This window comes from Colias croceus, chromosome 4 (assembly GCF_905220415.1).
Source record: "Colias croceus chromosome 4, ilColCroc2.1".
NCBI classification, from domain to species: Eukaryota; Metazoa; Arthropoda; class Insecta; order Lepidoptera; family Pieridae; genus Colias; species Colias croceus.
In genome coordinates this window covers 10,926,175-12,045,000 of record NC_059540.1, presented here as the reverse complement: position 1 = coordinate 12,045,000, position 1,118,826 = coordinate 10,926,175, and the positions used below count along the sequence as shown (strand labels likewise).

Here is a 1,118,826-nt window from a genome sequence, read left to right as displayed (position 1 = left end):
CCAATTTAATACATCAATTTATAATTTTAATGAAAAAATGATCAAAGGGGCGGATACAAATTGGCGCGCTTTAAAAATTAAACAATGATGACCAAATGATTATTCAGTGGTTATTATTTTTAAGAATAAATATTGATTATTTTAACTTTAATTAAGTGTTTTATCTACTATTCTGCTAGCCATAAGCCAGCTATTTTAAACCAGCGCTGATTGTTCAGTGGTAATTATTTTAAACAATAAATATTGATTATTTTGACTTTAATTGTTTTATTTACTACTCTGCTAAAAAAATTATTTAAATATAATTTATACTACCAGTGGAAATTTAGAACCTTGGGAGTCTAGTTAAGTAGCAAAATCTTTTGGTTGAAACGATGATGACAACCCTAATTTTTTTATTTGAACTTAATGCAATTTTCTAGTAACATAATATGATTTATTGGTGATCTCTTTAAATTAGTTTGCTTATATACTTATTAGGACACACCTATTATAATACATACAAAAACATTTATTTGGTACTAGATCTTATATCTCAGGATTTTAGGTGATTTATTGTGGAACTGATTTTGCATTGTTTGGTGACTACATTTTGGTGACAGATCTACTATTTTGAGGACAAACCCTATTATTTAAGAAACACAAAACTAAGTAATTAAATTGGTGATAACTTAAATGATACCCATTTTTATTTATGTAAGTTGTTTTAATGGGAGACGAATCTCGAACCTAGGTTATTCTATATCTAGTCTATAGACAGACTAGTATGATTCACCAAAAAGAAAATATGTAAAAATAGATATCAGCTACATAACTGTACAAAATCGAGACCATAATATTTCAATACAGATCGCTACAATAAGCCATTGTATTTGTTACATCATAGAAACGTCTTGATAAAGAAAGATGGCCGACTATTAAGCCTGGGTAACAAAACTACATAAATCTCGTGTGTTTCGCCGAAATTCCTATGTTTATAGCAATTAACAGTCGACGCCGTGTCACTCCAAGGCAACATGATTTAGAGTTAGGCGTTGTTTATAAGAAACGCGTTTCATAAGATGTAAACAATCACTCAGAATCGGTCTTTTTTAAACAATTGAATCGCCATAATGTACTTATACGTAGTTTTAGTAAAGTCTCAACTATATTTATTTTGTACTAGCGGTCCGCCCCGGCTTCGCCCGAGGTACATATTCACGTTTTCTCTACATAAGAACCATCCTCGAACTTCAAGGAATATTATAAAAAAAGAATTAACGAAATCGGTTAAGCCGTTCTCAAGTTATGCGCTTACCACGTTTTCTCTACATAAGAACCATCCTCGAACTTCAAGGAATATTATAAAAAAAGAATTAACGAAATCGGTTAAGCCGTTCTCAAGTTATGCGCTTACATTTTGGGATTCATTTTTATATTATAAGATTTATTTTTTATACCGTGTTTACGTTAAAATCGCTTCTGCCATTATGTTTTAAACTTACAAAATATTATAAAAATACAACCACAATTTTTTTTTATTAACTAATTTCAAAACCAAAGTAATATGTACGTAGTAGGTATATTAGGTAGATGCTAAATACAAATACAATATATGTGCAAAAAATGAATAAACACGATTTTCCATAACTTGTAGAACTTTTTACAAAAAACTTTATACCTATGAGTAATATCTTTACAATGAACAGCATGTGAACGCGACCTTACCAGTCCCGCCTTTTAGTAATTTATTGTCGTCTTAATTACTAACTTTCGATCCTGACGGAAGGGATCCGTCCACTTCGGAATCTATCCAAAGATAGAAGGGAATTTTAATTCATACTTTTTAAAGCTATCGACCCGTATAATATACCTAATATGTATGTCTATGAATTTATTTAAAACTATTGAACGATACTTACACACGTAATTAGATTTAGTAATCTGTGATAATATTACCTATAGGTACATAATACAGAAATTTTGCATTGTCTAAGTATGTATATTTTTGTGATAAATGGTGCCGGCAAACGAAGAAAACTTTTTGTATGGTATTGTTTCGTCCTAAAATTTGTTATTAAATCGATAACACACATTGAGAAATGTTTATATTATATAACAATAGGAACGTGGTGAAAAGCAATCCTCCAACGCAAAGAGAAAGGGATTTCTTACCAATCTCGATAAACACTTCAGATAGGCTCGAATATTTTTGGAACGTGTTCTAATTCAAGAATAAATTTCAGTAGCGCAAACTCGTATTAGTATCGCTGCAAGTTCTAAAATAAGTCATAAGATACACCTTATTGATTGTATCTATAATTAACAGAATTCAAGACAATATTTACCTAGTATGAAAAATCTTACCGCTAGCAAGTAACAAGAGCAGCTGTACAACATTCACAAAAACTTATTACAATCGTACCAAAAATTAATCAAACGTTTTCTAAAAAACCATTGTTGAAACTACAAAAAACAACGTCCGAACATTATAATACATACTATTTATTACCGCCCAAGTACCGCCTTCATCACGTATATCATCTTAATACATTTCCATAAATAAGTATTTAATAACACCTTTGGAAAACTGTAACGCACAAAAAACCTAATCAGTCAACGTCAAAAACCTCATAACGCTATCTCGAAGGCAATAGAGTTGAAAATCGCTTTAAATCCAGTTACGGGAATATCGATTTTATTGTACATTAAAAGGGTTTAAAATTAATTCGTTTAAACGCAGCAAGACACAAAATAAGTTGCTCGATCGCTTCGAAGGCATAGACCTTACTCCCTTATATTGGTTCTGGAACTTTGTTGGAATTTCTACCTTACCTTGAAGCTATAAGATTCAATTTTGTTAGCAATTGGACTTATATAGGATCAATCACAAATCAATAGTGACAAGGTCCAGCCCAGTACGAATGGAGTTTAATTGTCGGGTCGGTATTATCATTAGTGCGCAGGCGCATCTGATGCTATCTCGATCTTAGATCACTGGTGATTTAATTGTGTTTTAGTCTGCATTTCGCCGCCAGCCGCATTTTTATGGAATAGGTTAAGGGCAGTATCTATGTGAAAATAAACAAGTTTATTGATATAATTCGCTATGAATGTACCTATTTCTAGTATTCACGTTTTCCTTTTTGCAATCTTTACGTAAAATTTTTGCTTTTAAGTACCTATACTTGACTGTGAAGACCTTATAAAAAGTGATATTCAAATGCAAATGGAGCATTCTAACCTACCTAGATTTGATCAACAGTCTGTACCTGAATGCTTTTTTCAGTATTATTATAACAAAATTCTACGTAAGTATCTCTTCAAAAAGAGAATTATCGAAATCGGTGCACTACTTCCGAACATTACTTCCAAATTTACTAAACTAAACAGGGAAGCGAAACAGGGCCTTCGAAAGCCATCAGTTTTTATCGTATTATACATAAATACAGGGTTCACATGATGCAAGGTGTCGCGCCAGCTGCCTATTTACATACGAGCTTGCCTTGAATTTCGTTATCCAAATGTATGTAATTTATTGTCTTTTTTGCATAGAACTCCTGTCTTTGGATAGCATAAGGTTTTAGGAATGTGACGTATGATATATTGTATTCTGATGTGAAGAGAGAGGACATACTACCTACCTACATTGATAAAAATAATAGTGATGGTCCACTACTGGCTTAATTAACAGAACATATTATAATAAAAGTAGTACAGTCTGACCATGACCATAGTCAATAATTTGCGTTAAATAACAAATATAGGGTACCGTAACGATGTTAGTTGCAAATTGCCATTATATTTCGATACCTAACTTATCTTAAGTATTTTACTTAATATTCAATTAAGAACTTAATTTACCGAATTTGAAATAGAATAGGGTACCTATATCTGACAACTCATCAAAATATGAGCACTGAACAGTTTTATAACATACAAACACATCTACAAAATAAAACGTGTGAATAATTTATACCACAATGATCAAACTTCTCAAACATCGACAGAGCCCTCAACCACCGAAGTCTATCCAACCATCCAAAATAAACCATCCATATAAATTATAACTATCCGACGTAAGTATATAATAATTTATTCACCGACCGACGAAGGTCGTACCTACATATGATGAGAAAAAAAACCTAGTCATAAATAAGCTGATATCAGATTGGGGTTTAACGTTTTAATAAATAACTCGGGACCCTGTGATTCTTTCCAAATTAATAGTAATACTGAATAAATCAATCGAATGGAAATGTATCGGAATGATTTGTATTGCTGAGGAGCAATCAAGGGGAATGAACGGATTTGATACTTTATAATGAATTTAGTAGCCGGATCTTCTCTGTAGATACTGCTTTTCGAATCGGTGGTTAATATTGCATGTGTTTTGTCGATTGAAAAGTGCTACTGAAAGAAGTTCTGGATTTGATTATATAATTTATGTGTTACATTTGTTAACTATCGAGTATCGACTAATTTGGAGATTTTTCTAAGTATATAGGTATGTACAACGTTTTTCGAGATCGAGCCATAGAATAAGAACCGTGGGTAGGTACGATTTAATTAATAAATAATAAATATTACTTATAGCATTTTCAATGTCCTTATTTACGAGGATGTAGTTTTAAAAAGTGGAAACTTTTAATAAAAACCCTGTTTTCGTAACATACATAGGTAATTTGTTATAACGATTTGTTATTCATCTGTCAATTTAATTAAAGTCCTTGAGTATACTCAAGTAAATAAAAAACAAACAAATTGCAATTTTAAATAGATTAAATACTGGTTGTGTTTAAGGAAAATGATAACACTAGAATTTGATGATTTAAATGTATTTTTGAAGTGACAAGAGCATCAAACTACACGAATGTATAATCTTGATACTTTATTGAAATTATGTAATGGGATTTGAATGAAAAAAATATCGAGTGTTATAGATACCTATGAATCATAATAGTAATAGATAGATAGTGTCCCACAACACAGTAAAGTTCTCGAAAGGGCCTCTGCGTGTTGGATCCGTGTCCCCACGTAAGCCTTCCAAAGGACCGGGTACTTTCCTTATGATGGTACCCGAGTATTATGGAATAGATAGATACTTGTATTGAATCGGGATTTTGTTTAATAATATAACTTGTTAGTCAGTTTTTATTTAATACGTTTAACAGTGTAATTTTTTTTTTCATAATAACGCAGAAGCAAATAATTTATTATCTAAATATCTACAAAAGTACTCAATTACAAATACATTTTCATTTTTCATTTGAATGGTATGACATATTATGCGCAAGCGCATGATGTTGAATATTTTACAAGTTGGACAGATGGCGCCATCTGTTGTGAAACGATGTAAACAAATTATTTGTGATGAATGAAACGAGTGTAACTTTATTACTAACGATATCAGTGTATTATTGTTTGTTAGATTATTTATATTGCAATATTTGCATATACATATACATGAATATTTACATACCATGTAATTAAATTTAAATTTTAAGACAGTCAAATTATATCTTTATTATGACTTTGAAAAACCTAAATTTATATCATAGATAATAATTTATAATGATTCGTTTTCTGAAATTTTGTAGCTATTATGTCACCAATCGTCAACTTTCAACAGAAAGACAACCTAACAATTCCATATAAACATAAAACATTACACCTTGATGGAAAGACCCGATTCCGTCAAATCATCATCTACATATTGGCGATAGTCCCGTTTATTCGCAACTTCCATGCATACAAAATCAAACATTTCATACAATATTTCGATGTCAGTTCGACATTTACAAAACATAGCCGATACGAGCCAATTTCGGTGCGATTCTAAACAGAGGTTACCGTACAATATGTAGTTGTCAACTCTTGATAGAACCTGTCTTTCAAACTATCAAATCTTTACACACATCACTATATACTATACCACAATTTCATACGTAATTTACAACCCTACAGCCTTGGCATAAAGTTGACAATCGTGTGAAATGGAATCAGGACTTACGCTGTTATAACGGAGAACGCAAATGTAAACATGTAGTTACGTTATGAATGTTAACATCGATGTGTGAAATAATCCATTGCGTTACTAGTTCATGTAGCTCTTAGAGAGGATTGTTTAAACCGGTAATGTATAACGTTTTAGAATTATTTTCGTATTAAGAAAGGAATATGAACGATGCAGTTTGACGTCTTGGGAGAAGCTAGGTGTTGAAATGATCGCGGTAGGATAGATCAATGATATGTCAAAATCGTGTTATACTTGGGGGATTTCAGATATCCAGACAGTGATAGATTCAACCTGTACGGATACACGACTGCGGCAAATATCGTATCAATTCCAATAATGTTACACATATTGCTTACACTTTGTAGGATTTGAATTTGTAATTTCTTAAGGTTCTTGCAAGATTGGTCTGGAAATAAATTCTGAGGTTTCAAATTCCGTTAAAAAAGCATTAGAAAAGTATAGAAGTTATCCTACTAATATTATAAATGCGAAAGTTTGTGAGGATGTGTTTGTGTTTGTTAGTCTTTCACGCAAATACTAATGAACCGATTACAATGAAATTTAGCACACATATAGAGGGTAACTTGGATTAACACATAGGAAAGGTTTCATCCCGGAAATCCCACGGGAACGGGAACTATGCCGGTTTTTCTTTCAAAACGCGGGCGAAGCCGCGGGCGGAAAGCTAGTATTTCATATTTTCCTTCGGTACATTTCCAAACAAATGATTTTTTTTATTAATTCCAATTTTATAATTCTTAACTTCCCTGTGCACTGCAAGAACGGGCTACACCAATATGTACCTACATAAAAAATTGTGCAAATTGTTCTAATTTTAATCTATTCCAAATTAAATGTATCAATGCTCCAAACATCACAAGGTGCGAAAGATACAGTTACTCCAGATCATTGCAAAACTTCGTATTCAGTCACGTATTTACACCAAACGCCTAGCAATAAATTCCCGCTGTTAATATTTTCCATTGTCAGCTATAGATCTAAATTGAACTTCAATTTAATTAACAATAAATCATATCGATGAGATAGACAAAGGAGTGAATTAAAGTTGTCCAATAAATATTGTTATCTCTCATAGTGGCTTATCTTGCGACCCATCGTGTGATAGGTGTGCCCACTATGTTCTGTAATTACCATCCCTTGTGTAATTTTAACATGGTTTGGAGCTGTTTTGGGTATGTCTAAAAAGGTAGTGTTTTCAGGGTATAGTTAAAGAGGTAAATATATTAGGTATGTGTATTAATTATTTCATAATTATATGTGAAAGGTTTAGTATTGGATACCTACCTAATATTTGTTTCTGAATAAATACCTAGGTAGCTTTTTAACAAAATCTTGTTAACTTATTTGTTGAAATTTTAAACATTATCTCAGTATGTGTTTTGCACTGGCACTGTTTTATCATATTACGTAAATACATACTTATTTGTACTTATTAACAAGTAGATTTTAGTAATAGTCCGCTCTTGTAAATCCAAAGTTTTTACTTGAATCAGCAACGTATGTTGTATTTCTTCCTCTTCTTAGCCTTTATTATCTATTACTTCTTCATATACATTAGAAATTATTACATATTAAATACAATGATAAACAAATTATGAAATGCAATTGATCTCTCATTGTCTCCGAAGTGAGATCGGGCGACACTCCTACCTGAATAACCCAATAATTGTGTACATAAATCATTTGAACGACTTCTGATAATTCTCCCTTTTAACTAAATGTGTGGGACACGGTAGGAGAAACGAGATCAGATATTATATTTTAAGTATTAACCTATACCAAAACATTTTTTAAAACTACTAATGTAAGTTTTAATAAATACGTAATGTATCTAGTCATATTAGTTGTTTGAAGGGTCATTAGAATTAGATTTGATATTGGGACATAGAAATATTTCATGAGCTAACATTAAATTAGTTTTGACAATCATATTCATAATGGTCTATTCAATTACGAAACACTGATATTTAGCACAATATGTTAGAGCTTGATTAGCACGTCTGGTTTTCTTGTGGTCTTTATTTATTATTGACTATTGTAATCAAAATGATTTAAAATTATCATAAGGTAATAAGTGACCTTAATAGTTGTTACATAATAATCAATGTTTATTGTTTTGGTAAAGTGCATGATGTAAGTAAAGATATTCCGTGCCAAAAAGCGTAAATTATGTCCCAATCACTGCATCGAATAAATCGCTTAACTAGGAAAATAATCGGGCTCATTTCCCGCCAAAACCTCATTGCTTGTGCCTTAATTTCCCCACCGTAAGGGTTTGCCCACGATAACGTGATACGTGCAAATCGTTACTTTTCAACCTTTTGTTAGCAAAGACGATAATACACATAATATATGTGCTTTGTTTCCTTGCGTTTGTCACATTTTATTTTCATCTCAAAGGATACCTTTAAATCTAATTTATAATCTTTTACTGCCCCTTTATGCTGTTGTCTTTTTGAAAATTGTATTTGTTTGATGCCCGAGGGTTGTTACTCAAAGATAAGGTATCGTAATTTACTTTAATTTTATTAAGGGACTTTAATTATTTTGTAGAACGACAGAAGCAAATGTGGTTTAGATGTTTAATATTTATTATATCATATAGGTACCCTCAGTTTCATATGTGATTAGTACCGACTTTTATATTTTATATAAAAATATGTGTAAATGTACCTAGGTACATTTACACATCATTTACCTTCTATATTTTATATAAAATATAGAAGGTAAATGAGTACCTAGGTACTCATTTACCTTCCTATGTGCGCCTCTGTTAAAATTAACTGATTGATTGATTTTAACACAACTGAAAGCCAAGACTTACATTTTTACAGCACACAGTGAAACAATGCATCATAAATTAAACAAGATACCTGAAAGAATTTTCATCAATGCTCCCAATATCCAAATGGCTAGTTTACACCTCACAAAATGACTCAAAGAAAACCGCAAAACAACACACCTTCGTACGAGATCATAAATTTTGACAAACGGCCATGTAAATAAAATACACACAGCGCTTCATTTTTACCGACCGCCTAATAGATTCCCCTAAGTGCTCTGCGAACAATTTCATAAATAAAAAAAGTAATGTCCCATTCATTAGTCCCGTACGAGCGGTGTCACGTGATGATTTAAGGGATCCCGTGGTAATGGCACGATAAATAACACTGCAGGCCACTCTAAGTACACGAAAATGGCGCTTAAGCGACTAGCGCCACCTAGTTGCGCGGTGAGTACTAAGTTAATCATTATCCGTGATACAGTATGCTTGTTTGTCGAAAAGTATTGTTGTAATTAATATCTAGTTATTTTTTTACAAAAATGGCTTCTTTTTAAAAATGTTAGAGTTGTACTAGGATAGAAGAACAGTCCGTAAAATTTTTAACACTCATTTTTATTTTTTTTGCATAGGTACATTAAGTTGTTTATGTGTTGTTGATAGTGCATGTACCTACTAAATAAAAATTGTCTCGAAAATTTTAAAATGATTATAATATATACTTACTGTTTCGTTAATTAATAATATCTTAAATGTACACATTCGAATATCAATCAAAAACCGATTAAGTTCAGCCGATCAACACTAGATGGCGGTAATATGGTCTATGACCATAATAATATTGTTCGAGGATAGATGTCACTGTTATGGTCATTGACCATATCAACTTTCATTGTAGTTCATGATCTATCCAATAGGTAGCGCTACTAGTATTAAATAACAGAAATTGAATAAATAAAAAAATATGTAACTTAATTGATAAAAGCTGATCGTTATATACCTACATATAACTATTGTTTTACTAAAAATGTGATCTTGATATACATATACCTTATCATTATAAAATCAGTGATTTAATAAAAAAATAAAATAATTAATTTAATTTTGGTGATTTGTAGATAGGACCTATCCAACAAGAACATGAATGATTTTTTAAAATTAAATTAACTATCAATTTATTAAAGTTTGTAAATCTCCAAACGTTTGACACACGCATAGAAGTGAAAAAAAAATCTATTAATTTACTATTATTCTTTTTCAGCATCCATAGAAGAGCCTCTTGAATCCCACCTACTTCCTAACATTTGACCAACCTTCATGCACGTTTCCATAGCGCATAATCGCCAAGTTCATTACGCACCAAACGATAATTAACGATTATCCCGTAACGTGAGATGTGAGACAACGATAAAAGAGCCACGGTTCCGTAACGATAACGACAGATAGCCGCTACGGAAACCGCTTCCTCTGTAAATCACGAAGAATATCGTCGGTCATCAATTATAAATATCAATTATGCTGAACAACTTAAAAATATTAAGGGATGTTAGCGTTTTCCATTTTTTTGGTGCTATTTGGTTGGAATGAAAAGCTGGGTACCTAACTATAGTTAGTCAGTGACTATTCTCAATTCTGTTTTAAATTGTTAGGTAGGTACATACATATTGGTCCATGGTACATACGTAGATTAGAATTTTCCTGTAAATTTTATTGTTTTATTTCTGACTAAATTGCCTTACTTAAAACAGCAAAAGTTGTTGTAACAAATTGACTGAAATCTATTTTCTTTTCATGTACTTATCATATTAGCTTAAACGTGACGAGACGCGTCTATACATTTTACAATCTTTATATTAGATTTTAGAAGTACCTAGATATGAATAAGTAAAGGATTATAACCATCAATATTTGATACTTTACACGTTCCATCACAAACAATACGCTATTAAGGGACCCTTTACCTCAGCGTACATTAACTGTATTCACGTATAAATCACACGATATTTCAAATAACACGTAAACATAATAAATAATAACAATATTTGCGAACACTCAACCCGCGTATCGCCCGCGCCTCAAAGTTGCCCAAATTTTAATAATAATATATCTTCGTAATTTATTTGGCCGCCGGCAAGGCGACAACGTTTTCAAATTGCAGATCGACGTAACGTTATAGAACTTGAATATAATAATTCAGCGTTTAATTTGATGTCAATACTAATTTATTTGTATGATTCGTCAATTTATGGGGCTCGGGCGATAATTAATTGTGAATAACATAGTCGAATTTCTGTTTTACACGTCAATGTATGAGTTATGTAATGAATGGGAATAATAATATGATTATTGTGAATTGATTATAATTTAAGTAACGCGTAACGTAAGCTCTAACATTGAATCATTCAAGCTATTTTTTATAATGAAAAACCTTCCATTGATCTTGACATTTTTATAGAAGATATCTAATATCTACCCTATACCTATAGGTACCCATAAATTGTTACAAAATGAAACGATAAGACTTTTCGCAAATAATTTAAATAGAACATTGCAAATTTCAATGACACAAACAGAACACTATATTCATAACAAATTAAGGCCGAGTTTATCTAAACACATTAAACCAACACAAACATAAGCAGAAAAGCAGAAAGTACCATTTTATAAATCATCGTAAGCCGATACCCAATTCAGAGAATTCACACAAATTTAACCGGGGAAATGACATTAGGGCATAAAAGTCCCAAACGTCGATCTAACCGGGCGGCTGCCAAAGATTTGACGCCAATGGTAGCGAATCGTAAATTACCATTATCTGCAGACGCACGGTGCTACTATTTATTATTTATGGGTCGGATTGACTCGCCTCGGGGCCGATACGAGGGCGTTTTTCCCCAAAGCGCGGTCAGGGTTGAATTTTCGAGGTATGATTTGCTAATGCTCGAGTTTTGAAGTTTTAATCTGATTTAATTGGGTTGTTATATTATTGGATTTTGTGGAGAGATAAATAGATGACTGATAACAGTGGCAACTAATCTGTGCTAATATAATACAGTTGAAGAGTTTATTTGCGTTTGTTCGAACGTGGTAATCTGATGAACTATTTGTACAGATTTAAAATCATTTTTGTGTTGGATATTGTTAATCGAGGAAGGCAGTAGAAGCGACCAATAAGAGCGAAGATGAAGGAAAAAGGCGAGATAAACATTTCTTTTTTGAAGCTTCTGTAGAACTTGAGAACGCTACGTAAATATGGTTTTGTATCTACTAATAGTTTGTAAATCCTCAAATGAATGCGAATGAAACCGCGGAGCACAGCTAGCTGTGCATAAAAATATAGTACTTCGTATAAACAACAATATTATACCATGCCAAGCTGGTTTTAAATCTCTGCAAGGCAGTGAGGTATGAATGATAATTCTACTTACCCTGAAAGAAAAACTACCAGCGCAATCATCAAGCACTTGAAATATCTACATGTATGTACCTACTCAAAAGCACAATGCACATACGACTTGAAATCTTTCTATACTTCTTCTTAAGAACATAACACACAAGACAAATCTGATGTAAGCACCAAGTACATACACAAAAGCAGGAAGAAATAATTAAATCCGGACAAGCTTACCCTACAAATTTCCACTCGACGAAGAACTAGTGACATAACGATATACGACATCGCCATCTTTCGAAAACTGCTAATTAATAAAACTTGAGTCATAAATAAAGTTAGGGGTAGTGGGGGTGGGGGGTGGCCGTTAGCAAAAACTGTTAGGATCATAAAGCTGTCAACGGATGAGGCACTGCCTTTGTTGCTGTTTCGTCGAGGCGGACCGATAAATCTAATGCGAGAACAATTTGGGGCGGCAGTTCTTTTGAGTTTATATAATTATTGGATTCGAGTAATTATGGCCTTTGGTAGGTGTAATGAAATATGTACGATAGGTAAAAAAGACGTCTATCTTAGAATCCGTCACTGTACCTAGTTGTCCTGAGTAACTACGTTGTATTTTTTTTTAATCAATGATATGAATTATGAATTTTTACTTTGACTTTTAAAACAGTGTTTCTTTCCCTCTAATGCTGTTTATTTAATTGTTAAGCGTGAAAAAGAACATCTATTTAGTCAATCTTTAATTATTTTATAAAAATGAGTTAAAATATAATATTATTACGCACATTTGAGGGTAAGGAATAAAATACCTTTACACAGTATGTATGAGGTAGTAGTTAACAAGTGTTTGTAGTAGTAGGTAGTAGTTATCATGTGTGTGTTAAAATTTATTTACTTTCTTTACTCACCCCTTTCTATTCATCCCGTGGGTTCACTCGCGTGGTACCTCGATGAGAAGCAGCCAATGTGTTTACAAATTCAATTTGCGTCAAGAAGACATTCATCATTCAATTTTTACATACGCAAAGGTCGAGTGAGTAAATTGACATCAGTATTAATAAATAAACAACGAAAGAAACTTTCGGACCTGTATAAAAACATCAACGATCTATAAATCGTTCGTCGGTCAGCGGCATCTATCTTGCGCCAGGGAAAGCTCTGTAATGTGACTTGCTGACTGACAGATGGCGCTCGCGCAGGAAACACTTATGGCGATATTTGCTTACTTTACGATATAAATTATACAAAACATGTGTAATTGATGGAATTGATTTGATTGAGTGATTAGGGATTTTATTCGGTTGTGTGTGGATGTGAGATTGGAAATTTTTGTGTGAATATTTTTTAAAGGTATTTTGTGAATGTATGATTTATATAAATATTTATATCATCTGACTCTGTAAGTATAGGTATAATATTAGATATTACTAATTATTTTTTTGAATCACATAAGTTTTATTTATTACCTACAAAATTTTACATATTATGGAGTTGAATTCATCGTTACTAGGTAATTGAGTATAATCACATTACGGGAAAAATAATATCTCTAAACAAATACGCTAATACTTTTGTTACAATAAATCTGCATATATTTTTAAAGCGTAGGTACGTACAGGATTTTTTTTAAAGAAACTACCCGCAAATTCCATATAATGAAATCACAAAATATCACCAACTAATCATCTCTATACTGACATTTCTCTCTAAAACACATTAAAGGATTTAAATAATTACAATAAGTCCTGAGTGACTGATGAGTGTGAGGGACTCCCTTGCGGCCACTCCGTCCGAACCTCTAGACTCTAGAGGCTATGATGGACAGGTGGAGTTAAATATTTGCTTTAAAATTTACTAGATTTACTACGTCACTATCAATTCAATAAGAAAATAAGTACATAAATTGTTGTAGTTTATTTTAGTTCTTTTTCGTGTTTATTACACGCTTTATATTAGCTTCACCTGTATGTTTGTATGTTTGTAACCGACTTCTTTGGGCGCGATTTTGACCCACTTTAAACGGCCAGATTTCGTTCAAACTTTGTAGATTTATTGAGGACCGATGACAATACACTAATTTGATAAAATTTTTTATTTTTTAGTTCGGTTTTCTATAAAAAGCGTGTTTTTTAGTTTTTTTAAACTATTATTATTTTTACTTTTAAATGAAGGTATAAGTATTTTAAGGGTTATTTTGATGATACAGGGAAACGAATTGGATGTTTGGTATAGGAGCATAATTTAAGCTTTACGGATAAAACTCTACACAATGGAAACTTCTAAGTTTAAAATCTTTTACAGAAAGATAATTAAATAGATATATGTAATATTCGTCAGCTGCACATCCTAATTTAATCAGTTCCAAGTTACATATTTTATTTTTTTATGATGCTATAGGAGACTAGCAGAGTCATAATATTTAAGTTTTATTTTCATTTGAATGTCTATCAAATTTTTTACTAGATAAAAAGAAAAAAAAATATTCCCTAGCACTGAAGTGTCGTATTGGCTGTAGGGCGTTCAACATCCCTTACAAAACTTAAAGCATTGAAGGGTCGGATCCGTAACACATCGGTACAAAACTCGTCTGTCCGTCCGAACTCCGGCCGATATATCAACATTAGCCATGTTCCCGTCCGAGCGAACGGATATAGAGATGCTGGATGGCGCACTAAGTTATTTATCATCTAAATTCTAAAATAATTTAAACGTGCTAAGTACACTTTTTTCTTAAATCTTCTTTAATTAATGGGCAAAATAAATATATGTATATATTAAATTAAACATAATATTTACTTAAAATATTAATAATGAATATACAAAAGCAGCAAGTTAAATATACGAAAAGAGTAACATCAATAATTATAACGTCGTAATAATGTATGCAATAAAATTTCACAAAATATAGCACTGAAAGTTTAATTGAATGGATTCTCTATTTTTTTTTTACATTCATATAAAAAAAAACTTCACTAGCAAATGCAGCGGCATTATCATCACTAATATGCACATATATTATGTAAGACTCTTCCAATTTCTTTTTTTTTGTCAAACTACATATTAAACATCACGCGTTTGTTATCCTGAGCAGTTAAACCACTACATATTAAGTAATCAGTGGTATGTGTTTAATTTATGTCACATCCAGTTCTCTATAGCCCAGCCGTCCACGCCCTGGGGACGTCAAAAATGAAGATTTAGTCCCTCGCCACGTCATACGTTACTGCTAATGAAAACACGGCATAGTCCGTGATGAAGTGGACGGGTCGCGGTCCTGTCTTATACTTTACTGTCCCATCCATTTTAGATAAGTCTGGCCCTTGGTGACGTCACAGTTTTTTAGGAGTTGAAGGGGTGGTTCTTGTATGGGACGAGATGTGGTTCTTGTATAAAGTGACAAAGCGAGTTAATGTAATGTCAATGATGCCATTAAATTTGATTTGAAAAATTAAAAGGAAAGGTTTAAATATGAAAAATCGTAAAAGGTAGGTACCTAAGTAGTTACAATTCATAATATTTCTTTTCAATTTTTTTTAATGGATTTTGTGCAAAAAATAATCATCATATGTATTAGAGAATCAGATGAGAACTGTATCAACCCCACACTGCAAATTTTTTTTTCAGTACATACGCAGCTTAATAAGTAATCTATCAATATTGTTATCAAAGTTAAGACAAAATTTATCACTATTAGTTCCTCTCATCAGGCGTGAAAGTAACAAACATACGACATTTAATCTATATTCTACAAAGTCGACCCAAGATAATATCGGCTGTATAAATCAAGATGCGGTCGCATGGTAAGTGATCAATACGTAGTATGATGTAGTGATCGTGGTAATATTTCAGTCTGCTAACTTGCCCCCTCGAAATTATCGGAGTTTAGCTATTATAATAATGTCAGCTGGAGAATACTCTGGTTGAAAATAATTAATATTTTTTTCCATTCTTTTTACATTTCATGTTACGTCAGATGTTTTGACTTTCTGAGCATTCATTTATTATTATGCTATGCATATTTTACAACAAATATGGGCTTCTTTGTTAGTCATCTTATTATATACAAGTTTTACTTAATTTGATATTCTTAAGGTAGTATTGCCTAATGCACAAATGTCGAAGAATATATCATATTTATTTACTTCAAAACATAATATGATTTGACCCTGACCAAATCAAAATTTAGTGAATAAGATGATCTATGAAAATAAAATTAGAAATGAGGAAAAATATAGTCAAGGTATTTTAATTTTAAATAACATACTAATATCAAATAAATATGTGTCGTTGTATTCAGACCTATCTTTCTCGAGTTGAGTGTTTCTTTTTTTTGAGTTTTAGTTTAATCGCTTATCAGGCAAACGAGTAGGCGGATCACCTGATGAAAATATGAAATTGGCTTCGCTCCTCAGAAGGCTATTAATACGACTTTTACAGCAATATATCACTTATTTCAAAATTCTTTCTTATTTCTTTCAAGTAGAGTTACTTCCACCTCACACTGGAACTAGCCAATCTTGAGCGCAAATAATTTATATCGGCGCATCACGAGAGGGTTAGTCTTATGTGGGTTACGTTACTTCATATATCCCTCACGTCCAGTAAAACGAGAGGTATCGCCTTCGCAAACGAATATTCTAGAATGTAATTAAACTTTCTAGTCTTTGGATAGAGCTCTAACTTCTAAGGGCAGTTTTGAATACAATATTCAGTGTATGTAACGTTTGGTAAATCATCATACGTAGTACAAATACATTTTTATACCAATTAAAATACATTTATAAAAATTATGAAGCCAAAGAGTTTGAGTTTCCGTTGAATGCGTTTATCTATTTCAAGAACAGTTTGAATTAAAGCCTTTTACTGTAAAAAATTGCAGCAAGCTCACAGGAAATTCGCCACTTATTGACGCTTACACTGCGGACATGACTGGTAAACTAATATAATACTTTGATTGCTATTGACATGTTTGAAGTTTTGAACCATTAATTCTATAAATAGATGGAACATATTAAAAAAAAGATTATTGCTTTCTTCTCAGTTTTTTTCTCTTTTAAGTTGCATTGAAACAATTTCAAGATTGATTGACCGTTGTTTTTCTTATAAATACCTAATAATTTAATGAAAAAAGCACTGTCTTATTCTAATGTTATTTTGTGAATCAAAACAAACCGCTTCATTCACAAACAAACTTTTAAATTGAATCCAAAATGGCCACGCAAGAGTATTTTTACTTATCTCCTTCATAAACAGGGCTCAAACCCTTTCGCTATAAATCTGGTGACCCCCCTCCCTCTCCCCCCTCCCGAGGTGGTTTGAATGGAGATTGAGCCAATTAAAGTAATCGCCGTAACAGTCGGCATTGCCTTGGATTAGTTTTGCGGCGAACAGGAGAGTGGAGCCGTGTTGTTTACAAAATATTTTTACGTGGTTAGTTATAAAAGAAATTAACACGGATGTGAGTTATGTTGGGTCCATGATGAATATAACATGAAAATAATTAAGTATGTCTGGTTAAAAATATTGGAAATAAAAGTTAGCCTCACATATTCAGGTAACTAAAAGTCATTTGTATGAAAAAAAAAATGAAAAATAATTCAATAATAAATAATCATATCACTTTGCAACATATTTATTGCAAGATGCATATATACTTAATATATGATTGACTATAGTATTGTATTTGTTCCTTCAGCAAATTTTTCAAAACAATCCGCTCCACGCCACTTCTGTTCCAAGGATTAGTATCATACAATACAAGCAACGAGTGAATCCTTTTATTTATTGCTATTTATTGTTATTGCATTCGCTCTGCTCATTTCTCTCTTCTAATAACATTGTCTTGTAAATTTTACTTAGCTTTTTAAATATTATTTGGCTAATTAGAATAATTCTTTGCTTTTTTAATTAAATCTGTATTTAATATATATAATGTAATACATCTGTATGTATGAGGGTAGTGTTTACTCAACTTGAGTATACATTTATTATTTGAGTATAATATTTTACAAAGATGTATAGTGCTTATTTGATTACGTTATTAATATTATTCACCAGATAATATTTTTAATAAATAGAATTATTGTCACCACCACCATTTTTTTTCACACCATAAAATTGAAATTACCAAATCTTACTAATCAAAAACGTGGTTTATCAACTAGGAAGATATTTAACAATTTTCATAAACATGTAGGACTTCCCAGAGCTGTCCACTAAGACAAATCACATATTGCGCGAATATATATACACATCAATCAACCCCGTTGCATGTCACGTCCATCAAGTTAGACCATCATGCATGCTTGACAGTGACGTGCATGACCGTTTGAGATCTTTATCAAGTATGACTAATTATTACATAAATTCCCGCTGTAATTGAGAACATTTTGCAATTATTAAGACCCTTTTTTGTTCTTTAGATATCAGATTTCAGCAGATTAAAAATATCATCTAAGTACAAAATAATTTTTATTCTAAGCTAGCTTTTCACAGTGGCTTTATCCGCGTTGTCTAAAACTTAAGAAAATATATTTTAACTTACTCGAGATCCACGATGTTCATTGGTGAAAACAGATTGAAAATCGGTGCAGTATTACCTATTTTTCATCAAAATTGGACTCCATCAGGAATCCCACTTCCTCATAATTAATCTCCTTCCTCAAGAGCCCAGTTACCTACAAACCGTTTAGACGTAACCAAAGGATAATTCGCGCCAAAAACCAACAACCATAACTTATAATTCTTGCATTACGCTAAGCCGTATCACACCAGCGTGACTCAATACATTATAGCGCTCGGGAAATGTGGCATATTATAATTTCAACATAATAATGGCCATATTTTACGAGGACATAAACACTAGATCATCTGATGTACGCATTACGGTGGCCGTTAATTTATAATAGCTGTTTCGACGGTATTTATGCGAAGAAATTGTTGGCTTATTGGCTTTTTAGGTGGTGAATTAAGCGTTATTTTTGATGTTCAAAAAATGTCTCAAGTTCTTAATTTTTTTTAAGGACAATATTTTAATTGGCCTCATCTTGTAAGTAAACACATGTAAGTTTTTAACAGAATTTTATGTTCATATCAATTGGAGAAAGGCTATGTGTTTGTATTAAACCTCATTAGTATTTAATCAAACCGTTAGAGCAAGCGGGAGACGAGAAAGAGAAGGTAAAGGAGCGATTCCCTAACAAGACGATCTTCTATATCCAGACAAGGTCTGTTTTTGGTTAGTCACTACCAGGAATCTACAATTCTACGCTTACGTTTACCCTTACGAACACAGGACTCTTCAATGCTACCCACACGCTTACCCCTATCTCCAGGAAGACGTTTTCGTCTTCCTGGAGATAGGGGTAAGCGTTAACCATCAAGTATTAATCTCTTTACCCATGACATTACTCTACCATTGAGGCAGGTTGTAACATTGAACCCAGCAGATGAACTCTCGGTCACGACCACGTTGACATTTATCACTTGTGACCTTTTGTTCGTGTAATCATTAAATAATAAACATTCGTACCATCTTGCATCCGAGTATGGAAATTGTTGATTTCATTCTTCATCTGTTTATTTAATATCAACCCGATATGGTTATTCTTTATTTGGTTTATTGAAAGCGGTGTATTTTATTCAACAATTATGGTGTGATTACAACATCGTATGTGAAATTATTACATTATGTATTATGTCATTGATATTAATAGTAGTTGTTATTTTGAATTGACATACTAAGGGGAAAGCTTTTTGTACTACAAGTAAGGTGTACTTATAGACTATTTTTCTCTTTTGTTCTCACGACAAAAAGTGGTCCATGTCTATCTCTAGACAGTGGGCGTCCATGCGTGAAAACAAAGCAAATACATACGTAGTTTTTCTTTAGCTGTTTTTTTTCTATACTAGTATTAGGAATATATTTTTTGTAGTATATAATGTGTTAAATGGTTGCATTTTGTTTTTATAATTCTAGAAAATTTTAAAAATAAGAAGTGAAAATTGGAAATAGTTCTCTCTTTGATTAATTATTATCGAATTCCTTCATAAATAATTATATTTTTGCACACTTCATACGTCCGTTTCACATAAACTCTATACAAATATCTGGCTGATGTATTTGATGTTCAAAGTAAGTACTTTAAACTAGTTACTATTTACTTTTAACCAGGCAACCTTGGGTCCGTTCCTAGTCTTCTCTTGACCTGTGTTTTATAGCATATTGTTAAAAATATTAGGTTTTTTCCACTTTTTCTAAAGCAACGTAACTTTTTGGTTTTTTCCACTTTGAAAAAGTAACACACTCGTCACGGATTTGAATACAAAACTAACATTTATTTGTACAAACTATGATTGGAGCGCTTGCGAATTATTATTTTCCTTGTAAATGTGCGTAACAAAAAGTAAAGGTTCAATAAAATTACCACCATTAAAAAACTAGTAATCGTAAATGTATGGTAAAAAGTAATTAATGGCAAAACTATGTTTTGACGATTCAAAAATGCTCTTAAGAAGTCTAATTGAAAAAGTAAATATATGAGTTAGAGCTTGAGATTGTGTCTACATGGAACCGGGGCGAGCAGCTACTCTTTATCTATAGGTACTAATATTATAAAGTTGAAGAGTTTGTTTGTTTGAACGTGCTAATCTTAGGAACTACTGGTCCGATTTGAAAAATTCTTTCGGTGTTAGATAGCCCATTTATCGAGGAAGGCTGTATATCATCACGCTAAGACCAACAGGAGTGGAGCACTGCGGGTAAAACCGGCACAGCTTGTACTTTATAAGATGGATATCTGCCCTAATAACAGTATATTTGAAACGCACAAAGAGGCAATAAACGCACCACTCACTTTCAGTGACGTAACTGGTCGACATTTTGAACTTTAAGTAAAGGCTTTGTTTCGCCATTTTCACTTTTATCCAAACTGGTTGGACGGGTCACAGTATGGAGTATAGCTGTATGAGCAACTCGTAAGAGTTAGGAAGTTAATGGGATTATTAAATCAAACATGACAGAAAGACAAGCTTATAATAAAGCTATTCAGCATTATTTTATTAACCGACTTCAAAAAAAGAAGGAGGTTATCAATTCGGCCGGTATTTTTTTAAGGATTAAAGTTGTTGATAAAGTTTTATTTCTGGAATTAATAATATTGTATCGATTTAATTAAAATTGTGTACTGTAATATTAGGAAAATATTAATAAGAACAAACGCACCACGTAAAAAACAATTGAAGTTACATCAAACTGGGAATTAAAAGCTGTTAAAACATTATTGTGTAGCGCACTTGTACGTATTTTGCGATCTTTTTCTTGCAAGTTTCAATTAAAAAGTGTGTGTGTTTGATTGAGATGTCCCCGGCATTGCTGGTTCCTATGGGCGACGCATTACACTTAACATCAGGTAGCGCGTCTGCTCTGTTGCCTCCTCTTATAAAAAAAAAAAAAATAATTTTTCTGCACTATATCTACTAGTTATTATTCTGTGACAATATTCCTTTAAATATATAAAATAAAATGTATGTCAAGGACAAATAATATCCGAATCATTGTTTATACATTACGTAAAGTGAAAACCGGATGCCTTAGAATTAACACCATTAGCTGAACAGTGTAAGGTCGTTGAAGTTTGCATCATCGACTTGCAGGAATCCATTGTTTTCCTTGTGTATCGAGGTCTATACTTATCAAATAATTTCAACTTTGAGTGCACAATAAAAAATTAATGTTTTGAAATTGGATCGTGTAATTTTTTTGTATGAATTATACGACTGCGTAAAGTGCGGTGTCATTAAATTAGCATTTTAAGTTCACACGGACTTGTTGGAACAACAGGGTGTATCCATGTATGGGGCCATCCATAAAGTACGTCACACTAATTTCATGAGTTTTTGAGCACCCCCCCGTCCTTGTCACAGGTGGTCACATTTCTAAGACCCCCCCCCTCCCTAGTGTGACGTCACATGTTTTGCAATTTAACATCGAAAAATTATTAAATTAAAACAGCAGTTTCAAAATAGTTTTATTTCCATTTAAATTAAGTACTTTTTTATGAAATCAACATAATATCAAATATTTGAAACAATAACAAAAAAATAAACTAATGAATAAATATAAATTGTCCACAAAACAATTTAAACCGTATTGCCCTAAAGATTGAGTTGGACATATTTTTTAGTTTAATTTATATTTCAAATTACGCGATTAGTACCTCTAGATTTTGAAATGTGATGTCACGAAACTTAGGACCCCTCCCACCCCTTGTCACACCATGTCACACTTTGTCGACCCCCTCCCCCCCTCTTTACGTGTGACGTACTTTATGGATGGCCCCTATCCGTGAAACCTAGGCTCATCTGTCATAATTATCTATAGGTTTTAAAATGAAGATTTTTAAAATTATGTAATTTCATTTAAACTATATTAATCACATTATCATTTATTGCAATACATAGTCTTTGCAAAGTTCAATATCTTCTAGTTCCGGCATAACTTCATGTTAACCATCGCCATATTTAAAAACATCGTCAATTCGTTAATTGTCGTCAAATAAAAATATGTGCAAATCATTTTCACGGTTCACCACATTCAATTTAAGGTAAATATAAAACACAATGAATCAATCGCCATTCATCTAATGTATAGATATACTATATAGGTTTGCATTAGTTTTATAGTTTGTATCGTTTTTGGGTCACGATGTGGGTGGTCTTGTTCCCTAATGGATGCCTACGAGCTATAATATTAAATGTTATGTTATAATACTTGTATGTAGTATTTTGTGTTATGTATACTAGAAATAGTCATGACGGAGTTTTTTACGTGATAAAATGTGAAAACTATGTCGGATTTATGGAGTTTCTTGCCAATTCTTCTCCATAGATACTGCTTTCCGAATCGGTGGTAAATGTTAAAAATACTTATGTAATGACGATTCGAAAGTGCTACTAAATAGTAGTCTAATTGAATAAATGAATGTTTGAGTTTGAGTTTGAGTTTGGATTTCATAGAGTCATGGTTTTTGTCCCGATTAATTGTAATCCATACTATAATATTATAAATGCGAAAGTAACTCTGTCTGTCTGTCTGTTACTTAATCACGTCTAAAGTACTAAAAACCAATTTTTATGAAATTTGGTATGGAGATATTTTGATACCCGGGAAAGGACATAGGCTACTTTTTATCCCGGGAAAATGACGCAAGTCCGGAAATCGCACGGGAACGGGAACCATGCGGGTTTTTCTTTGACAGCGCGGGCGAAGCCGCGGGCGTAAACCTAGTAAATAATATATTATGTAAATGTCCCTTTAGTATTTTTTAATGATCTGTTATTAGGTAGGTACTTAATTTATTTGATTTGGTATCTTATAGTTGGTGTGGTGTAAGATTTGATATCATAATAATTGTAACTAATATTCATTTTATTCTAATATTATTAAACAAACAGTCACGTCGTTTTTTGTCTCTACACCAAACTGGAATGACAATATTTTTGTAAGTTTGTCAAGACTCGAAGCCTTTTTATTTTTTTTTGAGCCTTAACCACTAAACTAATGTTGCTCTTATATAACACGAAGTAACCAATCCATCTAACTAATCTATTATTGCCCAAAGAAGGTAAAATTGCCTTAAATTATTTGAAAAAAAGCACTTACTATTCAACGTTACAAATTCGCAATACGTGTGTTATCCGCTTTTGAATTATTTAGCATTCCTAATATAGATACCAGTTCACATTTTGAGACGTACAAACGGTCAAAGGACTATAATTAAGAAACATGTAACAGGTGTCATCTGATACGCAACTGTGCACCGAATAACCAAAACATTAAGGGCGTGTATCGCATACAGATCACACGTTATGCAACCCAGATATAAGGAAATGTAATCCTGGTTGTACATTACTTATTTAAAAGTAATATGTAATATCTTACGCATCGAAATTTTATTACATATATAACTATCTCATTCCTTATTGAAAGGGATAATGTGGGAAAAGTAAGGGGAACCAATTCAATGGTTTTTGGAAACACTGTTTTTTTACCAAGGAGGAGAAACATCTTTGGAAAAACTGTTTTTTTTTTACCAATGAATGCTTCTCCTTACGTTTGCATTTATAAAACTATGAAAAATTATTTGTTTATTTATAATTCATGTCATAGATAAGTTATTGAATTGTCATGGGTATTCGATAAACGTGCAAATTTTAAAATAAAGCAGACGTCTTGAAGGGAGTTTGGAAAAGTTACGTATAGGAAAGATATTGACACTCGATACATATACCCATATAGGCCTATATCATATATAATGCCTACATGATGCATACAGGTCAAACTCATGTTGTTCAGTCATGCTGTGCCTAGAAATATTCCTACAACCCAGATAAATAAATAAATACCTAAATAAATAAAATACTATTAATAAATATGTAATTTTATGTTTTCGTTTTTTATTCAATCTTAGCGGATCTGTTGAGTTTATCTCGCAGTTAAAATGGCAAATAATATATTATGGAAAATAAACGACTAAAAGGAACATTGTTAAGAAGTGATGAAGCCGGTCCTAATAATGTAAGTCCATCCATTAAACTGCCTGTGCACGTACGCATCAGAAGTGTTAAAACTTAAAATTTAGGTTAAACTAGCTGTGACGCGAAGTTCAATCCGCGGGCAAAATCAAGTATTTCTAATTTATATTGCTCCTGTGTTATTCTAACGTATAACATATTATATTCCTGTAAAGTTTCTTCCAAATCCGTCCAGTAGTTTTTCGTGAATTTATAATAGGTAGTAGGATAGGATTGCAGCAATCAAAACTAAAATAAACTCCTTATGTTCCGAATTAAAAACAAATGCATTATTTAACTGACCACAGCTGATTATGAAAGGCAGTGGTCAGTCACGTTGAGATGAGACGCGGATGTGTTGTAACCGTCTAATCAGATGTTTTGCTGCGCTGCATACCAAGCATGTGGGTTTTGTTTTTAAATTTGGAATTTAGAGTGGCCAGTATGTTTTGCCTTTGTTTAAATTGGCGGGAAGTGCGTTATTTCTTTTTTTTTTTAGGTAATGCTGTAGTAGCTCTATGTTCAAATAGGCGGGAAGTGCATTGTTTTTTTTAAGGTCGATGTGGCCTATTCTTTTTTTTTTTAATGGCCAGTAGTTTTTGTTATTGGCTGCTTGGAATAAAGAAGTAATATTTTTTACAAATAGCAAGCACGTTATGTTTTAAAACGAATTTTGGCCAGGGTACTTAATTTTGAACAATTTGTTACAAAAATTGTTCATGGTAGACTTTTTGTGTAGAAATTACAAATTTTATCGTGTACATAATATTATCCATTATTTTAAAAATTATATTCAAAGATCTCATTTTAAATATTATATAATTACATACTCATGTCACAAGTTATTTTTGCAAACACAAAATCGTTTGGCGAACATATCATAAAAAATAGAAACACCTAATCATTATTGTAGCATGAGTGGGTGAAAGCGGACTTACCAAATAAAGTCATAAACAGACAATCAGATATAAACATCGCTAATGTTACGTGATGGCCAATAATGACAGGAAATTGATGTGAAAACATAAAAACAAATGATAATAACCAGATATGATATCTGTGTAAAAAGATAATGTGACCTAACAAAAAGTTTGATATTTTGTATGGTAATGAAGTGGCCAGTATAGTGTGTGGTCCAAGGGAGAAGTTGCGAGATTTGTGGAGGAAATCATCTGGAAACACATTGTTATAAAAGAGGTTGTGCGAGCTATTGTTATTTTTATGGAAATTTCGAAATGTCTGGTCCAAGTGATAGCTAGGTATGTGAAGAAATAGACCTTCCTGTTCTAAAAATGTTTCTCATTAAAAACTTCACATTTTAAACTGAAAATTTGTTGAAGTGAAACTTCTTTAGGCGCGTTGAGAGTAAAATTTTGAGGTCGTGTCACACCCCGGACACTCCATACAAAATTATAGTTTTGACAGTCACACTGTAGAGACTGCAAATGTGTGTGTAAACTCTTTATGGTTGGCACATTTGTGACTAGCGTAAAAAAAAATTCGCGTTTTTCTGATGAAATACATCCGTAAACAGCACAATATCTAACCATTTTCTACGAAAAACGATAATCACAAATCCAAAATAATAAAATTGCTTTAAGTCAATTTGATTAATGTTGTCAATCTTCGTTGCGTTTCGTCTAAAGACGTCGTTGGTATCGTCCTTGCGGGGAAATGGGTACCATAACATGTCTGATCGTGCGGGGTGAGGTAAGTGTTTAATTTTGGCGGGAGGCGGAGAGTGTCCGTTCTGTAGCGTTTAGCTACTATTATGTATTCTGTGGTCGTGTCGAGCAATAAAGTCACGTCATAGAGTAAGGCGACGATTTTGGTATCTTTGAATCTTGAGAAAGAAGTTTCACTTCTGACACGTTTGCTCGGCACAAACGCTCTTTTTTATACATTATCATCTTTTCTCATGCGATGGTGGACAATAACAATGAAATGAGAGAACGAGACAAATATAAATTTTGGCATCGTATTTATTACATGTGACAATATTTTTTACTCCTGTTTCGTAAATTTAATAGATGACTTTATAAAACTTACTCCATAATAATATTGAAGAATACCTTAAGAGGGCTTATTCAATTTAACGCAAGTCAAAATCTCCGCGATCTATTACGATAGATCGCGGCTTGCGCTATCCTTTTACTATGAACAGCATAGGTCCACAGGAGAGCGCCGAGCAACATGTCCTCTCTCTGGAAAGGCTCGCTGCCGACTGATTTTATTCGGGTCGCGCGCAGTGTTTTATAGTACTTTAAAAAAAATTGTAGAAAAATAATAGAGGTACCTTAGTTGATTTTTTAAATTTTATCTTATAAGTAAGACGTTCTTTTATTGCAATATGTATAAATTATATTCAACTAAGTCAAATATCTTGGTGAAAATAATCATTTTGTCGACTATAATTTCTAAAAAAATTCACATTGTTCGGATTTTAATTTCGTAAGTTAGGAGTCCAAAATAAAAAAATCTTTTAACTAACTATTTTAATAAGGATTTTAGCAGTTAGTTAAAAAAAAATGTGTGTTAGATCTGTCAGCAATTTCAGATATTTTTAGCTTCGAAATTGACACTAAAAGTGAAATCAAGTAATCATCGGCTCAGTTATCTTGATGGTATTCACAAATACTGTATAAATTGAAATAAACTCTTAACTAACTATATAGACAATAAAATTTCCTAAAATTATTAGTAATTCATATGTTTGTAAGATAAGTGGTTGATGGACAATCTGGTTTGGAAAATCACATATTTGAGCCAAACAGCGCACGGACCGCGTACACGGCCTTAAAACATTTTATTGCTATGATGATTGTATTATTGATTACGGATATCTTAATCCGCGTATTCCTCTAAAAATAAAATGAGCTATAATTAATCATGTTTGCATTATATTTATTTATTTATTATTTATTTAATTATTTATTGCACACACAAAAGAAATAGAGACACATAAAGTACAGATAAGATTAAAATAATGTGTACAAACGGTGGCCTTATCGCTAGATAGCGATCTCTTCCAGGCCACCGTAAGTAATAATATGTAACGAGAGACATTAAAAGGAGGTGGGTGAGCAAAAAATAAGGCGTTAGGGAAAAAGAAAGAATAATTATAAATATTCAATGTATATAATATATATCACATACAACAAATATATAGTAGAAGTATATAGGTAACCAGAGAAAATATAATTATAAATATTTAATAAATATAACATATAGAACAAATACATATATAGTAGTAGGTATATGACAAAAAAGAAAAGAAAATAAGATAACAGTAAGGAAAAAGAGGAAGAAGCTAAGTTCATTCCAGAGTTTGGCAGCACGAACAGCAAAGGAATGACCATAAAATTTGGTGTTCGTGACAGGGACACGCAAAAGTAAAGTTTTGGAAGGACGAGGGAAAGGAGAGGTAAAGAAATCAAATTTATCTTTGAGATAGTGAGGAGCTTTAGGATCAAACAGGACGGAGAAAAGAAGATGAAGAATGTGGGAGTTACGTCGGAGGCGGATGGGAAGCCAGTTGAGTTTTTTGCGATAGTCTGACACGTGGTCAAACTTACGCAAGCCAAAGATAAAGCGAATGCAAAAATTCTGAAGGCGTTCAAGTCGACTCAACTGGACTTCGGAAAGATCAAGGTAGGAGGAATCAGCATAATCAAGGTGGGAAAGGAGAAGGGAATGAGCTAGCATTATTTTTGTTGGGATAGGCAGAAAGTTGCGCAGGCGCCGAAGTGAGCCAGCGGAAGCAAACATCCTCCTACTAACCTCCTTCAGATGAACATCCCACGACAGGGTCTGATCCATTAAAATACCCAAGTTTTTAACGTGGGTACTGTAACCGATCTGTATGCCGTCCAACAAAACATCCGGAAGAGTTGCCCAATCAATCCTAGACACGTATGACGCACTCCCAATGATAATTGTCTGTGTTTTAGATGGATTTAGTAAAAGTCCAAAATTCCTGCTCCAGTTTACGATGGTAGACAAATCATTGTTGACCTTACTGATTGCATCGGGCAAGTCTTCCAGAGTCGCTTGGGTGTAGATCTGGACATCGTCGGCATACATGTGGTAGAGAGAAGTTAAAGAGTGAGTTAAAGTATTAATAAAAATTGCAAAGAGAAGTGGGGACAAGACGCAACCTTGAGGCACGCCGGCATTGATATTGCGCCAAGACGATGAAATGTCATCGAGTGCAATTCGCTGCCGGCGCCCGTATAAATAACTACGAAACCAATTACACGCTGATGGCGATAGGTTAAGTGAACGTAGCAAACCCAGCAGTAACTCGAAGTCAACAGAGCCAAAAGCATTGCTGAAGTCAAGTAGCGTAAGTACAGTGAGTTGTTTGTTGTCCATGCCAAGTCTAATGTCATCGGTGATTTTGGTGAGAGCAGTAGTCGTCCCATGACCAGGACGGAAACCGGATTGGAAAGGATTGAATAAATTATGTCTGTTAAGGAAAATACTGAATTGTTGATGCACTAATTTTTCAAGAACTTTTGACAGGAACGGTAAAATAGAAATTGGTCGGAAATCACTGTGGGATGAGGGTTTGGACTTTTTAGGGAGAGGAATAACCTGAGCACTTTTCCAAGCAGAGGGAAAAGTACCCGAGGAGATGGAAGAGTTTAAAATATGAGTTACGATAGGAATGATGAGGTCAAGGATAGGGATGATCATGTTACGACTAATGCCGTCACTACCGACTGCATTAGACGATACTGACATTATGCTCTTCTTAACATCACCATCAGCGAATTGGCTCAGATGGAACGGGGGGAAATCAGGAATTGGTAAAGAAGAAATATATTGGAGAGAGTTTGATTTTGTATTATACACAATTAATGCAAATAAAAATTTGACTCATAAACTTTTGTTGATTAATTATTACAAAATTAGTTACGTTATAGTATAATGTTCTCATAAATATTAATTATACTGGTTTAAACATCTTTTTACATGTTTTCTGTTTAAAGCAAAAACAATGTTTATTTATTGTTTTATACATATCAAGATTTCCAGGTAATTATTTAAGTATTTATTTCATATAAAACATTAAACTTTTACGTAGTTTACAGCTTCACAAATAAATACGGCTTCTAGTTCCAAATATATTAATTTTATGTCTCATAATTAAGAGGAATGTATTAGGTATATGGGAGGTAAAAACTCGATTCAAACATTTATTTATTCAATCAGACATCTTCTAGAAGCACTTTTAAATCATCATAAAATAGTTTAACAGTTTCTAAATTCTAAGCTATATGTAATTACGCTAAGACTACCTAAGACTATGAGTAGGAGTGGAGCAATGCGGGTGAACCACGAAGCGCAGCTAATCATTGATATATTTAAAGTCATAATGTAGCTAGCTTCCACACCATTTTAGTCAGTTTCAATATTATACAATAAATTATTAAATTAAATATTCAATATTCAAAAATTAAATATTCAATCATCTGCCAAATAACTTAAAGACGTGTAATGATTATAAATTTAGAAAACATCTTCTTATTTGGCTTAATGAAAAAAACTTCTATACCATAAAGGAGTTCATGGAAAGTTCAACCCGAACAGACCATTAACTCCTTTATGGTACCTAATTATTTTTGCATGCTTGTATTGGCTGAACATGTTTGTGCTTTATTAATATAATTGTATCACCATTGAATACCATGTTTAAAGCAAAATAAAGATTTTATTTATTTATTTATTTATTTATAAATTAAAAATCTATTAACATTTCACTTAATAATATGTAACAAATAATAATATTATAATGTAATCTTTCACCAATCACAGAAGGAAGTTCATTAGTCACGATTATGGACTAGTGACGGGCGTTATGTGAACGTCTGTACAGTTCCGTACATAAGGTTTTTTTTTAATATAAATAATAATTGTTATAATTTATAGATATAGCCGAACACTGCGGCTTCACTAGCAATGTGGTTAAAAATGTCAATGAGCTAAATTAGATTATAATTTATCTATTCACCAAATTTTATACGAATTCCATCACCCTCTTATGAAAACGGTGACGAACGTCCGTCTCCTCTATATCCTCACCATTTAGAAGAATATTATATCATTCTAAAATAAATACAGTAAGTATTAAAAAAATGTATCTGTAAATTGCTGTATTATTTCTTTTTAGCAATTTATGATTTTAAATAAAATTTTAATTATTTTTGTTAACATTTTTAAGACCCATTGTTATAAGAAATTATCCTCATGAAATATTTTAGACATATCATGTATAAGTTACAAATGTATTCTTGACTCGACACGTTATGAGAATCGTATCTTTTTCAGTAAACAATGCAAGTAGATATTAGTATAATTTCATGATTAAATTTGTAATTCTATTTCTACAAACAGTAGGTACAATGTATAAATTTGTTAACAATTCGCAAACTACGTAGAAAATTGTATGTTGTTCCTTACTTAAGTTAAGGTTATTTAATTTTGATGTATCATTAGAATTTTTATGTTTGAATATTTAAATTATCTTGAACGATAATAGGCGGAAAAAGCCGAGCAGCCTCGCGAAGCTGTTGCTGTGCAAAGCAGCTTGTGAAAGCGCGTGTGACGTCATTTTACTCTACCGAGCCACGCACACACAAATATTCTATGAAGTCCTGGGTCCCCTTGTGAGATATTGGGCGGATGCCTGATACATCTGTTTCACAGATCGATTTTCTTTACAGACAATCAAGTGATCATCCTTCTGTGTCCTGCCAGATTGAATAATTTTCATTGTCTCTACCGGGAATCGGACTCAGGACTCTACAGTTCTACGCTCATGCGTTAACCACAGAATCAAAAAGCGCTCGCTTGTGGAGACCCGCCTGTTTTCGTTCAAGATAATTTACACATTCACACATTAAAATGCTAACGATATACCAAAGTTGGATAATTACAGTAATTGTGTATGAAACTCGGTCATTAGGTGAGAACTGCTTATGTTAATCAACATTATGTAATTATTATCTCGTTTGGAAAGACGCGTTTTTGACATCAATACGAAATAAAAATGTTCAAAAAAAAGACGTGTGGCACTCAGGGACTGCCGCGGTAAAGCTATTGCATAGCATGCCTTCAAGCCACACCTCCGCCCGTCGGAGTGGGGAGCGTGAGGTTTTTCGTTACGCAATTTCTGGATTCGGTCCCCGCGCTCAAGGCCCGCGATAGAAGCTATGCAGTAGCTTAAAAATACAAATAAAAGTTATTTTTACTGACTATTCAGTTTGGATTTTAGAGTTGAGACTCTTCTAATAGATAGTATTTAAAATAATAATCGATAACCGTGCAAAAGTAAAGTAGAGCTTATATTTAGACAAAAATAGGTTTTTAAACCATTTGTGAATTAGCAAAAAGTATACAAGAGTCCTAAACACAATTTCCACAGTTTGTCTCTACCAAATACCATGATTTTTCATTAAGTAAATAAAACCGCTAATGAATTTTTTCCATTGTTTTAATATTTAAAATGCTTAAACTTAAAATTGTTACACTGTTAAATGATGGATTAGTTACTATATCATTACTCACTTTCCTAAAGGTTCATGTCATTGACTTTTGACCGGTCACAGTTCAGACTACGAATATTGCAGTTTTTCAAATTGACGTCAATTTTCAAAATGGCTGCCGTAGGCATTTTGTTCGTTCCTGAACTTTGCGGTCAAAGGAAATTGTTATTTATTTGAATTATGCCATATTCAGATTGACCTTTGGATAAAACAAATCTAAATACTATAAAATAAATAGTTTTACTTGATTTCCATAGACATTATTTTGAAGTTTTCTCAAAAAGTCGTAGACCATCTAAACATAATCATGAGAAACAGGAACATTCGAATATAATTACGCTTAAAAGAACGCTTTTTTTTCACGGTGCCATGCCAGTTCGTGGTAAAATTATATTTTTTTACATGTATGTTTGAGAAAATATCTTCATTGATGACAGGGGATTGCTGATGGCCTGTAGATATAACATACGGATGGACGGAACAGAATTAGTTCCTGGTGTTATGCACGGAACTTTGTTACTTTCTCATACTAGGTATATATATGTATTATCATGGCATATATAGATATACTGTTTTACTTAACACTTCGACTTCAATAATTCTATAAAGTAAGACCTTGCAAGTCTTCATATAGCTTCAGCCTAGGTTTGTTTAAGAAAAAATATATCATTACTACATAGTATAAAACAAAGTCGAATTTTTTGTATGTTATACATTTTTAAACTATGCACCGAATTTTTTTTAATAGATTGATTCAAGATGAAGGTTTTAGTATCTAGGTATTAGCTAGGTAATATTATAATGCTGAAGGGTTTGTTTTTTTTTGGTTAGTTAAACGCGTTTATCTTAGTAACTACGGGTCCGATTTGAAGAATTCTTTCAGTATTAGATAGTCCATTTATCGAGGACGGCTATAGGCTATATATCATGACGCTTAGGCCAATCGGAGTGGAGCAATGCGAGAAAAACCACTGAGACATTATTATGTTTCTCATTTCCATAATACTCGGGTACCACCAGAAGGACGGTACCCGGATCTTTGGAAGGCTTACGTGGGGACACGGATCCAACACGCAGAGGCCCTTTGAGACTTTTAATGTGTTGGGGGACACCAGCCGCAGCCTGCCCATGACTGCACTATAGAGATACAGCCTATAGAGATACAGCCCTAGGCAGTCCGCGGCCGATGTAGGACTATTGCAGGGTATGGAAATTTAATAATTGGGCTATGGATTGGGATGCTAAATGGACTGGTACTGGGGACTATGGGAAACTATGGCACCTGCCTTTCTACTAAAAGAAAGTAAAAATATGTTGGCAGGTGGTGACTCGCCCTCTCACTGTATGGGCCCCCGAAATAAGTCACTGCAATAGTGCGACAAGGGGGCAACATATTGTGAGCAGCTAAGGGTGAAGAGGCGTCCCTGGACTTTAAACTCCGATCACGCGCTCCCTGAGGGTCCAGCATCACGTGCCCACTCGCCACTTACGCTTCGCATCCACCCTTCGAGCTAAAAGCTCTCGCGACTCCACTCTGGCCGGCTGGTTAGGGCAAGCCAGAGGTGGGGGTCCTGTCCTCGTCAGGCTTCACTCCGACCGGCCGGTGAAGGCAAGCCGGAAATGAAGACAGGGGCCTCCCCCGGGAGCACTCGGTTCCAGCGGGGTCGCTACTCCCCGACACCCCGCCACAAGGTGTCCTGCGGGTTGACTGATTGCACGGGTGGAATATCTATTGTCACATAGACAATAGATATTCCAACCGTGGGCGATGGGGTCGTCACATCCCTACGCCTAGACATTATTTATTATTATAGTTTTACTAGCGGTCCGCCCCGGCTTAGACGTGTTTACGTTTTCTCTCCTTAAGAAACATTCTAGTACTTCAAGGAATAATATTATAAAAAAAGAATTATCAAAATCAGTCCACCCGTTCATGCATGATGCCATGACCAAGGGAAATAGATACATATAATGAATATCTATATTTAATATTTATGTATAGAAAGATATATTATCTTCTTTATTAGTGTGAAACTACTAGACAGAGGTAGTCTTCGATTAATCAATACTAAATAAATACACATTTCGCGGTTTTTAATCTAAAACTAACAAAAACTAATTTGTTACAAATGTTATAAGTCGTGCTATACATATTAAAAAGTTAATAAATTATCTCATCACGGAATATTCATAAGATAAAAATTTAATTTGACCTTTAATCTTTTTTGCGTTACCAGGATCCAAGAAACGCAAAGAAGATTACTCCAACACGCATTAAACGCTAAAAAGTATTAAATTATAGATTCCTAGTAATAAATATTGCAGATTTGCCAAAAAAAAAAAAAACAATAATAAGTGGCCATTAATATAACTAAGACGCGGAATTGAAAACTATGAGAAAATTCTCAGGTATTTGCATTCAATTGAATACGAGACAGTGAAAGTATTTTTTGAGATGAACGCAAACATTAATTTATGGAGACTAAGTATAATGTATATGAGTCACGTATGTAAATTGTAAAACTGATGAAGACTGAAATTTATATAGATTTGAATTAAAAAAGCACTCAATTCACTAACTACTTTTATACGTTTTTTTTTCTACTTTTATCATCATAATATGCAATTCCAACAAGAATTATTATCGATACAAAATATAACCTAACTAGCTTTCGGCCCGCGGCTTCGCCCGCCTTGTCTAAAACCTAGTAAATTATATACTAAAACCTTCCTCTTAAATCGCTCTATCTATTAAAAAAAAAACCGCATAAAAATCCGTTGCTTAGTTTTAAAGATTTAAGCATACATAAGGGCATAAGGACAGAAAGCTACTTTTTATACTAATAGTAGTGCTTATGACAGATGCAATGTATTTTTTATTTTATTTCTTAAAAACAATTTGATGATGCGTCAGTTACTTAAGTCCAGATAGGAAAATAAAATTGAGTATTTTTTCGGAAAAAAAAGCCTTAAATAATCTAAATTGATATAGGGAATTGTTACGTAACAAAAAAGGTGTACAGTGTAAAGTAGTTGGGTAAAGCTGAAAGCAGTAGCTATGTTTATACTTTGGTACTAGTGTATTACGGCACGATATGTAGAGTTAGTGAAAGTCAAGGACAGAGCGTATGTTTGCAAATTGGCGGTAAAAGTAAATAAAAAATCTATTCAATATAATTATTATGTACAGTGTACACCAATAAAGCGTGAATGTTAAAATTATATTACATCCAATACAAACTTTAGAACACCAGAAAAATAATTAGTATTACATGTGGATTTAAAGTAAGTATCTACGAAGTTTCTAAACACTAATAAAACTTAATAAAGTAAAAAATACAAAAACAATTTAAGCTTCGAAATATCAAAGTAATAAAGTATTTATTATCATGTCTTATAGAACCTAAATTGATCTGAATAAAAGTAAATTATTAACCTCTAATAACTCCAAATAATATCAAACATATCACATTAATATACATATTTCAATCATGTAGTCACCTGTGAACAGTTACACAATAGAAATCAATGCCAATAATTAGACATCAAAGCGAATTAACATCGGATATTATGTATGTATGTGTAATATCAGAAACCAGTGTGACTACAATCTAAAGAAAGGCTTGCGGGTATGATAGATGGATAGTTGAGAGTGTATGATTGATAGCGCGACAGTCGCAGGACGCGTTCATATGGATTATGGACTGGAAAGAATGCGACTAAAAGTCGCGAGTGATTTAGGAACAAACGACTTTAATTGAAAATTTGTAGAGCATATAGAGCAGTAGTAAAGAATATAAGCATCTTTTATATAATTATGAGACAGAGGAATGCGAATAAAAGTCGCAAGAGAGAGGTCGAGGAAAAAACAATTACTTTAAGTGAAAATATTGTTAATTTAAAGTGCTATCGGTTTAATTAGAAATATACTCTATTTAAGCAATAAATGTATTTAAATAATAAATATTTTTGAATTGTTGTTTTGTTAAAATAAAATGATGTTCAATGACCATTTTAGTTGAATATATAGTATTTTTAACACTTCAATTTTAATTTTTGTATTAAATGTATTTTCAGTCATTATGAACACACCTTAAGGCCGTGTACGCGGTCCGTGCGCTGTTTGGCTCAAATATGTGATTTTTCAAACCAGATTGTCCATCAACCACTTATCTTACAAACATATGAATTACTAATAATTTTAGGAAATTTTATTGTCTATATAGTTAGTTAAGAGTTTTTTTCAATTAATACAGTATTTGTGAATACCATCAAGATAACTGAGCCGATGATTACTTGATTTCACTTTTAGTGTCAATTTCGAAGCTAAAAATATCTGAAATTGCTGACAGATCTAACACACATTTTTTTTAACTAACTGCAAAAATCCTTATGAAAATAGTTAGTTAAAAGATTTTTTTATTTTGGACTCCTAACTTACGAAATTAAAATCCGAACAATGTGAATTTTTTTAGAAATTATAGTCGACAAAATGATTATTTTCACCAAGATATTTGACTTAGTTGAATATAATTTATACATATTGCAATAAAAGAACGTATTACTTATAAGATAAAATTTAAAAAATCAACTAAGGTACCTCTATTATTTTTCTACAATTTTTTTAAAGTACTATAAAACACTGCGCGCGACCCGATTAAAATCAGTCGGCAGCGAGCCTTTCCAGAGAGAGGACATGTTGCTCGGCGCTCTCCTGTGGACCTATGCTGTTCATAGTAAAAGGATAGCGCAAGCCGCGATCTATCGTAATAGATCGCGGAGATTTTGACTTGCGTTAAATTGAATAAGCCCTCTTAATAAGGAAAGGATTCGTATCACCTATTATTTGAGAGCAAAATCTGCAAGCTATACACACCGCTATTTAGATTTTAGTGTCGATCTAATCTTCTAATTCTAAGTTGGTATTTTGACTAATGGCCTTATAAATTTTATTATCGGTTCGGTAGTTACAAATCTATATCTTCTAATATTATAAACAGGAAATACTTAGTTTAATATTATGATTTGCTCGAAAATAAATGGCTGATTTTAAAAATCATTTTACGATTGGAAAACTATGTTTTTACTAATTAACACCTTGTTTGATATTTGCTGTTTGTTCCAGGTCAATCTGGGTGAAGCCAGGATGAGCGAAAAGTGGCTTATAGACGCATATATAAAGTTAATTTCAATATTTTGTAAATAAGATTTTTTTTATTAAAATATCTTTATCGTATTATTTACTAAAAATTACAAAATGAGTCTAATGACATCGAAAAACAACTATGACCTTAGCGATAGGTAACGGATAAAAAACTTATTAATATAATAATATAAACGAGTAAAAGAATTATATAAATGATCCCACACATTCGCGGCAATTAAAAAAGCCTAGTCCCGTATTAATATAATCAAAAGCCGCGACCGTTTTTTGGCAATATAAACTTTCGCGAATAAAATATCATACAAATACCACTTGGCGCTTGTCAATTGTGGTAAAAGGTTGCATTTTTGGCATAAATACCGAATTGTTTTGCCAATTATACGCTGTTTATTTTATTCAGTCGCTAATTATGTATAATTTTCGATAAGATACGCACATTAACCGTGATTCATGCTCATTGCCTTTCGTTGCGATGTGATTTATTACATGCATGGACTGTACGGAAGTAAAGAAAGTCATCAATTAAATGGTAAATTAAAAATTAAATATAAGAAGACAAAAGTATTTTTACCCGACGTTGTGCTCTTAAAAAATTATAATATTCTTTATCCGACCGATTATACACACATGTCATTCGTGAAAGAGGAATAGAGAGATTTATTTTATAACGTTTATATAAATTATATGTAAATTACAGTTAGGTAAAAATCCTGCAAATTACTTAAGCTTATTTCAAATCAAATAAAATTATGAATATTTTATGTAACTATAATTTGTGAACATTTGTTTGATCATACGGCCTTTAAAAACGAGAAAGCCACGCTCGAATAACGCTAAAGTGGGTTGAAAAGTATCAGACGTATCCCAATCTGCACCAGTTTACGCAACTGCTGAATTTTTTGTCTCGATATACTTTCGAAAGCTCGAAATCGAACTTGCGATTTACATGGTCAACATAACCACATGCTTGCATAACCCATTTCGGTTCGGGAGAAAGTGCATCATAGCTGTATACCTACATCACTATAGAAGTAGTATTATGGCTATAAATTCGCTTACGATGGCGCAAGCGACCCCGAACGGGTTTCTAATATCGATAATCCTTGTGCAATTATGTGAAAATACAATCAAAATCACATCTGTGATATAATAACGATAGCGTCAAGGATGTGAAGCTGTTACTGTACTGAATTATTTAGCGGCCGAACCGGCTCTCGTGAAAGTAAAAGTGAATTTAAAACAAAAGTGAATTGCGTAACATCTTTCATTGACATCTTAATTCGATCATTAGCGAGGCCTTGCGATGCATTCGCTCGCGCTAATGGTATTTTCGACTACCATGTATGGGTTTTGCGTTTACCTTGCGCAAGTCAAAAACGGGCTATAAAAAAGATAGTTTTTTATTTACAGAAACTTATTAACTAATATAATACAGTTAATATTTCGATCACAAGTTTGACTATTTTTTTAGTGGGGGACGCCGTAGGACGACGAGACAGAGGGGACGCCGTAGGAGCCGGAGGGCACGCCGATGGTCGAATATCCGGACGAGCCGTGACCGCTGGAGTATCCGCCGTGACCGCCGGAGTATCCGCCGTTGCTGTAACCGCCCGAGTAACCGCCGGAGTAGCCGCCGGCGTATCCGCCAGAGTAGTCTTCGACGGCTTGGTGGTATTGGGCGACCTGGATGCCCTGTTGGAGGGATTCAAGTTCGACGCCGACGATTCTGTCGTGGGGCACGCCGTAGACGGGGGCGGGTGGGCCGTAGTGGGAAGAGATTCCGTGGGAGATACCGTGGCCGGAACCGGAGGATTGGTAGGCCTGGTTTTGGATCTCATCCTTCAGGATGATGTGGCGGATCTTGTCCAATAGATGGGGGTCGATGTGGTAGCCCTCTGAGCTCTGGTGGCCCACTGGCACGGAGGAGTAGTGGCCTCCGCTGCTGAGCACGGAGCCAGAGCTGCCATGGCTGTAGGATGGGGCGGAGTAGCTGTAGCCCACGGGAGGTTCGGCGACGGCACAGCCGATTAATGCCAATGCGACCTGTTGACAAAACAAATTTATAAGAACACTGTAAAACACTTTTTAGCGGTCTTTTTAACGCGATTTTAATTTAAGTTTTATTTAAGAGAGGTTATTTAGAATTTTTGAAAATTATATGATTTTGACGATTGAAATTTTGAACCGAATTTGCACTCCAGAACCAAAGGACACAATTGATCTAAACACTCTCACTGTACACTAAGGATCACAACACTGCATTCCGACTTACAATGGTCCACTTAGCCATATTGATGCGATCACTGTGGAAGCTCGAAGGTATGTGGTGTGTCCAAGAATGGCAAGCGCTTATATAGCTAGTAATCTGTCGTACCTTTTACCATCCGCGGCCAGAGGACGAACGTTGCTTACGAATAAAGCGTGCTCGTAACCTCTGAATTTAAATCTGTATTAATATTTTATCTTAATACACTTTCTTGGAATACTTTAAAAGAGAAGGTAAAATTAATTATTTACAATGTGTCTTTAATCTAAATATTTTTGAGTTTTCTAGTGATGTAGATAATATCGCGAATTTAGTGTTTCAGACATGATATATTCTACATATTTTAAATTAATGGTCGCTTGCATTAAATGCTTGTCTGAATAAATTTTATTCGTATTTTTGTTAAAAACATAAACACAAGATAAGAGCTGATTTATATTAGGTATTTAATTATGTACTTGTTCAAATCTAATTTAAATCTATAATGTTTGTAATTATATTTCTTTAAATGCTTACACTTTATAATGTTTAAATTTTAATTTCACGATTTAAGTCTTACAAATTCATAAATAAATTATAAAATTTAAAATATTCGTTTGTTTTAATATTCATATTGCACTGAATTTTGCCACACTTAACCTGAATTCCGTGCAATTATTTCCAAATGCATCATAAATATAATAAATCAAATAATCTTTCGAGCGGAAGTATACCAAAAGTTTTTGACATTAACATTATGTCCGCGACTGTACTAGAAAGGAGTTTGTGCAACAATTACGCAGTCTTTGATATAATTTAATATACATATAATAAAATAAAACTGGTAGAAGCAGATCATACGATAGGTGTTGGGCAATGGGTCAGCAGTACTCAGTGTTTTGCTTGTCCCACTATACGATACATGTATAAAGCCGGCTACTTACGTACCTGCAGCAGGGGCAATATTGCACCCTTAACTGTGTCTAATTGTGATGTGTATAGGCAAGCAGGGACAATGTAGAGATCAACTAAATTGCTCCAACCGCTATACAACCGAAATTCCAATTTTGCCCCTGTGGCTGGTAGATGAGTAGCCGGCTTTAGATTACATGTAACATGTCACATGTTTACGTATTTACATGCTACGTATATGGTGGTATCTTGGGACATTTTTTATTCTTCCTCTGACCTAGAAGTTTTTGCAAATCTACTTAAATGTCTTGTGTGATGTTACGCGAGTACTATTTTACAAAGTTTTAACGGATTTTAAACGCGATTTACCATTGTTTTATGTATCTGAATACTAACCGCATCAAGTCAGATGCATAACTACTTGAATTGATGCCCTAATAAATAGAATTCACCTGAAAAACAATATAAATCTATATTTTCCCCATTTATATAATGTAGCGTAGTACATTTCGCCATGAAAACATCATCAATAGAGCAAATTATATTCATGTTAATTAATGGATAAAAACGAACGATAGAAATTCATAGGTATTAGAAGGAAATAAAATATATTCTAATAAAATAAAAATACTACTACAAGATGGTATTATGAATTCTTAACAAACATTTAAATATGTAAAGTCTCTTAACGTTTGATTGTTCACACTATTATTTTATTTTTTATTTATTTTGCCACGCTCCAAAATATCTTTAGGCCTACTTCTCACATTATTAATGGTGTAATTTATATTATAATTGTTCTATTTTTGTATTATCTTCAAAAATGTGGTTCATGTTTAATGAATCTATAGTTAAAAGATGAAGATCTTGTAATATGTTTGGATGAATAACGTAATCTTAGGCATTATTAGTTAGAATAAAAAATCCTTTTTATATAACACGGTTACTTACTAAGTTATAGGTAACTAGATTTCCGCCCACGTTTTCAAAGAAAAACCAGCATAGTTCCCGTTCACGTAGGATTTCCGCGATAAAACCTGCCCTATATTTTAATCCAAGTTACCTTGTACATGTGTGCTAAATTTCATTGTAATCGGTTTAATAGTATATGCGTGAAAGAGTAACAAACACACACATACACGTCCTCACAAACTTTCGCATTTATAATATTAGTAGGATAGGATATAACAAACATAATGCTTTGACTATACAAGCGAAGCTTCTATGAAATACAGACGAAGTAGGTCCAGCAATTTTCCTAATAAAAAAGCTGTATAAGGTGATAATAATTTAGAATTACACTACTTATAAATTCTGTTCTATTCATACATTTTTTAGAATAATAAGTTCTTTTGAAAATTCGTTCTCTTTTTGTTAAAATCACAAATCACTAAGTCTTTGGAATTTTAAAATAATATAATGTGTGAATCTGAATTTGTATTAGTCGCGATATCTTTATTTAGAAACCTTGAAATAATTCTCAGACGACTTACCATAATTTATGCGTGCATGTTGATTACATCCGATAGTTAAGTTAGTGACTTAAACTCCATAATTTACTTAAAATTTTGACCCCAACCTTGAGGAAAGCAGGTTTTCTGTTATTGAGCCAAACAAGCTTTAGCTTCTACTAACCTTGTTAACTAGTTTTACTTAACTGTAATAATTATGATGTGGAGACAGTTTAGCATGTATTGCAAAATTTTGTAAGTATAATTTTTGAAATTATTTTCTTATTTTCCTTTTACGCAAATATTCCAAATTATAAACAGTTGAACCGATTTAAAACGGAATGTTTTCGTCATGGTACGTTTGAAACATTTTATTTTAATTTATTTTAAATCAATTTTATTGTGTCTCTCTGTCTATCAGCATATCAATTGTACGCATAAACTATTTTTAGAGGTATATTTTAACACGAATCCTTCTGTTCAGGCAGATTCGCGTGCAAAAGATAGTTCATTCGCAAATTGATACTGTCAAATATATCTCATCAAAACTATTCACTTTCATTTTAATGAAATAATTAAATATTCGACACAAAACCAGTTAGCATCCAGGGTCGTCATGGTTACAAAATATAAGATAATCTATTATTGCATGCATCCTTCACACTACGTAACACCGGGTGTATTGCTAGACAATCTTATATATAATAATCTAGGTCACATGTAAAAGGCTTCTAAAGATATTTTGGCAAAAACTACTTACGTTTTGTAAAATAAAAAAAAAGACATCAGTCAATTATTATTGTGATACATAATTCATAAAATACATTTAAAATTACTGAGTTTCAGGGGTGTTTTTTGTTATATGTGGTCATGGACGGAAAAAATAGTCAAAATAAAGATGATACCGTCAATATCACTACCGGTTATTTCAGTTTAGTAGTTTTGACGGTGTTGAACAATATAATATACATAAGAAATATGGCCAGTCTATGTTGTTGATTTAAGCAAAAAAAAAAAATCCAATGTATAAAACATAGTTGACATAATAATAATATAATAATTAATCAAGTAAAACCGATTTTGATTCGCTATTTCCATAATATCTAATATTATAAATGCGAAAGTTTGTTCGATTTGGATGAAGAGAATCGTCGTTCGATTTGGATGAGAAGAATGTAAACAATAATAATTGTAGTACCAGGGTCGAAAAATTTTATTAAAAAGTAAATCATCTCCTAAAGATTTGGGAAACTAGTGATAAATAAACGGTAAACTTGTTTAGAAATTAAAGATTTTTAAACAGATTTAAAACGCGATTTATTCATTATATTAATGACTAGCGATCCGCCCCGGCTTCGCCCGTGGTATATATTTCACAATAAAAGGTAGCCTATGTTCTTTCTCAGGGTCTAAAGATTGTCTGTGCCAAATTTCATCAAAATCGGTTGAGGGGTTTATGCGTAAAAACCATACATACATACATAATTACAACCTTTTCCTCTTTATTATATTAGTATTGTAGTTGCCCTGGACCACGCTTGCTGTAAAATTGCGTTTAAATTCCGTTAAAAATCCTATAATTTCGAAATGTACTCGCGTAAAATCAACGACAAGAAAATAAACATGTTTATGAAAATAGAAAAATGGAGTAAAAACTTCAACTACAAAAATTATAAAATCAACATAATTCATGAATTACCTGTTTTATGTCAATGTTAACTTTAACACGAAAACAAAATATGCAAACCACTATTACATATGAATAATTTGCATCTACATGAATTATAATTCTTGTAATTATGTAATGATTATGTTGCATTATCATTGTAATCTATGAAAGAGTTAAGTGTGAATTAAATTAGTACTTAAGTATGGTATCAGTAGAGTTATTTTTTGTTTGGAATATGGGTTTATTTAATTTTTTGTGTCACATTATTGTAAGTACTCTAAATATGTATTTAAATTAGCTTGACATGTTACGAATCCCAGACTTTATCGTTTTATAGACAACGTGATTTTTTTTTTTCACTTTTATGGTTCCGAATCACAAAAGGAAAACACGGAGCCCTTATAGGATCACTTCGTTCTGTCTGTCTGTATGGCAAGACCTTTTCTCTCAGGAACGCGTGGAGGTATTAAGCTGAAATTTTTTTATAAATCCGAAAATGTAGTTATAGAGTATGCTAGAATGATAAGGTTTATTTATTTTTTATTTAGCAGTAACAATTTTTTGCTTAAATAATATTTACTATTCGTTATGAATACTTTAAAGTAACTTAACTGTTATGAATACTTTAAAGTAACAAACTCTTATGTAACAAAGAAATACCTCGGACATAAAAGAGCCGACTTGTAAGGTTAGGGATTATCAACGATCTGCAGTGTAGGCTTCTGTTGGTCCATTGTCTGATTAAAATCGATTATGATGATTTATTTCTTACTAGCTTTCCGCTCGCGGCTTCATATAAAACCAAATAAATTATGTATACTAAAACTTCACTCTTCACTCAAGAAAAAACGGATCAAAATCCTTTGCGTAGTTATAAAAATTTAAACATACATACGGACAGAGAAAGCGACTTTGTTTTATACTGTGTAGTGATATGCGTTATTAAGAACGTTTTTAATATAAAGTGTAAGTATGTGTATGTAGGTACTAAGTACTATGTACGTTTAAATATCTTAAGATCCATATCATTTTAGAATTATGCTAGACGTCCTTTTTGTGTCAAAATTATTTAATAACAAAATCGATTGTCCTCAAATACTTCAAAGACTCAACATAAGAGTGCCTTCTAGGTACCCACGTAAGGTTTTGCTACCACTTTGTCCTCCTCTTCGCAGAACTGTCTCGGGCCGCAATTCTCCAGTTCCAAGATTTTGCAATACTATTAATAAACACTGTGAGCTTTTCGACATTTTTTCGGACTCCCCCAGCAAACTCCGCAAAATTTTTCAAGATTTTTCTTTTAATTGATAATATTAACTGTATATTTTTTTTTCCTGTTCTTGTTAATTTTCTTTTTATATGTACTTAAAAATAATTAACTCGTTTAACGTTTTGCATGCTGTGTTTGCCAGTAAGTGTTTGTTACATTAACCATGTTTGTTTATTTTGTGTATGTAAACTTTTGTTGTAAAAATGTAAACAAACGTTGGTAAACCAATAAATAAATAAATAAATAAATTTTCTTTTCACTTTTAAAAGATATTTTTCAAATAAAGATATCACATACATAATATTTAAATATGCAAGCGATTGAATATTGTCTCCGTATCATTTTGCGTTTACGAATATATTTGACGAAAATTACTGAAACCATTTGAGTGAAACTTAATTGAAAATAAAGCTGATGTAATACGCTTTTGCAATTGTTAAAATATTGCAAAATGAAAGATGATATAAAGAAGAGCTATATCACAAAATTGCCATTTAATCTCATCACATTCACCATATATTTTAATCACACTAGTAATTACCGCTATTTACGTACTCCAGTTACGTCCCCTTGACACAGATCAGCATCCATCCTATAGCTTGCATAAGATTATCTATTTGTAATTATCTTTTAAGATTCTTTCTGTGAGAGCAAGGTAAACGAGCAGATACCGCGCCTCTCCATCCGAAATACGAAACTAGCTTTTCCACGCGGTTTCACCGATGAAATCGGGTATACAAGAATTTCTATAGCTTATGTGTTATTCTGGTACATAAACTACAACACTGCTAAGTTTTATCAAAATCTATTCAGTGGTTTTTCCGTGAAAGAGTATCATGCATATTATATCCGTCCACTTTCGCATTTATAATATATAGCTTTCCGCCAGCGGCTTCGCCCGCTCTACCTCTTGAATCAATCTATCTATTTCAAAAAACCGTATCAAAATCCCTTGCGTAGTTTTAAAGATTCAAGTATGTATAGGGACATAGAGACAATCTATCTCTATATCAAATTTCATTCAAAACTGATTTACTCATTCTTATTATATGTTAAAACTCAAACATCTGTTCACCAAAATATCGCCTTAATAGTAAGACTTTATGAATTATCTTCCATTTCCCATTAGCTAAACTTAACATGGTCTAAAAAAGTGAGGTCCCATGTCCCCTAGTAGGGTAAGGGGTAGATGCATTTATACATCAGCTGTTTCACTGATCGATTTTCTTTAGGGACAAGTAGGTGATCAGCCTTCTGTGTCCTGTCAGACCGAGACATTTTTTTTTCGTCTCCACCGGGAATCGAACTCAGGTTCCTCGGTTCTACGCTCACGCGTCAACCACTGTACCAACGAGGCGGTCAACATGGTGTAACACCCATAATATTATATCCGTTTCGAAAGGTAAGGAATTTGGCTTTAGAGCAATTCTAAATACGCTTTGGTAGATCAACAGTATTATATTTCAATCTTTCATCATATCGATAAGCGCCAAGTTTTATTTTAAGAGATTTAATATTCGTTATTTTGCATAAATTATAAATGTTTGTTTTACATTTATTTCTAAATTATCATAATTACATAAGGCGATGCTTAAAATTTTTTGATAACAGTGAAAAACTAAAAACCTCAGATTACAAACTAGTTGTTTTTTAATTAAATCGTTACCACACAACACAACAGTCAAATCATTTCTCTTCATCATCATTAGTTTAGAATATAAATAATTCTCAGTCTCAAACTTGATGGACAACAAGGATGCTCCCTGCCTCAAAGAAAAAAACGACGTGTGGCACTCGGGGACTGCCGCGGTAAAGCTATGCCTTCAAGCCACACCTCCGCCCGTCAAAGGGAGTGTGAGGATTTTTCGTTACGGAATTTCTCGATTCGGTCCCCGCGTTCAAGGCCCACGATAGAAGCTATGCAATAGCTTAAAAGTAAAACATAAAAGCATGAAGATTTATTTCAGCCTAATCATATTAAGAAACAAACCACGTTCACTTTTATTTGCAGCGAATCACGATGCACAACAATCACAAAATAAAATAATAAATTATGACTTTCGATTACATTCAAGGAAGCGTATATTTTGAAATACATCTAGATCAAGTCTCAAATTGTTCTAGCGGAAAGTACGGGACTTGGCAAGTCAAATATTGAGTGTATAATATTGATATCTATAGTCCATACTGTATTGGATTACTGAGAAACTGTTTTAGATTACGTAATAGGAGGAAAACTTGATTATTATGGGGAATTATTAGTTTTTGCTACCTTTTTTATTAAAGTCAAGCACTATGTGATATGCTGTAGAGAATTAAATAGAGTCCTATATGTATGTGAAATAGAGTTATTTTTTGAGAGATTTATGTCAAATGAGTCATTCTACATTCAGTTGCGTTTATTGATTTAACAACAGATTGAGTTTACTAGAAGAATTAACATTAAAGCAGTGCAAAAATGTGTTAAATATCTGTCATAACTTGGATAATTTTTTGAGAATGCATTGAACTTTACATATTTACATTACAATTAATATACGTAATACTATCAATATTGTAAACCTTATTAATTATCTGTACGTGTAAGAGCAACTATGGAGTATCTTGTCTGTTCTTCTCCGTAGATACTGCTTTCTGAAACGGTGGTAAATGTTAAAAATATGTAATTACGTTTCAAAAGTGCTTCTAGAAGAAGTCTAATTGAATAAATAAATGTTTGAGTTTGAGTACTATCAAGTTGGCTCTTAACTCAATACAATCCACATATAAATAGCGAAAGTTATTTCACAATACATAATCATATTAATTTAAATTATATTAAATTATAAGCCCATAATGTATTGTTCGTAAGATGATAAGCAACATTTCTAAATTGATATTAGACCGTTTCAATGATTACATTTATTACGATTATTAGCATTATTACTGGAGTAATAAATCTTTAATATATATAAATCTCGTGTCACAATGTTTGTCCTCAATGGACTCCTAAACCACTTAACCGATTATAATAAAATTCGCACACCATGTGCAGTTCGATCCAACTTGAGAGATAGGATAGGTTTTATCCCGGAAATCCCACGGGAAAGGGAACTATGCGAAGTTTTCTCTGAAAACGCGGGCGAAGCCGCGGGCGGAAAGCTAGTATTCTTATAAAACATCATTCACACACATGTCAAGTGAATATAGGTTATAATGTAGTAGAGAGTTTTATAAAAATATATTATGTTGATAAACCCGATTTTTATTGCTAGTGTATTTTCCTATACAAATACTTAAAATTTACTGCTGTCTGACATTTATAAAAAATATTATCAAAATAACAAATATTAATTGAAATTACTTTAATTTGATTGCGTTTTAACACATAATTTATTCCTTCCTATACCTACTATTGTGAATATAATATATTGTATTTCTCGATAATCTCATAGTTACATATTAATAATTATATTCTTACTTATTATATTTATGCTCTGCCCAATTCCTCTCCTCAAACTAACTTCCTTCCGTACGTCTGGTTGTCTGGAAGAAATCGCTATTTAGCGATAAGACCGCCATTTGTTTAAATTTATAATTAGATTAAGTTCCTAGTTAAGTTAAGTCAGAGCAATAAAGTATGAATAAATAAATAATAAATAAATAATTTATAGTAAACATTAATCGTAAACAAGCTTTACAAGATAAAAGTGTTACTAATTGCAATTATGTTTGTTAATTTAAGATATTTTTAATACTAGATATAATTGATAATGTCAGGGAAGACATTTGAAAAGTAAAAGCAATAAATTGAGCATACTGTTTTAATTGATTTTATCCTTTACATTCGCTTTAAGCAAATTGTGCTTTAAAATAAAATATTATCAACTTTATAATACACTATTTTGCAAGATATATTTTGTGTATTGTTAGAGTAAACAAATTATTTATCTTTTATTATTACATTATTACATTTTACATTTTTCTTTTTTAGACATTATTATTTTAAAACCCCTTTAATTGAAACGTTTAGTCTCCTAACACCACAGATCAATCAAATGCTTAACCAATAATTCAGTCTCTGTTGTCAGCTGCTCTGTACAAACGACACGTCGTGCTGGCTCTATTGTACTGTCAGGGGTCAATGGCACGGTCATGTGTGATCTCAATCAACCGATGACTTAATAGTGAAAACGTGGTTGCAGTTTTCGCAGTTTTGGTTGAGTTTATGTTGAGTGTGGAAATTTCTATACGATATTTTGCACCTAGGTAAATGTATATTGGAAGATTCTTTCCATGGTTAAATAGATATTATAGATTCCTTACATATGTAAATTAATAGCTAGCTGTATTGTTTATAATTACAGTGGAATTTCACTTTGAAAGATGCCGCTTCAGATTTTGTCTTACCACCAAATTTATCTTAATTTTTAATGCGTTAGAAAAATACACAACATACATACATATTATAGAAGTCTTAACTCACGGCTTTGCTTGCATAATAGGTACCCATGGCAATAAATAAATATATAATATGATGTCTGGGCATTTTATTTCTTGAAAATCAATATATAGAACTAATCCTAATTTTATTTATTTTTGTGAATATGTTAAAATTTATAACTAACAACATATAAATGTATATTGTAATTTGAAAACCAATGTAACACATTCCCATGTGAATGTGAAAGTTTAATATTCAATTAAGCATGAATTGCTGAACGGATTTCAATAAAATTGCACAAAATGATCGTGTTCCAAATAAATACGCAATATACTTTCTATGTAATGTATAAATTACTAAATGATGGAGCTTTATTATTATATAATACACCATACAATAGCATTAACATCTCTTTTACATATGAATTATTATATTTAAAACAGTAATATCATGTATAAGCCTTATTTAAATAAAGTTTCGGTAGACTTTGGCACAGTGTTGTGAGTTTTTTTAAGATTGTTTTTAATTTAAGATTTTAACGGATCTAAAGCGTGATTTTTTCATTATAATATTATATGGGATAATAACAAACACAATAAAATACCATTTGTAAGAAGTTAAATTAAAAGATACGTCACAAAAAAAAATTATCTCAATTGATTATTATTGAACTTTTGCATAACACATACATTTATTTGTTGTAATTCAATAAATAAACTTTATATATATATTATTTATATATTTTATTTTCCATTCCTCTTAAAAAAATATAAAAATAACCTTACCTAATAATAAATTTTTCTTTACAGCAAATAAAACCAGATGTTATTCAGCTTTAATATCATTCACATTTAGTGAATGATATTAATTTTTAAAGTTTAATTTTAAATAATTTATAAATCGTAAGTTTATCAAATATTATACTTTAATATATTTTGAATAAGCTTATGATAAGCGCTTGTTATTTTCTTACAAATAAAGATACTTATAAATCCTGTTATAATTAACATAAAAAACGCATTCACTATCAAAATAGAAAGTAGGATTCTGTATTTTTGAATAAAGCTAGAGATTTATGTCTTTCCTCTCGTTGATGTCTAATGTAAGCTTTGTTCGTATTCGAACAATTCCTTCCTTCCTTATATATTTTCCTGTATACGAAATAACTATTAATCTATCATTATATATCACTCAATTGACATATATGACTATAATTTGTATAGAGGTAATTTACTACTTGTATTTTACAAAAACAAAACTATAAAATATTATTAATGGTTCAAAAACAATTTTTTCCATTGATAAATTACGATAGAACATTATTTACGATCTACTAGATATGCCCTGCGGTTTCTCACGCGGATTTATTTAAAACTAACTAAAAAAACTCGCGTAATGGAATTTCCGAGATAAAAACAACCCTATGTCTTTACTTATTTTTAATTTCATCCAAATCGGTTCAGTGATGTCAGCGTGAATAACAGACGGACGGATAGACAGAATTTCTTAAATGAATAATATCAGAGATGATTTGAAAATTCCTTTGTTAATTTGTTTTTCTGACCATGAACATGTTATACCCATTACTCCATTTTTAAACCAACCATTAAAATATTATACACTTTACTCCTTCTTAGTGGGATAATCCATACTAATATTATGAATGCGAAAGTAACTCTGTATGTCTGTCTGTTACTCAATCACGCATTAACTACTGAATACCCAAGAAAGGACATAGGCTACTTTTTACCCCGGGAAATAGGATAGGTTTTATCCCGGAAATCCCACGGGAACGGGAACTATGCGGGTTTTTCTTTGACTGCGCGGGCGAAGCCGCGGGTGAAAAGCTAGTATTACAATATAGATATGTGTGACGCACAGACGTACACTTATGCTCTAATAACTTTCATTCGCATAACGTTGAGATCATCTCGTCAGGGAAAGGTTTAACTGTTTGTGTCCATTGTACTACGAGTTTTGACGTACCGACGTACGTCAAGTGAAACTTAAACCTATAAGAAAATATTTTTGTCAATATACGCGTGATTGCTACGTAAGACGTAATGGAATATTATATTCAATGTTACGTAAATATCAAGTAATGTTGTTGAACTATCACCGACATGAAAAATAGCTATAAATTAGAATCTGTAACATAATAATATCATCACAAAGTTGGCAATCGTAAACTTTTCTTCACAGATAACAAGGTTATAATCGATATATATTAATTAGCAATAATGTGTGTAAAAGTTAAATTTTTGTGACCTTTTTAAAGTTGTCTTAACTCCATATTAATAGTTTTTTTAAGGAATAAAATAATAATCAATATGTAATCATTTCAAATAAGAACAATGGAAACACAAAATCGAATTCTTACCATACAAGCACATTACATTCACTGAATGTTTATGTAAATAAGTTTTTATAGGCTCTTTTCAAGGTGCTCATTCATATTGTATAAGAGTTATTATTTAGACTCCTCAAACATTTTATACTATCACTTTGATTATTATGAAAGTTGGAATAAAAATAATATCCATATTTAATAGGTATTTACAAAAGAAAGTCGGGTAAGTCACATTTTATATTTCCAAAACAGCTGAACAGATTTTAGTAATAATTTTTGGTTTTTGGATTTGAATCTGATTGAATTAACATATTGACGGTCAAATACTTGAACAAAAACAGACGGGTGAAGCCGGGGCTAGCCGGTAGCGACCAATATAATACATTTAAAATATCATATTATTTATATTATATTAATATTATATTGTATATAAGTATTTTTTACTTATTTACATATTTTTTTTATATTTAAGTGATGTTTCGGGACATATTGAAAAACAAATACAAATATTAAGACGTTTTTATCATGGTTAATAGCTTTACATCATTTAAAATATATTTTTTATCGAAATATCAGTATACTCGTATATTTACACAACAGAATTCTCAAATATTAAAATTGTGAAACAAGTTGAAGCGTGAACTAAAAAAATATTAATTGGTAAATAGCATAATTAAAGCCAGTTGTAATCATTATTTACAGTTATTTACCAAGTATGGAAAGCAGCCCCTGAATGTTGCTCATAACCTAATAAAGAAAGCAGTTGTGTTTGTGCTATATACCTATATTCTATTTACTCAATAACATCTCTACTAATATTTTTAATGCGAAAATAACATTGTAGTCTGTCCGCAAAATACATAAACTACTTAACCACTTTTGATGAAATTTGGTAGAAAAATAATTTGAGCCCGGTTCAGTAGTATTTGCGTGAAAGAATAACAAACACACACACACACACACACACATCCTTACAAACTTTCACATTTATAATATTAGTAGGACATTCACAAAAGATTCTCTTTGATCACTTGCACACACATTTAGTATTAACCCTTCAATAAAAAATAATTAACTAAAATATTAATTACACTTTCAAATAAACATGTTCTATACTATCGTTAGGTACTTCAAAACAAACCAGCCACTTAAAAACTACATTACTCATGTTATCAAGTCGATCTAACATTATGTAACATCTTAAGGCCTGAATCGGGTAGGGTTCCCTTTTAATACCGAAAATTAACTCTAGTTATAACCGTTTTTCTTCTTAGATTCTTAATGTACATATCTAAAAAAAAAATTATATTAAAGTTTCGAATATGATAAAGGGCATGGTTGTTTTAATTTGTTTATTTTACAATCAAGTTTTTTGGAAAAAAATCATGAACTGAGGTCGATTTTTGGACTTTAAACCAAAACGCTAAGTCAATATAACGTCAATTATTGTAGTGTTTTTACAGTGTGTTTATGAAATTGAAACACAGGGCATGGTTGTTTTAAATTTTGAATCAATATCCAAATATCTTCTTCTTCTAGATTCGCGCCGGTCCCCCGATCCCGCCTTGTAAATCGTCACCAAGGTCGCTAGCCCCTATTAACGCCTTAACCGAGATGTAATGACAACCGTGACTGATTGCAATTGAATATATAGGGCAGGATAGGGCGTTGAACTTTGACTTTTAGCGTATTTACGTATTTATGATGTCATAAAGAACTTTTGATAAACTTCCTATTATAGAATAGATTTAATTAAATGTTTACAAGGCTAAAGCGAACTCAAAAAATTGTCTTGAAGCAAGTCATTTAAAAAGATACGATGCAATCGGTTAAAAGTGAACACGGTTCTTAAATGTTTCATTACTTATTGTTACGCTTAAACAAGTAGTTGTATTGTAAGTTATTAAAACCTATCTATTGACTGCCTTTAGTTTACATCGGTAATTATTGAGTAATTAACAAATTATTAGATTGACCAAATTTACCAATTTATATTTTGTTTTACCTAGTACAATACGTATTAGACTATGTTTCTATTAAAGACCTAAATTATTAATATTAAGTAATAAAATATGGATCAGCTACCAATGTGTGTATGCTACCGTGGGAAGAACGAGGCCATATTATGTCTATGTATGTAATTATTATTGTACCAAAAATGTAGAATCATATCGTATATTTTTTAACGTTTTGTGACAATAAAAATTGATTCTTAGCTTTGATTACAATGTAGAATATATTGTCTTACACAGTTTTTACATAAATTTTGAAGCTTTAATAGGTTTAAATCTATACCGGTATTTAATATGTTGTAATTAAATGTTATTTATGTCAACAATATTACATAAACATGGTATGAAGACGACTGAGGAACTGGTAAGTTTTAAATCCTAACTATTTATTTATTTATTTATTTATTTATTTATTTCGAGAACATAATGGCTTACAGTCATGCCAAAGCGCCACTATGCTATACAATACAAAATTATTATTAACACAATTCAAGTCAAAACACAAAAGAAAAATACTTATAAAACGTTATGATAATACAAACATACAGATATAATAGACTACAATACAATAGAAATTAATAGAAATAGAAGACAGACAGATTAGACAGATCAGATTATTATTGAATTAGAAATTGCTATCCAGATAATTAATGGCGTACCGAATAAATACAGTCATCCTATCAGTGAAAAAGTCAAGATTTTGGTACTGGGCAAGCAAGTCTCCGAGCAACTTTCGTGCTCGCGCGGTGGGCGCGTTCCTAGCGCGGTGCGTTCGCGTGAGCGGCTGTGCCAAGAGGCGGTGCGGCCGCCGCGCGGTAAGCGTGCCGTCCCCACCACCCCTTGGCAGGCTGAGAATCATTTGCTCCAGAACATCGCGGTTGTCAATTTTGTTATGCATTATCAAGTAATAATGCACCACCAACAGAATCTTTCTCCTGAGTGCCAACGTATTCAATCCCACCATACCCAATACGTACATCGATGGATAGAGATGTGGGTAATATCCGTAGCGACGTTTGTATATACATCGCGCAAACTTACGTTGTATCCTCTCGATCATTAAGGAGTATTTTGATTCATATGGGTCCCAGATCATAGCACCGTACTCCAGTTTGCTACGCACATAGGCATTAAATAGAAGCATGGCAACTCTTGTGTCATTAAATTCTGAGGAAACTCTAATAATGAAGCCAAGGGTTTTGTTAGCTTTCTTGCAAATATCCATCATATGTGAATGAAAGTCAAGTCTACTATCTACAATTAATCCTAGGTCACGTATTACATTAATTTTTTCCAACGGAATGTCAAATAAATTATAGGTCATATAAAGAGGAAAACGGGATCGCGAGAAGGTCATAACTTTACACTTGTCCGTATTGAAGGGCAGGTGATTTGTACTGCTCCACTGAGCTATAGCGTTGATGTCTTCTTGGAGAGCTTTAGCGTCAGAATCATTACGAACCTTCAAAAAGAGCTTTAGATCGTCCGCAAACATAAGGCACCTCGCAGCTCGTACGGCACTAGGCAGATCGTTTATCATAAGCAGAAACAATGTTGGACCCAACGTACTTCCCTGACTTACTCCAGAACGCGTATAGTAATCATCTGATTCATGACCAGAAACACGCACAAACTGGCTACGGTCCCTCAGGTAGCTTGAGAAAAATCTTAAAAGCTTAGGAGTGAAACCTGCCGCAGCCAGCTTCTGGAGTAGAACGTCATTATCAACCAGGTCAAAAGCTTTTTTAAAATCAAAATAGACAGTATCAACCTGGTTACCAATGTCCATTTCAGAAGCAACATAATCAATAAAGTTGATATGGTTAGTATTGGTAGACCGGTTTTTACGAAAACCATGTTGACAGTCAACCAGGAAGTTAGATACCTGTTGATTAATTTGGTTATCCAACATTGATTCAAAGATCTTAGCAAATACAGAAAGCACCGCAATAGGCCTAAAGTTCGAGACTTCGGAACTTTTATCAGTTTTAGGAACAGGCGTAACTCTAGAATTCTTCCAGCGTTGAGGATATATTGCTTTTTCGAGCGATAAATTATATATGTGTAAAAGCGGCTCTTTTAACACTGATACGCAATCTTTGACAAGAAAGGTTGGAATACCGTCAGGTCCTATCGAAGAGCGTAGTTTGAGCCTTTTCATTGCAGCATCTATATCCTTTTCGCGAAGATAATCAATGGTAATCCGCGTTGAGTCTGGTGAGTAAAAACTCGATGCTGCTTCAGGATCCAGCCGCGGATTACTAGGCTGGAAGACTGACTCAAAGTAACGAGCAAATGCAGCGGCGGCCTCTGCCCCTTCAACCTTTACATTATCACACATGAAAGATTCACACTTACGTCTGCTTTTCCTCTTATCTTTTACGTATTCCCAGAACTTAGCAGGTTCGTCTTTAATACTATCTTGGGTTTTTTTAATGTGCTGTGAGTACGCCTTGTCAATTAACATTTTAACATGCCCTCTATAGTATTTAAACAGTTCCTTATTAAATATTTTACCCTCAGCCTTGTATTTTGTTAAATGAAAATATTTATGTTTGATATTTCGAATGATCTCTGGAGTAAACCACGATGGATAAACGTATCGGTTACGTAAACGGCACTGCTTTTTAAGAGGCACGTAAGTACTAATGCATTCATACAATACCTGATAGAATGTTTCAACAGCACAGTCAACATCTGTAGTATCCTTTAATTTCGACCAGTTTAATTGGCTTAAGGCTGAGTAGAGTGCACTAAGATCGGCTTTACGAAAGTTCCAATTTGGTGGTGCATTGGGTCGAGATGTCAAAGGAGCTGACTGTACAGGTGGCAATTCACAACGCAAAAAAGATACTTTAACTAATAACGGCGGATGATATGCGTCTGGTTGAACTAGAGGCTCAACATTTCCTGAAACCGAAATGTGATTAGATCCGAGCCCACTCAGTACCAAATCCAAAAATCCGTCATACTTATTACATACATTATTAAATTGAGTCAATTCACAAAATTCACAGAAGAAGTCAAAATTATTTTTTACATTTATACTACATGAGTTAAGATTAAAATCTCCAACTATTATTATTTCAAGGTCAGGATATTGACATATAACATTTTCTATACAATTCAAAACATTTAGATATTGGTGATCATTATAGTTGGGTGGAAGATAAACAACACAGAACAGAAACTTTACATTTTTCCAACTAACAATAGCAAATATTATCTCCATTTCCGACGTAAGCCCATCAACATTTGTAAGTCTGTGCACCGTATAGCAGTCGCGTACAGCTAGTAACACACCACCCCACCCTACATCACCAGCACGGTCAGCGCGCAACACTTCGTATCCAAGGGGAAACAACTCACCGGAAAGTACTGAACTGGTTAGGAATGTTTCCGTGAGAGCTATTATATCACAATCACTCATCAACATATTTTTATTAAATTTTGCCGTTTTTGACCGTAAACCACGCACATTTTGGTAAAAAACCTGTATAATTTTAGTTTGTTTCGGATTTTTGCTTGACACGAAAGTTCTGCCTCCAAGGTTTGATACAAATGTCCTGTGCCCAATTGGATGGGGCCATTACAGACTCAGACAGCTTGGATGGGACATCTAGTTTAAACGACGCATAGTGTCCGCGAGCTTTAAGTGCCTCTACGGTACAAACATCTTCTCCACATATGTTCACGAGATGGGCACGCACCTGCTCCTCAGTAGTACCCTCACGTACATAAAACAAATGAAGGTACCTGCGACGCTCAGCAGCGTGCAACATTGTTGCACCAGGCGCTGCCGTACCTCGAAGCACGTCCTTAGATAGTCGGGCTGGACGTTCGTTATTTTTGTGACCAACTTTGACCCAATCGCTAGTTGTTTCCAGATCCTCTACGGCAGCCGAGCGCTCCAAATAGACAATTGCGTCAGGAGGTGAAACCGTTGGTTTAGACCGGGTAGGTAGCGTGCGTTTAGCGAAATCTCTATGCTGACTAGGTTTGCCCTGCAGAGGTGCGGATGGTGACATCGGAGGTACAGCCTTCGATTTTTGTTTAGAGGCTGGTTTAAGAGGTTGTTGCTCCGTTTGCGCCGCTTCAATGCTGCACTCTTTCTGTTTTGGTGACAAGTTGTAATTTGGTTGGTCAATAGGTTCTTGAATTGTCAATTTTGAGACAATCATTTGCTGAACTATTTCACTGACAAATGAACTAACAAATGGACCACCAAAAAAACTCTGCAACTCCTCCCTTATAATATTTCTTATGTCATTTTGATCAATACATTTACATTTATTTGTTGTACTCAGTTCCTGTTTTTTTGCTTTTGGTTGGTGGATCTCTGATTCTGGATTATAGTTTTTAACAATATCAGAATTTATTGAATTTATTTGGGCTCTGGCGCGACTACCACGGGTCATATTTATAGTGTCCTTTGGTGTAAAAGTAGTATTAATCCCGGAACCACTAGTCGATCTAACCGGAGTACCACTGTTGTCACCCTTAGGGAGAGGGCACAGTGGACACAACCATCGATCCTTAAAGTGGGTATCATAGCTACTGAAAGTGGTGTGCGTTATATTAAGACACGCCAGGTCATATAATTTCTTGCATTTACAACATTCCATAAATTCAAGTGTAACAATTCGCTTACCGCATCCACTGCACGACGCGGACGCCGACATCGTTGTAATAATAAACGTTTTCTGCGACTGAGTCGAGTCCAAAGTTCACCACGCAAGCGATAGGCGCACGCGGGGCGGGACGCTCGGGCGGCGAGACTCAGCTTAGCGGAACGTTGTGCCAGCGATGAATCACCTCGGCCGCTTACCGCGTATTGCAGTGATGAATTAGCCGTTACGAGTTTTGAACGATTTTTTATTTTCTTTGTAGTTTAAATATATCGTGACAATTATGTGAAAAATTTGCACTGTTCGTTAGCCAAAAAAGTTTACTTTATAATTATAGTAAATTTAAGGTAAGAAATTAGATTTACACACTTGAACTTGAAAAAAAATTCGACAGCAAGTTAGAAAGCGACTTATCTCCGTGACGGTTCACGGGTATGGTGTCAACAATTTGTAGCCACGGATACCGCCAATTCTATACATATACATAAATGCTAGGCTAGTACTACCCTGTCTATAATTTCAAAATAACTTTTTTTTTCAAATAAGACGGCATAAATAACCTTTGTTTAAAGTATATCTTTCCCAAATGCGAACACAACTTCTGTACTAACTTTTTATTCAACTATCTATCTATGTCTCTGATTTCAATATTCTAAAGAACATCTAAATTGATTTGCGATTATAGGTACATCAGAAATGTAGAGCACCCAAGAAAATATTAAACGTTCCATAAAACATTTTATTACAAGATTCCACCACGACTATAGAAGCGAGAGGAAAACTAATTTGAAATAAGGCATTAAACAGATTATGACTATCTCTAATTGTTGGCAATGTGTTGGGTAATACAAGAGAATCTGTAATACACGTAATATTGGGATTACCTAACGTATCGCTTTGGTATCATTTGGAGAAAGGGTCTTAAACAGTTAAACGCATCGAGCAGAGGTGAGTCATCTTTGGTGCGGTTTATTTTTATTATTGAACTGTTTTTTTAAAGGCACCTGTCATCACAGGGTGTTGGCGCCACCTCTGGGTTATAGTCCAGAGACATTTTTTTCTTTAATTATTTTTGTACAAATACTTTAAAAATACAATAAAATTATTAAAATTTAAACACAATAGTAAAATTTGTGTACTGTGTATTGTAACTTTAGAAGTGTTGAGAAAGAAATCAAATGTGAGTACTGAAGTGGTGTGTATTTTTTGCTATAATTTACTTTATTTGGTAATAAATTGAAATTTCCATCAACACATACATACTTATAACAATTTCCAAATAGTTCCAGGTAAAGATCAAAATCACTGTTTCTATTTATAACAATGTTAAATATATACCAGCGTTTATTTAAAATACGTTGTAAATAGTAGTTAACAATATTTTTTGTCCAATTCAGTGTTTTAAAATTGTTATTGCGAAGTCACCAATTGAATCAATAAAGGTTTGTTTCAGTCTGAATTCAAAAGGAACACGTATTAAGTCGATTTGGGAGTACCTAATATTCTTAGCAGAAATTGTTGACCACATCTGATAGAGCTATTATTCAACGTATATTACAAAGTCGTTCAATTAATATCCCTGTTGAAATAAACGGAATCTGCCCCGCCTACTAACTTATAACACCATCATTTATTACAAGAAGATATCATAGGTCAAAACAGAAGTATAAATATATTATATTATCTTAGTAGGTATGATTTAACCATTGTATTAAATTTTGGTAATCGTAGAATATTCTACCCACGATTTGTTCGTATAATACTTATCTAAACTACATACAAAACAAATATACATAATAAGAGCGTGTGTGCCGAGCACACGTGTCTAAAGTGAAACTTCTTTGACAAGACTCAAAGATACTAAAATCGCCGCCTTACTCCATGACGTGACGGTATTGCCATGACGTGACCTTGAGATTTTATTCTCAACGCGCCTAAAGAAGGTTCACTTCAAAAAATAAACTAACAGTATAGTATAAAAAAATGAAAAGATATTAGTAGTTTTAATTAACCTTAATACAATATATTATGCTTATAATATATTAACATGTAAAATGTAACAGTTTCTTCATTAACCTCGATGGTAAAATTAAAAATGTAAATTATTTTGTTTCTAATGTGATTGACATTAACGCTTTAATAATAATATACTATTTTTAGTTGGATTTTGAATAATAGCAAACGTAATATACTAAGCATTCTTTCTTGAAACATAATGCTATCAATTTAATAAAAATAGCCTAGAAATTAATTATTTGTTATTAAAAGCAAAACTAAAAAAAGATAATGTTTTCTTTTAAGAATTAAATATTAAATGCAATTACATAGTATAGCGTCTATAAACGTTACTCTACCGAAACTTTTTCTTTCTTTTAACGTGTATAGTTATACTATACACAACTGACTAAAATAGTATCAGGTAGGGACTTCTAATAAGTCCTGGAAGGTTGCCATGATGTCTTATATAGCAGTATTAATTCCAGTATGGAAAAATGGTAGAGCTTTATAGGTATTTCCCACACTCAGAAATTTATTTATTCAATTAGACTCAAACTCAAACTCAAACATTCATTTATTCAATTAGACTACTATTTAGTAGCACTTTCGAATCGTCATTACATAATTATTTTTAACATTTACCACATTGACTTCTTCTTGAAGCACTTTTGAATCGTCATAACATATTTTTAACATTTACCACCGATTCGGAAACCCCCCTTATCAATGTCACTTCACTACATAGTATAAAACAAAGTCGCTTTCTCTATCCCTATGTCCCTTTGTATGCTGAAATCTTTAAAACTACCCAATGGATTTTGATGCGGTTTTTTTTAATAGATAGAGTGATTCAAGAGGAAAGTTTTAGCATGGACGAATATAATATAGTTTATATTCGTCCATGGTTTTAGTATATAATTCATTATATAGGTCTAAGACAAAGCGGGTGAAGCCGCGGGCGGGAAGCTAGCTAAAGGAATATTTTCCTCCCCACTACAAACGGAAATCTGTTAAAAAATCCATTATTTTTATTTCAAAATACTTCGTCAATTGCGTTACAGATTTATATTTCTACGAGATACAAGAATTAATGTTCACGTTTCGCAAGCGGATTGAATGTAGCAATTTTAAATTGTATTCAATGCGTATCCTAATAGTTATTGCCGATTTTAGGACTATTTTATGGCGGAACAAATGTGCTGAGAATTTAAATTATTTAATCGTACATTACGATTCTGTGAGGTAATATTGTTATCGAGTTTATGTTTGCTCTGGATTCGATCAGATTTATTTGAGATCAAAAAAGAATCTACAAAAAGTGCTTTCATGTTAATTTATAAACAATCAAATCTATGTATTTCCCAAATAAACAAGACCATAACAAGAACACAATTAACCGATATTACCATATATACATTACATCGACTTTCCATAGGCATCACTTTAAAACAAATCAACCCACTTAACGCACCATGAATCTCTCCTTATAAAGAACTATTTTCTACTTCTTACAAAAGACAAGGGCAAATTACCATAAATACGTAATAAAAATGCGCCAAAACAGACAGTTCACAGTAACGGTGTCAATGGCACACCATAGCGAGTTAAAAATCAAAGCGCATATATGAAACATAAACATTAAGGTGCAAATTAGAAGCTTAGGCGTGTTATACTTTGGTTTAAAAATAAATAAATAGTTTGATGTTGGCAGAAAGAATAGAAATTAATTGAGACTTCTTGAAAGTTATAGAGATGACATTCATATATTTAAATCATTGGTATGTAGCACGTTTGTCCGTTTATTGCTTAGGCGGGTTCCAACAGAGCAAGCAGCCTCGCGAAGCAATTATTGTTGCGCAAAGCAGCTCGGTCAGTTTGGACGTGGCTGGGCAGAGAGAAATGACGTGCACTGTCTTTTTCCTCAGCCGAGCAAGTCAGCAATTGCTTCGCGAGGCTGCTCGCTGATAAATTTATCTTTAAACGTTTTTATAAGAATTTTATTTTCGGTAGAGACGATTTATAATCCTATAAGAATTATCAATCGAAGGCAGTATTACATCACTCAGCCAGTGTATAAGACTTAAATGTAAACAAAAAGCGTATACCTTAAACCACATAAGTGACAATAAAACAATTTGGACTTACATAACTGTTAACTGGACACTTCTACATGCGGGGTTGGGTAAGCAATAAAGAGGGTAATGTGTTGCGAAAGCCAGTGCAATACCGTGTGATTCACGCTTTTTGCAATAGTTATATATCTCACAACTTATTAGCATTTGTTTTAAGGAATGCGTTTAAGTTGTTAATGGTGAAATTGTTGCAAATATCCGTTGAGTATTTATGAGTTAATCATCGTTTGGGTATTACAAAAATGTCTGGTTAATTAAATATGAAGGAAAAGGTAATTGAATAACAAAATCGATGAGTAAGGAAGATGACATCAATGTGTCTCCGATTCTGGATCTGAACGGAGAGTCATAAAACCCAAAATCATGCAAGTATTGGATCATGGTTTAAAAATTGTGCTCGCCCTACGTACATATTATCCTCTATATTATTTCAAGACCATATTATGATATTTTAAATACGAAATAAGCTTAAGGAAGCATACGTATACTATTATTGGTATCTGATAGTTTGATAATTCATTATTTCATTACCACGATTTAAGATTAGCATTGTAAAATTATTATCTTAATTTAGATCTTTAAGTTTGTAAAAATGTGATTGTCGTACTTTATAATTAAAAATGTTTATAAATATCAGTTATCACTTCTAATTTGTAACAATTACATTATCTAAAGATCTTCTGATGAAATTAAATAAAACAAATTATAACGTGGTTTACACTAAAGCAGATTTCACAATAAAATCCATTCTAAGTACAAGGATACAGTTAAAAGTATTTCAAAGTTATTGCCGAAATGTTACTGTTCATTTAAATTGAACTTTTACGTGTGTATAGTGGCAGAATTATTGGATCTATATGTATTAAAGTTTGAGTCCTGCGTCGGGTATAGTTTGTGTTTAAACCGCGGGATTTCGTATGTAGTAAGATTCATTATTTATTTTTAATATTATTTTTTCTGTTAGTTATAGCTGATGTCACACAACACATTAAAATTCTCTAAAGGGCTTCTGCGTGTTGGCCTGTGTCCCCACGTAAGCCTTCCAAAGGACCGGGTATCTTCCTTCTGGTGATACCCGTGTATTTTGCAGAGAAGCATAAATAAATTAGGTTTAATTTTTAAAGTCACAAACAGAAGACGTGGTTGCTGTACCTACTGGTTTGTAATATTCTATATTTTAACTATTAATGTATCCGCTTCTGCAGCATACCATTTAACTTGAGTATAGTTCAGACCTCTATGGGCTTCACTGGGTTCGAACTCCATGGAAGAATGAATAAATTTGAATCAGTGTTACAAGACGTATGATGGAAGTCTTATTTTAAGTTGGAATTATTATAATTTGCTATTATACTAAATTATGCTATTAAAACTATTATACCTTTCACTCCAATTGAAAAGACCAAAGGTTAGGTATCTGTAACAAACGTATTGTATTATGTAGAGCTGCGCTTGCGCAGGTATACTGTAGCATTTCCTCATAACATGTGTACGATATAATTAGGAGCTGTTAAAATAAAAAGACGTATAAAATATTTAAAGATAGTGATAAAAATACGACGAAAAGATAATTATTTTTATAAATTAAACTATATATTAAACTCTCCTGCTTTATGGGCATTGGTAATTGATTTAACCCCCTTTTCCTGGGAGGTCTGTCAGTGCCTATAGGAATCATCCACAAAGTAGGAGCTGAATTTAAAATAAAATAAATGTTCGTGTTGTAACAGCTCTATATAAGTATGCATTATACAAAATTACAAGCGATATCATTACCCGATTTTATCATTTTACATAATTTTATTGATATGTCATATTAATTTGCAATATTATAATGGAGTCTAGAGCTGATGAGCGGTTAATTAATGTAATATTTAAATAACATCCTTTCTAATTATGTGCTTGAAATGTGAATGTAAGTTTAAAAGTCAAAAGTGAAAGGATAGCAAAATTTTGTGGTTTCGACTTTGCGAAGTGATAGTAGTTCTTGAATGTTGATGCAAGCTCTAGGGTTCAAGTGGAAAAAAATATGTCAGTTTTATAAGCAAAGTGTGATATAAGAACAATGAATATATTTTATTGGTATTTTTTAAATAGAAATTAAACTTCTTTAGGCGCGTTGAAAGTATTATTTCAAGGTCGCGTCATGGCAATACCGTCTCGTCATGGAATAAGGCGACGATTTTGGTATCTTTGAATATTGTAAAGTAAAGTATTGTAAAGTAGTTTCACTTCTGACACGTGTACTCTTTTTTTTATATTCAAGCAGCACACGAGTGAAAACCCATGCTCTACCTAGCATAACAATGTAGATTAACACCCAAATAAGAAAAATCATACCTAAAATATATTTTCAAATATTCTTGACACTAACAAAATCAATGCCGTAAAATAAGCAGTTTAAAGTGTCAATAAAATACATTTCTAAAAAAGGTATTTAGGATTCCCGGCAATATCGTCGTTACAGCAAATCCCTTCAGGCCCAAGATCACGAGATACGGGAGTAAACACTACCTGATCCCGAATTCACATACAAAGTTATGGAATTAGTCATAAAATGTATGCGTGACTCAAATATCTAACCTATGCATTGCGTCAGTAATTTTAAAACACCCTATATATACAGCGCCCGCTGTTTAAAAATCAACCTTATCGCCTTGACATAAAGTTCATGTTAGCTAGATGCTACTGTCATATAGGTCGTTCTATACAGGAGGGCGATATGAGTTGACATTCGATAGGGCTGTGACGTCATTAAATCAGTAAAGTAACAAAATTTAGAGCTTAAGCGGGGGTTGAGATTGCGTTGCGACTGTACGTGGTTGTGAATGATTTATACGCCGACTGTACTTAACGTAATATATGTGTTTTCATTTTCTTCCCGCTTTGTATACGGGCTGTTCATTTAATTAATATAACGTTTATGATTAAAAAATGGATAGTTATTTTACAATAATACACACGGAACTATTTTTATAATGGTTAAAAATTAAATGTTAGAACAGTATCTATAGAAGTATATTGAAGATTAGAATATACGGGAAAATAGAATGAATAAAAAAGAATAAAAAAGATCGATAAAACGTCTCCGAATTTATTTGAGACAAAAATTCAAGAAACTCTTAATTTATATCTTATCAACTTGTCAATTATTGCATTGCATCAAGTCAAAATCATAAAATATTCCATTGCAGCCTTATAAGGCATGTACTTGACCTGCCAAATTGTAGAGTGCAAAATAAAAAACCTTCAACCGTCGAAACTGCATCAAACACAACAAAAGCCGCGCACAAAGCTTGTTAACAGAACGAAAACAAAACAATATTACAAGCAATACCTCTGATAGACACATTTTTGTGCAAAAAGGAAGCATTGCTAATTTGATTATCAGTTCAAAAGGCCGTCATACGCAACGATCCTTTGATCGGCAAAAATACAAATATGTGCTCTACTCTGCTTTGCGTGTGACCCAAGTTGTAGGATAACGCGATTTTGGGATCAAGTTCTTAAATTAATCATGACGAAGGATTTTTTTTAATATTGTTGACGAACTAACTCAAAAGCTACTAGACTGATTTGAAGAGACACGATGGGTGGTTTGTGTTATTTAAAAAAAATAATTTTGCAACTGACTATCCTATGGAATCAGGCAAACAATAAAATACTAAAGGGATAGACTTATTTAAATGATTTATGGAATAATGTTTAATTTATCAACTCCTAACTGTCGGACCTAAAATGTATCGCATTGATGAATATACTATAGTCATATTTTAGATCAACGCCATTACCTGTTCTTGTCTATTTTTATTCACTAAAATAAAATCTATAAGTACAAATGAGAAGAATAAGAACAGATATCCAAGTTATTTATACTATTCATACAGACTATTTAACTCTGATAAGTTTAATAATAAACACATCTCATAAAATCTCTTATACAACATTATATTTACGCGTATAAAGAACTCTTCCGCTCCCGCTACCTCCTATAACTTTCACCAAGCACAGATAGTGCCCCAGGCTTATCGTACGCCGCTAAGCTAATGAGATGTCAGTACAATCATTTGTGCTTTAACCTTGCACGACCAGGTTTTTGGTCTTTCGTCTTTATTCTAATATTAATTAAATAGGTGTGCTAATGCGCAAGAAATTAGACTCTAAGTTGTGTGCGTGTGGGGTCGGAATTGAATGATGGGGTTGGTATAGTTGGTAGGAAACAGTGACATGGAAATTGGGTGCGTAAATAATAAGTCAGTAGTCAGTACTCTTAGGTATAGGGAATGTATATAAAGACATAACTAAGGGCTGATTTTTCAATCCTTGGTTAAAACTTATTCATCGAATAAAGTATTAAACTACCATTTCAAAAATATATTCTAATTGTTCGTATTTGACAGTTTACAGGTGACATTTTAAAATGTTCGTGTAATACTTTATTGGACGGATAAATTTTAACCAAGGATTGAAAAATCGGCCCTAATTGATATAAACAATAACAGGCACTCAATACATACTCACAATGGCCGATCAATTCAATTTTTTTTATGAAATAACGTTTTATCAAAAGACACATCTTTGCTCTTTTCAAAGAGAGCAAAGATCTCCGCAATAATACAAAGCATTACAAAACATTACAATAGTAAATTAAATTACAGTTTCAATAATAAGATCTTTTGTTCTGTTATAATATTTTTTCTTGATAAGTAGAATCAAAAATCGATCAGGACGTTAATTTATGATAACCGTACATTATAAGTGTATCGATCTATGATAAATACGAATTAAACAAATAAATACATATAAATATCAACAGATATTAATTACACAATTCATAAAAAATGTGTGGTGAAACTTCTTTAAGACCTTATTTTTAAAAAAATAATTTACTATATGCAACTTTACAGAAATACGTCGAATCACGCGTGGTTGATAAGAAAAAGATGGCGCGTAACGGAAAAATGTCACGCGTAACCAAAAAAATGTTACACTAAATTTTATTCCAACCCCGATACAGGAGTTTCACTTCAAAAATTGTTATAACTCTACCACTTAAAGTACTAAAATTGCGCTATATAAAATGAACAAGTAATTGCCAAAAAGATGGCCGTCTGAGCAACATATTTTGCAATACATCAAATTAATTAGAACATTCGGTTATATAAATCACGGAAACGACTTAAAAGGCGTTAACACATACCTTACTACATCATTTCTATGCAAATTATATGCAAAAATATATTTCATTGATAACTCGTCAATTTGCAATTTTTTATTCTTAACTCATTTTGCAATATGAATATGTATTTGTAAGTTATGTTTAATTATCTTGACAATAAAAAACGGGAGATTTATCTTTTATTACCTATTATGTATGTGAATTATAGCGAAAGGACTTCTCATCTATCGAACAATTATAACCTTGAAAATTGCTTGACCATTGGGAACGGAATTTTTCATAGAAGTAGCTAGCATTCAGAAAAACTAATTACCTTTGGTACAGACTCGAAATTTAACTACACTATATTCAAAAAACGTTTTTTACAAAAAGGAGAGATGACAATTTTTTATAATAATGATTTTCTGAGAAAGCTTTAATATTTCATATCTATAAAATGTAAATCGATTTAATATAAGTAGATAAGGTAAAAACTATTTACACTAAAATTATTATCAACATATTAATATGTTACAAGAAATTAAACAATATATCAACGCCATATGAAATGAAAACGATTGAAAACCAATTTATTTTTTAATTAGTAATCATACATTGAATAATGTTTATAGTTCGTATTCAATTAAGTATCAATTACCCAAATTTTAAAATTAGGCAAGTAAATACACCACAATCCACATAATCTCAAAACTTATCTAAAAGTATAATCACAAAGATGAGAACAGCCGCAGGTAACGAATAATTATTATTTTACTTTGTTTTCAAACCTTTGTTATTTTTCTTTGACTTTGTGTAGTTTGAATCGTTTGCTTCGAAATAATGTTTGAAATTCCGGTTAAATTAATTTTTGAATTGAAGACCTAAATTTATATATGTTCAGACTAGCGGTTCGCCCCGGCTTCGCCCGTGGTACATATTCCGTAATAAAAGGTAGCCTATGTTCTTTCTCAGATAAAAGGTCGGTCGCTCGGTCTAAAGATTGTCTGTGCCAAATTTTAAGCGGGAAAGCGTAACAGACATACAGAGTTACTTTCGCATTTATAATATTTAAGTAGGGATATGATAATGGAATTGAAGAAAAGCCTTAAAAGCAGGCTTACAGGCACTAATTAAAAAGATAAATAACCACAATGTTTCAATTATTATATTTTATAAGTTTGCGAGTATAAATATGGTTACTCCGTTATTTAAAATCTGCGTAAAACAAAACGCGCGTAACCGCGAGCTAAAGCTAGTTGATAATTTTTATTGACTCACTTCTTAAAAGTTCTTCCATCGTTCCCAAAAAAACGAGTTTTTCAATCCATCGTTTATTTAATACAATTCTGTTGCTCAGTTCGTACAATAGTTTTGTCATATATGTATATCATGTATATAATCTATCCAAAATGGATATTATTTCCGTCCAATTTTCATGTCAAAAATGTTTTCGGGGATGTCCCAACCATATCACACGTGGCGTATGACAGATGTCATTGATTCGCCCCGAGGTGTGATCGAAAGGGGATTGTTTTGAGTCTTTGATGTGGGCTATGTTTGAAATAATTAAGTATTACTGATAGTAAATAACGTCTGGGATTATGTAAATGATAGAATCAAAAAGAAAAAATATAAGTCTTAGACGTGTGTTGTTTTTTTTCTGCTAACTCTTTAACCATGCAATTAATTTTGTAACTGTCTTACTATGGAGTAGTTATCTTAATGCGGTAGGCGTGGGTGAATTTAGTAAAAATATGTATAATAGACTCCTGTGATAGACTCTCATATCAGTTGGACACAAGACAAGCCGGGATGCCCAGCTAGTATTGAATAAATTTTTTGAGGCTCCTCTACAACCGAAAAAGGTAAATTTTGCGATAGCAATTTACAGCAGCGATAACAAATTTCTATGAAATTGTTGTAGATAATAGATACATATTATTAATACAATATAGAATAAGCTTTTGTTTAATATATCGACTCCAATTAATGATCCAGTAGGTATATTATGTTTGTTAAATTAATGTATTTAGCAGAAAAACAATTTTTTGCATACAAAACAGTATCGTTTTAATTCAATCTGTCACAGATTATACCATAAAGTCAGTTCATAAAAGTTCGGAATTGTCAATATTGCTATATTTACGAAGGCTAACAAAAAGCAATGTATAGTGAGGAGGTTGACATATTTAAACATAACAGACAGAATGCACTTTTATTTTCCGGGACTAAACCTGGACACTCATTTTTCTCGGAATTAATACTGACAATCATGCAATTCATAGCGAAGGCTACTGTTACACCGAATCGTAACTTGCATGTAAATATAAAAAAAAACATTTAGTTTTATAATTGTAGTTACCCTATCATCAGAATTTTTTTATCTAATTAAAGTTACTATAATGTATTCTTAATCATAAGGACACTATATTATTATCTAGACACGCGGCAGCGTGTCAAGCCGAGTTCAAGCGAAGAGAACTGGCGAGCAGCAGCCGTGTGTATATTTACACGAACCATTTCGAGCCACTTTTCACCCCCTTATAACTCGAAAACTATTTAAGTGATATAAACCAAATTTGGTACATATCAAGAGGACCTCAAGATAAACAAGAACCTTAAATTTCATAAATACAGATTAAACAGTTGCGTAGATATTAATATCCAAAAATCGCAATTTTTAAGACTGACTGACTTATAGACATATACAAAACCTAACCCACTTCCAGATGACCTAGAAAGTTCAAATTTTGTAATCAACTAGGTAATAGTGAGTATACAAAGGAAAAAATCAGAAAATACTGAATTTATTTGTATTTAATTTTTTTTTCAATGACATAAATTTTGTTTGTATGGAAAAATGGAAAAGTTTAAAAAAATAGAAAATAGTATATTCACCTTACTAGTCTTAAAAAATAGATGAAAACTAATCAGTGGCCGAAAAAAAATTTGAAATCCATCAATAAATGGCTGAGATATAGATTATTGAATTTTACATATTTTAGGACGAAACATCTGTAGATTCGAAGCGCCTCTGACATCACACTCACTCGCGCTAGTATCGCTAGGGCGGATTACTTCGATTGCATGATTTCTTTATTCAAAACTGTTATTAAACGTAAAATAAAAGAAAATTGTAATAAAAATATTGCCTTTATTGCTCATACAGTTAAAAATAATATATAATTTTATATATTCACATTTATTTATTCTTTATTTATGAGTGTTTAGTTTAGTTTTAATTTCAGTGTAAATAAATAAATAAATAAATAAAATCTTTATTTTGCTTTAAACATGGTATTCAATGGTGATACAATTATATTAATAAAGCACAAACATGTTTAGCCAATACAAGCATGCAAAAATAATTACCATAAATGGTGTAAGTAATGGAAGAAGGCTTCGTCGAAGGTCGAAATGATTTAATTTGCGTAATAATAATATGAGTGAAACATCTTTAGGCGCGTTTAGAGTAAAATTTCAAGATTGCGTCATGGCAATACCGTAACGTCATGGAGTAAGGCGACGATTCTTCTACAACGATCTTTGCATCTTGGTAATAGTGTGTGTAGTTGTGTACAAATTCACGCTGGATGTTTAGAAAATCATGTAATCTTTTAAACAGAAAACGAGTTTAAAAAATTGCAGATAATGACGGGGCAATGTGCGCTGACATTCATAACATACAAGAAAATATAGAGAATAATAATAAACAAACCATACAGAGAAACCGCAAGAAAAAAAAATCGTATATAAAAAGTATTATATTTATAAAGTAAATCAAATTTGCAGAGTAATTTTCTGTACAAAAAGTAATGATATCCCACCAAAAACATAAATGTAAAAATTGGAGCCGAGTTCAATCGTTGACTTAATTTGCCAAAAAAAGAAATGAGATCTAAATGTGTGCCAAGTTCTGCAGACAGTCCAGAAATTTATTTACAAAGATGTATTAAGTTCTTAGGTTGACTGAAAACTCAATTGTTTTATTTTCCCTTAGAGAACAATGTTTTTTCCAAAATATAACTTTTTTAATTTGAATAATATAATTATTTTCACAAAGAAAACAACTAATGACCTATTGAACCCCATAATTTAATGAGGCTAGTTTTACATACTGTTTATATTTTGTGAGGTTCTAAAAACTAGCCTCATCAAATTATGGGGTTCAATAGGTCATTAGTTGTTTTCTTTGTGAAAATAATTATATTATTCAAATTAAAAAAGTTATATTTTGGAAAAAACATTGTTCTCTAAGGGAAAATAAAACAATTGAGTTTTCAGTCAACCTAAGAACTTAATACATCTTTGTAAATAAATTTCTGGACTGTCTGCAGAACTTGGCACACATTTAGATCTCATTTCTTTTTTTGGCAAATTAAGTCAACGATTGAACTCGGCTCCAATTTTTACATTTACGTTTTTGGTGAGATATAATATTAACATACTTATTTCATACATATGTATATTATTCATTGTGCATTGCGCGATGACAGTCTTTGATTGAATACAGTAGTCCGATCGACTACCTCTTGTTGTAATGATATTTTAGAACAGGCTTATTTAAAGCTTTCTGCATAGAAGCTCAAACAAAACATAAGTACAAAATGTAGAGTCAATTCAATTTATATCCTAAAAATGTGTCGTTATAAAAACCGGATAGACTTCAGAAAAAACAATAAAATAATGTTACAGAACCGTGTAACTGCATCCATTTTCCCCACAAACACTTTAATCGACGACCGTTTCAGCCTGTTTCACATCCATTACAACTTCCTCTATAACATCTATCGTTTACTGAACAAAACGCGCAATGTACGCAAAATTTTCAATACGAACGTAACACAAAAAGTTGGTTCGACATGCCCTATTTTAATAGCTTTATTGATAGGGTAAGTGGCGTAGTTTTTTTTTAAAATAAATAAAAGCCAAAATCTGTTTTCATTGACGACTCACTATCGCCCGATGACAGCGCTGACTGAATACATAATTTTTTATTCGGATTCGTCCGAACGGCTATTTCCGAACATTAAGATTGACGTTGGTATTAACAAATCGACGGCCGGACTGTTTAAATTTTAAAGTTTTTATTGTATTCACTGCCTATTAGAATTGTAAAGCAGTAAAAAAGCTTCGATCTTTAAATTACTTCGCTGCAGCGCGATGTTAAATTCAATAAGCATTCATTGTAAATTTTCAGTACACTATAGAACATTCAATATGTTATTTACTAAAGAACATCAAAATAAAACGGATATGAAAAGTATATGGATTTCTATAGATATTAGATAATCAAGTAAAAGTTAGAAAATTTTAAACATAATAATTTCTTGTTTTTTTATTACTTAACAAAATATGTATGTTATTTCATATACAAATCAAATCACATTAAAAACAGTGCATATTTTGAAACAGTACACATACAAAAATATCGGTCCACAAGCAAAATCATTCGGTATCAAACCGAAAACCCTTAAGTGAAATTATTCTAATTAACGACGTTACACCTAGAACATGATTCTTATTCCAAGCACATCACAGGAACCGCTGACTCAGCGGAACGGGCCAATTTACTGGGTCTTAATTAACTCTCCTTGACCCCTGGACACCTCCCAATATGCTGAATGGACATTTTTGTTAGTACCGTGTACGTACGTAAAGATTTAATACGAATAATTGTGAAGTTACGGGAATTTTGTCTAAAATTGAGGTAGAGGGAAGAAGAGTTTAGAAGTACAGACTCTAACAGATTTATAACAATATGTTTTTTAATTTATTGTTGTTTTTAAAACTTCAACGAATAATATATACTGCGTTGTCTTGATGATCATGGAAAAATTGAAATTCAACTTACTTGTAAGAGATTTAAAAAAACTGTCTATAAGAAAGGTTCCGTAACTCATGGATTTCTTAAAGAGTTTCTCAGGTGGATTTTGTTCATTTTTTCAAAAATATAACCTTTTCTCTGCATAACAATCCATACTAATATTATAAATGCGAAAGTAATTCTGTCTGTCTGTTACTCAATCACGCCTAAACTACTGAACCAATTTTCATGAAATTTGGTATGGAGATATTTTGATATCCGAGAAAGGATATAGGCTACTTTTTAACCCGGGAAAATGATGCAATTCCGGAAATCCCACGGGAACGGGAACTATGCGGTTTTTCTATGACTGCGCGCGCAAGCGAAGCCGCGGGCGAAAACCTAGTGTTAAATAAAACAATGCTTTAAAATAAATACAACTTCATTAAGGCCGTGTACGCGGTCCGTGCGCTGTTTGGCTCAAATATGTGATTTTTCAAACCAGATTGTCCATCAACCACTTATCTTACAAACATATGAATTACTAATAATGTTAGGAAATTTTATTGTCTATATAGTTAGTTAAGAGTTTTTTTCAATTAATACAGTATTTGTGAATACCATCAAGATAACTGAGCCGATGATTACTTGATTTCACTTTTAGTGTCAATTTCGAAGCTAAAAATATCTGAAATTGCTGACAGATCTAACACACATTTTTTTTAACTAACTGCAAAAATCCTTATGAAAATAGTTAGTTAAAAGATTTTTTTATTTTGGACTCCTAACTTACGAAATTAAAATCCGAACAATGTGAATTTTTTTAGAAATTATAGTCGACAAAATGATTATTTTCACCAAGATATTTGACTTAGTTGAATATAATTTATACATATTGCAATAAAAGAACGTATTACTTATAAGATAAAATTTAAAAAATCAACTAAGGTACCTCTATTATTTTTCTACAATTTTTTTAAAGTACTATAAAACACTGCGCGCGACCCGATTAAAATCAGTCGGCAGCATAGAGGAAGGATGTATAACTGAGATAGAGTGGCTACTCTGTGGTAATAAGTGCATGTATGGAACGTGCTGCCATCTGCAACTTTGTAGGATAACTAATGCTTTAAAGGGGTATATATATATATAGCTATGCAGTATGCATATCGACATTTAGCACCAGATATGGAGCGAAAGTATATTTACAAAAATATTACTAACACCAAGAAAAGCGTCGTATTCGTGACAACACTCTTTTTGTGGCGTTAGTAATATTTTTGTAAACATACTCTCACTCCATAAGTTGCCTTGTAAGTTGAGTAAATAATAAATAAGTAATGAGGGCAACCAAGGGTGAGAATAAAAAACAATTTCTTTAGCGGTATTCACGTTTATTAAATTGAAATTGAGATTTATATACTATACAATTGCTAAAACCTCTAAAATCTGCTAAAACCAAAAGCTTTAGTTATTTCAGTGCAGTCACTGAAATAACTAAAGCTTTTGTTCTAAATAAATAAATAAATAAATAAATGATTTATTGCATAAAAACATAGTACATACAAAGATATTAAGATCAGAATTAAGGAACATTTATGTTTTTACTATAACTACTGACATAGCATACAATAATTATTATTAATTGACATAATGAATGAAAATCATTAGATATATTTTATAGTAAAAATACGAGTCAGGAGTATTGTCACTTAAAATTAGGTTTTACATAAATCATTAATCATACAGTCAATCAATTAATATCAATATCATTATTTTATATTATTTAGACATTTTTCATATCATACAGAAATTCATTTAGGTTGTAAAAACAATTCTCTAATAAGTATTTATTTAATTTATTTTTAAATCCTGGAAGAGGAACCCCTTGCAAGTCTTTTGGGATTTTATTAAATATCTGAATACCTATATAAGGAACATTTTTTTTGTACAAAGTTAATTTAGGCCTCGGTAAAAACAAATTGTTTGGATATCTTGTTAATTTTCCAATTTCTTTATTAGTTTTAAAATATTGAGGATGTTTTTTTTATGAAAATACAAATTTCTTTGATATAAATACATGCAAGAGGCAGGATTCTCAAGTTTTTAAAAAGTTCTAAGCTTCTAGCGTGTTTTCTCCTCCGTTGAAAACTCATGATCACAACGTTCACAACAGTTAACAACAATAAAACAAGTTACAAAATAACAAAACAAAACTTAACCAAAACAAAAACTTAAAAGATAACCAGATATATTTAACAAAAACAAATGAGATAACCTCGAAATCGCATCAACGTCCGTCCGAAAGTTGAAAACTATGGTTGACAATGACAGTCGCACATCATTACAAGATGGCGGCTTTTTTTTTAATTTTAGTTATACCACTCATCGCCCGCGTCGCTGTCGTCTATGCGTTTACAAGACAGTTTTGAGTGTGCCCCCCCTGGTCGGCAGCGAGCCTTTCCAGAGAGAGGACATGTTGCTCGGCGCTCTCCTGTGGACCTATGCTGTTCATAGTAAAAGGATAGCGCAAGCCGCGATCTATCGTAATAGATCGCGGAGATTTTGACTTGCGTTAAATTGAATAAGCCCTCTTAATAACTCTTTCTAACTTACATAACGCTATTGTTTTATGTCTGGGAACGGCAAAAATGCAACAATCAAACATATTGTATACTTAATTTTATTCATGTCTGTTTTTTTAAATACTTTTTGTTTCATTTTTGATGGATTGTGTAAGAAGTGAAAATTTAGAAAAAAAAATTACATTAATAGGATATACTGTTTTTAACGAAATATATTATACAATTCTGTTGTTACCTATACCTTTAAAATAAAATGTGGTAAAAATGTTCTTTTAATCGTGGTAGGTATAAGAGGAATTTGCTTCAGAAATTTTGGACCTGTGGTAGAAAAATACTAAAACTGTATGCCTATAGAGGCCTATAGTTTTACCAAACTTTTAAGATTCCTATGCACAATTTTAATGACATAAAACTCTGCCGTATTATTTTGTGTATATCTTTATCCTATATTTGAAATATAAATGCATAATGTAGTAAGTAATTGATTTCAGAGTCATAAGTAGAGTTCTACAAGTCTTTATAAGCATTAAAATGCTACTTGTCTCAATATATTTCGTATAGGCCATTTTCCAAAGTACGTAGAGTTGAGATACTTTTCTAGGAAACAGTAACAAGTAGTAACAGTAACAACAGCAACTTTACTTTTCAGTCAGGTACTAGAATTAAAAATTAGGGACATGTAAACGGGACAACTTAACAATTCAGTCACATGACACAGACTATAGTGTAACTATGCACAGAGAGTTTAATAAATCAAGCCCACAGCTTAATTGCTACATCATACTCTTCAACCGTCCTTGGACGCCACAGAGTAAGAGCAACAGATACCAACAAATAACTCAGCTCAGATTTGTTGTCGCCATTCATTGTCGTCGCGACACACCAGTAATGAAAGCCGCTATCTCCGCGACTGTACCGCTTATCTACGTCACTGTACCTCAAGACGGCTAATCGAGTACATTTGGATGGAAATTATGTACGCGACTGTCCGAGCGGGAGTGATGTATGGGACGAAGGGTATCTCTGTATTTGGATTTGAAAAGATAATTAAAAAAACGACGTGTGGCACTCGGGGACTGCCGCGGTAAAGCTATTGCATGCTATGCCTTCAAGCCACACCTCCGTCCGTCGGAGTGGGGAGCGTGAGGTTTTTTCGTTACGGAATTTCTCGATTCGGTCCCCGCGCTCAAGGCCCGCGATAGAAGCTATGCAATAGCTTAAAAATCACACTAATTCGGTTTGATAAATACAACTCTACAACTAGTATAGAAAATATTTTAGTTAACTTGCTTCAGAAGTATTCACGCTTACAAAACTGTTTATATGATTTACTTGAAAAATTAGTGAAGCGTACTCCGTGAAATACCATCGTAGTAATAAAAAAAGTGTTACAAGTATGTATTAATTTATAAATGTATCCTCCTGCATGCAAAATCTATTGAATCTGATTTAGCTAAATTTTTAAAGGCAATAGTAGACTATAACCAGAAATAGAATCTTAGTTACTTTTCGGAGAAGAAAACTGCTTACAGCAGCCACAATTCGAAAATGAGGGTAGTTACAAAATTCAATACATTGGTTCGTACAATCGCGTAGAGAATAAACAGCTAATTAAGTGCGTATTATTCGACAAGTGACAGTGACGCGGACAGCTCCGAGCGCGACAGACGTGCGCCGGAAATTACTAAAACTGACGCGATTGTACTTTTCCATTTAGAAAAATACAATGCGCTTCAGTACTGGACATTGGATTTTATGGGATTTAATTTTATTACTTTTTTCATGTGTTTGTTTGCACATGTTCTACATTAGATACTCTTATTTTCGGTCTACGAAACTCAGCCCGTTAGAGTCAAGTTTCTATACTTAATGGAGGACAGTAGAGATCTTTTAATATTGAGTAAAGATCTAGATCTTTTAAGACAAATCAGCCACGTTTATCGACCATATGCCGTCAGCGAATGCTTGATTACTTTGGGCATATTTCACGCCGGAATCCCGACAATCTCGAAAAATTAATAATCACTGGTAAAGTTGAAGGCAAGAGGCTACGAGGAAGGAGTCCCAAGCGTTGGTCTGATCAGATTACCGAACACATGGACCTACCAATGAATACGGCGCTACATCTTGCCACGGACCGGACTCGATGGCGACAACTAATTAACGACCCTGGTGGTGGGAGTCACGATCCTCAGTAATGAGGGAACGACTACAGAGAGAGAGAGACAATTTAAGAGTATTATTTTACCTTGTATTGTACCCATGTTCATGGAATAAAATATTTGAATTTGAATTTGAAGAGTCTTCAGTTCTTTCTTCCTGCGTAGAGGGAATTTTTAAAAGAGGTTCATGTTAGGCCACATCTTACCTTAAATAAGGTTGTGAATAAGTGGTCCCTATAATTGACAAAATATATGTAAAATAATAAAAAGATATTCACAGAGAAAATATCTATCTAAGAATGTCGTGTGAATGGAAGATTTTGGTATTTCAAATGCAACATCTATTTATAGCAAAAAGCTGGCTGGCTAGTGAATAGTTTAATTGGCAATAATTAATTCTCAAACGGAAACATTAAAACGTAAATTTGGCTCAACATGATGCTAATCTAACCCGAATAAGAATGTATTTAGTAATTGCCTCAATGTAGAAAGGCTTTTCATATAGAACTAGCCTCATGTAGGTCTTAACCCTTTAGCAAGTTTCATCAAAATAAAGTAGTAAATAACTGAATTTATAATAATAATAAAAAGCCCCTTTATTTCCAATCTCCAAAAAAAATTTGTTACAAGTGGTTTACTTACATAATATTATGGACTTATAGGTAAAATAACACTAATTAGTAAATTGTGTTTTATTGTCTAATAATGTTTCTTTTGTTCCTTACGTGCTATCATAGCAATGGAATAACTCAATTTAAAGTCCCTTAATACCCATTCAGTACGAAACACACAGGGATTACTTCCACACTTACGTAACGGCGCCCCAAACGGCGCCCTAGCCGAATTAGCAAACGAGAAAAATACGAAAGCAAAGACGGATAAGAGTAACACATTTTCGTCGCGAAGGCTAACGATTCCGAAGCACGCTGTCTCATAAATCTGCTGTTGATTGATACATGGCGGTAGGGCGACGCCCATCCCGTAATTTACTGCCTGCGACGCCCCCAGATAGAAGACTTTTGTTTTGCATTAATTCCTTTACTTCCTTGGAACTCGATATCGTTTAGGAGTTCTTTGATCAATGCTTGGTAGTTTGTTATCAGTTTATTAGGTATACGTTATGCTAGTAGATTTGTTCTATGGTGAACGGTGTAGCCAAATCATTGATATAATAATACAACTAACAATAAATCATTTCTTATATTGTGATTAAAATCATACGCATATATTTTTTTTTCAAAACCAAATACAAAAAAAAAAAATACAAAAATACAAAAATCTTTATTATTACATAAACATTTGGTAGATAATACAATGCACTAATCTCCACACTAGGATTCCCTGTGTTGTGGAGAATAGTCTCTTCCAGCTTACGTCTATTTACACAGTTTATACAGAGGTAAATTCTTAACTACGAAAATACATACAATATGCTAGTTGAATAAATTTCTGCGAGTGAATGAGATAGGATGAATGTCTTGAGTGAGTTTGTGGAATTATTTTAATGGTCTGAGGAAGTTTTCCGTGTGTTCGTAGTCCAAACCACAAAGGAAATTTTTTACATGTTTTTTGCATTGCCTCTTGGTCAGGGGTAGGAGGTTAGTTGCTAAATTTAGTTTTTCGTAAATAAAAGGACCCATGTATAGATATGATTTTTTGCCAAAATTTAGTTTAGTTTTAGGTCTATTCCATTTTCTGCATCTTTGGGAACGAGAAGTGACATACATATTTGATGGTGCAGTTTTGTGAAACCGAAGAGCGACCGCCATAATGTAAAGTTGTCGCACTCGCATACAACCGGTCTCCTGGTAGAGGATATCAGTTGGGTAGCGACGAGGTTTAATATATGATACCTTTAGTATGGCTCGTTGGGAACGCTCTACTCTCATTAAGTGTGTTTTATGTGCAGCACCCCATACTACAATGCAGTAGTTGATTATGGATTCGCATAATGAGCAGTAGATCATTTTAAGCAGTTTGTCCGAAGCGACTTGGCCCATTCTTTTAAATATATATATTAGCTTACGTAGGCGACCAGAGACATAATCAATTTGTTTTTTCCAGTTGAGATGGTTATCTACATAGACTCCAAGATAACGAATATTTTGAACTTCTTCGAATACGGGACAGTCGCATATTATGTTATTTTGTGAGCAGTTGCCATAGTGGAATTTAATGGCGAGACGCTGTTTGCATGAGTTGCTTTTGTTAACGCTGAAATTGATGACCTTTGTTTTTTCTGCGTTAAGCGTTAGGAGATTGAGATTCAGCCAATTAGAGACTTGCTTTATACCAGTATTTGCAACCTCGTATGCATTTTGCCAGGTTTTGTCGTAGAAGACGATGGCAGTGTCATCGGCATAAGTGAAGATTTTTGATTTGGGTAGCTGTAAGGAACAGAGACTATTTATGTAGAGAATGAAGAGGGTCGGTGCTAGCACACTGCCTTGAGGTACGCCAAAGTTGATTGTGTCATAGCTACTGTGCTGTTGACCTATACAAGTTCTTTGCCTACGTTCAGTGAGATAGGATTGAAACCACGCTAAAGGAGTGCCCCTGATGCCGAAAGATTCCAACTTTTTTAAAAGAATTCGTCTAGACACTGTATCAAAAGCTTTCGCTAAATCTAGGAACACTCCAATACATTTATATCCATCGTCCAATTTAGAGGTGACAAAATCGATAAGATTTGTTACTGCATTTTCTGTTGATCTTTGACTACGGAAACCATACTGATTGTCTGATATTAATCGATTCTTTTCGAGATATTTTAGAAGCCTGGTATTCATAATTTTTTCTAGAATTTTGGAAACCGAAGTGAGAAGTGATATTGGACGGTAATTTGAGGGAATCGTGTTATCGCCTGACTTGAAAATTGGACATACATCGGCCGTTTTCATTGAAAGTGGAACTATTCCGGTGGAGATGCTAAGGTTACACAAAAAAGCAATGGGTGAAGCTACATGATCTTTAGTTAGCTTAAGTATTTTGTTGGTGATTCCGTCCCACCCTGGTGCTGAACATTCCTTAAGATTGCTTATTAGCTTTTTCACTTCAGTCTCATCGGTTGCCGTTGCAAAAAAGGATTTACCCGACATATTATTGTCATTCTGCGGATCAAGCATGCCAGCCAGCTCGGCTTCGGATTTATTTAACAGGCGTAGTGTTTTTTCAGCAAGATGCTCTCCCACACCCGCAAAGAAGCTGTTAATGTTATTTAAATTTGCGTCGGTGTCGGTAGATGTAACTAACAGTGCTGTGCTATTAGAGGTCTTGTTTTTAATGTTACATATGCTCTTTACTGCCTTCCAGGTCTTTTTGCTGTCACCGTTTGCGTCACGTAGCTGGTTTCCTTCATATTCGTTTTTCAGGTTTTTTATAAGATTGTTACAATAGTTTCTATACTTTTTATATTGATTTTGTATGTTTAAGTCGTTTTTATTCTCCTTCTTTCTTGCTTCAATGTGTAGTTCATCTCTCTTGCGTATACATTTTATTAATCCTTTAGATATCCAAGGCTTTTTAATGTTTTTTGAGTTGCGTATAGTTTCCTTTGTTGTGAAATTTTGAATAATGTTACTAAGTTTATTCGTGAAGTTACTTAATGCTTGATTTATATCTGTGTGTGTATATATAAAGCTCCAGTCCGTTTCTGAAACAGCTTTAGATAAGCTCGGGTAGTCGATTTTAGTTTTCAGTTGGTTTTTATGCGGTGAGCACTCATTAGAACAATTTTTGCCAAACCCTATGAGGACTGTGTCGTGGTCTGTGATTCCTGACTCACATATCACGATTTTGGCAGATTTTTTGGATTTAATCATGACATGATCCAGACATGTACGATCATGGGTGGGATATGTATGGCCTGGATAGTAACCATAGTGTCCAGTAAGGTCCAGATAATCGGAAGCACGTTTGTCTTTTGTGTCCGTGGCGATGTTAATATTTATGTCTCCTGTTATGACACAGTTTGCTACTTTGCATGATTGCATAACGTTTTCTAGGGAGATGGTAAAATTGTTTAAGTCATAAAAAGATGGGGATCTGTAAATAGCACAGATAAGGTATTCCTTACCAATATAAATAAGTAAACAGTTTGCGTCATTAAAAGGCGGTTCCTCTATTACAATCTGTAGAGAAGTTTTGTAGAAGACAGCGATACCATCATTTTGATTGATATAATTATTAGAGTAGTGACATTCATAATTAGGTAATTTCATGGGTGGTATGTTATCACTAAGGCGGCATTCTGTAAGTATTATGATATCCGGTAAAAAGTTCAGTTGGTGTAGGAAAAAGTAAAATTATCAAAATTCTTAACGATGCTGCGAATATTTTGGCATATGATCGTTAGCTGTGTATTTGGGTCGCCAAGACCTTGCAAGCACTCCTGTGCGCTGCTGTATTTAGTGCTTAAATGAAAATTAGTACTGTCTATGTCATTAATTAAGTTATATGTGCTAGCCATAATAGTTATGGTGGAGTTGCAAAATCAGTGGTATAATGATTGTATTTTGATTATGTACATTATGTTGAGGATAATCGACAAAATTTACAGAAGTGATTAGTAAGATTGTGTAAGGCACAAAGTATGAAGTCATGAAGACTATGGGGGGTGTAATCTTTGACAGTGTGGCGATAGAGGTGTTTTGCAGAAGTTTAATTTTTGAAATACTGCGGATGGACGTACTCGTAGTTTTATGTGAACACATGAAAATACACAGAAAACAGTAAAAAGTTATTACGTGAATGATCCGTTTTAAAATAGTTAAAATTTTCAATCCGTAGTGTTTACACTCTGTCCGAAATTTAAGGTTTGTTAGTTCTATAATTACAATTAAGCGTTTATCTGAATGTATAAGAATAAAGATGTAACATCTAAAAAATACTGAGAAACACAAACATACAGTGATTGCTGAATATAACAAAAAACGATAATTTATGGGTAAGAAAGTACAGTTCATTACACAAAGCCCTAGTAAAATTTTGCTGTTTTTTAAAAATAAAATTATAAATAAAATTAGTTAAATACTACTCCTTGAGGTTTTTAAGATCGTCTAGATCTCTCACTAAAATAACATTGGATGTAGATATCTTTTTGAGAAAGATTCTGCCACCGCGGATCCATACGAACTTATAGTCCAGCTCCTTAGATTTTTTTCTGGCCTCAGCGTGGAGAAATTTATTTTCTGGAGTTAGATGTTCTACAGCGAAAACAGGTGAAGGTTCGGTCGTGCAGATTCCCAAGTCACTGGTTTGCAGTTTTACTTTAGATTCCTTATTATATTTAACAATAGCCCTAAGGAAATTGTCACGTTGTCGTGGGCAGCTTAGCTTGACAAGAATAGATCGAGGGCGGTTGCTATCTTTATTAAGTTTTGAAATTCGTGTGCAGTGTTGAATGTCAGAGTCCGTTAGTGGGAATTTCACAGTGCGTGCTATTTGCATTACCATGGTAGGAATGTTTTCTTGTTTGTATTCCGGGACGCACTGAATTTCTAAGTTACTGGCGCGAGATAGTTGATCCAGCTGGTTGAAACGGGAGGTGAGGACTTGTACTGAGCTCCGAAGGGATGTGTTTTCAGACACTAGATCTTGAAGAGTTTTAAATTTTGTTTGGTAGTCCGTCTTTATTTCATCATATTGTTCGCTAATAAATGACAGGGAGGACCTGAAATCTTCGATTTCCCTTCTTATTTCTTTCAGCTGTGAACCGATTTTCTCTTCTACATAATCATGAAGTGCGTTTTTTAGTTCTTCACGTATTAATGTCCTTAGCGTATCCGTGGATATATTAGTTGAGCCCGGAGACGAAGATAATGTAGATGATGGGGACGGGATATTTATGTTTTGCTTTAAACGCTGGGTGATGTTAGTTGATGGAGTGATTGCCGCGCGGACTGGGGTTTCCGAGTTGCTACCGGGCTTTTTCTGTTTAATATTACACGGTGTACATGTCCAATTAGCTTTAGCATCAGCGCTTAGTTTATTAAATTCATCTATTTTTTGCATACCGCACAAAGCATGAAATGTGTCGAGACACTTGGAACAGCGTAATATTTTATTTTTACTTTCTTTGATCATTTGCAAACACGCTCCGCATTGCATCATGTCTCAAATTGTATCCTCAAAGTAAAAAAAAAAAGAAAAAAAAAATCCTATGGAACTTCCAGGGATCGATCGTCCGATCACCGATATAGGTGATTGTAAATCCGCGTCCCGCGTTTCTCTGCCAAGACTACACTTAGATTATACGCTAAATTGTTCAATCAGTTGGTACAAAATGTTGTAGGATATAAACTGATGTGGGTGAAGGAGTTTAAAAAAATATTAATCCACCCACAGTATCACAGTTACACACGATAAGTTATTGCAGATTGTTTATTAATTCACAAAGTTAGCACTTGCACTGCTGATCTATGTGTTTGATTAGTGTTCAGAAAGTAAACATAGTATTCGTAGTACGAGATGGAGTCGATCACACACGGTAAATCGCGTTTTTTTTTATTATTTCGCGTGGAGAAAAAAATACGTGACCGATCCGCACAGACGTCAGACGAAAGAGGATAGCAAAGCAGAAAATAGCAAAACTAAAGTCGACAACTTATTTTACCGTTCAAACTTCTTTCAAAACTTATTATATTCGTCATAGTATAAATTCATCATCGGTAACATAATAATAATTAACACTTTCATTTCATTTTTACAAGAAATTTAATATGCATAAAATATCTCTATATTTGAGATATGTAGATTAAAAAAAAATGTCTCGGTAGGATACAGAAGGCTGATCACATACTTTTCCCTAAAGAAAATCGATCAGTGAAACAGATGTATGCATATAATGCATCTGCCTCTTACCCCACTACGGGGACACAGGACTTCACTGTGGTAAGATTTTTGCTGACATATTATATTGAAATTAATAATTCTCAAAATATATTCTATATTTTACTTACTTACAGGTTCTAGAAAAAATATTCTCAAGACAAATTAAAAAGCTTATAAGCTCATAGCTTCTATTATACCCACGCAAAGTCAGTGTCAATACACAATGCGAACTTTAATCACAAACACACAATCACATCACAAAACAAACCATAGTTTCAATCTACTCTTAAAAAGAGCAAGTAATTCCAGTCTACACAGGGCCGGATTGCTTTTCTTAACAGCTAATCTAAGACAAAGGCGTTATTACGGACGGCCCGCGGGTGTAGGACGACGCAAGCTTTGTTTATTTTAATTTTTTGCGCATGGCGGACGTCGAGATGCTAAGGAGCTGGTACAGGGTGCTCTTTTTTATGCGTGGTTTGTATTTTGTATAGTTTTTGTTTAGTTCTGAAGAAACAGTATAACATGCTACACAGTGCTCCATTTTGTCTGTTATTAAAGAAAATATTCCAATTGCTATATTATGAAATCAGTTACTCTACATTTTTCCCTCGTTCATAATCTTAAATTATATTGATAATTGATACTAAAAACTCAGTATACAATTGGAAATAATTTTTATAGTAAGGATATCATTATGTATTAAAAAAAAAATTGGTTGTCTGTAAAGTCGGTTTACTGACGATAGTTGAACGTGACAACGTCCGACTGTGCTTCTTTGTCGCTCGTTCCGCGCTCTCGCTCGCACTTCAAGCCTTACATGGAACGCCTCAGATGAGTCAGAGCGAGGTAACGCCGCATGAGTCATGTTTTTTCGTGCGTGCAGCCGGCTTTATCGAATTATAAGACGTTGTCGCGTCAAAAAATATTACTTATACGTGTTTAATTTGCTACTAACTAGACCTCAAGTATTTTTTTCGATATTTGTGAAAAATATGTGAAAAACGTGACTTTTTGGGAGAAATTAGAAATGTTTAACAGTTCGTAATTTTTTATGCAATTTATGATTAACATTGATTTAATAAAAGTTTAGATCTGTTAGATGGGTCAGTTTGAAGGAAAATAAAAATAATTCATCCAGTTCATTAAATACACATTTTAAACTTAGTACCTACCTCTAGTAGGTAGGTTTATTAAAAAAAATTAAAACACGTGACAGTTATGTAGATCACCCTGTATAGATCCAGATAGAACCGTGATACGCTCTCATTGTGAACCCTGTAGCAAATTATCAACGACGCGTGATGTCCACGCCTTAACGATGGCTGATTAAAATTATTTTTGTTTTATTTATGTAAATGCATCAAGGAGAATTGTTACGTTTGTCGTGTGCAGTCATTTAATGCTGAAGCTCTCATTTCGCTATTAAAAAACACATCACTGCGTCAGGCTTTCTTCTTGTTAGTTGTTACGTATTTTATACAGGGTGATTTTAATTTGGACAATACGAGACATTTGGACTCTAAGTGACTTTTGTTTGTACCGAATTTAAAAGTTTATGTCCAGTTCAAAATTTGAATGTAATATCTTTGAGGAATTATTTTAATTATTGTAACTGCAGAAAGCTTACACGTTTTAATTCTACATATTTTAAAATATGTATATCGGAGTACAATATGCTAAATTTATCGTCGCTTGATATACAGTACTCCAAAATTAATAATGCGCATGCAAAACTTCGCTATTTGTCGTATTTCCAAAATGTATTTCATTTGACTAAACAAATTTTACTAAATTATGCATGAAGAAAATGCATTTAACCACACTATATACATATCGTCTTCGGACGCTCCGGGAATATGACAGTTGCCGAACTGTGACGAAGATTTCTATGCGCATTATCACTTTTGGAGTACTGTACTTATTTTAGTTTTACAGCATTCACATTCTTTACAACTGATAATTTTTTAAATAATAGATAAAAGTCGATCACGAAGTGGGATTCAAACCCGCGCCTTTCCTCATGGCTTAAACTTTACTTCAAACTTCAAATCAATAGCCACACCAAAACGCGTCAACAAAAAACTTGAAAATATTTATTTCCAGATATGCACCCTTATTCTGTGTGACAGAATGACAATGCACACCACCAGCTTCACAAATATATAAGAACAATAGTGTTTCATTTTAGTTCTCATATGAGTCATAATGTGACTGGGCGTTGGTTTTACAAAAAAAATAATATGAAGCTTATTTTCGCTGTTCATTTGCTTGAAGTTTATTTTGGATGCATTTTTGATGTATAAAAACGACTAGAATAGTGACATCCGAGGGTGCTTTGGATTTACGGCGCGTAATTCGAGGTTTTGTTGCGAAATTGTAAAATTATAGTTTTGTGGAATTATTTTGGGTAGTATGGTGCTTTAAAGTAGTGATTATTAAATATATTGAATGATTTAAAGGTTTTTAAGAAGCTTTTTATTTAATCCTTTCGTAAACAATTTAGTGTCTGAAATGTAGAAATCTGTTTGTTTATTGAAACTTATAATTTTCATGCTCCTGATTCTACAAAGATCACCTTTCTGATAATGTGATCACCTTGCTGATAAATATTTCAAAAACTTAAGGATTTATATCCTGTCATTTTTACTTATAATAAGAATTATGAGTGCACTCTAAATATTCTAACAAAATACAATGAAATTATATGTCGTAAAATTAAAATCATCTATTATGAAGTACCAAATCAAACAGCAACTAAATACCGCAAAGGCTAATTATTTTCCAACACGGGACTATCGCCCATATCCAGCTGCAATAAATATTAATATTGCTTGAATGTTTTTGTAAAATAATTCGGTGCAAGACTTAACACTTCGTATGTAGCAATGCATGTTTAATGGCGGTCACTTTGTGAGGACACGTCGCTCCCGGAGGACGGCTTTTGAAATATTCCCTGTTTCCATTGTACTACGGTGTTTAATAAGAATTTAAATAATATTATAATCATAATTTAAATTTAATAATCTTTTCATTTTGGGTGTGATTAGTTTTACTGCGATTTCGTTTAAAAAATATTATGTAGTCTATTTAGAACATAGAGTAAAATTGAAATGAATACCCGTGTATTCACCAACGAGTCGAAATTCGTTCTCGTATTTTAATATGGATAACGTAGTGATGTTAAAATTTTATCATAAAATTATTCCTAACAAGATTAGCAACAAATTTTTCATCATACAATCAATTTCATTTACACGAATGAAACCAAATATAAACAATTTTTTTTATCTTTTAAGTCTTTTGACTTCCATGTACAAAATATAAATCATAAATCAGTATCTCGTGCAATGGAAACGCGCACACAAGCACGAAACGTAACTGTCTTACGTAGCGCTCCTTTGTAAGGGTCACACTCAATACCACCTCTGCATATTTCACCCACCGCGACCACAGCCAGCTCTAAACGCTATCTTTACGTTGACCTCCCAACATTATCCAACTGAGGGTACTTACAAAACGCAACCCTATCACCAAGCAATAGAGCTCACGTTCCGAGCGTTAGTAGCAAGACATATTTGTCGAGATAGGAAAGTGGTCGCGCTTGAAATATAAGCTGCTTCAGTCTTCCAGATGTGTGCATTCAGAGGACACCTCGCTACGTGAGATATAGATTTTGATAGCCTTTGAGGGGAATTGCCGATGCTTTGAGCGTAAGTGCAGTTTTGGGTAATGATGCAAATTGATAAGGGAATACGTGGCGTGATTTGAATTTGTTTTCAATGTGCTGTCTGAGATTTAGAAAGGCAAATTTAAGGTTGAATGTCCACCTGGTAAGGCTCTATTGCCTTTGTAAAGAATGAAGAGATAAAATGAATGTTGAGAGCGAGCTCCATTACAATAATTATTTAAACGCTTAATGAGCCAGTTGTTAAAACGTTTTTTTATAGTAAAACTAGCTTACCGCCCGCAGCTTCGCCCGCTTTGTCTAAAACCTAATAAATTATATACTAAAACCTTTCTCTTGAATCACTCTATCTATTAAAAAAACTGCATCAAAATACGTTGCGTAGTTTTAAATATTTAAGCATACAAAGGGACATAGGGACAGAGAAAGCGACTTTGATATTATGTAGTGAAGTAGAACTCTATTGCAGTAGGTGGAAAATAATAAATTGAAATATAATTCTTATCTCTACAATTTAGAACCTTTTATAAGGATGTTAATTAAATCTCCACTTATTTGTTATTTTCCTTAACACAAACTTAAATCAGAGACACTGCATGAACTAGTCAAACTGAGAATTCCTTGACAACCTGAAAATCTTTAATTTAACGATCATCATCTACGAAATTTATCTACTATACTATATAATATAATACTAGCTTACTATATAATATAATATTACATCCATCCTCACAAACTTTCGCATTGTTAATATTAGTAGGATATCTACAAGCAGACCTACATCGTCGTATGCATATAAGATCCATCCTACAATTATTATGAATCTTACAATAAAACCGCTGACGTGTAACTGAAGCGGTGTTGCATTCTTCCATGCATCATGTGATACTTGTCCGAGCGTTCGATCGATGACGTTTGACCTCCTTACCTGTACGTCTTGCTGTTAAGGCCATGTCACTCGTGAAAAAAATAAAGAAATTGTATAGAAGTAGGTTTTAACTTTTAAGCCAATTCACCCGCGTGGTTAAAGGCAATTAATATGGAGATGTTTCACTGTGGTAAAAAGGATACAGTTATATCTCTATCCACACACGCTCTCACACACAGATACTCGTGCACGGACACTCACATCTATTAAACTGAATATATAATAATTTAAATTGAAATTTGTACAATCTTGTGGTTATATTTTTTTTTCCCTTCTGAATCCGAGAAATATGTTATAACAACTGCACACACCTAATATAGATCACTAACATTCTGACATCCCTTCATTCATACCATAAAGCAAGGTATAATAACCGACTTAAATACTACAAAACAAAACTACACAAGTACACAGTCTAGTTTTCAAACAAACGACTTCCCCTTAACCCAGCCGAGTCTGCAATCTGCCATCTTTCTACGGACTTCCGAAATGAAGCTAGTTTTAATACACACCTCTCTTGAGTTTTCAATCGAGATCAAATCTACATTTTATCTAAGCTAGATTTTTTATTGATACGGAAAGTAGGAATTAATTAAATGTTTTAAAGCGAAGAGATTTGTATTTAGCGTTCTTTTAATTCGTGTTTAAAGACTCATTTCAGTGATTGGAGTTAGATAGTAATCGAATTTCATTATAATAATTAATTTATATTTTAAAATGATTGTGTTTTTTCTTGGAGATGTTTAATAAATAATATTTTGTTCTTATAATAAAAATATGACTCTATTTAAATAGACGGTTTCGATTTCACTTCTATTGGGTAAAACTACTTCAATGTTTTGTAAAAACTTCAAAAATCATATTCAACAGCAAACTACTTGGATTATCCAATTTACATAATCTGATATCAAAATTTCGTTAGTTGAATTATATGTTCCTGAATCATATTTTATCAATATGAATATTAATGTCCAAACATTACAATAATAACTACGTATTATATTAAATTCTATGATCGTCAGTCATGAAACAACCCCATGAAGAGTTTTCATTTCCATATGCAATGAATTTAATCTAATCGCGTATATTTACAGTGCACATCTTGTAACAATAGAAAACAATATGTGTATTACATTTGCTTACTTTTATCCAAAATATGGAGCGGGTATTGCCATGAAGCTTGCCAAATCGAATACTCAACTTAACATTGAATGAAAAGGGCGCGTGTACACTAGGTGACGAACTTACGACATGTATCGAACGATTAGTTCTTGACTCGTCTAAATTATATAAAAGAAAGAATATTATTACAGTTTTATTATAGCAAGAACTAGTTCTAACTGCAAAATTAAGTGTCTTTACGTTATTTTATTTCAAGAGCTATCGATAGAGCTTAAGATAAAGTTCTCTTTTATAAACGTGCACTGTTAAAATATTAATGGTCGTGCCTGAAATAAAAAAAATTAAACATCGACTGTAATATTATTATTACATTTAATGTCTAAAAATTATTCTCAATTTATTGTTTAATAAAAATATATTTACTTTAGAATTGGTATGGTACGTTACAACGTTAAAAACACTTTTAAACATAAGCTCAAGGTAAACAAAATCAAGCAACATCCAAACATCGCCTTAACGAAAGGCACAAGTGTAAACACAGCTTAACTTCAAATGGAGAGTATCTATGTGAAGGTAATTTGCATAAGGAAGGCTTTATGAATCTAATACGTTTATATTTATTTGTTTTTCCTATGCACCTTCGTACCTTTTTCCTTTAAAATGTTTTTGTATTCACGCAATATTCTGTTGAAACAAAACGGTTTATAACTTGAGCATCGTTTCTGAAGAAGATAAAGTAGTGATTATTACCTCGAAATTATAATATAATAGTATGAAAAATCAATTTAAGGACCTTCTATTTTACTAATGTGTGATTGGATGTTATGTAATATTCTTTTAATTGTGTGTCAATGACGTATGTCTATAAAAAATGTTAAAAGAATAATAATATATTCACAAATATGAGCGAATTTTAATTCAAAGATCTTTATAAATATTCATACTTAAGTAATAATTGATTCAATTTATAAAATGTATACGTAATGTGTATATTTGTTTTAGAAAATTTTGTAATTTTTAACAAATACTCATTTGCATCTTGTTTTTAATAAAATTAATATTAATACCAGGACACTTAAAAATACGATTAATTAACGTTATCACTGTATTCATCATGTCTTTTAGAGTGTTATTTCGTAACATAACAAACATTTGCATACTCAATCGCAAATTATACAGAAAATATACTTCAAACGTCGATCTTAATAAACAGTTTTCAACCATTTAGAAATTAAAGATATTAACGGGTTTTAAGGGCGATTTATTTATTATATTATTTTCCCGACGTTTCACACGCTTTTTAGCGAAGCATTTGAAAACTACAATCATTCCGGAGTAACAAACGTAATCTATATAATATTATAAAGCTGAAGAGTTTGTTTGTTTGTTTGTTTGAACTCGCTAATCTCGGGAACTACTAGTCCGATTTAAAAAATTCTTTCTGTGTTAGATAGCCCATTTATTGAGAAAGGTATAGGCTATATAATATCATCAAGCTATGACCAACAAGAGTGGAGCCACGGTGGTGAAACCGCGCGGAGCAGCTAGTAATACATAAAACTACAAGAATATAACACCTTGCCGTGTTTTAAGTATGTCACTATATAGTTGCATGTCCCCTCACTGACCACCCCAGGGTGGCAGGTGACAGGGGGGAGGGGACAGACGTCAATGCTGTCACGTGAGAGCTTCAAGATGGAAAGGATAGGTCAGGAATAAAAGTATTTCAAGTTGGATTTTTCTAACACGTGTGAGGTGATTTTTTTTTTATAATTGTTAATAGGGAGTTTTAAATTACTTGAATTTATTAATTGATATTGTATAATTCAACTGAAGTAGTAGGTAATGCTTACAGACAGATTCGGGAATAAATTATTCCATTTCCATTTCATCTTCTCATCAAATTAAAGTAATATAAATGTTTCAATTGATGATCATTATATTACGACTTTACTACTACTTTGTTTAAAAAAATAGAAGAACACAAATCTGAAAGTAATTTATTCAATTGCCAAATTGAATTCACTTTAAAATTAAATGTTTTAGCTTCTAAACTAATCATCATCTTTTCCATGCAATAAAACACTTATTTTAGACACAATAATTAACCACCATATCACAGCACTTATTTGCCCAAAAATACAAATCACACAAAGATAAATAAATATCTCACAAATTGTCGATAAAAGAGGTGTAACAGCACATCAATAACAACACAATATGGGAATTAATTATTGCACGCCCAGCACCGGTTTGGAAGGCGGGCGGTAAAAAGCTCAGCGCGACTTTATGGTCTCAAGTTATAGGAGAGCGGTTTTAATTGATTACGAATAACATTTACAATTTTATACATATAGAAGTGACATGTAGATATTGATCTATAAGTATAAAAAAGTCGTGTTACACTACGTCAACGAGTGAACGGAAAATTTGGAAAATTACAATATCCAGGCAGGTTTAATATGTCCACCGACTATCAAATCAGATTATTTTATTGATTATTTTTCTAGAAACAGACATTAGATTCTATACTCTTTCAAACAGCGAAGTATATTCGTCTTTACCTAGAAGACCAGGCCAGGACAAGTGTTTAAATATAAGGGTCAATTTCTGGCTTATCCGTTCTTTTTACGGAGCTGCAACTCACAAGCAACACTTATAAAGAAAATGGAGCAATGAAACTGTCTTTCAATGCACCAGCTTATCACACTTTAACTTGCCTACGAAAAATTCATTTTCACAAACTAAACGTTGAAAATATCACCCTACGCTAAATGACAAACTCCTTGTACCGTACTAACCCTTATCTATAGGTATATGGATTCGAGCAACAAAATTATAAAAGGGTAAATAAAACAGAAAGCTTACACAAGTCATAAATTTGATTTATAGAGATTAAAAAAGGCGCTTTAGAAACGGCTCGAACGAGAATTTTCAGTGGGACGGATCGGGTGACTTGACGTACGGTCGGCAAGATAGCATGCCTTTTTACATTCAATTTTCCGGATATTGTTAAAAGATACACTGAAATGTGTGAAAAAGTAAATTATTTAACGATTTTCCATTATTATCTTCAAAAGACACACAAAATATATCCTCGTGTATAGCCTATAGTTATACACAGGCATGTAGAACGACAGCTGCTAAACTATTATATAGTAATCAAACAAAACAGTTATGTTGACATGAGCAAGGCCTTCCAAGTATTAATCCCATTTCATCAAACGATACTTAAAGAATATGCGACTCATTTATACGTTGATCTACATGACTTCAGTAATTAAAATCACAAGTTGTAAAAAGTAAATAAAACAAACTCCGTTATGAAATTTTTCACGTTTCTCATAAATAAATTATGGCCATTTATAAATAATGAATAAATAAAAACAGTTTTATGATGTTTATGTAATTAGGGGTTAATATGGTGTTAAAATTATACCCAATTGTAAACGTATTATAGAAAAAAAATTGTTAATGGGAATTTAGAGCTTCAAACAAATTGCTTAACACATTATGTAATAAAACACAGAATTAATTCAATATAATTTAATTTCAAACTGTTTTGCTGTCGGTACACTTCAGCGCTGTCGATGCCGCCGTCACGGGGTAAGAAAATTTACCGCCACCGACATATTTCAGCCGCGCTAATCCACCCTCTTAATGCGTCGTTTTGTTTACCTGCTGACCCTACTAACGTTTAATGGACGATTATTTTGCGAAGCGTCAGCAAAATTATTCATTAGAAGGCAATTAAAGATGGAAATGAAAAATTCAATTCTTCTGTTTGTTGTTTTTATTAAAAATAAGTAATAGGTATTTAATTAAGTTTAATTTATTGTCATCGGTATTACTAATTTATATAAATAAAAATCTTAATATCCTAGCAATTGATGATATTTTCCTCCTATTTACTAAAATTGAAGGTGCAGTTGTTTAGATAACTACCCTAAAAATGCATACATTCTACAATTCAACAGCTTGTAGTGCAAAAAATACCAATACAAAATAATTACAGAATTAACATAACAATTCTTAATTATAACCTTATAAATACTCCCAACATTTATTTTTATTAATAATCTTAATAATTTAACTAAAACACGAATAATTCGTACCACCATAACGTCCTCCACCACCGTCGCGTCAACACTAACAATAAATCTGGCAGGAACCCTAAGGCACTCCCCCCTCCCCCCGAACGTCAGGCCATGATGGACGGCCCCGTATAACCCTGACGAGACTCCAGTGAAATGGCTCTTCGGAGCCCCCTATATCATTTTTATTACATGCCATCTTCATTTTCATATTTCATATTTGCATACGCCCGGAGTATTGTAATCTTGTGGACGTTGTATAATTAGGTGTTGTTTTGTTTTCGATTTAGAACTATGTTGTTTATAGTTAGGTAGGTTAGGCAACGTGATTGGGGATAATCAGTACTTAAGTCAACGAATTTTAATTGGATTAATTCAATATTGATTTTTTAATAATTAACTGATTTACAATGAGCACTAAAATATAATAGTTTTTAATTTATATGCACATTAGTTATATTAACATTGTTGTAGTAATATGCGAGAGAAAACATCGTAATTTAACTGATTTAATAGAAAGTCTACCATCCTGCATAGAGACTAAATAAAACGATAATGATGACGCTCATGAACAAATCTATAACAAAATAATGTAACGTAACAACAAACATAATCTGTATTCACAAATTATGTTAAGTTAAATGTTTTTTTTTACGTAATTTATAGAGCTATTAAAGTAGGCAAGGATATCTAAAATAGCAACGCTTATGCTCTTATAAAAGCTCACATAAAATAATCAACGTAAAATAAACTTCCAAACCATTCTATTTTATTATATATAAATTCGAAATACAAACCAACCATAACTGTAACTCACGCAATCTCATTTCCAAAACAGTGTTGAAAATAAACAAAGTGTATATTAGGTGAGGTATTCTAAGCTTGCATCCTAAAAAGCTCCGTTGAATTTAATATCTGTTTAGTTGTGCTAAAACCTATTATAATTCTCGAGGACCGCACACTGCTCGTAAAGAGGGCTATACACTTGCAGTTTTTGTGTAGTGAACTCGTGGTCACCGCATAGTTAAGGGTAGGTTTGCATGTGTTGATATGTAATCGCACGATTAGAATTTATCCGCACGTTAAAGTAAAGAAAAATATTTTAGGTGGTGACTGGTGATGGTTTCTGTGTTCTCTTCGGTAATAAATATTTCCGTGTAGTCTTTCATTACTTGCAAATATTAGTTTACAACTCAAACTTAATCAACTTGAGAATGAATATAAATAGAAGAAAAAATACAAGGCAACGTAAGAATCTTTGCTCTTGATTTGTAAGAAATATAGCTGCAAAGACTTAAAATGTATAGTTTTGCAATAAGTGAGTGTATATTATGTTCAATAATAAGGTTGTGTATTTTACAAAGAACTTACTAAGTTAGACCATTAAAAATATTTTATTTTTATAACTGAAGTAGAGAAAGAGTTCAACTAAATTTATTGCTACATATTAAACTTTATTAAAAACTAGTGGTCCGCCCCGGCTTCGCCCGTGGTACCTACATGTTTAAACTATCCTATCTCTCAAGTTGGATCGAACTGCACATGGTGTGCAAATTTTATTATAATCGGTTAAGTGGTTTAGGAGTCCATTGAGGCAAACATTGTGACACGAGATTTATATATATTATATATTAAAAATTAAACCGAAAAAGAAATCTGAACCCGTCCTCCCCTTAACAGGTGGCCAGGTATTTAGTTGACTATTTATAGAGGCGTGTTTAAGAGTCTGAGCCAGCTTCCCGATCTTCCACCGATATTACGTGAATATGTGACTGCCGTGTTGTGCATCCACGGGCATTACAGATAATGTCCATTGACTTTAGCCTATTTTCACTTTAGTCTTTAGATAAGGGAGTAACGATACGTTGGATTTTTGTCTTTTTAACTTGGTTCTGCGCTGGACTTAGTATGTAAAAATTACGCAACTATTTTTGTAGACGCAGAAGGGAATTAAATAAATAGGCTTAGTAATAGCATTTATTTTTACTATTAGAAAAATAACTCTATAATTGTTTTTCTTTAGATACATACCAATGCTTTTCTGGTTTAAATATGATGTTTGTTTTTTTTATTTTCCTTTCAATAAAATGTTCCCTGTTTATAATAATAATAAATATAAATACACTTTATTTAGCACAATAATATATATATATATATATATATATATTATTGAGCTAAATAAAGAAAAATAATATATAAGAATAGAATAAGAATAAATAAGAATAGAATAGAATAAAGAAAAATAATATATAATTATAACAAATAATAAATATAAATACACTTTATTTAGCACAAAATAAAAACAGACAATATAACAAAAAGAAAAAGACAATATAATGTAAAGCCAAAAAGGCGGCCTTATCTCTACTGAGCATGTTTACTGCATGGTAGAAAGCATACCGGCTAATATAAGCATACGTTAAAAGTTAATATTAGGTAGATAGATTGAATCTTAAATGCATTAAGAGCTGAGAATTTCTATCTATCTCCATCATAATTAATATAGTTCCAAAAGAAGAATGCTCTCCAATCAATACATCTATTCTATATTTTGTGATCAGATAAATATTATATCGTAGTTTATTCATATTATTGCAAGCAGAGATGCAGAAATCTGTTGGATTCTCACGCCATAAAGACACCACTTAAAAACTGAAAACATGCTAAAACACCATCTATATATCTTTCGTGCTTCTTAAAACGGCCCTATACATTAACACCATTCTTAGAAATAACACACGGGAAGTAAAGTGAGCGATAAATCACTATGAATCAAACATACGACGAAATTTACGAGCCCACAATAATTATAAGTTGGATAGAGTGCTTCAAAATCATCTATAGAGCAATATTCCTACACGCTAGTGTAAATATTTTGATCGTATGAACGGCCACAATGCCGTGAATCAGATTGCTAACGAATAAATCCGTCGACGGTTTGTATAACAGTACATACATATTTTGTTACGCGTTTTAAATCGAGGTATGTGCGTCCGTGCGCGGTGGCCATGGTTCTGGTAGATTGGGGATTTTTTAAACTGACTAGATTACTTGTAGTAGTAGAGCACTAATGGAGCAGCTATAGTAAATTACTAGGTAATATTATGGAGTATTGAAATATGTGAAAAAATCACTGATAAAGCGGTATGATTTGTCATAATGATTTTATTAAATAGTAGTCTTACTTTACACAGAACTACATGTTCCTTTTGAAAAAATCAAATTATTGAACACTTTTAATCTAGTTATAGACAAATGACGAATCAAATACTTACCGTTTCAATATATTTTATCTACAAATATATTTATCACAATCAAACTTATCTTACAAATTGAACCGCATTTAAAATATTGTTGATTTTCAACGTATCTTCACAAAAGCAGGCTATGTAGCTTGATAAAGCTTTACCACTGTAAAGAGTAATTTAAATTGCAGGCAATTATTAAAAAAATATATATACACATACATAATTATTCTTAGGGCGGCTTGCGCATCGTCGTTAAATACAGTTTATGAGCGACGTAAACGCATTTAGTCTGCTAATTATAATTAGCGTCTTGCACAACAAAAATTTAGGCACTAATCACGTTTAACGAACTGTCAAAGTTAAATACCCAAAGATGGCTATTTAGCGTCGCTAAATACGTTTAGTAGTCAATCGCGCGTCATCATTTTGAGGTTATAGAAGTTTACTATTATTTTATAAAAGAATTAAGACTTCGGTAGGAAGTTTGTAAGATGGATTTGTGGGAATTGTATTCTGATGACGATGAGGAGATTATAGAATATATCAACAGACCGAGGGAATTGTTTGAGAGAGCCATTGGAGAGAGCAGACTTAAGTATTTGGAATGTATTCGGAAATCGGACGACAAATTCTTCAGAAGGTTCACACTTCACAAAATTTTTAATCACAACAAACTTTGTGTGACTTGACACTTGACAGCTCGGTTGACTTCATGTGACAGTTGAAAGCTCGTCGGTCCATTTCACGAATTTTTTTTTTAAGAAATGCAACCATTTTTCTCTAATGTCAAGTGTACAACGCACGAAAACGTAAAAAGGAACGCAAGAAACTGCTTTACCGACTCCCTAACTACGATTAGTTAAATTACCATCCCAACGGACATGGGCAAGACCTTTCTAATTGTATTTAGGCTAAACATATTTAGCAAGATAAACGCATTTAACTAAATTCTGTTTAGACCAAATGTTGCGCAAGCCGCCCTTAGTAGTTTAAAAAAGACGGTGTTTCTCCCCTATACTTTCAATGAAGAGAAGAAACAAAAAGTGATTCGATTTAGTTATAATGAAAATAAACAAAAAAAGTAGATTTTTATTCAATTATATTGTGGTCACCCTACGAATGGCATAGTTGCCACTGTTTACGTTTCTGTGTGAGATCGCTCGAACAATTCGTCATCGGCCGAATGAATCTCTCAACACTTACCAACTTTGCTTGCACGGAAGAGTTACGTATGTTTAGACAGGACTTTTGTGTTAAATTAAAATTTTAAATTAATTACATTTGGATTTAAGTGACCATAATTCAATTTTGATAATCTTATTCATGTTCAACATTTGATTAAGAAACAACATTACCCTAACCTTGAAATTCACTTACCGTTGATGTATAACTGAATAAAAAGCCTTGAAGAAATATTACACCTATATAGTCTATACGCTACATTTCGTTTAAAACTGTTAATTTTCAAATAAAATGATAAAACTTCTAATTTTTTAATCTCCTTACCAGTTAATATTAAGCCTTAACTTCTACATACACATCTTAGACCTATCAACTACCGACAGACACCAAAGACGTTAGCCAGCTCTAAACCTCTCTATCTCTACAAAGCTCTCAATCTTGCTTCTTCGATCCAGCCGCGCTGACGATCGACAGATGATCTGATGTACGGCTGCAACATTCGGATCCGATTTATTTGTATTTTCAATTATAATTAATAGCGCATTGAAGGTTACGTGCAATACATTCTGCATGAACTCTAAAATAGATCTAGACTGGATTTAGAAGGGATGGTGGATGGATGAATCTCTATAATACTTTTGGGAATATTTCAGTATTGAAGAAAACAAATCATTTGATTAAGTAATTCAAAAAAGTGTAGTACTTAAAATAAACAAGGCTTATCCTTCTGCTTTAAAAGAATGCAAATAACTGAGTTAGATGCCATGAAAATGTTAGATGTCAAATAAAAATTTATTTGAATTTGCAGTGTTTATCTCTAAAATTTGTCAATATGTTTAATAATCGATAAGTAACTAATTAGGTAATTAATTAATCATTCATCACATGTATAATAAAATTAAATATACATCTTAATATATATAAATCTCGTGTCACAATGTTTGTCCTCAATGGACTCCTAAACCACTTAACCGATTATAATAAAATTCGCACACCATGTGCAATTCGATCCAACTTGAGAAATAGGATAGTTTAAATCTCAAATCGCTTTAGATAAAGCGGGCGAAGCCGCGGGCGGTAAGCTAGTTTTAATATAAATCTAAGATATAAAGCAGTTAACAATAAGGCTCATTTCACATTCGGTTAAATATAAACGACTTAACAAGCTTACAGGCGCCCAATTATTTGTATTTACCTGATAACTAGATTAAATATGTACCTATTAGCGGAGATATTTAAAATACAATTCGACAGTTCACTGGGCACATTTTCATTAATTAATACGTTTACAACGTCATTGGTTTTAATGGGGAATAATTTCAAATTAAAACGAATTCCGAGCATTATCGGTCAGGGTAAATTTATTTGCAATTTTGATATATCCAAAACAGAAGTGGGAATCTTTATAATTATTAAAATAATTACAGGACGAACAAACAGTTAACGACCGCAATCAAGCCCAGATGTGCATTAACAGGATTCATTATCAACAAAAATGAGTTTATATTTATTTGTGTTGTCGCCGCAAACGTCAAAACAGTGCGGCTGTCACGCCGCAAAAACTAGCCGCCGATGTAGGGGTTTAATCAATGTGACGTAGACAATGTGATTTGTTATCTATGTGTAATTAAATTAGTTTACATTATATAATACTAGCAGCGCTTCGTTGTTTCACCCGGCACCCGCGTAGCTCCGCTCCTGTTGGTCTAAGCGTAATGATATATAGCCTAGCCTTCCTCGATAAATGGGCTATCTAACACCGAAAGAATTTTTCAAATCGGACCAGTAGTTCCTGAGTTTAGCGCGTTCTAACAAACAAAATCTTCAGCTTTATAATATTAAGTATAGATTACCCGTCAGTATCGGTGGTAATTGTTAAAAATATGTAATAACGATTCGAAAGTGCTTCTTAAAGAAGTCTAATTGAATAAATAAATGTTTGAGTTTGAGTATGTTCTCGACTAGTTCACTGAGCTCTTAAGCTATCAGATCCTCAATAAAGTATAGTCAGAACCAAATAAAGTCAATTATGCGATCTAATATTATTGTTCCATTCGTCTAAAGTTACTCCACAACTCTACAATTTGATTTTTATCGTAAATATTGTGCTGTATACTAAAAATTTTGTGTAATCTGCAAATTGGATCATTATGGTAACCTATTAGTTATTCAATCATATTCAGAAAACAATATATAAATTATTTATTTGTCTCAAAACCTTACAACTGCAGTTACAGAAAGTGGAATTAAACAAACATAAAACATTATAAATGAAATGAAATGAAATTAAAATAAGGTTATTATATTCATATGAAAAAAAAGATTGAGTAAATCGGTCTATTATTTCATTTGCTACAAATATTCTAACGCAAAGTAGAACATATCACTTTTAACCAACTATTACAGCAAAATCTAAAAAAAAAACAACAATTCAATACACACGAATTAATCATAAATTAATCGTTTATCAAAAAAACGGAACTCATTGTCAGTATCAATTCGCAGCTCAATGATCACGCACAAAGGGTATGCAACTAAAACTTTGTTGGTACAGGAATTCAGGAAGGCTCTTTTACATATTATATTGTTAGTGTAATTAATAGCTTTGTATTTTTTATTACATCTAATAACCTGAATTTGCAATAATTTCAAATGTTGTAAAGACTTATTATTATACCAACAGTAATGGTTATACTTTTAGTTGTACCACACCACGTAATTGAAGAGTACACAACGAACATCACTTTCAATTCAATCATATAAGTAAATAATGTCATAAAGGATTAATTCTGGATTTCAAAATACATATTATTAAAGAAATTCCTACGATATGAACTGTCTATTTGTTTTATAAATAATTATTACCTAACCTAAGAATTTAGTTGAAACGATAGACAAGATTGTGTTAAATTACACTGTAGGAACTTTCAAAGGAGCTATCAGCTACATTGTTGATTCCTTGATTGAAGCGATTGGAATGACTATCAGTAAAGATATCACGAAGTTCTTTAAATACACAATGACATAACTTTAGACAAGAAGCAAGCCATCAAACCATTAACACCCACATGTAAACTATATCAAGAACTACGAATTACATCCAATGCAAAGCATAAACAAACAGCAATTATCTTTCAGATAAAACACCGCATTAACGTCACACAAATTAATGATAAACGCCGCTAATGTCAAATACAAAGCGAATATATTCAAAATGGCGCGACAAAGCGTTCATTATATTATCTCACCAATAAAATCGGTGATGTTCTAAATTTCCCAAATTTATTTATTTATTGCTTTTATAATACGTCCGAGTATATATCACAGGGCTGTCATACTGGCGGGCGATAATGCAAAATTTGCGGCCAGAGAATGGCATGGAGTTGTTCTGGAGTTTATATTTTGTTTTAATTAACTTATCTTTACATATAATCACTTCTGTACTATCATACTTACCGCAGACAAATTTTTATGGTCTTAGGCCTATGTTCTCGTAAGTTTAAAAGTTTTTAATTATGGAAAGAGCTTTAAAAGTTGAACTACATCATGAATTCTGTAAAATCTGCGATTTTCCACTTCTATATTACAATAGGACAATGATATGAGATAAACAATAATAGTACGATAAGTGACTCTACATCGACCCTTGCCATAGTTGCTATACTTGTCTTACGTTAACATGTACTTTAAGGCCTATTCAAACCAGAGCGGTACCAGTGGGTGGTCGAGTATCACGATCAGTACGCATTTCGAGTCTCTATTTTAGACTACATGTACATATGTGATTTAATCGCGTACCCATCGGGATACCGGTAACCACGGCGGAAGCGGATACCGCTTTAGTTTGAAGAGGCCTCAAGGCCGAATACTTTGACTATCATCTTTATTTTAACGCACCAATGCGACTCCACACCTCCCTTATTCCGCGTCCGCTGGCAGTACCGAAGTGTGCTAGTAACGAGAGGCGTCACAATAATTCTCCTGCATGACAATGCTTTAATGCCCGTTTGATTCATCCCGCTTACAAATGAGGTTATCATTCGCAGTTATGTCGACTTGTTACAATGATTTTCGTTATTGTCACGGCTTGCGGCCATTCTGTGGGAACGGATTTATGTGTTTTGACGTTAAATACTTTGCAATTTTGTGCGTGACGTTCTGTCAGGTGTCAGTTCAGCAGGTGTTGATTTTTTTGAGTTTTGGTAAAAATTATGGATTTTTACTGGCAGATATGTATTTTCCTAATGAACCTAGGTGTACTGGAATCTCTGTTTTTTCCACAGAGTTAGTGATACGAGTTTAACTTTCAATAAAATGCTTTCAAACTCTACTTTGCTCATACATTTAATTAAATCTGTTACTAAATAAAAATAGATAAAGCAGAACATCAACACATCTGCTATGTTGGAACTTGGAATGAAGTCTCACTCAAACAGAATTTTAACCAGTCTCCATCATTTACAATCTAAAATACGGCACATGCAAAGGTACCTTAATATATCCTTCCTAACATATACCTCATTGCCATTCACTCCAAAATGATACTATTAAATCATGGAATCGCTGACACTGGCCAAGTTATCCAACTTTTCCGGACACCTTCAAGCCATTAGGGTCTTAATGACTAGCTGTAAATTGGCCATAATTCACTGGCAGTCGTAAATAACAGCGTGATAAGGGCTCTGCTGACTCGCGATGTACCAGTGTGTCTATCTTACTTAGCATGCGCGATTTATCGAGGGACAAATTTATATTGTGACATAGTTTACTTGGAGGGTAATGGAATTCTTGGTCTCGATATACTTAATTAAATGTTAGGGATTTGTGTGCTGAGTTATTGTTGTGTTTTATTTTTGTTGTTTGACTATTTTGATAGTATATTTTCTAGTGACGAAGACATCGTCAGGTAATAAGATATGTATATAATTTTTGAATATTGTCCTTTTTCGTTCATATCTTTCTTAATATACGTTATAGGCTTCTTTGAATTCAATGTGAAGAGAAGATGGCTCGCCAGTTCATTATAAAGTTAAAACTTTATACAATAAAAAGTCAAGGCAATTCTTACAAGCTTCCTGAGACTTCCCTTTATTATACTTTGTTAAATATTAAATAAATAAATAAATAATAAAAAACTTTATTGACATAAAGAAATAGGTACAGCTTATAAATGAATCCATAGGCTCCTGAATTAGTAAATACTGTGTCTCAGGAGCCAGTGGCTTCTCCCATTAATTTCTTAACAGTATACCTACGTTATACAAAAGAAAATTTAAAAAATAACAAATAAAGGTAAGTGGAAAGCGCTTTAATTTGTGTGTGTGTATATGTTAGTGAGTGTGAGTGTGTGTGAGTGTGAGTATGTGTGTGTGTGTGTGTTTGCGTGTAAGTTGTGTTTTTATGTGTGAAGTATATTATAATATATTCTACTACACTCTTATTTTTATAACTCTAATATTTGAAACGAAATAAATTGTCGTTATGCTAACAATTTAACCTCTAATGAAAAATAACCTATCGTTAGAACTTAGAATAATAGAGTTAACAATAAAATAGACAAACCCAACAACATTTCACACAACACAATCATCACAACAAAAGGCGCAACCAATCTAAATAATTCGGAATAGAGAAAAACAAACAATTATCGTCTGTGGGGGGTAGGCGCTAAATTAGCAATTACTTAGCCCCACAAACCGCCATTATCTCGACTCACCGTAACTCGCGGCTAACTGTTATTGCCATCATTGCGCCTGATTTAAACAAACCGAACGACAGAGACGCGTCACGCGTTCAAGAGTTAAGAAGGTATAGATAGTACGTAATCTAAGGTATATCTGGGCTAGTAAGATGGGGGAGAAATAAGTACCTACTTAAGAAAGCAAATAAATAATGTATTTAGTTACACTCTTTTATAAAGCGACATTCGGCGACATTTTTTTTCCATCAAAAATACCATGTACTGAGGAATGTTGCAAGTATTTCAAACTGTGAAAAAGCTCCTTATTATATAGTTTTTAAGCAGGTTATATAATATTGTAGTGACTTTCATAAGCATTGTGTTATAAATATTAAAACCATGTTATACCTTCCTGCTAACCTGATCAATATTTTATTTCCACAGATTTCTTTCAACATGACGACGTCATGGTAAGTTATCAGTCGCTTACAAACGAATTTAAAACGATCAACAAGCGGTTGTATTGAATCAAGACGGCTGACGCCCGTAGCTGTTTCCAGGTGTTTGTGCATTGCATTCTATTCAGTGAAGTATTTGTTATTGTTATTTATAATAAAGTGCTTATTTTGAGAAGTCGTTTTATTTTATTCTTTTACTAAATAAACATGACGATGTCTATAAGATTCGTGTATCTACGTCAATATCAAAAGATTTGTTATATCCGAGGAGATAAGTTCATTATTCCGAAATGACCGAACACCTTCGCGTTATCTCAGCTGTTAAGATACGGCGATGGATACGTCCAGAAATATTGTCAGTCTTTGTTGGATGTTGGAAGAATTATATTTTAACATTAAATGTTGCAATTTTAGTTTTATTTTCCTACATAGTTTAAACTATAAAAAACAATAATTTTGATTTCATTTTATATATATATATTCCATATTTGCTGTCTTAATGCTACAATAGGCGCCATCTATCAACTGTTCTTATACATTTTGTTTATGAACTATTTACTTATAACTGTATCAAATTTACATTTTCATTTATTGATTTTAGTTTAATTGTAAGTGTAAAAAACTTCCTCTTCCTCACAAACTGTTAAAAAATAATATCGTTAAAATCATGTTAACTTTTCAGTGTAGATTTCAATATTTTTGGTAATATCTTGCTGGCACATTATATTTATTTACGCGTAAGTTTAGTAAAATAAAATAGCATGATAATCGCCATTAGCATATTTAATTCCAAAAATATGCTTCCTTAAAACTATAGAATCGAATCTCCCTGTATCACAGGGGGGAGGGACGAGGGGGGACATTTAGCGTGACATTTGGAGTATTTATTCGCATAATAATAATACCTCAGCGACGACGGGGCCCTCTGAGTTATGGCGGGGGAGACACCTCTGAGGTGATGTTTGATTTGTGAGGACATTCCTATTAAATAGCGAGATTATACGAAAATTAATATAGATTTGAATTTCGAATTAAAACTAGAGCGGCTACGTTACTTATAGCAAAAATATAAACAAGTAAGAATTAGAGTAAATAAATTAAATTTTCTTATAGCTTCGTAATATACTATTATTTACTAGATGATCCACGTTATAAAATTTACAGTAGTATTATTCGTACTAAAAGAACAAATATAATATTAGAACCTGATTTACAGCATGCTACATTCTAGCTGTTTTCAAGTAAATTTTCTTTATATTTAAATCCCAAGAAGTTTATAGAAACCTCTATATCAAGTATGAATCGAAATCTTTATTTTATCACATTCGATTACGAAATTTACCTTTAAAGCCAGACCCAAAAAGGTAAATTATCATTTACCGTTTAATAAATCTAAACATCGGCGTATCCTCCTCACCTAACGCGACTCGTCCATCGCCTCAAGATTAAGGCATTACAAGAGGCACCAGCCTCTGTACTGTTACACCTTGAATCACCTTTACATAGCTCCTTATCAAACATTACAAGCCACTGGAATTTCAAATACTTTCATTGGAATAAATTTGTATGGGTTTTCAAAATCATACAATATTGGTACCTACCTAGTCATTAAATAAATTTTAAATGCAGTGGCAAAGTGTTATTTTTTAATTTTATATAAATTAGTATTTTAAATATTATTTTTAACAATTTACAGTCTGTGTACTTAATTGCAAAAGTCGAATAGTAAGAAAATTTGTTACTGCACAGTAGAAGATTCAAGCCTCACCGTAAATAGAAGCTACTCAATTATTATTATTAACTAGCTTCCGCCCGCGACTCCGTCCGCGCGGTAAAATTAAGAAAAATTAAGATTTATTTTTTTTCTACGTATTTTTCCGGGATAAAAAGTATCCTATTTTATGCCCAGGATAATAAGGTATAATTATACCAAGTTTCATCGAAATCGAACCGTTAGTTTTCACGTGATGCCTTCACATACAGACAGACAGACAGACAGACAGACAGACAGACAAAAATTTTTTTAATCACATATTTGGGTTTGGTATCGATCCAGTAACACCCCCTGCTATTTATTTTTTCAATATTTTCAATGTACAGAATTGACCCTTCTACAGATTTATTATATGTATAGATGTGATTATTTTGTATTCTTTAACTTGCAAGGTGTACAACAATACAAGCCTGATTATTTATATCTCAAAGAAATAAACTGGAAATATAAGAAGACATTATAACCGTGATTACTCCGTCAAACCGACACCAAATAACCGTGGATTAATCTCGAAGAATTAACGGGATCTTTGGACCAATCACGGTGAAGGGTTAAGTCAGACAGGGGCTTACTTGAACGTCTTGTGATTGTTGACATTTTATCCTTAAGGCCAATAATATAGGTAAATACGTGAATTAGCTTTTTGTCTGTAAACAAGGAAAATGGACCATCGATGTGCATCATTCTATTTACTGTACAAAAATGGTGGTCCACAAAGTCGGGATTTATTTTTATTTTTCGACAGTTGCCGGGGTAAATTTGGTCATTTGATTTTGTACGGCATCTGTGTCATACTATTTCCATACTGCTTTTAATTCATTATTCCGCAACGCCGTACAAAAATCATGGAGACAAGAGGAAAAAATCTCTACCTGAACTTTCGAATTCTCATCTGCCCTCAGGTGGACAGCTTACAAGTGACGTCATAGTGCTGAATCTTATTATTTTATGCTCTTATAACGTTCTAGATAGGTCACCTGGTGGGTCAAATGACCCATAATTTTTTGAACACGGGCCTGTAGTGTATAAGACATTCAGAAATAATTCCAAATAATTTTACAGTTCGTTGAAATAACAATCAGTGATTAAAACACATAAGTAGTACGCGTTATGCGACTTAATATCTCTATATACAAAATTGTCATCTCAACAACTAAATCGCTCTAAAACCAGCTAATTCCATCAAAAAAACATCTTCAAAAAAAGTCGACTGCAAGCCCTCGCAAGATATTGGAGCGTGTTGACATATTTACGGCCTCTTCGACTATTAAGTAGTGATTTAGTGCTACATATCTCGATGGATACGTTTTTATCGCGCGCCGTACATCCTTGCGCTCTATTACAAACCATTGTGAAGCGCCATCTAGCGTTAGATTTGACGGGAACTTAATGCGTGGTTCTTTGAAATTGCTACACTTGTATTGAGTATACTGTAACGTATGTTTAAGATTCATAAAAATGAAGAGTTCATAAAAATGTGAGCTATTCTTTTAATTCATGTCATTAATTTCTTATGTTTTTCCAATATTCTAGTGTAATCTGTTTTTTCCCATTACTGAACAATTTTTATTGCGCTATATGTTTTATAGAAATAGAACACTGAACATATTCGTCTTATGATGATTTACAATATCTATACCTATTGAATGATATACTGTAGGTGTAACCAACATATGCATATTACAATCTATATGAAAAATCTTCCTTAACACAACAGATTTATTAAACCAAATAACAAAAGCTAATCTTCTGCAAACTTTAATAATGTACACCGGACCACGGGGCAATGCGCGAAACTAATTAAAATCAAATTAATCGTAAAAAAACCGGCATCACGTCAAATTGAGCGTAAAATTTCAAGAAGAAAAACAATGGAGAAGCGACGATAACGGACCACGACTTAAATTAAATCGGTGCTGTTTCGAGGAACCCTTTTATGCGAATATACGGGTATATAATTTGTAAGTACACGTTTACAAACGCTACAAACGCTTAGTCTTTAATGTACCAGAAGAAAGTAAAAAAAAATATACTAAAATGACATAATATCATGTGTCAGCTCTAACTTTGTTATGATACAGAACGTAGCTTATTTGCATGGTACACATAAGCGATTGGCATGCTATTCTTAAAACATAAAAATTGATTTAATATACCTATTGTGTTTTTTTTTTTGGCCAATTGATAAATTTCGAAAATGCCTTAGTTAATAAAAAATAGCTAGAACGAGTTCCCCCGTTCCTCTAGAAAATATATTTAGAATCTATAATATACAATTAGTAAAGAAAGGAAAATCAAAGAACATCTTTCACACCTTTTTCTTTTGTGGCACTGTTATTTTCAAAATATAATCCGTATGTTTTCCCACCGGCGCAGGGTTAACTCTGAACTCCAGGCAAGGTATGAATATTTACGAAAGCATTAATTATTTTTTAACTTTCTACGGTTTTAAGAGGATTTTCTTAGCCCGGACGGGAAGTGGTGAATGACTGTGATTATTTTTAGTTAGCCAACTTTTCCCCACGCCGATATACTTCCCAACAATGCATTTTTAAAGTTCAATAAAATTCAATTAATTTTATCGGCCGGTAGAATTTTTAAGCGACGTAACTTTTTTTAATTAAAACAACTCGTCACTTACTTTCAGTTTAATAAAGGACATAACTCATAGGTAAATAATAATTAGCTAGCTAACTTTAAGATAACTATTATTAATTTTAGATGAATAGTTACTCTTAATATAGATACTATAATTCAAACTAAATCGAACTACTGATAAGTAATTAAACAATTCACATTCTCTATATAAAATGGAGAGGAGGTTGTAACTATTACCACCGGATTCATAGACGTTCACCTGCGCTGCACTTATCACAATGAATGCTATATAATACGTACCATAAATGCTATATAATACAAGTTACAACATACAATCGCGTATCAATATTTAAAAATAAAATTCATAATTTTAAACATACTTTTCATTACGTACGTCATGTTCTACGAGCTACAACCACGTAGCCGCGTAGCACCGTAGCCAAGCCAAACGCAAGCATTAATAAAATTTAATTCGCACAGTTTATAAAGAGAGAACAGGACAAATTAGTCATAAACACGGAGAAATAATGGCCGGAGTTTGATAGTACATTCAAATCTAGTGTACACATTAAGTGTAATGGTGGAGGTCTGCGCCTCGAGATGACGCTGAAAGAATATTGTGGATAATTCTATAGTACCATTAAAATGTTTTATTTTCATTTTGCAATTCCAATATTAGTATATAGGATTTTATTTGGGATGATAGTCTTAGTTAAACAGCCATGAAAATTTAAATTAATGTAGTATGAAATATTAAAAAAAAAATTCAGTTCAATGTTAGATACAATGATATGAATAGAGTTATTATTTGATAATAATTTGAGTTACAATGGCTGATAAATTTTTATATAATATTTAAATCAAAAACTACAAACGTTTTCACGCTTATTTTCCTAGAAAAACTTTTAGATTATTATGTGCTTACTTCATTATTTTCTTAAAATAATATCACAAAAACTTGGAGGCCATCAATTGGCAAAAAACTGCGCGCTATCGAGGAAAGTGGTGTAAACTCGTGTCGTGAGCCAAGACTCTGTTTGGGTCGCAGAGTAAGTAATATCACAAAACCATTAATCTGCAACCACCCCTAACGGCATCTCTTCTTTCCTCTCGCTACAGTACCACATCTAACAATCAAGAATAAAAAAAAATAACAACAAAACAGGTACATCCACACTATCCTCTCCCCATTCCCTTGCAGCGGTACACCAACAAATTCTCGGCTCATTTGTTTTTTATTCATCCACCAGCGTAATCGAAAGTATAAATCGACCTTAACTACGCGCGCAGGCCTCAGATAGCCACCGTTAACTCGTAATAAGAGAATAAACTTTACTTATGAAATATCAAACTTTCTGCTGCGGTAATGCGACGCGATGCGGGCTTATTCGTAAATAGTAAAAAGTTAACGCCTTACAGTAAATTGGAGCAATGTTTGTTGAATGCGTTTTTTTGTTAGTTTAACATGATAAGTATTTAATGAAAAATTATTCATTAATATATAGTGCTTAAGAACGGAATTATTTTTTCTATGCATTCAAATAGCTTTTTTATTGTTGATATTTTATTATTAATTTCCAACATTAATTCCATTAAACGATAAAGTTACGTCTACTTGTACACAAGTAATACCTACAGCTACATAATAACACATTAACACGAACACAATTATTATATTTAATACGACTAAAATAATCATAGTATTTTTAATAATATTATAAAATGTTCAACATATTTACGATTATTGTATGGTCAAGGGGAGCGACCATTAAACCCATACATATAAAGCCTTATTTAATCCCGTTCATATTAACACATAAATAACAATGTTTAACCGATTTGTCTGTCCGTTCGGTGTAATTAGCTAAACTTAACGACTCACTCATTTCGTATAACGAGCTGTACATACATACTGTACATTTAATTTCCGCTTATGTTCATGGTTTTAGCGTAATTGGGGAATGATAAATAATATTTAATTTTTTTCGCCTTTTAAAAATGTTTAGGCAAGTTTTTCCGGAATGTATTGATATAAGACATTCTGCTTGGTGCAGTACTAAAAGCGTAAGTTTTGTGTCGAGAGAAATGGATTCCATTCCCGCTAATAGCTAATCAAAGAATTTGTTAGTGTAGTAAGAAACAAGGTGCTTGACTTGTCTTATAATAAAAAATGTCAAGCTTTCGCAAACTTGTGTATTTATTCGTTATATGGATTATTTTTGTTACTAAATAATATTCTAAGTTAACACTTGGCACAGAATGCTAAGTTATCAATAAGATAATAAAAACCCTAACATTTTATTAGCCTGCATTGAGATCATCTCTGAATTCACAAAAAACTAAAAGTCCCTACTACATTTCGCCATGTTCTTTTTATCAACACACTCATCACTTTATAGACTATGACACAATAAAGCCTCTGCAATAAAACAATCGAATTAATCCAGGTAAAAAATATAAACAAAATGTACCTACAATTAAATAGCCGAATCGTATCCATATTTATGTTAAACATTATAAAGCTACCAATGTTACGAGTGCATGTAATTATCGTAAAACGTCACATGTTTATGTATTTTTAATTCCGCCGTATATCGTGAACTGTGGCGGGAAAACGGTCGCCATGCAATATGGCGTCGATTCGGAAATCGCTCGACAATAAACTTTCGCTAATGTGATGGCTTCACTATTCGATATTGTTATTCGTTGTATTTTGATAGGGGTTTTATTTATTTACATTAAAATATTACAGGTTTTGTACCGGATTAAAAGAATGGGGAAAATGTTGAGAGTAGCTTTGTCGACTCATACTGATGATACTGAGTTTCTTGAAGCCCGAAAGGGGAAAAACTTTGAAATATAATATTCAGTCAGCCTGAAATCAGACAATAATTTAAATTTGTGAAAAGCTGGCATGCAAACTTCATACCACCTCGCACCGTACGAAATTTATAAGCAGTTTTGAGATTTGCTGTGTATTTTTTATTACTCACCAGTTAAATGAAATTATGTCCATCATAGATCGAATCAGTAATGTTCATCATAGGCAGATTTTAGTAACCAAGACCATCTTAAGATGTCTTTAAAAAGCTTTACTTTTTGAAATCCAAGATAGTTATTTCAAATTACCATTAACTTTTGCCGTCAAATCTATTTCTAAATAATTAATTATTTATAAAGTGTAACAGAATAGATCAAAATATAAAATTGAATTTATAATATGAAGTAGGATTTTCGTCTATAATTGGTCGATGTAATTGATATTTATTATTTAATTGTTCCCACCCAAACACAGTACGCACAGCAGAAACAGTATAAGTAAAAAAACCTCTCAGCACACGAATTAATGAACAATCTCGATTCGTTCATACTAATTACTGATAATTATCGTTACGCCACGATTGGATGCAGTTTTAATTCGGCAATTGCGCTCTGCTAACGAGCACCGCATCGCTTTTTGATCGTCACTTCCGTACCTTATTGTTTTTATTGTGTTTTCTAATGTTAGGAAAATTATACACCATTTATTGAAATTTCTTCATACATTTTCTTGATAAGAACGCATGTTTGAAGAATGAATGATTGAAAAAATAAATGTCGAAACGATAAAAAAAAAACTAATACTAGGTAAATAAGGAAGTTAATTTGCTCCATTTGTTACATTTAAAATGATTATTTCATGTCTTATTGTTGTCCCATAATATTCTAATTAAGTACCTACTTAATCCCTCTTCAAGCCCATTCTTATAGTACTGTATATAATAACTAGCATATACACGCACACACGCACAATATAATATATTATGTAGGTACCTATACAATCCCTCTTGAAGCCAATTCTTATAGTGAACATACTATATATATAGGTATAATAACTAGCATACGCATTACGCACGCACACACGCACAATAAGCAAGACCTACAGGTTGTTAAAACTCCAAACATCGTCTGATTGTGGGCCGATATGGACGCAATAAACAGCGCTGCAATACGGACGGTTGTCCGCACGCGGCCGCGCTCGTAACTCGCTACGTGTGGTTACTGTGCATGCTGGGGAATTATATAGAACTGTCACAATGATGGTTTTGACAAAATTGGTCGTTTTTGTGTTACAAATTGAGTTATAAAGTTGTAAGTAATAAAGTGGTAAAAGATGGATGCGAAAAACGCAAGCTGTAAGCGTTGATAGATTAATCAGGAACAACGACGATTCATTTACAATATTATGTACAAATTTACTTAGTGAAAATGTATTTAATGTTAGCACGAATCTAAATTATTTGTTGAATACACGTAAATAATAATATTCTTGCGGTATAATGATATTTACTTTTGTTTAACTCTCGTATCAGACGGAAGGTATGGTGGTCGATCAACCAAACTAAAATTACACAGTGTTCATGAGATTAAATCATTAAACTAGGATTAGATAAATATATTGCAACATCTACTCATACAAATAAATACAAGTACAACGCTAAATTCAAACACAAAAATTGTATCAACAGCTCCATACAATTCGCACACAAACTAGCCAATTAAAACAAGGCAAGTCGACGTTGGCCATCTTAAATCTGCACGGCTAGTATTGGCAATATCTAGGCGCACCTATTACAATGCGTGCAAACGTTGTATATCCTGGATTTAACACTAGCGGCGTACTTAAACAAGCCTAAATATTCCCTTGGCTGTAGCGTGGTTCCGTTTTTACGACTGTGTGTGTGTTGTATCTTTCAGTCTGTATGTGGCGATTGTTTAAGTTAAATTGTAATATTGTTGAAGCTTTAGGAGCGTAGATTTATGTGTTCTTTGTGGGGTATAAAATAGCTAATGGCCATTTCATAATTGATACAAGCAATATTTTTGTCTTTCTATTTTCCAAAACCAACCGCTCTCTCTGTTATAACTTTAAGCATAGTTTAAAAAAATGTTGGGCGTAGTTAAAAACGTAGAACTGAAAAATACTGTTTTTTTAACAAGAACAGGATGACATTATACCAGCGAATCACTTCCACCTCCATAATCTTAAAAATTATTAGACATAATTTATTAATGTTCTATCTGCTTTATGTTTTTAAGAAAGATAAAACCAAAATACTCTGGATTTTAAAATATTTCGAATTTTAAGATCCAGAGTTCCATCCCGTTCATTGTACTGAAGCTAATGGGTTTTCGATCGTATGGAGGTCGCTTACCAAGATGTCGTTCCTAGTCTTCTTCTAAATATATTCTTAACAACTCTCATTAGATATTAGACTTAATATTAGACCAAAATACACTCGTTTCTAGAAGTAATATCATTTTGCATTAAAAAGTATCCCACACTACAATAACGGAAATCCTAAACCGTGAAATCATATCACTAAAACAGGCTTATAAAATAGGCACATTAAATTAGAATTTGCACAAACGATGATTATTTATTATCATCGCAGTCAATAATGTCGGACGGTAATGACTGTACTAAATATGATTTAGTGATAGTGACGTATAGACGCGGCCATAATGCGCTGATTCATGGCTGCTGGCGATGAATTTTAATGGCGGACTTATAAGTAAATAAATAGATAATACGTGGGTTTGGTGATTCTTCAGAATAAATCGGAGAATGACTGTAACTGGCGATAACTGCCTATATTCTGTACTATGGCAATAGCCACCATGTACTAAGAATTCTTAAGGACCTAGATAAATAAATATCTGATCATTGTTTTTTCAGCTTAGTTGGGTTATATTCAGTAACATGACTAACTATTGGTGACATTTATTAACTTAGGATTAATAAAATATAAGTCGAATTACAATTTTATAACCCCAAATAAAGTGCTAGTGTGTTACACCACTATAAATACTAATTTATAGGCGTTTATCCTCCTTTAGAATCTTTGTAAGATCATTATTTACATTTTCTCTACTCCCTTTCTCTTATAACCACACAAGATAACTTTAATCTATCTAGAACAACCTACGCAACCATGCTACTTCATCCAGACATAAAGCACTATGAAATAAACAACAAAATGAGCCCACATTGTTCCCTTATCACGTATCTAACCCATAAAACTAGACTGATCAAAAACTGGCGTACAGAGAGTTATAAATCAAATCTTAACTGCACATCGCTGATTATGGCCTGGTAATATTATAGCGGGGTAATGAGAGCAGCGAATTGCGTTGTTTTGATTTAATGTCCGGGAATAATAGCAATCAATATGTAGTATCAGTATCGGACTGGAATGAGCCGTAAAATTGTGTTATTTAATATTCGCGGATACGCGGTGTGGTATGGTCTTTTAAGTTAACAAATAGATTGTGTTTATTTACTTTTTAACCGACTTCAAAAAAAGGAGGAGGTTATCAAGTCGGCCGGTATGTTTTTTTTATGTATGTACACCGATTACTCCGAGGTTTCTGAACCGATTTACGTGATTATTTTTTTGTTCGATGCGGGACGCTGTCGAATTGGTCCCATAAAAATTTTATTCGGATAGGCCCAGTAGTTTTTATTTTATGAGCATTTTTGTCTATACATGTATTTGTAAATGTTGCAAGTGCAAGTTTGAAGTCGGTTGTTTTTAACGCAGTTATCAATTGTTTAAGTTAACAAATAGGTTGTGTTTATTTACGTTTAGTTGAAATGTTTTAAAGCTCGTATTGATGATGATGTAAAGATGAACCTAAAGATTTCAAGGAGAAATATATTTGAATTTTGGATAAGTCTGCGAAGGATCCGTCTCTACTGGGATCGGAAAGGCCATAAACAGAAAAGAAGAAGAAGAAGTCTACGAAGGCACATATTTACAATTAAATTTAGTATGTCTGAAATTATGAGGTCGTCTTCACCAGGTTTCCTCCACGTATAGAAATGATTAAAAATAAATGATTAGCGTTTATTTCCTTTACAGGGTATGTGGTGTTCATATTTATAACTTCGTGATTCTTTTCCCAACTTCTCCATGAAAGGTTTAATATATCAGTTTAGATATTGCAGCGCCATCTAGTTTAAAAGTAAACCAAGCTCGGTTTCGTTCTGAAACTAAAGTTGAGAACTTTTGAATTGTCGACACATGTTGACAAAAGTTTGAGAACAAGTGAAATAACATTGATGGAGTGATGACATTTTTTTTCATGAAAATTCTGATTACTGACGTAATTTGGGTTCACTTTGTGCGCGCTCATATAATTTTATTTAAAATTAATTCTTCTTCTACATTTTTTTGTCTATTTATTGAGCAGCAGTTGTTTAGTATAATGTGTTATTTAAGCATGAGGATTTATATTGAAATATTTGTTACTTGACCTAAGGCGTTTTACATCTAAAATTTGGATCTAAAAAAACTATTATTTGGGTAGATCGACTTTACACTAATTATCTTATTTTTTATTATATTATTTTTTTATCTTTTTTATCATCTTATTTCATTTTAATCCCGTCTATATTCAAAACTCCTTTTCATTATAAAAATTTAATTTCATCTCATAGCTACAGTCTTGTTCCTTTTACCATAATGCCTCATACCATAAAGTCTTTTAGTTAAAATAGATTTTTAATTAAATGAGTAGCAAAAAACTATATTGCATGAATATACGGGGTGTAATCATTAAGTGTGCACAGGCGATTATTCCGTAACTATTGCAGATATCAAAAAACTTTAAACTGACATCGAAAGCCCTATTATCTAACGATTACACCCGGTATAGTAGTATAGGTACTTATAATTTTCAGAAGCAGTTAGGCAGATGCACAATTCTCACATTACAAAATGAAGTTAAAAATTAACCATGTGAAATAATCATGTTCCATCAAAAGCACACATTACATTAATTAGTGAAAATACAAAGGGCTACATGTCAGCGCAGTTGTTAATTTATTCGTTTTCAAACAAAAAGTTATGCGGGATGCTAAATTTGGTTTGATTTTGCGTTTGTTTCGACTACGACTATAAGTTGTATAAAATTTCGTTATAACATTAACAGCTTATTTGTGTTATCGAATGTAATTTTAAATTTTTGTGTTGTCCAATTTGAACTAGCATTTTCAAAATACTTACATTCGATTTAGAATTATTGATGTTTGTTTTTAATTTAGATTTATTAATTGGTAAAATGAGAACAGCTAATTTACAGTCGTATTTGGAACTATCAGATTAATTTCTTTTCCTTTTTTGGTTATTGAATATTTATTTAACAAGTTTGGCTCTTTAGCTTTATTGACTTTAGAACATAAACTAATTACATTATCATTACAAATAAAGACACGTGAAAGACACAAATCGATTCAAATGTCTGTTAATAATTTTCGTGTGCATTAAAAACTAACGCTTTTCCAACCTTAATACTCATACAGTTTTTTGTCAAAACAACAATTTAAATCTAAGACCCACGAACGCACAATAAATAACCGCACAAATAAAACAACTAATACAAAGAGATATACAGTCTCATAATCCACTATTCACCTTAATCTTATTATTTATTATGTAAAAGCGGCAATTAAACGCATCCACTGCCGTCGTGTATCATACAGTGTAATCCGAGAGACGGGACGATAATAACAAAAAACAATAAAAATAACGAATTACGGCACGGACCCGCTTGAATTGGAGGAAACGGACAGAAATGGGGCGGAGTAGATGTTGGTTAGAAGAAGTTAGAAAAAGTGCTAGTGATGGTAGAAATATGGAAAAATATTGGAATAAGGGTATTAAATTTTAAAGAGGTATGCATATGAAGGCAATGCTGATTATATTCCATATGATTTAAGTTTTAGTAATTCGTCATTCGATTGATTTATCGGCATACTAACCATACATACCTACTTAGGTGCAGTATATTAAATTAATTTTATGTGAATTTTAATTTAATTTAATTTAATTTATTAAATTAATTTTATGAATGAAATTTTCCACAGAATTGTTATTTAAGCATGAGGATTTATATTGACCCTAATATTTCTCAGCTATCCTATCCACATCGTTACTCATGTAGTTTTACCAAAAAATAGCAGAGATACAATCAAATGTTTTAAAGTTCACATAAAAACATCATAGCAACACAAAATTCCACCTATAAAAAAATAACAGCGGCTCCATCCTAAAAAATCGGCTCTGTTCCGAATCCGCGTACTGTTTACGCTCAGTCTTAATATGGGGCAAAACTGTTCGAAGAACAACAGTTTCTGTTGTATATTTTATGTTGTGTGACGCCATTACTCAGCGGTAACGCGTCACCATGAGCCTGATTTACTCCCTAGTGGAACTCCTTATTTACGCGGGCAGTTATTTTTATTTATATTCTACTTTTATTGGTTTATTGTGTTACGGGCTGTTGGTCTTTAAGAGATGATATGTGGAGATGTAGTAAGAATCTTGTTTTGGGATTTATTGTTTGCTAACTGCTAACTGCTATTTTTGCTATCCGATCTGTTGATTAAAAATTTCAGCCTAACATTTAGAATATTTATAATTTACTAGCGGTCCGCCCCGGCTTCACCCGTGGTACATATTTACGTTTTCTCTACATAAGAACCATCCTCGTACTTCAAGTAATAGATACAATAATAAAAAAAGAATTATCGAAATCGGTCCAACTGTTCACGCGTGATGCCGTGACCAAGGAAAACGGGTTTAATTTTTATATTTTTTAAAACATTTTACATGATTTTTTCTTCCTTTTTAAAATAGAATAAAATTTAAACAACTGAACTCCTAAACTTTATAAACATTTACAGTCCAATTCAATTAAAATCAATAAATTTGAAATAATTCCAATTCGATTTTAATTAAATAAAAACTTCTTCAAACATTTATTTCATATCCACAATAATTGCATGCCTCCCAAATATGACGTCATCAGCACATTATCTCAACGTGCGTCTAGTCACAATTTATCGTAACATATCCGTGATATACCGATTTAATTAGTATCCTCCGCTTTTAAATGGCTGTTTATTTTGTTTATCATTCATTTAGAATGTAATTAAAACTAAGTATTCATAACTGGTGCAGTGGGGGATCAACGGTTTAGATTATGCTTTGTTGGAAGTTGGATATATATTTAAAATATTAGGATGATGCCTCTGTTTTAAATAATATAATTAACTATGAATTGAACTTTAAATTAAAAACATTTAACAAATAGGAAAGAACAATAATTTGCAAAATAGTGAATAAATAAAAATGTATTTAATAGTTCTTTCTTTTAATTAACTACTAATAATAAATAAATTTAATAATAAACTTATCTGCATCAAAATCAATGTATTAACGAAATTCTTAATAAAATAAAACAATGACTTTGATATTAACTTTTTTTACGATTAAAGATAAAGGCCATAATGTTGAAAACCGCCGTTGCTTGTCTTTTGTTTTCAGATTATTCAAATCTAATTAAAGTTTCTAATTATATTAGGTATTTGGCATTCATTAAATTATTATATTATTTACTTAGGAACAGATTATAGCTACTTAACAAACGACGTAATTATATTAAACAATATCATTAATTTCGAACACAGGTGAAACAAACACCTAATGAGTGCGATACACAAATAAATATAATCCCTTCTCCCTTCTACCCATACGAAAGAAAGAGACAACTATAATCTGCAATGTTTCATAAATTACTTAAAATAGCGATCATTTTTCTAATCACGGTAGTTGCATTTTAATCGTTGCTTCGACACCGTTAATACAAAATGAATTCCATAGTTGATATCGACGAAATACTTTCTGAAAACGAACAATGGAAGAAGTTGGAAGAAGAATGGGGTATTCCCATCGATTTGGAAGGAGACGATGACGATCAACCAACCATACAACGCGTTTTAAGTACTATTGACCTGAAGACAACGTTCGATTCCTCCTTTTTATTCAAGAAAGTGAGACGCAACCTTGGCCGGCGGCTATCCAAAAAGTCTATAGCGTCAGCCCCGGAATACGGTGACTTCATCAGGAACCTACAAAACGATCCAATGAGGGAATCCTCCCAGCAATTCTACTGCGTCAACGGCCAGATTCTCTCCGCGGTTTCTGTAGACGAAATATGCAAGAAAATTGACGACATCTTTAAATCTATAGAGAAGCTTTCGTCTTGTAGTACAGTGAGGAAGAAAGTGAAGACCATTCCAGAAATCGTGCAGTGCAGCATCTCAGCTACCGACTTATCATTTGACGACACAGAATACGAATATAACAGTGAAATGGACAGGCATATGGAGGAGGCATTTCAAGAGCTGAGTTCGACGATAAATACTATAGATCGTGGGGATAAATCTACGCTAGAATCTGTTACTACGTTGGTGAGGAAATTTAGCATTATCGTGAACCATCCGAAAATGAAGTGTAATCCTAGACATCAGAGACAGTGTAGTGAAAAATTCAAAGATTTGGCTGAGTTTTGGAAAAGTCGTGCGTTTGCGAATGAGGGGTTTAGTAAGAATTGTGATGAACAGAAACAGTAAGTTATTTTGATAGATTTGAGACTGAAATTGTTATCAAAGATTTAGGTTAAATTGTATTTTAAATAGTGTGAGAATGTGGATGTAACGATACATGTATAAGCTACAAGTATTTCAAAGTTTAGTACCTATTATATCATATTATATATTGTGATTTCAACGTTGTTGTTAACATATTTCAGCTAAAATATTAGCTATAGTTACGTAATATATTAAGAATATTTATTGAACAGAAATACAACCGTATTTTGTATAATAATTTTGTGTAAATTATGAGGACAATTGGAGGTAGGTTGCGAAAAATCTTTTAACTATTAAATTGTTTGAAACCTTTAGTCAAATATTAAGTTTGTATTGTAATAGATAATAATATATTTCAATAGTTTAATAATTAACTTTTAATTGTACGTAAAATCAATAAACCCTTGTGGTGACAGATTCAATTTACGAAATTATGTTTGTTTTTATTTTGTAGGAAGTTTTGACAAATGTTTACTATTAAAATATTATAATTAAAATATCAACGTTTTATTTTTATTACCCATTGCTACAAAGTAATTTGCCTTTCATATTTAATTTGTACAAATTTTGTGTTCGCAAGTATTACCATTTTCAATATCTACACTTAATTTTAAAGTTTTTTGTATAGGTATTCAGTAATAATTTTGAAGTTTTCTAGTGCGTAACATGATAATTAAAAATTATTTATATTTACTAAGTACCAGATTAGTCTCATGAAAAACAATAACTTAGAACTTTAATCATTCCAAAAGTTTGTACTTAGATTCGCTATGAATAATGATATCCAAACAAATGCCAATACAACAACTAAATAACACCTATTACTTAATTACCTGAACAAATAGAAATGCATGGTTCATTAGCGACACGAGCATAGCTGGTCCAGAACTCGTCCATGGTCCAAGTTGGACCCTAAATCACGAGTGGTGCCTGCGGACCTTGGGGAAACGTACTGGAGTCTATTCGGGAAGGAACGACACGTTTTTGTGTTTGGAAACTAGACTTTATGAGTATGAAGTAAAGGTTGGTTTTTATAATGTATATGGACAAAAAATAGTGCTTAGAACTAAATTTAACAAAAAAATATGTAAGGTTTTGGTAATATAAATTAATAAACTTTTATCAATAAATATCATGAAAACTTTAGTGTTGTCTGATTACCACAGCACCAATTATCTGTATATTATCTTCTTAAATGTTAAATAACAAGGTGAAGAAATTAACTATAACACAAATTTACAATGTACTGGTGTGTAATTTTCATAAGCTTGTAGCGTTTTTAAAATAACTTTACCAACAGAAAATTTAATAATTCCAGAGTAAAAATAGGACTATTAGTAGTCCTATTTTTACTCTGTTATAACTTCTTGTTATTTCCCGATCCGGGTCGAACCGGGCGTGCATTTATTACTAAAACGCTTCGTTTCCGCACGCAATATACTCCCGTGTGTTTCCAACCCGCGCACTGACCGTAAGCATAAACTTATTCGTGTTCATGAGAGTTGGACACTTTGTCAATTTATGAGGCCAGCACAACTATAGCGATACGTGAAGGCAGATCTGCTTAATTGAGTTACGGTATTATGGGCTAGATGTAGTATTAATTATTAAGATAGAATATATTTTGTAAACGCGTTTTGGAAACGATTGTAGTGTTGTGTGGTTACATGTGGAGGAATGCAAAAGTAGGTATGATTTAATTTAATAAAGGTTATTTGAAATTTAGTTAACTAACTGCTTGTTGATTTTAAGTTTAAACATAATTAATTGCATGAAAATTTTCTATTTAGTTTGTACTTATTGTTCAAATGTGACTGACATGATCTAAGAGACATGATAATAATTAATATAGAAATTACTTATCGAGTTCATAGAAGTGAAGTGGTTAAAACAATTTCATAGAGATCAGATAATTCGCATTTATCAATTCACACTAATTATAATAATAATTATGTCTAACTAATTATTGTCATTGTTTTGTTTAAATTTCAACAAATTATGAATCTTAACATCTTAAACTCCATTATAAAATGTTTCATTAGATAAAAATAAAAAATGTAACTTTGTAACACCCATTACTCGCAATTAAGTGTACTTACTTGGAACTTAAAAAAATTATCGCGAAAAAGTGGCAACATTGTCACTCCATTAGTGACGTCACCGAACACCGCTCTCAATCAATTTGCTCGGAATCGCCAGAGAGAAGTGATTTTTAATTAATTTTATGAGTGAACATCACTGGGTTAGAGAAATGTGTGGAGTTGGTTTACGCATTAATTTTGTATAATGTTTTCTTTTGATATTGGAGACTGTTTTCCTTTAATATAAAATATTTGGTTTAGATCTTACTAGTGTAATATCTAATAGCAATATTTAATGATATTATAATGGAGTTAAAACGCTCACTTAAAAGGTAAAACTTACTTCAATATTTTTATTGTACGAAATACCATGTATAAATGATATAAATTATTATCACAGGTCGATTAGTTTATGTACAACACCCACCATATTAACAGGTTTTAGAATTTTGTTTTTCTTTAAATATGCTTAAAGATAATTTATATAAATAAAACTAATTATTATATTGTAAATACATAATTATAAAAAATTTTTTACGTTCAACATGTAGGTCCACAGATTCCACTGTGCGCGGTCAGCGGCTCCGTCCACGCACTAATTCAATATGGCGACGTAAGCCATTTGCGATCGCGCTTGACGCATCGCCCGTGAACAAAATCAATTATGATTTTTTGATAGGCCAGGTTATAAATGTGGAGTTTTTTATTTGGGGGCAGGTTAATCAGAAACAGTTAGGATGGAAAGTATATTTTACATGTTTGTGTTTTTATAATAATGGTTATTTTTCTTTTACGATGACCTCACCAGCCTACTTCATTCCTTTCTATTATATTTGTTTTCTTCTAGTTGTAGGTACTACTTTATTTCTTTCAAAACATAAAGCTTAGTAAACCGATAAAAAAGCGATTTATATTAAACTAGCTTCCGCCCACGACTTTGTACGTGCATCCCCGTTTTTCCCCGTTTCCGCAAGAATTTCGGGAAATCCTTTCTTAGCGGATGCCTACATCCTAACATCTACCATCCATCGGGGGCCGAGTCACCTCCGTCCGTAGGAGTATACCCAGAACTCTGAATCCCTACACGTGGCCCCTGGGTGGTGCTAAACAGGTGACATGGTGGGAGACATTTGTCGCGGCTAAAATGACCACCCATCAGCTGAAGACGTGTCGCCAAGCGTCCGTGTTCCGGCACGAAGAAGCTGATGTAGCCTTAGTGAAGACGGGTCGAATCAGTTGCGCTCTTACAATCAAGACGATTTGACGCACACTGTCGTTGCTGCTTCCGGTGGCTAGTCATGGAGGGTAGCGGGATCCGAGGCACGGTGCACCGCTGGCCGACCGCTGGTCAGTAGGGGGCCCAAGTAGCGTGCTAGCCACATGTGAAAGGCTGCCCCGCCAACCAGCGAAAAATCCCAAGTTGCGCCATAGTGCCGGTTGGCGACCGGATGAGAGGGCCCTATGGACAACTTGGGGGGGCTCGGGCGTCCCCGCAGTCTCCAGACTAGTCCCCGTCATTGCGGCTTCTAAGTGTGTGTCTCAGGTCCAATTGTAAAGCGCCTCGATTCACTACCGTCTTCTCACCTTCTTCACTCTCCTCTAAAAACACATGAAAAAGGCAAGATACAGAAGTAACGTTGCACAGCGGCAGCACTCCCTCTCGCTGAAAGTGGACCTCACCAATATCAGAGGTCTCCACTCAAATCTCGCTGCAGTCCACTTCCACCTAGAGACTCATAAACCCTGTATCTTGTTCCTCACGGAGACGCAGATAAGATGTCCGTCTGACTTGGCGTACCTATCCTATCCCGGCTACACCCTGGAGCACAATTTTAAAGCTCGGTCAGGTGTGTGCGCGTACGTCCGAGACGACATCTGTTGTCGGCGTCTCCGGTATCTTGAAGACCCCCATTTTTCCGTACTATGGATGCTGGTGGACACAGGCCCAGAGAAACTTCTCTATGCATGTGTCTACCGAGCGCACAGTGGAGACCAGGAGACGATCAGGCTCACAGAGTACCTAAGTGAGGCGGCGGACGCTGCTCAGCACAAATACCCTTCCGCTCAGCTTGTGTTACTGGGGGATTTTAATGCCCACCACCAGGAGTGGCTATACCCATACCAGTGCACTGACCTCGCTGGGAGAGAGATGCGTAAACTTGCTATAGCATTGAATCTCACCCAGCTGGTTCAAGGAGCGACGCGGGTTCCTGATGTTGAGAGCCATACAGCCAATTGCTTGGACCTTCTGCTGACAACAGATCCAGACCGTTACTCGGTAGCGATTTCCTCGCCGCTTGGCAGCTCCGATCACTGTCTGGTGAAATCTGTATCTGTCTACTCGCCGCCCGATCCCAGTCCTAAGGGCTCTCGGCGCGTGTGGCAATACAAGTCAGCAGATTGGGATGAGATGCGTTCCTTTTTTGCATCATATCCTTGGCGGCCTGTCTGCTTTTCTTCTGAAGACCCTTCGACCTGCGCGGATGCTGTGACTGATGTGTTGCGACAGGGAATGGAGTACTTTATTCCATTCTCCGACGTAGCCATGTCCGGCAAAGCTCAGCCCTGGTTCAGAGCCGATTGCAGACGCGCTGAAGCGCTAAAGCAAGAGGCGTATCTGGCTTGGGTTGACGCTCGACACCGCAAAGCGAGGGATGTATCTGAAAAGAAGAAAGCCTTTAACCGGGCTGCCAAGTCCTGCAAGAAGGCTCTACGGAAAGCTCGATTTGACCACGTTAGCCGTATAGGGAACAAACTGGCTTCTTACCCCTCCGGTAGTAAAGCGTTTTGGTCCCTGGCAAAGTCGGTTGAATCGAATTTCTGCCGCCCCTCACTTCCTCCACTGCTGAAACCTGACGGGACGCTGGCTCACACCGCCGTAGAGAAAGCGAACCTATTTGCTACTCTATTTGCGGAAAATTCTCGTCTGGATCCCGCAAGCGCAAAACCTCCCAGTCTACCTGGATGCGAGGCGAAAATGCCGGAAATTCGCATCCGTCAGACGGAGGTTCTTAAAACGCTGCGGAATCTTGACGTGAATAAAGCCAGTGGCCCTGATGGAATTCCAGCCATAGTTCTTAAAACCTGTGCGCCTGAACTTGCTCCTGTTTTGACACGCCTCTTTCGCCTTTCGCTGACGACTGGAATAGTACCGAAATCATGGAAACTTGCCAACGTGCAGCCTGTGCCCAAAAAAGGCAGTCGTGCCGATCCTTCCAACTACAGGCCAATATCAGTCACGTCCATACTCTGTAAGACTATGGAACGTGTACTGAACAGCCGGCTCCTGGCACACCTAGAAGCGAACGACCTCCTCAGTGACCGACAATACGGGTTCCGCCGAAACCGGTCCACTGGGGATCTTCTAGCGTACGCCACCTACATCTGGAGCGAGGCCATCGAGAATCATGGTGAAGCACTTGCTGTCTCCCTTGATATCTCGAAGGCCTTCGATAGGGTCTGGCATGATAGTCTTATTGGCAAGCTTCCATCCTACGGTCTGCCTGCTGGTCTCTGCGCCTGGATCTCAGATTTTCTGAGAGACCGGTCGCTTCGGGTAGTCGTCGACGGCTGCTCGTCCGACCAAATGGCTATAAATGCCGGAGTCCCTCAGGGATCAGTTCTCTCCGCAACACTCTTCCTGCTACACATCAACGATCTGCTGAAACCCGGTATCTATGGGTACGCAGACGATAGCACTGTTGTGGAGAGATATGTATCCAGCGCGCGAGCCAGTACGGCACAAATTCAGTCTCTACGGGAGGCGATGGTCGATCGCATGAACTTGTCCTTACAGGCGGTCTCCGACTGGGGCGATGCCAATCTGGTCAAGTTCAATGCGTCTAAGACCCAGGCGTGTCTGTTCTCCGCTAAACGGAGTCCATTCCACCTGACTCCGAATTTCCAAGGTGTGTCCGTGCCGATAACTAACCACCTCGAGCTTCTTGGTATCACCTTAACGCCTACTCTGAACTTTGGTTCCTTCATTGAATCTAAAGCCCAAGTAGCCTCAAAAAAGCTTGGAATTCTGGCGAAGGTGAGACAGTATTTCAGCCCGGGACAGTTGCTCAACCTTTATCAAGCACAAGTCCGATCGTGCATGGAATACTGTTCTCACCTCTGGGACGGTTCCGCCAAGTACCAGCTGGAGGCGCTTGAGGCGATAGAGAGGCGTGCCAAGAGGCTCATAAACGACAATGACCTAGTAGGCAAAAAGCTCCAGAGCCTCGGTCACCGCCGCAGAGTGGCCAGCTTATCGGTCTTCTATCGGATACACTTTGGAGAGTGCGCTGCGGAACTGCACGATCTCGTTCCGCCATCCCCGTTCTTCCATCGATCGTCGAGGCGCACAGATTCTAGGCATCGCCATATGGTGGACGTTCCATGTACCCGGACTAAGCGGTTCGGTTCCACATTCTTTATCCGAACCGCGAGGGACTGGAACATGCTTCCTGAGTCTGTGTTCCCCGACGAGTACAATATGGGGGTCTTCAAGCGTAGAGTGAACAGGTACCTTCTAGGGAAGCGCGTTCCATCTTAGACCGCATCTCAGCTTAACATCAGGCGAGATTGTGGTCAAGCGCTTCCCTATTACCAATAAAAAAAAAAAAAAAAAAAAAAAACCTGCATGCCAAATTTCAGCCAGTGGTTTGGGCTGTGCGTTGATAGATCACTATATCAGTCACCTTTGAGTTTTATATATATATATAGATAATTTCACTCAAGCTTTCTCCAAAAGAATTGATTGTTCACTTACAAAATCTACAATTACCTAGGTATATGTTTATTCACTAACTCGATTGATAAACACAGATAACAGTCAAACCCTTACTCCACACAAAGCAATTAAACAGCAACCAATAAGTGTAACAATTAATATAACATATTAGCATACATCGACTGCATTGCACTAAATATCGCACCGTTTTAATATATGAATAAACTTGCGCAATTTGAAAGCTGATGCAACCGACCAACTTCGATACACTGGGACCATAAATTGATAACGGCCACTTGATATAGTGTTAGATGGTAATGGCTTTGTCTGAATTTTGGAATTAAAAGCCTTATTAACTATATAGATAGGGAGGCGAAGAGGAGAATTTTCTGCAATACTCGAGCGTGGCAGTTTAAGATATGAGAGATACCTTAGACCTAATAGAACAAACTTTTTCACTATTTAGCTCTATATGTAGTGACGCGCGCCTAGGATAGACGATCAGATTAGTAAAAAAAAATCGATAGCCTGAAATACTCGAGCGCGTCAGATTAAGATATTGGTGGTTGATTTTAGTGTTTTAAGACTAAAGGAGAATGGCAAACTCCCATAGGACTCTGGGCCTGATCGTTACACTGATGATTTATGGGTGATTAAATAGATAAAAATATACAGACTATGAATATAATAATTATAGATCTTTTCTATGGGATAGCAGAGATATTAATTAAGATCAATTTTGAATATAACGTTACTAAGGCCCTTCTGCCATTAGGTTCGTACCTAATTACCGTATTCTAGAAGTATCGTTACTTCTAGAATACGATACTCGCGTAGAATACTACTTAGATATTTTTAAATAATTAAAGGAGGCTGCTGCTGGCTACCCGATGCTCGCATATTATGCGACTGAAAAATGACTAAATTCATCATTATTGTGCCTCGTTTTTGTGGGCCGACGTTATAATACTAATAATTCATTTATTTATTGCAACAACAGTTACGTCGTTATGTCGAGCAATCAGCAATTCCAGTGACGAAGAAGCTCTTGCAGTTTTTCTTTTTTATAGAAATAGAAGACGCCAACGTAAGAGTAAGAAGTACTGGATTCATCCATATATTGAAAGAAACATAAATTGTAGAGTTTTTGTAGCCGAACGAGAACTACAACATGATGATTAGATATTTTTATCTTTCTAACGAAGAGATACGCGCGAAAGTCGAGACGCGATGCAAAAGCGACCGACACGGTGAGTAGTGCTATACTGGTCGCGGACGTGTAGGATACCAGTAGCGTAGTGTGCGAGCCTACATAAAAATGTATGTGAGATACTCCGCGGCCACTAGTCTCCGAGACTTGCAGGATACTTGAATCGCCTATGCGTATCGTAATGGGAGAAGGGCCTAAAACTTCACTCAAATGTCAAACAACAAACATAAACAAATCACTCATCACTGACACAATTATGATTAATAATTTGACATTTTATTAATGGCCAGCTACCTAAATAAAAATGTTATAATTATTATTGATTAAGTAAAACCTGTTTTTATTTTATACTTAGAATGATCTAAATAAATTAAGATATGTGTTAAAAATAAGTTAAGTTTTGCTTCTGATTTATAAAGCATTCGAATTCAATAAAATTAAAAATAAAATATAGACATTCATTCGTATTAATCGATATATTCAACTTTTTTACTCCTGACAACACTGACAATCTCTGCTTGATAAGACCGGTAGTCATAGAAATCTAAATAACAATGCCGGTAGTGAACACATTATCTTTTTTTTCAAATATTTGTTTTCCCATAGAATCAGAAGTAAATATTTTACCAAGAATTACTAAAAATAACATAATGAATTTTAAATATATTATGATTTCTGTAACAGTTAGGCCCAGTTTCGCCATTCTCCTTTATTTAATCTGACCATAAGTCCTTGACGCCGCCGAGTTATAGGGTCACGAACTTGTAAAAAAAAAACGTTAACCCGGCATTCTCGAGCGCGATTTTTTTTATTTTTATTTTGAAGAATATAATCTAAAACTTACTTAAAACATAAAATCTGCCGGTTTCCGCATGAACCGAAGTCTGGAGGAGCCATTTCGTCTTCCGAAAAACGCGTTGCAGCATATAAGTCGCGAACTTTACTTTTTCAAAAAAAAAAAGTTTAAATAAACAAAAAAGGTAATTTTATTTTACAAAAAAAGTTCTCTTTTCATTTTTGTCCAAAGTTTAATTTTTTTTACTTGAAGCATCATAAAAACTCAAACTCCCGGATTTTTGAGTATATCTCGAAAACTGAGGGTGGTAAGAAAAATTGATATGAAATAACGATGATTAAAAAAAAGAAACCCACAAACCTTTTTCGGTCAGATTAAGAGAACCCACCAACATTTTTATCAGATGAATGAAAATCTGACGCGCTCGAGTATTTCAAAAGGACTTTTTTTTTTCTGCATTTTCAAAAATTCATCGTAACTTATCGTCATGCCGTAATCGTCAGTTTTTTTAAGGGGAGCTTTCTTGGGGCCTAATTAACACCCCTTCCGAAAATCTGACGCGCTCGAGTAAATTTTTTTTTTGTGCATTTTTGACGAATTTATATGCCTAGCCCCACCACGCAAACCGGCAGATTAGTATACCGTTGTTATCAGAGGCATACGTAGTATGAATATCTGACGCGCTCGAGAATGCCCAAGTAACTGTTTTTTTTTACATTTTTGAAAATCCGTACACGCCAAACCCACCGCTAAAATGGTTTTTACCATAGAAGCTTTTCTTTTCGAAATTATTTTCTCTTTCGATTTTGATAAGTCTCGACGACGCCGTTGAATTACGCCATTTAGCTACCTCGCCTCCCTATCTAATAGAGCGACCTCACCCGCATGGACAAATTCTCACGAGAATGACATTTTTGACCGTGGTAAAAAAATAGCTAAAAATAACATATTATGTTGTTCTTTATCCACCTAATACCATGTTGCGACTTGAAAGAAAAATACAAACAAATTAGTTACATCAAGAAGGGAAGTAAGAATGCTCGCGGCTTCAATCATGTGGTCAGGGGCATTACTGTGTGAATAAGACTGTAATAATTGTCCGATGAAACTGTAGCCTACTGCTGTCTACAGACACAAAAATCATACTTACTTTGCGTTACTGAACGACAAACAAACATACTTTCATATTATAATACTACTTAGGATGCTATTAGTTATGATACTTACCCAGTCTATTAACTAATTTAGTCATTCAATGAAAAGATCTACAATCTCTCAAAATATTTATCTATCTACTTGACGAATTGCCTACATTAGAATAATTCTAAAAAATTTATTCTTCAATAAAACCAAATGACATAATTTATCATCTTATAAAATAGCAAAGGTGCGTTAACTTTTTTACTTGTTCTCTTCCAATAAATAAAATGACAAAAATGTATTATGTATTTTAAATCATCTTATTAATAAACGCCCCGCATTTTTTGTAACAAAGTTTATACATATTTTTCTTGAGATCATATAGTGCAGATTAAGACACGTGATACGGCCATAAAAGCACTAATTAGGTAAAAGTAAATGTAATTAGCGAAGCAATGGGCACATACACACGCTTTATGTAATCCCTGGTGCATCGTACGTCTTTATGATATATGCTGAGCGAATTTGATAACTTTGTAAGCGATTTATATCTTGCATTTTAACTGATGGTTTTTTAGATACTGATATATAATAAAGTAAAGATCTTAATGGATAAGTTAGGAAAATGTACTAGTATTTATATGTTAGAGATATACCTATTTTAAAATTTAAAGTATATTTTGAAAACGACAACTTTTCATTACTCTAAATTTCTAGTTCCTGTTATTTTTCTAGTTTTTTGTTGCAACCTGCTGGCATATTATTTAATATTTGAAAAATATATGCCATTAGGACGAAAGTTTGTAAATTGAATTTAAATAGCAAGTCAGTCGCCGTCCTTTAAGGGTCCACAACAAAAAGGATTCTTACAATGCAATGGTATGGCCGTATCTTCGTATCAACATCGACAAACTGATAAGTACCTACCTACAGTGCAGTGTAATAATGACTTAGTTATTTCAAATAAAGGTAAAAAACATAAAAATTTGATACTTTGATTGATTGATACACTCTTTTAAAAGATCGTAAAAATTATTTGTATTTTTTATTTATTTATTTTCAATAATTTTTAAAGTTTATTTTTTCATATATTCATTTCATTATTTATAAAATCAACTCACAAAATATAAAAAAAAGCTTCTTTGACAAGATCAAAGATACCAAAATCGTCGCCTTACTCCACTACGTGACGGTATTGCCATGTCGTGACCTTGAAATTTTACTCTCAACGCCTAAAGAAGTTGGTTTCACTTCAAGAAACATTTACAACAAAATCCTGAAAAGCTACACTAAAATAAAACAAATGAACACGCATGGACAAACTGATAAACAACCGCAAATCTGCGCCCAGCACACTCGCCTCAAATTAATCTAACGCCTAACACTAACACAACAGTTAGGATGACCATTCTTCATTAGTACAAAGGAACTCTCCTTTTGTCTTGCGACCATTCATTTGTGATTGTTTGCGGCGAGTGGGAATGTGCGGTGTTATTCTGGTGGCTTCTTTAAGGAATGGAATATTAATTAGGTGTTATTTTTTATTATTGAAATTGTCAATACTTACAGGTACGTTTGCTTGAACATAAATAGATGATGATCGTGATTCAATTCAATATTAAGAAAAATTTTACATGTTCGTTTTGTCAAAATAATAATCATATAATATTATGTAATAAATTAGTTTTATTTGATCCACCTAATCATTCGATAGTAGTATATCTAAATAATGAGAATCCAAAAACTTTACGGAAAGTATAAAATATCGTGTAATGATTTTAAATTTTAATCAATAAATCCCTCCAATCAATATAACATAAACTGCTAACAATATGAAACACCTAGCTAAACAGTACAAAGCGCAAACACCACGCAAACATTTTTCAACCGTTTGTTTATAACTGGCGGAATCTAGTTAAAACCAGAATAATCCGGTTGTCGGGCGGGCTTGATCCCCGTCAGCGAGTCCACAATACTGTGACTCGTCACCCGGGTCCAACAATGAAATGATTAATGGACACCCTTCATACACTCAACTATTTGACTCCGATTCGATTTGCCGAGGTTGCATTATTAATTAAGGACTAATGGATTGTTTTGGATGGAGGTGTATGGGCTTTTGGTTGTGGGTAAATAAATAAATGGTTATTCACTTAAACTTGAATCTTTTTAATTTATGTCATGCATATATTTTTTGTGAAACCGACTCTTGTTGTAAAATGCTGAGGTGCATTTTTTTTTTGTAAATATGTGTGTATATGTATGTAAATATGTTGAATAGTTACTTATTAACTAACTTGATGAGCTTAATGTCATCATCATCATCAGCCCATATTATACGTTCCCACTGCTGGGACACGGGCCTCCTATGAGGTTACAGGCCATAATCCATCACGCTGGCCAAGTGCGTGTTGGCGGATGACACATGTCGTCGAACTTTTTAATTCTTCGACATGTCGGTTTCCTCACGATGTTTTCCTTCACCGTTCGAGCAGTGGTGATGTTACAACATGCGCAGATAAATTGAAAAATCAATAAAATCAAATTTCCTGCGCGCTCGCCTGGTCTCGAACCTCGGACTTATCGATTCGAAGTCCGAGGTCTCACCACTGAGCCACCACTGCTCTGAGCTTAATGTGTATGTTAATAAATATCTAACGCAGTCACTTAGTACCTACTCGTATTTATTACAAATTAATTAGTAGCAGTAATACGTGATATATCCTACAACGTGTAATAGATCCTACAACGACTATTTTATTTTTCAGTTGTCTTGATAAAGATGCAAACACAAAATAATTTCGACAATAGGAAGGAAACTTTTCCGATGCCATTGCTATCCCGTGCGTCGTACAGGCAAAGCCGAATGTGTCAAGAGTTTAACATACATTCCTGTTTATAGCGAAAAAAACTGAAAAATAATGCTTAGTGGGGTTTTTCCGTAATCCTCATCTTAAGGACGGCGACAGCCTCCGTCACTCAAGGATTATTCTTGTAGATAAGAGGTGACGCGGTAAAATGTTTACTTAAATGGACGCCACCACTGACAGATTATTTCGTGGCTATTTTTATTTGGAGCAGGATTTTAATACTCTCCTGTGTCAGTACTTTCGGTTAAATTTCTTGATGGCACAGTATTATGGAACTCAAAGCAACTACAGGTAATGTACAAGCTATTTCTATGTTTTTTTTTTTTTCTGAAAATGATTTTATTTAGGTACATATGGATTAAAATTTACTCAAGATACACTTTTTTGCAAGTAAAAGCAGAACTATTTCTATTTATTTGGTATTTTTTTATTTTTGGTTAGCACGAGTTATTAAGAGATATCGGATAGAGGAATGATGCGAGATTATAGTTTTTTCTAGGAGATGATCACTTGCATTCCTCATATATTGATTACATGGCGTCTGGCTCATGTGATGTTTAATAATTGAAACCATTTACCAAACCAAAAAATTTTCTATTACGTAACCAAAATTAAGAGCATTCTGCAATAAAATTACCAAATTAAATCTAAATATGGCAACCAAAACCCTAGAATACCAAACAGATCTCTTCAATTACAGCCGCTAAACGCCCACTTAACTTACCATTAACCTACACAAGTAAGTGACAAAACAAACTTGCACGGGCGCGCGCCGGCTCAAACCGCCTTAAACCGGTTTACGCTGGTGTGAACCGGTTCATGCCGGCTTAAACGCGATTTACATAAAGTTTCTGGTGTTAGATGTTTAGTATTTCAGTGCTGTGCATTAGGCTACGTATTTTCAAGTGGAAAATGTGTGAAATTAAAACATGTGGGACTAAATTTTACAACGCAACATTCGAGTATAGTCTTAACTTTATCTGTCCTTACTACAAACAAAATATACTTATTTATTCATTAGGAGAACACACAGGTACAATTACAAAAATATAATATAACATAATCGTAATACATAAGGTTTTTAAATCTAAATTGCACCCTCAACGTCTCACTCATATTAAATACATAAAAATGACAAAATCAGGGCCAATAGGTTGTTGTATATCGTATATTATACCTACTACACAATTTCTTTAAAAATTCCAGAAAAAGGCAAACCCATATAGCTTGCTTAAATGTTTTTCCATCTAAACAGTTACTTACGAAAAAAGCAACTAGGTAAATTCTTACACGGGAGCTACAAATGCAGTGATCCACGACAAGTACCCACGCTGCATTAAGCACGCAATCTTTATCACCCACATTCAGGACATTTGCGATTCTATGGAGACACTGACATTTACTTAAAAGGGTACACGGTATTTCTTGGGCACATTTGTTGTGGTGAAATCAGACCTATAAATAAATGTATTTTTTTCGGGATGAGTAAAGAAAATTGCTATCTTAAGACAAATATAATGCTTCAATCGAATTTGCAATTGTAGGATGTACAATCATTAGTCAGTGTCATCGAGGAAAATTTAGCTTATTCCCAAACCATCATTAATTGGAAACGAATAAAAGAATAGACACTTAAATGCATATCTCACTCAACAATACGATAGAAACATTAAAAAAGAATCCTAACTTAAAATGGTACTCGAATAAATCAAGCGGCTGGCACATAACAAGGTGAGTGGCAAAATGCGTGAACCGCAAAGCAAACAGCAGAACAAAGTTTGCGCCGCGGATTGTACGGGATTACGGCGCTTTGAACTGACGCGCGGCGGCTGTAACCAGTTAGAACCAGTTAGAGGCGGTTAGAGGCAGTTAGTCAGGTGAGATTCGCAGTCGCGGGGCTTTACTATTGGTATTATCGTTGTGCAATTGCGGTTGAACGTGAATGTAAGTTACTAGTTTGATTTTAATCCACTTATTTTTGGCTCATGCTCTTTGCGAGTAGCAAAGTTTGTTGTTAAGTTTGCGTTTCCTAAAATCGGTTCTAAGCTTAATTCTACGTTCAATTTATTTGTAAATAAATACATTTGAACAACTGAAGCTGTCTTTTAATTATGTGTTTGAATATTGTAGGCACTGTTAAGTGTTAACATTTGACAATGACCAGTATTAGAGATACATTTTCACTTAAACACATTTGTCTTTTACAATATGCTTACTAAATTAACCACCACTATAATCACCGACAATTCCACACAACCAATTCACACCATCAATCTTCAACCTAATGCACTAAGCGTGTGCCCTTAAATCAATAGGTCTTTGTCCAGGTGCCCTAAGTGCTATCAAAGCTTGCTTGATTTAATATAATAGCCATGTGCGCACATTTGACGATCAATTGGGCATCAATTGCTGGGTTAATTTGCAGTAAATACGCGGTAATCCAATGCGTCACGGGTGGATTTGGGCGCGTCTTGCAGTTGTGGCCTGATGATATTAGGCTTAAATTAGCTGGTATGTACTGCTAATGTTGGTAATGTAAGGCATGCAAGGGAAGATTTGTAAGGTTGGTAGTTTGAAGTTAATGGAGTGGCTTTTTCAATCAAATTCATTTCATGAATGTATAATAGTTTAGTTAACGTTATTTGATATTTGTCACGTTAGGTTCGATCATTTCAGGTGATGTGTAACTGAAAACTTAATACCCAAAAAATGTATATATTTCACACGTAAAATAATTCAAATCATTCTTGTTCTGATACTTGCATAAATTACCTACTACAAGCATCTTAATATCTTGTTACTACAACAATGAATTACTTAAATAAAGTATTTACTCTGCCAAGTTAATGCAAATGCAGTCACTGGGATCTAACAAAATAACAAATCACAATTTAAACGAATTTTCTCCCGAAAAGCGATAAATAGTTAGCCATTTTTCTTGTAAAACGGCACAATTAATTGATTATCCGTAATTCAGTCGACACTACAAATTGCGGGGCCATATCTCAAGACGACAACGGCCTATCAATAAGAGCAAGCCCTACAGTACTTGCCAATAGTCTATTGGCGTTTGGTGACTAGGATTTTGGAAAAACTGAAACAACTGTAAAATTGAATGGAAATTACAGTATCCCTTATATTTTGTCATTTAAAATGCTTTTTAAATGATTATAATCAAGATAATTTTATGATAATAATATTCGTTTTCTTGTGACGTTTAGAGTATTTTATTTGGTTTATGAAACAATTAACGCATAACGAAGGGGGCACGCGTCAGCTAGTTGTTTATGATATAATGCCGATAGAAATAGAAATACGAATTACAAGTACCTACACAGCGTGGTCAAGACTTCCCTCTTACCCATGAAGGTTATTGACCAATAAAATAAAGGTATAAAAGTGTGAGACGTTGTAGGTATTTAATTAAAAAATAAAATATTTTATGCCAGGTCTGTACCGTGTAATTTTTTTTAAAAGTAAAACCCTTTAACGTCCGCTTTCTTCAGCAAACCATGGTCACACGAAACGGTGTAAATTAAGACGACCAATTTACGAGCATCGGTCGCCAGTCGTTCCTGAATGCCTTGTTGCTGTCAATGTTAGATTGAGTGCGCCGTAATAATTACCACTAAGTGTCGCCATCATTCCGGAATTCGTGGGACAGGTGTAACGTGGTGTAGTAACTAAACTACAATATGTAACAGTACTGAGTTTCGCTCTAAAGATTAGAATGGTTTGTTGGTAATTTGTTCCGTTTTGATATGGTCGGACTCGGACTATTGTGATAAAATTGAACGACTAATATTAAATGAATGTCTGTCTGTATAGCTTTGTCGATCCACTGATCCAATTTTAACACTCTTTGATAATTCCCATTACAAACATATTTTTTTTTTTAGATTTCACTAAACTTTTTAAATCTATATACTTAGGTACCTAACTAATTTCGGTATAATTTTAATTTTAAATCGCAGAATTGAGAGCATAGGGATATAATATTATGTATGTATAATGTAATTTCCCGTTATTCATGGTCAGAAAACTGAAAGCATAGAAGCTACTTCTAAATAACTACTGACGACGACAAAAAAGCCCTCCATTCCTTATCATCAATAAAGTGCACAATTGAGCAAAGCACCCTAAATTCCGTGACCTTTTAACGGCAGTTTATATCAGGTCTGTCCTCTTGCGACTCTGGCCCATAACATAAACATGACGGTACACTATTAAAACTTGGACTCGTTTTGTAAGCCGAAATATTCCGACTACCTTCTATCTCGCCCGTATCGGAACCAGGGTTGCCAACTGTATAACATTTGCATTTTTATTTTATTTTATTACGTTCCGTATTCGAATTCGAAATTCCATTTTTAAACTTTTCGAATTCTGTTTACAATTTTGTTATCCGCACTGTTCACGCTTATTCGAGATTTAAACTGGGATATTTTGTACGCGCTAATAAATTTTTGTGGTTGCATTTGGAAGTTTTGCTTAAAAATAATATAAAGTATCAGTTTTTCTTTGCTAGTTTTGAATGCAAATGCGTTAGCTCAGTTACCTACATTTCTGTGTACCTCTATTTATTCTAAGTAAAATGCTATAGAAACAATGATAAATAAGTAATAATAAAGTAAACAGTAGTAGGTAGGCTATTTGTTTCAGGAAGAAATATTTAATAATATCCGTAGAGCTCTTCATATACGCTTGTGAATCAAACTACTTAATATAGCAACAATTAGGGTTGCCCTACTTACTTATTCCTGAAGAAAAATCTTTCAAGAATTTTTATTGAAAACTATTTAGTGTGCAAATTTCTGATTTACTAATTAATTAATTTATTGTTTTGTTTCCATAATACAACGACAATGGGTTTAATCACTTTTGTTATTTTAGTATTGGAGACAAATTATATTAAACACACATATTATGGTAAAAAATATCAAACCACTACGTAAGTTAATTAATTTGAGTAATAAAATAATACGGCCTTATGTTTATTTCATGTGCTTTCAATATTTCACAGACGCGCATAGTTTACAAATACTCTTTCATCACATAGGAACGCACTTTTAATCAAATACTAAACTACTTATTACCCAGAGTACACGTACAGGTACATATATTTTTTGGTTTTTATGGCATTCAAATGCTTTATAAATATAAATTTATAAAGGATAGAAAAAATTCGATCACGAGGCGGGACTTGAACCCGCATCCTTCGCGCCATTCCGGGGCGGATGCCTAACCAACTCAGCCACTCGTGACCCGCCTGAGCAATCGAATTTATTCTATCCCTTCAGTTTTATGTGTCTTAAGGGACACACCGCGCGCCATCTATTGAGATGATTTAACAACCATTTCAACCAATATGAAGCACTTTTCAGTGAATACAATATTGTAACGATGGAACACGACCTTTTCTTGAATTTATATTTTTTGGTTTTTATGGCATTCAAATGCTTTATAAATATAAATTTATAAAGGATAGAAAAAATTCGATCACGAGGCGGGACTTGAACCCGCATCCTTCGCGCCATTCCGGGGCGGATGCCTAACCAACTCAGCCACTCGTGACCCGCCTGAGCAATCGAATTTATTCTATCCTTTCAGTTTTATGTGTCTTAAGGGACACACCGCGCGCCATCTATTGAGATGATTTAACAACCATTTCAACCAATATGAAGCACTTTTCAGTGAATACAATATTGTAACGATGGAACACGACCTTTTCTTGAATTTATATTTTTTGGTTTTTATGGCATTCAAATGCTTTATAAATATAAATTTATAAAGGATAGAAAAAATTCGATCACGAGGCGGGACTTGAACCCGCATCCTTCGCGCCATTCCGGGGCGGATGCCTAACCAACTCAGCCACTCGTGACCCGCCTGAGCAATCGAATTTATTCTATCCCTTCAGTTTTATGTGTCTTAAGGGACACACCGCGCGCCATCTATTGAGATGATTTAACAACCATTTCAACCAATATGAAGCACTTTTCAGTGAATACAATATTGTAACGATGGAACACGACCTTTTCTTGAATTTATATTTTTTGGTTTTTATGGCATTCAAATGCTTTATAAATATAAATTTATAAAGGATAGAAAAAATTCGATCACGAGGCGGGACTTGAACCCGCATCCTTCGCGCCATTCCGGGGCGGATGCCTAACCAACTCAGCCACTCGTGACCCGCCTGAGCAATCGAATTTATTCTATCCCTTCAGTTTTATGTGTCTTAAGGGACACACCGCGCGCCATCTATTGAGATGATTTAACAACCATTTCAACCAATATGAAGCACTTTTCAGTGAATACAATATTGTAACGATGGAACACGACCTTTTCTTGAATTTATATTTTTTGGTTTTTATGGCATTCAAATGCTTTATAAATATAAATTTATAAAGGATAGAAAAAATTCGATCACGAGGCGGGACTTGAACCCGCATCCTTCGCGCCATTCCGGGGCGGATGCCTAACCAACTCAGCCACTCGTGACCCGCCTGAGCAATCGAATTTATTCTATCCCTTCAGTTTTATGTGTCTTAAGGGACACACCGCGCGCCATCTATTGAGATGATTTAACAACCATTTCAACCAATATGAAGCACTTTTCAGTGAATACAATATTGTAACGATGGAACACGACCTTTTCTTGAATTTATATTTTTTGGTTTTTATGGCATTCAAATGCTTTATAAATATAAATTTATAAAGGATAGAAAAAATTCGATCACGAGGCGGGACTTGAACCCGCATCCTTCGCGCCATTCCGGGGCGGATGCCTAACCAACTCAGCCACTCGTGACCCGCCTGAGCAATCGAATTTATTCTATCCCTTCAGTTTTATGTGTCTTAAGGGACACACCGCGCGCCATCTATTGAGATGATTTAACAACCATTTCAACCAATATGAAGCACTTTTCAGTGAATACAATATTGTAACGATGGAACACGACCTTTTCTTGAATTTATATTTTTTGGTTTTTATGGCATTCAAATGCTTTATAAATATAAATTTATAAAGGATAGAAAAAATTCGATCACGAGGCGGGACTTGAACCCGCATCCTTCGCGCCATTCCGGGGCGGATGCCTAACCAACTCAGCCACTCGTGACCCGCCTGAGCAATCGAATTTATTCTATCCCTTCAGTTTTATGTGTCTTAAGGGACACACCGCGCGCCATCTATTGAGATGATTTAACAACCATTTCAACCAATATGAAGCACTTTTCAGTGAATACAATATTGTAACGATGGAACACGACCTTTTCTTGAATTTATATTTTTTGGTTTTTATGGCATTCAAATGCTTTATAAATATAAATTTTTAAATTTATAAAGGATAGAAAAAATTCGATCACGAGGCGGGACTTGAACCCGCATCCTTCGCGCCATTCCGGGGCGGATGCCTAACCAACTCAGCCACTCGTGACCCGCCTGAGCAATCGAATTTATTCTATCCCTTCAGTTTTATGTGTCTTAAGGGACACACCGCGCGCCATCTATTGAGATGATTTAACAACCATTTCAACCAATATGAAGCACTTTTCAGTGAATACAATATTGTAACGATGGAACACGACCTTTTCTTGAATTTATATTTTTTGGTTTTTATGGCATTCAAATGCTTTATAAATATAAATTTATAAAGGATAGAAAAAATTCGATCACGAGGCGGGACTTGAACCCGCATCCTTCGCGCCATTCCGGGGCGGATGCCTAACCAACTCAGCCCCTCGTGACCCGCCTGAGCAATCGAATTTATTCTATCCCTTCAGTTTTATGTGTCTTAAGGGACACACCGCGCGCCATCTATTGAGATGATTTAACAACCATTTCAACCAATATGAAGCACTTTTCAGTGAATACAATATTGTAACGATGGAACACGACCTTTTCTTGAATTTATATTTTTTGGTTTTTATGGCATTCAAATGCTTTATAAATATAAATTTATAAAGGATAGAAAAAATTCGATCACGAGGCGGGACTTGAACCCGCATCCTTCGCGCCATTCCGGGGCGGATGCCTAACCAACTCAGCCACTCGTGACCCGCCTGAGCAATCGAATTTATTCTATCCCTTCAGTTTTATGTGTCTTAAGGGACACACCGCGCGCCATCTATTGAGATGATTTAACAACCATTTCAACCAATATGAAGCACTTTTCAGTGAATACAATATTGTAACGATGGAACACGACCTTTTCTTGAATTTATATTTTTTGGTTTTTATGGCATTCAAATGCTTTATAAATATAAATTTATAAAGGATAGAAAAAATTTCGATCACGAGGCGGGACTTGAACCCGCATCCTTCGCGCCATTCCGGGGCGGATGCCTAACCAACTCAGCCACTCGTGACCCGCCTGAGCAATCGAATTTATTCTATCCTTTCAGTTTTATGTGTCTTAAGGGACACACCGCGCGCCATCTATTGAGATGATTTAACAACCATTTCAACCAATATGAAGCACTTTTCAGTGAATACAATATTGTAACGATGGAACACGACCTTTTCTTGAATTTATATTTTTTGGTTTTTATGGCATTCAAATGCTTTATAAATATAAATTTATAAAGGATAGAAAAAATTCGATCACGAGGCGGGACTTGAACCCGCATCCTTCGCGCCATTCCGGGGCGGATGCCTAACCAACTCAGCCACTCGTGACCCGCCTGAGCAATCGAATTTATTCTATCCCTTCAGTTTTATGTGTCTTAAGGGACACACCGCGCGCCATCTATTGAGATGATTTAACAACCATTTCAACCAATATGAAGCACTTTTCAGTGAATACAATATTGTAACGATGGAACACGACCTTTTCTTGAATTTATATTTTTTGGTTTTTATGGCATTCAAATGCTTTATAAATATAAATTTATAAAGGATAGAAAAAATTCGATCACGAGGCGGGACTTGAACCCGCATCCTTCGCGCCATTCCGGGGCGGATGCCTAACCAACTCAGCCACTCGTGACCCGCCTGAGCAATCGAATTTATTCTATCCCTTCAGTTTTATGTGTCTTAAGGGACACACCGCGCGCCATCTATTGAGATGATTTAACAACCATTTCAACCAATATGAATTTTTTCTATCCTTTATAAATTTATATTTATAAAGCATTTGAATGCCATAAAAACCAAAAAATATAAATTCAAGAAAAGGTCGTGTTCCATCGTTACAATATTGTATTCACTGAAAAGTGCTTCATATTGGTTGAAATGGTTGTTAAATCATCTCAATAGATGGCGCGCGGTGTGTCCCTTAAGACACATAAAACTGAAGGGATAGAATAAATTCGATTGCTCAGGCGGGTCACGAGTGGCTGAGTTGGTTAGGCATCCGCCCCGGAATGGCGCGAAGGATGCGGGTTCAAGTCCCGCCTCGTGATCGAATTTTTTCTATCCTTTATAAATTTATATTTATAAAGCATTTGAATGCCATAAAAACCAAAAAATATAAATTCAAGAAAAGGTCGTGTTCCATCGTTACAATATTGTATTCACTGAAAAGTGCTTCATATTGGTTGAAATGGTTGTTAAATCATCTCAATAGATGGCGCGCGGTGTGTCCCTTAAGACACATAAAACTGAAGGGATAGAATAAATTCGATTGCTCAGGCGGGTCACGAGTGGCTGAGTTGGTTAGGCATCCGCCCCGGAATGGCGCGAAGGATGCGGGTTCAAGTCCCGCCTCGTGATCGAATTTTTTCTATCCTTTATAAATTTATATTTATAAAGCATTTGAATGCCATAAAAACCAAAAAATATAAATTCAAGAAAAGGTCGTGTTCCATCGTTACAATATTGTATTCACTGAAAAGTGCTTCATATTGGTTGAAATGGTTGTTAAATCATCTCAATAGATGGCGCGCGGTGTGTCCCTTAAGACACATAAAACTGAAGGGATAGAATAAATTCGATTGCTCAGGCGGGTCACGAGTGGCTGAGTTGGTTAGGCATCCGCCCCGGAATGGCGCGAAGGATGCGGGTTCAAGTCCCGCCTCGTGATCGAATTTTTTCTATCCTTTATAAATTTATATTTATAAAGCATTTGAATGCCATAAAAACCAAAAAATATAAATTCAAGAAAAGGTCGTGTTCCATCGTTACAATATTGTATTCACTGAAAAGTGCTTCATATTGGTTGAAATGGTTGTTAAATCATCTCAATAGATGGCGCGCGGTGTGTCCCTTAAGACACATAAAACTGAAGGGATAGAATAAATTCGATTGCTCAGGCGGGTCACGAGTGGCTGAGTTGGTTAGGCATCCGCCCCGGAATGGCGCGAAGGATGCGGGTTCAAGTCCCGCCTCGTGATCGAATTTTTTCTATCCTTTATAAATTTATACGTACAGGTACATAAAAACTATTAAGAGGCAGCCCTAGCGGCGGTCCGGCGCAGTCCGGCGGCTGTCTCATAAACATGGCCCTGTATCAGCGCGTAATCTGCCGGATTTGTCGATCAGGCTGGCTATCCACTGGGCAGATTTGTACGAGGCTTTGGCGCATACATTTTGCTTTTCTTGTCTCTATTTATTGGATCACCAGGTGGATGTAATGGGTATTGTGATGATTGGTTTGCGTGTGTGCTGATTGGTTGTGTGTGTGTGTGTGTGTGTTAATTGTTACAGATGGTATGGATTGTGTTTTGTTGTGCTGGGTTTTATAATAATTGAATGTTTTTAAATTGTTTCACATTTTCAAGGGCTAAAAATTTGTCAATGCATAAAGTATACTGAGTATATTTGTTATATCTTCTTATTGATATTATCAAAATGTATTCCTACAGGAATATAATATGATTGGAGGTCTGAGTACATACTGGGTTTATAAAATAAACTATACAGGTATGATGCATAAATTTTACGAAACTTCTAGATATATCATGTTATTAAATTTTAAAATCATTATTTAATAATTTTTTGAACATTTCTATACAACAAATAAAATGCAAACAAACTATTGTTAATTGTAACAGGGTTGCCAACACAACTGAAATAATTTTACATCAAAATTTTATCTTAATTATTAAGTAAGGTCTGCAAATGAACATTAACATCACAAACTACGGTGCTGTCTGTACGTACGTGGGGTTCGGTCCCGGGTCGGATATATTTAACGTATTTTATTTATTTTGATACAAAGGCCTTATCGGCGGATGTGGGCGCGTTTTCATATGACTACTACTATTTTTAAATTATATGTAAATATAAAGAATAAATATTTTCTTTCCATCTTCTTTCTTTAGATGACTAGCTGTACCATGCACATTCACCCTCACGGCTGAAATGTTATGTCCATAGTTTATATGTTATTATGGTAGATTAGCAACACTTTCATGTCCAATATGTTTTCAGTAGTATTTGCAATGAAGAGCTATAAACATAAATTCATCAAAGCAATGTTTCCCATTTACAAAATTAGTAGAATAGTCACTAAATTTAAAACTTCTTTAGGCGTATTGAGAGTAAATTTTCGTATCAATACCCTTTGTATCTTGCCAAAGAAGTTTCACTGCTGACACGTGTGCTCGACACACACGCTCTTTTTTAAATTTTACCAATAGAATGATTCAGCTTCATGGAGATTTTGTTTAAATAAATATCTTATAGTTTATTGTCACTTAAAATCATATCTGTACCAAAATTTCCCGGATAAAAATATTAACTAAGTATCCCAGTATGAACGGGGACAGATATGATCCATATAAACAAAGCCTTATAGAGGGTTATAGGCCTGACGGGAAAAGCTAGTAGTTTTATATGACGTCACTTGATGACTCGCATCTACCCTCATATTGTATACCTTTGTTTGAAACAGTATCAGTATTCAGTAGTGTAATACGTGACAATTATATATGTACCGTCAGTTGTATTATGTATTTAAAATTAGAGTAGGTATTATATTTTATTGCTACTATTATTGTAATATTATAAAAATAACTATAACATAAGAAATTGATTCTAATTTAAAGCATTTTAATTAAGAATTGATTTTAAACAATAAAAAATATGTTAATAATAATGATTTTAATTTAAGTTAGTGTGATTTATTTTTCGTTATTATTTTTTGTTTTAAGACATTTCTGTTCATCTGTTTAAATTTAATTATTTAAGAATTGTACATGTCTTCTCTCAAGAAATTGATAATCAAGGATTTATTTAAAAGTTTTTATTTTAAGCCTAATTTTGGGTGGCAAGAAATAGTGGAAAATATTCTATCTATAATATGCAGTTTGGAATTTTATAACTATCGATATGAATTAAACAAACACTTAAGAAACCCAATCAATTAATTACACACGCACAATTCCATAATATTTACACTTTCATAAATACTATTTCACTCTGTCACGGATACAATAATAATTAAAAGAATAATAAAATTAAATTAGGACATAAATTCGCAAACGAACCCTTAACTAGGCGTAATTAGGGCCATTTGGTGTCGTCTTACACTTAACGAGATCATCAAAATTGTGAACAAAAGTCAAACATTCAGCTATGAAATTAAATAAAATGTAGTTTGGATAATCTGTATCATGTATTATATAATAATTTATTAAATAAATAACTCAATTAATAAATAATTAATGCAATGGTTAAGATGTATACCTAATGCAAGTAATTTATAAATGCTGTATAAAGTAAAAACCTATGAATCAATAATTTTGATTAATATTAATCTTAATTCAAAGCTGTGTTTTACACAAAATATTAAATATATTATGCATTACTTCCCTTATTTTTCTTATAAATACGTAATCATTTCTATACTTAGACTACGTAGTATATTATTATTAGTCTGTGCTAAGACCTTTCTCAAATTACAACATACTTTCAAACTTCTTTACAAGGATGATTATTTTTACTTTTTACTGCGTAAAACAACCGCATCCATTTTTCCACGTGCCCCGCCACAGACAATAAATAATATTTTAAATTAATGCTAATGGCGCGGGTTTGCCTAAATGCTGGGCGGTTTGTTATAACTCAAGACGTCTATCCCTTCGTTAATATCACAATATTTACACTCGCATTAACCGTTATTTATAATGATTGTCGGTTGAGACGGTAGATAAGCCTGTTCCCTGTTAATTGCTTCAAATGTATTACTGCTGATCTATGGTACGCCTAGATTTGTACTGAACATCTGTGTAATGTCAGGCACTTGAGTAATTAATTATTGTACATTTTCAAACAAACTCAAACATTTATTATTCAATTAGAATTATTCTTTTAAAGTACTTTTGAATCTTCGTAACATTTTTTTGACATTTACTTACCACTTCTAAAATCGTACGCTATGTTATAGATTTCAATTGATAAAACGTTATTGCTTATGCTTTATCGAATTTCGGCATTACTTGAAGATGTTTTGGCAAACTTAAGTAGAAATCATTATTAATCGTCTCTTCGATTCTTTAAGTATTTAAAAAATAACTCTATTTAATGCTACACCTTGATATTATGTTGAATTATTCTGCATAAGCCGCCGGCGGAAAGCTAGTAAATTATATACGAAAACCTTTCTCTTGAATCAAAATATCTATTAAAAAACAGCATCACAATCCATTGTGTATTTTATAAAACCTAAGCATGCAGACAGACGCGGGAAGCGACTTTATATACGTAGTGATGTCACATGAACATTAGACAGTTAACAAAAGAAACCTCATAGTAAAACGAGACATACTCAACATTGTAAGTACATAAGCGCAAACAATAACATTCAATAACAAATAACACAGCAGTGTGTCATAGTTAATCGCTTGTAGTTAAACAATGCAGCTAGCTAAGTGTGAATTATCGGCCAAGTTCGCGTCTTCATATTGTTTACCTTGTCGAGACCCGTTTACCATTCCTAAGTGATTAAGAATACTGTTATATGGACATAGGATGTGTGGACTGGTATAAAATAAATAATAATAAATCATGCTATTAGAAAATGAATTTCTTGCCACAAAGCGGGTGAAGCCGCGCGTGGAAAGCTAGTTTTCCTATTTCACAGTATTATTTACGTCGGCTAAAATTATTATCATTTTGTAACATAAACTCTAGGGCTTGAGGTACCTATAGTATTACTAATTACTTAGTAATTAAAATTTGATCAAATCCACTAAAGATGCAAATAAAATCGAAGTACAACGATTCTGTGCATACATTTGAATTTAATGACAACTAACAACTAACAAATTCAATCAAAATTTTAATTCAACACCGACTCCATACATCCCATAACCAAATCACGGTTGGTAAGTACGCAAGACACAGTTCTCAAATTCCAAGTCAAACCAAAGTAAGTTACGCTCGGCCGATCGCCTTTGTAAGCTGCGAGGCAATTATCATTCATTATTATTAAATGTGACGCGACTGATAAACGGCATCCGATAACTTGTGCAAATAATTCAAATGCTGAGGGTCCAAATGAGATTTTGATATCACTTATACTATGCGCGATATGTTATACAGTAGCCTGAATATTGAGGAACTGTGTTACAAAAAGAAATTCGGAAGCTTGTTAAAATTATTCTGACTCGAATGTGTTACAAAAATTCAGTACTACGCCTGTTACTTATAACTTTTCAAAATATGGTAAGAGAACATCTTATAAATGCATCAGCTACGAAATGCTACGAGTGCTACGCTGCTTCATCGTGTGCACTGGCTCCTGCTTTATTTGATCAAAGAAAATGAACAAATTACTTGAGCAAAATAAAATATTAAATTAATTATTTATTTATTTTTGGTATATGAACCTTAGTCGAAAATATTACTACTCACTACGCGTAATATTTCTCAATTTCAAAGTGAAACCGTTTGAAGTTCAAACGGATATAATATTAGAACCAAGAAAAGGCAAAGGCTACTTTTTCTTTCGAAAATTAAACAAAAATAGGAGACATAATATTATTATCGAGGCAACTGCAGCACCAGGACAACTTGCATGAAGCATGCGGATGAAGTATAGACAAAAAGATAGTATGATATAACATAAATAGGTATCAAACAAAAATTTTCTACTAATATTAAAAATGTAAAATTTTGTGAGGGTGAATGTTAGTTACTCTTTCGCGCAAATACTACTGAACCGATTTCAATGAAATTTGGTAGGTAGGTAGCTGCAGATCAAGAATAAGACTAGCTAGTAGCAGGAAGTAGGCTTACGTGTTTTTATCCCGGAAATCACACAGGAACGGGAACTATGCGAGTTTTTCTATGAAAATAAGGGCGAGCCCGCGGGCAGAGATTTGGTTTTCAATTAATACCTACATATGTATATTCCTTGTTCATGAAAAAAAATTAATCGTCAAAATTATAAAATAATCCTACAAATACTTTATTTAATCAGACACCCTTTAATATATTTTTAAACACAACTCATTTGTTCGCACAGTATTTAAATTGGAAAGGTAATTATAGTATAGGAGCGAACTCAATCGATGGCGCGATAAGGAGCTAAACAAGTAGCGTACTTTGTTGCCGAATTCTTAGCTGGGTTAATGGGATGTAACGCTGATACTTGGCGAGTGCGAAGATTGGATGTGGTAAATGTTTTATTTATTTTGTTATAAATTTATTATTAACTTAGTTCAAAACTTAACTTACTTTTAAGGAATAATGGATGTGTACACTAATGAAATAAGTTCAAAATTCTTGAGGTATCGATGATGATCAAGTCGGATTCATAGGTGCAGTCTCGGAGAAGATGTAGTTTATCACAAAGCTCTTTCCCTGTATAAACTAAGTGATTTTGAACATAGTTAGAAAATTAATTTGTGTTTAGAGTAGGAAGCAGAATATGAAACATATTATTGAAATCAATTTATTTTAAGCTTGGAATGCCTTAATAACAACAAGAATAAAATTATCTTTCATTCCTGTATTATCTACAAGAATGAAAGACAATTTTACTCATAATATAAAATTAAGGTAAATTATTACAAATTACAAGTTTTCTCTCTAATTCTAACTTGCTACACGCTTTACTCACTATCTAAGTATCTACTCACACACATCACATCAGCATAAAACTAACACGTCTTACATTTACAATATAAATACCGCATCCACGTTAACCAGGTTCCTTGCCAGTGTCAGTCGCATACCCATATCAGCGATCTCAATAGTACTCTCAAACAGCGCTGGATTAACTCGATATCCAGCTATTGCTACTCGATAAGAGCTTGCGATCCTGAGAGCAAGATATTTATCGTATTAATTAATTAAAAATTTAACATGCTTAGTTTATCTTTGTTGAACTCATTACGGTGATTGGTTACTGGGTGATTAGAATCGTAATTAGTTATTGGATTTTTTTATACTACTTATGCTTTTGGTAATTTATTTGTTCAAGAACTTTAACTTTAAACCATAAACAAATTATAATTAGTAATGTGTTGTTACATGTTGAGGCAATGAAACTCATTTGAAGAACACAGTCAAGTTTGTTGTTTGTCTCCCTGTCCCTGTAGCAAAAGTAATGAATAATATAAAGTATAAACTGTGGTTTTACTTGAGCATCTCACAAGTTTTTATTGATATTGACCAATTCTATTTAAGAAACAGTCGAATTCGATAAAAATAATTTTATAATAATTTATCAATCACATGGCTTATTTTTTTTTATCATTTATTAAAACTTATTAAAGCTTAAAATACATACCCATGAACCTAGTTTTTACATGAACCATTTGCTACACGACGTCGACGTCGACATCTACAAACAAAGTCGCGGGCACAACTTGTACAATATCGGTCCTTCATTACAAGATCGGTATTAAGATTGTATCACTTTGAATTGAGGTGGATAAATGAGTTCCCGTAACTTTCCTATCTGATATGATTATTTAGTTATTTGGGACTTGCCACAATAGGACTCAAATTTCGATTACAATTGGATACACAAATACGGTGTAATGACGAAAACTTTAAATTCTGATCGAAATTGTAATCTTGGAATCAAACATTTATCATATTGCCTTTGAAGGCGTTTCGTTAACAACTAAAATATAGGCTAAGTTATATTTGGTGTTGTTATTTCTTGAAGGCATTTGAGGATATTGTATTATTAAAGTTAACTCCGTTATTTTCACTAGTTAGACTTAAATTAACCTTAAACAAGACTGATAAGAAACCAATTCAAATAGTACTTTTAAAAATTTGTTCACAGACCATTTTATTTTTATTAGGCTCATCAATATTTATCCACAAAATATTAAGAAATTAATCGCAATAACACATCTGCTTACTGGAAGAAAACAGGATTTGCACATACATAAATTAGTTCATCGAAACGGTTTTATTATAATCCGGAAATAAAAAAGAGAAAAGAAATATTATTATTGAAACTTCAGAAGAGGAATTTTATTTTCCTAACACATTCTCCCAACACCCACTAAACTACATCTAATTCCAAATTCTATTTCCACAGAGCAAACAGTTAATTAAACGGAACAAATTAATTATTCCAACAAAAAATTAACGCAAGGCACATGCAAAATAGTCTAAGACAATCGCCTTAACGGAGCGCTATCCGTTGTTTAATTAAACTCAAATTAGTGTTGCCAATTAACACGAGCGCGTACGCATCGTGCCACTAGTTGTGTCGTTATGCTAATTTAATATTTATTGAACTGTAAATAAGGTTGGAATTGGAGTGGCTCGGTTCGACAAATGAGAAGATCGCGCCCTTACAAATCGCCCGCATTAATATACAAGCGGTAATGTCTGTTCTACCGGTTTGAGTGCAGTTGGTGGGAACGTGAGATGTATCAGATATACAGAAATAACATTCAGTATCTTGATTCTACGAATATAAAAATAAGTTTGTTTAAGATTGATATCAAAACAATTTTTAAAAAACTACTGTCATTTATTAAAGATCCATAGCTAAAATTGATATTAATAAATAGTCCACATCTACAACATTGTTTCTATTATTTAACTTTTTAATCCTCGAGCTGATGATAAAAGACTCTTCTTTCTATTATTTTTCAGTATGCGCTTAAGCTACTGCAATTGAAAACAACAATTTAAAACAACTAAGAAGAAAATCAATAGGATTGTATAATTTATGTTAAATTTATAAAACATGTATTATATGTTCATTGTTGTTTTCTATAAATTGTTTTATCGTCGCACCACATTCGGTTGATAGTACATTAATGTAGCGAATTCCTGCGTAGATTCTTTAACGGGGGCTGTCGAATCTTCATCTTGAGAACACACCGGGTTCAAACTAAAAAATAAAAATAACAGTACATATTAATTCAAATAATTTAAGTATGTATAATGCATTTAATGAATAGAAATAAGATATAGGATTTAAAACTTGATGATGATCAAAATAAGATCACAATTCACAACTTACAATTAGCAAATCATTTTTTCGTTTTCTATGTTTAAAAAACGTTTTCGTTCTTCTATATTTCTAACTAACTATCAAGAATTACTTATATAAAAATGTTTTCCGTCTTTTAGTACACTCTTGCGCTCTCATTGTACCCCTACCTTATCTGTCAATATCCACCAGAGTGAGTGGCTGGTGACGGAGGTGAGGAATGTTAATTAAACACCGATCAACTCGCCTCATTGCGACTTATCAAGAGCAACTGAATAGTCCTTGCTCTAATTGGAAAAGACTTGAGTTGTGGCTATTTTTTAGGATGACGTCACAATGACGTAGTACGATGACTGATGGATACTTGAGTGCTACGAATCGACTTTGCTTCTACGACTGCTACGGTTCATGTTTCTGAGTTAATGAATCGTCATTGTGGTTCTTAGATAAGCTGTTTTGAGGTGAATGACGTTACAGTGACGTAAAATGGAAGGCACGATGACTAATGGAATAGCTACTTGGGTGCTACGAATCAACTTTGCTTCTACGACTGCTACGATTCTAGCTGTAACTGAATTGAGGTTTGTAATAAATGAACTTTCTGGATTTTTTGATGAATGACGTATTCACAGCTACCTATACAATAGAAGGAGGTTCGATTACCGGTGGAAGAATTATTTAAGCTGCTACGACGACTACGATGTATAAAAATGTGTAACTCAATTATAGTCATTGAAGTTTTTATTGAACACATATTCTGAGTTTTAGATGAAAAACGTTGTAGGTAACAGTGGTAGCAACTAGCAATACCGTAGAGATAGATTTTTTTTTTACTTAACAATATTTAACAAATAAAATAATTTTTGGTTCATATTTTAAATATCAATTATATATCTGTCAGCATTAATTTCAATTTTCAACTTTCTTATCCATCATAACAATAACAAACCATCAATACGATGTAAAAAAGCACAATTTCATTATCAAAGTACTTTAAAAAGCCGATTCATAAAGAGTAAAGACACAGATGAAACTCGATATAAAAGGAACAAAGACTCCACGAAGTGTCGCGGGACGGCACGATGCAAAAAGGCGCTAATTTTGCGAAACCAAAAAGTGGTAATGGTTATGCGTTGCAGCGCCAACGCGTTTGTCTCACGATAACGTGCGCTTACAATTAGTTAGGATGGTGTTATGCAGAAGTTAAAAGTCAGTGAAAAAATAGAAGACATTATTTCGATGTTTCTTCACAATTCGGCTGAAGAATAATGCTTGTAATGGAAATGTAAATTTTATTCTTTGTTAATTTCTCAAATTCAATAGTGAAAATAAGTCATTTCTTATTAAGATTTTCTACGAATGTATACACTATCTGCGAGTTTTGATACAACACATCTTCTTGAAATTACACCTACTGACGGTTTAACCTTTAAATCAAACTGTCATGTCAGATACCTTTATCAGAATTAAAATATAATAAAACTTACAGATTACACTGATTTCAGATTGTGTCTCAGCTTAAATATTATAATATCAGTTGCACTATAACACACCAACATTACACTCTTGCATACCGCCATCCAGTCGCAATTAGACGCGACTTGGCGACTATAATCGTTAATGTTTAGCACCGTCCACATATTTCTGTACCTTGTGCAATGCGCCTTACGATACATCTAGAGCAATCAGCGTTTTGCACTTTTACACGAGTTTTAATTTTTAATTCCCTTTATTATTTTAACTGTAATACAGAATTGGTTATTGGGTACTTAAAAGTGATGTTGCATTTCGTTATTGTAAAACAATGAAGAAAAAAATTGCATTAGAAACAAATTAGAAAGCACAATAATTCACCTAATTTGTAAATAATAAAATGAGACAAAAAATTACTATTTCAATGAACGTCAATGAACATTTGGACATTTATTTTCAACTAGATTTCCGCCCGCGGCTTCGCCGATTTATATTTTAAACTATAATCGCAAACGGATTAATAATTCTCTTAGAGAGAATATTATATTATGGCCTAATGAATATTGGTTATCCTAATAAATAAACAGATTATTTATTGAATTTAGGATATAACACACTAAAATGTATCAACCAGCATCCCATATTTTTGGATTATTTCCATAAATTCTTGCCAACTCTAACTCCACAAATTTAACACATGTAGGAAAGTGTCTAATCACCATAAGCCTCACATCTAACACAAATACAAAGAGACAGACTCATTAACTCGGCACATATCGACGCGCCTGATTTCTCCTGGGCGCATCTACAATTTGATGGTAGTCTTATTAAACTTACAGCTACGGAATACGCGGATTTCTTGCTCTTTGTATGATATTACCACAGGAAAAGGGATCTGGATTTACTGATACTCTATTCTGATTATAAAAAAGGCCTAACTTTTTTAAGAAACGTCATCTTTATACTAGTTTTCCGGCGGCGGATTCGCCTGCTCTCTCCAAAACCTAATAAATTATACCTATTCAAAAACTTTCCTCGAGAATCACTCTATCTATTAAAAAACCGCATCAAAAGAGACAGAGAAAGCGGCTTTGTTTTACACTATGTCTATAATGTGAAATTTCGTACAGTCGTGGTACAGTTCAGTATCATGCAGTTCTGCCATCAAGACTTCTAGGTTGTAGAGTCTATGTAGCAATCTGTGTTTCAAGTTCAAGTTGTATGAACGTTTTTATAATAGAGAAGGTTGATATTTCGATTCAAATGCCAAAGCATTTTATAAATAAATGAGAAATGGTTTGTGTCCGACTTGGACCAAAAGTCGTCAAGTTAAAACTGTTATACAATTTTTTTTTTTGTATCTGTTCATCAACAAACCATATCGTTGTAATATTCTGAAAACGCTCATTTGATTGCCCCACGTTTTAAGAAGATGTAAAAAATTCTGAAATTTATACGTTATAATCCAAAGCTCATTTTCCCCAAAATATAATAATGTCATACATCATTTTTTAACAGACTGTCTGCTCGCAGCCCCAATTTTATTTGTTTCTCTCAAAATATATGTATAATATTATAATTGTATCTCAAAGAAAATAAACTTTTCTCCAAAAAATAAGTCTAAAGTCTAAACTAAAATACTTAGATGATAATATCAATTTCCAACAACTACTCGAAAATCTTGCAAGTATAAAAATAAATGCGAGAGAAAATCTCGCGCTAACATTGATTAAATTACACTCTTTATCTCCTCAAATCACTGCCGTAAAGGAAAATAAGCTGAAAAATACAAGGGCCCGCGTTGGGCGCCAAAACATCGCCTATTAAATATTCATACACCGTAAAAGTTCCGGAAAGATCCGTTGAAACTCATCAAATTACAACTTGCTCCAGTTATCAGCAAGAGGGAGAAAAATACATCGAGAAATGAAGATGTTATGCTATTAATAAATTGTTTAAACAAAGTACGCCTAAATCCAGCCTACTTTCTTATTCATCGCTTTCGCAAACTTCCTGAAAGATTGATAAGAGGATTTAAAGAATTTTAATCTTTCAAACGACGTTGCTGCGGGAATGTGACGTATAACGGACAGAATACAATAAATTTTAATTGATAAAGTCAGATAGAAAGACCTGTCATTAAACTATCTCCGAACGACCGGCGCCGTCGACCGCTCGGGGCGAACTGACTAACTTTTAATTTCTTCGCCACAGACATTGACATCAGACGATTGCGATTGGCGGGAAAGTTACATAGCACAGATAAAGACAAGTTTTTGAATGTAGAAATGTCTAATAGGTGCGTTCGTGGTTCGGACTAAAAGGTCGTTTAACTCTTCAAGTATCTTGATACGACATCTTGATTGACTTTTCAAAGACAGCTTATTCTAAATTAAAGGCTTTGTTAATCTGTGTATAAGCATCTATTGCAGTATTCGTGAAGATGAGCTTAAACTGTCAATCAGATAAATGGCTTTACTGATTTTCTTTGTTTTTTTTTTTTTTTTTTTTTTTTATTGCAACCCCGGCAATGGAGCAGGCGACCCACTTGATGGTAGGTGATGGTCGCCGCCCATGACAGTTCACAACATTATACTACGGCCACACTACCGTGATATGCCAATAATTATTGCCACAACTTTAACAACACCTAGGTGTAACCACGACTTATGGCCATAATTCTACAATGCCAATCAATATGACAAATGGCGGTAGGCAATAGCTCTGGCGGCGGTATTCTTTCGCACATCAAAGAAGATTACCGCCGTAATTATTGCGTATGCGGCCACACTACCGTTTGTCCAGTGTGCAATATGAGCTCACCGGCGACGCACGTATCGACCGAAATGGAGTGGTCAAATGAAAAAGCGCTCGATGGCGCAAATTTTGGGAATTCTTGGAATTCTTCTCTTTGGGATCTTGGGGATACCCAACAGAAGAACTATAAACATCGCAGTGTACACAATGATGCGTGGCGTCGGATCAAACAAAATTTATCATTTCCAAGTACAATAGATGATTTGAAAAAGAAAAAATCCTTTTTAAAAAGAAAGAATCCTTGATGAATTATTACAGAAACCATATTATATATTAATTATTAACTAATATTTTTTTTGCTGCGGTAAATGCCAATAATTACCGACATATCTAGGTAAACTGTAGTGTAACCACACCAGTTCATGCAGTAATTTAGACGGTAATTTAATGCCATAATTATTGCGGTAACAGCCCGGTAGACGGTAAGGTAGTGTGGCCGTAGCATTAGGGAACGTATTGCCGGTTTTTAGGTGGAAGAAGGCTTTTGAGGTGGGTGTAGGCTTTTTTCTTGAAGGTTCCCATGTCATATTGGTTGGGGAACACGGAAGGTGGTAGTTTGTTCCACAAGAGTGTGGTTCTAGGCAAGAAATGCCGTGCAAAACGCACAGTTGTCGAACGCCATGCATCGAGATGGTGACGATGATATTTTTGTTTGTGCCGAGCAGTGCGGTGATGGAATTCTGCAGGTGGTATCAATGCAAACAGTTCCTCAGAACACTCGCCGTTGTAAATGCGATAAAACACACATAGAGACGCAACATCACGCCTCAAAGCCAATGGATCGAGCCGATCGGTGAGCTCAGGAAGGTCGACAATGCGGCAGGCACGACGCTGAAGGCGGTCAAATGGAAGTAATTGATACTCGGGTGCTCCAGCCCACAAGTGAGAACAGTACTCCATGTGTGGCCGAACTTGTGCCTTGTAAAGAAGTAGGCGATGAGCTGGCGTGAAGTACTGTCTCGCTCTTGCGAGCACCCCGAGTTTCTTTGAGGCTAATTTAGCCTTGTCTTCCAAATGACCGCGAAATTGTACGTCACTCGCAATGTCGACACCGAGAATTCCGATGCTAGGCATGGCTTTGAGCGGAGTATTCTGGAACTTAGGGGACACTGCAAAAGGCTTCTTCTTAGCTGAAAATGCGCAAACTTGTGTCTTTGAGGGGTTAAACTGCACAAGATTGTTTTGGCCCCATATTGAGACTTCTTCAAGGGATTTCTCAATTTTAGACACAAGTTTTTTTCGATGCTCATCCACTTGCTCCTGAGAGAGATTTGCAAGACCGGTATATGCGGCGTCGCCCGTGCTATCGTCGGCATAACAATGTATGTCACGTATTTGTAACATATCATTGATATGTAAAAGGAATAGCGTAGGCGACAGCACGCAGCCCTGTGGAACACCAGCATTCACAGGCAGGGGCTCTGAGCATGATCCGTCGACAACGACCTTAATGCTTCGTGCCTTGAGAAAGCTGGCGATCCATGTGCAAAGTCTCTCAGGGAGTCCGTATGAAGGCAATTTGGAGAGGAGCCCCTTGTGCCACACCCGGTCGAAAGCTTTGGCCACGTCTAAACTAACTGCCATGGCTTCCCCCTTACTCTCAATCTCAGTTTTATTTGAGAAATGTCAACGGGAGATCGTATTCTTTATTAAGACGTTTTTTTCTTCTCCTGAATTATTATTTTACTCACGTTGACACCTTTTGCACTTTTCAAAACTATAAAATATATGCATCTAGAAATTTATAACGCTCACACACTACTTAGTCACATTACTCGAAAAATATATTTGTACATTATGGGTTTTCTTTGCACCACAGTCTCGAATAACAATAAGTTCCATATTATATGCAATAAATATGGATATACAAATTACAGCAATCTTATTTTACTTATATCAATGCAATAACAAAAACCGCACACCTACAGACATAAAAAGATTAATTAAAGAGCGTCCAAGCAAATATTGTTATCAACATCAGAGATAATCGTGATACTAAAAAAACCCAGCCTATTACGGACTCAGCGAATCGGCCTAATGACACGTGTTGTCCTAAACAATGGTTTAATGCTGAAACTCCCTTACGTGGATGCTGGACGTATTTGTTTAGGACAAGCTAACGGCCGGCCGTTTAAGCAACCCTATGTTTGAGGTACAAGGGAACGGAGAAAGCGATTTGGAACGATCTCGGTTGCAAATCATTATTGTTAAAGAAGATGGTGGCAGGCGTTGAACTAAGTACTCGTCTGCACATCATGGTGATATAAAAATAGATTGTGGTTTAAATAGGTACCTACAAAGGCTAGAATAAAGTAGAATTCAAACTCAATGAAAATTGATAAATTTTCAGAGAATTTTGCTGTCAATGCTGTGATTTGTATAGGTATCAAAATTTTGTTTTCTTTGGCAGAACAAGTATAGGAGCAAATAAAATAATATAAATAGATTCTGACATCAACCTTATACATTCTCAACGACGCGACATAGAAACTCGCAAGTGGCTTTCCTTGTGGCAAAAGTTTTAGGTACTTACTGGATTTGATATGCATACAGCCAGATCAGAGGCAGCGCTCTTTTTAAGCAAGCCAATATAGGTATAGTAACTGACTGCTACCGACATTACTGGCCTCTACAAGCCGATTAGTCCAAATCAAACAGAAGTTTACACGTGTCGAATACAACAGCTTCATCTCATATCTTGTACCACACCATACACAGCGTGATACAGGTGCGAGATTAAATGGCCGGTGTATACAGGGTGTTCATTACGATATTGCTGCGAGTACAGCGAATATTGCTCGGTTTTTATTAGGGACGTCATAACGGTATCCACCGTTTTGATGAGAATTGAAAATATGTTTGATCTACCCCGTTTGGGGTGTTTGTTTATGCTTTTATGATGCGTGTACGATGATGTTAATTAATTATGTGTTGGTATTCTAAAAACTTGTCAAATAGTACTTAATAGGTTCAACTTTTATCAAACTATATATAGGTATGTCAGATAAATAATTAGACAATAATCGTATAATTGTTAATTGAATATACTAATTATACATAAATACCTACCGTTTTTATAATCATTTATCAATGCTTGATCAATTGCTCGATCTTCATAGGTACATCTGTAATAATTATTAAGGTGGGTTCCCACGGCCTGATTTCTTCACAGGTCCGACCGCGGCATACCTATTACCTACGGGCTACGGCTTGTGGTCTGGTCTGGCGCGGAGGGATCTGTGAAGAAATTAGGCCGTGGGAACCCACCTTTACAAATTTCAGTGCACTGAAAATTTGCAATACTGATGTTGACTACTTTAAGGTATTTTTTTAGTATTTAGTGCTATGCTGTATAATTTTATATAAAGTCAATAAATCATTGGGGGTGATGAGCCCATCGCCTAAAGGTTCTCCATTCTTGGCTTTAGACATACATCTGAAGCGGAAAAAAACACTTTTTTGACACAATAGTCTGTTCATCCACATCCAAAACTGTCCTAACCTGACAATATAAATTTAAAAAATGAAATATTCACAGCATGTTACGTCCCACGTTTAGCCAATAAATAATTTTAGTGGGTGAGGCAACGACAAAATCGATGCACCAGTTCTTGAGTTACGACCGTACGTACACACGAACATAAATATAACCGTTACTCAGCCGGCCCGTTCTGTCCACCTGTTACTATAATCGATGTCCGATATTATCGAGTATGGGCCTTGAAAACAAAACCAAAAGGTCGCGGTGACATACCGGCTGTCCTGTGTCCATGTATGTCATCGTGTTTAATACAGACGACAGAATTTCTAGGTAATTTAGTACAGAACTAATCGATATTTCTCTCTCAAAATCATACACTTACTATTCTTCTATCTCCCTATACATACATGCTACATCTAACTAATTTTCAGTAACTGCTTCTTTAGCGGTATCTTTCTTTGATGCAACGTGACGGTGCCAAAAGTTTCTTTAATAAAATTATATTGAGAGTGAATTTTTAATTCATTCAGAGTTGTAAATATCTTCAAACCTTTGGTATTAACCTATCGATAACCTAAGAGCTCACGATAATACGTTACAAATGTAAAAGATCCACTTAAATAGGCTTAAAATAAAATTAGTACGATACATAATGGTCCAGCTCGAAGGACCATCACCTAACATCACTAAAATTTTAATTAAATATCTCCCAATAAAACAAAACATCTGAATACCCATTAGGTCAGTCCCTTACATCGTAATTGTTTGCTTGCGATTTAATAGTGACCCCCGTCACCCTGGAACCACCCCTAGGTTGATACAATTAACCCCTAAAAGATTTGTATGTTGTGCGAATATTCAACAATAGTTTTGTCATAATTTCATTTTATATACAGGTTGCTCTCTATGGTGCTGTTGTCTACAGCCCGAAGCTTGGATGCTGATTAAGATGGTGCACATTTCCCTTTATTTTCCCTAAAATATAAGTTTAATACAAGCTTTTGTTTTGTGATTGATTAAGGCAGTACCTTAACCTTGGCTTTTTCAATTATTATGTATCATGTAATCTATTTTACCATTATTTAAACTTTACAGTACTATTGATTCATAGAAGAATACCTTTGTCTATTGATAATTATTAGATGATTAGGTTTTATTTTTTGTGTGTGTTAAAAATCAATCAGCCTGTATAATCTGTATGACAGTTACAATGTTAGAAATAAATTGTCGTTATATTAAAGTTGAGACGAGGGTTTACACAATTACCAGAGTCACGGGTAAAGAATTAAACCCGTCAAAATTGCCGAACTAACGCAACTAACAACATTTCGTTCGAATTAAAACTAATTTAAAATTAAATTAACAGAAATAAAAATTGTTTAAATAGTTAATCATAACCAAGTGGAAAGGAGTAGCTTCTTCATTTTCAAAATATTATGATAACACGTTTTTCTTGTTTATTTAGTCTTCCGTTTTAATCCAATAATAACACCACTACTTCATTTGCAGAGAAATTCATCTAGCGAAACAATTTGTAAAAATACGAATTGTAATCTTCATCTGTAATTCCCAAAAAAAATCCAACACAAAGCGTTCTAAGAAAAACCACTAGGAAATTGGATTATAAACAACGTGAAACGGAAAACGTTAGCGAAGGCACAATGACCGAAATTAATTCCATAAACAACATCACATATGCACGAATAGACAATAATTTGCACGCGCGCTTTTCCGAACGCGCCACGTGGTCCAAGATGGCGGACCCGACCTTTTGGCGGCAACGCTTGTCTAACGGTAATGGCATCTTTTTACGCTACCTGCTTGCTAATTGGAAATTAGTAGCTTAATGTGTTGGGCTCTAATGTACGTTTGAATTGTTATTGCCTTTTTCGATTTACGGATTTGTTTGTCTTTTCCAATTGACGCTGAGACAATTTGCTTTTATGTGTCTGGGGTACATAATTAATTCGCATTTTTGTGAACAATAACAGGAAAATGTACAAGTAGTATCTCTGAATAAAAAAGTAGAGAATTCAGTGAATTTAATTCGCTTGTTGAGGTGGTCTGCCATTTCATTTGATCACCTTTGACAAAATTATTACCTACCTACTACAGTTTATAAACCATATAAAGAAAAACTATAACTATTTATTTTTATCAACAAGAAACCGTACTGAATTTTATCAAAAAATATGATATAAATAAACCATAGAATAATGTGAAAAGCATTAAAATATTATAGATGATACAAAAATTATTCCATTAACCCGATTTCTTATGAACATTGAACAGTTAACACACCCAAAATGAAATAATGAAACAATAAAACTCCAAATATAACAGTAACAGAAAGCGTTCTAATTAGATCACCTATCTACATTCAAAGATGGCTGCCGCATTACCGCCATCTGTCGCGTGTAAAATGAATTTATTTATATATCTAATTGCTTCGTACGGCAATAGCCGGCGCGTATGCACTTAATATGGATAATATTAAAGCTAAAAGCTGGTATCTGCTTAAAACAACGGTTTATTGCTCTATTGTCGTGAAGTTTTATTATTGAGGAACGTGGCGCCATCTTTGTTTATGTTGTGGGATAAAGTTTTTAAGATGCGCTATATGTTTTATATGCGGTAATGGAAAAGGGGTTATAGAATATTTTCGACTCATATTTTGACTAATGAAAAAAAAAAGAAATATATATCTGTTTCATTTAATGTTAATTGTTAGGTGTATTTTCTTCTGTTTCTATAATAATAATTTAAGATACTTACTTTTTTCAAATTTTAGTAATATTACTACTATTTACTAATCTACTAGTAAAATATTAAATAACATTAAAATGACTACATTTGTATTTTCAAAGGAAAGGTATTGTACGTTTCAATTTATTCGATTTATTATAAAATAAATAATGGAAAAAATATTCAAGTTAAACTTATTAATTTAATTAAGAGAAGAGCAAACTTAGACTGATCCTTTTAAAGTACAAAAACCAACATTCGTTAAACCAACAAAATTGCATCTCACAATGTGCATCTAATGTTTATCATTTCGCTCAGCTCAATAACTCACGATTAAGCATCAATTAGTATAATATATCGTGTCATAAATATGTCAAAAAACGCATTTCACCCCCCTTCTATCAGCCCTAGCAAGACGCCATCAAAGCCAGGCTATAAACCATGCCAATATTATATGAAACAGACGCTGTGTCGAAAGATAATGCGGTTTTGTTTTTTATATTTGCTTATCATGTACAAAAGAGATAGGGTTTTAACTCCATTTTTGGGTTTTATGAGCGTTATAGAATGTCTACTAAGCATAAGAAATTTAGTAGGATATAATCGTTTTAAAAATCATCATTAAATTCAAATTCAAATTGAAATATTTTTATTCATGAATATGGGTACAATTCAGATCTTAGACAAACAATAAACACTATTAAATTCAAGGACCTGACGAACATTACTCAAAATATATTGTTTGCAAAATTAAATTAAAACTCTTTACATAAACAATGCATTATCATTAGTATCGTCTTAATTTTCCGGATCAAGACACATTACGTAATACATGCATACTATAATCTAAAAGCTTTACCGAACAGTAACAGAAAAAATCTGCAAAAAATTCACTTAAACCATTCTTAACACTTCGACTGCGGTCGTAAATCCCGCCTCACAGACTGACGAGACCCACTTTTATTGCACCTACTGTCATTACGAAGGGGCCACAGCTATCTATCAAGGTATATGGCTGTTTATTGTTTTTATGTCCCGAATAATATTTCTGAAAGAATTAATGGCTCGGAAATATTGAACGCATCTGGATAACATCATTGGAGTTTAGTTTGGCAATGTCATTATTTTTTGTATCATTTGCTTGATTTAGGCTTGCTGTTGTTTTACAAATTCTGTTTAGATAGCGATTGTAAGATAATATATTTTATTGGTAAGTATATTAGGTTAAAGGATCTAAAATAATTTCATGTAGGTATACGACTTTATCCGATTAAAAGGACTCTTCTTTTACATACCACGTGCGTAGTAGTAGTAAATGTAATACCTAATAAATATAAATGTTTCGGACACTATAATATTATATTATGTAGAATAGTTTTCAAATGTCTCATCTACAGTGATAAAAAATAATCAAATACAGAATTAAATGTACACAAAAGGGTTGGGCAAAAATATTTTTCCTCACCCGTAGTATTTGTATCAAAATGAACATTGTTTATTACAAATTAAATGCAATTTAACCCTCAAAAAGCATTCGTACATTCCACAACAAATTCTGTACCAAATTGGCAGAGAATCCAGAATCGAGAACGATGTTTATTCTAAGGGGTAGAACTGTTTAAGTAACCCATTTGAATGCATACTTGTCCGTCACTCGGCGCTATATCGAGAGAGAAGCGAACGCAGGGCTGTTACCAAACCACCAGCCAGGTCTGGCCCGCCCCGCCCCGCGCATCGCACGGTTAAGCGGGGACACCGGGGAGCAATGCCACGCGTGGATAGCTCAAGCTTTTTTGGTCAGCGAATTGAACGAGCCAACTTGTCACATACGCGATTAAACCTGATTGTGATGTAGGCTCACGGGATAACTGTTGATTTGATTTTATGTTACGCCGAAACGTCTGTTTGCGCGTTTATAGCTTATAAACTCTGGTTTGAATCGAACTGTATCGACAAATAAAATTGACTGTTAAACGATTATGATACTATGCGCCGAGCGTTCTCAGTTGGGATAATTTCTCGGTTTTGCTTTTATTGCTTTTAGAGATTTGGATATTATTTAGTTTACGAACTTCCAACAAATACATAAGTACCGTTTTGTATAAATTTGTAGAAAATAACGTTATTATTTATAAGAGGCGATTATGTTGACAATTTGTTAAATTTAAACATAATTATTCTGAGACGTATTACTAAGAAAGTTTTATAATTATAATAATTCTAGCAGTGAAACATAAAGAGACAAATGCGTTGAGACTTGAGGGATAAATTACGACAATTGTTTAATGAATTTAAAGGTTAACATATACTTATCGTATGTTTAATGAATCTCATAAAAGTTTATATTTACGATGCAAGTTTTAAACTTTCATTAAAAAGCAGATAAAACGTAGCTACCTTATTATAAAGAATAAAACATTTTTATTACTCAAAATCCAAAACAAATACACAACACCAACAGCAAAGAAGGAACACATTACATTCACAGAACTTTCAGGGAAGCAGCCCGCCCTCAAACGTGCGATAAATAAGGGGGGCACAACAAAAACTCTCAGAAGCATCACCTCGGCACGTCACCCTGCTCAGATTTCATTACCATAAAGAACTGGAGGCCTTAAAACCCCCCAGTCTAAAAGGTGACGTACACCGCCCATTTATACAAGACCCGCCACCCCACAGCACATACCACCGCTCCCGCCCGGTACAACTTCTTGGAGGGGACCGAGGGAGGTCTGCCTAGATTGGTCGCTTGGAATCCCAAAGCGGGCCGGCTCCCGCGTCGAAATGTGCCGTAAATCGTCATAAAACTGTCTGGATCCATGATGTGACGCTGCCCGGGGGTAATTAAAGGACAATTTATAGTTTTGCCCGCTTCCCCCTTTGGTGGAGACGACCCCGGTCTCCTCACGACGGATGTCGAAGCGTACCTCGTTTTTGCTTAGTTTTTCTTTAGTGTTCCGATTAATGATTTTTCATTATTTTAATTTATGAGTCTGAGATGTGGCGTTGTTTCAAGAAAGTTTTACTCGTGTATTGTAAAATCATCATTATATCCAGTAAGTTATTTTCGTAGGTTGATCATCAATAAGTTTTACGTTAAATTAGTAACTATAGTTATTCTTTAATTTATTTTCACTTAGGTTATGTCGTTAATTACTTAACTGAAAACAGCGCAATCAAAACTGAAATTTAAAAAGGCACAATTAAAGGACCCATATTTACAGTGACAGATTAAAAGCTTCGTCAACAAGAAAAATTGAGGTGTTAGTAAAGTCTGTGAAGAAATATCACACGTCCATACAAAGCCGGCAGATTTAGTGCTATGCTAATCTCGGAACACCACCTTCTGTAATTATCCCGGCTTTTATGTTTTAGATGGACAAAAAAACTTTATTTTGACGCATTTGCATATAAGAGGGTGTCATTATTTTTCAGTTTAACGATTATACGATTTATTTAATCAGTCTTAAAGTAGATCTTAAAAAATCTTATATCTTCACGCATAATATGGATTATCATTGTTATGAAGTCATTTAAAGAAATGAACTTATAACATACTTTAAATTATTAATTTAATTTGTATAAATTAGTACGAAAAAATCATTGTACACTATGCACAATGCACATCTATTTAAAACTGATTTTTTGTAGTAAAACTCTACAGCTATACATTCGTAGCCGTAGCACCGTAACCGCGTAGACGTGCTACATCACAATCCAATTTCGCGTCCAAAAAAAATAAAAACAGAAAATAAGGAGAAAATCATTTTAATATCTGCTCAATAACATGAGATCTTATTTATAACGCCAATAACACTTTTCAACAATGACGTAGGCGCAATGACGACCAGTGTAGCCTGAGCCCTTGTATTACCCTAGTATTATAAGCACTGTTTGTTTGTTCCATTAAATATAGGCCGAGAGCTAATTGGATTTAGAATATTTACAAATTGTAAATATAATTCAAAAATAATTATAAGTATGAGTCAGGTTTATAAGAGAAATGTAACACGTTTTATTCTCACGTTTAAAAGAGTATATTTATACTTACACTGTGCAATTGCAATTTTAACTAAATTTGCAAAATGTAAATACCCAATGAAAAAACTGCTACACACATAATATGAGAACAGCTTTGATATTATGTCATCAACGCTCATACTATATTATATTTATATTCAAACTATACTTATATTTATATTCCATTAGGTATTACTGTAATTTTTGTGAAGGATATACATTATACATATTGTAAGAAAATTGAACGAGCAATTCATTAAACTTTTTATTAGTCTTTTATAACAATTTATTAGTCTTTCTTCAATATTCTTCATTGAACGTAGAACAGATACCCAATTGATTTTTCCAACCATCTCTCGCTCTACAAGGGCCAGCAATCCTGGTCTATAGGGCTATGTGGTCGATTTATAGCTAGTACTAGACTCAGTTTCCTAGTCACGTACGGAGGGACGTCTGTTTGACCCTCCGTGATGATTTGGAAGAGTGACGTGCGTTATTTGCCGATATAATTAAAGACCAGAAAATTGGTGCGAATGCTGAATTTGAGCAATTCGATGGGGAGTTCTGTGTTATATTCTGTGTGATGTTTATTTATTTTTCATAGAAATAACGAAAGTTTTGAGCTGGATCTAATTTTAAAGAGGACATTTTTTGGATCAATTAGAAGAAATAAAAAATATTAAAATCTACAGATTATTTTTCATTTTCTTAGAAAAAAATTGTTCCTAATTTTGTATATAAACCACTATTACTTATTACTTACGCAAATTAAGGTCCAAAAATGAAATTGTCATATGCACATCTGCATCACAACCAAACATCAAATCCCAAAGCTTTTTAAGTAATAATTACGCAATAATGCAGGATTAAGTCGTAAACATCTAATTACCATCGCGTTAATTAGCTTTAGTGACATTATTGTTGATAATTATATCAGATTGTAATTCGAGGGATTTACGATACAGTAAATAACATTAGTAATGCAGGTGTGATTTGACGTCAAAGGTTATTATGTATTTGGTGTTGTTTGATATATAGTATTAGTTTAAAATATGATTTGTTTCGATCTTCTTAATTGATGAATTGTTGTTGCACAGGAGACAGGACTTTGCCAAATTAAAGAGACAATATTTTTATTTGAAAATCTAATAGTTTGTTAACTTGTGTCAAGTTGTGAATATTTTATATTTCATCATCAATGTATTGGAAAAGTTCCTTTTTGTTCCAGTTTTAAGTGCACCTTTTGTCTAAATTGATAGTAGACAATAAGGAATATTTTTATTAGATACTAATTGTAAATGTTAAATTTGATTCTAAAAAATTCAGTAGAAACACAAACATTTGAAAGTTATGGAGTATTCGAACTATTAAGAAATATGAAACAAAAATAATATAACCACTTTTTAATCCTCTTTCTCTTCTACCAAAGATTATCACAGCATACCACGATTGAAACAAAGAATATTGTAGAGTGACGCAAAAGGGTTAAGCTTAAGGCCGTGTACGCGGTCCGTGCGCTGTTTGGCTCAAATATGTGATTTTTCAAACCAGATTGTCCATCAACCACTTATCTTACAAACATAAGAATTACTAATAATTTTAGGAAATTTTATTGTCTATATAGTTAGTTAAGAGTTTTTTTCAATTAATACAGTATTTGTGAATACCATCAAGATAACTGAGCCGATGATTACTTGATTTCACATTTAGTGTCAATTTCGAAGCTAAAAATATCTGAAATTGCTGACAGATCTAATACACATTTTTTTTAACTAACTGCAAAAATCCTTATTTAAATAGTTAGTTAAAAGATTTTTTTATTTTGGACACCTAACTTACGAAATTAAAATCCGAACAATGTGAATTTTTTTAGAAATTATAGTCGACAAAATGATTATTTTCACCAAGATATTTGACTTAGTTGAATATAATTTATGCATATTGCAATAAAAGAACGTATTACTTATAAGATAAAATTTAAAAAATCAACTAAGGTACCTCTATTATTTTTCTACAATTTTTTTTAAAGTACTATAAAACACTGCGCGCGACCCGATTAAAATCAGTCGGCAGCGAGCCTTTCCAGAGAGAGGACATGTTGCTCGGCGCTCTCCTGTGGACCTATGCTGTTCATAGTAAAAGGATAGCGCAAGCCGCGATCTATCGTAATAGATCGCGGAGATTTTGACTTGCGTTAAATTGAATAAGCCCTCTTAAACAATATCTGCCAATTAATACCGAACTACACTCACATTAATTCAAAATTAAGTTAATCTTTGCCTCACTAAATCATGTCACGGTCCCGGGGCACATAACGTGGCCATTAGAATGTATTGAACCAAGTCGAATGATCATACTTTGCAAGTCGTTTAATTTCTGATAATCGTGACAATATATCAAATGCTTTATGGGTTTGAGCGAAAGGGGGAAATTTAAGATTTAGGAGGCTTCGTTTTGGTTGTGTTCTATATTGAATAAGTATAATTTATAAGTGGCTTTCGCTCGCTTTATCTAAAACCTAATAAATTTTATACTAAAAACGTCATCCACTCTTTCTATGAAAAAGAACTGCATCACAATCAGTTGCGTAGTTTTTAAGATTTAAGTATACATAATATGAACATACAGACAGCGACAGTGACTTTGTTTTATACTATGTAATGATATTATAAATATAAACCCATGTATACACGATTGTACGTGAAGTCGCAAGCAGAGCCTTAATAAATAATACAGAAAAACTTAACTTGAGAGAGTCATTTTTAGACTAGATTATAATAATAAAATCTTGAAAAGAAAAGTTGAAATTGAAGAGCTTTTCTTGTTTTATGTGAACCTTAGTTATTTTTTGTTAAAAACTTTACTTATTTAAGTGTATATTCGAATATACCTTAGCTTCAGTGGCAAACATTACCATGAAGTATATTTTTACTATACAGTTCTCTAATCTATATTTATATTCGCGACATAAATCAACTCGCATATTGGTAATCACTGCATCAAAGTCTGTAGTTAATTAATCTCTCTTATGCATAATAATAATAATTACTAGACTCTCTACGAAACTTTTTATCTAGACTCCAGTGGTCCGCCTAATTGCCTCAGCTTTATACAGAGTGTCCAAAATAGTTTCGGCCCGTGATAAGCCTACACCGGCCGTTAAGTTTCAAAGTTCGAACTAACGTGAAGGGATAGACAACCTTTTTGTATTTCAGAACTATTAAAAATACATATGTGAATATCATAAGCCTTTATTGTGTTATAATGTTATTGTTGATTAACGGTGAGTTATAAGGTAGATAAATGAATAAGAAAATACTAATTTACCATTTTCTAAATCATTATTAAGCATATTACTCGGTGCGTATATGTTTAATGTACAATTTTTAAAATACCTATAGCCTACCTATAACAATAATATCTTGTGAATTGGATAATACAATAACTTTTTAGAAAATCATCGCTTTCTTTATACATTTAAACTAATACGAATACTTATACAAAAGATTCCTTGACACATAAGTTTTTATAAACTCTTCATTCACTTTTACCTTACCTAGCTGTCAAAAGCAACCAATAACAAAATCGCAAACTTTAAATCCAACGTAAAACAAAAACAATAAAGTTACATCGCATTTAATAAGAAAGTATGTCGTCTTGAAAATAAAATCCTCCATACATTTGTGCCGAATGTTTACGATCCAAGTTATATTATGAGATAGGAAGAACTTTTGTACCGGAGGCTAAGCGTAATCAACATAATTCATTTAATAATGAACGCAAATACGGATTATTCGCAAAGTTTGCAGTCGCCGCTTTTTGCTTAAATTGTTATATGATAGTACTTTAAGTTGTGCTTAAATCAAACAAAAAGGAAACAAACTGCTTGCGATAACAGCTGTAATATTTTTATATGGGAGCAAGTTGGAAAAAGTTTAAAGGAATTAAAATAGAGTATTAATATATTACTTTTTTATTTACATTTATTACTTTACAATGTGTATTTAAAAGTTCATTGATGACGCAAATTATGAGTCAATCAGAAATGCTCGTGAATTTTATACATCTTATACTGCATATAACATCTTTATAATGTCTCTAAACCATGAAAGCTCTTTTCTCCCCCTGAAAGCTCCCTAGATTAAAATAAAATGAATCTATAATTTTTTTTTCTAACAACTAAAAAGAGTTAAATTCAATTTAGATACAAAAATTTATCCATACTATTTTTGAGAGAACAATAATTGTATACAGCAAAATACGCAAATAATTACAGTGTTCCTTAAAATCTCTAGCTGAACTTCTCATATCTTATATCATATATAAAGCTTCTAAGATTAATCAAAAGTTGAATTAATTCGTAAACGTATTCGATGACAACAAATCACAGACTAAAAACTCAAATTTGAATGAGAACATAATTCGAACACAGCCGGCAATAACGTTACAAACGCGTCCATATTAGCGTTAATTTATAACATATCGCCGGTTCGCACCTAACCGTCGACATAACCGATTGTCGTTAAATCTCACACTAGCGCTGGTTTACGATTATGCGACGATCCGGCGCAATGACAACGGTCCGTTGTTTACGAGATGGGGGGCGTCAGACGCACCTGATTAACAGTATCTATCGCATGTGCTATTGTCGTAAATTTATACAAAAATGCATGGAACAACGGGGTCTGTTATGTTGGAATCGACCCCTTGCTATTTTTGGACATTAATGTCAATGATATTATACGTAAAAAGGTGTAGATAAAAGCGCTACGAGAGCGGCACGTCGAAATGTATGAAATTGTGGCTAATTTGCCAGAATGTACTTCAGTTGTCAGTTTTTCGCTCACGATCATGCTCACGATAACTGAAATGACGTCTGTACGTTAGTATGACGTCTTGGAAGATCGCATGTTGTGTTGGTTACCTATGTAGGTACACCTTTTATTTTTAACATCATTGCAACAATCCAATAAAAATATATACCATGATTTGTTACATGTTACAAAAATATGTACCAAAAATGTTACATGTTTGTACCTAACCCACAAATTCTTCAATAAATGATTTTTATTATTATTATTATTTGGCCTATTGTAGATGTCAAATCAAAAAACTTTTGTGCAACCGTAAATCTAAATTGATTATATTCTCTGACCTCTTTATATTCAATGGTAAAAGTTGTTACAAGCTTTCATCAAGAATTCCTTCTTCCGATCCGTCCTTGAATAATATAAATGATTGAAAGAAAAATATTTTATATAACTATAACGATTTTAATAACATATTGCTCAATTAGACAAAAAATACGTCTGCTATGAATTATAATTGGATTACGTAAAAAGCTAGTTAATTATAAAAATTTAAAAGTATACGAAAAGCCAGTCTTATTCAGATTTAACTCGAAAACACACTAATTCCGTAGGAAAAGCTACATTTTTCCTTACTCCACACAAAAGACGATAAAATTAAACTGAAAAAACACAACACTAGAGTCAACAAATTTTATGTTGGCATGTCGTAAAACAATGAAACTATCCGAAGTCCGCTCAGCAAATCTCCATAAATATCAACCGTCTGCGACGTTGTCAACCGGGCACCCTAATTTACTGCCAGTAATTAGGACTTTGCACTTTACGAAAGCGATTTGCATCGATCGCTCTGACATTCGAATTATTAACTTAGCTAAGAACTGTGTGTAAGATATTGTCTTGCGTGTTTTATCAATTATAACAATAATAATTTAGTACGCATGAGCATTTTTTTGTAACACCTTTTTATTTTAAATTTTTACTTATTTCCAAAAAATTCAATTATAAATTATTTTACCCTAAATGTGGTACCTATTTATTTAACTACTAACTAGATAAGTAACATAATGGTTATTTAAAATAAGGTCATTAGTTAATTATTATTAATAACAATTTTATCATTTACTTTATCATTGAACTTCACTTCACATCCTTTGAATCGAATTCAATAAATAACTTTTCCAATTTCCAATTAGAAAATTGAATCGAATAAAATGTTCAGAAACCATCTTTCAGTACAGCGCCATCTGTATTATTTATTTTATACTTGTATAACCAAGAATAATTAGGTTCAACACCATAAAGACCTAACTACCCTAGGTCGACATTATGTTAGTTATTGAATTTTCCAAGAGATGGCAAAAATAAAAAAATTTAAGTCAAGCAAATATAAAATAAAATCAATAAAATAATTCACTGTGATCAGAGATAATATAATACTATAATATGTTATTATTGAAATTAAAGTTTTATTATAAAATTTTAAATTTTAGTGATAAAAAAAAACTAATTTAATCATTAAGAATAACGGAACGTGACAATAATTTCGCGCCATTATTTGACACTTGCTTGATTGACATAAATTTTATAAACTTTTCTTTTAGTTTTGTAATTTGTTGTAGTTTTTACTTTTTAAGTTTTATCAAATATTCTAATGAGTTCTTTATAAATTTAAATGCCGCCTTAGCATATTTTAACACCTAGTTTGAATATAATGGATCCCTACGAAATTGAATTCATAGGAGAAAACAGAATCATAAGCATAATTCCAAATTTTTCTTACGACAAAATATATTTAATTAGCGGTGAATTTGGACCATTTCGAGCTGGTTTACCCATGAACGTCCCTCTATGGTTAGCTGTTATGTTAAAACAAAAACAGAAATGTAGAATAGTCCCACCAGACTGGATGGATATGGATAATTTAGAAAATATTAAGGAGGAAGAAAAGAAGTCCAGGTATTTATATTAGAAAGTATTTAAATGTTTCTGAATACATATTTTCATTAGGATTTATACAATAAATTAATATAAAAGTTATCCTTACACACTATAAATCGCTACCTAGCGATAAGGCCACCATTTGTACATATTTTCCTCTTATCTGTTCTTTATGTGTTTCTATTTCTTTTGTGTGTGCAATAAAGAAATAAATAAATCAATCAATCAAATAGGTACCTAACTTATTTGCATGTAACCTTATCTCACTTTAATTTTCAGGTTTTTTACCAAAATGCCAAATGAACATTATATGGTTGAAGCAAAACTCATACTAGGTGCGGCGATGGAAGATGTGCCAAATGCTGCGGAAATTAAAACAATAATAAAAGATATTTGGGATATAAGAATGTCCAAGTTACGGACATCTATGGACGCACTTATGAAATCAGGAGGCTCTTACGGTAGATTGGATCATCTAACAATGATGGAGATTAATTCAGTTAAACCACTTTTACCGTCAGCTATGGATGAACTCTTGAGGATACAAATGGTATGTTTTTAACCCATTGAGCCCCGAACGGCCCGATCGGACCACAACACAATAGATTTTCTATTGTGTCTGTGATTCCGGGGGATTTTAAAAAAAACTACTGACTCACTGAATCTGACTGAATAATTTGAAAAGTGAACTAATTTGCATCAACATCATCATCACCAGCCCATATATGTTCACACTGCTGGGACACAAGCCTCCTATGAGGATACAGACCATAATCCACCACGCTGGCCAAGTGCAGGTTGGCAGATGTCACATGCCATCGAACTTTTGATTCTTCGAGATGTTGGTTTCCTTAAAACCGTTCATGCATGTTCATGTATCATGATATATAAATATTCCATAGCTAATTTACTTTTTTATTTATTTCAGATGTCTAAAAAATCTACTCCAGCAACATTGAACAGTTCAACATTCAGCCAATCAGGGACTTCACAGAATATTTGAGAACTACAAGTATCTCTAATATGCAAAAATTGGATTTTTGTGTCAAGAGTTATCTTAAACAGTAATCTCTGTTGTTAAACAGAAAGATAACAACAAATTAATAATGTTGTGAGGAAAATCATGAAACAATGTTATAATTTATAAAGAAAGATAATATGGCACAGCACTCGGTTTATACTAATATTATAAAGCTGAAGAGTTTGTTTGTTTGTATGAACGCACTAATCTCGGGTCGCTACTGGTCCGATTTGAAAATGTATATATATATATAATGGCTATAGGCTATAGATATATCACGCTAAGACCACCAGAAGCAGAGCAATGCGGGTGAAACCGCGGGGAACAGCTAGTGTACATATATAGCTGTGTGTTTACCTTGAATCAAACAAACTACCCTATTGAATATATATGCAACAATTTCATGTGATTCCTCTTTGTGTTGTAAAAGTTTTGTTAAACTAGCTGCGCTCCGCGGTTTCATCCGCTTGGCTCCGCTCCTGTTGGTCTTAGCGTGATAATATATAGCCTATAGCCTTCCTCGATGAAGGGGCTATCTAACACCAAAAGAATTTTTCAAATCGGACCCGTAGTTCCTAAAATTAGTTTAGCCCATTTATCGAGGAAGGCTATAGGCTATCCTACTAATATTATAAATGCGAAAGTTTGTATGGATGTATGGATGTTTGTTACTCTTTCACGTAAAAACTACTGAACCGATTACAATGAAATTTAGCACACATATAGAGGGTAACTTGGATAGTTTGGACATAGGATAGTTTTTATCCCGGAAATCCCACGGGAGCGGGAACTATGCGGGTTTTCCTTTGCAAACGCGGGCGAAGCCGCGGGCGGAAATCTAGTATGTTATAACTTTTATAAGTTATATTATACCTATGTGTTCATGCATGAGAAATAAATATTGTGGATTGTTATTTTATATACATATTTGTAAATAAATTTTTTTCACTATGTTAGTCGTTTTATTTCACTCCCCCCTCCAATATTTAAAGTGGTAGGTAAGAGGTGTGTTAACAAAAGATAGAAGTAGGTACCTAATTCCTATATATTTTAATGTCTTGCATAAAATCATGAAAAATATTTTCTGGCTAATCTATTGCATGTAAGTTATGAAGACTACATTACGTATGTAACACATTAATGGTGAAAACAATATCATTAACATATTAGTTTAAGATATTGTTTTCACCATTTTATCATGAAAGTATAAGTTAAAATTTTCTGTTATGTAAAGTGCTTGATGTGTGCAATATTTCAAAATATTAGCATAATAATATGTAGGTAATATGGGTGAAGTAAAAGAAAGAAGTATTTTAAGAAAAAAATATATTTTTCACCTTATAAACTATCATGTACATACGTCATACATATAGAATGCGTAAACGCAACTTACAACTAATTAAAAACTACATTTGTTAGTCTCATTGTCATTATTCATAAGGTACTTAAAAATCTAAGCTAGGTTATCTAATAGATCTAAATCTCTAGATTGGAACCTAAACTTATCGTAAGACATTGGCATTGAACTGAATGAAAAAACACTCGTATAAAATAAACAAAATTGTAAATTATACCGCCTGAAGTAATGCTATCTCTTTCACGCTCACTAGTTAATTTATTGCGTTTTATCGCGTTAGAGTAGGACAGCATGACTTCAAGCTTGCTTACACGCTTCGTTTATAAGAAATACGTCTTTATACTTAGACTACAGAGGAATACAAAATATGTTGTAACGACATATTATAATGTCGTTCTTACAATAATGCTCTGGAATGTAACATTACAGTTGAGATTAATTTTCAAAATCAAGCAAGCGTTCTCTAGAGATCCAAAGTATAATTTAGAAAATGAATTTGTGAAACTTAGAATACACGAGATTACATTTGACACAAACCCTTACACATAAAATAAAAGTTAACGACTTGGCCGTCTTTTATTTGCGTTGAATAACTTTGCTCCACATAATGTACAACATCTTTTTCACGCAAAGTTATCAAAACACTTTGGTCTAGCTCCAGCTTGTTAAACACACGAATACGAGATTTTCTTTATTTTTTTATATTTACAATACAATTCGAAGATGTCAATCTGTATATATATACAATAAATATATATTTAGATAAATTATGCAAATAAGATAATATATACAAAGATCTGCCGAATAACAAAGCTAAACGTGTCTCAAAGTTTATTATATAACATGTTTGAATAAATCTAGTTCATACATTTTTCAAAACGCCTTTTTTAATCTGTTAAGGCGACCAAAAATGTCTCACGAACAAACGGTTGCAACACACGATTTTTGCAGGATCCTATAAAAATGTGTGTATCATAAAATTATATGGCACAGAATATTAGTGTAAAAATATTTTAAGCCGATTTTCTTTGAAACAAGCTCAGTTTGTTACGTCCATCCGTCGGCAATGAAATTCAAGAGATCTTCAGTGAAAGGATAACAATGCAGCGAACGCGCTCTTAACTAAGTATTTACATTTACCAATTAGTCAAAGGAAATCGGGAATAGAAATCTGAACGAGCCGAACGACTCGCCGGTACAACTATCCGAACGGATCTACATCTAGCTATGTACACGTTACATCTATGACTTTTAAATTATCTAATACTAAATAACAGTGACTATTTTGGTTTACACGGCGACTATTTTGCTCGGGTCGACTTTGACCCGGAGGAAGAGGACGTCGTCTTTGACGAAATTTCTTTTTTTGAGCATTTCGTGCGAGACGAATCTGGGAAAGCCGAAGCCCAGCGCGTCGGGTTCTTTGGAGGGTCGTTGGAAGTTCTTCCACGTGGGGTCCGGGACGAAGCTCTCGACGATATTGCATGCTCTGTCTGGCGTGGAGCTTTGGTCGAATAGTGTGAAAGAGACGGTGTGAGCGAACGGCCAGCGGAGCAACGCGTCGTACTCGCCGGGTAAGATTTTGATGTACACGGACATGTGTGTGGATTCCCCGGCACCGTTGCCGTTTAGGAATAGAGACGCCTGAAACAATTGAAAATGTAAATAAATAAAATGTAATTTAAGTAAATAAATGTAAATATTTAATAGACATGCATTTGATTATCACATTATAATAACAACTTATGGTGAAGTTTAAAACACGATAGATGAGTACAAATAAAATTTAAAACACTGAACTTTGATAAATAAGAGAAAAAGCAAAAGCCTTATTAGAATATAGAAGTTTATAAACTCTAAATAATTCTGAGTTTTGTTTAAATTTGTAGAATTCGTCATTCAACAAATTTACAGCACAAAATTTATTAGAACATGTACATTTCCACACCATTAATTAACATTCAAAATAAAAATAAAAGTATACACCCGTAGTGACGTGACTAAGCGTCACCGATTTAGTTCTACAACGGGCAGTGGGTTAGTCACACGATATTATTCATTGGTATAAATAACTGCTCCCTTTGTTTACAAACAAACAAAGCGGCCGTCATATTTTGTATAATAAAATGGTAGTTATTATGATTTGATTGGAGTTTAAGAAAAATAGCTATTTCTTTTTATATTGGTATTGTGAGATTACTTTTTTCGAAGTAATGATTCATTATTTGATTTGAACTAAAATTCCAGCAAAAAATAGTACTAATGAAACTTATTTCAACGTAAAAAATTTCAAGTTTCAAGCCGTCTTGCTTTTAAAAAATATCTCTATAACAATTCTAGTAAGAAATAAGATGCTCACCTGTAACTTATAACCATACTGGCTCGTATAAAACGCAGGTGAAATCAACTCGACGCCCTCCTTGCACTTGGCCTCCGCCATTTTCGCGGCGAAGTCCGTGACCCTCCACACCAGGGCTCCAGACTGGTTAAGGGCGAGTCTCGCGAGGGCGGAGCGCAGGGCTTCGAGCTGGCGCGCCTGGCGGGTGGCCACACTGCACACTAGCGCGAGGTGCGCTTGACAGCTCTCTTCTGTGTGGCGGTCGAGCGCTTGCCGCGTACCCTGCAAATGTGCTAGTGTGAGTATCCGAGTTTTTTGTTTGTTATTTTTTTTTAATAATTAGTCACTAGACTAAAGACGTTATACTACTAACCACCAGACAAACAGTGACATTAGCTGTATTCAGCTTTGATATTATTATTTATTATGTTTAAAAAAAAGACACTAAAAAGGTAATTGGAAACTTGCAGAATTTATCAAATGTTATTATTTATTACACAGTCCTAACCTTCTAGTGTGTATCATTTCTCAATGTACTATCAGAATCTAAATAAAATTTTAAAGTCAACTAAATTCAAGCGACAAAACTATAATTTCCAACTTTCTATAAATATTATAAAATTAAAAGTAGAGTTTCATTCTAGTTTTATATAGCACAAATTTTTAATAGGCAAAATTGTAAAATGATAATAGATAATTAATGTAATGTACTAACATAGTAATTGCGAAATTACCACAGGAAATTACTAACATACACCTATGATGTTCTGATAAAAATAATTTGAATTTTATTCAAACCCAATGCTATTAAAGTACAGTTATAACCGCTTTTGTATAAGAAAGATGGATACCAATAACACGTATCAAGCATCTCACCTTAAACCTGCAGCCCGCATCTCGATACGCGCAGGGCATGGCAGTGGCCGCGCAGTGTTCCCGCAGGTGCGCGTCGAGCTCGTCGCGCGCGGGCGCGGCGGCGCAGCGCTGCGGGCACGGCACCGGCGCGCGGGCACACGTCGCGCCGTGAGCCGCTACTGTGTCCTGCAATAGGGATTAGGATGTGAGTTCGTTGTTTTAATAGACGTATGATGATGTCGCGCACATATTTTTGGATTTTGTAGTTATACTTCTTTTGGCGCATTGAGAAAAATGATGAGTGAATTTTTACATGCGCGCGCACACCGACACCTAAATTTAACAGCATGAAGTTAGTTCTAGGTGGTATGTAAATTGATAACTATGTTCAAGTTGTATATTCTAGTATTTTTTTTTGCCATACGCCAAAGAAGTATAACTTCTAACGCATGTACATAAGTACACACCCTCTTTTTTTTTTCTTAAATATAAAACTGATCGTATTAGACAATTTAAAAATTTGTGAAAAAATTGCTATGCTATGCTACCAGCACACGTACGCGGCAAGCGATATTTTTACGTGAACTAATGCTACATATATGAAAATAATGTGACGTGCAAAAAATGATGATGTTGCGCTCTGTACGGTTGCACCGTGGTTGCACCGTACAGCAGGTGTTCTTTAAAATACGTTTGTTTCGATGTTTCTTTAAAACCAATTAGGTGGTCTGCTTTTCATACCATAGCACAGTTAGCACACTGAACTTACGGACCATTTTAATTTTTAAACCGTGTGCGTGATTTTTCTTATAACACATATTGTATATTTCGTCTGTCTTCTATAATTCATTTGTAACAAATAACTTTGTTAACTAACAAAGTTATTACATCAAATTATGCCTACCTGAGTATACCGCTGGCCGCAATGCCTACAAGGCACGAGCCGCTTGCTGCAGTGCTGCTGTATGTGCTGCTGCGTGTGCCGCCGCTGCACCTTCGCGCCGCACTTGTTCTCGCAGTACACGGGCTCGTGGCCGCAGTTGCCGCTGTGCTCCTGGAATATGGAATAAACAATTAGTTGAAGATACTGAGAAGTATAATGTTAGGTTAGGGATAGTACTGAAAAGTATTTTTGTTTAGGGATAACACTGAGAAGTGTTTTTGTTTAAGGATGACACTGAGAAGTGTTTTTGTTTAAGGATGACACTGAGAAGTGTTATCCTTAAACACAAAGACTGTTTAAAGTCTAAACGGTGGATTATAATAATGTAGTGTGGATATATAAATATATTATGTGTTCTTTAGCTATTTGTGGTCATCACAACACGCACCTCCAGAGCGCTCCCGGAGAACTCCTTGCCACAGTGCTCACAGTTGGCTCTGCGACGCGGGCAAGTATACCGCAGGTGGTCCTGCATCAGCACCCGCGGGATCATCGCGCCGCATTGCGCCGCGCACAGCACTGCGTCGTGCTTGCACGTGTTTAGATGCGCCTGGAATTTGAAAGAACGTGTGAGGCTTGATGAACATAATATAGCTAAAAGAGCGTGTGAGCCGTGCACGTGTCAGAAGTGAAACTTCTTTGGCAAGATTCAAAAATACCAAAATCGTCGCTTAAACCATGACGTGACGGGTATTGCCATTACGCTATTTGAAATTTTAGTCTCAACGCGGCTAAAGAAGTTACACATCAAAATTATAATTGTTTTTCTTCTTTATGTGGAAATAAACGAGTTGAGTTTTGGTAGTGGCTGCTTGAGCTTTATTCTGTACTTCGTCGCATTTATAAAATTGAAATATTGTATAAATTTAATCTGTACAGGTTGTGTTGCATTTGCTTAATTTAAAACTAAAAAGTATCATCCAGGAATTCAGTAAATATTTACCGTTACAGCCTTGCCAAATAAAAAAGCAAATACGCTAATCTAAAAACGGGCAAATAAGTTAGCTACTTGTGTAAATAATCTGCATGTATGCCACCTACTTATCAGTGATATATGCGCCCGTTATGACATAATATTGCGATATTGTCCTAGTTCAACGCCGGGACTTATAAATCAAATTTAATAGCATTTTTATCGCAAACACATAAATATGCCGATTACATCCAATAATATTATGTACCTATAACATAGGTACATAATAATATTATCTTCTTTCGTTGTGTTGGATTAAAACATCTTATAAAAAACGTGTTGTCGACCGTTACAATTTTGTTTCCCAGGATTAAGATCTCCGAGGTGAAATGTTTACAAAACAAGAACTTATCTCCATAGATAAAAAATAATGTAGATAAAAAAAAATATGTCAAACATGACGTGCCAGAAATGTGATCGATAGAGCGCCCTCCTTTCTGTTCCTTATCTAAACAATGTTAACTGCGAGTCACTAACCTTCAATTTTCTGAGTTCATCGGACCACTGGCAACCCTCCTTGTGGTGGATGCAGTACACCACCGAACCCATTATAGCCTTCTCCGATTCTGGATCAGGATATATCTGGAACAAAAATAAAAAAGCTGTTAAAATTTTACAATAAAATTAACAACATCAATATATCAAAAATATTTACGTTGTTCGAACTGAAAAGGTGACAGTTAGATGACACCTTTTTTAACTTATTAACTATATATTTAAACATTTTGAAAGAGTGAACGAATACACGACGTCAGAAGCAACGTTAGTAGACTGATGGAAACGCACGCGGCACAGGCATAACGGATTAAATAGGACAACGCGATCAAAAATAAACCACATCTCAAAGAGAATATCAAACAGCTACGCACCGTACGTTCGAATATGGAACACATCGTCGAAATATGCAAAATGGCGGATTTGTTTTTCGCGCGCAATAGAGCGAAGCGCGAGAGCGCTCGTCGCAAGGGCTCGACTCCAAATGCATTTTGTCCCCGTTTGTACAATTTCGTTATCTGTGCCCTGTGGGTGCAACGAACAGATGGCTGGTGGACCACTGTTTGTCTCGAGATAAGCGTGATTTTTCACTTCCAAAACCAGATGAATAATGAACTAAGCAAACTAAGTTTTTGCTTTAGTAATTAGTAACTTCATTATCTTATGGAAAGCGATGATCAGTGAACAGTGCATCTGTTCGTAACTGCGTTTACAAACAATGAATGATAGAGTTCAATGTTGTTTGTAAACAAACTCTTACTAACGACGAAGCATCCGAAACATTGGTAGGTACAAAGATGTCAAAGCCAAAAACCATGCGACTAAAATATCAGTTTGTGTTACTGTCTTTTAAACACTATACAACGCTGTGTTTCTGAGAGAACCACTGCATCACAACGAATAGAACAAGCAATGGATGTGGTGCCATTCATAAAGTCAACATCATAATACGCTGCGTTCTATTTACAAACATTGATGCATGTGGTCATCGGCATGGCTGCTGCATAACAGCACCACCTTAGAATCCGTATTCTATAAATCAGGATAAAAGCACATAATAGAGATGTTTACACGTGCGATTGTGCGACGTGTTATTAAGCAACAAAGCTGAAAATTGTGTGGATGAGTGACCATGGGCGTTCGCTCTTAAGAGGGCTTATTCAATTTAACGCAAGTCAAAATCTCCGCGATCTATTACGATAGATCGCGGCTTGCGCTATCCTTTTACTATAAACAGCATAGGTCCACAGGAGAGCGCCGAGCAACATGTCCTCTCTCTGGGAAGGCTCGTTGCCGACTGATTTTAATCGGGTCGCGCGAAGTGTTTTATAGTACTTTAAAAAAAATTGTAGAAAAATAATAGAGGTACCTTAGTTGATTTTTTAAATTTTATCTTATAAGTAAGACGTTCTTTTATTGCAATATGTATAAATTATATTCAACTAAGTCAAATATCTTGGTGAAAATAATCATTTTGTCGACTATAATTTCTAAAAAAATTCACATTGTTCGGATTTTAATTTCGTAAGTTAGGAGTCCAAAATAAAAAAATCTCTTAACTAACTATTTTAATAAGGATTTTTGCAGTTAGTTAAAAAAAATGTGTGTTAGATCTGTCAGCAATTTCAGATATTTTTAGCTTCGAAATTGACACTAAAAGTGAAATCAAGTAATCATCGGCTCAGTTATCTTGATGGTATTCACAAATACTGTATTAATTGAAAAAAACTCTTAACTAACTATATAGACAATAAAATTTCCTAAAATTATTAGTAATCCATATGTTTGTAAGATAAGTGGTTGATGGACAATCTGGTTTGAAAAATCACATATTTGAGCCAAACAGCGCACGGACCGCGTACACGGCCTTAAAGCTATCCGTGTATAATTTACAAATATAGAATGTTATTTGTGTCGTATTCTAAAAAGATGAACCGCGATGTGTTGAACTCTCCCGCATCGCTCAATTATAGAACGCGATGTATCGTAAACACATCGTGATTTTACATGTCATTTACGACGTTTTGGCGCGAAGTGCAGCGGAGGAATAATGTTGCTATGCCACAAATGACACGCTTGACTTCCATTTAATACCAGATACGATCAATTTGAGCTAAAAATGGATTAATAAATGTCATCTCATTAATATTATACGAATTGTTGGCATAATTTCTGGGTAAGCTTTAATTAAGACATGAGAAACATATAAGGGAAGATTAGTTAGATTATGGATTGATCAAGGATATGTTAATTAAAATTGAGAATGTCTTCGAAATGCCACGAATTCTCGGACTTCACACCTACACCAAACATTATGTACATACATTAAATAACTTACCAATCATTGTGAAATTAGCGTAACTAAGGAGTATGATAATGCCTAATGGTCTAACACAGAAAAAGTATGGGTCGATTTTCCTATAAACGAAATAAACCATAGAAATAATCAAAGTAATATTGTTAGAATAAACAATTATTTTAGGGCAAAATATAAAAAATCGATCCAGAAAAAAAAATTAAGCTTTACATTTTTTTTTTTTAATTATCCTAAATTTCCAAATACGTGATGGCAATTTCGCGCCAATTAAAAATAAATTCATATACAGCCTCAGCGAATATCTAATTAAAATACTAAAGGCATCTAGAAACTGGGAAGGTTAGTGTGGGCGATGTTGCAAGTATCGGCTGGTGGGCCGATAGCGGTGTAATTGGACAATATTTTATGCCATATACGAATAAACCTGTTCACGGATGTTTTGAAATGTATTTAGACATCATTTTAAAAGGTTTTTGCTAAAAATTAAGAAGCAATTGAACTGATTTTACGCCACGAGTTGAATGTTGTATGGTAAATTCAGAAATTTTTGTTATAATACGTCATAAATCGCGTTTAATATCTATTAAAAAGTCCTTAATTTCTAAATAAAATCTATTTTACAATCTCATTTCAAAGTTTACGAATAAGTAACTGTCCTCGCCACATAAAATGAACGCGCCTTATAAAACTATGATTGAATTTTGTGGTTTATGAACTTAGATGCAGATAAGCAATAAAACTGTTGTTATTTTACTACAACGTATTCTACATATTTCCTTAAAATGTCTGTAAACAGAGTACCTATGTATGACATACAAACAGTAGTTTTAAACACACCGATTAACCACGTGTTCAATTGAATTACTCTGTTCGGTTAATGTTATTTTGGTACACAATTGCCGCAATTTATTATCCTCCATTTCCGCTGTTATGTCTTATTTATAGTATTCACCGTAATAACACTAAAGGTAATCATAATTTTAAAAGTGACAAGAGGCACGTACTTTATCATTACGCAGAAGAAAACTTAGATTTTAGATAAACTAGAACAGATTTTATAACGCATAGAATATAGATAATATAAATGAAACAGTAATTTAGAATTAAAATTTATTCGTTGGAAACGGGTTCTTTATTTTTCAAACAAAAGTTTTCTTTATATTGAGGATAGATGGCGTTGAAGGTATGTTGTGCTGTGTGCATTATGATAAGGATAGGAATAGGAGAAGGACTCACGATCCGCATAAAGCTAATAATATTTTTTTTCTATTTAAATATCAATTATCTTTATAGTTTATCACTTTAGGAGTTATAGATTAAACCATATAGGTATAAGTTTTAGCAAAAACAAGATTTTTATCTGCAATAATTCATATCTAATGATATAAAAAACGAACACTAGATCTAGGTTATTAATCAAGTAGATATAAAAGATTTTTCCAGATTTATTTCTGAACAGATTTTATACAAAAAAAAGCAATCACGAACCAACACAATCTGTAAACGGAATAACACATTGTAGCATTCAATAAATTAACACGTAATAAACAGTACTGTTTACAATATTAAATTATGGTAAAAACTCCGAACGGAAGTGGGTTCGATGCCCGGTTAGCGGAACCTAACCGTGGAATATATAATCTCTTTTACAATTGTAATTAAGTTGCGTTATTGCAGAGGCGAGATGGTTATATATGCGTAAGTGTCTTATGATATTTTGTTTTAACCGACTTTGAAAACTGAGTATCGTGAAATTATCCTTTATTAATAATTGAGAGCTATCTTAGATCATTAAGTGAGCTATAGATATAGAGCAATTTGTAATATTGTTTAGTTGAATGGATTCCATTTTAGTTAGGTCCCATAGAAATTTATTTTAAAGGGTAGTTAAACTTATTCATGTAACTTAACTATGAATAATGTAGGTCGTTAAGTTAAAGGTGGTGTGTGAAAAAAAAACGAATTGTATTTACACAAAAGTGTACAACTTTTTATAATAAGACTTATTTATTGCATTAACTCTTTGCAACATGTACAAATACTGTAAACAAGGAAATGATCATACTCTAAAGTCTAAAATAACTAAATAGAACATACATCTATGTAGGTACTATCTTTTATCGACATTCCTAATTATTCAGTTCTAAATCAAACACTATCAAAGATACATAAACACAGATGACAAGCGCTCATCGTCAGAATGTTAATGCATCCAATGGTCATGTTTACAAAACGTCATTCTATGTTTATGTTTACATGATTTTTACGCCAATAATCGAAGAAAATAAGACGAAATATAGGTTAGAATTTTGATAATAATTTTTATGTGAATAGTCTAATTTAATATGAACTATCAACACATATGACAGTAAATTTTTATAAGGAAAATAAATATAGGTTTTATGAAAGAAATAGCCAGGATTAACGTTATCGTTATTTGCCTTAGAGTTATTTGCATAAAAAATACTTAAGATTACATAAAATTTGTTGTTTGGTAAAGTCGGACCCAAAATGATGCAAGTTTTCTTCTACTTTTTCGTTCTTCAATTATATTTAGAAACAAATTCGATCTCAAAACTTATACAATTAAAACGTTATTTTCTTTTGTCTCGTAGGTATCCGATTTCACAAATCTCAAATAGACTGTCAAATTATAAGGTTCTTATACCGCGAAGAAAAACAAATGCTACCAAAAATAATCCACTTGTCAGAGACTTGATATCAATTAGTACACTGAGTGAGTGTTGAGTTTCATTCATTTCCAAGACGGGTTTAATATTTTAATTCTATTCTTGTTATTAACTATTTGGATATAACGTTACATTCACACTGGATATATTATGTTATTTTACGTAGAAATGTATGCATTATATGTATTATTAACTAGTGGTCCGCCCCGGCTTACATATTTTAATACATATTTACATATTTACGTTTTCGGGGATAAAATATAGCCTATACGGATTCGGCAGAATCCCTCTAAGTAATGGTAAACGAAATTTTGAAATCGGTCCAGTAGTTTTTGAGCCTATTCAATACAAACATACAAAATACAAAGGCTTCCTCTTTTTATTACAATATGTCATAATTTATGTGTGCATTGCATGGATACGCTTTTTTATAGAAAAAGCGTATCCATGCAAAATAATATTAATTATATTATGTCATAGTTTAGACCTACCATTAAATATCTGTGATAATTTTTGTCATCCACATTTTAAACTGCCAAGAGGTCATTCTGCAACCTTTCTCCATTGCTGAATACATGCATAATTTAAATATTTATAAATAACTTAACTCCATGTCAAGGTTTCCGCATAACAATATAAGAATGGATATCTTTAACCTACTTCAAAAAAAGGTTATCAATTCGACACGTCACATTGTATATTATTATGTTATTGTAATCTTTATTACATAAGATACCTACTATCTTAGATGCTTCTAAACAAGATTAGAAGCTTAGTGCTAATCAAGGCATTTTGTATGTAAATTATGACTATTATTTTGTTTATTTAAGTCATTTTAAATATGTTTCATCAGAAATAATTTCCAAATAGTTCAATTAGCTGACATATAAGTTTATAAACAGTTATTTGAAATGCCTTAAAATTTCATTCATATATTCAATTTACAAATCTTTGTTTAAATCACATAAACTAAATAGTTTACAATTCTTACGTGGCAAAATATTTGCCAACGATGAGTTTCGTTTGCGAAAGGCAAACGCAATTTGTGATACTATAAAATTTTAACTTTATATTTTATATACGTTGTGACTTGTGGTGTTATTTTGCAATCCATTTATTAAAATGTAGCGGGTATCACTACATAGTATAAAACAAAGTCGCTTTCTCTGTCCCTATGTCCCTTTGTATGCTTAAATCTTTAAAACTACGCAACGGATTTTGATGCGGTTTTTTTAATAGATAGCGTGATTCAAGAGGAAGGTTTTAGTATATGTATAATATATTAGGTTTTAGACAAAGCGGGCGAAGCCGCGGGCGGCAAGCTAGTTATATTATATTTTGTTGCCTCGACGTATCGCAAATTCGCGATTACGTTTCATAGTCTATTTATTAAAATGTAATTTGACTGTCTTTAGAAGCATCATGTCAAGTTTCAGGTACAGTTCGAGATTTCGTCATAATAGGTATGTTACATTGATCATATCCAGGACAGCTCCAGGTAAGCAAGATCGGATTACTTGTTTATTTAAGTTTATCTAATTTTATTTTCCCAAAACACACATACATATAAAGTAGTTTGCATACACCACTGATAATATAATACTATCCTACACTTACGATATGCACTTGAGAACAATTATTATCAGCGCTTGCGCAATGTTCCGGCGGCGCGGGCGGTTTGACGCATGATTTATGCATCCATAAGGAGAACTGTCGGTTTGTCTGTTGTGGTGATAGCGTTACTTGATATTTGATTAATTAGCTATATTACATAATATCGGTATTGATTGTGTGTCTTGAACGGCTTTCTCGGGTTTCATCGAAAAACTAGGTTCTGTGTTTATCTATAACTGTATATTCGATTCATTCAAAATATTTTAATGGTTTAGGATTTTATTTATAGATAGATAGATACAAATTACAATCTTGGCGAAGGACTACTTTTTTGTTACGAAAATAAAACATGCAAATGATGAAATATCATTTATAGTTTACACACACAAAAGTTTGAATATCCTCATGTTTAAGTAGGTACATTACATTATAATTCTGTGTACCTCAAATAAAACAAATTGAAGTCCTATTAGGTAATAAAATTCCCCTTCAAGTGTCCAATTGGCAATTGAGTATGCGTCCTCGCAGATTGATCGATCAGCGGAAACGGATATTGTTGTGCGGGCGACTCTATTTCTTTTTAATTCGGACATTGATCCGCGAATGTGTGACGTGACTTTGACGTGACGTGTCAAAGGATTAACTTTGTGTACCTATTTCATTCTTAATTTTTAAGACAAGACAATTTAAAACGTGTGGCTACTTTTTCACTATAGTTTGCACATTCTTTAACCGACTTCAAAAAAAGGAGGAGGTTATAAATTCGGCCGGTATGTTTTTTTTTTTTATGTATGTACACCGATTACTCCGAGGTTTCTGAACCGATTTACGTGATTCTTTTTTTGTTCGATGCGGGATGGTGTCGAATTGGTCCCATAAAAATTTTATTCGGATAGGCCCAGTAGTTTTTATTTTATGAGCATTTTTGTCTGTGCAAGTTTGAAGTCGGTTGTTTTTAACGCAGTTATTGACTTGTTTATAAATTAAACTGTAGATAGCGGTTGTTTACTAAGTGTAGGTACTTCAATCTTTTTATAAGTAAACAATTTATTTTAAATTATCAGAAAATATTATATCCGCCTTAATTCAAAGTTTGGCCTGCAGCCTACATTCAAAATGTAGAATGAATTAAAACAACTTTACAACTTCTATTTAAAAATAACAGTTAGGTATATGAAAGGTTATGAAACGTTAATTTTACACACACTTTTATAAATTTAACAGAACGTATCTCCGGTAATTATAACTTACAAGCCAACTTTAAAAATCTCGAACAAAATATATTACGAAGTTTTCACATTACTCTTGGTGTTATAAAAGAAACAAGCTAATAGTAAATGGATAGGTTTATAGTTTTCATAAATCTCTGCTATCAAGCTGTCCTTTTCACACTTAAGTAAATAGAAAGGGAGGGAAACAACATGGTGGTGATGGAATTACGAAGACAGACTATTAAAAACATAATGACCGCGTTACGGTTGAAATAATTTTATTAAGAAATATTTCAAGTGTTAACGACTTGTCTAGAAGGTTCTATTTGTCTTTATAAAAGATATTGTTTATTTTATTTTATAGCAAGGATTTTAAGCACTGTAGGTACACTGTACAGTTCAAACGAAAAAGTATAAAATGATAATATTTAAATTATTTTGTGACATTCTTTTTGTACCAAGAAAGTTAGTTGAAAGTTGAAACTAATTCCAAAAAGCCATCTTTGTTTTTTGAAGTTATACTTCTTTTGGCGCGATGGAGAAAAATGATGAGAGTGAATTTTTACGATGCGCGCGCAGACCGACGCGACACCTAAATTTAACAGCATGAAGTTAGTTCTAGGTGGTATGAAAATTGATAACTATGTGCATGTTGTATATTTTAGTAATTTTTATGTACACACACTCTTTTTTGTTTTTTTAGTTAAATATGTTTACGAATTATATAAGTATGTGTCTATATTCTTTACAAAAACGTTATGTTAAATTTTTATTATCATTACAAGGAATCGAAATGACCATCACGTATTTGACGTCACAAGGAATAGTTAAATAATGAATCACTGTACATTTGACAATTTACTTCCTGTAGTATCTAATGTGGATTTTTGACAAGGCATTATGTATTCTGGAAATAGATAAGCTATGTTTGATAAGAATTTTGTAAAATTGATTTGTATTTTTTTTAATAATAATATGAGGACTAGAGCTTTTAAAGTTGAGCCTTAATTTATTTAGTAAGACCAAAATAATATTCAAAGTACCTACTTATTTGAAAATAAAATATAAAAAACTGACCAAGTGCGAGTCGGACTCGTGCACGAAGGCTTCCGTACTATCTATAAAAGGGTCTAATTAGGGTTTTTACCCTTTGGGTACGGAACTCTAAAAAGATAAACAACACGATAATTCAAACGACAAATGTAACGGTCTCATCTGATTACGCCTAATTGAATGTAAGTTACCGCCGCTCCCACAATTTCCCACATTTTATCAAAAGCGGTCCATCAATTACATAATTTGTGTCTTTGTTTAACCGATGATGTGAACAAACGAACATTTTCTTAAATTCATACGTTATTTAAACTGTTAAGTAAAATTTTCAGACTTCAAAGAATGTTACCATAAAAAGTTGTTTATTTTCTGGCCATAGACAAGACGAGACAAGTTCACAAATTTGGATCAAAAATGCTCGTACATGTATTGACATGTCGGAATCGAACCTGTTGTAGCCCGGCTGGGCATTCCTCAGGTAACTATGTGTGGCCTCTCACTTCCTTTGACCTCTATAAATATTTTAATGGTCAAAAAGTAACGTTTTCTATTAGTAACGAAACTAACTATACATTTTTGAAAACTAAATAATAAAAACGTACATATGGTAGGTATGCGATAATTTAACGTTCGACGCAGAAATAACCGTAAATAATTTACCTATGTGATTCCCAAAACAAGAGATTTTTTTACAGCGCTTTTTATTTTATTATAGTTATTTATGTGATAATTGATATAAATCAAATTCTTATCGTATAGGAAAACCACATAAGTAAACCAACTTTAAAGAACATTAAAATTTAAATCCTCATTGAAACTTGAATTTATCACTTATTATGATAATTAAATATTAAAGCTGCCGTATTAATTATTATAAAATGTAGACTCATAACCGAGTATCCTGTATACAGACAGATGAAAACAAAAAATAACTGGATTCCATTGTTAAATAATAATTACACAAATTCACACGCCTCACTCGCGACGGACGGTAATGTCTTCTTAGAATACATTTTAAATATTTATCGTCACATCGTAACATAAGCACTTGAAGTATAATTAAATAATTTATTTACAAGGAAAAAATAATATATTATAATGTCATAATACAAACCTCTAGCAAGTCATAGAGAAAATCTACGTAACTCATTTTTTTTATTTCACAACTTGTCAAAAATGCGCGCCAAACGTCAGTGCACCTGTCACTTTTTTTTTGTCTAAAACAATAATCGCGATAAATTTAAATGTTAAAATATGTTCTACTTATTATTCCGTTATTGTAACCAACAACACGACACTCACTTAGCACAAAAATAGACAAATTAACGAAAGAGTAAATTTAATAAATGGTAAAGGTCGCACCACACCTGGACACCCACGTTCCACCTGACGATTTGGCTGTATATGGGCATCGTTTCAACAAAATTGTATCCACCTAGATAAGAACTATTTTATTTAATTTCTCATGGCTAAATTTTAACGAATATACACCATCTATGTACAAGGACACGTTTTTTGCGTGGGGTACAAAATTAGAAGGTAAAAATTTATAACTAATTTATTTAAGGCTTATAAATCCAATGTAACATACATCATATAATTATTATATTGATAAGGGAACTTTTAATGAGAATATAAAAAAAAAGATAACGTATTGATTAAGATTATAATAACAACTCAGAGGGCCAGCTAAGAGGCGAAACTCCGAAGCGCCAAACCGGTCCTAAAGTGGGCTTGCAAAATCAACTTCCTACAGTTTAAGATGGCTCTGTGGTTTACTAACATTAGTAAACAAATGTTATGTTTCCATCGAGCAATACTTACGCCATCATAAAAAGAAATAATATGTCACTTTGACAGTGTCATAATCTAATGTGAAGAGAACTAATGATTCGAATTTGGAACGCGCGGAAGAAAATTTAAGCGTAATCGTTGCAGCAGACATAGACCATATTATGGTGTAGAAATTAACTTAAACACAGATAATAAATCATGCTACTAACACACGTCAGAAAGTGCTTACGCATGTTAGAAACAACAGATAATGTACTCTAATGATAGACTGAACAATCAAATGGCTATCATGAACCCGCCAGTTTTATTTTATTTGACTCCTTTACGGAGCGCGGATGTACGAAAAAAAAATCTTGCGTGCATCGTCGTCCGTGGGAACGATATAACAATAAGATGAATAAAGTTTAGTGTTGCCATTTTCGAAATTCGGCCATAAAATTCTGCCCGAGGGTTAATATGAAGATAATGAAGGATGAAGGATTCGCTTGACGTTTTGCATAGAAATAATTGAGGATGTTCACCGTTTCACCTCTAATTTCAATTGTTTTGCGCAATAACACAATTCTTAATTGCTTCGTTTACAGATAATTAAGGATTACACCTTGACGTCTCAACTTTGACCAAGGTTATAAAAAATCGTCATTAATTCTTACGAGCTTACAGATTAAATTCTTTGTTACTTCCGAAATGGTCAGACATAAAATGTTTCATGTATCGATTTCGTATAAAGATTACGACTTACGAGTGTCGTATATTGGTGATAAATTTAAAGGCGATGCGCGTACGCATTACAAAAGGATGACTAAACATTGAGCTTATTTCCAACTCTCCCACAGAGTCTTGTTAATCATTTACGCGAAGCGCGACTCGGTGTTGGCGATTCGTGTCGCGTTGCCACAGATTATACAAGAATATTTAGTGGATACAGTTAAATCATTATTGTATGTTGTACAAGGTTTGATAATTTTATGTTTACATCATGTTGTTCTTTTGTTGATCGCATTGATGTGTTTTTGTAATTTTTGCAGAAAAAAAATAAGCGAAATTTTTTTTAACATTGTAATTACTAATTGTACTCATCACATTAATAGCATGTAATTATTATATTATTCACAACTAGCTTCCGCCCGCGACTCCGTCCGCGCGGATGTCGGTCTTCGCGTGGATGGTTTATTTCTCCATTTTGAGTAGGTACCTCTGACAATAAAATCTTATCTATTGGACCCAATTCCCAAATACGGCTAGGCCTATAATAATACGCAACATGTGTTTCGCGGTTCTACGGAACAACGTCTATGGATAAAACTGAAAAATTAAGATTAATTTTTTTCTACGTATTTTTCCAGGATAAAAAGTATCCTATTTTACGCCCAGGATAATAAGGTATAATTATACCAAGTTTCATCGAAATCGAACCGCTAGTTTTCACGTGATGCCTTCACATACAGACAGACAGACAGACAGACAGACAAAAATTTTTTTAATCACATATTTGGGTTTGGTATCGATCCAGTAACACCCCCTGCTATTTATTTTTTCAATATTTTCAATGTACAGAATTGACCCTTCTACAGATTTATTATACCTATGTATATCTAGATTCGCAATTCACAAATCTATGTAGTTATTTAATCTATAAACTATTTTTAGTCAACGGATTTTGTCCGTCTATTTTTTGTCCATTCAATAATATTATGTCCAAGTTTTATTATCTATACAATGACCTAACTTGTAGTTACGTTTTTCTCATAGATTAAGGAAGAATTATTCAAAAAACGATTACGACCCTAAAATGCAATATTAGGCCTAATCCTTATGAAAATAAAAGCGAAATTGTTTTAACGTTCTTGTCAATTCTGCGATAGCCAAATATGTTTTTTGTTTGGTACCATTTTATGGTTTATTTTGCTTTGGAAATAGTATGAAGGACGTAGTGACCGGATGTCCATGCGGTTGAGTTGAATTGCGATCAAAGTTTAAATATGGCGGGGCATCCGGTCAATTGACAGTCAATATTAATTAAATAATCTAGATTCTAGATTATACGATAAGTTTAACAGATAGATCATGATGCACCATTTATTAAACGAATCATTGTAATTATTTTCACGCAAAATGAATTTCATTATGCACCTCTAAAAATAATGGAATGTTCATCTGCCTTTATAGTTATACTGTGACTTGTGAGAAATAGTACCTATATAAACGAATAAGAAGAAGGGTATACAATTAGCGTGATAATTGAATAATTAGATCCGATATAAAGCTTGACCTCTGTTACTTATATTCCTCCATATATAAGAAAGGCCTACCTAAATTGGTTGGGAAAGTAATAACCAAAGAGGTGAAGGCGTGCCGGCTCCTATAAAATTAACTTGATTGAAGAGCCACAATAGAATATACTACATAGGCGAACCATAGTATAAAGAGAACTATACTCTCTTATGGTTCTCTTTATACTATGGTCGAACGGCTGTTAAAGAGTTAATAAATCGTAGAACTGTCTTGATAGCTAATAATTATGGTAGGTAATATAATTATGATTTCTGTAACTAAATACTCATTGAAGATAAGACGTGAGAAAGCTCCTATTAGAGTCAATCATTTCAATAACGCACATTTATATTGATTGGTTAATAATACATCAGTTTTATTTTAGTTTTGATATTCTATATTGTTAGGTCGTTCACTTCGAAGTCACACGATATCATGTGTCGGATTTCATCCAAATAGGTAGTTTTAGCAACAAACAAATATACAAACTAATATGGAATTCGAATTATTAATGTTCATTACACATTGCTTATAATAAATAACAATTCAAGTTAGATGTTAAATAGCCATAATTATAACTAAGTCATGGTTGCTTGAGTATTTTTTATAAATTTACACAATATATTTTCATGACTGGATAAATTTGACTCGAATACGTATAAATAAGAAACGAATTTAATATTTTTCTCCTTTTCCAGGTGTTTTTGAAACAATATAGCTAGTCTAAAGTCTAGAAATAATTTAGCTTATGATTCAATATTTAGTGATACTACACTCTACAGTTTCACACAATATCCTACGCCTTCCATCAAAAGCAATCAATTCTTGCAAATGATACCTTTAAAAGATTTATAGCACTGTAATTATATGTATATTTGAAGGAAACCACGGCCACGGGATTAGCCGTCGTTTTATTGTATTAGTCATCTCGATTTGCATTTAATCTTCAGATAATAGTGCCCTTTTTAATTGAGTTCTTCAAGAATATACAAAATGAATAAGTTGCACATTTTATAATTGGCGTATCCTGCTACAGTTATTACTTCGTATCCGAAAGTTTTTGGAGCTCAAAACTTTTGTGGCAATTATAATTATAATAATGTGAAGTTTTGTACAACAAAAAATTTGAAGTTTTGTGCATTAAAAAACTGTTTATCATTTTATTAGTAACTTTCTACAAATTACCAAACCAATTAACATGAAAATAGAACATTATAAATAACAAATCGAACTTAACCTAACCCAACATTAACCTAACTAATAGACCTACTACATATCTATAAATAGACCAATATATACAGACCGAAGGTTAAAAGGTACTTCAAATCAAAGGGAGGCAGATACATCAATAAACATCGGACACAAAACAGACGTTGGTTGTTTACAAATTGTAAATTTTGAGAGCCCTTTGAGCGCTCGAAAGCAGCTGGCAGGGCACTCGTTTTTTCAAAGGTAACTTTTTATTAGACACAAAAAATTATGCAGCGCGTGGATGCTTGATGCTAGGATACCAGGTAGCGGAAGAATGTCCTTAATAATATGTGAAGATTAAAGGATATGAAATAGATTCGATCTGCTGTGTTTGTGCCGAGAGTAAACGTAGGTATGTCCATCCTGAAATATGAACTTTCGCCTCTTAGTAGTAGGACGTGAAAATAACAGTGTCTGTTATGTAAATTAGTTTTGTAAGTTAGGTATTTATTTATTTTACCGAGTTTATTCATTCATAACAGTTGCACAGAATTTACAAATTATTTGTAAATAAACAACAATGAACCAATTTAGTTTATCTAATGAGTATGAGCAAATAAATAAATTCGTGTAATTTTTACATATCTAATAGGTATGAATAACAGATTGCGTTTCATCATTTTATGAATAATTTTGAGTACCTACGTATTTTATTATTTAATACTGACAATTTTAATTTGAGTCGAGAACCCTCCTTATTAAATTCTTTAACATTTATCATTAATATTTATAAACTTAATGTCAGATGTTAACCAAAACTCCAATCCATTAAATTACATGCTATTCTGTACATTCCACCAAATAGCCACTTCACAGCAAATGTTCGCAGCTGCCGGATCAGCTGATCAATGAAAATCTCCAAACCCAGGTAATGTTTTTTTGGCGTCAGCTGTTACATGCGTGTAAATCTTACGAATTTTACATCTGCCTGCGCAGGTGCCGTGAGGCCTTCCTGCTTCATGGCATCTGCCATACATTTATAAATATAAGTGTTATGAAATAGATTACCAGCTTGTTGTAGTTAGCCTAAATTGGTCAAGCTGTCTATGCCATTTTCCGTTTGTTGTAGCCTTAATTGGTCAAGCTTAATGAAGGTTCTATGTTAGTTGATAAATTTGAGGAAATTTGAGGAATTTCAATGCCAACTGATATTGTTTTGAATTATTTAAAGTTTAGTTGTAATTAAAAAGAAACGTATCTGATTGTATAAACAATAGTATTAATTATATTGTATTTTCAATCGATGTCTTGATTTCAATAAATTGAGTTGTCTTATTTAATATTGTTAGTTAGCAATCATCATTTTCGAAGTAAAAAGAAACTCTAGCCCTACGATAAATCTAACAAAAAATTCAGAATTGATAAGAAAAATCAAATTCCAATATCATCCGGAAAAACAATTTTATCGATATTATTTTTTTTCGCATCCGTGCAATACTTGAGCCCTGATATACTATCAAGTTACATATCCGTTCATGTTCAATAACTTAACGGTTTATCATTCATAACTTCGTAAGATATAGAGGATCTGATTACATTATAATTATGGGTTTGAGCAAATAGATTTATTTCATTGTTTAGAAAAGACGACATGATTGAGACTAGGTAGGTACATACCGACCGAATTATAAATGATAGTTTTTTTTTTACTACATAATATCATAATAATTTAATTGATAAATATATCACGTATACACCTACACATAGTATAAGAAAAAAACAATAATTTTTGAATCTCGAGACACTTAAAATACAACACCGAATAAGTATTAAGTTTGCTGTTTTTTTTTTTTATTTTAGAAGTGCATTTATATTTTAAGTTAAGACATTCTAGTAAACATGTAGTTACTTAGCCTTCAAAAGATGATGACTACATTATGTCTCATTATGCTGCGCGCACGCAACTAGGAAAATGCGTTTACGTGAAATAAGTGTTTCTTAGTTTGAATTTATTTGAGTACCTACAATGGATTCGTAAGATATTTAAAAGTTAAAACCTATGTCGATATGAAATTTTACATTTTTTGCGTAGTGTATTAAATTCAGATTGTTGGCTCTAGAAAAACATGGCTACTAATGGGCTACTAGAATAAATTTACACACAAATATAATTTTCCACGATTTAAATTATGGCTACCTTTTAAATTCCGAAATATTTTCAAAGTAAACTTACCTATCTATTATTTAACGGATTTCAATGGCTCCCCGGTGTCAGGTTTCGTGACACCGAGAACAGCTGACTGTGTAAAAAACCCACCCTCTTCCTTTATTCCTTTCCGAGGCTTGTCTATTTGAAAGCCTTTATATAAAGGTTTATAATCGAAAAAAATACTAGAAGATTCGATCAAATTCCTTGGTAGGTATCTATTCTTCTTCTATTTTTTGACAGAATTAAGATGACAAAAAAGAATCTCCATGGTTGTTTAACCATCTTTATTTATCTGTAGAAATTTTGAAATATATAATCTATGTACGAGACCATTCAAAATTCAAATATCTAGGTATACGTTCCATTTTCAAATTATAGTCATTTTTTTTTAAGTCATGTGTGCACGGTTCGCTTCCCACCAGTAGCTTGCACATGGCACACAGGAATTTGACACGCAGATGTTCGTTCCGCCACAGACAATAAAATACCTAATAAATACGACCAGCAGGACTTCCAACATATGACAACAATATATAATTTAACGACATCAAACTTTCTATTTTCATTTTTCACGATCACTCTAAAACCGTACGGAGAAAGCGTGATACAATTACAAATTATCTTTATTCTTTATGAATCATGCCAAAAACCATTTGACCATTCATTCGATTAGAAGTTCAAGCAAAACGAGAAAGCTAAGCTGTGACAGCCATTAGCGCATGCGCGTGAGTTACGACGCATATGGCAACATCATCAACATTTCGAAATCTTCTTTTCGATCCGTTGGTGCAAGTGTGTTGTCAAAAGTTCTGAACGTTAAAATTCATTAATAATAATTGTTATATCTAAAGTTAACCTGCAGTGACTACGGAATTTTATGGCTTGAAATTGTGTTCCATCTAATGGTAAAATAAACCGCATTATCTGCCGTCTACAAAGTGCCATAATCATCATATAAGTATCAAACCGTAAGAATTTTTTACATTAATCTACCCGATCGAGATTTACATCCACCTTTTCGAACTAAACGCGTAAGCGACACGTTCTGCACGGCGCTTAAGCTCTTTTAGCCACAACGTTGGGACGTAAGGCGAAGTATCGTGATTCGTGAGCATTTATTACTGCGCAAACTCAACTGGATTAATAAACACACTGAATGTACTTTTATATGGGAGCATTTATTGCAGTGCTTTTTTATTAGTATTAAATGTTATAAAAAATAATAATTATTATATTTCTTTTTGCTTTAAATTGTGAAAGCAATTAAGATAAATAAAATTATAACTATGTATGGATCTGAATTGGAATGGGGATGCTGCTCCTTAATTGATAAAAATGAAGAATTTATACAATGTCATAAATGCAAGAAAGCTTTCCATTGTAAATGTATGAACTTGGATTCGACGTGTGAACCAACAGCGTGGTTATGTCCGATTTGCGTCTCTCAGACACCTAAAACTAAAAACAACGATAATACACCCGTTCGTTTTAATCCGAACATAACGATTCGTGGCAGTAAGAGACAAGCTTTACAATCACCACCGGGAATGTTATCAACAATGACTGAGGACGGTGTACGTACTATTATACAGGAGGTAATAGAAAACCAATTTGAGTCTCTGATCGGAAAATTCACAGTTGCCATGAAAGAAATTTTAAATTGCGAGCTAAAATCGATGCGCGAAGAGATTAAGGACATTAGAGATTCCGTCAGTTTTATGAGCCTTCAATATGAGGATATCGTGAAAGACAGAAAAGAAGACCAAGCGTTAATCAAGAAACTACAGGAACAAAATGATGTCTTATCAGCGACCTTGAAAGATGTAACATCACGTCTTAATAATTTAGAACAACAGGCTCGGGCCAACAATATTGAGATTCAGTGTGTTCCACAGAAGAAAAATGAAAATCTTATTGATATTGTTAAACAAATAGGGAAAGTCATAAAAAATGATGTTAAAGAAGAAGACATATCCCACTGCACGCGTGTGATGAAGTCCAACAGTTCTAGTAACCGTCCTAAATCTATAATCGTCCAGTTCTGTACACCTAAACGCCGTGATTCGTTTCTTGCAGCTTCAATTGATTTCAATCGATCTAAAACTGTTACCGAAAAACTTAATACATCATACTTGGGCGTCGATGGGGTTAAATCTCCAATATATATCACAGAACATCTGAGTCCCACTAATAAAGCTTTGCATGCAGCAACTCGCATTAAAGCAAAAGAAAAAGGCTATAAACATGTTTGGGTCAGAGGGGGTCGTATTTACGTGAGGAAAACTGACTTTACTGAGTACATCTTAATAAGAGACATGAACTCGTTGAATAAAATAGTTTGATTGTAGGACTTTAATTTAAGCTAGCTATATTTATTGTTAATAAATACTAAAATTCAATTACCTTAGGATATACTACCAGAATACTCGTGGTTTAAGATCAAAATGTGAAGATTTTTATCGTAATTTATGTAATTCTAAGTATGATGCAATTGTTTTAACAGAGACTTGGCTCAATGAGGATATTGTTAACAGCGAACTTTTTAATGACAAATATTTTGTTTTCAGGCGTGATAGGACTCTTTCTAAATTTAATCGTAAAAGTAAAGGTGGTGGCGTTTTGATTGCAGTCTCTAAAAGGTTCGCTGTTAGTGAACTAGTAACTTTTAAAAGTGACTGTGAGGACCTATGGGTCTCAATTAAAATTGGGTCTACATTAAAAATTACAGTTTGTGTAGTATATTTACCGCCCCCTGTTCAAAAACCGGTTGTCGACCATTTTATGGATAATTTTAACTCTGTTACCGAAAGATTAAAAAACGAGCATATAATTGTATTTGGGGATTTCAACATGAGCTGTGTAGACTGGCCTCACTTAAATGGCGAAGTAGGTTCCCTTTCTCAAACTTATCCTAAATTATATCAAGATTTCATAGATTTTACATATTTGAATAATTTAAAACAGTGTAATTATGTTCGTAACGTAAATAACAAATTGTTGGACTTGATTTTTGTTGATTTACTTATTTGTCGTGTATCAGAAGCTACTGATTGTTTGTGTAAAATTGATCCTTACCATCCCCCACTAGATGTTGCACTGAATTTGGATTTGGATAGCAATTTAGAACCGAACAAATCTGTCCGGTTTAATTTTAAAATGGCAAATTATAATAATATCAATACGGAGCTAGGATTGATTAACTGGAATGAAGTGTTTAATGATCTCCGGGATCCAAATTTAATGGTTGATATTCTGTATGATCATATTGATAGTTTGATTGAAAAGTTCGTCCCTACAATATTTAATAAAAGACGTAATAAGCCACCGTGGTTTAATAAAACACTAGAGAGATGTATTCGGGAGAAACACAAGTACATAAAAAAATTCAACCTTTATGGGAACCCCATGGATAAAATAGCCCTTCGTTTGTGCAGTAAGCGTTGTGAGAGATTGTCCAAGCAATGTTATGAACGGTATATTAATAACATGGAACGTAAAATTAAAGAACAACCTAAGTACTTTTGGTCGTATATAAAGGCTAAAAGAAACGGATCTAGTACCTATCCAAAAAGTATGTCAAATGGGGAGACTTCAGCGTCAAGTGGAGTAGATATTTGCAACTTATTTGGTTCCTATTTTCACTCTGTATATAGCCCCATTAATAAGTCTTCTGATGAAATTATATCGTCAACATTAAATGTTATAAAGAATAGCTCTGATAGTTTCCCTTCCTTGCATATCGATAAAGATGCTATAATTACCTCGCTTAAAAAACTTGATATTTCGAAAGGGTCTGGATCTGATAATATACCCCCTATTTTTCTTAGAAATTGTGCTAACCAATTGGCTGTTCCTCTATACAAAATATTTAATCTTTCACTTATCACTGGAATATTCCCTGATAAGTGGAAGTTAGCTAAGGTTGTCCCTATCCATAAATCTAACGCCAAAGAAAATGTATGCAACTATAGGCCCATTGCAATTCTTTCTTCAATCGCAAAAGTTTTTGAAAGCTTAGTTTGTCCCAAGGTCCAAAGCTACTTTAAAAAATATGTATCCGATCACCAACACGGTTTCACTTCTGACAGGTCTACTTGTTCTAACTTGGTTCTGTTCATTGAAAACACCATCGATTCTGTGGATGGTAATGGGCAGGTTGATGTCGTATATACCGACTTTTGCAAAGCGTTTGACAAGGTCTCACATAGTGCACTAATTCGCAAGCTAACTACCTACGGTTTTACAGGACAATTTCTTAAATGGCTAAATTCATATTTAGTAAAAAGGTATTTTTATGTTGTCGTTGATGGCTATAAATCTAATATATTTGATATAACATCAGGCGTGCCACAAGGTTCACACCTAGGGCCCATTCTATTTAACATTTTCATAAATGATCTGCCAAATTGTTTCCTCAACTCGACTCCTTACATGTTTGCCGATGATCTTAAGCTGACAATGAGGATAGATAATATTAATGATGCTTTGTTATTACAAGATGATGTCAATAATTTGGTCACTTGGTGTAAAAACAATAGTATGGAGCTCAATATTAAAAAGTGTTCACAGATTACATTCACACGTAAAGTCAATCCAATCATCTACAATTACACAATGAATGGCTCACATTTGCAAGTTGAAAAATCTATCCGAGACTTAGGGGTAATTATTGATAAAAAGTTAACTTTTATTCCTCATATAGACTCAGTAATTAAAAGAGCTTCAAAATCTTTGGGATTCATTATAAGAAACACCAAATCGTTTCGAAAGACAGAAACCAAGATCATGCTATTCAATACTCTGGTGCGTAGTGTACTGGAGTACTGTGTTATTGCGTGGAGACCTCACTATGCAGTGCACAGTCTCAGAATAGAGCGTATACAAAAGAGATTCTTAAATCATCTTGCTTTTTCTGCGGGTAAAGCTAAAGAATTGAAAAGTTATGATCGTCGCCTAACCCACTTCAAAATAAAAAAATTAGATAATAGAAGGAATGCATTAGATCTACTATATTTATTTAAAATTTTAAACGGTCATATAAACTGTTCGGCGTTGCTATCAAAATTCAAATTTAAAGTTCCTTCTACATATCCCAGAAATCCCGTTAACCTTTTATCTTCTCCCTTTCGTAAGACTGTCCTTGGTTCCTGCTCTCCGATTCCCAGACTCTGTAGACTTTACAACAAATATTCTAAAGATATTGATATATTTTCCCTTAGTCTAAGTAAATTTAAGATTCTGGTTCATCAAAAAACATATTAGATTTGTTTTTTTTTTTTTTTTGTAAAACATGTTACTTTTTTTTGTAAAACATATTAGATTTTTTTTGTATTGTATTTAAATGTATTAGTAGTTTTTTTTTTTTTTGTATAAAGTTGTTTTAACTTTCAATGTCTAAATTTCATTCGTGAATGTGGTGTTTACCTATCTAAAATTGTACACTTAGCTTAAAGTTTAATTTTATGTATATTTGTCAATTTGTGTAACAATTTCTGGTAAACCTTAATAAATAAATAAATAAATAAATAAATGCCCTCCCATTTCTCTGTTATTAAAATAAGTGCTTGTCGTTATAAACGTATTTTTATTGAGTAAAGCTTGTCTGTTATGTCAATAGCCGCTCGGCTCCTGCCGTAAGCTAACTTAACGGAGACGACTTTGTATGCTGTGGCAACTAGCAATCAAACGCAGACTGCATTCCATTCGCTTTAATATGGCATTCGCGCCAAATGTTCCCGCCTCTACATGACGTACTAAACGTCAAATAACTTTTTCATAAAATTCCGGCAAACAATAAATCCAAAAGGTCGTTCAGAAATTGACGACTTTCGTTTTACGATTACAAATGAATGTACCTATAGGTATTTTAGTACGTTTTTTAATTTACTGCAAGTTATTTTGTAGCACTTTGACATCTTCTAAAGCCTTATTTCAAAACATAAATAACATTTATAGCTCTTACGAAATATGACCTTATTCGTAATGCAGTTTATTATGTGAAATGTGAATACCTAATAACATTTTAGTAACAAAAGAACATTGGTAACGCGCATCAATTATAAAACGAGAAGATGTACCTATTCTGAGTTCTGAGATAAAGAAAAATGTATTCTAAGATACCTATCTCTTTTATTGTTATCTGGGCACGATAATAAGACAAAAATGTGCAAAATAGAGTGTCGTGACTAGCGGATTTTGCGCGTAACACCGAACAAATAAGGTTAATTTGTGAGGTAAATACATTCTCTCTCATGAATGGCATGTAAAAGGTAAAATGAAGTGTAACATTTGTAAAATCAATGGGAGACCTAAATAAAGTCGAAACTTCAGTATTTAGAAAGGCATCTCAAAAGGTGAAAGTCATGTACTAGGTATCATTTGCAAAAACTCGCATCTCTGTGCGGCCTTGCCAAGGTGATTGCAAGGGGGACAAACATAACGGTTACTGCGCCGAGCCACGCCGAGCACCGGCTCCCACCTACCACATAATAAGCATTCATAACACACCGCGCTGTTGTATAACCATTGACGGCCGTATACGCTACACTGTTGTTAACCGACAAACAAAACCCTCAATGAAACTTCAATTTGCCACTCGGCAAAAGCACCTCTTGAGGCCGCGCGTGAGAAACAAAACACGTATAGTTCATTTCCTTTGAAAGATAGCTTAATAGCCAGCATATAAGGTGTACTGGATTCGCATTTTGGACACGTATCCCGTCTTTTAAGGAGAACCAGTTATATTTAACCGTGATATCTTAATAATGGAACGCTTTTTATTTGTTTGTAAACATCATCAATAAGTTAAATTTTAAAATTGATGACACAATTATGAACAATTAACAATATCATAATATCCTTATTAAGCTGAATATTACTATGGTAATTGGTAAGGAAAATTGTTAGTAAATATTGTTATAAATTAGATCAAACGTGTCTACTGTCTACTTATAAATAATACATATTTCACAGAATATCCTCAATCCTCATTATCAAACGTGCAAGAGGGTCTTTCGTATAATAGATTCGGTTCAAGTGACAGGGGGACTTACTATTTGGCTGATTTCCGTGATGGGGATCGGCGAAATTGTTTTTTCAGAGCCCTGCGGGAGGGATGAGGCACTCGGCGTCGGCGATACTCCCGGAGAGCTCGGCTGGACATTGACAACGCTCTCCTTCGAGGTGCGGTTGGGAGACAACCTCGAAGGGAAGCTGAGCGTCTTCGTCCACTGCGACAGGCTGCGCACCATCTTGTCTGTTCATAAGCACAACACGACACTGAACTTTTAAACGAGCGACACGTGCGCTCACCACGGCTGACGGCGAACGAATGAAAATTGAAATGCCTTTTGGCGTAGCGCCTGTGCAAGTTGCGACGTGTTGGTTTGAGCTTGTGTGCGTAGGGTGACCACGATTGCATATGTGTGATGGTCTATATGTTATTGTACCCGTCTTGGGAGCTGGTTGCAACTTGCGATCTTTTGTTTATCGACCACCTTACATTTAAATATGTGAAGAAATTTTTCACAAATTTGCATTGTTTAGCTTGAGGACGTTTGCACTTTACGGTTATGAATTATGCACGAGTTTTAGAGGTTATACGGAGCTTAACTTATCAAAATAAGCTTCGGAAAATTTATTGATTTCTTATAATATTATAATATTTCGTAAGGTTTATAATACTTACATTTTATTAATGTGAAGTAAACATTCACATTTTTGAACGAATAACGAATAAACCTTTGATAATTGAAAAACGAAAAGCTTCAATAGAAATAACACCTTAAAAAATTAATTCAATTTTTTTCATTATATTCTCATAGGTAACTTACAAGTACTTACAAATAAATCTTATCTGATTCAAATATTATTCGACATAGATAAAATTTTCCATAACTGTGTACTTTGATAAGTGCGAGAACTTAGAAAGTGGTAACTAATATTTTCTACAATTTTACCATCACACAAAATTAAAATAGATATATTATACTATCCGTTTGTTTTTAACCACCAAAATTCAGTGTGTTTTAAAAACATTTTTCACTACGAGTAATGCTTAGAATCGTCTCTAGAGTTCATATTGAGAACAAAATCATAAAAAGGATTAGTAACGCTATATATGCAGTGCAAAAAATAACTGCACGTGGCATTCCAGAGGGTGGCACCCTTCGATTAATGTGCGACCATAAGATGTATGGGGAACAAAGAATGTTATTTACGAATTGCAGTAAAACTTGCTGCGTAATTATTATTTCAAATGTATGAATTATTTTCTTGGCCTTTTTGAACTTTAGAAACAATATTACTGAGTTCGTTTTAGTTCTAGGTCTTTATCTTATTTAAAGACTATCATTAACCATCTAAGTTAAAAGAATGAAAAACTTTATAACTAAGTTCCTAGTTGATTAAGCTACGTTGCGTTGAGCAAGCCTTTATAAATAGTCGACTTGGTGAGCTCAAAGTACCTATTTACAAAGGTTCATTTACTAATCACTTTTTGTGCCCTTAAGAAATAACCAAGGAAACATAATTTTGTACACCAAGAGCCATTCAGACGGGAAGGTACGTGGTGCGTGAATCTGAAACAATACGGGATTGCGTGTTGCAACTTCCGACGCGACACGTGCGCGCGCAGCTGCCTCACCGCCCGCAGCGCTTAAGTGCTCTAGACCTAACTGAAGTTTGAATTTAAACGGTTTTTGGTTTTTAAAATAATTTTTGGACGAGTGTTCAATCGTGTGGCAAAATCGAATTTACAGAGAATATTGCACAATACATTAAACAGGACGAAGAAGCAACTCTTATTTATGTCCGTAACCCGTCTGTGTGCCACTTCTTAAGAGAAGAGAGCTTCGATTTTTGTTTTTGTGTTAATAATCATAATTATTTATATAGTTACTAGTTAGTAGTCACTTCCTTCAGGTAATTAAAGCATGTATCAACGACTTCGAAAATTCTCTATCATTCGTAGAAAGCTGCGCACCTCCTGACTCACATAGTTGATCCTGGGCGAGCAAATTGCAACGATTTAACCTTTTTTTAAATCATACGCACAATTAATAATTTCGTAATTTTAAAAGAGTAAAACATAGGTATGAAAAGCTTCTAATGCTCCTGTTAAATAACAGAGCCCAAGTGGCTCGAGCTGAGGCACTTATGAATATATTTTTTATCTCAGCTAGGCACGAGGCTTTCTACGGCCGTTATCTTAAATAAAAGCTGCATTCACTCTTTGTTTGAATCCGAACTCATTGAATGGACCCCATTATAAATAGAGGGTGGGATCGTGTGATTGACAATACACTTCAGTTAGAATTTAATACGTCGTTAAATAATGAATAAAACCAAACAAAAATCTCCAAATTCAAAGAGTTGTTAAAATTCACTGTCACGTTTTGTTTGCGCATAAAATAATGAGTAACTAATATTGTCTTTGTTTATTGGAGACGAGTTATTGAAAATTAATCTACATATATTTAAAAGAAAATAGATTTGATCTAATTAAAATTAATTAAACATTACAAACTTGTATTAACAGATCTAAGAAATAGTTTTCGGTATATTCTTTGTATTTTTATTCAGAAGGTACATGCATTTAGTAATTTGGTTATAGTGCTTTATAAGATCAATTTAATTTAGAATGTCTCTGAGGAATACCAAAAAACAAAACGACCCCTCAATTATTGTCCATTGTTCAAAGTTTAATTACGTTGTCCCCTAAAATAAAAACGCGTAGTCACTCTATTGATCGCATTGCTAATTTGACAATAAAATAGAGCACCTATGTTTTCTATTTTCTGTAGCAAATCTGCAGTTACTTACAATAATTAAATGTTTATAATAGTAATACCTAGATGAGTGATGACGTTATTCTAAAATGAATTTACTTAATAACATGATAAATAACACTGAAATTTTAAACTAGCGGTTAACCGCCATACAAAATGAATAAAATTGAAGCAAACAGTTCTTCAATAATATTATTATTATATCTAATATATAAAAATCAATGCCACTTTTCGTTGTAATTCCATAACTCGAGAACGGCTGAACCGATTTCGATAATTCTTTTTTTATTATATTCCTTGAAGTACGAGGATGGTTCTTATGTAGAGAAAACGTTAATATGTACCACGGGCGAAGCCGGGGCGGACCGCTAGTATAATGTAATTATAATCATCCCCGCGTACATTCAATACCTACTGCTTTATTTTCACCATCACCACGACTACACTACACTACAAAAGAAATGACTCCGATAGCACTAATTTAAGTAATTAGTTAAAAAATAACTAAAATTAACTAAAGGAGTACGAAATTAGTCGACTGTCAATATGTATAGCTGGGATATTGCACTATTTTAGTACAGTCATAAATAAAAGTCAAACCGTAAAATACTTCGTGTACTTTCTTGTGTTTTGTTAAAAGTTAATTATAGGTAGCTTAGCGGCTTACGTGTGTTTATGCATAGAGATAATATGTATTATCTCTATGGTTTTATATGATATTTTTGTTGTTACTTTTCGCTGTAAACGTCAATAGGTAACTAATAATATTTTATATTTTTAAACAGTATTAGTTGAATTTATATTTTTTTTTGTTTTTATGGCATTCAAATGCTTTATAAATATAAATTTATAAAGAATAGAAAAAATTCGATCACGAGGCGGGACTTGAACCCGCATCCTTCGCGCCATTCCGGGGCGGATGCCTAACCAACTCAGCCACTCGTGACCCGCCTGAGCAATCGAATTTATTCTATCCTTTCAGTTTTGTGTCATAAGGGACACACCGCGCGCCATCTATTGAGATGATTTAACAACCATTTCAACCAATATGAAGCACTTTTCAGTGAATACAATATTGTAACGATGGAACACGACCTTTTCTTGAATTTATATTTTTTTGTTTTTATGGCATTCAAATGCTTTATAAATATAAATTTATAAAGAATAGAAAAAATTCGATCACGAGGCGGGACTTGAACCCGCATCCTTCGCGCCATTCCGGGGCGGATGCCTAACCAACTCAGCCACTCGTGACCCGCCTGAGCAATCGAATTTATTCTATCCTTTCAGTTTTGTGTCATAAGGGACACACCGCGCGCCATCTATTGAGATGATTTAACAACCATTTCAACCAATATGAAGCACTTTTCAGTGAATACAATATTGTAACGATGGAACACGACCTTTTCTTGAATTTATATTTTTTTGTTTTTATGGCATTCAAATGCTTTATAAATATAAATTTATAAAGAATAGAAAAAATTCGATCACGAGGCGGGACTTGAACCCGCATCCTTCGCGCCATTCCGGGGCGGATGCCTAACCAACTCAGCCACTCGTGACCCGCCTGAGCAATCGAATTTATTCTATCCTTTCAGTTTTGTGTCATAAGGGACACACCGCGCGCCATCTATTGAGATGATTTAACAACCATTTCAACCAATATGAAGCACTTTTCAGTGAATACAATATTGTAACGATGGAACACGACCTTTTCTTGAATTTATATTTTTTTGTTTTTATGGCATTCAAATGCTTTATAAATATAAATTTATAAAGAATAGAAAAAATTCGATCACGAGGCGGGACTTGAACCCGCATCCTTCGCGCCATTCCGGGGCGGATGCCTAACCAACTCAGCCACTCGTGACCCGCCTGAGCAATCGAATTTATTCTATCCTTTCAGTTTTGTGTCATAAGGGACACACCGCGCGCCATCTATTGAGATGATTTAACAACCATTTCAACCAATATGAAGCACTTTTCAGTGAATACAATATTGTAACGATGGAACACGACCTTTTCTTGAATTTATATTTTTTTGTTTTTATGGCATTCAAATGCTTTATAAATATAAATTTATAAAGAATAGAAAAAATTCGATCACGAGGCGGGACTTGAACCCGCATCCTTCGCGCCATTCCGGGGCGGATGCCTAACCAACTCAGCCACTCGTGACCCGCCTGAGCAATCGAATTTATTCTATCCTATATAAATTTATAAAGGATAGAAAAAATTCGATCACGAGGCGGGACTTGAACCCGCATCCTTCGCGCCATTCCGGGGCGGATGCCTAACCAACTCAGCCACTCGTGACCCGCCTGAGCAATCGAATTTATTCTATCCTTTCAGTTTTATGTGTCTTAAGGGACACACCGCGCGCCATCTATTGAGATGATTTAACAACCATTTCAACCAATATGAAGCACTTTTCAGTGAATACAATATTGTAACGATGGAACACGACCTTTTCTTGAATTTATATTTTTTTTGTTTTTATGGCATTCAAATGCTTTATAAATATAAATTTATAAAGGATAGAAAAAATTCGATCACGAGGCGGGACTTGAACCCGCATCCTTCGCGCCATTCCGGGGCGGATGCCTAACCAACTCAGCCACTCGTGACCCGCCTGAGCAATCGAATTTATTCTATCCTTTCAGTTTTATGTGTCTTAAGGGACACACCGCGCGCCATCTATTGAGATGATTTAACAACCATTTCAACCAATATGAAGCACTTTTCAGTGAATACAATATTGTAACGATGGAACACGACCTTTTCTTGAATTTATATTTTTTTTGTTTTTATGGCATTCAAATGCTTTATAAATATAAATTTATAAAGGATAGAAAAAATTCGATCACGAGGCGGGACTTGAACCCGCATCCTTCGCGCCATTCCGGGGCGGATGCCTAACCAACTCAGCCACTCGTGACCCGCCTGAGCAATCGAATTTATTCTATCCTTTCAGTTTTATGTGTCTTAAGGGACACACCGCGCGCCATCTATTGAGATGATTTAACAACCATTTCAACCAATATGAAGCACTTTTCAGTGAATACAATATTGTAACGATGGAACACGACCTTTTCTTGAATTTATATTTTTTTTGTTTTTATGGCATTCAAATGCTTTATAAATATAAATTTATAAAGGATAGAAAAAATTCGATCACGAGGCGGGACTTGAACCCGCATCCTTCGCGCCATTCCGGGGCGGATGCATTTGAATGCCATAAAAACAAAAAAAATATAAATTCAAGAAAAGGTCGTGTTCCATCGTTACAATATTGTATTCACTGAAAAGTGCTTCATATTGGTTGAAATGGTTGTTGAATCATCTCAATAGATGGCGCGCGGTGTGTCCCTTAAGACACATAAAACTGAAAGGATAGAATAAATTCGATTGCTCAGGCGGGTCACGAGTGGCTGAGTTGGTTAGGCATCCGCCCCGGAATGGCGCGAAGGATGCGGGTTCAAGTCCCGCCTCGTGATCGAATTTTTTCTATCCTTTATAAATTTATATTTATAAAGCATTTGAATGCCATAAAAACAAAAAAATATAAATTCAAGAAAAGGTCGTGTTCCATCGTTACAATATTGTATTCACTGAAAAGTGCTTCATATTGGTTGAAATGGTTGTTGAATCATCTCAATAGATGGCGCGCGGTGTGTCCCTTAAGACACATAAAACTGAAAGGATAGAATAAATTCGATTGCTCAGGCGGGTCACGAGTGGCTGAGTTGGTTAGGCATCCGCCCCGGAATGGCGCGAAGGATGCGGGTTCAAGTCCCGCCTCGTGATCGAATTTTTTCTATCCTTTATAAATTTATATTTATAAAGCATTTGAATGCCATAAAAACAAAAAAAATATAAATTCAAGAAAAGGTCGTGTTCCATCGTTACAATATTGTATTCACTGAAAAGTGCTTCATATTGGTTGAAATGGTTGTTGAATCATCTCAATAGATGGCGCGCGGTGTGTCCCTTAAGACACATAAAACTGAAAGGATAGAATAAATTCGATTGCTCAGGCGGGTCACGAGTGGCTGAGTTGGTTAGGCATCCGCCCCGGAATGGCGCGAAGGATGCGGGTTCAAGTCCCGCCTCGTGATCGAATTTTTTCTATCCTTTATAAATTTATATTTATAAAGCATTTGAATGCCATAAAAACAAAAAAAAATATTATTCTATCCTTTCAGTTTCAAGAAAAGGTCGTGTTCCATCGTTACAATATTGTATTCACTGAAAAGTGCTTCATATTGGTTGAAATGGTTGTTAAATCATCTCAATAGATGGCGCGCGGTGTGTCCCTTATGACACAAAACTGAAAGGATAGAATAAATTCGATTGCTCAGGCGGGTCACGAGTGGCTGAGTTGGTTAGGCATCCGCCCCGGAATGGCGCGAAGGATGCGGGTTCAAGTCCCGCCTCGTGATCGAATTTTTTCTATTCTTTATAAATTTATACAGTATTAGTTACATATATTTTGATAAACTAAGTTTTTTACATTAAACATTTTTTTGAACAAGAATTTAAGATGTTTGAATGAAATTTATATAAAACACAATACTTATACAAATATTGAAGTGGGAAATAACTGCAATAAGATTAAAATAAATATAATCATTTCCAAGGAATTCCTCAAGTTTAAATATAAATACGATGTAATGGCATCATTAGTTGATTATTACCAACACAAATTGTAAGTAAACAATTTTGTTATTCCCATACGAATTGCATTGTTCATCGAAATTTATTGGTGATTACCCTAACTGTGTGAACGGACATTTGATGACATAATCGTTCATCTGAATAGAACCTTTATTTCTACTGCAATAAAGCTCAAACTAACGTAACGATTTCAGTATAACATGTCACACGTGTTTGGAAGGATATCCGATAATCGAATTTTTTGTTTATCTGTGAACTAATTGTTATAATCTGTATGAAGGATAGGCTATTTCCTTATTAAGGTGCGTGTACATTTGACCCCCTATAAGGAAATTAATAATATGTGGGTAACGTTCTAACAATTAAAGTTGAACTTGAAGTTTATTAAACAATTTAGTTTAATATTGACCCTGCGTTATAATTTGGGGTGGTTTGACATGCATATTGGAATCGAATTGTGAGAACATAAGAATTGGATTTTACATAATGTATATATATGTATTATGTATTATATAAAACTCAAAGGTGACTGATATAAGTGATCTATCAACGCACAGCCCAAACCACTGGACGGATCGGGCTGAAATTTGACATGCAGGTAGATGTTAGGACGGAGGCTTCCCCTAAGAAAGGATTTTGATCAATTCTACCCCCAAGGGGATAAAATAGGGGATGAAAATTCGTATCATGTTTATTTATCTTTTCCACGCAGGCGAAGCTGCGGGCAACAGCTAGTTTAATAATTAAAAATGTAAAAACACAAAACATTCAGTTTAATGTGAAGTCGGTATAGCTATTTTGTTGCAAATTGTGATGACTGCAAAAAAAAAACAAACATTGAAAAACAATTAAACTTCTATTATCGCTCAGTCTTATTTTGATGATGCTATTTTCTAGTTACAATTTTTTTTATTTTAGTTTAAATTATTTAACGATTTTGCGGACATCCTCATATCTTACAAATTAAATAATTTATAATCAGTTCTTATAATTATGAAAAGTTATTTTTTTAATAACTATGATTAAATAGAGTTAAGGTACAAGTCCGAGACGGGCCGCAGACCGCAAACTGCAAGCGACACCACTTGTTTCTATGAACATCTATGAATCGCTGCGCGTTGCGTCTGCAGGCAGCAGTGTCGCCGCGCTTGGAATCAATTTCATAGATGTTCATATAAACAAGTGGTGTCGCTTGCAGTTTGCTGTTGCAGTTTGCGGTCTGCGGCCCGTCTCGGACTTGTACCTTTACTATCTAAAAATACTCATGCACGAAATCCCAAATGACATCAATCTAGCACGTATACACACCACATTGAGAACTCCAAAAGTAAATACGCTAAAATTAAATCCATTGAATCCTAAAAGTATATTGTCCTACATTAATTGCCCATGTGCTTGCCCCATGGCTAAAGCAAAACAATGGAGTTTCACACCATGTGTGTCACGGAGTTAACAAAAAAACTAAAATAGATTTAGCAAAGGGAACCGCTGTATAGGAAGAGTCCATCAATCTTTTAAAAACACTTGAATAAATAATATCGGGTGGGATTTGGTTGGACTCATTAAATTTGAGTTGCCAGGTCTGAAAATTCAGAGGAATAACATTGTTTCGGAAACATTATAAGTATAGCTTTTATATATAGCCTTAAGTATGAGAACTTTAGCAACAAGCTATCACGTAAAATCTCTAGTAGGTAATCAAATGTTATTCTTAAAGTTCGTAATTCGTATATTAAAATAATTGGCCAAGTTGACATTAAAAACTGCATAGGTTTGTAGTACTTCCTGCATTTTAAATCAAGTAAGTAATTGTAAATAGTTTAAAATTTTAATTAGTAGTCGTGGTCAATCACACGGTTTTCTTCAATAACTGTTTAATAACAATTGAGTGACCTTTCGGCGCTATTTTTTTTTTCGATTGTGTCGATACGGTCTTGATATAATGGCATACGTGGTCACGCGTCATCAAAGCGTGACCGTTCGAAGATTTAAAATTTAAATATTGTAAAAAATATTTCAACACAAAAAGGTAGGTAAAGCTTTAAATCCGCGATTATACGAAATGATTCAAATTGTACTCATATCGAGAGCAATCTAAATTATAATGGGTTTTTTATACAAAAAATGTTCTTGTTTAAAAGCTGTTTAATTGGAGTTATACCATTAATTATAACCTTCAAATTATCAGAGCGTAGGAAGAAATTATCTATTTTAGAGCGCAGATAATCCAAATTTGGTTTTCGAATAATTAATGCGTATAGCCGTGCATATTTACGTTTATGTAGCGTTAACATTCCATTCCGCAGCCGCATACTAACAATCAGAGTTGAGGCAATTCATAAGTTAACTGTCACTTTAGTGACGCTTTATAGACCGTTATGACAATTTGTTGTACAACCCTTACGAGCAAACGAGCAGCCATAGACAATATTCTATTTTTAATCTGTCGAAACGCCAATACCATTGCGTCACATTTTGTATTCTCAATTTGAAATTTCTAAACAAAGAAAGGGCATAGAACTTTTAAATCATGTATGGCGATGTGACATTGATGGCGCGTAAAAGAAAAATAAAAGCACTGACACATTTATTAGAGCTGTCACTTACCTGTGACGAGTAAGTTTTCAAGTTTAATTTGTGATAAGCTTAATGTGCGTTTAGATGGCGTGGATGGATGGGCTACTGGATTTGAGCTTTCACATTTACTTGTACAAATGACCCTTAAATGGGACGAAAAACAAAGAACGGCTAAATATGAAGCAATAATATAAAATGTAAGAAACATCGTTATGTGATGCAACCGTTTGAAATAGATATACATACACATAACACAGGAAATTGGATATTTAAGTCAAACTTAATGTAATCTTAAAATGTAATAAATTTTGGTAAGCATTAAGTACTGTTTTGAGCTTTATAAAACACTTTAACTTCAGATAGAGTGAAAGAAAACTTGTGAAATTTGCATGGAAAAATAGATAATTTATGAAAAAATGTTGTGTGGTTTTATGAAACCACGGTAAAAGTGAAACTTTTTTTCACACTATAGACATTTAACTAAAAATTATCGTATTTGTACGATAATTATCGTACGTATCGTGCGCACATGCGCTACACAGACCAAAAAGTTAGAGACGATGTAATAAAAGTTTCACTTTAAAATTTACAAGCTTTATATAATAATCTAATGCGATTGTTTATTTATCAATATAATATTAGTATGTAGGTATATTTTATAATGAAATGTATTAGTTTTGCAACAAAAACGTGTTTCGCGTGACAGAACATACACAACAAAATCCCACATATGAACAAAAAACCCTTATATAACCCAATTAGTCACATAAGCTACACCTCCAAAATAAATCGTCATCCATTTAATACAACAATGACAGATATAAAGTAATTTCATTTCACGTAGGGTTATTAGACCTCGACTAACTACATAATTATGTACGCTGACAATACGGCCCAGCATTATTCGACTAATTCATTTGACAGCCGAGTGGTAGTCGTAATCGATGCACTGGAACCATAGACAAGTTTTTTTTTTAATGTTGACATTAGTAAATTAGTTTTGAGTCGATGCATTCTTATCTGATTGTTTCGTGTTTGCTTTTTGATTGTGTACTTATACTAAGTCCCTAATTTTAGAATATGTGTATATGAGAGTATATGAGTATAAGTACATTCAATAAAATACCGATAAGATTATTATTTATTACAGTAGCCAGTTTTGATATCAAACTTTGTATTTAGTATTTACAGATTGAGGCAGACCAGATCTATGAGGCTGACCCTGTTTATGATTATGTCTAATGTTCATCGTATTGTACACTTCTACGATATATTTTTATCATTCGCACTACACTAGCCTATACATTAAGTATTTTCTGGCTCTAGAATTAAGTAATTCTTTGAATATTATAATTTCAATATATTTAATTTCTAGATCCTACAATACATCTGTTAAAATCTCAGTTCATATTTTACCACCTACATACCAGGTGCGAACCTACAAAGATTCGGCAGATGTGCATTCCATACTCCATGTCAAACACATACACACACACACAATAATTGTCAAATGTCAATATGTGACCCACCATATTGGATTGCAATTTGGAAGCTTTAATTAGGGCACAGAATACATAATAGTAGCTAAACGCTACAGAACGGACACTCTCCGCCTCCCGCCAAAATTAAACACTTACCTCACCCCGCACGATCAGACATGTTATGGTACCCATTTCCCCGCAAGGACGATACCAACGACGTCTTAGACGAAACGCAACGAAGATTGACAACATTAATCAAATTGACATAAAGTAATTTTATTATTTTGGATTTGTGATTATCGTTTTTCGTAGAAAATGGTTAAATATTGTGCTGTTTACGGATGTATTTCATCAGAAAAACGCGAATTTTTTTTTACGCTAGTCACAAATGTGCCAACCATAAAGCGTTAACACACACATTTGCAGTCTCTACAGTGTGACTGTCAAAACAATCATTTTGTATGGAGTGTCCGAGGTGTGATTAGGGTTTAAACTTGGTTTAAATTGATTAGAATAAATGGAATAGCATCTGTAATGGTTGCCATCTGTTTTAAATGTTAATTCAAGCTTTTAAATATTTTTTTGGTTAAATTTCAGTTGTAACAAAAGCATCAGAACATTTTCGATATTTTTTAGTAGGTCCGTATTATTACGTAGAAATATATCACAAATTATCTTCTTAGGTCCTAATCAGTTAAGGCCGCACGCAGCCTCGCGCGAGTATGTACATATTAAGTATATTTACCTACTATCGTTCTTACATGTGTAGAAAATATTTTTTTGTACAAAATATAGTTTCCGAAGTCATCAATATTTATAAAAAAATCTTATTTAAACCTTATACCTATGTAAAATTATTCACCCATTTATAGGTCTGATTTCATTTGAATAATTAAAAAGTTCAACTACACTTTACTCACCAATAAACTTTAAGTACACTACCAATAAAGCACTATACAAACATAATTACACATCGTAATAATAACAATTTTAATATGAAGTTCATTCACACAAGAATGGAATGCTACAATGGCTCTCAAGACGACTACCTAATTATGACATTAGAGAATTTTTAATTTTACTGTTATGTCACGATTTTTGTTTGTTTGGTGCTTTTAAACAACAACTACCTACTAAAGTGATTTTGCATCATTTTGTAGAAAGGTAGGTAGTAATTAAATGATAAAATAAACAAGTAAATAAGAATGGCCTAATTTGTATTAGATTTGCATATGAGCAAAGACATTACTGAAGCATGTAATTAATATTTAGGTTAAATCTATTTAAACTTCGGTGAGACGTTAGAGAGTTATCATTCTCAGCTATCATTGTAGCAAAGAATGAAAGAATACCAAACTTTACTCGATTTTAAATCTAATCCTATTGTAACAATAATATAATTGTTGCCAAAAAAAAAAAAAATACATGACAATAGATGTTTTTCAACTGCATTTGGAAATACGATTGATATGTAGATTAAAAAAAAGTAGAATTTCGATTAACATGAACTCATTTGATACTAAAAGGCTGTCTAGTTAGTTAAGATAAGTTATGTTGTTAAGTAATGTTTTATGTAGGTACTTAGAAATGTATAGGAAGAAAAATATTTCAAGATATCAAAATACTAAATAGTAGTTACGCGACCAAGATGCCGCTGTAAAAATACTAAGATAGCTAATTCTATTCGATTTTAAGCGCTTTACATATTCACATCAACCAATCAAAATACGCATCTACAACATTCCGTCTAAACTCCGTTTTATACATTCCAACTGTATCAAATACAAACCCATTATTGTAACTAAACAGTAACTGACATCTGACGGAGGTCGAACCCTAGCCATCGAAGACCACCCTCGCTCGTGTAAATATGTCCTAATTGGACCCCATGCGATACCATCGTAAAGTGACGTTTGTTATAATTTTTGATTTCTTATTCTTTCACCGCTCCTGGTCACTATGGGACAGATTTTTGGGATTAATATTATTAAAAAAAGTAATATGTTTTTAAAAAAGTTACAGAGTTTCTTATGAGCACTTTTTTCCATATTATTGTTAATAAATATGTTTTGAAAAGGGTAACAAACAGTTTCTAATGGGCTCGCTCTTCTGTATACACTATAGTTAATTATAGAGATAAAGATACAGACATGCTCTAGTAACTACGGTATATTTATCATTTTCATGGGGCTACGCAAAACTAAGACTTTTAACTCCACTTTTATGATATTGTACTTATTTAAAGTTTCATAGATAGGTAGTGTGGGATACTACGCAAGCAAAGCCAAGCGTAAAAACATTTAGAGTTATAATTAATATTCCACACGTTAGAGAACGTTCAATTATGATTTTAGGATATTTCCTTTTTACGAATCCGATTAAAAATATACCTAAATAAATAAATATAAAAAATATACCTAAATGTAACAAGTCATATTTCAAAAGATTATCTTCACAAATATGCGTTCACAATGTGAAACAATGGTATCACAGCAATCATTAGCTAATGGTCAACATTAGATAACACTATTCTTCCATCTCTGAGTTAAATAATATGATCTGATAATTGTAAACTTGGCCCGTAATGGATTAAAAGGAAAGTTTAATAAATGACTTAGGTATGTGTTGTTGGGAAGAGAATTTATTTATGTGCCCTCTCCATCCGATTTATAATATGAAGCTATGATCCGCTATGAGAGTATACTTATAAACTTATGTTGTCTTTACAAATTATAATGTAACAATTTAAATTTTCTGCGCGTTGAGACAATTTTTTTGGCTATGCTGATAGACAAAACAATTTAATTGTCTAATTTAAACGTACGAAGGAATTGATGATATTTTTAAGTGACTGCAAAAAAAGGACAAGGTTCTTAATCAATGTCATGGAACACATAAGTTATTACTCATCATTACCCATCGACATATTCAAGTGAATCTTCGCATACCGACTCGTCTATAACCAAGTTAGCTTCTATAATCTATTATGAAATTGACCGTTAAATCATGACTTCACCGTCGACCGGTCCAGCCGTTAAACTGGTGACCATAAAAATCAGCTGTTGTCGCACCCAAACAGGTAATAATTGGGGCTAATGTAAGGATGGACAAACAGCTATACGAATATTTTTTTGATGAAAGTAAACCAATGTTCGGATCATTAATATTGGTCATCAATGAAGAAAGAATTGAATGTTATACTCGTAGAGATTTGCATAATTTATAGGTTTGTGTTATTCATAAATAGACTATAGATTAAAACTACATTCCTATGATAAGTCAAACAATCACATAGGTACAGGTTGGAAATGAATGTCCCTGAAAAACAGTGGAAATGTCCAAATGTGGAAATTGGACACAACTTCTTATCCAACTGCAGGTAAGTCCAATGTGTTTCGAATATTACAAAATCTTTCATATCTATTGCAGATCCCAAGCTAAAGAAAATATGAAATCTAGATCATATTATAACATGGCTACCAAGAAATTCCCTTACAACAATTAAACCAACGTAGGTGGCCATGACACGTTATGAAAGTACATACCTACGTAAAAAATCACAAAACGGGAACCTATTTCAGTCTATTTCCCGCCCACTTTCAAAACAAATCAATCAAACAAACCGAATCACACAACGAGCTTTCTTCGAAGGGAACTTTTATGGAAAGCGGTATCTTTATGAGTCATTAAATAATTTGAGTTGTGACCAAGAATGTTACCAATGGATGTGCAAACAGATTCTATTAGAATAGAGCATGTTTTATTAGTCTATAAAAACGTTAATAGACGAACAAATATACTATTTGTTTACCGAATACCGATACCCTTATCGCGGGCTGTAAATTATTTTCGAATATTTGAGGTTATGTTGATGAGATTGTAATAACTAGTTTTGGTTTAAGGAAGGGTTAGGTGTTTGAGCAGAAATGATGAGGAAAATAATATTTAAAATGCAATTATAAGATAAGAGTGTTATTGTTAAATGTTCTGAAGGAAGAAACAGTAATAATCAATTTGTGTGAAAACTAAGATTTTCGGGAGATCAAATTTATGATACAAAAATGACATAAAAACGCTTCATTTTAAAGAGAGCAGAGGTGACGATTTTGCTAGCAGTTTTTATTGTACCACCTAAAAGAATTCACAAGAAATAGTAGACATGATTTACAATATCTTTTTGCCGCAGTATTTATGCCGGCACTTTCGTCTGTTTTGTCTTGTCAACAGTTTTAACCGCTCACCATTTGATCGTAATCACGAGGAATTTTCTACTTTATCCCAACGTAATAAGGATGCTGGATAAGTGTTGTACTTGATGTCTACGCAGGTGGTTTATATAACCTGTAAGACACAGCGTGACACCTTAATTCCTGTGCGATTGTTTTAATTGATTTCAAACTCTATCTCCTTCGACACAAAGTCTGGTTTTCCTTCCAGCAGCATCCGTTCTACCGTCAAAGTAATTTCAACCTTTACATACAAATATAGAGTTTACTTTTCCCTTGCCTATTAATTTATGTTTGTTTGTTTAATGCCGCCCCTATCAGGATTCCTGATTGAGTAACTAGTTCCACTGAATCAGTGTTGTTAAGTGTTTGATTGTCACTTTGAGCTATCTGCCGAAACTGTTGGAGGTCTCAGCCCTCAGGTCTATTTCTGAGTAATGAAAATGCAAGGATCGGCGATATCCTTTGAGTCACTATCAGTACTATTAAGGGACTGATTTGAAATGCCTTTTTTATCCGATGTATTTTATTTATTTAACACAAACGTATAAGACGAAAGATACAGATTATTACAATTCGTTCACCATGAATGTTAGCGATATAAAAGGATATAATTAATGTATATTTGAACTATTTATTGTAAATTTTTTGGTCAATTTACTTGTTGCAGGTAAGTACATATTCATAAGCATAAGTTATAAAAAACGTTCATATTTCATTTCATTCAGTACCTATTGAAGTTGTTGAATACTTTTTGTTTTATAAATAATTCATTTATTAAGCTAATTAATGTTTTAACCGACAATCTATAAAAAAGCTTATAAGCATTCAAATTAACCCACCATTGTAATTCAACTATACAACACTACTCCAGTCTTGACATCGATTTATGACAAAGCCAATGTTACCTTTCTTTAGGAAAAAACAAACAAAGTATCGATAAAAGAATAGCTGTGAGACCAATCAAATTAGTCACATTGCCGTTACACCTTCTCATCTTTTGTACACCTTTCCCTGCAAATAATACATTTGTAACTCCTGAATTTAAACCAACATCTAAATTCGTTACGCTTGCTGATTTACGCAATGTAAAGAGAACCTATTGTTTATGTAAAATACTGTTTTTAACATGTCTATAATAGTTAATAATAGTTCCTTTGGGTAATTGATTGTTATGTTTAAAGTTCCTTCGCCTTTACCGACTATACCTCAGAGTAGGTCATTTGACTTTATATTTAAAAATCAAATGCTTTTAATTATTGTATTTGTTCTAATGAAGGACCTTGCTTTTGTTTAGTTTGCTATGAAATTAAGCTTGAAATGAAACTAAGCTTGTATAGTGCAGGTATTGAACTTAAGATTAAATTAATAAAAAAAAAACTATTGTAACGGACGTGACGTTGCCTGTCACCCCCGTCAAGCCAAGCCGCCATATTGACCTCCCCTCCAACCAGCCGCCATGCCTACCAGCCAGCCACGCGGAGGGGATAAGCCTATATATAGCCTAGCCATAATTAAAACGTTGATTTTTCTTGTGAAAACTTGAACAATAAAGAAGTGTGTAGTTAAGCTGCAAATTTTATTTTCACCATTTGTTCACAATCAGAAGTGGTATGAAACGACATCGACCACAAGTTTGTCGACCTCCTGACGAATCAATGTCGGAGGAAGATGAGGGTACTTCTTCACCGCCTGCACGGAAGCTGCTCAAGAATCTGCTGGAAAAAGAAGTAGTTAAGGCTTTACGCAACCTGGAAGATGACCCCCAAGCTCCAAATAAGTCAAAAGTCCATCGTGCTGCATCTTTAATCCCGGAATTTGACCCTGATAGTGAGGAATGCACGGTACAAGCATGGATTCGTAAAATTGACCAAATTGGGGAAATAAATGGATGGGACGATACAACTAAATCATTTTACCTACAAGATAAGCTGCGAGGTCAAGCAAAGAAGTGGTACAATCGTCTAGAGAACTACGATTACACGTGGGAACAATGGAAGGATATGCTATTGCGAGCATTTCCTCGATATCGCGATTATGGAAACATGCTTGAAGAATTACTACAAAGGAAGAAGCAACCTACAGAGACGATGACAAAATACTATCAAGATAAAATCGCCATGTGCTTCCGGTGCAAGTTATCCGATAGCGCCAGCGTTTCTTGTATCATTCGTGGTCTGCCACTATCGCTACAACCTAACGCTCGAGCCTTCCAATGCCAAACGCCAGGAGAGCTTTACGAAGGATTTTTATGTGCACTTGACGACTACCGTACTTTACCTATCGAAACAAGGTTTCAGAAAAATTTGGTGAGTAGGCCATCTCACCCGGATAAAAAGTCAATGTCGCCCAATGTCGAAACAGACCCGTGTCCGAGATGCAAGAAAACTGGTCATTTACTGCGTGATTGCTCCCTACCTGACACACGTACATGTTATAAATGTGGAAATAGGGGACACATTGCTTCACGTTGTCCTACAATTGCCACGGACAATAGAAGATCTATCTCAACCGACAACATAAAAGAAGTAAATGTACTACGCCCTTATAATGAAATATACAAAAAGGTCGTTAAAGTGAATGGCATCCACGTGAAAGCATACATTGATACCGGCAGTCAAGTTAACGTTTTAAACGATCAAGTATCGAACGCATTGTCATTGGATGTCAAACCAACAAGTGTCACTTTAAAAGGATTCTCCGGTGGACTCTCAACGAGTCGTGGAGAAGTTGAATTTCAATTAGAAATTGACGGTATAACCATGAAATGCCACGCCTACTTGTCTAGCATAAAAATGGCCGATGTTAATCTTTTAATCGGCCAGCCTGTCATCAACAGCGAAGGTATGACATTGACAGTTAGCAAAGGCCTTGTCGAATTTAATCGTACTCAAGATCCCATATGTGATATTGAGGCTATCGAAGACCATGATCGCTTTAAAGTCGTCACAGTCAACGAAGAGAGACTTCCACCTGGCTCTTCCATCATTCAAGTGCGGGTTCTCGGAAATAAGGTCGGCAACGATGTGGTTACACCACCTCGGCATCATGAGCTGCAGGGAGTGGCCTACTCTCTCCCATCCACCCTGCTCACTGGTGAAGACGGGTACATCAAAGTCATCAACATGGGCTGCGAGGTTATCGTGTGGCCGCCCGGAGAGGTCCTAACCAGGGCTGAAAGCTGCCAGGAGTCTCCACTACAGCCAAATAGCCAGGTACTTACCCTTGCTTGCCATAGATTTGCCGATTATAATGCTAATAATATAGGTCAATCCTCAACTACTGACTTATGTATAGGAGGTGTAAAATTAAACGACATAAAAATAGGTCCGTTAAATAATAAGCAACATTCAAATCTTATCAGTTTATTAGTACAATATAAACATTGTTTTGCTAATGGTACAAAAGATCTAGGGTGCACAGATTTAGTGCAAATGAAAATAAAGCTTACTAGTGATCAGCCTATTTACCGCCAGCCTTATCGATTATCGCATAGCGAACAAGCAGTAGTTCAGTCTAAAGTAAGTGAATTATTAGATGCCGGCATTATCAAAGAGTCTGAATCTAGTTATGCATCTCCGGTCATTTTAGTCAAAAAGAAAAACGGTGACAGTAGGATGTGTGTTGATTACCGTGCCTTAAATGCTATTACCGTAAAAGATAGATTTCCATTGCCAAACATAGACGATCAGGTTTCGAAATTAGCGGGCCACAAATATTTTACGAGTTTAGATATGGCTCAAGGCTATCATCAATTACGTGTTAGTAATGAAGATACACACAAAACTGCATTCATAACACCTCAGGGTCATTTCGAGTACACTCGTATTCCATTCGGTTTGGCAAACGCGCCATCTGTTTTTATGCGGTTGATAAATAAAATAGTTGAATCTGTAGGTAGAACTGAAAATAATAATGTTAAAAACAAACATGGTAAACGTGAAATTTTGGCATTTCTGGACGATTTACTCTTACCCTCGAATGACGTTAAGTCAGGCTTAGATGTTTTGCAAGCGGTACTTGTCAAACTTGAAGTAGAAAATTTAAAATTAAACATGAGTAAGTGTTCGTTCTTGCAAAATGAAATAACGTATTTAGGTCATAAAATATCGGCTAAGGGTATTCAACCGGGCGATTCAAAGTTATTAGCGGTGTCTCGTTTTCCAACACCGACCAATGTTCATAGTGTGCGTCAATTTATCGGGTTGTGTAGTTATTTTCGTAAGTTTATTTACAATTTTGCCGTCATTGCCCGCCCTTTAACCGATTTAACTAAAAAGAAAGCTTCGTGGATATGGAGTAGTGATCAAAACAATAGTTTCGAACAATTAAAAAAGTGTTTGTGTTCAGAGCCTGTGTTAGCTTTGTACGATCCTGTGCTTTCTACGGAAATACATACTGACGCGTGTAAATTAGGAATAGCCGGTATACTTCTACAAAAACAGATTGATGGTACGTTGCGACCCGTTTTATATTTTAGTAGGGTGACAAGTAAAGAGGAAAGCATGTATCATAGTTATGAACTGGAAACTCTTGCCGTTGTAGAATCTTTGCGTCGTTTTCGCGTATATATAGTAGGAAAAAAGGTTAAGATCGTTACTGATTGTACAGCAGTCCGCGCTACGCTTACTAAACGTGACATTATACCACGTATCGCAAGGTGGTGGCTTTCTATACAAGATTACGATATAAGCGTAGAGTATAGGCCGGGGGAACGAATGAAACATGTAGATGCGTTAAGTAGACATCCGGTAGACACTATGAACGTGAATCGTCTCGAAGTAGCGGATTGGTTTTATACGGTGCAATGTCAGGATGATAAGTTGAGCGCGATCGTTAGTCAATTAAAAAATAACACCGGTGGAGCAGAAATAAAAAAATAATTACGAAATCATTGATAATAGGCTTTATCGTAAAACTTTGAACGGCAATAGGCTAGTGGTTCCGAATTCAGCTAGGTGGAAGATAATGCAAATGCATCATGATAACATCGGTCACGTAGGATTAAATCGCGCTACCGAATTAATTAAAAATGAATTTTGGTTTCCTAAAATGACGCGATTTATCAAAAAATATGTGAATGCATGTCTTCATTGTGCATACGGCAAAGGCGGTTACGGCAAAATAGAAGGTAAACTCCATCCAATTCCTAAGCCCTCTGAACCTATGAGGATGGTACATATTGATCACATAGGCCCTTTTACTAGGACAAAGAAGGGATATCAATATATGCTCGTTATGACAGACGGTTTTTCTAAGTTCGTAATAGCTGAGCCTACGCGTACAGTCAACTCGATCGAAACTATAAGGGTTCTGCGAAAAATATTTAGTTTGTTTTCCTTCCCTGATCACATAGTCACCGATCACGGAAAAGCGTTCACAAGTAGAAACTTTAAGAAATTTTCGAACGATAAACAATTTAGACATACTCTTAATGCTATTGCTTGTCCACGCGCTAACGGTCAGGTGGAACGTACAAATAGGACAATATTAGATGCATTACGCGCCACAGACCCCAGCGAAGCCTCTATTAACTGGGCTAATTCTTTGCCTGATATAATTTGGGGAATTAACAACACAATTAATAACACAACCGGTTATAAGCCTTATGATTTGATGTTCGCTCGGGCAGGTAGACCAGTATGTGACGTTTCGGTACCTGGGCGTGTTTCTGAACCAATAGAGTCGCGTCGTAAGAAAGCAACAGATAGGATACTAAAAGCGAGCGCTAGAATGAAAAGTAACTTCGATAGGAAACGAAAACCCGCTCACATATATAAGAAGGGTGATTTTGTGCTATGGCGTCAAGCACCCACTTGTTCAGCATCCAAAGTTAACACTAAACTTGACGACTTGTATTCCGGTCCTTATGTAATAACGAAAGTATTGGGCAATGATAGGTACCAAATTAGAAGTATAAAGGGTTTACGTGGGTATAAGAGTTTTAGTGGGTTAGTAGCTGCGGATTCGTTGAGGCCGTATAAGAGTATTGTTACAGTTTCTGATAGTGCTAGCAGTTCGGATGAGCAAATGGAAACTGAAGATCTTATTGATTTATTAGAGAGCTAATTATTTTTTTTGTTCCCGTGGGAACAACTGTTTCAGGATGGCCGAGTGTAACGGACGTGACGTTGCCTGTCACCCCCGTCAAGCCAAGCCGCCATATTGACCTCCCCTCCAACCAGCCGCCATGCCTACCAGCCAGCCACGCGGAGGGGATAAGCCTATATATAGCCTAGCCATAATTAAAACGTTGATTTTTCTTGTGAAAACTTGAACAATAAAGAAGTGTGTAGTTAAGCTGCAAATTTTATTTTCACCATTTGTTCACACTATATACCTACTTATTCTGTTGGAAATAAAGTTGGATAGATCATAGAACAAAAAATAATATATTTGGGTATGATTCTTAGAAATGTAAAGATATGTATCCGAGTACTGATAATAATTAATGCGAATAAAATGCTAATTACTTAGGATATTACCAACGAATAAAAATTAAAAATACAGACTCTTTTGTACATTTAAATCGGAAAGACTCTAGATTTGAGAAAATACTTAAACAAAATACACAAGTGCAATGCCTATTGCCTTCTGTCACATAAACTTCCCTATAATATTATTTCGTATAAATTTATACGAAGAGTTTGTTTGAACGCATTTGAATAATTCTTTCGGTATTGGATAGCCCCCTTATCGAGGAAGGCTCTAGGGCCTAGGCTATATATTATCACGCTAAGACCAACAGGAGCGGAGTCATGCGGGTGAAACCGCGGGGCGCAGTATCATATAAGTTTAGGACTTTGGTTCAGCGCTGACTAGCAGGTATATATAGCTATCTGTGGTTCAATACTTCTCCGTGACATCGTTATCAAAACTAAGGGCGTATTCAGAAAGAAAGCTTGAAACTTATAAGCGCTTATAAGCGCTTATCGGCGCTTGTCAGCGCTGGTAACCCGCGCAGGAAAATATATGAACATGACAAGCGCCGATAAGCGTTTATAAGTTTCAAGCTTTCTTTCTGAATACGCCCTAATGCATGTATGTCAAAATCGTCGTACCTTTTTCATATCCTTATATAAATCCGTTTTAGTGTATAAGTGACCGATTAAGTTCGCAGCGGCAAGGCCGTACGTTCCCCTCTCTTCAGAAAAACTAAATCGTATGCTGAGGAACTAGTTTATATAAATATATGCTATTTAATGTATCGATTTGAATGTAAATGCATACCTAGTTGTCTGATGGTAACTTATATTTTTGGTTATTAAAAGTGCAGTTTTGTCAAAACACGTGAACAACTTAGCTCGCATGGCTGTTAACTATTTACTATTTAGTAAACTGGTATAATTACTGTGCTAATAAAACTTTTAGGGATTTTTTAATGCAAATTCGACATTATATCATATTATTATTTCAGACTTAAGTAGCTCTTTCTCTATAAAAGTTCTGCAAAAAACTATAATGTAACAAGACAAAACTTTCAATAGCAAAAAATAACCACTTTACCATAAACCAAATAAGGCGAGTGAAAATGCTTTCGCGATCCGTCAAAAACTCCCATTGCTTTCACTCATAATCCGTATAAAGCCGTCTTGCTTTATACCTTACTAGATTTCCGCCCGCGGCTTCGCCTCCGTTTTCAAAAACCCGCATAGTTCCCGATCCTGTGCGATTGCTGGGATAAAAAGTAGCCTATGTCTTATTCTGAGTCTTCAGCTACCTACCAATTTTCATTGTAATCGGTTTACTAGTTTTTACGTGAAATAATAAAATACTTACATCCATCACAAACTTTCGCGTTTATTAGTAGGATTATGATAAGACCTTTTTTATTAAACACTTTTTGTTACAGATATTAAATACCGGTTGATCTGCGACAGGTTGTGACCAGTTGTGACAATGCTCTCGCACGACCTTGCCGCGACCTACCAGCCTACAGCATGATTAGCAGCCTTTGTAACTCTAGAATGTAGATTACCTGTGCTATGATGATATTATTATAATATGTGATATACATGAATGGTCAGGGAATTTCCTTCTAATTTAAATTGATACCTAGGTATTTCGTATAATTATGATGGTGGCTTTATGATTTTACGAATATTATAGAAATTAAAACAATTTTTCACTATTTAAATTAATAACTTCCCAATTAAAGGAATCAGAGATGGAAGTCCGGTTATTATAATATAAAAATGAATCCCAAAATGTGTTGGTATTAGCGCATAACTTTAGAACAGCTGAACCGATTTCTTTAATTCTTTTTTTATTATATTCCTTGAAGTACGAGGATGGTTCTTATGTAGAGAAAACGTGAATATGTACCACGGGCGAAGCCGGGGCGGACCGCTAGTTACACATAAAATATGGGTTTCAAAAAGTATTTTTTTTTTATATCCTACCTTTTTTGATGAAAAGACATATACATTTATTGTACTGCATATTCTTTGGAATTGCCGAATAAACGTCTTATATTATTTTTCAAAGTCAATCAACAATCGCTAATCAGCACAAAAACTTGGTGAGATTTAACGCTACAAATTAAGCAGATAGAAATAGACAAAACTCAGTACCGTGGGAATATCCGACGGAACTAATTAGTTAACTTACCGATACATTTGTCTGTTTGTACATCGCATTTTATAATTTATTCATTCACGTGAATCAGTTTAAGCCTTCTATCTACATACATACGGACAACCACCATAGTCTACATAAATTATAATAACCTAGAGACACTTTTAAATATAATGGCTCTTTCATTTTTTTGATAAAAAAGGAAAATCGATACAGTTCGGTAATTATTCGGGCAATTAATTTCAATATAAATTTATAAAGAATAGAAAAAATTCGATCACGAGGCGGGACTCGAACCCGCATCCTTTCGCCCCATTCCGGCGCGGATGCTTGACCAACTCAGCCACTAGCCTCGTGATCGAATTTTTTCTATTCTTTATATAAATTTATATTTATAAAGCATTTGAATGCCATAAAAGCAACAAGTGATAACTGCTTTAAAAACAACCGACTTCAAACTTGCACTTGCAACATTTACAAATACAGACAAAAATGCTCATAAAATAAAAACTACTGGGCCTATCCGAATAAAATTTTTATGGGACCAATTCGACACCATCCCGCATCGAACAAAAAAAAATCACGTAAATCGGTTCAGAAACCTCGAAGTAATCGGTGTACATACATAAAAAACATACCGGCCGAATTGATAACCTCCTCCTTTTTTTTGAAGTCGGTTTAAAATTCAATTTCAACAACGAATTTCAAACTTAAATTACAATGACCGTGATGGTAATTAATGTAATTATTTCATGCTAACATTCTACAACATTGGTATCCAGTGACGACTAAAAGCTGAAAGAGTGTGGTATTCATCCTATACCTCAGAATATCTTCCCAATAACGACACAATATACCATATTAAATGTATCAATACAAGGATTTATTACAGAAAGAGCAAAAATTGTTCTTGTTTCTGACCACGTGTCCCGCCACCTTGCGCCGGCTGCGTGCGCAGCTGCCTCAATCACAACCACCTTTAACATGATTTCAAATTTAAACACACTGGTTTTACTATAATAGTAGGCATCTAGTATAGTATGTAAAAAAATGATATTATTGAAGAAGAATTCATGTAGAAAAATTAATGGTTTTATAATGTACTGATGGTAGAGCAAAAATACAGATGGTAGAGATTAGCGTTTTCAAGCAAACACATTCTTGAGCTTTATATTATTACCTACCTACTATATAAGATTAGTAAAGATTATGTCGAATTGATATTTATAATTTATTATTGTATATTATAATACACTTTTTATCCTGGTGGAAACCGGACGATCTGACTAAATGAATACGAAAAAACCTTTTGATTTTAAAACATCAACTGTTATCGGTTCAACTCAGCCTCGCCATAATGAATAATTCAGTTGAATTTTGATAAAGACTGATTTGTACCTACCACTGTTTTGAACATTCCATGATGTTCTAGAACATAGATTTAAATCTTTTTATGATATTTTAAATGTTAATACTAATGGAATTACTGAGGCATATCGCATAGCAGTATTAAACTAGTCAATGATAACAAGTCAGGACATGCTCTGTCTGTGAAATTTTTAAATAAAAAAAAGAGCGTGCGTGCTGAGCACAGGAGTCAGAAATGAAACTTCTTTGTTAAGATTACCAAAATCGTCGCCTTACTCCATGACGTGACGGTATTGCCATGACACGAAGTTGAAATTTTATTTTCAACGCGCCTTAAGTACTTAGCTTAAATTTAAAAACGACTATTTTTCACCAAACAATTTTGTTACTTACATGGATTCGTTCTACCGTTGAAGTCTTTTGCTCTAACACATTAAAATTACCTAGTTATTATCTATCGTATGTGAGTGACTTTGTAACACTGATCACATAATATAATATGACATGAACATAAGTATAACATGAGAAATATTTAAAATCTTCGCCGAGCTTTAGAGGTTAAAAAAAAGGTGTTGCAGTAAAGAAAATCTTTTTAATTGAGAATAACCCAGAATAGTTTACTCAGTTATTAAAATGAAAATTATTAGTATAAAGATTAAAAAATGAATAATAATTTTATGAATTTCAAGAAATTTTTAATCTTTAAAAGTTGCAACTTTCACGCTACACATTTTCGGAATGTCCGAAATCCAAATAAGCCTCAATCCCAATTTTCAAACTCATTTACAATTTATTTCCTCAATTTAAACTCCCGGGTTATATAAAAAAATAACTTTTTTTAATAATGTCCGATCCATACAATATCACAAATGATGAGTTTGTGTGTTTGACCCTCAATGAGTCACACGCGTCGATCGTGCACTAAGCTGACATAGGAATGTATATTTTTCGTCATTGTTTCTTTTTTATGTGTTACATTTATGATGTAAGGAGTACTTCAAATTTCAATTGAGTAATGTCAATATGATAAAATAAAGCGGAACATATTAAAATTAAAAATATTATATGTATTAAAATTTGCCTATGTACATCCTACTAATATTGTAAATGCGAAAGTTTGTGACGATGTGTGTGTGTGTTTGTTACTCTTTCACGCAAATACTACCGCACCGATTACAATGAAATTGCACACATATGGAGGAAAACTTGGATTAACACATAGGATAGGTTTTATCCCGGAAATCCCACGGGAACGGGAACTATGCGGGTTTTTCTTTGAAACGCGGGCAAAGCCGCGGGCGGAAAGGTAGTTGTGCGTATTTAGAAATCGTATCTACTAAAGAAACAACTTTTGTACGATAATAATATTTAGGTACATATTATCTTTTATAAAAATCAATCCTAAAGGTTTTGTTGCGAATAATCTGTCATTATCACTAAAGTATTGGCAAAACCTTTATCATAATAGGTATATATGTATTTCAAATGAGCACGCATGTCTAATCGCATTATAGATAAGATTGCCTATCTATTCTAATTAATAACACATTCGTATATGCTCTAGGAATTCGATGACTTTTCAAATGATTACTCATTTATAAGTTAGTATAAAATAAAATGAAGTTGATCTAAAATCGATATCGAAGCTAAAAATATAGTTTTTATAATTTCGTTTGTTTATTTGTATGTCCGGGCTAAACTCAAAAAATACAGCATAAATTTACTTCAAATTTTGCATAAATTTTATTAACAGATGGGGTCAAAATATAGGCTATACATACTGTATTATCATCATGCTAAGATCAACAGAAGCGGAGCAATAGAGGTTAAACCGCGGGGCACATCTACATCTAATATTATTACTTCATTCGTTTACTTGTGTTGTAAATGTGAAAAGTGTTCACATTAAACAATCTCACAAAATGGTAAACAACTACAGAAGCGGTATTTAACAGAAACAATTGCATCATATCGGCACCACAAAGGCATTAATATATTAAAGCATATGAAATTCCTTCGTGAGAAAACATTAGATGATACAACTTGCTCAAGCGTGATAGCGGTGTTTAAGATATGAAGATTGCTGTAATGGTACCTTTTAAGCTCGTTTGTGTGACATTGTGTATTTATTTAATTAACGGGTAGAGACAAAGAGCTACCGTTTATGGTGAAATGTGGGCAATCAATTTTCTCTTGCAGTTATGGTCGTATGTATCTATGACTTTGGATGTACATTGTACAACTGAGAACTTGGGTTTTTTTTATTTTTATCATAGGGAAAAAATTATAAGGCTAATATGACCTATTTAGGTACAATAGTTAAAATAGACCTTTAAACAGTTGTAAAATGCAACGGGTCAATAGCCTTAAGCCTTTAAAATAGACACAAAAGACCTTCATATTATTTATATTCATGATATTTTAGGTATATAATATATAGGCAGCATTTGTCTTCGCCATTAACTTATTCTCTAATCTCTACTAAACCAAAACACAACCAACGCATAAAAAAATATCTCCCACCAAAAAAATCTAATAAACAGGACAGTAAAAATAATTATAATCACATATTAGTATCAACAAAAGCAAATGGAATCCCTTTATCCCGTATACCCTCATTTTAATATCCTCGAAACGACGTTCTTTCACGTTTCTTATTGTTTACAACTGTTTTACATCAAAAAGGGGCTCTAATATTATAGCTGCGTTCTATGAATATGGTCAAATTGGGTCCTTTGAACGCGGGTCACTGAACTATCTTATGGGAGATTAATCTTTAATTTAAACATTTAACAAAAGATCTTGGACGTAACTTGGATGTACGCACTGTGAGAACGGAGAGTGCTCGAATTTTTTTTTACATACGTATACGATTCCGTCTGTTTAGACGGATTTAACGGTTCAAAGATCATGATTATTTTCAATAGATCGTAGTAGTATTAAATATGCCGACTATACCAAGTGCTTTTTATTTTCAATTAGATTAATTATCTACTATTTATTTTCAATTTAATTGTTTGTCTCAAGTCTAGAAATATATAAAACGCAAAAATTTTTACTTACTCTGTCCCTTCACTACCTTTTAAATCACTAATGGTACAAACAAATTGATAACAATTAAATATACAAATTAAAACGAAATACTTAATATTTCTAAATCATAAACGCATCACTTCTCAAGCACAGTGAGTAAGAGGCCAGCATACAAATATTTGGTACACAGATAGTATCTGATTCTAACGTGGATTCAAATCTATTATGGTCACATTGAATGCCTTGCTCTTATGACATTTGTCTTCAATGCCTCCGATGGCCTTTATAATGATGGTATTAAAATTTGATTTAATACATTCAAAACGTGTGAGGTTGACTTATGAGTAAGCGATGAGATTTCTTTATTAACCGACGTTACTAAAATGTGGGAAAGTTCTAAATAAGTAGTTAGTTTTGATAATTTTCTATTTTGGTTTTAAGTTATTCGGTTTTAATTAAAAGCTGTGTGTAAAATGTTCGAAAACTATGAATTTTTAAGCATCAGACATTAAATTATATAAATTAGTGTAATAAAACAACTTCTTTAAATAATATGAATTGAGATAAATACTAGCTTGTCGACAGCAGGATATATATGTTTTTTTGAGATTCTGAAATACAGGTTCAATAATTTTTGTCTCGTTGAATCAAGGTAGGTAGGTAGTAGGTACTTAAGTCAAACATGAAAACATTGTTACTGCTTACGAAAGTTTAATCATACAAAGAGGCAACATATATTTGTTTCACTTTTAATAAAGAATTTGTCTTATGACAATTTAATTAAGACAAAAATTATTTTAACTCGAATGCCTAATAATGTAATGTATATAATATGGACATTTGCATTAATGTGAAGTAATTTTCACACAACAACAAAAGCTTAGCTAGTTAGTAATAGCCAATGATTCTTGTTTTGTCCTCTTGAATAGATTCTATTGTACCTACACGAAACTTGATATTTTTAACCATTTTCACGCTTCGTTCACAGATAAAGAGTTCACAAGTTCAATCCCACGAAATGAAAAGGGGTATTATAATTTCTATGGGATAAATATCGGGTATCAATTTGAATAATAGTGAATACTAGACCCTAGGAAATAGATTGTATTTCAAAGAAGGAGATGTTTTAATTATTTAAATATGATTCATTGTATGTCATCTTCGGTTTGATAATAATAATGATGTGTGACAAACATACACAACTTTGACATATTTGAGTTCGATAAAAAAATTCTTAATAGACATGGTTTTAGAAGAGTTCAAGTATGAGATGTGAGAAAATAAGCTCTTTATTATTTTTTTAACTCACTAGCTTTCCGCCCGCGGCTTCGCCCGCTCTGTCTAAAACCTAATGAATTATATTATATACTTCCTGTTGAATCACTTTATCTTCATATTAAAAACCCGCAACAAAATCCGTACCGTATTTTAAAGAAGGGACATAGGGACAGAGAAAGCGTCTTGGTTTATAAAACAAGACTTATTTGTCGTGTGCTACAAATAAAAGCAGCGCAATATTTGTGCTAACGTTTTTATGTAATTGAATACACTCGTATAATATTTTATTTGCTGATTATCGTAATCATATCTGATATGCTTCTCGATGGTTTACAAACCGTATGTTTGTTTATTTTGTATTTATGTCGATTAAATACGGACAAGCCACTTGATTTTTCCAGTTTATGTTTACTTGATAAGTATCTTATAGGATGAGGAAAGAGGTTTTCCTGCCCGGAATAGATAATTGTATTTCAATATTGGCCAATTAAATCAGAAAATTATAATAAATAATGATGCATTTATTTTGTTAAATGGGTTACATAAAGAAGATTGAAACATATGAGTGGAGCTTTCTTAGGCTTCCACTATATTGCATTTTTTATATAGGTAGGTATAAAACGGATTTTTTTTCACCAAGTTCACATAATATTATTATTTGCAATTGGGCTCAGTATTATTAATTAATTTTCTGTGTTAATTTTAGAGGTGTGAATGCTACTAAGTGGGTCAATCTGTGATTCGTTTACGAACTACCTATTTAGATAAAAATTATTATTTCTGTGTAGCGAAAAAAAAATTCTGAAGGAGAAATATGAAACGGTTTGTACGGCAAACGGTGTCGCATAAATCTTATTCCAAATTGAATGTACTCAATTCCAGTAGAAACTGTAACCATATGGAATATTATGTTATTTATGTATAGATTGTATCCTAGGCCAGTCATTTCTCACGATACGCCTCACTGCAGAGCTAGTATACTATAACTAGGTTTTATTGGGTTCAGACAAATAACGGACACACATTAACTTTTACCGAATGAATGATCTACTATGTATTAGTATACTGTATAACGTGTATATTAAAATCTGTTTTGTATCAAGTATTTATATTTTTGTTTATCTTTTACTTTAAAATTTATTTAATTTATTTATTTCATGTTTATATAATTTTGAAAGTTTATTTCGTCATTTTTAATATATATATAAATCTCGTGTCACAATGTTTGTCCTCAATGGACTCCTACACCATTTAACTGATTATAATAAAATTCGCACACCATGTGCAGTTCGATCGAATTTGAGAGATATGATAGTTTAAACATGTTGGTACCACGGGCGAAGCCGGGGCGGACCACTAGTATTATTTAAATTTTAGATACCTATATCTTTCCGAAACGTCTTTACTCTTTATCTTAAATATTATCTCATGATGCAATAATTGTAGAAGCTTTTGAAATTTTAAATACTTACAAATAATTTCATGCATGCACGCCTCTTGTTTTTAAGTTTAACCATTTATTAATCTAATAAAATTGTATATAATAGTTCAAAGTGCCTTCGCAATAATATCGCAAACTTTCAAAGCGCCATCTAGTTTACACCATCAAAAACAATCTATGCAGTCTGTCAAAGCGCAGTGTAAGGAACCGGTAATTGTGAGAACCAAGAACTAAACTGGTTATCATTGCAAGGACGCTGAGGTTAGTGACACTAGTACTGGTTGCGTGCCAAAACACTTGAACACTATTGATATTATAATCGACGATGGTTAATCACCGATTAGCCGTGCGTTTCGGTTGCAAAAAGCGTGTATCATCGTTTTATTGTCAATGTTTCGGATAATTGGCGGCGTGAAGGTCGTTAATGTTGAAGGTTGCTAATCACGTGGAAATAGAACCTATAGATATGTGATGTAGCCTAGCTATTAAAAGACTATAAAGATTAAGACGTACCTATATATAGCACCTATATTTCTTTGTCCTTTGAAAGATTAGAGCTTTCTAATAGTGATGACATAATAGAGGTCACTAATATTTGCGCATATTGTGTGCGTGTGCTTTCATCTCTTATGTGTGGTGGCTTCTTCAAAGCCAAATTTAATAAAAATCATTTGTATGATAGGTACAAATAGATACGATAATATTTCAACTAACGAAGGGCATCCGGCCTGAAACTTAACTATGTTATTTTTTTTAATGTTATAATACTTTATCATTACCATTCATGCTTGTTTATGAAATGGTACTCAATGCAGGCATTATGAATAAACCTAACATAAAGTGAATGTAATTGTGAGCTAAGTATTTTGAATACAAGACCAATCATCTCATAAAAACCGTGTAACTACCACGTAAATCCATTGTTTACACAGAACACAAAACATCAACTTAATGTGTAATTAACGGTTCCGAATGTTTTTACAAAGCTCATTCATTCGTATGTTTGGTCATTTTGTAAATAGCGCCATCTATCCGCAGCTGTCGGAACCGCTTTAATGTTTTGGTTACGACCACACAGGCTGTATTAAATAATAACCACAAGAACCTTGCACGTTACGCCATCTAGTGTCAATATTTTTTTACAGTTTATAAGCCAAGCAATCTTCCAAAAAAAAAAAAACAGTTTATAAACTGTTTCTTTTAACAATAATTACCTTTGCGTAGTCCACCGGGGACGCATTCACTGGACTCGTGAAAAGGCCCTCACTGAAACAAAAAATGTTACTGTAATTTTAATAACAATTAAAAAAGTCACATACTTAACTATAGATAACAATTCAAAAAGTTAACGACTTTTTTAAATATGCGTAAGCAGTACCTAAGTGTACATCTACATTATTTAGTAGGTATTGAATATTTTTTGTATTTTTAGTTCAATATTTTTTTTAATCTGAAGCAAAACTAGACAAATTGTTAAGCATAATAAAACAAGCCTGCTTTCTTGATAAAACTTATTGCAAACGGAAAATGAGCAAAAAGGATTGAATTTTAATCATCAGTCGTCCATTTTCTATATTTTCGCTAGAAATAACGCATGCCATCAAAGATTTAATTACAATACGTAATTGGCACGGACACCTGTTAACTTCATAGACATAGTCCATAGACCCATTAATCTAGATATCGATAAATCAACGTCAGATTCGCTCGAATGAACCGATTATACCGATTATTAAGCAAAACATCGGCTCGGAAAGATAGTTATAAAAACGCGTCTCTAGACTGGACTAGAGCAATACAATTTTCTTCACTAATTAGATACGTACGTATGGAAAAACGGAACTGTATATCAGATAAATGTGTCTATCCATTGGTTTATTGTTGTTTACCTACTTATGATTTGATCATGACTTAAGAAAGTCATTGTAAGATTTTTTTTTAACTTTCGTAATTTAAGAGCATTTGAGAATGATATTATGTAATTTTCACTGATGTTCTTGATGTTCTTGACTCTTCGTCTAAGAGCCGATTTTTCAATCCTTGGTTAAAAATCCGTCCAATAAAGTATTACACGAACATATTCAAATGTCACCTATAAACTGTCATACACGGATAATTATTAGAATACATTTTTGAAATGGTAGTTTAATACGTTATTCGATGAATAAGTTTTAACCAACGATTGAAAAATCAGCCCTAAGACTAATAGCACCTATCTCTCAATTACATTAAATTGAGTATTCAATTAGTTAACAGATAATCATCTAACTAACATATCTAGATTTATCTACAAGCTAACGTTACACGCATCATTTCGTACCACTTGCTTGGTTTTATCACATCAATGTAATTAGTGTGCTATTTGTCGCGCTTTAATAAACACAGAAATAGTAGAGTTCCTACATTCATAGATTTTTAATAATAAATAAGTACTCTGTATGTATGTATCATTGTATGTACTCTTATAGAATAGAATAGAATTTGTTTTGCAAAGAGCTACAGAGGAATAGAGACGTTACTTTATACAAGTCAAGAGATGAAACTAAAAATTGAATCAAATATATTGGAAGTACTGAGTAAATCTTGCAAAAATGTATGTTTGGAAGTAAGGAATATTATACAGTTTGAAGCATTAAATTTTGTATTGAGACAATAGTTGATCCAAGCATCTAATCGTATACCTATATATTATGTATTTTTTAAATTGCAATTAAAATCTGCTTAATCTTTATGAACATTACTATGTTCTTACTAGAAACAAACATAAAACAATACAGAGTAAGATCAGCTCCTCTTTGTTGTCGCTGTAGAGTGTAGAGTTACGTTGTAGAATAAATATTTAAAACTAGCTTTCCACCCGCAGATTCGCCCGCGAAGTCAAAGAAAAACCCGCATAGTTCCCGTTCCCGTGAGATTTCCAGGACAAAACCTATCCTTTTTCCCGGGGTAAAAAGTAGCCTTTGTCCTTTCTAAGTTCTCGGGTATCAAAATATCTCTATACCAAGTTTCATGCAAATTGGTTCAGTAGTTAAGGCGTTATTAAGTAACAGACAGAAAGACAGAGTTACTTTCGCATTTATAATATTAGTATGGATTACAAATATCTCTAGCTCTTAATAACGATACAAAAATTTAGTACAAAAGTAATGTCAATAAGTTCACATGGCGAGTGACACAATTATGACTCGTTCGGAAATATTTCAAGAATGTAACACGCCGGAAAAATGTGTGTCGTTCCGCTTGTGTCGTTTCCTTAAATGTCACGCAACATCGGTAATCGGAGTGAGTGACTATTCATGTATCTGTATTATAATAATACGTGATAAGTACAGTTGTGACCTGGTTGAGTTTAATATAATACAAAATATCTGGACCGTGTGGCAGAGTTTGGCAACGTTGACGAGCTTAGGTATATGCTGTAATAGGTACTAAGAGCTTCTGTTGAGGTCTTGACGATTGCTGCATCATATCGCTCGATATTAACGATTTTTCATTTTATTTCAAGTAATAATTCCTAAACAAAACAATTCCGATAAAACAAATTGAAACCCGAAAAATTGTATTGTATCAAGTATGTATATTTACTTTCCTACTTCTAATTCATTGCCGCAAATTCGCAATTAGTGCGTTCACCAACCAGTAACATCATAATTAAGATAAATATTTCAAAAACGCATAAATATTCATCAATTCCCCGTCCACTACATTAACTTGATGGAATGTATATAAAAAACAAGGAATTGTTCGTTTGTTGCGTGAAAAACGTACCTACAGTCTTATGTAAAAATGTCAATTTCATTACCTACATCGTTATATTGCATCATAATGAATATGCAAGAGATCAATGAACCGATTACTGGGCCATATGCCTTGTGAAAAAACTTTTTATAGACTTGTCACGCACTTGTCTAGAAATCCAGATATTAAAATGACTTCCCGAAACGTTATCGCGATTTGATCTTTCAGGATAGACGCCTGTTTATACCTATCATGAAATATATGCAACGCCCATGGTTCTTTCTTCTTTGTATACCTATGTTCTAGCTCAATTAGGGTTTCCTTATAAATAAAGCCGACTTCATATAAATAAAATAAAAAAGAGACCTCACAATCATATAGATGTTCCGTGAAAACTAACATAGAACCTATACATACATCTGTACCTATGGAAAAAGATAATGATGATATTTGTGTTTATTTATTTTGTTGTGTTAGTTCAAGCTTTAAATGAATTCTAAATAAAGCCTAAATCATTGAAGTAACTAGCTATGTGCTTGCTAGTTATATCAATATAAATTACTGGAGCCGAAGTAGCGTGGGCGTAAGTATATTTCTCAATATATTGAGTAATTTAACTAAACATATTTAATATTAAGTATGTTATTGAATACTGTATAGCTGCGCCCCGCGGTTTCACCCGTGTGGCTCCGCTCGAGCTCCTAATGGTCTTAACGGGATGATGAGTTTCTTGCCGGTTCTTCTCCATAGATACTGCTTTCCGAATCGGTGGTAATTGTTAAAAATATGTATGTATTTACGATTCGAAAGTGCTTCTAAAAAAAGTCTAATTGAATAAATAAATGTTTGAGTTTGAGTTTGATATATAGCCTATTCCTATAGCCTTCCTTGATAAATGGGCTATCTATCACAAAAAGAATTTTTCAAATCAGATTAGTAGTTCCTGAAATTGGCGTATTCAAACAAACAAACAAACAAACAAGCTTTATAATATAAGTATAGATTACGCATCTTCTTGAATATGCAAATGTTTTGCAATATAGTCAGTTTATTGAATAAAGTATCCAATATTTATCCCCAACTAAACATAATACGATACAGAAGTAAATAGGATTCTCGCCGCTTCGAGTTGTAATAAAAACCGATGGGAAACCGCAAAACAGTGCTCCTGCGCACCCTATACTGTATAAGTAAATCTGTACTTATACAAGTTAAAACTATATTATTTTGTTTGTATGTAAATTTATGTAGGAACCTTCACCAAGAGATTTTTTTATTTTATTTTAAAATAAATTTAAAATGTAATTGTTGGTAATAAATACCTGTATATGTAATACAATTAAGTAATATACAAGTGATAACTGCGTTAAAAACAACCGACTTCAAAGTTGCACTTGCAAAATTTACAAATACCTACAGACAAAAATGCTCATAAAATAAAAACTACTGGGCCTATCCGAATAAAATTTTTATGGGACCAATTCGACACCATCCCGCATCGAACAAAAAAAGAATCACGTAAATCGGTTCAGAAACCTCGGAGAAATCGGTGTACATACATAAAAAAAAAAAAAACATACCGGCCGAATTGATAACCTCCTCCTTTTTTTTTGAAGTCGGTTAACAAATTGTAATTTGTACAATGTACATATCTAATTTTTAAAAGAAAGATAACTTTTATTATAACATGATCCTGAATACAGATAAGTTTACATAATGATAACATAAAGAAGATACCTACAATTTAAACAGCTTATTTGGTTTTAAGCTTTTAAAGCTTAAATGAAATTATCTTACAGGAAATCTGTAATAAATTAAAATTAACATTTCAATAATATATATTTTTTAATTGAATAAAAATAATAACCTACGTATTTTAAAGTAAGTATTGTGTGCAAAGTTAAATGGAATTATGTAAGTTTCATCTTTCAAGAGCATCTCGTTTCAAATTCTGTTGTATTTGCAAATATTAGTCGGCAATCTATTTGATATTCTGTGATATTGTGCTGTATGAATATTAATAATATAGATTTCGTCGTACAAAATATATTTTTAAATTTACATTTTAAAATTTTTACAACCTACGAATTGAACTTTTATCTAAACACGAAGAGAATTCAAAAAACAAAGAATTTAATAACACATATTTAGTCAATCAGAATTGATTGATATGTATAACTTAAATAATTGAAAATTGCTATCCGTATTATACTGCTTATTGCTCATAACTCAATTCATATTATGTTCTCTAGAATTCTATTCCGCGACCATTCAGGGAGGGGTTCGAACCGAATTTGCACTATTTTCTCTCCACAGGAAAAAGTATGAAAATGCGGTAAGAATAAATAAAGAAGACCTTCCTTACAATAGACACATATGAACGTAGTACTTTAATTAAAGATTGGACAAATGTTATTAACTAGCTGTTCGGCTCCTGTTGGTCTTAGCGTGGTGATATAATATATATAGCCTATAGCTTTCCTCGATAAATGGGCTATCTAACATCGAAAGAATTTTTCGAATCGAACCAGTGGTTCCTGAGCGCGTTCAAACAAACAAACAAACTCTTCAGCTTTATAATATTAGTATAGATTTTACTAGACATATAATAACTACCTACTACACATACAGCAAAAACTACCAACAAAAACCTACAATAATTAATACTAACTATACTCATGTCATAGGCACTTCGTCCAGTCCATATGAGCAGTGGTTACAAGCGATCATCGGATATGGTATAACTAGATGCAACTGGTTTGCAAGAAGATCCTCTGCCCGGGAAATAACGGTGTACGACTATTTACATCTAGAGTTTAGGGTTGTCATATCAAAAGAAAATGGAAAAAGTATGTGTGAAAAAACTAGTTTGTATATTCAATTAAGTCGTATAAATATGTTTATTAGTTTTTATTCCTCTCAGAATCAAGTAGGACAGGCATTGATTATAACGGGAAAAAATATAAAATAATAATTTAAAATAAACAAATCAAGTAAATTGAAAGTAGATGGTAATGTTTTAAGTTTACAATGAAAGTTTAAATGAGTAGGTTTAATTTTAAACAAATAATGTTTCGGAAATCATTGCTATTATACCTACTGCCACAGACTAATCTACTGCATTTGGAAGATTCCTTAATCAGTCTTACTTAGCTCTACACATAACACTCGTACAGTTTTCTCTGTTAAAAATAGTAAAAAGATCAAATAAATAATTCATTTTAGATAATTCAAAGTGTTGCCAACCCTATGATTAATAATTTACGACCGTGAACACATTTTACCGTGTGATTGAATATGGACTCTCTCACGTTTTAGTTCGAATCGTGATTTTTGCACAGAAATTATATTTTAATACTTCGTTTAGGAATAAAAAATATATCTAATACATGGTCTGTCTATACGTGGATGCGGTCGATGTCTTTTTAATAATATTTCGAAAGATTCACGTAAATTACGTGAGGAAAAGAGAACTAAAATAGGTAATATTTTTTTTTAATTATTTTAGTTGGTAGTTTGTATTTCAATATCAAATAATAAGTAAGTATGTATGTGTAAAATATATAAAAAAATCGTTGATCTTTGTGAAGCCCGAATATTTTTACGATCATTCACATGATAAAATTAATTAATAAAAGCTACTCGGAATTCGTATATTGAACAAAAAGCTACAGCTTAGCTTAGATAAAGCTTCGTCCACACAGGGCTATCTTTATACCCATTTGAGCTGAAATCAATGTACCACAAAAAATGATAGAGCACATACAGGATATCTTTATATATAAAAATGAATCGCAAAATGTGTTGGTAAGCGCATAACTCGAGAACGGCGGAACCGATTTCGATAATTCTTTTTATTAAGTATATTCCTTGAAGTACGAGGGTGGTTCTTATGTAGAGAAAACGTAAACATGTACCACGGGCGAAGCTGGGGCGGACCGCTAGTTACTTTTAAAATATAATAATTATTTTGGATTCTCTTTTATAGATACATATTTAATTTAAGAATGCATGAAACTCTAAAGCTATACAAATTACGAGATAATATTATATTTACTTTTCAAAATATTACTTAAAATATTATTTTATCGAACCCTACAATCTTTTCCAATGGCAATTTTTTAACCGACTTCAAAAAAAGGAGGAGGTTATGTTAAATAAATTAGGAGAAAAAGCAACAATCACGCTGTTTTTCTTGAAAGTTAAGTTACAGGTACCTTTAGTATCTACCTGTGATACTCTGACTCTAGCTTGAGTCCTGTAAAACTTCCATACAACAAACAGATTTTCTCTGGTCAAAATTCATTTTATAATAAAATTGTAATAATCTAACTTTATTAAGTTAGTCTTAAGTTCAATGGCAGCGGTTACTTAACAAGCATGTTCTTACTTCCGGCGTGCCGGTCAACAAACTTAATTGTTTATAATATTATATTTTATAGTTTGAGACTGTACCCACGGGTACATCTAAAAAGCGGAAACTTACCTTCATACTCAAGATACATAATATTATAATCAGTGACGTCAAAGAAATAGTTAAATTCATATCAGTTATTGAGAATAATCTAACAAGCTTTTTCCTCAAAATGGAACTAAATAATATATTAAAGAAATAACATTTGTTTGTATTACATAATAGGTTTTAAATTAAACCTAGTATAAGAATTATATATAATTGCATAAGCTGTATAAAATAATTCCTATATCAAAGGCTCTACATGACTGTTTAGCTTAACTTTTTTCTCTGCTTATTTTCTCACACCCTTCATTTCGTGGTTTATAGCTACACATTACATTATTATACAATTATAGCGAGTAAGTATAAAAATCTTGGTTCAGGCGCAATATGCGACCACTTTTAATATTCATGTGCTCTATTTTTCAATTGATTGATGTTACGGTATCAATAAACATTTGTAATTACAGGCACAAAAATTAGACGACGCATACATTAAAAGCATCAATAATTAGTACGCATCCTTTAACCCAACAATAGATAAAAAATGTTCACAGCCCGCATCTCATTTCGCGGCACATTGTACTCGTACCTAAATAGGTACTTAACAAAACGCATACAAATGAAACACTTAACACACGCACGCTAACTTACCTGTTCACTTTAAACAGAAGTCCCACTGGGGTCATCGCAGTTTGTTCGAAAATTTCTATCTTCACTACACTAAATTCCAAAAAAATGGAACGCACTATATGTCCCTTGTTCCAAAATTGGATCCCACTGTCTCCAATTGGTCCAAAATGGGACACTATGTTCCCAATTTGAATGTCAAAATGGAACGCACTAAATTCGAATTGGAAATTCGATTATCGATAATTCGAATTGAATAATTTTATTAAAATTCGAAATTGAAATGAATCGATTATTTGAGAGATGTCAGTTGATCGATAGCGCGTGTTGGCCGGGCGACGGTCGCGAGAGCTCTGTGCAGCTCTGTGGTAAGGTAACAAACAATGGCAGTGTTTGAGCAATTACTTCGATGTGACAACAGGGAACAGGTGTCTGAACCCCCGCATTGTTCATTCATGGCGTTATGATATCTTCACTTGATCTTTCGGGGAATAGATTAACCAAAAACATATGGCTACGAATATTTTTAATTGGAATTAAGGTTTTATTTTTATGGAATTTGGCTTTGTCTGTTTGTTTGTATCACAAAAAGCAAGAAAGAAAAAAGGATTTGCTAAAGAATTTCATATCATTTTATAGAGTAGCCAGTAAAAACGAAAAAGCTCCTGTCTCAAGCACTTTGCAATTTTGTCTCTACATCTTATAAACATTACCTATATATATTATTGTATTAATTGATGATAATTAATTCAAACCTATGCTTAAATTAATTTTGTACATATTATAAAGCTAATTTATCAAACTTCGGATGTTAAAAATAGTTCGCCTCTACGTGTATTTGTAAATTTCTTTCACCAGAACAAACATACTTTATTTTTGAGCGGTATTTGATATTTTTTTGTGAAGTTTCCTAATATAAGTCATTAGTCAAGCCAAAAAGAGTGGACTCAATTATATATTAACCTGCTGCTGCTAGTGGGCCAGCTAAAATTTAATCTATTTTTAACAAGGGTTCGGATAATAAGTTATGCACCGCTCCTTCATGCGTCTGTAGAGCCTGCCAAAATTTAAACCTTTTAAATGGTATTAATTAACAAAGTGAGTGTAAGTAATTTTTTACCCAATAGCGGACAGGCAAGAGGCCCTTCTTATTGTTATTTTTATTACGTAGGAACCTTACTTCCGCCACGCGTCCACAGGATGTGGTATCTCACCAATATCTTAATAATATGGTATATTCCTTAACAACATATAAATAAGGCTTTTTATCGCAAGGCAAAATATAAAAAACTACTATCGTAAAGTTACTAAAGTTCATCAATCGAAAATAAGACTCAATTAATGGTAATAAGGTATTGATTGTAGTACATTTTGTGTTGTGGTTGCCGACTTGTCGCCAAGTGGTATATTGTTTCCGCTAAAGTAATTGGAGGTTAAAACAATAGCGCCATATGCCTATATTTGATACAAATTAAATTCATAGGTATGTATTACAATTATATGCTAAATTCCTCGGGCTTAGGACAAGTTTCAAAACATTTAACAATCAGCAACATATAACGAGACGAGATAAATACCTCACCGGCACGGAATCTTGGCCACTTGCAAATTTGCCGATAAAAAAAGTTTGAAGTGTTTTTCACGATTTTTTTGTATGCAGATATGTTAACATATTATTTGTTTAATTTTATGGTAAGAAATCATTAAGTTTGAGAATAATCTTTTACCACTTTTTAAGAGTTACTCGAAATTTGTGATTTGTGCGGTTAAGCCGAAGTTACGAATTGTTCGTTTTAAACTTTTTTCGATATCGTTTATGCCGTTTTAAGATATTGTTATTGTTGTACTGTAGTCAATGATCATAACAAACAATAAAAAATGCCGTTAACATCTGAACAACCTGCTCAGGCCATCACAATGTTAGACCAATGACTGCCGCAACATAAAGTACCTAATGTACAGTACGTACCACGTTCGGCGATGCACTATGCATAGAGAAGATACCAGGAGACTGGCAGCTACACGTGCAGACCAGGAAATGAAGGCGTGAGGTGCACATCAGCTTTAGAAGACCCGTTTATTGTTCAAGAGATACTCAGAAATGGCTTTCTGACAGTTTTTGAGATACGCCACCGACTCTAAAACACCAGGATAATAAATGTGAGTGAGCAATCGGTGAGAAGACTAATGAAGGAAGTTAATTTGAAGGTTTGCAGACCAGCACGCCGTCCAGAACTCCTCAGACATCACAGAGAAGCACGTCTTCGTTTTGCACGAGAACATGAAAACTGGACCCACAGCCAGTGCGCTCGTGAGGTGTTCACAGATGACTGCTAAGGCACTTTACGAGCTTCTGATAGCCAAGAGTCATTATAGAGGAGACGAGAAGAGAGGTTTTCACCCATCACCACACTCAAACTGCGATTTTTCATGGAGGGTCAATAATGGTATGGGGAGGTATAAGTTTCGATGCTCGCACGGAGTTAGTTATCGTAGATAACGGCTTAAATTTGATCAGGTACATCGAAGAAATTCTCCAGAAACATGTTCAGCCCTATTACAGGTTTATCAGAGAATAAAATTTGCTACTAATACACTATAACGCACGTCCGCGTGTCGTACGATGCGTATAAGAGTACCTTCAATAGGTTATTATTGAAAAATTGGAGTGGCCAGCTCGTAGCCCGGATCTTAATCCAATAGAACACATCTGAGACATGCTAAAAAGAAACATAAAGTTCGATTCCAACCCAGCACCAATGTTAGATGAGCTTAGAAGTACAGCTGGGGCCGTTTGGTACACTATAGCTCAAGTGGACATCAAAAATGTCTTCTAGAGTATGCCAGACTGGATGCAAACAGTGTTTAAGGCAAGAGAAGGAAACACCCTATATTAAAAGATTCAATTTTTTTTTATGGAAACGTTCTTTCTAATTTTTGTGCATTTTTTAAGAAATCATTTAAATTTCACAGGAAAAGCGTATATTCTTGTTTAATTCATATCTACGCGATAGTACTTCTTATAAACTTCCAATTATTACTAAAAGTTAGTTAAAACATTAAAGTAACTAGTTTTGATTAAATTTTTATTGATTTTTGTAGTAGAAAAGAAATAGTGTTATTTTACGCAAAATTTTGCAGTGGCCAAGATTCCGTGCCGGTGAGTGTACTAGTAGTTCTATTGAAAACTTCTGGATTAAATATGATAAGTAACGAAACTATTTTCATGTGATGATTTAAAAACATTTATACAATGTACTATTGTTGTTTTATACATAAGTCATGCACACAGAGCCTTTGCACGGTATATTCTACTGGACAGTGAAAGAAGTGCGATTTCAATAACCACAATATAACTACAACGAGCTTTCATATCCGTTATAAAGCTTATGCGTTACACTATTAGAGTATACGTACACAACAGGGAAAAACTATTTGTGGCACTTATTCTCTAGAAAACATACAACAACAATTGCCACTCAAAATTGTTATCCTCGGAAAGTTCTTGCACGGTTTAAGCACTAAGTAATAAATCAACCGCATTGCTGCCTGTATTTAATATATAGGGGCTGTTAACTTGTACAATCCGCCATAACACAGGCTAAATGACCGTCCAATCACTCAGAATCCTGACTCTTGAGGCCACCTGTCCCTACTTCACAGCATTTTTACGCCAGTCTAACTTGTCCCACTATTTATAGGCAAAAATTCATTAAAACTGCCCTTATGGGAATCGAGGAATGTCAATTGCATATTGTTGAAATGATTAAAAATGCTACTTCTTGTTCGTCGTGTTTCGCTTTAATGAATCAACAAAAGATTCTTAATTCGCAATTATTGAACAAGCTAAATTTTTATTAAATTATTGAACAAGCGAAATATTTAACCAGATGGTTAATAATGTTTTGGATGAATCCTTGTTGGGGTTAATGGCCCATTCCAAATTAAATATTTAAATTAATAAGATATGTTTTAATTTATTTTTGTAAGTAGTAAGTGCTCTACTATAAACACTTCCAAAATTTCATCACCAAAAAATCAAAGAATAAAAGTACTATAAATGAGCCTATCTTATTATTTACGAATCCCGCTTTCCGATACCTACTTCACTTTCAATATAGAGCACAAGGAATATTTTCATACTTGCATCGATGAATTTCAATTGAAAACTTTTTACGATAACATCTAGAACGGTCTATTCTTATATTATCTTTTATACTAAACTTATCTTATCTATCCATTTGGTCAACCAAAGCTCTTATAAATAACACCAATAGGTACCTAATCATTACCACCCAATCTGCAAAGGAAGTGATACAGCTAAAATTCGCTGTTCTATGTTTATTTTTTCCACCGCCCGTTACTGGGTGATTGTCCTCTGTTTGTTATCGTTGGTACGCGGGTTCGATTCCTGTTTGCATTCCATTTACGCTCGTAAACTTGGAACAATGGCGCTGTTGAACTAAACGCAATCAAGTATTTCCTCAATTTTATGTACAAAATTCTATTGTCTTAATAAATAAATCTTACCGATTTTATTGCGGTTCAAGTGTCGGTTAATGTCTGAATAATTTTATTTACGACACGTCCAGTTCCTTGAAGTTATGATTCGACCTGTACTCTCTAGATATTTGATTGAACTGTATAAGTTATGTCGTGTTGTTTTATTCTGATAGGGTGCTTTTCCACCAATAATGTGCGAGGGAATGTGTCTCGCGAGGATGTCTAGCTGTGCTGTGAAAATGTATAGGAATTTTCACCAGAGCTGTGCTGAGCGAGGCCAGGTAAATGAAGCGATACTATTGGTTCTTTAAAATACATTCCTCACTACACATCCTCACACATCTCTGGTGGAAACGCAGCTTTAGTATTGCAAATAAGTCAAAACTCAGAACATATTGATATTCGAAACCCATAAAAGAGCTCTTATTTTATCTTCAAATACTATCTGCTAGCAAAATCAACTTCTTAAAAGTCAAGAACCTTTCCGAAAATGCATTTTACTACAAACTCATTAACAATCTTATCACGATCTATATACCGTGTTAGCATAGTCTTTGACCTCCGCATGTGCAATGTAGGCATTTTTTCATACGGTTCGAAACACGGGCAAACAATAGAATAGTGCTATTTCTCACAATCTTGTCACAATGTTCATCACAGTTAGTAACGGTACTGATTAACAAGCGATGATGATACTCAGGCAATTTTAACTAAGTATGTACTATAGTGTTTGATATACCCTTATGCGAAAATTACGAAGGTTTTAATCTCAATGAAAATTAAGCTAGACTCGAAGTTGGCGCTAAAATTGCTTTTCGATTTTAAGAACTATTATTCCGTGTTTGTTTATGAAAACGTGGTCCGTGAGCTGAGACATACAAAAAAACACATACACAAACGCAAACAATATTTAAAAAAAAATGTACCTAATAAAAATTACACTTCTTGGTCTGTTCTGGTTGTATTAAGATACACAACCACCAATTAGGCACAACCACCCGTACCGAAAGCAGTTACTATGTATAAAGAAGAGTCGATAAGAAACTTTACACATCTTTTTTCTAGACCCCTTTGCTTGATAAAACCAATTTTACGTGCCATCAAGATTAATGAAATAAATCAGTCTGATCCCAGTTTTGACATTTAAATGTACAAAGATAAAAATCCACGGATCGTCCGAGCAAAGGAACCGCTCTTGATAACCGGATATCCGCTATGATTCCAGGTATCGTTTAGACGATTTATAACCGTAATTATACACAATTAAACAGGACATTTTAATTGTAATGGCTACTGAGCAGAATAAATTGTATGGATTCCAAACCAGAAATTACATTTGGGTAATAAATTTTGGAGATGATCGTGCTTTGATCAGTGAATTTTTTGTTTAAATAATAAAGATATTAATTATTATAAAATACAGCATCAAAACAAAAGTGTAGGTACCTACTCCTAGTACTGAAATTTTATTAAAGAATTAATAAGAATATGCTCAATTAAAATATCTTGTTTATTATAATGTTTATCTTCTTTCTAAAAAGTTCTAAATCTATAGCATTTCCCCTGCTATTTTCTCTCCATGTTAAAACTTACAACGCAATAATTTGAACATAAAGAAGGGCATTATAACTGCATAGCTTGGGAAAACTAACTACAGTACATACAGCCTATGTTTTGTGTCGTCCGTCCGTATTATAGGCTCATATCATCTGCATATGTAGTTATTACATGAAGTAGTTTGTTGCTAATATTTGTCCTACAATTTGTTTGCTAACAGAGCGTAACTTTCCTCAAACCTTTTCGTAAAACCTCACGCTCCCCACTGCGACGGGCGGAGGTGTGGCTTGAAGGCAGCATGCAATAGATTTACCGCGGCAGTCCCCGAGTGCCACACGTCGTTTTTTTATTAACACTTCACTACTTATACTTTCATTAGAAATTAAAACCTTTTCCATTTGCTTGTGGCGTCACATTTCTTTTGCAAATATTCCCATACTTTTCACATTGTGTTATAATTTCACTTCGCTAATGTTGTCCCATTGATTTCTTCAATATCATTGATACTTCGAGATTCTAGGTAATATTCAGCGTTAATTTATCCGTAGAAATCACCTCAGACGAAGCCCGGATGCAAGAAATTATATGATATGTTCCCTTATTATACTCATTTTAAAAGTTTTAGTATTTTTGAAGATTAACTTCTTTAGGCTCGTTGAGAGTAAAATTTCAAGGTCGCGTAATGGCAATACCGTCACGTCATGTAGTAAGGCAACAATTTTGGTATATTTGAATCTTGCCAAAGAAGTTTTACTTCTGACACGTGTGCTCGGCATGCACGCTCTTTTTTATTTATTACCTATGGGGTTCGTCTGTTAGTAACTGGCAAGCGACAGCCACGTTGCTCACCAACCTTTGGAAAGGCTTCGCGAATCGATTGCTAACTTTGTAGGATAAAGGATAAAGAAGACAGTAGGATAATTGATAAGAGGAATAAAGAAATTAACACTTTAATTTGTTTTAAATTTCCTACTCATATTCTGAGTCATGAATAAAATATACTATCGATTGATACTGGATTTATGAATATAGGTACTCAAAAGCTAAACTTGACTCAAACTTAAAAATCAAACCACCTAAACGTACTGACATCAAAAAAAAAAATTAGGCCTGAAGAAAGTTTTTAACCCAAAAGGTGTAAACCAGTATTCAAAAGTATAAACTCATTCTACCATAATACAATGTATTAGAAACAGTATACACGTATTACCATAAAAGTCATGTGTATTTTGTTTGCTCGCGCATACCACAGAGCTAGCGAAGCGCGACACTTTGTCTACTTAATTATTTAAGATTGTATCTTTCTAAGAAATATTATAATAAATGAGCGGCCTTGTTTGAACTTGAATAAGTTGATTTCAAAGACTATTGCGGTGGGTAGTCATTTTATGGCTGTTACACCACATAAGAAGGAGAATTATTATGAACCAGCTGTGCCGCGCGGTTTCACCCGCATTGCTCCGCTCCTATAGCTTATAACCTTCCTCGATAAATGGGCTAATTTTTAAAATCAGACCAGTAGTTCTTGAGATAAATGCGTTCAAACAAAGAAACTCTTCAGCTTTATAATATTAGTAGTATAGATTTTAAAGATTATATTATTTTATAGCCGACTATAAAGTAGCATTATAGTTTTTAACCAACTGCACCAGAACAGATTTCAAAAATTAAGTTTTGAACGCATAGAGTGTGTTTAAATATTTGTATTTATTTTTGCAATACCAAAAGCTTTTTAAACTGCTTTTCAGTTTTAGCTAGAGACTTAAGAGGTATCTACAAAGACATTTACCCTGGATACCGTTATCACAAATAACATAGATTCCAATATATTAAAAAATTAGTTCCCAAATGAGGCTATTTTTCGTAAGGTAATCACTTCTTTTAAAATCCGTATAGCATTAAATGTTAGCCATATAAGCCTCGCTAGCACTTAAAATTTTCCCACAATTCGGCTTAACGCTAACAAAATTGCGGTCTCATTATAAAAAAGCTGTCATAAATTAAAACAAACGAACAAAGACATTAAATATGCGATACAGGTTACTTTAAAAGGGCAGCTGAGACCGTTGTACCGAAGTGTAGGCGCTTCTTTTGGTCGGACGATCAAATTGAATCGATTTAATGAAATATTTGTATATATTGTATGCCAATTAATATATACACGAGTCGATATTAATCCTAAGTTGTTAATGTGCCACTTTTGTGTCAGTTCAACAACCTTAATGGTGTTTAATGCTGGATTCATAAAGAAGAACGGTACGTTTACTTTTGTGCATTTAGTACAAACACATAAAATTTTATTAATGTTTATTATCAAATAGGCACAATCGACTCTATACGTGTCTATACGCACAATTACTAAGTTACAAGCTTTTAGATAATTTATACCTGCAATCTGCATACAGAAGAGGAATACATCTATAAAACTGGCTAAAATTAGTAGAGGTATTTATTATTAACATTTAATTAGATATTAATAAATATTAAATAGTGATATTAACGAAGTAGAGTCGTGGTCAAACCACGACTCTACTTCGTCTGTCATAATCAATCTTATCTATATTAGAGTTAGTTAATTTATTACTTACTAGCTACGCCCCGCGGTTTCACCCGCGTGGCTCCGCTCCTGATGGACTTAGCGTGATGATATATAGCCTATAGCCTGCCTCGATCAATGGGCTATCTAACACTGAAATAATTTTTTAAATCGGACCACTAGTTTCTGAGACTAGCGCGTTCAAAGTAACAAACTCTTCAGCTTTATAATATTAAGTATAGATTCTTTAAAAAACGCCGTGTAACAAACAACAATTACTGTTGAAAGATCGTATATATTCCAATAGAATCCATAATGTAATTAGCGAACTATTTTTTAAGTAGCAATACAATTAGATGCAATAAATACAGTAGCGTATCGCGTGAAATAAATGATTGGAAAATTCGTTGTAACATTTCTTATTACTATATAGTTGGACCAATGATGAACGCCTACAATGTATTGGTTGTGCATCAATTCTTCTACGACGATATGCACTTATTTTTTTTTCAAATCCACAGATTAAATTTTACCGCGCGCTTGCGTGTTTCTGAAAATTTTGCATACCGACGAACATGATCGTGAGCGTTGGTCTCGTTTCCGTTAATGTTTTTGCGTCAATTAGATTTGTGAAGAAGCGTCTGGAAAAGTACGGATTTTACAAAGTAAAATTCCTATGAAGAGCTATCTAATACGAAGTAAAGGTTAATATGTACTGTTTATTATATAGTTATTATATTAGAATTTTCTCAGCATTTTTATACTGTATGAAAAAAGGTTACTTTTTAAAATGGTGTTCGTTTATTGTATTAGTAAAATAGTTTGGAAAATCCAAAAGTGCGCGCCTCATAATCTCATCCTTTACAATAAAATTGATTATTTATAAAGAGTACGTGACTATAAATATAAAAAAGAAATAAAATAAAACATTTGGAAAAGTAAAGAAAGCGGTACCGTAATAATTGAGCTATTTTTCTTGTGGCCCCACCTAGATGTGAAACTGCTCAGTTTAAGGGACTGACTACCAACTTATTTTTTTAAACCTTGGCTTATAGTATAAAGAGTCGAGTTTATAATGGTGAATTTTGAGTACACTATAAAAAAAAAAGTCGATATTTTTTTTGTTTATTTAATTACAATTAAACCACATCGAATCAGACCCTGAAAAATGAAAGGGTGATTCCTGAGCATACTCAAGCGTAAGAGAAAAAAAAAGACTCGATTAGTAAAGTATTTCGGTCGCTATCGTGTTAACAAGAAAAACCTCCGCACATACAGACACACGGACGTCCAAGACAGAACTTTCTTAAACTGTTTTTTAACTAGTTTAAATAACAAAAATGACATCAAAAATATCATGAATGTTAAAAATAGTGTTTTTCCTTAATATGTGTGTGTATGTATTATCTTACAAGTGCAATGTATGATACATAAAGACATTTTAAGTTTGAAAAATCAGATGTTTTGCGCGAAGTGACAGTAGTACCCACCTCAACGCTTCGCTTATGAGGCGTGCAAAAGAACTTGGAGAGCACATTATGCTGTGCGCCCGATGTTTCTCTTGTCAAAAGACCCTCTGTCCTATGGGACTGAAGTGATGTAATGCTCCACATTGTATTTGGTGGTGTTATAAAAGCAACATTTAATAAACAAAAATACAGTTAAAAATCTTAATATGCAAGACGTGAATCATCCAATTTAATAACGTATTTTGATTAATATCCCTTTGTTCTGTCAACATGTGAGAGGTTTTATTTTGTTTTTTAAAATATTTTTATTATTATGGTCACTTTTGGGTTATTTACGAATGAAACTGCATTTTGCTGCAAATTATATACCCATTATAGTATTATAGAAGTTAGAACTATATTGTGATAATAACTATTTTGGAATGGAAGTCATAAATAGATTTGAAAGTAGGTATGTATTGTTATTTATGTATTCAATACAAAACAGCTGAATCGATAAAGATATTCACTTAATTAGACATGTTTATATACTACTAGTGGTCCGCCCCGGCTTTGCCCGTGGTACATATTTCGTAATAAAAGGTAGCCTATGTCCTTTCTCGGGAATCAAAATTTATCCATACCAAATTTCACGCAAATTGGTTCAGTTGTTGAGGCGTGATTGAGTAACAGACAGACAGACAGACAGAGTTACTTTCGCATTTATAATATTAGTATGGATTAGACGTTAGTAATAAGAGCTAATAGTTACACCTGATTAGTGTTTCAAAGAAGGAGTCATAATTATTATAGTGCACTTGAAAATGTATGAGAGGAACTAGTGTAAGTTCATTAGTCATATCCTGTACTTGCACGCAAATCCTGGTGAACCGGTCTAGCTATTTTATGGAATTAGTATTTTACTAGCTAAGTACTGGGAAGTCAGGAAAACCCCGAGTATGAAATTATATCACGGGAATATAAATGTTTGATGGTTGCTGTTCATTTTAGTTATATTTTTGGTGTATATGAATTATTTACTTTCCGTCTATGGCTTAGCATTAATTGTTTTTTTTTTTTTTTTTGCAGTAGCAGCAACAACAGCAGCAGCCGTTCCCAAGATTTATCTGGCAATATTTAAATTACGTCCTTTAAACTAAGTCTAGTTGAATAAATAAATGTAAAATATGTTTGAAAGAATTCTTTTTATTCATTGAAATTAGCGCTACTGGAACACACACATAAGTACCTACATTTTGTACCAAATTAAATCAATTACAATTAATATAGGGTATTCCCATTCCTAAGTATTCCGATCGTCAATCCAGTATAATAATAGGCCATGAGAGAAATGTTCAACTTATTTATGTTATTGGTGATGACAGTGACGAGTGGGTCCCTCATTGCTAATGCTGTGAATATTGGTATAGATGTTATATATTTTTATATCACAGAATAATACGAGAAAAAGATGAAATATGAATAATCAAGTTCAGTGAGGCTGTAAGAGCAGCGTGTTTTGGGCGGTTAATGTAATTTTTTGTGTATTTTTTCGATATGTGTATTTTTAACCGGCTTTCTGAAAAAGGTTCTTAATAAGTACCATTTTTTTAACAAAGATATATCCCATCCAACTGACGTTTATTTTTGTGATTGATAGGGAATTGTTTTCCTCGTCAGTACGGACTTCCAGTTGTTAATAAATTTTAATATTATTCAAATGCCTTGAATATTCGTTAAGCAATCTGTTGCTCCAAGATCTTACATAATTTTGCTACATATTTGTTTATATTACAAAAACTTTACAAATGAAAACTATACTTCCATAAGCTCTGCTGAACCCTAAAAGAAAATGACGTCGCAACCAATCACCAGCCATTCCCGTCAACATCACTATCGATATCTTGTGACAACATACAGACACACATGTAAAGATGTATGTTGTTTTGAATGTTTGAATTTCTCTTTTTATAGTCGAGTTCAAGTATACTTAAGTAAGAACATTTTAAACCTAAATTAAATGTTAAAATATGGTATGAGAAAGTTGTTTTAAAAATTAGTGCATATTATTAATAACTAGCTTTGCCCCGCGGTTTTACCCGCAGTGCTCCACTCCTGTTGGTCTTAGCGTGATGATACTATAACCTCGATAAAATATGGGCTATCTAACACCGAAAGAGCTTTTCAAATCAGGCCAGTAACTTATTCCTGAGATTAGCGCGTTCAAACAAACAAACTCTTCAACTTTATAATATTAGTATAGATTAAGATCTTCTCACATCATTTTTTTTCCTGCCATAAAGTGATAATCAGTATAAACAATAACTAGCACCCAGTATGAAAAATATCAACAAAAACAACTCAATCTCATTACAAGGCTCATCGCCTCTTCAGTAACGATCATGAAAATATTTTTACATAACTTCTAAATTAAATCTTAATTATTTCCCGGTAATTACTTGTTAATTTCACACTACATTTAGTTAAAAATCAGTAACTCATCAGCGTGGATAATGAAAATATCCCCTGGTTAAATTGAAAGTTCCTAAATTACCTAAGTCGGTAGTGAAAGTGATAATTAAAATTAGTGTTTATGATTATTAACGCTATTTTAAGGGAATATTATTTATTTTTCTTTTTTTGTTTAATTCTATTGCTTAGGCTTTTTTGTTTAGTTCAGTCTAATTAAGAACGCGCTTGATAGCATGATCTTCTTTCGAAGAAGACAAAAAAAACATAATTATAGAGAGACATTATAAAAATTGAAAATCAATCGGTTTTTAGTGATTTATGTGTGTTTATGCATTTTATTGTAGTTTTTATCCAAAAACTTACATTGAAATCTAAGAACATTAGTTTGTAATGAATTAATCCATACTATATACTATAATATATCCATACTAATATTATAAATGCGAAAGTAACTCTGTCTGTCTGTTACTCAATCACGCCTTAATTACTGAACCAATTTGCATGAAATTTGGTATAGAGAGAAAGGACATAAGCTACCTTTTATTGCGAAATATGTACCACGGGCGAAGCCGGGGCGGACCACTAGTTTCTTATAACGTTGTTCTAATTGAACATTGTCTGTAATTAATAAAATCATATCATACGTGTTGAAACACAGCAATTATCACTTTTGTTTTCATCGTTAATATCAAGAAGCATTGCGTATAAATCACAGGTATAAATCAAACTAAGTATATTTTTTTCTCGATAACTCTGACAGTAATGATACATTCAACACTTATACATCAAGATATATTAGCTGCAGACACGCGAAAAGACAAATTATTACAGATTGCAGATTATATATGAGATATATGTAATTTAGAGCAATATTGCACTTATTAGGGAAGATTGAAAAACTCATATTATAATAGAGATAAAATTATACAGACAAAAGTTCATGTTGTTAAACTTTTTCGAGTTTGAATATTGAAGAAAATTTTCATACAAAATCTGAAAACTAAAAAGTGTAAATTTTAGAGATTACACCTCTTAACTTTTAAATACTTATAATTTAAGTTTAGGAAATAGTTTCTTCGTAGTGTAGAAGAGTAGAGTATTAATTACTACTTTTAAAGAAGAATGCAAAGCAAGGTATTTTAAAATTTCCCACTACGTACAGCAGAGTATATTAATCAGCTGAAAGATGTTGCTAAAATAATAAGTTAGGTACTGTTAGATGAGATCAAGAACGTACATCACTAGTCGCGGAAACGTCCCCTCCCTAATGCTGGCAGATGTCACTTGTCAGTCGATGGCGCGGAAAGAGTGTAACTGTGACGCGACATTCCTTTTGGCTTAATTAAAAAACTATTACTTCATTTAAAGTTCTTTCAATATCTTACATAATTCAGAAGTGGTATGTTCTCACGAGCACAAACGATAATCTGATTGTGTGACCTTGCTCGCGGTACACGTGGTGACAAGTTTGAAATATATCGTCGGTGTGGTATATGGTGCCCAAAAGACCTTGGTGAGCTCCATCCATATTGTTTTTTTTCATATTGTCTAAATTCTGTTTGGATTACTAGAACATTAAATAAACAATAACTAGTGAATATTAAAACATTCTAAGTGTGTGGACTATTATAATAATAAATTATAATATTTTGAATTTATAGAAGATAATTTTAAAAACTTAATTTCTATTTCATTTCTTGTGTGCGTTATATATAGTGGACAATTACTATAGAATAACATATGTGTGAAATAACATATGTGTGAAGTGTATATGTGTGAATCAGAACAATTTAATAAAACCTAAGTCTAATTAGATTCTTGATATAGAACAATTCGTTATAAACCTAATTTTAAGTAGATTTTAATTAAATAGTAAGTGTAATATGGGTCGCTCCAATGATAGGAAACGGGCTCGTAGTAGCACAAGTTCTTCATCTTCCTCTTCTGGGGAAGGTGGGAAAAAGCTCAAAAATAGTATAAGGAAGAAGGAAAGGAGGATCAAGGAATTGAAAGAATTAGTCAGACAGTTAAGAAAGAAGAATATGCCCGCTAGAAGTGGAACACCGCCCATATCTAAGTCGAGTACCAGTTTTGATAAGGATATGCGACCTGTTGTGCGTTATGTAGGGCGTAACGACTTTGTACCAGAATTTAACCCCCAAACAACATCAGTATCGATTGAACATTGGATTCGGAACTTAGAGAGCACAGCCAGGATGCATGGGTGGGATGAACGTACCCTAGTATGCAATTGCACCTCAAAATTGAGTGGGTACGCTAAAGCGTGGTATGAACAACAGGCTTCATATGAGATCAATTGGGACGAGTGGAAGGAAAAGTTAATAAAGGCATTTCCGTTCACCAAGAATAAACTTTCTCAGATTAGGGAACTCGTCAATAGGGTGAGGTTGCCAGATGAGGACCCAATTGAATTTTTCTACACAAAGCTGGGTATTGGAATGTCTTGCCATCTGAGTGATGAAGTCATAACTGAAGCTGTCATTGGGACACTTGGTAACAAGCTGTGGGAAGTTGGTGCTAAGTCAGCCGGGTGCCGTGATAGTGGTTCTCTTTTGCAATATTTAGCTAGCATTAATTCTGCAGATTTGGGCAATGATAATAGTCAGCCAAGCACCTCCAGACCTAGTGACCAAAAATTAAATAAAACAACAAAATGCTTTTCATGTGGCAAAATTAGCCATAAGGCTAGCAGGTGCTATAGGAGTACTAAGAAAACAACTCAAGTTCAGAACAAAAATAAAACTGATAAAAGGTGTTCATTTTGTGATCGGGTTGGTCATGTTGAAGCTGACTGTTTCAAGAAACGGATCCAGAAACATTGCAATTTCTGTGATATTAAGGGTCACACTCTTGATGAATGTAGGAAACGGTCAAGAGCGAGTCCTCAAAACAAACTGGTGCGAAAAGTTCAGACAGTATGCAATGATGTATCAGACAAAAAGTATTTTAAAACTGTACTGATTAATGGGAACCCTGCTGAAGCTTTTGTTGATTTTGGTAGTTCTTGCAATACTATGAAGCAGAGTTTTTGTGAGCGACAAAAATTGGAATGCACAACTGGTAATGACATGGTTATAAAGGGCTATGGTGATGCTCTTACTCTACCTCTTGGTTTGACTACAGCTGTGTTGACGGTGGATGGACTTGAGTTGGAGACTAAGTTTTATGTTGTACCAGATCAAGTTCAAGATTTTGATATTTTAGTGGGACAGCCATTTACTGAAGCGGAAGACGTTGTGGTGGTGAAGACTGCTTCTCAACTTAGCGTCTTCAAAAGAGATATGGCTTTGGAACTTGCAGAGCTGTGTGAAGACATTGAAAAGGTGCATCTCTACCCTTATGTTGATGTTGTGTTAAATCCAGGCTTGAATAAGGTAACAGTCAGAACTGACCCATTGGCTAGGGGTATCATGGATGTGAAGCCCAGTGAACAGAGACTGCCAATGCATGAAAAGGACATACTGAGTGGGGAAGTAGAGAGTGAAGATGGATCAGTCGTTATAAAACTTATAAATAGGACACATGGACAGATTGAACTAAAAAGTGAAGAATGTGTAGCTCGAGCTGAATTGAAGAACATGGTCGAGGAACCAGTGAATGTACCTAAATTGGGTGATCACTTGACTGCTGAGGAACAAGAAGCTTTAAACTCACTTCTCGAGAACTATAGCGGGTGTTTTGCTAGCAACGGAATGGAGTTAGGGAACTGTAACATTGAAATGAACATCAAACTGACAGCAAACAAGGTAATTAATTACAAGCCGTACCGGATGTCCTTTCATGAAAGAGAGGTGGTAAGAAATATTGTGGCAGAGTTACTTGAAGCTCGTATAGTGGAGAAGTCAACTTCGCCTTATGCAAGTCCTGTACTGCTAGTGAAGAAGAGGGATGGGGGCTATCGCATGTGCGTTGACTATCGAGCATTGAATAAAATTACCGAAAAAGAAAGATATCTCCTACCTGTCATTCAAGATCTACTGGACAGACTTGTTGATAAGACAATGTTCTGTTGTTTGGACCTGGCGAATGGCTATCACCAAATTAAAATAGCAGCAGACTCGAGACCTTACACGGGTTTCGTCACACCTGAAGGTCATTTTCAATACCGGATGATGAGTTTTGGGCTTTGTAACGCTCCCGCCGTATTTCAGCGGGCCATGAACGAAATACTTGCTCCTGTTATTCATGAGTGTGCGGAGGTGTACATTGATGATGTCATAATTTGGGGTAATGACGTCGCTAGTTGTCTGGACAATCTCAGGAAAGTTTTAGAGTTGATTGATGCTGCTGGTGTCAAATTGAAGCGGAGTAAGTGCTCATTCCTTACCAAAACTGTAGAATATCTTGGACATGAGATTCATGGAGGAGAGATACGACCATCTTCTCGCAAAATAACAGCTGTTGCGGACTTCAGGGCTCCCAGTAATGTACACGAGCTTCGTCAATTCTTAGGGTTGGCTAGCTACTTTCGCAAGTTTATTAAAGGGTTTGCTACAATTGCGAAGCCACTTACAATGTTGACCAAGAAGACTGCTGAGTGGAGCTGGGGTACCGAACAGACTGAAGCTATGGAAACATTAAAGAGGGTACTTACTTCTGATCCAGTCCTTGCGATTTATAATCCGAATCGTGAAACACAGATCCACACTGATGCTTCGAAGTTGGGTCTGGGTGGAGTGCTACTACAGCGACAAGAAAATGGCGACTGGAAAGCTGTTGCTTACGCGAGCAGACAGACCACAGCTACTGAGGTAAACTACCATAGTTTCGAACTTGAGGCGTTAGCTGTCGTCTTTAGCATTCAAAAATTCAAAGTGTACGTAACGGGTATTAAATTTCGAGTTGTGACAGATTGTTCAGCTCTGCGACTGGCATGGTCGAAAAGAGACTTGTCACCTCGCATAGCGCGTTGGTGGCTTGATCTGCAAGAATATGATTTTGACGTGGAACATCGACCTGGGACATCTATGGTACATGTGGACGCGCTCAGTCGAAATCCTATTGCAATTAAGCATATCGAAGAGAAGGACTTTATTAATGCCTTACAAGATGCTGATGAAGATATTCAGTCAACTATTACGAATTTACAACTGGAGTTAGACGCTAATAAACATAAAAAGGATGGGTTATCTAAGGACTACAAAATTGTAAACGAATTGTTGTGTCGTATTGTGGATGGTTCTGCTAAGCCTGTTGTGCCTAAAAGCGCGAGATGGCATATCATGAAGACTTATCACGACAACAATGGTCATTTAGGTGTAGAAAAGTGTCTGGAGGCTATTCAAGCCAAATATTGGTTTCCTAAAATGCGGAAAAGTGTAGAACGGTATGTTTCAAGCTGCATTGGTTGTCAGTTCGCCAAGAAACCGACTGGTAAACAGCCTGGGCTCTTACACCCGATTCCAAGAGCTCCTGTGCCTTTCGACACCCTACATGTCGATCATTTAGGGCCGTTTTGCAAAAGTAATGGGAAAACTTATATTTTTGCTCTGATAGATGGGTTTACAAAATTTGTGTGGTTAGAAGCTGTTGCCAGCGCCAATGCAAAAGGAGCTATTACTGCCCTAAATAGAATAATTCAAGTTTTTGGCTATCCCACAAGGATAGTGAGTGACAGAGGCACGGCATTCACCGGACGCGAATTTAAGGAATATTGCAGTGAGTCCGGAATAAAGCATGTTCTGAATGCCGTGGCGACTCCACGTGCAAATGGGCAGGTTGAGCGCCTAAACCGCACCATTCTTAATTCGCTAACCGCTCATATGGGCGAGGAGCAAAAAGGGTGGGATAAATACCTGCCTACAGTACAGCTAGGCATCAACTCGACCGTGAGCCAAGGGACTGGCAAATCGCCGTTGGAGCTATTATGTGGTTTGAGACCCCGTTTAGCTGGGGATATACAGGGAGCGTCATATGCGCCATCAAAGGTAGCCCCGAACAGAGAGGAAGCCTCCCGCAAAATTATTGATAACGCGGCACGAATGAAACTGCGGTATGACAAGGGTCGTCGTGCTAGTTTACCAATTGCAGTTGGTAGCTTAGTGATGGTCGAACGAAAAATTTTGCGACCAGGGCTGTCCAGTGGCAAGCTGATCCCTAAATACGCGGGACCATATAAGGTTACTGCAGTTTTGCCTAACGATCGTTACGAAGTCACGTCAGCTGCTAAGGGCAAAAGGGCCTATAAAAACATAATGGCACGTGACAAACTGAAGTTATGGCGAGCTCGATGTGAGTCGTCATCTGATGATAGCGCTGCCTAATGGTGTTTTGAATTATTATCAATGAGCAGTTTCATGTTTTGATTGGTTACTGCGTCGCATATCTTGTGCCAATTAAAGTAGTTTGCCTATGGGGCCTTATACATTTGTTATGTAATAATTATGCCTCCGGGGCCTGTCGCTGTCCGCAGTGGTTACCTCCGGATATCTGATACAATACTTGCCTCCGGGGCCTAGTGTATGTGTTAACACTTGTTTTCCGAGCCTGTTCACACTGAAATAACTTATGTTGCCTGAGGGGCCAAGGCATCATTGTCGTATTGTACGCTTGCCTTAGGGGCCTTAGCATAGTCGGCCAATGTCTTGCTTGCCGTGAGGGGCCTCAGCACTATCACCGAAGCCTGCGTTTGCCTCAGGGGCCTCGCAGAGATGGCTTGCCTCAGGGGCCTTAGCAATATCAACGAATCCTGCATTGCCTCAGGGGCCTCGCAGAGATGGCTTGCCTCAGGGGCCTTAGCAATATCAACGAATCCTGCATTGCCCTAGGGGCCTCGCAGAGATGGCTTGCCTCAGGGGCCTTAGCAATATCTACGAATTCTGTATTGCCTCAGGGGCCTCGCAGAGATGGCTTGCCTCAAGGGCCTTAGCTGAAGAGCTGCCGAAGCTGTCCGTTCGAGAAGCAAGAATCGTTGAGTCCGCGGGAATGAGTGAGTTCCGGTGGCCAGCCGGGGGAACTTCCTTCGGGGACCGAAGAGTTGCAGGATGGCCGAGCTGTTAGATGAGATCAAGAACGTACATCACTAGTCGCGGAAACGTCCCCTCCCTAATGCTGGCAGATGTCACTTGTCAGTCGATGGCGCGGAAAGAGTGTAACTGTGACGCGACATTCCTTTTGGCTTAATTAAAAAACTATTACTTCATTTAAAGTTCTTTCAATATCTTACAGTACTTAAAATTAAATTTGTTAATATTAAATAAAAATTTGTATGTGAGAAGTATGTCGTCTGCTTCCAAAAAAGGGAAGCAATAGAGCTTCAGTTGAATTCATGTTATATACATACAGATAATAAGCTCATAACTAGGGTTGTCAAAATATTGTATTTAATCTAAAATATGTATTATTATTTTCTTTTTTTTTGCCTATGTTATATCATCACCACTGCTCGAACGGTGAAAACATCGTGAGGAACCCGTCATGCCGAAGAATCAAAAGTTCGACGACATATTGTGACATTCGCCAACCCGCACTTGTCCAGAGGCCCGTGTCCCAGCAGTGTGAACGCATATACGGGCTGATGATGATGATGATGAAGTATTATTATAATGATTTGATTATAGCAAAGAAAGTGATGTTTTTTTAAATAAATAAATAAAAAAATAAATAAATAAAAAAATACTAGGTATCATAAGAATTTTTTTTTCAATAGAGTAGCATTTCGAAGAATCGAATATCTTATACCCGGCGCGGCCTAAGATGATCCCTATGACACTGACAGTTATTCTCAAGAGACAAACTTGTAATGGCGTCACCATTAAATTAGAAACGTATTGGAGGCGTCTAAAAATGGCATTTATTAATTTTTACGTAGCTTTATCCTATTACAATGATATTCCGTTGGAATTATAACAATTCTTATCATTTACGAGAAATTATATCAATCTGACTTTACGTTTACGTCCTTCAAAACTTACATCGTTGGCATTTATCGACTAGTGCGGAAAGTATCGATAAACAAATTTCGATAATGGAAACGAGTTCACATTTTTTCCATACTTAAGCTATAGTTCATTCACTATTGAATGGAACAGAAGATCGCAGCATACTTAATTAATAATTACCGTTCGCTTTAATTTACTTACCTATGATAATATAAGTTTTTTAGAAAAATTAAATGGGGGATTCCATTTTCATAATAAAATAATATACACTGTGTTAAATGGGAGAAAATGATAAGGTGTATTTTTATGTTTTGGAAAACTTTCGTTTTACTTACCGTTTCGTTTACATAATAGACGTTAAAAATTCATTTTATAATATTTGTAAAAACATGTTTACCGAGGTGGCTGAATGCAAACCACGCCTTTGCCTATAAAATAGTAAAGTATCGACACGATCCATCATACGAGCAATCACTAAGACGAACTGTCATAGGGATCATCTTAGGCCGCGCCAGGTATAGTTGTAATCTTCCGTATAACGCTCAATGACATATAACAAATCCAGGCATTCCGAAAACATGTAAAATATTATCAATGTACAAATTACTAAATATTTCAACTTTTTTATCATTTTGGAATCAGTATCACATTCCAAAACATTACCAACAAACAAATCAATTTATACATGACCAAACACAGTTGTACCTACAGGTGTTCTAGGAATATAGTAAAACCGGTTATTAGCAGCCCTATCGGTAAGCACGTAGTGGCATTTTACTTCCTTACCGGGACACAGGAAGCGACGGAAAGCTCTGGCTGGTTTTAACAAACACTGGTATACAATATACAGTTATAGAATGTGTAACGTGATGGTATTTTGTGGCTTCCGAATCTTGTGCTTTGGGTATTTTATTTTTGCAAAACATGTAGGTACTTATAAATGTCGCTTAATCTTTTAAAATACAAAAGAATTAAATAAGTGATGACAAATAAGCTTGCATTAAACACTATTAATCTTCATAGTACACAAATTTTCACAACCATAGGGACGAAGTCACGGGCTACTATATCTACAGGTATACAAAATAATGTTATGTTAGTTTCACCACTTGTGACTCAAGAACAGCTGAACCACGCTGATGGGACTCTATATAATTTATGCTTTGAATTCTCCGCTTAGATCAAGACAATAATTTTTCCAACTTTCCGAATTACTATATTTGTAACTTATCGAAAAACTCTACCTTAAACTTTATCTGATATATGAATAAGCACACGACAATTTTTTTATAAATTCTACATTAAGTATATTAATATGAACCCCACAGGACATCACACAGTACAGATCCTACACGTCGTTAACAGATCTATAAAAATATCCCCAATACATAATTTTATGTGATTTTAACGACGCACACAGAGCGCTCCCTCACAAGCTGAGTCCGGAAGAACGCAACACATGTCGGGGGCAATAATTAGTGTAATTATACGGTTTTATACCCGTTTTACAGTTTTCATGATACTCTACATGATACCTACGATTTATGGAATTTTAAAATGAACGTAAAATCTTCCGCAGTTCGCGCCCGTGTAGTCTTAAATCTTTTTTAATTTTCCGTGTCATTTGGTGGTTAAATTTTGTCGTGTGTTGTTTTTAAATTTTTCATTTAAAATTTTTAATTTCAATTTTAATGGTTCACATTGATATAATGATTTCCGTATAATGTAGAATTTATAAAAATTATCATATGCTTCAATTATTGCTTATTCGTATCTATACTATAATATACTGCCGTGATAACTAAGAATGCAGTAATCGCAAAATGGCGGTTTTGAGATAAACGCGCGAAAGACATTTTTACATATTTGAGGAAGATGTTTATATTTTATAGACCTTGAAATCTATCAATAAAATGGGAAAAAATACAAAGATAATTATCTTATATTTCATAAATTAGTATATCCATTAATAATGCGTATTATTGCGTTTAGGTTTAGCATCAGGCCATGTGAAAATCACAGGACACTAAGTCTAAATACAGTACTTGCGCTCATTACTGCATTATGTTCTAGCGCATGTTAATTACTGCGTTATTGTTTAGTATTTAATACAGGTTTTTAATGACCGGGGCTAAGAAGATGTATACATATTAATATCTTCTCACTTTTACACAGATTTAAAAAAATGCTCTACGGTTGAAACCTACTGCGGGGATATCAAAATAAAACAATTTGTAGAAGAAAATTTAGTTTAATTAAGACAACATTTATTTTAACATCAGTTAAACTGACATGTATATATTTATTTAATAGTAGGAACAATATATATACTTTTCGGACTCTATATTTATTATTTACGGCATGACTGGAATCAGTTGTAGGTGTTTCATGATATAAATTGTTATCTTGGGGCCTTTTGTAGAATGGTTCTTCTATTCCAAATGTCATCTGTTAGCGATATATCCATCAAAGAACTTGGGAAGGTTTCATCACATAACAGACTAAATGATTCATCTTTCTGATTTGAATTTAATTCTGTAGAAGTAGAAGGTTCTGTTTGACGATCCAGCTTACCCAGCACCATGTCTAACATGCTTCTTCCGCGGGAATTTTTGGCAGACATTATGAAGAGAAAATGTTCTGAAAAAAATCTAGGTACATTGATTAAGTAGGAAATATTTATAGTAATAATAAAATTTAAGCTATATATCATCATCACACTTAGAAGCTGAGCAATAAGCAAAAACGCGTTAGAATCCGCGGGCGCCACATAAATATTCTTAATTCTTATACGTACAATCTACTGTAAACTACCTACCTAATTGGAACTAGATTTATCCAATAGATACCTAAAGTTACCTATCGTTGGAAATATTAAGTACAGTCAGCGTGAAAATGATCTGAAGAACAAAAATTCAATTTTATCTTAGCACTCATACTTTAGAGTCTAAAGTATGAGTCTAAAGTTTAGACTCACACTATTCAAATTTTTCTTAGCATTCAAAGTACCAAAAACATCTTAGCGTACGCTGTTTTTGGTACGTTGAATGCTAAGAACAATTTGAATAGTGTGAGTGCTAAGAAAAAATTGAATTTTTGTATTTCAGATCATTTTGACCACTTCGTACGCTCAGATTTTTCTGATGCTGGCTGTACCTACATATTACGATTTTAATATTTCTGTCAGATAGGTAACTTTATGTATCTTTTAGGTATACGAGTATGCAAACAAAGTTATTGAAAACCTACAGAGTACAGTACTCCCAAACTGATAACATAGAAAAATTCGTCACTGTTCGGCAACTGTCATATTACCCGAGCCTCCGAAGATGATATGTTTAAAGTGGTTAAATGTATTTTCTTTATGCATAGTTTATTAGAATTATGAGTTTTATTGTGATTTTATGGAAAAATAGATAAGTAACGAAATTTGTTTCGATAATTCAATGTAAGTTAATAGCGAGGATAAGCCACACAATTGCGAATATATATTTGTTGTATTGATTTACTCAGAAAATTATATACTTAGAACTATTAAAGTGTCTTACTGAAGCTGGCGTCATGATGGATGTATGGAAGGTTAATATAAGACAAAGTTTATATTTGAAAACATGATTTTCAAACACTGCTTTATATTTAAATTGCAGAAATCTAATCATTATAATCTCAGTCCAAAGGATTTACAGAATCAGGGGTTATCTCTATTTATATCGTAGAATGATCAGAGCTTTCATTATGCTCTTATTCATTTTCACTTTCCCCACTGCTATCTGCTACCTGTGTAAATAATCATTTTATCGGACAATTCAACTTAGAAACAAAACTAAGAAGGGTATGTAACAGCAGCTCTATATGATTCCATCACCACCAATATATAAAGACGATTGACGGATTTTTTAATTTTTGGACTGACAGGCTACCGTCACCTATCGCCTGAACTGTTTTCGATTGTGTATGACTCTGAATTGACTCCTATTTCTTTCAAACAAGGTGCAAGATGCAAGTGCATTGTTTGGAGCACTTACGATTCAATGATTCGGGGTGATTCGGGTATTCCTGGAAATACGATAATTAGCGAAGATCTGCATGCGCATTATTAATTTTGGAGTACTGTACCTACATATTTATACCTAGTAAGATGCATTTGTAGTCCTGTATTTTTAGGTTATAAAAAACTAAAATCTGACTTGTCACGTCAGATGATAGCTTTTTTATTTCAAGGTCATAATGCTATGTAATACATAATACAATATATATGTTCCCGCTTTAGGCTTGGGAACTGGAATTTCTTTAGGGAAACTCAATATTCCTTTTTAAAACAATTTACACACCTTTGTACAAGTATTTTTAGATAAGTGTAAAAAATACATTCTACCCGGCCAATAAATAATAAATAAAAAATGACAATCTATGTTGTTGAAGCGCATGATTGCTATAATAAGTTTAACAGGCGTAGACAATATATAAAGATAGACTTTAATTTATAACAACTCACCAAAATTTCGTTCCTTAAAAAACAAACAGCGCGCCGGAGCAGCACACGTGCCGCACGTCTCACTTCACCGAACGACGACGACGCACAGATTTGCTTCAACAAAACGCAGCACTGTATCGTACGGTTACGATCTCGCGAACTTTTACTACACACAAATGCAGTAATGTGGAGAACTGCGTTTTGACGTAGCAATTGGTCTACAGACACTAGAATAAAATGTTACAGTAATGGCTATTACTGCACTTTGTTTTAGGGTATATTAACAATTACTGCATTATTTTTTAGCACATGTTTAATACGGCGCTTTTTCTTATCATTGATATAGTTTTCATGTAAGTACTGCAAAAATCGGTAGCTAAAAAACATACTTCCGGGTACTTTTTTTATGAAATTATTTTTTTTTTATGTTAATAAACCCCTTGGGATCCCATTTCTTGCAAAAAGTAAAAATCCCAAAAATGTCGATTACTGCATTCTTTGTTATCAGGGCAGTATAATAAAGCTGAAGAGTTTGTTTGTTTGTTAACAATGATATTTTATGTATAGATACATTATATACTCACAAGATATCCAAAAAAAATGCTTCCTATGCAGTGTCAGGCACACACAAATACAAGTTTCATTTTACTTAATTTATTACATTGACAGACTGTATAAGAGAGATGGCTCTAATAAAATGATATAAACAAAAAAGACAAAGATAGTTTGTCACTTCCGCGCAGGTTTAAGCAAAAGTCACAAGAATTCACCAATTAAATATAAATAAACAAATAGTTGCCATGGCAATTGGCATAGACTAACGACACAGAAGGTTCAATGTTAAAGATGTTACGTTTCCTGCACACGTAAACAAATGTGACAATTTCATTTACTATTTAATTATTATTATGAAGTTGTATTAAAATGAAAAAAACTTTTTTGGAGATATAACTGTATTAAGCATTTATTACTAGCTGTGGTGTTCGTTTTCGGTCATCATCATTTCACCCGATAAACACCCACTGCTGAGCATAGTCCTCCTTATAGAACTCCATACGGACCGATCTTACGCTATTCGTTTCAAGGCAGTTCCCGGAACCCGTACAAGGTCATCACTCCAACTTGTAGGATATAATAATAGTGGTGCCTAGATGAAAAAAAGTATGAAATAAAAGAAAGGATGAAGTATAAGCCTTTTTTATCTAAAACACAAATAAAATGTATGTTCAATATCTATTTACAGAAAAGCAAATAGCATTTTTCGTCAGTAGCGATAATCTTTTCTTTAATGTATACGTATATTCAACATCATTTTTGCAAACAAACATTTTTGCCATCACGATTTCATTGTATATAATAAATAGATATATTTGTTAATTACATGCACTGTGTGGATTTAAATATAAAAATAATCAAGTATTTACCCAAATCGAAATTAATAAAATAGCCGTTCTATTTTCAATAATCGTATCTACATGATAATCTTTGAACACAGTGTGCGCTAGCTTTGTCACACTAGTGATTGAAGCAATGTTTTATCCCTTTCATTATTTCAATACAAGTGTCAAGCAAGTGTCATTCATTAATAATTGCAAATTGTTATTTTTGCTCTAAAATTATAATATTTTAATACATTTACCTGTGATATGATATTCCTCTATCTTTCTTTATTTTACTATCGTAATTTGTGCACTTTCTGAACACACAAGAAGGCATTATTGATAATTTTAACGTTTATATCAGCATGTACGTTCGCTGTCACAAGTCACAATCTGACTGATTCCACTGGTCCCAATTAGTACCAATTCACGGTTTACGTTTTGGTGCGTTGGTAACGTATCTACCTCTTGTTTCTATATAAGTATAATATCATTGTTTGTTAATATATTTTATTATACGACATGTTTTGATTTTTTAAACTGTTACATAAAATGATAGTGATATCTTGACGTGTTAAAAATATGCTTACTAATACTCACTAATGCTATCAAATATTTAATTTTTCAGTACAGAATTGTTTCATATCCATATTGTGAATACTATCAAGAAAATAAAACAAAGAGACTCTAAGAAAATTGTATTTGAAATAACATTTTTACATAATTAGGTACCTGCTCAATGACACGTAGATAGGTAGAGTCGCCATATCTGGAAATCTGAAATAAACGTAAATTTCATATCAAATTGTGACTTCACAGGGGTTAGAAGGTTTTATTTGAATATCAATAAACCCAGGATTTAAATTACACGATATATATTATCGAGGAATTTAAATATCTGAGAAACAGTGATAAGGAAAAGCGTCAAAACATACCTACCTACAAAATAAATTTACTGCTGCTATTCTAAATAAAAAAAACCATATCTATCACCGGATTAGGGCATGCACCCGGGTTTACCCGGTTCCGAAAAACCCGGGTAAACCCGGGTTTTTTGATGATCTTGAGAACCGGGTCTGAATTGTATGAAACCCGGTTCTCCCGGTTCCGACCAAAATATTAAAATATAAAGTATTGTTTATATTTTGCTGCATTATTTTAACAAATTTATTCTATCTGGCAACGCCAGACTCACTTGCATCGCGAATTTTCGGTCCACGCCTCAAGCGTGGCTCTGATTGGTTGTCTAACCTTAGATGCTATAAGCTTCCTACGGGTGTATTACCAAAAAAAAAAAATAGGCTTCGAAAATGACAAAAATTAGGCTACTGAAATATTTTTATTAGATTTGTCGTGAATTTGAAAAGCTGTTGATTTTACTGTTTCATATAATGATCCAGTCATGTTTTTGTTTTTGGTATCAAGCTGAAATTTATATCGAATACACAAATCTTCGGTCCCTTGATGCTGTGAAAAAGTCAAACTCACAAGCCAACGCATCAAAAGATACAGCCGTAAATGCTGAAAATTTTCGCAAATTTCGACATTCGCATGGGACTCAAAACCTACAGGGTACTTCTCATGAACACAGAGCCTTTAAATTTGGTAAAAGCGTCTTATAAAAGTATAACACAGATAAAGGAAAAATTGCTAGAAACATAAATTTTAAAGTTACAACATTATAAAAAATAGGTTTGTTCGGAGCCCTCGGAGCGGGAGTCCGACTCGCACTTGGCCGGTTTTTTAAGTTTATATGTGATATTATGATAACAAGGTACTTTTATAAGACTGATAAATAAACAGAAGTATTGAAATTTTGTTTCTTTATTAATTAAATAAAATAAGACACAAGCCTTGTAAAATAAAAGGCACATCAGGTACTTTTTTTTACAGTTACTTTTGTTTAATTTCGTATTTTTTTCCGAGGTATTTAAAAGAACCGGGTAACCCGGTTCTACCCGGTTCTGAGCTCGATTTGGAACCGGGTTTCAGAAATTTGGAACCGGATTCGGTTCTGCATGCCCTACACCGGATGCTTTGATAAAACAACGATTAGTTATGCGAGAGACAATTGACCAAAGTTTGAACTTAGACTTTGTGCAGCAAAAGTACAGCTATCAGAAATACAATGACATTTTTCGATAACTAAAGTGATTATACTATTTTGTATATTTAAATATACAAAGTTCAAAGTTCTTAAGAACAGGCATTTTGATTATCTTTATCAATTATTTTTTTTAAACTGACTCGAAAATGTTTTTTCCGGAATTTATCATTACATGATTTGAATATCATTTGTTCTTATTATTTAAAACGATACATATTATTATAAATAAGTGCAGTAGTAGACTTTCAACAAAAAAAAAAAACATGAATTCCATACCCTACTTTAAAAGATTGGAGAATTTAAAATGTCACGACATTTAAAAGCACTCAAAAGACATTTATATAGGGTGCGAAAAGGGAGGGTCTGGGAGGATCAGTATTCTTCCCAAGGGGATACGAAATCAATTGAATCCAAATAGTTCGCTCTGTTTAATTTCGACGCACCCTGTGTGACTCATATTTTAGCTTTGCACAAGGTCAATTACGATAATGGAAACGGTTCCAACCCTATGTTTATGTAGATTAAAAACAAACTTCGAAAATATTCCTAAAATGTTATGTATTCAGTCAAATGTCTTCCTACAAAATATTTAGTTAACTATTAGTTCTATTAAACTTAATGGATCAAAAAAAGTATCTACTTTTTTACAAGAAAGGTCATTAATATCCATCTTAAAAAGTATGATTAATCAATCCTTATTTTATAAATGAATATATTAAATACGCTTGTTAACATCTTATTCTTTTGTATTGTACAACAATAAAGTAACTAATCGACTTTCAGAAGTTGGAGGAAAACAACAGAATCTCCATTAATTTTTAATAATAATAAGTTAGTGACTTACTATACAAATTAAAGATTTTAAATGTATATTACGTAAATATAATATGGAAAATTGGAAAATCACGAAAGGAGCAGTAATAATTTAAACATAATTAATATAACTCACATTCAATTTCGATATCAAATGTCATTCACTATACTTCATTCATAAACACAGTCCACAGTTAAAAAAAGTTAAATGTCAATTTTCCCGCGGTTTTTTGACATTGAAATGTCGAAGCGCGAAACATTGGTATTCGAATTACGTCACACGCGCGCGAGTATCGTCTCCCATATCCCAGACAAACGCGGCTGCGCTATGTTTTTATGGAACTTTGCATGGGGTAATTTGGGGTAACAAGTGAATTATCCGATCCGCGCATGCGTGGTGGTCCCGCTTGTAAGTACGCAAATAAGCGGGTGTCTTGTCTTGAAATATCTGTATTGCGTGGGGTAGAGAAATTGAGAAAGTCGTGCATTGTTGCACTTTGTGTTATTTTGAACCAATACAATATACATGTTCGATAAATATATTATGTAGTTACATAGCGTAGAAAGGTTCGTGCTTTTTATACAAAAGCTCATTTTTAAATATCTTTGATTTTTTTCACAATACGTAACACACTTGTAATGAATTTGGAAACAACAATATAAATTAATTAAGTTATTAAATACTATTTTAATTTAAAAACGTCTATTACTTAGTCTTCCAGCTTCTTTTTACATAATAGAGAAAGCACAATAAACTCCATTATCATCAATTTTCGTCAAAAACACAAACAATAAAAGAAATAAAAACTATACCATATACGCCACCATTAATATTCAAACAACGCCAGGTGATGTCTTTAGGCAACACCAGCCGCTCACCAGGGCTGGTCGCGCTCCGCTAAGCATGTATCCTGTGGTCGATGTTGGGATTTTTCGATAAAAACCTTTAAGGTTAATGCCTCGTATAATGGTAATGTATTTATCGTAACACTAGTTTTATTTCAAATTTGTAGAGGGTTAAGTTAGTTTAGCCAAACCATACGTTTTTCCATATTATATTATGTTCGATATGACTAAACTTAGACTTTCATGACTAAATACTTAACTATTTATCATAGAGCAACAACTGAAAGAAGTTCCATGCATATTATATCTTTGGATTTAATAATACAGTGTGTAATTTTTTGAAGGAAACTTTTGATCTTGCTCTATAATAATTATCATCTCGTATGAAAAATGTCTGATTCTATACTATGTTTACACATGACTATAGACTGTAACTGCATACCGTTTAAAAAAAAGTAAAATGTCATTTTTCCCTCGATTTCTAACTTCTAAGTATTGACTAAGTACTAAGTGCTTGACTAAGTGTGATGGGTTGTCTCTGCATAGAGCAATATACTTCTTTACGAGGTCATTACCATCACAAGTCACTTTTTCTGATGTCGCGTGTCGTTCCCCTTATTGCACAAAGCTCATAAACATAAATGCATCAAATTATGGTCAAAGGTAAATACCATTGACCTGGCACGCGCCAAGAAAAAGCTTTAACATTAGAATGGAATAAAAGCTGAATAATGGGGCTATATGAATTTTTTGTAACGTGTTGTTGTAGCATTATGGTGTAGCTTTTTTGCTGTTGTGAATTACTGAGTCGATTGTATACTTATTCAATAATGAGTGTACCTGTTTCCTATTATGAAAATACCCTATTATTATTTTTTGAATGTATTATGCATCAAAAATGTTAATTATTTATATCGAAACTTGAGCAAATAAGGATAATCTCAATTTTATGAATAAAACTCATAGATATTATACAAATAAAATGTTTATTCCATTAAATAAATACATATTACAAAACTCAACAAGAAGAAGTCTATAAATTATTCCATGTGGCATGCGTTAGGATTGCCTCTTGTACAATCTTTATCTTCACAGTAGCAATCTTTCGGTGGATCTGAAATAAGTAATTGATATAATTATAAATTATTCATAAACTAATTTAGCGAAGTATGATACTATCAGAAAAAAACCTTAGAATAACCGTTTTATATCTGTAAAAGCATTTTTATTATTAGACTAGATAGCTGATAGTAATCTTGATCTTTATGTTCGTGTGTACATAATATATAATTAATTTTGTCACACAAATAATCATCTTATTTTTTTTCAGTATTTTCGGGTTCTCAGTTACTCGGAGTATTTCACTAAGCTGTGCCTTTCACCTCTACGCTGTCTACCGACTGGTAAATGTTTGATGATAAAAAATGAGATTTGCACTACCTAATAAAGACAAAGAAATAATTACCTATTTAAACGTATATTATCACAACCTCAGTCGTCACATACTCTTTGGTCGTCACTAACTACTTACTACATTTAATATAAACTACCATTTTACGATACCTTCAGTCAAGTCATCATTATAGTACAGCAACAAATCCGGTATATGCAGATTCTCCGGCAGCGCTAATTCATTGAAGACCTCCCTTTCATCAGGTACACCATTTTGCTCCAGGGTCTTTTCATAGTTCAGCGGTCTATTCATATACCGCCAAGTGTAGGAAAGCATGTGCGAATTGTGGGGGAGGTACCGCATCATGATCTGGTAGATTGTCTCTTCGGAGCATACTTCGAGAGTTACTGATGTACCTGAATGTCATGGAGGCTTTATTATGATTACATGTCTCTAGTGTGAGTGTGTTCTCTGTTTGCTGTTTCGTCTGGATAAAAAAAAGTCAGTCGTTATGTCAGACGTGTCTGTTATACATGAAGGTACGTATGACGAAGATGACGAACGATAAAACAATTATAATAAATGTTTCGCATTAATTTCTCCTTTCAAATTCATACTAAGTTATTGGAAATTTATAAAAGATTTGAGGAACTTTATTCGTTAATTATTGTTTATTTATTCGAAAGATCGTTGTAATTATAAAAAATAGGTCGTCTTTAATCTGTGCTTACCAGTCAAAGTATTCGTAATCCTTATCGGCCGCGTCTTCGCGGTGACCTTCCCAACCACGTTGCCCTCATTCAACCACCAGGGGCAACACGGCGGCCGCCACCTGGTGGACGGCACCACCGGCTGTCTATACCCTGGACCGTGCACATGGTACGGGGTACTCACACCCACGATAGGGTGTGTGTAGTGTACCCAGTCATCGCCCTTGAACCAGTGACTTACATCCTTACCCGCGTAGGCTAGAACTGTTGTTGCGAGCTGCAAGAATTAAGAAAATATTACAGGATTACAGCAAATCATCATCACATTCTTAATTTATTGAAAGTTTATTCAAATAATTAACAACCTTACATGTGATTAGGCACCTGCTGATAAAACGATACATCTTTGATAACTACGAAAATAAATCGTTGTTATCACAGCTTATTCATAATTGTGAAGAATGAATACACAAATAACACTATTTTAGTTATTTCTATATGCTTGAAATGCTATTTTTGATTTACCCGTTTCGCATCACAGTAAAAGAAGCCGCGTTTTAAACAAGAACAGTACTCCACACACTCCTGCCCACAATACCAATTTTTTACAGCACAGGAGCAGGTCTTCGGGCACTTGCAGAGTTTAACCTGCTGCTGCAACCACTGCGTTAGGTCCCGAACTTTGCCATTCAAGGATACCCAGCAATCTGTTGCCTTGTTATGGACCGATACTTCTGCAGGTGTATACCATTCCTGCTTCGTGTAAATCATCCTGAAGTGTTTGGAATATGTCTACATAATTTAAAGGCTAATTGGTTATACTGTATTGAATTGTACAGGTATTTAAGAAAAATAGCTCACCGAATAGAAATAACAAAAAAACTAATAATATTATATCCAAATATACTAACGTTTGTCAATTTAGTGTCATATTGATGATTACTAAACAAGATTACATCCTGTGATTACATCTGAAAAATTTAAAAGCGGTTTTATTCACTCTGTATATATTTAGCTCAACGGATATATTTTTCAAATGATGTTTAATTTGAATGGAAATGTTAATATAACAATCATGGAACAAGTAGTTTTACCAAGTTTTACTGAAATTAATTATAAATTCATAAAATTTGATAGTAATACATTTAGATAATTTTGGCGCCTACATGAATATGTTGAGCATTATAAGATGTATAACGATTTGCGTCGTGATTGCATATACAATTAGTATAGTTATATTTCTAGCGAGTTCGGTATCAGAAAACGGAGCAATCTCTCTATTTTTATTTTGGATTATCATTAAATTATAAATTATAAAATGAGTCATTCCAACAAGCATGCACCTGGTATCATAATTCATAGATGATGTTATTAATTATTATCTGGGGCTGTATCATCAAATCGTGGCAATCCAATGTCCTAATCATTAGAATTAGTCATTAAAAAGGCAGTAATAAATTTTTATTTCTTTAATGTAGTAATTATAAGTGTATACAAAAAACAAATCACATCTCAAAACTATTCATCAAACATAGCTATTATGTCAAAGTTGTGTCAAAGTAATACCATTGTCACATACAAAATTAGATCCCGTAACACCGATACATTTATCGCTCGCTATATACAAGACCATATGAGCAATTTCATCAGGATTTGATATTCTGTTCAGAGCCGTTTTATAATTGGTTAATATGGGTAAAATCTCATCAGGAACACTCGCATTTTCAAAGATATCTGTATGAACTGGTCCAGGACTAACTGTATTCACTCTCACGCCATGTGCAGCTAATTCAGCAGCAGTTGCCTTCGTAAATTGGTTTAAGCCAGCCTTCGAAACAGCTTATGCAGAAATAAGGGGAACTTTTGGTGTTTCACTCCCAGCTACACTTGAAATCATAATAACATTTCCCTTTGTTTTGACGATGTGAGGCGCAGCAAGCGAAGTTACATTCATGATGCCTCGTAAATTTACATTTATTATTTCATCGTAGGACTTCATCAAATTTCCATCAAGAATGCATCCAAAACGTAATACGCCAGCGTTGTTTATGAGTACGTCTATTTTACCAAATTTCTTGATAGTTTCATCAACTGCAGCAGAGGCTCCACTGTCTTGAGATATGTCTGCTTTAATTATGAATGTAGATTTACCAAGTTTCTTGCACTCTTCATCAACAGTATGTAATTTCTTTTCATTGCGAGCAACGATAGCAACATCGGCTCCTTCCTTAGAGAATTGTTTAGCTATTGCTGCTCCAATTCCTGAGCTCCCGCCGATAACTAGCACGACTTTATTTGAGAAACTCATAACGTCTGCTACGTTTGATATTCGATCAACAACAATGGATTGAAGCAAGTTGTTCATGTTCATATAGTGTATTTTTTGATTATAGATATTGACTCATCGACCCTTCGTCAAGATAGATAATATTTAATTAGTAAGTATTGTTCAGTTATCATATCAGGTAATTTATTGTTTAATAAGATAAATTTGTTGTTGATGGACGATGAAGATTTGTATACCTTACTTTATTCATCCTCATGATATTCTCATGATAGAAGTATAAGCTGTATCAGTACATAAATATTAAGTATAATGTACAATACTAAGACTTTTATGGCCTTAAACGGGAAAATGTTCGTGACCCCTCAAACATTATTCTGCATTTACACTATTATCAACTATAAGGGTATAAAGAAGTACATATATAGGACAAGATGAAGGGTGTAATGTTTCTTTATTTGAAAGCATAGGAGTGGAGTTACCGGAGTTACAATATCATGAAGCTTCGCTGATAAATTGTTATTTTAATTTGAATTTTAAGTAAGTTGTACTTGAGAAGTTAATCCTCGTGATAACTTAAAATAATTATAACATAGCTTTTTTATTCTACTACATTATATTAAATAATATTCGTAGTTCTTTGCTACATTTAAGTACATAAACTTTAGCTAAAAGTAAATAATTCTTTTTGAGCAGTGTTTAATATTTTTCACGTAGGAGCATATAATTTAGGTGAGTGTCTTATTATTACACGCTTTATATTAGCTTCACCTGTATGTTTGTATGTTTGTAACCGACTTCTTTGGGCGCGATTTTGACCCACTTTAAACGGCCAGATTTCGTTCAAACTTTGTAGATTTATTGAGGACCGATGACAATACACTAATTTGATAAAATTTTCTATTTTTTAGTTCGGTTTTCTATAAGAAGCGTGTTTTTTAGTTTTTTTAAACTATTATTATTTATTTACTTTAGGTAAAAATGATGATGAAAAATAATTCACTATCCTTAAATTAAGTCGCTTAGTTTGTTTATGCATATTTTATCTGTATTTTAAATATAATTTTATAATCTGTAGATTAAATTAAACATGAGTCATGATTACAGACACCTTATGACTAACACAGACAATATAATATTAATATGGGTTTAGAATTGCCCTGTTTCTAAATTCTTATTGAAAGTGGCATATCGTATGATTGGGTAGGATACCATTGCTATGTAATCCTAAAATAAAATAAACACATCGATATACATTACAATTATCATTTTATTTTATTTCCTTGTTGCATCTTATATTTCAGCCTGTTTTGTCACTAAACATTAATTAATAACAAAAAACAGTAGTTACGTATGTAATTAATATAAATGCAACGTTAAGAACAATTTATTTATAGACTCTTATCAGACACGTCGTGTATCATGCAAGGTATCATGTAATGGGGCAAACCTTGGGGCAAACCCAAAACCATCATGATTCATATTTGTGTCACATTACGCAAGCTTGCGATTTGATTTTGACATTTCAGAATGTTTACAGCTAGCTACCTAGCTTTGCGTTTTCATCGTGAATTCATTATGGCGTAGCAATATTTCATTTGATCAGCTTCGTTCCTTCATAATCAAATAAATCCATCACACTAACAGTTTCCCATTGTCGATCACAAAGTTTGAACCAGTTGAACTTTTTGCCTTATCGCTTGCCACATGTAAGATTAATTTTGCGACCTCTTCAGGCTCGATCCATTTATCAACCATCGTATTAAATACAGAGTTATGCTTAAACATTTCCATATCAGAGTTTTCTAATAAATCGGTTCTGAATATGCCCGGTGTTATTGTATTAACTCTGACACCATGTGGACTTAATTCTAGCGCTGTCGCCCTTGAAAAGTGGGTCAGTGCCGCTTTTGACATGCAGTAAGCATTGTAATCCGTACATATAATCTTCTCTGCACCGATAGACGACACAAAAATAATATTTCCTCGACTTCTAATTAGATAAGGAGTCGCAAACGTTGTCAAATTAACAGCGCCCCGTAAATTCGTGTTCATAACTTCGTCATACGTGTCTAATATACTCCCATCTACCAATGAACCGCATCGTAATATTGCTGCGTTATTAACCAAAATATCAATTTTGCCAAATTCTTCACTCGTTATATCTATAATTTCTCTGGTCTCTTCTTCATTAGACACGTCGGCCTTGATCGTGAACGCCGGCCAGCCTTCGGCGTCGCATTTCTGCTTGACAGTGTTTAATTTTTCTTCATTTCTCCCTACCATGACGACAGCTGCTCCTTCTCGGGAAAATTGCAGCGCTGTGGCCGCTCCAATACCAGAACTGGCACCAGTCACAATAACAACTTTATTACTAAAACTCATTTTTGTCGCACGAAATTAGCAGCGTGCCGATATAACCACTCCGTATAGCTGTTTCTTGTGAACTGACGACCGCGGACCGCTATGCATATTGCATATACGTAACCGTTCACAAACAACAGGATAAAAGTGTACAAAATATACAGACGGGTTTTACGTATGATGGTGCAAGTTACGATATCGAATTCGTCATCCTCTTTTTTGGTTTAAGTATTGAATGTACTTTTCTCATTACTTTTCTTGATGAATATTTTACTAGTTGTACCTATATTGATGAAAGTCGTTTGAGTAAAAGTCCCATACTATATTTTTTATTAAATAATGAAACGATAGACAACTGTAAATTATGTACCTATATAATATACTAAGTAATATACTGAATAAATACAATTCATTTCAAATATTATGCAATATTTATTTTTTGGCGTTATAGGTACAGTTTAAAGTTAAGTATGCTGAAATAAATATCGACATATACAGTAATCCAAAATTAATAATGCGCATGCAAATCTTCGTATAATTGTCGTATTTCCGAAGACACTCGAATCATTGAATCGTAAGAGCCCTAAACAACGAACTTGCATTTTACACCTTGTTCAAAAGAAATAGAAGTCAATTCACGGTCATACACAATCAAAAACAAATCGGGCGCTAGGTGACGGTAGCCTGTTAGACAAAAAACTCAAAAATCCATCAGTTGTCTTTAAATATTGGTGGTGACTGCACGTGTTCTCTCTGTGTGGAATTATTTAGAGCTGCTATTACGTACCCTTCTTGGTTTTGTTTTTAAAGGTGAATTGAATTAATCGATGAAGTGATTTACACAGGTGATGGCAGTAGGGAAAGTGAAAATGAAGAAGAGTTCCGATGTATCTAAAATGTCAGAAATAAAGATAATCCCTGATTTTGATTGTTTTTATTTTTTTTTGTAATTGTCATAATATTGAAAAATGATAAGTACTGTAAATAATTTTGAACTGAGATTTTAATGATAAGATTTACATTTATGGTTTGAATATAAACCTGTGTTTGAAAACCATACTTTATACAATATAAATTTTGTGTTATTTTAACCTTCTTTTCTTCCATCATTACACCAGCTTCAGTAAGACACTTTAAAAGTACCTAGGTACTATAAAATTTTCCAAGTAAATCAATCCAACAAAGATAATATATTCGCAATCGTGGGGTTATACTCGCTATTTACTTACAAGGAATTATCGAAACAAAATCGTTACTTACCTACAAATACATATTAATCTCTTTTAGCACAAAACATATAATTTGACTAAATTATGCATGAAGAAAATGCATTTAACCGCTCTATATAGATATCATCTTCGGACGCTCCGAGAATATGACAGTTGCCGAACAGTGACGAAGATTTCTATGCGCATTATTTCTTTTGGAGTACTGTACCTAGGTACATAAATTACAAGTAAATAATTACACGACATACATATTTTTACATAATATGTACAAAATTTACAATAATCATAATGCTTTTATCACTTTTATTAAATCGGAAGTGTTTAGGTATATCAATTTATTATTTTTAATGATACCTATATACCTAGATAAACTATCTTTGAAGTAGTTACTTGTAAATGTTTTCTAGAAAATAAAATAAAATCGACCAGTAGTTATTCATTTTTTTTCAGAATTGAAGGAATATAAATAAAAAGATCAATTACTTTAATCAGTCACCGAACGGTATAAATAGCTAGAAAAAGGAAATTGTTCTGCCGAATACACTATGATAAAAAGGGCAATAAACGGAGAAACAATTTCAAAAATTTATTTACTGATCTTCAGAAGGTAACCATTATCAGCAACATATTCAGAGCCAGTAATGCCCACAGCTTTGTCACTGGCGAGGAACAAAATGATGTTTGCAATCTCGATAGGCTGCGACACTCTATTCAGCGGCATTTCTTCAGCCAAATCCTCAAATTTCATGTGTGTAACTCCAACATTCTCCAGGAGGTCAGTAACTACTGGTCCAGGACTCACTATATTAACTCTTACACCGTGACTCGCCAACTCACGAGCTGTGCAGCGTGAAAAGAAGTTCAGAGCTGCTTTTGACGTATGATATGGAGTATAATTTGGTAGAGCTGGTAATGCGGTGGCGGCTACACTCGAGATATTAATAATATTGCCCTTTGTTTTTATTAAATGTGGAGCAGCCAACATTGTAGCGTGAACATAGGCACGAACGTTTACATTCATCGTATAATCGTAGGCTTCTAAAATATTACCTTCTAGGACGGAAGCAAATTTCATGATAGCTGCATTATTAATAAGCACGTCCAGTTGTTTAAATTTATCAATCACAGTTTCTAATACTCTTTTCATTTGATCATCAAATCCTATATCGGCATTTATAACGAGAGGTTTAGATCCAACTTTTTCGCATTGCTCGCTTACTTTCTTTAGTTTATCTTCCTTTCTTCCAACGATTGCAACGTGAGCCCCTTCTTTAGCGAATTCGATAGCTGCAGTTGCTCCAATACCTGAACTACCACCTGTTACTAACACAACTTTATTTTTGAAACTCATTTTAGATATTATAATGTTGATGTCTGAAACTCATGCAATATTTCTCGCAAGTTCTTATATATTTTCAATTTTAATAGCACTCCAGTTTTTATCGATTGCAAGTACTTGAAAATCGATCAACAAGTGTGGTTCTTTCAGTACCCACTTGTAAATACTGATAATTAATACTCGTTCGGTTAATTAATATGCTAATTGAATATCTACTTATGTAACAAATAACAATGATGATACGTAAAACTAGCGTGCAAATTAGTTTACAGGTGATAACCAAATAGAAAAGAGCTAAGTGCGAAATGTCTTAGTATGTACATGAAAAGTAAGTAGGTACCTAGGTGTCTTGGAATTATATTTTCCTTCGTAACTTTGTTTGGTTAATAATCATATCTAATCAATTCAGTTAAAAAAGAGATTGAACAAAGAGAATATTTTTTAATCTAAATATTTTTATTGGTTGTTTTCTTTTTTAAGTTTGTAATCAATCATAATAACAATACCACAACCAACAATACCCATCGTTCGCATTCGAATATCAGAAACGGCTGATGAGTGTAGGACATAAGTTGATAAATAGTCACAGCAAAGAAAACACATTTATTTATTTATACTTTTATTAAATACCATTTTATTTCCATTTAATTATTTAATAAGTATTTTGTTCGTCGTGATTTGTTCCTTTGTCTTATTTATGCCTTCACGAGAAAACCATTATCAACAACATAGTCTGAGCCTGTGACTCCTACTGCTTTATTGCTGGCTAAGAAGAGTATAACATCCGCAACTTCACTCGATTCTGAAACTCTCTGAAGAGGTGTTGAATCAGACATATCTTCTAGTTTTATATGCGTGACACCAGCGTTCACCAAGAAATCTGTCTTAACAGGTCCTGGGCTCACACTATTCACTCGGACACCTCGCCTACTCAGTTCCAAAGCAGCGCATTTTGTAAAATGATGCATCGCTGCTTTGGACACGTAATATGGAATCATCGATGCATGTTCCGGAATCGAATGCGCAGCTATACTCGAAACATTAACAATATTTCCCTTAGTTTTCACTAAATGTGGTGCTGCCAATGCTGTAACGTTTATATGAGCACGTACATTTACCTTCATAGTATCATCGTATGCATTTAAAAGGTTCCCTTCCAAGATACTGCCGAAGCAAGTCAGCCCTGCGTTGTTAACAAGTACATCAAGTTTGCCAAAGTTTTTAATAACGTCTTCTACCACGCGTTTCGCATCATCGTCAACGCTGATATCTGCCTTTATTATGAGAGCTTTCGGTCCAACATCTTCGCATTTTTCTGCAACTTCCTTTAGTTTGTCCTCCTTTCTACCTATTATTGCAACGCTAGCTCCTTCTTTAGCGAATGCGATAGCTGTAACCGCTCCAATTCCAGAACTTGCTCCCGTCACCAAAACTACTTTATTCACAAAACTCATTTTATTGGTATATTTTGATGTGAACTGACTGGAATTCACTGACAATTTGATTAAAATCACGACGATTAAGAAAATTTTAATTTCGATTACGCTTTAAAATAACTTATCATGTTTTTTGGAGATATGCTATCTCTGTGACACAAATATTCGAAAAGGAAATTTGTCACTATGCAATTTTACTACTCAGTAGGTACTCGCTTACCTATTTTCAAAAATAAAAATGTCTTTCCTATGTCATCGCATGAAAAATTTAAAGACTTTTTTGTTAGTTTCGGGGACTTTTCATGTAATGGAAAGGAAATGGGGAACCTTTTCAGAACTTTTACAGTTGATTAATTATATAGATACATAAATGTGTAACTATGAGTTTACGTAAAGATCTTTGAAAGTATTTGAAGTAATTATTCATGTTTCCACATCATTTCAAATTTTAATAAGGAAGGTAACAATAATTAAAATTAATAGATAGACAATAATGAATTATTTTAATCACTTTTAAGTTGATTATTCAGTTGTGTAATGTTATGCCCTTCACAATAATTATTGTTATCAAATTATTTAAACACAATAACACTTAATAAACAAGAGAAATACTTTAAAGATAAATTAAATGCCAGTAATTTTGTAAAAAAATTAAAAACCAGTGAGAAATTATGAGATCCCTAATAAGCATCTACAACACGATAAAAACAATTAAGTATTCAAATTTATAGATGGGTAAATTAACACTTTAGTTTCGCTCCATTATCACAAACATAATTAGAACCCGTTATACTTTTCGCCTTGTCACTCGCCAAATACATAATAAGTTCAGCTATTTCTTCAGGTTCTGCTATTTTATTGAGCACCGTTAGAGGTTTGGCTTCGTCCCAGGAGGCTTGGATTCCAGAATTTTCCATAACATCTGTTCTAACTGGCCCTGGGCTGACTGCATTCACTCGCACACCAGATGGCGCTAGTTCCAAAGCAGCCGCTCGAGTAAAATGATCAACACCAGCCTTTGAAATTAAGTACGACAAAATACACGGTATCGCCGGTAAAGATGAACCGCCTGAACTAGATACATTTATGATATTACCTCCACTCTTTATCAAATACGGTAACGCAAGATGCGTCGTGAACACATGTGCACGGAGATTTGTACGCATAACTTCGTCGTAGCATTTCATTAGGTTTTCATCTAAAATACTAGCGTATCGAACTATTCCAGCGTTGTTCACTAGAACATCTAGTTTACCAAATGTATCTATAGTATCTTTTATCAGACCTCTTACTTCATTGTCGTTGGATATATCTGCTTTTATAACCAAGGGTTTCGTTTTACACTGCTGTGCAACGTTCTGTAGTTTCTTCTCATTTCTACCAATCATGGCGACCTTAGCACCTTCTTTGGCGAATAGAATTGAAGTAGCGGCTCCTATACCAGAGCTGGCTCCGGTCACAAGAACAACTTTGTTCAGGAAACTCATGGTTACAAAGCTAGCGCTAAAATTGAACTGAACTGAGACAAAATATTTTTGCACATGAGATATTTGTCGTATTGACGCAAGTGTGTGTTCTTTGTCGAGTAAACATTAATGAATAACTCTTAATTGCATTTCAGAAATTAAGAATTTTATAACTGCTCTATTGTATAATATAGTAAGTATATAGGTATGTTATGTTACATATAGAATTGTACAATTGTTTCAAGTTTATTTATGTAAATGTTACTTTTATGTGCATTGTATAATAAAGTGTTTTTACTTACTTACTAACAATAAAATAGGTACTTATTTGACATAAGGATTCAGTAGAAATATCACGCTCCTAATCCGATTTAAAAACTTAAAAAAAAATTATAGAGACTTAACTATATATTGGTTAAATCATTTTTATAGGTAAGAAAAAGAGAGAAGAGAAGCAAGAGCTAAGAGAAGTAGAGCAAGGAACAGTAAAATAAAACGTTCATAGTTGACTTCATCTTTATATTATAAACAAGTATTTGATATTAAATTTAAGCTATGAGTTGTAACAATATTTCTTCAGAATTGCGAGTTCGTGACATTTTTCAAATGTTTTTGGCCGGTTGCAGAGCTTCACCGACCATCAGTGCGTACGTCAGTCGCGCTTGTCATATGTGTAAATACGCGTGCGTATGGTTGGTCTAGCTGTGAACGGTTTTATGAATTTCCATCAAGAAGCTTATTTCCATACATAATATGACAAGCGCAATGCGCGACTGACGTACGCATTGATGGTCGGTGAAGCTCTGCAACCGGCCTTTGTGAATCTAATAATTATTGCGGCAGCTATTTCACAGATAAATATTCCGTATAAAAATACTTATTTAAAATAAAGTATTTTATAATAGTGATGAATTAACAAATTTAAAACATATTAAGGAACTGTAGACATAAAAATTAACAAAGCATTTGAGAAGCGCTTCATAGTCTGTGGTGTTAAGAGATTAATTCATACCTACATTGTAACACATTTATTTAAAAAAAGACTAACTGAATAGACCAGTTTACTTTTTTCAAATTTCATTTAAATAATAGGCAGCTACTAATTAAAATTTGAAGTTGGGACCTGAAATGCTAAGATAATCTCTAATAGAAATTACATAATATCATATCACAGGTTATAATATGATTTTAAACATTATGGAATAACTAGGACTCAAATAGCTATGTTTGAAGTTATACTTCTTTTGGCGCGATGGAGAAAAATGATGAGAGTGAATTTTTACGATGCGCGCGCACGCCGACACCTAAATTTAACAGCATGAAGTTAGTTCTAGGTGGTATGAAAATTATTGATAACTATGTTCAAGTTGTATATTCTAGTATTTTTGTCCATACGCCAAAGAAGTATAACTTCTAACGCGTGTACATAAGTACACACCCTCTTTTTTTTTAATCAATCATAACAAAATGAATTCATGTACCAGTACCTATAGTCTTCCGCCTATACCGACGCATGTATAAAATTTTTTCGACTTTTATAAAAGATTCAGGACACTTTTTACAGAGCATGTTCAGTGTTTCCAACAATAAAATAAAAATTATTATATTAAAAACACGACTAAACAACATACAGCACGGTATTTCTATAATACATACTTCTAAACACGAAAATGTACAAAAAACTTTCATCATGTCGTCAACTAATTGACATACAATAAACAACTAGACTCACCATCACGCTCAAAATTTGTCCAAAGCAAAACTCTACATTTCTATAAGGCAGAGTTTTTAACGAGTGATACAATAGACTTTGAACATTACTGCAACGAAATAAGGTATTAATTTCAATTATCATTTAATACAACACTCTTTGACAATCTTTGCACGGCGATTGCGAGTCAAATTATTCTTTATAGTACATCAATTGCCCCAATTTGCCCCTTGCCCCTTATCCCATCTATTGTCAAGAGGGTTGTACATGTGGTGCTTGTGACAGATGTTTGACGATATCGACCCAATCCCACCCGCGCGGTTTCTCCCCCCCACGCCCCATTTCTGCACGATCCCACGCTCTTCGCTTTTGTGCTTTGCTTAACTGCTCTTTCTTTTCCGGTTTCTTTGTGTCCGCCTGTGGATTGCGTTAATAAATATGTTATTAATAATAAGTAAAATATTTATTGGTAATACATTGATTCAATCACAAATTGGTTAATTAAGTAACAGAAGTCTGCACTTATAATATTAGTACAGATGAGGAATGAGGATACATTATATTTTATGTAAAATGATTTCTTACAAACACAAAATTGGCCTCAAGGAAAGCAAATAACAACACACATAGTACATGTGTGCTGTTAGTGTATGTGATACATTATATAGTGTTTGTGTAAAACACTAAGATTGTCAGCTATTTCTTTTGAAAGTAAACCGGTGAACCGGTGAGGTAGCTCCAGACAACTACCACACCGGTAGTTGTCTGGAGCTTAGAATTTTAACCAAATAACAATACCATTCTCATGATTTAAACAGCTATACAGAAGTATAGTCTCGCAAATAGATCTCTAGTACATATAAATGTACGAGAGATCTATTTGCGAGGCTTAGTTCAACATCAAATTCAAAAATGAAAACTTACTGGATCTGGATCGCTGATAGCAATCTTCTCAACTCTAGCAGTTATAACCTCATCTGTCTGTTCGGCCAATATTTCCGGAACTTTTTCCTTGAGGAACTCAAACATTGTGTATGTCATAGCACAGCCAATCCACTGATCAGCTTCCACATTTAATAAGTTTAAAATGTTCTCTTTTACCGATGGCAGTCTGGAATTTTAAACAAGTTAAATCAAATTAAATTTCATTGATAAAAAATTATTTAAAGTTTTATGAAACTAGCATTAGTCCCTTACATCTTACATCACATAGAGCCATGAGTTTTCTCTTTTATCAATTTATAAAAAACTCTAGTGAAGTCTTTTTAACGAAAAAGTTGTGTTACCATCATCAAACATCTAATCAGAAAAACAATGCTTCTTTCCTATCTTATTTAATTTAATATCCTAGTAATTATAACTTCTATTTTATGAGATGTTTATATTGTTATGATATAAGTAGGTAAGGAGATAAAAATTAATTTACTCACAAGTGTTGATTATAGAATATTTCTAGATTGAATTTGGGTTTTTCCGTTGGATATGTGGGGCCCCAGGAGATCTCGACAATGAAGGATTTCTCACCATCTTTATACTGAAATAATAAATTAAAATGTTTTTGAACTAACTTATTGCTCTTTATATGTATTGCAATATTTTTTAAGTTAAAATATAAAAGAAATATTCACACCTTATATTGATAAGTTTTATCATTTAACTGCTTGAAATTATCATCTCCTTCATAAATAGATTTTAAAACTTCAATTTCTTCAGCCTGTTGCTCCGCATCATCAGACATTATTACAAAAAATCTGAAATATATTTAAAAAAAAAAGATTGGTTGTCTGTAAAGTCGGTTTACTGACGATACTTGAACATGACAACGTCCAATTGTGCTTTTTTGTCGCTCGTTCCGCGCTCTCGCTTGCACTTCAAGCCATGGAACATACATGGAACTCCTCAGAGCAAGGTAACGCCGCATGAGTCATGTTTTTTCGTGCGTGCAGCCGGCTCTATCGAATTATAAGACGTTGTCACGTCAAAATGAATCGCAAAATGTGTTGGTAATCACATTACTCAATAACAGCTAAATCAATTCCATTAATTATTTTTTTATAATACTCCTTGAAGTACGAGAATGGTTCGTATGGAGAGAAAACGTAAACATGTACCACGAGCGAAGCCGGGGCGGACCGCTAGATAATGATAATTATATGAACCAAATATTTTATCTCCTCATATTTATGTTATTTAAAATACAATAAAAACATAAAAAAATAAAACAAAATAAGGCACATGTATATGCAATCGTTCTCATATATTTTACTGTTTGTCTCATAAGGAATGAAATGCATAATTATTTATGCAATACAAGAAAATGTTTAGCCTTAAAAATCGAAGTGAGTAAAAAATAATAATTTCATCAGTCTAGTATGTGAAAACAATATTCGTTTGGGTGTTTACAAGTATTTATGAGAATTTATATCCCATGGCCTGTACACACCTTTAAAAATGTTATTTTTTAAATAAAAAAAATGAAGATGAAAGTACAATAAATTATAGGTTGCTTATACTTACAAGTGATAAAAGGGTGACTGGTTTGTGTTTTCACGTCTTAATAGTTAAATACAATATTTTATAATTGTAATTATAACTTACTATATTTTTAAAGAGCGATCAATTGTTTTATTTTTTATACACGTTATTCGATAAAATAAACTGTGAAAGATCAGCTGTACATTGACGTATAAGTTTTGACTTTTGACGGCTCACCCGAATGTTTTTCTTGGCGAATATAGTGGTTAGGGAGCCAGGTGCAAATTTGGTTAATTATTTCCTCTCAAGAGATAATTCGTCAGACGCATCAGAGTATAGTATTATAAAGCCTCGTGAACGTCAGCTGGCGCTCGGTTGGGGGGGTGAGCGGTTGTAGCCTCCCACGCACGTAGGAAAAAAAAATACATTCATTCATTTCCTCTCAGCTAAAAATTTGTCAAATTGTAGCTAACCCAATATCTCAACGAAAAAAAATAATCAGCTGGTTACAACATGGTGTATTATACGTCAGCTGGTGTCTCGAACATGAAAAAAATAAAATTATTTTCCGTGATTTCCTCTCAAACTAAAATTTACCTGATGATAGCTTATATGTAACAGCTGTGGATATATATATATATAGGTCAGCTGGCTGTATCTTGGTGGAAAAACCGTCAGCTGATACTTTGAAAGTTATTACGTATAGGAGTTAGACAGAAGCATCTATTGCCAATTTATATGCATCAACTGACTAGGTTTTCCTCGCATTATTGCTAGCTGATTTTTTTTTATTTATCGCATCAGTATATTAACAATCAGCTCACAAATTTTCATCTGAGATGAAATGACGTATCTTTAATTATTATCGTTATTTTTAAAAATTCAAGCAACACACGCTAGCATAATATAGACAGTAATAAGGTACTTGGAGGTGGTTAGTTGTGCACATGATTACACTACGTACATTCAGCCACATCGGTAAACATGTTTTTACAAATATTATAAACTGCATTTAAAAATAACTATCATATCATCAAATTCACATAACTACCTAAAAGTGTAACAAATATGAAATAACCCACTAAAAACATTAGTTAACTTTATTTATTAAAAAAATAATAGTATAATATATAATTAATAAAGTTATTACTTATCTTTTACGGGGACTTATGTTGATGGAATTCCACGTATCTCGATGATTTTGTTAATGTCTCATTATATTCGAGACACCAGCTGACGCATAATACACCATGCTGTAACCAGCTGATTATTATTTTTCGTTGAGATATTGGGTTAGCTACAATTTGACAAATTTTTAGCTGAGAGGAAATGAATGAATATAATTTTTTTTCTTACGTGCGTGGGAGGCTACAACCGCTCACCCCCCCAACCGAGCTCCAGCTGACGTTCACGAGGCTTCATAATACTATACTGTAATGCATTTTACTAATTACCGCTTGAGAGGAACTTGGTCATAAAATCTGCTTCTGGCTCCCGGACCATAGCTAATCTCCAGCTAATCTCCAAAGTTCCAAACTCCAAAGCTAAGTATATACCTAGTCTATGCTCCAAAGGTTGCATGTCTGGGTGTATGTTTAAATAATTTCGAAGTTCAACTATTATATAATATTAATTGATATTTCATAAAACGTTTATTACTTATTTTCATTGTAAAAATTATGAATTCAATAATTTGTTGAATTTGTATGGTTGACAAGTGGAATGCACTTTTCTAATTCAGAATATAGGAGGGAGTTGCCATTTGAAAAAAAGAAGAAGAAGAAAAAGAAGAATATATTCAGAAGCACTTCAGAAATTAATAAGATTAAATTATTTTAAAACTATTTCCTTTAAATCTAACGTTATTACTATAAATGTACAAACATTCATTCACACTACTTAGAGATAAAAAAAACATTAAAAACAATTTTTTATATGGTAACTTGACGACTGACGTTCAAATACGTTGGACTTGTCATTTTATTCAAATCAAATCCAAAATCCGCGAACATTGTGTTCATGTTATAGTGCATAACTACTAAAATAGGATTAAATTATAATAAATTATGAATATTCAAAAGAGCGAGTCCAAAGAAAATAGACCCCCAATTGGTGGACGATCTCTACTGCCTTCTACGAGTACACCGATGATTCAAGCAACAACAGATGGTTTCAAAGTACCAACACTGCCTGTAAGTCGACCCCTTGCACACAACAACAAAGCAAGTTCAGCAGTAGAGCCAGTAAAACCTGAAGCAAAGAAAGAGGAAAAAAAGAAACAATGGTCTATTTCGGATTTCGACTTAGGACGACCTCTCGGAAAAGGTAAATTTGGAAATGTTTATTTAGCGAGAGAGAAAGAATCGCACTATGTTGTTGCCCTTAAAGTATTATTCAAAAGTCAAATTCACGATTCGGAAATAGAGCATCAAGTGCGTCGCGAAGTCGAGATACAATGTCGCCTTCGACATCCCAACATACTACGAATGTACGGTTACTTTCATGACGAAAAACGCATATACTTTATCCTGGAATACGCGAAACATGGAGCTTTGTACAAATTGTTGAAGGAACGCGGGCGTTTCGATGACAGAATTGCAGCTATTTACGTAAGAGATTTGACCAAAGCCCTAATTTATTGCCATACGAAAAAAGTTATACATAGAGACTTAAAACCTGAGAATTTATTAATAGGCCACAATTGGGAGTTGAAGATAGCTGATTTTGGTTGGTCAGTACATTCACCATCTTCCAGACGCATGACATTATGTGGTACTTTGGATTATTTATCTCCTGAGATGATAGATGGGAAACCACACAGCTATGCCGTGGATATTTGGAGTTTAGGAGTATTATGCTATGAGTTGTTAGTTGGTTTACCTCCATTTGACGCAAAGGATTCTCATCAAACCTATAAAAAGATACGCTATGTTATAATCAAATACCCAGAATTTATCTCAGAGAAAGCCAAAGACTTGATGGGGAAATTATTAGTGATTAATCCTGAACAAAGGTTACCGTTGGCCAGTGTACTTCAGCATCCATGGATCTTAGAAAATGCCCCTGAAGGTGCAAAGGCACCGGCTTTTCATCCAGAACAAAAGCAATTGTAGTATTAATTTGATAAAGTATTCTCATCATCACTCTTTGGATAATGTTCATATGACAGATGTGTGGACAAATTTATTTAAAATACTTACTGCATTATTTAAATGTTGTGAAATGTTTAATGAGATTTGATGTTTATGTATTTTTTTATGTTAGTCTAATTTTGAATTATGTTTAGTATGATAAAAAGAAATACTAGAGCATACTCAGTTAAATAGTATATTTTGTAATGACATTAGTTAATACATTCCTCTAAGTTCTATGGTGCCACTTATGTTTGGAAAAAGACTTAAAAATGACTGACAAAATATTTATTTCTAAACAATCATGTAAAATAATTTTAATAATAAATTAGATTTACAAATCAATGCTTTTTATTCTTGGCCTTGTAATATTCATCTAAATAGTATTTATCAAACTGAGGGTCTTTTTTTACAATAAAATTCCAATGTATGAATTCACCTATAAGGCATAAAAAGCTCACTGAATAACCAATGGCCAAAGCAATGAAGGCACAGTACAATTTTTTCAAATTTATTAAAGCTTTGATTTCTTCCTCACTGGTGTCTAAAGATCTTATTTTGTACATGGCATCATTTAACCATTTCTCCACCAGCCCCACTTCAACAATTCGACGTAAATAGACATCGGCTAGAGGCTTCAAAGGTGAATTCTTATGAAACCCTATAGAGATAGGCGTGTTAACCACGCAATCGGACATTATATGAAGATTCCTTTCCATTCCCGTGGCATTCACCATTTCAGTGGCATTGATCGTCGAATTATCGTCTTGAATGTGCATATTCGCATTTTTCCGCTTAACACTAAGATATTTAAGGAAATTGGCGCTATCGTAGTATGCGAAAACGCCTTTTGCGATTCTTTCAGCGGCTTCCTCAGGATCGTTAATGCTTTCGAATTTCTCTCCAATTTTCTGTCCTTTCTCGTCTAAGGATTGTTGGAAGAAGTTCTTTGTTTCGCTTCCCCAGCCCCCACATGTGAGCTTGCTATCGACTAGTTCTTTTAGCGTATCTATAGTGACCCTAGGTGCTGGGTTGGCTAGAATGGCCGTCATACTCGCTCTGTATGATACTACTAATAAGATACAGTATAGCCAGTACCATCCAGTCAAAAGCCGTATCGACCAGCCCGTTGGCAGCTTAGGCAGGGAAACGACAAGTAACATTCCATAAGTATATAGAATACTATTTGTAATTTCGCCGAACAAGTATAAGCCGACTGGTTTTGCATCTGCAAACATTAGACGAGTCAGTTAGCGTTCAAATGAGTCAGGATTGCCTGCAAGCCTGTTTTTAATGAGTAAATTTACATTCAATGTTGTTCTATAGGTATGAGCTTAGGGTATGAGTTGAGATGTTAATAACCTTCTTTAAACTTAGTTGCAATATTTTATCGAAATAAAATTAATTAAGTATAGGTTAAACCAATGTGTAAAAAAGCCTACAAATAAACAAAGAGAAAGAAAAAATAAACAGTAAGTAAATGAAAGTGTAAAATATTGCGTTTGCCTTTAAACATTATACTTATTTTTTACTTTCTAAAATCGTAAACTTCGTTATAATTATTATTTTCTAGCTCTGCCTGTAACTTCGATGGCGTATATTATATAGATTCCAGTTCAAAATAAATTATAGCCTATTGCCGTTGACTAATAAGCTTTATAAGTTTAAAAAGCTTTGAAAATTTCATCAATATCCTTCCAGTCGTTTTTATACATAAATCTAACTCTTAAATGCATTTACCACTAAGATTTTCTTTCTTGTCTGAATTTCTTGATAGTTCCTTGTAATCTAACAAATCCAAGTAATAATAGGCTAATCCGTAGAAAATCGATCCTGTCACCAACAGCACCAGAAGGACGGCGACCCACATGTACAATCTAGACAAACAGTTTTTATTATTACAGTTAGGTCTCCTCTCTTATAAAAGAACTCGCATAACCCCAGCACCTACATAAAATATTTTATTGTTACAATAAAGACAAAGTGTACCTTAGGTAGTTAACTAATAAGGAAAATATGGAAAAAATTTACGGAATTTAAATATTTGCATGATGGATCAAGAAAAGTATAGAATAAAATGCGTACTTAAAAGGCAAGATAAGCGTTTTCCACGAATTATCAGTCAGCGCTTCAGGCGTAAGGAACGTCCAACACTGCGATGTGTATGGAATACTTAGATCCGTTAAATCCAAATGGTACGGTGTGTACTGCAGATTGCCAAGCGCTAAATCCGCTTTACCATTCACTATTTCACCGAGAAGACCAGAAAAAGAACCATTGGCCTGCTTTTCACCCCATTTATGCAGCTCTGCGTTGATCGCTTGGTATAATTTTGGTTTGAAATTCATCTTTTGGGAGAGTGTGTTGAGGATCTGTAAGGTTTATCACTAAGTCACTTCGAGATATTGGTTGCAGATATTTCTTCTTGGTTTATATTAGGACTACTTATAATATAAATAAACGATAAGCATTAAAAAACAACTAAACTTACTTCTACCTCAACACCGCTGACTTTATTTGTCTCATTCGTTTTCATAACCGTAACAGAAGGAACGTGTTCCAAATACACCACCTTTAAAACCTCACCATTTAGATTGCTTGTTTTATCAACAAACAAGTCTCTTCCATAGTGAAACCTACCATTCCTCCAAATATCCACCCTTTGAGATATAAAAACCTCTTTTATTGGATTCGGGAAAGGTATGGTAGATAGATCGAACCAGGCTTTGCTTTTGAGTTTTCCAATGACCTTTTTATGGTGCTTTATGAAAATAACGTTGACTATTCGCTTCCAAAGATAGTGGAAGTCGCTGTGAAATAGTCGTATGTCGTGGAGCATTATGTACATGGCTCTCGTGTCAAGCAGACGGTATCTATTGAAAAGAAATGAATGGTTTTAATTACAAAAGAACAGCAGACTTGCAATTTTTTTTGGAGTTAATGCAAACTATTATCATAATATGATAGGTAACTACTGTCTAACTTCGTCTGCTTTAAACTGCAATACAAAATGTTATAACTTACGAGGTAACAAGCGTGCGAGGTAGGTAAGTGCGTCGCAGTATAAAGAAATCATGATTGATTGCACCAATAATCAAGTAGGTAACATAACTCTTAAGATATGTGTGAAAATCTTACCTATCCCCAAAAGTAAGTAGTCTAGTAGCTTGTAAACCGTTGGCTAAAATAATTAAGTACACATTGCAGCCATCTTTCTTCGCTTGTCGTATAGATTCCAATGTATAAAAGTTTGGTGAAAGCAAATCTTCGCGTTCTTCTACAACAATCTTAAAACATTTTTCGATACTTAAGTGATTTTTAATTACGTATCTAGTTAATTAATATAAGTAAGTATATGGAAATTGTAGATTTGAAGGAATTGTTATTATCAAATCGTTTCTAACTAATTAAGTATATTATTTTCACGATAATATTGTGGTTACCGTTACAAAAGGCATTGGGAAAGTCTTCTTGAACAGCCCTCCTTCAAACACGTTCAAATAAACGGTGTCGGTGATAGCGGCGACGCATGAAACGTCCTCCTTCCTTGCTATGCGATTCAATAGATCGATGATAACATACTGCAAATCTGTCTTTACTTTTAACTCTTTCATAATCGGCCCAATATCTGCAGATACCCTGTAAAATATAATACAAATTACAATGGCCCTGCAAACTATATGATAATATTAAAAAAAAAACAATCAAAATGGATACAGAAATTAAAAACCGCCTTTTGCGGTAACTTTGAGCATGTTTTTTTTTGTAGACATAAAAATTTATCTAGTAAACGAAAAAAATTACTTACAAGAAAACCCCACATAGTACCGCCGCTGTTATTCGAAGCATGGTTTAAAAAGAAATAGAAGTTAGAATTTCTAGCTAGTCGTGATTGACAGGTTTCGTTTATTATGTAAATTAAACCTGACATTTAATCTAAATACATGTTTCTTTTCCCTTGTAACAGCTTTTTTGTTGGAATTGACCAAGAATTGAGTAATGCCTTTTATGAATTGTTAATTTAACATTAATCTATAAATTTTATATTCGTGGTACTTGTTTTTTCCGAATTAAAAAATAACGTTCTTTAATATAAACGGTAAATAAATGTTTTTATTTTTAAACGACAGTTATTTTGCATAGTAAAGTTTCCATGGAAAATTAAAACCAAAGTTGTATTTGTATAATTTATTACGTAAACCATTGTATACAATATAAAAGTAAAAATATCCCCAACAATTAAAAATTACATAATATTAACCACCCAACATACAAAATATAAATATCGCATTAAACAATAAAGAGATTACAACTAGTCATTCATAAAAAATACAATATTATCATTCAAAAAATATGGTTAAAATATAGGTATTTATTTATTTATTTATTCATTTTTCATATTTTGTACAGCAGTCACTGAGTTGCCCTATTATTGCACCTTAATTCATTTTTTTTCACCTATATGTAGTAACCACATTTTAAAACCAGTCTTTAAAATTTCCTAATTAACTTTCTAAAATACCATGGAAGTCAAGTTAAGTATTTCTCTTCATAATATTTTGATTATGAAATGGCAATGATTTTATTAGTAAAAGGTGAATATAGTTTACCTAATTGCGTTCCGGGACACATCGAAATGTGGCTAATTAGCCAGAATTTACTTCAGTTGTCTCTTTTTCGCTCACGATAATTGAATCATGCTATCTTATTCACTCTAAATAAATTTAATAACTGCGTGCAAATAAATGATTTATGATAATTTTGTCGTCTAATTGTGTGTATAGTGCTCTTATGAAGATCAAATGTAGTTGGTAACCTATATACACCTTTTACTTATATTATTTTAAGTTAGTAACTTATTATAACTTAGAAGTAACATAATTGTGCCAGAACACGACGTCCTTCCACCACTCCGGTCGCGTCATGGAGCCGGGGAATGTCATCACTTTGTCTTGTATGTGTTTATATGCCTGCCAAAATATTATATTAGTTGTTCACGTATAACGGCATAATCAATATATTTTTGAAGTGAAACTTCTTTATCGGGGTTGGAAAAAAATTTAGTATAACATTTTTTTTGTTACGCGTGACATTTCTCCGTTACGCGCCATCTTTTTCTTATCCCTACCACGCGTGATTCGACGTATTTATATGTAAAGTTGCATATAGTAAATTATTTTTTGAAAAATAAGGTCATAAAGAAGTTTCACTTCTTACGTGTGTACACTAGTACACGCACACATTTTTTTCAGTGGAATTTGTCAACATAAATTACAAAAAAACTTTGAAAAGATTCAAAATCCTAGGAATACAGCATATCAATTAATTATAACGAGCTATACCCTCCGGTTTACCAATATTAATTTGATTAAAAGAAAGTACTATAGGACTTATTTTCTTCCGCTCGCAATATTTTTCATATCTTTAACGCGAAAGTTGGTATGATTGTATGTTTGTTACTCTTTCACGCAAACACTAATGAACGAATTTTGAGGACACTCGTTAGTGGTATACCAACACAAAATCTATAAAAATGCTTTCTTATGAACAACTAGTAGATAATTAGATAATAGAATACCTGTCCATCAGCCATGCCCAGTACGGAGTTCAGACACCAGTCAGGCGGAGCCAGGGTATCTGCTAGGCTCACAGCTTGTGTGCTTAATTTCCCACATAGCTGTAGAACACCCTCACGGATTTGCAGCCCTTGGTCGTGGGTGAAGTAGCCACCCTAAGGGTTGGAAAAATAGTTGGAATTAATTCTTTTTAACGGATTTTAAAACGCGTTTTATAACTACATTATATTATTTCATTCCACGTTTTTATAACTGTATTATGAGTGTGGTCACGGATGGCCGTAAGGTAGACGTTGCCCCGGTATGGCAAAAGAACGCGGGTTCGAATCCCGCCACTTGATCGATTTTTTTTATTTTTTTTATTTTTTCATTTACAAAGCATTTGAATGATATTTAAATGCTGTAAAAACGTAACAAGTTTATAAAATTTACTAAATATACCCAAAAGCTAAGTGATCATAAATAATAAGAATCATTGATTAAAAAAAACAGCCAAATGTAGCACTCACAATATACAAAGTCGCCAGATGTTTCTCCAATAAGAAAGCTCCATACAAGGAGACCAGATCGAGCAGAACTGTCCTGCACGCCTCGTCGGGGAACTCTTTCGCCGTCTTGTAGAAGTGGTTTATTATGAAGTTCTGCAAAAATATATAGTAATGATAGACATAACTTTTGATTTAATATTTTAGTGGATGAATAGTTGTCATTATTGTTATCACTATTTCCTGTCAAATCATGCTAGCTGTCGAATACTATAAATTGCCGCGTTCCTTTGTCTCGTGGCGCATTCGTACGAATGCGCCGAAAAAATTCCTATGGGCTCGGACGTTGTTTATACGACGTTCGACCCAACTACCCTCACTTTACTAATAGTAGTTGACTTGCTGCGTTTTGTTATCAACTACCTACATCAATTAGGTAGCTGGGTAGAATCGCAGTACATTCTTATTAACTAATATTTAACCCGGCCTCGCGTGTAATTTCTTATAGTAAGTTAATTTTCTAAGTCAATGGTTTCGACGTTAAAGGAAGTGTGTCGTTATAACGATGGATTTAAAGGAACCGGCCCTAAAATTTATGTATTTTTTACAACAACAATTTAAACACGGGATGCAATTCTTTCTATAATATAATATTCTAAAATGCAGTTCCGTTAAGAACTAACAATACAAATAGAAGTTATTTATCAAGTGTCTTTGTAGGGAACTAGTTTGTCTTGGGCCCTGGCCACTCCAGAATAAAAACCACAGGAGTTCAAAATAATTCTGAATCGGTAGAAAATACTTAAAAATATAGCTGTCATTATTTAGTACGTGTTATAATTAACTAGCGGTTTCCCGCGGTTTCACCCGCATTGCTCCGCTCCTGTTGGTCTTAGCGTGATGATATACAGGGTGTTATCGTTAAGTGTGCACAAGCGATTATTACGTAACTATTGCAGATATCAAAAAACTTTAAACTGATATCGAAAGCACTTAGCCTAATAAGTAAAATGGCCATAATAAATTTTTAAAAATAAAACGTGAAACGCGCCTTCTTTCGGTGTTAGACAGCGCCTTCCTCGGGCTATCTAACACAAAAGAATTTTTCAAATCGGACCAGTAGTTCCCGAGATTAGCGCGTTTAAACAAACAAACTCTTCAGTTTTATAATATTCGTATAGATATGAACATAAAAAACTGTTTTATTTTACCTCTCCATAAACACACGACAAAGCTACAGCATTGTACGACTGCGACTCGTTCTTAGCCTGCACGTTGTTTTTCCCCTCTTGTTTCAACTTCTGCACTTTGTCGTATGTCATCTTGAGCGTGTACGCAGTGAGCCATTTGTACATTTGCGTTATATCTGTAAAAAATAGTGCAATTTATAAAAAGAGCATTTGTGCAGAGCATACGTGTCAGAAGTGAAACTTCTTTGGCTAATTTCACAGATACCAAAATTACCGCCTTACTCCATAAGGTGACGGTATTGCAATGAAATTGTACTCTCAACGCTCCTTAAGATGTTTCACTTATAAAATACTCACATATATTTTGTAAATCTATAACACTTGAAAAAATTATGAATGAAAAATTAATAACCTCAACATTTTCAGTGGTGACCTCTATTATAAGACACTAGCTTACCGCCCGCGGCTTCGCCCGCTTTGACTAAAACCTAATAAATAATATACTAAAACCTTCCTCTTGAATCACACTATCTATTTAAAAAAACCCTTCAAAATCCGTTGCGTAGTTTGAAAGATTTAAGCATACAAAGGGACATAGGGACAAAGAAAGTGACTTTGTTTTATACTATGTAGTGATATATGATGAAATAAGAAATTTTAATAGACAGTTTAATTTTGTTTCAAAGATAATCATAATATGAAACTTTGGGGATAAATCTATACTAATATTATAAAGAGGAAAGGTTTGTAATTATGTATGTATGTATGGTTTTCACGCATAAACTATTGGATCGATTTCAAAAATTCTTTCACCATAAGAAAGCTGCATCTTCACTTAGCAACATAGGCTAGGTTTTATCCAGGAAATCCCACGGGAACGGGAACTATGCGGGCTTTTCTTTGAAAACGCGGGCGAAGCCGCAGGCGGAAAGCTAGTAATTAATAATTGTTTTTGAGCAGTACATTAAAAGGTCATCATTTTAATACATTTCACTCACTATACGGATCCATGAGCTCCTCCACCTTCCACCAGGGACAGCTCTTAGCCAGTGTATCATCAGCACCAACCAGGAACTCCAAGGATCCAAGTGGACCATCAGCTCCAGTGAGCAACTTCCTCCGAGGCCACACCCCGAGCAGCCAGTTGCTGGTCTGCTGCAGCAGCAGGCTGTTCTCACCCTCGTACGTGCAATTGGCATCGTTATCGTTGCGTATGTCGCCTATACCTGCCGCTGGGATTTAAAGGTAAATGTTAATAATAAAATGATCTTCTTTTGCGGATTGCTAAAAAGAGATCCCACTTCACTTTATATAAATAAAAACGTATATTCAAATGTAGGAGCTTTTACTAAATCAGGCACACTTCTCGAACTCTATATTTTCTCTTGTATCGGCTTTTCGGTGATATTTCAAAAGAAAAAAAAAATAATCTGTTCTAAGTATAATATTTTACAGCATATTCAAACGCAAAATGATGTCGATAAAAACATTTCAGGTAGTTCGAGAAGCGTTCCTGATTTAGTAAAAGCTCATTATCACACTGTTTGTATGCATTTCCTGAGAACATTTACTATGGTAATGTTTATTTTTTTTACACAATATGAAAGTAGACATTTCAATGAACAAAAGGCTCCTCAAGTTTTTGAAAAAAGCTGATATTTTGATGGGTGACTTTTCGATTGAAAATTAGGTTGTTTTTTTGGTATTAATTCAAAATAAGGCGCAAAAATAAATATTTTCAATCAAAAAAATTACAGTGTATTTGGGACATAATAAAGTCAGTTTCCACCAAATTTCGTAGAAAAAAAAATTTGAAGTAGGTAAAAATAAAAAACCAAACACATGGTTTTTTAGAATTTTTCTCCTAAATTTTGAGGTTATGTGAAAAAATTGTAAATACAAAAGTTGTAGATCTTTTTAGTTTTTATTACCTACAACTTTGCTATTGAACGTTTTTCCGTAGGACTTTTATTTTGTTGGAAATCGAGAGAAACCATTTTTTTCTCTTAATAGCTTCCCCCTCCCACATCCCGAACTCGGATTGACCGTAATTTATTTTTCCTTTTATTTTCATCATATTCCCCTCCTTTTCTAATGGGTTTCATCCGACTGCGATTTTTTTTGTCTTTTTATTATTTTTAAAGGCTTCTACCCCAGTCTATAAAATAAAAACATACAGTTTTTATTTTCTAGTGTTTGATTTTACGCGAGTATTATACATTTAGAAATTAAAGACTTTTTAACGGATTTTAAACGCGATTTATTCATAATATTATTTTCCCGACGTTTCGAACACTTTACAGCGAGCGTGGTAATCCGATAAAAAGTCTTTAATTTCTAATTATTTTTATTTCACTTTTCTTTTAAGCATATTTATTTACCTTTCAAATACCCATGTCCCCCGCACGCCTCCCTACAGTTCTGTATCGCGTCACGCGCTAGCCAACCACAGAGCGGCTTAACAGCTGACGATAGTGCGTGCATCTCTATACCTTGATTCGCTGCGTTTTCTAATTTACCTGTAATTTTTTAAATGTATGAGAAAATTTTAAAGAATCCATACTAATATTATATATACGAAAGTAACTCTGTCTGTCTGTCTGTTACTCAATCACACCTTAACTACTGAACCAATTTTCATGAAATTTGGTATGGATATATTTTGATACTATTGACATAGGGTACTTTTTATCCCGGGATATGACGCAATCCCGGAAATCCCACGGGAACGAGAACTTTGCGGGTTTTTCTTTGACTGCGCGTGCGAAGCCGCGGGTGGAAAGCTAGTAGAAAATAAAAACTGTTCACTAGGCGGGATTCGTACCCACGTCTTTCACCTTATCGAATTTCACAGCTATCGATTTCTTCTACCGAAACAATTTAGATCGATAAATCTTTTCTTTAAAATTTTCTCATTTATAAAGCATTGGAATGCTTAAAATTAAAATTGATATGTTTTTTTTTTTTTTGGTGACTATCTATCGATTGGCTGAGGACTGAGAGTATTTTGTAGAATTTTATAGTATAGGAAGCATATCTAAAAAGTAAAAAGTAAAGTAAAAATATTCGACATTGTATTCTCCTTGTCGATAAATTTTAAACAGATAATATGGCGATAATACAGTGTGAATATGATATCCTAGATACTATTTACTCATAAACTTGATTCATAAAGAAAAAATTAAATCGAGAAAAAAAATACATTTTTTTCTGATGTAGCCACGTTTACTAACACTGGAAAATTTAGTTCTCACACTTACATATTTTTTTCTTTATAAGTATGTTTAAAAAAATCTACTTAATATAACATGGCTCTTTATTATCTGTATTTATATTTAAAAATAAAAAAAAACTTACCCATTAAGTTATCAATGGTAATATTGACGTGTGTTAGGCTAAACCAGGAACAGAAGACACGGAACGCGTATGCTGCTGCAAGGTAAGGTAATAGACGGATTTGCTGTAACAATATTGATAATGTTTTAATATATATCTCTTGATCCTCTTGAATCACTCTATCTATTAAAAAAACCGCATCAAAATCCGTTGTGTAGTTTTAAAGATTTAAGCATACAAAGGGACATAGGGACAGAGAAAGCGACTTTGTTTTATACTATGTAGTGATTTATTGTTTTGACCGTTTCGAATATACCCTCTGGTCATTTTATACTTTGTATTTATCGGAAGTAAAAACGGAGTCAGGTGTAACACTTAGTTATCCTAATATTATAAATGCGAAAGTTTGTGAGAATGGATGTTTGTTATTCTTTCAAGTAAAAACTACTGAACCGATTTGAATTAAATTTTGTATGTAAGCTGAAGACCCAGAACAAGACAGGCTACTTTTTAACCCGGAAATCCCATAGGAAACTAGTTATGCGGTTTTTTTTTTAAAAAAGGGGGGCGAAGTCGTGAGCAAAAATATAGTTAACAATATTAGTTTCTCAATTACCTGCTGCTGATATTCCAACACAGGAGTTTCATCTGCGCCATTTTCGGCGCCAAATTGTTTTCTCACTGCCGAGTATCTAATGGCGATCACTATGGCTTTCACGAGGTAGTGTGTCGTTATAGAAGTAATGTGCACTCTACCGCCTGGAAATAAAGCTCATTTTTTATTGGCAAATATTGAAGTAGTCGTTTTTAGTATTAACTGTTTTTAATGGAAAATTATTAATAGAATTATGTATTCTGTTGTGACAAAATGTATAAATAATTCATAATCAATGAATATTTTTGTTCATTGTACCTATTTCATCGTTTAATTCCATGGAGATTAAAGAAATATTCTTAACACAAAGTCAATCATTTTATAGCAGTATTTACGTCATAATAATTGGTTAGATTTAACCTTAAATAATTACAGTTCCCTTGCTACAAGGCTACAACGTTGTTTTGATTCAATGTTTAAGCCAATTACTATTATAATGTAAAACATTTTTGAAGTGATAAACTTCTTTAGCGGCGTTGAGCACTTTTTCTGTAATGGGTATAAAATCTTAAACTCGCGTCAGGACACGTGACCTGATCGAAAAAGCGTAAGACGGATGGAGAGTAGACAGCTATCCCCTCTCTACTACGCGCGTTTTCACTTCTGCCGGCACTCCCGGAGTGCAACCCGGTTTATGTAGGTCTTAGGGTGATAGTTTTTTTTTTTATGTCAGAGCAAGCAAAGGAGCAGGTGGGCCACCTGATGTTAAGTGGTCACCACCGCCCATAAACACTTGTAACACAAGGAGTGTTACAGGTGCTTTGCCGGCCTTTAATGGACAAATACGCTCTTTTCTTGAAGGCCCCAATGTCGTAGTTGTTCGGGAACACCGCAGGTGGCAGATAGTTTTGAACTTTTGACTTTGATCGATAAATATATAGAATCACATAGAATCTCTTATAGCAAGTAAATAAATAAATCTATTCTATACATATAATAAATCTGTGGAAGGGTCAATTCTGTACATTGAAAATATTGAAAAAATAAATACCAGGGGGTGTTACTGGATCGACACCAAACCCAAATATGTGATTAAATAAATTTTTGTCTGTCTGTCTGTCTTTCTGTCTGTCTGTCTGTATGTGAAGGCATCACGTAAAAACTAACGGTTCGTTTTCGATGAAACTTGGTATAATTATACCTTATTATCCTGGGCATAAAATAGGATACTTTTTATCCCGGAAAAATACGAGAAAAAAAATAAATCTTAATTTTTCCGCGCGGACGGAGTCGCGGGCGGAAGCTAGTAAATAATAAATAGTAAATAAATGAATTTTAAGCTAAAGACCAAGGTCAAGATTTTGTATGCGATCGTTAACCCAATTAATTAACAATTTAAAACCATACCAACAATTCAAATTCAACTCTCTTTTGTGGTTCGCTCATTGTATAAATATTCTATGGACTCTAAATTTTAAACGTTTTTTGTTTAATCTTTACAAATATCGATACAGTATCAAGGATAATAAAAATTAATTACAACAGACAAAAAAGATAAAACCTATTAATTAAATTTAAAGATAAGTGAACTAATAAATCGATATCTTAATGAGATAGAGAAGAATTCGTAAATTCTTCAAAAATAAGTAAAAAATTGCTGGATCAACTACAAAATATTTTTCAAGTTTGGATAAATGTATACTTCACTACATAGTATAAAACAAAGTCGCTTTCTCTGTCCCTATGTCCCTTTGTATGCTTAAATCTTTAAAACTACGCAACGGATTTTGATGCGGTTTTTTTTAATAGATAGAGTGATTCAAGAGGAAGGTTTTAATTTATTAGGTTTTAGACAAAGCAGGCTAAGCCACGGGCGATAAGCTAGTATTATATAAAGTATCTGACAAAAAAGGGAATTCCTATAAACAATTTAAACCATAATATTCACATACCAGATAAAATTCCCAGGGCTGCTCCAAATCTCTTGTTAGGGTCTCTGAAAGGTGTCTGGTAGACTCCCTTGTCATCTACTCCGCCATGCTTGTCTAACGCTAGGTCTTTTGGAATCCGGTACTTGTTGAACATTACAAAACTGAAATAAAATTAATTATTGAGGGTAGTTGAATAAAATATCTGATTTTATTAGAAATCTGTAAGAGAAACCATCTGCAGAGCCTATTGAAAATTTCCACTCTGCATAAATCTTCTATATAATAAAAATGAATCGCCAAATGTGTTGCTAAGCCTAAAATAAATAGTCCTTGAAGTACGAGAATGGTTCATATGGTGAGAAAACGTAAATTTGTGCACGAACGAAGCCGGGACAGACTGCTAGTATTAGAATAAACTAGTAAACTTAGGAAATACTATTGCAATGATTTCTACTCTTTACTTGGATATTTTTTTTGTATGTATAAATGCAATCTGTTCAAGAACATTCAGCACTTGGTTATATAATAAAGGTACTAGGATAATAAAGGTGCAAATTTGTGAGAATGGATGGATGTTTGTTATTCTTTCATGTCGATCCTTATTATCGGATAATTTAGTATTTTTACAAGGGTACTACGCGAACGAAGCCACGCGCTCAAGATAGTAAGTATACATAATATGCAATAAGTAAAAAAAATATGTAAATCAACTTAACATAAAAACAAAATATTTGCATTATACTACTAACATAATGTTTATGTGTTGCACTTGGACCTTCGGCCTTCGACTTTTGCTTGCAATACTAAAGATCATAAATCACCTATGTTTAGGTACTTAGGTATGTATATTTTGTTACTTGTTTATACATCAACAGACATCCATACTATCCATACTAATATTATAAATGCGAAAGTAACTCTGTCTGTCTGTTACTCAATCACGCTTTTACTACTCAACCCATTTGCATGAAATTTGGTATAGAGATATTTTGATACCTGAGAAAGGACATAGGCTACTTTTTACCCCGGGACATAGGATAGGTTAATGTACGAAGACTGTACAGGTTATATCCCGGAAATCCCACGGGAACGGGAACTATGCGGGTTTTTCTTTGACAGCGCGGACGAAGCCGCGGGTGGAAAGCTAGTCAACTATAAGTCTATCATTATTGACATATACATAATATATTATAAAGGATTTTTCGCTCGTTTGCAACTAATAATCCCCAAAACTACTAATTGTACTACATAAAGATGTAGGTACAAAAGTATTGTCTACATCACTCAGAAAACATATTTTTTGTTCGTGAGGTTTTAGTCGGTAAGATCCCAATATAACCCATAGCTCTGCGCAGCGTGAAATGTATCTTTATGCAAGATTTCCCTACAAAAATGAAAAAAGGGGAAGCTACTTAAATATAAAGGTGAAAAACCTTACCCATTATCCACCCCATTGAGGCCGATCTTTTCTCCAATATCACCCACAGTGACCCCCGCAAAGGGCTTCAAAGTCTTAGGGTCCCGTAGCGGCACGATGAACGAGTGCAGGCCGTGATTCGTGCCATTGGATATCAGCATTGCGTACACGATCGCGTGAGTTGCGCATTTCCCTGCAGTATTTAATTAACATTAATACATTAAAAAAATCAATTAAAAATACCTGTAATGATGTTCAATTAGTAAACATATATTATGTAGGATAAAGTTTGTAAGACTGTGTGGAGTTTTTTCGTCACAAAAATGAACTGATCGATGTATGTGGTTCAGAGATAGAAAATATTTTGGAAAATAGGTTTATACCACGGGCGTGGGAGTGTACACTGAAACACTTTGATAAGATAGACCCAGTTTTATGTTAAGCGTTTGATATTTTAAATTGGAAATCGATCTTAGCTAGGTATATTGTAGAAATATTAAAGTGATATTATGGCATAATAAAAAAAAAATAAAAAAAAAAAAAAAAAAAAAAATATCTTTATTGAGTACAAAAATTAATACAGTCCAATTACAGTGTGGCTCTGTCTTCCTAGCTAGGAAAATCCTGTGTTAAGGAAGACAGTTCCTTCCCAGAGAACATGTTCAGTACAAAACAAAGATTACATTAAAAAAAAAACAGAGAAAGTAGAAAAAAAAACATATAATAAATACAGCTGCGCGTTTACAATTTTTTTACAAGTATAGTGTGTGAGTTTGTTAGTGTGAGTGTGTGTGTGTGTGTTTGTTAATGTGTGTGCTTGTGCATGTGAGTGTTGTGTGTTTGTGCATGTTATATTATTGACATCTATCCATTATTAATTATGAGCTGCTCTATTTCATCATAGTCATAATTGTCAAGCCATTTAATGACCGCTTTTTTAAATAAACTGTTATTTAAATTCCTAACTTTCTGGGTCCTACTTATAATATTGTAAAACTTAGGGGCAGCAAAATGAAAAAATCTTTTAGCAAACCTACTATTAGTACGCGGCATAGGGAATCGGTCTCTTCTTTTATTAACACTCAGTGAGGCTGGAACTGTCTGTGTATGGTATCGTCGTAGGATTTCCTTTAAATATATTTTCCGTACGCTTAATAAGTTTGAATCCTTAAATAGCTTTGTAGTGGGATATCTGAATGGTAATTTTAGTGCTACTTTAATAATTGCCCTCTGAACTCGTTCGACATGAATAAGGTGGGACTTAGCCATGCCTCCCCATGCACATATGCAATAGTTTAAGAGGCTTTCTATTAGTGCCTTGTATGTTAGTAAAACGGTATTTTTATTTACTACTGCTCTTAGATTTTTAAATATATAGATCATCCTTCGTAATCGCGTTACTAGATAAGAGGCCTGAACATCCCATTTTAAGTGACTGTCTACCTGTATACCTAAGTATTTGGTGTGCTCGACTCGAAGTAGTTTCTCGCAATTGCAAGTGGTCTGCAATCTGGGAATCCTATTGCATGGGAAGGTATGAATTTTTATTTCAAAATCAGGTGAAGGAGAGAGAGTTTTACTCTTAGAAAAGCAGATATAAGTAGTTTTTTTAGTATTTAAAGATAGTAAATTATCCTCAAGCCATGTTGTCACGGAAGCGAGCCCTCTCTCCACAATCTGTCTGAGCTTGAGCCAATCTTTATCATAGAACAAGATAACAGTATCATCCGCGAAAGTAACAATATCTGCGTTATTTATTTTTAACTCACATAAGGGATTGATATAAATTAAAAACAGGATAGGAGCTATAGTACTGCCTTGCGGAGTACCATAAGAACATGTAGAATGATTACTCATCGATCCCTCTACTTTGACACATTGGACTCTATCACTTAGATAATCCTGAAACCACTTTAAGACATTGCCACGCACTCCTATGTTCTGGAGTTTACACAAAAGAATAGGTATGCTCACTGTATCGAATGCCTTTTGAAGGTCAAGGAAAATACCTAAACATTTATTGCCTCGGTCCAGGTTATGTGTGATACAGTGAGTGAGTTTGAGGATAGCGTCTTGGGTCGAGAGTTTACTACGAAATCCAAACTGATTTTTAGAAATAATGTTATTGGCATCTAGAAATTTTATCAATCGGGTTGAAACCACTTTTTCTAGTATCTTAGAGATACTAGATAAAAGGGAAATTGGCCGGTAATTACATGGTAGGGTCTTTTCTCCTGATTTATATATCGGAACAACAACTGCTTTCTTTAAAATTTTGGGGAATTGGCCCGTGCTTATGCTTAAGTTACAAAGGTAGCTAATAGGTTCAGAAAGAATATCAACATGGTTATATAACACAGATGAGCTTATACCGTCTAGGCCTGCCGAAGCACTTTTCTTCATTGAGATAATTATATTAGCAATTTCTTTAGCGTCAGTGGGAATTAAAGCCATGGAATTAATCGGTCCATTAACCTTTTGAACGCCAATGACATCTATAGATGTCATGCGCAATCGTGCCCTGTGCGCCAACGACACCTATACATGCCAAGAAACAGATCATAGATAAATACAAAATAAACATATTAAACCTTTACTTTTACGTGTTTTATTTATACAGTTTATGAACTGAATCCCCAGTTATTACATAATTGTACACAGTAAACAAAATTGCCAAGTAGTTATTCAAATATTTGATGACAAAAAATAACTTAATTAATGGCTAAAAAAGCATGTTCTCTCGCGCCAATGACATGTATACGTGCCTACTAGTGATGTAGTGTAATATTCAAGTAACTTCATTAAAATTTCAGCGAAATTACTCTAATTCGCTTAATTTTTGTAATAACTACAAAAAAAATATATAAGCTTAGTCACTGAGAAAAAAGGTAAATACTACATTCTTTGGTATAATACCATATTGTCTATATTGTGGATATTGTTGATTTGAATATTTTCCTTTTCGCCAATCATGCGCATCCCTAGCACAGTATCGATATGCAATCCCTTCTGCGCCATTGACATGAATAGATGTCGGACTGGTGACGTCGTAAGCGCGTGCCGTGTTGTTAAGTGCGGAAAGTTGTAAAAATATTTTATCGAGTAGATATCTACCAATATTATAATCAAATAAGTACAAGGCTATTAATGAGCATAATAATTAATTAATTATATACAATTGTTGATTTTTTATTATTTTTTATTTTATCGTCACAAACACAATGTATGCGTTCTAGCATAATATTTATTGTCCATGTAATGATAAAAATTCGCTTAGACCCAAAATGTATAAATATCTCTAAAAATCTGTAGGTACTTGAAATCTGATGATGATGATGAAGAAGTCTAATCAGTGCCTTTATTAGAATATTCTTATGATACAAATTGTCGCTATGTCATATCAAAATATGGTAATTGACCTAAATAGGTACCTACATATAATTAGTATTTGTAATAACTCAAGTATTAAACTAAATGATTGGAAAATAAATATGTAGTTTTAATGCAATTCCCTTTATTTAAAGGTAATAGTTGTTTTGATATTTACAAATAAACACTCCACAATAATACCTATAGTTCATATAAACTTAATAAATAAACTCGATAAGTTATAATAATATACAGCTACACATCCCTAATCAGAAGCGAGAGATTATAAAAAAAAGGATGGTTGCCCGCGCCATTGGCATGTATACATGCCAATGGGGCGTTACTGATAGAGAATAGTGCTGTAACTTGCTGCAATTTTATATGTATTTTTGTATCTCAAAAGGTTGATTTTTTTTGTTGATAGTTGCTATAAATGTGGTCTTAAGTTTTTACAGTAGGAGATGAGGTTAAATAAATATTATTTTTGTGTTATAAGCTGTTTATTCAAATATTCAGACGTGAATTATTATGTTTATCGATAACATTTTGGACTCCCTACTATTTTCAAGGTTATCTCATTGAATTTGTGGCTTGGCGTGGAGGGCACGGCGATGCGTTTTTGCTCTGGCGGTCAAAAGGTTAAAATGTGTAGCTTTAGTAGAGAGATCCGCGACAGTTTTATTGATTGTAGTTAAGATATTGTTAGCCAAATTTGATCCCACATTCGTGAAATATTCATTAACGGAGTCTAATGATTCTGTGTGCGTATTTTTTAAATTCAACAGGTCAATAGCTGAATTGTTACATCGTTTTAGATTACATAATTCTTTGATAGTTTCCCATGTACCTTTGATATTTTTTGCGTTAAGTTTAAATTTATTTTGGAAGTAGAGTTCTTTCTGTGATTTAATAATGTTATTGCATGTATTTCTGTACTTTGTATAGCGGTTTCTAAGTACTATATCGTTCGGTGTCTTGTTAGATTTTTTGTGTAGTACGTCCCTTTTCCGAATTGATCTATATGTAAAACTAATACTAAACTGATAATAATATGTAAAACTTTGGTATTTTCTTAATCTCTTTAAATAAGTTTAATTGATGATTTCATGCATATATTTAACCAATAGCTAGCCGTTACAGTACGAAAATGAAACACAAAAATTAATAACTTTAACGTTAGCAGACATTAGAAGGGACTTAAGCGACTTTAAACAAGTTTTTATACGAATAACGCTAGGTATACAATTATTATTCACAAAAACATGCTTACAGCATTTAATAACCATTATTTATGATTTTAATATTAGACTTTGTTCATAACTTGGCATAACGCAGTACTGACCTTTGTGGTGTGATTGTACACATAATGATGAATGTACATAAATTAAAATAATTCATGCAATTGTTAGTTACCAGTCGCCGTTCACAATAATATTACATAATTTTGAGGTAAAAAAGGATGTATGTTTTTAAGGAACAAGGCCAAGGAACATCCATCAACCGACTTCAAAAAAGAAGGTTATCTATGTTATTGTTAACTAAATTTAATAGGTTTTCCTTTGAAATAATACTTAATTAACACACAGGAACATACAGGATGTATGTTCACCTACTAATTTTTCTGTAACAATCGATTGGTGAGTATAAATTTTTTATTAGTCGACATTTAGTTCAATAAAAGACACATCCTTTTTATACGAAACTAGCGGTCCGCCCCGGCTTCGCCCGTGGTACATATTAACGTTTTCTCTACATAAGAACCATCCTCGTACTTCAAGGAATATAATAAAAAAAGAATTATCGAAATCGGTTCAGCCGTTCTCGAGTTATGGAATTACAACGAAAAGTGGCATTGATTTTTATATATCCCATTGACCACCGAGCGCCCCGATCGGGGCACGACAACAATAGATTTCTATTGTGTCTGAGATTCTAGGGATTGATGGAATATTAGATTGGCGTGTATTAACGTAATTTTTATTGCAAACTAGCTTCCGCCCGCGACTCCGTCCGCGCGGATGTCGGTCTTCGCGTGGATGGTTTATTTCTCCATTTTGAGACCTCTGACAATAACATCTTATAAATATCTATTGGATCCAATTCCCAAATACGGTTAGGCCTATAATAATACGCAACGTGTGTTCGCGGTTCTACGGAACAACGTCTATGGATAAAACTGAAAAATTAAGATTAATTTTTTTCTACGTATTTTTCCACGACAAAAAGTATCCTATTTTACGCCCAGGATAGTAAGGTATAATTATACCAAGTTTCATCGAAATCGAACCGCTAGTTTTCACGTGATGCCTTCACATACAGACAGACAGACAGACAGACAGACAGACAAAAATTTTTTTAATCACATATTTGGGTTTGGTATCGATCCAGTAACACCCCCTGGTATTTATTTTTTCAATATTTTCAATGTACAGAATTGACCCTCCTACAGATTTATTATATGTATAGATTAATAAATACAGGGTTAGTTTTCAATGACCAGCCAAAATTTAAAATTAAGATCTAGATATTAAACCAAAGGTACATTTGAAACATTATTGTCGAATAAATAAAATAAAAATAATAACATTCATTTGAAAATGTCTTAAAAATTTCCTAAATCGTAAACACCGCCAGAATCAATGCACTTGTGTGCATGCGCGCATCGCCAAATTTATGTGTGTGCTAACTTCTACCTATCTAGGTTTTTGAACTGAATTGTGCTTTTGTAATGTCCACACGTTCGCTTTTAGTGGCGGACAGGAATGAAATCTAATTAAAAAAAACGTTTTTTTTTTCATTAGATCTAAAATGTTATCGATTCTGAACCATTTCTGAAAATTTGGCCGGTCATTGAAAACTAACCCTGTATATCAACCATTAACAATAGTTTTGTATTTGCATTATGACAAGGCATTATTTTTATTAACAATATTACTTACCATAAATATGTTTGTACCAAGTATAAGTATGTAAATTAGGTAAGTAAACTATTTGTTGTAATTTTTTTCTTTTAAATATTGTTTATTATAGTTACAAAATGTATTACTTATGTAAATGACAAATGAAAGCTTATTAGGAGGATTCATAAATTACTGTCTTTCTAACAATAATGTACTTATGTGTATGAAATAAATAAAAATAATTCTGAGTTACATAAACTATTCCTAAATCCCTCATACTACATGTTTTTATTCATTCCAGGTTCTTTATTCCCTCTTTGTACTTTTGTGCTAGAAGCTAGACTATATAAGTATACTAGCTTTCCGCCCGCGGCTTCGCCCGCGTTTTCAGAGAAAACCCCGCATAGTTCCCTTTCCCGTGGGATTTCCGGGATAAAACCTATCCTATCTCTCAAGTTGGATCAAACTGCACAATATGGTATGCGAATTTTATTATAATCGGTTAAGTGGTTTAGGAGTCCATTGAGGACAAACATTGTGACACGAGATTTATATATTATATTAAGATTAAGATAAGATAAAGACCTTATTAAAATCCATAAATATATAACACCACTCACCCATACATCCCACCCAGAACTTCGCAGCTTCAAAGTCAGGTGTATGCAGTATAAACTCTTTCGTCTCCGGACAATAAGTGGCAGTCGTTCTCATTCCCTTGGCATTAGAACCATGCGACACTTCTGTTAAGGCGAAGCATCCACCGATCCTTGCCTTCTCTATATCCTCTATAAATCTATAGTGATGTGGTCTCCCGCTCCCTTGTATCGTGTTCGAGAACATTCGAAACGTGAGAGAGACCTTTACAGCAAACGAACTGTCGAACATGAACATCGCTTCCGATTCTGCTTGGAATATTCTTGGTTCTTCGGCTACCTAGAAGTTTTGGTATAATGACTTTATTCTGACCAAGAAAACACATTTACTTACAGTAGAATTTATAGTTATAACTAACTTGCATTATTATTTTTATGAAATTGTATAAAATAAAATACAGATGTGGGTAGTTAAATAAATAATTCTGGTAATAATGTAGGTTGCATACATATTTTGTCGCGGAAGAATTCCAAACAATACCCGCGGCCCCATCGTTAAAGCCGTTCGATGGAACACAGTGGGGTTTTAGTCGGTAAGAATCCAAGCTGTGGGTTATCCACAGCTTCTTCCCTGGGGGCCGTGGGTATTTTTGGAAGATTTTATTTGTGTTGTACAAACATATTTGTAATGTCAGCATATGCATGTATAAATATTAAAAACGTTTTTTATGATTTTATTCAATCATATATTCATACATAATAATAATTTTAGTTCATATTTGAAACAATATGGGTCATAACACTATCACATTGTAGAAATATATTAAGTATATCATTCAATAATATAAAATTAACTATAGGATGGATTTTAAAGCATAATAACAAGTTATATCTTTAGATTAATAATTGCGATATGAATCTTATATAAAGATATATGAATGACTTTCAAGAGGTCAGCTGTTGTTGAACCTATTTATGTAAAAAAAAGTATTAGAAAATACCTTATCCAAAGTTGCAAATTGCTCATTGTAGTAGGCGTACATTCTCTTAACAGCCAAATGTCTCTGCTCATCCATAGACAGATGTGTATCAGAATGTTGGAATAGGGGATGATTGCGCATAAAGTTCCAGATGTCATGCTAAAACAAATTTTAATGCTATGTAGTTAGAATCTAAATTTGAAGTTCCACTTAACGGTACTTTAAACATTTATTTAGAATGATGATGAAATTTAAATTTTAATATAATTTTATCACAATGTTTTATATAAAAAAGCATTTTCGAATAGCTCATTTAAATAAATAACTGTTATGTTGTATATAAAGATTATTTATGTTAATTTTGACCTACACTTACAAGTTATAAATATGTACAAGTATTTGTGTCCATGAACTTGTATAATTACTAATAAAAATGTATGCCTGAGGAACCTATTTAGTATTTTCCTTTTTAGAATTAATTATTTAATGTCTAATAAAAAATAAAAGCACACCTTTCAGAGGTGAAACTTCTTTGGCAAGATTCCAAAATAGTCACCTACTCCATTACGTGACGGTCTTGTCATGACGCAACCTCAAAATTTTACTCTCAACTGCCTAATGTAGTTTCACTTCAAAATATTTTTATGAAATATCAAAACTAGAAAAAGATATTTTCCAGGTTAATTTTTATTTTATTTTTGTTTAAATAATATATCATACTTTTATGTGTTTGTGGGTTATATAGGTATAATTCCATTAATTTGGTAACTGTGTGAGGCCAATGATTTAAAACAACTGTTTGTTAAATGGTCAATGATTAAATATCATATTTTTCAAATACACATTATACATATTATATACATATAAATAGGTATATTATATTATACTAGTTGCCGTTTTCAAACACAAAAATCATACAATAAAATCACTTATAAATATTAATTCGTAGATTCAGGTGAATACATATGGACGATACATTGATAAAACCATACATGTTATCAACATAATAATAATAAAGACACGGTATCTGTGCAGAAATAGATACAATATCTTCATAAACAAGTAACAAAGAGATAAACATAATAGTTTATTATCATTTGATTTAGATACAAAAATTTGTATCAAAATATTGTTCATGTTCTGGAAATTCATGTGTGGATGTCACACATGAAAATTGTGAGGAAAAAATAAACATAGTTTAATATTAAAACATCAACACCTAACATCAAAGTAATATCTTATTATAAAAATTATAGATAACAAAGTAAAAATATATTGTGTACTTAGCTACAAGTTACAAATATGTAATTATTTATAAAGTGATTTAATATCTGTAGTTACTAGTTAGAGAACTATTTGCTAACTTACTTTTATTTTAATGGTTGCTAAATTGTCGTAAACCAGTTTCATTCGGCGCCAATTGAACGATGCTTTTTTTCTATAGCTGTCTAAGGGCCCGCTGGGTAAATCCGGAAAATATTTAACCAACTCATCATCATCAAGAAGCTTACTCGACCGCATCATAATTCTATTTGTAGCACTAATCACTTAGAATAACAGTATTCGCAATAAATTTCACTTATGCTATTAAATAATAGGAGAAAGTAGTTATTGATTTATTATTTTATCCTTATCACTTGGAGCACGGCCGCTCACAGCACTAACATGACGATTATAAAGTTTATAGCGTATTGTAGAATGTAGATAAAACAGCGTAAACTATTAGACTTTTCACTTTAGATTAATTAATTTTGTTAACTTTTGTACTTGTGTCTTGTACCTTTGGTCTTGTACAACATCATAGTTTTCCAATATATATTACTATACTCTATGATCATAGTACTAATATTATGTCAATTGTCATATGTCACCATATGTCAAAATATCAGCTGTTTTCAATTTGTCTGTGTTGCACTTGCGTTGCACGCAAAGACAATTTTTATGGTGGGTTGGTTCAGACGCTTCAATGTGACATTCAACGAGCACAAGCACAGGCTCAAGCCATGGGCGTAGCTAGCCATGGGCTCAAGGTGGGGCAACAATAAAAAATAATATGTAACTAGCAACTGTATGTACCAAGTATGTACCCAAAGTTATATCCAGGTCTTGGCCTACTTAGCAAATGCGGCTGTACCGCCGGCATTTGCTAAGGCTAATGATTTTTCGTAAGCGAAGGCACTCGCGAAGGCGCTCGCGAAGGCATTTGCGAAGGCATTCGCGAAGGCGCTCGTGAAGGCATTCGCGAAGGCATTTGCGATGGCATTCGCGAAGGCATTTGCGAAGGCATTCGCGAAGGCATTGGCGAAGGCATTCGCGAAGGCATTTGCGAAGGCATTTGCGATGGCGAGTGAAGTAAAAAGGTGAAATTGGATAAGTTAGTGGGGTAACTAATTGGGGTACTATACTCATTTTTCTTACAGTTCATGTAACAAGGAAACCTCAGCTATTTTCTTTTTTCGTGTGTAATTCGTTATTCGAATTATTCTTATTCAAAACACCTTATTGTTCACCTACCACACCACGAAATAGATCCAAAAATCTTCAGCCGTTTGGTCGCTGGGCGTATGACACTTGTTAGGTGTTAGTCAGTCAAAAGAGTTAGAAGGTACTTCAATAATTTTTAGATTTGGTTAGGTATCTACCTACCTTCCAGGTTAAAGCTAGAGTGGGGCAAGCGCCCCACCCTGCCCCACCGTGGCTGCGCCCATGGCTCAAGCATGTAAATCTGTGTACCTAAACAAGTTGTTTGTGCATGCGTCCGTGTTTGTTTTTAAGCTATTGCATAGCTTCTATCGCGGGCCTTGAGCGCGGGGACCGAATCCAGAAATTGCGTACTTCACGAAAAATCTCATGCTCCCCACTCCGAAAGGCACGGAGGTGTTGCTTGAAGGCATGCTATGCAATAGCTTTACCGCGGCAGTCCCCGAGTGCCACACGTATTTTTAAGTAGGTATGATCTGACACACACTGATGTTGCTGCATCTGGTGCCTAGTCATGGAGGTTAGCGGGATCCGAGGCACGGTGCACCGCTGGCCGACCGCTGGTCAGTAGGGGGCCCAAGTAGAGTGCTAGCCACACTTGAAAGGCTGCCCCGCCAACCAGCGAAAAATCCCAAGTTGCGTCATAGTGCCGGTTGGCGACCGGATGAGAGGGCCCTATGGACAACTTGGGGGGGCTCGGGCGTCCCCGCAGTCTCCAGACTAGTCCCCAATAATGCGGCTACTAAGTGTGTGTCCCGGTCCTGTTGTTAAGCGCCTCGACTCACTGCCGTCTTCATACCTACTTCACTCTCTTCTCAATCGATCATGAAAAAGGCAAGATACAGGTATAAAGTTGCACAGCGGCAGCACTCCCTCTCGCTAAAAGTGGACCTAACCAACATCAGAGGTCTCCACTCTAATCTCGCTGCAGTCCACTTCCACCTTGAGACTAACAAACCGTGTATCTTGTTCCTCACGGAGACGCAGATTAGATGTCCGTCTGACCTGGCGTACCTATCCTATCCCGGCTACACCCTGGAGCATAATTTTAAGGCTCGGTCAGGTGTGTGCGCGTACGTCCGAGATGACATCTGTTGTCGGCGTCTCCGACATCTTGAAGACCCCCATTTTTCCGTGCTATGGATGCTGGTGGACACAGGCCCTGAGAAACTTCTCTATGCCTGTGTCTACCGGGCGCACAGCGGAGACCAGGAGACGATCAGGCTCACAGAGTACCTTAGTGAGGTGGCGGATGCTGCTCAACACAAATACCCTTCCGCTCAGCTTGTGTTACTGGGGGATTTTAATGCCCACCACCAGGAGTGGCTATACCCATACCAGTGCACTGACCTTGCTGGGAGAGAGATGCGTAAACTCTCCATAGCATTAAATCTCACCCAGCTGGTTCAAGGAGCGACGCGGGTTCCTGATGTTGAGAGCCATACAGCCAATTGCTTGGACCTTCTGCTGACAACAGATCCAGACCGTTACTCGGTGGCGGTTTCTTCGCCGCTTGGCAGCTCCGATCACTGTCTGGTGAAATCTGTATCTGTCTACTCGCCGCCCGATCCCAGTCCTAGGGGCTCTCGGCGCGTGTGGCGATACAAGTCAGCAGATTGGGATGAGATGCGTTCCTTCTTTGCGTCTTATCCCTGGCGGCCGGTCTGCTTTTCTTCTGATGATCCTTCGACCTGCGCGGATGCTGTGACAGATGTGCTGCGACAGGGAATGGAGTACTTCATCCCATTTTCTGACGTAGCTATGTCCGGCAAAGCTCAGCCCTGGTTCAGAGCCGATTGCAGACGCGCAGAAGCGCTAAAGCATGAAGCATACCTGGCTTGGGTTGATGCTCGACACCGCAAGGCCAAGGACGTGTCAGAAAAGAAGAAAGCCTTCAACCGAGCCGCCAAGTCCTGCAAAAAGGCTCTACGGAAAGCTCGATTTGACCACGTCAGCCGTATAGGGAACAAACTGGCTTCTTACCCCTCTGGTAGCAAAGCGTTTTGGTCCCTGGCTAAGACGGTTGAATCGAACTTCTGCCGCCCCTCACTTCCTCCACTGCTGAAACCGGACGGGTCGCTGGCTCACACCGCCGTAGAGAAAGCGAACCTTTTAGCTTCTCTTTTCGCGGAAAATTCTCGTCTTGATCCTGCAAATGCGAAACCTCCCAGTCTACCTGGATGCGAGGTGATCATGCCCGAAATTCGCATCCGTCAGACTGAGGTTCTTAAAACGCTGCGGAATCTTGACGTGAATAAAGCCAGTGGCCCTGATGGAATTCCAGCCATAGTACTTAAAACCTGTGCGCCTGAACTTGCTCCCGTTCTGACACGCCTCTTTCGCCTCTCAATGACGACTGGAATAGTACCGAAATCGTGGAAGCTTGCCAACGTGCAGCCCGTGCCCAAAAAAGGCAGTCGTGCCGACCCCTCCAACTATAGGCCAATTTCAGTCACGTCCATACTCTGTAAGACTATGGAACGTGTACTGAACAGTAGGCTCCTGGCACACCTAGAAGCGAACGACCTTCTCAGTGACCGACAATACGGGTTCCGTCGAAACCGGTCCACTGGGGATCTTCTAGCGTACGCCACCTACATCTGGAGTGAGGCCATAGAGAATCATGGGGAAGCACTTGCTGTCTCCCTTGATATCTCGAAGGCCTTCGATAGGGTCTGGCATGATAGCCTAATTGGCAAGCTTCCATCCTACGGTCTGCCTGCCGGTTTCTGCGCCTGGATCTCAGATTTTCTGAGAGACCGGTCGCTTCGAGTAGTCGTTGATGGCTGCTCGTCCGACCAAAAGGCTATTAATGCCGGGGTCCCTCAGGGATCAGTTCTCTCCGCAACACTCTTTCTGCTACACATCAACGATCTGCTGAAACCCGGTATCTATGGGTACGCAGACGATAGCACTGTTGTGGAGAGATATGTATCCAGCGCACGAACCAGTACGGCACAAATCCAGTCCCTACGAGAGTCGATGGTCGATCGCATGAACTTGTCCTTACAGGCGGTCTCCGATTGGGGCGATGCCAATCTGGTCAAGTTCAACGCGACGAAGACCCAGGCGTGTCTATTCTCCGCTAAACGGAGTCCATTCCACCTGACTCCGACTTTCCAGGGTGTGTCCGTGCCGATAACCAACCACCTCGAGCTTCTTGGCATTACCTTGACGCCTACTCTGAACTTTGGTTCGTATATAGAATCCAAAGCCCAAGTAGCCTCTAAAAAGCTTGGCATTCTGGCGAAGGTGAGACAGTATTTCAGCCCGGGACAGCTGCTCAACCTTTATCAAGCACAAGTCCGATCGTGCATGGAGTACTGCTCTCACCTCTGGGACGGTTCCGCCAAGTACCAGCTGGAGGCGCTTGAGGCGATAGAGAGGCGTGCCAAGAGGCTAATAAACGACGATGAGCTAGTAGGCACAAAACTCCAGAGCCTCGCCCACCGTCGCAGAGTGGCAAGTTTATCGGTTTTTTATCGGATACACTTTGGTGAGTGCGCTGCGGAATTGCACGATTTAATTCCGCCATCCCCGTTTTTCCATCGATCGTCGAGGCGCACAGACTCTAGGCATCGCCATATGGTGGACGTTCCATGTACCCGGACAAAGCGGTTCGGATCGACATTCTTCATCCGAACCGCGAGGGACTGGAACATGCTTCCTGAGTCTGTGTTCCCCGACGAGTACAATATGGGGGTCTTCAAGCGAAGAGTGAACGGGTACCTTCTAGGGAAGCGCGCTCCATCTTAGGCCACATCTCAGCTTACCATCAGGCGAGATCGTGGTCAAGCGCTTCCCTATCGCACAATAAAAAAAAAAAAAAAAAAAAGGTACCGTGAGCGCACGGGCTGCTTGCCGGGCTACTTGCCGGGCAGCTTGCCAAGCTGCTTGCCACGTGTCTGAACGTACCATTAAACTATTAATTATACCACTTATGAACTAATCAGAGCATTAGTTTAGTATTACTGTGGTATTACTTCTAGTATGACAAAAATCATTCAATAATTTTACAACATGTCAAATTATTTGTGGTACCTAGGTAGTTAGCATATGTTTTCTGTGTTAAAAATAAAAGATATTGTTTATGGTTAAACTACAAATGTCAAAACTTATTGAAGTTTTTCAGTTTTCTGTCTCGTCTTTTCAAAAGTTCGGAAACTTTTTGAGCTTTTTGTTTTTTATATTAATTATTTTATTATGAACGATTAAGGATTCAATGAGAAGAATATACTATGTACTATCTAGTTAATAACGAATTATTGTACATTCATAACATTATGAAGATAAGTAGTAAGTAACCATTTTAAAAACTTTATTGCATCTCTTAGCATTTCTAGAATAATTTTTAGCTGTAGCTGTATGAATATTTGTTTGAAAAATAAATTTCACTCAAGTCTTATTTGTATTATTTCGCTCGAATGCAGAATAACGTGCATAACAACTTTATAAACACTAGAACCGCACAACGAATTAAAAAATATTTAAAAGCTTCACTTCATAAAATATCTAATCACACGCAAGGCATTTTTATCATGAAATAGGTAAAATTAAATTTTATTACATATTAATTACCATTTCAGCAATTTATATGCAAGAATATTGAAACTGACAAAAAGATTAGGATTAATATAAACTTCTAGTAACTATCATGTTGAAATTACCTTTTCTATAAGTTTATTTAGCTTCATTTACCAGATCACAATAGTTTTTTCTATGTATTTATTGGATGTAATAGAGGGGAATATTTTAAGCTATTGCATAGCTTCTATCGCGGGCCTGGAGCGCGGGGACCGAATCCAGAAATTCCGTAACGAAAAACCTCACCCTCCCCACTCTGACGGGCACGGAGGTGTGGCTTGAAGGCATATGCAATAGCTTTACCGCGGTAGTCCCTGAGTACCACACGTCTTTTTTTTTTAGTAGCAAAACTACTTTACCAAAAATGTTGAAATAATTTTTCAGATCAAAGAATTAGATGTTACTGAATTAATTCTTTTTGGGTTGTTGTGTTTGGCCTTTAGGCAGAAGCAAGACAAAATAATATAATAATCCCTATTAGAAGCAAGTTTCACAAAGACTTATTAACAGTTAGTCGCACATTAGGTACCTATTATTAGTTAGGTATTGTGTTTTGTGAAATTTGGGTAGGATATACTTAATAAGAATTGGCATGCAACAGATTTTTATGGCATTCATTGAATTTACATTATTATTTTACATTGAGAGTTATTTTACATTGATATTTGAAACATTAAATGATTGTCTGTCCGTACTGAGACTAATTGGAAAATTCTTTACCGAACAGTACTAAGTACACACACTTTTGGACAGGTATAAAGATCAATGAATTTTAGAACAATATGCGGATAACAATAATTAGTATCTGTCTCAAATGAATAAATTAATAATAATTTATGGATTAACCCATTGACCACCGAGCGGCCCAATGAGACCACGACACAATAGATTTTCTATTGTGTCTGTGATTCCGGGGTCTGATAGATTAAGAGCAGTTTCTGTTTACTTTATGTAAAATAATTTTTAAAATTGGTCAGTGGAATTTACATTTTACAGACTGATTTACATGTGTGCATATTATAGAGGTTTATAAAATTATTTGCCTTCTTTCTCTAAGATACAAGCTTTTCTGATACCATTTACAATTTTTTATTGCAATAATATAAATAATATAAATTTTTAATTTGTTATCCATGTTTTACTCATTCTATTTATCTTAGATTTTTTCAATACCTATTCTTAATTTTGCTTTTGAAATAAGTATTTTATTTTCCGCCAATATTCAGCTAATAATATGTAAAATTTTCTAAATTAAATATATGCAAAACCCTTGTCTTTATAAAAGCGCAAATCGTGCCTAGAAATAGATTGGTAATTTCAACAAAACTGCGATCTCTTCAAAGTTCAAACAGTCAATAATTTCCGAGCTGCTTTCATGTTTCATGTAAAAATTTGCACGAAATACTTATATTTCCTCAACTGAAACGAACCTTTGGCTGTGTGAAATTGTGAATAGGTAACCTTTCAGTTGAGTTTTGTGTTTATCTGTGGCACGGCAGTATCGGTCGAGTCGTAGAGGGGTTTGCGCGCTTGCCGCGTAATTTCCCGCCAATATGATCGCGAGAGGTATTTTTTTTTAATTGAAATAGAAAGTCAAAATATATGTTTCTTAATAAACACATATTATCAAAAATGCGCTAAAAGTTAAATACATCGAATTGTAAATGTATTCTACGTTAAAAGTTATTTAAATAAGCAAATATAAAAATGATAAATTAATTATTTGTTACAGTTTTAATTCTGTTCATCTTGGCTCACGTGGCGAAAAGTTTCGGTAAGTCTATCTGATTCTATTAATATTGATTTTAATTTTCTAAATAGTTATATTTATTGAATAAATCGTAGGTATAAAATAATACTTAAATAATGTAGACATTGAGAAAAATGTTACATGATTTTAATAATTTATAGATTATTATACTTTATTGCCTATAACTAGTGCTTTCTAATTACGATTAAACTTTAATTTAATAAATAAAGAGATTACGGGCTGATTTTTCAATCCATGGTTAAAACTTATTCATCGAATAACGTATTAAACTACCATTTCAAAAATGTATTGTAATTATCCGTATTTGACAGTTTACAGGTGACATTTTAATAAATTTATGTTCGTGTAATACTTTATTGGACGGATAAATTTTAACCAAGGATTGAAAAATCGGCTCTACATTGAACCAGTTACTCACTAGGTACACCACAAATAAAAATAGACGTAAGTAACGTTACGTTTAAGTAGTTATCACACCTACCTAAAATCAAAACTATCAATAATCTGCATTTTTATAATAACTAGCCTGTATTATTAAACCATAAAATAATTAAAAAAACATTTCACATTGTCTATCACAGTTATTATTCGCAGTTCTAAATGCTAAACGTAGTTTAAAAAATAATTATACGTTTCCACAAAAAATAGTTTTAATTTATTCTCTATTCTCTATGCAAGTATCATCAAATGGGCGTACCCGGCGTTACAAATATTAATTTTGGATCTTCATAAAATGTATTCATTAGGCTAATTGCACTCCCCACTCGTATTATTAAACTTTGTTCCAACTGAAACGTTTATTTACCAGTTTTATTATTTACTTTTCATTAAAGAGATTTTCAAAATTAATAGTCTACTATTCAGTCGTATGCTAGTTTCTAATTAAATAGACGCTATACTATAGAATAATTTGATAATTATTGGCCTGTGTTTTCTTTTCATATTAATTAGTTAGTAAGGAAACAAAATTGTTTAAGTTTAATATTGATTAAAAAGTAAGTGGAAAGTCTGATTGAGATTCTTGCATGTAATTCCGTTATTTTACAATAGTCACAAAGATTTATGTTGTCACAAGCGATAATATACCAACTACGAGTATGTTTATTTATTTACTGAAGAAATAAATGTTTGATCTGCCCTGTAGATACTGTCCTATCAGAACGTTCTCGTTACTACCGAATGTACAAAAAAAAAAATCAAAATTCGATCGAAACGTTTCGGAGTACCTAGCTTGATTACAAACCCTGTTACAATTCCAATTTTACATATAGGTACCCAGCTACATATAGGTATACATTGTATATTGAACTGACTCAATATAAAAGCTATCAAATAACAGACCATTCGACATTTCATCACTCAAATTAACTAATCTCTTCTTGATTATCAAAGCAACTAGGGGTAAAGTAAGCGTTTACCTTCCGATCAATCAGATTGACTCGTTTGTAAACCCGGTTTGATGTAAAATTTATCGTGTTGCGAATACACACCGACTTTATTTATTGACTTCGACGGTACAGTTCAAAGAGCAATTTTTGTGCCGTTTGTAGGATAGTATTTTTTGCCTAGTTTTGTTGCTGTTTCAATCAGAGAGCACATACGGGATGATATGGGATGGATGTCAAATTGATTAATTTAATTCTTTATGGGAAATTATTAGAAAGACTAGCCTGAACTGATTTATCCTATTGTTCTTAGGATGAACTAGTTTGGCCTAGGCTATACCAGTTCATCCGATCGTGTATAGGACGAACTAGTTTAGCCTAGGCAAAACTAGTTTGTCCTGAAATCGGGTTAACATAACCGGCCGGTTCGGCCGGTAACATATTATACACTCTAAGGATATTCATTATTTTGTCCCTATAAAGTAAATAGCTAGCTTACAGCTAAAGTCATAAATATCGAGAGAACGGTGGTAAATTCAGCCTTCCGATTTAAAATCTGTTAGGTTATTTGTTACTCTATTAGAATTTTTATTACAAACGACTTTGGAGCCGTATATCCGCCGCCCATAGTTTTAACGTGTTTTTGTGATTCTTCTGTCTTTGTCGTTTATAAATATAATTACTTACAGAATTAAGTATTCTTTTTTAAATAAACCTGAAACATAGATTTCTTTATAGTCAATGAATATACTAAACAATATTCATGCGAGACCAGCAACAAATTTCTTGTAAGTGGGTCATTGTCAAATTTTGCGCAGGTTAACTTGTCCCTCAAAACTTTTTTACTTCTTTACCATTAAAAAGTTAACTGTCACTAAAAACTTACAGCAAATACAAACTTAATCGCATTAATAAACATATTTTAATAAAATAAAGACTTAGTTTTCATTTTTTATTTTATTTTTTAAAGTAACATTGTGGTTTTTTCTGGTAACAGAAGGGTTTTCCATACAAATTTGACCTGTCCCAAGTAGCACTTCGTTACAGAAAATATAAAATAACTACAATTTCCAATATACCAACCCACATCAATTAAAATATTAATATAAACAGAATATTGTGAATATTTTTATAAGTACATTTTAAAACCGATCAGTGCTAAAATTTATTTTATAAAAAATTTTTTAACTTTGTCCCACGTAGTGTTTGGAACCGTGTGCACTACTATGTTACTAAATAAATCATTACTCAAAATAGAGGTGGCGCTGTTTTCGACTTTCTATTAGCTTGAGCGAGGTTTCTGCAGCCATTGTGGTCGTTCGTTAGGTCTGGGGGAGGGGTACATTGAATCTCAGTCGACCGCGTGGCGCTGAACGTGCCGCGTGTTTTTATTCCGCATCAACATTGTTACCTACCTATTAAAGTAAGGAAAACCGTTTTTTTCTATTAACTTACGTTCACTTTATTGTTTAAAGGGTAATTATGCTCAATTTGAAATAAAAAAATAACTAAATGCATTATTCTATGATTTATGTCTTTTAGAATGTAAAATTTACAACTCTGTTATCATCATTCTGTTACTTAGTTCATGGTAACAGAGTTGAGTAAGCATGTATTCTGTACCTTTTGTTTGAAATGTTATATTTGTAATAATTTTTTTTCTTAAGAATCGGTTTCCCAAAGTAATTTTGAGTTGTTATATGTAAATAAATCATATTTAATTAAATGTAACCTTGAAGATATTGTTACAGGCTATTCTGCCGTTATTAACGCCCTTAAAATGCCTCTCACGCCAGCTGAGAAGCAAGCAAGTTAATAGAAACAGATCGAAGTTATTTACAGATTATATAAAATTTAAGTTACAATTAGAAACAGTTAACAAGAGATAGGAGACGTATAAAAATAATGCAACAGAGAAAAACGAAAGAAGTCTAAAAGTAAGGACGGCAATCCAGAAAATCCAGTAAATGCTATTAAAAATGGCCATGAAAAAGTTAAGAATCTGAAGGAAAAGTATGCTATTGATAAAATATTCGACAAGAAGGCCGTTAAAATGTGTAGGCAGGAAATACAAATTATACAAGAGTGTCTTGCTGTGGATCAAAGTTTCATATGAAAAAAATCAGCCCACATGTAAGAAAAATGTTTTTAGAACCAAAATCAATCTTTTCGAACGTGACGACATATCAAGAGTATGCAATTTATTCACTTATAGTACAAAAAGAACAACTAAGTTACTGTGTTACAACTCTGTTACTTTCGTGTCCCGAAGATTAAAGAACTTAGTTACGAAATTTAGGAAAAGCTATTCAATATAATACTGCTAAATTACAATAGGTTAATTTGTCAGTTAATGAAGCGGTTATATGTTGTAATTAGCTGTTAATTTACAGATATTTCATGGAGTAGTGTAGAATTTAAGGTTTGTTATTATTCATAAAGTAACAGAGTTGACTAAAATTGTAAATAAATTACTGTTAAACTTTAAAAAAGCTTGTGCTTCTAATGGTGATTATAAGATATAAGACTGTAATTAATATAAAAGCCAAAATATGTGCGACTGGCTTATTTAGTTTAATGATAAAAGGTAAAGTGTAATAATAACAGAGTTGTATTTTTTCTCCACCCTGACGCACTAAATCTGAAATAAATCTTAAATTATTAGCTAAACATCTCGGCCAACTTGAATTACAGATACTTCAGTTATTTTAACAGGCACGGGCATAAAGAAAAGTTCAATTTTAAAATATTTTCTTTTTCACTTTTTTGAAATCTGCAGTTACGTTTACCTGCGCAAAATTTGACAATGACCCAAGTAATAAACGCGCTGAAATTTCATACACTGCTGTACCATATCGGAAAGTTACTTCCTCCAATATTGTTAAGGAAGCTTTTATTAAGAATTTACGGTAAAGTTGTAAGCTCCGTGCAGCGTCTCCGCATAATTTAGCCGTTGTATACTTAGTCAAGTTGGTGCCCAGATTGTCTTTTAGTTGAGCTACTCTCGTGTTTTCGGTAAGAAGGTACTTACTAATTAGTTTTACGAAGAGGTATTCTCATTATTTGATACAAAGTTATTATAAAAACGACCATAATGTAGTTTTGTTAACAAAATGTTAATAAATTATGCTGAAAGTAGATATTATGATAGTTTTCGGCACAATTAATGTTAGAAGTAGCTCCAAAAGCGCCGCTTTCGTGCGGGCTCGACACAGTTCTACTTTAACTGGAACGTTTCGGAGTTTTGAGTAAACACTGCATTCTCATATTTCTTTTGATACTCAAGACAACGTTGAAACGCTATCCGAAACTACGTTCAAATGAAAAAAAAAAAAACAAATTATGGTGGACACGAGACCTGTCTTTTGTTATTTATACGCTGATTAAAATATTACACCTATGTGTCTCTTAAAAATAAGATTCTTCAGATTTGACTCCATTATTTGGCTTGTTAAGAAACAAGTTAGGTAACAACATTATTTCTCAGTTATTATGAAGGTAGAAGCATGAAGTAACTAAGTTTTAAGCCTCTGCCTACGTGTCTAGCATAACATTGCGAATTTTTCAGATTTCAGTTTTTCAGGACTTGTTCTATTATTAGTCATTTATTAAACTTTAAGATTGTGTTTGTGTTTTCCCTAGTTTTTATGTCACATAATCATCGTTTATAATTATTATGCTATTACATGGTGACTCTATGGCAAACTTTTAAGTAACCGCTTTTTTGATGCTATTGTTCCTTAATTTTTTTTCCCTTATTCGGAGATTAATCAATTAAATCTATAAAATTAATTAATTGCTCTATATTTTGGGGTATATAAATTGTAATTGATGTAATTAAATGAATATTTCTTACAATGTAGGTACCTACCTACCTGCAGCTACTACTGAATGATGTCGAGCCAATTCTAAAATTATGTTTCGTGAACTATACGTGTTTTGGCTCAAATTGAAGTATGTATTATTATGTAAATATGCACTGCTCAATATGACTAATAAATATTAGCAGAACGGAACGTTGAAAGGAAGCCATACAGAAAACTGTAATTTTAAGCGCGTTCTGACATTGAATCAATATGTACAAAAGATAGAAAAAGCACGGAAGTTTAAAACTATTCGTTTTGGAAAATATTTTATTCTGAAGTAATTTATAATTTACAAACATTCTATTTAACCTGATTTGATTTGTATTTACTCATAACGGAATTTTAAATCGAGAGAGCTTATCGTGGGCGTTTTTAAATGTCTTTAAATCGTTTCAAATTACTAAAAAGGATCATGCGGTATCGTAAAATCAAATATTTATCTATAAAATGTCGTAAATATATTTCATAGAAATATTACTAAAAGCATTTTAAATTAACAGGAAATATTTAACATTATGCATTCACGTTCCTTTGAGCATTTCAGCTCTGTTAAGAAATACGCTGCAAATATGAAAGATAAGTAATTCAAGAAAGCAAATACACTGCAGTGCTTTCTGAAGTAAAAATATCGGTCCAAAGTTAAATCTGATAAGGCGAGTAAATACTCCTTACTATTTGAATTTCTATTTCAAGTAAACTCTACGTTCTTAGTGATCTTATTACTTGCGAGATCACAAACATTTTCGTCACTAGACGCTAATACCTACTTGACCTAGAATTTTAATTTCCCGCGTAAGAAAGAACGGAATAAAATGTAAATTTCACTCAAGGAAAATGTTGTTACATTTCTTTTGGACACTTAAATTGAAAATGACGTGTTTTTATTTTATTTTGTTCTTAAATAATAAATGGTGCTAAAATTCACATACTTCCCTATTCTCCAGTGAATTAAATAAAGAATGAAGTTTCGCTAAAAGTGTGTTTTTACCTGAAAATGTCAGCGTGGGTCAGGTATTAATAGAATCATTTTATATGATATACTTCGTAAAGTATTATTGTATGTAATGTTATTATTAGATTGACCTATAATTAAAAATATAGGTACGTAAAACAGAATTTCCAAGATTTACTATTGACCTAATCAGCGTCCTCCAGTCGAGAATGCTTATAGTTTCGAGATAGGATCTTAAATGACACGCTGACTCATATAAAACCGCTATCTCATCGTAAGCATTGTTAATCCAGATGAGATTGTATCAAACTTAAGTACTATAACGATAGTGCCACAAAGGAGCCCGTGTCCCTGTGCGACTTGAAAGTAACTAAGATTTCAAATTATATTTTTATTTTATTTGAGTAGTTACTTTGAATTATTACGTATATACTATAAACAACAACCTTGCTTGAACTTGTACAGTCGAAGAAAAATTATGCCTAAATAATTTATTAATAGTTGGTAAGATAGGCATAGGCATTTTTAAGTTTAGATAGATAGATAGATAATTCTTTATTGCACACACAAACAATATTTACATAAAACACAGAAAAAGACAAACAGATGCAAGTTGTATGTACAAATGTCGGCCTTATCGCTAGGCAGCTATCTCTTCCAGACAACCATTAATTTTACAACAGCAAAGATAATCTATAGGTAAAAAAAAAAATGTGAACTGGAAAGAAATTCCAGACATTCCATCCACTTCGATATTTCTCAATCTGAGACTGCACTCAAACTCAACACTCAATGAAATGGATTAATGAATTCGTAAGTCGGTAAAGGTGATCGAGTCGGTTCCCACCGGAGGCCTGGTGTACGAATTATTGATGGCCACTCGTCGAGGTGCCGCCGCTTCGAGGGGTTTTATTTCTATCTCTCCCTTTACTAGGCAACGCCGCAAAAATGCCGTCGTTAGCTAACGATTCAGATAGAACTCTCTTTTTTAAACAACTACCCACTTGGGAGGATTTTTGGAGGACGCTTTTCCTAATTGCATAACTGAAATGTAGTGTTTTTGAGGATTGAAAATACAGAACACATGAAATTTCTTACACGAGATTTTTTTATATATTTTTATACTCTACCTAATTCTTATTCAGTTGTCTAATAAAGACAATAACGATATTCATTTCTATTAAAAATAGAAAGGATAAAACGTAAAATTTAATAAAAGTTATAAAAATTCTCAACTCTGAGCGAAATTTTTAGACATGCTAATCCTAAAATATAATATGAACCACTTATCGCTCCTTGGATTTGCAGAATCGTAAATGTGGTGATATAACAGTGTCAATATAGGATCTCGGATCAGAATTAGGGATAATCCCAATAGATTTGAATGGAATCCGTCCGTTCGTAGCAATGGTTGCGAATTATTTATCATGCCTGATGCTATTTGCACCTTAGCGGGATACGTCGCAGAAAACTCGACGGCAATGGAGGTATAAATGATATTTGAGAAAATAAGATTTCTTTAAGTTGTGAATTGGATAAGTTTTATTATATTTTTCGAAATTTTGCTTTTAAATGCTCTTAATAGTTTCAATCTTGTGGTTGGGCAACTATAAAGGATAGTCCACGAATTATGAAGTTGACTAAGTTAGGCGACAGTCGGAGTTATCATAACATAAGCTGAAATTTTAAGTGAGCTTTTAGGTTCAAATCTGAAAGATTATGTATTAGTATGATGAGTATCGAAAAATACTTAAAGGAGTCGCTTTTGTCTATGTATATGCGACTGTATTTATTCCGAACCTACACTTGCACCTAAAAGTATTTTTAGATTCAACTACAGGGTGGTTCTAAATTACGTTGACAAATTTCAAAATAATAAATTTCAAAAATGGGACATGCTGCGTTGCTTTTGTTTTTTAATTATTATTTTCACATGTTTTGGCGCCAACTTAACGTTATTTGTGAAGAGAATAAATTAAAAATTAGTCATTTTTTACTATGTCTGCTCAACGAGGTGCAATAATATCCTTATATGAGGCTGGTAAGCGGCAGTGCGCGATAGTGTGACTTCTCAGTATTAGTCGGCAGTTAGTTTCTTCTGCTATTAAACGCTACGATGAGCTTGGCCATCTTGGTGACTGTCTCGGAAGAGGCAGAAAAAGAACTGTAAAGACGCCTAGGCTTCGACATATCGCCAAACAAAGATAGACCCGCAATTCACAAGCCAAGGTAAGAAAAATGGCTCGAGATTTAGGTGTAAGTCATTCAACGTTACATCGAGTTGTAAAAAATGAGCTCAAGTCAACAGCATACAAGCTTCGAAAAGCGCAGCGGTTGGATGATAAAGATAAAAAAATACGCCTTGAAAGATGTCGCTTACTGAAAGCGCGCTCCGCTGGTGAAGCGTGGAAAATTATTTTTTTCACCGATGAAAAAATTTTTCAGATTGAACAGTCTCATAACCGCCAAAACGATAAAGTTTACTCTTCTAGTCGCCCTGGAGTCACAGCAATTATCCCCCATCGGAAAAGACCGGATTCAGTCATGGTTTGGCGTGGCATTTGCTCAACAGGCAAAACTCCTCTCGTTTTCGTAAAAAAAGGTGTGAAAATGAATCAAGAAATATACCGACGCGATATTTTAGAGAGTATAGTTCTTCCTTGGAACCAGTAGCACTTCGGTGACCAACCGTGGACTTTTCAACATGACTCTGCTGCATCTCACAGGGCCTCAAATGTGCAGTAGTGATGTATGGACCATTTCCCAGAGTTCATAAGTTCCAAGGAATGGCCTCCATTTTCATCAGACCTTAATCGAATGGATTTCAGCGTATGGTCAATTCTAGAGGCGAAGGCCTGTGCAACATCACACAGAGGTGTAGACGCGCTGAAGGCAACACTTACTCGTGAGTGGGACAAAATATCTGAAGAGGAGGTACGGAAAATCGTCGAAAACTTCAGAAAACGTTTAAGTCTTTGTATTAAAGCTAAAGGTGGTTATTTTGAAAATAAATAGATATTTACATTAAAATAATACTGTATTTTTATTATAAAGTAGTCACCGATATACTGTGTAAAAGAAAAATAAAATAAATCGTAAAATAAGTTGTCAACGTATTTCAGAGCCACCCTGTATTACCGTCAAGTTTCAAACGATAAGCTTATTGAACGATCGTACGAAATTTAAGCATATTCTCTTTAGGGAAGTTTTAAAATTCCCATCCTACTTTGACTACATAAATCATGAGCGCGATTCGCGCTCGACCAAGTGGAAGAATCTCACCTTTAAATCCCTTATCCATGACCCTATCTTCAGAAGGGAATGTTGGAATAAATCCGCGAGCGGGCCAAGTTGCCGCCATGAATAATGTAAGCGATCACCTGAGATGCGACACATTAAAACCTCGTTGGCTGTACTTTGTGACACTTAAGTCAGTTTGGATACTGCTCTATTAGATATGCTCGATGGCTAATTGCGTTGGAGAAGGGCAGATAAAGCGTGGTTTTGTTGTGCATACTGCATCTTATGATAATCTACACTAATATTATAAAGAGGAAAACTTTGTTTGTTTGTTTGTTTGATTGTAATGAATAGGCTCATAAACTACTGGACCGATTTTAAAAATTCTTTCACCATTCGAACGCTACATTATCCACGAGTAATATAGGCTAGGGGAACTATGTGAAAGCTATAATGTAATGATGATTTTTGTTAATGGGATAGTTATATGTGTCCGTTTTTCTACATTTATAGAACTTATTCGTTGGATTTAGAAAGATAATAAAATTTATATGAACTTGGAATAAAACGCAGACTATTTTTATTACGGAAAAAACTATCGAGTGAAATAGGGGATAAAAAAATACTACCTAGATATTTTTGGGAAGCAACTATTTCAAATACGGCAGACAACGCTTATGTGTTAGCTAAAGTTGAGTATAACTTTAGCTAACACATAAGCGTTGTCTGGTATTTGAAATAGTTACTTTCCAAAAATATCTAGATTTTTTCCAGCGGCATTCTAATAACTTTTCAACTCGTTTTGATAATAATCAACATAGATTTTTTGCCATTCGTTATTCATAGCTGTTCTATTCAACCGACGCTTTTAAGTAATTTACATACTATATTTTATTCATAGCGTTTATTTTAGGAGAAATTCTAATATTATTGACGGCAATAGCTAGCACGCATCCTCAACTTTACATACGATAAAATTCTCGAAAGTTTCAGACTGCATCCAGCTTCTGAGGTTATTATCTTCTGAATTATTCATCGACCTTTCTGATGTTTGTCATCTCTACATTTGTTGGATTTTAAACTATAAAGTTTTGTAGAACTGAACTGATAAGAGAAGAGAGAAGAGAGAGAATGCTTGTATCACTAAAATATAATATTACAATGGACCTGCTTTTGATAGGAAATTTCTCCTAACTGGAACAAAGCACAAGTAGAATTGGCCAGTATAATTTCAGGTATCAAGTTCCACTACAACTAATGGCCAATTAAACACAAGTCTACTTTTTGCCGTCTTGTAGCATTGAACTGTTGATACACCACTAAATAAATATGAGTTACTAGCGGTCCGCCCCGGCTTCGCCCGTGGTACATATTCACGTTTTCTCTACATAAGAACCATCCTCGTACTTCAAGGAATATAATAAAAAAAGAATTAAAGAAATCGGTTGAGCTGTTCTAAAGTTATGCGCTTACCAACACATTTTGGGATTCATTTTTATATGAGTTATGTGCCAACATGATTATACGGAAATGCCACCCAAGCCTACCCTGTTATCATATCAGATATCTGATTAATCTTCAGTTCGACACACACATGATGCCTCAATTGATTGATGTTCCCTCCGGCTATGCATAGCTATTTGTCATAATTTGATGATGTCGTTACCGCAGGCTATGTAGTGCTTTAATGGCATAGGTATGACAATGTGGTATCGATTGATGATAAATGTACCGTGAAGTGTTCAAACGCTTCGGTGGCGGCGTTATTTACGCGATGTATTAGTTCGATAATGATGTTTTAATTATGTTCGTAAGCTCAATTGATATACTCAATTAAGTAATTAACATTTTTTTGTGTTTTCCTTATAACATGTAATACACTACCCAAGATGGGACTTTACTTTTTATGTATGTTCGCCATAACTCAAGAATATAACATTTTAACGAAAAGTTTTTTTGCAGACTCTACAAATATTGTGTTCACAATAATAAGTCAATCGGAGCCTTATCATGCGAGCGTGGCAAGTCGGCTCAAAATGGATATGGAGAACCAAATATATGATTTAGAAGGGGTAAGTTGAGCTTACTGTTATTTACGGCAAATGAATATTACGCTTTACTTATTCCTCCCTTGATACTACCGTGTTAGAGATATGTGAAAATACTGTACGGGGTTGTAGGTCCCGTACGGAGTAAATAAAAGAATTAAGTACAATAATTGCCTTTATTGCCTTAACTCTATAATATGGTTAATGGTTATGGTCGTGAGAACGCGCGATAGCGGTGGTGATCGAACGCGAACTAATGAAATGTATTAAAATGCCGCGTGTCCGCGTAAAATGCTGACAGCGCGCAATGAAGCTAATGTACGAAGACTGTACATGCTCCCACAACGAGAAAATGGATGAAAAGCGATGGGCATGAATGATGATGAGACAAGGTGATTCAATTTCGCTTTAACTCTAATCCTTAGTGTCCTTATGGTTTAACACTCTTCCGTAAAGCGATGCTTACGGAATAAGGGTGAGGTGGATTCACTAACACTAACGCGTGGTTTTTCACTAACACTAATGCATGGTTTTTCACTAACACTAACACATGGTTTTTCACTAACACTAACACTTTGGTCATTTACACTAACGCTTTACACTAAACCTTAAAACCGGATTTTTGAGACCGCTGCCGCAGCGTGGTGCCGCCGCCGCTGACCCCAGGGTCGCGGCTGGCGGCACAGTAGATGCGGCGCGAGGGCGCGTGCAGCGCCGCCGCACGCCATACAACACTGCTGCAACTGCTGCTGCTCCCACCAGCAAGTAGATCACGACATAGTGATGCAAGTCGTGGTACGAAATGCCATTTAATAACGCGTTTTCCGATTTCATTTGCTTAATTTGAGAGCCTTTGCCTTCCCATTCCTTATCCTTACCACTTATCACAAGTTCCAGTTTAGAAGATGGTTTTGGTTAAAAATATGGTTGACGGGTGGTATCTCTAGCTTTAGGACATCTGCATGTATGGTCACAGTATTCGATTGTTGTTTTTGTACAATAAGCATTCATTATTATTAAATTGTACCCATGAATCTTGACAAGGTAGAGGTTTGGTTTTACAAATCTGTGTGTGTTGAGACCTTGTAGGTACATAAATATTCATCAACCTTCATGTGATAAATATGATTTCCGTAAAAAACAAATCTATTGTTTAACGTTAAAATAGAAACATTCTTTAATATCAAACTTATTCAAAATTAAATATAAATCTTTCTGTAAGTTGATCGCCACGTAATCTGATACCGGGAGTAGGGTGACCATGTTATTATTAAGTCTATTTGGTACAGATATTATTTTATATAACTCGTAAGCGTCTCTATTTACGAGAGAAATTTTTATGTCGATAATGAGATAATCTGCGGCAATTTTAGTGATATAATTTCTGTAGTTCTGAGACTAATTTGAACGGGTAGAGTCAAATCCTTTGATAATTTTCCCAAAATTAACTTCTTCTTGCATAGCTGGTGTGGTTTGTTTAGTCCTTAGTATTGATGACTCATCGAATTATTTATATGTTACTTTATATGTTAATGTTTTATTGTTAATTGTTTATATTATGTTACTTGACTGGCTTGTATGAATTTGATTGTGTTTTGTATTTTCACCGACTGGTAATGAAGATAGTTTTACTATCGGTCTTTTAATGATTCCGTTTTTGGTTTTGACGGATACTACTCTCACGAATCCATCTTTTCCTGGGTGTAGTTCTACAATTCTACCCAAGGCCCACTTTCCAGGTGGTAGGTTAGCATCATGTATTAAGACTATATCGCCTATTTGCATACTTGGTTTCGGTCGCTGCCACTTAGAGCGAACGTTAAGCTGGGTTAGGTACTCAGCTCGCCACCTCTTCCAGATATCTTGGTATATCTTCTGCATGAGTTGCCACCTTGTACGCAAGTCCTTTTCCGTTTCAACTATGGTCGCTGTCGGTCCCCCAGATAGAAAATGTGAAGGTGTCAGAACGTCAAGGTCTTCCGGATCTTCATTCAATGAACACAGAGGCCTAGAATTGAGACAGGCTTCTAATTGCGCAAGTAACGTTGCATATTCTTCGTATGTTAACCTCTGTTCCCCTATGACTCGCTTTAGATGGTATTTTAAAGACTTGACGGCTGCTTCCCAGAGGCCACCTGCACTCGGCCACGAAGGAGCGTTGAAATGCCATTCAATCTGCATTTCTGTTATTTCGGTATAGAACTGTTCGTCAATTATTGATTTTAGATGTAATATCTCTTCTTGTAATAATCGATTTGCTTTTATGAAGTTGGTTCCGTTGTCACTATACATATGACTAGGCGTTCCCCGCCTGGCTGCGAATCTTCGAAGAGCAGAAATAAATGCCGAAGCGGTCAGGTCCGACACAAGTTCTAGATGTATAGCCTTGGTTGCCATACACACAAAAACTGCGATGTATCCTTTGGTACACCTTACTCCTCTCCCCTTTTGAGATTTTATATCCACAAAGCCGGTAAAATCAACCCCCGTATGGTAGAAAGGTCGAGTTATATTGGTTCTAGCTGCAGGTAAGTCCCCCATCAACTGGTCATGTTTATAGGGGCTGTGTTTTCTACAAATAACACATTTTCTTAACCTCTTCTTAACGGCATTATTTCCACCAATAATCCAATATTGTTGTCGCAACCATGTCAAAGTTAAACGAGCACCTCCATGAAATGTCATCTTATGCGCATGATCAATCAGCATGTCTGTTAATTGACAACTGTGTGGTATAATCGCAGGATGTTTCATGTTATGTTGAATACTCGCTTTTGAAATTCGTCCCCCAACTCTCAAAACTCCTTGTTCATCAATGAATGGATTTAACTTTAGTAATGGACTTTTAGAATGGGGCTGGTTATGTTTTTTAATATAATCTATGTCATCTGTAAACGATATTGACTGTGCGTGTTTAATTAATAAAATTTTCGATTTTCTTAATTCTTGAATCGTTAAATAATTAGGTTTATTACGTAATCGTGTCGTCATACGTAGTACCCACGCCAGCACTCGTGACGCCCGCGTAAAATCGCTATGTCTGCGAAATATCGAGTCAATGACTTGGTTCTCATATTTCATGGTTGATGTATTTATTAAAACAGTATTTTTAATTTCTTCATTAGTATTATAAATAATATTTTGTGTTGTTTCTTCATTGAAAGTTAAAAGCCAGGTTGGTCCATGCCACCAAATAGTATGAGTAGCTAGTTGATCAGCTGTGATTCCTCGAGTAGCGCAGTCAGCAGGGTTCTCCTTAGACTTTACGTATCGCCAGTTAGTTGATGGAATCACATCTACTACTTTCTTAACTCTGTTAGCGACAAAAGGCTTCCAACGACTCGGTTCGCCGTTAAGCCAACCGAGAACAGCTGTTGAGTCTGACCAGCAATAAATCTTGATGTTAAAGTTTGACAAACATTGTAACGCAGTTTTCATTAACTTTGATAGTAAAACAGCTGCACACAGCTCTAGTCTTGGTAGCGAAATGGCCTTCCTTGCCGGTACTAGACGTGATTTTGCCGTTATGATGACTACTGATGGTTTAGTATGTGGACTACCGTTTACTCTGCAGTAAATGACACAAGCGTAGGCCTTCTCGGACGCGTCACAGAAACCGTGGAGCTCTATAGTGTCATTTTTATTGCTATGCAACCATCGCGGAATTTTAATACGGTTAATATTATTTAAATCAATTTCCAAGGTCTTCCATCTTGAGATGATGGCATCTGGTAAGACATCATCCCATTTTATATCAAGTAGCCAGACTTCTTGAAATAATAGTTTAAGGTTGGTTGTAGCGGGTGACAGCCACCCAAGAGGGTCAAATATCTTAGATATACTCGAAAGCAACGTTCTTTTTGTCAGTTTAGTAGGTGACTCAGTTTTCAAATGAAACGAAAATTGGTCTTCTCTTGAATGCCATTGCAGTCCTAGCGCTTTCGTAGACTCTTGGTGTTTAAAAATGTATGTCTGATCATCCCCCGATAAATAACTCTCTTCCATCTCCAATCTATTTGATGACCACTTCCTCAAATTAAATCCTCCGCAACGTAGAAGTGCTATAAGTTCAGCCTTCAACCTCATGGCAGATTGAAGGTCGTGGTGGCCATGAAGTAGATCATCCATATAAAAGCTGGTATTCACCACCTCAGCTGCTTCTGGGAATCGGGAAGCTTCATCTTTAGCAAGCTGCTTCAAGGTCATCATTGCTAAAAATGGTGCGGCCTTGGTGCCGTAAGTGACGGTGGCTAATTGGTATTCCTTCAATGGTTTATTGGGATGATCACGCCATATAATTTTCTGTAAGGTTTGATCTTTTTTATTAACGAGTATTTGCCTAAACATTTTTTCAATGTCAGCAGTAAAGGCTATTTTGTATTGCCTCCAACTTATGATCAATGTTAATAAATCTTTTTGTAAATTCGGTCCACTGTACATAATATCATTTAATGAATATCCAGTCAATGTTTTTGCTGACGCATTAAAAACGACGCGCGTGGCAGTGGTCGTTGACTCCGCACGTATGACACAATGGTGAGGTAAATATGATTCCGGTGTCTGGTTACCGGTGCATTCAAACATATGTTTCAAATATATGTATTCATGAATGAATTGTTTATAACTTTCACAAATCAATTTATTTTTGGTAAATCTATTCTCTAATTGACGAAATTGAGCTATAGCCTTGGTTTTAGAATCACCCAATTTGTCTTTCATATCTGGTTTTAGTGGTAATCTAACAACATAACGCCCATCTGACTGGCGCTTCGTATGCAACTGGTAATGTTGCATACAGTATTGATCTTGGCTGGACATATCAGATGAATTTTCTGAGATATCCTCTATCTCCCAAAACCTTTGAATGTTACTTATATTGACCGTAACAATATTACAATGACTCTGTGTTGCAACAGAACCGCTTAATATCCAACCCAACTCGGTATTCTGGGCAATCGGTTGAGATATGCTGTTACGAATAAAACCGGGACGTAATATTAACTCGTATACTTCTACACCCAATATCAAATCAATAGGTTTACTTATATTGAACTCCGGATCCGCCAGAGATAATTTTTCTATATGCGGCCAGGTTGGTTTTCTAAATGACTGACTTGGTAAATTGTCGACAACATGCTTCATAACATATGCTTCCGAATCAATTGTAAAGTCACTGTAAAGAGACGATATTGTAATTTTAACAACTCCTTTACTGTTGTTAGCCTTTGAACCCACTCCTACCACCATGCAGTTGCGTTTAACACGGGGTAGACCTAACAATTGAGCTGCATTTTCTGTGATTAATGATGCCTCAGCACAGGGATCAATAAGTGCACGCATAAGATAATTACAGCCATCTTCCGATTTAATGTTGACCTTAGCGGTGGCTAACAACTTCGGTAGAGTTTCTTGAGGCGCCTTTGATATACATAATATGTTTGATTTCGGCGTCTCCTTCTGTTTAGTAGCGCAAGAAGTAGACGGAGCGTATGTCACGTAGGCATTGTGTAGCAGTGTGTTGTGGCTATCGTTACAAAAGCGACATGTTTTTTCGGAAGTACAGTTTTTTCCGAAATGATTTATTAAACAGTTTTTACATAAATCATTATTGTCAATTATTTTTCGCCTTTCCTCGGGCATTGATTCTAAGAACAATTTACATTGAAACAATGCATGCTGGTTATTGCAGATTATGCATTTCCGTTGTTGCGAATTCCTTATGGTTGACGATTGGTTTACAATAATAGGTTTTAATTGCGAAGTTTTCTGTATAAAATTGTTATTTGGTAATTTAAATGAATTTCTATTCTTATTATAGTTATCTTGATATTGTAATTGTTTTGGTTTGATTAAATCTTGTTTTCTTCGTGAAGACTCTAATGATATAAATTTTGTTTCAAGGAAATCTAGAAATTCGGTAATTGTTGCTAAATCTCTTGGGTTCTTTAGCGACTCAATATAATCATGGTGGGTTTCTGTATCCAATTTCTGCGATAGTATATACACTATAAGAGGATCCCAAGACGTTATGTTCACCCCCATGGCTTTAATGGCATTGAGACACTCATTGGTGGTGTCATGTATTTTCTTTATTTGCCCAGCTGATTGTTGTTGCATACTAGGCATCGATAAAATAATTTGAATATGAGAGTTAAATATAATTCGCATATTATTATAACGATGGTTTAGAATATCCCAACAAATTTGATAGTTATCGGAACTTATGGTCAAGTGCTGTACTAATTTCGACGCTTCTCCTCTTAATTTATTTTTTAAGTGTTGCATTTTCTGAGCATTCGGTAATGAATTATTGCTATGTATGGTTTCATTGAACAAATCCTTAAAAGATATCCATTGTTGGAAATTTCCGTTGAACGTTGGTATGTCCAACTGCGGCGTTGATTTCTCTCTAAATGAGACCGAGTTCATTTTATTGTTTACTGCCTTTTTTATGTTATTATATTTTATCTCATATTGAATATAAGCTTGTTCATATTCTTCATTCTCTACCAGGCTCTCACAGTCGATTTCCCAATGTAAAGAATCGATGACTGACCATCTCAAATTTATATTTTTTAATAAATCTTCCAATTCCCATCGTTCAGAAAGATTCTCAAGGTTAGCAGAATTTATAGTATGCAAGAATGCCCTAAAGTTGCTTTTCTGCTTACGAAGCATTTCGTCAACCCTACTGTTATTCCCTTGAGTGGTTAGTGGCCTTGAATGTGAAGCACCCAATTCGGGAGGCGAAGGAGCTGGCCCCTGACGATCGGAAAATTGCGATAATGGTGTCGCTGGTCTTAGTAATGGTTTATTTTGATCATATTTACTAATGAGAACTTTGGTGTCATTATAAAATTTTAAAGTTGACTGGTAGTAGTTCTCTTTAAAATATTTGTGGTTAGGATCATCAAATTCAACAGTTAATCTCGTATGGTTAATTTGGAATTCCTTCCAATAGGCATCTAACGTACTTAGGCGTTTCTCAATGTAGGCGGGCGTTTTACGTTCTGGCCCATCCTTCTTAAAATTATTGCGGAGGCTTTCCATGGCAGAAATAATTTGCTCTTGCGTGGCTAAAATTGCCTCCATGGTTGTTATGGTATATATGGTGTGATAAGTAAAAAAAAATGAAATGTAAAGAAATTTATAATGGAAAGGGCTCACTCAGAGACTGGCACTTGGTAGCTGGTTTGTCCCGTAGATGGCACCTTTATCCTGGTTGGTTATTGGTTTATTTAACACTGGTTAATATATGTCGTAAACTGAACTCACTTTCACGTTTTAACTTTCTCACACGCGCACGTCCCGCTTAAGACTTAAGCTCGAAGGACCACGATGTACGGGGTTGTAGGTCCCGTACGGAGTAAATAAAAGAATTAAGTACAATAATTGCCTTTATTGCCTTAACTCTATAATATGGTTAATGGTTATGGTCGTGAGAACGCGCGATAGCGGTGGTGATCGAACGCGAACTAATGAAATGTATTAAAATGCCGCGTGTCCGCGTAAAATGCTGACAGCGCGCAATGAAGCTAATGTACGAAGACTGTACAAATACACTATAAATCATATTTAGAAAGTATTTTAGTTACAAACTGCTTTTCATGTCGTAACATTCTTGTAACTTTTTACCAAGCATCAAAGCCTAAGTAAGGGCGGACATAATATTTTATTTAACTTATCCCCACAAAGTTTCCAATTAGCCAAATTATTGCGTGAAGACTCTACCCAAATACTTTCTTCGCTTATATAAAATGTTCTGTCCAAAATTACTTGGTCACCTTTCCAATTAGCTCCATTATTGTGTAGCGGGAAGCAAAAGTGCACATAACGCACGAAGACTTCGCAGTGCCGGGAGCGTGGACGATCATACCACTGCTCAGACTACTAGTCACCAAATACAAGGGAAGTGACGTACGATGGGTTGTGTTCGTGGAGCCGCATACAGCTGTGCGGTGTGGGAAGCTGGTAGATGCGCTGGGTGTAGCGGATAAACAGAAGGTAGGTGGATGGAGCTGGAGAAAATGCAGTGCATTAAGAATAGATATTTATTAAGTTTGTCTCGTTAGAATATGGAGTTTGCATGAAGAATGTCTTAGAATTTTTTCTGAGTATTATGTAATAAAGTGATTAAGGAGGCATTATTTTCAGAAAAACCTAGCCATCATTTTATGTATGTACAAGATTTCCGCCCGCGGCTTCGCCCGCGTTTGCAGAGGAAAACCCGCATAGTTCCCGTTTCCGTGGGATTTCCGGGATAAAAGCTATCCTATGTGTTAATCCAAGTTACCCTCTATATGTGTGCTAAATTTCATTGTAATCGTTCAGTAGTTTTTACGTGAAAGAGTAACAAACATCCATACATCCATACTTACAAACTTTCGCCTTTATAATATACTAGCGGTCCGCCCCGGCTTCGCCCGTGGTACATATTTCGCAATAAAAAGTAGCCTATGTTCTTTCTCAGGGTCTAAAGATTGTCTGTGCCAAATTTCATCAAAATCGGTCCAGTAGTTTATGAGCCTATTCGTAACAATCATACAAGCAAACAAACAAACAAAGTTTTCCTCTTTATAATATTAGTGTAGATATTATAATATTATATGTATGTATTCAATCATATAAAATCTTGATTAATCCTGACAGGAAACAATGTGGATAGGTTATCCTCTAAGTGATGATGAGCCAACTATAATTCATCACTTCACGGTTTTCGAAGAGCTAGAAGAAGATGGCGGGTTTGTGTATCCGAACTTTGCAAGTGGCTTTGCAATGAGGATGGAATTGATTGAAAGGTTTGATTCGAAACTCCACATAAACTTCTTAATTATGAAAAGAAATCGATCATTGATTTGTATAATAATGAATGCATTGAAAATTATTGTAGTCTTTAAATATGTTGTCTGATGTTGTCGTTGCTTTAAATAGTATTTGCTTCTTTCATTAGTATAAACACAGCAGTCAGCAACTATTCGCATATCGTATTGTTAAGACATACTTTTCTAAGGGCCGATTTTTCAATGCTTGGATAAAACTTACCCGTCCAATAAAGTATAACACGATAATATTAAAATGTCAAGTAAACTGTCAAATACGGGCAATTAGAATACGTTTTTAAAATGGTAGTTTTATAGATTATTCGACGAATAAGTTTTATCCAAGCATTGAAAAATCGGCCCTAAATCGACTCCCCTTTCTATATTTAAGTAGAAGCAGGATTAACTCTTAGTCTTTTTCCAGTCTCGTAAACAAAATCGAAAGTGGCGAGAGGCAGCTAGAAGCAGACTTCTCTATAGACCCGGCATTTGAACTAGCTCGGCTTGTGTACGGGTCTAAAGAACAACGAGGTCCTCTTCTTACTCCAGACCTTAGTTTCTGTGTCGTGTCTATGGATAACTGTGCTACGTATCCGAGGCAGTTTGAAACTTGTGTGAGTATGGTTTTACTTCTGTAGAATTTTTCTATTAAAACAATGCCCAGTTGTCCTCCCTACAACGTTAAGTTTCCCGACATTTCTCATGGAAACCCTCCCAAAAACTCATAAAAAAGAGCGTGTGCACCGCATTTGTTTTTGGATTCTTTGATAAGATTCGAAGATATCAAAATCGTCGCTTTACTCCATGACGCAATGACGCAACCTTGAAATTTTACTCTCAACGTGCCTAAAGATGTTTCACGCCAAAACTAGTAGAAATAACCCCAAACCATTGGCAGGGCAGTGCGATATCTGAGAGCGCGGTATACTTCGCAGTGAAGACGTGGAGCGGCTTTCACGAGTCACGAGCTCGGGTCGTCAAGAAGACCTGGGGCAAGCATGTCACTAATCTGCACTTTTTTAGCGATCTGGAAGGTGGGTTTTTTAAGGAAATGATGAGATATAAAGGAACTATGAAGTTGTTTAAAAAATGATTTCAGACAATTATTACAAAAACCAGGCAATTACATACCATTATTTGTAGAAATTTTATGTTTAATGATCACGGTTCATGAGATACATCCTGGTAACAGACAGACGGACAGCTGAGTCTTAATAATAGGGTTCCGTTCGTAGTCTTTGAGGCCTTGGGACTACTTCTTGATCTAAAATAGCTTATATATGAAAATGTCATTCCAATTAAACAATGTTTTTGAATCGCGCATTAGAAAACTCTGTCTAAAACATACGTAGGCAGAGTTTTGCTTCGGTTTTTATTTGGGCGTAAATAGATTCACTATTTGTTATTTTACATTTATGACAGAACCCTAAAAGTATGAATTTAGTTAATTATTATTTCAACAGATCCAACATTACCCTCTACGAATCTCGGAATACCAAATACCAAAACAGGTCACTGCGCAAAAACGATCGCCATTTTGAAAGAAGTATTGCGAAGAGTTGAGAAAATGCCGCAGATCAAGTGGATATTCTTAGCTGATGATGATACCATTTTGGGGTGAGTTTTAGCGTAAGAATTATATAAAGTATGCCTTTTTACTTGTGCCATTATTTTATTTAATAAAACTATTTTTTGCAAACCATCTAGGTTCCTTTTAATTGCCTCCTCCCATTCCATGGCACATAATTATATATCAGTAAGGTAATTATTTTTTACCGAATTTTATAAAAATGTAAAAGTTACGGAGTTAACGCACGCGCACGCACACACGTACGCAAACACACACGCACACGCAAACACAAATACTTTCACTTTTATTTTATGACTCTAAAACAGCCTTCTTCTATTCAGAATCAATCTAATAATATTTATTTCCTTTATTATTAGTGTGCGAAGACTATGCGAAGTTCTGAGCTGTTACCGTGGGGGTGGTGACGTCACCATACTGGGCGAAAGATATGGTTACGGCTATGGAAAAACTGAGACGGCTAGTAAAGGTAATTTAATACATTTAATTGTATAAAACCGATATTTTCTTTTGAATAAAGAACTTTTTCAGGTCTGTCTAGCATTTTATATATCTCTCTCTCACTCAGTCATAATAAAAAACTACTTTGAATAAATTGTAATCATAAGTATAATTTTTCATATTCTTGCACTGTTCAACGATTGTGATAATTAATAATTATTTATGTTACTGGAATAAACCGGCAAATACTATCAAATAAATATATTATCTGGAGTTTACATCCGCATTGAAATTGACATTGAATTAGTGATTTTTTTTCTCAATAATAATAGTGATATTTTTCTCAATATTCATATCGTCGTCATCTGGTTGAATTTTTGACGTGACAACGTCTTATAATTCGATAGAGCCGGCTGCACGCACGAAAAAACATGACTCATGCGGCGTTACCTCGCTCTGAGGCGTTCCGTAAGGCTTGAAGTGCAAGCGAGAGCGCGGAACGAGCGACAAAGAAGCACAATCGTTGTCACGTTCAACTATCGTCAGTAAACCGACTTTACAGACAATCAATTTTTTTTTATTTGATTGAGTGAAATGACGACATTCAGTTCATTAAATGACGACATTCAGTTTAATGACTAGGCTGAATGTTGATTTAACAAGCGTCACTCAACGTCCAATCAGTGAACGCATTTTAATAGCGGATATAACCCTCGGCATATTGCAATATGCTCCGAATTTACTTTTTACAACTAACTTATACCATCTATAAAAAAAAATCTCTTTTTTATGCGGGTGGCGTGAGCAGGAAACGTGTTATGTCGCTTCGATGCACCATAGGGCTGGCGCAGATATCGCGGGCGCAGCGCAGCGCGTTTTTCATTGTCAAACGACGTGTTGTGGCCATATCGTAGATTTGCTCATTTCATGATATGATCGATCATTTCACGAAATGGTCACATTTCATGAAATGGCCAACATAGTTTGATCAGATCGTTAAATCGTCAACATTTCACGATTAGGTCATCCACATTTGGCCAGATCGTATAAAATATAAAGAGTCCATAAAATATTTAAAAAATTCAGAATATTTTAAAAACGTTTAATGTCATTTAAGTTAGTGCCGCGGCAGCGGCCGGAGAATGCCAGTAGCGAATCGTTTTTGCAATAGAAAACAGTTAGGTTAGGTTAGGTTACACTTTGATAAACAACGCACGAGCCGAGCGAGCAAAGCGAGCGTGCCGCGTCAGCGGCCGGCGAGTGCCAGAAGCGGATCGCTTTTTAAAAAACAAACAATTTAATAATATAGTAGGATATAAATGTATATCCTAAAAGAAAAAATGCGTCTTAAATTATTTTATTTAAGACGCATTTTTTCTTCAGTACACATTTTCCATAGTACTCGAACCTCTTCGTCGTAAATTATTTGCTATGACTTTCTTTATATTTGGGGTGCAATGGCTGTATACCACCTAACGGCCAAAGCCAACCTCACCTGCTCGCGGTGCACCCTGCCGATCAACAGACGAGGCTCTGGCGATATTTTTCTAGAGTGGTAGGACTACAGCTGCATATAATTTTTTTTTTTTATTGTATTCATTATATGCAGCACAAATGGGCTGTAGTCCGTCCGGCGCGATACCACTATCTCACAAAAACCGGCGTAAAGCGTTGAGCGTTTCGCATAGGTGAGTGAGACATTCCGGAGGCCCACTCCCCCCCCCCCCCCCCCTTTTCCCCTTAAAATCATGGCAGCGGAATTAAAAGATTTATTACCCCAGGAGGGTACCAACACGCAAGGTGCTGGAGAATCCCTCCCTGAGCACTTTTGTTCAGGCTGCCCTATGTATTCTGGGGAGGGCAAAATCCCGCTCAATACTCAAGCACGAGGCAATAAGAGCAACAAATCCTGTGCACGCCCTTCTACGCTCTGCGTCAACTTTTGTAACATTAGGGGCTTACACTCCAACATCAATGCCGTCCACTACCACCTTGAGACGGCGAAGCCGGCCTTGCTCTTTTTAACCGAAACGCAGATATCTTCCCCCTCTAATACAGCTTATCTCAGTTACCCGGGCTACAATCTGGAGCACAACTTTTTACCCCGCGCTGGTGTATGCGCCTTTATCCGGAATGATGTCTGCTTTCGACGCCTCAGCTATCTTGAAGGTAGGGATCTTTCCATCATTTGGTTGCGTGTAGACTGCGACGACCACCCTCGCGTCTATGCGTGCCTATACAGATCCCATAGCGGTAATGAGGAAACCGACCGACTCATCGAGCATATACAATCGGCGGCAGATACTATGCTCAATCAGATACCCTGCGCTGAAATTGTAGTCCTTGGGGATTTCAATGCCCATCACTCAGAATGGCTTAAGTCCCGAACTACTGACCACGCAGGTAAATCTGTTTTCGACTTTGCTCTTGCCTATGGTCTTACTCAAATGGTACAATCGCCAACGCGAATCCCTGATGTTGAGGATCATACGCCTTCCCTGTTGGACCTACTGTTGACATCTCACCCTGATGGCTATCAGGTCCATGTTGATGCCCCTTTAGGCTCATCGGACCACTGCCTAGTGCGGAGTGTAGTGCCAATCTTGCGTTCGTCACGGCCGGAGCGTGTTGGCCGTCGACGCGTTTGGCACTACAAGTCAGCAGATTGGGATGAGATGCGTACATTCTTTTCGTCCTATCCCTGGGGCCGTGTTTGCTTCTCGGCAGACGATCCTAGCACCTGCGCAGACTCTGTTGCCGATGTGATACTTCAGGGCATGGAACTTTTTATTCCGAACTCTGTTGTACCCATTGGTGGCAAGTCCCAACCCTGGTTTGGTCTCTCTTGTAAAACGGCATCACGCCGAAAACAAGACTGTTACCAGGCCTGGGCTAATGCACTCGTGTCTAGTGATCCAAACGCCCATACACTTAAGAGAGAACTAAACTCAGTCTCTAGGTCCTTCAAAAGAGCAATTGCAAAAGCAAAGTCAGAGCATATTGCTAAGCTTGGCGAGAAACTTGCCCAACTTCCTTCGGGAACGCGCGCCTTTTGGGCTCTCGCCAAAGCTGTGCAAGGAAACTTCTGCAAGCCGTCACTACCATCTCTGCGCATGGAGAATGACTTGTTGGCCCACACGGCAAAGGAAAAGGCCGATCTTCTTGGCTCCCTTTTCGCCGCAAACTCGACTTTGGATGACATGGGAAACTCGCCGCCTACCATCCCGCGGTATGAGGGCTCTATGCCGGACATCCGGTTCACCCAGAGCGCTGTGCGTAAAGCACTTTTTGCCCTAGATGTCCACAAGTCGAGTGGCCCCGACAGTATTCCTCCAATTGTGCTGAAGATGTGCGCACCTGAGCTAGCACCGGTCCTCACGCGACTCTTCCGGTACTCCTACTCCACAGGCGTTGTCCCGAATTCATGGAAGACAGCGTTAGTGCACCCAATCCCGAAAAAAGGCGATCGCTCTGATCCGTCCAATTATCGACCTATAGCAATCACCTCCTTGCTCTCCAAGATAATGGAATCCCTTATTAATCGCCAACTACTGAAATATCTGGAGGATCACCAGCTGATTAGTGACCGACAGTACGGTTTCCGTCGCGGTCGCTCAGCTGGGGATCTTCTTGTATATTTAACTCACAGATGGGCTGCAGCGATTGAGAGCAAGGGTGAAGGCTTGGCGGTCAGCTTGGACATAGCGAAAGCTTTTGATCGGGTTTGGCACAAAGCGCTCTTAGCAAAACTTCCATGCTATGGGCTTCCCGAGAGACTTTGCCAGTGGGTAGCCAGTTTTCTCACAGAGCGTAGCATGCGTGTCGTTATCGACGGTTCCTGCTCCGACCCTAAGCCTGTGAATGCTGGTGTCCCACAAGGTTGCGTTCTGTCTCCCACTCTGTTCCTTCTGCATATCAATGATATGCTGCGCAACAGCAGCATTCATTGCTATGCAGACGACAGCACTGGTGATGCAGTTTACACCGGCCAATGCAATGTCTCTCGGGATCGCGTCATTGAGTACCGGAACAACCTCGTGTCTGAAATTGAGGCTTCTTTAGACGAAGTTTCTAATTGGGGTCGACTAAACTTAGTCGAATTCAACCCGAAGAAGACACAGGTTTGCGCGTTTACCGCTAAAAAGCTTCCCTTCGATGTAACCCCTATTTTTCAGGGCACTCCTCTATCAGCCACAGCTAGTATTGGTATTCTCGGTCTCGAAATCTCGAGTAACGTGCAGTTTTCCTGTCATTTGGTAGGCAAAGCCAAGTTGGCTTCTCAGAAACTTGGTGTGCTCTGTAGAGCGGGACAGTATTTCACGTCGCGTCATCGCCTCAATCTTTATAAGGCGCAAGTCAGGCCGCACATGGAATACTGTTCCCATCTCTGGGCCGGGGCACCCCAGCAATACCTCCTTCCATTTGACCGCATTCAAAGGAGAGCTGTACGACTCGTTGGCGAACCGAGTCTCACCGATCGGCTTGATACTCTGGCGTTGCGAAGAGATATCGCTTCCTTATGCGTTCTCTACCGCATTTACTATGGGGAGTGCTCTGAGGAATTGTTTGGAACATTACCCACCGCTGAGTTCCATTACCGCACAGCCCGCCATAAACAGAAATACCACCCTCACCACCTTGACTGCTGGCGGTCGACAACTGTGCGCTTTAAACGGAGCTTCTTTCCGCGCACAACAGTCTTATGGAACCAGCTTCCTAGTACGGTATTCCCGAATGGTTACAATCTGGGGACCTTTAAGAAGAGAGCGTATTCTTTCTTAAAAGGCCGGCAACACACTCCCAATGTCCCTGGCGTTGTGGGTGCTTATGGGCGACGCTGAACGCTTACCATCAGGCGTCGCGTCTGCTCTGTTGCCTCCTCTCTCATAAAAAAAAAAAAAAAATATTATTGTTATTAAACGAATTATGAAGTTTTTAACTGCGAATAATTAAATTTTCGCCAGCGGCCGCCATCTTATCACATAAACACAGAGCTTGCAGCGCCTCTACCAATGATTAATGTAACTATTTTACGATATGATCAAATAATTTTGATCATTTCATGAAAAAACCGCGCGTTTAGTTATACGATAGGCCATATCGTGAAACGATTTCTTATCATTGATCTGCCCAAGCCACATCATGATGTGGCCAAACTAAATTGGCCATTTCACGAAATGCGACCATTTCGTGAAATGGCCAATCATTTCATGAAATGAGCAAATGTACGATATGGCCACGACATATATGTACATCTCTCGAAAAATTGCAAAACGAATCACGATGAGTGCGTCGAGTAAGCGCAGTCTAGCGCACGTCGGCGCAATTGTGCGGATTGGCGAAAGCTCACGAGTCCGCGCGCTGCCGCGGGTGATTGCGGGCATGCGCTCCGCTATATCTGCGCCAGCCCTTAGATGCTATAAAAATATATTTTTAACAGGTTATGACTACATAACCGGCGGCGGCGGCACCGCGCTGAGCCTCGGTGCGGCGCGGCTGCTGGCGCGCTGCGGCTGCGCGGCGACACACGCGCCCGACGACATGTCGCTGGGCGCGTGCGCGCTGCGCGTGCGCGTGCCCGTCACGCACTCGCCGCTGTTCCACCAGGTGCGGCACTATACACACCGCTCCTGTATACAGTGTGTACACTACTGCGCGGCGACACACGCGCCCGACGACATGTCGCTGGGCGCGTGCGCGCTGCGCGTGCGCGTGCCCGTCACGCACTCGCCGCTGTTCCACCAGGTGCGGCACTATACACACCGCTCCTGTATACAGTGTGTACACTACTGCGCGGCGACACACGCGCCCGACGACATGTCGCTGGGCGCGTGCGCGCTGCGCGTGCGCGTGCCCGTCACGCACTCGCCGCTGTTCCACCAGGTGCGGCACTATACACACCGCTCCTGTATACAGTGTGTACACTACTGCGCGGCGACACACGCGCCCGACGACATGTCGCTGGGCGCGTGCGCGCTGCGCGTGCGCGTGCCCGTCACGCACTCGCCGCTGTTCCACCAGGTGCGGCACTATACACACCGCTCCTGTATACAGTGTGTACACTACTGCGCGGCGACACACGCGCCCGACGACATGTCGCTGGGCGCGTGCGCGCTGCGCGTGCGCGTGCCCGTCACGCACTCGCCGCTGTTCCACCAGGTGCGGCACTATACACACCGCTCCTGTATACAGTGTGTACACTACTGCGCGGCGACACACGCGCCCGACGACATGTCGCTGGGCGCGTGCGCGCTGCGCGTGCGCGTGCCCGTCACGCACTCGCCGCTGTTCCACCAGGTGCGGCACTATACACACCGCTCCTGTATACAGTGTGTACACTACTGCGCGGCGACACACGCGCCCGACGACATGTCGCTGGGCGCGTGCGCGCTGCGCGTGCGCGTGCCCGTCACGCACTCGCCGCTGTTCCACCAGGTGCGGCACTATACACACCGCTCCTGTATACAGTGTGTACACTACTGCGCGGCGACACACGCGCCCGACGACATGTCGCTGGGCGCGTGCGCGCTGCGCGTGCGCGTGCCCGTCACGCACTCGCCGCTGTTCCACCAGGTGCGGCACTATACACACCGCTCCTGTATACAGTGTGTACACTACTGCGCGGCGACACACGCGCCCGACGACATGTCGCTGGGCGCGTGCGCGCTGCGCGTGCGCGTGCCCGTCACGCACTCGCCGCTGTTCCACCAGGTGCGGCACTATACACACCGCTCCTGTATACAGTGTGTACACTACTGCGCGGCGACACACGCGCCCGACGACATGTCGCTGGGCGCGTGCGCGCTGCGCGTGCGCGTGCCCGTCACGCACTCGCCGCTGTTCCACCAGGTGCGGCACTATACACACCGCTCCTGTATACAGTGTGTACACTACTGCGCGGCGACACACAACTAACAAACAACAAAAAAACTAGCTTCACACACTATCATTTTACGTCAAAAAATATCAAAAAAAATAATCACACCCAATTTTGAAACTTCTCTCCCCACCATCACATCCTAAACGCTATAGAACCTAAATAAACAAGCACGATAACATCCCAATTTATAAAAAAAAATATAATCTCCCCCAGGCCCGACCACAAGACTACCCGCGCGAAGTGCTAGCTCGAGACAGGCCGGTCTCCTTCCACCGACTCCCGCGGGAACCTGTCAAAGTCTACGCGGCTTGGTTCCAACACGATGACCTAGCTCTTACTAGTTTTAGGGACGAACTGTGAATTTAATTAGATTGTATCATGTTCATGTATGTAAAAGAAGAAAGTCACAAATTGACATAAAATTGTAAATAAGGTAAAAAGTGTGGATTCTGTACCAACTAAACGATGTTTTTTTAGGTCCGTATTTTGTCAAACTCGAATAAAAAGCTTTCTGGTTTTATTTAACTTGTTGACAATTTTGTTAATTTTAGGTAATAAAAAAATTAAGATTTTATTGACACATTCCAATAAGTAAAAAAGTATTAATTAGGTACTAATCAAGTAATGCTTTGTATATGCTTGCTATTTTAGCAACAACAAGTTCTTATATACAACGAGTTTAATGTTAATGTGCTTGTGATAAACATGGAGTTTGTACTTATATTAATTTTATAATTGTTATAAATAAATATGTATTATGTGCCAGTATTTGTGTAGATAAAGTACATATCAGTTGTGTTTTAAATAAATTTAATATTTTTATACTTTGGTGTTTTATTTATCAAATACCTACTTAGTTATTTTAAGAGACACAGGTTTTTACTTCAAATATTTTAAAAAATACCTAGTTATTGTTTACACAGTATAAAAATTATAGTTTTAAAAAGCTTAGTAATTCTACTACGAATGAAAAGATTTTTGAAGTGAAATAAAAAGTAATTTGAAATTTCAATTGTGGTATATGAGACTACGGAGGACCACTTCGCGGTGCTCCTATTTCTATGTAGTTTTAAAATTACGAACCTAACCTAACCCACCCCCTTATCCAACCAAAAAATTGATAACGAATTCTCGACATACTACAAAATGCCGAGCTTTTGTAAACGGCGAGATTATACAATTTGCCTGCGACATATATAATGTATTTTCTGTATAACGTAAATAAAACGTCCATACATGATTCTACATGATCATACATCGACACATTAAACACTACTACTACTAATACTTTGCTTAAAATAATTCTGCTCTACTAAAATATAACTGATATTAATCTACAATTGTAACTATATACTTACCTACGTTTTTACGTATTCACAGATCCAAATTCCGACTTTTTATATATTAACAGAAAATATGGTTGTAGGTTTTTCTTTAACCAATTATATAATATTAATATCCCAAGTACACTAAGAAACGTAACTCAACCACCATTAGTCATCTCTAAGCCTTGTTTTACTAATGGATGTATTGAATTCTATGAAAAGCTCAAAGTGGCGAGTCATCGTCTTTTATTGTACAGTGAGACGAGCTTTGTCTTAACTCGCAGCAACTTGTTTGCTGAAATTCAAGTTATATTAAATTTGAGACCAATATTGGGATGTTATTTCTCATTAGAATTCCATTTCTTGAGTCAAACTTGTAACTACTTAGTTTTGTTTAAACAATATACCTACCTTGAGAAAGTTTAGGAATGAGCTTAAAAGAGCTGATTATGTATCTACCTAATAAATACGCCGGTATTTACCAAGATAATTGTAGCAGAATAGAAGATACATAAAAAATCATGTCTGTTATAAATACGCAGATTGTAATTTTTCAGTTTTTCAGATACCAGTCAGACATTAGTTTCACTTTTTAACGATTTTCTATAGCGTTAGCAAGATACTGTGTAGTTGCCCTATTTAAATTTAAAAAGGCCTCTGTGATTTACACAGCAATTCCAAACAAATATATTAAACTGGACTATAGTCACCCAGAACGTTAGATTGATGAAGCAATATAGTTTAAAAAACAAAAACCTTACGCTTGCAGCGGGGTCATAAATACATCCATGACAAGAACAATTGAACCGAGAACAAACTAACACGTGCTAACACATAAATACTTGGACCAGAGTCCAGAATTCAATTTACTGTGATTAAATTTATTAGGGAACGCTTGTTTTAAAAATAAAATATAAGTGTTAAGAATTTTAATATGTCACAACATAGATACCTAACCTAGGTACCTAGGCATTCCAAAAGGGTATCATTTAAGCTATCACCAATTTAATTAGTTTTGTGTTTCTTAAATAATAGGGTTTGTCCTCAAAATAGTAGATCTGTCACCAAAATGTAGTCACCAAACAATGCAAAATCAGTTCCACATTAAATCACCTAAAATCCTGAGATATAAGGTCTAGTACCAAATAAATGTTTTTGTATGTATTATATATAATAGGTGTGTCCTAATAAGTATTTAAGCAAACTAATTTAAAGAGATCACCAATAAATCATATTATGTTACTAAAAGTTAAAATAATCAATATTTATTCTTAAAAATAATAACCACTGAATAATCAGCTCTGGATTAATAGCTGGCTAATGGTTAGCATAATTGTAGATAAAACACTTAATTAAAGTTAAAATAATCAATATTTCTTGTTAAAAAACAATAATTACTGAATAATCAGCGCTGGTTTGGATTACGAAGGGCGCCCCCTTTTCCTTTTCTAGCCGATAAGCACATTTTTTGCTTCTGGTGGGGGGTTGGTCAGCTTTAAGCGTATGGCTAATCCGATAATATCGCGGGTCTCAAACCATAGGGGCGTATATGCAAAAATGCGATTTTTCGTTTTTAATGCCATTGGATTCTACTTTAAGCAATACATAACCTCAATTTTTCTTATAATTTAATACTGATTACTTTTTGTATAAAATGCAAAATATTATTTGCCGTAAGCTAGACAGTCTACAATTATTGTTAGGCCATATAGCCGTATAATAGACGTAAGAGCAATATTATTGCTTATTGAGGCAGTTTTGACATGCCTTATAGACGTATGCACATACGACTGTTTGTTTTATTTTAACCTGAAATCATTGTGTCGAGCTATATAGACGTATGCACATACGTCTACATATTTTAGTATTGCTGTCTCAAGATTTCGTCACTAGGAGGACGGCACAGAGCAAGTTGGTGGACGTATCGTCATGTCAACAACACGGAAACACGATCATTCTGCAGTGAGATGCCAAAGCGAGTATATGTAATTCTAATGCGTGGAATAACTTTAGTGAATTTACTATGTATATATATCTATATAAAAATCTCGTGTCACAATGTTTGTCTTCAATGGACTCCTAAACCACATAACCGATTATAATAAAATTCGCACACCATGTGCAGTTCGATCCAACTTGAATGATAGGATAGTTTAAATTTCAAATCGTTTTAGAGAAAGCAGGCGAAGCCGCGGGCGGTAAGCTAGTTATTTTATAAAGAACATTTCATGGAGAATAATAAGGTTCCTATCTGCAAGATTTCATACAAAGAATTAATTCTGGAAAATAATATAGATTTTCACAAGCCGAGGATAAACCAATGTTGGTGTCATAAGTTTGAGCAGTTACCCGAAGAAGAACAGAAAGAAAAATAGGAGGAGTATGAAAAACATGTTAATAGGAAAGAATATGCCAAAGAAGAAAAGAAGAAGATAAATTAAAGGCAATGGTTGACTCTACTCTTCTTGTCTGTATCTTTGATTTCGAAGCAGTATTATACTGTCCCTAATGGACATTTTGGGTAAACCTATCTTTTATAAAAGGAAATTGGGCTTTATGAATTTCACAATACATAATGCAGTGAGCAAACTGGGCTACTGTTACTTTTGGCCAGAGTACGAGAGAAATAGAGGGGCGAATGAAGTCTCAACATGTTTGTATACTTATATCACCAAGCTTACCAATGTGAAACACCTGATTCTTTATTCTGATTGCTGCCCAGGACAAAATCGAAATTCAGTGGTGGCTTCAATGCTAAGATATGTAATGATGTCTCCAGCAAATCATGTAAAAATTAGGTTACCAATTTGGCTGGTATATTTTTTTTATTAATGTACACCGATTACTCCGAGGTTTCTGGGCCGATCTATGTGATTCTCTTTTTGTTTGATGTGTAATGGTGTCGAATTGGTCTCATAAAAAATTTATTCGGATAGGCCTAGCAGTTTTTATTTTATGAGCATTTTTGTCTGATCTCGATGACTTAATTGAAATCTAGCAAGTAACTTTGATACACTTCCCGGTAACCGATTAAGCTGAAATTTTGTATACGTATGTAAATTGGATAACGATGAAACATTATCATGACAAGCTGATTTGATGATGGAATCGGAAGGTGGCCATAGGAACTCAGTAATATATTGACTCAACTTTATCGAGTTTGGGCTCGTTTGATTCGTGTTGATAAATACACTATAAAGTATTAAAAATAACTACGTTAAAAACAACCGACTTCAATAACGGAAAAGTAAAAAATAAAAAAAAAAGATCTGATATTATTAATTACTACATATTATTTAGATGTGCTATTTATTAAATAGCTTTGAAGTCGGTGCCAAGCACTAAGCACTTAGTATCAAACCTATTTAGTAAATAGCACATCTAAATAATATGTAATAATTAATAACACAGAAAATATTGTGTAATTACGTCCATTTGTTTTTTTTTTGTCTAGATTGTAGAATAAAACTGGTTTATACCTCTACTTTGAATTCAAACGCCTCTCAATATAAATGCCAAGCCAAACAGGCGTAAGATTTTTAAAAACCGCGTAAATAACGTTAATTTCGATGGGTTCTCATTCCTAAATTACAATATTTTGAGTCACCGACTAGGTAAAAATAAATATAAGTATAAATATTAATAATTTAAGGAGAAGGGTTTTACGTCCATAAATTCCATACATTTATGGGGGAAATTTGACGGAGTTTTGCCGTCTATTCGTCATGGCAAATAGACGTATCAGCTAAAAACTAGTGTTACGGAGGGAATATCTTAAAACCAAGCATTTCATATTAACTGCAGTGTAAATATATAGCTACATGCAAAAACACAACAAGGTGGCTCAATCACAAAAAAAGTTATTAAGTTTTTTGTCTCTCCTGAAAAGTAGGGGTTTTGTGGATACGCCCCTATGGTTTGAGACCCGCGATATGTTTGCACATGTCAATTTTTAGAGCGGGCGCGCACGAGCAACTTAGTTGCCCGGCAACTATTTTGTCTCTGTCGCTGTCTCCTCGCAAAGTTTTGAACGATGCGCACACGAAAGCGACAGCAACGCAACTTTTTCTTTAAAATTTTCTGCATTTATCAACATGGATTTCGAAGAGACGGTTGTGATCTGTGCTCTTGTCCTTAGAAACCGAAGACGGTTATAACGAAGTTATTTTTATTTAATACTTTTTAGTGTATTTTTCAACACGAATCAAACGAGCCCAAACTCGATAAAGTTTAGTCAATATATTACTAAGTTCCTATGGCCACCTTCCGATTCCATCATCAAATCAGCTCTATGTCATGATAATGTTTCATCGCTATCCAATTTACATACGTATACAAAATTTCAGTTCAATCGGTTACCTGGAAATGAATCAAAGTTACTTGCTACATTTCAATTAAGTCATCGAGATCAGACAAAAATGCTCACAAAATAAAAACTACTGGGCTTATCCGAATAAATTTTATGGGACCAATCCCACACCATTCTGCATCAAACAAAAAAAGAGTCACGTAAATCGGTTCATAAACCTCGGAGTAATCGGTGTACATACATAAAAAAAATATACCGGCCGAATTGATAACCTCCTCCTTTTTTTTGAAGTCGGTTAAAACTACTGTGTACGATAATAAATACGTTGACATAAATACGTATTATCGCTACGCCGGTTACGCGGCAACTGGCCGGCGGCCGCCGACAGGCAACATTTTTGTCGCCGTGCGCGCACTTGCATTGAAACCAGCGAGCATGTACCCCAACATGGGGTACATGCTCGCTGATTGAAACCAATAGATAGGGCGACAGTTGCGTCGCGGGCTTATCTCCGAACCCGCGGACAAAAAAGTCTCCCGGGAGTTGCGTCGCTACGTACTGTTAGTTTGTGGTGTATTTGTGTTTTAAATAAAAAACACAAAATTAGTAAAAATTATTTATTTTCACAACACAACTTTTATACACACACAGTATATATATATTTCACTTTACGATTCACAATATAGAACTTAACGGATTCTATAATATAGTATAGGGATTCGTTCCCTGCACCCCGCGCGGTTACTGGTACTGGTACTCCTCTCAGGCTAAGCCGGTGAAACCGTAGCTTAGGTGGTTATGCGACCATTAAGAGAGAAGCGCCTAAACTAAGAAATCAACGCTTTATATACATACAATATTGCTGATACCGCGATATAGGCCGGTGGGGTTTATAGCCCAAGTCAGCAATATTTTACAATGTAACACAATGTAAACACAATGGACAATGTAACACCTCCCTCCTTTAAAACGGAACATCCTACAATAAAAGGATGTGAGTAGAAATAGTAAACAAGAAATAGTAAATAAGAGGAGGTAGGGTGTTGAAATTGAAACAAAATAATCTCGAAAAATCTAAAGTACTGAAATTGAAATTAAAGCAAAATTGAAATAGTAAATATAAAAGAAAAAAAATAAAATTTGAATAATGATGTGGGGATGCAGAGAAGAATACGTGACACAAAAAAAAAATAATCAAAATTTAGTAAAATAATACAGAACAATAGTAATTTTATGATGTAGGAACTAGCATAATAATAAAAATAAAAACAACAATGTAGAATTGAAATAGCACAACATTCATATATAAGAATTGAAATGGCATAACATTAATTTACGATGTAGAAATTAAATCATTAATGTAAGATTTTGTAATAAAATTAAACAATTGAAATAAAACATTTTACAATTAAAACAATTTATGATTTAGAAATTAAAATAAGAATAACATTATTCTAGGATTTAGTAGTAAAAAATTGAAATAGTATAACATAAATTTACGATATAGAAATTTAATTAAGATAACATTAATCTAGGATTTAGTAGTAAAATAAAAATACATTGAAATAGTACAACATCGATTTACGATTTAGAAATTGAATTAGGATAATAATAATCTAGGGTTTAGTAAAATAAAATAAAAAATTTGAAATAGTAATAACACATCGATATTGGGTCTAGAAATAAGATTTAGAAATTAATATAAGCTAACATTTATATAAGAAATAGGAATAAAAATTAAGGCACATAAAAATAATATGAAACTGGATGTAACAAGATTTAGAATGGCAATACAATGATATTTAATTAAATTCTAAATTTCTCCTTATAGATATAGGAGAAGAAGAGTCATCAGATACTTCATTCATTTCAAAATGTGTTGTTCTTGATCTGTGCTCTATGGCTGTTGTCGATCTTGTATGAATACGATTGAAGATTTGTACACAACAATTAGAATTTTGTCGACTTCGAGAATTACAGAAACAGCGATAAAGTTTATATGAAATGAATGAAAATACTGTTATTGATAATAAGGTAGTTATAATGTTAAAGTAATAGCCGTAACGAATGTGATACGGTTGGTTTTCTATCTTTGTTAATTCGTCGCTATTCTGATCTAATCTGTGAGAAACATATTGTAAAGAATCAAGATTGATGTGAGATAACTTTATATGAGTAAGATGAGGGATGCTGTTATTGATTCTAGTTTTGGAACAGCAATCATCTTCTATAATATTAAAAGTAGGAGTTTGTATATGAATTTTAAGTTCAAATTCACTAGAAGGTGTGAATTGTAATAATTTATGAAATGCTTTACAATTTTTAGGCACTTTAAGAATACCGGATCCAACTATATCATAATCGTTAATAATATCATCACAATTCATTGTTAACTTAGAAATATCTGATTGTACATATATCCATCTATTATTACTAATTTTCTGCCATATATCTATACTACCAAGAATTAATTTATAGTCACAATTAGTGGGGAGTTCATGAATGAACTCTGTAAGGATAGACACTTCACACGTGGGGTTAGAAACACTGGACTCAATATTACTGAGTTTACACACATAAGATTTGCTCGTTAACACTTTACACTCACTTAGATTGTCAAACGCAAAGTAAGTTAACTTGTCCGTGGTTATTGCCAAGTATTTAGCGTTAGGTTTTATCATTGCAAAAGAGTGCGGGTTATTGATGTCATGAGGAGTTGGTAGAGCGTAGACATGAAATAGATTGTACTCTGTAAGTGTAACTAAAGGAATCTTAACAACAAAAATAAGCTTACTGTCGCTCATAAATGAGGAAATGTCGGCAATATCAAGAAGGACGTGTATATTATTTAATGCGATAGGTACTGGAAAGTTGACATTAATTTTATTTAAGCTAGATGTTAATTCTTGAAAAAGTTGAACTGGACTTAAAATCGAAGGATGAACTACATTCAATTTGCCAAAAAGAATAGCATCAAGTAAGTTTCTAAGATTGGAATTTAAAATCATAAGGGAACTTTCGAGAGCACTAAACGTCATAGCGAGATGAGAATTGACTTGGAGTTTATTTGTATTCTCAGAAACTGATTCGAATATTTTGTTTAACTTTTCCATATTTTCATTTAAAGTTAGTTCATTGTCATTGAGTCTGTGAATAGTTTGATTAAATGTGGAAATAGTAGAAGAGACGATATGTATATTAGATTTCATTAACGTGGCCAAGTGTCTTTGATCATCTTGGACTGCGTTAATCGCATCAGTGAAAGCTTTTGCGTCGTCTTCGTCAAGAGTACCAAATACTTGTTTCAGTATGGGACCTCCGAAACCTAACCAAGCTGTTCTTTTAAATCTAGACTTATTAGATGAAGTGAGATGAGACAGAGAATTGAAGTTATTAAAAACATTAATGTATAAACTTTCTAAAGGACTAAGGACATTTGTGCAATCAATACGCAATTGGCTAGAAGGATGATTATAACAAATAGATTTAGCAGTTTCAAGATTATGTTTAAGTGTTTCAAAACGAGGTTGCAAATAAGAAATATCAGAAAACGTTAAGATTTTGTAATAATCGTTAGAGTATTTCACGGTACCGATAGGATCAAAGAAGAGACCGGGGCTTTTGATGATAGGAGTCGTTGGATTTGACGATGATGTCATGATTCCTGACGCGATGGCCCTGGAAGAGAATTTTCATGAGCTAGTTTAATTTCGTCAACGTGAAATCTAGTATGTTTGCGATTGATGAGAATAGTAACGTTGTTGTTGTTATGAACTTTTACGATTCTGTACGGGCCTTTCCAGATGGGAGACAGTGCTTTACGTAATCTATGATGATGTTTGATATATACCATATCCCCGACATTATAAGATACTACTCGCGAATGCTTATCATAATACTGTTTCGATCTTTCTTTACTTCTAAGAATATTTTCACGAGCTAAGTTTCGAGATATAGAAAATTTATGCTTAAGTGTTTTAATATAGTCAGGATAAGTAAAGTCAGGTGAAATGTCATAAATTGAACTTGGAATATGGGGCTTACAACCAAATAAAAGTTCGTGAGGAGTAAAGTTAGTAGATAAATGAACAGCGGAGTTATAAGATATTAGAGCGGTAGGAAGATATTTATGCCAGTCATCTTGATTTTCACTAACATATGATTTGAGATATTCTTTGAGAGTTGCATGACTCCGTTCGAGAGCACCATTAGTTTGCGGATGATACGGAGAAGAAAAGAGATGTTTAATCTTAAAAAGGGAAACAACATTTTTATAAACTTCAGCGATAAAATGGACACCTTGATCAGACAAAAGCGTCTTAGGAATACCGAAATGAGAGATAAACTGAATAAGACATTGAGATGTTTGTTCTGCCGTAGAATTCTTTATAGGATACGCCATAGAATACTTAGTTAAATCGTCTTGAAAAGTGACAATGTAGCGATAATTCTCAGGACCAGATTCTGGTAATGGACCAACGATGTCAGTCGCAATTCTCTGAAGAGGCTCATGGGAAGTAGAAGTTATTTCCATGGGAGCACGATTAGTAGCACGTAACGCTTTGTTTTGTTGACATTGAGGGCAATTTCTAACATAAGACTCGATTTCGGATCTCATATTTTTCCAGTAATATAGTTCTTTCAATTTACTATACATGCGTGCAAAACCAGAATGTCCGCCTACAGGTGAGTCATGATTGTCTTTTAGGATAGTTGGGACTTCAGTAGGGGTAGGATAGATCATTTTGTTATGATAAATATTAATCTTAATTCCAGTTCGATTAAAAACGTTAATAATCATCTCATAAATTAATGGAAATCTTAGTTTGTCAAAAGGATTTGAGAAATCAGATATAGAAATTTCTTTTACATTAGGATGATATATAACTAATTGTTTACGTAATTCTTTTAAGACTAAAAATATATCTTTATAAGATGCAGATTCAAAATGATGGACCTTTGTAAAAAGATGAAAGTAAATCTTCTTATTAACTGTTGAAATTTTGATTTTATGCAGTTCCTTTTCTGATAGTATAAAGGACTGCATGTCATCTAATAATTCTAAGATATCATTGCAATAAGGATTTGAGTCATCTAGATCGATTGATGTTGGATAAGCTATAACTGAACAAGTTGTCTTTAAAAGATTTTCATTATGTTCAACAACTTCGGTATCACACATTGTGGGACTAGAACGGTTTCTAATAAAGGATTCATAGGATAGGTTGGTGATAAGTCTTGTACCGTCAGTGTCGTTGATATCGTTAATAGCATTGATAGGAGGTCGAGATAAGGCATCAGCGTTGGAATTTACTCTACCAGGTTTGTAAATAATTTCGTAATCATATTCTTCTAACTTTAATCTCCAGCGCACCAGTTTACTGCTGGGATCTTTGCAATTAAAAAGCCAGACTAATGGGCGATGGTCGGTGACAATTTTAAATATCCGACCGTAAAGATAGGGTCTGAAGGTTTTAACACCAAAAAGAATTCCTAACAGTTCTTTCTCAGTTGTACTGTAATTACCTTCGGCTTTATTAAGTGTTCTAGAGGCATACGCGATTGGGAGATCTTTACCAATATCACCTTGAGATAAGATTGCGCCTAATGCATAATTAGAAGCATCTGTGGTGAGTATAAAATCTTTAGAAAAATCAGGATATTGGAGAATGGGAGCATTAGTCAACATGGATTTAAGGGATTCAAATGCTTGAGTTTGGGATTGAGACCAATTGAATTCAACATCTTTTCGAAGTAAGGAAGTAAGTGGCTTTGTGATTTTGGAAAAGTCTTTAATAAACTTTCGATAATAGCCTACAAGGCCGAGAAAGGATTTTATATCTTTAGGATTTTTAGGAATAGGATATGAGATAACAGCTTTTACTTTATCGGGATTAGGAGATACACCTTTATCAGTAATAGTATGACCGAGATAAGCGACTTCACGACGAAGAAATTCGCACTTATCTGGTTGCAACTTTAGATTATGTTCTCTAAGTGCTTCGAATATGAGTCGGAGTTTGTGGATATGGGAAGACAGATCGTGGCTATAAATTATGACGTCATCTAAATAAATAAAGCAGTGGAGACCTTGAAGACCAGAGAGAACTTGGTTCATTAACCTTTGAAATGTAGCAGGAGCATTTTTTAAACCAAATGGCATTCTTGTGTATTCAAAATGACCATTGGGAACTGAGAAGGCTGTTTTTGCAGCGTCACTATCATTCATACATATCTGGTGGAATCCAGATGCTAAGTCCAGGGTACTGAAGTATTTGCTATGTCCTAATTGGTCAAGAATATCAGTTATATTGGGAATAGGATAGGCGTCACCGATTGTAATGTCATTGAGTTTCCTGTAATCAATTACGATGCGCCATTTCTTTTGGCCAGAAGCATCTTGCTTCTTAGGAACTACCCAGATGGGTGAAGACCAGGGAGAATTAGAAGGCCTAATGATTTTTTGATTAAGCATTTTGTTAATTTGATTATTGACTTCCTCTTTGTGGCATTCAGGGTATCTATATGTTTTTACATGAATGGGTTGAGAGCTAGTAGTTTTGATCTCATGCTTAAGAGTATTTGTGCAAGTTAAAGCATCACCTTCAAGATGGAACAAATCAGAAAACTCGGTACACAGATCAAAAAGAGCTCGAGTTTCCTCAGGATTAAGATGTGATGATCTTATTTGTTCATGCACCCTATTTACTCTCTCTAAAGATGTTTCAGAAACCACATTCGTGTTTGAAACTTGGAATTGATCAATTAAATCACAGGGATTCAACTCAACTGAAATTGAATTAATTATAACGTCAGAGCTAGTAGTATTCAGGACAGACACATTAACGTGATTATTACTTTTAAGTGAAACTAGACAACCGGAGATGAAAATTCCATTCTGAATTTCGGTTTTTTCTACGAAACCAGTGGTTATTTTAGGATTTGTGACATTACACTCAATAATCATTTCGGATCGAGCCGGAACAGTGTATACAGGTTTGGTAAAGTGGAGAGGAATTGAATAATTATCTATCTTCAGGATATTGGTCTCATAATCGATCTTAGCATTTTTAGACTTAAGAAAATCATTGCCAATAATTCCATCAAAATTAATATCAATAGAATCAGGAATTAAATTAAAATCAGTGATAATAGAATGATCTGGGAATTTAAAATCAAATTTAATTTGACCAAGACTTTCAGTATACTCAGATTGTTTATCGATACCTTTGAATTTTATAACTTTAGGTATCAATTCTGGTTCATATTGCAAAGATGATTTTTTCAAAAGTGAAATAGCTGCACCAGAATCAACAAGAAATACTAAAGGCTTGTCTGAGTATGAGGATTTAACATAAACATGAGGTAAGTGAATTTTATTATTATAATTAATTTCATAAATAGCTTCAAAAGATTCTGAACTGGTATTGTTCTGAGTTACTCTGTTTGGAGAATTAATAGTAGAATTGCAAGTTGTCTTAACTGAATTATTTGACCGATAACCTTTTGATAAAGGAGGATTAGGAAATGTAGAATAGGTAGATTTAGTACGGGACTTTTTCGTGTTAAATGATTTAGGAGTTACATTTGACTTAGGAGATTGAATTGATATACGTGATTGAGTTGACTTACGAGATTGAATAGATACACGCGATTGAGTCGATCGTAGGGTTACGACATCGAACAATTGTGGATATGTGAGACGGCAACCCTAACAAAAAGGTATGTAAAGCAAGGTCTTCCGTACTAGCTATGCGCCCTTTTAATTCGTCTGGATTTTTAGTTGAATGCGCGATATCAGTTTGTAGTCGAGTTAGGAATGTCTCCAGTCGTAAGCTATATTGCGAAACAGTTTCATTTTGTTTTTGTTTACAATTCTGAAGGTCTAGTAAAAGGTGATCTCTATGTTTAGTCTCACCGAAAGTAGCCTTTAAAAATATTTTTAAGTCCTTCCAACTATCGAAAATTTTCAGTGAACACGCTAATTCGGCTTTACCTTCTAATTGCGATATAATGAAACGATATAGTATGTCTTTCTGCTTACTGGATGCAAGGTTTATTGCGCTTTCGCAATTTTTAATAAAAGACGATAATTTTTGCCTATCGCCGTCGAATGGTTTTATAAATTTTAATAAGACATTAAGCGGAATATTTTCTATTTCAGACATAGTGGAACACTCAGACTTAACCTCGCTTTTGGACATCTTTTACAATGATAAAATATATTATAACGTAATAAAATAAATGGCAATAAAAAGTAACGAAACACTCACAGGAATGCGGCGATGACGACACGCAGCGACATATGACACCCTATTGTGTATTGTGTCGGTGGCGCGATGTATTTATTCTTGTTACCGGGTTTCGTAATACACCGGTATAGCTTTTGTGACGCGATGGCGAGCTATGAGGCTTGAGCTGGCTAGCTGGCTGGCTAGCTGGCTGGTTGGCTGACTCGGTGCCTGATAGTGAATCAGACACAGTGGAGTCCTGACAGCGACGGCAGCAGCTGGTAGCGGCGGAGGTACAGGTGCCGGGCAGTGAACCCTCGGCACAGGGAGAATCCTTCTTCAATTGGCAGCGGGCGGTACTAGTACCCTCGTGAAGGGCGTCGTAGTGGGCCCACCGTGTGAATCAGGTCGGCCTTGTCAGGGTATGGGCGACCAAGGGATGAAAAATCCCCTTTACTTCTGACACCAATGTTAGTTTGTGGTGTATTTGTGTTTTAAATAAAAAACACAAAATTAGTAAAAATTATTTATTTTCACAACACAACTTTTATACACACACAGTATATATATTTCACTTTACGATTCACAATATAGAACTTAACGGATTCTATAATATAGTATAGGGATTCGTTCCCTGCACCCCGCGCGGTTACTGGTACTGGTACTCCTCTCAGGCTAAGCCGGTGAAACCGTAGCTTAGGTGGTTATGCGACCATTAAGAGAGAAGCGCCTAAACTAAGAAATCAACGCTTTATATACATACAATATTGCTGATACCGCGATATAGGCCGGTGGGGTTTATAGCCCAAGTCAGCAATATTTTACAATGTAACACAATGTAAACACAATGGACAATGCAACAGTACGCGCACTTTCATACTAGCCCATGGCTGGAGAGACAAAATAGTTGCGGAGACAAAATAGTTGCGGAGACAAAGTTGCTCGTGCGCGCTAGCTTTTAAAGAGCGCCAATTTGTCTCCGCCCCTTTGATCATTTTTTCATTTAAATTATAAATTGATGTATTAAATTGGTAACAAATACTATTAATTTAATATCTGAACGAAATAAAATGTTACTACTGTATTGGTGACAAAATATCAAATAAAAAGGAGTCGCATTCAGGGATCGATAATCGATTTATTTGGTGACAGATCTACCATTCTGATCACAGAGCTATTATTTAAGTAATAAAACTGTTATTATAAGAACGAGGTTTATATTCATGTAATGCAATATTATTTTATTGGTTATCGATCTCTTATTTTACACACATATTAGGTAACATTAATTTGATAATTCACACCTGGGAACAATTTTTGTTTATCTGAGAACGAAAATATTTCGTGGTGATAGATCTATTTATTAGGTGATACAACTTGATGACAAATATAAATTTTGGTGATAGAAAATATAGTTCCCATTCCAAAATATGGATCGAGTCATTAGGATGCTGGATGAAATACGAATAATAAAGTGTTTTACTTTTAGGGTGCTCTTTAGGTAAGAAGGAGGCCGCTGGCCGACTGATTCAATAATTAAGTCTGTTGTTACCTTATAATAATATTTAGCTGCTTACTCTTATATTTTTCAGAAACATATTTCTCTACTTTAACTTATAAAAGCATTTGAAAAAGTTTTTCAATACGCAATCATTGGGTAACTGCTTAAGAAATGTCGTTCAAAATATCTTATTTCTACCACTAACAAAGCAAGCGGGAACCTATTTAGAATGGATAATGAAAGTCGTCAAGGAAAGCAAAAGGAAAAAAGCAAGAAAAGTAATTCAAAGCCAATTATTGTTTTGCCGCAATCGCAGAAAAGTCAACTGCTTTGTGCGAGATTTTCCAAAAAGTTTTAACTAAAAAGCTTTGAGAGACTATTGAGTATGGCTTTAGAAACTTAATATACTTAATAATTGCTTCGATACTAGATTTAATTAAATTTTAAGGTGAATTTTGTTAAGTGAGTTACTGAATTAGAATAAATATTGTCTAAAAAAGTAGTAAAATAGATACGATTCTATTTAGGTACACCTTGCATTCCATTATTACATTAAGTAGGTAAAAAGTTAAATTATACAATAGATAAAATTAAATGTGGGCTTATAAAACATAAGTTTATTGGTCTATGTTATTTGTAGATATGTACTTTCAAACATTCATTAATCATTCATATTTAGATGCAAAACATTATAATTAAACTCCAATCGATTTGTATAGCAAATTTTTCACAAATCCCAACAAATACTTCCACTAAATTGGCAACGGGATAACACGAAAATGATCTTAAAAGCCATTAACAGCATCCGACCGGTAATTGAAAATCCACTCTCCGATCTGTAAGGCCGGACGTGAAACCAATTTTAACGCAAGAAACTCCTTAACACGGTTTGCGAGATCTATTGTGATCCAATATTGGACTTAAACTCAAACTCAAACATTCATTCATTCAATTAGACTTCTAGAAGCACTTTTAAGTCATAACATACTTAGTTTTAGCAGGGCATTTTACTTACAGTTGAAATGCTTTGTTTATTTTGTAATTTATAAGTAAGTAACTAGCTTTCTATCCGCGGCTTCGCCCGCTTTGTCTAAAGCCTTATAAATTATATTATACTAAAACCTTCCTCTTGAATCACTCTCATCATCATCATCAGCCCACATACTTTCTCACTGCTGGGACACGGACCTTTTTTTTTTTTTTTTTTTTTTTATAGTGGGGAAATCTTCCAAAGATACCCACGGCCCCCGGGGAAGGAGCCGTGGGTTATGTCGGATTCTTACCGACTAAAACCCCACTGTGTTCCGTCGAGCCGCTTTAATGAGGGGGCCGCGGGTATTTGTTAGAATTCTTCCGCAACCCCCTCGGCGGCAGCCCATCTCCAGGCCAGGCGCAAGCCAAGAACAGGAAAGGTGGTTTGCCTGCTCTTCCCTCCCGTTGGCGGCATGAGCGGAACACGTCTCAAGTCGCCTCACCGCACCGGGCGATGGATTACATTCCCCGTTCCACCGCCCGGCGCCCTTCGTCAAGGAGGCACGTTGCGACCGTGTAAAGCGGCCGCAACACGGCGACGACGCCCAATAAGACGTTTGCGCCGGATCGGGTCCGCGTGAGGATCCCTCTCGCGCACCCGCTCTGCCTCCTCTTTCTGCGAGATCACGCTCTCCGAGAATGCGATCACCGCACGCCAGGATCTGTCACCATCCACCATTGCACGAACAACGGAGGGTAGAGAGAGATCCGGCCCGATTATCGCGACTAAGCGAGCACGGGGCTCAGCCCACGCGGGGCACACGGCAAGAGTGTGATCTGCCGTGTCCTCCGGGCAGGCACACCAGTGGCAGACCATGCTGGGCTCCCTCCTCGCGACTTTACACAGGTACCGCCCGAAGCAGCCGTGCCCGGACAGTATCTGCGTAAGGCGGAAGGTTATGGCCCCGTGCCGCCTGTCGCACCACTCTTGGAGGACTGGACGTATGGCCGCAACCGTCCTCTCACCCGCGCTGGGCTCCTCGAGCCGGCGTTCCCACTCCCGGAACCGCCGCTCGACAGCCTCGGCCCTCCACTCCTCTACTTCCTCGTAGGAAGGATTCACCCCATGTGACCTAGACGCCGAGACGCGGCGATACACGTCCGCCAGCATCTCGGCGTCCAGATCCCATGGCGGCGTTCCGGCCATTACGCAGGCAGCCTCGAAAGACACCGTGCGGTATGCCCTAACTACCCTGAGCGCCATGACCCGCTGCGGCCTCCGCAAGAGGGGTCTGGTACGGGCGCTCAGGGTGTCTGCCCAGATGGGGGCCCCGTAAAGGGCCATGGAGCGGATTACGCCAGTGTATAGCCGGCGACACCCACCCCCAGCACCTCTAAGGTTTGGCAGCAAACTTCCCAGGGCTCCGGCCGCCCCTACAAGACGGGGGGCAAGGCGACGGAAGTGCTCCGTAAACCTCCATCGGCTATCCAACACGATGCCTAGGTATCTCATGGTGGTGGTGACCCTGATCGCTACTCCATCCACCCGGATCTCTGAGCCTGCGCTATGCAGCCTCCGGCGACCGGGAAAGAAGATGGCTTCTGATTTCTCCAGCGCCACCCGTAGTCCCAACCGCCGGATGCGGCACACCACCTGCTCAACTCCCGTGGCAGCTAATAAAGCTGCCTCCTCGTATGTAGCCCCACGTGCAGTCACCAGAGTATCGTCGGCGTAACAAGTTACGCCAACACCTGGGAGGTTAGTGGCGCGCAGGACCCAGTCGTACCCGATGTTCCACAGAAGAGGCCCGAGGACCGACCCCTGTGGGACACCGCACGACACTTCCCTCTCACTCCATCCATCGCGGGTTGGATAGGCAACAGTTCTATCTGATAGGTATGACCGCAGCAGTCGCACCATGTAGCCCGGCACGCGATGATAGTGGAGAGCTTGCAGGATACTGCCCCACGGTAGAGTATTAAACGCGTTGGCGATGTCCAAAGACACCGCCAGGAGGACTTCTCCACTAGCGGCCGCATCTTCTGCGGTGGCTCTCACGCGAGATATCGCGTCGAGTGTGGACCGACCACGGCGAAAGCCGAACTGGTTCCCGCTGAGGTCTGGTCCCACTCCCTCCAAATGGTTGACGAGGCGAGCTGCGAAAACGCGCTCAAAAAGCTTGCTCACCTCGTCAAGCAATACAATAGGCCTGTACGCTGAGTTCGAATCGCGCGGGCGCCCCTCCTTTCTTAACAGGACCAAATTCCCTGTCTTCCACCTACGGGGAAATTGGCCCCGCTCAAGGCAAGCCGAAAACAACCGCTCCACACGGGGCCCGAGGGCTTCCAACGCTAGTGGGACACGGACCTCCTAAATCACTCTATCTATTAAAAATACCGCATTAAAATCCGTTGCGCGTAGTTTTCAAGATTTAAGCATTCATAGGGACAGAAAGTGACTTTGTTTTATACTATGTAGTGATAAACACTAAAAACTTTTTGTTTTTGTGTTAATTCGTATTATCATTTAACGTTACGTTTTATATAAAATAAATTCATTCCTATTTTATTAGGGCAACATCAGTTTTTTAAAACAATTTAAGCACAAAATTAGAGCACACAACAGCACCTTTAACATAATATGTTGAGTCACGAATTACTACTTAATTTTATATTTTTCAAGTATCGGAAGAGTTTTGTATTAGTATCAGAAAGAACACGAAAAACAAATAAACTAAAAATGTAATAACAAGTTTGTAGTCTGAAATCTCAATATGTTTACAGCAACCTTTTTCTCTACACTGCCCGAACACTACATACCCCTATATTTAAATTCAACCTTAACGCAATAGGTAGAAGGGGCAAATTGGTTTGTCGTTTAAAAAATCTGTAATAAGTAAGCGAACCATTTGGCCAATACTGAAGTGATATCATACAGAGGTATTATTAAGAGCTCGTTTGGGATTCCTCTTGTGTTGCGCGAACTGGCTGTATGTTTCCATGTATTCACACGTCACGTTATTAAGAAAGGGTTGTATAGTAGCATTTTTTCAAAATCACTTTTGAATCGTTAAAATAAAACAAAAAAAAAATCGTCGATTACTATTGACTAAAACTATTTAAGAATATGCTATGTAAGTTTTAAATTTGACATTTTTTAATTTGCCTATCTTAAGCACTTTGATTTATGAGTGTTATTAATTAATCTGCGTGTCTAGGTGTCGTGTGATTCTGAAAAACATTTTTATTTCTTAACGTATGAAATGAATTGAAAAATGTAACAGTAAGGTACTACCTACCTAATCCTAATGTAAAAATAAGAACTTATAAAATCCGACAGACAAAATAATTCTAGCATGACTGTGACATACAACTAGAATAAAATATATAAAAAGTAGAATGGAAACACAACATCGGCTGCATATAATATTCAGGTCTGGTCCGCGGCGCGGGTGCGACTCGGTTATTGTGTCAGTCAATATTCTTTATTGTCTGCCGGACCCCGGAGATTATCCCGGCTTATTAACTCTACACTACTCCAACTTATAAATATGTTTGCTTTTCTCACTCCGTCGCGTCCGTGCGACGCTGAGCTGTCTTTTTGAAGTGGAATTCGATTTTCAGTTTTGAGTTGCTAGTGTACTGATGAACTTGCTGTTTTGTGTTTGCAGTTTCTTCAACTTAATTTTAAGAACTATTTTTTTTTAATTTCATACTAAGTATTTTAACATAATACATAAACATTAAATTTTTAACAAGAAAAGCTAAGCGAATTCAATTAACAAATTAAAGTTCGTAGCGCGCGTAGATCTTACGCGTAGCACTCTCTAAACTATTTCGTTTGACTGTAAGTTTAAAAACGTACATTTATTTATAGCCTTAATAATCAACATTGTTTTTAAAATAAAATTAAAATAAACTGTTCAATCGAAAATGCAAACCATATTATAATCGAGTAGCAATATCACTAAAACTGCACTTTGTACAGCGCAGCGAGCTGAAAATATTACCAATTTAAAGCTTCGTGTAAAATTTCATCACAGTGTTATCATGAATATTAATCGTTTATTTAAAATTAACCATAAATAGATGATCGTGTAGGTAGTTTGGCACGACATTGGCATGGCACGTTACTGTTATGGCACGATGCTCGTACATTTAGCAAATTGGCACATCCGATGATCAAATGTTATGCATCACATATGTGTGAGGGGATTTCGATGCAAATTTGCAACTGTTTTTGTGTTGACGATTACATGTTATCAGTTATGAGCGTGTTAATTGTGGGTAAAACGGTTTTTGCTTCAGCGGAATTAAGTATAGAGCTGTTTTTTCTGTTAAAATAAGTATTACTAGTGCCGCGCGGTTTCACCCGCGTGGCTCCGCTCCTGTTGGTCTTAGCGTGATAGCCTATATTACTCGTGGATAATGTAGCTTTCGAATGGTGAAAAAAATTTTAAAATCGGTCCAGCTGTAGTTTATGAGTCTATTCATTACAATCAAACAAACAAAGTTTTCCTCTTTATAATATTAGTGTAGATAGGTAGTCAGCAAAACATAATCGGTTTATTAACTTGATTTGAAAATAGGTTTAATAATAAAGCTTTTATAAATACATATAAAGTACTGTATTCTTTAATCTCATGTTCTTTAGGGAAAAAAATGTTACGATGTTCTTTCTAGTATCAAAGTTTTGCCAAATATATTTAGAAGTTTTGGAGAAGCGAGCATTCTATAGACATACATGTAAAAAATCTAAATATTCCTAATATAATACAAAAATATAAGCTTATTTCATTTTAATTAATGAATTTTAAAATAATACATACACTAGTATATACTACCTATCGATAGGTAACAGCAACTGTAAATCAAATTCCGACATTGAGTATTTCCCGCCAAAGTTTGATGCTCTCAATTAATAAACAGGCAAGTTCCAAGTTGGAGCACGTCGCAAGTCGCAGGCTGCACCTGATGTATTGTGCAAGTTACCAACTTTACGTCATATACACACCTATATCTCAAGTTGTTGAATATTGTGAACTATTAAAATATATAACGAATGTTATAGTTATAACTATATTGTTAAGGTAGGGAGATTTTATATATATATTTTTCATTGAATTTTTATAATACGAAAATTTTGTTGAAAATAATAAGAGAAATAACTTTTGTCAATTTAATTTCATAATTAATAAATGAAAGGAACATGAAATAAATCATGTAGAGTTTTAAATTATTTTTCGAAATTAAATTAATTTTATCTCACAAAATATTATCACAGTTATCTACTACACAGAGACTATGCTATTAGTATAATAATGAATTTATACCATTAGCTATTCATAATCAACAATTCTAAACAAGTGTGAACCAATGTTTTCAGTTGCCTTAACAAGTACACAATAAAGATTCTATGCTCTAACCACAATTGAAATAATTTTTCAAATTGTTCGCAACGTTTCATTAATTGGACCAATAAAAAGGAAAGCGTTTTCCTTCACCCGCTACATTCATTATACATGTGCCGGATAAAATATAAAACGATGCTTCGTTAAGTTACACGTGTTGTTTGATAAATTTCAGATTGCGGTTTATCCGGTTCAAGGAATGTAAAATTATTATATATAGGTATTTTTAAATGATAAAGAACATAACATAATATATAAAATTACATAATTACATTATTAATTATCTTAGGTTATAACTTATTATGAATCACGAATCTTATCACGAATTGTCTTTCATATTTTATTCGTTTCTGAGATTAGTCGAAAAGAAGAGACAAAAATTAAATAAATAATCACTTTATTATGCCGACTTCTTAAACTAATCCATCATTTTAAATTTTAATATATTTTTGTAAAAAAAAAAACTGCTTCACTAATTCTAAGTAAATATTTTACTGGAACATTATCATAAGCTTCCAATTTATCTTTTCCATAAACAAAGATGATCTTTATATTTTTCACCGGCGATCAGCTGGTGTTGACAAAAATATCAAACGCTTGAACTTTCAAAGTAATTTCCAATAATAATCTTTTTCTATCGCGCACAAGCAATTTCCTCTAATAGATGTTTTAATTAAAACTTAACTGGATTTCCCGGGACGCGTAATTGAAGCGTTAACAAAATAGTTTGAGCCAGCGTTCATTTCTAAATAAAATTTCTTCCGTAATTTGTAAATTCGTTAAAATTCTTCAGTATTTGAAAATAGCACAATATATTAACACGAATTTATTTTAAAAATATTAAAAATCAAGTTGAAACGTACTGGAGTCACTTTTCGTAAAATTTAAATAGCTCTTAAGTATCTATGAAAAAGACGAGAGAAAATTTGATGCAGGCTTAACTTTAGTTTTAAATAATTCTACAAATTTACATCAAATGAAAACCAAAAGAAAATATTAACATTTAAACAATTTAAAACATTTATATATAAAACAAACATTAACAGTTCCATTTATATAAATTCACACCAAATCCACAAGCAATTTTCGATAAAAAGATAACACTGAATCCCAATATAAGGATGTGATTTCTCGTTTCATTTGTAGCCGGAGAGGACAAAATACAATGAGGCTAGAAGCAGCTACGTCCAATTTATTTTTATTACCGTTTATATATCGTTTTGTTACATCTCATCCGCCCTCGAACATAAACTCGGCATCTAATTTTTGTGCAATTTATTGTGATGGCCCAATGTCTGGAGAAATCTGGGATTGTGATTCGTGGCTCGATTAACAGATGTTTTCCTTGGTGGAGAACTATTTTGTTTTGTAGGTTCAAGTATTGCTAAGTAATCACTAATAAGATAGTTAAATATACACAAATAGAAAAAATTTTACAATCATAGACCAAGATTCGGACTTAAAAAAAAAGTATTATGACAGTCACTGTAAAAATTATTCCGTTTAACAATATTATACGTAACTCGTAAATTCGATACTCAAACGGTGTTATAATCATTACCTAGATATTTTTAAATCTTGAAATCCTTCCTTACAGCTCTTAGTTGCCAACACGTGAAACAAAACATTGAACAGTAAATGTAAGTGTAAGGAAAATAATTTGAACGTTTCTCAAAACCTACTTTGCTTGTTTTATGTTGGCCATATTTTCAATAAGTTTCCTGTACGGAAAAGCGTTCAGTGTAATGGCTTTTCGCATTTCGATTTGCAGATCGCATGCGAGCGAGCGAATTATAGAATAATAGAGTGTATTTTTCGGTAAAATTATATTATGAAGTTTAGACTATAGTCAACTATTAAGTATCCTGTGCTTTAATTTGTGTAGTAACTTAAATGAGAAGAAAATATTATATTCTTTCAATTAACGATGCGCTGTTATATTTATGTGATGTGGCATTACAGAATTACGTAGAGCTGTAGCTACATTTTTTTTTTGTAATTGGTTTGGTTTTTGATACATAATATACTTATGTGGTATTTCTTTAACAGTAGATAAAATAAGTAATTTTAAAAATAATAATATGCTGTGAAGTATTTTAATTCATCCATAGATATGCTCTACATGGCGCTAGCATAAAAAAGCAGTAGAATTAATTAAATTCCTTTTAGAACATACGACATGACGGTTGTATTTTATATTGTATTTCATTTGAGTCGTACGTCCTCAAAGACTGCCCGAGTGGCTTGATTTACGATTTCGAAGAAAACCTTCATTTTATTTGCATTTGCTCAAAGAGGCAGCCGAGTGCCTCATCCTCGGATGTTGTTTAGACAATACGATACGATAACGATATTTTCTATTACCTACCACAAAAGATTATGCAGAGTGAAATGATTTTTAATAGAATATCAATTTGAATTAAGATTATGAGTAATAATAATCTAACTGTAACATTTCAAAGAATATTTGCACCCAAATAGTTTATTTATGAACGAAGAAAATAAAGTTTTATTTAGATTTCTAAAAAATTAAATACTTAACCCTCCAAGAAAATAAAATAACGTTTAAAAAATTAAGCTTAGGCCAAAAGCTTACACCGAAAAATCTTTCATCTTTATAACACAATAATATTATCGTTACATATAAAATAGTTTTGAATTTATCGAAGCAAATATAAAACCTACTATGGGAAATATTTTCTTAAATCTCGACGAAACGTAGGTAATGTGTGTAATGTGTGCTTCAGATCTCCGATTTGTGACCCATTATTATACGTGAACGGCGTAATGATGCTGTGTGTATACTAGCTGTAAGTGTATTTGGTCTAGGAGGAAATATTGGTGTGTATTTAGCTTAAAATTTTATAATTTCTAGGATCAATCCTTACTTTACGGGTTAAGAGAATGTAAGTATAGGTATAGAGGATGTTAGTAATGTAAGAGAATGTAAGTATAGGGAAAGAGGATGTAAGTAATGTAAGAGAATGTAAGTATAGGTATAAGCAGGTAGGTGTAATAAAATTCTAGGATAATTCGTGTCTAAAATTCGGATACATATGAAAACCGTCATGGATTTTCTTACGGAGGTACCTATCCGATTAAGATGTTTTTGGGATAGTTGAAAAAATTATCTATATAATAGTGTGTTATTCTTGATATATATAATAATATGGTGTACATTTGTACAAAACATTTCCTAATAAATTATATATAGTTTTATTTTAGAATAATCTTAAGATCTTACAAAAACTTTAACTGTACCGCGCTGATGTAATAAGAGTATTTATTTGTAGAAATATTAAAAATAATGGAGTTTTCATGTTTTAACCGTAAAACGAAAGAGGATTCAACAGGCAATAAAAGGCATGCCAGTCCTCCAACACTCGGTTTATTCAGGCTTTGTTTATTGTTTAATCTGTGGACTGACATTTGGAATGCTTTAATTATCTGTCCGTGTGATTAATCGTCGCCATCTTAACGTTAATGTAACAGCAACACTGAATAATTATTGTTGGTACGCTATAAATCTTATTGGTTGCAAATAATTTATTGTTGGAGGATGTTGAGCTTTGGACTAAGTAACTATACTTTAGTTTTATTGTATGTTGAATACATTTAAGTAATCCAATGAAAAGTGTGTAGGGAAATATCTGATTATTTTGACCGACGCTCTCATATACATATTCCCTACCTATAGGTATTCTGATATTCTTTATATTATTCAGATAAGCTTCTAAGTTCTTATAGGTGTAAAACTTTTGGAATGAGGCGTCAAAATAGGAATGGAATATTTTTTTACAACAATCTATACTAATATTATAAAGCTGAAGAGTTTGTTTGTTTGTATGTTTGTTTGAACACGCTAATCTCGGGAACTACTTGTCCGATTCGAAAAATTCTTTCGGAGTTAGATAGCCCATTTATCGAGGTAGGTTATAGGCTATAATATATCATCACGCTACGGCCAACAGGAGTGCAGCTACGGGGGTGAAACCGCGCGGAGCAGCTAGTAATTATATAAGAATGAAGTTTTTATTAAACAGCTTTCATTTGTTGACTTAAGAATTTTCTAAAGCTTTTCTAAAGTCGTTTTTACGTTGAAATATTTTCGCAATAACAACCAATTTATTGAATTCAAAGTGCCTTTCTTCGATACATAAAGTAAATAGCTCGCAGCATTAAAAAAACCATACATTATTCCGCGTCAATGAGTTCGTCGTGAGTGCCAATTTGATTAATAGACGTCCTGAAAGTATTGCCAAGTAAGAAAAGACGTGACAAGGGATCAAGCGAATTGGGACTCTAATAACAGTACAGATGACTTATTTTACTTCCATTATTATTGAAAGGTTTATGTTTATTTTTGTGAAATTAAAAACTTTTTCACTGACAAAGATCATGAAGATGGATTAAGGATAACAGTATCTACCTGATACTTTACCTGCCTCTTGACAAGGAATCTAATAACTTTTAGAATTAATGTTTCCTTGGATTTCATGTATAAGTATTCTAGTAAAAGAAAATAAGCAACAATTACACGTGTTACATGTGTACCTATTTATACCTCATTATCAGCTTTAAGTATACCGAATTTTATTATCATTGGACTGTTAGGAGAAAATAAAACAACATTTTAAATACAAATATATATTTATTCAGATTTTTTTACAAATATGAACATAAAATTTTCAAAGCCCCACATGAGCCGACTTACGATCACAAAGTTGGTGAAAAATGCAAGTTGGAGTACTTACCCTGAGTGTCGCGTGACGCATGATTAATGGCGGACCTTAGAGGGTTTCCCGCCAACTTTCCGAAAATATCGGTTATGTGACATCAATAAGTTTCGTGATAATTTATTATTCCAATTGATATTTTTCCTTGAGAGATGAAAACTTTTGCGAACTTTTTGCGGAGCGATCTTTCTAAAAATAAGGATAATTTTGATGAAAATCTTGTTTTGAATATTTCATCGATGATATACTTAATGGTTCCCATATATCTATATTCTAACTGACTATTTGATTAAACATTAATGGTCTAGTATTTAGGTATCCTCTAACCATTGCCGCTGTTGGGGTCACGGATGAATTCTACACATAACCGTGGCCTTGTCGTTGTTGCGGCTTGACGGAACACAGTGGGGTTGTGGTCGGTAGGAATCCGACATAACCCACGGCCTCTTCCCCGGAGGCCGTGGGTATCTATGCAAGATTTCCCCACTACAAAAAAAAATAAAAGTGTCCTCTAACCATCTAATTCTAATGAATGCGAGTTGAATTATCAAGATTTTCTTTGTACCTAATTATTGGTAAAAGTTATCATACCCAAAATATTATGTAGGGATCAATTAATGAAATACCTATTCGTATAATAAACACTAATTTCAAACTATAAATTAAATTATGTTCAATAATATGTTTTCATCCTCTAAATCTAGTCACTAGTGGCTTAGAAACTTTGATAGTGAATCTCGTTACTAATACTTTGAAAACAATAAGTATTTAGCTTGCTCTTGTTACTTAATAACAATATTCTGTTAGTTTATGTACATATTATATTGTATATTCAAATACACAGTTTAGAGGTTTTGCATAATTAATATAGATAGATATATATCTATATACATATGTATATGATGTAAGGTGGCTGAATTAATAGGGCAGAGTTTCTTTTTTAATTAACAAAAGCAGCAGAGTTTTTTCCCTTCCGACTAGGGCCCTTCCGGCCTCCTCCACTCAAGCGACAGCCCAAGCCGAGGTTCGAGATCCCCGTCAAGGGGGGACGCCCTTGCGCATGTCGCTACCAGGGTGAACCTTCAGTTCACTCACGCGTCCGCGTTAAAATGTAGAAGCACTTCTGGCTAACATTGAGAGACACCACACAAAATATAAAATTAAATAAATAGAGTTTTTTTGTAAACACAATATGTAAGAAGGTACTTAATCCCTTATCCCTAATTGTTATTCAATAGAATTTTAGAAGATATATTTCACGAGATTTTTATAGAATTGTTATCATTATTAGATAAATAAAAATTGACTGGTCGACTATCATGGTGTGCTAACGTTTGGTTTTTTACCAACAGAATTTTAAAAGATAGGTATCTACGTAGGATATACTTAATTCCTTTAATTATAATTAAGATATAATAAAATCGTAGGAAAGTCAAAACTGTACATTGAATATTTTTTTAAAAGAATACATAATCCATGATCTATAATCGATATAGAAGCCAAAAACATAGTTTTTAGAATTTTTGTCTGTTTGTCTGTTTGTCTGTTTGTCTGTTTGTCTGTTTGTCTGTATGTATTTCCTTGCTAATCTCAGAAAGTACTGAATAGATTTACTTCAAATTTTGCATGAATATTCCTTAGAGGTCGGGTGAGGATAGTTTATACATATTATCATGATATCACCTTCGGGGCGGAGCAGTGAACCTTTATTTTTCTTACATATTCCGTGTACTACGACAGCGTACAATCTAAAGACTCATGTTTCAATGTTGGTTTCGAGTAAGCCATGCTATTATCTAGCTTTACAAAATAAAAACTATGTCATTTACGTAATTTGGGCAGAGAAACAGTTTAATGAATTTAGTAGTATAATAAAGACAAATTTGAAACAGCGCCATCTATGAGATTTCGTAAAAATCAAATCAATTTACATGTTAACACTACTGAACATACTGTTGAAAATTAATAATTTAAATATAATCATGTTATTTATTTAACTCTTTAACCCATATCTTCCCTTCCCTATAAGGTGCGCATAAATTTCGTGTGAATATACTACATTTTTAAAAGTGAGGGTAGGTAGATGTTTATTATTTTAAGTCAAACTAGACACCATTACAATTAATCTAACATTGATTGCGTTCATTGGTTACATTTTTAAAATCTTCGAGTTTTATAAATTTATAAAGAATAGAAAAAATTCAACCCCAAGCGGGACTCGAACCCGCATAATTTCGTGATCGAATGTTTCTATTCTTTATAAATTGAATGTCATAAAACCAAAAATATCAAATTCAATCTTCGTGTTTTGTGAATTTTCACCATACAAAAGGTAAGTTATTACTTTTATAGGTATTTATTTTTTATAATATAGCAATTCGTGTATTTTATTGGTTTTATAAAGTATTTTATTACACTTTTAGAATGAAATAATAGAATGATGAATTCTTTTTGACTTTTACAAGATTTTGAGGTGCGTTGGGAACAGTAGTTTGTTGATAAAACTTTATTTGTAAGTAGCTTTTTTTATAGATTTACAATTAACTTTTGATTTTTTTATTTACAGATTCAATATTCATAAAATTATATCGCCTTTGGAAGACTATTTCTGCTGACAATTTTACAACACCACTTGAAAATTGATGATTTGATGATGAAGATAGTGGCAGCGAGGATTAAGTGGAAATTAGTAATCATCCGCTTCGTCAATTTTTGACTGAAGTTAATGTCCAACGTATGGTTCAATCATTGGAAGTATCTCGGGTAATTTTGGAGGATATTTTTCAGGAAGGAGAGAAGGGGCGGCCAACCATATATCAAACTACATACTACGTTTTAGTACCGAAAAAATGTTATTGTCAAATGAAACATAAATTTTGCACTCACAACTGTACAAGTTATGATTTTTATTCTGACTTTGCTGTTATCTGATTATAATATTTATCGTTATGGCTATCGAGGCAACGACCGTACTGGGATGAGAGTACATGACTCATCATCCAGGATTGCTTAGAGCATTTTCACACTGAAAAAGATGTTTTCTTTGAATCGTAGTTGCTTCATTTATTTATTTTTAATCATTTTACACAATATGTTTTATATTTGTCCATTTTCATTATATTTTATAAATAAAATGGAACCAACATAACTTTGTTGTGTATCATTTCTCTATTAATAACCCGTAGGCATATTTTACGAGGCCCCATTTAAGGTGCGGTCCTGAAATTATAAAAAGTTAATGTATACTTTTGCCTAATATAAGCTCAAGCTCATTTTTAGATAAAAAGAATTTAGTTATAAATTTATTAAAATTTAGTAGATAAAAGAAATTAAGTATGTTACGATTTTATAAGAAAACACAGTATATTTATTAGGCGGCGGCCTGGCGGCGGTGATCTCTTCCAGGCAAAAGATATTAATCAGCTCAATAAAATTGAATAGTATGTTGTTAGTTATTCTTTAAATTTACTGATTGTAATGAGCATTTCCGCATGCAAGTTGTATCGTAGTTTAGATATATCATAGTTTTGACACATTAAAGTTCCAACAAAACCCTCAAATTTTTGAGCAGAGTTGAGCAAGATAATTTAAAAAATGTGCTGTGTTAAGTATTATAGAAAAGGTTAGTTCGTTGATAATTATTATTTCTTCATCATTGACATGTTGTTAAATGTTATTACTAAAATAAACTTTGACTGTTAATCATCTCAATTCTTCAATTCTTCAGTATTTACCTGTATGATTATTGCTTGGTAATTAATATATATATTTTCATGTCGTATAGCTAATTATAAACATAAGTGTGATGTGAAACTAGCTGGATTTATTTTTACACACTCACAGCCATATATTTTATACTAGCTTCCGCCCGCGACTCCATCCGCGCGGAAAAAATTAAGATTTAGTTTTTTTTCTACGTATTTTTCCGGGATAAAAAGTATCCTATTTTATGCCCAGGATAATAAGGTATAATTATACCAAGTTTCATCGAAATCGAACCGTTAGTTTTCACGTGATGCCTTCACATACAGACAGACAGACAGACAAAAATTTTTTTAATCACATAATATTTGGGTTTGGTATCGATCCAGTAACACCCCCTGCTATTTATTTTTTCAATATTTTCAATGTACAGAATTAACCCTTCAACAGATTTATTATATGTACTTAATATTATATAGATTAAAATAGTGTTAATAGTGTAAATCATAATATTTTTTCACAATTAAAAATATTTCCTTTTTTCATATGGTGTTGGCATCGAATTAAACCGCGCTGTCGTTTCGTTCACTAAAAGTGATGTTATGAGGACCGAATATGTAACCGCCTCAACTTACCTACGGAAACGAGAGTAACCTGCGTTGTCTGTTAGTTATTTTATAGTCGAATTTAACGTTAGGTACATGGAAATTGGAATCTAAATATACCTATTATGTATACTTATATTAAATCTGTACATGAAATATATTTCCTAAATAACTATCACGGGGTGATTAGGGATCGACACTGATGCTAAAGAAGCAAACAGTAAAATTTTTGTCCGTCTGTCTGTCCGTATAACCGTTACAGAAACAAAAACTACTCGACGGATTTAAACGAAACTTGGTACAATTATTTTTCATACTCCTGAGCAGAGCAGTAACTCCATTTTTAAGCTTTCGTCGCGTGTGCAACCTTTATGGTACACAGAATAAAGCTACACAGAAATCATGTATGAAAGAAATGTTCTCCCTAGTATATAAAAAATATCTCCCGACATCATAAATGTCTATCTTTTATGGTTGACTCACAATAACACGGTAACTTCCGATAGCTTAGGAGTTCGAAGCTTTCTGATTATATTTGTCTATAACACTCTGAATCTGAAACTTTTACTCAATATGAAGACCGTTTGACAAATGATAGGGTGCATAGATGTCTATCGGTACTCAGGAACTCCCTGGGCGTGTTATAACGCCTAGGCCACAGTATTACAATTTTTCCTACAGCAGGGCGACGAATGTATTTTCGCATAGCAACGGAGGGGAACTCGCGGGGGGTCAAGTGACGTGGGCCACGTACCATTAACATGCTTAGTTTGTGGTACCGAGCGCGAAAGAAAGTCATCGTGTTTTTGTTTTGTTACTATGTAAACTAACGTAATTTAATACTTAGCTACATATTCTATATCGGTGCGCTCAAACTGTTAATCTACATTTAATTTAGATTATTATATTTTGAAATACTAAGTAATGTAGAATTTAAATCACATTCATTCATGTTTTCCTCAGATTTTCGATTTTCTCCTATTTTAAGATTTTCTTATCAGAGTTTTCAATTTTAATGTAGTTAAATTTTAAAAGAGACAATTAAGAACATTTAAAAATAAAGTGTCACGTATTTTTTTTAAACGACGAATGACCTAAAACGACGTAATCGCGGACGAAGTCGCGGGCAACAGCTAGTTATAATTAAGATAGTTCTTTTAATATAAGTAGTAAATCCCAAGATGTTGTTCCTTTGTTATACTGGATGTACTAACGCCAAGATAAGGTGTAAAAGACGGTGCTCGTATATAATGCCTTATTGTTTGAGTTTAATGAATTTTGTCGCTGAAACGCTGTAACATGCAGCTTCAAAATAAATATAGTCAATTTTACATTATTATCCTTCAGCATTGGTAATAGCGATGTCCCTAGATTTAGATAGTACTTCCATTAGCATGCAATGCATTATGAGGATGGAAAAAAATCGTTTATTTGCTCAACTAGCTTACCACCCGCGGCTTCGCCCGCTTTGTCTAAAATCTAATAAATTATAAACTGAAACCTTCCACTTGAATCACTCTATCTACTAAAAAAAACTGCATCAAAAATCAAAATCCGTTTCGTATTTTTAAAGATTTAAGCATACAAAGAGACATAGGGACAGAGAAAGCGACTTTGTATTATATGTACTATGTAGTGGTAACACAATGTACAAGGAGCTTTAATTTGTCCAAATTAGAAATGAGCTTTCAATTCATTTCAATTTTATAAAAGCTCATGTCGATTTTACTTATAACCAAACCTGATAAACGTTCGACATAAAAAGGCACGCGAAACATGCGTGACAGCATATTATCATGTGTACTTTTTGTGGATGGTATTCGCAATAACGCGGGTATCTATGATTTACGAGCGATTCTTGTCGGCAGCGGCGCCGTTTGTGTCAACCAGCAGTTGGCGCTATTGTTTTTATTTGAGTGCCTTTCCGCGATGTCGCCTAGCTTTGTAGTTTAAGAGACTGCTTGGTATGAATGTAATTTATGAATTGCAGTTAAATTATTCCTAGAAATAGGTGCTTTTTGTGGGCCTAAAAAAATTAAATTACTTAGCGAGATTTAACATTGCATTCCAGCTCTGAAAATTCTATAAAATTTAATTAGTCCCTCTAAATTTGTCTGTTTAGTTTATTATATATCTGGAAAAACGGAGAAGTTAACTAAGGGCTTTACACTTTATTTAAGTACAGCACTAAAAGAACTCAATTAGAGAGAACCTTTTTTAAAATTCATTCTTTAACGCTCTACATACACTACTCTAAGAACAACATTCAAAATAACATTTTTCGCGTATTCGTTTGAATGATTTTGAGTTATCCTTCACTGAGTAGATTATCCAAGACGTTTAATTTCTGTAAAGTCGGGCACCTCGCGGCTCGCCCCTCCCAACAGGCACCAGCCACTTGATAAGTCCCGCCGTGGAAAGATTTACGAATCGTTGCGTAGTACTGATCGCAACGAAGGTCTAATATTTTGAAATAAATATTATGTAGTTTTAAAATGTAGGTAAATAATGACTTAATAAGTAGCTGCTTGTCAAATAATTTTAGAAATCGGTTCGTTGTTTTTTTTGTGTAGATAAGTTTTAAAATTTGGTATATACCTACAAAATTTACATAATATTATGTACTTGTAATAAATAGGATTTACATTTTATGTTCGAACGGCAGGAATTTTATTAAAATTCTTTTGTGTTTCTTTGAATTTAATTATTGAACCTAGTGGTTGGTCCAATCAGTGTGCAGCATGTTGCCAGGTCTACATAACGTAGCATACGTTTATTTACTCATTAAAGAATCACAAATAACATATTATGTAATATGCATATGCTGAGAGTACCAAAGATAGTGTGTAAATAATATATTTTTTTTGCTATCAGTACACCGTAAAGGAAATTTAATCGGTGCGAAGTTCGGCATTTGGTTGCTCATCTATCTTCTGTGCCAATCCATACGGATAGTGATTCTTACAATTGATAGACGGCTATTTGTCGAAACATCTTTAAAGAATTACATTTTTAATTGATTTTATTAAATTTATACGTTTTACAAGGCTTACAATTTATACGTAGCTAAAATTAGCCTGTGTAATGCACTGGTATGAGCAAAGCAAATTTCAAAGAAATCGGTCTAGTCATTTTTGAGTGAAAGAGAAATAATATTTTTTTTTACCTTTATTAGGTACCATTTTTCAAACATTTGTTACTGGGTTTTTTTATAAAATTCCTAAATATAATCTCAACAGACCGTGAGATTAGGAACTAGATAATCAAAATACCTATGTATAGTAGAATGGAGTGTGGAAAAGGATACAGAAATGAAACACAAAAATGATTAAAAACAAAAAATGTAATTACAGTTCATTCTTTTTGGTAAATGCAAGTTACCGAGACAACCCAATTTTATTACATGTATTATGGCATCCACATTCTTCAGTTTATTTCATTTAACTTATAAGTAGAAGCGGAATTATTAATAAAGTTACGTAAAATAAATATTTAATTAATTAATATTATAATAAAATAACAATTTCCTATACTAAATAAATAATTCATTTTTCCACAGAAATATTGTTCTAGAAACAAAAATAATTTTGGTATTTTTGAATTACGGCCTAAAATTTTATCGAAGAGTCGTCTTAAAATAATTAAGTACTATAATACTTTAAATAAATCTTTACAGAGTCTGTGAAAAAATGTTACAAAAAGAAATAAAAATCCTATTTATTTACATTAATATTACAGGTTAACTGGCAGTTTTTAGAAGGCACAACTTTTTTATTCATAACATAGAATTATTACTTAATTGTTTGCAAGTTTTTTTTATATATTTTCAGTTATTTTTTATAAACAAAATTCGATATGTTACAAGGCACTAAATACATTCGACAATTGACTAAAGTATGATAATTTTACTTATTTCAAATTACTATTTTTATTGCTCTACAAGCTCTCAATTCTATATAATTATTGATTATTTATTTATAACCACCATTTCAATATTTAATAAACTATATATAATAATATAATTGCATAAGCCTCTACATCTATATAATATTATAGAATACAATAAAAAAGTTTGACTAAAAATATTTCTCAAATGAATGAATTCATGTAACTATTTTTACAAAAACATTTACAAACAAATAGACTGCCTTAGTAAATCACTTTAAAAATATTTTTGTAGAGCCAACGATAAAAAATAAAAATTTAATTAAAATTCCTTCCAAAAAGTTAATTTTAAACCAATGTTTCTATTAGTATACAAATATAATTAGAAAACTAATTGTTTCATTGCTTGATGATAATAGTGTTAATAGAAGTTATAGCTCAGTACCCATCTCGCTCTTTCAAGGCATCGTGTCAATATGTTAGAGAGAGAAAGCGATAGTTTGCATATTTCATATGCGCTCGATTTCAAAAATAAAATTGAAACCCTGTTTGGAAAAATATGTTTAATATATATTTATATATTAATTAATTTAATTATATCCCATTATCAACATGCAATGAAAACACCTCATTTATTTTAATATAGAGTTCGTTTTAAATAATTTATTTAAAAAAACGTCATTCAAAATCCGGCATCAAGCAAAAATACACCTAAACATTACAACATAGATCACATAATTCAACACATGCCGGACCCACGTGGATACCGCGTGATCATCTATTCGTGACTAGTTAAGTTAGTATAATTTTTAAATATTTATCGTCCCTTGAAATATTTTTAAAATAAAAATATTTAAGGATTTTTTTTGTAATTATAATTATTATATACATTACCTATTCGAATTATTGTACAAACACACACCGACACAGGTGATCGAAAATATAATTGTGCGACGTCTACACATACTTAGCTCTGTGTAAAAATTGACGAATCCAATTTTTTTAAAAGCAAACACTACCACTACTAAGTTCTTTATTACTTTCACAAATCGTTTCACAGTACTTTTAACACTGCATACACTTAGAATTTGATAATAATTGGTTTTTGTCAGTAGCGATCCATGCTGGTAGTGTCGTGGCTTGTGACGTCACTCGCCGCGTCAGTGGACGAACTGTATGAAGCGTGTCGGTCGGAGACAGAGGAGTTGGTGTCGGTAGTGTCATGTGTGTCGGTAGTGTCGCGAGTGTCGGTAGTGGCGTCGGTAGCGAGGCCGAGGTCGGTGGTCGGATATCAAAGGTGTTCGTCGCGACCGTTCAAGGGTTGGCGCTCAGCGTGGTCGGACGGACGGTTGCGTTTGAAGAAGCCGCACTGTGGAAACAAAAATATTATTAATAAAAAATGTGTGATAACTTTTATTTAAAATGCAATTGGGCATGTTGACTAAAAATTAAGAGAATAGTCATAAAAATTGAACATAACTATGAAAATATTAAAATGTACATCAACAACGACCACTTTAATCAACTTTGTTTTTTAGGTAGAGCAGGTGGCTCACACAGCAATTTCTAGTTGTTTCTTTGACATTTTCATCGACCTTTCTACCAGCCACGATATCTGGATCAGGGGTCGCATTATGACCATAATAATTAATTGCTGGTTATTGTGATCATAATTTGAATTTTTTCATTATGATTGCAATAACCAGCAATGATCAATTATTGGACTGACAGGCAATATGAATTTGCCAGTCTGTTCATTTCACGACGTAAACTGTCTGCAAATAAGAGGTATTACTACATAATACGGCCTCAACGAGCTCTCGCAGCATTATATCCAGTATCTACCAGCTCCCCACTCACCTTGTACAGCGCCAGCACGAGCAGCAGCAGCAGCAGCGCCCCCAACACCGCAGCGAGCACGATGACCCACAGCGGCACGGCGCCGCCCGCGCGCTCCAACCGCGGCGACACTTGTGTGTGTGCTCTACCAGCTCCCCACTCACCTTGTACAGCGCCAGCACGAGCAGCAGCAGCAGCAGCGCCCCCAACACCGCAGCGAGCACGATGACCCACAGCGGCACGGCGCCGCCCGCGCGCTCCAACCGCGGCGACACTTGTGTGTGCGCTTCTGCTGAACGCCATTCCCGCTTGCCCGCACCCGCTAGGGCGAGACGGGATACACGAGCGGCGGCTAACGTGGATAGCTTTACTGCGTGTTCCGCGGATATCTGTGAATACAATAGTTTTTAAAGGAAACAATTCGAGCCATGATTTAAATTTAAAATAATAAGGATTTCAATGCCGTAAACCAAAAAATTATTGTTAACAGTACAATATTTTAGAATTGATAGAACACGTGAAAAAGGTCATGAAGTGCATGCAGTATGAAAAGATTTTAGCAAGGGGTTTGATTTATTTGACCATAAGATTTTATTTAAACGATGTGTGAAATTGGTCTTCATGAACTCCAATATGTCACTGTTGCGCATCGTATCCCCGAATTCGTACTCAATTTGTTAAAATTTGCGGGTAAATTTACTATCAAAATTCAATTCCAACGGGTGTACCCCAAGGATCTTGTTTGGGGCCTTTGTTGTTCATTTTAATGATAAATAAGTTATTCACACGAACGACGTTAAATTATAACATTTTGTTGATGAATGAGTCATTCACACGAACGACGTTAAATTATAAAAAAAATACGCAATTCATTATTCAACATAATTTAGTGGATACTCTATGAATTTGAAAAATGTTTATTTTAAATGTAAGTGAGAGATATGTTTTTCAAGAAATAATGATTTAAGGTGATTGCTACGATCTGTTCCCAGCCAATGTCCCGCTAGATGGCGCTGAATTCTACATTTCTAGTTTATTTGAGTTTTTGCGTAATTGGAAAAGATTAAGGTCGTAGGAATAGTCATGGCGATTACTGAATATTATATTTTATTTAAATATGTCATATCATTGCCTTAAAATCCACCCAATTCGGTAAAACCATGCGTTTTAACATCTGTCATTGCATACAGGGTCGTTTACACACACAGACGTATACAAAAATGATAAAGATTGAACTCTAGATGGCGTGAATGTAAAACAAGTTTGGCGTGTATGTATTTGAGTAGTTAGTAGCATATTATATTCTGAATTTCTGATCCATGCCTATTCACTCAAAACTACCTAATAACACTAATGATTTGTAACAGTAAATTATTTCAATAGGTAGGTATTTGAACATTTCCCAACAAGACACAAGATACAATAACAAATCTAATACACTATTTATTATTTTATTATTTACTAGCGGTCCGCCCCGGCTTCGCCCGTGGTACATGTTTACGTTTTCTCTCCATAAGAAGTAAGAACCATCCTCGTACTTCAAGGAATATAATAAAAAAAGAATTATCGAAATCGGTTCAGCCGTTCTCGAGTTATGCGCTTACCAACACATTTTGCGATTCATTTTTATATTAGACTAGCGGTCCGCCCCGGCTTCGCCCGTGGTACATGTTTACGTTTTCTCTACATAAGAACCATCCTCGTACTTCAAGGAATATAATAAAAAAAGAATTATCGAAATCGGTTCAGCCGTTCTCGAGTTATGCGCTTACCAACACATTTTGCGATTCATTTATATATATATAAGATTATGTGAAAATAACCAGGAAGGTGAAAAACATATTTACGAAAACATAGTAACATATGGCTGTCGCTACAATAATTATATTTCAATTTTATCTTTTTATACCTAGTAGAACTGGCCGACGAATAAAAAAAATCGTATTAGAATACAATATATTACGGAACAAAAAAAGGATTGTAACTGAATTAGGTAGGTATGTTTGTTTCTGGGCGCACCGTTTTCGACGACGCGACGCGACGCGCGACGTAAGCGTATAGGTATAGGTACCTACTTTGCTAAAACAAACTAATAAAATTGTGTGTCTGTCTGAAAATTCGGAAAAGCATATTTTGCAAGTTTGTGATTACTTTGATAGTTTACCGATTTATAATAATTGTAATTGTAATTGTATAATATATAATTTGCAATGTGGTGAAATTTCATAAAAATCACGGGCCAATTTTTTGTTTTGAATCCCACCGAAAATATAATTGCGTTATTAGAATAATTAATTACTATACCTACCCACGATCAATTATTACAATATAGTCTCAAATGCATACTAGAGAAATATTGCAATTTGATTCAATTAAAATGCATAGCATACAAAAATAAATTCACAACACAAGAAATTCCGCGCGCAAATCATAGCGCGTGTCAATGAAATCAAGAATGTTTTATATCAAGCCGACGCGGACGAGCGACGACGCGACGCCGAACAAAAGTACCTACGACGGACGACCACGCTTCGAGTTGCCAAACACACAGCCAAACAACAATAATGAGTAATAAATTGTTTACAAAAAAAACAAGTTTTCCATTTTTCTGTATGAGTAGACAGAACTTCAAAACGCCACCTGCTACGGTTTATATTATGAACGATGGTTATAAAAATAAAAGTTATATTTGTTGGTGTAAACTATTTTATTGATCAATAATTTTGGAATTTAAAACTGTCAACATTGATTACAATAAAACGCAGTTTTATTTTATTACACTATTGTTTTTTTATCAAAACATGTATTTGAAGTATCATATAATATTATGCTGATCCAAGCATTTTCACTCAAAACTAATATCACTAATGATTTGTAAAAGTAAATTATTTCAATATACATTTCATAACCAACAAGTAAGAATAATTATTATTATTCCTACCTACAACAACAAACCTAAAACACTATTTAGTATGGGAAAATAACCAGGAAGGTGAAAAACATTATATTATTATTTACGATTTCGACGCACTCGACTTTTAGTAAAATATACCTAGTAGGTAAACATAATATTATGGTTTTGATTTTTGCTACTAGTACCTATAAGAAAACTGCGTGTTCAAACTACTTGTTTGTCTGTCTGAAAATTCGGAAGTACTTTGGTAGTTTACCGATTTATAATAATATTGTATATATCGTTGTTTAAAAAATATTCAAACACAATAAAATATGATATACTGATTTATCACTGGTTTCAGTGATGAACTGATGAGTCAATGTTAGCCACTATACTTTCGTCATACGTGTGTATGATTGATGTGATTTGCAACGTGGTGATATTTCAGAAAAATCACGGGTCAAATTGTCCCACCGAAAATATAACTGCGTTATAAGAATAACTATACCTACGATAAATTATACATAATACAATATAGTCTCAAATGCATACTAGTGAAATATTTTATTTGAATCAATAAAATAAAAAAAAAAATAAAAAATAATAATAATACAAAAATAAATTCACAACACAAGAAAATCCGCGCGCAAATCATAGCGCGTGACAATGAAATCAAGAACTTTCGAGCCGACGCGACGCGGACGACGAAGGAGCCTAACAAAAGTACCTACAATCATAGGCGGCTCGTGAGTCACGAGTCGTGACAAAATTGTATGGCCGTGTTCACTTGAAATAAAACAACGAAAATAGGTACCTACAATAGCGTTAGCAGTACAAAAAAAATGAGCACCACATTATAAATGTCTATTTAATATTTATACACTAAAAATTATAGAGTATTTCAAAACGAATTCAATTATTATTTAGCAATAATTAGAAAATCCCCGAATTTGCATTCGTGATCGTATTCATAGTGTTTGTCTACACTAATATTATAAAGAGGAAAACTTTGTTTGTTTGTTTGATTGTAATGAATAGGCTCATAAACTACTGGACATTTTACCAATGTTTGCAAGTTTGTGATTACTTTAATAGTTTACCGATTTATAATAATTGTATACTTATATCATTGTTTAAAAATATTCAAACACAATATGATATAGGTACTGATTTATCACTGGTTTCAGTGATGAACTGATGAGTCAATGTTAGCCACAATACTAATCACTTTCGTCATACATGTGTATGAACTATGATTGATGTGATTTGCAATGTGGTGAAATTTCATAAAAATCACGGGCCAATTTTTTGTTTTGAATCCCACCGAAAATACATATATTACTAATTGCGTTATTAGAATAATTAATTACTATACCCACGATCAATTGTTACAATTTACAATATAGTCTCAAATGCATACTAGAGAAACATTGCAATTTGAATCAATTAAAATGCATAGCATACAAAAATAAATTCACAACACAAGAAATTCCGCGCGCAAATCATAGCGCGTGTCAATGAAATCAAGAATGTAATTTATATCAAGCCGACGACGACGCCGAACTAAAGTACCTACAGTACCATTTACCTTCAGTGTACAATACAGTTTACAGACCTACGACGGACGAACAATAATGAGTAATAAATTGTTTACAAAAAAAAACATAGTTTCTAAGGTCATTAGTTTTATTTTATTTTATTGTTATTTTCTTTGAACGATTGGAAATGAAATTACTCAATTTTTACACAGAACTTTGATTTATTAGAATTATGCTCATTATGTATAAGATAACGAACGCGAATGCACGACATCTAGCGCGTCTTATGTCTAAACATCGCCTTTCGTTTAGACATTGACGCGCTAGATCTGTAATAAGTATATAGTCTATGCGCTAGATGTCGTGCTTTATGTCGTGTTTCGCTTGGCAAAAGTCACGCACACTACTGTAGAAGTGTCAAATTTTTCCGGTATTTTACTGTTGTTTTTCTAAGTAAATATTGTAAATTATTGATTAAAAAGGTCGAACGCGCACACATTTCATTATAGAGAAGTGATAAAATGATTAGTTTTAAAGAAATAGTGTCTGTGTTAAGTGTTTAGAGGTAATCAAAAATGTATGGAGGGACGGTCGGAACATCCACCTTAACAAAATGTAAAGCGCATTTAAATCCTCAAACGATTCAAAACAGAATATTTATCAAACATACAACATCTCTTTCTTCAAACTAACCTCATTGAGCACAGTGGCATTAATCCTGGCTCTCAACGCGAGCCACACCTCCTGCCCCTTGAGCAGTCGGCCCGTGCGGCAGCGCACCACCTCGCACTTGTACTTCTCCTCGCAGCGACGCAGCATCTCCATTAGGGACGGGTCCACCTGGAGTGAACAATTATGTAATAACTCAGCCCCCGGAATCACAGACACAATAGAAAATCTATCGTGTCGTGGTCCGATCGGGCCGCTCGGGGCTCAATGGGTTAATATTACTTTTTTAACCGACTTCAAAAAAAAGGAGGAGGTTATCAATTCGGCCGGTATATTTTTTTTTTTTTCTTTTTTATGTATGTACACCGATTACTCCGAGGTTTCTGAACCGATTTACGTGATTCTTTTTTTGTTCGATGCGGGATGGTGTCGAATTGGTCCCATAAAAATTTTATTCGGATAAGCCCAGTAGTTTTTATTTTATGAGCATTTTTGTCTGTAGGTATTTGTAAATTTTGCAAGTGCAAGTTTGAAGTCGGTTGTTTTTAACGCAGTTATCACTTGTTCGTTCACGTAGTCAAAGGAAAACCCAGATAGTTCCTGTTCCCATGGAATTTCCATGATAAAACCTATCTATATGTTTGTGGAGGAAGGAAGGTGGAATTCCTCCATCGAAAAAGGGAGGATCCTCGACCATTAATGATATCGGAAAGTTGCATCTGTAGCGAAAACATTTAGCTTGCGCAATTCAGAGCGAAGTGTCGCTACATGTTCATCCAAGTTACCCTCTTTATGTGTGCTAAATTAGTGTAGTTGAGTATGCAGATATTATGATAAAAAAGATCTTAATATGCCATTTCTCATATTTATAGTATAAAGTAAATTATTACATATTTAATACAATAAAGCCAAAATAAGCAAATCTGATATAAATATAAAATTGAGCAAAGAGGCACAAACTACTTCTGTAGTTTGTGTTTAATGTAGCAAAATTTTTAGAACCTTGAACAAGATAGGCTATTTCTTGTAGTTGAAAAAAATGGTGAAATGTGAAAAAATTCGTATGAATAGTATAATAAAATTGTAAATTTGTATACAGCCGAAGCTGTAAGTTAAAATTATAACTGGAAAGGCAAATAAAGAAAAAATAGAGCTGTACCTCATCTTGTCGTCGACGTCTCGTGCTTTCGTGTCGTTGTTCAGACGATGAGCTAAAACCACCGCCTGATCGGGAGTAAGAATGGCCACCTGGAAATTAAAACGAATTAATTTCAAATACTTAAACAAAACGTTTTATGTAGCGAAATTTTAAGCATTATAAACGAAGAAAGAAAAGGTCATTTATTTTAATTTTCAACACACACAACAATAACATACTAACAAATATTAATATTTATAATTTTTATAATATTTATTGTATATTTTCTATGAATTTATGTGTGTTAATGTTTTGCTTTATAAAACGCAACACAAGCACTAACATAAACGATAGCTAAAAGTCTCTGATCATCTGTTAATAACTTGACATTGGTAAAATCCCTCCTCGCTGGGATCGGGAATTGCCATTTTAGAAGAAGAAGAAGAAGAATAAAACACCAGTCATTCAACAGTTAAATCTCAAATATTGCTCATCTCACCTGATCTTGAAGAATACGAGTATCCTCCGCTTGTTCCGTAAGCACCACCGCCCATGCTTCCTTGATAACCTCCACTTTGGAATCCACCACTTTGAACACCACTTTGAGCCCCACTTTGGGCAATACCACTTTGGTATCTTGTACCACTTTGGTACCCACTTCCACTTTGGAAGCCTTGTCTTTGTCCAGAGTTAACAGCACCAGTGACATCAGCCATGCCAACTTTGAATTCGTTGTTGGAGTTCTGAGCTGCGTACGCGCCGAATCCTTCGAGTCTGTCTTCATCTTCGTCTCCTACTACTGTGACGTCAGAGCCACCTGGAAGGAATAAAATAGTGAGAAATTGTTGGAATAATTCAGGCAATGATTAATTTTTTTTTATAAAATTCTCCAAAAACAGTAGCTCAGCTATGTTTATAGTATTTAATTGAATTTAAGTCTTTATTCTAGCATATTATTACCACTTTATAAATATTTTTTACGATAATTATAATATATGATTAATTAATCTTAATGTGTTACCTCCAAATGAAGCAGAGCCGACGTTCATGATATTGGGGTTGACAGTTTCAGTGGTCGCCCACGAGCCGTGGATGAAGCCTTGCGAGGAACCAGAGTTACTTCCTTGGTTGTTGAGGTAGCTGAAAAACCAGAATAAGTATTTAAAATTAAACTTTATTCCGTCAATTTTAATTTATTCATTCATTCAAACAAATCTATTATGTTCTTCTTTATTATATTATTTTTTCACAAAATTGAGAAAATAATAATTAAATCAATATTATTTTGACCAAAGTGTCTATGACTGTATATTTTAACAAAATTTTAATAGTACAATTATGAATTTTAAAATACTCACGTATTAAACGAGCTACCAGCTTCACCCTCATGGCCCAGCGATCCGTACTCCGTGCTCGTCTCCGTCTGCGATATGATGTTGTGGTTCGAATCATAGATCACAGTACGATTCTTCACCCGCACAATACGACCATCCTTGTCATAACCGCCTTCAAATCCTTGACCACCAGATACGTAAACTTTCTGTCCATATCCACCTTGGCCCTGGTAATTACCCTGGCTTTGGTAACCTCCTTGTGCTTGTCCGTAGTTCACGCTTCCGTAATTACCCTGGCCTTGACTCTGTCCCTGTCCCTGGCCTTGATAAAAGTGTCTTTCACTTTGCGATCCTTGGAAACCACGGCCAGTTTGGTAATTGGGATTTTTGGCTAGTACTTCCAAGTTCTTTCTAAGTGCTTCCCGCTCTTCGACGCTCAAGTTATCTTCACTCGTCCAGGTACGGTTGTATGTGTGTATTCCTCCTTGACCGCCAACTGCACCAGAGCTACCACCAGCGTGACCACTAGACATTCCACCTTGGCTGAATTGACTGCCGTGAACTTGACCACTTTGACTAACTTGGCCACCACTCTGACTAAACTGACTGCCACTTTGACTGAATTTAGCGCCTCCCTGACTAACGTGGCCACCGCTCTGACTAAATTGAGCACCACTTTGACCAGATTGACCGTATTGACCAGTTTGACTGGAATGTCCTTGGTTCGAAAATTGACCACCGGCTGTTCCATATTGAGCTCCACCAGCTTGAGCACTGCCTGCTTGAGATCCACTTATGTCACCAGAATAATTTTCTTCCCAGTATTCTGTTGGAATATTCATTTAAAGTTTAGTAACTTGGCACAAGAAATAATTATAATTACAGGCGTTTTAATTTGCGTTATTAATAAAAAATTGGTGCAACTTACTTTGTCCATAGTAGGTTCCAGCACCACCGACTTGAGCAGCCGAATATAAGTCACTGTTCATCATAGCTGTAGAGAAAACAGAAACAGTACTTTACTACATGTTCGAAGAGATTTATATGCGAACAAATAAATCACAAGAAAGATTATCGAGTATAACATGAATCATGCAATAAACTTCCTTTAGTCAATTATTATATTTGAAAAAAATGAACAGAAACATTTGTTATATTTATTTTAAACAAAACATTCGCATGCACTAATTAGACGCCAATTTCTGTGGAGGTATCTTCTGCATATGAAATCTCACATTAAAACAATCTATACTATTATTATAAAGCTGAAGAGATTGTTTCTTTGTTTGTTTGCGCTAATCTCAGGAACTAAGTACTGGTCCGATTTGTAAAATTATTTTGGAGTTAGATAGCCTATTTATCAAGGAAGGCTATAGGCTATATATCATTACGCTAAGACCAACAGGAGCGGAGCCATGCGGGTATAACCGCGAAGCGCAGCTAGTTATTAATATTAGACAAATTATGTTAAACCCCGCAGCTCCTCCCCGTGGCTTGCTCCCGCCCTCAATGATTGCGTACAAATTTAACCATTTTTTTTTTAATTCCGTCCTGTACTTTGTTCCTAAGATGAGCACATTCAAACAAACAAACTGCAGTTGAACAGATACCGACCGTCCTTCTCCTTGGCCAGCAGGAAGGCGTATGGGTTCTGCACGAACAGGTTGTGCGGGTTGACGTGCCGCGCCGCGTCGCACTGCAGCGCGCCCACCCACTGCGGCTGCACTAGCATGTACACCAGGTTCTCCCCTGGAACACAATATTTATGTCATACATATAAACAAAATCGTAGGAAAATCAAAACTGTACATTGAATATTAAGCTATTGCGTAGCTTCTATCGCGGGCCTTGAGCGCGGAGACCGAATTGAGAAATTCCGTAACGAAAAAACCCCACGCTCCCCACTCCGACGGGCGGAGGTGTGGCTTGAAGGCATAGCATGCAATACCGTACCTATATATACATATTATATGCATGCTTTACCGCGGCAGTCCCCGAGTGACACACGTTTTTTTTTTAAATACTTGGGGCGTGATCTACAATAGATCCAGAGACTCAGTAGTGCGGCAGCAGCACTGTAGAAGTGTGCAAATTTAATAGTATCTATAAACAGAAGCGAGGCAGTCGTGCGCTGCCGGCTAGTACTGCTAAATCAGCGATGAGCCAGTGATGCTAGCGTACGTCAATATAAACTAATTCTATACCGAACAATTTATTTTAGAAATTCATAAACTTTGTGGTGAAACGCAAAATGAAGAGAAGAATTATGTGCATTGTTTTTAAGCTATTGCATAGCTTCTATCGCGGGCCTTGAGCGCGGAGACCGAATCGAGAAATTCCGTAACGAAAAAACCCCACGCTCCCCACTCCGACGGGCGGAGGTGTGGCTTGAAGGCATAGCATGCAATAGCTTTACCGCGGCAGTCCCCGAGTGCCACACGTCGTTTTTTTTTTTAAAGAATACTTGGGGCGTGATCTACAGTAGATCCGGAGGCCAAAAATATAGATTTAGAATTTTTGTCTGTATGTCTTGTATGTCTGGGCTAATTTAAAAAAGTACTGCATGAATTTACTTCAAATTTGGTATAGATATAGTTTGAGACCTGAGGATGGATTTATTCCGAAAATCCCTCGGGAACAGGAACTATGCGAATATTTTTTTTAAAACGCGAGTGGAAAGCTAGCAGGCGCGGTCCCAGGGGGGTGGTCACGGGGGACATGACCCCCCCCCCCCAAAATCGTACTCGATAAAATAGAAAAAAATTCTTATACTGTACAATATATAAAAAACTGGTGCAAATCGGAGTCACTCGCACATCTAAAGTTCTGTTTAAACCTGTTTTTAATCCCTTGCAAATGTTGAAATTTGCGAAAATTTGCAGCTAACGGCTTCCGACTCGCACTTGGCCGGTTTTTTTATAATATATTGTACAGTATAAGATTTTTTTTTCTATTTTATCGAGTACGATTTTCTCAAGTTTTTGCTTATCACTTCTTCTTCACGTGAATACGATATTTGGCGAGTACGGTTGGGGGGGGATTCCATATCTTTCCAGCTGCGTGTCCCCTCCCAAAATGTCAGGCTGGGACCGCGCCTGAAAGCTAGGATCTTATAAATGAAACAAAATGAATGACATGTATCCTGACGTTTAGAACGACTCAGTAGTGCGGCAGCAGCGCTGTTGCGCGGCAGTTGCGCGACTGTGGAGGTGTGCAAATTTAATAGTATCTACAAACAGGAGCTGCCGGCGCGTACTGCTAAAGAGCGATGAGCCAGTGATGCTAGCACACGTAAATATAAATTACTTAATTCTATACCGAACGATTTATTTTAGAAATTCATAAACGTTGTGGTGAAACGCAAAATGAAGAGACAATTAACCCTTAAAAAAAACTTATGTGCATTGTTTTTTTCTACTTTGTTGTAGAAATATTTCCCCGTCGGAATCCATTTTTGAAATGAAGTGCATTACACTACAATACTACAGCGCGACTGTCACGCTGCCAACGCTGTTCATATATTTTGAAAGGTTATGGTTGTTACTTCTTACGCGCTACTGGCGACAGTAAGAACCATTACCTTATATTTATTTTTATTTATAGGTACGAAACTATACCTCAAAAATTACATTAATGCATTTTTTAAGCTATTGCATAGCTTCTATCGCGGGCCTTGAGCGCGGGGACCGAATCGAGAAATTCCGTAACGAAAAAACCTCACGCTCCCCACTCCGACGGGCGGAGGTGTGGCTTGAAGGCATAGCATGCAATGGCTTTACCGCGGCAGTCCCCGAGTGCCACACGTCGTTTTTTAACATTTTATTAAAAACATAACTTACCAGTAAGGGTCTGGTAGGGCCACATGATGTATATTTCCGCCTCGTCTACAGTGAAGGGTCCTTCGTTTTTAATATTGTATTTGTGAATCACTTGAGGTCCAAGTTTCGTATCGTCTTTTAGATCTTGAGAATCGTATAGCGACGCGTTGTAATGGAGTTCTGGAGGATCTGATGTCCTGTAAGAGTAATAAATAATAATATGATAAATTAAATAATTGCTTTTTTGTCAGTAACTTCTTATCGTAGTATCTTATGTGATTAAAGTCATCTATTAAATGCTACAGATTTTAATTTCTTAGAATATTTTAATTTCTTAGAATATATATTATTATATACCTATTTATATATTAATTTCTTAGAATGGAAAGAGAACACATTTAAATAACGATTGGTCCTTCGATCCGGATTTAGAAAAATTAACAAATAATATTTTGAGAGCAAAAATAATAAACACAAAAAGTATTTTAATATCTGACAAGTCCTACCACTATCAATTTTTTACTTTTTTTTAGTGTAGACAAATAAAATAAATTTAAAATCAAAAGAATCTACTTACCCAATAATAGAGAGCTCAGCTTTAATCACTACGCCTATGGGCAGATGTCGCACGTTGTCGAAGTCCGTGCCCTGCTCAGGGTTGGTGGAGTTGGTCTCCATGTCGAAGTTCAGTGACGTCACGTGGGAATCCACTTCCATGATAATGCGGAAATTTGCCTGGAACATATAAATATTTTATTAGAAACTAGCTGTGCTTCGCGGTTTTACCTGTGCTTAGCTTCTGTTGGTCTTAGCGTGATGTATATAGCCTATAGCCTTCCTTGATAAATGGGATATCTAACATCGAAAGAATTTTTCAAATCGGACCAGTAGCTCCAGAGATTAGCGGGTTCAAACAAACAAACATAGATGGTAGAATTAGCTATAACGAGTTGGGCGGACGATTTTTTGTAAGTTTTCCTAATTCTAATTCAAACAAAAAATCGTCAAATTTTAATTCAGCCGTTTTTGCGTTACGAGCTTTCTTGTGTGTACTTATGTTTAATAATTAATTTGTTATTTTAGATCACAAAAGGATAATAGGGCAATACAAAGGTTTAAATAAGAAAAGAAAAGAGAAGAGAAGACATAAAAGAGGTCTTGGTGATTTATCACTAAGAGGTACCTTAAAACCATGCTTTATCTATAAAAATAAATTTAACAATTTTATTGAAATAAAAGAAATAAGTTATTTTCTTATTAAAAAAAATGTACGTACACTCTGCCCAGTAGCCATGGGGTTGCCGAGATCACATTTGAGCGTGGTGTTGCCATCGTTGTCCTTGTTCTTTATCGAGCAGTAGATTGGTTGTGTGTCCGCACTGGAAATGTGAAATAAAATAAATATTAGTAACTATATTTTTATGTATTATGTATGTATGTATTATTTTTAGCAAGTCTCAATTAAAGCGGATCTTGCCACTTAGAAATATCGTTAGTATGGAATTCAATGTCGGAGTCTAGTCAATCGTTTAGAAAGTTGGTCATTTTTTGTTTCGTCTATCTGTTTCTGTCTATGGTTGTTTTGTCTATATTTTTAATAAGCTGCGCTTTTCGGTTTCATCGTGGCTGCGCTCCTGTTGGTCTTAGCGTAATGATATAGCCTATGCCTTCTTCGATAAATGGGCTATGTAAAACCGAAAAAATTTTTCAAATTAGACCAGTAGTTAAGTAAGTAAGTAAGTCCACATACTCTGACTTGGTATCCAATCTCTCCATCCTAGCGTAAGTAACGCCGGGCGGCAGACGCAAGTAGTACGCGGCCTCAAACGCGTCCTCAGCCGCGTTGTCCACACGCACGTCGATGTACACGTCAGAGCCCGAGCCTAGCACGTAGTTCACTATTGGCCTAGTCAAATGGTTAAATTTAAACAAATGTTAATAGGGTACTTATAAATAAAAGTAAAAAAAATACGTAAAAGTATCTTGGAAGTGGAAATGAAGTATGCTATATGGAAATAAGTATTAACAGCAGAGGATAGACAAGGATGGATAGGATATAGTTCTGTTGCAATTTGTCTCAATGTTTATTTTTTTTTAAAGCTATTAAAGTTAAAGTTACTGGATTATTAACGTCAAATTTTTATCTTTAAGAGCCCTACACAGAGTATAATATAGTTACAACTTCTAGTAGATATTCATAATTATCACGTGCACGATCTAGATATGTATTTCCAAAGTGCGAAAGAGCCATACGCAAGCAAAGCATAGCTTATCCGACCTTCGAAGAGGGTAACCTAATCAAAACTACCCTTATAAGTAACTAGATTACATGCCTTTTTTCGGTTACATTTACAGACGAAGTCGGGGCAATCAGGTAGATGATCTTTCATTTCATTTTTCATTTTCATATACCCGCAATCCTGCAATACTCACGTAGTAACAGCCATACGCAGATCCGGTACACAAACATTATCAGGTCCACAGTTCTTCTGTATGTGCAACGCGTCAGCCGCAGACACGTGCGTGTTGTCTAGTACGGGGGGAACTGAACCCCCAGAGGGTTGGATAAGGGCGTAGGTTAGACGCACTTCGAGGGGGGTGAGCTTGTCGCGGATTTCTTCCTGTGGGGGAAATGTAGAGTATAGTAGATCTTGATATTTTTTTATTTTATGGCATTTATTATAAACTAGCTTCCGCCCGCGACTCCGTCCGCGCGGATGTCGGTCTTCGCGAGGATGGTTTATTTCTCCATTTTGAGACCTCTGACAATAACATCTTATAAATATCTATTGGACCCAATTCCCAAATACGGCTAGGCCTATAATAATACGCAACGTGTGTTCGCGGTTCTACGGAACAACGTCTATGGATAAAACTGAAAAATTAAGATTAATTTTTTTCTACGTATTTTTCCAGGATAAAAAGTATCCTTTTTTACGCCCAGGATAATAAGGTATAATTATACCAAGTTTCATCGAAATCGAACCGCTAGTTTTCACGTGATGCCTTCACATACAGACAGACAGACAGACAGACAGACAGACAGACAAACATTTTTTTAATCACATATTTGGGTTTGGTATCGATCCAGTAACACCCCCTGGTATTTATTTTTTCAATATTTTCAATGTACAGAATTGACCCTTCTACAGATTTATTATTTATGTATAGATAGAGATATAAAGCATTCGAGCGGCGTGAAAGGATGAGGGTTCGAATCCCGAATCGTGATAGAATTTTTTTCTATTTTTTCTATTCTTTATAAATTTATATATTATAGTAGATCTTGTCAACTGTTGATGTAAATGATGCTTAAGACATTGTGATCACCGTTTAGACAAAACCCAACTAAAGAACGCAATACAACGGCAGACGCAGAGTTTACAAATATTGCAGATGCTTGTGCTATAAAATTATGTGTGAAAAAAGAAATAAAAAATGGACAGAAAATAATACTTCAGATCAAACAGAAAAGGAAAGAATATTTAACTGGATGCACCCAGAAAAATTTAAAAGTGATTAAGAATAACTACACCTTAAGAATAAATTGAAATAAGATATAATATTCCAAACACTTACGTCCAAATAAACCATAGCTTCCTTGCACTCCTGTTGTCCCTGAGTCAACAAAATGTGCGTCTTGTAAACTGTCTGTCTGCTCTCCATCAGGAACATCCGCTTGCTTGTCTTTTGGCGGGAATCCAGGTCTAAAGTTACTTCGAAATCTGTAAAAGCAAAAATCGTTAAATTTCCTTCTTCTCTTTGTTATTTTTCTGTATCACAGTGATATCCTCTAAAGGATTTGTGGCCATGCAAAAATGTTTTACTACAGTCGATGTGTTTGCCAATAACTCCGAAATATCGATGTCGACCACTACATCACTATCGGTTATTAGGCAATAACTTTCTGCTTCTTAAATATTTATTATGATTTGTGACAAATGAACGATGACATCTATTCGACCACTATGGATACTCTGCTACTTGTATAATACATTTTTTAAACATAAAGTGAATTTTTAAGCGACTTCAAAAAAAAAGGAGGAGGTTATCAATTCGGCCGGTATTTTTTTTTATGTATGTACACCGATTACTCCGAGGTTTCTGAACCGATTTACGTGATTCTTTCCCGGTCCCATAAAAATTTTATTCGGATAGGCCCAGTAGTTTTTATTTAATGAGCATTTTTGTCTGTATTTGTCAATGTTGCAAGTGCAAGTTTGAAGTCGGTTGTTTTTAACGTAGTTATCACTTGTGTCTAGTTGTATTTACATACGCAATTTCATCGCAGAAATTTAAAATTCGCAAGCCACGAATTATAAATTTGAAAATGACATTGCGTTTAACATAAAATTTTGCCATCTACTGCCAATTGTGCTGTCTCTACGACTCACCGAAGTAGCAAATATATCCTTCCGCTAGAAAAGGGAATAAAATCTAATTAAATTGATTAATTATGACCTAAAACATATCTAACCTCATCATCAGACACTGATGCTAGATAATGTTGTGTTTCCACGATCGAACACGCAAATGCTATCAGGTACTCCACAAGAGCATATTTAGAAAATAACTATTAAATAGGATATCATTAAATACTCTATTTTTGTCAATTTTAATGTTCAAATAGTTCCCACAAAGTCAAATTTTTAATTCTGAAGTACTAGTATACAATCATAGTAGTAAGTAATCAGTCTATCATACTCTTTTCTTATTTTGTCCATTATGCCCATAAACAACAAGAACAATTTCTTATTTTGACCATTTTATCCATACTACAAGAATTTACTTCTCCATATTCGATCTCTAAATCTACTCCAAAACTAATGAACTATTTTCGATAAAATAGCTCCGTATTACATCTCTAAGTCTCCAAAAATACTTACTGATCTGCTGGTCCACATTGACCCCATTATAAGTTAAACAGAACATAAGCTGCGCACACGCAACCTGCGTGCCGTTCGCGAGCCGACAGCGCTTGTCAGTTAGGGAGATTAACTTGCTTTCCCCCATGAACTTCACGTCAGCCATTACTTTTACTACTGGACGGGATCTGGGAAGATTTTGGTAAATATTAGGTCCTTTCTTATAAGGTAAAATCTTCTAGATTGTTTTTTTTAATTTCTCTTTCTAATATAGCTCCTGTCAAAAGAGATTTTGCCAATGTTATTGAAGAGAAAATGAATATCAATAAACAAGAAAAAAGATTAATAAATTAAGTTAAATGACACAATAAATTCATTTTGTTATCATTTTATTTTATGTTTACAAAAAGTAACTTTTTATTTTTATCTAAATCATAAAGATTTCGATGAACAAAATTGTTATAGGTTTTTTACTGAATCGTGTAAATTTATGGTTTAAAATATGTTGCAAATAAATAATTACGAAATATTTAATAATTATACGAAATAATTAAATATTACTCACTTCAAGAATACAACACTGTCCGATTTATAAGCACCAACAGCCAAATCAGTATAGTTATTATTGTCCAGATCCACTCCACCAGACAATGAGAAACCGAAGGTCGTAAGGGTTGGGCTGATCTCTTCAGCGGTGATCGCTTGGGAGTACTTCTCTCCAATACCTATTTCACTACCATGATAGATGTATACCACTCCACGGCCGTTTTCACCACCGTAAGGTGCTCCTACTGCTATGTCTGAAATGGTTTCGTGAGGTTAACATTGTATAAAATAATTTAATAAAATTGACGATCAAATTAATAAAATAAACGAAATGATATATGTTCAATAAAACTATCATAGGTATATTGCCAGAAATGATAATCTATTTTAAGCTATCAAAAACGAGTTTAACACGTAAGGTATAAGATATTTTAAATCAATTTTACATTCAAGCATTTTTCTCTACAGTTGTGACAATTTATAAATCAAGATACTTACCTCCAAAACCATCGTAATTGATGTCGCCAAGTGAAGTGACTGCGAGACCAAATCTGCCCCGTGATACTTCTCCAGTTCTCGCGTGGTTCTTCGAAAATGACTGTAAAAAAATAATGAGTAATATTAATTTACTTGTTGATTTTCTATCATGGAAAAATATTAGTAATATCTTCATCATAGGAAGATAAACTTACCCTATTTTTCCCTTGATAAATAACGTAAACCCTGCCATGTTCATAACCATCGCTCTTAGGCTTGGTGAACATTGGAGCCCCAACAATGATATCATCAGCTCCATCACCGTCGATGTCACCACTCGCCAAGCTGTACCCGAAGTAAGCACCGATTTGAGAGCCACTGATGTTTTTTATGTTCTGGAGTTCCCAGGTGTAAAGTACGACCTGAAAAAGAAAATAATTAAAACTAGATTTCCGCCTGCGGCTTCGCCCGCGTTTTCAAAGGAAAACTCGCATAGTTCCCATTCCCGTGGGATTTCCGGGATAAAACCTATCCTATGTGTTAATCCAAGTTACCCTCTATTTGTGTTCTAAATTTCATTGTAATCGGTTCAGTAGTTTATGCGTGAAAACCATACATACATACATACATACAAACCTTTCCACTTTATAATATTAGTATAGATGAGGAACGAAATAAAGATCCCTGAATTGTACGTATTTGTCTGTTTTATTATATGTATCAACATTTTTTTCCTGTTTTATTTTTTTATTCATCTTATATATAAAAATGAATCGCAAAATGTGTTGGTAAGCGCATAACTCGAGAACGGCTGAACCGATTTCGATAATTCTTTTTTATTATATTCCTTGAAGTACGAGGATGGTTCTTATGTAGAGAAAACATAAACATGTACCACGGGCGAAGCCGGGGCGGACTGCTAGTTTGAAATAAAAATATCGCTATGTATCGTCACACAGATTTTGTTTAATAAAATCTTATACAATATACTACAATTACGTTACTTTTGGTATCGGTATTTTCCAAGAATCTTACCAAGCCTCTTAATTCCGATCCTCTGGGAACACCGACTGCCACTCCTTGAATGCCCTGACCAGCAAAGTCACCAACAGTCACAGAGTATCCCATGTACGAGTCATCATACTTCGGGCTGGCTTCAGGCGTCGATATAAGTACTGGTCTTTGATTAAGCGTCTGCACTTTAAGTTGACCTAAAATAAAGAATTTGTATAGAAAGGGACAGATAGGCAGCCATAGGCCCTGGAGAGAGATTAGCGTTCTGTGATGTCCTTTTAACTTTTTATGCATTTATGTACGGTCAAATAAGCGTAGGCCTTTATCTCTTTTTACTTTTTTATAGTAGTTAGTAGACACGATATTGAGTGTAATTGCAAATAACTTCATGTATTCATTGAAGTATTTGACATTTAACAAGCATAATTAGGAACTGTACATCAAGCTAAGTTAAAAAGTATAATAAATGAATGAGACTGATGACCAGACGAAAAGCTCGTGACGATGCATTCAATGAATCAAATCAACCTCAATCGATATAGCGTAAAATTTAGACAAAAGTTATTTTTCAATACAACTCGACACACCAATTTTTACGAACGATCGTAAAATAAAGAAACAACAATTAATTTAAATCACATTAGGAATCACACCTCAAAATTTAATCACCATAATTTTAATCATGTTAAGACCACCAAATCGTAGCGACCAATTAATTTTAAAGCCAATAGGAGAGGAACTTAAATCATTTCCACTATAAATTAGTTTTTAAGCAATGGGCGTATGTTTGAAGCGTTAATTAAACCTCTTTAACCCATTCTAATCGTAATACCGGTTCAAACCGTGTACCCTCATCTATTTTAATTTATGGGATCTGTTAAATTTGATTAAATGGTGTTTTGTACAGCTGTCCGACGTTTTGGAAATCACCGTCATCAAGTAATAAGAAAATAAACAAGGATTTTTTGAATGTTGCCTTTTAGATTCGATTGTGGACCTCTCATGAACAGCAATGAAATAAATATTGATTGAAGTAATAGATAATAGAACAATTATTTAAGATGGACAGGAGAACAAGAAGTTAGCACTGCACTATGCCACTATAGAGCAACTAACTCGTACAAAGACTAAACTATGGAACGGAAATCTTCAGGACAACGATGTATGGAAAGCCGATGATGGAGCTATTCACGCCTCGTCCGTACCAACGCGTTCTAGATGGTTCGACAGCTGCATGAATAGACTGCTTTATTTTAATTGTGAATATTTGAGCACGATTTAAAATGGTTCATGCGATTTAAGTTTCTGGCAAAGTTTTGACTAGGAATGACTCAAATTTTCAACAATTAAATTAAAGCTAAATGATTGGGCAATTATTTTGTTTGGATTATGCGTTCGTAAGCCGTCGCTATGTTATTCGGTTAAGATGTTACGAGGTCAGACGGTTGTTTTACCTTCCTTCGGCATATAGTAGTTGAACCTTGCACTAGGATCTATCGATAACGTTCTCCCTGTGGATTTTTATTAACATTCAGAATCACAAATACATCTACTGAGAATTGATTTTTGCTAATTAAACAATCGAATAAATACAATTAATTAATAAATTCAGTTTTTAATTTTTAAAAAAAGATTGTTTGATTAGCTTTAAAATTATAACATACTAGAGTGGATAATGAAGTGTATAAAATCTCACCTTGCCAGTAAAAACTACCAGGTGCTCCCATAAAAAGCCTTTGTCCATCCTGTAAATAAAAATAAATAAAACATTAAACAAAGGCATTAGTATAAACCTAAATAAATATATTATGTAATTGAAATATTGGTCAAAATTTTAAGCAGGTCAGATGTATAAAACGAAAATATTTATACAATTTCTTCTCCGCTATAAAAATTTGATAACAGATAATTTAGATTACATTATAACTTCGTAATAATTATACCTAACGTCATTTCTTTGTTCTTTTTTATTTACAAACACCGAGCTTTTAAATTTAAATATAGTACAGCATAGTATTGTAATCAACATGTTTTACATCTTGTTAAAAATGCATACTTATAATGCGTGTGAATAATTGTTTAAAATATCAATACGTTTTATGGTAGCACTCAGGGTATCTTGTGGAGTGCTCGATAAGTATAGTGGTTTATGTGTGAAGATCCACTTTATCATATGGAGGAAATGGAGTCAAATTATTTGGAGTAATAAGCGTAAAAGCATTGGAATGGCGCCGGTTATAGTAACGTATCGAAGTTTTGTGAGGAATGTATTTTTGGTTGATATTTGAAGTTTATATATGAAATGAAAGAATATAATTTTTTGGGATGAATATTGAACGAGAGTAAACTGAAAGGTGGATATTGAATGATGACAGACCTGTATAAAAATTAATGTAGGTTTCCATATTAGGTACGTTATGCCTATTATATTGTGAATAGCGAAAAATAAATAATTAAATTACTGTCATTTTGTCAGCGGCTTTGCATGCAATTGCAATTGCAATGTCATCTATATAACGCCATATATTTCAATATGTACATAGTAGTATAATGTTATTTCCTATATCCATCGATGGATGTGTCACAAGATCATACAAAGAACTCCAGCGTAGGCGCCGGTTGATCAATAAATATGCGCAAGCGCCGTCAAGCCATATACAGAACAGCGTAGTCGGCGCAGGCGGGCGCGTTTGTGCTTGTCAAACGATTCCGTAAAAAAAGTCGATGAAACACTCATATTTTATAATAAATCATTGAATTGGTATGAGTTATTTATTGAGAAGAGGGGCTTTTTACTCGATGTTCAGCGTTGTCGTTGCTACTATAATACGAAAGTACCTATTGAATGTCTGTTTTAACGCCGTAAGTAGCAATCTTTGGATTTCATGAATTTTGATATGGGCACAATAAATTATTGTTTAGACTGATATAGGTACCCAATTGTTCCAAAAACAAATCTTGAAATGTCTAAATAGAGTATTGAAATGGGAACAGTTGCTTAATTCATGTTCTATATGAGCAAAATATTTTATGTGCGAAACACATTAACTATATCTGTTTATTAAAAAAATATTTTAGTAAATACCAATGCAAACATCCCTTGATATAGTAGTAAATGAAGATTCACATATAAATACAACATCCTAACAGACAAGTCGGATGCACTAATTGATATGGAGCCCATAAAGCCAATAAAAACTAATCTCGAGAGGCTTGTGACAAATCAGTGCACATGTCGATTGGGAGGCCATCTTGTGATCTTCGTTCACACGACTTTTTTGTTTATTTGTTTTAAATTGCGAGAACGGATGTAGTGAAAGTAAAAGGTAAACATTTGAATGTGCAAAAATATTATATGTAGGTAGTTAGTTGTTTTTAGGTTCCTAGAAGACAACGTAAAATAAATAGGTTGTACTTGAATCGTCTTGGAATGAATAAACGTTTAATATCATAAGATAATTACTATAAGAATGAGATAACTAGGTTTTTAAACTTTTTAAAATTCGACACTTGCGCTTGGGATACGTGTTGTATTTTGTTTTAAATTTAAATATAGCTTAAATTTAAAGATATTCAAATTAAATCGATTTTACGTATGACAATAAATTTTAATATTACAATTACAAAATACAACGTAAAGCAAAATGTTGATGTGAACTGAATGAGCTTGTATTTCTATTATAATACATTTCGTTTTGATTTCGTATACTTACGCCTATACGCCGTTCACGTAAAACTTTTCTCTTATACCTAGGTAAGTAATAAATATTCTAGTGTGATTATTTTCATCCAATACATAAAAAGTTAGAAACCAATAATATGAAGTACGTATATAATGCGTCATTGTCGACGTCCAACCATTTCCATTCTATTATTCCAAAGGGATAATTGAAAATAATATTATTTCTATAGAAATTGCATAAGCACGTCCAACGAATAAAACATGTCACACCGATGCTAAGTAGAGCCGTGAATAATTGAATATTCTATTAGTGGTGATAAAATGAAGCCGTTTAAAACCCCATAACGCACCTATAACCTGTTCACTTCATGCTAATTTTCTCTAGGAAATGCTCACAATTGAATGTTAAGGATAAGAGAAAAACCCTGTGAGGTTCAGGTCGTTATGTATTTAACTACAATGATACCTATAAGAAAGAATCTAATAACCAGTTTTAAATTTAAATTACTTGTAAGTACTAGCCGCAAACGTAAACCAAGATAAAAATTATTATAATTATTTTGACAAGCAAATGTTTTTAAAATTTTCTTAATAAATATAAGTAAGTGCATTGGTACCTGCTGGATAATACTCCTTACAGTTGTAACGTGCACGCCTCCAACAATAAATAAACACAACAATTATTCCGACAAATCCCTAAATGTTGTCGATTCAATTTCGAAATGGCGCGCGTATCGCTTTTCCCGCCAACGCCATTGTCTGCAAATGGCCGCCGTTTACGGCTGCGTTCCGAAACCATGTTTGTAGAACCACAAAGAATGTTTAAGACGTTGCAATGACAGGGAATTTTGTTTTGCATAAGAAAAAGGCAGGGAGAAATAAAATTATTTCAAGTAGCTCGTAAAATGTCTGGACAGCGTTCTGTAATGCATCTTAGGCGAATAGTAAATGCTTCACGGTTGAATCTGAGACTATGGCACGTCTATGGTATACGGCCCACCAAAGAGGTTTTACATCTTATGGTAAATATCGTTTCAATTTATTGCTTCCTACTTTTAAGATATATTGTAGTTTATTCGTTCCTATAATTTCCTACGTACATATTTGTTAAAACTTATGAGAAATTAATTGGTCTTCGAAATTTAGTCAGTCGTTCTAATTCATAAAAGTAAAATAGAAAAAAAAAGTTATTTGATGGAAAATTTTTAAAGTTTTTTTTTATTATAATGCGCAATTTATATGACTTCTTTTTGTATTTGGAACGTACTTTTTGGGTTCTTTATTTAAATCCTGAGATGGAGTTGCAAAGATTGATATTTTTTTTTATAAAAAATATATTTCGCTGAAGATCTTAGCAGGTAGAACGAAATTTATGCAATACATGCCTCGGGTTCGTCGAAAAGATATCATCTTTCTATGCTTCTGGTGTAATATTGCTAATCTCTAGCCTCATCTCAGCAACTGGCCCTTTACGTGGTCTCGCATAATAACAATGCTAAAGTATGTACTATTTATATGTTTTCATTATATCGCACATAGTCATTAGAAGATCATAAAAATCTGATGATCGTCAATTTCCGGGAATATAGGTAAAATAAATTTATTTGTTTCTACTACCATACATTGAAAAAACATTTTATATGTTCATTCATAAAGCTACATAACACTATTGTTTATTCAAGTCTATAAAATACAAGCCAATAAAGGAAATTGATGAATGGAACGCCTACAGATCGAACACAAGATTACGCACCGCAATACAATTCATCAAGACCAAATAGAGACAGCTATAAAACAGAACAATCTTAACCATTTTCCGAATAGACCCGGTCATCTATTTTGCGATACTTTTTGCTGGCAACAATAAAAGTTAAATAATTCATAAGCTTAGTTCGCATGCGCGTCACGTGCCCGCTCAGATGCGATCGCTATGATAATGCGCAGCAATGCTCTTCCCACGATTGTAAAATCACGCGAACTAGGATTTTTTGGCGCGAAATGGGGTCCACGATATACGTGCGTCGCGATAAAAGCGATTTATGGTTAACTTACAGAAGCCTTATAGAGTGAATAAAAAATATATTATGGCCTTAAATAATTACGATACCCGAATTAAAGTTAAAATAATCGCTGCGGATAAAAAGACGAACGGTACACGGAATATATTTACGATTTTGTACAGCCAATTCATTTTGCGGCATAATGAAGGATTTTTTGCAAATTCACCGACGAATTACTAATTAGCGTGTCCGAGTCGATAATGACAGTCATTTTGTAAGAACTGCAGTTTACATACGCAGCGTAAATTCAATGAATTTACAGCGTTTCGCCAATTTAAATTGTCGCTAATTTGTTTCCTTATCAGACGTGAAACGATACGACAGAATGTGAGAACATTCACATTTTTAAAATAAACTTTAATCTATTTTTATTAGGACATACCTATCCTATGAACTAATATTTTTATAAAGAAAAGCATTATTAAAATTCTTGTTAACTTATGCTACAGACACAATATTTTTATTGATTTACAATCTTACCAATCTTAGATTATATAGATTTCAAAGTTATGACTTAAGTTTATTTTGATTTGATATTCGTTATTTAAAAACCCCAATATAATAATTACAGTAAAGTTTATCACTAACTGACTTAAATTGCATAATAATAATTTGTTATAGCGACATTTATATTCCGACCGCCTCCTTGGTATTAAGAAAATGACTGTTATTAATATTGCATTAACTTACCTTTGATACAGCCGCTGAAAAACCAGCTTGGCACACTCCGGTCTTACGTTGACCATGACTTGCTGCGGAATTGAATAAAATCAATTTATAACAGATAAAAAATTATCGCGCGCGTCAATGGGATTATGGCGGGATCATGTGACAGACCATAGATTATGCTAATTTCTTTTTTTTTTCACGTTATGGCAACAAGATAATTATAACAATTTGTATTCTAATTTCATTTTTAATTTGTCAGTGCTTTTTTTTGTGAAAACAATATACATATTATGTATATATATATAGCAATTTTTATATTTTTTATTTTTTATATTTTTAGATGTAACTAAATGGAAAATAATACCTACTGTTTTTATCAATAGAAACAATTTGTAAAAAGAATGTTTTTCTTGATTAATTTCGTAATGTCTGTAAATAAATTTAGTAAAAGTAACAACTACTATTTAAATTATCAATTACTAACACTAAGCGTGTGTATTATACATTTATAACTGAAGCACATACGGAGATATACTTACATCAATTGAATTTTTACATGCACATTTTTTATCTTTATTCATTTATTTAAACCACACCTAAGTGTGATAAAATTATTCAACCTCTAATATTTATATTTAATTTTGAAACTTAAATTATTTTTTACATATCGTAGTTTATAAAGACATCACCAGTGAATAGTGATATAATTTAAAAATTATATTCATTTCTAAGTTATACTACAACAATGACGAAGTTATTTACAATGTCTTGTGGGGTTACAACAACAAATGTTTTGTGACTCTGTGAACGGTTTATATAATGATCATTTTCCTGTGTATATGCGTGATAACATCCATTGTACACCCATTTACTTTACTCACCATCGTCCTGCGTGCGGAACCCTAAACAATTTTATATCATAAAAATAGTTGTCATAGAAATAAGCCATAGAAAACATATTAGTGTTAAAAATACCATTATAGAATACATATCAAATATAATATACACATTATACCAATAGAGGGAAGTATTATAATATTTCCACCACATAGATAATAATAATTATTATTTATTATATATTTTAAAACATGCGAATACATATTTTTCCAAGCACAATTATCTCTCCCATGTATTTAGAGTAACCATCTATACAAAGAAGAAATATGTTTTACCATAATAGTGTTACGTAAAACCAATCGGGCTCGCCCCTGAGTGATCGTCACGCTAATTTCACTTCTCAATTCGCCATTACCGGCGGAAGTGACCGGGTTATTTCGCGCGCTTTTATTTTCCGCCGCCATTTTAGTTTACCGTAACATTTCTCTATTATGGCAACTTTTTTGGGAAACTTACATAAGTACTTACTTGACATAAAATTCTTCAAAGTAAATTTAAGTATGCATGTGTTTGATATTGGATTTCACTTTTATTATTCTTTTTATTCTATAATTTGCGATATCTTATTTGTATAGTCTATGGCTACTGCTCTGAAGTCAGACACAAGTGGAATCAACAAAAAAAATAATTCAAATGACATTCTATTTTTAAATATTTTTAACAGCCTAGCCTCTGTACAGTACAATAAAAGGCAATGTTGATTGTTTAATTTTTGTTCATAGTTTGTCTATTGTATTATCAAACATATATCTTCAAAACCAGCATATTTTACTGGATACCTATACAATTTTATTATTCGTTAATAGAAAGGATCCTGAATATCAACTCACAGTTTCGACAAGGAGAGAACTCATTAACATCAACAGCATCAGGTGTTTTGGCAACGAAGCAGGATCCCACGGGATCCCGCTGGTTCAGCTTGGCTGTCACGAACGATACGTAGCGGGGAGCACAGGCCTGAAACAAAGAGAACACGTAAATAAGTTGGGAACAAGAAGGTATAACAATTTAAAGGTCATCATACCCATATTTTCGCTATACTACTAAAATAATCTAAATCAGGGATGGGGAAACTACGGCCCGCGGGCCATCTCCGGCCCGCGAAGGCTTGAAATCCGGCCCGCGACCATCAAACAAAAATCAAGAGAATATTTCGTATTGTTAGTAATTTCATTCTCATTGGCAATGGCCAGCTTGCATAGAACAATCAATTGTTTGGTCAAATGGGTCGTGGCATGTGCTGTGCAATTGTGCATGTGCGGTCCGAACGTCGGACACCCCTCCCGCGCGCCCACCCTCGGATTCCCGTATCCACGCCGCCCGCGCCGCACCGCCGGCCGCCGCAGTCCCAGAGTACATTTTTTATCCGCAGTCGGAGTTTTGTCTTAGTTCAGATCGCATGATTGTACGCCGTATATTCTTAATTACGAAACTACAACAGTCGTCTAACAGACGGTGAGTGGTGACATTTTTAAATCCACAAGGTAAGATGTTATCATGTTGTTTGTATGTAAATTCTGAAAACAGTTTGTTAATATAATAATATACAAGTAGCATAAATTTCATCACATTTTGTGTCTTAAAATGATTTAATTGTAAAATATGTTTGAGCGATGTAGTGATGTTGGTTTTCTTGTTTTGTTACAGCAGCAAAATGACGACCAAAAAACGGAAAGTTGATTCTGAGTGTCGAGTTTTTAAAGAAGAATGGTCATGGAAATATTTTTTCACAGAATATAAAGACAAACCAGTTTGTCTCATTTGTAATGAAACAGTTGCAGTTTTTAAAGATTTTAATTTGTCTCGACACTTCTCAAAAAAACATGCAAATGCGAAATATTCGTCTATGACAGAGGCAGAGAGAAAGTCCTTTGTTGAAAGGCAAAAAGATAAGTTACGTGGACAGCAGAACATGTTCACGAAGCAATCTGATACTCAGAAAGCTGCAACACTGGCAAGTTATGTTGTAGCTTACAAAATCGCAAAAAGCAATAAAACTTTGTCGGATGGTGAGTTTGTAAAAGATTGCATGGTGGCTGTAAGCAACATTATTTGTCCAGAAAAAAGTAAAGAGTTTCAATCTTTAGCTTTATCACGGAGAACGATAACTGATCGAATTGACGCCATCGCTGCACAATTATCGTCACAGCTGGAACAGAACTGTAACGAATTTGAATACTTCTCTCTAACCATGGACGAGAGCACAGACGTGAGCGATACTGCCCAATTGCTGATTTTTATTCGAGGAATTGATTCAGAATTCAACATAACCGAAGAATTAGCATGCTTACAATCCTTGAAAGGAAAAACCACTGGAAAAAATATTTACGACTCTTGTTTTGAGGGTCTTTCAAAGTTTCACTTGCCTATGGACAAATTATGTAACATAACCACGGATGGAGCACCAAATATGGTGGGTAGCAATTTGGGGTTTATGGGTATATTTTGCAAAGAATACCCTAATAATAATGTATTATTTCTGCACTGTTTAATACACCAAGATGTGTTGTGTAAAGCAGCTATTGACATACAACCCGTTTTGAGTGTGGTTGTTAAACTTATCAACACAATACGTTCACGGGGTTTGATGCATCGACAATTCCAAGCATTTCTAAAATCCACCGAAAGCGAGTTTTCTGATCTCCTCTACCATACTAAAGTGAGATGGTTAAGCTGTGGCAATGCATTTGGGAGAGTGTGGAATTTAAGAAAGGAGATTCAAGACTTTCTGACGGTGCAAGGCAAATGGGACGACTTTAAGATCATGTCTGACGAAAATTGGCTTGCTGATTTCGCATTTTTCACAGATTTGCTGTCGCACTTAAACAAATTGAATACAAAGCTTCAGGGCAAGAATCAATTCTTAGATGAGCTTTGGGGACATTTAAAAGCCTTCAAATTGCAGCTTAAATTGTTTTGCTGTTGTATAGAGAAAAATGAACTTACCCATTTTCCCAATCTGAGCAGTATATCACCTGTCTCAAACAACAAATTAAAAAGGTTCGCTCAACAGCTAATGAAACTGCACGAAGAATTTGAGAAGAGATTTCAAGATTTTATGACAATTGAGCCTTCACTAAATATTTTTTCGATGCCTTTTAATGTCAACATCGATGAAACACCCGCCAACCTCCAACTTGAACTAATTGAGATGCAATGCAATACCCATTTGAAGCAACTGTTTCTTAACACCAGCAAATTGGAATTTTATAAGTCCATACCTAGGACACAATACCCAAATATAGTTGCCCACGCCCAAAAAATAATGGCTATGTTTGGTACAAGCTATTTGTGCGAACAAACTTTTTCAATAATGAAATTAAGAAAAAATTGTCATCGTAATAGGCTTTCGGATGACCACCTTTATTCACTACTAAAATGTTCAGCATCACAAATGGAGCCGGTTTATGATGAAATCATGCAAAAACAAAAACAGTTCCACATGTCACATGTCCCCACAAAGACCAGCGCTCCTCAACCTTCTACTTCGCAGCTAACTTAAAAGTTTAATTTAATTACAATTTCCAATTTCTTTTTTATTCCAATAATTATTTTGTTATATTGCACAATAAATTAGTGTTTCAAAAATACATATCAATATTTTTATTTCGGTGATTAACATAGCCAAAAATGAAACAACTTGGCCCGCCATATATTTCGTTAGTATTATATTGGCACGCCAAGGAAAAAGTTTCCCCATCCCTGATCTAAATCTACGTAAGTGTCAAAATACAAGCGCCTAGTTTGTAAAGGTATGTAAATATCAATTAATTTGTGTGTCATTTATCACTCTGAAAACGTATTTAATATCTAGCTTCGCCCCGCAGTTTTACTTTAAGTAAGTAAGATTAGCCGAAACAATCAGACAGACAAAATTATAAAAAATACTATTTTGGTATATGTACAGTACCTACCTATATTATATACATCCAATTTTCATATTGGTGGGTAATATTATAAAGTATTATTTTCACAATTTAAGCAAATAGTTTAAAAATACCGTAGTCGTTATTTCCTATATTTGTTTTATCTACCGGTTAAAAACGAGACGAACATTTATTCAATCGAATAGTCTTTCTCCAGATTTACTTCACTGTTTATAAATTAAAATGTATTTTTATCACACTAAATCATAATCCCTGTACACCGACCAGTGTCACGATCGTACATTTACGTTCATAACATTCGGTTTACTCCACCTCCATTCGTGTTAACTTAAATCTAAATATAACCCTGTAAATATAACGAAATGAACTTGAAAGTTCGGCAGTTCATCTGTCCTGTAATAACACGGGGTGAATGCTAGGGTTGCCACTGCTGTAAAAATATTTCAAAATGGAATGTTATAAAGAATAACTTGTCGTTTGTATGTATTTATTGGCATCTGTGATTGGCATCAACTCGAAGCAATTTTGTTAAATAATATTTTATTAGTATCAGTTTTGTTTTTCAATCACTTATCAAATCAATGCGTATGTACTGTATAATTATGAAAACAGATAAATTAAAATAAGAGGTTCCCTATAGCCACAAAAGAAATACATATTATTTAAAAGTTGTAGACATTTCGGAACCTTCAAGATGACACACCTACTTTTTGCACTTTTTCTAATTGCCATCATAATAATATTCATATAAGTAGGCAGCCCTACAAGCCCCAACTGAATCAAATTAAAATAGTCGCGTGTGCGCGTGCGACGCGTTAAGGCCGTGTACGCGGTCCGTGCGCTGTTTGGCTCAAATATGTGATTTTTCAAACCAGATTGTCCATCAACCACTTATCTTACAAACATATGAATTACTAATAATTTTAGGAAATTTTATTGTCTATATAGTTAGTTAAGAGTTTTTTTTCAATTAATACAGTATTTGTGAATACCATCAAGATAACTGAGCCGATGATTACTTGATTTCACTTTTAGTGTCAATTTCGAAGCTAAAAATATCTGAAATTGCTGACAGATCTAACACACATTTTTTTTTAACTAACTGCAAAAATCCTTATTAAAATAGTTAGTTAAAAGATTTTTTTAATTTGGACTCCTAACTTATGAAATTAAAATCCGAACAATGTGAATTTTTTTAGAAATTATAGTCGACAAAATGATTATTTTCACCATGATATTTGACTTAGTTGAATATAATTAGGGTTCCGTAGCCAAAATGGCAAAAACGGAACCCTTATAGTTTCGTCATGTCCGTCTGTCCGTCTGTCCGTCTGTCCGTCTGTCACAGCCGATTTACTCGGAAACTATAAGTACTACAGTGATGAAATTTGATGGGAATATGTGTTGTATGAACCGCTACAAAAATATGACACTAAATAGTAAAAAAAGGAATTGGGGGTGGGGCCCCCCATACATGTAACTGAGGGATGAAATTTTTTTTTTCGATGTACATACCCGTGTGGGGTATCAATGGAAAGGTCTTTTAAAATGATATAAAGTTTTCTAAAAAACATTTTTCTTAAAGTGAACGGTTTTTGAGATATCAGCTCTCAAAGTCGTAAAAAGTATGTCCCCCCCCCTCTATTTTTATAACTACGGGGTATAAAATTCTAAAAAAAATAGAGGTGATGCATGCTAATTAACTCTTTCAACGATTTTTGGTTTGATCAAAGTATCTCTTATAGTTTTTGAGATAGGTTGATTTAACTGTAATTTATTATATTTGCTGCTACGGAACCCTTTGTGCGCGAGCCCGACTCGCACTTGGCCGGTGTTTTTATACATATTGCAATGAAAGAACGTATTACTTATAAGATAATATTTAAAAAATCAACTAAGGTACCTCTATTATTTTTCTACAATTTTTTTTAAAGTACTATAAAACACTGCGCGCGACCCGATTAAAATCAGTCGGCAGCGAGCCTTCCCAGAGAGAGGACATGTTGCTCGGCGCTCTCCTGTGGACCTATGCTGTTCATAGTAAAAGGATAGCGCAAGCCGCGATCTATCGTAATAGATCGCGGAGATTTTGACTTGCGTTAAATTGAATAAGCCCTCTTAAACACTATAACAAACAAGTAACGCAGAGCTGTCAGAAACAACAGCGCCATCTGGTGCACGTAAAATCATATCTAATAGTTATTATAGTAATTAGGTGCCTTAAGATCGAAAGGCTGATTACCTTTTTGATTAATTGAAATGCTTTAGCTTGTAATGCTAAGTTATAGTTATTGGTCCCGAAATTTTACAAACTAAGTCTTGTTTCTTGCGGTGATTGGGTATGTATCAAGAATTATTGTAGGAAACGTGTCCCGCTATGTGTGCCCATAACTTAACAATAATTGTTCTATCTTCGTTTTAATAATCAAGAATCATATAAAAAACTTTCACATTTATTAATTAACTGTCATAAGTTTTAGATTCAGCTAAAACCCAGTTCTATAATTTACTCTATACCTACCTACCATTTAATGCGCACACAAAATGCTAATCACTTAGCCTCAACTTTCCTTTTTTTTTTTTTTTTTTTTTGTGTGGTGTTTCTCAATGTTAGCCAGAAGGGCTTCTACATTTTAACGCGGACGCGGGGGTGAACTGAAGGTTCACCCTGGTAGCGACATGCACAAGGGCGTCCCCCCTTGACGGGGACCACGAACCTCGGCTTGAGCTGTCGCTTGAGTGGAGGAGGCCAGAAGGGCCCTAATCGGACGGGGTCAACTTTCCTAGAAACGCAAAAATCAAGCAAAAACCACTGCTAACATGATTCATAAGCCTGGCCTCTGAAGTTAAACGTAAAAGAAAAAGAAACAACGTCTCACGAATCCCGCGTCATCTTGCAACACGACATCGGGCCCATAAAATGGTCCATCTGTTTGTTTACAACGGTTTTACGACAAGCGATCAATGGACCATTATTGGCATCACACTCGCCCGAATGACTCAAACATCGGGAAGATAAACTTTCTTTAATTTATATTAGATGTTCGCTCTTTGACCGCGGGGTATTTATGAGGCTATATACTGAGGGAGAGTTGAGATCCCCGAGGTTAATTTTAATCGATGTAATTATATGGTATGCTTATCCAGAGCGAAAGGATAAAACAAAGTATAAAAGTATAAGTATTCCTGCTGTTATTTGGCTGGTTCTTTAAAATTTTGGGGCAGTTTTATCCTATTCTAGTGTTTCGACGATATCCATACTTTTATATAGGTAGTAAGTTCATTTATCACTAAACGATAACATTCATTTGACCATTTATAGGTACCTTCATAATATTATATCTGCTTAGTATGTCTCAGATATTTATTGTTATTTTCTTATTCGATTTCTATAACCCACCTTTTAACGTATGTTAGACTGATTCAGTTTCTGAGTCACGTGACAAACACAATGTCCTTTATGCTCGTCAGCTGATTTAGTGTCGGTTATTAACCTTTTGGATAATTTCCTACGTTACTCATACTTGAGCAATGAGCCGTTTAAAATATAATCAGTACAGTTCGGAAGAAATGATTCTCAAATTACGATTTCACAACAAGAATTTTAAAATTTTAGTCACATAATATTATGATCATATTATGTGACTATTTTCTTGGCGTAAATATATGGCATTAGTCAGCTGTATTGATACAAGTGTTATCATAATTTAGGCCTTGTGAATGAATTACCTAATTTACATATCAGACTACCTACACATACTTTATTACAAAACTAATCTTGAGAAAGACGATTTACTTCTTTTCCCTGTATTTTCGTACGAAGTAACTTACTACTAAATCCCTCATAAAAGTAGCCACAATATGGCCACATCAAATCACAGACAACCAATATGTTGACGTAAATCAGCACAGATTGCACAAAGCGGCCCAATTGACACAACTGACCCAAATCGGCGACGAGAATAGTGCTGGAAGTGGGCTAATGTTGCCAGTTTATTGCTGTCTGTTCCATTAAACAATCCGAATTAACATTTCTAAACTAATTCGAAACTTTTACAAGTTGCATAATGTCATTCAACAAATTCTACGTAGATTAGTCAGAGCTTTTTCATTTCTTTTTCAATTCTTGTTTGTTTTGACGTTTTAATTTTGTTCCACACCATGCGTGCATTTCTCTGAACTTTTCTAAGTTTAAAATACTCTAATACGCTTTATTTCTGTATTTAGTACCTATATGATAGGAAACCGCAAAAATGTCGTATATGATAATATGTGTAAATTTTACGTACGGATATTAAATTTGCAACCCCTTTTATGTTACGGAAACGGTAGTGGTTATCTGACCATAAAATCACAGGTCGTTAGATACTTATATTTGATTTCAAGACTACACGAAGCACACATATAAATTTGCGATAATTAATTGATATTATTACGTACTGTGCAGAATTAGAACATTATCCTTGGAAAAATTTATATAGACGTTACATCCATAACTCTATTTCCATAACACCTCAGACTTAATTTACGTATATTCTTGATCTCAAGTCATTATTTGTTTAACAAACACAGGGTCCACAGCAAACATTTGTTCACAGCACGCGCTCCCTTACATTTGACACAATGTTGTAACACATTCCCCACAGAGTATATTTGACATATTTGACTCATTTGACATATTTGACTCATTTGACTCATTTGACCCAATTGACACATTTGACACACACCGACAAAATGCCAATGTGTGATCGGTTGTAAATCATAGAAATTCATAACTATGTTATTATGAGGTTGCGTAATATCGTATAGAATAAGAAATATTATTATCTCTGGTAATATTGATTTAAGATGCTGGATGTTGATTTAAGGCTTTATTCGAATTGAATTGTTTTGTATTGTTTATGTTCATGTTTTGTGGATTTATTAGCCGTTTAGTATCATGATGTTTCGGATAACTGTTTCCATAATATATAGTTATAGATGTAAACAAGTTTTTAAATAATTCAAACTACATTCACTGTATGGATCCAATGTTCGTAAATCATTGAGATAATTTTCCAGTTTACAAATTTCATCAACTGAAATGTATTCTTTAAGATATCAAACCATTGTGAAACTATAACAGTAGGTACCTAAAGCATCCAATATCACATACTGGTACATCGAAATCCACTTACCTACCTAAGTATATTGCGCACGCGATTTGCTTCTAAAGTCTGTCACTTATCACCTAATATTTTCGTTATCTCTTCTATATGAATATGCAAATATTACCCAAATAGCGTTACTCTTTATAACTATAATAATTGTTAATTCTTAAAGTAAAGACATAAATAGTTTCATTTCATTGAAGGCCTTGTAACCTCTTTAGATACGGAAATCTAACAGTACGTTTGCTGTTAATTTCGCGAAGCAACGCTACTGTTTAGGGAGAGGAAAAAGTGTCCACTACAGTTGTGCTCTTATAAGGGAGAATGGTCTCAATAGACGAGCTGGTGTAAAAACTTGATAACTGGGAACTGTTACTCGTACTTGAGAGTTAAGTTTTATTTTCTACCAATTGAATATAGATAATTTTTAGGAGATGCCTGGAAGGCAATGCTCTGTTTGTCTTTATCTATGAAAACATGTCGAAATACAACAACATATTCATTGCAATAAAACCTTTTACTTATAAATACGTCATGAATAACATTCAGAGAATAAATTTAAGATCCTGCACCAGTTTCTTTTTTAACCTTTTTATTTGTTATTTGATACGAAAATTCAATTGCGAAACAGAGTTCATATGTTTTTTTAATTGATGCCACATGAATCTTATTACAAGTAAATTATGTTTCATAATATTAACAGAATGATAATTTTGCGCACTCATTTCTGACCGAGCAGACGGATGATTAAAATTGTTGCTACAATCATGAAAATTAAAATAATCACCACATTAACTTCATATTCGTACAAATTCTTGAATTGGAGGAGCGTAATTTTCATCACGTGCGTTTATGGGTAATATTAAGGTACAAGTCCGAGACGGGCCGCAGACCGCAAACTGCAACAGCAAACTGCAAGCGACACCACTTGTTTCTATGAACATCTATGAAATTGATTCTAAGCGCGGCGACACTGCTGCCTGCAGACGCGACGCGCTGCGATTCATAGATGTTCATAGAAACAATAGTGTTGTCGCTTGCAGTTTTCTGTTGCAGTTTGCGGTCTGCGGCCCGTCTCGGACTTGTACCTTTAATTAAAATAAATTATGTTATTATAAATAAACATGTAGAAATGATACTGCCTATAATATTTTCTCTTAAATACCAGTAGTAGGAAGTAAAATAAGTAAAGAAATATTTAATAATTACATAGTAATGATATTTATTTTGTATTTGTTCAATTGATAAAACCTTTAAATATAGCTGTTTAAATTATCAACACCTTGTTACAGACTGACGCATTTTATCTCTTTTTTTTTAAACTGATTTTTTATAATTTACTAGAAACACAAACATATCTAGTCGGTATACCACACAATTAAATATAGAGCAGCCAAGAGCGACAGTTACGAAGCGACCCCCTGCCATACCACGGGTTTCTTTCTCCTTTAATTGTCTACATGCCGTTACGTCATAAAAAGGGAAACTGGGCAGGTTGAGATTAACTGTAGTGCTACATAGTACACAGTTATGAGCGATGCCAAATACGGATCAGCCCGGTATGGCAATACCAATGTATTGAAATAGAAATGAATAAAATGCAACTCGTTCCCTATATCCTTGTGTGGATTTTTGTGTGAGATTTTTGTGGCACAGGACTGTGGTTTTGTTGCTATTTTAGGATTGTGATTTCATTCTTCATATAAATTAAATTCAGTGTGGCAAGACTATTTTATGTACCTATAGTTACTTGTGTTTGCACAATTGTCTTCAACTGATTGTTCAAAATCTATCTCAAAATTAAGCAAAAGTTATATTCCTATATTTCATACTAGTTAATTTTGTCACAATTACGAAGAAAGTACTAATAACATGTTAAGTGACGGAACTTACAAAACGTACGTACGCAAAGTGTAAATTTCAAACGTAATAAAATTCTTTTTCTTATCATTAGCCTGTTTCTTATAAACTTTTACTTTTAAAAGTAAAAAAGACAAAATGCTGATAAAATTAAGCACCATCAAATTATTTTTATAAAAACACTAAAACCGAAACTAAGTACATATTAATGTAATCAGAACATAATTGTTATCACTTTGCGCCTGCGCCGCGATAAATGACACAATAATATTAAGAAGTAATAAATTGTGTGAAGATAAACTATCTTCCGAAGCGAGTTATCGGAGAGGAAGTTGTAAGGGTCGCGTTATCTTGGGAACTTTCTTCACTTGTTCCATTATAACTACCGGTATATGATTTTTTTTGTATTATACCTAATAACTAGAACAATTAGTTACTTGGAGACTATTTTTGCTCTTGTTTCTAATAAATTATAGAATTCGTCATTACGCACAGATTTTTACGATTTTCGTTAAAAATTAGGAAATGTGTTTTTTTTTACATATTTTCTGTAAATAACTTTTGTTAATAAGTACTTAAAAATGTATATGCAAAAATTAATTAAATGTTAAGCGTTACAAATGTTCGATTAAAACTTAAGTTTACAATATAACCATCACAAAAATATAGTCACTAAACACAGCCATTGTAAAGCTCAAGATTTATACATCACATCCTAAAAGCACGCTAAATAGCAAGCCAGGCATACAATAGAGGATAAATCACATCAATTTGTCGGATAGACAAGCTAAGGGTAAGTTTATCTCGCCATGTATAGCTAAACCCATTGGCGGAACGTCGAAAACCTTTCAGTGCCATTTATCCCAAACTTGGCTTCTTTGTTTTGCAAAATATACTATAGTTTAGATTTGTGAAAAGTATAGGCTGTGTTTGGTGCTCGATATAATGTTTTTTGTTGTAATAATGGTAATTCAACACTTCGAAATGCTAAATGTACTTAGATGTAAATTTAGAACAATAAATCTTCATCATTTTGATAATTACTAAAAACATAATTACTAAGAGTTCTAACAGACGAACGGTAAGTTGTGAACGGCAGAGGCTGCGTCGGTCGACAGGTGGCGACGGCTGAAGTAGTCTCTGCCGTTCACAACTTGCCGTCTGTTAGAACGGTTCTATTTAACTATTTGTAATAATCTTTAGTACTTAAAAGTCGTAGTCTAATAACACATAAACCATAAACTTCGTCATAACAAATTGCTAAATTTCACAAAGATTCAAATGTCCGCAAAACTACCGTTACATTTAATTATAGCTATCCGATGATAGGGTATTTATAATGCAGTATCTGCCGCAGGAGGACAATGGGGTATTATTAGCTGCAAACGCCGCGATATTATATTGCGAAGATGTTGCCGTGTGTGGTGGTACATGGTGTGAGAGAAAGCGTTTTAGTAAGAAGAGGCTATTTTCTATGTAAAGATAGTAGACGTGAAGAATTTTTAGTGTTATGTAAGTAATTTTGATAGGTATGTGTGGAAGTTAAAGGAAGCAATCTAGATTTTATAGCCATATTATTAACATTGATCATAACATTAATCAATCTGTTACTTACAAAATCATTATTGAGATACCTAGTAGAAACATAAATATAAGAGCGAAAACATAATTTACCATAGACATAAGAATATCAATAATAGAACTTAGAAGTTTAGAACAATAAATTCTAAGATAAGATAACAATAATCTTATACTTGTAAGATAAAACAATTAAGATTTCCAATCGCTAACCGCTTATAACTGAATCGCTAATCAAAGCAAGGAATAGTGAAAGCCTGCGCAGTACATCACGCCTATTTGCTGCGCAGACGCCTCAACGGGAAACAAAATGATTTTCTTATTGATCTTTTATCACACAGCTCGGAGATATTGACAACAATACAAAAGGCAAATGTGCTGTTAAAATTTAAATCCTTGTTTAAATGCACATACCTTTTAGAAATCGTATGTTTGAATTGGTTATATTTTATTGTTAAACGTACAGTATAATATTATATTCTTGAGAAGAAGTACCATCTTCTTTATGTTTAAAAACAACGTCGACTTCAATAATAAAATGTATTCCTGCATTATATGATCGATCGTATTCCAGCATTGCTTGTAATAAATCTTTAATAGTAGTCTTATAGACCAATTCAATTTATAATACGCTAGTACCTATCATAATATCATTCTCTATCTTGCTTGGATCTTATATACCTAGTACAATTCTACAATTTGACCGTTTTTTGTAACATTTGAAGGTATGTTACTTATCTTCGTATCAAAACAACTATTCAACGGTTTAGAACACTGTGAATTCCTCTATATAGAGAGAAAGTATTCTTCGCGTAACAGAAAAAATATTATACCCGTTGAATTCATCTTATTATTCATTTCTACATCAAATAAGTACCCTTGACCTTGTAAAGCCATGCTTATCTAGTGACTTATGCTTTCTCTGGTTATCACGATGGGCTATGGGATAGTGCACAATGACTTGGCAGTCCTTGATGCCGATAATTGTCGGTATTCCTCCTCAAAGGGAAGAGGCGCCGACACTTGGCTAGCTCGCACGATAGCTATGTTAAGGCTTCGTTTCTTATTCGGTGAAATTTTAATATGTCTTAACTAAATAGTAAATACATTGTTATTCTAAAGTGCCAGAGCATATTATTATGTGTTCATGATATGGAGCAATTTAATAAATAATTTTTTACATAGTTATTGCGTGATGTTTATACTTTCAATAAAATAATAACTAAGACACAAAGAATGTTCAAATATATCTGTCATTAATTAACGCTGCAGCTGTTACTTGAGATCTTTAGACAATGTTTAAAAGGATCCATATTCACTGGTACCTGAGGAACAGTATTTGCAATAGTAGTGAAATACTTACGCTTAGGTGTAAACTTTGTTTGAAATTACTGAAATACGGCAAGTCTAGAATATAAATTAAAAAAACAAAAGCAGCTTCATCAACCGAATTGAAAACATCAATAAAAATACTTTGTTTTTATCTGTGTAGCTTTACTAGAATAGGTGCAGAATCTGTGTGCAGAATAGAAGTTTAGGTAGATATAAAGCGCCTCTATTCAACAAAAATGGCACGCTCTATAAAATCCAATCATCTCGATTGTATCAAATTGAAATTGTTTAATTTTTAACTATAACAATACACTCATTAACGCGAGGTATTTCAACGCGAGGCAAGATTTTAGGAAGTGAAGTGTGGGGGGCCGTTCGCGTGACTCGCGCTCCTCGCGCTGCTCGCGTCGTTTGTTTTTCGTCGTTAGCGCTATGCAAGAAGCTTATATCTAATACACTGGAGATTTCGGTATGAACATTGACGTGTAACAAGAAAATATTGCCCAGTTCATGTTTTTTATCACTTTCACACCTAACTTGGTATTGCCACTGTTAATACGAAGTTTTCCCAAGGCTACTATGTATGCTGTAATATTCTGTACAAAAGGTTAGTTTTTGTACATGAGTTTGTTGATAAATTGCCAAAAACGTCATTCAGAAGCATTGTTGGATGAGACAATTATTATTTATGCTAAATAAAATAAGTATCTGAACCAATTATTAAAAAGCGATACTCCCTGCTTATGGGTAGTCACCATAATAAAATTGTAGCAACTCTCACTTTGTCAATATGGCATGTGTGTCAAAAAAATTGCGTCGATTCGAATATTTAAGTTAATATTGTTGCTTATTTAATGAATATTTTCCGAATATAAAGAATGCATTGTATTGTGCAAAATTGCAGAAGTGTTTGGACACCAAATTCTGGCATAGAATTTCACAGGCAAGTGTATATTTACGTTATTTACAATATTCCTCAATACTCCAGCATTGACCTGTTTAGAATCATTTCAATGGCAAAAATTGTCTAATTAAGCATCATTTTAGTAAGCAGTCATGTTAAATTTGTTATTTCCCCAATACTTTATCATTTTTCAACAAGTTTTCAATAAACAAATTTAACAAGTAAGGTAACCATGATGACGAGTTTTTATGGATAGCGAGGAGAATATATTGTAATAACAATATTATGATGAAAATTTAGAACACCATTTTAAAGATTGTTACTAGTAATGAAACAACACACGACATCGGTATTGCACTCACATGTAGTTATAAGATTGTTCGTTTTTACATTGAAATTTATACTTTTTTAACTTACCTTATATTTTTTGTTTTACGTATTTCAGCTTTCCAAAAAGTAAAATAAAAAGAAATATATGTGCCCATCAAGATTACTGAGGATTACGACCCAGAAAAAAATACCTTTTGAAAAATAAACAGTTTTTCTTTGATGATTTTGGATTGAAATTGATCCGTCGAAGCAACGCGTTTAAAAAGAAGATCTGAGTAGCTTACAATTTGGTAAACAGCATCTGATGCAAAACACAACTTTCCTCTATTTACAAAGGATGTTAATGCTATATATCGGTTCATATCCAAGCTTTGTAGCCAAAAGTTATTTAAAACTATCATTCTATACCAATTAAAATTGTATGTACCTATAAAGTATGACCATAATATTATAATATAAATACTGTTAAAAATATACCTATGTCGTTATTATTTATAGACCATGATTTTTAGTTTTTTCTTTTTTGAAAAATCCTGAATTTACAAACCAACATGGTCACTCAACAGAAAGAGACAAAAAACATGACTGACGTCATTCTAGGTCATATTTTCTTGTTACAAGTTAATGGTCATAGTGCAATCTCCAGTGTATTAGATATAAGCTTCTTGGCGCTATGCCACAGTGTAAAATATATCAAAAGTAAATTGTGATCAATTTTTATTATGTAAGCAATGTAAAAGTGTTTGTGTCAGATTGTAAATATAAAAGTAAATAAAGTAAGCATTTACAACTTTATAAACTGAGATAAGTAGGTACTAGGAATTTATTAATTAGCACAACATAATTATGGAAGTACTTGGTGTAACTAATAAATATTACTTGCTGCTACCAGTAGAAGCTTAGAGTATTATATTAGAATAGTATAGAGCGCGTGTATTGCACAAATTGCTTAGTGCGCATCGAAGGCAGATGAGCTATAGATACTATATAGATGTGTGTGTGACAAATAGGGATGGGTAGGTATCAATTGCGTGTTGAGCTATCGATAAGTTATGTAAATAAATATGTAACATAAGAAAATATATTGTTCAATATGTTATTAAAGGAGAAATGTATGAAGAAAGTCTAAATATATGTAATTTTAAATAATAATGTAAAGTCTTCTATTAATTATAAGTAGTTTAAAAAAATGTATAATTGAAATATCTGAAAAAACGTGTGGACTTCTTAAATATTAAAATTAAGAAAATAAAAGATCGGGTTTAGTACTATTTTTTAATAATAAATCAAATAATAATAGTATTTAATGTTAAATAAAAATAAGAATTAATTAATAATTTAAAATGAAATAATAAACAATATAAATAATTAAATATATATCAATTCTATACCTACCAAAACCTTCAAAAATCAATTTAGTAACATTACATACTTTACATTTACACTATAATACATTCGCATTCATAATATTAGAAAGTGTATGATACAAAACACAACACAAAATTATTTTTAATATATTTTTAAAAGAGTTTTAATATTAAAGTCAAATATTAATATGTTAAAATATAGTTTTTCTTGTAAACTATCGAGTACAGCGTTGGTCAAGTCACATCACTACGATCACGTGGCGGCAGTAAGGTGTGCGAAGGGTGCGCGAGCGAGCCTGCGCGTGTCCGCCTCCCACTTCCCCTTGTATTTATTATCTATTATCTATTTATTTAATCAGGCATAGTATGGTGCTGAAACGAGACATACTTTTCAATGAACTATAATAACAATGATTATGAACTAACTATTATCATCTATTATACAGTAAAAGTTCCTTATTCGCGCTTCCTTTATTCGCGTTTTCACTATTCGGGAATTAAAAAAATGCAACAATTTCTATATTCGCGACTAAAAATTTTTTTATTTGCGGATTTAATAAGTACATACATAATAATAAAATTATTCCAATATAATTATATATCTAACCCAATATCCTTGTCAAATGGACTAATAAGAAAGTAAAATAGATCTTATTACAAGTTTGCCTAAAGTACATAATATTATGTTGTTAAATGATATCGCCGAGGCCTTTGACCCAAGCCGCCTTTGTCGCAAGCCGCCTTTGCCGCGATTGATGTTTTTGAGAATGTAAATAAACAGAATGGAAGCAACCTTATAACTCAATAAATAAAGTATATTTTTAAATGTAGTTCCGTTTATAGTAAAAGCCGCTTTGCGTGTTTTATTGTTTCGTCTTTCACATTCGTTACAAAATTGTGATCGAGTAACGTCTACTGCACTCTTCCTAGTTTATAATGCCAACTAAAAAAAATGAGACACGAAAAAAATCTCAATCGTCACCTAGGAACGTATACCTAACGTAGAACCTATAATCCCATATAATAATTACCATTCCGTATTCACGGTTTCTGTATTCGAGGCATATATTTTATGGAACATATACCCCGCCAATAAGGAACTTTTACTGTAGTGATTAATAATTATTATTAGTCAATAATCATTATTATTTGACTATTATCAATTATTTTTTAACTAATAATCATTATTGTTTTTTTCCTTAAAATAAACAACTGTAATTAATAATTATACCCCAAAATTATGCAAATAATACACCAATTACGTAACAATAATCCATACTAATATTATAAATGCGAACGTAACTCTGTCTGTCTGTCTGTTACTCAATCACGCCTAAACTACTGAACCAATTTGCATGAAATTTGGTATTGAGATATTTTGATACCCGAGAAAGGGCATAAGCTACCTTTTATTGCGAAATATGTACCACGGGCGAAGCCGGGGCGGACCACTAGTATTATATATATAAAACAAATTATTATAAACTAAACTCTTATTTCACAGTAACGCAGCTTTTATCGTTTTGAAATAAAAGCATACGAGGTGAAACTTTATGACCAACTGATATTTTTATTCTGTGTCATCAAGTAACTACGTTTTTATCATATTACTCAATTTACATTCCGTTTCTTATAGTTCTCTTTTCCTGTTCTTTTTTTTTTATACTGACACTGCTTTCTTCCGAATTTTGTTTGTTTTGTTACCCATTTTCAATAATTTATCGTTACTCAAAACGTAAAATCGAGCGGAGATAATTTGACACAGGTCCTACGTTAGCAAGCGCCTGATCAGGACTGGCGGGGTAGCGGGCAGCGCGGTTTGTAAAGAAAACGCTGGGCAACGTTAAGTTCTGAGATATAATATGTATTTAATAATTACAGGGCTTCAGTAGAAACCCAAAATTTAGCACGTTTTCTGCAGTACATCAAAATACATATCCTTATATAAAAATTATTTCCAAAATCAGAAATTTCATTAATAAATAATTCGTTTTCGATCTTTATTTTAGCCTATTTTTATGATTTTATATGATCGACCAAAATACACGTGGTTGTGTAACAAATTAGCACACTTTTTAGGAAATATCTTGAAGTGTATTGATTATTTTTTCTAGAAGCGTCATATAATTGCAAATACATGAAAAATTTGATCTTGCAAACCAATTTTACTCCGCTTCGCTGAAAGGACTCCCCTTAAATAGTTAAGCGGAACAAATCCACGGATATAATAGATCATAATGAAGCCTCATAACCCTATCTCTAATGGTTTTTGCTACATTTCACGGCACGCGTGTCTAATTTCATATTCTTCGATACTTTAATAGAATGTTAAATGGATTTACTTGAGATTTCTATAGGATGGGATGTTAATGAATTAATGATCAACTTTTCGAAGTTTCTATTCCAATACTTGTAAGCATGGGCGTAGCTAGCCATGGGCTCAGGGTGGGGCAACAATAATAAAAAAAATTTATAATATTTATTTATTTTAATAATATTTATGTATAATCCCGTTTAATTTTTAGGGCTTCGAGCCTCTAAAAGAAAAAAAACGAAGCTCATATTGGATCACTTTGTTGTCCGTCTGTCTGTCTATCTAAAAATATTTTTTTCTCAGGAACGCGTCGCGGTATCAAGCTGAAATTAATATTGAACACTAAAATCTACCGTCTCTTGAAGCTGTAAAAAAAATCAAACTTATATACCAACGCAATCAAAAAGATACAGCCGTTTATGTTGCAAATTTTCACATATTTTGACATTTGCAAGGGAATCAAAACCTAAGCGGTTCTCACTTCGTCCTTTATCTGCGCTATAAGACGTTATTTCATTGAAAATTTCAAAATTTTGGGTACACGAAGAAACCTGTAGGATTTGATTCCTTGCGATCCTTGCGGATGTCGAAAATTTTCAGCAAAAACGGCTGTATCTTTTTGATTGGGTTGACTAGTAGTTTGATTTTTTCATAATTTCAGCATGATACCTCCATGCGTTTCAGAGAAAAATGGTCTTGACAGACAGACGGACAACAAAGTGATCCTATAAGGGTTCCGGTTTTTCTTTTTGTGGTTTGGAACCCTAAAAATATGGTTTGGCTACTATATTATATAGTTTATCTTTCTATAGATACATTAATGTGATGTATTAATTTCTTTTTACCATGAAATAAATAAACATGTCTATATAAATGGTAAATTAAACCATTTTAAATGGTAAACATATCCCAGTAATTAAAGCATATTTTAACCTCGCACTAAATTTCCGATGCAATTTCGTTTTTGTTTTAAAGTTTAGGGTCACTTACTGACCATAAAAACACAAATTGCTGATAGATCCAGGTGGTGCTTCGCTCGCAATCTTAAAGAAAAATTTTTGGGCGATATTTCGGAGACTATCCACTTTAGAGCCAAAGTTATTTTGCCTTTTTTATAGGAAGTAAAATTTCGCATCTTTTATACCCTGTAAACTTTTTTGTAAAACTTACCGTGTACGATTTATGGCCCATTTAATGAACCGGTTTATCGTTTTGGCTAATAACTTTTAAAATATTGGATTAATCAATAAAATGCATTTATCAATTTTTTAAGATCACTTCATTCTCTACAACTTTTGTTAAAAAGTTTTTTTTCTAATGCCTACAATTTTAAAGTTTTGGATTACCTATGCATATTGCATACCATATAATGCTACAAATTCTATTATTATATGCATATTGTATTTTATTGATTAATCCAATATTTTAAGAGCCAAAAACGATAAACCAATTCATTTAATGGGCGATAAATAGTAAACGGTGAGTTTTCCAAAAAGAGTTTACAGGATATAAAAGATGCAAAATTTTACTTTCTACAAAAAGCCATAATACAACCTAAGACAATAACTTTTGCCCTAAAGTGGATAGTTTCCGTTAAGATTGCGATCGTGGCTATATGGATCTGCTTAGGCGCTGGGCGTATGACAATTTGTTAATCAGTAAAATTAGAGGTAAATAATTGCACATAGGAATAGTGACTCACACAGACAAACGAAAAACAAAAGGATTACGTTTGTTTACGCATCGGGTCAATCTTGCGCAAACTTTCGAAAGTGAGTTTTCTTGCGGATATTAAGTTTTGTAGTCAGTAGTTAGATAATTTAATTTTTTAGATTTGGTTAGGTACCTTCCAGGCCAGAGCCAGGGTGGGGCAAGCGCCCCACCCTGCCCCACCGTGGCTACGCCCATGCTTGTAAGTCAATAAGACATAAAATAAATGTAAAGACAATTACGTGTTTTTGTTATAGAAGAAAAGAAGATATTATAATATGGTCTTGAGACTTTTCACTTACGTAATAAAAAAGAAAGGATACAATAAATAACAGTTCATGGCTATATATTCATTTGTAGACCTAGGTACGACACCGGGCTTCTATAATCATGCTCTTTTCATAATAGAAAATGTCACTAGATGCACCTAGATGTGCCTGGTACACAAACTCAAACTGTTCCAAATTTGAATGGCCAATATAAGTATTTTCATACCTAATTCGAAAACGTTTTTATCTTAGAGTATATATACTATCTATAGAGTGCGAACAACCAAGTGGGAACAGTAGGCACAGGTGGGAACAACACGACGCTCCCGCCGCGAGCGCTCGCAGTCGTGGTTGAGTGCTCACGAAGTGCGTTGCTCTGGATTTTTTTCATATTTACGAATAAAAGTGGTGAAATGTGCAGTTCTATCTTGCAAAAACGATACTAGAAAATACACAAAATTGAAATCCACTATCACATTTCATCAGTAAGTCGATTGTTATACATAATTTTATGAAAATAAATCTAGCATCGCGGGGGTGAAGAGTAGGTGGGAGGCGGACACGCGCAGGCTCGCTCGCGCGCCTCACTGCCGCCACGTGATCGTAGTGATGTGACCTGACCAACGCTGTACTCGATATAAAGTTTACTAGAAGAACTATATTTTAACAAATTATTTATTTAACTTTAAAATTAAAACTCTTTTAAAAATGTATTATAAATAAATTTGTGGTGTGTTTTGTACGATACACTTTCTAAATTATGAATGCGAATGTATTATAGTGTAAATGTAAAGTATGTAATGTTACGATATATTTTCTGAACCGCTAAATTGATTTTGAAGATTTTGATAGTAAAATGGATAAAATTAAATAAAGAAATTATTAATATTATTTATTATATTATCATTTTAAATTATTAATTATTCCTTAATATTTTTTACCATTTTTCAAACATTATTATTATTGTTTGATTTATTATTAATAAATAGCACTAAACCCGATCCTTTATTTTATTAACTTTATTATTTAAAAAGTACTCACGTTTTTCTTATATTCCAATCAAACATATTTTTTTAAAGTACTTATAATTAATACAAGAAAATTTCTTATATAATATTTAATATTCAAATGGAATAAACAAACTTTATTCAGTTGGTAAACAAATTTAAAATTACATATTTATACTTTATTCACATATTTTTCCTTTAATAACTTATTGAACATAAAATTTACTTATGATACATATTTATTTACATAACTTATCGATAGTTTAACACGCAATTGATATCTACCCATCCCTATTTGTCACACACACATCTATATAGTATCTATAGCTCATCTGCCTACGATGCGCACTATGCAATTTGTGCAATACACTCGCTCTATACTATTGTAATATATACTCTAAGGTTTTTATCTTCGAAGCGCGCCATTTCAGTGGTCGCCAGCTTCGCAAACCAGCATATTTATTATCTGTTAGGGGTCTTACAAAAAAGGTCTGATAGCACAAAACATCGCAGACACGGCTGAAGACAATACGTGAAATGCGACGTATAAGGCGCAGACGCGCGCCTGTCAACTGCGGCCGTATTTGGCGCGTCACAAGAAATCAACATGGCTGACAAATCACCGCGCAATTTGTTTGTTTAAATACCCTTTTCACAGGGTGACCGGAATTTGTTGCAATGTTTATTCATTAATTTTCCAATATGGGGACAAAAAGTATATTGTGATTTTATATGCAGTATGTTTTTGTGGCCTGTCATTTGAATTAAGAATGTTTTGTCATTCGCGATGAGTTTAAATTTAGTACCAGTACTATTTATATGTACCTATATGTATTATTTGTGGTAATAGCACAGAATACATAATAGTAGCTAAACGCTACAGAACGGACACTCTCCGCCTCCCGCCAAAATTAAACACTTACCTCACCCCGCACGATCAGACATGTTATGGTACCCATTTCCCCGCAAGGACGATACCAACGACGTCTTTAGACGAAACGCAACGAAGATTGACAACATTAATCAAATTGACTTAAAGCAATTTTATTATTTTGGATTTGTGATTATCGTTTTTCGTAGAAAATGGTTAGATATTGTGCTGTTTACGGATGTATTTCATCAGAAAAACGCGAATTTTTTTTTACGCTAGTCACAAATGTGCCAACCATAAAGAGTTTACACACACATTTGCAGTCTCTACAGTGTGACTGTCAAAACTATAATTTTGTATGGAGTGACCGGGGTGTGGTAATAGTAAGAAAAATATTTTGATCACAGTTTACAAATACGATGGAATTTCTAGTAGAATTTTTTACTCAAGGACATCTGAGTTTTGACCGTTGATATTATTTTGTTAGATATTTTACATTTTCTTATTCATGTAGGCATATAATTAAATTCATAATGCGTACAAAATTGGAAATTTCTATTAATTTTATTACCTTCTCGTTTTGCAGCTGTAAATAAGAAAATAATAATGTCATTAATACCTTAACATATCTATAATTATATAATACTGTGAAGCTGTAAGTGGAAGCAAGTAAACAATGCGAAGTACTGAGAAGTCGTCTATCGTGACACCGATCAGTCGGACACCATATATAGCTGTCTCATCAACATCCACATAGACCTCACTAAGTATAGATATGCCCAAACTTTTAATTTCTATTAATTTTGAAAACAACCCACGTTTTTGCTAAAGTTAAAAAATAACAAGAATGGAACTTTCTTTAATTAATGTTAATATAGCCAAAGTATTACGTAGCTTTTCCTCGACATATGAGTTCGACCGCAAAATATGACATGTACTTTGCGGTGACTAAAAATATTGTCATGTTCATTGACCACGCAAATGAAATAATACTATTGTCATAGGTAATTATAATTATCATTCATTAAATTTATGCCTCTGAACCAAATAAGGAATATTATTTAAAGACCTAGCGATAAAGAGTGTTTATTGATTATGTAATTATTTTTTAGCAGTTAGTTAAGCATAATATATTTGAATTATTGCAGATGCTTTCTAAAGATGCTGTGTCAAGTTCTATAGTTTTGTTAGATCTACAAAAGAAACGCGCTTATGCAAGTGCGGTTAACGCGACGGATACGACGCGATATCTAACGATTTATCGCATAGTGTGTTTGCAATTATAATCGCTGATGTGTCGCCGATATGCGTTGATACCGCTTTGCAGAAAAATGAATATTTAAAGGGAGAGCTTCGCATAGTGGTAAGTGCAAATTTCTTATTATTTTTGTTCGTAAGAAAAATATGAAATAAATATGTAATTCGCATCATACTGCAAAATTAATCTCTGTTATACTACATACTATTATTAACTGTATTTAAGTAAGGTAAATACTAAAAAAAAAGAAAAATGAATGAAGAGACAATCAACAGAATAATATATCAATACCCATCAGTAAAGTCTCATATCTTTGAACTATGGGGTCGTAATTTCTAATTAAATAGTCTCCACTATAGCTTTATGTGTGCAAACGTTATGAAAAATGCAATCTTCTTGAAAAAGTTTAATGGCGTGAGAATGCAATGGGATAAGAATAAAATCATCAACAGCATGTGGTGGGCATACAGACGAGCTTAGCTTGCGATTTGTTATAAATAAACGATTGCCACAAAAACTCGATCGAGCCAACAATTATAAGTTTACATAGCGCTTTAAATGTACAGGGTGCGTTTATTTAACAGTTATATAAGAATTTTACCTATCCTTATGTAAAATCGTGTAAAAAGTTGTGCTAACGAAAATATTTTCTTCATCCCAAATTTAATTATTGTGTTTCATCTATTTCTTCAGGGAATATATCTTAAACCAGTTTGTTTATCGAGATAATTATTCTTATCAATTTAACAACCGATAATCACCACTTAACGTAAAACACAAAATCGTGTATCTAAAACATGTCATAATTTAATAATCAATTGAAATTTAAAATACTTTTCCGAACAGTGCTTAAAAACCACTTCACGTAAACCCAAATTAATCGCACATAAATACAGAACAGCCTGTAACACTTATACAGCATCGGACATTCCGCACACGTTGATTGCAAATGGAATAAAACTGCTAAACAAATTGCAACAACAGTCTGAGAAGGTCCCGTTTTTGCACTAATTCGGCATACCCCAATAAAAATTCCTCCCCATATGGGCACAGGGCAAAAACGTCCGCAGCTTGAGTGATCTCTGGGAATGCAAAAAGTGAGCCAATGAAAACGAGCCGACGGCCGTATGAATAAATGCTCGTAAACGCGCTAATTTTCCTCGTCGAATCGTGTGTTGTAAATGGGACATTTATTATGCATGTGATAGATTTGTATTTAATGATATCTAATAATGTTAATATGGATATTAATGCATGTCAGTTTAAATTAAGTTATCTAGGAAATAAATACATACAAAATGTTTAGCATTGTTGATAACTCTTCATAAGTTTGTATCGGAAAGGTCCAACAACCTACCTCCTCGTATATGGGTATGACCGCGAAAAATTGTACCGTTACATTCATGACATCATAACAAACGTTACATACATGACTGAATGTTACTTACATGACCATTATAAAGCTTAGTACATATATAGGTTGTTGTTATTCCGTGTAATGTTTGTAATTAGACTAGAGTCATGACAGTAATTTATTTTTAATTGGCTAATACCCTTCAACTTCCTGATTCTACGAAAGATTCTTAACGAAGTTATTGTCCGTGTAATGAGATGTAGTAAGATTCATCTCATAATATCTACATAACATGTCTATTCACAAATAAAAATAAAAAGAAATTTCAAACGGTATCTAGCCTAAATTACTTTAAAAATGTTCCACGAATAAAGCACAACTCATAAAAGTAATGAGCTGCACCAATTAGTTTTATTCTTATAAAACCTCGTACAAAGTCTACATAGGTAATGTAATGGCCCACATTTGACCCATGGGTTTGACCCGACACAGATTTTTATTATCAGTATCAAGTCGTAAAAGTAACCCCATTATGGCCAGGAATGACCCACTTACAAATACCAAGCTTCTAATGATGCGTTTGACAAATTGCTTCGAGTTAAGGTCACAAGAGTATATTATATAATCTGTACAAGTATTGATGGCACTGCGTTAATTAGCGAGCCTATTGTTGATGACGTTATTGTGAAATTGTTTGATTGTCAAGCTTTGTTTGATAAAGAAAAGTTATGATTAAAAAAGACAAAGGAAAGTTTCCCCCTTTTAAGACAATATTCAATTAAAATGTATAATAGTCTTTATCTCTATTCTATTCTGTCTATTTTTCATTATGAAAAATTGAATACACAACATGAAAATTGTATGTACAATATATGGAATCCTATATTAAGTATAAATAATAATATACGAACGGAGAAACAAAATCCCGAAGGTTTTTCTATTATTAATTTTGGCTCCAAAATGGGATTATTGGCCATTTGATAATGTTTAAGTAAGTCTTACAATTCGGAAGTGATTCGTCACTTTAGCCTTTAAATATCCACCATAACTTTTGCTCTACATTACAGTAGGTACACATAAAAATGGTTGGTAAATGACAAGTCTATCAAGCGACTGGTGGGCGCAGCAGGAAAGGGTGTAGTCGTCCCATAAACTTTATAGGTCACTCTTATGGGGTCACCGTCTTCGCAAATGCCATTGCTTTGAAACAATGCTGATATAAATAAAGATATTCGATCTAAAAAATCTTTTGAATAAGTTTTATGAAAGTTTATACATTGATTTGTTGAAATATTCATAGGCTATGTTAGCTATCTTCTAGTTATTATTCTGTGGCTATGTTTCGTTTCTTTTCTTACTTGACTTATATGACTACATGATAAATTGTTGACCTATATCCTATTATCTAAATTCTAAAGAATGATAAAAATCTTACCACAATGGGTCCATTTCTTCCAGTGCTGGTAAGAGTTGCACCAAACCACTGGTTGGACTTCTGGTCAATCTGCCGATGAGAACTGTCCACGTTGTTATCTGTAACAATAGTTAGAGAAATTATTAGTAACAATAATTTAGCATTTAAAGTGGCAAGTAATTTTAGTAGGAAACTTATTGTTTTACTAAATTTGTTAGTTGGATTATAAGAGCAGAATAAGCTAAGACATTTAAAGTCATTTCGTCGGTGCCTAAAATAAATTACAAGAAAAACAATAAAACGATATTCGGAAGTGCCGGATGTGTATCCTCATCCTAAGATTCCGAGAACATAGTATAAAACAGACATAACCATAATTCATTCTTTGAAATTATATTTAAGATACATAATTGTTTGATGCACCTTTTTAGTTTTAGTTTATGATTTAGCTTTCCGTCCGCGACTTCGTCCGTGTTTTCAAAGAAAAACCCGCATTGTTCCCGTTCCCATGGGATTTCCGGGATAAAACCTATCCTATGTGTAAATCCAAGATATCCTCTATATGTGTGCTAAATTTCATTGTAATCGGTTCAGTAGTATATGCGTGAAAGAGTTAACAAACACACACACACACACACACACACATCCTCACAAACTTTCGCATTTACAATATTAGTAGGATACATTGTATTTATGAAGAATACACTGTATGGTCTGTATGTATAAATTTTATATACATTCAATGAATCCAAAAAGGTTACACGCAGATTACAGGCTATTATCATAAAATTAATCAACTGTGTCTTCGCCGAAATCTAAAATTATGTAAAATATAAAGATTTTATCAATCAACATAAAACCATCAGACGTCGTATCGATTAAAAGATTGGATATGATAAGAATATCGATTTTATATCGGAGTATGAGTGAAAAATCACTGGCAATAACTTAATTTAATGCCCAGGAGGCAAAATATTTCATTTTCGAAGAAAAAATTCAATGGACATGCCTTATAGTGGAGCGTGTTTCCATTGTACGATAATCGTAAAACATAACTTTTATATTATTATAATTTTAGTATTATTAGTATCAGTAATTGTTGCACAAATTTAATAATAATTGAAAATATTATGATGTATTAGCAAAAATATTTTTACGGGATTTCAGGTGACTTAAAACCGTATAAATATATATGTACCTACATTCTAAAACAATTCATAAAGTATTCCACAATTTAAAAAACAATAAAATAAGTTACTAATTTGAGCAATGTCTAAAATATTGTATATTTAATTTTAAGTTTAAGATTTATTATTTTGTTTGTGTTTGTAATAATTATTGTAATTTCACGTGTCGTAAGATAATGGGCACTCTCATTCGTGACGATCGTTTAAAAGTATGTTAAAGATTGCTTGTACAGTTAAAAGGCAGTTATGATTTGTATTTAAGTGAAAACGTTAATTATTTTTAATTATTTCGGAAACTAGGGGCGTGGCCTTAACCGATGATGGATGTAAATAGGTTGTTGTAAAAATTTATTATCAAGCCACGTGCTTATTAATTGTATTTTATGGAATGTATGTGCATTCTTGATGAAGAAATTTATAGCAATTGCGTTATTCTTTACAGGCACTATTTCTTTGATTAAATTGAGTGTATGTTCAAAATTAATGTTCCGTAAGAATAAAAATTTGAATCATAAATTTATATTTGTGAGAGTCCTATTTATTGTTACGATTGTTTTAGAAGGAATGTGACCAAGAAACAGTTAAATTAAGACTAGATTCGATTGAAGTTATTTCAAAAAAATAAAAATTATGATGTAATGATAAATGTAGGGGCATTAATAGGTAAGCGAATAATTTAAAAATTCATGACGTCATAAGGTATAATACATGATCATTAGTTACCACCCCGACCTCGTCTCGCCACCATGCTTTAATCGGTTTAGGGATACCCTTTTAACTGATTGTGGACAATCAAGAAGAATAATATTATATTTTATTATGTAAGTAATATTATTTTTATCATTCTCAGTCTAACATCATCTCGCGAACACGTGCTAAACAAGAGAGGCGTATTAGTAATCATAGACTTTCGAAGGCTTATCAAGCTTATCACATAACAATAATTGCAATATTTATTTATTTTTAATTAAATAATAATAAATTTTATTTATTAAATAACTTCAACTATACTAATGCAACTTGTTTTATAAAATTTAAATGTATCAGCAAATAGTATTTTTTTTAATAAAATTATGAATAAATGAATTTAATTTCTTGGTGACTTGAACCATTTTTTTTAATTACTTTGTAGATCACAAACATATTTTAAATTTTTATAACAGTAAAATCTCACTTGTCCACACGACAGTACAGAATGACAAGCCTGTCTCATTAGCCATATCACAAGTTATGTCGCTACAGCTATGTAATGCTCTGACACTTACAAATTGTACTCACATTCGTTTTAGGAAGTCGCTACACGAATTTGTTTAATGAATCTATTGTGATAGGTATATAACTATTATAGTTTGTTATGTTATTAATAAAAAAACAACCTTAAAAATAAAATACGACTATATTGTTGTACTTCATATCAAAAAGATCTAAAAAGATTAGTTACTCTTTTGCTTTCACATGCAAAATGGATAAACTATAATTTAAAGAAATAAAAAGATTGACAGGTCGATGTCCAACTGGAGATATATCTGTAAGTATGACGTGCTATTCAATCGATTTTGATCGCATAAAAATTTCAAAATTAATAGATATTATTTGAATCTTCTCGTATCAAAATATGCACAATAACTGAATTGTATATAATAAAAATATGAAATAATATATTCAAAGTTAATCCAATGAAACTTGTTTATAAAGTGGTCAAGTACATCTAGGTAATAATTTCGAAAATAAATAAAACTATTATGACGCATAATATTTACTTTACTTAAACTTATTGTTATAGCACATTACAGTAAACTAAAACCACAAAGTATAACTTAGATGCATTAAGTCTAGTCTAGACAGAAGCCGTATAAAGCTTGTTGTCGAAGCTCAGTGATTTTAGTATAAATTCTGTTATGATTTAAAAATAGCTCCTAGTAAGTTGGTTACTCAGACATATTTATTCAAAGGATTTTATGAAATATTATTATTTCGTTTAATCGTTTCGTTCGTTTAAAAGCTTTCGTTGTGGAGATTGACAAAAGTACAGTTACGCAATATCGCCATATTTGAAAATGAAAGTAAGTACATACATATTAGAAACTACTCTGTTAAAAGATATTCGAATTCATAAAACTGAAAAAATACTAAAATAAGAAAAAAAAACATCGGCAAGTTTAAATTTAACCAAGCCAGAAATATCGAAACCTTCACAAATTTAGAAATCCTCATCCTCATCCCAAATCCTCATCAAACATTATAAATAAATTACGTTACAGCAATAAAGACACTAACACACTATCACCCTAATTTGGCACGTGTGAAACAGCTTTACAAAAGCACATGGCGTGAGTCACGGGGAAAACACGACATTTCTCCACGCTATGGCACGCGATATTAGTCATAACATGGTCGACATGCCTTATCTCAGACATGTCACATTATTGATTTTAGAAAGTATTGTCTTGTGACACTGAATTATTGCAGGTTAACTAAATGTGCCAATAAGTAAACTGATGGTAGATAAATTAGTAGATTAACTTTTGGATAGGTGTAGTAAGTCGAGATATATCTTCGCTTAGTTTTTAAAATAGGCTATCCCATATATGTGATAAATATGTAACTTAGTCATCAGTTAATCACAAACCCTGTATTTAAAAGATGTATATCAATCTTTCATCATCATGATAAATTCGTTTTGAAATCACTCACAGTGTTTAATTACCCACCGAAACGCGGCCAACATTTCACGAACAAGACATTAAACCGCGGTGAATGTAATTAATAAAATACTTAAAATGATAAAGTAAATACAATTTTGATTTCCATACAAGCCATGTATGTCCGTCGAAAGCTCTTGAAGCGATATGTATCACGATTCCTTTAATGGCATGCATTATACTGCAACCAGTAAATTATAGTCTTTTTATTGTTCTTATCTTTCTTGTAAGAAATTAACGGAGGCCACAATAGCGCGGCAATTTCTTTGATATACAGGGTGTTCAATGTTTGGTTAATGGATTGGTGTAAGGATAGAGGCTTGTAAAAGAATAATGAGTCAGAATATACTCTACCTACATTGGTATTTCCATAAAATATGAAGAATGTCAAAGTCTAGTCCCAGTGTTTTTTTTCTTCCTTATTGAACAATAAAACTGAACACAATATTGATTGGAAAAAAACGCTTACATTTTTTTTTGTAATTTTTAGAGCAGCCTGTATAAAAATAATAACTAACGATACCCTTCATTAAGACATTAAATTTCGACGTCGATTTGTTAACAACGATTAAACCATTCGACTTATATCGGTCGCCATTTTGAGAAACTTATCTGATGACAGGACTCGGAGTGCTTTTAAAATGTCTACGGATGTGATGAAATTATAATTGAGACGTTTGATTGGTGGAAAGCAATCAAATGATATGAAATTAAGTAGCATTTCGTTTTAATCGCTTGGATGTGAATTTATATCGACACAGTATTACAATGGACGTGATTGTTAAGCTGAAACATTACTGAAAAGCTTTTAAGTTTAATAACACAAAAAATTGTTTGTAAGAAATCAGATAGTTACACTTTTAATTCGTCTGTATGGATAATAGAATTGTTGCAATTATTTTTATTTGCTCTATCAGTATAAAAACGTGAAAACAACAGACTTATATAAAATACTAAACACAACCTATATGTTTTTTTTTAACAATTAAGTGATTATAATAGTGATATCCTATTTTTAGCATAAATATTAATGTTTTGCTCTGTTCATAATATTTGAAGATCGATTTAAAAATACTTATTCCTATCTATTCCTAAAGATTCTTTAGCAAGCATTGCTATTGCAAACCTTTATATATTAAAACAATAATATTGTTTCATTTAACCATATTTCGGTATCACTAATCACACTCACGACCACTCAACCGAATCATTGCCATGGCATTGTATAATTTGTAATAATTTCATCGAATTGAACGTAGGCGTCCCTAGGGTGTGGGGCCAGATTGGTGATATTACGAAATTGATACATTACATTTTGTTACTTAATTATGACGAAGAATAATATTTGATTATGTCAATCGTTCAACTAAGTCTTTGACTGTCTTTGATATTAAATATGATAGTGTCTCGTGATATTACAAAGTGTAATTATTGGATTTGAAAGAAATACATAGTTATAAAATGTTAACGTTAAACACTATAGTGTGCTCTAGTCTTATGTCTTAACCGAATACAAGCAAAAATACCAACGCGACTCTCGTCATAAAAAGATTAAAAAGTTTTAATGGTCGATGAAACACGAAATGACGTCACGCAATGATAAACACACATCAAAGTATTCATTATGTCTGTACGTTATTTATATTTTCGGAGGGATTCACCCTCTCGATCCGGATAATAATTATCACAGGTGTGCCAGTGCTCAGGCCATTAGCTAAAAACGCGTCTAAAACATTGTTTATAATTAAAATGTTTTAAATTGTATCATCACCTTAGTAAGGTAACGTTACATTTTATTAAAACAGCAAAAGTTTAGATGATATGGTATTACTCTATCACCCCAAAAGATCACACCATAGTTGATAGTACCCTAACGTATTCCACGTGGCCTCGAATCTAAATCAAGAATATAGTTGCAAATCAATTTTCAACATCCATCATGTAAAATGTACATATACTTCACTAAATATCCTATACCCTGAAATGTTTACGTTCAAAGCACAATAACCTTTAATAATTGCGCAAACACATGCATCACATAAACAGAAGTCGTGGGATCGGTTAAAAACTCTAATGAGATCATTACTCCTACCGTTATCTAAAAACAATTTAACTCGAACATCGATAAAACTGTAATTTCGAGTTCAATACATATTTATTCTAATTTCCATCCGCTGTATTGTTCTAGCAAACAATAAACTCCAGAGGCATCGGTGCGATGCGCGTGCGCAACGATCACAGAACCTGTCCTCGAGCCTCGAGGGCTTTGCTGATGCATGGCGTATGTCTCCGATGATTTCCACAAATATTTGACGTGTAATCGAATATCAAAGGAAAAATATTTCTTGATCTGTATTTGTATTGCCTTGGTTACGATTAATTATGTACTCTGTGTTTTATTAATACAGGTGGTTGACAAGTCTTCATGGCAAAGTAAGTATACATTCGACTCGTTACGGCCTAGTTATATTCAATATAATACTTATGGAACTTATTTTTATGTTAGATCAACAATGATGCAATACTGCATATTCGATTTTGATTTCATTGAAACGAGTCGTCATTCATAAACTCTACCAATGAAAACAGGACATTAGAACTTCTATCGTTATTCTACTAACATCAAGGGTACATGCTCAAAATCAACTAACAACCAAGTACCTCCAATCAATCAAGCAATGAGTAGGAAGCGTGTGTTATTTGAGCATCAATTAACAACAAGTGGTTGGGCAATTCATTCAATTCGAGACCAATTGCGCCCGGATTGACCGCGTAAATAATAGACCATCAGTCGCGTGTTGTCAAAACTTTGGGAATTGTCCAATTGTTACTGTTCTAATTTAATAAATCAACGTAAGGGGGACATGTGAGGGCTTCTCGGTGTGTTCTGTGTATGGTAAGGTTTATTTGTTGTTTTTATAGAGTTAGAACTGTTGTGACAAGATCGTATGGTGAGGAAAGTGGCGAAGAATAATATGTTCATTCTTCGCTTACGATGAAGATAAGTCAAAAACTTGGAAGCAATTATAGGGCTATTTGTACGAAATTTTAATTCTCCTAAACAGTCCTCGCATCTGTTATGGATAAATCATATTTTTATGAGTGCTTAATAACATTAATGGACTTGTTTATAATGAAGTAAAAAGGAAAAAAATGAAATGAATTTTTATGAAGAAAACACTTATAAACGATCATAAATTAATTGCAATCTATGTCGTAACCATGTTCTATATCCAAACGCTTCGGTTGCATCAACACCTAATTGATTCAATATATTCGCATCTCATTGTCGGCCATAAGTTAATCAATTTTAAGTAGAATTGCATGCAATATCAATAAAGAAGTCAGATGAATACCATGTGTTTTGGGGTCGATGAACCTGGTCCATCGTGTCAATATAAATGGCGATCCTGGAGCATCATTTGGTTATGCTAAATTGGGAGCATGTTGGAAATTTGTCTTTTAATTTGCATAAGATTTCTCTAAACATGAAAAAGGTTAAGGATGATTATCATCAAGGAACATTACATACGCAAATTTAAAAGAATTTTTTAAATCAGTCAAAGCTAAACTGATGAAAAGGCAATCTAAAATGAGAAAAGACGTTTATAGTGAAAATAAGGGGGGAAAGATCAAAGAGAGCAAAGGTTTAGGTCGTTGGATAATACAAACTTCCCAAGTTTTCTGTAAGTATTAAAATAAAATACACTGACCAAACCATACAAGGAACAAAGATCAATAGTTACTGGTAGCAAATATAATATTGTTCTGCATTGATTTACGCATTAAAACAGAAATGAACAGTTGCACAGAAATCGAACCCACTGCACATGTAATACACTAACACAGAAGACGAATGGCTCGAGCTTCGAAGGTATATTGTATGCTTGGAATTCCTTAATCTCTTCAATGGAATTTGGAATTTCAATGGTGCCTTTAATTTTAAGTCCTTTTAAATTTTCAGTAAAAATTTAAATAAAATCCAACATAATTGATTATCTTTTTTTCTTGCTTTTGGGGCAGAAACAAAAAATAGTTACCTAAACGTTTATATTCCGATCATTTTTTGGCTGATCATCTCAATGCAATTTTTGTCTACCTATCTGCTTAAAATTAATTCAAGCCCGACCTATTTACAATTTCATACTAATGACAAAGAATTTAAACAAGACACATAGCCATATTTGATTAAAAGGCAGAATTTACTTATTACAACATGTAAAAAATTACGTGACTAAAAACCATAATATATTTCGATGAGGAACGGTGCAATTAAACTAAAGTATCTTCGATGGAAAAAACGCAAACCTTAATGACTATCTTTGATTAATTCTAACCAATAGTTTATTGAGGACAGTTATATAATTACTTTATTATTAATGAAGGTACACAGTTAAACAAACACATTAAATGAATAGAAGACATATCGCAAGGCTAATTTTCAAAACAGTCGCTAAAACAAACAAATTGTGTAGCTAAAGATTTACTATACGAAACCAAATTAAATGTGGGAGGGCAATGACGACCCTATACCCTACGACTGGAAGAAATATACATATTGTGATGGACATTGTGCTTTTCTAGTAACGATCTGGTATCAGTGCCCGCGAATTTAAATTAATAATTTGACTGTTTTCCTGTATCAGAAAATTTATAAAAAATGTGAATAATAAAGACTATGACATCACTCCATGTTTTAACTAGGCGTACAAACATTTAGATATACAAGTTTTGACAAAACTAGTTTCCTTATAGTCGTTAACCCCTTACCGCATACAAAGCCATATATGGACGACGAAGTTTATGAATTTTTTATAGGCTAACTATAAACAATATCTAAAAAAACTACCTTACATCTTAAACAGCATTTCATCGAGAATTGGAATGTAATTAATTTAGACAGTGTAAATATTATCCATCAGCTATATTATAGATTTAGTCTAGCGCGTGCGACGGTTTGGGTGCGCGGAAAAAACCGTGATTTTCAAATTAAGATTTCAATATCAAAAACGTGAGTAAAGCCATGAAAAAAAATATTACTTCATTCTTTAGTCTTTCTAAAATAAGGTAAAACATTTGGTTAGGTTGTTTTTTTTGCTTTAATCATGTTTTTTTGTACTTTTCCAAATCTGTCATATTTGGCTTCGTATGCATTCCGTCAAAAATATATTATGTCATATGTGGCTTGGTATGCATTCAAGGATACTTTCACTGATTGTTCCAGTATCGATCCTGGACACTTTTATCTCACTGCCAAGCATGTAAATATCATATCATCATCAATAAATACAGACTCATGCTATATGCCACTGTATGATTTTTAATTAGCCGTTTCAGAGCAAATGCGAAAGTCAGGGAAAGCTCTTATTACCAAAAGACGTGGTCGTCTCTCAAAAACTTAGAAACATCAGCATCTCTGGAGTCTCCTCAGTATTTCTGACTAGCCAATTACCGCAAAAAAGCTACGAAAAACTCCTGCAGGACATCTAGATTTTCACTTTGATTCTGTACGATCTGATGGGATTAGTCATTACCGAATTTGGAAGAAGAACGCCCGTCAGTTATGCCTATATTGTTCCAATTTCGTTCCTTCACGTAATGTGAAAAATATAACGTGTTTAATTATGTTATAATGACAAACGTAATTGTTTTAAGCAATTTCACGAAGTATAAGTTGGCTGTGATTCTGGGTGTTATTTAGGTATCCATATAAAGTACTAACATTTCGCCCGCGGCCTCGCCCGCGTTTTCAAAGAAAACCCGCATAGTTCCCGTTCCCGTGGGATTTTCGGGATAAAACCTATCCTATGTGTTAGTCCAAGTTACCCTCTATAATGTTATGTGTGCTAAATTTCATAGAAGTCGGTTCAGTAGTATTTGCGTGAAACAGTAACAAACAAACACATACACATACATCCACCCTCACAAACTTTCGAATTTATAATATTAGTAGGATAGGATTTATGTTAAGTATAATATGTAGCATATCAGTTGACTTTTCATTCAGGATACAAGCTTAAGTTTAGTTTGGGGCTTAGCAACCGTGTGTGTGAAATTAGTCCGGAATATGTTTTTATTTTATTAATTAGTTACTTTTTTCTAATTGCATACGAAGCCATATATGACAGAAAAAATACAACAAACACTGCATACGAGTCCATATATGGCGCCGTTATATATTTTCTATAATATAAATAAATAATTTTTTTTCTCAATTTGATCTCATAATGTAAGGTCTAATAAACACTTTTTTGCAGAAAAATAATTTTTATTTCATCTCCTTAATAATTCATGCAATAAGGGGTTAAACTGTTTACACATTCACGTGTCAATTCAAAAACTTGTTTGCAAATAAAACAGGATTTTTAAAGTTTGTCCAAAAACGGTGAAAGATCTTTTTTGCTATGAGTTGCGACATGCCATTCGATTCTAACGTAAGGTTCAAAAGTTAAGAAAATCTTACAAGCAGGCTCTATTCATATAATAAAGGGATGGGTCTATCATTTAAAACGAAATAAAAAAGGAAACTAATTCAGCTTATATTTGTGATAAACGTAAAATGCTAGGAGGGTTCAATGCTCTTTGAATATGAAATAGCGGGAAAATCAGTCTGATTCATGCTCTATTAATTTATTTTAAACACTAAAACAATATAAACAAAAAATTGAAATAACTTTCGTTCAATGTGGTTTACCAACATTCACAAATAGACAAACATACAAGGTGACCTTAAAATTTCGTATTAATATACATAGAAAGCATCGATTTTAAGTTTTAGGTTTCTAAGTAACTGTTCCGAGAATCTAGAGTCGAAAATTTACGAAGAACTCCTTTTTGTAAACCAACAATTTATTTTGCATTTCGTTTCACATGTCGGTAACAAAAGAAAAAAGAAAGCTGTATGCAAATATTCGGCTTATTGTCTCATTCTCAGGTTCGATCCTTATTTAACTTGGCGAAACAACCTCAGAGTGAAGGCTCTTGTAGCAAATTTGTTACCTTTATTTATTTTGCATTGAGAAACTACTAAAGGGTAAAACTAACTTTAAATATGTAATGAATTTATAGCGTGAGATTTAACCCTATTATAAGAGCAAATGTGTCTGTCTGACTGTATATCCTATGTGTCATTGATATACTTTTTTCATATATTTTTCTTTCTATCAAAATCAACTAATAAAAATCTGCACCAAGAAATCCCTAATGCCATCAGGCCTTTTCTGTCAACTTTATTAAATTACTAGTTAAAGTTAATCGCAAATTTTGTATATATAAAGCCAACTCACACTTGACCAGTTTTATTCAAAGATAATTAAATACATGAAACGAAAGACTATGAATGTTTCGCAAATGGTTGCTATTTCGCCCCAAATGTGGTTGTAATCGGAGTATTCGACACTCAATCAACTTGTGGAGTAATCACTGTTAACTTGCTACAATGTTGTAATCTATATTAATAAACAACGAAGGACACAATTAAACTATTACATATATTATTTTGAGCTATTTTCTTTTTTCTTGACTTTTAGCTGTGCTTTTAGGTTATTTGCAAATTGAAAATGTTTTTTTATTCATTCAATGATTTGAGGATTTCAATAAATAATAATTATAGTTAGGTATGACTATATTCACGGTATCGTGCATCAAACTTTCCCTACACTTTCCACCCTTTGTTTCACCCTTGCAAGTTTTGTCACGATAACATATTATAGGCCGAGTATTTCTGCAATGTCTAATATCTAATGTATCCTTGTTCATCAAGTCGTTATAAATACTCAACTAGTATCTGATTATATACTATTATTTTTGTATGTAATGCCACAGATAATATAATACTATACTAGTATTAAAACTTAATTTGTAATTTCCCTGATTCATCGTCCTATTACGTATTATCATTCCATGTCTCAGAAGTAGTCATAAATCATAATATTTCCCTTTTTTATCTCTTCCGCAATAATCACAGACAAATCATAATATTTCTAAACGATGTTAGCCACAGATATTAAAAACACATTATTAAAGTTACATAATTATGGTAATAGTATTGAACATTTTGACGGTCCCGTCAAACGGGCCGGCGGAAACTGGATCATGTTACGGAAGCCCAGATGACAGATCTTGATTATCATTCATCATTAATTACTCTACTGTGACATTTTTATAAATAAAAGGAATTTTTTAACGGAATTGACGTTTACCGTTATGGGTGTTATGATCAACGAAATAAGGTAAAGTGTACTGTGTGTTCCAGGTTTTAGAAAAATTTAAGAAATAATATAGGTATGTACTATGTTGAACTTAAAATAAAATTATTGTACTTTAAATTATCCAGATAATCTAATTCATATACACCAATATATCTAATTAGATCTACTTAAAAACAAATATTCTCAAAACCTTTATTAACCGTTACACTATTAGCGATCATGATCACCTAACATCTGCGACCATTTCGAGAGGCCTTGTGCACCGGATATAGCGCGTTAGAGCCTACTCCATCGATTTGCACATCTAAACCCACTGTTAGTACTAATCGTGTAGGTAAATGTTAGATGACACGCTTTCTTTGCAGGACAAATGTTTCTATTTTTTTGTATATGGGATTATAGGAAGGAAGAGGTTAGAGGTTCCGGTGCCTCAGAGATATGTAAAGCTTTTGATTATGTCCCAAATTTATCTTCAATCATGACAGTTTACCATCTGATTGGACTATAATGTTTCATATTGCAAGTATGATGTACCGCTGATACTATTAAAGTTTTTAATTTATTGTAGGTATGGTATGGGAGGCAACTGAGCAAACGCGCCATCTTATGTGATCAGCGTCGGTCGCAAAGCCACAACGTCAAGGACATCGCGAATGTGTTACCGAAATGAAGAGATGAGAAAACAACTATTTAAAATTTAATACCTTTAAGTACAACGTGGTACAACAAAGAGTCTTGAAGCAACAATCTATCCTACCCAACACTCAAGTCACCCAAGTCTGAGCTTACTTTTATTCATATGCTAAAATAAACTAAGCCGTAAATCGCTTGTGAAATTTAATGGTCTGTTGATTCCTAAACAAATAAATCAAACAAACAATATAACAAAAGCATTGTATACATAATTGAAAACAAATAAGAGCTTACCGCGACTGGCAAGCCCACGGCGTTGATATAAAATCGAAAGCTCACTTTTAACTTGTCAATGGCGGACGTCCCACGCGTGGGCCCACGCAACCAAATATCGAGCCTACGTAAGTGTTTTTAATGTCTACTGTACCGATTGAATGTACTACAGTAATGATACAATTTGGTAAACATGTGGGAGGGAATATGTTGACAAATTTACATTATAATATTGTTGATCTAGCCGCTGTTGAAGACTTCGCGGAGGTTCTGTTGGGATTAAAAGTAAGTATGTATTAACATAAGTTATAAATATCGTGTGTACCTATTCAATTTCATCCAATTCGAACCAGCTGTATCCTGATCCTTATAAATTCAAAATATCCAAACCTAAGTAAACTAACGTGAATTGAACTTTTTGCTTTTCATTTTTTAAAATTTAAAGAATTAAAAATATTTAATATATATCTCAAATTTGTCTAATATGAAATATCATATTATATAATATCTATATAACAGTGTTTATTATTATATATTTCTTTATCATTCCTATATTTTAGATAATATCAAGCTATCTCTTATCAGCGAGGATCACGGCTCGGTCGTGCGAACTGCCTCGTGAAGGGACATACAAGTAATTAGGGCACAAGACAATTGCTTGCACTAACGCTAAGCAGTGTAAATAGACCGTAAAGGAATGTTTGCCTGTTGAATGGTTTGGCTATGCCTGGTTTTAGCATGTTTGATAAAAGGTGCATTCTCACTAGGAACAATATTATTTTAAAATTTAATTGGCTACATTATTGGTGATAATCAATGATTTTTTTATGTAATATCATAGTAATCTTTGTGTTAAAACTTCGTGATATAAATCTTAAAAAATATGTCAATTCGTAAACTTTAGTTACGAACTAACTATAAATTAAATAATTAATAATTTAATAGTATCCAAATTTGTTGCGCTTTATAACACGCATACCTAGTTACTAAAGCACCGATTTTGCTGAAATTTTATATAAAAATAGGCATTCAGAAAATTTTCCATATTTATTCAAATAAGAAGATATTAAATTCTGTACAATAGTAAGATTTTATCGCATACCCTACTTATTAATATTAACCACAGATAATCAATACTTTACATATATTACTAAAGATTATGAAATATATTAACATAACTGTAACTGAATAGTTCAAAGTGCAGTTTGGGTGCTCTATTGTTTAATTTGATACTTATCGATAAGCGGGTTCAATGAAATACCACGATACGGTATTCCTTAAAGGGTTGTGCGGTAAATGTCGATAATTTGCATAAACATTAAATTATTAATGCAAATATTTCATACATTCATCGTGGTATTAAGTGCAACAAATGTTGTTTGGAAATTCCTATATGCTATTCAAAACTCTAGTATTTTGTATAAGAAGACTTAAAAGTAAAGATAGGTATTTAGTTATAATTATTGCTTTATTTATAGCACTACTTCATTAAGTTATGTTATGCTACTGGTGGAATAGGTAGTCCTGAAGTTTATAGTTAATTAGATAAAATTATTATTTACATTAATAAATAAATAATGATAAAGCCTATTCAAAAATCAGCTATTTAATTAACAAAAAAGCACACACAATAAAAGCCATTCCATTTTAGCCTTTTGTAAAACTATCGATATCCAACACCCCTCCCTACTATCTTTAAGCTTTCTTATCGGACCGGTGATATTTCACAAGCATGATAATCGACGATGGCTTCTGTAAACAATCGAGTGGCTTTATCTCGTCACTTCACTATAAAATACAGATTTTTTATTACCAGATAAAGCCGAGAACCTGGGATGGATAATACGGCAATTTGGATAAGGGTACATGACCTTTTAATATGAGCTTTAAGGTTACACGTGATTACAGATCTTTTCATTCAAGCATTTTGTTTGAGGTAACACAATTAAACATAATATTATAATTAGACATCGGATTATATGCATTTGCATGTTTGCATATGCAAATGCATATAACTCTCTAATTACGCCGTTAGTGCATATTTTAGCCTTTTTCCTCCAATCGTGCATATTTCGTTAAGTAGCGGGAGTTTTAATTGGTTGACAAACCTTTATTAGCCAATCAGAACGCTCAGCGAGTAAACAAGCCCTATTTTGGCACGGTAAAATGGCAAAAAATAATGAAATGAGCTCCATTTAAGTAAATTTTGAGCCATTGAAAATAGGGCTAGGTTACCCTTTTCGGGCTAAAAACTTAAAACACGGGTTGAATTCCAAAAAAGGCCTAGATTTACCCCGAAAAGGTGGCAACATTGGGCTCGCGGGTGAAAAACGTCACAAATTTGCGCTCGAAAATTTTCTAAAAAGCTTAATTGTATATTGCTACAAAAGCTATACTTAATTTTAAGAAAACTTCGCTGTTTTTTGATTTTGTATTGTGCATATTTTAGGCATATCAGCTGTTTTTGGTGCATATTTCGGCCTTTTTTAGTGCCTATTTGCATGCATATTTTGGCATTTGGTTAGTGCATATAATCCGATGTCTAATTATAATATTTTGTGTGTTGCTTTAAAATAATCTTGTTATTGTAGATAGAAATATTAAGTAAAAACCGAATCTAAACATAAATTGAGCTATTGCTTATTTAAAATAAATTGGTATTACGTATTCAATTTCCTAGGTACCTACATAAATACAGGATACATATTATTAGTGATGTATAATTTTATGACAAATCAATCAGTGTGATATCTATATCATTAAATGACCCCTCAGAACAAACCATACTAACAATAAAAAGCACGACATAAAAGCTATGCATCCATAGTACAACTACACCATACCTTTTCAATGACTCCAATTAATCGGTAGCGAATTGACCGGTCCCCCCACGGGACGCCCACCGCTGACCCACAAACCACTAACGTAATCGTATCTCATTAGCAATGCCAGATCTAATTTTTCGGTAGAAAGTTAACTTACGTCAGAAATAACACCTAATCGCAGATGAAAGAATCGTTTGAGATTCACAGAGAAGACGAGATAATAATTTAAAGTAACAATGAAACATACGCGGGCAACAGCTAGTTATAAATATATTTAACCTAAATTGAACGTCGCTAACATACAATTATTGCATAAAATTTTTGGTTGATAAACTTATTGTTAAAAGTATGAAATCGATTTTTGCTTTTAGGAAAGCTCCATTTAAATACTCTTCAAAAGAAAACACTATCTACCAAGTACACTAGCAAGTCTCATTTGTCCGGCTCGTGCATGAACTATTTATGGGTATATTATCCCCGATACAATGCCTGTATTTAAACTGACAAAGTAATAAAGACGACAAACGTTTTGCATGGCGCTATCTGCAGACGTTACATATTGCATCCGTTCACAACAAAGACTGCCTTATGAGTTGGGAGACGTATTTAAGAGTTGAGATTAACGAACGTATTAAAAATTGAATCAATAAAATACGCACAAGAGTATATGAATATGCATTGATAAAAAAATAATTAGTTTGCGTGAACGTCATGTTATCGTGCGATAGTTGGTCCCTTACAAATTTTCTTTTCCATCAATTTTTTACAGTTTTAGAATCCTTCTATTGGTATAAAAAGTTCAAGTTCATGAATACCCAATATAAAAGACAGATTTTCATTCTAATCGTACTGTAACAATAAGGAAATAATATAAACTGTCTGTTTCTACTCTCTGTAATTTGTGAACATTAATTATGTAGTACTTCTGAATGATATACATCTTCACATTGAAACATCAATGCGTCATCTCCTGAATTACTGCTATTCTAATCGAACCGCTTTAGCCAGAATTTATATTCATTTGTATCACGTCATAGTAGTTTTATAAAGTGTGGATGACTGGATCTTCAGTATTACATTCAGTCACAAAACAATTGAGATATGTTTTGTAAAGTATATGTTGCTTACATATACTTTACAAAACATATCTCAATAAAAAATAAATATTCGATACCAATGACCTATTATACTAGTAGACGCGGCATACGCCAACATCATTGCACTAAAAAACAGCGTAATTAATACATACCTACTTACTAACGCATTATCACCAATACAGTTGTTCTCTCTTTCACTCTCACGCACGAGACATAATACATGTCTCACTCATGTACTTCGTAATAACAACTGCTGATTAAAATACAAAAAGAACGTCCAGCCACGACGCTGAATGGTGCGTGACTAAGTGAAACTCGGGCACTTACCTGAGTTTTTTCTTGCCAAAATAGAGAGCGGGTAACGTATCTAGCTCTTTTATATATCATAGTTCGATACACAATATTCTGAGCAAGCTATCAAGTTCCAAGAATGTTTCTTTAAAACCCTTGATTTTCCTGACAAATATCAAAAAGCCTTTAAACGTGGGTATTGTAAATCAAAAGCGCGTGCGCAGTGCCTGTCACGTTGCGCGGGAGCATCGCCATTCAAACCGAACACATTCATAAATCCTGCTCACCACAAGTAAGAGAAATGCCTATCCATTGAACGCCAGGAAAGGTGATTTGTTTCCCAGCCTCATAGTTCACCGTTGGTTCACCGTAAATGGAAAGGGTACAATTATAATTTGTTGCACGTTTAGGCATGTCAGATGACTGTGACATCTCATGGTTGCAAAAGGGTGGAAGGTCAGAAACGTGAACCTAATACTTAGTTTATCTCGGGACGTTTGACGTAAATAGTTGTAGGGCGTTCTGGTTAAAAATAAAATGGACGCTTTAAAAATATTATCTTATTACTTCGCAGAACTTTATAATTTTAGATTATACAGAGGAAGTTGTTGATGGTTATCCATTTATTACTATAATACTGATTGCATTTTAATACGTGTTTGCTTAATGATACTTGGATAACGCGCTAACTGCGTTAATAACGTGTATTTTACCTGTTAATCATTTTATTTTAATTCACGTTATAAAAAAAGTCTCGGCAAAGACTTACGTGTTTCTTTAAAATACGCATCGCTTCTGTGCCAAATTTTCTTTCCATCCATTCATAATACGTTAGCACAACACACAATCATTGTAATACTAGGTCACTGTTTATTTTTAGAAGGCGCTATCCAAGATTTTTTTCTTGCGAGTTATTTAACCTTACATGTTAACGTTTTGTTTTCAAACCTTTTCCTATACTACCCATCAAATTCACCAACTCGAGCAACCTGCAAAACGTGGCAATTCGCAAACAGTCATTAAAGTAGAAGTTTACATGAATAAAAAGGTTTCGAATTCCAGTACCTCTACGATATCCAATTGCTTGCTATCAAATCTTGCCTTCATAATCTTTTACCTCTTACCAATTTTCCTAACAATAAATCCAGATGCATGGCTCTTGTACTCACTTCTATTCTTATCAAACTCCATGAGGCTGCAGCTCTGCAGAGGGTTGGCGAAGTCCTCAGACGGGTAGCCCCGGCCGGGCTCGCAGCGGTACACCGCGCCGGGCCTCCGCACGCCGTTCACGTGGTAGGGCTCGTCCTCTGGCGCTCCCACTAGGATCCTAGAGAAATTGCATTCATTAGTTGATTGGTACTTTGGGTTATAAAATAATAAATATATTCTCTTTGGTCTTAATGTTTATTGAATTTGTACAAGGAAAATAAATTGAATTGTAATGTGTTCGACGAGTCGAACATAAGCCATCAGTGCGTAGATAACCCAAATCTTAAAATCTAAAGCAGAGACCATAGAAATATGAATTATTAATTCATCGCATTTAAGTAGACATTAAGTAAAGATTAGTTGATACCAACAAAACCACAATATATCGTTACCAAAAAAAATATAATTTACACTAATTAATAATTTCCTATCCCCTAACATCCAGCATATTAATTACAAATCCAGCACAATAAGGTCAGACAATCCGTGCGCTGGCGCAACGCCAGCACGCATATAGCGCGGGTTCAAGCGCCCGCGCCGGTTCGCATCGCCAAAACGTATTTGTGTATCACTGATTCACTGTTGACAGCGTTTGTTTATAGTTTTGGGATCTGAGGTTTACTAGTAGCTTGAGTATGAAGTTTTGATAGAAGATTGGACTAGATTTTTTGGTAATGGAAAGCAATGAAGACTTTCCATTACTGGGACCTGTCCTAAAATTGTCCTAAAATTATGTATTTCTCGATCTGGATTCTACAAGGATTAAGGAAATTAATTGAAGTGAAAATAGGACGTACTACGACGAGTCTACCAAGTATTAACACTCTATATATCTTATTAAATACTCTATATAAGTCTTCAAATTCATGTTGCAGTACTGTTTTCATGTTTAAAATAATTGAAAAAATCTAACAATCGTCTTCTAACATCGTCTTTAATTTGCAAACCTCATTTCAATGTCTACTAATAATTATATCCTAGAGGCCATTACAATTACTTGTAAGAACAATATGGTCAATTCTATGTACTATTTGTCCATAAAAGAATACGCATTTCTCCTAGAATATCCTGCGAGCGTGCGCGTGCGCCGGCGACAAAGATATTTCGGTCGACGGAAGAGGGAGCTATTTCTGGTGCGATCACACCTTCCCGGCTTCGCTCGCGAAAGACGTGTCTATGGGAAACCGACGTATTGGATTAAGCTCATTTCAAATGCTTTGAAAGTTAATTAATTATTGAAGTGAAACTTCTTTAGCGGGGTTGGAAAAAAATTTAGTGTAACATTTTTTCGTTACGCGTGACATTTTTCCGTTCGCACCATCTTTTTCTTATTCCTACCACCTGTGCCTACCACGCGTGATAAGACGTATTTCTGTAAAGTTGCATATAGTAAATTAATTTTTGGAAAATAAGGTCATAAAGAAGTTTCACTTTTTACGTGTGTTCACTATTACACGCACACATTTTTTTTATAACTATGTTTTTTTGTAGCCCGTAGTTCTTTTTTTAACATTTCTGCTGCTACATAGAGCAGAAATGTTAAAAAAAGAACCTGTAAACTCAATTGTAGATGTCACGTTTAAGAAATGATGTTGCAAATATTAACATTAGACCGCTATAATAATAGGCAACAACTTAATAAATAAATTGATCAACCATAGGTACTAATCTTACAAGAATCATTGTTAAATCCTTAGTCAAATGGTTTTTAAACTAGAAGCAAACAATGTGCTAAATTGGTCCACGTAACCGATATAAATAGTCAAGTACACAGTGCATCAAGACATTATAATGCCATTTGCTAGACCTCAATCAAGATCTTCCGAGTCGCGCAAATCTCGTCAAGGTATCGCTATCGTTTGCATTACGACTGCTGATAAAATTGTTTATATACTTAGTATTTGCACTGGAATATTTTAAAGTAGGTTGAATGATTCTATTGCTACACGGGTTTTTTATACAACAAAACGGGAATGAATCGTGCGAAAAAGCAAGTGAAAAAAGAATCAATGCTCCTGAATTTATAGGAGGTATGTCGAAAGCTGAAGAGTATAAAAGAGAAAATAACGAAGTGAATTCCAAAAAAATTAAACCTAATTAGATCTAGAAGTTAAAAAAAAATGTTGTGTGGTTTAATGAAACCACGGTAAAAGTGAAACTTTTTTTCACACTATAGACATTTAACTAAAAATTATCGTATTTGTACGATAATTATCGTACGTATCGTGCGTCACGCGACATGCGCTACACAGACCAAAAAGTTTGAGACGATGTAATAAAAGTTTCACTTTAAAAATGATCTCAAAAAGTTCGATCTCAATATAAAGCTAGACACACTGCTATAATATGCTTAATACTTCAATTCATAATTATTCCCACTACTGTTCGATTGTTTCATATATGAAAAATTACAACCACAGAACTAACCGCAATAGACATAAACCAGACTAATATTGGAGGAAAATTATACATCATGTTATTCATTCAGTAATAAATAAATCCATACTAATATTATAAATGCGAAAGTAACTCTGTCTGTCTGTCTGTTACTCAATCACGCCTAAACTACTGAACCAATTTGCATGAAATTTGGTATGGAGATATTTTGATACCCGAGAAAGGACATAGGCTACCTTTTATTGCGAAATATGTACCACGGGCGAAGCCAGGGCGGACCTCTAGTAGTTCATATGATGGTATTTGTACAGTCAGCGTCTGTCGCAGCTTTAATTGGTGAAACGAATCAACAATGTCAAATTTGCTTATTGGAACCATGACTGTAGCATGACGTCATCATGTTAATATTAAAATTAATACTAATTACTCATGTTGTTCCTAAGTCTTGTTTTAAATTATATATAATTGACGATTAAAACAATTTAAAAACTAGCGAAATTAACTAAATGATTTCACTAATAAGACATTTATTTTGTAGAGTTCACAGTTTCCCAATTTATGGAAGAGTTATTGATATCTGGATATTCATACATTCTATACATTTTAAAGAGGCTTTCACTGGTCTTCATAAATTAAATATGGTATATCTGAAAAAAGTTTACATTGTCATCACGTACTTTGCTCTGCTATTACGTCTACGTTACTGTGAAGAGTGACATATACTCTATTTTCATATTCTTTAGCTTGCATCATGTATTAAGAGTCAAAACAATGAACGTTGACGAAGATAATGATTATCAACATATTTGTCGAGTTGTGTAACTGGAGCGAAGGTGGTAAACATGAACATGATAACGTTTATGTATTCCACAATCCACAGTGTTACCATTTTGTCTCGCTCATTTGAATACTAATCTTTAGTTATCGGTCGCTAACTATCAAAGGATTCGCAATTTCAATTTATAATGTGTATAGATGTTTAATGTAAGGTGTGTAATATGATGTTTTATTTCGTTTAAGATTAGAATTAATTAAGTTTTGATTAAAACTAACCTAAAATAGTTTTTTAGAACTACAAAAGAATTTCCCATAAAACAGCAACATTAAAATATGTAGGTACTATTATATTAATTCTTTAAAATATAAATTACTTATTACTATTATATAGCAAAAACTGCCAAACAATAATTCTACTTTCAACAAATAATCTGAGAACAAACATTTTTATTAAGTAGAGCGTTTGCAAAACAGCCGCCACAATTAACCACTGTTTAAATAAAAAGATAACGTTTCAAGAAACTCGTACAAAGTAACGAATAAAGAGGTTATTAAAATGTATTCAACAATGTCTAAGAAAAGCACAAAAACGTTTAAATTGTGAACTCAGCCGGGATCGAACGTTTGACCTTAGACGAACTGCGATAATTATTCAAACTCAAACTCAAACTCAAACATTCATTTATTCAATTAGACTACTATTTAGTAGCACTTTCGAATCGTCATTACATAATTATTTTAACATTTACCACCGATTCGGAAAGCAGTGATCTATGGAGAAGAATCGGCAAGAAACTCCATAGTTGCTCTTTTAAAATCATGTAAATATTACAATATATGAAACTTATATCTAACTACATAATATATCATAATATGCCAATGAACTGTCTTGTGGTTTTACGCGACAACCCTCCATGGGTTTTTATCGTCCATATATTCCTGAATATTGTAGTACGCTCTCTGAACTAATACATTTTTTATATAAGTTTTAAATTTAGAACTACTAAACTCTTTAATATTGTGAGGAATTCTATTGTAAAAGCGTATACCTTGACCCATAAATGAATTTTTAACTTTAGCTAATCGGAAAAATGGCATTTCAATTCTATTCCTGTTCCTTGTGCCATAATCGTGTCTATCTCCTACTCTTGTGTGTAAGTCGGAGCTTTTGTGTACATGCAAAATATTATTAAATATATACTGTGATGGTACAGTAAGGATACCAGTATTCTTAAAATGATCTCTTAGTGAATCCCGAGCACGTAAATTATATATAGAGCGAATGGCTCTTTTCTGTAAGATAAATATAGTTTCTATATCTGCAGCCCTGCCCCACAGTAGAATTCCATAGGACATAATGCTATGAAAGTAGCTGAAATAAACCAGTCTAGCCGTATCTTCATCGGTGAGTTGCCTTATTTTTCGGACTGCATATGCAGCTGAACTGAGCTTACCTGCAGCGGTGTTGACATGGGCTCCCCACTGTAGTTTCTCGTCCAATGTTAACCCTAGAAATACAGTAGACTCAGTAGGATGCAATACCTCCCCGTTCAAGGTAATATCTCTGTTCAACTTTTTTACGTTAGGAAGTAAAAATTCAACACAAGTGGTTTTTTGGCATTTAATAATAAATTATTGGCATTAAACCATTCAGATATGTGTAAAAGAGCACTGTTCACTTCGTCAACATTTGGGTCATGCCTATCCACATTAAAAATTAATGAGGTATCATCTGCAAACAGAACTATTTCACACCTATCCTGCAAATAATAGGGAAGATCATTGATATATACCAAGAACAAGAAGGGACCTAAAATTGACCCCTGTGGAACACCAATGTTAATTGACGCACCGCTAGAACGTTCTCCATTAACAACTACAGTCTGTATCCTATCATGCAGGTATGACGCTATGAGGTTCTGTGCTTTTCCTTTAATTCCATAGTGATTAAGTTTACGTAACAAAGTACAATGTTCAACGCAGTCAAATGCCTTGGAGAGGTCACAAAATATCCCCAGAGCATTTTTTGAGTTTTCCCATGCTTTATATATATGTGTTAGAAGTGCAACCCCAGCATCTGTGGTTGAGCGCCCCTTTGTGAAACCAAACTGTTTGGTGTGCAGTAAATCATTAGATGCAAAATGACTACTCAGTTGGTTTAATATTAACTTCTCGAATACCTTACTTAATGTTGTAAACTAAAATATTTTTTAACATTTATCACAATTGTATCTTGTATGTTAACAATAATTTGTTGTAGTTCGTAGTTGACGACGACGTCGAATCAGATTATCAATTCGAAATATATATAATTGTATTGGAAATGTTGTTAATTCGTATATAATCTACATTCTACATATTATACATGTATCCACTTAAGAAGTTTCATAACAGCCACATCAATTCGACGACTATAGTTAGTCGAATTTATGTGGCTGTAGTATAAACATAAGTACTCTTTAAACAAAAGCTATAACTATAGGTCTATATCTAAAAAAGTATTAAGAAGTTGCCCTACACTCTACAGCCTACAAGCAAAACGTTATGTAATTATATTCAAAATCGTACTTTTCATACCGGTGCTGCGTACTGACGCAGCATAATTGATTGTCTCTCGCCGCTGATGCGTATCAGGACATTCCTCAGAAAACAATGACACCTATGTGCCCACTGCCAACCATGTGTCAACTGCCAATATGTTGGCGTATCACTACCATATTGGCCCATGAGTTATGAATTAATTGCAATGGTTTGCTGCTTGCTAGCTTTGGCGTGATTTTGGCTACAGATTCGACTTCATAAACATATGGGTATTTCACTAGAGTTAGTCGGTTTTCTAGTCCTTTTAATCTAAATTTCACAAGTCAAGTTTAATTTCCCGGTAAGAAACTCCTATTGATTTGAGGGTGTGAAATATTCCATAACATTTTCCAATCTATCATCACAAAAAAGTACCCCAAAGTAAAGATTGGCCCAAGCGTTTGTCACAAGCAAAAGGTCAACACAATGTCAATGAGCCCAGCTCTCTTTGTCCCATTAATTGTGAGTGTGATTGATCGAGATATATTAACTTGATTTATTAGCTCATGATTACAAGACCGTAAATATGGCCGTTATTTACTTTTATGCGAAGTTTTTATTTGCTCTTCATTAACTTGAGTTGAATTATATGAGAAGATGGAACACGGAAAAGAATAGTGCTAAAAAAACAACGTATTTATTGCATTGATAGATTTACGTTTACAAACAGTTAGCGTTCGATCTTCTGCGAGAGATGAGTTTTTTCTACTTACTAGCTGCTTATAAATACTTACATATATAATTTGAGATACACAAGATTTTATCCTGGCTATTAAACAATTAATTATAAAAGACTGTGAACTGATTATTATCAATTGTTTTCTAGAAAATGGTAATAACAAGGTTTCGCTAAAAATGCAAGCAATTCCTCTACAAACTGCGTATCTGACGATGATCATCTTATATCTGACCCTGCCCTGAGTAAATACTGCAAAACCTACCTTCCCCACTAGTAATAGGGTGAATTTCACATTGAATATCCATTATCTCTAATGGTTACCTTGACCGTAGAGAATGTAAGGGCGCACCCTTTACGGGTCTCAGAATGTCTCAATTAGTCACGATGTGGTCTAACCTTTATCTGAGATTATGTGTGCAGAGTTGATTTGTACCCTATTATAGAGTAGTTTGTTTCTTAAGATAAAATACACAGGAATATGAAATATCCATAGTTTGAAGGCGATTTTACTAGAAGGTTTTATTGATTTTACGAAACAAATATTATTTGTTGTACACATAGTTGTACACATCATTGTCCGTACAGGACATTACATTAAGGGCCGATTTTTCAATGCTTGGATAAAACTTATCCGTCCAATAAAGTATTACACGATAATATTAAAATGTCACGTAAACTGTCAAATACGGGCAATTAGAATACGTTTTTAAAATGGTAGTTTTATACATTGTATACATTATTCGATGAATAAGTTTTATCCAAGCATTGAAAAATCGGTCCTAAATGTAGAGATTTTTATTTTGTATATTTTAGTCATATTAGCTTAATTAAACAGAGCCAATTCATAAATGAACCTATATCAAATTAAATTAATAAGAAGCAGGTGAATTTCAAGATATAAAAGGTTCAAAAATATTCCGCACCAGCTTTTAGTGCCTAAAGCCTAAAGTAAATAATTTCCAGGGCATGTGGCGAACTGCACCTGTCGGCGACTTGTGAGACTACGCTCTGCACGTGTGTTTGCATTCCTGCTTCGTGTGACATTATAATTATTCCATTGTACTTGTAACAGTACTTGATAAAGGTTTGATTATAAAGAATGTTATTTTATGACCGCATGAATGTAATTAAGCAGTTTTAGGATGGAATAGGTAAAAACTGTATAATTTTATAAATATGGTTCTGCTTCTGTATTTTAAGAAAAAAAGTCTTCTAACTACGTATTTAGCGTTTATAACCTTGACAATTAAAAACATAGTACTTTCAACTCAATGAATCTGTACAAGTTTGTCAATAAACTGAAGCTTTACAAAAACCGCATGACGAAAGGATTTAATTTTGTCTGACCGTTGTGCCCTCTGACTGTCAGACGTCAATTGCTGACTTGGTGATTAATTTATAGATTAGATCGAGCAATATGGTCAGAAACAAAAACAGGCGCTAATGTAACTGGTTCTTAATTTAATTTGGTCTAGCAAGATATAACTGTCCGTATTTCAATCACAACTCTACATTGCTGTGTCATTCTATAGGCTTGTTTTGGTGTTTTTGCGACAGTCTTATGTTGCGTGAATAAAAACTAAAACTTTGAACATTGAATTAATCTTATAGACCAAACTTTAATGCACTTGTAATGCACTAAAATGTTTTGAAATTATTTGTAGGAAAAATAATCCCATCCTTATTGTGAGACCTCCTTTACATATAAAATACGATTTAGTAGTAATACGAATAAAATACTTTATCCATAAAACGCAATATATTTCTCCTTACATATTAAGTCATCATCATCTTATAGAACTAGAAGTCTTGTAAACCCCAATACAAAGTCAAGCAAAAAAGCAGTGTCCCCCCGCATAGGGTGCGTCCGGCTGATTGCCTCAATGAGAAGATTGCACATAATGAGACGTCCTCGTGAGAATTGCGACAAGCACGCGAAAGCTGCAGCTAAATACATTTTTCTGAACTTGCAAGATCGGTAATATAATTGGACATTATGTCACATTCTTCTAAATGATAGGTCTCTAGGTAGAGTTGTCGAATACTTCAGAAAATATTCTTAAACTATATTTCCTTTCGTTCCAGTTATATTATCAGATTTTTAATGGCATGCTATTTCTATTATCCTAATTTGTTAATATAAAAAATAAGGTTTTTTTAAGGCTAATATTTAGCTATAGAGAATATGTAATTGCTCAAATTTGTTCTCCACCTCATGTTTGTCCCATTTTTTTAGATTTTATACGTTAAGAAATCAAATGTTAAACGACTTGCTGAAACTACATTATATGAATATAAAGAATGAATAGAGTCATGAGCTGATAATTTCTGTCCACTCAGCATAAAATATACAATAGCACCTGTTAAATTCGAAGGTCGATAAGAAAACAATGTAGTCCCGTTTATGGCTGACAAAATTGCCCAACACACGGTTTCGGTTGATCCCAAATGCAAATGAAGGTGAAAGCAAAGCGTGGGACGCATTTTTATTGGAACGGTGATTTGCGCAGGCGGCTCTAAGCCCTTTAACTTGGATTAGTTTAATAATTGTAAATAGACTGCTAATATGATATTTTATTGTGGTGATTATGGTTTATTAATGTATGATTTATCTTCTAGTATTAACTTTGAGAAAAATGACTTCATTTTATAGAAGTGTGTCGTCATCAACGTGTTTCAAATTGAGTAGTTTAAAATGGATTCTCTAGTTTCAATTCAACAAATCAGTTTCATTATTTAGTTAGATTGACTACTGATTTAAATAATTCAGGTCCGATACTAACGAACAAAACATTTTTCCAATGCAGAGACACCTCTAGATATAATTGATAATAAAAGAGAACAACGCCTACGAATCCGGTCTAACCAAATTGCCTCACGAATTACTGCAGATTTTGGTTCAAATTCAAAACTAAAGCAGAGTTGCGTTACCTACTCGCTAATAATGGTTCAATTCTCGCCAGTTCACACTTGGCTAGAGCACGAGGAAACGTGGGAGTGTAGCCTTGTACTAATTTACCAATGGCTTGCATTTTAGATACATATAACGATAATGTTAAAGGTTTGTTTGAGAAATATAGGTATACAGTAATGATTTGCAAAATTGAAGATGTAATATGATTCTTGTTGGATGAAATTGCAAACATATGAGTCCATTAGAAACTTGGTTTCAATGAGGAACACAATTGTGATTAGGTATCTGTTTATAAATATACGATGGCTTTGCTAACAAAAATCTTTTTTAATAATGCATTTAATTTTAAGCCGTTAGAATTTCAAATTCTGTGATGATATCAAATACCAATTAATAAATAAACACTTCTAATTCCGGCACAATGTTATCACACGAAGAATTTTTTAAAAGACGTCGCTTGCAATAAAAATCCCATAGCAAGTTATACACAAGTCGAGTAACGGCAATTAGCACCTTGTCGCCGATCGTCAGTTATCTTAATGACTATCTCAGACCCCGCTGACTTACTGGCTAATTTGTATAATCATACTCATTTTAACGAGGTTCAAACTCATCACTTGTTCAACTTATTTCAAACATTTTTGAAGACCAAGAAAGTGTTACTTTATATGTAACATCAGAAGTTTTGAAACTATCTTAAATACATATTAGTATGGGGACACAAACACTTAGTGAGTACAAAGTTCTTGACACCTTTAACAAAAATCGGTAACACCTTCACAAAGCTGCAAATCACGACAGTTTCTATCACCTATAATAAATATTTGATAGGTACACAAACTTTTATCATCTCCTCACGAACTTTTGTTTCTTTTGAGATCGAAGCTTGAGACATAATATTATCTTTTTAAATTATGGGATATACAATAGATTTTACCATCTTATTCTTTAACTAGATGCGCACCGCGGTTTCACCCGCGTGGCTCCGCTCCTCTTGGTCTTAGCGTGATGATATATAGCCTATAGCGTTCCTCGATAAATGGGCTATCTAACAGAAAAGAAAAGAATCAAAAGAAAGAATTTTTCAAATGAGACCAATAGTTCCTGAGCTTATCGCGTTCAAACAAACAAATTAACTCTTCAGTTTTATAATATTAGTATAAATTTATCAGGATTTACACCAGCTAGTGTAAGAAATATCAACAGATTATTAGTCAGTAAAGAAAGGTTCATAAAATTTAGATAATCTTGGTTTTGTTACCTACTGAATTACGTATATGCCGACTTTACAGCCTTTTTCCTCTACATTACACCACGCGTGTATTTACAATGTGAAGTGTGGAAATTTATGAAGCAGCAATCATCGGACGTTGTTTAGACTGTACCGTTGGAGTAACCTTCGTTCTTTATTTTGTCGGATTTTAATCGTCGCTTGTATTATGTTTTATTTGTAAGTTGAATCAAAGTTTTAGTGTAGTTTTGTAATTTAATTTTAATTATTTACTTAATATTTAACATGTCATGCATATATGCATCCATTGGCCATACGGCATACTTATATTTCAAGTGTCATATGGGACAAACTTAGAAATAGATAGAATTTCTGCTATTGTCTTTTTTAAATTTCTTCTTCTAACATTTGATCTACATTTTCATCAAACATCAAAGAACAATAATAAGACAATATATTTTTATCATTGCTTAAATTAATTTAACAGCACATTATAACGCAATCAAAATCCCAAACGCATGGTCACAGTACCGGGATCATAGTTTACCTTTGGCCACACACACGGTATACCGTGACGCGCCATCTTTATAATCTCGATTAGATTAACTGCTTCTTCGTTAGAAGCTCGTATGAATAAAAACTCATTTCACGGTAGTGAAGTCCGTCTTTGTTCGGGATATTAAAGTTTTTCAATGTTGTAATAGTTTGTTAATTATTTAACATTTGTTATATATTCAAAAATTACTGTTAACACGTTCACTGCGGCATGTCCAGTATCGGGCCATCAGCGACTACACCACAGTGCGGCGCCCAAAATCGCAGTTTTCACCGTGGTGCGGCGAGGTTTTTTATATGTTAATCAATGACTAGAAAAGATACAAATATATTTTTGTGATCACAGTTTGAAGTAGGACTCAATTTCGTTTAAAATTCGTATGGCAAAATATTGGACACACGCATAGAAAAGAAACCGTTTCTTTTGTGTGCGGCATGTCGAATATTTTGCCATGGACAAGCACCTCATGCCGCACTGTACTGCGAGCGCACCGCGTGTCAATCTCGCATAGTGATGTACCAGGACCGCACGTGTCGTTATCAAATTTTTAAATGACAATGATACCTTTGAGTTAGTTTTTTTACTTTCTTTTATTTCGTAGCATAAATGCAAAAATGTGATGACAGTTGTGAAAATAAAATAAAACATTAAAACAAAAGTTACTGAACAATTTCCTGATAGTACGCTATCAAGTACCTTGTTTTATATGTGTTTTTTTTTTTGTATCGACGATCTCGTTATCTGTTAACAAACAGACTGAAATATACAAAATTGATTTATATCGATATCGATGTTTTACTTTACAGTGTTTCCCATCGCTATTACTGTAAACATGCCGTATCAACGCAGTGCGGGATGGCAAATAATTTTTCACAAAATAAGGGGTTTACATTTTCCCTCATATCTTTTAAACTATTGGGTCAAACTAAAAGCTATTTATGCGGTATATACAAGACTATATATACTATTATCCGTAAAAAAAATTTTTTGAAATATCTTGAAATTTCATGAAATTATTAACCTTCAAAGCCAGTAGGTGCGATGTGATAAAAATGGCTCATGACGCACAGTGGTGAACTTGGCGATGTGAAGTATGGAAGACATGCCGCAACAACGGTAAGTTTGGCATTTTAGGTGCCGCAGTGAACGTGTTAAACCAGTTTTTTATTGTTATTAAATATTAAAATTTTTGTATTAAATACTTTGTAACACCCGATGGTTAGATATGAATGTTAGGTTTAAGAGGCCTTGCTTAAAAATGTTATAAGTTTGAAAATGAAAATTAAATGCTTTATAGGAAAACAATATAATTTTTAAACATAGTTAAAGAGTAATTACTTTGTTCTAACATTTTACATTAATAATATCTCTTGAACTTTCTCTACCTCAGGAATATTTTGACATAAATTTATATCAAAATCTCAGAAATATTAGAATTTAATCTGCTTAACAACACATAATTAATCTAATTTGCTTCATTATCTATTCAAAGGGCATCCCTTACAGGAAGGATTGTATAATTACACGAGCCGGCGGTATTTCTGTCGGCCTCCAATTAAATCAGTCGTCACCTGTCTCCTCCCCTCCCCCTCCCACTGCGGCTGGCGGCGGGATGCGCCCGCGCACGTGCCCTTCCTACAGCCGATGTATTGTAGTCCAGCATCGAGATGTTGACAGGTACTTATTTTATGATTAAATTTTCTGAATGTTTAAAAAATTAAAATGAATATACATATATAATTTATTTGCAACAATGATTCAGTATGCAGCATCCAAATTGCCGATAAATAAGATAAAGTAACATAGGTAAGTCTGTCCGATAACGTTTATTTATGATGATTGGAATATAATTATATAATTTTACTAGTCAAAACAAAGAATGTGTCGTATGTGATTTTCATTCCGACCTTTTAAGCATTACTTTCGAAGTATATTAATAAAAGAATTGAATAATTTTAAAGAAAATTGAATTGCAATGGACAAAAGTTAATCCTTATTCGAAAATAGATACATTACACATTTTGCTCGCCAGCTCTTACACTACATCCCATGTTACCTATAATATGTTATCACACTTCGGCATCTTGTAAGAAACAGGTGTCTTGTCATGACAGGATATCTACTATACTCGCCTGTTGTTTATTTGTAATGTAAGTTCATAAATGTAATAACAATATAAAATTGGTTAAAGTTTTTCGAACGAATAGAAAAATAAAAAAAGCATGAATTATTGCGAGGAAGGAGGAATTATTGAAGGTGAGATTGCAAAATGCAAGTACACGTAACACTATCAGTCTTGCTTTAAAATAGGGAATAACTAGATACTTATGACAAAGACAATAATAAAAAATAGAGACAATATGCAAATATTCCCATAGTAAATCATTACCCCGTTAAATTATAATGAGGTCCCTAACCAGTACCTCTAAGTGAGGAAAGTGAACTTGTCCTTATAAGTGAAACAACAAAATATTCAATATTTTCACTTCGCCCATTAGCGCAGAACAAAAGGCTTCATTTGTTGCGTGTGCGCAAATATTACACTATCTGAGACTCCACTGCAAGATATGCTAAAGGCAGATGAAATATAGATTACACTAGGCAAAACAAGCAAATAGTCATCATGGTAATCAATAACAACAAAAACTCCAAAAATAACCACTTAAAAAACCTAGAAATCATGCCAGAGGCGCAGGCTATGGAAAAATTCAATATATTCCTGTACCTCTAAATAAATAAAATATCGTCACACACTATATCGCATTCGAATAAGAATCTTTTTATTTACGAACGTTTTATATGAGGTAATCGGTGTTTTTTGTTCTTCAGATACCTTTAATTAACATATTATGAGTAATTGTTTCTTTACTGACTCATCTGTAAGAGTATATTAGGTAGTTCAAATGTTTTTATCGCTCTTCGCTCTTTTTTTACTATATAAAAATAAATCGGGTTTTCCTTTCTGACGCTATAACTCCAGAACGCACGAACCGATTTCAACGGTTTTCCATTTGTTGGAAAGGTCTCTGGCTCCGTGAGGTTTGTTGCAAAGAAAATTCAGGAAACATTTCAACAGAAAAGCGCTGGGAAAATCATTTTTCACATACAGCGCCTTATGTAACATTTCGTTTGGTGTTTAAACTATGAAGGTGGTATTTAAATTTTAAACATAAGGTGGCGAAACGGAGTTCGCCGGGTTTGCTAGTGAAGTATAATTTTATTACTGCCGTATTAATTTCCTAATTTTTAAAATAAAAAACCTGGTTGAACTAAGAAATAAATATTATAGCTTTGTTACTGGACGTATGAGCTTGAATCCATTCAGTGAAAGGTGCAAAATACCTTACACACGAGTGCTATCGAAAGCTGCACCAGTTACAGGAATAATAAGCATTGTTTGGATTCTTATTTCTTAGACTGATGTTATTAAAACTAAGATAAGCTATTGGTATGGCCTATGTATTTATTGATGTATACGTATAAAAATTTATTACTACATTTTATCCTATGGTCTTATCGTTAGAATTTTATCAGATCATTTGGTCACTTTAAACTAACATCTCTCAGTGTTTGAAATGAAACTAAGGTATCTATGTGTTACGATATTAATTATACTCTTATTAATTTTTACATTTCAACGCATTCCAGTAGGTAACGCATTGTTAGAAATATCAACAAAAATGTTTGACTGAGCGTACTTTACGACAAACTGAGCTTATTTCATGAATGGACGCTAAGCGCAAGCACACAATGCACCAGAATAACTCCATAACGTAACTAAGAAACAGGAGCCTGTTTATATAATAATGTTTACGCGAGCGCGCGCTGATAACGTAATACTCTAAAATTACCGCCGGAACTGTGCCGAGGTGAAACATTATGTATTATTCTATTTATGATCGTACAGCAGACCACCGGCTCCTGGACTAGCCACAGGTTTTATAATGTTAACAAAAAAAAAAAAATTCTCCTTTGTTTCTTCTTTTAACTTTTCCTGACATTTTATTCGGGGGTAATACAAATAACAGCTTTTGATAATTTTCAAAGCGAGAGTTGATAAACGTCGTTTCTTCGTCGATCGAGGGATCTTTACACTAACATTAATCTAATAACATTAATCCAAAGGGTCTCTGATTCGTCCAACGAGTGATGTTATTTCTAAGATTGTTTAGAACTACTGAGAACAGGATTAAATATTTATTGTACTTGAAGTAGAATAATGACTTCATAAAAGTAATTTATGCACATAGTCATATATTTGCAGAATTATCTCATTGCATCAAGTTTATAAGGACGTAATAAATGAATATAACCAAAAACAATATCTGGCAAATATTCACACTGACTCAGCTCTGAATCCGTCGACCTTGCAGTTTTTCTTGGCTGCTTTACGTAATGTGAATGTGGATAAAGTTTGTTCAATGTTTTTAAGATAACAAGCGTTGGTACAAACACCATTCATAATAAACTGCTAACGCATTAAAATATCGTATTAATTATTATATCGTTAATTAGATAACAAACAATTTAAAACCCTTTAATAGGCATTTATTTAAAATAATGAGAATCTTATTCACAATCAAGGTTAAAATAACAATAGTTTAATGAACCAAGCGTCTCATTTTTATAACATAATCCCAGTAGACACATTCGTGCAATTTGAGAACAATACTTATCTCAGGTTTCCATAACAGCAAAATAAATTTGCGTTGTAAGAATTGACGTCATTTTCTCTTGACAAGCTTTGGTTTAAAACTCTCTTATGAATTTTAAATAGAAAATAAAACGCTATTTTTTATTTTTGTACTTATTTTTTTTATCTCACGGTAAGTACTTATTCTATAAATATAGATTAATTCTGATGTTTTATCATTTCAAAGCTAAACTAGTAAAGTTAACTGAAATGAATTGTACCTATTTTTTAATCATTTGTTTAGTGCCATGTCCAAGCCATGTCAATATGAAAAATCTGTTCACAACCGTTTCCCTTACCACCATTCCATTTAAAATCTTTCACGCTCCATTAAAATGAGCTAAAACAATATAGACGTTGGCATTTGACGGATAGGTCATTAAAGGCCCAGCCGGATAGACCTTTGAGGGTCACGTCGGCCATAAATCTTGTGGTGTCGAATTTCGATGCGCCTGCGCCGCTCCAGTTTCATTACGGACCACCGGGACGGTAGCGTGCGAACAGACCTAGGACTATATTCTATGGTTCTCGTCAACGGTACATTTTATCATACCTTGAGTACTATACATCACGACAATAATAAAGAAAGGAATAAGGTTAGTAATTGAGGTAAGTGATGGTCAAGAAATTGTTCTTGGTGACTAAGAAAGGATCCTACTCCCAGTGACATAAAACATAAACAACTTTCTCTTATAAATTTATTAGAGATGAGAACTTGTGGCTGATGACGTATTGATATTGCTTCTAAATTCCTTTTAAAATTGCATTGGCTAAGTAGACCTTGAAGTTCAAGGTTCAAACATACAGGTTTAAGGCACAGGGCAAAATAGATGGATGGGAGATATATAAAATGGATATAATATCATCAAAATGTATTCCACTGTCATAGAATGTATTTGTGTGATGTAAGGTTTGATTTCTAGCAACCGAGTGATTCATATTGAGATTTGTGACGAACACAAATTAATGACTCTTTTGACCAATTTATATACGAGATGGCGCTATGCGTAATGTCTCAGAATATTCATTATTAACACTTATTCTTTCCAGAATTTCAATCAGCATCACTGTTTGTATTGACCAAACTTTAGTCACGGCTTACCATATGGCCTTATGTCATGCGCGTGGGCAAACCATAATCATTCTCAGAATATTATATATATTGTGTGCTCTTGGGTCACGTTCAGGTCTCAAATATAGGTATTAAGTTAGCTTGAGTCATGTTATTACACAGACGACGTGATTTCTACAAGTGTGTAATATGGATTTGTCATCAAATTACTATTACTTGATTAAGGTCGGGGAAGTACCTTACCTTGTATCGAGTGAAAGTAAATATTATAGAGGTATATGTATTGTATAGGTATTATGTACAGCGATTTTTTGTATCCTTCAATTAGCATCTGTCGTAATAATAAATTGTAACTCTTATTCCCTGATAAATAAAAAGAAGAAAATATGTATTTATATAAATATATATAAATACAAATAATTAAGGTGTGATTTGTTCACAAACTATAAATTCTATTAATCAGTAAATACTCGAAAATTAAATTGTAGAGACTCAATAGAAGCTCTACAATTGACTTGACCATTCAATTATTCACCATAAACACAGTAATTACGAAACAGGAAAAGAAACATGCAAATAGACACTCGAACAGGCTCTAGTGGAGACTGAATGAAGTGACGTCACCGCCCACGCATCACCATATGGTCACTAACCGGTCCCATTCACCACTTTGCACCAATTATTTCATTGAAAGCTTATTATAGAGTATTGGTCTATTTGCGGTAGATTCGACTTAGCCAAGTGGGATCGGAATTAAAATTATCAATAAAAGAGGCTGTTGAAGTGTAACTATAGCGTTCAACTGCTTTAGTTTTTGAAGACACAGAATAAACTATATTGGTTACATCCAGCTTATATGTTAGTTACATCCAAGGTTACATCTATATAAATAATGTCAAAACGGACCAGTACATTTTGAGTAAGAAATAAAAATAATATATTAATTTTCGTATTTGTAATATTATCAATACATTATGATTAATCTATGTATTTCTGTTTCCACGATTTTATAATTATGTCTGCAATTTACCTGTCATCAGTTTTCAATAATATACAATCAAGTCTGATATCATACATATTAATAGGAAGTATAATTGTAGACGTAAACAAAATAATTCTAACGCTAATAAATAGATAAATACATGTAATTGAAAATCAGGTCAGCGAGGTCCTAACCCCAAGTTATCTAGTTAATACAAACTTATGATAACTAATTCATATGAATAAACATTGATGATCTCATTACTAGACAATGATAAAAATAAGTGTTTTTTATTTATTTTAAAATGCACGAGCCTATTACGACCTTATTGGTACCGATGTTCATCACTATGACGTTTAAAAAGCAATTAAATTTCAATTTATAGCATTTCCGGCGCGTCACATCCGCGTGACGTGCGCGCGCGCATACAAACGCATATAAAATGTCACCCCTTGGCGCCATCTGGCGGCCAACGGGGGAACCGTGTCCGTCCATTGTTTTTACGATTAAATACGGGCTGTGGATATCGGTCATCTATTCGCAAGCGGACACTCGCCATTTTTGTCGCGAATTGAAATGCATGTGGTATTGGCTTCACACGTTCCAATACGTGTGTAGTTTATTAAGGTGAAATTTGGTATTGAAAAAAATATGTTGATTTGGTACATTTGATTGTAAAATTAAAGTAGTCAATGGTATGTTAATTATATTTGCATAGATGTTTAGTTGACTTCCTTGTGTATAATTCTTGACGGAACTAAGGCACAGCATAACTAGCAGCTAGCAAGAAACACAAACATTATAACTACGCTCTTGGAAGAGTCTGCGGTAGAGTCTCTTTAATTTATTTGTAACATATAAGTACGTAGGTTCGTTTACAAATAGAGAGTATTAAAAATTTCTACCAGAGCACACACTAGACTGACCACCTACTTGACCGTAAATAAAATTGATCTATAATGTATGAACTCTACATCTCTTAAAATTATATTCTTTTCATTTATATTTGTACTAGCGGTCCGCCCCTGCTTCGCCCGTGGTACATATTTCGCAATAAAAGGTAGCCTATGACCGTTCTCGGGTATCAAAATATCTCCATACCAAATTTCATGCAAATTGGTTCAGTAGTTTAGGCGTGATTGAGTAACAGACAGACAGACAGAGTTACTTTCGCATTTATAATATTAGTATGGATTAGTTTACCTATATTAATATTTTACTTCCTTATCAGTTATCACCTAGGTATCCATTGACACGAATAACTTATATGTAATAACTAATAGCAACATTACCTTCACCGCAACCTGCAATCACAAAGATCAGTCGATGACCAACTGTTGACTCAGCCTGCGTCATCTCACCTGCGCCACTGCGCTACCTTGACTCATCGTCACGTGATTGTGTATACAAATTATGTTACTATTAATTATTAATCTGTTTTCTGTATCTGGCATTAACTCTTAGCAGTTAATCATTTTGTTTATAATAAAAAAAATGAGATTTTGCGCGTAAAATCACGCAATGCCATCTTTGATTTGTCACTATTTCATAATATCTTAATCGAGTTAATGGTAATTTAATATAATTAGCACCATTTTATTTATTGAAATTAAAAAGTTCGCAATTATTTTATTCTCGGTGTGTTTTATGAAAGCTTTTACTTTTAAATAAAGCTCACTCAATTTGATCAATTTTGCAATATCCCAAGCGAAAGTATAATTCAATCTAGAGCAGTATTGGCCAATTAATGCGAATGCTGTGATTTAAAAACCCGTAACTCTACTGACATTTACGAAAATTGGAAAGAGTTCGATCAACGAGAGTACTTTCATAAAAAGTATATCTAAGATATTAACAGTTATGATCCATTTTTCAATATTATTAATAAAAAAAAAAACTGCAACATAGAAGTTCTTGTTCCATGTATTTTATATTCAGAAATATTTTTGCATCCATAAAAAAAGATATACTAAAATCATCACTATAGAAGTCACTCTTGTTTTATTTTAAAAAAGAACATTTTGTTTATTGTTAAACAATTCTGTATACAGATAATCTTGTGGTAATATTTCTTGGAGCGATGTTACAATTTGGGTCAAGGAGTCTGAGTAAATTCGCAGAACAACCGATGCATCTACAAAAGGGGAAAATATTGTTTTGTTTTTGACATTGACCGGTTTTATGTTAACTCATACTTTTATCATTTTATAGTTCAAGGATTTGCGAGATTTATTTTGTAGCTTAAAATATATATGTACTTCGATGGCTTATAACTTTAAAACTAGTTTCATAAGACAACTGTTTCAGTATCATTGAAGAAAATGTAGAGCAGTATACACAACAGTACTAGTCTTATCATAAAATATAATCATATATAGCCGGTATAAGTAAAAGAGAAAATAATATAAAACATGACGATTACAAAAAAATCATATGTGTAAGCAAGTAAATATGACCACAAATATGCAGTAACGCGGTAATACTATGCAATAAACATTATGTTCTTGACCCAAATAACGTAATTAGTAACAGTAGCAATTATAAAAACAAATGTTAATTCAGCAGACATGTTGAATACAAGTTCAAAGTCACATCTCAATTAGAGAGTAATTAGTGGCTTGTTAACACTCTGTGGCCAATTTATTTAGTGTCTGAGCATTTCTATGTATAGTACTACCTATACATAGAAATTGTACCTATTAGGTACTGTACACCTTTATATAATTTAATTGATATAGCTCAATACATGTCAGAGTTATATATTGAATGTATGGTGGTTGTAATGAGCAAATCAATCAATCAAGATCGTATGTGATCGTCAATTATCGTATATACAGACTATTGTAAAGTTTGATCAAAAGTTATCTTTTTTGGACATAATAATGAGTAGGAATTGAAAATATTATTATCTCACATAAAGAAAGAAAGAGTATCTATCTACCTACTATATAGGTACTACTATATACCTACTACTTCTACAGTAATAATTACTACATAGGCTAGAGGAACCTCCCAACATAAATTCAAATTTCATATTAAAATCAAAGCAAAGTACGTCATCAATCCATCCCGATACATTACACTTGCTCATGACGTTCCGATTACAACAGAGAAGCAGAGGCCGCCTGCTAGCGCCATATTAGTATCGGGGTCACGGATACTGCGCCGGCGCAGGCGTTACATGTCTTTGCTGCGAGTCTGTTTGTCATTGCTATTTTTTCATATGTTCTTGTGAATTGCTTTTTTACATATTTTAGTATTTATAAGCAAGAACAGTGGTTTAATTAATAATGGTACTGAGTTAATGAATGTTGATTTAAACTGTTTATTGACTCAATATTGTAGAGATAATTATGTAAATGTACACAAAAAATAAACCCTAATGGAAGAAAACAAATGTTTGACCTTGTTTTTAATCTGCCCGTTAAAGCTATCACTAAAATTTATTAAATGACAACGCGCTTGTTAATCCAAAAAAATAAGGTATTAATACTAAGATCCCTTCTTGTCGGACAAAATATGGTAACTAAATTTAACGAATTTTCTCTATTTTGTTTTGAGTTTATATACACCAAGCTCCCAAGACAGGGCTACTTTGTATCTACTCTCTCTCTATTTAATAATCTGTAATATCTAAACATCTCGATCGAGCACAACAATACAGGAAGTCACTTTATCCATCGAAACTTAGTTTTCAAGGAACATTTAACGGTTCTGCTGATAAATTGTCTATCGCAACGGTAGGAACAGTAGAGCGGTGAACAAACATAATGATGTAATTACATTTGCGGTTGTAGACCAACAATGACAATATTGGGTTGAGAAAGCTTGCTTTGAGTCATGTAACTTGTATGTTTTTTTGGCGTATGAGTAAGATTTTGTTCATCAATGAAACTGTGTTTTATGTTATAGTATGTAAGTGATCTTTTAATATCTAGGAAGGAGACTGTTACTAGGAGTAGCAAGCGTGTTTACTCGCATGGTATCCACTATCCAGGTAAAAAGATTTGTGTATGAAATTGTATAGAGATAACTCAGATTTTGTACATACAATTGAGTAGGAAGTAAGATATAATATATGTGCTAAAAAAGTAACATGCGGGGGTGTATGCAAAAAAACCAGCGCGTGCTGTATGATAATTGAGGATTTTTGTATTAAAAATAAAACATCGGAAGGCCGGACATGATAATACAGTGGAACAAAAGTAGCGGTTTAGGAGATAACGGGGTCGCCGGTTATCACGACAGATATGCAGGCGCCGATTCACTCGCTGCTATTGTTTTTACTCTTTCTAGATAGTGTATTGTCTTATTGTGCGCTTTTCGTTTTGGAAACGTTAATTATTGGGTCTGGGAATAGTATAGTATACATTATAATAGTCATTAAGTATCTAAAGTTAGTCTAGTAGTAGAGTTACTTTGCAAGTATGTAACAAAAAATGATAACCGGTTTTGTTGAAATTTATAAAAATATGTATAATTTTAGACCATCGTATGCTAATGCCATATTAAAACTAAAAAGTAAAAACTAAACACAAGAAGAAAGTTTATTCAAATATATATAAATTCGTCTCAAATAATTTGAAACATACGACAATCCAATTAAACCCAATCCAATCTTAGAATAAAAATATATAAACAAAACACCAATTAACCTTGTCTAAAGTGCGTTACATTTACATAAGTTACCATCTGGCGTGAATATAAGGAGGATAAATCACGAACACACTCAAACCTACATTCCGACAGCTCGACAATAAATGATTGATAAAAAGCCCATCTCACGGAGCTGGAGACGTCCAAACTCATTACTTATCTGTGCCATTAGCTATGCACTTGTTCGATACAAATGTTAATGATATGTCGACGCGTTCAGGGACGAACGTTCGGGCCACTAAAGGTCGCTGCATTCGATTTTTCAAGTAGACGCTTCATATAATACAGTGAGGATATCAGCTGTTATCAATAATACATTCTTCATAATCAATTGGATTTGGCTTTGGTTAAAATTGTTAACTTTCACTCTTTAATATGTACAACAAAATTTACGCTAATTTTACACTATGCCTAGAGTAGAAGAGAGTCTAAAACTTTATCATTTCCACGCATTGCAAAACTGAAGAGAAATATTCGTAACTAGCTGTGCCCGCGACTTCGTCCGCGTGGAAAATTGACTTTGGATAGTTTTCCCACGATAAAAAGTACCCTATTAGACCAGGGTAGATAATTTTTGAAACAAAAAAAAATCGCAATAGGATGAAAAGGAAAAATAAAAGGAAAAATAAATTACGGTCAATCCGAGTTCGGGAAGTGGGAGGGGGGGAGCTTTTAAGATAAAAAATGGTTTCTCGCGATTTCCGACAAAACTACAAGTCCTACGGAAAAAAGTTCAACGGCAAAGTTGTAGGTAATAAAAAGATCTACAACCTTTGTATTTTCAATTTTTTCACATAACCTCAAAATTTAGGTCAAAAATTGAAAAAAACCGAGTTGTTGGTTTTTTTATTTTAATAAGTTTTTTATTAATTTTTTTATTTTAAAATTTGGTGGAAACTTACTTTATTATGTCCCAAATACACTGTAATTTATTTGATTTAAAATATTTATTTTATCGCCTTATTTTGAATTAATACCAAAAAAACAACCTAATTCTCAATCGAAAACTCACCCGTCAAAATATCGGCTTTTTTCAAAAACTTGGGGAGCCTTTTGTTCATTGAAATCTCTACTTTCATATGGTGTAAAAAATAAACATTACCTTCTTATTCTTATTCTTAAGTGTGCACAGACGATTTTTCCGTAAGTATTACAGATAACAAAAAACTTTAAACTGATATCGAAATTACTTATCAGCCTAATGAGTAAAATGGCCGTAATAAATTTTTAAAAATAAATCGAGAAATATCAAAAAAATTATCTTCAAACCCTCCCATACATTAGGTACTTGTATGAAATATGAATATCCCATATACATTTCATATGAAAGATTTTAGTTTTCTTTTTATTTTTTTGGTTTTCTGCTTTAATTACTTCGCAAATTTGAAGTGGCATTTTCCACGCTTTTCCCGGAAATTTTCACACATTTTCCGGATATTTTTCGGGAATTTTCCAGGCATATACCGGGGATTTTCCGGATATTTTACAGGCATTTCCTAGACATTTTCCGGACATTTCCCTGGCATTTTCCAGGGTTAACCGGGGCATTTTCCGAGGATATCCGAAAAATGCCTGTAAAATATACGGAAAATCCCTGGAAAATGCCCGGGAAATTCCCGAAAAATATCCGGAAAATGCGTGAAAATGTCCAGGAAAATGCCTGGAAAATGTCCGGAAAATGCCTGGAAAATATCAAGAAAATATCCGGAAAATCCCCGTAAATTCCTGGAAAATGCCAGGGAAGAAATGTCCGGAAATTGTCTGGGAAATGCCCGTAAAATATCGGGAAAATGCCTGGGAAAATAACCGGAAAGTCCCCGGAAAATGTCCTGAAAATGCGTGAAAATGTCCGGTAAAAGCGTGGAAAACGCCTGGGAAAATTTCCGGAAAATGCCTGAAAAATATCCGGAAAATATCCGGAAAATGCCTGGAAAATCCCCGAAAATGTCTGGAAAATTCCAGGGAAGAAACGCCCGGAAAATGTCTGGGAAATGCCTGGAAATACCCCAGAAAATGCCCGGATCATTCCCGGAAAATGCGTAAAAATGTCCGGAAAAAGCGTGGAAAATGCCACTTCAAATTTGCGAAGTAATTAAAGCAGAAAACCAAAAAAAGAAAAAGAAAGCTAAAATCTTTCATATTTAATGTATATGGGATATTCATATAGTAATGTATAAATGGGTTTAAAGATAATTTTTTTGATATTTCCCGATTAATTTTTAAAAATTTATTACGGCCATTTTACTCATTAGGTTAACTGATAAGTACTTTCGATATCAGTTTAAAGTTTTTTGTTATCTGTTGAAAAATCGCCCTTGCACACTGAAAGATTACACCCTGCATATTTTCTCTTGTCTCGGCTTTTCGGTAATATTTCAAAAGAAAAAAAAGCATCTGTTGTAAGCAACGATACAACAAATATTTTACAGCATATTCAAAAGCAGAATGAGGTGAGAGGTCCCAGAAGGGATCTCGAAGTTCGAACTTCGAACCTCGGCTTGGGCTGCAGTCGCTTGTGTGGAGGAGGCCGGAACTCGGAAGGACCCTAGACCCTAGTCGGACGGGGAGTAGGAGCGGATCGATCGGTCTTTATAATATAACCTTTTGCGAACGAAACGATAGCGCGATTCGATAATTCTAATTCGATACTAACGCCATCTAGTTAGGTAAAAGGAAACATTTTTGTATGGTGATAAAATATTATTATGATTTATAATAGAATATATCTGTGGGTGTGTAAAAAAAAATCCAGCTAGTTTCACACTTAAGTTTATAATTAATTTTGCAACACGAAAATATATTAATTACCAAGCAGTACAGATAATAAATACTGAACAAAAGTCAATGTTTATTTCGTACTAACGACATGTTATTGATGAAGAAATGATAACTATCAAAAACTGACTTTTTCTATGATACAATATACATGGCATATTTTTTAAATTATCTTGCTCAAATCTGTTCAAGATTATGATTTATGAGGGTTTTGTTGGAACTTGCAATTGTCAAAACTGAGTATTACATTAAAACTTTTATGCAAAAAATGCACATTACAATTAATAAGATTACAAATTTAACTAACAACAAACAATTTAATTTTATCGAGTTGATTACCTTTTGCCCCGGTTGCCTAGAAGAAATTATTGCTTAGTAATAGGTGGCCTAATAAATATACTGTATTTTTGTATAAAATCGTAATATAATTTCTTTTTTGTATAGTTTGATTAAAATTAAAGAGTTAAATAAATAAATTAAAAAAATTATCATTTTCCAATAAGTGATTTTAATAAAATCTCATAGATGGCGCTGTTACAAAATTAACATTATACAACTTCCTTTTTAAAACTATGTTTCTCTTCCCAAGTTACTTAAATGGCATAATTTTTATAGTGTCAATCTAGATATTGTCAAACAACATTTATATAATATGCGTCATTTGATTATTAATTTCCAATAACACTTCATAGATGGCGCTGTTTCAAATTTGTCTTTATACTACTAAGATTCATTAAACTGTTTCTCTGCCAAAATTACGTAAATGACGTAGTTTTTATAGTGTAAAGCTAGATAATAGCGTAGCTTACTCAAAAACAACATTTAAACATGAGTCTTTAGATTGTACGCTGTCGTAATACACGAAATACGTAAGAAAAATAAAGGTTCACAGCTCCTCCCCCGTAGGTGATAGCTTGATAATATGTAGCCTATAGCCTCACCCGACCTGTTAGTAATATTCATGCAAAATTTGAAGTCAATCTATGCAGTACTTTTCGAGATTAGCCCAGACAACCATACAGACAAACAGACAAACAGACAAACAGACAAAAATTCTAAAAACTATGTTTTTGGCTTCTATATCGATTATAGATCACGGCCCAAGTATTCTTTTAAAAAAATATTCAATGTACAGTTTTGACTTTCCTACGATTTTATTATATGTATAGATTAACATCAATCGTTTTCTTAATACATATTACAAAATGATATTGGATGCACCAGAACGAAAGGTCGTCGTAACTAATAAATCAAGAAAGCGTCGCCCTTACAAAAATAGCCCCGTTCACAAGTAAATTAAATAAAAAAAGCTAAAAAGGGCGTGCGGTCTGCGCGCGCGCATGTGGTGTGCATGTGACGCCGCACTGTTTCCGGTTCCAGAAATTAAATTTTTGCATCCTATTGTCTATACTCAAGGGTGTCAAAGATAATAAACATGTGACATTGAAACTGGTGAAAGACTTACTTTACTTTAGAAAAAAAAAATGTACCTACTGGCTCCAAACTCAAACTCAAACTCAAACTCAAACTCAAACATTTATTTATTCAATTAGACTTCTTCGAGAAGCACTTTTGAAACGTCAATACATATTTTTATCATTTACCACCGATTCGGAAAGCAGTATCTATGGAGAAGAATCGGCAAGAAACTCCATAGTTGCTCTTTTAAATCATTTCAGTATTACAATTTAATTTTACAAAATATGTAAGTAACCGTACGTATATATTATCATAATATGCCAAAGAACTGTCCTGCGGTTCTCACGCGACAACCCTCCATGGGTTTTTATCTTCCATATATTCCTTAATGCTGTAATAGGCTCTCTGAACTAAGACGTTTTTTACATAATTCTTAAATTTAGCACTACTAAACTCTTTAATACTATGAGGAATTTTGTTGTAAAAAAGTATACCTTGACCCATAAATGAATTTTTAACTTTAGCTAACCGGTAAAATGGCATTTCAATTTTATTTCTGTTCCTTGTGCCATAACAGTGTCTATCTCCTACTCTTGTGTGTAAGTCTGCGTTTTTGTGTACATATAAAATATTATTAAATATATACTGTGATGGTACAGTGAGGATACCAGTATTCTTAAAGAGATCTCTTAGTGAGTCCCTAGCACGTAAATTATATATAGAGCGTATGGCTCTTTTCTGTAATATAAATATAGTTTCAATATCTGCAGCCCTGCCCCATAGCAGAATTCCATAGGACATAATGCTATGAAAGTAGCTAAAATAAACCAATCTAGCCGTGTCTACATCGGTGAGATGCCTTATTCTTCGAACTGCATATGCAGCTGAACTAAGCTTAGCAGCGGTGGCGGCAACATGGGCCCCCCATTGTAACTTCTCATCTAGTGTCAATCCAAGAAAAACAGTAGAATCCACAGGGTATAATACCTCCCCGTTTAAAATAATATCCCTTTTCACCTTTTTTACATTTGGAAGGATAAATTCTACACAATTTGTTTTTTTTGCACCTGTTAGTCTTAGCGTAATAATTTATAGCCTATAGCCCTCCTCAATATTTGGGGTATCTTACACCGAAAAAATTTTTCAAATCGGACCAGTAGTTCCTGAGGTTAGCGCGTTCAAACAAACAAACTCTTCAGCTTTATAATATTAAGTATAGATTGAGAAAAGTTTTAAGGTCATGGTATTCGTTAATACCAAATTACGAAATCATATACATGTTATGAAAATGTATTTGAAGACATTTTCACCTATTGTGGGCGCTACAATCGATGACGCTATGACGCCTACTGCAATGATCACATCTCGTTTTTTCGGGACTAATGATTTCATAATCACTATTCGTAGGTACACATTAAATTAATTGTGATGTATTTAACAGTGTTTAAGGTAAAAAATTGTGATTGCTAAATTATATGAAAAATATGCAAAGTTACATTGTGACTCTATGTTTAAAATTTTTGCTTGTTTTTTAACCTATAATTTATATATAATTACTCTTACATAAATCAAACAAAGGTCGCCAAAAGTTCTGCTTATGTTGTACCTTTGATTTAAATAATCAATGCATACTCTATGTTTTCTTAGTCATAGAGCAAAATCAAATTACTAATAATTATCTAATACTTATTTCATATTCAGTAGAACTCTAGGACACTTAATAAAACAGTCATTAAAAATTTACTAAAATAACTCTACTATGTCATTTATAAATGGAATCAATCAAATGATACACAATTAGCAAATGTAGAGTCTGTTTCATTATTATGAAAACTGTATTGAAATAAATCAGGACTATGTATAAATAAGTAATTTATTTTTGCTCCGTGATCCGTGATAAATAATAAATCCGTAACTATGTCATAAAATGACGTTGTAGAGCAAATTGGAAAACAGATTTCTACTAGATATTATTTTCTTATTTAAGTATAATTTTTAATTAATGGACTAATAAAAAACGTATAAAATTAAAATTACAATAGTTACGTAAAGCGATTGCTATTCTTCTAATAAATAAAGAATGTTTTGCGGTTTTTCCACGTGTTAGGGTTATCAACATATTTGCATAATATTTATAAAAGGGTAGAGTTGTGGTAGCAAAAAAATATTTTTATGATAGCAAACTATAATGTAATCGTGTACATTCATAATTATAATAGAGCTTAGCTTTCTAAAATACTAAAGTCGCAAAAAATCTAGATAATTCATCACCTGACATACAATATTCATAGGTTCAAGTATTATTTTTCCACGACTTAGTCTAAACATATAGAGGTACAATCAAACATACGAGTAAAGACCGACAGCCCTGACCAAGGAATACTAATTCCGTTTTTATTTATGGTATACTCTATATAGAAGTTCAAATAACAACCATCGCGATTTGAGTCACTCAGCACATTGTAACACTCAATTAGATGCCATACCTCTTGCGATCTCTCGGTAGAGTCAGTTTACAATACATTATTAACACAAGAGACGTGTAGGTATATGACTCTATATTATCATGAATCGGCTCAATGAATTGAAAATGATTGAATTCCTGCTAAAAATCGCACTTATGTATTCCTTGGCCGATGATGTCATTATGATAAACTTCGATATGCCTGAACTCGTAATCGCAACCTTCATATGACCATTTATGAGGTACGACGTCGTCCATAAATACTTTTTATTTTAATCTTAAGGTCTCGCGCGAATGTGTTCGTGATTTGTATTCGTCAGACAGAAATGTAGAGTCAACACTACTTTTAGCGCTAAAATAAACAGACACAAACTCTATAAGTTTTAAACTTTTTTATAAATACTTACATTTTTCTATCACCGTCCACATGGGACTGGACGGTGAAGCCGAACATGGACTGATAGTTCCCGGTGTACACCACCCTGGACGGGATGTCCACATTGAAGCCGAGGGCCCCAGCCACGGCACAAGCGAATACACACAAAAAGAGCGCCATCGTTAATAGAGCACTAAGTCACAACACAACACAAATACACTTTAAAATAAAATTATATAATTCGTCCTCATGTTTCGTTTCGAGTTTACGTTCGTAATTCCGCGGGTTGGCGACGTGCGCTCTCTGCGGCGTTCAGTTCCACACTGAAGGCCGCGATCGCGAGTGAGGTAATCCTTAGGAAAATAAGAAAATACGTAAAGCGCTCGTTTCGCACGCTTTTCTGGGAAAATCGCTGAGTTGACCGCGACATATTGTTTCGTCTAAATTTGACCAATATTGAGTCAGGTCGTGATAAGACCCATTCATTGTTCTGCCAATGCCAGGTCCTTCAGATCACAGACGTCAGATCATCATTCACGTAAATTAATTGGAAAACTTTTCAGAATCCGTCATTTATATAAAACCCAAGTTCCAAAGCATTAAAACAAAACATTCAATATAGAGCATGAAAAAATGTGTATGTTTATTTTTGCAACATGTAGAGCCGAGAGCGACTCTACAATCCTACCAATATCATTAAAAATCATGTTCCCGTAAAATAGAAGTTGACTCTAGGTAATAAATAAAACACTGCATAATATTTAAATACGTTTATTCAATAATTAATTACATTGACAACAATATAATAAGTTATATAAAAATACTAGTACATACAAAATCTCCGCTTAAAACACCAATACTGAATCATAACAATTACTTTAATAGGAATACATTTCTTATTACAATTAAAGATGTTAAAATAACGTGTATACTATTCGACTACATCGAAAATATATGTTAAAAAATATAAAGCACGCGTGATATTTGAAATAAGCTGTTATATTTCCAATTTTTTTCATTACGGATGGTCGAATTTTGACTCAAAACTCGTCATAATCCAAACATACACATGAAAAGCTAATTATTTTCACTATTAATCATGTGTTAAACTTAAACAGTGTAAGCTAGATAATACCGGCTTCACTAAATCATAGACAACATTTTTGCTCTAAGTGTAAACTGTAAACATCCGTTGTATTTATTGCTAATGTCTCTTTGTAAAGTGTTAGCAAAGCTGTTAAATATTGCATTGCACTCAAATTATACAAGTTATACATTATTTATAGACAAGTCCGGGTCTTACATGTAATCTTTTTATGTAGAGAAAATATTTTTTTTTATTTTTTATGTTCTTATTTTTTTCATGCAACCTGATCAAAAATTACAATAAATTTTATCTTTTTAAGTAATCATTATTAAGAAATAATACCTTGTCTGATTTTTTTATTATTATTTGCAATGACTGTAATTTTACTATAATTGGTTCTCAGAAAAAAATTCTGAAAAATTACTATTTGGAGTAAATACGTCATCTGTATATATATGACAAAACATCATGACACGAATTGTCTATAGAAAATCCCCTACATCATACCTACACCTACATAATATTTTATTTATAAATATATTACTAAGAATTTTATTTCATTCGATGTGTAATATCAATTGTTCATATTTAGGTAAATACACTTAATTCAAAATGTCTTTTATTACATGTTTCTCATGAAAACTTATCTTTTGAAAAAACCTTTATCAACGTTTCATAGTATATTTCATATTTTATACTATGTTTATATTGTTGACACCATTTAATTAAGTTAGAGCTAGCGCGCAAGAGCAACTTTTGTCTCCGCAACTATTTTGTCTCTCCCATCAACTCGTACATTTGGCTAGTAAGTGCGCGCACGTAGCGACGCAACTCCCCATAGAGTTGGTGGGAGAGACAAAATAGTTGCGGAGACACAAGTTGCTCTTGCGCGCTAGCTCTAATTTACTTCATCTAATAATTACCTTTCCTACAAATATAATCACTCGCTTATATCGACTCTACTCGATTTCATATATGTATAATTAGCCTGGTAGCTCTATAATATGATTCTTTACAAATTAATTCCATTAAAAAAAGCGGAATTTTTTCAAATTTCAACAGTAACTACAATTAGGTTTTGTTTGTTTATTATCAATATTGGTTTATGTTTTATCGAATATGTAACTTAGGTTTAGCGAGACATTTATTTTGAAAGATTTTTTTTTAACTTCAAACCAAAAGTTATTCAGTGTGTTTTTTTTTGAAGAAAACGAAATAAGTAGTGATGCAACGAATACGAATACGAATATTCGTATTCGCCGAATAGTAGACATTTACCGAATATTCGTATTCGGCGAATATACAAATATTTAAAAACGAATATTTTTGTACGCAACTCTATTTACTACAGATTTAAAAATCGCGCGTAAAAATATGACGTGTGCAGAGGCCCTTAACCGCAACGACCGTTTTCCAAGTCTGAAAAATATTTTTCACTGAAGCCATGTACAGTCGCTTCGGAAAGACTTTTTTCAACGGCTGGAAACATCCAGACTGAAAAATAAAATCGTCTAAAACCAGAAAATCTACGTATTTTATGTTTTTTAAATAAAATTAGCCTATTGTAAATTTTCATTACTAGAAGAGTAAACATTTATTAAATAAATAAGTCTTTTATTACCAAGGTGAGATATTCGTATTCGTATTCGTATTCGCCGAATATTAGGTTTGATATTCGTATTCGTATTCGTATTCGTAAAAGTAGTATTCGTTGCATCACTAGAAATAAGCCAATTATTTAGCACATGTATTTTTTTATTTTATTTAAACAATATACACTTTATATATCTTATTAATCATATTTCATTCATCTCTTGAGGATTATTAGTAAGACAATGATCGACTTTGTTCATTTCACAGATAATTTTAATATTATCCTAGATCCACATAGTAATGCTATATGATTTTTGGGCCAAACTAATTATATGTTAAATATATATTAATTAGCAAAATTAAATTGATAATTAAGATTGTGCGTTAGTAATTAACAGGACAGAGTAATAAACAGTTATTTTAATATTAAACGCAATTAGATAATCATTATAATATTAGGAATGAGCATGATTGTGTGTTTGTTTACTTACATATTTTTAAACGTTGAGTAATAACGAAAAAATAATTTTAATTTATTAATTTATCATTGGGAATATTAAAAATTTAGCATTATACATGTTATTTATGTATTATTTTAAAGATAAATAAAAAAATGAATATAATGTATTCTAACTGGGGGATAGAAAATCGATATACACAAATAAATTATATATTTTTTGGGTTTATTATTGATTAAACTCCAAAATAATTTAATATTAGTCTGTATAAGCAGAAACTATCCTTATTTTAAGCAGTGTTTATCATACACATTTACTTTAAACATTAAGGAACATTCACAAATTTTCAACACTTTATCTTGCTTTATATCTATGTAACAAACCCCAAAACTACTTATCCAATTCCCCTTCCCCTTCCTCTTATCGAAGAAACATTTTCCACCCACCATTCCTTATCCAAGAAACATTTTGCATATGGTATAGAAAGATGGCAACCCATAATTTTGGAGTGTCATTTATAAATATTAAATAGCAATGATACACATAATTAAAAAGGTGTAGATAGATTACCAACACAACATTCGCTCTGCCAAAATAGTACATTAATGCACACACGATTTAACGTCAAAGTGAGATGGCATGATTCACCTATTGTGATCAAAAAACAGACAACTGAAGCAAAATGTGCCTAAGCAAAACCTATCTACACCTTTTTACTTATAATTTATAAATAGTATATAAATTAAAAGTGACACGACTCTTACGGCAATGAGTCATGTCACTTTTTGTTCTTATGCTATGATTTGGAAAATTTGAATACGCTGGGCGTGCTCTTCTTTTGGGGCTTGTTCTCTGCCACCTGCAAGAAAAGGGTCAATTTAACTACATCATCCAAACGCAAATTATAAATGCGTAAAAAACTCGTGCCGTCTCTTCTTCACGCCAAAACCACTAAATCGATTTGACGAAAATTTCTACAAGGATAGTTTCATACCTTAGAAAGTACATAGGATGGGTTGTATCCCACAATAGCACGGTGGTAGTAACTATGCGATTGCGTTTTACTATGCGAGCAAAGTCACGGGATAAGATCTAGTTAAAAAGAAAAGAACCACTCACAGTGCGGTCGCCAAGCAGAAGGCGAGCCTTATCTTCTTCAAGCGGCTCGAGCGCGGCCGGCGCTCGCCTGTGCAGTTGTAGCTTCTGTCTGATCGCTTGGGACACCAAAACCCTATACACAAAACATTTTTAAATTATAACTAAACAAAAACATAGTCATCAGAAATTACTTGTACCAAGAAAACTGTCAAAGGTTAGCGAGAAGACTTACTATTGCCACTTGATAAAAAGAAGTAAAAGACAAATAAAAGACAGGTAGCCTACAAGTCAATTCGAGCCCCACGTCAACCATGCTAAAGTCCACTATCCTTCTCTTCGTTGCAAATATTTAAAAAGAAAAAAAGAAAAATAAATAACAAGCAAAGGGCAGTTGGACTACCTGATGTTAAGTAGTCACCACCGCATAAAAAATCAGTCTGCACAATCTGTAAAACACTTGAATGGTTCCTATAAAAAGCACCTAAGAGAACATTTCACAAAGCAAAACACAATTAGGACACCTTTATTAGACCATTTCGCAACGTTTGAGTAATATCAGAGGTCTCACCGCCTGGTATCGTTCTTGGTGGCCAGCAGCAGATCCAGCCAGGTCCAGGTCACGTTGTGGTACTCGAGCGTGGGCAGCACGAGCGGCAGGTCGCGCACGTCCTCCAGGTTCTTCTCCTTGCTGCCCTTGTACGAGACACGCACAGGCACTTCCGGGATCTTTATGTATATGAACAACTTGTTCTTTTCCGCTCGCTCCTGAGTACGACAGTAAAAAAGCAATGTGATATTCATTATTTGATACGCATAGAAAACAAGACAGAAGAACAGGAGGAGGAAATATATGATAATATCATGTTAAATGGGCGGCCTTATCGCTTAAAAACGATCTCTGTCTTGAAGGCAAAATAGTTGTTTGACTGAAGGGAAATGGTCTTTTTATCATTTAAAAGCAGCACCTAACTATAGTTCAGTTTAAAGGTTTACTGAACACACTAATTATTACTGACACTTGATTTAACAATTGTTTGACTATTTAACCGATACGAAATGATCATTGGTCATCAGCCTCTGTAATGCTTTATCCATCAAACTGGCCATGTTTGCAAGTAAATCAATTGTCAATACTTATGTATTGAATCTAAATATAACAAAAGAAGGTAGGCGTTAATGATATCTGTTTGTTTGTATATAACATAGCAAGCAAAGAAGCAAGTGGGCCACCTGATGTGGTCACTACCGGCCAATGGCCATAAACACTCGATCAGTGCGTGGGTGGTGTCACAGGTGCTGGCGTTTCTTCTTATATTGTTATTTACTAGGTTTTTGTATAATTTCGTATTGTTGTGTTTATTCTTATCTATTGATAACTGTTTCTTGCCTACACAGTAATAATTGGGAACTTTAGAGAAAGAAAAGTTACACTTCTGGTAAATAAGTTATATTCGGAACATAATGGTAATACGGGAATTTTTGAAATGTAAGAGATAACTAGTCACTCAATTTTCTCCTCGATTGTAATCATGCAATAAAAGAAGTTCCCTTATCCCTAATATTTGCAAAAATATGTTTAGATATTAAAAATACGTTAGTGTAATGCGGATTTCCCCACATAATGTTAATAAAAACAAAACCCCGATTGTTTTCTATAATAACACACATACACAAGGACAGATGTGGTAGTATTGACATTGGCCCATATAATGCATTTATTTTCAAGTATTATCTGAATTCTGAGTATTTATTTATAGTCACATTCAAATGAATATTCCTTCTGTATGTGGTAAAGGGCTTTACACATAAAATGACGTCATTACAAAAATGCATATAACGTCATATAATATTTCTAATAGTTTATTGGTAAAGTAGTTATCTCACGCTTGTACAGAGTACATACATTATACATATTTAAATATTAAAAATCAATAAAAAAAATTGCGATAATATCATTTTTTTTTGCAAAACCGATCATAATTTACAGATTACGAAAGTATTCCAATTTATTAGCATGAAATTATAAAGGAGCAATGTTTTTCAACACAAGATACCTTACCTTCATTTTCTCGACGTCATCTTTATCCCTCTTATCCCTCTTCACGTAGAAGTTAGAGTTGGAGTCCTTGTTCTTCTTGCGTTTCTTTGCCGCGTTTTTGTCTTCATCGTCACCTTCATCCATCGCTTCAGGGTCTCGCTCCGGGAAACAGAACTTTAGCATCGTGTTGAAGAATTTCTTTGTCATGCCTGTGGGGTGTAATATAAGATGGAATGTTTTTTTTTTTAATAGTGACCTACTTTTACTAAGCGCGAAAGTTTGTAAAGATGTATGTATGTCTGGTACTTTTCCATGTGAATACCGCTGAACAGACTTTGATGATAATAATGGTAGCGATGTCGCTTTTGTACCAGAATAAAACATCAGCTATTAAACATTTTCTCGCCTCTTCGAACGGGGGTGAAACTGCTCGACGCAGCTAGTAAAAGCTTTCAATGCAATAAAATGTAATTTATCGCCTACTTGGAAAAGCAACAAAATTATTTTAATATGTATTTAAAAAAAGTTCCAAAGCTGGCTTCCGATGAATTCGTTTTTCTGTACATGGAATTATCATACATACTTTAGTTAGTAGAGGAACAAATAATACATAATTTCGCACAAGCTCTCAAGTCTTCGGTAGTATAGTGGTCAGTATCCCCGCCTGTCACGCGGGAGACCGGGGTTCGATTCCCCGCCGGAGAGAACTCTTTTTTTATTTTTTTCTTTTCTTTTCCACCACATCTTTTAAGTATTTTTTTGTCATTTTACATATAATTTTCAATAAAATAGCAATATTTTTTTTGTTATCCTAAAATTGCATTTATTTCATGAAACTAATACCATTTTAAAGAATGTTAAGCGTATTTTTTTTTTCAGTTAAAGTTTAGTCAAGTATTAAAAAACTCACCAATCCGTATAGGCACAATGTTCACTTCAAAATGCTCTTTCACCGAGATACCCCCCACGGGAGGTCGGTCGCGGCAGAACACGCGCAACGCCGCGCGGCGAGCTAGCGGCGCTCGGCCGGACGCCGCTTGCGGGACTAGCACCTATTTGGAATTAAATTAATAATGTAACATATGACACATTTTCAATTAAGAGTACACAACCGACTGTAAGATGTATTTTTTAATAAATAATTATGCATACAATTTTAAACTGTAGTTGTACATTATTATCTATAATATAAAAATTAATCCCAAAATGTGTTGGTAAGCGCATAACTTTAGAAAAGCTGAACCGATTTCTTTAATTCTTTTTTTTATTATATTCCTTGAAGTACGAGGATGGTTCTTATGTAGAGAAAACGTGAATATGTACCACGGGCGAAGCCGCGGCGGACCGCTAGTTTATAATAAAAAAATACGAACTGAATTATGCGTTCAGTGAAGTTAATTTTTTTTGCCTTGCATGTTGCAATCGCGAGATATTTTGTGATAATTTCGCACTAGCTTGCAAGTCTTCGGTAGTATAGTGGTCAGTATCCCCGCCTGTCACGCGGGAGACCGGGGTTCGATTCCCCGCCGGAGAGATCTCTTTTTTATTTTTTTTCTTTTCTTCAAACACTTATTTTTAAACATTTTCTTTAAAAATGTAAATAAGAGACACAGCAAAAAATATATAAAGACCTTTTTTCTTATACCACAGTTCAGTTTTTTTTTCCTTCCTACAAAAGTTCACAGTACACATACGGATAAAACATTTGACAAAAACGGGTATATTTATTAAAAATAATTAATATTTTTTACCTCCGGAAAAGGTTCATTAGGCAATAGATTGGTGACGCGCACATAGCCCAGCTCCAACTGATGCTCTACTGAGTCGTCTGAACGAGATGTTTTCGTGTATCTATAGACAACAGAAAACATTTTTTCATCAATTTTATTAATGACTAGAATTTTTAAAATCGGTCCAGTAGTTTATGAGCCTATTCATAATACAATCAAACAAACAAACAAACAAAGTTTTCCGCTTTATAATATTAGTGTAGAAGAAATATACTAAACGTGAATGGAAATAAGAAATAACAGATTCTGCATATTGAAGTTTCTCTTCTTTTTAATAATACTAATACTGCACAGGTATATGGGTCCAACTCACAAGAAGTTAGTCAACAAAAGATCCGCGATGCCCAACTGGCCGTCCGCATCAGTGAGCCTCCAGCGGGCCGACTTGAAGCATATCTCGTTGTATCGATGCGGGGGCGCGTGCGGAGCCCGAGGGGCGGGGGCCCGGGCTGCGCTGCCGGCCTCGCGCCACGCACGCACCATTGCGTCTAGTTCCTCGCCGAGAGACCAAGCGGACTCTTTGCATTCGTTCACCTGGATAATTGAATCTTATTATAATAAAATACGAAAGTGTGTTCGAGTAATCTATACTAATATCATAAAGAGGAAAGGTTTGTAATTATGTATGTATGGTTTTCACGCATAAACTACTGGACCGATTTTGATAAAATTTGGCACAGACATCTTTAGAGTTCAGACCCTGAGAAAGAACATAGGCTACCTTTTATTGCGAAATATGTACCAAGGGCGAAGCCGGGGCGGGCCGCTAGTTATACGGTATTATAGTATAATACGAAAGTGTGTTAGAGTAATGTGAAAGTTCATTTCTGGGCAGATACAAACCATATTAAAAAAATTAAAAATCTTGCCTACGGAGCATCTGATGTAATTGTATCCTTTTTTATGTTTTACGCAATAAAGAGATAACAATAATGATATTTAAAAGAAAATTATGTATAAAAATAAAAACCTCTACAAAAAAAATTAACTTTGTTACTTGAATAAGCGCCATCTATCGAATTCGTTAGACACTGTTATATCGCGTTTTTCACAATTCATTATAGCGCCATCTAACGGCATTAACAAGAACTGCATCAAAACGATAAATGCAAAATTTCATCCATCAGTGCTAGTCTAGCTTTTCTTTTATCACACTTTGTATCAACGCTAATATTATAATAGAAATGTTTAAACTATATCAGATAGGAATAATTTCGAATACAAATTAAAATGATGAAGTCATAACAGTATATTAGCCGTAATTTCGACAAAACATTCATATCTTCGGTAGTATAGTGGTAAGTATCCCCGCCTGTCACGCGGGAGACCGGGGTTCGATTCCCCGCCGGAGAGAACACTTTTTGTATTTTTTTTTATTCTGTTTAAATACAGAACTTAACGCAATGAACCTATTCTACCATAAAAATACCATCAACAATGAAATATCCTTTTTTCTTTTATTTTTAGTTCACCTTTATATTCAATTAATAAAAATTTAAAAATAAAGAATACATACACTGATGTTATAAATTCAAAAATAATATATTACCTGATCATCCAAACTCTTCAACTCGGCTAGGGCCACGGGATCGTTCCCGGTTATAGACCTGTTCTTGAGATAGTACTCCTTCTCCAGGCGACGCAGTCTTGCTAGCGTCTCTCTAACCTAAAACAAATTAATAAATAAATTGGGGTAAAATTCATGAAAGCATACACAGTTTTTCTCAAGATTTTTTTTTATATACAAGAAAAAATATTTTTCAATTAAATATTATAAATAATTTGGAGCAAACAATAAACGAAAAAAAAAACGATCACTGAAAAATCTACAAGTTACCGAAAAAATGTAAACTAAACGTTTACTTCGTCTCGTATCGTTTTTGTTGGATAATTTCACAATTGCATTCACATCTTCGGTAGTATAGTGGTAAGTATCCCCGCCTGTCACGCGGGAGACCGGGGTTCGATTCCCCGCCGGAGAGATCTCTTTTTGATTTTTTTTTTCATTTCGACAAAATCGCGATAAGATTCTTAAAAATAGATAATACCCAAAATCGGAGGAATTTAATTCAATTTTTTTTTTAGAGTAGTTCGAGAGTGTAATATTATGAATAAACAGTAAACAGCGCGATTTCAGCGCGTTGGAGCGGGGAATCGTGAACTTTATTTCAAAATCCCAATTTCTAATTCCGAACATCGTAATATTCCGAATTTCGAATTTCAAATTCCAAATTTCGAATTTCGCACACCTGAATACCAAATTTCAAATGACGAAATACCTGTGTCTGCAACTTGTGTATGAGGTGTCTTGGGTCGGTGTCGCGGTGCAGCTGCAGCTGGAAGCGCATGCGCGCGCGCCGCTCGAGCGCGCGCCGCCGCTCCGGCTCCACGTGCAGCACCACGTTGTTCACCACGTCCAGTAGCATCGCGTACTGGAATAGATGGATTTATGGTGTTAAATTTTTCTCCGCTTTGATTTGAAAACAAATATCTACCCAAGCGAAGCCAGGGCGAGCAAATAGTATTAAATTTAATGAATAATATAAAAAAAATTCTCAAATGAAAAAATAGTATCCCTGGACTATTTTTTTTTATTTGCAAAAATATTTTTTTTTTTTACAATTTCCACCCAATTTAGCTATTCTACCTACAGCACATCACACACATCACAACATCCAACTTATAATTTCTAAATCTACACAAAAAACCGATCACCCTATACATCACATCACATCACACCTGCAGCGAATTAGTGCAGACATCCAGATCGTGGTGCATCAGCGTGAACGAGTCGTAGGGCTCCGGGGCGGAGGCCCAGCCCGCGCCCGCGCCGCCGCCCGCCTCGCTCTCCTCCTGCGACACGTAGTAGAACTCGCACGCGCACCGCGACACTATGCGTTGGAGCTGCGGGGGATACAGGTTGTTTTAGTAAACAGATACAAAGATGTGTATAGAAACACATTTATTCATAGACAACTTTTAAAGTAACTAACAACATAATAAACGACAAAAACAGAAAAACAAATCAACTTATATTATAATATGTTTTAGTATGACACATGTTGTGTTGCGCGAAGTGATGTTTGTTGTGTTGCAGTGGGATGCATGTTGTGCTGTAGAGTTTTATGCATATTGTGTCGTAGAGTGTGTTGTATGTTATGTCGTCGAGTGTGTCGTATGTTGTATCGTAGAGTGTGTTGTATGTTGTGTCGTAGAGCGTGTTGTATGTTGTGTCGTAGAGCGTGTTGTATGTTGTGTCGTAGAGTGTGTTGTATGAAGAGTTTGATGCATGTTGTGTCGTAGAGTTTGATGCATGTTGTGTCGTAGAGTGCGATGCATGTTGTGTTGTAGAGTGCGATGCATGTTGTGTCGTAGAGTGTTATGCATGATGAGATTTATATCGAAGATTGTTATGTATGTTATATCGTACAGAGTGTTGTATGATGTGTCGAAGATTGCACGATGTGTTTCTGTATACGATGCATGTTATGTCACAAGGTAAATGAGATGTAACAGGAAGTGTTTGTTCACAAACCTGCGCCAGGCCGGTATCCGCGCTAGGTCCGACAGTCCGTCCAATCACACCACCAGCGGAGTGCCCGCTGCCCACTAGGCGGGGCACATCTGGTAGCGTGCTGATAGCTGCGCCCGACCATCGCTCCTCGATCTCTTCCACTGATACCCACTGGATGTTCTCTGTGGTAATATGTTTAGTATAAGTGGGTGGTCGATAGTTGGACACTTATTGAGGGGCAGAAAATTGTTTTTATATTATTTTCATAAATTGTATGAATAATACGTGAAACACATAAGCTCTTTGATATTTAGTTTTGTAGCACTCAAAAAATCAGCTAATGTTGTTTTTTATGTTTACTCAAATAAATACGAGTAAGTCTTAAGATCGATTAAGTCAAACACGTAAGATTTAAAATGAGATGAAGTCCTAGGTAAACTGCCGCCTATTTGTCAGTGACGTGTTTAAGTCGCTCTCCTAGGTGAACTGCGGCCTATTTGTCAGTGAGATGAGCTACCGTCGAGCTGGTCCCGGTCGGCCGCGCTGACGGTCGCGTAGTACTGCATGGCGGAGAGCGCGCCGCTCCAGGCGGTGGCGGCGGGCGCGCGCCGCACGCGCTGCCGCACCTCCGCACGCGCCGCGCACAGGATCACGTAGCCGCGCGTCTCGCACCCCTTCAGCACCACTTGCGAGTTCACCAGCTCGACTGGAACACAAGTTTTTAGTAAACATTTTTTAGTAAAATTTTTCTTTCAATTTCATTTTTTTATTAGGTGAATGTTAGAGATGAATAAATAAAAGTGTACCTGATTTGAAACCGAATAAAAGAGAAAAAATTGGTTGCCTGTAAAGTCGGTATACGGGCGAAAGTTTTACGTGACAACGACTTTTTATGTCTGTCTCTCTCGCTCTTAGGCGGGCTAACCATGCCCGCGTGCCTCTTTCGGTGACTCATCGTAACGTTACCGAGCGTTACACTTTTTCATAAGTGACTCCCAGCCGCAACCTAATTTAAGACGTTGTCACGTCAATAAAAAGTTTTTTTTTAGCAAAAAAAGTTCACTTCTGACATGTGTATTTTGTACGCACGCACTTTTTTTCTTCGAATAGAATAAGCTAATAAATATCTAAATACTGATAAAAACTGAGACATAAAAACCATTAAAAATTTCAATAGCCTACAAAAAGTAACACCGTATAGACTCACTCAAGCACGCCGTGTGCGCGTTCTCATCATCGAGCACGTGCCTGAGGTGCGGCGGGTGCGCGGGCGGCGCGTCGCCCTCCGCGCCGGCCAGCTCGTCGCTGAACACGACGGGCGCCTCGCCGCCCGCCTCGCCCGCCTCCGCCACCAGCGCGGCCAGCATGCCCTCCGCGCACGCGCCGCCGCTCGCCCCGCCACCCTGCGGGCAAATACCGTATACAATAATAATATGTATTTCGTGTTGATGTTGAGGATATTCACACGAACACTGATCAAAATGTTGTTATTTTGAACAATTATTTAACTCGTCAATAAAATAAAAAAATATACTAGATAAAGCTATCACTGCAACGCAAGAACACTGGAGACAATATTAGTAATTTATATTTTTTGGATAGTTAGTGAAATAGGTACAAGCTATCTGCGCGGTTGCGACGCATTCGAACCATTCTTTCTTTAAAAAAATCATCAAATCCTGTCCTGCCGTAGTGAAGACGTTAAATTAAGAAATATTTATTTATTTATTTATACAAATAAAGATACAGCTACATAAAAAAATTGTGATTACTTGTGAAGAAGCGGGTGGCGGTGACACTACATCTGTGTCTCGTTGCTGTTTGGGAGAAGTCGCCGGCTTCTCTTCTTCTTTTAAGGCTTTTGTTGATAAGTTTTTCTTAAGTTGCTGTAATGAAATAAAGCTATCAGTATATAAATAAATAACCTTGCTTTAATTTAATATTAAATTCTTCCTATTCCGTGTTTTTCCCGTAAGATTTCACATATTAACAGGTTATTAAATTTTTCTTTTGACATCGTCAGGAAAAAGTATTCTTCATCAACAACACACCCACCTGCGTTTTAATATACGTATCAATGAGCGCGAACGCCAGATCCCTGTTCAACTTGGTCCAAGCCCCCCTCAGGTCGTGCACAGCTAGACGGTGCGCAGGCGCAGGGCTCGCTGCCGGGCCCGAGCCCCCCGTCACCCCCGCAACCCCCGCCCCGCTGGCTTCCCGCCCGTAGGACACGCGGCGTACGGATAGGCAATAGCATTTTTCCATTGCGGGGGGACAGAGGAGGGATGGATTCTGCGGATAATGTTGTTTATACGTCATCATATTTTTATAATAAGTTGCGTATCGTGAAATTTGAGGGTAGAATAGGCTATTTGACAAGGTTTTGATAACTGTCTCAAATTATTAAGATACGTTTATAGAACACACAAAACACATGTTTCTTAATTTTTTGTAGTTATTCATTGAGAAAATGGAAAATAAAAACATGATATTCAAATATGCCGCCAAAACACAATTTTGAAGAATATGGCGGCTCGCGACCTGGTGACGTCACAGAGGCGTAAACATCAACTTGCTCCTAGTACTTATTGTTCGTATTTGTTTTAATTATAGTATAATTAAGTTAATCTGTTTAAAAACCAGAAAATGAGTTCTTATTGGTGTGTAGTTCCTGGATGCAGAAATACAACTATTAAAACCCCTGACAAACTAGGTATTTATATGTGCTCCAAAAGATATAAAAATGCGTAGAAAGTGGTTGCAGTTAGCTTGCAGAAATCCAAGTGATATTAGATATATCAATTAAAACAGTTACATTTTTTTGTGAAGACCACTTCGATGTAAGTATGGTGTTGAATACCTAGTAGGCAGTTTATTTTATTTGCAATACATAGTATAAATCGTCTCATTACTTAGGTACCTGCTTGAGGTAAGATAATGATAATATATATTATATAAATTGATGATGACGTGTTTGTATTGATATTGAAAATAATCAATACAAACACGTCAATCCTATAAACTGGATGGCTGAAATGAAAAACAAAGGAACCTAAAAAATGTATACTTCATAATTATTGTGCTATTGTCATTCATGTTTGTAGGTACATTTGACTAAAAAGGTAATGAATGACGATTGAAATATTAACTTACGTAGCTGTTTTCACATTTTTCAATTATTGAGGAGCGTAAAAATCTGGGTTGTTTTTAAAGAACATGCCAACCATTATAGCGTCCACTTTAGGTAGATTTCGACTGCCTGCTTTTTCGAAATTAGGTTCCATGACAAACAAAATTAACACATAAAGAACAAAACTGATTACAGACACCTTGAATCACAAGAAATAAGTTATACAAGAAACAAAACCAAAAGCGAAATTCAGCAACTACGTGAATAAACGTTGGGATCATTTGTTATTTACGCCGCTGTGACGTCATAGCAGATGCAGCCAATCATGGATGTTTTCGGTCACGTGGTAACTTTAAAAAATATGATGTTTTTTCTCGACGATTTATAAATAAATAAATAATTATTTATATCATTTATTAATTTAAATCGCTTCAAAAACCTTATATATATATGGATTACACAAAAAAGTAATTTATTTTTTGTACTGTCAAATAGCCTATTGATTTTTATTTTTGGTAGTGAGATTTAGATCTAACACTTACACCGTATATCAAGTTTATTGTTTCCATAGCGGTATTGTCGTTGTAATGTTGAATCTATCGTAAAGAATACTTCAAGATTTAATATGGAAAATAACATAAATATTATGGCAAGTTATATAACTTCTGAATTATCTGTACAATGTACAATTTCGCAATTATAAATATCATAACAAGTAGACGGAATAACAATGTTTAAAAAACATAATGTATCAATAACTACCTCCTCCCCATCTTTCTCCTCATGCGGCTGTTGCGCGGGCGTTTTGAGCCATATCTCCACGTCGTTAAGGTCGCAATTCATATACAACGTCGCCCACACTGCGCGTGCACGACGTATCAACGCATCTGACCCGGGCACAAGGGACAGGCGGTGACGGGAGCCGCATGTCACACGCACGCCCAGCATCTCTATACCGCGCTGCATGGAGGAGGACGACCAGTAGAACACCTGAAAATTATATTGTTTACATTAATTTTCACATTAAAAAAAATTGATTGGTTTTTTTGTCAATATAAAGTAGAGATACTTCAACTGATTTCATCCTATGAAACAAAAAAAATATTCGGAAAATTCGTGCTTTTTTTATAAAAGACCACCGTTTCGACGGACGCATGTGTACATAACTTCAAATTCAAACTACAAATAAGAAAAAAATCGACGTAAATTTACCTGCAGGTTGTGTAATGTAAGCGAGACAGCAACATTCCTATAATGCCTTGACAGTTGAGGCTTTCGCGGTTTTAAGTTGTTGAACATGCGTCCGCGTCGTGTGGGCCGCGTTGTGCCCGATAATATTAGTTTCAAACTTTCGAACCATCTAAAATAAAGAAATATAAATGTTCAACTACCTTCATTCTCTTAAACTTAGATAATCGAATTCATGAACATGGAATAATTTTAATGTAATAAATAATTTACCTGAGAGTACTGCCATATAACAGTAAAACAGGGCCATCTCCTTCAATAGGTTTGGTATCCATACTCAAATGCAGATCGACACCTTGCGAGCGAAACGCTCTGTACGAATCGTGCTCCTGCAACGGATACCATACTTTTGTTTTTTTTTTCGTTTTATAAAATATTGTTTTAAATTTGTAATATTCAATACATAATATCATCGTTCCTAAAATAAGTACGGCAATTTTTTAAAGCATATGGTGTGTTGTTAGTGTGGTTATTTCGTGTGCGTTACGTTTTGTCATTCTGTTGTGTCGTTTTGTGTTGTGTCGTTTTGTGTTGTGTCGTGTTTTGTTGTGTCGTGTCGTGTTGTGTTGTGACGTGTTGTGTCGTGGCGTGTTATGTTGTGTCGTTTGGTGTTGTGTCGTGTTGTGTTGTGACGTGTTGTGTTGCGTCGTGTTGTGTTGTGTTGTGTTGTGCCGTGTCGTGTTGTGTTGTGATCTGTTGTGTTGTGTTTTGATGGATTGTGACGTGTTGTGTTGTGTCGTGTTGCGTTATTTCGTGTTGTTTTGTGCAATATCATCTTATGTTATGTTGTGCTCTATTGTGTATTTTTATGTCGTGTTATGTTGTGTCGAGTGTCATGTTGTGTCGTCTTATATCGTGTCGTCTAGTGTCCTGTATCGTGTCGTAACCTGATTGCTGGAGTACTCCGGCAGTCGCGTGGGCGCACAGGGCGCGACTGCGTGGTGGTCGCGCGGGTCGGCCACAGCCTGCCAGCCCAGCTTGATGCTGAGCCGCAGCGCGGGCACGCGCAGCACGCGGCAGTCGTCGTACTTGCTGGCCGTGCGGACAAACACTTTCAGCTCGCCGAGAAAGCCTAGCTTACCTGCAATGATGTAAAAAGCGATAACAAAAAAGAAGACTCATTAAAAGATTGAAGAAAGAACGAAATAAAAGACTTTAACACACACACACACTAACAATAAGATTATTACAAACATCAAAATATAAAATAATTTTAGTTTCATATTCATTATAAAAAAATATCATAAAAAAAAATTGATAAAACCTTACCATTGGTCCAGTCCAACACCAAATCGGTCCAAGTCACCTCCATCTCCTCAGTCGTATTGTAGGGGTCCAATGAAACGTGCAGCAGACACGTGAATTTAGCGCAATTAAGCGTGAGTCGGCCGTGGAACAGTAATCGAACCTTGTCCCACCAAGTCAGGGGAGCCGATGGGTCCAGTGATGGGCGTGATACTTGGTCAAACGCTGCAAAGATTTATGGAGCATTTTTATAAAAATAAATAAAACAATAATTGAACAACAGGAAAAAAGTTTTATTTTAGTTGCAAATAAAGTGCATAAAATTTATAAGGCGCTTATTAAAGGGACAGAAAGGGATAGCTTGCTAATTACGACATTCTGAATTTTCCTTTAACACAACCTGAGAAAATTTACTTATCCTGTAATCAAAAAATCATTTTAAACAAGCATAAAATGAACCCAAAATAACAAAATTCACCACAACAAATTCTTGAACAAAAATACCCAAACAGACTGCGTATCAACTAAGTATCGAGAATTTTTCCACTCAACGCCGACTCACCCAAATTACAATGCGCGATGACCGGCTCCCAGCAGGGTCCAAACGCGTAGCTGTACTCCGTCATCTCACAGCACAGGTCGTAGTACCACTTGAGCGGCATCATGCTGCGCTCTAGCTCGAACTTGCCCCATGGCTCACCCTGGTCTATAACCACCGTGCGGACCGCTGAAAAGGTAGTTTTAAATGTAGAAATCAAGTAGTTATATAAAAAAAATAGAGATCAGTATATTTACATTAAAATTATAGCGCTGAATTTGTTTGACTGATCGTTTGAAGACGATAATTGCAGGAATTGTTGGTGGGAATTGAAAAATTAGTTTTGTTAGGACCTATAGGATGCATAAAAAAATCAACTTGTTATGCATCAACAAAAAAAAAAAAAATTCCACGCTTTACCTACGTTTCTGTCTATCAGTGTGGCTAGTGTGAGTTTTCATCGAGTACGAAACGTTACTATCGCGTCTGCGTCACAGCGAAATTTGTATGGGGAATCAAAGCTTCCCCGTACGTCCGCAAGGGGCGCTGTTCGATTTCCCATACTAATTCGGCTGTGACGCAGACGCGATAGTAACGTTTCGTACTCGATCAAACTCACACTAGGGGTACTGGTTTTGAATGAAAATAAATTTTTCTTAAAAAAAAAAAGATTTTGTATCTTATCATACCTCTGGGTGGAGCCTGTTCTTCCGCAGCAAGCATAGTGCCCCATAGCCTCATCTCGCTCATGCTAAGTAGCGGCTGCGGAAAATCGCGCAGGCGCAGTTGCCACGACGCCACTGAGACGTTTATCATGCGGCACCATAATGTTGTGAATTCTATGCCTTCTTCTGGCCATGGACTGGGAATAAAATAAATTTGTGAAATTTGTGAAAACTGGACGTTACATTTTTTTAAATACTTCTTAAAATGTTATTAATTATTTAAACACAAAAAAATCTACACATAATTTTGTTTCAAACATACAATATCGGTTTTGATCGTATATTTGTACACAAAACGTGTCAGAGCTGTCTTGGATTTGACGAAGTTGGTCACGTGCGCACAAGACCGCCCTCTGTACATATGATAACTTGTATCATTCTTATTTTGTAATCTTGTATTTTTGTGTGCAATAAAGAATTTTTTCATTGATTCATTAATTCCTCGCGGTTCGCCTGTGCATGCCGCAAGGGGGTTATCCACTGGTGCAGGGGGCAGGGGCCCACCTGTCGCAGTCGATATCGCGCAGGCGGCGCGCGGCGTTGGGCGCGCCGTGCAGCGCGGGGTCGGCCAGCGCCAGCAGCGCGAGGCGCGCGAGGCAGCAGGCCACGAGGCGGCGGCGCGGCGGCGGCGCGGCGCGGCACCGCTGCACGTAGATCTGCGCGTCCTTCTGCCGCAGCGCCGCGTACAGCTCCTCCACCTTGCCCGCCGGCAGGAACAGGTGCGGCTTGCACAGCTCTTGCACCTGACGCACAATTCAAACATTCACCACCAAATTTTCTAATATTTTACAGTAAAAACACAGCTGAAAACACCATAGAAAAAGTAAGAAAAGATTTTAAACTCCTACTAACAAAATATAAAAAAATTAAAATTCAAAACAGGTAAATTAAGTGGATATTTCGCCTTACCTTAGCATCTAGCATAGTTCGCCGCTTTTGACTCTCCTTGTACTCATCTTCGAGAAGTTCATAATTGTCTCGCAGTTTAACTTCAAACGGATCATCGCTCATTTCAATCAAAATCTCTTCGATCTGAAAGGAAAAACAAGTCATTAACGAAAAAAAATGTGTGCGTGTACTAGTGTTCTCACGTAAGAAATGAAACTTCTTTATGACCTTATTTTTCAAAAAAAAAATTACTATATGCAACTTTACAGAAATACGTCGAATCACGCGTGGTAGAAAAAGATGGCGCGTAACGGAAAAATGTCACGCATAACGAAAAAATGTTACACAACATTTTTTTCCAACCCCGATAAAGTAGTTTCACTTCAAAAAATAATTTTATTACTACCAAAAAAATTCAGCTATAGGTATAAGTTGACCTTTATGTGCAGATCGCTAGGCAAAGGGCTATCCTGGGTGAAGGGCTTCTTCTTAATCCCGTGCACGTGCTTGATCCACTTGAACAGCGATACAAAGTCGCCCTGCACCGCCTCCGCGAACCGATGCTTGTACGGGAAGATCACGCGGATCGAGTCTATGTTCACTGCCCTATAAAATGTGTTAGAAAATTTAGAATTATTGGGTATAAAACAAAAATTACCTTTTTAAAGTCTCAAAAAAATTTCAACACATTTTTTTTACTAAACATAATTCGAATATTAGAACTTTGACTTCAATAATAAATTCTGCCCTGTTTGGATCACAAAAAAACACAAATTGAAAGGTGAATAATGGCCAATAAAATTTCCAGTTATTTGACTTACCAAACTTTATTCCACATAAGTTTGAATCCCTCATTAGCTTTCCTCTCAATTCTGATATCCGGGTCATCAGACACTCGCTCCATAGAGTATCCCTCTACAGTGATGATCTCATCTCCATTCAATATCATCTTCAGTTGACTCCAAACTATCGACAGACCTATCTCGTGGTCGTATGCTATTGTCATGTCATCTAAAATGGTGAATTATAATTTTATATGTAAAAATATTTAAGATTAAATAAAAGTTTAAAATATGTCAAAGTTATTGTGGGCAAATCTAGTGAGTCTTTTTTTCTTTTTACGAATATCGCCTAAATATATGGCAAAATGGAGCTTTATTGTTAAGTAAATACAGGAAAAAGTCATGCTGCCAGTATTGTTACCCGTAAAAAAAAACTCATAATTTAAAATAAGAATCTTCTACCAGAATTCAAAAATCAAAACTTACCAGTAGAAAACACCATACTATTTTCTTTCGATAGTGCAAGTCCCAAATTAGTTTCAGTCTTAAAGGAAACTCGCCAATCTGTCGCCTTCTCTTTCTTCGTTGAAGATGCTGTACGGTCTACTTCTCTTCTTTCTTTCAAATCTCGTGTAAAGCCTCTAAATGCTCTTATAAATGTCAATATCTTAAGATACAAGTTAGGACTCCATTCGAATTCAACGTTTTCCAAAAATTGGAAGTCTAACAAAACGGAATTTCTTTCTTTCGATGAAATACGCTCAATTCTTGCTAATTTCACGTAGAAAAAAGATGAGAGTATTTCATCAGATCTATGACAGGGTACATTTCCTGTAACAAGGGTTTTAAAATTTTTGATTCACTTCACTTTATTCCAAACAATTTTTATGCTGTATACAAGCACATCACGAAGTAAATATTTAACTATTTAACGCCTTTCCTTACCTTGGTATGGAACAATTTCGACCATTTTCATCCCGGATATAACAGCACCTGATTTACTTTTAGATTTCTCCAACGTAATAGCATCTATCCTGGTCATGAGGCAAATGTTATCGCTAACTATAAGAAACAGATTAATGTGCGACAGAGCCACGTTCACGGACACATTGTGAGTGGTCTCTGTGGTGTCTACAGTAGGAACTTTCTTAGCGGGGCCTTTAAACTGATTGATATTATCTATGAGAGATAGAACTGTCTCTGCAAGAGCCGGACTCCATTCTAAACGGAGACAGTCCATCATTGCCTCTATCTGAAAATAAAACAAATAATTGTTTTTATAAACATTTTGCAAAACAAAAATAATAGACAATTATCTCTTCTCTTTAAAAACAAAATTAAACTCATTTCCCACTAAAAAGCCAATGGACATTTACACTACTAAAAATCCTACCTTAGCTAATAGCTACTACCTTACTTTTGGTGTATAACCCACCTTAGAGTGCGCCGGCGCATGCGCCCCCCACTTGACAAGAGCCACCGCGAGCAGCGCTCCGCCCCACGTGTGCGCGCGCCTCGCGCCCGCCTCGCCCCGCGCCGCGCTCGCCTCGCCCCGCGCCGCGCCCGCCTCGCCCCGCGCCGCGCCCGCCTCGCCCCGCGCCGCGCCCGCCTCGCCCCGCGCCGCGCTCGCCTCGCCCCGCGCCGCGCCCGCCTCGCCCCGCGCCGCGCCCGCCTCGCCCCGCGCCGCGCTCGCCTCGCCCCGCGCCGCGCCCGCCTCGCCCCGCGCCGCGCCCGCCTCGCCCCGCGCCGCGCCCGCCTCGCCCCGCGCCGCGCCCGCCTCGCCCCGCGCCGCGCCCGCCTCGCCCCGCGCCGCGCTCGCCTCGCTCCGCCCCGCGCCGCGCAGGCCCCGCCCCGTGCCCGCCCACCCGCCGTCTATCAGCAGTTCCGCACTCCATTGACGACCAGTTGACTTGTATGTCTCCTCTGGTGTGATATAAAAGAGAAAAATATAAGAATCTATAAAAAATCATATTTCTAGTGTACATATTGAATGAATTTATCAGAACGTTTTGTCAGTTTTAGCACTTTAAAAAAAGTTTGTGTGCCGAGCACACGTGTCAGAAGTGAAGCTTTTTTTGGAAAAATTTAAAGATACCAAATCTTTACTCAATGACGTGACGGCATTTCGAATCTCGATATCAACGCCCCTTAAGAAAATGATGTTGAAAAATCTACCTATTCACTCGCTCAACTCACCAGTAGTATCCAGCAGCTGATCGAACTTGACCTTCAGCCCGCTGCAGCCCACGGTAAACCCCTCCCCCGCGGGCCCCGTGAGGACCGGCTCCCCGCGGGTCCCGGACCCCGGGGCCCCGCGCACCCGGCTAGTGCGTATGAGCACAGCACGCAGTTCCGCGCAACCTTGTAGTGCACAACTACGTGACATGCGCGACCACCACGCTTCCGCATCCCAAGCTAAAATAATGCAAACATTTATATTTACTAGTAAAATTAAAAAAAAAAGACTAAAGAAAGATGTTCTTTCCATGTCACGCAACAGATAGAATAGAGAAAATCTACTTAACAATAATTTCATAATCTCTAAACAATCATTTCAATTCGTTAACCAATTTTACTTGGTTTACGAAATTATATAATTTAAAGCATAAAAAATAATACTTACATTTCTTGAATTTATATTTTTTTGGTTTTTATGGCATTCAAATGATTTCTATTCTTTATAAATTTATACTTACATTTCTGCTTAGGTTCGGGAATTTGCATGGATCGTGAGCTCTTGATCCTTTGTAGTATTGTGGAATACCACATAAATACGTTTCTGTGTTCGTATGTCACGTTTAGCGTGCTGATTATGAGGTATAGGTTTAGAACACCTTTTTCCAACTGAAAAAGTATCAAGAATATTTTCTTTTCTTACAAACTAAGATACAAAAATTTTATTTTCAAGTACCAAGTATCTTAATATTGTGCGAAAAATTTTTGTAATAGAAAAATTACACCATATAACACATCCAAGCAAAAATCAACCTTATCCCCCATACCTTAGCGTCCAATTTCAATTTATTCAGATAGAGCAGCGTGTCATCTCTCGCGGTGACTTGGAAGCCGTCCATTTGATACGCCACATATACTTGCGGTAGACTGAGTACTTCTGCACCGATCGCACTCACTACTACTGATGCTGCACTGAATCTCGAGTTCACCTGGAGAAAATGCAATGATATTAACTCGCATTTTACTTATATTAACATAATATATAGAAAACACAGTTATCAGATGCTTAAAGTGTGTTTCCTAGTGACTGGAAAAAAATGTGTACAAAAATTATATATTGTTTTGTTTTTTATTAAGAAGAGCCCTTTTTCTACAAAAACAATGTCATAGAAACGAAATAAAATCCTTCATCAAGCCATTTTATTGGTTAAATTAAAAAAATCTCGATAGCATTCATTTCTTCATCTAATAACATACAATTTTATTATTATTCGAATTCCTTACTTGTAAACTCTGTAGCGACACTTCAAAACGCGTGTTGGTGATATTATAGACGCACGCAACTGACGCGGGTCCAATTTTCAAACTAAATATCTGTAAATAATTTAAGAAATTATTAAGGTTTATCATATGAACTGCCATGCAAAAATGATAGTAACAAACATTTTGTACTTAGATAGATAGAGTCTCATTCTGGCAGAGTACATAATTGATCAGATACTTTTATTTAAGAAACAACCGTAACATTTGCTTGCGATTTAATACAGTTGGTTACGGATTACATTTTTTCGACAAATTACAATGTCAAGGGAAGCTATCGCGCGAGGTTGTATTCTCACAGTGTTTCATTTTTAAACACTGTACAATTTCATTTTAGACACTGAGTTGACTAATTTGAAAACTAAATTATACATCAAAATATAAAGTATCAAGTAGGTAGAAACTATCTAATTGGTTACCTTTGGTATAACAGGAGAGAGTCTAGGTATGAGAGAGACGAGGTGATCTTCACTAGACACTGGTGTTGTCGCAGGTTTCCTTCTCTTGTTCTTTTGTAGAAATATATACAAATCATCTTGCAGCACCACTGATGGGTTACTTACTACTGTGTGGATTTTCTGAAAAAAAAAATAATTTAAGATGAAGTTGTTACTATATAATAATTTATTGTTACTATGGATAATGCATTTACATCAAACGAACATAGAGCTAGAGCATTATTTCGTGATCTTTTAATATGAACGAAAACTCGTATTCAGTGTTGTTCAGTATTAGAACACAAAAAACCACGATAGAATCTTCTATGCCTGTTTACACTTAAAAAAATTTTACATGGTTAGGTTAGAACGAGCATTCGCTTGTTTGATGTAAATGTACTGTAACATACAACACAATTTGCTATTGCTCATTATTACAAAAAATATTATTTTAACATAAAATAAATACAATTTCGCCTATCTTGTTGTTGGTAGGAATGAAGGGCAATTTAAGATAATATATAGTTTCATATAATATAAATGATTTAACAATAATTATTTTGAGACGTGATTACATTTGGTTGGTTGGATAGCGACTGACCACTGTATACCATATTAAGATTCGCAGATCGGTTCGAATTCTAATATGGACGGTCGATTTTGCAGACACAAATTACTAAATGTTATATTGGTAGGCACACAATCAAATATCTCATATACAAATTACCTATTATACTATAAACTGAATTAAATAAATCACCTCAACATTCAAAGGCCCATCAGCCTTCACAGTTCCTTCGACCAGCACACAACACGCGGCATCCACTAGAGTGCTACCACCGGCCATAACCTTAGCCTCCGCCTCTACAACATTAGCGGAGAACACCAGAGCTCTCGCTGGACCCCCCGCAGCACCATCAGCATGGACTTCTGAAGCTTTCGCATAGACATACCAGCCGTTGTCTGTCGCACTGTGTAACGTTATCGATGCATTGAATATGTGCACACCCATGAACTGGAAAATAAGATAAATTAGTAATAAACTTCTGAAATCAATAATAAGATAATATATTTGATCTGCAGATCTTTATTTAAATTACCATTACAGATGTGTAAGAAAAAATTGCATGAAAGAAATACGCTTTTAATTAATTTCTTATTTCTTAGATCCTGCGATGAAATAAACTTAAATAGTTTAATTGAACACTAATTTTTAATTGAATAAAGCATTTTTAACTTAATAGGTACCTGAGCAAACATAATCAAACTTGGTGGCAGTTTCTTATCCCTAAAATCCAGCATTTTATGTTGTTTCAAGCTACATAGTTCCTTCTCTAGAGCCTGAATATTGCTGCTATCATCTACCATTGCTTCTTTAGAACTTGAGTTCTGTTTCGACAGCAGTGGCTTAAGGATTGTCTCAACGACAGCATTTCTTTTCTCTTCTGCATTGTTTGTCACCTTGAGGGACTTTATCACAACTGACACCAGCTTATTTATTTCTGAATTGAAGCAGCTGCTTCGAAAGGATACTTCATCTATGTGCTGAAATATTATTTGGTTAATATTATTAAAGAAGAAATTTTAGGTTTATGGGAAATATTGATTATTGCAGCTGTACTAATGAAAAGAAATAGAAAAACTGTTTATGAAGATATTATTAAATATCATCTAATTTATAACTAAAATAAACAAAAAACATCAATAGTGGCCAAAAGGTCTCCCCAACAGCAAAGCATATATTACTTCACACTTACAATAGAATAGCCATCTTTCGATAGACTGACATCCCGTAATATGAGTTTCAGGACAGCTATCCTCCCAATTTTCAATTTGATGTGGTATTTTCTTTTGAATAGCCATGATAATAATGTAGGCAATAACCTGTAGGATGTATTTTACAATAAATTTTTAGTTCTAATATGATGGCTGTGTTGGAAAAGGTGTTAGCCCCTCATACAGGACATGAAAGTACTTTTTTTAAGTAAATTATCATTCACTATTATGATTTATGGTTATAAATTAAATCAAGATAGGGTAAAACCATAATATTTACAAAAGATAATTTATAAAAAAATAACATCCAAGAATGTATCTTGATATTCCAATAAGATTTCAAATTTAATTTGTACCATTAGCTGTTACTAAGCAAAGTATTTTGCTTGTCATCAGATAATTTCCGCTGGAATGGAAAGCAAACATCCGCTGACACAGAAAAAATTAATTGCAAAGTATACAAGACAAACAATGCACCACAGAAATTTTCATTAAAATAAAAAAAAGATGAATCATCACCGTACTATACCTATTTATAAGAAAGATTTAGTAGCATTTATTTACAGTTATCTTAAATCTTGATTTTACGGGCAATTAACCGAAAAGTTTTAAAGAATTTACATCGGACAAAAAACAAACAAACCGAAACCAAAACTCACCACGATACACAAGAGTAAATAAGAATAAATGTGAGGAACAGTACAAGAATAGGATTCATTGTAATGTTTTATGGCATTTCTATTATTGATTTATTTCTTCTGATAGTAAATACATTTATTTTTCAATATATTTTCGGATCAAATTCACAACTACTTGCTCGCTCAAATCAGCTCAAATGTAAATTGAGAAACGTCAATGGACAGACGTCATTTATTTTTATGTCATTCATGACAGATGGTTTTCCGTTCAGTAATTTTAAAATAATATAGGTATATGAAAAAGAAAGGTCTTTCAGATAAAACATAGAATTACTGTACTAAAATCAAACGGTAAAACCGACAAGCAAGTATTTCTATACTAATGTAATGTTCTCGGACATCACTGCAAAGTGTTATGAAAATTCGTTCAAACCCGTCCGTGTATTCTGAGCATAAAATTAAGTACAGCCTACAAATAAAATAAAATAACCAAGCTTATAATATAACTAGTGGTCCGCCCCGGCTTCGCCCGTGGTACCTACATGTTTAAACTATCCTATCTCTCAAGTTGGATCGAACTGCACATGGTGTGCGAATTTTATTATAATCGGTTAAGTGGTTTAGGAGTCCATTGAGGACAAACATTGTGACACGAGATTTATATATATTAAGATAAATAACATACCCTGGACGCATGTTCTTGAAGTTATCTTTTGTATATTATAAACCCCATGGGGAATAAAATATGTTGGATATGTAACCCTTTTGTGATCGCCTTTACGCTTAGATCATTAAGTAATGATCTAAGCCTTTACGTCTTATTAACTAGGTACCTACTGCTTGAACTTAGGGCGTATTCAGAAAGAAAGCTTGAAGCTTATAAGCGCTTATCGGCGCTTGTCAGGCGCCATATAAAATTGGTTTTGGTCTGCTTCAACCTGCTTCCTTTATGTAAAACGAACCAGCGTTGACAAGCGCCGATAAGCGCTTTAATAAGTTTCAAGCTTTCTTTCTGAATACGCCCTTACTTAGCTAATATCGAAAGCTGATGCACGTTACCTAAGCACGTTACTAACTTCAAAAATTGTTATTTCTCATATATTTAAAAGATCATAGCTGTTATTGTATTGTACTTGTTTATGAGATAAATAAATTTCTTTAAAACCAAACTATATTATTTTAATTGTTACTCTTCATATTATAATGCTGATCGGAATTGTATTCGATTTAGGAGAAATACAGATTACTCAAATATATACTGGTAGAGGGTTCTTTTATATTTCTCACAAAATATGTATACTAATCAAAAGTTTAGATCCTATATAAATTTTAATAACATTGCTATTTTAATTATATAAATAAGTTCATTAAATAATTGAGTATATGGTAGAAGAAAACAACAAAAGAAAGCTCTAACATTTTAATTACAATTATTATTCTATAACACTATCTTATAAAATTGTATAATACAACAGTATTTAAGGCCAAGATCTCTTAGCATTGTAGCCTTCGTACTTCTTGCGCGTATTCAAACCAGAAACAATCGTTGAGCTCTGAGGGAATGCTGACTGACCATTCATTAGTGTATCTTTGTCTGAAAATTAAAAAAAATACACATTAATGTAAATGTTTTTTTTAAGTCAACTTTTTGTTGATGTGAGTTACAAATTTACATCTCCATACAAATTCACATACTATACTTTAACATGAGTTATACAGTCTTAACTAAGAAATCTGCAGTTTAATTTTAATGCTTTTCTACCTTGTGAACAATAGAATAGTAGAAAATAACAGAATACAGAAATAAGTTTACAAGTACACAAGTTAAAAATTAAAATACATACATTGCTTCCGTAACATTGAAGAACCTTGTGTAATTCCTATCTATATTTTTGTTATTAATATATATTGTAAAAAAAAACTATAAATTTTAAACCTACCAGGGTGGAACCGAACATAGTCTCCTTGCACATGAAGATTTTTAGGTAGTTCCATTTTCTTAAGAGCATCGAATGGAGTGCACACATCAACAGGGGTTTCATAGAAGTCCAATAGGTCATCTGAAATCATCATCAGAGTACATGTAAGTTAACTTTGTGGAAAGTATATACTATAAAGAATATTATACTAGCAGTCCACCCCGGCTTCGCCGTTGGTACATGTTTACGTTTTCTCTCCATAAGAACCCTCATAATTCAAGGAATATTATAAAAAAAGAATTATTGAAATCGTGTGATGACTAAGGTAAATAGGGCTCATTTTTATATATAGAGATTAAAAAGCAAAGGTAAATTCGCAAGAAATTGGTTGAAAGTGTCTGTTTAGTAGTTAATAAAATAAATAAAAATCATTTATTGAACAATTTGTGGGTTAGGTATAAACATGTAACATTTGGACTGGAGTTACTCTGTGATATTTAAATGAATTTCAGTATAATCTAATAATTTGCTGGATAAGGCTTTCTAGCATTTAAAAAAAGGTTCAATATGATAAATGTTACAATAGAAGCCAAAAAAGAGATTTTAGAGATTTGAGACTGTTTATGAAAAGTATATGTTCCTCATTAAAATTTATGTTTTCTTTATTCCAAATTAACCCATTTATTCAATACCTATACATACCAACTGTTTCAATTGTATGAAGCAAGGAATTTGGTACACTATGTCCAGTCTCTTCATAGCATGCCTTAAGTACGTTAAATTTTACTTCCAAAGATTCAAACTCAGAATCATCTTTAAGCCCACTGCTGGTACAAATTTTAAGTACTGTCTCCTGAATGTTGGTTGGTGGATCCCAAGGCTTGTTTGGCCGTAGAAATCTAGAGGAAGCAATTGTAATTTAATTTTGAAGCAAAAATTGAAAACGTTTTTAACTAAATTAAAGAAAAAATAGGTATGACTATTGTTACCCTCTTGAAGCCAAGGATTCTGCTGCAGCTTGCAATTTTTTATCAACTTTAGGTACTTTTTTCTGTTTATTCCTAACACAAATTACCTGTAATACACGGTTTAAATATCAATTAGTTGGTCAACATTTTTGTAAAGGAGTTTTTATTCAAATAGTAAAAGGTAAGAATCCAAACCTGAAACCTTGCACGAGTGACTGGTAGCAAAAAGTTCCTGAACATATTGGAATATTTAGTACACAAATAAAAAGGAAATTTATGTATTGAATATTCCTAGGTCAATTTATTTTTATAACCTGCAAATTACCATAAACATAACTCAGATTTGACATTAACAATTGTGTAATGACAAGTTTCCATAACACGCATTCATACATATATTTAGAGACTAAATTAAAAATATTTTTTTATTATTGCGTCATTGGGTTGCATTTGTGCATTGTTTTTTATATTATACAATAATTTTCAATCATTTTTATGATATATTTAAAACATATTCATCAAAATGTCATTTTTTTTTCATATTTTCGTAGTACGATTGTAAAACGGAACGTAAGAATGTTTCTGGACGAGCATAGTTATGTATTCTGCCGTTACGAGCGCTAGTGTCGGCTTGGGTTGTTGTTTCCCATCCGCCATTTTCCAGTCGCCATTGAAAGGTGAAAACTTCATTAAATGTCGGTGATGATTTTAAGATTTTGAGTGGTTTCTTTAAGTTTGAACCTGTTATTAGTGTTGTGATATGAAAATGAAGTGCCCTGGACTACCATGACGCATCAAAATCACCAAACAAACGGTGCTAGTCTCGAGGATTGCCACACAAACTTCTTTGCCTTGGTAAGTCACTTTTACATTGATGAAAGAAGTCGTAGGTACTTTTCTTTCGAAATCATTATATTTATCGTATTGCTATTGTTACGTGCTACGGTTAATGTGACACATATTGATAAAATTTGAAGTCATCAATAATATCCACGACGTGCAAACGGTCCAATTATCGTTGACTGATGATGTTACTCAAAAATCACCTTAAATGCAATACGGTAATGAAATCGATCAAATGTATTTAAATCTTTGTATGGAAGAATCCATGCTTAGTTGACTAATGACGTTCGACTGTTAGTCATTCTGGCATCGTACTCTGGGCTGTAGAATCATGCCGTGTTGCTAACCCATAAAATATCATCGCAATCGGCGAGCGAGGACATAAGAAGCTCCAAGCTCATAGAGGTCATTTTGACTTTGCCTGGCCGTAACACGGACCGTAATGTGTTCGCAAGACTAGTTTCGCCAGGTCGAGGAAATAACTTTCTTACACTTACATTCTTACAGCAGCGTTCGGTTCTATACTGCGACTTAATTTATCATAGGTAGGTGGTGGGAATGTTTGTGTATTTATAAAAGAAACGGTCCGGTCATTCATTATCGTCGTTTTGTAGTATGGAGTCGCTTTGCGTAACGTTCATAGCTGGCGCGAATTTTATCAGATTGTATTCGGTTGAGGATTAGCGGCGGGTGTGTGTCGAGGAGGCCGGCGGGGCGGGGGCGGCGGGTGGCGGGTGGAGGCGGTCGGTCGTCCTCGGCGGAGAGCAGCCCGGCGCCATTTCCACCTGACGCGTTGCCACATCTCCGCGCTGCGGCGCGCGCCTGCACCCGTCTCCCTCGCCGCTCCGCCTATCTTGCCGCGACACAAATTACTGATTTCTTGCCCTGCTTGCTTATTGTCTAATTATTTATGCATCGTTTGCGGACACAACGCCTTTTGTCGAGTGGAATTCTGTCGACTGTCGTTCACATTGCCCGGTCGTGGGTCGGTGACGCATCGACTTACTAGGCTGACATTGCGCCGGGTTCAATACACTCACTACTTTAGTAGATCGCGTACGCAACTTCTTTTCAAAGAATGCACATTACAATCTGTTACTTTGATATTGCACTCGATAACTACCTATGTTGTTATGTATTTTTCCATAACATAAAATACTACTTAAACAAGATATATAACTTTCCTATAATGGTTTATGACTACTGTTAGGTAATAGGTACATTTATGATAAAATGAACAATGTTTAACATCGCTACGTCGTATCCATATTCAGACGATGTATTCATAATAATAAATATCACGCCTTGTAGGTAGAGAATATGTTTTACGTATAAACCTATTTTGACCATGACGATACCTCTTGATCTTGAACAAAATACCTTTATTATCATAACATTAAACTAGGTTTATGATTAGCGCGTTACTTTATTTTAAAACAAGACAATGCGTTTCCGTGCGATGTATTTTGGTCTTACACAGTATTTAAAATGTTTAATATAGGTACGTACACGAAGTTGTTTAACCACAATTTCACATTTAATATGCGACACGAGTTTTTATGCGTTGCGGTTTGATCGTAAAGAGATAGGCCGTAGACAAGAGGCGGCGTGGGGCACTGCGCGGGCGGCTGCACTCATTCACCCGGTACATTGAATGGTCGGCCACGACACTTTCCCATCGCACCACGACGCGCGTGAAACCTAAGTTTTTTTTAACTTATTACGTGTGAGATATAGATAATAATACTTATTTCTTACCTTGTACAGTTGAACCCCTGATGCTGATGATGGAAAATGATGATGAACTAAATTTAGATTCGATAACCTCCATACTGAATGCAGGAAATTATATTGATCGAAATATAAGGTAGACTTTGAACTTCAATTTGAATATTCTTATTTCAAGGTTTAAATTTTTCTTCACACAAATATCTCCTCAAATGTCCATAAATAGAGATATACGGAATATTTATCCCATTACGACGTATTTAATATTCGGTATTCTCCATCCCCATTCCATAAAGCAGACTTATTGCATGCAGGTTTAATATTTTAGGTTCCAGGCGCCGCTGCGGCGATATTGTCCACGGAATGGCCGAATTCCACTAAGTTATTCATGTTATCTGAAGGCGACCTTTCCCCATCTCTATACACGACCCCATCCTCTATAAAAACTCATTTTCCCTTGTATTAAAAATGCCAGGACTAAATGTCGTAGGGCGACAAATCGTCTCGTAAATGCGACGATGTTTATGGACAAATGTAAATCACTCTTGTAAGTTGTATATCGTAACTAAATGGTTTTATTTATACATAGTAGAAACATGATCAATTAGGTACCTAGTTGATCATTTCCTGAATCGCTTTTATGTCGGTAACCATAAAATGATGCTACGTATACCGAGTTGTACGGATTTTCCTTTCTTTGAGTGAAACTGTTGCTTTACACGGTAATAATGAAACGTTATAAACCGAGATTCAAACATAATCGCACGGAGGTCCGGAATTCGGTAAAGCACTCAAGGTCGTCTGTCCACTTGACCATAAAGATATGCATGTTGACAAAACTCACCTTAAAGGAATCTCGAATGGCTGACGGAAAACTTGTTCCTTTTGTAGACAAGGTAATTGTGAACGCCTGATTACTTAACGCTTATAAATAATTGCATTTTAACATAACTTACGCCACCTAAAGGTTAATGTAATGTTTCGGCTAATCGGTAGGCAATTCATTATCGAATTTTTATACATTAATCAAACTTTTTATGGCTCGCACGTTCTTCCATTGAACTGATGATAATTCATTACAATTTACAATTGACGCATAATAAATGCTCAAGTTTCAAAATAACGAACGAATTAGGTGCCTAACTTTCTTTATAATTTTTGTTTAATAATGATAATATGTTTATGTAGGTATAATTCATAATGATAACAAAATATGTATGTAATATGTACCATAGTATCCATTTTAATAGCAAACATTGCGTGGATAGGTCAAAGTGAAGGTCTTTTAAAAGTAATTTTCACCAAAATGCCCTTTCCAACCGATCGCCCATCGGCCGGCCCGTTTTGTCGCGGGGGTCCCGTCGACTGATAAGCGGTCTCGTCGCCTATCAAGGTCCGTGCGACTGCGGTGATAATTATCGCTATCAGACACTGCCACTCGATTTAATTGCCTACCTTATTACTTACCGACTTTCATTGCAAGGCTATTTTTTTCGTTTTTTTTCATGGTGCTTAACATGTTGTCATTGTTTAAAATCTTGAATTAATTACGTAGTTAGGAAAATACAATTTATAAGAAAAATTACACAACAAGATAAAATATAAATCGCCTTGCAAAAATCGTAGACAATTTAGACAAATAATTTAATCCGTGACAGGGCCGAGTCTCCCCTTCCAGAGCCTAAGCATTGAAATTGATGCGAGAATTTTGAAGATTGAGAAGATGCTCATTTTAGAAATTAATGGCTTTGTTGTTGGTTGTTATCAGCTACAGTAGCGCCATCTTTATGTAATATAAAAAGACTCGCTTTATTTACCATGTAATGTTGGTAAGGTATTAAAATTAAAAGCAATGGCCTTGCGTATACTGTGTGTTTGTGGTCAAAAGTACACGTATATATAAAGAATATTAATAAAGTAATTTCAATTAAATTTGTAGATAATGTAAATGTTTATATATTGCGATGAAAACCGATGAAACCTAAAAACATACGTTTTAATTTGCACTGAAGAAAATTAACATTTCAAAACACATGAAGTACCTACCTTGTTCTCTAAGACTCAACATTGAACGACTTGAAAACACTCGAAGCTATGTTTGACCTACACCCGTGCGGAGTAGCAATGACAATTGCGAACAGCGCGTCAGTCCCTTATCAACGGCGATAAGGGTTATCTTCGCGTCTTTGATCCCACTGTCATACGAACCGTTCTCTAATGTTATGCTAAACACGGCTGTTATGAAATTCTGTAGGTATTCTAACAACTGTTAGAATACCTACAAGCGATAGCTGTGTTCATGTAATCATGTCAAAATTCTACATCAGAATAATGATCTATATCACACATCCTTTGAAGTTCCTGTATAATTTATAGGGGCTTTTTTCGACGCATTGTTTTAATTTGTAAAGTAACAACAAAGCACAAAGCAGTGTATTTTTAACGACCTCATTGTTGTGCCGACGTCGGTAGGTACGTGCAGTTATCGATGAAGAATTCCAAATAAAATATATTATAATGAGGTTAAGTAGCATTTCTTATCAAGGATCGCGAAGGTCGAGCGAGATGCAATACAGCGTTAACAGTGCGTCCTTCACCTACATTGTGTCCTTGCGCTTTCACAACAAAACTTATTGTTAGTATTTTGAGCTCAATGCGAAACTTTCTCGAAGCATTCGTAAGCTTTGTGGAATATGTGCACGTTTGTTATGGAACACCAATTGTTTGCTCATGGTTGATTGGCTAAATCCTTGTTCCTTTTTTATGACCCAGTAAACTGTTGTTTATTTGGAAGAATAATATGTAATATTTATCGTCCAAATTATATTGACCCTATCTCATCAATATTTTTAGGTGTTCTATTTATAATGTATCCGTTATTCACACGCAGACCGGCGCATACGCACAAAAATAATTTGCATCAATAATAAATGTGACGAATCATTGCATCGGCATTTTGTTAGGCCCTTGACCCGTATAGGTCCAAACAGCTGGGTCAAGGTTTTATTTTGATGTCTTAAGGAAAAGTACTGCTTGTTTATCCGTCATCTTCTGAATCGTGTATTAATGAAGGATTCAGATCAAAGGATTGATTTGGTAAAAGGTCTTGTATGACATCTTAGATAGTAGAAATACTTGAACACATCCTAGTAATATTAATTTCAGTTGGATTGTTTGTATATTGAAAACAAATAGCCCTCGTACTAGATGTATACTCGTCATGCGATGCTCTAACAAGAATTTATGAATGAAGATGTACCAATCTACACACTTATACTTGTACAAGAAAACATCAAAGAGAAGTTACTATGTATGTAGGAAAATGAGGGAGCGAAGTAAAACAAGGAACCCCTCGTTTCCTTTGAAAAGGTACCTTAGACATATGTGTTGTTTTTCTCGGCCTAGAATCAAAAAATATACATTTCTTATACATAAATGTGAAAACATGTATTCTTTATGATATATGAAATTTGTATGACACTACTATGTTTATTTGCAGTGGTGAACCATTGTGTCTTCCATGAAGTCGCATTTTGAATATTTTATAGTTTTCCTCTTCCTCGTCATATTTTAATGACCTCATACATTTGTGTGACGTCTTCATTACATAATATAAAGTGTTTATGGGTTTTTACATGCGACTCGTTTAATCGATTTTGATACATAGCTACTTACTTTAATAAATGTTGTACGTAGATGTTGATGCAGATAGTTAATTGCATATTGAAAAGCTGCGTTCGTTTACGCTGTGCTCTCAAGGCCTAAGTTTTCGATAATTTATCAATATACCAACTTACAAATTATAAACATAGAAGTATGCTGAATTATATATAACGTTTATGTTAAATTTGATATGTCCATTATATCCACAATGAGGAAAACCGTTTATCACAAAGTTTATTTAGCATTGAAATTAGCATTAAACTGTTGCTACAAAATTGTACAGTTGAGCGCAGCTATCAATGTGTAGTATAATAATAGATTTTGAATAACAAACAGCACGAGCAATAATTTGGTAGTGAGCAGCAATTAGGGTCCGGCAGATTATCGAGAGTGCGAACGAGACCGCGGCCGCTGAATGTGGGTCAAGACGACTGAGGAGCCCTGCGTTTTATTGCTTTGCTCTTGATTTTATACGCATTTGATTTTTGTGAATCTTGTTAAATTTTAGTATGAACAGTATGTAGCTGACTATTGTCAATGAACATGAGATTTTAAATGGTTTAATGACCAAAAATAAGTTGTCAACAACTAACTATTGCGATGGTAAAATAAGATTGCTTTGTATATGGCACATAAATTAGGACATATAAAATGTGAGTGTTGACGTTGAACGCATATAGCCGACGCGCGTCGATTTGTTTTGTAAATACATAATATGATTGTGCACCGCTTGGCACGGCTCCGCCGCCGACTCGCAAGAAAGTGAGCGTTTAATCTTCCTCATCTCGCTACACAGTACACGCCCGAACACTTGCATTGCGATTTGCGAATAACAAATAAAGCAAAATATCCGCAACAATTGAACGCTCATGGGTAGCTGGCTGGGCGTGAGCGTGCTCGATTTAGTATCGATTGAAATATCGCACGCTTTTCACTAATGCGTGATTTCAGATCGACATTCCTTCTAGAATAATGTAGCTCCTTCGACTTTATATTGAAGCAAAATAATCCTTACGAATTTATTTTAATAAATAAAAAATTCTAATAGGAAAAATATTGCCTATTTGTATCCCAAACTATGCGTAGAAATGATTCGAATGAACTTTATACTTGATAGTATGCAAATTAGGTAGGTATATCGTAGTGACCAAATTGTTTTTGTACTGAATGTATTGAACGCATTAACAAAAGTATATAGGTACCTATATAGGTAACTTTCACCGCGATAAAAGTTATTCAAGTTAAGAATATAGACTGTTTCATTGCATATGCGTGCATAGCTGATTTTCCATAGATTTCTCGATGCTAGTCCTTACTGTATATACTTTTACTTATTAGATATAGTATGCAAAGTAATGATTCTCTCATTAAAACATGATCGCTCTCGACGGTTCACCTTGGCCCTTCATTTCGGCCCTCGACTCACGGAAAACGAGTTTTCACTCAACTACTGCCATTGCACACTACACAGTACACACATGTAATATACCTAGTGATTGAAAATCGATTGGACAGCTACAATTGCAAACATCACGAACAGAGATCGATTGAGATAGTAATTTAAAAAGAAAGACGCCTTAAAATTGAAGAATTTGATCACCAAAAAGCCTAGGTAAAATATTGTTTTAATAATAGTAATATAAGTTGTATCATCATTAAATTACACTCATAATAATGCAATAAAAATTGTAATTAAATAAATTAAATTATATACGATAACTACGATTATGACCTCATTACTGAAGACAAAACAATACAACAGCGATTGACAATGTACCTAACAAACTCTTTACTACGAATGTAACTAGGTTACGCCGAACTGTTTAATTAACCGTAAGATTGTCGCAATTGTGCAATAAGGTTACGTTTGCGTGTAAACAAGGCTTAAGGTAACAGCTAGTATGTGCCCAAAAACAGTATGTCGTTAAGGGCAATATAATTAATTATATAATGCTTTCACTCTGGTCTCCGCAGAGCTCCGTCGCTGTGAACTCGTTTGACTATTCACACTGTGGAATGAAATTGCCGACGCGTTCATTGCGTACCATTTACCATATTGTATGTAGCTGTATTCTGTAACATAGTGTTAACGTTACACGAAAAATCGAAAGCCTAAAACGGCTTTCATATCGTATAATAAATGTAAATACGAAATCACCATATGTATTTGTATTTAAATATGAAAACACCATAATGGTTTACTGCTAATTTCTTAATTCATTCATTACAAGAGAAGTTATATTATCAATATCAAGTATGTGTAGGTAACTACTTCGTATTGCAAAGTGAATATCGACAGGCTGATAGCGCTAAGCGCCGATGATTGCATTAAATTGCATCTCGGTATCACGTCTCAGACTGGCAAGCGTTCCCACTTCACCCTTCTGTCGACACACTGTTAAGATATACGCTCTTACATTCTTATATTTTAACTTTTATTACAAGTTGTTACGAGAAAACGCAGACAAGAATATGAAAATGTATGATATTGTCACTATAATCTTTACTGTAATCTTTATACCGCGTTGTCACGATTACTGTATAAATAATGAAATGATATTATCTGTTCAAATCTCCGATTCCGATTCCTACAGTTACTCAGTGGAAGTACTTGCCGTGTGCCACTTAACAAATAGTGCATAAAACTTGATTTCGTGCCACCATTGTGCCCGAAGTGTTACCTTCTCTAGCTTTGGATCTTGACAAAATATTGTTAATGTTTATAGTTTTGGTTATTAGTTATTACAATAATCACGCACGCACTCAAAAAATATTATGCTTAGTTTATTTTACGTAATTATATGTCAATAATTTGAGAATTAAAAGCAGTAGGTAGGTATAAATAATGTTGAAAGTTACATGACACAACTTTTAGTATTACATATCACAAACAAAAGCCCTAGACGCACCTCTGCAGTACCTAGCAGATATTATGTATATGGAAAAAATAAAAATACCACAAGTCACAATATCTTCATGCCGTAAAGCCATTGTATAAAAGACTCACGACGTTGTAAGGCGCTGTCTTACGGTAGATACTTAGTTTGTACGATATTATAATTTATAAGCTTTCAAGTTCCTCTTTTGTATTCATAAAAGCTTCGCGGCCTGCGCATGGGGTCCGCATTATTTTGTCGCAGTAGCTTTACAAGTAGACACGATGTAGCTCCATAGCTTGCTTTGTCATAGATTAGCATACGAATCTACATTGGAATTTTCATAAGCTCAATGAAAATACATTAGATATTTTTAATTTGTCGTTTTACGTTTTACACTGTAAATATTTTATTAGACCATAACTGTTCAATATCTGTTACAATTTATATCCTTCCTGTATACGAAACACGGTGTTTGTGTCCAAATAAAACATTCGCTTCAGTACAATGTAAACATGTCGATATTCACGTCAAAAAGTAAATACGGCTCCATATTTCGAATTCAAACACACCGCATATCACGGGTATACATCGGAAAACAATGCTTTACGTACTCTTATGTAATCGACAGCCATAAAAGTGGGGCAAATCCTCAAAATTCTAGATTTACAGCGAGCGGGGGTTCGTTGACCGCGCGGTACCGTTAGCTGGGTAGTGCACTCGCGCCGTCTGCTTCATCTACCTGTACCCTGCATGCACCCTTCGTACTTGCACCCCGTTCATTCCTGCTTTTTTTGTTTCGTTGCCGCCGTCTTCAGTAAAGAGAAATGTAAAAATGTTCTTTTGTTGCTTCACATGTATTCCTGACTCAATCTATCGTCTTGCTTCTCCCTAAAATTGTGACTGGAATTCTCTTGAGTCGAAAATGTAAATCATGATACGGTTTTAGAACGATCGCACTCGTAGTAAATATGAGATTCGCTACAATAAACAGACTGGTTATTTTGTGTTTGTGTATTTGAAATCTTATCAATTGGATGATTATTTTCAATATCAGACGGTGTGTATCATTGATAATATCTAGTATTTTTTAAAATCGATATTTAAATGTGTATAATATTTGACAAGTTTTACCTTATTAGATTGTCGCGAATCGTGACAAATTATATGACAAATGTTCATTTTCACTGAAGTTCAGCGACCCGATGTAACGATTACTAAGTTATTAATTCTATTCGATTACGACATCGCCAATGCGTGCAAACAATAGAGCGATCACTGTGTTACGATTCGACATATAATTAAAATATTGATTTAGATACCTTTTTGGTAACAGTGGCATATTTTAGAAGTGTACATTTCATTAAAACTCTTATTCACAATATGTCATCAAGATGTGAAACGTAGAACAATAATAATTTGACATACACTAGTTAATTGATAAAAAAGTAATGATTGAGTGTAGCGGTAAGTTGCGACTATAATATGAAAACTTAACTTGATTGTGAAGACTAAAGGTGTTTTAATCTCTGTGAAGTACTCAATACGTGGGCCACACTGAAAGTTTTGCGTAACTAATAAACAAAACAATTTATTTGTCCAATATTATATTTACTACTTTTTAAAGTATTCTCCGCTACATTTAAAACACTTTTTCATCCGTTCAAACCATTTCTGGAAACATGAGGACCATTGGTCCGAGGGTATGTTTTCTGCGTGCTGTTTGAAAGCAACCACGGCCTCTTCTGGCCTCGTAAATGTCGAACCACTCATTGAATCATAGATTTGTGGGAAAAGAAAGAAATCGCAAGGTGCTAGGTTAGGACTGCGTGTGGCATGAGTCACGTGCTCTATGTTTTCAGTAGCCAAAAATGACTTTGTTTTGTTCGCGGTGTGCGCCGAAGCACTGTCATGGTGCAACAAGATGCGACTTCTAGGTCGCTTTTCTCTTATTTTTTCTAAGACATTGGGCAAAAAAATAGTGGTGTACCACTCGGCATTAACAGTCTTTTGTTACTCAAGTGGGATAGTGCAGACAGGATTCGTCTTAGAGAAAAATAATGCAATCATTTGTTTGCCAACCCTTCTCGCCTGCCTCTATTTGGTTGGTTTGCTGTCACTTTCAAACACCCACAAAGAATATTGGTGTTTTCTTTCTGGAATATAACCATATATACATATTTCATATCCTGTCACGATATTATACACGGCATTAGAATGTCCGTAATTGTACTTTAATAGCATTTCTTAACACCAATCTACTCGATGTCGTTTTTGTTATGGAGTGAGTTTGGGAGCAATTCACCGGCAACCAATCTTCCTAACTTTGAAATGTTCATGTAAAATTTTCTGAATTTGTCTCATATCAATCCCCAAATGTCCTCGAATATCCTAATAAGTGATATGGCAATTTTCTTAAATTAGTCGTCTGATGGTAGCCATATTTTCCTCCGTGATCGCAGTTGAGGGTCGACCTTCACGAATTTCATCATGAAGAGAAACACGGCCGCGATGAAATTCAGCATATCAATGCCTTACAGTGCTCAAATAAGGTGCTTCCCTCCCAAAAGTATTTTGAAGGCGAGCAGTGCAAGCTTTCGGAGAAAGCGAACTTTTAAAATCATCAAAAATCATCGCCCTAAAATTGTTTCGTGTTAGTTCCGTTTTTGCTACGGACAACGAACTTCAACTTGAGATAAAAAAAAATTGACACGAGCTTTCAGCCAAATTTTTTTTTCCTCAACTTATGAGACTTCATAGGTTAAAAAAATATAACATTCAAAATTCAAACATTTATGGGTGGCTAGAAACGCAAAACTTTTAGTGTGCACTAGGTATAAGTAAAGATAACTCGGGAGCAAACCTTGTAATATTCCATATAAACATGGTTCCGTAACATGTACGCGGTAAGCTCTATAAATATTGTCGGGCTTTGTTCGTGTCGATGCAATATGATTCATGATCATAATAGTATTGTTGAGTGGAGGTATCGGCAAGTATCGCCTGCGCCCGCGCCTGACCTCACCGATTCGCGGCGCGTGCCTCTAAGCGCTCGACGCATAACAATTTATTTGTTCGTGTATTCATGCTTACATGTTGCCATGGATTGTTATTCAATGTTCGATATGGACTTCTATTTTCGATCCATAAACAACTGTTGTTTCAGCAACGAATCAAGCCTTCTATGGATAAACAGACCCGGTTTCAAAGATCCGTCCGCCTTATTTTGATTCAATACATTCTTCGTGTAACTCTTGTAGTAACTTTCCGGGCTCAATTTTACGCTACAAATTAGCGTTTACGAAGATATTTCGTATGCTTGGTCAAGTAGGATCGCGTCATGGTTTTTTACGAAGCAATGTAATCTGTCGCGGGTCAGAGGTAATTGTTTTATCATCTCAACATTGCAGATAACCGGAGCGATACACGGCTCATTGTGGTACCGCATTGTGCGTCCTTCTCGCACGCGTTCTTGTTACAGCGAGAAAATTGAGAAGGAAATAACGGTAATTGGTTCGTTGTCGCCGCCCACACTCCCCTGTAACATTGTGCTTTTAGATGTCGGAAGAATGTTATAGCTAACCCTGAACTCGCTTCGGGTGCTAACTTATGAACCGCTTATTCCCATCGGTTCTAACTCCTAATGAAGACACCAGTGTTTACAGGCATTTGGTATCATCTAGATAAAACAATGATATCTTCAGATTTCAATTAATTAAAGTTTCCTTCTACTGTTACAACAAATATCATCAAATGTAATCAAGCAATTACCACATCGTTTATACTATTTATGACAATTTCAATTATAACAGTCGCACGCTATTCAAACTTGTAGAATTATCAAAAAAGATTCATATCGGCATTTAGCACATAGTAACAAACATGTCAGGCGAATACAGCCCTTATTGTTTTGTATATAAAGTGTAACGTGGCGTGTGCTCGAGGTCGGTGTGTAGTGGTGAAATGTAACGTGCGGTACATAACAATGATGTTCGCGGAAGTGGTCGACATACGGCGCTTATGTCACGCACTGCGTTACCGCCGAGATTGTAGATTGTTCTATATGCGCTGTGCCACTTGTAAGCATTTGTTTCATGTTTTTGTAGCATAAGAAACGAAAAAGGATAATGGTAGGTAATAGGTATTATGTAGAAACTAGAAAGATATTGAGAGCTTAATATTTTTTTTTAATTTAATTTTGAATCATACACAATATAAGTAGGTATTTGCTAAACGCAAAATTTTGATTAATGAATATGAGCTTATTAATTAGCGTTAACTACTTATTTTTAAATCGACCCAATTTTAAAATAATTTATGTGTCAACAGTAGCTTATAGAGTTCTAGCTGTTGAGTCAATTTTAATTTTCCGATGAAGTTCACAATATCTTATTAAAAAATAAAAATATATCGTAAATTTTTGTTTTAAAATTGTAATTAACCAGATCTCATATCAGAACCCCAATTTTTGTTTTAATTTAATTTAACAACTATTAAAATATTGAATAAACTTGCTCGTATGTACTTTATACAATTGCTTTAAACGTATAGATAACATTGTGTTTGAAAATAATACGTTAATAGTGTTGAAGTGCATTAGCGCATTGTAATGAACGGTGAAGCGTTAAATTGTAAGGTCATCCGGGTATCGCTGTTTGTAAACACGTACTGCGAACTGGCCTGCCCACCGAAGGATCCAGATAGACACATCCCATAAAAACATACGTTTTATTATGTTTACAACGCGAATCGATTACCTACATTATTTGCATAATTGAGGAAACGTATGACATTTATTCTGATGTAGTGCAACTATTAAGTAATAAATTATCGGGTCCCGAGCGTGTGACGTCACCAAACAAAAATGCAGTAGCGAAGTGCAGGGCCGGGGGCGCACGCGCATCTTGCCGTCACATCACTCGGATTGTTTACCCCGCAGCCCGCTAGTAACGTAACCGGCGCGCGGTTGCCGCACCGCGCCGCGGTCGCCTCCTCTCACTTTCGCGACGCGCCATCCCGCTCGCCCGCGATACCACCGTCTCGCTCTCGTCTAGCGGTGTTCGACTTTTTTGGCCATGCAGTTTTTTCCGTTCTTGGTTATGTTCACTTTACGGGGCAGCATTGTTTACAGCCAACAGTACATTAATTGTGCATAATATTATGTAGTTATATAGGTAATACTAGAATCGATTTTGAAATTATGTATTTTGAAGTGTTATCTGTTAACATAAATTAACCATATCAAATTAGCTTATGAATGAATAATTTATACAAAATTAATTACTATTCATAGAATGGAAACTATCCCCGTAGGTATTCATTATAATATTACGTTTAATGTAAGTCACAAGTCAATCAAAAGCTTTAAATTTATGCTAAAAGATTTGCTTGAAAACGTCGGCGACAAACAGACAAGTTTGGCCGGAGCCTTGCGGCCGGGTCAGTAGATCGCACTCGCTCCACATTTTAAATTCAAATAACCGCACATTTTCCACTATAAACTTGTGCTTTAAGCTGGGAGCTTTGTCGGCGGATATTTTTCCCAATATCCGCCTTGAACGCTCTTTGATGCTGACAATCTCCCTCGTAATCTATGGGGAACGAAGTCGAAAGACCGTTTATAACTGTAGTTTTTATAAGAATATGTCCTATATTATTCGTAAGAGATGTCGTTAGCAGAAGTTATTAATACAGCAATCAATCAATCTTGCTTAAAGTTACAGATATAACTAAATTTAAATTCAAAGCAATATTGAGCCATCTGTCGTTAAATGATCGATTTGTTAATGATTTGGGCAAATAATGAAGCGATTTAGATGAATACGTCACGTCGCACAATAGAAAGTGAAGCGGTCTGCGCGGGCGCATCGGGCGTTAGAAAGCGGCCGGCCTCGACGTCAACCGAATCGACTGCTCGCGCATTCTTTCACACCCTACCACTCAGAACTGGTACGGATCAAATGTATACCAAGCAAATTATATAACTATGTATATTGGCACACTTTTCTTTCAAGAATTTCCATAATTTGATCAATATTTTCGAAGATTCGATGCTTCCAACTGGTTTATTTTAGATAAATATTTTGTAATAAGTGTAAAATTATTATAATGTGGTCAAAATGTAGGCTTCGCTTTCTCTTATATGAAAGATACTGACTTAAAATCGAACAGAAGTTACTTGATATTTTGTGCCAAGCTACGGAAATATTTATAATATCAAACTAATGTAAACCATCTTTAACATTATATAATCTGTGTTACAAGCCACATTTAGAATTGCTTTATTTCCGCAAGTAAAACACTTACAATTTAATCTCATTTCATATTAATATAATCAATTAAAATATATTCTATCTATAGCACAAAATCGTTCAGTTTGCTATTACATAGAATACCATAGTTGCGTCTAATATAAGGTGGCTTTCAAAAGCACAATCTAATCTGATCTTTGCTGTCATCCGGTTGACAACAGCGTCTCAACTCTCAAGTCATCCCGGTGCCGCCGCTCCCCTCGCGGTGCGACCCCACGCGCGGCTCGCGCCAGGTGTAGTCGCAACCCCTTCCTGCAGATGGTGTCGGCGTCGCACTGCCACGACCAATGACCTTAGTCATTACCATTAGTGCTCAGACACACCTATACATCTGCGGTTCTGGCTTTTGGTCTGCCCGCTTGGGTTTGATGCGGTTTACGTAATTGAGATGGCGTTAATTTTCGTGTTATATTGCCTCCGGTGCGTGTCAGTATTATTGGAAGTATAGTGTCATGATTGCAAGGAATAACGTAGGATATAAATTATAATTGAAAGAAAAAAAACTGCATGATTGAACGATACGTTTATATTTATTTTCATGTGAACCATATGATAAGAAAATAGGTAAAATATCAAGCTGTACAAACAACAAAGCATGTAACAAATTCGTAGAGTAATCTTCGCACAGACCGTTTGTAACATCTGCATATGAATTAAGCAAGTGTTATTAAATACGGACGCCGGGCACACACGGTATTTTGACCTAATGTTCACATTTACAAGGTCACGTGAGTAGCCATTCACCTCTATGTCCGTACAATCGTATAACAATCGACGGCTCTTTCGATTTTCTGCATGTATGTAACTTAATATTTTTTCGATAAAATTATATATTAAAATATAAAAATTCGTAGAATCTTGTTTCTTTTACCCGTGTATAGCATTATGCTACATTTATCGCGATAATTACAAGGTAATCAACACCAACCCGGGCTATAACATCGAGGAAACAAAAAATATAATTAAATTGCATTTACCTACTTTAGTAATGTATAAAAACCATGTCCCACGACTTCACGTTTTACGTAAATTGGTATTCAATTAAGGCCTACTATCAACTCGTACCTACAAGCTTTATGAAAACGATCGTTCACGACTTTTTTTTCGTATTGGTTAGAAAGACGTAAAAATAAAGTTTTGTTAAATACTTTAAAATATAAGATTAATCTGATGTTAATACGTTTTTTGGTTTGGTTATGTCAAAAAGGATCAATGAATGTAATCTTAACTTAATTAGTAGACTACAGAAAAGAACAAAATTGAACGATTTTTCAAGATCTTATTTTGAGATTGAAATCGTATGAAATGCAGTTACCATATTATGAGCAATGACTGATGAAATTAGGTTAAAATCACCAATTAGTTTGCATGATTTGTTTTCATACTCAACATCGAATCACAAGTGCATAAATTGGTATCATGTCCTTATGTTTTTTGTGCGTGGTTACCAATAGTACAGCGTGTTGTATCTTTCAGACTGAACTCCACGGGATAAAATGGCGTAAGCTGGTATGGGGCGAGACGAGCGGCGGCGGGGACGGCGAGGACGGCGCGGCGCCGCTCGCCGACCCGGTGATCAGCAGCTACGCGCGCTGCCTCGCCGGCGACATCCTGTGCGTGTGGCGGCGCGTGCCGGCCCCGCAGCCGCTCGACTTCGACATGGCCATGCCCGCGCCGCCGCCGCTCTCGCTGCGCGCCTCCAAGGAGCTATGGATCTTCTGGTACGGCGAGGAACCCGACCTGACCGGCCTCGTCGCGCCCGAACTCATGGAGAGCCGTAAGTCCCAGCTACATTTCCCTATAATGCTAATGAGTGAATTGTATTGTCTTTGTATCACATCCAGATACGCTGTTAATGGTGAATCATGCTATCACTCCAATAATAGATATGACCAAATAAATATCACAGATAGGTACCTTAATTTATCAGCACCAACGAGCCATTGATAGCGTTATATTCGTTATAGTATCGATAAACGCTGAAGTTGTTTACGGAAAGCGATATATGGCTGTCTCCGCGAGTCGAACACGGATAATCCCCGCTCCGCTAGCAGCTTAATGGCTCCGTGTAACAGTTCGTTGAACAAAACCCCCGCTCGTTGTATCATCTGCGACAATTAGGCGGAAGATTAAGATCGCGTTGTCATTTTCGACGCGGCTATATAGACGGGTCTGGTGAGAGTAATTAAGCTGAAAAATTAGATTTACTAGCTGGTTGCCAATTTAATTGATGTAACCAAATGCTACGTTTCAATTAGAGTTATAAATCGATTTCAAAATAACTCAACACTTAAAAATTCATTCAAATTAATTCTGCCAACACATTATCTTATGAATGCTTTGCCCTTAAAGGCCCCCTTGAAACCTTTCAAATACAGAGCATTAATAACAACACCTAAACATAGATGACAATTGCGTGTCGCGTAAGTTTCGAACTCAGAAGTTTGAAGAAGTTCACAAGTCAACAAGTCTTTGATGTCTGCGGGCATTTTTCTACGTATGGGAAAATAAAAATCGTTTCAACGTTGAAAGAGAAAGTGAACACTCGTTTGACGAGTTTTGCTAGTTTGCTACAAAGTATTAAGTATCCCGCCCATTCATGTCTGATCAAAGGGATTGTCTTCGGTACTTATAAAATTATTCGCAATTCTATCACCTGTAACCGTGGATAATCGTAAGGTTGTTTTAATAGAGAGAAACTTAGTTGTTGGGTAATAAGCTCGTTTTAATTGGCAATAGACACGATATGTAGACGATTGTTTTCTCTCTCGCTAGCTATTACCATATTACATTCTGTATGCAATCAGTTGTGAAGAAATATACGTGTCGTACTGGAAATCAAGATTTTACCCGATTACTGTGCTGTTTTACACGTACTTTATCTTATACATCATTATCAAGTTTAAATAACTCAATCGGAAGTAAAATAAACGATCGGATAGGACTTTTACCCCCAAGTTGTAGTCCTTGCTCTTACACAACTTCTTCGAGAATGTTAAATAAATGAATGCTACACGGTCTGCGTTCATTAAGTTGGTTGCTTAAACGTTATTTTTAGTGAGCCTTGATTTCCAATCTTCGTGTTTATTTAAATAATATCGTTTCGAGCACAGCAGTCGAGTGCAAGTTCAGCCGGCAGCGACCGGATCCGAAAATAGACTGTGACATAAATCTACATAAACGGTCCTTATTTTGGTGCCGCTATTGTGCACCTCTTGTTCTCGTTACCTTGCTTTATCTCTTTATGTACTTAGTCACATCCAAAGTACAAGTCATCCTCAAAGTTATATCCTAAGTTGAAGCTTATATTATGCCCATTTTAAATGTGACTACATATTAGCGCGTTTCCCTATTGGTCTCTTTATATTGTATTTTTATTCACTTGATTCGTCTTTCAAAATATCCACAACAATCATCTTATTTATGTAAATCCATTTTATTAAGCACGGCTACTTGGTCCAATCTTTTGGCTATAAAATTTTGCATAATTTCACATACCTATAACCAAACGATCATATGTTTTGATAACGGTCAAAGAACACGAGATACATTATTTTATATGAGGAAGTCTTAGCGGTGTTTGTGTTGCGTAATATCACACCTAGACGCGAAGTGGGCGTAACGACATTACGCGTGCGCGCTGCTAAGTGCTCGTACATGATAAAAGGGCAATATCATGAATGTGATTGATTTCGTTCTATACTAAGGATCCTCTTTTTGGAAAGTTTCGGGAAGCTTGCTTCAGACACGTTACATTTTGGATTAAACTTAAAACAATGACGACATGTTAGTCTAAATGTGTCATCTGAATAGTGGTAAAAATAAAAGCTTTATTGCAGCAATAAATCTCCCGGTCACCCACTTTTCGCTTATACGGGATGCGCAAGGACGCATTCGTCTCATTGTAGTACAGTAGTGCCCTATCATTCCTATTAATATTATTCTTCCTCAGGAATAACTAGACAATGGTATTATTTCCACAACAAATCGTTGTGGAATTGTAGCCTGGAATTAATAATTGTTCGTTTTTAGGACGTTTGTCGATAAAATAGTAAAATATACCTGATTATATTATGCGTAGAAAAACCGGTTCTTTATTTTAATGCAAAAACTTCATAATATATAATATTTTTAAATAAAATGGAAGGAAAAATTGAATACAGCCGATCGAAGGTCGCCGCCGGTTCAACTGCTAACGGAAATAACCGTACCTACAGCAATTTCCCGTCCGGTAGAAGCCACCAGCAATGTCGTGCTGGACACACACACACACACTATATAACTGGATGGATGGATATACTTGATATATTTCAATAATGATTTATTCAGAAACGGACCTCCCGTTCCCATCACTTCTTTTTGCTAACTCCATTTCGCTCCCAAATCCCAATACACGTTTTCATAAGTGCGTTTGTCTCAACTTTATTGATTTATCTTTCAATCGACCCTAATAAAGATAGTATCCCCCTGAAATGAGCCATCATTTAGTACGGAGCAGCCCCTATATTGGCTGGCTCCCGGTAACAATTTGCGAGGAATCTGTCCGAGCCGCTCTGTGTACGTGAGCCCATTTGCGCGAAAATTAACGGCTGACCCGCCGGCGGCGGATGCGACAACGGATAATCTGTTTAGATCAACCCCGGCCAATGTGAACGCTGTTAGCTAAAAGATCAGAACTTCTCGCTTAAATACCTTTTACGAGAAACGTTTAGATAACTCGAGAATGTTCTAGAAGGTGCTCGCATTACATAGAGGCTATGTACACGAGTGAAACAATAAGCTTCGTCGCATAGTCATTGGAACAAATTATCTTTGTTACTCCATCTCGTTTACTCATTAATTCATGAAGCCGCGGTTAATGAATCATGTTATGCACATGATCAGCAGCGTTCACATGGTAGAAGTTATTATTGTATCTAACACAATATGTAGTTTTACGTTTGCTACTGTAATCACTGTCTTTTTAATTCAATTTAGTCAATCTTAATCATAATCGATTTGTTGCAAATTAAGCCATCTCTATATTTACGATATCGACACTAATTGTTCTGCAATATTTTCCATCGAACATTTTATTCTAAAAAGCGTCTCGTTTTAAATGATAAAGGCGGTGCGATTTTTCCTCGTTTAACCTTTATTACGCTTCACATTGACCGCGTAACAATTAGGGGCTGGCTATATCTCGGCACCTGGTGGCTGGTGATGGGCGGAAGGGAGTGTCGGAGGAGGGTGTCGTGTTCCCGCATTTGATTCTACCGCACTTACTTATTCATTGTGCCCGATATCGTGTGTCGATAAGCTGTGATACTACTGTATCGAGTAACATAACATTTAATGATTAAAGATCTGCATTTGAGGGTATAACTTATGTTTTAAGTATGTTTACTTCACTCAACTCAACTTTGAAAATTTAGTTATACGGATTCCAAGGTTATCGGCTACCTATATTATTATTGGTCTGTTTGTTGCCCTTTTCCAAGCGTAAAATACTTTCATGGGACGCCCACGTTGCGCATTTTCCTATCAATTGTCACTTATTATATTTAAAGGTCACTTTGAGTTCAGTGAATTGCTTTGAGCGCGGTGTGTGTGGGTGACTGCTTAGGTTAAAGTCCGCAAACCAAAATTTCGTGCAACGACGAGCTATACGTATAGACTATAGCTACTATAGCTAAAAAGTAAAACGTCCTCAATAACTTCAGCAAATTGAGTACTTTTTAATAATTCCAATTAGATTCGCATAAATATTATTTGTCAAAGATATTGAAATATCAAATTGAGGAAATATCGGTTTCTCGACATTTTTATATTTTCAATTTTGTTTTGATTCTGTTGCCTTTATAGACGATCTCATTACATATCTGATACTTGTTAAATTTTCCTTCAGATGTGAGGCATAAACGAAAAAATGTATATCAATGAAAATATAAGTATTGACATCGAAACAATTTTTACTATAACATACAAAATAGGGATAATTTGCCTCTATTACCACCCATATTATCGTAACGAACCCGTCGGTAGAGCGGCGGCCACAAAATTTGATGGCTGAACATTATCGTTTATGCGCATCGCATTATAATATAGGCGACGTTTCAAAAATATCGCGACACCATAACTGGAGCATGTATATAATAGAAACGGTGCGATAAATTAGGTGCGAAGTGGCGCAAAGACGGCGATAAGTGGCGCTGTGGAGCGGCAGCCGGCACCCGCGCGGCCGGCCGCCGCACCGCACGCTGATCGATACGCGCCGCCGGCCGCCGCCGCTCTAACCTACCCCTACCTGCGACCTGCACCTACACAATACAATCTTCGCAACAACACCCGACGCTCTTGTACGGCCTCTCGCACATACGCCTAGTCCTACTCTTTGACTTTATTAATTAGATTACGTCATTTTCATTTAAGCGCGATCGCTATGAAACTTTTGAATATATTAATTTTTCTAATATCGACCATGAATAAATATGTATGGAATACTGGTGGAGTATGGATATGACATTATCTATTGCTAATCAAACAAGATAATTATGTACACTTGCTGGGTTTCACGCACGTAGCGTACCTAAGTAATAATGTTTTGATTAATTAATTATTATTCATTAAAATAGATTTAGATAGGATTCGATTGATTAAAATTATAATATTTAAATCTTACCCTTCAAAATACAGCAGTTTGAAAAGGTGCCAAAAAATAGATATTGATTGCGATGGGAACGTCAATCAAACTTTGCTGTTCGTGATCAGTATTTCAATGGAAACACAGTTAATATTCTTGAAGAAATTGGAAAGTTTGTTCATTTATTACATAATGAAGAAGTTCAAACTAATTATAAAATGCTTCAAAATTAGCGCTTCCTAAAACTTTCATAATGTGCAGATTCCATGTGTTTGTAACAAAACCGGAATATGTCTAGACAGTGTAACTCGGTCATGAAGAGTTAATTAGAAGATTAATGTTTGCAGCTCTAGCTCGTGGGAGAATCTCATTGGCGTACTTAATAGTAATCCGAATTAAATTTAAATATTGCATTTGAACACGACCATTTAAAGTATTAGGTTTTACTTTCTGATGTCTGCAGCTAACAACTGGTTTGACCCGTTTCGCCAGGTTTGCCCGCGGTCAGGGCGACACCTGATCCTTACTGCACATGTCCTCCGCACTCGCATGCTAAATCATAACGTATACACATGTCGGGCGCACCGGGGGCTGGTTTGAGAGGCCCTCGGACGCCAGTCGGCATTCCGTGACGAATTCCAGACAATAAAATTATGATCGCCTGTGGTGTTTTACTCAAATAAAACGATCACTGCCATTTTTTAACAGCGTAGCTGAGATGCGACTGCAAATTAAACGTTTCGAATTCTTAGTATTCTCGAGAGCCGGGTCCAATTTAACTGGCTAAAGATGAATGTTGTTCGCGCGCATGTGCCTCTCACTCGCCCAAATTCTTATAAACGGCCCCTTTACCTAGTCGGCTGCGAACCGATCTCACCTCTAATATTTCGAAATGTTAAGAAATAAGTCGTCTGCACCAAAATATTACAAAATACACTCAAACCGATTTACCTACATTTGATACAATATGCAATGAATTTTCTATTTAAAATTAAGAATCATAAATTGATCAATAGAGGAGCTTACGAATAGTAAGTTGGCCACAATTTCCATAAAGTGTCTCAGCGAGTGTCCAATGTTGAATGTTAGACTAGGTGAAATATTTAATGACGGCCGTTGGCGTACGCCTGGGCTGCGCAGTCGTTGACCCACGCCCGCCGTGCTCGTTCCACGACCAATCGTCCATGTTACACCCCATGTTACGGGTTATTGTAAATTTGCCACAAAGTTAATTCGTCACGTTTTTAAAACTCCATACATTGAAAGTAAATTCGTCACAAGCCTTAAAAAGTATGTGTAAGTTCGTCACAGGTATATTCGGGTTATTGTAAATTTGCCACAAGTAGTAAAGTACCGCCAGCAAGCAAGGCAAGTGAATTATACCTTTCAGCCTGCGATGAAACCAGCAATATAATGATTTACATTTTAATATTACAGTCATCATTCACATAAGGTAAATTCATCAATAACATAAGGTAAATTCATTATTGAGTCAAATTGATTTGCGCTTTTTAAAAGTTTGAAATGATTTTATATGTATTAGAATTTTTATTTTTATGGAAAACGAAAGTTGAATTATAAAAATAATTAATGTTATTTTAACTGTGATTTATTAAGTGTCATGATCATGAAACGCGCTAGTCTGTTTGAGTTTTGATTTTTATTTGCTTTGTGTTTTTCTAATATTATAGGATATGATTTAAGTAAAGTAAGAGCAATATCTTTACTTGTTAAAATAAAAGAATAATATTTTATCCTTATTTTTATAGGATTGTTATAAATATTGTAGAGCCGCTTTTAGTTCATTGCATTTTAAAAATATTTATAGAGAGAACTGTGATTTTTACGATTACCTATGTAGAATAATATAGATGTTTAGTAATATTTTTTATAACTGTTGTATATTTTTAGAACATTCAGGGTGTAAGTGACAGTCACCCGAAAACTTTAACCATGGAATCATTCTGAGCAACTTTCTCAAAGAAAGCATATTGTGGAAATGAAAAAAAAAATTTCAACCTCCCATACAAAATTAGCATCTCACTTGAAAATTTTGTATGGGAAACCGAATTTTTTTTTTTTCATTTCCGCAATATGGTTTCTTTGGGAAAGTTGCTCAGAATGATTCCATGGTTAAAGTTTTCGGGAGGCTGTCCCTTACACCCTGTATACAAAATAGGTGAAAAATATTTTATCCTTATTTTTATACGATTGTGATAAATATTATAGAGCCGCTCTCATTTCATTACATTTTAAAAATATTTATAGAGAGAACTGTGATTTTTACCATTACCTATGTAGAATAATGTAGATGTTAAGTAATACTCTTTATAACTGCTGTGAATTTTTAGAACATATACAAAATAGATGTTCCTTGGTTTTTAGCAAAATTTATCTTTGTTATGCTTTTCCTTATGTTTTTACAAAGTCCATCGTCATCCAATTTGACTGTGATTTTTTTACATGTAAGGTTGAAAATCTAAAACTGATTAAGAAATAAACATTTTAAATTAATTTATTGTTTAATTTTTTTGCTATCTGTACTTAAATTATCGATGTGACGAATTTACAATACTTGATATTAAATCGTGACGAATTAACTTAAAAAAAATAAAAGTGTGGCAAATTTACACATACTTTTTTAGGTGACGAATTAACTTTGTGGCAAATTTACAATAACCCCATGTTAGGGTACACACTCCGCCCTCCGTGCCGCAAGGTCCTAATTTAAATGAACTATCATTAGCCCGTACATGTTTGAAAGTTGTTTCTGCTCTACGGAAAACAACAATCCTTATTCGATTGTCGAAATACCTGACGACGCTTACACGACGTCTTTATAGGTTATATTGTCTTTAATTTAGACGTACATAATTCTAATTTATACTGTCTGTTCTTGTGAAGTAAGAACAGTATTTTACTGCCATGGACCGCGTTATCTAACGTAAACATTATCTCATAGTAGACGAACTGTTCGTGATGACAGCAGATAACGTCTTCCGCTAAATACCATTTGTGGCGACGCTACACAACGATTTAGTGTCGATGTCAAGTGGGGTAATAAAAATCGGTGCGAAGGTACACGTTCCTACATTGACAAACGATAAGTAGTTCGTTAGTTGTTTATACCCACCTATTTAAGCGATCGTATAGATAAGCTGCATGCAAACGTTCAGGAATTAATTGGTCTCGCTTAATTCGTAGCGATCGGTTTTGTTGAAAACACATTCAGCCTTTAAAAGGATATCGCTTTAAAATACAGGCTGTATTGTTTAAGTATAAATAAATCGAAACAGACGAGCCGTTAGCTTATTAATTAGAAGGCAGGGTTTGCTATGTGTGGGTTGAATGCGCGCCCGCAAACCGCGCTATTATTGTGAGAATGTACTTGAGATTGAGCGTAAGGAACGCACGCATTCCATTCCCAACGGGTTACCGAGCTTATTCTCGATCTGTTATCGTACCGGCTTAGCTTTGGATCATTGTAACTATTCATTATAACTTCATTATTGTTTTAATGCGGATGGAAATGCATTTTGCATCAAATTATCTCAGTTTTTCAACATGAAATATTTGCGGTTGGCGTTTAGGATTTCATTTCTCCCGTTCAATTGCTACTGCAGTTTTTGTTGTATCGATTAAAGTAGAGTTTATATTTATGGTGAAATGTGGAAGATATTGTTACTATTCTATAAAACTTAGATCTCGGGTACACTTTAAAGTTAACCTCAAAAGTTTTGAGTGCGATCACGAACCGTGGGAAAGGTGCCGGCCCCTGCGCCGACGCAGTCTCTTGTACTTAACGGTGCCACTGTCGCACGGTGTAATGTTGTTTTTTATTCATAACCTCCACTTCATTTACCAGAAAAACTTTATTAGTTCAATTTTATTTAATATTTTACTACGCATATAATTTCAGTGCTATAATTGATTTAGTTGTAGATTTTAAACTGATAGGTCCACTATAGTGTTTGATTCAACTCTTCGAAAATCGTATTTCGCTCAAAAATGAATACTTTACGCTGTAGACGATATAAATTTATAAAGACGATATGAAAAGTTGCTCAAGAATTAGATCATAGTGTTGTTGCGTAACAGAAATGCAAGTGTTGTCGTAAGCGATTCCCCTTCCGCGAGGTTGTTGAACGGTAACCGCGTTTGTGTTTGAGTTTTATTAATAAAAGCTTCTCGGTGACGTGTATCGGCCGCGCGCCCGATTGGGCTATTTATTGATGCGCGTGCGCAACACCGATCGACTATCGATCCGCCGCCGTCCTTTTCTGATATTTTCATTTTACAATCACTTTACATTGCTTTCGAATAATATGCTGTTATATCGGATATTCTCCGAGTATGCTAATGTGAACAACATTATTTTCTCATCACACAGCCGCTTAAATAAAGATTACGATATCAGCTTCAATTTCTTCATTTTTTCTTTGATATAGGAATAATACTGATCTAAAGATGTTTTGTAGCGTCTTCAGCATGGGATTGTTTGTTTGCATTGACCTAAAAGAAGATTAATTATAATCATAAAGGCTCACACTGATAATACATAGTTTCATGACTGAATAGCGGTACATCCTGTTACCATTAGTGACGACCGCGACCGACTACCGTACCGTTACCGTCTTGATGTGCACTGCTGTTGCGTATTGGGGTTACCAAGTTCAAACTACATGTTTGCGACAAACATAACTTTGCAAATGATAGTTGACTAAAATACGTTATAATTAGCCAATGGCGTAACGAGACAGGAACTTGCAGTCTTGCAGGAACACAGCCGAAATAAAATCGAAGAGTTCACACGAAAGCGTTTGAGATACTTGTGTTCACATAATGATTAGGTGCGGTAGAAACAAAGCGGAGGGTGGGTCGCTACTCGCTAGCAGCTGCGTGACTCGGGCCGCGCAGATGGCTCGACCTCGCCGGCCCACTCCATAGCCTCCACACGACATACAACTTGACATACTACTATCCCGAACACTAAAACCATAAATGTTACACGCGTTTGCCATCTGTCGCATTGCCTAATTCCCTATCTCCACGACGAAGCTTGATTGTTTTTTTGGATATTTTTGGAATTAATGCTTAAAAGCGAAAGTAAATATTATTGTCTATATTCAACATCTGCAATATAAAAACGAATGCCATAATAGTCTTTCCCAAAACAACATTAGCCCGTAAGTAAGACATTAAAAGTCCCAGTAATGTTATGAAGTTGACTTCATAATAAAAACTTAAAAAGCTTTAAGAAAGTAAGTTATCAACGGGGTAGGGCGATTCGGCCGCATCGAGTTGTCGGCGGGCGGTCCGTGACGTCGACGGAGCGACGCGAGCGTGACGTCACGTGCACGTGGGCGTGTGCGAGCGAGACGGCGCAGGGCCGCCCGCCCGGAGGGAAGAGTGCCAGCCCTCCGCGGAGGGCGCGCGCGAATTGACAGATTTCTACACGCTCGATACCATCTTGAATCGCATTACCGCCCGGCTCGCCACGGACTTTTATGTCGTATCTAGCAACTATGAATGCTTGTGTCAAACTAGAATTACAATAATAAATTTTAGAATAAAACATATAAAATAACTAAAACGGTATATGAGTTATTTAATAATTCAAGAATTGAGAGGTTCCATCTAATTATTGCGCAATACAATAATCTAAAATGTAAATATTGAACGATATACGATTTTCACAAAAGATCTGTTCCGCTGCTATAGTTGGGCGGTTTTACAGTTTCTAAGACGTTAGTAGTGTCCGGTTTAGGCGGCATGAGGTAAACAAAGCGCGCGCGGATTGCGAGGCCGTTGTGTGGCGACGTTGCCACTCCGCCACCCGCTCCTCACAAGTATCTGTCACGCGCTGTTTACTAGTTTTCTCTATCTTAACCATTCTTACATCCTAAAACATTCAAATGTCTCGACTTTTACAATGCTCCTTACTCCCAATGCGTGATCCGCAATGTTATAATCACTACCTACAACTATAGAGTTGTGAACGGTTAAAATAAATTCCTCACATTTGTAATTCTTTCCCCCTACCCGTCGTCCATATTTATCTCGATTTTTTTTCCAAAAAGTGTCCTCAACAGGTCTCGATGCGGGGGGAATAGGGTGGGGTAATTGAGGAGTCCACAGTGTGCTGCAGTGGGCGGATCTGGATATTGACGACGTAAATTGATGTACCCGTCTTATATCGGTAGCGTGCAGGCGTTAATTTGAGCATATGATTTCATACGTTTGAAGGTTATGATAACCAACAAAATTTATGAGACATATAATAAAAACCCAGAAATGTTTATAATGGACATAAATGCAAAACAGTCATACTCCGTTCAAATGCAACTACGTTTTGCATGCCTCACACATTCGCCTTGATGCTACTTATGGCTCGTTCCTTGAATTCTGCTCACGTCTGCAGAAGGTGCGAGAGAATTAGTTGTACACATATACAATATAAGAAACAATTTTCAAATTTATATAACGACCGTCGAATAACTAACTACCTACTTATACCAAGTTCGAATATTTACAAAATAACTCAAAAGTTTTGTTGCAAGTTACACCGCACCGCACCGCAGAAAATTTTTCATTGTTCAGTTTTATTGTCATCTCTTTTCGGTTAAAAGCATCACAAAGAATATCGTTTTCAGATAATTGTCATAAAAAAGAGTTTTAATCTTTCTGTCACATTTTAAATCAGCATATTGTGCAACGCTGAAAATTTTACTGGAACTGTAGTTGCGAAATGGGATATTCATAAAATCCAATAGACTATGTTTACGAGAAGGTACACTTGTTATCTTTACATCATATCATGAATGAAATACTCAGTAAGTTATTAAATGTACGACGCATAACAGCAGTGAGCTTTATTGCTGAACGGTGTTTAATGTTTATTGTTTGCGAGGTGGTAAACAGTTAACTCGCGTTGATAATTATCGGTTGGTCGGTAGCGGTGAGCAGTGAGCGGCGCGGCGGCGCGCATCTGTCCCGCTATCGATCCCGGCGCGAGCTGGTGCCGACCGCCACAACACCGCGAGAAATATGCGACCTTGAACCTCTAACTATCCCCATAATTGCATTATCAGCTATGCGACTGTTATCATTCGATTAACGCGCGCCTTAATTGCTATGTGAATTGTATCCTAAGCTTGGCTACCTGCTGCGTTGAGGTGATGAACAACAAATATTTTTAATGCCACCAAGAAGTTCAGCATTGATTGTATATTGAGAGCGAATCTAGGTCAAATCTAACGAGATATGTTTAAAGAGCAGTCCGAGAGTCCCGGTGGATCGATAGTAAAACTCTTGGTGTTATCGCGATGGCACCGCGAGGCGAGCAGTCGTGACTGGCTCCGGTTACGTGGCCCGTGGAGTACAGTAATCGAACCGTTCGCCGTTTTAATGGCCTTGGGAGATTCAGTGATGGGGCCGAATAGGCCGATGCTGTAATTATTGCAGCGTACCTACTAGCCGTAGGTACACGTACGTAGGATAAATTCCTCATTAATAAAACTAGTTTTATGTACGTGCTGTATAACGCAGCGGTAATACTTGTTATTTACGTACCTAAGACTACAAGTTTCTGTGATATACAGTAGGTAGAGGGGGGATATATTTTATGACTGAATATAGTTAAGTAAACTAACCAATATCAATGCAATTCAACTACGTATTCATCGCATCGTAGAGACATTTTTCGCCGGTTATAAAATTTAATTTCTTCTTATTTTAGGACTCCGCCAAAGTCCATTCTCTTATCCTTTTTTAAAAACTCGTTTAGTTCCATGAATTACTGTTAGATAATTGTCTTGTTAAACAAACTGTCTTCGTTTGAAATTTTCTCTTGAAAGCCAATTTTTCTGCGAACAAAGTTTTCTGAGAAATCGTTAAAACTTTTCCGCGATCTAGTCTGGTTTGCACTAATTTACTTTTCTATTTCAAACCTTCGATCGGGTGATAGTTTTAATGCGGAATATCTTATTCAATTGAATGTGATTGTAATTCGATGGCGCTATCTGTGTCAACTCATATGAGATACATACTGGAAAAACTAGTTCAGTCGCGGCTAGAGATGGCGCGCACACCTGGAGCGCGAATGTCAAGGCTGCTTGCTTGGAACCGCTCCAGCTGCCTGCACGCGCTCTAACATACCATTAGATTCTTTATTATTTTCTACGCCTGAGCCCTGCAGCAAAGTACCATTTTTCAACTAACTTACGAAAATACCGTAGAAACATGACCAATAAGCCTAGTGGCCGGATATACGTCAATTCAATTATAGCATCAATGAAAATTGTGAGCATGAGCAAATTAATGAAATGAGCCCCGCAAAAGAAAATATTTACATGTAACACCGTATCTATGATAAAATAAAGTGGAAAATTCAATGTCAATTAAAATGTTAGCGGGCGCTGACGTTCGCATGTGTGTCGCGCGCGCGACAAACACAAGCACGTGCGATCGTTTGCGTGACGTCACAGGGGTCGCCCCCGCCCCGCCCCTTCGCGAGAGCGGGACGGCGAGTGCACGCGGTGCGGCAACAGCGCGCGCCTCGTTTGTTTTCGCAGTGATAGGCCGGTTTATCTTCCGATTGCGAATGCAACAACAGCTAGCTCGAGCGTTTCTTACCAATGCAACACACTAACTTATCGCTAATCTTATTTACTTTGCATTTGTTTATCTACACCTTCGACTTTTGGAATTAAGAAAGATATACATTCAGTACTAATTTTATTATTGAGATATCAAATAAATAACAAGCAAGTTATTGAACAATCATGGCCATATTTAATGTGATAATATAAATAGCTTTTCAATGAATTGAGGATTTGTAAGGCGCTTATTAGTTATGGGGAATTATAAAAATAATTAATAATAAACTATTTTTTTAAGAAAATTATTATTATGGTACACAGATTGGGATTCCCTGTAATCGATTTATAAAAATGCCTTAATTCTAATTAAGATGTTATATTATCTGGATTTTTTAACATTGTTAACCATATTGTATAATTATTTAGCGTATAATTATCCAAACAGTTGATAAGGAAGTTATTAACGCGTGTTGTATTTTTCACAGAGGGCGACCAAGGATCCTGGGAAAGCGGACTGTCGTACGAGTGTCGGTCGTTGCTTTTCAAGGCGCTGCATAATCTCATCGAGAGGTAATTCATTTATTTATGCCTATTAATATATTTCAATAAATGAGTTTGAGTAGGTAATGAATGAATCTGGGTAGTATAGAAGTACTCATGCAGGTTAAATTAAAGTAAACGTTCAGTTGTCGAAGTATCAGTTTTAAAGATATTATTATGGTGAAATTTTATACCTGCCTTATTGAACAGGGGGATTACATTTTGTCAAAGAACATTATACTCAGGCCCCCTAATCCTGTGTCAAGAATGTTATTAGAAACATATTTCTTTATTCTTATTGTTTAATTTTAGAAAGCTACAGGCGCGATTTACAAGTGTTTTATACTTTTGAAAATGTACACTATCAAAACCTTTTAACTTTATTTAATGATCAGCGATAAAATCAAAAAGCATTAATGTTATTTTGGATTGACCCTTAATAACTTGTATACAATTTGATAGCTATATAATTAGATTAGATAATGTGAGGCTAGTTTATCGGTTCGTTGTTCCGATAACGATCGGCAATCATCGAGTGCGCATTGCACCGCGTACCGCGCACCTGGCGCGCCGCGCGGGCGCATCGCCCCGCCTCATTGTTGCGAAGGTCGTTGCATCCACGCTCTAAACGCACATTTTTTGCTAAACACCAGCATTAGTGTAAAAGCGAAAGTTTCCGCCGCCGTGGCCCGTGTTCTCGAATTATGATTGATGACAGCCCGTTTGGCACATAACACGTTTTAAATATATCTAACGCGAACTCTTTGTCAGTATAAAATCGATATATCGCCGGGCGAGCGGTCAATTTGTGCCCAGTCAAGGTCACCGCTTGTAGGCTGTTTGTAAACGTACAATAAGTGTCGAGGCGAGTAGTCGGAGTGGTTACAGTCGCATCTCCCGGCCACCGTGGAATCCGTGATATGGACGAAATCCAGACGAGTCGTTGACCCCGACTGCGGCACGTCAAAGTAACAATGCGTCGGGACGGGATCGCGACCATTTTACAATACGTGCTGTAATGTAGGGATACGAGTTCGACTTTTTCAACACTTTAATTGATATTTTTATTAGTAATTAATGTCGTCGTTCTCACCGCTGATCGGCCTCGGTCAGAGGAAAATCTTATGTGTAATCGTTTGATCGTCCTCTGAACATAGCTACCGCCATTTAGCTGCCGTTTGTTCTCGAAAGCGACATAATGTTATGGTTTTTATTGCTTGTTATCGTGTAATATAATTAACGATCACGTTTCGTTTTATCGTTGTTTTGTGCTCGCATGGAAGTTAGTCAAACGCCTGCGCCTGTAGGCGGTAGATTTATTGCCGTGTAATGATGTATCACAATGAGTCGAAGCGTTGTTTCATATCGTACGAGTAGCAATTAAAGTCGCAGCAGACAAAGAAATTCGCTACGGCCACATATCGATCGATGTACGCAATCGCATATTTGCTACTTGTGTATTGCGATCTGCGACGTTGCATTTAATTCAAGTCAACCAATATTGACTACTTAGATATTGCTGAACGGATGAAAAAGTAAATCTTTTGTAAATTGTTAATAATACTTCACTTACCTATAACCTACTTCACCAATTTATATCAATCAATGTTATTACATTTAGATTACTCGTTAAAACATTGTTATAGAGTAACTACATACCGTCCAATGAGAAAGTGTTATTTGCTAACAGTAGCTATAAAAATAAAAATGATGTAAGTGTCAATTATCATAATTATTTGCTAATTCGTATTCTTATTATATCTTTATCACGAGAATGGAAGCAGATATTACATTGATTTCGCAGTCGGAACATAATTATCTTTTCATATAGAACGTGTTTATTTATAATAACAAAACTGTGAAGTTATGATAAAAAATTTTTTATCGTAGGCATGTAAGTATCGACACGTGAAACGAATCGATTTTGTTTATGTTAACTTATAAATTTATTTTATACTCGAAATATCGTGTAGGTAATAGTTATGTCGACGGGTTTTTGATACATTTACAAGAAATAACGGAAAGGTTATAAATCATACACAACACTGACGATTTTTGGGAATTGAAAACGATGCATTTTACTAATAAACCTGTTTACCAAACAAATACAAATTCAATTATGTATTAAATCGAATAAAACCCCTCTAAAATTTCATATCAATATCCATTACGCTCATAGTATGTAGGTATATAAACCCTGACCTGCCTTGTTAATGTCGCTGTAACGCCACTCTGTATGCACATCAAATTGCCTCTCAAGTTCTCGACTGTTCGGGCACACAGCACTTGTAATCGAATGTCGTGCGCGTTACAGATGTCTGCTGTCGCGCGACTTCGTGCGGCTCGGCAAGTGGTTCGTGCAGCCCTACGACGGCGACGAGGAGGACGTCGGCAAGAGGTAAGTTATATCACGATTGCCCATAAATCTCTACACCCAAAGGTTAAAGGAAGCTCTTGTTTTAATAGTGAACCTTGTTCATAATAATACGTGCGTAAGCGATAAACATTATACACTACACAAAGGCGCTGTTACGTGCGTTGAATGGTATCATTCAACCCAATAGCAGTCCTAAATCTTCTCATTAACACGGCCATTAAACTGTCATCCACTGTAAAAAGGTCAAATGAGATTACTACTAAAGAAAGTGTTAACATTTATTGCGCTGTTGCCAAACCTTCGTAAAATCAATTGGTGTAATAAATATTGAGATAAAGAGTTTGAACTCGCGTGGAAGTTATATTTGAAGCAATTTTTCCGTGGATTGTCTTCAGATACACTTATGTGGCACTTCCTATATTAAAATGGAGATTTCTGTGTTGCACTCGTTAAGTCATAAGAGTGAGACTTCGTTCCTCTTCAAACATTTATGTAATATTATTTTAATCCATCTCGAAATAACTATATATTATGTAATTTGATTGTTCAAATATGGTCCTTCGAGGCGGATTTGTATGTAATATTAGTTTTAAGTTGTTTAAATTAACCAATTTGAATCCGCGTCCTTCGTTTTATTGTACTCGTGTTTTAATCAAGTATGGTACTCACGAATCCGAATCACAGATCAATTTACATCATCATGTCATGACACACAACACCGCCTACTAATTGTCGCTAGTTAATTGTCATCTATTTTGTTTTTTTAACGTGAATACTATGTTTCGGAATATTTAACTGTAGACAAATTTTCCTTTTCTTCCTCAGTTACTTACTAAAAGTTAATACTGTAAAAGAAAATAATTTATTTTATGGAAAAATGAATAGGACTGATGATATCATTGTCGTATCATCAAATTTTTGTTACTGAAATAAACATGCTATCCGCAAAGACACCAATAGTCTTAACATTCAATCCCAGACACTATAATCACTCTCTACAATCTACTAGTGGTCCGCCCCGGCTTCGCCCGTGGTACATATTTCGCAATAAAATACCTTTTATGCCTATGTCCTTTCTCAGGTATCAAAATATCTCCATACCAAATTTCATGCAAATTGGTTCAGTAGTTTAGGCGTGATTGAGTAACAGACAGACAGAGTTACTTTCGCATTTATATTATTAGTATGGATTTACTAAACATGAGAATAAACACATCAAATAAAATGACTATCCGTAATCTATTTACGAAACGAATGATTAACACACGTCACGTCTGTACATACAGCAGCCCGTGGCACCTGTCGTTCTCGTTCGCGTTCTTCCTGCACGGCGAGAGCACGGTGTGCGCGTCGGTGGACGTCCGCCAGCACCCGCCGGTGCGCACGCTCACCGCCAAGCGGCGCGCGCGCCTGCACGCGCCGCCACCGCACGCGCAGCCGGACAACAAGGGTATGCAGTTATTATTTATTTTACACTTATATCGACGTACAAATTGAAAATCATACAGCTACTTACATAAAAATACAACTTATTAGACACTTTATCACTTATTAGTAATCTCTTCCAGGCAGTGTAGTGGATTGTAGGATGACAAGAAAAATTGTAAAAAATAGTAATTTTGTAACATTTTAAATAGCATTATTGTTATATATTGTCAATGCAGTAACTATCAAAATTATGTTTAATAAATATGTTATAATTCCACCTACCCACTCTGTTCCTGAGTGAACACTCGAGGATAATGAATATAAATTTATTATTATAAACAAAGCAATCACCAAATATTTACAATATTGGTAGTTTATAATTGTGGTAACTCATTAAAATGGCATGAGCCCAAAGTAGCCACACCGTCCTGTCGTTGACTTTGAACTATGCTATTTCAAATCCCACTTCCTGCAATGCCATCCAAATCCGCATTCTGTTTAATGACAAAACAAATGAATAAATAAGTAAATAAAGTTTTTATTCAGTTTGTTTTTGTTAAAGTTTAATATGTATCATTCGTTGTTTACGATAATTATGTTTTGTTTTGTCACTTGCCGCTCTGTGCCAAACGTATTTCAGTATGTAAATATAGTTTGCTTAAATAAATGTGGACGTGGAAGAGGATAAATATTATAAAATATTATGCTTCAACATTGTTAATTTAATTTAAAAAAATTTGAATAGGACAATACTTGGCAACACTAACATAAATATTTCTAAAAAAGAATTTGATTTCATACATTGATTGTATTTAAGTTTGAATATCACTCGATTTTTAATATAGTCACAAAATAAAGCGTCCCATTAACGCTGCGTAAAAACGTGACAACATTAACACATGCACTTCACGTAAGCAGCACGCGGGGAGGGGATATAAGCCAACATTCTACTTTCATTATTGGCGTGTTTATGCTATTCTACTCTTGTTAAAAAACGTAAACTTTTGTGACAATAACGCAAAATCAGCCTCATAAATTTTTTGGTTTTGTAATTTTTAGCTTTTATGTTAATGGTCCATAGGTTTAAGAAAGTCTGGATAACCACATTTGACCAGAGGCGGCTCGTGACAAAATTTTATGGGTGTTCACTTGAAATAAAACACTGAAAATACCTACATGGTTTAATTAAAAAATTACTTATAAAGGAAATGCATAGGTACGTCTTTCTTTTTGGTGTGCAATAATATCTATAACTTGACACAATCTATTAACCTTCGTAAAATATGTCTGTTTTTATCGACACGGTCATTGAACTCGCGTATTGACTTTCGGTACGCGGAATCTAATGCTTTACGAATGTCTTGTCGTTCGATAGACGCCAATTGCAGTTCATTCAACAAATGGTACCTACCGAGATTGTGAATGTTTTTTCATCTTGATTGAAAGATGAGCTAAGTCGTCAACGCCCGTTTCAGTCCAAGCACTCTCACCTCCGCCGGCCGCGCCCGCTTCAAATAAAAGACACGGAAAACAAAATATTTTGTTGCTTTCATGTTCATCACAACCACACAACCACGGTGTTTTCACATATTATTCGGATTTAAACACACGCGTATATGTTTTCGTTTTTGTCGTACATTTTTGCGTAAGGTCAAGTCCAGGCCGTGGCGGTCCCTTAGCTTTCAATTCAAGCCGAATTTGTAACGTTTTAACACACTTTTTAATGAACGCCACATTATAATTGTCCATTTTAACACTCACAAGTAATACTGATAACTACAGGCTATTTCAACAGTCAACACGTATCTTATGATTTTAATAAGAAAATTCCCGAATATACATTCGCGCGCGTGCAAGTTGACTAGAGTGTTTGTTTATATAGTTTGAGTGGCAACCTCGCGCGCAATCGCTGTCTTGTGGCGCGCGGTAAAAACGAACCGGCAACGTTTGCGGGAGCGGCGCTCCGAATTTTGCTATTTTTTCATAGAAAATCTTCTGTTTCACGCGCAGGACTCTGACAAAACTATCTCTTTCACTCCTATTGGATTTCGTATTAGAAAATGTACTAAATATTTTTTCATTGGAGCGCAATCGTCAGCGCTCCGCTACGCGCGTTATAAGTATAATACAGTATTATAACTACAGGTGTATGGAATGATGGAATGATGGATATATTCATTGGTATTGCCAGTAGTTTTTTACGATTACGATTGATTTTAAATAGTAATAATTAATATTAATAATGAAATTAAGGAGTATGATTTTATTATAATTATTTATGGGAGTTCACTGCACCAGCGCTCCTTAGGGCGAGCCGCCTCTGCATTTGACTGATGCCACCTGATTACTAGATACCATATTCTGATTTTAAAAGTACACAATATATTAAGCTGAACTATACTGAAATTTGGTGGACTAAATTCTGGATTTGCCTAGATTATCCTGATGTCATAAAATGCTAACCTAATAAATTTGTACAAATAAATAACAAATTGTTTGTATGTATGTTCACAGTGATCCTGGCGCCGTTCGGTTTGGAGGGGCGCGTGACGGGCCGCGAGTGGAGCGACTCGGAGCCGGCCACCGCACGCCTGCTCGATGCTTGGCGGCAGCTCTACCCGCTTGAACAGGCCTGCGGCGCTGTTGAGGTAATAATAACTTCTAATCTAATATTATATAAGTCTGTATGTCTGTCAGTTCTTCACGAACCACTGAACTGATTGTATTGGAATGTGGTACGGAGAGAAAGTGTGTTTGAGATCTGAGAACCTGACCTTCCCACGGGAACAGGTATTATGTGGATGTTTAACTAAGCAAGCGCAAGCTGTAGTAAAAATATAATTATGTGTTTTTATCCATTTAAACACGGAATACATCTTGTATTCCTATTTTTAAGTTCAAGTTTAGTCATTTACTTAGTGAATACGTTTTTATTCTAGTGTAATTATACCTTTAATGAAATATTTTTTTAACCCATTGAGCCCCAAAGCGGCCCGATCGGTCCCAGACACAGGTTCCGGGGCCTGATTTATTAAGTCACTATAAGTTTGTCGCGTGTGTCGCAGGTGGAGTGCGGCGGCGTGCGCATGCGCTACCCGGTGCCGTACGTGCTGGTGACGGAGATGGAGGCGGGCAGCGGCGCCGCGCCGCCCGCGCGCCAGCTCGCCGCGCGCACGCTGCGCTCGCTCGCCACGCCCGCGCCGCACCAGGTATGCAAGTATACGAGGTCTTTAAGGGGAGTCCCGTCAGCGATGCGGAGTCAAATTGCTTTGCAAGATCTAGTTTTTCATGTATTTGCAATTATATGACGCTTTTAGAAAAAAATAATCAATACACTTCAAGATATTGCCTAAAAAGTGTGCTAATTTGTTACGCAACCACTTGTATTTTGCTCGATCATATAAAATCATAAAAATGGGCTATAATAAAAATCGAAAACGAATTATTTTATAATGAAATTTCTGATTTTGCAAATAATTTTTATATAAGGATATGTATTGTGATGTACTGCAGAAAACGTGCTAAATCTTGGTTTTCAACTGAAGCCCTGTAATTATTAAATATTGTATCTCAGAACTTAACGTTGCCCAGCGTTTTTTGACAAGCCGACGCGAGGAGCGACTCACGCAAACTACGCGTTGAAATAACTCGCCTTAAGGTCTCGCACACATATGCAGCGAAATAATTGAACGCGTCGAAGATATCTCATTGATTTGTCGTACGCAAGTAATAAAATGCGAGCGCAACTATCGAGTCGATGTAATCTTATGACGTCACCCGAATTAGTCTAGGATTATAGGGTTCTTGCATATTAGGACGATTCGACGCGACGCGACGACACTAGTACGGGGTGTCATAAGATTTCGTGTAAAGAATTCAAAAAATTCGTATGGTTCGCTTCGTTGTCTCTAATAAGTTTGTTACCTTATAAGAAATTGTTACTGACGGAAGAATGGAAGTTGGAAACAGAACTTTTTATTAAGCTATTAAAAGTTTTGAGAATGCTTCCTATATTAATTAAACATGAATTTTGCTTGTAGATAAGTTATATCTACATTGTAAGCTACATGCTAACATTTCCCATATGTTATTACAACAAATTGCTATAAAATTGATTTGAACTATAATTATGGCCCTAAGTGCATATTCGAAATTAGTGGTATTTGCGAAATGATTATTTACTCCAACTGATATAATATATTTTTAACCCACTTCAAAAAAAGGAGGAGGTTATCAATTCGGCCGGTATGTTTTTTTTTCTTTTTAATGTATGTACACCGATTACTTCGAGGTTTCTGAACCGATTTACGTGATTCTTTTTTTGTTCGATGCGGGATGGTGTTTAATTGGTCCCATAAAAATTTTATTCGGACAGGCCCAGTAGTTTTTATTTTATGAGCATTTTTGTCTGTTTTGTAAATGTTGCAAGTGCAAGTTTGAAGTCGGTTGTTTTTAACGCAGTTATCACTTGTTGTATCTTTTGTTATCACTTGTTATCAATTTTATTATCTATTCCAGACGGCGGAGGCTTGCTACGCGGACGCGGCGGGTGACTCGAGCGAGGACTTCGTGGACCCGACTCGCAAAGCGCCCTGCTCCTGCGCCAAGTGAGTCACCGCCCTTATTGCATCTCCTGTATGCTACATACGTACCGCTATCCTTTATTATTATTACCGTATGCACGTTCCGAAGTCAACTATTTTACTCATTACAAGTACTTTTTGGTTAAAGTAATCAAAAATGGGATGAATAGTTTACTTCGGAACGGTATTATGATGTAGTTTGGAGCAGTAAAATAGTTGTAGTTGTATGAGAATTGTGTGTTATTACATTTTATATATTCGATAAAATATGATATATTTATTATTTTAAACGCTATTCCATTTCTTATATACGTCGGCTGTATGGCGATGATGCATATTGGCAGACGTGACGTATAAATGCGGAGTTATGCAGGGTTGTAGATGTAGATAGGTAGATGTTATGTATGTGAATGTTTTAGTTCTTATGTAGTATAAGCCGTAGAGGGAGAGTGCTCGCGACACGCGCCTTGTCGCCAGCACTGCGCATGAAACTATCGATGCATTATTGTGTTAACCTTTGGTTTTTTTATTTTATTAATTTCTTTAATTTAATACTTAGTAGTGATAAATACAAAGTGCGTCGATATATTCATAGTAGACGACGCGCAAGCTTTTGTCACACTTTGCGTGTAGATACGATCCTCGCTTCTTGAGTACTCTGTGAATGAAAGATTCGCTTTTCCTTTCAAATAGGGTTGTCAGCGTGAGTTGGGGAAAGATGTAATGCTTATCCTTAAGGTAGCGCGTACGTTAAAGCAGAAAAGGAATCCTGCTATGGAGTAATTTTGACATACACGGGAAATACGTACGAGTTACGGCGGTCCCCAGCCGCGCGACAACCCTCGATCCCGGCGCACGGTGCGGTCTAGGCGCGAAGTGTGACGCGTAGGCAGGCGGGAGGTGGCGGGTCTTACTGTGCGGGCCGGCAGTAGCGTTGTGTTGTGCAGGTGGCGGCGCCGGCGCGCCCCGCGCCCGCTGCCCTTCCACCGCCGAGCCGCGCGCGCCGCGCCCCGCGCCCGCCCCGCGCCGCGCGCCCCCAACCCCGCCGCGTGAGTACCGCACCCGCACCCCGCACCCCACCCGCCGGGTACACGTGCACCCCGCCGGGTACACGTGCACCCCGCCGGGTACACGTGCACCCCGCCGGGTACACGCGCACCCCGCCGGGAAACCACGCCCCCGCCGGGTACACGCGCAACCCGCCGGGTAACCACGCAACATGCCATGGTTAAACTAGTTACACTCGGATCAATATCGAGAGACTCATTAGAGACGATCGACCCATCGGGCCAGCGGTGTGATCTGAACGTATGTAATGGTCTTCATGTATGAACACATCAAGCATCGCTCCCCATCCGGTCTTACATTTTGTGTATGTGGGTTTCATGTTTCGAGGTTAGTGTGAGTCGCGCGCGATACTCCGAGATCGGCCGTAAGTATTGAAGGTACACAAATAGTGCAATGCCATCCCGGTGCATGTCGTATGCCTTAATATACATCATCTGTTTATATATAGTATCGCATTTAATATTATACTGCATGAGCGAATAATATTTAATGTAAATTGCATGTTTTGTGTCTTCCTATGACGAATTTCATTGCGATTTGTGATTGTCTAATTTCAGCCATTGTTGGGTGAAAAACTCATCGTTCATATTTAATGTCATAAAGGTTGTTGTAACCATTCATTTGTGACATTTGTTTTATTTTGTTTAAAAAAAATAATCATCAGTTTCGAACTGTTATTTCTTATCTGTTTTCTTTTCAATCAAATCTTTCATTTTATTAACCTTTAATCGCATTTAACGATACTTTGTTATTTTTAAACATAGGTACTATATAAGGTTTGGTTGAACAAGAAATGGATGGAAACATGGAAGGGTGTCATGGATGAACATAATAACATCTACCTCATCTCGGTACATTTAACTCGCTTGGTTATCATTTCACGTCGATTGGCAGTTTTTATCATATTGTTTTGTTATTCAATTTGTTAAAAATGAAAACGTTATATATTGTCAAATATTTTTATAACTGTTGGTTCCGTCACTTGCAAAAATAATTTGATAACGTAATTTTTTAAAGTATTAATTTATATTTTATTGTTGAATATTTATTTGATGTACATAAGCAAATATAACGTTACTAAGTGTCAGTATGTCGCACCTCAGAGCGAGCGGGTGCGGCGGCGCGAACGGGCGCGGCACGTGCTCGCCGGCCAGCTGCGGGGGCGCTTCGCCCGCCGCGCCGGGCTCCGCCCCCTCGCCGCACCACACCGCCATACCTTCCCACCAGGTGACATGTCATTTTTAATATAATGGGAATTTTATGAAGAAAGAAAATGTTTTATATCCTTACTATATGCTACAATATACTATATACTACAATGTACTTTAATATTTATACTTTTTATAGGATACATGGAAATCGAGTTTGTATTTTATGACTTGTCATTTTCAAGACAATTATTTAGCATATTGAACAATTTTAAATGAAACTGAATTGAAAGCTATTCAAAATTTTAAAGGTTTTGTTTATTGGACTAGTATGTTATTGTGTTTGTTTATGTGCAGGGCCCCAACGTGCCGACGACGCTGCACACGCCGGCGCCGACGCCCGACCCGCTGGCGCCGCCCACACCCGCACCGCCTTCGCACCACCACCATAAGTTATATGCGCAGGTACGCTATCACTCAACAACATAATAAGATTTTCAGTTTTGTAGAAAACTTTTAAAAACACATCTCGATCAATATATACAATGCTTTTTAGCTTACAAGTCTATATTTAGTTAGTAAATCTTATCGAAATAAGATGATTACACAATATGATTTATCTAAAAACAAGTTTTTGACCATAAATTAATTGTGTAAATATGTATAACCCGTGTTTTAAGTTGTTACAAATGTATAAGATCCGTGTGTGTGTGTTGCAGGGCGAGTCGCCGCCGCACGGGGGCGTCGGGGCGGCGGGCGCTGGCGGGCCGCTGGGCGCGGCGGGCGCGTGCGCGTCGCCGGCGGGCGGCTGCGCGCTGGGGCCGGCGGGCGCGACCCCCGGCCCGCCGGCCCCGCTGCCGCGCCGCCCGCTGCTGCCCGCCGCCGAGAAGCGGCTCGACCCGCTCGAGGACGAGCACGAGCTGCACATGCTGTACGACTACAGCACCGTGCACGCCTGGTCAGTGCGCACATGTTATTGCAAAATATTAATAATGTGAAATGAAAAAATAAATGCTATAGCGAACAGAAAACAAACAACTTCAATGTCAATAAAAGCGAGATCCACGGTCACATCAATAAATGAGAAATATCGTTGTGTATCGTTGTGTGAGATTGCGCAGTCACATTGATCAAGTTTGCAATGTGTGTGTTCAATGCTCGGTAACAGTTCAATTGACTAAGTTTTAACAATGAATACTCAAATATTGCCTTTTGAAATACTTTCCACTGTTGATAAATTTTTTTAAAGTGACGCAAGTATCGTATTGTTCGAAATGTCACTTTATAATATATTTTTTTTATGTCGTGCGTAGGCTCGAGCACCCCGTGAAGCGTTTCAAGAGCGACGAGAACACGTTCCGCGAGGAGCTGGCGCTGGGCGTGAGCGGCGGCGACCTGTACGCGGGGCAGGAGTACACGCGCCCGCCGGACTGCGTGCACGCGGACCGCGTCGACGTCAAGCACGAGAAGGTGGAGCCGGTGAGTGTGCAGCGGCCCTTATAGTGCACAGTGTACTGCGGAACTTATACAAGAACAAACGGAATAATACAAAAATTATTATTCTCAATTTCAAATTTAGTGTTGAATTCTATATCTCATGTTTATTTATAATATGCATTTTACAGGAGGATATAAAAGACTACAAGAACCTATTTCGATCGGACGGCCTGTGCCCGACGTTCAAAGACCTGGAGCAGATATTCGACAACTCGGACGACGCGGCCAGCGGTGATGAGACGGTAAGACTTGTGAGTGTACCCTTTGTTTACTATGTCTCTATACTGGCTATAGTTTGCATGTCGCAGCTTTTTTTGTATTTAATCGGAAGCGGAAATAACGCATATTTGATATTAACAAATACGATAATTTTTTGTGAATTTTGCACAAAGTTGAGTGTAAAAATCTGTTATCAACTATAAAACTGTTTGGAAGTTTCATTAATATTAGTTCTAAGTGACTGCTTTATGTTTATTAATAAACATTGCTTTAAGCTTTTCTTTCTGTGTGACTTTAGAATATAACGGGACGTTCCAGGCATTAAAATGTGTACCAATTGTCAGTTGCAAGTGCAGACGCCGCCGGACTCGAACAAGTCGTCGGAGGTGCGGTGCGTGCGCGCCGAGGAGCTGAGCAAGATGTTCCCGACGCCGCCCAGCATGGAGGCGCACGCGCAGCCCTCGCCCGGCTTCTGCCCGCCCGACGAGCTGCCCGTAGGCGCGCTCACCCGCCACGGCAGCCCGCCGCGCGACCCCATCGAGGTGCGCCTCTACACAGACAAACATTTTACTAAAACATACAAAATAACAAAAAAAAAAAGAACAGAAAATATTGAGTGCTATGTTACTGAGTGCTGTATATAATAAAATATGTAGAAATTTGTTTTAACAAAAATTATTTATAAGTGCTAGTATTGAACTATATTTATTTACTATATTTCAAATATCTACACCATATCAATGTGACAGAATTATATCATAAGACTAGCGGTCCGCCCCGGCTTCGCCCGTGGTTCATATTTCACAATAAAAGATAGCCCTTTCTCGGGTATCAAAATATCTCCATACCAAATTTCATGCAAATTGGTTCAGTAGTTTAGGCGTGATTGAGTTTTAGACAGAATTACTTTCGCATTTATAATATTAGTAGGGAAGTAGGGATTGTGTCAAAAAATGAAGTAACAGTATTCAGTGTATTACATAATATTTATTTCGGCGTGTGTTAATAATAATTGATGTAATAATGTGCCCGCAGGACTGGTCGTACGTGTTCAAGCCGGCGACGGTGTACAAGTACGTGGGCTCGTCGAAGTACGCGCCGCTCACAGCGCTGCCGAGCCAGCTGCTGCCGCCCGTGGCGCTGCCGCCGCACGCCGTGTACCGCCCGCGCTGGCAGCACGACCGCGACCACGAGCACGCCTGCGGGGACATAGCGGGTGAGTACTTACATACATACATACGTGGGCTCGTCGAAGTACGCGCCGCTCACAGCGCTGCCGAGCCAGCTGCTGCCGCCCGTGGCGCTGCCGCCGCACGCCGTGTACCGCCCGCGCTGGCAGCACGACCGCGACCACGAGCACGCCTGCGGGGACATAGCGGGTGAGTACTTACATACATACATACGTGGGCTCGTCGAAGTACGCGCCGCTCACAGCGCTGCCGAGCCAGCTGCTGCCGCCCGTGGCGCTGCCGCCGCACGCCGTGTACCGCCCGCGCTGGCAGCACGACCGCGACCACGAGCACGCCTGCGGGGACATAGCGGGTGAGTACTTACATACATACATACGTGGGCTCGTCGAAGTACGCGCCGCTCACAGCGCTGCCGAGCCAGCTGCTGCCGCCCGTGGCGCTGCCGCCGCACGCCGTGTACCGCCCGCGCTGGCAGCACGACCGCGACCACGAGCACGCCTGCGGGGACATAGCGGGTGATTATACTTTTATATGTTACTAGCTGTCCCGACAAACGTTGTTCTGCCTTACTCTAATCACTTAGGGGTATGAAAAATAGATGTTGGGCGATTCTCAGACTTACCCGATATGCACAAAAAATTTCATGAGAATCGGTCCAGTCGTTTTGGAGGAGTATGGTAACTAACATTGTGACATGTTATTTTATATATTATAAGATATACGAGATAATTTATAGGTATTTGTAGTTGTATTATTAAAGTTGTCAGAAACTGTAAATGCAACGTATACTGACAATTTTTAAATAAGTGATTAAGAAATCAATGTTTAGATTTGATTGGGATAAGTTTGAAATTTGTCAATAAATTGCACATGTAATTTATAAATTACATTACATTACTAATAATTTAATAAACGACTGCACTCTCTAACGGTAGATTGTATTGTGATATGTATTATATTGTAATTCGATGTTCAATTTGTAATTTTTAAACAATGTACATTTACAGGTGCAAACACAAGCACCACGACGACGACGAGCACGGGCGGCGTGAAGCGCTCGATCTCTACGGCCGCAGAGCGCACGCCCGCCGGCGTCACCTCAGCGCGAGGCGGCGCGGGCGCGGCCGGCCCCAACACCGCCTCGCCTCGCCGCGCGGCGCCCGCCTCGCCCGCCTCGCCGCGCGCGCCCGCGCCCGCCTGCCCGCTGCTGCTCAACGTGCTGCTCGCTGACACCGTACTCAACGTGTTCAGAGATCACAACTTTGACAGTTGCACGCTGTGCGTCTGCAACGCGGGGGGACGGGTCAGTCTCACTTTATGAACATACAAATATAGGATCAATGCGATCTTTTTTTACTATTGTCATTCATTCTTACTGTCGTCAGCTGGAACAAAATAAAGATCTGATTGCATATGATATTACAAGTTATAACTAACTGCGTTAAAAACAACCGACTTCAAACTTGCACTTGCAACATTTACAAATACAGCCAAAAATGTTCATAAAATAAAAACTACTGGGCCTATCCGAATAATAGTACCAATTCGACACCATCCCGCATCGAACAAAAAAAGAATCACGTAAATCGGTTCAGAAACCTCGGAGTAATCGGTGTACATACATAAAAAAAACATACCGGCCGAATTGATAACCTCTTTCTTTTTTTTAAGTCGGTTAAAAACCGACAATTAACAATCATTTTATTAAGCTCTGTTTAATCATCTTATAACTTTGACATTTAAATAAAAAGATGGATGCCATATAATTTTAAAAATGTTTTTATTCCATAGAAATGATGTTGATGACTAACAACTAAAGCAGTAGGAATTGCTTATTCTTATTGCAATTTTTTGTTAATTTTACAATATTTATGCTACAGAGTGTGGGCAACATCCGCGGCGCGGACGCGTCTACGTACCTGCCCGGCGTGGAGTGGGGCGGCGGCGCGGAGGACGAGCCGGCGCACTGCTCGTGCGGCTTCAGCGCTGTGGTCAACCGCCGCCTTGCGCATCGAGCCGGCCTCTTCTATGAGGTGAGTACTTTGTGCCTGGGAATTGATGATATTTTCATTGATTATCATTAACTTTTATTTTTTCAACGTAAAGGTATAGACGTGGTTCTTAATAAGTGCGTTTGAATCAGTGACTAAGAATGCTAATGATTATATTTTTTAGAATTTTTGATCCTTTAGTTCGAAGTGAGTTAAAGACTATTGGCTATGTGCGAAGTGGGTGGTAGGGAACGGCAAATCGACCGTAGCGCACGACGTGGCAGAAATGTGAATTAATTCTGGGCTGTCATGTGTCAAATTGCTTTATTTTCATAACTTCCTTTATAAATTTAAGCAAAAACATAAAAATTAGCGATATGGGTCATAGTACATGCTGTGTCGTAAATTGTAAAAACAATGGGAAAAACAATTCCTGCAAGTTTAATTAGTTTCCAACATCAAAGTGGACATTACAGCAAAGACAAAAATGGATAGCAGCTGTGAAGAGAAAAAATTATTTTTCACCAGGAAGAAAATCGCTAGGTATAATATACACACTCACTTTTTACACTATTTTTTTCAATTTCGTTGAAAAACTAGTCGAAAATCAGTATCACAAAAATATCTTATCATCTAGTTGACATCAGTTGAAATGATTTGACAGATGACAAGTCCTGAATAGTTGCGCGGCCACTAGGGGCGCTGTCATCGCGCACACAACGAATAAAAGCACATTGTGAATGAGTTCAAATTTAAATAAACTTTATTTTCTACAAAATGATATGATTGCCTTGTACATGTACATTGTACATACACCACACACATATGTATATTACACCTTACTTCATGTTGTATACGTTGAAATATTATTACTGTGTTTTCACGTTCAATAATAATTACATTTTGTCATCAGGACGAGTTGGAGATCACGGGCGTGGCGGAGGAGCCGCGGGTGCGGTGCGGCGGGGGCGGGGGCGGCGCGGGCGCGGCGGGCGGCGGGCTGGGCGACGTGGCGGGCGTGCTGGTGGCGCAGTGCGCGGCGCCCGCCGGCGGCAGCGCGTCGGCGCTCGCGCGGGCCGCCCGCCGCGCCGCCGGCAAGCACGCGCCGCCGCACGACGACCACCGGCTCAACCTGCTCGAGTTAGTGCACTACACTAAATACAAGTCGAAAAAATAATTGTGTTGATATAAGATTGACATAAAATTCCATTCTTTGCTCTAAACGACCTAGCCAACTTTACATTTTGGTGTGTTAAATTCGTAATCTTATTAGATTAGGAGATCATACTGTGTGAAAATTAAAAACCAAATGGTCTATTGTTTACATTTTTTTTAATATACTATGTAATTACAACCCTACTATGTATATAGAACATACATTAAGTAATTCTTGCAGTTGAATCATTCACATAACTATTCGTTTTACAGATACTCTGATGGCGGCGCGGCAGCGATGTGCGCGCTGCGTGCGGCCGCGGGCGGTGCGCTTGCGCAGCCCAAGACCACAAACGGCATTACCTCCGGCGCCGTGCACAGGTGGCCATTCATCGGTGCACGGGCGCCGCGGTCATCAAGGGATGTTGTCAGGTAATTACCATAAAGATTAATTATTATACATTTAATGCTATGCGGCGCGTCATTACCCGCGGGCAAAAGAAATATATATTTCTATAACTTATTTGTTATTTTGTTACATAGACTACATGTAATAGAATGAGCAAGATGTAAAATTGAATTGAAAACTGGCAAAATAGTCCTTAGAAAAATTGTTTAATTGTTTGTATCATTTTTATCTCATTGTATTAAATATTAATGCTTCTACCGTTACAGAAGAATGCAAACCACTTTTGTTTTATGGAACTTACGTGCACTTATTATTATTTCTAATTATGTGTGATTTTAACGTTGTTATTGTATTGCAGACTGATGCGGCGGCTACGGCCGCTGCTGCAGGACGCGATCCAGAAGCGGTGCGCGGGCGCGCGCATGTGGGACGGCGTGACGGGCCCGCTGACCTGGCGCCAGTTCCACCTGCTGGCGGGCCGCGGCAACGAGGACCGCTGCGAGCCGCAGCCCGTGCCGCCGCTGCTGGTCGGCTACGACCGCGACTGGCTCTCGCTCTCGCCCTACGCGCTGCGCCACTGGGAGCGGCTCGCGCTCGAACCCTACTCATATAGGTACTAGATACATACTCTCGAAACGTACTCGGTAGTTCGTTGAGCAATTGAATGACTATCTGTAATGATCATTTAATTATGTTGTCATTACGCATAGCAAATATTTTGCGAAAATATTTATTCTTTTATTTATTCCCATATTGCCAAGTATTGCATTTCCTATCCCAGACTGTTATAGAGAATCAATCTCTTACTTAAAACTATTTTATTTTATAAAATTTCACAAGTGTATATGGATAGTCATTATTTGTATACAAATTAACGTATTGCTAAATCATATAAAATTAAGGTCACACAGACAAAGATGAGTCTTTCGTAAATGAAATTCACATTTTATTATGATCCGCAGTCGAGACGTGGCGTACGTGGTGCTGGCGGCGGACGGCGAGGCGCTGTCGGAGCCGCTGCGCGCGTTCTTCCGCGAGCTGTCCGCCGCGTACGAGGCGTGCCGGCTCGGCCGCCACCAGCCCATCTCGCGCATCGCGCGCGACGGCATCGTGCGGACCGCGCCCGCGGATGTCGACCGGTTAGTGTGCACGACAGTAGTTCAAAGTCAACAGAAAAAAGTAATTTAAAAATGTATTAAATTGATTTTTAATTTTTTATAAAAAAAAAATTGTAATGTAATTTGACATACATGTTAGTAATTTGTCAAATCTCAAAAATAGTTAATCAAGGAATCAGAATACAAACGACGACGACAACTTTTATATAAAAATAATTTCAGATGATGTATTATAAAGTTTTCAAGTAACAGGTAAATCTGTGTATTTTTTAAATACAGTATATTCCTAAATGATTTCTATATTATGTTTACAGAGACACGAATTGCGAAGAATGGACGGGCGAGTTACCACCGGGGCGGCTGGGCGAGTACGTGCGCGCGTACGCGGACACGATGCGCGCCAACCTCGTGCCGCAGCTGGCCGCGCTTAGTGTAGACAAGACGTTATTCGAATGTGAGTACCTATGTGTATATCTTATTGCGTAACTATATGAATATGCGATGGTTTATAAATTATTGTATATTTATATGTGTTATTTTCTACTTATCCATCTGTTGAAGAGAATGGTTAGTTAATACAGTGATTTTAATGATATTACATCTTGTAATATCATTCTTCTTTATTCATTCTTCATCTTGTAATAACAAAGAAAGGTCTTCCTTTCTTTCGTTAAATTGTTCAACTGGAATTATTATACGTTGTTGATAATTGACCTTATTGTCGGTATTGAAGTGATTTCCACAATGAAATTACAGTTAGTAAAGAATAACATAATTAATAAACAGTTCATATAAGTTATAATATTGTTACTATTTAATATTATAGCAAACAACAGTACGGGGGCGATGCGACCGCCCGCCGCGCCCGACCGGCCGGACACGCCGAGCGGCGCGGGCGGGGCGAGCGGCGGCAACAGCAGCGAGCACGAGGACGCCGGCACGGGCGGGGCCAGCAGCACGGGCACGCTGGGCGCCGCGTGGGAGGAGGACGAGGGCGGGCCGCCCGCGCTCGTGCTGTACGTGGTGGAGCCGCCGGCTGCGCACGCGCACCGCCCGCGCGCGCTGCACGCGCTGCTGCGACTCGTCGCGCAGGCGTACAACCACCTGCACCATCACAACCCATTGATCAAGGTGAGCAATCGTGACACTTTATCGACAATTATTATAGTGAGTAAGATTAAGGTATAACATAATAACGGTTCATTCAAGGAACATAAAATTAACATTCAAATATTGTACAGCAATAAACAAAAACAGTTTCTTTGTAAGTAACAAAACTTCATAAAAATTCGAAAGGCTGGATGAAATGTGTCTTAAAATACATCTTGCGACTGCATAAAGACATTCAGACTTTTCAGTAACATTTCTCTACTAATATATCCATTCCTGTGAAACTTTATAATGTATAACTTATTTTGCATTGACACAGATACAATTTTAATAATGTTGAATAAAATTTGTTAATTTATAATTGTTCAATGGTGATGTACATAAACTTACATAATGCGTGTGTGTGTTGGTTGCAGCTGATCTCGCTGGAGGGCGTGTGCGAGACGTGGTGCGGCGGCGGGGGCGCGGGCGGCGGCGCGGGGCTCGGCGCGGAGCTGCGCGCGCTCGCCTTCAGCGTGTTCGCGGGCACGCGCCGCCTGCTCGCGCACGCGCCCAACGGCAAGTCGCTCACCGGCTTCGGCACCGCTGCCAACGCTAACCTCTTCCTATCCTCTAAAGACGTGAGTACATTGAGCATTACTTTATTTAGTTTGGTTTATTGTTAACTAACTGTGCCCCGCGGTTGTAACCGGTTTGATTCGATGCTATTGGTCTTAGCGTGATTATGTATAGCTAGTTGATCCGTGAATAATATTCATGCAAAATTTGAAGTAAATCATGCAGTATAGTTTAGATTGTACAGACAACCAGACACAAATTATTCTAAAGAGTACATTTTTGACTTCGATGTCAATTGTAGATCACGCCCCAAGTATGGCCATGTCATCCACTATTGGCACTCATTTATTTTCAATTTGAATACATTCGTAATTTGATAACGACGTTAGATGTTACCTTTTACAACATTGACGAGCCTTAATATATCGATGTACTTACGTTCCCAGGAGAAGAACCGCGCCGCGTACCGTCTGTTCTCGCCGGCGTGGGTGCTGGCGCCGCCGCGGGCGCCCAAGGAGGTGGCGGAGACATGGGGGCAGGCGGGCGGCGAGCACGGCGCCGTGCTGTACGTGGCGTACTGCCTGTCGCACGACCAGCGCCACCTGCTGGCCGCCGCCACGGACGCGCGCGGCGAGCTGCTCGACACCGCCGCCATCAACATACACGTGCCCGCCAGGTACGCACGCACACACGCACGCACGCACGTTGCTGCGTACTCGTACTGAATGTTGGAAATAATAAGATTGATAGGATAAATGTTGCTAGCATAATATTCTTTATGCAAATCACAATATTTAGGAAAAGATTGGTGCTGATCTATTTTATGTTCATCTAGTCCATCCTTGAAAATAAAATACCTAAAAATTTTTGGTGTAATTTATGTTATGAAATAATAAAAAAGATTTTTTACATGCAATATAGACGCCTATTATAATATTGAATATTATAAAGTTTTGTCAATGAAGGGATCTTTGTTTTATATTGACTAATGACTGCATAAGAAAAATACTCTATCAAATAATCACATTGTTTTTGATAGATCGCGAAGAAAACGCGGCGGTCCGGCGCGGCGGCTGGGGCTGACGAAGCTGATGGACTTCACGCTGGGCGTCATGTCGCAGTCGGCGCAGCCCTGGCGCCTCGTCGTGGGCCGCGTGGGACGCATCGGACATGGGGAGCTTAAAGGTATTGTTTGTTTATATTTTTAATACAAAGGCTTCTATAATGTTATCAAATATTTTTCAAACAGTAAAATAGATTAAATTTAGAAATAATATAGAATTAGCCTTTTAGACGGCTATTTATTTTAAATAAAATACTTTTAAAGAATAATCACAATTTTTAATATTAAAATATTGACAAGCGAAACGGGCCATAGTAGGATTGAGACAAAGAGACAGCTGTAGACCCATATTTGCTAAGCTTCGTATATTAACATTGACATGTATGTATATTAGAGATGTATGCTTATTTGTAAGAAAGCACCCCGAGTATTACACGAAAAAAGGAGAAATTAATACTCAAATTATGACCAGACATCAAAACAAACTTTATTTTCCGACGTGTAGAATAAATACTGCGAAAAATAGTATAATTTTTAGAAGCATTACAATATTCAATAAAATACCAGACGATTTTAAAGAATTACCTGTACATATATTCCGGACGAGGTTAATAAACTGGCTAATTACAAAGCAATTTTATGATATAAGTGACTTGACAAATCAAAAATAGAAATTTAAAATTAATGGATATCATATCTGGACATAAATTAATAATATATTTTTTTATATAAGTGTATCTATAGGTGCTGTGGTATATAATATTGTATAATGTAGTTTATAATATATTTGCACGCTCAACTACGAGCAGAATGTTTAAGGATTTATATTATCTGTATCTACAAACATCTGTATTCTACATTCTGCAAATAAAGCAATTTGAATTTGAATTTGAATTTGAAAAATGGTGACGTCTATCCGATCCGGGTGTCGAAAAACAAGAGAGCGAAATCGAACGCGGTGCCTGACATATATCCATCGTCCTCGCTAACTGGCCAGCAATCCCTTTTCCATCTTTCACCTCCATGAAGGCCGAATACGTCCCCTATTGCCTATTCCGCTAACTATAGAATATTTTGGTATTAAAAATGTTCGAAATACAAAATTTATAATGTGCTTACCTATGAAAGTCATAAACATAAAGTGTTCAATTTTAAATACATAAGTTTTATTTATTTCATTAAAACATGAACAAATTTAATGTGCTGGCCCGCTGTCATTTCGTTATAAAATCTTCTATACGTAAATGCTTGAGTAATATGGCCGTTCTAAATGATTCTATTGTATCGTGTCAGGCTGGAGCTGGCTGCTGTCGCGGCCGAACCTGAACCGCGCGTCGAACACGCTGCGCGAGATGTGCGGCAGCTGCTCGCTGCTGTACCCGAGCGGCGCGCCGTGCATCCTGTCCGCGTGCCTCGTGTCCACGGAGCCCGACTCGTGCCTGCGCCTCATGGCCGACCGCTTCACGCCCGACGAGCGCTTCTCCAAGGCCTCCATCCAGTCGCACCTGCACACGCCGCGCGATGTCACCGCCACGCACATACTCGTCTTCCCCACCTCCGCTACTACGCAGGTATGCATAAATATCTATTGCTCATTGAAATGATGTTTAGAATGTATGGTTAACATTAAAAATAAAATGATATTACTATCTAATAGCAAGTATAGCAAGTGTATTATAAACTATAATGTAATAACTCAGGCCCCGGAACCACAGACACAATAGAAAATCTATTGTGTCTGTGGACCGATTGGGCCGCTTGGGGCTCAATGGGTTAAAATTGTATAAAGTGCCACTTAGAATATAAAAAAAAAAATACTGCTCTTTTGAGAAAGTGTTTATGCCATGCATCTGATTTCACAATCATCTTGAAAATAATCTAATATAAAACTACTAACTCACACTTTTAGTAAACCATTTGAATATTTGAAACATGACTAATTATCATGAATGTTTGCATTCCAGTCGAACCAGATGCCGTACGAGCAGCCAACAGCGAACGGCGAGGAGAACGAGCTCCTGCTCGGGCTGGAGATGGTGGACGAGGAGATGGGCGAGGTGCAGATGACGGACCTGCTGATCGGCGACATGTTCACGTGCTGGCAGGGCAGCCCGCGCGCCTCCCCGCGCCGCGACGACGAGACCAGCCGCGACGGCAGCCCGCAGCGCCTGCACCCCGCCGCCGCGCCCGGGCACTACCCGCGCGAGGACGACCACCAGCCGGTATGCACTGCTACATACTACGATAATTTCATTTTAATAACAAGGAAAGATGTAAAACAGTACAAAAAACTTGTCACTTGTAACAACAATAAAATTAAAAACTATACAATCCTTTGATGTTTATCAATAGCGTTCTATGAAGAATGATATCCCTATAATATGGCCATATTACGGCCATAATACCCAATTCCACTTAAACTAGCTTCGTCAACCTGTCTGCGTTTTTGTACCAAATAATCCGATACATAATGCGTGTGAATGTGTTGGTGTTGCAGGAGCAAGTGGGCACGGTGCTGCAGCAGCCGCTGGCGCTGGGCTACCTGGTGTCGACGGCGCCGCTGGGCGCGATGCCGGGCTGGTGGTGGGCGGGCTGCGCGCACCTGCGCGACGCGTGCCCCGCCTTCCTCAAGAACGCGCTCCACCTGCAGTGCAGCGCGCCGCCGCACGACGACTACGTGGCCATCACGCAGCGCCGCGACCACAACGCGCACCCGCTCGACTCCACCACCACCACCGACGTGCTCAGGTACACACAACATACCATACCCAACTACTCATAATAGTATGTAAAAAATGTGGAATTAAAAAAAGCTCATATTGTTTGCATGTTATTTCATACTGCACAACAATCAATAAAAAATTTGTAAATTGCTTCATAGTATAAAACGAAGTTGCTCCCACTGTCTGTCCCTATGTATGCTTAGATCATTAAAACTACGCAACGGACTTAGATGTGATTAAAAAGTGGTTCTTGAGGAAGGTTTTAGTATTTAATTTGTCAAGTTTTACCTTTAAAGAAAGTTATAGCAAATAATAAATGAAAATGGGATATTAGCCCATATTTGAATCACTATGCCTTGTAAGTCATAACTTAAAAATAAAAAATAAAAATATCCTTTTGCAGATATGTGCTGGAAGGCTACAACGCGCTGTCGTGGCTGGCGCTGGACGGCACGACGCACGACCGCGTGTCGTGCCTGCCGCTGCACGTGCAGGTGCTTATGCAGCTGTACCACACGGCCGCAGCGCTCGGCTGAGCGGCTCACCGTACCCACATGTGTGATAAAGTGCTTTGTGTCTGTGAAGTGTAACAACCAAGTGTTAACATCGTCTACAGTGTTTTGTGAAGTGCCCAATCATCAAGCAAGAAGCTAGTGTGACATCGATTGAAACGGCATTGTGAAAGTCATTTTGACTTTAGGTAGAAGTACAATATTTGTCATCAAGGGAGTAGAAAACCACCGATCAGCACATTTCTTTATGAGTCTTGATACGGCCGTCTTTAGTGCAAATTGTTTTATTGGAGTAGTCTATTCATCTGTTTGTACTGCCACATATCTAGTGAGGTAAAATGTTATTGGATGTAATGACACATACATCTATCAGATGGTCTTGGCCTCACCCAGGCCTGTGTTTAAGTCACTTTGTGTCTGCCTTTTCTTAGAAATGCATTCTGAACATTAGCGTATGAAAACATGATACATGCTTGTGTGTGCATCCATTAATATAGTTTGCTTAGTACCTAGGACATATTCAGATTTCTATAAACAGTTTAAAATGTGTGCATTCATTCACAAGTCAAGTAAAATGTGTATAAAACTTTAAAATCAACTTAATTTTTTTTTATGTATAGTGCCAATTGAATTAATTTGTCTTCAAGTAAAAACCATTTACAGCCTTATTTGTTGTTAAATATATAATATTATATATGTTATATTTATTATACACGAGAAACAATTTTGATAAACCAAATATGGCGAGATATCGCGCACAAAATGAGTAGACACTATAAAATATATTTAGAAAAGTATACTAGGTCATTCTAGTAACTAATCTCTTGGAGGTCCAATTTGGCTCATAAATGTGAATCATTGTAGATGCAACATAAGTCATGATAGTATTCTAAGGGCATTTGATTTATTGACTCGAGTATTTAAATGACTCATCCATGAAAGTCTTTTTGAACATTCTTCCGTTTTCTTAATCTCTCCTTTCTTTTTGTAATAGAGTTACCTCATTTTATATGTACACTTTGACTCAATCCAGATAGAATAAATTATCCATGAATGCTTTTTAGAAATGTATTATAAATTATCTTATTTATATGTATATTATGTTGTGTATATAAAGTATTCTAATTAGCAACTTCTCACTAAACAATAATTTAAAATAATGTCTAGAGTTTTTCACTCGACTTCAAAAAATAGCATACTTAGTTATGATATTTCCTAATGGTCAGATTTCTCTTAAGTGAAAGTGTAGTTATCACAAGCTCCGTGGATCATCTCGTAATGTTAATGTGTTGTTATATTGTACTGAGTATACATATTTATAAATGTTTATTTTACAAACCGGTATCAATTACCAAAGCGTTAGATATTTCGTTTTTAGGATTTTTAGATATTTTTTTTATAACATTTTAAAAAGATTCGCATCACAGGGTTCTCGATTAATTTTAACATTAGAGTCAAAATTATTTGGGTTTTATTTTCATTAACTATTTATTTTTGTATGTAATTTATTGTTTTGAACAATTAATTTTTCTTTCCAATTAATAGTAAAATGTAGTGTTATTTGAAACAGTATCAAGTTATAGACCAATGTTTTTGGGTCACATCCATTTTTACAATCAGGGAGCAAACGGCAATTTTTCAAAAAACATTATATATCAAGATTTTTACTAGGAAAATTTTTGCTACAACTATACATAGCCAACTGCCAAGCGTAGCGAACATAGTGGATGAACATTGACAGAACGCCAGGCAACACTGATATCTTATGTACTCGTACCTCTTAATTTCAGAAGTAATTAGTAACACCAATAGTTAGTCATATATATAGATAATAACAAAGTTAGGGGGTCACATTTGGATTAGCATTTGTATATTTAGAAGTCGTTTTATATAAAAAATATTTAAATATAATAATTGAATATGGAAGGAAAATGTTGCTTCGTCGAATCTCGGGCAGTTTGGTAGTTATATGAAATTTTCTATTTTAATATATTATAATGTTAAAGTCAATATTCTAGATGGTGTGCAGTTGTTATACATGTATGTGGACCGCGTGATGTGGATTGCGTTAAAAACTTAAGATCATTGTTTTGAATAGTTTTATTTGTAATTATCATCAGCTCTTGACGAAAATATAAAAATATGAATTATTTTTCAATTTATGTTGCCAATTATTTATATTCTCCTTTTCGCAAAAATCAGTAAAATCAGCTGCGCGTGCTGAAGCTAGACAAATTGTACAGTATGATGTGGCGTTACGCCAGTTATACATAATTTATTTAGTTGTAACGTCGGCTCGACCGCCACTTAATTGAATTACGCCTAGTTGAATATGTATGAAATGTTTTAAATGTGTTACAGCATTTGAGAATATTTAATGATGTTGTATATAGTTTATATTTTGTTTTGTAAAAGGACATTTTGTAAATAGATGACGTAGAGACGTTGAGTTAATTATTCGCCCACTTTGCCATTGTGTAATGGAGCACATTTTAAAGAAACCACTCGTAATATTTTGTACAGTTGTTAAGCGAGATTCGTAGTTGAATGAATTATTTGTAAGATTTCTGTTTTTGACCTTTTTTGTTATTGTGAATTGTCAATTTTTTTAGGGAATTGGGATTATACTGTAAATAGACCTCACCATATTAGCTGTAAGATCAAATCCAATGATTGATGTGGAAATCAAATTTTCTAAACGGAGCAATCATTAGGATTCGTAAACAAAATTAGTATAATACTTGATATTAATATAACTTTATAAATAACTGAAAATAGGTAATAATAATTATGAATAAAATATTACATATTTAATGCATATTTTTATTTTACATCCCACTGCTTGGAAACTGCTATACAAGGTATTGTTAATGTTGTTCTTAATTATTCTTATAAATAAAAATCATAAGAACATTGGAGGTGTTTTTTCTCCTTGGCTATCCTTCACTTCTCTAATTATTAAAAAATACATTACGTGTTGATAGCACTTTTAAATATTATTATATATCTTTGAACATTATACTGGAACACATAGGAATGGAAAAAGAGAAAATACTAATGGATATGGTTTAATTGATTGATTAGATAATTTATATAGATTGATTTTTGAAGAAGGTTAAATGTTAGAAACTGTTCGAATTGAAAAATTCTTGGGACGAAGGACGAATAGTCTATCTAAATATAACATCACTCCACGATCGATAGGAGCAAGCAAAAATAAATAAGTTCGAAATTTCTCAAAAATAATAATTTTTAATGCAGACTTGGGTGCGATCATAGCTGACCGTAATAGCCTTCTAACAACCATGAAAAACTACGTAATTTGCTGACCCGCTTTACAAAATAATAAAAATTGCGAAAGTTTGGGTGGACAGATAAATTAGATAAAGGTATGATTTACGCTACAATGTGTCGGGAGCGGGCTGTGGTCTGTGCCCCGTCCGGAGCGCGATCAAACATTATTCTATAGGTACATATTATATACTAAGTACTATACTTTTCTATATTTTTTCAAATTTCTATGGATATTGTTTCATTTGTTTCCCGGCTCCGGCACGGTCCGTCCCAGGTTCATTGTAGTGTCAATCAAGCTATATGGATGCAAGTCAATCACAATAAAAAATTGTAAAAGAATCATGAAGGTTTTAGGGCGACGCGGACGATGCAACATCAGGGAAGCTGCATGTGGCAGAATATAGTAACAGCCAAGAGTTGGTTATAAGTACCTAGCTATATAGGTATAGGTACATTATCATCATAATTATTTTCTCAGACACGTGAGCCTTTGCGATGTTTTTCACTGGACTGGACAAATTTTTATATATTTATTACGATGAAAAATTAATTGTAGATATTAGCAAAATCAAATCAGATCCACACAAAAAAATCATTAACATCGATCAGCTGCCCTTAAACACATAAAACTGAAAGAATGGAATAAATTCGATCGCTCTGCCGGGTCACGAGTGGCTGAATTGCTCAAGCATCCGCCCCGGATTGGCGTGAAAGAATGCGGGTTCGAGTCCCGCCTCGTGATCGAAATTTATATTTATATAAAGCATTTGAATGCCTTATAAACAAAAAATATTAAATTCATCGATCAGCTGTTTCGGAGGAGTTCAGTGACAAACACGCAGAAAAGCGATAAGATATTTTAAAAGCTCAATAAGATTAATTAAATGACCACTCTTCAATTTGCTTTTTCTACTCTTATAAATCACGTAAACCGACAAATTTAATCTTAATAAATATTTAACAAATTAGTGCCAGCGCCTCTAAACTCGAGAAGTATATATAATATGTATTTCTCTAAAAAACAGCCTCAGTTCATCAAACAGAAAACGCATCTACAAGCGTTCATGCTTACATGCGCTTACAAACAGATACCATATCATGCACTCCCGCAAGTACGCGCGTATGTGCGTTACCAGTCGACACGAACGCAGCCGTACGGTTGTGTGCACAAGTTGTTTGCTAATCGCATTACGATATCATATTCATACCATACTGCAAATATTATAGCACCATTTCTTTTTCTTTCCCAGAAAAATTTGAACAACCAGAAGAAAAAGAAGCATACAACTCTCAATATCATCGGATATCAGTTTTGTATCAAGTACTTACCACTATGTACCAAGTACTTACCACAATGTACCAAGTACTTACCACTATGTACCAAGTACTTACTACCATGTACCAAGTACTTACCATTATGTACCAAGTACTTACCACGGTGTATCAAGTACGTACCACTATGTATCAAGTACTTACCACTATGTACCAAGTACTTACCACTATGTACCAAGTACATACCACTATGTACCAAGTACTTACCACTATGTACCAAGTACTTACCACTATGTACCAAGTACTTACTACCATGTACCAAGTACTTACCATTATGTACCAAGTACTTACCACTATGTATCAAGTACGTACCACTATGTATCAAGTACTTACCACTATGTACCAAGTACTAACCACTATGTACCAAGTACTTACAACTATGTATCAAGTACTTACCACTATGTACCAAGTACTTACCACTATGTACCAAGTACTTACCAATATGTACCAAGTACTTACCACTATGTATCAAGTACTTACTACCATGTACCAAGTACTTTCCATTATGTACCAAGTACTTACCACTATGTATCAAGTACGTACCACTATGTATCAAGTACTTACCACTATGTACCAAGTACTTACCACTATGTACCAAGTACTTACCACTATGTACCAAGTACTTACCACTATGTACCAAGTACTTACCACTATGTACCAAGTACTTACTACCATGTACCAAGTACTTACCATTATGTACCAAGTACTTACCACGATGTATCAAGTACGTACCACTATGTATCAAGTACTTACCACTATGTACCAAGTACTTACCACTATGTACCAAGTACTTACCACTATGTACCAAGTACTTACCACTATGTACCAAGTACTTACCATTATGTACCAAGTACTTACCACTATGTACCAAGTACTTACCACTATGTACCAAGTACTTACTACCATGTACCAAGTACTTACCATTAGGTACCAAGTACTTACCACTATGTATCAAGTACGTACCACTATGTATCAAGTACTTACCACTATGTACCAAGTACTTACCAATATGTACCAAGTACTTACCACTATGTATCAAGTACTTACAACTATGTATCAAGTACTTACCACTATGTACCAAGTACTTACCACTATGTACCAAGTACTTACCAATATGTACCAAGTACTTACCACTATGTATCAAGTACTTACAACTATGTATCAAGTACTAACCACTATGTATCAAGTACTTACCACTATGTACCAAGTACTTACCACTATGTACCAAGTACTTACCACTATGTACCAAGTATTTACCACTATGTATCAAGTACTTACCACGATGTACCAAGTACTTACCATTATGTACCAAGTACTTACCACGATGTATCAAGTACGTACCACTATGTACCAAGTACTTACCACTATGTACCAAGTACTTACCACTATGTACCAAGTACTTACCACTATGTACCAAGTACTTACCACTATGTACCAAGTACTTACCACTATGTACCAAGTACTTACCACTATGTACCAAGTACTTACCACTATGTACCAAGTACTTACCACTATGTACCAAGTACTTACCACTATGTACCAAGTACTTACTACCATGTACCAAGTACTTACCATTAGGTACCAAGTACTTACCACTATGTATCAAGTACGTACCACTATGTATCAAGTACTTACCACTATGTACCAAGTACTTACCAATATGTACCAAGTACTTACCACTATGTATCAAGTACTTACAACTATGTATCAAGTACTTACCACTATGTACCAAGTACTTACCACTATGTACCAAGTACTTACCAATATGTACCAAGTACTTACCACTATGTATCAAGTACTTACAACTATGTATCAAGTACTAACCACTATGTATCAAGTACTTACCACTATGTACCAAGTACTTACCACTATGTACCAAGTACTTACCACTATGTACCAAGTACTTACCACTATGTATCAAGTACTTACCACGATGTACCAAGTACTTACCATTATGTACCAAGTACTTACCACGATGTATCAAGTACGTACCACTATGTACCAAGTACTTACCACTATGTACCAAGTACTTACCACTATGTACCAAGTACTTACCACTATGTACCAAGTACTTACCACTATGTACCAAGTACTTACCACTATGTACCAAGTACTTACCACTATGTACCAAGTACTTACCACTATGTACCAAGTACTTACTACCATGTACCAAGTACTTACCATTAGGTACCAAGTACTTACCACTATGTATCAAGTACGTACCACTATGTATCAAGTACTTACCACTATGTACCAAGTACTTACCAATATGTACCAAGTACTCACCACTATGTATCAAGTACTTACAACTATGTATCAAGTACTTACCACTATGTACCAAGTACTTACCACTATGTACCAAGTACTTACCAATATGTACCAAGTACTTACCACTATGTATCAAGTACTTACAACTATGTATCAAGTACTAACCACTATGTATCAAGTACTTACCACTATGTACCAAGTACTTACCACTATGTACCAAGTACTTACCACTATGTACCAAGTATTTACCACTATGTATCAAGTACTTACCACGATGTACCAAGTACTTACCATTATGTACCAAGTACTTACCACGATGTATCAAGTACGTACCACTATGTATCAAGTACTTACCACTATGTACCAAGTACTTACCACTATGTACCAAGTACTTACCACTATGTACCAAGTACTTACCACTATGTATCAAGTACTTACCACTATGTACCAAGTACTTACCACTATGTATCAAGTACTTACCACTATGTATCAAGTACTTACCACGATGTACCAAGTACTTACTACCATGTACCAAGTACTTACCACTATATACCAAGTACTTACCACTATGTTCCAAGTACTTACCACCAAGTTCTTACCACGATGTACCAAGTACTTACCACTAAGTACCAAGTACTTACCACTATGTACCAAGTACTTACCACTATGTATCAAGTACTTACCAGTATGTACCAAGTACTTACCACTATGTACCAAGTACTTACCACTATGTACCAAGTACTTACCACTATGTAACAAGTACTTACCACTATGTACTAAGTACTTACCACTATGTACCAAGTACTTACCACTATGTACCAAGTACTTACCACTATGTATCAAGTACTAACCACTATGTATCAAGTACTTACCACTATGTACCAAGTACTTACCACTATGTACCAAGTACTTACTACCATGTACCAAATACTTACCATTATGTACCAAGTACTTACCACTATGTATCAAGTACTTACCACGATGTACCAAGTACTTACTACCATGTACTAAGTACTTACCACGATGTACCAAGTTGTACATTTTAAAGAAACCACTCGTAATATTTTGTACAGTTGTTAAGCGAGATTCGTAGTTGAATGAATTATTTGTAAGATTTCTGTTTTTGACCTTTTTTGTTATTGTGAATTGTCAATTTTTTTAGGGAATTGGGATTATACTGTAAATAGACCTCACCATATTAGCTGTAAGATCAAATCCAATGATTGATGTGGAAATCAAATTTTCTAAACGGAGCAATCATTAGGATTCGTAAACAAAATTAGTATAATACTTGATATTAATATAACTTTATAAATAACTGAAAATAGGTAATAATAATTATGAATAAAATATTACATATTTAATGCATATTTTTATTTTACATCCCACTGCTTGGAAACTGCTATACAAGGTATTGTTAATGTTGTTCTTAATTATTCTTATAAATAAAAATCATAAGAACATTGGAGGTGTTTTTTCTCCTTGGCTATCCTTCACTTCTCTAATTATTAAAAAATACATTACGTGTTGATAGCACTTTTAAATATTATTATATATCTTTGAACATTATACTGGAACACATAGGAATGGAAAAAGAGAAAATACTAATGGATATGGTTTAATTGATTGATTAGATAATTTATATAGATTGATTTTTGAAGAAGGTTAAATGTTAGAAACTGTTCGAATTGAAAAATTCTTGGGACGAAGGACGAATAGTCTATCTAAATATAACATCACTCCACGATCGATAGGAGCAAGCAAAAATAAATAAGTTCGAAATTTCTCAAAAATAATAATTTTTAATGCAGACTTGGGTGCGATCATAGCTGACCGTAATAGCCTTCTAACAACCATGAAAAACTACGTAATTTGCTGACCCGCTTTACAAAATAATAAAAATTGCGAAAGTTTGGGTGGACAGATAAATTAGATAAAGGTATGATTTACGCTACAATGTGTCGGGAGCGGGCTGTGGTCTGTGCCCCGTCCGGAGCGCGATCAAACATTATTCTATAGGTACATATTATATACTAAGTACTATACTTTTCTATATTTTTTCAAATTTCTATGGATATTGTTTCATTTGTTTCCCGGCTCCGGCACGGTCCGTCCCAGGTTCATTGTAGTGTCAATCAAGCTATATGGATGCAAGTCAATCACAATAAAAAATTGTAAAAGAATCATGAAGGTTTTAGGGCGACGCGGACGATGCAACATCAGGGAAGCTGCATGTGGCAGAATATAGTAACAGCCAAGAGTTGGTTATAAGTACCTAGCTATATAGGTATAGGTACATTATCATCATAATTATTTTCTCAGACACGTGAGCCTTTGCGATGTTTTTCACTGGACTGGACAAATTTTTATATATTTATTACGATGAAAAATTAATTGTAGATATTAGCAAAATCAAATCAGATCCACACAAAAAAATCATTAACATCGATCAGCTGCCCTTAAACACATAAAACTGAAAGAATGGAATAAATTCGATCGCTCTGCCGGGTCACGAGTGGCTGAATTGCTCAAGCATCCGCCCCGGATTGGCGTGAAAGAATGCGGGTTCGAGTCCCGCCTCGTGATCGAAATTTATATTTATATAAAGCATTTGAATGCCTTATAAACAAAAAATATTAAATTCATCGATCAGCTGTTTCGGAGGAGTTCAGTGACAAACACGCAGAAAAGCGATAAGATATTTTAAAAGCTCAATAAGATTAATTAAATGACCACTCTTCAATTTGCTTTTTCTACTCTTATAAATCACGTAAACCGACAAATTTAATCTTAATAAATATTTAACAAATTAGTGCCAGCGCCTCTAAACTCGAGAAGTATATATATAATATGTATTTCTCTAAAAAACAGCCTCAGTTCATCAAACAGAAAACGCATCTACAAGCGTTCATGCTTACATGCGCTTACAAACAGATACCATATCATGCACTCCCGCAAGTACGCGCGTATGTGCGTTACCAGTCGACACGAACGCAGCCGTACGGTTGTGTGCACAAGTTGTTTGCTAATCGCATTACGATATCATATTCATACCATACTGCAAATATTATAGCACCATTTCTTTTTCTTTCCCAGAAAAATTTGAACAACCAGAAGAAAAAGAAGCATACAACTCTCAATATCATCGGATATCAGTTTTGTATCAAGTACTTACCACTATGTACCAAGTACTTACCACAATGTACCAAGTACTTACCACTATGTACCAAGTACTTACTACCATGTACCAAGTACTTACCATTATGTACCAAGTACTTACCACGGTGTATCAAGTACGTACCACTATGTATCAAGTACTTACCACTATGTACCAAGTACTTACCACTATGTACCAAGTACATACCACTATGTACCAAGTACTTACCACTATGTACCAAGTACTTACCACTATGTACCAAGTACTTACTACCATGTACCAAGTACTTACCATTATGTACCAAGTACTTACCACTATGTATCAAGTACGTACCACTATGTATCAAGTACTTACCACTATGTACCAAGTACTAACCACTATGTACCAAGTACTTACAACTATGTATCAAGTACTTACCACTATGTACCAAGTACTTACCACTATGTACCAAGTACTTACCAATATGTACCAAGTACTTACCAATATGTACCAAGTACTTACCACTATGTATCAAGTACTTACAACTATGTATCAAGTACTTACCACTATGTACCAAGTACTTACCACTATGTACCAAGTACTTACCAATATGTACCAAGTACTTACCACTATGTATCAAGTACTTACAACTATGTATCAAGTACTAACCACTATGTATCAAGTACTTACCACTATGTACCAAGTACTTACCACTATGTACCAAGTACTTACCACTATGTACCAAGTATTTACCACTATGTATCAAGTACTTACCACGATGTACCAAGTACTTACCATTATGTACCAAGTACTTACCACGATGTATCAAGTACGTACCACTATGTACCAAGTACTTACCACTATGTACCAAGTACTTACCACTATGTACCAAGTACTTACCACTATGTACCAAGTACTTACCACTATGTACCAAGTACTTACCACTATGTACCAAGTACTTACCACTATGTACCAAGTACTTACCACTATGTACCAAGTACTTACTACCATGTACCAAGTACTTACCATTAGGTACCAAGTACTTACCACTATGTATCAAGTACGTACCACTATGTATCAAGTACTTACCACTATGTACCAAGTACTTACCAATATGTACCAAGTACTCACCACTATGTATCAAGTACTTACAACTATGTATCAAGTACTTACCACTATGTACCAAGTACTTACCACTATGTACCAAGTACTTACCAATATGTACCAAGTACTTACCACTATGTATCAAGTACTTACAACTATGTATCAAGTACTAACCACTATGTATCAAGTACTTACCACTATGTACCAAGTACTTACCACTATGTACCAAGTACTTACCACTATGTACCAAGTATTTACCACTATGTATCAAGTACTTACCACGATGTACCAAGTACTTACCATTATGTACCAAGTACTTACCACGATGTATCAAGTACGTACCACTATGTATCAAGTACTTACCACTATGTACCAAGTACTTACCACTATGTACCAAGTACTTACCACTATGTACCAAGTACTTACCACTATGTATCAAGTACTTACCACTATGTACCAAGTACTTACCACTATGTATCAAGTACTTACCACTATGTATCAAGTACTTACCACGATGTACCAAGTACTTACTACCATGTACCAAGTACTTACCACTATATACCAAGTACTTACCACTATGTTCCAAGTACTTACCACCAAGTTCTTACCACGATGTACCAAGTACTTACCACTAAGTACCAAGTACTTACCACTATGTACCAAGTACTTACCACTATGTATCAAGTACTTACCAGTATGTACCAAGTACTTACCACTATGTACCAAGTACTTACCACTATGTACCAAGTACTTACCACTATGTAACAAGTACTTACCACTATGTACTAAGTACTTACCACTATGTACCAAGTACTTACCACTATGTACCAAGTACTTACCACTATGTATCAAGTACTAACCACTATGTATCAAGTACTTACCACTATGTACCAAGTACTTACCACTATGTACCAAGTACTTACTACCATGTACCAAATACTTACCATTATGTACCAAGTACTTACCACTATGTATCAAGTACTTACCACGATGTACCAAGTACTTACTACCATGTACTAAGTACTTACCACGATGTACCAAGTACTTACTACCATGTACTAAGTACTTACTACCATGTACCAAGTACTTACCACTATGTATCAAGTATTTACCACTATGTATCAAGTACTTACCACTATGTACCAAGTACTTACCACTATGTACCAAGTACTTACCACTATGTACCAAGTACTTACCACTATGTATCAAGTACTAACCACTATGTATCAAGTACTTACCACTATATACCAAGTACTTACCACTATGTACCAAGTACTTACTACCATGTACCAAATACTTACCATTATGTACCAAGTACTTACCACTATATACCAAGTACTTACCACTATGTACCAAGTACTTACCACTATGTATCAAGTACTTACCACGATGTATCAAGTACTTACCACTATGTACCAAGTACTTACCACTATGTACCAAGTACTTACCACTATGTATCAAGTACTTACCACTATGTACCAAGTACTTACCACTATGTACCAAGTACTTACCACTATGTACCAAGTACTTACCACTATGTACCAAGTACTTACCACTATGTACCAAGTACTTACCACTATGTACCAAGTACTTACCACGATGTACTAAGTACTTACTACCATGTACCAAGTACTTACCACTATGTATCAAGTACTTACCACTATGTACCAAGTACTTACCACTATGTACCAAGTACTTACCACTATGTATCAAGTATTTACCACTATGTATCAAGTATTTACCACTATGTACCAAGTAGTGGTAAGTACTTGGTACATGGTAGTAAGTACTTGGTACATAGTGGTAAGTACTTGGTACATAGTGGTAAGTACTTGATACATAGTGGTAAGTACTTGGTACATAGTGGTAAGTACTTGGTACATAGTGGTAACTACTTGGTACATTGTGGTAAGTACTTGATACATAGTGGTAAGTACTTGATACAGAGTGGTAAGTACTTGGTACATAGTGGTAAGTACTTGGTAAATAGTGGTAAGTACTTGATACATAGTGGTAAGTACTTGGTACATACTAGTAAGTACTTGGTACATACTAGTAAGTACTTGGTACTTAGTGGTAAGTACTTGGTACATAGTGGTAAGTACTTGGTACATTGTGGTAAGTACTTGATACATAGTGGTAAGTACTTGATACAGAGTGGTAAGTACTTGGTACATTGTGGTAAGTACTTGATACATAGTGGTTAGTACTTGATACAGAGTGGTAAGTACTTGGTACATAGTGGTAAGTACTTGATACATAGTGGTAAGTACTTGCTACATTGTGGTTAGTACTTGGTACATAGTGGTAAGTACTTGATACATGATAGTAAGTACTTGGTACATGGTACTAACTCCGTATAGGTCCATCATTGAAATTGTTAAATTATATTTTTTATTTATACTAATATTATAAAGCCGAAGAGTTTGTTTGTTTGAACGCGCTAATCTCGGGAACTACTGGTCCGATTTGAAAAATTATTTCAGCACAATTGATTTATTGATTTAATAAATGAAACGATACCATTTTATTAAATTTCGTTTTAAGTTTCGTTTATGTATGATGTGCGTATGCCTTAAGGCGCATGCGCAGGTTTTGATTGTTTTATAATTAATAAAATAAATAATTTAACATTTTCAATGATGGACCTCTACGGACCTAACGAGAATACGATTTTGATAAAATTCGCCAATTTTGCTCTGGATGATGTGCTAAAGTGTACTTTTTTATACCCAAAATTAAAAAAAAATATTATAAAAAAAATTAAAGGGGACCTAACAAAGAGATTGTAGGACCATAAGGGACCTAACAGAGACCTATCAATCAAGGTCATTTTCGACCCAAGATTCTATGGATGAGGTGCTAAAGTGTACTTTTTTATACCTAAAATTTTATTTTTTTTTTATAAAAAGACTAAAGGGGACCTAACAAAAAAAAATGTAGGACCTTAAAGGACCTAACGGGGACCTATCGATTAAGGTCGTTTTTGACCCAAAATTCCATTGATGGGGTGCTAAATTTGCATTGGTAACAGAGACCTATCGATTAAAGTCATTTTCGACCCAAAATTCCATTGATGGGGTGCTAAATTTGCATTGGTAAAGAACATTATAAATTGCAATGTACATTTTTGTTTTTCTCTCACACAATATTGAAGTTGGATGCTTTTAAGTTGAATGCACATCGGCAACATTGTTTCTAAACGTGTCCATATGTAACGTCAGTCAAAAGTCAAAACTCAATTCAATGTCAAAATCACACTGAATATGTATGAGTAGGTAATATTAATTTGTAACAATAAAAACATTTCACGTAAAAAATTGTGGATTCTAAATGAAAGTAGCAGTAACTAATACTTAATCTGTGAAAGTAACTGTTTGTGTAATCGAAGATTTCAATTAAAGTCGTGTATTTCACATTCACTAGCGTTCAATTCATTGTTCAATTGTATTCACATTCTAATCGTTGTTCCTACTTGTGTAGAACTTCAATTCAGAAATGAAGATAAATGAGAAAAATTTATGTGCTTTCGCATCGTCAGCTACTCCAGTAGATCGAGAAGGATGGCTCGATCTTCGAGGAGAAGTGGGCAAGAGTTATCAACGGCGATGGTTTACATTAAAAGGCAATTTGTTGTTCTATTTCGATAAGAAAGGTGACAAAGAACCCGTAGGTGTTATCATTTTGGAAGGATGTACAATAGGTTTGTATTATTTTAATAGTGAAGGAAATTTAAAAATTAATGTTGATGTTTTGGGATAAAATACTGTATCCTTGTTACATTTACACATTAAAATGTCCATTGTATAATATGCAGTTATTCTTGATATTTCAAAGATCCCAATTGCCTTATTACTCCATATTGCAGAATTAACAGAAGAGGAATCCTATAGTTTCAAGATAGTGTTCCACTGTGAGGGTGGTCGCACATATTTCCTGTGCACAAATGCACAAGCGTCTATGGAAGCTTGGATGAAGGCTCTGGCGTGTGCGAGCTACGATTATATGAAACTTATGGTGGCCGAGTTGCAAAGACAGTTGGATGAAGCACAAGGTAAGCTTATATTTTTTTTTTAATTTTGTAATAAATTTATTAAAATTTCTTCTATAATATTATTTTTTTGTTTAAACACAAATACTCTATTTTTTTTATTTTAGCTGAGGAAGCAGCAGAAGCAGCTGCTCTCGTCACAATAACTCCTCCAGAAGAGAAAGAGCCTAAAGTGCCTCCACGCGGCCAGCGACACAATCCATTTAATAAAGTGGCAGATGGAGAGACCAAAGCTGTGCCAGGGAGCAGGCATCGTAAGTATTAACAGATAAAGTACTATACTTTGTTAAATTTTGAATTCCCATAAAAAAGTTAAAAATCTCATAGTCATGTGTATTCTATTAAAGAGTGTGCAGATTATATTGTGTATTGGGATATTACTAATAATTTGTTGAGATAAATACTACAATCTTTGATTATAAAACTTTATTATCTTTCATACATTCAATTAACACGATCAAAATGTAACAGACAAAGAAAACGCTCGTCCCGAGGTTGTCCGCAAGCGGGTATCATTCCGCGACATCCACACAGCGTTCGGTCGCCCCGTGCTCGCGCACCGAGCGCAGTGGCGAGCGGCACGGAATGCGCCGCAACCACCGCCGCTTATACAACTTTAAAAAATTTTATAGATAAAGTTAAAAAATATTATAGATAAAGTTATGTATAGATGAATTATGTATAAAAATTATCGATATGAATTTTTGTAATTTTCTTTATTGTAAGAACCTCATAATTATTTGAAACGAAAGAGTTTAGGTCACAATTTCATTTTAGAAATGCAATAGACAATACATATTGTGACATCATATAAAGTAATTTTTTCGAAACAAATACATTGTAGAGATGTATCTCTGTGGAATAGGTGTGGCCTTATATGATTTCCTGATATGAATGTATGTAAATTCATTATTATGTGTTGTAGTCTACATGATTTGTTTAGATTTTTTTTTATAAATGGTGAATTAACCTCGTTGACTATGAACGAATAACATAGTGACAATGTGTAGGTATAATAGCGGAATAAATAACATTTATTGAACACATCTTATTTTCTATTTTTTAAATTTTTACTAAATATTCATAGTTAATTTTGAATGCGTAAAGTTATGTAAGTACATACTTATTTTTTTATCAGATATAATCGAAAAATGTATCCTCAAACCAATCAGTGATTGACAATGTAAATATTAATTTAGTATTAATGAAATAGTAGCAGTATTTATTGTATTAGACATTTTTTTTTGTTTAAGAGGCTAGAATCTATTAGCAACAGCAATATTATGTTAACGTGGATTATGTATTGATATTATACCTACATAGATAAATAAGAATGAAATAAAACACTGGATTTGTATTAAGTAGTTTTATTTAAAAATCTTTGTTATATAAACCAACACTTTACAACGTCAACTAAGACATAAGGGGAGATAATAACATAAATATCTTCTTAACTTCGGCGCAAAAGTGACTCTATTTTTGTTGTTCAGTTATATATGATAACCTCGTAATATTTTATGAAATATTTCGTCATATTTGCGCCGATTTAAGCTGCGCAGCCACAGCAAGTCGTTTGGTTACCGCTTCACAACTAGATACATTAATTGAGCAATCAATATCGCAGCTTAACTCTCCGTAAGGCAGACAAGTGACTCTGTACACAACGTAGTGGTGGAAGACAATGCCCAGGGGAATGGTAACACAACAGGGAAACACGGGTGACAAGTGTTCACTCTATAATATGCCTCTATTTGGCTGTTATAATAATATAAATTTTAGTTAATTTTATTAAAGTTTCTACACGAGTAACAAATAAGGTGTATACGTTAATATGAATACTTATAAAAGTATAAATTTATTATCTTAATATTCCTCTAAAATACGTCAATTTAAGGAACTTAAGCAATACAAATTAGTACCGTTGGTCAAAACTTTTTAATAGATTATCAGTAATCTGTGTGACTACTGTGTCTAAAAAATTTTCCATCAAAAGCCGCATATATCTTATAACAGCCACTAATCTACATTCTTAACTTTCCAAAAAACGAATATATAATATCTCCCACATCCGAATACATAATATGTGTAAATCTATTTGATAAATCTACAAAAAAATAAACAGTACTAAATCTAAAGGAAACCCGGCGACCCGCGGTTAATAATTTTAACACATAAGCATACGAGCGAGTCACCGAGTCGCCGAAAACTAAACAAGTGTCATAAAACTCATAAATAAGAAAATATTTGGTAACAAACTCCTTAAAAGATACGGGACTGTGCACTAAGGGACGAATTATAGAGACAGTATTAGTATTTACACATGTTACAAAAATTTTACAAGAAAACATCACTAACCGAACACTAAAACTATCATGAACACGACACATACACGCTACATTTTATTCAATCGTAGCTAACAAGAGATAAATATACATAGTCATTTAAATTATAAAAACAATCAAACAATAGTATATACATTGTGGTGGGTGGGAGTGATCTGGCCACTTATAACTCATTTGGTTTAGTCCATACCTATGTGAGCGCTAATCATATAAATTAAACATTTTAAATAATATTTGATCGATGAAGCTAATAACGTATATATCCGTATATATTCGTGACAATAATAAGGGTTTACTTCATTACAAGATGTAAAGTTGGTGCGTTCAAAGCAAAGTGGCCAGGTGCGAGCGTGGTGGGAGAGGCGTATAACATTACAATTGTGATACCACAGTTTGGTTCAAGTGAAACACTAAAGTGAAGGAAGGCTACAGCTCGAAGCGCTTCTTTCTCTCGGCGACCATGCCCACTAGAGAGGACACTCGCCTGTCGTCAGAACACCGCTGTTTCGATTTCAATTCTGTAACATGAGAATAAAGTGTTATATTTCATTAAAATAATATTGGTTGATTCAAAAAAGATTATATATAATCTATCCCCGTTATTATAAATGAATTTGGATTGTCTCGTATCTGCTTTTAAAGAAAAAAACATCAATTAATAGAACCATACTTTCCTAAAACTAATTTCCCATCGAACCTATTGAATATACTACACTTTAAACAAGAAATTGAAATGTGTCGCCTAATAGAACGAAATAATTCATGTCCACAATATATTTCACGACATATATTCAGATTCACACATATATTCAGACCATTTTATTAGTTACAATGACCAAATAATCTATTTACCTGCACGGGAGACAGCTGCAGGTTTCTGGTCTCCGTCTTGGCGTACATCTTGGCGCGACTCGCCCGCGCCTCCTGCTGCGGGCTCGAGCGAGTCGATCTCGTCTATATTATACAAATATTTATTTTATATTTGAATACTTAAGAGTGTTAAACAATTTCTTTGCCTCTAACCAGTTGGTATATGGGCAATAAAACTGAGAAACTGCTATGTTACTGTGCTGTTTAAATAGAACACTTGAGTGAAATCTAGAGTTAGTACAAAGTAATAATAATTTTTAGCATGAGTGGGTTGTATGTACAAAGTAACTTTAAGTATATTTAATTATTATAATATTACATTAAAAATATACATATTGTGCATAAGTAACATTAAAATTATATTTACATAAACCGCTTTTGAAATTATTTTAGGCGATAAGGTCATGCAATGCAAAGGCAGAATGAGAAGATGGAATAATTTGGGTTTAATGGCAAAGGATTTATTTCACTACACTTTAGCTAGAATTTAAGTTAGGTATTTCATATTAATATGATTGGTGATGGGTTTGAGGAATAGCATCAATAATTATCAGAATTGAAATCATTAAGCAAAAGCAGTAAATTTTTTTCTTTGTTTAGAAATGTTTACTGCATAAAAAACTATTTTGTCGAAAAAAAAGTATCGAGTAAAGGTCCAATAAGTTTTACACTTGGTTTTACACTATATTTTTTTATTAAAAAGGAATATGTGGTGATTCATGTCAAGTGTAGGAACGTACCCACACTACGTGACATTTCAATGATTATTATAATAACATCAAGTATCAAGTCAATTTTCACACCCAGTCGATGACAGAAAAAACAGCGCACGAATACCAATATAATGGTAAAAGAAGTGGAAAAAAAAGGAAAATCATGCACTTAAATTTAACGAAAGCCTTTTTCATATTTCCTTCCTCTAAAACATTGACCACAAGATAACCTATTCCTGAATTTCTCCTACCCCCCCCTTCCGCCTACCTCTTAAGTCATGTAGTTTGAGTACGTTTCCTTTAGGATGTGGTAAGAAAGACTTTACCTGGCGAGTCATCAGGTCGATAGCGCGAAGCAGGCCGCAACCGCTGGGCAGTTTGCCCCACCGTTTGCCCAGCTTGCCCCACTTGGCCGACTTGCCCCATTGCCCCCGCCTGCCCCTCCGCCCCCGCATGCTGTTAGTGCACCCGCCAACCAACGATGCAACATTATGAGTAACTACTACTGTGATCGCATTCATTGAGATCTTCTATCATTGAATATTTTAAAAGTAAGAGGTTCAAATGTAGGCTAAATTTTCCTCACTAAAATTGAGGTAATCGACTAACTTTAATGACTCTTATTTTATACCCCAGTCAACATAAACATACTCTAATTAACGTTACGCTATGTTTCGCATTAACAAAACAGTTTTCTGTACCTTATTTTAATTTTTAATAATCTACAAATATTACCTAATATTCTTCTATTTACAGAAGCATTACAAAATTGTATTACAGTTTTATATAAATATTATATATATAAAGTGACTTATGCGATCTACTTGTATTCATAGAATTAGCAATTGGTAAAATAAAGATTGTATAAAAAAATTCTAAAATTGCTTGGGAGCGATTCCTGTTTTTGTGCACAGATTATAAATGTTGCTTTCAATTATTTAATGGGTTTGGCGGAGAAAATGAAAATGAATAGTTACAGTGATCTTGTGAATCATGCAAGCAAGGCCTTGACTACAGCTTGTATAACAAGCTTAAGTTATACAGAAGCTAAGTTAAGCATGTAATGTGTGAAGTGAGGTACATACCGGCGCAGTGTCTTCGATGAGCTGTGTGAGAGCGGACGCTTCTGCCGCTTTTAGATCATTCGCCTCGGATATGAGATGAGCTCGGAGCTGTTTGTTCCTGGAATTTTGAGGGTAGGATTTAGTGCCATTATTTTTAATGCAGTTTTAACTAGAACTAAGCTTTATGATGGTTTTGCCCTTTTTACATGGTTCGAACAATGTCATCTTTTAGGAGTGATTTATGAACATTTTAGCATGGTACCCAGATTTATCTTTAATTCTTAACACACAGAAGTAGTATGTAGTCAGTGGTCATTAACAACTAGCAAGTAACTCGGCATTATTCAGTAGACAGTACACACAAGGCAGTATATATCTGTCAACTGTGGCAGAAGCCACTTAATAGCAGCTCCTAGTCAGAAGCCACGTGTCAGAAGTCATTAATCAGAAGCCATTTGTCAGCAGCGACTAACCAGAAAACCCTAGCCAGTCGCATCCAGCCACTTCCCAGTCCCCAGTCGTGTTCCCACTGGAACATAACCCAATTTTTTTTAACTCAAACATTTAAATATTTATTTATTCAATAAGACTTCTTCTAGAATGAAGAAGAAATTAGACTTGTTCCATTAAACTCAAACATTTAAACATTTTTTATTCAATTAGGCTTCTACAATTAGGAAGAAATTAGACTTGTTCTATTTCTGCTGGTGCTGCACCCACCTGCTGTCCAGCTGCATGATGTGGTTGTGCGCGTGCGCGAGCTGCGCGGTGGCGGCCGCGAGGCGCTCCTCCAGCGCGGCGCTCTCCACGCACTTCACCGAGTACTTCTCCGAGAGGGACAGGATCTCGCGCTTTATCTCCTCCATCTCTTGTCTGGAAGGCACAGGGTGAATGTGAGACGAGATTTTTGAGAAATTTTTTTATTGTTAACAGGGAAATGTCATATTCAGATTATATTCCCAATATAACGTTGTATTATTTAATTTTATAATTGATTAGGTCCATCAAACTGGATTACAAAAATTGAAATGGTTATCCTATGATACATTTCATGTAATAAGTGCCGACCCTTCTAGAGGTGAACACAGCCTGCAATAATGTACGTGAATACAACATTTACGTCTTATACAATATGAACATAATTTTGAAAAATAACATCATAAATGAATATTTGAAAAAGTCACTCGGAATTTAAAAATACATTTGGTTTTTCTCCAGTATTCAAACTAGAATTAAAGCTGATTATTAAATAGACCACAAGTGCAAAGGAAGATTAGAACTGGAACTCACTGGTGTCGAGAGCTGATCTGCGACAGGTCACTAGAGCCTCGCGCGAGGAAGTCCTGCTTGAACTTGTCCACCTCGCGCCGCACCTCGCTCTCGTGTGCCTTGCGCATCGCGTCCAGTGCTGCTAGAGTGGCGCGAGTTTCTTCTGCTAGTGCTTGTTCCTTTTCCAATCTGTGGGGAGATAATGGTTAATTTGGTTAATTTGAGTCATTTGATTACGAGGAGGTACATGTGAATATTTCTTATCTTGTATGGCATAGAAATAAAATCACAAGAATCGCAGACAAGGTAAAAAAATCTATACGAGTAGCTACTGTTACCTACGGGTGAATCTCCACTTTGCAAACAAAGTGTAAATTAATAAGTTACAATCTGTAAACAAATTGTAAATTAATAAGTTACAATCTGTAAACAAATTGTAAATTAATAAGTTACAATCTGTAAACAAAGTGTAAATAAATAAGTTACCTAAGCTGTTCCCGCTCGGCGCGGTGCTTGTCCTCCATCTCGCGCACGATGCGGCGGTGTGAGCTCTCCATGGCCATGAGCCCCTTCTCGCACAGCGCGCGCAGCTGCTCGATCTCCTGCTGGTAGCGCGCGCGCAGCCCGTCGCCGTGCGCCTCCGCGGACACCGCGCTCTGCGACACGTGCACGGTTACAGGCGACGTCGTTAGGTGCGCGCGTGGTAACGTACGTGGAAGTACGAATTCAACTTATTTGTGGTATTTAATAAGAAGCAATAAATATGATACGTTCACGCTTTACGTAAGGGATAGACTTTGCCAAAAGGTTTTTTTATGTATATTTGAAGTGGAATATTCAGTGGGAATATAAATGCTTTGTTCATTTCAAAATGAATACTATAATAATAGGTTAAATAAATAAACACGATGCTCACCTGATAAGCGGCACGCAAGCTCTCCAGCTGCGCCGAGTACTCGGAGTCGAGTGCGGCGAGGCGGCGCTGCAGCGTGCGCGCGCGGTCCCGCAGCGCGGCCCGCTCGCGCTCGTGCTGCGCCTGCAGCTGGGCCCGCGCGCGCCGTGCTGCCGCCAGCGCGCCCGCCTGCTGCGCCAGCGCGCACTCGCCGCGCGCCCGCTCGGCCGCCAGCCGGTCCAGCGCGTCCTGCAGGCGCCGGCAGTGCGGGCACGGCGCCAGCGCCTGCAGCGCCTCCACGCGCAGCCGCAGCGCCTCGACGCGCGCCACCGGGTCGGCCGGCGCGCTGCTCTGCTCCTCCGGCGGCTCCGCGTCGCCCGCGAGCCGCCGCCGCACCTCCGCCACCGCCGCCTCCACCCGCTCGAGGCTCTCGCCGATCTTCGTCGAGTCTTCACTGTTGCCGGAACAGTCACTGGAGAAGAGCGCGCGGCACTCGTTCGAGAAGCGCTGGAAGAGGTAGACGAACTCCGCCTCGGCGGCGGGGTCGGCTTCCAGCGAGGAGACGGCGTCGGCGTCGCGCGGCGCGGCGGCGCGCGGCTCGGCGGCGCGGTACGTGCCCTCCACCACCGCCACGCGCGCGTCCACGAGCGCCTTCTGCGCGAGCACGTCGGCGAGCTGCTGCAGCAGCGCGCGGCTGTCGAGCGCCGGCGAGCCCTCGCGGCGCTCGGCGGCGAGGCACTCGCGGTAGCGCGCGGCGATGTCGCGCACGGCGGCGTCCATCTCGCAGCGCAGGTGGTCGTGCGCCGCCTGCCACCACAGCTCGAGGTCGGCGCGGTCCTGCGCCGTGAGCGTGAGGCGCGTGGCGCGCGACTCGTCCAGGCGCCGCTCGCACAGCTGCGCGGCGCGGGCCAGCGCGCGGGCCACCTCCGCCTGCACCAGCTCGGCGCCCAGCGTGTCCCGCGCGGAGGCCCACGCCTCGCGCACGCGCGCCGCCTCCGTGTTCGCTCTGTGCTGTTCGAAGTCGCTGTCGCCGGGCGACGTGAAGGATAGCGTCTCGCAGGCGAGCGCCGAGCACAGCTCGATCAGCTTGTCCGTTTTGTATTTTTCGACCGCCTCGGCGACCTCCTTCTGCGACGCCTTCAGCGCCTCGAGGTCGGCGCCGTGCACTATGAGCTGCGACCGCCGGTTGTCGTCGCTCCGCGTCCCGTTCATGACGTCGATCTTTCGGGACAGTATCTTTGCGAGATAGTCGAGGGAGTTCTTCGTCGCGTCGAAAATCTTCCCGCTCTCTCCGTTCAACTTACACTTAAGATTATCGATTAACTGACTAGTTTCCGTTATTTCAGACTTGATTAATCTAGCGAAGAATCTGCTGCCGTTCGACGATTCGAGGGCTTCCTGGATCCTGCCCACCAGGACGGCTTCGTAGGCGAGTTTCTCTGCCAGAATTTCTAAGCTCTTTCTCTGAGTGAGCTCGCCCGCTTCGTACAGTGCAGCCTTTCGCTTCGATATTTCTAAAAGTTTCATTCTCAGCTGTTCCTCCAACTGTAGGACAACCTGCGCTATGCTGTCGTTGACTTCTTCCGTAGCGTTCTGTTCATTAGAATCTATCACGCACCGGTCGAAGCATTCCTGTAGTTTCTTACTGACATCGGTCAAGCATTTTTCCATTGACTTCAAACTGTATTTCTTTTCGAGACTAGGTGATGGTGACCTTCGAGACTTGGCGGCTCTCATTGCGCTCATTTGACAGAGGCACTCGTTGACTTTGTTTCTTGAGTGTATTACGACGCTTTCGAGACTTTGTAATCTGTCAAGGAGATGCCTCTGAGACTGAGTTCCGATTGAATTTTCTTGACTTTCATTAAAAACGGGGCTGTCAGCCGATATTGTCGCTTGGCTCAGAGATTCACACGAGTTCGTAAAGTCTCTACGAGTCTCGAGAACGGAAGCTACTTTGGTTTCTAGTGAACTTAATCTAACAAGCATTTTCATAGGTTCAGAACTAGTTGCGCTATCCAAAGACTTTCTTCTGAGACGTGCAGCCAGACGTTTCATTCTTTTCTCGTCTGTAACACCATCGGTTTTCGTAACCTTTTCTTTGGCTGGCGAAGCACTTTTAGACGGTGAATTTATCGTTGGTACAGTTTCACCCGTTTCTAAGAGAGTTATTTTATTTTCAAGTTCGGTCAGCTTATCCTCTACTTCTTTACCTAATGTAAACGATTCTCTTCCCTTTAACGATAAGCTGCGTCTCTTTTCTCTAGACTCAGTCTTTTGTATTTTATGTTTCAATGTACGCACTTGCTTGTCCGATGCGGTTAATTTTTGCGTTAAATCTAAAATCCTAGCAGCCATTAAATCGATTTCAGACCTACTACATTGTTCTCTTAATTTCATTTCATTAATTAATTTCATATTTGTAATTTCTAGTTCATCGTACATATTATGCGATTCACGAAGTTCTTTCTTCATCGTTTTTATTTCTTGTATCGCCTTTATAAACCTACTTCGTAATTCTACATATTCTTCGATCAGTCTGTTCTTCTCTAAGGACTCTAAATTTAAATTTTCGTTTATATTACTCAATTCACTCAGTGAACCGACGCTTTTTCTTTTCTCTTTCGTCGGAGATTCAGCGACAACTTTGTTTTCTAATTCACGAATTCTTGCATACAACGTATCGTTTTCTTTGACGCTCTTCATTAATTTATCATTTAAGTCGTTTAATTCCCTTTGGAGTTGTTTAACATTTTCTTGAGCTGATGTAAGTTGCCTCGTCAAAAGTTCACAGTGCTCCGTTGATTCTTTTAAAAAGTTTTGAGTTTCTGTTAATTTTGTTTCCCACATGTTTTTATCTTGATTATACAGTTGCTTGATAGCATCTAAATTTTCAGCCTCTTTTGTTCTCGCCGACAGTTCTTCCTCCTTTTTCTGCAACGTAATAACAAGATCTTCCATCTTTTTCTCTCTCAACGCCGCCTCAGATTTTAGCTTTCTCAATCGTGCTAATTCTGATTCAGCGGCGTTGACGTCGCTAAGTGCTAGTTTCAACTGCTTTCGCAGGTCGTCGATTTCGATAGATTGTTTATCTATCGTCGAAATATAGCTACGTTTTCTGGGTTCATTTGGTTTCTCATTATCCTCTACTATATTATCCGTCGGGCGTTCGTTCTCTTTGGCAGCGTCAATTTCATCTCTCTCACATTTATTATCACTTTTTAAGGGTGCGGTATGACATCCTCTAGCGCGTACTTTTTCTTTGACTTTGGAAATGGGAGTACGACTGAGGATAGGGGAAGGTGGTGGTTGCGGGGCAACATCCCCCCAGTCTGCGCTGTCTCTGCGCCCACCTTCTGAAGCCGTTCTATATTCTTCATCAGATGAGAATGGAGCTGATTTTAAAGCATTCGGTGTAACCGGAGTGATAGGTGAGGTGGATGACTCTGACGCCTGATCGACCGAATCTTCACGTAATATAAGTGAAAGAGGTCCAGTGTCTGGCAAGCCGGCCGTTCTTCGTATAGCGGATACCCAGTTTCCTCGGATTCCGGCTGTCACTGCGGATAGAACTATATGCTTGCCATCCCAAGTCTGAAAACAGTCAATAATAAAGTAAATTTCAATTAAATAAAGAAAATAATACAATGATATTTGATACATTATTGTAGTTTACATTTATTTTAACATAATACAATACTCACCTCTGTTTCAAAAGCATATCCATTAGTAGTTGTCGACGTCGGCAGTTCGACGACTCTAGCCACGCCACTCAAGTCTATAACGCCATCCATGAGTCCCCTGTGTTCTGCGTGAGGGTCTCTGAAGTAGAGCAGAGCAGCTCCTCGCAGCACGAACCAGTGTCTCGACCAGCCAGAGGCCCCTCGTCGTTGGAGCCAGCCAGCTCTTGCGTGAAGCAGCCTTTCAGCTGGCAGTTCCACACGCACTCCTTCCGCGCTTTCAGCGGCTTCCACGGCATCTGTCGGTTCGCTGCCTTCGCTTGCTGAGCTGGTTAGACCTTCTTCGGTTGGTGCTCCGCCATCTGGTGATCCTCTAGCCTGAAATATTAGATTTATCTAACTTAATAAAAATGTTATATTGTTTAAGTTAACGCGTTATACGCAAGTAGTAGAATTTCAACAAGTTTATTATACAAGTTGGTTTCATTCACCTTGTTAATTAGGTTAACTTAAGTTACTTAACAAGAAACAGAATTTATACAATTTTATTATACAAGTTGGTTTTATTACCTTAATTTACCTATTTATTACGTTACTATTTTTAAATAGTTCTTTTTTCCGTTTTACTAAATATTTTCATACTGATAGAGATCTCATTCCATCTTGAGATAATCAGTGTATACATTAGCACACATTTACCGTCAGCCGATCGGGCGGCGGCAAGCGGGTGGGCCGCTCGAGCGTGGGCGGCAGGGCTCGGCGGGAGCGCGGTCTCGTGAGCGACGCGGCTATGTCGCGCAGCTGCTCGTCGTACTGCTGGTGCTGTTGCTGCAGTAGCGGCGAGCGGACGCTTGCTGGAGTATGAGAAAATTAAATATTTCAAAACAATTGTGTAATAAATTCGCACCTGTCGTTTATAAAATATCACTTGCTCTTTACTATATTATGGTCTGGTATATTTGCATTATGTTGTACATATTTGTTATTAGTTATGGTTTATAACAATATAATTATTATTATTTTGTAAATAAAGTGATAAAGATGAATAAATAATTTCTTTTGCTTATTCTATATGGTGTTTGGTGATATAATAATTTTATCAAGTGGAGAGAAATAATACCTAATCCATTTAATTTTTTTTCTGTAGAACAATTTATTTGAAGTTTTTATGTTCAGTAAACAGACTAACAATTTCGACATCTTCGACAAGTCTTCGGTAGTATAGTGGTCAGTATCCCCGCCTGTCACGCGGGAGACCGGGGTTCGATTCCCCGCCGGAGAGATCTTTTTTTACTTTTCACTCGATTTATTTTTCCGACTTAAAACGTCGTTTAATTTTGTTTTTTTATAATAGTTTATAATTAAAAAAATTTAAACTTTATAATATTGTTGACTTCTATTCAAGCAATATATAGCAAAAAATAAATATAATTATAAGAAAATAAAAACAATTTTAATTTATTATGTAAATTTTACAATAATTACAATAGTCTTATTCAAAAAAATTAAATAAAAACAAAAAACAAAACTCCAAAAAGAGGTCTCTCCGGCGGGGAATCGAACCCCGGTCTCCCGCGTGACAGGCGGGGATACTTACCACTATACTACCGAAGATGTGAACGCTTGTGCGAAATTACAATTCTATTGATAATTGTTTGTCGTTGCAGTCTAATCGATATTAATTTACAGTTTCTAGTTTTCTACTTTTTTATATTACTTGAACAATATACAAAAGTTACAGAAGCTAACTTCCCGTAACATTTAAAGAAAAAGCGACACTAAGCAACAAAGTGCAATTTCCCATACGAATAAACTCACCATCATCAGTACTAGGTGTGGTGTTAGGTTCGGGCCAAGTGTCCCTCCTGCGGGAGCGCGCTTTCTCCTCCCCGTTGATTTTGTCCCGGGTGGGAGGGGACGCTGACGATACTGGTTGGTCTGTGTATACTGGAACAAAGAAATTATTTCTTTAAATTATTTGAAGTCAGATCTTTAAATAATATTTATATTGGAATTGAGAAATATGCATTAATACGAAAAGTGTTAGGCATGGAGTGATACAACTAATCTTAAATAACGCTTTGATTTATAAAATTTTTGAGAGACAGAAAACAGGTAGTAAAGAACTTTGTGTGTAAGTAAATTACACGCAAAGTAATATTAACTTTCTTCAATATTACAAATTACAATATGCATTTCGTGTACTGAACAATTATACACCAATAATTACAATTATTATCTTGAAAAACCCATGTAAAATATCAATAACTGCAATCTTATATTTCTTACAAGTGGTTAACAATTTCTGCGTATATTGTAAAATGCAAATATTTTTAACAAGTCACGAAACAGACCTTTAGGGACAACGAGAGTGATATATTATCTGTGTACAGATGCAATTTGTAGATGCATCATTTGTTATTTCAATATACACTGCTCGGTATATAATTGACTAGTAATAAATCTTGGAGGGCTCGCAGACATGTACTTTAAATAATTTCATCTTGGTATGTTGACATTGTTGCTCTTATAATAATTGGGGATTGGCAACCCGATGAGTATCGCGTGCGATTTACGAAGGTCGTCAAGATTGGGCCGAATGAACCCTTTAGCACGGTAATAATGCCTTTACTTCGTTTGGGGCTTAGCTTTATGACTAAAAGGGCGGGTTTGTTGAGACGGATAATGGAGAGATGCAGATATTATTAACTGTAGATTTACATGTGAATATTTTTATGCTCAATCGAAGAATTATATTAGGTACAGATTTTTTGCTGATTATTAACTAAAATAAATATGTTTGGTTTAGGTCCAGTATTTAGAAGTTATACGATGACATTGAGTGTCCCTTAGTGGTGTTGAGCAGATGCCTTCCAGAAGTGTAAGCCTTTACTTACAAGTTACAAGTTACATAATAAAAATAAATAAATTGAAATTAATTCTTTGTAACCTTTAAGTATTACCTACATGTGAAGCAGATTCGTATACCTGTTAAATATTTATATATTAAGGCTTTTGCGTGTCGTGGCCTCAATAGTTGAGTGGCAAACGATCTCGGCAAGCAGAAGATCAAATAATATAAATGAAGCTGTCATTATACGAAATTATTGCGCTCCTACGAAACCTTTAAACAGACACGCGAACTCTGTTTTAGCATTATATTATCTAGCTTATTAAATACAATATATAATATAGTACGTGACTTTTGTATTGCATTATATTATTGAAATATTTATATGGTTTCTCAAAGATAGAAGACGAGATGACAAATATATAAAAAGGAAGAACAACTGAACATGGTACATGCTTGGATCAGTATTATGTTTTAAACATAGTTAAGACAAGTCACAAGAAGTAGAGACGTCTTGTATTAAAAAAAAATCTATAAACGTTTAAAAAAATGCGGAAAATATTTCAATTAACATTAATCGTTTATAACTGTGACTTTAACGTGTTAATTTAGTATAAAATGTAATCCTCAGTTATGTTTATTAAACCTATATATTAATAGATGTATAAAAATTACATCATTCAGTTTTATAGCGATTTATGAGATCCATAAATCATAATTACGGTGCGAGCTATTCATAGATACAACCGATGAATTGAAGCAATTTTGCATATAAAGTGTTTCTTTATTGGTTGTGAATGCCACTGGATGTGCACTATTTTATAGCCCACCTTGTTTCAATGTGCATACTATCTATACTTATATTATAAAGCTGAAGAGTTTGTTTGTTTGTTTGAACGCGCTCGGGAACTACTGGTCCGATTTGAAAAATTCTTTCAGTGTTAGATAGCCCATTTATCGAGGAAGGCTATAGGCTATATATCATCACGCTAAGACCAACAGGAGCGGAGCAATGCTGGTGAAACCGCGAGGAGCAGCTAGTATATTATATGTTCTGTACCCATAGCAGTACGCTCTATTGTATATATTTCTTTTTACCTCGTACTACTACGATTAATCGAGACATATAAAAAGGAATATTTAATGCAGTATTTTACCTGCATCATAGCATATTTGGGACTCAATTTTTCCCCTCACTGGTTACGTAATCCGCTTTGACGGGGAAACCCATTATAGTAGATGCAAGTATGGCAGATAAAATGGAAAATATTATTGCATATGTCTCTGAATATATCTGAGATATGACTTACGAGTCATGTGTTCAGGGGATTTAATTACAAAGTATGTATTTGATGAATTATTTTAAATACTCATCATGTTATTCCCTGGTTTTTTGTCCCTCAGGTTCAAGAACACAGAAAACATAACCCTCTTTTTTGTCCATGTAAAAAATATTCCGTTTTCAATTACCATTCATGATTAAAGTCAAAAGTTAATTACAATATTTCTTTCCCAGTAGATTTGCATACGTATTCAATACACCGATATTTTTAGAAACATCAAACTAATAGCTTTAGCAGACAAGCTTTTAAAGTTCATTTAGTTGTATTCATAAGTTATAAAAACTAGGTGCATCGTTAATAGGACCATGTAGTGGTGTCATACGCGTCATTCTGAAGAGATTTATGGCTGAAAAAATGGCCGGCTAATAAATTTCAATGATTCCATTTGTGTAAATCATTTACACCCACTGGGCCGGGTTAAATACGAGACGGTATGAATGAAAACTTATTATGCGACCATGACGCTGTGCGAAACGATTTTCCTCATAGGAAATGTAATGTCCTGTTAATTTTTGTATAAATTTTCTGTATAACGGATTAGTGAGACGTATCAGTAGACTATTATTATTAGGGGAACAGATTTGTGGAGATTTTTTATTGAACTGTTTAATAGAAAATAACTTTTTGTGGGCAAAGGTCAGTGACCTCCTCGTATGAAAATATCATTTAAATTTCCTTTAATTTCGTAACAACATAGGTACATACATTTTGATAAATCGCACACACAAATCACCTTTCATGTACACATACACTACACATACATAATATATAATCTATGGTTACCACAGACATTTAAAATAGTTATTCAGCAGGTCGTTGACCTCGATCCATTACTCATTTCGCGCGTAAAAGTTCGTCTTCGGCGAAATAAAAGCCTCCGCTTTTTGCAGGCGAGTGACTAATGTCACGATTCGAGAAAATAATTAGTTAATAATTGAAGATGCTGTAAAAGCTGCTATGATGTAACAGTATTAAGGTGAAAAAAGTAATGGTATGTAGCTTTTACTTAGGTTTTTCTTTTGCTAAAAAAAACAATTTTAATTGTTTAAATTTTTAATCAAACGTGAAAATAAGATAATTTATTTTTTATTTTTTATATTTCTACATCATAATTAAAGTTATTTTTTATGATGTAGAAATATATCGTCCACTTAGTTTTTAGGTTGACACATTACTACATAAACATTTTCAAAGTTACCTAAAATTACTATTCCCGTGGTATTTTTATTATAACAAACATCGAATACACATATTTGCGGTCTTACGTAGCGTTTCTAACTTTATTTCATAGTTACATTTTAGCCATGGGCCATTTTTGCTAACGTCTCAATCAGAATAATAATAGTAGAGAAAGTAGGTACTGAGGAATGTTACAAGTTACACACGGTTATAAGTATGAATAACGATTTGTTGAGGCCCTTACTTTATAATGTATGTTTTCTTAGTAGATTTGTTCAAGAGGGCCGATTGTTCAATCCTTGGTTAAAATTTATCCGTCCAATAAAGTATTACACAAATATTTTAAAATGTCACCTGTAAACTGTCAATTAATACGTTATTCGATGAATAAGTTTTAACCAACGATTGAAAAATCAGCCCTAATTTGATTAATTTTTTTATTCATTTTCAATCGATATTAATTGAACATATTATACTATGTACGTATGTTTGCCGATTGAGGGTATTCAATGTTAAATTTAAATACATACATTGTATTTATTGAAATCATCATACAGATGTTTTTTTCCAAATTGGCGGATGATCAAACGAACAGCCCCGACTGTAAGTAATGTAAAATTAAACATGTATCGATATATTTGATCGTATAAGTTTTTGCCTCTCCAACTGCTTCCTACAGTAATAATGATAATAAGAAATGGTATATTTTCTCTTAACAATGATGACATTAAAGCACTTTATACGGCGCGAAGTGTCTCCTCGTAAAGTACGGCGAGATCTTACAGATCTGTCACAATCGTCACGCACTGCCGCACGCGCCTAGACCAAGAGCTGGAGAAATATTTTCTTATATGATTTACGATGGATATTATGCATAAATGTTGTAAAGAGATTATGATAATGATTCAGTTATTATGTAAATTAATTGTAATTTTTGTGATTTCTTAAAAATGGACATTTCAAGAAGTTTTTTAGGGGTGAATAATGTTAGTGTGTGTAGTGAAATGATTTCGTGGAGACAATTGGATTAGAATGACAATGCCATTAAAATATATGTATTATAGCTATCTGTGTTGACAAAGACATAAAGTACCAGCATCATCAAGTATTAGTTTACACATGTAATCTACATCATTTCCCTAACTAAAATTCACTAACGAATTCAACCGATGTAATATTTAATAGTAACTGTATAATATATCGAAGAAAGTCCTTGCCATACGTTAAACAAATGGATGCTACAGATATATCAGCAGCTCTCACGCTAGAAATGAAAGTGAAATGCACCCGCACGCGTCACCTCGTTGTATCGAGGCGGTTTCTTTCAAGTATTTATGTTTCAAATTGCTCACTTTGCGATATAAAAAGTGCGTGAAAGTTTTTAAACAATCGAAACGAGTGCAAATTGTCAAAACGAATTCGTCTGGCTATGTTTGAGACTGGTTTGATGTATCGACTCCTTTATTTGGCGCTGTTTCTTTAGCGATGATTCATCGGGTTATATAATTGTCTTCTTATGAGTACAAGGTTTTAAAAGTGGTGTTAAATTTATATGTATGATAGCATAATTTTGAAATCCAGGCTACTGGGTTTAATACCCAGATACTAATAACTCCAGATATAAAACTTCAACACAAACAAATATTACATCTGACACGAAAGAATCCAGGACTTTAGCACTACTCATCCACGACCACTATACAATCAGACAGTTTGAAAGAATCAATGCATTCAGTACATTGACGCAACAGTACAACTGCAACGCAATAATCAATTTTCAACATAACGCAATGTAATACGAAATATGATTGTGAGGAAAAAGACGTGGCAAGCCTTTAATTAAACCCACGGCATTATTCATTCAATACCGACATTATCGAAGAAACAATTGGATTCCGTGTATCACGTATAATATTGCAAGTTACATTCATACTACGGTTTCTCGATTCGTTATATTTTAGCAACTTTAAATGCAATTCAATTGTACTTGCACTAGGAGGTAGTACAATTGTGAATAAAAAGTATAATATAACAATTAACCTATGAAAGGAACTACACAATAAAACCTATGGGAGACTTTTATCATTCCACTAATGTAATAGCAACTTCTAAATAATTAACATACATACCATGCCAAAATTAATAAAATAGTAGATAAAGTGCTTTTATCATAAAACACAAACCCTTAATACGACTGTAAAAATAAGATATATATTTTCTGATTACTTCATAAGTTTCTACAAAGCTACAATATATTTTAAGATATTGGAAGACGTGTGAGCAATTCCATAGTACGGCCGTTGATTTGTAATCTGTAATTAAAGGTTAACCCTAACGCCGTTAGATCAGTAATTAGGATCGGCCAGGTGCGCGTACGCATGCCTTTAGTAGGCGAAGTTAATAAAGATAATCTTGCACGCAGATATACTGTCTATTATATTCCATTTAATGTTGAATCAAATAATAACAGAAAGATTAACAATAAAGATACAAAGCTGGATGCAAAACCAGAAATTAATTAACCATGAGCTCGTCTTGTTTGCAAAGCATTTCTAGCCATTAACTTTTTAATTATCATGCATCCAGCAAACATTTTAAATGTAAGAGGAAGAATAGAAAAACTTAAAAAAAATTGAGCACTGTCACTCGAATGGAACGAAGTTCTATGAGAAATAAATACAGAGACAGACAAAGAAACACCACACGCCGCATGGCTTAAAACTATAGCAAAAACCGCCAATAGGTGTCGTTCCAACTGTTCGTCTTAATTTTTTTACGTCTAGCCCCCTTTCGCAACGCGCGTTAAGGAACTTCGTTCCAACAAACGGATTACCGCTATAGATTTATTTACAAGAGACAAATAAATGCACCAAAAAACCACAAATGTATTGTAATTGAGGAAATGACCGTCTGCAAGTTGGCCCGAGCCCGGACAAGTTGTCGACGATATCGGAAACAAGATAATGCCATTCTAACTGGGTCGGGTTTGTTTTCAATTAATAATTCATTATCTGTGCTCTAGTACCCTGATATATTAACGAGAGGCTGTATATTTAGACGTTTGTAACTGGTTACTGAGAAAGGGTGTTTCGATAAATTTGGCCGCGCTGGAGAACTCGACTTTTAGGTAGGTACACATTGTGGGACTTAAAATACATTGCAATTTTAACCAATTGAGACGACTCTTAAGGATATTTCCATCATTAAAAACATCAAAGCTATATGTGTACAAAATGTGTTATTAGTTATTACACCTAATAAACTTAAGAGTGAAGGACCTTTAAAAATGAAAATTGCGATCCTGAATAATACGGTACACAGTAATGACGGATAAATGCTTATAAATCACGACGTGTGCATACAGAACGTGAATAATTATAATCAATTGATACTGGCACTAACGGTGCGGTATAATTGACGATGGTCTGTGGACGTGGTACATGTGGCGCGATATGTAGGCAACTGCGGTGTTGCGAAGTTTAGCTTGATTTTAGGGCATATTTTTATAAGAAATATAGTCTTTCAAAAGCCAGGGACAGCAACAATAAGACAATTTACCGTGAATCGAAGTTGATAAATGTTTCAGTTTTATTGTAATAAGGATCTTCCATAAATATTTTCAGAGGATGATTGGCATAATGTCAACAATATTCTAGGGTACAAGGAAGGTTGTATGACTGCATTGTAGCATTTTCCTGGAAGCTGGCTAAGTAGCCAGACTGACTCAAAACTATAAAATTTATCACCCGTTAAATACCAGTTATTAAATCTTTCGCATCTTCCTCTGCGCTGCATGTGGATTTTCCCATCAGTAATATCTAAATTTCCTTAAGCATATTTTAGTTAACCATCGCCTTACAGTACTGTGTAATTAACACAAATACTTTCACATTTATAATATCGATAATAAAGGATGTTATGCCTTAGGACTTTCACACCTAGCGCAGCACGCAAGACACATCGTAAGTATTAACCCGTAACTCACTGCTAAGAGCTGCTAGCCGCTAACGGCTTCTAATTAGGACTTAACCCGTTGTCACCCGAGACGATTTATGACCCAGGTGAGATCTCACACTGGGCGACCGAGACAGGACATACCGCAGACTCCGTGCAGGAGCGGGACAAAAACAATCCTAATATGTTAGATTAATCGACACCATGATCGATAAGGCATGTGAATACTGCATACATTGCGCGCGTTAAACTGTTTTTGTTGCTCGTTGTGGTAATAAATACGCGGTGTATGTGCATCGTAGATATTTATGCGTGTCGGAAAAAGTACCGCAATAATGGCCACATATTGCAGTTACATAATATAGTTGCGCGGAATTGAATTTATATTTGAAATTTTATAGCAACAACTCATAACAATAAATACGGAAAGTGTTACGATGGTGTTATTTATTATGCAATTTTCAATAAGCCACAGAATGTGCATGCTTTACATTGTTCTAAAGCCTTTTCCGATATTGCAATAATTTCCTTCTCATTCATTTTACTATTCAATTTTAGTAATGAGAAGAGTTAATCAATTTCTGTTTACAACTACGAATATATTATCTAAATGAGAAAGAAACCTTACAAATAGATTTTTTTTATTAATCGCTTTTGAGGTAAATAGTAGACATAATGGGATTCGCAAAAATACATTCAAGCTCAAGCTTTGCATTGAAAGCTTTGCCAATCGCCGCATGATTTAACTAGGTTTTGGTTTCTCAATAAATTTCCCAGAATTGTCTAATTATTCATTGAGCATTACAGTAAACACACGTTTAATTTGCAATGCAGCTGTGGGACGGTGTTCAATAATTTGGGTCGCGCTAATAAGACTCACAATTATAAAATTATGGGACAAAATTTGAAATGCAAATCTCCATGGGCACCATAAAGTGGGAAGGTATTTATTTACAGGGACAACTCACATCTGTAAGAAGTCGCTTCTATTGAAATTTTCCCCGATATATAGACACAATTTTATCCAAATATGACTGAAGAATATAACATTCAATTCATTAAGAAAGATTTATGTAAAGAAGCACTAGTTTGTCAGTGTTTAGATTTTTTTGTATCCATAAATTGCAACAAATACTGGCGTATTATAGGCGATCATAAAAATAGCATACAAACACATTTGATTTATATAGAACTTTTTATTGTGCAATGACAGATATTTGATTCATGTTTAAATAACTACTGATGTATCTGCACCACTACCATCTATTTAGCTACCTATATACCTAAGTGTACAACAATTTACCATCACGATTTACGTTTATTTATGCGGATAACTAAGACTACAAAAATTACCATCACGAATGCAAACGTTAAGATGTATGTAGTCCCAATGTCTATTGCCAAAGCCTGTATCTGATGCATGCACGTTTGCTGACGTCAGCTGGGAGCGCCCGCCTCAATGAAACGCTACCTCGGGTTATCAAGGACGTGGATTTATATGCAAATAACCGTCGAATGGAATTAATGCGCGCATATTTAATTGATGCACAAAAACTATGTGAGGAATTGGACCGGATTTGCTTTTTGTTGCCAAGTGTTAATTGGGAAACGACATTTGTGGATAGAAACTGAGCACAGTGAATAATGCTATAAAATGGATAAGCTGTCAACCCAGAAAAATACATATTAAGTTAGTAGTTAGTATTCCTTTACTTTATATAATCTTACTGTTTGCTTAATCATCTAAACAAGATATTGTGGAGGAATTATTTTCATCCAACTCAATAATCAAATCTCAAAAAAAAAAAAAATCAATACATTTAAAAAAAATAATCACGAATGAATGCCTTGTACTAAGTTAACGTTGCAATTTACTGAATCAATTTGTCAAATCACAATCTTACCTTTGGTGTCAATATTGGTAGGTGAAGCCAGGCTGGGTATCTCCGGCTGCGGTGGCTGGACCCTCGGACCTGGCCAGGTGGTAGTTCCCCCACAGTACCGGGGTCGGGCCTCCGCAGCATCCCGGAGTGTTGACGCGTCTGCTGAGTACTCTGTAATCGCAGGATCTTTATGGAAGGTAAACTGATTTGTTCGGAGTTTGTGGAGGATCGGTGGTAATGCAGGAGAAGTGAATTTGGAATGTAAGGATGATAGCGATACTTCTGAGAATACGAATGTAAATATGAGAAGAAGAAATATTGAATACCTTCAAAATCATTTTTATAAACATGTTTAGTATCCAATGAATATATAGAGTTTGATGTTCCCAATAATCTAACCATTAGTTTAAAAATAAGAATATCAGAACTTACTTCTCGTGGTAGAAGACTGCAGCAGGCTCGCTGTTTGACCGCCAGGAAACGTCGCATTTCGTTTGTGTCGTCCCTATAAAGAAAAAATAATTAAAATAGAAAACAAGTCGGACAAGTCTATACATAGAATAATATTCGTTCCGTCTATTATATTTATGGGCATAAATTAATCCATATTAGTACTAAGAATCGCAGACACATCCTTATTTTTTGTTTAAAATCTGATTTATAATGCGAACTCAACACGCTGTCAGTGATAAATCAATTAAGCGTCCATTAAATTTATGTCCATGTATAAAAAGCCGACATTTTCTAGTCGGATGTATTGAAACGCTAGAAATCATAGTTAATTGGTCGAAAGTAGACGGTGCGAGATGTAGACGATAGTACGTAATGAAATAATTGGTTGTAAACGGTGATAGATATCTATGGTTTTTAGATTTTTAAACTGCTTTCATCCTTTGGTGTAGACTTAGAGTTCTAACAGACGAACGAAAAGTCGACATATTAAGGCTTTTACATGCGCTAATAACCTTGAGCATACTTGACGGATCTCAAACCTCTCACCCTGCACCTTCTTTTTTCCTCGCATTTTGTATTTAAAAAGATACTAATCAGTGAAACAAAAAATCCTCGTCAGGGACTGTTGTGTAACTGATAATTTATTAAACATAAAATTTTCAGAGCTCTAAGTCAGCAGGTTACGAAGTTTATAGAGTATTTGCGTAAAAATCGAAGACCACGGCACATTTTTTTTCTAGAAATCTATTAACTTTGGAAAAAAGTCCTCGCGAGCAATTAAAGATCAAAGACCATCCTATTTTATATATTTTTTTCGGTATTGTGCTTTATGTTGTACCAGACTTTATAGAGGTTGAACATAGTCGAAATTGCCGGGTAACGCCTTAAGAGTGGGCATAAAGCCAGAGAATTTCTAAAGTTATGGGCCCCGCCCTAGCGCGCCATGCCGCGCGCAATCATTCTTCCATCATACACGGCTCACCGTACTTACGTAAAGTTCATCGGACGCTAAATTAAACACAATATTCTTCGCGCGTTCAACGCGTATTTTCGGTAGTTAGTATACAGTGAAGTTGAAATCATGGCAAATTATGTAATATGATAATTTATTATTATTTTTTAATTTTTATTTATAATTATTGATGATAATCTATACGTATATAATAAAACAGTAAAAAAAGTGTATACGTATGTAATATATTCAAAAAAACGATATTAGGGAAACAGTATAGAGCACGAATCCGTAAAAAATTCTGTCTGTTTGTTTATGTCTGTTTGTTTGTATGATTTGAATGAATGTTAAATTGTTGTGTTTATACTTTATATTATATTTATTTTTATTATATACTAGCTTTCCGCCCGCGGCATCGCCCGCGCAGTCAAAGAAAAACCCGCATAATTCCCGTTCCCGTGGGATTTCCGGGATAACACCTATCCTATGTCCATTCTCGGGTATCAAAATATCTCTATACCAAATTTTATGCAAATTGGTTCAGTAGGCGTGATTGAGAGTTACTTTCACATTTACAATATTAGTACAATATTAGTATAATATTAGTACAAGGTAAATTAGCTTGGAGAAATATTTGCATATCTAGTGGTGTGTATATTACTCAGATCTTAGAGCGCGTTTCCACTATAACGTTCAGGCCTATACAAAAATGTTTCGATATCCTTACATTACTATTTAATTTTATACTTATTCCTAGCAATACTCTGATTTTTGTTTTCAATAAAAACAAGTTTTTATTTGAAAGAAAATGGTTTTGACTTTATAAAAAAAAAAATAATTATCATTCAATTTCACGTTCTTGAGCAAACGACAAAACGACTACCGTGAAACAATAAAATATCGTGTCCATAATAATTTGTTTCGTTATTATTATTTGACCACAATAATTACGAAACAAAACAAATAAATAAATCGTCACTTGATAGTTGAAAGTGGAAACACGCACAAAACCAGAATAAACCAGTTTACGCTGTCCGCAGGTACCACGTGCAGTCCGTGAGTCGCTTGGTACCGTTAGAACATAAAGCACACATTTCATTCAAAAGTTATAATTATTACGTAATTGTTAAATTTTGTATTTGTTGATTGTTGTTATTATTGTTATAATATTTGTTGAAGTGTTTAATTTGTGTGTAAGTGTTGTAACTTTATATTGTTAATTGTTAATGTAAAAGTTATACGTATGTTAAATGTGCAAATATTAAAATAAAGTTTCATCTTTTTCAGAGGAGAAACACATATAGTTTAATTTAAAATCCCATATACAGGGTTATTTGTAAAACACCGGCAACCTCGCAGGACAAGATAGCTAACATCATATTAAGTAACATTTGTTCTACGACTTTTGGCTGTTGGCATAACGAAATAAATTATTTTTAAATGATTTTTTAAGCTTTTATTGTACTCTCCTAACGTTTGTAAGTCTATGTTCTACTCATCATCGAAAGGACAACCGCGACGCGACGCCCCCTTTCCCCTCCCGTTCGCTTCTTGTTTACGTAATTTTTGTGATGCGCGTAGAGTTTATAATATTCAAACGGAAAATGAAATGAACATTTATTTTTTTATGAAAATAAAATCTAACAAAATATCAAGTCGTAGAACAATTATTAATGTTGTTACTTATGATGTAAGGTATCTTGTCCTGCGAGGTTGCTGGTGTTTTACAAGTAACCCTGTATATATAATAAAAACTAAAAATTAAATGTTGTTTTTTTTTATTTGCTGACCATACACTACTACAAACGCAAAAATTTAGCAAAATTAGAAAATCCCCGAATTTGCATTCGCGAGTGTATTCATACTTAGGGTTGCCAAACAGTATTCTACTGTTTTTCACTAAATTATACTTTTTACTGTTTAACAAATAAAAAGTATTTATACAAAAGACTGTTTTCAGCATCAAAGTGCAGACACATAATATAGACAGATATAATGTGTTACATTTAGACGCTCACAATTTTTTTTTATTTAGTCAGAGGGCACACACTACAATAAATACTGTTTAATATTTTTTTTTTACACGGTCGTAAGAGACGCCATGGACAGAGACCGGTGGAGGCAAATCATCCGCTCCAGATGCAACCCTGATGCTGACCACGATCCTCAGACATGAGGGACCGACAAGAGAGAGAGAGAGACCTGAATAATGAATATACGTACTTTATTTCTTGTAAAAAAAGTTGGCAACCCTATTCATAGTGTTTGTTTATAATATAGGAGTGGCAAGGTCGCCGTCGCGTCGCGCGCAATTGCTGCTATCACCGTCGCTTGAAACCGGCGCTCCAAAAATGGATATTCCATCTTTTGATTCACGCGCAGGACTGTCGCGAAATTTCTCTTATTGGATTTCGTATGTAGGCATTGTACTGAATGTTGTTTCATATGAGCGCAATCGAGAGCGCTCCGTTTCGCGTGTTACTTATGAATGATATATTATGTATTTTATTTGTAACTAGCGGTCCGCCCCGGCTTCGCCCGTACATATTTACGTTTTCTCTACATGAGAACCATCCTTAATCCTTCAAGGGATACAATAAAAAAAGAATTATCGAAATCGGTTCAGCCGTTCACACGTGATACCGTGACAACGCGAAACGGGTTTCATTTTTATATATACAAATATTTAGACGAGTAAAGTTACTTATTTTATTTAATTTTACGATAGATTTCAAATAATGAGCAGGTATAACTTTATAATTTACTAGTGGTCCGCCCCGGCTTCGCCCGTGGTACATATGTATTTCGCAATAAAAGGTAGCCTATGTCCTTTCTCGGGTATCAAAATATCTCCATACCAAATTTCATGCAAATTGGTTCAGTAGTTTAGGCGTGATTGAGTAACAGACAGACAGACAGAGTTACTTTCGCATTTATAATATTATAGTATGGATAATAATTATTTATGGGAGTTCACTGCACCAGTGATTATTATAATACAGATTGTGAATATATTATATATTATATATATATCTACTATTCACAACCTATTTACGTTATTTACTGGAACAACCATAGGAATCTACAAATAGGTAGTAGGTAATTATAATAGTAATGGTAATAAGTAATTAATAAAAAAATATACTAGGTACATATAAATCTTTCTTGATTTTATTGATGTAACACTATGAATGAAATATTTGTATCCATATAATATATACCTATATATATGTTTGTATACCTAAGATCGTCGCGTCAATACTCAGCCCACGGAAACGAATTTATGCATTTGCATAAATTCGTGTGTGTGTGATTAGATATTACATATTTATGTAATATCTAAACTCACCTGCATAAAGTTTCTGAAATGAATCGAGTCGTATTTTTTTATTAATACATATTAATAAATAATAATTATTATTATTTATTATAAATAATAATTAGGTATTTATTAATATGATAACAATACTATACTTATCTTCGAAAATTAGTTAGATATCATTTAAATATGAATCTCTTTTAGTTCTCGTTTCTGAAGTTTCAATGTTCTTTTGTTGTTTACCATTTTCAAAAAAACAATATTGAAACAATATTATTAAAAAATCGGCGCGCGGCACAGCAATTTAAGCATGGTCTACTCGTCTCAACGGAGCGATAGCGTCTGATGTATGAAATAGAATTATGTTTGAAGCTCCTAGAACGTGCGATGCAAGATGATTTCTTGCGTAATTAAAAATATAGTAAGCGCCAAAAGTGTTTTATCGTGATTAAATCAAAACTAAAAGTAATTAGACAAAAGTGGTATAACAAAGTTCTCACAAATGTTTCAATATAATTGTTTATGAAAAAAATAACATAATAGGCATAACCATGTCAAGTAAAAAACGTCAAAGTGTGAAATTTAGAGGTAACTTCGTGAATTATTTCTATCGAGTCAATTTCAATATTTTATGTTTTTGATCAAACAGGATAATCGAAAATATCATCAAGTTTTACATATATTTTATTTTTTATATTTGGTCTTGAATATTACACGTATCAACTAAATGTTGATTGGTGATTTGACTTTAGTCGCGTTCTTAACTGCTGCCGCCGACGCGTCGACGACTGACGTCGACATGTGGCAACGGCTGAAGTAGCCTCTACCGTTCGCAACTTGCCGTTCGTCTGTTAGAACGCTTAATTGTAAAAACGTGAACAATTAAAAAAGTATTAAGACCCTCTAATGCTAGGATTACGAAAGATTGCCGGCATATTACTGCGTGATAAACTGTGACTAAAAACGACAGAACCTATTTTCATGAAATTTGGTAAGATAGTAAAGCCACGGACTGAATCTTTCCATGTCTGAAGCATTAATACAACGTCGATTTTGAAATCCACTGATCTTCATTATCATCTTCATATAATATGAATCAAAATATGTCGGAACTTTTGACTACCATAAAGATGCCTGCTCGGATTTATTCAGTAAATTTTATTGAAATTAATTCCTTATGAATATAGATTAGAATTAAAACCGACGTGTATGATTCACAGTCCATTCAGAGATAATAAAATTAATTGACAAAGCACCGCCGGTTCGGCTTGTAACGCTGGCGCCTAAAATATATCGGAGAGAGGTGAATATACCCATAATAAGTTAGAAAAGGATGAAAACACCAAAAGATAATATTCAAATGGAGAACGACATACGGTAAATTATATTCCTGCTTCTTATTATTGAATCTGTGGTTCAAAGACTTATTAAAATGCCAACATGTTTGAGCTTCATATGTAGGGTAAACTCACCTAATTGTGTGACTCACTTAATTCGGAGATACAACGTTTGGACTCTTACACAGCGTTATAGGAGTAATATCCAATACATTAAAATTAACCCTATGGTAGGGTAATAAAGCTTCTTTTCGTGTACAAATTTTTGTTAAGATCGTGCGAGTGAAATAGTAACAATCAAGGGATTTGTCATTGCGCCCGCCATGTTTGACGTTTCACCGGTAGCGTGCGACTATGCTGTCATTATTTAATTAATTTTAAATAGAAAACGTGGGTTAAAGTTCATGATACTTTGACAATTAATTGTTAAAAACATATATTTGTTGATACCGACAAAGGTTTTAGTAATTTTTCATTTGTTTTTGCATAATACCTTATTTCCTGGGTTCAAAAAGTTAACGATTCTCAAGATTGCAACTCAAAACAGTGTCACCGAATTAACCAAGCAAACTTTTATTATTTTCGTGTATTAATAATTGTCTTCAGTACGTATACGTTAGTAGTTTAAGTCAGAAAATATTTATTTTTACTCAGGTAAAAAATTAGGATAGCTTTCAAGCATTTTAAAAAAGTCCGTTATTTTTTTTATCGAGTTTTTATCACATAATTAAGTGAGTTATTTTTTTTATTTTAGACAGCATGGAGGAAGACAAAAATAAAAATAGAAAATATAATGAAACAACCCTGACATCCGCAATTCAAAGTATTATGCAGTCAAAAATGAGACCGTACGCACTACACACAAACAATTTATAAAGTCCAATATTTTATTGTTACCCTCATTTGATAGTTTCTCGTTGATTAATAAATACATAATTATTACTTTCAATATGTTATATTTTATATTAATTTTATTTTTTGTTACTTTTGTGTTAAAAAATAATAAATACTCGCTTAATTCGGTTATAACAGAATTAGGGAAGTACTATCACCGAATTATAGTGATTGTCACAGAATTAGACAAGTCATCGCGGTTTGATTAAGCTCATTTTAACGCTGAGATAATTCATATATGTTAAGATTACACTTGCTCATATGATAAATAGAAGACTGATTAATGATCCTATTAAAAATAAAAATAAAATTTATACAGTTTAACCTGTTTTTTTTTCATATTCTGTTTTGTCACAGAATTAGATGAGTTGACCCTATTTTTGGATCACTATCTGCTTTTAAATCACATTAAAGGAGGATACGTATTATCCAACAAAACACGTAGGCCATTATGAAAAATTGGTTACTGTTCTGATCATCAACTCAAATATATTCAATAATTGGAATAAAAAAGAAGAAAGTCAAAGAAATATTATCAGTTAAAGCACTGAAACTATTTGGTCTCGGTGTTCTGAGCAGCCAAGTTGACTCAATTGGTTCTTTCTAATCTCACGAGAGAAATAAAGTTATACTTTCGAGATATCTCTAAACATTTGCACGTGATTATGAGCATTCCGATTAGATCATCTAAATAGGTTAATTAAGATGTCACCATATAAGGGATCATTTCTATCTGAACTACCAATTAATTACAGAATCTGAATTCACTGATTACAACTAAATTTGGTTGAGTTGATTAACCGCAGTTTCTCGTCCACTTCCTCGAGTCTATGTACGGATGACACGTTATGTCCGCTACCGTTTTCTATGTATCAATTATCTTCCAATGACTTTAATTAGCTATTTGTATTGATTATCTGCGATTTCATCCAATTAACTGCATGCTGAGATGATCATTATCTTTTTTATGTTGTACATGATTTATTTGTGGGTAGTCCTGTAGAAGTTTAAACTTATTTAGATACGATTTATTTCTCATATAACTTAGTCAAAAGTTGTCACGTGGCTGCCTTTAGACCTCCTCGAAATCTAAAAGTACCGATATACAAGTTTGAATATTGTCTGTAAAACATATGGGTCTCAACGGCTAGACGTAAAACATTTATATAATGTAGACGATTTTCCGGTCTCCCGTCGGATGTTTGTCTCATCGTCTTGTTTATGAATTTGAGAGAATGGAAACTGCACCTGATTATAGTCGTCTATTATGTTATTATATTTTTAGTTAAATATAGCTTATAATTTTGAGAAACAGTTATTTGGTTCCTTAGTCAGGCATAGGCAAACATTGTTATAATATGTATTTCCATCTTTAGTAAGGGCATTACAAAGTCTTCGTCATTTCATAAATGTCGAGAAAGAAAACCAATAATAAATAAATTTTTGTAATAATTTGTCGCTTTCGGATGAATTCATATTTTAAGTTCTTTTTCCTTCTATATAGGTGTATGAAATGAAACATCTACCAAACTGTTGTATTGTAAAAATAATCGAAGGTTGACCGTCGTGTGAGTCAGACGTAAGACGATCCTGATCTAATTACAGCCAGCTATTATTTGTATCTAGCACAGACAACTAGATCGGCCAAATAGTAACGACCTCATATATCTAGGTCGTTATAAAGGACCTATTTTCTAGGAATTGTCTTGAACTGATTTTAGGACGTTGACGACGTCATTGGTAGATTTCCAGTCTATTTAGAGATTTTTGTTGGAGAAACATCATAACGACATGTAGGAGAAAATAATTAAAAAAAGAGCACGTGTGCCGACCATACCTATTAGAAGTGAAACTACTTTGGCAAGATTCAAAGATGCCAAAATCGTCGCCTTACTGCAGGGCGTTACGGTATTGCCATGAAATTTTGCTCTCAACGCGCCTAAATAAGTTTTACTTCAAAACGAGCATTATAATACCACATCAAATTCAGATAACTATATAGCACGTGCTCCCAATTATAATAATGAATTAAACCAAATTAATGAGCAAACGATGTAATAAATTGCATTAATAGATCATTCTCTTGTTCTAATTGATGGATTAATCTTCATAAATTAAACAAGATGAAATCGTAATTACCACAAGTTTCTAACAATAAAGATGTGCTTGATACAAATATTCTGTTAATTATTTAAATGAATCAATAAAATTAGTATATAATTATCCATTACATTAGAATATGTAAGAGGCTTATAAAGTTGGAAATGTCAATAGAACTATAACTATGAATTACGTAGAAGCAATTGGCGCATAAGCAGTAAGATGAAATGAGGTCGTCGTTTGAATGCTTTGAAGTTAAACGATAATAAATTGAGTAATGAGAATTCAAATTAACTGAGCATCTTTATAGTGTAATTGAAAAATTATATATTTGAACATGTTTATATGAATATCCTCTTGGCAAAGAGATTGATGAAATTGCTAAATACCTTACTCGTATTTGATACATACGACACTATGTACACAAAGTTGTACATTAAACGCTCAACAACTTGTTCATCACAATCATGTTTTCTAAAGGATGCGTAAATTGTTTCTATTAATACATTTACAATAATTACCACCTATAATATGATCGATGCTTTCTGTTAGAGTGAATGTGATTTTTCTTTTCTTTCTATATAATGATTTATTTGGTACTTCTACAAGTTCAATAGTAAAATAACTTGTTACTATAGCTATAAGGAATTTAATTCCACAATACACATTGCACGCAGGTGCTTTAAGGTGAGCCAATTATGCTACATATTTAGTTTTAGTTTTTATATTTCTGACCTTGTCTAAAAATATATTGAACACGTGTTCTTTTGTAATTGTCTTAAATATAATAACAAATTATTTCCATTCAACGTACTCGTCAATAGGCATCTTGTCAAAAGAATAATGAATAATATACAGGTACTAAAAATTAAAATTATGATTTGATAGACCTTTTAGGACCAGAAAAATCAATGTCTAAATTTTTTGAGCTTTTGTTTATAAAGGAATTACAGTAACAATGTAAAAATACGTTAAAAGTTATAAAATTAATGGGTTCGCTTAGAATACTCGTTAAGGTAAAACAATTATGAATTAGTAGGTAATAGAGATGCTGCGTGACACTAGGAAGTAAAATTAAAGACACAATGCAGTCTATAAACTAGCTGAACACTATCCACAATTCGTATTTTTAGTATCAAATCTTCTATTTATATCGGAATTTCATTTAAAAGTCGATGGCCTAGATTTACGATTTTAATAAAATTCTTCTCTGAATTGACAAACTGTGATTGGTGAGTCAACTCAGAAACCTGGCAACCGGATTTGTGGTGAAGTTTTAGAGGAAAACTTTTATTTAATGGGTATAATTTATTACAAGTTGGCAATACAACGATACGTGCCTTTATTCTTATAATATAGGAGTAGGGCTTTGTTTAACTTCATCATTTTATTCTTGGTTTTCGAGCGAAAGTATCTTCGATTATATTGCCTTACTATATTTACAAAGTTAAGTTAAGGAAATTAAATATCATTACTCCGGAAGCGATAAATTCTGATGAGTAATATCTCGCTGAGAGGTGACTTTCAATCTCAACCGCGTAATCATTGGTTCATGAACAATTTATGGCCAATATCTGGTCCCAGGAAGTCCAAAATATGGTCTTCAAACGTCTAAGTGGCCAACTGGCGGTTAATAAGCCGTTTGTCAGCGAAAGCGGCGCGTGCGCAAATTGCAGGCTCGGCCTGGACTGGAAGTAATTTTCCGTTTTGTACCGATGAGTTATTTTAATTATTTATGTTGTAACTTGAGTTACGAGAACGTTGGTGCTGATTATCTAACGTTTAATGCAATTAGAGGATAATTAATTTAAATGTTAATAAATTTAATAGTGCGAGTTACGTTTTATAGGGGCTCTCAAAAATAAATGTTTTTAAAGAATATCATAAAAATCCTATTTAACAAGTTATATAGTCAGTGGACTTCGTATTTGGAATCATTATACATTTGACAGTCAAGTTTTCAAGTTGTGTACAACTTAAAATCTTGAATTTAAATTTTCTAGAAAACTTCTCAATTTTCACGTTACTCTTCGTTTTTCTAATACCTGAGTACCCTTAGTCAATGTGCAATTCCACAGGGAGCAAAAAGCCTCGCTAAATATTTTCTGCGCAAAGAAACTCGGTCAGGTTGACGTGACGAAGCCAGGCTGTTCGCTCTATGTGTAAACCCTATTCGCTATACGTTTTACTAGTACACTAGTACCCACCTTACTCCTCGGATACACGCTGAGCACGTCCGCCCACCAACGCGCCTCCTCCCGGCAGGTGCCCTTCACGAAGGTGACCCGCTCCGGCGCCGTGACCGCCAGGCTGTGCGCGTGCCCCGTCACGCTGTCCGCTTCGCTCACCTCCAGCACCGTGGTCATGTCGATGCTGGCTTGCGGGACTGTATCCGGCTGTAACAATTAAAGTGGTCTTTAGATTTGGACGTTTATGCATTAAATTTTGGAGTAGGTATTGTAGATATAATGTGCTTTTTGCAAGGTTTATTCTTCAAGTCGAATTTGAAAAAGGCGGTCAAATAAATACGATAGAAATATGACAAGATTATAACGGCTGTATACAAATGTAAATTCAACCTTCTATAAAAGATTTCAGAAATTTTCAAGCTCGTAAAATCACATGGTTATTGCATAGCGGAAATCTTTAGACCTTCAAATCATGAATATTCATGCTTAGAAAGGTTTACCATTTCTGGTAATAAATGTAGGCAATATCCTATTTAGCTGCTAAAGGCAAATTCGATTTGCGATGATGATTTACTGTAAGGAACAAATTAAAGGGACAAACGGTTAAGGAAATGAGCCCGTTGAATTGTTCATCAGTCCTAACTGTAAACGTTAAATAATTTGGTTATTAAATAGTACTTGTTTGTTGATAGGATAAGCATTTTGTTCGACAAAATTATGAAAACCAATTGCATAAAATTCGGAATATACCAATGGATACTTTGGACATAAGTAGGTGCCTACTTTATACAGGGTGTCCCACTATTGGTATACTTAGCGCGAAGGGACTTGTAGTTTTGCATACACTGATCACGTAAAAAATACTTAAACAACAAAATTACATCAAAAAATTTTTGCTAAATTTTTCCTGAAAATCTATGTTTTCTTCTCTAGATTCGCGCAGCCGGCATATACCGCTTCGCTATTATGAGCATTTTATCTATGAAAACATAATCTTAAACGATAGCTCACGTGCTGGTGGCAAAGCTGGGCGGGTTGCTTGTTATGGGTGTACACATAGAGTTTTAACAATACATCTATTTGAAAAAAAAACTGCGTCTGGAATTTTATAAGTATTTTTATGTACTCAGCGTATGCAAAACTATAACCTCCTTTGAGATTAGAACACCAATAGTGGGCCACCCTGTATAATAAAGTATTTAAACATTCAGTAAAATAAATGTAAGAGTCTACTAACTACGCATTTCTGCTAATTAAAAAATATAAAGTAAATCTGACTTTAATTATTGTAACAGCAAGGCTATATCAATGTCACGTAAGTATGTTTATACACAACTCTAAAAGCCTATATCTCATTCTGAAAGCCGCAATTAGTTCCAAACTCATTATATTTATAATCGTAATAAATAATTGTATGTAATTAACTTATTAGTGAGCAAATTGCGACAACATTACGACTCATTACATTTAAAATTATGTACGTTTTCTATTTCAGCCAACATGTACTATAAAAGTATGTGAATCTTCTCTCGTATTTGGTCTTTAAATTTTATTTTTTAGAATTTGTGAATTACAAATTCGATTTAAATATATTCTGTACTTTGTTCAAATCAATTCAATCAAAAGAAGCAATGTCTAATATCGTTGGCCTTTTTGGAAATGACATGCTATAAAAATATTTTTTTTATGGATACTTACTAGGTCTTGTAAAAATCTGAGAAAATATTTAGAATACATGAAAAATGAAAATGAAAAAATGAAAAATTTCTTTATTAATTACAAGAAATGTTACATAATATAGTTACATGTTCTGCATTGAACCCCACACTAGGATCCCCTGTGTTGTGGGGCTCAATCTCTTTCGCCGTATTAGGTAGATAAAAATATTTCAAAGTTTAATTGCCATTTAAATATTAAGTGTGCATATGTGCGTGTGTGTATGCGTGCGTGTATATGAGTGTGTGTGTATGTGTATGTGTAGATGTTGTATGAGTGATTATTTTAATAGTCGGTAAATGTTTGAATTTATATTTTAATCAAGATATTATTGTAACGAGATTTTCAGTTTCTAAGTAGTCTAGATTTAATAGCCAATTTGTAACATATTTTTTACAGCGGAACTTGGTCATAGGAAAGATATTTAGTTTTTTGTTAATTATGGAGTATAAGTGAGGTCCCATGAATATAAACGCCTTGCTACCGAAAGACATATTACAGCTATGTTTCCTCCAAGCAGGATTTCTTCGAGTGCGTTCGTTCGTTATAATTGTGTTTGGAGCTATTTTATGGAATTTTAGAATTACTGCTAGTATGTATAGCTGACGCACCGTTAGTATACCAGCCTCTTGATATAATTCTTTGGTTGGATATCTTAAATTCTTTTTAAATATGGTTTTAAGAATTGCTCTTTGCGCGCGCTCAACTTTTATAAGATGACATTTTTTTGCGGAACCCCAAGAGACGAGACAGTAGTTTAAAATAGATTGACAAAGTGCAAAATAAGTCATTTTGATCATTTTGATATCTGCAATTAGTCTTAGTTTTCTAAAAATGTAGGTTAATTTTCTCACACGTGTCTTTACTAAATCAGTTTGTAAATTCCAGGTAAGGTGTTTGTCAATAATCACACCTAGATACTTTATATAGGTGACATTTTCCAGAGCAGTACATTTGCAGTTGGAAGTGTCATTTTGACATTTATGTATTGTTAGGGATAATTCTTTCGGGGCATTGGTCCTATTGCTTATATTAAAATTCATAAGTTTGGTTTTACCTATATTGAGGCTAAGCAAGTTGTGGTGGAGCCAGTTGGCGACAGTTTGCATTCCGGTTTCTGCAGCGCTATACGCTTCCCTCCAAGATCTGCCGTGGAAAATCACAGCGGTATCGTCTGCGTAAGCAAAAATCTTAGCCTGGTTGAGTTTGAGTGAACAGAGTCCATTTACGTAGAGAAGAAAGAGCGTAGGACTTAAGACACTGCCCTGGGGAACTCCATATCTTATTGCAGCGGGAGAACTTAGGTATTCACCCAGGCAAACGCTTTGTTCTCGGTTGGATAGGTATGACGTGAACCAGTCGAGTGCAGTACCCCTAATGCCAAACAACTCCAACTTTCGCAGCAGGATGGGTCTGGACACCGTGTCAAAAGCTTTGGCAAGATCAAGGAAGACGCCCACACATTTCTCCCCGCCGTCGAGTCTCATAGTTATGAAATCCACCAGATTTGTGACGGCGTCCTCCGTTGACTTGCCATTACGAAATCCGTACTGATTTACTGAAAGCATTTTATTTTGTTCCAGGTATTTAAGCAATCTTTTGTTTATTAGATTTTCCATTATTTTTGAAACTATTGTTAAAAGTGATATAGGTCGGAAATTCGCTAAACTAGAACTTACATCATTTATAAGAAACGCTAGAACGTGTTATAATAAATATCCATATATTGTAATCATTTTAAAACCCACCACTTCATCTTGGCACAAATCTTATACCGTGTATTGTAAAAAATTCTTTGTTTTATCTATATTTAAAAAAAAATACATTGAAAATTGTATGTCGCCCACCGCAAGGACTAACAGTACTTGTGAATAATTATCTGTAATTACGACTTAAGAGCTTAATTTGTCAGTACTCATGTTAATTATATCCGAAAGACATAAATTAATTTGAGACATTTTTTGTGGAATTTTTTTCAGTGCTTGCTGTTTTTTAATTAAATTTAAACGTAAAGCGATTTTGTGTTACACTTTGTTATTATGTTTTACTTTTATAGGACCTTATAATACATGATTCTCAATAATATAATTTTGGCAGAATGAAACTGCTATAGACGCTGGATGCTGATAATTTACTAAGAAAAGAAATAGTATATATAACCAATATCTAATCTCAATTTTTCATCAACAAAGAGAACAATCCTTGCTATAACAAAAGTATTAAAAAAACTACTAAAACAAGTCGTACAGACATTGTATAAAATACAGCTACAACAAAACATACATTGTGTGCAAATTCTATAAAATTGAAGATGTAACAATTAGATCGTACAGAGCGTACTTGAATGTTATTGAAAAGATTATCAGTTTTACGAGGACATAAACCGAATGGTAGCCCACTGAACTCGGGACCTGTTCGATTGTAAATAATTTACTATTATCACTGCGTTTGACCTATGCTAATGTTATGTGTGGTCCAAGAATAGATGCAACCGGTATGAATAAATGCAGTTTGTTTATTAAAACAAATACGAGCGGATTGCACATGAATGTATCGATTTTTCACATAACATACATAAACGTAAGGGTGTAGGTACAGCAGGTATAGATTTTGTAAAATGTGAATACACATTTGTAAATAATACATATAGTCTAATATTTTAATGTTCAACAAGATAAAATGATTACAAAAATCTTAGTTAATTGCACTCGACCAGGAAGAGATTAAAGCGAGTTAACCGCAGATACTCTAAATAACCTGATATTCAAGCAGTATTAAATCCCAAATAACTTACACCCGCATACATTAAAACGTCAGAAGCACGTATCGCACAGATTACATAGAACGCAAACATCAATCGAGCCGGGAGCCGAGGTGAAAGCCGAAAATAATGAAGCAGAAAAAGTGAAAATAAATTTCGCGTAAAACACGTTAACGAAACCAATTAAATCGAATCGAAACGCTTCATAAGCGTATATCAAACTTTATTAATCGCAGCCAATGAGACGTAAAGACAAACCAGATTTATTGTACGGCTTTCGCGTCCAGAAATGGTCTAATTTGACACTGGATCGCGACCGCCTTCGATATTATGCAACCGGTGCATTCCTGGACGCGGCGGTATCGAAAAAAGTGGCGTACATTGCGCGCTGCGTTTCCAATAAGTTACGAGAGGCATACGCAAGCGGTAATGAATTGATGTAATGAGGTAGTGTCGCGATAGTTTTGCTTAATAACCATTAACGATTATGTAAGCCATGCGACAGTCGAGCAATAATTTCGGAGTAGCGGGACCCGGCCATTCAGTACCCAGTGAATGGGATGGCATGGCCCGTTGTCGTGGCGACAACGCCTGTGGGATAGGTTTATGCGCTCCGTAGATAAATGCATATAAGTGTAAAGACAGCGTAAAGGATTTATTGTTGTAACCTAAATATTAGCGAAACGCCTGTAGGCGTTGTATCTTGAGTGTTTATTGGATATACAGCTGGATAATCTGTGGATGCTTTATGTGTTTCGGTCGCGTTTGGGACTAGAACAACTTTATTGTGTATTAACTTTACGTTGGCAGTTAATAATGTATATAGATAAACTTACTTTAATAATAAAGCCCTTTATTCTGAAATCAGTAAACAAATTAACATAATCTAACACTATACATAAATAAATTTTAGTTTATTTTACAATATGTCTCTAATTTCAGTGTGCCTGTTGGCATAGGCCTCCTCCAAAAACTTCCACTGGTTTCTGTCATTTGCCACCCTTCTCCACTTTGCACCTGCCGTCAGTTTCAGATCGTCTTCCCATTTTACTTTTTGCCTTCCACTATTTCGTTTTACTTATAAGATAAACTTACTTTAGCTTTTACTTTTAGAAACAAGTGATAACTGCGTTAAAAACAACCGACTTCAAACTTGCACTTGCAACATTTACAAATACATACAAAAATGCTCATAAAATAATAACTACTGGGCCTATCCGAATAAAATTTTTGTGGGACCAATTCGACACCATCCCGCATCGAACAAAAAAAGAATCACGTAAATCGGTTCAGAAACCTCGGAGTAATCGGTGTACATACATAAAAAAAAAAACATACCGGCCGAATTGATAACCTCCTCCTTTTTTTTGAAGTCGGTTAAAAAGTATATTTCAATAGCGCTTTTAATGGAACATAATCATTGCATCATAATGTAAATAATCATTTATGATTATTAATTTAAGTCATATCTTTCGTTTTACCTTGAAAAAATATCGCAGAAGGTTAGTGATATCCTCAACTGTCAACATATCCAAGATCATTTCTTACGATAAAAGATTTTTTTTCAGTCGTGTTATCAAAATCGTTTCTGTCGAATGCAGACTTTAAACATTTAATTCATCAATTAAAGAAGCACTTCTAGAAGCACTTTTGAATCGTCATAATCGTTCTTCTTACAAACATTACATATAGGTAGAATAATTATGAAATTATTTTATTACTGATATAAAGTTTAATATGACGATTTATATTTTAATGTTAATGTTTAACCATCAACGGGATGCTAATTATTTGTTACACGCATGCAAAGGGACCGTTAGGTGAGCTATAAACGGACGATTAGTCGGTGACCACGTTTTAGCTAATTTCTGTTTAGGCTGGATATACGATTGCGACTTATTTCAATAATACTGGACTCGTACGCATAGATCAAAAGTTATACTGATTTTAAATTAGTTTTATTTATACTTATAGTCTAGTAATTCAAAAGCCTATTTCAATCGGACAGCATTATCCAAATTTTAAGCAACAACTTTTTACTGAGAATTTCTTATATAGAATTAAAGGTTAAGGATTTTTGTACGCAATCATCATAGCATCAAGTCAAACAATAGTATAAATACGTTTATTAATATATCCTTCTAAAAAGGAGATTTACTATAATCTACATTGAGATTGATAATTTCAAAATGTCTGCTTTAAAAGTTGCAATTTCTCAAGTCAGTCATCTCTATTTTAAATGTTACATTAAAAAAGTCGTTCGTGTATAACCAATGTAAGGGTAATTTAAACATTAACGTTAGGCAAATGCAAATTGATGGTAAACAGTACTATAGAGGCACTAACCAGCTGGAGTCAGAGAAACTCGGCCCCTAATAGCTTAGATAAGAATATTTAATGCATTTCTAGATATTAACCGTTGTTTGGAAATAATCAGATACAGCGTTAATAATATTCGCGGTATTCATTATAGTAATGAATAATAATATAATACTGTTACTGTAACTTATGTATAGGGATGTATAACGATACATTTACGATTATGACAAAAATAACAATAATTCAAAAGAAAGGCATAGTTTGTACAAGAGGCGGCCTTATTGCTAAGCAGCAATCTCTACCAGGCAGGTTATGTACCTAACGTAAATGTGAATAAACGTAAAGCTTGAATTTCCAAAAAAATCTCTCTCTTACTTAAATGTCCACACGATTTGCACTTGCTACACTGCATTGTCACAAGATAAGCGAAGCCAATCACATAAACTAGTCATCGGGACCGTTAAGAGGTATGCGCCTACGCAGGTGCCCCACGCACGTAGATAGAGGTCAGGGGGTGGAATGATATCTGTGGACTAATTTAACGATATATGGAGTAGATAGATACATTATTGGCACCCACAGGCACCTAACAAAGCACTTTGATTGTTTCTTTAGTTCGGAAAACTTCTCTACAAAAAACTTCTAAAATTTCCATACTACATATTTTTTATAAAATCAAATACTTCTTTTACTATTACATATTTTATACTGCTTTTTAAATACTTTGTAAAATTAGCGATTTGTTTTATCATTTAACTATTTGTATATATGTCATTTAAAATTTAACACAAACCATAAGTTAACGTCCTATATAACATACTAGCTTACTGCCTGCGGCTTCGCCCGCTTTGTCTAAAACCTAATAAATTATATACTAAAACCTTCCTCTTTAATCACTCTATATATTAAAAAAAACCGCATCAAAATCCGTTGTGTAGTTTTAAAGATTTAAGCGTACAAAGAGACATAAGGACATAGGGACAGAGAAAGCGACTTTGTTTTATACTATGTAGTGATGATATCAGCAAAGCTAGAAAAATAAGATGTACAATTGTACACTGTACATCTGCTTTCCGTTAGATAATAAATATATTTACCTAGTTGAACTCGTGCTGGACATTAGACATAAAATTCACAGAAAAACTGCATAAAAACGGACTATCTTCACAAACAAGTATGTTAAGCATCTACTCAGTATTCAGCGAGATAGAGTCACCAATCGGTTCGTAATTCCATCGGCCATAATTGGCGACGCTGGCCCACATTCGACAGCTGGCTAAAGGGCCCGTAATAATAGATGTGGTGACACGCGGCGACTTTGAGCGAGATAGGGTTGCTATTGTAACGGTTCTGTTTGATTACAGTCTCTTGTGGTTTATGTGAAAGAGAGTAGGGATATCTACTTTAGAAAAATAAGTCGGGTTTTCCTTCCTGACGCTATAACTCCAGAATGCACGAACCGATTTCCAAGGTTTTGCATTCGTTGGAAAGGTCTCGGGCTCCGTGAGGTAAGAGGTTTATAGCAAAGAAAAGGTGTCTCTGGTGGCGAAACGGAGTTCGCTCGGTTTGCTAGTAATCTATAATTTCGTTTGCTAAGAAAGTATTTTTTTATCCAATAGTCAAAAATAAAATGCTTAAGTAATATATAACTCTCTATGAACTACGGACTCTAGGCATGGCCCAATTCTCGGGTTCATTAATATGCATTAATTCCTTAACCATACAATATTCAGTTATTATTTTTACCATTAATTGGTTTTCAGAAATACAAAGATCTACAACACTATAAATACAAAAGCAGTGTTTCTGACGACCAAAGCAAATTACAAGCAGATACTAATTCTGATAGCCCTGGGCTCAACTGTCACCATTTATACCGAATGTGGAACATGTTACTGGTAATCTGTCGATGATCGCTCGTGCTACACTATCAGTGGAATTACTAGCTTTTTCGCGACATTTTACCTTTCATTTAGATATAAAACATGTTAAAGTGGTACACCATGTAGGATGGTTCAAATCGAATTTGCTTATAGGAGTTAATCAGTTGTAAAAATGTTGGTGGTTGACAATCAAGATATTAAGATGTGGGAGCAATTATGAATCAGGTTTGTTTGGTATTTTTTTGTGTATTAGGTACTTTTAATTTTTTAAATATTTTTACTGAAACGGAAATCTGAACGGATACATGTTTCTTGTTTCCTATTATTATGGTATTAGGAATTGGAAGCGAAATTATGCCGTGTTGACCAAACAAAATAAATGTGCATTTCCACTTTCCAGTGTGGGGCCCCTAGCTCCACTTAACCCGTCACGCCACTGTTTTATAGATAGAAATAGATTATTTTCCTATCAGAGTACTGTAAAGTTATGCATATAATCAGAGATATTAACGAGAAAGTGCAATAATAACAAAAATATACATCAGCTAGAAATCACAAGCTGTGACGGTATGATTGACTATCACGCGACGGCCAAGTCATGAGCGAAGGCGATTATTAACTTATTATTAAATGTAATAAAATGTTATGGCTTACAATTAATTATTAAATGCGATCTGTTATAGCAGTCGTAATAAAACGATATATTATATTATAATTAGCTGAGATAAGTTAAATTAATGGTTAATGCAGGTCTTGCAGATGAAGATAAGTGGTGAAGTTATTCTTAATATTGAATTTATATGTTAAATTTTATTAAGGAAGGAAGCGATAAAGGTGTAATAATTATAGTAATTATTGGAAATTACTGTTATATTAAGTCCCAGGTTATATATTTCTTCCATTCAGCGTTAAACTAAGTTTCATTCCCTATGATACATGTTTTGTAAAGTTTCTACGTGTTTTTCATGCAGGTGTGGTCATTATTTTTTGTGAGGTATCATATCGTTGAATATAAGAAAGCACAAACGCTGTATTGTAAAGAAGAGTATAATAAAAATAATAATATTTATATTAATTAAATTTTCTTACAACAGACCACATTTTATCCTCTATAAAAATTTTAGACACACTGGCCCATTAAAACACTATTCTAAAAAGCTGGCTCGATGCGAGACTTCGAGCTATGTATTTTGCGGTCAACATATTAATATTTACTTGTTCTGGAGTAAAACTATAGAGTTTTTACTACTCTATAGTGTATGCGAGTATAGAGCATAAGTATAGTATTGTACTGTAAACCGAAAATACCAAATCGCCAGCGCCTATCACTTGTCCACACTGCGTCCACTTCCTACCTGCGGCTTTGCTATTAGGGCGATATCGGTTTTTGTATCGAAATAGCGGTCCGCTCGATTGTGGTTGCACTGTCGCCGATTGTTTCCCGTGCTTATCAGGGTATGAAGCTGTATGCTTCATGAGATTTAAACGGTTAGCACGCGAGCTTTGTAAGTGTTATTTTGTAGAGCATGGCTGTTTTGATTTGTTTATGACATTCTAATATAGCTAAGTACCTAAATTTATAAAACTAATTCTAAAAAGTCAAATCAAAAGTAGTTTTGTATTAGGTTTCCATAAAAATTTAAGCATAAATTAAGAAAAAAGAGGAAGGAAATCAAATCATGCCTTAACTGTTTTTTTTATTGAATCACTAAAACCAAGTTAAAGAAAGGCATTCAATGTTTGTTTTATCAGACTAGCAATAGGTACATTTTCCTACTATAAAAAACTTTTAGTTACCTTGTTACATTTACTTTTCATATATAGCTTAATAACTGAACATAGATATACACAAACTCTCATACCACATCCATGACAGTCCACAAACATTGAAAACGAAAAGGCTCGCTCTCGACGGAAGTGTCACCGACAGACAATGCTCCATTGTGGAGTAATTACCGGGACATTCCAGCTCATTGTCGTGTGACCCACTTTCCTTTCGACCTAACATCACATCGCCGGTACAGAAGGGCTAGCTAGTATCTGAGTCTAATGTTAGTCTAATGTTGATAGACCCAATGTATCAACATTTCAAAGACAACGCAAGTCGTCTCTCGCCTACAGTCTACACTAATAGTGAATAGATATGCAGTGATCACTTAGTTAATACTAGGGGACATAAATCACACTTTTATCCCAATCAAACTGCGCTGAAAGTTTATGAATATGAGTCACTAAACTAGAACTAGAATAATATTGAAGAATTCCACATTGACCAGTTTGATAATATCTTAATTGACAAAACCTACGACACATATATCGTACTGTTGTAGTAAATAATCAGTTCGTGTTCATAATCATTTCATACAAAATTAATTTGACCAAACATTTCTTTTAGCTTATTCAAATGCCTGCTTCATCACCTGTAATTAAAGTTACATACATATATGGAACAATAAAAATTAAATATGAACGCTCGTTAGTGTGTCGTGGGCTTTACTCGGCCATATTTAATCATCATGTCACATTACAATACAATACGCAATCAAGATCAAAGGGAAACGGACGAAGCATGGAATTGTCGCATGTATTGTAATTATAAAATGTACCACTATTATTGTGTTTCGACAAATACGATCTGGTTTTTATTCCAACAATGCTGATTAAAACAGTTTGGTGTGATTACATTTTAAACTAAAATGTACATCTGCTGATAAGTGTAGATAAGTAGTGATTTTAGCATTAATTATGTTTGAGGCAAATACAATTTTGTTCAATATGAAGACCAATTCTTTATCTCGTTTTAAAATGTCGCAAAATAATAATAATTTAAACCTTATCTTGCTATCATTGCAGACCCATTAGTAAATTTGAAACCGCATTAGTAAGAGACATAGTTTTCACCATAAGTGCATTTTGGCTGTAAATCTAAGCTTCTTGGAATGCTTTTAAATCTTCACAAGACAATGCGGGTTATCTGTAAGATAGGTGCAGTGGTTTAGGTGTGAAAGTGGAACGAAGACGAACAAACAAATATTTCTAGTGAGGAGATAAATTAAGAAGTCTACTTATGTACTATATGGCAAAGAATTTGAAAATACTAACAGAAGATATATTTCATATGTCTAAGGTATGATGCGTATTCTAGCATTTTCTATTTTGTTAATTAAATAGGCATACATGTACCCAAGTAAGCTGAATATCATCGCACTGATAAAGTTCTTGTAGCCACTTAGCTCAAATCTCGGACTCCCAAATGAAGGAAACAGTAAATCCACTTTATCATCAGGCAGTACATAATACGTATGTGTTTATCCATTTACAATAGCCTGAGTTATGTGCGCTAGAAACATTTACATAACAGGTAGCCTCTAGCTCTAATGATTGCACATTTGGGGAACAAGTGGTGAGCGGTGAAAGAGTAATCTATGTACATACATATTTTTAAAATGATAGAATGCCGAATGAAATATTTTCATATAATAAAAGTTCATATTGATGTTACAGTATCTGAATGAAGGAGTCTTTTACAGGCATCATGTAGTATGAAGTAAAAGAAAAAAATATTTATCATACTGGATTTTGTTGTACTATGTCATAATAGATAGCGGTAACGAAATAAGAAATGTTAAAACAATAAAATTTAAAGTTATTTCCTTATCAAATTAATAAAACATTAATTTTAATTAAATTCCTGAAAAGTAACAATGTTTACTTAAACATAAGATTACTCGAAAATTATTGATAATGGACGAATATTTAAAATCAAACCGTATTAGTTAAAATAGTATATCGCTGTGTCTCGTCCTTTGTACCACACAGACATCAAGGGTCGCAATCAAAGTACGCCGTTTCCGCGATGGCGTTTAGAGCATTTGCAAATCACTATTTATTATGTTTGCAGTCCACACTTCGGCTCCCAACTGCTTATCAAGCGCTGACTGATTGTGGCCTTTCGTGGGCTTAGATGGCAGTGGAATCGGGTCGAGGAATGTGAACATAGAGGTATTAAGTTTTCTTTATTTTCATATTATGGGTGATTAAGTTCGTAGGTACATAGGTTTGTTCAGTTTTGGAGTGTGTATACCTATCTGGCCTTGGCCTTGCTTGCATTAATCCTGATGAGCCTACGGCTTTATCGTAAGAGGTAGGTACTTATTTAACGTTACCATGAGTTTTATTTAACTGTTTATTGTATTTAAATGTTTTGAAATTAAATAAAACCTTATCTTTCTGAAATCTAACGCTTTAAATGCCATCCTTTAATTTGTTAAAAATACTTAAATATTTGACTTATGTTTAGTATCATGTACGCAAAACAGGATTGTTAATGCACTATCCGTGTCAAACAAATAAAAAATTAAAGTTTATTTGAATCGCTATAGAATAAAGGTTTTATGTGTTTAATATGTACACACGCTTTGTTTGCAATATATACATTTACGTAATATGTATATTGTAGGTATGCGCGGCGGGAAGCGCCTCCTAGCGTGAGCGACACAGCGGGAAAGACGCTTGCAAACTGCGGGGCGGGAGGCCGTAAGCGCTAATGCTACAAGAGGGAAAGAGATAACACTACGCGTCTGGCGGACGCGGAGCGTGCAAGCGGGGAGCGGGCAGTCGCCGGCGTCATCGTGTCATGAGCGGTTGTGCCATGTCTTTCGAAGAGATACTCGCGAAAGTTAAGCAGCACCCGGAGCTGTGGCTCCCGACGCACAAGTTCTACAAGTTTAAGTCGCACCAAATCAAGGCCTGGGAGCAGATTGCGACGGAGCTCAATATAGAGGGTAAGGGTGGCGGAGCGGCCGCGGCGTCCTACGCGCGTCCCTCGTTGCGTAGTTACAGCGACTATGACGTCACACGAATACAATGTACGTTTTGTTGCATTGGTCGATTTCTACCTGTGTTGTACACCTAAGCACACTTACAATTACTTTGTATTGAAATAAATTTATTAAATATTTATGGATGGATGGATGTGAATGTTCTTGCATTTTACATTAAATCGATACAGAATACGGATACATATAAGTAATTAATTTTACATAGGTATACCTACAACCAGTTCTACGTGTATTGTAAATTGCAACTCAAAAAATATACATTATATTTATATCCTGTTAAAATCTATTAACTAAAACGAGTAAAGTCGTAAAACGGACTTTTAGGTAACTTAATATTTTATGGAGCATTAGAAAAACCCATCCTTTTTTGTTTACAGAAAAGCTACTCAAAACAAGATGGAAGTACCTGAAAGACCACTACCGCAAGGAAATGAAGAAGATCGTGGCTAAGGACTTGGAGAAGTCACGCTGGCACTACTTCGATCAGCTAAGCTTCCTCACAGAAGAACTACTCTCAGAAGGGAAGAGGAAAATATATAAAGAACCGCCAGAGACAGACAGCGATCAAGAACCACCGAAAAAAAAGATACTTCCAGAACCTTCTAGCAGTACTGCAGATCCCAGTCTATTCATGATCAGTAAGTTGAAGGAAATAACAGACAAGATAGATAGCCAAAGCGGTAGCAGTGAAGATCTAAAGAATGACCCAGACTATATGTTCCTAATGAGCGTCCTGCCAACAGTCCGGAATTTGTCAGATGTACAGAAATTTGTGTTCAGAGGAAAGATAAACGAATGGTTGTTAGAGGCACTAACTCAAAATGAATATTCAGAGCAGTATGAGCCAAAATACATAGTGGATTCATAGCGTAAGCTTGATGAAATCGTTGAAAATATCTAGTGAGTTTGTGTGGAAGACAAGACTTATAAGTGAGAATTAGGCTATATTTTATGGTAGTTTGTAAGGTAAACATTAGTTATGATCATTATTATTAATTTTCAACACGATAACGTGTACAGTCTGCACAAATTATTGTGTTTTAGCACGCTAAGTTTTAAAATATTTTCCTAATTTCGAAATACTTGATATTTGATCTTTTGTCATAGTTGTATATAGGTATTATGTAAATAAACATTTTTGGGCTTAATTTTTCCATATTATTTTTCATCTTTTGTTGCAATATAATTAAATCCATACTAATATTATAAATGCGAAAGTAACTCTGTCTGTCTGTCTGTCTGTTACTCAATCACGCCTTAACTACTGAACCAATTTGCATGAAATTTGGTATAGAGATATTTTGATACCCGAGAAAGGACATAGGATAGGTTTTATCCCGGAAATCCCACGGGAACGGGAACTATGCGGGTTTTTCTAAGACTGCGCGGGCGATGCCGCGGGTGGAAAGCTAGTAAATTAATAATTTGAATATGTGAACGAAATCAACATAGGTTTTTGTTAAAAGTACCTACTCAATGTTTTCAAAACACATCACATACTTTAACAAGTCAAAAAATAACATCCTTAAACCTAAAATTATTCTACCTTCAAATATCAGCGTTGTTAAATAAAATCTAACATCGTCGTCTGTTATAACCTCGGTGCAAATTCCAGACATTGTCACAGACCACAGCTAGTATACAACAACAAAGACCACGTGCTCACTAATGGAAACCGAAGCCGTCGCGCCCCGCTGCGGTAATCAAACCCGTGACCTAGCTCACTATACTCCAACTAAATATAATATATTCTATAGTTGAGGTATCATCTACGCAGTTGACATCGTTCAATTGACCTCGGGAACATTTTATATTCTAATGGTAATCATGTTTCAGTACCTTTAGATAACTCAAGGTGTAAAGCGGATACCTGAATTATCTACTTTAGTAATTTTTGTTCAGTTTTTATGCAAAATACTGAAACGACGTTTAATGTTCGGCAGTTTCAATAATCTAAATAGCAAATAGTCCTTCCTATAAGGAAATAGCGAAAAAACAGAACTTTTTGAAATATTCATCAAATTATAACACGTCATATCTATAAATAGCTATAACACAATATCAAAGTGAATCAAAACTACTTTCCGATAACATCCCCTATAACAACAATATTTACGAATGTCGTAAGTATTGTCAGCAAAATAACTTAAATAACTAATATCTAATTACTCGATTGTGCCACATAAACAGACACAAATGCAGGTAATTAATTCGTTAGCTAATCAGCTGTTAACCGCGCAACAAACACGTAAAGTAGGGTAAAAATCACAATAGCGGTTCTTTTGTAACTCTACACATTTCTATTGCGCGGGGGAAATTATTCACATTATTAGGTCCAGGTGTTGATAATGGTTTTTAGATATTTTAATTTTTAAATCTTCTATTAAACAAGTTGTAGTTATTATTAAAACAAAGTTTTTTCTAAAGCCTATACATGCCGCTCATCAGACAATCTGGGAATACTGAAGATGTAGACCTCGACCAATACAATATATAGAATGTACATTAAATAGTTCTTTAAACAACACGCAAATTTTGAAAATCTCCGTATGAGAACGCCTCTCAAAGTCGCACCTACACTTTCGATTTCAGACACACTCAGGTAAAAGGTCGCATTCGAAATGATCTATGCTATTGATCTTTACCAAACAACAAGGAAGCATTGCAGGTGAATCGCCGTAGGTGCGCTTGCGCATCGCTTGCTCAACGCGGCCGCATTCCGCCAACGGCCGCGGGAACGAGCGAACGTTAGTTCAGTTGCCCAATGTTTGTGCTTTTGGGAAATGTATGAGAAAGAGAAAGATAAGTTTCACAGATACCTCTTTTATATAACGTAAAACTGTTGAGTTTCGACGTTTCGAGGAAATCTTGAAAATGGGCAGAGAGTATCACTTTCTATCAGGTGACCTGCCTGCTTATTTGCCTGATTAACTATAAAAAAGAAGTAATACAGGCTTTTGGCCGTTGGTTAACACTGTCGGACGGTCTTTTTACTCCAACCAATGCACTTCTGACGGTATCATCCAGCGGCCAAAAAAATCTCTTTATGTCGAATGATAAAGAGATTGACAACAAATGTGTCTTTCCGCTAACTTTACGGTTTAATGGTCACGTTATTAATAGCGCGTAGGTAATGATATCGACTAGACAATATTTCCATATTAATTACCATTGATTAGAATGCAACGACAACATTATAGATCGGATATTGTTAACACTAATTGCTTAATAACGTTGAAATATGAACCCGATCGGACTGCATGGAACACTTTGTCATTAAAGCCGGGCGACAGACCGTGATTAACAGAAGTTGGCGCGAAGGCGATATTAACAAATAATTAAAAAATGATTTGTTGTCCAGATAATATCGGCGATACTTCCCGCTGACGGGCGTGAATATTTAAAATTCGACGTAATTAGTTGATACAATTTGTGGATAAATAACATTCGATGCGCTTAAATCTGTTTAATTGAATGTTATAAAATATATGGCTATGGCGCTAGCTTACATCGAACGTTATGGGTTTGTTTATCAACAGGTTAAGTTAAAGGTGGTTAATGATTAAAAATACGTGATGCGTGGGTAATGGCTGAATAAAGATTTATTAGTTACTTTGACAGAGGAGAAATAAAGGACAGCTTTCTGAAATCCATCCATCTATGTTGTTTTGATTTCATTACTTTTTTTTTCATTACTTTATATTCTTCCTTGGTCCAAACTACATTATTACTACATATTATTATAATTGTATAAAGTCTACCCAACCTTCTTAGTGTACCTTTATTTGGAATGCCACATTCTTATTTCTCATAAACATTTTGCAAGAAGATGGCCTCCGCCTTGACAGATATATCGAGTAATTACGCTGCAATTTTTTCGAGAATTAAATATATCATTAAATGTAAATCATCATTCCACTTAACGACTTGGACATTGCTGCCTTCGTATATTTAAGTTAATATCAAGTAATTGTATGTTTATGAGATAATCTCGAGAATTGATTGAAATTATCTTAGTTATAGGAAATTATAATTGTTAATATGTGTTTTTGGATATAAATTAATGATAATAAGTCTAGATACCAGTTGGTAATTTTATTATTTTCCTTTATTTGCTGTAGGATTGAATGTTAATATTCTGTGTTTTTATGTCTTCAAGCGAAGAGTGAACGGGTACCTTCTAGGGAAGCGCGCTTCATCTTAGGCCACATCTCAGCTTACCATCAGGCGAGATCGTGGTCAAGCGCTTCCCTATCATATAAAAAAAAATATTTTATCTACTCGTGGCAAAAGAAAGGGTAGAGTAGGTATGTCTGCATGTTGAAATCGTTAACATTCTTCTGAGTTACAAAAAATATTAAGCTTAAGCACTCCGTCGACTTTGTATTAAAAATTTTCTTGTTAAATTAAATTTAACGTATGCTTTTACGCGTAGTTTTGGACGTGAAAAGGTAGACATACATGTAAACCAAGTCGCGGCCTTCAGGTAGTTATAGTCAACTGACATTATAAACCAAGGACCCGCCGCAGGTCGCCACAATTGGCCCAAACAAATAGTGCCCCCGAGGCAGATTAATTGTATCGAATAAATGAAATAGTAATTGGGCGTTTAGTTTCAATTATGTGTGCCCTACAGCGAATTCTATGTAATTCGATCGTGACAACCGTATTGATGTATTAAACACCCACTGATTGCAATGCTATTAGAAAAATTATCGCTTACACCAGAGGGCGCTGACCATTGTCTCGGAATTGGCTTCGTTTGGAAACGTGATGAATTACTTTTAAATTATTGAAACAATTAGTTTTGTACGCTGCGGGCGTTTTTCGAGGATTTAAAATTGATCGCGTCCGTGGCATTTACGTGTGATGTAAACGAATGTTATTACCGAGTGGACACGCGTGATTACTGACTTGTCAATGAGTTTTGTAATTACCTTGTTTTGGACGTTTTACCGCTACAGGGCAACTATTTTGTAATACCTACCTAGTATGGTCTGATTTTAAAGGCAGTAATATGTAGCATTACGTACCCTACTGTTCAGTGCTGTAGCAAATCGTCTAATTACTCGTAAATCGTAATTATAGTTTTTCCAATTGAATAGCGTTTCCAAAAATGTCTTCGCATTTTTTAAACGTCTAGACGTCACGTAATAGTAATTCAATTGAGAGTTACATGTAACCTTTAGTAAGAATTCGGTCAAGTAAACAGTATGGCACTGCGTACTTCAATCTCGCGAACATAGCTCATTGTACTTATAGGGCATCTAATCCAATATAACAGGGCTTCCCTTGACGTCTGCAAATGGCCACTGTGCTGCGCAAATTGTAATTGATTTTTAAAGACTATAAAACTCGATTATGACTTAATAAGTTTTATGTAATGTGCAGATATTTTTAGGCTCGTTGATGCTCACGCATTGTCTGCAAGTTCACTCGTGTGAAGTTATTTTTATACCGTTTGTTTATTTCTTAAGTATCGTTATTACATAATGTTATAAGTACTGTACTTTATTATGTAAACTTAAACTCAAACATTTATTTATTCAATTAGACTTCTTTTAGAAGCACTTTCGAATCGTCATTACATATTTTTAACAATTACCACCGATTCGGAAAGCAGTATCTATGGAGAAGAACCGGCAAGAAACTCATAACGCATTGTTGCTCTTTTAAGTTCTCATATCTTTATTTTATCCAAATCGAAATGAAGCTGACGGGCCTCAATAACTTGATCAGTTATCACTAGGTACCAAAAAAAATATCAGTTCAGAGTCAATACAATGTTGAAGGTACTAAATGTTCCTCCTATCTACATTAACGGCATTTTATATCACATTTATCTTCATTATCGTCTTCACACCATCGATAGAACACAAGTGGGCTATTTCTAATACTACCGTTAAAATAGAGTTGTCCAAATTAGGCACAATTATAAAAAAATGTGAATACACGGACACACCCACGGGTCGTGTTATTTAATGCATTTATTATGTACACGTAGGTTGAAACCGAATTTCTATACAAGTAAATTTCTAGTAACTATTTAACTGCACCCACGAATCGACTACCTGTTCTTATACATTGGGAGGTTGTATGATAGTCATTTTATTCAATGAATACTGATCTAAGACTGTATCTAATATAGCAACGCAACTTCGTTCGTCATAAGTTATTTGTTTTATATTTTATATTGATGTTTTAATAAAGCTGACATATTTATGTAAAAAATATTTCTTTTTTTTACAAAGTTGAGTTTTATGAACATGGAACCTATGTTGTTTCATATTTCATAAAGATAATTACATAATTAGAAGATAGTCATAAATGCCATTACAGTAGTAATTGAATTTAATTTAATGAAAATCATAAATTTTTATTTACAAACAACGCAATATACTTCTACCCTCATTTTATACACAATAAGTGACCATTTAGCAAGTGTCGATCGTTAACACGTCAAACGGACGTCACGCTATAGAAACGTTTAAGCGTGAAGTTTTTATTTGCGATACTAAAATTATACGGGCATTATGTCGTTTTGTTTAGCTTGTTAACTGAACTATGAACAAGGTTATTAGTAATTTGCGATCATTTTCGTTATAGTTGGGTTTTGTTGCGGAATTTTCCTAGGACTCTTGATAATTTGTATTGGCTTTGGTAATAAATATTAACCTGATAGCCAAATATGTTATTGGCGTTTTTAAGGTTTAAGGTGTACGATTTTTGTAATATTCCTCAATTTCTCAATGTAATCAAATCCCGGTCAAATAACAAGAACTAAAACTTTAAGGATATAATATAGCATACAGTCCAATCAAAAACCCTTCTTTCTAGTCCCATTTCTCATAATATTTAATTCAACGTATATTTGTAATAAAGTATTCAATTCTCACAACCAACTGCTATTCTAAACAATACAACGAATAAATCGCTCTTTACAACCGTCAAAATTAATTTAAAAAAAATCCTACAACCTCCCTACCTACGTATAACATACTAAGAAACTAGTCCAACAAAATCCACATTTAGTATAACGTTACGGGTACGTTCCCAGCGCGGGGTGAACGTCTCGACGCTATCGCTAACAAGTCAATTACGCGATGCCCTATACGACTGGTTTCAATTTGTAGGGCTAGGGGTGGCACACGTGATAGTCTGGAAGGGATGGGCCCTTTTCCTCCTTTAGGGCGTATAAGCGTGATGTAGGGGATGAGACAGTATTGTAAATGAACATAATATAGTTGTAGGTGCTGTGCATTCTTTATTTTCATCTCCCTACACACAGCTACACTAAATAGTGCCCTTGGAATTTAACTTCAACTTCATTAGATTTTGAATCTTTACTTATATTAAGCAGAGGAAAGAAGTGATTTTTGGTTTGTTTCTTGCGATTAAACTCAAAGCTCCTCGACCGATTTTAATAGTTATTTTACCTTTGGAAAGCTTCATCTTGCTTGTTGAGTGACAATGTGCTAAAATTATCGATTTTTAAATGAGGGTATTTCGATTATTTTAAATACTAATTGGCAACCCTATATCCAGCTAATAGACTGGCTGGATATCGTGCGAGATGTATAAGTATAAGAAGTTTACGGAAGTGGCCGTTTTTGCTTTGATACACAATAGGGATGACACAAGTTTACACTCATTTACACTCGTATTTACGACCAGAAAAATCCTATTAGCGAGACATTTTATGGTAAGTTAATTGATAACAGCTTGTCCAACGGTTTGTTAGGAGATGTGGTGGATTTTTCATTTGTTTTTCTTTGATTCTTATTGGCAATTGTAATTTCAGATTTGTTATTGCGTCATAATTTTGAACGTTTATTTCTAATTGTGTTTTTACCATTATCTGCAAATGTTTGCATTATTTGTCGCTAAAGCTTTTTTCATTTTTAACAGGTTCACATCATGGTGCAATAAATCTTCTGTCAGTGTAGTCAAAATAAGTAATTTATTTATAGTTATTTGTAGTAATTTATTTAAATAAATGGTAGTACTTACGTGTTCGTCCAGAGAGTATGTGAGCTCGCCATCGTCATATAAAACGAACCACCTCCGCTGCCATCTCTGTAACAAAGAAAATGCTGGTTAAACATATATGTTACATATATAAAGTAGGTAATTAATTATAATAATTGAAAAAAAAAAACGATCAAGAGGTTGCAGGATTAATATTATGGTCGCATTTCAATAAAAAATACACTGATTTATTTAAATTTCAGTCTCTCTCTTTCCTTTCAATATATACTAATTACTAATATTATAAAGTTGAAGAGTTTGTTTGTTTGTTTGAACGCGCTAATCTTAGAAACTACTGGTCCTATTTGAAAAATTATTTCGGTGTTAGATAGGCCATTTATCGAGGAAGGCTATATATCATCATCATAATATAGGCTATATATCATCACGCTAAGACCAACAGGAGCGGAGCACAGCTAGTTCTTAATATGTAGTTATAATATTTCGTGTTAAGGTATCTTGCATTAAATACCTCAGTCCTCAAATTATAGTTTTATGAGAAAAGATACTATCAGAAGAAAAAGATGTGTTTTAAGCTACAAGATAAAGAGCATAGTTCCCAGTATATCTTGTAACATTAGCATATAAAGAAAACAAAACAATGAGATTGTATGCGTTCAATTACATTTACAATTAATTGTCCTTAACCTGCTTTATTTCTAATGTTTTACACATTTCCCTACTTCTTCGAAGAAAATAATTCCAATGTCAGAAGCATAAAGATAATAAAATATCAATGTATAACTCTATTTGGTGCTGTACCCACATCTAAACTTATACTAATATAATATAATAAATATTATAAGCTCTCTGCTCTGCTAAGAGTTTGTTTGTTTGAACGCGCTAATCTCAAGAACTACTGGTCTGATTTGAAAAATTATTTCGGTGTTAGATAGCCCATTCATCAAGGAAGGCTAATTGGCTATATATCATTACGCTAAGACCAACAGGAGCGGAGCAATGCGGGTCAAACCGCGGGGCACTGCTAGTTTTGAATATATTTAATATAGCCCTATTTCCCTGCTTAGGTATATGTTGACTCATGAGCAGGCTTTACATAGTAGGTTGTTGATAGGCTTATCAAAAAAACGTTAAACGACCTCCCAAGAAGTTGTTACTCATCTTAGAAATTGATAGTAGATAATATATAATATGACAGTATTCACTATTCATAGTTAAAGTCATATGCATAATTTTGTATGAAGGTTATCACTACGCTGTGATAATCAAGAGCTGACAAGTCTATCTAGCTGCGTTAAAAACAACCGACTTCAAACTTGCACTTGCAACATTTACAAATACAGACAAAAATGCTCATAAAATAAAAACTACTAGGCCTATCCGAATAAAATTTTTATGGGACCAATTCGACACCATCCCGCATCGAACAAAAAAAGAATCACGTAAATCGGTTCAGAAACCTCTGAGAAATCGGTGTACATACATAAAAAAAAAAAACATACCGGCCGAATTGATAACCTCCTCCTTTTTTTGAAGTCGGTTAAAAATGGTATAAAAATATATGTATAGGTATTATATATGTATTTAAGCCATAATAATTGTTTTAAATGGAAAATATGGACTGCAGTGGCAGATAAGCAATCAATGAACAAAATAAAGTCGAATTGGGAATAGCATTTTCTTGTAACGTTTTATAGATTCAATATAAATATCGCACGTTCTTATCTTATTAAAATAACGTTCAATTTATATTAACATTTGCAACATTGTAAGTTATCTTAACAGTTCGTCAATGTGGAAGCATCACTAATGATACAGCCATTACCGGTTGATAAGGCGATACATTTACTCGTTTGAAGAGAACTTTATACGCATACAAATGGCTATTTTTGAGCCACATATAGGCATATGTTTTTTACTCAGATTGAATTCTGATAAACGCAATTTACATAGAAACCGGTGTACTTGCACCAGTATTTTATAAATGTGTGAATGTTCAGTGCCTAATTAAATATTTTATCTCACTTAAGACTTGCTCTTTCCTGCGGCATCGGTCGTAATTTTTTTTAACTTCCAAAGTTACATAAGCTAGAAGAAATATCTACGAATGATAGAAGAAATGACGTTGCACTGCACGATCAAAAGCTACCACCATCTTCGGTTGTTCAATCGACTCATCAAATACACACTTCTAAGAATACAGACAAACAAAAACCGAACAAACAAGAAAAATCAAAGACACATTTAAAATATATTTTAGTGATTCTAAAACGGTAACAGTTTGAATGTTTGGTCCTCAATCACGCCAGAATCGTTGAACGGATTCGGATGTTTGTCACATCGATCATGTTATATCAACACCCGGCAATCAGGAAGGGGATTGCTTCCTTTAACAATCTCCTGTTTACATAATATATAATAAATCGTGTGAACGTGATTACAGTAAACTAGAAAATAATAAAAATAAAGTGGCATTCGTAACTTCATAGCACAAATTATATTGCACGACCTATTATTAGGACATGATTGAAAAATTTGGATTTTTAATTTGTTTTGAAACGACATTTACTTAGTTAGAGTCTTATCTACAATTCCGAGTTCCATCAATTGTAGCATATAATCGTAACTTTTTAGGAAAAACGCAGTTACACAATCAAATACCTTTTCTATACGAATAGAATACACTTGCACATAGGTACATGTCACTAGAATCTGTGCTAGAATGCTTGTTCTACTTCCGCCAAAATAATCTCAAAATACCATTCCAATAGCACACGATAAGCAAATAATAATTGGTAGTATTAGTGGCATTAGTCTATGTGTCGGCTGTCGTGTCGCCACACAGATAGAGATCGTGTCGTGTCGGTCACGCGACGTACGCCAATTTGTGTTCCGATTAATTAATTTGACGACTCGACCGCTAAGCCACGCTAAGCTTATATGTTTTGAAGTTTGTGTAACAGGATTTACTTCAACAGGCGAGCCGTGTCTACACTGATCGAAGTGTTTCGCGCAGCAATTGCTTCGCGAGCTCTCGTTCAGTATGGACCCGCCTAATAAAACTACATTATTCATATAATATATAGACAAATTAAAATGCAAAACCTTTTAGTTATATATGATATTTGACTAATTATCCTCATTATATCCATACTAATCCATACTAATATTATAAATGCGAAAGTAACTCTGTCTGTCTGTCTGTCTGTTACACAATCACGCCCTAACTACTGAACCAATTTGCATGAAATTTGGTATAGAGATATTTTGATACCCGAGAAAGGATATAGGATAGGTTTTAACCCGGAAATCCCACGGGAACGGGAACTATGCGGGTTTTTCTTTGACTGCGCGGGCGATGCCGCGGGTGGAAAGCTAGTATTCAATAATGAGGATAATTAGTGAAATATCATAAATTAGACTGTAATTAATCCTACCTACTTCATTTCTGGAATATTATGGCAATACAAGCATTAACCGTAAGCAAAATGACTCCATATTGCTTCTGTAAAAAAGTATGTTCTTCTATAATCTATATAATAACCTATTTGACAAACATGCTCCCTTGCGCCCAGTCAAGTTGAAGCATTTGCCCGCGCCTTGGATGACGGCTGAACTGAAATCACTTTTAAAAAAGAAGGAAGAAAAACTAAATTAAAGATGCATGATTCTGATGTTAACAGGGAAAAGTATCAGAGTATTCGAAATCGCTGCAATACATTATGTAGGGATGCACAACGACGTCACATTTCTACATCGGTCGAAAACGGCGACCCAAGCAAAACGTGGAAATTTCTCAAATCCCTCGGTATTGGAAAGGCTGCGCAAAATTCCATTCCAGTCACAGTTACTATCGATGAACTAAATTCTCACTTTTCTAATCCTCTCTTGGATTTTAACACAAATTCTAAAGCTCGCACCTTAAGTTTTCTAAATTCTTTATCTTCTTCTGGCTATCCTCCGTTTATTCTAAGTCAATTTTCCGAGTGTGGTGTTAAGAAGAGCATATTGTCTATAACTTCGAAGGCTGTTGGAAGTGATTGCATTGGTCGGAGCATGATTATTCCTATTTTATCCATCGTTAATCCTGTCATCACACACATCCTAAACTTTTCTATTTCCTCGAGTACATTTCCTGTTATTTGGAAAGATGCTCATATCTTACCTCTTCCTAAAACCTTGAATCCTGTCTCTGCTTCTGACTTCCGCCCCATTGCTATTCTTCCTTTCCTGTCGAAAGTGTTAGAACGGCTGGTGCAGGAGCAGTTAAGTCGCTTCCTTAATTCCCATAATCTCCTTAACCCCTATCAATCTGGATTCCGCCCAGGTCATAGCACGACCACTGCACTTATTAAAATCACTGATGACATACGCCTGGGTTTTGACAATAAGCAGTTAACAATCCTTTCATTGCTTGACTTTAGCAATGCTTTTAACACCGTCGACCATGAGGTATTGTTGGCCATGCTACGCTCTATTAACATATCTCCAACGGCTATTGACTGGTTTCAAAGTTACTTGCAGGGACGTCGGCAGCGTGTTTTGGTGGAGAACCTAACCTCTTCCTGGAGCAATGTTCATGCCGGGGTTCCGCAAGGTGGCGTGTTGTCTCCTCTCTTATTCTCAATCTTTATTAACTCTATCTCCAATAACATTACTTCTCCTTATCATATGTACGCAGACGATTTCCAACTATATTCGCACGTGGCCCTGCCTGAACTTTCTGAAGCGATTTTTCGTACTAACACTGAACTCGCAGCCATCGTCAATTAGAGCAAGGAACGTGGTTTAAAGGTAAACCCCTCAAAAACTAAAGTCATTATAATTGGTAGCAAGCCGCTTATGAGCAAAGTTAATTGGGATTGTTTGCCGGATGTAGTGGTCGATGGTACTCGCATCCCCATCTGCAAATCCGTTAAAAGTCTTGGATTGCACCTCGACCAGCACTTATCCTGGACAGAGCACATCAATTAAATTCGGAAAAAAGTGTTTGCTACTGCATCCTATTTGCGCCGTTTGCGAAACTTTCTGCCGCTTTCCACCAAAATTGCGTTAGCCCAATCCCTTCTACTTCCTTTCCTTGACTATGCCGATTCCTCATTTCCCGATCTTTTTGAGTATCAGCTAGACATCCTTGAGAGGGTGCAAAATTTCTGCATCAGATTTATTTTTGGCTTACGTAAATTTGATCATGTCACCGAATTTCGCAAAAAACTTAATTGGCTTCCCATCCGTCTTCGCCGGGATGCCCACATACTTAACCTTCTGTACTGTGTTCTGTTTGATCCTAAAACGCCAGGGTATCTTAAAACTCAATTTAATTACCTTAGTTCAAATAATTCACTCTCTCTTCGCTCTTCTAATCTTCTGCTTCTTTCTACACCGGTTCGCCGCACTAATTTCTATGGATCTTCATTTACTGCTCGCTCTATTCAACTTTGGAACGCTTTGCCTGAATCCATTAGGCGGGCGCAAAATGTCAAAAGTTTTAAAGCTCTTGTCAAAAATCATTTCCTGTCTCTATAATGTGTTTGCTTATATTTATTTTATATTATATAATAGTTTGTCTGTTTTTTCCGTACTGTATTTTTGTAGTGTATTTAGTAGGTTATGTACTATTATGTGTATGTATATTTATAGAATATGTAAGTATATATTATATTTATATAAATATATATTATATATATGTATATTATTGTATATATATCATTTTTATTATTTATATTGTATGTAATGCTTAATTTATTTATAGAATTGGCGCCAAGTCGCGTTCTAGCATACATTCCTTACCAATCAGGGTTGCCTGGAAGAGATTGCTTTTGAGCAATAACGCCGCCTATTAGTACGTATTTGCCGTGTGTTTTCATTGTATTTAATTATAGTTTATCTTATTTATGTTGGTATATTATGTACAATAAAGAATAAAATAAATAAATAAATAAATAAATAAATAAATAATAATCATACTTCATGCATTGTAGAATCCTCACTATAAACTCCATTAAGACATCCAAACAAACACTCGAAACATTACCCATTACATCAACACACCGATTTCACGACCATACAAGGCAATGTATAATATACGCTTAATGTACCTGTGGTATCTACTAAGTTATAGTATATAGTGTAGTGTAGACAATCGGTAAGAATCTGCGTTCAAATAGTCAGGGAAAGTCGGTCGTGCGTTAATAGGGTTGGGCCTGGTTGATACTGGATAGATAAGATTGCCATTATCTTCAGCAACGGGATTATTTAAATTTGAAACCCGTTCCTTTGAGTATCGTTCAGATCCAGAGCTTGTTGGCGATAGGCTATGAATGGGCTGCACTACAATATAACATACTAGAGGTCCGCCCCGGCTTCGCCCGTGGTACATATTTCGCAATAAAAGGTAGCCTATGTCCTTTCTCGGGTATCAAAATATCTCCATACCATTTCATGCAAATTGGTTCAGTAGTTTAGGCGTGATTGAGTAACAGACAGACAGACAGACAGAGTTACTTTCGCATTTATAATATTAGTATGGATTATATTATTATAGCTTTAATACTATATGTGTGTAATTATGTGCATTCAATTTTATTATCGGCACTTTGTTTAAATCGTCCTAAACAAACAAATTATATTCACTGTGTTATAATATATGATTTTTGATATAACTACAATAAAAGAAAGTCATTATAGGTAAAAAATTATGAGGAATTAGTAATCAGAATTAATTTAAACAGTATTAAACAGCATACAGTAGATTTATAGTTACAATAACCATCACACGAAATAAGTAAGTATAATTAAAAAATATATATGCATATAAACTATAAAGCCGTCGATTCGATCTTTAAATACATAATATAGTACCGCATAAATAGTGACGACACAGCTGCTTCTCAAATAGTTTATTAGCTCGTTACCAACCCGAATACCAAATAATTTGACTTATTCAAATGGCCGGCTTTAGATCTTCAAATTCCGATTCAATTAGCATAAATAATGTATGAAGAGAGCAATAAATCATGACTTATCTAGTATCGACGGATACTAAATTCCTTTCAATAAAATAGCGCGGATGATCGGATTGCGCACGCGCCGATATCGGCCGATCGGCCGTTTCGCACTCGCCGACCGATCCGGAACGATTATCCGATCGAAATCCCCTAATGATGCGTATAGCATTCCTCTCAAATCGGTATTTAGAGATATCCGCCGCTACTTTTGATATTGTCAATTACCGGCCATGATTGTATGATTTCTTGTTCGCGATTTAACGAGCATAATAACGCATTAAATTGGGATTAGGAGACAATTTCGTTGGTAATTCATAAATAATGATAGATGCAAATGAAGTGAAAGTACGTGTATTTAAAAATATCGCAAGGAGGTCTCTTGTTGGTACGGTCGGCAAAAAAAACTATTTTCATTGTTATATGATGTAGACTTATTATATAACTTTACGCTTAATAAAGGCCTATAACTCAGTCTAATCATAAGTTTTTAGTGTTTATTAAAGAAATCAAACGCTTCACACAACACTTATTTCACGTAATAGTAAAAGTCAAAACATCGAACAACATCATACTTATATTTTATGTCGACATTAAAATAACAACGTGTTAAACAACAACATAAAATTAAATCTACATTCAGTACAATTTAATTATGAGTAATGAGATAACGTCCATTGTTGTTGGAAATATACATAAAAACGATATTAATTAACCGTCCAAATCAGATTGTGGTAACAGAGTAATAATACTAATAATGTGAAAATTGAAAGTGAAATCTCAGTTGTAATATAAGGATAGTTTTCTCATAGTGTATAATTAACTGCTATGAGCCTAGGTCGTTAATATTTTATGAGTTTGGCACGGTGAAACGAAATTATAGTGTTGGTAAAGTGGTTAAATAAAAAGCTCGTTTTGATATTGTATGATGGAATGTCGTGTCGAATTTCACTAGAATACCATGGAAGATAGTGCATGAAACAAAATATTTTTGGTTATTGAAATTTTTATAAAAGAGTAAGTAATGTAGAGAGAAAATACACATTATTAATCCATTTCCTTTCCACTATATGCCGCAACGTGTGCAACGAAGTTTAGACATGAAACGTTTTGGTTTAAAAAAATCCACAATTTTTAGAAAGACATTACTAAAACCGAAATTACGTTAATTCCCAATAATAATTATATTAAAAATAAATTATAGATTTTTCTGCACTCAGTACCAAGTTCACAGGGTGCCACTGCGAACAGAAATGTCTGAGCGTAATTACGCTCTAAAACAATGAAACACGTGCTCATTTCGTAACTCGATTGTGATCTGATGTAATATTATAAATCGATGTTGAATCGAGAACGGTGACCGATATCGATTATTGAAAAAACCTTTTATGTACATCTTATGTAATCGGTACAATGTTTATGAAACAACATTGTACTTATATCGGTTAAGATATAATACAACTATCGTAAATATTGAATCGATTACACTGTTAGGGCGCGTTTATATGACATGGAATGTTACCGCGCGGCGAAAGTACGGTGACCGCGCGGCGGCCGCGCGGCGGCCGCGCGCTCAGCCACGCCACTGTGAACCTGGACCATTTCCAGTTGAACGTAAAGTTGAAATTAATTTGAGTAACTAACTGCGCGGTGGCCGCGCGGCCGCCACGCGATCGAGCGCGCAGCCACCGCGCGGCCGCCGCGCGTCCGCCGCGCGGCCACCGCGCAGTTAGTTACTCAAAATTAATTTCAACTTTACGTCCTTGTTAATAGAACATAAATTTGCTATAACCGAACAGCCACCGCGCGGCGACCGCGCTCGTCGTCTAACTGCAGCCTTATCAAGCAAGAAAAATACTTGTACGACACTTACAGATGTTGTATGTAATAACTAACAACTAACAATTGATCCTTATAGATTACGTAATTAATTGTTATTTTTATCAATATTTTTAATAATTTATGGTCTAAATTACAAATTACGAAAGACATGAAAAAAAAAAACAATGTTTATCGAAAGATCTCATCTTTAATGTGTTAACGAGGGACACACCCAGCGTTTCTCAAACTGTAAAAAAGGAAGAATACATAATATGTCATAATATGTGTGAATCTTATTATAAATATTATCTAGCTTTAACCTTCAACAGTGTACCACTCCCGATTATCTACTAGCTTTCCGCCCGCGGCTTCGCCCGCGTTTTCAAAGAAAAATCCGCATAGTTCCCGTCCCGTGGGATTTTCGGGATAAAACTTATCCTATGTGATATTCCAAGTTACCCTCTATATATGTGCTAAATTTCATTGTAATCGGTTAAGTAGTATTTGCGTGAAAGAGTAACAAACACACACACATCCTCACAAACTTTCGCATTTATAATATTAGTAGGATTATCTAGCTTTAACCTTCAACAGTATGTACCACTCCCGTTTATAGATCGCTACCTAGTGATAGGGCCGCCTTTTGCTTGTTTTATATTATGTGTTGTGTGCTTTTGCATTTGTATTTATTTATTTCTAAGCAGAATTTTCATTCATTCATTCATTCATTCATCTACACATACAAACATTACCGTAAACTCAAACATTTATTTATTCAATTAGACTTCTTCGAGAAGCACTTTTGAAACGTCATATTTTTAACATTAAACAACAGGATACAACAAGATACAATATAACAATAATAATACAAGAGGATACCTTATAATCAGCAACACTTGATTTAATTAATCCCATTGTTGTATATTCGCCCAAAAGCCAAAACAATGGTTATCAGATCAGGTGCGGTAGTTTAACAGCGGGGTATTGATCTGCTAGTAATTGATTTCCCGATTTGAATTTATCTTATAAATGCTATGTGAGATATTCGTGAGGTGATAATATTTGTGTGGCTGGGACGTGATGCAGGCATGATGAGCATGTTGTGTATAATTGTTATGGATATATATTGTACATTTAACATTTATTGATATTAGATTTCGTAGATAAGTTATTTTTTTTTACAGACGTTAATATGCGCATTAAGAAACAAAAGCAATGTAAAAGTAGATGATTAAATAGGTTATTTGGAAATAAAGTTTGAGAACCGCTGTTTGTAAGTGTTAAAGAGTAATTTGTCAAATCAAAGAGCTCAAATGAATCGTTTAAAATTAATTAGTATTCCGTTTTCAAGTTTTAAAACGCAATAAATTCAAAGTTAAGATAATTTATTTATATTTTATGGTCAGTTTTTGTTATTATGTAACCTAAAATTGCTACAAAAATAGTTAGCCGAGGTTCCCAAAACAACAAAAAATGATTATTGATTACCTAAAATAATAATACCACAAAATTAAAGTAACTTATATTATAATATAATTCATTATTAATATTGAATGCTTTTCTTATTTTTGGAATGTCGAATTGCGCATTAAACAAATAGTTAAGTTGTGATATAAATGAAATGCTCGTTAAAGTTTCACAAGAATCACAAGAATTATGCAGTGAACATTATTATATTTTACCGACAGAACACGAAAACATGAAATTATTAAGTTTAGGGATGTCAGTCACTTTACCTTCCTTTATTTTAATATCGTTAGTGTATTTTGTAAGTTTAGGACTTAAAATAAATACACAAATCTATATTAATGTGTTATAAAAAATTAGCACATATACGAATAAGACAAAAAAATCATGAAAATATCTGTTAGGTATTTGATATTTTTGGGAATACATCTTACAGAGAAGAAGCGCTACTCATCACAATATGTTTGTCTTCGTTCGTAATTTCGTATTTTATATAAAAAAATTGCATTTAATTGCAAATATGTATTATAATTTTAATTAACATTAACATACAATATCCAAACAACATTCAAAAGAAAGTTGCGTATTCAGACATATTGCGAAAAAAATGGTTTATAATTACGTATCGATATCTCGATATGAGACCACATCCCTATTACATAGTAGGATTCCGAACCGCAGACTATGTTGTAGTCGGTTTTCATCACTTTATCGATATGACGCAAGCGCGCCAAAATGGCTACGTTTGCGCGGGAAACTACAAGCTCGGAGATTAAACAAACGAGACTTTAAATTATTAGTACGGGAGCTAGCAACGTTTAAAAAAAAGTCATTTTAGTATAGTTGGGTTTTTGATATACTGTTCCTCTTGCTATTTCGGTTAGAGTCCGGGCTGTCTGGCTGGCCGCAGTGGTTGCGTTTATTAGTGCGCATCTTATCTGCACAGGAAAATATCCTTAATTTGAAGTCATTTTTTAACGCGTAATTTTTAATCTTTTGCCTTTAGATAGATCCATCAGACATAATTTTTTTATTGCAAGACGTTTTTTTCGTTGTAAAATAGGTGCCATACGCAATTTTTATTTCAAAATAACTAAAATGTCATCGAAATAAGTGAAATTACATCAACATGAGTCCGCTTAAAAGGTAAGTAATAACTTTATTATTTATATTATATTATCCTTTTTTAATACTTATATTGAATAATTAGTAAACTAATATTTTTAATAGATGGTTTCATATTTATTACACTTCTGGGTATAAATATGAATTTGATGATATTTGTATTTTCTAGTGTTTGATTTTACGCGAGTATTATACATTTTGAAATTAAAGACTTGGGAAAATAATACAATGAATAAATCGCGTTTAAAATCCGTTAAAAAGTCTTTAATTTCTTGATGATATTTGGTTTTTATCAAGTTTACATTAACGTCCTATTTGAGGTTCGTTGGGAAAAAGGAGGCGATATGGTAGATTATTGCAAAAAAACTGTAAATAGTAAAATGAATATTATATATAGTATAAGTACCACAGTGATTACTTATCCTTCACTGGGATGAATGTTGATGGAATTTCACTTATTTCGATGATATTTTAATTATTTTGAAATAAAAATTGCGTCTGGCACCTATTTAACAACGAAAAAAACGTCTTGCAATAAAAAATGTATGTCTAATGGATCTATCTAAAGGCAAACGATTAAAAATTACGCGTTAAAAAATGACTTTAAATTAAGGATATTTTCCTGTGCAGATAAGATGCGCACTAATAAACGCAACCACTGCGGCCAGCCAGACAGCCCGGACTGTAACCGAAATAGCAAGAGGAACAGCATATCAAAGAACCAACTATACTAAAATGCTCACTTGTCAACGTTGCTACCTCCTAGAATATATATGTCATTATCTTTTTGGGTTGAGAAATTATTTGTAAATCAAATCAACATTAAATATTTAATGAATTGGAAAACTTTATTGCATTATGCATAATGCAATAAAGTTAATATTGAATCAATATTTAATTAAAATTGTATAATCAAAAAAGATAAAATTGAAATATAACCTTTCAAAAAATACTATTTATAATATAAAATACAAAATATTTAACACAAACAAATCATTCACACTTGACATTTATACGTAGGGCACAGTTATTTACCATACTCAAACTTCACAGTAACATAGCGACTTTCGATCCTCTATAAATCGTATTTCGTCTATGATTCCTAACCTATTAAGATTTAAGTCCGTGACAGTTGACAAGACAACCAACAGCGACACCTTTCAACGCTGATTTGTTACTATCTGGTCTGAATTACAAAAGCATTGTAAGCGAAAACAATGGAGTTAACTTTTTAATCAATCAAGTCTGTTAGTTTTAGGTTGCGCAAGCGACGGCGTTGACAAATGATCCGACTGCGATGTGACGTCGCAGCACGCCGTGTTATAATTTAAAAACAACCTTTATTATGTATGGATTAAGAAAACTTTATATAAACTCAACCTAACCTCTTAGAACATGGTACTAGGTCAATAAAATTTGAAATTATTAGCTAAAATATTGCAAACACTAACGATAGTTAAAATGAGTGCATGATGTTAAAAATATACACTTATGTTGTAAATTAAAATGTGATGAAGAGTAAAGAAGATACTTGAACTATAAAGGCTTTTAAAGGCCTTCTCGAAGGCTACAAGTTTGAATGCCAAGGCTGAAGGGTACATAAATGGATTCCAGGGCTCAAACTTATAGGTAGTTGAAATTTTCTCGTCCTACTACTATTAAATTTAACAAAATATGTACATATTGTGCCCTGGGGATTTTTATACAATATCATATTTACGGTAAGTCAAGATGGGTATAAAATATGTAGATTGTAGGTACCTATATTTATCGTTACATCGAATAACATCCTTAATCATGAACAATATGTATTTTCAAGGCAGTAATTTTTTAACACAAAAAATAATAATAATTAAGCTGTCCACTTACCTACCTCTATATTTGTTCTTGTCAAAAGTTAATTATTTATGAAATAGATTGATGGGCCCTTGGACCATGGAGTTATTCAATTAAAAAATGTGAAATATGGGAGTTACAATGTCAATTCATACATTAAAAATGAAGGACTCTGGAAGATTTAAAACATGATTTATTTATTATAGGTTAAATATCCGGATATTTCGAATACACATAGTGAGTGTAATCTTGGTCAGTCCAAGATATTACATAATACATATATATTAAATGCCTTGACTGCAAAAATTACCATTTTTAAATATATTTTTTACATATCACACTCGAATAGTTACTAAAAAAAACACTTATTTAATAATTATTCATAGAGTTAGAATGACACTTGACAGACTTATGTTCACGTAATTGTTCATTAACCTCAACACAAAGTCAAGGTAACCTTAAATAATACGTAACTCGACGCCAGCCGGGCTGTGAACCGATGCGAGGAGACAGCTAACGACGGAGCTTGGATCAACAAACCAAAATTGGTAGGCAAGTTACAAAAATATTTTAGAAACAAAATATATAATGAGGATATGTTTATGATGAAGGAGAATAAGTTTACGAGATAATTGGAATTAAAAATAACCTTTAAGACAATCATCGAACTGAAAAAACACTCAAGGTATAATGTACGTATTAACAATTTTTGAGATGATGATCAAAAACGACAACCAAAAGTAATATTCACTCAAGACCTTAAAACGCACGTCAGGATTGCACGCAAAACTTTTGATGGAATTCCGTGGTTAATAAACATTATTTTTTCCTCGATTTTTGCTACCGAAATAATGGGGTTCTTTGCACTTGCAAAATCATCTCGCAATTTATTCACCGCGTTGTACCTTCTCACTTGACAGGCGGTTGTTAGCATTGAAATTCTGCGAAACGTAGCTGAAATTAATGGATCGGTTATACAATTTGGGAAAAATTACCTCTTAACCGCTGACTTTGAATTATAACTAATATTTGTAACCTTTCAATGTTCCGCGTTAAGTATGGTTATTCGACGCGCATATTTTAGGCTCAAGAAAGGGAACCGCGATTGCCGCTTTTAGGATTTAATATTCTGACTCCTCTATACAGTCAGGATTTATAATGCGTATAAGTTATGATGGCAATTATTCAAGAACAAAAGACATCTGCAATTTGCATCTTTAAAATTGGTAAAATAACTACAACCAAGTCTACTATCGAGAGAACGATTCAATACTGTTCGTTTAAAACTTCAGATACTCCCAAACCCCAAAAACAAGATCGTACACAAACCAGACCAAATCAAATTGGAAATAATTATCGCCTACATACAAATTCCCATAGGACTTGCATCAGTCAGAATTACGGTATCAATTCGGGATGGTTAGAAACCTTTTGATGTATAATGAAGGGTTTATTAAATCAACGTCATGGATCCATTAGAGCTCAGGCCGAGTTTGGACGATCAATCACGAATACGGGTAAGACGTAAATGCTCTTATCTTGTTTGTAATTTTTACTGGAAACTGGGAAGTTTGTGATAGTAGTCAAGTTGTTGGTAACATTGGGTGGATACTATGTTTGGATTTTTCGGTAGATGAAGCATATCAATAGGCAGTGGAATAATAAATAATAAAAATTTATTTTTCAAGAAACAAGTACAGTATTATGTTCAGAACTCAGAAGAGTGGAAGTTAATAGGTTGAAACGACATAATACAAAGTGATATTATTGTATTTAATAGGAGATTAGTATTTTGTACTTCCGTTTACTATTGTTATAATTCATTGTGAAACTACAAATTTAAAAATAGTTTAAAAGAAACACAGTTTAAATAGTAGAAGCACATTATACGTCTTTGACCTCTTTACCAGATAAAAGCGGCAACATCAATATTTTAGATAACTTTTTGTATTCGTAGACGTGAGTCCTTTTAAGCACGCTTCCTTTATCTACGGACAAAAACGTTTACAAAAAAGGATCTAAAATGCCCCTATCTGACACGCTTCTGCCTCACTGGATTTTGGACTGGAATTCTGATGTTTTTTAACCTTTTTCACCCATAAATATGAGCTCGGCCTGTAATTATGCGCCCCGTTAAATAGTCGTAAAGTTTAACGACAACCTGTTTGGATAATTATTAAGATTAAAATTATCGTGATTTATGGTGATTAATAGATGGGGGGGTTGTACGAGCACAACTAGGCCACGATAATGTTAACTACACCAATTATTCAAGCAGTCCACCCGTTAATAAGGTTAAAAATAAGCTGAGCGTGTGTTAAAACTATGCAGTGTGGTCAGGCTTTTAAAAAATTACCCCAAGCTTCGGAATGTGGAGATAGCATCGTGGAGTGACGTATGCATTAATGGTTGCGCTTAGAAAAATGATGGCTGGTGGTGGGTGGTATGTTTCGATTGTAAACCTGATTTTTCTATGTTGTAGGTTACATTTGTTAACGTCTGGTACATTTTCTTACATGTCAAGTTCATTATTATCCATGTTCAGTCAATTTTGAAAATGTTTGTTTAATTGGAGATATTTGACATTAGTAGGTATAAGATTATTTGAAGAAGTGGAAAGACTGCAGTTAGCAGCAATTACTAATATTTATTTTTCTTTTATAAATACAATTTGAGATAGCTACTTTGTCCAAAAATAAAGATGAAAAATATGATCGATCGCGATGGTATGATAAACTCAAAACAACAAAGAACTGAGCATTGAAGGGCTTGAATTTTAGATCGTTCCATTAGTTTTTCTTCCGCAGTAAACAACACACTAAATCCTTCAACCATTTAATTAACCATTACACGTTCCCGATTACATCTAAACGGTTAAACCATAATGACATTTCGCAAGCGAAAACAAATGATTGATTTGAGCGAACCGATCGTATCGCCTGTGTTGTCGGTTCATAGTGCAAGGATCGGTCATGCGTGGCGCGTGCGCACGCTACACGTATTTATCATCATGGGAGATATTTTACAATCACCGTTGATTTAACTGATGGAAAGGGTATGTGTGTCACGTTTGGTTCGAATGTGAATTGTGGGAAGGTAGGCATGCAGGCGACGCAGCCGTGTGAGTTAAGACTAGCTGGAGTCCGTGGCTTTACTAGCATGTTACCGGAGTAATAAGTAGCATCAGTACTAATTTAGACTATAATCTAACTCTTGATGAAATTTCATACAGATGCGATCAGTTTCTTTTCTGTGTCAGTCCATGTCCATTCATGCATTCCAACTTGAACCCTCAGAAAGTTTGATGGTTTTATATTAGTAGTTTTATATTAGTAGACTTAAAGGGATAAAAAATGAGGTAAAGTTAGTACGTGAGGTTGTATGTGACTTTATTTTACATATTCTTCCACTTTCTAGATCTAGGAATAGAATGTAATAAATGAGCTATCGTCTACAACATATCCCAAGTGACACTAGCCATAATTTTTCACTCTCGATTTCGACATATGAAGCATTGTAATTGTCTCGTTCGCAGACATAGACTAGATCGTTTCTTTTGTTTTACATTACATAATTTGATTTTAAAATGTTATAAGCTGAAAGGAGGATGAGAAAGTTAAATACAAAATAATATTCTCCTTTAAATTCTGAGCCAAAAGATACCAGAAGAACAAGCCTTGTATTATGCATACCTTTTACACTGTGTATAGAAGTAAGGAAAGAAAGAAAGGAAATAAGGAATAAAATTTGTACAAGTAATAACTCAACAAATATTTGCGGCAAAACCCAAACAGACAACAAATACCTAGAAATCACGAGCAATCAGGTCTTTCAACAAACAATGTCCCAATTTCTTTTATAAAGAAGCACACTCTATTAGAAATAGATAACTCAATTACACTGCATTAGCCAAGTGCTTCCAACAACATTTCTATATAATTACATTAATTTAAAAGCGTCCAGAATGGTTTTAGAGAGACACCATTGGCATATTGTACCCCGCCATTATACTCTGAGGCTATTATTATAAAAGCATGTATTAGATGTTAGTGGTTTTATTTTAAATGTATGGGAACGTATATAGAAACCGCACAGTGTAAAGATTTAAAACTTCCTCCCAAGTTACCGCAAGAAAAAAGAAAAAGAAAAAAGAGAGAACAGTGTGACGGGCCGCGGTTAGCTTGGGTTACCTCTTGTTAGCAAAATACCATTATTTACTGTCTATCAGATTTTCTATCGAGTGACGTGAGTTGAAACTTGAATAAAAATATTGCATATTTTTGATCGATTAATTTAATGTCAAATTAAAATGAGTTATGTAAAATTGCGAGTTGTGAGTCGATTTTGATGCATTTATTGTTGTTTGTTTACTTATCTATAGAAATAACACAAATTTAACCTACTGAACCATTTCGTACCACACATAGGAACAATATAAATTACTTCTAAGTGAAAGTCGAACAATAGACCAACCAATCCACAAAAAGCGCCTAACTTCATCCCATCTTAATTCTTACTCATCACTAACATAAGACAACGAACTGCAATTATCTTACGATCCCACATCCACGATTCATAAAACCTCGATAGCGTCAACCTTTTTACCGCGGATCCCTAAAACAAAAAAGGTAAACAAGGAACTTGATCCGTCACTTGCTCTAACCGCATACGCGATGAGCCCGAGGGGAAAAATCCTTTAATATGTGGACACACTTGCGCGAGTCGCTTCGACGCGGTAACCGTATACGTTAGTATAGTTATATTTAAAATTGGGTGTTTTAATTAGGAATAGACCTGCGTATGTACTTAACTATCAAGATGCGGTAAATATAAAAGAAAACGTTGTAATAAGTAGAAGTAATAGAGTCATATTATGTAATTGGACCGAAATGAAATGAATATTATCAATTCACGAAACGATATTGGTAAAGATTGAGACGTAGATTGACTCCCGACTGATTCAAACATGTTTTACGTGTAATTTATTTTGTACATGTTGCCTCCTACATTCCATTAAAAACCTGGAATTCGGTACCAAAGCTCGCCGCTAATTTATTTAAATTTTTAATCGAGCGTGCACGTAATTGTGTTCATACCTTTAGAGCTCATTCAACCGCATCGAGAAGATTAAAGCACCTGCCTTATATAACATCAGGCTCCTCTTTAAGGATAGTATTAAGGTATAATATATCCGATACTGTTATATCATTTGCGATACGAAGGGATTTTTATCTCAAATTCAGTGTTTTATTTTTTATTGCAGAGCACGTGAAGCATTGGAGATAGAAGCATGCTAGGACCATGAAATAGTATTGTATAGGTTTAATAGAAGAGAATAATATGGTGTGTATTGTTTAGTAATAAGGCCATTACACGACGAGTTTCTTATGGAAACATGATCTTTATAAACATTAACAAGTGATAACTGCGTTAAAAACAACCGACTTCAAACTTGCACTTTGCAAAATTTACAAATACCTACAGACAAAAATGCTCATAAAATGAAAACTACTGGGCCTATCCGAATAAAATTTTTATGGGACCAATTCGACACCATCCCGCATCGAACAAAAAAAGAATCACGTAAATCGGTTCAGAAACCTCGGAGTAATCGGTGTACATACATAAAAAAAAAAAAAAAATATACCGGCCGAATTGATAACCTCCTCCTTTTTTTTGAAGTCGGTTAAAAAGGAAATTTCAGTTCAATTTTAACCAACACAATTATTTGCTATACATCTTACATTTTCCTTAAATTTAAATGCAAAATAAAGGAAAAAGTAAGTGTGCGAAATTACACCAAACGCGCCAAATTAAATGTTCCAGCAGGCCCTTGTATAATTGAAAATTAGCATTAAAATGAAGAATAAAACACGCAGCGTACAATTACGAACGAATCGAAAGTTAGTTATGGACGATAATGCCGCCAATTTTCCCGCGCGAAATAATATGCAAATTTATAAATACTATACGTTTTTAATGCATGAAACTGTTTGCTTTTGTACTTTTTATAAAACTTATCGTGTTACGGATGCATTAAACGAAATGGAATTTATTTTTAACGGTATCACGAAACTTATAAACAAGAAATAATATATTGTTGTTTTTTAGTATAATTTTATTGAGTGTATTATATTGAATTTTATTTAGTGAGTAGTATAGACTTTTTCATACGTATTTATCAACCGTAATTCTTTGTTAAAACTGAACATAATTATCGGAAATATTAATTTTTCAGACAGATTAAAAATTGGCAGGAAAAATAATAATGATGTTGTTTTTTAAATGAACTGTCAAACAAATATATAACCCAAGAAGCTTATAATATCTAATACACTGGAGATTGCACTATGACCATTAACTTGAAACAAGAAACTATGACATTCAATGACGTCAGTCATGTTTTTTGTCTCTTTCTGTCGAGTGACCACGCTGGTTTGTAAATTCAGGATTTTTCAAAATAGAAAAAACTAAAAATCATGGTCTATAAATAATAACGACATATATTTTTAATAGTATTTATATTATAATATTATGGTCATACTTTATAGGTAGGTACATACAATTTTAATTGGTATAGAATGATAGTTATAAATAACTTTTGGCTACAAAGCTTGGATATGAACCGATATATAGCATTAACATCCTTTGTAAATAGAGGAAAGTTGTGTTTTGCATCAGATGCTGTTTACCAAATTGTTAGCTACTCAGATCTTCTTTTTAAACGCGTTGCTTCGACGGGTCAATTTCAAGCCAGAATCATCAAAGAAAAACTGTTTATAGCAGCCTTGCACAAATTTTCTTTACAAAGTTTATTTTTCAAAAGGTATTTCTTTCTGGGTCGTAATCCTCAGTAATTTTACCCTTGATGGGCACATATATTTCTTTTTATTTTACTTTTTGGAAAGCTGAAATACCTAAAACAAAAAATATGAGGTAAGTTAAAAAAGTATAAATTTCAATGTAAAAACGAACAATCTTATAACTACATGTGAGTGCAATACCGATGTCGAGTGTTGTTTCATTACTAGTAAAAATCTTAAAAATGGTGTTCTAAATTTCATCATAATATTGTTATTACAATATATTCTCTTCACTATCCATAAAAACTCGTCATCATGGTTACCTTAATTGTTAATTTTGTTTATTGAAAACTTGTTGAAAAATGATAAAGTATTAGGAAAATAACAAATTTAACATGAATGCTTTCTAAAATGATGCAAAATTTTACAATTTTTGCCATTGAAATGATTCTAAACAGGTAAATGCAGGAGTATTGAGGAATATTGTAAATAACGTAAATATACACTTGCCTGTGAAATTCTATGCCAGAATTTGGTGTCCAAACACTTCTGCAATTTTGCACAATACAAAGCATTCTTTATATTCGGAAAATATTCATTAAATAAGCAACAATATTAACTTAAATATTCGAAGCGACGCAATTTTTTTGACACACATGCCATATTGACAAAGTGAGAGTTGCTACAATTTTATTATGGTGACTACCCATAATCAGGGAGTATCGCTTTTTAATAATTGGTTCAGATACTTAGTTTATTTAGCATAAATAATAATTGTCTCATCCAACAATGCTTCTGAATGACGTTGTTGGCAATTTATCAACAAACTCATGAACAAAAACTAACCTTTTGGACAGAATATTACAGCATACATAGTAGCCTTGGGAAAACTTCGTATTAACAGTGGCAATACCAAGTTAGGTGTGAAAGTGATAAAAAACATGAACTGGGCAATATTTTCTTGTTACACGTCAATGTTCATACCGAAATCTCCAGTGTATTATATAGATATAAGCTTCTTGATATAACCGCAAATAAATACAGATTATAATATAAACATTGATTTGTTTTGACAGCTAGATACATTACAATTTTCGTTTACGTCTTAATTGCGCGTGATGTATGTTTATCTTTTTAAGGTTATGTCGGAACAATGGCGCGAATGAATTAGCGATTATGAAAAATGATGTCATATTTATTATTACCTACGCTGTAAGCCATAATATGTATGTAAGCCATACTTCATTGCGAATTGTTTTCGGTTTTCATTAAACGTTTCATAATAGACGATATCGTTTGATAAATGGTTCGTGTTATTGATGTAGAAAATCTTATATTTTCAGAAGCCTTTACAGTATTAAGAAGTGTTTAATTTTTTCCTAAATCGATTTGATGCTTATGTAGTAGTAAAGTAGAAAGTATTTTCAAAAAGACGCATCTGTAAAATAATCTTTGGTCGCTTATAATTCATATCATCGATTACGAGGAAGGATCACAACAGAGCGGGCCGTGTCGAATCCAACCAGAGTCGGTTACCATTAGGGGGATTAGCTGTCCCTCCCGTAGGAGACAATTAACTGAGGAATGTTGGAGGCATTAAATTTGATTGGACTGTCTGTGATAAGACCAGATCTATAAGCTTTGTAATAATCTATGATTACGTGGTTAAAAAATCAGAGTTGTAAAGGTTACTTGAAAATTGATGGCGGAAATTGATTTGCTAAAACCAGAGACATTTGTAAGTACTATTAATATTTATTCTAGTTTTATTACTTATTGAATTTTATTCTATAAATTTAATTATGTATTTTAAGAACAGGTAAATAGTCCAGAATATTTAATGTCGGACAGATGCATTTATTTAAAAAAACATATGGAAACTACAGAAATATTTCACTTGAAGAAGAAAGTTTAAAACACTGTACCTATAAGCTACGCTTTGGAAGATAAAATATTATTATAAACAATAGTTTGAAATTATTATATTCTGTTTGTTAGCCCAGCACGGCTACTACATCAGTCACAAATCAACCAAGAAAAAGTTTGCACTCTACCACTATTCAGCGTAATTTAAATTAACACGACCGCGACGTACCCAGTAGTAGTTCCTAACAAAACAATCCAACTCTAGATAAACTCATATTCAAAATTCAAATATTGATTAATTTAGCAAGACAGCCGTGAACTCCACACGAGAGATCGTATCGTACCGACGATATCGTGAGCGACCTTCGGCGCGCGTGGGAAAGTGCTTGTAAATTATTTCATCTAGGCTCGTATCTTACTATGGGATGTGGTTTCACTTGTTTGAGTGTAATGAGGATTGCGATTTTTAGGTGTGTCTAGGTAGTGTGAAGTCAATCATTTTCATGGTTAGAATAGGTCTGGGCCCTGGGCGAGTAAAGCTAATATTTATTTATTTATTTCGCAAAACAGATTATGTACATACCTAATTTTTGTAGAGTCATGTACGTGTTTGCACTCAGAATATTAAGTATATAATATGTTTATGAATTTCTCTAGTTTTACGAATAAATTTTATATGGCCTATCATGCCTTGAAATATAAACAAACGTTATTACATATATGTATTACTCTGAAATGACATCGTCAACATTTTCGTAAACATCTGCTCAAAATTTTTATAAGAAAATTACATCCCGACTCAATACAAATTTACCAATATTTCCTATAATATTTATTACAAGCACGTTGATCCGATCGGCTAATTATAGCGTCCGAAACGACAGGTGTCACGCCAAATGTCGCGGCGCGTGCGCATTTTTTCCCAAGATAACTGTATACTTTTTCATACAGTCCTTATTCGAATTTTATAGGTCAGTTCTGTTTACTATGGTTGTAGCCTTGCATTAATAAATGCATTTTATGCCTGCTGACAATTGAGATATGTAGTTGTAGAATGATGAATGGCTATAAATAGTATGATGATGATAAAATATAAATGTTGAAAAGACAGTCGTTGACAATGTTGCAGTACTAAGTTTCTGAAAGGTTTTTCTATCGAATGATAGAATATGGCACGAAAATAAATTATAAAGATAAAAGGAAATGTAGGTAATGAAATGAAAAAGTATTAAATTTTTTTTAATAAAATTTAAGAAGCTTTTAATTCATAGATACTATTTATATACGCGTCTACCGAATCATGGCCCATTAAATATTCTCCTTAATAAAGGATGTTTATAAAATTTTATGGGAATATGTGTTTATTACTTTTAATGTTTTTTAGATTCAATTTCCTATAAATAAAACGGTTATAAAGGGTCTATAAAAACTCGTTTGTTTATTACAGAAGGATCCGTTGTAAGTATATTTTGATTGTGTTTTTTGTCATCATAATTTCGATAGTTGGTGATAAATTAGAATGTTGAGTACCCCGTGGGATACGGCGCGACGGGACTCGTTGGAACGATTGTGTAGGGTGACCATTTTATAATACTTTTGTTCTAATATATTGTAGTAGTTTAGAATGTGTAAGTCGTGAATAATGCATAAAACATAATATTTTAGTAGTTATAACTATCCATAGATAGACTTACAACATTAAATTAAAAATTAAAAATATAACGACAATTCATAAGACTAAATTGATTTTATTCAATTTGTTATTAAGTTTAATTCAAAAGTATTTTTTGCACTCCTTTTTTGCACGCCTCATATTTAAGAATCTACTCTAAATTATAGCTATTATTCACAAAATTTTAAATTCAGAAAAGTTACCCAGATAAAGATATTTATATGAACAAGAAAATCTAGTCCAAACCCAGACCTAAGTCAAACTCACAGTCACCCTACAACAGGATTAGATCGCCGGTGCCTTTGTGCGGTGCTCACGCGCTTCCTAATAGTGAAAATAATCAGTGCTGTAATGGAATACTGAGCTGATGCTGCCCACGGAGCGATAAGTTCACTGCACTATTTTGATAGGTAGTTTAACGGGTTTAAAGCCGGTCAAATTTATTAGGTAATTTAAGGATTAGTACGATTAGGTTTATCGTAATGGGTGACAATGTATTTTGTAAAAAGAAGGATCAAATATCAGTCAAAATATTGTTGATAAAATCGTTATTTATTAAGTTCCACATTCAGCTAATGAAGATTATAACATTATTAAAATAGCTTCCTAATAACATTCAATCGAAACGAATAACTAGAATCTAATTCAATTTACCGCCACATCTTCAGCCGATTTCATTTAATCTTACAGCTGACATAAAAACAATATGTTACGGTAATATGCGGTAAGAATTAATAAAGCATTTGTATTTAATTGCCTGTTTCATGTTCGCATCTGACAAGTGTGTAGAACGGGGGATTTATTGCTAATTTATGTGAATATAAAACGTTTAATAACTGATACAGGATATGTACAGGCTGCTTTAACCAACGTTGTCAAAATAAGGAAGGCTCCAACCATTTTTGTTTAAAAAACTTGCATCGGAACTATCTATACGAAATAGATTATCACATCTAAAATTTTTGTTATAAGCAACAAAAAAGTGCAAATATTAGTCTTCTTCTACTTCGTAAGAACAATTCAATTCACACACCCAATACTTACTCATAAATTCAATTAACAACCAAAATTAAGCGATACACATCTAGGTATAAAAAAACCGGTTAACGATAAATAAGAATACGAATTCGGAGTAACACAGGAACGAAACAGAAAGCGATCAACCGCAATAAATCAGTAGCGAAGTTAATGCTTAAACTATATTCAATTCAATTTCTTATCCGATCGACTGTCCCCTCCCAAAATTGGTGGTCCATTCGCCCCTCAGGCTGATCATGAATTAAACACTGAGTCGTTTTTATTCAGCAAGAATGTTATTAAAATAAATTGCCTTTAAACACTTTTTGGAGACTAGTTTAATTTTTATATAGGCTCTTTATTTTCCAAAAATGGATCTATGAATTCTATATAGTTTACGAAGTCTTAAAATCTTTAGTCCTGTGTAAGCTATTGTAAATTCCTTATATTATTTATCTATAATGAACACGAGATGATTATAAAATAGCTACAATCAAGCTGCGATGCTAAGAATCTTTGATACGTGTAATATTGATGACATCTGTGACACAGATGTAATGTTTTATGTATTCACGAACATGCATTTTAATAAATAAAGAGAATTTTAAACTAATATTAGCATACCAAATCGTCTGTACTATTCAAATTATGATGACCTCCAAAATTTTGTTTATTTTTGTTAATATGAAAAGTATTTAGTGATTCCTTAAGGTCTGTGTGTCCCATGTATAATTAAAATGGCGGACTTCAGCGCACGTAACCGTAGACAAAGAGAAAAGTAACGTCCATAAAAGTAAAAGTTCATATGTAATGCGAAATAAGACCTGCCCCGAATTCCTAATCAGCGTGGGGGACTGCGCGTGCGCAACCACTTACTTTCTATTGACAAAATATTTAAATACACGTATTTTTGTTTGTTCATTTGCGAGGGACGGTGATTGCTTATGCTGATTTTTTTACCTCAATATAGAAGTGTGTAAATATTAAGAGATAAGAGATGTACCAGCCCCTTAATGAAATCAGAAAAATAACTGAACTAAAGTTTCATTTATTTTAACTTCGTCTAGTCGTAGTTCTGTAAAAATTATTGCTAAAAACAACCCTGAAGTTTTATGTCTCTTCGTCTGGATTGGCTAGATAAATATGGCCTTACTGATTTCTTTAAAATCTCCTGAGCATACCTGAAACAAAAAACAATTTATATAAATAAATCATAAATAAATAAATAACGCTGCACGCTTACAACTTACACAGTATCCACAATTTTTACCAAACTGGGAGATTATTCAAATATGATTAGTGGAAAGTGGCTAATACTCTCTAAATAACACGGGATAAGAATGTTAGGTTTGGGTATTATCTACATGGACAGTAATAAATAATAAATGGAAGCGTCGCGTGATGCACGCTACTGTGCGCAAGCGCATCTCTGTACCGCGCTGCTGGGCAGCCTAATCGGGGCAAATCGGTTTACTCTGTATGCTGTTAGATTTATTAATGTTTAGCAGATGTATGTGATTAGTATTATAGGTGTTACGGCTATACTGCCGTTGTTTCTTGGATTTCGTTTCATATTTATTACATTTTTCTGAATTGTAAAAAATCAATAAAACGTTACGTTTTCGTTCGTTACCTACGAACTTCCTATGTATAGGCGACATATAGAAAATAAGTAATGCACAGTTTCCTTTGAAATTTGTAAAGGTAAAATAACATGTGAATATTAATAATAATGAATTATTTTTTATTGACCAATTTAGCGGATCTTCTTTAGAAAATGTTTTCTCTCTAGTTGACATATTCTCACCATAACACTACGAGTCAAATTATTTTAGCGTTTACTATAACATAAATATATAATGAATACATACGTAAAATGTATGATATGGTCCAATTGATATTTTCCTGGTAAATCCAACATCCTTTCATAGTAGGTTAGAAACTGGCTAATTTGAACAACGAGAACTTGAATTCTAAAGGGTATTTTCAAAGAGACTGCATGTCAGACGCAAGGCCAGCAATTAACATGTAAATGCAAGTGCTGAGCCTAGCACGTCAAAGGTTTTCCATGAGTCATTATGCATGCCGTGACGGCCTACAATGGGCACAGATCACGCATCCCGCTTTGTTTTCATAATGTACAGTGTACACTTAACAACATGTACCTTTGGCAAATAATACAACACTCAGAATTAAAGGTATATTATAAACTATAGTGAAAGAATTAACAATAAATCCGTAATCCACAATATCCATAAGTTACAAAGAATACATTACAAATATATTAATCTAAAATGATAAAAATTATAACTAAATCCTTAAAAATAAAAGCTATTTCTTTTTGTTGTCCTTCTTAATAGGAGGAGATTCAGGTTCGGGTTCGGGGGGAGGAGTAGGGGGCAACTTTCTGTCGGGCCATTTGCGACTTAAATAATCGACTAAATCTTTCAAATTAATTGTTTTAGACTTATCTAATATTTCACCCAGGAAAATAGTATTAAATCCCTCTAACAAATCTTCGTCCAACGGGGCTCCCATAGATTTAATACTTTTGGCAAACTGCTTTGTATCCATCGACGGACCATTTAATTTATGTATCGTAAGAATTAGTAAGGCGATATCTTTACGCTTCTTTTTACATAGGGCTTCAGCTCTATCAAGCAAAATTTCACGCATGTCCTTACTTTTGGCGACAAACTTAGGTATCACGCCACCATAGGTAATAATAGTATTTTTACGATAGTTTAACGACATTATATCGTTTAGTAAGTCAATAAAGTCTGGATTTACAAGAACATTGTCTAGCAAAATATTCCGTACCTTAATCTTGCGGTCCAATAAGTACGCGATTAATACTTTCGCGTCGTTCGGTGTTAATGGATTAAATGATAAATCTAACGTTGTAAGACCTGCAGCCTTTTTCAATCCTTTACCGATACGCTTTACTGCGTTAGATTCTAATTTATTATTACTTAAGTAGATATTCCGTAGTTTAGGACACTTCATCAGAATGTCAATGCCCATTCCGACACGTTGTCCACTTAAGGAATTCCATGATAAATTTATCTCTTGAAATCCTTTGTTCTCACTTAATTTTCGACACAGAGTATAAATAACATTGCCTGAGATAATACTGTTCCACGATAAGTTTAGATGTGTTAGTTTATTGTGAGTTTGGAAAGCTTCACTCAAATGAAATACGGACTTAGCGGTCAACTCATTGTAGCTCAAATTTAGTTCAGTTATATCTGATCCAAAGAAAATAGCTTTCGCTAAGAATTGTATACCAAGGTCCCCAAGTTTATTTCGACAGAGATTCAGTCTACGAAGGGCTCTATTTAAATGTAGATTTGCAAACAAACGTTTAGCTCCCTCTGGTCCAATTCGGCAGCCATAGAGATTTAATTCCTCCAAATTAATGTTTTCTATGAGCATTTCACCCAAATGAAAGCAACCATCTTCAGAAATCCAGTTATCAGTTAAATCTAAGACAGTTACGAATTTATTGTATTTTAAAGAGAGCGCGATCGCACGAAATGCCATAGGGTTAATTCCATAATATTTTAGATCTATTTTATCTGTCAGTAATTCTCGATAAAAAGCTCGGATAGGACATAAGTTACTTTCCTTACACAAAGCTAAATAGAGCTCTTGTCCGTCGTCGGGGTATATAACTTTTGGTTCTGGCATGAGAAGTGCTTCTTTTATACCAGGATCTGTTACTCCAGGATAATTAAAATATGGATGACGGAGTACTGAGCTAGCTGATAACGGAACATACTTCGTGCATATTTCACCACTGCCCGGACTATACAATCCTTCCTCATACCGCAATTTTTTAATGTTTTCTTCTGGGGATTCGAAAAGGAGAGAGGACCATTCGGACATAGGTGGCTCTTCGGAAGAATTATTGTCTTCATGTTTGAAAATTACTTTTACCACGGGTACCTTTTCCGTAGATTCATTGGAATTGCTTGACATTTTTTATATTTGTAATAATGTAAAAATATTAAAAACTATTATTTCATGTAAATTGACATAAAATGCATTCTAACCTGAGAAAATTCTTTCAAAATTGCCAAGCTATTTGTCACATTTTCCTATTACATTTTCTATTTTTAGCTAAGCAACTTTAAATCATCTAAGAAGTATTATTAAATAAAGTTTCTCATATAGAAAGGAATACTAAGCATAGATCCACAGCATAGATCGAACATAATTATAGCAGTGTTCATTCTCACTATAATAGCTTGTAAAAAAATAAAACAAAACTGAATTTAAGCAAAATATATTTAAAAAAATAACATTAAAAATAATAGAGCTACAAATGATTAAATTAAACTGCAATAAAATATAAATAAATCTAAAATCAAAATTGTATCTTCATCAAAAATTAAAAAAATAATATAAACGATATCGCTTGATGGAAACTATTTAAAACCAGTATTCTTGTTTTTCTTTGGTGTTTTGGTTGATTCATTTTTTGTTTCTTCTATTGGCTGAATTTCTTCTTCTGGTTGCACCTCAGGTTCTGGTGGAGGTGTAGGAGGTAATTCTCTATCTGGCCATTTTCTCTTGACGAAATCGACGAGGCTTGCTAGATCTACAGTTTTTGTCTTTGCCGTTTTCGGTCCCGGAAAAGTTGAGGCGATTTCATTGACAAGATCATCATCCAAAGGCGCGCCAGTTGCTGCAACTGCATCGGCAAATTCTTTGGTCGGCATTATTTCCCCATTGTCTTTCAAAATCTGCATTGCCATTAGTGCGACGTCGACTTTGTGTTTTTTACCCTTCTTAGTTAAAAACTCGGCGCGATTGAGAACCAGGTCTCTCATGTCTGGACCGGCTATATCATAAGCTCCAAGGACACCGCCATACACAATAACAGCATTTTTCTTTGTTTTCAATGATTTAATTTGATTGAAGACCTTTAAAAAGGTCATGTTCACGGAAACATTTTCCATGATAAGATTTTGTATTTTAACTGCATTGGATTTCATTTTATTTAGTACCTTAAGAGCATCTTCCGGTGTCATAGGATTGTTGGATAAATTGAGAGTCACCATCTTTTTCGCTTTACCGAGACTTCCTATTAAAGTTTCAACTGCTTCGCCTACAAGTCTATTATAACTGAGATCTAATACTCGTAAATTAGGAGCTCTCGTCACTGCTTTTATAGCAGTTGCAGTACGGACACCGGATAGAGCATCCCATGAGAGATATAGTTCTTGCAATGCTTTATTTTCAGCCAATTGATTAAGTAAATTCACAATTCCATTTTGTGGTGCACTTAAATTATTCCTTGAAATATCAATATGTGTTAGATGGTTGTGTGTTTCAAAAGCTTCAGCCAATATATTGATTGACTTGCCAGTAATATTATTTTTGCTCAAAGAAATTTGTTTCAGATTGATACCTCGAAAGACTACTTGGGCAAAATGCTCTATGCCAAGATCACCTAACTCATTTTTGTCCAAGTTTAAAATTCGTAGGTTTTTATTCAACAATAATCCGGAAAAGAGTTTTGAGGCTCCTGATGCTCCAATCCTGCAGCCGGATAAGTTCAACTCAGTTAAATTAGAATTTGATGTTAACATATCTCCGAGATGGAAGCATGCATCATCGTTAAGGAAATTATCGGTTAAGTTGAATGTTGTAACATTCTTATTATACTGCAGTGCTAGCGCCATTGGACGAACTCCATATGGGTTCACGCTATAGTACCTCAAGTCAATTGTATCCGTGACTAACCCTTGATGGAACATTCTGACTGGACATTGATTCATTTCCCTGCAAACAGACAAGTATAAATCCTGTCCATCTTCAGGATATACAACTCTTGGTTCCGGTTTAAGAAGGGCATCCTTTATTCCAGGATCTAACACAGCTGGATAGTTGTAGTATGGATGGATGATTACTGAACTCTGCGACATACCTATGTACTTTCCACATATTTCTCCACTTCCAGGCTTGTACAAACCTTGCGCATGCAAAACTTTCTTAAGATTTTCTTCTGGCATTTCTATGATCAATGAAGACCACTCGGTCATGGGTGGATCTTCCACAGAGCTTTCCTCAACGGAGCCTTCATATATCACTTCTGTTTGAATCTCTTCCTCGTCTGAACCAGATGACATATTGAATGTTTAAGGTGTATTTATAGAAATTATTAAATGGATAAAAATCATCAAAATGACTAAAAATAGTCGAATAAATCTGAAGAAAAACGATGTCAAAAATGACAATGTACAGAAAACATTGCCTATAAAGTACGTGTCTATGAATTTTCTGAATAGTATTCATTGAGTAAACAATACAATTTTCCTAATGTTCCCGAAAGGACCATTTACATCGCGAATGTTAAAACAACGTTGTAAGTATATCATATAAAAGAGTTATTAATTCGGTTCCAAATCCGAAGCAAGGGTGGGCTTAAACTGTATTTATAAAAGCATTGATATCTAATAACTGGGATTTAATTACAACAGGGGAGCACGCAATTGTTGGAATTAACATTCTATGATCGTAATTGCTATCGTGTTTGCTCGATAAGTAGTTGCTTTCGCTGTGTAATCTTGAAAATGAGTTATTGCGAGGAAATACGCTTGGCTGTAATTCAAAGTAATTTATGTTTTTTTACACTGTGGCTTTATAAGAGGGTATCAATATTGAAGTAGCAAATCGTTTCTTAATACGTTATGTGTAAATGCACTTGAGTTAATGTCAATGAGTGTGTGTTGATTTAAAAGATGCGACATAATTATATAAATATAAATTGTTTATGCAATATTTAATATATTGTCCATTTGTTCGAATCTTTTTAAAACTTTACAAGACACGACAAGACACAATTTTACAAAATAAGAGATTTAAAAAAATGCAAGTAGGTAATATTTTAAAAATTCTATCTTTATATGCAATCGAAACACACAGATTAAAAATTTACATTATTTTAAAACGCCCTTTAACCTAAAAACTTACAACTACAATACAAACATATACCTACAACAAAAAACTTAATTAAAAACAGTAAGTAATTAATATTAAATGTAGAACTCGAATGTATCGAAGTGACCTTCAATTTTGCAACCTGTCCGCCGCAGTGGGTCAAGTAAAGCCTAGGGCAAAGAACCTCTTTGTAAAAGCGCTACTCGCTGTCTCATCGCAGACTAGTTTTACATAGAGACAACTGACTATGTTAAATAAGTGTGTTGAAAATTCGGTGTTGAGGTTTGAAATTAAGATATATAAGAGTATGTGTAGAACAAACATTGCTTCAATGACACTTAAAAATGTGTATCTGATGTAAATAAATAAAATAAATATAATCTTTTGTAAACAGTTTTATTATATTCATCATCTCTTGTGTCAGTTTTTGGATGAGCTAGTACACTTTATATTTCTATCTGTCTTAAATTTAACATAACTGCAGCAAAGAACATACCTACGTCAATAATAAAAAGCATTTAATTAATTTTGTTTATAAAGCGTCATAAAATTATACCCTCGCTCTGCATTTAGCGATACACTCCAATACCTACGTTTTAAATCGAACCCAATAAAACAGTCTCTACACAGCACATTAATCATCCACAATCAGACAATCTATGAGCCTCTGTACATTATTACTCTATGCTAAAGTCTAGAAATAGCATAGCCGTTTGGGCGGGGCCAGTGAAAGTTGAGAGGATGCGGAACCTCGCGGTTTCTTTGAAAATGTTATCAGCTCATCCATCTTATAATGAAAGGGTTTAATTTAAAGTATAAATAATGGTGTAATTATTTTAAATTTGGTTATGTTATAATGGGAAATTGAGCTTTCTATAAAACGTACTTTTAACATTATGTAATATGAACAAAATTATTGAATTCTTTGTTTGTTTGTTATTTTGTTATTAAGATTTTAACGGTTTTTTTTAAAGAAATATTGTTGGTATAAAAAATCGCTTCCTATATATTTCACCTATCTTGATATACCGTGATGTTCACACAAGCGGCACCGCGTGCGGAAAGCTAGTCAATCTACATATTTAACACACCTTTGTTTTTGCATAGCACTACATTTATGGTAATGTATAGACAATAGACTTAATTGTTCTTATCTCGGCAAATTCTAGGTATTATATAACTGAAGGTTAGGTTTTACGAGCAGTTAGCCTTACGTAGTTTAGTATGGACTTGTTTCTTGAAGGTATTCGACATTCCTTCCGAATTTTCTGAATAATTGTTTGTTCACTAGGCTTTTTCCGCGGCTTCATTCATGTGGGCTTCACATTATCCACAAGATTGATCGTCCACTCTTCCATATCTATGCGATGGAAACCGTTAATAAACTATAAATATTTTTTTAATAATAACTAGCAAACCGAGCGAACTCCGTTTCGCCACCAGAGACACCTTTTCTTTGCTATAAACCTCACGAAGCCCGAGACCTTTCCAACGAATGCAAAACCGTGGAAATCGGTTTGTGCATTCTGGAGTTATAGCGTCAGGAACGAAAACCCGACTTATTTTTATATAGTAGGTAGATATAGTTTAAGCATATAATTTATTAATAGAAGATACATAGTTATGATATAACAAATCCAGTCATAATTAATTTGCATATATGTTATCTAATTAATAATTATATACGTACAAAAATACAAGAAATCATATCTCCGTCTCAAATCTGTTCCGGTAGGAAGTTCCAGTGCAAAATATAACATACATTTTATGTAAATCAGTTTTACATATTGAGTAATACATTTTTATATTATAAAGATTTGATCTACTTAATAATTGTACTGGAAAATTATGTAATTTATTAGATACATCTACACTTAAACCAGTGTTTTTGTTCACCCAAATATTTGTTATTTTTCTAGGAGTTTTGCGGATGCTACTAAAATATGCATCACTGGTGTCTGACAAAACTTCAAAGATGAAAAGGTAAAGGCAAGATAAATTACAAAATCCGTTCACGGTTCATGTGATCATTAAAATACTTCCTCCCATCTCCAAATCTATCTCTTCTTACTTCAATTAAATCCCTAAGCAGATCGACCCCAGGATAAAAATAGACCAAGTTTCTTGGTTAGGTAAACCTATAGAAAGGTAAACCAAAACAGTGTATAAATCATACCGCACCCATTTGACAAAGAGAAACTATTTTCCCCCAAGATAATCCGTATTTGGTTTTATAATGAGCGCCGCTGGAAAGCGAACCTGATAATGAAACAATGAAAGTGCTTTGCTGTGACTAATTTGCTGGCCAAATCTAGATGACCTATAGGCTATGGTATCGGGAAAGAAATGACACTTGCAAAGCTATGCAGTGACAACTAAGCTCCAAGATATTGCTGGAATTTAAATAAGCGCCGTGATAAGTGACATAGGTAATGCTATGCATTGCTATCTGCTGATTAGACAATATTGTTATACAATTGATAATTATTTCAGAGTATGAAAAGCTAGTAATAGTGGTTCAGATGACAATTAATATTAACTAAAGAGTACTGTATATTTTCTTAAGGTCTAAAAGAGCGTCTGTAGTAGTAGCAAACGTGTCAGAAGTGAAACTTCTTTGGCAAGATTCAAAGATAGCAAATTTGTCGACTTATTCTATGATGTGGCGGTATTGCCATGACGCGACCTTGAAATTTTACTCTCAATGCGCCTAAAGAAGTTTCACTTCAAAAAACCTCAATAAAATTCGACAATATCTCCATCGCGATCGCTATAAAAGTTTTTAATAAAAATAAACGAACTATTCGGAATGTAACTTGTAATTAGTTCTAAGCAGTACAAACCTTGGTCTAGTCACTATTGGATTACGCTAAATTGTCGCCATCTTGAATTTGGTTCGGTATTTTTATTCATGAGCGCCATTCGCTTCGGCTCGAATAATCCATTTACGGTGTTGTTTTTTGTGCGCGTACGCATGAGCTTTGTTAGGGACTGTGTACATTTGTCGGGGTAATTCATGTTTGAATTGTATTTAGAAAATTAGATGTTTATAAAACATACGACGTAATTTACGACATATTCAATAATAAATTCTTTTAAATACGTAAGTACGTTAAAGATATGGAAGTAGAAAATTTTGAAAAGTTGTACAATTTACAACGAGCATTTAAAAATGTCCTTCCATATAACACTATCGTTATAAATAAGAACAATGCAAAAAAACATAATTGTCAATAGGTACCTAGGTATGTGAAATAATTGGCTGATTCAGGTGTCGCAATGCTTCAAATGAAGTTAGGTTCACTTTAAAATCTAATTAAAAAATTATACTCAAATTAATCCGATCAGATGTATGTAGTCCCCGCTCGATCCAGGCAATTAGCATTATTGTTTTGCGCTCTAAATCTTTCCGCTCCCGATGAGAATACATCGTGTAAGCACTTAGACGTTTTTACGTCGCTTGCCTTTGATTTTCCAAGACATACCGCTTTTGTTTAAGGCAAAGCTGCCTCGGAGGTCGCGTATGCGTGAGTTAAGAGTTTTATGCGGGTGGAATATCGTTTAAATACATTCAAATAATCGGGTGTTTAACGATCGATTTAGTTTTGTTAAAATGTGTTTTATTTGTTCCTGAGTATGGGAAGAAATAATGCTAACTTTTACACATTTTGTGGTGTTTGGCTAACCAGTGGACAGTGGTTATATTTATTTAAGGTTTTTTTAAAATAATACGCAGAGCAGACATTAATGAATAAACTGACCGTGATAATGACTTCTTAAATATTGAAATTTAATCCAATCGTACTCAAAAAGATAAAAAAATCACAGATTATAATATATGCTTAACTAATAGACCAGTTTCAGATGTGTTGCTGACCTTTCCTTTAAAATAATTGACATTGCATACATCTTAACAAAAATCATTTACAATCAACAACTCTTACGCAATCATAATATCAAAACAAAACACGTCTATCGATTAGAAAGGTATCAAATAAGAAATAAACATAAAAAACGTGCAGAATCTGTCGCTACGTAGGTACCGCGTAATTAAGAAAAGAAAGCTGTTTCGGTTCAGACGATAGTAAATCATATATCGTTCACAATACGTCGTATATTCCCATATCAAGTATATCGTGATAAGTGTATCGATAAAACAATGGGTATTTAGATGTCGAAAGCGTGGCGATTCTAACAATATGATTGTATTTAGTTTTTACTATTAACGTTTTATGGCGTGTTATTCAACAATTGACTTCAAACTATATTTGATAATAAAACGTTTGTTATTGTTTAGATTTATTACGATTACATGATATTTATAAAACACTTTCTACGTAATTTACACATTCTGTGCCCCGCGGTTTTACCTTGCCTCCGCTCCAATTGGTCTTAGCGTGATGATATAAAGCCTATAATATAAGCCTTCCTCGATAAATGGGCTATCTTACACCGAACGAATTTTTCAAATCGGACCAGTAGTTCTTGAGATTAGCACGTTCAAACAAACAAACAAACTCTTCAGCTTTATAATATTTATTATAGATTAGTATTAGTATAGATGTATGTATTATTTAAATTTTTAAACATGAGAGGCTTTCTTGTGACTAAATTTAAAATTAACGAAAAAAGCCTTTGTTGCCATTTCTTCTATTCCTGTAATAATAACTTAATTTACCATTAAAATACACTTACAATAGTCTCAATTTGCAATAATTATATCCTTGTTAATCTCATTCAAAGACAAACACATTGATTAATCTCTCACATGGTCACGTTACAAAACCAAACGCGGACGTTAATTAACTTTAATCGAAATTAATTATAATAAAACAAAACCTGACCTTAACCAGATATTAATCCATCAAATACAACCATGATTATATGTTACATTTATTTCTCAATGTATAAGCAATTTCAATTTTCATGGCATATTGATTTTATTTGGTGTTGAGTGACTTGTCTTGAAAACTGTACAAGGTTCCGTATATTTTATATATTATTCACACATATTAATAGTTCCTGGATAATCAATGACACGAGTCTCTTTTTTGTGAAAAGATATACAGTTATAACCTATGCAAACGAATTGCGCGTCACCGTACAGAAAACGATGATTGGCGCCGCCCATGAACAACCACAGACTCTGGAGTATTGCAGTTGCGTTGCCGGCCTTTGATGGAGGAGTACGCTCTCTTCTTATGAAACTAAAATGTTTGTGGTGATGAATAATGCATTATTTTAACCTACACATACGACGTAATTGAAAACGCAGCGCACATCTTCAACCAAAACGCTTTTATAACTTCAAAAGCAAAAACGCGGGGTCGTATGCCCTAAGTAGAGCAAGGTGACAATGCTAATTATAAATCCATATTGGTTAAACCATAAAAAGTGCACTCTAATTAAACCTGTATTACAATGGAGTAAGAATTATTTTTTCTAATCAGTTGCGTAGTCGGGCGTGGGACAATGTTTGAGGTTATATCGATTTCTCGCAATTCATTGCCGATGCGTATGCGCAGTGATTAAATCGAAGGAAAAAAAACGTCGATGGACGATATGTCGCTCTAAATAACTGGGCGTTAGAAACGCGTAACGTTAGGTGATTTTTATGGCTAATTAGAAATGGGAGGCATATAGTTTGGAGGAGGAGGATAGGTTTTATATTGTTTAAATATAGGTACATAATGCTAAATTCTCTTACTATAAGGAAAAAAAAACAGAATTGTTAAAAATTCAGGCAGTAATCTATTCCTTCTGATTTCAGACCAACTGTAATAATCACACTTCTTAAACTTTAATAAATTTTTAGGATATTTGTGTCACATCACGATATTTTCTATCCCTACGTAATTAACAAAGCATTACATAACACACAAATTTATTCGCAATTTGAGACGAAAATATTATATAAATCCACTTAAAATGCTTAAATTTAAACCAATAAACATATCTTCATCAGAAATACAAAAGGCAGATTTAGGGCAGCCATTTGAATCGATAAATAAAAGCATACCTCCGGACAAGCACCTATTAAGAGAACTTCCGATGATATCATTCGATGCGAATCGAGACATCGAATACGCTAATAATAAAGTACGAGCGAATATTTTCTTTCAAAACTCATTGAATATACTCTTGAATGTAATTACGCATTCCTTTGGTTTTGTATAAATTGAAATGTAAATGCTGCAAAGGAATTCGGCTAAAAAACGTAAGAGAAGTGGACTGGTGAATGCGATTTTTCGTTATGATTGATTTATTGGTTTGATTTTGATTTCCTATTTTTTTTTTAATTGGTAAATGAGGAATTTATGTTTTTCATTATTTCGTTTTCAATGTGATTTGGTGGCACAGCAGATATACATAAGTGTCTATTTAAACAAGGTATGAAGATTTATAAAAGGTTTAATTTTTTTAATGTTTCATAATATTTCATATATCTGAAATTATTCTGAATGTGTTTATTATCAACAAACGAACGAATTATATTGATAATAAAACCGTCATACCATCTGCATAAGAATCGATATTTATTCGGTAATAAAATTTATTTTTCCCATAATATCCCAATACTCAATAAAGATACCGTTTCTTCCTCGAATATTGAATCGTTATCTTTTCAATCTTATCTTTGCGTATAATTTAATATTTAATACCTACCTATGTTATTTATTTCATTGTTCCTCTTTCACATCATATCTGTCTGGGGCATTGGTTCGATAAATATTGTTAACAAGATAGAAAGATTGAGCGACTTTAACACTGATGGGCGATTTCTTCCAGGCAATATAAGAAATGTTTTTTACATTAATTTAAATTGTATGCTTGGGTGCTAATAAAATAAATAAAGTAGATATATTAAATATAGACTATATCCCTGTAATAATAACATATAACAATGTAAGAAAACCACAGATTAACTAGGCATACAAGTCGAATTTTCACTTGATCTAAACTGAAGGGCGAGCCCTCCAGCACGGCCATAGTCTATCGACTAGTTTATCGATATCGACTAATTGTGCGTAAAATCGACATAATTGGCGTGTCCAGCCCGACCACGATCCCACTGACCTTGTGCTTCGCGACATGTCGACATGTTTCAGAATCTCTAGGTGCTACTAATTAACTCTATTTTGTTTGTAATTAAATTTAGTATCGATTATAAATGCTATTGAGTCGATTTTATTGAATTATGTATTTTTTGATTCAAGAGCTCTCATGGCCTTGATTTTATGCTGAATTTTTGTAGTCGTCTAAGTATCTATCTTCAAAATTTGAACCATTTTAGTTCACTAGTTTTGAAGTGTAAAATCTATAAATCGCAAGTGGATTTATAGCATCGTAGTATGACCGGAATCACAATTATATCCAACTGCATTTATTACCTGTAACAAAGAAAAACAAACAATAAGTTACTTAACCGATAATACGTCAAATAAATAACATTTCTAAAACACATCACTATGTAGTTAGTTAGCACTTTCATATCCCTTTCGCACACCCCTTATAACAATACACCAGAGCGAGACAAAACATCATATTCGCTAATTAGTGCGATAGTACATTCTTTAGGGACGTGCAGTGAAAGTCGATATATCTCGCGATTTTTGCAAAAACTAGTATCAGTTTCGTGAACATTGCGTAATTTATCAAGTTTGGTAGCGGATACAGTCGGCATGCGTGTTGCGCAATTGATTTTAATGAAATTAATGATGCAGACCTGTTCATGTCCGTAACACTAGTTAAGGTATTTTAATTGAGGTGGCGTAAACGTGGGCTATAACCCGACCAAAATGAGGTTGGAATTTGCTTTTTTTCACTATATGGGACCTTTTTCTTCAGTGTGTTTAATATATATACCTACCGCATACCTAGTGTAGGTAACCAAAACATTTGGAATACATGAAACAATTATAATACATACATGCTTATATTCATGAAAAAAGAGCTCATATTATAATTTTAAAAGATAAATGGCTTGCAACATAACTTTCCGAGAGCAAGCCTGCCAGCAACGCTCAATTATCACAAGAATTTGATTTATATCGCCTCTTTAAACGTGACCCAAATATGAGTGACAAAATTATTACGATGCACGCTCGTAAATTGTAAGAAAATAGTTCATAGCCACAGATATAGAGACCTAGATGCGGCATCTAGGTTTCTATAATGCTAAAACTTCTAGATTTATTCATATTATAACAAGATAATATGGTGTACGCTACTTGTTTTATTTTGTTAAAAATGGTCAACAGTTATTCGAATATGTCAAGACAAAAGAAAACAAACAAAAAGTAAAAGTATTATTCATGTATCATCGTAGAATTTCGTTGATATAACAGTGCCAAATCACAAAATTAATATAGTGTGTCGTTTAAAAATAATAATACTCATTATTTCAAATGTCAACAATACATAAAATATTTGCATTCTCAGTTAGCCACCTGCATAATACTCGTGGGAGGTAAGTATTCCAAATACGCCCGCTTTGGTTTGTCCCAAAAATGTGAGCAAGGTTCTGACATATTTTCCCACCCCTGTATCTTTAATGAATTTAAATTTAAAATTTAAATATTTTTGAAACAATACATTTTTTTTTTGTATTTAATTAATACTTAGATTTCCGTGCGCCACTTCGCCCACTTTGTAGAAAACTTTTCAAAGTATGTACTAAAACATTCCTCAAAAATCACTCTATCTATTAAAAAAACCCCGTCAAATCATACAAAAAAGCATACAGACACGGAATGCGATTTTATTGTATATTGAATAATATTTATGTTTAATTAATATATAACACAGACCTATAATAAATATTTTAATGGAGTATCTAGTCAGCTCTATATCAATGCGTACGCGCATGAAATTCGCCACAACACTGTTTGACAGTTCTGAGACGAATGGCTTTTCGCGGGAAATTTATTATTTCCTCTTATTTCATCAGCGAGCTTTTAACTCTTGGTTAATACTAAGAATTGAAACTTTGTATGTTTAAGAATTTATTTTAATTTCTATTACGCTTTTCCTACAAAGTTTACACCGATATTTTTATAGACACGAACGAACGATTTGTGTGTTTGTGAAAATTCATGATGTTTGCTGCATTTTCAGGATTTAAAAGGATGTTCTTTATGTGGATGGAAAGAAAAGTGGGCTGAAAATTGTTGCTTCTATAGCGTATATTGTGAATAAATTTATTACGTTTTGATCAACATCAAATCTTATTTGTAAACCAACGTTATTTATTAACAGTAGTGGTCGAGTTGAAAATTCTGAAAAGGTTCGAAACTTGTGTGAAGTACTTACATTACAATCAATAAATAATAACTATAATATCGATTGAATTAATTATGAAACGACACTTCCAGGAAGTATAATGTTTTAATTGGCATAATAAAATATGTACATTTTTATTACGTAAAAAATTGAAGGCCTACTAAGCATGAATGATAAAGGTTATTTTAAATCTACTATATAAGTACAAGTAGGCCTAAAATATGATAAAATTATTCAGATTAAGACTATTACCCGGAACAATAAATGAAGTGTCAAAATAAATTTTCATATCGATTAACGAAAAAATTACACCAAGATAAATGGCCGACTTGACCTTAGAGCGGGAGAGAAATATTCACATCCGCGTGTCAGAAAGAGATGGGAGAATGAAATTAGAAATGGTATCTAATCGATCTCGATTTGTTGGCCGCTGACAAGCAATCAGTCAATATTAACAATAATCTCCAATAGTGCAATACCCGTATATAATGATATTTCAACTATTTTAACGGTAAATGTTTATGACGTCATATAAAGGAAAGCCGGGATTAGGTCATTAAATATTTCTAAACAAATAACAAAAAGATATCGTCATAATAATAGTTGCAAATAAAAGTTAGTTATAGTAAATACCTTATAAGATTAAGACTATATATATTAAGAGCTTTCTCTGTGTAATTTTAAATTTAAACAATAAATGTAATTTCATAAACAAGTCCAGAGAGACAAACTCACAAACTTGACCTCTTTCCACTATTAGTACAGACGCAAAGAAAATTGTTTTCCACAAAATTAAATATATAAAATTAACGTAGCTTGACTTAATTCCCATCCAAATATGGCACAAGGAAGACGGGTCAGATGCACCGTTCACAGCTCGCGGAAGACACGACGCGGCATTTGATGCGCCTGCGCTGACGTAACGCAACACTTTCTTGTGAAATGTGCTAACTTGGCGTGTGATTGAGGTGCCTCTATAAAGCGTAAGTATATACATACTTATATTGACTGCCAAATGTGCCTAAACTAGGTCTTGAACATAGCTTTTGTTTTTGTTTTCAAACGATTTGATTTGGAGGATGTTTTCAATTCGATTGTATTTTTATGAGTTATATATTTTTGAAGTGAAACTTCTTTAACGGGGTTGGAAGAAAATTTAGTGTAACATTTTTTCGTTACGCGTGACATTTTTCCGTTACGCGCCAACTTTTTCTTATCCCTACCACGCGTGATTCAACCTATTTCTGTAAAGATGCATATCAGTAGTAACTAGTAAATGATTTTTTGAAAAATAAGGTCATAAAGAAGTTTCACTTCTTACGTGTGAACACTAGTACACGCACACATTTTTTATACCTAGGCCTTCGTTCATCTTGTAGGTATACCAACCGTTTTATTAGCTCGAAAGAATAGTATCTAATATACAATTCGACCAAGCAAAGTTTGCACCTCGCGTCGATTACGTCACACTGTTGCTTACGGACGGTCTGCAAAAAAAGGATTCGCTATGATTTAAAAATAGTATGGAAAATCCAAAAGTGCACGCCTCATAATCTCATCCTTTACAATAAAATTGATTATTTATAAAGAGTACGTGACTATAAATATAAAAATGAAATAAAATAAAACATTTGGAAAAGTAAAGAAAGCGGTACCGTAATAATTGAGCTATTTTTCTTGTGGCCCCACCTAGATGTGAAACTGCGCAGGTTTAAGGGACTGACTACCAACTTATTTTTTTAAACCTTGGCTTATAGTATAAAGAATCGAGTTTATAATGGTGAATTTTGAGTACACTATAAAAAAAAAAAAGTCGATATTTTTTTTGTTTATTTAATAACAATTAAACCACATCGAATCAGACCCTGAAAAATGAAAGGGTTCTATTCCTGAGCATACTTAAGCGTAAGAGAAAAAAAAAGACTCGATTAGTAAAGTATTTCGGTCGCTATCGTGTTAACAAGAAAAAGGATCCGCACATACAGACACACGGACGTCCAAGACAGAACTTTTTTAAACTGTTTTTTAACTAGTTTAACCTTCCGTGCACCATGTGGGGTTTAATACACCCCAGCCATACAAAAATCTTTGTATCTTTTCCAAACATTGTGCGAAAGTCTTGAAACCTCGTCTAGCTGGAGTTCCGACGTTGCCAGACCTCTTAGCGACAGCGGTTTAGTAGTAGCGTCACAGACGTGGTGAACGGACACCGTCAAAGTGCAGCTGGGTGTCAGAAACCCCACGTAGTTCGGGACGTCTACTAAAAGGTGAGCAGTATAGTGTGATAAAATACGACTTTTTTTTATATAAATATTTATATAATTTGTTTTTTTATTATTTAAAATTACCTGAAATTGTTTCTAGGGCTCATTATGGCTCATCACATCAATGAAAATGCAATATTACCCGCACTTATGGATTTGTGGTGATTTGAACCAACTTGGATCTCAAGAAGACTAATTAGTTTATTTCAATAAATAGACTAAAAGAGCAACTATGGAGTTTCTTGCCGGTTCTTCTCCATAGATACTGCTTTCCGAATCGGTGGTAAATGTTAAAAATACTTATGAAATGACGATTCGAAAGTGCTACTAAAAGTAGTAGTCTAATTGAATAAATAAATGTTTGAGTTTGAGTTTGAGTTTGAATTAGTTTTAGTAATTTTTGTTTTATTTTTGTTTACTACTTTGTTATGCCTCCAAAGCATAGAATTAAGAAGTTCTTATAGTTCATTTTTTTTCTTAAAGTCTAACCCATAGAACATAGTCTTATTCCAGTTGGTAAAAAGTACTATTTCTGTAACATAGCCTAAAGATATAATAAATGTATATAATATTTGATAAATTTATTTTATTTATAACCTCTTATAGTCAAGGGATAATAATAATATACACATTACAAATTTACAATAAATACTAGCTTAAAAAAACGTGGAAAGATTATTGGGTCCAGGAAACCCCACGTAGTGCAGGACGTAACTTTTATCCACGTGGTTCACGGAGGGTTAAATAACAAAAATGACATCAAAAATATCATGAACGTTAAAAATAGTGTTTTTTCTTAATATGTGTGTGTATGTATTATCTTACAAGTGCAATGTATGATACATAAAGACATTTTAAGTTTGAAAAATCAGATGTTTTGCGCGAAGTGACAGTAGTACCCACCTCAACGCTTCGCTTATGAGGCGTGCAAAAGTAAACAAATGTTTGATAGATTTTACTTTGCATTTATTGTTTTTTTAACATTGTATTATACATTTAAATATACACAAAAACGCATTCCAAAGAGGTGCATACTTACTTGGTCGAATTGTATTCGATTATGCCGATAAAGTATTGATAAAATAAATACTAAACTACCTCTTACTTATATAACTGTCCTTATGTAGGACAGTACAAAATCATCATGAAACTAAATTCCATGTTTGTAACTCCAGTATCATCTTCAAATAACCTCAAAACTATCAATTTAGTAATTCCAGCACTTACACAATCAAACAATATAAAGTTGTGACTTGTGCAATATAATTGTTTTGTTGAACCGTGTGGGAATTTGTTGTTTTAACGGATTTCGGCAATTGAGGTCGAGCACAGAAGCTTTCATCTTGAAGTATTCATTATGTTAACTAAATAAATGATAATATAATAAAATGCAAATTTTATCGACTTATATCAAACTTCCAATTAGTTAGGAACTTATAATTTATAATTAAAGTTAAGCGCGAAAGATTTTAGTTATTATCAATGAGCCAACTCTTTTAAAACTCAAACACAAACAATAATAGTATTGCTATTCAAAACTTCATAATAACTAATTTATGAACACATGAATACTAGATTTCCATCCAACTTACGTTTATCACACGTAATATCCATCTTCAAAATAGTTATGACCTACAACACATTGATCACTGTAAACTATAAATTATAAACATTACTACGATACACCTAAAATCTGAAAGAAAATACTTCAAACTAAATTTCCTATGATATTACAGACAGACAGACAGACAAACTCCCCAGTCAGATGGGTGTAGCAGCCGGCGTGGCGCCGACTTTCACTGCGGGTCGACGGCCGCTAGCCAAAATTGACGTCACGTCGATGCCTTCGCGATTTGTAATCCTATTATCGGATAAATGCTGTCTGTACTGCACATCTTGTACCTATTGAATACGGAGTATTGGTGCTGAGGTAGATTCACGTGGTAATTCGACAAGATACATTATATTGTGTGAATGCGTCAAATATTATGAAATGTGAGGAACATTTTAAACATGTATAAAAAGGTACAAGTTCATTTTCTTGGTTAACTATAAATTTTAGGTAAATAATTAATAGGTATCTATTTGAGCGAACATTCGTGATGATTATCGATTTCTTTAGATCTAACCCAATTATGTATGTACTAGACGTTTCAGAACTGTTATTACTATAAAACATATATACAGACCCAATATCTAACTGTTATCTTAGAATTAAAAGTAAAGCCTAATGAGTCAAAACGTATGACAAGTACAAGCTTATTGAATTAATGGACACTCAAGTCGCAAAGGTTAAAAATAAATCTGATTACAATGCAGCATTGTTTCAAGCAAGAGAAATTAACGAGCCAATAGAAATCATCCAAAGAACATGAAGATAAATCGTCAGTCGCGATAAGGTGAAAAGTGAGAGCCTCCAAATAAATCGAGTGATAGGTATTAAATCAAAGATAAGGGGACAATAGAGAGTGGGACATTAGCTTAGCTCGGGTGCACATCTCACGCGCTAATCTTGTTGTTGTAAATGCGAAAGTTCGAAGATCTTGTAAGAATAAAAACTGAAAGAAGCTGGGTTGGCTGCTGTGGAAAGCATGGTTGCTGAAGTTGTTTGTTTGTTTAGGGAGACTTCTTGCCAGTTTTCAGGAATAGTACGTATACTTGATTAGTACTCGAAAATTAGTGGGCAAATGATAAAGGCAGGTAAAAATGTAAAAGCTTGAAGAAGAATATTATTAAGGTGATGCTTCTGAGAATTAAACATACAATCCACTTCATTAGTTTTTATAATATTGTCAACGACTTTGTTTTTATTAGTGACAACTTTCACTTATTAAAATAACACCAATTTAACTAATTTTAGACTCAATTTATTACAGGAGTGATAAAAGCTATTTATTATAAGTAATGAAGCTCGAGTGTAATCGCCCTTAAGAATTCCTAATAAATCATAGGGAATGTTCTCCTTGCCACTTTAGAAGACTTCGAGCAGTTTTTTCTAGAAGATTCCAATCTCTTAACGGATCTTAACGCTGAGGATGCTTACTTTGTTGTTAATCTATTCAATTAACAACTAACTAACAATAAATTCAATGAAATCTGAAGACATCGATGTAAATGGTCGATAACCCAGAGATATATCGCAAGATAATGAATAATTATCCGCTGAAAACGGCACAAATGGTGTCAAATGTATCTCGTGAGTGATAGATGTTATCGCAATTGATAAAGATCTGTCGTTCATTAGATTTCTCTTTTAGTGCTGTCAGCGGTATCAATTAACTTTTACAATTTTGGACTTCTACACATTTGAACGCGATTATGAAAGGCGCCAAATTTCACATGTAACGTTTTTATTTTATGTCAAGTGTTGATTTTATGTATCTGTGTTCTAAGAAAAAATGTTGATTAACTAAAAAGACTTTTATCAAAACAAACATTCTGAAATGTATAAAACCAAAGTAACAACCAAGTTAACAAAACCGCAGAGATTTATATTATATGAATTCTTTTACCGTTGAACACTGACAATAACACCATATAAAGCAATACAATAAATTGCTACAAATTCTAGAGCAAATACTGCATTATTAGGATTTACGACTTTTAAACATGATTAAAAAACCGACCACACCCGCCTTCATTACAACAAATCATATAAAGTAATTGAATTAAAAAAACGGCTACTATAGTTGCGCAGTTTAAAGATAAATTGTACTTTATACATAAGTTCTAGAGTTGAAAATTGAATGAAGATTATTCTGGTCGACCCTGACTCACATCATGACCATTATGTAGTTATCGTTAATTACCGACAATGTTCAAATCTGGACGACATAAGGCATATGAAGGTGAATGAGGCTTAATAGATGTATGCAGATTGGTGTAGGGCTTCTTTCAATTAGATGCATTAGCTTTTAATTGCAGAGGTTAAAATGATGCTTCAGTGGAGGCCAGTATTTTGTTCATATATTTGTAAAGTAAAGGAGCAAAATGATAAATGGAAATAGTAAAGATATGTGATGACAGCTTGCCAATTCTATACTTCTGAGAGAAGATGGGTTGACTTCAGACTGAAACCAAATAGTACTGGCACATAAATTTAACTAGGAAAAGTAGAACTTTTAGTTTTCAATAGTATCATCAGGTCATTGCATTTTTATGCTGGACTAGCTTCCGCCCACGACTTTGTACGTACATCCCCGTTTTTCCCCGTTCCCGCAAGAATTTCGGGAAATCCTTTCTTAGCGGATACCTACTACGTCCTAATATCTACCAGCATGCCAAATTTCAGCCCGATACGTCCAGTGGTTTGGGCTGTGCGTTGATAGATCACTATATCAGTCACCTTTGAGTTTTATATATATAGATAAACGTTGTAGGTAAAGTTTAATTTTAAATCTTGAAAAAAGTGGGGAACAAAACAGCCGGAATACAAATTAAGTTTCATACATCAATGATAGGGTTATTATTTCTTTAAAAAATCCGCATAAGCCACGAAATTGGTATCCTGTCAATAATAATATGATACTGAAATGATGAACGTATCAATAAATCATAATACCGTTATCCTTTGAGTAAAATCGTCATGCATTATATCGTATTTAATTACCCCCAATAAAGCAAGACCTTTACAATTCCGCTGAAACATTTCAAAAGAAAATAATTTCATTAAGTCGTAATTTTGCGTATAATAATACCTGTGTATATGAGCTGTAATAATTTATTAAATTTCTTCAGACGTAAAGACAAGTGCAAAAGTTCCATCATTAACAAGAACACGTATTTTGCTTTATACAATTCTAGCTCTTATAGTCAAGTCAATTAAAGGAGAGAATTGTTTAAAATCACGATATAGTGGTAATGACAATACGATTTGCGAAGGAACCGTGTGACAGTTTTAAAATTACTCCCGCCTTGCTCCCGCCACGTGAAAAATGACTTCGATCAAAACGATGTTTTTAAAAATAAAACATTACATTGCTATATGCAAATCGCGTATGTACGATATGTTGCTTGTTGAATTTGAATTTTATTTTAATAGGAATAGATGTCAAAGTCGCATTGCCGTTATGGCGCGAATAAAAAATGCTTTAACTGAGGTCTAACGTCTATCCATAACTGCATTCACAACATGATCCTATCTGTTCTATAAATAGATGCCTCATTGAAACAATGATTTATATGCATATTTTAACCTTTTTTTAATTATTTATGTTATTACAATTATGATTGCATAATCATTCAACGTCTGAAAGAGTTGAAATAAAGTCTAAGTTAGCTAAGCAATATTAATTAATGTCAGGTGAGTCATTCATAAATAAGAAAAATATAAATAGCTCCGGGTTGAATTAGTCTATTTGCTACTTAAATTTGATATTTTTGGTTTAATGGCATTCAAATGCTTTATAAGTAAATATAAATTTATAAAAAAAAGAAAAAAATTTTTTTTTCTATTCTTTGTAAATCTATATTTGCTACTTTAAACTGCTTCCTAACCGAGATTAACAGCAGTTTTAAGACGCCACAGAGTACCAAAAAAGTCAGTACCTAAACCACAGAATACTAATTAGAACCACAATAGAACTAAACACCAATTACGAACAAATATTTAGACATCTATGATTGAAACAACGGTGTCCGTGCAAGGGCATTGCTGAGACAATGATTGGATCGTGATGCCCACCTGAATGCGAATGAGGAGCGTTTGTTGAACCGCCGTGTGCGTTGCATCACAATACTGGAGGTTATAGGTGTGCTGTGTGTAGAGCGGAAGCGAGAGCGGTAGCGGGTTGTTAAGGAATAACTTAGTATGTTGTCGGTGCGGGAGTGGTAGCGGGTTTATAAGGAATCACTTAGGGCAAATTTTTAATCGTTAGTAAAATGTATCCGTCCAATAAAGTATTATACAATAATATAAAAATGTCTTAAATAATGAACTTAAAGACCGAGAAGAGACGTGGTTTCAAGGAAAATTTTCCGCAGGCGAAGCCATGCGCTGAAATCTAGTGTAACATAAATTATATTGTTTTTTAAATTTATTCGAATTTAGCAATATTATGTGCTGTCATTTTTAATGTTATGCACTTGTTTTTAATGCAAATTAACTAACTAGATTTAATTACTTCATGATACATTCAAATAGAAATCGCTACCGCTTGCCACTATGGTCAGACTGCATGGGAAAGGGCTGTATTAGTCTATCCCATGTATCGTTAAATTCCAATGGGATTCGTGGGTAATTTATGTTAAATATTATGAATTTTATTTAAATTCAATTCTTGGGAAGAGTTAAAAAATTCTATCACAACCCTCATCAATATATAATATGGATTTATTTTAGCATATATAATATAATTTCAACTTAAATGTGTGAGTGTGAAATGTGCATTTTTTTAGTAAAATTGTACAGAATTTGGAATTTGGTATCTGTTCAGGAATTAAAATTCGTCCAATTGATTTAAAGAAGAAAAATATTTAACAAAACTTAGATTTTCTCAAAACGCAAAAAAATATTCCCGTATCAACTACGCATTTGATACAAATGATCTCATTGTCATTTGATTCTAAGGTGTATCAAATACGCGGAGGTTAACGTTAAATGTCATTCATCAAACTTGATCATACTCTTTATATTACAGACGCCATATAATTTAAGCCTCGTATGAGTAATAAATAATTTTAGTGGTTTTAGTATGTACTACGAAGATTTTCCCTCCATTAAGGTAAAAATATTGTAAGGGATCGTTATAAGCTGTTTGTATTTTTATCAAATATATCTTCACGATACAGATATGGATGCTATTGTGGGTACTATGTGAACCAGTAACCAACTATTTTTGTAAAATCTGAACGGAATAAAACTGCACCATACAAAATGTTCAAAATTCAATAATATTCGTGCTGCGAAATTACCTATTTTAATCTTATTACACAACGCAATAAAAAGCGTTTGAAATGCGCATCATTCACCGCGATGAATTGTAAAAATGTAAAATTACGTAACGATAAGAAATGACAAATATCAACTTTCACTCCACGTTGAGTTAACACCTGACCTCTTGGACACCTGATGGACCAATACAACAAATTCAGTATCATTCACGCTTGTCTGTGGGCGTGCTTAAGTAATGAATGGGCAGCTTTAACTCGATAATTTCGAGTCGTTAAACTGTTCCAATTTTGAATATTTTTGCGTGTGGCATCACGCCATGATATAATCAATATAATTGTAGTCTGTGGGTGGTATTATCGAACTTATTTGAGCATTTCTTTTTTTTGAGTGCGTTAAACGTTTTAACAAGACTCATGCTTTAAGCTTTAAGCTCCTCCCGTTTCTGCCCGGGGTGACTCGAGACAAAAAATATAATCTAGATGCAAAAATGTGGCTTTATACTGGTGATAGCTATTTCACATCGATCCAATAGTTTTTATGTGAAAAAATTACAAACATTAAAACACGAAATATTTCCAATTCCTAACATTACTTTAGAGTTTAGATGATAATAATTAGACATCGGATTATATGCACTAACAAAATGCCAAAATATGCATGCAAATATGCACTAAAAAAGGCCGAAATATGCACTAAAAACGACTGATATGCCTAAAATATGCACAATACAAAATCAAAAAACCTTTTTTTAAAGATTGTACAGAAACAGTGAAATTTTCTTGAGAATTAAGTATAGTTTTTGTGCCAATATACAATTAAGCATTTTTACCAAATTTTCGAGCGCAAATTTGTGACGTTTGTCACCCGCGAGCAGTGTTGCCACCTTAGACCTTTCCGGGCTAAATCTAGCCCTTTTTTGGAATTCAACCCGTGCTTTAAAATTTCAGCCCCAAAAGGATAATCTAGCCCTATTTTGAATGGCTCAAAATTTACATAAAATGGAGCCCATTTTGTAATTTTGTAATTCATTCAATTTCATTGTTGTAATTTTTTGCCATTTTACCATGCCAAAATAGGGTTTGGTTACTCGATGTGCGTTCTGATTGGCTAATAAAGGTTATTCAACCAATCAAAACTCCCGCTACTTAACGAAATATGCACGATTGCACATTTGCATATGCAAATATGCAAATGCATATAATCCGATGTCTAATAATAATACTTATTGTTTGTATGTGTACTATCTCTATAACAACAAAATATATAGCTATTTCATTGTTTCAACATAATGTCAATAATTGACCGGTGCAGTCTATATTAAAACGATCTTGACCTGCCGAGGATTAGCCAGTCAAGGCTGGATGGTTCACGATCGCACATGACTCTCCGATGCGTCATGTTGAATTTTTATTATTCGCTAAATTCTATTGTTTGGTATTTGATAGGATTTCCGTTTTGTAGCATTTATATTGTGGAAGTTTTCCCGTGTCAGAGTTCAAAAACATTTTTTAACACATAAATAGATAGATATTAGATACTCAATATAATTTTATATTTTTCAGATTTGAAAGCAAAACAATTTTAGTTCTGTCTATTATTATTGAATTAAAAAAAATAGTTAAATAAAAATATGTAATACATATTGTTTTTACGTTTGTTTCCGTTTTTATACGAATGTAAAACTACTTATTTTCTTATATTGGCAGTTACCACGCACACAGATGTCAATCCGTTTTTTTTGTACATACGTAATATATTATTATATTTTTTACCGCTACCAAGTAATTCAATCGAAATAATTGCTTTGGTAATGTCTATTTTTTACGAATGACACTTACAAAAAGTATTTTGTAAATTGCAATATTAGACCTTAAGAACTGAGGAATAAATACCAGAATGGTGTAGTTGCATATTAAATTGAGAGTGGAATGTAAGGCCTCCAAGGACTAGCGTATGCAAAGCTTTCGAAACAATGTCATCATAATAATGTGTTTGTCGAAAAATAATTATAACAATTGGCGTAAACCTAAAATTAAATGAAATTGAAATCATGTACCTATGATTAACTATTTGAAGATAATTTGTAGTTATATGATCCTATGTACCTATATCCTCAAGCATTTATTTTTGCGTGAATAATATCAGTTGATTGCCTACATATTGGACTCATTTAGAGCTTCTGACTTCTATAGTAAATAGGTAATACTTCAAGCTTTTTATTAATTTTGATTTGTATTTATGATTGTGATTTTATTATAGTATTATTAAGAACGAAACTGATAACACGTACGTGTTGTAGGAAATAATACTAATTCCAAGGATACAACGACATTTTACAGGCAGTTCCAACGCTCGTGTGTAATCCGCCTTACGTATATAATTACGGCCGTCACCCTACGCCGCGTGTGGATAATTTGTTTTTACCTGTACATAACTTTTTTGTAAACTATATAATGGCGGTGCTTATTAAAGATGAACAAAAACATTTCGTCTGTTTATCTTAATTATTGCGTTTAGCGCTGCAATAAAAATAAAAGTTACACACACCTCCACAGCACACCCACACATTGTTAAATATTCCGTATAAATAAGGCGATGTGTGAAATCTGTGTAATTAAAAGAGAAACCAAATGTTTGGAAATAGGTTGTAGGTAGATAGACATTTATATGGGTAGAAAACAATTTAAGTAAAATTAATGTATTTTTAATAAATGCATGATGAAATCATAATATAAAATAATCAGAACACAAATTTTGGAAAATTCATATTTGTTTCAGTAATATTAAAGACGATTTGACGTTAGACTTTTTTCTGATGTATGGATATTAGAATATATAATAAGAACACAGAAAAAAACTCGATGTCCGAAGTTCCACTGTTCAAGCCCAAAACTTGAAATGTGGAGCTTCAAACATCCGCTCTAAAAAATATGCAATAATTATTAACTTCCCAGACAAAATCTATTACAAAGATAATACAATAATATCAATGAATACTTATGTACACGTTAGATAATCACCGTACAGTTAAAACAAGGCCTCCTTAGCAAGAGATGCAATTTCGTCAATTGACCGAGTGGTTATGAGTTAGAATGTGGCTCATTAATACGGTCCGTAATGTGGTCTAGCATGCAAGCTAGGATCTAGGGCATATAGCTGGGCAGTAATGCTGTATTATACAGCTTTACAGATCATTATGAGCGTGACTGTTTCTACGCATTTTGAAGAAGCCTCATTGAATGAAAAACAACAAATAGATACGGCAGAAGCATGATTATCTGGATTTTAGATTAGATTCCGACAGAGATTTATATGAACCTACCTATTTATTGAAAAGTGAATTTACTTTGTAATACACAAACTCGATTTCTCTGAATTGAAATATGCTTGTAATACGATTTAGGTGCAATATTAATTGAATAAAGAGATTGAAACCCGTAAAAGTGCTTGATTATAAAACGCTTACCTACTAGCGCTTATAAAGCGTGCATTATTGCGAAAAGAAACATTGTTTGTTTGTTTGAACGCGCTAATCTCGGGAACTACTGGTCCGATTTGAAAAATTATTTCAGTGTTAGAAAGCCCATTTATCGAGGAAGGTTATAGGCTATATTATATCATCACGCTACGACCACCAGGAGTGGAGCCACGGGGGTGAAACCGCGCGGAGCAGCTAGTAATAAATAAAAATTAATACGATTAATGTTCTATTAAATGTATGATTAGCTGTAAGGTACCTTTGTACTAATAAATAAATAAATAAATTACCCGATGGTACGTGTAGGTACCAAACAAAATCATCCCACTACGATTGACAAATGACAATTACATATTTTTAACGAAAAACTAAACCGCCTTCTATGTATCAGGATTAGAATAAATGACGGGACGGAACTGAAGTTAGTTTTTTCAAAATCTCACTCAATTGAAAGCTCTAAGGTACCACAACCAAAAATACAGTCGAATTGCGAACCTCATTTTTATTGAATCGGTTGAAAATCTCACTCATTTAATCTTATTATTATAGTCGCTACACGCATCCGTACCAACCTTACTTACATAATCTTATTACTGTATATAGTCTACACACATCACCATACATACATCCACCATACAATTGACACATTCACGCACACCGTTATCAAATCCATCATAATCAGATCAAAAGGACATATCGAGGCTCAATACTAGTCCTTACAATGGCCGACGTGCTATAAATCATTTTGTAACAGTTATGTTTTAACTGTTAGACGTGGGTAGTATCTGTTTATATATTTACTTATATGTATTATGTGTGTAAATTTCAATGGCGAATTTCGGTTTGGGATTTGACAAAATCTATTGTGCGATTTAAGAAGTTTAACGGATGAGAATTTTAAAGATATTCTATCTACTGTAGTGACTTTGCAAAATGCTTTTTGATTTATACTTTCGCGGGACAATAAAAAAGGCAACGCCTAAGATAATTCAGTTAGAAACTTAACTACAACATATAGGCCCTTCTTCATTAAATAAAACATTATTAAGATGCAAGCAATTCTAATACAAAACAAAATACTTATTGAAAACTAGATTTCCGCCCGCGGCTTCGCCCGCGTTTGCAAAGGAAAACCCGCATAGTTCCCGTTCCCGTGAGATTTCCGGGATAAAAACTATCCTATGTGTTAATCCAAGTTACCCTCTATGTGTGTGCTTAATTTCATTGTAATCGGTTCAGTAGTTTTTACGTGAAAGAGTAACAAACATCCATACATCCATACAAACTTTCACATTTATAATATTAGTAGGATAAATACGAATGTCAAATTCAAACGAAATAAATCTCCAAAAGTTACAATTACATTCACAGTTTATAAAGACATACATTACAATCTGATACACTTAGGGCGGCCGTACACGGACCGCTTCAAGCAGTTGAGACCGACCGCTTGAAGCCGCGACCGCGCGGTGAACTATAGGCATTCATTCACCGCCGTACACGTGACGGCTCGAGCCGTCGCGACCGCTTCAAGCCGTCAACTGCATGATGAAATTCCATCGTGCCGTTGACGGCTCGCGAGCGGTCGTGAGGCATACACTGACTGCTCGAGCCGTTGACTGCGCTAGAGCCGTCGACGGCTTCCTCTCCTCCTGAAAATCAATGACGCGACTAGTCAAAAAATCAACGGCTCGAGCGGTTGGTAGCGACGGCTCGAGCAGTCAAGAACCGACGGCTCGAGCCGTCAACGACCGACCGCTCGAGCCGTCCGTGTACGTCGCTCAGCCGTTAACTGCTCGAGCGGTCCGTATACGGCCGCCCTTAAACATTTTGAAAGATTCACAAGCTTTTTAAGTGTAATTTAAACGTTCTGACATTACGCGTTAAAAACGATCTCAACAATTTGGACAGCATATAAATATTTCTTTGAAACATGGTCGAAATGTGCAACGGTTAATGATATGGAACAAAGAAATATAATAATTGGGGGCGACGACATTTTTAAGGTACGATTGAGTTTGTAATAAGAAATGGCTTTTTCACGCGATAATACAAGCAAAGAGGGTAATGATAGAAAAATACGAAAATAAGAGAGACATCAAGATCTAATAAGAGTAATATGAGATGATTTTTCAATGAAAATCAGTTATTTACTGTACCTACTTAATTTAAAATGTATATCCATATTGTAAAGGGTTATAATTAGGTATATTATTTTCGGATATTCATTCCTAAAAAATAATATTCTAGAATACTGATGCGAGTCAATGGATTCTATTATCAGTTATATCTCTTTCTATTTCTAATGAATCTGTCGTTATTTGTAACATCAAGTATCGAGAGAGATCAATTTAAATAATTCAAACACATTATAATTAACAGGTATTGAAAGTATTAGAAAATCCCACCATTAATGGTAAATCAGCTGCAGCTCTCAAACGTCCTTTTTTACAAGTTTCATACTTGGCTGTGAAAACATACTTTCCATCAAGTTACTAATTACACATAATATCAAGTTGTTACTTTCAAAACTATGTCTAATTGCTAATTGCTTGATGGACGCTAATTCCTCAGTGATACTGCTATTAACGTGTGATATTAAAAACATTAACGATGATAGTTTACTTACCGTCATCATCGTTATACTGGGATGAAATAACTTCGTGCTAACGTAACTTATGGTATTTTGTATTAAATTTACAATAGTTGGCATTAGTTTTATTTGATTTCAGAAGCAGTAAGAGAGCTGGCGATAGCGCTTCAGAAAGCAATTATCCGCACACTATGAAATTTGGAGTACGGTGTTCACAGTTAGGACTAGCTGCGCTCCGCGGTTTTACCCGCAGTACTCCGCTCCTGTTGGTCTTAGCGAGATGATATATATCTTATAGCCTTCCTCGATAAATGGGCTTTCTAACACCGAAAGTATTTTTCAAATCTGACCAGTAGTTCCCGAGATTAGCGTTCAAACAAACAAACTTTCAGCTTTATAATATTAGTATAGATTAAGTTAACGATACTTAAAAAAGCGCTTATTGCTTTCTGTAAAGATAGCAACACAAAACAAAGAAAGTTAAATATAATTAGTAAAATGCGATCGTTATTTATTAAATGGTATTCCTATTAATATTTACCATTCAGTCAATGGGCAACTCCTAGTATACTCAGATGCAGGAACGTTCTTTACGAGTTATATGGTATGAAACAATATAACAAAGACTTATCATTTCTTAGTTACGTTAGAAATTATTCAAAAACGTTTAAAAAAGTTTGTTCCACTGCCAAGAGTTTGTATGTCAGAGATAAAATACGCAACTCTGACAATAAAGTTAAAACGGTTTGGACAATTATTAATGGTGAAATGGGCAAAAGCCAATCAAATGATAGTACCATAAAACTTGTCAATGCTGGTAGGGTCATTGACAAAAGTGCTGATGTTGCGCTTGCTTTTGAAGATTTCTTTAGTAGTGTCCCTGCTAGTATTACTAAGAAATTAAATTCGTCCTCAGCGCTTGCAGAGTCCTTTTTGAGGGACCACGTTGCTGAGTGTAACAAATTATTTGAATTGCGCCACGTGACTGCTGATGAAATTGTTAAAACGTTTAAAACATTAAATTTAAAAAAAACATGTGATCTCTGGGGTATGTCTGTTAATTTAGTAAATAATATCATAGAAAATATTGCCAAACATCTAGCGTTTATATTTAATCAGTGTTGCGACTGTGGTATATTCCCTGATTTACTAAAGTTTAGCAAAGTTATTCCTTTATTTAAAAGTGGTGACCAAGAAGACTGTAATAACTATAGGCCAATTTCCATATTACCAACTTTGAGCAAAGTCTTCGAGAAATTAATCTTAAACCAATTAAGTAGTCATTTTGCATCAAATGGTTTACTGCACGCCAAACAGTATGGTTTCACAAAGGGGCGCTCTACCACTGATGCCGGAGTAGCTCTTTTGTCACATATATACAAAGCATGGGAAAATTCAAAGAATGCTTTGGGGATATTCTGCGACCTTTCTAAGGCTTTCGACTGTGTAGAACATTCCACTCTATTACGGAAACTAAATTTTTATGGTATCAAAGGTTTAGCTCAGGATCTCATAGCTTCATATCTTCAGAACAGAGTACAAACCGTTGTCGTTAATGAAGAGAAATCTTGCGGTGCGCCGATTAACATAGGTGTTCCGCAGGGATCTATCTTAGGACCGTTTTTGTTCTTAGTGTATATTAATGACCTACCTTATTATTTGCAGGATATGTGTGAAATAGTACTGTTTGCAGATGACACCTCTTTAATATTTAATGTGGATAGACATGACACAAATGTTGACGAAGTAAACTCTGCTCTTTCACGCATATCCGATTGGTTTAATGCTAATAATTTACTACTAAATGCAAAAAAAACAAATTGTGTAGAATTTATCCTCCCAAATGTAAAAAAGGTGAAAAGGAATATTATTTTAAACGGGGAGGTATTATACCCTGTGGAATCTACTGTTTTTCTTGGTTTGACACTAGATGAGAAGCTACAATGGGGGGCCCATATTACCACCACCGCTGCTAAGCTCAGCTCAGCTGCATATGCAGTGAGAAGAATAAGGCATCTCACCGATGAAGAGACGGCTAGATTGGTTTACTTTAGCTACTTTCATAGCATTATGTCCTATGGAATTCTACTATGGGGCAGGGGTGCAGATATAGAAACTATATTTATACTACAGAAAAGAGCCATACGCTCTATATATAATTTGCGTGCTCGAGACTCACTAAGAGATCTCTTTAAGAATACTGGTATCCTTACTGTACCGTCGCAGTATATATTTAATAATATTTTATATGTACACAATAACGCTTATTTACACACAAAAGTAGGAGATAGACATTGTTATGACACAAGAAACAGAAATAAAATTGAAATTCCATTTTTCCGGCTAGCTAAAGTTAAAAATTCATTTATGGGTCAAGGTATACGCTTTTACAACAGAATTCCTCATAATATTAAAGAGTTCAGTAGTTCTAAATTTAAAACTTATATAAAAAATGTACTTATTCAGAGAGCCTATTACAGTTTTAAGGAATATATGGACGATAAAAACCCATGGAGGGTTGTCGCGTAAAAACCACAGGACAGTTCTTTGGCATATTATGATTATAATGTACATATAACACATAATATAATGTATTTTGTAAAATTAAATTGTAAAACTGACATGATTAAAAAGAGCAACTATGGAGTTTCTTGCCGATTCTTCTCCGTAGATACTGCTTTCCGAATCGGTGGTAAATGTTAAAATATGTAATGACGTTTCAAAAGTGCTTCTAAAAGAAGTCTAATTGAATAAATAAATGTTTGAGTTTGAGTTTGAGTTTATTTAATTAATACGAGTCAAAAACAACAACAATATTTTAATTTACCGAAAATATATACGATGTAGGTACATACAGTTTGATTTCCAAAAAATATGTATCGATATGATCAATGAGTTCTTAATTAAAAACGAAAGTAGTTCATTTGCGCATAACTCGACGTCCATAATAAATGATACAATTTAATTTATACCTTCAACTCACTAGTTTGTATATTTTCATTTCGTACCTATGTATTAATAGCCTAACAATTTTGGACGTATTGTATTTACTACTAGCGGTCCGCCCCGGCTTTGCCCGTGGTACATATTTACGTTTTCTCTACATAAGAACCATCCTAGTACTTCAAGGAATATAATAAAAAAAGAATTATCGAAATCGGTTCAGCAGTGTAAATCGGGTCGAAACGGATATCGGAAGTGAAACCGGGTGCGCCGACAAGTCGTGATTTATTTATATAGATATAAATCATTTCACTTATCACCTGATAGTGAGATCAATTTTAAAATGTTTTAAAATGATCATTAGTTATCCGATGTTTAAAAACATCACATTTTTATCCAATCACTCAAAAATGGCTGAATACATTTTAATGAAAGTGTAGAGCTTAATGCGCAATACGACAAAAACTAATCAAATGTAGAGATAAATTATGGTTATGATGATAATATGAACTATTGTTTATTAATAACTACTATTATTATTATTCTCTCTTCTCAGATGAATATTAACATAACTTCTATGAAAGCAGAGGTCATAATAAAAAAAAAACAACGTAGTAAAAATTATAAATAAACAGACGATCCTTTGCGGGTTGAATGAAACGTGCCACCAGTTTCCAATAAACACGCATACATACAAACTACGAGACCTAACCACCTTATTAGCATGGATATCGATCAATTATACGATACATTTAGAAAATGATTCATTACATCGATAATATCTTGCTTGAACTTGGATCGAACCGGCTACCCTACTTAAGTTTATAAACAAATTGGCCCGTTTCGTTTCCTGTTTACAACCACATGATATTAATTATTCATATTCTATGGTAATTTATACAAAAATAAATTGATGACAATTAGTAGTAATCTATTTTTAACGCGATTTCTAAAACAGAGGTTATTATGTGTTTTATTGTTTGCTTTTACGTGAATACAAATAAGATATCTTGTCTGTAAGCAATTCAATGAATCGGAATAAATTGCGTTTTTAATCCATTATTTTTTATCATCTAAGACCTTTCTCACCTCCAAATTTCATACATACATTAATGTGCATTGCAGACCGTTGCGTTTACTAACCTTAAAAACATTGTTTTAATTCATGTAGGTAAAGGATTTATGTATATTATTATTTTTAACTACCACCGGTTCGAAAGTTCCCTTCTACCACACTTCTACTGTGCTTCGAGAGGAAAATTTAAGAAATTCTCATCTATTCAGCTCTCCCAATCATGCAAATCTTTAAAAATCATCTTTTTTCAATCCCAGTGTATAAACTTCGATATAGTTAATTGAATACATCCGCCAATGATCTGTATCGTATGTAATCAATTCTGTATGGTCACAATGTGCAAGCGATTGAAAGTGAAATCGGCGCACGGTTATCAATCTTGCGTATGCGCATTGCGCATGTAAGTTCTGAGTTTTGAAGCGCTTGTAGTGTGGTTGTAGTATGTTAAATAACATAAGATAACAAACAAACAAAAATACTTTATTGTGCACCAGGACATAACAATTACAAAAGCAAATATATAAAAGATAGGTAGAATGTTTAAAAAATGTTCAATGTTTCATCATTTTATGCCTGTGTAAATTCTTAAATAGACTAAAGATTTAGTGCCCTTGTAAAGGAAAAAACACTTAATCTATGAATCTCGGGATTTTAAAATATATTTCGTGTTTTTTTTAAGATAATGATTACGAAATTATACAGATACAAAATAATTTAATTTTCCAATGTATTCTAAGTCTAAGAATACGTGTATACTTACATTGTACAATTTATGATTTTATCCATAGATACGATCTTACCTGTAACAAAAAGTACACAAATTAGTTCTGTGAAAAAACTTTGTTTAACGAGCGAACTACATAGTAAAAACGGGTCGTTAAAGATCCAAAAATAGAACCTTTTTCTAAATATAGTTACAGAATATGAATTAATTTTTTAGTGTATTAGGCCATTGAATTTTCAATACGATGTCGCTATCTTCCAGCTTTATTACAACTTTTTGTTAGTGTTTATTAAATTACTAGCTTACCGCCCGCGGCTTGCCCGCTTTGTCTAAAATCTAATAAATTATATACTTTCTTCCTCTTGAATCACTCTATCTATTAAGGCCTGAATCGGGTAGGGTTCCCTTTTAATACCAAAAATTAACTCTAGTTATAACCGTTTTTCTTCTTAGATTCTTAATGTACATATCTAAAAAAAATGTATATTAAACTTTCGAATATGATAAAGGGCATGGTTGTTTTAATTTGTTTATTTTACAATCAGGTATTTGGAAAAAAATCATGAACTGAGGTCGATTTTTGGACTTTAAACCAAAACGCTAAGTCAATATAACGTCAATTATTGTAGTGTTTTTACAGTGTGTTTATGAAATTGAAACACAGGGCATGGTTGTTTTAAATTTTGAATCAATATCCAAATATCTTTTTAAATTATTTTTATACGTACTTTTACTACGGTAGATTCGCGCCGGTCCCCCGATCCCGCCTTGTAAATCGTCGCCAAGGTCGCTAGCCCCTATTAACGCCTTAAAAAAACCGCATCAAAATCCGTTGCGTAGTTTTAAAGATTTAAGTATACAAAGGGACATAGCGACAGAGCGACAGAGAAAGCGACTTTGTTTTATACTATGTAGTGATAGTGATGAAGTGCAAATAGTATTGTAAGTTTTCTAATCTTAAATACTACAATACATTTCTATCAAAATACACAGCCTATAAGTTATAATAAACAAAATGTTTTGATCATAATTCAGAGCTGATTTACAGTGTGACGCGGCCGCGCCCACTCGGCGAAAGTGTGTTTTGTGCCTCGTTAGACCGCGATCCAATAATTTATTGTAGTGAAAATTGCCTTGATTAAGCTCCCATTAGCTCTTGTTTCGAATTACGTGGAGATATTTTAATTAGATTAGCTTAAAATGTATGTTTGATAAAAATACCAAACGCTTTCTCTTTGTTGTCATTTATTCAATTCATGTGTGTGTGTATTTTGTTAACATTCACAGTTCGTCTTAATAGTTCTTAGCCATCTTCTTCAAGCAACCTACAACTCCACATAAATGCTATATCTTGGTACTTATAATTAAAAACATAAGATTGACCGGCAACAAAGACCACACCGTGCTTGTCCTTCTGTAGCTACCCAAAGTTACAAGTTACAACTAAAGCTCCAAAACAACTATACCACCATCTATTCTTACTCAGGCATTAGCCAGTAGGCGGTTACGTGGTCGTTCATTAAAGAGGTGTCGTTGACAAATTGTAGCTTTCGCCCGCAGGTGGCCGACACTTGTCCCCGACTTGAAAGTCATTGCTTAACTGACGTGGTGCTGGAAATTCAAATCGCAAAACTAAAAATTAAAAATAATTCTTGTTATCAAAGAAAGGTTGGCAAAATGTATCAAGACAAGCTTGTGTGTTGAAAAAGATATCGAAGGAATTAGATTAACTGTCTTAGAGGTACAATAACTACAAATCTATGGAGTAAAGATTTATAAGCATCACTATTCACTACATAGTGACAAGAAAGTAGCTTCCAGCTGTCTGTCTGTCCCTATGTATGTTTAGATCTTTTAAACTCCACAACGAATTTTGACGCGCTTTTTTTTAGATACAGAGGTTCTTGGGAAATTTTTAACATGCAATTTGTTATGTTTATCGAAGCGGGCGGAGACACGGACGGAATGCTAGTTGGAAATATACCAATAAATTGCTAAGCTCACACATTTCCAAGTTACGACTACCACAGAGAGAGTTTTAAAACAAGTAATAATAATAACTATTAACTGCAATAGTGTCATTTCTCAATTAATTCAACACAATAAACAAGGACTTATGAAGTAATATAAAAGGAAATATAACTCTAACTGAACATTTCATTTATTTCTTGCCCTGAAGCCTTCTAGAACCTTCTGCAAATTATACTTTCTAATAATATATGAATGAATTTGAATTGTATCCATACTAATATTATAAATGCGAAAGTAACTCTGTCTGTCTGTCTGTTACTGAATCACGCCTTAACTACTGAGCCAATTTGCATGAAATTTGGTATAGAGATATTTTGATACCCGAGAAAGGACATATTATATAGGATAGGTTTTATCCCGGAAATCCCACGGGAACGGGAACTATGCGGGTTTTTCTTTGACTGCGCGGGCGATGCCGCGGGTGGAAAGCTAGTATTGTATAATTGTGGTAGGTAGTAATAATCATTAATCCGGCCTTTTTACTTTAAAGACTTACCCGTGCCTTATAACTTTTCATATTGCGAAATATTCCTAGGGTAAATCTAATATTAGACGAAATCATCGCGTAATATGAAGAGAATATCTTAAAATATGTTTCTACGTATATTAACGAAGCCCTACCTACAGTAAACAAATTGTCTTGTACATAATATAAATCGACGACAATTTTTAAGTTATCGCATAGCTTCTATCGCGGGCATTGAGCGCGGGGACCGAATCGAGAAATTCCGTAACGAAAAAACCTCACGCTCCCCACTCCGACGGGTGGAGGTGTGGCTTGAAGGCATAGCATGCAATAGCTTTACCGCGGCAGTCCCCGAGTGCCATACGTCGTTTTTTTAATTTTGTGTATATTGTACAAAAACGGGATCCTTATTTAAGAAATTTCTGTAAAAATTCTGAGTTCCGATTTGCTCTGAAAATCATAACATCAGATTTCCCACTAAGTAGGTAGTTGTCTGCTTTAGGGACAAAGACGGTTTGTCCCCTCTATGTCACATTGCATGTACCATATACATCTGCCCAATACAGCTGTTTGTTCATTTCCTTCACTTTCGACTTACATAATAAATACATAATAAACAGGTTTATTACCATAATTATATTAAGCTCTGACACACGTCCGTCATTTGGTATCGTTCGCGAATTCATTATACTGAGGAAATGACTTAATCTTAATTTAAGAGGAAATGTTAGGTAATGTTATGATTTGTTTGTATTTATAATTGTTGCGTAATTGGATTAATTGTTTTGAAACGTTTTAGGCGCGAAAATGGGAAGTCTCGTTACAAAAAATAAAAAATTGTGCTACATTAGATGATTGAAATGATTCAAAATAGTATGGGGCGATACCACCGAAGATCAAAGCAAACTAACAAAGCCAGAAGACATTACTAGTACAAATGTATCATTGTTGAAAAGACTTTATTTAAGAGAAACTCATGTTTGTCTTCAAGGTTTAACTTGAATGCTTAAAACATTCGTGATTTTCTGAAACTAATTTTATAGTTTATGGATTGAAAATATGTTAAATGAAAACATTCCAGTTCAAAATTAAGATTTTAGCCAAACAAATACGATATATTCGACACACTTAGAAGGTTCCGGAACCCTCTCGAATTTCGAGATCGTCATGGAATTTGTAAACTAAACAACGATGTTTAGTGTTTACAATTACATAACCGACGAGAAGTGCTAACAGACATAATTAGAGACCACTTACACTATTGAGCTGTCACCTTGCTTCGGTTGGTTGGCGATTGGTCAATATTTGAATGGGAATAGATCAATAGATAGGTTTAGGCGCTTGGAAAATTGTACGCATGTGATTCCAATGTAAATAGAATAAATGTATGGAGTGGATAATTATGATTTTATAGTCGTTAGGAAGTTGACGGTGATGGAACACCTTCGATCGTCAAAAAGGATTTGAACTGTCTAGCCTCCATCATTCCTTGTATTTTCTGTACTATGAAATTGATGGAATAGGGGAGTCATTTCTCATTTTGCAAAATACGACATACGATTTCGTTCATAACACGCCCTATTTTGGCTCCTGTGTTTTATTTATAAGATATGATTATGGTTCCTTAATTCTTTACGTCCTTTACGTTCCGTTAGCAATAACTAAAGGAACTATTTATTTACGTAATCAATGCGGAACTGAATTATTTTCTTTCACCAGTATTTATTTACTTTCATTCTTAAATAGGCAATCGCAAGCGCAGCTTAATATGGCAGCTTGCCAATATCCGCGTGTAAATTTTTCAAACAAGTTAGTTTCTTTACGAAAGCTGATGTAACTAACGATATATGCTCTAAGAAATTACATGTACAGTCAGCAGCAACACTACTAATGTGTTTAGAGAGAAATTTAAGTAAAGAGTAAAATCAATCGAAATTTATGTAAAACGTCGTTGATTGACTCGTGGATCCTTAGAATCCTTAAATAATTGAAAAGATAATATGTGAGTTTTGACATATTTTAAAACAAAGCCTAAGTAACGAGTGTAGGTTCAATTGCTAAAGCAAATCAACCTCAATCTCCTTCAAAACTGATACCTTTAATATCCTGGATAGAAGTCCTAATGAGCAACTTATTTTGCTATCTGTACAAGTGTCACTTTCATACGAGTTATTCGCGGAAGCTATTGAAAAATGCCATATAGTCACCGTCAGGTTTCTGACTGTTGAAAGTTATTGATAACTTTCTACGTGTTCTTCCTACATCCTAGTGCTAATAGAATTGCCTATGTGTGGAGACTATTTCCTGATTTTAATGACAACCTGTTACCTGATTACACTTTGTCGGTAACATGGCTAGTTTTAGTTATGACTTTGCTATGTTTTTAGATAGATTTAGATATAACTTTACAATATGTTACTATAGCTTACTATATAGCTTTGGTAATGTAGATTGTAGACTTTATAGGTACTAAACAAGTGTTGATAATTATTAAAAAAACAAAATACCCGACTGCACACTAAAAAAAGAGTAAAAATCCTATATTAATTACTCCCGTGATTGAAATGAATCTAATGATACCGCATACATATTTTTTTAAAGGGAAATTTAGAAAAAATATTATTATGTCTTTATCCCGTGGGACTTTTAGGATAAAATGTATCCTATGACACTCCCGTAATCAAGACAAATCTAACGATACCTCATACATCAAAATCCATCAAGCCGTTTAGGCTACAGGTGGTCACAAAGGAAAAGACATACATACATACTTACATACACTCGAAAAACATTACCCTCCTTCTTTGGCAGTCGGGTAAAAAGTGAAGTCCCAGATGCATTATGCATCTGTTTCACTGATCGATTTTCTTTAGGGACAAGTAGGTGATCAGCCTTCTGTGTCCTACCAGACCGAGACATTTTTTTTTCTTCGTCTCCACCGGGAATCGAACCCAGGACCCCTTCGGTCCTACGCTCACGCGTCAACCACTGTACCAAGGAGACGGTCCTCGGTCCTCTTCTCTACGAATTGTTTATTCTGAATTCTTAGCGATTAGTATTAGGCATATGTTTGAGAAATGAATACGATTATTAGGTTTTACCACAGAATACATAATAGCAGGCTAAACGCTACGCTACTAAACGGTTTTACCCGTACAAGAATGGCTGTTATAGTCAGTATCATATGCTAAAATGTAAATAAATTAAGTCGCTGAATATGAAATGTATGATGTTAACATAAACATAGAGTCCATTGACATCGGTCATATTACAAACTCAAGTACATTAATGTGTTTTGATTCTAAATTACACAACGCCGAATTCGGAATTATTTTAATGTACATAATTAATAATTATGTACTTAATGTGAAGGTTTTATATTTATATCTATGTGTATAAAATTATCTTGCCGCAATATCAGTTACTGTACTACTCCGAAACGGCTGGGACCCATTCGCATGAAATTTTGTGAACGTATTGGGTTTCATGTACACCTGAGTGATAACAGTAAGAAATAACGTTTGGCAGAACAGCTAGTAATTCTACAAAAACATTTCCACGTAAGTGCTTTTACACTTAAAAAATTACGCAATACATCGCTCGTCGCTCATACAAAAAAAAAACTCACAAACTCAACTCTAACCGTGTACCACGTGCAATGTATTGTTGTACATTCCTCTTGCTGACCGATCAAGATGTAAAAATTACACGCAATTAGAGAGGTCACTGACCGCTCGCACCTCAATCTGATGAGTCATGATTATTTAGTATATCACTAATTCAATATTTTGTATAATTTGCATTTTAATATGTTATGGATGCATTTATGTAATTTTATTTTATTATTATTCAGGAAGTGGAAATTTTGTTTGTACCTATGGTACTAAAATTATTGGCTTATGTACTTCGATAAAGATAAATCAAGTATACTTAAAATCTAGAAAACCATTATATTATGACTTTTAAAAGATATTTTTTTGTAATATTGAACATAGGGACATAGGGACAGAGAAAGCAACTTTACATACTATGTAGTAATAGTGAAGAACTTAACAATGAATTTATCGACTCTAAACAACACCACGCACCTAACCCTAAAGTGCGTAAAAAAAAATCCGCATTTACAGATCCACTTACTACCAAACAAGTTTTCAACCAAAGTAATCTTCTAGCCCAGGGTCTAAATTGCGGGCTGCGGATGCAGACCACAAGCCTTCCGCATTGTGATGCGCAAAAACATCCCATCTCTGAAGCAATGTAAATTGAGTTCGCTCCTTCGTTTGTTTTTAGATTTGCCAACGTATATTGGTAATTTGTCTAAGAGAGGAGGAGGAGGAGGTAAAGCTTTTCTCAAATTGTCTTGTTTTCGTGTCTTTGAAAACAGCAATCTTGCCTTACAAGGGTTTTAATGAAGTATGCATGCATGCGTGCATTGTAGTCAAATAGTGAAGACAACAAATATCGATTTTGCTAAAATATAATAATAGCAGTGATGCATCACATTAGCTAATTTGTTTCACTGAGAAACTGTAAAAATAACTTAATACAAATCTTTGAATTTAACAAAAGAACAATTTGCTTAATAAATATTTTGATTGTATCTACCAAGTAGCTACGCAATTAGAATGTACTTTTTTAAATAAAAAAAACATCCAATTCAAAAGAAAACTTCTTAAGTTCTTTCCATTTTAATCAATGAATACAAAACGCTCCTAACAATGGGTAACGTAAACATAATACGAATACAAATTCGACCAATGAGAGTCGAATAAATTTACGATTCAGAGGTCCCAATAGATAAGCAATTTATTTCTCTTGACCCGAATATGTACCGTTAATCTGTGTGCTTGTTCTAGCATACACGTCGAAAACACGTGTCGAAATTAATGGTGCAGGGAATAGTTCGGATTAATCACTTTATAATTAAGTTATAGATGGAACGTGCTTAGAAAACTGTAATTTGTAAAGTGACAATTTATAATTTTTGGTTTAACATTGGAATAGAATCACTGCTTAGGTACGCTATTCGAAAACTATGTAGGTACGCTAGGTTTTTGTAAAGTGAAAATAAATCCATAATTATTATTTCTCGTTAAAAATAAGAATAATAGCATTCCATTCTATTCTACGTCGTCAATATTTTTATAGTTTAGGTTCACAACATATGACTACGTTTTAGGACGAATTAAAAATATTGGAGAACATTCTACTATAAAAAATGTTTTATATTCAATCGAAACTTAATCAATATATAATTTCCATGTAAATCATATCAGGGTACAGCATAGCTAGAAAGTGCGGCGGTAGAAAGGCGTTCCACCCCGATAACGCGTCACGCTATGTGTATTCCTACACAATTAGGTTTAACGGCCTTGCAACTAAATGCATAGAAATATATAATAACGGGAGCTTCTGCATATTACTAATTAAAAGTCCAAATAATGATTAGAAGCTACAAAGAAGCGAATCTTTAAATTCGCACCATTCCTGTTATAGTTGAGCAGTAAGGGTTTCAAGGAATGTGTCCGTTGGCAAGCAATTCCTCCCCGGCCATAATACAAGGGGGTAAAGAATAAAAATAAGGTGTAAAGTGTAAAAACTGCTTTAGTTTTGAATCCAACTAAATATTTTAGAACAGGCGAAGTCGCACAAATCTAGTTTCACACAAACAAACAATCCTATTACACTTATTACGAGTTTACTCAAACCAATACAATGAAACCAGTCCATCCTCAGGTAAGCCAGGTCAGGCTGACGAGGTTTTAATGATGATGCGAATATAATGCACCATGTTGTGATGTAAGCACTTATGTTATGTTACCTATTGGGTCTAGAATCTGTATACGATAAGGACTAGATATTTGATATATTTTGAAATACAGAGGAATAAGTATGGAAGCAAAAGGTTTATATATTGACTGCAAACAACGATTTGGTTTTGGTACCATGGATATTTTCATAGATGTTTATAATTCTGACAAAAACGGTTTTTCTTACTTTGTAGTTCCTTGCTTTTAGAGAAGTAGCGTATCTGAACTATAAAATCATACCTAGGCTGAAAGAACTTGAATAATTTATTGTCCAATATTTACGACATAGCACACTAATGGATGCCTTAATTTAAAATATAACCGTTAATTTTAAATACACAAAAGAAAGCACACATTGGAATAACCCTACGCATGTATAAATTCTTATTAAACTAACTCATAACTAATAACTCGAATTATCTCCATCTCTTCAACGCCCTTCGACATTAGGTATAATATTACAGGGAAAGCTGGCTATCAACCAATCATAGCAATTTAGCTGAACACCACAATCGCTGGAAATTGTATCGGCTATCGATTTCTAGCTTTAATAACAAGGCTAAAACGTTCTGCGACATTCATCAGAGTAATGGACGAAGATCAATCAGTTTAGAAATTTACTCATTCAGAGTTAAAGTGGCTTTTATGGATGTATTAACACTGAATTTGCTCGCACACAAGTGTATAACCATTCTCGGATTATGAACATGAATCTCACTTTCACGACTCAACCACTGGTCTGAATTCTGAAATTTTGCGAAACGGGTATAAGATGTTACATAAAGTTTTACACTTCTAAGCGACTAGCTGTTCCCCGCGGTTTCACCCGCATTGCTCCGCTCCTGTTGGTCTTAGCGTGATGATATATAGCCTATAACCTTCCTCGATAAATGGGCTATCTAACACCGAAATAATTTTTCAAATCGGACCAGTAGTTTCCGAGATTAGCGCGTTCAAACAAACAAACAAACAAACTCTTCAGCTTTATAATATTGGTATAGATAAGACGACAAATATAACCAATACTGGTTCAAACTAAAACTAAATTAAGGAAACAGTTATTTCAAAATTAAGTTCTCAATTCCTCTGATAGTACCTATGTACGATGTACTTTTAAATGTCGAAACTTTAAAATATACACTAGTAGTAGAAGTACTGAGATTTGTTACTATTACGAATTACGATATTCCAATACCATTGCAACGGTAATGTTAATAAATTGGCAATACAATTTCGCAACATTTATAATGACTGCGTCTCTGATTATTTGTAAAATATCAAAACCACAAGTTTGCCAACCAGTTGCATCATGCCTCGTTAAGGATAAAGCTTAGTTAGAGCGAAAACTACATGAGTTCGGAATTATTTCAATAGATGATTGCGAAATAATAGATGATTTTTGTGAATATAATACAGATCAACTTTGGTAAATTTGTCGTTCAATGAATTTAAAATAAACATGGAAACATTGATGAAGATTTCAAAAATGTTTCCGTACTTTGTTAGTTTACTTTGCATTTAAAAACCTCTCAAAATGTAGAAGAGTAAGCACAAAGCTGTTTTTAAATACGATTACCCAAATTAAATAAACCATACACACATTGAATAGCAGTTCTTCTTTATTTGGCATTTTCTTTATTTCAATGTTTTATAATTATTAATATCACTGAAGAACAAACTTTTGCAGAGCTATCGTAACCACTCCTAAGGTCAAACCGCCGGAATTGGTTACATTAGCCTAATAGAAGGTCATTTAATGTGACTTGAACATAATTCGCCGAAATTGGCAAAAATTGATGTTGACATCAAAACAGTTTACTTTAATTAATTATAGGAGTATGTACTTTATAATTAATAATTAAACAAAGTTTCAGAAGCATTAGTCTCTGTCCCAAAAACAGTTTTTTTACCATGATGGAACCCACCCACCTCTTTGAAAGTACACGTGTGTGACTGCCACCAAACATTAGCGTGGCTTAAAAAGTAGTAAAATATTGCGAACTAGCGGTCCGCCCCGGCTTCGCCCGTGGTACATATTTACGTTTTCTCCACACAAGAATCATCCTCGTACTTCAAGGAATATAATAAAAAAAGAATTATCGAAATCGGTCCACCCGTTCACACGTGATGCCGTGACAACGCGAAACGGGTTTCATTTTTATAAATATAGATTACAGAATAGATGATTCTTATAGTAATTTAATATATCAAATAACAAACAAAATATACAATAGAGAAATATGATCTACATTTGAAGTCTATCCAAAATTGAAAGGTCAATAATATAATGCAATATGAATATTAGTCCATTACCGTGATAAGCTCATATTTTAGTGGAATTGGAAGTTATAACAAAGAATGAGTTAAAGGATAATGAACAGAGGCTGGTAAATCACGAAGTTCAAGACTTATTCGATAAATCGATTGTACGAACTTAGCCCTTAGGCTGGGTACATACAGAGCGGTTGATACTATCTAACTAATATTATAAATGTATAGTTAAGGGATTTAAATGTATGAATTTAGTACAGAGAATCTTTTAAAGGAAATACAAAGCACAAGTGAAGCTGTGGGTTTTAAAGTTAGTATTGTTCCTTACCTTCGTTTGTTTCACAACTATTTTTGTTTATCCTAAAAGCTTTTAATAATGTATCAAATTAGTGGTAATTTTATTGAATCACACTTAAATTCCGGGTATTTATAAAATTGATTTCTTTGAATATGACTCAGATCGTACTTCGATTGCTTCTTAGAGATGTAATAAGTTAAAGTGTTCTAACATAATCATACCTTCGTCTTATAGCGTAATTGTGTTGTCATCAGTAATAAATTCTTAACCGACTTCACAAAAATGAGGAGGTTCTCAATACGGCCGGTATATTTTTTTGTAACTTGTCATCATCATCATCATTCCAGCCTTTTAAGACGTCCACTGCAGGACATAGGCCTCCCCCAAAGATTTCTTGTAACTTGTAATAGGGATAAACTCAAAAAAATTTGAACGGATTGGCAAAATGCTAATCTTAAAATAACGAAAAGTATAATTACGATAACGTTTCTACGTTTCGTCTATCAAGGGCCTTTGGCGTTAACATTTTACCCGATCTTTATCTACCCAACAAGTTCTAAATTGTAATAATACACAAGACAATACTTCGATCAGGCTGATTATGAATACTTAAGGTTAAATTAACCAGCTATTAACATAATATCTGTCCAAATTTGACCCGGTTTACTCAATGACCTATTATACTAGTAGACGCGGCATACGCCAACATCATTGCACTAAAAAACAGCGTAATTAATACATACCTACTTACTAACGCATTATCACCAATACAGTTGTTCTCTCTTTCACTCTCACGCACGAGACATAATACATGTCTCACTCATGTACTTCGTAATAACAACTGCCGATTAAAATATAAAAAGAACGTCCAGCCACGACGCTGAATGGTGCGTGACTAAGTGAAACTCGGGCACTTACCTGAGGTTTTTCTTGCCAAAATAGAGAGCGGGTAACGTATCTAGCTCTTTTATATATCATAGGGTTTACTGAAATATTTATGCCTTTTCTCAATAGTATGTCATAATATTTTGTTTAAAAGTTCGTTGTTATGGAAACTTTGCTTAATTATTAAGAAGACATCATTTTTTTGAAAGCATGGGAATACCTACTCGCATTTACATGCAAGTTCATTTTAGTTGAACTATGTATATTCGATTCTCCTCATTCATTTCTATTACAAACAACAGATCAAAAAATTATGTAATGGAATGTCCTCAGTATTGCAACATTACCAAAATTGGCATATTCCTCAAATTTAAATGTGGTCTATCATAACCACGTGAACAACATTTTTGCACACAACGGGACATCGTGATAAAAACCCACAGAATGCATTCAAATGTAGACTAAAATCGTGTGATATGTTAGAGATCATCAAGGAAAGAATGTCACTCTTAACGATGGTATTGAAGTGGTATTTAGTCGTGACAGAGGCGGCACCACCCACCTTTCTTGGGGGTTATTGGGTTACACTGTTATGTGCACCAAAAATCGAAACGGACCATTTCTTTGTGAGTTAAAGGTTATGGTAAGTCATGCGTGGTGATAATCGATTTTTAATATACCTATAATTTTTAATATACTGTGATGAACTGTAGCTGTTTAAGGATGATCGGTTGTGAAAAGAGGTGTTTAGAGTAAAAATTTTAGCAAATTAAAAACTTTTTCAAATGCCACAGAAGAAATTAGGTCCTATTCTTATTCTGTGTCGAATTCTGAAAACGATTGATGTTCATTTATTTATTTTATTTTTGATTGGTTATATTACCATGTATTACTGTAGTAATGATGCCTGATTTATAAAACAACATTGTTACTTAATAAAATAAAAACCAAGTTCAATATATAATATCGAGCACCAGTAAAAAATATTACCTAACATTACCAAAGCCAATAAGAAAATCCTCCAATTTATTCGCAAACAAACCATCACGTCCCTACAGTCCTGACAAGCGAATTGATAAAGTCTCTTTCAATTGTTGTGATTAATAATATTCAACTTAAATTCGCGCCTGAGTTTTTTTGACACTTTTTGGCGCCGCGCGACCCCCCGCTGGTCAGATCGTGATCACACGACGACCCTGTAGTGCAAGAGGTGGACGGTGAATTTCGTATAAGTGTATATTTCTTTAATTAGTTTAATAAATGTTTCCAAAAAGCTGGCAAAATAACTATTAATGTTGTGAGTGAACATTTAAAAAGATCACGCGCTTCGCCTGCTCTATTTTATTAATAACATTTTTGTTACCGTACAAAAACATGTAACATAAAAGAATATTCAGTAGCTAGTTCATGGTAAGTCGTCTGGCTTCAGGGTGATAGAATATATTCATTTACCGAAATATCCAAATAGACTTTAATGTATTTTAGCATTGATAATTCATTAATTGATATTGACCATCGAACCGGACAAGTAAAATTTGTTTCGAAACTAATAATATTGAAGAGTGAAGTGGAAATATGTATTAGTAACTCGCACGCGAACAAATACGTGGGCGGCCAGCTAGTTAACAATAAATCCAAGATCACAGATTTATCGATAACATAGCCCATACATCCGCGGGCTCTCGGACTACAATTTTTACACGGTTTGCATAATAACCATAATTCGTTTGCAGATGGTAAACTCTGAATGCATTCCACTTGGATCGTAAATAAGTGGTATATTGACAAAAGTCCTTTTTTTCTCTGACTTTTATTCTGTTTCCAGTCAAGCCAATTGACTGCTTTTATGTGGTTTTAGTGCAAATATAGACTGGATTATGTTATTATTCGCGAAAGGTTAAAAATATTATAAATTCTATAGATTTTTTATTGCAACTAGGTACATTGCAAAAATGGATTATGAATTGTAAATCAAATGTTTTATATCGATTACTTAGCAAAATAACATTTGAGACCGCATAAATACTTGTAAATTTTGTTCACAGGCATTGCAGTACACAATTCGATTGCAGTGAGTTAAACAAATTTTTATTTGAATATTAGGTCAAAGAAATGTTAGAACTGAATCTATAATTAGCAAATCATTAAATAGCTTAAATCTAGGACCATTTCTGCTATTGTTGAATCTTTATTTTTTTTTAATAATAAGTTACTTGTGATAAGCTTTTTAAATAAACAATCACACAAATTCTTCAGTTTTGTGTGGATAAATAAATTCGAATAGTGTAACCAAAACACAACGTTTATTATCTCGAATACGATCTGTACCCAAATAAAATCAACAAAATTGCACTCTTTTATTTTCCAAATCTTTTGTTGAGGAATCTAAAGGTACATCGAGTTAGATAAATAATCACTTCTTGTAACCGATCGATCAAGTATACAATGAATTCCAAAGGAATTTGTTTTTTTTTTATAAAAAACAAGATTACAATTTTAATTTTTAAAGACAGCGAACATGCATAACAAACAAATAAACGTAATTATTATTTGTATATCAGATTTTTTTCACACAAACCTATAGAAATCTATAGATTTTATATATCTATACTAATACTATAAAGCTGAAGAGTTTGTTTGTTTGAACGCGCTAATCTCGGGAACTACTGGTCCGATTTGAAAAATGCTTTCGGTTTTAGATAGCTCATTTATCGAGGAAGGCTATAGGCTATATATCATCTCGCTACGACCTACAGGAGTGGAGCCACGGGGATGAAACCGCGTGGAGCAGCTAGTGTTAGTATAAAGTTGAAGCTAATATCATAAAATTGAAGATTTGTTATTTTATTTGCTTGAAAGAATACGCGCTAATCTCAGGAACCACGGGTCCGATTTGAAAAATAATTTCACTGTTAGATAGACCATTAATCGAGGTAGGCTTATAGGCTATATATCATCACACCAAGACCTCATGAGCAATGCGCGTAAAACCACGGGGCACAACTAGTAAATGAAATAAAAATGTAAACTTAATCTAAACATTTTATTAATACAACGATATTCAATTATTGTAACTGATTCAAATATAAAGAGTTAATAAAAATTAAAACAAAATCAATATTAATCTTAATTACCTACCGTTTTTTACGAATCTCTTTTATTTTTTTATCAAATTGACGCATTTACGATAGCTTATCAATCTTATCCTCAAAACCGATTTATTTATCGATTTATTGATATTAGTGCCAAATTATACTATCGATGACATATATGTATTTAAAAAAATGAGATTTCCGTTTATTTTATCAAATTATGCATTTAAAAAAAGAATGAACTGTTCCTTGTTTTAACCGATTTTCAAGAAGTGCGGCTATCGATTTTATTCGTATGAATATGACAGGATTAACTGGACTACATTTTATATTTCCAGAAACAGAGTTAACAAACAAAACCTATAAATAAACAAATTGTAGTTCCCATTATTTAAAAATATACTCAATAAAAATAATGTTAAAATTACCACACTAATTTCTAACGTGTAACCTTTAAAAAGTTGAAACCAAAAAGTTGTTTGTGATATATTCCAAAAGCGATCTACTACGAATCGCTTTTAATTCCGTCGTGTTTTATTTCTGTTTATTGAAGTATTCGATTTCGCAGAACGGCCAATAAAATATCATTTCATTCAGTTTTGGGAACTACGCCTTGATACGAGTTGTTTATTATGTTTGAAACTAATATTTTGATTTTTCAAACTATAAGATTTTTACATTGCATAGGTATTGTTAGGTTCAAATCATTTATAATGCACATAAAAAAATCAATAGTTTTTCGTATGTCTCCTTAAAATTTTAGCATGGATGAACCGATGTAGCCAATTTTGATAAGGATAGTGTTTATGTTTCTCTGTTTTTTTTTCTCAATTATTATGTAAAAAATATTTTTCGCAAATAGGTCATAAGAAGTGCACGGGGTTTTCTTGAAATGTTGTGTTTGTATTATTAATTATTGTATTATTAAAATAAAATAGGTAACGTTGAACTAACCTTTGTCCTGTAGAGCGGATTGGAGAAGTCCCACCCTGGAGCCACGAACAGGTATCCACATTTTGATATCTTCCGACTGGCCTGTAACAAACGTAGGCAATGTTTAAATACATGGAAGTAGTATTGGGAAATTTTCAGTAGGCTCTACTTTCTAGACTTTATTCAGTCTTGTAGTACTTTTTAATCGGGTTTTAAGCTACTGCATAGCTTCTATCGCGGGCCTTGAGCGCGGGGACCGAATCGAGAAATTCCGCAACGAAAAAACCTCACGCTCCCCACTCCGATGGGCGGAGGTGTGGCTTGAGCCTTGAAGGCACAGCATGCAATAGCTTTACCGCGGCAGTCCTCGAGTGCCACACGTCGTTTTTTTATAGAATTTCTCTTAATAAGCTGCCACTCTGAAATGTAACTACTAAATATTTAGTACACCAAAATATGCTGGTAAACCAAAGGATTTAGTCGAATAAAATTATTAACAACATATTCTGTACAGGCAGCCGAGTATATAAAAGAATATCCCATAATTACAATAGAAAAGCCTTCATCACTACATAGTAGTAATTAGTATAAAACAAAGTCGTTTTCTCTGTCCCTATGTCCCTTTGTATGCTTAAATCTTTAAAACTACGCATCGGATTTTGATGCGTTTTTTTTCAATAGATAGAATGATTCAAGAGGAAGGTTTTAATACATAATTTAATAGGTTTTAGACAATGCGGGCGAAGCCGCAGGCGATAAGCTAGTTATTTATACAATATGTATTATTTTCACACCACGATTACGCATCCACGTTTATATTTTACGAAATAACCCAGCCAACAATGTCAAAACATTTGACCTTTCTTGCGGCGTGTTAAACAATCGATTACAGGTTCGCATTCTCGCAATCAAAAATGGTTATTAATTATAAAACGACGGTTACGTATCGCATCGTCGTTTTTTATGTTATTGTAAGTTATTGCTCTTTGATTACATTATCGGGTACATAAATCTAACTTTTTATGGACAAAAAAGATTGGGTATCGTGTGCAGTTTCGATATTAAATTAGTGTTGTTTTCTTTGTTGGGTTTTGTGTGAATAAACATTTGGGAATTAAAGCCTGAGCTGTGGACAAGTTCGGTGCTGATGTAAGAAGAGGATAACGTAATGTTATGCGTTTTAAAGAGGTAAAAAAATCTAAAAATAATAGTAATACAAAGGCCAAGGCAAGTCGATAACAATACAAAATTATTATTTGCATCAAGATACAAATCGTAACTCTCATACAATATTGGTAATACAACTAGGCACAACTACATACCTGAAAGATAATTGAACCATTCACACAGAGCTATATGTATCTACTAGTTGTGGAATATTTTACCAGTACTTCGCTTCTGGTATACACATAACTGTATAACTTTTTGCGACAGACGGACAGGACGTCGACACGCGTGTCATTGTGTAAGAGGGTCAACGGTCGGAGTATATAGATTAGGTGCTTCGACCTTTGGAATTCATGGGCGAAGTACCTGGGCTGTGCGTTAGAGCAACAACGTGCTAAATAAAGCTGTGTGTAATGTGTATGTACCTATATTCTTGAAAATTTAATTAAAACACCAATTACGAGCTTATGAACTTTTTTGGCATATCCTCTAAAACGGACTGATATAGATATTTTTTTATTGTTGCAGATAAAATAAATAAAAAAAATAAAAAAGAGTTTATTTCTCACATTGGTTACATTAAATAAGTACACATTTCGATTACATATAAATAAGTGTGAGACTGGTGCCTAAACTAGGTAATAAAAATGACCTGTATTTTAGGTCACCAGGCCCCCACTCCTCACTTCTTTGGATCACATTTTATTTATACTTGTTGAGAGAAAAGAAAACACTAGAAATAAGAAAAACTACAAAGAATATAATATAAACCACTATCATACCAAAGCTCAGTTGTAACCCCACCAGTCCAGAAAGCAAGAGTTTTGTATATTTTAAAAATATATAAATATATATTAGATAATTTACTAGTTAATAATTATTACCAACCGAGTGTTCAAGTTGTACATATAAAATTGTTATAAAAAATGTGGCATTAGACTTTATTTGTTACTGCTTTCAAATAATTCATTGCATACAAACAGTTTAAATCGCGTGGACAAAGCAAAACCAACAACGCTAGTACTAGAACCAAAAGTCTATCTCATACAATAATCGAAATATTTTAATGAAATTTACATTAACACAAAATCATGAACAAACATGTACATTAAATCAAAAATTTCAACGATAATCAAGAATCTCAAACACTAAAACATGAAAACGGAAACATTTTTCCAAAAGCAGCAAACAAAAAGGGTGAAGACACCAAAAAACTTGTATCTAAGCAAGCTAATGACCAGGCCCTTGGTCGCCACGAAATTGGTCGTAAAGCGAAAGATTAACAACATTAAACTTTATACCTTCTTGCTAACACGCTAATCATCTTAATTTTAGCCATAAAAAGTGAACAAGACGTTTAAAATACTGGTTGTGTTGTAAACCTTGGATGGATGCAGGATGCATAAATAAAATGTAACATGGACCTAGGTTCTGGTCATTAACTATCTAAATAATACATTATGTATAATATAATAGACGACTTTAACTGCACATATTTCAAGATAGAGAACAAGTAGATAGGGATAAATGCCAAAAGAAACAGTTTGGTTTCAAATCATGAGCGTAAAATGTATTGTTTCAATATTTCCAGGAGTATGTGCAAATAAGTCTAAAATTGTCATTTATACAATACATCGCTTCAGCCTCTCCTTTGAACCTCAAAACAAAACAACCGTTGGAGAGGTCCAAAACCCTTCATTAACTCACAGATAGCTCATAAACATTTCGAATTTCAAACACAAAAATCCACAGGCGCAGCATAGAGCACGGGAGCTTAGAGTTAAGTCTAAGAATTATTTCCTCAACAATCGTAAATTCGACGCGGACAGGCGTAAAACCGCCCCGGGATTGGTGCGGTTCGGTTATTTATATTATGTTTACGGTTTGAATTATAAGCGCTAGCGATTTATAGCTTTTTAAAATCTATTTATTTACAGAACGGTTAGTAAATTTGTGTGTCTTCAACTTTTACTATTCTTGGTTTTAATTGCAACTCATAAAAATATGTGACAATAGTAATTTAATTTAAATATAATATTCAAACTCAAAACTCAAACTCAAACATTTATTTATTCAATTAGACTTCTTTTAGAAGCACTTTTGAAACGTCATTACATATTTTAACATTTACCACCGATTCGGAAATCAGTATCTACGGAGAAGAATCGGCAAGAAACTCCATAGTTGCTCTTTTCTTTCTCATTATATTGCAATACCTGCATAAGGTTTCTAATGTATGCAATAAATGATTTCATTTGATTTGATTTGATATCTGACTTGTAAATCTTCACTTTCTAAGAAAAATTCTTATGTTTTATGAGTGCTAAAATTGTTAAGAAGTCGCTTCGTTATGAAAGATTGTTATACTGTCGGTAAGCATAATACGAGGGCAGTCAATACTTTAGACACATACTATGTATACACATACTATAATATTTCTGTGTAAAATTATTTAACCACTCAATAACCACATTTTAAATTAAATAAAATCGCCAGTTTCCTTCACTTATACCACGATATCTAACTTGCATTGACATAATTTATACCCACAGAGTCCATATAAAGCTGTATTAAAATGACGTATCACTTCATCAATTATTCCTTTTGGATTTATAGCATTTTTTATTGTCCCAATGGAAATTAATGGGGCCATTAAATCGTAGGATAAGCTAATAGTGGGACATGGGGCATGGGACCTACCTGTACACCTGTTTAATTTTAAGCTTCTACTTATGTTATCTTTTAACAATTATCATAAGTAGATAACTTATCTTACGAATTAAATAGCATTTTATTTTAAGTAATACCAACTTTTATTATCCATACTAATATTATAAATGCGAAAGTAACTCTGTCTGTCTGTCTGTCTGTTACTCAATCACGCCAAAACTACTGAACCAATTTTCATGAAATTTTGTATGGATATACATATTTTAATACCCGGGAAAGGACATAGGCTACTTTTTACCCCGGGAAATAGGATAGGTTTTATCCAGGAAATTCCACGGGAACGGGAACTATTCGGGTTTTTCTTTGACTGCGTGGGCGAAGCTGCGGGTGGAAAGCTAGTAGATAATATTTAAACTAAATGTTCGAATTCATATTTGATAAAGACAAATTTCAAATGCTGAAAAGATTAAAGAACCGAAATAATTTCACTAAACTTTTATTTCTATAAAATCTAAAACTGTTTGGAAACAATGACCAAAAAAAAAACTAAAATTAAAAAAGAGACAATGAAAGACAAAAATATTCTTTGTACAGTTTATAGGTAATTAATTAAATTTTGAATATTTTTTTTTTATCTTGAGTAGGTAAGAGATACTCCAATAAATACAATAATTTCCTATCTACAAAATTTACACTAATATTTACAAAACCGAAAAGCAACCAGTATAGACTCGTCGCCCTGTTCACATGAGATATCTTCGCGAAAGTGTAAACTATACGATTAAATATCGATTGAAGAGGGTCGTGAGAACTGGGGGACTTGCGCTTTCAACGGCATGCGACGGGTAGGTGAACCACACGGTAACGATAAATGGGATAAAGCATAAAGATTTCGTAATTCTAATGAAAATTAAAAACTATCATCATAATTATATGCATTGCAAGTAAAAAGGGACATTTGTCACTACCACAGACTAACTAGACAATTTTGCGAAAATTTCTGCACTATGTACACAAACTCACGTCTGTTTAATATTATTCCTTCAAAGAGAATCAAAAAAACATTTTATTTATCCATATTCAACAACTTTCACATTTATCAGTTTATAAAAATGCACTTAAACGTATGTGCACTAGCATACATACACCCTGTAGCATAACTCTCCTAATTCGATTTACATGGACATTTAATCGAGCAAAGCAATATGCTGACTAAAGCTAACCACAGAAATAACACCTATATATACAGCTAAAAGTTATGACTCTTAGTGTCGGTTTCAACACTTGCTGATCATTATCAGCAAGTTGTCAAACCAGCATAAATTTCTGATAACTTATACACTTTTTGACTTATAGTTTCATGCATTTGTCATTTTATCTGACAGATAAGCTGATTAGGCGATATCCAGAAGTTAGAAAAGACTGACATAAATCTATAAAGAGGATCTTATGGTTTATCAAACTCTAAATACAGAGAGTACTAATCGATAACCTATCAGGGTAGTAAATATACACGTCACATGAAAACTGGAATATGGAAAGCCTAGCGACTCGGGCGCCTCGACGTCTGCGCACGAGTCTGTTAGATTAATCATTTGGCTAACATGCGAGGATTTGTGAAAGTCGGAGAAATGCTCCTTAAAGGGGTTACTTGATATCGCTCTTTGACAACTTAGATACGGCACTAATGTGGAAATTATTCTTACTTGTAGGTAATAGTATGTATATTAAGATGATCTTTACTGTAAAAAGGTAAGATATAGTGAAATACTTAAATAAGGCAAACATTCAAAGAGGAGTGCACTGTGCCATGAGTAATTTTCTAACATTACCTAACTTACCAAACAGTGAGGTCAATGCATAATTTTTAAAAGTACATAGAGAAGCATCAGCAATTGAATATCGTTGACTTTTGCCTGAGTATCAACAAGCAACACCGGAACCTATTAGTTTTAACGTCTTCATTATGTCCCAAAGATCACAAAAGTTTCTATTGAATCATTATTGATTACTTATTTCAGTAAAACTATAATAACCACTAACAAACTGAATACAAAAAACGAAAAAAGCTATATCTCATTAAATGTTTACTTTACAACAATCGAAATCACGATCGATACATTTGAAAATCGATAAAAACTCGCAGACTATAATAGAAAAGTCAACAATGTCACTTTCACATCGCGAAAAATAACAAAGCGGTGTCAAGTTCAATGAAGAAGTACACAATAGCGTAAATATCAGTTGTATCACGACTCGAGCTAATGAATTTTATTCATGATTCGTATTGTGATCGATTATTCGCTCTAGTAAAAGTCTCGATATTATCTTGCGACATGGTCACTCGCTTGAAAGATTATTAAATAATTGAACTTAATCATTGGATTGGTAAAAATACACGTTAAATTAGATTTATGAAAACGTCAACGTCATGTTATTAGAGACACAAATTTCCTCGAACATTCTTTCGAAATTTAAAAATCGAATCAACGAAACAGATTAAAAAATCCAAAACGGACAGTTGAGTCGTGCATTGTTCACTGGCCCAATGACTCTGAATTCCAATAGTTCCGATCGGGCCGGCATCGACGCGGGGTCGTTACGACCTCGTCACGGATTCGCTACCGGCACAATTATCGCATCTAGACCACTCTCACTGAATCAAAAGAACACCGCGACGTAAAGAAAGAAACGTCAGGTGCGCTCCCATTTCACTTTCCAAACGCAACCGCTGACGTATTTTGGACTCATAATTTTAAAGAATACGGTCTATAATTGGACAACGGAAGCAACAATTATCCAGATTTGTACGGAATATAATTGCAACCATTTCATTTAGCTAAATGTTTAGGAAATTGCTTTAGATATAGTTAAGGTTGATGTTACGATTAGAAGTTTAATGAGCTTGACTATAATATGTGCTGAAATTTAAATGGCTGTTGAAACTCGTTTCTCGATCGATGTACACGCAATCCCAAAATAAGAGCAAGTAAAAAGTGGAAAAGAGAGAAACTGAAAGTGATTCCGACTTTTACCATGTGCTTTATTTGACATTTCATTTGCAAGTCTCTGTAATGAAATCTGTTTTATGTAAATTAGGAATGATTATTCATTCACTTCCACGAATTTCAGTGCAACATTTAAAGTTGATTTTTTATTGAAAATTAAAGCTCCTAATTAACCGTCGAAGAGTGGTTAAGCCGTGAGAGAGTTTCTGTTTTATCTCTGGTAGAAACTAACAAAAAATATTGGATTCGCAGCTTTACATGTACATGTTAATGAAATCGATCATTAAAGATTAATAAACATCGGACGTCACTTTAAACTCTTTATTTATAACTAGGTTTCCGCCCGCGGCTTCGTCCGCGCAGTCAAAGAAAAACCCGCATAGTTCCCGTTCCCGTGGGATTTCCAGGATTGCGTCATTTTTCCAGTATAAAAAGTAGCCTATGTCCTTTCTCAGGTATCAAAATATCTCCATACCAAATTTCATGAAAATTGGTTCCGTAGTTTAGGCGTGATTGAGTAACAGACAGACAGACAGAGTTACTTTCGCATTTATAATATTAGTATGGATAAACAAAAAAGACAATAAATTTGATTTTTATAATAATTAAAATTAATGCTATCCAAGCAGTTCATGTTGCAGCTCAATGTTTCATTTCATTCATTTCAAATTGTCGAGTTGACCATTTTTTTTCACATCATTCAAAAATCACACTTCAACAAGCCAACCAAGAACAAAACAATTCCGCATCGAACAAAAGTGCAAACATTATAAGGTTATCAGATATTGTATCGTACCTAATGATGGACCATTTAGTATGTCTTAGTGCTCGCCAATAGAGCTGTCTGCATCACATTCTGACAGTTCATTACTTTATTTCACGATAAGTAGATCATGCTGGCCATTCAGAGATATGACGGTTACAAATCGGTGTGAGATTTTGGGCTGCTGGCTTGTTTTGGTAGTCATTTGTTTGATTACGTGTACGCATGGATGTGGGTAGATGGTAAACATATTGTGATATAGCATAGGTTGTAGGAGCAAACAATAAACAGTTTTTATGATGATTTATTATATTTGGATTCATAATGTTTATACCCTAGTTGGAAATTATGTAGCCTGCATTTGGAGAATTGAACCTTATATCTAACTATATCTAGGAAGACTTAAGTTTCTATTTAACAACCCAGATTCTTGCGATAACAGATAAGAACGTGTGTCCAGTATTAAATAGAATTTTAATGGACCATTGTAACGGTGTCATGTTTTACTTTTGCATCTTAATTGAATTTCCTTACCATAACCTTGTCAGTAACGTTATTATTATTTTGATTGTGTTTACTGAACAAATAATTGCACTACCAAATTCAACAATAGAAAGGTCAGTTATAAAATTGATTACAACTGAAATGTAAATAGTGGCACTATGAATGAAACTTTGCAATCTTAATTTATTCATTCGACATTCAAGAAGAATGTGGGTACAATATTTTGACATCTCACCTTGAAACCGTTTGGTTTAACGTACATAGGTACCATTGACAGGTGGTATAATCGAGTTTCCATATCAATTGTCTTTCAACGACTACATTCCGTGAGCCTTGCGTTCATGTTCACCTTCTAACTGAATTAGATCGGCTAATAATTAGCCTGTTTATGATAATTACGTGGAGGCCGATTGAATGACAGTTTAATTATTGATACAGCGGTCTCAACAATGATATCTTTGATTACCAAGGCTTGTATTAACGTCTTACTTCGGTACTATAACATTATTTAACTGTTAAACTAAGCCATGTCTGTAAACGTGTTATTACCACATAAACATTGAACTTGGAATGTTTCGAAATGTATTTAATTACATTAGTATTTTGTACTGTCGGTATGGTTGAAGAAAGACGTAATGACACGGAAAATCTAATTTTGTAACGTTTTATATCAGAACAAACATAATACAATAAAGTCATTTTTTTTTGTTCCAACTATAATATTTTCTAATCAATATGTACTGGAGAGTTAATACTATAGATATAAAATTATCAATGTAAACACAAATACAGCATAGACAAGAATTATCACATTAATTGTATTACCTGACCCCGCATATCATCAAGGAAGCCGACAAACAATTACAAAGTTTTCACTGACGTTTTCCATTCGCCAACACCCACTTGACTTTCCACACACAATAGTTAGGAATCACTTCACTCACTTTCTATGTCAATAGAAATTATTGCTGGCAGCTATTAACAATCGACCTTAAGTATTCGTGTTAGAGTTGAAGTTTGAGTGATGTTAATGACAATTGTTTTCTTTTGTTGCTTCTGTCAACCTGTTAACATTGACGTGATCACGTCGGTGTATAGGATTGGGTTACGTCGTGCATCATTTGTTACGACATTAAGTATCAAATGGTCAGTACCTTTAGTAGCTGTGTACTTGCTTCCGGGGTCCTTCGAGTCGGATTTAACTACAATGCCTAAAGACAAGTATTGCTTAGAGTCAATTGTTAATTAATTATAAACATGTTGTAATAATTTAAATCTTTTCCGGTTGTTAGGTTACATAATGCATATATTTTAAACAAGATATTTCAAACGCTTTACGTCGAGTGTTATCTCAAACTTACAAATTCACTTATAAATTTGGTCTTCAAATGCAATAAACAAAAAATCTTAAAATAACGACATGCCATACTTTAAAAACCTTTGTTTTTGTTGCACACCAATCATAAATAACTAAAACAAGATGATGATAATTTAAATACAACGAGGTGTTAAAAGAAAGGATTGCATGAAGACATCGAGACGGACAGGAATGTGAGGAGGCAATAAAAGTGAAAAACAACTGATGGCTTTGTTCAATCTTCTGTTATTTCTCATTTATTTACTAATTAACTCATATTTGAAAATTGTAGGATTGTATATTGGATAATAAACTTTTAAATATTGCTATCAGAAACACTTTATTATTAATATTTAATTAGTGGTATCAGAAATAATAGATTTCTATAAAAAATGAGATAAAATAGACAAACGAATTGGAGTTTGACACAGAAAAGCCTGAAATTATGGAACAAAGGCTACTTTCTATCCAGACAAGTGAATAAAGCCGCGAGCTACAACTAGTCAATTGTAATTCTTAAACTTCTAGCTCCTGACCAAGTGCTTAGCTATTTTAAGAAACTATAGATTTATATAACTACATCGTAAATTATGCCTATCTACATGACTTCTTTACGTAATCTTTATCACTAAAGAAAATCTTGAAAAAATGGAGCATTTGAACAAAGGTGCAGATTGAATCAAAAACAATGGTAATAATGAATAAGTTGTACCTAACAAAATAAACATGACATAACAAACACAAAGCGTTAAGCGTGGGATACGTTGCAGACTGTAGTAGGTGTGACGGACGGACGGCATTACCGATGATTACATTATAATCATAGGGTCCTGTTCTCACACTGGGACAGAATGGGATCGGAATGTGAGCGGGATTGACTTGTGAACTCTCCTTTCAATCTCTGTCAGGAAATAGTGTTATTAGGAAATCCCTAGTTTACGTACCTCGGGACAGTATATTTTTTTAAGTGGGGAAATTTTACATTGATGCCCTGACGGCCCGCGAGGAAGGTGCCGTGGGTTATGTCGGATTCTTACCGACCAAAACCCCACTGTGTTCCTTTTTTTTTTTGTAAGCTGTTTCTCAATGTTAGCCAAAGGGGCTTCTACATTTTAACGCGGACGCGGGGGTGAACTGAAGGTTCACCCTGGTAGCGACATGCACAAGGGCGTCCCCCCTTGACGGGGATCTCGAACCTCGGCTTGGGCTGTCGCTTGAGTGGATGAGGCCAGAAGGGCCCTAATCGGACGGGCCCACTGTGTTCCGTCGAGCCGCTTTAATTATGGGTCCGCGGGTATCGGGACAGTACCTATCTAAGAACAACTTAATAGCACTAGATATTATAAGCGCTAGTGATGGATGATGGATGGAGGTTTGTTTCTATAAGACGTCAATCATAGAAATCTAAATAACAAGACACATAGAAGTGCTATAATGTCTTAATTCGTATGAAAACCGCTGTCGCCAAAATCAACACATTTAAACCGATAGCTAAACAGTACACACAAGTAAACTATGCCTTTTATTGGACAGCTTGAACTTCGTGAAAACTAACTTAAATATTAAATTAAGCTTTTGAATATGTATCCTAACGCACGAATTTACGGTTTATTTTAGAATAACACCCCTAAGTATATGAGACGTTTTGTTTCTTTCGGCTTTTCTACAACAGAGATTGTCAATTTTCAATAGATATAACTTTGAACATAAACTCATAGAAATAAGGTTGAAATTTGTGTTAAACGTGATAATAAGAATGGTCGGCTGTGTCATTCATTGTTATTTCGATTACTATGGTGACACTCGTAAGAGCGTTTTCACATTGTCCGGTCCGATATCGGATATCGGGCGCCGATAGCCGATATCCGATATCGGAGGCTAAGTAAAATGTATGATTTAGGTACCTGTCTTTCACATTGTCCGGTCCGATATCGGATATCGGAGCCAACACCGATATTCCCGTGAAGTATCGGACGATAATGTTCAGTGTTACCAACTCAATTTTCGAAAAGGTAGTATACCAACAGCAAAAAAAGCACTAGTTTGTGTATTTTCAGTCATTTCTAGGCGCTAAATGTAAAAAAAAAATCCTTTCATTTACTTTAAGCCTTTTTATTAAGAAAACATTCATTTAAGTATTTAAAGGCATTAAAAATACTATTTTTACGGGAGCTATTTTAATACCGTCCTATAATATACGGCAATTGGCTGAACTGAAGTAAACAAAAATATATTGCGTTCTTAAATTCAACCGTATCTTCGAAATATTACTTAGTGTCTTTTATCTTTATTTACTCATTCTGCCTCGCTCCTCCTCCTACTTGGACTACTGATGTGCTGTAAGCTGTTTATTGTATTGTTGTCATTGAGTCACAGATTTAGTGCTTTGTTTTAGCGCCGATATCAAACCTGTATAATAAATAGCACATGTAAATAATATTAAGTACATAATTAACAATATCAAATCTTTTTTATATTTTACTTTTCCAGCTGTTTTTGAAGTCGGTTTCTTTTTTGTAGGTAGTTATTTTTACTGTATGTACAACTACGATCTATCTTCTAATTTGAATTTATATTTGCCAGTTTCGTCGCTTTAATACTGAGTTGAATTTTATTTTATTTTATTTGTATAAGAACATAACAGTCGTACATGATTTAATATAAAAAAGTTCTAAAATTCACTACGACCACACAACATGTTCTATTATAAAAAAGAGAAAAACAGCATATAAAAAAACAAGCCTCACAATGAAATTGATTATTGAAACTAGATTCTGACTCTGCAGAGGGTACAAATCCAAACTCCGCAGTCAGCAGATTAAACCGGTTTGAAAAACATAGTTTATTCATTACTATTTATTTTATTTAAAATAAAGTTTATTTTTTGTAACATAAATGCATCCACTGTTTTTTTTAATTCTCCATATATCTACTTTTCCAGTTTCTGGCAACACTCATGATATCGGGACGATATTATCGGATAATGTGAAAGGGCAAATTGTGTCCGATATCGGATATCGGCTATCGGCTTCCGATAGCCGATATCGGACCGGACAATGTGAAAACGCTCTAATGCTTGTAAATATTCTTTTATTTTAAGGAAAAACGGCATTATTTCTAAAAAAAATATTTACCGATGAAATGTTATTCCTTTATTAGTATAATTACAACTTGTGAAAGTATTTCCGCAATGGGAAATGCTGAAACACACCATGTTTACACACGCACGTCTCTAGAGCAACTGAACAGCGACGAACGCACTTGTGGTATGGTTACCACCTGAGCGGCGACAATGTCACGCGCGCTTACGACTTCTAGTGTCTTGTTATTTAGATTTCTATGACGTCAATATAGCTGAACTAGATGATATTAGTAATAAATAGAGATTCTTATTTCTACCTTCCTAATTATAAATAGTAGGTATAGGTTACATAAGCACATTTACTTCTTTGTTACCGGATTCCACACGTGATACAGGTTGAATTTATTATTTGATACACTGCCAAGGGTTAGGTTTAGTGCATATGTATTTTAATCTAGATCTTTTCCTTGGGCACCGAATGAAGATTGACTGCCTCATTATAATTACTAAATTGATTTTCTTCTATTGAACGAAATGTCCCACGATCTGACAACATTTCATTTTTTAAAAGGCCATGAAAGAAAAAAACCGTTTCTTTATTTTGCTATTGCGATTACAGAAAAAAATTTATTTAATTTTTTTATCGCATATTTTAGGAGAAATTAAATAAATACGAAAAATGTTATGATGACGTCATACATACGGAGGAATAAAAACGCGCCTTAGCCTAATTTTCTATGTTAAAAAAAAAAACTACCAATTTGACGTTTACATGGCATGTCCTGTCTCCTGTCATATTATTTTCATACTAATGTCAATTGTCAATAGTTGTAACATTGTAGTAGGTAGTATTTGTGAATTGTTCAAGTTATTGTTAGAACGTGCTATTTTGTTTTTGTTTTGGATTTTAATCTCACGATGAATCCAAATGAAAAATATACACCTTTTAAAGAGGCCAAATATTGTTTTGTTCCTTCCTGCAAGAACAATTCTATTAAACATAAAGAAAAAATGTTTTTTGTGGTGCCCAGTGCGTCTAAGCAAGACTGGTGTAAAGCAGTGGGTGTTGATTGCCCTAAGCGTAGCCTGTACTGTGAAGATCATCTGAATGTAACATTATAATTAACAATTGATTTTAGTGATATTGATAGATCATAGATTTTGATTCTCAAATCAATACTTAAATATTTTTCTGGCAATATATTTACCAACTAAAATTTCTTTCAATCCATTATTTACATCAATATTTGTTGCAGTTAAAAGAAGATATAACTAACTACATGTATTGGTCAACTATGAGAGGACGACCCAAACTCAAAGCTTCTTTACCGCAGTCCCTTCAACCCAACATATCTCCATTAAGGGAACCTCAGCCAAGCACATCATCAGCAGCAATTCCAATGGAGATAGATAGTGTCACAGAAATTAAGATTTTATTATGTAATAAAGGTGTGCAAGTGAAACCAAAAATGGCAGATCGGACCACTAACTGTTCTTTGAGTAAAATTAAGACAGCTCCATCATCTTTTTGTCACGATGATGATGACTTTAATAGGGAACAAATTGATATTGATGATGCCATACCATCAACACAGGGTAGCACTACTACTACTACTTCTGTAGATGTTTCTGACATTACCAACGAAAACATACAAAAATCCTTCATGCTAGAAATAATTGAAAAAAGGCCATTAGATTACATAGGATTACCACAAAATTATTATTGGTTAATAAACTTTTTTGAGTCTCATTTAAAATTAAAATCTATACATATTATAATAACATTATACAAAATTAAAAATAATTTATCATTCAGGCAAATATCAGACATGTTTTGTATATCTCTAAGCACTTTATGGCGTATATTTTATAAAGCTCTTTATTTACTATCTAATTTTTTTAAACAATTGATTTTCTGTCCCCCTATTTTGACTGTAAAACGAAACTTACCATCTTCTTTTAAAACAAATAAAGAATACTCAAATATATATTGCATAATAGATTGTTTTGAAATAGAAATAGAAAAACCATCCAAGCCCATAGAGCAATCACTGACCTGGTCTCAGTATAAAAATGCTAACACACTAAAATATTTATTGGCTTCAACACCTGATGGTTTCATTGTTTTTGTATCAGCTGGCCATGGTGGTAGGATATCTGATACAAACATAGTGGAAGTATCTAGATTTTTAGATGTGTTACCACCTAACTGCTCAATATTAGCAGATCGGGGATTCAAACATATTGATACTTTATTGACTAAAAAAGGCATAAAGCTTCTTCGTCCACCAAGTGTTATAAAAAATGTTAAATTAACAAAAAAAGAAGCCATTCAAAGTAAAGTTATTGCCAGTCTACGCATTCACATAGAGAGGGTTATTAGGAGAATAAGATTATTTAAATTGTTAAAACCACATTCTGTTATTAATAATAAGTTAATTCAATACATTGATGAAGAAGTGATAATAGCATGTGGTTTGATTAATTTACAAAGTTCCATAGTAAAAAATTGTTAAAACCACATTCTATTATCACTACATAGTATAAAACAAAGGTCACTTTCTCTGTTCCTCTGTATGCTTAAATCTTTCAAACTACGCAACGATCTTATAATGACTTTATGACTGACTGAGAATGACTTTATAAATTAATCAAACCACATGCTATTGTCACCACAATAGCATATGGTTTGATTAATTTATAAAGTTCCATAGTAAAAAATTGTTAAAACCACGATAGATGAAGTGGGGACCATAGTATGTGGTTTGATCAATTTATTAAGGTCTATATTAAATATAAATAATGAATAGGCTGTAAAAGTAATTTTGAACAGTGTGATTTCTGTATGTAAGGACATTTAGGTTAAATTTACTAAGAAATTATTAAGTTCAAACTTAATATGTATGTAGTTTTGTTAAATACTTATTTTATTTAATCTTAATAAGCCTATGATTTTCATAATTTTCTAATAATAAAAGACTGTTTTTTTAAAAGTTCTATTTATTTAACGCTTTCCAACATTTTTGGGAAAATATATGTTTCCCAGAAATTTTCAGCACCCCTTAACAAATGTTGCATATATTCATCATCATAAAGGATCCAGTATTTGTGAATGATTTTGTTTAGTTCAAAATGTGGATCAGCTACACAAAATAATCCTTTTTTCTTTTCAGCAGCAAACATCTGGAGCATTATTTGAGCTTTAAATTTTTCTTTAATTTCATTTTCGTTTATGTACCTTTTCATTGCTTTATGGCTCATTGGACTTTTCACTTCAATGACAAAGTCCTTGCAAATGCCATCTGGGGATACTCCAATGATAGGGGATAGTAAAATTATGCCCTGTTTCTCAACGTGGATATTAAGTTGTATTTCAAGCTCCTGTATAACAAGATTTTCCAATGTTTTGCCTCTTTTAATGGCTTGCGTCTCTGGCACTTTATAACCTCCTAAAATACTGTTCACTAATGCACCATCTGTAGTTTTGCATTTCACTGCCTCATAAATTTTTGAACCAGTCACTCTACCCTGACGCATTGCATGCCACAATTTAGAGTCAGACTGTTTTTTAGTTTTTTCAGCTATTTGGTTTTTGAGGTTGTCTGTAATGATGTTTGCATACCATGATTTAAATGCCATGTAACTGTGATCATATTGGACATCTTGAACAAACTGGAGCATTAAATTAAAAACGGTTAAATCTATCAGTGCAGGCTGCTGTTCTTGGCAATATTTTAAAATCATTCCTTCAGATATATTGCGCAGATTACACTCATTAGTAAATGTGGATAATGTTACATTCACATTTATATCTTCAGGAACTTTCCTTTTTCTTCCCAAATTTTTGGCCAAAACAAACTGCTTATCTGTAACAGCTGCGGCAAGTCTGGGTTTAGTCCAATAGCAAACAGTTGATGTAACCGATGGCTCATCTGATCGTTTAACAAGCCAAATTACAAAACAAATGGCGTGTTTGCACCCTCCTGCTGCTGCTGCGCAATCATTACATTCTACTTTTATGATTTTTTCTGCCGTCTCATCTATTGTAGCAGACACGACGTATAGTTTCCCTTTAACTTTGTGTTCTGGTGTTACACGGCATTTAATAATACACAAATTTCCTTCCCGCTTAACTTCGACGTATCCTACTGCTGTTTCGACGTAAGATTCACGAGATGCAAGTAATGCCTTAGCACTACGAGTTTCCGCAGCATTGTAGCAATCGTTTTCATACATATATTCCATTATCATCAGATAACTAACTGAAGGTAGGTTTCTGTTATCAGCAGACTGAAATCCTTCGGTAACTTTCATTGTGTAGAAAATTAGAAAATGTTACTTAATGAAATTTAAGATACTCGAAAAGACTTGCAAATAACGGTGTGTAGTTAATTACAAAGCTTGGCGAATGGCGGTTTATTTTAGTGTCAACTGTCAAGAGTGATAAAATGTCAACTGTCGAGTTTTTTTTTTTAATCTAAATTACGTGGCAAAGGAAAAAATCTATTCCTCCGTATGTATGACGTCATTTGGCGCTTACGACATTTTAGAATGAGATGATTTTCAAACTCAAAAAGATGAATGAAAACTTTAATATTTTGAAAAAGCAAAAAATACGTGTATAATAATTTTTGATCTAGTTTTGATTAAAATAAAAAAATAAGTAGGTTAAAATTTTGAAATGTTGTCAATTCGTGCGTCTTATATATCAGAAAGAAAATAAGTTATTTTTCATGGGCATGGGTATGCGCAAAGTTTCGTCAGTAAATCAAGTTAAAAACCACTATATAAATTTAATTTTAGTATACTCCGCGAAATTTATTAAACGGCGATGGTCTTATCTGGAAATCTTGATAACATTTTCTGAGTTATAAGTGTTTTATTAACTCTCTTTTCAACGCAATGTTGTTATTAAAGATATTTTTTTAAAATATACAGTTTATAAGTTAAGGTGTATATTGAACATACAATAAATATTTTATATTGATTTCTGAAAGTGCATATTATTTATGTGTTGTTGTGACTTGTACTTAAAGTCGGTAATTTTCTTCATATTAATTGAATTTATAACCAACTTAAAATAAACACAGGATTATTTATTTAATATTGTACCCTTGTTCCGAAATATTTCGTAAAATATAAAAATATAGCAAATTATCCTATTATAGTTCAATTAAAATTGGCCAGGGGTCGTTACCACGCTGCTCTAAATAGACAGTGGAGCGGGCGGGAATTTTAATGGGCGCCATCTTGTGAGCGCAATGCTACGTATGCGCATGTTTTTTGCGCAAATTGTTCGCGATAGGGCTGTCCAGTTATACCTGAATTAAGTATGGATAACGTCAGTACGATTAAGGAATTACTTTTTTGCCAAAAATAATGTAAACATGTCATAATGTTGATTAAATGTCAAAAAGTTTTGGGTACTTTATTATTAAAGTGATTAAGATTAAACTAGTATTAGACAAAAATTACTTTAGAAATTAAGTTTTGGCAACCCTACTGTGTTTCGTCACATACCTTCATACATGTGCAATAAATTGGTCCTATTATAAATTACTGTGTCACAAAAACGGTTCGTCAAAATGGTACGTGCCATCGTTTATCCATATTTAACGGGTTTACACCTGCCCCCCTAGCCAAGTGGCTTTCAGCTGTTAGCGAATGTATGAGATTGACGTAAGCTGTAGATAAACGTATCTACAGCCTACGTCATTCTCATACATTCGTAGTCTATTCTATTGAACGCTACGCTAACAGAAAACCACTTGGCTGTTCGTATTGATATTGTTTTATCGCTTGTTTTATTGTTCTTTGGTATTATTTGAGAATTAAATTAATTATTGTATTTGTATTTTTATTTATATTTCATCAGTGGTAACGAGCATGGGCTGATGATGATGATGATGATTTATATTTTTCAATATATTTATGAAGTGTTAGATAATGTTTAAATGAGGACATTTTTTTGAGTTTATAATGACTTTATAGCGGATTTAAAACTTGATTTTTTCATATTATTTGCCGGATGTTTAAACGTTTTATTTTATTTTATATTCAATGAGTCGTAAGAGCAGCAGCACCAATAATATATTTAAAATTAATTAAATAAATAATTAAGGGAAAATGGTTAGGTAAAAACCTAGTTACAGATGTATTTACTTAACCAAATTTTTATTATTTCAATTAAAGTATTTATAATAAAAAGTATTGAAATACTATATTCTGTAATTATCTTTCATTTAAACAAAACTGATTATCTTGCCATTTATACAAATTATGCGTGTAATTCATGTATGGACCGATGTTTCAATCCTTGGTTAAAATTTATCTGTCCAATAAAGTATTACACGAACATTTTAAAATGTCACCTGTAAACTGTCATATATACGGACAATTAGAATACATTTTTGAAATGGTAGTTTCATACGTTATTCGATGAATAAATTTTAACCAACGATTAAAAAATCAGCCCTAAATACCTAAAGCATAACAATCAAATATGCCTCAACGGGGAATCGAAATCAGATCATATCGATTGAAGCTTACATTATTGTTTACCTATTATACAATACGATGGATTAGGGATTATTTCACAAACACATCCCAAAAGATCAAAGAACCCTCAAATATTACGCAACATAGAAATCCAAACACACACTAATATATTATGTAAATCGCAATATATTAGCAGAGTTAACAACTTTCACTAGAGAAGACCCATTACGTAACATAATTGAATTATTTATAAATCTCGTCAATAAAGCCAATATCAGATAACCTTCGGAGTAAACCTGAAATATAACTTCTTCTCACAATAACTTACGCTTTTATGTAATAGCGATTAATTTTAATAAATTAACATTCTATAAAAAGATTGTAACTAATTTGTAATCAATTTGCCACAATAGATAACACCTTTCTATTTCTTAATCAATGTTGAAGCTATATCTATCTTCGAAGTAATAAAATTAGAATTGATATCGAACGTGACAGAGACTTGAGTTAATAAAGCATACTTGTAACAAGTTTTATTTATATTAGAGACTAGCTGGGCCCCGCGGTTTTACCCGCATTGCTCCGCTCCTCTTGGTCTTAGCGTGACGATATATTATAGCCTTCCTCGATAAATGAGCTATCTAACACCGAAATAATATTTCAAATCGGACCAGTAGTTCCTGAGGTTAGCATCAAACAAACAAACTGTTAAGCTTTTTTATATTAAGTACAGTATAGATTAGAGAAAAGTTATTTTCTGGGCTACAACTCTTTATATATCACGTACATTTTCTCCCTAGATAACTTATTTTTCCCCGTTTACCAGAATATTCCTAACCCTATAACAAACTTAAAATCCATTTAAGGCCTGTAACCACTATCTATTCCTAACCACCAGAACCGCCTGAGGCACGTCTTGGTGAAGTCTGACGACAAAATTACAAGGAGTAAATACCAACTGAATTCTGCTCTAACTCCATTATACTAGACAAGGAAACCTCGGCACTTAAAACTTAATAAAACTGTATTAAGCCTACAGCTTAATAATTACATGGTTTTGTTATTGTGTAAGCAGATAAACAGATTAAAATAGGAGTGTCCAAAATTGAAAAGTATAATATACATAGTAACATTATAGATACGTCTTATTGTTATCGACTGTTACATGAATTATTTTATTTTCGTAGCTTGCTATTTGAGTTTTAATTTAGCTCGAACTGTGGCAGGACGAAACAGGACACTGACTGTATCTGTATAGACTCCGACTACGAAAAAATCTATTTTATAGTACAATTGTCGGAAAACCTATACATATAGTTTACACCCTTTACACTCTCAATATGGCTGCCTTTGATCCTACCAGCTACTATTAATTTACAATTAACATTTAGCAACAAAGACTACCGAATCTAGTCACCAATCAGAATGCGATCATCACTGTCAAATGAGTCAGCGATGAATCGAGTTCATAAATAGTTCCCAATTGGGTCAGCTTTTTGGATCACACGTTTTATGGCGGTCTGTAAACACGCGCCAAATGTTGTTGCCTTGTGCGTTTTATTGTTACTACAAGTGTTAAATGTCAATGATCTGTTGCATTTTCGGATGTTAATGTTTAAATAGCCTGTCAAATGGCAATATATACTGCTAAGATAAATGTAAAGGTAGCGTATAGTAAACAATGGTCGACCAAAAAGTAGCACTGCATTTATTCTTGATAGGATTTGTCGGATCTTGAATATCGGCAAATCGTAATATTTTCATCCGATTAAAAAAGTTGACAACTACAAAGTATGTACCATTTAAATACAATTTTCCTGAATATTTTGAAATATTTCACGCTAAAAGGTATATTTACAAATAGTATCTATTCGACACATAACACGTATATCATGTATTTGCAACAATAACCATCACAATTTAAAATGTAAAGCACATAAGAGCCACACTAGTAGAACTTATTCTAATGCGTAACGGTGCTTCTGAAATACATTCATAATTTTCTTTGGGTCAAGAAAACGGCCAATCTATCGAGACCCCTTTCAAAGCAACGTTGTATCCAAGAGCCCTTTGCTATAACACATTTCGGAGTTCTTTTAATTTGTGCAACTAGTGGCACGTCCCTTTAAATATGGCGCCATAAGTACGTGACAGAAGAAAAGGCGGGAAACAATGGCGGGCCGTTATGAATATTGAGAGCTCAAGGGATAGTCTGTGGTACGCTTCACTGAATTTCGCTGCGCGCCTAAATAGGCATTCGACTATGAAATCACACATTGGAATGTATCGGCCTACTGAAGTACGTTCCGTGTCATATTTGACATGCTCTGAATTTGTAATTAGTTTTCTTTGCAATACCTTTGTTTGGTAATAATGTGGTATTCATGACTTTCTATATCCACAACTTATAATACATATATTGAACACATTGGACAGTATTATTCATACATGATTAACAATATAACAAAATTCTTTAATAAAGATTGACACCTCATTCAGTGGCACATTGAAAAATACATAAATTTTTACGTCTTAATAAAACTATTCATAACATCTGAATGACCTGATAATGATTTATGAAGGCCATAAAAATATGCGGGTAGATATCAAATGCTGTTTACTAGTTATTAAGCATTGTATTATATTTTTGAACTCGATGGTTGCTCTTTAGTATGTCCTTGATAAACCACAAAACCATAAGCTACCAGATGTTTTGAAATAATGTATTATTAGGTACTTATCGTGAATTCTCTGAATCAGAGCTTGAATTGTATTTTCGGAATTCGTCAGCTTAGACGGATCAATTCTTCGAATTTATAATAACAAAAATAATTACAACTAAAATGATTGAATATTAATTAGCAACGCTGGAAATGTGTTGTTGCTGATATTTAAGACAAGGTCAGTATTTTGATAGACAGACTATGTTGGTAAAATCAACAATAATTCTCATTGATGTTTCTAAAATTGCAGCGAAATCCTATCCTACTAATATTATAAATACGAAAGTTTGTGAGGATGTGTGTGTGTTTGTTACTCTTTCACGCAAATACTACTGAACCGATTAAAATTAAATTTAGCACACATATAGAGGGTAACTTGGATAACACATAGGATAGATTTTATACCGGAAATCCCACGGGAACGGGAACTATGCGGGTTTTCCTTTGAAAACGCGGGCGAAGCCGTGGGCGGACATCTAATTTATTATAATTTGGAATTCTTTCTTACCAAGAAATACTACTAATAGGACAGTTTAATGCAATAATGGGTTCTTATTTTAGAGGCTTTCGCAATAAGTCTCCTTCAAAGCACTAAATCTATATTTGTACCAGTCTCATACGATATAGTAAAACAGTTGTAGTGTAACAAACAGTAATGTGCTGTATTTAATAAATAAATTGATTTAGTTGGTCGTTTTCCACAGAAACACAGCCGTAAAACCGCGGGTACAAGTTATTTCAAGTGTTCGTATGAATCTATTAACTACAATAGGAACACTGCAATGTGCAGTTAAATTATAACATGATAAGCCGCCGGTACTATATTTCTACGAAACTGCGCAAACGGCCGAAGCCCTTTACAGCCCTGCACACATTGTCCCATAACTATTAATACCCCACATGCTAATCTACCCCATAACACCTTCACACAACCATCATAATCCCTTGAACCACTTGTTCCAGAGAAAGAAGTCGTTAAGCCGGTTTACAAGACATTTACTTAGATGGAAAAAAGTAATGGGTTTTATGTAATTATAATCTTAAGTCTATTACGTGAATTGTGATTGTTATATCATTTGTTATGTAAACGTCGGTGCTATCTAGAGCAAATTTACTTTTTATCTTGTAAAACTGTGAAGAACAATATTATCACAATATTGTTTTGAAGAATTCACACAAAACTGTACGATACAGTTACGTTTATCTTCAAGTACCTTATTAAGTTATTAACGCTTTAATGTAATGTTTTTGATCGTATATTTAAATGAGGGTAGAACAAAATATTTCGACTCTTTATTAATCACAAGCATAACAATGGGTGATGCTTTACACATACTCAGTGTAGTTAATGTCATTTTCTTCAATTAAAAAATGTTTAGTGACAGATGTCACAGATAATATTTAATTTTGTGTTGCCAACAATAGAGCCTTGTAAAAGTTCAGATGATCATTATTGTAGTTAAGTGTTGCATGTTCGAAGCGGAAAATAAAAATAATTAAAAACATATTTGTTATACTGATTTAAGTGTCTAGTTTATATTGTAAACAAACAATTTGTTACCTCACGGTCGGTTGAATTTTGACATATGTTCTACGCGATATAAGTCAATTCAAGCATTCGCGATTGGTCAAGGATATAAAAAGACACCACAAAAAAGCAATCAAACAAAGCCAAGAATACGTAATAATTCCATGAAATTGTTCGAAAAAAAATGAATAATCTCATTCAGACAACAAGCTCATTAGAGGTGAATTAAGGAAATAACTTCTACGAAATCCGATCCTTTTTTACGTCGGTTTATCCATAATTATATGACATTATCGGCAAAAGGAATAAGTATCTTTGAGGAAGAGAAACAAAATGGAATGATTCCGATTGTATGCCCGCTAATGGATTTGGGACTGATTTGGTAATTTTTGAATTTTAAAGCTTTTTGACGGGTTTATTACCGAATACAAAGTCGGATACGTAGTTAGTGTAATCGACAATAATTTGCATCGAGTAGTCTTTAAATTTATCATTAAATTTAAAAAAATATGTCACCTGAAAATGTACATTGTACAGGACCTATTGTTTAAAAACACATTTTTGCATAAAATATCTACGTCGTATACAAATTTTATTCCATCCGGATCCATATTATTCTATCGAGCTAACTATTAAAACAAACTAAATCATGAATAGCTAATGCACCAAATTATCATCACTTTAACCATTTCCCGCAGGCACAATTAGGCGGCCATCTTGTGCAATCCTTCAGGATCTGACTCAGAGAATGATCATATTTTATCTTAGTAGCTGTAGGGGCAATAGACGAGACATTTGTCAAAATAAGCGTTTTTGTTATGTTGTTTATCGGTTTGTTTTTAGAATCTTTATATTTTATACTATGGTCAAATATTTGGAAAAATGTTCGTATAGGTACTTAGTGTTTAATATTTTTCCAAATACGATGGATATACCTAGTAAACAGAGTTTATATAAACAATGAATCAAGTTAAAACCTCATCTGGATACCAAAAAATCATTCCAATTCATCACACCTTTGCGTAAATACCAAACAACCGAAAAAATCAAATCACACAATTCAGGATTAATATCTTGCCTTTTTCATGCGCTACTTTGTACTGATTTCGATTTTTCATGTATTTTATAGAGATAGCTACACCTGTCAGTTTCCTTATTAAAATGTCACCTGCGGTTAATTCGACACCAACCACAATTTAATAAGCTATTTCCGCATACAAACTTTACCAATTTGTGTCCGATTTAAAACTTTATGTCTCAAAAGTGGGCCAACCACTTTTATATTTTCATTGTGAAAGGCTTTGACACTTCGGCTCTTACCTGCAACAAGAATAAATTACAATTAATAAATATGTAATGTACAGGGACCGATATAAAGTTGTGGAAACTGCTTTCAGGTGCAAATGTCAGATAATATGTTATAGTGTTACTGCATAGGTGGAAGATATATTACTAATATAGTCCATTTCGACTAAAGTTTCTTATCCATTCATGTACATGTTATTGAAAAGGATAGGCATTACTAATATCTATACATAAGGCCGTAAGCACATACCTATACTACGAATTGAGAGTCTTTTTGGAACTATCACTTGATAAAAAGGGGTGCCTTTCAAAACTACTAATAAATACTTAATCTAACGATTAAAGTTGGGATACATCATTATGTATGTTCATCATCATTATGTGTGTCACATCTCTATCATAGGGCAAAGGTAAGCATTTCGAAGCAACGCCTTCTAATACAAGCATAATATCACAAAATGATTAGTACACTATATAAATACAAACTTATTAACACATAAACTTAACGCATCATATGAAAGCAGAACTGAACGGGAAATGATTATAATAAATCTCAACACCTGCATTAGCTAAAGGAAGTGTTCGATTACACACACCGTTTATATATTTACATTAACTAGCATAAGTTAACATAATTGCATTTGCGGTGTTTATAAAGGCGAAAGTTTGTAAGGATGTATGGATGTATGGATGTTTGTTACTCTTTCACATAAAAACTACTGAACCGATTACAATGAAATTTAGCACACATATAGAGGGTAACTTGGATTTACACATAGGATAGTTTTTATCCCCACGGGAACGGGAACTATGCGGGTTTTCCTTTGCAAACGCGGGCGAAGCCGCGGGCGGAAATCTAGTACTGAATATTTCGATCGATCTTCCCTTTACAAGAATAAGAAATATCTAAATTTGGTAAGCATTAAATGCATAATTTAATAAATACGAAAAATCTTTGCTCACACTAAATTAATATTATGCAGACGACCTTACTAATAAGCCCATTTTTTCGCAAATTTAACAAACCAGTTTCAATCTCTTTTGTTCAAATCAATTTTTAATCTCTTCTTAGAGAGATGTGAATAAAATTGTTATCAGTCGCAGAAAATATGTAAATAAAACACTTAATTCAATTAAATGCAAGCGGAAGTAATCCTTGCTACATAGTAACAATTTATTATTATAATATATACTTGAGATAAATGCCAAATGCCAATACATATGTACATGTATCCGACTATATTTTTCTAGTTTACATTATCTTACAGTAATCGCGTACAACTTTCCCCAATTATTATCATAAACATTTAACAAACCATAAACAAAAACATTCTACATCCATTTATAATAAACACAAGTTTGACGAATGTTATGGACCATACAAAACTCGAAAAACAGCTCTCATTAGAGACTAGTTCGTCATAAAAGTGCACATAAACATTATTCAGTGGCGGATAACCGTCATCTCGAGATGGCCCGAGATTAGCGTATGTTGTAACAAACTTTAGAAAAAACTGAGGCCTTGTGATAAATGGGAATTATGGTGCAAGAGAGTAGAACCCTGTTGAACGTGTACGATGAACTTATTCACGTGCTTTAAAATGACCATCTATTTCTTCACATAAACTTTGTTATTACGACAAAGGAATGCCTATAGGTTATATCTTAGTTCGATGTCCAACTATCTTCTGTATGGTTCAGTTATTTTTGTATGTATTCTGAATATACAGATTTAACTTTATAAGATATATAATTACAAACACAATACCCATAACCCTTCTTGAAAGAATCTTTATTGACTTGCCACAGATTTCCTTCAAAATTTACCTATCTCTCATCAGTTTGATTGGGCTTATAGGATTATGAAAATGCCCCGGAACTATCCTAGACCACACTAGACCTGTCAGAACGAATCAATCCCACCTCCCACGTACTATTACCATACAATGTCGAGTTTCGCAAACAAATACTGCCGCTTAGTTGACAAATCGCCACTCGGCTCCGATCTCCTTCTAGATATGCTAATAGCATGTTTGAAGGGTGTAATTGGGATTATTTCGTGTTGAAGCGACATTCCGAATTATCAGCTGTTTTGTGTTGAAATTAGGCTTATCTAGGCTTAGAGTAATTGATGTGTAAGGCCTTAAGGCTACGGAGTTATACCAGCTAAGATAGTTACGCAGAGCAACAGTCTGGTTATTTTTTTGCTTGACATAATCGAATTTAAAACGCGATTGTTATTTAATAAAAATGTTGATTTTTAATATATTTTATTAAACTGTTATGAACTGAATGTTAAGCCACCGTACTACGAGCTTTGTTAACTATGTTACCGTACTACTTTGCCTCAACATAAAGTTGCAAAATCCGGAAATATTTATATTCCATTCACAACAATCGACTTGCCGTAATATTATACAATGGTTCCTATAGGTACTCCCGTGTTACGTGGCAATTTCATAAACGCGAAATATAATATAAAGTCGTGTCCACAGCAGTTACAGAATTAAATGATTCGAGTCGTTTTATTGCGGTGACTTCGTGACGCGGCCTCGTCACGACGGATAATCTTTATTATTTCGCTTTACTATTGTTTAACTTGTATAATAATGTTCTTTGCGAAACTCTAGTTACCGTTCAAAGGAAAGGTAACTAAGTGCATTAATAAAGTGTTCATTTTAGCGTTCATATTGCACGTATGAAGATGGTCTTCGATTCCAGTATGACCACAGAATATCTATACATATAATAAATCTGTAGAAGGGTCAATTCTGTACATTGAAAATATTGAAAAAATAACTAGCAGGGGGTGTTACTGGATCGATACCAAACCCAAATATGTGATTAAAAAAATTTTTGTCTGTCTGTCTGTCTGTCTGTCTGTCTGTCTGTATGTGAAGACATCACGTGAAAACTACCGGTTTGATTTCGATGAAACTTGGTATAATTATACCTTATTATCCTGGGCGTAAAATAGGATACTTTTTATCCTGGAAAAATACGTAGAAAAAAAATTAATCTCAATTTTTCAGTTATCCATAGACGTTGTTCTGTAGTAGGTACCGCGAACACACGTTGCGTATTATTATAGACATAGCCGTATTTGGGTCCAATAGATATTTATAAGATGTCATTGTCCGACTTACTCAAAATGGAGAAATAAACCATCCACGCAAAGACCGACATCCGCGCGGACGGAGTCGCGGGCGGAAGCTAGTACATAATATAACTAACTTATATTATTATTATGATGAAGTATTTCTAAACACATCATAGACTTTTTATTCTATATGAGAATATTTTTTTTGTAATTTACCTTTTCAATGTTATATCAATAATTCAATACACAATGACAAATCCCGCTATACCCACAAAATTGTACCCAAATATTTTTTCCCACATATTAACCTCTTTTCCCGTTTTGCGTTCAATGGACCACAATATCGCTGACATATCCTTAAAACCCACTTGACTTCGACACCATAAAAAATAACCTGCCACTGTCCACTCAGTGTGTTGCGAGTTAAGACTGACAAGTGAGTGACAGTCCGAATCTCCTTCAATGTAAATTTGTACCTTCAAAATGCAGTAGATTGTTTTTGCCGCTTGAGTTTTTACACTGTGGCTTTTGTATAAAAAATACGGATAGAATAATTTTTTTGTGAACTTTAATAAGTGGAAATTTCCGATTTTTTTTTTTCCAAGAGTTTTCTGTATAAGATTGGATAGTAAAGTTTTTGTATCAATTCTAATTAAAATGACAATGCTTATCACTTAGTAGTACTACTAATAAGTACTTATTGAGTGAGTTAATTTTCCTATCAATTAAATGAAATTACACAATCGTAGAATGCCATAATGACAGAAGTCCACACCATTCGTGCAAACAAATTCGGACACACGATGAACAATTAACATTTGCAACATTGTTTCTGAGCATCTCAAACATTCGATACCTTAGCGTTAATTTGTTGTTACGAGCCATTAATTATCATCATTCCAAAAAGTCATTACCTTTATTGAGCCACAGTGACGAAAGCCGCCCAGAGATTACACGCGTGCGGTAAAAACTCAGTGGGTCAGGCTGTTCTGACATTTAACAAGTGTAATATCAAGTATATGTCACAGGCAAAGTGAACAATTTCGCCGTTTATAAACGGTCATTAGTTTACATATACTCAGTATTTTATTATATGTTTAAATTTTAATACCAAACGACTAGACTAAATTAATTCCGACGAATTCATCTAGGAGCCGGGTCCGAGCCGACGGATCTAACCTAACCCAGGGTTAATTGGACGAACCCGCGTGCAAAGTCAACTTTTTAGAAAAAAAAAAAGGTCATGTCTTATTTTGATGTTAAACCTATGTTCCTATAAAATTTTATACAAATCCGTCCAGTCGTTTTACGCGAAAGAGCAACAAATCTATACTTACAAAATTTCGGGTATTAGGATTCGGATTCGGATATTAGTATGATTATGCCTCGGCATGTTACAAAATGTGGAACGTTAGTATAAACTGTCGTTTGTAATCGGCGAAATTATACAATTTACCTGCAACATATTCACCAAGTAGGTATCATATACCAAGGTATGAGTACAAAGTGATTCGTATTTGGTGTGTTATGACCGTTTTATCGGCTCTTCTCATTCTTTATGATAAGTGGAGATTTTTTGACGCGATAACGTTTGCGAGAATTTATTGTACTCTTTATGGTGTCGTGTTTTACAGCCGACTGACCTTTGCGTAGAGAAACTTTACACTACAAACATTTAAAGATGACAATTAAGAAAAAAATATGACTAGACGGTGTGAAACTTAACCTAATTTTACACCTGATCTTGGTAGCCGTATATTTTTATCCATATTTATCTAAGGAAATATCGAACACAAGATCTTTCTTATACCTATATTTTCGTCAACCTATCTGAGAGGAAACAGGGTCGCCTTGCCTTCATACAATAATTGGCAACCCTTTAATCTCAACTTTCAAGCAGTTTTCAACTCAATATGAATTATAAAGAAAAGCTATTATCAAATGCGATAACCAATTCTAATTCTATTTAAATAATAATTAGATAAAGTACACGCCCCCAGGTAATTATGGGTAATTGCAATTTATTACGTCCGTTTAGCAATTGGACGCTATCAAAGAATTTATATTACGGAAATATGGGTATTGACATTTAATTTATAAGCTAATTGTAGAATGAAGATTTGTGCATAAATTAAATTTGATAAAAGTACTTAGGTATAAATAAATTATTTCTTTTGCGCTGTTGAGAACTGGCTTCAAAGTGCTTATTGTGTAAGAAGACTTCTCAAATATTTTATGTCCATACAACAACAAGCAAATAAGGGTATATCAAAATGATAGCATTTAAGCGTCGAATAGTAACTTTTGAATGCATTCTCACAAAAATGACAGGCTAAATATCATAAAATTCATATCAAAATTTACAACTTCAATAGAAATATCACAGCAGTGACAGCCCTACCTTAACCTTCGTTTTGTTAGCAAGATATAATACTGAGTCGAATTGGTAAGCGGACAGGTGGTCACGTGTTTAGTGCGTGGGTTAGACAAATGTGCGTTTTACGAGCGATAGGGCTGCCACAAACAAGATTTTAATATATTTAAATATTCAGTGACGGCTTGCGGTTTAACATATTCAATATAATATAGCGCATTTGATGGATGTTAAATATAAAGGCTTAGTGGCTTTCCGATGTGTGGTTATCGGTCCATTGCACTCTGACCGTGTCATGTATTTTCCGTCCAAAGGACTTACTTACGACGACGTTAATCGTTACTTTAACTATTAAATATCCTCTTAGCGTCTGCGGTATTTCAAACTAGGAAATTTAAAGCTTACAACCTTGAAACAAGAGAGCGATAAAATATATTCTGCAAAACGGAAATTATAGAACGGTTAAACTGAATTATTAGGAGCCATTATAAGCTATCGATTTCCAAGCATTTATCACAACAATTATCATAAACAAAAGATCTAAACGTTTAATTTTAATGGCAGTGCAATAAGTCGATGCGATTTCGAGTGAGTGTACAATCGGAGGTATAAATTGAAACGGGATAGCTGACACCCCTGGCCCGTTAGGCGGGAATTATTGGCTTCGGTATCACGAATTGGTACATGACCTGATACTGAGCAGACAGACCGATTAACAGATTTTGGGGAAAGATTATTGGTATGCGTTAAACGCTCCTTCAATGTGAGTAGGTACATTATACTACATCAAGCAAGATAGAAATTAGAACCGCCTAATTAAGATTCAAAAAATATCATGCATTTAGGTATAAAAATATATAAATAATAATTGTAAAAAATTTCCTTGACAGGCTTGTCCATTGTCAAGCAATTTTCATAAATTCTAAGGTAATGTAGGTAGGTAGGTAAAGTGTTTTTGCTAAATGCTTTTTTCATAATTAGGTAAAAGTTTCGTAGAATTTCAAAATGCACCTATTTTAAAATCCATAAAATATTAGCGGCACGACCTGAACAAAATATGACAGTTATAAAAAATCTAAACAAACAATCGATAAACAAATTTCACAACCATAAACTTAACCTATTAGAATTCACCACAGACAAAGCCAGACGTGCAAATATGTATGTTTGTCTGTTGACCCCTCACGTATGATCTAACATAACGTGCTGGGTTCTCGCGATCAAACTAATTGTGTACGCAATGTCAACTAACGGTGTTTGGCTATATCGTTTTATGATATTCGTGATGTATTGGAAATCGTAATTAGTGAGGGAATAATTTGCAGCTTTTGATTCCATTGTATAATTCGAAGATGACTTTTTAACTAATTTTTGAACACTTTGTTTACCTAACTATGTCAAAAATATCTTAAATTAAGAAAGCGTATTAAAATAATATCGAAAAAAACTACATACCCGAATATATCGAAAAAAACTACATACTCAAAAATTCCTCACAGTACTACTACGTGTTAATACAGAACAGTTTTACGTTCAAAATGTAGTAGAAAAAATTACACATAAACATGTTTCCTTCAATACAAAATTAATAAAAAACGCAAACCTATAATCAGGTAATCAAATGAGGATATTACGTAAACTTACATAACATAATCTAGTTAAAAACGTTTCTCATTATTGTAAATGCGTAGGAAGTTGTTCGGAAGTGGATGTTATCTGCGCCGTGTGAATATTTCCCATACATACATACGACATACATACATGTTATGTCGCATTTCCCATGTTCCATACTTTTTATGTATGATTGGATACAAATACTGTATGAATGCGGAATTTGAGTTAGTACATAATTATATGTTCAGAATACGGAAACAAATCATTGTTCTCTAGTTTAGTCGAGAGTGTGTTTTGTTCGAGTCGTAGTTGTGTTTCTTTTTTTGTTTCTTTTTTTTTGTAGTTTAAACTTCACAGATTTTTATAGTATTCAATCTATTGATTTGAACAGTGACTGCAAGTTTAAATGGTCATGTCGCACACTTAAAACATAAGTGGCACTATACAAAAAAATTCATTTTTGAATTAAGTATGCAGTCAAAAGGCATAAAACGAAACGCGCCTAACGCAAAGATCCCGGTAGCTCTAATGCGTCAAATTTTTGCTAGATGTCGCTAGTGTCACTTATGAATTTGTCACAATTTGTCCGGTCGGTAATTGATAAACCGGCACTATGCCATTTCGCGTCAAGTCTCTGGTGGAAATCCTCGTCGAGGTGAGTCAAAAACTGGCACTTTGTGTAAAGTGCCACTTATTTAATTAATTTGCTTTCGAATATTTACAGTGAGTAAATGCATAAGTGGCAGTTTGAATATAATGCCAGTTATTTAATAAGTTTAGTGTGGATTTTGTTTTTATACGAAATTCAATAACGGGCATTTTCTTTAAAGAGCCATTTAATCAATAAATATGCTTTTAAATTTTCGCTGTGCGCAATTACATTAGTGTCAGTTATATTATGTTAACTTTAATTAGGATTTTGTTTTTATACGAATTTAATAATAAAAAAAGGCATTTTGTTTAAGGCTTTTTGTATTATACTATCATGGATCCGAAAAGAAGTAGATGTAGTAAGTATAATAGAATTATCAACTCAGAACAATCAAAGAAAAAAAGAAAATGATGACGATGATGGATCTCAAATTACTAAGCCTGCTTCTAAAAGAAATTCGGATATTGTTGAACCGCTTTCAACAATGAGTGCGTCCGATTTGAACATCATGAGAAGTTCATCCTTTAAGCTCTTATCACAACCAAACTAACACTGACGATGGTAACTTTTTTCTCGCCTCAGACGATGACAGAACAAACTTTCCAAATTCCATCAAAGAAAAAATGCAGGAGATCAAACTCAAACTCGTCGTCATCGTCTTCGTCGTCCAGCTCGTCGTCATCTTCGTCCTCAAGCACATCATCCAGTTTAGCTTCAGCTTCGTCTATACAAAGGCCATAACCTAACCCAACAAATTACTATAGACACACGTAATAATTTCGACCCTTCTAATCCGGATGACGAAACAGAGAACCCAAAATGTAAAGTAAAAGGAATGACCAAATGCAAAAATTGATAACATTTCCTTCACTCAGATTGTTGAAGTTTCTAATAATCATCAAAGAAGTGATCATCTTCCTGCTGATTCGAATCTTAAAAGTGGTCTTGCTCCGAATGATGGTTATCTTGTCGCCTCTTCCAACCCTGCTGATAACGTCGAAATCATACATTTTAATACAAATGACACAGGAACGATGAACGATACTGCAAAAGAAGCTCCAACTCAGCCAGTTGATGCAATTACAAGAAAACGAAAAATAATAAGATCGTTACATACTACAAATATTGTGAAGATACTAATAAATACAGGCAAAAATATGTTTCAAACTCAAAACGTTTTTCCAGCTAAAATGATTAAGCAACCTTGTGGAAGAACATGTCGTCTGAAAATCGCAGATAGAATTTCTGAAGAGTCACGAAAACTTATTTTTAACTTAACAGAGATAAAGCCCAGATATAAATATAAAAAGATTAACTCTAATAGAAAACCGAAGAAGGTTAACGAAGTTACTGCAAGATTTTTACTGACCCATGATAATTAAACCTTTGATACGCTGATTTTTACGTAACTTTAACAGTTCCTACTTCGAAAGAATTTGACCTTAGCAGATTAATTGAAATACCTCTAATAACTGTACTGATTAGTAAGTAGTAAGAACAAGATTTTAATGTTAATGTTATTTATGACAATACTTTTATCTAGATTCAAACAGACTTGTTAATTATTAATATGTGTGGTAATTTTGACCGAAAACTATGAGCATGTGCCAAATAAATATAATTCTTTATTATTTTAGTAATTCTACTGTTTTATTTCTCTCTTTGTTATTATTACAATGTAGGGAAAATAACATTTTAGAGGTCATTAAGCAAAAAGTTGTGAATAACTAGAAAACTATAACCGACACAATACTAAACATTTTTTTTAAATGCTTCTCAATTAATAAATAATCAATAATTTTATTGTTTGCCACTGGATACTGAAACAGCGTTAGTTAAACTGTTATTTTAATCCGATCACAAGTCTATATTTATATTTTTTTAGTTCCATATCACCCATTCAATTTTTAAAAAATCTTAAAACGGCCGTACTGTAAAATTAACATTTTCGTTTAGTGCCATTTATGTTTTAAGGGTGCGATGTGTTGACTAGGTATTTCCTTTAATGGGTTTTATTGTAATTTAGACTTTTAAAAGTTTAAGTATTTATGCAGTATCAAGTCGTGTGTTTACTATTTAAATATTTTTATAGTATGTTATAATAACTTAACTAATATTATAAATGCTAAAGTTTGTGAGGATGTGTGTGTTACTCTTTCACGCAAATACAACTGAACCGATTACAATGAAATTAAGCACACGTATAGAGGGTAACTTGGATTAACACATAGGATAGGTTTTATCCCGGATATCCTACGGGAACGGGAACTAGGCGGGTTTTTCTTTGAAAACGCGGACGAAGCCGCGGGCGGAAAGCTAGTATGTTATAAAGTGTAAGTAGTTTATTGTAAATAGTCAGACAAAAATACAACATTATAAGGATCGTAAAAGCCTTATAATGTAATTTTTTGTACTATCCAAAAAGCTTAGCGAATTTAAACCATAATCCCTTGTAATTAAGTCTAATATATTTTTATCATATCGGTTGAATCATGGCTATTCTGGGTGTACTCAGTTTATCGTTGAACCAATTCGATTTAAATGAATCGACTGATCATTAAATGGAATTAATCTGTTTTATTAAGCGATGAATTCTCGTATATTGTAGTTAAGATTAATGTGAGCCTGAAATACAGGGTATTGTCTCCAGTTTTAATTCGTGATCTTCGCTATTAAAAGTGTATACAATTAAGAAAAGTATTAAGGAAGCTGTAGCTTCCAAGTTTAAATCAATAAAGCCTTTTATTGCAATGAGGCTGAGTTGATGAAAAGCTAAAAATATATTTCGACTTTTATCACAATTCACAATAAACAAATCTGTTTTAGTTTTTGCCTTACAATTACGGTTATCTAGCTTCAAGATCGATACTCCAGCCTTTGAATCTTCAAGATAGTTAATTCTGTACAAACGTACAGGATGATGATATGGTATTAATTTTGCTAGATAAGAGTAACAAGCTAGTGAGCGCCCCCGGCGTTTCACGCGTTTGCAGCCTCCGTATTCAGAGTTAGCGATGGTATTGATCAAATGATGGAATATTGGTGCTATTTTACTTATTGTAGCTTGCTTTTTATTTCTATAATAAAATTTTGAACAACGTAGCCCTACTAACATTATAAATGCGAAAGTTTGTATGTTTGCTTGTTTGTTACTCCTTCACGCAAGTGTTGAACCGATTTTCATGAAATTGGGTACCTACACATGAAGGGTAACTTGGATAGTTATAACACATAGGATAGTTTTTATTCACGGGAACGGGAACTATGCAGATTTTTCTTTGAAAACGAGAAGCTACGGGCGAAAAGCTATAAGAGCATAATATTGCAAATTATTTATACATTTTAGATAAGTACGTATCTAAACAAAATCACACTATCACAAATTATTCCTTTGATTATATTAAAAACAAACAAATATAAAAAAAAACTAAACTGACGTAACCAGTTACTTACAGGCAGTAAATCAATATATTTGATATTACAACACAATAGAGATAGGAAATAGGTGTGGAGAATGGATACGACGCTATTCCGACACTAATGATGGCGTTCCGAGAAATAGACTTGGGGTTCTAGATTCTTGCAAATAAACCTAATTTGACACCCATTCAGTATCTACTTGTACGTTACTAAAGAGATGGTTAATTGACGCCACCTAGTTTTCTAAGGCATACTATCTAAATAATCATATACTAGCTGTGCCTCGCGGTTTTACCCGCATTGCTCCGCTCCTGTTGGTCTTAGCGTGATTATTTATAGCATTTAGCATTTGCGATAAATGAGCTACCTAACACAGAAATAATTTTTCAAATCGGATCAGTACGTCCTGAGATTGACGCGTTCAAACAAACAAACAAAATCATACATCCTTAAATTTTTGGAGTGTTAGATATTGTTTATCGAACTAGCCTGCCACTGAAGTATCATTTGCACTTAATTTAAGATATTCCACACGTCATGTTGAATATTCGTTACAGTAGGCCTTTGTCTCTACATTGTATGATACTAAACATGATCTAATACTACAGCTAGGTCTAGACTTCATTCAGGCGTGCTTTATCCTAGATCGGAAAACCACTTAACATAATTTAGGTTTGCGGTCAAGCGCCTCTTATCATAACTTTGTAGCATACCGTATTTTGCATAGATTTTGCTTCTTATAACAATTTTAGTCATTTACTTTTTATTTTATCTAATAGGTCCTACAAGGTACATTCTTTATTTATTATTTCAATCTATCAATTGTATTTTAATGCTTTGGTCTAATTCATGCGTTTGTACACCTTACGCAATGCAATTTCAAACATCAATTTTGTAAAATGCAATTTAAGTAAATGTAAAAATGTTATTAGCTTATTTCCTTTTAATAATCTAACCTAAATTTACAGGTTAAATTTTGTTCATTACAAGTTATGCTAATTTCCTACAAAATCAAGACATAATATATAACCAAACGCACTAGCGCGTGTAGCTAGCATAAAACAAATAATAATATTTACGCAAACGAACACTAGTTAACAGTAAACACTATGTGCTACTGAGTGTTAGTAGCCGCTCTCCTGTTCACAGTCTAGATGCTACGGACTGGAGCGAGTTATTGGCGACAGCGAAATTGAGAGCGATTAGTTGATTTTTGAAAGTCGATCATTATGACATCAACTTTATGGAATTTTGGATAATGTGCAGATTTTGATTAATACTCATACTTTTACATGACCTGAAATTTCCTGCTTAATAATTAGATACAGCAGGAGACAAACAAATAGCTCCCTCAACTTAAAGAAAAATCTACGTTGAATGATTTTAAATCGTTGAATTTGACAAGCTACTAGAGAAGACCAAGAACTCTTCAATTCTTTTTGCAAAATTATCGTTGCAACACACTGAATAGAAAAATAATAAATCGCTTACACTGTTCCCTTGTCCTTCAAGTCACTCCACGGTCTGATAGTCCGCCGGTTCGTGTTACACGCGAACTTTCAGTTCAGCATCAGTACAAATAATTAAATGTAATGAAATTAAAAGTAACTTAATTAACTTTGGCGGTATTTGTCACACACGCGATCTGATTGGTGGAAATGGTGATATATGTGGAATACAAAAATAAATACTTTAAAAAATTTGAACTAAGTATATAAGTTGTGATATTTTCGTAGAAAATCGTGAATCACAATAATTCAGTTATCTCAGATATTACCAAATGAGCTCGCAGATGTTAAAGAAATGAAAAAACATTTTCCATATTTACGTAAACTGCCTTACCAGATCCATAATCCTTAATAAACAGTGTCTAAGTTACAGACCATAAACTTAACCAAGTGCTTATGAATTGTTATTATTTGATTAATCTCCCACCACCTTCCAAATATTCCCAATAACACATCCCAATCCCTCAACTAAACTACATTCCAAATTACGTTTAGGACAGTTTGAAAATCCACATAGCCCAGATATTTTCCACTAGCAATGTTTTTCCATACATTGCACACAAATCCAGTTAGTTTCACAAGCGTCTCGCAAGCGCTTGCGCAGCCCTCAATTAACCACTTTCCGCTAACTATTCAATAAATACCAGATATATTATATTGGCCAATGAGGTTTGTGCTTTTGAAAATGGAATATATATCTGCCAATAGAATTGAATAGACATCGTTGGATACGAATTCAAAAATGACATTTCTGTTGGAGGCAAATTCTACAGTCTAGTTAGCAAGATGTATATGGGTACAAATAAAAATTAAAAAAAAATTAAATTCTTTAAACATCAAATAATAACGAATGATGAAAATAATAAATGTACAATAAGCATCAAGCAATAATCCATGAGATCGCAATTGCAATTGTTAAAAAACTTTATTTACGTCAATATCGATATATCATTACGAAGAATCGATTATCTTCATCAAGAAAAAACAACTTTCACACGGAAGACCACACAAAAAGATACCTACATTATTTATAATATTTGTTTAAGTAAATGAACATCCTCCTACATAATATAAAATCGTTTTAAACACATAAATACAAAACTGATTAAGAAACGCCAAACAATAAAATAAATAAATTTAGCATTAAATACTAAAAATATGCCCCTAAGGTCAAGGTTTACTGGAAATAAAGTCAACGATGACCAAAATGGATGAACTTTCCAATTCAAAATATGCGTATAACATAAACTAACAGCCCACGCTCGAAAATATTAATATCACTTAATTATTAGACCAAGAGCTCATGTATTTTTTATCAGCAAAGAATGCGGATATAATGTAACAATAACATGGGTACAGAGAATTTAACTATTTTTTGTGACTCAGCACGGAATTATGCAGTAGATTATAAATTTAATCAGATCATTGGGTAGGTTAAATTTTTAGTAAATATATATTATTATTTATTATCATCAAGGATTATTAAATTTTTAAATACATTACAGATTATGGTCAACTTTTACCACTGATACACACAAATTAAAAATATTTTCAGACTTGTGATAACAGGCTAGTTAAGCCCAGCTACGGTTTGACCGGGGAAAATAAAAATGTAATTTTACTCTGGTTTATAATTCAAAAAAGAAAATTAAAAATTGTAGAGTAGGTAGGTACATAATTTTCATTTTTCAACATAAATAACAACTAATTAAATAAAAAAAATGTTTAGTCTTTTTTCTATAGGTAACATCAGTTTACAAAAGAAATATCTAATAAATAATTTACAATAATCATATGAATGGAAAGAAAGTGGCAAGCTCTTCGGCTATAAACAACTCTCCCACACAAGAACACACATTATATTCAGGTTTAGTTTAACCTTTATTCTCTAGGTCGCATTGCAGCCAATTCCGGTCGGATTAAAATAATATATTATAATAAACTACAAAATATAATAAATTTATGCTTATAGCCATTTTATTATTCAATATTGTACAAATCTGACTATTTGCATAATATTTGGGTCGCTGATGCGTCGATTTTTGAGCGAAATAAAAATAACGCATGTTATTTTTGTATATTCACAATAATATAGTACTTGCAATATGCATTCACTTTACATACACAAATTACGCAAGTGCACAAAAGCGGATAATGTAACGCCGAGTTATTTTTTTTTATTCCGTACCTTTAAAATGCGATATACCTACTTAATTATAATACATGGGTTATCACAAGATGTTAATTGTCATAATTGTGAAAAAGCATCATGCATTTTGTTTTCAGTAATTATCTTCTAGAATCTAGAATCTAGTTCATATGATAGTAGATAACTATCATAGTAAATTTATTAAATCTAACCAAACTACAACCCATTCAAAATAAAACTACACCCATCCATCAAACTTTATCATACTTCTTACATTGCAAAATACAATAACAATTTTATTGTCAACAACAATCGATAAAAAAATCATAACCAATACGCGTTCAATCACGATCAAATCGATTTCCCGGCATCACTCGAATGATTTATTCGGTTCACATCGATTCGCCACAACACTCGCTTTGGCATGCGTATTTCCTTATGTCGTATATAAATAGACCACACACAACGAGGGAAGTTATAAACTACGTTATAAAATGCGTAAAATTTACAGTTTTGAAGTTAGAGAGCGTTTGGTTCAATTTTCAGAGATATTGTTTGTAATTTAGTCTCTAAATAACATTTATAATGTTAATATTAACTTTACATAAGTATCAGTATACAATAAATCAGCGATGTTTGTTTAAGAGAAGTTTATCTTACAAATTAGGTACCTTTTCTTAAAAGCGATCCTTACATAATTATTAAGATAAGTAACAGAATTTGTTGAATATTTTTAATGTACATTTAACCTTTTTTCGAGTTGTGACATTAGGTATGCACTTTATTTAATTGTTATTGAGCCTTGAATACACAAAACCACATAATTTTAGAGATTCCTATGATATTTTGGATAATTATTACTTACTAACGTATAAATACATAATTTCGACATACCTGAAACAGAAAAACACAAATGATTAGTATATTTCGCAACAGTTACGCAACCACAAACAATGAGTAAATAAAATGTTTGATTTTCAGTTACAATAAACAATACAATGCATAATAGCTGCTGTTTCAATAACAATAGAATGTATATTTGTCTGGCAATTTAGCTAAATGACCTTTAGTTAGCTGACCGCTAAACTGCGGTTTGAACAAAACTGTAGTGGTTTGGGGACAATCGTTTTTATTGTACAACTTTGTGACATACCGTTTGCTACTTATTAGATTTATAGATTGTTTTCTTGTATTATACCTGTTTATTTTTCTTGATTAGAGATCATAATGGTGATGATAAAGACATGTTTACAAAATACACAATACTAGCTTTCCACCCGCGGCATCGCCCGCGCAGTCAAAGAAAAACCCGCATAGTTCCCGCTCCCGTGGGAGATCCGGAATATAACCTATCCTATGTCCCGTAAAAAGTAGCCTACGTCCTATGTCCTTACTCGCGTATCAAAATATCTCTATACCAAATTTCATGCAAATTGGTTCAGTAGTTAAGGAGTGATTGAGTAACAGACAGACAGACAGAGTTACTTTCGCATTTATAATATTAAGTATGGATTATGTAGGTAAGTATCAAATTAGCGTTAGATATAGAAGAAGTAATTTGATAGTAAAATAACTGAAATTAATCTAAATGATGATTGTAAACAGTGAAGAATTGAGATACCTAAAAACATCATTATACAACATGATTTATTAAAACCCGCATCCAAATCAACACCAGAAGAATGTTTGGCACAACCGCATCCATTTATCTATCACTCCAAAACTTCAGCATAGACAAAAAACATGACGGATAACAAACAGTTATACTTGTCTTGTACGGTATTTTTTCCCGCTGCCATTAGTCAACTTGCCAAAACTAGGAGTTTTTTCTTATCACTCATAAAAAAACCGTGTAAGTAGCCATGTCAAGTTTCTTATGTACTACAAATGCGATGCGACAGGCCACTGCCTGGACCGTTTGAGATGAATCTTAATATTAATGCGTCAAAAACCTGTCACGGTCGGATGATCCGCGCCTGAAGGTTCGAGACCGTTAGCGCTTTTTATTGGCTAATTCTTTCGTGTTTTTCCTCGACGGTAATTTGGGAGGTGCAATTTTAAATTTACAAGTATCCATCATGACTTTTATGTTACAGAGCGTGCCAAAGACAATTACACTGTTCCTCTTAAGCAATCGATTCCAGAAAATTTTCCAGATAATCTTGAGTCAAACATAAACGATCTGTATGTACATTATAAATAAGAACTGTATAATAATTAAGATATTTATGGTACCTATAACATTACTCAAACCTTTTCAATTTATTACCATGTTTGTGAAGGTCATAATATAATATTACTATATAACAGCACTAAACAGCAATAAACATTAATTAATGAAATCTTTGATTGAAATAACAGGTGTTCTTGGGTAGATATTCTCAACAACAGTTTCCTTATCAACGTAAGAAGGTAAGTGCAATATAATAAATGTGTCATTTTTAATATTAACTAGCGGTCCACCCTGGCTTCGCCCGTGGTACATATTCACGTTTTCTCTACATAAGAACCATCCTCGTACTTCAAGGAATATAATAAAAAAAGAATTAAAGAAATCGGTTCAGCTGTTCTAAAGTTATGCGCTTACCAACACATTTTGGGATTCATTTTTATATTATAGACTAGCGGTCCGCCCCGGCTTCGCCCGTGGTACATATTAACGTTTTCTCTACATAAGAACCATCCTCGTACTTCAAGGAATATAATAAAAAAAGAATTATCGAAATCGGTTCAGCCGTTCTCGAGTTATGGAATTACAACGAAAAGTGGCATTGATTTTTATATATTAGAATAGATAACAAATTGAAACGGTGAAAGCAGATCTCGACACCTAATGCAAACGACGCCGCGGGTGTCTACTAGTTTTACCATACCTATATACTAACACCGTTTCCAATCTCCAATTTTTTAGTCAGCAATTTCGTACAATAAATCAATCGTTTCGCATTCGTAAAAAAACTTGTTTGGAATCCATCTAACATAGCATAATACCTACTGACCTATTTACATCGGGGACAAGTAATCAAGTTTTTTGGCGTTTTACAATAAGCATAAAATTTGATGTTTTTTGCGTATGGTAAAACTGTTTTTCTATGGTGAAGTATAGATGGTGGACTGAATTGATATTTGATAATGTATTTTATATACTAGGCCTATATCTATTTAAAATCACTTATCTTTTTTAAATTTTTTTACTGTTAGCTTTGAATGAGATTCATCTGTAACGTTAGACGTTTTATTAATAAAAATGTTTTATATATTTAAATATACACGAGCTGACGAAATTAACAATAAATTATTAGTTGTTTGACGACTACCTATTGAATAGTTTAATTCTTTTCCGCATTTGACCTAGTTTAGCATCGATGTCAGTATTGAAACAATAAGAAAGAAATTTAAAAAATATGATTATATATGAATACATAAACTTTTCTCAGGTTTTAATTTTCTATATCACTTACTTATTTAAATAACATATTCCCACCAAGAACTTCCAGGACCATAAAACATGTATCTTAATCGATGGAATTCTGTATCAAATGACACATCGGACCGTTTATCCAAAAAAATACTGGTATTCCAATAAAAATCCAATTTATATTGCGGATGGAATAAAGCTATTTTTGTATTGATTTTATCGAGAACTGGTTTCGCGTAAGTTATATGAGGTGGCGAGGAATATTCATCCTTTTTTAAGGTAAACAAACTAGTATGGGTCATCTGGTGTTGAATGATCACTTGCTTTGAGCACCCGCAGTACCTACATGAGGTATGTAAAGTTATTAATCTATATATATAAAACTCAAAGGTGACTGATATAGTGATCTATCAACGCACAGCCCAAACCACTGGACGTATCGGGCTGAAATTTGGCATGCAGGTAGATGTTAGGACGTAGGCATCCGCTAAGAAGGGATTTCCCGAAATTCTTGCGGGAACGGGGAAAAACGGGGATGCACGTACAAAGTCGTGGGCAGAAGCTAGTGAGTAGATAAACTACTTCTTGTATGTTGAATTTCGCTTCTGATGGTCTAATTCGAAAAAACATTTTTGTATTGTCAATCTTAAATCTATACTAATATTATAAAGCTGAAGAGTTTGTTTGTTTGAACGCGACAATCTCGGGAACTACTGGTCCGATTTGAAAAATTATTTCGGTGTTAGATAGCTCATTTATCGAGGAAGGCTATAGGCTATCATCACGCTACGACCAACAGGAGTGGAGCCACGAGGGTGAAACTGGGTAAGGTCTTTTTAGATATTCGCATTCAGTGTGTTCTCTCAAATATATATTTTAATCCTACTTTCGTCACATCCAACATCCTAGTAAGTAAAAAAAATATGTATCTGTACTATATGTATGTATTCTAGTATTAGCCCGATTAACAAAAAAAAAATTTATGGCCGTATAAATTGACACAATTCGTTATAAACCTCTAGTGAGAAGACGCTTCACTGATAAGCAGAGTCTAGACCTTAAAGGCAAGGCATGCCAAGGTCCCAGGCTAGGTTGTAAAATAAGTAGGAAGTACTTTAAGGTCAGAGGCAGAGTTTCAACCAGTTTACTTCGGACACTTGTAACCCTGAATCGAAAGTTGGAAATGTCTTTATTATTATTCATTTTATCTTATTTACAGTATGCTGTTATGTGCCTATTTCCTTATTTAATAAAATCTAAATTTTATCTAATTTAAACTATATTTCTTGCATTTATTTCGATATTAATGAATTCACAAAGCAAATTATAACCGTTCTTGGCGTTCATTCAAAGACACAATTTAACCCTAGAATACTAAACATCGCCTGACAGGCCGCGTGCGGTCAGTTTTTTCCGATTATTTCAAGTACGCGTCCGCGAAGCATATTGTGCTTTCACGCCAATTCGGTATTCTCCGAGCCGCAGTAGCCAACGCAAGCAGGCCAGGCTCGGATGCTTTGTTTACGAAATATAAGGCACTCAGTCGCTTGGGAGGCGATCATTAGTATTTACGGTAAGTTTAATTTTTGGTAACTATTTTTTGTTTTGCGATTTTTTTAGCATGTAGCTATGTTATAACTTTCGAAATGTTTATTTTATTTTTAGATGGATCTCAACGACGAACAAATAGCCGATTTTTTACTAAATGAGAACTCTGACAGTGAAACTGAGGACCACCTGGAAATGGATCCTTATGACTCTGACGATGCGTGGCAGATCCTTCTTTCGTCGAATTTCGACGGGAAAAAGACTTAGAAAATATTGTACTAGATGACCAGAACCCCTGAACATATAATTACATAGCCATAACATAACAATAAAAATTACTGCTTGGAACATCGCTCTCCAAACTGCAGTTCCTGTGACAAAAAATATATCTGAGTTCAAATTAGTTTGTAGACAAAACTGTAATGTTGCCATAAGTTTTATTTAGATTTTTAAGAAGTTTATAAACTCAATAGTATAATGATGCCAAAAAAAAATAAGATGTAGAAGATTTTTTTTGTTTTAAGACTGTTCAAAGACTGTTATACATATTATAATAAAAAATGTTAATGACTTTAAGGTTTTAGTAAAAAATTTATTTTAAAGAAGAATGGTTCAGTTTAGTTTTTGCAAAGGTAGAGGTTTGCCTATTAATTTAGATTACCTTTATAAATAAAAATAAGGAAAACTGATATAATTTACATATATTACACAGTTTTATTTAAAAAGTAGCCTCCGGAGCGATCATTAGTATTAAGCTGTAGTAAATTTATATTAGTATTATCTAGGGTTAAGTTTTCGATATATTTTTATGAAATCGTAATTATAAAAGTTACAAAGTAAATATCTACATACCAGTGTCCTCTTTTTTTCGAATACGCTGTAGATACATTAATTAAAACAATGCACACAGCAGATTGCAGCCACGAGTAGTCACAACAAGAAGATAGCGCAGGTATGGCTGATAACAATATAATGTCATTCGATTACTATTTTGTTGTCTGTACAAGCTAAATTCTTTACTCTGAACCGAAGCTCTGAACCAATTATAGATGTTTTATATAAGGACTAATTAAATATAAAATTAGAACGGCTTTGGTTGTTATGTTTGGATTTAAATTAAATAACTGGTTATTAAGAAAGTATGGGTTAGTTTTATAAATTATAGATAAATTATTCAACCAACAAGAAAAAGGTTTTTTCCCAAAAACTTGCCAAAAAACTTATGAAAAAAATTATTCGTAAGTAAAAATACTTACATTCGTAAGTCGTAACCAAAATACTGTGTACATTGCCCTTAAATATTTGAAGTGTGCGCGTGCGCAAGTGTCACTTCCGTTGGAAGGATCGCATTATTCGCATTGCTGGCTTTATGTACGAGCTTATAAATGGCTCAATTGACCCAAATAGTTATGTTAATGTATGCTAATATATCACAAATGGTAGTGTTTGTTATATTATAAAAAAATAATGTCATATGAAAAGTTATTGTATAAAAATATATATCATATTAATAGCAATGAAATTAAAAAAATCAAAACATAAATGATAAAATGTATCTACATATTATAGTCATTGAAATTTCCAACTACCTCCAATTTAAAGTTTGAATTTCTTCGCACTACGACACTTTTCTGCTCCCAAAAACACCAATTATAATAATCAATAAAACCTTGCAATAAATTATCTAGGAAACTATTAATTACCCGACCTTATAAAAAGCGACATTAAGTTAACCTTTACCACCAACCTTTGCTTGTCCCTACAAGGCACAATACTTCAATACATTTAAGGTATACAAAACACTTTACAAGGAGGATTGTACATTGATTTATGGTGGTTTCATATCACGCATTGCTGGAGTCATTGTGATGCAGTTTGTACTATGTATTGGTAGCAAATAGCAATTAAGTCATTTATGTTAACAGTTTTTATCATACAGATTGGTAAGATCAGAATGATTGTTATGTCTTTTTAAAGCGATTGTTTCCTATTTACAGAACCTTAATAGTTAGTAATTACCAACATCCATACTTATATATTATACTTATAATATTATAAATGCGAAAGTAACTCGTCTGTCTGTCTGTTACTCAATCACGCCTTAACTACTGAACCTGAATTTGCATGAAATTTGATATAAGAGATATTTTGATACCCCAGAAAGGACATAGGATAGTTTGTATCCCGGAAATCCCACGGGAACGGGGTTTTTCTTTGACTGCGCGGGCGATGCCGCGGTTGGAAAGCTAGTAAGAAATAAAAATCAATTTGTACTTACCTAGGTATAACAATTGCATCAAATGAAACGAGAAAAAATCTTAATATTTATTTATTGGCGTTAAATGTGTGAGTAGTTAATTAAAGATATTATTTAATTAATTACCTTTATTATTCATACAGTTTTATGAAATACGGTATAGTATTACAGACATCGACACCAATGCATCTCAAGGGCTAAAAATATTGATTAAAATTGAAGTTAACTTTAATAATTATAGTGTAAATTAAATATGAGAGATTTGTTCTAGTACGAAGAAAACATTTCAAAACCTAAAGAGTAAAATACAATAACCTCCTCATTTTTTGAAGTCGGATAAAAAACACCACACATTGAAAAAAAACATTGCATTTGGATTATCATAAATCAGACAGTCTGCATGTTTTAACTTCATGAACTCCTCTATATTAGATTTACACTTTTAAAAAATCTATTGTTTTGACAATGAAAAAGTATTTATATTTTCTGGTTTTTATGGCATTCAAATGCTTTATAAATATAAATTTATAAAGAATAGAAAAAATTCGATCACGCGGTGTGTCCCTTAAGACACATAAAACTGAAGGAATAGGATAAATTCGATTGCTCAGGCGGGTCACGAGTGGCTGAGTTGGTTAGGCATCCGCCCCGGAATGGCGCGAAGGATGCGGGTTCGAGTCCCGCCTCGTGATCGAATTTTTTCTATTCTTTATAAATTTATAATGAAAAAGTAATTTACCTTTAATTTTAATTAAGGATTGATAACCACAAAAGGCAGTATTTTATGCATCAATAAATATAACATCCATAGAATAAACGTAATTTACGCGCTGAATAAAATAGTTGTCAGCGAACAGTTAGGAATGTAGCCGGAGTGAGATTTTAGAAATATAAAAGGTTGTAAAAAGTAAAAGTGTTAAAATTATGGAAGTTCGCTATGAAATTTGATACTTTGTGTTAAATATCTTGAGATTCTGTGAATTATTTTAATGGTTATGTTTTTGTATAAATAATTTCTTAGGCCTAATTTTGTATGGAAAAATTTTAATCATCGTATGATCTATGAATAATTTGTTGAAGTGAAACTTTTTTAGGCAGGCAATACCGTCACGTTATAGAGTAAGACGACGATTTTGGTATCTTTGAATCTTGCGAAAGAAGTTTCACTTCTGACACATGTACTCAGCACACATGCTCTTTTTTATATTTCAATCTGTAAAATACAAAAAATAAGACTTTTACAAGAAAATTTAATTTGAATTTGGCTTTACAAGAAAATAGTGAATTGTTGTGCTTCACTACTGAATTTTAAATGTTAATGAATGTACATACACATGTACATACACCAATGTACTTACACACTATTCGCATTGCAACACAGAGAAAGTAAAAGAAAAAGAAATCCACGAACCAGGTAAAGTACTTAGCGATATGTCACTTGCAACATGTTGCTGTTACAACATTGGGATATAGGAAGTAACTTGGACATAGGTCTTGCGTACTCTAAATAAAACTAGGTATAAATTGACTTTTACTCTTGGGAAATTGGGAGTAAAAAAACTTAATACGTTTCAAGCTCTATAGAAAAATTATTTACAAAATAATCAATGTAATGTTGGTACTTAGAAAATTTAATCTATACAGTATACAAATATGTATCAATGTTAAAAAAAAAACTCGAGAACGGTTGAACCGATTTCGTAAAATCGTTAAATAATTAAACAAAAATTAAATGGAGATAAAACAACATGTAACAAGAGTGAAGTGGGGGCGGACCGCTAGTAAAATCATAATGAATATTGTTCCTATAATATTAATTAGATTTAAAATATGAGGTCAATGCATCCAATAAACTCCTTGATTGATTTAATTAAAGTGTACTTTCGCTTCATTTAATTCGAAATAATAAAACTTGATACTTCCCTAGTTCCAATTATTTTTATTTATAATTAATTGCATGTATTAATTTAATTGAATCACTGCATAATCAGTACTTTCTAAAAGCATTTACGTGTTATTTCATAATTTAAACTTAATTGGGTCATAATTTATCTTTTTTCAAATCTAATAAATATACACCAATTAAAATACAGTGGTAAATATATGCCTATCATAAATTGTTACCTATAGAGTCTAGTAGTATGTACATTGTACAATGTACATACGGGAGACGTATTAGGGGAGATAGCAATCTACCAAATACACAAAAATTACCTCAATTATGAGTATTTATTTTACAACAACAAAATTCATATACATATTCATTAATTTTTAAGGAAATATATCCAAAAATCGGCAAAAACAACACATTGAGAAGGTCACGGCTATTATCAAAACAGCAATAAAACTCATCCACAAAATTATCCGCTAGATAGCTATCAGAAACCTGTCGCTAAACACATTGCCCTACATCGGAGACACGGATAACAATTTAACCGTTACTTCATTGTGGACGTTTAGGGCTATTGATGAACAATTCAATTGTATTTCTGTATACGTACAATGTCTATAAATATATTGAATTGTCTGGAGTTGAAATATTAAATTGAAGCCTGCAGTGGTCTCGTATACACGTAAAATGTAAATCTACTTATCCTATGTCTGATCTTCCCATCGGACACTGAATTATAGGCACGTTAATCTAAAATAAGTTATCGCAACTAAAGGCTAAATTTAACAGTTTAAAAAAATAATAGAACTAAAATATCATCTTTATATTGACCAAAATACGCTTCACCGTAACGTATGTAACTAATAAAAATGGAACACAATATTATGATTAACATTCCTAATCTTATCACTCATCACCTTTTTTTTTTGTATTTCGCTTCAAGAAGCCGAAATTCATTAAAATTGTGACCGCAACTTTATAATCTTATTACATACACAGCGGTTAACATAAAGGTATTAATGCAAAATAACTCATTAACATACGTTCTTTAATTAATCCCATAATGGATGGCACGAATCAATCGAATCCTCACATAACTGCTGAATATTAAATTTTACCGCTACATGTTTAATTTTTCAATTTTCGCGCCGTTATATTCTATATTGTGTCCTGGTAACACTGTTATGTCGATTTATTCAATCGATTTATTATCTTCGCCAAAATTGCTTTGTATCTGGCACATTATATTCTCTGTGGTGCGTAGGCGGTGAACCATAGATACAAAAGATTTGATTCAACTCCAAAACGGTGCGATAAAAATTAAAATTCCAACTAAATATAGTATCAACCATAATTATGGAATAGAATTGATGCAATTTAGTTGCCATATTTGATATTTTATTTAATTAAAATGACATTTGAAATTCAAATATTGTAGTATAAAATATAAATGTTACAGCCATTTTTAATCTTATTTTTCTTGCGTCCTTTTTATCGCGAGTGCAAACTACATTACTTAATAAAAAAAAAACAAGTGCTTTAAATAATTTGAGCGTATATCAGAATCGTAAGTGTAATAACATCAGTGGGTTAACAAGATAACATTTAAAAGCACTTGCAACGTATCGATTAAAAATTCAAAAATTCTGGCACTTTCTCCGATTTCGTATCGTTGTTCGCGTTCACACGCACCCGAAGATTACCATTAGCCACATAAGGTGTCGACATATCCAGTAGGCATGTAAAACACACCCATACTTAGTAATTGATAGGGACTTTTTGTCCGAGCATCTGCCCTCTCACCTCGACTTCAATACGCGTTGAATTATTCAAAAGGCCGTTGGTCTCGGATTAGCAAATAGACGCGCCAACGCGTTGATATTTCAATGATGTTACTCTTCAAAGTTTCGCCAAATAAATCAAAGCTTTTTTAATTTATTGTCGACAATACTATAGTTGGATATCAGTCTCTATGAATATAGACATAATCGTTAACTCTGCATTTATGGACCATATACAGTTGTAACAATTCCTTTAACTGCCTGGCGCCTGAACAATCAGCTATTTTGTGTCACGATTCGCTATGATTTATGATATACCAATAACATTTGAAAATATATAAAAAGCTTTGCATTTTTATTAACCTTTTGAACTTGACTTATCTATGCTTAATAGAGAATACAAACCAATCCTTTTGTTTTTAGCAAGAAAGTAATCACCAGTATATGAATCCTCTCATTTTAAGAGTTGACTGAAAGACGTGTTAGTTATTACCTTGTTATTACACATGATATAAAAGTGACATTCCATATTCAGGTATCATAAAGCAGAATTTATAACTGTGACAGCTCAACGGAGGCGGCAACATAATTATGTATTGTATTGACAAACGGTACCATACAAGGCATTGATTACAAAATACCTTAACCGCAAACATTGGTTTACCAAAACATCTGTTAGTACAAACAAATGGGATCTTCCCAAGCCGAATCGAGAACAATACAATTACGATCGATTAATCGCTCGCTATCTGATGAAGCCGATCGTTTGGTACTTTCTCGATTGCCGACGGCCGATTATCGATTGGTGGATTCGATTAAACTATCGATACCGTTTACAAATATTTCGACATCGAGATAGCGATCTGAGGCGTTGAGTTGAAACGAGTTTTATATTAATATTAACATTTCGCCCGCGGTTTCGTTTACTGCATTCATCTGATACGATACAACTCTTTCAACACACCGTATGATCTATTGCTCGCTGTAATTCGAGTTGTTTTCACGTGTAATTAAAAAGTGATGAAACTAATTAAGTTTCCATCGTAAAACAAAACTGTAGTATCGATAAGAGGATTTTTATTGGCCGAATGATGTATCTTGAATTTGTGGCATTGAGAATTTATGGGGGTATAAAATCTGTTAATTTAATTTGATCCGACGTTCATATAATATAGATCTAGCCATACATATTTACAGATCTCTTCTAAAGTCTAAGGATATTCAACCATAAAAATCTTAATATTAAATGTGTAAGTGGAACGGAAGAATTAATTAATATCAATCGGCTTCATATAAAATGAGTGATATATTATTTTTAATGAACTCATCGGCATCTGATATTTGTGTTTAAGATCCAACTAATTAGCCATAAAACTAATAAACCAAAATCGATGTCGTTTAGATAAAATGAAGATTAGCTCTAAAAACCCACCGGATGATATCAGATTCTTTGAACATTTCAAATATCATTATGTCAATGTCGATTTGGAGAATGCTAACTGTCCGCACGGTTCTGCACTCATTATTTTATTTATTTTAAATTACAATGGTTAAAGTATATTAATAATAAATTATTAATGAAAAGAAGTAACAAAATTTTTTACATCACGTAGGTACGCTAAACCTAAATATAAAAAATGTACAAAATATATATTAAACAAGTTAGATGACTGAAAATCTTTTAACTAAATTCGTGAAACAAATAGGTTACTAAATTGCAAATGATGACCTTGTAAATTTCCAACACAGGTCATGATTGAAGGAATCATCTGCATTTTGATTATTAGAAAGTTAAACTCAATAATCGAATAAATTTGTCATTAATGTAATTTGAAAATTTGTGTCACGATATCATTAGTCTAAATTTAAATCAAGACAATCATGGAAAAATACCTTAATAATTAACTTAGTATAACCTATTCCTAGTACTTAGTAAATATTGTATGAATGGAATAAAACATTATAAATTATAATTTATGTACACATAGATTTATTGCTATTTTCACACACACATTCTTACTCATTTTACATTTCTTACGAAAATTTTTAACAAGTTGGAAAGTTGGAATCCACGTTTCTTCTTTTTATACGTGAAGCCGGATTTTAAGCTATTGCATAGCTTCTATCGCGGGCCTTGAGCGCGGGGACCGAATCGAGAAATTCCGTAACGAAAAAAACCTCACGCTCCGACGGGCGGAAGTGTGGCTTGAAGGCATAGCATGCAATAGCTTTACCGCGGCAGTCCCCGACTCCCCGAGTGCCACACGTCGTTTTTGTACCCATACAGTCACCGTCTACCTCATCCCCGGTCAATGACACACCTATGAATTACCTAGGAACCATTACTAAAGTTTGTACAGTACATTTAATTGCACACTGCAACGCATCGCGTTAAGTTTTATTCAATTTGCTTTAGCACTTCCCGGCGTGTGTGCTTACGTGCTTCCCCGTGTTTGTCTGCTTGGACGGTGAATAGCTTAGTAACATGAAGTATCTATTAATGTATATAGTGGATGTGTAAGTAAAGGAAAAGGGAAGGGAAGTACGAAAAAGACAACCGAGTCATGACAATTGGAAGTTATTATATAGATAATTTTCAATCATTTTACGTACTAACCATAAAAATCTAATTAAATAGACCTAAATAGACAAATATTTCACTCACAAATTACTTTTCAGACTTTAACACGATATGCTACTGCACATACATAAATAACAGGCCTATTTCTATTGAACATATAGAAATATTTATCACTAGATTTCCGCCCGCGGCTTCGCCCGCGTTTGCAAAGAAAACCCGCATAGTTCCCGTTCCCGTGGGATTTCCGGGATAAAAACTATCCTATGTGTTAATCCAAGTTACCCTCTATATGTGTGCTATATTTCATTGTAATCGGTTCAGTAGTTTTTACGTGAAAGAGTAACAAACATCCATACAAACTTTCGCCTTTATAATATAATATATTAGAATATTAGATTTGGATTTCCTGTTCATACCGAATCTTCAGACACGTCTGTCTGACATTTTTTCCCTTTGAGTCAACGTTGTTTCCCTAAGAAATCCTAATGAGTTCTCATCTCCTCTTTCCGTTGCTTTTTCCTCACTCCAACTTGAACCCTCAAGAATAGTTCACAACAAACGCAAACACTGCAAATCATATTCAAGTCGAACACCAACTTATTTGTGTACACAATTATGTTTGCGAACATTATTTGTTTAGAGCCGTTCATTCCTCGCTATTTGCTTACACGGGAACCGAACAAAAGATGTTTTAGCTATTAAACTTTACGCCTACATTATGTACGCTGTTTACGTAACTGCGTGTATGTTTGTATATACCTACCCATCGAACATGATTTGGAAGAATCACTGGATTTCACATATAGGTACCTAAGTGACTATGATTGTGAACAAGTGACTAATTGGATACATACTAACATTTATCTGACCTTTATCATTTTTTTTTTAATTTGCAGATGAATTTAGGCGATTTTTACTGACTTTCAGAACATAGATTTAATTTTAAGATATAACGGAATAATATACAAAATATTCTAAATTACATTCGAAAACTGGCAAAACGAGTCGAACCCGTCTAGAAATCTAAACAATTCCAAGGGACTGTGATAGGCGATTATAAAGGATGTTAATGAGCCAGATCATGTGAAACCGGGTTGTTAATTTTATTTTATAAATAATAAACATGTAAAGGAAGCGAGGGCTTCGCGCATCCTGGACTTGAGTAAACAACTATAGTCTATCTAGGTACAGTGTTATGATAACGCTTGGCCATGTTTATGCTTTGTCAAGGAATCTTTTTATTTATTAAAGTTAGTTTTATTATTATTTGGCCTTTAAATGCAGGTATTTGCATGCTCTTAAACATTTTAACAATAGGTACTTACCTATTACTACTTAGTACTACCAACTATTACTACTTAGTAATAGTAGTAAGTAATTAGTCGAAACAGTACATTTTGACAACATAAAAAGACAGACGATTTTGTTTCTGTATTCGACTGAACCAGAGTAAAATAATATACCTATGCCTAATGATTTAATCTCAGCAACACGTAATAAATATACGCTTCAAATTTCAATCCAATTCACAAACCTGATTTACACCACAAACAATATTGACAAAAAACCTAATCATTAAACCTGCAAACACTTGAATAGTTCTTACCAAAGTAACTGCGGATAATATAACGTCATGATGTATGAAATAAATAGAAAATCGCAAATCATAGGATTAACCTTGCGCAGTGAAACCCGCTTTCCTCTCGCTCTCTGACTCCGAGACTAGATATTTATTTATTTAATTACTTTATGCGTGTATATTGTATATCTATAGTATTATAAAGAAAGTTTCTAACGTGGTATGCTTGTAGATAATCATCGGAAGTACTGAGGCCATTATGAAAATTCTTTCAGTATCAGAAAGCTACACTATTCAGTAGGGATATAGACTATTAGTACAAATACACTGATTTATTGTCTCAAATAAGACTATAACAATTATAATTAATCAATAAAATTACACACTTACAATTTCGGATGGTGCCTGTTACAGCATTATGCCAAAACTTCTTCTAAGTACCAACTTAAGTAGGTACATCATTTTATATTTATTCGTAAATTTTTTTTTTCAAAAAATTTTCTTTACACTTTGGGCTGATAAAAATATGAATATGTTGTGAGTATATTAATAAATTTGGTAATTTCAGCTTTCTCTATTACTTACGCGTAGCATACAAGTTATAACAGAGATAAAATAACTGGTTTTGTTCAAGTAGGTCCCATAGCGAAGCGAACGCGAATTGCTTATTGCAAAAATCATATATCATGACCTCATTCATACATATTTTCTAAGATAACATCATAATTATGTTACAATCCAACTTACGTTCCGTAGAAAGAAGAGAACATCAAGTGTAACTTACCTGAAAAAGAAAAAATAATCATGAGTAAATTGAATACAAATAAAATCAATATACAATAGCAATATAATATTCAATACTATCACTCCATCACCTACAAATAATACAGGTTTCACAACTTTTCCTTGTTAAAAAAGCTAAATATGCAACGATTAAGATCGTTTGTTTATCTATAAATTGTTCAACCGCTGACAACCATGATTACAGATCGCGATAGCCATAGCAAGTACTTCTATCGATGGTGACTTTGAATAAATTTATTTTCATTTAAGAGTATGAAAATCTGAGGCAATTCGCCTATCGCTTCCTGGAATACTGGTTGGCTAAAGATATTGTAATCGGTTTATTTCTTTATTTATTGAGAAAATTTATTTAATGCTCAGGTAATAATGTGGGTTTAGCATACATGTTATGTAAAGCAAACACTTTTTTTTTTTACAAATTTCGGATAATTTTCGCTTAACAGTATCAAAAAGAAAAATAAAATAGGTATGTAAATTACAATTTAAACAAACATGTTCCAAACGTGCTGCGTAAACGTATCGAACTAACTACACAACAATTACTAAATTATTATTTTTTAATTAATTTTACAGTACGAAATGATTAGTTATTTTCATTTTTAATAACGTACATATCATCCAACCTATCCCTTCTATCACAAACACATAAAACACTGGTATTTACACCTCATTTCTCGAAGGCGCCAAAGCAATGTAAGTACATCGTCAATCGTAACACGTAACTAATTAGTTAGTCAACACTGTACAAAAGATCTTGATACTATCTGTCACTTGCGAGTTAAATTTTATCTCTAGTATCTTAACGACTAGTGCGAATAACGTCATAATTTCAAAACCTTAGTAATTATTTATTTCTTATAATATTTTTTTGTTAAAAATCTCATCTGAAGATGGAAAAAAATACGTATCGGTGAAATGATGCTAGTTACATATTTGCAAATACATATTAACAAACGAAACGGCAAGTTACTAAAAAAACAGTTTCATAAACTCAGTATTAAAATTAAGACTTATCAAATCCCAGCTTCAGAAGAGCTCGGAAGCTGTCTTTACATACAAATTTGAAGAAACAAATTAACAAAATCACTAAATACAAAATTACCTACTGCTAAAATAAAAAAACACTACAAACCAATGAAATCAATTAAATATTATAAATACATGACAAACATCAAACACAACACTAATTAGCTGGTAACGCAAGTAATCAGGCAGATAGCAGTATCAAACGATCTTGATACTTTACTAACGAACAATCTTGATACTTCAGTAGCTAACGATTTGATACTTGATCAGTAGCTAAGGTCACGCGATATAATCGTGGTGACAATTTAATATAATAAATGTTCCCTTGTAAAGGCCTACTTGTGAATTATAGCCTGCTAGGCTCATTATTGAGCAATCCGAAATAATTGTATTTGTAATGATTTAAAGTGTTATACAATTATTTTATAGATAGGAAAATCAAATTACAACTTTCTATCAAATTTAAAAGAAAGTTCGACTATCGATGAATCTTCTGAACATTACAATATCGATATTTTTTGTTGAGTGACAGAACTAAGAATGTATGATTAGTGATTACTTGTATCAAGGTAACACCAAAACCTTTAAATTTCGCTTTAATATTCATATACTACCTAAATAGTATATAAAGAAAAAGCAATATACTTACATTATCGATAAAATCACATGAAATTTATTAAAACACGCGTATAATCTATTATTGTCTAATATTACACAACAGATCTATGATAACTAAATGATACAATAATTGCATTAGCACTCCAAGCGATAATTTAATTTCTTGTCATAATGCAAATGTTTCGAATTCAACAAAATAATATATACAGGGTGTCCGGTTATTGATGGATAACATTGAAATAGCTTACTTAGAATTGAACTTATGACCAATCAGAAAAAATGCAAAAATCATCATAATTGCAACGTAAGATAGGTATGAAAAAGCCAAAAAAAAATTCGCTTCATTTTATTTTATCCATACTAATATTATAAATGCGGAAGTAACTCTGTCTGTCTGTCTGTCTGTTACTCAATCACGCCTAAACTATTGAACCAATTTGCATGAAATTTGGTATGGAGATATTTTGATACCCGAGAAAGGACATAGGCTACCTTTTATTGCGAAATATGTACCACGGGCGAAGCCGGGGCGGACCTCTAGTATATAATAAAAGCCTTAGCCTTTATTATATTCAGTCAAACAACGCATAACTAAAATAAATATTTCCAAGGCAATTTATGAATTATCACATTAGGTGTGGCTGAATGGACTAAACCCAGGCACGTTATCTGCGAGATAGAAAACGCGCGGGAAAATTGAGCGCCAATTGAGATAACAGATAATATAATTACTTTTTTAATCCACAAGTATTTATTATCTAGGTACGTTTTATTATTTTATCTGTGAAATGTATTTTAAGATACGATTGATAGTTTTAACTATTTGGTCGACAAATAAATAACGAATTTTACGTTAGGTTAGGTTAGGTTAGGATCGAATGTAAATTTCAGTAAAAATTAAAAATATGCACTATCTATTGCATATGCAATAAAAGAATATTCTTTGCACATAAATAGAATTCCAAACTCGTAATTTCTAAAACCAAAAACAGAAATAGAGCCTATATTTCACTCAAGAATAGGTACCTTTTGCTAGTGAAAGAATATTTCAAACGAATGCAGTATTCAAACAAACAAACACACAATCTCTCTACAATATTACTTTACTACAGGGTTATCAGTCCCTGTTATCACACAAAAAGACTGGTCAGGCCAAGTCGAAGCGGCATCTAACGGCGAGCGTGACCTTCTATTAATTACCGTTCAGACCGGCCCGCGTGCCGCAACTAGTTACCATAACAGGAGTACGTGGTTTTTATCCTGGATACTAGTGTTTTGAAGTGCTCAAAATGATATAATTTTGAAGTGTCTGTGTGGTACCGTGAGAAGGCAACAGCTCCTTTGTCCATTTATCTTTGCCCATTTTTAAAATTTGATGATATATTTAGTGTGTAGTATATTATGTACTTGCTTGGTTAATCTAAACATTACTGCTAAGTCAAGTTAATTTAATTAAAATTCTAAATAAACATTTTTATTCTAAAGAGACGACGAAGAAATTTCCATTCAAATTTGTAAGAGAAGATAAATTGAAAAGTAGTACAAAGGTTTTAAAGAATCTCCTATACAATTTTAATTGAACAGAAAAGCGATAATTATTTTCTAATAATGTAACTCGACGACGCACCTGCCCATCGTATTGTATTCGTAGTCTAAGAGCTTGCTAAAATATACCTTCTTAAAATAAACTAATATAGAATAGTTTTCATAACGTTTGTGTAAACTGTATTTAAATAAAATACCCATTATTTAATATCAATAAACGTTATCTAATTGATTGAAATTTTAAACAAACAATATGAAATTTTCTTGTTGTTGACTTTTTAAACATTTCCGCATATGAATGCGAAGATTTCTGTGCCGAAATATTCAAGTTCTAATCGAGCTCTAAATATAATACTCCTTCAAAAACAACATCAGCACTTCCATCACCAGCTCATCAACTAAAATTTCTTTTATTCAGAAGCCAAGTTTCGAAAGTCAGCATTTGCATGGTTAACAATGGCTGCAATTACTCGCAATTAGCTGGTGGATTTAATTAATAGCTCTGCAATCGAAGGCGTCAGCGTTTTGCGCTTATTGTAGCATAACAAAAGGATTTATACTCTGTGGGGTCGGACATTCCGATGCTTTTTTAGTATACAATACAGATTGTGTCCTTAAATAGCTGAGTTCTAGAGTTGAAGGAAAAAGATTAAACGGCTTTAAAGAAGTTGCGAATTAAAAGACGTACACTTTCTGTTCTGCAAAGCTTTATATTATTCCAAGTTACCCAACCACCTAACTACCTTATACTATACTAACTGTTCTACTTGGTTTTACCCACAGTGCTCCACTCCTGTTGGTCTTAGCGAGATGATATATTATACCCTATAGCCTTCCTCGATAAATGGGCTAACACCGAAAGAATTTTTCAAATCTGACCAGTAGACCAAGATTAGCGCGTCAAAACAAACAAATAAACAAACAAACTCTTCAGCTTTATAATATTAGTATAGATTTTCAGTACTTTATATCTACTATACTTTAATCTACGTATTTTCCTACGCCTTTAGAAACAAGAACCAGCATTACATTAAGTCGCCAAGCAACCATTTAACCCACATATGTGCCGCAATGAACGCAAAAAGCAACGTCAAATGACTGGAATCGTTCGAGTTACGGAAAAATTATGAAACATTACCAAGTAACTGCCATATGGCATGGCTATACACGGCACAAAGACATTACGTTACCTTCGAGAAATACTGTCACATAAATAACATTTTTTAAATGTCTGGAGTACAATTTACACGTGCAAATCTATTAAAATCAAGAAGCTTTTTGTATACAAAGTTTAATTTATTTGTATGGTGTTTGTGTGTGTTAATTAGCTTGCTAATATATACTCTGTGTTCACTTGGTGTTCACGCATGTCTTCATAATCAAAGAATCGAATTTTGACAATTTTGAATACATACATTCTTTAGGTATCGACAATATCACAAAAAATAGTGCAATGCATTGGTAAGTATAGACAAATCAATCAAACTACCCACCCAAAAAAAATATTTAACTTAAAAATACAGTACCTGCACCTCATTATTTTACCGCGGTCAAAAAACAAGTTCCACAGAGGTATGTAAATGACACATTATAATAACAGATAATAAATTAACAAAGTGCCAAATGTTCCTCAAACGAGAATTTAATTGCACCGAATGAAACCAGTCGAAACAAATCGATTGAGCAAGATGACAATACTGTGATAATATCTATACGAATGAATTACTAAGGGCTGAATTTTCAATCCTTGGTTAAAACTTATCCGTCCAATAAAATATTACACGATAATATTAAAATGTCACCTGTAAACTGTCAAATACGGATAATTAGATTACATTTTTGAAATGGTAGTTTAATACGTTATTCAACGAATAAGTTTTAACCAAGGATTGAAAAATCAGCCCTAAATTGGATTGACATAATATTTTATATTATATCTATACTGATATGTTTTATAATAGAACTGCAAGTGACTGCAAAAGCAAATGGCTGTATAAGATATGTTTTTAAAACAATTTTGCAACCTGTACGATTCCTTGTTAAATAGTTGTACATTTACAAATGGAAAATAGAATATATACCTTTAAAAACTAACAAACAATAATTTAGTCGATAAAAACGCGTTAACTTTGGGAAAGATATACTTACTTACTAACAAATTTTGAATGAATAATTCAAAACAGCCTGACTTATTTTAAAGATTTAGTACACTGTACACTGCACCATCATTGAAATCTCTCACTACATAGTATAAAAAAAGTCGCTTTCTCTGTCCCTCTGTCCCTTTGTATGCTTAATTCTTTAAAACTACGCAACGGATTTTGATGAGTTTTTTTTAATAGATAGAGTGATTCAAGAGGAAGGTTTTAGACAAAGCGGGCGAAGCCGCGGTCGGTAAGCTAGTTCTAAATAAAATTAACCCCATATATTGTTTTAAACGAAGTGTAACTCCAGACTCCAGTATGCATGTCTGAACTCCTAATTTTACAGTCTAGCCAACATAAATCTTAATCTGTCTTACATAGTTTTAGTTTATTTGTATTTCCAAGATTTATTCGCTCGGCGAATAAGCGATTTTTCTATTTGTAACCTTTATAAATAGTTTTTATTAAGCTGAGGGTTTTATGACTTACAATGGCAGTAATTTCATAAGAAAAGAGGTAATGTGTTTGAATAGATAGGTATATAATGTAGGTATATATGGATTGTTTATTTCGATGTTTCTTTTTCTGTTTTTTCGTCGTTTGAAATACAGGCTTAAAATTCAGTGATTTACCTTACCTTAGAAACATTATAACTTATAAGCGAACTAGTTACAGTACGAATGTGCCTTTTTAACTAGTATTTAGTACTTTTTTTACACATTTTTAGGAGCGTTATCAATGGGATAGAAATGTTTGAACAAACTTAAATTTCATGAGCACAGATGGCTCAATAACTGGCCCAAAGACACAGAAAAAGGCTTGTCTCCTTGACTATCAAACGCAACCAACGTATTTACATCTATGAGTATAAAAGATTCAATATAAACACGTTGCAATAACAATAAAAGAGCAATATACCAGGAATTCGTTTACGACGATCGAGTCGCGCCGGGGCATAAAATTAACCCTACATCGAGTTTATTTTAAGGATAAGTGCTTATGTAGAGACTAGGAGATTTGTATATGCATTGCAATGTTTTACATTTAGGTACTATCAACCGTGGTATTTTTATTCTTCCTAGTTTAACATAGGCCTGAGTATGTAACCTGAACACATGGCAATTTATCTTAGATAGTACTTTAGTAGGCATGAAAAAAACCATTTATTTTCTCATCATTCCAACATGTGCATTTTTCTTTTATTGAAAAAATGCCTACTGACTGACCTGAAATACAAAGGTTGTTTACAAAAATAATTCGCAAACATTTCGTATTTAATGAACCGAATCTAAATTCTGATCTAGATGATACTGGTACAGTCACTCTCGTAAAAAAGGAAAAACCGGTTCATCTCAGTAAAAACTAAAGCATATAACACAAAATAAAGAAAACAAATCTAGCAATCGTAATTGCTTAGCATTGCTATTGCCATTTGTAAAAAATAGCTATTTTTTTAAAGTGAAACTTTTATTACATCGTCTCAAACTTTTTGGTCTGTGTAGCGCATGTCGCGTGACGCAATTATACGTACGATAATTATCGTACAAATACGATAATTTTTAGTTAAATGTCTATAGTGTGAAAAAAGTTTCACTTTTACCGTGGTTTCATACAACCACACAACATTTTTATTTTATTGAAGCGAATTTCGAATTCGAATCTTGCCAAAGCAGTTTTACTTCTGACACATGTGCTAGGCACACACGCTCTATATTTTCCATTTCATAAAATATAATTCTTAACCATTTTTAAAATTAACAAGATATCTAACATCTCCAATAAGTACTAATCTTTAAGTTTATAATAAGCCAAAATAGAAGGAAGCAGACAGACACGCAAAATCACAAAGTAAACAAGGCGACGCGATCAAAGTGACAACCGCGCATGCGCACGATGTATTTTGGTAAACGGGTCGGGTCGACGACCGGCGTCGCGACGTCTAATAATACAGATGTGCAGGTGCAGGGGTGACACTAGGGTTGTTACATATCCTATTCAATATTAGTGGAATTAAATTGAAAATTGACAGGTATTGCTATATATTGTACTGTGTACATGAACATGTCAAAAGACAAGAAACATTGCGATTTTACAAAATCATGGCATCAGACAAAATGGTCAAATGTTAAAATGGTCTTATAATTATAGGGAAGAACGGGAGAAAATGGCACAATGCACACGCGTTTTCCTCGACAGAGCCACGGCAGTACAACTAGCGAGCTGCTGCGCGCAACAATTGCTTCGCGAGCTTAACCAAATATGAAATAATATATGTATTTAGTTTTATTCTGTTCTTATAAATCCAAATTAATTATGTCTTAATTCACCAATGCAATTCATCCCTATTTATTACAATAAATTAAACTACACAATGCGGATGTTATTTAAACTACTTTTAAAGCAGTTGACAGCCCTGAATACATCAGATGGTTCGGCAGAAAATAGACCTTTGATATTAGGCGACGTTTAATTGGAACCTTTTGGGAACGTTTAAACTCTTAATTAATGAAAAGATTTTAATTAAGTCTCCTTTGAATACAAAATGAGCGTTTAAATATGTCTGGTGTTTCGATTTGGTATTGTTGATAAGAACTATTCTTGTTGTTTTGGGACTGGAATACATTTGTGGGATTTGGACTGCAGTAACTCTCAATGTGGTCGTAACCTTAGAGAGTCATATTAAAAATCCGAATAAAAGTAATTCAACACAATCATATCTCTAAACTAATCGTTCAACAAAGTAATAACTAATAAGATATGAATACTATCTATAAAACATATACCGGCTGAATTGAGAACCTCCTCCTTTTTTCAGTCAGTCAATAAGTACACAATTTAATTTAAACAAAAACCTCATCAAAACTTTCTTAAGTCTTTGAGAAAAGATAATCAAGTATCAATTAGAAAATTCACTTTCCTACATCACACATACGACTAACATTACTAACATTACCAACATGATTAACCCAGCCATCCTCATATCAATGCAAAAAACAATTTCTTCCACAATTAACATAAAACAACTCATAATGATACATTTGTATGCTGATGAGTTACTGATACTCTTTACTATCTGGATATAAATTAAAATGCACGCTTTATTAGATAGTAAAAGATCTTGCAGACATTCCGCAAAAAACATGTACATAAAGAAATGTTATTAAGGATCTGATTGTAGGATAAGTACTACATATCTAATGCAAGAATATGTAAGTACATTTTTTAGTACTTAAGAGAAAGACTTGAGCTTTAAAAGCTTTAGATTTGAATCTATCCCGTATTTGAGTTTGAATTAGTGCTTACTAGAATTTCTTCGTTGTTTATTATTATATTACTTATTGGCTATTTATTGTGGGGAGAAATAGAAATCAACAATGTTTATACAAATGTTTTAAAAAGAAAGGTCTTTTTTCTTTAAAACTGTTAGTCAATAAAGATTAAACACTAACGGTCTTACCACAAAACAATTTAAACACAGTCTAACTTTAAACCAGGGATCTGTCACTTTAATAGTTGTCTATGTGAAATACGACAAAACCAGATTAAAGAGAACCCGTGCTTAAAGTTAAACCCTGTCAAAAGTTTTTTGTAGTAGGACAGTTCAATTCGCAACAACCTCGACCCAAATACGAATCCACAATATCCCCTATCTACCAAATCAGAGATAAACCGATAAATAACATTAACAAATTGCAAGCTACCGTTCAACGACATTACATTAAAGTTTATATAACAAAGACATATAATAGATCGATAAAGATTTGATGAATTATGAAATGTAATGATGACCTAAAGATACGCGTGTTTAGAAACAATTTTGACAAGGCTATTCGTGGATACATAGGTCAGGCGATATTGAGCCACTCTTTAAATTTTGTTCATCTGATAACCGGTATAGCAAGAATTTAGTAACAATTAGCGTTTATTAGTAAAAGTAAAGCGTATTAATTATTAATAATTTCATTTCTAATATAATCATGGCCCAATTTACATCCAATGGCTCCATATTCATTTTGTTGAACAAACCAACCAATTACAACATTTTTAACAAAACAAAAACAACTTCTAACGAAGAATTTTTTTTTGTTATATAATTCATTTCTTTCCACATAATAAATTACATAAAACATACATTTAAATAATATGGAGATGCTGCCAACATCATATTTACGAAGAATATTTACAACACCATAAACTTTAACCATAAACCGTTTCAACGTGATTGGAAACAAAAAAAAAAAAAGTTACTTATTAATTATATCTTACTAATAAATTAAACATAGAAATCACGCAGCGAATTAGAACGACCTACAGAAAGGCCATAAAATACCAGGAGACATGGCAATAAAAATTCCATATAACTTAACATTAACATACTCATTGACCGTGTAATAATCGTAAACAACGCTAATTGAAATATGAGCGTAAAACTAAACGTCCAAAGTATATTATGATGATTGTGAAAACTGCTGTGGGCGTTTAATAAAAGTTAAAACTCCTGATTAAACCGTCGAAATTAAATCGATTGGAATTGAACATCGTTGGTTGGAATCAAATATTTGAAAAACGAGTAAACAAATTAAACAGCCATTCGTTTGGATTCGAATTTGAAAATCGAATGATCCCATTTCATAATATTGTCATATTGCCAGCCAGTTCGTAATTAAGAAAAAGAAAATCAAGCAATTATTTTCCATTGTTTTATTTAATGCAATGTTGCTCAAACTGACGTAGTTTTTTTTTGAGAGAAACAGAAATCAATATAAAATATTTATTTTAAATTTTAAAGCGTGTTTTGTGACAGACAATATCTTTATTTACATCTTCAATATTTAATATATAGCCATAAACGAAAATCATGTTTTACTAAAGTTCAAACCGACTACCCTACATTTGTGAAACCGGTACAAAATTGGGACTCATGTTAATATAAACATACAAACACCAATATTGTGACTAAAGTTAAAAATGAATAATTAAAATATTCAAATAACATTTTAAGTTTCCATTCCGAAAAGCGTGTTATTTTTCTATCGCATCAAATTGCGAATAAAAACCTACATCACTATAACGTTACAAAACAAAAACAAAATCGATACGAATACCGTTACGATCGGAGCACGTCCAAAATTGGTATGAAACTATAAAAATGACTAGCGACATTGAAAGTGAAGGCGCACCTGTGACGCTCGCCGGGTCACTGTTACTCTAATACCGTTATCGCTTCAAACTTGGAAGATTTGTACGTCGTTTTGTATGCTTTATGGTGAAATCATTTTCTATAATAATATTCAAGTAGGTATATAGTAATGGATTTGATATACACGACAGAAAATATGTGTGTGACGTAGAGAACGGGTTTGTGTAGATTTGCATTAATGTTTTTCTACATAGGTAACGGAGTAGGTAAAGAGCATTATTTCTAAATGTGACATTATAGATTCTTAAAAAACTATTTTTTTTAATATCATTTAGTGTTAAGCAATCGTGTGATTTAAGTGCGAATATCCGAACGTGTCAAAGACCCATAGACATGAGTCATCGCCTCCCGCGCTTTTCGTTCCAATTTCAAAATCAATGACACGACGACAGCAATGCGTTCAGAAAAACGGAAAAAGGCCTCTTTAAAAATCCAAAACGTCCCCGTTACAGGCACAAACGTGATTGAGTAATATTACATGAATTATTTACGACGTGGTAACTCCTCGGCCGGCCTTTTTAGGCGTTTCGCGGCGGGACCGAATCCACTTTGAAAGATATACGAGTTGAAACACAATATTTACTTTTGAACAGGAATTTTAACATTCTCATATTTTTGGATAAATACGCTTTTGGCTTTGCTTGTTGTCAAACCATACGAGTTTTCGGTTCGCTTTTTGTTTATAACTTTACGACGCTGTTTTAACCTGGTTAAGTATTGGCCGAGTGAAATAAAGATGCGTCGTTACAATGACTTTACATTAGGTTACTATTGTTGTTTTACAAAAAGATACAATCAATACATAATGTTTCTTATAGCAGCTATAAGAACAGTTTCACTTCTTAGAATAAGCTGGTATAAATAGCAATATATATAGTATAAACTACACTAGTTCAAGCGCTCATTACAATTTCAAAATCAATAATGCCACAGTATACTAAACTGTACCCGTACACAAAGTCACCACGTATAAACTATGATATCGTGACGTAGTTTCCAATAAAATCGACAGCGGTACCTCGTAAACAGCTTAACATCTCCATTCGTAGCAATGTCTAACCGCGGTATAGTGACCTACTGAACATTTAATGGTTTACCTTGTAGATACCATCTTGATACTGGAATTAATTTCTTCATATTGTGCACAAGAAAGTGGGATCGGTGCTCGTTATCTGAATTTACATTAACGATTTGTGTACTTTGTAGTATTAGAAAATATTCTGTTCGTATTTGTTGAGTTTCTATTTAAGTCGCAAATATTGGTTAACATCTATATTCTTTATGGTTTAGTAGGTACAGCTAATGGCGCCTTAAATAACTTAGCAAGAAAACTTGTAAATATATACCTAGGTACATAAATAATAATAATATTATTATGTATCAGTAAATCTCACACACGTTATATTTATAACACAAACAAGTGTTTCGTAACATAAAAGTGAAACAAATATAAAGCAATCGATACGCCCGTACAGAACATGTGTTATTTAATTTTTATAGAGCACGAAAACACTATTATCATTTTACGGTATAACAGCGATAAATCAAAGAAACAACGCTGTCTATAATCAATTTGCACAATTTTTACTTTAATTTTTATTTAGGAATAGTACCTATTAAAAGAAATTTTTGAACAAAACAGATAACACATTCCTATTCCATGCACGTACCAAAAAAAATGACAAACAAACAATATTTTTAATCTGTAACCGCAGAGACGTATGACTCATACAGATAAAAAATGCACTAATTATTATCGTCTGGCAAGATTTATTCTAACCTTAAATACATCGGAAGTCCATATTAAGATAGATTTCACCTTCATTTTCACGGAAGAAAAAAGGATGTTAACATCAATGCCTTAAATGTACTAATGTATGTAAGTATGCCAGCTATGAAAACACATGAGATTTTTCCAACAAATCGAACTGTTTGTATATAAAAATGTAACAAGAATGTTAATTGCATTTTAATGGAGCCAGTGTTACAAGAAACGTTGTATAAAATTAATTATTTATTGATTACATTATTATTGTACAACTCAAAGACATAATCCTTTCCTTCCTACTAATATTATAAATGCGAAAGTTTGTGAGGATGGTAGTATGTGTAATTGTGTATGTATGTATATGTTTAATGTTATCTACTCTTTCACGCAAATACTACTGAACCGATTACAATAAAATTTAGCACACATATAGAGGGTAACTTGGATAAACACATAGGATAGGTTTTATACCGGAAATCCCAGGAACGGGAACTTTGTGGGTTTCTCTTTGAAAACTCGGGCGAAGCCGCGAGCGGTAAGCTAGTTTTAAACATACAAACCATAACAATATTTAGCAAACGCCAGACTATAATTTAAAGACAAAAACGAACTATAAAAAGAGCAATAAATTGCATCCAGAACATAATAACTATTGTAATAAAATAGTTTCGATTGACAAATCTGCACTTATTGGACGAATGAACGCTTCGTGAATCGAATAAACTGTATGCAGACGAATATTTAACTCGTGATGTATTGTAATATGTTCTTTACATGTATTTGTATGTTGTAGTCACAACATACAAATTAATTTTTTTATTTATTTATTTAAATAAATAAATAAATAAATTTGTATGTTGTAGTCGATTATACCTGAAACGTAATAAGTTATAACTAGGTATATGAAGAAAAACGGTGGTTGGTGATACGGGATTTTTGGATTTTGACGTTTGTCTTTAGAAAATTATTGGAAAACTAGCGGTCCGCCCCGGCTTCGCCCGTGGTACATATTAACGTTTTCTCTACATAAGAACCATCCTCGTACTTCAAGGAATATAATAAAAAAAGAATTATCGAAATCGGTTCAGCCGTTCTCGAGTTATGGAATTACAACGAAAAGTGGCATTGATTTTTATATATTAGATTATAATTCAACCGACCTTAAAGAAAAGAAGACCTTGTCGAAATTATTCAGCATGATATATCTATTAATATTATAAAGCTGAAGAGTTTGTTTGTTTGAACGCGCTAATCTCAGGAACTACTGGTCCGATTTGAAAAAAATTCTTTCGGTATTAGATAGCCCATTTATTTATTTATTTATTTATTTTACACTTAATTAATTGTACAAATAGGAAACCTTAGAATTAATTACATCTAAAAACAGAGTACAATTAACTTGGCGGCCTTATCACTAAGTAGTGATCTCTACCAGACAACCACGGTAAAAGGTAACAAAGCACAGAGGTCACTAAAATGGCGGGACGAGAACAGAGAAAAAATAATAATAATAGTACTTAGCAAGAAAAACAGAAAAATAAAGAGGTTTATTTATCGTGGAAGGCTATAGCATTAGGCATTTATCATCACGCTAAGACAAACAGGAGCGGAGTACTGCGGGTAAAACCGCGGGGTACAGCTAGTGATTGATAAGATCGAACCCACACTCTCTGGTATCATAGTGGGGAATATCACCATGACTAGGAGGTGGTGTAATAAAAAGAATACTTATACAAGTATTCCTGTATCATTCCTTGGGAATTAGAAAATGAAGAAAGGCTATAACGGCAAGCTTTTAGAATGAACTCTGGGTATTTGTACAGAGCGAACCTCGGGAAATAGATTGCAATACAAACAATGGTACAAATGTATATCTATAAATAAATCCTTAAATCTATATAGATCTAAATTCTTTATAAATTATTCGAGTATTTAGGTTTTGAGTTATGTATTATATTTTTAATGTTAGCATATTTTTAATATAGGTAGGTATTAAATAGTTATTTCCTGTTACTGATATTTCCTGTTATCAAAGGACACAAAACCAATTATGTAGGTACAGTTATAAAATCTTGCTCTTATATTTTACGCATACTTACGTGAAAATTCTTTAAAAATATCTAGATTCTTTTTATTATTTGTTCATTTATAGAACAAGCTACTAACCATTTTAAATTCTTTTTCACTTTAAGAACATCATAAAATAACATTTTACAACACATAATTCGCATTAACCGTAATGGCACTCAACAAAACTACAGATAATATAAAGAAAAATAAAACAAATAATCCAAATGGGCTTACCTGATACTTGGTATATCGAGATGAGGTTAACTACCAATAAAATTTGTAATAATTTATTGAGTTTGCGTTTTTTAATCTGTGCTTAACAATATTGTATTAATTTTATTCTGATTCGAGTATTTTTGTAACTGTTTTTTCTTTTAGTGAAAATTGATTTTTTTTAATGGTGTTCGTACGAGAATGGGTTCAATAAATTAATTTTAAAACTACTTAATGTATTAAACGAAACACTGAAGCAAGTGCTCGTAAAAAAATTATACTCAATAGTCATTACCATTTTCTAGTGCCTAAAGGCATTTTTAGTTCGTAAGGAAATACCGTAAAATAAATACTAAATAGGTAGGTATTACTGTAGGTATTACTTTTTAACCGACTTCAAAAAAAAGGAGGAGGTTATCAATTCGGCCGGTATATTTTTTTTTTTTTTTTATGTATGTACACCGATTACTCCCAGGTTTCTGAACCGATTTACGTGATTCTTTTTTTGTTCGATGCGGGATGGTGTCGAATTGGTCCCATAAAAATTTTATTCGGATAGGCCCAGTAGTTTTTATTTTATGAGCATTTTTGTCTGTAGGTATTTGTAAATTTTGCAAGTGCAAGTTTGAAGTCGGTTGTTTTTAACGCAGTTATCACTTGTTAATGACCTTATTTTTGTGTCTATTTCGAGTTAAGTAACGTTGATTTAAATTTAAAAAAATTCACAAAATTAAAAATGTAGGAAACATTTATTAATTTGTCAAAGGTACATCATGATAGGTAGATCAAAGAGTAACCAGTCTCACAGAACCGTTATTTACGTCGTGTCTTGTAAAGCTTTTAAAATTTTATGGATCTTGTCGAAGGAAACGATACAACGATCCGATTACGATTCGATCGATTCTTCCTTATTGCGTAACATTAAATCTTACATGAGTTTATGTGCATTTGTAAAGCCCAGTTCTAAATTCATTGGGAACGTGTATTTTCAGAATTATTTTATTGCTGTACTGGTTTGCACTCGACTGTACAGTTTATGAGCATTGCAATCTGAAATTCTTTGTAATTGTCCAAAATCGACTAGTTTTATTCACGGCTCTATCGAAATAATAATTAATAATTATACACAATATTTATTACATAATTGCTTTATTTAATATAATTAAAATATTAAAATACATATTTCGTATACCTATACGTTGGACCTATTCATTTTAATAACTCAGCCCCCGGAATCACAGACACAATAGAAAATCTATTGTGTCGTGGTCCGATCGGGCCGCTCGGGGCTCAATGGTTTAATGATTATTATTAGCTTATGTAGGTCGATATAAAAGTAAAACGGTGTCTGGCCGATTGATTAAAAACACTGCTGCAACGAAAAACCTGCAAAATTATGTGGTATTTTTAATAAGATACACAAACAAAATGCAGCTTGACCTATTTAATTTTTTAAAAAGCTTGTAATCATTTTAACTCTTATGTGTTTTCTTGACAGTACCTAAATGGCTGGATAATGGATTGATTTCTGGCGCGATTTATGCAAGAAAAATTCGTGACGGAAACTCTTTTTAATATTAAGGCCATATAGAGGTGATATATATCGAGAAAAAATGAACTTTACAAAGGCATTCTTACTTCTTGTACACAAAAACCTGATGGGACAAATCAATTTATTTCGAAGCGATGATACATCGTTTATTTTGTTTGAAAATAATAAACTGTGGCACATGAATGTACAACAAAGTGCAATTGTTGACTCAGATACAGTGTGATTGGCCGTTATTTATTATTGCTTATTAAAGCTTACATAAGATGTTTTGCATTGTATTGTTTATTTAGCGTTGGCAACTGTTGAATCTAGGTTTTGTTTGATTAACTCGCGTTAAATAGGTTACGTCGTCATGAACGAAATTATTTGTCTATTGTTATTTGTCAAGAATAAACACTCTGTAGAATTCTTTGTATTATTAGCTACTACAACGGGTAGACGGTAGGTATAGGAAGTGATGTTCCATTTTACGACACTATAACAGAGGAATTATATCTATTACTAGCTGCGCCCCGCGGTTTCTACCGCGTGGTTCCGCTCCTGTTGGTCTGAGCGTGATGATATATAGCCTATAAGCCTTCCTCGATAAATAGGCTATCCAACACCGAAAGAATTTTTCAAATCGGTCCAGTAGCTGTGCCAAAACAAACAAACTCTTCAGCTTTTTGGGATTTCATACCCCTCTCGTTCCATCTTACCTATTCTTTCTCATAATAACCACTACACTTTACAAGAGACAGTCGAAATATATCATATATATCTCGTCATACATCAGTAACCAACCCACTGAGATTAGCAGCAGCTATGATAGATGTCCGCGTAGGCGCGGTGTATGCTAATTTAGGCTTAGATAATGCCCGTTAAATGCCGTTTTTACGAGAACATTTAGTAGAGATTTTATTTAATGATTGGAGCTATCTTGATATGATCAACCTCGTTTCGCATCTGGCTTGTATTTGTTTTTATAATTTTGGATGAATATCAACAAACATAACGACAAGGAATAAATTTACTATGTTAATGCGGAATTTTTTTCGTATTATGCCGGCACTTCACATAGGCCAACGCGTTCGCAAGCGCGTTGGCACATGCACTTGTCCAATGTGTAGAACGGGCGTTCGCGCGCTCGTGGTAGGTATTTGAACGCGCGTTGGCCAGCGCGCTCGCGAGCTTGCCGCGCGGTGTCGGAAACATCAAAGGACACTTGTCGCAAGCTTGGCGCACCATCCACACATTGGCCGCGCGATCAGTTTGACTGTAGCAGCTATCAGGAGTGCACGTTTTTTTCGTGCGGCGAATTAACACCTAACTTGACAAAATGGCGAACAATATGAGTAACGAGGAAACATTTAAATTTATTGAGCTCTATCAGAGTGAAAACTGCCTGTAGAACCCAAAAAATAAGTACCATAAAAATAAAAATGTTGTACCTATGTATTAAAAGTGCAAAATAAATAAGGTTCTTGGACATGCCGTTTTTCTCACAATGTTTTACTTCACAAAGAGCATCCTACTTTAATATTATTTATTTATTCAATTTATTTCAGATAATTGCAATATCCATATAATTGTTAGTATCTTGGTACCTTAAAAACTACGTTAGTATTAAAATTACACAATTAATTATTAACAATACTATTTTAAATCAAAATGTGCTTGAGACATGGATTTTAATCCAATGTCTCAAGACATTGCATTATAAATGTGAAAGTGTGTTTATTTCTTTGTTTGTTACATCCATTTTGAATACGTCCGCACATTGGCTCGAACCAAACCATACTGAACGACCTTCCAATGTGTGGATTACTCACAAGCGCGTTTGCAAGCGCACCGCCAGCGCGCTGGCGAATGCGCTGGCCTATGTGTAGAGGCGACATTATATTTTAAGTTGGCTTATTTTGCTGACGCTATAGCTACAGCGAGTGTCGCAGTGTAACTATAGTTACGTCATAATTTAAAAGTTTTTCTAGAATATATCGCACCTTCATTCAAATAACGAATTAACTCAAAATAACAATTTTGTGGGAAAACGCATTTAAAGTTTGACATGGTTAGATTGTTGAATTCAAATAATCATAAAAAAATTAAGAACTCGTTTAAGTGAACTTCAAAACTAGGAATAGGTAGTGTAACTAATAATGTATTTATTAATGTAGCAATATATCACAATTAATTACAGGAAGTATTTTTATTTTTATTTTTTTAAAATTGTTCCTACTTATTTCACTTTTTGATAAAAAATGTGATAATTTTTCTTAAATACAGACAAAGTAATTTCAAATGTTGCAATTATAAAATAAAATAGTATTGAAAATAGATGAATTATTTCGATTTTTTGCAATATTATACCAATCACCTTAAAGTGTATGAGAAATATTACGTATAATTGCTATTTATAAAATTTTATATACCTAACATTTAAGCGTTTCTATAATTAAAAACCGTGTTATAAGTTTCTTATTAATTATCACAAATTGTTTACAATATTTTTGTATTATCTACTTAGGAACTATAGGGAATTATAATCATAAAAATTTCTCAAATTATTATTTTTTCTATAAAAAAACGACAAAACAAAAAACAATATTCTTTTACAAATTAGCGTTTTCAAACTCAAACATTTATTTATTCAATTAGACTCAGAAGCACCTTTGAAACGTCAATACATATTTTTAACATTTACCACCGATTCGGAAAGCAGTATCTATGGAGAAGAATCGGCAAGAAACTCCATAGTTGCTCTTTTAAATCATTTCAGTATTACAATTTAATTTTACAAAATATGTAAGTAACTGTACGTATAATGTATATATTATCATAATATGCCAAAGAACTGTCCTGCGGTTTTTACGCGACAACCCTCCATGGGTTTTTATCTTCCATATATTCCTTAATGCCGTAATAGGCTCTCTGAACTAATACGTTTTTTACATAATTTTTAAATTTAGTACTACTAAACTCTTTAATACTATGAGGAATTCTGTTGTAAAAAAGTATACCTTGGCCCATAAATGAATTTTTAACTTTGGCTAACCGGTAAAATGGCATTTCAATTTTATTTCTGTTCCTTGTGCCATAACGGTGTCTATCTCCTACTCTTGTGTGTAAGTCTGCGTTTTTGTGTACATATAAAATATTATTAAATATATACTGTGATGGTACAGTGAGGATACCAGTATTCTTAAAGAGATCTCTTAGTAAGTCCCTAGCACGTAGATTATATATAGAGCGTATAGCTCTTTTCTGTAATATAAATATAGTTTATATATCTGCAGCCCTGCCCCATAGCAGAATTCCATAGGACATAATGCTATGAAAGTAGCTAAAATAAACCAATCTAGCCGTGTCTACATCGGTGAGATGCCTTATTCTTCGAACTGCATATGCAGCTGAACGAAGCTTAGCAGCGGTGGTGGCAACATGGGCCCCCCATTGTAGCTTCTCATCTAGTGTCAAACCAAGAAAAACAGTAGAATCCACAGGGTATAATACCTCCCCGTTTAAAATAATATCCCTTTTCACCTTTTTTACATTTGGAAGGATAAATTCTACACAATTTGTTTTTTTTGCATTTAATAATAAATTATTAGCAGTGAACCAATTGGATATGCGTAAAAGAGCAGAGTTTACTTCGTCAACGTTTGAGTCATGTCTATCCACATTAAATATTAATGAGGTATCATCTGCAAACAGTACTATTTCACACATATCCTGCAAATAATAAAGTAGGTCATTAATATATACTAAGAACAAAAACGGTCCTAAGATAGATCCCTGCGGAACACCTATGTTAATCGGCGCACCGCGAGATTTCTCTCCATTAACAACAACGGTTTGTACCCTGTTCTGAAAATATGAAGCTATGAGGTCCTGAGATAAACCTTTAATACCATAAAAATTTAGTTTCCTTAATAGAGTGGTATGTTCTACACAGTCAAAAGCCAGAAAGGTCGCAGAATATCCCTAAAGCATTCTTTGAATTTTCCCATGCTTTATATATTATATGCGACAAAAGAGCTATTCCAGCATCAGTGGTAGAGCGCCCCTTTGTGAAACCAAACTGTTTGGCGTGCAGTAAACCATTTGATACAAAATGACTACATAATTGGTTTAAAATTAATTTCTCGAAGACTTTGCTCAAAGTTGGTAAAATGGAAATTGGCCTATAGTTATTACAGTCTTCTTGGTCACCACTTTTAAATAAAGGAATAACTTTACTTAACTTTAATAAATCGGGGAATATACCATAGTCACAACATTGATTAAATATAAACGCTAAGTGGTTGGCAATGTTTTCTATAATATTATTTACTAAATTTACAGACATTCCCCAGAGATCACATGTTTTTTTTAAGTTTAATGTTTTAAAAGTTTTAACAATTTCCTCTGCAGTCACATGTCGCAATTCAAATAATACATTACACTCAGCAACATGGTCCCTCAAGTAGGACTCCGCAAGCGCTGATGACGAATTTAATTTTTCGGTAATACTTGCAGGGTATATTATATTATTTTAATAACTAACCTCATGGCTGGCGTCATTGGTGTCATTATTTTTGTGTTTATCACCACTTATGGGTACTGTGTCGAACTCATAATTCGTTGTTGTATTTTCTACAACTAATTCCAATATTTTTCGTGCTCTCGTAGCCATCTATAAGAAACATAATGAAGATTTGCCGATCAAGTTATTTTTACGTGCACTGCAGTAGTAATAATAAAGTATAATTTTATTTATTATCATCATCAGCTCAGTCAATAATAACGTCTAAATAATTTTAACTAAGAATCCATAAAAATACTATTGAATTTATTAAAGAGTAAAATATCTCTAAATACAACAAAAAAATATACGTTTAAATAAATAATAAACAGACACAAAACATATAATGACAACGGTTTTTATAAATTATATTGTAATACTGAATTAATACTTGATAACTCAAATTTTGCTTAAATATTTTATTATAAAACTGCATCAACTTAAAATATTATTGTAATATATAGATTATAATTACTACAAAACAGAAATAAGTCATAATGTTACAAAAAAAATCTATCTTATTTTCTAGTAGAGTGAAGTAAGTCTAAAAGAATGCACTCTTTGAATAAATTTAGATATAAAATATAGTTACCTTATAGTAAATGACAGATTTATTTCGATTTATTACGTTATTTTTACAATCTGCTGCGGTCTCACTTTAAAGAAAGCCGGCGCATCACTGAATTTGATCACTATACAAGTATCAACCTGTTCACATGATTTTGTAAAAAAGAGAACGACGTTCATCTATCTCTGTCATTTTCGTCGTAAAGTTTTGGCTGTTGGATTGAACGTATTCCTCTCGCAAAGTTAATTCGCTTTATGGTTAAAACTCGTAACATGTAAATTTTGAGTTAATTCGTTATTTGAATGAAGGTGCGTTATGTAGGCACATACTCGTGTAAACGTAAACACAAGATAATGTCATTAAACTAGGAACTTACCCGCATTGACGAAAATGTATTGCCTCATATGAGATAACTATTTATTTAAATGATATCGTTATTATGTCATAAGTACACACTTCATAAGTACACCTATGTTATAAGTTTATAATCATTATATTAACTGTAAATCAGTTACAATTACAAAACCTACTGCATATTTTTTTTCTTTTTCACGTTTATTCATACGTAAGTACCATAAAGTAAGTAACGACTATAATATAATATATGAAATGGATTATTTCAAAAACAACAGCAATACAACAATTTGTTGAGAACATAACAAATTGCTAATTATATTGAAGTCTGCAATAGACATTGTCTTCATGATTCTCTTGAACTAAATGTTTGTAAATAAGCTGAGGTCGTGGAACAAGGTATTGTTTCGAGTACCTACCGACTATACGTTGTGTATTTTACTGAGTTTCTTAATTATTAAAGAAAATTGTAGTAGTGTCTAAGTTTTATCATAGTTATTAGTTATGTAATGTAATATAGAAAATACCAATATAATTTCTTTGCTTTATAATTTTTCTATTTACCTATATATACTCTTCATAGAAACAAGTCTTCTGTGCACTATTTCCACTATGTTTCATATCTTAAGTAAAATTTAATGTAAAAGAAATAAATATACCTACTATACGATTAAGTACCTGTACGAGTAAGATATCGTGCATGCGTTACAAATCTGCAAGCTAATACTTGGATTTTGGACCGTTATCCACCTAACCGTCATATTAGGTACTAGCTGCTCCGCGCGGTTTCACCCCCGTGGCTCCACTCCTGTTGCCCGTAGCGTGATGAAATATAGCCTATAACCTTCCTCGATAAACGTGCTATCTAACACCGAAAGAATTTTTCAAATCGGACCAGTAGTTCCCGAGATTAGTGCGTTCAAACAAACAAACTCTTCAGCTTTATAATATTAGTATAGATTTCATAACATTATGCCAAGTGCTACCAAAGTCGATTAAAAATAGCCATTATTTCATTACAAATTCAAACAACATAATATTAACTGCTCTAAATAAATATTCCGCGAGTGTCCGCAGAATTCGCTCATTGTTATTCCGACCGATGTTTACAGTTTACATTGACATCCGATACTTTATAAACTGTAAACTGGATGTTAAATGTAAACAATAGTTTGTAAACTGTATGTCGAATGTAAACAATAGTTGGGATGTCGGTTTGTTGCAGACAATTGCGGTGTTGAAATACAAATCCGTTGTTTGTAAAATTGTATATAAAATGCGGGATGTACGATGAATTGATGATTGTGTCGATGATTATTTTAGTTTCATATAAATATTTAAGCTAAATTCAATGTGTAGTTAATTCATAGATATGCTTAAATGTCCGCGAAATTAAAGTAACACGGTTTCTGGTTTCAGTTAGAATTAGCAACTTCAGCTTTTAGTCTCTAAATACCTAAGCTTCAGTCAATAAATTTTTAAGATACTTTGTACCTATAAACCCATACGAATCCTTGGCGAACAGTTTTGTATGCACGTATAATTAGACATGTATTGTTACAAACAATACTTTACCCAAGGGAGCGGTACATAGCAACAAACAAACAAACACTATCGATCACATGAATACATTACCCACACATAACAATTCCCGCGCTTTATCCACAAATCTTATTTCGTAAGAGATGTTCACAGCGATGGTTCCATTTTACATATTGTATGAATAGTTGGTATTTTACAACGCATAGTGGTGTATTTTGTAATATGTATGGAAGCTATGAAAGGTTCTAGCTTCGCGTGAATTGTGACTTTTATAGTATGGATTAAAAAAATAAAAAACAAGCTTTTAAAAGATCATGAAATTACTGGTCACCGATCCTTGATAAGTTTACAAAATTACATCTGTCAGTCTAAACTCTAAAGTGTGGTCTAATTAATCGAGTCTAAACGAGTTCCATACGAACATACAAATGAAGCTAATAAACGCATGTTAATAAAAAAGAAGACAGTACGACATAGTAAATTTCCATAACCTATAAATATGTATTTACACATAAGATATAAAATATGTATTTACACATAAGATACCTATCAGTTTTCAAAGCTTTTTTACATTTACACACCACGTAAAATATGAACTACACAATTTAAAATCGATTTCAAATTGCATTATACTTTTAAATGTTATTGGAACTAAGTTGTATATCAGGGGATTTAATAAAAACGCCGACGTATTTCAACTGCAACATTGAATTAAGATAGCATGCACATGCACAATAAATGCAGATAAACTTTGATCAGATTCAAATGTTATTTTTAAACATAGCGACAAGTTTATAATATCATATTCTTGGTAAACATAAAATTACGCGACGCTTGTTATCCTATGTTGAAAGTTTGTGAGGAGTGATGTGTATAACAAACATACATACACGTATACAACGTGTATGTATGTTTGTTTTTACTCTTTCACGCAAACACAACTGAACTAATTACAATGAAATTTAACACACATATACAGGGTAACTTGGATTAACACATAGGATAGCTTTTATCCTGAAAATTCCACGGGAACGGAAACTATGCGGGTTTTTCTTTGAAAACGCGGGCGAAACCGCGGGCGGAAAGCTAGTTTATCATATTCTTGGTAAACATAAAATTTCGCGACGCCTGTTAAATATAGTATTTTGATTTACTGCTTTCGACATCATAAATAACATAATAAACAAATTATACGAACTAATAGTTTGATGGTTATTACTTATTACTGACCTTATAAACTATGAAATTAATTAGTTTCGCTTATACGTGACATACATTTGGAAGATATTTATTTAACTAAGGGGCCATCCATTAATCACGTGATGTTTTTTTTGGGATTTTTTGACCCCCCCTCCCCCTTGGTGATACGTGGTGAGGTTTAAGACTACCCCTCCCCCCTCCCCCCTATATCACGTGTATTTTTTCGTACCTGCAAAGAATCAATTTTTTATTTATAAAAAATACTGGAATACGTTTCATCAATTTTAAGAAAATTAAAGACTAACTATAATAAAATTTCAGACGTAGACAGAAAGATTGCAGTTTGTTTTTGAATGACATAAAAATAATGAAAGATATGCGAAAAAGTTGTACGCGTTTGACTAAAAATAAATATCTACATGTAACGCCGCTTTTCGGTTGAGTTTCGCGCGCTTGCCGAAAAATAAATACACGTGATATATTACTTTACCCCCCCTCCCCCTTGTGATATTTCGTGATTTTTTGATGGACCCCTCCCCCCCCTTTCAAGCCTCACGTGATTAATGGACAGCCCCTAATGTACCTATAAGATTTTAAACTAGAATTTTCTTAAGTTTTTAACTTGACTAAATATATACCTAGTAGGTATAGGTACTTGATCATGTGTAACTGTAGTCTGTAACAGTACATATTTATATATATTTTACCAATAACATACATTAAAGCCCTCACATACAATCCGTGTAAATATAAATCACTCAAATAGTTATAACCAGTAATAAAACCTGAAATTAAATTGTCTCTTGCACTTCCTTCTCACGATAGGGTTGATAAGAGCTTCTAAATAAATGGAGATTATTCCCTTCAGCGTTTTATTATATTACTAGCAGTGCCGGTATATAACCAAAGCCTTCCTCGATGAATGGGCTATCTAACACCGAAATAAAAATGAAAATATAAATTATTCGAAAATATAAAATTGAAAAAATAATTTTTCAAATCGAGATTCTTAAGATTAGCGCGTTCAAACAAACAAACTCTGCAGCTTTATAACATTAGTATAGATTCGTTTCATTTCTTAGGTGTACATAAATTGGGTAAGCTTATCAATACAGAAAGAACGCACTAACTTATAGATATGACGTTACTCACATTTTGATATTATTTTTGTTGACTCACATTTTCACTATTGCACAATGTATTTTGTTTAATTTTTCCCTACTATTGCAATATTCTTATTATTCCAATACCTATTTGTGCTTTTTTAACAAATTTTAGTGAATACTTCCAATCACGAAACTTTTCAATGCATCATTTTAAAAAGCAATCTGCATTCGAATTTTAAAAACATTTTCAGCCAGTTATATCACATTTTCATTCTTCCAAATTTGAAATTTGTAGTATCTATATTGTCTATGATTCTTCGATTCCAATTTTAAAATTAGTAACGGCAGCCCTATTAACGAATGTTATCAATCAATTGTGAGGCCAAGATTAGTGCCGCCCGGGGCCAGCTCCTATGTTCTAGTTAGCAGTAAATTACTACTTAATTAAATATTCAAGTTGCTCCTCTAAGCTCGGCGCCGGATCGACGGACAACCTACACCTACAATTATATACCATTTCTGTTATTGCGAAACACGGATTTTCTGATGATTAGAGGGTAGGTATGTGATACTGAAGCAACATCGACTTTGCTATCAATGGTCGGTTGTCAAAATAATGCGGTGTAAATCAGTACGAGCTATTTGGATATCGCTCTTTTATGATGTGATTATTACATACTTATGGTTAATCAATAATATTATTATAATAATTAGATTTTTTTTCTCAAAACAGAAACCTATTCCAGTTGTTATGATACTTAGGCATTTATCCAAAACTATAACAACCTCTTCCACGCCATCAATCAGTGCACAAACCGCAAGCAATTTCGCAAACATAAAAATTTATGGTTCATTTTAAATATAGAAACGTATCGCAATTACGAAATGACCATCATGTGACCGCATATATTAACGGTACGCGTAGGTCGCGACAACCGGACAAGCACGATAGACACCTATATCTGTAGTCTATACTGTGTTATACAGGGTGGTGAAGTTATGTTACCTGAATGCTAAGTACTGGTTATATTGTAGATGGAAAATACTCAAATTTGTAATTTGATAATTATTTGGTTACATTGGTTTTTCGCGCATTCAATTTTTCAAGTTTGTCGGAAAGATTAATTCCTTATAATTGAGCCTAAAGATCGATGCACTGCAAGTAGGCAGCTGTGACAAGTGAATTTTCGGAAAACTTTGAATACCATCTTTGTTTTCAAAAATATTTGAATGTTTTCTTTCCAAAAGAAACCATGTAGTTACACTTCCTAATATCATAGATAATTTTCTGTAGTTACATTCGGAGTAGGTACTTTGCCTTCAAAGGGTTATACAAAATTCCATCCTGTATGTGTAGATACCCGTAATTTGTGCACTTACGCAGGAATCGCGGACAGCATGATGGGATGAAGTTGTTATTCGATGTCAACATTCTACCATAGAGTATAGTTTGTAGAATCTGTGCCTGTTGCGATTCCAAAATGCATTCTAAATTCAAACTTCCACAATCCTAGCTAGCCTAGTACATAGCTTCAACATTTTCAGATTTATTTTAAACGTGCAAACCAGTAAACTATTGTTAGATAAAGTCGAATAGATCATGTCCATACAAAGTGATCTGGTAAATTTACATTTTCCGTCAATCGCAAGATTACGCTGTGAAAACAAACGTGAGATTTGTCACGCAATTATGCGTAATTATAATGAATTCACGTTTAACTATTTAGCATTGAATAAATTAAATATTATTGAGTGTAATAAAAAATAATATATCCGTTGCCGTACTCGTATAGACCTTACCCAGTTCCTTTTCAAATGAAATAATTTAGCATAGTCCATACTGCACATAGTGAATCGACGTGGGAATGAGTTTTTTTAATGTTTTAATTAGCTTCGTTCTATCTCGACCGCTATCAATGCTCTCTAGATCATGAATATGTAAGTGTAAACGCATCGTGAGTCATAAAACATTGGACAGATAACGCAAGTAAATAAACGTTGGTAATGACTTGTATCCATTGGAGATAAAGATGATTACGCATTGGCGCTAATTGGCCAGTTATATTTCGGTAACGCATGTCATATGTTTTGACGTTCCAAATTTAAATATAAATAAATAGGCTGTTTGGAACTGACTGAATAAATACCTTTTTTTGTGTTCGATTTTCAAAAAAAAAGTTTATAAGCTATGTTATAAGTTCATAGCTCCTTTTCCGTTTTTGAATACTTCTGATAAAAATACGCATAGGTGATTTAATAACACGCATCTACGCACTTATCTCGTACCTACCTACATGTTGACATTTCATAATTGAAAAACAAGCCAAAACCTGTTTCCTGAACAACTATCGTTATCAAAAACCAAACATTTGTAAACCTAGTGACGATCAAATAAGTCTAAATTTTCCTGACTATATAGCATTGCGTCATCGCTATGCGGTTTTGCATATCGGCTTATCTGAAGGACATCAAAAGGTCAGACTGAAGCTGGCGACCGTGTAATTGCCGATATTTCTGATACTAGTGACCGCCCTTGACTTCGTTCGGAATCGTCTGTGAATACCGTTTCTAACCGTTCTCTAGGCTCGGCTGGGGAGAATGTAAACAATGCTAACTTAGTAGGTATAAAGTTTAAACTAAAATACTCAAAACCATCTAACATGTCAAAATTCAAACAGGTCTGGTTAAGTAAACCATAAGTCCCTTCAAAATTTTACTTACTACATAGGTAGTTAGATAGCTATCTAAGAGGTGATAAGTTTCAATATTCTCATAGTGAAAATTATCTTATTCACTTTCTCGATACACTGTAATAAAATATTCGCATTTAAACAAACATGCAAGTATCTACAATAACAAGCCCCATTTTTCCTTTTTCGTCGTAAGTTATCTCCGTATCTATTGCACAGATACTCAAAGGCGTATTTGCATTTCTGACTCAGATAATAAACTTAAGTTACTAAGTAGCAACTAAGAAATCACTTTCACAAAATGTTTTGTCGATAATGAGTCAGCCAGACAAAAACAAAAAAGATGGTAGGTACCTACCGATGCGATGATTCGAAACTTTCATAGAAAACAGATAGCAAATGGAAAAAGAACTATTTCAATTGCCATATTAGAAATTATTTAATCATTTTTGAGAAACAAATGATACAGGTACTTACATATAGTAAATTTTATTACATTTTATAAGCAAGAGTAAAATTTAACACTTAAACGGATTTTAAACGCAATTTTTTTCATTAACGCATTACCATACTAGTTATTATTGTGTGACAATTGACATTACGAACAAGCATGGTCACGACTCACGGGGAGTTAAGTTTCTAAATGTAGGTACACCGTATACCTAATACGCGCGTAAAATCCAACAACAATATACTAAAGGTAAAATAAATACATTTCTCAGTACAATAATGAAACGGATATCACAATTACGATCGCATCGCATTAATCCAACGCTATTTGCAAACAGGGCTGACTTTAATTGTTCGTGTAACCTCTTGTCTCGACCCACATATTATTGTTAGTAAACCATTGTAATGCTAACGGTAAGATAGCGCGTAAATTTCGATATAATGAAACTAAGCGAGATCTCTTACATTAATGGTAACATTGGAATTCGAAAATAAATTTAATGTCACGAGTATAATATTCTTTTTACTATAAAGAAACACACGCCTTTGCTAAAACTAGACGATTAATCATAAAATCCCTGCTTCCCGTCTAACCCGCACTATGAACTTTAACAGCAATTTATTATGAAAATCCAAATCTATCAATCAAAATATTTGTTATGAGCAAAGTCAAACAATGGTTTACGATCGTCAATTCATTTTACATTTTCTTGGTCATAAAAGACCCGCTTATAATCGTTTTGCTATCAAACATTCAAATGTTAAAACCTGACATCTTAAACGGCTATAAAACTATTGACTGGCAACGGGTATCTGCGCGTTTATGAATAATCCTTAACTTTCAAAAAAGGAATGATCGAATTCTGAATTCAAATTCAAAATTCGATTCATTGGAAGTATGCATGCGTGGTTAGTAATTGGCGCTAAAATTAAACCAATCCGTGTATGGCGCTCACAAAAATGCTTCGGAGGCGTGGCGCGGGGCCAATGCACCTGGTGTAGGCGCATTCCTTACGCACTCCTTTCTGTGCCCCGAACTAATAATTCCAAATCATTCGGTTTATCAAATCTGGTAGTTATATACCTACTATTATGCTAGGTATAGATGTAATCCTTTGTAAATTTTGATACGAATCTCATAAATGCATTTACCTTCTTAGAAGATGGTTCGTTTTTCCTTGATTCGTTTGGTCAATTAATGGCATATTAACAACGAAATCGTCAAAATATACGAAAACAGTTAAAATTGGCTAGGCAACCATTCAATGCCAACACCGAAAGATAACCTACTTCTACAAATTAACACATTCGATTTATCAGAAACCAATGACCGGGGAGCATAATACGGCTAATAGCCTTCCAAAAGGTAAGTCGCCATCAATGTTTACATTGTACACAATATACTAGTTTGTTCACAAGATTTATGATGCCTTTTAGAGCACGTTCCGACAGAATTAGCGCCTCAGCTCGAAATGCCAAACGGTGATAAGATGGTACGTGTTAAGTTTATTAAATATGGCTTTTATGTACTACTATGTTGTTTTACAGGCTGTGTTTCTGGACTGATTTTTATCGCCTGTTGAGTGTTCACTGGTCTAGTAGCTTTATGTTTATGTTTAACATTTTGTGTATGCAAATTTCAAAAGACAATATTGTACCTGTAGAGTGTAGACATATGTTATATTACAAAGAGTAGTGGTTTATGTGGTCTGTACCTAATAAAGATAAATTTTCCGAATCATTGCATCTGTTTAAAAAATTCTTTACTATTTTGAATTAATCTTAAATCCACTTCAGTGTATTTCAATATATCGTCGAAGCTAGCTTCTACTGTTAATTTGAATTAATTAAAAATTATAATGAGTACGATAAACATAAACGTGAGCTTAAATAAAAAGACCAAATTTCAGCCACAATAATTATTAAGACAATGAAATCCTTTCTGCGGTTTGCACTCTATTCAAGATTTTTAATCTATCTCTATTCAAGGGCACTTAATTAAGTAATAACCTGATCCGTTAATTATATTTACATTCGAACCAGGTCAACGTTAAAAATAAACAGTTAAATAGTGTCTTAGCGTGTTCCGAGAAGTGTGTCAAAGTACTAAATGGTAGTTTGTACACATTAACCGCAAGTGAGGCGGCCGCGGCGCCGGGCCACCGTAACGAAAATATTCAAACCTGTTGCCGCAAACATTTTAAACAAACACTTGGCCGACCCACTAATGCGCGAAAGCGGGAAATCTAATTTTCACTTTGTAGTTTGTCGCTGTGAGCACGGGGGACCACTGAAAAGTTGAGTGAAGGCAGGCAGGATTAGGTTAGGTCCTTTAATCCTCGGTAGTATAGTGGTGAGTATCCCCGCCTGTCACGCGGGAGACCGGGGTTCGATTCCTCGCCGTGGAGATGTTTTTGCCGGGCGATGGAGCGGGGATTTAGTCCATCGTCCGGTGAGATGAGGCAGCGTGAGACGTGTTCCGCTCACGCCGCCCCATGAGGTTAGAGCTGGCGGGCTCATAGTTTGTGTCGGCCTGGAGACGGGCAGCTGCTGATGGGGTCACGGACGAATTCTACCTATACCCGTGGCCCCGTCGTTTATGTGGCTTGACGGAACACAGTGGGGTTTTGGTCGGTAAGAATCCGACATAACCCGCGGCCCTTTCCCCCGGAGGCCGTGGGTATCTATGCAAGATTACCCACTCAAAAAAAAAAAAAAAAGGTTAGGTCCTTTGGCGTTATAGCATTGCTAAGCAAAACTTTAGAAATATGTTGAGCAGTTTGTTATAATATATTCGTTTATTAATGATTTTTCATATTACGTTTAAAGGTGCATGAATTGAGGAGATTAAAGGAGCGCGCGCAAATATTTACGTAAATAATGTAATCAAAGATGACGAGAGAAGACAAACGGAATTTCCATATCATTGTAACTCGTAAAGATATTTAATTAACATATTTTAAGAGACACCTTGTTTGTGGACTTTTTAATAATTAACAAAAAATCAACCTAGCGTTGCTTAGCTAACAATCTCCAGCAATCTGTTCCATAATACGTCTCACTAGGAACTAGAAAGATCCTTATCTATATTCAAAGATAAAAATTCATGCGTTTCTTGCGACATCTACACTACACAATTTCCTTCCTCCGCGGCGAATACAATCACGCAAACGCATCTGAGACGAGCAGAAAAACAAATGACACTCGCTGAGCGCACGCAATAACGATCAGCGCGAAGACATTTATTTAGCGAGACTTTCGCCGAGAAAGAAATTAGCATTCTGTTTAGATTGAGCGTCGCATCGATCGTTAGAAGACGCTGGATATCCGCGTCATCCGCTTCACCATATGGGCCGTGACAGCCCGCTTCGTTAGAGCATTTGCCGAAATAATAGCCCACCATTTGAGGTTATGTTTCCGTATTATAAACACTCATTTCAGTCAACTTATTGCGCAGTAATAGCGTTTATATTTGCAAAATTGCTGACTTAGGTCGTTCCTCTCGGACGTATAGCCTTGGCTTTGACATCTTGTCACGTTATACCAAATCGAGTTGTTTTGTGCTAAATTGTCTTGGCATTCTTGAATTGTCCACTTAACTTAAGGCCAGCGTTTATGTATTCATTTCAGCCAATGTTTGAATGCTTATCGCTCAACGTTACTTAACTAAACGTGTCTAATCCGTATGACAGTTTAAAGGATGTTAGATTTGTTTCTGGCTTGACCATAATTATATATGTCTCATTATATCGAAGTCGGACCATATTTGGTGTTTAAATAGAAAACTAGTGAATACCAATTTCAGAGAAAATATTGGTTATAGTGCCATTTTTAGAGTTTCAACACTAATTTTCCCGCGTCTAAGTAGAAATAATACGCATTGAGAATAGGATTTTTAGATTATTTTGTTTAATATATTTATAAGAATTGTATCTTCAGGGTGAACAAGTGAAACCGATGAGGTGGTCTAATGAAAAACTTTCCAATTCCATTTCTAATCCTAACATAACTACAACATAGAATAGCGAAAGGTAATTAAAAATACATTAATGAAACAAATTTCATGCGTGATGATGAAATTCTTTGGTTCCTTTAAAGAAATAAGACCTTATGATATTTGTGTGTCAAGAATTCTAATTCAAATTAAGTTAGCATTGATCGCATTCGTCCTTTCATTGTAGTAAATGATAAAAAGCAGCTTCGTTTAACATTATCTAGACACGCGGCAGCGTGTCAAGCCGAGTTCAAGCGAAGAGAACTGGCGAGCAGCAGCCGTGTGTATATTTACACGAACCATTTCGAGCCACTTTTCACCCCCTTATAACTCGAAAACTATTTAAGTTAAATAAACCAAAATTGGTACATATCAAGAGGACCTCAAGATAAACAAGAACCTTAAATTTCATAAATACAGATTAAACAGTTGCGTAGATATTAATATCCAAAAATCGCAATTTTTAAGACTGACTGACTTATAGACATATACAAAACCTAACCCACTTCCAGATGACCTAGAAAGTTCAAATTTTGTAATCAGCTAGGTAATAGTGAGTGTACAAAGGAAAAAATCAGAAAATACTGAATTTATCTGTATTTAATTTTTTTTTCAATGACATTAATTTTGTTTGTATGGAAAAATGGAAAAGTTTAAAAAAATAGAAAATAGTATATTCACCTTACTAGTCTTAAAAAATAGATCAAAACTAATCAGTGGCCGAAAAAAATTTTGAAATCCATCAATAAATGACTGAGATATAGATTATTGAAGTTTCCATATTTTACGACGAAACATCTGTAGATTCGAAGCGCCTCTGACATCACACTCACTCGCGCTAGTATCGCTAGGGCGGATTACTTCGATTGCATGATTTCTTTATTCAAAACTGTTATTAAACGTAAAATAAAATAAAATTGTAATAAAAATATTGCTCATACATTTAAAAATAATATATAATTTTACATATTCACATTTATTTATTCTTTATTTATGAGTGTTTACTGTTTAGTTTAGTTTTAATTTCAGTGTAAATAAATAAATAAAATCTTAATTTTACTTTAAACATGGTATTCAATGGTGAATGGTGATACAATTATATTAATAAAGCACAAACATGTTCAGCCAATACAAGCATGCAAAAATAATTACCATAAATGGTGTAATGGAAGAAGGCTTCGTCGAAGGTCGAAATGATTTAATTTGCGTAATATTCATATGAGTGAAACATCTTTAGGCACGTTTAGAGTAAAATTTTAAGATCGCGTCATGGCAATACCGTAACGTCATGGAGTAAGGCGACGATTCTTCTACAACGATCTTTACATCTTGGTAATAGTGTGTGTACAAATTCACGCTGGATGTTTAGAAAATCATGTAAGTAATCTTTTAAACAGAAAACGAGTTTAAAAAATTGCAGATAATGACGGGGCAATGTGCGCTGATATTCATAAAATATAAGAAAATATATAAAATAATACTAAACAAACCATACAGAGAAACCGCAAGAAAAAATAAAAAAATCGTATATAAAAAGTATTTTATTCATAAAGTAAATCAAATTTGCAGAGTAATTTTCTGTACAAAAAGTAATGATATCCCACCAAAAACATAAATGTAAAATTTGGAGCCGAGTTCAATCGTTGACTTAATTTGCCAAAAAAATAAATGAGATCTAAATGTGTGCCAAGTTCTGCAGACAGTCCAGAAATTTATTTACAAAGATGTATTAAGTTCTTAGGTTGACTGAAAACTCAATTGTTTTATTTTCCCTTAGAGAACAATGTTTATTCCAAAATATAACTTTTTTAATTTGAATAATATAATTATTTTCTCAAAGCAAACAACTAATGACCTATTGAACCCCATAATTTAATGAGGCTAGTTTTTAGAACCTCACACTGAGAAAAATTTTCTTTAGCAAAGTACCAATTTAGCTCGGTTAAAAATTATTCTGCTGCATTCAATCAAGACATATTTAAAATGTGCAATTAAGCTTTGCTAGTATTATACAAGCAAGTATTGCTAAATATTCTTGGCTATTATTAAAAAAGTACTTATTTATTTCAAAATTACCGACTCGGTCAATATTACCTTTACCGAATTAGGTTCAAAATAGACAAGCTTACGTTATTATTTAATTATAAGCAAGTTATTTAATTTTAGACTTAACCATAGTTGGTTACGATTTACACAAGAGTTCGGTTAAAAATAAACAAGATTACATTATAATTGAATGACAAGTAAATCATTTAAATTTAGACATAATATTATTTGGCTAAAATTAAATAACTTTCTATGATGCATATAACCGTGTTTCTTACTTAAAAATAAACAAGTAACTTATCTATTGGGAGATAAGCACAGCTCGGCAATTAACAATGGAGCGAATACTATTTTTGACCGAGTAACTTGATAAAAATTAAACAAGGAATTGGCTGCGTAGCCCGCAAAGTCAGCCATTTCTATCAAATCATAGTCGAGTGACGAACGTGTCTGTTGAAGCGCCGCCTCAGCACCTACCTACAAGGCAGATTCAAATTTACATTAAAAACAATAACTTTTCATCATCATTGTGAATTTTAATCAAACTATTATAGAAGAGCAAGATGCAGAAGACAAACTATTATGGCTCAAAAACTCCTCTGAGCCATGGACAGCCTTAGAACTAAAGTGGCAAGAAACTACAGAGACGAGGCTAATTTCTGCAAAATAGTTAACTATAGCTCCAATACCTCAATACAATGAATACGCGGCTCTTAAAAAACCCAAAGGAAGGTGTGGTGTTCTGGTGAGTGCAGTTTTTTAGAATTTTTTGTCTGCTTTAGTTTAATTAGTTTTGTATACTTACCTACTTACGTTTTTTTTTTATTTGTTTACAGCTAGAAAAAGATTTTGAAAACCAAAGGACAATATACCGAAATCACTGAAAGCTTCCCCACAATCAAGCCAAAAATATTTGAATTAGTAAGTTACTTCTGATCAAGCAAGATATTGTCATATACCTATTACTTTAATCAAAATATACCTATTACTTTAGTAAATTACATTAGGTACGATATAGTTCCGATATAATATCTACACATCAAACATGTCTATGATCCTAGATGTTGACAATTTTTTGGATAAAAATCATTTCCAGTTGCTTGAATACTTAAAATGGCCTTGGGTGAAGACACATTTCATTTTATCTAAAAAGTGTTTTGGGTGTGGTTCTTTCACATTTTGTAACGAGGTTCAACCAGAACATTTTATAATAGAAAACGATCAATATGTAAAGAGCTTATTGTACTTTAATTTTTTTGGTGCAAAAAATGTTTATGTTTTAGTTGCATTTATGATCATTTTCCCGACGACGAATGTGAATTATGTTTCAATGTTTCCTTGTTGGGTTGTAATAAAATTATTAGATCAAAAAGGTTACTTATTCTCCTAGCTTATTCTATAGGTTTTGCCTAAACTTTTGACTTATCAAATACATATAAGTACAATATTTAGGTGTAGTAACTTGCTTACATTACCATAATGATTGTTTTTTTTTTTTTTTTAATGTAAACAAACCTAAACCACTTTCATTAGAGAACAAACTCCAACATCGCGAAATAAACTCAGCTGTTCCGTAGATTTTGGCAGAGTAGATAATTCCACTTTTGTATATGAAACAGCTGATATTTCTTTTACGATGTTGGATTTGGCCCTATATCTAATTAAAGTTGTTCAGGTTCGTAGTCTGAGTCATTCCTTAAAAGTTTGCTCATGATTTATATTTCACCCTGTTATTGTGAAAATTAAAATATCTACAGAACTCCAGTATCGTTTCTTCACATTGTGAATTGTGTACTATTTTTAAAAGTAGTAGTATTTAAAGTGTATGTAGTATGTTACTTGAAATGATTGTACTGAATAAAGCTAATTTCATTAATGTGCATTATTTTCTTTCAGTTTTTTCTTAGTTTTTGGTGTGTCGGCAAAATGAGTGTTGTTTTCTTACATGAACGTTTCATTGGCTTTTTTTCCGACATGCCAAAGCAAAAAACATGCAAAATTTTGCCCCCTGCACTAATAATGGTACAAATGACAACAAATCGAACTAGGTAAATACTTTCAGTATGAGCTGACCTCACATTGTATGCAGGGTGTAAAAGAAAGGGGTACACATCTAAGCAGCGCGTGATGTACTGATGAAACTGAACAACTTTTCCCAAAGACCTTATGGTCAAAAGAGGAAAATAATGGAGAGGTTTAATTTTTTTTCATCTTTCGACCCATTTTCCTTGGGAAAAGTTGTTCAGTTTCATCAGTACATCACGGCCTGTTCGGATGTGTATATCCCCTTTCTGTTACACCTTGTATAGGTTTTACGAACATTCACAGGTTAGCTTATACTGAAAATATATAGCTCAATATGTGTCGTTTGAATTAGTACTTGCAACAAAGTATTTTAGCTATGGTTACCTAATAAACCCGCCTAAGAATACAAAGTAACTTGGCTAAATATACCAATCTTAATTGACTAGAAAGAACAGAGTATATTTAGTTATAGTTACCCAATGAACACGATTGACATTACTCAGTAACTTGGCTACGTATACAAATTTTTAATTGAGTAGAAGTGACAAAGTAGATTGGTTGTCCCTACCCAATAAATATGATTAACATTATCGTGTTACTTAGCTAGTTTTACGAAGCAAAATATTTGAACTCACTGAATTACTTTGCTAAAAACAGCAGAGCACGTTGGTTATTGTTATCAGAGTAACACGATTCACTATAGTAAATAGGTTAGTTAAGTTTACTGAGTGAATAGGTTAAAAGCAACAAACCTTTAATACGTATTTTTTGACCAACTTACTGGGTTTATATTACCAACATACGATAACAAAGTTGACTTGTATAATTTTAGCAACAAACTTTGCAGGCTCCCTCCGAAGCAAGTTACTCGGTTGTAAATAGCAGCAACTTGTTTATTTATAACCGTTACGTTTTTTCAGTGCACAAAATATAAACAGTATGTAAAACTAGCCTCATCAAATTATGGGGTTCAATAGGTCATTAGTTGTTTGCTTTGTGAAAATAATTATATTATTCAAATTTAAAAAGTTATATTTTGGAATAAACATTGTTCTCTAAGGGAAAATAAAACAATTGAGTTTTCAGTCAACCTAAGAACTTAATACATCTTTGTAAATAAATTTCTGGACTGTCTGCAGAACTTGGCACACATTTAGATCTCATTTATTTTTTTGGCAAATTAAGTCAACGATTGAACTCGGCTCCAAATTTTACATTTATGTTTTTGGTGGGATATTGTTTATCTTGAGTTGAATATTTTACAAGCATTGAAATAATTAATTCAAGTGATAAAAATATATTCGTTACATTTTTAGACTAATGATTCAACATGTCAACAAATAAAAATCATGTGTTTTGTTATTATTCAATGAGGAAAAAGCTTACACTAAAACCATTCATTTTAAAACTACACACTGCATTTGCAAATAATAAAATCAAACCCAGTCTTAAAATAATAAATCATTAAATAATTAAATCTAACGAATAAGAAATATATACATCCAAATGTAGTACATATTTACAATTTACACAGGTGGTCTATGATAACCCCATTGAGGCCCGTATCACAGTGCGTTGAGCAAAAAATTCATTAACCCAGCCAGAGGTCAATTGTGTTTTGTTTTTAACGATGATATTAACTAATTAAATTAACATTATATAATTTATTAATTAATTGTACATTAAGACGTAATGGTTTGAAAGTAATTGAATTATGAAGTAATAATAGTCTTGATTGAATATAACCAATATAGCAAGACCCCTTAATAAAAGACGGCAAATTAAAAATAGAGATCAAGTTGTAATTTCAATCTTTATTCGCCAATGTTTACATTTTTTTTTAAAAACAAAGCGACTTAACTCGGAATAACACACCTACCTACCTAATGAATTGATTAATACAACGATATTGGAATCATTTTAAATATTTTAACTTGGTGCTTCTTTAAAAAATTACCAATTTGATTTATTTATAGAGATTTATTTTTATTGTCTCTCAGAAATACTTACCATTTAATGATTAATGAACATAGAAAGTTATCATGTATAAATAGGAAATTTCCTTAATTACGTGTTATTTTAACGATCTTCCTCGTATTTATGGTTAAATGCGATAACCTTCAGTATCTTCAGTTAGTAATTATATTAATAGCTTATTTTATTCACACTCTGACCCAATATACAATGTCATTAAAACCACGTGTATTAAAGATATGAAAGTTAACCTTTTCCTGGTTATAAAACTATCTATACTATCTCATTTATACTATGTAGTTATGTTACTACTACCGTTAGCTTACTACCTACTACTACTAGCTGTTGCCCGCGTCGTCTTTCGTCGAATACTCGAATAGACTAATCAAGTAATAATTATTATCTTCCCTCCCAATTCTTTCATGAATAACTAGCAACTATAAGCAAATAAACAAATGTACAAAACTTTCACATTTATTACTTTATTAGGATTAGTAGGATTTCGAATGTGCACTTTCTCTAATTCTCAAATATAAGGAAAAAGATTTATGTTCACGTTATTCAACTTAGGTCAACATGGTGAATTGTTTAAAATCATAGATACCCATCTGTATTCAGATAATAAGTTATTAATGCATTAGAAGCGAATAGATTAATTATTATCTGTGCACTGTCATTACTTTCTATCGAAATTCAAAGTCAAACCTTTAAACAATTGACTGTTTGGTGAAGAATGCAGAATTATTATATTTTTATAGATTTATAGAAGATAGATACTTACAAAATCATAAACTACGAATAGTAACTTAAGTAATTATTACTATTATATTTTTAACGTGATACAGATTAATAAACTTTGTTAGATTCCATGTTCCTATGCAACGTTATCTTATCTATCTTCATACAAGTTAGATAACGTATTTATAATTATGATATAGTTAATTAAAAAAAACATGCCTTCCTGAAAATGAATTACCCACAACTTTAAAATATTTATTATTATGAAGTTCTTTCACCACGTATCTATAGAGTATAATATTCGTCAGCATACACGCAAAACGCAAACCATAAACAAAAAACACAATTAAAAACATAATATAGCGATATCAATCACGTTTGGTGACAAACCTGGCCGTATTTGGCGCGAGGCATAGACACGGATACCAGAGAAGATGCAATGCGCGCGCATCCTGCTTACAACGGGATAGCAGTTTTTGTCGATGGCTGGATATTGTAGCTTAAAAAAAGAACTAGTATAAAAAGTTGTATATAGTCTGTGTTGTAGAGTATTACGTCGGGAGGTATTGTGGAAAAGTTCTATGGGTTACTTATGATAGTTTTATGTAGATAAATCAAATATTTTGTTATGTATTTAATGATATGTAAGATCCAAAAGAAACTTAAATATTATACTAGGTAATTAATAAACCTAGGTATACAGAAATAATGTTACCTACTATGAACATTAATTATTATTATATTTTATTATAATCAATGCATATGTAGGAAACTTTGATAGTATACCTACCTTCCTTTGCACTAAAAAATATTCCTTGTTATCATAAAATTGTAGCTTTCAATCATATCACGTAAAATAATCCTATCTTATCAATGCCAATTTTTAATGAGGTCGAGTGAGTCATAAGCTGTGTAAGCTATTTCTAGGAAGTTTCAATAGAAAATGCATCGTGAAACTCATTTAATAATATGAAATATCAATGACATATAGGGTAATTGCGCTGGTTTGCCGTCCAGCTTCTGTTTTCGTCCATTTGACTGACCTGCTACAATCACGTGCGTAAAACTTGAATACAAACCTACCTTCCCGCGCAAGTTTGCACTTTTTACGGTCCATAATGTTTAAGCAACAGTACTATCAACATTAAAATTTGATTTGACAAGAAGAGAGTTCAAAAAATTAACGTAAATGTGGCCGCTTCGCATACGTGCCTTGCAGATGTCATCGCGCGAGAGAAAAATTTGCCGGCGAGAAAAGTTCATGGTAAGGTAAATCACTGTTTTAGCTAGTTTACGTAATGTTTTTGGTACGTATGTTTATTTATAAGCATAATAAACGCAATTATAAGTGTTTATCATACATTTTTATAATACTCTTCGAAATATTAAGTGGACGGATACTAGGTTACCAAATTCTTAAAATATTTGGTTTTCGTCCAAGTGGACGGAAACTCAAACAGCTACGTGAATATTTGTTAGGGTCATTTTACTTTATCGGACCTTTAAAATACTGAATAGTTTCTCCCGAAGTGATCTTTATTGATATTAGTTTAGTTTTTTTGGTTTCCGTCCACTGCTATGTCATTGCTGCCAAAATAAAAAAATATTTAAAGAAGTGGACGAAAACTAAATTTAGCTTTAAATGTTTTAATTTTCGTCCATGAATGAGTATTGGAGTATCCAAAAATTAAATATAGCCATTCTTTTGCATTACTGTTCGTCTATTTTTACGTATTGAAAAGTTTTCTATTCAGTATCTTCCTTATAAATAATTGGTGAGGGCCAGAGTGTTGTAGGTACCTAATATTGTCATTCATTCAGTCATGTATCATTCTCCTTATGTGAAGTAGAGTCAATTATTCGTAGCATAAATGGGGGTAGGTCAGACATAATACACTGTATTTTTCTTGATTATCATTCACTTGAGTATCATCTTTTATTCTAGGTCTGTTTTGCCAATGCAGTATTTTTTATTATACTTACTCAACGTATCCTCAGAAAGATCTTATTGTTTTTAGATGGCCTCGAAGGAGTCTAAGAAATCTAGAAAAAAAAAGACGCTGCGTAGGTACACTGAAGATTCTGTAGCTAAAACTTATTATTATGGCTGTGTGTTTATAGTACGTTTCATTTGATAAACAAAGTATTAGAATGAAAATTTTTGTTGTTAGAATGAATATTTCTGTTTTTTGATGTTATTTCTTAGTCCTGTAATTATTACTTGTTTCATTTACATTGTAAGGAACGCATTCCTTTCTTTATTACGAATGATTATACAGTCATCACTAACGCCTATAAGGACTGCCAAGTGCTACATAGATCTCAGTGTTGACTAGTTATATTGATTATTATTAGTAAAACCACAAGTAAAACTAAACCTGGGTAGTGAGAAATTGTAATGTTAATTAAATAAACGTATATATTTACCTGTAATTGATTTTAAACTTAATAGTTGACCTACCCTCCTTTTTCTAAACGGTGGTCGAAAACTAGCTTACACTAGGACGAAAACCAGTTTTTTTGGACGAAAACTAGCATTTACCCTACTTTTGCAGAAAATAATTTAAATAAAAAGATACATCAAAATGATTTATTTTCCCTTAATATTATCTTAAAGAAGACTATATAAGGACTTAAAAAAAAATTTATATGTTTAAGGAAGGGTGCTCCAAAATATTTATTTCGTATCACAAAGTTGGCAACTCCTATAATTGGACGAAAACCAGCGCAATGACCCTAATTTAAAATTTTATATCGAGTTTAATTAAATAATGATTAATGACCATATTTATTTTATACTAGCAGTCCACCCCGGCTTCGCCCGTGGTACATATTTATGTTTTCTCTACATAAGAACCATCCTCGTACTTCAAGGAAAATAATAAGTTATCCGCTTACCAACACATTTTGGGATTCATTGTTATATTATATACCTAGGTAGATTATTACTACTTACCTAAGTCGAAATTTTAACAATACTCATTCTAAAGTTGAAGAATTAGATTGTTTGAACTAAAATATATATTTGTGTTGAATTGTCCTTCAAATTGAGGATAGACTAGAAAACATCAAGATACGGCATGATAGATACCTAGGTACCTACCTACAAATGGAAAATACAAAATTCCATTTGAGAAAACGTTGCGTGAGTCAGCTAGTAGGTAGGTACCTAGGTAATTTAAATTTGGCAAATGCAACGGGTTTATAGCAAGGACACCTTTTTAGAAAATTAGACTTTAGAGCCTATATAAGTACCTACCTACCTAATGACCCACTAAGGGTAGTAAATTAATTATTAAGTACCTGCATATTTATTTTGTATGTACAGTACCTAGGTAGGTAGGTATTTGAATGAAATATTTTTAAATATACCCATTGGGTTCGTTAGTATTTTCTAGAACATTTAACGAAAATGTAAATTAACATTCGAATTACCTATGTATACTTATTATTAATCTAATATATAAAAATCAATGCCACTTTTCGTTGTAATTCCATAACTCGAGAACGGCTGAACCGATTTCGATAATTCTTTTTTTATTATATTCCTTGAAGTACGAGGATGGTTCTTATGTAGAGAAAACGTTAATATGTACCACGGGCGAAGCCGGGGCGGACCGCTAGTAAGTAATAACGATATGAATTTTATCGTGTAAAATAATCGATTAGCCAATTTTTTATCAGTGAGTAATGAGTATTTTTAACTATTCAAGCGATAATTATTCCTTCCTGATTTCTACACGAAATAATGCTTTAATATTCGTAAATTGAATTACCAATCACAGACCGTAAGTTTTTTTTTAACATGGATCATAATCCGTTAGATCAACACCTGAGGAGTGGACTGTCTACGCACACATACAAATTGTAGAACACAACTACAAACGACTGTTGATTACGGCACGACTCTTGAGCATATCAATAATATTACAGAAATTTATCAAGACTTACCCTATTGGATTCCAATGCTTCAGCACTGTGCTCCTCCTTCTGTCGGAAGCAATTAGTGCACTTGCTCTTGTTGAAGATGTTTGGTGCGAATTTCCTGCAATCCGATCGCCCAGACATGTTTGTCAGAGGTCAGGGTCAATTTTAACGTTCACTATGTCACAGTGCACAGCATGATGGTACTGTAAAACACACACACTAGACGATTATTCGCCTTTTAAAAACCGAACACGTAGTTTATCACGCGCACCAACCGTCGAGTGAGCTATCAGCAAAATCACAGCAAGAGGTGAGCGCTAGCGTTAAATAAAAACACACGCACAACACTTATCTTTTTCGGCAACCGACCGCCGAAGAAGTCGAACAATCGCGTAAACAAAATTCGATTTCACGTCAAAATAAACATCGATTTTATAACGAACACGCAGAGTAAGCGAGCGCACAGCAACACGATCGCTCGTCCATTTTACATCTGATAGAAAACCACGAGCGAGCTGCGGCCCGAGTTGTTGTTTTACAACTTCTCTTTTCTTGTTACGTACGTGGTGTTACAGGTGCATTAATGTGTGTGTTACTTTACATGTAGGCGAGACTATGTTCGACTCTTTCTGAATCAACGCAAATGTATAATTACCTCTCACTCGCACCATTCATTAATCTCAACCGACAAGTTATATGCTGCCATCTAGTGAAATTCTTTACGTACTATTATAGAGCTTGTAAATCATACTATTCAATTTGTTAGTTAGTATAAACGGATTCCAGTAGATGGCTCTGATATATAAAAAGATTTATGGACACTTTTGTACTGTATTATTTTATGAAAATGGTTATATTTTCGCATCGACCGTACACTTATAACAGAGATAACTAGTTAATAGAAAATAAATAATATTGCAATCAACATACAATAATTTGGAATAAAAAATGTATATCATATTGTATTGTATCTTGTGTACATTTTACTTTACTTATCTAATTTTTTGAATAAAAAAGAAAACAAGTCTTATTAATAACTAGCTTCCGCCCGCGACTCCGTCCGCGCGGATGTCGGTCTTCGCGTGGATGGTTTATTTCTCCATTTTGAGTACCTAACTCTGACAATGACATCTTATAAATATCTATTGGACCCAAATACGGCTAGGCCCTCTTTTTTAGAGTATAAGTATTCTTTGGCTAGGCCTATAATAATACGCAACGTGTGGTCGCGGTTCTACAGAACAACGTCTATGGATAAAACTGAAAAATTAAGATTAATTTTTTTCTACGTATTTTTCTTGGATAAAAAGTATCCTATTTTACGCCCAGAATAATAAGGTATAATTATACCAAGTTTCATTGAAATCGAACCGTTATCGTTAGTTTTCACGTGATGCCTTCACATACAGACAGACAGACAGACAGACAAAAATTTTTTTAATCACATATTTGGGTTTGGTATCGATCCAGTAACACCCCCTGGTACTTAGATTACAAATCTTTTATTTTGTAATCTAAGCCCTGGTATTTATTTTTTCAATATTTTCAATGTACAGAATTGACCCTTCTACAGATTTATTATATGTATAGATTTCGATTCGATAATTTCAAATCGTTCTCTTAGTATTATATTACTTTACCATGCACACTGCACAGTGTAAAAACTAAAAACTACATCATAAGGGTAACTTCAGGGTAAACGTTGGGTAACTATTGTACTGTGTCGTGGATTTGCTGCGCATAGGTATGGTCTACAGTCTACACTCTACATCATTCAGCTATACAGCATTTATAAACATATTATATTACAAAAATGTTGTGTGGTTTTATGAAACCACGGCAAAAGTGAAACTTTTTTTCACACTATTGACATATAACTAAAAATTATCGTATTTGTAAGGTATTTGTATGTATCGTGACCAGTGCAAACTTAGCACCCCATCTATGGAATTTTGGGTCGAAAATGACCTTGATCGTTAGGTCCCCGTTAGGTCCTTTAAGGTCCCACAATTTTTTCGTTAGGTCCCCTTTAGTTTTTTTTTAATAATTTTTTAAATTTTAGGTATAAAAAAATGCAACTTTAGCACCCCATCCATAGAATTTTGGGTCAAAAATGACCTTAATCGATAGGTCTCCGTTAGGTCCTATAAGGTCCCACAATTTTTTCGTTAGGTCCCCTTTAGTTTTTTTTTAAATAATTTTTTTTTAATTTTAGGTATAAAAAAGTTACACTTTAGCACCCCATCCATAGCAAAATTGGCAAATTTTATCAAAATCGTATTCTTTACCGTTAGGTCCGTATAGGCTCATCATTGAAATTGTAGAATTATTTATTTTATTAAAATTATAAAATAATAAAAACCTGCGCATGCGCCTTAGAGCATTAAGGCATGCGCACATCATACATAAACAGTGCGAAATTTAAAATGGTATAGTTTCATTAATTAAATAAATCTATTGTTCTGAGAGTGCTTATTTATTAATATATACACCATAGATTGACACTACTTAATACACTAATAGTTATTTTAATGCTAGGTTGAAAAGTAGGTTTTACATAATACTTAGTACATTATTTTGATAAAACTCGTAGGGTTCAGCCTGCGTTTGCAATGTAAGCGGAAAACATGTAATTTTTTACGACATCACATTAGAAACCTCAAAAATAACAGTACTTTGCCACTATTTAATGGATGTTATTATACATATAAACCTTCCTCTTGAATCACTCTATCTATTAAAAAAACCGCATCAAAATCCGTTGCGTAGTTTCAAAGATTTAAGCGTACAAATGTCAAAGTGACATAGGGACAGAGAAAGCGACTTTGTTTTATACTATGTAGTGATAGTGATAGAGTCCGGCTAACGAATGAAAAGGCGGCAAATTCAAAAAATCATCATATGGTAACTTAGGTTATAGTTGGAAATAAAGTTTTGATACTTTAATTTATTATTACGAGCTTTGTTTTTTTGAGAGATTAACAACATCTTCATCTATATAATATTATATATATGTAATCTGGTACAGTTATCTGATACAGATAAAAAAAGAACAGCTAGTGAAAGTAAGAAAAACATAATAAAATACAATTAAATTTTGTTTAATCAATATAATCATATTAAATCTAAAAGACGCGTTCAGCCGCGAATAAAGAATAAGAATCACTATCATTATCTCTGACATCATTAACTCTTCCATGTCTGCAGTTATTCCATCTTGTTTTTTTTGTACTGCTCTTCAACATGAATAACCGTTTGGTCCTAGAATAAATCTCGTCGAGATACTGATTTTGTGTCTTTAAACATTTTGAACGGACAGATCGTTCAATTTTATATTGTTGCTTGAATAGTTTTTAACTGGATTACTGGTATCATCCATGCAAAATAATAATAATAATATTAAACAAATCATACCTACTTATAATAATGTGCAATGCAATCAAGATGAAAAGCATCAAAATATCAAGTCACACTTAACAATGCATTGAGATATTTCTCGTAAACACTTGTTTTTCCTTGAAAACTACATCTCTTTCAAATTGTTTCATTTTAAATTTATTAATCATAGTTTAAAGTTTTCGTCATGTTTTCAACTCAGTTTTCAAAAATATTTTTTTTTAAATTTTTTTTTAGAAATCACTAAAATCCTAAGCTAAAATCGCAGAAAAAAAAATCACTTTGACAAGCTTTGACACATCAACAACTCGGGTTTTAATGACAGATAACGGTCAAGTGTTGCCAAATAAATTTTCGAAATTAATAGCCAGTTTCATCTTTCGAACCAGACGTGACTAGTATAGACACAAGATTTATTTATTGATTTAAATTTAATAAATGAAACGATACCAATTTAAATTTCGCATTGTTTATGTATGATGTGCGCATGCCTTAATGCTCTAAGGCGCATGCGCAGGTTTCAATTATTTTATAACTAGTGGTCCGCCCCGTTTTCGCCCGTGGTACATATTTAGTATCCTATATCCTTCTCCTGGCTCTAAACTACCTCCCTGCCAATTTTCAGCTAAATCGGTTCAGCCGTTCTTGAGTTATAAGTGGAGTAACTAACACGACTTTCTTTTATTTAATATATAGATTTTAATAACATAAATAATTTAACAATTTCAATGATGGGCCTCTACGGACCTAACGGTAAAGAATACGATTTTGATAAAATTCGCCAATTTTGCTATGGATGGGGTGCTAAAGTGTAACTTTTTTATACCTAAAATTAATAAAAAAAATATTTAAAAAAAAACTAAAGGGGACCTAACGAAAAAATTGTGAGACCTTATAGGACCTAACGGAGACCTATCGATTAAGGTCACTTTTGACCCAAAATTCTATGGATGGGGTGCTAAAGTTGCATTTTTTTTATACCTAAAATTTAAAAAAATATTTAAAAAAAAACTAAAGGGGACCTAACGAAAAAATTGTGGGACCTTAAAGGACCTAACGGGGACCTAACGATCAAGGTCATTTTCGACCCAAAATTCCATAGATGGGGTGCTAAGTTTGCACTGGTTGTATCGTGCGTCACGCGACATGCGCTACACAGACCAAAAAGTTTGAGACGATGTAATAAAAGTTTCACTTTAATAAATATCAGCATTTTATGTAGTATCTTTTTATTTATTTTTTAATTGTTCTAATTATTATTTAGTAGTTTCTTTTCAAGCATTTATTTTATTTTGTATTTGACAGTGACAACTACATGCTACATTGACGTATTGGCCACCAGAGTCAGACGCCAATTCTGACACTTGACAGTTAAGTCTGATAGCGGCAGTACACATGGGGCCAAGGCGTTGGGCCAACGTTTTGGGAAAAAATGAAGGATATCAAGATTCCTGTTCACACATTGGCGTACTGATCATTCTGCATTGGCGCTTCAAAGGTGGACGTAGTCCGTAGAAGTTCTTGCAGCGTACTCTGCCGTCTGCGATGATACCATTTTCCAATCTCTATTTTCCTTTTTTTTATTTCTGTATAAATGAAACATTATTAAAAAATATGTTTAGATTTTTTCAAATGTTTAAAATGTGTACATTTTACATTTAATTTAATTTTAACTACCTATAAAACGAAACTTTAATGATTACGGACGGATGTATTGATTGGTGATATTTGATAATATTATTTATGTAATAAAGCAAATTTTGATCAAAATCATGCTCATTGTATATTGTTATTTAATTTTTAAGAACAAGTAACTGTTTCATACTATTTTACTCATTTTTAATATATTCATTTTTTTATCGCAAATGTATGAAAGTGAGTTAATAATATAATACTTAAATAGAAAATAAAACATCTAATTTATTGAGTCATATGGTTTTTATTTTTGTGTAGTTCATGCAGTGGATTCCAAATTATTCCTTCATGTCGATACAATTCTACGAATTGTAAAACCTCATTGCTTGTCCACATCGGCGCCGCCATCGCTATCGGAACATGGAAACGTAAATTTCATTGACGCGCAACGATACTGTCTCCACTGACGAGTAACAATAAACTGAACAAGACACCAACGTGTGAACGCTGTTTGCGGAGCGCGCCAAGATCCTTTGAAGTGTGCACAAAAAACCGACAACATTCGGTTGGCCTGCCAATATTGGCGCCAACTAGGTTAATGAAGCCAACATACCGCCAAGTAGCTCTCTACACGTTGGCCCAACCCATTGGCCCAACACGTTGGCCCCATGTGTACTGCCACCATGAAAGGCAGCTGAAAGGTGAATCCTACACACGCCCGCCACAGAGCAAGTAATATAGTACCGCCCGCCAGCCCGCTTCGCAAAGGACTGCGGTTTTTAGTGCCGAGTATTTGTTATCAGATATATAAATTGTTAATAAGGCGTCTGGCCATCGCATAATACCAGTCTCGCGTACGCCGACTAACGGGCAGGAAGTATCAGTGCGGTTACAGTTACAAAATTCCTCTCATCCATTAACAAGGTGAGATCTTATAGAGTTCAATCAGCCGATCATCATTTTTGTGGTGCAATACATGTTAAATGATGAACCATTTGATTGAAATAGTTATCAATTAATATCAATTATTATTTAATTGAAAAACATGTGTTTAAATTCCGATGAAGGTTATGTGTAATAGTTTGCGATTTTCAGATATAAAATATTATGGAGGATCTAAGTTTCGTCCCAAATCTCCCGAATGGGCCCCTAGATGCGTATAGAAATAGAGCTTCATTTGACTGGAAACGACTTAAATTGGCTCTTGAGGGGGATATTGATCTACTCAGACTTAAGGTATGAAAATGGTATCATATTATTTAATGATAAGCTAATTTATTTTTATTGAGTTTGTAGTGTTACTTTTTTAAGAATAATTTCATATTATTTCACAATTTGCAATAGTTTTGATAAAAAAATATAAACAGTGAAAATATTTAAAAGCTCTGTGTGACCTTGTCATGGGCATCAGGTGATATTTTAAAATATTAAACTTGTTTTATTCTTCACGTCTATGAATAGAAGTTTGATTGTATTCTATAAGAATTGAAATGCTTACACTAATATTTGTATAATTATTTACAAAATGAGAATATTATTGAAATTAAAATTATTTAATTCATTGTTGATTGAATCTACATAGTAAAAATGTACTTCTTTTAATGTAAATACTGAACTGTAAACTATATTTTATAAATAAAGTTAAATTTAAATTAAACAAAAAAGTTAAATAAAGTAAAAAAAAAAGTTAAATAAGTAAGTAAAAAAAATTAAAAAAAAAGTTAAATTAAATTTATGTTAGGAAAATGTATCTTATATGACTGAAAAAATACATGATTTATTTATTTATCAGTAGCTCATTTTTCTGAGTAATATTTTATTTCGTTTTTATCCTCGGTCGTCCCCGGCAGTGGGTGGACTAGTTTATATTATTTAGTATAAAAAATGACTTTAAGTAACAAATTATTTATGGATTTATTTTTACGGCTGCAATTATTATTCTTTTTCAATTTAAAGAATGATGATTGTCAATCAATCCTCAATGAAGACTTATAATAACTGACAGTCTTGTTTACGGATTAGTTATGAAATTATAGAAATGGGTGACAATAATTGGATTTAACATTCATAATTTTTTCACATAATAATATCATATCAATATGTTTCATTGTAGTGTGTACCTATGTTCTGTACGTTAAATCTTAATAATTTATTTGCTGTGTCCCACACAAATAATAGACAATAACACAAATAATGGACAATACTTTGAACTCTCACCCTCTATTCTTTATATTTATTTGAAAAAAATGTTAAAATAAGTTATTGTTTGTTATGTCCTTAATTAATGCTATTCCAAATTTCATTGAAATTGGTGCTCTAGCAGTGAAAGCGTAACAGACACACAGACTTTTGCATATATGTATTATGCACTGTTAAACTAAATTGTGTGATACTTAAATTTTATGAACACAATCTCAACTTTTAAAAATTTAACCATAATTTCATATAAGTTTACTTTTTGAAACATATGTACATATGTGTGGAAATAATAATCCACTTGTGATTTTTTTAAACACGTTCAACGCGGGCGAATCCAGGCCTAGCAACTAGTATCACATAAAAGGTAGGAAGTAAAACCGATATGGATAAGTAGACATCAACAAACGGCCATTGACAGTTAACGACGCTGTATAATTTATCTATTCGTAAAACTATCGCGTAGGTATTACGTCATTTTATATTATATTCTAGACTCTAGAGTTCTAACACAAGATTATTGATACGGGTATGAATTTTAAGACAACCAAATATTTTTTTCTGGCGACCAAATATTTGATCAATTTAATCAGTATGAAATGTTAAAGGTGACATTTTAAAAGTTAGTTTATTTGAAACTTTATCATAATTCGCGCACCCTCTTTATCTTTCTGTATAATATCTACTAATTCCTTCTAAAAAATTGAATAGACTTTGAAACAGTTTTCACCTTTGTACATATAAGTTTTTGGGTAATAATATTTGTATTGGCGTAATTAAAACGCTAACAAAGTCATTTATTAAGATTACTTCAAAAACAAAAGATTAACTTTCTTGACCCTAATAGAATGATTGCAGGTTTTCGAAGTAAAAAAAAGAAAAAAAAAAGTATTCGCTTGCAGTACTGTTCTACTATAAAGTTTTGATAGATTTTTATATATTTTCTTCATCGAATATAGTTACGGTTTCCGCTGTTTTTTTATGTTTTATGACCGTGATAAATGTTTAGGACTGTAACTAAACGATCTGATAGACTGATTTTGAATTTTCATCTCATTGCAAACGATATGAGAATTAGAGTGATTATATTTGTGCGGTTTCTTTACCATTTTTTTCTAAAGTAGGTTGTAACTTATGATTGATGACTATGACTAGATATTTAAATGTCTTGACCACAATATACATTTTGGTTCCAACTTTACCAGCGGCTTCGCCCACGTTTTCAAAGAAAAACTCGCATAGTTCCCGTTCCCGTTGGATTTCCGGGATAAAACCTATCCTATGTGTTAATTCAAGTTACCCTCTAAATGTGTGCTAAATTTCATTGTGAAGAGAAACAAACACACACACATCCTCACAAACTTTCGCATTTATAATATTATTAGTAGGATTAATCGGTCTTGACTCTTGAGAAGTGTCTATATTATGTTTCTACTAAATTGTAAATCGCCTTATCTGACGTAGTTTTTTACTGTTTATCAGCTCGTATCAGACAGTACCTACGTAGTTCATAGGGGGCGTATTACGAAATTTAAGTGAGATTGAATAACGTTTAAACGATGATAATTGATAACATATAAAGGGCCATCGTAGCCATACCCTTGGCAACCGAACGTCGTCTTGACCTTTCCAAATAAAACTTAAATCATCTTATTTGTTCCATTCTGGGCAGCTTTTGGGAACTAGCAAATACAATAGGATTAAATGGAAATACAGGAAGTCTACTCTACGTATCTCTAATCTCTATGACAAATAAATACAATAGACAATTGTCAGATGCCTAAAATTTGGCAGTAAGGCAGCAGGCAGGCAGGTCATCCAGGCAATCTGGTAGACATATTAGATTTGGTATAGTTAAACAATATTGCTACGTGCTCGTTAAAACGTATTATTTACTAGCTGTTCCCCGCGGTTTCACCCGCATTGCTCCGCTCCTGTTGGTCTTAGCGTGATGATATATTATAGCCTATAGCCTTCCTCGATAAATGGGCTATCTAACACCGAAAGAATTTTTCAAATCGGACCAGTAGTTCCCGAGATTAGCGCGTTCAAACAAACAAACTCTTCAGCTTTATAATATTATTGATTATGAGACACCCAGGCATGTAGGTAAATAACACCCACACTGTTGATTGGCAATTATTTTCCCGTTTGAGACTGTTGACGGTAATGTTTGCCCTATGTGGGCTAACCACGGTATTACATGAAATCAATGCGTGACTATGTGTCAATAATAAGGATAGTGATATAATACAGTTAATCTTCCTCTATGGTTTTACCTATATTACTGTAAAGTTTCATCCAAATGTCCAGTAATTTTTTCGTGACAGAGTAACAAATATACATCCAGCTTGGAAAAACTTGCATTTACAATATTAGTAAGACATATTAATGATGAACAGGTCATTTTTAATATTAAATGTGTATTTAATGTTGCACCTTATGTCCTTGGAAAGCCAAGCATATATGTTATGAATACATAGCATTTACCATGTTTTGTTATCTTTATTTTAATGGGACTTAATCATTGCTGGACATTGTTTACCTCAAAATGGCATGATAAAATACGGTCTATTTGTAGAGTATTTGTGTAGGAATACACATGCACTCTATATGACTTTTATTATTTAGCACCATTTTCACAATAGTTACTATAAGTATAACATGTAATTTATCTAATAGTCACTACAAAATGCATCGCATTTGGATCTGGGGAATAACTAGTATCACAACTATTATTTAGGGGCGAAATAAACGTTCCGACTTATGATAAAAGTATACATATAATGCACATATGATATCATCTCATCATTTATCATTGTATTACTTCAGGCTCAAAATTTTACTAGCTAATAAAGCTCTTATATTGACTAACCAGAGTACATAGTGTCTAGTATAAGATCAAGTGTGATAACTAACGGGATGGTAGATCGCCGTCACATTGCGACAAGTTTATTGCGGTCACCCATAAAAATGTCAAAGAAGCTGTAGGAGCGATCTCTTAGGGCGGCCGTACACGGACCGCTTCAAGCAGTTGAGACTGACCGACCGCGACTGCTTGAAGCCGTGACCGCGCGGTGAACTAAAGACATTCATTCACATTCGTACACGGACTGATCGAGCCGTCGCGACCGCTTCAAGCCGTCAACTGCGCGGTTTGCAGCGATAGCTCGAGCAGTTAACGACCGAGCGTCGTGTACGTCGCTCAGCCGTTAGCTGCTCGAGCAGTCCGTGTACGGGCGGCCTTAGTAGGCTCATGGTAGACGTATCGTATTATTTTCACTCGATAATATAAATGTGTCAAAGAAATTGATACCCTAAAGTAGTTGGGGCACACATGTTTCGGTGGAAAATGTAAGAATTTTATTGAAAGTGAACGTCGATCCCGCTTTAGGGCGTCAGTTCGGTGCGAAGAAACAGCAAAAAGTAGTAGTTTCTCTTTCCAAAAATGATGTAGAATGTATTACAACAAATAATGATTACAGATCACTAGTTAGGTCGTTCTCATTTAAGAATTATTGTTATTTGCACGGTATTATGATTTACGATTTGTATCCACGATTATAATATTTTGATTTTTCAGACGTTGTTACATAAGTAGATAAATCCGACGTTACTTCATCGGTAGTATTTAGTGCAGACAGTTTAATTATCAGTCCATCAACTATTAAATAATTTAATATGGCCCAAGGCTATCATAATATGGCCGTTAGTAGGTTATCTATGCGCTTTCTTATCCATACAACCGTGACGTGCATTCTTCACTTTTTCATTTGTTTACATGCATATTTCCTTTATTTTGATTGCAAATTAAAGTGCGTAAGGTGAGTTAACTCTGGTTCTTATTGGAATAAGTCAATAAGTACTTACGTACGTACGTACGTACGTATCGAGATAAGAATTAAGAAGTTTAAGTATCGAAATTAATATGAATGATATTGAAATTGAATATATAGTTTGATACTTACCTAAAAAAATCCTCTGCATAAATCATGCTACAAATGTAGCCACACAATATATGGTAGAGTAATATTAACATCTTAAAGTGCTACATGGTACGGACAATGCAATGAAAATATTTAACTCATTACCTAGAGCCATATCCCTAGTTGGATGTTTTGGATAATTCCATAAAGAACTTCTTACTACCACAGAATACTTTACAGTACCAACATTACGTAGGTACCCACACCTTACTAACATTACGTACGAAAGATTAACTGTAACATTGCTCTTGTAATCACGTTTCGATTGACCTATGCAGCTGTCACAACACCTTCGAAAGATTAACTGTATCATTGCTCTTGTTTCGATTGACCCACACTGTCACTTCTATTTAACCTTTTGTTCACAGTACAAAATATGGCACACGCTGGAGAACGATCCGCTCTTCGCTCCCAACCCAGTGACGCCGCCCGTGGAAGAACAGAAGAGAATCACACAGCTGCAACTACAGAAGATAAACCAGTACAAATTTTTGAGCAACGAGATGTTCAACGCCAGTTATGGGAAACGGGTAAGATAATGTATAATCTATACTAATATTACAAAGCTGAAGAGTTTGTTTGTTTGAACACGCCAATCTCAGGAACTACTGGTCCGATTTGAAAAATTCTTTCGGTGTTAGATAGCCCATTCATCGAGGGAGGCTATAGGCTATATATCATCACACTAAGACCAACAGGAGTTGACCACTGCGGGTAAAACCGCAGGGCACAGCTAGTATTTAATAATTGCTTAGAAGCAGTAGCTAGTTTTTATCTCTAAGAAGCATTAGTGTTTTTACCTCTATTTGCGACCAAATGCAGTAAAAAGTGTGCCTAAATAGAGATTACGAACATGAATCGCGTCATACGAAGATTAATAGTCGTTTATAATATTTTTTTCTTCAGGTTCTTAGTTCCTATCTTCTTTTTGGTTTTTTATTAAAATTCGCAACGCAATTGTCATGAAGATATCACTGCTTAAATACTTTGAACTTTAAATCAGCTACGTTCAAAAAGCAGCATTAGCTTTACCTCACACTTCACACAGGCAATTTAGCAACACTTTTGTATTTGCATAAATAAACGCGATAAGATATCATAAAAATACAATTCAAACGGTATTAGTTAGTCATTTCGGTGTACGTAGATGATTAAGACATTGGTTCGTGAAATTCGAACTAAATGGAAATTAAAGGAAATAGCGTGATACGATACAATCAGTAATCATTCATCATTTATTAGTTGTAATTAGCCGGTCAGTTAAACCCCTATTAGTATTCTTATTGAAATAACAGGCAAACATTTTTGTACTTCAAATAAATTATTTTGAAGGTATATAAATGTAATCTTTCTGATTCTTTAGGCATAAGAGGCTTTAATTGAAATAGATTGTAATGTTTAACAATACAATCGTTAATATCATATTAAGAAATAATAATTAATTGATGCATTATCTCTTACATTTGGCACTACTAAAACGTCCTAACTTTTAACCTTCATAAAAACAAATAGCATGGCAAAGGGTGATTCAGGTAACCCAAGAGCTGCTCTACCTCTGCGCCACCGCTTGAAAATCTTTCCTGTGTCAATCTGTACTTCTATATTCTACAGCCTCCTTTATTTATTTCAAGCTGCCCTGGCCAACATTATTCTGCCATATTTTGTATTTTTGTGTAACAAAAACGTTAAAAAATTAGCAAAATTGTTCGAGACGTACTCGAGTTTTAGGCATAGAACATTTATTGATTCATTTTTATTTATACATAAATACTTCTTCTATCAACAGACGCGAACACTAATGACAATCAACGAAGCGGTCCAGTCCCTCGCGCCCAGTGTTTCCGTCAAAATGGCGATAGGCATATATCTCTTCTCGAACGCTCTGCTTTCCCTGGGCACGGAGAGACACTTGAAGTTCTACGAAGCTACGATTAAGGATAGAAAGGTATTGATTATTGGATTTGTATCCATGGAATGAATTATGCTTGATCATATTTAAAACAAAAAAAAAACCGGCCGAATTGATAACCTTCTCCTTTTTTTGAAGTCTGTTAAAAATAGAAGGAATATGTTTCACCGTATCCCTAATAAATACATTGATGTATTTTTCATACTGTTGGAAAAACTATGATACGTGGCAATAACAAACATACGTTCCTTGTTTATTTCCTTCTAAATTGCAACGGGTAAGTAATGTAAAATTCCATATATAATGACGTCAATGCTGACTTTGTGATTTGCGTAAATCAAAGCTGTAAAAAAAAGAATACGAAACATTTATTAATTTTAAAGTAATTAATTAGGAGCACTAATAAATTTTAATTATAAATAATTAATAAAAAAGTTTTAATACCTTGAATTTTATTTCCATTTCTGTTAATTAATTCGTTCGTTTTATTTAATTTATGAAATAAGTAAAAAAATGAAACATGAATCGGGATTCGAAACTGCGTCTTTATCCTTCCTTAGATACCTTAATCAAAAGGTATGTTTCTGTTGTATTGTTCTATGTATCAGAAAAAAACAATTGCATGTAATGCTGAATACTACGCAACCAAGATCCTCGATAAGTTCGTGCTCACGGGAACTTGAATATGATGATAAATTTCGTAATCAAGAACTGGCTGTATTTTATAATTTTCATAAATCCTTGCAAATTATATACATACGTCTAGTGTTCCGCATGTGGTGAACAAGAACAAAACGACTTAAAAAAAGTATTTCATTTTTTTTTTCAAAAAATTCTATAGGAAAATATGTGTCGGGGATTTTATATGTATATTTTAGTTTGGAGATGAGTATTTGCCAAAGGTAGACAAATTTCAACAAAAAATCACCTTCGATCACGAGGCGGGATTCGAACCCGCGTCTTCCGCCATCCCGAATCCCGCCTAGTGATCGATTTTTTCTATTCTTTAATAATTTATATATCGCCGTCCCCGGAGAATAAAATGATAATCGCCATTACCATAGTTTTATTGTTATGCGATATTTGAAGCCTACGTAGCTTAATACATCTATACAATTTTTTTTGTATTTTTTCTCCGGTTATCCACAAAGTTATAGGATATTACAATTGTATTCACTGCTTTTTCCCAGAACATATTCGTACTAGAAAAAAAGATAGTAATATGATAGTGAAAAAGTTTCTTCACTCTTTATGTGGTAATAACTTTTACAATAATATTCTCGGAAAAAAGAAACGGCGAAATAATGACGAACGCCTATTATCATTTTATTCTCGTAAAAATATGTTTTGGCGCCATTCGTATGATCATGTACATTATGATCACGATGTAGATCAAGAAGACTGATTTTAATTATTTTTTAGTGTCTTCATTTTTTATGTAATAATAGTTGATTACTCTAATATTGTTTTAAAAAAAAACCCAGAATAAAAGTTCATTGGATATTATCCATTAATGCATATGTCCAATATAAACGAGAATAAAATGATAAGTGTGTATTAGTAAATTTACATTTCAGTCAAATGCTACTAACTTTTTAAATTTTAATTATCTTCAGTTCTCTTAAAATTATTAAAAATATTTTGAAACATAATAAAAGGTTAAAAAATTAGCTACCACTGAGCCTTTTTTATATCTCTACGTCTATTGCTTTGCGAGTTATAGACAATTATCGGTTTTTTATTTCTCCTGAAAAGTTGTGTTTTTGCTGTTATCATTTTATTCTCCGGGGACGGCGATATGTGTTACCGGAAATGTATGTAATCCGTCATTGTATACAATTCCTAGGAAATGTAAACAATTCCTAAAATCGTACGGAAATGTGTGAAATAAATTATTTTATACACATTTCCTAGGAAATCTATACATTTCCTAAATAGCTATCGGAAATGTAAAACATTTAAGATATTGATATGTCGTAGGCAAGTTGTATATAATCTGGCCGTTTACAAACGGTCGGCATTTTGTAGTAACTATGCCGATAATTCGTAATCAGAAATTTTTGGTTTGGATAAGGGGGTGGGTTAGGTTAGGTTCGTGTTTTTTAAAACTACACAGAAACACGAAGTGGGGCTCCGTCGGCTCGCGACCGTCTTTTTGTAGAATTTTGGAAAAAGACGAATTTTCGGCATATTAAAACAGCTAGCCGTAATGTAATACGGCGGATTGTACAATCCGACTGCGCCAAATATACGCGAGGACAGCGGGACGAGGGGACTGATTACTTGCAAAATGAAAATTTGATTTTATAAGAATAAATATAAGTTGATTTTGTGATATTTACGTTAAAAGTTAGATAGTTGATTTTTAAAATGTCAATTAGTAAGATGAACATAATATTATTACAATTTTACGGTACCTATGACTGTTACCCGATTGTATTAATAAGAGCTAGTTATAATAAAAAAATAACAACGTGTTTTATTACAGAAAGCATTTCCTAATACGATATAGGAATTGTATACAATTCCTAGGAAGATTATACATTTCCTAGGATATGCATGCATTAAATAGTTTTTTAAACAATATTTTATACATTTCCTAAATGGTATCGGAATTGTACACATTTCCTAGGAATTGTATACAATTCCTTGATTTCATACATTTCCGGTAACATATATAAAGCATTCAACCAAAATATCAAATTAAAAAAAAATCCCCTTTTCAAGATCCTCGCAAGCTTCGCGCTCACGGAGATAGCGCACGGTTCGGACGCGCGACTCATGCGCACCACAGCAACGTACGACGCGCACGCGCGCGAGTTCGTCATACACACGCCCGACTTCGAGGCCGCTAAATGCTGGGTTGGTAATCTAGGTAAAACTTTGTGTGAATTTTATCATTTTTTTTCGGAATGCTTGTTTTTTTGCAGTGAAACTTCTTTAGAGTTAAATTTCAAGGTTGCGTCATGGTTATACCGTCACGTCACGGAGAAGGCGATGATTTTGGTATCTTTGCATTTTGTCAAAGAAGTTTCACTTCTGACACGCTCTTTTTTTTGTTGGCTGTACGCTATGGTCGATTTTGTGACTGATGCTTTTATTTAAGGCGAATGTTATTCCTGAGATGAGCTTTTGACTGAGACTCTATGCATAATATTTTCTAAATTAATTTTGCTAATAACATTACGACTGAACTCACTAAAAATATATTTTCAATCAAGTGTAAATAGTTTTGACATTGCTAAAAATAAACTTATTCCGAAAGTGTTTGCCTACTCAACTTTTCTGAACATTATAACAGCGAAATGATACATTGTAAGTATGTCCAATAAATGGTCATAAATAAAGTAATTTTTTTATGGGTTTTGTATTATTTTTATCATTTAATATAGGCTCAATTAGTGCAAGCTAACCTTTTGTTTTTCTTCCGCATTAATATCCAAAAGTAGTACACAATTTTTCCACTTTTACGTCACGTTATTTTTACTAGTTTTGCCCCGTGGTTTCACCTTATTTTTCACTCTGCTTCAGATGTATTTATTTAGAACTATTAATTTGATGCTGTGGTATAACCGTGAAAGTTTTTGTTTTATAAACAAACATGGATTGCCGTCTTGTTTGCTGAAAATGTTTCTAACGTTTTATTTATTTTGATTTTTTATTATTACATCTTTGTTGAAAAGGGAATTCCTCGTTTATATACATTAAATGTGTCACAACTACTCTTACTTTTTATGTTATGTTAATTCAATATTATTGATTTATTTGATATTTCTATATTTAAATCAGCCGAATCAATTTACTAGACCTAGAGTATGTGAAAATGTTCATACTTCACAGACTTTTAAGGCATATACTCATAGACACATAACATTAGTGCGATGGCACTGTAGTACCTAACTATGATACAATATCAAACAAAGAGTACCATGTTTTATATTTGTAAATATATTAAACATTTAAGCTTGATCTCGTTCACGTAGTCAGAGATAACTATCAGAGGGTCTAAGATTACTGGTTATCTATTTATTTATTTTATTACTGTGGGACCGCGTCGCTGTCTTCATTAAAACAGCCTTAAGTATTGAACAAAAACTCCCTTTTATGTATATTTCCTTAAATCAAACGCTAAGATGACACACTGACAATGAATATTACTCTTCGTGTGAACAAAAAAAAAATGAAGGTAGGTCGTAAACAAGTACTGCAAAGACGTGAATATTTTTTAAAACAATTTTAAACAAAAAAGGGTTTTAATTAAATTAATTACTTTAGTTATAAAAATACATATTTATTTTTAATTCGGAATTTTTTTACATCGCCTGCAAAAGTCCAAGGTTATTTAAAATGTTATCAGCTATAATCGGAGTCACACTTTTCTATTTAATATAAAATCGATAAATTTATATAAAAGTTGTAAAGATTTACGATTGATAAGGATTACTTGAATTACTTAATAATTATATTGCCTAGTACCGCATGGATTCAGCCGCGAAAACTTTATAAGTAGCTTTCCGCTCGCGGCTTCGCCCGCGTTTTCAAAGAAAAATCCGCGTAGTTCCCGTACTCGTGAGATTTCCGGGATACAACCTATCCTATGTGTTTATCCAAGTTAACCTCTACGTGTGTGCTAAATTTAATTGTAATCAGTTCAGTAGTATTTGCGTGAAAGAGTAACAAACACACACATACACATCCTCACAAACTTTCGCATTTATAATATTAGTATGTAAGATAATAGTCGTTGCAAATTTTTTGTCGTTCAGAAATTAGAATTTTTTTTCTGGTTGATTGTTTCAAAGAGCCCTTAAACTTATAATTATTATCTGCTTATAATATTGGGTTATAAATAAATTTTAGTTGTAATATAAAACTTAATCTTTAATATAGATATTAATCTTATATATTAAAGATTAATTTAAAATTTAAAATGTATGAAAATAAATATTTATTCAAATTATGTGCATCTTAATTGTGTGAACGCATTTTCTAAACTTTGACTTTTAAAAACGCGGTTTCATCCGCGTGGCTCCGCTCCTGTTGGTCTTAGCGTGATGATATATATTATATAGCCTATATATAGCCTTCCTCGATGAATGGGCTATCTAACGCCGAAAGAATTTTTCAAATCGGACCAGTAGTTCTTGAGATTAGCGCGTTCAAACAAACAAACTCTTCAGCTTTATAATATTAGTATAGATTAATTCATTATTATCTTTAAGTATTTTTCTTCCTATATAGATAAAAAAATAGTTTCCGATCAATCACATAATAAACGATATAATATTCGTTACAATAGAATACATTACTAATGTAAACGCACGATACACATTTTATTAACCGACTTCAAAAAAAAGGAGGAGGTTATCAATTCGGCCGGTATGTTTTTTTTATGTATGTACACCGATTACTCCGAGGTTTCTGAACCGATTTACGTGATTCTTTTTTTGTTTGATGCGGGATGGTGTCGAATTGGTCCCATAAAAATTTTATTCGGATAGGCCCAGTAGTTTTTATTTTATGAGCATTTTTGTCTGTATTTGTAAATGTTGCAAGTGCAAGTTTGAAGTCGGTTGTTTTTAACGCAGTTATTGACTTGTTTTCTAATCTTTAATACCTGTAGCTGCTTATCAAATCGTTTTGTTTAACTGCAAATACTCGAACTTTACGCTCTGATTAATATCAGTGTACCAGGGGTCACCAAATAAATTATTGACAATCGTTTTTGAAGTGAAACTTTTTTATCGGGGTTGTAAAAAAAAATAGTGTAACATTTTTCGTTACGCGTGACATTTTTCCGTTACGCGCCATCTTTTTCTTATCCCTACCACGCGTGATTCGACGTATTTCTGTAAAGTTGCATATAGTTAATTATTTTCTGAAAAATAAGGTCATAAAGAAGTTTCACTTCTTACGTGTGTACACTAGTACACACACACACATTTTTAACTTTATTCTAGTTAGAGCCTGCGGTTTTACTCGTGTAGATATCCGGATAAGGCAGCTCTCTCATGTTTATAGTGTGTTAAAGAAATACAATGATATGTCTACAATTAATATAATCAAGATTCTTCAATACTAAAGTACAGAAGAAGTATAGATAAATACTACTATCCATACTATATTATACTACTATACTATAAAGCTGAAGAGCTGTTGTCTGTTTGTTTATTCTCAGAACCTAAGGCGATTGGTAATAATATTTAATTGTTCGAATGCCCATTTTTCTAGGCTACTATAGGTATATGTATTACTAGCTTCCGCCCGCGACTCCGTCCGCGCGGAAAAATTAAGATTTATTTTTTTTCTACGTATTTTTCCGGGAAAAAAAGTATCCCATTTTATGCCCAGGATAATAAAGTATAATTATACCAAGTTTCATCGAAATTGAACCGTTAGTTTTCACGTGATGCCTGAACATACAGACAGACAGACAGACAGACAAAAATTGTTTTAATCACACATTTGGGTCTGGTATCGATCCAGTAACACCCCCTGGTATTTATTTTTTCAATATTTTCAATGTACAGAATTGACCCTTCTACAGATTTATTATATGTACCTATAGACTATATCATCAGGCTAAGACCTATAAGGAGCGTGAGTGGACCAATACTGGTAAAACCCTGGGGCACAGCTAGTAAATAATACGCATACATAGAACTAAAATATCCTAATAAGTTTAAGCAAGGTACGCAATTTGGTGACCTCTGATGTAGACAGTTGCTAATAGCGACACGGCCGCGGCCTCGAGTTTCGGCTCAGTTACACTAACGCATTGTTGTTTGTTTCATAGACCGCATAGTATAGGGCCATGTTCAAGGAAAATCTATTGCTAATTTAAGATAAACAGTCGATACTTTGAGGTTTTAGCCTGTTGGTTAAGTTAAACCGAAGAAGTAACATTCTTCTTGTTCTTTATATTTTATACACATATTTTTTGAAGTGAAACTTTTTTTAGGCGCGTTGAGAGTAAAATTTCAATTATCATCAATCGTCATGACAATACCGTCACGTCATGGAGTAAGGCGACGAATTTGGTATCTTTGACACCTCCCAAAGAAGTTACATTTCTGACACGTGTGCTCGCCACACACGCTCTTATTTTTTGTTATTAAAATTATTTTACGTTGATTTTTTTGTTGATATTCTATAGACATTATAGTAATTGACCCGGATTTAGTAACAAAGATTGAAAACAGATCATCGTTTATATCACTATTTATATAATACTAGCGGTCCGCCCCGGCTTCGCCCGGGGTACATAACGGGCGAAACAAAGAGCCTATTTTCTTTCTCAGGGTCTAAAGATTGTCTGTGCCAAATTTCATAAAAATCGGTTGAGAGGTTTAAGCGGGAAAGCGTGACAGACAGACAGACCGACAGAGTAGAGTTACTTTCGCATTTATAATATTACTAGTAGGGATTTTACACGAGTGTCCGTTAATTCGTAGCATGCTTCAGCGAAAAATATCGTGGGAATGAAATATTTCTTGATTTGTGCAATTTTTTATCGTCGGTTATATTGTCTATTGTGTTTTAGTTTCTGGTTTCGACTGATGAATAAAATTATATAAAACAAAATATTTTTAATCTTAAAATTCCATAACTTTAAGCGACTTGTTTTTTTTTTTAAGTGTTAAAACTGCTCATTTTTATATACGGATATGAGTAATTATCGTTAAAATTATTAATTTGAAAAAGGTTATTTATATAGGTTTATTTAAAGAATTCAACTCAGGGACATACCTACTTTTACGATAAGTATTTTTGTATTGTAATTTTTTATACAAAAAATAATATTCAAAATATAAATAAATAAAAATACAGTCCGTAAAATTCCATTCTGTCCTTTTATTTCAAAATAAATTTGTACAAGTAAATATTCGAAAAGTAAAACTTTCTGGTGTAGTACCTAAAGTTCATCTTTCATTTTCCTCTTTGTTTTGAATTTCTGATCAATCCCTATGAAGCATTATTGTTATGGTCAATAATAATAAACAACCATTTTCCTTTCCGTATGTGCTTAACGTTTAAAGATTTTTCTAATCTCAGTCAAACGTTTATCCTTATTTATTAACATAAACATAATATGATATACATATATTATAGATGGTTGTTAAGTATAATTACTTGTTTTAACGGCATAGCTATTAAAAATTGATCCCACCCAGCAACATCTTAGTTCTTTGGCATAGGTGTTGTTAGCGTTGAAAGTCCAGTTTTTTTCTCTCCAGTACTGATAAGCCAACACTAGGCTTTTTTCATCAATTATAATTACATTTTTCATCCATCTATAAGGGCCGCCTTGAGCAGTTGTCTGGCGATATGACAGAAATGCCCAACTGCAAAATCTGAAAAAAAAAATCAATTATAACATCATGTACCACTTATTTCCAGGCAGAACCTGCACGCACACATTACTATTCGCGCAATTAGTGATGCCAGACGGTACGAATCATGGTTTGCACGGGTTCCTCGTACCCATCCGTGACCCGAAGACACTGGAAGTGTATCCTGGACTGATCGTGGGCGATATGGGCGAGAAGATTGGCGTCAATGGCATTGATAATGGGTGAGGATTTTGGAATATAGTTTATGGAGTAGGATTAACAGTGTGTGGAAGTTTGGTTTAGATTAAAACTTGATTCCGGCTGCGTAGTCAAAAGAAATAACCACAATAATGAAATGTTTCACCGCGTGAATAAGTACCTCTCTATAGGAGGCAAGAGATTGCCATAAGGTACTTTTTAGCGCGGTTCCTCAAGCCACCATATCATAAAATCGCTCAGGTTTGACGATTAAAGACGAAAAAAATCACTTCCGCATTCATAATAAGTAGTCAATATAAAAATATTCGTAAAGATATTTTACTCGTTCTGTTAATGAGATAATTATTTAATTTTCATGTGATTTCGACAATAAACTATCTTTGAGTATTAGACAGTAGACACCCTCTCCAAGGTATCGAATAAATTCATACGGTTTATCTAAATTCAGACGAACAAACTTTTTATATTGGTAAGTAATGTATAAAATCATTATTTTTAACAGTACAGGCAAAACGTATTGGAAATCTGTTTTATAAATACCCTAGTTATCATTTAGTCATTTACACATCTTCCAATAACCCAAAGTTTCCGATTGATGTAATAATGCTTTGGAAATGAGTCACAAAAGATTTACGAAAATTACAAACAACTTGAACTTGTTGATAATATACACAATACACACATAATAGTCGAATAATATCAGTGCGAAAGATAGTGTCCACGGGCATCGTATGACTAACCCGATAAGATAAGAATTATAGGAATTATTGTCCAAGGTGCATTTCGCGCCAAAAGAATTCCCGCCATAGTTAGAATTGTGACGTCATAGTAGGCATAGTTCTTGTATTGTGTTTTCTGCATACTATGTATCATATTAGACGTTATTGCTTTTATATAACGAGTAATATTAACAAAAAAAAAACTATCAAATATTGCTACAAGAAAAGATACACTAATTAATCATTATTAACAGTTTGATAAAGTTTTGTCTTAATCTCTTTTTATTATAAGATATTTATTATATATTTGTAGAAACTTTATCAATCAAAGCAATAGAATCATTCATAAATTCCACTTTTATCTTCTTTAATATATTTTAAGAATGTATTAATAATATAATAAGTGTTGCCACAATGACTTATTATAATATCACATTTCTTTCACAAAATTTATTTTGAAAGTGATACAAATCAACTGTTTATATACAATAGGTCATTTTTTTTATTTATAAAAGTACTCACCATTTTTATCTTATCCTTAATAATGATAGTTGAAATTGCTGTTTACCTTTTTGTTAGTTCATACATTGCCAGCAGGACTGCCTTTCATCAATTCTTTATTTCAGAACATGTGAAAATATCATCTTTTTTTTTCAGTCTTAACAAATGGTCAATAACTACTGTCCAGTGTCAAAAGACTATAATTAATAGATGTTTAAATAGCCTACCTTCAAATTTAACAACAATATTTCAATAGCTCTGCCTGTACATGAATTGTACGTACTACGTGTATAGTTAAACAGCATAATACGTATCTTCAGGATGTTTAATGAATAAATATTAATAAGAAACAATAAATGTTAAAATAGGTAAATATTTCAATTTCTTCTTCAGATTCATAATGTTCAACAAATACCGGATACCGCGGGAGAACCTGCTCAACCGAACAGCTGATGTGACAGAAGATGGCGTGTATGAAAGTTCCTTCTCAGAACCTTCTAGAATACTTGGTGCTGCACTGGAAAATCTTTCAGCTGGTGAGTGAAGAATGTATGAATGTAGATATAGGGTAGTGTTATGAGTAAAAAGGTGTAGATAGGTTATTAATGCTTCGGGAGTGGCACATAAGTTGTCTCTTTTCCGCACACGATAGTTGAATCATGTCATCTCACTTTGACGTCGAATCGTGTGGGCCGGTTTTGATGATCGTTGTTTTGGTCATTCGAATGTGTTGTGTTGATAATGTAGTAGGTAGTGGTTATAGATTGAAAAAAGTTGTGAAATGCGTAATATTGCGTATATGTACCGCTTCAGTAAAAAAATTAAGACTAAAAGTTGTAACGACAGTTTTGCCTCTATCTGTAGGCCGAGCGGCGCGCGCGTGTTTCTCTGTCTGTCTCTCTCTCTCGTAACTAATTAATCAAGAAAAACTTCAATCGAGTGTCCCTTGACACCTCTCAAGTTTTATTTTTTACTAGCTTTCCACCCGCGGCATCGCCCGCGCAGTCAAAGAAAAACCGCATAGTTCCCGTTCCCGTGGGATTTCCGGGATAAAACGTATCCTATGTCCTTTCTCGGGTATTAAAATATCTCTACACCTAATTTCATGCAAATTGGTTCAGTAGTTAAGGCGTGATTGAGTAGCAGACAGAAAAAAAAAAAAAAAAAGTTTATTTCTCACATTGGTTACATCAAATAAGTACACATTTCGATTACATATAAATAAGTGTGAGACTGGTGCCTAAACTAGGTAATAAAAATTACCTGTATTTTAGGTCACCAGGAGACAGAGTTACTTTCGCATTTATAATATTAGTATGGATTTTTGTACTAATTAGTAATACAATTGCAGGTCGTATCGGCATAATGCAAGAGAGCTGCCACTCGATATCGAGCGTGGTGGCCATCGCGGTGCGCTACGCGGCGACGCGCACGCAGTTCGGCGAGCGGGACAACGAGACGCCGCTGCTCGAGTACGAGCTGCATGTCAGTCGGTTTGTGTGCTGTGCGGAGTGACAGACAGACAAACTAGATATCGAGCGTGGTGGCCATCGCGGTGCGCTACGCGGCGACGCGCACGCAGTTCGGCGAGCGGGACAACGAGACGCCGCTGCTCGAGTACGAGCTGCATGTCAGTCGGTTTGTGTGCTGTGCGGAGTGACAGACAGACAAACTCGATGTCGAGCGTGGTGGTTGATAACTCAGGCCGGAACCACAGACACAATAGAAATCTATTGTGTCGTGGACCGATCGGGCCGCTTGGGGCTCAATGGTTAAAGAAGTCTAACGGATTAAATATATGTTTGATTTTCAGTTTTGAACATGTCTGTCAAAATTCTGTTTCCTCAGCCTTTTTCCGCCCACTATTGAACATAAACCTAAGGCATACACCATCGAGCTCGGTCTTCAGCTTTTCTCAGCCATTTGGTACCAACAAACCAGTCAAAATCTTAGTACAAAGAAATTAAAGCTTACGCAAAATCAAACTTATTAGCATTAAGATGTATTCACAAAACGTACCAAAAGTTATTGATTTTAACGGCCTAAGGTCAATATACCAAACGGAACCTTTTACGGATGAAATAAAGTCGGATTTAAAAAATATCAAAACTCCACACACTGTACCAATTTCCCATACACAAATAACTAACCTATACCAATTATTTCAGCAATGGCGTCTATTCGGCTATGTCGCCGCGGCAGTCGTGTTCCGGCTGTACCTGCAGAACTTCACACAGACGTATCTCAAGATAGTGGAGAAGTCGAACACTGGACATAGAGTTGATAACTTGGTGAGTTCATTTATGTTCAAGTACTTAAAACTTTTTTTTTCTTTAGAGCAGATCCCACAATTATGTCTTGGAGATTGAAATTCATGATTTGCTTAGAAACATAGGTCAATTTTTTGGCTGTATGAAATTTATGTGGTAAAATTATAAATTTATGCATTTTTTAGTTCTGTATAGAAACTTTTCACAGAAATTGTAGTGCCTAATTGTTGCTTGTACTTCTGAAGTAAATCTTGTTGAATAACCGTTTACCACACTCATTGTTCGTTTCCCAATTAGGCATAATACAGCTCATAAACTAGCATACATTATTTCCAGAGCGAAGCAGTGTCAGAAATTCACGCAATGGTATCATGCAGTAAGCCATTACTGACCTGGACTGTGTTAGAAGCGGCACAGCAGTGTCGGGAGGCGTGCGGGGGCCACGGGTATTTGAAGGTGAGATATTTAATAACTCAGGCCCCGGAACCACAGACACAATAGAAAATCTATTGTGTCTGGGACCGATCGGGCCGCTTATGGGGCTCAATGGGTTAAGATAGAAAAAAAGGTCAAGGGCGAGTCGGACTCGCAACAATAAGGTGGAATATTGCTTATAAAAGCAAATGCAAATATTTTGTAGGTAATAGTTATTTGTGCAATATTTTGTTTAATAATTAAACGAACAGCGCTTATTTCCATCCTAGAATGATTCAATCTGGTGCTTATTATTATAAAAACACATTTTTATTCCCATACACAAATAAGCTTATTAAGAGGAAATTCGTGCGAAATTAAAATGTCTAATCAATAATCATGCTTTCCTGAAGCGATGCTTATAATCCTGCGGTCCTAAAAAAAGATCGAGAAGATGATGATAATGACAATAATAATAATTTATATAACAGGTGGCAAATCTAGGTGACATACGAAGCAACCACGAGCCCACAGTCACATACGAGGGCGATAACAACGTGCTCTCACAGCAAACAGGCAATTGGCTACTGAAGCAGTATGAAGCAGTACTATCCGGTCATAGTGTGGACTCGCCGCTTGGAACAGTGTCGTTTTTGAAGGAGTTCCGAACTATATTGGGACAGACCTTCGACTGTAAGAGCACGGGAGAACTGAAGAATTCGAAATGTGAGTAGGGGAAAATGGGTCTTATTGTATAGTGTATTAGGGTGATAACATACTCTTTTAGTATACAGGTATATAGCCGCTTGGCATCACCATACCGACACTACTGTGTTTCTGAAAGAAGATATAATATATTAGGATTTAATAGTAGACATATGATTATTAAACTGGAACTTAAAATAAAAATTATTGTTGTTCTTATAGATCGGTATTTAAATAATGTTTGACATCGCATTGATTATTTAAAATCTATACATATAATAAATCTGTAGAAGGGTCAATTCTGTACATTGAAAATATTGAAAAAATAAATAGCAGGGGGTGTTACTGGATCGATACCAAACCCAAATATGTGATTAAAAAAATTTTTGTCTGTCTGTCTGTCTGTCTGTCTGTCTGTCTGTATGTGAAGGCATCACGTGAAAACTAGCGGTTCGATTTCGATGAAACTTGGTATAATTATACCTTATTATCCTGGGCGTAAAATAGGATACTTATTATCCTGGAAAAATACGTAGAAAAAAAATAATCTTAATTTTTCAGTTTTATCCATAGACGTTGTTCCATAGAACCGCGAACACACTTTGCGTATTATTATAGGCCTAGCCGTATTTGGGTCCAATAGATATTTATAAGATGTTATTGTCAGAGGTACTCAAAATGGATAAATAAACCATCCACGCGAAGACCGACATCCGCGCGGTCGGAGTCGCGGGCGGAAGCTAGTATATAATAATTTATAAAAATGTTTACCTTCCAGTCATAATATCCACATACAAGTGGCTAATCTGCTGGATCCTAAAGTACACGCACGAGAAGAACGAAGCAGAACTAGCGAAGGGGCTCACCAAAGTACAAGCGAGGAATCGTAGCCAAGTATACCGGTGGAGGACATTAACCAGGGTCTACGCGGAATACCTGGCTCTGGTCTACTGCCTGGAAGCCATAGAGAAACTAGAGAAGACCCTCGTCCCAGTGCTAGAAAGACTCTTCTGTCTCTACGGTCTATGGGCTTTGGATAAGCACTTAGTGGAGATGTACCAGGGAGGGTTTTCGAAAGGAGAGGACTTGGCCAAACTTCTCCGGACGGCCATCTTGGAATTGTGTGGAGATTTGAAGGGAGAGATTGTCAGTGTGGTGGATGCGCTTGCGCCTACTGATTTCGTGCTGAATTCCGTTTTGGGGAGGAGCGATGGAAAGGTTCGTTTACTTTTATTTAGATACTTGCTGTGCCGCGCGGTTTCACCCGCGTGGCTCCGCTCCTGTTAGTCTTAGCGTGATAATATATAGCCTATATTACTCGTGGATAATGTAGCTTTCGAATGGCGAAAAAATTTTTAAAATCGGTCCAGTAGTTTATGAGCCTATTCATTACAATCAAACAAACAAAGTTTTCCTCTTTATAATATTAGTGTAGATTAAATATGTTGCACACAATACAATATATTTAGTATTTTGCAAAAACTGTACCATAATATTCATTATAATTTAAAATAATTCAATGTTGCAAATATTCTATGGAAAAGGTGCTTATCCTATGATAATAATTACATAATAGTGACGTAATTATTTCAATGTTAAGTATTGTTCTGACCCATCTTTTTAAGCATTTAGTACGGGAGCTAGCAACGTTTAAAAAAAAGTCATTTTAGTATAGTTGGGTTTTTGATATACTGTTTCTCTTGCTATTTCGGTTAGAGTCCGGGCTGTCTGGCTGGCCGTAGTGGTTGCGTTTATTAGTGCGCATCTTATCTGCACAGGAAAATATCCTCAATTTAAAGTCATTTTTTAACGCGTAATTTTTAATCTTTTGCCTTTAGATAGATCCATCGGACATAAATTTTTTATTGCAAGACGTTTTTTTCGTTGTAAAATAGGTGCCATACGCAATTTTTATTTCAAAATAACTAAAATGTCATCGAAATAAGTGAAATTACATCAACATGAGTCCGCTTAAAAGGTAAGTAATAACTTTATTATTTATATTATATTATCCTTTTTTAATACTTATATTGAATAATTAGTAAACTAATATTTTTAATAGATGGTTTCATATTTATTACACTTTTGGGTATAAATATGAATTTGATGATATTTGTATTTTCTAGTGTTTGATTTTACGCGAGTATTATACATTTTGAAATTAAAGACTTGGGAAAATAATACAATGAATAAATCGCGTTTAAAATCCGTTAAAAAGTATTTAATTTCTTGATGATATTTGGTTTTTATCAAGTTTACATTAACGTCCTATTTGAGGTTCGTTGGGAAAAAGGAGGCAATATGGTAGATTGTTGAAAAAAAACTGTAAATAGTAAAATGAATATTATATATAGTATAAGTAACACAGTGATTACTTATCCTTCACTGGGACTCATGTTGATGGAATTTCACTTATTTCGATGATATTTTATCATTATTTTGAAATAAAAATTGCGTCTGGCACCTATTTAACAACGAAAAAAACGTCTTGCAATAAAAAATGTATGTCTAATGGATCTATCTAAAGGCAAACGATTAAAAATTACGCGTTAAAAAATGACTTTAAATTAAGGATATTTTCCTGTGCAGATAAGATGCGCACTAATAAACGCAACCACTACGGCCAGCCAGACAGCCCGGACTGTAACCGAAATAGCAAGAGGAACAGCATATCAAAGAACCAACTATACTAAAATGCTCACTTGTCAACGTTGCTACCTCCTAGAATATAACAACAGACCATAGAGTATCTTATTACTGAATTGTGTTTTCTACTCTTAATCATATTAATATATACATTTTATTATTACAGTTATACCAGAACCTCCAAAAAGCATTCTTCAGTCACCCAGGAGCGTTTGAACGCGCCAAGTGGTGGCGGGATGTGGTCTCCAAGTTATAAGTCCGATACACGAATACCGACCGTCGGTGTATGTATTATAGTTCAATATCGCTTGCGGGAATCCTGAAGGTACATGATCTTTCGTTTGACGTCTTTTTTGGTGAAACTTTGAGATTGGTGAAGAAATAAAGTACAACTATTTCGTAGCTTATGACATTTCCTAGTTAGTTTATTATTTATAAAACTGTCGAGTCTTTTAAATTGAATTTAGAGGTATAGAATCATACATCTTACAATTTGATTTTTTTTTGGGTTACACTAAATTAATTTGCGCACAGAGAATTTGAGTAATGGTTGTTTTTTGACAAAATTATTTGTGGTTAAAAAAATATGCGTGTGTAAAATATGTATGGCGCCCGTCCGTTGAAAGATCGACTTTATGAATATTCCATATATTTATAATATTTTTTATATGGCCAGTAAATACTTTAGGATTCCACGCAAGTGTAGAGGGAATATACCAAATTTTAGCTGCCATTGTTGACAGACCGTTTAGACAAGTTTTTTTTTAAGTTTAAGTGTTTTTTTAATTTATCTGTATTTTAGATATTTTTCCTTTTTTCTGCATTTGCAGTGATTTTTTTAGATTTTTTTTTTGTATTGTTGCAATGTAATGTCGTTCCAAGTATAAGCATTTGTTATATTATCGTTTAAATGTATTCTGTATGTGAGGAATGTTATGTAAATATCATTGGGCGATAATTTTTTTGCAATTGAAGTAAATTCTGAAAATAATTTGAGTACATTATTGGGGAAGCCAAGAAATCGTTAAAAAAACAATATTGAAAGGGCTAGAATTTTTTTTTTCTTCTGTAAAATATAATAGATGTGTCCATTTCTTCATATTAATAAATTTAATAATGTGACATGTGTCTCAAAACTGTAATAACAAATAATGATAGTATTTGGCTATAATAATAAATGATTGGTGTACTTAACTCCCCTTTAGATTGATCCACTTCTCTCATTAAAAATGAAATACATTAGTTTTGAGTATATGCGAGGACGATTTGACATCTTAATTAATGTTTTCCAAATTTATACTTTTGTCTCAAAATAGCGTAAGTTAACAAACACAAAAAGTTCATATTTTTGTATTATTTGTATTACAGTCCGTGCCAATAAAAGACCGCTATTAAATAAATGATCGCGTTGTCTCTGTTACACATAGGTGGATTATATGACTGTCTCTCTCGCACTTATGGAACGGTTTATGAATGTGTTCGTTTTTTTATTGGCACGGATTATAACTTAGATGTAGATGTTTTTATTAATGACAACAGTGATTTCACGAATACACCTCATTAGGTTAACAACTATTCCTTTTTTTATTATTTTAAGTAATAAATTCTAAATAATAATAAATTTATATTAAAATATTTATTTTCCTATCTACTGGATAAGATTTTTTTTTATTTGTAATTTAATCAAATTAAATTTAATAAATTCCATTACTATTATAATAAAAAATTATGTATTGCATGTTAAAAAATATTGTTATCAAGTGTCAATGTATTTGATTGATTTGTGTATTATGAATTTGCATAATCTGTTTGTATTTTTACGGAAAGTTCTAGTACATACATATTTTATTCGATTATTTATGTATGTATAGATTGTATTGATGTTTTAATGGTAATAAATAATAATACGAGACATAAAACCCAGTACATTGTATTTTCAATATGTCTTAACTCGTGTACCTTGTTTTTAAAGTTCAAATATAGTTTTTCGTGCTTTAAAATTTGAGATTTATACAGTATTTGTTTATAGAAAGCTAAACACTGTAAATTTGTCCATTCACTTAATTCGTCTAGCAATAGTTACTAGATTTGGTGTTAAAATAGGTGTTAGAAAATATTGTACAGGGTACCAACATATTCAAGATTCAATATTATTATGAGAATATACTATTTTAAAGTAAATATACGGATTTCTATACAATTGTTTTTAAATGTCGCATTTACTGTTCGTTAATTTATTTATCCTATATCATACAGTTTTTAAACATCATTTCAGTATTTTGTTCGATTCTCGTGATTTATAAAATGATTTATTTTTATATTATTTTAAATATTTAAATGTAAATTATAATTATGAATAATATTTACCACGTCTAAGTGCCTTCCTCTTATGATTGTAATAAAATAATTTTATTGAGTTGTTCATGTATTGTTACGTGCTGTAGATGTAAGATCATGATTGTTTAATGAATAGCAGTGACCCTGTTGAATTTAATAAATGTGTAAAATAACATTTGTTTTTTATTTTTTTCTTTTTTCACAATCCTAGGGGGTTACCATGGTGTTTTTCTGGAAATAGGACATAGAATAGGTAGGAAATAAAGAGAGATAAGACCAGCTTTACCGTATATCGTAACACATCTTACAGCAATGTTAAAATCGATTATGATGTGCATGTGTTCTTGATTCATTCCAAGACTTCGAAAGATAACGCTAATATATATTTTGCTTGCAATAGAAAAAATCAAGTATTTCTATAAATTTTGTTATTAGAATATACACGCTACATCACAGCCAAGTATAATCAAAATCCGTTCCGTGGTATTTTGTGCAACAAAGATACATAAAAACTTTCGCAAGTATAGACAAGATTGTTGTGTCAGCGTTACCATACCTCGAGGAAACGACTAAATCGATTTATATGCAACGTTGATAAAAGCGAGAGGCATTAATTGACACCTATTTTTTGTATCATAACAAGGCTAAACAACAAAAAAACAGATCAATGTAAGCAATAGTTAAGCCACAGGAATATTTTGCAGTTTCTTCTTAGTTCAAATAATATGATGATATGAATATAGGCATTTTTTTTATTTTTCGCCAAACGACTTTTATCACCCTAATTTTTTTTTCAACAGCTCCTCCTAATAACCTGTGGGAGGTGGCGAATGTGTATAATAATGTTTTTGATTGTAAGATTTTATTCATACTTTTAACGATTTGTAACAGTATGGCACTAATTTTTCATTCTATTAGAAGTATTGCAGATACATTATAATGGTCAAAAATCCAAATGCCATACTGGTATAAGCCACGCAGATAGAGAATAGATCTGAAGATGGCGTCCACTCGCATTCGTTCTCGCTCACTCTCTATCGCTGTCTATATTCATACATTCTCTATCTGCGCGGGTTATAGGTACAAATCGTCCAATTTTTTTTCTTTTTCTACGACTCACAGTCGTCCGCCCCATGGTTTCAATTCGAGATAATATTTTATAGGTAGAATTATATTCAAATATACAGAATATAATGATCCCATAAAAGATTTTGCAGCCAGTATTAGGTATGGACTATTGACCAATATTTGCTTTTGGCCGTCGAAGTCATGTTGAAGTAGTATGTAAGTAGTATCACGTATTGCTTTCGCAAAGGGCAGTGTTGCTACTTAGAATATAATGTGTTGATTCTGAAATTGAACTCTACGAGTAACATGCCAGGATAGTTCTTATATTTTCATCGTGGATGAAGATGGCATAAGCTTCTTTGAAGTATAGGGATTATTGTGAGATGAAATGAAAACATCAAATCATTTATTTATCACTTTATTAGTTGTCTTTTGAGAAATAACATGTTACAATATTCGTGTTAGTTTAGAAAATGTGAAACATCAAGAAAATAGTGTAAAGTACACCATAAAAAGGTTAACATTATGTGCATTCAAATTGGTGTAACTAATTTATTCATTTTCCCATCGCTTAGAATATAATACGTATGGTGGGATTCATTACAAATATAACTTAAGATGGTTTAGACTTTGTTTCAGTCTTCCGTCGTTAAAAATTATGTGCATTGGGGTAATTAAGAACGAGGGTTTAAAGGAGGATTCAAAAGGTTTATACGGTTATATGCATACTAATATTTTTTTTTATTCTATGAAAGTATTAAAGAGAATAGGTTATGACTTATGATAAGGCTAATGGTTTGAATGATATCTTTATGCAGTTTCTGGGAGAGGACTATTTTATAGATACCCTAGGTTCGTAATTAGTCCAATGCACTTATCACTCTATCTATTAGCATATTTAATTATTCGAGTGGTTTTAGTAACTTTCCATAGCTACCGTAAATATAATATTAGTCATTAATGAAATATGCCTTAAAATTAACATTGAAAATACAGAATTTTTAAGACTGCCAAGTTTCACTCTGAATGCATTAATGATTAAACTAAGTCAACACTCAACATATTTATCGTAGGAATACCTTATATGCTATGAAATTACTGCAAAATATAACCTTATTATAACACATTTTACAACCTACAGGACTTGTGTGGTGTAAATGCATATATTATGCGAAATTATTATCAAACTGGCAGTTTGCTGATTATTAACATAAAATAATATAAATATATTTACTAAAGGTTTATAAACATGACATGAAAATAAACATTATAAAAAGCTACATTTCTAAAGAACTCTACAAGTCATAAACCCGTGTTTTTGCATGTAAAAAAATGAGAATTATCAAGTCAAAAATTTGCACTGTGTTTGCGTTTTCTTAAAGTTAGACTAAAAAGGTCAATATAATATTCACGGGGTGTGTTACAATAATAGTGTTTCTATTAAGTTTCAATACGATTTCCATCTCAGTACAATGCTACCCTGTTCCCTTTACCATTTCAATTTTTTTCACTACCGAATTTCTTCAAAAATAAGTACCCATGCCTACTAATATTAACAAATCTAATACTTATATAATATAGTTAATGATATTAAAATATTTTATATACTGTTTGTGTGAATATTATACTGAAATTATTTGTTATAAAACCTCTCGCATGTTTGCATAAAATGTATTTTTCAAATGTCCAAAATTCTTAGGAACCAAGTTTTAATGACAAACAACCACTAAACCCTTTAATTTTCATTACTAATTATCAAAGTCAAAATTTCCGCGAGATCAAATCTCGAATAAGAATAAAATTTATACAACCACATTTAATAAGAACTTTACAATTTAATCTATAAACGTGCTATATTATCTAGAGTCTAACTATTATCACTATCGGTGACGGTGGTCCCGGTCATTCTGATCACTGGATTCTGGTTGGAATCACTGGAATCACACTCTACCATTAAAATATCATCTGGACTGTCATTTCTATCCGAATTGCTCTCTGTATACGTTCCAGTCGGCGATTTGTCTTCAATAACTGCTTTTAAGTATGATTCCCTGTCCATTATAGACGCGTCTCTCGCCAACGCAAGCACGTCTAACGACATCATACTTTTGGATTTCTCACTTTTTCCAATCGGTATCGGGTTTTCGTACACCACTTCCCTGCTTCTGGACTTCATTCTTGTCAAATTTGTCTCTTTGCTTTCATATTTCGCGGTGTTAGTACTGGTTGATGGCGCGCTAGAATTCCTTGGCGGGTTTGCGGTTAATTTCGATCTTTTCTGCTGGTTATTTTCCTTCATCATCAGCAATTGGTCCAGTTTGTTGATCGTCTCGTTGAGCTCTTGCGCCCAGGCTTCATCTGTTTCTATATCTTTTGGTTTGAGTGCTAGTTCCCTGACGCGCATCCTGAGTTCCTGCAGACTGGTATCTTCATCTTTATCCATATCTAGTTGATTTTCATCATGTACTGGGTCTTTTTCCGCGCCCACGCCGGGTTCTCTGGGTCCAACTGGTATGGAATCTTTATCGGGTGGATATTCACCCCTTCTTCTGTGTATCTCTTCGGAAATTTCCTCTAGAGCTTTCAGAGACTTCGAATACCTGAACTTTGCATCTGCAATTTGTCGCTGCAGTTTCTCAATCTTTTCATTTTGTGTTTGCAGTTGCTCATCACACAGTTTCTTCTCTTCGAAGTAGATTCGCGATTTGATTATATTCCGTTTGAGATTCTCTTCAAGCTGAGTCACCTTTAAGAAAAATAAATATACATTATTTCGATGATACGCAAAAATTTTTAAAGACTGTGAACGCGAGTAATTTGTGAATGGCGAAAACCATTTCATGGTTAAATATTTCAAACCTTTAATCATATTATGGTTACTATTGTTTACAAAACTATCTTAAAGGTATCGAAAAAATACGCTTTAATTTAGAATGCAATACCTCACCTTTCTTTCAGCGGTGATAAAGGCGGCAGCTTTCTTTTGATGTTCACGACCACTCTCCGCCTTCCTCTTTTCTGCGTCCATAACCTGAAATTTCACAAGAATTTTCAGATATTTTTTTCAAATAAGAAAACAGTTCCTTATATCCAATAAAATAGTACTAACTAAAAAGACAGTAAATAATAATCGTACACATACATTGGTAATCTAAAATCTATTAAGCAAAGTAGGAAGAAGGGTTATGCTAATGGCCCTTCGCTTAGTGTACAATCCTCATAGCGTACTGCATATGTATGGTACTTTGACCCCGATATTCTAAAAGTAAATTTATCTAAATACTACACTTAATTATTTATTTAATTACTAGCTTTCCGCCCGCGGCTTCGCCCGCGTTTTCAAATAAAAACCAGCATAGTTCCCGTTCCCGAGGGATTTCCGGGATAAAACCTATCCTATCTCTCAAGTTGGATCGAACTGCACATGGTGTGCGAATTTTATTATAATCGGTTAAGTGGTTTAGGAGTCCATTGAGGACAAACATTGTGACACGAGATTTATATATATTAAGATGTTTTTATACAATACTTTCACAAGCAAGTATGACTTGCATGATTTTAAGTGACGAAGGCCATGTTTTCCAAAAACCTCCCTCTTCGATTGTTATATCTTAATATATCTAGGAACTTAATAATATCCTACGTTTACCTTAAGTCATAGATATGCAACATTCTTATAGTAGTAGAGAATCCCGCATAATGTTAACCTCCACCCATATTTACCGGGAAATTACATTTAATGTAAATGTGATCGAAGGTCGATCTATGCGAGGTCTATGCGGGTTCCTATAGTTTAGAACTTTAGACTATTATTTCTAACCCTAGATCGAACTAACCTTAATAATGGCATGGTTGAGCACCTCCTGCCAGTTGTTGTCGAATTGCCACTCGTCCTGCTTGCTGACGAAGCGCTGTTCAGCTAATGTCACTGTCTCCTTGGCTGCTGCGTGCAGTTCTGCGAAATTTATGAGATATAATATAATGAAATTTTTTAATGCAAGTTTTACTAAACTTAATATAATGGGTGTAACGATTTAAGTCAGAGTTGTGATAATTAATAACTCAGCCCCCGGAATCACAGACATCACGTGGCCCGATCGGGCCGCTCAGGGCTCAATGGGATTGATAATGACAAACTGATTATTAAAGTAGTTATTAAAAATATAAATGTGTTGAAAAGAAACCAGATTTTAATACAATTTTGATTGTTATGATTATATTAGAAATAAGCTGGTCGTAGCTTAACCATAAGACCAAGTAATGTAAATAAAGAAGGTTCAATTGAATTAGATACCATTTATTGGTTTTTTTCTGAAATGTTCCTTTAGACATTATTCTAGAAAAACAGAACAAAGTAAAAATTACAATTAAAGCTGTTAATGTAATTACTAGATAACTGCACCTTTGTTGTCCTTCAGAAAAAGATAAATTAAATTAATATATAATATTTTATCATGAATTGAATACCTACACTACTATTAGTAAATAACATGTGTTAAAATATCATTGTGATATTATTTTTAATTCATGCCTTATCTCATGTTTGGACATATTGTTATAGCATGGCAACAATTGTCATTTTGTGTTCATATAAATAACTATCTAAAATAATACATTGTTTCTAAATGTATGTATGGAATAACTATTTTATGAACATTTTTATCAGACGTTCCAAATAACGACGGAGTAGGGATTTTTAATCCGTATGTATGTAGGCCCTGTATTTGACAACCGTCCGTTTTCATTATATTTTCAGTTTAAGGGTTCGTTAGACCGGTTCAGAGAAGAGAGCAGATTCTTATCACGATGAACACAGAGTTTTTAGTATTTGTAGTAAGGTTTATTTTTTGGCATTTGACATTAAGAATGCTTGAACGCGCTTGGTGTGAAATAATAAGAGGAGCTGACCGGCTCCGATCGCGTATTTTTTTTCGTTCGCGCAGCCGTTCGGCTCCGATTGCACGCGCATCCGCTTTCAGATAGCTTCCAGCCGGTCTATGTGAAATAGTTGGCGGCTCCGCTCCGACCAACTCCAAGCATATACGATCCGGTCTGTGTGAAAAGAAAAATGCGCGCCGATGCTCTTCGACCCGGTCTGTGTGAACGGACCCTAAGTTGAAGTTGTTGATAAGCTTTTGGGTAATTTGGCCATCTATTACCCAAAAGCTTATTTTTTTAAGAAAAAAAATATATTTTATAGATACTTACAATAGCAGTCTCCGATAACGACTTAGAAACTTTAATAATTAAAAAAAAATTTTTTTGGACTTTCGCTTAAAATAATGGTTTCTAATAAAAAATAATATTAATATTAAATTGTCTCATATAAAAGTATCAAACATGTACGAGTGATTACAACAGTTATATAATTACACACAGCTGTTTGTTGTTTCACGTGATGTGCAAGGGAAGCGTTTATCGCAACATTTTATCAGTTAAAAATACACCAGTATTTGAACATAATTGCAAATAGCCAACTGTATTTGGAATTGTTGTATTTTGCTGTATCACGTATCTAAAATTTATAGAATACTTTATGAAGAATGCAACTTTTTGTAAAATTATTTGACTAAGGGCTGATTTTTCAATCCTTGGTTAAAACTTATTCATCGAATAACGTATTAAACTACCATTTCAAAAATGTATTCTAATCGTCCGTAGGTATTTGACAGTTAACACCACAACAAACTAATCAGTATACAGTATACGCCTATTACGCTAATTACCATAGAGAATTCCTGTATAATGTATTAATTCAATGAACGGTCATAGCTTTTCACAGCCAGTGAACAACGCAATATATAAATGCAATAGAACCATAGGGATGCGCTCAAAATAGGTATGATACCGTTTATGATATAAACCGGTATTTATACGGGATGTAAACATCGTAAACAGCGTTAGTTTATTGTCGTAGAAACAAATATCGACCTCTCTTTGCTGTATATGTGGATTATTACTATTTTAAAACGAGTATAAGCACGATTACCTTAAAAAAGGGTATTATTTACGAATGTGTTTATTACTTTTCGATTATGCATTAAAAATAGCTGATTTCAATTTTCTAAAGACCAAAAAAGTATGGTTAAGAAGCATTTGTTTTAAGGGAACAACGCAAGGCAGTAAATTAGGAATAGGAAAAACAGACGTTATAAAAATTACCTACCTAATGCACTAACTATCCTGTCCCAAAAATGTACAAATGATACATACCTACTTATACAGTTTTCCAAAGCTTCATATGTAATAACGATACCGAAAACGATAATCAATACCGGTATGGCTTCCCGTATTACTCCTACACTAGGTAGGTACACCTGTATAGTACTCATATCATGTGGGTTACGTAAGTACTGAGGTGTGATGTTGGCGTCATGTAAATTGGAGCTAATTCACAGAGCAGACCATCGTCTATCTTCATAGCGTGATCTAATTTATCTTAATTATCAATGCCGCAAAGAATGATGTAACAGATGAAATAAATCTATAATATATGTATATGCAATTTATTGGTAACTAGCTTACCGCCCACGACTTCGCCCGCTTTGTCTAAAACCTAATAAATTATACAGGGTGGAAGGTTAAGATGCAGGTACCTTAACCGTTGTAGCTACATGAAAACGTTCGTAGGAATGAAAAAGTTCGTAGTTCGTTCTCTTGAATCACTCTATCTATTAAAAAAAAAGAATCAAAATCCGTTGCGTAGTTTCAAAGATTTAAGCAAAGGGACATAGGGACAGAAAGCGACTTTGTTTTATACATACTATGTAGTGATTAGAAAAAAGGTGAAAAGTCGAGCCGTACCTATAAAAATGTAACGATGCATTTTTTTAATTATTCACTGTCTGATAAATGTCATCATTCATGATATTTCGATAAACATAATTGCATTATAGTAGAGCCATTTTAATAGGCAACATTTGACAGTTCAACAAAATTCAACAACGTAACCTAGTAACGACGACATAGAATAACATGATATTTCGTTTTGTTAGAACTGCACATTTGCTTAACTTTTTTCAATTATGATTACATATTTATAATAATAATGACCGATAAAAGTAATTTTAAGATTTCATTTTACTGATAAACCATACTAAACATAATAAATAATTTCTGAATTGAAGAACTGACGTCGCTACAATTTTGTGTCAATAAACCTTTTTTCTTTTTAAATACCAGAGACGTTACTCTAAAAATCGAAATCTGACATCTAGAATCGAATGCATTGATTACTTGTGAATAAAAATCATCATAAATTAATAAATTCGATTGACAAATGTTTCAAATCCGTATCGATTAAATCACTTTAATCGATGTTTTTAAGCAGGTTACCTCTCTTCGAAGATAAAATTGATAGACGTCAAATGTTGCCTATTAAATTGGCTCGACTATAATTAATAATTATAGACTTTATAGATAAAGTTCAATGTCGTTAATTAAATTATCTACATTTATTTGCAAATATGTAGTGTATTTTATGTTTGATAATGAAATAAAATGCTGAAAAGAGAGTTGTGCAATGTAATGTTTATATTTTTAACTACTGGGAAATATGGGTTTGATCTATATATCACTTGATAATAGGATTGTATTTATCTAGAGTAGTTTCTGTCATGTTATGTTAATTAATTATTAATTATTATAATGCGAATGAATTTAAATTAAATTTATGGCTATGTTTACCACTTGTCTAGTTTCCGTAGATTACTAGCCTTAGGTACTATTGCTTGGAGGCCACATTTTACGGTTTTTAAATGTTTTTTCCATAACATAATATATCATTAATGTGAACAAAAAATAAACGTATAATATGTATGTGCAGAAAATTTTCCTCACCTTGACCGCGGTGGGTGAGTCAAGTGCGAGGCTGGTCCCCTACGGGAAGCCGTCAATTTGCCAACATCACGATAAGATAACACTTTATTATTTGTACATTATTGTATAACACGTAACAAATTATTTTTCTTGCAAAATTATATTGCCAAGAAAAGCATAGAAAAATAATATCGTATAGTTAAACAGTATCACTTTATTTTTTGTGACGTAACAATGCCGACTTCCTTCTTTCTGGTAATCAAAATTTATCTGCATTGCAGCAAAGATAACCGGGAAATCTAACGGGACAGGCCTACTTAGTTTCCAAACATATGGTCACCCCACTCACCACTTACCCTTTGTATCAATCACTAACACCAAATGGGATTGTCCCTCTCAGTACCAAAACGATTAGCCACATCAATCACCGCTCGTTTTTCGAAATTATACCAAAAAGTCAGTGAGACATTCCCACATAATACCCAAACGTGTGGTCACCACTCACCACTCGCCCGCTGGAACTGCACCGCCGCGCGCTGACACTCAGAGCGCGCGCTGGTCGCAGCGGCCACCGCGTCGTAGTACGGCCGGGACTTGTCCACGCACGTGCCCAAACGTTTGGTCAACGCTTGTAAGCGGCGGGACGTCTCGTTCAGTAGTAGGTGGAATGTTTTCATCGACTCCTGTTGAATATTAAGTTGATATTATTGTTTGAATTTTTTTTTATTGTTCAAGTCTACAATATTATAAAGCTGGAAGAGTTTGTTTGTTTGAACGCGCTAATCTCAGGAACTAGGTACTGGTCCGATTTGATAAATTCTTTCGGTGTTTAGATAGCCTATTTATCGAGGAAGGTTATGTCTATATGATGTATATCATTACCCTAAGACCAACAGAAGCGGAACAATGCGGGTGTAACCGCGAGGCACAGCTAGTTTTGTAATATTAATATGGTTAGAACACGAATCGAAATATTAATAGAATATATAGATAGATATTTGGATATTATTTAAATGTTTGTTTATTAATTATTTATGCCAGACAGCTGCATGGTAATTAAATTTCATTTTAATGCCTTCCGATTCTGACTTCTAGCGGTAGGTATATCGTATTTCATATCATACCTTAATCTGAAATACTATAATAACACAATGAAAATCAATACTTTACTTCGATCAATATTACGAGAAACAGTACAAAAAGTACCACACGCGTCTAGCAATCGATACGTTATTAATTACACGTATCTCTATGAGATAACGACATAGAGAACACAAAGCTCATATTGTATTCAATCGCCGTGGATCAATCGTGGAATTCATGTCAATTAGGCTGAGGCCACATTACGACTTTTCCCGCAAGCGGTAAACCGCTAAAACCATACAAAGGTACCTACAGACAAAGGCCCGAGAAGCCCGCATGGTTAAAAAACTGTTTGCTGTCAATATACACCTATATATTTTCTATTAGTTAGTACTACATTGGGTGGAATCGCATTTTTAGTAGCAATCCGCGGTTTAAAAATTTGTCGCGGGAGCAAAGCAAGAGATTCAAATTTCAATATTCGTTTAATTAAATCATAAAACAACGCGATTGAAACGCCGCGTTTTAATCGTAGTGTGGCCTAGGCCTAAGCGGGGCAGGGACCCTTTCTAGTGACTACAACTCTACTCTCTTGGGCGCTTTCGAGTGAAAACACAGCGAAATCGATATGATTAAATAAATACTTATTATTCTATTGATTTGTAGTATTTGTGTTGTAGCTGTTTTGATGTTCATTCGATTTACACACTAGGTAATATATGAATTTTTACATTTGTGTGTTTTGAACCTGATCTGTTTTCGTAAAATAAATTTATTACCACTAAAGAATACGTTACTCAAGTCTACATTTCTATAACTGTATTTATTTATGAAAACATAAAAATAGTCTTATTTCCGTCCAACCATGATCCTATATTTTCTATTCAACTATTAAAATTGTATTAAGGCAGTTAAATACACTGCATTTACATTTTATTACCGCTACATGATAAATTGATGGATCTTCATATTATTGGCATTATCGGTTAATATAAAAAACTACAAGCTTCATTTACGACCATATCAATCATTATTCCGTTCCGATTGAGCGATGTTATTTATGATTAGAAAAATAAACATTATATACGAGAATGAAGGAAAAAATAAGGCTAAGGTTAACTTATTTTTATATCATAAGTACATTTTTTATTTATTTTCACTGATAAACATTAGAATGTATTATTTTGTGAGTGCGTAGTCATGACAAATCAAGGTAGACTTTTATCTTGGAAACAAAAGAAAATATATAACATGATTGAGTTTATTTACTTATAGCTCAGGAACGTACGCTATAATTATGTAAATAAACGCAATACCAACATAGATGATTCCATATTTACAATAATTTGTCGTAATACATAATATAGAGCCGTCAAAAAACTGCAAGTCTGTTTATCGACTTTTTACCTGGCTACGACGAAGTAAAACAAAACTTCTATTTTTAGTATTTTCGAATATACGAGCATAATAATACGATGCACTATAATTAACAAACTGTACCTACATCATAATTCAATAAATAACATGAAGCGCCTTAATCGTCTGCTGATTATAGGCTATGTTATATCATACAGCTTAATATAATATTCTCTGGCCTGCATAAATTAATTTTAAAGATATTAGATTATTCTATACATTTTGCGTTATTTATAGTATTCAAATACTCTGTAGAGCTAATTTTATATACCTGATTTTTTATTTAATTTTGTTGAATGTACTAATCTCAGAAACTACGGGAGTAATTTCCAAAATTCTTTCTATGCGAGTCCGATTTAAAAGAAATATTTCAGTATTAGATAGCCCATTTATCCAGGAAGGCTATGGGCTATATATCATCACGCTAAGAGCAATAGGAACGGAGCAATGCTGGTAAAACCGCGGGGCACAAGTAGTCTTATATAATTCCAAACACTTTAACTATAAAAAAGTATACCTTCCACTTATCTCTCAAATGTATTCTATAGAATTTGATAGAAATTTTTATAGTATTTTAAACTGTATATACTACGAAATTATTAGCCATAGCATAGCAGGTGCCATGATACCCGACACGTCGTCATCCTTCAAGTATTCCAACGAGTTATAAGCAGGTTGTTGTAATCTTGACATGGGCACGTACTATGTACTATGGAGTAACAGGATTCCGCTGCCTTGTTATGCAATATGACGGATAGCCATATTGTTTGCTATAAATATATAGCGGTTTATTAAGGTTTAGCAGACATACTGTTACATATGGTATATTATCACTACATAGTATAAAATAGGAACTATATTTTCTATCACCAAAATTTAAATTTGTCATCAAGTTATATCACCTAATAAGTAGATCTATCACCACGAAATATTTTCGTTCTCAGATAAACAAAAATTGTTCCCAGGTATGAATTATCAAATTAATGTTAATATATTATGTGTAAAATAAGAGATCGATAACCAATAAAATTATATTGCATTACATGAATATAAACTTCGTTCTTATAATAACAGTTTTGTTACTTAAATGATAGCTCTATAGTTCAGGATACATCGCCCATTTTTGCAAGTGACTACTATCAAGCTGATTTTCCGTTTGTAGCTTTATTTTGATGAGACACCGAATAATTTCGTGTACGAAACTCTCGATTGTGGTAGCTAACAGAGATAACAAGGATAAAATTTTTTGATTTGATGGTTCTCAAATATTTTTTACGCAATTTGTAGGACAATATGTCTGTTGAATTATATAAACATTAACTAAGTGAAAACAAAAAAATCAGCTTGTTAGTAATCATTTATGATGACCTCGTTATCGATACACTTTGGAAAGGGGGACTCTTTGAACAAACCATAGATTTTGTAGGACAAATATCTTTTCGAATAATTTAGGTAATTATCTTGAGATTGAACAAAAAAAATTCATTCAGTTAGTAATAAATATTTGAGAACCATCAAATCAAAAATTTTTATCCTTGTTATCTCAGTTAGCTACCACAATCGAGACTTTCGTACACGAAATTATTGGGCGTCTCATCAAAATAAAGCTACAAACGGAAAATTAGCTTGATAGTAGTCACTTGCAAAAATGGGCGATGTATCCTGAACTACTATGCTCAGAATGGTAGATCTGTCACCAAATAAATCGACTATCGATCCCTGACTGCGACTCCTTTTTATTTGATATTTTGTCACCAATACAGTAGTAACATTTTATTTCGTTCAGATATTAAATTATTAGTATTCGTTATCAATTTAATACATCAATTTATAATTTTAATGAAAAAATGCCACGGGGGTGAAACCGCGCGGCACAGCTAGTAATTTATAAGATAATGTTACTAGTTTTTACCTCAGACTATGGAGTTTGGATAAAATTGAAATGAATATGGCCCCGACACCAAAGTCTAATCATTTATTACTCCAGAAAGCCCAATCACAACAAGTTACAAGTTTTGCTTATAAAACCAATTAGGCCATGTAACAAACCAAACTTATGTACCAATTTTGGCAGAAATCCGAAAAGTAACTCAGTTATACCAAATATAACAAAAGTTACTCAGTAAATAACATCCGCATTATTAATGAATCTTCACCATTAATAATCCAAACAAACAACAAAACAGGGAGATATCTGTTAACAAGCCGGGGAGATTCACCCACTTTTCATATTAATTAAAAGTGGGTAAACTCATTAGCTTAAGCTAGATTAAGCTGACAAGACACGCTACCGTTTACATATTGGTATTTTTTATTAACATACATAATATGGATATAAATTATCAAAACATTGTTTGATATAGATTTTATTATTATTGAATAATTAATTAATAACCTTGACATTTATCAACCTTGATGATAAATACAATATTGTATGGGTGCAGCAAAATATTGGGTCATTTATTTGCGTCCTGTGTTTTTTTGTGTCGGTCTAAAATCTTAATAGGTCCTATGGCAGGTAAAAAATTTAAACATTTATTAGTCACGTATAAATGCCTTCAACAAAACAAGACACATTTTACAAAACATGTAAGGAGATATTTTTGTAAGAGGGATAAATAAATAGGTTAATTTTTCTACTAAACACCTACTAAGCATTAATCGACGAGGTGAACGATTAGTTCAATCAGAAACAAGCCCCTCAAACGATCAAGTTGGCCAGGGGAGGCCAACTTTATTGGACCCAAGATCTCTTGTTCACTAACGAGACCCTGTGCGATCTACCGTAGGTAATTGGTAGATCGCACAGGGTCTGGAAATCTTAAATGAAACAGCATAATTCAGTAATACTATAAGCTATCGCGTCACGTCCAAATACAAATTGTATTAATCTAATTTCCTATAAACCTTTTACGACCCATCGAGCCAACGTCACTCATACTTAACAAGGCATCATCGTTACGTAACAGTAATGCGGCATTTTAATATACGAACTTTATTGGATGTACCAGCCATGCCAATTTATAAAGGTTAAAGTGTGATTTCATAATACACCGGAGAGTAAACGGGTCTTCGAACAACTTTAACGTGTATTTTTTTATAGTGAACCAAATGGTTGAATCTTTTAGGTAGTAAGAGTATCAAGGAAGGTCAATGAAGACCAATTAAATGAATTACTGGAAATCGATATGTCTGTCCGGATAGTAAAGATATCTCTTTTAATAGGATATAATGACGAACTTTAAACTACTTTAAACTAACTAGGCCCCTGTTAATAAAGCTACCTATAATATTTATTGAGATTTTGCTGTTATAGAAGAGGATTGAATCTTGATAGTGAGATAAAGTTTCCATTAGACCTGGATTTTTATAGGATTAAACATCGAAGGATGTAAAGTATCTAATTACAGGTGCTGGTGATAAAAATAGTGTAGCTGTTTATGGTACGCTTGAACAGGTACTCCTCATAATAGTTATTCATATATTTTTGAAACTAACATACAAAATATATTAAAAGTGTTCGAAGATGCCTTTGCATAGTGAAGAATAAAAGTCTTCAGAGAATTTAAGAAAATTGGAAATTTAAACATAACCAGAACACGAATCAGTCTAACACACGAGTCATATTTTACTAACCTAGTTACATTTTCATGACCCTTAACGAATCTATCACAAAGATCTTGTCGAACGCTTGACCAAATGAAATCATAAATCAACTCCTTCCATTTATTTGCACAAAGGTGACTCTCGATCTCGACAAGTTTTGTCACACTTGTAACTAGCAGTACCTACATACATACACCGGTACCTACGTAATACGGTAAATATCGCGTTACAATGGCCCTGGCCCCTGAATGTTTAACGACTGGAGCCAGCTGTGTGCCCGAGCGTGAATTCTTTATACGGAAACGACTTGCTGATCGGCCCAAATTCACACTCCTCGGAGCTTGGAATACTTATTGAATAATGAAAAGGGAAGATGATCTTTTACAGATCAAATAGCAATGAGAAAAAAATAGTTAGGTATATATTTTTGGCAATTCGAGATGACCCAAATTAGACTTTTTGGTAAGTTGTTTAAGTGGCAATTTTATCTTGTTTGGCTTTTAGAAAGAAGACCTACTTAGGTATTAAAAGTAATTTATAAACAACATCATTATAATTTTTAGCCGAAATGATTTTGTTTAAAACATAGATTTTCTTCTCCAGTCAAGATATCTAGGACACGACTGATTATAAACATACATCATTGCTACGAGTAGTTGTCTGCTTATTAGAGCTCATAAAATGTATATTGTTTTCAATTCAGCAAACCAATGTGCAGTGAGAAATACAACCCTTTAACTTCTTACGAAGCCATACTGTAAGGTATCCTTCTTATCTTTTAAAAATCCGCTTTACGTTCCTGTAATATTATATGCACTTATCCCTAATAATATAAATGCATAACTATGTATCGATTGCCATCAGGTAACAACTGAACTTATATTGGTGAATTTTGGGCCAACTAGTGACTAGGCCCCAGGGGATATAATTAGGTACGTGGGAATAAAATTTGATGGAGCTAAAATAGGGGAGGTAAACCGGAAACACATATGGCTCTGTTTGTGGCCGATAAAGAAAGTTACACGCGTGTAAAACCGCGGGCGGAAAGATAGTATTTCATATCTATAGTAAGCCATAAGATACAAGTTTATCTTGCACGGAAATCGACACGCAACCTCTCACTTTCATCGTAAGCTCGCAATATCTTGACAAGTTTTTGTTTTAGCTAATCGCAAAATGATCAGATTCCCATTGTGGTACCTACTGTTTGAGTGAAAGTGTTTTTGTTCGATAACCATTAAATACTAAATTCGGATTGTATTTCGCAATCAGATAGTAGATAGATTTTCACTGGTTATTTTGGTTTTCCAACGAAATTGTGCGGGAAAAATTGCTTCTATTATAAATTGGATACCACCCTTAAGTTACTAATTTAATTTAATCTATAGATTCTATACTACCTATACTAATATTATAAAGCTGAAGAGTTTGTTTGTATGTTTGTTTGAACGCGCTAATCTCGGGAACTACTGGTCCGATTTGAAAAATTCTTTCGGTGTTAGATAGCCCATTTATCGAGGAAGGTTATATAATATCATCACGCTATGACCAACAGGAGTAGAGCCACGGGGGTGAAACCGCGCGGAGCAGCTAGTTTTTATATAAGGCTCTAATCTAAACGTTTATGTAAAAGCAGAAAAGGTCGGTAAAATGTATAAAATATGTAATCCGTTCCAGCCTTTTAAGACGTCCACTGCAGGACATAGGCCTCCCCAAAATATGTAAATGATGGGTTTAATAGGTATTATTAAAAAAATATAGCAAGAATATTGAAATCACTTTTATATAAATTCACGAGAAAATTGAACTTAAGGAGATATAATTAAAACATCTTAAGACATGGCTGCGGGAGATTGAAAATATTAATTTCCTATGAGATTGCTTTTCTTGGCTTTCTAGAACCAAGTTCCGCAAGATGCCGTTTAATAAAAAACCGGTCAAGAGCGACTGCCACTCGCTTGTCAAGGGTTCCGTACGTACTTGCCTTGTGTTTGTCTTTGACAGGTTGAGAGGTTCCTGTATGTGTACATAATAAAAATTCAGTACAAAGCAAAGCGTGTTTTTATTTTAAAACATCGATTTGTTATCCTACACACACCTCCACACTTAGTACGTACTTACTCTGATAAGGAGATTCAGATTAGCATTAGGCTTGAGTACTATAACCTAAATACCTATTCCTACATACATTATAATATCACGTTCAGGTTACAGAAAAAATTTGATAAAATACAGAATACAGTTAAAACTTAATTTACGTTAAAATTAGATCATATTATAACAAATAAAAGCGTGTGTGAGGAGCACACGTATCAGAAGTGAAACTTCTTTGGCAAGATTTAAATTAACAACGTGACGGTATTTCCCTGACGCGACCTCGTAATTTTACTCTCAACGCGCCTAAAGAAGATTCACTTCAAAAAAATAAATATAAAAGTAGAAAAATTGACTCACGTCAAGCTCCAGTTCCAACTTATTGATCTCATCAGTGGCCGCGTTCAGCTTCTCCAGCTCCACCTGAAACCCGCGGAAGAACTTGAGACAATCGCACGGAACCCGCACTCTGTACTCCCAAACGTACGGCAATAGCAAACAACATGTAGAGACGGGAAACATACGAGACATCGTTGTGACACAACATAGTCGTCTTATCGCGAACTATATCACTATCTATCTCTCGTGATAACACTTTTATCTTACTAAGAGCTAGCGCGCAAGAGCAACTTTTGTCTCCGCAACTATTTTGTCTCTCCCATCGACTCTATGGGAAGTTGCGTCGCTACATGCGCGCACTTAAGATACTAGCCCATAGAGTTGATGGGAGAGACAAAATAGTTGCGGAGACAAAAGTTGATCTTGCGCGCTAGCTCTAAGAGTAGGTACCTTACAGATTGTTTCCTGTCCCTACAAAAGCACCTAGCCATATAACCAAAACGTATACTTACATTTTAAATAAATCGACTCGCATTTTTATAACACGGTAAAGAAAACCTCGCATTTAAATTCTTATTATTAAATTTATTTCCGATTACAATTAAATTACATAAACATTACATACGCCGTAAATTTTACCATACAAAAATATTTAATTACCAAATTCAGTTATGCATCGGCTATCGATTCCATTTTTGTATTTTTTGAAGAAATAAAAAAAAAATATGCAATCTAGGTATGCAATATAATTTGACAGTTATAAATAATACTTAAGACATATATAATTATACAAATTTAATTAATGGAATGGTTCAACTGTACTAGAATAGTTTATCTACACTATGTATGTTATATGTTAGTTACTGAACACTTCACTTTTGGTAAAGTTCGACTTCTACGAGACATGTTTAGGCCGTGCTGCGATTTGTTTCATAAATTAACAATAATAAAAAAATAACAAAATGAGATTACACTGGAGTAAAAAATAAAATTCTACTGCACTAGAGAAAAACTTAAATTCATTCTTTCAATTAAAACATTCAGTTCCAGAAACAAAAATTAAATTCATAATAATACCTCAATTTTAGAGATTCAAAAAAAAATCAATTACATTGATTGAATCCTAAAAAATAATTCATATGTTAACAAATTAAACAAAACATTTTTTGCAGCAAAAAATACACAACTATAACAATAGATGTATTTAATGTATATCAATATGAAAAGATAAAAGGAATATAATCAAGTTCTTTTGTATTTAACATAAAATAAAAATATTACTACATAGCTAAGTTGGTGGTCCCCCTACAAGAGCCATTGCAATCTACCAAATGAACTTGTCTGATGTACAGATACAGGTACATTTTTTACATTAAAAAACACACCAAGATTTATTATTGCACATGTGGGGGCCGTGTGTACCTAACATTAAGAAAGCCATGACCTATAACAAATATATTGACTTTAATATTGACCTCAAGAGGTAGATAAAGAGCAATATAATTTAGAGATACACTAATGTAAATAAACATTATTAATTAACTGTATATTTTGATACTCTGAATGCGATGCTCATTAAAAGGATTCACTCTCTTAAAGCTTAATTCTCTTGGTGCATTAACTTACTTTAAAACATTATATAAAACTTTGTGATGTCTTCATTTATACAGATTTGTGGATGAAATTTACGCAATGTACAGAATTATGGGATTATTAGAAAAATGGCACGTCTCTACAGTGGTGGTCACATAATTAAAGACACCCCCGAATTGACCATAAAAGATTTACATTAGGAAGTACAATTATCTGAAAAAGGTATTTAATCTAGTATTATTTTTATTAAACCATACAAGACAATATGTTCTTTAAAATGAGGGACAAAAAATAGTTATATTCCTTGTTAGTTTCGACACTTGCTCTCTGTGGGAATGTAACACAAACTTTGTTAACGTACGTATAGCTGGCCACTTAATTAAAGACAACAAGAAATGAGTTACAATTTTTTATAAATAAAAAGAAACAGCATTGTGCTTTACTTCCTTTTGGCTCGTAATTTCATAAATCGTTGACACTATAATTTTTTTGGTTATTTTTAACTTTTAAAATTAAAACGTTTAATAGTTTTAAATTTTATTATCAATTACTATGGTTAAAAACAAGAGTTGCGACTCCTCCGCAAGAAAAAATATTTCTAACTTCCATGATAATTAAACTGTTTCAAGGATATGGTTATGAATGCTATAAAATATGTCAAGATGTTCCACACGACCGAAAACGTACTCAGAAAAGCAAAACCAAGTGAAATTACTCGGCCGAAAGATTAAAAAATGTGATGTTGTTGGCTAAAAAGATCCATTTAAAGGGTCGGAACTGATACAGTTCAGAGTTGTATGGTGCAGCAGGCTTGAAGGGGGGTCTGCAAGCACAATTAGACGGAGACTGTGTGAGGAAAACTTGCACTGAAGAGTATCTCGGAAAGTACCACTTTTGAAAAAACAAAATGTGAAGGCAAGATTTCACTTTGCTACAAAATACGAACAATGGACTGAACGAGAATGGAAACATGTGCTGTTTCTGCATGAAACTAAGATTAATATGATTAATTCTGTCAGAAAACAATATGTAAGACGCCATCTCAATAAGGAAATGGATCCAAGATACCTACTCTAAAAAGTAGTCATACATGGGGGTGGAAATATCAAAGTGTGGCGCTGTTTTTCTAGACTTGGTGTTGAACCGGACAAAAAGACAGAAGGCAACATGGATAAATTCCAGTACAAGTATATTTTAGAGCAATCCATGCTGCCCTATGCAGAGGAAAATTTACCTGTTGTTTGGACTTTTCAACACGATAATGATCCCAAGCACACAGCAAAAGTAGTGAAGTGCTTGATAAGGAACCAATCTGTAACTGTTTTGGATTGGCCCCCTCACAGTCCGGATTAAAATCCGATCGAAAACTTATGAAATCAAGAAAGAAAGAAGTCGCGGCAAAGCGATCATCAAACATCGACTAACTTTGCAAAACATTTTCGAAGAATGGAACCAATTTAGTGATGCAACTTGAACAAAATTAGTTGCTTCCATGCCCAAGAGATGTAAACCGTCATTACTGCCAAAGGACATGCAACCAAATATTGAAAAGTGTACAAATGTTTTGTAAATACGTCAGGTATTTTGTGTTGTAAAAATAATCTCATTAAAATAATTTTTTTTTTATATTTCTTATAAGCGAGTCTAATGTCTTTAATTATGTGGCCAGACCTTTGCTAGGTTAAAACTGCTAGTAGTAAGGATGAACCGAATAAAATCTAACAAACCGACAAGTTTTGTAGATAAAATTTAGTTTAGCATTAGACAACACATACCTGAATATTTTAAAATTATTTAACAAGTTCCAATGGTAGTGTAAAAAAAAATGTTGAGATAAGTGTCTTGGGTAGTATAAAATGCTCTTAGTGTCTTTAATTATGTGACCACCACTGTATATAGAGAAATAAGTTAGTTCAGCAGTGAATACAGATTACAATTGTAATATAAAATGCTGTTAATTATATTAAGTAACTATAACTATGATTAATATCGAAATTGACAACTAACATGAATTAAACAAATCTTTTGTGGACAGGAAACAGTCCTATAAGGTACAAAACATAAGAAATTTTCCAAAACTATGCCTCATGTACAAATTTACATCCAGCATTTTTAAATGATAAAACAAATATCAGTGTAATTCACTATCACAAATATATTTGCCAGAAACGAAACGTCGCTTTACGAGCGAGAGGCGGTACCCGCTCCCGATTAGCTCAAACTCGATGCCCGATAACGTAGCGCCTTCGCAATTAAATTGTGCTGAAATCGTCGTTTTGTTCGATGGCCCTTTATTCAACTCGAACCTCGCCTTCAGGGACCCAACGCCCCTGTCTTCAGTGTGTTGAGACAGTTCTGTGAACCGCCACAGTGCTTGCTCTGTCTCAGCGTTCCAGATATTTTTCGGCATGGCTATGACATTCCGGACTGAGCCTGTCATAGGCACACAGACTGATACGTTCAGCAGTGGTGATGGAGGACTCATAGCATGCAAGTTGTACTTATAATCCACTTTTAGATCAGTGTGGTCTTGTTCACACTTCCAATATGACACCATTTGCAGAGGACAGGAAGCGGCGCCTGTTTTCGGCCGTACCTGGTATTTCAAAATATCAACGTTGAAATACTGAGCCGTCGGATTTTTCTCCGATTGTCGTTTCAATAATGATGTCAATGCGGGCATATTGAATTCCAATACAGTACTATCGCGGGTAGACATCATTGTGTTTATGCTGATAAGCTGCTTATTTGGCAAAACATTATCCAATCTGTGTATGTTTTTCAGCCTAAAGCAAAGTTTGGCAGGATTTGGATTGTTGGCTAAAACTCCAACGATTCCTGTTGGGAATGATAGCATCATATCACCAGACATTTTAACTTGACACTTGGATTCCTCAGTGCCTCTGAAATATGAATGAATAATTTCATGAAATGCAACAGCTAATGGAATAGTATCTGCCATGCCTATAGTCAGTGGAGAGGGACCTCTCGATCCCGATGATCCCGCAGTTCGGAAGTCACCCTCTGAACGCCTCGACGGTGGGCGAGGAAGTGAAATAGTAGAAATAGTGGGTGTTGACGTTCTAAAATTAGACTGAACAACTTCCCCTACCTCAGTAAAAAGATCGCCAGCATCTGTTGTAGAAGTTACAGGAGTTGGACTTTCAAGCAAGTGTGTTGGATTTCCTTGTAAAGGTGCATAAGGATTTGATACATTACCATGAGGTGAAGTGGGATTACTTACATTGGGACTTGGAAAAGAGTTCAAATCTACAAGGTCACTACTTGCTTTACTGGCATTGGCATTTGAACCACGGCGTGTAGTTCCTATTTTGTAAAGAGATATATTCTCTACTGTCGCCCTCAGCTCATCGACACTTGCAGACATAGGTGGATTACCATTACTGATAGGTTTAATCTCCACATGAATCTTTTGTTCCCTTTCTTCATCGGAATCTGAGTCTGTTGATGAATAGACACTCCCCTTTTCATCTTTAGGTCTAATACAGTAACCCTCTTCGTCAACTTCAGGGGAATTCATTAAATCCTCCTTGGTAGCAGCCTCTTCTTCCTTTTCTTCCAAATCTGATTTCTCACCAGCATTTGAGTTCTCTGATATTTCATCCTTCTTCTTTTTGGCCTTTTTCAATTTCGTCTTTGTTCTACGGAACCACTTTGATTCTCGCAGGGTGGTTCTGTTCATGTTGTCATCTTTTTCGGTGGTAACCGGTGTTGCTGGAGTACCACTTGGACTTGAAGGTGCTGAACAGGGTGCAACACCTTCAGGATTAGTACTTGGTTCATCTTTACTTTGGAAATTTGGGGTAAACAAATTTAAAAGAGAGGTAGTTCTTCTTGAGGTTTTAGTTGCAAAAGATGGCTCCTTTTTAGGAGCTTTAGCTACCTGAGCAGGTTTGTGTGAACCATTGGATACAGAAGAAATCTGATCAGCTTCAGATATTGAATTATTTGCTGAACTTGGCTTTGGTAATGACAGAGGTAGATCCACAAGATTCCCTTTTTCTATTGCAGTATACTTTTCTATTAAGAACTGCTCCAATAGTTTTTCAACAGTCAATTCAAGACATTGATGCTTAAAATCTCTGTGCACTTGTCCCATCAGATCATGGTTATTCTGTATAAGGTCTGCATATGAGTTAACAAACTGTTTCATTTGTTTGAGATGTGCTTCCTCTACATCTTGGAAATGTTTGCATGTTTGTGTCATTTTCTTTTCAAAGTCCTGCTTTACAAAGTTATACTTCTCAGCCAGCTGTCTATAGTCCTCATGAAGCTTTTTTATTTTCACTTCAGCTTTTTCAATATCTTTTGCTGAAGCATTATCCTTCCGTAGCTTTTCTAACTCAGCAGATTTTGTTGTATACACATCTTTAGCTTTTTGTAAAGCTTGCTTAGTGTTTTGAATCAATAAAACAACTTCGAGAGTGCTTGATTCCGAATCTTTCACAGCTTTATGTTTTTTGTGTAATTCTTCAGCATAGCGGGCTACATCTTTAACCAGTTCACTTACTTTTTGGAACATATGCTGGTGTAAATTCGACAATTTTTCTGCCGAACACTTGAGCACTCCCCAAAAGGGAGCGAAAGTACCTTGGGCACAGTTACTGTTAGCTTGTTTCGCTAGCTTCGCTAAAAGTTTCGAGTTCGACTCCTCTATATTGGATCGTTCTCTAAGATACTCCGAGAGTTCTTTACTAGCTATGAGTCCGTATTTCATGTTTTGATATAAAATATCGTATCCATTGTGTTCGTTGGCGAAATAATCTACAAAGTTGACACTCATCTTTGCTGTTACAAAGGCAACGTTATAAAATTACTCAACACATGTTATTGTCACTGACTGACCTGTATTCTAGGATCGAGCTCAGTATCACCATTGTCGTCGGCTGGAATTGTAAACGAGGATTCTTCCATTGTAACGCCTAGAGCTAGGAAGCCACCCAATCACCTAAATTACATCACCGACACAATAGTTTGTAGCGTCACCTTCACTTCGTTATTGCAAAAAATTTAACGTACAAACATAAAAATTACATACTAATAATTTAAATTTGACACTAATTTGTTAATTATTAGATTGTAATCATATAACATTCCAATACAATAAAATTAAAGGAATGAAAAACTTTTCAGATGACGTCCACCTCCTTCCTTCGCTTGACGTAAACGTAAACTCATCATAGACAAGAATCAAGATTATAGCATTAATGATTATTTTTATGGTAGTGATGTTTAAAAACGGTAAATTGTTCGGTTTGTTTATCACCCGACTAGCTTTTCCTCGCAGCTTCGCACGTATTATCAAAAACTTAACAAATTATATACTGAAACGTTCCTCTTGAATTTATATATCTGTGTAAGAAAACCCGAACAAAATCTGTTCCGTAATTTTAAAGGTCTTGTATACAAACACACAGACGGCGGGAAGCGTAGACAGAGTAACTAACTAATAGACCCAATGACGATACCTTTCTCACTTACACAAGAAAGAGAGCGAAAATACCATAACAAATGCATAAGACAAAGACACAAATACCCAATTTTTTGTCCCTTAGTGTGTAACCTGTTTTTCAAGATCAGCAACTTGAGTTGCGAAACAAACTTTGACAGTTCGTGCCTTCATCGTGCTTGGTGTTCGAATTTTGGATATTATTTAGTAAAAAATCGATACGAGTACATTGAAAAGACGGTGAAATTATCTTAATATAGACATCGAAGTAAATAGAATGGTGCGTTGTCGTGTTATTGCATGTATAAGCGATAGTGAGAAGAAAATTGCCGGTGTGTCTTTTCACGAGTAAGTACGACTTTATTGTCCTTATTTATAGTTTCTCAGTGATGATTCAAATTCAAATTCAAATTCAAATTATATTTATTTGCAAGAATGTAGTTACAGATACAGTTATTTATACTTTAGCCTAAAGTAACAACAAGTCGCGTTAAAACAAGGAAAATATTAGCGTAATATCGATTTTTACATTCAATAACCTATAAACATCAACAAGTAAGTGTTGCCAGTGTCGGGAAAAATAATACCCCGATCATCAATAAAAAAATATTGATTTGACAATATGGCGAAACTCGAAAGTAAATGAATATGAAATCCCATAATAACCCAGTGTTTCGGGAAGACTTCGGCATCGAAAACATATTTTAATTTATTATTTCTCATAGTAATAATTGTGATTGACATAAAATTACACTTATAATTTTAGAGAACCTGAACTACATGCGAGCATTAAATTACATATTAACCTATGTTTATCGATTTGTTTCCAGATGATCCAGACCTACGTAATTAATGGATCGAAGTGGGAGAAAAGATTGGATTCTCACAAAATATTGTAAAATATGAACAAGCCAATGAAAAAGTAAGAAATGAGTACACGAAATTAACATTGTTTCGTCATCAATAATCAATTTGCTTATATTTTTTTGTATCCACTAAATTGATTATAAAGACAAAAGAAAAATCTCTTATCTGGTTTTATTTAATTGCTCCTAAAAATATTTACCCTTTCCAAAACATCCGGGAGCTCGGATACTGTGGCAACATTCAACTTATACATTGACAAACTATCTTTGTCTCAGTCGCGGTTACAGAGTACCTTTGTCTATTAGTTTCTCTGTCTACGGCGGGAAGCGACTTTGTTTAAAGTATACTAGTAATAATTGTAATGATTACAAAAACTACATTCGTATCTTTTACCATATTGTATTTATATGTATTTTTACTCATTTTCGTTCCTTTATAATGTGATATATTTTTCTGTTGTAAAGATTCATAACCCATTCTTTCTAGTGGTATATTCTGTTATATGACCAATGATTTCATGGTGTTTAAAACAAGATGCATTTATTTAGAAGGACACTTAAATTGTAGTGGAATGATAATATTTATGATGATAATAAATTCATATTATTATTATGTGATTTACGATAAAATAATATATAATGTGCTCATAACAGTATTTTATTATAATAAATTAGGAAAAAAAAATTATCGTTCTGTGTCTTTACACATATGTAACTATAACACAAGTTGTACATATTAAAATTTAATATTTATTAAAAATCGTTTTCAAAAAATCGGTTATCGGTAAATAATCTGATATCCCGCATCACTAAAGTCCAAACATGATTTATATCTTGCCTATGCTTTAAGATAGCTAAACGGATAGCACATATATAATATATTTTTGTCTTTTTCACTCTCATTAGATCTGCCTATACAATACTTGGTTTCCGCTGACATAAGACTACTTTACATTGTTGCCGGCCTAAGATGCTTTGAAAATTTGACGACTTTGACATTTAACAAAGTGCCAGGTGCCTATTGCATTCGTTCCAATTGCCAATTTCTATTTCGACAGAACACAGAAGCAGTGTACACTTTCAAAGCGAATTTCTTTCTATGAGTGACTTAAATAGCACTTGCAATTTTTCATACCAAGTCGAACACTTTGAATATTTTATTCGGGGTTTGTTTTTAAAGCTGTGAGACGTAGTCAATCTGTATGCAACTGTTACGCGTCGCCTCGACTATGTCTTACCAAGGATCACCTTATTCTGGGCCTGGAGATGAATATGACTTTGAAGATGATGGATACGACGATTTAGATGAATATCGGGATCCAGAAGATGCAATACCACCGCCTCTTGTGGATGATAGTGACGAAGGTACGCTTTTGTTTACAATGTTTTAAGATATCCTATTTTGGCGTCATATATTGATGTCATCTGCATATCAACTTGTTATTCCTGACAATTTCGTTGTCTGAACATTGTAAACAGATGTTATGTAATGATAAATATTAATTTAGGTTATTCGAATAGTTTCTATTGGTTATCGATCTCTTATTTTACACATTTTTTTTTTTTCTTTTTTTTTTTTACAATTCATTATAAATTTAAGTTAAACTGGCGCAAACATAATCTCTTTCGAGATTTACCGCGCGCCAGCGCCGTCGACATAGGTACAAAATAAAGATACGATAATATTGACAAACAATAATACAACATTATTACATACATTCATTCACAGAACTAACAAAAAATATTTCGCAACATCTAAGTAGGGTAATTGCGCTGGTTTGCCGTCCAGCTTCTGTTTTCGTCCATTTGACTGACCTGCTACAATCACGTGCGTAAAACTTGAATACAAACCTACCTTCCCGCGCAAGTTTGCACTTTTTACGGTCCATAATGTTTAAGCAACAGTACTATCAACATGAAAATTTGATTTGACTAGAAGAGAGTTCAAAAAATTAACGTAAAAGTGGCCGCTTTGCATCCGTGCCTTGCAGATGTCATCGCGCGAGAGAAAAATTTGCCGGCGAGAAAAGTTCATGGTAAGCTCAATCACTGTTTTAGCTAGTTTACGTAATGTTTTTGGTACGTATGTTTATTTATAAGCATAATAAACGCAATTATAAGTGTTTATCATACTTTTTTATAATACTCTTCGAAATATTAAGTGGACGGATACTAGGTTACCAAATTCTCAAAATATTTGGTTTTCGTCCAAGTGGACGGAAACTCAAACAGCTACGTGAATATTTGTTAGGGTCATTTTACTTTATCGGACCTTTAAAATACTGAATAGTTTCTCCGGAAGTGATCTTTATTGCTATTAGTTTAGTTTTTTTGGTTTCCGTCCACTGCTATGTCAGTGCTGCCAAAATAAAAAAATATTTAAAGAAGTGGACGAAAACTAAATTAAGCTTTAAATGTTTTAGTTTTCGTCCATGAATGAGTATTGGAGTAGACAAAAATTAAATATAGCTATTCTTTTGCATTACTTTTCGTCTATTTTTACGTATTGAAAAGTTTTCTATTCAGTATCTTCCTTATAAATAATTGGTGAGGGCCAGAGTGTTGTAGGTACCTAATATTGTCATTCATTCAGTCATGTATCATTCTCCTTATGTGAAGTAGAGTCAATTATTCGTAGCATAAATGAGGGTAGGTCAGACATAATACACTGTATTTTTCTTGATTATCATTCACTTGAGTATCATCTTTTATTCTAGGTCTGTTTTGCCAATGCAGTATTTTTTTATTATACTTACTCAACGTATCCTCAGAAAGATCTTATTGTTTTTAGATGGCCTCGAAGGAGTCTAAGAAATCTAGAAAAAAAAGACGCTGCGTACACTGAAGATTCTGTAGATAAAACTTATTATTATGGCTGTGTGTGTATAGTACGTTTCATTTGATAAAGAAAGTATTAGAATGAAAATTTTTGTTGTTAGAATGAATATTTCTGTTTTTTGATGTTATTTCTTAGTCCTGTAATTATTACTTGTTTCATTTAAATTGTAAGGAACGCATTCCTTTCTTTATTACGAATGATTATACAGTCATCACTAACGCCTATAAGGACTGCCAAGTGCTACATAGATCTCAGTGTTGACTAGTTATATTGATTATTATTAATAAAACCACAAGTAAAACTAAACCTGTAAGGTAGTGAAAAATTGTAATGTTAATTAAATAAACGTATATATTTACCTATAATTGATTTTTAACTTAATAGTTGACCTACCCTCCTTTTTCTACACGGTGGTCGAAAACTAGCTTACACTAGGACGAAAACCAGTTTTTTTGGACGAAAACTAGCATTTACCCTACTTTTGCAGAAAATAATTTAAATAAAAAGATACATCAAAATGATTTATTTTCCCTTAATATTATCATAAAGAAGACTATATAAGGACTTAAAAAAAATATTATATGTTTAAGGAAGGGTGCTCCAAAATATTTATTTCGTATCACAAAGTTGGCAACTCCTATAATTGGACGAAAACCAGCGCAATGACCCTACATTTTTTGTTTAATTATCGTAGGAAATAACAATCGTGGGTAGAATAAAAAAGAATGATCTACGTCTTATCGCAACTGCCTGCGGTCTGCACTCTGCACCCACAGGGTGTTGATTTTCGTTTACAGTTAATTAGTTTATATAGTTTAATTCAGAAAATGGAACTAACAATGCATGTTAGTGTTCGTTCAATGTAACCTAGCTTTCTCTAATGTATATGTTACCGGAAATGTATGAAATCAAGGAATTGTATACAATTCCTAGGAAATGAGTACAATTCCGATACCATTTAGGAAATGTATAAAATATTGTTTAAAAAACTATTTAATGCATGCATATCCTAGGAAATGTATAATCTTCCTAGGAATTGTATACAATTCCGATATCGTATTAGGAAATGTGTAAAGTAAATGCTTTCTGTAATAAAACACGTTGTTATTTTTTTTTATTATAGCTCTTATTGATGTATCAATACCCGATTGTAATCGGGTAACAGTCATACCGTAAAATTGTAATAATATTATGTTAATATTATTATCTTACTAATTAACATTTTAAAAATCAACTATCTAACTTTTAACGTAAATATCACAAAATCAACTTATATTTATTCTGATAAAATCAAATTTTCATTTTGCAAGTAATCAGTCCCCTCGTCCCGCTGTCCTCGCGTACCTATATTTGGCGCAGTCAGATTGTACAATCCGCCGTACAACATTACGGCTAGCTGTTTTAATATGCCGAAAATTCATCTTTTTCCAAAATTCTACAAAAAGACGGTCGCGAGCCGACGGAGCCCCACTTCGTGGGGCTCCTATTTCTGTGTAGTTTTAAAAAACACGAACCTAACCTAACCCACCCCTTTATCCAAACCAAAAATTTCTGATTACGAATTATAGGCATAGTTACTACAAAATGCCGACCGTTTGTAAACGGCCAGATTATATACAACTTGCCTGCGACATATAAATATCTTAAATATTTTACATTTCCGATAGCTATTTAGGAAATGTATAGATTTCCTAGGAAATGTGTATAAAATAATTTATTTCACACATTTTCGTATGATTTTAGGAATTGTATACATTTCCTAGGAATTGTATACAATGACGGATTACATACATTTCCGGTAACATATATATAAAAAAGTATATTGAATTTTTCCAAATTACCATTCATTAATTAAATTAATATGAATTTAACCAATAAATATATTTTGGTGAAATATTTTTTTTATCACAATATGTCTAATATAGTTTATACTTTTATAGTTTGCACCATATATAAAATTTTGATTAATATAGGTACTTAGCATGAATCAGCATTGTAAATGAAAAGCTATAACTTACAAGTTGTTATTATTTTCGATTTTTGAAATTAAAATCATAATATTATCCTAGAACTGCTAAAAGAAAGTTGTGCTAAAATAAATGTGCTCTATCTCTTCTTTACAAACACCTTACTATAGGCATCTCTTTCTCTATTTACTATATATGCCATATAAAGTAAATATTACATAATTACAATGCAGTAGACTATTTTGTAGTTAAAACAATTAACTTCAATCAAAAAGTTGAGAGGCTAAGACTAACTGATACGCATTCCAACATAAAAATTCATTTTTTATCACCTTAATAATATTTACATCAACACTGCTTTTTTATTTTTTTTAGAAACAAACAGTAATTTACAGAAAAAATACACAATAATAATACATAAACGGACGTATAGTTTCATTTCTTAACTATTTGTAGTAATTACAAATTACAATACACCATTGCTATTATGTATGCCAAAATCATAAGCATTGCTGGAAGTCAATTAATAACTCAGGCCCTGGAATCACAGACACAATAGAAAATCTATTGTGTCATGGACCGATCGGGCCGCTCGGGGCTCAATGGGTTAAAGAAAGCATTATGGGGAACCAACATATTGAAGAATAGATTCCCCTCTCAAACCACTCTGGCTAGCTGTAATAGACATAATATATTTATGCTGATTTAACAATAAATAATAATTATAACTTAATAGCTTACCGCCTGCGGCTTTGCCCACTTTGTCTAAAACCTAATAAATTATATACTAAAATCTTCCTCTTGAATCACTCTATCTATTACTATCTTTACTCTATTTATAAAAAAAAAAACCGCATCAAAATCCGTTGCGTAGTTTTAAAGATTTAAGCATACAAAGGGACGTGAGACAGAGAAAGCGACTTTGTTTTATACTATGTAGTGATTTTTATTCACAGATACGGAGGAAGCTAGTGAAGTAGAACTTCCAAACAATGATGAACCTCATGACATAAAAGAGCAGTAAGTGTTATTATTTAAAATCTAAGTCACTTTCTTCATTTTTATAAAAGTCTTTAACTTAAATGCATTCAGAGAACATAGTAAAAATAAACAATTAAACTGATACTTTTTTTATTGTATAGAGTTATTGCATAGATGTAAAATGAAGCAATTCTTATCAAATTGTAAGAAAAATGTAAGAAACAAATATTTTCTGTCACCTTCCATCTTCCTTTCATTTTCTATAATCATTTGGTAGATTGAAAAATTATCAAAAAATGTTTTTATTTTCAAAAGCTGTACTCTATAATTTAGATCACAAACATATTGGCCAATATTTCAATAGAAATCTTTATCAATTTGGTATGTTGTTTTATTTCTTTTATTATTTTAAAATACAGTGTTAAACTTATGAAAATTCTATTCACAGAATGTACCAAGACAAACTGCTGAATCTCAAGAAACAGTTACAGCAATTAGAAGATAATATCTATCCAGAGTTCACAAAGAGAGTCAAGAGGCTGGAACACCAACTGCATGAGAGGTTACGGCTTAATAAAATATACAAGTAAGTTGAACTTTGAATGTTGTGTGGGTGATATTTTGTTTTATAAAAAATGTTTTGTGGTTGTTATTGAAATGAAAACATGTATGTTTCTCAAAATACTGCAAGAATGTACCTACTTCTAAAATTTAATTTTTTCTATTAAATTAAAACTAATTTGATATAGCTAATAGTGTGCATATTCACAATCTAGACCATAAACTATTACAATGAAAAATATTGTACGAATTCAACAAGATTTTTTTGCATGAAAGAGTAATAATGCCTCCTTTCAAATAACTTAGTATTGGTCAGAGGTATATTTTTCATACCATACAAATGATATTTGCAGAGAGCACATGTATGAAGTAGTTGAAAGAGAATACATAGCAGAGAAGAAAGCAGCTGCCAAAGAGTTTGAAGACAAAAAGATAGAACTGAGAGAGAATCTGCTCAATGATCTGGAAGAAAAGAAAAAGCTCATTGAGAGTGAGCGACACAGCATGGAGCTTAATGGAGACTCAATTGAGGTGAATTTAAAAATACATTCAAGCAAATACTGTTTTTAGTGGTTAATTATACTGTATAGATATTTGAGTTAGACAAACTGCTACTTTTGTCTATCTAAATTTTTATTTATTTTTCAATTCAAATAAAATGTGGATTTTTCGTTCACAAAATGTTTAAAAATTACATTTTTATACAATTAGCAGACAAATTAATTAGGTAGGTTAGGTTAGGTAGAGCTGTTATAAATCGCTTCTCTTTGAGAAATTTCATTGTTTGCAAAACATTACTAATTGATTATTTCACAACAATGCTGAAAATATGTTTACAGTCGTACAATATTCTTGTCTAATGTACTTAACATTATATACAATCCAATTTCAGGTGAAACCACCAATGAAGCGTATACTCCGTCGGCGCGCGAACGAGCCCGCCCCAGTACCGGAGAAGCGTCGCAAACCGCTAGCAACTACGCTCACGTTCCAACTCGACGACCGAGATATAGATGCCGATCTGCGCGCCATCTCGCGAGCCTCACCGCTGAGTAGGCATGCGCACGCGCAGCCGAGGAAACATGTGAATTCGAATAGCTGTGAGTATTGTGTAGAATGTTGTTTTATAAGTGTGAGGAAATATAAAGTGATATGGTAAATAATTGCTGAATTATCTTCTAGAACAGATTGCATTTATACATACAAAAAAAGAAAAGAAAATAAATATGGTAAAGAATTTGTTATGTGACGTGCTGTCGGAGAATTTAAATAACTCTCATAATTAATTAAATATTAAAGAATGACTCAGTGCGGGCACCTTGCGAGGTCAATAGTAGTACAGAGACTATTATCATCGACTCAAGAAATATAAACCATAGCATGGCCTGTAACCCCATGCATTTCATTATTCATATCAATTCAATATCGACATTATATTGTACACCATAGAGTACATTGTAATAGAAATGTATAGCCACATAACAACTACTCTGTTGGAATTCTCTCAGCAAAATAATATTATGTTTCAATTTATATGTCATGGTTTTAAGGTATTTTGAAGGTATTGTTAAGTGATAAAATATCCCTCCCATAATATAATTTATAAATTATGTAACTTTCATACTCATAAGAAAGGTTTGTATCACAAGTTACACGAAGGGCATTTATTTAAATAAGAATGATTAAATTCAAATTTCTCTCAATCAGTATGTGCACTTATGACTAATATAACCATGTGACATTGCAGGCGAGTCCCCAGTGCGCGAGGGCGGCGAGCGCGAGGCGACGGACACGCGCGTGGAGGACGGCAAGCTGCTGTACGAGCGGCGCTGGTTCCACCGCGGCCAGAGCGTGTACGTGGAGGGCCGGGACACGCCGCGATACCCCGCGCACATACACGCCATCACCGATGACGCGGTGAGTGCCGTGTGTAGTGTGACGTAACACCAATCACTATACCCCCGTATATTCATGCTGCACGTACACAAGCATGTACACTTCGAAAGTCGTGAAAGTCGCTTGATCAGTTTCTGTGCTGATCATGACGTGTGGAGTGTTACGTACCAAACCTACTTCCTAAAACATAGTTTTCAAAGGAAAACCCGCATAGTTCCCGTTCCCGTGGGATTTCCGGGACAAAACCTATCCTTTGTGTTAATCCAAGTTACCCTCTATATGTGTGCTTAATTTCATTATAATCGGTTCAGTAATTTATGCGTGAAAACCATACATACATACATACATACATCCTCTTTATAATATAAGTATAGATATAGATAGACTTAACGTCGTCCTTGATCCACTGATGTGGAAATATTATATGTAGTCTAAAAAGTATATAATATTATGTACCTTAACCTTGTTCATTCTCTGATAGAGGTACAATAAACAGCTAGATACACAATCACCCTCAAAAATTGTCCGACGCAAAACTCTGCCCACTCGTTTATTGGGCAGAGTTTTCTAATGAGTGTTCAATAGGCTCAATGCCTACATTACTGCATAGAAATAAGGTTTAACTTTCTTTAAATCAATGTTTTATACAACTATGTTCATACAATTTTTAATGTTTTTTTAAATAGGCTATCATGCGGACTTCATAGTAGGTTAATGAGGGCCTTATAAAATTTGTTTAGTTGTATATGAATTTCTTGCATTGAAACCTCTAACTAAAATTAATAATTCATATTTTTCCAGATATGCGTGAAGAAGACGAACTCGGAGCGAGTCAGGATATTCGTATCTCAGCTGGCGCGCGGGAAAGTGACACTAAAGAGACGTGCCTCCTAAGTGTTAGTGTTAGTGTCTAGTGTTCCGTGTAAATAATGTGTAAGTGCTATCTGCGTAGTACAGCTAGATTTGTGAGTAAATGTGTATGATACATTGTTTTTGCGTACTGTATTCGGAATGATTTTTTATATAAATTATAAATGGTATAAATGTATTTTATAAATTGTACATATTGTGCTTTTGTAAAGTATAACAATGGTATGGATTTAAAATTAGAATTTACTAGAAACAGCAATAAGGAGATTGAGACATTGTTATGAAATTGAGGTATGGTATTTTATTTAAATATGTTATTTCAGTCATGGATGACATTTTTAAAGAAAAAGGTATGAATATAATATATTTCCATCCTATAAAAACATATTTATTATGTATTTATATAGGCCACAAATGCAGATATGACTCTTTAAAAAAATATTTTTAGGTATTTGATTACTTATCATTAAATAACATAAAAAAAAATAATGGAATAAAGTATTATTACACCTTAAATATATAAATTCTTTTTGTGCTTGCTGTTCATGAATAAAATGATTAAATTTATTATTTATTTCAAAATATCTGCCATTAAATTGTCAATGTAGTAGTGAGCATTTTTTAAAGACTGGCACAGAACATTTATTTTCGAATTTCCACATTTTTTTAAGCAATTCGTTTCATATTTTTACGCCTTTGGTTTTGCAAAGTTTATTTAGTTACCTAACTGTTTTTTTTATCAAATGGGTTTTGAAATCCCGACAAGTTATAGCAATGATTTCCTGCTCCTAATAAGTATCTGATAAGATTTTAAAGGGTTTAAATCAATCTAGTACAATGAAATCCAACTAATTATAGGAATTTTTTATAGAACGTATTATAAAAAGAGCTGTGACGTCACAATATGACGTTAGGGCCATCTTATTCTTAGTTGGATCGCATAGTAGCCCTTTCCTATACTGTAAACAATATTTTCTTTGATTAGGATGAATTTGTTTTACACACTTTCTATTAGAATGAAATCACAGAACAGATAAAAGATGATAGAAATGATTGCTGATATCTAATAGATCGCGTTCGCGGCTTTTCTACGTATTTTGCGGTTTCGCAATGTTCGCACTACAATGCGCTATCGCTTTTGAAATAAAAAAAAAACAAATGGGTTGGAACTCTTTAGTTCCATCCTGTACTGTAGACAGAAAATTATACTCAAATTTACTTTGGGTACAAATTTATATTTAAAGTATTAAGAGTACTTTCCCCCCGTCGCGTTACAAAATTCCTCTCTGTATATCCTGTATTAAGGCCTATACAAACTAGAGCGGTATCCGCTACCGCCGTGGGTAGCCATTATGATGGGTATCCAGATGGGTACGCGATTAAATATCTTACATAGTATATTATAGAGACTCTAATCGCGTACAGATCGGCTGTTCGCTACCGTTCCCGGATACCGCTTTAATCTGAACAGGCCTTGACGATCGATCGCCATGGATCGCCACCACTATGCATTGCAAGCAGTGTATTAAGTATATTTAGTTTCTATCTCTTTGCGACTGTGTCGATATTGTCAATGTACAGGTTGATATATAAATATGTGTGTTTTCAAATAGGAGCGACATGGCTAATGGCCCATGGTACTTCTAACCTTTTTTATCTGTTTTGTGAATGAAATAATTAAAAATGCAACCATCCATAATAAAGGGATATTATTAACTGTACATTATAGGAGACGGATTAAATATCTTCAATTTATTTCCTCTATTTTGTTGAACAAATTTTGCAGGTCTTTAAATTTTTCTTGTAACCTTTTTATATGAATTTTCTGTTACAAATTGTATTTATATATATAATAACAATGTAATGATTGGTTTTTATGTACATAATACATGTGAAATTATGCAATAAGTGTACAGGGTCGGAATGATGTATAATTGTTTCCACTCGTAGTATAAGGCGCACAAAAATGTTTATTATAATATATAATTCACATATAATTATATAGGAATTGTGATGAAATTCTTATATAAATGTATAATAAAGTTGTACAAGCACTGTGTATATAGAGTTTAAATTTTATAGCCTATTTATAATTTAAATGGATTAAGTTTTTTGGAGTGATTATGAAATATGAATAGTAGGTTATTGCAAAAATATGTGTGTGGAGTATGTTCTGTAGTATATTCTTGACTATTGCAATATGAGTTGCCTGTCATCTATTAAATTGGCATATTTTAAAAACACACAAGACATTTACACAGTAGTACCTAAATTTACCTAAGATGGAATATGTTACATTATTACTTGAAAACTTGAGTACGTATTTGGATTAGGCAATAAGATAAAATATTATACAATCTAAACTCAAACTGAACTAAACTCCTATTATAAGTAAATAATTTATGAAGTCACAGTCCTGGGCCTCAAGTCCGCTAAATGCCTAAGGGCGGCCGTACACGGACCGCTTCAAGCAGTTGAGACCAACGCGACGACTTGAAGCCGTAACCGCGCGGTGAACTATAGACATTCATTCACAGTCGTACAAGGACTGCTCGAGCCGTCGCGACCGCTTCAAGCGGTCAACTACGCCGTTTGTAGCGACTGCTCGAACAGTCAACGACCGACCACTCGAGCAGTCCGTGTGCGTCGCTCAGCCGTTAACTGCTCGAGCAGTTCGTGTACGGCCTGGCTAATTTTTCAATTTCTCAATTCAAACATAAAAACATTAGCTAAATATTTGAGTCCGATCGCTTTGGTGATGGTTCTTGAGAATGGTCTCATCGCGAGACCATTATATGCATTGTATATTTGACAATTTTTTAATTTTTACAGAATACTAATTTTGTCACAATGATAATTGGATTGTATTGTTATGTCAATTGTATTATAATGGTGTGACATAACTAAATTAGCGGACTTGAGGCTCTGTCGAACTATTAGTAAACAATAAGAACATATTAGGCAGCAATGAGTTACCTTTAAGTCCAATTAAATCTTATTGCTTAGTTAACACACTACAACTCTGAACATAATTTTTGTTCCCCATAGACAGTATTTTTATAAATATTTGTAAAATTGCAGTTTATAAATCAATATATCACATAATAGTATGCGTGGTTTCGGACTATGATTTTTTTTTAGATTTTTGTTATTGAAATGCTCTATGTATGTGTAAATACTTACGATGAATATTGTAATCTTGTAAATATAGTAATAGGACTATGATATGACAGTTTTATATGAACTATGAAAAGATCTTTATTAAATATACTACTTATGCAGAAATATATTTATTTGTTTTATTTTATAACTATTTTTTTTTCACGACATTCAAAACACGTTAATAATAATCAAACATACCCACATAGTGATTTAATTGATTATTTTTAGAACAAACAAACAATATTTCAATGATAACGCACAATACTGTGCGACATACATATAAATGGATTAAGTTTTTTCATTTTAAACAGAAAATTTGTTCACGATAAAGAATTTAATACAGTCAGCACAATAATCAAAATCATTAGGTACCTAAAGCAGACCTTACTTAAAATGACTATATTTTTCGTTTAACTGCAACACGAAATATCCTCATATTTTTCATGTTTTTGTGGCTATGTGTTGTTTATGGCTACTTTAATCTATGTGATGGTATTTTCTGCATTACTACACGCAACATTGCAGACAGATAATTAAGCAGTAATTAACGAATAATTAACCACTACCAAAATATTGTTTATGTGAGTATATTTTAATGCCCAATGAATTTTCTGATATAAAATACAATTTCTTTTCTAGTATTAGCAAAACACTAATTGCACTCCGAGCACACTTCCTTTAATTTTTTACATTTTCATTTTTCATAAATAAAAAATCATTCGTAAGTATGTTAAAAACGAGTAACAGCTAAATAACTAGATGAATAATTTGATAAATACATAGTCTTACTTACTTTTTATAGAAATTTGGCGCCTAAAGTGATGGCTGCCCGCGCTTTATCGCAGAGCGGCATTGAAAGCATTCATTTTTTATCCAAGTACCTATGTTTTATTCGTTTATTATAATACTAGCTTCCGCCCGCGACTCCGTCCGCGCGGATGTCGGTCTTCGCGTGGATGGTTTATTTCTTCATTTTGAGTAACTCTGACAATGATATCTTATAAATATATATTGGACCCAAATACGGCTAGGCCTATAATAATACGCAACGTGTGTTCGCGGTTCTACAGAACAACGTCTATGAATAAAACTGAAAAGATTAATTTTTTTCTACGTATTTTATTTAAAAAGTATCCTATTATACGCCCAGGATAATAAGGTATAATTATACCAAGTTTCATCGAAATCGAACCGTTAGTTTTCACGTGATGCAGACAGACAGACAGACAGACAGACAGACAAAAAATGTTTTAAACACATATTTGGGTTTGGTATCGATCCAGTAACACCCCCTGGTATTTATTTTTTCAATATTTTCAACTTATTTTCAATGTACAGAATTGACCCTTCTACAGATTTACTATAATAATATGTATAGTTACAAATACAATGAAATGAGATGACAGAGAGAATTATGAGTTTAATGAATAAACCAATTTACGATGAAAAAAATATTAATATGTTAATTATTATTATTATGCATACAATATATTTTATTCCAATAAGAACGACCGCTCGCCACACTGGACACGTCCGCTCGCATCAAAATTCATAAATTTTATGCGTCGCGCGGCTTTTTTTTTTTTTTTTTTTTGTGTGGTGTTTCTCAATGTTAGCCAGAAGGGCTTCTACATTTTAACGCGGACGCGGGGGTGATCTGAAGGTTCACCCTGGTAGCGACATGCACAAGGGCGTCCCCCCTTGACGGGGACCACGAACCTCGGCTTGAGCTGTCGCTTGAGTGGAGGAGGCCAGAAGGGCCCTAATCGGACGGGGCGTCGCGCGGCGCGGATCGCAGTCCTTATATAGGAGTCGTGGCAGGCGTGGCATCGTGCGGCTGTCGTGTGACGCAAACGGTTCAAGCCAAATCCGACTTTCGGAGCTACATGTTACGGCGCTGAATCCACTGCGGTATAGAACAACGTCTATGGATAAAACTGAAAATTTTAGTTTATTTTTTTTTCTACGTATTTTTCCAGGATAAAAAGTATCCTATTTTACGCCCAGGATAATAAGGTTTATTTATACCAAGTTTCATCGAAATCGAACCGTTAGTTTTCACGTGATGTCTTCACATACAGACAGACAGACAGACAGACAGACAGACAGACAGACAGACAGACAAAAATTTTTTTAATCACATATTTGGGTTTGGTATCGATCCAGTAACACCCCCTGCTATTTATTTTTTCAATATTTTCAATGTACAGAATTGACCCTTCTACAGATTTATTATATGTATAGATGAGACGCTATTACAATTCAAATTGCTTTGGACAAAGATTATTGTAATCATTTTATGGAGATATCTTTTAACACTTCATGTCTGACATTTCGTAATGTCAATCCAATAAATAATGTATGGCGCCAAAAGTGGTAATTTGGTTAACCAGATAAAAACGTCGACTAGTCGATCTCGATCAGCATTGTAATTATAGGCTAGTGCTCGCAAAAAAGGAATATTAAGATCTATGCCGTTGAAGTAAGTTTATCTAGGAGAATCTTAATTTAAACTCCTTTAATAAGGTGATAAAATTCTACTTACCATGGATTGAATAGAAAAAAAGGAGATTGGTGCTAGTTGTGTTAAGCATTAAAGTATGAAGGATGTTATGATGATGTAAATAAATAGTTATTATGATTGATATTAAGTAAATTTCTTTTTATTGTATTCAAAGCTTATTGTAGGTACCTACCTACACTGTTGTGAAACAAATAAACGATTTTTCTTTATTTATTTTTTTATCATTAGATTTCTGCCAGCGGATTTGCCAGCTGCAGCGTCCAGTGTAGTCAAAGAATAGTTCTCGTTTCCTCCTTTCTCAGGTCTCAAGCTATCTCTGTACCAAATTAGAAGTTATCGATGCTGTACTTTTTAAGTGCGCGGACATATAGACAAACAGATAAAAATTCTAAAAACTATATTTTTGTCTAATATATTCAATATCAGTTATAACTTTCCTAAGATTTTATAACAGTATTTAAACTACAATAATTTTTAGCCTCAAGGGATAACAAAATTTTGTACACACAACATAAAAACATATTTATTTTTTCTACTCATAAACATTAGTAGCAGTAGCATTGCTAAGTACAAGTGTAAAGGTTATTGATTGGCGACAATCTGAATACAAAAGGCACTAAATATTTATAACCAGTCGCACACTATAATGAGATGTTATCTCGGATTGCCGCGTAATTTAATGACAAGTGTTTTTATTTTATTACACCTAATAATTTCAATTCTCAAAAAAAATGTTACCGATATCAAACTCAAACATCATACAGGAATTTATTTATAAAACTTTTTACTGTAGGCAACTTATATTATAAATCAGCAAGTTTGTGTACAAGTGACGATGATTATTAATCGAACTTTTACTCAAATTAAATGATATGCATATATGGATGAATTTAATATACTTCGTAGGAGTTCGTTAGGCTTTTTACCACGTAGCGCGTGAACCAAGCCAGGCCATACGGAGATGAATAGTATTTTTTTTCGCAAGGATCGCACGTGATAACAGTGTTTCAAAACGTTAAACAATGGTAACATTATTATCCTGCTATTGAAGGATGAGCGCAAATGACTGTTTCTTATCCTTACACGATCATAACATGAGTTTTTTGCCCGCACACCTACGCGCCGAGGCGCGGCCGTACATTCCGAATTAACGCGTGACATTTGACGATACCCTTGCATTATCTTGTCTGATATAATCGAATCGTTTCATTGATTAACGCTTTTTTGTGACGTGAAAAGGTTAATAGGGACTGACCTAGTTTAGATGGCTGCAGTTGAGCAGCGCCGGATCTAGCTTTCCATAGGGGCCTAGACAAGGGTGGAAATGTAGCTTGGTCGACTGATTCTTATTATTGTTGTTAATTTTACATGAATTATATTGGCTTTCACTTTAGTCTTTATGCCGTTTATCTAATGATATATTGAAAATTGAGAGATTTTAATAGGTAAGTGATAGTATATCTTTAGATCAGACGCAAACAGCGACATCTCTCCCTACCGATCTCAAGAGTCTTCTCTGAAAGCAAAGTTTTGTTGGAAGAATCACGCTCGATGTCTTTACCGTAGATAGAATAAGAATTGATCTCTTATCAAAGTACGTAATCAGCCTAATTCCGGAATGTGGATTAAGTTCTGATCAAAAAAGAGTAAGTATAGAGACAATTCAATTCATATTGTAGATTTTTATTGGTTACTGTATACAGTAAATACTTACATCTTATTTCCATTTCAGTGAGCATCAGCCATATTTCTGAATTAAAGTAGTATCAATGACAGCCAAAGAACTCGTCTGATACAAGGGTATAAAGGAAAAAATACGTGATAGACCATATACGACATTACAAGTAACAAGGACTGCAAATGGCCTCGTGGAACATGTTGATGTTCCTTGGTATTTCGGACCACGTTTTTTGCAAGCTCTCGCCGCGCTACAATTGTAGCAAACCCATTCAGTAATAACTTCCGCAATTAATCTAAATAGCTTTTATTAATAGGACAGCTTGTTGTTTGGTATCTTTTTGTAAGCTGGTGTATCGATCCGTGTCAGAGGAATTTGGAAGATATTTTTAAGGAAAGGAATGGGGCTGTTTTCCCGAACTAGGATAAAGTAGCTTTCAAGCAAAAAGCTTTTATGTGCTTAAATGGTCGGTGTAACACCTGTAATACCATATACCACATTTTTGTGAATGTTTATATGCGGAGGTGACTTTTTAACATCAGGTGGTCCATTTTGTGCAAAGTATTTACACTAAATTCAACTGCAACTTGCATGTGCAGTTAAGTCCTATTCAACCATCGAAGTTAAAAAAACAAGTCCATTTTACCTACTTGTGACTGAAACATGCGTATGTGTTGCATTGATTAATTTTCTTTACAGACAAGTAGTCGACCAGTCTTCTGTGCCACCAATCTCGATTGTTGCTTATTGCTCTAACCACGGTATTAAAGAGATGGTACTAGATAGGGAAATTTTTGGTTTTTCCATTCGTATCTCTTCTCTCTGCTATTAATTTATGTATTTTTGGAAGTTCATCCTTATAAACGTTACCTTAATTTGATAATAATTTATAGGTAGGTAATTAAAAAAATATTGTCTACATTTAAAAAAAAAATCTATAGTCAATATTGCGTTTTGAATGTTTGCATACATCGAAAAGGTAAGTACTTATATTATAGCGAATAGTTATTCCGTTGTCATATTTATATTTATGCAGTATTTATGCATTCTTATGTAGGGGACATAAAGTATTCAATGTTTTTGTATATTGTGTTTTGCTCTATGCAAAATTTTAGACGGTGTCGAATGTTTGCATGATATTTTTGAAAGTGTGTCTAACAATATTTGAATAGAACTATTGAAGTAGGTCTACTTAGTTTTGTAAAATATATGCTACTCGGAAAATATTTTACAAGTTGATTGATTATTTATAGTTATTATTTTCCCACTTTACATAATTGTAAATTATGTTACATAATGTAAATAGTAATTAAGTGATTCTTATCCATGCAGTCCAAGGCAAATTTTTGTAAGGTTGCAACTTGCAAGTTTCACCCTAATCCATTTGAACCATACCCAATCTTGCAAAGATTGGGTATGGTTCAAATGGATTAGACCAATGACATACTTAGCTGCGTATTGAAACCTTAGTATTATAATAATTATGTCTTTCTATTAGATAGTGCTGCATTTCTAACAAACATCCTGCATATTCCTTAATGTGTTTTTGATAGGTATTTTGAATTTTTCAATGCCATTAGATATATGCAGTTGGTAAGGAATCCATATAGAGTTGGCCCTTTTATAAAATAGAGTAACTGTTTTATAGTTTGCCTATTGGTGAAGGTACTTCGCACATTGTTGTTGACATGAAAAACATGTCGAAAAATTTCAATAAAAAAACCAGGTTAATGAACACATCAATCGAATCATCATGACAATTAGGTCCCGCGCGATCGGTATAGCACCGAAACATAGGACAGTTACGCGCATTGTTGTGGACAAACTTTTATAAAGTCGATGTCCAGCGACTTCGTTTACCAGTCTCGGATGTACCGCGACGCTGTTAAAACCCGTGCCCGCTCCAAAATTCATCAAAAATCCTGAATACATTTCGATTTTGCTATTAGCATTCGACACGCGTACATCGTCCTAGGCCGTCCGCCGCACGCCACTGACACATTTCTGCCGCTACGCGCGTTTATTGAATTTAGAACAGTTATTGTTTTTTTTTTCAAATCGGTGCATTAGAAACATTTTGTGACTGACACGTGTTTAAGGAATCTGTGGTTCATACGGAAGACTTTTTTTGGAACCATGAAGGTAAGTTTTTTGACTATTTCAGAAATGTTGGTTGGTCTCTACTTGATTAGGTTCTCTACTGAAGCTCTCTCTCAGATAGAGACAACATAAGAATTTTTTGACATTTTTTCAATATTTTTTAAAATTTGTAAGGGCTTATAATATAATTATTCATAGTAAATAATTTTAGTCATTAATAATTATTTAAAAATATAGATAACTAGACTTAGACGAAAGGAAACCTAAAAAGTGACCAAAATGCAGTGTCCTATGCAATAACTGAAAGTTTTGTTACGTCAAACTGTACTCTTATTGAATAAATAAGAGTTATTTAATATTTAAGTGGTGATCTCAGTCTGATGAGATTCGAGAACGTTTCGGCCAATCAACTTTGCTAATAGTCGTCTATCTAAAATTACTTATAATAAAAACATTTCCACAAATATATTCCATAAAATAAATTGATTTATTTTAAACATCGTCGCTATTTCTCCAAAAACTAGTTCCCGATAGGCAATAAAAAACTTAATATATTCATGAACTTTTTAATATTCCGAACGAATGTTTATCTCAAACTTAGAAATCAAGTTCAAGGCAACGTTAGGTATTGTGTTTAGCAAATCGTTGCTTTTGCGGACGAACCCGCAGGTTTGAGCCAAAGTCAAATAATATTTAAAACATCACCGTCCGTGCTAATTGTTAGGTAAATACTCATGTGATAATTGCTATGCAATCCTGAGTCACTTGAACTCGAAGCGAACAATGTGAAACCGAAAATTACACTTTAAATGACAGTCTATTTAAAATCATGAAATAATAAGTTCGCGTATCTCGAAGCTAATGAACTAAAAAACAATGTTTTTTAACAAAACAGAACCGGTAAAACTGTAGCCGTTGACATTTTCAATTAAAAAAAGATGATATTATGGTCTTTGTTGGCGCGATACCGCGGGATGCGGGGGACAGCTGTACTTATACCAATGCGACATTTAATTGTCCAACGAAGGGTTATACGCATTTTATATGTAAATATGTACAGGATAACAATTTCTAAAATAAGGTATTTGCATGCAAAAAGACGAATTAAAAACTCGTTCTTTTAATTGTCATTGCTTTACAGAATAAATACAGACTCCAACAATTTAGTAGGTATTTGCATTTGAATTTTCATAACGAAATATTATTTCTGACTTGTTTCTGACTTAACACAACGATATAGTTAAAGTAAAATAACTACTTACGCATAAAAGAAAATTTATAAGCTCATTGTGATAATTAATGCTACAGCGACCAATGGAAAATCGGCATTCCGCAGAGTTTCTGCAAGATATCATTCAATGTCGCAAATCAACTCTTACTATATATTTAACTTTACAAATAAGATTAACGCTGTGTCTTAGCAATTTGCTCTTTAGTGTCCATTACTTTATTTTATTTACTGTTTTAACGATTTATCACTGTACGAGAGATTGTTAATTGAAACGTTTTAATAAAGTATCATTTTTTGCCGACTAATCTGTAAGGACTAAGTCGCATACCGGTCGCTATTTTTTATCAAAGCAGAAATGTAAAATCTAAAAAGCTTTTATGCTCGATTTTTTAAGTTCTTATTTAAAACTTGTGTATTATAATACTTTGATAGGTTTTTACAAATGTTTTTCAGATAAATTTAAATGTTTAAAGGAGTATAAATTAATCATTAGTATTAAGAAATCTTTATTGATTTTTCGGTATAATTAATCAAAGTTGTGAATTAAACTTTATTGAAGATTATGATTTATATTCGTATTTATTTTCTTGTAATAAAAATTGGTATTAAATTGAAACCAAATTTGAAGATAAGTCAAGGGAGGTTGGCAAAAAAATATAGACACGATAGATAAACATTTCTTACAATAATAAGTTATGTTCACATAGAGCTCTGTGTTTAATAGAGTGCAGTTCAAACATGTAAGAAAGTATAGCCTCTGCCGTTCGCAACTTGCCGTTCGTCTGTTAGAAGTAAGTAGACCGTACCTACATTAGAATATATAAAATTAAAACAACAACAGCTTTGTGAAAACTGGGAAAACAGACCAAATCTAATAGAAAATCCATTTTCAAATTTCAATTTAACGTGACATTTTTGAAGCAGATAGATATGATGAGAGAAAAAATACTTGAATTGCATAGTAGGTATGTATGTAACCTATAACAATAAAACTTTATTATACCCATATATCCGATTGAACATCTCAAAATATTACCTACTTGTATCAAGTGTAATATTTTATTTACAGCAGGATCTTATTGCGCTTTTCTGATCTATTTGACAGGAATACATATGAATATTGTTCGTAATTGTTGGAATGCTTGGCTACTTGAGAAGCGTAAGGCTGTTTACACATGGAGATATTATATTATTTAAAACATTATAGGGTAATTGCGCCAGTTCGCGTCCACTTAGTGCAGTTGGAAAGTCTGAAGGAGAAAATAAAAATGTTCCAGAACAAATTTCAACGCAAAATTTATGTAACGTGTTCATTACATAGTCTATTTTAAGATTTACTTTCAATTGTGTTGGAAATATCATGTGGTTTTTATTTATCTAGACAAATAGCAGAATTTGGCGTTTTACCCAGTTCGCGTCCAAAAATGCCTTTTTGCGTCCACCCGTGGACCAGTTCGCGTCCACCAGCTTAGAAAAGGAATTAAGAATGTATTGGGTGATATTTTATCAGATAAATGCAAATAAAAATTAGATTTTAATAAATTATTTATTTACGAATACAGTTATTTAATAAAAACCGGCCAAATGCGAGTGGGACTCGCATACCGAGGGTTCCGTATTAACCTGTCTTTTTTTATATGTTTTAACTGTAAATGATTATTTTTTCAATGTTTCCCTTATTTGTGCTATAAGACGTTGCTTCGCACCAAACTTCAAGTGTCTGTGTTCACGTAAAGTACCCTGTAGGTTTTGATTCCCTTGCGAATGTCGAAATTTGCGAAAATTGGCAGCATAAACGGCTGTATCTTTTGATTGCTTTGGCTTATAAGTTTGATTTTTTCACTGCTTCAAGGGACCGTAGACTTGAGTATTCAAAATAAATTTCAGCTTTATACCTCTACGCGTTACTGAGAAAAAGGGTCTTGACAGAAAGACAGACCGGCAGACGGACATACAGACGGAAGGATATAAAAGTGATCCTACAAGGATTCCGGTTTTTCCTTTCTAGGTTCGGAACTTCGGAACCCTAAAATCAACATTATTATTAATATAATTCACTGTGTAAGGAAACTGGAAAAACTTAATTATATTTACCTTCTCATCATTATTAGAACCAAAAATTAACAAAAAACAAAGTTACGTTATGTAAATAAATAATAATCAGTTCTATTAAGATTACCTACCTACCCTATTTTTTAGTTTCTAAAGAATTAAATTTCTCTTTTGTATATTATTTTCTTAACCACAGACTCTCATTCTCAAAAATACTAGTCTCATTCTTAGAATACCCATTTTAAAATGAAAAAATAGCATAAAAATTTGCTAATTTGAATGAAAATTTAAATTATCAACTTGTGGTCTTAGTCAAAAATTTACAATCTATTTTAAATTACATATTTTAACAAACAATTCATTGCTACGTAATGAAAAACAATGTGGACGCAATATGTTCTATTGTTATGCACTACAGGTATAGTTTGCGCCCACCGTGGACGCAAAATGGAAGTTGTACAAATTCGGTGTAGTAATTCGCGTCCACCTTATTTTAGCTATTAATTGTAAAAGAAATAAGCTTATTTATAATCCATACTATTCCATGTTTTGTTAGCAAAGCAAAGAAACAGTTACATATTCAAAAATTCACATTTAACAATAAGATGCTTACCGTCAAACGCGACCCTGCGCACTATTTTTTTCTCAAAATCCCGCGCGTTTTAGCTCTCTCGTTTAATAGCCAAAATTAAATATTTTTTTTAAATAGGATAGGCGGTGCGCAGGCATATTTTGAATATGTGTGCATGTCTCTTATACATTGAGGTATTATCGGAAATTTTTCTTATTACAATTTTACATAAAGTATACTTATTTTCGTGAATTTTCTAAAAGATATCCGCAAAATGGACGCGAATAGGCAGGTGGACGCGAACAGGCGCAATGACCCTACTTACTTGTAGCAAATGTAGACTGTATTTGCTTCAAGGTAATTTTTTACCTTATAAATATTATTTAGAGTGTGCACTAGATTGAAGTGAACTTCTAAAAATACTTATTTACTTCTTTATTCCTTAAAACATCTTTTAGCGCTCTCATGTAACGAGTGTGAAAAAAATGTACCTACACCAAATTGATGATTGAAATGATGTGTCGTCAGCTTCAGAAAATAACTAAATACCATGACGATAAACACTTTTTATCACATCTAGTAGTATATTATGTTACGTTTTTCCAGCGTTCCAAAGCTATATGCTGTATTTCTTAATTTAGAATAAACATTCAAACCATCACCTTTTGATACAACTCGGTACAAGCGTATATTTCAATCGACACAAACAAGGAGATGTAACACAATATACGTTTTATTTCTTCATTTTTAAAAACTTTACTTTATTTGCGCATAAAATGATCTCTACTAGCTGTGACCCGCGAATTTACCTGCATTGCTCTGCTTCTATATTGATCTGTGATGATATATAAAAGCCTTCTTCGATAAATGGACTATCTAACTATTTTTCAAATCGGACCCGTGATTCCTGAGATTAGCTAGATTCCTGAGATATTCAAGCAAGAAAACAAATAAATAAACTTAAAAACAAATAAATATTAGTAGATATAGATAAAATAATAGCCTGTGTATGTACTTTTAATTGTTTAGGCAAAATAGGAAACAAATACTCATATAGATTGTTACTTTCGCATTCTAATAGACATCTTCCACGTGCGTAGGAGATATATTATATTTTTAGTGCAGTAAGTATCACAAAATTGTCCTCTATTATATATTTCATCTCTCCGTGATAGGACATGACCATAACATAAACATCAAGTTGAGAAATATCCCATTTCTTTATTTATTTTCAATCACAAAAGGTCGTTACAGGTGTACTTAGGCTAAATACATTTTTTTTATATATAAGTTGGCGTATGCACAACCGGTTATATGTGACCACAGCTTACACACAAGCGTTAACATAAATTTATGAAATTAATACAAAGTGATAAAAAATATTAAAACAGCTTAAACATGCATATAAATATACCTGCACCAAGTGACTGGAATTAGGTATGCTGTTTTAAGAATTTAATTAGGACAAAAAAAGTTTCTATTCAATTTAAAAATTACAGTCAAATATCTTTAGTATGCATTTAGATAAATAACAATAAAAATTGCAGATGAGAGATCGATAAGAGTTTATATATAACTCGTCGATGACATCATTGATATCACGACACCGATGTAGGAGAGGTGTCAATGCGTGTAACAGAAGCATCTTTTAATCGATAAGGCCTCATTAGCCGACATAAAAAATGAGGTTATCGATTGATCTTGTAGGTAACTTATATTGACATAACTATCATTTTTTTAAATACGACATCCGAAATATTTAAGAAGTTTGATTAATTACCTATTTGTCTGTATGTTTGATGTATTTAGCTGGGAAAAAGATGTAGAGTATGAAGTTAAGGTTTTTTAACGTTAAAAATAGTGCTTTTTTCATCATTTGAATTCACATAGCCATACTTACAGTATTTACCCTTACCTGTATTTATCGTAACAAGTTACAATCATACAATAATTTTGTATCGACTCATTTGATTAACCGCCACATTTTTAATCAGAACAGCTTATACAAGTTGTCACATAAAGTAAATGAAGGAGGGTCTGCTAAAGGTCGGAAGGTGAATATCGAGTCTCTTCTATTATTTGTAACGATTAAAGCGGCGAATGTAGAGGGAATTTTAGTATTATTTTCGAAATGGCAGTTTTGGTAAAGGTTACCTTATAATTAATGTTTCCTTCGATATTAAATCAATGTTCTTTTGATTGATTTTTAAAGACTTTCGTAGCATTGTACGACTGTATCTATACCTACTAATATTATAAAGAGGAAAGATTTGTAATTATGTATGTATGGTTTTCGCGCATAAACCTTTCAACCGATTTTGATGAAATTTGGCAAAGAAAATCATCTAAAGATTAAGAACTGATGCGCCCTGCGTAAGAACATAGGCTACCTTTTATTGCGAAATATGTACCACGGGCGAAGCCGGGGCGGACCGCTAGTTATCGATAAATTTATAAATCAATATTTTATACCACATTTTTTTTTAATTAATTGGTACCATGATCTTTATTTGGTTATATATTGACGTACTTAGTGCTGTAAGTGATAATTATCATAACTTTAAACAGTTATTATCTCCATTCAAGCACTTAAGTGTAATTAAAATTTTACCTTAAACTGAAAGCTTTCGTAGCGATTCTTACATTTTTTTTAATTACCAAAACGTGAGGCAAAGATGTTAATTATCATGAAGTTATCACCTTCGCTTTAAGAATTTTAATTTTGACGAAGAATTTGGGAAATGGTATAAAGGTCTGACTTTTTATAGCAAATTCTAAACGTTTTGTAATCTTATAAGAACAAGATATTTTTCTCGTTATTTATTTTTAACTCTTATCTCATTAAAAGTGTTTTAAAATTAAGAATTCAAAGGATACATTAAAATAAAAAATATTTTTTTTATTTTTTATTTTAATGTAACCTTGGAATACTTACACACACTTAAAACCTAAATACATTAAATAGTTAAGTTTTGCGAACACCAAAAAGTCTACAAAGATAATAAATAAATCATTAAATATTCCTACCCCATATAAGATTTATTAAAAAAAAGTGAAGTCCCATGTCATGTCCCCCTATAGTGGGGTAACGGGCAGATGCATTAAACATCTGTTTCACTGATCGAATTTTTTTAGAGACAACTTGGTGATCAGCCTTCCGTGTCCTGCCAGACCGAGACATTTTTAAGAGAAATTCCGTAACGAAAAAACCTCACGCTCCCCACTCCGATGGGCTCGGAGGTGTGGCTTGAAGGCATGCTATGCAATAGCTTTACCGCGGCAGTCCCCGAGTGCCACAGTTTTTTTTAATCTTCATCTCCACCGGGAATCAAACCCTCCCGGGTTTGATTTTACGGTCACGCGTCAATCACTGTACCGAGGAGGCGGTCATAAGTTTTATTACCACACACAAAATATTACTTATGACCACACAAGTTCATGGTATAGCCAATTTCATTCAATGTTCTTTTAATTGAAGATAACGATTTGATAGCCTTTTTATTCTCAAATTTTATAGTCCCTTTTATAAAAGCTATTAAGATTTATTACCAGACATACCTATAGATGCAAATGTTAGATATACCAAAACAAATGTTTTGCATTCATGATTTACATTAGTGGTTTTTGTAAACATCATTTAAATTGATATAAAATATATTTGCATATCTAATGAAGAAATAACTATTGAGAGAAAAGGAAAACAAACAAAAATAAATGAAAGAGTAACTGAAATATTAGTATTTTCATAATAATTGTTTAATATACTTAGGTATTTTATGGAGATTGGAGATTCGATTGAGGGGGCTAGTTCAAAACGTAAGTTGGGTACTTGGGTGGTGGTACCTAATAGTATGGGGATTCACAATAGACTTCCCGATCGGAAATGTGATTCGAATTTAATTTCTTACAGAAATAATTAATTAATATTTATTTCCATAACGCTGAATATAAATGTAATGGATAGTGATCCGTTTGGAAAGTTACGTTACTATAGTTTCGAAAAGAATGGCGAAGTTCATGTTTTGCCTCAAAACAAAAGAAACAATTTTGCTCGACTGAGGGGTTAGACAAGTGGCTTTCGTTTAGCGTAACGTTTGATAGAATAGATTATGAATGTATGAGATTGACGTAAGCTGTCGATACATTTATCTACAGCTTATGTCAATCTCATACATTCATAATCTATTCTATCAAACGTTATGCTAAACGAAAGCCACTTGTCTAACCACTGGGCACTGCGGGCACTGCCGTTGCTTCCCAAATGTTTTAAAAATGTATTAGCAAAACAGGCTATTGTAAATTATTGTTATAACTATAACATATAAAATTAAAAACACATAACTTAAATGTTCCAAAAAACGAATAGCTGGGTTAATTATCGATCCATTAAAGATTCATTTGTGAATCATCAGATTGCAATAAATTTATTGATACAATAAAAATAAATAAATAAGGACGTGATTGAAATTATATTTTGTTAGATATATTATTATTAGGTCAGTAGGTAGCAGGTAGGTACCTACTTCGGTAGTAGACAAAGCAATTGATAGAATCTATCCTTTCCAGGTTCATCAAATGTTTCGCTTTTTTAATGATTTGTGATAAATATACAGTACGGTAAAAAATATAAAAACAATTATAGGTAAAACTTAAAAAAAATTCTCCTACTTTCCTTTTCTGGAATTTTCTATATTTGGTGTGACATCTTTTTCTACCATCTCTTTGCGTACACACCGTGCAGTGATCTCTTCTTATTTCTTGAGAAGATCAGGAATTCTGATCTCAGGTTAACATAATAATTTGTTTCCTCATCTAAAGATCTGTAAATTTCGAAACGATGCGAACATAAATAATTATACCTAATTAAACTTTAAAATATCGTACCGCGTCTTTTATTTGTAAAGTAAAAAACAGTTAAAAACTGAACTTTCCTTTTCTGGCCCTCCCAATGATTTATAGGCCCGCTAATCAAAACACTTGTTAATAATGAACTTACAATTATCCACGTTTCAATGTAATTACAGTGTATTTAAAGTATGAGATATTATTCCGATATCTGTGGACTCTTTCGAAATGTGCGGATAATTGGGTAGTGTGTTTATGTAAAATGAGTTAAGTATGTATAAATTGATTAACCTTAAAAGATTAATTGATAACTAACTGATTCACAAAACTTCATCTGCTCTGAAATTCTTCATATTTTATTTCGTTACACGTAAATTATTTATATATTATATAGATGAACTTTAGAATCACAAGATCGCTTACTAAAGTTTGATAAAATTAGTTCTTCTTTTTTATCTGTGAAAATAATCGTTTTATTTTATATTTATAGTTGAATATAAATTGTAATCATGTAACTATTAAAGGTTTAGAAATAAATATACTACATTGTATTATATTAAGAAATAGTGACGAAACAAATACGTAGAAAGGTTTTATATGTATAGCAAGATATATTAGTGTACGTGATACGATTGCACATGGCCGGTCTTCGCTACCTTGTTTTTAATTTGTGTTAAAAAGAAGGAAACCCGCTATATAAGTGTTATTTGATGCGATAATTCCAATTTCTAATAGTAGATATCATATCTTTCGTAGGTTCTCTACATTATCTTTCAACACTCATTAACTTCATATAAAAATATGACAAAGGTTTATTGTCGCATGCAATGTGAGAATGAAGACTATTCTTTTCTATCAATCAAACCTCTATCAATCAAAAAATTATTGAAAGTTTGTATGAGTGAAAAATGCCTTTATAATACAAAAGCTACAGACGACCATGGCCTGGATAACTATAAATGCTATTATCCCGGTACTACGGGAAAAGCTAGTCGAGGATAAATCGCATGCTTATCATCAGTCACGTTAGGACTAACATAGGATGTAATTTGTCGGTTGTCATTGGTGCAGTGTGCACGCGACATTATACAACAATCGATCAATCTTTTCACCATAAAATAATGTAAAATACACGCTTTATTACTCTCAGTAACACGCGCCTTCTTTTATTTTGTTGCTTTTGGTGAAAATATAATTGAACACGTATTGAATGCTGATGAAGATAGCGCTTTTGGATTTACCCTTTACGGTGTTTTAAATCAGCGGCTTTTCGTGGCAATTAAAAAAGGCAAAATGTGTCGCTTTTGGCGACACTAATTGTGGTTTGATTGATGGCTTCGTGCTGACGGCGTGATTGTAACGTGTTATTAAGGGCATTTCCAAAGTACACTGGAAAAGTACACGGCGTTTTCCTTGTATTTGTTCAAGGAATAGTGGTTTTTGCTTTCTTTTTACCGAATGTAATTTATTATGTATAGGAAAATCATTGCCTAATGCTGCAGGGTAACAAGTGTGAATCATGTCACGAATACGTGGTAATAAAAAGTGTTTCTGGTTGAATCATTTTTAGTGTTTAAGGATGTTATTTTGTTTGTATAATATGCAAGAACTACACAATATGTTAGAAATGTTGTAAACAAGCAATAACGAATGACAACTGCTCTAAAAAATAGACTTATAAAAAACGATGCTACTCTACAATGATCTAAGTACTCTACCTACCTGTAGGTATAAGGTATATACCTACTACCTCGGAAATTGTGCAAAAATGATGGACATTATTTTGGAACATAACAACCTCAACGTCAGTTAATTCTCTCAGGCTCTAAAAGTCGGTGGTTATATTATCTTATTGTGAATTCGTAAACAACCGGACAGTGTGATTCGGTGAATATTATCGAATAGACTGTTACAAGAAGGCCATGATTTGTTGACAACATATCAACATAAAGGTCAGCCCGCTCACGAGTTTTCAAAGAAATCGATCCATTTCGATGAACGTCAGTGAATTATTGAACTTCAAAAAAGGACAGCATCACTTTGTTAAATATGCATATGATTGATATTTACATTTCCTATAGGTACATGTGACTTACCTACAAGTTATTATTGTTTTGAACGCAATTTTAAGAAAATGTCACGTTGAATGTGTAAGTTATTTACACAGATTATATTAATTATTTACGCAGAAATAATAAAAGTTTTCTGTATTATTATCATCAATTTTATTTTTTTGAATTACTTCTTGATGATTTAAATTGCAATATTTTACAACATTTTATCTTAGCTTCCACCTCGTTCACCGATAGTTAATCAAATTTTTTGATTAAAATATCATAAGTAGAAAGGTATTATAGGCGAAAAGCACTCCGGGAGCGGTGTGTTGAAATATGGATTAATAGCCAGAAGTATGGATTATACCTACCTATTAGCCATTTTTGAAGATCGAATGTTGTGTTGCAAAATGCAAACCTATCTACATCTATTTACTTGTAATATAATAACGTTCAACATTATCCCAAAATCACGAACACGATTTTATTGCTCTGAGAACACGATCAAGATAATTCCAAATTCAAACCCAGAAGCTATACCATAGACTATAGAGTATAGACTAATGACGTATTGAGTGACAGTATCAAACAGAAATGTCAATTGGGACCAGTTCAGGGGGGGCACACTCAAAACTGTCATGTAAACGCATAGACGACAGCGACGCGGGCGGTGAGTGGTATAACTAAAATTAAAAAAAAGCCGCCATCTTGTAATGATGTGCGACTGTCATTGTCAACCATAGAGGAAGGATGTATATGTTGTCAACCATAGTTTTCAACTTTCGGACGGACGTTGATGCGATTTCGAGGTTATCTCATTAATTGTTTTTGTTAAATATATCTGGTTATCTTTTAAGTTTTTGTTTTGGTTAAGTTTTGTTTTGTGATTTTGTTACTTGTTTTATTATTGTTAACTGTTGTGAACGTTGTGATCATGAGTTTTCAACGGAGGAGAAAACACGCTAGAAGCTTAGAACTTTTTAAAAACTTGAGAATCCTGCCTCTTGCATGTATTTATATCAAAGAAATTTGTATTTTCATAAAAAAACATCCTCAATATTTTAAAACTAATAAAGAAATTGGAAAATTAACAAGATATCCAAACAATTTGTTTTATTGTATGTATGTATGTTTAATGTTTTAATGTATGTTTTTACCGAGGCCTAAATTAACTTTGTACAAAAAAAATGTTCCTTATATAGGTATTCAGATATTTAATAAAATCCCAAAAGACTTGCAAGGGGTTCCTCTTCCAGGATTTAAAAATAAATTTAATAAATACTTATTAGAGAATTGTTTTTACAACCTAAATGAATTTCTGTATGATATGAAAAATGTCTAAATAATATAAAATAATGATATTGATATTAATTGATTGACTGTATGACTAATGATTTATGTATAACCTAATTTTAAATGACAATACTCCTGACTCGTATTTTTACTATAAATATCTAATCATTTTCATTCATTATGTCAATTAATAATAATTATTGTATGCTATGTAGTTATAGTAAAAACATGAATGTTCCTTAATTCTGATCTTAATATCTTTGTATGTACCATGTTTTTATGCAATAAATGATTTATTTATTTATTTATTTAGAACAAAAGCTTTAGTTATTTCAGTGACTGCACTGAAATAACTAAAACTTTTGGTTTTAGCAGATTTTAGAGGTTTTAGCAAGTGTATAGTACCTATATAAATCTCAATTTCAATTTAATAAACGTGAATACTGCTAAAGAAATTGTTTTTTATTCTCACCCCTGGTTGCCCTCATTACTTATTTATTATTTACTCAACTTACAAGGCAACTTATGGAGTGAGAGTATGTTTACAAAAATATTACTAACGCCACAAAAAGAGTGTTGTCACGAAAACGACGCTTTTCTTGGTGTTAGTAATATTTTTGTAAATATACTTTCGCTCCATATCTGGTGCTAAATGTCGATATGCATACTGCATAGCTATATATATATATTTTCCCCTTTTAAAGCATTAGTTATCCTACAAAGTTGCAGATGGCAGCACGTTCCATACATGCACTTATTACCACAGAGTAGCCACTCTATCTCAGTTATACATCCTTCCTCTATGGACCAGTTAGAGCTCGCTGGCCGTGACATTATCTGTGTTATAGATTCCGCCACAGACATTTGATACATGTCTGTGGATTCCGCTAACATGAGGGCTCATGATTTGGCCAGGTTTCCTGTTGAGGGCTTGCATTCCTTGTTATAACTAACAACTGAAATGAATGCGTTGTCCTTTCTTGTATTTACTATGATAATTGAAAAGGTAATTGATAGTGAATAATTCAAAACAACGAAAGTAGGTATTGACTCATCTTTGCATTTTAAACAGAAGGATCTATAGGCAAGAGGCAGCTTTATAAGTCGGAAAAAAGGTTGACGGTGTTGGGTCAGTTAGCGAGGCAAAAGGATTAAATAAGAAGAGCATTTTTGTTCCATATGAACTTTTATTACCTATTTCAAAAAAGATAAACAATTAAGATAAAATCGAATAAATTCATCAAAAGTGTGAAACATGAGATTGAAAGGATAAACATATTGAAAACAAGTAAAATATATGTGATTAATTAGTCAATGGCAAGATCTGTGATGAAGAATCGTGGCACCTGTCGAATTGTTAACTTATTTACAACATTTTATTAGACAGGATCGTAAAATTAACAGAAATGCAAATATTGCGTCAGTTATAAAATTTCCTTTATTAATTATACAAATTAGATTTAACGTATTTAGATGAGATTATTTAAATTAATACCCATCGTAAAATGGACTTATGTAAATAATTAATATCTAATTTTAGGTGACTATCGTCACAAGATCGTCGCCATATGCGTGGTGACTAGTAGGTGAAGAGGTTTGGGTAAAATTGGCGTCGTGATGGCCAGTGATGAAACTTGGATATTTGAAAAGAGCAATATATTGTGAGCAAAAGTTATAATAGGGGTCGATCAACTTTTATTGGTCCGACGTGTACGGATCATGTCCCTGAAGGATAATTAATAAACATGAAATCATAAAGAGTTAAATTCGTTTTAATTATATTCCTTTTAATATTTTCTAGCATTATTGCGAACAATATTTTACTTGTTTTATTAATTTGTGCGTTGTTTCATGGTTGTCGAGGGACTAAATGCAATTTTCCAGTACTATCACATTTATCCCCATGCCACAATGCATTAACAAACTTCGCATCAAGAACACATACTATCACGACCATAAATACCAAATACACTCCTTGTTTCAGTACATAATTATTGACATCCAAACATACAAACCATTTTTTTTTATTGGATATAATACGATTTTCAGGCATTTTACTTTTGTCCCCATAAATCACCTACATGACACAGGTCTCACAGACAACCGTAATTTAGTTATGAAACCAAAACACATATGGCGCGGTAGATTCCTAAACAACAAGCTAAACACAATAATTAACTGTCGGGCTCAAACGCCACTTTGATTTGTATAAAATCACGGCAACAGTCGTCCGAGCGTTGTTGGTGAGTGTGGGGTGGCTTTTTTGTCAGTCCGTCAGACAACTGTGATTAAAACGTAAGTACTTGATGCATTGTTATCAATTATACTACACGAGATGCGCTTTCGTCTATATTTTAGTGTGAGCTGAGATTAATATATAAAATAACAATAGTATTTGCTTGGCGGCTCAAAATTTAAAAAATGTCCCGCGGACAACCAGTCACTTGGTCAACCAAAGTGGTTGTACCATGGACAATTTGGTTGTCCCTAGGACAATAATTATATAAAACTTATACTTTAACAGTTAAATAGTTCATGTTTTGTTTATTACTCGGCTGTTTCGGGAACACATTTTTATTACGCGATTTTATGTCTAGTTTAATTGTAATTTTAACATTTCAAAAATCAAGACGCTACTACTACAACTAAGATGTCCCCATATGAAAATCACATTATACTTCATTCATTCAGTTTTATCGAGAATCAGTTCATTTTAATTATGTAAAATCAATAATACGATACGTAACAACCTCGCCTTAATAGTTTTTTTGTAAAAAATATCACTATTTCCGCTTTACTGAAACTTTTTTATATATGAAACATTATTTGGTTGTTCAAAAGACATCATTCGTTTCAATTTTAATAAAAATATTTCGTATTTTGGGTGTAAATAGAACAAATATCAAAATATTATTTATTATTTAATATTAGAAGAATTTGTTTTAATTCTTAAGGGAATTTAACATTTAAAAAAGTACTATTGTGTAAGTTGTCCAAAGGACATTATTTCCCGTGAATAGATCGGTTCGTGAAGTTAAATCCACAAATGTATTTAATCAACATCACTGCTGCTTATATAATCTTAATCTACGAAGAATAATTATCTTCTAAATGAAATAGTAAAATGCTGAAAATTAAGTAACCCTTACGGACCGCTCTAATACAATTGTGCGGGTCACAAAGTCGAGTTTATCTCAGCAGTTTTTCGTTAGGAGTGGACGGGCCTAGTATGGCACGATTGTGCGGGAAGCAATTTTGACCTTTAAATGAAATTTTGGTCCGACACTCAGTCGGCGAGCAGGTTTCAACCTGTTCAGTTCGTGTCTGTTTGCGCTCCCCGACTTTGCGAAGGTATGTACCTACTGTTGCTTTATTTTGTAAGTTCAGTTATATATGTGTTATTAATTAGATAAATAGTTAAACATACAATGTTTTTGCGATGACAGTGACTAGCGGCAAGCAAAGGCTTTGTCGTAATGGCTTAACGAACTTTTCTGACACAATTGTGTCGACGTGGGCCCTACCCTACCTCATGAGTTTTTGAGTTCCTAATGATTATTCGTTTTTTTTCAGTTTCCTTACGATGTCTGTGATTTTGAATGATGCTGCTATGGAAGAGATGCTCAATGACTCTGGGGATGAGGGCGATGATGGTGACGAACTGGACGCGGACTACTTTATTCAAGAAAATCCCAACTGTGAAGGTTCCTCTTCATCTGATGACGATGAAGACAGTGCTGAAGATAACTTGCCTCTGAGTGCGCAAGCATCATGGCAGAAGAAGCCCTTTAATAGTAAAACTAAGAGAAAATTGATCTCATTTCATGTAACAGTTGATTCCAAAGCCTTTGTTGATTATTAATAATGTAAAAGTAGAACAATTTTGTGTTTGTAACTTTAATAAAAATTCTAACTTTTATTATTTTTTCATTTACTGTCGATTTGATTCAGAAAAACTTAAAAATTAGAGCGTTAACTCTAATATCATGATGCAACTGTAAATTGAACGCAGGAGAGGTAGGGCCCAGTATGATACAATTGTGACCCTCACAATTGTACGTGTGATATGATGGGCCCAGCTTGATACAATTGTTGGTATATGAATTTTCCAAGATGGCGCCGGAAAATCCGGAAAATTATTGCAGATTCGTGATCAGCGGCCCCAAATTACCCAAAATTCCAGTTCAACATTATAAATTTCAATGTAGTTTAATCGCCGGTCCGAAAGGGGTAAAAAAAAAAAATACGAGAAAATTATGATCGGGACCTTTAAAAATTGATTGACCCATAGACACAAATCTCGAAACGTATTAGGAATAGAGATATTTGGTTTTGTATTATTTATTTACCTGGAATCTAAATGATTTATTATATGATTTTTCTGACTTTTTTTAGGTTTCTCCTTTATTTATTTAAGAATTCTAATAGATGTATATGAACGCTTATATATGCAATGTATTGTTCTTTTAAAATATCCAAGTTTCATCACTGGCCGCGAATGTCACACGACGCCACTAGCCCATACAAAAGTATCCAAACCCCTTTAAATGCCGGTTACGTATTAGATTCCATAAGTAGAAGTTAACATCACCAATCGAGTGCCGACTTCCGTTGCATTTGATATGCATACGATCTAGATTCTAGACCGATGTGTGGCGCCAAGAATGTTCTATTGTTTGAGTTATTTCATAATATGTAACGCATCGAATAGTAGGAATTTTAACGATACGATACAAGCGCACATATTATCCATACCACTGACAGTTGACGATTTACGAAAGTTCTCTTTAAAATAAGTTTTTTACCTTGTGCTACGGAAATTGGGAATCAACTTCTACATGCAATGTTTCCAACCAGTTACGATTAAGGGATCTTCTAGAAAAGAGCGCATGGCTATAAAGAAGGCATTCCCCTGGTATTGTGGGGAAAATTGGGCGACATTTTTCACTTACTACCAGCATTGACTCGCCTGCTAGTTTGTCTAAGCTATTTACACTAAAAAGATGTACAATATCTCTCATTCTCTTAAAATTATTTACGTTTACAAATAATAAATATAATCTTGCAGTAAATGTACGATATTGATTCCTCAATTACCCTATATTTAATGCGGTAAGCATAACTTAAAGGAGGATATTATCTCGAACATAAACACTCAAAAGTTCAAGTGGTTTCGGACCTTCAAAGTTAAAACATCTGCTAAATCAGCCGCTATCTTCATGGAGGCCGATTTCTTTCAATAAGTAGATATACTAGCTTTCCACCATGGCTTTGCTCACACTTGCGTATAATCAACTATTCTCCAAGTAAATTTCTATACTCACGTAACTCTCCTAAGCTTTTTAGTTAGCTCTTTTTCAAAGACGAATATAAAGTCGTAAAGCGTTTGAAGATAAATATTAAAATGGTAACAGATAGTTCGTTATAATATGTACCTACTTATGAATTTGGGCTGCGCCGTGTTTATGTAAGTTCGCTTCTGCCTCAGGGCATATCGCGAATTTGACACAAATTTTTCTATGAAATAGTGCAGCCACCTTTTTTTGAAGCAACATACTAATATTTGACTCATGACTCATGTTAATCTAAGAGAACTGTTGTTCCTAAGTTGACTCATAAACAAATAACATAATCCGTTATCCTAGAATAAACATGTCATATTTGCCTTCAACATCAAACAATCATCGGCAAAGCAGGCAAAGCATACATTTTTATCTCCAAAAGTATTAATATGTGCAAGTTTTGAGATGAAAATTGGTACTCGTCTTGACACATTATATGGGTATTGCGAAGACCCTTTTCCATTTAAATAACTTACAAAAACTGTACAAATAATGAATGATTTTTATGACGGTAATTTTCGAACACGCGACTTGTAGAATGAAATATTTATATGTATTGTTTACCTACAATCGCTTTTTCGTAGTGACTTGTGGTTATATTTGCGATACAGTTTTACAAGATTGTTTATTTTTGTCACTGTGTAATTGAATAAGGATGTAATTAAAAGGATATATGCCTATTAATTATATTTATTTCATTTATTTTAAATCTGAAACTATTTTAATATTTAAAAATGTTGTGTGGTTTTATGAAACCACGGTAAAAGTGAAACTGTTCGAACGGTTCCGAACACTGCTTTGTGTAGCGCATGTCGCGTGTCGGTCGGCTGCCGAGTAGGTATACCTACTCGGCAGCCGCGATACACGCGACATGCGCTACACAGACCAAAAAGTTTGAGACGATGTAATAAAAGTTTCACTTTAATAATTATTAAAATTATTATATTTGTGATTAATTTAAAATCATAGCGATTAAGAATGTATAAACACTTATTAATATTTAATATCGTTGATCATCAACTTCTACAATTATCTATTAGTAGGCATGTCCACTCGAAGCGAGCCGCCTCGCGAGGCAGTTTTACACTCGAGGCTGCTAGGTTTATGTAGGTACCTAAACGTGGTATGGCCACAGATTAGATAATATTAGTTGGTACGGCCGAGCAAAATGGCGGCACACGCATATTCCCGCGGAAAATGCTTCTCTAGGGTGCGCACTGCGCGCTCTGTTTAGACTCGCCTATTGACTAAAATTGACTAAAAGCTAATTTGTCTAATGTTAGTTTTCTAATTTACATTTAATTAATAGTTAAAATGTTAAATGATACAATTAGGTACAGACATTTGATGAAATCCTGTTATAAATCGATATTTTATGATATTTAATTTGAAACCATTGTTATTGAAAATTATATGATTGGTGCCATAAACAGTTGTAAAATTATATTGCATTTTAGATTGATGCATATCGATGAATTTGGAAGATCCGTGCACAGTAGCTGAGCACGGCAATTAGTAAAATAAATTAATTAAATTGTGCTTATGATTAATGTTTGTTTTTGTTATACATTTTTATAAATCGTTTACATTGGTTAATTAACTTCATATTTAGTTATTTATAATTGTAATTAATCATAATAAACGACATATTTGCATAATAATCTGTTAGGGCAAAGCTTTGATTGAAATAAAAATAATACTTTAGATTAAGAATTGGTCTCAAGGCCAATCCTTAATCTAAGAATAGGTCATAAGTACTTTGCAAATCCTAGAGTTATTTTCTTCATAAACATAACGTTTCCATCATTTTAAAGTAGATTTAAGGTGCTATAAGTTACATAATTGGCACGTTTAAATTCATAAAATATTCAATTTGTGTTTCAGTTTATTTATTCGTCGTTCGATCATAATCACGTATCAATTTTCAATTTAATGTTGTACTCCAATGATTTTATTAATACGAAGCAGGTATGCTAAGTAAAATAAAAAGGATTAACACGGCGACAATTTACAAAAAAGATTTAGGTATGTCTCTACCGAAAACATTCCTGCATACAATAAATAACTACGATGCAGCGATAGCTCGTTTTGTTTGCGCGCGCCAAAAACACTGCATTGCACATGCGCATACAGAATCTCCTTATTATGGCAAAAATTGAATCTTATCTTCGTCAACATAAGATTTACCGCTTCATTTTTACAACAGTCGCGTTAAATACAAAATAAACAATTTTATATCTTATATAAATAATAATAAAGTTTTATTTACTACGGTGTTATGTTGCGTATTTATCTTAAAGGCTACTTTTTGCCGCCTGAACGCTTGTAAGGGATTAATTCAATCAATATGCGGTAGGCTTGATATTTAAGAGAAAGGTCGGTGAAACAATGAGGTGTAATAAATTTTAATTGTACCTATTTTATATTTATCGCTCTTTGTATCAAAGTTTAAAGTTTATCTTGATCTTCTTATTGATTTACAGATATTTCGTAACGCAGTGCAGTGGTAAAATTAAATGAAAATGAAATGAAATTTCAATATGTCCCGCAATCCCCTTACAATAGCTTTATAATGTGGACCTTGTTATCAAATGTAAAAAATATTGTTAAACATTTATGCAAAGAAAATAAATGGGATATTAATGCTAATGTTAAAGCAAAGTAAATAAATCTTTACCAGTGATTTAAATGCATATAAAAAGTGTAATAAATGTTGTTGAGATCGATTTTGCTTCCCATCTCAGCAGGACATAGAAGGCATTAAATTCACTTGAACTTTTGAAAAAAGAAACCTTTTAACTTTTATTGCTTTTGTTTATTTAAACTGATTAATTTGTACGCAGTTATCATTATCGCAGTTAGATTCTACAATAGAAGGATTAAAATATGTATTTTAAGTATTTAATCCACGTGTAGGCATTGCAAAACATCTTGATGATTGGACTAATTAATGAAATCGAATATTCAAATGAATTTTGATTCAGAAACATGTAGGTAAATATTGCCCTAGGCAGGCCGTTACTAAGCAGCCTCGCGAAGCAATTGCTATCTTGGCCGAGGAAAATGCGAAGCCTCGTCCACACTGACCGAATTGCTTCACGAGGCTGCTGTGGGCACCCACCTATTTAATGTATCTAATATAAAGTGTTGACAAGTAGCTAATTTATAGGTAATTATTAAGTAATCTCATATTATTTAATTCCGTTTTATATTAATTGTCCTGAAATATTTATTTATTTAATGTCCAGTCAATATGCTCATTGGTTATGCTCTTCCGTTGACAAATTTCAGTGATTAATTTGTACCCATAAACGTAAGGTTTATTTAAAAAAAATATGCATGAAATGAATATTAATTCGAAATTTAATGAACGTTAATCTGAAACAATTTATAAGAGAATATTGATAATAAATAATAATCATATAGTTGATGACAGCGCGGCAATGGTTCACTTGTGGAGTCGTTGCGAATCGTGTAATGTGAAATTGGGTGATTAATCATATCTACCCTCATAAAACTTTGGATATAAATTGAATAAATTAATACTAACTATTATTATTGGAACGAAGTTCCTTATTTATATGCTTCTTGGACTTTTTTGATGTGGTGCAAGAAGTCACTAAACGACACGTGTGTGCCGAGCACAGGTGTCAGAAGTGGAACTTCTTTGGCTTCTTTTCATTGCCTTACTAGATAGAAGTAGTCGTTATACTTATACGCTATAGAAGTACTTCGCCTAATCAGATAGAAGTAGTCGGATGAGTTGTTAAAATATAAATTGGTATTTAAGTTGCGTTGAAAAAACATAATTTATTCTAAATGTTTCCAGTATATTCCAAAAAGGAAACATCTCAAAATATATAATTATAAACGAGGACCAAATCCTGACATTCTTCATGACCCAAGAAACATTAGCGATTAGTTAGGTATAATTCACGAAAAGTGAATCATTTCTCGGAGTCACGATGCGTTTTGTCACCGTCACCAACCGTCACCTTGCGTGGACGTGTGTTATTTACATACATACGATTGTCTGTCTGTCAGCGCAAAAAGTGGCCCTGTCCGCTTACCGAATTACACGCCCTTTTCAATCAGATGTGAATGGACGAATACGGGTTGTGTAACTTGTTGAAATTCTTTAATTATCTTCTATTTTTTATGGGTATGATGGATTCCGAAGAGGTTGAAATCGATACCCGTTTTATGTGAATTTAACAATATAAATATTTTAATAAATATAAGGTGGGTGTTTAATACTGCATAAATATATATTTCATCACAAAATTATTAGAATACATTAATAATATATCAAACATAATTGTTATAATATTCGCAGATTTAGACTCTCTTTTTGGAATTCGAACCAATTTAAAAGCAAATAAATAAAATGCACCTGCCAGTAATGCCTATTACTTACCTACCTTATAAATATTATATTATTATACACTTCCGCAATAGTTAACGAAAAAATATAGTTTACTTGAAAACAACTCATTAATAATTCCTTAAAATATACAATCGATGTATTTTTATGCAATTTTGTTTTAATTAAGTTATTATGCTCAGAAATGTAATAACTACAATGCTACTTTTAAATTTTTTAAATATTATTAAAATATAAAGAGGAATGTTTTCAACGACAATTTATTTGAAATGTGTTGAGAGTTGGACTTATATCGCGTAATTATGCTAAGGAGTCCTAACATCGCAGTTCTTGATTTTTTTTAAGTCAATGACATGTGACATTTAGGTTTCACCTTTGATGACTCGATAGCGACGAAATTTTTTAATGGTTCGGACCTAAGGTTCGGACTTACATTGTAGGATTAGGGAAATAAATTTTCGCTTAAGGCTCTCATCACTCATGTCGTATTTTTTTAATATTTCGGGACAATTTTCGCACACGGCACGGTCTGATCCCATACTAAGTTTTCGCTTGTGTTATGGAAACCAGATGGCTGATAAACATACATATATATAATTTTAAATAAATACTCATATAGACAATTAAAACCCAGACACAGAGCAAACATCGATGTTCATCACACAAATATTTGCCCCGGGTGGGGATCGAACCCAAGACCTCTGGCTTGGAAGGCCACTACCAACCAAGCCAACCGGCCAGTAAATTAATAAACAACTTGTATTTGTTTGATAACACCTGAGGGCCTTTAGTCATTGACAATTCGAGCTTCTCGGCGATGAATGTGGCCTAGAGGAAGGAGATGATGAAGCTGAAATCGGTGGAATCTCTCGTACTTCTAAGCACTGTTTGATATTTGTATAAAATTTATATTTATTTTAAGAATTTAGGTCACAAATTTGACAAATAAAAGTTCATCTCTGATAAATAAAAGACACATTTAGTAAGAGGATTAAATCTCAACGTCATATAAAATTTACAATCAATAAATAATAAAAAAGCTTTAATTGATTGACCAAATTTGTTAAATCGATGCCAATATAATCGATACAACAATGTAATACATCAAATCAATACAGCTCTGACATTTGGCGATTGACGAAAATAAGTCGGTACATAAAGTAAAGGTTAATGCAATTAAACTAATGCTAAGTCAGTTAATAATGCTCAATCTAAGTAGATTCATTTTTTATCAGACAATCTCATTCAATAATGCTGGTAGGTACCACGTATTAAAAAGGGATTTGCATATTAAATTATTATTTGCGGTCTAAAAAATATTGTAGCTAGAGTTTTTATAAATTAAATGCATGACACACTTGTCTGCAAGCCAGGTATAAGTTTTGTCAATATTTTTTACAGGCTGACCGGCTCACATACGTCATACGCTACCGGTTACATTAAAAAATAGGCTTTCTTGGGGGCAAAAATACGGGGCATATATAGTTTACTTAAAAATAGTCATAAATTAACTCAGCCCGGTTGTTGAACTGTTTATTTATTCTTGTTTTCTCGTCAAATGGACTGCGTTTAGCGAAAAGCTTACATATGCAAATGCGGGACCAAACTGTTTGTGGACCCGGTCATTGGCTTCAATGAAATCTGAATCTTTATAGATTTATTTTGATTTTTAAAACATTATTGGTAGGGTAAACGCAGCTATCAACGACCCATCGAAAATCTGAAGGTATTACCGACCTATAAAAGTAATTCGAAATTTAAACGTTTCCAGAACTGTTCTAGCTATAGGTAGGCAAAGTTATACACGAATTTATTACTTGAGCATCGTATACTTTAACGTTAGAGTGAGTAACTGAGCAAAAAAGAGTTAAAATGCGTAAGTTGCTGCGGGGTAGCGTGGAAGCAGGACGTGTCGTACTGTTCCGTTGTTCCTTCGGGTAAGTACTGTGAGTATCTTTTTAAGACATTTACAAACAAATGACATCTATACTTTAATTTATATTACTAAATGTCAATGTATTTAAGTGTCAACTTTTCATTTCTTACAACATTTTATTAATAAAAAGTAATTTGAAACGATAAAACTTAAAATTAAAATGGGACGGTGTTAGCTTCACCAGTTTAAGCCGCGGCAGGTATCAACGACCCGTAAGTCGGCAATGGCAGCAACGTAACTTTTTGTTTTATTTTCTTTTATGTTATTATATCACACTAACACAAGTGGTTTTATGGGCCAGTTTAAATCTAAGCTATGAGTCTTCATAAAAATCTATTAGCGACTAAACTTTTTTGTCTAGTATTGTGTCTTTTAGCGTTGTCAATTTATACAAAGTTATGATATTTTCGAGGATCCCTATCGAATAGTTACAGAAGTAAATCATTGTTTTTTTTGTTTAAACAATATGCATTTGTTCATATTTTGTATGACATTAATCAATTATAATCTATTTTATAGTCTGATGATCAAATGAATTAAAATAACCATTTTTTTATGGGTCGGTAATACAATTTAGGTTTATACTTACATACTTTAATACCGACCCATGTGGGTCGGCAATAGCAACTATAGGAAGCTATTACCGATCGAATATAGATTGTTTAGTTTCTCATCTACAAATTCAAATTCAAATTGCTTTATTTGCAGAATGTAGAATAAAGATGTTTGTATATACAGATAATATTGCTCCTTAAACATTCTGCTCGTAATTGAGCGTGCAAATATAATATTTTTATTACTTTTATGACATAATAGGTGCCTATTAAAAATTATATTTTTAGGTTTTTAGGTTAAATTAACATAAAACATATAATTAGGTATATTTTTTCCAGAAATATGGAGCCACGAAAGCGGCGAAAAGTATTCAGTAAAACACAACTCGCCGAAGCAATCAATCAAATAGCATAACGAAATATCCTAGAGTTTGAAATCCTTAATTTAATATATGTACATATATTAATAGTATTATGTTGATTAATTTAAAAGTTTATAATTATTTAGTTCATTACTAAAAAGTACTCATTTGTTTTATTAAAAATAACTACAATTAAAAATACGAATATATTTGCATTTTTATTTCATTTTATTAAGATCGGTAATCATCATCATCACTAGCTTCTATACATTCCATTGCTGGAAAAAGGCTTCCTCTCACATACGATCGGGAATAGCTGCATAAAAATCGTTAATAGCTTCACAGCCGTTTTTATGGGTCGGTAATAGCAACAATCGACTAAGTCACATTGTAAATTATTTTTTACAAGATAATCCTTTATTAGAATGTATTTGCTTCAATAAATACATTTTTTATACATAACACTAGCATATAAAATGAAATTATAAATCTTTAGAAGAACCAGTATACTTAAAAAATATGGTTGATTTTGAAATTGCCTTAGAGGGGTCGTTAATACCTGCGTTTACCTTATTCATTTTAGAGGTGAATAATTCTAAAATATTTAAATGCTTGATTATCTTATGTTGACATTTTCTAAGAATTTTTCGCACAAAATAGTGATGTTATCATTTATTAAATGACTGGTTGGTAAGAGAATTATGAAAAAAATACTTCAGTTTATTATACCAAAAATCATAACATAAGCAAATCTCATCACACCTGTAGAAACATAACAATAAAAACGTATTACCCTGATTATAAAATTTCACAGTAAAAAGCTGTCAATGCGAAGATAATTTAAATTCCACGAGCAAAAATTATTCCGCTTATGTTTAATTATATCTGTCCGAAAATTTTAAAAAAGTACTTAATCAAAGCGCCAGTATTTTATTCTTATTAAGGAAGGGTAGTGATTACTTTGTCGGCAGTAATTTCACGTTGTGTTTTGACAATTTAATATTCTCGAGGTATTGTAGCGTGAACTTTCGTCGCTTTAGCTGTCATTCAATCAATTGTAATCATTGTAATTAAAAGTGGGTGTAATTATGGCCCATCTTATACCTTTAATTATATGTTTGACCTTTTGCAGTGTTAAAAGGAAGCATCTTGATTCATCTTGTTATAAAATAGTTCGCCATTTTTGAATGCCATTCATGATGATTCGCCGATATGGGATCTGAAAGCTTTTCTTTTTAATTTTTGTTCAGATCAACAATGGAAATGTGCAGATGTAATTAAGCTTGGTTTAGATAGCAATACTTTTACTTTTATAAGCGATGCGCATGGTTGTTGTCGCTGGCTCGACCATTGTTTAACATCTGAGTCAGCTTGGCTATCTATTTCAAATGTGGAGGTGCGTAGTGACGTTTTTTGGTCTGATCATTTTCCATTAGTCATTAATTGCAATATATATGGTTTAAGGATAAAAATAAATAGTCACGATGTAGCTTCACAAAAAAGCAATACAGTACATTGGAATGAGGATATAAATGTAGACGAATATTCTGAAATATGTAACTCAGCCCTTAAAAATATTGATCTTCCTTGCCAATTGAGAATTTGTTGTGATAATATGTGTTATGATAAGGAGCATAGATTTTTTATTGACGAGTTGTATTATAAAATAATAAATATTTTACAAGATGCTGCAATATTGAGTAAACAAACTAGATTGTATCGTAAGCGTAGGCATATTGTAGGATGGAATAGATATGTAAAGGACGCTCATAGAGAGGCGCGCAGTAAATTTTTGCTTTGGAAAGCGTGTGGCATGCCTTTCTGTGGAAATATTTATAAAGATATGAGAAAGAGCCGAAGTAAGTTTAAAAATAAGTTAAAATACTATCAGAATAATAGCGATCAGGTTAAAATGGATATTAAAATTTTAAGAAGTTTTGGAAAGCCACTAACAAATTGAATTGTAGGGCGGGCCTCCCTATGAGTGTCGATGGAGAGACGGAGCCAAAAGGTATAGCAAATATATTTAAAGATTATTTTCATGTACATCCAAATATACCGTCGTCCCAGCGGATGTCTCATGCTTGCCTACCTATAAAAGAAAGTGAAATATCTTTTAATGCCAATGATGTTAAGTTCGCTGTAAAAAATCTAGCGAAAGGTAAAGCAGCAGGGCACGATGGTTTATGCGTAGAACACCTTTTAAACGCGGGTCAACATATTTACAGAGTCCTAGCAATGTTGTATACTTTTTGTATCCGTCATTCCTATCTACCTGCAGACATGATGGAGAGCGTCGTCGTTCCAGTAGTTAAAAACAAATCGGGTGATATCGGAGATAAAGGTAATTACCGACCAATCTCACTAGCCGCGATTCTTGGCAAAGTTTTTGACTGCTTGCTCGATCGACGCCTCCAAAAATGTGTAAACTTTAACGATGCGCAGTTTAGGTTTAGGCACGGCCTTTCCACAGAACATGCTATATTAACATTAAAACAGACTGTGAAATATTACACAGACAGGAAGACACCTGTTTACGCAGCTTTTCTTGATCTGTCTAAGGCTTACGATCGTGTTTCTTACGAAAAGCTATGGGAAAAACTAAGATACCTTGAAGTTCCTTTTGAGATTGTTAGAGTGTTGCAATATTGGTATAACAACCAGTTTAACTCAGTCAGATGGGCGGGGGAGTATTCTGATAGATATGTGTTAGAGTGCGGCCTTAGACAGGGCGGCCTGACGTCTACGACACTTTTTAACATATATGTGAACCAGCTGATTGATGAACTCAGCAAGACTGGTATCGGGTGTTCTATCGATGGACTAACTATAAATAATCTTAGTTACGCGGATGATATGGTCTTGCTGAGTCCATCAATTGGTGCTCTCAGGCAGCTCATTAAAATTTGTGAGTCATATGCAGCTTCGCACGGTCTAGAATATAATGTAAAAAAATGCGAACTTCTTGTGTTTAAAAGTAAGGGAGTCCCTGTACATGACATACCACCTGTGTATATTAATGGCAGTCCTCTTAAACAAGTAGGAGAGTTTAAATATCTAGGGCATATTGTGACAGAAGATATGAATGATATACAAGATATTGAGAGGGAGCGTAGGGCATTGGCAGTCCGCTGCAATATGCTCGCACGAAAATTTGCTCGTTGCTCGCCACAGGCTAAAATAACTTTATTTAAGGCGTACTGCCAAACATTTTATACTTGCAGCCTGTGGCTATCTTTTACGCGGCGGGCTTACAATGTCCTACGTGTACAATATAACAATGGCTTCAGAGTACTGTTGGGGCTTCCACGCTTCTGTAGCGCGTCTCAGATGTTTGCCAATTGCCAGACCGACGATTTTTTCGCGATAATGAGGAAAAGGGCAGCATCTATGATGAGGAGAATGCGTGAGAGTTCCAATGGTATTCTGAAGACATTAATTGAGAAAGTAGACGGACCATTCCTTAAGCGGTGGGCAAATTTACATTGTATGCAATAAGTATAATTGGATAATGGATAATTTGAATAATATTTAATGGTTTTAATCTGTGTTTGAATTTAATTTGTATGGAATTTAATTTTATAATCGTATTACTAACATAGTTTCTAAGATTAATGTATACTAACACAAATATGGATGAAATATCTGTAATTAAAATATTATTATTATGTCTCTCTCCATAATACACGGGTATCGCCGTAAGGATGATACCCGGTCCTTTGGAAGGCTTACGTGGGGACACAGGTCCAACACGCAGAGGCCCTTTAGAGAATTTAATGTGTTGTGGGACACCAGCCGCAGCCTGCCCATGGCTGCACTATAGAGATACAGCCCTGGGCAGTCCGCGGCCGATGTGGGACTATTGCAGGGTATGGAAATTTAATAATTGGGCTATGGATTGGGATGCTAAATGAACTGGTACTGGGAACTATGGGAAACTATGGCACCTGCCTTTCTACTAAAAGAAAGTAAAAATATGTTGGCAGGTGGTGACTCGCCCTCTCACTGTATGGGCCCCCGAAATAAGTCGCTGCAATAGTGCGACAAGGGGGCAACATATTGTGAGCAGCTAAGGGTGGAGAGGCGTCCCTGGACTTTAAACGACGATCACGCGCTCCCTGAGGGTCCAGCATCACGTGCCCACTCGCCACTTACGCTTCGCATCCACCCTTCGAGCTAAAAGCTCTCGCGACTCCACTCTGGCCGGCCGGTTAAGGCAAGCCAGAGGTGGGGGTCCTGTCCTCGTCAGGCTTCACTCCGACCGGCCGGTGAAGGCAAGCCGGAGATGAAGACAGGGGCCTCCCCCGGGAGCACTCGGTTCCCGCGGGGTCGCTACTCCCCGACACCCCGCCACAAGGCGTCCTGCGGGTTGACTGACTGCACGGGTGGAATATCTATTGTCACATAGACAATAGATATTCCAACCGTGGGCGATGGGGTCGTCACATCCCTATATTATTATTTTCAATTTTGAATTGAATATTTTGTATGCGAAATTAATAAAGCGATGGTAGAGTTGAATTTTATAGAAATTTAAAAATCTTGTGATATGAAAATTTAATGTTTTAATATTGATACTTATGTAATAAAGTCCGTTTGTTTAGCATGAACTAGTAGGTGTAAGTTTTCCCAGTATAGTCTAAATAGATGCTGATAAAGAGCAATCAAGTGGGCAGTGTTATCGCCAGCGCATTTAAATAATATTCCTATTTATATTTTTATTAAAGTATCTAAAATTAAATTTATGAATAACGTGATGGTTCCTTATTGCTCAAGGGTAGAATCGAAATGATCATTCGCAGGGTTTCAATGTTTCATAGTTTTTCATGAAAGTTAACATCAAAGTGGACATTCCAGTCTAGATCATACTATTATTCTTTACATAGCGGACAAAGCGATTCGGATCGACATTCTTCATCCGAACCGCGAGGGACTGGAACATGCTTCCTGAGTATGTGTTCCCCAACGAGTACAATATGGGGGTCTTCAAGCGAAGAGTGAACGGGTACCTTCTAGGGAAGCGCGCTGCATCATAGGCAACATCTCAGCTTACCATCAGGCGAGATCGTGGTCAAGCGCTTCCCTATCACACAATAAAAATATATATATATATATATATTACTTATACATATACATAATGCCAGGAAAATAAAAGCGTCTTTTTGAGTACCTAACGTAATTTAATGATATTACAAGTACATATTTATAATCTGAATAAATTATTTTAATTATAAAAATTCCTCTCGTGGGTGAGCGGTGGGCCTTATGAATGACACCTACAATGCAATGACATTATAAAAATTATCAGATAATTCGATCGTAATAAAAACAAACACCTGACATAAGGTGCGAAACAAATGGTACTAAAGCTTAGCCGTAAAATTATATGTTTTTGGTAATGTTCCACTCTACAGGCTATAAAGTAAACGATATCGTTTACAAAAATAAGGAATGTTATATTAAATTCCTGCTTATAGAGTATTATTATCTACGTTTGTGGTCAGGCTACTTGGTTGCGTGTTTTTTAATGTTTTATTCCTAAACCATGTGTGGCTATGCTACCGATTTTGTAATCCTTTTCAGTTTTATGTTGTTGAAGTGACGTTGGGAGTAAAATTCAGGGTCGCATCATGGCAATACCGTCAAGTCATGGAGTAAGGTGATGATTCAGAGCCTGAACAAAGTTAGAAATCGCAAAAATGTATGGGATTGACATTAGATAGACCACGTGATCTAACGCGGCGTATGTCAATCCCATATATTTTTGCCTTTTCTAACTTCGTTATCGTTTTTTAATCGTTACTTTGTCTAAGGCCCCTGGTATCTTTGAATCTTGCTAAAGAAGTTTCAGTTCTGACACGTGTGCTCGGCACACACGCTCTTTTTTGTCCACCACAAATATGATATTTTCAATAACGACTCTGGAAAAAATCACCCAGATGACGTCGGGTAGAGTCGTTAGTTTGAAATATTAAATGTCATAACAAAATAAAATTTGTTCAAATGTTATTGCTTGGATTTATGATGTGGTTTCGTTTATGAATATTCAAACATATGTACAAACGAAATTAAAGACTGTTCGGTTAGATTTATAATGTATTGCAAATTTGAAACAAAACGTTGGTAATAAAAAATACTCTACAAATAAGACTTTATTTCAAATAGTAGGAGAGCCCGTGGGAGATCCTCCTTCACTGATCTGATAACCAGATGAGACGTATTTTTTATTAAATATTTTTTAACAAATATGCCTATAATTGCTTGCTTATCGAAAAGTGGTCAGGGCTATTTTTAATTAAATTTACTTTTATCGATTTTTATTAGATCGGTGAAGGACGATCTCCCACGGGCTCTTAGACCAAAAAGTCAGATGAAACGGTAGTAATAGTTTGAGCAGGAGGTTGATATTTTTTAACTTCCATGTGAGTAGGAGTTATTCTACATAATAAAGTAGACTTTAATATATTATTATTTGGTCTTCCATGAACGTAATTATGTATGATAGAAATGTATCATGTTTTCAATATGCAAGAATGTCGCTAAATTGATAAGCACCAAGTAAAAGTTCACGAAAAGTTGTCTCAAAGGTTACATCGACACTATAAATTTTACAAATGCGTAGCGTGGGTGGCTAACAACATAGATTATATAAAAACATTGTTAAAGCAGTATAAATATGGAAACAACAGATCGGTAGATTTATGAGCACTTTTGGTTGTTCGACCTTTTAACAGTTTATTACGAATATTATAATACAATAAATAATTCGTTTTATTATCTATTAAATAATTGGATTGGCATTTTTAGTGTATGTATTTTGTACACTTCAAACTAAACATTTGATAATAATGATATATTGAATGGAAGGTTTGGTAACTATACGAATAGATGTAGGTATATGTATAATTAATTTTACTATCATATACTTGCCTACTTCCTTAGGTATCTGTTTGTATCTCTTCTATCATCTCTATGTATACCTACCTATATACCTTTGTTTGCAACTATGGCCTCATATTAAAATGATCTGAATTCTAGAATCTTCAAACTGAGTAATATACCTAGTTTTGTCTCAAGAAATAATATAGAGCTAATCTTAAAAAGTATTATAACGTGTTACTATTTACTTAAATTAAATTCTCTGGAAGAAAAAAATAATACAATTTAATATAATTACCTACATAATTATACATTTTCACGCTTAAATTGTTTTTAATTGGTTTAAAAAATGTTTTATTTTTGCCTCATTAAGACGTAAGTATCAATTACGCTAATAATTAAATTCATAATTATTTTTAAAATATAAAAACTAAGTACTTGATAATTGAATGTACATTTAAAAACAATAAAATATATGGAAATTGAGACCTTTTAAATAAGATTTTATGATCAAAATGCTCATGTAGCTCTAATCTTAGATGATCAGATGGATAAAACTGAATTACGGTACCCATTTAGCTTATAAATTAGATTCTTTATATATTTAATGACCAGGTGTTTGATATAAACTGGTGCTACTTAGTTTACAGTTCCTTTAATATACAAAAACCTATTTAATTACAATTTTCTATGGAAATATATTAAATAATCTACTAAAGTCACTCAAAAAATCCATCTGTATATTAATTAACAGTATCAAATGCTCTCGAATCTTTTTATGTATTATAAAAGTTTAAGAACTGATCTGAAACTGTACCTGATAGCCAAAAAAATTACCTTTAGACTAAACAGAAAATGTTCAGAAGTTGTGAAACCGGCCAAAAATACTAAGGAATAAAAAATACGACTTGGAATGTATATAACTAAAGGTATGATAATATTATATTACCTACTCACTTCCTATTTGGGCACATAAAATAATACTCTATGATCAAAAAAAATATATATACAAGGTGAAAGGTAAGACGTTTGACAAATTTAGACAGGAGCTTCTACTCATGAAACTGAACAACTTTTGTTCTACAACTTTGCTGAATTCGTAAAAAAAAATTGGACTTTGTAAGGAAACTTCGCTAATCAGCTGACAGATTTCCATACAAAGTCCAATTTTTTTTTACGAATTCAGCAAAGTTGTAGAACAAAAGTTGTTCAGTTTCATGAGTAGAAGCTCCTGTCTAAAATTGTCAAACGTCTTACCTTTCACCTTGTATATTTATGAAACATAGCGCTGTGGATTAAATTTCCCGTAGGTATAGGTAATCCCCTGTTTTATTTTCAGCAAAGAAACGTGTTTTTTTTAACGTAAACTGTAAAAGTGTAAAACATCGCGTGTACTCTTTCCTCTACAATTTTTACTACAATATAACCCACTGTTTAACATTATTTTTAATTTGCACGATTTCTGAACGTATAATAATTAAAATATTAAAAAAGAAAAACGTCACAAACTAGGAAGTGAGACCGGAGGCGCGTCGATTGGAATTCTGCAAAACGTCAATTGGCCCTTTCATAACCTGTTCCTTTTATTTACATTGCTAAACTTGATCTAGTTAACATTTGAAGCAGAGTTTACAATATTTAGACTCATATTATTATGTATAAACAATAATATTATATTGTATTTCATTATCATTCATGTAAAGTATATGTCAGTAATCTTTCATAATAAAAACATTAAATAATATATAACGGATTTAAAATATTCTTCTAACTTACCTACTTCTTAATATATTCGAGTAAGAAATACAAGAAAATCTGGTTTTTACAGTTTTCTTATCAGCGAAACGAAATTACTTATAACTAATTAAAAATTGAATGTCTTTCTTCACAAATCGTATAGAAGACCCTGCTCTCAAAAACATTTCTCTGAAAATTATAAATAATGTGATGATAAATCATAATAAATGTTATACATACGTGGACTATTAATGAATAAATCAGCATTCACGTAGGCTAAACTAATTTTATTCGAGTGACGCGAGCCTAATATAATATTCATAACTAGCGGTCCGCCCCGGCTTCGCCCGTGGTACATATTAACGTTTTCTCTACATAAGAACCATCCTCGTACTTCAAGGAATATAATAAAAAAAGAATTATCGAAATCGGTTCAGCCGTTCTCGAGTTATGGAATTACAACGAAAAGTGGCATTGATTTTTATATATTAGATGAACCATTATTGTAACGGCAACTTATTCGTGCCAACTGTAAGAGCCACAAGGACTAAATGATAGCCATAAAATGATAATAGTTCATAACTTCAGCTATAAATATTTAGAGGTCAATAGTTCATGTTATAAAAATATATTACGGAAGCTTGACAGATTTTTGGGATTGTCGGATAAGTTGGAATGTAGCTATCTGCTTTACATGTTAAAAATGTCAACACCGTCTTTTGATAGTTTGTTGTAAGAATGAAATCTGATGAAAATTCTGAGCGATTTTCAACCAGATTTGAAGCTGGAAGGTTTTTTTTTTTTTGTAATCTCCTCTAAACCTGCAATCTGCTTTATTAAGCATTAAGCTGGTGGTTAAAAGTTTTAATGTTGGCATGCATGGCAAACGCCCAGTGGCGTCTCCATATAATATTTTCTATAATCATGGTGAGTCTGATTCTACGGTGGAAGGAGGTCTTGAGGGGCTCTCCGTTTTATGCGCTTAAAAGTGCGAGTGGGCTCCATCATGTTCCAGACAAGTACGTTGGGGTGATTTTTTATACGGCTTTTATATGTCTTAAGTTTCTTGAGAATTTCCTCTTTAACAGTTGGAACAAACAAGTCACGGTGAAGATGACAATTGCTAATGAACCGCGGGGCCCCAGATATGATACGAAGTATTTTTGACTGGAAACGTTGTATACTTAATTTCCAGATTAGAGTGAGCAGCGGTACCCCAAAGTTCAACTCCATATGACCAAATTGGTTTGAGGATAGACTTGTACAAAAGAAGTTTGTTGTTCAGTGAAAGGCCAGAGTAACGTGCCAAAAGCCAGTACAATTTGCGAAATTGTACACTAAGAGCTTTCCTTTTTGTGAATATATGTTTCTTCCATGTAAGACGTCTGTCCAAGTAAATACCCAAATAACGCACATCTTCTGACTGAGGAATTGTTATTCCGTTAAGTTGAACGGGTGGACAAGTATCGCGTCTAAGGGTAAATGTCACTTGCACCGATTTCGTTTCATTGGCTTTTATTCTCCAGTCTTTCAGCCACACTGAGACATCATTTAAGCTTTGCTGTAACATTTTCGAGGCAGATACAGGATTCTCATGCATTGCGATGAGAGCAGTATCGTCAGCAAATGTTCCAACGAGGACATCTTCTTTAGTCGGTAAGTCATAAGTATATATTAGATATAATACAGGACCCATTACGCTGCCCTGTGGGACACCAGCCTTAATTTCGTAGAGATTTGTTCTGTCATCTCCATGCTTAACATAAAAGTGTCGTTGTTGAAGATATGACTTAATGATTAGGTAGTAGTTTATAGGTAGAGCTTGGAATATTTTATAAAGAAGACCCTCATGCCATACACGATCGAATGTCTGCGAAATGTCCAAAAAAGCTGCTGAACAATATTGTTTGTGTTCGTATGCGTTATTAATCATCTCGACCAAACGATGGACTTGTTCAATCATGCCGTGACCTTTGCGGAAGCCAAATTGATGGTTCGGTATTAAATCAGATTTGGATAGTAGTGGAGTCAGGCGTTTCAGAATGAGAATTTCCAAGATCTTTGAGGCAACAGGTAGTTTCTGGAGCCTTTCCTGGTTTGGGAATAAGTATGATTTCAGCCACTTTCCACTGAGGAGGTATGTATTCTCTTCGCAGTATAGCGTTATATATAGCAATTAGTAAGGCAATGGCTACGGAAGGAAGTTCCTTCATTGCTTTAGTTGTTATTAAGTCATAACCAGAAGCTGGAAGGTTTGAAGCAGACTATAGGCACTGCATTCAGCTCTACACAGCATTATGATGTCATTACTTGTGAAATTCATGCGTGAAATTTTCTTATCTACTTACCAGAAATTGCCTTTAAAAAAAATTATCTGCTACTCTATGTATTTACAAGTCTATAGCGGTCAATGTTTTGTGATAGCTGACGAGCCCCCTTTTTCAATGTCACCGCGAATGCCAAGGACAGGCCGTCTGTCTCAGGTCTCAGCTAATTATATCACTTGCTCTACTAGAAGCAGGTGGACTTGTCCTAGATGCATTCCTTGATTGTTTACAGAATTCAGCATACCTTACATGTGTATCGAATACTCGAAAAGACGTTCGATGGATTTCAGATATGTAAATTCTACGAGAAACGTTACGGAATAAAAGGATGAACTTATCCTGTATAATTTTAATACATTATTATCTATACTAATATTATAAAGCGCAAGAGTTTGTTTGTTTGTTTGAACGTGCTAATCTCGGGAACTACTGGTTCGATTTGAAAAATTCTTTCGGTGTTAGATAGCCCATTTATCGAGGAAGGTTATAGGCATCTTCATGCTACGACCAACCAGAGCGGAGCCACGGGGGTAAAACCGCGCGGAGCAGCTAGTTTATTATAAACAAATAGATAGAAACAAGAAGAAAGTAATGGGAGATTCATAAAATTTTGCAGTGATATATTTTCCTCACAAATCCCAATTTTGGTATCGTATATTGCTCATAAGTTTCACTTTGTAAGGGAGCTGTGATTTATTAAAGACCGAGACTGGGTGGTCTTACCAAATCTTACAGTTTTCACCTGGTATATATTATGTGATTTTTAAGATATATCAATAAATTTATAATCGATTCGTGAGAAGTGTATTGTTACCTGCGACAGTCGAAGATACTTTACAGGGAGGTCATTTTATCGGCCTTTAATGAAATTGTTTATTTTCCATGTACAACATTGAGACAAATATTTGTATTGGTAATGAAATAACTCTAATAGTATTTAAACAAACGCACGTGATTTTTAAAGAATTTAAAAAGCTTTTCAAGCAGTAAGATTTTTAAGTCAAAAATTTATTACTTTACGGACCTTTACTCTGAAAAGCTTTAGTTGTAATTAAAATATTTTAAAAGATACATAAGTTATTATTGTGATCTGTTTATAAGCCTTCGAGAAACTTTTACAATCTTTAGTAGGTAAGCATTTTTTATAGTACCAGCAATTAAATAATTAAAGTGTTTTTTTTATATTATCTAGAATGGAACAGAGTCAGAGTTGTTTACACTTTATTAGTATTTTTACAATATGTACGTAAGAGAATACTTATAAATATATAAGGTAACTTTTAAAACGATTTTTTTCGATTTTATGAATTAAGTTCTGTGGCCAATTATAGATAATCATATTCTCTAGTGCTACCTGGGTTTGTTTTTCATTTCAAGTATTTCCTAAGTATCCTGCCACTATTTAATTTACTGCCACTGAAATTTATACACTTTTTTGTTTATTTTTAGTCTCATGTCCCGTCCATTTATTTAGTGCACTTAAATACCTACTTCATCATTACATAGTATAAAACAAAGTCGTTTTCTCTGTCCCTATGTCCCTTTGTATGCTTAAATCTTTAAAACTACGCATCGGATTTTGATACGGTTTTTTTCAATAGATAGAATGATTCAATAGGAAGGTTTAAATACATAATTTAATAGGTTTCAGACAATGCGGGCGAAGCCGCGGGCGATAAGCTAGTTACAGAATAAAAAAAAGACAAATGAACAGAATACTTTCGTTGATTGACGAGACTGGACAATGGTGCAATAAATTTTATAGGTTTAAAATTACTCCACACTGATGGAATAATTCGATTTTAATAAAGTTGGGCGATTATAAAATCTGACCACAAATCGTAGATGGCGATCTCTTTGTAAAATGCAGGATTTTCTCGGTAAATAACTTACACCACACCTTTTCGGCTCATGACTGGGACACCGTCCAAAAATAGTCCTACAATTCTGAAATTTTAATTTTGTTTTCTTTAGATACCATCTTCTTAATTTATTTGTCAAGTCACCTTCATTCAACAACTGGTTTAGAAACAAAACAAAAAATGTAAAGCCCTCATCAATTCTAAGTAACTGACATAGGAAACATGCATTTGGTTTTATAAGGTATAAGGTTTTAAAAATAAAGAAAACTTCGGAAGGCGCATTTACTACGCAATCTCTACGTCAATCTGTTTACTGGAAAACATATTTTACACTGAAGATCATGGCTTTGTCTTATCATGTGTTTCATTTAATTATCCTTGATTGAATAATTACACTGGTCAAAATAAAGAGCAGAAGGAAGACACTTATAAAAACTCCGAGCCAAGACGCGTGTAATATATAATTGTGTCCGGACTTATCTTAAAAAGACAGCTATAATCTATAAAGAAAAATCTTGGGTGGAGGCTTTTAAGGATAATATGAAAATTGTGCAGTAGGTATACATAGACATGTATTCCACACAATTTAAAAATGTGTCAAGTATACGACTGATTAGGACTGCCTCCGTTGCAAAAATTATAAAGGCTAAATTATTTTAATTATTTTAATAAAATTATACAAAAACAAACATAAAAAAGATTTAATTTTTATACAAGTTACACGCGTAATTTGTGCACTAATTCCTCAAGGTCGCTATTTGGTGTTCATTTCTGATCCTCTGACCGTAAAAGCAGACATTAAACATGGCAATAAATTGCATTTTGAGCATTTCAGAACACGTTCCGTAGCACACCATCATTTAGCTGTTATTTATTAGTCTCCCAGTATATGTTCATTTATCATTAATATTTCGCAGAAGCCCATAAAATTGTCATTAAAACCGATACATATCTCTATCAGGACGCAACTTACCGATGTTTTATAGGTTTTGTCCAAATTTGGAACGAATGGTATTTTGTGTTTAAAAAAAAGTTTTTTTATGAACACGCAAGCATCTTTAGTCGATGAACTACAGGTGATTAGCTTCAATATTACAGAAAATAATGAAAATGAGTTATAATAAGGTGGTTTATGGGATATAAAATTACATGGTGCTCTACCACGAATTCATTATAATATTTATCACGTTTCAAAGAACCCAGCCACTTTTGATTGTACCCATGACATTTAATCTAGAGTGATTATTATATTCATAACAACCTGTTCATTTGCTTATTCGCTGTATTAATACCAAAAATGAATTGTTAAATCAGAACCTGAAATTAAAAATTGATGTACATATCCGTGAATTTGTATATGTACCTACTTTCTTTCGAAGTACGGGCTATAATAAACACGAAACATCAGGTATTATAAACACAGAAATAACATCGACATATTTTCATTAAATAATGTTTATTTTATTATGAATAAAATTTAGCGTCAATTAAATAGTTAAATATATCCACAACACTGGGCAGCGTATTTTTAAAAAGTTTGGAAAATCCAAAAGTGCACGCCTCATAATCTCATCCTTTACAATAAAATTGATTATTTATAAAGGTGTATATAATATAAGTATGTAGATACACTTGTTCTCATGTGCCAATGCTCTTGTACTGTCTCAAAACAGTTGGAAAAGTAAAGAAAGCGGTACCGTAATAATTGAGCTATTTTTCTTGTGGCCCCACCTAGATGTGAAACTGCGCAGGTTTAAGGGACTGACTACCAACTTATTTTTTTAAACCTTGGCTTATAGTATAATGTCGCCTCTACACATAGGCCAGCGCATTCGCCAGCGCGCTGGCGGTGCGCTTGCAAACGCGCTTGTGAGTAATCCACACATTGGAAGGTCGTTCAGTATGGTTTGGTTCGAGCCAATGTGCGGACGTATTCAAAATGGATGTAACAAACAAAGAAATAAACACACTTTCACATTTATAATGCAATGTCTTGAGACATTGGATTAAAATCCATGTCTCAAGCACATTTTGATTTAAAATAGTATTGTTAATAATTAATTGTGTAATTTTAATACTAACGTAGTTTTTAAGGTACCAAGATACTAACAATTATATGGATATTGCAATTATCTGAAATAAATTGAATAAATAAATAATATTAAAGTAGGATGCTCTTTGTGAAGTAAAACATTGTGAGAAAAACGGCATGTCCAAGAACCTTATTTATTTTGCACTTTTAATACATAGGTACAACATTTTTATTTTTATGGTACTTATTTTTTGGGTTCTACAGGCAGTTTTCACTCTGATAGAGCTCAATAAATTTAAATGTTTCCTCGTTACTCATATTGTTCGCCATTTTGTCAAGTTAGGTGTTAATTCGCCGCACGAAAAAAACGTGCACTCCTGATAGCTGCTACAGTCAAACTGATCGCGCGGCCAATGTGTGGATGGTGCGCCAAGCTTGCGACAAGTGTCCTTTGATGTTTCCGACACCGCGCGGCAAGCTCGCGAGCGCGCTGGCCAACGTTCAAATACCTACCACGAGCGCGCGAACGCCCGTTCTACACATTGGACAAGTGCATGTGCCAACGCGCTTGCGAACGCGTTGGCCTATGTGAAGTGCCGGCATAAAGAATCGAGTTTATAATGGTGAATTTTGAGTACACTATAAATATAAAAAAAAAAAATTAAAAAAAAGTCAATATTTTTTTTTTGTTTATTTAATAACAATTAAACCACATCGAATCAGACCCTGAAAAATGAAAGGGTTCTATTCCTGAGCATACTCAAGCGTAAGAGAAAAAAAAAGACTCGATTAGTAAAGTATTTCGGTCGCTATCGTGTTAACAAGAAAATCCTCCGCACATACAGACACACGGACGTCCAAGACAGAACTTTTTTAAACTGTTTTTTAACTAGTTTAAAGAACAAAAATGACATCAAAAATATCATGAATGTTAAAAATAGTGTTTTTTCTTAATATGTGTGTGTATCTATTATCTTACAAGTGCAATGTATGTGTGTGCATACATAAAGACATTTTAAGTTTGAAAAATCAGATGTTTTGCGCGAAGTGACAGTAGTACCCACCTCAACGCTTCGCTTATGAGGCGTGCAAAAGAATTTTTATACTTGAAAATATGTTCGGTATAAAATGTATTGCAGGTGCATGGGTGTAAATCGTAACCATGGCAACCAGCGTTGGTTAAATCTTGGTTCATTCCAATCAGAGATATACAATAAATGAAACAATTTCCATGCTAATTGTATTTATTACCAATAAAGCCTTGTTAATGTCGACGGGCACCTGTTACAAGATCATTAAGGGAGTACAGGGAAGAAGAAATTAACTTATGTATTTTATTGTTATTTTATACGAAGTTGTTTCGATGCGGGATTGAGATTGGCAATTGTAAACGATTTTGTTCATGTACATAACTCTTTCTTTGATTCAGAATCAAGTGGAAATAAGGGTTTGTTACAATAAAAATATTAAGAGATGCCAGATGTGTAAGTTAGAGCGTGCTAAAGAGAGGGTAGGTAATGTTGAAATGATGTTTATTTTATTAGTTGATTAGTAGATATTAATTTTTTTTAGTCAATTGGCAATGCGAGTTAAGGTGCATTCACAAATTCGAATAGAGAGGAAATTAGCGAGGCGATAAACAAGCATAACTCCACAATTATGTAAACATTGCACTCGAAATTGTAAAATTTGCGTATTCGTATATATATAGAGCGGTTTTTCGGCCGTAATCACAGAGGGTGAAGAGTGTGTTACTAGGCGAATTATAGCGAACATGAATGTGTTAATGCATCATTAGGAGTTAAATTTTAGATAAATAGATCATAGATTATTTAGTAAGTCTTCTATTATCATTTATTAAGAACATAGAGTCGGTATGGTCGGTATGCACATAATCGTTTTTGGGATTTTGCCATGCACGTGTTATTGGAAATTGGTTTTTTTTTCTATATAAAATGTTGAATTGGATATGGCTATAAAACTGATGATAATAGCCCCATATAACTGGAATCATCAAAGCTATCGTATAACAGTTTTTTAAAAACGGTAAATGTTTGCTATTACCATATCCTAATCGATTTACACAAGTTTATTCAAAATGTAGTTTAGGATTTGATTATACAAACGTTAATAAATAATCTATGAATGTTTATTGATTTATAATGGATATGAAGTGTGTGAGCATCTTATTAAATTGTTGGCACCGAGGATTATAAATCAAACGCCCAAAACTTTTTAAAAATATGTAATTAAAAATGATTCCGCAAATGTGCTAGTCGTAAAACCTGAGAATGGCTCAACAAACACGTCAATATTTAACATTTTTGTTAAAGCACAAGGAAGGTTCTTATGGAGAGAAAATACGAAAAATACGAACAATATCTTCTGGGATTGCTCTAGTTATTTATTATAGAGCTATCCCAGCAGATTAGTCGTAAAGTAACCTACACATAAATAATGCCTACTGAATAAACTGTATCTTTCTTTATAGTCCTATTCCAGATGTGCATCATATTTTTCTATAACAATATCTTGAAGTACTTAACTACAAGATTCAATTAGGATTAAATCAATCTTATTATTTTAGTGTATCTTATGATTTCACACCATATAAGTAATGCATGAGTGAGTAATCAGTAACCGAATTAGCATTTGCCATAGACAACATATTGAATTATTACAGTTCATTGACTGACCTCTATGAGTGATGTTGTCATCGCAAACCAGAGGTCAAAGTACTATGAGCCTTGATCATCACTTTATAATAGCACCAATCAAAACGGTACTAGAACAAAATTGAATAGAGTTAATTAGTTATTTTAGATAATAAAACCACTAGAAGATAAATGAATAGAGTTGATTGGTTATTATTAGTATTACAATATGTATAATTTTTCAAAATTTTTCTATTTGTTAAGAATTAGCAGTTCGTTTTTCCGTCAACAAACTTGATAGAAAAATGCAACTGCAACTTGCATAGAGCTTTTTTGGAATTTACAAAATAAATAATTGAAACTTGATTCTTCACATATTCAAATGGGCTGCAAATAATAATCCTCAAAAATACTGTTTTCAATATAAAAGAAAAAAATCGTAGAAATGAATAAGAAAAATGTCTATAAGTATGTGAATTATTAAAAATTATTAAAAATAGCTTGAAACATTATTTAGTATTTTAGGCTATCGGATTCAAACTTAATAAAGAAAACGATAGCCGTATATAAATTAATATTACGAACATAATATTATGAATTTATTATAATTATACCTCGTTTTAATAAATCGCGATTTAACAAATTGAAATAAAAAATGTAGGTATGTAAATTTACTTTGTATAGTGCTATTGGCTGTATTCATAAAGATTAACTTGACACTAATAGTCTAGAAACGATAAAATAGCATCTTATATCGTTAATGATAGAATTTCTTTTGCATTCTTGTAAAAAAATGTTAATGTTATGACGAACATACGTCAACTAACAGATTAAACATGTAATATATAATAATAATATTTTGCAAATTAATATTTGTGTAATTTGTAAAATTTTCCTCAAAGCTTTTAAGCTTTCAGATTAATCATATTGCCTATATACCTATGTATTTATTTTCAGATGGACCTCAAAAGGCGAAGTGAACCTTCGTTTCTCACTTTTTGGATATTCCTTCTACAAGTAAGTTGACTCAACACTATTTCGCAAATTTAATTTACAATAAAAAATATATTAAAACGGTAGAGTATCCTAGGTTTATTAAATTTATAAAACACTAGCTTCCGCCCACGACTTTGTACGTGCATCCCCGCTTTTCCCCGTTCCCGCAAGAATTTCGGGAAATCCTTTCTTAGGGGACGCCTACGTTATGACATCTACCTGCATACCAAATTTCAGCCCGATACGTCCAGTGATTTGGGCTGTGCGTTGATAGATCACTATATCAGTCACCTTTGAGTTTTATATATATAGATATAGCCTAAACCTTTCTCCTACAAAAATTTACATCCAATAAAGAAGCAGACTATTATAATTTTTTTTTTAAATGGTCAAAAGCGTCGCTCTAAAACAATTTCTAGGTAGAGCTTCTTCTTTCTAATAACAAAGAATTTGTTACTAAAGACGCATTAGATAGTAGATATCAACCAAAACAATAACGTTTGAGAAATTCAACTTTATTTTATTTGTATAAAAGAACATAAGGATCATCATCATCATCATCAACTTATAAATGGTTTAATTTCCAGATGTTAGGCAGCGCCCGCCGCGGTGCAGAGGGCCACGGGAGGCTCATGGACCCTCCAGCTAGGAACTCCATGTGGCGGTTCGGTTTCCCTAACCCGGTCAATTATAATGACAACGAGCTGTTTTGTGGAGGATATGCCGGTCAGTAATTTGCAGTTATGCCCTTTTGCATTGCAAATCTTAAGCGTTTGTTAAGCAGTACGCTTAATAACTATAATAAGTTAAGCTTTTAAGTGAAAGCTAAAAGGAATTCGTAAATTGTGTGATCAGTAGAAGCAGTTCGTGATAAAAAAGTGCATCTTCTCTGTAACGTATGTTCTGATAAAAACGTCGCTACGTACAGCTGAATATGTTTCGTAAAATTTACTACATGGATAACTTTGCTACTGAAATATGCATTAAAACGAAACATAGGATCTTTCATAATATAGTTTCAAATTGGTATTCTACATATAAATGTTTTTAAAATTCTAATCGAGATCCAATTATCTGGTAATTCGAGAGGTGCATGCGCTTGCTACTCAATCGTGACTGGTGTATAAATAAATTAGCGATAAAATCTTTTAAAAAAGATTGTAAGATTTTATACTCTAGAATACTTACTGTTTTTTGTTCAGTGTCAATATCGACACGATCTTTGCAGAATTGGTGTCTATAATTAGACCTACTGTTAGCGGTAAGGAATACGTCAATAAACTTGAATTTTGATCTGCATTGGAGTGACTTGCTTAAAAGCTTATTATGTACTTATTAAAGCACTCAATCGTTCATGACAAGTCTGGGTTTTACGCAACTTACATCATCATGTTTTGACGGAACTACAGGGTGTCTTTTGTATTCAAAGGTGTTCTCGCACTTTTTATTTAGCCATTGTTTTATTTAAAACAATATGCTATCTGTTAAGTATCAATTGAGTACTGAATTATTGATTCGATTGCAGAGTTGACATGCATATATCAACTTCTATCGACTATGATAATAATATGACTATAATATGTATTATAAAACTGTTTTATTTCTGTGTATGATTGAATGCATCACAATTAAAAGTTGAAATACTAAATTAATATGTATTTTTTGTTAAACAATAATAAGCCTAATCACTGTATTGTCCTTTCCGTTGACCAATTATATAACAATTATTTGTTTTAAATGTTTGTAGGTATAACCGCATAACAACAGAAAAAGTCACACACGTACATATTGGCACGTGTAACTTTTGTAGCGATAGCGACTTTTATGAAAAAGACTAGAGAGTTCTCTACCTATTTTAGGATACCCAGCCAATAAATTTATCACAAACAATTGTCTACTAGTTTTTGAGACATGTGTTATTTATAAGGTGTTATTCACACGTCGAATCATAAACACGTTTAAAGACCTATAAATATTCCAAGCCATATAATTTCTAATGGTTTTATGACCTACCTACCGACTGCTAAAAATGACAAAAAACAGTGATTACCTAGCCCTAATGGTAGCTACAATTGAAGTAATGTCCCATCCTTACCCTAGCTTTAAACCATGACAAACAGTATTAAATATACCTAACCAACTAGTTTATTACCAAATATTTGAACCACGATCGTGGGCTGATGTAGCGTGTGTTCAGTCCAGTGGGAGCAGAACCAGGGGCGGTGCGGGGTGTGCGGGGACGCGGACAACCTGGCTGTGCCCCGGCCGCACGAGGCGGGCGGCATGTATGGGAAAGGCATTATTACACGGCATTATAGTGTTGGACAGGTATGTACATTTAGTTTTTGAAGTGAAACTTCTTGGGCGCGTTGAGAGTAAAATTTCAAGGTCGGACTCAGGTCATGGAGTAGGGCGACGATTTTGGTATATTTGAATATTGCCAATGAAGTTTCACTTCTGACATGTGTGCTCGGCACACAGGCTCTTTTTCAATTTTCACATCGTATACTTACCTATTTCCACTCCGCCAAAAAGGATTGTAAAAGGAGAGAGGGTCTATTTGCTATCTGCACATTAAACTTTGTATCGCAAGTTGTGAACCTTTGACTTCGTTGTAGAGCTTATGAATTGAAAGTGCGAAAATAAGTTTCATATACCTTCTTTAGAACTTAAAATAAATTGGGAGAACCTGCTAGCAAATGTGATACAATTTCAATACTAATGAAAATGCTTGTTTCAGGAAATAGAAGTAGAAATTGAATTAACGGCAAACCACTTGGGCACATTCGTGATGAAGTTGTGTCCAAATAACAATCCCAAACAAGAAGCGACACAGGAATGCTTCGACAGGTACGTCATAATATTCGGGAATATTAGTTTAATGTTAAAAATACTTATGTAATGACGATTCGAAAGTGCTACTAAATAGTAAATAGTAGCCTATTTGAATAAATGAATGTTTGAGTTTTTGAGTTGAGTTTGAGTTTTTGTCCATAATAAGTTCCAAAGGTCTCATTTATAGAAGAAAGATGCTTGAAATGGATAATGGGACTGTTTTCCGTGATTTTAATGGTAACACTCCAAGAGCACCACAAACCTTATTTATAGAAGGTTTTACAATATTTCTAATCAATATAGGCAAAATTTCTTCAAACCATAGTTCAGAATAAACTGTAATTTGCTTCTTATATTAACAGATATCCTCTATACGTAGCTGGAACACGAGAGGACAGGTTCCTTATACCTTTAGACACGGCGAAGAAAGAGATATTTAGATATAGAGTGCGACTGCCTCCTTATATCACGTGTACACAATGTGTATTACAATGGACTTATTATACAGGTAACTGGTACATAAGTATCTCCAAATTTTGTATGTAAGTACTTACGTAACTTGTCCACATTTAGAAATTCCTTGTAGGTACCAAGTATCATCGGACAACCCAAGGTTCTGTAGAATTTTTACACAGGCATTTTCGTTTTCATTTTGTTGCATGTTTCGATTAATTTTCAATTATGTCACAAAAGAAGCGAATGCCAATTATCTTGTAAATAAAATGCTCAATCAGCTGATAATTGAGACTGTATGTAAGCTAATTTGTAGAATAATTCCTATTCCTGTTACCTAATTCATAATCTAAACTAAAATACAATTATGTTTAACGTTTTTTGTTATCTTTAAAGCCAACATTTCTCCATATTCCCAGGTAACATGTGGGGCATTTGTCCCAACGGCACGGAAGCTGTCGGATGCGGGAGATCAGAGACCTTCCGGAACTGCGCTGACGTCAGCATCATAACTAGCACTGGTGGTCTACCGCCTGCCTTCGCGGGCGACCTCAGGAGGGATAACCCCTTCCTGCTGTACTACAGGGACTATAGTATGCCACAGAATGTGTTTCCGCTTGTTGTCAGGTAGGTTATGATTGAATGAATATACCTACATGTATTACATTTTTGCACCTAGCCGAGCTTTACAGGAAACAAGAAATAAAATAAAAAAATTTGGCAGTTTTTTTATGTAATGATTGAGTTTACCATAAGATTTGATACAGGAAATATAATTCTTTTAAAATAATAATTAGTACATGTTTTAGAGACTGTTGGGTTTAATAATTATTTTCATAGAGAATATTGTTTTAAAACGATCGGATTTATATTACGAAAAGAAAAACGGAGCACGTGCTTCACTTTTTTAAAGTAAGCTGATCTGATATACATTTTATTGCTTAGTAATTGTAATTATAAAACAGTAAGAAATTTAAATTGTAAGCTCTACATTGTAGAGAAAGCTCTTAATAAATAATTACCGATTTACCAATCGTTAAGAACTCCATGTACATTTTCTTATTGTAAATATGTTTTTTACCAGTTGATGAAAATATCTTGCACTCTATTTTCTGCAAAAGCACATTACTTTATTATAACTATTAAATATGTATATTTATATAATATTTTATATAGCATTTTTAAATTCTAGGAGACTATTCGTAATATTATTTTTATATTTAATTTATGCAATATTTATTAATTTGCTTCATATTTCAGCAAAGACAAAAGTTATAAGCTGGCAAAAGTACAAGACGTTAGGTAACATCCATTTAATAATTGTATTTATATTATATATTTTATTTCTCTATAGATGTGCACTGTAAATTGGATTTTTCTTTCAGCAACGATATATCTGACTATGACACACCGGATTTAATTACTGATATAATAATTAGGTATTGTTTTGGTCTCTCAAGTGGGATATTACATGTGGGCTGGGTTCTAGGATTTGTTTTGTGAATAACTGTGTGTGTTTGTATTCTCTTTTGTGTTGTTGTGTTAGTGACTAACATGTATGTGTGTAGTGTGAGTTGTAAATAACATTCTCGGTCTTTTAAATGTTCAATGTTTTTTGTTGTAGATTGTGTAGAAGGCATTTGGTGTAACTTTGAATCTCGTAGATATTCTTGTATTAATTGAATGATTAATTATGTAATATTTTAATATTTCTGTGATGTACACGTAGGCAGAAAAATTTACAATTTAGAAGAGATTATGGACTTATAAATTTATAAAGAATAGAAAAAATTCGATCAAGAGGCGGGACTCGAACCCGCATCCTTCGCGCCATTCCGGGGCGGATGCCTAACCAACTCAGCCACTCGTGACCCGCCTGATTTTTATAAATTTATATTTATAAAGCATTTGAATGCCATAAAAACCAAAAAATATAAATTCAGAGATTATAGACTTTTATAATGGTTTTATAGAATTTACAGGATTCCGAATTCCATTCATCTTGATCAAAGAAAAGTTTCTTAGTTCGTAAACATAATACATACCTATACATTTTAACTTAAACATACATACGTTGTTAGCAATAGGTACCTCTGTTAACAATAATCCAAAATAAAATGCTATAGAATTATAATCTAATTTTCAGGGACCAAGTGTGTTTGCCATCGGATGGTTACCGCATGATCCCGGGTATGCAACACTGGTGTCAAACCAACTGTCTTCGTTATCCGCCTAACTGCCCAGAAGCACTGTGCCACTGCCCGTGAGTATTTAATATCTAGTATGTAATATTTACATATGGATAGCCATATGCTATTTGATCATGAGTCATTTTTGATGTGCATCGTTTAAATTTCATAATTTCACTAAATTGAACGGTAATACAATGAATGTAAACATCATGTAAACATATTAATATATCTTTTTTATAAGGAACGGTAGAGCATACCCAATAAAGTTAAAATATATGGCTCCTACTTAAACAACATCTTATGTGAAATTTATAGTTTAAGTTATCTATGGATATCTCTTAGAATCATGTTATTCCATAGATGTATTTGGATAATTCGTAACAGTAGGGTAGGAATACAATTCTCTACTAAAATGGAAAGCAAATAGAACAGCTACGGCTTTCCTAACACTCATATAGATAGACACTCATAGATTATTTAACACGGACACATATTTAAACTTTTATTAACTTTACAGGAGCGTGTGCGAAGCGGTCGGCGAGTTGGAAGGCAAAGAAGGCGCTGACGTGTACTGCATGGACCTCTGCATCGTGTACCCACCACACTGCCCCAAGAACAAATGCTTATGTTACTGAGGGAATATCACAGCAATAGACATTTTAACAATACGTCCAATAATAGACAATAGATTCTTTTCAATTCAAGTGATGTCTTATAGCAGCATTATTGCCAGTGTGGGAAAGTGATCAGATAGACGAATTATAAACCGGGTGTAATCGGTTTAAATTATTGGTTTCCAAAGTTAAGTTTATTGAGTAAAATGACATTAATAACTTTTTAAAAATATAACGGGAAATATATAAAAATTATAAAAAGAAACTGGAAGTAATACTGCTCTGGCATCATGGTATGGGGGCTGTTTCATTTTTGTTGGCTCTAGTTTGATCTAAATCTTTAAATAATATTAAAAAAAAACTTGTAACTTTTGGTCACCTGTTTTCTATCTTACACACTTTTACTTTATAATGGGGTATCTTTTAATTTGTTACCATCTGTCGTTTAAATTTATATAATATTTTATAACTTAAGGCTGCAGTCTAGCAAAATTGCGTTTTCCACAAGTTATTTGACAATTTTTTCCCGGCTATTGAAATGATAAACTGAATTTTTTTTTCTTGTTTATCAATTAGTGTTATATACGCAATGCGCATGAATTTTTTCACATTTATAAAGTTACTTTATGTTACCTTAATCAGGCCTTCAAGATAAGTCTCTTTCCCCCAAAGACATTTCGAGCTAAGTTTGTGCACTCACTACGTTGCAACCGATTACAATTTATACAATTTGATCAGCGCATTATTATCCTTATATAGTCGTTATTAAAATCTGCTGAATACAATTGCCGAAAAACTTATGATTTTCCTAATTAGAACGTTATAAATTCATTAAATTTCCCATTTTTTGCCTTACAAAAACTATTGATAAATACTGCTAAAAGTTATTTTTTCCATTAATTTATTCGAGTTGAATGAGTATTAAACCTTTAAAAAAATTTTTTTTGAATTTTGATAATTCTTTAAATATTAAAAAAATATTTAAAATAAGTAGGAAAAATCCTAGCGAATTTCTTTAGTCGCGCTCCTTGGGCCGGAGCGTTCTGACGTGTGCTCTACGCTCGATTTTCCTTCATACCGAAGTGAAAGTTGCTCTACTTCATTAAATTTAATATTTTTGTTAATTGATTATTTTTATCTTAGTTTTGTGCAAATATTCGTATTTTTAAACATTTGATTTCGATATGGAAAATAAACGAAAAAAATATGCGTGTAACTACTAGAAAAAAAATTATCTTCGAACATAAAGTTAATGAAACCAAAGGTGATTGGCAAAAATTTCGTTATTTTACGGGGTGTCAGTAAAGGGATGTATATTTCTTTAAAACTAAAGTAAGCTCATAAATTTTCTTATAATATAATTTTTTTTTGAAGTTCCAAAAATGTTTATTTTTCGTTTGAGAAATACGAAACATAATATAAACTTGTATTGAGAACTTGAACTTGGGACATACGGGAAAAATGATTTGTTTACTCCAAAATTCCAAATATGTCGAGGTGTTTTAATTTTTTCTTCTAGTCATTTTGAACGTAGCGGCATGTTATTTGATTATTAATTTTGTAACTTAAATACAGGATGTTGGTTTTATATTCTGATCTTACAGACGCGCTGACAAATTTAGTCTACCATTTCTAGTTTAGACCTCTAAGTACCAATATTAAAACGAATGGATTATCATCACATCATCAAAACTCAGATGTAATGGAAGATCACAATAACATAGAAAATTCAATAGGTGTTGAGAACTAAACAAACACAAGTAACAGAGACGCGAAGAATAAAAAAAGAGGACGAAAACGATAATTCGTTGATGCTTTCCCTTTTCGACGTATTGTTAGGGTACATCACCAATCTGCAAAAAATAAAACTGATGATTCCCAATTGCTGATTAAAAATGAAAAACAAATAATCGACAACAGTGGTGAAAATTTGCTGATCACAATGAAACATCCTTCAGTGGTAGCAGATTTACTCATTTAAAATGTAAAGGAGAGGAGGACAGGAAAACATTATGAATGTGGATGGTGGATTGTATACAGGGTGTAATCGATAAGTATATGCAGGCGATTATGACGTTATTATTGCAGGTATCAAAAAACTTAAAACTGATATCGAAATTACTTTACCTAATGAGCAAAATGACAATTATAACTTTTTAAAAGTATAACGAGAAATATCTAAAAAAATTACTTTATACATTCCCATATCAAGAAGGGAAAATGGGACTAGTAAGTAGAAGTTAAATGTCTAATTCCGGCCAAATACATGAATGCGGAAGATGCGGTTAAAAATAAAAAATTTAATATTTGAAATACAATGCAAAAAAATAACACTTTTGTCATAGATAAGAAACATGACTATTTTTTCCAAATTCAGGGACAACTAAACGTTGCAGAAGCAGAAGCCTGCTTATTTGCTGTTTGGACTGGAGTGAATCATAATCGTCTAATATTAATTTAGTGAGAAACGTCTTCCCAGTTCAAAATGGAGAAATAAACCATCCACGCGAACACCGACATCCACGCGGACGGAGTCGCGGGCGGAAGCTAGTCAAAAATAAATATCTTTTGTTTTCATTTGCGCATTTTTCTATTTTATAATTTTTTACACAAACATTACATTTTTTTTATGATATACAAAATTTGATAGAACGTATTCGCAAATTTTGTGTACTGATAAAAAGAATCACCCGGTGTAATTTTCACGAAAATTGTTTCAAATTGTCATTTTAGGTACTTATTACGAATATTAAAGTATGCATACGAATGATTTAATTTTTAAAAATTAAGTGGAGCAACTTTCCCTTAGTACATTTGTATTATTTACATATAGGATGACAGGATGCATTTGTTTGCACTACTAGACCAAACCCTTAAGGAACTAGTACTACCTACTTAAATATATGTATAGATAAATATTTAGAATATCGCGCACAATTGATTTTCCACAATTTTTAATTAATTGAGCGCGATATTCGTTTTTAATATTATATTTTCATACGATTTTGGAAAAAATTATCGAACTCAGAAATAAATGAATTTTCTCTTGGTTTAAAAATATTCTTATAGGTAAGTACTATTTTTGTTACCAAGCTGTTTTTGAAGTAAATACTCAAAATTATGAAGTAACGGTGTATTTAATGAATATAAATAAATGTACAGTTGTATATATTATATAACATATTATTATATTTGTAAATATATAATTATCCTTCGTGGATTATTGTACAATTCTGCCATATTATTTTAATGTAATTGGTGCCAGATTTAATATTATTTTGTAAAAATAAACGTTTTATAACAATATTATGAGTCTTTTATTTACCTTTTAGTATTATTATTTACTTTTAAATAGGTAGGTACATACATATCGGGAATGTAAACCAGTTAGGAATGTTAAAATAATAAAGTTTATTATCTCATACATTATTTAATTTTTATTCAAATTCGCTCACTGACATATCCTAAGAAATATATATTTTAAACAGGTCACATATTAGCTCGATCTGATTTTGCAATTAATTTGACGGGGAGTCCTCCATCAACTACTTGTACATGATGGATGTTTCGATTTATCTTCAGCTCCTTTTTGGATGTTGGCGCAATCACTACATTAAACTTTTGTAGAATAGCCGCTACTCCCGCCATCGATTGAAAAGATCCAAGACGAGCACCTACAAAATTTAATTGAGGAGTTAGGATTCACCAAACACTGAAAAGTAACACCATTTTATAAAAAAAAATAGAGATAAAACCTAGTGCATTTACATCAAACGAGCGATTGCTCATTCTAGCCCCACTATGTCAAATTATTTTAGTTTTTAAACAGGCGTGGAGCATTCTTTCGTTGTTCTTAGTGCGTTCGAAAAAATTGTATGCAATGTCTAGCTACTAGTTGTTACTCTGTGGCAATGTTCTCATACAGAACGACACTGAATACGAGTTTTCGTTTATACTAAGAACACGTAAGAATGCTCTTGTTCCAGCTCTAGTTCTATGTGCGTTTGATGTAAATGCACCGTTAGAAGAATCCTAGTCATAATATAGTCGCAGCGTCGGACCGTGGTTTTAGCGAGTGTCTTCAAGCTAAAGAAGAAAACTGAAAAACTGACACAAAATTTCGGGTCATAAGTACAGGGGTCTTAGTAGGCAATGACAAAAAGAAAAATGATGGTTAGAACGCTCATACCGGATACCTTAAGATACTGTAATCTTCACCGTGTGTGACGCGCTTAAGCGAGATGATATTATATCCTTCCTCGATAAATGAGCTATCTAACACCGAAATAATTTTTTAAAAACGAACCAGTCGTTCCCGAAATTAGCGCGTTCAAACAAATAAACTCTTCAGCTTTATAATATAAGTATAGATGTTATAACTAATCACAAATTCATTCGCATAACCAGCTAAACTATCATAATATAAACATATTATGTTACTGAAAAATACGTTGAGTATGTAAATTAATTTTATTTGAATTCGATTCTATTAAAATATTTTCGTAAGCATTTACATTGGGACAATGTAATAATTTACCCATTATAACATCAAATAAATCAATTGCGAATCCAACCATATATCAATGATTTATTATATTTCAATTTTCGTACAAAGCTAGATAGAACATAAATCCTAATTAAATTAATGAAAGGAGATTTCATGAGTTTGAGTTTGTGTTCGTGATCGTGTTCGTGTTCGTGTTCGTGTTCGTGTTCGTGTTCGTGTTCGTGTTCGTGTTCGTGTTCGTGTTCGTGTTCGAAAATTGTAATAAAAATATTGCTCATACAGAACAAAAATAATATATAATTTTACATATTCACATTTATTTATTCTTTAGTTATGAGTGTTTAGTTTAGTTTTACCTAATTTCAGTGTACCTAATGGAAGAAGGCTTCGTCGAAGGTCGAAATGATTTAATTTGCGTATATATAGACGCGTTTAGAGTAACATTTCAAGATCGCGTCATGGCAATACCGCACGTCATGGAGTAAGGCGACGATTCTTCTACAACGATCTTTGCATCTTGGTAATAGTGTGTGTACAAATTCACGCTGGCTGGATGTTTAGATAATCATGTAATTTTTTAAACAGAAAACGTGTTTAAAAAATTGCAGATAATAACAGCAATGTGCGCTGGCCGCTGACATTCATAACATACCAAGAAAATATAGAAAATAACTAAACAAACCATACAGAGAAACCGCAAGAAAAAAAAATCGTATATAAAAAGTATTATATTCATAAACTAAATCAAATTTGCAGAGTAATTTTCTGTCCAAAAAGTAATGATATCCCACCAAAAACGTAAAATGTAAAAATTGGAGCCGAGTTCAAAGAAAAGTAAGTGTTCGAATCACTCGAATAATTATTCCTATACATAGATGTTTTGATTCGAATAAATCTGAAAATGATCTGACGTCGTTCTGGCAACGAGAAAAGTGTATTGATTTTTAATAAAATATTTTGAGATTTATGTGAGAAAAATTGGCTGTCATGACGATGGGGGCACTGGCCCCCTGTGCCCCTATGGTAAAGACGGTAATGGCGTCACCTCCTTTGTTAAATTAGTTCAACTTACCTATACATTTCCTTTGACCCTCACAGAATGGTAAATATGTATATTTTGGGCGCGTATTTACTTCTTCAGCCAGAAATCTCTCAGGCCTATATTCGGTTGGATTATCGAAATACTTCTCATCGGAATACACCGCCTGTGTCGGTATCACCACTCTAACACCTGGATCGATAGTTATATTCGTACCAGGAAAAGTATATTGCTTTGTACAGATACGGGAAAAGGCAGTTGTTGGTGGGAACAACCTCATAGATTCCTTCAATGCCATATCCAGTAAACTCATTTCACATATTGAGTCATATGTTATTTTATTGTCGTGTTTAGCTAATATTTCATCTATGTGCTTTTGAATTCGGTGTTGTACATCAGGATACAATGCTAAATAATGTAATGTAGTGGATGCGGCTATAGCTGACGTAGAATATCCAGCAGCAAAGAAGATATAAACCTGTGCTGCTAAAACTTCTGAATCCATTTCCAGTTCTATTTCCACAGGCGTACCATCAGCGTTTTTTCTTTCAAACGATTCTCCCTTCATTGTTCCTAAAGCTTCTAGCTCCATCAAAAGGTCTATAAAATCATTACGACCACTGGGCTTAAATTTTCTCTTTGCACGCATATAGTTTACAAGATTAATCAAGGCCGTTTTTACACGACGATCGACATAAAACGTATTCACGAACTTCCAAATAGATGGGATTGCTTCCCCAATAGCCAAAATGCGAGTCTGCCATTCCTGTCTACTGAAAATTTTCTCACCCAACGTCATAAATTGGGAATTTCTCTCACTCATTATGTCTGTATCTAAGCCAAAACCACTCGAGCATATACATTCCATGGAGTAACGTGCCATCATGTCATAAGCATCCACGATCCCACCGCCCGCGATTACCTCACTGGCAGCTACTTGAAGCTTTTCAGCGCACCTTACGATTAAGGGAAACATTTTGATTAACTTTTGGTTCGTAAACGCAGGCGTTAGTCTTTGTCGCAGGAGACGCCAATAATCCCCACTGCAGTTAAACAAATTCAACATCATGCGTTCTTTTTCTGGATTCCGCTCTACAGCTCGAATATAAAAGTGATCGAAATCAAGGGTTAAAATGTTCTTATAAAATTGAGGATCTTTCACATATAGCTCCGGGGTGCTACCTCGATAATAGCCTATGAAATTTTCCTTGGGATATTTTCGATACAAAATAATGCCTATTTCAGCATTACTTTTCAAGCCAAAAATCTTATATCCATGAGTTCCAATAATAGGCCATGGCGTGTCATGAATGATATTTCTCTTTTTCCAGTAGGAATATGTTTTTTGGTATCTAAAATAAAAATAAACGAAAATTAGTAATATGATAAATATAACCAACGACATGATGCCATTGAATACGTTTTACTTAATAATTAATGAAGAAAACACCAATGAAGTTGTATTTATTGATAAGGTAAAAGTCGATAAATATGCAACAAGTTATAATTTTAAGTTAAGTGTGTAAGAAATAAATGCATCCTTTTAACGTTATCATTTAACATTAAATTACGAAACTGAACCATTTTAAAAAGTATACAAACTTATAACACAGATTAGATAATATGTATTGTTTAAATTTAAAGCTGGTGTAGGTGCATAAGAAAATTACCTAATTATATCATTAATTTAGTACACATATAGGTAAACAGGTACTTTGACTATACGATTGAATGTATTAGTAGGACTTACGCTCTTCGCACAAAAAAGACAACAAGAAAAAAGAAACAATTTTTACACTTAGCCTCGAGGAATTGTACCTACTCAAAATACTGAAGATAACATGCAGACTTGATTAAATTTTTATTGCGTTAAAATACATTTAGTCACATTTAGTCAATTAGCACCCCTAAGAACTCCTCCACAGACACTTGGATTAATTCACAAATGACCTTGGAAAGCAATCTCACAGGCACACCTCATTCCACATATTGTTCGTGAAACACTTTCCGGTTGATCTTCAGCTCCAGGGGTTTGGTGCCGGTATCACGGAGATACGCTGCAAGATAGCCGCTACGCCTGCCATGGACTGCAAGCCTGTATCCTGTACAAAATGTGTAGTATAAAACAATTAATTAAAAGTAAAATTAGTAACTACCAAACTGAAAAAAAAAGCTTTTAAGTATTAATGAATGGATAGATTTTAAACGGGTCACTAGAGTTTTGTAACAAAAATAATATAATTAATTGGGGTTAAAGAATTACCTACTACCTAAGTGAGCGTGTGATTAGAAGATGCACTAGGGATAGGTGCTAATACTGAAAAAAATTTCTCTCTACGTCAGAGTATATTGGTCCATGGCGTCACTTAAAAAAATCTCCAGCGACGTCATAGTCGAAAAATCTTACCAATCTTCCTCTGTCCCTCGCCAAACGCTAGGAAAGGGTACTTGGGTCGCTTATTTATTTCTTCTGGTGAGAATCTCTCAGGTCTATAGGTACTTAGTGGGATTGTCATATAATTTTTTATCGTAATAATTAAGAGCGCGAGTGGGTATCACAACCCTAACACCTAGATAGAGATCATCTATACTCTATAATAAATCTATAACACCTAGTTAAGTATATCAGTCCCAGGAAAACTGAAAAGTATATTTCTTTGTCCATATACGTGCCATAGGATCGGATGGTGGAAATAGCCATATCGATTCCTTCAAAGCCATCTCCATTTATCTTAACTCTGTAATCGACTAATATAATTTTTCGACTATGACTGACCGGTTGGCTTGGTTGGTAGTGGCCCTGCCTTCCAAGCCAGAGGTCGTGGGTTCGATTCCCACCTGGGGCAAATATTTGTGTGATGAACATAGATGTTTGCTCTGTGTCTGGGTGTTATTTATCTATATAAGTATATATTTAAAATTATATATGTATGTTTATCAGCCATCTGGTTTCCATAACACAAGCGAAAGCTTAGTATGGGATCAGATCGTGCCGTGTGTGAAAATTGTCCTGAATTGTCCTGAAATATTTTATCCTGTTGTCGTATCTTGCAAACACTTCATCTATGTCCTTGTGAATCCCTTTCGGCACCTCAGGGTTAAACGTACATGCACGTAATGTAACGTTGTTGATGTTGCTATTATTCTGAGGTAGATTAGCCTGCAGCGAAAAAGATATAAATTTGTGCTGCAAATACCTCTACGTCCATATCAAGCTCTATTTTAACAGGTGATCTCCGCTACAATTAAATAAATTCAACATCGTTTGTTTTCGTGCCTGGAAGAAATGGCTTATAGCCATAAGGCCGCCCATTGTATATCTTTTATTTTGCTTTGTTTTCATTTTTTATTGTCTTTCTGTCTTTCTTTTATATGTAATATTGAATTATCAAATTTTTAAATATGAATTTATTGTAATACGCTTTAGATAACTTTAAGCTGTATCCCATTGTAGTATTGTAATTGTACACATTTTGTTGGGTTGCGATCTGCTCGTAAAATTGATGTGGCGCCGCGTATTTCCAAACTATACATAGCCAGAACGCAACCATAGGAAACTGCTCGTGTATACTTTGTAATGCTGTTTTTAAGTTTGTATATTACAAAATATACCCGAATTTTGCGTACTGATCGTGTATACTTTGTAACGCGGATGCTTGCTTCTTCGTTTCAAACTATACACGATCAGTACGCTTACGCTTGAGCAAAATAATAAATAGGCGTAGGCAATCAAATACTTGTACAGCTATATCTATCTACTTTTATTCTTCTTGATTGATTCAGTAAAATTTGGAATAAAAATATTATTAGGTGAGCTTAGAAAAATAAATAGGTAGTTAACAGATATAAGGGTTACCTATGGGTTAGGTTAGGTTCGTGTTTTTTTTAACTACACAAAAATAGGAGCCCCGCGAAGCGGGGCTCCGTCGCCTCGCAACCGTTTTCTTATGGATTAATAAGTCCAGCGATAGTGCTAAAATGTAAGAATCAGTCGTGCAGTAGGTATATTCGGGAACGAAGACACAAGCATCCTCGATACAAAAAATATACGATCAGTACGCAACATTACATACACAATACACATGCATTTTAATAATAGATTTCAAAACAGCAATACAATAACATAAGCGCGAGCAATGAAAAGACGCCGCGCTTACTCCGAAACGATTAGTCCGCATGCGTACTGACTACAGCTGGCGCTGTATATTTTGGAGCGTTATTCTTACTTACTTCACTAGGTACAAAGTATACGCGAGTATTTGCGTACTGCTGTTGTATAGATTGGAATAACTTTGTAAAAAAGATATTTCCAAACTACTTATACGTGATTAGTTTCACACCGTTGCGTACTGGCCTTGTATAGTTTGGAAAGACGCTGTGGCGCCTATGGACCCGGATCGTGGCCTGCTGTGTGTATTTAATTTGAATAAATAAATAAATTTTTGTATTTCCTTACTGTGTATACAATGAAGAATAAATAAATAAATAAATTAAACGTTTAGATTTTTTTCTATCATACCTAGTTTTTGGGTACTATTATAATATTATTATAAATTCGAAACTGAAATTAACTGTATGTCTGTCTCATAGTTACCAAAACCTGATAAAAAATAAAGTTTATAGACCATTATTGGAAGTTTGCGGGTTTTAATTATTGGTAATGCGTTACGCTAAACGTTACGCGGACGAAGCCGCGGGCACAGAGCAAGTAATATGCCACGGGAGGAAGCTGGAAAGTTACATAACTTCAAAAGTGCCTAGCAGGGATTTATAAGACATTTTGAATAACATTAAAAAAATTTAGAAGTCATTAACTTCTAACCTTAGCTTCTAACAATAAGAAAAATACGACTATAACAAAGTTTTGTAGCTTGCTTTTTATTTTAGTCTATAATAATCACAGTAGATCTGTGATAATAATATTAACAACACAGATTAACAAGGAATATTGTGGGTGATTAGCTTTATAATTTAACTTCAGCCTCGACTTCAGCTGTCTTTTACAATGTCAATGTCATTATGACAACTTGACATTCGCTGTGCGCATTTTGCGGCCAATCAGCTTTCAGATTTCAGGGATATTTGGAAATTGAATCTTTGATTGGATTAGCTTAGCTTTTATCAAGTCGATTGTGTGTAATCTTTGGGATATTTTTTGTTTGTGGCGAATTAAGCGAATTATATTGTTGCGATTTCTAGATAAACATGGGAGATCTTTTGGAAGATGATGTGGAATTTCGTGGAGGTACGCTGGAACTATCTACTGAAAATAGTGGTGCAGAAAATGCGGAGAATAGAGGCAGAGGTGTGACGCAAAGTCAAAATAAAGTAAAAACTCCATCAAACGCAAATCCATCTGTGTTATCTGGTGCTGATTCTCTATCTTCGTCGGCATCGTCGTTTGCAGGTAATTGTTCATAGGATAAGATAGTAAAAATATAGTAAAACACGAATAATAAGGTAAAGCAGATTAACCACAATAATTAATAATTATTATGTATTCGAAAATTCCATTTGTTTTCATCTATTCCTTGAATTTGACCATTGGCATTATAAATACAATTTCTTACTCTAAAAATAAAATAAATATCTATTGAAATATTGAACAAAATGAATGTTATTTATTTTATAGAATTTATTCACAATTGTGCAAGGACAAGCATAGTCTATGCTCTTTTAGCTATCACATAAAACTAATTAGATTTAACATTAACATTAATTATAATTATAGTTAGGGCTGGGCAATACAAAATAATGAATCTACATATTTTACAAAAATCGGAAATAAACGAAGTTTGCAGATTCATGTTATTCATTTCTCATACACTTTTTAGTTTCATAACTACTGTTTTTCTATCATCAAAACTGTGTTCATTTTGATGGTTCAATTCGGTAATTATTCAAGGATGGTCAAGCAGCAGCAGCAAACAGTTGAAAGTGTAATTGAATTGCTGGTAACTGTTATGACAATTCAAAAGTGCTTCTAAAAGAAGTCTAATTGAATCAATAAATGTTTGAGTTTGAGTTTAATATTTACTTTCAGATGCAAGACAGGACCAGAGCACTTCAAATAATGAAAATGCAGCTCCACAACCTCACACAGTGTACCCAAGATATGATGTTCCTTTCGACAAGGACAATATTAAGGACTTCTTTACATTCCGAAGGGGTGTTGTCGAGAATGCTATACAGGAATGCATTACTGGGCTTTTGTTCCCTGAAGACGGGGAGTATTTGGGTTCTTGGCTGTTGACTGAGTAAGATTATTATGTTATCAGTAATAGCTATCTTGCAAGACACTTTTATATCTTTTACAAGTGGTAATTTGATTGATTCATCCATCTTTGTCTTGTCAATTTGCCATTCAGTTTTGTATGTGGTCTTCAAACTCAAGTTTAACCCATTGACCACCAAGCGGCCCAGTGAGACCACGACACAATCGATTCTCTATCGTGTCTGTGATTCCGGGGGTTGAGGGATTAAGGTTCTACTCAAGCAATAACTACATTTTAGTTTGAGTATATAATTTGTGTATTGTTAACTTATAAGGGATTTTAAACATAAACATCCAATGTGTTGATTTGCAATCATTGCTTTAGTGCTCAGTCACACAACATTTTTTTTTCAGAATAACACTTTGGGACAATGAAAAAGAAAGGATTGTGCTATTAACATCCAGACTGGTGATGACAATAAAGTATGATTTCATTGCAATGAAGCAGCTGGACTTCCGGAAGACATACCTTGATGATTTGGACACTGTTGTGATTGGTGAATTAGTGTATCCACCATCATCTTTAGTCCCGTAAGTTATTATTAATAAGGTTATCATTATGTTTTATAGATTGGTGTATATTTTGTTAATTCTATTTATTATTTTAAATGTCTTATGTCTATTTTATGAATATTAAGTAATAAATTAATGAGACAGTGAAGAATATTTGAGATATTTCAGATAGGCAGAGACTCTGAGCCTATGAAACAAGAAATAAATACATTATGTAAACGTTAACATAATTATTATGTGCATAATATGTAGCAGCCTCTAATTTTTGTTCTATAACTATTAATGCCTTGCAGCACATTATGTAATATTGAGTTAAAAGAACTACTACAACTTAACTCTACACAAAAGGTTGCTTTAAGAAGACCACTTATTGCCTCACATTGTCATTAGATCACATAAATAGGGTATATCGTCAATAACTAACTAACATGTTATAGTCGTCTAAACGGTTTCGCGACGGGCGTGACGACAGTGGTCAAAGACTGCGTGATAGACCGTCTCTGCCGCAGACCCGCCGCCACCGACGACAGCGCTAAACCGTTCGATCCCAAATACTTTGAACCTAGGTACTTTGAGTTGCTGTAGACGCTGTTTATGTTGTATAGATGAGATTGGATGATTATTTCTGAAAATATTGTAGGTATGAAAGATTCATGGATCTGCCCAATTTGTCCGTCTTTTAATGCATAATGGCAATTCGAAAATATGGAGTTTCTTGCCAGTTCTTCTCCATAGATACTGCCTTCCGAATTGGTGGCAAATGTAAAAAATATGTATTGACTTCTTCTAGAAGCACTGTTGACAGTGCTTCTAGAAGAAGTCCAATTGAATAAATAAATGTTTGAGTTAATTGTATCTGAAGAATTGAAGGCAAATTTACATGGGCAGAAATTATAAATCTAGCTTATGAACAATTGTTTATCCTTAATAGTACTCCAGTCTCCTCTCCTTAGGTACCAAGCTTACTCCCTCTTGTGGTTAAAGATAAAACAGTCTGTCTTGCTCTAACTTATTGTAAAATTGTAAGGATATAGGGAGACAGTGTAATTTTATCTTTGACGCTTGGATGTTTTCTTCACTCTCATCTGTCATGCGAGTAGATGCTATGCTAAATCTATTTTGAAGTGTTTATTTAAGATCATTGTCATACAGTATTATTATAAAGAGCTATTTAGAGCGCTTTTTGTGACTGCTTTCTATTTCTCAATCTTTTAACTTTTTCTCTCTTTTAATTTATAAGTTACATATTATATTTTGTTATCATTTTATTTAAAAGTTGTATTTTTTGAAAACAAGTTTGTAATTTCATTAATAAATAATTATGGATAAGGGTAATGTATTTAATATATCATTAAATTAACATAGCTATCTTATTGTAAATTATTGTGATATGCAAATAATGGTTGTTTTTTTTATAAATAACAAGGTTAAATTATTGCAAAAACTGAAGACTATAAAAATAAAGTAATTTATTGATATTTCTGCAACAATTGCTACCATAGTAACTGTTCGAGCAGTACTTCATTCATATCTTGAATAAGAACTTAGGTTAGGCCATTTACTAACCTAAGTTCTAATTCAAGACTGTTGAATGACTGAATGAATTAATGAATGAATGAATGAATGAAAAATTCTTTATTGCACACAAAAATACAAGATTATAAAAAAATAATGATACAAGTTATAATATGTACAGAGGGCGGTCTTATCGCTGTAAGCGATTGTTAATTAGATCTCTCGTAAATAAAGTTAAACAAATAGTAAAGTTAAATAAAAACATTTATTTACTATGAAATAAAGCTGCTGTAAATAATATTATAGGAAGAAGTATGCATGCAAAAATGCCTACTTAAAATAATTTATACAATTTTTTTTAATATTGGTAAAAAATCAGAAGAATGTTTACAAAGCTCGAAAAGTAACATTATTTGGTTAAAAGACGATAAAACGAAATTTTCTATAATTTCACAAGTATTTAGCTATAAGTAGTTTTCGTAAAATAGAAAATATACTACAAATTGTCTATTAAATTATAAATAAATAGCTTACCAATCGCGGCTTTACCCGCTTTGTCTAAAACCTAATAAATTATATACACTTGAATCACTCTATGATCTATCTATTAAAAAAAAACCGCAACAAAACCCGTTGCGTAGTTTTAAAGATTAAAGCATACAAAGGGACATAGGGACAGAGAAAGCGACTTTGTTTTATACTATGTAGTGATAATTGATATTATGTAAATTTACTATTTTAAGAGAGCGTAATCTCCGCGGTGTCCGTATGATGTGGAACAAGGGGGAGCCACTGCCTCTGAAGACTGTGTGGAACCCGTTCAGCCAAGATGTGCCGTTTATCACTTTTGCTTCTCACCCAATTTATTGGCATAAAGGTAATGAATTAAGTGATTAATTGTATGTACAATGTATATACTACTACTTATACTATAATAGTAGAGCCATTTTAATAGGCAACATTTGACACTTCAACAAAATTCAACAGCGTAACCTAGTAACAACGACATAGAATAACATGATATATCTTTTTGTTAGAACTGCACATTTGCTTAACTTTTTTCAATTACGATTACATATTTATAATAATAATGACCGATACAAGTAATTTTAAGATTTCACTTTACTAATAAACCATACTAAACATAATAAACAATTTCTGAATTGGAAGAACTGACGTCGCTACAATTTTGTGTCTATAAACCTTTTTTCTTTTTAAATACCAGAGACGTTACTCTAAAAATCGAAATCTGACATCTAGAATCGAATGCATTGATTACTTGTGAATAAAAATCATCATAAATTAATAAATTCGATTGACAAATGTTTTGAAATCCGTATCGATTAATTCACTTTAATCGAAGTTTTTAAGCAGGTTACCTCTCTTCGAAGATAAAATTGATAGACGTCAAATGTTGCCTATTAAATTGGCTCGACTATAGTAGTGTTAAATAATTTTGAGCATTTTATTGAACAACCACGCAGTTGATGTTGCTTTTAGATATGTCAAGATTTAAGTGAATATATTATAGGTATGTAAGTTTTTAAGCCAGGTAATATAGAATTTTTTTATTTATGAAGTTTAAGTTAGTTTAGTTTAAATATCTTCTAAATTGAATAATTTATGTAGTCGATCTAATAAGTAGTTTTACAGTAGCGTATATTGTTTATAGATGCTTTCATTCACATCAATATATTAGTGGTTTTAAAAAAACTTTTTTCTTACTATAACAGATGGAGGAATAGAAGAAAGATCTACTTATGACATGGAGACCTTCGCCCAGAAGATACAGCGGGCCATAGAAAGCATGCCGTCAAGCTCCTGCTGTATCCACCATTCACCGATCGTGATTCAGAGCTACCTTGGAATAACGTCCTTGCTTCATAATAAAACCAGCATGGGCTTCTTCAAAGTGCGAGGGAAGTTCAGCTTTTAGGTTTTTTGTTAGTTTTGAGGGTAGTTGGCAGTAGGTGTTAATTGCTATCATTGAGATTATATTGTGTTGCGGGCTGTAATGGAATGGTCTGGAGACGAAGATGAAAAGACCTTCGATTAGGAGGAAATTGAAAGGCGTGAATTTGTTGTTGACCGTTAGCAGTATAGTTACGCTATTGGTAGGTGTAGACATCGAACGTTTGTCATTTTTTTGCATTTATTTGAGGTGATGTTCAGATTCCTACTGAATTTTTGCATGAAGTCGCATTTATTTGAAATGAAAACGCGATGGAAAAGATAGTGATCATTATGTTTATACGCTAAGAAAAAACGAGATGTGGGTACATGGAGAATTTTATTAGAATTATGAATATGGAGGTCATATATTTATGCAATATATACATGCGAAGACCTTGCATTGAACCATAAAGGATCTTAACAGACTCCCGTTTAGTCATTTTCTTTGGTATGAAACAGTCAACAGAGGAAGTGATAAAAATGAACCTCGGTACAAAAAAAAAGTCAGTAGTAAAATTTTTGTTTGAGGAATTGGGAATGAGGATTACAAAAATGAAGTCTCCTGTTGGTCCCTTGGGATGTATCAGAATAATCATTTATCAAGTACTTGCAGTGTATGTGTTTTTTACAATCGTTAATATATAAATTGAAGTAATGTGTGACATATTTTTCTCAGTATTTCGCATTTAAGGTATAAAATAGTCTATATTCCATGTTAATTGATTGCGTATTGTATTGTGTTTGTATGTCTTCCTAATGAGATTATAATATATTTTTTTTATTGGAAAATTTGTTGAATGTATATCAGATAGATTTTTATTTATTTTTATTATAACAATTGGTAGGAAATATGCTCAAATGTTATTTGCCGAGTATTTTAAAAGATTTATTTATTTTTTGTGTTTGTTCTTGTATTTATAATCTGTGATATTGGGCTTTGTGAATAAAATATTTGTCCTTTTTTTGCAAGGAATGTTTGCGTACTAAATCTCATTTGCATAATAATTTATAACGATAAAAAATTATTGTAATTTTATTAATATACTATTACAGTCTCATTAAATAATTATAAATATTATCTTTTAAAGTTATATTTTGATTACTTTAGCAACTCAGTTATTTTATAATTTCTGATTTATAATCACAAAAAAGATTGAAAATAATAATATTTTTAATTATTTGTCTGTTGAATAGTACAAATTTAGTACACATTTTGCTCTGATGAGTTTTACATTTCAAAAAATATATTGTATGTAATTGAGTTGTGTAATTTAGTGTATTTTTGTTGTTAAGTAAAAAATTAATTTGAAAGTACATTTTACAATATTTTGCATTATACATATTAATATATCGATGTTAAATATAGTTTAATTACGTGATAATAATTAATAATTATAGTATATATAGTACATAATATGAATGAATATCATAATATAGTGTTGCTAGATACATTTATAAGAATTTTTCACATTAATGTTGTATCATATATAGTAGCTTTCATATACATATTATTATAAAAAAAAAATATTGTTATTAATCATATAAAAATTTCGTACTGAAATTTCCTCGTATTATCGAAAATTAAGAATGGCAAATAGCAATTTGTATATGCAATAACAAAACAATAAGCTAGATAAAGTTCTGTAAATTCATAATCATAGTTATTTCCTTTTACAATATTATTCCAAGAAATGCAATCAATCGTGAAAACCCAAGTGATAATAAATGTTTGTGTTATTTTAGATTATTTATGTACCATTTTAAATATAATAATAAACTTTACTCATTTATGATACAACTTTGCAACTTTGGGGAATGTTACATTTGAAAATTTATAAAATAAAAAAGTTTTTAGCATTACAAATTGTCTGTATATTTGGATGATATTCATAAGTATTTTCAAGTTATTTCAAAGTTTTAAGAACCATAAATAAAAGAATGTGTAATGAATTTTGAAAATATTTTAGTCTATGTGGATCAAGTTTAATTAGTAAATAAGTGTAAGCCTAATCAGGCCTAATGTTGATTTGAAGTTAAAATTCTCTCTATTTAATATTCATAAAAGTTGCTTTGAATTTTGTCGTTATGTCTTCATGGTAAATAAATTATAACTTATTAAATGGTTTTTTATTTAAATAAATCCTTAACATATTTTAGTCGACAAATTCGTTCTCCCAATCACTTGGGAATATGCAATTGTTCCAAAAGGATTCAGAAAGATCCTTTAATTTGGGGTCGTATTCATCAACATTTACTTCTCTTACGTACTTTATATTCTCTATCCATGATAAGTCAGTTTTTGTTTGTTTTGTCTTTTTGTTGGAATACAATGCGTTTGTTTTTTTAGGACTTATATTAGTAGTGGTAATTATTTTGCAAGTCGATAAGTTTATATTATTGGAGCTGTTTTTCTTTCTTTTGTTGTTTTCAACTGTATAAGAAATGTTATCATCTACAGGTTGAGTATTATTATCTGCACCGTTATCTTCAGCGGTAACATCAACGGGCAATGTATTATATGTTTTTTGTTTATCATTCATAGTATTAATATTATTTGTCACAATTTCTTTCGGTTGGTTGTTTATTTCTGGCTTCTCATAAATGCATGTATTGTTCAAAGAATTAAGTTTACCAGAAACGTTAATTTTATCAGTTTCTGCAGCAGTTAAATTAATGTTTTCTTCAGTTTGAATGATTTGTATATTCGATGTGGAATGTGTTATTTCTACATTATTTAATTGTTCTTTTTGAATACCGTTAATATTGCTTATAATATTATCATTGACATTAATAGTTAGGGTATTAACTGATGTTATTTTTGGAGAATTACAAACAGAGGAATTAGCTTTTTCATTATCCCGTGTTATTTCTGAAGCTAAAGATTTTATGTTACTTTGCGTTTCCGAAGGACTTATCATATTTGAGTCAAAGTATGTTTCTGCTGTTTTAATTATTGGTGTCGTAGAAGTTTGTTCTTCTATAATTTTTTGTAACAAACGACCCAACTTCTCTATTACCTGAAATATAAAAAATAATAGGACATATACCTAATTCCATATAATAGCGAACGTGAAGATTCTTTTAGTTGGATTGAAAAAATAATAAAGAAATGTTTTAAAGTTAGTTAACTACCTATTTTAATTATCTTATAATTCAGATTTTTGAAAATGTTCTAAAATTCTTTATTTACCTGCATCGAACGCACATCGGTTCGACATGTTTCCCTAAAGGTATTAATTTCACGTTTATAATTTTGTGCATCTTCTAAACTTATGGGCTTTTTCTTATAGATGTAATCATCGATCTTCAGACTCAATTGCATAAGCCGACTTTCAATAGCACGTTTCTGAAAATGGTCAAATGAAAAATGTTGTTAAGGTTGCATATAGTTGCATTACTTATGTGAATTAAAAATAATTTATACCAAGGGTATGGTTTTACCTGTTTCACATCTGCACGCTTTTTGAAACATTTTTTTGGCGGCATTATTGCTTTAAGCAGCTGTTATAATCTTGTTTGTAATCGTTAATAAAATTAGATTTTTTTTAATAATTCCAAAAAAACACGAATTGTCACAGAATAAAAATAATTTTTCCCGCCCTTTCTATAAAATTTAATTACATAATTTTTTTAATAATAATTCTGCTAAATCCCGTATACGATAAATATTATCAGGATTCCGCTGTGTGAATTTCCTGATTTATGAAACGAATGATAAGAGAAATTCGACACGTTATTAGCGCAGCAGCATCAGTACAGCTTGAGATTCTCAAGCTGTTAAGTCTATTCTCATCTATTTATATAAAATCATTTAAATGGATAATTCGGTCTAGAACTAGGCTTTTTCGAAAATGAATTTATTAATACATGGATTGATATTATTAGGTAGCATATACCTAAATGAGGCTGGCTATGGAATTCGACAACCTGAACTAAATCCGTAAGTAGTTTTCGCTATTAGCTGTTAATAAAAAATATTTATGTATTAATAAAAGAATAGTTTATTTTCATAATGTATTAGTTTTTTTTTTTGCAATATGTAACTCCACTCTGAAAGTGTTCTTACATGTTATTAAGAAAAAAAAAATTGGCGCGAATATTGGCTTCTCAATTCAAATTTTGTTTCCAATAAATCAAAAATGATGATGTAAATTGTAAGATGTCTGAGATGTATTTCAATGTGTTTAATATTTAAAACCTGAAATAAACTTTTAACACACAAATAGACTCAGGATAATATTGTATGCAATATTGTTGGGTAGATACCTTTTTACGGAAATTTTAAATGGTTATGAAAACTGCCAAAAATCGATAATTATTACAATTATTACTTCAGAACCTTCTTCCTACACTCGTAAAGATTTTAAAAAGTTTCGACCTTTTAATATTATAGGCAATCGGATGTGGAAGCCCCTGCTTACTTACCGACTAACGCAAGGAACTACGAATATGCCAAAACAAGATACTCGCCGCGAAACTACGGAGGCACTAAGACTGGATATGGCGGCACCAAAACTGGATATGGTGGCACCAAGACTGGGTACGGTGGTACCAAGACATCACGTGCTGGTATGTCTGCGTATAGAAGCACTAAGTCTTATGCTGGTACCAAGACGGGATATAGCGAGAAGAGGACCTGGCAGGCCGCGGCGTCTCCGTAAGTTATTAATGTTTATTTACTATCTTAAAAATATTTTTATTTTAACGGATTTTAAACGCGATTTATACGCACACTATAAGGAGATCAAAGCGTTGAAACACAAAATATCTTTAATTTCGTCGTATAGTTTAATTTAACACTGCCACAAAATAAAAAAACACGTCAAATACATGCTTGCTAACTTTGTGTCACCTGGATGAGCCTGGATGTCTATGAGCATAAAACTTAATTAAAACTACCTGCATTATTTATTTATATTTACATGTCACCGTAAGATTGTAAAAACCGTTAGATGATAATCTAACTCGCGAAATTTTCTGCCGAAATGTTGTGTTGTTCTTGTTGTGTAACATATTGAATGAACGGTGTTTACAATGTTACGGTTACATACCTATACGAAAGACGTGGATGTTGGTGAAGGTGGATGAATAACGGCTTATCGGAGGATGATTTTTTTAAAGACAGATTTTATAGTTCATTATCATACAGTAGAATATAGTGATTATGAAACACAAAAAGTGTTAAATAAAATAATCTATGATATTATGTATTTAATAAGTCGATTCTTTATATTATGCATTTTTATATTAATTGTCAAATAACAACTTATAGTAAGTAGGTACCTATTTTAAACATTAATTGAATTATCAACAAAATTAATACATGTTGTTGCCCGCGAAATGCCAATAACTACCTACTAAAAATAACTACCTACATACTTATTAGGGAGTTCTGTGAATTTTGATACGGAAAAAGAGCTTTTCCGAGACGTAAACGTTAGCAGAAGCTCTTTTAGATAGTAACTAGGTACTTAATTTTACTTATAAAAAAAATAGTACTTACTAACTAAGTAGCTACCTAACTACTCAGACATTACATTTCATTACCTAATAGAAAACTATCTCATGTTCAAAATTGATTTGTTATAAGACCCCCGTTAACGTATATTTTCACATGTCTTCCATGTTCTTAAAGGCACCGACCGTCAACCAATTTTTTTTTATATGTTTATATGCAGCAATTTAACATAGGTACAAAAAATGAAAAAAAATTGCGAATGGTTATGACTTCTGCTGGTAAAATAATGTTTATGCCGCCTACAGCTTCGATCGTCTGGTCGTATAAAATTGGCAGTTAAAATAAATCACCATACAATACACATAAAAATATATTACTTTATTAATGGTTTTATTTTATTTTCAGCCCAGCGTACAGCCAGTTTGTCAACCATGTCAAGGAACCATATAAGAGTAAGTATTTATACCTATACCTTTGCCCTGAATAATTAATTATTAAACACGCATAAAAATCCAGTGTGATTTTTGCTTTATAATATTATAAAGCTGAAGAGTTTGTTTGTTTGTTTGTTTGAACGCGCTAATCTCGGGAACTACTGGTCCATCATCTCGCTAAGACTAACAGGAGCAGAGCAATGCGGGTGAAACCGTGGGAAACAGCTAGTTTAATATTATGTAAGGTAACGGCACCAGTGGTGGACAAGCATCCAGTAATGGACAAAATAAATATAAAATTTAAATAATAAGACCAAAATAAACGTTATATAATTTGGCAACACTTAAAATAAAAGTTTGGTTCATAAACTATCAAAATACGACACTTCATCTTATTCGGTCAAAATGTTTGAAGATGGCATATAACTTTATGTTTAGTTGCTGCGACTCGTTTCTAAGAAATCCGTTTTTACTAAGGAAATCCTTAAGGAAGTGAGGACACAATTTTGTTTATAAGAATTTTTGTATAAATCTTAGCAAAATTTGATATTACTTTTATTTATAATAGTTAAGTGTACGAAATATTACACGATTTAGTATCATGATAGGTTAAGTTGTTTAAATAAAATTCGTCAGTGTCCATAACTGGATTTAATTCTATGGATATATCCATTTATGGACAAATGTCGAAACTAAACCTTTTTTTAAGATATTAATTACATGCGCTTTTCTATATTGTCTTTTCTTTCTGATTAATAATATACCTATCACGACCATTTCGAACACAGTGTTCCAATATTGTACAACAATTGTCCATGACTGGATTTGCTTTGGTTCCTATAATGGACATTGATATTTTTTGTTAAAATTACACTCCCCGACAAATTGGTAATGCAATCAATGCCCTTAATAATGGGGATAAAGTAACAAAAGCCGCTGAAGGATTTGAAGTGCCAAGAATAGTTTTGCACAATAAACTATCAGTTAAATGTCCTAAGGTCTGCTCAATGGGTCCAACAACATAATATATATCTGAACATGAAGAATATATTTTAGAACAATGGGTCATTATGTGCTGTGTGACTCGTTCTCGGCTTCATTCTCTATCACTGCGTAGATAAATCGCATCCTTATGCGCATTGTAACGCATCTATCATCTCTGATGAACTGTTTGGATCGCTGTCTGCTGCTAAATTCCACCACCATACAGCACATACGCTTAAATTTAATCCACAACATCTTGACAACAGTTTAAAAGAAGCTTTTTGCCTCGTGCTACAATTTGGAATCCATATCGATGGATCGATCAGATTAAGGCTGCTAATGGCGGTTCACTTCAAGAGTGTAGCGGAATGTCAGGAAACAGAGAGATATGGTGGAACATCGTGAAGCGGGTAACATCTACCCTAAAACCTCATGTTGACCACCTTCGATCTGACTAGAGTGATACGACGAAGAATAAGAGTTCCCAAAATGGTTGGATGTGTGGCAGTACTTTTTTTAGTTATATTTTTCATCCCTGACTTATTGAGTAATAATAGAAAACCCATATTGTTTTTTCTTAACGGACACAACTCTTATTTAACGATGCATTTGTCCAATTTTTGCCTAGAAAATGGAAATTAAGACTGTTTAAAATATTAAAGTATGCAAAATAATTAATAAATACTATTTTTTATAAATACATCCCAGATTTATTGTATTCCAATCATAATTTGCAAGATTTTATTGATAACTATAAGTCTTCTCCAAGTGTAAATAACTGGAGAAACAACTTTATGTACAGTCCATAAATGGGTGTTCATAACTGGATGTTGTCCAAAACTGGGTGTCCATCATTAGATTTTAACTGTCCAACACTGGTGCAAAAAAGGTTTGGTTTTGTTAATTTATAAATAACTTCATTATTTATGCATTTTAATTTTTTTTTTTCTAACAATGGTTATGTTAACCTAACATTGAACTAAAGGTATTCAAAAACAATATCCAATAAAGTTAAAAAACCTATGAGAAATTTGCAAAAAACTTGAATTTTTTCCTTAATCTGTACAAGACTGGTGCCGTTACGTTACGTTATTGTTACATATGCAGGACGATAAAACAAATCTGTTTGAAATCCGAAAACACTGAAACCACTCTTATAATTTTATTCTTCCTGTGTTAATCGCATTCACGATAGCAAATACAGTAGATAAATTAAAATACTATGTTAGTGTATAAAAAGTAAAACTTTTTCGAAAAAAAATATTTTTATGTTGTTACCTGCAGTGTAATGAAACATTCTAGAGATAATTAAAGTAAAAAGTAAAGATCGTAATCCGTAATATAACATTAAATTAAATATATTCTATAAAATAAAAAAAAAAGTAACACAAATCGCTGCGTAGATTAAGATTAATTCCCATTAACGAATAAATTGGACAGATTACTTTTAGCTCAAAAAAAAAAGTAAGGAAAGAAAAAAATAAAGTAAGGAATGACAATGTAGGTTACTATGTGGGAACACAGAACCTCATGTTAATACGTTTAATTTGAAACACATTTACAGGTAAGAATAGACGAGCAATGAGCATTACTTATGCAAATACTTACTTAAGTATATAAAAAAGTAAAAAATGTAGGTATATAATTAAAATGTAACGCCCATTAAAATATTACATTGTAATAAAATTACGAATGCCCTAATCGACCGCAACCATACCTACAGCGGAACGAGTAACGACCTTCTTTATTTAGTGCAAATATAAATAAAAACCTAAATAAAATTAGTTTTCACAATCAAAGCGCGTGGGATATATCCCGCCGGATGTTGGCGGGTCTATCAAGCATTTGTTGCTATTATTATTATCCAAACGTCCTATATAAGCTTCAATGTCATTGATAAAATGCATATTTGCAATGATGCATTTGGGTTAGGGATCACTGAACCACAGATAACATAATATACTAGATTGAACTTTTATGATTAGTATCAGTAAATCCGTTACTGCTGAAAGGATGTAAGATACATCGCGGGCGCCAGTTAATAAAGAGGCTAGGATAAGAATTTAACGGCTGATTAAACAACTTAGTTGCTGCAAGTTAGTTGTTTCATTTGTCTTAAAATAATTTTTGAAGTGAAACTCTTTAGCAGGGTTGGAAAAAAATTTAGTGTAACATTTTTTCGTTACGCGTGACATTTTTCCGTTACGCGCCATCTTTTTCTTAACCCTACCACGCGTGATTCGACCGTATTTCTGTAAAGTTGCATATAGTAAATTATTGTTACACAAATAAGGTCATAAAGAAGTTTCACTTCTTACGTGTGTACACTAGTACACGCACACATTTTTATTATGTTAAGATTACATAGTTGCCGACAGGTCGTGACAGTTAGGATGATATTATTTTTTAACCTACGTTTTCCAAACTTTGGAACGAACTCAAATCGTATTTTTTCTAAGATGCTCTAAATGATATTGCTCTAGATAATCGATGTTTCTTAATTAAACATTGGTTATTGGTATAAAGGTATAATTTATTAAAAACTAGCTTATCGCCAGCGGCTTCGCCCGCTTTCTCTAAAACCTAATAAATTATATACTAAAACCTTCCTCTTGAATCACTCTATCTATTAAAAAAACCGCCTCCAAATTCGTTGCGTACTTTTAAAGATTTAAGCATACAAAGGGACATAGGGACAGAGAAAGCGACTTTGTTTTATACTATGTAGTGATTAAGAATATTTATATATAATTAATACAGGTTAGGTTTTTTGTAATAATGCTTCTGCGATTTTAATCGAATGCTGCAAATGGCTACGAGACCTACCCCATTAATTTTATTTCAGTAGTACCATGACCAAATATTCATAAATTATTTTAATTTCTAATTTACTCAGGTCAATGTGAAGTGGAGTGCCAAAACAATGGGATATGCATTTACACGAACACTTGTGAATGTCCTCCCAACTTTACCGGCAAGTACTGTGAATTTGAAAAGAAACCCTGCCTCGTCTTCCCACCCATACCAAAGAATTCAGTGCGGGAATGTTCTGCGGAGTAAGTCATTTTTTTTAATTGATGGAAATATAAAATAATAGATGACTTCTATTTTACGTTAGATGGATTTTCCGATGACCACCTTCTACTGATACGGTATAAAAAATTTAAAAGTGAGATGTCCTTTTCGGTAGTGTGGGATAACTTATATAACAATTATTTACACTTGGCATTTATCAATCCTATGTTATGCGTTATGCTTTTTCAATGAATTTATTGCTACTAACTAATGTTTTCATAACCATTCCTTCATCTATTGTAATAAATCTTTCGGTTCTACCTACAATAGGAAGCCAATTCACTTGTTTAAAAAACAATCCTCATTTAACGTCAAAAGTTTTTCTAAAAACTATCTCAAACTTGCAGACTATGCACGATCCAATGTTTGGCGCACCACAAGTTCCTAGATGGCACAACAGTGGCCAACATGCGCTGTGTGAACGGCCACTGGGAGCCAACCCGCGCGGATCTAACTTCGATTCCCGACTGTGAACCAGAATGTAGCCCGCCTTGTGGGAATGGCGGGAGATGTATCGGCTTCAACAACTGCTTCTGTACGGAAGCGTGGAGGGGACCGCAGTGCCAATATCGTGAGGAATTTTTGTTTTTCTACTTCATTTAATACAATAAAATTGTCATTATTAAAGCTTAAGTTAAAATCACCCTTTACAAAAGTGGTTTCAACAATTATACAAACAAATATACATCTTTAATTTCTTACATTAATAAAGGACATTGACAATACCACAGTGTATGTAAAGTCAAATTTCCAATGCAAAGCGCACTTAAACAACGGGCACGCAGACGTGGCAGGAGTGGTGTCTCAAGTGTGTCGAGCACTAATGACACTACATACATTTTTCAAAATTGCTTTGAGCATACTATAAAACACATATAAATAAATAAATAAATATATTGGGACAATTTTCACACACGGCACCGACCACGACCGTGGCTTGGAAGGCAGGGTAACCAACCAAGCCAACCGGCCAGTCAACATATTACATAATAATATTATGTTTAAAGGCTAACTGAAAATGTGATACAGATTACTGCTTAGCAATGAGGCCGCCTCTTGTACAAACTAAAGAAAGGTATTCTTATTAATATTATTTTTGTAATAATTTAGTTTGTGCAATAAATAAAAAAAAAACGACGTGTGGCACTCGGGGACTGCCACGGTAAAGCTATTGCATGCTATGCCTTCAAGCTACACCTCCGCCCAACAGAGTAGGGAGGGAGAGCGTGAGGTTTTTTCGTTACGGAATTTCTCGATTTGGTCCCCGCGCACAAGGCCCGCGATAGAAGCTATGCAATAGCTTAATAACTTCCACTATCAATACAAAAACAGCATTAGTCAGTTCAATAAAGAAACGAATCTTCAATGGCGGCCAAAGCTGACTTTGACAGATGGTAGGATCAGCAAAAAAGAAAATAAAAATAACGTAAATTGATAATTATTTTATTAATTATTTCAAATTGTTTGTTGACAGTTTTTTGTTATTGTATTTGTGTATTTATATGAATTATCATATTTACGTATAAATAATGTAATAAAATCCCCTTATTACTTGTAATAAGCCCATAAAACTGAACAACTTTTCCCAAAGAACATAATATTTTGTCAAATTCCAATAAAACATTATTTACTTTCGCAAATGCATAATTGTCATTGTAAATTTATGATAAAAACTATTATAGGGAAAATCAAATACATTTCAGTGATTTTATTTTTCCCTTATTTTTTTGCATACCGTACAGCCGTGTGTGAGCGAGAGGGAATGATAAGCGCCGCCATTGAAGATTCGTTTCTTTAAAGAACTGACTAATACCAAAAGTGCCAATACATGACCTAACTCCCCAGCGGTGAGCAAGTGTGCGATCAGCAAGGCGCACATGATCGCGTACGAGTGCGTGATGAGCGCGGACACGCAGACTTGCCGCGCGTGGTGTCCCGCGGGCACAGTACCCCGCACTCCACTCGCCAAAGAATACACGTGTCATTTTGCTACGGGCGTGTATGAGCCGGAGCTGCCGCATTGTGAACTAGGTGAGCATTCTTTGATCCTGATGTAGACAAAAGAGATGATTTTGTTAATTATTTCTGACTACCGTCTTTTTTATTTGAGTGTAATTCTGTCACTACCGTCATTTTATTTATTTAAAAAGAACGCAAAGTAGAGTTGCCATGCGTTATGATTTTGGTTAGGGGTAACCTGCAAATAATTGTTTTACAATTTTTATGACTACCCTCATAGTAGACATATGTATGTATGTGATAAACAAATAAGGTGTTTCGTTTACCAAAGCCAAATATTATATGATTATAAAATATGCAAACATTTCATTTTTATTTTGGTACAAATTCTTATTCAACCATATTTCTCTTTTACAGAGGAAATCGTCATTGTTACTCCCAGCAACTATCATCCGAATGTAAGTTTTATTTTTCTTCAAATTTTCAATTAATAAAAAATGAATTTTCCTTGTACATCCTCAAATAAATGCATTTGTATTTAAATGTCCATTTCTCTTTTTCTCAGCAATACTACTCGATTTACACCCCAAATTCTACGGAAACCCTGACAAGTCCACGACCAGCGGTCCATCCGGTGGTGGTGGTAGAGGACCTAACTCCCAAGGGAGGGAGCTGTCTGACCTGGGCTGGAGTGCACTATAAAACGTTTGATGGCAAGATTTATAGGTAAGGATCCATTCTGTTTTCTACTTATGTATTCATACTACTACTCGATATTATAGTCGCCAAATTCTACAGCTACCCTCAGTAATTACTTGTTTGCAGCATCGTTAATTACTGATAAATAAATGTGAATTCAATTAAAGAAAAATCTACGTTTTATGTAAATATATGTTTAAGTCATAACTTTTCCCGCTTGAGCCAAGAATATATTTTCCACTTATTTATTGCACCATAAATTGTAATTATGACCCGTTGGTCCAAGGATGAGTGACAATTTGCTATAATTATTTCTGGGAATTTTAAGACCACTGCTTATTTATAGTATCAGCCTGTAAACATAGCATGTTTTGTGCTTTGTTTTTACCGCTAGAAAAATCAATAAACTCTTCTGAAATATACCTTTCACAGTTTCGAATCCCCCTGCCAACACATCCTGGTGCGTGACGCGGAGGAGCACAAATACACCGTGTTTATCACCCACCCTGAGTGTAAGGGTCCTTTCTGTCCTTCGACGATCAGTGTATTTCTGGAAGATAAGGAATACACGATAAGCGCTTCTGGTAAGTTTCTATATTGCAGAATAGTTTTCCTATTGAATAGGGTCCTTTGACAGTTTTCGGACCAGTTTAAGATTTCATGGTAATCTTTATGGGATTCTAGTCATGTGTGTCTTTTTTTATCTCATATATTATTATCATCACCGTAAGGCTGGTTGCAGAGCTTGACCGACCTTCAGTGCGTACGTCAGTCGCGCTTGTCATATGTATGGAAATTCATAAAACCGTTCATAGCTAGACCGACCATACGCACGCGTATTGTCATGCGCATTAGTGTCATAGTCATACAATTGTTGATGCGTATCGCCAGGACCGACGGTACGCACTGACGGTCGGTCAAGCTCTGCAACCAGCCTAAATAATTTTAACGGACTAACCTCATCCCATTTTTGCCATCCTGTCATAATTTTATGGATTCTTTATATATAACAGTAATTTATTTATTACTAAAATGAGTTTCAATTAATGTATAATTCCACAGGAGATACAGTAGTGTTCCGCAACACAAAGCGAGTGTTACCAATTCCCGCGACTCTGCCTGGCATCCGTGTGAGCATGCCTACTGACAATCTTATTGTTGAACTGGATTCTCTAGGAGTTACTATTAAATGGGACTTGAATGTGAGTACAAAACCTGTATTTTATTTTTGGTTTTCGTTAACTTAATGTGTATGTGTCTATGTGCAAGACAAGTGCTTGAAATTCAAATTATTATTTTTTTCTTTCGCAATAAATGACCGGTGATTGAAATCATAAGCCTTTTTTTAAGAAATTTAATTAGAAAAAAGTGAACACAGAATTCAAAATAAAATTAATCTATTTCAATGACGACAACGTTTTTCCGTCTCGAAGGACCAAAACAGTTGAAACGATTCTTGGTATACTTACTACTTTTACAAACGAAGTCTTAACTTTTAAGAAAGTTTTTCAAACTCATATATACTCAAAATTCGTATATTATATTAATTTAAAATAATATTTAACAGAATCTAGTGGTGGTAGAAGGCACAGCAGCTCTATGGAACAAGACGGAAGGTCTCTGCGGGACGTTGGACGGTAGTTTGGAAAATGATATGATGACTAAGGAGAAGAAGGAAGCAAGTACTCTCTCTGCTATGGTGTCTTCGTGGCAAGTGCATAAGATTGGTGGTAAGTAAGCAAGGAGAATTATTTGTTTTTTTTTTTTTTTAATAAATCCCAAATAAATTTTGAGGAAAATGAAGGATCTTTGAACGATAACACACCATTCTTAAATTTTGTTACTTTTCTTGTTCGGCATAGGAATTCAATTTGAATAATTCGGCTAATAACCTAAAATACCATAACACTTTTAATTTAATACAGCCTAACTTTCACTTGTGGGCGAAAATCTAAAAATATTGGATTTTCAATCTTAAAGGAATAGAATTTATTAAGATTTCCACCCAACCCAATATCTATTCTGAATTTATTTGCAGATGTATGTACTGGCAGCACACGCGAGACAAACGCATGTTTAAACACATCAGATGAAACAAAGAAACAAGCAACGCAGTTCTGCCGCAAAATGTTCAGTAAGGACAAATTCAGGAAGTGCTCTGAGGTGATTTGATTTTTCACTAGAATACAAGAAATAAAAATATACTATCATAAGAAGGGGTTTCCATATTAGTTAGCTTTTAAAATAGGGCTTACTAATATGGAGACCGCTTTTTTTTAGTGTTTTTTTTTTTACAGAAGTGGCTTTCTATCAAATTCGTTATTGCTTCATTATTATTCGAGCTTATTCTATTTATTTATCAATATTAATCTTAATTATTGATTTGTAGGTAATGGATGTGAGTCAACTATTGGATGCGTGCGAATGGGACTACTGTGCGTGTACTAAAAGCCAAAGTGAGTTATTTCATTGCGTTTCTTTTGAACTACTTTAAAATCAAATTTTAGCTCTGGTACGAAACTTTTTTTGTAATTTTTAATATTGGATTGGAATTAAAAAAAAAAATCTTACTACCAATAAAATACAACTCTTGCTCCAAACTATTTTTGTATTTTTCCTTGATTTATCCTGAATTCTAAATAAATTCCGAAAAAAGTTAATTAAATACATTAAATATCACAAGCTAATTGATTAAAGTTATAGATCCGGAAGAGTGTGCGTGCAAAACGGTTGCCGTGTACGCTAAGGAGTGCTTGCGGCATGGCGTCGAGGAGATGACGAGTTGGAGGGACGCTGAGACTTGTCGTAAGTTATTATGTAGTTGTTAAATATTCGGCTAGATATAAATATTTTTAGGCTTTTTGACCAGCAATCAATTTGGTTTTATTTTGTGTTAAAGTTGATTGAATGACTATGCCGTTTAATATGTTATGAATAGTTGGGCAAAGTTATTTTCCCAGGTATGTTAGAGTTGTTCAATACGGCAAATAAATATTTTATTTTCATTCATTCAAAGTTATTTCTGTATTGACATCCCTTTTATTTACTAGAATAGAGATGTCTTTCTTTTAATTGTCCTTGCCATTGTAAATCGCAATTTGGTGGCTAAGCGGCAGTGATAATGCTATTTGGTAGTTTTCCATAATTTTTGCCTATTAAAATGACTTTTTTCACTTAAATGGTAATCTTCCAGCAATGAAATGCCCCGCGGGCAAGATCTACAGTGCCTGCGGGCCAGATGCCCAACCGAGCTGCGCATTCCCAACCGCCGGTCGCAACGGCTCCTGTGTGGAGGGCTGTTTCTGCCCGCCCGGCTTGTTGCTGGAGCGTGGGGCTTGTGTGAAACAGGAGGAGTGCCCGTGTAGGACCAGGAACAAGGTGTTCCCACCGGGGGCTACTGTGCGCAAGAGTTGTAATACTTGGTTAGTGCTTTGGGGTGGTGTTCGTTTATAAATTTTATGGATTAAATAATTTGTCATAATACATGGGACAGGATTTGAATCCTTTATGTACCCATAAATCATATATTTGTATTTATAGCGCTTTTTCATTTTAAGATACTTTTTAGGAAAGCACATAGTGAAGAATCTTCTTGAAACGATTCAAGTTCTATTTTAACCTATGCTTTACGTACCTGCCTCAAAAAGGCATATCGAGTACAGTGTGCGAATCCGTCACGATTGTTCTGACTACACATCAAGAGTGTTTCATATCTATCCTCGATGGATAGTTAGTAGTAACTAGACAGGAGTAGTCCTGTCTAGATAATTTCTATTTACATTTAATTTAATTTGATTGGTAACGTGTATTTTGCATCTGTCCTCCTAGATTTATTTATTTATGCTTTATTGCTCAAGTTTAATTACAAATTGAGACTAAACCTAGGATACATTGTACCAAACGGCATTGTAACAGATGTCAAGTATCCAAACGATTTCGCATCTGTTCTCACGTATATTCAAATTCAAATTATTTATTTCTTCCTTTTACAATAGGTCCTTAACTATTTGTGATTGGAACACTTCTAGTAAGCACATAAATGCTTGTGTCAGGAGGTTCCGCTCTTCCTTAACACTATTAGAATAACACTATATCGTAACGTATTATATGTATAGCTTACCGCCCGCGGCTTCGCCCGTTTTCTCTAAAACGATTTGAGATTTAAACTATCCTATCTCTCAAGTTGGATCGAACTGCACATGGTGTGCGAATTTTATTATAATCGGTTAAGTGGTTTAGGAGTCCATTGAGGACAAACATCACGAGAATTATATACAAACATTGTGACACGAGATTTATATATTATACTAGCTTTTCGCCCGCGGCTTCGCCCGCGTTTTCAAAGAAAAACCCGCATAGTTCCCGTTCCCGAGGGATTTCCGGGATAAAACCTATCCTATCTTTCAAGTTGGATCGAACTGCACATGGTGTGCGAATTTTATTATAATCGGTTAAGTGGTTTGGGAGTCCATTGAGGACAAACATTTTGACACGAGATTTATATATATTAAGATTAAGATTAAGATGTATTGTATATGTATAGTATATGTATTGTGCAGCACGTGCTCAAGCGGCGAGTGGCAGTGTACACAGGCCGCGTGCGGTGCGCGCTGCGGGGCGGCCGGCGACCCGCACTACACCACCTTCGACGGGCTGCGGTACGACTTCATGGGGAGATGCTCTTATACCCTGCTAGCGGCTAATAATATCACTGTGAATGTGGATAATGTGGCCTGCTCGGGGGCTATCACTGAGGTATATAGCTAGATATAAATTTTGGGGCAAAAAATCTAGTTGATAGTAAGGATAACGACAACATGGGAAAATGCTCGTATACGCTGCTAGCGGCGAACAATCTTACTGTTAATGTGGATACTGTGGCCTGCTCGGGGGCTATTACTGAGGTATATAGCTAGATATAAATTTTGAGGCAAAAAAAAAAATAACACAAATCTGGTACGGAACGACTTCATGGGGAGATGCTCCTATACCCTGCTAGCGGCTAATAACCTCACTGTTAATGTGGATAATGTGGCCTGATCGGGGGCTATCACTGAGGTAAATAGCTAGATATAAGTTTTGAGGCAAAAAAAAACAAAACAAAAAAAACAAATCTGGTACGAAAAAAATCTAGTTGATAGTAGGGATTACGACTCCATGGGAAAATGCTCGTATTCGCTGCTAGCGGAGAACAATCTTACATTTAATGTGGATAATGTGGCCTGCTCGGAAGCTATTACTGAGGTATATCACTAGATCTAAGTTTTGGGACAAAAAATATTTGATACGACGACGATACATAATACGACGGGCTGCGATTACTTTTTAATTGGTACTCTAATCTTGGACTGAATTTGTATTGGACCATTGTTTTTAGTTTTCAAGCAAAAAAAATTGTTTTCGATCAAAGAAGGCTTCGAAGGAAACTATTTCTTTTTCTTAGTTTTTTTTTTCTGAAAATTGATATGAGTGGACAGTTACGTCAAAATAGTTATATGTTTTAAGTATGGATATGATATTTCTTATAATTTCCCTATCCAGGCAATGAACCTCGCACCCTACAAAGGTGAAGGCAAGCCATCTTGCACCAAGGCAGTAGATATCGAGTACAATGGAGTCAAAATTCACATGAAACAGGGTGGTTTTATTCTGGCCAATGGGAAGGAAGTTTCCACATTGCCTGTTACTGTGGGTGATGTTAGGATCCGAGTGGCGTCATCTTTGTTCGTTATTGGTAAGTATTTTAACTATTATTTAATTATATCGATTTCACAACTTTTGCATATATTCTCTCAGGTAAAATAGCAGTAACTGTATGAAAATTATATTTTAATGCCAAAAAATGACTTACTCCTTATCAGGGTCATGACTTATTTGGTAGCTTATATTTCATTAACACATCGATAAAATAAAAAAGCCTTATTATTGAAGATTGACATGCTGAGATAACTTTTAATGTCTTTTATTGCAGTTCAACTTCCCATCAAAGTGGACATATGGTGGGATGGCGACACTAGAGTGTTCGTTGATGTGCCACCATCGTTTGTTGACCAAACTAAGGTATGTTATTATTTTGTAAAAAATTTTTAATGAATGTATGTATGTACCAATAATAGGCTTACAACTTCCATTAACTATAATTCATATAGACATTAAACGCAATTAAATTAAAAAAATGTGCTCAAAAGTGTTTAAAATTTTGAGGTAAGGTAAGAAAACCTGAAATGTGTAACATTCTTGCAAATAAATATGATTTGAATTTGAAAAGCTCACAGAAAATAAAGTTTTATATATCTTATACCAGGGTCTCTGCGGTACATTCAACCTGAACCAAAAGGACGACTTCCTCACCCCCGAGGGTGACGTGGAGCAGAGTGCAGCAGCGTTCGCCAACAAGTGGAAGACCAGGGAGTTCTGTGATGACACCAGTACTGAAGAACCGGAGCATCCCTGCACAGTGAATGTGGAGAATAAGGACGTGGCTGAACAGTACTGTGGGAAGCTGAAGAGTTCACTGTTTGAAGGTTAGTTTTAATTTTAATAACTCAGCCCCCGGAATCACAGACACAATAGAAAATCTATTGTGTCGTGGACCGAAATTGATTTCATTGTAATCGGTTCAGTAATATTTGCGTGAAAGAGTAACAAACACACACACACACACATCCTCACAAACTTTCGCATTTATAATATTAGTAGGATAAAAATAATTACGTTAAAAACAATCGACTTCAAAAATGGAAAAGTAAAAAATAAAAAAGATTTGATATTATTAATTACCAACATCCCGCATCGAACAAAGAAAGAATCACGTGAATCGGTTCAGAAACGTCGGAGTAATCGGTGTACATACATAAAAAAAATATACACCGGCCGAATTGATAACCTCCTCCTTTTTTTGAAGTCGGTTAATAAATAAATAAATAATCTTATCGTTTCCAGCGTGCCACTGGCACGTGGACGTGTCCCCGTATTACTCGGCGTGCGTGTACGACATGTGCGCGTGCGCGGGGGACGCCGCGCGGTGCCTGTGCCCCGCGCTCGCGGGATACGCGGACGCGTGCGCGCGCGCAGGCGTCATGCTGCACTGGCGGTACGACGTCAAGGAGTGCGGTGAGATATATTATACTTGCTTTTTTTTTTTTATATAAGCGGAGGCAACAGAGCAGACGCGTCACCTGATGGAAAGTGTACTGCGTCGCCCATACGCACCAGCAATGCTAGGGACATTATCAGTGCGTTGCCGGCCTTTAAGATAGGAGTACGCTCTTTTCTTGAAGGTCCCTAAGTCGTAACCGTTTGGAAACACCGCATGAGGAAGTTCACTCCATAAGTTTGTTGTGCGCGGAAAGAAGCTTCTTTTGAAGCGCGCAGTCGTCGACCTTAAGTTGAAGTTATGCTTCTTTTGGCGCGATGGAGAAAAATGATGAGAGTGAATTTTTACATTACACACCGACACCTAAATTCAACAGCATGAAGTTAGTTCTAGGTGGTATGAAAATTGATAACTATGTTCAAGTTGTATATTCTAGTATTTTTTCCATACGCCAAAGAAGTATAACTTCGAACGCGTGTACATAAGTACACACACTCTTTTTTTTAAAGTAGCATATCATCTTCAGCCCGTTATGTTCCCACTGGTACACAAATCTCTTATGAAGATAAAGATTCTACCACGCTGGCAAAGAGGTGCGTGTTGGCAGATTTCATATGACGTCGAATATCTTAATTATTCGTCATGTCAAAATTTTTGATATTTTCCTTAATTTGTGATGCTCGAAATGATGAAGGAAAATATCAATACGTTCAGATAAATTAAAAGAATCGCGTCAAAACATTTGATTCCTGTACGCTTTCCTAGTTTCGAACCCGACTTATCGATTTGAAACCCGAGATCCATCACTGCTTTAATTTAAGAAACATGATTTTCTATTGACTTCTATTTGACTATTATAAACATACGTTCTTTTTTAATAATATTTTACTACCCACAGAGCTACAATGCACCGGCGGGCAGGAGTACACAGTATGTGCCGACAGCTGCGTGCGCACGTGCACCGACGTGGCGCTGGACGCGGGCAACTGTCACCCGCAGTGTGTGGAGGGGTGCGCGTGCCCCGCGGGACAGGTGCGTGACGTGATGTGTTGTGATGTCCTGTGACGTGTTGTGATGTGACGTGCGTGTTGTGTCCGTGACGTGTTATGATGTGTTGTGTTGTGTCGTGACGTAATGTGACGTGTTGTGATGTGTTGTGTCGTGATGTGATGTGACGTGACGTGTCGTGGCGCTATGCCACAATAACAACACGTCACGTCACATCACAACACGTCACGATACAACACGACACGCCGCGTCACATCACAACACGTCACGACACAAGTCGTCACGTCACACGATATATAAAGTTTTTCTTCAATCCGTTTGTAAAGATTTTTTTTACACCATGACTGTTACTAATGTTTATAAGCGTGGTCGTGGCAACTTACGTCCAACTGCTCCTTTGCTTGCTTTGGCATAAAAAAATACTTTTTCTCACAGGTGTTAGATGACAACAACGAATGTGTGCCAATAGCCAAGTGCGGTTGTTACCACTCCGGGCTCGCGTACAAGGCGGGACAGAAACTGGTGCGAGCTGGACGACGGGAACGAGAGCTTTGGTAATGTTATTTTTCATGAATACAGGGTGTTCCATTGTCGGTTTAATAATTCAAGTTTTTGGTTGTTTTTGTAATTTCTCGAACTCAGCGTATGCAAAACTATGAGCTTAGTACGGACACCACGTATAGTTTAAATTACAGAATAAAAAATTTTCAAGTGAATGTTTTTATTTTTTTTTATCATCCCTTGTCAATAAAAACAGCGTAAGAAAAGCACTAAGCACTGATTGGCACTTTATTGCTAAGTAATAAGAGTCGTTATTTTTTGTCGTACCTATTTATTCTGTGGCAGGATTTTTTTTTAAAAGTAATAGCAATGCTAACATCGTAAGGATAATGATCTACATAATAAACAAAAAATGTGTGCGTGTACTAGTGTACACACGTAAGATGTGAAACTTCTTTATTATGACCTTATTTTTCAAAAAATAATTGACTATATTATGCAACTTTACAGAAATACGTCGAATCACGCGTGGTAGGGATAAGAAAAAGATGGCGCGTAACGGAAAAACGTCACGCGTAACGAAAAAATGTTACACTAAATTTTTTTCCAACCCCGATAAAGAAGTTTCACTTCAATAAATAAATTCCACAGCACATGCGCCGGCGCACGATGGGAGTGCACTCCAGCAACTCCAGAAGACATTGCTGCGTATCCTCCCGCTGAGGATCTGCGGAGCAACTGCACAAGTTCTAATAACATGGAGTTCACTACTTGCCTTAGTGCTGAGCCGGTGACCTGTAAGGTTTGTGTACTGTAGGAAGAGTTTTTTTTTTTGTGTTGGTGATAATGATAAAGATGCTATGAACGTTAAAAGTCACTTTGACTTCTTCTTTTTCTTCTTAATGGCAACGCCTTGAATGGAGAATGGATTGCCTTCTTAATTTCCGTTTGGTTGAATTAAATAGGGAATATTATACCTTATAAGTTTTGCGTTTTTTGAAGTTACACTTCTTTTGGCGCGATGGAGAAAAATGATGAGAGTGAATTTTTACGATGCGCGCGCACACCGACACCTAAATTTAACAGCATGAAGTTAGTTCTAGGTGGTATGTCACTGTGTTCAAATTGTATATTCTAGTATTTTTTTCCATACGCCAAAGAAATATAACTTCTAACGCGTGTACATAAGTACACACACTCTTTTTTTTAATAACTAATTTATAATTCCTTACAGAACATGCACTTGCCACCCACCACCATATCTGGAGAATGTCGTCCAGGATGCCGTTGCAAGCCGGGCTTCGTGCTGGACACCAGCTCGGACAGATGCGTGTTGCCAGTGGCGTGCCCGTGCCACCACGGCGGCACCAGCTACCCGGACGGACACACCATGCAGGAGGAGTGCAACACTTGGTGAGACTCGTGCTGGACACGCTCCGACAGATGCGTGTTGCCAGCGCGTGACAAAAAAAAAGAAAAACAAAAAAAAATGTGTGCGTGTACTCGTGTACACGTAAGAAGTGAAACTTCTTTATGACCTTATTTTTCAAAAAATAATTTACTATATGCAACTTTACAGGAATACGTCGAATCACGCGTGGTAGGGATAAAAAAAAAGATGGCGCGAAGCGAAAAAATGTCACGCACAACGAAAAAATGTTACATTAAATTTTTTTCCAACCCCGATAGAGAAATTTCACTTCAAAAATCGTGTGTAAAAAAATTTAAATGGAATAAACTTCTTGAATGTCAACGGATCTGTGTTATTTTAATCTTAATTTTTTTGATAAATAATTATAAAAAAAATTGGAGGCGCCGGGTATCGATCCCGGTACCTCTCGCATGCTAAGCGAGCGCTCTACCATCTGAGCTACGCCCCCGATGTTAAAACATTCAAAAGAAACAGTGCCAAAACAAAATCGTACGCAAAATACAAGCAATGCGTATTTTAATTAGAGCACCTTTCACTTGCGTCCACCCGAACAATACAACTCGTTAGGCAATGAATGCGTGCAATTAATGTTGAAACAGCTATACAAGATCTATTCCAAATATTATTTTTATTTCTACAAGGAAAGCAAATTTTTTCGACTAATTTAAAGATGAAAGAATTTATTGTCATTGTTCATAAATGCCAACAGTAAAAACAGAATAACTTAGCAGTGTTTTATCATCAGTAAATGTGTTATTTTTGCTCCCTGACAAATGATCTTGTCCATGTATTTGGCTGACATTTCTTAAAAAAAATCATCCTCATCATCACGCGTTCCCTTTTTGATTTTCTATTTTATACATCAAGTTTAAAATTTACCATAAAAAAATCACTCTTACAGAAAAGGCAACAACGTTATTTTTCTATCTTATTCCTTTTAATACAGCTCATCTAATATTTATCAAAAAAAACTATGTATCTCCTTTGCCTGGGCACAACCCTCCATTGAAAAAAAAATCATTTTTTCATTTTTTATTTTTTCCCGTAGCAAATGCGTGAGCGGCAAATGGTCGTGCACACAGCAACAGTGCTCAGGCGTGTGCATGTCGTGGGGAGATTCGCACATGGTCTCGTTTGACGGTACCATGTTTGATTTCGAGGGTGTTTGTAGTTATTTATTGGCCAAGGGCACTATGGACACGGAGGATGGATTCAGTATTGAGATACAGGTGAGATATCTTGGAGTTATTATGATGTTATATGGCAGTTTTATTTCTAGTATAGGAACGTTCGTACGTACGTTATACACTGACAATAATACTGCTATAAGATATCATGTTAATCCCCCAGGAAGCTATGTTTCTACTGAATAATATCTACACTAATATTACAAAGAGAAAAAACTTTGTTTGTTTGTTTGATTGTAATGAATAGGCTCATAGACTACTTGACCGATTTTGATGAAATTAGGCACAGACAATCTTTAGACCACGAGAAAGAACATAGGCTCCTTTTTATTGCGAAATATGTACCACGGGCGAAGCCGGGGCGGACCGCTAGATATAAACATTTATATAGGATATTTTGAATCAAAAATAAAGGACGTCAATTGGTCTCATTTTTTAATTTGAAAAAGTATAAATTTAATTGAGCAGAGTACTTACTTACAAAGTATAAAGTCCAAATATTTAAAATTAAATTAATAAACAAAAATACCATACTTCTATACACTCATAATCTAATATCGTTGTGACATTTTTATTTGCCGCGCGCTGGTCACTTGACTTTTCCTAATCTTTTTTTGTCTTAAAAAAGCAAAAAAAGCTCATATTAAAAAATCTTGATACATATCAATTTCTGAAGATTTATTTACACATAAAACTAAAAAAAAAAAAAACAACAACAAAAAAATCTTTGGAGGCGCCGGGTATCGATCCCGGTACCTCTCGCATGCTAAGCGAGCGCTCTACCATCTGAGCTACGCCCCCGATAGAAATAACTGTGAAACAAAAATATACGTAAAAAAAGTATTTATACTTTTGTATGCGTATTGCGTATGCGCGTACGTGATATAAGCGACTTTCACTTATAAAATAAACGTAAACCTTATTACAATGTATAATAAGACTAATTTAAATGATTCAGTTTAATTCAATTGTCATTTAACATTAATTTATTGTTAGGTTTTTACGCAAAAGTTTATTGAGTAGAAATTATTTTTCCTAGTTTTAAATATTGTGTTGTCAAGTTTATTTAATGCTTTAAGCATGAGTACATCTAACTATCTGATATAGTTATCTAGTAATATTATATCTTCAATGTAGAGCATAAGCAATAAAATTTATTTTATTACCTGCGCAAGTTTATCTAATCATCAATTTATACTAATGTTATAAAGATTTGTATGTATGTTTGTAACAAATTAACTCAAAATATACTGGACGGATTTGGATGAAACTTTACAGTAATATAGGTTATACTTCAGAATATGAGCTATAGAAATACTTGATTTTGCCCGCGGGTGACAGGATGTAGCATAGCTATAGTGTCCCTATAAAAATGTCGAAAATAAATAGGAAAATATTACATCCATACTAATATTATAAATGCGAAAGTAACTCTGTCTGTCTGTCTGTTACTCATTCACGCCTCAACTACTGAACCAATTTGCATGAAATTTGGTATAGAGATATTTTGATACCCGAAAAAGGACATAGGCTACTTTTTTCCCCGGGACATAGGATAGGTTTTATCCTTGAAGTCCCACGGGAACAGGAACTATGAGGGTTTTTCTTTGACTGCGCGGGCGAAGCCGCGGGCGGAAAGCTAGTACTATATAAATAAAATATTTCCTCTATTTGTATAGAATGTCCCATGAGGTACAACAGGGGCCACTTGCTCCAAAGCAATCACGCTCAGTGTTGGTAGTGGGGACTCTTTGGAGACAGCCACCCTGGCCAAAGGTGCTCCTCTTCCTGATGGAAGCAGTTTGAAGAGGTGTGTGCCATTTATATTTCTATCTATAGTTTATTTTTAAAGTTTTTTTTTCTTTTTTGTACAAAAAATTTAATTGGATATGTAACTAAACTTTTTTACATGTAAAATACAAACTACCTTTAATTATTTATAGAAAGCATGTATCGTTATTTGTTCATTCGTCTATCTTAAAAGCTAATGCATTGAACAACTAAGACACTCAATTGTTTTATTAACATTTCCCTCACTTTCATAATGTACATAATATTTACATTTTGAGTAACGACATTGTATTATACAGAACGATGAATTCCATAAGTTTAATAAATTTTTACTTACAAAATCTATTGAAAGTTGCACTTTCTTGTGATTGATTTTCCGCGAGTATAAAACATTTAGAAATCAAAGAATATCTAATGGATTTAGACGATTTGTTCATTATATTTTTAACCCGATGTTTCAAACACTGTATTATGTTAATTTCATATCAAGTTTGAAAATAAATGCAAAAATGCTTAATTGCAGAATAAAACTCCGTACAGCGGGCGTATACACGTTCCTGGACGTGCCCACGGCGGGTCTCAGCGTGCAGTGGGATCGTGGTCTAAGGGCTTATGTGAAGCTGGATCCTATGTGGAGGAATAGGGTATGTGTTTGTGTTATGTGGTTTGCTATACTGTAGTGTGTTGCACCGTGGTGGATTGTACTCTTGTGTACTGTAGTGTATTGCACTGTGGTGTACTCTATTATACACTGTAGTGTTCTATACTCTACTGTACTCTATTGTAACACACTGTAGTTTTTTGTACTGTGATGTACGGTACTGCAATATGAATTTATGCAATGTTTTTACTAGAAACCATGTTTAGCTATAAGTATTTGGTATTTAATTTTCTGTAATGTATTTGCCATATTATTTACAGAAAATAATTGCAATGCATCCATTGATCAGTCTGTACTAAAAATAGTAAATAATTATGTGTAGTTCATTAATATAAACGGCGATGAAAAAAAAATTACATATTATGGATAAATTTTAATACTTATATTTTTAAAACGATCAGGTGAAAGGTCTCTGCGGCAACTTCAACGGCGACAACCGTGACGACTTCCAGACGCCATCTGGCGGAGGACTTGCTGAATCTTCTGCTTTGCTGTTCGCTGACTCGTGGAAACTGAAGCCGACTTGCCCGAAACCGCAGGAGATGACTGTGAGTGGTTGTGTGATTTTGTGGTTAGATATATTTATTCGTTGTTGGCACATATCCTACATGTGTTAACATAAAGTATTAATTCTTATAGTATATTTCTTTAATATATTTGCTTTTGTAATTTTTATGTCCTGGTGCACAATAAAGTATTTTTGTTTGTTTGTTTGTATTCACACACCCCTTATATCCAGGACCACTGCGCCGAGCGCGCACACCGCAAGGACTGGGCGTTCCACACGTGCGGTGCCCTCAAGCGGCACCCGTTCACACTGTGCCACAGCGAGGTGCCGGTCAGTCCGTTCGTGACGCGGTGCGCGGCGGACGCGTGCGCGTGCGACGCGGGCGCGGACTGCGAGTGCGCGTGCGCGGCCATCGCTGCGTATGCGCACGCGTGCGCGTTACGCGGGGTGCATCTCAGGTGGAGGACGCAGGAACTGTGCCGTGAGTATTTATATAAGTATTTATTAATTTTGAAGAGGGATCAAAAGTGTTTTTTTTTTATTTTATTTGGAAATTTAAGACTAACGCGATTATTTAAATCTATCACTATCTTGACGTTTCGCATCTTTGTAGTGAGCATAGTTACGAAAATTAAAGTCTTTAATTTCTAATTCTCTCGTATAATCAAGCACAAAAATCACTATTGTTTTTATATGCTTATGAAAATGTTCACACTTTTATTCCAAATAAATATGCAGATTCAGTATTGTAATGCAGCACATTACAGTACAGATATTTACAATACTCTACACTGTAAAGTATAAAATGCATCACCACACTACAGTTTTACTAATCATATAAATCTAACAGACATATTATGATATTTTATTTTATTTATTTTCACAGCAATGCAATGTGACGAAGAGTGCAGCAACTACAGTGAATGTATGTCTGCGTGTCCTCCGGAAACCTGTGACAATATACTCGACTATGCGGACATTAAAGCAGTTTGTGAACAAGAGACGTGTGTTGAAGGTAATTTCTATGGTTATTTAGAAACATTGGCTTTATTATTTTTTTAATACACCTAATGATTTAAACTTGTTCGTTTGAATAATATCAATTTTTTTCGAAGCAAGTGTTTTTCTTTTTGATAATGTTCCAGCTCGAAGGACCATTTTTTGGCTTACTTTAAATACTACCGTATTAAGAATAACGTTGTCATAACTAAGTTGTGTTATTTTATTGTATTTTTACATTTTGTAGCACTGTAAAGTATCATGCAATCAACAGTACAAGTGGCTGAATTTTTGTCGTCTATTCGTTTTCAATAATAATAATTTCCTCGGCATGTTATTGCGTGTTGTGAAATTTAGCTACTAATTGCGACAAGTTGACCCGTATCACTGCGTCTTAGGCTGGTTGCAGAGCTTGACCGACCATCAGTGCGTACGTCAGTCGCGCTTGTCATATGTATGGAAATTCATAAAACCATTCATAGCTAGACCGAACATACGCACGCGTATTGTCATGCGTATAGTGTCATATTCATACACATTGTTGATGCGTATCGTCAGGACCGACGGTACGCACTGATGGTCGGTCAAGCTCTGCAACCAGCCTTAATGTTTTGTGTTTTGAGCGTTTGCTTTTGGTCTTGGCCTGCATCGTTGCAGTTCGTATTTTACGATAGCGGTACCTCCTCAATAAACGTACCGTGTTACAGGTTGCAAGCCCAACAAGACCTGTCCAGAAGGCACGGTGTACTCCAACAGTTCGCTCAAAGAGTGCGTGGCCCGCAGCCAGTGCAAGCCCCCGTGCATGGCGCTGGAGGGCGGGCGCGTGGTGCTGGAGGGCGAGGTGCTGGAGGAGGACGCGTGTCACACGTGCCGCTGCTCCAAGCGAAGCCGCGTGTGTACAGGACTGCCCTGCTCCACGGAGATGGTGAGACATTAAACTTTCAGCACAGAATACATAATAGTAGCTAAACGCTACAGAACGGACACTCTCCGCCTCCCGCCATAATTAAACACTTACCTCACCCCGCACGATCACGCTATAGATGGCCCGCATTTTTCCGTAAGGGCGATACGCAACGAAGATTGACAACATTAATCAAATTGACTTAAAGTAATTTTATTATTTTGTATTTGTGATTATCGTTTTTCGTAGAAAATGGTTAGATATTGTGCTGTTTACGGATGTATTTCATCAGAAAAACGCGAATTTCTTTACGCTAGTCACAAATGTGAATACAGTGTGACTGTCAAAACGATAATTTTGTATGGAGTGTCCGGGGTGTGCTTTCAGTCCAAAACAGCAAAATATAAGAATCCATTGCCACTTGAACAAGAAAATATAAATATAAAGGTGACTGATATAGTGATCTATCAACGCACAGCTTAAGCCACTTGACGGATCGGGCTAAAATTTGGCATGCAGGTAAAATAATATAGGCATCCGTTAAGAAAGGATTTTGATCAATTCTACTCCCAAGGGGATACAATAGGGTGTAATAGTTTGTATGAAATAGATGTTACTTAACGTGTGCGAAGCCGCGGGCAAAAGCTAATCGAATTATAGAAGTGTTAGAACCTTTTATTGATGCACTCATCCAAGCTTCAATTTCACAAACTGTCCCGTTCCACACACCTTAATTACTTTTAATTCACAGACGACACCAGGTTCCACTCCTATACCAGAAACAACACCTCATGATGAAGCGTTCCGCTGTAAGTCCGGCTGGAGCCAGTGGTTCAACCGCGGTGGACCGGAGAAGGACTCCAATCGACGATCTTTGGAAAAAGAACCCTTGCCCAAGCCTAATGAATTCGTAAGTTTAAATCAAGACTCGTCTTTCTTGTTCTGCTTGTTAAAAAGTTACAATTTAAAAATGTATGTCTAATTTCAATTATTTCGATGTCGAAACCCTTTATTGTTTTTCCTCTTCTGCTTCCCGTAAACTGTTTGACATGACTACCTATATTTATTTTTTTTATTAGTTAAATTATCAAAAAAACACTATTACAATCTTTAATTACAACTTTAATAATTCTTCCAATTTTATTTTCTGTCATTTTACATTATTATCTTTATTCAATTCTTCTTCCAAATCCCCAAATAGGCAAGTGGAACACCTACTTGCAAGAAAGAAGACATGACAGACATCGAGTGTCGCACAGTGAAGGACCACAAGAGTGCAAAGGAAACTGGACTCAATGTCGAGTGCAGTTTGGAGCATGGTCTCTTGTGCGATGAGGCTGGCGAGTGTCCGGACTTTGAGATACGGGTGCTGTGCAAGTGTGCAGAAGGTAAGTGTATTTTCAGATATAATTTGTTCTTTTATTATATTTTATGTTAGAAGACAGATTAGGCTCCAGCAGAAACAAATGTAGAAGAGAAATTTTCTCAATTTTAATAATTGCCTTTTACAAATCTGACTAGCAAGACAGATTTGTAAATACCGAATGATGTCCGAAATTTTCCATCGCGTGACATTTCAGCTAATAAAGCTAAAAGGGAAGTTTAAAATGTTTGTATTTAGTTTGTTATATTGGAATTTTGATGAATTTAAACAGAACGATTTAAGCGTAACGAACATCATATGTCCTACCCCGATACATTGGCATTTTTATCAATTTGTTCTCATAAATATAAAAGTATTCAAATTCAAATTCCAATATTTTATTTTGTTATTTACATTATATTTATATAATTATTATTATTTTAATATCCCATAGAACCGTTCCAATGCCTGAACGCATCTCACCCGAACAACCCGCACCCGACGGACTGCAGCAAGTTCTACGAGTGCACGCCGGGGATGGAGTCCCAGGTTCATGCCGTGGAGAAGTCATGTCCTCCAGGGCTCATGTACCACCCTGGGCTCATGGTCTGTGATTGGCCAGCTGCTGTCATCGCTGTTAGACCTGAGTGCGGACAGATTACTACTGGTAAATATAACTATGAAGTTATGCACAGCTTCGAAGTAGGATTTTTAAATATTTACCGCAGAATTTTGGAAATAATATAAACATAAAACTGTGGTCTCGATACGAGTGAAATTCAGCTAAATCTAATATCTAATATATATTATAAAGGCGAAAGTTTGTATGGATGTATGGATGTATGGATGTATGGATGTATGGATGTTTGTTACTCTTTCACGTAAAAACTACTGAACCGATTACAATGAAATTTAGCACACATATAGAGGGTAACTTGGATTAACACATAGGATAGTTTTTATCCCGGAAATCCCACGGGAACGGGAACTATGCGGGTTTTCCTTTGCAAACGCGGGCGAAGCCACGGGCGGAAATCTAGTTATGGAATATGAGCGTTTTACCAATACAATGTTGCATGTTGCTGTGTGTTGTTATCTGTTGCGGCGTGTGGTTGCGTCTTGTGGCGTGTTACAGTGTTGTTACGTATTACCGTATGTGGCTGCGTGTCGCTGCGTGATACACGGGTTAAACCTCAAGTTACGGACACTTGAACTATGAAATAAATATAAGAACCATCAATATGTTGAAAGAAATATTCCTAATTAACTGATTTCTAAAAAAAATGTAAAAATATTGACGTTACCTTCTTACGTTACGTGTATATTTACAATCAAATGACTTTCGTAAAATTCTTTTCAGAAGCAGTACCCTCGGTTAGAGTACAAACAGGTAAATAAAATTAAACAAATATATGCGTTATATTATTGAGTTGTCTTTTCTTTCTTATTATACTTTTAATATTAAAAGTTATAGTGCTTTCTATTGTTGCATTGGAAAATTTAGTTAATTTATATAAATTATAAATCGTAATTATAGTAAGTATGGTGCTTTGAATTGACATACATAATATGTGAGTGCACTGTAAACAGTATAGATCCAAATCTGGATTTTATAAGGTTTTATTTCATTTTACAATATGAAATATTTTAAACACTGACTTTTGCAAAAAAAAAAACAAAAATTTGGATGAACTTTTATCGAGTTCCACGACTGACCAATCTAATTGTCTCTTCAGAAAAAGTAACAACACAAACAACTACAACAACAACAACAACACCATCATCAACAACTTCAAGTGGTCCGTGTGCCCCGGGTGAAGAGTTCAAGTGCCTGTACCCTTGTGACCAGCTTTGCGATCACTTCAAGGGGCAGTTGCAGGATCAGGGGCAGTGTTTGATGGGAGAGGTGTGTTTTATAGTTCTGTTTTAAATTTTTATTTATTTTATTTATTTCTTTATTTCAGGCAACAAATGTAGTTACAGTTAAAGGTCTTAATATAACTTAAAAACTACGGCCCATATGAACTTAAAACTACTTAAATACTAAATTAATACACGCTATGCCTTCGGCGTGTGACGCGATTCCGGGGGGCCGGGTATCCGTCCGCGGAAGCGGCGAAACACAACTCCCTGCGGCCAAAACCCTTCGTCCATGTAGACGCTCAGCTTGGCGGTCGGTACTCTCACCACGAAGGAGTTGAAGCTCACTTTATGGCGAGACTCCAGACGTTCCACTCGCAGACTCAAACCTGTCTTCGCATGCAAGTACTCGACAACATCTTCAGTCTTGGTACAGTAGTGCACACGAGACACATAGAGCGGCGTCGTCGGCACCTCTGCGCGCATCCGCAAGTTTGGATCTTTCGTTGCGGTGCCGCACTTGTTCTGACGATTCAACTTCTTCTTCTTCTGGACTTTTGTGAAGCCATCCTCGTCAACGTCCTTCGTTTTTGAAGGTAAACTTTTCCGCACGGGTGCGTTTACTCCTTTTGATGATTTTGGGGTCGCAGTCATTTTTGAGGCTGCGGCGGCGTAGTCACATTGAGGAGCAGCTGGCAACGTGACATGCGATGTCTTCTCCGGGGGAGAGGTAACGGGAGCGGGGCGCGGGGCATCACTCGGGTCATCGGCGGTCGGCGACACATCAACATCAGCAGTTAAAATGCCGACGCATGCATTTTGAGCTCCGCGACGTGCATTCACATATGACGGCACGGGTGACCTACATATTGCATGCGCATCGCGATATGACGCTAACTCGACTCGTAAATCGGAGATGGTCTTCTCTGAAGCCTCCAACTTGGTGTGTACCTCGGCCAGACTCGCCTTAAGGAATGTGATGTCCTTAAGGAGCCTCGTAACATCGACGTGGTCAAATCCCACCGGAGGAAGTTTATGCAACTCCTTTGCGACGAAATCGGGCACGTCATCGGGATCAGTCACCTTCAATAGGCTGATGATATCCTGTATGCATTTTTCACCCCCGTTCCTGCGGCGGGACGGCATCGTGGCAATCTTGTCCAGCGTTTGGTAGAGTAGCACCTTGCCACTGCTAATTTCCTCCTCCTTAAAGTTAGTTTTGCAGATTTGCATGATGCTAACCTCGTCCATTGTATCGATGGCATTTTGAATGAACGCCAACAGCTCATTTACAATGAGTGTTTTACAACTCATTATAAAAAGTTCATGCAGCGGCAAAGCCGCGCGTGACGCGAATTGTTATTCCTTACTGTGCTAGCACTAATCACGTCCGATTCCGAACGCGTCTAGCGCACCACCAGCGTTTAAATGGGGCAGTCTGTTATACTCTCAAGGGTACACTTTTTAATATTAACTTTGTGTGGAATTTAGAATGGAAAACGTTGAAGATGCAAGTTGCAAGATGTATTAGATACTATTTTCACTTTTCTACAAAAATTAACACTTTAGGTTTTTACTCATGTTTTCGTGTGCTGGTGAAACTACGGGACACAGAAATTTTTTTATGTTGTCATTATAATACTTAATAAGAAATAAAATATCTTGACCGTGGCAAACTCAACCCAAGATTTTTTAACCAATTCGACTGAATAAAATCAATAAATTTTCCAACATTAATATAAACTAAGATAGGGTATCTTAAGTTATATGCTGCGGAAGTCAATTCGTTATCTAACAATCTTTAATTCATCATGATTTAATAATATCCTCACTAATTTGATCAGGCGTGCGTAAACGGCTGCGTGTCTAAGAACGCAAACAGCACGTGCGCTGCGGGCTCCATGTGGCGCGACACACACACGTGCGTGCCCGTACAGGACTGCACTTGTAACTTCCAAGGACGGATTGTTAAGGTTAGTGCACACTGATCATGTACACACGAAAATAAAATAAATAGAAGTCTTTATTGAGTTCAAAAATAAATAAAATGCATTTTAAAGTATCGTTCTAACATGCATAAGGAAAATGGAGATATAAATCTACTATATAAAAATAAGTCGGGTTTTCCTTCCTGGCGCTATAACTCCAGAACGCACGAACCGATTTCCACGGGTTTGCATTCGTTGGAAAGGTCTCGGGCTCCGTGAGGTAAACCAAAGCAGAGCAAAGAAAAGGTGTCTCTGGTGGCGAAGCGGAGTTCGCCCGGTTTGCTAGTACTTAATAAAATAAAACGTACTCTTAGGTACGACGTACTACAGTTACTAAAATATATTTGGTACCAAAATATTTTTTTGTAAATAAAAATTAATTTTCAGCCGGGAGGCGTGATCGTGGACGGCTGTACCAAATGCCAGTGCCTGGACAACGCGCTCCACTGCGACACAAGTGACTGCGCATCCACCTTCATCCCCGTAGAAGGGCCAACACACGCCACCATGATCATCACCGACTCCCACAGAACAGCATCCACCATACAAACATCCATCACCACGCCCACCACTCCAACCACCAACGCTACTACATCATACACAGAAACCACTCCACCAATAATTGCAGAGATTACAACCACTTTTGCTCCCAAAACCACGTGGACTCCCAGTACTGCTATCCCCACCACTTTTGTACCAACTACTGCGAGTCCGACTTTACCCCCCCTTGTAATAAAGTCTACGGTCTCACCGCTGCCCAAGTGTAATCCGAACAAGTAAGTGATTCTTGTAGTTAATTAGACTTCTTCTGAGTAGGCCGTTATGTAAAGGCCATAAAAAATATATACTAGTTGATGCCCGCGCTGATAAATGAAAATGTTCGAAATGAAAAAACGAATTTTGAATGAAAATTACCTACAGCTCAAAAGAAGAATCAAGTTCAGCAGACGAACGCACAGACCATATTTTTCATTCAGTCCTAATAATAATGTTTAAACAGGGCTATGTTTAAAGACCTTTCAATACCCAAAACAATTTCTAATATTTCTTAATAAAAAAAATATAAAATAACCATCTCCTTCCAGCTTCAAGCACCTTCTATGGAGTCCCCCAGAGCCAGTGGGTGTGGTCACCGCGAGCTCAGTGTTCAGTCCCATGTTCCAGCCACAATTTTCAATGCTAGATGGACCACCTACTGCAGAATCTGGTAAGCGATCAAAGAAACATTATTTTTTTCCACAAAAAACTAACAGATTTTAAACGTATTCATACAAATGCTACATTTGAAAAAAATAAACAGAATGCTTAATATGTAGTATGTATGTGTATAACTTTAAAAATTCAATCATGAGGTATTCGAGCCCGCTTTCTTTGCCGTACCGTAGCAACACTTAGGATCGTTTTTTTTTTCAATTTTTTAAAAGTTTGTGTTTGGGTCTAAAATAACAGTTACATTTAATAAAAAAAATAAACAATATATCTGAAACATAAATGAAATGACTATTTTACCGTTATTTTATAATCTTTACCCATAGAAATCTTAATAACAAGACACTAGAAGTCGTAAGCGCGCGTGACATTGTCGCAGCTCAGGTGGTAACCATACCACAAGTGCGTTCGTCGCTGTTCAGTTGCTCTAGAGACGTGCGTGTGTAAACATGGTGTGTTTCAGCATTTCCCATTGCGGAAATACTTCCACAAGTTGTAATTATACTAATAAAGGAATAACATTTCATCGGTAAATATTTTTTTTTAGAAATAATGCCGTTTTTCCTTAAAATTAAAGAATATTTACAAGTATTACGAGTGTCACCATAGTCATCGAAATAACAATGAATGACACAGCCGACCATTCTTATTATCACGTTTAACACAAATTTCAACCTTATTTCTATGAGTTTATGTTCAAAGTTATATCTATTGAAAATTGACAACCTCTGTTGTAGAAAAGCCGAATTTTTTCGTATTGGAGAAAAAAGAAACAAAACGTCTCATATACTTAGGGGTGTTATTCTAAAATAAACCGTAACCGTAACCGTAAATTCATGCGTTAGGATACATATTCAAAAGCTTAATTTAATATTTAAGTTAGTTTTCACTAAAACCAAGCTGTCCAATAAAAGGCATAGTTTACTTGTGTGTACTGTTTAGCTATCGGTTTAAATGTGTTGATTTTGGCGACAGCGGTTTTCATACGAATTATGACATTATAGCACTTCTATGTGTCTTGTTATTTAGATTTCTATGTTTTTACCCCTTCTATCTCCAGCTGGCAGCTGGAACCCCCTCGTATCAGACCAGAACCAGTACATCCAGGTGGAGTTACCAGAACGAACTGCTGTATACGGTGTGACTTTACAAGGAAATCCGATATTCGACCAATATGTCACGAGCTATGACGTCATGTATGGTGATGATGGGCATGTGTTCTCGCCTGTGGAGGATTTGGATGGGTCTCCGAAGGTAATCACAATTTTTATACTGTTCACTTATTAATAGGTAGTTGAGGTAGTAAACATCTCATCTGGATATTTCTAAGATTTTGAATGTTAAATTTGTGAAAGTTTTGGTGAACTAATTAATTCACATTTATATCATAAATTTCGATTATATATTTTTTTGGCCTATTTCCCTAAGACCTAAACTATTGGAAATCTTAAATGTAATAATTATTTACTCCATATACCGTCTTTGCAGCCACTTCAAAGATTGCTTTTTTACTTGGACTTTGGGTTATTTATGTTTGAATTCGCACAGGTTTTCCGCGGCCCCATAGACCACAAAACACCACTCGACCAGATATTCGACAAGCCGTTCGAAGCGAAGTTTATACGCATCCATCCTCGCACTTGGCACAACGAGATTGCAATCCGCTTTGATCTTATTGGCTGTGAGGAATTCACTACTACTACTTCTACTACAACCACGTCTACTACTACTACTTCTACTACGACTACTTCTACAACTACGACGACTACTACTCCGGAACCTACTACAGTTACAACGCCATTGATAGTAACGATTCCATCGACTTTGGCGTATACCACGGTAAGTTCAACGTTATAAAAGTATTTAAACTATAGTCGAGCCAATTTAATAGGCAACATTTGACGTCTATCAATTTTATCTTCGAAGAGAGGTAACCTGCTTAAAAACATCGATTAAAGTGTATTAATCGATACGGATTTGAAACATTTGTCAATCGAATTTATTAATTTATGATGATTTTTATTCACAAGTAATCAATGCATTCGATTCTAGATGTCAGATTTCGATTTTTAAAGTAACGTCTCTAGTATTTAAAAAGAAAAAAAGTTTATTGACACAAAATTGTAGCGACGTCAGTTCTTCAATTCAGAAATAGTTTATTATGTTTAGGATGGTTTATCAGTAAAATGAAATCTTAAAATTACTTGTATCGGTCATTATTATTATAAATATGTAATCGTAATTAAAAAAAGTTAAGCAAATGTGCAGTTCTAACAAAACGAAATATCATGTTATTGTATGTCGTCGTTACTAGGTTACGTTGTTGAATTTTGTTGAACTGTCAAATTTTGCCTATTAAAATGGCTCTACTATAAATAAGTTTAAATATGAATGAACCAAGTTCTTGATATTAGAGAATCAGATATTAGAGTAATTGTCCATTATTATCCATTTGTCCCTTTTATATCCCATTCAGATTGGTCATAATGGTTGATAATTTCGTGTTCAATTTTTTTCAATTATACATCTGTTAAAATTTCAATATATTTTCAGGAGGAACCAATGCAATGTACAGAACCATTAGGTCTTGGAGCAGACTTGCCCGTAGAGATGATCGAAGTGAGCTCGAATAATGATGACAGGCCTTATCTTAAGCTGGATAGCGAGAGAGGCTGGAGACCACTTTATAGCACTCCTGGAGAATGGATTATGGTACGTTTACTAATTTCTTGTTATTTGCTTCTTTATTACTCTACTAGCTTTCCGCCCTCGGCTTCGCCCGCGTTTTCATAGGATTTCCGGGATAAAACCTATCCTATGTCCTTTCTCTTGTATCAAAATATCTCTTTACCAAATTTCATGCCAATTGGTTCAGTAGTTAAGGCGTGATTGAGTAACAGACAGACAGACAGAGTTACATTCGCATTTATAATATTATAGTATGGATTTTTTCCACTCGTCAAGTTTTTCCATGCATTGTATCATCGATACATAAGCTAATGTCGCTTAATTTGTATCTTTCTAACATCTTCCTACACTTTCTTTCACTACATATCTTCTTTTTTCTTGAATTTGATATTTTTGGTTTTATGGCATTCAAATGCTTTATAAATATAAATTTATAAAGTAGAGAAAAAAAATCGATCACGAGGCGGGACTCGAACCCGCATCCTTTCACGCCAATCCGGGGCGGATGCCTAACCAACTCAGCCATTCGTGACCCGCTAGAGCGATCGAATTTATTCTATTTTTTCAGTTTTATATGTGTGTTTATTCTTTTTTTTTTTTCTAAATGTAATCTGTGTGTGCTGAAACAGTTAAGTGATTATAATAGTATAATAATCATAATTATCCAACTCGCTTATTTTCTGACTAGACTTTAACATGATCTGACTTTAAGTAAAAAATACAAAATTCCAGTTCAACTTCACCTCCCCCCGGAACATAACGGGCATCAAGACAAAGGGTGGTCCCACGGGCTACGTGACCACATACAACATCATGTATACCTCTGACCTGAGCATATTCAACCCGATGCTGGACCAGAACGGCTTCCCCAGGATGTTCCCCGGGAACTTCGACAGCAGTTCCGTGGTGATGAACGAGTTCAGACCGCCATTGCACGCGCAGTACTTGAAATTGTTGCCGGTCAAGTGGGATAGGGCGTTGGAGATAAGCGTGGAGCCGATTGGATGCTTTGAGCCGTATCGTGAGTTAAATTGGAAATTTTACTGACTGCATATTTAATTTCATGACAATCGATCCTGTAGTTGGAAGCGTTAGTTATTTTTGCATTTATAGAAATGTGCTGTTATAATAACGTAACTGACTTCAACTTTGATTTAACTAAAACATAATGAAATGTAACGTAAAACACTATTTATATCCAAGAGTATCTGAATGGAACAGTATTAAGTGTTTTGCAATCCAAATACATAAATTACTTTCAAACTTCGATGATATTATTTTACTATTTTTATTTTTTTAAATGTACTTTGTAATAGTCAGTACAAAGTAAATCCCTTCAAAACAGTCCCTATCGTCTCCATAAATTACAATAAAAAAAAATATTATCATACATTTATAAATATATACAAATCCCCCCCCAGCGGCGACCGTCCCCCCCGCGGACGAGCGCGCCCCCGCCCCCGCCCCCGCCCCCACCCCCTTGCCGTGCGCGCTGTGCCCCGGCGTCACACTGCGCGAGTGCGCGTGCGCAGCCCCACTGCACTATGACGGGGACTCGTGCGTGCCCAGGGACCAGTGTCCCTGTATGATTGGCTTCTTTACGTAAGTATACTTATAATATTGTAAACGAGAAAGTCTGTGAGGTTGTTTATTGCTCAGGCGATCGGATCCGTATGAAATGAACCACTTTAAAATTTATAATTCATTCAAAATAGCTACTCAATTATCAACTAATGTCATCAGAAGTTTGCGTTGTTATCCGAAATACGATCTTCTTAATTCGCTTTTGTAAAACTGTTGTGTAAACAATATTTTATAGTAAACAGCTGTAAACTTGCATAAGTTCTTTTTTGTAAAACTTTGACAACCAAAAAAAGAATAAAAATAAAACAGAAGTTTAGATCAGGTGGCCCACCAAATTGACTAACTACAAATACTAGTCGAAAAATGTATTGTACTAAAATTATTTTTCTTCATCAGTTATAAAATTTATTGTCCATCCACAGATACCCAGTCGGATCTAAGTTCCGTGATGACGAATGCAGGGAATGTGTGTGCAAACTTGGCGGCATCACCGACTGCAAGCCCGCTGTTGATTGCCAGTGTGCACCTGTAAGTAACTCTTTCTCTTTTACTTCTCTATTTATCTAATAATATCTCTTATTTTTTTATCATTCGATTCAAAAAAGATTTTAAATAGCGAACTATAAATAGCGAACTCTTATTCCTTTTATATTTTATTTAAGGAACTTGGCTTGAAAAGTTGTTAGAATTAAGGTGCAGCACTTAAATTATGTCAAATTAAACTTGAAATTTAAATTGATAAAAGATAAAATTAAAAGAGGTACTTTAAAATCTAATTATGATGACTACATCATAACTGATTACATTATCATAATCCAAAGTTTTCTTTCTAACTAACTTCACTAGGAGTTGTTATAAAAAAATCATTTAATTTGCCAAAAATTTTCCGCAGGACCTCGTCCCTCGTCTAACAGATGATTGCGAATGCCTCTGCGAACCTTGTACCAATGGCACCAAAATATGCCCGACCAGCAAGTTATGTCTACCTCTCGACAAGTGGTGTGATGGTCTCCAAGACTGCCCTGATGATGAGAAGGATTGCCTCACCACCACGCTGATGCCGGTCACGGAAACTGTGATCACCACTGTGATGGCCACAGTTGCTAATACACCACCTACCACTAAAGTTACTACACCAGCTCCTACTACTACTACTGAGAAACGTAAGTATAAAGTTTAGGGCAGGATTGATGATACTAAAAGTTGAGGTATTTTGATGAATTTGGAAAAAAATGTTGATTAGCTTTGTTTAAATTAATGCAATTATTCAACTCTATGGGTGAGAGACTAATCGAGTGTAACATAATGTCGATACGAATGAGCAAAAATTTTACAGTGTAATAAAACAGCTTGTAAGTTGTTTGAAACAGAGCGGACACAAGAAAGACATCTAAAAACTATTGATTAATCTTTAAAATGTACTTGATATCAACACTTTCAATTACTCACAAAATATAATCAGGCCGATACACAATATATTATGATCTTAAATTATTAGAATTTGTGTTAATAGGTTGATCTATATTGAACTTTCATAACTAAAATCAAATTTCCAGCCTTCGAATGTCCCAAAGCGGAGTGTCCTGCTGGCTACACTATACACAAAGTGAACAGCAACGCCGGCAACAAGCCGGGCTATAGCCGCTATAAGTACAGGGGAGGTTACGCTAAGGGAGGATACGCTAAGGGAGGATACGCCAAGGGAGGATATTCTAAGGGTGGACGATATAGTGAGTATTGAATTATTCCCTTGTGATAATAAATTTAATTTATATTATGTTGCAGCTAGATCAAACTTGGCTAGCACTTGGCCACTGAAAAACCGAATGTCCTTAATAACCTAAACATGTCTTGTTTTAAATATTTGTGTTTTGCTATTTACTCTTGTTTGAGCATTTTACTATAAAGCATTGTTATTAATATTACATACTATGAAGAACGACATACACATCTCAAAAATTGTCCGAAGCAAAACTCTGCCTTCATGTGTATTAAGCAGAGTTTTCTAATAAGCGATTCTAGTAATGTTTAAAGACTGCCGCGTAATATGTTATAATTTAATTTTTATAAAAAGCCAGTTATTCAATGTATATTCCAGGTCGACCACAAAAGGACGTGTTTTCTCTCAACAAGCCTGTCACCACTGGTCCAGGGAGCACCAAACGCGAATGCGAACAGTTCAAGTGTATACCACCAATGTTCGTACCATCCCGACCTCCTGGTGCTCCACCACCATGTGCAGCACCAGCTTGTCCACCCAAGTATATGTTACGGCTCGACACAAAGAGATTGGATGAGGAGTGCCCACAGTAAGTTTAATTAATTATTAGTGGTTTAACAAAGGCTATGGCTGAAAAGCAGTGGAAGCACTGGCCTTTTGTGCATCATTTTTAACCGACTAAAAAAAAAGGAGGACGTTCTTTCATATGGCTTTTTTATGTATTTTTTTACTGCGATTAAACTATATTCTATTCTATTCATTTTAAACTATCAAGTCAAAAGTTCACATACACTGATTCACCAATCTAAAAAAAGGTATCTCATTCAAATATTGGTCGGCATATATTCTCTCTTAATCCTTGTGAAAAAAGTAAAAAATCTTGGAACATATAAACATCAAGTATAAATTTAAATAAATGTATTTGATTTTGAATTTGGATGAATAAACATTATGAAATCCTTTTTAAACACAAACAGATACGTTTGCGAACCACCGCCCGAACAAATGCACTGGTGCAACATGACGGGTCGTACATTTAACACCTTTGATGGGCTGGAATACAAGTATGATGTCTGCCATCACATACTGGCTAGAGATAACAGACTCGACTCCTGGGCTGTGCTTGGTGAGTGTTCATAAAAAAAAACTATATATAAGTCCCTCCAGATAGCACCAGAAACAATTCCAAAAAGGATTCTAATATCAGAAGTATCCTAATTCAAAAAGCTTTCCTGCAAGCAAACTTACATTGTCATTATTGTTAATAAGACCACTTAGACGAGGACATTTTGCCATTCCTAAAACTGTTACTTTTATAAATTGCAGCCAGAAAGAGGTGCACAGTTGACGGAGGTTGCAAAAACGAGCTAATAGTGAACCAAGACGAAGAAATTATCACCGTTAGGCCAGATTTCATAATCCAGTACGACAATTACGAATATACAGTGGAACAGACACAAAAAATCTGTTTCCAGAAGAACAGTTTCAAAGTATCGCAGCTCGGAACTGGTTTAGAAATAAGGTCGTTGAGATATGGCTTTGTCGTGACATATACACAGGATGGTGACATTAAGATTGGGGTGAGTTTGGCTGCACTATAATCTTACTAATAACTACATTGGTAATATGAAAAAAAAAACATTATTTTCTTGGATTTGTATGAAATTTAGCGGTTTCGAACAAATAAACTGAAATAAGTTGTGAAATTCACTTTGGTGCATGATAGTAAAAAGTAAACTGAAATGTGATGTATCGTTCGGCTTGGCGTGCTTGGCAGTCAAAAATAAACTGTAATGTGATGTATAGTTCGGCTTGGCGTGCATCATAGTAAAAAATAAACTGAAATATGTTGTGTCGTTAAGCTTGGCGCGCATGATAATAAAAAATAATCTAAAATATGTTGTGTCGTTAAGCTTGGCGCGCATGATAGTAAACAACAAACTTAACTATGTTGTATCGTTCAGCTTGGTGCGCATGATAGTAAACAATAAACTGTAATGTGTGTTTTTATACAGCTGGGCGCGCATTGTCAGTAAATTCGAAACTAAAATTGTTTCGTTAACCTATTCTCCCATTCGAAATAAACACAAAATTGTATGTTTTGTCGTCCAGCTGGGCGAACAATGGAAGAACAGCGCGGACGGTCTGTGCGGCGCGTTCGACGGCAGGCTGGAACACGAGCGGCGGCTGCCGGGCGGCAGGACTGCGGCCAGCACGGAGCAGTTCGCGCGCGCGTGGCGCCGGCCGGGCGGCGAGCCCGCCGCCTGCCGCGCCAAGCTCGTGCCGCCGCAGCACCAGCAGCGCGCCTGGGACCTGTGCAAAGTGATCACGTGAGCGCTCCCCTACACACGCACACCAAGGCCTGCCGGGACAAATTTAAAATTGATGTATTGAAAATAAAAAAAATTTCAACTGATTTCTTACAATACAAAAAATCCATACTAATATTATAAATGCGAAAGTAACTCTGTCTGTCTGTCTGTTACTCAATCACGCCTAAATTACTGAACCAATTTTCATGAAATTTATGTAAGTAATTAAGTAGTAATTTATGGAGATATTTTGATACCCGAGAAAGGACATAGGCTATCCCGAGAAAAGATAGCGCCGCGAGCGGAAATCTAGTATAACATAACACAAAACAGTCTTGATACTGCACAATACATCATTCAATTTTATATTTCACATGGCTAATGATATTGACATAAAACAACAATATACACAGGCAAGAGCCGCTATCCCGTTGCGCTAACGTGCTCAACCTGGACAAGTGGCGCAGCATCTGCCTGGAGAAGATCTGCGAGTGCACGGAGATGGTGGTCAACGGTACTAAGAACACGGAGGAACAGTGCCGCTGCCAGCTGCTGGACCAGCTTGTGGCGGAGTGCCTCGCAGCTGACGCCAACATCGATCTGGAAGATTGGAGGATTCAGAATAATTGTCGTAAGTACTTATATTGGTTCTAACAATTAGAATAAGAACAAAATTCGAATTTAAACTGTAACTATGTGCTATGTTTCATTGTTCGTATCAGGCTGACATTTTCTAAATCTGCAATGTTAATAATGGATAGAGGGTAAATTATCTGCTCCTTAATGCTAACTGCACTTTTTACTATTTATAAATCTTCGTTCATATTCATTAAAGTCATATATTGAGTAGTAGAGGACCTATGACTTCTCCTTGTGGAACACCAACAAAATAACTTATTAAAATTAATTTAAAAAATATCTTCTTTGGTATTGATTCAGTTTATATTTATTGTAAGGATGTTTTGACATCATGAACGCACTTCTAGAACCCATGTTGTTACTTTTATCACTTACCCTAACTGCAAATAATAATGTGCATTGTATCAAAAGCCTGTGTCTTTTCTATTACAAAAAATAGTGTTACAATCACGCTAATTCGGATCGGATCGACGTCACGGATGTCAAACTGTGCGCAATCGTCTACTGTTATAATAACAATAAAAATAGTGTAAACAGTTTAAAAGTTTTAGTCTTAGTGTTATGTTGAAGTGCTTTATATAAATCTTCATATATACTGTAGGCAAAGTTGAGTGTTCAGTGGAAATACGTAAAAACATTAAATTATATTTGTGTAACGGATCAGCTGAATTAAAACTACCCCTCAACTAAATGTGGTACGTGTTTGAAGGAATAAAGTAAGAATATAGCCCAAATTTATGCATCAGTAGTCAGGAAGGTCTGTAATATTGATTTTCTGAAACATACAACTGAAACATAGTATTAATTATATCTTCGTATGACAAAAGTAAATAAACACTGATCAGCTGATTATAATCAACACTAGCTCCATCTGTTGGTACTGACCGGCTTCAAGAATATCGACATCTATCGATACTGTACAGAACTACTTAAAAATAATTGATTATGCCTAAGTGTGGTGGATGCGGTAAATTCTTATCGCCGTCAGATGCCGCTAAATGTGATAAATGTAAAGGTGTCTATCACCGTGCATGTGTGGGTTTATCTACTACGGGAATAACACCGACGTTATGGCAGTGTCCCGAATGTAAAAAAAATATGGCACGTGATAATTCATCTGACACCCCGGTGAGGCGAAATGATCATGTGCAGAACACCTCTCCCTCGCCCAATAGCACAGCCGGTCGGGATGCTTCTGTGAATTTTTGTCTGGAACTAAAAAAAATCAAAGATGAGATATTGCGCGAAGTTCGTTCTGAATTTAAGACACTGCATGATGAGTTGACGGAATTTAGGTCCAGCATGTTAGAGTACGGCTGTCGTATCGTTGCCCTAGAGGAACGTATGACAGTCCTCGAAAATATGCATACACAGACGTCTTCCGAAAGCGCATCCCAGAGTTTCAATAATATTATAAAACAATTAAAAAGTGACATTAACGACAGAGATCAGGAGCTATTGGCGAATGACATAGAGATTTCTAACTTGCCCGAGACCAGTGGAGAAAACCCAATACACACGACTATCTTAATTGCTTCGAAAATTGGAATCCAAATTGAACCGCACGATATTGTGTGCGCTGAGCGTATCGGAGCGCGGCCGGCAGAGGGCGCGGCAGCCGCGGCGCCCCGTCCGCGGCGGCTAGTCGTGCGGCTCGCGCGCCGCCAGCTGCGCGACGATCTGCTGAGGAGTGCACGCGTGCGCCGCGGCGCCACCACTGCGGACTTGGATATGACGGGCCCTCCCAGGCGCTTCTATATTAACGAACGTCTCACTAAATTTAATCGCCAGTTGTTTCGGATGGCGCGCGAAGCGGGCACTAGTCGTGGTTGGCGTTATGTCTGGTCAAAGCGGGGTCGCATATTCGCTAGAAACAAACCCGACGATTCTGTATGCTTTATCCGTTGCGAAGAAGATATACAACGTATATTTGGCGCAGCATAATATAGGGTTGATCATTAAATCAATTATTAAAATTTTTAGCGCAAATAATGTAACTCATAGAATTTTACGTTTCATCTTTGTTTTTAACCGCTACTCTGTAAAATTCGTATTGTATTCTTGTCATATTATCATAGTATTCTTGTTATTTTTTATATACCTTCAGATTATTATTATCTTGATGGAATCTGTATTAACAATATGTGTGCCCCGCAGTGCCCTGCCTACTGTAAAATTACTTTTTTATACTTACATATTTTTATACAAAATATATATTTTTATTGCCATGTTATCGTTTTATATACAACATTTAACACTTTATTATATTAATTATTATCGTTCTTTATTATATTTATTTAATTTGTTATTATTATTTTTAGTGAGTAATATTAATAATGGTGTCTAATAATCTTATAGTTGGTTTACATAATGTAGGTTCACTGGGCACATTTCATGATGACCTTATTGCTATGGTAGTGCGACATAATTTTGACATTTTAGCCATCAATGAAACGTGGTTGCGGGCAGAAGATGTCGGTCGCGCTCCGGTTGTTCCCGGGTACCGTCTGCGACATGTCCCGCGGCCTGCGACGGTGCGCTCGGGCCGTGGTGGCGGGGTTGGTTTTTATGTCAAGTGTGGTTTAAAGGTTAAAACGATAAACATCCCAATTAATCCAAACTGTGAATCGGTAGAACAAATGTGGCTGCGGTTAGTGGTCAACGGTAAACATATTGCGGTGGGAACAGCCTATCGTCCGCCGTGGCTTAATCTGGATCTGTTTCTGGATACTTTGACTGACACAATAAGTGCACTTGATAAAGCTGATCATTGTGTATTGTTGGGGGATTTCAATGTAAATATGATAAATTGTAATGATTCTAAATCTTTGAAAATAAATGAATTTCTTTCTTCCTTGAGCCTTTCACAGCTTGTTACTGCTCCTACCCACTTTACTGAAAGCAGTCAAACTCTAATCGATTTAGTTTGCACGGATTTGCAGGTTAGGAATGTTACAGTCGAACCATACAGATCTAGTCTTGGTCATTCTGTAGTTATGTGTGAGTTCAACATAAAAAGAAATAGATTAAAACCTTACGTAACTAAATTCCGTCCTCTCAAAAATATATGTCGGGAAAGTTTAAGCAGGGACCTGGGTAAAATAGATTGGAGTAGTTTCATGTCTCTAGATTCTGTCAATGCAATGGTCGAGTCGTTTTCAGAGTGCATGATTACATTGTTCGATTTACATGCGCCTACTAAGACAAGTATAATCAGAGAGCCCCCACATCCTTGGATAACTGACACCATAAAAATCATGATGAAGTTACGTGATGAGGCATTACTTAAGTATCGAAAAAATAGAACAGATTCTAAAAAAAATTATTACCATGAATTGAAATCTCTTGTTATGTCCTCCTTGCACAGTGAAAAAGTTGCCTTTTTTCGTCATAATATAAATAATAAAATAGATAAACCACAAATTCTTTGGAACAATATAAAATCTCATGTTTTGCCTAGGAAACAATTAAATCTACTTCCACCTCATTTGTCCTGTCCCAATAATATTAACCAACATTTTCTACAAGTCCCAGGTAGGGCTATTGTTAATTTGACGACCATAACATATTTCGAATCGCACCTACATGGCGAGGCGGTTTTCGAATTAGCAACGGTTTCTCAAGACGTTGTATCTAGGTACTTGCTTAAACTTAAATCGAACGCTGAGGGTCACGATAGAATTAATTTGAATATGTTGATACTAACACTCCCTTATACCTTGGAACCTATAACCCATATCATAAATAGTTCAATACAAAAGTCAATATTTCCTAGTTTATGGAAAATGGCATTGGTTCGACCATTACCTAAAACAAGTAGCCTAACTTCTTACAAAGACTTAAGGCCGATAAGTATTTTGCCATGTATGTCTAAAATACTAGAAAGAGTTGTTTGTAAGCAACTCACAGATTTTATTGAGAAAAATGACTTGCTCCCCGTGTTTCAGTCAGGGTTCAGAAAGTGCCATAGCACTACAACAACTTTGTTGGACGTCACTGACAATATATTGGCCGCTCAGGACAAGGGCATGTGTACTCTTCTTGTATTGCTTGATTTTTCCCGAGCTTTCGACTGTATTAATATTCCCCTGCTTTTGTCGAAACTACATTATTATGGTTTTAGCCAGAGTACAGTGCTCTGGTTTCATAGTTATCTATCTAATCGACAACAGAGGGTTGAAATTCGATCGGATGATGGCAGTATCCAATTGTCAAGTTTTAGCCTACTTGAAAGAGGTGTGCCCCAAGGCTCTATTTTGGGCCCTATTTTATTTATTCTTTACTCAGCTGATATAATAAATTCTATTAAAAATTGTAAGTTTCATATTTATGCCGATGACACTCAGGTATACATTTCATTTTTCCCCACTGATTTACACAATGCTGTTAAATACTTGAACGATGACCTCGCAAGTATTGCAGAATGGGCTGAGACCAATGCATTAGTGCTGAATCCTGACAAGACGAAGTATATGTTATTCGGTTCAAAGAAGCATATTAAATCTCTACCATCTTTTGACGTCAAGCTCATGGGTAAGGCAATCCAAAAAGTTGACGAGGCACGAAATCTGGGCTTGTATGTCGATAGCTCATTAAGGTACGAAAAGCACATAACCGATGTGGTTCGTAATTGTTTTTTCCGGTTGAGAACCTTATATAGAGTGCGTCCATACTTGTCTGAGGATCTTCGAGTACGTCTGGTGGAGTCTCTAGTTATTTCAAAACTTAATTACGCTGATACTGTTTATGGTCCACGTCTCCTGGCCAGAACAGATCGGCTGATACAAAGAGTACAGAATGCGTGTGCACGCTACTGCTACACTATTCCACCACGTAGTCATGTCACACCGTTCTTAAATAAGCAGGGAGTTCTTAAGCTTAAAGCAAGACGCCAACTACATCTGGCCTGTCTCATGTTTGGAATTGCCAAGACCCGTATGCCCATATATCTGTACGAAAAGCTCAGCTGGACAACGAGTAGTCGAGATGTTGCATGCAGAAGCTGTGCTCAGCCACTTATCATTCCTCAACATAGTACTTCCACTTTTAGAGGCAGCTTCCGCTATGCAGCATCGAAAATATGGAATGACTTGCCGCCACCGATTAGGTTATTGTTAAACATTAATACATTCAAAAAACATCTTAAGAACTACTTAATCGATGAACAGCGAAGGTTAGATTAATGTCCAATGCTTATTTTTTCGTTTTTGTTTTTTCTTACTATTTATTTTATCTTTTAGTATGGGTCAATCCTATCTATATTTATTTTATAGAACTTTTTATTTTTATATTTATGTGGGTACGTTTTTCACGATATAATATATGTGTATGTAATATTATGTTTATCACATTATTTTTAATTTATTATTATTATTGCGTCGTTTCATATCCGTGAGTCGAAACTAGGTTCTAGTTGAAAACCAGCGCTAGGCTCATGCCTGGCACAAGCTGAACTAGGTCCTTTTTGGCGGTACTGCGGGCACAATTTGTTTTAATATTTTTTTTTCTCTTTTCTTGTTAAATTTTTTGTGTTATTTGTATGTATTCTTTTCTTTATTGTCTACTTTTTGATGTGTCACGCTGTGTTGTCAAATAAATGTTTTTATTTCTTATTTCTTATTTCTAATTCATTAAAAATAAGCTCTTTCGTGGCAGCGAAGTGCCTTACGCTTACCATTATAACTACACTTACTTATTCGATATTATGTGGGCAAATTCTCTATTTCTGAAAGAAAAAAAACTTTAATACCAACAAAAACGTAGACTACCTTAACTTAAAAAGTACATAGATATAAGGCAATCGGAACAGACTCAGCCATGCTGTGGGCTAACACCCGTACAGCGCTGATTTTCAGTCTGCCCGCGTATTTTTCCGAGGTCCTACATTTATATAAATACTAATCAAAAAAAATTGTGCCTTCAGCGGCGGAGTGCCCCGCCCCACTGCGACACCACGACTGCTACCGCAAGCGCTGCGAGCCAGCATGCGGGCCGCTGCACAGCGGGCTGGCGGCGTGCCCGCCCGCGCCTGGCGTGTGCTTCCCCGGCTGCTTCTGCCCCGAGGGCACGCTGCGCCGCGACGACCAGTGCGTGCTGCCCCACGACTGTGTCGACTGTGAGTGTCCACTGAGAAACAAATATAAAAAAATGAAAAACTTTTCAAATAATACAGTTTATATATTTGGGGAAACCTGTCTGACAGCCTGTGTAAAGGTCGAATTCCTCCATCGAAGTTCGAATTCCTCCATCGAAGTTCGAATTCCTCCATCGAAGTTCGAATTCCTTCATTGAAGTTGGAAGAATTTGACACGCATGCAATGGTGGTGGAATTTCTCCATAAAAAATTCAGTAATTTTACATGATTGGTTATATGATTGGCTGGTTGTAATGAGAGTCGGATTTTTAATTATTCACAGAATCCACAGTTACGACTATTAAAGATATGAAACCCTCTCAGTAACAATATTTTTTTGAATTGATAAGCAACGAAGTGATGACATAATACTTGCCATTTCTGACCAGTAACGCTGGTATCGTCCGCATCCTATACATGCAGTTCAATTGGAACAAGTCCAGTTATTTAGGAAACTTTTCTTAACCCTTACAGGCGTTTGCAAGGGCACGGGCACACCGGCCAAATACATAACATTTGAGGACGACTATCTACCACACCTTGGAAACTGCACTTACCTCGTCTCCCGGGACTTAAATGAAAACGGAGAACATAAATATCAGGTATAAACAATTCCATCGTCAAAAGCTGGCAATATTTTTTTATTTTATTTTATTTATTAATGTAATTTAATTTTTCCATAGATCTATGCAACGAACGGTCCATGCGAAGAGAATCCCGAAGCTGCGTGCGTCAAAATAGTTCATCTTATACATGGAAATAACACGATACGCGTCAGCAAAGATCCTGCCACTAAGAAGGTGAGATTTTCAACGATACAGATCTCCAATGTAACACTTATTTGATCCAATTGTGATTAGATTTTTCGGTGTAGTAAATAGCTTTGTAGCCTTTTTGTTGTGATTGGCAAATTAAGGGTAAAATTTTTAATTTTGTGTTATGTGTTTATTATGTTTTCTTACCTTAACAGTAGGCATTTTTATGAGTTTTCATAGAAATTGATAATCTTGAAGAAAGTAGGATACTTTTTGTTCCCATAGCAATAGATATAGGGCATAAAATTAATTTGCGAAATGTAGATGTCACTGTGGTGATGAACTTTCTGATTTAAAAAAAATAAATGTCTTTAATTTTCCAGTTGGTGACGCTAGTGAACGGTAATCAAGTGTTCCGCTATCCACTTGACAACGAGTGGGCGCTCGTGTCCATGATGTTCGGACAAGACGTCAGTGTTGCCATACCCGACTTGTATCTTGAGGTAATAATAATAATAATGTTGAATTTTGTTTTATTATTAACATTAAATCTGCCAACTTCCCGATGTTTTTTAATCACATTTATGTTATGAAAATAAAGATGATGACGTTAATATTATTGATATTTTTGATGATGAAAATGCTCTTACTGTACATGATTATAATGTTAATGCTAATGATTTAGGAATAACATTTAACGCTATGAAATAAAACATCAAAGATGATGATAATATTGTTGATGTTAATTATCAAGATCTATTTTACACGATTTTAATGCTAATAATTTAGTTATAAAAATGGAAGCAATGAAAATCAAGAATTAGGATGATATTATCATAAATATTGTTGATATTGACGATGAAGAAAATGATTTTATTATACACTAGCTCTGCTTCGCGGTTCACCTGCGTGACTCCTATAGCCTTCCTCGATAAATGGGCTATCTAACACCGAAAGAATTTTTCAAATCGGACCAGTAGTTCCTGAGATTAGCGCGTTCAAACAAACAAACTAATGATGCTAATGTTGTTCCAGTTACAAGTGAAACAAGAGAAGATGGAGATATTAGTACAAGTTCCGTCCCACGTGTACACGCGTCGTACGGAGGGCTTGTGCGGTGTGTGCGGTTCCGATCGACCGCAACTGACCACTAGTAAGGGAGAAACTACTGAAGATTTGTTGGCGGTGAGTTATTTGTGATAGGTGTTTAATAATACGTAATGAAGTAGATAAGGATCCAGAATTAGTACAAGTAATATGTGAAGGGATAAAAATGATAAAGATATAAGTTGTTAGTATATGATTCATAACAATGATTAATATACCAATAATTTCAATTTCAAAATCACCAAAATCTAAGCAATTTTTTTAAACAGTTTAAAAGAGCAAAATAAAATGTCCTTAAATATTAAAAAAAGACGTGTGGCACTCGGGGACTGCCGCGGTAAAGCTATTGCATGCTATGCCTTCAAGCCACACCTCCGCCCGTCGGAGTGAGGAGCGTGAGGTTTTTTCGTTATGGAATTTCTCGATTCGGTTTCTCGCGCTCAAGGCCCGCGATAGAAGCTATGCAATAGCTTAAAAAATAATTTGACTAGCCTGATTGTCATGAAATTTGAGATACAAGATGGAATGCATTTAAATAGTATTTGCTTTAGCGTCACAGTGGCCATGTAGTATTAGATAATATTTTTTCCTTATCTTTCTCTTTCTCTTCGGTACCTTATCTTTGCCTGTAAATTTATTTGCATTTACTTGTCTTTCATGTGCTTATATGCCCACAGTACGGCGCCAGCTGGCAAGCGAGTCCCGAAGCCCTAACCACACTGGGCGAAGCACCAGAACAATGTGGTGAACAAAAAGAAACGCGCTGTGAACCGCCCCCTCCGGATCGCAACCCGTGCTTGCAGATACAGAATGCGGATAAGTTTGGCGCGGTGAGTAATGGTGATTGTATTGATGGTGGATGTTAGTATTGAGGGTAGTTGGCAGTTGTATTGGCAGTAATATTGGCCATAGTGTTGATGGTAGTATGATGTAGTGTTAACAAATGCAATAATAATTTACAACTGTCATCACTACTGTTATAAACGATATTGATAATAGTGTTGACAGTAGGGATGAAAGTAGTGTTGATTGTAGTATTGAAATTAATAATGATAGTAGTTTTAAAAGTAGTGTTGGTGGTAGTTTCGACGGTAGTGTTGATAGTACTATCTACAATGGTGTGAACGGTAGTATTGACAGTGTATTTCCGGGTAAGATGTTGTCAGTCATTACTAGTAAAATAATTCTTACTATCCAAACCTTATTCAGATTGCAATATCAGATAACAGTTTGCCTTTCACGACATAAAATGTCATTTAAAGTATAAAGCCACTTAATAACTGAGGCCCCGGAACCACAGACACAATAGAAAATCTATTGTGTCGTGGACCGATCGGGCCGCTTGGGGCTCAATGGGTTAAAATAAAATTGACTTTTATACTCACAGTGCCACGCGCTCATAGAGCCCAAAGACTACGTAGAGAAATGCGAGGCAGAACTGTGCGAACTGAACACGACGGACGCTTGCGCAGTGCTAGCCCGGTATGCAGCAGAGTGTCGTGTGCAGGGCGTCTGCCTCAGCTGGAGAGATGAGATCTGCCCCTTGCCTTGGTGAGTGCCCCATGTGCCCCCAAAATCTTTAAAGTTTAGTTATAACTAAAATTATACTGTAGTGCCCCATACCGAGAAAATCTTCAAATTTATGCTCATGATTATGTTTATTAACTATAATTATGTTGTGGTGAATGAGCAAATCATTTTTGAAATCGATTGAGTGGTTTTTGAGTTTAGTGGTAGAGAATGAAAATTCAAAAGTTTCCTTTTCTATTAATATAGAAGTGTGTTAAAAAATACATGCCGCACCACATAAAAATATCGAGACAAATCTTCTACTTCTTCAGAGTAGACAAGATAAAAAATCTTGTCTTAAAAGCTTAACATACTTTATCCTTGATAAAATTTAACATTCTCCAGTGAGGAGCCATTCGTGTACAGACCATGTGTGGACTGTGAACGCACGTGTGAGAACCACGAAGACCTAGAGAAGAATCCCAAGAAATGTACCAACCAACCCGTTGAAGGTTGCTTCTGTCCTGAAGGAAAAGTAAGAACAAATCTAAAATCAAAACGAAGCTTCATGTTTTTGAAGTAAAACTTCTTTAGGCGCGTTGAGAGTAAAATTTCAAGGTCGCGTCATGGCAATACCGTCACGTCATGTAGTAAGGCGACGATTTTGGTATGTTTGAATCTTGCAAGAAAGTTTCACTTCTGATAGTGCTCTTTTTTAAACTTTTATTCTGAAATGTTCTTACATGTTTTATAATTGGTGTTGTCATCAGGTGCGGGTAAACAACACATGTATCGAACCGGCGAAGTGCTTCCCCTGTGACTCCAATAGTGAACATTATGCTGGAGACGAGTGGCAGGTAATGTTGATTTAAAGTAAAATTACTTAATTGCTTTTTAACCGACTTCAAAAAAAGGAGGAGGTTATCAATTCGGCCGGTATGTTTTTTTATATATGTACACCGATTACTTCGAGGTTTCTGAACCGATTTACGTGATTATTTTTTTGTTCGATGCGGGATGGTGTCGAATTGGTCCCATAAAAATTTTATTCGGATAGGCCCAGTAGTTTTTATGGATGATTCGATAAGGCAAGTTTGTTACGCATACGCATTTATTGTTAAGAGTGTTTAAGCGTTGGTAATTATTGTAAATGATTTTCTAAAGTAGCCTGATCTTTTTCACATCAGATTTCCAAAATCTATGGAAACCTGGTTGCTATTACAAAATTTATACTAATAATATCTATTTTGCTAAAGAGTTTGTTTGTTTGTTGTCCGATTTGAAAGAATCTTTCGATATTAGATAGCCCATTCATCGAGGAAGGCTAGCTAGGCTATAGTATCATCACGCTAAAACCAACAGGAGCGGAGTAACGCGGGCGAGACCGCGGAGCGCAGCTGGTATATATATACAGGATGTTTCTAAATTTCTTTCGTCTTCTCCACGGCCAGGAGGACGCATGCACCAAGTGCACGTGCAGCAAAGTGGAAGGCAAGAACCTGGCGCACGTGGCCTGCACCACGCAGACCTGCACTGTGCCCGTGTGCTCGGAAAACGAGAACCTCATCAAGAAGCCCACCAAACACTCGGCCTGCTGCCCGCAGTATATGTGCCGTGAGTTTTTTTTTATTTAGACCAAAAAACTAGATTTTTTGTTAACATAAACTCGATAACGAGGCGGGATTTAACACTTTGGAACAATTTTTTTTTTTTAAGAATATAAAAAGTCGAGGTAGGATTCGAACCCGCACCTTTTTGCCTAGCCGAGGCACCGCCGAGCTTCTCGGTCACCCGTGAATCTACCTCAGTAATCGAATTTCTTCTACTTTATCGTTTTCTTTCGATTCTAAAATTTTCACTTAAGGTGCTAGACTAGAAACTAGATTTAGACTAGCTAATTACACATAGTATACTTACTGTAACAAAATGACAATAAAATAATTACAATCTGGATTTTATTTTGCAGTGCCAAAACCAAAGAAAAATAAGCCAAATTGCAAGGACGCTAAGAAGATAGAATGTGGCTTCGGACAAGTGCTTAAACAGAAAACAAATGCTGAGGGATGTAGTGAATTCACTTGTGGTAAGTTTTGTTAAGGCCAATAAAAACACATCATCAAAATAAAATAGGATTTATATTTGTGTAAACTAATCTGTTATTTAATTGAGCTGAATTAGCACTCTCAAATAATGATAAAATTTCAACAGTGCCAAAAAAATTATCAAAAAATTTCTTAAATAAAAATCATTTAACAGAATGTATGCCAGCAAACGAGTGCCAACCAATACCCAGTGACAATGAAGTGGAAATGCTAGAGCCAGGAATGGAACGCACCATTGACCAAAGTGGATGCTGTCCAAAAGTGGAACTTGTCTGTCACCCAGAGAACTGTCCTAAAGCACCGGACTGTCCGAAATTCCATAAACTCGAAACTGTGAACACTACTGAGAAATGCTGTCCGGAATACAAATGCGGTGAGCTCCTATAATCCTGTGATTATAAATTATTCCAGTTATAAAAAACAAATTTGTTGTTGTGTATATAGGGTGTCCCACTATTGGTATACTAAGCGCGAAGTGACTTGTAGTTTTGCATACACTTATCACGAAAATAATAATTAAACAACAAAATTACGTCAAAATTGAAATGATTTGAAGTGAAAACTTCTTTAGCGGCGTTGAGCACTTTTTCTGTAATGGGTATATAATCTTAAACTCGCGTCAGGACACGTGACCTGATCGAAAAAGCGTAAGACGGATACCATTCCAAAATATCAAACATGCTCAACGTTAATAATCAAGTTTTCACTTCTGCCGGCACTCCCGGAGTGCAACCCGTCTTTTTTTTGCTTAATTTTTCCTGAAAATCCAAGTTTTCTTCTATAGCTTCGCGAAGCCGGCAAATACCGCTTCTCTAATGTGAGCATTTTGTCTATGAAAACATAATCTTAAACGATAGCTCACGTGCTGGTGGCAAAGTTGGGCGGGTTGCTTGTTTTGGGTGTACACATAGTACTGTATATTTCATCACCAAATTAATTCCTATTAGGTAGTATATTTTCTGGTAATCGTGTTCAATTTCCAGTTTTGAAATCTTGACTTGTTGTATTGTTGAATTATGATATATATTGTTAATATTTTTTATTTTTTTTTTGTTTGTCTAGGTGTACAAGTTAACACTATTGAATTAGAATAAGTGAATTGTAAAATTCTTTTGAAAATAAATGTCTCTAAACCTAATATTCCAGAATTACCCAAAGACAAATGTATTGTGACACTGGAATGGGAGGCCGCTGCAACTGGAGGAGAAAAGATGCGAGCGAACCCACAAGTTATGCTTAAAGATGTAAGTAGAATGTTTAATTCTGATTGAAGTAGCAAATTTTTACGAAGAAGCAAAGAAAAAAATGTGACTACTTATTTTTGAACTTGTAAGTTTTGCAGAGTTCTAATAAATTATGTTTAATCACTCATCGGAGAACAGTCGTATCCATAAAATGTAACCTAACCTAACAACTATCACTTTTCTAAAGAAAGCATAACTGTCAATAGATTTTTTTTTTTCACTAATATTATATCATCAATATAGAACAACTTATTGGAAAGTAGTTTCTACTGCATCGTATTCAATCAACCAATTATAGATTTGTTGACATTACCCTACATAACAACATATTCATTAGTTCGTAATATATGTATTCCACACTACATGCTATCCAACTTCATCCAGATTGACGCAGTATGGGCGGACGGTCCGTGCCGTGCGTGTCACTGCGCAGGAGACACAGCACAAGCTGCGCACGCGCAGTGCACAGTAGAGGAGTGTCCCGCGATAGTATCGGATGCGCAGTTCGTGCGCACAGCGAAACCTGTGCCCTTCGAGTGCTGTCCAAGGACTGTGAGCACCGCGTGTAGGAGTGGAGATCATATATATAAGGTGAGTGGTACTTGGCTAAATAATGAGTAGCTGTCCCGCCAAACACTGTTCTGCCTTATTCTTATCACTAAGGGGTATAAAAATTAGAGGTTAGCTAATTCTCAGACCTACCCAATAAGCCCACAAAATTTCATGAGAATTGGTTCAACTATTTCGGAGTATGGTAACTAACATTGTGACACGAGAATTTTATATATTAGATATAATTATGTTTTCTTGTACGGATGGAGCGTAACTTGATGAAACTTTCACACACCATTTTATAAAATTCAGTACAATGGTGCTGCACTGATTTGCGTATAGTAATTTATAACAAAACACATCTGACCACCAACATCTGATTTGAAAAATCATTAGATTTATATATTTATTTGATTTGCCAACAGATGTACATCTTATATCTATAATTTGTGTTCAATGGGTTAACTTTTAATTTACGTAACAGATTGGCGAAACATGGAAATCACCGGACAACGCGTGCGAATCATACCTGTGTAAAGAAGTTGGTGATGGTGAACTTGAGGTCGTCACCACCGTGCAGACTTGTGACACTACCTGCCAACCTGTGAGTACATTACTCTACACTACTACACTAATACTACTTTAATATTGGGATATATTTCACTGTGTGTTTGTTTGATTTAAATAAATAAGCTTCGACATTAATGGACTGATATGAAAAACTTTATAATCAGCTGCCTTTGTGAAATTTTTTACTTTTTTTTCTTCGCGTCAACCCGGGCGGAGACGGGGTGTGTATCTATTATGTTATAATATCCGATCATTAATAAAAAAAATGTGCATTAAAAATATTTAATTAAAAGCCAAACTATCTTTGGATTTTTCAAACGGATACTACCAAATTGGAGTATCACACGATTTACATATAAAAATAATTTTATATACCCAGGGTTGGCAGTACGAGCCAGCAAATTCGACTGTGCAATGCTGTGGTCGCTGTAAGCCAGTAGCGTGCGTGGTCAACGGACAAGTGCACAATATCTCCACTACTTGGACGTCAGACGACTTCTGTGTGAACTACACATGCGTTGACCTTAATGGAACCGTAAGATATTGTGTTTTTGTTACCTGTTTAATGTTTTGGTGTTCAGTAGTCCCAATTATTTTGCCAAAAAATAGTTTCATAACTCTGCTTAAATTGTTCTTTATTTTGTGTATAAATGTTCTTCGCTATTAAATTTTTATTTCTCTCAATAGTACTAATAAAAATGACGTCTTCTTATTATTATGTGAACCTGGCAAATTATTCTAATTGACGTTCTTAACATGGGCTTTTCATCTCGACAAAAGCTTTATAATTAATTTTGTTTATAGCTTCAAGTGCAGTCTTCAAACGAGACATGCCCGGAGATTCCAGAGCCAATGTTGAAGCAATTTGTGTTCAGCGATGAGAAAATACCTGGAAAGTGTTGTCCAAAGCGTGAACCAATCGCCTGTCGTGTTGGAAACGAAATCTATCAGGTATGATTTTTAATTCAGTAATTTGTTCATAGTAGATTTTTCAAGAGCTTTTGACCCTATTGATATTGCTATTTCTTCCAAAACTAATGTAATATAAGAGGTTTGATGTTAAATGTTTAAAATCAAGACTACAAAAAGCTCACAAGATGTTAAAATATATGTTGTTACTGCATGTTTTACTCAGTGTGTTAAATCTTATTGCGGGGTGCCGCAAGGCTCCATTATTGGACCACTATTTTTTATTTTATACACAGCTGGCATCACACATAACATTGCAGATATAAATTATATGCTGATGATATACATATTTTGTTCAAGATGAGTGAAATATGGTGTAGTGACATTACGGTTTATATTTCAGGAAGGACAAACATGGCCGACCTCAGACCCGTGCAAGAACGTGTCGTGCACGCGGGACTCGTCCGGTCGACTCGCGCAAGTGGATAGCATAGAGTCGTGCGCTCAAGATTGCAAGCGTGGCTGGGGATACGAACCCGCACCCGCCGGCCAGTGCTGCGGCCACTGCGCACAGCAGCAGTGCGTGCTGGGCGACGTGCTGCGGGAGCCCGGTGAGTGTAGCACAGGGAGACTGGGGACACGAACCCGCACCCATAACCCATACTAGCTGTGCTCCACGATTTTACCCGCAGTGCTCCGCTCATGTTGGTCTTAGCGAGATGATATATAGCCTATAGCCTTCCTCGATAAATGGGCTATCTATCACCGAAAGAATTTTTCAAATCGGACCAGTAGTCCCCGAGATTAGCGCGTTCAAACATACAAACTTTTCAGATTTATAATATTAAGTATAGATAAGTCCCATATCTCATGGGCGTCGAAATTCCACCAACTTCATAACTCCTCCAACTAAGCGTCACTAAAACAAATGCCTACACAAGTTATAATATTTATCATCCACAGGTTCAACATGGAAATCCATGGACAACTGTACAACATACACTTGCGAGAAAACGGAGGGAGAGGTGTTTGTGACGTCATCTCGACAACAGTGCATCGACATATCTGATTGTCCGGAAGAGGATCGTATAATGGAAGACTGCTGTCTCACGTGCAAGAGGAAAACGATGGATTTGAGTGAGTAGCAAAATTGTTGACATTGATAAAATGAACACTATCGAATTATCGTGTATTCACCAATCTTTTTATCTCAGGGAGAAGTTTATTTGACATAATTAATTAATGAGTTTTCTTCGCCATATTTATATCTACATTTTGTAATTTCTCAATTTTGATTATTGACAAAGTCATCAGCATATATAACTAATAGAAACGGTCTCAAGATGGATACCTGAAGTACTCCATACAGTAATATGCAACAGAAATAACTCCAACAGTATTTTTAATCAGACTAATATACAAGATAGTAAATTTCTAATTTTTCTTTGTGATTTATTTTAATATTAAGCCAATATACCTTTAACAAATAAGCAACAGCGATATATCAACAAAATCGATTGCTTCATACAAATCTATGGACCACAACATTTTTTCCTTTTTATATTTTGGTACTACAAAACACATGTTTTTTAGAAACATGTACGGTGAAAGAGCGCGAGGTGGGTGTTGGCGAGTTGCACATGCGCTCGGGTGCTCGTGGCGACTGTGTCAACCTGCTGCCTGTGCGCGTGCGCGAGTGTCAGGGACACTGCGAGTCCGGCACTTTCTATAGCAACCGTGAGTTCTTTTGTCACTATTAAGTTTTTTTTTTTAGGTTTTACTTTGATATTATTAACTATGAAATGAACAATTGTTTAACTTCTACTTTTTCACTTTGAGATGTAGCGTTTTTTTTTTTGGAGCGTGCCTCGGTGTTGACTATTCAGATGTTGTGTATTCAAACGTTGTTTTGCAGATTTTTTGATTTGCTAAGATTTTTCTTAAACCGATTCGTACAATGGCAGTTGTCATCAGTTACAGCCATGTTATTTTCGAGCCTTTTTAATTTCCAAATTCTATGGCCACAGAGACGGGCACACACACATCGGAGTGCGAGTGCTGCACGGCGAGCCGAGTGGAGCCTATGGGCGTGGAGCTGGTGTGTGCGGATGGGCGGCGAGCACGCGGCTCGCTCGCCAGCCCCGCCGCGTGCGCGTGCCGCGCGTGCGCAGACACGCGCTCGCCACGTGAGTACACAGCGTGCAGCTGTAGGGGGAGCCGCGTGGAGCTGATGTGATGTGAAACAATGCTTTAATCCCTTAGCCCCCGGAATCACAGACAATAGAAAATCTATTGTGTCGCGGTCTCATCGGGCCGCTCGGTGGTCAATGGGTTAATGCATACCCAAGATTCTTTGATTTTATCTACACAGTATAAATACGTACTTAGTAATTAGGTATATCAGCTACATAGACACCGCTAGCAATAATGTTCATCACTAGTCACATATTATCTCACAATAATTATACAAAGCATATGTTAAAAAAATTCTTAACCTACGAAATACATTATGAAAGCACAAGAATAACCTTAACATCTTTCTATTTTCAGTTTCCGGCACAAAGACCAACGTGATCCCGGAGTTCTACAAAAGATCCTTCCCACCGGAGCAGTGAGATCAACGGAGTTTAGTTTATTAAGAGATCTTGTGTTTATCATGTAAAATATATGAAATGATGTAAAATATACTATTGAATTGCATCTGTTGTTTTATTTGAGATCAACCTTTTTAACCAAAAATTACCTCAGAATCAAAACCTAACTATAGGTGTAGGTTCTGTAGCCAAACCATTTCCATACAAAAAATTATATTTAAAAACCAGACATAAGTTTTCTATCTGAAATATTTTATATTTCAAATTATAAAACATGCCATATTTCAACTAATCTACTAACAAACTGCAAGTTTATTTAAAAATATTTTTTTTTTTATGAAGTAGTCGCAAAACGTTGTTAAAAAAGTAGTTAAAAAATATACTGAAATGAAAATGTATAACGTAACTAATAGATTTTTTAATAAAATCGATACTTGGTGAAATCATAAGAGCTAATAATACGCTTCTAGTCGTCAAAGACGAAATGTCTTGAACCTGCTTAGTTATTTATTTATTTTTTGTAGTTAGACCCTTTATTAAACTGACCTTTAAATCATTCGAAAAGTTAGAATTTATTTTTATTATTGACTAGTTTAGGTAGTTAAAATTTATTGCTTTTGGTACATATTCTGAATACACCTTAAAATTATGTCAATAAGCACAGATGATATATTATATTTATTATATACTATCCAAGATACTATCTAATAAGTTTCAGTTTACTGTTACGAAATGATGTTTGATTCTTTCGATAAAATTTTGTAAATGTTTACTAAAGTAGTTTCTTGAGCAGTATCGTTACAGTAATAGTTTTGTTTTTGTACAGCAGTTTTTAGCCATTCTTTCAAGTCCATTTACGTTAAGGTATGAATTTCAAAGTACGTTCAACGCGTGGCAAGCAGCCCGTGTGCTTACGGTACAAACAAATAAACACGAGCGCATGCAGAAACAACATGTTTATACTTGCTTGCACGCAAGCGTCTGAAGTCTGAACGCGGCATAAAAATGACAAATGTTGAACGTGAGGTAGGATTCGTAACCGCATCTTTTGACGTGTATAAAAATACACACATCAACATGTTCTTCATAGATTTTTAGATATTTGTACAATACCCTAGACTTTGTTCATATATTGTGTATATTCGAGATTGCTTGTATAAATTAGGGTACTTTCAGGAAAATATAAAACACATTTTTTCAACAAAATCTTTAGTGCCATAAAAATTACAATACATTTAAATAATGTACATACATAAATAATTAACATGATCCATCCACCACACTAAGCCTTTTTATGTTTGTCATGGCATTCGCGTCACACGAATTAAATATTTTGAGTCTCAAAAAGTTTTAAGCATTTGATTTGAGACATAAGGGTGGAAAAATTGTAAAGTCTGGGGAAAAGTTATTCATTTATCACTAAATTCTTCAATCACATGATAGATTCGTCCTCTTTGTCGTTACATGGGGTTGGTTCTGCATCTTCTGGCTCTTTATGTTTCTCTTCTTCTATTTTTTGTTCTTCCTCTTTTTGTTTTTGTTGTTTCAGCATCTCTGATAGATATTTACACCGCTGCATACATTCCTCCTGTAACAATAATGATTTTTATTAATTAAACATGTTCCGCTTTTTTTTAAATATGCAAAAAAGGAAGATCCTTTCTTTGCAAAATTTTTGGCACATATTCAATTTTTAAGTCTTGTAACCGAATTTTAACGGGCCATTTGGCCACAATATCGTATTTCAAATTCTGTTTAATAGTTTTTTTTTTTTTTTTTAAGAAAATATCCAACCCTCTTTTTCAAATTTGTTACATTATTGAATCAATTATGATAGTGGTGTTTTGTGGAAATTTCAACTGACCAGGAACAGACAATCGAGATGATTGAATTGAAGGTATGAGCAATTGCTATTAGATAACTCGTAATCGACCTACTTGTTCAACAACCATTAAGTTACCAATAATGCAATTTTGTCAAATAGATTTTGTCATTTCTATGTTGAAAAACACAGGCATTACGTCATAGTTCAGTAACAAAATAGTTTTTGTAAGGTGATTGTACTTTTAAGATGTAATACAGAGAATAACAAAATTGGACTTAATCATTGTTTATACTTTATATCTTAGTCAATATTTTCTATCGGACTGACAAAAATCACAGATCAATATGATCATATTTTTATGACAAATTTTTTTCCTTTAGAATCATAAAGTGAGCCTGTGGGTCGCCATTAGGTTCGTATGAATTAGGATATTGACTTTATAAAAACAAAAAAAATTAGAAAAACATTTTTTCCTTATCTACAATTTCCTTACCTTACTCTTCCCAGGCACACTATTGGCGATCTTGGCCCATCGATCTCCAGCCCCACCCTTGGGATACTTCGCAAGGGCTGACTCTAACGCCTTCTGCTGAGTTTGGGACCAGTTGCTCACAGAACTTGCTACTATGTCTTCCGCTTTACGGGTTTTTACCTAGATGAAAGAAGAATTTTTTATTTTTTGTCGGAAAGTTCTTATAACAAATTGCCGTTTTCCCAAATAATGTTAAATTTGGGTTAAGAATACATAATTTTCAATTTTAATAATGGCCTTCTGAAGAACAAGATGCTGGCCTGCTTATTTGTGTATTCGTTGTTACAAAACATCGTGGTCAACATGACGAGACCAACATTTTCAGATCGAAATTATGCCTATACTGACCTTTTTGGGCACTTCTGGCACTGGCTCCACCTCTCGGCCCGGTATCTTGTAGCAGTTCTCCTTAAACTTGGCTGCCATGTACGTGACCTCAGCAACAGGCTGCTACAACTTCTACGCGACTTATTTCCCCACCTATTGGCTGGAATACCATCTCCATGACAATACTGACCTTTTTGGACACTTCTGGTTCTAGCTTCACCTCTTGGCGACAGATTTACCCACCTTTTAGTTGGAATATCATCTCCCTGACAATACTGACCTTTTTGGGCACTTCTGGCACTGGTTCCGCCTCTTGTCCCGGTATCTTATAGCAGTTCTCCTTGAGCTTGGCTGCCATATGCGTGACTTCAGCAACAGGCCGCTGCAACTTCTCAGCGACACTTTCCCAGCGCCTCGCAGTGCCCGCCGGGTAGCGCTTTACGAGACGAACCAGTTCTGCCAAGTCATCGTCCGTCCAGAGACCACCGGATATTATGGGCGGTGCTGACTGGGATACAAATTGGTTTAATTTAGTAAGCAATGCACTTCATTTAGATTTATTATTATTTTAACAAGTAAAAATGAGTAATGTATTTCTGTATTTTGCACTTCTAATTAATATTCTCGAAATTAAATTAATTTTTGTGTGCATCATAAAAAAAGATACTTTGTAAAATACAGATCGTATAAAATATTTTTTATTTCACATTAAAAAATACGAAGAAACTGTATAAATTACTAACTCACTAATAATAATTCCCTATTCGAGATACTAACGCCCATAAACTAAGAGTTTCCTGTTCAAGAAAAGTCAGTCTGATTACTCTATGGTAGCCCCTCCTAGACTGACAGGAATCTATACATATTATAAATCTGTAGAAGGGTCAATTCTGTACATTGCAAATATTGAAAAAATAATTAGCAGGGGTAAATAGCAGGTGTTACTGGATCAATACCAAACCCAAATATGTGATTAAAAAAAAGTTTTGTCTGTCTGTCTGTCTGTCTGTATGTGAAGGCATCACGTGAAAACTAACGGTTCAATTTCGATGAAACTTGGTATAACTATACCTTATTATCCTGGGCATAAAATAGGATACTTTTTATACCGAAAAAATACGTAGAAAAAAAAAATCTTTTTTTTTCCGCGCGGACGGAGTCGCGGGAAGCTAGTCACATAAAATAACATAAAGAATCAAACTCACCGGTTTACTAACAACCGGCGCGCCGTCCTCCGGCTCATCAGCCGGCTCCAACAAGCAGTCCCGCTCGGGCGGCACGAAGCCGCGCCGCTTGCGAGCGCCGCCCGCCGCCGCGCGGGCCTCCGCGGCTGCTGCCTCGCGAGCCTCGCGGGCGCGGTCTTCTTCTTCCCTACGATCATTTATTATATGTTATACTTTACTAACTGCGCTCCGCGGTTTCACCCGCGTGGCTACGCTCCTATTGGTCTTAACGTGATGACATATAGCCTATTGCCTTCCTCGATGAATGGGCTATCTAACACCGAAAGAATTTTTCAAATAGGATCAGTAGTTCCTGAGATTAGCGCGTTGAAATAAACAAACCCTTCAGCTTTATAATTTTAGTATAGATTTAGGGGAAAATTTTATAGGTTAAACTAATATGAATGAGCAATTATAAAGATGTAATAATCGCTTCTTGCCGATTTCGGCTTTATTATGATTATGATTTTTACAGCTTGCCATGAGTATAATGCGTAAAACGCGTGATCGCCGCACGATTACAAAAATGCTTACCACAGGCAAAGGCGCGAAACTAGCGCGTAGACAGTAATACAGTATAATTATAGCAAGTCATGAAAACCACCACCGCGGTGGTCAGGGCGATACTATTCAGGAGCCATTTAAATAAGTTAAATAAAAATATTTTCTTTATTGTTTTTTATTTTGTATAATTGAAATATTGAATAAACAAAACCCATTTAAAGATACAAATTTGTAATCACAGTACTGTGTTTTAATCTCTAGTAATAATATAGATAAGCACTGTGTAATAATGTAAAAGTAATGGATCATTAATTAATTAATGCATCCCAAAAAATTACAGAACCAATAATTACATTAAATTCTCATAGATTGTTAAATAACTAAAATTAAAGTTTCTATGTCACATACATAAAATGTTTGCAAATAAATTACTTCTCTTACTTTTTCTTTCTTCTTCTTTCTTCTTCCTCCTGCTGTTTCTTTCTCTCTTTAAATGCAGCTATAGCACTTGGAATGGCAGTTATGGACCACCATATTGCTCTTGGTATTTGAAATGGCAATGTATCTTTTATACTAGGTTTAGGCAATTGATCCAATATTTCCGCTAATCCAGTATCAAAACCAGACTTTTTCATTTTTTTACCCCTTGTAGTTAATATTTGTTCCTATAAAAAATCATGTTAATAAAAGTATATAACCCTTCAATTGAAAGATTTATTCAGTACTAGCTTACTGCCCACGGCTTCGCCCGCTTTGTCTAAAACCTAATAAATTATATACTAAAACCTTCCTCTTCAATCACTCTTTCTATTAAAAAAAAACCACATCAAAATCCGTTGCATAGTTTTAAAGATTTATGCATACAAAGGGACATAGGGACAGAGAAAGCGACTTTGTTTTATACTATGTAGGGATTTTAAAAACTTACTTACAGCTGTGTACCTCTTCTCAGCATATGCTGCCCAACCGACTAAATACTGTCCAAATGTAACAATGATAAATAAAATAATAGAGCCCTCGGCCAATCCCATTTTCCTGACATGTCGGTAATAATATATAGCTGATCTCCAGTTTGGTAATCCATTTTTAAGTACCTCATTATACCTAGAAAATTAAATATAATAACATGTTAGCATTGCTAATTAAGTTAGCAAAAATAATTATAGAATTGAATTCAATCTGTAGAATATACTTAAAAAGTATTACTTATTTTAAAGTTTTTTTATAGTTACAAACATTAAAAATTCATAAATTGATGAAAAACGACATAAAAAACAGTACAAATTAAAAATTTTCTTTTAGTTGTATTATTGTTATAATCCTTAATGTTGTAATTATGCAACACTGGAAATTTGACTGAACAAACCAAAATTCCTTGAATTACAGATGAAAAATGAATTTTTTAACTTACTTTTCTCTTTTACCTGGGTCTTTAAGAATATTATGAACAGACACTAAATTCCTAAACTGTACATCAGCATCAGGGGCATCATTTTTGTCTGGATGTAACTTTAGAGTTAACTTTTTAAAAGCTGACTTAATTTCTGATTGTGATGCATCCTAAAAACCAATTTACAAGAAAAATGTAATATGTATCTGGTATATATGTCAGTAAATTATGAATATATTATCTCATACAAAATACTCGTTTAAAATATTAAGTTATTTAACATATTTTCCTTAACATTGTAGGTAGGTCATTTTTTCCAAGATATTTCGATATATCAAATAAATTACAATACTTGAATGAATAAGAATCTAATAGCAATAACTAAATAATAATTTTAAATCGCATAGGTACCTGAGGTACTCCTATAAGTTCATAAAAATTTTGGTTCACTTCTTCTACCACGTCGAAAACTTCCAAATCGCCGTCGTCCCAAGCTGCAACACCTAATATAGCGCAACAGGCTATAAGAATTAAACACCGCATTTTAATTATTTCACTTGATTTATTAAAGTTTTAAACAAAATGTACTTTAATAATTCATATTTTGTGCGGCTAAAAAGAAATTTATTGAACAGATACTACGGAACAACTGATAGTGACATATTTTGTCCTTTGATAATAATGAGTGACAACGTCAATCGTGAACTTTCAAAAACGTTGCAATTACCTCATGTCTGTCATTCGTTTAGGAATGTTGTGGGAATATTTCACAAGAAATTATGTAGATACTTTTTATTGCATTACGATCACAGTTATACATACATATATATACCTATAACAATTATTCTGAAACATTGTCATCGAAAAAATTCTAAGAAAAAATTACACTGAAAATTTTAGATCTAACTATAGTAGAGCCATTTTAATAGGCAACATTTGACAGTTCAACAAAATTCAACAACGTAACCTAGTAACGACGACATAGAATAACATGATATTTCGTTTTGTTAGAACTGCACATTTGCTTAACTTTTTTAAATTATGATTACATATTTATAATAATAATAACCAATACAAGTAATTTTAAGATTTCATTTTACTGATAAACCATTCTAAACATAATAAACAATTTCTGAATTGAAGAACTGACGTCGCTACAATTTTGTGTCAATAAACCTTTTTTCTTTTTAAATACCAGAGATGTTACTCTAAAAATCGAAATCTGACATCTAGAATCGAATGCATTGATTACTTGTGAATAAAAATCATCATAAATTAATAAATTCGATTGACAAATGGTTCAAATCCGTACCGATTAATTCACTTTAATCGATGTTTTTATACAAGTTACATCTCTTCGAAGATAAAATTGATAGACGTCAAATGTTGCCTATTAAATTGGCTCGACTATACTTACTTCATCTCCATTCAACATATTTTGAAATGTTATGCTTTAAAATATGTATATTCAAAATGTGAAATAAAACATGAAACAAATGTTTATTACGATCAAAAACACATTTGCCCTGAATACAAACAATTCAATATTATATTTTTTTGAATTAAGAATAAGAACTGTTAGTTCAGGATACATCGCCCATTTTTGCAAGTGACTACCTACTATCAAGCTAATTTTCCGTTTGTAGCTTTATTTTGATGAGACGCCCAATAATTTCGTGTACGAAAGTCTCGATTGTGGTAGCTAACAGAGATAACAAGGATAAAAATTTTTGATTTGATGGTTCTCAAATATTTATTACTAACTGAATTTATTTTTTTTTGTTCAATCTCAAGATAATTACCTAAATTATTCGAAAAAATATTTGTCCTACAAAATCAATGGTTTGTTCAAAGAGTCCCCCTTTCCAAAGTGTATCGATAACGAGGTCATCCTAAATGATTACTAACAAGCTGATTTTTTTGTTTTCACTTAGTTAATGTTTATATAATTCAACAGACATATTGTCCTACAAATTGCGTAATAAATATTTGAGAACCATCAAATCAAAAAATTTTATCCTTTTTATCTCTGTTAGCTACCACAATCGAGAGTTTCGTACACGAAATTATTCGGTGTCTCATCAAAATAAAGCTACAAACGGAAAATCAGCTTGATTTTGATTTTAGCGATGTATCCTGAACTATGTGCTGTACAGTGTACAGTGTACCGCATTTGATAACGTATGCTATTAGATATAATGATAAGACGTATAGTAACGTTTAACTTTTTGCAAAAATAATACACAACTGAAAATGTTTCATATTTTATGCGGCGAATTGAGATCAATCATAATCATATTATATTACATTGAACGTGAGCTAGGCTCGACTATAACCAGCGTAGCAAGACCTGTTGTTATTCCTAGAACTTCCCCTATAGTCAAATACAGCTTATGCAATCGAGGGACGGGAGATAGGTCAAGGCGACTGGTCTATACCTTCAGAGAGAAAAGCAAAGCGAATCAGTAGCTCGCGGCCCCGTTCGCGGGTGAAACGTAGTGAGGGGATGAAGACTCCAAAAATAAACCACGTTATTCCTTTTGACCATACTGCAGAGTGCATTTGCACTTTGCCTTTATAAATGTGTATTATGTGAATTGATTTATTCTTCATGCGTTGCCCAACATACTTTTTCGTATTCGCAATGTTTTTCACTACCTTTGGTGCTGTTGTATTGGTGATAATGTCTATACAATCGCTTGTGAGTGAATAAAGTAGTAAATATTCATTTCTTGTGATACATTTTTAAAAACTTCCCAAAAAATAAATATTTTTTCATGCATGATAGTCTCAATTCTAAAATTTTATTTTATTCAGAGTGTCTATAGTTTCTTTACTTTAGTCCTCCAGATATTATAATGTAGGTAACTCTATAGTTTATTTTATATTTTTATTAGAATAATTATTAGTATAGAACACATTGGTACTTCTTTCCATTTCATTTTATATTTCTCAAATACGATTATCGTAAAAATTATAATTATTAGGAATGTTTTCCACAGAAGCATAGTGCGAATGTTATAATATTTATTTTGTAATACTACATGTTCTCTATTTATATACATTAATAACTACCGCCTTAAATTGGGTATTCTATAACACATTATAATAAAATAATTTTTCATAACCTTTGGTCTTTGACAGCGCAATCGATCGGCGGAAAAACATGCGCCGTGCGTTTTCAAGTTCCCGCGCAAAATTATCATAACAGACCAAATATTATTCTTGGCTTTCTAAACTCTAATATTATTTTTTCTGATAATATTGTGCTTTTGTTCTTCTTCAAATTATGATTTCTTGCATGTATTATGTCCATTTAATTTTGTTTTACTTTTCCTACCAGGTTTACAGTTCTCTTGGGTCTTATCCTGCGTGATCACTAGAAGAAAATGGTACACGACGTTAATTTAATTTATATTTAAGCATGAGTCAACCGCTTATAAAGTTGAATTTAGTAGGTAGTATTATATATCAATTACGACAATATTAATCACCAGTATATTATTATCAATATGTTTTATTGAGGTATTATTTATTATTATTTAATAGAGATGCTTTCTGCCTAATAACATACCAATACGTATATTATATCTGTCAACTGTGCCAATAACTATCTACGACACAACTAATACAAATTCACCTCTGTGGAATCCACACTCAATAGCTACACCATTACACGTAAAATGAGATTCACTTTTCTGCGAGTGTTGTCTTGTGTTGCCATAAAAATCTCCACTTTTAAATCCAATAATTGAACTTATATATCGAATCTCTTGCAGTGTGCAGCACAAACTCCTTGCTCGGACGGGCAACATTGCCCACCACATTGGCTCTGTTGCGAGGAAGGATGCTGTGCACCCGCAACTGTTATACCTAGGCACACACCTGAGACCTACACAACTAGTTGGTATTGGCAATGGTAGGTGCCTCAGCTGAAATTATTGTAAACATAATTGATACTGACTTACTTAAAAAAAAGTAAAACATATTATCTCTGTAGTCCGTACTATAATGCAAAAACTTTGTATGGTTGTTGTCTTTGTTGAGCAAAGTACAAAAAAAAAAACATTTAACTGTATTTTATTCCCCAGGCAAGTGCTCTTCATCCTTGGAACGCTAGTGGGCATCGTGGCTTGCTGTCTATGGTGTATAGTCTTCAAGCGCACCCGCATCTATATGTGCTCTATGGCATTCTGCGTGCAACGGAATAATTCGGAGCGTGATTCTGCGGGCTCGGTGTACCCCCCGCCGCGATACAGCCGCTGCGGCTCCTTCCACCAGGCCCCACCGCCGTATTCGGAAGTAATTATCATACTTTTTTTAATTTATTTCATGACCATGCTTATAGTTCAGTCGTAATCGAAGTATGATTATTGGTGGTTAGTGTTGCCATGCCTATTTTGAAATAACGATTTTTGGCAATAAAATTTTACCGTTGCGCACTGTGGTTGCGCACTATATTTTTCGTATTACGCGAGCATTTTAGAGTAGAACAGACGTTCATAATATTAACACTACATACTTAATTCCTAAAATCCTATTAAATCGTAAAACGTTGAACGATATGAAACATCTATAAAATCTTATAAATGATTATGCTTACATAAGATAATATTATTATGATTAAAATTCCAGGTGACATCAAAGCCAGACCTGTATCCTCTAGTTATAACATGCAATGAAGGCGAGGGGAAGTCCGGGGGTAATTATCTGATGGTGCACTACTTTAGAAACTATGTCATTCGGGCGCCAGGTAAAATATAAAATAATGCTGATTCTATTACGTGTAGATAATATATAGATACCTATTTCTTGTCTTAGATCTTCACGTTAAAAATACGAAGCATAAAAAACTATGATGTCGATAATTTATAATAAACTGAATACCTACTCGAAATATAACAAAATCAGTTCCATCATAGAATTCAAGTGGCGAATTTCCATAAAATGAATAGAAATTCAAATAATTTCAAATCGTATAAGACTTATACTATAAGTGGTGTATCGACCTTGACTTCTAAAGCATGTCTTATCTCGGTTTGCAGGTTCTCTGTCCGCCACTAGCACGGCTGAATCGCTTAATTCGAGCTATATGTGCAACGCTGTTAACGAGGTATATAGAATACTAACTTTTCTTGTCTATTAAAATTGACGAACATTGCTCACCATCTCCCTAAGTATAATATCTCTCCTTCTTGGTCACAGATATAAAAACTTTTTAAATCGTCATAACTTTTCTTTACCTAATACGGTCTAATAGGATCCGAGTTCTGACTCTCCACAGCATTATTGGAAAAGTGTGCAATACTTTTCCAAAAATATAATGCTACTTAAACGTCCCCTTTATTAATGCCAAAATCACCAAAAATGCACACCAAACTGAAGATCACGGTTAGCATTATTCCCATTGTCGTTTTATGCGGTTATATATGCGGGTACGTAGTCATTCTGTATTCTCCATTTCCAGGCAAACACGATGGTGCCACCTCCATACTCTTGCGCGAGCAGCTACAACGAGTGCAGTATGGGCTGCGGCCGCACAGTGCTGAGGTCCCTCACTTCGCTTGCGGAACCACGGCGACGAGAGCAAACTAATAACGCTACTTTTAGGGATAATCTGATCAATTCTCCAGTGCAGCCAATGGTATTTTACAATTTCCTTTACATTTCATCTTTGGTTCAAATTTGTCAGTATCAAATGAAATGATTATTCCATATCAGTTTCTTCAGCAATCTTATTTTAACATTAACACAAACAATTTTCATTTTTTCCTTAATATAATTTTTGGAAGCCTTTCTTACAAACGACTCTGCGATTGCATAAAATCAGTAAACAATTCACATAGCATATCAAAAATATAATAACGTCTTTGGGATAATCCTTGCAGTATCATTAGAAACTAGGCAAATTATTAAGAATAATTATTTACAGGATCCATCCTACGATCTTGAACTAGAGCTGATAGACTGCGAAATGTATTGCGACGGCGGTTGCAAGCCACGCTTAGGTGCTTCTCCACCACTGCGACATACTCATTCCAACTCTGAAGATACTGTTTTTGACCATGAAGCTTATGGCTTACGTCATCTCTTCCCATCACCTGAAACTGGCGCTTGTGAATCTCCTCCACAGCCCACAAGTCCAACACAAACCTCTAGAGATTCAACTTTACGAAGACTAAGTGAAGAAAGGCGCATACGACGTTTCGAAATTGGAAAGAAATCATCCAGGACGAGGAAATCGAGCTTATACATGCCCCTGTCGGTTGGTTACACTGGAAGGAATTCAAGAATCTCACCGGGTACTAGGATTTCTTCGCGTTCAGCCCCTGCGACACCTTGTGGGGCTCTTGTACCAAATCTCCTGAATCTAACCCAGAGAGTATCGGCTTCGCGACTTAGCTCACGTTCGTCGAGACTGGAAGAAGAAAATGACCCTCTGCTAGCATCGGATGTTGAAAATCCTGGCACTGAACATAAATTTTAATAGTCTGAAATCAATTTGTCCACCGGGCTTCAATTAGAGTAACTTTGTGATCTGTATAATGTCATTTTTAATACTATAGTTGTATGAAAATTTTGGCCTACTTCACGTAAGTTTAGTAAAGGAGATCAATTCGATGTTGTGATTGTATAGGATATGCTCATAAATAATGCGTGTATTCGCAACCTAGATAGTTCAATGTTAAATAAATATATTATTGTATGAGCTATGACATACTTTTATGTTTAAGAAGACGAGCTTGTTGGACCATTGTTCACTTGCATTTAAATATTGTAATAATAAACGAAATACTTCATTATTATTATCTTTTTCTTACCGTTTCATTTCACAGAAATTGTTGGGGCACAGTGTAGGGCTCAGTCTTTTATTGTAAATTTAATTTTCAACATCAAGCCAAGGGCTGGAAACAAAATATTATAGCCTTACCTTGATTATAATATAACAGCTCCCTGCATCTATAAAAATTTAAATAAATTAATGTATCTGCTAAACCCTTAAAAATACATAATATTTAGTTTAGGCCAGAAATGGGCCAGAATATGGATAAATGATGACGATGGTAACATTTTGATGCAAATTAAACTAAAATTAAAGTAAATTAATCTCTGATAAGTGAAAAAGTTTAAAATGGAAGCAGTGATGGACAGATAAATTGTACTTTTTCTCAATATAATACAAATAAAAACTATCAATAAAAAATACAAAGCCTTGAAATTGCTCACGATTTTTTCTGTTATAAACTTTGTGAACTGCAATGAACGCACGGCGCACCTTCATCTGTCACCGACTGTCACATTCGTAAAGTCAAAAGTCAAACCCAAAAACAAACATTTGAAAGGCTTTCAAGATTCTAATAGAAAATACCCAAATAATAGAGACAGCATCAAGGAATTCAGTATTCCTTTTTAATTATAACAAGGCCATAAAAAGCAGCAACCGTGGATTCTAAATCGTTCATAAACTACAACACTGACATGAGTTTGCCAACAGATTTCGGCCCGGATTCAGGAGGCCGGGTGAAGGTTTGTTATTACCCGAAACTGGTATTATTCTGGTATTATATTGATTAATTTGACTCACATTACCATTTAAAAACTTTGCAGGGTTTAGTCATAGTAAAACCGATAGTGTACGGTAACATAGCAAGATATTTTGGCAAGAAACGTGAAGAAGATGGTCATACGCATCAATGGACTGTTTACGTGAAGCCCTACGCGAATGAAGATATGTCAGTGTATATAAAAAAGATCCATTTCAAGTTACACGAAAGCTACGCAAACCCAAATAGGATAGTGACTAAACCACCGTACGAACTCACGGAAACGGGTTGGGGCGAGTTTGAAATAGTTATTAAGATTTATTTCCATGACCCTAATGAAAGACCCGTAAGTATTTGTTCAAATGTTTATAAAATCAGCAATATAAATTGTGTAATATTACTATACACTATATACACAACTACTTGATTTGTTTAATTGACAAAGTGCAGTTATGTTGAATTACTTTAAATTTCATAAGTGGCTTATAATTTATAATTTTGACAGTGTAGCATAAAGTTTTTACATTGATGATGAACATAATCACTACATAATATAAAACAAAGTTTTTGTCACCGTCTGTTTGTCCCTATGTTATGCTAAAATCTTTTAAACTACACAACACATGCTAGTATAAATCAAATTAAATAAAAAAACTTGTAATCTTTTTCTTTCAATATTTTGAAAACACTTACAATACTTCTTTTGCTAATCACTTCTACAAACTTAACAAATCTCTTACTTTTAAGTAGGTATTTATCACTTACAGGTCACCTTATACCACATCCTGAAGCTGTTCCAATCCCCAGTGACGGAAGGCATGCCACAAGTCGGCCGAGCGTTAGTGAGCGAGTCATATGAAGAGATTGTGTTCCAAGAGCCAACACAGTTGATGCAACATCTGCTGAATAATGTTAAACCAATTACCAATGGCCCTTGGACTCATGATACGGATTGTAAGTTTTTTTTTTGTATTTGGTGTTAACTTAAGGCCTTGTAGTATTGACTAAATTCTAAACCTCTTGTATTTTCGTCTCAGTTTAGTTAAAACTAGCTGCTCCGCGCGGTTTCACCCCCGTGGCTTCTCTCCTGTTGGACGTAGCGTGATGATATATAGCCTATAGCCTTCCTCAATAAAAGAGCTATCTAACAATGAAAGAATTTTTCAAATCGCATCAGTATTTCCCGAGATTAGCGCTTTCAAACAAACAAACTCTTCCACTTTATAATATTAGTATAGATGTAATAGATATGTTTTTTTTAAATCAAGGCAAATAAATGCATTTATTTTATTTATTTGAAAAGCAGACAAGGTAAGCCATGTAACCTAATTGAATTCATAATATCAGAATTTACCGATAATTGATTTAATAATATGGGATCAAAATATTATTTTAATTAACGTTTAACTAATATTATAATGTATGTTTAATATTTTTCAGTTGAAGAGAAGAAAGAAAAGACATTAGAAAAGATTGTAGCAGCTCAAACAGTAGTAAGGAGTGAGATCTCTGAATTGAAAGAGAAACTCCATCTTGCAAAAGAAACAATTTCTAAATTCAAAGAGGAAATTGCGAAGATACAAAATAACCCTGCGGCAAATTTATTATCAGTAGTTTAAATATTTTAAGTAGAATTTATTTATTCTAAAAACTGACTCATTTTTACAAATATGAATTGATAAGTATTAAAATTAGGAAGGAACTAGTTAGAAACAATAAGGAACTAGTAGAAACAATATTAGAAACCAATCTTAATATAAGTCTCAAAAATAGCTTAATAAAAACTTAGTAATAAGTTGTTTACAGAAATGAAAAAGCTAATAAAAATAACATAGACAAAAATATAAATTGGAATTAAAATTTACTTCCATAGAGAATAGTTGTAATAATGTGAAATGTATAATTTGATTTTTATTAGTCTCAAGGTTTCCGCCCGCGGCTTCGCCTGGCAGACAAAGAAAAACCCGCATAGTTCCCGTTCCCTTTGGATTTTCGGGATTGCGTCATTTTCCCGGGATAAAAAGTAGCCTTTGTCCTTTCTCGGGTATCAAAATATCTCCATACCAAATTTCATGAAAATTGGTTCAGTAGTTTAGGCGTGATTGAGTAACAGACAGACAGACAGAGTTACTTTCGCATTTATAATATTAGTATGGATTCTTTCACATATTATAGGCTACTTTGTAGTTTGTACCATGATTAGCATGAGTGCTGATTTACACAGGGTCAGTAGACTAATTTCGGCGCCGCGACTGACTTTAACTGTTTACATAGACTTCAAGCCTCTGTACTGACTTCAAATCTGTTTACACAGGGTTTTTTTTTCGGGTCAGTGCTGATTTGCCTCGAATTTGTAGTCAGTTACTGACCCTGTGTAAATCAGCACTGATTTCCGTTAGATTCCCATGTAACACTGTAATGATATAATAATAAATGAGATATGACAATTGATTATATTGTTTTTTCTTTAATTAACTCGTAAGGTATTTAATCCTGATAATTTAAAGTTTTCGCGATATAAGAAAAAACTAGTTTCTCATAATCGACTTATTATATATTTTAGATAAATGCACAAATTTATGTGTAATTATTGGTAAAATTCTAATTAGTACTTACACTCTCAATATGCGCTAATTAAGCACTGAATTCCACGAAGTTCCTCGTTCGAGGTCCCACATATTGTGTAATGTGTTTTTTTATGTAATAGCGGGCAATCGAGCTGTCGCGTCACCGATCTAGTTTTAAATTATTTATCTGTGACTCAAATAACGAACAAATTCCCGCGCTTCCCGCGTGCAACGGCTTCGCGACGCTACTGCGCTCGATACGGGATCATATCGCGCGGAAAATGCTTCGCGAGGCTGCTCGCTTTGATTAAACCTGCCTATTTTTTTGTTGTTAGTACCCTGTACCTACTAGAAAAGTATAGTTGAATGGATAATATGCAATTGCCTAGCTTATCTGAGTGTACTGCACTGACCTCTATAATAGAGGTCAGTGGTGTACTGTAATTAAAATAATAGATAGGTACTATTACTATTTTACTTGCAGACTTGCTCTGTGGATACTAGGTATCTTGCTTATAGATTATTCTAAAAAATATTTTTTTAAACGACACCATAGGTACTTTCTGCCCATGTCGTTCAAAAATGTTCTTATTTGTCAAACATAAGCAAGCAGCGAGGCAATTATTATTATATAGATCAATATTTCCACTTACCATTCGTACCGAAATAAATATTATCATTTACATCACGCAATGCAATGCGATCGTAGTTTGCTGTTTGACCTAATTGTACATAGTTACATGCATTTGAAAAAGGTAGATATTTAACATGATGTTGACGAATAAAGTGATATATTTTATGACTAGCACTATCCATCATAATCTACGAATAATATCCAAACGAATAAAATACACAAGTGATAACTGCGTTAAAAACAACCGACTTCAAACTTGCACTTGCAAAATTTACAAATACCTACAGACAAAAATGCTCATAAAATAAAAACTACTGGGCCTATCCGAATAAAATTTTTATGGGACCAATTCGACACCATCCCGCATCGAACAAAAAAAGAATCACGTAAATCGGTTCAGAAACCTCGGAGTAATCGGTGTACATACATAAAAAAAAAAATTACCGGCCGAATTGATAACCTCCTCCTTTTTTTTGAAGTCGGTCAAAAATCGTAAGTATCGTCCACGTATCGTCATACTAACCGAAAGTTACAATACAAACGATATTGAATTCTAGCGGTTGAGCAATAAGTTCTAATTTGGTAGATGATCATGTTGATTGTTGGAGTACATAATTTGAACTTGAAATATAGAAGTAGGTACTTACCTACATCGGCTAAATCACAAGTTAATAATTAGCAATTACTGGTTAAGTAGCAGCTGTTCTCGTCCCACGGAAGCTTTAAGTGTGTTTCATACAAGGGAATAAGGGATTAGGGAGCTATGATATCAATGCTATCATTTATGTAAATTACTTTTAAAATCTAGCCTATCGCGCGGAACCGTCGGAATAAACGCAGTTTTCTTTTGTAAGGAATGAAATTATGAAGTACCTATACGTGTTTTGGGTATGTAGTTCAAGTTTATAAGGCAAATTAATGTTTTCTCATATACTTACCTAAGTTTTATCCACACTGATTACCAAAGTCATTAGGAAAGGCGTCACGTAAGTTGCCCAATTATAGACTGACCAAAATGGCTGGTTACATTAGGTTAAACTTAACACCCTTAAAATTGTGTACCTATATTATGACGTTATTGGGCTATGGTTATTGGACCTAATCCAGAACAGTTACAGGGTGTAATATATCTTAGATCGAGAATCATCTATAACGGCAGAAAAAGATGTAGGTACTAAGTAGGTGGTATTAAACATACATCTTTTTCTGTCGTTATGACGCACTTGTAAAAACGACAAACGTAACAAACATTAATTAGCAAACTAAACACCGCGTTTTCATAGAAAAACCCGCGAAGTTTCCCGTAAAAACTATCCTATGTGCTAAGCTAAGTTACCCTCTAGGTGTGCCAAATTTACAAAAATCGGTTCAGCAGTTTTTGCGTGAAAGAGTAACAAACATCCGTACTTTGTATATATACGTACCTAAAAATGATATTAGGTACTTATTTACAAGTTCACCACTTATCGGATTTTAAATTATTTATAAAAAGTGGTAAAATTACATGTTGTATGTAAGTAACTAACTACGGACTAACTAGTTATTCGGATTTAAAAGACTTTAACAATAATTACTCATTAGTAGGTAATAGTAACCAAACTATTTCTAATCATTGGAAGTAATTATAGAAAAATATCCCCGTATTGAAAAACACACTTTAATAAAATATCGTAGACAATACTTATACGATACGAGAAAAGTGAAAACTTTGAGCAAACATAAGTATATATGCGCTCTAGCATTATATTTAACAGAAAATAGAAATTTAATAGACATTAGGTATCACTTACTAGGTTTCACAACACTTTTTGAAAATAACACTAAACTTAATCTATTCAATGTTCAAAACCAGCTATTTTCCTTTTTCATTCTGTCTCTTTGGCGTCCCTTCAATTCGAGATTTTGGAAAATTTCAGATAACTCGTTTAATTTTTGCTCTGGGCTTTTTGGCAATCGCTGCAGTTTACAAGAGTCATTTTCACTCCTGCAAAACGTATAGGTCTCCCTCTCTCGAAGACACAACAGCTTCCCTTTTTCTGACATAGCCGTTAGTTTTGCGACTTGAAGTGCTGCATTTTTAAATCGAGTTTTGGGCGACATTTTTACTGCTTCTTTAGAAGTTTCAGAGTTAGTCTTTTTAAGGCAGTCCTTTTTCTTTACATTCGTATTAACATATATTGGTTTGATAACATCGTAAGTATTTTCACGAAGCAATTGTTGAGGCTTATTAGTGACGTTTTCCATCGAAGTCTTCCGAAATCCATGTATCCTGAGTGGAGTTAAAGGTTGGAGAACTTCGTGGAATTTCAACGGTTTGTCGTTTTGTATGTCCAAAACGATAACTTTCGTTTTATCTGGTTTCTGACCGATAGCCGGTAAGGGATGGAAGGGGGATAGACCGGGTTTGATGGTGATATCGTTTTCTAGCATTCTGGACTGCGCGGTTTTGTGTTTACGAGTTTTGAGTTTCCGCGGCGCGTATATGGTAGTGAGGGCGCGCGTCTTGCTGGCGCTGATGGGCGCGAGTGGACCGGGCAGCACGGAGGCCGCCCTCCGTCCCCCCATGACCTTGGCCGATGGGCAATCGAATTCACTGGCCTGAGCCACCGGACACGACACGCAGCTGTGACGGCATCCACGCGATTGACGATACCTATTATGCTTTGGTGGGACAATTTTTTCAATTCAATTTTATGGTTTTGCTGACAATGTAAATGTACTGTCACTCGATTTCTTTTTTGCGACCCGTCAACGCTAAACCCAAGAAACCCTTTGTTATTTCTGTAAAAGAGGTTGAGGTCTGTCAAACATATCCTTTTAATTGTTATTGCAATGAATGGGTGTATTTATAACCGTAAAATAGTTATTGCAAGTAATCGAATTCAAAATTTAGGACATCGCACCCTTTAGGCTGTATAGCGAAAAATCCTCCATCGAGTATTTTAACCCATGCCTATTCCTACGTCCTACTCCTTATTTCTTTAACTCTTCCTGATGAGGTAAGGAACTTTCTAAGTTTTCGTCGAGAAACAACTCAATCTTGTTTGAAAAACGCGTAAGTAACACGTATTAACTTAAATAAAAGTAACACTCCTTGTGTTAAAAGTGTTTATGGGCGGTGGTGACCACTTAACATCAGGTGGCCCACCTGCTCCTTTGCTTACTCTGACATAAAAAAGTTTCCATGAAACTAGAGCAACTAGAAAACAAAATGTGATCCTTAATCTCATCTCATCCTATGGGATCCATTGTAGATATGCAATGTTCCTATGATAATTTTCTACAGAACGAAATCGATACTATGTAGAGCCATTCTTACTTTGTCCAATTTTTAATGTCATCAAACGTGTATCGTCTATACTCTATGCCATAATTCATAAATATACCCACAAATATACCTATTAGATTAATAGATATGATAATTTACCACGGTGAATATGGGGGGTTGATTTGAGGTATAATGACCTCCACGAGCCATCGATCGAATTTGTTGACCTTCAACCTTCATTGAAAACATGTTTGTTATAGCACGGAAATACCTACTACAGTTCGAAGTACTTATCATTATCTATGTTGATTAAATTTACAGAGAAACCTACGAAAGCAAAGACGTTATGAAGGCAAATGTAGAAGGTAAAAAGAGTAGAATAAAATTGGGCAAAATCGAACATCAGCTTTTACATCTATTTATTAATTTAAAAATGGCATTTAACAAGGTAATACAATAATTTTCAGGAAAATTGTTAGCAGCAAGGTCTTCCAGCTTCCTGCAACATAAATTGAACCTAATTTAATGCGAAATAAGGTTTTAAATATAATTGGCCACATACCTACTCTCAAAAATCGATGTTCATTCATCGCATCCAGTCCTTCCCTTTCAAATCTTCCAATCCCTAATTTTGCCAGGGCGCGGGCGTGACGTCATATGGGATGGTTTCATTCGATAATGTACCAATACCGTTTTTCTATTAATTATAAAAATGAATTTTAGTTTATGCATTAACTTAAAGCGTTTGGTATTAGTTTCATTATTAACTAAATATAGAAAGATTATTGACATCCCAAACATGAAAATATAACATTTACCTAGGCTAATAATTTTGAACATTTGCCTTTCCTGAAATAAATTTTAGTGCATGATGAATTAATAAAAAACGACGTGTGGCACTCGGGGACTGCCGCGGTAAAGCTATTGCATCATTGCATGCTTCTTCAAGCCACACCTCCGCCCGTCGGAGTGGGGAGCGTGAGGTTTTTTCGTTACGGAATTTCTCGATTCGGTCCCCGCGCTCAAGGCCTGCGATAGAAGTTATGCAATAGCTTAATTATAACAGCTGTTTCATTGACCCATTATATAGATAGCGTATGAAATCTGTCTTGTTAAATTGATACGGATATAAATTATCGCATAACCTCGTCCACGACCAAAGTTTCATTTTCAATGCCACGCCTCGGCCGCGTCATCAGCGTGCGTAACAATATTGTATAACATTCGTAAACCAAAATACGAACAAGCACGTGGTTTATTGTGAAAATATGTGTGACCAAAGTCTGTTTAAAAAAAAGTAACTAAGTATCTGACATGTGACATAAATGATGTAAAAATTAAAAACAATTGCGCCAAAATTTTCAGGCTCAGTGTCGTGGTTTGTGTAACTATTCACGTGATTATTTAACTACACACAAAAAATAAATATATGAAACTAGAATTTTAGAATAGTGTTTCAGTGCATTACAGTTGTTTTATGGTAAGTTTGAATTATTTCTTTTATTTATTTATTCAGTTTCTCTAATTAAATCATTATCAATTATCAACATGCTATGAAGCTACTGACTGTATCGTATGTTTTATAACATCGAACTTGATTAAAATATAGGTAGATACCTATTGATGTTTACAATAAGTATGTATTTTGACATTAAAATTTCCCGCCAATACATACTTAACGGGGCGGGATTAGGGATGTAAGTAGTTGGCTTCTTTTAAACGCTAGAGAGAGATAGATAAGTATATTTTCAGTTGTGTAAACCAATTGATAAATTAGGTATACAATTAACTATATGAAAGTTTTGTTTTCATCAACGATACGAACGTCTTTCTGCCCAATAGATATTTTTAGAATATTACTGAGATAAATTTTTTAATTATGTTAGTTTGTTAATTATGATTTATACGTATTTTTTTCAAGTTGAAGAAATTAAGTATGAAAAATGTAGGTGTAAGGTGGAAAAATATTTTTCGTTCGTAAATATTTTTATGACTTTATGCATGAGGGAATAACTCTTATATTAATTATACTAGAGTTAACAATATTTCACAATTATTATAAGGCTGACTGAATTTCAGTTTATCTTAATAGATAAGGTATTTCCGTAATTTCAATCTTTGAGTAAACAATATAATTTTATTTTTACATCATACCTACTGTCTGTTGCTGATTTATCTAAAGAATTTGTACCTTTCTGTTTATAGGAAGGTTTCAAATATTATTCATTAGTGTCTTGAAACAGTCGACTTGACTTGTGGTGTTCCTAACTTCCTTCATATAGAAAATTGTGTAGGTACGTAAAAAGTAATTACCTACTGAAACAATTTCTTAGCATATTTCTTATAATTTATAGATAGGTATTAAGACTTTTTGTAATTGGCGTTTCTTTATAATTGTGTTATTTTTCAATTTATTTTTTAAATTGCGTTTGTAATTTCTATAGTACCTAGCTTAGATTAAGGATTGGTCTAGGAAACCAATCCTTAATTTAAGGTACCTAGTTACTTTGGTGGTGGCTTTTGCTACCCAATTTTCGGGTTTATTACCTAGTAGAGGAACTACGTCAGTTGACGGGTTAACAACTCTATCAAAGGAACAAATTAATCATAATAAATAATAAACGCAATAACCTGTTAGGTAAGGTAATAGTTATTGTAACGTTTGACCGAAATTTTACATTGCTTCATATTTTATTCGACTGAATACTTCTTTGTCATTTTGTCAATGTGGTCCAAACATCTATTGTGTATTTCAAGTTCTCTGCAATCTATAATTTTGTAATCAGTTAAAGAGGGATGAGCAACTTGGATTTAATCAAGTACCTACATGTACTGTTGTAACTATTTTATTTTTACTTGTCAAATGGAGAATCGTAACAACTACCTCGATCATACTTATCAATTGATTCATGATTATTGGGTCGCGTGGGTCGATTAAAAAAAACTGTCAATAAAATAGTTATAAGTAAATTCAAACGAAACCGCTAGAGGCACGGTAGCCTATAATGGTCTAAGAGCCCGTGGGAGATCGTCCTTCACCCATCTAATAACCAGATGAGACGTATTTTCACGACACATCATCATCATCATCATCATCAGCCCATATATGTTCCCACTGCTGGGACAAGGGCCTCCTATGAGGGTACAGGCCATAATCCACCATGCTGGCCAAGTGCGGGTTGGCGGATGACACATGTCGTCGAACTTTTTTTTTTTTTTAATTCTTCGACATGTCGGTTTCCTCACGATGTTTTCCTTCACCGTTCGAGCAGTGGTGATGTAACAACATGCGCAGATAAATTGAAAAATCAATTTATTTCCTGCGCGCTCGCCTGGTCTTGAACCCCGGACTTCACACGACACATGAATTTATTTAATTTGTTGATTTGCAGTAAGTTCAAAATGGACTTCATCATCGGCGGGTTAGCCGGCGCAGGCGCAACGATATTCACAAATCCTATGGACGTTGTAAAGACCCGCTTACAGTTACAAGGCGAATTGATATCTAGGAAGGAACAGGCAACACGTTACAGGGGAATATTCCACGCATGTTATGTTATAGCTAAGGCAGATGGTGTGCTAGCTTTACAGAAGGGTCTCACGCCGGCCATGTTGTTTGGCTTTTGTATGAACTCTGTTAGGTAAGGTTTTATTTAGTTTTTTTTAGTTAAGTAGATAGGTAACATGTTAAAGCTACGTTGGCATGGCTGATGGTAGGCGTGCAATACTGCCAATGAACATTTGCAGACTGAGGTACCTATAGCCCCCCTTTTAAGAGAGCTGTCAGAAAGGTCTTTAAAAATGAAAGGGATCTGTTAAAAACGCCTCTTTGATTAAATATATATATAGGTGACAAGGTAAGACAAGGTAACAAACCAGTGCTACCATAGTGCTACCGTTTCTTCGAAATCTAACAAACAAAATTTTATAGATCACACAGACAAAAACCTAGTTTAACTATTTAATAAGAAAGTTTTTGCTCACAAAATTCTCATATATTTCTTCATAATATTTCCAGGCTTGGCTCATACCACATAGCCGAAGTGCAGGGTTGGACAAAGACAGACGGCGCCACTAGTATACAAAAGGCCGTTTTTTGGTCAAGCGCGAGCGGGTTGTTCAGTGGGGTGGCTGCTAACCCGACGTCTGTTGTCAAAACTAGGATGCAATCCGCGGCACATCCTAGTGTAGCCGTAGGAAGACAGTATCAATATAAAGGTAATTTAATAAAATAAGTACCTTATTATTGGTAAACACTGATATTATTCTTTATATTATATTTATTTGGAATTGAACTAAAATTGATTTAATTAAACAGTTTTTATGAGGCATACTGAGAAATTATTTAAATTTGGTATTTTTCCAAATTCTAAATCCTGCAAGGGAAAATTTTTCATAAGCCCGCGCCGCGGCCGTTCCAACTCAAAAACAAAAAGAAAATGTTTATTTGAAAGAAACATATCTCTATTGAAATATAGAATGAGTTTTTAATTTTTATCCTTATATAATAGATAGGGAGGCGAAGAGGGGAATTTTCTGCAATACTCGAGCGTGGCAGTTTAAGATATGAGAGATACCTTAGACCTAATAGAATAAACTTTTTCACTATTTAGCTCTATATGTAGTGACGCGCGCCTAGGATAGACGATCAGATTAGTAAAAAAAAATCGATAGTCTGAAATACTCGAGCGCGTCAGATTAAGATATTGGGGGTTGATTTTAGTGTTATAAGACTAAATTTAATTAATCTGACCATAAGTCCTTGACGCCGCCGAGTTATAGGGTCGCGAACTTGTAAAAAAAAACGTTAACCCGGCATTCTCGAGCGCGATTTTTTTTATTTTTATTTTGAAGAATATAATCTAAAACTTACTAAAAACACAAAATCTGCCGGTTTCCGCATGACCGGAAGTCTGGAGGAGCCATTTCGTCTTCCGAAAAACGCGTTGCAGCATATAAGTCGCGAACTTTACTTTTTCAAAAAAAAAAGTTTAAATAAACAAAAAAGGTAATTTTATTTTACAAAAAAGGTCTCTTTTCATTTTTGTCCAAAGTTTAATTTTTTTTTTACTTGAAGCATCATAAAAACTCAAACTCCCGGTTTTTTGAGTATATCTCGAAAACTGAGGGAGGTAAGAATAATTGATATGAAATAACGATGATTAAAAAAAAGAAACCCACAAACCTTTTTCGGTCAGATTAAGAGAACCCACCAACATTTTTATCAGATTAAGAAAATATGCTTTCAGGATACCTAGATAAACCTCCCCTATGAAAATCTGACGCGCTCGAGTATTTCAAAAGGACTTTTTTTTTCTGCATTTTCAAAAATTCATCGTAACTTATCGTCATGCCGTAATCGTCAGTATTTTTAAAGGGAGCTTTCTTGGGGCCTAATTAACACCCCTTCCGAAAATCTGACGCGCTCGAGTAAATTTTTTGTGCATTTTTGACGAATTTATATGCCTAGCCCCACCACGCAAACCGGCAGATTAGTATACCGTTGTTATCAGAGGCACTTGGGGCATACGTAGTATGAATATCTGACGCGCTCGAGAATGCCCAAGTAACTGTTTTTTTTTACATTTTTGAAAATCCGTACACGCCAAACCCACCGCTAAAATGGTTTTTACCATAGAAGCTTTTCTTTTCGAAATTATTTTCTCTTTCGATTTTGATAAGTCTCGACGACGCCGTTGAATTACGCCATTTAGCTACCTCGCCTCCCTATCCATAACAAAAATGTCATAATCTAGAAATTCTATAAAATATTCTGAGTAACGTTTATAAACTTTTTATAAAGGTTCTTTGATGCCATCAGGCGAAAGTTTTAGCTAGCTACTAGGTAGTTATTATTCTGATATGTTTATATGGAATAACTCTGTGGAATAACGTAATGTAATTTTGGAAAAACCTTCCTATAAATATCTAATGTTCAAATAAAGCGAAAGAAAATTGCAAGTCATGTTAACCGCGAAACACGATAATGACGTCACTAAGCTATTAGGTAGCATCACAGATAACATTACGATATAATATTATGGTGTTGAGTATAAGCGATATTTTCGGACTTACTGACAAGTCTTCGGTAGTATAGTGGTCAGTATCCCCGCCTGTCACGCGGGAGACCGGGGTTCGATTCCCCGCCGGAGAGAATTCATTTTTGTTTTTGTATTTTTTTTATTTCGCTTACAAACTTTTATAACCAGTAATTATTTACATTTTTCTTTATAAAACTTTTGTATGGGGACATAAATAAATTTTGTTAGTATGATCAAACTGTATGATTTTCTCGTACTTTTAAAATTTTATAAAAATTAAAATATTTTTTCAATTTTGACTCACTTCATAATACTTCATATTACTTTATATAATCAAGATACAATTTTATATTTTTTATGACGAATTTACGACCGTGGCTTCGGTCGCGTGGTCAAAGAAAAACCCGTATAATTCCCGTTCTTGTGGATATTATCGTTCCTGTCCGGGATAAAAACCACTCTATTAAAAAAATCTCATCAAAACCGTGATAATTTAACGTTGATTACAATATTACGGTGATATATTATAATATTTCGTTTCTAGGTATGCTGGATGCCTTCACAAAGATCTACAGAACGGAAGGCATGAGAGGTTTCTTCGCCGGAGTCAACGCGACGTGCATGCGATTGGCTATCGGCAGTGCCGCTCAGTTGACTACTTTTTCAGCGTAAGTTTTTTATTTATATATGTAATACTTTTTTGTCATTTGATGCGATTTTTAAATATTTGTAGAAGTGAAACTTCTTCAGGCGCGATAAGAGTAAAATTTCAAGGTCGCGTCATGGCAATACCGTCACGTCATGGAGTAAGGCGACGATCTTTGAATTTTGCCAAAGACGTTTCACTTCTGACACGTGTGCTCGGCACACACGCTCTTTTTTATTATTTATTAAATATGTAGGTACCTATGTAATTCAATACGAAAACTACTTGACCTACGACTCGACTAATGACCTTCAAGTATCGTGGGTTTTAAATTACATTCATTATAAAATATCTTCGTATGTGGTGTTGGTTCAGTATCATACAAATACTCCGAACTTCTCACCTAAGAGTTCTATCGAGCCAAATATCAGGCACAGAAACTATCACATCTATATCCTACCACCTACCTGCATCCCAAGAAACTTTAGCCGAAGAAAGTTAAACCAAGAGTTAAAAGTCTGGCTTTAAACCAGAACTATTAAGTTTCTTGTAATAAGACAAAAAAGACTCGAAGTAACTGACTTCCTTTCTCCTACAGTGCAAAAGAAACTCTATTGAATAATGGGATTTGCAAACGGTCAGAACTGGGCCTAGCATTCCTGGCAAGTGCCATTAGTGGTGTGATGGTAGCTGTGGTCATATGCCCACTAGATGTTGTCACCGTACGACTGTACAATCAGGGTAAATAGCACCATATTTATATATCTCTTGGTGATAAATTGTATTCGCTATTGTCACTAAAAATTGAGCATTTTCTGGAACTAACACCTATACATATACTAGAACATCTGTAATGTGACCTGGTCGATAGTCGATTGTTTTAAAATCATTCTAGGAAGTCTTCATTTACTTAACTTGTATTTATTATCATGGTAGAAACGACAAACACCATTTTATCAATCGAAGTGTTCGTCAAAATCAGAGATAAGGATTTCTCGTAGATTAATATAGCGCAGGATACTAACCGCAAAATCATTGGCATGAATAATAATAATTGGCCATTATATTTGAACGGATTTCATAAGTTCATATTAGATTCCATCTAAACTGCATCCACCATAATGGATTCCACTTGTGTTACATTTGTACAATAAACATCGTTTAGGATTTGGTGCACATTGATTTCTCCAAACTTTGCACCCCTAAAAGCGCCTCAATAGCACGTTCTCATAGTCATCTTATATATTCCATCGATTCCAGGCTGAAAGATCAGCTGCTTGAGAGAGGATTGTTTCAAAGTTCGCCCCTAACACTCGCCTTCGTCGCGAGTCTGGCATGTGGCGTCTTGTGTGTGCTATTGGAAACCCCGCTGGATGTAGTCAGTACTCGTATGGTTAACCAGGGTAATGTCCCTTTATGAGAGCTACCTTTTTGATCTTTATGTTCGTCATGTCCTCTATGAAAGCTTGTTTGTTTGTTTGTTTTGTTTTGTTGTACTTCATCCAGCTCCGTTCCTTTTCATTTGCTTTGCCTTTCAAATATGATACGAAGACTCGATTTAAATATTATCATCTAAAGCTTGGTTCAAAACTTCACTGTCATATCCACCTAGGTACGATTATTTTAAGATTTTTAACAATATTCGATTATATTTTCAGGGTCCGGATTCCAAAGTGAAAAGCTATACACTGGTGTATTTGACTGCATCAAGAAGATATTGAAAACGGAAGGCACTTACGGCCTTTACAAGGGTATTGGCCCACTGTATTTGCGGATAGCTCCCCACACGACACTGTCGCTTGTTATATGGGACATGTTAAATATTGTGTTCGAGAATAAAAAGAGCTAACAGTATTAAACGTTTTTTAATTCAAACCACAATTGGAGGACGTTCTTCATCAACATCTGGACGGGAGCGTAGATAATTAGCTATGGGTGGAGAAAATTGTATTTCCCAATCGATTTCTGAGGAAGCGCAACTTGAACTGATTTCTTCATCATCACAGAAACACGACTCTAATTCGTCATTATCATTGGCTTTGTTACGTTCTGGTATAGTAATTCCCATTGCTTCATAAAACGATTTGAGACAGATATTCTCACAATTTTCGGGGTGATATGGATCCGACCAAATATCTTTGACCGCCGCTCGAGTTAATCGCCGTCGAAGTCTCTCTCTTTTCTCTATTTTCGCCTTGTTGTTGGCACTTTCTATTTTATAAATGAGTGGTGTGAATTGTTCGTTACCTTGTTCATTGATATCAGGTGACATTTCTATTTGATACTCTCCATTAGTTTTTCCTATTATAATTAGAGGTTTATTTTCAGTACGTTTTTTCGTTCGTTTTGTAAGCTTCTTTTCTTCCACAACAGATTTTGTCAATTTTGCTTTATTCAGTTTCTTTAAGAGGCATTTGGATATAGCACCGGGCTTCCAACCACATTTAACCTGTAAGTAATACGAATTATAAATAAATGGTTCTTTCATAAAGAAAACAAGACCAAAAAAATAAAATAAAATGCTTACTTTTATAAGACCTTCTCAATGAAAAAGTATGAGTATTGTTAAAAACAAACATATAAATATGAAATTTATTGACAATCCAATAAACAACACTTAATCTTACAACAAAACGTTACAAATTTAACTTAGCACATTACCAAATAAATATTTCTTGCACGTTCACTTAATACGCCAAAAACTACTACACGCATTAATCTTACATCAAAAACATTTCTTTGGACACATCATAATGTGCTAGAGACTAGATTCAATCAAGCGACTTGAGTTGCAATGTTTCTCGAAGCCAAAGCCATCAATCGGTCTCGCTGTTGCTTTTTCATAACTTCTGCACTTATAAATGAATGGAAACATGGTACATGGAATGAACTTAAACTTATGCCTCGTCCTGCCAAAGTAGCTAGTCTCTGTTTTGGCCTTGCGTTTTTGTAACCCTTTAATCGGAAATAGGTTTTATTACCTTGATCGTCTACAGCTATAATACCCTTATCCGATGGTGCAGAATGTTTGCATTTAGTGCTATCCTCAAATAAGCTGCGGGAATATTTGTTATTTGGGCTTTGCATTCGGCGACGTTTCTTTGAAGGAGGAAGACGGAAAACGGTAGATGGTTGCGGTATTTTTACATCTTCACCTCGAGCCATCATTTCTCTTAAAGTTGCTAAAAGTATTTTTTTATCATGTCCATGGCCAATAATTCCTAATTTCGAAAGATCTTTTGGCGTAGCATCTCCGAAACAACTCCAACTTGCTTCAGATTTTAATGGAACCATATCTTCTTTTTTCATATCTTTACCAGTTGCCTGCTTTTTCGAAGTAGGTGATTTCTTTTGAGTTAAAACGCCTCTAGGTTTAGGGTAAAATCTCCACCTACTATTACAGTCGACATATCCGTCTATACCAACGACCAACCATTTATTGTTTGCGGTTTGAAATTTACCAGTTATAGCTTCGACTTGTTCACCACTGGGACCAATAAAATTATTTGGCGCCCATCGTCCATCAGGAGCTATATATCCATCCACATTTATTTCCAACCATTTCTTATCTGGGCTCCAAAAGCCACCTAAGTCACTACATTGTTGTTTGCCATCAGGCCCTTTGAAGAATCTAGGAACAGGATTACCAAATCTGTCTAGAAGTTTAACTCTGTAATCTAAATACGTGTACTGGCTGCCGTTGTCTACTTTTATGACCTTCTTGCCCTTGTGATTTTGATTAAACGTAGCACATGGCGGGGTAAATTCAACTATCCATTCATCAGAATCCGTATCCGACCCAATTGATTTCGAATCTTCGGAACATGAACAAGAGACATCCATATTGGTTCTTGCAGCCGTCGGTTCTGCTGGATAACAGGTACATTCTGGGTCTTCAGTATCTGGAAGTATGCCTAAAGCTTGTTGATATGTTTTCAGACATATTTCATGACACATATCTCGGAAAGCACTCTGAATGAATGCTCGCTGTGCTCTTTCTAGACGTCTTTGTTCACGTTCTTTCTTCTTTCTCCTTTCACGATTTTCTTCTTCAGTCCTACCTATTGTATATGTTAGTACAGGCTTATCTTCATACGGATATTGATTAATAGCTCTAGGTTTATTATATGTTTTCATAGTCTCCATTGTAACAGTGAATTCACCATCCTTCTTATGAACAATTAAAAGTGGTCGATTCAATGGACGTTTCTTTTTAGCAGCATCTTTTCTTCTCTTCTTAGGCGTGACTTCACCAGGGTTACGAGCCATTCTAAGGAGCCTTACAACATGTTTATTAGTAGCACCTGGTTTCCATGATGGACGAAACTAAAAAATAAAAAAAAAATTTACATAAAAAAATGAAAGAATAGGTTTAATATTTTTTTGTCTACATTGTTGTCCCATTTTTATGTTTAAGGAGGATTAAAAAAATGGATGACTATGAATTTAGACTATAATACCTTCATGCCTGGTACATCTTCAGCAGTCCATAACCATCCCATGTGCTTTGGCACATTTTCAAGTGTACCAGTACAGGGTAATGCGCACCTGCTGTGTCCAATTTGAGGAGCTATAAGAAACAAAAATATTATAGATGTACGAAGTAAATCAATGTATGATTAAAATTAATTTATAATTGAAAAAAAAATATGTAATACGTACGTATACCTTTATAACCGTAGTTGAATTTAAATCTATCGTCCTTCTTTTTCTTTTTACATTTCTTGGTGTCTTTTTCGGATTCAACGCTTTTCTTCTCAACAACTCGTTTGTCAGAAGCAGCAGCCTTCTGATTTGAACTTACTTTCATTGCTTTGACGCTTGTATCGTCACCTTTTTTCTTACTTTCACTTCCAGATGTGCTCCATGATTTCATTTTATTTTTATCAATTAACTTGTGATATATTGGACATGGAAAATTGGCTTTTACTGGCTTTTCATGCGGTTGCTCTTCTCCAATTCTTTCATAGCCACCACACACTTTGCAATACGTGGTCTTTTTCATAAAACCAAACGTGCACTCGCATGTACAAAAACAAGGGTCTTGACCGATTTTCATTTTAGCTTTTACACCACCTACGACTTCCTCTATAGTCTCAGTTACCTCTGTACGATCACAACAATCTTTGTTTAAATTTGTCAAATCTAGAAGAATTCTTTCATCAGGAGGTGGAGGCAGAGCTCTGTGTTCCTTGTGTTCGCAAACGAGTTGTCTACATTTCGCAATGCTGATTAAAGGTGCTGCTTCTTCAGGCATATCTAGTGAGCACATACTAGCGGGACATGAGCCAGATCTGTTTTTGATTATTGGACATTCGCTATCACACGGTCGAAATTTGAATCTTGCTCTATTTGCTTGTGAATGGCTAGATTTTTCAGATGTGTGTTCTTTCATAGATGATTTAGATGATTTTTTGGATTCTGGGTTGGAATTATTTTGCTCAACCGTGAAATAGTTTACACAGTATACTTTATTTCCAAACGTAGCATTCGGATCGCCAAAAATGTAATTTACAGTTTTCATATCAGCTTTTCTTTCGATGAATGAAAATGATTTTGATTTAGCGAGGATAAAAGCGTGATTGTGATTTTCAGCTTCAGTTTCAGTCGTTTCATCATTACATATTGTATTATTGTTATCCTTCTGTACCTCCGAACTCAGTTTGTCAAGTGAAACATTGCGCTTTACTTTATCGTTATTATTGCGCTTTCTTTTTTGCATTTTCTTATTACCATGGTATGTTGTTTTTATAATGCCTAGATTGCTCTCCGTACATTTGCATATATTACGGTTTTGGACATGAGATTTATTATTAACAATTGGTGGCGTCGTGTATCCAAAATGAGTAAGTTTAACGTTCAATTTTATGGTAGCTACTTTTTCGTAGTAAATTTCATCGTAAATATTATAAAATTCTTGAACACTCACCGGCTCTAGCATGGTCTCTAAGTTTAATAAATAGTATATGAATATTGTGCTCCAAGGAATTTTTGTGGAACCAATTTTTTTATTTTCACTCCTCCACATTGATAACTCCAATTCATTGTGTTGCATAGTTTTAATTAGTTCCTGAGTATTGATGGTCACTAATATAGATTCGTCTCTTTGTAATCTTGTGTCGGATAATAGATTTGATCTTTTGATTTCCAATTTATTATTTCGTAGTCTAGATTTTCGTTTAGTTTTCTTCTTTGATATTTTGGATATAACAGCATATGGATTACTTAATGTTACCTCAAATAATTCAGGAAAATTAGCTTTAACTATAGCTTGCTTACAATCTAAATAGTTCTTAATTTCTTCTATGACAATCTCAAATAAAAACATTGAATCCGAAGAAGCCATCATATGTTTATTTTATTTATATGAAGTGAACCAAAATAATGCAAAAATTTAAATTTAAAAAAACTATAGTACCCAATAAACTTGTAATTTACATTGCCAAAATAAAAATGTCAAATTTCAAATATCACTTTTTACCTTCTTGCTTTTTACAGTACCTACACTGTAGGATTATAAGTGGACAGTATAATATAATTAATTATGTTTACTCTGTGTGTTTACTTATGGGTTACTATCACGGTTACGGTACTATGGTTAGTTAAAGTGGTTAAAATACTTTTGTACATTTCCGCAATAATACGATAGTACATAAAAAATAGTTTGGAAAATCCAAAAGTGCACGTCTCATAATCTCATCCTTTACAATAAAATTGATTATTTATAAAGAGTACGTGACTATAAATATAAAAAAGAAATAAAATAAAACATTTGGAAAAGTAAAGAAAGCGGTACCGTAATAATTGAGCTATTTTTCTTGTGGCCCCACCTAGATGTGAAACTGCGCAGGTTTAAGGGACTGACTACCAACTTATTTTTTTAAACCTTGGCTTATAGTATAAAGAATCGAGTTTATAATGGTGAATTTTGAGTACACTATAAAAAAAAAAAAAAAAAAGTCGATATTTTTTTTGTTTATTTAATAACAATTAAACCACATCGAATCAGACCCTGAAAAATGAAAGGGTTCTATTCCTGAGCATACTCAAGCGTAAGAGAAAAAAAAAGACTCGATTAGTAAAGTATTTCGGTCGCTATCGTGTTAACAAGAAAATCCTCCGCACATACAGACACACGGACGTCCAAGACAGAACTTTTTTAAACTGTTTTTTAACTAGTTTAAATAACAAAAATGACATCAAAAATATCATGAATGTTAAAAATAGTGTTTTTTCTTAATATGTGTGTGTATGTATTATCTTACAAGTGCAATATGTATGATACATAAAGACATTTTAAGTTTGAAAAATCAGATGTTTTGCGCGAAGTGACAGTAGTACCCACCTCAACGCTTCGCTTATGAGGCGTGCAATACAGTGCAAAATAGTACAAAGTAAATACAATTTAGCTAAATATATATTTGTAGTAGGGGAGCCCAAGAGGGGATTTTGGGATTTACTCGAGCGCGTCAGATTACTATTAGGGACGGTACCTTAGCTATTCATTAGTACCTCTAGTCAATATGAGCAGTTATGGTTGGTGGGTGCGCTCAGGGGCCCCGCTGGAAAATTTGAATAATCCATAATTCCCTAAGGTTGAGCTCGAATCGTCAGATTAGCGAAATGGGGACTTCTTATATTGTAATTAACCCCCCCAGATATTAATCTGACGCGCTCGAATAATATTACTTTAATTTTTTACCCTTTCTTCATAGCGATTAAATCGCCACTTTAATCGTCAGATTAACGTATACTTTTTTTCAGTGACGTCCTGGAGCATGCAAAATATCAATATCTAACGCGCTTGAGTATTTCCAAGCCATTTTTTTTCTTTTTTAAATTAAAAAAAATCAAAAAACCCTTCCCCACCGCTAAAAGTGAAAACATTATAGGACCTTTTTTTCTCGCTATGGTCTAATCTACCAATTCTAATAGGTTCCCGTGACGCTCGAGTAAATCCACATTTAGCATCCTGGGCTCCCCTACTATTGCAGATGACAGGTCTCTCGTGCCTACATTATTTATTTATAAGAATTCCTATTCGGCTATTCATTTTGTATCCTATACACCCACAGTATACACCAGATATTGAAAATTTAACGACGGTAAAATTAATAATTATTCCATGGGCACTATAATTACCGCCAGTACAAAATATTGTAAGAATGAAAACACCAACCAATTTCTTTTATAGTTTAATACAAACCGATCACAATAAAGGATAAATATAAATATTAATTACACGCCGTGACATCATAGGTTTTATTTACAGTAGACATTATTTCGGATATATTGGTCATATTTCGGCCTTTATTATAGACAGAGAACGAATTAAATCTCTTCTTTGGCGTGTTTGATGCTCGATTCATCTTCATCGGAGGTTTAAGTTCACACATTAAATCATCGTACATTGAGAGATCTCGCATAATTTCCTTATATTTTGCCAACGTTTTGGGATCCATGTAGTATCTACAATCAGGTTGAGGCGATCTGTTCTTTTCATAATTGACGGACACATTCATTACTACTGGACTTTTAGCTTTAGCGGATGAATATGAAACTGTTTTCTTTACTTTATCAGCTCCTTTCGTAGTTGGCTGATTAGCGGCGGGTTTTTTGATATTTGCTTGAGGTGCAGCACCCGATTTACTTTTTGCGGGTGGAGTAGTGGGCGGCTGTGGTTTATTTCCTCTTCCGAACTTCTTAGAGTCAACTGTAGTACCCGTTACCGTAGATTTTGACTTTGGACTTCTTCCTCCCCTCCTACTGTACCATGCCCATTTTCCATCTTTGTCAATGTATCCATCAATACCGATTTTTAATAATTGTCCTGTATTATCAGTAAAGAAACCTTCTTCAGCTGAGTAATACATTCCATCGGGTCCAGTAAAGTTCATGGGAACCCATCTATTATCTGGTCCTAAATAACCGTCTTTATTTATTTCTAACCAGACGTGATTTGGACCCCAAAAGCCTCCTAAGTCACTACATTCTTGTTTGCCATCAGGACCTTTGAAAAATCTTGGCACAGGATTCCCACTTTTATCAAGTAACTTGACTTTGTAATCTAAATAAGTATATTGAGATTCATTATCTACTAGAACTGGTGGATGTTTAGCCCTTACATCCCAGACGGCGGCAGGTGGTGTAAATTCTACGACCCATTCATCTCCATCGGTGTCACTACTCGATATACTTCCTTCATCAGAACAAGAGCATGAATCTATTGGTGGTGACAAATTTTGCACTGCATCGGTGTGACACGGACATTCAGGATCATTAGGATTGGGTAAAGGTAACAAGCCGATTGCTTGATTATATGCTTTTAAACAAATTTCTTGACATTTGTCTCTAAACGTAGATTGAAGAAGGCGACTTTTTCTTCTCGTTTCTCGACGCTCTCTTCGTTCGCGCTGTTTTCTTATTTTACATTTTTCCTCTTCAGTTTTTCCTATTGTATAAATCAAGGGAGGTTTCTCGTCGTACGGATATTGAAATAACAGGCGTTCTTTTGAATATTTCTTAAAAACCTCCATTTGAACGGTATATTCTCCATCATGTTTTTTTACAATAAGTGTTGGCTTGATTTCTGCTTTCTTTTTGCGTTGCATCATGGCACGTTTTTTCTTAGCAACAATATCAACACCTTCTAGTAATGCTCTGTACCGCCTTACTAAAATCTTATTAGCTGCGCCAGGCCTCCAATTGGGACGGGGCTGAAAACAAATTGCATTATCATTTTTGTACATTAGGTAACTGTATACTCCGCAATAAAAATTTAAAATTGCACTTATAATTAAAGAGGGGCTTAGATTAAATAAAAAGGCAATTACAATCATAGTAATTTATTGGGAAAATATAATTCAGTAATTTATGATCGGATTATCGGATAATGTTGCAACTTGCAGGTTTCAATTCATCATTGTTGAGGTATCCTGTAAACAAAAGAGATTTTCAATGACAAATAATTTAGTAGAGAAATAAATTATTATGCTCTGCACATTATTTTCATAAGTAACAAAATTAAAGAATTACAAAATAAAATATTTGGCACTTACCCAAAGAACATTATAAACAAAGAAGTTACCTACCTACGCAGTTAGTTTTATCACAGTATTACAATATTTATACCATGAATCGACTTAGAAATTAGAATTGTTTTAAATATAACTTCGATGTTCTTTTGAATCCACCTTATTCTGAGTAATTGGTAAAAAATATATTTAGGTAAAACAAAAAGCTCTTTTTGGTTTTGGGGAAATATAATGAAAGTACATATATTAATAAACTATTAACTACTGAACAGGCTGTATTATCTACAGGCATGTCTTAATAAAATACACGCTGATGGTATACCCTACAGAATGCGTCATCTTCGCAATACAACCTATGATGTGACAAATCTGATGACGTTATATATACGAAAAATATGAAGTTAGTGAAACGAATAACAACCTTCATGCCAGGAATATCTTCTGCAGTCCAATTCCATCCCATGTGTTTAGGAACGGGTGGGTAGGGATACTTTGGCTCCGGTTTCCTTTCTACTGGCGGGGATGGCGGCGCTGTTTTAAAAAAATCATAAATCTCTATATTATCTATCTCTATATGGTACTAGAAGTGTATTCACTGAATGGTATACATACGCGGTTGTTCAACATTTGCAGTAAATTTTCCGACCTTCTTTTTCTCTTGTTTAGTTTTTTTTACCTTTTCGGAACTCCTTTCTTTCTTATCAGATTTTCTTTCAGCAAATGATTTGGTTGATCTGGATGCACCAAATTTCTTATCGGCCGTAGTGAGCCTCGATCCAGTTGTTCTTGAGCTTTTATTACTAATTGTGTCTGGTTGCTTTCCTGCACATCTTATTTCTTCTTCTGGCCAAGGATTTGGGACTTTTATGTATTTCTTATCATATAATTTATGATATACAGGACATGGGTGTGGTTTCGCATAATCTGGCATATTTTTCACATCCTCACCCAAACACTCATAACCTCCACATACTGCACAATACGTTGTTTTATTCGAGAATTTAAAGGTACATACACAATCGCAGTAACAAGGATCATCGTCAGGTACAGATTTAGCCTTTTTGCTCAGAACTCCGTCCACAATAAAATCTTTAACTTTTTCAGCTACATCGCACGATTTAACGCAGCATGGGTTATGAATATCAGCAAAATGAACTACTATATCGCTATCAGCAGGACTCGGTGGAAATGGACTTTTTACTGGACATTCAGGATCACGGCATTTATCTTCTTCTTCAAGTTCATCGTCCTTTTTATTTGTCAAAGTGGAGCAGGTAGTTTTAGAACAAGATACTTTTTCAGAAGTTTTTGTACTTGGGCAGTCAGTTGAGCAATATTTAAATTTAGACGATTTTTCAGATGCTGGCGAAGATGTGCCTGAACTTTTATTAGTAAAGTCATGTTCCACAGTAAAGTAATAAACATCATATACTTGTACTTTGTTATTGGGATCACGATGTGGACATGCTTCACCTTCACATTGGCTGACCTCGCTATCAGTATTGTCACATTCTTTAGTACAAAGTATATCACAAATATCTTTCTTCTTTAAAGCATCTTGCATTTGCTTAACGCACGCACATTGGGTTGACAATCCTTCCAGTGTACTACCCTGACTAAATACGCCTTCATGCCGCAAAAACTCTTGGATTTTCTCAGCAAGAGAACATTCTTTACTACCGCATGGGCCTATTATATCGTTAATATTGATTTCTTTGTCATCTTCCTCAACAAGTTTTTCAATATACGCTCGTAAATCTCGTGCAATCCTACAATCTGCTCTACCACAAGGGCCTCGTATATTAGCTATATCGAAAGTAGCTGCACGAGAGCCTGGTGGTCTCTTTCCAGCATGAATACACATCGGACATGGAGCCGACTGTGCTTCCTTCCTAAACCTTTCAGCAAATTGTCCTCCAGGCCAACTCGTTTCTCTGCAGTAGCAAAACCTATCAATATCTGTAGCTTTGATTCTCGGTTTTATAGTCGGCTGAGGTGTTAACATTCTCATGTTATCATTGCATGATACGATAATTTTTCTTACATAGTCAATAATGAAGTTGATATCTGGGCACGTTTCTGGTGACTTATAAATGGATTCAGGGGGCTTGTCCGCATGACTCATGCAGCAATAGTCACCCTCATTGAAGAATGTAAGATTAGCACCAGGTGCGTTTTTGTAATCGGCGAAGACCATTTTATTCGGTTTTGGTTTATCTTTTACGAAATTGTTTTCTATTTTATTACAGTTTTCTTCAAAATCTTCATCGGTTGTTTTCAATGTGCAAATATATGACGTTGTCTTAGAATTGATTCCTGTGTATAAAACTTTCTTAACTGTAGGATCTTCAGAAAGTGTGCGAAAGCACGTTGTTACTTTATCTGTCAAATAAGTTAGTTTAACTTGTATACTTATCTTCGCCATTAACTTTGCAGTACCCTCCTCAAAAATATTGTATTCTTCATTTAATGTAACTGGTGGCGGTTCTTCGGCGTTACAAATCTTCTCTAAATAAGTGTAAAACATTGGATCCCATGGTATGTATGTGGTTCCAATGTAAGAATAGTTGTCTTCCTTACTCCATAGAGACATTTCTAAAGGAAACTTTTTCATGTTTTGAATTAAAAATTCTGCACTACTTGTGAATAAAACCGATTGTCCGGATTGTATAACTGGTTCAGGTGGCGGTTCTTCTACTTTGCCTTTTTTACCTTTTTTGGGCTTGGGTTTCGCTTTTTTACCCTTTTTTCCAGGTGGCTCTGGTGGTAGGGGAGGCGGTTCAGGAATAACAATATGCATCTGCTTTGGGTCTTTAAGCTCCAAGGAAAAAATGTCTGCAAATTCACTTTTTATCATTAATTGCCGGCTTTCTACCAGACTTTTTACATTTTCTACTACTACTTCAAATAGGAACATAGCAGTTGACACTGCCATTTTATTATTTTTCAATTTTTATGAAATTTTACAAAAAATTTACTCGCTTTATTTTTATACCCATTAATGTCTGTGAAGACTGCGTTTTTTTTTATATCTTGCCAGTTCTTTTGACAAATAGAGAGTTTTATTTCAAATTGCTTTTAAGTATGTAACTTCTTATGTTTAGGTTACACCAGGTTACACTCACACTGAAAAACTGTAATTCGCTCATTAAAAAATTGCTCATAACATGCTCACAATCCTGTTGTGGTCACAAACAAGACATTACAATACGAATTTTCGATTATAAACGTAACTTTATAAATATTTACTAAACTAACTAACTACGATATTTATTTTACTTTTTACAACAATGTACATTTTCTCCGCCTAACTACGTACCGCTGAAAATACATCAAAGAATAATAATTATTTATCCCGTAAGTCGCAGTCTGATAATCACGTAATAGTCTGCTATCAAACGCATTCAATATCCCATATAAATATAGCATATTTTCGCAATTATGTAAAAATTAGAAGTTAGTTTATTTATAAGTTAGTAGGTATGGACCTTGTATGGACTTATCTATAATTAATATTATAAAGCTGAAGAGTTAGTTTGTTTGTTTGTATGTTTGTTTGTTTGAACGCGCTAATCTCGGGAACGACTGGTCCGATTTGAAAAATTCTTTCGGTGTTAGATAGGTAGCTCATTTATCGAGGAAGGCTTATAGGCTATATATCATCACGCTAAGACCAAGAGAAGCGGAGCCACGCAGTTGAAACCGCGCGGCACAGCTAGTATTACTATAAATTGATAAAATTCTTAAACGTTATTCGTTCCTTCAGATTTATAAACATCAAGTGATTGTCAACGTCATCTGTGACGTTCGCAAATCTCGAGTTTAATGAAAATAATTTGAAATGATTACGAAACAAAACCGAGATATTCATACTTCGGTGGAATTCTCCAGTGCTAACTCCAGTGCTTTTTATTCCACGATGGGAATACGGAATATTTTGAAATCGAGATGATTTAAAATACACCGTAAACAAAAAACAGGTTAGTTATAGATACTATAAACATTAGGTACATTCTTATATTTGTATGAGACTTTGCCCTGATATTTAAAAACTGTGACTATTAATACCTACTATGAAAATGAAATTAGTAGTTATAATATTGCAGTTGTAATTTGAAAGTTTAAACAGAAATATACTATTGACTAAGAATTACATTTATATTGAATAAGAAATATATTCACAAACATATTAATTCATTTTTAAATAAATATATAGCGCATACCTAGTTTTTTTTTTTAATTTAAGTGTGAATTGTTATGGAATATATTAACCAACCTAACATTTTTAAATGTGAGTGTTAATAAGTGTAAATAAAAAATAATTATTCAGCTTGTAAGTATCTTCCAAATTTCAGTTAAATAATATTTAATAGCTTCATTTCAATGAAAAATTCTTATTTGCTACAAATCATCTATTAATAACTAAGTAATAGTCCACATAATATAAACAAATACTCAAATAAATTATTAGAATAGATCTCTTTCTATATTGTTTATAACATAAACCTCTTTTGAATGGTTGTAATTATATTACTACAAATGCTATAAATTTCATATTAAAAAATAAAGAACCTTCTTAATGTATTCAAGCATGTAGTTAGATAGAAAGAGATGAATTCAAAACAAATGGGGATGGTAAAAAAATCAAAGCTGAGGTGTCACATTGCATTATTATGAAATTTTATATGAACAGTAAATTTTTTAACCATTGTTTTTAGTATTATGGATTTCATCATTGGAGGCTTGGCTGGCGTCGGCGCTGGTTTCTTCAGTAACCCATTTGATGTGATTAAAACTCGCATGCAACTTCAAGGAGAGCTTAGAGCCAAAGGTCATCATGCTGTGTATTATAAAAATATACCCCACGCGATGTATACTATAGTGAAACATGATGGTGTTATCGCTTTGCAACGAGGCCTCGCACCTGCATTGTGGTTTCAATTGGTTGTAAATGGGGTAAGGTATGTTAGAAAATATAACATATATTTGCAGAATTTGTTTTCATTTATTTGTTATTGAATATCTTTACTACAAAATTTAATATTTAATTTTATAGCATTTAATGAATAAAAAAAAACAATATTGGGGCGGGATACGAACCTGCGTCTTTCTGCCATACCAAGGCAACACATATATTTTCCTAAAAATTGCTACAGTACTAACTCCATAGAGGTTCATTTTATACCAGCCATTCTATTTCAAATTACAAAGAGATTACTTATATACGACCACATTTCAGGTTAGGTATTTACCAGCAAGCCGACAACTACGGCATCCTAAGAGACGAGAAGCACAATACGAAATTTACGAACAGTTTCATCGTCGGCTGCATTTCTGGTATGTGCGGGGGGCTTGTAGGGAGTCCGCTACAGTTAGTCAAGACTCAACTAATGTCGTATTCATCTAAGAAGATAGCGGTTGGCACTCAACACGGACATCCTGGCATGATGCATGCGTTGACACAGATTTATATGAAGAATGGATTATTGGGTCTCTGGAGGGGCGCCCATGGCATGATGTTGAGGAACTCGGTTGGTTCCGCGTCGCAGATCGCGGCATTTTCTGTGTGAGTTTCTTAATATATTTGCTGTACATACAGTTTAATTAATTTAGTAAATATAGTATGTAAAATTTAATACAAAAAAAAGAGCGTGTGTGCAGAGCACAAGTGTCAAAAGTGAAACTTCTTTGGCAAGATTCAAAGATACCAAAATCGTCGCCATACTTCATGACGGGACGGTATTGCCATGACGCGACCTTGAAATTTTACCCCGAACGCGCCTAAAGAATTTTCACTTCAAAAAAAATTGATTGAACTTTTATGGAATAAGGAAAATTATTTTGCATTATCCTACTAATATTATAAATGCGAAAGTTTGTATGGATGTTTGTTACTTTTTCACGTAAAAACTACTGAACCGATTACAATGAAATTTAGCACACATATAGAGGGTAACTTGGATTAACACATAGGATAGTTTTTATCCCGGAAATCCCACGGGAACGGGAACTATGCGGGTTTTCCTTTGCAAACGCGGGCGAAGCCGCGGGCGGAAATCTAGTTTTTCTATAATTTTAAAAATCTTTTATTACAAGTATGTCATTGAACTGATGTAAACAATCGTATTATTGTAATACAATGTCAATTATTGCAATGAAAACATAATATTGATGTTGCTTTTTTTCCGGGTAGATACCTTATCAGTATTTAAATTAATTACGTTTTCGTTATATAAATAAGACAATTTAAATATCAAACAATAATAAATATAACTAAATGCTATTTCAAAAATTATTTTAATAATTTTCACATATAAATTTCAATAGTTTCAATCCATTATTATTTTTTTATTATTACTTACAGATGTAAAGAATGGATGGACAACAACAACATGTTCCAACAATCGAAATACCTGAGTGCGTTCATGGCTAGCAACATTGGTGCTATTACAAAAACCTTGACGCTAACACCCATGGATGTTATCATGACAAGACTTTACAATCAAGGTAATAAATCTAGAAATAATTAATAACTTAGTTATATTAAGTTAAATCAACTACCTATATTGAATTTACTACTAGCTTCCGCCCGCGGCTTTGCTCGCGTGGTGTTTTATTAAAAGGTAGCCTATGTTCTTTCTCAGGGTCTAAAGATTGTCTGTGCCAAAGTTCATCAAAATCGTCTGAGAGGTTTAAGCGGGAAAGCGTAACAGACAGACAGACAGACACACAGAGTTACTTTCGCATTTATAATATTACTAGCTTTTCGCCCGCGGCTTCGCCCGCGTTTTCAAAGAAAAACCCGCATAGTTCCCGTTCCCGAGGGATTTCCGGGATAAAACCTATCCTATCTCTCAAGTTGGATCGAACTGCACATGGTGTGCGAATTTTATTATAATCGCTTAAGTGGTTTAGGAGTCCATTGAGGACAAACATTGTGACACGAGATTTATATATATTAAGACTAGCTCACCGTCCGCGGCTTCGCCCGCTTTCTCTAAAACGATTTGAGATTTAAACTATCCTATCTCTCAAGTTGGATCGAACTGCACATGGTGTGCGAATTTTATTATAATCGGTTAAGTGGTTTAGGAGTCCATTGAGGACAAACATTGTGACACGAGATTTATATATATTAAAGATTAGTAGGGAAGTAGGGATTTCATGGTGGAAATAAGACTAGCATCATAATATTATAATAGGGTATTCAACAAATCTCTTTAACAATATCTTTGTCTTTTGATATGAGAACAAAATAATAATAATGAACGCTATTTTTTTAAGAGTAATGCTCGTGATATAAATTTTCTTGCTTACTAAAAAATAAGTAGTTTCAGAGATATAAATTTATAAAGAATAGAAAAAATTCGATCACGAGGCGGTACTCGAACCCGCATCCTTCGCGCCATTCCGGGGCGGATGCCTAACCAACTCAGCCACTCGTGATCGAATTTTTTCTATTCTTTATAAATTTATATTTATAAAGCATTTGAATGCCATAAAAACCAAAAAAAATATAGTTTCAGAGATCTTTAAATATGGCCTCATAACGACAAAACATCATACAAAAAATTTGTTCATACAAAAGTCGTCTCAAAATAAAGAATAGTTTAGACGTTTCTGCAAGGCTAACCAACAAATGCCTTGATAGTGAAATATTATCGAGTGTTATATTAAATAATGCTACTCAGTCACGTAAATAATTATTTAAACAATGTCTTATGTAATGTGTTTATTGAATTTAAAATGGGTCTTCTGCATCATTGAATGATATTTATAAACATTTTAAAGAAGATTAAATTTAGAGTTAAACATACAATTATTAAAAAAAAAATGTGAGCCGTCACGGAACGCCTGGCAGATATGAAACATCGACATTATTGATGTGAATTAATTTGGATGCATACCGCCACGCCAGAAATCGGTTTAACAGGCCTATATGTTACACATTAAAAAAAAACATTTTTAAAAAATTAATACTTTTTTGTGTGTCTTTTGGTCCTATTGTAAATTAAAATTTTGCGCCAATAATCCATATTTTTTTCTTAAATCCATACAAGCAGTGTCCAGTATCACTCAATATTAAATTGAAACTAACGAAATCTCTTAAAACAAATTCATTAGGCCATCAAAATACGCTCTAAATATGCAATCGATTAAAAAAACAGGTGAAATAAAAAAAAATTAAACATTCCTTTTTTGTATTTCAGCCATCGACGCGCAAGGGCGCGGTCTTTTCTATGAAGGTATATGGGATTGTGCTCAAAAGATAACCAAAACTGAAGGTCTTTTGGCCTTTTACAAGGGAGTTGGACCTTCTTACTTCCGCCAGGCACCGCATACAGTACTGTTACTTGTGTTTTGGGATATGTTAAAGGATTTACAGAAGAACTTTCAAACTTTGAAAGCGTGATTTTAAAAATAAAGTGATTTGGGGTAATTATACATGATGAGTAATGCCTATAATGTAAAGTAATGTAGTATGTTGCTCAAAGTTCCTGTGTTTTTAATCAGCAACATTTGTAATGACCCCACAGTTGTTTGTACACTGTTGTACTTAAACTATATTTATTTTTATTTGTATAAAAGCGATTATATTCGAATATAACGAATATTAATAGCGAATATACCAAAGTTCCTTAAAAGATCTTCTCTGTGTAAAATTATAACTGAAGTGCTGGTATTACTGTAGCCTGTTATTGTTATTCTGTATGATTAAAGAATAAGAAAATTGATGTCATATTTACAGATTCAATATCTGGACGTTCCTTGTTGTTATATTGAAAACAATAAAAAGTGCCGAGCACACATGTCAGAAGTGAAACTTCTTTGGCAAGATTTGAAGATACCAAAATCGTCGCCGTACGACGTGACGATATTGCCATGACGTGACCTTGACATTTTAACGCGCCTAAAGAAGTTTCACTTCAAAAATGTTTTCCTTATTGATGATTTCATTTTGATAATTTTTGAGAATTAAATGATAAAATCTATGTATTCGCAAGGAATTCGATTTAAAGTATGTTTGACGAAAGTACAAATGACGAGAACTTAAATATTTAATTTTTAATTATCATGTTAATTAAATTAACATTAGTATGTAGGTAAATAAACGAATTAGATTGTTAACGTTCTGACTTCTGAACCAATTAGTTTAGTTTTATAGTGAAACCAAAGTGCAATGATTTAGTTTAGATATTATTTTTATTTAGTTTAGTTTAGCGTAGAATAAATATCAGACCTGAAGGTATGTAATACCATTTTTGTACAGTATTAGATATTTTAGCATATTTTGCTAATGTAATAACCTACCTCATGGTAGATATGTTTTGTTAAGTTTTATTAAGCTATTGCATAGCTTCTATCGCGGGCCTTGAGCGCGGGGACCGAATCCAGAAATTCCGTAACGAAAAACCTCACGCTTCCCACTCCGACGGGCTCGGAGGTGTGGCTTGAAGGCATAGCATGCAATAGCTTTACCGCGGCAGTCCCCGAGTGCCACACGTCTTTTTTTTATTATGTTTAACTAAAATGTTTTTAATTGTTGATTTACTTAATTTACAATGATATTATTAAAATCTGGAGTAATTCAAGGAATGTAACACGTAAAATTTGAAATGTCTCGTGTTTGTAGATCGATGGTAGATCGAATATATTTTACTTTTATCGGAGTGTATTAAATAAAATTTTAGTATAATTGTGATTCAGAGCTAGTGTTAATAGTACAAATCTGATAAATGTTATGATTCTATCATTGAGATAATATTACTACGTATGGAGGAGACACCACGAACAAAATCTGTGCGCCATTTTTTTGCTCTAAGTTTTAAAAATTATTTTCTAGTTAGGCACTTACCGATGAAAGTAATTCCTTTGCACTTTTCCGTATTATTTGTATTATTTGTGCAATATCGTAACATCACTAACACACACGAAGGCATATTTGATGCGTTTCACTTTAAAACAAATAAAAAATGAGCGTGCAGTTACGCCATTTGGCGTATGTTGAGCGGAACATAAGTGATGTAGGCGGTGTCGTCTCCATATGTATATCTCAATGGATTGTATAGAAAATTTTTATTCAATAGACAATAGGTAAGTAGTCAAATTTTTCAAAAAGTTAAATTTTATATCATGTTGAACTCCTGAAAAGGGCCTGTATCCGTTTGATTTGTAATGTTTTGTTTTGTTTAATTAAGTCAATAAATTGTTGTTGTTTTTAAATCATGTTTTATTTATTATTCCCGTTTTTATCTAAAATCCCGTTCTAACCTCTAGCTATTTATTATTGATTAATTTGTCACATAATTCTATGTTTGTAGCAAGTAGCAAGAAGGATCATAGAATATTTACAATTACAACATACATGTTACAATAATTTTATTGATTTTGCATCAATTTAAATCCAAGAATTATCTTATTATATATACAAGAAAAAGAAATAATTAATCGTCATAATTTTCTACTTCCAGAAAATAAAACACAAAATGGCGGGAAATAAACAACCTGGTGGTGTCGTCCGTGACGTCACAGATTTGCTAATGGGCGGCACATCTGCCATGTTCGCTACAATCTTCACAAATCCCATAGAGGTTGTGAAAACTAGGCTACAATTGCAAGGAGAATTGGCATCTAAAGGGAAACATGCGGTTTTCTATAAAAATGTTCCTCATGCGTTGTTCGTTATTGCGCGGACAGAGGGCGCTATGGCTTTACAGAGTGGCCTGCCAGCTATGCTGGGATTTCAGTTCTTTTTGAATACTTTTAGGTGAGATTATATTATGGAAGAAGCTTTTTAAGAAGCCATACACATAGTAGTATCGTTATTATCTCTGACAGCTAAATATTCGCAGTCATTTCATTCTATATGTATGAAATAAACTACAATTAAAATCATTATCTTTCATTCATATTTTTTTCAAAATTATCTAGATACTTACAAGCAAAGCAACGACGTTCAATATACTAATCTTTTTAAATTCCATATTCAATCATCTACCTTCTACAGCACCTACAAGTAAAATACCTACCTATCATTTTATGTCATTCAATTCATATCAGTTACTTACCTATCGAATTTTTTTTTTACAATATTGTATTGTAGTATTCCAAATTCAAATTCCTACAGGCTAGGAGTATACCGCATATCAGAACGTCGCGGTCTCACCACAGTAGAAGGTCGCACGTCTATTGTACGAGGTGCAGTCGCCGCGGGTGTGGGGGGAGCGTTGGGTTCTATAGCGGGGACTCCGTTCTTCCTTGTTAAGACACGGTTGCAGGCACAGGTTGGTTAATAATAATTAATCCATTATGACAAATGCTTGAAAAATTTCCCATTTATAACGCATCAATGCTATAAAACTAAATATTTTCATTATAAAATGAAATATTTAATTTCTCTTCAGGCAGCGGGAGCAATAGCAGTAGGTCACCAGCACACTCATAGTGGCACGTGGAATGCTTTAACTGATATATTCCGCAAGGAAGGATTAAAAGGTATACATAACTTTTCTAATCTATACATACTATAATAAATCTGTAGAAGGGTCAATTCTGTACATTGAAAATATTGAAAAATAAATAGCAGGGGGTGTTACTGGATCGATACCAAACCCAAATATGTGATTAAAAAAATTTTTGTCTGTCTGTCTGTCTGTCTGTCTGTATGTGAAGGCATCACGTGAAAACTAGCGGTTCGATTTCGATGAAACTTGGTATAATTATACCTTATTATCCTGGGCGTAAAATAGGATACTTTTTATCCTGGAAAAATACGTAGAAAAAAATTAATCTTAATTTTTCAGTTTTATCCATAGACGTTGTTCCGTAGAACCGCGAACACACGTTGCGTATTATTATAGGCCTAGCCGTATTTGGGAATTGGGTCCAATAGATATTTATAAGATGTTATTGACTGAGGTACTCAAAATGGAGAAATAACCATCCACGCGAAGACCGACATCCGCGCGGACGGAGTCGCGGGCGGAAGCTAGTAAGAAATATGCTCTTTTTGTGACCTAATTTTACGTATCGCAAAAAACAGAAACTTATATAAATTTGTCGGAAAAAAGCTACGCAACTGCAAGGTGAAATAAAACACAAGCATAGACAACATTTCAAAGAACTTTATTTGTTTCAAAAAACACAAAATCTATTAAAATTATTTCAACGGCTTTCCAAAAAGCTTTCCATAGTATTTGCAGTTTCACATAAATTTTAACTAAAGTATGCAATAATAATAAATTATTCCAGGTTTATTCCGTGGGGTCGGTCCCCAAATCCCCCGTGGGGCAGTGGGCAGTAGTTCCCAAATGGTCAGTTTTGCTTACGCCAAAGAATTTCTTCGAGATAAAGACCTATGTAGGTCACCACTTCTATTGTCCTTTATGGGCGCCAATTTGGGAGGCATTGTGATGACGTTGTGCTTGAATCCTTTTGATGTCATGGCTACGAGATTGTCTAATCAACGTAAGTACTTTTTACGAGATAATTTATTTATTTGCTGCAGAGTTGCTGGAAACACTATGCGTGTTGAAATGTTTCCGGCTGAGGCAACAATAAGGAAATAAAATTTCCAGAAACATATAATATGGAAAACATATTTTGTTGAGCAACAAACTCAAAAATATATTTTGTTGAGCTTGTTGCTCAAAAACATATTTGAATTAATATGTTTAATGTTCTCAAATTGTTATTTTTAAACTACAGTATGAACAAAAATTTAAATGACACACAGCTATTATTATCATAGTGAAATATTAAATTGTAACAATATTCATATACTAATGATTTTCTAATTTCAGCGGTAGACGCCCATAACCGTGGCAAGCTATACCGCGGTATGGCGGATTGTTTCGTCAAAATGCTCAAGTCTGAAGGAGCCAGTGCCTTCTACAAAGGTGTTGGGGCTAATTACCTGAGACTCGGTCCTCATACAGTACTGTTACTTGTATGTTGGGACCAGTTGAAGACTTTGGAAGATTATTTGAGAAGCTAAATATTTATTTATTGGAGTTGTTTGTAAGGAATATTTATCGTGATAATTGTGAACAAATTAATTATAAAATACTTGTTAAAAAAGCATAACATACTTACCTGTCGTTATGTTTAATCTTTCGAGTTAAAACCGAAACATATTATCCTTATATCTTCACTATGGTATTGTATATAATTTAAATTACTCAAGGTCTGTTTAATGACTTAAAATCGGCACAGCCTTTTAGTATTGTTATATTGCCAAAAAATTATAATAGAATAGGTAAATATATAAATTATAGATTATAATTCATAAGGACTTCCAATTCATCACCATTGTATTTAAATACTAACAGAGTATAATATTTTTGTATTTGTGTATACTTTTTTAACGAATTATCATTCCATTGTGTGTTGTCTATAAACTCGATAAAAAATCATTTATTTTCATTGTTATTGTTTAAAGCGTTTTATCATTGATAGGTATATTTTACAAAGAGATGTTTTATTGAAATAAAAGATTTAAGTAATATTATATATGAGTTTTATTAAATCTACCCTAAATTACACTTACACCTACAATCAACATACAATATTGTAACGATGGAATGGCGCGAAGGATGCGGGTTCGAGTCCCGCCTCGTGATCGAATTTTTTCTATTCTTTATAAATTTATATTTATAGAGCATTTGAATGCCATAAAAACCAAAAAATATAAATTCAGGGTACAATTTGATAAGACTTAAAAATAAAAACACATTGCTTCCAAAGCTTTTTATTATTACAATCAATATAAATATTATAAAACAGTTTTAAGTACGCAATACAGACAATTTTCATAGTTTTATGTCGGACGGTCGGACATGTTTAATATTGCTTTATTTGTGTTAAAAAACTTAACTAGACACCAGAATAATTACTGACATCTTGTAAGAAACATTTTAAATATTTTTTCAGACGAATTTATTTTAATACCAATATAAATTTACGATTTATCCCAGAGGTTATGGGCATATGGATCAGACATCCGTACAGTCAAATCAGTAAGCGAATTCAGGGGCTGAAGGCTTGTATTTATTGTACTAAAGTTAATTAAGTAATGATGTCAGTAATCATTAATTATTGTACTTATCTTAGCTTGCCTAATTTTTAAGTGGTTCAGACATACCTACGATTGGCAGTTCAATTTTTCAATTAAATTTTTAGCTAATAAATTATTACAAATAAATAAACATTGCATCATTAGAAACATAAAATGTGATGTTTACATCAAAAGATAAAAATTTCGTGAAATGTGTAACAAAATAAATATTTACTTTTTTTATTAGATACTAGCTTTCGCCCGCGACTCCGTCCGCGCGGAAAAATTAAGAAAAATCAAGATTTATTTTTTTTCTACGTATTTTTCCGGGATAAAAAGTATCCTATTTTATGCCCAGGATAATTAGGAATAATTATACCAAGTTTCATCGAAATCGAACCGTTAGTTTTCACGTGATGCCTGAACATACAGACAGACAGACAGACATACAAAAATTTTTTTAATCACATATTTGGGCTTGGTATCGATCCAGTAACACCCCCTGCTATTTATTTTTTCAATATTTTCAATGTACAGAATTGACCCTTCTACAGATTTATTTTATGTATAGATTCGAGCTAAAAGTCAATTTGGTTTATTTATGTAATTGATTTTGGTCATATATATTACTAGAGGTCCGCCCCGGCTTCGCCCGTGGTAGGTACATATTTCGCAATAAAAGGTAGCCTATGTCCTTTCTCGGGTATCAAAATATCTCCATACCAAATTTCATGCAAATTGGTTCAGTAGTTTAGGCGTGATTGAGTAACAGACAGACAGACAGACAGAGTTACTTTCGCATTTATAATATTATAGTATAGATAGTATAGATATATAAAATAAAATTTATATCGCATATATTCTGGGGTCTATTTATGCAATGTAAGTATAGCGCCCGGCAAACTTCTTGGCCAAAAAGTAGCGTGGTGGGGGAAGCTTGCGCATATAAAAATGTACTAAAACTTGATGCGCAAACTTCCCCACCACGTTACTTTTTGGCCATAAAGTTTGCCGGGCGCTATACTATGTTTAACTGTAACTATGTAAGAGTCAAAGCAAACAAATAAAAAAATTTAAGAGACTTTTGCGAGGGATATTTTAGAAAATGTAGTCTATGATAAATATAAAATGACTTATTTAAAGTAGTATGTGATATGAAAAATTGCATCTACTTCCTAACAAATATATTAAAATAATATATTCCGTTTTCACACTTCAAAATAATCTTAAAATATGACCCAACCATTGACAAAAAGAAAAAAAAATGTGTAAATGAGACTCAAATAATGTTAATACTTGTTTTTATAACTTTGTTCGTCAAATTGTATGAAATCCTATCTTATTACTATGTGATACGGTACATTTTAGTCTAGCGCCAAACTATTTTAAATTCATACATCTAGCTTAGACTATACCATCCAATTATATGAACGAATATTAGGACGGATGGTTTTTGTGCGTTTTTCTTTTCATTTTTGTTTTATTATGAGAAAATGACCACATAGAATAGTGTCACTGGAAGATAAAAAGATCCGCAAGTTTATAAATTTCCTAGGAAAATATAAAAATATTACAATAATTATTTATCTCTCCTTTAGGAGGCGAAGGTTTATGAATTTCCTAGAAAATTATAAATTTGCGATTCTTGTTATTTTCCAGGGACATATTATCTAACCATTATGTATATATTCTATGCTTTTATAAATACGTCTTAAAAAAGTAACGTATTGGCACGCGTTTTTGAGATGTGAAATACACTAGTTTTATCCAGATAGCATACTTAGTTAATGAAGTGAAACGTCTTTATCGTTGGAAAAAAATTTAATGTAACATTTTTTCGTTACGCGTGACATTTTTCCGTTACGCGCCATCTTTATCTTATCCCTACCACGCGTCATTCGACGTATTTCTGTAAAGTTGCAGATAGTATATTATTTTTTTGGAAAATAAGGCCATAAAGATTTTTCACTTCTTACGTGTGTACACTAGTACACGCAGACATTTTTTCTTTTAAAAACAAAGATCATTTCTGTCAATTTTACAACTTGCGTCCACAAACAGTCAAGCATATTAAAATATTCCATATTCCAGAGAGTAACATCGCATTTTTGGCCTTATAAAATGACCCTTTAAAATGAGAACATAGAAATTAAAAATCTTACATTTAAAAATATTAATTTCAATGTACTCTCTGGAATAATGGAATAGACAACATTTTAATAACACTTCACAATACACATCACACAAATCTTTCAAGGTGTCAATAAAACATTCAACACAGTAATGACGTCACTACAATAAAATCATTTTGGTATAGCTATAACGTCACTGCAGGAACTTAACAAGACAGGGTATGAAGTCGGGAATAAGATTTGATTTCACAACAGTAATGCAATTGAGCGGTGTGACGTCACGACGTTCCTGTTAAAGGGCGGATTGAAGTCAAACGTGTCATATGACGTCACAATGTTCACGTAAATAAGTGTCCATCCAGTATGGGGTACGACGTCATTACACTTAACATAACGAGTGTGGCGTGACGTCACATGTATTGTGCAACATCGACCATTTTGTACAGGTTTTGATGTCACGTATGTGGTATGACGTCATCACGCAGTAACTTGTGACGTCACACGCTATGTAACGGCTCGGAGTGTAACGGTCGCGAATCGAACCCAAGACTGCAGAGCTGCGACACTTGCGTAGGTGTCTTGCCTTTCGTCTCCGGGAAGTACATTCTGGAAAATAATAAAAAGGCAACATTATTGATCTAGATAATTTAAAATGTTTTTTGTCAAAGCAAAACTATTTCATAACCTCGGTAGCAATATTTTAAACTAGTTTTTTTTTCTCTTCATAGTTTTGAAGAACTTCAGGCGCGTTGAGAGTAAAATTTCAAGGTCGCGTCATAGCAATAGCGTCACGTCATGGAGTAAGGCGACGATTTTGGTATCGTTGAATCTTGCCAAAGAAGTTTCACTTCTAACACGTGTGCTCGATACACGCATTTTTTAACATTTCTTACTAAAAACATATTATATTTTACCTGTGGAACACAAATAGGGCCCCAGTGAGCCCTGCGAACACGAGGAAGCAGTAAGGGCCTATCGCAGCCCTTAGCGAAGGGAAACACATGCCGACTAGAAAGTTACCGCCCCAGTTGGCAAGGGAGCCCCACGCCATACCCGCACCTCGGGGAGATACTTCGAACAGCTCTGGAATATAAATATTTAGGGGTTATTTAAAAATAAATAGAGGTTAATTTTTTTGGTATAAAGGGAGATTTAGACAAGGGTAAACTCTTGACTAAGATTTTTTTGCCGTTCCATTTCGAGTGCGATAGCTGTGAGATTTTTCAGCAACAGGAACAGCTTTAGCAATGGGTTTTGGGACAAATTATATTGGGAAATCATTGAATAGATAATTATTAGAAAACTGTATTTATATTTATGTAAAAAGAAAATCATATAAATCATAAATTAAAGTCTGCTCACCAGAAGCCATGAAGTACGGTATGGGACCAAGTCCGAACCCGTAGACTAGAACATAAGCGAGCACCGCCACCATCGCCACGTACGCCATCCATGGATACGCATTCTGGAATTAATAAAGCAATTAACTATAAGATCAAATATACGATTTCAAGGGTATCATTTTAGGGTAGGTATATAGAAGAAAAACAGGACGTTAGAAGGTTGAGCAAATTGCAAGATTATGTGCAAGTTGAATTGTGTATTTGGTCATGAAATGTACATTTATTTGTACTTTTGATCAATCCCTAAAATGGGGTAGCAAGATTATGCTTACACCCTTATTATGCTACCGGCAGCAGACACATCTCCACACGCATGTGACGTTACAAAGCGTTTGTTTTTGCGGTTTCCAGGTACTCAAGGCTGCTTTTAATGTATTTATAAACAGCTTCTTTGCAGTTCCTCTTGCAGCAGCAGCAAGGGCCGCCTGCCCACGCGCGGCAGCAGCACAGCAGCAGCAGCAGCACACTCACAATGCAGCCCATAGCGGCCGCCAGCGCCGCCAGTATGCCGGCAGCGGCGAGCGTGGAGCCGAGCAGCAAGGGCCGCCTGCCCACGCGCGGCAGCAGCACAGCAGCAGCAGCAGCACACTCACAATGCAGCCCATAGCGGCCGCCAGCGCCGCCAGTATGCCGGCAGCGGCGAGCGTGGAGCCGAGCAGCAAGGGCCGCCTGCCCACGCGCGGCAGCAGCACAGCAGCAGCAGCAGCACACTCACAATGCAGCCCATAGCGGCCGCCAGCGCCGCCAGTATGCCGGCAGCGGCGAGCGTGGAGCCGAGCAGCAAGGGCCGCCTGCCCACGCGCGGCAGCAGCACAGCAGCAGCAGCAGCACACTCACAATGCAGCCCATAGCGGCCGCCAGCGCCGCCAGTATGCCGGCAGCGGCGAGCGTGGAGCCGAGCAGCAAGGGCCGCCTGCCCACGCGCGGCAGCAGCACAGCAGCAGCAGCAGCACACTCACAATGCAGCCCATAGCGGCCGCCAGCGCCGCCAGTATGCCGGCAGCGGCGAGCGTGGAGCCGAGCAGCAAGGGCCGCCTGCCCACGCGCGGCAGCAGCACAGCAGCAGCAGCAGCACACTCACAATGCAGCCCATAGCGGCCGCCAGCGCCGCCAGTATGCCGGCAGCGGCGAGCGTGGAGCCGAGCAGCAAGGGCCGCCTGCCCACGCGCGGCAGCAGCACAGCAGCAGCAGCAGCACACTCACAATGCAGCCCATAGCGGCCGCCAGCGCCGCCAGTATGCCGGCAGCGGCGAGCGTGGAGCCGAGCAGCAAGGGCCGCCTGCCCACGCGCGGCAGCAGCACAGCAGCAGCAGCAGCACACTCACAATGCAGCCCATAGCGGCCGCCAGCGCCGCCAGTATGCCGGCAGCGGCGAGCGTGGAGCCGAGCAGCAAGGGCCGCCTGCCCACGCGCGGCAGCAGCACAGCAGCAGCAGCAGCACACTCACAATGCAGCCCATAGCGGCCGCCAGCGCCGCCAGTATGCCGGCAGCGGCGAGCGTGGAGCCGAGCAGCAAGGGCCGCCTGCCCACGCGCGGCAGCAGCTGCAGCATGAGCAGCGCCGTGCACACGTTGATGGAGCCGCAGCCGATGGTCGCGTACTGCGCCTGCTGGTCCGACAGACCCGCCTGCTTGAAGATCGTTTGCGAGTAGTAGAACACCTGCAACCGATGATTATCAGTTAACACATAAATACTCTGTTGAACATATAAATCTTAAGTCCACAAAAACTACCTACTACAGAGATTCCTTCAGCTGCTGGAAGGAAGCGGAATTAAGCGAAATTTAAAAAAAAATCTTAAATCTAAAAATCTCAAAAAAAAAATCTCAACGTCCATAATCCTAAATTATAATCAGGTTGAAATCAAAGTAAAATTTTTAAATTCGATCACGGGATGCGAACTTCTCGTCTTTTCGGCTTACCGCGTTGATGCCGCTGGTCTGCTGTCCCGCCTGCGAGCTGCACACGAGCAGCAGCGGCAGCATCAACCGGCGGTCACGCAGCGCTTGCAGCATGCCGCAGCTCGCACTACCGGTATGTGACTCTTCACGTACAGCTTCTAATTCATCTGTGAGCACGCTGGGAGACACGCCACGAACCCGGCTTAACTCTAGAAATAGATCCGGCTTGAAGAACCAATAACTTCGAGACACAACTTATAGTAGTCATTTTAACAGGTAACATTTGACACTTCATAAAAATTCAACATAACCTTGTAGCGGCGGCCATAAAATAATATATTTTTATTTTATAATAATGACCGATACGAGCGATCCGGCTTGAAAGATAAATAGGTAGAAGAAAGATCTGGTTTAAATAACCAACAAGTTGAACAACCGATATTTAGGTAGTTTATTTAGTAACGTTGAGATCCGGCTTGAAGGACCAATAAGTTAGAAACACGACTTAGTTACAAATGAGATTTGGCTTAAAAGACCAACGAGTTGGGCACGCAATTCTATAACATATTGAAATGCCGCTTGAAAACTAGCGACATGGACACGCTATATTATGATTCCATGAGATCCGGCTTGAAGGACCAACAGGTCGTTCTCTTGTTAGGCCAAGTTTACGAGGAAATCTATATTTTTTTCCGCGACAGATCAATCTATTCGTATGAACTAGACTGACTAGCGTGTGTGCCAAGCACACATGTCAGAAGTGAAACTTCTTTTGTAAGATTCAAAGATACCAAAATCGTCGCAATTCAATCGATTTATTTTTGAAAATTTTAAGTTTTACCTCATTTTTTATTTTTCTATTTTTATACATACCTCTTAAAGCTTCAACTTCGTCTTTCTTAACTACAAACAGGTACTTTGGACTTTCTGGTAATATAAATAAAACTGGTAAACAAATAATGACTAGTACAGCGTAGACGGATAAAAGATAAGGCCAGTCGTCAGCTCCTCCTGGAAAAATAAACATATTATTAAAAAAAATCTTTATCTAATCATCTTAATCTCAGAAGGATACATAAAAAGTGTGTTACTTTATGAAATATGTACATATATAAAAATTATATAGTAATTGTTGGTGTAAATTAAAAACGTCGTAAGTGTTATGTGTTTAATAGGACGATATAACAAATCTGCTTCGAAGGATCAAAATCACACAGATATATCTGTGTGATTTTGATGATGGCTTCATGGATCAGGGCTTCATTAAGAGTGGTAGGGTTTGTGTAAAATAAAAGCCGAATCTACATGTTAGTGGAGGAAGGAAGGTGGAATTCCTCCATCGAAAAAGGGAGGATCCTCGACCAGTCTACTCGACTGACCGGTCGTTAAGTCCCCAATGAATGATATCGGAAAGTTGCAAGAAATGTTATCGCTACAGAGGTAGCGATAACATTTCGCTTGCGCGATTCAAAGCGAGGTGTCGCTGCATGTTTTACTATATTGTTTAAAATCACTGCTGTTAACTGTAAACTTAAATGTAGTTTTCAATATGTGTATGTATGTATCTTGGAGCGGCAGCTCCCCGCAGCACATAATATCTCTAATTATTCAATATCATGTCGCAATCAATATAAAACTTACCCAATATAAAGCTAAGTCCCATAACTTGTCCCACAAGGACCCCCACGTTGACCCCCATGGGGCAGGCCACGCCCATCGCGCCTGTAAGTCTTAGAGGGGCTAACTCCGTTAGGTACATCGGCACTATGCTAGTTGTTAGACCTGGAAATTTATGAGAAAGCTATACAAAAATAGAATTGAATAAGTCGTAAAAATATTTATTTTTCTTCTTCATTGACACAAAAATTGATTAACCAAATTTATTTAGTAGACTGGTTAAATAATCGTATTTCAGCCTCGGGTACTTTAAAAATTTCTCAGATAGTTGATAAAAGCAAGATATGGTACAACTGGACCAATTTTTAATAGCCTATCATCAAAACTGTCATTATTTCAATAAACACAGGCTATCCCGAGTTAAACCATTAATGAAGTTTATAAAATTACGATAATTTCATCTTTTAAATAAACTATCAATTTAAAGACTATAGCTAGAAGGTTACTTCTGCGAAAAAAGGTGTATAAATGGTATTCACAAGGAACTCACCACCAGCCAAACCGACAAGCAACCTTCCAAGTATCAGCATCTCTACAGAGTTCGCTGTGCGACAGAATAAAAACATCAATGCACCAGCTATTGATAAGATGCTTGTTACTATTGTTGCTCTTTTCCTGAAAAAAATAAAGTTACCTACACATAATTCTACTTGGCACTTTTAATGAGAAATTGAGCTCAAATTATACCCCGAAAAAAATAGGTAGTTATTCAGGAAGTATGAGTTAGATAATTAAGTTTGATAGTGTTGACGCCTTGTGTGCAAATTATTAATTATACACACACACACAGGCTCGCGTGGGCTCATCGGCCGATCGCCCCTCCCGCCCCGCGCGCCTTATCCAGCGACCGGCACTCTCAGCTTCGCGGCTCGTGCGAGCAGTCGAACACACGCATTAATAATTACAATTTGTTTGGACTTGTCTTTATGTAAATTGCCGAGCACAAATATAAACCTTGAACTACCATTACGCCTTCTTATTTCACCGGCGACGAAGCCACCAAAGCCGCAACCAGCCTCTTCAGATAGTATTTCTTCACTCGAAAAAAATCTACTAGCAACCTAAGACCACTTTGAATGTAAATTTATGACCAGACACTGGTTCCTTTATTACAGTTCTTTATTAAATGTCTGGGACATTTAAGCTTCACAACATATCCTAACCTATGTCTTCTTAACAAAAAGGTATACCACATCGACATTTAGTTATCACATAAATTGACTTCTATTCTTGGCAAAACCAACCTCCCCATCTTATCAGCCAGCACTGAACCGAGGATGGATCCAGTGCATCCTCCAACAATGAAGATGGAGACAACGGAAGACCAGAGTACGTTGAGCCATGTTTCGTCAAGTGGCAGATCGTAGCGGCTGATGAAGCTCTCATTGCAGAACTGCTTTATCACCTGGAGTTTTTAAGACCTAATTTGTTATAATGATTAAACATAGTAAAATAAATATCAAAAGATTGACTGAAAGATAAGTAACCAAATGTTGGTGTTTTACAAATTATTCCCATTGTCATTTTGTTATATTGCTTAAAAGTATAGCTATAAAAAAAACTAATAGCCCTTTTTTATCTGAGGCTTTTGCTAGATCCAGTCAATGTATTTAATTCTTTTACATGTATAGCGGCCAAGAAAAGGACATTAAAACCAGACAAAATACCAGACTTTACAACATCACATTAAGGGCTTAATCCCGCATTATGATAACTCCCATCCTTATTATTTACTCCGTATTGCGCTTATAAATCAAACCAAAAAGCATAAATATATTCAGGCTAAAACTATATTCCTATAAGACCTACCTCAGCGGGTGTATTAACAACGCCGATATTAAATCCCACCGGTAGCGAGGACCCCAGCGTGGTGACCACACCAGCTAGCACCAGGTAGACCGACCATCCCGGCCGGTAATCGTGTGTCTGAGTCAAATGCTGGTGCTCATTCGTGATCTGCAAAGATGGGATTGAGATGGGTTAATGGGATCGTTATGATTGGTCTATATATTGGTGTATATATTAACATTTACTGGTAGTGAATTGTAATAGCAACGATATTTAGACCAATTTACTATAATATATATAGACGTGCTCAACTCAAGACGAATTTTAAAGGTTTGATACCTTTTTTAAGGATATCAGTTTCACCTTACTTTATTCAGTAATTACAATATTTTTCTAATTTTAATAAGTAATTAATAGTACTTAGAAAGATCCTAGATAGGTATATTTCAATCTAAACAAGAACGATCTTGAAACAAATATTATTAACAGAATGGCAGCAGGTCAGCTCCTTTGCTAATTTTAGCGTTTATCTAAGATTATGATTGTTATGAGCTATGAAAACAATAAGAAATAAAGTTGGTTTGCGGATTATAAAGTTAATAAAACTGTGATTATGAAATATCGTGCATTTTTAATTACATCGTACGAGTAACAACGCATTTATAATTGTATATTGTGGTCTAATAGGCCTAATAGCTAACCTAATCTTTATTCATTGTTTGATGTCAGGTTACATTCTAATGATTCCCGTATACAACTACAAGCTGTTCACAATTCAAATTCAACAATTGTTGAAGTGAAACTTCTTTAGGCGCGTAGAGTAAAATTTCAAGGTCGTGTCATGGTAATACCGCCACGTCATGGAGTAGGCTGCGACGATTCTGGTATCTTTGCATCTTGCCAAAGAAGTTTCACTTCTGACACGTGTGCTCGGCACACACGCTTTTTTTTCAATTAAATAATATGTAACAATAACAAATTAACTTACACCAACATCTGTCTTCATCCCTTTACATCTTCCTTTCATATACTCTTAATAAAACAAACAAGAAATCCTTCGAAGAAAAAAGTGTAAGGAAAAGCATTTCAAACGGTGCAAGAAAATTCAAACCCTAAAACTAACTGAAATAGCGTATAAAATCGTGAGAAACCAAGTGGTGAGTTACCACTTAGAGGAGAAGAGGACCATTAGAGCTGTGGTCAGATCTACGCATGACGGTAAGACAGAACAAAAGAAGAATATTGGCCAGAACCAATCACATAACCAGCCGTCTACGATGAAGTATGTGAGGACTATTGACGCAGACCCGTGGGCTCCTATAGCTGGTAGGAGAGTTAGGGAATTTTTGACAGTATTTATATAGTTACCTATAGTCTTCATCTTCAGTGTATAGAGAGATAGAGAGATATTATTATTATTTATAAAATAGGTATTTTAGATCCATAAAAAATATATTTATACATTTTGTTTAAAAAGCTTACAGTACGATACGTGCTCGGTGCTATCAAGACTCAAGTATCAGTCTCAAGCACGGTGACTGACCTTATTTGCATGGCTATCCTGCACATACAGTGCAAACCAATTATTACGTTATTTTCTCACCAATCCACGCAGGTACAAAAAGTAATGTATATGTCGCTGTCATTCGGTAGAATCTGGAATTTGATTGAATGTATAGTACGTTCATTGAATTGGCGAAATTAAATTAATTGACTAAAGGACAACACGTCAAGTTGTTTATTGTACCTAACGTTCAAACCTCTTTATATGTTCTGTGGTTCCAAGTTTCCAACACACTACTCATGTGGTTCAACGTCAAACGACGGCGACGTATACAATTTTTTCACTCCACTTTATTTGAACTCTACTTTTAATTGAAGTTTTATTCATAACATAAAACTACGTTTTAATAATAGACTCTATAGTATAATTTATAATCTCAGAGATAATCCCATTCAATTAAGAAAACCGTGACGTTATGATAACACTATCTTTAATTCAGTAATTTACAACTATTTACGCTACCAATAATTACATAGTGATTTATTTTTAATTGTACAGTAAATCCTTCTTGATCTATACATAGTCTAGACGTAATTACCGCTGCATTATGATAATGAACTTGCTTGTTCTTGGATTTATTTAAATACACACATACCTGTGTATATAAGTAATACATTTAGCAAATATGAAATAATAATTAACATTTTTATTTATAGAAAGTATCAATAAGATTAGATTATTGTCACGTGCAACGGTGCATTTACATCAGACGAGCGAATGCTCACTCACTGTAACCCCACTATGTCAAATTATTTTAGTGTAAACAGTTGTAGAGCATTCTTTCGTTGTTATGCGTTCGAAAAGATTCAATGCAATGTTCTAATACTAAACAACACTGAATACGAGTTTTCGTTTACACTAAAAGATCACGAAAGAATGCTCTTGCTAAGTTCTAGCTCTATGTTCGTTTGGTCTAAATGCACCCAAAACTACTTTCTAAGTAACTATTTATTTAACACATACGCAACTACAGATAAGAACAATTAATAAGCAATATCTCAAAGAAACCAGTCTCATGTTTGACCCAATTTCGATATAATGCATAATTCATTCAGAGATATGAGATGAACTACTTTACTACATATATGCACGTAATTCTTATGAGAAAAAGCGCTCAGGAGAAAAAAAAAGTAATATTTTATTGACCACCAGTTTTACGCGCACGGCTTCGCCCGCTTTGTTTCTACAAACAAAAATCCTCCCTCACGATCCACTTGAATTAAAAAAACCTCCATAAAAATATGTTGGATAGTTTTAAAGATCTAAGCAGGCATAGGGAGTAGGAATGATCAGATAGTGTCTTTGTTTTATATCATGTAGTGTTCTCAACAACTCTATCATGAATTCATGAGTCTATTTTTTAAATAGAAACCAGTCATATTGACGTAAGGTAGGTCCATCTGTGTGTAAATTTATGCTGAATCTCTTGAGCAGTGTACGTAAGATTTCCGGCATTTAGATTTAGGCAGTTAACACTTTTTCCACCGATCTTTTTATATGTATTTACTATTTACGTAGATAAATACGGAAATTTAATGAATAAAAAGACAATTATTCTTAAACTACTTATTATGTAAGGTATAATTAAAGTGCAAATAAAAATGATAGTGCATTAATAAAAGGATACAGGTCAATGAGACAGACGGGGAAAACATTGTTAGTCCAAGGAGGAAGGTCATAAACTCTATCACAATGAGTACCAAGGAGGCGACGAGACCCGCTAGCAATCTGAAAACATTTCATAATAGTTTTTGTCTTGTTGTTGTCTTTGTCTTACTGAATAAATCGCGTTTTAAATCGTCAAAAGGTAGCGCTGTCTTTAATTTATAATAGACCTTCGGGAGTGAGAATTGGAAGGAACTAAATTAATTAATTTGGGTATATTTATTATCACGGGTATTCAGCGGCATGAAAATGTTTGCTATGTTATGCATTATCTTAAGCAAATGAAATATTATGTAAAAATAAATACCTAGGTATAAACAGAAACGTGACGGTCATACTTGTTTTGATAGCTTGATAAGTAGTTACCCATATTTTTCTACACAAATTGCCTAATAGGTAATATATATGTATGTCTGTGATCTGTTTCCTCTTAAATTTGGAAATACAACAAAATATTTAAAAAAAGTTTAGCGTGTGTTGAACACTTGTACGTTTGGCAAATATAACATGTAGAAAATAAAAAAAATCCTTAGTAGCAGATAGCAGATTACCATTACCAGATTTACATTATAATATTTTATTGTTGACTATTAAAATGTCACACAATATATTATTATTTAGTTAGAATTATTATTACATTGGTAATAAACAAAATAGCAATTTATGTACTCTACTATTAACGTCAAGGTTCCTGAAGTTAACATAGTTATCATAATGAAAAAATTGATCAATTTATCAAACAAGTAGTGCTAAAATAAGTGAAAAATAAGCATGTTTCAATATAGACACATTTATCTTAATGTGTTTTTATTATATTGATAATGTTAACGTAATTGCTCATCCATTGTGAATAATAATTACCATACTTTAACTTTTAAAACTTATGTCATTTGTTTATTGATTGATTAAATACATTTTCACTTGTTACCTTCTTTGTGATATGTCTATCGGTAATTAAAATGCGTCATAATTATTTGGTAATGTAATTACATCCTTACTTATTTATAACTTCATGTGGACAAGTCAGACACAGTACTAGGTTTTTTATTAGGTGTTTTTAATTACCACAGACTATTAAAACTTCAATGAAAACAGGGTTCATTAACCTCACATGTTCTTTATAGACTTTGAATGAATTATAATACTCTATCATCCAGTAGGTACAGCACGTGTGCAGAAAACAGAATACAAATTACTTAAACATGACCGGATGTTTTGTTTTCGTTATTTTATTAAAACAAGAGAAAAACAATTAACTTTGAATGCTTTTAAGACGTTAATAATTTGAATTTACCTACAGTGAACTTTAACGATAGAGGTTCTAAATTCATAGAGCATCTATGTTTTTTTAAATAAAATTTAATTAAATGGAAAGCGTGTGAACTTTGTAGAATTAATTATCATATCAGACAATTTCAATTTACTAAAATCGTCAGAAAAATTTCAATTTACTTACCATTATTATCATTGTTACTAATTAGTAATTTTTACATAAAACAATTTGGCGTTGTAGTAATGTAAAACAAATATGTTAAATAATACCTAATTGGCTAATTACCCACTTTATTTGCTTTAAGTTTAATTTATGACACAAAATTCGCAAGTATTTATGAAATTAAAAGAAACAGTTGTTTAATATAATATTAATTGTTGTACCTACTTAGTGCAAACTGCAAAGTGTAGGTTACACAATGTCGATGTGACCTTGACATACAATTTATTTACACAGTTAAAGTCTATTGTTATCTACTTTACCTATTTGTATAATTAATAAATTATATTTACACAAAATAGGAAAATAATCAGATTTTACATCTATATTAAAGGTGAAGAGTTTGTTTGTTTGTTTAAACGCGCTAATCTCAGGAACTACTGGTCTGATTTGAAAAATTCTCTCGGTGTTAGATAGTCCATTTATCGAGGAAGACTATAAAAGAGTATCTAAGGCTGTTTATCGTGCTAAGACCAATAGGACCGGAGAAATGGAGAAATGCGGATAAAACCGAGCTGGTAAGGTACATGCTGTTTGCCTGGATTTTATTAATAGGAACCTACAAATTATAAAATTCTAAATATAATTCATATTTAAAATAGGCTTTCCTTTTGCCAATCTACCTAACTACTATATAAAAATAAGAAAAAAGTAGCTTAAAAAATAATTATCCACAATCAATCGTATTACATATACAGCATGTTCATATTCTTATTCAATACAACAAAAAACTTAAGATACAAATAGATACAAACCAGCAAAAAAAAGGATTCACGAAATCAGTTTATCGACCTTTTATCAGTTAATAATTGGGGTCACCGCACTTGAGGTCATATAGAGTAGCTCTATCATACAGCCATATGCATGAAGCCTTTTTAACCGACTTCAAAAAAAAGGAGGAGGTTATCAATTCGGCCGGTATGTTTTTTTTTATGTATGTACACCGATTACTCCGAGGTTTCTGAACCGATTTACGTGATTCTTTTTTTGTTCGATGCGGGATGGTGTCGAATTGGTCCCATTAAAAATTTTATTCGGATAGGCCCAGTAGTTTTTATTTTATGAGCATTTTTGTCTGTAGGTATTTGTAAATTTTGCAAGTGCAAGTTTGAAGTCGGTTGTTTTTAACGCAGTTATCACTTGTTAATGAAATTATTGAGTGGTAACGTCTCTAGTTATGTGAAAAATAGTTCCTATAGATAACGAATTGAACTTGAATTCAAATCATTTATTTCAAAGTTCCGAATTAAGTATATCTTTCCACAATATAAGTACCTAGACAATTCGTTACAGAAATAGACGTACCTTTGTACTATTACATACATTTTCACGAAAAGATACACTGCTATATACGAAAAGATACACTGCTGGATATCACCAAATTAATCTTCCACAATCAACGGTTTTTACGGGAGCTTTTCAGAACAGGATATGCTACGACCGGATGATACGCTTTTAAAAATCTGTCAAATTTTTTATTGGTAGAAGCATAGGTAGGAGGTACTATCTACAACCTCAAACTGTATCAACAAACAAAACACCAAAATTTTAATTGATCGCAATTGAGTATTACTATTCAGAGGGAGATGCTAGGCTATGGAAAAATACTTTATGATTCATATTTTTTATTAACATGTTGTTTGAACACGCCGGAAGACTTGGAGGCAATAATTTGCATTTTACACACGAATTTAACTAATAAAATATTTAATGATAGGTTCAAGTTTCATGTGACAAAGTTATGTACATCAGGTAACTATGTACTTTAGATGTAAAGAGTAAATAACACTATTTATCGATGAAGGCTAAGGGCTATATATTCACGCTAAGACCGATAAGAACGGAGCAATGCAGGTAAAACCGCGGGGCACTGTTAGTCTTCTACTACCTATATAAAAATAAGTCGGGTTTTCCTTCCTAACGGCTGACGCTATAACTCCAAAATGCACGAACCGAATTCCACGGTTTTTCATTCGTTGGAAAGGTCTCGGGCTCTGTGAGGTTTATAGCAAAGAAAAAGGCTTGGGAAAAAGGTGTCTCTGGTGGCGAAACGGAGTTCACCCGGTTTGCTAGTTGCATATAATATTAACAAATTGTTCTTTTAACGTGTTTATTATTTGTAACTTGATGAGTTTGTAGCTGTACCTAGGTAATCTATGAATTGCGTCAATCATTATTTACATATTTATACAAATGAACATGTAGAGTTGCAACTTGCAACACCTCATGGTTAAATTACATTAATACATTACAATTTACAAAACATGACCGACTTAATTATTCTGTGAGTCTCAGCGTAATTGCAATTATCTTTGCGTGTTATCGTAAAATTTTACCGGTATTTTTTAAGTTTTGACTAAAAATATCATGTTTTTTTAAATGGAATATCTTAATTTGGTTGCCCTCACAGTTCACACTGTCCCAACTCCCAAGGCCAACCAGTTCAGAAATTTATATCGAAGAAAACATCTATGTGCGCGACGTGTTTTCAAATAGAATGTTCTAACTTCTATACGCAAAAAATACGACGTCACAAAATTATTATTATGAATTTATGAATCTTTGATAAAATTTAAATATGCGAAATAATTCCACGAATTTAATATAAACTAGGTAGTTAAGAATATTAGAAACATTTTATTGTAAAAATTGGTTAAGTTAATAGAGACGTAAATATTTATTACTTACTTATTATAATGAAATGAAATGAAATGAAATGAAATGAAATGAAATGAAATGAAATGAAATGAAATGAAATGAAATGAAATGAAATGAAATGAAATGAAATGAAATGAAATGAAATGAAATGAAATGAAATAATTTATTTGCAGGAATTGTGGTCTACAAGGTTTTACAATATATTACATTAAAGTCCGCACAATTCGCCAGCAGACTGGCATACAAATATTTATGTGTATTTAACTAACTAAATTACAATATATATTTAGATTAATTTTAACATTTTACATTACAGTTATTATTATTATCTACCTTTTCTATCTTTAGTGTTTACAAGCAAAGAACTCATTTATATTATAAAAGCAATGAGATTGCAGCCACTTTTTTAATTTAAGTTTAAACAATTGCATGGGCAATTCCTTAAATGCCATTGGGATTTTATTATATATCTTCGCACTCATAACATGACTGTTTTTGCTACATAAAGCAGTGCGACAAATTGGAAGTTGCAATCTGTGAGGATCCCTGGTTGGGTACTGACTATTTTGACAACTTTTAATGTACATATAGGGATGCTGTTTCACAAATATTCCAACCTCCAAGATGTATAAGGAAGTAAGTGTTAAAAGTCCGAGTCGCTTAAATAAGTCTCGACAACTTTCTAAGGGCCCTACTCCACATATTGCTCTGACACACCTTTTCTGAGCTATAAAAACTTTTTTTACGTTAGTAGAGTTGCCCCATAAAATAAGACCATACCGAAGCAACGATGAAACATAACCATGATATGCAATGATTGCCGCTCTCTCATCAATAATCTGTTTAATTCTTCTGAGGGCAAATACAAACTTATTTACACGGGTACAAACAGAATCCGTGTGAGCTTTCCAATTTAAGTGGTTGTCTAATGTGATACCTAAAAATACCGTTTCAGTAACTTCGTCAATACGTTGTCCATTATAAATTATGTCAAGGTTATGTCTAATGTTATGATAATTACAGAATTGCATTAGTTTTGTCTTTGTAATGTTAGGAGTTAAATTATTATATTTTAGCCATTCTGTTACATTTTTAATAGTCAAATAAATGTCTTCTTTGTAGGTGGTCAATTTGTTACGAGGTATGGTGATGGATACATCATCCGCGAACAGAGTACATTTATGTTCTGTAACGTTAGGAAGATCATTTATGTACAATAAGAACAGGAGAGGCCCGAGGATACTGCCTTGTGGTACTCCGTATTTATTATGTACGTATTGTGATCTTACCGACTTTTTTAACGAATTGTTGTCTATATACGATATCTCTACACATTGCATACGGTTAGTCAAGTATGAGGTCAGCCACTTGTGCGCTGGACCTCTTATTCCGTACAGAAAACATTTGCTGAGTAGAAATTCATGGTCAACACAGTCAAATGCACAGCTCATATCAAAGAAGACTACAGATACCTCATTACGCCTATCAATGTTGTCAATAATATTTTTTGTCAATGTGTGAGTTGCGAGTGTGGTCGATTTACCTTGTTGAAATCCATTCTGTTCTTGTTTAATGATATTAAATTTACTTATAAATCGATTTAACCTGCTATACATAATTTTTTCATAAATCTTTGCTATTATTGGTATAAGGGTAATTGGTCTATAATTGACTAATTCCTGACGTTTGCCTTTTTTATGTATAGGTCTAATGACTGAATATTTGAGTCTATCAGGGAATATACCTTGTGTAAGAGATAAATTAAGCAGATGGACTAATACAGGACATATTACTTTAATACACATTTTAATAGTACATGTTGGTATATTGTCATATCCTACTGCTGCAGTATTATTCAAGGATTGTACAGCTTTATAAACATCGGATTCTATGCACGGAGATAAGAAAATAGAGGATTCTTTAGACACAATACTATACTTAGCAGAACCAGAACCATTAGCGGAGTTATGTCTATTGAAAAACGTATTGAAAGCTTCTGCAATTTTAGCTGGTTCATCTATTACAATATCGTTTTGTGATATATATTCGATATTTTCAGACATGTTACTATTATTAATTTTATTTGATATTATATTCCATGTCGCTTTTGATTTATTTTTTGATTTATTTATATAATTACGGTTAATACATTTTTGAGAAGATACTATACACTTTCTTAAAACTCTTTCGTATTTTTTATAATTATTTCTGTTATTTTCAGATTTATTTTTGTAGTATGTATGACGAAGCTTACGTTTATTTCGACTTGAGATTCTTATACCTTTTGAAATCCATTTGGGTGATGCTACACTGTTCTTTAATTTGATTTTGTTTATGGGAAAGCATAGATCAAAAAATAATTTAATGATGTCATGAAATTCATTGAAAGCTTCATTACTTGAGGTTTGTTGTAGAACCTCGGTCCAGGATAAGCTGTTTAGAGCATTAACAAATTTCTTCGTATTTTCTTTACTGTAACAACGTTTTTTTATAAAGATGTGATTTTTTTTCTTCACTGTGGCAATGGGAAATTGTAACGTTTGGCCAGTTTCATGGTCTGACAGATCAAGAAAATGAACTTTGCCAATTGACTCTCTAATGTTACTTATGATAACATCCAAGCAGGAGTTTCGCCGCGTGGGTTGGTTAATGTGCAAATAAAGGTTGTAGGCCATTAAGATTTCTTTAAAACTATTGGAAATGGGTGTATTTTTTAAAATATCAATGTTCATGTCGCCAGCAATTATGATTTTTTTATTTGATTTAAAAGTCATTTTATGCAAAAGAATTTCAAAAATGTTTAGAAAGTTGGTACTATTAGAATCTGGTGTCCTATAGATACAAATAATAATCATTTTCATATTTGGTATTTCGACTCCGCAACATTCAAATACTTTTTCCACTGAAATTTCATTACAGTACGGTATATTAATTGATTGTATAGTTTTGTCAGTTAAGATACATACTCCTCCTCGCTTTTCATTGCGTCTAGAGAAGGAACTTGCAAGTTTAAAGTTTTTTAATTGTATGCATGTTTCGTGTCCTGCTTTTATAAAAGTTTCCGAAAAACAAATAAAGTCAATTTTATTACCAAATTCCGAAAGCTCGTTAATTGTAACTTCAATAAGTTGCATTTTGTTTAGTAGGCCCGCAATATTTTGATGTAATAGACTAGCTACGTTAGACTCGAAAAAATGTTACTGACGTGTCTGGAATCGAACTAACGTGTATCTCCGACGACTTTGAACATTTTGTTTTTGAAACAATAGGAAAGTAGTATGGTATGGTACCTTTTTCAGGAGGCAACTCTTTTTTTACAGAAAACGTTTTTTGTCTTTTATAATGGCTTTTTTTGAAGGTTAAAAATGTTTTTGTATAGTAATACATGTCAATTTTATAGTTGAGAATTTTACAAAGTTCAAAATAGTACATTTTAGTTGTCCTATAAAAGGGTTTTAGATTTACAAAGTCACAGTTTTTAAAATTATTAGATACATAAAATAACATCTCATTTAGCTTTTTTTCGCTTAGGTACAGATTATTAATTACACTTAACAAGATTACTTTTGCATTTTTAATATTTCTTAGGATAACTATGAGTTCTGACATTATTTCGAAGGGATTTTTGTCATGCTCGCCAATACATAAAATTAGGACATTATTGGGAGAATCTGGAAAATTGGAAACATTTTTCGTTATTTCAGGGGTTGAGGCATACGGTTTTGTAAACGAACTTATCGCATATTTTAGGTACTTTGTCTTTTCCCTGCTTTGTATCAATGCGATTGATAAACCGATGCATTGCTGTCCACCTAGGATAAGTATTTTGTTCTCATTTGTCGACTCATTCACAGGTAAAATAATGCGTTTATTATCTGTATTATTTTTTAATTCAGCGCCATCTAGCGAGAGTACTGATGTGGAAGAGTTTGCTTCCGCGCCATCTTGTGTTGGATAGGGTGCTTCATTATTTATGATTTTGTGACTAATATCTATTGGACACTTTGAATTTGTCGATTTTTCTTGTTGGCCATCTAGTGACGAGGAGCATGCGTTTTTCTTAGATGTTTTATGATTCAATGTTGAGGGTAGTGATATTTTTTCAAGCGAGGCTATGTAATCTTTATTTTGTTTATAGTTCAAATTCAAGTCTGTACAGCTATTACTAAGTTGCTCATCAAGAGTAGATTCATTTAAGTATTTACGCCGTTTTCTAACACTTGAAGTTTTTAACATGGTGGGCGTTGTGCATATAGATTTATATTGTGATATTGTGATTTGTTGTGATGAGGTAAGTTTTTTTAGGGAGTTTATTTCTAAGTTTAACTCGTCAATTTCATTATGTGCAGCTTGTAGTTGATAACTTAATTTTCGGATTTCTTCTTTAAGTTCTTCTCTGTCATTTATTACAGTTGATAAGTCAGGTAGGCTTTTTGGTGAAATAGTGGAATGCAAGGACCTGAATGAAGAGTTTAAGGATGTATTCAGTGTTTGGGATTTATATTTCCGCAGAGTTACGAATTCTTCATCCATATTTAGATTTAGATAGATTTCATTTCCTGACTCGTGCTATAATCAGTATTTAGTAGTGATAACCCTTATAAATATATACCAGCTGTTTTAGTATCTAGATGTCTCTCATGTCATGTAGGTAATAACTAATAACGGTCTCAGGGACAAGATTTAATTTATATATTTTTTCCTCTAGAATTTATTTTCTATGTTGAAAATTTGGATTTTTGTCAATTCCACTAGTTATTTGTTATTCATTTAACCTTGAAAGTTGTAGTTTGAATTTGGAGTTGTTGCTTGATTTCGAGAGTTTTAACAGTTACGGTTAATTGTCTTACTACCTATATGGATTTTTTGCAGTATTATAGGTATGTAACTTACGGCACTTATTGTGAGCAGTGAGGTAAAATCCATTTACACAATTGTTTTTTGTTGAATTCTTCTTAGTTCAAATCACTTTTCTTGAATTTGAGTGACTGACTATTTGTTCGGTCATTTATTTTATTACTGCAATTTGTTTCACTTGGATAACACTTACACTTCTTTATTGTATCTAACTTAAGAATTTAGACTATATTTTACTTGAGTTTTATCAGTATTTTATTTTTAAGTGTAAAAATACTACGGAGCGGATTTTGACGTAACGGTCGTAACGGTAAAAAACGAAAATTAGACTAGAAAGAATTTAGACTATATTTTACTTGAGTTTTATCAGTATTTTATTTTTAAGTGTAAAAATACTACGGAGCGGATTTTGACGTAACGGTCGTAACGGTAACTTCGAAAATTACATAAAATTACCACTTAATCATTAATTCAAGCGGAATAATGACTCAATATAAATTATACATTCCTCAATAACAATTTTCCATTAAAAAGACACACATTTTCATTCAAAATTATTTAAAAATAAGTAACAAAAATTATCAATACACACCCGAGGCTTCTCTACAACCATGTTATCACACGCACTTTACAAAATACAAATTATATATTACAAAACGCACGGTTTACAACAAAACCCGGTCGTGAATGACGACTTGCTCACGTTACTACTACTCATATAGCGGTATAATATCGTATTGGCAAGATATATGCTATATCGTAAGGTGCATTTTCATTTTCATACAGGTTGGGAATAGCCGCACGTTAAACATATTGTATGTACACAATATTAAAAACTTATATAGGAAGGAATTGTAACGCCATCTAGACGGAAAATGCTCTCATTACTGATATAAAAAAAGTTAAGTACTCAAAAGAAACATTGCATAATTTTTGCAAAGAAGGAAAACTGCATTCTATGATTTTCGAAAATTAGCTTTTGGGAATCGAAGCGAATATAAAACTTATAAAATTACTCGATGATATTTTATTTTATTAACCCTTAGGGTCAAAACTATATTATGAGCAATAAGCTACAGCAATTTGCGTTATATTCTTAAACGCTAAACTGTATTGTTTATTTCTGAAATGATAATTTTCGATTAGTTAAATCTCTTTAACAAACTTTTTAAAATAATGAATATAAGAGAGAGGAGACAAATTCCACCCTGTATATATGTTACAAGGTCAGTGACCCCGTGCATTTCGCTGAGTGCCGTTTCCAGAAAGAAGAATATGCAATTTTTTTAGCTATTCTGTACATTTCTATAACTACTAATGAGGAACATGTGAGGAACCTACACGTTCCGTATAGGCCTATATTTAGCGCGTATATGTGACGTTAATCTAATTGTTTACGCTTAAATGGATTTACCTAAGTAAATAAATTGTATTGATAAACATAGGGATATAGTTTTTCCAAGGTTATGCATATTTATTTCCTATATCAATCATTTTAAAATTTCTGTTAAAACTTGTGACTCTCTTGTTTATAATATTAGATATCACCTACTATGGAATTTGAAGAATTATTAATATTAACTTCTACTTTTAAATTTCCAAACCAACACAAAATACGATTGCTATTATAGGTAATTAATGGTCTTCATTTTTCATCAAAACGAAAATACTACTTACTTATAAAATATTCGGTAAAATTTAATAATTACTCCGTATAATAGGTACCTAATTCTAATATGTTTTTAATGCATTTTCCGATACAAACAAATATCGATTGTAATCTGCACTTACCTCTACCCATTTTCAACACGGCGTAATACGATAGAAGCAAAATATAATATACCTAGTGCCTACGTATTTACCGATTTACGAAATACCTTATTGAAAAAAAAATCATACTTGACTGGAAGCCGATGACCCCATAGATCGATCCGAATTTGAAAATCGAAGCAAAAATTGGCGCGAAACGCCGCGTCTACTTTTTCTTTTAATTCAGCTATGCACTCGCGCAAAGGCTTACAAATATTGTTGCAAGGTAAGAAAATGGAATACGACACAACACGTGAAGAATTTTCACGTGCCGTGATATCGGCCGACCGGCACGAATACGAAACCACAATAGGTTACGTTCGGTCAGTCGAACATAATACCTTATGTTTTGTAAACTGTTTCAGGTAAATGCAATCACTACTGGACGTAACTGGTCGTGAGAGTAAATATACTGTGAAGGGATGTTACAGTTTTTTCTTTCATAAAAATAAATTTATTTTAACTTGTTTACTTTTCGTTTCCAAAAAATAAGTTTATTTCTAAGCTTTGTTTGACCTAGTTGAATAGGAAAAATATAAACTTTTTGCATGTTAAGCATATTTGAGCAACTAAGAATATTAATAAATTTAAAATATTATTATAGTGTTAAAATATTTTTCTGGTGTAGTTAAAAAAAAGTAATAGAGGAAATAAGCTATATCCACTCTATAATAAATAATATGGCCTCATGGAGAATAATTATGTCAAATAAGTAATTTTATAGCATAATAATAAACAGGTAATCGCTGTAAGCTCTAACAATATTGAGTGATATTTGCCTATTCCTAGATAGGAGATAAGAAGTATCTATCAAATGTTAATGAACAAATATAATTGATATTAGAATATTATTGAATATGAGAAATAATCATTAAGTATTATATATTTTTATAAGAAAAATGTAATCAAGTACTATGAATCCATGACTATTTAGTATGGACTACTTAAGAATGTGTCAAAATTTCCTATGACTAAATAATTTAAGGTTTTTTTTAAGTTACATATGGGTTTAAAAAATTATAGCTGTACAATGTAGTGTCATCCCTACACGCCTACATTGATATAAATTCATTTAATGCACACGTCTTATTCATTGAAAACAAACTCACAGACACACATGCAATGTTATTCTAGTTTTAACCAGTTTAAAGTGGTTAATGTTTACATCTGAATGTACTGTACAGTGTACACCTGGAAGTGAATTAGATCTGCTTTGTAAATTGTAGACTGTAGTTTAACTAATTTTTTTCTTACTAAAATAATTAGACACAGATTTATGATTAATTGATTTATTTATTTTTAATACTATCAAAAATTTAATATAAAGTTTTTCTTATTCAAAAAAATAACCATCTTTTGAAAAATTATCACGCATTGTTTATAATAATATTATATACCTATGACAATTTATAAAGTGTTATAAAAATTAAAAATCTAGCCGCGTAAAAATTGAAATTTTCCCAACTATATATTGCTATTACTGAATAAATAATTATGTTTCATTTCTACCAAACAAAGGTCAAAGTTACATCTGCCCAATGAATTAACAAAGAAACCTGTGCAAATATTTACGACATTCCCGCAATGCAGTTGCGCGAAAACTACAAACAAAAATCATCACATAAAATTAACAATATAAAAACAACAACATTAAGAAGAGAACAGAAAATGGTCCATAGTTTATATTTAACTGAAAATTTCCGGGATATTACTCACCGGCTGTGATATAACTGGAAGAGACTGTCGTGGTAATGACTCGGCAAACAATGTCGTACACTCTTTTTGCTCTCCCATATTAACGTTATCAGCACACACAAGTGGCCGAGAAGAGTAAGGAACCGTGCCGGGATCAAAGTGTTGGCACCTCTCATACCGCTAAACCGCTTTCACGAAAGCTCTGAATTTACAAGATTTCACTTTGAAAAGGCGCTCGATCTGGATCGAGTGACGTCAATGAAACTTTCTGTAGTATATTATAAATATCCTATTTACAAAATAGGATACATGGGGTTTTGGGAATATCAACTAGTTTTGTAAAATATAGTAACTAATGAATATAACACTCCTTTATTATATTATTATTTCGATTTCTCAAAACACAAAAAGCTCCAATTTGAAATTTGAATCATCTCATTTCACAACAAATCATAAATATGTCTGTGTAAATATGTCAATATGACGTAAAATAATAGATTAAAAAATATCAAGAGAAAAATCAAATAAACTATAGCAAAAACCCAGTTATTTTTAATATTTTGTAGTTGTTTTCATTGTTACTTAGCAACATTCAATGGATATTTCCTAGGGAATGAACGTCCTCACTATTATTGATCTTGAAATTATCTAAAGTAAATATATGAAATTATTGTAATTATATTTAATGAAACCTGTGAATGAAACACTTATTATTTTTTAAACTTATTATAATAGGTACTTATCTATTTTTAATCTGCCTTAATATGTCAGTTTCTGAACGTTTCGCATGGTTTCACTTTTTTTTGGCTGAATGCCGGCAGCGCACCCCGCGTCAATGTCATTTTTGTTGAAAATAAATAAAGATTTCTTCTTTTTAGTTTTTAACTATTTTACTAAGTAATTTTAACAATCATCATAAATGAAGCTTTACAAGCCTAATTGGGTAAATCACGATGGTAAGTTAAATCTACTAAGAAGGAAAGGAGATTCAAGTTTTATAGGTACGTCTTTTCGTATTATTTAGCATACAACTTATGTTTCAGATAAGTCGATATTTTCTGTGGATATTCATCCAGCGGGGAAGCGTTTTGCAACAGGAGGCCAGGGCCTGGACTCTGGCAGGGTCGTTGTTTGGAATTTAAATGCAGTTTTGTATGAAGAAGTGGAATTGGACCCCAATGTTCCAAAGATGCTTTGTCAAATGGATAACCACTTGGGTTTGTTGACAGAATTTAAAAACCTATTTAGTTCAATTCAATATAAGATGTATAATATCTTCCTGGTGCATGATTTATTATAACAAAATATATATAGTCCCCGGAGAATAAAATGATAACAGCAAAAACACAACTTTTCAGGAGAAATAAAAAACCGATAGAGAGATAAAAAAGGCACAGTGGTAGCTAATTTTTTAACCTTTTATTATGTTTCAAATATTTTTAATAACTTTAAGAGAAATGAAGTTAATTAAAATTTAAAAATTTAGTAGCATTTGACTGAAATGTAAATTTACTAATATACACTTATCATTTTATTCTCGTTTATATTGGAGATATGTATTAATGGATAATAATCCAATGAACTTTTATTCTGGGGTTTTTTAAAAAACAATATTATAGTAATCAACTATTATTACATAAAAAATTAAGACAATAAAAAGTAATAAAAGTCAGTCTTCCTGATCATCATCGTGATCATAATGTACATGGTCATACAAATGGCGCCAAAACATATTTTTACAAGAATAAAATGATAATAGGCGTTTGTCATTATTTCGCCATTTCTTTTTTCCGAGAATATTATTGTAAAAGTTATTACCACATAACGAGTGAAGAAACTTTTTCGCTATCATATAACTATCTTTTTTTTTCTAGTATGAATATGTTCTGGGAAAAAGCAGTGAACATTATTGTAATATCTTATAGCTTTGTGGATTATAGGAGAAAAATTACAAAAAAATTTGTATAGATGTATTAGGCTATGTAGGCTTCAAATATTGAATAACAATAAAACTATGGTAATGGCGATTATCATTTTATTCTCCGGGGACGGTGATATTTAGTAAGTAAAGCCAAAGACAGTGCATGGTGAATAATTTTATATTCACAGGCATTTATTTTTATGTTTCAGCCATAAAATTTATATTCGACAGAAGCCTGTAACATAGTTTATCCTTGTTTTAGTATCACCTAACCATAAAATAAGATTATTTATATATTTTCTATTGCAGCCTGTGTAAATTGCGTGCGTTGGAGCAATGGTGGTAGATACCTAGCATCTGGAGGTGATGATGGTCTGGTCATGATATGGGGCCTTAGTGTGGCAGTGGGTGCTGGGAAGCACAAGGCAGAGACTTGGCGGTGCTTGTCAACATTGAGAGGACATGGAGGTAATATTTGTGAAGTGATTGTTATAATATTTTTTATAGATTTATTTAGCACTAGCTTTCCGCCAGCGGCTTGGCCCGCGTAGTCAAAGAAAAACCCACATAGTTCCCGTTCGTGGGATTTCCGTGGTCCGTGGGATAAAACCTATCCTATGCCCTTCCTGAGGTCTCAACTCTCAAGCGTTTGCGTACCAAATTTGAAGTAAATCCATGCAGTACTTTTTGAGATAAGCTTGGACATACAGACAAATTGACAAACAGACAAAAATTTAAAATTCTAAAAGTATATTTTTGGCTTCGGTAGAGGTATCTATTTTAGATCACGCCCCAAGTATTCTTTTAAAAAAAATATTCAATCTTACATTTTTGAAAATATATTATTAAATTTAAATTTACATAGTTAAGTAAGTACCTACCTGCTAAGTTAATACGGTCTACGTCTGAAGGGCATGTGTGCAAATATTTACGACTAGCTTCCGCCCGCGACTCCGTCCGCGCGGATGTCGGTCTTCGCGTGGATGGTTATTTCTCAATTTTGAGTACCTCTGTCAATAACATCTTATAAATATCTATTGGACCCAATTCCCAAATACGGCTAGGCCTATAATAATACGCAACGTGTGTTCGCGGTTCTACGGAACAACGTCTATGGATAAAACTGAAAAATTAAGATTAATTTTTTTTCTACGTATTTTTTCCAGGATAAAAAGTATCCTATTTTACGCCCAGGATAATAAGGTATAATTATACCAAGTTTTATCGAAATCGAACCGCTAGTTTTCACGTGATGCCTTCACATACAGACAGACAGACAGACAGACAAAAATTTTTTTAATCACATATTTGGGTTTGGTATCGATCCAGTAACACCCCCTGCTATTTATTTTTTCAATATTTTTAATGTACAGAATTGACCCTTCTACAGATTTATTATATGTATAGATTTTACAGATTGACTTGTTATAAAATGCAATAAAATCTATTGCCAGTAATCGACTTCCATTGTAATAGTTTTGTATTATTACAATTTGAGAATAACAGGTTTCTAATGAAACTAAGTGTAATTTTCTTCAGAATATCATACCTTGATATGTTATTGTTTTAAGAAAAGAATGTCTACGATAAATTACATATGGTGTTTTCATTTGAATAAATTACATTGTTGGTGAGAAATATCTTGCTATTTATTAAATGAGTTTATTAATTTTTTTAATAGAATACATATCTAAAAAGGCAAAAGAATTATATGTTTTGAAAGAAATCACAGTGAATAAATCTCTAACTCCACAATGTTAATTTCTGCTTTATTTCACAGGTGACGTCTTAGACCTGGCGTGGTCACCACTCGACAAATGGTTGGCCAGTTGCAGTGTGGACAACTCAGTGATAATTTGGAATGCGGAAAAGTTTCCGGAGATGGTGTGCGTGCTGAATGGGCATAATGGTCTGGTGAAAGGTGTGGCTTGGGACCCTGTGAGTATGAGTTAGTGGGTATAAATTGTTTTTATCGCTGCAATCTGTTTAACTTGTAAATCTGTTGTACTATTGTAATTAAATATCTTATTAGATAGAATTTAAGCTGTTAGATAAATTGGTTATTTTTTCTCATTCAGTTAATCTAAATAAATTAAAAATACGACGTGTGTCACTCGGGGACTGCCGCGGTAAAGCTATTGCATGCTATGCCTTCAAGCCACACCTCCGCCCGTCGGAGTGGGGAGCGTGAGGTTTTTTCGTTACGGAATTTCTCGATTCGGTCCCCGCGCACAAGGCCCGCGATAGAAGCTATGCAATAGCTTAATAAACAATTGAATAAAACAAAACTTAATACGGCAACTTATGGGATGGATGCATTTAATTTGTTTCTCCAATAACAATTTTGTGCGAGAAGGTAATCAGCGGCTATAGCTGTAAACAAACACAAAAAAATTAATAATAATTGTAAATCAAAATTGAAAATGATAAAATTACATACATCATAAAACAATTGACAATTTCGAAAAGTCACTTTTTTATTAAGAAGTAAATTATTGCTGTATCTTTCAGGTTGGTAAATATTTAGCATCACAATCAGATGACAAGTCATTGAGAGTATGGAAGACTTCAGATTGGACGCAAGAGAAAGTCATCACAGATCCATTTGAAGAGTGTGGAGGTAAGTTTATCAAACAGTAAAAAACTATTTTTAACCATATGATATGTTTTATTTAATTGTATTGAAAATAATGTCTTTGTTAAGAGGTCATACATACTATTATTTTTAAACTAGTTAGTAAAAAATCAGTTGCAGTTAGAGTATGACAAATTCTTTATTATGGTTTATTGCTTTTTACATAGGTATATAACTTTTTCAAATGTCTTATACTGCTATTAAAATAATTTTAATAACATTTCGGCTCCTCGGTTGTTGTATATATAAGCATGCAAGCTTAAATGATTGTCGATCCCATATATCAACCAAATATTTCTAAAATCCAAAGCTTAATCAGAAATCATGAGATTTCTGCGATAAGCAAATGCAAGCAGGAAACTGTTCATCATTATTTACCAATTGTTTAACATCTTGACAGTTTTTATTCATAAAGAAAGTAAACAAAGCGCAGAATTAACGTAACAACAAATTAATTCAAGCTATTATACACCAATACTTTAAAAACCATTTCCAGGCACAACCCACATCCTCCGTCTCTCCTGGTCCCCCGATGGCCAATACGTGCTATCAGCTCACGCGATGAACGGAGGAGGTCCAACCGCTCAAGTGGTGGAGCGAGAGGGCTGGAGGTGCGATAAGGATTTTGTTGGACACAGGAAGGCTGTTACTTGTGCGGTATGTTTGTAAAATACAACTAAAATCTAGATTTGGTTCGTCGTTCAATGTTAAAAAACGGAAATTGGGATAATATTACTTCTTTATATGAATTTATATAATAAATATGGTTGTAAATATTTATTTATATATATATTTATTATAATTAATATATTTATATAAATTAATAATAATATCAAATAAAAATTGTAAAAATGACAAATGTATCCTTCAAATCCATACTTTATTAATATTATAAATGCGAAAGTAACTCTGTCTGTCTGTCTGTTACTCCATCACGCCTTAACTACTGAACCAATTTGCATGAAATTTGGTATAGAGATATTTTGATACCCGAAAAAGGACATAGGCTACTTTTTACCCCGGCACATAGGATAGGTTTTATCCCGGAAATCCCACGGGAACGGGAACTATTCGGGTTTTTCTTTGACTGCGCGGGCGATGCCGCGGGTGGAAAGTAGTATCATATTATATTCTCGCGTGTCTTTTATGAATGCCACCACTGTTGAAGTTCCACTCTCCAGTCATAGATGGCGCTAGTTGTATTCTAACTCGCGCTATAGAAATTTTTTCCGTAAAGCATATATACACGCTAGTACTTGGCGAAATCATACTTACCTGGCGTAGGGGACACCGTGATCAGGAAGGCGGTTCCCCCAGAGCGAGGCCCCGCCATTGCACTGCGGTGGGGTTGACCTCTGTGATTATCCCTAATGTGGATAACTCGGACGCGTAATTTTTGGTAGTGGGGACTGCGTTCGCGCCGTCCCCCCATAATAATAATAATAATAAAGCCTTTATTTCCGAAAAAAAAGTTGACATATATAAACATAAAATTACTTAAAACTAAAAACGAAATTTCACTATAAAATATCTCTAGTTTCGGTATGCCTTACGGCAAAGGCCTCCTCCAACTCTTTCCATTGTGCTCTGTCTGCTGCCACTCTTGTCCAAAAGGGCCCTGCGGTCATTTTTAATTCGTCCTCCCATCTCCTAGCTTTGCGGCCCCGGCTCCTTACTCCATCCCTAGGGTACCAGACAGTGACCTGTTTGCTCCATTTTTCTTTTTTGCAGCGGAGCATATGTCCAGTCCATCTCCATTTTAATTGGTCTATGCTTTTAAGGATGTCTGTTAATTTTGTTTTACGTCTAATGTCTGTACTCTTAACTTTGTCTTTTAGTTTCAGACCCAGCATGCTCCTTTCCATACCTCTTTGACAACTTGCTAGTTTATCCCTATGGCGTTTAGTTAGAGCCCAGGTTTCGCAGCCGTATGTTATACAGGGTAGGATGCAGGTATCAAATGTTTTCTTCTTGATCTTAATTCCCAGAGACTTGCTTTTCATGATTTCTTTCATGGCCCAGTATTTCTTCCATCCTGTTGCAATCCTTTTGTCTATTTCTTTGGACATTTGATCATAAGGTGATATAATCTGGCCGAGATATACATATTCCTCTACGTATTCAAGTTTTTGTCCATTGATGGTTATGTCTATGGGTGTTGAATTCGTCATTACTTTAGTTTTACTAGAGTTCATTTCTAGACCCACTTCCCTGCCTCTGTCTGCTAAAGTTTGTATCATAGATTCCAGTAGTAGCGGGTCTTCTTCTAATAACACCAAGTCATCAGCAAATCTGAGATTATTCAGTCTTGATCCATTTATGTTAAGTCCCACATGCTCCCATTCTAGTTTCCTGAACATTTGTTCTAGCACTGCTGTAAACAGCTTTGGTGAGAGTGGATCACCTTGTCTGACACCCCTTTCAATTGGAAAAACATCTCCCATTGATTCCAGTCGGACACTAGCTTTACTTTCCTTGTATATGTTTTTGATGATGTCTATGTATGAATTTTGAATTCCCTGCTCTTTTAAGCTTTGCCATACGGATTCGTGTTTGAGACTATCGAAAGCTTTAGAGTAATCTATGAATGCCAGATAAATAGTTTTATTGTATTCATTGTATTTTTGGATAAGCTGTTTAATTGTATGTATTTGATCAATTGTACTGAATCCTTTTCTGAAACCAGCCTGTTCTATCGGTTGGTTTTCGTCTAGTTGGTTTGACACTCTGTCCAGGATAACTTTTGCGAAAACTTTATATACATTCGAAATTAGAGATATTGGCCTGTAATTCCCAATATCGTCCTTTGCACCTTTCTTGTACAAAAGTATTATGTGCGATTCTGCCCAATTGCTTGGAATACTGCTTGTATATAAAATCTCATTAAAGATCCTGGTAAGTATTGGGGCTAGTTCTGTGATTGTCCCTTTCATCAGTTCATTTGTAATTTTGTCAGGACCAGGCGATTTTTCCATCTTTTGACTTTTAATAGCTTTCTCTACTTCCGATTGTAATATTTCTGGTATATCTTCATTAGCTTCCGTCATGTATTGTTGTATTTGAACATGTCTCCTTTCAGTTGTCTGTGTGTTAGCCTGATTTGAATATAATGAACGATAATAGTTTGTCGCTATATTCTTGATTTTACTACGAGATGTTTTTTGCAGTTCTTTGTCTCTTAGCTTTGGTATCCATTCTTTTCCTTTTTCTCTAAGTTCTTTAAGTGCTTTTTTTGTGCCTCCCGTTTTGATAATATAATTTTCCAGGGTTTTGTGACGTCTATTATTTCTATCTTTCCTCATATTTTCGCGGATCTGTTTGCTAAGATTGGAGATTTCTTTTTGGTTTTCTTTCTTATTAAGTATCAGTTCCTTTCTGTCTTGAATTAGTTTTAAAGTTGTTTCACTTAAATAGGTTTCTTTCTTCTTGTTTGTTGTTGTACTTGCCTGTTCTTTGAGCTTGTTTTCTACTTTTTTGTATTTCTCATTTAGTGACATATTTGAGTTAACAACTTCCATTAAGGCTTCTGTAGTTTCGAATTTCTCCCCCTTTTTGCACGTTAAGTGAATATTTTGAACGGCTCTTGGTCTAGGCTTCTTTAAACCACTTGCTTTGAGACAGCTACGTACCATACGGTGGTTGGTATTGAAGTTTAGGTTTTTTACTATTCCCGTATCACTAAATAACTTCGCTTTGTTGGTTATTATGTAATCAATTTCATTTCTGACCTTTCCGTCTGGAGATATCCATGTCCATTTGTTGTTGAGCCTTTTGCGAAAAATGGAGTTAAGAAGTGTTAAATTTTGCTCAAGCAAGAATTCTACTAACTTTTCTCCATTTCTACTTCTTTTACCTTTCCCATATTTCCCTATTATATGTTCTTCTCCAGTTATTTGGGTACCTACTTGTGCATTGAAATCCCCCATGAGTACTAAATTGTTTTGAGAGTATTTTTCTGAAAATTCCCTTAGTTTATCATAGAATGTATCTATTTCTGCTTTTGATGCTTGCTCTGTTGGCGAGTAGACTTGAATTACTGTCCAGTTTTTCTTATGTTTGGGTAAGTTAATGTGTATTGCCGCTATTCTATCTGATACTCCTTCAAACGCGGTGATGTAGTATAATGACATATTAAATGACAAATGAGGAGGACCATCAAAAATATATGAATGTCTACTTTCAATTTTCTTAAATGAATATATTTATTACTTAAATTTTATAGTTTACATTTTCTTAATTTACGGGAATTAAACTGACCTAACAAAATTAAATAAATCAACAGTAAAAAATAAGATAACAAGGAACTCACAATTCAACAACATATAATGCAAATTCCAGCGTTTCAACAGCAACATATTCGTAAAAGAAGGCAAAAAATGTTGTTGTGCTGCCGTTGGTTCTCGGGACAGGGCCCTCTCGATCTGGCTGACCTCACTCAAGCGACCCCTGGTGGTTGTGCATGAGTTGTTCAGTGATAGTGTACTGGATATGTCCTGGAGTTCTGATGGTAAGTAATAAATATATTTTGGGGTTTATAATTTGTTGTAAAGTAAGAGGGAAAGAAATGTTGTTGTGCTGCCGTTGGATCTCGTGACAGGGCCCTTAGGATCTGGCTGACGTCACTCAAGCAACCCTTAGTGGTCGTGCATGAGTTGTTCAGTGATAGTGTACTGGATAAGTCTTGGAGTTCGGATGGTGAGTTATTAAGCTATTACATAGCTTCTATAGCGGGCCTTGAGCGCGGGGACCGAATCGAGAAATTCCGTAACGAAAAAACCTCACGCTCCCCACTCCGACGGGCGGAGGTGTGGCTTGAAGGCATAGCATGCAATAGCTTTACCGCGGCAGTCCCCGAGTGACACACGTCTTTTTTCTGTGTATTAATGGTGTGTAATAAAAAACATTAAAAAGAAGAACTATTGTATTTTTTTGTATCTTCTATGCGCGGAATAATATATAAAAACAATTTTTTGAATAATACTTGGCTAAGTTTGGCATGTATGAAAATAGTAATTTTTGGGTATATGATTTCTATAAAACAGTGTACCTATTAGATTCAAGTTTTATTCCACGTAAAAAGGTACAAAAATAAATTTTATAAATGCCGAATAAAATATTTCAGGACTAAACCTGTTAGCATGCAGTTCAGATGGAACGGTTGCATGCATTCAATTCACTAACAAGGAGATTGGTACACCACTTACACTTGAAGAAAAAGTAAGTTAATTTATTTGAAACTAGCTTACCGCCCGCGGCCTTCGCCCGCTCTGTCTAAAACCTAATAAACTATATACTTAAACCTTCCTCTTTAATCACTCTATCTATTAAAAAAAACCGCATCTAAATCCGTTGCTTAGTTTTAAAGATTTAAGCATACAAAGGGACATAGGGACAGAGAAAGCGACTTTGTTTTATACTATGTGATAAGAATAGTAAAGTGTAATAATGCAAGTCTTAAATAGTTCCCAATCAGCTTTACTGCTTAGATTAATTTCTTTGTCTGAATTTATAATCCTACCTTGTCTGAACATTGACCAAAAGCGCCCCAGACATTTTTCGAGTCCATATAGTTAACTATACCATTTAAAAAACTTAATCTTTATCATCCAATAAAGCGTATTTATAGACAAAAAAAATGCAGAATTACCCTTATTGACGTTTCATCGAACGTTTCTCAGAATAACTCATTCTAACATAACATTTTGACTGACCGGTTGGCTTGGTTGGTAGTGGCCCTGCCTTCCAATCCAGAGGTCGTGGTTTCCCACCCGAGGAATTATATAATATGTATGTTTATCAGCCATCTGGTTTCCATAACACAAGCGAAAGCTTAGTATGGGATCAGATCGTGCCGTGTGTGATAATTGTCCTGAAATAAAAATAAAAAAAATAAATTCCAGAATGCCCTCTACGAAAAGATATACGGTAAGTGTCCAGCAAATGACAGTAGTGGTGATCTATCCTCGAACCTTCTCGTCGAGTGTCCAGAGATACTCTTGGCAAGGGAGAAACAGGAAGCTAAAAAGGAACTGCCGAAAGAGGAATCTACGCCTAAAAGTGAAAAATCTCAAGTGAGTATGGGATATATTTAAAATTAAGTGAAGGTTTATTTGGTTAAGAGTTGAATTTCATTATTTACGCTATATAATTCTCCAATCAAAAAAACATTGTAAGGACTGATACTAAAAAAAGAGTAATACAGTGGTGGACGTTTAAGCAATTTCTTATAAAACTAGATAAACGGCTGTTCTATTACATAATATGAAATTCCAATACGTTGTTACGCAAATGTTAAATAAATTTGAAGACTGAGTTCGTCTTAGGTGTTTCTAATTAAACTTCCACCAGTGTATATAACATATAACTTAGCGCACACTTGGCGTCTAGGTAGTCGTGCGTCGCTAGGCTGTCATCTCAGCGTGCAGCCAAGTTAACCAACTTGTTGGTTTTATAGGCATTAGGCGCGAGGCTATATAGGCATTAAATTTTAATGATAAATTTTTCTTTTATATAATAATGTATATAGATAGTGGTCCGGTCAATTCAATAATAAATGAAATATTTAAATAAAAAAAAAATAAGCCCTGACGGAATTTCATTATTTGATCACTATTTTTTATGTCTAAATTGGCCGGACTAATAATCTTCTATTTAAACTGTGGTCTCAATGATGAACCTTCTGACCTTCATAAATATTTAAATATTTTTTGTAATTGTTGAAAACAATTCACAATTTTACAAACCTACCTACACTTCCAGCAAAAGATATACACGCCGTCACCCGTATCGACCCAGTCTAGCCCAGCGCCAGTCCGTCCGATGGACCGGCAGATAGAGACGCGCACGTCGGACGGCAAGCGGCGGATCACGCCCGTGTTCATCCCGCTCACACATGCGGACGCCAAGTGAGTGCGAGCGAGATAGATGTATGTTTTGTGGTGTCGGATCGAATAATATGGACGGATTTGTGTTGGGAATTATGAAATGATGAATGATTTTTTGGTTGTTGTTGGTAATGTAAATTAAAGAATTGAATGTGGTTTGAAATATATTTTTGCATATTTTCAAACGATGTGTCTTCAATTATATTGATAATTTGCGCGTCTGTAACATTTTGACTATACATTAAATTCCCAAAAATAATTTCAACGGAATCATTCAAATTACAACTTATCAAAATTTATAGCTATGCCTTGTTGATACGGTACAACATGTAGGTATCACACTACAGAACACATTGCACATATTCAACATACATATAACACAATTTTTTTAACTAGAAAACTAACTGAACTCCAATTTCAGCGAATCCCTAGGATCTCAACCGGGCGGTCTAGAGAACTGCTTCAGTACATCTTCTCAAAGCAAATCTCGTATTCGAGTGGAAAGAAGAGATGATATCGTGATACACCCTAATGTAAGCAACCATGCGCACAGCAAGACTAGTGATAAGTGAGTAACATTTACATGATTTTAGTAATTATTTTAGTATATATAATTGTTTTAGATATGCTTTATTTTGAAGTATATTGATTTGGTCCTTCGAGTTGGTAATTTTAACAAAAACAGATAATGTGTCTTATTCATACATCTTCTTTTTTGTGTAAATTAATGTGTTATGTGATAGGCTATTTCACTGATTGGTTGGAGAATGGTTCGAAAAACACAACTTTCCATTGTAATAAAAAGCCGGAGGACTATGTAATATATTATGTATTTTATACGTTATATTTTTTCAAGATAATTCCATGCTTCTCTATTAACAACACAAATGTATGACATAATGATAGATATGCAGTTTGAATATTATTTATCAACTTATTTATGAATTTATCACATTTTCACAATTCATTAATATACGCAAAACAGTTTCCCGGCCAGCGCGCTGGACCAACGCCTGCGCAAGCGCACAGCATCCACATTACCCGGGCCAAAAGCGGAAGATCTACAAACTAAGAGACCCTGCCCTTCGCCCCCGCCGGGACAGTCCCAAACGAGTTATTTGGTCCCAGCACTATCTGTCCCCGCTTTGGGGACTGCGGGGCCAATTGTTAGAGCGGCTGGCGTGTTGAGGTTACAGGTAAGTGATGATATAGCGAAGTTTTGCCCCTTGGCCACATAGGCCAAATAAAGTGTTGCCCCTTGGCCACATTGGCCAAATGAAGTGTTGCCCCTTGGCCACATTGGCCAAACAAAGTGTTGCCCCTTGGCCACATTGGCCAAATGAAGTGTTGCCCATTGGCCACATTGGCCAAATGAAGTGTTGCCCCTTGGCCACATTGGCCAAATGAAGTGTTGCCCCTTGGCTCCGCTGGGACCGTGCCAAGCGAACTTGGCTCCAACTGAAAATTTTATTAAGAAAAAGCCGATTCTCTCTCAAATTAAGTGTCTATTAGAGACACTTATTTTGGGAAAGATTATTATCATAGTTAGCTTTCTGCGATCAGGAGGCTTTTTCATGAACGTGGTTTAAAGTGGCCTATGTATAGACATTGGACAACCATAATTTATTGTATTTTACATAAGGAGCAAGGGCAAAAAATATCTTAAACAAATAATATTATTTACAGGTAGTAAATAAAGCATGCAACACACCGTACGGGAAGCTCTCAAGGCTTGAGTTGATCCCAAATAATTCCGCCTCGAATGATCCTGTTTGGGAAACATATTTAGGTAAGGAATTGAAAATATCAAATCTTTTTTTCTTTTTCATTTATCAGATAAAGGATTTTTTTTATCATACATAAGTAAAAGTTTTTGATGTGACATTTCTTTAGACGTGCGGAGAGTGAAAAAAAAAGGTCGTGTCATGGAGTGAGGAAACTATTTTGGTATCTTTGAATCTTACAAAAGAAGTTTCACTTCTGACACGTGTGCTCGGCACACACGCTCTTTTTTTAGTTCGCTTAGTTCCCGTTCCCGAGGGATTTCCGGGATTGCGTCATTTTCCGGGATAAAAAGTTGCCTATGGCCTTTCTCGGGTATCAAAATATCTCCATACCAAAATTTCATGAAAATTGGTTCAGTAGTTTAAGCGTGATTGAGTAACAGACAGACAGACTGAGTTACTTTCGCATTTATAATATTATAGTATAGATTATTATTTTTAACCGACTTCTAAAAAAAGGAGGAGGTTATCAATTCGGCCGGTATGTTTTTTTTTATGTATGTACACCGATTACTCCGAAGTTTCTGAACCGATTTACGTGGTTATTTTTTTGTTCGATGCGGGATAGTGTCGAATTGGTCCCATAAAAATTTTATTCGGATAGGCCCAGCAGTTTTTATTAAATGAGCATTTTCGTCTGTATTTGTAAATGTTGCAAGTGCAAATTTGAAGTCGGTTGTTTTTAACGCAGTTATTGACTTGTATTTTGTGTGTACGTCAGGTGCGGCAGTGTCGTGCATAGCGTGCGACGCGCGCTGGGTGTGCGTGTGCTGCGCGGACGGAGCGCTGCACGTGTGGAGACTCGCTAGACCCAAGCCGCACAGGGCCCTGCCGCCGCTGGGTCAGTGTGTTTCTGAGCCACACAGCGTGCGACATGCAACTTGAATACATGTATCTGTCGTGGTCATATAGTAGATTTGATCATTTCATGATATGAGTGGCCATTTCACGAAATGGTCGCATATCGTGAAATGGTCAACATGGTTTGATCAGATCGTTAAATCGTCAACGTTTCACGATTTGGTCATCCACATTTGGCCAGATCGTATAAAATATAAAGAGTCCATAAAATATTGAAAAATTTCAGAATAACTATATTCTAAAAACTTGTTTAATGTCATTTAATGATATGACCACGACATATCCATAGTTTAACTTAAGCAAGAAATGAAAAAATGAAAAAAAAATTAAACAAAAAAAAAATCATTGGATGTTTTTCAGACTTAAATCTGCCTTTGTTTTACATAGTTTTACATACTTTGTACAATAAAATCTAAAAATAATGCGGATTCGCTTTTGTTATATCTTACCCGTCAATTTTAACAGACTATATATTTTGTTAAAATTGACGGGGAAAAGTGTGATTCACGTTTTGCGACATTATTTTTCATGATACTTTACTGTGAAAATGTTATGGTAATTTTGCTTTATTTTTAGGAATCCGACTCGCACTTGACTATTTTTTTATGTATGTAATATTGTGCCCATATACAGGGTGTCCCACTGTTGGTATACTATGCTCAAAGGTTATAGTTATGCATACCTACGCTGAGTACGTAAAAAATACTTATAAAATTCCAGACGCATTTTTTTCAAATAGATGAATTCTTAAAACTCTATGTGTACACTGTATACCCATAACAAGCAACCCGCCAAACTTTGCCACCAGCACGTGAGCTATCGTTTAAGATTATGTTTTCATAGTCAAAATGCTCACATTAAAGAAGCGGTATATGCCGGCTGCGCGAAGCTAGCGAAGAAAACATGAATTTTCAGGAAAAATTTAGCAAAAAAATTTCGATGTAATTTTGTTGTTTAAGTATTTTTTACGTGATCCGTGTATGCAAAACAACAAGTCCCTTCGCGCTTAGTATACCAATAGTGGGACACCCTGTATATCTCTCGATTTTATGTATATTTTTTTAATATCATCCCCCCCTTTATATTAATATTTTCCAAATTCCAGCACTGCTGTCACCCGCGCACAAGATGACGCTCTCAGGTGACACGTTGACCGTGGTGACGTCATCAGCAGACCTCGCTATATGGGACCTGCCCACAGCCACGTGTACAATACAACCGTTGTCTTTTAGGAATTTGTTGGCGAATAATAGTGAGTTTCTTTTTTTATTGGTATTGTTTTAGGTTATGGTTTTAGGTTAAGGTTCCGTTTGACGGACTTAAAATAAGGAAATGTCATTTATAATAAGTTTTTTTTTCGCAACATAACTTTTGAACTCAACTTTTTGTGTTTTTAAAATTTCAAAAATGTTTATTAATTGCATTTTTACCTAGATTTTTTTTTACTTTCAAGTTATTGACTTATTAAGTACTTAAGTAATTTGTAAATTGTTTCTAGCCTCATTTATTTGTATCTGTATGAATTCTGTTTATTTTTTTATAATATAAATTTTGTTCTGTTAATAAGAAGTGCTCTCACCATAAAACGTGTGCAGAGAGCACTTCTTCTTATTAACAGAACAAAATTTACCCCATTTTCGAATTAAATAACATTCTTAATAGTATTTGTTTTTATTTCAGCAACTGTAACACACTGTTCTCTCTTGGAAGATGGCAACCCAATGATCTCATTTAACACTGGCAAAAGTTACATATATTGTAAGAAGTTATGCGCTTGGTGAGTTTTATCACGTATTAAATAAAATAATGGAGTTACTTTTATAAAACTTACTCGATATATCTTATGCACTTTACATATTATTTCGGTAATGTTATGATTCGTTTTATTCGAAAATAAATAAAAGAATAATATTTTATCATTTAGTATAAGAAATTAATTGTTTTATAATTTGTGTCTATTTTATGCAATTGGTATTTGATTTGGCTTCAATTTCAATTTCGTTTCATTGATCTGGGATGAATCTACACTCGATGTAAATAAAAATATTTATTTTTCTGTATTTTGAAATTGTCATACTTTTGTATGAGTCTCGATACTATTTAATAAAACTCATATTTTTTATCTCTAAAAGTGAAGTCCCGTGTCCCCTAGTGGGGTAAGGGGCAGATGAATTATACATCTGTTTCACTGATCGATTTTCTTTAGGGACAAGTAGGTGATCAGCCTTTTATATCCTACCAGACCGATTTTTTTTCTTCGTCTCCACCGGGAACCGAATCTAGGAACCCCTTGGTTTTACGCTCACGCGTCAACCACTGTACCAAAGAGGTGGTCTTATCTCTATCACGAATAGGATTTTTTTTTTAGTTTATAACTTCAGTATAAATAAAATGTATATTCACAGGGTGATATGGCAAGATGGCGGCGACCCAGTACGTCGTGCGGGCGGTGCGGGGGGCTCCGGCAAGGGACTGCGGGTGGCTTCGCCCCTTCATGCTAATAGGGCTCCGCATGCTTTGCGGACACACGGGTACGTGTAATCACTACCTATACTAATCTATTCTTAATATTGTAAAAAAACTGAAGAGTTTGTTTGTTTGTTTGAACGCGCTAATCTCAGCAATTACTGGTATGATTTGAAAAATTCTTTCGCTGTTAAATAGCCCATTTATTTAAGACCAACAGGAGCGGACCACTATGGGTAAAACCGCAGGGCACAGCTAGTGAAAAATACAAAATGGTGGGGATATACTACGTGCGGTGTGCGGGAAGTAGAGTGCACACGTCCATTCGTCCGAGCGTCCCATTCGTCACATACATTTTTCTCCTCACAACATTCGTACCGACTCAAAACAACAATAAAGGACGACATTTATAAATGTTTCTTGAATATAAGTGATGTTAACATATTTACGAATATTTGCACGCAAGAGAGTGAACCCGGGTTACAAGACAGCCGACAGGGCTTTGATTACTTGATTTTTTTTAAACATACAAAAAGTCGATTCTGGTAGTTCAAAGTCAAACTAACAGGCTAATCGCTTCATTCCTAGATACTGTGTCGTGGTTTTGTAATAAAATAAATAAAAAAACGACGTGCGTCACTCGGGGACTGCCGCGGTAAAGCCATTGCATGCTATGCCTTCAAGCCACACCTCCGCCCGTCGGAGTGAGGAGCGTGAGGTTTTTTCGTTACGGAATTTCTCGATTCGGTCCCCGCGCTCAAGGCCAGCGATAGAAGCTATGATTAATAAAAACCTTTTGTTTATTACAGTAAATACAGCGCCTGCGCAGCCCGCAGTTGGCTAGAAGCGCAAGTGTCGTCGAGTCTGCATCTGCGACTGAGCAAGGACTATAGACACTGGATAGTTGCGCTTTTCTCTCATCTAGTGGCACATGGTATGTTTAACAGTAATAATAATAAGTAGATTATCTATACTAATATTATAAAGCTGAAGAGTTTGTTTGTTTGTTCAGATTCATCTCAGGAACTACTGGTCCGATTTGAAAAATTCTTTCGCTGTTAGATAGCGCACTTATCGAGGAAGGCTATAGGCTATATATCATCACGCTAAGACCAACAGGCGCGGAACAATGCGGGTGAAACCGCAGGGCACAGCTAGTAAAAAATATTTCCGTGACATTTCTGTTTTTAGGCAAGATGTAAAGATTGTTTTGTAAGTTTTTTGATGTTAGATACCAAGTTTATTATTATATTTAAAGATTGTATTTTCACTTATTTTTGTACTTATGGCTGTGTAAATCTGTAGATCTCTCTGTTTACATATTTTAAAACTTAAAAATAGTTGTACCTAAAAAATCTGAAAGATGATTATTTTTATAGTACAAAAAAAATGATTACAAGTGCGTGAGTTTTCAGAAGTGAAACTTCTTTGATATTCAAAGACTAAAGATGAACTTTAAAGGTAATTTGTAAGTAGTAAATTGTAAATAATATATATTTATCAGGTACAGAAGATCACCTCCGTTGTATATTAGATGACATGTTGGGGCCAAGTCACTGCACATCGCTGCCTAAGAAATGGGAGTCTACTATTTTGGTAAGTTTAAAGAATATAGCTCAATAATTGTTTTTTTTAATTCTTTAATGAATGTATAAAAATAAATATCATTTTATTTTATTCTTTACTTACTTATACATTGGATAAGTAGATTATTATTACTGCTAGACCAATGAATCAATACGAGTATGGTTTCTTTTTAACATAGTTTCAGATGCGTTTTATTATAATCTTAAATTTTATGGAAAATAGCCGTTATATTTTTTTTTTATAAAATTAATTCACTAACAAAGCAGTAGTTACAAATATTATCCAATTGTATTTCACACATTAAATTATATACATTTTCAGGATATCAAAAAGCACGATCTCCTCGAAGAAATGTTAGCATTATTAGTTCGACAGTTAAGATGGCAGCGTCTGTACACAGAATATTCAGACCAATTGAACGAAATTAAACAGACAAACGGTTTGCTCAACGGACACTAAATAGCAGTATTATTTTATTACTATTATACAGGGTGTAATCGTTAAGTGTGCACAGACGGTTATTTCATAACTATTGCAGGTATCAAAAAATGGGAGTGTTTAATATAACATTTTTGGATATTTCTCGTTTTATTTTTAAATAATTATTATTGCCATTTCATTCATTAGGTAAATAAAACCTAACCGATTTACTTTCGATATCAATTTAAAGTTTTTTGCAAATAAAAAAATGCTGCAATAGGTTAGGAATAATCGTCTGTGCACACTTAACGATTACATCCTGTATATAAAAAGGGAAAAAGTTTTGTGCTTGTAAATAATTATTAATGGAATGTTTGTGATGGTTTTTCAGTAAAATGTATGTGTTCTGTGAAAACTGGATTGTAATTTGAATGGTATTTTCCTATTAATTCGATTTTAGTTTTATTAAAATTGTTTGTTTATTTGTTTCAAGAATGATGTAATATGAATGATATAATATAAAAAGTATTAATTTGTGATTTTTTTTGAAGTATAGCAAAATTTTTGTATACAGTATTGCATAAAATGTTTTCTGATATAGAATACTATGAATCAAAGAAAACTAATCGAATGTATTAAAAATTGTAAAATTCAAACATGCTATGCAAGAATAAAAAATTGAATTTCTTTGTCTTATATTTTTAATAATTATTTATTCAATTTTGAACTATATTATGTATTTTATTACTATATGAAACTATACAACAGCAATTTGAAATATTAAATGAAATGATTTTTCAAGTGCATTTTATTATCTCTGCTTTGAATTGATTTAAAAATAATATTATATACTTTGTGTTTTATCAATAGTTCCTTCAAGACTTAGGTTTTAATATGTCAATTGCAAAAATCTGTTTTCTCTCAGTGTGTATTCGTTTGGTTGCTATTACTTATATTTTAAGTTTCTTGCAAGTATAATAATATGATCGTTTTAATTATAAGGAACATTTCTATGAAATGAAGAATTTATCTTATATATTTTTGTGATGATAATATGATAATATCATATGTTAGAATATTTTTAAATTTCATTACATCTGTAGAAAAAAAACATCACTGTTTACGCTTTAAAACATAAATAGAAAAAAACAGTAGGTAGCATGTATGTGAAATGTGTAAAAATGTTATCTTCCACTGCCAAGGTTGTTCAAAGCTGTTGAATATATAAACAAAGTTCAAAGCAATAAAGCGGAGTTTCATATAACCTGTGTTTTATTTAATAGTTGTACTTGTTT

At 34.3% G+C, this 1,118,826-nt stretch overlaps 43 protein-coding genes, 2 long non-coding RNA genes and 11 other non-coding genes across 84 annotated transcripts; 28 read left to right on the top strand and 28 right to left on the bottom strand.

The window, feature by feature from the left end:
* Positions 1-38,864: 38,864 nt before the first annotated feature.
* Positions 38,865-39,877, bottom strand: LOC123691153 (prisilkin-39-like). Its single transcript, XM_045635412.1, has 2 exons — positions 39,755-39,877; positions 38,865-39,525 (listed from the first exon to the last, which is right to left on the bottom strand). The coding sequence occupies exons 1-2, from the start codon at positions 39,770-39,772 to the stop codon at positions 38,950-38,952; spliced, it is 594 nt and encodes a 197-aa protein (XP_045491368.1). The 5' UTR covers positions 39,773-39,877; the 3' UTR covers positions 38,865-38,949.
* An 80,128-nt stretch (positions 39,878-120,005) lies between these two features.
* Positions 120,006-121,862, top strand: LOC123691181. The gene has a single exon (XM_045635463.1). The coding sequence runs from the start codon at positions 120,583-120,585 to the stop codon at positions 121,345-121,347; it is 765 nt and encodes a 254-aa protein (XP_045491419.1). The 5' UTR covers positions 120,006-120,582; the 3' UTR covers positions 121,348-121,862.
* A 51,649-nt stretch (positions 121,863-173,511) lies between these two features.
* Positions 173,512-175,382, top strand: LOC123691196 (probable DNA replication complex GINS protein PSF2). Its single transcript, XM_045635479.1, has 3 exons — positions 173,512-173,844; positions 174,106-174,376; positions 174,755-175,382. Exons 1-3 carry the CDS (start codon positions 173,600-173,602, stop codon positions 174,827-174,829), a joined length of 591 nt encoding a protein of 196 aa, XP_045491435.1. The 5' UTR covers positions 173,512-173,599; the 3' UTR covers positions 174,830-175,382.
* A 774-nt stretch (positions 175,383-176,156) lies between these two features.
* On the bottom strand, positions 176,157-245,761 carry LOC123691076 (TNF receptor-associated factor 4). 5 transcript variants are annotated; one of them, XM_045635302.1, is made up of 8 exons: positions 245,456-245,761; positions 237,822-237,873; positions 181,791-181,895; positions 180,729-180,890; positions 180,302-180,451; positions 179,419-179,583; positions 178,564-178,824; positions 176,157-177,848 (listed from the first exon to the last, which is right to left on the bottom strand). In XM_045635302.1, exons 1-8 carry the CDS (start codon positions 245,488-245,490, stop codon positions 177,495-177,497), a joined length of 1,284 nt encoding a protein of 427 aa, XP_045491258.1. In that variant the 5' UTR covers positions 245,491-245,761; the 3' UTR covers positions 176,157-177,494. The 5 variants fall into 5 exon arrangements, with proteins under 5 accessions (XP_045491258.1, XP_045491257.1, XP_045491261.1 ...); XM_045635301.1 differs by lacking the exons at positions 237,822-237,873; positions 245,456-245,761 and adding an exon at positions 205,214-205,477; XM_045635305.1 differs by lacking the exons at positions 237,822-237,873; positions 245,456-245,761 and adding an exon at positions 191,808-191,967.
* A 22,322-nt stretch (positions 245,762-268,083) lies between these two features.
* Positions 268,084-270,839, bottom strand: LOC123691467. The gene is made up of 2 exons (XR_006751403.1): positions 270,344-270,839; positions 268,084-268,488 (listed from the first exon to the last, which is right to left on the bottom strand). It is a non-coding gene; the product is annotated as an uncharacterized LOC123691467 (long non-coding RNA).
* A 5,655-nt stretch (positions 270,840-276,494) lies between these two features.
* LOC123691231 (cytochrome b5 domain-containing protein 1) lies at positions 276,495-278,551 on the bottom strand. Of its 3 annotated transcripts, none has more exons than XM_045635529.1 (5): positions 278,432-278,551; positions 278,096-278,342; positions 277,592-277,847; positions 277,031-277,276; positions 276,495-276,581 (listed from the first exon to the last, which is right to left on the bottom strand). In XM_045635529.1, the coding sequence occupies exons 2-5, from the start codon at positions 278,339-278,341 to the stop codon at positions 276,508-276,510; spliced, it is 822 nt and encodes a 273-aa protein (XP_045491485.1). In that variant the 5' UTR covers position 278,342; positions 278,432-278,551; the 3' UTR covers positions 276,495-276,507. The 3 variants fall into 3 exon arrangements, with proteins under 3 accessions (XP_045491485.1, XP_045491487.1, XP_045491486.1); XM_045635531.1 differs by having other exon boundaries at positions 278,482-278,551; XM_045635530.1 differs by lacking the exon at positions 278,432-278,551 and having other exon boundaries at positions 278,096-278,425.
* A 479-nt stretch (positions 278,552-279,030) lies between these two features.
* Positions 279,031-280,039, bottom strand: LOC123691220 (11-beta-hydroxysteroid dehydrogenase-like 4A). The gene has a single exon (XM_045635514.1). It carries the CDS (start codon positions 279,939-279,941, stop codon positions 279,411-279,413), a length of 531 nt encoding a protein of 176 aa, XP_045491470.1. The 5' UTR covers positions 279,942-280,039; the 3' UTR covers positions 279,031-279,410.
* Positions 280,040-281,106: 1,067 nt separating this feature from the next.
* LOC123691438 (3-oxoacyl-[acyl-carrier-protein] reductase FabG-like) lies at positions 281,107-282,313 on the bottom strand. Its single transcript, XM_045635825.1, has one exon. It carries the CDS (start codon positions 282,237-282,239, stop codon positions 281,490-281,492), a length of 750 nt encoding a protein of 249 aa, XP_045491781.1. The 5' UTR covers positions 282,240-282,313; the 3' UTR covers positions 281,107-281,489.
* A 1,697-nt stretch (positions 282,314-284,010) lies between these two features.
* LOC123691176 (uncharacterized oxidoreductase MexAM1_META1p0182-like) lies at positions 284,011-284,832 on the bottom strand. The gene has a single exon (XM_045635455.1). It carries the CDS (start codon positions 284,796-284,798, stop codon positions 284,034-284,036), a length of 765 nt encoding a protein of 254 aa, XP_045491411.1. The 5' UTR covers positions 284,799-284,832; the 3' UTR covers positions 284,011-284,033.
* A 649-nt stretch (positions 284,833-285,481) lies between these two features.
* LOC123691025 (glucose 1-dehydrogenase-like) lies at positions 285,482-286,240 on the bottom strand. The gene has a single exon (XM_045635203.1). The coding sequence runs from the start codon at positions 286,238-286,240 to the stop codon at positions 285,482-285,484; it is 759 nt and encodes a 252-aa protein (XP_045491159.1).
* Positions 286,241-286,962: 722 nt separating this feature from the next.
* On the bottom strand, positions 286,963-287,709 carry LOC123691023 (uncharacterized oxidoreductase SAUSA300_2422-like). The gene has a single exon (XM_045635201.1). The coding sequence runs from the start codon at positions 287,707-287,709 to the stop codon at positions 286,963-286,965; it is 747 nt and encodes a 248-aa protein (XP_045491157.1).
* A 1,363-nt stretch (positions 287,710-289,072) lies between these two features.
* Positions 289,073-292,071, bottom strand: LOC123691426 (RWD domain-containing protein 4). Its single transcript, XM_045635807.1, has 5 exons — positions 291,917-292,071; positions 291,030-291,150; positions 290,830-290,933; positions 290,324-290,510; positions 289,073-289,816 (listed from the first exon to the last, which is right to left on the bottom strand). Exons 2-5 carry the CDS (start codon positions 291,135-291,137, stop codon positions 289,652-289,654), a joined length of 564 nt encoding a protein of 187 aa, XP_045491763.1. The 5' UTR covers positions 291,138-291,150; positions 291,917-292,071; the 3' UTR covers positions 289,073-289,651.
* A 1,776-nt stretch (positions 292,072-293,847) lies between these two features.
* Positions 293,848-295,346, top strand: LOC123691395 (aurora kinase A-B). The gene has a single exon (XM_045635766.1). It carries the CDS (start codon positions 293,941-293,943, stop codon positions 294,985-294,987), a length of 1,047 nt encoding a protein of 348 aa, XP_045491722.1. The 5' UTR covers positions 293,848-293,940; the 3' UTR covers positions 294,988-295,346.
* Positions 295,186-298,488, bottom strand: LOC123691394 (glutamate receptor ionotropic, kainate glr-3). Its single transcript, XM_045635765.1, has 7 exons — positions 298,449-298,488; positions 298,144-298,292; positions 297,497-297,878; positions 297,091-297,377; positions 296,746-296,882; positions 295,786-296,233; positions 295,186-295,725 (listed from the first exon to the last, which is right to left on the bottom strand). Exons 1-7 carry the CDS (start codon positions 298,461-298,463, stop codon positions 295,347-295,349), a joined length of 1,797 nt encoding a protein of 598 aa, XP_045491721.1. The 5' UTR covers positions 298,464-298,488; the 3' UTR covers positions 295,186-295,346.
* A 1,187-nt stretch (positions 298,489-299,675) lies between these two features.
* LOC123691114 (peroxisomal acyl-coenzyme A oxidase 3) lies at positions 299,676-319,081 on the bottom strand. The gene is made up of 13 exons (XM_045635353.1): positions 318,749-319,081; positions 317,402-317,539; positions 316,425-316,740; positions 309,557-309,728; positions 308,140-308,279; positions 306,209-306,351; positions 305,614-305,716; positions 304,638-304,775; positions 303,255-303,488; positions 302,278-302,432; positions 301,091-301,222; positions 300,584-300,736; positions 299,676-299,975 (listed from the first exon to the last, which is right to left on the bottom strand). Exons 1-13 carry the CDS (start codon positions 318,902-318,904, stop codon positions 299,865-299,867), a joined length of 2,091 nt encoding a protein of 696 aa, XP_045491309.1. The 5' UTR covers positions 318,905-319,081; the 3' UTR covers positions 299,676-299,864.
* Positions 319,082-323,953: 4,872 nt separating this feature from the next.
* Positions 323,954-356,259, top strand: LOC123691026. The gene is made up of 11 exons (XM_045635204.1): positions 323,954-324,157; positions 326,178-326,219; positions 337,622-337,731; positions 345,520-345,711; positions 346,357-346,505; positions 346,951-347,140; positions 347,425-347,560; positions 347,990-348,143; positions 348,474-348,583; positions 353,996-355,404; positions 355,649-356,259. The coding sequence occupies exons 1-11, from the start codon at positions 324,100-324,102 to the stop codon at positions 355,793-355,795; spliced, it is 2,697 nt and encodes an 898-aa protein (XP_045491160.1). The 5' UTR covers positions 323,954-324,099; the 3' UTR covers positions 355,796-356,259.
* LOC123691028 lies at positions 328,830-330,205 on the top strand. The gene is made up of 2 exons (XR_006751355.1): positions 328,830-329,024; positions 329,353-330,205. It is a non-coding gene; the product is annotated as an uncharacterized LOC123691028 (long non-coding RNA).
* A 34,118-nt stretch (positions 356,260-390,377) lies between the features above and the next one.
* LOC123690827 (integrin alpha-PS2) lies at positions 390,378-492,472 on the bottom strand. 5 transcript variants are annotated; one of them, XM_045634900.1, is made up of 29 exons: positions 492,189-492,472; positions 462,547-462,704; positions 444,181-444,278; positions 418,385-418,511; positions 417,539-417,559; positions 416,679-416,740; positions 411,943-411,991; positions 411,701-411,757; positions 410,268-410,443; positions 409,448-409,654; positions 409,254-409,353; positions 408,775-409,009; positions 408,231-408,397; positions 406,924-407,069; positions 405,778-405,965; positions 405,095-405,250; positions 404,621-404,723; positions 403,922-404,079; positions 403,366-403,541; positions 401,141-401,275; positions 400,455-400,520; positions 399,551-400,352; positions 399,214-399,332; positions 398,692-399,009; positions 398,214-398,302; positions 397,079-397,225; positions 392,227-392,340; positions 391,973-392,083; positions 390,378-391,481 (listed from the first exon to the last, which is right to left on the bottom strand). In XM_045634900.1, the coding sequence occupies exons 1-29, from the start codon at positions 492,335-492,337 to the stop codon at positions 391,404-391,406; spliced, it is 4,512 nt and encodes a 1,503-aa protein (XP_045490856.1). In that variant the 5' UTR covers positions 492,338-492,472; the 3' UTR covers positions 390,378-391,403. The 5 variants fall into 5 exon arrangements, with proteins under 5 accessions (XP_045490856.1, XP_045490855.1, XP_045490858.1 ...); XM_045634899.1 differs by lacking the exon at positions 391,973-392,083 and having other exon boundaries at positions 392,116-392,340; XM_045634902.1 differs by lacking the exons at positions 391,973-392,083; positions 411,701-411,757 and having other exon boundaries at positions 392,116-392,340.
* A 2,974-nt stretch (positions 492,473-495,446) lies between these two features.
* Positions 495,447-518,820, bottom strand: LOC123691022 (protein KIAA0100). The gene is made up of 38 exons (XM_045635199.1): positions 518,659-518,820; positions 517,981-518,107; positions 517,472-517,768; positions 516,984-517,238; positions 516,206-516,364; positions 515,751-515,840; positions 515,294-515,455; positions 514,988-515,135; positions 514,488-514,706; positions 513,727-514,214; positions 513,237-513,543; positions 512,778-513,122; positions 512,331-512,520; positions 511,947-512,115; positions 511,531-511,653; positions 511,126-511,364; positions 510,586-510,758; positions 509,921-510,085; positions 509,383-509,583; positions 509,001-509,194; positions 508,327-508,442; positions 508,078-508,225; positions 507,628-507,855; positions 505,791-506,027; positions 505,508-505,621; positions 504,943-505,138; positions 504,253-504,441; positions 503,757-503,917; positions 502,961-503,125; positions 502,501-502,653; positions 501,771-501,887; positions 500,535-500,755; positions 500,183-500,282; positions 499,342-499,483; positions 498,453-498,640; positions 496,962-497,158; positions 496,415-496,526; positions 495,447-496,154 (listed from the first exon to the last, which is right to left on the bottom strand). Exons 1-38 carry the CDS (start codon positions 518,715-518,717, stop codon positions 496,092-496,094), a joined length of 6,957 nt encoding a protein of 2,318 aa, XP_045491155.1. The 5' UTR covers positions 518,718-518,820; the 3' UTR covers positions 495,447-496,091.
* Trnad-guc lies at positions 499,065-499,136 on the top strand. Its single transcript has one exon. It is a non-coding gene; the product is annotated as a tRNA-Asp (tRNA).
* On the top strand, positions 499,894-499,965 carry Trnad-guc. Its single transcript has one exon. It is a non-coding gene; the product is annotated as a tRNA-Asp (tRNA).
* Trnad-guc lies at positions 501,503-501,574 on the top strand. The gene has a single exon. It is a non-coding gene; the product is annotated as a tRNA-Asp (tRNA).
* Trnad-guc lies at positions 502,132-502,203 on the top strand. Its single transcript has one exon. It is a non-coding gene; the product is annotated as a tRNA-Asp (tRNA).
* Positions 518,821-520,043: 1,223 nt separating the features above from the next.
* Positions 520,044-521,848, bottom strand: LOC123690837 (39S ribosomal protein L50, mitochondrial). Its single transcript, XM_045634916.1, has 5 exons — positions 521,720-521,848; positions 521,546-521,631; positions 521,259-521,455; positions 520,578-520,697; positions 520,044-520,231 (listed from the first exon to the last, which is right to left on the bottom strand). Exons 1-5 carry the CDS (start codon positions 521,762-521,764, stop codon positions 520,116-520,118), a joined length of 564 nt encoding a protein of 187 aa, XP_045490872.1. The 5' UTR covers positions 521,765-521,848; the 3' UTR covers positions 520,044-520,115.
* Positions 521,849-522,137: 289 nt separating this feature from the next.
* Positions 522,138-579,670, top strand: LOC123690838 (mediator of RNA polymerase II transcription subunit 13). The gene is made up of 32 exons (XM_045634917.1): positions 522,138-522,379; positions 538,422-538,722; positions 552,653-552,737; positions 555,022-555,105; positions 556,371-556,534; positions 559,027-559,160; positions 559,578-559,721; positions 561,031-561,119; positions 562,043-562,120; positions 563,273-563,390; positions 563,669-563,760; positions 564,129-564,269; positions 564,625-564,790; positions 564,937-565,059; positions 565,372-565,569; positions 566,063-566,210; positions 566,304-566,358; positions 567,256-567,520; positions 568,098-568,250; positions 569,122-569,348; positions 569,637-569,795; positions 570,131-570,385; positions 570,735-570,911; positions 571,205-571,344; positions 571,717-572,021; positions 572,417-572,620; positions 573,005-573,234; positions 573,598-573,743; positions 574,915-575,192; positions 575,586-575,843; positions 576,119-576,369; positions 576,748-579,670. The coding sequence occupies exons 1-32, from the start codon at positions 522,311-522,313 to the stop codon at positions 576,878-576,880; spliced, it is 5,370 nt and encodes a 1,789-aa protein (XP_045490873.1). The 5' UTR covers positions 522,138-522,310; the 3' UTR covers positions 576,881-579,670.
* Positions 579,671-591,239: 11,569 nt separating this feature from the next.
* On the top strand, positions 591,240-593,364 carry LOC123690835 (sesquipedalian-1). Its single transcript, XM_045634914.1, has 5 exons — positions 591,240-591,393; positions 591,474-591,693; positions 591,859-592,044; positions 592,149-592,295; positions 592,513-593,364. The coding sequence occupies exons 2-5, from the start codon at positions 591,489-591,491 to the stop codon at positions 592,659-592,661; spliced, it is 687 nt and encodes a 228-aa protein (XP_045490870.1). The 5' UTR covers positions 591,240-591,393; positions 591,474-591,488; the 3' UTR covers positions 592,662-593,364.
* Positions 593,365-593,392: 28 nt separating this feature from the next.
* On the bottom strand, positions 593,393-822,527 carry LOC123690826 (protein outspread). Of its 2 annotated transcripts, none has more exons than XM_045634896.1 (16): positions 822,029-822,527; positions 723,452-723,532; positions 646,856-646,921; positions 625,344-625,532; positions 614,514-614,586; positions 614,103-614,267; positions 604,690-604,818; positions 603,571-603,725; positions 602,896-603,249; positions 599,216-602,785; positions 598,786-598,955; positions 598,321-598,488; positions 597,751-597,903; positions 597,052-597,148; positions 595,236-595,337; positions 593,393-594,901 (listed from the first exon to the last, which is right to left on the bottom strand). In XM_045634896.1, the coding sequence occupies exons 1-16, from the start codon at positions 822,143-822,145 to the stop codon at positions 594,896-594,898; spliced, it is 5,595 nt and encodes a 1,864-aa protein (XP_045490852.1). In that variant the 5' UTR covers positions 822,146-822,527; the 3' UTR covers positions 593,393-594,895. The 2 variants fall into 2 exon arrangements, with proteins under 2 accessions (XP_045490852.1, XP_045490853.1); XM_045634897.1 differs by having other exon boundaries at positions 614,103-614,252.
* Positions 604,082-604,153, top strand: Trnad-guc. The gene has a single exon. It is a non-coding gene; the product is annotated as a tRNA-Asp (tRNA).
* Positions 604,414-604,485, bottom strand: Trnad-guc. The gene has a single exon. It is a non-coding gene; the product is annotated as a tRNA-Asp (tRNA).
* On the top strand, positions 638,611-639,993 carry LOC123690836 (transcription factor Adf-1-like). Its single transcript, XM_045634915.1, has 2 exons — positions 638,611-638,788; positions 639,223-639,993. The coding sequence occupies exons 1-2, from the start codon at positions 638,641-638,643 to the stop codon at positions 639,711-639,713; spliced, it is 639 nt and encodes a 212-aa protein (XP_045490871.1). The 5' UTR covers positions 638,611-638,640; the 3' UTR covers positions 639,714-639,993.
* On the bottom strand, positions 675,840-677,617 carry LOC123690830. 2 transcript variants are annotated; one of them, XM_045634908.1, is made up of 2 exons: positions 677,381-677,502; positions 675,840-677,235 (listed from the first exon to the last, which is right to left on the bottom strand). In XM_045634908.1, exons 1-2 carry the CDS (start codon positions 677,395-677,397, stop codon positions 675,876-675,878), a joined length of 1,377 nt encoding a protein of 458 aa, XP_045490864.1. In that variant the 5' UTR covers positions 677,398-677,502; the 3' UTR covers positions 675,840-675,875. The 2 variants fall into 2 exon arrangements, with proteins under 2 accessions (XP_045490864.1, XP_045490863.1); XM_045634907.1 differs by having other exon boundaries at positions 675,840-677,617.
* On the top strand, positions 736,853-738,846 carry LOC123690833. Its single transcript, XM_045634911.1, has 2 exons — positions 736,853-737,040; positions 737,238-738,846. The coding sequence occupies exons 1-2, from the start codon at positions 736,900-736,902 to the stop codon at positions 738,495-738,497; spliced, it is 1,401 nt and encodes a 466-aa protein (XP_045490867.1). The 5' UTR covers positions 736,853-736,899; the 3' UTR covers positions 738,498-738,846.
* Trnad-guc lies at positions 809,637-809,708 on the top strand. The gene has a single exon. It is a non-coding gene; the product is annotated as a tRNA-Asp (tRNA).
* A 5,267-nt stretch (positions 822,528-827,794) lies between the features above and the next one.
* On the top strand, positions 827,795-852,455 carry LOC123690829 (peroxisomal acyl-coenzyme A oxidase 3). Of its 2 annotated transcripts, XM_045634906.1 has the most exons (13): positions 827,795-827,959; positions 828,131-828,271; positions 833,586-833,747; positions 835,004-835,162; positions 837,854-838,001; positions 843,527-843,701; positions 845,292-845,434; positions 846,250-846,383; positions 847,067-847,189; positions 847,505-847,624; positions 848,074-848,308; positions 849,066-849,505; positions 851,100-852,455. In XM_045634906.1, the coding sequence occupies exons 2-13, from the start codon at positions 828,143-828,145 to the stop codon at positions 851,187-851,189; spliced, it is 2,058 nt and encodes a 685-aa protein (XP_045490862.1). In that variant the 5' UTR covers positions 827,795-827,959; positions 828,131-828,142; the 3' UTR covers positions 851,190-852,455. The 2 variants fall into 2 exon arrangements, with proteins under 2 accessions (XP_045490862.1, XP_045490861.1); XM_045634905.1 differs by lacking the exons at positions 827,795-827,959; positions 828,131-828,271; positions 833,586-833,747 and adding an exon at positions 846,442-846,528 and having other exon boundaries at positions 835,009-835,162; positions 846,250-846,296.
* Positions 852,456-854,740: 2,285 nt separating this feature from the next.
* LOC123690832 (SH3 domain-binding protein 5 homolog) lies at positions 854,741-877,468 on the bottom strand. Of its 2 annotated transcripts, XM_045634910.1 has the most exons (6): positions 877,154-877,468; positions 870,716-870,778; positions 862,662-862,839; positions 858,175-858,293; positions 857,286-857,369; positions 854,741-857,084 (listed from the first exon to the last, which is right to left on the bottom strand). In XM_045634910.1, the coding sequence occupies exons 1-6, from the start codon at positions 877,220-877,222 to the stop codon at positions 856,206-856,208; spliced, it is 1,392 nt and encodes a 463-aa protein (XP_045490866.1). In that variant the 5' UTR covers positions 877,223-877,468; the 3' UTR covers positions 854,741-856,205. The 2 variants fall into 2 exon arrangements, with proteins under 2 accessions (XP_045490866.1, XP_045490865.1); XM_045634909.1 differs by lacking the exon at positions 877,154-877,468 and having other exon boundaries at positions 870,716-870,964.
* On the bottom strand, positions 874,187-877,158 carry LOC123690828 (F-BAR domain only protein 2). The gene has a single exon (XM_045634904.1). The coding sequence runs from the start codon at positions 877,089-877,091 to the stop codon at positions 874,419-874,421; it is 2,673 nt and encodes an 890-aa protein (XP_045490860.1). The 5' UTR covers positions 877,092-877,158; the 3' UTR covers positions 874,187-874,418.
* Positions 877,469-879,668: 2,200 nt separating the features above from the next.
* Positions 879,669-888,122, top strand: LOC123690834 (sin3 histone deacetylase corepressor complex component SDS3). The gene is made up of 7 exons (XM_045634913.1): positions 879,669-879,988; positions 884,386-884,449; positions 884,859-884,996; positions 885,325-885,502; positions 885,864-886,071; positions 886,719-886,888; positions 887,669-888,122. The coding sequence occupies exons 1-7, from the start codon at positions 879,826-879,828 to the stop codon at positions 887,759-887,761; spliced, it is 1,014 nt and encodes a 337-aa protein (XP_045490869.1). The 5' UTR covers positions 879,669-879,825; the 3' UTR covers positions 887,762-888,122.
* Positions 888,123-896,961: 8,839 nt separating this feature from the next.
* LOC123690905 lies at positions 896,962-946,876 on the top strand. 2 transcript variants are annotated; one of them, XM_045635034.1, is made up of 11 exons: positions 896,962-897,243; positions 940,274-940,333; positions 940,900-941,038; positions 942,510-942,640; positions 943,053-943,162; positions 943,510-943,655; positions 944,020-944,227; positions 944,861-944,902; positions 944,986-945,039; positions 945,747-945,863; positions 946,310-946,876. In XM_045635034.1, the coding sequence occupies exons 1-11, from the start codon at positions 897,238-897,240 to the stop codon at positions 946,425-946,427; spliced, it is 1,131 nt and encodes a 376-aa protein (XP_045490990.1). In that variant the 5' UTR covers positions 896,962-897,237; the 3' UTR covers positions 946,428-946,876. The 2 variants fall into 2 exon arrangements, with proteins under 2 accessions (XP_045490990.1, XP_045490991.1); XM_045635035.1 differs by lacking the exons at positions 944,861-944,902; positions 944,986-945,039.
* Positions 946,877-949,835: 2,959 nt separating this feature from the next.
* Positions 949,836-953,815, bottom strand: LOC123691020 (cytochrome P450 6B6-like; the record flags this gene model as incomplete). Its single annotated transcript, XM_045635198.1, has 3 exons — positions 949,836-950,080; positions 951,986-953,304; positions 953,775-953,815. Coding segments are annotated over 3 exons (1,545 nt in total), but the record flags the coding sequence as incomplete, so codon positions are not given.
* Positions 953,816-957,048: 3,233 nt separating this feature from the next.
* LOC123691357 (tumor protein p63-regulated gene 1-like protein) lies at positions 957,049-962,766 on the top strand. 2 transcript variants are annotated; one of them, XM_045635696.1, is made up of 6 exons: positions 957,049-957,359; positions 957,996-958,209; positions 958,581-958,757; positions 959,177-959,305; positions 960,998-961,131; positions 961,988-962,766. In XM_045635696.1, exons 1-6 carry the CDS (start codon positions 957,158-957,160, stop codon positions 962,188-962,190), a joined length of 1,059 nt encoding a protein of 352 aa, XP_045491652.1. In that variant the 5' UTR covers positions 957,049-957,157; the 3' UTR covers positions 962,191-962,766. The 2 variants fall into 2 exon arrangements, with proteins under 2 accessions (XP_045491652.1, XP_045491653.1); XM_045635697.1 differs by lacking the exon at positions 959,177-959,305 and having other exon boundaries at positions 957,050-957,359.
* A 3,199-nt stretch (positions 962,767-965,965) lies between these two features.
* Positions 965,966-1,023,847, top strand: LOC123691018 (hemocytin). Its single transcript, XM_045635196.1, is given in 74 exon segments — positions 965,966-966,147; positions 966,601-966,864; positions 968,071-968,117; positions 971,980-972,139; positions 972,506-972,729; positions 974,004-974,189; positions 974,535-974,575; positions 974,683-974,843; positions 975,249-975,400; positions 975,879-976,018; positions 976,384-976,546; positions 976,855-976,979; positions 977,206-977,272; positions 977,514-977,621; positions 978,010-978,238; positions 979,376-979,571; positions 980,358-980,550; positions 980,788-980,876; positions 981,121-981,340; positions 981,759-981,929; positions 982,811-982,944; positions 983,356-983,474; positions 984,073-984,223; positions 984,656-984,834; positions 985,902-986,082; positions 987,720-987,850; positions 988,355-988,475; positions 988,894-989,040; positions 989,232-989,481; positions 989,887-990,015; positions 990,707-990,924; positions 991,655-991,813; positions 992,105-992,291; positions 992,721-992,933; positions 993,627-993,656; positions 994,003-994,172; positions 995,971-996,099; positions 996,502-996,890; positions 997,200-997,321; positions 998,384-998,577; positions 998,872-999,162; positions 999,877-1,000,035; positions 1,000,744-1,001,032; positions 1,001,433-1,001,613; positions 1,002,018-1,002,123; positions 1,002,488-1,002,758; positions 1,003,152-1,003,325; positions 1,003,694-1,003,904; positions 1,004,293-1,004,441; positions 1,004,642-1,004,895; positions 1,005,428-1,005,645; positions 1,006,041-1,006,258; positions 1,012,190-1,012,381; positions 1,012,874-1,013,001; positions 1,013,083-1,013,199; positions 1,013,538-1,013,657; positions 1,014,190-1,014,339; positions 1,014,939-1,015,091; positions 1,015,649-1,015,812; positions 1,016,176-1,016,305; positions 1,016,541-1,016,627; positions 1,017,222-1,017,384; positions 1,017,737-1,017,853; positions 1,018,027-1,018,245; positions 1,019,019-1,019,116; positions 1,019,501-1,019,707; positions 1,020,153-1,020,272; positions 1,020,618-1,020,773; positions 1,021,043-1,021,189; positions 1,021,551-1,021,758; positions 1,022,111-1,022,284; positions 1,022,741-1,022,884; positions 1,023,175-1,023,333; positions 1,023,698-1,023,847. Coding segments are annotated over 74 exon segments (12,117 nt in total). The 5' UTR covers positions 965,966-966,058; the 3' UTR covers positions 1,023,763-1,023,847.
* Trnaa-agc lies at positions 985,229-985,301 on the bottom strand. Its single transcript has one exon. It is a non-coding gene; the product is annotated as a tRNA-Ala (tRNA).
* Positions 986,769-986,841, bottom strand: Trnaa-agc. The gene has a single exon. It is a non-coding gene; the product is annotated as a tRNA-Ala (tRNA).
* On the top strand, positions 1,006,740-1,008,537 carry LOC123691358. Its single transcript, XM_045635698.1, has one exon. It carries the CDS (start codon positions 1,007,212-1,007,214, stop codon positions 1,008,208-1,008,210), a length of 999 nt encoding a protein of 332 aa, XP_045491654.1. The 5' UTR covers positions 1,006,740-1,007,211; the 3' UTR covers positions 1,008,211-1,008,537.
* Positions 1,023,848-1,024,933: 1,086 nt separating the features above from the next.
* On the bottom strand, positions 1,024,934-1,030,211 carry LOC123691408 (uncharacterized protein F54F2.9). The gene is made up of 8 exons (XM_045635785.1): positions 1,029,954-1,030,211; positions 1,029,564-1,029,712; positions 1,029,085-1,029,256; positions 1,028,594-1,028,817; positions 1,027,631-1,027,796; positions 1,026,706-1,026,933; positions 1,026,060-1,026,218; positions 1,024,934-1,025,329 (listed from the first exon to the last, which is right to left on the bottom strand). Exons 1-8 carry the CDS (start codon positions 1,030,083-1,030,085, stop codon positions 1,025,174-1,025,176), a joined length of 1,386 nt encoding a protein of 461 aa, XP_045491741.1. The 5' UTR covers positions 1,030,086-1,030,211; the 3' UTR covers positions 1,024,934-1,025,173.
* A 1,788-nt stretch (positions 1,030,212-1,031,999) lies between these two features.
* LOC123691434 lies at positions 1,032,000-1,036,345 on the top strand. Of its 4 annotated transcripts, none has more exons than XM_045635820.1 (8): positions 1,032,001-1,032,243; positions 1,032,886-1,032,934; positions 1,033,322-1,033,461; positions 1,033,634-1,033,844; positions 1,034,178-1,034,295; positions 1,034,588-1,034,655; positions 1,035,010-1,035,186; positions 1,035,475-1,036,345. In XM_045635820.1, exons 2-8 carry the CDS (start codon positions 1,032,932-1,032,934, stop codon positions 1,036,027-1,036,029), a joined length of 1,272 nt encoding a protein of 423 aa, XP_045491776.1. In that variant the 5' UTR covers positions 1,032,001-1,032,243; positions 1,032,886-1,032,931; the 3' UTR covers positions 1,036,030-1,036,345. The 4 variants fall into 4 exon arrangements, with proteins under 4 accessions (XP_045491775.1, XP_045491773.1, XP_045491776.1 ...); XM_045635821.1 differs by lacking the exon at positions 1,032,001-1,032,243 and adding an exon at positions 1,032,383-1,032,402; XM_045635819.1 differs by lacking the exon at positions 1,032,886-1,032,934 and having other exon boundaries at positions 1,032,000-1,032,243; positions 1,034,178-1,034,244.
* A 513-nt stretch (positions 1,036,346-1,036,858) lies between these two features.
* Positions 1,036,859-1,039,090, top strand: LOC123691113 (YEATS domain-containing protein 4). The gene is made up of 4 exons (XM_045635352.1): positions 1,036,859-1,037,069; positions 1,037,151-1,037,432; positions 1,037,854-1,038,040; positions 1,038,527-1,039,090. The coding sequence occupies exons 1-4, from the start codon at positions 1,037,022-1,037,024 to the stop codon at positions 1,038,703-1,038,705; spliced, it is 696 nt and encodes a 231-aa protein (XP_045491308.1). The 5' UTR covers positions 1,036,859-1,037,021; the 3' UTR covers positions 1,038,706-1,039,090.
* A 2,832-nt stretch (positions 1,039,091-1,041,922) lies between these two features.
* On the bottom strand, positions 1,041,923-1,042,989 carry LOC123691286. Its single transcript, XM_045635603.1, has one exon. The coding sequence runs from the start codon at positions 1,042,850-1,042,852 to the stop codon at positions 1,042,130-1,042,132; it is 723 nt and encodes a 240-aa protein (XP_045491559.1). The 5' UTR covers positions 1,042,853-1,042,989; the 3' UTR covers positions 1,041,923-1,042,129.
* Positions 1,042,990-1,044,561: 1,572 nt separating this feature from the next.
* On the top strand, positions 1,044,562-1,052,096 carry LOC123690902 (solute carrier family 25 member 35-like). Of its 4 annotated transcripts, XM_045635028.1 has the most exons (6): positions 1,044,562-1,045,035; positions 1,046,948-1,047,196; positions 1,047,574-1,047,773; positions 1,050,141-1,050,264; positions 1,050,841-1,050,983; positions 1,051,901-1,052,096. In XM_045635028.1, exons 2-6 carry the CDS (start codon positions 1,046,958-1,046,960, stop codon positions 1,052,089-1,052,091), a joined length of 897 nt encoding a protein of 298 aa, XP_045490984.1. In that variant the 5' UTR covers positions 1,044,562-1,045,035; positions 1,046,948-1,046,957; the 3' UTR covers positions 1,052,092-1,052,096. The 4 variants fall into 4 exon arrangements, with proteins under 4 accessions (XP_045490984.1, XP_045490983.1, XP_045490982.1 ...); XM_045635027.1 differs by lacking the exons at positions 1,044,562-1,045,035; positions 1,050,841-1,050,983 and adding an exon at positions 1,051,503-1,051,645 and having other exon boundaries at positions 1,046,834-1,047,196; XM_045635026.1 differs by lacking the exon at positions 1,044,562-1,045,035 and having other exon boundaries at positions 1,046,834-1,047,196.
* Positions 1,049,638-1,049,709, top strand: Trnad-guc. Its single transcript has one exon. It is a non-coding gene; the product is annotated as a tRNA-Asp (tRNA).
* Positions 1,052,097-1,052,822: 726 nt separating the features above from the next.
* Positions 1,052,823-1,056,743, bottom strand: LOC123690900. 2 transcript variants are annotated; one of them, XM_045635020.1, is made up of 3 exons: positions 1,054,905-1,056,743; positions 1,054,703-1,054,812; positions 1,052,823-1,054,568 (listed from the first exon to the last, which is right to left on the bottom strand). In XM_045635020.1, the coding sequence occupies exons 1-3, from the start codon at positions 1,056,589-1,056,591 to the stop codon at positions 1,053,018-1,053,020; spliced, it is 3,348 nt and encodes a 1,115-aa protein (XP_045490976.1). In that variant the 5' UTR covers positions 1,056,592-1,056,743; the 3' UTR covers positions 1,052,823-1,053,017. The 2 variants fall into 2 exon arrangements, with proteins under 2 accessions (XP_045490976.1, XP_045490977.1); XM_045635021.1 differs by having other exon boundaries at positions 1,054,911-1,056,743.
* A 1,733-nt stretch (positions 1,056,744-1,058,476) lies between these two features.
* LOC123691017 lies at positions 1,058,477-1,063,253 on the bottom strand. The gene is made up of 3 exons (XM_045635195.1): positions 1,060,889-1,063,253; positions 1,060,698-1,060,807; positions 1,058,477-1,059,958 (listed from the first exon to the last, which is right to left on the bottom strand). Exons 1-3 carry the CDS (start codon positions 1,063,209-1,063,211, stop codon positions 1,058,477-1,058,479), a joined length of 3,915 nt encoding a protein of 1,304 aa, XP_045491151.1. The 5' UTR covers positions 1,063,212-1,063,253.
* An 806-nt stretch (positions 1,063,254-1,064,059) lies between these two features.
* On the top strand, positions 1,064,060-1,073,717 carry LOC123690901 (solute carrier family 25 member 35-like). Of its 3 annotated transcripts, XM_045635022.1 has the most exons (6): positions 1,064,060-1,064,256; positions 1,070,749-1,071,044; positions 1,071,405-1,071,561; positions 1,071,682-1,071,772; positions 1,072,529-1,072,744; positions 1,073,080-1,073,717. In XM_045635022.1, the coding sequence occupies exons 2-6, from the start codon at positions 1,070,764-1,070,766 to the stop codon at positions 1,073,271-1,073,273; spliced, it is 939 nt and encodes a 312-aa protein (XP_045490978.1). In that variant the 5' UTR covers positions 1,064,060-1,064,256; positions 1,070,749-1,070,763; the 3' UTR covers positions 1,073,274-1,073,717. The 3 variants fall into 3 exon arrangements, with proteins under 3 accessions (XP_045490978.1, XP_045490980.1, XP_045490981.1); XM_045635024.1 differs by lacking the exons at positions 1,070,749-1,071,044; positions 1,071,405-1,071,561; positions 1,071,682-1,071,772; positions 1,072,529-1,072,744; positions 1,073,080-1,073,717 and adding exons at positions 1,064,995-1,065,237; positions 1,065,516-1,065,842; positions 1,066,641-1,066,783; positions 1,068,487-1,069,144; XM_045635025.1 differs by lacking the exons at positions 1,064,060-1,064,256; positions 1,070,749-1,071,044; positions 1,071,405-1,071,561; ... (1 more) ...; positions 1,072,529-1,072,744; positions 1,073,080-1,073,717 and adding exons at positions 1,064,517-1,064,609; positions 1,064,995-1,065,237; positions 1,065,516-1,065,842; positions 1,066,641-1,066,783; positions 1,068,487-1,069,144.
* Positions 1,073,718-1,076,756: 3,039 nt separating this feature from the next.
* LOC123691225 (solute carrier family 2, facilitated glucose transporter member 1-like) lies at positions 1,076,757-1,099,398 on the bottom strand. Of its 4 annotated transcripts, XM_045635517.1 has the most exons (12): positions 1,098,995-1,099,398; positions 1,086,498-1,086,525; positions 1,083,255-1,083,401; positions 1,082,690-1,082,850; positions 1,081,936-1,082,060; positions 1,081,410-1,081,550; positions 1,080,642-1,080,779; positions 1,079,790-1,079,977; positions 1,079,315-1,079,527; positions 1,077,827-1,077,929; positions 1,077,379-1,077,547; positions 1,076,757-1,077,070 (listed from the first exon to the last, which is right to left on the bottom strand). In XM_045635517.1, the coding sequence occupies exons 1-12, from the start codon at positions 1,099,147-1,099,149 to the stop codon at positions 1,076,962-1,076,964; spliced, it is 1,677 nt and encodes a 558-aa protein (XP_045491473.1). In that variant the 5' UTR covers positions 1,099,150-1,099,398; the 3' UTR covers positions 1,076,757-1,076,961. The 4 variants fall into 4 exon arrangements, with proteins under 4 accessions (XP_045491473.1, XP_045491474.1, XP_045491476.1 ...); XM_045635518.1 differs by lacking the exon at positions 1,086,498-1,086,525; XM_045635520.1 differs by lacking the exons at positions 1,086,498-1,086,525; positions 1,098,995-1,099,398 and adding an exon at positions 1,096,062-1,096,172.
* A 411-nt stretch (positions 1,099,399-1,099,809) lies between these two features.
* LOC123691344 (protein HIRA homolog) lies at positions 1,099,810-1,117,658 on the top strand. Its single transcript, XM_045635669.1, has 20 exons — positions 1,099,810-1,099,929; positions 1,100,017-1,100,190; positions 1,101,204-1,101,362; positions 1,102,675-1,102,832; positions 1,103,406-1,103,514; positions 1,104,026-1,104,186; positions 1,107,868-1,108,036; positions 1,108,652-1,108,746; positions 1,109,430-1,109,600; positions 1,110,289-1,110,434; positions 1,110,835-1,110,981; positions 1,111,399-1,111,609; positions 1,112,100-1,112,202; positions 1,112,919-1,113,038; positions 1,114,164-1,114,310; positions 1,114,739-1,114,835; positions 1,115,464-1,115,589; positions 1,116,334-1,116,458; positions 1,117,029-1,117,120; positions 1,117,433-1,117,658. Exons 1-20 carry the CDS (start codon positions 1,099,893-1,099,895, stop codon positions 1,117,568-1,117,570), a joined length of 2,685 nt encoding a protein of 894 aa, XP_045491625.1. The 5' UTR covers positions 1,099,810-1,099,892; the 3' UTR covers positions 1,117,571-1,117,658.
* LOC123691535 lies at positions 1,104,797-1,104,958 on the top strand. Its single transcript, XR_006751422.1, has one exon. It is a non-coding gene; the product is annotated as a U1 spliceosomal RNA (small nuclear RNA).
* Positions 1,117,659-1,118,826: the final 1,168 nt, after the last annotated feature.

Bases quoted from the DNA above. Each gene is read 5' to 3' on its own strand.
- LOC123690827 (XM_045634899.1), bottom strand. From the start codon at position 492,337: ATGGCGCTCTTTTTGTGTGTATTCGCTTGTGCCGTGGCTGGGGCCCTC. The intron at 411,758-411,942 runs GTGAGATTTTAT...AAAAATCCACAG, and splicing joins TGGTAGTTTTTACTGGCAAG to GGAGAACGTTATCGATAGAT. The intron at 410,444-411,700 runs GTAAAACAACCG...TCTTTATTTTAG, and splicing joins CTACTATATGCCGAAGGAAG to GTCAACTTAAAGTGCAGACG.
- LOC123691196 (XM_045635479.1), top strand. From the start codon at position 173,600: ATGGATCCCTACGAAATTGAATTCATAGGAGAAAACAGAATCATAAGC. The intron at 173,845-174,105 runs GTATTTATATTA...TTTAATTTTCAG, and splicing joins GAGGAAGAAAAGAAGTCCAG to GTTTTTTACCAAAATGCCAA. The intron at 174,377-174,754 runs GTATGTTTTTAA...TATTTATTTCAG, and splicing joins AACTCTTGAGGATACAAATG to ATGTCTAAAAAATCTACTCC.
- LOC123690835 (XM_045634914.1), top strand. From the start codon at position 591,489: ATGAAGATAAATGAGAAAAATTTATGTGCTTTCGCATCGTCAGCTACT. The intron at 591,694-591,858 runs GTTTGTATTATT...TCCATATTGCAG, and splicing joins TTTGGAAGGATGTACAATAG to AATTAACAGAAGAGGAATCC. The intron at 592,296-592,512 runs GTAAGTATTAAC...AAAATGTAACAG, and splicing joins TGTGCCAGGGAGCAGGCATC to ACAAAGAAAACGCTCGTCCC.
- LOC123691357 (XM_045635696.1), top strand. From the start codon at position 957,158: ATGGGAGATCTTTTGGAAGATGATGTGGAATTTCGTGGAGGTACGCTG. The intron at 958,210-958,580 runs GTAAGATTATTA...TTTTTTTTTCAG, and splicing joins GGTTCTTGGCTGTTGACTGA to AATAACACTTTGGGACAATG. The intron at 961,132-961,987 runs GTAATGAATTAA...TTACTATAACAG, and splicing joins CCCAATTTATTGGCATAAAG to ATGGAGGAATAGAAGAAAGA.
- LOC123691394 (XM_045635765.1), bottom strand. The intron at 296,883-297,090 runs GTACGCATTTTA...CTGTTTGTCTAG, and splicing joins ACGCTTATCTTGCCTTTTAA to ATTGTACATGTGGGTCGCCG. The intron at 296,234-296,745 runs GTAAATGCATTT...TAATGTTTGCAG, and splicing joins CAAGAAAGAAAATCTTAGTG to ATGCAAAACCAGTCGGCTTA.
- LOC123691220 (XM_045635514.1), bottom strand. From the start codon at position 279,941: ATGAACATGAACAACTTGCTTCAATCCATTGTTGTTGATCGAATATCA.
- LOC123691023 (XM_045635201.1), bottom strand. From the start codon at position 287,709: ATGAGTTTCCTGAACAAAGTTGTTCTTGTGACCGGAGCCAGCTCTGGT.
- LOC123690829 (XM_045634906.1), top strand. From the start codon at position 828,143: ATGGAGGATCTAAGTTTCGTCCCAAATCTCCCGAATGGGCCCCTAGAT. The intron at 845,435-846,249 runs GTGAGTGAAGAA...ATACAATTGCAG, and splicing joins ACTGGAAAATCTTTCAGCTG to GTCGTATCGGCATAATGCAA. The intron at 847,625-848,073 runs GTGAGATATTTA...TTTATATAACAG, and splicing joins GGGGCCACGGGTATTTGAAG to GTGGCAAATCTAGGTGACAT.
- LOC123691113 (XM_045635352.1), top strand. From the start codon at position 1,037,022: ATGAGTTTGCCAACAGATTTCGGCCCGGATTCAGGAGGCCGGGTGAAG. The intron at 1,037,070-1,037,150 runs GTTTGTTATTAC...AAAACTTTGCAG, and splicing joins ATTCAGGAGGCCGGGTGAAG to GGTTTAGTCATAGTAAAACC. The intron at 1,038,041-1,038,526 runs GTAAGTTTTTTT...AATATTTTTCAG, and splicing joins TTGGACTCATGATACGGATT to TTGAAGAGAAGAAAGAAAAG.
- LOC123691022 (XM_045635199.1), bottom strand. From the start codon at position 518,717: ATGAATCCTATTCTTGTACTGTTCCTCACATTTATTCTTATTTACTCT. The intron at 515,456-515,750 runs GTAAGGAATTCG...CATTTTCTCCAG, and splicing joins TGTCGCTACAGAGTTTACAA to GTGAACTCGAGATTCAGTGC. The intron at 503,918-504,252 runs GTAGCTCATCTC...ATATTACCACAG, and splicing joins CGACCGGGACCAGCTCGACG to AGAACATCCAGTGGGTATCA.
- LOC123690834 (XM_045634913.1), top strand. From the start codon at position 879,826: ATGCAACTGTTACGCGTCGCCTCGACTATGTCTTACCAAGGATCACCT. The intron at 879,989-884,385 runs GTACGCTTTTGT...TTTTATTCACAG, and splicing joins TGTGGATGATAGTGACGAAG to ATACGGAGGAAGCTAGTGAA. The intron at 886,889-887,668 runs GTGAGTGCCGTG...ATATTTTTCCAG, and splicing joins ACGCCATCACCGATGACGCG to ATATGCGTGAAGAAGACGAA.
- LOC123691225 (XM_045635517.1), bottom strand. From the start codon at position 1,099,149: ATGAGAGGTGCCAACACTTTGATCCCGGCACGGTTCCTTACTCTTCTC. The intron at 1,086,526-1,098,994 runs GTGAGTAATATC...AAATGTTTTCAG, and splicing joins TTCCAGTTATATCACAGCCG to ATTGCTAGCGGGTCTCGTCG. The intron at 1,083,402-1,086,497 runs GTACTCATTGTG...CCATCTTTGCAG, and splicing joins CGGGTCTCGTCGCCTCCTTG to ATCACGAATGAGCACCAGCA.
- LOC123690838 (XM_045634917.1), top strand. From the start codon at position 522,311: ATGACGCATCAAAATCACCAAACAAACGGTGCTAGTCTCGAGGATTGC. The intron at 564,791-564,936 runs GTGAGTGTGCAG...TGCATTTTACAG, and splicing joins AGCACGAGAAGGTGGAGCCG to GAGGATATAAAAGACTACAA. The intron at 568,251-569,121 runs GTGAGTACTTTG...TTTTGTCATCAG, and splicing joins GAGCCGGCCTCTTCTATGAG to GACGAGTTGGAGATCACGGG.
- LOC123691181 (XM_045635463.1), top strand. From the start codon at position 120,583: ATGAATTCCATAGTTGATATCGACGAAATACTTTCTGAAAACGAACAA.
- LOC123691231 (XM_045635529.1), bottom strand. From the start codon at position 278,341: ATGATTTACACGAAGCAGGAATGGTATACACCTGCAGAAGTATCGGTC. The intron at 277,848-278,095 runs GTAAATCAAAAA...TAATTCTTGCAG, and splicing joins TTTACTGTGATGCGAAACGG to CTCGCAACAACAGTTCTAGC. The intron at 277,277-277,591 runs GTAAGCACAGAT...CATGACATTCAG, and splicing joins GATTACGAATACTTTGACTG to GTACATCAGTAACTCTCGAA.
- LOC123691408 (XM_045635785.1), bottom strand. From the start codon at position 1,030,085: ATGCGGTGTTTAATTCTTATAGCCTGTTGCGCTATATTAGGTGTTGCA. The intron at 1,029,713-1,029,953 runs GTACCTATGCGA...ATTGGTTTTTAG, and splicing joins AACTTATAGGAGTACCTCAG to GATGCATCACAATCAGAAAT. The intron at 1,025,330-1,026,059 runs GTAAGGAAATTG...TTATTGTTACAG, and splicing joins GTGTGCCTGGGAAGAGTAAG to GAGGAATGTATGCAGCGGTG.
- LOC123690826 (XM_045634896.1), bottom strand. From the start codon at position 822,145: ATGTCTGGGCGATCGGATTGCAGGAAATTCGCACCAAACATCTTCAAC. The intron at 603,250-603,570 runs GTAAATGTGTGC...CTAATATTTCAG, and splicing joins CGCCGCCCGATCGGCTGACG to GCTAGAGGATCACCAGATGG. The intron at 602,786-602,895 runs GTGAGTATTGTA...GACTGTTTTCAG, and splicing joins GATATGCTTTTGAAACAGAG to ACTTGGGATGGCAAGCATAT.
- LOC123691358 (XM_045635698.1), top strand. From the start codon at position 1,007,212: ATGCCTAAGTGTGGTGGATGCGGTAAATTCTTATCGCCGTCAGATGCC.
- LOC123691434 (XM_045635817.1), top strand. From the start codon at position 1,032,154: ATGCGTTGCCCAACATACTTTTTCGTATTCGCAATGTTTTTCACTACC. The intron at 1,033,845-1,034,177 runs GTAATTATCATA...TTAAAATTCCAG, and splicing joins CCCCACCGCCGTATTCGGAA to GTGACATCAAAGCCAGACCT. The intron at 1,034,296-1,034,587 runs GTAAAATATAAA...CTCGGTTTGCAG, and splicing joins CTATGTCATTCGGGCGCCAG to GTTCTCTGTCCGCCACTAGC.
- LOC123691017 (XM_045635195.1), bottom strand. From the start codon at position 1,063,211: ATGGCAGTGTCAACTGCTATGTTCCTATTTGAAGTAGTAGTAGAAAAT. The intron at 1,060,808-1,060,888 runs GTATGTATACCA...TTTTTAAAACAG, and splicing joins TGCAAATGTTGAACAACCGC to CGCCGCCATCCCCGCCAGTA. The intron at 1,059,959-1,060,697 runs GTTGTTATTCGT...ATTTGTTTTCAG, and splicing joins AAGATATTCCTGGCATGAAG to CCCCGTCCCAATTGGAGGCC.
- LOC123690901 (XM_045635022.1), top strand. From the start codon at position 1,070,764: ATGGCGGGAAATAAACAACCTGGTGGTGTCGTCCGTGACGTCACAGAT. The intron at 1,071,773-1,072,528 runs GTATACATAACT...AAATTATTCCAG, and splicing joins CCGCAAGGAAGGATTAAAAG to GTTTATTCCGTGGGGTCGGT. The intron at 1,072,745-1,073,079 runs GTAAGTACTTTT...TTCTAATTTCAG, and splicing joins TACGAGATTGTCTAATCAAC to CGGTAGACGCCCATAACCGT.
- LOC123691286 (XM_045635603.1), bottom strand. From the start codon at position 1,042,852: ATGGGGGGACGGAGGGCGGCCTCCGTGCTGCCCGGTCCACTCGCGCCC.
- LOC123691026 (XM_045635204.1), top strand. From the start codon at position 324,100: ATGTACTATCTAGTTAATAACGAATTATTGTACATTCATAACATTATG. The intron at 324,158-326,177 runs GTAAGTAACCAT...TATTTGTTACAG, and splicing joins TAACATTATGAAGATAAGTA to TTTTAATTCTGTTCATCTTG. The intron at 347,561-347,989 runs GTGGGTTTTTTA...TTATTTCAACAG, and splicing joins CTTTTTTAGCGATCTGGAAG to ATCCAACATTACCCTCTACG.
- LOC123690836 (XM_045634915.1), top strand. From the start codon at position 638,641: ATGAGCGGTTGTGCCATGTCTTTCGAAGAGATACTCGCGAAAGTTAAG. The intron at 638,789-639,222 runs GTAAGGGTGGCG...TTTTGTTTACAG, and splicing joins GACGGAGCTCAATATAGAGG to AAAAGCTACTCAAAACAAGA.
- LOC123690832 (XM_045634909.1), bottom strand. From the start codon at position 870,886: ATGTCTCGTATGTTTCCCGTCTCTACATGTTGTTTGCTATTGCCGTAC. The intron at 862,840-870,715 runs GTGAGTCAATTT...AATATTCAACAG, and splicing joins AGTTGGAACTGGAGCTTGAC to GAGTCGATGAAAACATTCCA. The intron at 858,294-862,661 runs GTGAGTGGTGAC...TAAATTTCGCAG, and splicing joins GCAGTTCCAGCGGGCGAGTG to AACTGCACGCAGCAGCCAAG.
- LOC123690900 (XM_045635020.1), bottom strand. From the start codon at position 1,056,591: ATGATGGCTTCTTCGGATTCAATGTTTTTATTTGAGATTGTCATAGAA. The intron at 1,054,813-1,054,904 runs GTACGTATTACA...TGTTTCTTATAG, and splicing joins CTACGGTTATAAAGGTATAC to CTCCTCAAATTGGACACAGC. The intron at 1,054,569-1,054,702 runs GTATTATAGTCT...TTTATTTTTTAG, and splicing joins AAGATGTACCAGGCATGAAG to TTTCGTCCATCATGGAAACC.
- LOC123691114 (XM_045635353.1), bottom strand. From the start codon at position 318,904: ATGATGCGGTCGAGTAAGCTTCTTGATGATGATGAGTTGGTTAAATAT. The intron at 306,352-308,139 runs GTATGTGAATAT...CTTTATTTCCAG, and splicing joins AGCCCTGGGAATTTTATCTG to GCGGTAGAGTGCACATTACT. The intron at 301,223-302,277 runs GTAAAATAAAAC...ATATTTTTGCAG, and splicing joins TGTCGTGTGTTTATGGAGAG to AACTTCATAATAAACCACTT.
- LOC123690905 (XM_045635034.1), top strand. The intron at 944,903-944,985 runs GTAACATCCATT...TTTTTCTTTCAG, and splicing joins GCAAAAGTACAAGACGTTAG to CAACGATATATCTGACTATG. The intron at 945,040-945,746 runs GTATTGTTTTGG...TCTAATTTTCAG, and splicing joins ATTACTGATATAATAATTAG to GGACCAAGTGTGTTTGCCAT.
- LOC123690837 (XM_045634916.1), bottom strand. From the start codon at position 521,764: ATGTTCAGGAACTTTTTGCTACCAGTCACTCGTGCAAGGTTTCAG. The intron at 521,456-521,545 runs GTAACAATAGTC...TGCTTCCTCTAG, and splicing joins GAATCCTTGGCTTCAAGAGG to ATTTCTACGGCCAAACAAGC. The intron at 520,232-520,577 runs GTAGGTTTAAAA...TTTAATTTTCAG, and splicing joins CTATGTTCGGTTCCACCCTG to ACAAAGATACACTAATGAAT.
- LOC123691025 (XM_045635203.1), bottom strand. From the start codon at position 286,240: ATGAGTTTTGTGAATAAAGTAGTTTTGGTGACGGGAGCAAGTTCTGGA.
- LOC123691344 (XM_045635669.1), top strand. From the start codon at position 1,099,893: ATGAAGCTTTACAAGCCTAATTGGGTAAATCACGATG. The intron at 1,108,747-1,109,429 runs GTAAGTTAATTT...AATAAATTCCAG, and splicing joins CACTTACACTTGAAGAAAAA to AATGCCCTCTACGAAAAGAT. The intron at 1,114,311-1,114,738 runs GTGAGTTTCTTT...TTTTTATTTCAG, and splicing joins GAATTTGTTGGCGAATAATA to CAACTGTAACACACTGTTCT.
- LOC123690830 (XM_045634907.1), bottom strand. From the start codon at position 677,582: ATGTCATCTGGTTCAGACGAGGAAGAGATTCAAACAGAAGTGATATAT.
- LOC123691395 (XM_045635766.1), top strand. From the start codon at position 293,941: ATGAATATTCAAAAGAGCGAGTCCAAAGAAAATAGACCCCCAATTGGT.
- LOC123690833 (XM_045634911.1), top strand. From the start codon at position 736,900: ATGAATCCAAATGAAAAATATACACCTTTTAAAGAGGCCAAATATTGT. The intron at 737,041-737,237 runs GTGGGTGTTGAT...TATTTGTTGCAG, and splicing joins AGCAAGACTGGTGTAAAGCA to TTAAAAGAAGATATAACTAA.
- LOC123690828 (XM_045634904.1), bottom strand. From the start codon at position 877,091: ATGAGTGTCAACTTTGTAGATTATTTCGCCAACGAACACAATGGATAC.
- LOC123691438 (XM_045635825.1), bottom strand. From the start codon at position 282,239: ATGAGTTTTAGTAATAAAGTTGTTATTGTGACTGGTGCCAGTTCTGGT.
- LOC123690902 (XM_045635027.1), top strand. From the start codon at position 1,046,919: ATGAATTTATTTAATTTGTTGATTTGCAGTAAGTTCAAAATGGACTTC. The intron at 1,050,265-1,051,502 runs GTAAGTTTTTTA...CATCGATTCCAG, and splicing joins CAGTTGACTACTTTTTCAGC to GCTGAAAGATCAGCTGCTTG. The intron at 1,051,646-1,051,900 runs GTAATGTCCCTT...TTATATTTTCAG, and splicing joins TACTCGTATGGTTAACCAGG to GGTCCGGATTCCAAAGTGAA.
- LOC123691426 (XM_045635807.1), bottom strand. From the start codon at position 291,137: ATGTCTGATGATGCGGAGCAACAGGCTGAAGAAATTGAAGTTTTAAAA. The intron at 290,934-291,029 runs GTGTGAATATTT...TTATTATTTCAG, and splicing joins ATAAAACTTATCAATATAAG to TATAAAGATGGTGAGAAATC. The intron at 289,817-290,323 runs GTAAGTTTTCAT...CGCAATCCACAG, and splicing joins CTATCAGCGATCCAGATCCA to GCGGACACAAAGAAACCGGA.
- LOC123691176 (XM_045635455.1), bottom strand. From the start codon at position 284,798: ATGAGTTTCAAAAATAAAGTTGTGTTAGTAACAGGTGGTAGTTCAGGT.
- LOC123691076 (XM_045635301.1), bottom strand. From the start codon at position 205,411: ATGGTGCGCAGCCTGTCGCAGTGGACGAAGACGCTCAGCTTCCCTTCG. The intron at 181,896-205,213 runs GTAAGTCCCCCT...TTTTTGTTCCAG, and splicing joins TCACGGAAATCAGCCAAATA to ATATATCCTGATCCAGAATC. The intron at 180,452-180,728 runs GTGCGTGTTGTG...TCCATATTCCAG, and splicing joins TCTCCGGGAGCGCTCTGGAG to GAGCACAGCGGCAACTGCGG.